This window comes from Bos indicus, chromosome 28 (genome assembly GCF_029378745.1).
Source record: "Bos indicus isolate NIAB-ARS_2022 breed Sahiwal x Tharparkar chromosome 28, NIAB-ARS_B.indTharparkar_mat_pri_1.0, whole genome shotgun sequence".
Taxonomy (NCBI): domain Eukaryota; kingdom Metazoa; phylum Chordata; class Mammalia; order Artiodactyla; family Bovidae; genus Bos; species Bos indicus.
This window is the reverse complement of record NC_091787.1, coordinates 15749292-16902724: the sequence shown is the minus strand read 5'-3', so window position 1 is coordinate 16902724 and position 1153433 is coordinate 15749292. Positions and strand designations below refer to the sequence as shown.

The 1153433-nt window shown below is 40.0% G+C and overlaps 4 protein-coding genes, 1 long non-coding RNA gene and 2 other non-coding genes across 27 annotated transcripts; 4 read left to right on the top strand and 3 right to left on the bottom strand.

Annotated features, from left to right (window-relative positions):
• Positions 1-24846: 24846 nt before the first annotated feature.
• Positions 24847-164683, top strand: RHOBTB1 (Rho related BTB domain containing 1). 13 transcript variants are annotated; one of them, XM_070781845.1, is made up of 12 exons: positions 24847-24937; positions 41357-41459; positions 93093-93143; positions 124179-124380; positions 124924-125027; positions 141789-141974; positions 147115-148094; positions 150247-150365; positions 156220-156370; positions 159124-159212; positions 161883-161988; positions 162497-164683. In XM_070781845.1, exons 4-12 carry the CDS (start codon positions 124189-124191, stop codon positions 162664-162666), a joined length of 2097 nt encoding a protein of 698 aa, XP_070637946.1. In that variant the 5' UTR covers positions 24847-24937; positions 41357-41459; positions 93093-93143; positions 124179-124188; the 3' UTR covers positions 162667-164683. The 13 variants fall into 13 exon arrangements, with proteins under 13 accessions (XP_070637946.1, XP_070637948.1, XP_070637945.1 ...); XM_070781844.1 differs by lacking the exon at positions 24847-24937 and adding an exon at positions 25392-25523; XM_070781847.1 differs by lacking the exon at positions 93093-93143.
• LOC139180346 (uncharacterized) lies at positions 164059-178201 on the bottom strand. Its single transcript, XR_011564616.1, has 2 exons — positions 177977-178201; positions 164059-168744 (listed from the first exon to the last, which is right to left on the bottom strand). It is a non-coding gene; the product is annotated as an uncharacterized lncRNA (long non-coding RNA).
• A 39835-nt stretch (positions 178202-218036) lies between these two features.
• On the bottom strand, positions 218037-311997 carry CDK1 (cyclin dependent kinase 1). 7 transcript variants are annotated; one of them, XM_070781835.1, is made up of 8 exons: positions 269333-269443; positions 266840-266901; positions 264376-264532; positions 263466-263589; positions 260224-260394; positions 258646-258809; positions 258393-258534; positions 218037-218986 (listed from the first exon to the last, which is right to left on the bottom strand). In XM_070781835.1, the coding sequence occupies exons 2-8, from the start codon at positions 266874-266876 to the stop codon at positions 218972-218974; spliced, it is 810 nt and encodes a 269-aa protein (XP_070637936.1). In that variant the 5' UTR covers positions 266877-266901; positions 269333-269443; the 3' UTR covers positions 218037-218971. The 7 variants fall into 7 exon arrangements, with proteins under 7 accessions (XP_070637936.1, XP_070637937.1, XP_070637933.1 ...); XM_070781836.1 differs by lacking the exon at positions 218037-218986 and adding an exon at positions 218998-244462; XM_070781832.1 differs by lacking the exons at positions 218037-218986; positions 269333-269443 and adding exons at positions 253706-256097; positions 311888-311997.
• On the top strand, positions 310804-679418 carry LOC139180332 (uncharacterized). The gene is made up of 5 exons (XM_070781800.1): positions 310804-310834; positions 310958-311112; positions 311400-311864; positions 433746-433784; positions 554010-679418. Exons 1-5 carry the CDS (start codon positions 310804-310806, stop codon positions 554181-554183), a joined length of 864 nt encoding a protein of 287 aa, XP_070637901.1. The 3' UTR covers positions 554184-679418.
• LOC139180464 (U6 spliceosomal RNA) lies at positions 453672-453776 on the bottom strand. The gene has a single exon (XR_011564734.1). It is a non-coding gene; the product is annotated as a U6 spliceosomal RNA (small nuclear RNA).
• TRNAG-UCC (transfer RNA glycine (anticodon UCC)) lies at positions 524461-524531 on the top strand. Its single transcript has one exon. It is a non-coding gene; the product is annotated as a tRNA-Gly (tRNA).
• Positions 679419-681279: 1861 nt separating the features above from the next.
• Positions 681280-1063840, top strand: ANK3 (ankyrin 3). 3 transcript variants are annotated; one of them, XM_070781829.1, is made up of 49 exons: positions 681280-688591; positions 812631-812732; positions 813144-813242; positions 813448-813546; positions 823617-823715; positions 828605-828790; positions 830686-830784; positions 860613-860711; positions 876224-876322; positions 882603-882800; positions 884860-884958; positions 887407-887505; positions 889910-890008; positions 893683-893880; positions 895496-895594; positions 895862-895960; positions 903062-903259; positions 909047-909145; positions 915678-915776; positions 915872-915970; positions 916494-916589; positions 920995-921067; positions 921231-921293; positions 939716-939769; positions 947218-947341; positions 952119-952221; positions 970161-970267; positions 975565-975789; positions 978541-978695; positions 998012-998223; positions 999787-999994; positions 1001040-1001136; positions 1001756-1001984; positions 1002599-1002724; positions 1003478-1003600; positions 1004048-1004074; positions 1005141-1005222; positions 1009506-1017296; positions 1017920-1017994; positions 1022100-1022231; positions 1023130-1023273; positions 1026486-1026576; positions 1029185-1029563; positions 1031323-1031373; positions 1033526-1033612; positions 1042457-1042540; positions 1042663-1042722; positions 1044132-1044215; positions 1062407-1063840. In XM_070781829.1, the coding sequence occupies exons 1-48, from the start codon at positions 688478-688480 to the stop codon at positions 1044195-1044197; spliced, it is 13446 nt and encodes a 4481-aa protein (XP_070637930.1). In that variant the 5' UTR covers positions 681280-688477; the 3' UTR covers positions 1044198-1044215; positions 1062407-1063840. The 3 variants fall into 3 exon arrangements, with proteins under 3 accessions (XP_070637930.1, XP_070637931.1, XP_070637932.1); XM_070781830.1 differs by lacking the exons at positions 1031323-1031373; positions 1033526-1033612; positions 1042457-1042540; positions 1042663-1042722 and having other exon boundaries at positions 681281-688591; XM_070781831.1 differs by lacking the exons at positions 681280-688591; positions 812631-812732; positions 813144-813242; ... (21 more) ...; positions 1004048-1004074; positions 1009506-1017296 and adding exons at positions 945265-945932; positions 1025898-1026206.
• Positions 1063841-1153433: the final 89593 nt, after the last annotated feature.

The window sequence follows — 1153433 nt, the reverse complement described above, 5'->3', positions numbered from 1 at the left end:
AGTTCAGGTCATGCTTCCTTGTGGATCATACTCATGTACTTGGAGTATTTTTTAAGGCAAAGGAACACGGGTTATAATAAGACTGACTACATGTTCTTTGTGTGACTTCTCAATAATACTTCTCCTTCTAATGAATGGCCAGATCTCTGGGATACGATCAAAGTCCCCTACTGGCCAGGATGAAAGTCCACAGATGATGCAAAAAGCAAGGGCTAGAGCCCAGGAGAAGTTTCTCTGTCCTGGCAGAGAAACACAAAGAGGAAATCTGGGTCAGGAATGAGAGAGCTTCTACAGAAACATTAGCATCAAAGAAAAGGATAAGAATATGATTAAATATAGAATAAATACTTAAAATGTAACATACTTGAAATCAACTCTGTCCTTTTAAAAAAATATTATACTGCCTTCTATGGAAGTGTGTATCTAAAATTATAATAAGTCAGATTGCTTTAGGTTCCACTCAGACATATTTTGTCAAAAGACTGCTTTACATCATATTTGAAAAATATAAGCAGCCTTTACCAAATATAGACACAAGGATCACAAACTGAAAATAGAAACCAGAAGACAGACTCAGTGGAAACCAAGGAAATATTGACATTGTATTACACTTGGCAGTGAAGAAATTGAAATCTACAGTGATTTACTACATTAACACATGAATACAGAATTAGGAGAAAAAAATATTCAAAATATCAGAAACCGTAAGACACTTTTTGGCAATAAGTAAGGAAGAAGATTTATTTAACTTGGAAAGGGTTGGCAGAAAGGGACTAAAATGAGAAACAATAATATCACATATTAACTTTGTTCTTAAACATCCACATTTAATGTATCAACTTTGGCTGTTGTTATATGCCTTGGCAATTCAATAAAGTTACTGAAATGGAAAATTGAAAATTTTTATTGTGATATTTCCAATTTCTCCACTAGTGGAATAGTTTAATAATAAGCCATTGCATATGCTTTCAGCATTCTCATTAAAATGACTGAGCAATCATTTTTCTTTCTATTCCAAGTTATCAGCAACTTTATTTACCAGTGCATATTAAGCAGAACACAAAGCTCAGCTAACCATTTGTGGCTGTACTTTCTGAACAGGCAAGGATTATCTACTGCAAAGACATAGAATTTCAAAGCTGGAAGGAATCTCAGGGTTTTCATATTCCATATTTTGTGGTATCAATGAAGAAACCGAGACGCCAAAGGGTGAAGGAACTTGTCCTATGTCAACAGCCATTCAATGGCAGAGTAGATGTCACACTTACAGAATGTTCTATTATAGCAGACTATCCTACAGTCCAACATTATTTTAGTAGTAACTGTTGAACATTAGCCTACACATGCCTGTCTGGCAAAAATAAATAAAAAACTAAACGGCCAAAGAGGAGCATTGATTTACTGAAAATGTATCTCATCCTTGTCACAAGGAATTCCAGGTTGCAAAAGAATCAGATTCCATTTATAATCACTTTGCGGTGGTTTAGTTGCTCAGTCTTGTCCAACTCTTTGCAACCCCATGGACTGTTGTCCACCAGGGTCCTCTGTCCATGGGATTTCCCAGGCAAGAATATGGAGTGGGTTGCCATTTCCTTCTCCAGGGGATCTTCCCACCCAGGGATCAAACCCGGGTCTCCTATGAACTCAGTCAGATTCTTTACCGACTGAGCCACCAGGGAAGTCTATAATCACTTTACTTTGGATGTTTAGGCTTTTGGCTTTTATAAATCTGCCCTCAGCTGTGACATGTTTCAAAGTTCTATAAAATGTCTGTTTGCATTCACAGCAGAGCCATGCAGAATAACAACAGTTCCCTAATTTGTAAGGTGATATCTCCAAAAAACTGCATTAATTCCTTTGTTGGTCTTTGCAGAGTAAATCTACTTCTAATCTGGTACCTGCCATTAAGCAGCTCATATCACTAATTTATTTCCCTTTTAAACAGCAATTTGGGCATGTTTTCTTTGACTCAGGCTCTACATAAAACGTTTACATTAACTATTAACCCTCCTGAGGCCATGGGCTTGATTGGATAAGGAATGGAGCAGAGCTGAAAGGGCCAGGGCTGGGTCCAATAAGCATGTGACCTTGAGAAAATAATTTATCCTCTCTGAATCGTTTTTCATGTGTAAAATGTAAGAAGTCAATTTCATGATCCCTAAGATCTAAAGCTCTGCATTTCTAAACTGATTGTTCTGAAGCCACTCTTAAAAATAATTACTATTCTTAGACCCTAAACATCTAACCTATTTACCTCTATAGACCTGGTACATATTTCAATCCTAGCACTAAGACAAGTAAATAAACTACGGTAAAATGTGATGTCTCCCTTACTACACCACGAACTCCATAAAAGGTTAATTCATTTTTATAGGCTCAGTGCCTGTCAGAGTCGACATTCCATAAATGTTTAATATATGAACAAAAGGATGGATGACTGCCACAGCATAAGACAAAGCAGAGTTTATGTGTATAAGTTCACATTATCTCTGCAAAAGCCCAGAGATCATTAACCTAAACCTCATCTGAAAAGCTAGCACTTATATGTAATTTGCCTATTCACAGCATAATGGACTTCACAGTACATCTCTTAGAGTATGATCTCCTCCTGTTTAACCTTCCTTGATCATAAGCTTTTGGAGAGTAAGATCTATGCCTGATTCATCCCAACTTTCTGTACCTATTGATTACCTTTAGGAGATCTTCCATCAATTTTAACTAATTAAACAAATAGAAAAGAGTAGTTTCAGCATAATAGTGGCCAAATAAAGGATACATTTGGTAGCAAAGTTAAAAAAAAATTTCAGGGGAAAAAATTTGGAACAAATTATCTGTGATGATAAAAATTCAACTTTTTGTCTTTCTATCCTTCTATTCATCTCAAATTTCCACCTTTGTAAAAATCACTCATTCCTAGGAACTGTATTTTCCTTCATAATTCCATCAGGGCATAATTTGTGGGATACAATGAGGTCTAATACAATCTAATAAGTTCTCACAGAGGGGAGGAAGCATGAGGAATTTTTTGCACTGTAGTTGCAATTCTAAGAAGTCAGAGTAGAGTTGTAGTTGTATGGTTTCTGTTTATATGAAATCCACTGGTGTGGCATGTCTTCCATGGTTTCCATTTATATGAAACCCAATGCTGTGGCCTGCCTTCCAAGGCTTTCGTTTATATGAAATCCAGTGCTGTGGCATGCCTTCCATGAAAACTGTCTCTATGCTGCTTCAATAGGGACTTTTTCAAGCGTTCACAGTCTACTAGGGCTGACTAATATGGAACCCCAGCGGAACAGACTCCTGCTGGGATGTTCTGCTCTCCTCTGCCTTCCCATGTGATTCCAGGGTATTCACTTTAGGGTGGTATACTTTTTACTTATTTATTTATGGCTATGCTGGCTCTTCACTGCTGCATGTGGGCTTTTCTCTAGTTGTGGCGATCGGGGGCTCCTCTCCAGTTGCAGTGCCCATGCTTCTCACTGCAGTGCCTTCCCTCGTTGCAGAACATGGGCTCTCGGGGCGGGGGTTTCAGTAGCTTCAGTGTGTGGGCTCAGCAGCTGTAGCATTTGGGCTCCAGAGTGCGTCATCAGTAGCTGTGGTGCACTGGGCTTAGCTGCTCTTCAGCATGTGGAATCCTCCTGGACCAGCGATTGAACCTGTGTCTCCTGCATTGGCAGGAGGATTCTTAACCACTGGACCACCAGGGAAGTCCAAGATGATGTATTTTTGTGCTCAGGCATGCCCATTCCTCTTGTGGAGGAATGCTTTCCCTACATAGAGTTCTCTTTTTCAAGCAACACCAGTTTCTTTATGGCTTTTTCACAACTTCCACACATTCACGATTCCATATTGGCATAAACAATCCATATTAACACATACATAATGTTAATACTTTCTAACTCACTTTTTAAATAGTCATCACAATTCTAATTACACTATTAATTCATTCTAATTATACTCATTATTACAAATATGATTTGTTCATGGGGATCTTCATTATAAGCAGTACTTTATGTTACTGTTATAAATGCTACCAATAAACCATAATGGTTAGAAATAGTCTTAACATATTTACTATTTATTTCATCAAGTCCCACATAATCAATGTGGACATATTTATGTCTATATAAACTTCAAAGGAACCAGAAATCCTTTATTCCTATAAAACATTACTGTCATGCTAATAAAAATAATGCCTAAGATTTATTGAGTACTTGCCACATACCAGTTATTGTGCCAACACTAAATGAGTTAACATGGATCGTCCTGTGAATGTTACCAAGCATCCTATGAGGCTGAAGCTTTAATGAGGCCCATTTTACAAATTAAGAAACCAAGACTTGGCTCAAATAATGACTAAGATGTTTACAGCTAATGTATGATGGGGCTAGAACTGGAACCCAGACAATTTCACTATTTTGTTTGGGGAAGTGGATGAACTTGCACTTTTTGAAAGATATCATATTTTTGCATTTGCATAATTATTTCTCCAAACTCAAGCTTGCATATAATTTTAAACTGTCTTAAAACCAAAAGTATACAGTGAGTGCAAACTGAAACATTTGCAATAGGAATTATAGGCTATCAAAATATAATTAATCATTATTACTGAGAAATTAGCAAACTGAGTAAATCAAAGCAGAAGCACAATGTAGTATTATATAATTATCAGCAGAGTTTTCAAACTGTGAATTTGCTGATGTTAACTAATTAAGTTTACACTTTAAAAGCTTATTAACTATGTACCTTAACGGTTCTTCTTTTTCGTGTATAAAGTTTAATTTCTTTTCACAAAGGTTTTCCAGCTGCCAAAAGATAATAAAGCAAAAGGATTAAAAGTAAATGTAACCACAAAGATTTTGATAGTGCCCACATTACATCCATTTATAGATTGATTTTTGCAAAAACGAAAATTGTAAAATCTGATATTCATTGTTGCTTTTATTAGTTTCCATCGGCTAGTCCAGTTAGTGTCACATTCATAAGAATTATGTGCATAAAGTGGATATGAATCCACATTCTATCTGAAAGTCTAAGAATCTACAAGTCTTTTAGAAAATATGCTTAATATATTATCTTAATTAAGATAGCATACAAGCCAGAAAGATTTCTTGGTGTACTATCTGAAGCCAAAACTATATGAAACTTAAGAGGCAAATGATCCAGCGGATGTTGGTAATTTGATCTCTGGTTCCTCTGCCTTTCCTAAATTCTGCTTGAACATCTGGAAGTTCACAGTTTATGTACTGTTGAAGCTTGGCTTGGAGAATTTTGAGCATTTCTTTACTGAAGTGTGAGATAAGTGCAATTGTGCAGCAGTTTGAGCATTCTTTGGCATTGCCTTTCTTTGGGATTGGAATGAAAACTGACCTTTTCCAGTCTTGTGGCCACCGCTGAGTTTTCCAAATTTGTTGGCATACTGAGTGAGCACTTTCACAGCACATCTTTTAGGATTTGAAATAGCTCAACTGGAACTGGAATTCCATCACCTCCACTAGCTTTGTTCATAGTGATGCTTCCTAAGGCCCACTTGACTTCACATTCCAGGATGTCTGGCTCTAGGTCAGTGATCACACCATTGTGATTATCTGAGTCGTGAAGATCTTTTTTGTACAGTTCTTCTGTGTATTCTTGCCACCTCTTCTTAATATCTTCTGCTTCTGTTAGGTCCATACCATTCCTGTCCTTTATCGAGCCCATCTTTGAATGAAATGTTCCTTTGGTATCTCTGATTTTCTTGAAGAGATCTCTAGTCTTTCCCATTCTGTTGTTTTCCTCTATTTCTTTGCATTGATCGCTGAAGAAGGCTTTCTTATCTCTTCTTGCTATTCTTTGGAACTCTGCATTCAGATGTTTATATCTTTCCTTTTCTCCTTTGTTTTTTGCTTCTCATCTTTTCACAGCTATTTGTAAGGCCTCCCCAGACAGCCATTTTGCTTTTTTGCATTTCTTTTCCAGGGGGATGGTCTTGATCCCTATCTCCTGTACAATGTCACGAACCTCATTCCATAGTTCATCCGGCACTCTATCTATCAGATCTAGTCCCTTAAATCTATTTCTCACTTTCACTGTATAATCATAAGGGATTTGATTTAGGTCATACCTGAATGGTCTAGTGGGTTTCCCTACTTTTTTCAATTTAAGTCTGAATTTGGCAATAAGGAGCTCATGATCCAAGCCATAGTCAGCTCCCGGTCTTGTTTGGCTGACTGTATAGAGCTTCTCCCTCTTTGGCTGCAAAGAATATAATCAGTCTGATTTTGGTGTTGACTATCTGGTGATGTCCATGTATAGAGTCTTCTCTTGTGTTGTTGGAAGAGGGTGTTTGTTATGACCAGTGCATTTTCTTGGCAAAACTCTATTAGTCTTTGCCCTGCTAGGCCTTTGTCCTAGTTTGAATGGAAAGGCAATAGCTGAGCTGAGGCCAGTAAGGCGCCAGTCAAGTCTGACATATTCCCGAAGCCTGCTCCTTCATGGACAATAACGCTAGAATCTAGGAATGTCTTTGCAAGGCTGGCAAAGGGCAGTCAGAAACCTCGACCCTGCCTCTGGAATATCCATCTTCTGAGCAGATCTGGGCTGGGAAGATACTCTGGAGAGGCAAATGGCAACCCACTCCAGTTTTCTTGCCTGGAAAATTCTATGGACAGAGGAGCCTGGCAAACTACCATCCCTGGGGTCGCAAAAGAATTGGACGTGACTTAGCAACTAAATAACTTATCTCTTTTAATAATATACTTCTCATCTGTCACTCCTTTCTTCTCTCCTTTGGTAGCCATAAGTTTGTTTTCTGTCAAAATAAATAAACAAATGTGGGGAAAAAAGCCGTCAACTGGGGAGGAAAAGGTAATGTGTCATTTTTCAGAGAAGTTACAACAACACAAAAACTGCAATGCCAAGAAATAGGCTTCCTTGGTGTATTACTGTGAAGCCACTAAGTCTGGGCTGAACTGAAGAACGAAGGGCAGGGATCTTTCATCACCATAAGCCATGCAGTTAAGGGACATTCAATGAGTTCTTGACCTAAGGAAGAGCCACATGCTATGAGGAAACTGTGGATAATTAACTAGTTAAATAATTCACTAAAATTAACCATTTGTCATGCTGTGAATCACTAGGTCATGGTTGAAGAGGCTGTGCAAAAACAATGATGCTTACAATTCAAACTTCTATGTACAAAGTACTTGCTTCAAGTCAGCTTGAAGTTCCTATTAGAAGACCTAAATTAGGGTTGTGTGTGTGTGTCTGTGTGTGTGCTCACACACAAAGAGTCGTGATTGACTCTTTGCAACCCCCAGTGGGCTGTATAGCACACCAGACTCCTCTGTCCATGGCATTCTCCAGGCAAGAATATTGGAGTGAGTTGCCATGCCCTCCTCCAGGGGATCTTTATGACCCAGTGATTGAACCCATGTCTCTTATGTCTCCTGCATTGGCAGGCGGGCTCATCATCTGTAGTGCCAACTGGGAAGTCCAAATTAGGGTTGAAAAGTGACAGTATTAATCGCTCAGTCATTATACCAAGGAAAATAAGTAACATAAGGGAAATGTCAATATCCTAGTTAGTTTTTATACTAACTATAAGGGAAAGTCCCTGGTAGTCCAGTGGTTAGGCCTCCACGCTCTCACTGCTAAAGGTACGGGTTCAGTCCCTGGGGAACTAAGATCCCACAGGTCACACGTGCATGCTAAGTTGCTTCAGTCATGTCCAACTCTGTGCAACCCTGAGGACTTCAGTCTGTCAGGCTCCTCTGTCCATGGGATTTTCCAGGCAAGAATACTGGAGTGGGTCACCATGCCCTCCTCCAGGGGATCTTCCTGACCCAGGGATTGAACCTACATCTCTTATGTCTCCTGCAGGTTCTTTACCACTAGTGTCAGCTGGGAAGCCACAAGTTACCCAGTACAGCCAAAAAAAACACTTTTTTTAACTTAAAAGGGGGAAAAAAGAAAAATATTAACTAAAAGGATGAACCATATAAAATTGCCACCTTCATAAGTTTTTTATTTTAATGGTTAAAAGCAATAATTTCATAAGGTTCAACCAAGATGGGGGTCTTCATATATGAGTTCAGGAAAGGAGTGCAAGTCTACCACTTATTTAAGTCTAAGATGATAGATAGCCTAAATCTAGTCCTTCTGGAGCCACTGCCAAAAGTATGGGAGGTTGAAAAAACAGCAAATAAAGGTCAATATTCTGAAAGAAGCTAAAGACCATAAGTAAGATGACATTATGACAGTATACTTGAGTATGTCCACATGTACCTTAAGAAAATATTTTTTAGTGCAATCCTTGAGTAATCCTTGGGTGGCCAATAACCCACCTTCACCAGTTTTAAATGTACATGGATGTCAAGGCCCCCTTTTCAATACTTTTGAACTCTGAGCTAAACCCTGGACTTAAGAGGGAAAAAATACCATTTCAAAGAATGATAGACACAGCTAGTCTGCACTAGTATCAGATTCTTTGCTTCTTCCAGGGTACATGGAAAACTCCACTTCCCCTGGCACTTAGTTAGGTGGGACCGTGTGAGTGGTTACAGCCAATGACATGTGAGCCAGACTAGCTAACAGGCACCACTTCTCAGTGCTGGAGAAGGCAGCAGGCCTGTATGGGTTCCCTCTCAGCACCACAACCACCAAGGAGGCCTTGAACTGAGAGGGCAGACCTGCAGGCTCAAACAGCCTGGACTGCCAAGGCACCTCAAACAGGACAACTGCCTTCAGGTCACCCAAACCCACTGGGTCCCTGAACGAGCTAGAAATAAACTTTTATTATGTTAAGGCCTTGAGAGTTTGGGTTGTTCATTACTAGAGACCGACTTATCAATCTTGACTACTACTATCTTTGAAAACAACCAAAACAAATGATTATCCCTCAGATTCTCTTAACAGATTATACACTGGACTGTAAAAAACAAAAAAAAAAATGCATGGAAAATGAATATTGAAATACTCTAACACAGCTGCTTCCAATGGGCCTTCTGCAAACCTGATAGTAACTGCTCAAGTCCATTGACCCACCCTATTCATTTGCCTTTAGCTGCAAAGTCCCTACCAAGTAGGCTATTTTCTCTCATTCCCAGACTTCTACAAAAGGTATTTCTTCTTGTCTCGGTGTCTTTCCTTTTCCTATTTGGAACCAGTCTATTGTTCCATGTCCAGTTCTAACTGTTGCTTCCTGACCTGCATACAAATTTCTCAAGAGGCAGGTCAGGTGGTCTGGGATTCCCATCTCTTTCAGAATTTTCCACAGTTGATTGTGATCCACACAGTCAAAGGCTTTGGCATAGTCAATAAAACAGAAATAGATGCTTTTCTGGAACTCTCTTGCTTTTTCCATGATCCAGCAGATGTTGGCAATTTGATCTCTGGTTCCTCTGCCTTTTCTAAAACCAGCTTGAACATCTGGAAGTTCACGGTTCACGTATTGCTGAAGCCTGGCTTGGAGAATATTGAGCATTACTTTACTAGCGTGTGAGATGAGTGCAATTGTGTGGTAGTTTGAGCATTCTTTGGCATTGCCTTTCTTTGGGATTGGAATGAAAACTGACCTTTTCCAGTCCTGTGGCCACTGCTGAGTTTTCCAAATTTGCTGGCGTATTGAGTGCAGCACTTTCACAAAATCATCTTTCAGGATTTGAAATAGCTCCACTGGAATTCCATCACCTCCACTAGCTTTGTTTGTAGTGATGCTTTCTAAGGCCCACTTGACTTCACATTCCAGGATGTCTGGCTCTAGGTCAGTGATCACACCATCGTGATTATCTGAGTCATGAAGATCTTTTTTGTACAGTTCTTCTGTGTATTCTTGCCACCTCTTCTTAATATCTTCTGCTTCTGTTAGGTCCATACCATTTCTGTCCTTTATCGATCCCATCTTTGAATGAAATGTTCCTTTGGTATCTCTGATTTTCTTGAAGAGATCTCTAGTCTTTCCCATTCTGTTGTTTTCCTCTATTTCTTTGCATTGATCGCTGAGGAAGGCTTTCTTCTCTCTCCTTGCTATTCTTTGGAACTCTGCATTCAGATGCTTATATCTTTCCTTTTCTCCTTTGCTTTTCACTTTTCTTCTTTTCACAGCTATTTATAAGGCTTCCCCAAACAGCCATTTTGCTTTTTTGCATTTTTTTTCCATGGGGATGGTCTTGATCTCTATCTCCTGTACAATGTCAAGAACCTCATTCCATAATCAGGCACTCTATCTATCAGATCTAGTCCCTTAAATCTGTTTCTCACTTCCACTGTATAAGCGTAAGGGATTTAATTTAGGTCATACCTGAATGGTCTAGTGGTTTTCCCTACTTTCTTCAATTTAAGTCTGAATTTGGCATTAAGGAGCTCATGATCTGAGCCACAGTCAGCTCCCGGTCTTGTTTTTGCTGACTGTATAGAGCTTCTCCATCTTTGGCTGTAAAAAATATAATCAATCTGATTTTGGTTTTGACCATTTGGTGATGTCCATGTGTAGAGTCTTCTCTTGTGTTGTTGGAAGAGGCTGTTTGCTATGACCAATGCGTTCTCTCAGCAAAACTCTATTAGCCTTTGCCCTGCTTCATTCCGTATTCCAAGGCCAAATTTGCCTGTTACTCCAGGTGTTTCTTGACTTCCTACTTTTGCATTCCAGTCCCTATAATGAAAAGGACATCTTTTTGGGGGGTGTTAGTTCTAAAAGGTCTTGTAGGTCTTCATAGAACCGTTCAACTTCGGCTTCTTCAGCATTACTGGTTGGGGCATAGACTTGGATTACTGTGATATTGAATGGTTTGCCTTGGAAACGAGCAGAGATCATTCTGTCATTTTTGAGATTGCATCCAAGTACTGCATTTTGGACTCTCTTGTTGATCATGATGGCTACTCCATTTCTTCTAAGGGATTCCTGCCCACAGTAGAAGATATAATGGTCATTTGAGTTAAATTCACCCATTCCAGTCCATTTTGATTCAATGATTCCTAAAATGTTGATGTTCACTCTTGCTATCTCCTGTTTGACCACTTCCAATTTGCCTTGATTCATGGACCTGACATTCCAGGTTCCTATGCAATATTGCTCTTTATAGTATCGGATCTTGCTTCTATCACCAGTCACATCCACAACTGGGTACTGTTTTTGCTTTGGCTCCATCCCTTCATTCTTTCTGGAGTTATTTCTCCACTGATCTCCAGTAGCATATTGGGCACCTACTGACCTGGGGAGTTCCTCTTTCAGTATCCTATCATTTTGCCTTTTCATACTATTCCAAATAGGAAAAGGAGTACGTCAAGGCTGTATATTGTCACCCTGCTTATTTAACTTCTATGCAGAGTACATCATGAGAAACACTGGGCTGGAAGAAGCACAAACTGGAATCAAGATTGCCAGGAGAAATATCAATAACCTCAGATATGCAGATGACACCACCCTTATGACAGAAAGTGAAGAAGAACTAAAAAGCCTCTTGATGAAAGTGAAAGAGGAAAGTGAAAAAGTTGGCTTAAAGCTCAACATTCAGAAAACGAAGATCATGGCATCTGGTCCCATCACTTCATGGCAAATAGATGGGGAAACAGTGGAAAAAGTGTCAGACTTTATTTTTGGGGCTCCAAAATCACTGCAGATGGTGACTGCAGCCATGAAATTAAAAGACGCTTACTCCTTGGAAGGAAAGTTATGACCAACCTAGATAGCATATTGAAAAGCAGAGACATTACTTTGCCAACAAAGGTCCATCTAGTCAAGGCTATGGTTTTTCCAGTGGTCATGTATGGATGTGAGAGTTGGACTGTGAAGAAAGCTGAGTGCCGAAGAATTGATGCTTTTGAACTTTGGTGTTGGAGAAGACTCTTAAGAGTCCCTTGGACTGCAAAGATATCCAACCAGTCCATTCTAAAGGAGATCAGTCCTGGGTGTTCTTTGGAAGGACTGATGCTAAAGCTGAAACTCCAGTACTTCGGCCACCTCATGCTAAGAGGTGACTTATTGGAAAAGACTGTGATGCTGGGAGAGATTGGGGTCAGGAGGAGAAGGGGACGACTGAGGATGAGATGGCTGGATGGCATCACCAACTTGATGGACGTGAGTTTGAGTGAACTCCGGGAGTTGGTGATGGACAGGGATTCATCGTGCTACAGTTCATGGGGTCGCAAAGAGTCGGACATGACTGAGCGACTGAACTGACTGAGGTGTCTTTCCTTAGAAAAAGATCGAAGTTAAACCTATTCAGGATCCACTATGTTTTGTTTTGTTTCTGTCATATCTCCAAGTTTTCTCTAGAGATTTCTCTCAAAAAAAAAAAGAAAGAAAGAAAGAGATAAAAGCAAAAATTTTAAACTCATAACATTCTCCTCCCTCCCCAACCCTCACCACCCCTCTACCCCCTCCACTCCTTCCAAAAAAGATTTGGTTGTGGTTTGGTGCCGGGGGGGGGGGGGGGGGGGGGGGGGTGGAGTTGGTTCCTTCTGTTTTAAAGAAAAGTTATTTCATGTTTGAGGTAAAAATTTAGAAGTGGGACATAAGATTTGAGTTCTAAAATCTTCGACTTTGTTTTCTAAAACATGGCAAGAGAGAACTGGATTAAAACTTTTGGAAGTCCAAGCACTGGAGATATTTGTTTGACCCTGACTCCTCTGCCTATGAATAATTCAATGTAGCAAAGCAAAGTCCTCAGTACATGTAAGGAATTTTAAGAAAGTTTTAATTCTCTTTCCATTACTACTATACTGTTTCTTCTTTTTTCATTTTTTTTAACCATCAAAGATTAAATTGTTTTCAACAGGGCTCTGTTTGCGTATTATCTGCTAGTGCCCTAAGATCCCCTGGAAAAAGAAATGGCAACCCACTCCAATATTCCTGCCTGGGAAGTCCCATGGATAGAGGAGCCTGGATAGAGTCCCATGGATAGAGGAGCCTGGTGGGCTCCAGTCCTTGGGGTCGCAAGAGAGTCACACATGACTTAGTGACTAAACAACAAGTACTATCTATGTTTTTATTATCTTAGAACCAATTAACATCATGCCATCAAATAAAGTTTATCTGGCCTTCAAATTTTAGGATGAAACTGGAACAATAACACATATAAAAGGGGATACTTTACAGAAAAATCAAACTGGGCTGTTCTTAATTATTTAGAACAGAATACATATAATACCCAAAATAATTTCAACAAAGTTTCAGCTATAATCAATTTCTAGCCTTGATCCTGAGGTTTTAAGCCAAATGCAGCCCCACAAATGAAAATGGGCTCAGAGGGACCTCCCTTTTGGTCCCGTAGCTAAGACTCTGCATTCCCAAAGCAGGGGGCTTAGGTTCGATCCCTGGTTGGGGGACTAACTCCAATATGCTACAACTAAGAGCGTGCATGTCGCAACTAAGACCTGGTACAGCCAAATAAATAAATAATAAAAAGTTAAACATCCAAAAAAAAAAAAAAAAGTTAAACATCCAAAAAATTGGGCTCAGAGCACTAAAAAAGTATTTTGGGGGCAGGTGGTGCTAGTAGTAAAGAACCCGCCTGCCAATGCAGGAGACGCAGAACACCTGGATTCGATACCTGGGTTGAGAAGATCCTCTGGAAGAGGGCATGGCAACCCGCTCCAGTATTCTTGCCTGGAAAATCCCAGGGACAGAGGAGCCTGGCGGGCTGCAATTCATAGTGTTGCAAAGAGTCTGACACGACTGAAGCAATAATAGGAGTAGGAGAACTTCGACTAAATTCCAGGTTCTGTGCTAAATAATGGTTATATAGGCATGAACAATAAAGACAGGGCCTCTAATCTCATGGCAATTCAATTTTAAATGAAATCATGTGATAAATGATTTGGAAACAAATAACATCCTTTCTGCTTCCATGTCCTAGCTATTGTAAACAGTGCTGTGATGAACATTAGGGTACACATGTCTTTTTCAATTCTGGTTTCCTTGGTGTGTATGCCCAGCAGTGGGATTGCTGGGTCGTATGGCAGTTCTATTTCCAGTTTTTTAAGAAATCTTAAAAAAGGAATCTCACTGTTCTCCATAGTGGCTGTACTAGTTTGCATTCCCACCAACAGGGCAAAAGGTTCCCTTTTCTCTGCACCCTCTCCAGCATTTATTATTTGTAGACTTTTTAATAGCAGCCATTCTGACTGGTGTGAGATGGTACCTTATTGTGGTTTTAATCTGCATTTCTCTGATAATGAGTAATGTTGAGCATCTTTTCATGTGTTTGTTATTAGCCTCCAATTAAAATAAATTAATGAATTTTTTAAAAATAACATCTTTCTGAAAGTGATAAACATTATGAAGAAAAAAATAGTTTAAAGTGACAGAGAAGCAACAGGGCAGGGAGAGTGGGTGGGCAACATCAGATGGCTTATGAGGAAAGACATATTGGGAAGGGGCCACTCATGTCAAAATTTGGGCTAGGAACATTCTAGACCAAGGAAGCTGCCAGTTCACAGGTGCAGGATCATGAATGAGAGTGCTGTCTTCAAGAAATAGTCATCTAGAATCACTGAGCTTAGTCAAGATCTGTAGAGAAAATTAAAGCCATCAGTGGCCGATTCCTACAGGGCCTAGCTGCCTGTGCTGGGTTAGAGCTTAATTCTAGGTGCACAGAAGCCCCGTTTTGTGGAAGGAAGAGACTTGATTACAACAAATGTCACAATGAATATGGAGAGAGAGACTAAAAAGATATGAACACATAAGGTACCCCAAAAGTCCAAGGCACAAAACACCTACCAGCAAATAGATTTTATGAACTCCTGGAAGTCAGTTCTATCCCAGAAAAGAAGGAAGTTGTTGAGAGACGAAGGATCAGACTTTAATTGACTAATATTTAGTGATATTGATTGGCGCCATGTCCTCAGAAGGGATATCCTCCCAAGGTAAACTATTCTCATGTGTGTGTGCATGTGCATGCTCACTCGCTCAGTTGTGTCTGGCTCTTTGTGACCCCACAGACTGTAGCTCACCAGGCTCCTCTGTCCATGAGATTTCCCAGGTGAGAATACTGGAGTGGGTTGCCACTTCCTTCTCCAGGGGATCTTCCTAGCCCAGAGATCGAACCCACATTGCCTGCATTGGCCGGTGAGCTCTTTACCAGTGAGTCTCCTGGGAAGCCATCCTCTCTCACATGGGTTTTCTAAAAGTTTGGTTTCAGAATTCAAGAGAATCCTTGTAATAAATTCCAGCTCTACAGTTTCTACTCACAAAGCATGTTACACATGGAAATGAGTACATTACAATCATAAAATAATTTTATTAAGCACTGCATACTGAGAAAGAGAAGTAGAATCCTTATAATCAAGGATTTGTCTACTATTATACAAGGAAAAAAGATGGTGCCACATGTACAAAACCTGTCTGGACAGACATGACAGAGATGTCGTTTTTATCATACAATGTTTTGTTTTGTAATAAAACCCAGAAGGCATAGTACCATAAAAATATGAAATTCACAAACTCTGAGACTTTGCTATTTAGAAAATTAAATGAAAACTTTTATACATTCCATGGGAATTTTATTATAGAACTTTTTAGTCACATTTATAGGAACTATAGATACACTTCCAAATTTCTTTCAGAAATATCCCACCCTATTTCAGCTTCTAAAGTTTGGGCTTCCCTAGTGGCTCAGTGGTAAAGAAGCCACCTGCCAATGCAGGAGACATGGGTTCAATCCCTGGGTCAGGAAGATCAACTGAAGAAGAAAATAGCAACTCACTCCACTATACTTACCTGGGAAATCCCATGGACAAAGGAGCCTGGCAGGCTACAGTCCATGGGATCACAAAAGAGTCTAACACAACTCAGCAACTAAACACCATCAACAACAATATTTGAGGACAGAGGAAGAATCAAATTTAGAGAGATCAGATTATAGCCAAATCTTAGCAACTTTTCCCTTTAACCTGTGCCATAAAATCTAATATTAACTAGATTATCAGGGCTATCATGAGAAATATAACTAACAAGTTTAAAATCTGGAGTTAAGAACCAGAAATTCAAGTGTAGAGGGAAAACACCCTTTACGGGGCACAGCCTTGTCATGCAAAAGGGTTTGCATAACTCAATGAAGTTATGAGCCATGCTGTGCAGGGCCACCCAAGATGGATGGGTCACAGTGGAGAATTCTGACAAAACATGGTCCACTGAAGGGGGGAATGGCAAATCACTCCAGTATTCCTGTCATAAGAACCCCACAAGCAGTATGAAAATTCAAAAAGGTAAGATACTGGAAGATGAGTTCCCCAGGTAGGAAGGTATCCAACATGCTACTGGGAGGAGTGGAGGGCAATTACTAATATCTCCAGAAAGAATGAGGCAGCTGGTACAAAGCAGAAAAAATACTCAGGAGTAGCTGTGCCTGGTGGTGAAAGTAAAGTCTGATGCTGTAAAGAACATCAAACCTGGAGTGTTAGGTCCATGACTCAAGGTAAATTGGATGTGGTCAAGAAGGAAATAGCAAGAGTAAACATCAACATCTTAGGAATCAATGAACTAAACTGGACGGGAATGAGCGAATTTAATTCAGATGACCATTATATCTACTACCATGGGAAAGAGTCCCTTAGAAAAAATCAAGTAGCCATCACAGTCAACAAGAGTCTGAAATGCGGTATTTGGGTGCAATCTCAAAAACAACAGAATGATCTCAGCTCCTTTCCAAGGCAAATCATTCAACATCACAGTAACCCAAGTCTATGCCCCAAGCACTGAGGCCAGAGAAGCTGAAGTTGACCGGTTCTATGAAGACTTATAAGACCTTCTAGAACTAACACCAAAAAAGATGTCCTTTTCATAATAGGGAACTGGAATGCAAAAGCAGGAAGTCAAGAGATATCTGGAGTCACAAACAGGTTTGACCTTAGGAACACACTGGTCATAGCAAACACCCTCTTCCAACAACACAAGAGACAACTCTATATACGGACGTCACCAGTCAACACCAAAACTAGATTGATTATGTTTTTTGCAGCCAAAGATGGAAGGGCTCTATATAGTTGGCAAAAACAAGACCTGGAGCTGACTGTGGCTGAGATCTTGAGTTTCTTATTGTAAAATTCAGGCTAAACTTAAGAAAGCAGGGAAACCCAGTAGACCATTCAGGTATGATCTAAATCAAATCCCTTATGATTATACAGCAGAGGTGACAAATAGATTCAAGGGATTAGAGGAGGTAGACAGACTGCCTGAAGAACTATGGACAGAGGTCTGTAACAGTGTACAGGAGGCAGCAACCAAAACCAGCCCAAATAAAAAGAAAATCCAGAAGGCAAAGTGGTTGTCTGAGGAGGCTTTACAAATAGCTGAGGAAAGAAGAGAAACCAAAATCAAGGGGACAAGGGGAAAAGATACCAAACTGAATGCAGAATTCCAGGGAATAGCAAGAGGAAATAAAAAGGCCTTCTTCAGTGAACAAGGCAAAAAGTAGAGGAAAATAAAAGAATGGGAAAAAGTGAAGATCTTTTCAAGAAAACTGGAGATATCAAGGGAACACTTCATGGAAGGATGGGCACAATAAAGGACAGAAACAGTAAGGACCTAACAAAAATAGAAGAGATTAAGAAAAGGTGGCAAGAACACACAGAAGAACTATACAAAAAAGGTTTTAATGACCCAAATGGTGTGGTCTCTCACCTAGAGCCAGACATCCTCGAGTGTGGCATCAAGTGGGCCTTAGGAAGCACTACTCTGAACAAAGCTAGTGGGGGTGATGGAATTCCAGTTGAGCTATTTCAAATCCTAAAAGATGATGCTATTAAAGTGCTACACTCACTATGCCAGCAAATTCAGAAAACTCAGCAATGGCCACAGGACTGGAAAAGGTCAGTTTTCATTCCAATCCCAAAGAAGAGAAATGCCAAAGAATATTCAAACTACCATACAACTGCCCTCATTTTGCAAGTCAGTAAGGTTATGCTCAAAATCCTTTAAGCTAGGCTTCAGAAATACATGAACAGAGAAATTTCAGATGTACAAGCTGGATTTAGAAAAAGCAAAGGAACCAGAGATCAAGTTGAAAACATTCGTTGGATCATAGAGAAAGCAAGGGAATTACAGAAAAACATCTACTTCCACTTTATTGACTACACTAAAGCCTTTGACTGTGTGGATCACAATAAATTGTAGAAAACACTTAAAGATATGGAAATACCAGACCATCTTACCTGTCTCCTGAAAAAGCTCTATGAAGGTTAAGAAGCAACAGCTAGAACTGGACATGGAACAAGGGACTGGTACAATTTGAGAAAGGAGTACAACAAAGCTATATATTGTCACCCTGTTTAACTTTTATGCAGAGTACATCATGCGAAATGCAGAGCTGGATGAATCCTAAGCTAAAATCAAGATTGTCAGGAGAAATATCAACAACCTCAGATGCAGATGATACCATCCTAATGGCAGAAAATGAAGAGCAACTAAAGAGCCTCTGGATGCGGATGAGAGAGGATAGTGAAAAAGCTGGCTTAAAACTCAACATTCATAAAACTAAGATCACGGCAACCAGTCCTATCACTTCATGGCAAATAAAAGGGGGAAAGTAGAAGCAGTGACGATTCTTATTTTCTTGAGCTCCAAAAGCACTGTGGACGGTGACTGCAGCCATGAAATTAAAAGATGCTTACTCCTTGGAACAAAAGCTATGACAAACCTAGATAGCATATTAAAAAGCAGAGACACCACTTTGGTGACAAAGGTCTGTCTAGTCAAAGCTATGGTTTTTCCAGTAGTCATGTCCAGATGTGAGAGTTGGAAGGCTGAGCACTGAAGAACTGTTGCTATTGAACTGTGGTGCTGGAGAAGACTCTTGAGAGTCCCTTGGACTGCAGGGAGATCAAATCAGTCAATCCTAAAGGAAATCAATGCTGAACATTCATTGGAAGGACTAATGCTGAAGCTAAAGCTCCAGTACTTTGGTCACTTGATCCAAACAGCCAACTCACTGGAAAAGACCCTGATGCTGGGAAAGATGGAAGGCAAAAGGAGAAGAGGGCGAAAAGAGAATGAGGTGGTTAGACAGCCTCACCAACTCAGTGCACATGAATCTGAGCAGTCTCCGTGAGATGGTGAAGGACAGGGAAACCTAACATACTGCAGTCCAAGGGGTCGCAAAGAATCAGACACAACTTAATGAATGAACAACAAAAGAGAAAACACAGGAACCAAGGTGAATTCCAGAATAAAGCTGAGTGTCCTAGAAATAACAAAGAAAACATATTCAGAGTTTTTTAACAACTAAACTGCAGGGTAACTTCATGCCCCTGGGAAAAAGAAAATCTTTATTTCCTCATAAAAGAATAAAGAACACACACATTCCGAGAACCATAAAAGCTGTAACTAAGGAAAGGCCATCTGGGCAACTAGATTATCTTTACAATACACTCTTCACTCTTTTATTTGATCCTATTTTATGTACCTCAGGAAATTAGGTTCCCATCACTTTCCCTGAAAATTTTCTACCAAACTATCAGATATTATTGCTAAGTAGTAACCAATCATCTCCACCAACCAGTTTAAAATTCTCTGCCTGCCTTTGTCTTGATATTTTTAGTATTATTTTTTCATTAGGATTGTTTTATCGAAAGAATACTTTTTTTTGAAGGTTAAACTTCTAATTGGGAAAACAGCAGCTGCCAGTGGGTTAGTGGTTAGTTAAACTCTGAGATGCCAAGGAGGAAAATGACATAATCTATAAGGTTTCACCTCACTCTTTATTAAATGTAAAATGAACAGACCCCTAGGAGAGAACGATCCCCCTTTCCTTCATGGGCACACTTTGCGGTAGGGGTCTTTGGGGAATTCAAGCACTCTGGGCTGCCTGACACATATATGTATGGATACAGTGAGGCAGGATCCAAGGTAGCCTACTTTCTCTAACTCAGATTTGCAAAGAAAAACTACATCCTTACCGAGCTCCCTCTGAGGTGGCTATCACAGTGCACAGTACTCAGAACAAGAATCAGAAGGTCTGGGGGTCTAGTCTCAGCTCTCGTGGGATCCAGCAGTTTGACTGCAGGCAGGCTCTCTGATGTTCTGAGCTTTAGCATCTTCATTCACACAAGGAACTGTAGCCAAGTCTCCCCTTCACCCTCAAAAATGTTATGATGTGATGATACTCATCAAAGAAAAAGAGCTAAACAGATAGTCCTTCTACCAAGGATATGCTGATTACTGTTATTATATAATATTGGTTGCTCAAAATGGAAATGTTATAAATTTATCATGCAGAGAAGCACTTGAAGTTTTAGAATGGGGAAGGGGATTTTTTTTTTTTTTTTGAGAGCTTGAAAATAATGGGGCAAACCATTTTAATACAAGGAAAAGAGCAGTGAGAGGAGTTTGAACGTGTTTTAATATTATTTCAAATTGTGGGCTCTATGGGCACATTCCATAGGAAAAAAAAAAACTAGTTTAAAGGGGATGGATGAATACAAAGTCATACAGAACAGGGTAACCAACACCCCTAAGTAAACTCCAAACTTTTTTTTTTTTGGCAAGTTTAATCTTTTCTGCCAAATATTGTGGCAAACTAACAAGGTTTCTTATTTCCCTTGAAATTTTAGAATGCTCAAAATGCAGTGGAGAGAAGAAAGATTTAAAAGGGTTCTGGATAATTCATCCTCTGACGTTGGTATTCTGTGAATAAGAAGTTGGTTTGATCTGTTCTTTTCTCTCAGGACTAGGGTTTGGAGTTCTAGTAAATTATTTTACCCCTGGTGATATAAATCAGTGTTTCCAAACTCTCCAATAGGCTACTCTATCAGTTTAAAATGTTCTGTGTGTATCCTCAATATTTATCCACCTATCAATTTATTCGTCAAGTGGCTTATTATATTTACTATTATACATCATAAGGTGAAAGTCAAAGTGTTAAGTCCCTCAGTCATATCTGACTCTTTGTTTACCCCATGGTCAAAGAGGGTAAGCCTCTTTGAGCCTGCCAGGCTCCTCTGTCCATGGAATTCTCCAGGCAAGAATACTGGAGTGGGTAGCCATTCCCTTCTCCAGGGAATCTTTCTGATCCAGGGATTGAACCTAGGTCTCCCACTTCACAGGCAGATTCTTTACCAGGGAAGCCCCATACATTGTAAAACATACCCACAAATAAAACTGTTAAAAATGATTTAATGATGAGCTACATCATATTTGTTACTTTCTTGCAAGTCACACTACTTCATAATATCATTAGCCTATATCTCAAAGTACAATATATACTTAAGGCAAGGCTTGTTAGTAAACGTGGATATAAATCCCTGTTTCATATGTCTTCTTGACTATTTAAATGGGAGAGAGAAGCTGGCTTCTTGGAAGACTGAATTAAACAGATCATTCCCATTGTTAACCTCCCATTACGGCTAAGAATTCTCACAGTAGCAAAAGCTTCCATTCCACCAATTTTCTATTGTTTGCTTATGCCAGTATTATTTGTATTATCTAATTGTCTAAGCCACTTTTAAATCCTTTTAAGCCAGTTTTTCATTTTATGATTGCAATTGTTGGTTAAAGCCGGGTAACAGAATCCTTAATTGAACACATAAAATCAGGAAGACTCAACACAATGAAAATGAAATAAGCGTAGGGCCCACGTGTTGGCCCCTCCATGCTGTAGATCTCCCAAAATTGCAAGACACCTCTGCAAGGGAAGATAGGCCACCACATGACCTATGGGCAAATGAGGGTGTCAGCATCAAGCTGTATACTACATATTTTGCAAAAGCTTATGTTTTTGCTTTTTTTTAAACAAACAAACAAACATAAATGGAGCTTCTGGTATTTTTTCCCCACAGCCTACTTTGGAGACCAGTGGTATAAACAGTTGTGGTAGGTAACCAAAGCTGTTATCTGATATTTTGTCTAAATATCAGTGGGCCATGATTATGTTTTAGGTACACAGCAGCATATGACTCCTTCAGCCTGACCAGGAGGGAACTTGCATGGAGTTCAGATCTGAGTTCTCTCTTTGAAATACCATTTTTCACCATACTAACTCATCATTGTTTCTTCTCTGAGCTTCAATCATTCATGACCTCAGAGACAGACGACAAAGAAGTTGTAAAAGACACTTGTTTATCTTGAATACTTATTCTATTCTCAGGCTCAGGTAAGATTAATCTTCAAGCCTCAGCTTACTCTGGTGAGTGCTGCAAAGTTTGTTCATTGGTTAAAGGTCACAACATCACACCATTCCTTGAATTAGTTGTGAGTGCAGATTGTATCTAAACTCCTTCCTTTAAATTTTTTTGTAATCTATCTTACTCTTCTCAGGCTGCCATAACAAAATACCACAGAGAGACTGGCTTAAACAACAGAAATATGTTTCTCACAGTTCTAGAAGTTAGCAAGTCCCAGATCCAGATGCCAGTGGATTCAGATTCTGATACAAGCTCTCTTCCTGGCTTGCAGGCAGCTGTGTTCTCACGGTGTACACATGGCCTTTTCTGTGCCATGGAGTGAGCAGTCTTCTTCAGGGTCTTATTCTATCAGATCAGGGCCCTACACTACGACCTCACTGAACTTAAGTCACTTCCAAAAGACTATCTCCAAATGCAGTCACATTGGGGGTTAGAGCTTCAGTATATGAATTGTGTGGAGACACATTCAGTCCATAGCATAATTTATATGCTCTCTTTTAACAGATATTTATAGAGTTCCTTCCATGTGCCTGGCACTATAACCAAATTGCTGTTCTCATTCTAGAAGAGAAACAGCAATGAGTGTGTATGCTCCTGCACATGTACATTAAAAGGAAAACTTAAGTAGATCTCAGACAGAGAGTGAGAGGGTTGAGAGAAGGAAAAAATTTCAAATAGGCGGTCCGGGACTACCTCTCCGACAAAGAAGAGAAAGGAGTAAATACCTGATGTAACCGAGGAGCAAGCCTCTAAATACACGTTTAGAAGAAGTAAATCCAGGCTCAAAGGCCAAAAGGCAGGAACATGAGGGTTGAAAGAAGAGTAAAAAGGCCAGAGAGGCTGTGCCGGGGAGTGGGAGGGGAGAGTGACGGACAAGGAGGGAAGAGAGGTAAGGCGGCAGGCAGGCAAGGCCTTTGGGGCTGGGGTCAAGCCTGGGTTGTCTGGAAACAACTGAGTGGTTTTTCAGCAGAGGATTGATATGAACTAACTCATGTACTTTGAAAGGGTCACCCTAGGTTCTGTAAGGATAATAGACCATGGGTGATGCTGGTTGGGAATACCAGCAGTGGGGGAGTTTAGATTTGGATCACTTTCTGAAGATGGAGCCGTCGGGATTTCCTGATAGACTGGATACGAGATAGGAAAGAAAGGATGCTGCCTCCCCCAATCTTTGCACTGAAGAAATTCTAGGGTTCAAAGCCAAGAGCAGTCTAAAAGACCACTTGAAGGGTGTCCTTGCCTAATGTCCCCCACTTCCACATGCAGCTTTGCACAGGTGAAATGAACTGTTTGCCCCTGTCTATGTACCAACTATCTCTCCCTCATTAAGGTGTAAGCCCCTGGTAGGGCAGGTACCCTCTGCCTAGTTCACCTTTATATCACCTGCACCAAGCTCAAGGCCAGGCACTGTTTGAACCTTCACTGAATACTTTAAAGAAAGAACAAATGTCCAAAAGCTCTGAGCAATCCTGAAATGACATCTTATTAGAAACAGTAGAAGGAAGTTGGGGTGCTGAAAAGAAAATATCTTCATTAGATGGCAAACAGAACTCTAAAGATGCTATCATGTTTTCCAGCTTATCCTTACTTGTTATTTAAACTCTAAGACAAAGCCAATTTTACCACTTTAAAGAGATGCTGTGTCTCCTATGCTATCAGCAGACTAATAGAGTCTTCTATAGATAGTTTTACTCTGATCTGACATTATATCATAACATGATACATTTAATCTATTTAATAATTCTTAGAAAAGTATCATTTCTGCTAAAAATAATAGAAACCTCTAGCCCTCCATTACTCAAACTCCAGCAAAATGGTAAAACTCAAGTGTGAGGTCTACAGATAATTTCGGAATCTTATTTTCAATGATTGCAGACTGCCTCTCCCATAAACTTTTATACCAGCTGTTAAAAGCTCTTCAAATTGATTTTGTTGCATTCCACTTTCCCTCCTCCCTCACATCACAGGGAAGGGCCCGAAGTTCTAGAGATGTGGAGATGCGACATAGTGACCGCTCTAGGTATTCCTGGTCACTGCAAAGTCTGAATTATTCAGAGGTGACCATACTTAAAGCTTGGGGCAGAGCTAACACATCATGTATTGGATTCTAGCATTGACTTCTTATTTAAAAATTAAGTTCCTTTAACCCTTTCACTGAAATGACTGGGCTGGGGCTTTGAAAGGCGAACGCGCCTAAGATGACGGAGAATTTTTGTGCAAACTACAAGAGCGCCGAGACCCAGCGCTGCGTGGTTTATGTTGTCAGCACAACCCGCAGACTTTCCATTTCTCAGCTGCAGAACGTCCCTGCAAGAGAAAGCTGACCCTGAACAGGGCCAAAACCCCAAAACTTTCCCGGACTTGGCCTCCAGGTGTAGAAGGAGTCGCCCCCCTGCCGGTGGCCCCACCCAGTCCCAGAGGTGGGTGGCAGGGATGCCGACTCCGGGGCGTGGCCCCTCGTGGAGAAGGGCGGGGTCACGAGCACCCGGGGCAACCAAGTCCGGAGAGGGTAGCGAGGGGTTGCTGACACAAGTGGGGCGACGGCTCCAGAGGCAGGGAAGCGGCCCAGGGCCCCGCCCGCCCGGATGACTCCCGAGCTGGCCGCGAGGGTGGGGAGGAACTAACAGCCTTCACCAAGGGAGGCCGCGGCCGCCAGGGCGAGGCGGCTGAGTGGGGGCAGTAACGGGAGAGAGGGCCCGAGGTAGGAAAGGGTGGGGGGCTGGGAGTGGAGAGGGCGGGGTCGGCTGCCCTCCGAAGGCTTTACAAAGCGTGCGCACCAGCCCCGGGCTGTGGTCGGCAAGATCGTGAGCCACCACTGCCAAGGTGCCTCCAGCGTCCCCAGGTAGCGTAAGCGCGGGGCGGGCCCGCGCCGGAGGTGGGGGAGTGGGTGGGCGGGGTTATGGGGGGCTCTGCGAGCGCCCCGAGTATCCGCAGACTCGGGGACGCTAGGGATCGGAGCATCTCCTTGTACCTTGAAAGGGAGATGACCGGGTTACCTTACACTGACCTCTGGACAGCTGCCCATCTGCACCGAGAGAACGCACAAGGCCGCATTTGTTTGCTTGCAAAATATCTGGGTGTTTTCTACACCCGCCTACCTGTCCCCCAACACACACACACACCGGCGGGGGTGGGGGCCTGAGGGATTAGAGGGATAGAGTCAGGTCAATCAGAAGAGATTAGAGACTGGGCTGGACGTGTCCACTCTGAGGGCCTCTGAAAGTAGGCACTGCAGCTACGCTCCTGGTGCCCCGCCCTCAGGTGACTCGAGATTGATTTTTCTTGGTTCGTTAGTTCTGAAAGCCCGGGGCTGTAAAACGTTTGGGTCCAGAATGAAACTCTGATCCACGGAAGCTTTCCTTGCCCTGCACTCTCACCCCTGCTGGTGTCTGGAACTGGGCAGACTGGAGGATTCTAAAGAGTTTGAGGTGGGTGTTGGAGGAAGCTGAGTTTTTAAGACGTGTGAGTTTTCCAGAAAAGAAAATACAGACTCTCTTAGTTTGAATTAGGTTTTGTTTTTTACTATATATGTGTGCGTATGAACAGTAACTGGTGTTGTCATTAGATAGTGAGTCCAGCAGGTATGGATGGTGGTGTTAGATTTGAGAACTCAATTCACTGTATAGTTTTAAAAACTGACTTCTTCCTTATGTGCCTTTTTATGTGCTGTATTACTGGGCTGCATCTTTGTTGGGAATCCTGTCATATCACCTGGGTGTCTTGTGAGGTTTTCTCTAGTTCTAGCCACTTGACCCACGACTGAGTCCAGTATATTCCCTTTTAAATGTTAGGGTGCAAGCCTGCTTTTCAGGCCTTGCTTTGGTCTCCAGTGAGAGGAAAAATGATCAGAAATGAGCTCTTAGCAAGTTTGGGAACACAGAGGAAAGGCGTAGATTTTTTTTTCCCCCATTAAACTTTTCATGTATTGGCAATTTAGAACACAGAGCATTGTTTACCACCTGTCAGATGCACTGCGAAGTGTAAGGATTAACTAATAAAAGATTTGTAAAATGCTTCCTGAATATAAAATCCCATAAATATGCTAAATAGTAATAATCCACCCATTGTTAAATTTATGTAGCTGCTTCTGCCATGCATACAAGATGATTTAGAATGCATGTTTCCTGTCAATTAAACAATGAGTTTGGAGTAAAATAATGAGTTCAATTCGCATCCTGTGAAACTTTGAAATAAAATTTCTCCCATAAGGCACCACTGGCAGGGAATCATAAAGAAGGCAGCATTTCAAAAAGCTATATATGGAATGGCATTTACCTTATGGCTGGAGGGAAAGGGACCCAGTGAACTTCAGAAACAGAAATATTCAGCCCTGGTTCAAGCATGCCTGAACCATAAATATTCCCTTATGTTTTGGGTGAGTCAACAAGGACGGCAAGCAGGTTTCTTGGAATGGCCTTATAAGCTGTCTGCTAAAATCCATGAAATAACGCCTCTTGGTATTTTAAGGGCGAAGTTCAATCTGTGGTTTTGTTCACAGACAAAGAAAATCTTCCTAGTTGCCTGGATAAATTATTCATTCTCCCAGTATCATGGGCTTGGTTTTTAAGCATCCTTAACACCAGAAATCATCTTAATACTCTGCAGCTAATTGAATTAGTTTGTTCCCAGTGGATTGAGTGACATGTTAACATAACCGTGTTCTCTTTGCATGCATCTAATAGCGTGTCACTCTTCTGTTACCAGTCTCCTAGAGTAAAGCCTGTTTCCCGTATGCCCCTTATAAGTATAAATTTTACTATGGGTGGTCTTTTCTGTCTTCTGAAGACAACTCTGGATTCCCCACTAGCAGATTAAGGGGTGAGCAAAACCACGCAGCTCAGGGTCTTTTCTTCTTTTCCTCTACTCAGCCTCTCAGATGGATAGCTGCTATGCAGATACCAGTCCAGTATCCCAGAACTTCTCCTCTGCTGACTCTCTTCCTTTAAGTAACTTAACCTCTGCCTTACTTATTTTCCAATACTTGCTACGGATGCAAGCGCACTAGGTGAAAAATCAGGAGATTCTGCATTTATCAGGCAGTTACGATATACCAGGCACTGTGAAACATGACCTCCTTAAATCCCATAATAATCTGAGGCAGTAGACGCCATGCGTGTTTCACACAAGAGGAAACTGAACCTCTCAGTTCAGTTCAGTCGCTCAGTCATGTCCAGCTCTTTGCGACCCCATGAATCGCAGCACGCCAGGCCTCCCTGTCCATCACCAACTCCCGGAGTTCACTGAGACTCACGTCCATCAAGTCAGTGATGCCATCCAGCCATCTCATCCTCTGTGGTCCCCTTCTCCTGCCCCCAATCCCTCCCAGCATCAGAGTCTTTTCCAGTGAGTCAACTCTTCGCATGAGGTGGCCAAAGTACTGGGGTTTCAGCTTTAGCATCATTCCTTCCAAAGAAATCCCAGGGCTGATCTCCTTCAGAACGGACTGGTTGGATCTCCTTGCAGTCCAAGGGACTCTCAAGAGTCTTCTCCAACACCTGGACCAAGGCATTTTGGCTCCTCCTGATGCTCTGTGATCCCTAAGAGAGGTTCACCTGCTGCACTGAAGCATGCAAGAGTTCTCCCATTAACTAACTCACCACTTGTTAAGTTCCCTAAACTCTGTGGGCCTCTGATTCCCTTTCTCTAGTCTTAGATTAAATTATCTATCAGGAACAGAGGGACTGTCCAGGATTTTGGCTGCCAAATACTTAAGCTGCACTTCCTGGGGGATTCCTGACTGTGTCCTCCCCTGTCCTCCCCTTTTCTCCAACCCTTTCCCTTGTTTATCTTTTTTCTTCCTTTAGGTTTAAGAAAATAGCATCCTCCCCACAAAACTTTTCCCAGTCACTGCTCCCAGTCACTCTGTTATTCTCTATCTCATCCTGAGTGTTCTTCAGACCACTGATTACAAACTGCTGTTGTTTTATTTATGTGTCAGTTTCCATGTGGTTGTTGTTTTTATCTTCCCCCAATCACCCCCCACCTTAAGATCATAAGCAGCATGAGGCCAGAGCTGTTTTTGTCTGTTTTCATTATTTTATTTTTGGGGCCTAGCACCATGAACATAGCTGGTGATCAATAAGCATTAACATATATATGTTGAATGAGTAATTGTCTTTTAGAATGGACATGTGCTAACAGCCAATACATTGTCCCCTCCATGGATATCCTAAATGAAGTACCGTCAATATTACGCTGCTAGCCTAAGTCTGAATTATGAATGGGGATCCAAGAACAGTGATGGAGACAGTAGGGCTACCCTTGAACAAAAGGACAGATGGGCACATGCACTTGGCCCAGCCCCCATATTTTACAGCAGAGAAAACAACTTCAGGATGATAACTGAAACTTGAGATTAGAAGATAATGTAGGGACCACCGAACTGTCTAAACCATTGTTTCATTGACAAGGAGACGGGAAGTTTAGAAAAATACAGAACCAAAAGTATAGAACCTATGCCTTCTGACGTTCAGACCAGCATTCTTTTCACCAAGAATCAACAATATCAGGGACCGCCCAAACAACAGAGAGGGAGTTGTGGACAATGATTCTTTCTTTCAGAAATTCCGAACATCCTTAGGTTTCCCAGACTAGTCCTGGGTAGCGGCATTAATACACAGCAGAGCACCCTAGTTGAGATGATGTTTTTAAATTTCATATGGCCTTTATAAATTTCATTGACTCATTTACTATTTTAATGATCCATCAGGCAGCCTTTAATCCCTAAAGTTAGTTTACCAATTCTGTTGAAATACTTGGAAACTCTGAATGGGCAATCCCCAGTGCTGGGCATTTCACTCTGGTCTGATAGATTCCAGATACATTTAAAAGATGACTGATACTTTGAATTCCAAATAATGATAGCTTGTTTTTAAGGACAAAAATAACTTTCTTTCTCTAACTTAGAGCTCAATTTTTGCTTGAGTATTACATGCCATAAAAAACAGTCTTTAGAGGTTATAAAAGTCATCTGAAAGACTTTTTAAAAACCCAGATAGCTTGGAGCCATTCTGAACAATTCCACATTAGTAGGTCTGAAATTGGACCCAGAAAACGGCATTTTTAACAGACACCTTTCATGAGTCTTCAATCAGATGGGTGGAAGATCTCACTTTAAGGCCCAATAATAATGGTGGTCTATTTTTAACTTTCCCAGATTTCCTCTAAGAGGATTTTTTTAAACAAAAAAAAATCAATGTGTTTGAATCCAGCAAGTAGAAGAGATAAACAAAATCCATTCATTAAGTACTCTGGACATCTCTTTCCTTATAGCAAAAGGCATATATATGTATATATATATATAATCATGATTTAGCTACTAGGTTTGATATTGGCCCCAAGTCAAGAACACTCCAAAATGTTTCTGTTGGGTGAGAAAAATGAATCAGTAATTAGCAATAAAAGTTGAGTGTTAAATTCAGTGGAGAACTAGTGAAGCCCCTTGCCCTCCAGATGATTATATTCTGTGTAGTTGAGAAATAACATTAATATCCATGGAACATTCAAAGATAAGACTGATGATCAAGTACAGCAGGCTGAGTTACACTTGAATTTAAAATATACAACAAATCATGTGTTAGTAAAGGCATGTCCCATATAATATTTTTATTTGCTAAATCTGGCCACCTTGCTCAAGAAACATTAGCATTTAATGTCATTATTTTCTAGAAGAGTGTGAGTGTGTGTGTGTGTGTGTGTCTGTTGGGAACGAAGGGACAGTTGCTGAGTGGTAGTTAAACTTTAAGAAATTGATAAAAGCTCTGGACATGCCTCTGAGAAAAATTCCTGATGGTACTTTCCAACAGAACTCTTATACAATTCCATGGAGTCTCTAGGCCACCAAAGCTCTTGGACACACCAGGGTGACCTGCAGCAGTAGATGGCAGAGGCCAGCTCTTCAAGCTATTTACCTGCGCTGGAGAGACCTTTGGAAGATGGCTCGGATAAGTGGAATTTGAATAAGGCCTTTAAGAACAGTAGAATTTAAGCTGGATTGTGGGCTTAGGGGACTTCTGAGGCTTTAAGAGGAGGCAGGTTCCCATAGGGTTCGAAGGTAATTTAGAGAAATTAGCTAGGACAGGTTAAAAAAAAAGTCCAGATCATGGACAGGCTTGGACTCTAAAGGGTTTAAAGCAACCTATGTTGGGAAATAGAATGTCCTCACTGACATGTCGATTAGGAAGAAAACCTGATCAAACAAAGGGAGACTGTAGGGGAACTGCAGGGAGCCTGAGTTCCGGGGTCAATGGGCTTTGTGTAAGCCCCTCCAGTAGCAAGCTGGGAAGCCTTTGATATGTGGGCAACTTCTCTAAGCTCCCATCTCTTGGGCTGGGAATTGGGAATAATAATAATAAATACTACCAATGGGGTTGTTGTGAGGGTAAATTGAAGTTGTACAGTGGTCAGAACAGTGTGTGATACTTCGTAAATACTCAATAAGAAGGCGATGGCACCCCACTCCAGTACTCTTGCCTGGAAAATCCCATGGATGGAGGAGCCTGGTGGGCTGCAGTCCATGGGGTTTTGAAGAGTCAGACACGACTGAGCGACTTCACTTTCACTTTTCACTTTCATGCATTGGAGAAGGAAATGGCAACCCACTCCAGTGTTCTTGCCTGGAGAATCCCAGGGAAGGGGAGCCTGGTGGGCTGCCATCTGTGGGGTCGCACAGAGTCGGACACGACTGAAGCAACTTAGCAGCAGCAGCAGCAGTACTATGATACACTCCTGCTGCTAGTACTACACTTGTTATTTCAGTGGGATTAGCCTCAGAGAGGGCAGGCCCTCACTTTTGGGCTTCTCTGGTGGCTCAGATGGTAAAAGAATCTACCTGCAATGAGGGAGACCTGGGTTCAATCCCTGGGTTGAAAAGATCCCCTGGAGGAGGGCATGACAACCCACTCCAGTATTTTTGCCTGGAGAATCCCATGGACAGAGGAGCCGGGCATGTTACAGTCCATGGCCTCGTGAAGAGGCAATACGACTGAGTGACTAACACTAAGAGAAGGTATATTATGAATAATCCAAATAATTTACTCTGATCCAAAGTCAAGTAACCTTTTTTACTCTTAATAGCAGCTTTGCTGTCTTACTTGTTCTGTTTGAGTTAGTACTGAAATTAATTTGCACATGATAAGCCCAGACGAATTGTTCAGAATGTCGTTCCCCAAAGCCTTTTAAACAGCAAGGCAGATGAGTTTATCAGCTGTAACTCACAAAACCTCCTCTCTCCATGGAACTAACTGATAATGGTAGAGATGATGGCATTGAGGAGGCTCTGGAGTCAGTTTCGCTTCTTCTAAACCTCAGTTTCTCCCTGTCTGTAAAACAGAAGTAATGATTAGCCTTTACCTGGAAGGCCACGAGCTCAGAAATCTCACAGTTTCTGGCACACTATAACTGTCACAGAATGTTCTGAGACCTTACTCTTGGCTTTAACTTTCAGGCATTATTCCTTTAATATGTTTATAAACAGTTTAATTCAGGAAAACAGCTAATAATGTGGGAGGTATTTATGATCTTTAGTCATATCCTAATTTATTGATTTACAGTCTATTTAGAGCATTTAAAAACAGTCAAGGCTATTTAGAGCGTTTTCCAAGCCATAGAGTAGTGTTCTTATCTCAAAGAATTTTTAACCCTAATTTTCATCATGTGTTCCTTTTCTCCTTCATCCATCTTCAGCTTTTAGAGGATGATCGGTGCCTTGCTAAAGAGCTTTGGGTTTCAAACTGTACATTAAAGCATCTGCGTCCTAGAATTTACTTGGCTCATAAACCTATGTTACTGAACAATACAAGATTGGTTTAAGGTACATTATGGTTACATGTATGGCTGCTGCTGCTGCTGCTAAGTTGCTCAGTCATGTCCGACTCTGTGCGACCCCATAGACTGCAGCCCACCAGGCTCCTCCGTCCCTGGGATTTTTCCAGGCAAGAGTACTGGCATGGGGTGCCATTGCCCTCTCTGCCATGTATGGCAGTTCTATTTTATTCAGCCTGTGCTGAGCACCTTCAGGGCATCTCCCACAGTCCCTTCAAGATGGCAGACTCAACTACTTACTGACTTTCATGGATAATAAAATACAAGGCACCTTTTCTGAAGATACCTTTCCCTCACATTAGGAAATCTAACTCTTCAAAGAAAATGAAAACAAGGAAAAGAGAGTGAAGTACTGAAAGTAAATTTGAAAAGTGAATTTGGAGAATGACCACTCCTATTTTCTAGAAGAGTAATGGATGATAACAAGCCTGTGTCTCTGTGAAGGTCTTTGCATTAGCCGGTCTCTCTCTCTGGAATGCTTTTCCCTCCAATCTTGCTTGGCTCAGCTAATATTCCATCTCCTTAGAGAGGCTGTCCCTAACCATCCAATCTCATTCATTTCCTATTACATTACTTTGTTTTATGTATTACAGTACGTTGCCATCCAAATATTTCACGTTGTTTTTTCATTGCCTTCCCTCATCCCCACTGGACTAAAAGTACCCTGAGGTCAGAGGTCAAGTCTACATGTTGATTGCTGTTTTCTGAGCAATTAAAACAGTGCCAGGCACTTGTACTTGCACTTAGCCGCTCAGACGTGTCCGATTCTTTGCGACCCCATAGACTGTAGCCTGCCAGACTCCATGGGGTTCTCCAAGCAGACTACCCGGAGTGGGTTGCCATTTTCTTCTCCAGAGGATCTTCCCAACCCAGGGATTGAACCTAGATCTCCTGCATTGAAGGCAGATTCTTTACCATTTGAGCTACCAGAGAAGCCCTTGCTAGACACCGAGTAGGTAGTCAAAAAATATTTTGTCATTTAGTTGAATGGCAAGAGACCCAGATCTGGTTTTCTGGGGTTATTCCAGTGAAAAAGAGTATATTTTTAATCTTTTGGGTCAAATTTGCCTTTCAGAATTGGATTAAAATGAAACTCCTCCATAATAAAAATTTATATGCACAAAATTTTGCATATAATTTGAGAGAGTCCATGGACCTCAGGCTAGGAATTTCAGCAATAAAGGTGTATGCATAAATATTAAGAAAACCTAACTGAAATATTGAGCGAAATATCACAAAAAAATTTAATTACTATGAACATCAGTGTCTTAATGTTCATTTATGGTAATGAATTGTGTTGCTCTGGGAAAATTTTGCAGCCCTCCAGAGGAAAAAAAAAAGGCTATCTATAAATGTTGTGTATTTTATTTATATGCTGGAAAGGATTTAAAGCTTATAGAGAAAGGCTAATAAAAATACATACTGTAGAGCAACATAAAATATATTACAAATAGGTAGGAAAAAATGAGTCAAAAGAAAAAAAAATAAGGCTAGGAATGTAAGATAGGGCCAGGAGAGAGATTCATACTCAAAATTTATGCCATGAAATTCAACATTCTTGCTAGAAGATAGTAACAAATTTTATTCGCGGTTTTTTAGCAGCCAATGCAAAGGAGAAAAAGTAATCAGTTATGCCTTGCAGAGGGTCATATTTTATATACACTTATATATGAATATATGTATATATATTTAACAGCACACGGCTGCTTGAAAGAAGGAAGCTTGAGTGCAGGAATAAGGAATAGAGATTATATTTCCACTGTTTGTTTTTGATAAGTGCCCTTGTACCTGAGCTGGAAATAACCTATAGTAACATTTTCAAAAATAACTAGCACTGTGGATGTTTATAATCAAGATTTGATGCCTCTCTGTAATTTTTGTTAGCAGTAGGCCTAAGAGAGAGAGGCCTCATTTGGCCAGTTAAGACCCTTCTAGATCACGTACGGATGTGAGAGTTGGACCGTAAAGAGCACTCAAGAATTGATGTTTTCAAACTGTGGTGCTGGAGAAGACTCTTGAGAGTCTCTTGGGCTGCAAGATCAAACCAGTCAATCCTAAAGGAAATCAACCCTGAATGTTCATTGGAAGGACTGATGCTGAAGCTCCAATACTTTGGCCACCTGATGCAGAGAGCCGACTCATTAGAAAAGACCCCAATGATGGGAATGGTTGAAGGCAAGAGGAGAAGGGGGCGACAGAGGATGAGATGGCTGGATGGCATAACTGACTCAATGGACATGAGTTTGAGCAAACGCCAGGAGATAGTGAAGGACAGGGAAGCCTGGCGTGCTGTAGTCCATCGGGTTGCAAAGATTCTGACATGACTGAGCGACTGAATAACATGAACGCAAGGGCAGAGGGGTGGGGAACAGACAAAGAAGACAAGGGTGTATCCTGCAGCGTTCCACCCCTCCTGCTGCGGCACACTATTTACAGACAACAGCCAGCGCCTTCACGCTCCCCTTTAAGGGGTGTTCTCCTCGGATGCTGACTGAATTTGCACATTCTTCCAGCTAACCTCAGTTTCCTTGGCTAGCAGACCATCAGAGACTTCCAGGCCTTCTCTCGGACACAGCAAATACAATAACTAGCTCCTCAGAACATTATGTGGATTTGTGGCATTCTCTGAGGGGCTATAAATGGATCACACTGACAGCTTTATTTGTCATTCTTAAATGGAATGTGTTTCTCCCCCTTTGTGTTAAATTGAAATCAGATGGCATTTCTTATTTCAATGTGGAATGTTTTTACTCTCGTAATTGCAAAAGTACATTCACGATACTGATACTATTCTAATTGACTAAATTTGTGTTTCATTATTGGGGCGAGGGGGGTGTCCTGTACTTGTAATGTAACTGAGGGAAAACGACTGATGCAACATTTTCGCTTTGCCTATGTATCGAGATCTTGATACAGTGGTTAGAATTCTGTCACCATATGGAAGCAGAGACAATTATAGTGCATGTAATGACATGAATTTTAGAAGCAAAGATATAAAAAGGCATATCCAGCCCAATAGCCACAATCCAGAAACATAAACGTTTTTTGAAATCTCATCTCTCCTTTGCCTCCCCCAGCTTGTCTCTGGTCCTAATCCTCTGCCCTTGTGATGGCTCTGGTTCAATATATGCAGTGGCAAACACAGCAGGAATTAGATTAGATAGTACTACCTTCATATCTTAGCATATTTTTTATGTACTAAAATCAGTTGCTTTTCAATTCAGGTGAAATTTTTCATTAAAAAATTCTCTACCATTCCGGTCTACCCACTACTGAATCTGGGTGAGAAAGGAAGTCCTCCTACTTTCATTTCTTAAATCCATCTAAAGCTTTCAGTGTTCTTGCTACTCATCTCAATACTGTGCTTATTTTAGAATTTTTCAACACTAGAATATGAGTACATTTTTCTTGCTGACTTTAATCTAGGTTTATTTTCATATTCATTCCATACACTCATGCTTTCAATAAAACTGTCTTTAGTGAGTGCATACTATGCGCTAGACACCGTTAGGATGCAGTGAATTACATCAGGTATGCTCTGCCCTCATTTGGCCTTCAAGCTGGTGGGGAAGACAGCGGGTAAAAGAATGACACAAATACAGGACTTTCCTGGTGGTCCAGTGGCTAAGCCTCTGCGCTCCCAATGCAGGGGGACGGGTTCGGTCCCTGGTCAGGGAACTGGATTCACATGCCACAACTCAGAGGTCACACGCTGCCACTGAAAGATCTTGCATGCTGCAGCTAAGACCTGTTGCCGCCAAATAAATAAAAATATAATTTCAAAAAAGAGAATGACACAATAGTTATGAAAATGCAACTGCTCTAAATGATACTAATGAGAGACACATGATCCTAGAAAATGAGATCTACATGATGTACAAGAGTGAACTAGACAAAGAGTATTGGCAGAAAGCATGATGTATGGGAAAGTCATAACTTACGGAAAGCAGAAGCAAGCAGGAGCAGCCTGAGAGACAAGGAAAGGCGAGCGGCCGGAGGACACCGAGTAGGGTGAACAGCTAGAGTCTGCAGATGCACTCAGAGGTTATCACTATGAAAGGCTTTTTAGCCATAGCAGGGCATATTCCTTTATCCTAAAACCAATAAGAAGGTGGGTTTGGGGGGCTTTTTGAGGGAGAGGATTATATTCACGTCATCAATTTTATGTTTCAAAAAAGTGTTTCTGGCTACAGTGAAGAGTACTGGCTGGCAAGTGGCCTAAGTTACGCAGATCAGCTGAACTTTTTGAACAGAGAGGCACTGGTAACGTGGCCTAGGGGAGGGAGGATGAATTCTAAGCTGTCAATGGATTCTAAGGATATACAGAAGGTAACACTGACAGGTCGTCTTCTGCTGTATTTATGTGGAGCCCATGAGAAAGTGTCAGGGAACACTGGCAGAGGAACAAGTCTGTGAAGACTGATGCTAAATTCAGGGCTGGACATGCTGAATTTGAGATGTCTTGGAGTTGACACGGGGTAGAGCAAGCAGACATTTGGTTATGGGTGTGAAGCTTGTCAGAGAGCTCTGAAGTCCCAGCCAGAGATAGAAACTTGTGACGCATTTCCACATTCACAGGTCTGGATATGACCAATGGGATCCACAGACGGAGATGATGTGCAGAGAAAGGTTATAACGTCAGCAGTGGCAGAGATTGCTAGGACCAAAGCCCTGAGGAATTCAAATCCATCAAGCCCACCAAGTGAAGGGCGAGCGTAAGGGTGAAAGGAGGAGCAGAAGAAGAAAAAGAAGGAAACAAGACTGCTGGGTCGTGGGGGTGAGGGAGCAAGGATTCCATTTGAGAAGGTGGGGGTAGTCAGTTGCCTTGACTGTGGAAGACTGAGAAAGGAGACATTTGTTTTGAAAAGAGAAATGGCTCAGTGGTAAAGAATCCACCTGCCAATGCAGGAGACACCCAAGACGTGGGTTCGATCCCTGGGTTGGGAAGATCCCCTGGAGAAGGGAATGGCAACCCACTCCAGTATTCCTGCCTGGGAAATTCCATGGACAGAGGAGCCTGGCAGGCTACAGTCTATGGGGTCACAAATAATAGGACATGACTGAGTGACTGAGCATGCACACACATAGAAATTACTAAATGATATGTCTGGGTAACAGAGCTGTAACCAGTTCTGACTGCAGTCAAGCATGTCAGAGACTCTTTGACATGTTCATAGTTTACATCTATTTTAAGAAGACATTCAGGGAGAGGGCATGGTAGACAAGAAAGTCATTTTGATATGTTGGTGACCGCTAGAGACAGAGTGTAGCTCGGTGGAATTTGTACACAGAACAGTCCAAGGTTCTGGGGTCTGATTTGGAGAGAAAATGCAGACCTGCAGCTAGAGGACTTTATGAGCTGCCTGTTCACCCACTCGATGGTGCTCTTGTGAGTGGCATAAATAAACCGAATGTTCACGAAGCAGCGTTGCCCGGCCTCACCCATTGCATTCGTTGCTGGGGGAAGGGAGAGGCCATGGGCAGAGACATTACAGAGAATGTTCTCAGCAGCTTCTGTGGCATGAGTGGCAGCCTTAACTTCCCTCCTTGTCCCTCGACAGCACCAAAGAGTGAGCCCACCCTAAGGGAACGGAGTGGAGGGAGGGTCCCAGCACAGTGAGCACTGAAATAAGGCAGAGGTGAGACTCAGGTGGTGTGAGCTGCAGACCAGACAGGAAGTAAGGAAAGAAGAGCGTGGTAATTATTTACAATGGTTTGGCTGTGGGGCAGCTGCCGAGAGAGAAGTGGATGACTCAGCGCTCATGCATTCAACGAACAGTAAACTATCTTATGTGTATGAAGCAGGGCGACAGGCACCGACTGGAAAGACATTTTCGATCCCTAATGGGCAATTTGCCATAAGATATATTCTGTGTAATAATCTCAAACGCCTAAGGACTATTCTGTGATCTGATTTTTTAAAAATGCAACGTTTATCCTCAGGTATAAACACTTACTTGACTTTTACCAACTGATCAAACAAATTTGTTAAAAATAATGGAGAGAGAGAAGTAACACTTCTACCTATATTGGGGCTTTTTCTTGGTCCTCTTTCATTACTTTTGTCTTCAAAATTTGGGCAGTCTTGCTACTGCTGCTTACTCAGAAAAGAGTTTCTAAAATGGTGTCTTACCCCTGTGTTCAGAGCATTCCATGGTGCTATCTGACGTTTAAAAACCATCTAATCACCTATTATTTATATAGCATTCACAGCATTCAAGCATGAAATACTACACCATGGAAGTTAGAAATGTGAGTAAAGCAGGGTTTCCCTAGCTAGATTATACACTTTCTGAGAGCTCTTTGCACTGCTGTATTTATAGCTATTGAAAATAAAGCCAGAGTATTATAAATATGAATCTTGTAGTGAGAGAACATTTAAGGATCTTTGGGTTTGTAGAGGAGGGTACATGGGTTCTACTCAAGAATCCAGGACAATGCCTGAAAGAGGCAGTGTCTGAACTGGGTGTTAAGAGATGAACATTTCAGAAGCAGAAAGCTAGTAACAAAGTCATGGAGGCAGGAAACAGCTTTTGGGGAGAGGGCTACAGAGAGGGGAAATGGTTTAGTAGGACTAGAAAGGTCATGTTAAATGTGGTCAGTGTACTGATCTCAGCTATTGGAAACTTCTCTGCTGAGAAGTTTTAGAGTTGATCTGCTAGGGACTAAAGAAATATTGGACGTTTTCGAGCAAGTGGGGAAGCATGAGGCTTTAGGAAGAAAACCGGGATCCACCCTGAAACCTGGGAAATGATGGTGACCGGACGTAGGGGTGCATGAGAAAAGAGGCCACCACCTGGAAGGGAGATGATGGAGGCGAGATGTATTATTGATCGTAGTGGCCTTTGACATGTAAAAGGGAAATGACATTTGTGTGCCAAGTGGCTATAGTCAGGTGGTATGTTCTGTACGAAGGTGCAGCGATGGAGGAGAAGACTGAAGATGACTCCAAGTGTTCAAGCCACAGAGGGTGGCAGCACCATTGATGTTAGGCAGGAAAAGAAAAGCAAATTCAGAAGATGCTGGGGAGGAGGATCCAGCCTGGAGAAGCGTCCAAAAAGACAACTTAAGCTGTGGGTGTGAATGAAATCGCTGCCAGGTGGAGAATCTGAAGGAAGGCCCATGCTTCAGGGGAGGAAGTAGAGGAGCCAGAAGAAAAAAATTGAGAGGAGTTTCCTGTGAGACTGGGACTTCTCTGGTGGTTCAGTGGTTAAGGCTCCATGCTTCCAATGCAAGGGACATGGGCTCAATCCCAGGTCAGGGAACTAAGATCCCACATGCCATGCATCGGAGCCAAGAAGATAATTTTTTTTTAATAGTACATACATTTTACTTGGAGCTGGGCTTCCTGACAGCAGAGAAGGTGGAAAATCTACAAACATTTCAGTGCATATGAACTCTTATGTAGTGTGTTCCAAGTGGTACAACAGAAAGACCAGATATTACTTGCTCAGAGACTCAAAGAAAAAAAAAGTTTTTTAAGTGAGATTTCAAGGAAGTCAGGAAAACATGTGGATTTCAAGGAAGAGCCTCGTGCTGGGATGTGTTTCACTTACAGTGTGATCATAAGATCATATACCTTTCCCTTTCTCATCCTTTCCCTTTTGAAATGGCCCCACAAAATGGGCTGTGCGGCAGTCAGTTCTATATCATATTTGGCCTCATTATCTTTGCCGCTTTACCCCCTATTTATATTAATGAACACTGACTGGCCTAGGGTCGCAAGCCATCAGTGACTTCCTTCAGAAATTTCTCCTCACCGTTGAGAACGTGACTTCAGCTCAGGAGCTCCTATGTGTTTGTTAGGAAGGCGTGGCAAGGGAAGAGATTTGGATGACTTGTTACTTGGGAGTGAATTGTGCTTATAGTTAGGATTTCCCTAATTCAAGCTTCAGGTGTGCCTCTAGGAGTAAGACAATTTTCATAGCAGTAATAGATGGCCCTAGTGGTAAAGAACCCCCTTGTCACTGCAGGAGACGTTAAGAGACGTGGGTTCGATCCCTGGGTCAGGAAGATCCCCTGGAGGAAGAAATGGCAACTCACTCCAGTACTCTTGCCTGGAGAATCCCATGGACAGAGGAGCCTAGAGGGCTATAGTCCATGGGGTCACAAAGAGTGGGACACGACTGAAGCAACTTGGCATGCACTGCTGCTGCTGCTGCTGCTAAGTCACTTCAGTCCTGTCCGACTCTGTGCGACCCCCTAGACAGCAGCCCAGCAGGCTGCCCCGTCCCTGGGATTCTCCAGGCAAGAACACTGGAGTGGGTTGCCATTTCCTTCTCCAATGCATGAAAGTGAAAAGTGAAAGTGAAGTCTCTCAGTCGTCTCCGACTCCCAGCAATCCTATGGACTGCAGCCCACCGGGCTCCTCCGTCCATGGATTTTCCAGGCAAGAGTACTGGAGTGGGGTGCCATTGGCATGCACTGCCTCCAAGCAAAAGTACCCTGTTTCTGAGCTTCAGGTTTGATCCCCAGTCAAGGAACTAAGATCCCACAAGCTGCAGGGCATCTAAATTCATGCGCCACTAGAGAAGCCTGCATGCTGCAACAAAGACCCAGCACAAACAAGAAAAAGTAGTATTTTGCCCTTCAGTTTTCATAGTCGTCAGCCCTATTCCTGTTAAATAGAATAATCCATTTTATTTCAATGCCCCTGTATCATGTTTTACATGCTTTAAATTTTTGATGAATTTCATATCAAGAGGATAAAATACTTGGCTTCTTTAGGGGAAGTAATGTATCTTTTCCTCTTTAATAGAAGATTAAGAAGAAACTGTGTCTTCCTTTTCCCTAAATTACCAAGAAACTTTATACCTTCCATCAAGTGCTAACCAATGTAGGTAGCATGTATACTTCTTCCTTTTTGACTCTCAACCCTTTTTTTTTTTCCTTGGTCACACTTCAAGGCATGTGGGATCTTAAATCCCCAACCAGGGATTGAACCTACTGAGTCTTAAACATTGGACCTCCAGGGAAGTCCCTGTTTTCTTATTTTTACTCACATTTCATTATTTTTCTTTTTGGAAGCCACCTCAGATCCTTACAACAGAGTCAGAGTATAAATAAATGAAACAGTTTTACTGTTGACTAAACATCTTTCTACTCATTGTCTCATTTGCTTGTGAGAGCAGTCCCTCAAATAGCTGGCATTAGTACCCTACAAGGCAGATGAAGAACCGAGCCTGAGTGAAGTGAAGGGCCTTCACTTCATGCAAATACCCAGTGGGATGCAGCCCCAGGTCTTCTTCCCCTAATGGGGGTAGTCATTCCAGCCTCTCTTGCTCAAACTCTCGTGGGCACCTGATTGATTTGTAAATAGCATACAGTTGGCTGGGATAGCACTCGTTCAGATGAGAAATCACTGATAGAACAAACTAGTATTTCTTGAGAAGTTTTCTCCTTGATGATGAAACATTCTGTGTTTGTATCTCCTACCCAGGTTGCGTAACCATCCAGAAACACACGATAAGAGTCCTCTTTCAGCAAATATTCTTGATTAAGTCATGAAAATGGAATTGGAGCTTATTTTTCCCCTTTGTATGGTAAGTAACTACTAATATGGATAGTTCTAATCTTCTCACAATATTAAAAACAAATGGAGCTACTTCTTGTGTGAAGATGGCATGACTTCTAATATCTAGATTTGCCATCGGTGTGTTTCATAGAAAAGAGAATGTTCAATTTATTCGCTCAGTTGTGGTTTGTGTCAATATGAAATATATATTATCTGGTTTAGAATTTTGAGTCATTTTGTTCTACGTAATGAGTTTTGGTCATTAAAATAAAAGAATTCTTCTACTTGCTTTATAAACAATTTTAAGATTCTTTACAGTAGCATCTTGTGCAGAAAATTGACATGTGGATGCTGAAAAGTCATGGCCACAAACAAGGAAGATTTAGAAATGCCAGATCTGTGCTGTGGCATTTCTCTTCATCCCAGATGTCCTAGTTTGGAGCATCCACCCCTTTGGCCTAGGAACTGACTGTCTTTAATTGGAAAAACTTATTATCATTTTGCAAGCAAGTGATTAGAACTCAGTCACCCCGAGTGAGTAACATCACCTTTTGAGGAAAGGGCTATTTTACTGAGTTTTCACCAGTGTATTGTGCCTACAGGACTTAAGTTGCTTTGAGACACTTTACTCTCCTTTGTCCACACTCACAAAATCATTTATTTTCACACTTCATTGTATTTTTTCTGTATATGTTCTAGTGCATATTTAAAAGGAAAATTCTCTCTAGATGTGTAGCTGTGAATGTTGCAAAATTTCATTTTTTCTAATGAATTAGGGAGGTGGTCATATTTGAATGTGTGGGAAGGCTGAATTACAGATAACTTTAAACAAATGTGGTTTTTATTACTTTAAACTACATATAGTAACTTCAACAAAACATTATAAAACAGAAATCCTTAAGGAGATTTCTCCATTGTAAGGAGACCTCTTACAATGAATCATATGAACATTTTGTTATTAGCATATAGATTGGGTGTATGTAGGAGCTTGTAAAGTGCCTGAGGTTCATTGAAAATAGCTTATTCTGTCTAAAAAGTGTACATAAGATTGAAAATAAATGTTTAAAACACCATATGTTATCTACCTATAAATAAAATGTTTGCAAAAAAAGGTAAACATCAGCCCAGCTCATGAGCAAATTATCAAAAGATTTTAAATTTATTGAAGTCTTAAATTAATGAGATATTACCACGTGTGCATAAATAACCTAAAGAATAAAATTTTCTTATCCTTCTCTCATATGGGTATTTGTGTTAATGAATCAGGATCCTATTTACACGATTAGTCCCTGAAGTAATTGCTTATTTGAAGAAGTCCTGTCTTATGGGTTTTCAGTTAATTAAATATATTTGCATTTTAGGCACACATTTTAAATTCTAAAGTCCTATTTTTCATAAGCCAGATTCAAATATGTTCGTGTGATAATATGTCTCATTAAGGCCCAAGTCTTTCATTTTTAAAGAAACTTTCAGAATAGCCATATGCATAAAATGCTTATTAATGAAGTCCAATCAATATTTTAGGAAAGTCAACCAATTAAATGTTTTCTTAGTTTAAATTTTCCTGTTTGTAACTGTGATTGCCATGCTGAACATACCTTCAATTTCTAATTTTTCAGTTAGCTTTATTTAATCAGTGTTTCTTTTTCCTGCTTAGATTTTGCATGGCAGTTTTTAACTTCTAATATGCCTTTGGAATTATAAGCATCCTTTTCCTGGAGACTAGCTTTTTCAAAGTATGTGCATATTAACATACTGATCCTGCCAACCCAACTGGGAGATTACTAAAATATGGAGCAAAACTTTTCTAATACTGAAGAACAAAGTATAGTAATTCACAAAGTTAGGTATGTTTTAAAAGGCATAGTTTCCTTATGATTTTAAAATATAAGAGAAATTGGGAATTTAAGTATGTAAGTTATTTAAAAAATCATAAATGCATTCCTGGGATCAAAACTATGGTAATCTCATGGTGCTACCCTAGTTTGGAAGTTTGAAGAAGCTATTGAAGTTGTGGGGGGAGAAGCAACAGACGGACAGGCGAGATGAAGGGAGGGGAGAGGGAGAACGGGAGGATGCATGCAGGGGACCCAGGGTCTAAAACCAAAAAGCACGGCAAGGCCAGATGCTGAGAGAGGTGCAAAGGGACCCAGTTCAGAAAGCAGATTTGAAATATCTGTTTTAAACCACACCTCACTGACCTTTTTCTAGGTGGTTATTTATTAGATGTTTCTCTAGTATACTGTTTATCTATTAGGCTTATTAATTCCTCTTTGCAAAGAAGATGTAAGATGCAGAATCTGGATATAGATTCAAATTCCAGTCTAAGACTATATCTAACTCAAAAAAGGGTAGTAATAGAAAAAAAAAGAAGAAAAATATGATATCCTACAATCATAATGTTATATTATGTCCGGTTTAGCAGTACTGCACAATAATGTCATTTTATTGTCATGAAAACAATCTGACATCCTGAAAAATATATACACTTTACAATAAAATAAATTTCATTCAATTAAATCTTACTGATTCATGTAAGCAATGATCTATGTCAAATGTAATACCAATAGTCTCCTCAGAAGATAACATTTTCTTTGTAGCTGGAATTGCCCTAAGGAAGCATTTCTTCTCATTTAGAGAAAGTAGGAATAAAGCACTTGTATTACCATTTGTATAAATTTTTAATACTGAATAAAATATTAGTGTTTAGTGTAATATTGATTCTCAACATAATACTCCTCCATAATGGCATGCTAATTGGGAAGAATTAAATCAGATCGATTCAAAAACCCTGAGAATGGATCATGTAACACTTGTAATTTTTTTCATTAGTTTTCAAAATTCCAATTAAAGAGGAATTAATCTGTAGAACAGAAATTCTGTGCACATGCACCATCTCTTCTTTCCCACTGCTCCACCCCACAGTGAAATACAGGCGTGAAGAGGGTGGGAAAGGGACTTCCCTGGTGGCCCAGTGGGTAGGATGTCACACTCTCAATGAAGGAGGCGCAGGTTCAATCCCTGATCAGGGAACTAGATCTCACATGCTGCAACTAAGATCTGGTACAGTCCAATAAATTAAAAAAAAAAAAAAGAGGGGGGGAAAGAGGGCAGATCTTCACTTATGAGTTTCAACCATAGAAAAATAGCATTCAAGAGATAGGCGATCTATGTGCTCTGTAATTTACTAACTGCGAGCCTTAAACCTCTTGTAGTCACAGTTTCCTCATCAGTCATATTACTAATCTAATAGTACTAATCTCCCTCAAGTTGTTGAGGGAGTAAAACAGAGAGGCTCTCTCTCAACTAGGGGTGATTCTGCCCTTCAGGAGACATTTAGCAATGTCTGGAGATGGCCTCGGCTATCACAACTGGAGCGGGTATGTGTGCTGACATCTGGAGAGTAGAGGCCAAGGATGTTTCAAATCTTCCTAGGATGCACAGGATACCCCATCCCCACCCCCACCCCCCCACAAGGAAAAACTCATCCAGCCCAAAAGGTGGAACCACAACTGAGAAATCCTGGAGCAAAGTGAAGTAATATATGCAATGAGCACAGTGTCTGACATACAACAGGCTCTCCAATAAAAGTCAGCATAGTTATGATGTTATGGCTGTCATTATTTGAGAAAGGACTCCAAGTCACCTGCCTGGTATGGGGACTGAGTGAGCGATTCAGGAAGCCCATCCCAGCAGTCAGTTGTGCCTGTCTGCTAAGTCATCTACTTGGGGTGGCCAATTTTTAAGTGTTTTTAGAAACAGACTGACCCACTTAATATGTGACTAAGGCTTATAAATTGTATCGTACCAAAGTTCAAGGGCTATCATTTAATTTTTACTTTCTTAGAAATTAGAAGAAAATAGGGAAAGACAAATAACCTATAGTAACAGGTGACTTTTACTTTTTAATTTCTGCTGTTAGTAATAGCTGAGGAGTCTCCTGACAATCATTTACTTTATAAAATAAACTGATGTTTGGACAAATGGCTAGGAAATATGGTCTTCTCATTAATAAAAGATCCTGATTAACTGCTTATACGGTACATGAACAGTATCAGTTTCAAAACCAGTTGACTGCAACCATATAGTTTTAGCTTAATGTTAAAACATTTTAAGGAAGGCAAAATTCTTGCTTAATACAAGATTGTTTTGGTAAAGAATCCACCTGCACTGCAGGAGATCCTGGTTTGATTCCTGGATTGGGCAGATCCACTGGAGAAGGGATAGGTTACCCACTCCAGTATTCTTGGGTTTCCCTTATGGCTCAGCTGGTAAAGAATCCACCTGCAATGTGGGAGACCTGGGATCGATCCCTGGGTTGGGAAGATGCCCCGGAGAAGGGAAAGGCTACCCACTCCAGTATTCTGGCCTGGAGAATTCCATGGACTGTATAGTCCATGGGGTGTCAAAGAGTCAGACAAGACTGAGCGACTTTCACTTTCTTAGGTCAAAAAGATCTGAGCTTGAATTTCACACCATTAAGCTCTGTGATTTTGAATAATTTGCCTAACTTCTCTGAGCTTAGTTCCCTTATCTGTTTAATAGGCATAAAATTACTGTAACATGGGTAATAGGTATGTTAGGTGACAACTGTAATTCTCTCAGTAATATAGAGTTACTGAGAATTAAATGAGACATCTAGAATTTAATATATATTAGCAGTGACTAAATGGTAGCCGTTATTATTTTCATTATTATTATTTCTTCTAGGAACCTTGCACTATTTTTCAGAGCCAGCAGTTCTCATTCTAAAGAATGATAACTATGATGTAGAGGCAAGTTTTTTATTAATGGGGAAGCTTAAATTAGTTCTATTACCTCAACTAACAAAATCCTAGACTTGCTTCAATAAATTTTATTTAAAAGAAAAAAAGAAAACATGGGTATTATATATGGAAATTTCCAGTGAGAATTTTTTAAAGAAGCAGTGGATTTTCTAAATTAAAGAATGAATGATGTGCACATTTTCCTCTCATATTTTAATATAGTTGGTAATCCACTTTTTAATTAGCCACCTAATTATAATTCAATAGAAATTTCCCTAGGTGAACGTAGTAACCTACTTCAGAGAGAAATGGTGCTTTGAGTAGGCACTCCTACTGTGAATTTTGACACTTTTTCAGGTCCAATTTGTTCCAAACCTAAACCGCCCAGGAGAAATGGAAAGAGCTCTGTTTCATAACCTAATAATTCTGACTGCCAGGAAGGATGATTGCAAAGCTAAATTCACCTTCTATCAGAATTTTTATTTCTCCATTTCTTTGTTTCTTGAAGAAGACTCAACTATTTTTTTCTTCCCATTAGTCATGTTTTAAATTTGAAAATAAAAACACAAATAGTCTGAACTATGACTCCCTTCATTTTTCTTGCTGATTTACATTCTTAACTTTTCAAGTTTCCTTAAGTTCCAAATGAAAGGTCTTGATTTTTGTTTCTTGGGTGGTCTTTTGTGGTTTTTTTGTCTTCCAGGACCAAAAAGTACTTGAAGAGACAATTCCAACATCATAATAGGCATTTGTTTATTTTCATAACCCAGACCCCATGTTAAGGAGGGAGTTTTTTTTTAAATCTATTACTTAGCAATAGATCTGGAGAAGGCGATGGCAACCCACTCTAGTACTCTTGCCTGGAAAATCCCATGGACAGAGGAGCCTGGTAGGCTGCAGTCCATGGGGTCATGAAGAGTCAGACACGACTGAGCGACTTCACTTTCACTTTTCACTTTCATGCATTGGAGAAGGAAACGGCAACCCACTCCAATGTTCTTGCCTGGAGAATCCCAGGGATGGGGGAGCCTGGTGGGCTGCCGTCTATGGGGTCGCACAGAGTCAGACAAGACTGAAGCGACTTAGCAGCAGCAACACTAGCAATAGATATTCAATGTTCCCAAAATTTACATTTGTTTAATCACTGGTTATTCATGAATTTATTCTAAAATATTTTCAAACCTGACATTTGGTGCTGAGGAAATGAATCGACTGCTTTATTGAACTCTCTCTTCCAACCAGTTTTAACTTTGTGTAGTTACAACTTCAATGTCTTTGCATATAATTTTCAACTCTTGTCTCTTAATTTCTGGTTCATATTCATTAAACTTACACAGACAGGAGAGTTGAATTTTTCATTTTAATTAGTTTATCTCCTTGCTTCCACCTTTGCACCCTAGAGTGTATTTTTTTTTTTTACTTTTTCTTTTATATTGGAGTACAGTTAACAATGTTGTGTTAGTATCAGATATACAATAAAGTGAATCAGTTACACATACACACGTATCTCTTCTTTTTCAGATTCTTTTTCCATTTAGGTTATTACAAAATATTGAGCAGTGTTCCCTGTGCTATACAGTAGGTCCCTGTTGGTTATCTATTTTAAACATAGCAGATGTACATGTCAATCCCAAACTCCCAATCTACCAATAAAATATAAGTCAGGTCATTCTGCTCCTTGACTCAAAACTCTCCAGTGATTCCCTGTTTCAATCAGAGTAAAATCTAGAGCCTAACAATGGTCCTCTATGTGTCAGCCCACCTATGTTTCAGCCTACCAGGTCCACCCTCTCTTCCTGCCATCCACCTCCACATTAAATCCACTCTAATTGTAACCAAAAGTGGGGTCTGGCTGCTGGCTGCTCAAAAGACATTAAAGAGGCAAGGCTGATGGAAAGGAAAGTTTGCTTTCTTTTGGATGTCAGCAACCAGAGGAGAAGGCAAACTCCTGTCTTTCAAAGGCCAATTCCCTCCCCACTTCTCCCAACTACATCCAGTGGGCAGGAGCTTTCATAGGCAGAGGGAGGGGGCTTCATGCTGAAACAGCACGGTCAGCTCTGACAGTCATCTTGAAATGGTCACCAGTGGTCTGTGACGATTACCAGTATCATGTTGATTGTTATAAGTACAATTAATATTCAGCTCCAGGGTCAGTTTGTTTCCATTTCCTTGAGGCCAGTTTTAGGAATTGTGGCAGCTTACATCATGGCTACGGTCTGGTCATCATGTAGTTAACATCTTCCACCTGGTGGGGGTTTTAGTATAACTCACAACCTCACAGGATAGGGCTCAGAATATTATCTATAGCCCTTGAGAAGGAACTAAAGGTAACTTTGCTTACTAACCATTAATGCTTTGTCCTGTTTGACTGCTTTTCTTTTGTTAGGCATTTTCTCACTTCTGTGATTAAACTTAATGTTTGGTTTCCCTGTTGGCTCAGTGGTAAAGAATCTGCCTGCAATGTAGGAGACCTGGTTCAGTCCCTGGGTCAGGAAGATCCCTTGGAGAAGGGAATGACTACCCACTCCAGAATTCTTGCCTAGAGAATCCCATGGACAGAGGAACCTGGCAAGCTACAGTCCATGGGGTTGCAAAGAGTTGGACATGACTGAATTGCTAACACTTTCACTTTTCACTTTGGCTAAAGCTTTTCCATGGGCAAGAAGCAGGCTGAGGACATGGGGGCTGGGGGAAAGGACTAAAGGGTCCTTCTCTGTTTCACAACTGCTCTGGCTTCCCTACAGTTCTGCCAGCACAGGAGGCATGTTCCTGCCTCAGGGCCTTTGCACATGCTCTGTCCTATCTGGGACATCCTTCCTAGGGAACCCACATGACCTGCTCTTTCCTCTCCTTCAAGTCTTTCCTCAAATGTTGACTCCTCAGTACACTCTTCACTGATCACCCTTGTAAGATGCAACCCCTTCCCACAATCCCTATTTTCCCTCCCTGATATGTTTCTCAGCATGATAACCACCATCATCTGATAAACTGTATAACTGACTTATTTATTACTCATTTATTTCTTGTCTGTCTCCCAGGACTAGAATGTAAGCTCCATGAGGGCAGTGTTTTTTGTTGGTTTGGGCTGGTATCTAGCAGACAGCTGATATTAGTTACATTGAACTAAAGTAGAATTGTTGCCTTACTGATCTTAGTTTCTTTCAAAGCCTTAATTTGCCTCTTCCGTTTTTTCTTCTGGTGCTCTGTTCCTTTAGGAAAATGTCAATCCCCTTAACCAAGATTAGGATTTAGGAAATAGTTTCACTGTGTTTCCTTTTGATCTCTGATAAACTTCAAGTGGGAGAGGTATGCATTTTAGCCATATTCCTTTTCCTGTTACTTTTCCCATTAGACAAGGAGACCATTATCACCAAAATGGTAAAGGGACTGGGATAGATTAGATTCCTGATCACAACACTCCTGGGGGAATCCTGATGGAAAAAAGAGATACATGGAAATGCCAAGTTCTACAAACAGTTAAATGAAAGACAGTGGGAGGGTTATTTTCCTTTGGACTTAGGTAGATTTTTTTCTAGCACACATGTTCCTAATGTAAATATAGAGCCTTAAACCTGATTTGAGAAAATACCTACCTCCTGATGACAAGAAAGCCATAAATATAGTTCATGACCAAAGATTAGTCACTGTTTATTATTGCTGGTGACACATGATACATAGGGAAGGTCTGGCAGTATTTCAGATTTCTCCAGCCAGCCATTTGTCATTTCATAGTGGAAGATGAGGAGGTATTTCTATATTAACGGCCCCTATAAAAGGGAAGTGAGTGGAGAAATGCCGATGTGTTTTATCATTGAGAGTCAAAGGGACACCTGACAATGTTAAAAATGTGCTGAGTGGATTACAGCACATTTTGGTACAAGTTGGTCTTCTAAATAATAAGACTCCATTAAAGAGGAAGAGCAAGAAAAGGTAGAAGAGTAAGGGAAATATGTTTTCTGCTGCATAGTTCTCCCTTGTGCCCTTGAACAACATTTCTGGACTCGAGCTGAGACACAGGAGCTTGATTTATCTCTAAAGCCTGTAACGTTTTGAGCGGCATGATATCCCCAAAACCCTGCTATTTGAGCTGCACTCCTGTCCCAGCACAGAACATTTCCAGCTCAGATCTGTTCAACGCAATCTGCAGAGACGTGATGCCCCTCCCCGCCAACGTCACATCACTTCCCAACTTCAATTCATAATTTAGGATAAACCAAGTCACAGAGCATGTTCATCACTTCCACCTGATCAAAAAATTCACACCCATATCTGCTTCATAACTACGATGTCTATACACGTTGAAAGACATCAGGCTCTTTGGGAGAGAACTTTAAAGTTCTCTTTAAAAAGTGGAGTTGGGGATGTGAACAGCCAAGAATTTTTTCTTGGAAATGTTGGTGCTGAGGAGTTTTTAACATAAGCAGTAACTCCTGTGATGCTCTGCAGAATTCCAAAGACACTGATAAAAATTAAAATAAAAAGCCTCAGCTTGGTTATATGTATGCTTCAATAGGCAAAGAGATATATTTAATGCAGAGGGTGTTGAATCTGAATTAGTACAAATATTATTAATTTAATGTTCATACTGCATTTTATGGTTTATAAACTGCTTAGCAATAATTTTATATATTTTCCCTCACAGCACCACTGTAAAATATATCAGCATTTTATTTTCCCATTTTATAGATGAGGCAACCTTTAATAAGTGATCTATTTCTTTCCTGTGCATATTGGTTAACTGGTAAATGATTAATTTATGTCTACATGAACTTCATCATGCAGAGTATTTATTTTAGTGTGAGTTGGTATTTATTTTACCCGCAAAGCATTACAGTATCCAATTATGTATGCATGTTTTAAAGGCAGTAAAGCAGCCACCGGTAGTTAATGCAACATTAAGTCAGAGATTTTAAATCCGCAGTAAATTTTGAGTTAGAGTATTTAAATCAACCATCCTCCTTTCCCTCAGCCCTGGTCCATGTGGGTGAGAAACGGTCCTTCTATAAAATGACCATGTGGCACTTGTCCAATGACACAGAAAAGTTATATTGAGATTTTCAGAGTTTCAAATCTTAACTGTAAAATAAAGAACCTAAAGGCTTATAACTACATTTGGCAAGAGTCTGGAGGAGCAGGCAAATCTGATCAGTGACTTCTGCCCACAGCATAACTTGTGACTGTAGAGTTTCTAGCCGGCTCTCTTCCTTTTGCCATCTTTATTTTTCTGCCTTCATTTCTTCCTTTCCTTATCAACTTTTGCATCAGTGAGATGGTTGCTGTGGCTGCCTATATGGAGACGATGCTAATCTAATCACACCTAACATAATTAAACCTCATGTTAAGGTTTAATAAAAAGGGAAACACCTTCTGCAACACTGTCATTTGCATTATTTACCCATAATGTGCTCTACTGTGTTATACCCAAAACTGCCTCTCTCAATGGGTGCAGCATTTGCAGTCCAAGATTCTCAGAAAGGTCATTTGTATAAATGTGGATGGACCTGGAGTGTCATACAGAGTGAAGTCAGTCAGAAAGAGAAAATCTCATATATTAACACATATATACAGAATCTAGAAAAATGGCACAGGGCAAGAATAGAGACGCAGACATAGGAAACAGAAGGGGAGGGTGGGATGAATTAGGCGAGTAGGAGTGAGACATGTGTAAACCAGACAGCTAGTGCAAGCTGCTGTGTAACACAGGGAGCTCAGTCGGGTGCTCTGTGATGACCCAGAGGGATGGGATGGAGGGGGCAGGAGGGAGGCTCAAAGAGGGACAGCATGTATGTATGCACAGAGGTGATTCACTTCACTGGACAGCAGAAACTAACACAACATTGTAAAGCAATTATACTCAGTAAAAAAAAAAAAAAAAAAAAAATTAAGCATCCTAGGCACTGACTCAGTTAGATCCCTCCAATATTTCACCACTCTCATCTTAGTCAAAGGACCAAAAGGTTCAGTCATTTTATAAGTCAACATTTTTTAATCAATTAAAATGTGCTTTCTTTTCATGATAATTTATAGTATACCATTCTCCTCCATTTATTGACCCCAAGACTCTTCTATTCAGCCAACAAAGGATTCTAAGATAAAAAAATTACTTGCAGAAGGTCACTGCCATAATTTCACAGGCAAAATTTCAAAGTCTAAATACTGCCATGAAAGTGAAAGTTGCTCAGTGGAGTCCAACTCTTTGCAACCCCAAGGACTATACAGTCCATAGAATTCTCCAGGCCAGAATACTGGAGTGGGCAGCCTTTCCCTTCTCCAGGGATCCTCCCAACCCAGGGGTTGAACCCAGGTCTCCCACATTGCAGGAGGATTCTTTAGCAGCTGAACCACAAGAATACTGAAGTGGGTAACCTATCCCTTTTCCAGCGGATCTTCCCGACCCAGGAATCAAACCAGGGTGCGGATTCTTTACCAACTAAGCTATCAGTGAAGCCCAAATACTGCCATATTAGCTGTCAAAGGCAGATGATTTAAAACATATTGTGTGTGTTAGGTATTTAAACTCTTTCAGAATCCATAAACTGCCTGTTTGAAAATCAAAATGTATTCTTTAAACTAAAAGAGTACCTAAAAATTCAGGAAGTGCTATAATATGAATTTTATGAAAATAACTTTTCTTATTAAAAATGTACTTACTGAACCATAAACTCCATTTCATCAGATCTACCAATAACACAATGTATCATGGAGTAATATTTTTTCATTTGTGTCATTCATTATGGGATGTATTGTACAGTATCTATTTAATCAAGGCATAGAAATTTTAAAAATGATTTTTTTTTTACAACAAGGAGCATTATCACAGAGGAATGTCATTGAAATATTATCCCCAGGCTACTTGCTTGGATATCAGTTATAAAAGGAATCAGCACCTCAGTGTGCAGGATTGTAACTCTGACTTAGATATACTTGACCCTTAAATGGATACTGGGGATTCTTTTCATATAATGAAGACAGAAAGAAATTGGGAGATTTTAGCCATCTCACTCTGTTATAAAAATGGAAAAATACACATATAATGGAAATATTTCAAAATATGAGTGTAATATACAGAGTATACAAATTTCACCCTTTTAAAAATCCCTCTAACTAAATACCCAAATGAAATGCCATTATAGCTTCCTTCATATGCAGTGGTTCCAATACCGAAAAATCCAGGGCTTTTCCCAATCCGAAACTTTTTAGATAGCATTTATCCTTCCTATTAACATTTTTTTGACCCATACTGCAGCTTCTACATTGAACATATCATTTTCCTCTGAGAACTGCATGTCCTTACACAGCCGTACAGGAGAACTGTGAACTTATATCACTTTCTGGTGTGACAAAGGACTAAGTGGGCAGAGAACCAGATAAAACTCCCATGCACTTGCTCGTTCACCACCACCCCTCACTGAACATGAGACATAAAGGCATATCCCTTTATTGTGAATGTTGAACTGGGCTTGATTTCCAGGTTCTCAGTCCCGTAATTCCCAGGACCCATTATTATGGCATTTCTGTTTTCATTGATTTTCATCTTTTTATATAATTCTGTTAGCTTCTGCCAAAAAGAAACATTTCGAGGAAGGATTCTTATAGGGAAAAACTGAAAAATAATAATGATGCTGAGTGAAAACACTGTATTCCTTTTCATAGAGAGAGCTTATCAAGTATTCATGATATTTCAGAACCACATTTAGAGAAGTTGCTGAAACTTAATCTCGCTTCCAGATAAAGTCAGCACAGCATTTATACAATTATTATCTAGTATTTCCTCGCAAACTAATAAACAGTATTTCAGCTAAAACTTGAGCTTTATTCTACAAAGAATCTAAAACTTCTTACAAGGAAGCATTCCTTATCCATCAGAAGTTGGTACAGAGAAAGGAAAATTCAAAGCGGCAAATATGGGCAGTGCCTTTCCATCACCAACAGAGTAAGAAGATCCCAGCCCAAGAGCATGGGTCTCTAGAGCATGTGGCAATTGTACGCCTAGAGAGAGAGGAGTCCGTTAGGATGCCATGGCTTTGAATCAGTCATTTATACCTGCCAACCTGTTTCCCTGGTTCTGAACCAAGATTCATTTGGTAACCAGTTCACTGGTTACAATTATTCTTCACATATACTTATCTCTGCTGCTGCTGCTGCTGCTAAGTCGCTTCAGTCTTGTCCGACTCTGTGGGACCCCATAGACGGCAGCCCACCAGGCTCCCCCGTCCCTGGGATTGTCCAGGCAAGAACACTGGAGTGGGATGCCATTTCCTTCTCCAATGCATGAAAAGTGAAACTGAAGTCGCTCAGTCGTGTCCAACTCCTAGCAACCCCATGGAATGCAGCCTACCAGGCTCCTCCGTCCATGGGACTTTCCAGGCAAGAGTACTGGAGTGGGGTGCCATTGCCTTCTCCATACTTATCTCTATATCTCATCAACTCAATGGACATGAGTTTCAGCAAACGGCAAGAGATAGTGAAGGACAGGGAAGCCTGGCGTGCTGCAGTCCATGGGGTCTCTACAAGTTGGATACGACTGAACAACATCTCTATCTATGCCAATGGGGAGAAAATACAGCAGTCAATGTAACTATCAGCTTGATAGATACATTTCTTATTGTAAAGTTGGCATTCTGCTATAAACAGCTTTTAAATTCATGTGAATATTGTCAGTGAGCACATTTTGTAGTCATATAATTCTCAGTTGCACATACGGAGGTAGAAGTTCCATTTCTGGAACATGAGGCTAGATGGAGACAGTCATTTCTCATCCCATATATTTGCGTATAAAATACGGCCACTCCCATACATACTTTCTCAATGCCTTCCCCACCCTACAAGAAAAAGAACTCATGCTTGTAGGAGATGACAGTGAGTCTAACACTGTCCTCAGAGAAATAAAGTTCCGTACACAGGTTCACCCAGCCAGTAATAGAGGTGAGAATAAAACGCAGGTCTGACAGATGTACTTTGATGTACTTTGACCTAACCTCTTCACTTACTTTCTATAACTAGCAACTCAGGCCCTGGAGAGAAGCAAATAAAGCCAGTCCCGTGGCTGCCAGAGAATAAACACTGGTTCTGTTGGCTATTTTTTCTAAGCAACTCTAAACCCAAGATCTTACCCAAGAAGTGATACTCTTACCTCTATGGATGTTTGGGGAAACCTTGTCTGATCGTTTAGCTATATACATAATGTTTTGGATTCTGTTTTAAAAATGAACACTATGACCAACCCAATAAATAGTAATATCAATTCAAGGTAGTATGTGCAGTGGTGATGCATTCTAGGGAGCAGGATTTGTTGAGAAAGGTTGGCATACTAGGAGAGCATACAGAGGAGAAAGCAGTCTTCTTAGGATAGAAAAAAGAAAACAAGAAGCCAAAGCGGAAAGAAAAAAAAAGGTATCTGTGCTTTATGTGCACACACATGTGCACATTCTATAAGTATATGAAATAACTTGCAAACATAAATATTTAAAAATAAAAATGTACACTATTAACACAAAGACATGTGTTCATAGTGAACTTAATTTCTTGAACATTCCTTATCAGGGAACTGGAAGAGCAAAGAGAAACAACAATTATTTTAGCAGTTACATAACTGTCCCTCATTGTCTATTCATTATCTCGTTATTTGGCCTGCCTACAGAATTAGTTATGAGTCCAGTTCCAGTGATCTCATTGTGTTAACTGACCACATCACATTTGATTGTTTACAAGCACACATTTGTATTATGTACCTAACATTAATCTGAAAAAGGTCTTAAATCTATTTAACTGGACCTGGTAGGAGAGTACTCCTAACGAATTATAAGCTTAGTGATGCACAGATGAAATATTCTGGATTTTGATCATGCATATTAGGTATTAGATGTATTCCAGTCAGCCTTCTGTATCTGCAGGTTCCAAATCCACAGACTGTGCATCCTCAGATTCAACCAACTGCAGATCGAAAATATTCAGGAAAAAAAATTCCAGAAAGTTCCAGAAAACAAAACTTGAATTTGCCATGCCAGCAACTGTGTTGCTTAAGCAACATCACATTTACATTGTATTTACAACTATTTACATAGCATTTACATTATATTAGGTATTATAAGTAATCCAGAGATAATTTAAAGTATACAAGAGGACGTGCATAGGTTATATGTGAATACTATGCTATTTTATATAAGGGACTTGAGTACTGTCGGATTTTACTATCTATGGGGTCCTGGTAACAATCCCCTACCCATACCAAGGGATAACTGTATGTCATGTCATGTCTTCAATGTCATTTTGGAGATTATTTTTTCATCTTAAAAAATAATAGGTATCAAATGTCATTTATTATTCTGATTTAATGAGATCATCTTTCCATCTCCCAATGAACTCTTTGCTTAAACTAGTTCAAATATTAGAACCTTTTCTTAAAAAAAAAAAAAAATAGATCATCACTTAAGATTGAAATAATATATCTAAACCAGGGATTCATTTCAGTGTTTAGCATATCTCCTCACTTCCAATAAATTCTTCCTAATATCTAACTCAGTTCTTTCCCAAAATGTCCTCTTACAAGCAATGTCCCACTAAATCATCTTCCTCAGTCTGGATTTTTCATCCCTGTAATGCTTGCTTTGAATCTACATTCTTTTCCCATTCTCCCAGGCCTCCAGGTTTCCTCTAGGCCAGTATTTCTATTAAGAAATCAGTCTCCTCTGTGTTACTGACAGCAGCATTTCAGTTGCCAGGATTGTTTCTTTTGAACAGAAGACCCAAAGGGTGCTTCCCTTATTTTAGCCCCACTGTTTCTATGATTCAACCCCCAAATAATTTTTTCAGAATTCCTTCAGAAATGAAACACTCATTAAAAACAAAAAGAAACAAAAAAGAGCTATTTCAAAAAGAGGGCTAAGCTTCAAAAAAATGGTAAACAGAGACTTCCCTGGTGGTCCAGTGGTTAAGACCATGCTTCCTCTACAGGGGGCACGGGTTCAATCCCTGGTCAGTGAACTAAGATTCCACATGCAGTGCAGTGTGGCCAAAAGATATCAATAAGTAAACAGAAGAAGAGAGTGAATCATTTTCTTCCCTGGATGCTATTTTGAATGGAGACAGGAAGATGAGCTAAATGACCTCTTGATGATCCCCCAGCCCTGTGATTTTGTGATCATTTTAGCTTCCGGCACTTCCTCTTCTCTGAACACTAAAATCTAATCTGCCCTAAAATATGGGAGTGTTTAACAAATGAAAACCTTTTAATGGAAGAGAGAGTCTGCCTGTTTCCTTGGAAGTAATTTCCTTAATAATTGCTTATATTTATATTCAAGGCAGCCCGTACTGAATCATTAAACCCAAAGAAAGTCATAAAAGAAAAATTAGCAGACATACTATGTAATGATATGCGATTTATTTCTTGACTTTTCCCTTTGTTTCTCTGCGTGAGAAACATTTATTCCTATAAATGGTTAAAGGACTCATGAACTCTGCTCGGCTAAACCTAAAAATCATCCTTGACACCACGGCAATGGTTTCAGTTTAGACAAAAGAGCTTTGTGAACGTCAGTGAACATTTTACTTCCATGGCTACCTTCTGAGCAGCGTTGCCACGGAGCAGATTACATCTGACAAGGCTGTTTGGTGAAGATTAGCAGCAGGTAGATTAAGCAGTCCTTGAGCCTGCCATTTAATCCACCACTAGTGGTTTTAAGCACTAAGCCAATGATGCTACTTGGAAGCACAACAATTAGCTTATTAGTTCTTGTTACTTTGTAAGCAGCTATTTTTGAACCAGGAGAGAACTTTGAAAATAATTGCTACTGATGAATAGTTAAACACAGACCTCTTCCAATATCAGATGGATGACCTGGTTGACTCTAGATTCAGATGCCACTGTTATTATTACATGATTATGACTAACAATGATTATGGTAAGACCATTCCATTAAGTACCAGAGCTAAGCTTCCTGTGCATGACAGCAGTTTCCCACTAGCTATCTATTTTACACATGGTAGTGTATATATGGCAATCCTAATCTCCCAACAATAAAATAGTGTAAATAAGCTACAGGAAGTGAAGGAGGAGACGTCAAAATTCGACTCTGGTGGGACTCGAAACCACCACCTTTGAATAACCACACCCGGGCGGGCAAGAAGTCCAATGTGCTATCGACTGTGCCACAGAGAGAACTAAAATGGACAGCAATGGGTGAATTTAACTCAGATGACCATTATATCTACTACTGTGGGCAGGAATCCCTTAGAAGAAATGGAGTAGCCATCATGGTCAACAGTCTGAAATGCAGTACTTGGATGCAATCTCAAAAACGACAGAATGATCTCTGTTTGTTTCCAAGGCAAACCATTCAATATCACGGTAATCCAAGTCTATGCCCCGACCAGTAACACTGAAGAAGCTGAAGTTGAATGGTTCTATGAAGACCTACAAGACCTGTTAGAATTAACACCCCAAAAAAATGCCCTTTTCATTATAGGGGACTGGAATGCAAAAGTAGGACATCAAGAAATAACTGGAGTAACAGGCAAATTTGGCCTTGGAGTACAGAATGAAGCAGGGCAAAGGCTAATAGAGTTTGCCAAGAGAACGCACTGGTCGTAGCAAACACCCTCTTCCAACAACACAAAAGAAGACTCTACACATGGACATCATCAGATGGCCAACACCAAAATCATATTGATTATATTCTTTGCAGCCAAAGATGGAGAAGCTCTATACAGTCAGCAAAAATAAGACTGGGAGCAGACTGTGGCTCAGATCATGAGCTCTTTATTGCCAAATTCAGACTTAAATTGAAGAAAGTAGGGAAAACCACCAGACCATTCAGGTATGACCTAAATCAAATCCCTTATGATTAAGTAGAAGTGAGAAATAGATTCAAGGGACTAGATCTGATAGACAGAGTGCCTGATGAACTATGGACAGAGGTTCGTGGTTCGTGACATTGTATAGGAGACGGGGATCAAGACTGGGAGAAGGGTTCAGGATGGGGAACACATGTATACCTGTGGTGGATTCATTTTGATATTTGGCAAAACTAATACAATTATGTAAAGTTTAAAAATAAAATAAAATTAAAAAAAAAAAAGACCATCCCCAAGAAAGAGAAATGCAAAAAAGAAAAATGGCTGTCTGAGGAGGCCTTACAAATAGTTGCGAAGAGAAATGAAAAGCAAAGGAGAAAAGGAAAGATATACCCATTTGAATGCAGAGTTCCAAAGAATATCAAGGAGACATAAGAAAGCCTTCCTCAGTGATCAATGCAAAGAAATAGAGGAAAACAACAGAATGGGAAAGACTAGAGATCTCTAGTCAAGAAAATTAGAGATACCAAGGCAAGTTTTCATGCAAAGATGGGCACAATAAAGGACAGAAATTGTATGGACCTAACAGAAGCAGAAGATACTAAGAAGAGGTGGCAAGAATACACAGAAGAACTGTACAAAAAAGATCTTCATGACCAAGATAATCACGATGGCGTGATCACTCACCTAGAGCCAGACATCCTGGAATGTGAAGTCAAGTGGGCCTTAGGAAGCATCACTACAAACAAAGCTAGTGGAGGTGATGGAATTCCAGTTGAGCTATTTCAAATACTAAAAGATGATGTTGTGAAAGTGCTGCACTCAATATGCCAGCAAATTTGGAAAACTCAGCAATGGCCACAGGACTGGAAAAGGTCAGTTTTCATTCCAATCCCAAAGAAAGGCAATGCCAAAGAATGCTCAAACTACTGCACAATTGCATTCATCTCACACGCTAGTAAAGTAATGTTCCAAATTCTCCAAGCCAGGCTTCAGCAATACGTGAAACGTGAACTTTCAGATGTTCAAGCTGGCTTTAGAAAAGGCAGAGGAACCAGAGATCAAATTGCCAACATCCGCTGGATCATTGAAAAACCAAGAGAGTTCCAAAAAACACATCTATTTCTGCTTTATTGACAATGCCAAAGCCTTTGACTGTGTGATCACAATAAACTGCAAGAAATTCTGAAAGAGATGGGAATACCAGACCACCTGATCTGCCTCTTGAGAAATCTGTATGCAGGTCAGGAAGCAACAGTTAGAACTGGACATGGAACAACAGACTGGTTCCAAATAGGGGAAGGAGTAGGTCAAGGCTGTATATTGTCACCCTGCTTATTTAACTTCTATGCAGAGCACATCATGAGAAATGCTGGGCTGGAAGAAGCACAAGCTGGAATCAAGATTGCCGGGAGAAATGTCAATAACCTCAGATATGCAGATGACACCATCCTTATGGCAGAAAGTGAAGAACTAAAGAGCCTCTTTATGAAAGTGAAAGAGGAGAGTGAAAAAGCTGGCTTAAAGCTCAACAGTCAGAAAACTAAGATCATGGCATCCAGTCCCATCACTTCAGGGTAAATAGATGGGGAACAGTGCAAACAGTGGCAGACTTTATTGTTTGGGGCTCCAAAATCACTGCAGATGATGACTGCAGCCATGAAATTAAAAGATGATTACACCTTGAGAGAAAAGTTATGACCAACCTAGACAGCATATTAAAAAGCAGAGACATTACTTTGCCAACAAAGGTCAGTCTAGTCAAGGCTATGGTTTTTCCAGTGGTCATGTATGGATATGAGAGTTGGACTAAAAAGAAAGGTGAGCACCAAAGAATTGATGCTTTTGAACTGTGGTGTTGGAGAAGACTCTTGAGAATCCCTTGGACTGCAAGGAAATCCAACCAGTCCATCCTAAAGGAGATCAGTCCTGAGTGTTCATTGGAAGGACTGATGTTGAAGCTGAAACTCCAATACTTTGGCCACCTGATGTGAACAGCTGACTCATTTGAAAAGACCCTGATGCTGGGAAAGATTGAAGGCAGGAGGAGAAGGGGACGACAGAAGATGAGATAGTTTGACGGCATCACGAACTCAGTGAACATGAGTTTGGGTAAACTCCGGGAGTTGGTGATGGACAGGGAGGCCTGGTGTGTTGTGGTCCTTGGGTCGCAAAGAGTCAGACACAACTGAGTGACTGAAGTGAACTTAACTGCAGCAACAGGAATATATTTACAGCACAGGGGAAATTAAACTCATTATCTTGTAATAATCCATAATGGAGTATAGTCTGCAAAGATACTGAATCAGTATGCTGTACACTTGAAACTAATATAATATTGTAAATTAAATATACTTCAATTGAAAAAGAGACAGCAAAGGACAAAAAAGACCGTTCCATAAAAACTAGCTGCCCTGAGCTAATCTCTGACCGGGGCTTTACAACATTTTCATTGACTCATCACAACAGTTCTTTGAAGTTTTACCAAAATAAAAAGTTCCTCATATATTCTGGGAATTTTTTTTTTTTTTTTTTTTTTGGATACTGACTTTGTGTGTCCATGAATATTTTTACAATGAATTATTCAGCACTTGACTGATTATTTTTTGTGTTGCTTGGTCCAACTGCAGTTTGAATGATACAGAATGAACAGAGAAAACCACAGCATTAATCTTGAACTGTAAAAGCCCTATTTGTATTGTGACACAAATGTAAATGTAAAGCAAGCAGAAAATAAAACGCTAAGTAAGCTCTTTTCTGAGCTTAGTATTGTTAGAAAATATTTAACTCGTTGCTTGGTAGCTTTTCTATTTTGTGTGCTATCAGTGCAAAGAGAATTATACTGGGGTCAAAAATGATTAAAAACTTTACAGTAAATTACTTTTATCAAAATTTTACTAGTTTCTAGGGTAAATGTGCAGCACTAAACTTAATTACCAAGATCCGTGAAATATAGAATTAATATTCAATATGGGTCTGAATTGTACTGATTAGCATATATTTTATACAATGCACTAAAAGAAAAATATGTTATCATTAATATTTGTTGTCTGGTGAATACATTCTTATCTTGTGGATGGAATAGTGGGTTTATATACCTACAGAGGATAGCATTTGGTTGTGCCAAATACAAGCTGTGTTTACCACTCACATCAACTAAACCCCACTATACCTGAAACTAGGAAGTGTCTTCTATGCAATGAACATGACTGGACCGACAAAACTTATGAATTTTTTTATTATAGCACTAAGATAAAGATCAGGAAAAGGCAATGGCACCCCACTCCATTACTCTTGCCTGGAAGATTCCATGGACAGAGGAGCCTGGTGGGTCCTCCGACTCGCTAAGAGTTGGACACGACTGAGCAACTTCGCTTTCACTTTTCACTTTCATGCATTGGAGAAGGAAATGGCATCGCACTCCAGTATTCTTGCCTGGAGAATCCCAGGGACGGGGGAGCCTGGTGGGCTGCCGTCTATGGGGTCCCACAGAGTCGGACACGACTGAAGTGACTTAGCAACAGCAGCAAGATAAAAACTGTTATTAACTATAAGAGGCAAAGGATCACTGATCACAATGACATTCTGCTAAATGACAGACCACAATCCATAGCCTTGAGTGATCCCTTTGCCAGATAACACCTGGAAACCACACTGAGATGTACTTTCCAGGTGGTGGTTTTATCTAGTTGGCCTTAGACGTGTCAATCAAGCACTTGTCTTAGTTTGCCAATTCCCTCCTTGCTGACATCAGATCTGAGATGGCTAAAAATGTGTGAAGTCCTGTAACCTACTCTCCAGGGCTTTCACCTTGGGATGGCAGGAGAGCTTATAAGGTCTCTATTACTCCATTTCCACAGCCCCTAAGACTACAGCTGAAAAGTGACCCAAACAAGCTACATTAAGGTGATTGTCTAATAAATGGTTAGTAAGCAACTCTGGGAGAAGGCAATGGCACCCCACTCCAGTACTCTTGCCTGGAAAATCCCATGGGCGGAGGAGCCTGGTAGGCTGCAGTCCATGGGGTCTCGAAGAGTCGGAAACGACTGAGCGACTTCACTATCACTTTTCACTTTCATGCATTGGAGAAGGAAATGGCATCCCACTCCAGTGTTCTTGCCTGGAGAATCCCAGGGACGGGGGAGCCTGGTGGGCTGCCATCTATGGGGTCGCACAGAGTCGGACACGACTGAAGCAACTTACCAGCAGCAAACAACTCTAGCACTAAAGACTCCCAAGGTTGAGGGGGACCTTAAAGGTCATGAATGACTATTTTACACTCTTCTGATGACTCAAGTGACATTCAAAAACCACTGATGATAGGAATCTCTTGGCTTCCCAGCTTCAGGCAGTTCTAGTTGATACTCATCAAATTTCCCCTTACTGGTCCTAGATGTAACCGTTGGCACTAATGAAATGTTTACTTCCCCTCCAATACCCTGACAAGCTCCTTTCTAATGCTTCCTCATTCTCTTGGGTTTCCTTCCTCCAGTGCCCTAGTCACTTTCCTCTGCACACATTCCAGTTTTGTTTTATTTTGAGAAACAAAACTGAGAGTCCTTGGACAGCAAGGAGGTCAAACCAGTCAATCTTAAGGGAAATCAACCCTGAACACTCGCTGGAAGGACTGATGCTGAAGCTGAAACTCCAGTATTTTGGTCATCTTTTGCGAACAGCTGACTCACTGGAAAAAAATCCCTAATGCTGGGAAAGACTGAGGGCAGAAGAAGAGGGCATCAGAGGATGAGATGGCTGGATGGCATGACCGATGCAACGGACATGAACTTGGGCAAACTTCGGGAGATGGTGAGGGTCAGAGAGGACTGGAGTCCTGCAGTCCCTGGGGTTGCAAAGAGTTGGACACAACTGGGAAACTGATCAACAACAACAAACATGGGGTGTAATCTCATCCACACAGGATAAAACACAATTAGCAGTACCTTTATTCTAAGGACTGCCTTCCTGTTAATATTGAATTTGCTTTTGTGGCACTTATATCTGAGCGGCACTTGAGATCCCTAAGTGAAATTCCTAAGTGACACTTAAAATTCCTAAGGGCTTCCCTGGTGGCTCAGACAGTAAAGAATCCGCCTAGAATGCAGGAGACCAGGGTTCAATCCCTGGGTCAGGAAGATCCCCTGGAGAAGGGAATGGCTATCCACTCTAGTATTCTTGCCTGGAGAATTCCATGGATAGAGGAGCCTGGCAGGCTATGGTCCATGGGGTCACAAAGAGTCAGACATGACTGAAGTTTCTCACATACACACACACACACACACACACCCGTGGTCCTCACATATCTAAGCCAAGCCATAGGTACCCCATCCTGCATCTGCATAGTCGGGTTTTTGCCTTTCTCTTCTGGCCCCCTATAGTGAACATCACATTTATTTCCATTAATGTTACCTCATTAAATTTGTTCCATCCCACCAACTTGAACCTTTTTTTCCCACTTGGAATGGGGAGTATATTCTAATTCTGTCATCTGACTTATTAAGTGAAAGCTTAACTCATGTCATTGGCAAATCTGACAAGCATAGTTTGCATTTGCTATACACATACACACTCAGTCATGTCTGACTCTTTGTGTCCCTTGCACTGTAGCCCACCAGGCTCCTCTGTCCATGGAATTCTCCAGGCAAGAATACTGGAGTGAGTAGCTATTCGCTTCTCCAGGGAATCTTCCCAACCCAGGGATCCAACCCTGGTCTCCTGTACTGCATGTGAATTCTTTACCATCTCAGCCACCAAGGAAGCCTCATATTTGCAGTAATTCCTATTGTTTTTTTTAAGTGTTGACCATACTGGGACCAGGCATCTCACCATTAGACCATTCATCCAGACAGACACTGATCATTCACTCCTATCCTCTGTGTGGGGTTATTCGACAGGTTGCCAACATCCTTGACTTCTAGCTCCTATCTCCTCGTCTTAGCCACAAGGAAGCTGTGTGATGCGTTGGCAAATATCCTGTAGAAAATCCAGATATACTTAATTACCCCAATTGGCTAATGCAGTCACCCTTTCACAGGAAGAAAGGATGTACATCTACATGATCTGTTCCTTGGTGTAGCTTCTGGAACTCAGCTGGGAGCCTCACCATAATTGATTTTAGGTTCACTGATAACCATCAACCTCCCCCTTTTGCAAATCAGGTCAAATATGTTGATCTTGTGCCGTGTCTACTCCCGCTTCCCTCAGCACCTCGAAGACGGACGGACAGCAATGGTTTAGCAGATTTCATCTGCAGCAAGGATATCGGCTTACTCAGCGTCCCTAGAACCTACTACAGTAACTAGAATTTCAGAGGCATCCTATTTTTAAGAATCTAAACACTCAAAATTTGGTGTTTTGGTTGTTCTACTCATGCTTTAAAACTCTGAAATAAGAATTTTATACATATATATATATATATATATGTATATGTCTGAAGATAAATTCATTTTACACTGCATTAGAATCTTGAATTGACCAAAACAACACTCCTACATCCGACCACATGCCACACCTACTGAACACCCTTCTGAGTTTCCTTCTTGTGGCTGTAGATGGTATTTTCTGGAAATTCATCTGGAGACATAATGGGACACTAGTTTTCCTGCTGGGACTTAGATGGAGCCAAATTTGAATTGTTTGGTGGGAAGGAGGGAGAGCAAAAGCGTGAGGGCATGAAAGAACCTGAGAAGAAGGTGAAGTCGGGATATGGAGGAAGAGAAAGGGAGAGAGGTCTCCAGCTCAGTCCCTTGAGGCCCCCCCTTTCTGTGCCCCCACAACTGGAGTCCCTCTGTTCTCTCCTTTTTCCCTCTAGGGTTGAATTCTCTTAGAACCTTGCCCCTCTTCTACTAGCGTAATCTAACCTGCACCTCTCCCTTCATCAGCCCCTTTAGGGAAATTTAAGCCAGAAGGACAAGAGAATTTCAGGAGAAACAGCTTCTAAAGACAAAGCAATTAGATGATGATGGCCAAATCTCACATTTCAATAAAACCTGGCCACTGAGATAATTCGAAAGAATTATAGGCATGCCAACATTATTTCTTTGCCCCAAGATTGCCATCATTTCTAAGGGATGAAAAAAAAATGGGACGAAGTTCCCGCCAGTGAGAACCCTTGAAGGCATCTAGAATACATTCTCTTACATTCTCTTTTCTCATCTTTTCTTCCCTCTTAGCAACAGTAGTCTATCATTTCCATTTCAAAGCCACAGACAAAGAAAACAGAAATCTTACAAGTCTGTTGTCTTTCTCATCTATCCACATTACCATCCCCTCTAAGCTGCAGGTTCATCTCTTACTGGAACATTGTGCTCCTTGAACTTAAAAAGCAGACAAAGAACAACACGTGTATCCTGAGTTTTTTTTAATTGACCTCAGATCATTTGGGGGTTTTCCTTTGTATCTTGTCTTGTATCTTATATCTTGCCATGTATCCCTTGCCTGCACGACTCATCACGTGCATTTTCCCCAATCCAATTCTTGGCATTCCAGCCTCCCATCACTAGTTGTTCCCTTCTCAGAGGACTGACTTCCCTAATCAGCCCATCTGAAGCTATGACACCACATTGCTCCCTCTCCTCTTACCACGCTTTGTTTTTCTTAAAAGCCTGACTGCAGCCTAGAATTAAAGACATGCTTTGTTTGTTTTCTGTCTTTCTCCCCTACTAGAATATCAGCCCTCTAAGAACAAGCATGTGCTTTTGTCCACATCTGTGTCCTAGGGCCTGGAACACTGCTGCTATTTGCAAGTTTCTCAGTAAACAGATGCTTAATGAACAAAGAAATAAGTGGATTATTTAAAGTAGAGATGCAGAGACACTGGAAAGAATGTCATATAAAAACCACATCAGAATGATGTGCAACTGTATATGGTAGAAACTGCTTGTTTTAAAGTGACTTTTATTTTTTAGATAATATAATCGCAACTTCTCTGTTTACCTGAAAGCCACTCATAGACAAGTTAAAAATGTGGAAAGGTAAAATTTTAAAGAAATTACTCATAATCCTAATACCATAAAAACTGACATTAAGAGCTTCGGGGTTTGTTTAGAAATTTTGCAAGCTTTTCAATCTTTTCATGATATCTTCCCTTTGAAATTTTTATGCTATAGAGTTCTTCTAATCTGTTCCCTGAATTTTTAAAAATCTGTTCTCATAAATTTGCCATATTTCTCTGATTTTTTTTTTCAGAATTTCTATCCCCATCAGTTTTTAAAACTCTTATTTCTATTGTTCTTTAAGATTCTTATTATTTCCTATGAGTTAGAACTTGATGTTTTTTTAAAATATCAGCTCCCCCATTCATTTCCTCAAATCTTTGGACAATGAAATTGCCAAGAAGGTACATCAATGACCATCTGATGTCCTGAGTTTAGCTGAAGATGAATTCCATGACAGTTCATTACAGACCACCATCAATGCATATTTCATAAAACATTTGTTTCCTTTAGTCTTAAAACATTATTCTATATATTGTGGATATACTGTAAGAATTAGGTGACGGAAAAATACTGAAAAGAGATTTCCTAATAAATCTATATTCATTCATTCAACAATTATTGAGGCCCTATTATGTACCAAGCACTGTTTGAAGCATCTGAGATACCAAAATGAAAGCAAAGAATATACTACTTAGGAAAAGCACACCAACTAATTCTTATTCAAATATTTATCGAACACCTACAGTGTGCAGTCACTATGCTAGGCATATGAGCAGGGAAAAATCATAATATCAATGATCAGACACACTTGGGTTTAAATCTCAATTACAGTCTAGCTTATAAACTGCTGAATAATTTACCCAGAAACTGGGAACAAAAACACACACTTAAAGGACTACTGTTAGGCTTGAGAAATTAAATCATCCAAGATACTGGTGATACAAAGATGAGCAAAATAAATTCCCTTTTCTCTAGATACTTGAAGTCTAGTAGGTAATATACATAAAACATAAGCATCTTGATATTTTTTATTTGTTGAACAAAGTCAAATCTAATACAGGACAAAATGTGTTACTGTCATACAATTCGTTTCTACAGAATGGTAAGTTTCTTTATATATCTCCTAAGATAGTGTCTTTTGAGTAATGGAATACTCAACAAATGTTAAATGGATGAACAAACAGATGTTTTATAAGTGGCTCTTCCACAATATCATCCACAAGTCATGAAATATTCTCTTAACAATATTCACTTCCAAAAAATCTCATTTAGTATTATTTAAATTCTCCTTTAAGAGTTAGAAATGAAAGTACATTACTTTCTGCTTATAAAGTAGGATTACAGAAGATACTGTCCCTAATTTTTCAAGCTTTATATTGAGACGGTTGAAGGACCCAGGGGTACTTTAAGTTATATCTCCCATGTGAAAATCACAAGCTGATTTTTGGTCTTCAAATCAGTGAAGCTTCTTTTGTCTAGAAATAAGGAACAATTTGGCAACTTTGGAAATGTTTGCGTATTTTCCTCCATACACACTGACTGTGAAAAAAGACGGAAGGAGTCGGGGTTGCAGGTTTCTGGAACACCGAAAAAGTATAAACAATGACTAACATGTTAGTCATAATAAGCAGCTGTTCCTTAACAGGACAAGAAAAAACAGGTTTAAAATTCCACAGGAATATCAGTATAGACAAAATACAGAACTTTTTATCAGCTGAGAGGGACTCTAAATTGGGTGACCATAGAAAAGCATGTGATGTAAAGATTTGAGGAGGGGAGGATTATACAGCTATCCTTAAAGTAATTTTAATTAGCTCTTCATTAAGCTTTCCTTAATAAATGTGAGGCAGACAAAATGATTTGCCAAGGTCTTAAATTTCTAGCAGGTTTGAGACTTTGCTTATTTTCCATGTGTCCCCTAGAGGGCAGCGGTGGCCCAAAACACAGGAAAGGATTTTTCTCTCTCACCCTCTGGTGATAACCTCCACTCCAGTCTCTTAATCATCTTTCACTGATCTACCTGCTGTATGCAAGCTGGCAGTGGTATGTTTATTTCTGAGTACCTAACTAGTAAAATCATTAAATACTACAAAAGGACACTGCATGAGTATACTTTTACAGAGACTGAAAGTACATTATACGAAGATTGTATTTTATGTTCGCGTGTATTACTTCACACATACATACATACACACCCCCTAGTTGGTCCTTTTTATGCATTTTTCATGCATTTTTGGAGTAGAGAAGGGCATGAGACAGTTGGAGGAAAAGTAAAATGGGCCAAGGAAAGAAATCAAAGTTTTTTCTTTCAGTTGGTTTGAAACAATCCAGAGTTATTACTGAATGCCTATCCATCCATCCATTCATTCATTCAGGAGTCACCTATTAGGTGCTACATTTGGCAGTGTGTGGAACAAAGAAACTCCTACAGGGAGCTTATAATTAAGAAAGTGATGCTCAGTCACATTATCCAGAGGACAACACAGGAGTATACCCAGCTAGCAGCAATGTGCCATAAGAATCTGCCTCTCTGACACATGGATTTCTTCTGAAGGCCCATGTGTATGAACACCTTGCCTGGTCTAACAGAGCCCATGACTTTCTATTTAAAAGGTGATGACCAACCACAGGAAGCTACCTAAATGGGAAAGGAAAGCCTGAGTGTGCGTTTTCTAATGCTGAGGTTTTCTTTTTTAGTTAATGCTGCTTGTTTAAATATTTTATTCTGCTCATAGACATTTTTATGCAAAGGGTGCAGCTTTCAAAAGAGCCTTTTTGCAAGATTGCCCTAAAAGCCTCTTGTCATGCTTGTGAATTTATCTTCTGGAAGATAAAAAATTTTTTTTAATTGTATTTGGATTATTTGCTAATTAAACCTCTTTATTCACTTTCATTTTATAAAACTGGGAGCAAGATGCAAAACCTCAAGTGTGAGAAGAAAAAGATTAACAAATGCCAGAATTGTAATTCAGTAAATACTTGCTGAGCCATTTGGGTTTTTTGGTACGGAGCAGTGGGTAACAAAAACGGTCTACCTGTATGCCAGTGAGTGGCTGAGGCCACTCCTGCCATTCAAGCCAAACAGCGTGGTTTATGTGGCTGCATGTTTATGCAGGCTGCTTTGGCTGAAAACTACATGTATTTGCAATACTTTCTGGGGGACGTCTGCCATCACATTTGTATCCATGGTCTGCACTACAAAGACCTTGAGACATTAGAAAATAGACTTCCAGTCCTAACGATATGCCTGACGGTCTAACTAGCCATTTATGATGGTCCAATCCTAGGTTAGAAATGATGTATTTGTTTAAATACACAGAAACTGGTGGGCAGTTTAAGTGATACTGCCCTGCAGAGGTCGAGTAACAGAATCATAGCATTGTCAGTATACAGGTTATGTTCAGGATGCCAGGACCAACCCAGGAAGGGGACAAAATTGTTACAAATGGACCAGAAACCATAGTGTTTTTAAAATTATTTCCATTTGGCCATAATGGACCGAGCCAACTGTTATTTCCAGGGCTACAGAGAATAATATTAAATCTGTATCAAAGGACAGATAAGCATCTAAGTATTTGTCAAGTGGAAAGCTTCTTTAGAACAAAACAGAAAATTAGGATTGCAAAAGACCTAGACATTTACACTAGATATTTTATGAGGGGGAAAAAAATACACTATATAATTTGCTTCTTCCTGAGGATGTGGAAATTTCCGCTAAAGGGTAAAAAACAATGTTTGTAGAAAGAGTACGTTTAAAAGCCAGTTTGGCCTCCTGACTTTATTTTGCATTTGTGAATTGAGATAAGCCTATGAAATTATGAAATGTCTGCTGTTAAATGTTAATCATTCTTCTATCCTCTACCACTTCTGTGTTTTTATATTTAAAAGGAAAATGTAACCACTGTGCATATTTTGATACATTATCTGTTGTAGAAAAGTGCCTCTTTTTCTGTTGAGAAGGGTTATTTTGAAGATCAGAGATAGGTGATTTTAATATCAGTTCCAACAAGAACTGCAGAGATCACTAACGGCATATAATTCATCAGCAGATGTTTTCAACCAAGTAGCTCTCTTTGAAAGTTTCTACTCAGGACAGTCCTAGCACTGGGTCTCAGGTAGAGAAAAAATGGCCACCTCCTTTAAAAATATAAACAACCATCACATTTAATAGCACTGTAATAACATAAATAGAATAACCTATCTGACTTAGAATTTATAGCTTTATTAAAATCACTTCCAGGGGTTATGAACTGGGAGATTGGGCTTGACATATATACACCACTGATATATATAAAATAGATAACTAATAAGACTTCTATATAACTCAGGGAACTCTACTCAGTGCTCTGTGGTGACCTAAATGGAAAGGAAATACCCCAGAAAAGAGGGGATATATGTATACATATGCCCCCCGACTCCAGTACTCTTGCCTGGAAAATCCCATGGGTGGAGGAGCCTGGTAGGCTGCAGTCCATGGGGTCGCCAAGAGTCTGACACGACTGAGTGACTTCACTTTCACTTTTCACTTTCATGCATTGGAGAAGGAAATGGCAACCCACTCCAGTGTTCTTGCCTGGAGAATCCCAGGGACGGGGAAGCCTGGTGGGCTGCCATCTATAGGGTCACACAGTCGGACATGACTGAAGTGACTTAGCAGTAGCAGAGCTGATTTACTTTGCTGTACAGTAAAAAAACTAACATAATATTATTAAAGCAACTATACTCCAATAAGGGCTTCCCTGGTGGCCTAGAGGTTAAAGCATCTGCCTGGAATGCAGGAGACCCGGGTTCAATCCCTGGGTCGGGAAGATCCCCTGGAGAAGGAACTGGCAACCCACTCCAGTACTCTTGCCTGGAGAATCCCATAGAGGGAGGAGCCTGGCAGGTTACAGTCCACGGGGTTGCAAACAGTCAGACACGACTGAGAGACTTCACTTCATACTCCAATAAAAATTAAAAATACGGACTCCACCATCTGGCTCTCACCACTGTGGCCATGATGAAGACCACATCTTCCCAAGGCGGTAATAATAATTCCAAAGGTGTTAGAGGTGGAGAGTTGCGGGTAGCTAAGCTTCTAGCCCTTCCCAGGAGGCCACAGAACATGCAGTCCCACTGTACACACTGCAAGTTCTCCATGACTTGGGCTGCGATTCCCCATAAATAAGAAAGTGTCTGATGGATCGTGGGGACATGGTCCAAAATACTAACGTCATTTAAAGCTCTCTCATGAATATTTCCAGTTTGAATATTTGGTCTAACTAAATAGTTCAAACTCAGAAAGATTCTATGAATATGACTTTCAGAAAAAAGCAGTCCTTTATTTGATACAATATGTTATGTTACAAATGCAGATCATTAAATTTCCTGTTCTCTAAGCAGGGTACTTTGTTCCTCTGAACAGCTTATTTACAACCGGTGAAAGTCACATGCCTGATTGTAGACATCAGACTCTGTTTGGATTACTTAGATAAACATACTATTTGATTAAATTCAGCACCATAATCAATAGGGGGTTCTGGTATCTTATTAATTACATTCTATGGAAACTGTATGGACTCATCATTTAATTAGATTTCTCACTTAGTACTTATCTGAGTATAGGAAATGTCATCATAGTTTTTTTACACATGGTAATGAAATCACTGGTACATTACCAAGATTAAATCATGAAAGAGTATCTATCCTTCTGTTCTCCTTTCTGCTAAAATTACCCAAGCTTTTTACAGTACCCTACCTGTGATGGGCGGGACATGAAGAATTTCAAAGCTTTCCACGACACTTACCAATCTCCATGTCAGAAAAAAATTAGTATTTCCAGTCTGTTAATCATTACGGCACTTTAGAACCTAATAGCTAATTCTTAGAACATTAACAACATCTATCTTTATTTTGTATTCAATATGTACAGTGAATGTGCTCAGTGTTCCACTTACATGATCTTATTTAATATTCAGAGAAACACATTGAGGCTTCTGTCCATTATACAGATGGAGAAAGTGAGGCACAGGTCACACAGATGGTAAGGCTGGAGCTAGGACTGAAATCCAGATCTGACTCATACTGAGACCCATCAAGTCTAATCCACTTATTTCACAGATGCAGAAACCACAAGCCCAGAGGGGTAATCTGTCTTTCCAAAGGGCACACGGCTGGATAGTGGCAGACGAAACTAGGATTCAGGTTTCTACCTGTTACCTTTATTGCCAGGAGCCATCACTATAGGCCTGAGCTACTCGGCTTTGATCTTGTTTCGTTCCTGTTGTGGCACAGAGCAGCCAGGCTCAGACATGTAAGCAATATCCATTAGCACTGCTGTCTGTGACGTGTAGAGCAATCACATTTTTAATGGACTCTGTCTGAGTCCTTCCGTGTCTACATAGCTGTTAAAGAGGTCTGGAGTTAATTTATTGCTCACTTAGAGTCAGCATTTGGCACGATTCCTCCAGGCGTAGAGCTGGATGTCTGTGGATTTTGCATTCTCCTATATCCCTGGAAACCTGTCCTAGAGAAAGTCATACCATAGCACCCTGTTCCAGGACTGAGAACCCTGACTGCTTCACAGAGGGCCTTCGACTCTGAACAGCACAGATCCGCCCAGGTCTTTTCCTTGCTTTAAATACTCAGACGAAATTTCGATCACGAAAGAGTGTTAAATTTTATCATTTGTCTTATCTGCATCTATTAGATATGGTTTGGTATTCTACTAATGTAGGTTACATTGTTGAGTTTTTAAATAGTAAACCAACCTTGCATTCCTGATCATTTGGTCTTGATGTATCATCCTTTGGTAAGCTGCTGGATTTGCTAATACTTTGTTCAGGATATATGGGTCTACGCTCAAGACATCCTTTTCACGTTTTGTCATATTATGCTGGCCTGACCTTGGTCCAAGTGGTGGTCACACAGGTATTTACATACATTAAAATTCATTGAACTTAGGATGTTAAGACTTCTTGCTGTGTGTAAATCGTACTTCATTTAAGTACAATTTTTTAAAATTGTTAAGATGGTTTACCTTGTCCTCAAGCCATGCTGATGAGAATGGCCTTCAAGGCTTCTGACCGCTTGGACAGGCAGGTAACCTTTGTTGCCCCACCTTGCCCCATGGCCGCATAAGACTACGCTTAGTTACTCTAAACTATCATATTCCTTAACGCTGTCAGAACTTTGCTAACGTTCTTTCCTAAGCACAGAAGGACTCCTCCAGACTGCTCTTTCTCTACCTGGGAGAATTCCTTTCATCTTTCAATGCTTAACACAAATGCCATTCCTTGTAGGACACGTGCTGGAAAATTCTGACCCCTCCACGGTCACTGAAAGACGAGTTGATCCCTTCTCTGTGCTGCTATTGTGCTAGGCACACATCGTTCTAACACACAAAACCAATCCTGTGTGCGAGTGTTTGTCTCCTCCGTTAGGCTAAGTGCTTTTCTGAGTCTCTTTCTCATCTTTGGGTACCTAGGGCCTAACAGTCAACAGGAATACTTGCCAAACGCTGAAAGAATGAATGCTTCCTTCAATACAAAGTTGGGGGAAGGCAAAAATAGAACATGGTAAAGTTGTTACCATTTTACAAAACCAATAATCGAATGAATGTATGTCCCCTCCAAAACAATTTTGGGAGAAAGGGAAAAGATCTGGTATAATTATGTCAATGTTTTGTTACATTAAAAATTAATTCAATGGAATTTCCCTGGTAGTCAGTATATAAGACTCCCTTCTTCCACTGAAGGGGGCCAGGGTTCAGTTCGTGGCAGGGATCCCTGGTTGGGAAGCTAAGATCTCAGATGCCATGCAGCATGGTCCCCCAAAAAATTTAACTCAAAACTTGGAGGCTTAAAACAACTGTCTCACTTATTTGCTCCCAGTGCTGTAGCTTAGGCAGGGCTCTGTGGAGACCCCTGCATGTTTGGGGGGGGTGTTCAGCTGGTGATGGAGAATCCACTTCCAAGATGGCTTCATTCACCTGGCTGGCAATATGCTGCTAGCTGTCAGCTGAGAGCTTAGCTGACGCTGTGTTCTAGGGCCTAGCTATTTATCCATGGGAACTCTCCACATGGCTAGGTTAGGCTTCTTTTAAGAATGACAGTCCCAGTGTAGTCCAACTTCATACATTGTAAGTATTTTCCTTCTAAGTACACAGGCAGAAGCTGCCAAGGTTTTTTTAAGACTTGGGCCCAGAACAGGTACAGCTTCTCTTCAACCACATTGTATGAGCTAATACAGGTCACAAGGCCAGCCTCTTCCAGGAGGGACCTCCCCCCGACAGAGACGTGTGGTTCACTGGGGACCACCATATGAATATGCTACCACCATGAAGATGTTACCACATTAATTTTAAAAATGAAGTCACTTTTATTATAAATTCCTACTCTTTCCTGTTGATGGTTGATCTTGAGTTTTTTGTTGTTGTTGTTTTTTAATTTAGAAGTTTGTATCTACACAACCTTTTAATCCAGTTATGCTTCAGTTCAGTTCAGTTGCTCAGTCGTGTCCGACTCTTTGCGACCCCATGAATCGCAGCACGCCAGGCCTCCCTGTCCATCACCAACTCCCGGAGTTCACTCAGACTCATGTCCATAGAGTCGGTGATGCCATCCAGCCATCTCATCCTCTGTCATTCCCTTCTCGTCCTGCCCCCAATCCCTCCGAGCATCAGGGTCTTTCCTGATGAGTCAACTCTTTGCATGAGATGGCCAAAGTATTGGAGTTTCAACCTCAGCATCAGTCCTTCCAATGAACACCCAGGACTGGTCTCCTTTAGGATGGACTAGTTGGATCTCCTTGTAGTCCAAGGGACTCTCAAGAGTCTTCTCCAGCACCACAGTTCAAAAGCATCAATTCTTCGGTGCTCAGCTTTCTTCACAGTCCAACTCTCACAACCATAGCCTTTACTAGATGGACCTTTGTTGGCAAAGTAATGTCTCTTCAACCTAGATAGAATATGCTATCTAGGTTGGTCATAACTTTCCTTCCAAGGAGTAAGCGTCTTTTAATTTCATGGCTGCAGTCACCATCCGCAGTGATTTTCGAGCCCCCAAAAATAAAGTCTGCCACTGTTTCCCCATCTATTTCCCATGAAGTGATGGGACTAGATGCCATGATCTTAGTTTTCTGAATGTTGAGCTTTAAGCCAACTTTTTCACTCTCCTCTTTCACTTTCATCAAGAGGCTTTTCAGTTCCTCTTCACTTTCTGCCATAAGGGTGGTGTCATCTGCATATTTGAGGTTATTGATATTTCTCCCAGAAATCTTGATTCCAGTTTGTGCTTCTTCCAGCCCAGCATTTCTCATGATGTACTCAGCATATAAGTTAAATAGGCAGGGTAACAATATACAGCCTTGACATACTTCTTTTCCTATTTGGAGCCAGTCAGTTATGCTTACTCATCAAATAAAAAGAAAAAAATTTAGCTCCTCTGACCTATGCAATATCAAGTTCCTAAACCCTTTAAAACTAAAACCTGCTGGGTTTCTTTTGCAAGAGAATAGCTCAGAAACTTTGATTTCTGAAGGAAATCAGAGTTTAACAATTGTATACTGGACAAATCTTCAGAAAATTTACAGTCATATCAGTGTTCTAACACATGGTGCTTAAAACTCAAATGTTTGAGGCTTCAACTTGATGCTTATAAAAATGGTATCAAGTCAAGTTCCCTGTGATTTCTTCATTTAGACGTGCTTGACTTTTCCGCCTCCCTAAATTCAGCATTAGCCTTCTTGTGCTTTTAACCACATGTTCTGAGGACCCAATTACTGACTTTATAATCTGATTAATGGTGGGGTCTGTGTCTGTCCTGGCAGAGAAAATACACTCACAAGTGATGTCTGCTCACAGGAAGTCCTTCCGCTTTGCAGCAGTATTATATACTGGTTATGAATTTGGATTTGAATTTAGACTTAGAATTTTAATCCTTGAACTCTAAGGATATGATCTTTCACAAATGACTTAACTCTCTATTCCTCGGCTTTCCCATTTGTACAATGGAGAGGACAACAGTACCTCACAGGGCTGCCACGAAGAAGACATGATAAAGCTTGAAAAAGCACAGAACAGAGCGTGTCAGGCATGGAGGGAACATTCAGCACGTGTTGTAATTGTTGTTGTTATTATTACCAGTGGGAAAGTTGTTAAGAATACTCTTTGAGGTTTCCAGAAATAGATTACAAAGTGTGCGGTTATTCTAAAACCTTGGGTTCCCTCCCCACACCACGCTACATGTTCTGTAGACCTGCTTTTTTAGTATTCTCACTATTAATTAGCCTTTGATTCAGGTTAGTTTTTAGGATGGGAGAAAGAGGGAATGTGAGTTGACTCCTAAGGCTTAGTGGTGCTTACACCACTGCACCTAATTCTTTGGGAACACTTGCAGTCACTCCGAAGAGGATTATCAGCCTATTAACAGATGAGGTCCAACTGAAAATTTGTAGACTCCCACGACAGTTATTTCAGTGTGTTAACTGATCAAAATTAATGGCTAAAAATGGCTACGAATTTAATAACATGTTTAAACAAAAAGTTTAACTCGTCAACTATGATAGTACATATTAATTTTCAAAACAGTCACATTCCTTTGCAAACAACCAACAGGCTCAGTGTATACATGGGTTTCTGTTTTCTTTGCAATCAAACACTGGACCCTTTTGAGTATCTGTCACTAACAAGTTATAGATAACAAATTTAGATGGAGAGAATGCTTACTAACACTAGGTCTGCTGCCACCAAGCTACATTAACTAATTACAGTGTTTTATAATCAGCATTGCTGGTATATACCAAACTGGCATTTTAAATGAATGCATTTGTGCTGTGTAATGATAGTTGGCAATTATCTGTGGTTTGGAGTAACCCAGGACAGTTACTCCTTGAATAATTGACCACAATGACCCACATGTCTACCCAATCAGGAAGAAGCCTCCGTGCTGTTTGGAATGACTGACCCATGCAGTACACTGTTGTGGTTTTATTAACTGTGATGTTCACAAGTGTGTTCAAGAACATTGTGGTTGTTGATAGTATTCTAGGACCACAAAGACGAGACCCTGGTTAAATAAGCACAGGCAGCTCAGCAGAGAGTATTTCCCTCTGAGGAAGGCACAGCTAACTTTCACCTATAAACGCCCTGGGAACCTTGCAATAAGAAAAATAACTTCCCTTAGGAAGAAGATAAAATATAAAGTAGTTCTCCAACGTACTTTAACATTTATAAAGGAAGGACTATTTCCCTTTTTAACAGTTTCGTTCAGGGTTGGTCCAACAGAATAAACTCTGGAAAATGCTACTTGACTAATTCATTTTTATCTCCTTCTGATTATTTGTAAATTCACAACTGGATAATTCCAAAAATGCTTGTCAGTTTTCCTTCAGTTTAGTTTTGCTCCCCTCTCCTCACCCTTTCTGATCCACTAAATTGCCAGATTTAGCAAATGAAAATACAGGATACCCAGCTACATGTGGATTTCAGACAATAAATACTTTTAAAATATGCCCTAAATTGCATGGGACAGGTGAATGTAACTGAGTGTCCTATATTTTATCCAGCAACCCTGACCCCCAAGCCAAATGAGAGCCATCAGTAACTAATGAAACTGTCAGCTTAATTTAGTAATAAGTAAATGGAAAGAATTCATTCAATGTTTGTTGAATATTTTTTTTTAATCTTTCAAAATAAGAGAAGTGTAAACTGCTTTTCAAGGTCACTAGGTCTTTGGTCTTTTTGTAATAATTTCAACATGCAAAGTGTATTCACTCTGGACTGCCATGAACTTTGGTACTCCAGGCTGAGGCTTTCAATTTAGAGATAAGGAAACTGGGCCTTGGGAGAAGTGACTTGACTTGCCCAAGGAAATTCTCCCATAGAGTTGTTAACAGCCAGTCTTGAGACCTCAATTCCTAACTCTCAACCCAGGGGTCTGAATTCCCAACCAAGTTGTCTTCTCTGTTGAACACTCTAGTTGATAAGACCAGGAAATACCAATTCCAAAAATAAAGAAAGGCGATGAACAGGTTAATAAGTGTTGTAAATAACAGAGTTAGCTAAGTTTATAATTTTTAACTGATAAAGTCAAAATAAAACTGAATACATCAAAATACATTTAAAGCTTAAATTATATTGAACATAAATTTTTACCATTCAGAAGGCACTCGAGTATCTCTCAATATCTCAGCCCTCCATTTTTTGTATAATATGCACGAGTCCAAATATAAAGAAAATTTTCAGGCATCTTTCAGGTGCCTGTGTGTTTCTATTTGTAAACTATCGTTCAGGGTATATATGCTTTTTTCCCATCCATTTGCCACCTAAAATGTATTACTAGGGAGAAACATCAAACCTAGCAAAAATCAAACAATACAAACCTCTTGTTAATAACAGCAACAGTTGTGATGAGTTCATTTCCACAGAAAGCAGAAGAACTATTTCCATGCCCAGATGGTATATCATCTTTACTGTTAAAAAGAAGTATTACTTGGACTGAGGTAGTAAAACATGCTGCACCATGCCCAACCCATAGTGGTTGCTACCTAAATATTAACTAGAATCATTACAGATTAAAAAGTCAGGTGGTCATCCCTAGACAATGTCATACTGAATGAGCTAAGTCAGACAGAAAAGGAGAAATATCATATGACATCCCTTCTATGTGGAATCTAAAAAGAAATGATACAAAACGTATAAAACAGAAAGAGACTCACAGACTTAGAAAATGAACTTAACGGTTGCTGGGGGAAGGGATAGTTAGGGACTTTGGGAAGATCATGTACACACTGCTATATTTACAATGGATAACAAACGAAGACCTACTATATTAGCACATGGAACTCTGCTCAATGTTATGTGCCAGCCTGAATGGGAAGGGGGTTTGGAGAGAATGGATACATATACATGTATGGCTGAGTCCCTTGGCTGTTTACCTGAAAATGGCACAATATTGTTAATTGGCTATGCCCCAATACAAAATGCTTTGGTGTTAAAAAAAAAAGGGGGGGGGGACAGCCATGTGGTCATGGATTCAACTAGAATTTATCCTACTAAGGGAAGTCAGAAAAAAAAAAAGACAAATATCATACCGTATTACTTATATGTGGAACCTAAAATATGACACAAATGAATCTATTAAACAGAAATAGAACCAGGGACACACAGAACAGACTAAGGGTTGCCAAGGGGGAGAGAGGTGGGAGAGCGATGGAATAGGAGGCTGGGGTTAGCAGATGCAAACTATTACATATAGAATGGATAACAACAAGGTCCTACTGAGTAGCACAGGGAACGATATTCAATATCATGTGATAAACCATAATGGAAGAGTATGAAAAAGAATGTAAATGTATATACATGTATAATTGCCTTACTTTGCTGTACAGCATTAATTGACATCATAATTCAACTATATTCCATTAAAAAATAAATGTAAGGAAATGATTATCAATATCTCAGAAAACAAGCCAGATGGTTATCACAGTACTTATGACTATTATTCATCCACACTAGTACCTTACATATTATACTTTACTCTTTACAAAACAGTTGTATGGTCTCAAAGTGCCTTTTTGTGAATGATCAATGTAATGTGGGCAGTGGTTACTGTGGAATAAATAAAGCCATAAAGGATAATTTTCCCTTAAAACTGAGGTTTAGTCTTAAGTCACATACATGCTTTGTAGATAGGACTAACTAGAAGAAACTATAACTAAGGAACCTTGTGAAAGTTTTATCATTCACCTTTGTTATAAGCCATTTACTATGGGCTTTCTCACCCACAGTGCTATTCAAGGACTGTGGGAACAGAGACACTGCACTTTCACCCAAAACTCCAGGCTCCTTTAAAGTTGATCTGGTGAAAGGAAGTGAGATTTTTGTCTCTGACCCCAGGAGTTATCAGCTCATGTTTACAAGCTAAGGGACTGCTCTCCTTCAATGTTGATCCTGAACATCTTTAACTGCTTATATCACTCACATGTGGCGCAGTTAACTACTTGTTCATAAAGGCGAGTTTACCAAGTAGTAAATCATAGGTCCCGTTAAATATTACGATGAATATACATATTGACCGAGCTAAGGAGAGACTGCACTTGTGTGCATGGAGACACGTTCTTGACTTCAAAGGAAGGAGTCAGGTCCTCTGTGCTTTTAGATAAGGAACCATTATGAAAGTAGAGTACTGACAAAAAGAAAAAGCCTCACAATTCGCCTCTATTTCTGGGGATTGACTGGTAGGTCTCCTTCCAGGTCATTGGTGTTTCTAAAACAATTAAAAAAAAAAAAAAACTGTATTCCTTTTAAAGTAGAGTAAATCCATAATTTACATGGAGAAGGAAATAGCAACCCACTCCAGCATTCTTGCCTGGAGAATCCCATGGACAAGAGGAGCCTGGCAGGCTACAGTCCATGGGGTGGCAAGAGTTGGACACGACTCAGCAACTAAACCACCACCACCATCCATAATTTAAGTGTTCAGTTCAGTCGTTCAGTCGTGTCTGACTCTTTGAGACCCCGTGAATTGCAGCACGCCAGGCCTCCCTGTCCATCACCAACTCCCGGAGCTCACTCAGACTCACATCCATTGAGTCAGTGATGCCATCCAGCCATCTCATCCTCTGTCATCCCCTTCTCCTCCTGTCCCCAATCCCTCCCAGCATCAGGGTCTTTACCAATGAGTCAACTCTTTGCATGAGGTGGCCAAAATACTGAAGTTTCAGCTTCAGCATCAGTCCTTCCAATGAACACCCAGGATTGATCTCCTTTAGGATGGACTGGTTGGATCTCCGTGCAGTCTAAGGGACTCTCAAGAGTCTTTTCCAACACCACAGTTCAAAAGCATCAATTCTTCGGCACTCAGCTTTCTTCACAGTCCAACTCTCACATCCATACATGACCACTGGAAAAACCATAGCCTTGACTAGACGGACCTTTGTTGGCAAAATAATATCTCTGCTTTTAAATATGCTATCTAGGTTGGTCATAACTTTCCTTCCAAGGAGTAAGCGTCTTTTAATTTCATGGCTGCAGTCACCATCTGCAGTGATTTTGGAGCCCCCCAAAAATAGTCTGACACTGTTTCCACTGTTTCCCCATCTATTTCCCATGAAGTGATGGGACCAGATGCCATGATCTTCGTTTTCTGAATGTTGAGCTTTAAGCCAACTTTTTCACTCTCCACTTTCACTTTCATCAAGAGGCTTTTTAGTTCCTCTTCACTTTCTGCCATAAGGGTGGTGTCATCTGCATATTTGAGGTTATTGATATTTCTCCCGGCAATCTTGATTCCAGCTTGTGTACGTATACACTAAATTTCAAAGTATTTACTTTCATGTGGTCAGAAGGTCAGGATTAGCATTCTGGGTTAGAATTCAGGTTCCTCATCTGCTAACAGAGAGCAAGTCACCTTCTAATAAACTTCACTTGTTTCCCTCATAGCTTATTTGGTAAAGAATCTGCCTGCAATGCAGGAGCCCCTGGTTTGATCCCTGGTTTGGGAAGATCCCCTGGAGAAGGGAAAGGCTACCCACTCCAGTATTCTGGCCTGGAGAATTCCATGGACTGTATAGTCCTTGGGGTCACAAAGAGTTGGAAAGACTGAGCGACTTTCACTTTCACTTTTCCCACCTCTCATATTTGAGATAATAATTCTCACGGTGTCATGAAGATTAAATGACATGTATATTAGAGATGCTCAGTAAGCAGAAAAATGTGACAGGACCATAGGCAGAATTCGTTTTCTGAAATCGGTTTTGTGTGTGCGTGTGTAGTCCATTTATTTTTCTAGTTTCTGTATGTAGTTTAGCAGATTTCTATAGGTAGGATGGGGTGCGGAGGAAATGCAGCAATTACAAGTCACTGGCAAAGCAAAAAAACTCAAATCTCAAAAACTTTCTGCCTTATGGAGAGAAGTCGGTGGAGGCTATTCTGTATAATACTTACAGTCAGCCTTGGGGGCTGAATTATGGGAATGATACAGTTCCTATATGACTGATCTTTGTACTCCCAAATGCAAGGATGCCCTGTGCTGCATAGGATTTTTAAATGGCTTCAGGATGAGTCATTTTACACTTACCAGTGTGTAGAGAGTTTCACATTTTACAAGACATTTTCCACAGACGTTATTTCATTTAGTCTCAACAACTCTTTAGAAAGTTATTATTCTCATCTTCATTTTACACATGGAAATTTGAAATGCAATAGGGACTAACACAGAATTATAGGACCAGTTAGTGGGATGGGAAAAATACAATTCCATGTCCTACTCTTTCCCTGCTCTACGCTCCCCTTAATGTGTTTTGGTTTGAGGTTTTTGTTTTTCTTTTTTTTTTTAACTCATGTCATGAAGAGAAACAGTTTTGTATTTTTGGCATGACACAGTTGGTCAGGCAAGATAGCCTTAAAAATGCCACAACATATAAATCTTGTCATTTACTTGTAATCAGGTAAAATTGAAGCCTGATACTAATACCTTTTGTAATATGAGGAACATAGCTTCTTTTAAACAAATGTCCATTTCACATGCATATTTTTCCCCAATACAGATTTCCATTTTTTTTAATCAAAAATAATGTGCATTAGACTGTTTTTCTTCTTTCTAGAGATGTGATATACATGTTTCACAATTAGCAGCTCTGTACTAAACAAAGCCAGACAGAGGCCCATAAAAGCTGTCTGCTACCTCCTCTCACAGATGCTGAGCTAGACCGGTGAACAGTCATCTTGGTAAGAGAGACTGTGACAAGAAGATAAATGTAGCAACAATTGCGGAGCTCACAAAAATCACGTTTTCTACAAACCTGACCCACCAACAAAACCTAATGAAGGAATCCCCAGAGAAAGGATTTTATGCAAACCTGCACAAATACATTTAACATGCTCTAGGCAAAGAATACTTCTTTGTCTATTTCCAACGCAGGGCCTATATCCACTGTTGCCCAGTCACAAAAGGAACTCTAGTGCAAAAAAATTTCCACCTTCAGAGAACTGACAACTAAAAGCACACTGTATTTAAGGCTTCTATCTTTAAATGGGTAACAAAGGAAATGCCAAGACGGGATCCACTAGAAACCGCATCAAGGTCAACAGCGATAACCAGACTACAAACTCAAGACTGGGAGTTAATTTACACTTGTAGCTTTCAGGTAAAGAACATTTCCTTTAGTTGATTCCCACAGCCAAGACTAACTTGGATTTCTCTAGAAAATAGGAACTTTAAAGACCATAAGAGCAGGTATGATTCACAGCTGACATCAATTCCCAATTAGTCAAAACTTCATACAGCTGGCCTCCTGAGGCTAAAGGGTCTTCTCGTTACCCAACTGAAAGTGATTCGGGCAAAGCCTGCCTGTGGTACTGGGGAAAGGGGTTCCTGATGCAAGGTTATTCCATGTGGATATCAAAGCCAAGAGAAATGAGGAGGGGGCCCCGGATGGAATGCTGAACAGCGTCAGGTCCCAGAGCAGTCTGACATCTGGGAGAAACACCTACTCCGGTGGAAGTACTAGAGATCCAGAATACAAGTTTCAGGAGAAACAAAGGGTCTTCGGAGGGTCAGGTCATTTACTTCCCCACTAATAAAGAGCCCCAAACAGGGTCTGTCTTTCCTTTCTGCCACCATTCGCTGGAGAGGCACACAGCCTCCTGCCTGCTCCGTCAAGACTGACCCCACTGCCTGGAGGTGAGAGCCATAGCCGTGGTCGTTCCGGAAAGCCAGCGTGCAAGACAATTTGGATAAAGTCATCCCTAAGCCAATGCTTAAGTCCAGTGCCCACGGGCCTTACTTAGTTCTCTAGTCCAGATGCATTTCTTCAAAAGCCAGCATACCCCCTTTACTACATCTCCAGCCACCTGATCTGTAAAGTACCGCAAAGTTGTTGGCTGTTCCCCTGTTAACTCTGGGAATATGCTCGGGCAACTGTTTTTCATTATCTTTCTACCAAACACTTTTCTACCAAACTCCTTAAAATAGGTGCATGTCTTCAAACACTGGTAGTGCTTGTCCATGAAATTTGCTGCCTAACACCTGGAACTTGCCATCCAGGATGACATCCTTTAAACAGCCAAGTACAACACCCCATTCTGCATCCAAGAAGGCGATGAATGGTCCGCACAAACCAAGCCTCGCTCAAGCTTCTTGCAGTCTTAGCTGCATCCCTGGCTCAGATCGCCGGAAGTGGCCTCTGCGCCTGCACGGAGGCGGGGTCTGAACTAGTTCGGCAGTGGCCACGTGACAGCCAGGTTCTGCGGGTCGGTTACCGACAGATGAGGAGTAGGTTTATTAAATAATAGAGAAAGACCCTCTCTAAAGGAGTTTTATGTAAGTACTTCAGAATACTTAATGTAAATACCTGAGAAGATTCTCTAAAACGAATGGCAGTAGAAATGTTGGATGCTAGTGGCTGGATTGAAAATGGTGTTACCTTGAAGGAGTATTTATTTTGCAGTTTGAAAGTTCTGTGATCCCAGAATATACTTTTGGGGGAAAAAAAAAACCTCTCAGAATTCAGTAGTTTAAAAAATCCATTTATAAAGTAGGCCAAAGAGATGAACAGATATTTCCTCAAAAAAGATATAATGGCACATGAGAGGAGGTTCAGTATCATTCAGTTCAGTCGCTCAGTCCTATCCTACTGTTTGCGACCCCATGGACTGCAGCACGCCAGGCCTCCCTGTCCATCAGCAACTCCCGGAGCTTGCTCAAACTCATGTCCATCGAGTCCGTGATGCCATCCAACCATCTCATCCTCTATCGTCCCCTCTCCTCCTGCCTTCAGTCTTTCCCAGCTTCAGGGTCTTTTTCAATGAGTCAGTTCTTCAGTATCATTAGTCATTAGGGAAATCCAGATTAAAACCACCATAATTTGTCCGGAAAAAGCTATTGAACAAATGAAATTTTTTTAAGAGCAATAATACCAAATAGTGATGAGAACATGGAGGAAGTAGATTTCTTATACATTACTGCTGCTGCTGCTGCTAAGTCGCTTCAGTTGTGTCCGACTCTGTGCAACCCCACAGACGGCAGCCCACTAGGCTCCTTTGTCCCTGGGATTCTCCAGGCAAGAACACTGGAGTGGGTTGCCATTTCCTTCTCCAATGCATAAAAGTGAAAAGTGAAAGGGAAGTTGCTCAGTCGTTCCGACTCCTAGTGACCCCATGGACTGCAGCCTACCAGGCCCCTCCATCCATGGGATTTTCCAGGCAAGAGTACTGGAGTGGGGTGCCATTGCCTTCTCCCTCATATATTACCAGTGGGAACATAAAATGGTACAGGCACTCTGGAACACAGTTTGACAGTTTTTTAGCATATGACCCAGCAATGGCATTCTTGGGCATTCATCCCAAAGAAATAAAAACTTAAGTTCACACAAATACCTACAAAACCATGTTTATAGAAGCATTACTCTTACGGGCAAAACTGAAGCTACTCAAAAAGTCCTTTAACAGGAAAACAGATAACAAATTCTGGTATATCTAGCCAACAGAAATTTACTCAGCATTAAAATGAAGTACTGATATATGCTACACCCCGGATGAATCTCAAGAGCATTCTGCCTAGTAAAAAATAATTCAATCTCAAAACATTATCTACTGTATGCTTTCATTAATACAAGCCTCAAAATGACAAAATTCTAGACATGGATAACAGATTAGTGGTTGGTGAAAGGATGCAAATACCAAGACTTAGCATGATGCTGTTCTATGATATGAAACATCTCTGTATCTTGACTGTGAGAATTTTTTTAATGCTGTGACTTTGGCAGATAATTACCATAAAAGGTAGTCAAAAGTTTTTATACCACTTTTGTGCAGTACAAACCTGAATGTTTAAAGACATAGTGTTCGTTTAATTATACTTAAGTACCAGTTTTTACTGGAAAAGGTCAGTTTTCATTCCAATCCCAAAGAAAGGCAATGACAAAGAATGCTCAAACTACTGCACAATTGCACTCATCTCATAGGCTAGTAAAGTAATGCTCCAAATTCTCCAAGCCAGGCTGTAGCAGTACGTGAACCATGAACGTCCAGATGTTCAAGCTGGTTCTAGAAAAGGCAGAAGAACCAGAGATCAAATTGCCAACATGCGTTGGATTATCGAAAAAGCAAGAGTTCCAGAAAAACATCTATTTCTGCTTTATTGACCAAAGCCTTTGATTGTGTGGATCACCACCAACTGTGGAAAAGTCTGTGGAAAAGAGATGGGAATACCAGACCATCTAACCTGCCTATTGGGAAATCTGTATGCAGGTCAGGAAGCAACAGTTAGAACTGGACATGGAACAACAGACTAGTTCCAGATAGGGAAAGGAGTAGGTCAAGGCTATATATTGTCACCCTGCTGATTTAACTTATATGCGGAGTACATCATGAGAAATGCTGGGCTGGGTGAAGCACAGGCTGGAATCAAGAGGGTGGGAGAAATATCAATAACCTCAGATATGCAGATGACACCACCCTTATGGCAGAAAGTGAAGAGGAACTAAAAAGCCTCTTGATGAAAGTGAAAGAGGAGAGTGAAAAAGCTGGCTTAAAGCTCAACATTCAGAAAATGAAGATCATATCATCTGGTCCCATCACTTCATGGCAAATAGATGGGAAAACAATGGAAACAATAAGAGACTTTATTTTGCAGGGGGCTCCAAAAGCACTGCAGATGGTGACTGCAGCCATGAAATTTAAAGACGCTTACTCTTTGGAAGAAAAGTTATGACTAACCTAGACAGCATATTTGGAGAAGGCAATGGCACCCCACTCCAGTACTCTTGCCTGGAAAATCCCATGGACAGAAGAGCCTGGTAGGCTGCAGTCCATAGGGTCGCTAAGAGTCGGACACGACTGAGTGACTTCACTTTCACTTTTTAGTTTCATGCCTTGGAGAAGGAAATGGCAACCACTCCAGTATTCTTGCCTATAGAATCCCAGGGACAGAGGAGCCTGATGGGCTGCCGTCTATGGGGTCGCACAGAGTCGGACACGACTGAAGTGACTTAGCAGCAGCAGCAGCAGCAAACAGCATATTAAAAAGCAGAGACATTACTTTGCCAGCAAATGTCAATCTAGTCAAGGCTATGGTTTTTCCAGTAGTCATGTGAGAGTTGGATAAAGAAAGCTGAGTGCCAAAGAATTGATGCTTTTGACCTGTGGTGTTGGAGAAGACTCTTGAGAGTCCCTTGGACTGCAAGGAGATCCAACCAGTCCATCCTAAAGGAGATCAGTCCTGAATATTCATTGGAAGGACTGATGTTGAAGCTGAAACTCCAATATTTTGGCCACCTGATGCAAATACCTGACTCATTTGAAAAGACCCTGATGCATGGGATCACAAAGAGTTGCATACAACTGAGTGACTGAACTGACTGACTGACCTGCTGCTTAAAGATGGCGTTTAACTTTTTAATTCATAACTGAGGAAATGAAAGAAATTAAGAAAAAGCAGGATGTCAAAAGGCCAGTTAGTGATATAATAATGCCTTAGCATAATCTGACCGAGGTGCAAATGCAACTGTCAAAATTTCAGAAAACTACTTCTATGTGCCTCAGTTTCATCATCTTTAAAATGGTTATGTTAATAAGGGTATCTACCTCATCAACTAGTGTGAGGCTTAATTGAGAAAATGTGTTTGAAACCTGGCCTAGCCCATTGCCTGCCAGATGTAAAGGCCATAATACATGTTGATTCCTATTTCTTTTGAGTTTCTATACTATTTCTCATCTCCCATTGCAGTCTGATGAGAAATGGCTTGCACTAAAGAGGAGCGATTGCTAGGAGTGAGCAGGGTTAATTAAATTTTCCCAAGAAATATGTTACTGAAAAAAAAAGGTATATTGATTCAACCTTTCAAAATAGAGTCACTTTTATATAGACTAAGCAAAGTCTGTTTTGTGCCAAGTAAATGATCACCCCCTCATGTGTCTGTCTTGAGGTTCTTAGAGTAGACCCCCATAATCTGACTTTTCATTGTCCTCTCTTCTGGGTATTAAAGATTAGAGACTAATAATTCTATTTTCAAAGACACTTCAGTGAGGATGGCTTAAAAAAGAAGGTTGCCCTTAATACCTTTCCTTGTAAAAACATTGAATGTCATTATATTCTGGGGTCTCTGGGGAATTCAGAGAGCACCAGGCAAGACTTGGTCTCCAAAGGGAATATAAACAAATGGGGAAGAGTAGGAACATCCAGTGTAGTAAAACTCATCTGGGGAGCCTATGGTTTCTTGGAGGAAACTGAGGTAGGAGAAGTGTGTTTGCATTTATCATCTTTTTGATGTTCTGTTTCTTGAGGGACAACACAGAGACAGTCTTTGCAGTAGAATATGGGTCCTTCTTTCCCAGCTCTGCAAATCCATTACCTGAGAACTCCCTGAGGACTAAGGACACATTGTTGCCATCTTTGTATCCCCAGCCCTTAGGACACAGATAGCCTCCTCAATAAAGGTTTATCAAATGAATGAGGGCTTCCCAGGTGACACAGTGCTAAAGAATCCGCCTGCCAATGCAGGAGACACAGGAAACATAGGAAACGCAAGAGATTCAGGTTCGATCCCTGGGTCAGGAAATTCCCCTGGAGTAGGAAATGGCAACCCACTCCAGTATTCTTGCCTGAAAAATTCCAAGGACAGAGGAGCCTGGCTGGCTACAGTCCATGGGGTAGCAAAGAGTCTGACACGACTGAGCACATCACAGCACAAATGAATAAACCCTTTAACCTTAGCTGAACACATCAATACCTTTGCCCCTAATTGCGAGGATGGGAATGAGATGGTGTAAAACATACTAATTTTAATAGCTGGCTGAAGAGAAAGTGCCTTGGGGGCCAGCACCGGGTTGGTTGCGTTCATTGTCACCTTCTTAGAGCTTCACAGATTACCTGACATTCTGTAGGAAACAGACATCTTTTATGTGCATGCATGAAAACTGCCTCTGGTCCGTCCTCAGAGCTCACAGCCTGGAAGAGTAAGGAGGAGTTCAGCAGGGTATCCAAGAATTCTGACAACCCACAAGCGGTCAGAAGTCAATTTCACTTCCTCACCCAGCCATTTATAAAAGGTTGTAAATCTCCTCCTTACTCGGGTCGGGGGCAGCCGGTGCGTCCTTACGCCCCTTGCAGGGACCCCACGAGCCAAGTCACAGAGGAAGGTAACCCAGAGTCGAGCCGGGCAGCACGTGCAACGCCCAGGGGAGGAGGAGGCTGGGCTAACGCAGCTCTTAGTCAGCAGCTGGGCTCCGTTTTGAAACAAAAGCCAATGTCCTCCCTTGGAGTCCGCGGCCGGTCAGCTCCTGGGGGGAAGAGAGCCATGCTGCCCAGCCGGTTAGTGGCCCAACTTACTTTTCCAGAGCCTGGGACAAAGGGCCAGCAGTTGTATGCGAATGGGTGGGGTGCTGGGGACAGAGGACGTGGGGAGGGCGGGGGCGAGGGAGGCTACAGCTCGCCCTGCCCCTCCCTTCCCGGCCACTAGCAAACAGGGCTGGGGTCTCCCAGGCTCGGCACACGTTAGCCCCCTGCAGGCAGCCTCCGAGCCCGCCCCCACCCCACCCCCACCCCACCCCCAGGGTCTGCGTAAAAACTAAGGCACCTTTGCAACCCGCACCCTAGCGCACAGACACACCAGGCCCGGGTTTCATGAATGAAATCCAATCGTGCGGATATAAATAGCCGCGAAGGCTGCTAACGTCACAGAGCAAGCGGCGGTCGCCACCGCGGCGGAGCTGGGTGCCGAGCGCTCTCCATTCCGCCCGGCCGGCCAGCCTGGGAGCCGGGCGGGGGCGGGAGGAAAGGGGGAGGGCTGGGGGACGGAAAGGGGCGAGCCCCTCCGGCCCGGCACCGGGAAGAGCTGCCGCCGCGGCGCGGGGCGAGCCCAAGAGGCGAGGCAGAGCCATGCTGCCTTTGTGCAAAGTTGGGCGGCGGGCGGCGCGCCGCGCGCAGGGGCCCGGCACACCCGCGACCGCGCGCAGTCGTGGCTGCTGCTGAGTGGCGGGGACCACCCCCCACCCCAGCTCCCCCAGCCCTTGAAGGCGGAGAGAGCTCGCGTCTCGCTCGGCTTCAGGGTAGGTTCTGTGTCGTGAGTGCGCTATGCTGTGCAACTTCTCCGAGCAGCCGCCGCGGAGCCCCCCCCACCCCACCCCGCCCCGGCCCCGGCGGGTGGCCTATGGGGGCCCCGGGCCGCGCCACGCGGCCGGCCGCGTCCCGAGCAAGAGTCGTGGGACCGAGCTGCTCTGGGAGCCGCCCTCGCCTTCTCTGCGAGGCCGGGAACCCTCCCATCAGAGGCCAGCAGAAGAGATTCCTAGGAGCGCCTGCACAGCCGCACCCCTAACTTAGAGCTGAGAAAATGCACAACAGGGCACCCTTAGAAGGAGGGCTGCGCCAGGGAGGGGGTGGGGGACGCGCCGCGCCGACCACAAGGCTCTTTTCCTTGGAAGGTGGTGGGGAGCCAGAGAACTGCACAGGGGGGGACACTAGCCCCTTTGGCGCTTGCACCCCAAGAGAGTTGACCGGTCAGCCCACAGTTTGGCGCTCCCCACCCCGGCCCGGTGTCTGTGGAGTCTGTTGTGAGTTGCTGTGACAACAGTAGGAGCTGCCATGAGGGGCTTGCAAAACACCTTACCTAGTCTCTGCGTGCTCAGGTTTTGGGGAGAAAAACAGGGTGGGGGTGGAAGGGTGGGGTGGGAGGAAGATGTGCAGACAAGGGAATCCAACCCCCTCTACAAAAAAAGAAGTGGAAGGAAGGCTCAACGATGTAAGAATGTATCATTTGATCCTGCTGTTAGTTCTGCCGTTGCTACCCTCAGCAGTATCAAACATCTCAACTGAGGAGCAGTGTCAATATTTAGACTTGGACAAGCCAGAAAGTTAGAAGGGAGTGCCAAGCGCAGGGTTTTGACTTGGCTTTGCACGTCAGCACACAAGCTGTGCCTTTCTAGCTGACTGTACACATTTGCTGGGGGGTGGGGGGAATGCATGAAGATTAATATACACACAAAGGCGCTCAGACCTAGGAAGAGGAGAAGCTCTTTGACTTTGAACTCCCCCTCCCCAGCCTGTGCTGTTCCCGAAGCTTTGTTGAACCCCAGCCAGATGCTCAGCTAGAGGTTTCACTCGTTTGGGGCTCCCCCAGCACCCACGGGAGCAGTGCTGCGTATTTACACTGTACAGCATATCCCCTCTAAACTGCAAAAGTATGTTACCAGTAGTTTTCATCTCTGTATAACTGTGTTCTCACTATCAGCAGATATAAATAGCCAATAGGCTGTGTTTGATTTCAGCAAACAGCTAGGCTTTTTAACAAAACGCTGATAAGTTTGTTTTAAAACACTCTTCAGAAATTTGAAATTATATTTCATTTCTGGTAACTGTGGACGCCCGAGAGAGTCACTGTTTGCTGAAAGAGAAGCACAAGCTCTTTTCGATATAAATAATGTCTGCATACCATTCCACAGGTGGAGTAGGCAGCAAATTATTATTCAAGTAAGTTTTCTCTGAGATTCTTGGATCACATGTGGACTTGTTAGTGGGAAAGGAATTTAACTTGTTCTTCACAGTGTGGAAGACTTTGAAAAATCATTAGGAAGCAATGAAATCACAGTATTCTAAGCTTGCATATTGTTGTCCAACCAAATGTAGAAAGTAGTGTGACTTTAAGTACATAGGGTTGTGTGTGGTTACAGAGGTAGAAACAGAAACACGGGCAGTTTGATGTTGGGACAACAACATAGCTTATTAACTATACAAATGCAATCAAATAGAAAAAAAAAAAAAAAAAAAAAACCCAGAGTCATTTGGACTTTTACTTATGATAATACAGCCTAAAAATGCTATTTTGGAGGAATAGTAGATCCATTTCTCTTCCTTCTGTATTGTAAAATCCCTGTAAGGTTTTCCTTGTTTCTGTTCATGGTTTTGTGGCTAACTGCTTTTTTTTTTTTTTTTTTTGGTATCATTCCCAAATGCTCAGAAATATATTTTCAGAAATGCTACAAAAAGTTCACCTAGCTATTTCAGAATGTATATGGCCCCAAGAAATGCCATTTTAACACTGACACTTGGAAAAAATAAAGCAGGTTCTGCTCTTTGGTGGGTGGGGTGGAGAGGAAAACAATGCATGTTAAAAATGTCAGTGGCGCCCCATGTGCTCCAAGCAAGCAAGTATTACAGAGCAATACTTTATAAGGCACTTCTCTCTTTTGTGTAGGTAAGTCCAGCTGTGAGCAGGGTGTTCTGTTCTTCACTTCCAGCAAGCCAGGTCAGTGTCTGTGCAAACCCGTGACCATAGATTGCTGACATAGTCTATCTGATTCTGAGCATGCATTTCAGAACAACTTACTTGGTCATTTGTCTTAGAATGATTTGTCTTTGTCATTTTTTTTTTATTGACTCAGTTATGAATATCACAATTTCCATGATTATTAAAATTATTTTATTTACTCTGTGAGTAAAAATAGCACTAAAATGGGCCTTGAATCAGTTTGTTCTTTATAAGACTTTTCTCTTTCACGTTGGGGATCCAAGTCGTGCCAGGAATAGCTGAAGATACAGGGTATTTGCATGCTCAATCATTGCAATTTTACATCTGTCCTAATCTTAGCACTCTAGAGCAGAAAGAAAATTGATACAATAAAGGACTGATATTTTTGAGCTTGAACCAAAATTCAGGTAATATGCTGCATTCCTTACACTTACGTTCTCATTCTGCAAAAAAAAAAAAAATTCCTATGAGGTGTAACACTTCTCTTGGTCTCCAGAGGACAAGGTGAGGAATTGAAAGTTCAGAGAGGTCAGGTAATAGATTCAGTTCCTAGTAAATGGAAGAAATTATATTTTTTAAAGTTCTGTCTTAATCCAAAACCTAAATTCTCTAGTTGGAAAAATCTTGTTCAATAGAGAAACTGGGACCAAGGAAGTTTAAGTGACTTGCCTAAGATAACTTGGTAATTACAGCTTATGTAGTAAAATTCAATGACAAAGGTGTTACAAAAGAATAAATTCCATTCTCTTTAAGTAAAACAGCAAAATATTAAATATTCGTGTGTACTTTATGGCATGGCCCTGTCAAAAATTTAAGATTTTTACTATGGGGGTCTCCGGTTTTAAGGATCTTACAAATAGATTTTAAAAGACAAGATATTAAACATTCATGCAGGCAAAGTGAGAAAATAAATCAAGATAATGCATGCCCTGAACTGAGGGTCAATAGTACATTCACAAATTCACCGTTTTCTATCCTGTGGGACTACTTTGCAATTCCATGTATGGATGGGAAAATTTTTCCAAGCACATTTTTGTCTAGATAGATAATAAAAGGGTAAGAGTTTAGAGAAAGACAGAGTGTAGAATTTCAAACCAAGAGGGAGAGATTATGCATTCATCTAGAACTGCTAAATTACAGTATCTCAAACTTGAGGTGTTATTGCTTGAAAAGCATTGAAACAAAATTGTAAGCTGTCTGAGTCTTCACAGCATCACGAAGAAAGCATTACAGCATGACCTGGTGCTTAAGAGTACTGGATTCCTTCTGCAACCTCAGTTTGTCTGAAATGTGTCACATAGATAGATTTCGATACCTAGTAAATAAATACCAATGTAAGTCCTGAAAACAGCCAATATTTAAAGGTTAAACAGGACGTTTTCCGTTTTTGCCAGGGTTGACAACCTTCTCTTTTCCCCTCTTTCTTCCTCCACCCTTACTTTTTGTAGAATAATGTGTAAGTTGTTAATCCTTCTCAGAGAGTATTATATAAAGGGATAATAAAAAGTAAAATGGAAATAAATTACCAAAGAAAACTTTACTGTATCTTCTTTTTTAATGTACTGATACCCCCAACCCAAGCTAATAACCCTAAAAGCTTAATTAGTTAAAAGATACTTTTAAGTGTTTAAAGGATTATTATAAGCTGTCCTATAACAGCTTTGTCCTATAAAAGTTGTTATATAATGTATCATTACAAAATAGATCATAATAGCTCCATTAGACTGGGAAGATCCCATTACAGGTTAAGACCTCATTATCAACTGATATTTGCTTAGCTGTGACAATGGTATGTTGTAAATTATCCATATAACAACTATAAACCTATAATTGCTTAAAGAGTAAAATTATACTCTGAATCATATAATGTTAGCACCAAAAAAGGCCTTAGAATGAGTATGGTATCTCTAAGAGTAATTTAATTAGCAACCATTTGTTTGCTTTTTTGAACTTTAGAGGCTTTGGTTACTATGCTTGACCTCTCTCAAAACACTCCTGGAAATACATGAAATTCTGCTGTTTTTCACTCAAGAAATGTACCTGTAGAAAACAGGAATTTTTTTTCTTTACTCTTCTTATTGGTCTTCCTTTTTCCTTTTAGAAAACAGGCAGTTCAGTCTCATTCTTTGAAGGCCTTACTCTGGCTTCACCTAATAGGGTTCAAAGAGTTCAGATTATTTGAATCTGGTTCTTGTGTTCATCTTCTTTTCTCTATCCAGGCTCCCCACCAACCTCTCGACACCGAAACAAAATTTGGAGAGGGAAGGAAAGATAAGTCACAAAAAGTGAGGTGTATATAGAAAGGGGAAGGGGGTGGGAGTGTGTGATTCACGGGGGAGGGGAGGAGAAAAGGAGAGCTTTGCCTGGAAAGGCAAGAGGCAGTCACCCAAACAGATGGGATGTGTATAGACAGGTTATTGATATGTCAGAATAAAAATTGTTTAGGGTTTATTTTGGGGGGGAAGCGGGGGAGGCTGGAATTTATAAACAAAGTGAAGTCACCTCCTCCTAGAATCTTTTGTTCCTCATACACATTGGACAGAAACTGAGAAATGGGCAAATGAAGACACTAAAATGTGAGTATGACAGCCACTCTTTGATGTCCCAGGACACTCCTGCCCTCAGATACTGCCAGCAGCTGTCCCATCAAGCACATCAACATGTCCGATATGGTTTCATCAACTAAGGATGAATTAGAAAGTTTTACAAAGAAGGAAACCAGATGGATGCCTGCAGGTCCACAAGTGTGATTGTATTTCTCCTCTCTGCACCTGACGTTATTTATTGCATAGACACAGGTTAATGGCAAGTACCCAGTGCTAATGGGGTTACAATCTCAGGCTCGATCCCTCCGTGGAGAAATTTCCTTTGAACTGTCTGTCACCCAACCTAGTCCGGACCCCTAATGACTGCCGGAATAACAACAACCAGTACTTACATCATGCTGTTTCTAGATGCCAGACACTTGATTGCATTACAGATGATATTCTTTATAAATTCCAATTTTATAGAAGCAAAAGGAAACTCAGGTATATTAAGTCAAAGAACTAATTGGAAGTAGAGCTTGGATTTGTACTGAGATCTAAGAATTTGAATATATATTTGATTTAAGTATATAATGGGGGGGAAGCACTTTAAAATATTCAATTCCAGGTTATTCTTGCAGATTGTTAAAGAAGTAATTATTCTTGTAGGTTTTTTTTTTTTTTAATTTTATGTGTCTTGTTTTGTATTTGGTAACTTGAACCACACAGCAGTGTTGTCTGTACAGATTGTTAATTCTTCAGGGCATCTCTAATATATTTTGATGGAAGTCACACTAGTAAACAGTTGAGTCATGGAGGGTTGAATCCTGGACCTAGAGAGGTTCTTAAGGATCCTTAATCCAGCCTCACATAGGTGAGAAACAATCTACCATCCAGAGAAGCAGTGCAGCTCACCCACTCTTCTAGTTCATAAATGACGCAGCTGGGGCTGAACCCAGGTTTCCAAAGCCCAGTCCAGGGCTCAGTTCTTTTATGAACTGAGCTGAAACATGGCACACCTTCTGAAGCCTCCAACTTAGCCAAAATTGCAGCTATCAAGTTTGAAGTATATCTGAAACCTAACATACATCCAGAAATGGGTTACAAGGGGATTCCAGCAGTGTAAAGATACGGTGGGTCCTAGGAGAGACCTTTCCTATCTTCTTGGACATCAATACAGACCAGTCTTTCCTCGTATTCGAAACTTAACTACCCCATACTCCGATCCCTTTCAAGCTGTTTTTGTTGAGATGCCTGTTTTCATCAACTGTGGAGATTTTTAATTTTGTCTGGATTTCTGGCTTTTTATTAATCATGTGACATGGGTGACATATTTCTTTGGAGCTCATTTTGCTCATCTGTAAAATGGAGACAATATCACCTCCATCAGGATTATGAGAATGCTGTGAAATCACACACGTAAAACAGATATTAGGGGGTCTTCCTGGATGGTCCAATGGCTAAGACTCTGTGCTCCCCCAGGGCAGAGTCTACCAGTTCGATCCCTGGTCAGGGAACTAGATTTCACGTGCTGCAACTGAAGAGTTCATAGGCTGCAACTATAGATCCCACATGCCACAACTAAGACCAAGCAAATAAATGATTAAAACACACACAAAAAACAGTAGGTATTCAACAAGGGTGAGTTTTCTTCTTAGCCTTGCTAAAGTATGTCAAGGAAAATGTTATAACACATCAGGGCATCCATATCATTTTGCTGCTAAATGTTCTGGAGTCATCTGAGGTCTGACCCTACAAGGGATGATTATAGTGACCTTGTTTCTTGGGTGAAAACGGGCCCAGCTGTGTCCCTGAGTACCAGTAGCCTGGTCACAATTACATTTGTCTTCTTCACACTCTAGGGTTGTGGAGGTTTGCATGAATTACTTTATTGCTTCAGTTTCTGCTTCAAAGTAATAGCAAGCTCCTCTGGGAGATACCTGGCTCTCATGCCCTTTCAGACACTTGTTAGCTAAGGTGTTTTCCCCGTAGACCTTTGCATCTCAAAGCAGCTACTGTGTTTTCAGCCAAATAACTAAAATATTTTCAGAGAACAGTGTTGCCAGTTGAACATTTTTGCCTTCAATTTCAAAACAAGTGAGACTTTCCTCCCATCATTTCAATTAACTCTAGTATTGAATCCTTCCTGGACATTGACCATCTTTTCTCTCTGTCGTGGGTTGCTAACTGATATGCTGATGGGAAAAACATAAGCACTGCAATTTCCCCCTTTCACCCTCAGCACTGATAGCTACCGTGGCCTAAATTACATCTCTGGGAAATGTTTCATCACACTCCCCTCTCCAGCTGCCACACTTTGTCATGTGGCACTTGCTGCCCTGTTTTCGGTTTTTGGATCCAAGTCTTTGGCAACATTTCTTATTACATATACGGAGGAAAGCTCCTGATAAGATTTTTTTTCTCGTACTTTTCCCCCCTTTTTTGAAATGAATCATCCAAGTGGCCTAGAATAGCCTTTAGTTTCCTAGTGGCTCAGTTTCCCTTTTCAGTGTTGGACAAATGTGTGTTGCAAGATGTATGTCCTCTTCAGGTTTGTTGTTGAGTCACTTAAGTCATGTCAGACTCTTTGTGACCCCGTGGACTGTAGCACACCAGGATTCCCTGTTCTTCACTCTTCAAGTGTAGGGCTAGCTATTAGGTGTTTTCCGCAGTGCTATCCTTCATTTGGTATGAGCTGCTTAGAGATCACCAATGGCTAGGTTGCTATGAGTCTCAAACCAGTTATGTGAGTTTCCATTCATAGCAGGGAGTTTATTTTTAAAGTGATGCTTCCCAAAATTTAATATGCATAAAAGTCACCTGGGCATCTTGATAAAATGCAGATTGTGATTCAGAAGTTCTAGAGTGAGGCCTAAGATTATGCGTTTCCCAGGGGGTACCTCATTGATGCCAGTGCTACTGGTCTGAGGATCATATTTTAAGTTGGGAAATATACTGTACTCTGTAAAGTATAGTCATTATCTTATGCTGAAATGCCTTCTTTGGAGGCTCCCATCTTATTTTGCTTTCTTCTTTCTTAAATTATATAGAGTCATAGAATCTTAAACGTGAAAGGTTTGTGCTGGTAAATCAACCTGCACTCTGGAAGAGAAAAAGAATGCATTTATGTGCAAACATAAGTTGATTATAAATTTTACTGACATAAAGAATGGGTGTAGCATACTATTTATAAATAATAATAGAAAATAGTCTTTGTTGTAAACTCCGTTTAGCTAATTGGGTCTCACAAAATACTGGTTTTGAGAACTCATCTGTCCATGGTCTACCTGTGGTACAGTTGATGAGTGCAATTCCCATATAAATGTTGCCCAATATTTTTCTTTATGTGAGGAAGACAAAAGTGAAGTAACAAAGGCATATGTCAGGCTGTATTCATTCATCAAAGATATGAATGATTTCTTTGCTGAGCCAAATAAGAGCTTTTAAATACTGTAAGGATATTTGCTACACACATTACACTCTTTTAAGTTTAATCTTCATTATTAACATTTTAAAGTCATGTTCTTAAGTCAAGATGACAGAAAAATAGAGCAAGACCTGATGGGGAGTGGTTGCCGGTTTCACTGGTGTAACTGCTTCCACCATGGCCCATTTGAAACCACCGTTGTGACCGAGTGTGGAGTTGGAAAGAGATGGCACATTCTTGTTGTTTAGTTACTAAGTCATGTCAACCCTTTTGTGACTCCATGGATCATAGCCCGCCAGGCTCATCTGTCCATGGGCTTTCCCGGGCAAGAATACTGGAGTGGGTTGCCATATCCTTCTCCAGGGGATCTTTCTGATCCAGGGATTGAACCCACATCTCTTGCATCTCAGGCGAATTCTTTACTGCTAAACCAGTGGGGAGGCCCACAGTAGCACATGGTTATATAGTATTTCCATTATACAGATAAAACTGGAATAAATAACCTCAAAATATACTTTGGCCACCTGATGCAAAAAGCTGACTCATTGGAAAAGACCCTGTTGCTGGGAAAAATTGAGGGCAAGAGGAGAAGTGAGCAACAGAGGATGAGATGGTTGGCTGGCATCACTGACTTAATGGACGTGAGTTTGCGCAAACTCTGGGGGATTGTGAAGGACAGGGCAGCCTGGCATGCTGCAGTCCATGGGATCACAAAGAGTCTAACATGACTTAGGGACTGAGCAACAATAACAAACTTCAAAATACAGAGAATAGTAAAATATAGTAGAATAAATACAAAGTGGTAAGTTTTGAGTATTTAGTTACCTTTGTTTTAATATAATTTCTTTAATTGAAACTTTATATAACTAATATTCAGTACTGACCCTATTTTAACAGGCTTGCAAAAGTCCTGAGAATTTAACAGTTGGTTCATGGGCTAGAAGAGACTGGCACACTGTTAGATGTAGATCATCTGGTCCAGTGATTCTCAACCTTTGCTATATATTGAATACTCCCAGGAATTTTATGACCTGTAGTCTTAGTTATTTATGTTAGGGCCCAGAAATCTGAGTTTTAAACTTTTTTTATTGAACTGTATCTTGTTTAAACAAAAATACATGAATCATAACTATATAACTTAAAGAATTATCACAAACTAAACACACACCCCAATCTAACCTAACCAGGACCTACATATGGAAACACAACCTTCAGTTCAGTTCAGTGGCTCAGTCGTGTCCAACTCTTTGCGACCCCATGAATCGCAGCACGCCAGGCCTCCCTCTCCATCACCAACTCCCGGAGTTCAACCAAACTCATGTCCATCGAGTCGGTGATGCCATCCAGCCATCTCATCCTCTGTCGTCCCCTTCTCCTCCTGCCCCCAAACCCTCCCAGCATCAGAGTCTTCCAATGAGTCAACTCTTCCCATGAGGTGGCCAAAGTTTTGGAGTTTCAGCTTTAGCATCAGTCCTTCCAAAGAACACCCAGGACTGATCTCCTTTAGAATGGACCTGTTGGATCTCCTTGCAGTCCAAGGGACTCTCAAGAGTCTTCTCCAACACCACAGTTCAAAAACATCAATACTTTCGTGCTCAGCTTTCCTCACAGTCCAACTCTCACATCCATACATGACCACAGGAAAAACCATAGCCTTGACTAGATGGACCTTTGTTGGCAAAGTAATGTCTCTGCTTTTCAATATGCTATCTAGGTTGGTCATAACTTTCCTTCCAAGGAGTAAGTGTAAGTGTAATTTCATCTGCAGTGATTTTGGAGCCCCAAAAAATAAAGTCTGACACTGTTTCCACTTAGCAGCACCCAAAATCCCATCTTAAGCCCCTATTCAGTCACTGTCTAATTGAGGCAACCACTGTCTTGACTTCCAGTGCCATGGATTAGTTTTCCCTGATTGTCAACTTTTATACAAATGAAATCTCTTTTGTGTCTGGCCTCTTTCGATATTATGTTTGTAAGATTCATTATAATTGTATACAGCTGTGTTTCATCCCTTTTTAGCACTGTATAATATTCCATTGTGTGAATAGACTTCAATTTATTATTTCTTTATCCATTGTAGTGTCAGTGGTTTGTTTCCAGATGTTGGCTATTACGAGCAGTGCTGCCAAGGACATTCTTGTGCAGGCAGCAGTATTTGAAACAAAACAAGTTCCCCCAGTCATTCTAAAAAGCAGCTGATTTCTTGACTGCCTTCTCTACAATTCCCTCTTCTGCCTTTGATTTTTCATATCATGTGATTAAGTCTATTGGTTCTTTCCTGAGAGTGTACTTTTAATACCTTAAGTCATGAAACTGTGTGCTTCCATTCATTATAGCATGTTTTCCTGGCTCTTTTCAATATAGATTCACCACCACCCCCATTTCATCAAGACATCTGCTCTTGGGCGCTTTAAATAGGGATGAGATTTGGCCTCACATCAATAGCATGGAGGAATAATAGACATGGTGGAGATGGAGCCAAGGCTAAATTTGGCAGCCAATCATTAAGGCTCCTGGAAAGAGGCTTCAAGGAAGGGAAATTGTTTCCCTTTGTGTGTATCAAACAAAAATCAACAGTAAACCTTTGGAATATTTCAGATTCTAGATTTTTTAAAAATTGGTTTATTTGAAGTGGACCAGGGACTGTCTTCTGACATGAGAACGGATATCTCTCAAAGTCTCATGACTTGATCTGGAAAGAGAACAGAAGGAGATTTTCCCATGGGCTTGTTCCTACACCTAGCGTGCAGCCGGCGTAGCTCTGCTGCATTGTTCTAGGCTTAGTGGCTGTGTGTTTGTGTGTTTGCATCTATTGAGATGTTAGTTCTTTTGACAGAAGTCAAGAGAGCTGAATGACCGGAAGCCCCAAGATGATACTGTTGATCAGTGGGATGGCTGCTTAGAATGGAAAGACAGGTGCTGCGAGCAGTAAGGCTGTTTCCTACCATATGAAAGGCATGTCACATACAGCTTTTACAATACACACAGAGAAAGTAAAGAATAGACACTAATTTCACATAATGGAACAAGAGAGTGTATTCCCACACACATAAATATTGTAGTCCTTCATTTTCCTACCTCCCCACCCTCACATTTTTGTAAAACGTCTTTGTTATAAAATAACAAACATGTTCATTACTGAAAAGATGGGATGTGTAGATAAGAAAAAAGAAAATTCTAATCCTAATGACATCAATATTTTAATGTATCTATATCCCAAATATTTCTCTTTATATTTAGGTACATAATTTTTAAGGAATGGTGCTACTCATGAGCCTCTAACTATAACAATAAATGTACTCCTATAATTTTACATTTTTAACTACTCTATACTTTTCCGGTATGTGGACGCTTTTTAAAAATTCCTCCCTTGTGGTCAGATTTCTAAAATTGTTTCCAATATTTTGTTTCCACAGTAATATGATGAGCACTCCTTTAATGGAATCTTACTGTAATCCTAAATATTTTTCTAGGAATAAAGTCTCATAATCGAATGAATGTTATGGACATTTTAAAGTCTTCTGAGTCATTATCCAAAAATTATCATTATCCAAAATAATGATACCATCTTCCACTCCCACAAACAGTGCTTCATCCTGCTTTTAATAAATGTACAATCTTTCATGTCATAATTCCCACCAAGAGTTGGAGGGTACACGAACATGTCCTGAAAACATTGAATACTAGCTAGAATCTACACATTGCTGGCAGTCAATAACCTTTAATAAAAATGAGACATTTTTATAGTTTTTTGTCCACTAGCATTTTTGCATTTTATGGTCTAACTTTGTTAAGAATCCTGGTTTGGGGGGTGGTGGGGCGGCTGGTGGAAAAAAACTATTTTCTTCATTTGCCTGAATGAGAGCATAAGCTAATCCTAACTGACATAGTCTCGTAAATGATTAAATGCAATTGTTTGACTGTCATCATCTCTGAAGGTGTTGCAGCAGGTGATCTCTCTGGCAGTACAGATGCTAACCCAAGTGACATCTTTAGAGAGCACTTTGAATGAACAACTCATGACAGAGGACTGTAGAGATTTCTTCTCTATCAGGATGGGTTTTTAAGCACTTCTAGTCTGCAGACTGATGCTAGCTTTCTCAAATGAGCATTTGATGTCTCTTTAAAGACTTGAGCAATATTTTAATTATTAATTCTTGACAAAGCTTCCTCCAGCCCTTAGCTAAGGCTCACCCAGATGAGGACTACAGGCCCTCCAATGTGAAAACAATGTGTAGAGTCTTCTGTTGCTTTATTTTTTTTTAACTTTAAAAAAGGTGTATTAAAGTATAACATGCATAGAGAAATGTGTACAGATTACAAGTGTACAGTTTGATGAATTACCCTTACTTAATATAACCTAGCTGCAGTCAGCTTTGATTGAGCTATATCCCTTGTGACTGAAAATATGTAGGATTTGCCTATACAAGTAGAGATTAGAACATTAAATTCATGCATTGAGTGTGCATCAGTATTTGTATGTTTGTGATTTGCAGGTACACAAATATACAACATGCATACAAGCAATTTGGAACTTCTTTTTCTTAATGAGTATAAAGCTCAGTTATGCTACATCTATACAAATTAAAATAACTACAATTGATTGCCACAGAATAGTTTACATGCTTAGTTTCTAAAAATTACTCATTTCAGTTACCGTAAGTATTCCTTTGAACATTCAGAATTTTAAAGCCAAGAATTTTTCATCTTCTAAGATAGAATTGTATGCATTGGTCCTGGTTACCCACAGCTGTCTCTTTGGGTTCAATTTCTGTGTCTGATGTTCAGCAAGATATCATTTATATTCCTGTGTTCTTTTTAGTTGAGAGCTTGAGTCAGAAAAAAACAGGTTTAACAGGCTCACTGTGATTTTTAAATGCATGATTTTGAAAAACAATTTATGCATCACCAAAAATCATTTTTTATTATGATCGGAGTGTACCAGGGTATTTTTGGTAGAATTAACAACCAAAAGTAGGACTTCTCTGGTGGTCTGGTGGTTAAGACTGCACTCCCGATGCAGGGGGCCCGGGTTCGATCCCTGGTCAGGGAACTAGATTCTACATGCTGCAACTAAAGATCCCACATGCAGCAACAAAGATACTGTGCGGTACAATTAAGACCCAGTGCCGCCAATAATTAAAAAAAAAAACAACTCAAAGTTATACGTATGTAATCATTACCTTTTTTAAAAGCTAAAATAGATTTTCCATTAGAGAATTAATACATCTAAGAATATTATTCAGTCCCAAAAAGGAATGAAGTACTAGCACATGAATGAACTTGAAAACATGATGCTGAATAGAAGACAGACACAGAAAGCCATATATTGTATGGTTCCATTTATAAGAAATGTCCAGAGTAGGAAAATCCATTGTGACAGGAAGTAAATTCCTGTTTTCCAGAGCTGGAGTGGGGAGGGAATGAGAATGTCTACTAATTGGCACAAGGTGTCTTTTGGGGGTGATGAAAATGTTCTAAAATTAAATAGTGGGAAGAGCTGTACAACTTTGAGAATATAATAAAAACCTCCAAATTACACACTTTAAAAGGGTGAATTTTATGGCAAATCAATATTATCTCAGTTTACCACAAAGAGGTGATACATATGCACTGTAGAAAATTTGGTAACTAGGAAAGTAGCAACAGGTTATAGCCTGATTCAGTTCAGTTCAGTCGCTCAGTTGTGTCCAACTCTTTGCGACCCCATGGACTGCAGCATGCCAGGCCGCCCTGTCCATCACCAACTCCCGGAGCTTGCTCAAACTCATGTCCATCGAGTCGGTGATGCCATCCAACCATCTCATCTTCTGTCATCCCCTTCTCCTCCTGCCTTCAGTCTTTCCCAGCATCAAGGTCTTTTTTCAGTGAGTCAGTTCTTCACACCAGGTGGCCAAAGAATTGGAGCTTCAGCTTCAGCATCATTTCTTCCAATGAATATTCAGGACTGATTTCCTTTAGGATGTACAGCTTGGATCTCCTTGCAGTCCAAGGGACTCTCAAGAGTCTTCTCCAACACCACAGTTCAAAAGCATCAATTCTTTAGCACTCAGCTTTATAGTCCAACTTTCACATCCATACATGACTACTGGAAAAACCTTAGCTTTGACTAGACAGACCTTTGTCAGCAAAGTTATCTCTGCTTTTTCATATGCTGTCTAGGTTGGTCATAGCTTTTCTTCCAAGGAGCAAGCGTCTTTTAATTTCATGGCTGGGTCACCTTTTGCAGTGATTTTGGAGCCCAAAAAATAAAGTTTGTCACTGTTTCTCCATCTATTTGCCATGAAGTGATGGGACCAAATGCCATGATCTTAGTTTTCTGAATGTTGAGTTTTAAGCCAACCTTTTCACTCTCCTCTTTCACTTTCATCAAGAGGCTCTTTAGTTCTTCGCTTTCTGCCATAAGGGTGGTGTCATCTGCATTTATAAGGTTATTGATATTTCTCCCAGCAATCTTGATTCCAGCTTGTGCTTCATACAGCCCTGCATTTCACATGATGTACTCTGCATATAAGTTAAATAAGCAGGGTGACAGTATACAGCCTCAACATACGCCTTTCCAATTTGGAACCAGTCTGTTGTTCCATGCCCAGTTCTAACTGTTGCTTCTTGACCTGTATACAGATTTCTCAGGAGGCAGGTCAGGTGGTCTGGTATTCCCATCTCTTTAAGAATTTTCCACAGGGACACAATTATTAAATTTTTAAGTATTCACATATTAATATACAAAAGAAGGGCGGGTCCCCAGGGAAGATCCATTCCGCTGGTTGAGAGGAACGCACATGAGAGAAACAAGGAGCAGTGATCAGCCCTGTGAGGGGGATGAAGCAACACCTGAAGGAGCAGGATCTGAGGTCCTGAGAGGCGAAAAGATAGATGTGAGCTCTATAGGGAAACATTCCAAAGAGACTTTTTAAAAGTTTTGCTTCAGGATGCCTGATAAATTACATAAATCACAGCTCTGTATTCCTAAATACCCATATTGTTTCCACAGCTTATGAAAGTCCCATTTTTGTTTCTTTTAGCTGTGTCAGTGTGCTAAGGTGGTACTTGGGGTGAGAGAATGGTAAGCTTCAATTTTAATGGTTACACATATTTGTTTATTTTATGTAGTTTTCATCAACTGTATTTCGATAACGACCTTGTACTTTCCCTTCTTTGGTGTAACATTAGCACTTCTATTATTGCAAATTCAATGTAAACATAATTTTAAATAATGACAGTCTTAATAGATAAGACTGAGTGTTCTCTTGATGGCTGGCATAGTGATTAAAATATTTTACAAGCATTGTCTAATTTCATCTTTACAACAATTCATTGAAGGAGGTAATTATCCCCAGTTTACAGATAAGGAAATAGAGACTTAGATTAAGTAATTTGCCCAAGACCACATACGAAGTGCCTTAATTAACTATTCCCCCACTTGATTTAGGTGGTTGGCAGTTTTTCCTTATTCTTAATAAAGATGTGATAAACCTATTTGCTTTTAAAACATTTTTCCATTTATAAAGTTATTTCCTCCGATGGGTATTTTTTTTTATAATTTCCAAGTTTGAGTTTATTTTTTATTATTGTCTTGCTGTCATAAACCTTTCCTCTTAACTTTTATATTTATTTCTCTGTGGCTGGAGAATTTGATTGATACAACATGTTTGGGGGAATATTTGTCCTTATGATCGGTCTCTATACAGTCAAGTTTTGTAAATGTGCTAAGAACACTTGAAAAGAAAACACTCAGATTTTTTAAAATGTGGGTTATCTGTTAACTCAGCCCCACTTTTTATGCTATTCAAGTCTTCCATGTATTATTTTTACTTTTGCTTTCTTCATATGATACCGATTCTGATTTGTCATCTCGTGTGTCAGTTATTTGCATTGATTTCTTCTTATCATTATAGAGCTTGTCTTGTTATTACATGCCTTCTAGTATATGAAGTTCATTATTGCTGCTATGCTTTTACTATGCATTGCCCTTTTTAACCTTTTAATTATCTTTTACAGATAATTTTTCTATATAATTTTGAAACTAAAATCTAGATAAGTATAGACTAGGCTTATATTCCCCGTTGGTTTTGGTTTCCACAGTTCTTTAGAACTGAAATGCCCATTAAAAACATTTTTTTTAATTATCTCTGAGTGTTTTGGCAAGTATCTTTGAGCAGTTTAATTCCTTAAAGCATTTTGCCCCCTGAGTCTTTGTATCTAAAAATAACTACATGTTACCTTCACATCAGTATTACTTTGACCTGACTCAGAAATGTGTTAGTCTGTCCTTTTTCTTTGAAAGCTGTATATGTGTTTTTCTATTGTGTTAAAATAACACTGGTGAAGTGTGTGGTCATCTGTATTGTTACACCTTGATAGAAGTGTTTTTGGACATTAGTTTTAGCACTTGTTTTGCTAAGATACTTAGAAGATTGTTGCTGGTGTTCAGTCACCCAGTCGTGTCTGACTGTTTGCAACCCCATGGACGGTAGCACTCCAGGCCTCCCTGTCCCTCAGTATTTTTCAGAGTTTGTCCAAGTTCATGTTCATTGCATCGGTGGTGCCATCCAGCCATCTCTTTTCTCTGACACCCTCTTCTTCCCTCAATCTTTCCCAGCATCAGGGACTTTTTCAGTGATCCCAGATTCAGGGACTTTTTCCCTGACTTTTTCAGGGACTTTGTCTGTTTTCATCAGATGACCGAAATACTGAAGCTTCAGCATCAATCTTTCCAGTGAATATTCAGAGTTGATCTCCCTTAAGATTGACTGGTTTGATCTCCTTGCTGTCCAAAGACTTTCAGGAGTCTTCTCCAGCACCACAGTTCAAAGGCATCAATTCTTTGGCGCTCTGCCTTCTTTATCATCCAGCTCTCACAACCGTATGTGACCCCTGGGAAGACCACAGCCTTGACTAGACAGACCTTTGTCAGCAGAGTAAGGTCTCTGTTTTCCAACACAATGTCTAGGTTTCTCATTGCTTTCCTGCCCAGAAGCAATGGTCTTCTGATTTCATGGCTGCAGTCACTGTCCGCAGTGATTTTGGAGTTCAAGAAGAGGAAATCTGTCACTGCTTCCACCTTTTCCCCTTCTATTTGCCATGCAGTACTGGGGCTGAATTCCATGATCTTAGTTTTTTAATATTTAGTCTTAAGCCAGCTCTTTCACATTCTCCCTTTGCCCTCATCAAGAGGCTCTTTAGTTCCTCTTCACTTTCTACCATTAGAGTGGTATTATCCATATATCTGAGGTTGTTGATGTATAATGGTATAGTAATCTGACACTTATTATACAGTTATTTTTTGCTGAAGAATGTATACACTTGGAGTCTTCTTTTTCTCCTCTGTGTCCCCACTACACCCTCCTTTTAGCATTAGGAAAATTTTGTTCTACTAAGTCACATTTTGCAACCTTATTTCTTCAAGAACCCTACTATCTAAGAGATTGCTTTTCAACGGTTCACGTCTTATCTAATATCTTCTGTTACAACATTTTCACATGGCCTTCCATCTATATGTAGAGTTTCTTACGTTTACCCTCTACCTCACTAGTTCATTTTACTACCTTTTCAAGGCTGCTATTGACTGTTGCCAGTGGTTTGTGGAGAGGGCAATGGCACCCCACTCCAGTACTCTTGCCTGGAGAATCCCATGGACAGAGAAGCCTGGTAGGCTGCAGTCCATGGGGTCGCTAAGAGTCAGACACAAGTGAGCGACTTCACTTTCACTTTTCACTTTCATGCATTGGAGAAAGAAATGGTAACCCATTCCAGTATTCTTGCCTGGAGAATCCCAGGGACAGAGGAGCCTGGTGGGCTGCCGTCTATGGGGTCGCACAGAGTCGGGCACGACTGAAGCGACTTAGCGGCAGCAGCAGCAGTATGATTTTGAATGTGGCTATCCTGTATTTTGGGCTTCCCAGGTAACTCAGTGGTAAAGACTCTACCTGCCAGTGCAAGAGATGTAGATTCAATCCCTGGGTCAAGAAGATCCCCTGGAAAAGGAAATGGTGACCCACTCCAGTATTCCTGCCTGGGAAATCCCATGGACAGAGGAGCCTGGCGGGCTACAGTCCATGGAATCACAAAAGAGTCAGACACAACTTAGCAACCTAACAACAAATCCTGTATTTAATTTATACATAGCCTTTACTTATCATGTCCTATTGCCTACTTACAGCCTCATCTGCTGTTAGTATACCTGCATTGTCTTTTTTGGCCTGATCAAATATATGAATAGGATTTTTTTTTAATTTTTCTTCTGCTTCTTAGAACATATTTCCTTCAGTAGAAAACTTTTCTCTCTGTCTTTAGCTAATTACTTGCACCTTTCTATGTCCAGGCTTTTAATAGACCACATGTTGAATGATCTCTGTGTACTCTATCCATATTAAAAAGGATTTATGCTGGCCAAAGATTGAAGTATATTTGAACATTCCAAATGCTTGGATAAACTTAAATTTGTCAGAGACCAAAACAGAGCTCTGTAGAGACCCAGGAACCTACCCAGCTCCTAGCAGACAAGCAAAGCTACTCAGTTTGGTTTGGGCTGAAAGAACTTAGGAGGTGAGCTAGGACTTCAGTGAGGAATGTCACCACTGAAGATACACTGACGTTCAGCGTTAGGGATTGTCCCCCTTCAGCCCACTGCCTCTGGCTTCAGCCTCTCAAGATCAGTCACTTCCATTTGCAGTGTCAAAACTGAAACTGCCCGCTTGGGCAGGCTGGAGGAAACAGAAACCAGTCTATCCCACGCTTAGTGCTGTCTCCCTGCCCATCCTCAGGAAGGAACAGTGATATTGCAGCCTGCTGGTTTCACAATGACTCTCTAGCAGCTCTGCTATCTCCTCTTTCCACCCTGTCCCAGTGAATCCAGCTTACATCACTCCAGATCACAGGCATCTGTGGCAAAGAGCATCCTGCTTCCCTCCAGGCCGTAGAAATGGGCAATCTGTTGGTCTTCAGCAACCTTCTCATTTGGCTTCCTGGAGGTGAATCTGGGCAGAGATCTTTCCAGTTTCTGGTATTTGGTTACTCCTTATTCTTAGTTTCTGGCACTGTTTTGGAGTCTGCTCTCTGTATAGAATAAGGTTAATTATAGTGGGACCTGGGTAGAGGGGGATCCAAAGCATCTGATCATTCATAGCTCACTTGCACTTGAAGTCCAGCTAATTGCCTTATGTGACATGGCTCTTGTAGACATAGATTGAACTCTGTCTTCCAGACTAATTTTCATATCAGTTATAAATCTTTCTCCCTATGTAGTGGCTGCATATGCCTCCCTTCTCCCCTTCTTTTCTAGCCAAGCAGTAACTCACCAAAAAGAGTTGATATTCCCTTGAATTAGGATGCTAAAGTCTAAAAATGGATGAGAACTTTATGAGACCCTTATATGTAAATATTACCAAGATTCATAAATTGACTCTAGGCACTAGAGCACAGTGAAAGTCCACATTCCTTTATTTTTCTAAATCAGATTCAGCCCTAAGCCACTCCTGTTTGCCTGTATCTGGGCTCCTCCCTATCCCCTGCCTTCCCATTTGGTGGAGGGGCCTGGACCTTGGTCCCCGGTGGTTCCCATGGTTACTGATGCTCTTCCTGCTGGGGTAGCCATGGCTGGTGCAGTGCCATCTGTCAGAGGCTGCTCTCGTGATGGGCCACACAGATGTCCCTCAACGTGTTCCTCTGCAGGCTTAGCCACACGCCGCAGCTTTCGAGGCCACAGGCTTAATGATCAGTCACCAGAGACGACCAAGTGCCAGGTCTCTGCCAGCCCCACGTGGAAGGTTTCCTAAGGAAGCTGGAGTAAGTGTTTTTGTGTATATAACTAAACAAATATTTATGGCAGGCCATGTATGGCCAAGGCACCGTGAAAAGATCTGAGGATTTAAAGGTGATTAACAGTCTCTGTTGTCAAAGGTGCATAACCTTGATGAGATGGAAACGAGACATATATAAGGCTCATTGTCAATATTGCAAAGGAAGTGAAGTGAACTCACTCAGTCGTGTCTGACTCTTCGTGACCCCATGGACTGTAGCCAACCAGGCTCCTCTGTCCATGGAATTTTCCAGGCAAGAATACTAGAGTGGGCTGCCATTTCCTTCTCCAGGAGATATTCCTGACCCAGGGACTGAACTCGGGTCTCCCACATTGTAGGCAGATGCTTTACCGTCTGAGCCACCAGGGAAGTCCCAAAGGACAATTAGATAAATACCATAGGAGACTGGATAAAAGGAGAATGTGCTAAGTGCATCTGTTTCCAAAATGGACTTGAATCTCTGCTTTGCTCCATCTCTGCCAATTCCATCCTGGTCACAGCCACCCCTTTTTCCCTCTTGGAGAACATAGGAGCTTCCTAGCTGGGCATGTGCCACTGTTCAGAATCCAGCCCCATGCTCTCCACACAGCAGTCTCAGGGATACTAGTGATACTTTTTATTTAGTTTTTAAATATTTATTTATCTGTCTGTGCCAGGTCTTGGTTGCCCCATGTGGGATCTAGTTCCCCAACCAGGGATCAAACTCGGGCCCCCTGCATTGGGAGTCTTAGCCCCAGGACCACCAGAGGAGTCCCTGGTGGTACTTTTTTAAAAAGCAAATGAGAACGTGTTACTCCCCTGCTGAAAACCCTTCAGTGGCTTCTCACCGCACTGAGAATGAAATCCCAACTCCTGGCTGTGGCCTCAAAGGTCAAGTTTGATCTGAGCCCGGCCCTGCCTGCCCAGCAGCCTTCCCTCCTCCCAGTTCCCTCCACTCAAGCTTTTCCACCCGTTTCCCATCTCATGACCAGGCCCTTCTGATTGTTTAGAGAGCAGCAGGGGGGCCTCCTCCTAGAGGCCTCCCACCCATCATTTTCTCCCATAACACCTTTTGTTTTCCCTGAAGAAGTTTACCAAATGTACAATGGTATCCCCCTATTCAGGGATCTCTCCCTACCTGATGGTGAGGTCCCTGGGGCCAGCCCCACCCTGGCCTGTCTCCTGGTGTGCACCTGTGGGCCTGGCACTCACTAAGTACAGCGTCTGTTTCTTTAACCAAGACAGCCCGAGGCCTACAAAATATTTCAGTGGGTGGATCAAGGGCACAAGAAATAATGGCATAATCAACATTGTCAAAGGCCACACCACACTGCATAGTTGTAGGCAAAAGTAGGCCGGAATGTCTCAAACATAGCACACGCTTTACTAATGGTGATTTTGAATCCTACCCTGGAATGTGTATGCATATTTTAAGCTGTTTTCAATCATTGCTTTTTTTAAATTGAGACAGTTGTTATTAAGGGCAGTCAGTAGAAGAAGTAGTTTACTTCTAATCCTGGCCCACTTCCTCACTGACATGGAGCTTCGAAAAATGAGAGCGTGATCTGGTGTAGGTCATTACAGGGCTCTGCTGAGAAGGAGTGAATGTTTTAAAGTGTCTCTGTATTATTTGTATTCCTGAAGTTCTCTGCAGTGCTCTTTTGGTTACTTAATCTCTTTTTTGTTTTGATCAAAACTTTGACTTGAACAAATATTGCTGATTGGAATGATGAAAGGCAATATTATCCTGGAGATATATTTTAGTGAACTTTTGATTTAAAGAAGCCCAGCCCAGCTCTGACTGTCTCTTTCCCAGGTCTGGACCTATTCTCTGTTCCAGCTGAGATGTTTATATAATGCATAAGGCTGCTCCTGCCTGACTAGGACTGGTGATTAAGAGCTCAGGATAATGAAATCTGCACAGTTGAAACTTGGCTGTTGGCTATAGTTATTATGCAACTCTTAACATTTCCCTGTTGTTTCTGCCAATAATATAAAATTCTCAGTCTTTCTTTCATAGCTAACTCTCCAAAGATGCTCAAATTTGTTCCACTAGGTTTTTTAATGACCACGTTAAATTATTTCTTAAAGTTCAGAGTATATGCTTTTCTAAAGGACAAGAAAATTTAGTGGCTGTGCAATTGCCCTGTTCAAACTGTCAATAACAGCTGAATGGAGCTTGAAGTACAAAGGCCCCTCTATGGTCTTAGATTTCTGTCTTTAAGCAGACTGCTCATCCGGCCTTGACTGCATTAGCAAATATAACAGGAGACACGGCAAAAGTGACAGGAAGAGAGAGCATATTCTAATAATGGGGTCATGTGGAGCAATTAGGAGGTCTTAGTGAAGCATCTTAGACAAATGGTCAACCTTTCCTGGCCCATCCTCTCTAAGATCTGAATTTCTAGTGTTACAAGAAAATTGCACCCTCACCCGAGTTCAAATAGTGACCCTATACTAATGTGCACCCATTTGGAACAAGAAGGACTATCTTGGGTTTTATGCACCACAGCACCCACAAATTACTCAGTTATGGAGACAAGATTCTGATAGTCATCTAGCTGTCATGTAATTGGGGACGTGAATGTGCCTGACTCTTCCTGAGAACCTGTTTCTTAAGAATAGGACACCATGTAGACCATCATCTCAAGGACTCAAGGTGAGGGGTAGAGCCACCACCACAGGAAGGAAAACACTTTGAAGAGGAGCGTAGGGCAGCTGAAGTCATGTTAGGCTGCATCTCTGTTTCTGCTGTGGTTGGCCCTGGAAGAATCACAAGTATATTGGAGACCCATGGGCCAGAGAGAGCAGACAGAGCTTTATAGAAGAGGGACATTGTATGCTCATATATTCCAAGCACTTCAGTGTATGGCAGTGGGTGGGCCAAAAGTTTTGTTTGGGTTTTTCTATAAGATGTGATGGAAAAAATCTGAATGAACTTTTTGGCCAACCTATTAGTACCCCCAGAAACACCTGGTGGTTCATTCATTCAGTGCACAAGATGGGCACTTTGATGTTACAACCTCAAGAAAAAGATAAAAAGGTCACAAACCACCATTCAGTGATTTGCTAATATAAGAAAAAATGAGTGAAAGAGAAACAGAGTATTTGTGTTTTCGATTGCTTCTCCTAAAATCATTTATTGATACAGAGGAGAAAGAAATTTAGTCTATGGGGAGGTGGGGCAATAAGGAAAACTTTTTAGAGGAGGTAATATCTGAGTTGGGCTTCCCAGGTGGCGCTAATGGTAAAGAACCTGCCTGCCAATGCCGGAGACATAAAGAGATGTGGGTTGGATCCCTGGGTTGGGGAAGATCCCCTGGAGGAGGGCATGGCAACCGACTCCAGGATTCTTGCCTGAAGAATCCCATGGACAGAGGAGCCTGGAGGGCTACAGTCAGTGGGGTTGCAAAGGGTTGGGCATGACTGAAGCGACTTAGCACAATATCTGAGTAAGATTTTGAGGAATGAATAGAATTCACCAGGCAGATGAGGAAGAGTAGAGGTTCAAACAATGTTTAGAATTCTGAGAGTCATTTTGTGTGGCTAAAGCAAGTTGTGTTAGTTCCCTATTGCTGCTGTAACAAATTACTGAAAGTTAAATGTCTTAAACCAATAGATTTATTATCTTACAATCCTAGAGGTCAGAGGAGTGAAATGGGTCTCACTGTGGTAAAGTCAAACTGTTCCTGCTGGAGGCTCTAGGGAAGACTCTATTTCCTCACCTGTTCCAGCTTCTGAAGATTACCTGTATTTCTTGGCTTAAGGCCCTTCCCTCTATCTTCAAAGTCATCTTCTATTTCTCTCTGATTCTGACCTTTTGCCTCCTTATTTCACCTGTGAAGGAAGCTTGTGATTACACTGGGCCTACCCAGCTAACCCAGGATAATCTCCTTATAGTAAGGTCAGCTGATTAGCAACCTTAATTCCATCTGCTACCCTGGTTCCCACATGCCATGTAACAGAACATATTCATAGCTCCCGGAGATGTCAACCATAGACATCTTTGATGATCCATTGTTCTGCCTACTATGCATGTAGTACAGAAAGTTGAGGGTGATGGTGATCACTCCAGAGGGGCCTATAATTAAGTGTTAATTATATATATAGGGTATACATATGGGCTTTCCTGGTGGCTCAGTGGTAGAGAATTCACCTGCCAATGCAGGAGATGTGGGTTTGATCCCTGGGTCAGGGAGATCCTCTAGAGAAGGAAATGGCAACGCATTCCAGTATTCTTGCCTGGAAAATCCCATGGCCAGAGGAGCCTTGCGGGCCACTGTCCAGGGGGTTGCAAAAGAGTCAGACACAACTTAGCAACTAAACAACAAACAGCTCTATGTATGTGGTATATTTTAAATGGAGAAGTCAAGGTTCTGGAGGTCTTCCTAAAGTAGGATGTCCATGTTTCAGCTAACTATTGCTATGTAACAAACCACCCCAAAACTTGGTAGCTTACACAACAGTTTATTATTTGTTATGATTCTGTAGGTTGGCCGGGTGATTCATCAGCTGGTTTCACCCAGGTTCACTCATAAAGCGACATTCAGCTGGAAGGTTGGCTGGCCTAGAAGATCCAAGATGACCTGACATTATGTGTCCTCTGGTGATGGCCAACAGCCAAACTGCTTCGGTCTTCCTCATTGAGTTCTTATCTTCCACTGGGCAGGCCTCAAGACCTTGCTCCATCAGCATGCAGGACCTGTGGAGGCCTTGATTCCAAAACTCACACAGCATCGCATTCATCAGATTCTTTTGAGTTGGGCCAGGAAGTCACTTATTTAAGAGGTAGGGAAATAGATTCTAGCTCCTCATGGCAGTTGCTGCTGTGGCCATATTTCACACAGCACAAGCTGTAAAGATAGGGGGTTTTGCTCTGAGAGCAGAATCTTGAGATTGGAGATTTCAGAGGTAAAATGTTTCTGGATGATGACAATATCCAGCACATGGCTAAAAGCTATGCATGCCTCAAGTAGAGGGTGCTGAATATCACTGGCACTGAAGAGGTGAAGAAGCTGCGAGGCTGGGTATGGGCTGCATCATCCTGCGCACACAAGACCAAGCTGCTGGCGAATGTGGAAGCGTGAGGTAAAGTCTAGCACATGACAGTGATAATGGCAGGGGCCAGATAACCAAGCAAGGCGGGATAACTCGATAGGCAGAAGATCAAGACCACACTGTTGCAAGTCAGCCTAGTGGAAGGAGGCTAGTCTGCAGAGCAGTGGCTCACTAAGTCCTTCACTTCCCAGCCTCCACAATGTCTTATTCATGTACCAGTTTTTTCTTTTAATGTTGAAATAGTTGATTTACAATATTGTGTTAGTTTTAGTTCTACAACAAAGTGATTCACTTATACATACATATATATATATATATATATACACACATGTATGTGTGCTTTTTCAGATTCTTTTCCATTTTAAGTTATTACAAGATATTGAATATAGTTCCCTGTGCTATACAGTAGGTCCTTGTTGTTTATCAATTCTATGTATAGTAATGTGTATCTGTTAATCCCAAACTCCTACCTTATCCCTTCCTCCCACCTTTCCCTTTGGGTACCCATAAGTTTGTTTTGTATATATGTGAGTCTGTTTCAGTTTTGTAAAGAAGTTCATTTATATCCTTTTTTTAGATTCTAGGTAGAAGTGGTATCGTGATACTTGTCCTCTCTGTCTGACTTACTTCAGTTAGTATGATGATCTCTAGGTCATGTTGCTGCAGATGGCATTATATCATTCTTTTTGACAGCTACGTAATACTCCATTGTGAGAATATATGTGTGTGTGTGTGTGCATGCACCTGTGCACACGCTTCTTTATATCCATTTATCTGCTGATAGACACAGCTTAGGTTGCTTCCATGTCTTGGCTACTGAAAACAATGCTGCTATGAACATTGGGGGTGCACATATCTTTTCAAATTAGAGTTTTCATCTTTCTGAGATATATGCCCAGAATTGGGATTGCTGGATCATATGATAACTCTGTTTTTAATTTTTTTTAGGAAACTCCATACCTCTGTCAATGGACATCTGGGTTACTTCTATGTCCTAGCTATTGTAAATAGTGCTTGTAGATGGATTCTGAACCACTGGACCACCAGGGAAGTCCAAGGGAGTGTTCTAATTTCACTGACTTACATGTGGCTCTTCCAGCTTTCCCAACACCACTTGCCAGAGAGACTGTCTTTTGTCCATTGTATATTTTTGCCTCCTTTGTCAAAGATTGACTGTAGGTTTGAGGGTTTGTTACTGGGCTCTCTATTCCACAGAGAATAGAGCTTTTTGTGCCAGTACCACACTGCTTTAATTACTGTAGCTTTGTAGTATTATCTGAAGTCTGGGAAGGATATGCCTCCATCTTTGTTCTTTTTCCTCAATTGCTTTGGGTCTTTTGTGGCTCCATATAAGTGTTAGGATTATTTGCTCTAGTTATGTGAAAAATTTGATAGGGATTGCAATAAATCCATAGTTTGCTTTGGATGGTATGGCCATTTTAACAGTATTAATTCTTTCAATTCCAAGGCCATGGAATATCTTTCCATTTCTTTTCAGTCATCTTAAGTTTCCTTCATCAATGTTTTAGAGTTCTCAGAGTGTAAATCTTTCACCTCCTTTGTCAGGTTTATTCCTAGGTTTTGTTTTGTTGTTTTAGGGGGCTTTTTTTTTTTGGACATGATGTTAAAAGTGATTTTTTTTTTTTTACTTTCTTTTATTTCATTGTTACTGTAAAGAAATGCAACAGATATATGTATATTAATCTTGTGTCCTGCTACTTTGCTGAATTTGTTTATTAGTTCTAATAGTTTTTGTGTGGAATCTTTCCGATTTTCATATGCATGTTATCTACATATAATGACAATTTTACCTCTTCCCTTCCAATATGGACACTTCTTTCTTTCTTTCTTTTTGTTGCTGTTGTCTGATTACTATAGCTAGGACTTCCGATACTGTGTTAACTAAAAGTGGTGAGAGTTGGCATCCTTCTCCTGTTCCAAATTTTAGTGGGAAGGCTTTCAGTTTTTCACCATTGAGTATTATGTTGGCTGTGAGTTTGTCATAAATAGCTTTTATTATGTTGAGATATGTTCCCTCTATACCCACTTTCCTGAGAGTTTTTATCACGAGTGGATATTGAATTTTATCCGTTGCTTTTTCTGCATCTATTGAGATGATCTTTTGACTTATGTCTTTTCTATTGTTGATGTGATATAACATTGATTTTACATATGCTGAACCATCCTTGTGACCCGAGGATGAATCCAACTTGGTCATGTTGTAGGACCCTTTTTTGGGTTTTTTTATTCAGTTTGCTAATATTTTGTTGAGAATTTTTGCATCTGTATCCATCCAGGATATTGGCCTGTAATTTTTTGGTAGTGTCTTTGCTTCATAGAATGACTTTGGGAGTGTTCCCTCCCCTTTAGTGTTTTGGAAGAGTTTGAGATGTTTTGGTGTAAGTTCTTCTTCATATGTTTGGTAGAATTCCCTAGTGAAGCCATCCAGTCCTGGACTTTTGTTTGTAAAGAATTTTTTTTTAGTTACAGATCCTATTTCCCTTTTGGTCAGTTCAGATTTTCTGTATCTTCTTGATTCAGTTTTGGTGGGCTGTATGTTTCTATAAACTTGTCCATTTCTTCTGGGTTCTCCAGTTTGTTGGCATACTATTGTTTGTAGTAGTCTCTTATAGTTTTTTGCATTTCTGTAGTAACATGTTATTTCTCCTCTTGCATTTATTTTACCACTTACTTGTTTTAAAATAAACTTTTTTAATCGAAGGGTAATTGCTTTACATACTTTTGTTGTTTTCTGTCAAACATAAACATGAATCAGCCAGAGGTATGCATATGTCCCCTCCCTCTTGAAACAAACTTTTGACTTCAAAAAAGTATGTAAGTAGATTTTTCAGATAGCATTTTAACTATCAGCCTTCATATCCTGAAGAGTCAGTGAAAGTATGAAATCAGTTTCAAGTAGGTTTAATCTCACTCAAAACCTACTTGAAATTGATTTCATTACTGGGTTGGGAAGATCCACCAGAGAAGGGATAGGCTACCTGCTCCAGCATTCTTGGGCTTCCCTGGTGGCTCAGATGGTAAAGAATCTGCCTACAGTCCATGGGGTTGCAAAGAATTGGACAATACTGAGCAACTTTAACTTTCACTTTTTTAACAGAGCTGCCATGGTATCAGTCTCAATTCTTCCCAGCTGTTCTTTTCCTTTTGATACCTTCCTAGTCTCCTCAGATATAGATCTAAAGACAAAAGAGGCCAGCTGGATTTATGGTGGTGATATTTATTAACAATGTTAAATTAATATTTATTATTCTCTTCCCAGGTAAATAAAAATCAGAAACCAGATAGTTATTATCCTGATGGTCCTTAGAGCTCATGCAACCATAAGAGTGCTAGATACGGATAAATTTGAGCCCATAACAAGCAAAGAACGATACAATTGCATATGTTTATAATTATAATATTTGTTTATGTGTAACAGATGAATAATTGGCTTACAAGAATAGCATGAGTTTACATCTTTGACTGTGATTTCAGACTCTTAAAGTACTTTTTAGATTGCTGCTAAATAAATTTCTACCCAAGAGGGAAGATGTGGAACCTCAGATTTTGGAAATCCAGCACGCTCTTCCTGGAAATGCCCCATGTAGAGTGCGTGATCTGGGCTGAGAGGATTTCATTCCGCCTGCCTTTCACGTCCTTACATGTTGTCCCCTTGGCGCAGAGCTCAGCACCTTTTGGCAGTCACTTTGATTTTGTGCAGACTGTTAGAGATTAGAGGACCAGCGGATGTTATTATCACCTTTGACCCAGAAATTCTTTTTAGGACCGTGCATGAGATGTGTCTATAAATAAGTAATGATATTTTTGTAACCACGGCCTTAATATAAAGCCAGGAGGGCTTCTGCCCCCCTGAAAGTCATCGTCTGTAAAAGCTGTGCAGCTATTCCACCAGAGCTGCCATGATTCAAGTTATTTGGGGGACTCCTCTTTGGGGTTGCTATCAAAGGAAGTTCACAAGCCAACAAGAAAACCAGTTTTAGATTTTTTGTATTGTGTCCAAATTTTTACTAAATCTAAACATTCTTCCAAATTTAATGGATTGGCTTTATTTGACTTTTATCTACCTAAAGAAAGTGAAAGTGTTGGTCGCTCAGTCACGTCCGACTCTTTGAGACTCCCCATAGACTATAGCCCACCAGGCTCCTCTTGTCCATGGAATTTTCCAGGCAAGGATACTGTTGCCACTCCCTTCTCCAGAGAATTTTCCTTACTCAGGGATCAAACCCAGGTCTCCTGCATTGCAGGCAGATTCTTTACCATCTGAGCCCATTTTATCTATCTAAAAAAGTAAAATTCACTCCAAAAAGTAAAGTTTGAATGTCATGTAGGACATTCAAAATAATAGACCTTAGGTTTCAGAGTTGTGAGTCTCCAAATGGAACCTGTTTTTTTCTGACACAGGCTATCCCATGGTAATAGCGCCAGAAGCTTGTCAAAGACTGTTATGAAGTGCTGCCGTTTTTATTCTAGAATCTAGAAATGCTGCATAAAAAGATCTTTAACCTAGCTTTCCAACTCAATTATCCTTTAGCTACCTGTGACCTCCTCTTCTCCCCTTCCCCACCTAGAACTTTTACTGCCTTCTTTTTATCAGGTCAGCTGTGCTCCATTTTGTATTTAGGGTCTTAAGTTTTCAATAAATTATCTTTAATTGCTCTACTAAAGTGTATCCTTTGTATAGGTCTTTATGAGTCTTAAGTTCATGATTTTTGCATCTAATTCTGGTCTTCCACCTGACTCACTTTTGTTGTCGTCTCTAAGTATTCATTTCAACATCATGATTATAATTTTGGAAGCATCTGTGTGTCAGGTATTACACCAGTGGCTGAGAACCTCAGTTCACCTTCTGCTCATGACATTAGGAAATCAGGGTACTGTAATTCCCACTTAACAGATGAGGAAGCGGAGGCTCAGATGATGCAGATAACTTGCCTAAAATCACATAAAATGACCAGAAAGGGGAGACAAAGGACTCAACTCCCATGCACTTAAAGCAGGATTTCCCAGCTCCCCCACTGTAGTATTTGGGGCTGAATAATCCTTTGTTGCAGGGGCCGTCCTGTGCATTGTAGGATGTTTAGCAGCATCTCTGGCCTCTGCCTACCTGAAGCCAATAGCACCTCCCTCCACCCCACTGGGATAACTAAAAATGCCTCCAGACATTGCCAGATGTTCTAGGGCCAGTATTTAGGAAACACTGGAAACATGGCAAGTCATGCTTTTGCCATGTTATACTATTAAATCAAGAACTGATAAAACCACAGAATTTTAAGGCTGAATTGTAAAGAGATTGATTTTTGGAGTCGGCACACCTGGATAATCATCAGAATTGGAGATATTTAAAGACTTTCATTTCCAACCCAAGACCTTCAAAATATCAGCATTTGCCAGCTGGGGGACAGGTATCTATTTTAAGCCTCTTCACAGTGTAGGCTCAGACCTTAACCTCACCACACATCTTTTCCTTGAATCACTCCATTCTGTTCCTGCCAAATAGTTCTCCATCCTCGGGTTTAACACCTCCTGTGATGCTGTTATCTATGTTCAGATGGTCCTAACTCTGCAAAAACACAGTTCTTCTTAACATTGTTCCTTCTACCTCTCCTTTTATACCTTTTATCTCACATTATCCAAATTATCATTTTTCTTACATCGAATGAATTAAACATATACTGAGTCCCAGTTATGTATCAGGCCCCACTCTGAGCATTTTTTTTAATTTATTTTTTATTGAAGGATAATTGCTTTACAGAATTTTGTTGTTTTCCTTCAAACGTCAACATGAATCAGCCATAGGTGTACATATATCCCCTCCCTTTTGAACCTCCCTCCCATCTCCTGCCCCATGCCACCCCTCTAGATTGATACAGAGTCCCTGTTTGAGTTTCCTGAGCCATACAGTAAATTCCTATTTTACATATGGTAATATGAGTTTCCATGTTATTCTTTCCATACATCTCACCCTCTCCTCCCCTCTCCCCATGTCCATAATTCTATTTTCTGTGTCTGTTTGTCCATTGCTGCCCGTAAATAAATTCTTCAGTACCATTTTTGTAGATTCCATATATATGCATTAGAATATGATATTTATCTTTCTAACTCACTTCACTCTGTATAATAGGTTCTAGGTTCATTCACCTCATTAGAACCGATTCAAATGTGTTCCCTTTTATCGCTGCGTAATATTCCATTGTGTATATGTTCTACAACTTCTTTATGTGGTCATCTGTTGATGGACATCTAGGTTGCTTCCATCTTCTAGCTCTTGTAAATAATGCTGCCGTGAACAATGGGATACATGTGTCTCTTCCAATTTCGGTTTGCTCAGGGTATATGCCTAGGAGTGGGATTGCTGGGTCATATGGTGATTTTATTCCTAGTTTTTTAAGGAATCTCCATCCGTCTTCCATAGTGCCTATATCAATTTACATCTGCACCAACAGTGCAAGAGTATTCCCTTTTCTCCACACCCTCTCCAGCATTTATTGTTTGTGGACTTTTTGATGATGGCCATTCTGACCGGTGTGAGGTGATATCTCATTGTATTTTGAGTTGCATTTCTCTAATAATGAGTAATGTTGAGCATCTTTTCATGTGTTTCTTAGCCATCTGTATGTCTTCTTTGGAGAAATGTCTGCTTAGGTCTTTTTCCCACTTTTTGATTAGGTCGTTTGTTTTCCTGGCATTGAGTTGTATGAGCTGCTTGTATATTTTGGAAATTAATCCTTTGTCAGTTGTTTCATTTGCTATTATTTTCTCCCATTCTGAGGGTTGTCTTCTCACCTTGCTTATAGTTTCCTTTGCTGTGCAAAAGCTTTTACATTTCATCAGGTCCCATTTGTTCACTTTTGTTTTTATTTCCGTTACTCTGGGAGGTGGGTCATAGAGGATCTTGCTTTGATTGAGCATTTTTTAAACCATGGCTGTTAAGACCATTATGAACTCATTTTTAAAAATTACCATCTAACTAGTTTTCTCAGTTTAACAACAGACTTACTCAAAAGAGCAATCACAGTACATTAAAATCTCACGTGGTTGGCCACCCATCCAGCTGATGCAGGGAAGCAGTCCACACCGCAGTTTGTGGGGGCTCCTGTTTGGGGGAAGTGGGGCTGCCAGCAGCTTTCCCTCTGCCTCTTCACCCCTCACCCAGCAACCCTCTTTAAACCTTTTTTGATGGTTTCAGAAATATTCCAAAATAGTGTGCATGCTGAGTCACTTCATTTGTGTCTGACTCTTTGAGACCATATGGACTATAGCCCACCAGACTCCTCTGTCCATGGGAATCTCCAGGCAAGAATACTGGAGCAGGTTGCCACACCCTCCTCCCGTCCCAAGGATCGGATCCGCATCTCTTGCCTCTCCTGCACTGGGCAGGAGGGTTCTTTACCACTAGCACCACCTGGGAAGCTGTCTCCAAGGTAGCCCCTCATCTTAATAAAATCATTCTCTACCATATGCTCCAGATTCTTCTCAGGAAGAAAGAATTTTTTTAAAATTCTGCTTTATAGTGCTTCTCTTAAGAAGATATTTTTAATGAATTTGATTAATAAAAATTCATGAATGAATATAAATACAATTTCAGCAAGATATCAAAATTCACACAGTTCACTCTTCTTTAAAGTCAGATAGTCCTTTCTGCTTGCACTTTGGATCCTCTTCTGAGTCACCAGGATAGTTTAGAACCTATAGGATTTTTTTTTTAATTAATTTATTTTTTATTGAAGGATAATTGCTTTATAGAATTTTGCTATTTTCTGTCAAAAAGAGATCTTGGGTCTTTGGAAGATTATAATGGACATTATTGCAAAGGCTGGTTATGCCAGAATGTGTAAGGTTAAACCCACAGGTGCCCAGTTCTTTAGGGGGTCAACATGAGTAGCTAGTGAATTTAGAATATGTGCCAGCAGCCCTGACTCGCCTGGATGGAGCTCCAGTAGTCAGATTGTGTTTAGAGAAAACCAAGGAGAAAATAACACGTTAACCGGGATAAACCGTTTGGGGTCAAAATAACAATCCGGTGTTTTTGTACTTGTGTGAGATATAAAAAGAAAAGTTGAGTTTCAGTTCGGCTTCGTAGGAACTTCCAAACTTCTGGCTTAGGCTCGGGCACCTCCATAGGAGCACCTGGGCCAAGGGAAAACTGCCTGACCCCCTCCCATCTTTGATTGCTCTGGAGAGCCCTGATGTCTCACATGTGGTATCCACTCTCTTCTTCCAGAGTTTTATAAATGGACGCTGACATGGACTACGAAAGACCCAACGTGGAAACCATCAAGTGCGTGGTTGTGGGAGACAATGCTGTGGGGAAGACACGCTTGATCTGCGCCAGAGCATGTAATACAACGCTGACACAGTACCAGCTGCTGGCTACCCACGTCCCCACCGTGTGGGCCATTGACCAGTACCGAGTCTGCCAGGAGGTGAGATAGATGGGGTTTCTTTAGAATCCTAAGGATACATCATTGCTGTCGCCAGTCTGATTTTGATTTATTTGGGAGATATGTTTATTTATGTGATTTTTTAAAATTGAAGTCTAGTTGATTTACAGTGTTTTGTTACTTCCTGCTATAGAGCAAAGGGATTCAGTTATATATATATATATGTTGACATTTTTTATATTCTTTTCCATTATGGCTTATTGTAGGCTATAGAATATACCCAGATTTCTAAAAAGCAGAGGAAGAACTTAACTTATGAGTTCAAGACAGAACTCCCCTTTTTCATGCAGCAAGAGAAAACAAAAGGAGAAAGCTGATTTGGTGTATGGCTCTGGTATCCTGAGTGAGGGTTTTTAGGGCACATGGTTTCAGGAAGAAGAGTAGGACTTAGTTAAGTCCTGTTAGCTGGAAGGAGAAAAACTAAATGCAAGTGAATCTCGGGGGCTTTGAGGACTGATGACCTAGGCATTCTTCCCCTGGGGAACTTCTGATTGACAGCGAATTGGTGCCCTGTCTCTTCTGCAGGTCTTGGAACGTTCCCGGGATGTCGTTGATGAAGTGAGCGTTTCTCTCAGGCTTTGGGACACTTTTGGAGATCATCACAAAGACAGGCGTTTTGCATATGGCAGGTAAGCCAAGACTAGTGCAGTTCAGTTCAACTTGAATACAATTTCCTCTCCCAAACCCATCTCTGCTTCATGAATCAACAAAAACCACATCATATGGCCTTGAAATGTGTTGGTTTCTGCACTGTGCCTTAAAAAAGAAAAAAAAAAAAAAGACATTATTTCCTGATGTCAAGAAAAGCAGTCTTCATGGCCACTTGGTTCCTCCCAGGAAATACTTTATTTAAAACAACCGGTGCTAGTTAAATTGAATGTCTGCTGGATGAGGATTCTGTTGTATGTGCCAATCTTGGGCTGCTTTGATTATTGTTTCCCTCAGTAATACTTTATTTGCCTACTCTTAAAATGTTTTAAGTTTATTTAGCAGTTGGCCACCCCTCTTCAGAAGGTCTCTTTTGTCTTTTGATGACCATTCTACAGAGTCTGATGTTACTTGCTTTGGGCTTTGCTGTCTGAAAAGTCTGTTATCTTTATTTGAAGGTCATTTTTAAAAAGAAACAAAAATATCTCTGAAATCATTCACAAAGGTACATTTCCAAAATGAACTGAAGCATTAATGTCTATTTTTCATTAAAAGAAAATAAGGAGGAGGAAAAAGTCCACTAAAGGAAAGATAAATCTAGAAGGACAATAATATGAGTGGGGACAAGGTCACAGAACCGTAAAATATTTAGCAACTTCTCCTTGTCACCATAACTCCATCGGCATCTCCAGGACTCCAGCTGTCTTAAAGTCCCTCTCAGCGCATCTGTGAACTGTCAAAATCCAGATGAGGAAGAGATTTCCTTACCCCTTAACTCATAAGTAAAGGCATGTCTTTTTAAGTTTAGAATTTAGATCTTTTTTAACATAAAACATCATGCTACCTCACAGGATGGCATTAGTTAGATATACCCCCAAACACTTGAGTTTACTCCTTGGTATTGAGATAAGCATTTCTGAAAGGACCTCTCTTTCTTCAAGCCGGTAGCTTTCATAAGCCTCTGAACTCCTACTGGCACTTACCCAAGTGGTCTGGAGTACTGAATAAACTGCTGAAAGGGTTTGCCCTACTCCCTTCAGTCATTCACACACTGAAATAATCTGCAGTTTAGGCCAGTTTATTCAAGGGGGGAAAGAAGTATATAGAAGTAAAACTTTGATTTTAATGTCCCCTTGAACAGGAACTTTTGAACTTAATATCCAGCAGAGATAATACATTTCTTCTTGAGTTTCCTAGTTTGTTTTCTCTTTGCTTTATGTGATGTTCTTGATTCTTATCTTAGTTGCCATTTGGGTTTTTTTTTTCTGTTATCTCATTATTATACACACACAAAAATAAGAATCAATGAACCTGCTTATAAGTACTATGCTGTCAGATTTTGTAATACCTGAGGTTTTAAGGAAGCATAGTTAAATGATGACTGGAAGCAAAGTAAGAATAAATACATAGATTTCAAAGGACTGTTTGTACCCCAGCTTCTAAAAAGGTATGGTGAATAAAAATGAACTTACTGAGATACTGGGTTTAGCTTCTGTAGGCAATCTCGACAGCTCAGTGGCTTATTGCCACTTGAAATTTATGTATTTGAGGTGACGAATTTTAACTTCACTCCACCATGTAAAACTGGTCTTTTGGTAATATAAGGGCTACTTCGTTACCATGTGAGGTTCCTGCTTAGGGTTGACTTAATGGCACAGTGACCTTCACAGACCTGATATCGACAAGCATCTCCACTGGGCCTCCTCCAGCTTCCTGATATATCTGGGGTCACTTTACATGTCATGCCTGTGCTTGGTCACTCCCAACAAAAATAAGCTGGTCTCTCATGTGACTCTATCAGTACACAGTGCATTGTTCTGCTCCTTTATCTAATGTTTAGTTCTATCGACTGTAACCCATCCACTGCCCTCTTTGCTGGAAACAGGACGTGCTTTCCAAGCCAAGTCTGCTTCTTTGAGCAACGCAGAGGGACTCAGGAAACCCTCCCGTGTTTCTGGCTAAGCCCCTCATGGGCCTCACTTCATGTGCATGTTTCTTCCTTGTGTATCCTCTCTCTTTTCCTATTCTCCAAGCCTCCAGGCTTCCTGCCACAGACCCTGCCACTGGTCAGGAACAGAAACCAGAGCTGTTCTGTCCTGGATTACAGAATCTCTGTGTAAACACTAAATATGTCATACCACGTTGAGGTAGCACCAGAAAATTACGTCTTATGGCCGGGTCTGGTAGTAGAAGCTTCTTTTCCTCAGTACCGGGCTCTGACCACTGCCTTTCACTGCTGTGCAAGGGCTGTTTTAATTTCTGGGTAACTTCCATTTTTAGCTCCCTATCATTTGCGCAGGAGAAAAATCATAATTACAGTTTCTGACATTCCATTTGGTTTGCAGACCTGTTTTTTGACTGGTGTTTTTACTATACTTAGTGTGAATTACAAGTCGGTGGGATGTGATATATTCCTTAGACTTGGAAATGTATTTGGAACCTTTTAAAAATAACTCATTTGATTCTTAGGGTGACAGTGAGAGAAAGCAGATTCATACCAAGATGCCTTAGACCTCACCTTTAGTCTCCTTTGCTTCTCAGCACCAAGCTGGTCAACGAGTTACCACTCCAAGCCTTCTTTGGCCTAAACAAGTTCTAGTTTGCAGAGTGGGCCCGGGTGGTGTCAGTCTGCAGACTTGAATTTGCTATTTTGCTAGTGTGGTATAACTACAACCAGAATGTCATAGCTCTTATTATGACTTAAAGGTAACTAGTCAGCTAATTTTTTTAGCCAATTACATTAATAGCTCTAATTCATCAAAGCCCTACAGTGTGTCAGTCAAAATATTAGGTGCTTTGCCAGCACTGGTTTAGTTAATCCTTCCAGGAACTCTGGGAGGCAGAGATTATCTCCAGGTCACAGTTGAGGAGGGAGTTGAATTCTTTTCTCATAACCTGCCCAATTGTGAGTTTCAAAACCAGATTCAAATTCAGCTCTGCCTGAGTTCTGGCTCCCACTCTTTCCACTGTGACAAGCTACATCGACCTCATTTTAAACAGAATGAAACTGAAATCACCACCCCCCCCACACACACACACACACACGCTGAAGGACTGGGTATTCTTTTGCTCTTAATATTTTTACAATGGCTAGAATGAGAAGAGATCTCAAAAAGTCATCTGGCCGATCCCTTTTCTCCAGGAAGGGAGATCATCCATCCAAGAAAAAGGTAATGACAGGAGTCCTTCTATTGGACGGACATGAAAGGCAGCAGAGTGGCGTCATATCCTGACCCTTACCTAACATGTTTGAAATCTTTCAAACCCTCCTTGTCTGGAGCGAATGACTCCACCTCTCTTGTAGCCTTTCTTCTTCCTACTGCCTACTTTCCACCCACTTTCAGATGAACTTTGGAAGCTCTTTCCTGGATCTTTTAAAATGTCAAGAACAAAACTGTACATGATAACCATGACTGTAATCAGCTGCTCTTTTTTGGCAAGGAAAAAAAAGGCTCTTTTTAAAGGGATATCACTCAAGAGTTTTCCCTTAGAAATATTATAAGAAGGAAGTACAGTCTTATGGACTCTGTGGGAGAGGGAGAGGGTGGGAAGATTTGGGAGAATGACATTGAAACATGTAAAATATCATGTAAGAAACGAGTTGCCAGTCCAGGTTCGATGCACGATACTGGATGCTTGGGGCTAGTGCACTGGGACGACCCAGAGGGATGGTATGGGGAGGGAGGAGGGTTCAGGATGGGGAACACATGTATACCTGTGGCGGATTCATTTTTATATTTGGCAAAACTAATACAATTATGTAAAGTATAAAAAAAAAAAAAAATGAAGGAAGTACTCACACTTAGGTGCCTGGCACTGAAATGTAGACAAGTAGGGTGGGCTCTGCCTTCAACAGGGTGCCTAGGCCCCCACTATAGTCACACACACATAAATAATTACCAATATTATTGTTCTCTTTCCTTGAAAACCTTCACCATTGCTGTGTCTTGGGGTCAGATAACCTTTAAACACACAAAGCTTATGGGGCTGGAGGTGGTGATAACAGCAGCTACAATTTAATCAGAGCTCCCCACAAGCCAGGTCTGTGCTCTACGTATCTTGTTGCCGTGCCATTCTTGCGGTGACCCTGTAAAGTAGGCTCATTTCACAGCTGAGCTAGCATGCACAGAAAGGGGCCAAGGTCAGAGGGGTAGGAAAGAGTGGTACTGAACTCTTCCTGGTAGTTCTGTCTGGCTCCAAAACCTGTTTCCTCTCTTTCCCCCAGGCTGTGGTGGCTGCTGACGATGACTGATGACCAACTTCACATTTATTCTCAGTCCAGTCTAATTATTGCAGTATTCTCTGTGGGCATGGAAGACCAGTGTTCACCATCTTTCCCCAGCTGTAACTAATATTCTATTGTTCCTCTTAAGTTCTTTAATATGTAGCTAATAATTTAATTCTCTTTATTACATCAATGAGTGGCTAAACAGGAGTCCTTTCATTTCCAGGAAAAAGGCTACATCCAAGCACACTCTCTGAGAGTGAGCGGGACCCTTGAGTGCTTTGTATGGCTTGCTTTCTCCCCACAGCTGAACACAGGCATGCAGAGTCATTGTATTGCCCTTACTCCAAAGAGTCTCCAGGCATATTTTCAGTCCATTTGGAACTCATTTATTATACAGATTATTCTTACACACTGATTTTTCTCAAGTGTTTTTTTAGGCCCAGTGAGAAGTACAGTATGTGTTTTAAATGATAACATCAATCAGAGCGATGGTTTCTGTGTGTCTGTTGAGATAAGATGGCTCTAGTTTCACACTGAAGGCCAGGTAACCAGATACAGCATTAATGCATTCCATCTTGAATGCTTGGTTGAGGCCCGTTAAAAAATTCAGGACCGTGGGCGACCAGTGTTTATGTCTTTGTCTGATATTGTCTGTACTTGTGGTTAAAGGCAAGGGGAAAAGTAAGAAACGACTCATGTGCCTCGATAAAGTATTTTTGAAGTAGCTCTCATTGTCCGTGGCATATTCTAATTGCTGGGCCAGAACTAACATTCTAATGATGATTTCAGTATGGCAAACAGCCTGTTGGACCAAGAAGCATATCTAGTCGAGGCGGGCCAGGGCCAGGGCAAGCGTGAACCATGTAAGGCACTCACCTTGGGTGTAAAATGTAAATAATAATAAAGGTCAGATCACTGTTAACTGATCTTCTCTTTCTGTCTCAGGCTCAGCATGGCAAATGTTACTGGTCCTGACTTTATTTAAAATTTTTGTATTTTGTTCATCATGGATTTTTTTTAACCTTAATTTTGATTTTTGGAAAAATATGGGTCATCTGGATTACTGAGGCTTGGGGCACCTCTTCAGATTTTTCACCTGATGCTAGTGCCTCACTCTTTACCCAAGTCCTGGCCCTGAAGATGGACTTTATAAATGGATAACAAAGCAGCAAAGGGAGGAAAGTTACCAGTGTGTATACTTTATAGAAGAGTCATCCAAACCACACTTCTAAATGTGTGGTCTAGAGGGATCTTGGGAAATTACTGCAGCTTGTTTCCTAAAGATATTTAGTCCTGCTGTGAAATAAAGGACTGGACTAAGACTTGCCTGGGTTATAGAAAATGGTAGAAAGACATTAGAAGAGCAGCCGGTTGGACCGAGGGCGGGGAATAGTTATTCCCTAAGAGGTTAGACCAAAGCTGCAAGTTCCTGTAGGCTTCCCTACAGTAGTAAAGAATCCACCTGCCAGTACAGGAGACACAAGAGAAGCTGGTTCTATTCCGGGGTTGGGAAGACCCCCTGGATTAGGAAATGGCTACCCGCTCCAGTATTCTTGCCTGGAAAATTCCGTGGACAGAGGAGCCTGGCAGGCTACAGTCCACGGGGTCACAGAAAATCGGGCATGAGTGAACCACTGAGCACACAGCACAGCTAGCGCTCACACTTGAGTGTGCCGAAGCCGCTGGCTATCTGATGTCAGAGATCTGGGCAGAGGTGAGTCAGCAGGTTTTAGCCAGTACCTGAATGATTAGAAGGAAGCTACGCTTTGGTAAACGCTGCCACAGAAATATCACAATGCTCTTTGCCTCAGCCAAATGGGAAGAACCTTATGAAGATTAGAGAGAGAGACTGAGTGAAAGAAACCAGGGGGAAAGAGCACACATTGTGTGTGATTCCATTGCTATAAAATTCTAGAAAATGGAGTGTAATCTGTAGTGACAAAAAATCAATCACTGGTTGCCTGGGAAAGATGGTGGAGGGAAAAATGGATTACCAAGGGACACTTTGGGGGTGACAGAAATGTTTATTTTCTTGATGGAGATGACAGAATCAGGAGTATACACCTATGTCAAAACTAATCACATTGAGTACTTTATGTATACAAAGCTTGTGTGTGCTAAGTCACTTCATTTGTGTCCGACTGTTTGTGACCCTATGGACTGTAGCCCACCAGGCTCCACTGTCCATGGGATTCTCCAAGCAGGAATCCTGGAGTTGGTTGCCATTTCCTCCTCCAGGAGATCTTCCCGACCCAGGGATCAAACTCACATCTCTTATGACTCCTGCACTGGCAGGCAGATTATTTACCATGAGCACCAACCACCTGGGAAGCCCCATCCAGAGTTTAGTGTATTTCAATTGTAGCTCAATAATTTTTTTTAGATAAAATAATTTTATGGGCAATCGAAGTAGTCTATAGTATGTGAGGAAATTTTCATGGCTGACACTATATGTTTTGATTATTTATAGAACTTAAACTTAGTTCTCCTTGAAAATATAAATTAATTGTGTCAACTTTAGCAGGGAAAAATATAAGACCAGATCCTTAATAGCTGAATATAGGAAATGGGATAGTTCTGGCACCTCCAAGCTAATGTTGTCCCCAAACCAGGCTGGACCCCTTTTCCCAGAGATAGAACCGTCAGCTGTGTGGATCGTAATCCAACCAAGAGGCCTGTGTCTTTGACTTTGATTCTGTAGCTTTTTTCTGAGAAGGTACATTTGTCCAGGTACCCTGTAATAACCGAATAAAGTCTACCACGCTCCCTGAAAGTTTTCCGTTTCTCCATCAAATAGTAACAGTTTTGTCTACCACGGTCAGTTCTTTCTGGAACCAGAGAATGGTGTGAGGCCAAGAGAAAAAGGAGAGGGTGTAGTCAGCTACCCCCTCAGAACTCTCCCTTTTTGCCAGATCTGTGAATTTATAAATTGGGTGGAGGCAGGGGAGGGGATGCCTTTTCTGAATGAGTAGTCTTAAACAGAGAATTGCATGTATTAACACTAATGTTTTTCCAACTATAGTTTGTTTCTCCTCTGGGTATCATTTCCAAGTTCTTTATAAGAATTATTTAAAAAAATAATTGTATACTTATACTTTTAATCCATTTACCCGTAGAGAAGGGCATTAAGTAAAACAATTGAAGGGGGATTATTACTGCTTTGTGCTAATCCAAAACAGAAAAATATGTTAGACTAAATGTATACAAGTAATTAAAAGATTTTAATGTAGTAGAAATATATGGATTCTGTGCTGAAGCACTGAAGCACAGGACTGTAGTGATGCCACTCCACCTGGCACACAGAAAATGTGTCTGTATCACCCCCAGCCTACTGTCCCCCACTGTCCTGCCTGCTCTGAGCTGGTACATCTTGTATTGTAACCAGAAAACAAAATATCAGAAGAGCCCAACCCAGTACTGTGCCTGGGATGAAAATGTCCTTGGGAAACAGCAGTGCCAGATGAGATAGGAACAGGGCTTGACTGATGACTGGGGTCACTTGTGTTCTAGGACCTGGAAGGATGCTGGCTGCTGCCCAAACACTGGGCACATGGCTGGGAAAAATGGTCCTTTGTGGTTGAGCCCAGGAAAACATTTGTGGACCCAAAAGATCCCACAGACTTATGAATAATGAGGCCGCTGAGATGGGTAAAGAGATGAGGAATATATGTGCTGTTCAACACATTAACGTCATGTGTTCGGCCTTCTTTTGACCTTTTTTCTATGACTACTTAATAACCGCAAGCTTGACATGTTAGGTCACATACAGCCAAGTGTGTTGCCTGCTCATCATGGACAAAGAGAAAACAACAGTTTGTGATGTTTCTATACCGGAATCTTCCGATGAAAAAAAATGTATTTCAGCCTGCACAGTTTTCCCACATGAAATAGGTGGTAAGGAGAAAGAGACTGCCAAGTAATTCTACAGTATCTTCAGAGGACAATGCTATTACCATCTTTCAGCAATCCCATATCAATGGGCTGGTAAGCCAAAGGGAAAGATCTCTTGTTGAGAATGTCCTGCCATTCTTATTAACCACAGTATACACGATATATATTTGGTGACTTTTGAAACCATAAACCATATTTGTCTGACAATAATTGGTACCTTATAGTTTACAAACCACTTTCACAGATATTTTTCTTGGTGAATCTTAACAACAGTCATTATCAGCTACTGTTAATATTGACCATTTATCAGATTTCTAAAATTATTCCACTACTTTGATCTTTCCCCAGAACAATTACCCCCAGTCTAGAAAATACAGTTAGAAGGATAAAGTACTGAATTACCAAAAAATAAAACAAATTAGCAAAAATCTCTTGTAAATTCATCACCTTGGTTATCTTTTTATTTCAGTGCTTTTGGAGATTGGGGGACTTTGGTGTTTTTGAAAAACAAGATGGCCTATGAAATGGAGGATGTTATCTTAACCCTTAATTCTGTGAAACTAACCCAGAATTAATCCTGAAAATAACCTGCCCATTTCTTTATATTTCCTTTTTGCTTCTGGATATAATCTTAATTCCTAGAAGAGATCATTAATCCATTTTTATTCTGGCATTATGAAAGTATCCAATTAGGTGGGACAAATAGATTTTAAGATAAATTCAAATAATTTAAAAATATATATTTAGTGGATAAGCTCTGCTATAGACCAGAGATGATGATATACAGCTGCATGCGTGCTCAATCATGTCTGAGTCTTTGCGACCCTACAGACTGCAGCCCACCAGACTCCTTTGTCCATGGGATTTTCCTGGCAAGAATACTGGAGTGGGATGCCATTTCCTCCTCCAGATTATACAATAAATGTCTGAAGAAATATAATAGCTCACATATCATTTTTTTATTAAAAGTTAAACATACCCCCTAACTGACTTATCTTAGGCCTAAATTTCTTTTAGATTTTGAGTCTGTAGACACACTTGCATCTACATCCTTCAGAATCTACAAGGCTTTTTTACTTTATAAGCGGTCACTGAGGGCCTGTCTTGTTACAAACACTGTGTTGTGCTCCGTGAAAGAGACAAAACAGAATCCCTAAAGATGAGACTAAGAGCAGCGGGGAAAGCCAGCAGCATAAAAAGTTTCAGTACAGGGTTAAAATGCTGAACTAAAGATGTCAGTACCAGGAACAGGGAAGAACGAATTGCTCAGAGCAGAAATTCCAGCATCATTCTCAACTCCTTTTGCTCATGTCCCATACCTGCTCCATCAGCAGGCCCCAGTGACTCGACCTTCCACACATTTAACGAACGCAGCCACCTCTTAGCACCTGTACTGCTCCCAGGACAAAGTCACCATCATCTCTCTCTGGATGATTATTTTTTTAACTGTCCTCTCCTACTGTCTTATGCCTTCTGACAACCCACCCTTCACCACTATTTAGGAGTTATTACAGCAGTAGGGTGATCCTGTTAAAACATACATTTTTTCATTCAACTCAAAAGCCCCTAATCATCTACGAGTTCACTCAGAGTAACAGCCATACACCCATGAGGCCCTCCATATTTCAGACAGCATGGCCTCTGCTTAGCTCTTGCTGTTTCCCCCTCACCTTCAGGGAAACACCACAGGAATGCTGCTGCCTCAGGACCTTTGCCTTAGATGTTTTCTCTTCCACAGTGTTCTTCCCCCAAGATATCAACATGTCAGCTCCTTCACTTCCTTCAGGTCTTTACTGAGATATCACCTTTTCAGTAGGGCCTCCATGGCCACCGCCTTTGAACAGCAACTTCTGCTTTCCAGTATTTCTGTCCCCAGTACCCTGCCCCACTTTCCTGCATAGCCCTGTCACTATCTACCATACTAAACATTCTGCCTATATTTCTTGCTTATTGCCTCTGTTCTCTGGTAGAATATAAGCGTGACACAGATAAGCATACTGAGGACAGTGATTTGTGTCTTTAACTAATTGCTGTGTCCCCAGTGTCTGGAAGAGCACCTGCCATGTGGTAGGATATCAATTAATATTTCTGGGTGAAATGATTGAATGATTGCTTATTGATACTGCACAAGTGACTTGGCAGGTCCTGTACCTTTATCATTTTAGAGAGGCCTGGGGCGAGGCCTAGGTAAAAGTGGTGGGATGATCTTGCTAGTTTACAGTTTGGATTCAGAAGCATCAAGGAGTTTAATCCAAGAGCCCTGCCATCTGGCAGTCTGGCTGACAGGTAGGCGCCATTAGGGGGGCAGCTAGCCTTGCTCTTAGGAGAAAACGTCCACCTTCATGAAGGAAGGCAGCTCCTCAGTCATGCAGGTTCAGAGCAAGCCAGAGAGAAATGAGAATGAGGAGAAGTAGGCAGGGAATGTATTCCTACAATTGCACCTTCTCCTTTAAGGAAGCCTTTTCTGCATCAGTGTTTCCTGCTTTCATTGACCAGGAGGTAAATGAGCTTGCTTACGCTGCTTCTTTTAATCACTTACTTGTGCTTCACACGGCTTCATATGCATTCAGCTTTTTCTGATCATTGTGTGAGGTGTAAGAATGCAGACGGTCTCTAACTTACAATTTTTCTGTTTTATGATGGTGCAAAAGTAATACACATTCAGTAGAAAGCATACTTTGAATTCTGATCTTTTCCCCAGGTTGGCTATATCCAAGTACTAGCCCTGCTCCCAGTCAGCCACACAGTCAACAGGGTAAACAATTGATACATTTACAACCATTCTGTACCCAGACAAGCATTCTTCACATTCAGCACAGTATTCAGTATACAGTATTCGGCCTTTTTGTTCATTGATGTTGCCCAGCTGTACGCTAATGTAAGTGTTCTGAGCATGTTTAGGGTAGGCTCAATGAAGCTGTGATGTTTGGTAGGTTAGGTTTATTAAATACATTTTTGATTTATGATATTTTTAATTTACGATGGATTTATCAGGACATAACCCCATCATAAGTCATAGAAGATATTTGTACACTAAAGGAAGCATAGATTGAAAAATGGGATATCAAATTTAAAAAAATAGTTGGTTACAGTGAATGATAACACAGGCTTTTATATGACCGGGTCATTGGCTTCTGTAATTTTTGCACTATAATGGCAGAACCAACCATTTTTAAGATTGGGTATTATCTATCTTAGGATTTGGTGGCATTGGTGGGATGTTGGTATGGCTTTCCTACACTTAAGAGGGTGCATTGCTTTAGTCCCATTTTTGGAGGGTGGGGGAAGACTGATTTAAAATACTTGCTTCCTACTAAACATACAATTACGAGCTTGGGAGAAATAGTTGCGCATGCTAATCACTCCCAAATCTGAATATATTTCAGGGTGTTTTCAGTTTTCCCCACATAACATCTGTACTTAAGAAGCCTCACTGCTATTGGTAAAGTATTGACTTGATTTCTCTGCTCACATCCAGGGCGCTGCATGTTTCTGCCCTGCTTTCCTCAGACCCCCTGCCAGGCGCTCCCCTACAGGCCTCTCCATTTTCCATGAGTATGAGTTTACACAGCCATTCATCTCCAGGTGCTTATGTTCACCATCACTGACAACTCCCTCCACATCTCATACACACCGGGCTGCTCCCCTACTAAAACTTTCCAAAGCCACGTGTCACACATTCCTTTTTTCTGCCATGCTCCCAGCTGTTTTGTGATGTTTTGATCTGTCTGTTTGCACAGCGCTGTCAGACTATATGCATGAAAGGTGTATTGTTGACATGAATGGTTTTGAAAACGTTTCTGTAAAGAGCCTACCTCGGTTACTGGGGAGGGAGGAGGAGGTCAGGGACATCTACTTGAGTCTTTGCCAGAAGAAGACTTGTGTATGTTAACAAACAAACCCATTGAAATGTGATCATGATCTCTACCAATAAAGGATATGGGAGTCTCTACTTAAAAAAGAAATAATAATAGGCAATAGTGACATAAAGATATGGAATCCTACCATAGAAGAAGTATAAAAGTATATGTTAAGAAGGATATACTTCCAAGAAGATTCAGGTAAACAGGATTGTTAGCTTATTCTTGGTCACCAAATGTAAGAGTCTTAGCAAGAGACCAAACCAGAACTGGCACCCTGGGAAGAGGCCAGTTGGATGGGAGCCTATGGATGTCCTGCTCACAGCTATCTGGAGGACTGGATGGAGTCTACTGTCCTTCACGTTGCCCATGCTGGCCTGGATAATTTAGCAATTTTTTTTTTTTTTTCACTTAAGCAGATAAGAAAACCCAAGGCCCACAGCTCTTTAGCTGGACAGTGGTGACAAAGCAGAGAAGACAAGCTAAGAAGATAGAAAGTACTTTTGTGATAGTAGAGAACATGGACAATTCATTCCTAATAGAAAATATTTGATATTATTATCTCTCTCCTTTTTGACCACTTCTTCAAAGGGTGAATTGCGTTTCTGTTTGCTTCCCTGATCTTTTTCCACTAAGTTTCCTATATTTGAATCTAGATGATAACAACTGGCCAGGAGAATGGGTGGCATTTCAAATGTGTTTAAAGTCCATCTTGAAAGAGAAAAAATATGTACACACACACACACACACACACATTATTACCCTAAAAGGAAAATCCACCTTATATTTAATAGCAATCTATTTTTTAAAGACAATGTAAAAAATTTCACTCTATGCCCATAGCAATATACAATAAATAATATAATAATATAGTGCATTTTTTAAAAGTCTGTATTGGCCCAAGATATGTGGGTAAGTTGCATTTTTTCAGATTTTTTTTCTTTAATCCTCCAACAAAGATTGGCCCCAACTTTGCATACATTCCTTAAGTTATCCAAATATCTTTGCCAATCTTTTGCATGCTATCTTTGTCCAGTGTTCTCCTTGAAAGATAGCAAAAAAAATAATGGGTTTTTTTTGTTGTTGTTTGTTTTTTATTACTTTTTCTTATAGAAGAAGAACTGCTACAATTGACAGCTTTATCAGCTCAAGCATTTGGGGGATGACTAGGTCTCTCTCTGGTCTCCTCCCTACCTCCCACAGCTCCATTAAACTGTAGATCTGCAATTGTTTCAACACATATTGATGAATTTACTTCAGATTGTTTCACAGGCATTATTTGATGTGTCAGTACCCTAGAGAAACTTTTATACCGACATTCCCCTTAGAAACAATAAATCACAGTTTTCTCAAAAAAATAAATAAATAAACATTCACAGGCAAGCAACCAAGACCATACACTTAGATCCTTTGTAATCTTGACTTTCTTTAAAAGAATAAGACCACTTAGCTCAGTCAAAAAAAAAAAAAAATCCAAACCTCTTCCTACTCTTCTCAGTATTCAAATTCTGGAGCTTGAGTTTTGTCTCCTGTGTTCTTTTGCCTCAGCATTCTCGAATTCTTATTCTTTCTACTCCAAATAGCTGTAAGACTCCATTTAAATCCTATCAGATTCTTTTTACAGCTGAAATAGGAACCCTGAGGTCATTTCTAGGCCAACTCTGCTGCCTAATATGTACGAATGTCCTCATCATACCTCCCCCTCCCAACTATTTTTTAAAATTCAACTCAATTATTTTAAACACAACTCTTCAAAGATAAAAAAAAAAAAAAATGTAACAGAGCCATGGAAGCAGAAATGCTAGAACTTGCCTTTTTCTTTTTATCTCTCACAGGAATGGCATTTTTAAACACAAACTCATGTCAGACATTGAATAGTCTCTACCCAGGAATGAATGTTTTGATTAAAAGTTACTTAATATCTCTAGCTCCTTGGAATTCTGCCTAAAGCTGGAGATATTCTTAGCTGCAGGTTTTGTGTCTTCTTCGACTAGATAGAAAAATGGCTCAATACCTAGAGGGAATAAATGGCATTCTCAAAATAGTTACTTGGTTGTATAGATGTTTATATCATAGAGGATACTGATGTGTTGAAATTTAGGAATTAGAAAAGAATGCTGGGGGAGGAGGAATGTGTCAGTGCAGCATCTTTCTACAGCCCTGTCCCTACATTCATTGATCCTTAGGCTTTTGCTTAAAATCAGCTTTAGGACACTGCATTTATACAGCAGGACTTAACACTAAGATTCTGTATAATCTGTATGTCATGTTTCTTAACTTGAATTGGTATTTAAATCAAGAAGGGTTAAAGACATTTAAGCAGGTTGGTAGATCAAATATGATTTAATTTTTTATCTGCTTCCAATGTAAAATCATGGGGACAGATCCTCATAGCATCTAAATGTCCATTTAAAAATTTTTTTTAGAAGACGGATAACTTCATTTCAAGGATGCAAATAGAATTTTGACTCAATAAGTTATTTTCGCTTCAGAGGTAGTATTGCTCTCAGCACAACCTCTTCTCTTTAACCATCATCCTTTTGAAGCAAAATATTTACAGAGCATTGAATTATTTTTCCAGCTTTCCAACAGCATTTCATGCACTGAGATATTGATGTGACACAGTTAGAAATTGGGCCCTCCGGACCTGTATTGTGCAATGGCATTGTGCTGTTCTCATCGGGAGATTCCATTTTTTCCAACCCCCAGGGTCCTGTCTGTACTTGTTTACAGGTCATCTGGATAGCAGCTAGTATATGTTCAATGGCATGAGTGTTAGCACGGTAACCTTGGCAACCGAGCTAGCTCTGATTTCAAAACCGCACATGCTGTATCATAAAATTAGATAACAGAATTGACATTTTGCTACATGTCTGTCATATAAATTAAGCTCTGAGAATGATTTCCTTTATAGCAGTGTGCCTTAATATGGAAAGAGAAGGTACGAATTAGAACAATTTTATTACACATATATATATATACTATTCCACATTTATGCGCTGGATATAGTTCTTCAATTCTTTCTTTATGATTTTGAACCTCAGATATTACCATATTACTCTCACTGTGCTGGAATTCTTGGTGGCTTCATTTTATGATTGGGATGAAGCTTATAGCAGAGCTGTATCCGATATCCTATAGAAATAGTATTATGAATAATAGAAGACTCTGCTCCTAAAAAAATGTAAAATTCAAAGCGTTCTTGACTTTACTGGATACCGTTATTTATGCTGATTACAAGTAAGACTGTGCACAGAATATTCTACTAACTAAATCAGAATCCCAAAGACAAGACATGCTTCCCTTTCATTTATATAGTTATGCATATTTTTACACACATTATATTTTCCAGTGCCCAAGAATCTTTGATAAGATCTTTATTTCAAGGACATTTTAAACATGCAGATTAATACACTTCATCTGCTTTGCGTCCTAGGTCCTCCTTTATAATTTGTAAATATTTTAATGTCAGGATTTTTCTATTTGTTGTGGTCTGGTGCAGTTTTTCTTGGATATAAATTTAAAGACTCAACTTGTGAATTACATTTAATATAAGCACCCTGCAGTTTGCTGCATTGCAAATGATTATTTTTAGAAATTTTATGGTTGCCTGGATATATATATTTGTCTTCATTGATATGTAGGGAGAAAAGCTCATTAATGATTTAAAAAGAAGGTGTTTTGATTCATCAACTTCATTCTTCTCGTTACATAAATAATAAAGGCAATAAATTAACATCTAATACAGTTGTAAGTTTATTTCTGAATATAACTGCAAAACAGTCTTGAATCCTTGGGTATAACTTTTTCTATCCTTTATATTTTTCTGCCTCCATGTTTTCAATGTCATCATTCTGCATATCTTAACCTAGAAAGATGGTTTATAATTCTTATTAAAGATACCTTCTAGCAGTTATCTATCAAACACCATAATTGAACAACTGTTCTGTAAAACAGTTCTTTGGCTTCTAGAATGGTAAGTTATTATATAAAACATGGAAGATTTATGTCACAACTGACTACAAAACAATGTTCCTTTTTCCATATACCTGCTATATGTCATATATAACATTTGATAAATCTGCTTCCAACATTTTCTCATCTTATTAGCCATCCATCTAACTCTGGCTAGTTTTTTGTTAAATACTACCTTCTTACCTTATACCTAGCAAAAAGTGGAAATTCCTGCAAATTCAGGACTTTTTCTTTTCAGAAACAGATTAAGTGGTTGCGCTCTCTACATTTGTGCTTGAGGGTGAAGAAGGGCAGAAATCCTTCTGTGTATTTGCCGACCCTGTACAGCAAATACCTGTTACATTTTCTGCAATGTTTAAACTGTTCGCTTTATTTCATTGAGTCATCATCACCTTTCTGTTTACACTGGTAAATGGTAGTTTTTATTATTTTCTTTTATCTTGAAACTATTTCTTGTGATGAACAGAAATAGTTCAGCATGTGGTGGTTCCAGGACTGAGTCCAGTTTGGGTAACCATCTATCCTGTGAAATAACTTCATCCAGAACTTTTCAGTGCCTAGGCCTCCTGCAGTGCAACATGGACATGAACTCAGGCTGTGTGGGTGCTGGAATGTGGGGGCTTAATGGGCTGTTTGCATGACTCCGAGATGTATTTTAATATCTGGTCTTTTTTTTTAATTGTGAAATGATATGGCATTCGATGGATGGGGAAGGGGAGGAATCCTGATGATAAAAGAGAAAATAAAAGTGAAAAAGCAATACAGCTTCTTTTGTGATTTCCTTCTAGGTCCGATGTTGTGGTCCTCTGTTTTTCGATCGCTAATCCCAATTCCCTAAATCATGTGAAAACCATGTGGTATCAAGAAATCAAGCACTTTTGCCCTCGCACACCTGTTGTTCTAGTTGGCTGCCAGCTAGATCTCCGCTATGCTGATCTTGAAGCTGTTAATAGAGCCAGACGCCCTTTAGCAAGGTAAGCCAAGGGACTCAGTGTGCCAGTTAAATTAAAATTTAGAGGTAGCAGATGTCTTTGTAGCCTTGGGTTCTGTTCTTTAGTGGCTCCAAGATCCCATCAATCAGTCTGAATACTTTAAGTTAGCTTGTTAATCATGAGGAAGAGATATGTCCTGACCCCTCTCGTGTTCACCATTACTTCTTTTAAAAAAAATTTTACATATTTTTTAATTGTTGGAAAATTGCTTTACAGTTTTGTGTTGGTTTCTGCCATACAGCAACACAAATGAATCATGTGTGTGTGTGTGTGTGTGTGTGTTTATTCCTTCCCTCCTGATCCTCCCTCCCCTTCCCACATCCCACCCCTCTAGGTCATCACAGAGTGCCAGGCTGGGCTTCCTGTGTTATTTAGCAACTTCCCATTATCTATTTTACACATGATAGTGTATATATGTCAGTGCTACTTTCTCAATTCATCCTGCCTTCACATTCTCCGGCTGTGTCCAAAAGTCTGTTCTCTACTAGGTTCCTCAGTACTAATTTTATAGGTTCCATATATGTACGCATTACTATACAATACTTGTTTTTCTCTTTCTGACTTAATTCACTCTGTATAAGAGGCTCCAGGGTTATCTACCTCACTACAACTGACTCAAATATGTTCCTTTTATGGCTGAGTAATATTCCATTGTTTAGATATACACCAACTTCTTTATCCATTCATATGGAGATAGACATCTAGGTTGTTTTCATGTCCTGGCTGCAAATGAAGCAACTGACAAAGGGTTAATCTCCAAAATCTATCAGCAGTTCATACAACTCAATATCAGCAAAACAAATAACCCAATCAAAACATGGGCAGAAGACATAAACAGACATTTCTCCAAAGAACATATCACTTCAGTTCAGTCTCTCAGTCGTGTCAAACTCTGTGACCCCATGAACTGCAGCACACCAGGCCTCCCTGTCTATCACCAACTCCCAGAGTTTACCCAAGCTCATGACCATTGAGTCGGTGATACCATCCAACCATCTCATCCCCTGTCGTCCCCTTCTCCTCCCACCTTCAATCTTTCCCAGCATCAGAGTCTTTTCAAATGAATCAGCTTTTTGCATCAGGTGGCCAAAATATTACAGTTTCAGCTTCAGCATCAGTCCTTCCAATGAATATTCAGGACTGATTTCCTTTAGGATGGACTGGTTGGATCTCCTTGCAGTCCAAGGGACTCTCAAGAGTCTTCTCCAACACCATAGTTCAAAAGCATCAATTCTTCCGCACTCAGCTTTCTGTATAGTCCAACTCTCACATCCATACATGACCACTGGAAAAACCATAGCTTTGACTAAACAGACCTTTGTTGGCAAAGTAATGTCTCTACTTTTTAATATGCTGTCTAGGTTGGTCATAACTTTCCTTCCAAGGAGTAAGTGTCTTTTCATTTCATGGCTGCAGTCACCATCTGCAGTGATTTTGAAGTCCAAAAAAATAAAGTCTGACACTGTTTCCCCATCTATTTGCCATGATCTTACTTTTCTGAATGTTGAGTTTTAAGCCAACTTTTCCACTCTCCTCTTTCACTTTCATCAAGAGGCTCTTTAGTTCCGCTTCACTTTCTGCCATAATGATGATATCATCTGCATATCTGAGGTTATTGATATTTCTCCCAGCAATCTTGATTCCAGCTTGTGCTTCATCTAGCCCAGCGTTTCTCATGATGTACTCTGCATAGAAGTTAAATAAGCAAGGTGACAATATACAGCCTTGACGTACTCCTTTTCCTATTTGGAACCAGTCTTTTGTTCCATGTCCAGTTCTAACTGTTGCTTCCTCACCTACATACAAATGAAAGAAGACATACAGGTGGCCAATAAACACATGAAAAGATGCTCAATATTGCTCATTATTTGAGAAATGCAAATCAAAACTACAATGAGGTATCACCTCACACCAGTCAGAATGGTCATCCAAAAAAAAAAAAAATCTATAAACAATAAATGCTGGAGAGGATGTGAAGAAAAGGGAACCCACCTGCACTGTTGGTGGGAATGTAAACTGACAAAGCCATTACAGAAAACAGTATGGAGATTCCTTTAAAAAGTGGGAATAAATCATCTGACCCAGAAATCCCCCTTGGGCATATACTCTGGGAAAACCACAATTCTAAAAGACACGTGTACCCCAATGTTCCTTTCACCATCACCTCTTAGTCAGGAACCCATTTTTGTAAAATGGTTGGCCAGAGCTTAAAGTGAGTTCTCTAATTATGATAGGGTGTATAAAAGTGCTTTGGGGCCTTCCCTGGTAGTCCAGTGGTCAAGACTCAGCTCCCAATGCAAGGGGGGCTGGTTTGATTCCTGGTTGGGGAACTAAGATCCTGCATATTGGCAAGTAGCGCAAAAAAAGTAAGTAAGCACTTTGAACTTGGTAAAGTGTTAAACTGTTAGTTACTCATAATAATGTCTTTCTGGAAATTAAGATTTATAATAAAAGTAGGTGAAATTCATGTCTGGATAGTCATGTATGGATGTGAGAGTTGGACTATACAGAAAGCTGAGTGCGGAAGAATTGATGCTTTTGAACTGTGGTGTTGGAGAAGACTCTTGAGAGTCCCTTGGACTGCAAGGAGATCCAGCCAGTCCATCCTAAAGGAGATCAGTCCTGAATATACACTGGAAGGACTGATGCTGAAGCTGAAACTCCAATACTTTGGCCACCTGATGCAAAGAGCTGATTCATTTGAAAAGACCCTGATGCTGGGAAAGATTGAAGGTGGGAGGAGAAGGGGAAGACAGAGGATGAGATGGTTGGATGGCATCACCGACTCAATGGACATGAGTTTGAGTAAGCTCCGGGAGTTTGTGACAGAGAGGGAAGCCTGGTGTGCTGAGTCCATGGGGTCGCAAAGAATCGGACACAACTGAGTGACTGAACTGAACTGAAGTGAAATTCAGAGCCATCATCTATGATTCTTGGCCCCATGAACATCAAGTTTATGCAAATACTCATATCCAAGTATTTTTAACCTTCTCATCTTCCTCCATCCAACTTCTTAGAGTATTTCATTCCTGAGGTGGCCGTGTCCAGTTTTTAAAGATTACATAGACCTATGGTTAAAAACAATACTGCTTTTTAAATGGCTCTCTGGTGGTGTTAGTTTGAGTGTCACACATTTAAAATACAGCTTGAAGAAGGATTTGTTTCCATCTATATAAAATGTGGATACCAATCTTGGGAGGAATGAATTTTTTTAAAACATGTACTCCTTCAATATTCGTTTAAAAAATAATTGTATATGTGTTTTATTCTTAACTCTGTTTTTTGCTGGTAAACATAGGTTTTCCCAAAATGTTGATATTACTGCCTTCCTTCCAGGTAGTAGGTACTTTGCCTTAATAAGCTTATTATAAAATTTTATACAGACATAAGTTTTTATGCTCTCACAGCAAAAGCAAATGGTACTTTGTCAAGATAATTTCTGATGTTCTAGGTACATCTTGGATAAATGTCCTGAAAACATTTCATGTTCCTTCTATTCTTAAATACATGGACTAGGAACTGCATATTATAAGCCACGCAGAGGGAAAGAGGCCTCCTGGCAAATGAGGGACTAACCCCGGGCCTCAGAACTTTCTGTGTCAAAGGTTAGGATACTCAGGCCTCACACCCTGCATGTGTGGAGGAGAGTTACAGAGAGCTCCAGGGCACAGTCCTTTCCGTAGACAATTCTGAGGTTTCATGAAGGAGGTGGTATCTGAGCTAAGTCTTAAAGAGATTCATCAATTCGTAATCCACCAAAAGCCTATAGGAGCAAAGCTTGAAGTTAACCCTTCTTTACTTCCACCTCTGCAACTCTGTGCAGTTTTCCCTCATTTCCATCTAGAGCCTCAAATCCAAATTCTATCCAGTATTACCTTATTTCTCCTAAGACCTGTCCCTGTTACACAAACATAACCCTTGGTCCTGTACACCAGATATTTTATTAAGGAAGATCATCTCCTAAGAGTGCATCTCAGAATCAAGTATGTGTTTGTGAACAATGTAACAAGAGATCCTATCTTGCCTGCGTTCTGGAATTCATCTGTGTCTTGATCATGGTTATACCGTAATTACAGCACTGTTCTGCCTGCCAATAATGATTCCAGAAGCTTGGCTTCTTGGGGGCTGATTAGACTGTAAATGGGCCTTGTGTGCCACTCTAAAGGGTTTAGACTTTATTCCCTGGGCTCTATGGAACCAGAGGAAAATTTTTTTTTAAAGAATTGCAGCTAAGTCATACTTGTAGTACATAAGGAATTTTTGTGTAACAGTGAATGCTATGAGCTAAAATGTGGAAAAATTCTGAAGAAAGATGAGTTAAGAGGCTAATGTACTAATCCAGGCAAAAGATGATCGCCTGATTGAAGAGGGGAAGAGAAGGGGTGAGATATGAAAGAAGGTTCACAAAACTAATAGAGGAGACTTAGGTGAGCTGTTGGACATGGATCATTTAGCCTAGAACTAGGGAGTTCTGGACTCTGACTGCTTAGTAAAGCGCTCTCAGTGACTTTAAAATGTGACCTTAAGACATTTCCCAAGTGGAAAGGACCTTTAAACTTTCTGCCTGTTTCTTCAGGATACAGAACGAAAACAGCACCCATAGGGATACTGGGAGGCCCAAGTGAGAAAATGAACGTGGATTCCTTTTTAAGTTATAAAGCAAAATGTAAGCATAAGGGGAAAATGATGAAAATGATGCTGATTGTGGCAGTAATGATGGTTATCAGCTAACACTGATCAAGCACTCACTGTGGAATAGGTACTATGCTAGGCTAATTATCTCACTTAAACCTTTCAGTCATCCTTTAAGATGCAAGTACTTACTGTTATTCTTCCCATTTTACAGATGGGAAAACTGAGAAAAACATTAAGTAACCTACCCAGGAACAAACAGCTAGTGAAATGGGTGATGCTTGAGTTATTGTTGTTACTACTGAAAGCATTTTTTCCCCTGCCGTCATAAGTCCTTTATATTTCAAAGATTTGAGGTTGGTCGTAGATTTTTCAAGAGTCTAGTAAAAAAAGTCTGAATAGGATTTAAAACAGGTGCTTAGATAGGCCCTGATTACTATTTTTTTCCTGAAATAAGATGGATTCTAATGTTAAAAATATTCTATTTCAGGCCCATAAAGAGAGGGGATATTCTGCCCCCAGAAAAAGGCCGAGAGGTTGCAAAGGAACTGGGTATACCCTACTATGAAACAAGTGTGTTTGACCAGTTTGGCATCAAAGACGTGTTTGACAACGCAATCCGAGCGGCGCTCATTTCGCGACGGCACTTGCAGTTCTGGAAATCCCACCTGAAGAAAGTCCAGAAACCTTTACTTCAGGCACCATTCCTACCTCCAAAAGCCCCCCCACCGGTCATCAAAGTTCCAGAATGTCCCTCCACGGGGACGAACGAAGCTGCCTGTTTACTGGACAATCCTCTGTGTGCCGACGTCCTCTTCATCCTCCAGGACCAGGAGCAGATCTTTGCACACCGAATTTACCTCGCTACCTCCTCTTCCAAGTTTTATGATCTTTTTTTAATGGAATGTGAAGAAACCCCCCACTGGAGTGAAGGAGCTTGTGAGAGAGAGAAGCAAAGCAGGGATTCCCAGGAGTGGGCACAGAGTCTTGACCCAGATGAGGAAAGGGAAGAGGGCACCCCAAGGACGCCTCAGGCTGATCAGTGGACCCCCTCGAGCCAGAACCTGTCCCAACAGGAGACCCTGGGGCTGGACGCTGAGGACCTGGTGGCAGAGACACAGACCCTGTTGGGCTGGAGCAAGGGGTTCATCGGCATGCACAAGGAGATGCAGGTCAACCCCGTCTCAAAGCGGCTGGGCCCCGTGACCGTGGTCAGGATGGATGCGTCCGTCCAGCCAGGCCCTTTCCGGACCCTGCTCCAGTTTCTCTACACGGGGCAGTTGGATGAAAAGGAAAAAGATCTGGTGGGCCTGGCTCAGATCGCAGAGGTCCTGGAGATGTTTGATTTGCGGATGATGGTGGAAAACATCATGAACAAGGAAGCCTTCATGAACCAGGAGATTACGAAAGCGTTTCATGTCCGGAAAGCCAATAGGATAAAAGAGTGTCTCAGCAAGGGGACATTCTCAGGTGAGCAGGTCCATTGGCAAAGCCATCAGGACCTTTGGTTGTGTTTTATCAAACATTAGCCAGACATGAGGAGGGGGAGATAACGATCGCTGACTTGTGCAAGTACTTTTCTCCCGATGTACCTAAAGTATATGTATTCGCCTATTTCATTCTCATCACACTTAAAGGTAAAATATGATGATCTCCATTTTGCAGATGGGGAAACTGAGGGGCAGGGAGGTTAGGTAGCTGGCCTATGGTTTATACCAGCAGTCAGTGGTGGAGCCAGGATTTGAATGCAAGCTACCTCCTAGAGCCCCATGGTGTCATAGTGCTTCTCAAAGGTAGGTCAAGCTACCCCTGAGCCTGAGCCAGTCAGCTCAGTACTCATAGTTGCCCTTCAGGATTCCTTCCCTGATATTTTCTACTCACCATTTAGCATGCACCCATGACAAAAATCAGCAGCCTTTGATCCCAGGGTCGCTGAAAGCCTTGAGGCCATTTTGGTGACCCTCTGGAAAGGGTCCCATCTGGAAAGCCTCATCAGTTTCTCTCCCTTCTCCTTTGGGTTCTCACCATCCTGTGCCCTGCTTGTCTGGATGCTTTTTGTCCCTTTGTTGTCTTTGATAACTGCGCCAAGGGTTGCCCAAGCATCCTGATAACTTGTATCTAAGATGAGTGACTGGTCCATGCTTATGCTATCTCATAGGCTTGTGCTATTTTTGTTCTGTAATTGTCCTCTCTGTGTATGTTTCATTGTAAAAATTTGACTTCTTGACTTCCATTATTATATAGATATTTCTGTTTTTGTCTTCATCTTTCATAATTCCTGCCATAGAAATATGCATTTAATAACTTGTCACTGAATCTATTAATTAATTTTAAAACTTTGAGTAATATTTACTCCAAACATTGACGATCATGGTAGAGAGAGAGTCTTGAAAGTTAATGAAAAGAAATGTTACAAAGATTTACCTGCAGTAAATGAAACAATGGACCTTAAGTGAAATTGATGAAATCTCCTTTTCCTTACTAGAGAGGATTTGTAACCAAACACAGAGTGGGAGCCTCAACTGGATTCTTTTTATTAAAAAAAAAAAAAAAAAAACTATAAAATACAGTTGGGGGTAATTAGAAAAAATTGGACATGAACTAGATAATGGATGATATTAAAGAATTATTGCTGATTTTCTTAAGAGTTATAATGGTATGGTTATCTAGGAGAATCTTATTTTTAGAAAATTCTTGGCAAAGTAGTTAGGAGTGCGTTCAGTTCAGTCGCTCAGTCATGTCCAACTCTTTGTGACCCCATGAACCTCAGCACACCAGGCCTCCCTGTCCATCACCAACTCCCGGAGTTTACTCAAACCCATGTCCATTGAGTCAGTGATGCCATCCAACTATCTCATCCTCTGTCATCCCCTTCTTCTCCCACCTTCAGTCTTTCCCAGAATCAGGGTCTTTTCCAGTGAGTCAGTTCTTCGCATCAGGTGGCCAAGTATTGGAGTTTCAGCTTCAGCATCAGTCCTTCCGATGAATATTCAGGACTGATTTCCTTTAGGATGGACTGGTTGGATCTCCTTGCTCTCCAAGGGACTCCCAAAAGTCTTATCCAACACCACAGTTCCAAAGCATCAGTTCTTCGGCGCTCAGCTTTCTTTATGGTCCAACTCTCACATCCGTATGTGACTACTGAAAAAATCATAGCTTTGACTAGACAGCCCTTTGTTGGCAAAGTAATGTCTCTGCTTTTTAATATGCTGTCTATGTTGGTCATAACTTTTCTTGAAGTATGCTATTAAAAAATATCTACACACATTTTATATAGCTAAGGCAAACATGAAAAAATTAAGCGTGTGATAAACCAGTTACTGTTTTATTATTCTTTCTACTGTTCTCCATGTTGAAACTTTTCTAAATAAGAAAAGAATATTCTTCTCCTTTATGTTACTTTATGGTTCACAGTATTTGTGTTGTGACCTTATGTATAATTTTAAATGCTTACTCCTTATATCCTTGGAGGACATGGAGAGAATTGGTGCCCAAGGTGGGGGTGGATACCGCATCAGTGGTTAAGGGTATGGAAAAGAGAGGAGAGACTGGGCAGATGGATATGGATGGAACCCTTGGCAAGGCTGGCTCACAGGCTTGTGCTTCCTCCATCCTTGGGCAGATGTGACATTTAAGCTGGACGATGGAGCCATCAGTGCCCACAAACCGCTGCTGATCTGTAGCTGCAAGTGGATGGCTGCCATGTTCGGGGGGTCGTTTGTCGAAAGCGCCAACAGTGAGGTAGGTGCCTTCCGAAAAGCCCAAGCGGCATCTTAATGAATATGCATGTGTATTTATATTAGAAAGTGTTGCCAGAGGACTTTGATTCTTTAACTGCTAACTTGGAAGACTTTTTTAGGCAATGCTTGAGTACCAGGTCACCCTCTTTCCATAATTCTACAATTATGAGAAGCCTGTTGTTCACTTGCTGTGTGTGAACCCCCAAGTCCCCCCATATCCTTTCATCCTCACAGGGCTCCTCATCCCTGAAAACATGTACAGCTATATTTTTTAACAAATGTCATCAGGCAAGGTACTATCAAAATCCCCTCAAAGAAGGGGCACGCTGTCTTCTAGAAGTTGGAGACAGTGAAAAGTGTCTTCAGTCACTTAAACCTGGGCTTGACTCCTGCCAACAACGGATGAGGGATCTTAAAAAGCCACCTTCCTGTGCCTCAGTCTCCTTATCCTAAAGGTGAGAGATGCACTAGGTCATGCTCAAGGTCCCTTGATCTGTAATAGTCCCTGAGGCTCTCTGCCCTAACGGGCCTCAACTCTAGGGCTTGTCACCTCTAGGGAAACAGAGATGGAGCAAAGCGTCTCTCAGACTACCTGTTACATCTAGTAGAAGCCACTGGGTCACTTGTCAAATGCCGGCCCTATCTCCAAAAAAGGAATATTATTAGAGCAGAGCAAGCAGCATCTTGGAGACCTTGTATCTCCACGTCTTCACAAGCTGTTGGAAAAGAAAGAAAAATTCCCTTCAAGCATTTCTAACTTGTTTCTAGAGGTAGACATTTTTTGTTGAGTTTGGCAAATATTTCTTATCCATCTTTTAAAAATATATTTGGGGACACCCCATCAAGCTTATTGTCCTAATGGGCTTATTTTTGCTTATCTCAACATCTCTCCAAACTTGTAACAGAAACACAGAAAACAGTAACTAACTTCAAAGGGAAGCCCTCACACCAGAAATCTGAGCACTCCCTTTGTGACCCAGGAGCCTGCGTTTGCATCCCCAAGTAGGGAAACAGAATCCTGTAATCACAAGCCAGGATGGCTGGCTGTCAGTAGGCCACCCTCCTGCTTTCAGAACAGACTGCAGCTGCTCCTAAACCAACCCCCGGCAGCAGACAGTCGGGGGAAAAGATGTTAGAATTATCCTGATGACCTCTTCTGATGTCTGCCGGCCTTCGTAAACCAGGAGGTCCTCACCTGCAGCTAAATGAAGTCTTTCCTCTACCATCAAAGGTGTCTGGGAGCATCATTACTAAGACCACAGCAACTGGTAGAGGCTACCCAGTGAAGGGACTGTGGGGCTTAGATCCCCGACTCCTCTGCGTACAAGCTGTTTGGCCTTGGGCCAGTGATCACCTTTCTGAGCTCCGGCCTCCCTATCTGGAAAATGTGGTCATAACCCGTAATGTGGTTGCAAGGTGTGAGTGTCAATACCTGTGAAGCACCTCATAAGCACTAAATGCAAAATGATGTCAGCCTTATGTGGATGCTGGAGGCATTGATGATATTCTTTCCCTCTTTTTCAAGAAAATTGGGGGATGCCGCCAATTAATAAAACCTCATCCAACTGGCACAGCACCAACTTCAGTAATCTCTCAAGATAAAAGAGCCCCAAGACTCGCTTCCCCTCTTTTTCCAGCTTGCTGAAGTATGTGCCCGAGGGTACCTGCTTGTCACCTGGCAGAGAGCAGTTGATCGAGGTCCGGGGCCCAGGCACAAAGAGACACTGTCTGAGCTGACCTCACTGATGCTAATCCCCTTTATCCCTTCTCAGAATGGACTGTAATTGTCTCCAGATTAAAATGTGCAGGAGAGGTGACCAAACCAGAAACTTGGCGGCCGATGTGAATGCACGCAGGTCTGGTCACGTCACAGCCTCTCTCTGGTGTGGCGTCTGTTTAGCATCACCCTGCCCACCCCCCTCCCCACCTCAAGGACTAGGTCGCTCACCACTTAGAACTACAGCTGAGCCTGATACAGATGTGTAGTTTCAACCCAGCTCGAAACACAAAGGCCAAGGAACCAAGCTACCTTGTTCTATACCAAGTCTATACCAAGACACCTAATAGATGAAGAATGGTGTGAGCTGCGGATAAGTCCAGTCTTTCCTGCCCCTTCTCATGACTTCCAGGGTACACGGAAGTGTTCTGTTATATAGTTATGAACTCTATAAGAGACCGACCCTCTTTAGACCTGTGTCCTCATCTCTAAAATGGGGACCACAAGAGAACCATCTCCAAAGGGCAGGTCAGTCATGAAAGTATGTGTGTAGAGCATCAGATTTGGTGCCTAAAACATACAAAGGCTCAAGCAATGTCGATGACTATTTTCCTGGAGGATTCTTGTTCAATTGTTTCCATGAGGAGTTCAAGGTCTTTGTCCCCTGAAAGTCCTCAGGTAACAAACAAGCCACCAGGTCCCTTCCTAAACTAGCCGAGTGTGGTAGAGGTGGTTATGGGGGTAAGAAGAGGTACTTGGGTGAAGTCTCAGTAAATGTTCTATGGTTAATTTAGGCCTGTATATGCATGGGCCTGTGCTTTCTAGGCCACCTTTTTATTCTTTATTGTTTTGTGAAAATCTGACGTCCCCCACAAAATCCAACCTTTTTTTTTTTTTTGCATTAATAGAATTCACATACATATCCAGAAAGGAATAAAATATGCCCACTGATGTTCTTTTAACTTTTTTTGTCATTTAATATTTAAGACACTGTATTTTACTTCTATTTTTCTCATTACTTTTAATGTAGCAGTAAGCATAATTCTCTCCCCAGAGGTACTCAGCAAGTGGTTCATTAAAAATGCATGCCCATGTTGTAGTAAGCAATGCTCTGGATCTAGAATACTTTCTCATTCTCTATGAGACCATCTCTAATTATAAGCCTAATAGTCTGAGCTGATCTTTGCAATTAAACTTTTAAACCAGCTAAACTGGAATATGGGTCGTTGTTTAGGGTAGCATTGTATTCTTATTTTTTTTTTAAAGCTACATTCAGCAGGTAGGGCACAACAGTTTTAATTCCATTTGTTTTATTTATATTATTTTTTAAAGTTCTATAAAAATGGTCTCTCTGTTGCTACTCAGTTTATTAGTAATGTTGAAATCACAGGGAAAAAAATCAACAGCGAGGAAAAAAAAAGTGCATGTTCTAAAATGTTGTTTATTTTCATTTGTTGGTTACTTCCGAGGATCCCTAACATTATTTGCCAAAAAGAGCCATAGCTTTTATAAATAAAAGTGTTAGTGTTATATTAAACATGAAGGAAACAGTAGGTCATAGATGCTTACAAATGTCAGAATGCTCTGAAGACATTGGGAGTGTTGGGGCAGGGCTGCTTCCTGGAATCTATCATCTCCTGATGCCAAAAATAATTTTTTTTTATTTAGGATGTCCATTTTGCCATGACTTAGAACACAATCTTAGAAAAAATGGCTTAAGTCATCTGAGTATCTTCAGAGTCCATAATCTTAGTGAAGGAAAAGCTTTAGATGTCATCTATTCCAAATCTCTCCCATGTCACAGATGAGGAAACTAAGGTTCAGAGATGGTGAATAATTTGTTAAAGGTCATACAGCATTTTAGCAACATATCTCTGGGCCTTCCCCAGCCCCTTACCCTGTCCTTCAAGCTAGTATTTTCAGAAACATCCCCATCCCTGAGAGTGCAGGTATTCAAAGGAAGCCCTGGGACTTTATTTATCATCACTAACACTTTAGAGCACTTAACACTTCATAAAATGTATATATTTTTACTATCACAATGGCCCCAATTTTAAAGTTTCACAACTTAATTAACTTTCAATTATTTAAAAATTGTGCTAATCCAAACACCATTCTAGAGAAATCAAATTTTGCCATATGTAATTTGCCGTGTTTTCCATATGATAAAAGTTCATGTATATGTAAGATAAATGCATGTGTACATAAATGTTTATCCACACAAATATAACTGTGTTAGATTTACTGGAATAGCAATTAATTACAATGCAGTGGTTTCTGTATTTTAAAATGATATCAGCTATAGTTTCTACTTGCCAGGTTTTACTTATTATTGTAGAAGTTATGCTAAAAAATTTGAAACTATCACACTTGTCAAGTCATTGATGGGTAGTAACCACGCAGCTTATTAATAGAATCACAATTGTTCTCACTGTGTCTGAGAGAGGAAGAGTAATTTCCATAATATTTCTAGGAATTTTTCTGGGCTGTCTCTTTGATACACCTAGGGAAAGCTCTGTCCGAAAGGATATTCCCTCTCTGAGATGGTTGGTGGCTATGCAGGAAAATGATATAGATGGTTGCTATAGCTTAAACAATTGCAACCACACCATTAGAAGACTGAAGTGGCCACAAGCCCCTTGTAGATTGTGGAGACAATTTATAAACAAATATATATACAGACACAGACATATACGTACACACACACATATATATACACACACTTATACACACATAGAGAGATTAAAATATATAATATAGATGTAATCATATATAACATACAGATATAATCATGTCATACATAAATGTAATCATAAATGTAATTTTTGTATGCTTATACCAGAATTAAGTCTATAACTTTTTATCCTTTTGAATTCAGAAATCTAATTCTTGAAAACTGTTAGATACAGTGCTATATTATAGCTTTCTTCCTTACCATGAAGGGTTTCCAGTCCTGCACAGCAGCTCCGAACACAGACTTTAGAATCTTATTTCTTGGGTTCAAATATCAGTCCCAGCTTCCTAGCTCTGCAACCCTGGATACCAGACTTAACATCCCTGAACCTCCATTCACTTATCTGTAAAATGGCAAAAACAATAGTCTCTCCTTCCTAGGGAGGATATAAGGATCAAAATGTAATGCATGTGGGAAGCTTATTACACAGTACCTTGTGCATAGGAGGCCTTCTGTTAGGTTAATTCTTATCATCATTCCAGTAGCGAGTACTCGTGGCACCATTCTCTGTGATGCCAGGGCACGTCTCGTTCAGTTGGAAACCTCAGATGAAGAACAGCTGCTATAACGTGTGTATCCCTGTTGATCCAGGCCCAGCCATTCAGAACTCTACTTCCCAGGCAGCCCCTGGCCCCTCAGCAGACTCTAGCTTGGGTGAATATGCGCCATAACTACACGTGCTCAGGAGGAAGTTAGCAGGATCCTCCAGGGAACAATTCTCATAGCCAGCCGTTCCCCAAGATGTCCCAAGCCCAGCTCTCTCTAGATTCTCTGCATCTACTGATACCTGATAATCTTCCAGTAGTTCCAAATCTGTGTGGTTGTGCCACAGGAAAAATAAAGTGTGTATACCATGCTAACACATACTTTTTAAATTTTTTATTGATGTATAGTTGATTTCATGCTAGCGTTTACTGATAGAACGTTGGAATCACGCCAGTCACTGTGGCAACTAGGCTGGTTGCTCATCGTCTTTTTTTGACATCTTAGAAAGCTGGGCTCTATTGTGTGTCAGCAACAGTGCGGTCTGCAGCTCCCCCCAACACCTGTCATGTTGCTAGGAGATTTCTTTCCCCACAATAGAGTATTATAGGGTACTTGGCAAGGAGGGCCTATAATGTCATCATACATTTACAGCCCATTTGTCTGATTTATAAGCCCAAATAGCTATTTAAAAATTCCAAATCAGGCTTTGTCAGGCAGCCCCACTCTTTTGTCATCCACAAATCAAACTGTTATGTTTACAGCTGTAAATAGTGAGTGACTTCTCCTCACAGCCTCAGAGCATGTGTCCCAGACTTGCTAATAATGAATCACATGGCGGGGATATTTACAAGCAGTATAGCCTGAAAATGTGCCCACTGCTTTCTTCAGCAGAACTTACCTTTTCAAATACCATTTCAGGTATATCTCCCAAACATAAACAAGATGTCAATGCAGGCAGTCCTGGATTATCTCTATACTAAGCACTTGCCACCTAACTTGGACCTGGACCCACTGGAACTAATTGCCTTGGCAAACAGATTTTGCCTGCCACACTTGGTTGCACTTGCAGGTAAGGCTGATGACTCAGGGCCATGTGGTATCTGACTGTCATATTTATCAAAATGACATGTATGCAAAAAATAATACCTCCTGGGAATAAAAATTTTTATCACCCAACATAGGACTGTCTTGTACAGGGTGATATGAACTGATCAAATGTATCAAACAGCCCCAGTTCAATTCAGCAACTGTTTTTTAAGGCACCTACTTTGTATAGGTCCTGCTGACACATACAGAAGGCAGTAGTTAAGAACATAGGCTACAGATCCAGATCACTTGGGTTCAGATCTTGGCTCCAGTATTTACTGGCTGGATGACTTCATACTTGATTTAATTAGTCTGTATCTCAGCTTTCTCTCTCTCTTTAAAATGAGGATAATGATATTCTACCATAGAGTTGTTATGAAGATTAAATGAGTTAAGAGATTATATATATATATAAAGAGAGAGAGTCCTGAGAACAGTGTCTGGCACCTAGTGAGCATTATGTAAGTGGTTTTCTTAAAGCTATTTTAGAAAATGTTCTGACATTGTCAAGATCATTTTGGGAAAAAGAGAAAAAAAGGGAGACTTGATTTAACTTCACAGAACCTTATGTATCATTTCTAGATTTGCTCAGTTAGTAAGCCAAAGTAGATCTAAATAAGATATATGCTTTCAAATACCCTTTTCTTGAATTTAAACCTTCTGTTTCATTTACCAGAGTTGTTGATTAGCAGTAAGGGTGCTACATTTAGTTGACTCTTGTTAACCAGGAAAGCAGGATAGTGCCTGTTTTGTTCACTGGCATATCCTCTGTACACAGAGAAGTGCCTGAGCATAGGAGGTCCTCAGTAAAAGTCTGTTGAAGCATTAAATGAAAATGAAGGTATGAACAAACCAACCAGCCACACCTGCCCTTGACTTCCTGACAGTATCTTTAGAAAAAAAACAAGATTTATTTCTCTGCACTCCAAGTTTCTACCATGCTCAGCCAACTGGATATCAACGTTTTCTCCTCACCTTCCTTCTTCACCAGCTGGATAACAAGAAATAGTATTGCTATTCATTTTCTTTTTGTTTTTTTGCCACACTGCATGGCAAGTGGGATCTTAGTTCCCTGACTAGGGATCTAACACGCAACCCCTGCATTGGAAGCATGGAGTACTAACCACTGGACAGCTAGGGGAGTTCCTGCTATTCATTCTTTAAACTCTTTTTAACCAATAAACCTGAAGTCATAGATTCAAATGAGTATTGCTGCTTTTTCAATACTAACTCTAGGAGGCTACAGAAGGCAATTCTTTTTTTCATAAGTAAGAACCTCAAGCCATTTGACTATCCAGTTTTTATAAGTATTTGTCCTTTGAGGATAAACTGAACTGTTTTACATAATCAAAAGTAATTTGGAGCCAAATCTGAGGATTTGTGACAATCTTGAAGGAGGGCCATTTTTGCTTAAATATTAAGGGTGATGATGAAAACATGGGACTGATTTCTCCAGGAAAGAAACTGACCCAAAGAAACCTTCCTGTGTTAACTACAGACGTCTATGTATGTTTATTTTTCTTAGTAAATGCTATTATTAATGGTTATAATTATTTAATATACATCTTTCTAAGATGATTCCTTTAATCATTTCTATAGTATTTGCTGTTTAGTGTAAGTATAGAGTGTTTGGAACAGAGTGTTTAAAAATCAGTTTCTGGGGTGAAAATGCCCTGCAAGCCAACTATCATTTAACACTTTGGAGTTACCTAAGATTTAAAACCCAGTGACTCCTCTGGAAGATTTAGTTACAAATAGTTCTTTGTCAATCCAGCGGAGGAAGGCTGTGCCAAAGAAACCATCCCAAACTTGAGACCACGTCGACTAGGTGAGAGACATATAGACTAACAAATAAGCACGTAAACGCAGAGCAGAAAGTAAGCATGGTTTGGACAGTATACTAAAAAATTAAATGTGATGCTAGAGATGAAAAAAAGCATCAAGGAGCCGGAAATGCTGGGTCAAGACTGTACCCACTCATGCCAAGGCCAGAGGCAGGCAACAGCCTAACAGAGGCAAAAGGCAGCTCAGTCGCAGAACCAGAGTCTGAATTCAGCATAGGATCCTAGAACACAGCTTCCGAGCAGAAATGACGGTCCCATCTAGATCTGTGTGACTTGTGGCTGAAGATCGCCCCAGCAGAATCTCAGAGGTTGAACAATATGTCCCTCGTCTGCTGCTGCTGAGACACACGTACGCATTAGCAGTTTTAATTCCCCATCTGGACTCATTACTGTTAGCCTCTCCACAGTCAGAGAGTATTGAGAATTGGACTGATATGAGTGAGGAAACCATCGAGCAGGAAGATACAGGAGTCTCGAGGATTCTAGGCAGGTCCTAGCCTGCCCAGAGCAGGACTCTCAGACAGAACTTTCTGCAATGATGGCCAGTACACGTGACCACTGAGCACTTAAATGTGGCTAGTTTGGGGCTGAGGACCTGAATTTTTTACTTTGTTCAATTTTAATTAAGTTTAAATAGTCCCTGGAGGCCAGTAGTTACCATACTGGACAGAGGTGGTCTGGAGGACTCTGGCTATTCCAGAAAGGCTAACAAGTGTCCCCAGAGTCTGCAGTGCACTGTCGAGCCATGACTCGCCATACTGAAAGGCCACACATCAGAGAGGGCCCTTGATTCAGTGCCCATGGAACTGTGCCCCCTACCTCCTCCCCTCGGAGGTGATCCCAGACGGCAGCCTCCAGGCACTAACATTCTCCTGCTCCCTCTTCTCCCCAGAACAGCACGCCGTCCAGGAGCTGACCAAGGCCGCCATGAGTGGTGTGGGCATCGATGGGGAAGTTCTCTCTTACTTGGAATTGGCCCAGGTTTGTAGCAATTTGCCTTTCACCTTTTCAGTGTATTCAACCAGTTCATTTAACGCTGATAAAACATTCCACTGTTGCATCTGAACAAATAAAGATGTCACCAATCAGTCACAGAAGCCCCCTGCTGTGTGCAACAGAAAAGATCTGAAAGTTTTAAGTTTCATGCACTGTTCACCCTGCTGGGCTTCATTTGAAAAAACAACAAGGGCCCTGCCCCCACACCAGCCCCTTTGTGCCCCGCCCCTCCAGAGGCAGCAGCTTCACATGTGGGAGAACAGCTCAGGGCACGGGAGGGGAAGCCTCTGTCCACTTTTTGAATTCTCAGACATGCATTGGCTGAGATCAGACAGTTTCTAGAATTCCATGAAGTCCCGTTTTGCCTCCGGTCTCACTGAAGCTCTCCTGGTTTTCCTTTTTTTTTAACATCAGCACTTGTTACTGTTGATGTTGTGATTCCATATCCCAACACACTGCCCTCTTCCTCTAGAGAGGGTCAGAGATCAGTCTTGGCTTTGTCTCTGTGTAATTTATTTAAGGCACAAAGTTGAACACTGCCTCCATTTCCTCATCGGTTGGAAATGGGGATGGTAATTCACCCTCTGTCAACTTTACTGATTATTTTGAGAAACAACTAGGAGAGAATGTTTCAGAAAGAGCATCAAAGAGGGGAAATCCTCTCATAATACAAGGCACGTAGGCAGAGTTATCTAATCCCTGACCTAGACTTAAAAGCCATGTGTTTGCGCTCTGAAGGAACTAAGAATAAATTCTTCAGACTTCTGTCTGACTATTGGGTTTGGCTTTCGTTGTTCCCTGTCTTGGTTAGGGCAGTGGTTTACTAAATCTTACGTCAGACACTTCAAATTGGAATTTGTCAACCAAGGAAGACAAGGAGGCAGGCCTACATCACATGTTCCTCAGGCCACTCTGACTGTAGGCCTGAGAGATGTTCAAGAGGGGAAAATGTGGATCAGGACTTCACAGCAACCTGCTCTTTCTGACTCAACATCCAACAAGGATTTGTTATTTCCTCCCCTTCTACCAGGCACCACCTTAGATAAGAGGACATGTAGATTCTCTGCCCTTGGGGCCATCAGAAGCCACTGAGAGGAGCAAACACAAGCACAAATTATTAAAATCCAGTGTGAAAAACAACCTCATAGAGGTTACAAGTTAAAACTGAGAGCAGAAGTCAACTGCAGTGAAATCAACAAGCCCCCATCAACACTGACCGTCCACATTTGGAAGTTGGGGGTGTTTTGAAACAGGACTAGGGGAGAACTTAAGACTTGTGCCCCTCCAGTAAGTATTCCTCCTGGAGAATAATCAAATGACCCAGAATCTCCTATAGCCCAGCCCGATGGAGGTAATATAGCAGTTGTGTCTATCTTTTTATTTTCTGTTCCCACCCTCTTTCCTCCCCTGACCCACACATAACCCAGGAAGGAAATAAAATCATTCCTGCTAAGCTCTGAAAAGCCTTGGAGGAGGCATTTAGGATGGAGCCTCCAGTATCTTAGCTCATTCATTAGACTCTAACCCAGGGATGCACTGGTAAGTATTTAACTATCAGCTTGGGGATAGCAAAGACCATGATCTGTTGCATTTTCCAGTCTCCATGGTGTAAATACCCCACCTTCCCAACTTGTAACAACTCAAAGTCACTGGGCTCAGAGTCGCAAAGAGCTGCACCCAGTGACGCTTTCAGGCAGGTACAAGCCAACTCCAGTACAGCACTGCTCTAATCTGACTTTCAGGGAGAAATCTACTATCAAGGGAAGTTGGAAGCACTGGCTAAAATTGTCTGTCCTGCTGGGCTTGTGATCTGCAGAGGGTTTCTTGAATTAGTTTCCAGGGACGTTGGCTTTTCTCTTGGCGTCTGCTCAGGGCGTTGACAGGGGCCTCAGAGGAAGCATGCTGTGGGTTTCAGGGGTTCAGCTGCCCAAAGAAGCATTAAGAGTAACAGACAATAGCATGGATGTCCGAAAGAGGCCTGGACAGAAAGACTGAGGGACGTGTCCCTTCCAAATCTGGGGACAAGCTGGGGAGTTAACCATGGGTTTTCGTGCATCAGGTCTTTTGCAGACACAGCTACCTCAGCTGCCATGGTCCTGTGCATCTTCTCAGAAAGGAGAGAGTGCATGGAGTGTCTGGCTCCCTCCCTCCCTGCCCACACCGCCTGGTCTTCTTATGTAACCAAAAGGACAGGTATAGGACAGTCACACATGCCACAGTCTCCTCTTTCAGATCACTGGCCCCAGCCAGCTGAGCTCTGACATGTGACACGGAGGATTCTGTTGCCGAGGCTTCCTTAAACAGAGATGACATCGCTGCTTTCTGCGGCAGGCTGGTGCCTTCCAGAGGCCATGGCCACTTATCATTAGAGGGCAGGTGTGAGGGGAGGCGGAGAGAGGCAAGGCAGACTTTAAACTCCTGATACAGTGATTATTTTTAGTGCACATATCCCAGAGGTGAGAGGAGGAGGCCAAACACTTGGATGTGGCTGGTGTGGAAACCGTGGCCAAAGTCAAAACACAAGTCAAAACAGCAGGTTTCTGAAGCAGTCATCTGGGCCCTTTATTTCTTTGACCCCTACCATGACTTTTTATCTCTTTGTAGTCCCACTTGAGAAAATAGAGGTCTGACCCCCTTTCGGTCACTTCCCTGCAGTTTCACAATGCCCACCAGTTGGCCGCCTGGTGTTTGCACCACATCTGCACCAACTACAACAGTGTCTGTTCCAAGTTCCGCAAGGAGATCAAATCGAAATCTGCAGGTGAGGCTGTGTGGGCCCCATCTGTCCAGTTCTCATCACCTGTGTCTCAGGGGTTTCCCTTCGCTGCCCTTGAGAAGAAACATGGACAGCCCCTGGCTCACGGAGAACTCCTTGTGGCCATATGGCAGTCACAGATTCACGTGACATGCATGACCCAAGGAATTGTATGTTGGATATTCTCTCTGGAGAACGTCATGGCTGGGGGGATTTATGTGGAGATGGGTGGGAGAGGGGTCGTTCAGGGTGCCCTGCTGCAGAGCAAGCAGAGCTTGTTGCTTCACCCTTGTCTGGGAAGGCAAAGGGACCTGGGTTCAGGCTCTCTGTGTCCAGCTGTGTAATTTTAGGCAAGTGATTCCACCTCTCCAAACTTTCGTGTCATTATCTGCCACTGGCCCTACTCAGCGTCCCTGCTCATTGGTTAGCTGAGAGGATGCACGTGATAATCATCTCAGAGAAGCCTAAGCACAGAACCTAGCAGGTATCATCATCTGCACCTTTTCTTCCCCAGACAACCAGGAATACTTTGAGAGGCACCGCTGGCCTCCTGTGTGGTACCTGAAGGAAGAAGACCACTACCAGCGTGTGAAAAGGGAAAGAGAGAAGGAAGACATTGCACTAAATAAACATCACTCGAGAAGAAAGTGGTGCTTCTGGAATTCATCTCCAGCGGTCGCCTGAGGTGGAAGAGGAAAAAAAAAAATCAAAAATCTGACACGCCACTCAAAAGCACTACTGTAAAATGAGTCTTATTTTTAGAGATAACATGTAGTTCAGGTTTCAGGCACTGATCTTCCTCCACTTTTGTGCATTTATCTTTGTTGGGATCAAAGCACAAGCTCACCATCAATGAGCCTGGACAAAAAGGGAAGTTGACGCTCACTGCATTCCTTAAACTTATATGTATATTTTTTGTTAGAAGGCTTAATAAACTTTAGTCTGGTATCTCATTTCTTTTTATACAAAGGAAAAAAAAATCCAGCTTTCATGTTTCAAATTCCAAATTGGAAAATATTTTTATACGGTCTCTTGTAAATGAAAATACTGTGTATTACTTTATTTTACAGGACACACATTAACCATGAAGTCGCCCTGCGATTCTCTTTGCCCACGAGCATTATTACTTAATTAGAGGGATATCCTTTTGTCGTGAAGTAAAGGGTTGGAATGAAATTCCCCAAAGTACAAGTTAGGGAGGGTTTCATCTTTGTTCTGCCGAATAACACTGGTATAATTACCAAGTCAACTCCAAGAATGTGTATTTACAATATTTGCTATGTAAGTGCTAGTAATTATATGGTTATATGTGCCATGTAAAATATAGTGATATCAAATCTTCTGTTGTTTAAAATGTCTAGATTTACGAGGATAATCTTTATAATCATTAGAAGGGCTTATTAAATCCCAGCATTATCCAGGGCAAACTCTCTGGTGGACCTGAATACAAAAGACACCACAGGAGCGCTGGTGTTTGGATTGCTGTATGAAGGTGTCCGTCTCTCAGTGTTCCTTGATCTTGCCATGTTTCTGCATGCAGTTTTGCCACTGACTTGAATCGAGATGGGCAAGGGTGAGGGTCCCCGGACTCTGTCCCCTCATCTGCAGACTTGTCACATCTCCCCACCAGAAACAGGCTTCCTCAGGTCTCTCACCTGCGGCCAACTTCACTTTGTAAGACCCATGTTTTTAACTCTTCCCAGGGAAAATTCACGTCGCTGCAGAAGTAGACCAAGGCAGACCACCCACCCCTGCTGAAGTTCAGTTGGAGGGCCTGTGAAGGCACAAAGCTGGAGGCTGGGTCGTCTAAGGTCACTGCATTCTCCAACGCAGACGGGAATTTTACTCCAGAAGTCTAGGAAATGGTGCTATTGTGAGTTAGTTCTGACCCTTTGTCATTCTGAGTTTTCAGTGTTAAAATAGAAAGTATTGAGCAGGGGGGCTTTTGAGAGGCCATCAATCACTGCTTCTCTGTAAATTAAAATGTTACAGCACTCACACAGAGCATCTTAAGGTCACAGTTCCATACCTGTTTTGGGATGTTGTGTGGTGGAGGCTCGGGCTTATTCTATTCAGAGGTCAATTTAATGATACTAAAAGCTGTTGATTTTTTTTTTTTTTTTTCTAGCCTTCAGAAGTTAGAAAAGAGACAGTTGAGTCCAAACTCCAATGTTAACAACCACATATATTTGAAAATCTATCCAGATTACAGATAAGCGCTTATTACTGGCCGTGGATACATACCAGTTAGCAAAATTGGGAGAGGCCCAGAAATGTTCTCACTCTCTCATGACAAAGGACTGGGCAGTAGTGTTGGGAAGGATGGGATGATTGTAAATGCATCTACCTTAATTTTGGGTCAATAGGTTGTAAGTCATGAATGGAAGGAGAAAGGAGACAGAATGAGAGGAAGAATCAGCATCTGTCCCATCATAGAATGGTAGAAGTTGAGTTTTCGATGAATAGTCAGAGTTGAATTTATACAACCAAAGCTCCCATGTGATTGTAATCTTGCCAAAATGTAATGGACATATAAATGAACCTGGGGTATAAGCAATAATATCCACTAGTGTTATCAGCTACTGTAACCAAGTGGCTGGTTCATTTGGTTGACGCTGATTATGGCCTTTAACTATGGTGGTTTGTTTTGTGTTTTGTTTTTTATTTCACAAAAAGCCAATAAAATTGTTTAGCTATAAAATGCCTCCAGTTTTTGTTTTGTTTTGTTTTTTCCTTTAAGGACTACCATCATTATTGTGTGTGTAATTTTCACTGCTTTTTAAAAGAACTGTCAAAGCTTTAAGGATGCTGGGTCATGGGGTATGTGTGCTTCAAGAACAAAGCAGCTTGAATGACTGTCATCTTTGTCTTTAGTATTGCCAGCAGATTGTAATACCATGATGTATATGAGGGGTCTGGCTCTTTGATTTGGGCTAATATGGCTATGTCATTAGACATGGTACAGTTTTGGAAAGAAACAAAAATAATGTCTCCAGTCTAATGGACTTGTTTTAATCTGATTTTGGGCGATTTTACCAGCAATTAAGTCAAAGTTTGCATTGGTGGGCTCATGAAGAACAGTCTTCTTCAGAAGCAGGTCTGAGAAAGCCTTTAGAAAAATTTATAATTAATCTCTGAATTTCTAGGTAGTATATTTGCTCAAGCTCAGAAGGAAGAAGGGTCTCCAATGAGGTCTCAAGGCGGATTTTCTGAGTAGCAAATGCCCCATGACTCTATGGAAAGGAGTTAACAACTATAAAACATAACTGCATGAAGAAGACAGTTTCCGATACATTTGCACACCTTTTAAAGGTGGGTGGCCCAGACCAGGCACCTTTTATCTAATACCTGCCAGTGAGGTCTTTCCTCTAGAACGTCTTGGTCTAAGTTTCTGGCAAACCATTAAGGATTTCAGCAAACCTGTATCAGCATTCCAGGAACCACAAATTTTACTGGTTTAGCAGTAACTCAAGTATTGTAGACATTCACAAGCAAGAATTCTATGCTCCTAAGATTTTTTTCCCATTTGCTTCCATTGTATGGTATATCAGTTATCAAAGTTCAGTTTTTCATCATTGAGACATTGGCTAAGCAGAATAAATCCTACTAGTCAGAGGGAAAAGAACAAAGTGAATTCTGAATTTGGAAATGTACAGTATTTGGAAAAGTGCAGTATTTCTGAAAGTAATTTGGAAAAGTGCAGTATTTTTGAAATGAAATCCTTTTCTGCAAGCTGATTTATCAGGCTTTTTCTTAGAGAAATACATATGCTGTGTCTTTAATTGGATGCTAGGGGGCAAGTAGCAATAATTCCTCTTTTCTAGAGGAATGTAACTATTATATAAAAGATGTAGAGTTAAAAGTTAGCCAGGGAGAATGTATCTGTGTTGTTTGTATATAAGTAATCAAGAAGCAGACCATTCTGAAGGAGATCAGCCCTGGGATTTCTTTGGAAGGACTGATGCTAAAGCTGAAACTCCAGTACTTTGGCCACCTCATGCGAAGAGTTGACTCATTGGAAAAGACTCTGATGCTGGGAGGGATTGGCGGCAGGAGGAGAAGGGGACGACAGAGGATGAGATGGCTGGATGGCATCACTGACTCGATGGACGTGAGTCTGAGTGAACTCCGGGAGTTGGTGATGGACAGGGAGGCCTGCGTGCTGCAATTCATGGGGTTGCAAAGAGTCGGACATGACTGAGTGACTGAACTGAACTGCACTGAATCAAGAAGCAACATAAAGGGAAAAAAGGCTAAAGATAATTTTAAAAAATAAAGAGAAGAACTGATCAGATCCCTGGAAGCTGAATTAAGCATTATGAGCTTCGAATGTACCTCTTTCTTCCAAAGTGCTAATTTATGAAATTATTCAATATCTCATGATTTAATCTATTTTCAGATACACACTTTGCTGTACTGAATTTCCAGTTGGGAGGTAGATGATGTATGCATCATGGAAATGCATTGGTGTGTCAACCCTGCTGACCTGTCAAAGGAGAAGCCGTGTTTCTCCTTTTAGCTGTGTTTGTCAATCTCACCCTGTGCTGCTGGTGCCTTTGAGTTGGATATTTTTACTTAAGCCGTTTAGATGCAAGATTTTTCACTGGGTTCATGTGCAGGTGCCTCATCAGTTAGACTTCTACAGACTACAGTCTACAAAATATGGAAATAATTTGGGAGCAGATAACTCTTGGGTAGAAACAAGTCAATCATAAGTTGCGCATGCACAGACATGAAAGTGTTAGAAACAACATTAGGAGACAAGAAGTGACTTGCCAGCAGCTCACTCCTGTTGTTCCAGGAACGGAACACCTTAGTGACATGTATTTCCAGTAGAATGTAGATGAAACGGGTGATTCCCAAATGTGGCCCCATGGAAAGCGGAGGTAAATTCTTGGAGTCTGAATACATTCTCAGACCTAAAGACAATAATGCTTAGATGTTACTTACAGGCAATCAATGAGAAGGAACTTGATTCATATCCCTCTGCATGGATGCCAACCAAAGTTTGGGCATTTTTTGGTTCCCTCCCAACCTGATAAAAATAAACATCCTTTTGATTCAATGATTCATAATAGTCCCAGTTGGAGGGATAATACCTATGGAATGTTAAGATCAACTGTTGTGTGAAGAAACACACAACCTCTCTAAGCTGCAGTTGTCTAAAAAAAGCGGAAATGGATTTCATTGAGTTTTTGGTGCAGATTACATGAGATGATTTAGGTAAAGCGCTTGGCACAGTGCCTGGCACGTAGTTATCACTTAGTATTCAGCATATCAAACACCCAGGCAAGAAACCCAAGAGAAAGGACAACTCTGCAAGTTACAAAATGGAACAAAGATGTCTTTTCCTGCATTTCTCTTAAACCGTTGGCCAACTTTGCTGCTTAGTGCTCCATGACGGTGATGAAAGAATTAGAAAATAAGAGTCATGGCAAGAGAAAAAGCAGGTGGTGGAGGATAGGGAAGAGTATAGCTCTTTCCAAGAAGACATTGTCCCCACCATTCTACCCTTCTCTCCATGGAATAAGGGCTAGACCCCCCTAAGGTGGCTTCCCTAATGGCTCAGTTGGTAAAGAATCTGCCTGCAATGCAAGAGACCTGGGTTCAATCCCTAGGTCAGAAAGATCCCTTAGAGAAGGAAATAGCAACCCACTCCAGTACACTTGCCTGGAGAATTCTATGAACAGAGGAGCCAGGCAGGCTACAGTCCATGGGATGGCAAAGAATTAGACACAACTGTGCAACTTGCCTGGAGAATCCCTGGGACGGGGCAGCCTGGTGGGCTGCCGTCTATGGGGTCACACACAGTCGGACACGACTGAGGTGACTTAGCAGCCGCAGTGCAACTAACTTTCACTTTTCACCCTAAGGTGAAACTTGACTGAGCCTCTGATTCACATCAAGCTTTTTCCTATTTATTGCTCTCAATCATTTTTTAAATTTTTCCTGAAGCTTGGAAAGGTTAAGAAGGAGTTAAGAAGGAGTCTACTTAACCAGACTCCTCAGTGTTCTTCAGTGCTTGGCATTATCATCTTCAGCAGTCTCTTCTTTATTTTCCATAATTTCTTTCACTTCTACCATAATATCCAGTCCCATAATATGTTTGATACATGTCTTTGAAAGTGCAGATGTCCTTATACAGAGTGTTGTTTCATGGGTGTGATTGTTAACACAAATGGTGTTACCTAATAAATTCCATTCTTTTCTGCTTCACAGACTCCACAGTGTTTTGGAAACCTCGCCATGTGGTAACGTGTGCATCAGCCCTCTGCTTCCCGTGGCTACTCAGTGTCCTACAGCATCCATCACGTTTCACTCTCCCGTTCCACTGGCAACAGGACCACAACAAATTCCATTCCCAGGCACTACAGTGGACCTCTTTGCATGTGCCCTGAGGTCAATATCCAAAACCAGATTCCCAATTTGGCTCCAGACATACAGAATCAAGGTCTTCTGAGGTGAGGGACATGTGTAGGAACATTGGAGTCAAAGATAAAAGTCTTTCCCCGCTCCAGCACTAAGTTGATATGATTCTGCAGAATTCAAGAATCAGAAAGAATCAGAAAGCCTCTGTTGCAGCCCGGAGACGGGCTGTCTTTTGAAAGAAAAACTGAGCTTACCTCCCCAACCACCGGAGAAGCCACCTGAGGTTTTCCTGATGGTGAAAGTTGTCAGAACGAGTTAGTCAATCCCATCTGGCCTTTTGTGTCATCGGACCCTCTTGAAAGGCAAAAGGACAAGACAACTTCTCAAAAGCCCCTGGAATTTAAAAAAATATACCTAGAGATTAAAAAAGGCTTTCCTCCAAAACCTCTGTATTTCTGGAGAGTTTGGGGGTTTTGAGCACAACCCACTCATTCTACTTGCTTGGCCCGGCAATAAACTTTTCTCTACTCAAAAAAAAAAAAAAAAAAAAGTAAGTAAATAAATTCCTAGAGAGCTTGTGGATTTGCATAGACGGTTGCCTTCTAATTTTATTCCACATATGGAGTCTAAAGAAAAAGTAACTTACCAGTACAAATTCTACAGATTGTTCAAAGAGTCTCTGAGACTTTCAGATTCTTTGTGACTCTTGAATTCTATAGAATCATATGAACATGAATATAAAACTTAGTTTTTCACTCTGGGTGGTGAATCACTGAGCAACACTGCCTAATTCGTAAGTTGAAGAGTATTCAGACCACTATGATTTCTCCACCAGTCTCACCCACATTGGGATGCTGGGATTGCATGACCACCACTACTAAGGTATCATTCAATTTATATCTTGGAAAGAATTCTTTTAAAGTAGATAGTCATAGTAAACGGTCAAGCATTTGAAATTTCCAGCCCTTAGCCTTACTAATCTTTTACAAAATAATAATAAGGTGGACTCTCTCCTCAGCAAATTCTGTACACTGATTACCCTTGCTCCCATTTAGCCTACGTTTGCACAGGAAGCCCGGGTGGTGGGGCCTTGGGAGGCTAAGACACACTCTCACACCTTCCTTCAGTCTTATTCCGGTATTTCCTCACTGTGCTCAAACCAATGAATTGATGTCCTAAGCTTGGCACCAATCTATTAGAGTCCAAAACACTGATGTGAGAACCATAATAATACTATTTAACATGTTTTAGTATATATTGTGACCAAACAATAAGTGCTTTACATGCATTTGCCTCATTCAATTCTCACAACATTCGCTTATGGGGAAGGTAATGGGTTCCCCAGAAGCCGACACTGAGATGGAGATTTACAGGTGAGTGATTTATTTAGGAAGTGCCCTTAGGTTAGACTAACACCGGAGAGAGTAGGAAGCAGGAATCTAAGAAGTCAAGCAGAGGCCCGGATTCAGACATCCCACTCTCAGCCTGGTACACCCTGCAGTATAAAAAACACCTCAGAGTTGGCTTTCCTATTCCTGCACAGATCAGCTCAGTTCAGTTCAGTTCAGTTCAATCTCTCAGTCATGCCCGATTCCTTGTACCCCATGGACTGCAGCATGCCAGGCCTCTCTGTCCATCACCAGCTCCCAGAGTTTACTCAAATTCATTTGCATTGAGTCGGTGATGCCATCCAATCATCTCATGCTCTGTCATCCTCTTCTCCTCCTGCCTTCAATCTTTCCCAGCATCAGGGTCTTTTAAATGAGTCAGCTCTTCGCATCAAGTGGTCAAAGTACTGGAGTTTCAACTTCAACATCAGTCCTTCCAATGAATTATTCAGGACTGATTTCCTTTAGGATGGACTAGTTGGATCTCCTTGCAGTCCAAGGGACTCTCAAGAGTCTTCTCCAACACAACAGTTCAAAAGCATCAATTCTTCAGAACTCTGCTTTCTTTATAATCCAACTCTCACATCCATACATGACTGCTAGAAAAACCATAGTTTTGTAGACGGACCTTTGTTGGCAAAGTAATGTCTCTGCTTTTTAATATGCTGTCTAGGTTGGTCATAACTTTTCTTCCAAGAGCAAGCATCTTTTAATTTAATGGCTGCAGGCACCATCTGCAGTGATTTTGGAGCCCCCCAAAATAAAGTCTCTCACTGTTTTCATTATTTCCCCATCTATTTGCCATGAAGTGATGGGACCAGATGCCATCAGTCTGAATGATGAGTTTTAAGCCAACTTCTTCACTCTCCTCTTTCACTTTCATCAAGATGCTCTTTAGTTCTTCTTTGCTTTCTGCCATTAGAATGGTGTCATCTGCATATCTGAGGTTATTGATATTTCTCCCAGCAATCTTGATTTCAACTTGTACTTCATCCAGCCTGACATTCTGCATGATGTACTCTGTATATGAGTTAAATAAGCAGGGTGACAATATACAACCTTGACATACTCCTTTCCCAATTTGGAACCAGTCTGTTGTCCCATGTCCAGTTCAAACTGTTGCTTCTTGACCTGCATGCAGATTTCTCAGGAGCAGCTAGAAAAATGGTGGTCTGGTATTCCCATGTCTTGAAGAATTTTCCATAGTTTTTTTGTGATCCACACAGTCAAAGGCTTTGGCATACTCAATAAAACAGATGTTTTTCTGAAACTCTCATACTTTTTTGATGATACAGTGGATGTTGGCAATTTGATCTCTGGTTCCTCTGCCTTTTCTAAATCCAGCTTGAACATCTGGAAGTTCACGGTTCATGTACTGTTGAAACCTGGCTTGGAGAATTTTGAGCATTATTCTGCTAGCATGTGAGATGAGTGCAATTGTGCAGTAGTTTGAATATTCTTTGGCATTGGCTTTCTTTGGGATTGGAATGAAAACTGACCTTTTCCAGTCCTGTGGCCACTGCTGAGTTTCCCAGATGTGCTGTCATATTGAGTGCATAATGTTCACAGCATTATCTTTTAGGATTTGAAATAGCTCCACTGGAATTCTATCACCTCCACTAGCTTTGTTTGTAATGATGCTTCCTAAGGCCCACTTGACTTCGCATTCCAGGATGTCTGGCTCTAGGTGAGTGATCACACCATCATGGTTATCTGGGTCATTGAGATCTTCTTTGCATAGTTCTTCTGTGTATTCTTGCCACCTCTTCTTAATATCTTGTGCTTCTTTTAGGTCCATACCATTTCTGTTCTTAATATCTTCAACTGATACGGTGCAAATCATCCACACCTTATCTTCCTTCTACCTTGCCAGCATACCACACCTCCTAGGACTATTGCAGTCAGTGTCCCTGACCCTGTGGAAGTCCACTGTCGACACACACCTCCGCCGGAGACTCCCAGACACTGGCAAGATAAGATGAGCACACGTCCTTCTACTCCACCATCTTGACTACCTTGTTTGACTCAATGAAATTATGAGCCATGCTGTGTAGGGCCACCCAAGATGGATTGGTCATGGTGTAGAGTTCTGACAAAACATGGACCACTGGAGAAGGAAATGGCAAAGCACTTCAGCGTTCTTGCCTTGAGAACCCCATGAACAGTATGAAAAGGCAAAAAGATAGGACATTGAAGGATGAACTCTCAGGTCAGTAGGTGCCCAATATGCTACTGGAGAAGAGCAGAGACATAGCTCCAGATGAAATGAAACAGCTGAACCAAAGCAGAAACAATACCCAGTTATGGATGTGTCTGGTGGTGAAAGTAAAGACAAATGCTGTAAAGAACAATATTGCACAGGAATCTGGAATGCTAGGTCCATGAATGAAGGTAAATTGGAAGTGGCTAAACAGGAGATAGCAAAAGTGAACATTGATATTTTAGGAATCAGTGAGCTAAAATGGATGTAAATGGGTCGATTTAATTCAGATGACCATTATACCTACTACTGTGAGCAAGAATCCCTTAGAAGAAATGGAGTAGCCCTCATAGTCAACAAAAGAGTTGACTCTTGTACAACAAAAGAGTACGGAATGCAGTACTTGGGTGTAATCTAAAAAATGACAGAATGATCTCAGTTTGCTTCCAAGGCAAACCATTCAACATCACAGTAATCCAAGTCTATGCCCCAGCCACTAATGCCAAAGAAACTGAAGTTGAACAGTTTTAGGAAGACCTACAAAAACTTCTGGAACTAACACCCCAAAAAGATATCCTTTTCATCATAGGGAACTGGAATGCAAAAGTAGGAAGTCAAGAGATCCATGGAGTAACAGGCAATTTTAGCCTTGGAGTACAAAATGAAGCAGGGCAAAGGCTAACACGTTTTGCCAAGAGAACACACTGGTCATAGCAAACACCCTCTTCCAACAACACAAGAGATGACTCTACACATGATATCACCAGATTGTCAATACCTAATTGAGATTGATTATATTCTTCACAGTCAAAGATGGAGAAGCTGTATAGTCAGTGAAAATAAGATTGGGAGCAGACTGTGGCTCAGATCATGAACTCCTTACTGCAAAATTCAGACTTAAATTGAAGAAAGTAGGGAAAACTGCTTGACCATTCAGGTATGACCTAAATCAAATCCCTAATGATTATACAGTGGAAGTGACAGATAGATTCAAAGGATTATATCTGATAGACAGAGTGCCTGAAGAACTATGAATGGAGGTTAGTAACATTGTACAGGAGGCGGTAATCAAGACCACCCCCAAGAAAGAGAAATGCAAAAAGGCAAAATGATTGTCTGAGGAGGCCTTACAAATAGCAGAGAAAAGAAGAGAACTCAGAGGCAAAGGAGAAAAGGAAAGATATGCTTATCTGAATGCAGAGTTCCAAAGAATAGCAAAGAGAGATAATAAAGCATTCCTAAGTGAACAATGCAAAGAAATTGAGGGAAACAATAGAATGGGAAAGACTAAAGATCTCTTTAAGAAAATTGGGCACGATAAAGGACAGAAATGGTATGGACCTAACAGAAGCAGAAGATATTAAGAAGAGGTGACAAGAATATACAAAACTATACAAAAAAAAATTTCAATGACCCAGATAACCATGATAGTGTGATCACTCACCTAGAGACAGACATCATAGACTGCAAAGTCAAGTAGGCCTAAGGAAGCATCACTATGAACAAAGCTAGTGGAAGTGATGGAATTCCAGCTGAGCTGTTTCAAATCCAATAAGATGATGCTGTGAACATGCTGCACTCAATATGCCAGCAAATTTAGAAAATTCAACAGTGGCCACAGGACTGGAAAAGGTCAGTTTTCATTATAATCCCAAAGAAGGAAAATGGCAAAGAATGTTCAAACTACCACACAGTTGCACTCATTTTACATGCTAGCAAAGTCATGCACAAAATTCTCCAAGTTAAACTTCAACAGCATGTATGCCAAGAACTTTCACATGTACAAGCTGGATTTAGAAAAGGCAGAGGAACCAGAGATCAAATTTCCAACATCTGTCAGATCATAGAAAAAGCAAGAGAATTCCAGAAAAACATCGACTTCTGCTTCATTGACTATGCTAAAGCCTTTGACTGTGTGGATCACAACAAACTGTGGAAAATTCTTAAAGAGATGGGACTACCAGACCACCTTAGCTGCCTCCTGACAAAACTATATGCAGGTCAAGAAGCAACAGTTAGAATTGGACATCGAACAACAGACTGGATCAAAATTGGGAAAGGATTACATCAAAGCTGTATATTGTCACCCTAATTATTTAACTTATACGCAGAGTGCTGTGCTGTGCTTAGTCACTCAGTCTTATCCAACTCTTTGCAACCCTATGGACAGTAGCCCGCCAGGCTCACTCATGTGAAATGCTGGGCTGGATGAAGCACAAGCTGGAATCAAGATTGCCAGGAGAAATATCAATAACCTCAGATATGCAGATGATATCACCATTATGGAAGAAAGTGAAGCAGAACTAAAGAGCCTCTTGATGAAAGTGAAAGAAGAGAGTGAAAAAGTTGGCTTACATCTCAACATTCAGAAAACTAAGATCATGGCATCCAGTCTCATCACTTCATGGCAAATGGATGGGGAAACAATGAGAAACTATTTTCTTGGGCTCCAAAATCACTGCAGATGGTGACTGCAGCCATGAAGTTAAAAGACGCTTGCTCCTTGGAAGAAAAGCTATGACCAGCCTAGACAGCATATTAAAAAGCAGAGGCATTACTTTGCCAACAAAGATCCATATAGTCAAAAATATGCTTTTTCCAGCAGTCGTGTATGGATGTGAGAGTTGGACCATAAAGAAGGCTGAGCACTGAAGAATTGATGCTTTTGAACCGTGGTGCTAGAGAAGGTTCTTGAGAGTCCCTGGACCTGAAAGGAGATCAAATAAGTCAATCCTGAAGGAAATCAGTCCTGAATATTCATTGGAAGGACTGATACTGAGGCTGAATCTCCAATACTTTGGCCACCTGATGCGAAGAGTTGACTCACTGGAAAAGACCATGATGCTGGGAAAGATTGAAGGCAGGAGAAGAAGGGGATGACAGAGCATGAGATGGTTGGATGGCATGACTGACTCAAAGGACATGGGTTTGAGCAAGCTCCAGAGATGGTAAAAGACAGGGATGCCTGCGTGCTGCAGTCCATGGTATCACAAAGAGTGGGACATGACTGAGCAACTGAACAACAGCTACCTTGCCAAAGCGTCAATCTAAAGCTTATCACAAATCAAGGACTTTTTGTACTTCTACCATGTGCCAAAAATAGTATGAGACTGTTAGTCTACAACCCAGGGGAGCACCTAATATCTGGTTGCTGCTGCTGCTGCTGCTAAGTCGCTTCAGTCGTGTCCGACTCTGTGCGATCCCATAGACGGCAGCCCACCAGGCTCCCCCATCCCTGGGATTCTCCAGGCAAGAACACTGGAGTGGGTTGCCATTTCCTTCTCCACACACCCAAATAATAACAACAGTAAGAATAAACATGCCAAAATTTTACCTAGTAAGGCATGATTATGTTGTGAGTTACTCCACGGCATAATATAGGCTCTAGGGCAAAGAGTGCTGGGATAGTTTAACATATCATGTCTGACATGATTCTGGAAGAATGAACTGGTGGTAATAATTGTCAAGTTTTATTCATTTCACAAATAATTATTGCACAGATATGCAATATGTGCACTATCTTTTCCAAGAACCAGTGTCCCTATCATTATGGAGTTTACATTCCAATATGGGAAGCATAGAAAAGCAACCATATATATTTTTATCAGATAACTGCTATGAAGGAAAAAGAAAGAGGATAGAAAAATAATTTAAAAAATACCATTTCAGACAAAGGTAGTGAGGGAAGTCCTCTCCAGGGAGGTATTATTGGAGTAGAAAGCCAAAATAAATGAATCAGAAATTCAGAGAGACTACCAGAGAGCATGCTTATCTCTATTTCCCAATTTTGGGGCTGTAACCAAGAATTGGAGGTTACTGCTACTACTACTAAATCGCTTCAGTCATGTCCAACTTTGTGCGATCCCATAGACTGCAGCCTACCAGGCTTCTCCGTCCATGGGATTCTCCAGGCAAGGACACTGGAGTGTTCAAGAATTGGAGGTTAGGGGCTACTAAATGGCTTGGGGTTGAAATTACCTAAAAGGGTCTACTCTCACATATTTGGTGGTCAATCCTGGTTCTTAGAGGAGACCTCAGCCACCTCTATAGAGTCTCTCCATCTGGTCTCTCTGCACAGACCTATTTAAGCTTTCTTATAGAATAGCAGCTGGATTCTAAGACTGAGTGTCCCCAAAGAAAAAAGCAGAAGGACATGATATATATATATATACACATTGGTTTTTTGGTTTGGGGCGGGGGGTTCTTATTTTTTGTCCATTTCTCATGGCATGCAGGATGTTAGTTCTCTGACCAGGCATGGAACCCACATCCCTTATACTGGGAGTCTTAACCACTGGACCACCAGGGAAGTCCCCCTACATGGTATATTTTTTATCTAGTGTCAGGACTCACATGGTATCACTTCTACTATATTCTATTGTTTGAGGCAGCCAAAAAGATCCATGCAAGTTCAAGAGGAGAGGACACAGATGTTACCACTCAATGGGAGACGTGTCAAGGAAACTTGTAAGAAGAACATGAGGAATGTGAAGTACTGTTCTGTTTTCTGCCATGATAACTGAGAGTTCACTGGTTTTCCAGAGTTGGCCTTTGATTGGAGGAGAGAGAAAAAGGAGATTGAGAGACATGAAGGATACTCCATATCCAGTGGGAGAAAAGGACAGCCTTCAGTAGAGTCAGGGCTGAGAGCAAGGAAGAAAAGCTCTGCCACTGCTTGCTTTATTATTTCACATCTTCTTTTGCTTGAAAAACTACTGTCTGGATCATTCTCTGAACTTCCTTGCCCAGTTCCTACACCAACTCACATTCACATAACCCACACGAATTCCACTTGCCTCACCCAAACTTTTGGTCATTAAAATGGTTACCTCCCCCAACATAGAGTTGCCATGTGATTCAGTAATCCCAGTCTTGGGCATATATTCAGACAAAACTATAATTTAAAAAGATACTTGTACCCCTATGTTCATAGCAGCACTTTTCACAACAGCCAAGACAAGGAAACAACCTAAATGTCTGCCGACAGATGAATAAAGAAAATGTGACATATTCCATTATATATATCGGTGCAAAATTCCATTATACATATATATAATGGAATATTACTCAGCCATAGTAAAGAATGAAATAATGCCATTTGCAGCAACATGGATGCAACTAGAGATGATCATACTAAGCAAAGTAAATCAGAAAGACAAATACCATATGCTAACACTTGTATGTGAGTCTAAAATATAACACAAATCAACACATCTATGAAACAAAAACAGACCACAAATATAGAGAACAGATTTGAGGTTGCCAAAGAGGAGGGTTGGTAGGGGAGGGAAGGACTGGGAGCCTGGGATTAGCAGTTGCAAACTAGATATATAAGTTGTATAAATAACAAGGTCCTACAATATAGTACAGGGGACTGTATTCAATATTCTGTGACAAACCATAATGGAAAAGAATATGAAAAAGAATATGTATATATATATACACACACACATTCATATATAAATGACAACCCACTTCTGTATTCTTGCCTGGGAAATCCCAAGGACAGAGGAGCCTGGCAGGCTATAGCCCATGGGGTCACAAAAGAGTTAGACATGACCTTGTGGCTAAACAACAAGGTGTGTGTGTGTGCATGTGTGTGTGTGTGTGTGTGTATGTCTGAGTCACTTTGCTGTACAAAAGAAATGAATACAAATTGTAAATCAACTATACTTCAATAAAATTTAAGGAAAAGAAAAGAAGATGGTTACCTCCCCCAGAGGAGCAGCTACTGTATTTTAGCAGCTTCAACTGTCCTAAAATTATTGACCAAAAGGAGGCCCCGCTATTTTCCTATTGGATTTCCCAGGAAAGAAACAACCTCTTTGAAGGGTATATCCTCTCATTAACCTCACACAACCTCTTCAGAGAGGGCTGAACTTCTAGAGCTATCATCTTTGGTTCAGTAAAAGTTCAAAAAACAAATATTCCTTCATAAACAATAACAGCAACAATGATATTCTTATCGGTGGAGGAACCAAAGAGTCTAAAAGTCAATTCAGGGACTTCCCTGGTAGTCCATCGGTTAAGACCTCACCTTCCAATGCAGGCAGTACAGATTCCATCTCTGGTCAGGAAGCTAGGGTCCCACATGCCTTGCAGCCAAAGAACCAAAACCTAAGAAACAGAAGCAATATTTTAACAAATTCAATACAGACTTCAAAAACAGTCCACAACAAAAAATCTAAACAGTAAGTAAATAAAAGTCAATTCAAACTACCAAAACAATGGTGCCAGAATGTCTGCTTTAAAGGCACCCTGGATCAGATATCCTCAATATGAGGATTAGGAGAATATGTTGCCTCACTAATTTAGGGACAACGCCCCTTGTCAGCTCGGAAGCAGTTATGGAACGAGAACGACGCCCCTTTTCCCTAGGCAACATAATTCTCCTAAAAGAAAAGGGGGGGAATGAGAGAGTCATTTCCTAGGTAGGTTGATAGGAAATCTAGGGGTCCCCAAGAAGAGAGGGGTCTGGAATTCTCAAGGAGGAAGAAAGGACAAACTTTTTTTTCTTTCTCCACATTCCTTAGGATTATATAACAATAATGTATCCTGCCTAAGGACAGTCTTTGGGTTAAACCTTCTGGCTAATTCTGTTATCTTAAAATGTAAATTATGGGAGTAGGTGTGGTGAGGTCTTTACAACCTCCAGACACTCTTTGGATTCATTGGAGAGTATATAACTTCATTGTTAACACTAGCAAGCGGGTACTCTTTCTGACCCCCTTCTGATGCCTATGTCAGAAGCTTTCTCTATCTCCTTTATACTTTAATAAAACTTTATTACACACACAAAAAATTAATAAATAAAGGCATCCTGGAAATTCTAATGCACATGGGGGTTGAGAAGCACTGTCCATTTGATGTGTCCCGACTCCCTTCCTGCCTCTCCTCCCCTTGCCTATTGCGTTTCAGCACAACATGCCTTCTTCTCTTTTAAATTAATTTTTATTGGAGTACAGTTTATTTACAATGTTTTGTTAGTTTTACATATACATGTATCTACTCTTTACATTCTTTTCCCATATGGGTCATTACAGAGTATTGAGCAGAGTTGCCTGTGATAGAAGGTTCTTGCTGCTAAGCTGCTAAGTCACTTCAGTCGTGTCCAACTCTGTGCGACCCCATAGACAGCAGCCCACCAGGCTCCGCCATCCCTGGGATTCTCCAGGCAAGAACGCTGGAGTGGGTTGCCATTTCCTTCTCCAATGCAAGAAAGTGAAAAGTGAAAGTGAAGTCGCTCAGTCGTGTCCAACCCTCAGTGACCTCATGGACTGCAGCCTACCAGGCTCCTCCATCCATGGGATTTTGCAGGCAAGAGTACTGGAGTGGAGTGCCATTGCCTTCTCCTAGAAGGTTCTTATTAGTTTTCAAATAGGTCTTCTTGAAGAGACTTTACTTGGCTGTGTTCTTGTCCTGTGGTCTTTGAACATGCTATTCCCTCAGCCATCAGATACTCTTTCCCCAGTTATCTGCTCGACTCACTCCTCAATTCAAAAACCTGCCCCAAAGGACCATAAAGCATCAAGAAGCAGCCCTCTTGCTCCTTTGAAGTCCCACCACATAAACCTCTTTGAGCTCCTATCCATTTGTATAGTCATCTTCAAGGAGAACCAACGGGCTCGTTCAAAAACTAGAAGCAACCATCTCAGCTTATGGTCGAAAAGAATTCACCCTGGAAGTTCTGTAATTACACACATCATGGATGGTCCAGTGGTTAAGACTCTGTGCTTCCACAGGGCACGGGTTCAGTCCCTGGTAGGGAAACGAGGATCCTGTATAACACAGAGCAGAGCCAAAAACAAAAAAAAAAGACCAACAGGGAGACCAGGAGTGTTGGGGAAGAAAAATTCCCCCATCTCCTAGGGTAACCTTTCCAGAAACAGACATCCTGTTTTCTTCTACCAAAGTCACTAACTCATTATGTATTCTTGGGCATCTGGCACTATAAAACTCCAGCTGTTCTGCCCTCAGCTTTCACAAACTTCAACAGGAGCTGATACTCATATCATTCAAGGTAGATGGACACAGAGAAAGGTGTTGGGAAGGGTATTCATCCAACAGCTTTCCTGGAGCCACCCAACAACCAGACTTGCAAATACTTTAAGCCCAAGCTCTTCATAATAGTCTATTTGTTCTTTTCATCACCACAGGCAGAACCATTTTTGTTTCAGCAGTTTTCATAGCCCTCTCTACGCTGGGGACATCCTGGAGCAAAAGTCCCAGAGCCTCTCTGTACCCCTGTGGCTCCTCCCTTACAGAGCAATGGCCAGCAGGATGGCTCTGTCTCTCTCTCCCTGGCCTAGAGGAAGTGCATGAAGGGCCAAGACTCCATTCACTGGCCCGACAGAACATCTGGGCCAGAACTTCAAGGGACAGCGTGGAGACCACCATTCCCTCAAGGGCCTTCCTTCTCTACCAACAGTGGATGTTTGAGCAGCTCCCACCCTCCCTGAAGCCAGCGCTCCTCACAAACAGGGACAAAGCCTTGGGCTTGAGAAGCAGCAGGAAGCCCTGGATTAGTCTCCATTCCAGCTTCACCAAGAAACCCTGAAATTCAGGATTATTGTATACTTGATACCATATAGCTAACAATTATTGCCTTCTGGCTGCTTGTTTCTTTTCTCCCTGGTTAGAACCTGCAGACAGGAAGAGATGACTAAATAATCCCCAAGCACACAACTATCTTTCCCACCCTCCCCCCACACCAACTGGCTAAGGCAACAATTGTCCTCACAACAATTTATAGCACTCTGCAGTACACCTTTCTATTTGTTTTACAAATGGGAAAACAGACCAGAAAGCTGGAATAATTCACCAAGTTTCCACATTTAGTACCAGAGCAGGAATTTTAACTCACTTCAGTACATCATCTGCACCCTTCATTTGTTCATGTCTGACTCTTTGCGACCCCATGGACTGTAGCCTGCCAGGCTCCTCTGTCCAGGGATTTCTCCAGGCAAGAATACTAGAGTGGGTAGCCATTCCCTTCTCCAAGGGATCTTCCCAACCCAGGGGTCAAACCCAGGTCTTCTGTATTGCAGGCAGATTCTTTACCATCTGAGCCACCAAGGATGCCCCAAGAATCCTGGAGTGGGTAGCCATTCCCTTCTCCAAGGGATCTTCCCAACCCAGGGATCAAACCCAGGTCTTCTGTATTGCAGGCAGATTCTTTACCATCTGAGCCACCAAGGATGCCCCAAGAATCCTGGAGTGGGTAGCCATTTCCTTCTCCAAGGGATCTTCCCAACCCAAGGATCAAAATCAGGTCTTCCCACATTGCATGCAAATTCTTTACCATCTGAACCACCAGGTAAGCCCACTTATTTACTAGAGCTAGGTAAATTTATTCTAAAGTTCTTAGAGACAGATAACAATAGCCATGTGCTATAGATTGGATGTTTATGTCCCACCCCTAAATTCATATGTTAAAACCCAACCCCTAGTGTGAGGGTATTAAGAAGCAGGGCATTTGGGATATGATAAGGTCATAAGGGTGGAACCCTCATGAGTGATATTAGTGCCCTTGTAAAAGGAAATTCAGTGAGTTCCCTCCCTCCTTCTGTGAGGACACAGAGAAAAGACACCCACCTATGAACCAGGTAGTGGACTCTTACCAGACACAGAATCTGCTGATGCCTTAATTTTAGACTTTCCAGCCTACAGAACTGTGAAAAACAAATTTTTGTTGTTTATAAGTCACCCAGTCTATGGTATTTTTCTTATAGCAGCCCAAACAACTAAAACACAATGAAAGCTCTAAAAACAAGGAGAAAAAAATAGGAGATGGATAGCCCTATTTATATGAAAATGTCTAACGGGGCTTTGTGATGAGCACAGTTAATGCCAGCACAAGAACAGACATAAGAATAGAATAGAAAGTCTAGAAATAAACACATGCAGAGTATATTTGTCCTATGATTAAAGCTGTACTTCACAGGACTGGAATTTTTAATACATGGTGTTGAGACACCTGGATAGGCACTTGCAAAGAAAAAGTAAAAAGCATCCAAACTTCTACATCATTTTTAACTTTAGACATCTCAATGTAAAAATAAAGCAAATGTAACTAGAGAGAACTAATACAAAACCGTGGGTGGATTTCCTGAGAGTGAGATGACATTTTTGAGTCTGATTCAAATCTTTAGGAAATAAAAGAAACAACGATAGATTCAACTACATAAAATCTAAATTCTATCCATGGAGATCCTGAGAGCCAGAGAATGTGTTATAGCCCAGGCCACAGCAAGTTAGTGTAAGCTCCTGAGTGCTCCAGGTTCTTTGGTCTCACTCTTGGGTATTTCCTGATGCTGTCTACCCTGACTCCCTCCTACTGCTCATAACCCTCCTGTTTTCCACTGGAGGCCACCTCTGCAAATTGTCTCTCACACCTACAAAGCCCTCTTATCACTATGCGCACAGAACCTGGTGTTAAGTTCCAGGGTCCTTTGAATGCAATGTGCATCTCCTTTCCACCTCACTAGCTGGCTAAAGTTTAACCTGTAATGGGATCTTGAAGTCATCCAAAGTTCACCAAAGCTGTTATCTGCAGGTATAGGTGGTATAGGCAACAGATGAGCCCCAAGTCTGGCAGGCATGTGCTCTGTGGTTGCATCTTTGTGCTCTGGAGAGGCAGGAGGCCAGCTGACACAGTATTTCTCCAGCAACCCCTGTTTAGGAGACACTTTGTTAGGAGAAATAAGGATGATATAAAGAAAACCTCTTCTCTATCCTCAAGTTTCTTGGCAATTAGGAGGATGGAAGGGACCTGTGAGGTCATGTAAACCAATCACTGTCTTTAAGGAGGCATCCCTGTGAACCTAAGAGGCAATCCTAGGTCATCAACTCTGGTGTGTAGAGCACAGAACATGCTGGAGTTCAGAGAAGGTCCAGATCAGAGGCAGAAGGGCTGAGGTTTTGATGAAGAGACAAATGATTAAAGAGTTTTACCCAGGTTCTACTCATGAGTTATCCCCACCTGAAGCCCTAAGTGCCTTCTGCCTGTAAACAGCCTTGCTACTCTAATGCTCCTTGCTCATAGCAGGCTCTGTAGCCTGGGGTTGTCACTTTGGGTTCGGACTCTGAAATGTTTCAGACTCCCCTTTGCCCCGGTCTCTTCCCACTATAGCCAGCTTAGTTCTTTTGCTCTATTTTCTTTGCCCGTTTCTAAGATCATTCTCTCTTTGGCCAGGCCGGGAAGAATGTTCCTCTGCTCCCTGGAGAATCCCAGTATAAGAGCTTTACAGCAGGCCTGCAAGGTGCAGAGGAGACTTGGGGAGAGAGGATGAGGTAGGAGTGCAGGGTTAGCAGAACCGGAGGAAGAGTCAAACCACAGCCAAGCGGCACTGGGGGATGGTCCCTGGAAACACACGGTTCATATGGACGGCCAATAGGCACATTAAAAGATGCTCAATAGCTCTAATTATTAGAGAAATGCAAATCAAGACTATGATGAGGTACCATCTCATACCAGTTAGAATGGCTGTCATTAAAAAGTCTACAAATAACAAGTGCTAAAGACGGTGTGGAGAAAAGGGAACCCTCCTACACTGTTGGTGGGAATGTATACTGATCCAGTCACTATGAAAAACAGCATGAAACCTCCTCAGAAAACCAAAAATAGAGTTACCATATGATCTAGCAATCTTGCTCTTGGGCATATATCTGGAGAAAATTATAATTTGAAAAGGTATAATCACTCCTATGTTCACAGCAGCACTATTTAGTATAGCCAGGACATGGAAGCAATCTAAGTGTCCATCAACAGATGAATAGATAAAAATGACCTGGTACATATATATAATGAAATATTACTCAGCCAAAAAAAGAATGAAATAATACCATTTGAAGCAACGTGGACGAAACTAAGAATTATCATACTAAGTGATGTAAGTCAGACAGAGAAGGACAAATATCATGGTATCACTTATATTTGAAGTCTAGAAAAATGATACAAATGAACTGACTTACAGATTCACAGACATAGAAAACAAACTTATGGTTACCAAAGGAGAAAGAGGTGCGGGAAGAAGGGACAAACTAGGAGTTTAGGACTAGCAGATACACTCTGTTGCATATAAAACAGGTAACCCTACTGTACAGCACAAGGAACTATATTTAATATCTGTAATAAACCATAATGGAAAAGTATATAAATAATATACACATGTATAATTGAATCTCTGCTGTACAGCAGAAACTAACACAGCATTGTAAATCATCTATACTTCAACTTAAAAAAAAAATCATGATTCAGAAGCATATTTGATGGCTCTTACTCTTCTGAAAGGGCTAGTAAAGGTTCTGCTCTAATTAACCTCCTTCCCAAAACAGTGATGCCTGGTGACTTACATACTTATCTTATGAGAATCATCCAGGGAAACTTCAGTAAATCACAGATTTCCAGGCTCCATAACCTATTTACTAAATCTGAATCTCTGGAGGAAGGAGCACCACAGGATTCTACATTTTTTAAGGCTCTCCATTAAATTCTGATGATTGGCTATTTTGCAGAAGCAGCTAAATTTAAACTGAGATAGAAGGATGATGATCTACGAGGTTAACGATTAGCACACGTGGGAAGGTCTCCCCTGAAATGGTGAGTTTGTGTTCCAATTGTGCTGAGAGCCAGGAAAATATTGTGACATGGGAATGAGGAGGAAGTAAGGAAGGCACACCATCTTCCAGCCTGCCCCAGAACTTTGATCTGATCCCCTGTGGAAAGGGTGCCTCTTGCAGAAACCTAGTGACTTCTCTCACAGTGCATTCTGGCCACAAGAAGCAGGGGTTCTGAATGACAAAGACAAAAAAATGGAAACTTCCTTTCGAAGTGCGGAGAAAGGGTGTTTCACAGTATGTTGACCTGCACCTGTGAATTTCTCAGGAATTCCGCAAGCCAGTTGATAACAAGTTGGTAGCTTCCAATCCGTGAAAGTATTTATATCACAGAAAGTGGAAAATACTATAAATCAGAAACATTCCTTTTTTTTTCTTCTGGAGAACCTGTGACTAAACATTTACCCAGGTCTCCCGCATTTCAGGTAGATTCTTTACCAGCTGAGCCACAAGGGAAGCTCGAGAATACTGGAGTGGGTAGCCTACCCCTTCTCCAGCAGATCTTCCCAACCCAGGAATCAAACCAGGATCTCCTGCATTACAGGCGGATTCTTTACCAACCGAGCTATCAGGGAAGACCCTCAGAAATATTCTTTTTTTTTTTTCTTCTGGAGAACCCATGACTAAACATTTACTAGCACCCTACTGCCTTCTTCTCCTTTGGGACTATAGTGCATTTGGTACATAAAGCATCTGGCAATCAACTGCATAGGTAGAATGGAGCTGTGATGGGTATCAGGAGCCTTCCTCAAGGAACTAACAGGCAGGTGATAGCAACAAGCAGGACGGGGATGTCCCTGGTTGTCCAGTGGCTAAGACTCCATGCTCCCAGTGCAGAAGTTCTGGGTTGCATCCCTGATCAGGGAACTAGATCCCACATAACTTAGAGTTCACAGGCTCCAACTAAAGATCCCAAATACTACACCTAAGACCCACGCAGCAAAATAAATAACTGTTTTTAAAAAGCAAGACAATTCAAAAAATCATCAGAGGACTGATTTGAACATATGTGAAACACTTGGGAACTCCCAGTAATAACCTAGGAGACTTCTATAAGTGGAGGAGAACTTTCAAATATGGTCTTAGAGGCTAATGTCACCTTCTTTAAACCCACAAGCAAGGGTTTACAGTAGAAACTCCTTCTCCAGGCTTCCTAACAGATCTATGTGTGGCCTCTCCTTAAACAATTCTGAACACAGGGAGCTCACTGCTGTCTGCATTGGCCCATTCTCTCTTTGGGCAGCTCTAGTTGCTGGAAAGCTCTTTCTCCCATGAAGCTGAAGTTTGCTTCTCTATCATTTCCCCTATCAGCCCATTTGGTCCCTGGGATCTCCCAGAGCTTCTTCCAGTAGAAGTCGTTCAGGGATGCCCCCCAGTTCCTATGGAAGCAGCACACTCTGTCAGTACTAGAGTGCCTTCATCCCAGTCACTCCCAGGGCTCCTCCCCTCACCCATCATCCCATCGGGGAGGGGCTTTACCCAGCTTTTAATGGACTTTTGAATGTTTTGTCTCCAACAAAACAGCACTTTCACCAAACCATGTTTCTCCCTCCTGCCATTTAGTACAACCTGCATTATTTATGAACTCTTCCAATAGTCCTAATGCCAAAAGCTTTGCTGCCAGAGGTGCAGAATTGATTTTGTGGAGTGGTTTGCACCCTATACATAATATCTTCTCATTTATTTATGTGAAAGTCTCCTACCCTGGACTAAGCATCCAGCTAGGCCAGGCAGGGAAGGGCATTGGGTTTCTGGGCCAAACTGGCTTGGAAATTCTGGGGTTTTGAGATGATGCCCAAGAGGGGCCCATCACAAATAGAGGCCTCTTCCTTAAGGGGCTCCCCTAGTCCTCCCCCACCCTGGGTAATCAGACTCCAAAGGCTACTGCCAAATTCCACTCTGGCCATCTCCCAGCAGTAGAAATATTCAAGTAGCATTTGCAAAAATGGATTCCAGGGAGGACATTAAACCTACTGAAAGAGCATGCCTCACTGGGCTTTATTTACTCTGAATAAAATCATGGCACAGTGGGAAGAGGATGGGCTTTGCAGTCGGACACATAAGTTCAAACATCAGCCCTGCCATCAGAGAAGGGACCCTCTCTCTCAACCTGTTTCCTCACTTATAAATTGGGTGGGTATGCAAATTAAATGCTAAAAAAAAACACAGAAACACCTATAACAGGGCTTGGCATATATACACGCTCAATAATGAGAGAGCCCTCTGATTATCAAGAGGTTCTTACCAACCTCATCTCAGTACTGACACAGGTTTTCTTCATATACTTAGCAAACTGCAGCTGAATCTTTTTGGTCCTTGTTGTAGGCAAAATAATACTTCTCTCCTGAAAAATATCCTTGTGCCAATCCCCTGGACCTATGGACACTCTCTTACATGGTAAAAGAGATTTTACAGATGTGATTAAGTTAAGGATTGTGAGATGAAGAGGATGTGATCCTGGATTATCTAGGTGAGCCCAGTGTAATCACCAGGGTCCTGATAGATGAAAGCAGAAGGCAGGGAGGTGAGAGAGAATGGAGAGGTTAAAACCAGAGCAAAGGAATGATGTGAGGGAGAATGGCAAACGCTAGGCTGCTGGCTCTGAGGCTTGAGGAAGGGGTCACGAGCCAAAGAAACCTCTAGAAAAGGGAAAAGGCAAAGAGATGAATTCTCTCCTAGAGCCTTCTGAGGGCACTTTGCTGTAAGGATACTTTGATTTTAGCCTGATGAAGTTCATTTCAGCCTTCTGACCTCCAGAATTGAACATACTAAATTTTGTTTTTTTAAATTGTAAAGCACTGGTGGTATTTACCAGTTTAGTGGTATTACCACTAAATTGTGGTAATCTGTTACAGTAGCAATGAGAAAGGAATACAGCCCCTAATCCTCCCCACCTTGGAAGATCTGTTAATCCCCATCTCAAATTTTGAAGCATCCCTGAAATCCTCCAGCTTGGTCCTGGCCTCAGCTCAACTCTACTTGGTGAAGGAGAAAAGAAGTTAAATCTGATTTTAAACACAAGCACCCCAACAATAGGTAATGTTAATCGAGTGCTTCTAAGTACATGATGTGTATTAATTCGTTTAATTCTCACCACGTGTCTATAAGGTGGGTACTTTATATCCCCATTTTACAGATGGGAAGCTGAGGCACAAATACGTTAAGTAATATATCCAAGGCCCATACCACTGGTAAGTGACAGGATCCAGATCTAAACTCAAGAAGTCTTTCTTCAGAGTCCAACTTCTAAACCACTGCTCTATGCAGCCAAAAGTCCCCACTTTTGAGAGTGAGGAGCTGGAAGCAACGTCTCAGGTTCTCCCCTTCCAGAGACTCACCCCGTCAGTATGATCTGAGATTTTAAACAGCATTTTCCCCTCCTGCTAGAGGTTGTCAAGTGGTTGGAGAGAGGGTGGAAACCAGTCTACCAACCCCATTTCTGGACTGCAGCCACTGGCAGAATCCAGAAAGTTTACTATGATGCTCAGAAAAGACTAGTTCTGATAGAGCACTCACACACACACACACACACACACACACACACATCTCCCCTCTCTCACCCTGCTGTATGCTGAGGCCCAGAGAGGCTCCAGTCATCCCTCTGCTGGCTAGGTCAGTGTGGGGGCTAAACAGGGTGGGGCACCTGCCTCCCTATGGGACACCACAGGGTGGCCCTGATATGGTTATCCAGGTGAGAGAAGAGTACAATGGTGTGACTGATGGGCTCTCAGAAGAGCTAATTGTTTGAAATGTGTTCAGAATGCTGCCTAGTCCACAGTAAAGCTCTGCAGTAAGGCTATGCAACCGTGTGTTTAATGTATTCAGTTTCTCTCCCTGGACAGAAAGGTGCTGGGGAAGAGTCATGTAAGGCTGTCCATGCTTCTCAAGCTTTGGTGGGCACACACATCACCCCGGAAGTTGGCTAAAATGCAGACTCTGATTTAGAAGGTCTGAGATGGAGTCATTCTGTGTTTGTAACAAGGTAATGCAGATCCCGCTGGGCCATGGCCGGACTTTGAGTATGGAGGGTATAAAGCATGGATACTGTTACCTTGAAGCCAACTGCATTATGACAAGAGGCTGTGAGGGTCCAGTGCGTACCCTGACCACAGCTAGAAGTCTGGCCTTTCAAGCCTTTCTCCCTTTCTGGGCAAGTGACTCCGGGCAGGAAGCATCCCTCAGCCTGGACAGGGTGATGACAGCCATCCATTTCCACTGAAGACCTGGCCATGCCTCAAGCACGAAGGAGGCACTTAGCCAGGAAGTCAAGGAAGGAGTGGACCAGTAGAGAAATAAATCCTCAAAGCCTCCCCATTCCTTACAAGATAAACACCAAGCTCCCTGAGATTCACACCAATGTCAATGAGATTCAAAACACTAAGCTTCTTTCTACTACACAGCTTACCAAATACTACTGACCATGACAAGATGGCCTCTCACTTAATCAAACAATGTCTCCTGTCACTCTGGAGTCTCAGTCGGTGACTGAGGTCAGTCAGTGAGGTGGAGTGCACCCCTCTGGGCCCCTCAGAGGTCCTTGTTTGTCTCCTCTGCCTTCCAAGCCCTCACTTCTCAAAGTGAGGTCCACGGCCCAGCAGCTTAGGTACTACCTGGGGGCTTTAGACCTGCAGCCCCTCGGGCCCCACCCAGACTGACTGGATCAGAAGTTGTGTTTTAACCAGATCCCGGGGGTGGCGGGGTGGCAGGGTGTTGGGTGGGGGGCAGGGCAGGGCAGATTTGTTTCCCTGGGAAAGTCAGAGCAGAGCTGGCCTAAGTCACTTCTAGTTCTCATGGTTCACACTCAGCCCAGATCTCAACTTCCCTCTCCTGAGCAGGTCAGCCTGACCCAGATGCCGAGGATAAATTTAGCCTTGTCTCTGGCTCACCTTGGTTACCTCTCCTTTCAGAAGCTTCTAGTCCATTCCTTATCTTCCTCTATCAGGGCCAGTTCTCTAGCCCTACCCCTTCCTTAAGTCAGTCCCAGAATGTGTCCATAGTCCTCATTTAAGAATCCTTGCAATAATTTTTTTTTCTTTCTAAATAAATTATTTGTTGGAAGATTTTAATCTCTGGCCAGTCGAGCTGCTCTGCACAGGAAGATGGCTATGCTATGCTTCCCTCTCTGGCCCCTGAGGCTGCCCGTGCACCTGGAGAAGGAGTCAGCTTCAGTGGCACAAAAGGAAGTGGCAAAGGTGGGACAAAGAGAAGGCCATCACTTGGGGACAGCCCTGTGTGGAGTTCTTGTCCTTGTGGCACCTTGGATTCCAACAAAAAAAACAGCAAGCAGCTGCTACGTCTCACATGGCACTGACCGGCCAGGCTGACCCAGGTCACCCGGGGGCAGGTGGGGTTATCCCAAGGAGTCAGTTTTAGAAAGGAAGCAGCAGAGGGTTTGTTTAAGACCCTAGAGGCCTGAGGATAAATTTAGAACTTATTCTTGGAGTGATGAATGATCATGTCCCTCTTTTTATTCCCTGTGAGAACAGCCTTCACAACTCTCCATGAAGGCTTCTTAGTTTGTGTTTTATTTTTTTAATCCAGCCCATCAATTTCTCCCAGAACATAAAAATACATGCAGAAAATTTGTAATATAAATGCAGACACTTTTATCAAAGAAAATAAAAACTAGTTCACGAAGCAGAGATGATCAGATACGTGAGTCTGTTTCCTTCCTTAGTCCTCTACGTCTAATATATACACATATTTATATTTTATATCCTTATCTACATATGCACCAAGATATAGAACATCCTTTACAAAATGGTGATACCACAGAGTTTTATGCACTGCTTTTTAACTTAAGTATGTACTGTCTTATGTCAATAAGCTTTCTTTGAAAACATAATTGTCCACATCATGAAGTCTGGTCATGTGGGTCTGATCAAAATGTATCTATTCACATCTCTAATGTTGACTATTAATACTTCTTTTGGTTTGATTTTTTGCTAATTTTAACTTTTGATACTTTTCCCATATGGTTTAATAAAAAGTGACTTAAACCTTTCATTTATTTACTAAATATTTGTTGAGCACCTACTCAATGCCAGATACTCTGCCAAATGGTAAGAATATAAAGATGAATTACTGAGGAACTCACAATCTTGTAAAGAGGTGGGCAGAAAAGTAAATGATCAGAGTATAGTAATACCTGTAATAAAGGGATGTACAGAGTAGGAAATGAGATTCTTAGTCATAAAGAGTAAGATTCTCCAGAGAGTCCTTAATGTGGAGGATAATCTCAGAGAGTACTGAGTAATGAGTCCCCTCCAAGATAAAAATCATTGTTGCTTGTGTATCTTCCACCACCTCTGTGTTTATGGTGGCAATGTATTTTCATGACATTTTCCATTTCTCTCTCATTTTCAATATCAACACAGCTTCCCAAATCTCTGAAGACACCAAAAATCCTCTGCAGTTCTTCACGCCATGTAACCACATTTTCCCCAATAGAAACAAGTGGCAGGATGACAAGGATAGGCTTCATCACCCTGGAGAGCAAGTTCCACTAAGGCTAGGTGGACGACCTGAGTTCCCACCACAAGGGCAGTTTCAAAGAAGTCTCCAGACCCAGCTGCCAGCATGTTCTAACATCTGTTACTGGGATGAATTGTGTCCCTCCCAAAAGATCCTGTAGTCCTATCCCCGGTACCAATGGACATGATCTTACTTGGAAATGGGTTGTTCGCAGATGATCCAGTTAAGATGAGGTCATTCCAGTGAGGCTTACTTCAATATAAATGGGGTTCCTATAAGAAAAGAAAATCTGGACACAGAGACAGACCCATATAAAAAGAATGCCATCAGAAGATGCAAACAGAGATAGGGATCCAAAGTCAAGGAACACCAAAGATTGCCAGCAAACTGCCAGAAGTTAGGAGAGAGGAATGATACATATTCTGCCTCAGAGTTTTCAGAAGAAACCAAACTTGCCCAAACCAAACTGAAATTATACATACTAATTTCAGACTTCTAGCCTCCAGAAAATAAATTTTGTTTAAGCCACTCGATTTGTAGCACTCTGTTATATACAATAGCCCTAACAAACTGATACATCATCACATAACCTCAAGTTGATATTGATCAACTGGACAATCATATAATATCAAACCTGTTAGTTAGACTAACTCTGACGTGCACTCCGTTTTGCAAATCACAAATTTTAGAGTCAAGTGTATTGTACATCATATCTTAAGCAAACACACAATGAGAAAGAAGGCCAGGTAATAGCAGTTGCAAATTCTTAATGAGTCATTAGCTTCCATCATCGTTTGGAGATGAACACATGCAGAAAGGAAACGGCAGGTAACCTTTTGCTCCAAATCCTAGTGTTCTACTCTAATAAGCCATATTCATTACCAGAACTTCTTTTGTCCCTGTGGCCTGAGTCAACAAGCTCTGTGAAGGTAGGGACACTTGTTTATTATAATATCCTCAGGGCCTAGTAGGTGTGACTGTCGATATTTGCTCAAGAAGTAGAATTTGGAATAAATGGAGTGAATGAACAGCTTCTCTATTTGCTTTTAAGTTTACAACCTATTCTTAGCCATTTTAGATCACTAGTACCCAAATTTGAGTGTGTACACCTAATACAGGTGTATTTATTATGAATATACACTGCTTTTCATGATAAAACACATAGAAACATCCAAAAGATAAAGTGAAAAAAGTCAACATAATTAGAGGTTCTATTACACGCCCCCGAAGCTCTAGCGGGTGTTCTCACGCACCCAAGGCATCCTCAACCACCACCATTTCTGCAGATCTTACCACTTAAAGATGACAAGGGCAAGAGTATGAAGATCCAAGGCAATGACGTCTTCTTCCTCAGAGCCAGAGAGGCAACCCCTGCTCCTACACCGCCTTCCTACTCATTTGGCTCTGGTAGGTAGGAAGGGGCGGAATCAAAGAAGCAAAAGGCCTCCTGTTGGAGAGTAGAAGGTCATAGGTACCTCTCCGGTTCATACCTCCCAAAAATGTAAATAATATGATCAAGTAATTTGTTAACAAGATTTATCAACAAGACCTCCCAAGAACTGTTACTAAGAACTGTTACTGTGCTAATACTATTGCTCTGGAAAGCCCCCACCCCACCCTCCAAGGATGCTGGAGCCTGGTTCCCATGGAAAAGATTGAGAACCCTACCAACTGGGAATATGGGATTATATGATCCAATTTGTCTAAACTATTCAGAAAAAGTATTCTTTTCGCTCACCATCCCCCTTAGTGCTTTCTCCCAACTTATTTGACCATGGAACTCGTTTCTTCAGTGAATCCTTATTAACATTTTGTGAGAAATTAGTTTGAGATTGAGGTAACCAGAGAAAAGAGTTATCTAGAGGTATTTACATAAACTTCTTAAAAAACACTTTGTTTTTAATTCAAATATAACTACAATTTTTTTCACTTAAGTTGGAAGTAAATTACTTTCTTCTAACAAATATTCAGAAACATAATGGATTTGTCATCAATTAAGTTTAGGTTATCATCTTAAAGCCCTAAATACATAATGGACTTAAGAAAAAAATATAAGCAAAAACATTTAGCTCTGCTCACAATTAGAGGAACACACATTTAAAAATGGCCAATTAGATTATTAATAGAAAGGAAAAGAGAAAGACAAAATGCTGATAAGTATCATGAATGTGCTGGTTTGATACATTGTAGCATTTTACTTCATTGGAACAATCCTTTTGTAAAGTAATTTAACAATACATATTCAGAGCCAAGAAAATGTCCTATACACTTTTACCCATTAATCCCATTTCTTAGATATAACTGAAAATCTGGAACCAGGACAAGAGATGAAGGAGGGACACTTTATACATTCACTGTATTTTTTTTAATGGAAAAAATCTTAATGTTCCATCCTAGAGAAAAGAGTGAATTTTGGCACATCTCCTAGAAGGAATATCACGTAACCATTAAAATTTTAAAGTAAAATGTGGAATACGTAGCAACATAAGAAAAAAACTTATAGTAAGGAAAAAAGAACACGATACAAAATTGCATAAAAATATGAAAACCATATGTCCAAAAAGGACTATAAAAAGATGAGTTCTTGTAGCAGACTGGTAAGATTATAGTCAAATTTTTTGTTTGTTTTTCTAAAATTTTGTAATGTTATTGTATTACTTTTACCTTTAAAAAATATTTTTAAGGACATAAAAACGGTTTGCTGCTAGCCTACCCATATTTCATGAAAGAAATAGCCATATGCATTTTGAAACCCAAATGAATTTCCGATAGGGTACAAAGCACATTTTTCAAACATTCTCCCACTCATCTGTAGATGCATTAAAATTCTACTAAATTTTCAATGATACAAATTATCTTTCCACTTGAAAGGTATGCTAAGGCCCTTAGATAAATATAACCATTTCTGGTGCCCAACATGATTATTTTAAGTAATTTTACAAAATCTATTCCACTCTTGCTGCACCTGGTAATTAAGTTCAAACACCCTGAAGAAGGCCGCCTCATCTCCCTTAGGCCCAGAAAGAATTTCAATTGCCATTTAAAGCTTCCAATTAGTTCACAACATAAAATTACAATTCGCTTTTGATATTTTTTCCTCTGGGTCTTTTTTTTTTTTTACCATTTTTGTAACCCATATTGTAATTATGCCTGCTCAATCTGATACAAAACATCCAGTCTTTTCATGCTAGGCTTATAAAATACAATCTGGCTAGTTGGTCACTGTATCCATATCTGTTCCTGGGAATTCCCAGTGGTTGGGACTCTGTGCTTTCACTGTCAAAGGTGCTAAGCGCACAGGTTTAATCCCTAGTTGGGGAAAACAATCCCACAAGCTGCCAAAAAGAAAAAAGAAAAAAACCCTGTTCCTGAAAACAAAATGTTACTCCATGCTTTGGGGAAAGTCTCTCCCACTGACTGAAGACTTCTAGACCTCGGCCCCACCATACCTCTTGTCAGCTCACCCTTGAAACTCTATCCCTCTCAAGTGGTAGGACTTGCAGGTTTTACCTTTAATACCTGTTACCACTTCTATAACATGATTTCCAGAATGGCCCCCATTGCAATTCAGGGGCTAATAGTTGAAACTTCAGTTCAGTTCAGTTGCTCAGTAGTGTCTGACTCTTTGCGACCCCATTATTCGCAGCATGCCAGGCCTCCCTGTCCATCACCAACTCCCGGAGTTCACCCAAACTCATATCCATCAAGTCGGTGATGCCATCCAGCCATCTCATCCTCTGTCGTCCCCTTCTCCTCCTGCCCTCAATCCCTCCCAGCATCAGAGTCTTTTCCAATGAGTCAATTCTTCACATGAGGTGGCCAAAGTACTGGAGTTTCAGCTTGAGCATCAGTCCTTTCAAAGAACACCCAGGACTGATCTCCTTTAGAATGGACTGGTTGGATCTCCTTGCAGTCCAAGGGACTCTCAAGAATCTTCTCCAGCAAGAATCTTCTGAACTGTTCAGAAGCATCAATTCTTTGGTGCTCAGCTTTCTTCACAGTCCAACTCTCACATCCATACATGACCACTGGAAAAACCATAGCCTTGACTAGACGGACCTTTGTTGGCAAAGTAATGTCTCTGCTTTTCAATATGCTGTCTAGGTTGGTCATAACTTTCCTTCCAAGGAGTAAGTGTCTTTTAATTTCATGGCTGCAATCACCATCTGCAGTGATTTTGGAGCCCAAAAAAATAGTCTGACACTGTTTCCACTGTTTCCCCATCTATTTCCCATGAAATGATGGGACCAGAAACTTACCTTCCCACTAACCAGTTGGGAAGTAAATAGCCATGCCAGTTACTGGCAGGATAATTCATTGAGATAATTTCTGTTTGTTTTTCCTGTGACCTTCCCTCTTCCTATTTTAAGCAGACAACCAGACCCTGCACAGTCCCTTGCCCCAGGATTATCTCCTCTCCCTCAACACTCACCCAGAGGTCTGAGGTTAGCTGATATTAGTTTTTTAGAAATACTTAACTCATTAGAGAGATTATACAAACAGTCCTTGAGAGATAGGAGAAAATAGATTTTGAGAGCAGAGAGAGTGAGGGGGATGATGGCCGCTTGTCACTCACAGCTCTCCTCATCTCTACCTCCTCCACACCCAATACTGAGGAGAACTATATCTAAGAGACTAAGCCCCAGGAATTCTGGGAAGCAACAGACTGGTGGGAAGCTCTTCCCAGAGACAAGAGGTACCCCTCTCCTGGGCCCATGATTTAGAGGATTTCACTTAATCACAAACATACATATCATTATGTTTATATTCATTAAAGAACATGCTAAAAATCCACTCTAGTGAATATCAACTTTTAGGTCCCAGGGGAATAATTCTCCCCATCTTTTTTTTTTTTTAACAGTTATGCTTTTTATTTTTTAAATTAATTTATTTATTTTAATTGGAGGCTAATTACTTTACAATATTATAGTGGTTTTTGCCATATATTGACATGAATCAGCCATGGGTGTACATGTGTTCCCCATCCTGAACCCCCCTCCCACCTCCCTCCCCATCCCATCCCTCAGGGTCATCCCAGTGCACCGGCCCTGAGCACCCTGTCTCATGCATCAAACCTGGACTGGCGATCTATTTCACATATGGTAATATACATGTTTCAATGTTATTCTCTCACCTCACTTGTTCTATTTCCCCAAATTAACTGCATCTGAATGCCATGAAATTTTGTACGTTGTCCTACTAACAATGTCAGAGATGGGAATGACTTGGAAGTGTAGGGCCATTTGAGAGGAGGAAGAGTTTAGGTAAGAGAAAAGACAAATGAATTCATTTGTCAAATCCTTTCAATTGGCATGAATGCAGTAAGTCTTGAAAATGAAATATTAATTCCCACAAATGCCAACGATTCTTTTTCCTTCCATTCTTCATGTCCCAATTTATCATTACAGAACAAGTCAATAGTCAGAGTGGTATTTGCAATATTTGCACAGGGTATCGAAGAAACATTTCACAACATTAAAAAAAACCATTATTCAAGTATTTTACTCATGGGTCTATATTATCACAACACAAATGAATCCTGATTTAATTCAGTAGCAACTAGAACACTGAACACTAGAATTGTGAATAGCTTTTTAAAATTTAATAAGATTAAATTAAAATTTCAAAATTAATTTAAAACAAGCTATATATCTTTGATTTATAATTTTTAATATAAATCAACTATAATATGTATTTTTATTTTATTTTAATAGATAATGTTAAAATATTAAGAGCCAGATAACTTTGTTGGAGAAGACTCTTGAGAGTCCCTTGGACTGCAAGGAGATCCAACCAGTCCATTCTAAAGGAGATCAGCCCTGGGATTTCTTTGGAAGGAATGATGCTCAAGCTGAAACTCCAGTACTTTGGCCACCTCATGCAAAGAGTTGACATATTGGAAAAGACTCTGATGCTGGGAGGGATTGGGGGCAGGAGGAGAAGGGGACGACAGAGGATGAGATGGCTGGATGGCATCACTGACTCGGATGTGAGTCTGAGTGAACTCCGGGAGTTGGTGATGGACAGGGAGGCCTGGTGTGCTGCAATTCATGGGGTCGCAAAGAGTCGGACACGAATGAACGACTGGACTGAACTGAACTGAACTGAACTTTGTGAAAACATACACATATCATTACTTTTAAAAATTTACATTTACCTTAATTCTATATTTTTTCATGAAAATATATTCAAATTTGATTTTTAATTTGTTCAATCATTACTGTCAACAATCTTGATAATAAAATGGAGGAGTTTTTGCTGAAGCTTATGGAATAAATACATAATAATTTGTCATATATGTATGTGTGTATATGTTTATTTTATTACTTATCTAATCATCCCTGGTCCACTAACAGAATGTCTAATTATGCTCCATAAAAATTTAATTTGTCTTTGAGTATTTGGCAATTTTCAATCATATAAAAGCCATTGTTTTATAAGTTTTGATTCTGTCATAATTCAATTCGGTTCAGTTCAGTTGCTCAGTTGTGTCCGACTCTTTGTAACCCCATGGACTGCAGCACACCAGGCCTCCCTGTCCATCACCAACTCACAGAATTTACTCAAACTCAAGTCCATCGAGTCAGTGATGCCATCCAACCATCTCATCCTCTGTCGTCCCCTTCTCCTCCTGCCTTCAATCTTTCCCAGCATCAGAGTCTTTTCCAATGAGTCAACTCTTCACATGAGGTGGCCAAAGTATTGGAGTTTCAGCTTCAGCATCAGTCCTTCTTCAGGACTGATTTCCTTTAGGATGACTAGTTGGATCTCCTTGTAGTACAAGGGATTCAAAAGAGTCTTCTCCAACACCACAGTTCAAAAGCATCATTCTTCAGCACTCAGCTTTCTGTATAGTCCAAATCTCACATCCATACATGACTACTGGAAAAGCCATAGCTTTGACTAGATGGATCTTTTTTGGCAAAGTAATGTCTCTGCTTTTGAATATACTGTCTAGGTTGGTAGTAGCTTTTCTTCCAAGGAGCAAGTGTCTTTTAACTTCATGGCTGCAGTCACCAATCTGCAGTGATTTTTGGCACCCCAAAAAATAATGTCTGTCACTGTTTCCATTGTTTTTCCATCTATTTGCCATGAAGTGATGGGACCGGATGCCATGATCTTCGTTTTCTGAATGCTGAGTTTTAAGCCATACTTAAATCTGTCATAATTAAAGCCTATTTATCATGCAGGAAGGGCAGGATATCTTGTTAACCAACTTGGTACCTTGATTTTTAACTTCACCTTCGTCTGTGCCCTTGCCACAGTAGCTTTGCTGTTAGCTCTGCTTCCTAACCTGCCAGCTTCCAGACGCAAGCCAGGACTGAGTCTCTCTGGCTCTAATTGGGTCACGTGACCCTGAACCCTGAATTGAATGCTAGGCGCCACTGACCTGCCTAGAAAGACTTGCCCTTCTAGATTTTGGAATGCACTCGGCTCCACTTGAGTGTCATAAAGTGAGTGTGATAAGAAGGCAGATCAAGTTTTGTGAGTTCTAACACTTTTCCAATCAGGGGAGAGGGGTATGCTTTTTAAGAAAAAGAAGACAAAATTAAAAATAAAAAATTAAATATTCAAAGAAAATATTTCAAAGAAGAAGAAAAACAATAAACTCCAAATTCCCCAAAACAAAAGAATGCCACCATTATCACAAAATCCTCCCTAGCACATCTGTTATTGTTTTTTTCTGTGAGTTCTGGCTGCATACCCTTCAATCACTTCTTCATACAACAATCACATCACAACACCACCTTTTAAAGGAGGCTGGGAAGATAATTCAGTCCTCCTCTACCATGGTTGAATAATATTTTTTTAATCACTGATAGCTTTAAAATGAACTTGCAACTTCACAATATATTAGTAATTTTCTGTATGGTTTATGGCAAATTACTATTATATTATTATCATTGCCAAATTTAGGACTTTTTTCAAGTTCCTCTTATGGATGAGCTGGATGATTTCAAGATATTTCAATTTTTCTTGACCAAATTTGACTCATAACTACTCTTCAAATTGATATCACTCATTAACTAGCTTGCTGTCAGTGCCCTCTTGCCATACGAGACCAGTGACCACGGTAGTAGTCTTCTCTACTACTGACCATCAGTAGCCAGTAGTGAGTATGGCTGGAAATCAGGAATCACATTAGAATGTCAGCAAGCACTAAACAACAATCAAGTGACTATGAACCATATAAATATATCCACTGAAGCACAAACTAAATGTATTCCCAACTCAACTTCCCCTTAGCTGGACTAAAAACCATTCCTTCAGCCCTTGGAAAACTTAAAGGGGAAGTGTGAATGAGGAAGGTGAGGATGGAAAGATACAGTTATGTAAATAAGAGGCTTAGAGATTTAGGCTTCAGTAGCTTCATAGTATACCCATCTCGGGTGGTTCCCCAAAGAAAATTCTGAAGCTGTTTCCTGAAGAACAGGGAAGAGATTCTGGCAGGTCAAAATAGTAGCTGTCCATTACCATCATGCTGGCTTTTATTCCTTCCATCGCTAAGTCCATTTTTCCCCATGAGTAAATATACCTTCTACAAAAGATTTTTGCTGCCATCAATTAAAATGACACTTTGTTTTTGCTTTTGCTTTTTCTCCCTAGAATATCCTATATCCCATCTTTACTTGACCTAGTCATTCCCGTCTTACAAGGCTTAAGGGTGGCTTCTTTTTTTTTAACCTGTGATCTCCCTAGCCTAGGGTTTTCAAAATCTGTTACTTTGAACACTAGCTCTTTGAGATGCTCTGTTTAAATAAAAAAGTATTCTATGGTCAAACAGATTTGGGAAAATTTGCATGGTTTCTCTCTCTTTTTTTTTTTTATTTCTCACAATTGAATTTTTTCTTGTTTTAAAAAAAATTGAAGTATGGTTGGTTTACAATGTTGTGTACATCAAAGTGATTCAGATATATTATATACATATATTCATTTTCAGATTCTTTTCCCTTACACCTTATTGCAAAGTGCTGAGTACAGTTCCATCTGCTATAGAGTAGGTCCTTGTTGATTATCTATTTTATATGCAGTAGTGGTATATATATCAGAGAAGGCAATGGCACTCCACTCCAGTACTCTTGCCTGGAAAATCGCATGGGCAGAGGAGCCTGTTGGGCTGCCATCTATGGGGTCGCACAGAGTCGGACACGACTGAAGCGACCTAGCAGCAGCAGCAGCAGCAGTGCCTATCTGTTAATCTCAAGCTCCTAACTTCTCTCTCCTCCTTCCCCATCCCCTTTGGTAACCATGTTTGTTTTCTATCACGTCCGTCGGTCTCTTTCTGCTTTGCTAAAAAGTTTATTTGTGTCATTTTTCTAGATTCCACCTAAGTGATATTATATGATACTTGTCTTTGCCTGGCTTACTTCACTTAGTGTGATAGTCTATGCCCATCCATGCTGCTGCACAAGGCATCATTTCCTTCTTTATATGGCTGAGTAATATTTCATTTTATGTATCTGCTGTTGTTGTTCAGTTGCTCAGTCATGTCCAACTCTTTGTGACCCCATGGACTGCAGCATGCCAGGCTTCCCTGTCCTTCACCACCTCTCCGAGTTTGCTCAAATTCATGTCCATTGAGTTGGTGATGCCGTCCAACTGTCTCATCCTCTGTCATCCCCTTCTCCTCCTACCTTCAGTCTTTCCTAGCATCAGTATATACCACATCTTTTTTATCTATTTATCTGTCAATATGCTTATTAGTACTTTTGGAGTTGGGAAGTTCCACTGTATGAAAATAATCATTATTACACGAGGCTGTTTAATTGCTATATGTATCTTATATTTACCTTTGCTACAAACTCTACAGAATATATTGATTTTATAGATGAGGAAACTCTAGGTTAAATAATTCAACAAAAATTTCACTATAAATAAGAGAGAGAGCCCAGTTTTGAGCTCAGACACTCTTACCTATCTAATTTTATTTAAACCAGAGCTTGCTAATATATTCCCAGGCCCAGATCCAGGCCTCCTTTCTGCAAAACCCTTATGAGTTCAGTTCAGTTCAGTCACTCAGTCATGTCCAACTCTTGGTGACCCCATGGACTGCAGCACACCAGGCCTACCTGTCCATCACGAATTCCCAGATTCAAATTCATGTCCATTGAGTCAGTGATGCTATCCAACCATCTCATCCTCTGTCGTCCCCTTCTCCTCCTGCCTTCAATCTTTCCCAGCATCAGAGTCTTTTCAAATAAGTCAGTTCTTTGCATCACGTAGCCAAAGCATTGGAGTTTCAGCTTCAGCATCAATCCTTCCAATGAATATTCACAACTGATTTCCTTTAGGATGGACTGGCTGGATATCCTTGCAGCAAGGGACTCTCAAGAGTCTTCTCCAACACCACAGTTCAAAAGCATCAATTCTTCGGCTCTCAGCTTTCTTCATAGTCCAACTCTCACATGCATACATGACTACTGGAAAAACCATAGCTTTGACTAGATGGACCTTTGTTGACAAAGTAATGTCTCTGCTTTTTCATATGCTGTCTAAGTTGGTCATAACTTTTCTTCCAAGGAGTAAGCGTCTTTTAATTTCATGGCTGCAGTCACCATCTGCAGTGATTTTGGAGCCTCCCAAAATAAAGTCTCTCACTGTTTCCACTGTTTCTCCATCTATTTGCTATGAAGTGATGAGGCCAGATGTCATGAGCTTAGTTTTCTTTTTTTTTTTTTTTGCCAACTGGAAGGTTTTATTCCTGTAGCAAAAAAATTCTGTGCTTCAGGATTCAGTGAACTTTTTTTTTTTTTTTAACTTTACATAATTGTATTAGTTTTCCCAAATATCAAAATGAATCTGCCACAGGTATACATGTGTTCCCCATCCTGAACCCTCCTCCCTCCTCCCTCCCCATACCATCCCTCTGGGTCGTCCCAGTGCACTAGCCCCAAGCATCCAGTATCGTGCATGGAACCTGGACTGGCAACTTGTTTCTTACATGATATTTTACATTTTTCAATGTCATTCTCCCAAATCTTCCCACCCTCTCCCTCTCCCACAGAGTCCATAAGACTGTTCTATACATCAGTGTCTCTTTTGCTGTCTCGTACACCGGGTTATTGTTACCATCTTTCTAAATTCCACATATATGCGTTAGTATATTGTATTTATGTTTTTCCTTCTGGCTTACTTCACTCTGTATAATAGGCTCCAGTTTCATCCACCTCATTAGAACTGATTCAAATGTATTCTTTTTAATGGCTAAGTAATACTCCATTGTGTATATGTACCACAGCTTTCTTATCCATTCATCTGCTGATGGGCATCTAGGTTGCTTCCATGTCCTGGCTATTATAAACAGTGCTGCGATGAACATTGGGGTACACGTGTCTCTTTCCCTTCTGGTTTCCTCAGTGTGTATGCCCAGCAGTGGGATTGCTGGATCATAAGGCAGTTCTATTTCCAGTTTTTTAAGGAATCTCCACACTGTTCTCCATAGTGGCTGTACTAGTTTGCATTCCCACCAACAGTGTAAGAGGGTTCCCTTTTCTCTACACCCTCTCCAGCATTTATTATTTGTAGACTTTTGGATCGCAGCCATTCTGACTGGTGTGAAATGGTACCTCATAGTGGTTTTGATTTGCATTTCTCTGATAATGAGTGATGTTGAGCATCTTTTCATGTGTTTGTTAGCCATCTGTATATCTTCTTTGGAGAAATGTCTATTTAGTTCTTTGGCCCATTTTTTGATTGGGTCGTTTATTTTTCTGGAGTTGAGCTGTAGGAGTTGCTTGTATATTTTTGAGATTAGTTGTTTGTCGGTTGCTTCATTTGCTATTATTTTCTCCCATTCTGAAGGCTGTCTCTTCACCTTGCTAATAGTTTCCTTTGATGTGCAGAAGCTTTTAAGGTTAATTAGGTCCCATTTGTTTATTTTTTATTTTATTTCCAATATTCTGGGAGGTGGGTCATAGAGGATCCTGCTGTGATGTATGTCGGAGAGTGTTTTGCCTATGTTCTCCTCTAGGAGTTTTATAGTTTCTGGTCTTACGTTTAGATCTTTAATCCATTTTGAGTTTATTTTTGTGTATGGTGTTAGAAAGTGGTCTAGTTTCATTCTTTTACAAGTGGTTGACCAGATTTCCCAGCACCACTTGTTAAAGAGATTGTCTTTAATCCATTGTATATTCTTGCCTCCTTTGTCAAAGATAAGGTGTCCATATGTGCGTGGATTTATCTCTGGGCTTTCTATTTTATTCCATTGATCAATATTTCTGTCTTTGTGCCAGTACCATACTGTCTTGATAACTGTGGCTTTGTAGTAGAGCCTGAAGTCAGGTAGGTTGATTCCTCCAATTCCATTCTTCTTTCTCAAGATCGCTTTGGCTATTCAAGGTTTTTTGTATTTCCATACAAATTGTGAAATTATTTGTTCTAGCTCTGTGAAGAATACTGTTGGTAGCTTTATAGGGATTGCGTTGAATCTATAAATTGCTTTGGGTAGTATACTCATTTTCACTATATTGATTCTTCCAATCCATGAACATGGTATATTTCTCCATGCATTAGTGTCCTCTTTGATTTCTTTCACCAGTGGTTTATAGTTTTCTATATATAGGTCTTTAGTTTCTTTAGGTAGATATATTCCTAAGTATTTTATTCTTTCCGTTGCAATGGTGAATGGGACTGTTTCCTTAATTTCTCTTTCTGTTTTCTCATTATTACTGTATAGGAATGCAAGGGATTTCTGTGTGTTGATTTTATATCCTGCAACTTTACTATAGTCATTGATTATTTCTAGTAATTTTCTGGTGGAGTCTTTAGGGTTTTCTACGTAGAGGATCATGTCATCTGCAAATAGTGAGAGTTTTACTTCTTCTTTTCCAATTTGGATTCCTTTTATTTCTTTTTCTGCTCTGATTGCTGTGGCCAAAACTTCCAAAACTATGTTGAATAGTAATGGTGAAAGTGGGCACCCTTGTCTTGTTCCTGACTTTAGAGGAAATGCTTTCAATTTTTCACCATTGAGGATAATGTTTGCTGTGGGTTTGTCATATATAGCTTTTATTATGTTGATGTATGTTCCTTCTATTCCTGCTTTCTGGAGAGTTTTTATCATAAATGGATGTTGAATTCTGTCAAAGGCTTTCTCTGCATCTATTGAGATAATCATATGGTTTTTATTTTTCAATTTGTTAATGTGGTGTCTTACATTGATTGATTTGTGGATATTGAAGAATCCTTGCATCCCTGGGATAAAGCCCACTTGATCATGGTGTATGATCTTTTTAATGTGTTGTTGGATTCTGATTGCTAGAATTTTGTTAAGGATTTTTGCATCTATGTTCATCAGTGATATTGGCCTGTAGTTTCCTTTTTTTGTGGGATCTTTGTGAGGTTTTGGGATTAGGGTGATGGTGGCCTCATAGAATGAGTTTGGAAGTTTACCTTCCTCTGCAATTTTTTGGAAGAGTTTGAGCAGGACAGGTGTTAGCTCTTCTCTAAATTTTTGGTAGAATTCAGCTGTGAAGCCGTCTGGGCCGGGGCTTTTGTTTGCTGGAAGATTTTTTATTACAGTTTCAATTTCCGTGCTTGTGATGGGTCTGTTAAGATTTTCTATTTCTTCCTGGTCCAGTTTTGGAAAGTTGTACTTTTCTAAGAATTTGTCCATTTCTTCCACATTGTCCATTTTATTGGCATATAATTGTTGATAGTAGTCTCTTATGATCCTTTGTATTTCTGTGTTGTCTGTTGTGATCTCTCCATTTTCGTTTCTAATTTTGTTGATTTGATTTTTCTCCCTTTGTTTCTTGATGAGTCTGGCTAATGGTTTGTCAATTTTATTTATCCTTTCAAAGAATCAGCTTTTGGTTTTGTTGATTTTTGCTATGGTCTCTTTTGTTTCTTTTGCATTTATTTCTGCTCTAATTTTTAAGATTTCTTTCCTTCTACTAACCCTGGGGTTCTTCATTTCTTCCTTTTCTAGTTGCTTTAGGTGTAGAGTTAGGTTATTTATTTGACTTTTTTCTTGTTTCTTGAGGTGTGCCTGTATTGCTATGAACTTTCCCCTTAGGACTGCTTTTACCGTGTCCCACAGGTTTTGGGTTGTTGTGTTTTCATTTTCATTCGTTTCCATGCAAATTTTGATTTCTTTTTTGATTTCTTCTGTGATTTGTTGGTTATTCAGCAGCGTGTTGTTCAGTCTCCATATGTTGGAATTTTTAATAGTTTTTCTCCTGTAATTGAGATCTAATCTTACTGCATTGTGGTCAGAAAAAATGCTTGGAATGATTTCTACTTTTTTGAATTTACCAAGGCTAGCTTTATGGCCCAGGATGTGATCTATCCTGGAGAAGGTTCCATGTGCACTTGAGAAAAAGGTGAAATTCATTGTTTTGGGATGAAATGTCCTATAGATATCAATTAGGTCTAACTGGTCTATTGTATCGTTTAAAGTTTGTGTTTCCTTGTTAATTTTCTGTTTAGTTGATCTATCCATAGGTGTAAGTGGGGTATTAAAGTCTCCCACTATTATTGTGTTATTGTTAATTTCTCCTTTCATACTTGTTAGCATTTGTCTTACGTACTGTGGTGCTCCCGTGTTGGGTGCATATATATTTATAATTGTTATATCTTCTTCTTGGATTGATCCTTTGATCATTATGTAGTGACCTTCTTTGTCTCTTTTCACAGCCTTTGTTTTAAAGTCTATTTTATCTGATATGAGTATTGCTACTCCTGCTTTCTTTTGGTCCCTATTTGCATGGAAAATCTTTTTCCAGCCCTTCACTTTCAGTCTGTATGTGTCCCCTGTTTTGAGGTGGGTCTCTTGTAGACAACATATGTAGGGGTCTTGTTTTTGTATCCATTCAGCCAGTCTTTGTCTTTTGGTTGGGGCATTCAACCCATTTACGTTTAAGGTAATTACTGAGAAGTATGATCCCGTTGCCATTTACTTTATTGTTTTGGGTTCGAGTTTATACACTGTTTTTGTGTTTCCTGTCTAGAGAATATCCTTTAGTATTTGTTGGAGAGCTGGTTTGGTGGTGCAGAATTCTCTCAGCTTTTGCTTGTCTGAAAAGCTTTTGATTTCTCCTTCATACTTGAATGAGATCCTTGCTGGGTACAATAATCTGGGCTGTAGGTTATTTCCTTTCATCATTTTAAGTATGTCTTGCCATTCCCTCCTGGCTTGAAGAGTTTCTATTGAAAGATCAGCTGTTATCCTTATGGGAATTCCCTTGTGTGTTATTTGTTGTTCTTCCCTTGCTGCTTTTAATATTTGTTCTTTGTGTTTGATCTTTGTTAATTTGATTAATATGTGTCTTGGGGTGTTTTGCCTTGGGTTTATCCTGTTTGGGACTCTCTGGGTTTCTTGGACTTGGGTGATTATTTCCTTCCCCATTTTAGGGAAGTTTTCCACTAATATCTCCTCAAGTATTTTCTCATGGTCTTTCTTTTTGTCTTCTTCTTCTTCTGGAACCCCTATGATTCGAATGTTGTAGCGTTTAATATTGTCCTGGAGGTCTCTGAGATTGTCCTCATTTCTTTTAATTCGTTTTTCTTTTATCCTCTCTGATTCATTTATTTCTACCATTCTATCTTCTAATTCACCAATCCTATCTTCTGCCTCTGTTATTCTACTATTTGTTGCCTCCAGAGTGTTTTTAATTTCATTTATTGCATTATTCATTATATATAGACTCTTTTTTATTTCTTCTAGGTCCTTGTTAAACCTTTCTTGCATCTTCTCAATCCTTGCCTCCAGGCTATTTATCTGTGATTCCATTTTAGTTTCAAGATTTTGGATCAATTTCACTATCATTATTCGGAATTCTTTATCAGGTAGATTCCCTATCTCTTCCTCTTTTGTTTGGTTTGGTGGGCATTTATCCTGTTCCTTTATCTGCTGAGTATTCCTCTGTCTCTTCATCTTGTTTAAATTGCTGAGTTTGGGGTGTCCTTTCTGTATTCTGGCAGTTTGTGGAGTTCTCTTTATTGTGGCGTTTCCTCACTGTGTGTGGGTTTGTACAGGTGGCTTGTCAAGGTTTCCTGGTTAGGGAAGCTTGTGTCGGTGTTCTGGTGGGTGGAGCTGTATTTCTTCTCTCTGGAGTGCAATGAAATGTCCAGTAATGAGTTATGAGATGTCTATAGTTTTGGGGTGACTTTGGGCAGCCTGTATCTTGAAGCTCAGGGTTGTGTTCCTGTGTTGCTGGAGAATTTGCTTGGTATGTCTTGCCCTGGAACTTATTGGCCCTTGTGTGGTGCCTGGTTTCAGTGTCGGTATGGAGGCATTTGATGAGCTCCTGTCAATTAATGTTCCTTGGAGTCAGGAGTTCCCTGGAGTCAGGGTTTGGACTTAAGTCTCCTGCTTCCGGTTATCGGTCTTATTTTTACAGTAGTTTCAAAACTTCTCCTTCTATACAGCACGATTGATAAAACATCTACATTAAAGATGAAAAGTTTCTCTACGGTGAGGGTCACTCAGAGAGGTTCACAGGGTTATATGGAGAAGAGAAGAGGGAGGAGGGAGTTAGAGGTGACCCAAATGAGATGAGGTGAATCAATAGTGGAGAGAGTGGGCTAGCCAGTAGTCACTTCCTTATGTGCACTCCACAACTAGACCACTCAGAGATGTTCACGGAGTCATACAGAGAAGAGAAGAAGGAGGAAGGTGACAGAGGTGGCCAGAAGGATAAAAGGGGGGAATGAAAAGGAGGGAGACAGATCCAGCCAGTAGTCAGTTCCCTAAGTGTTCTCCACCGTCTGGAACACACAGAAATTCACAGAGTTGGGTAGAGTAGAGAGGGGTTAGGGAGGAGACACAGGCGACCTGGTGGAGAAAAAGGAGAGTCCAAAGGGAGAGAGAGCAGTCAAACCAGTAATCTCGCTCCCTAGTGAAAAATGGGTCCTGAAGACTGGGTTCTTAAAGGTACAAAATTGGTAACAAATACATAAAAGCAAAAATTAAAAATCTAGAGTAGAGTTTGGAATTTCAAAACTACGATGTTAAAGAAAAGAAGAAGGAAAAGAAAGAGAGAAAAAACGAACAAAAAAAACAAACAAGGTCGCGAAAATTATAAAGAAAATACAGGTACAAAATTGATATCAAATACCAAAAAGCATAAATTAAAAATCTAGAGTAGAGTTTGGAATTTCAAAAATACAATGTTAAAAAAAAGAAGAAGAAGAAAAATAAAGAGAGAAAACAAACAAACAAAAACAAACAATGTCACAAAAATTATAAAGAAAATACAGGTACAAAATTGATATCAAATACCAAAAAGCATAAATTAAAAATCTAGAGTAGAGTTTGGAATTTCAGATACACAATGTTATATAAAAGAAGAAGAGAAGGAAACAGAAGAAGAAAAAAAAAAAGTCACAGAAATTATATAAAAAAAAACTATAGGTACAAAATTGATAACATATACCAAAAAGCAAAAATTAAAAATCTAGAGTAGAGTTTGGAATTTCAAAAATACAATGTTAAAGAAAAGAAGGAAAAAAAAAAAAAAAAAAAACAAGGTCAAAAAATTATAAAATATATATATATGAAGTTTGCTGAAGAAGAAAAAAAATAGGGTCTTTTTTTTTTTTTTTGCAAAGTAATAGGTTATAAAAGTGAAAATTAAAGGAACAATAGAGGACTTAAAAAATTTTTTTTAATTAAAAAAAAAAGGAAGAATGATCGTAAAAATAATAAAAATATATCTAGGACTTTCTTGGTTTTGTTGTGGGTGTTGTGGGTTCAGTTCATTTTTGGCGAGTTCCTTGGTCTGACTTATATTTCTCAAGATCTATAGGCCCCTTCCTAGGTAGTCCATAGTAACCACAGGGTTTTGATCTACTGCCTGTAGCTTCCAAGGCTGTTCCCTCTATTATATCTTCTTCTGTTTGCTGGTCTCTTCAGTGTCTGGATTCCGCCCTGACACAAAGGGGACGGTGGAGGACACTTTTTTTTTTAAAGGCTTACTTGTTCAGTCGCGCTGTGGGGAGGGAGAGAGGGATGCTGCAAACAAATAACACTGGCGTGGGCTCGCAGTGCCTCAGCCACACTGGGTCTGCCCCCGCTCACGGTGCGTGTAGCCTCCCTGCCCACACTGCTCGGGCTCTAGGTTGTTCCGCCGGGAACAATCCGAGGCCGGCTCTGGGTTGCATGCACCTCCCAGGCCGCTCAGGTTCAGGCACTTGGGTAGTCCTCAGAGGCGCAGACTCAGTTGGGCCTGAGTTTTGTGCTCTTCCCAGGTCCGAGCAGCTCAGGTGATGAGGTGTTTGGCGAGCGCCAATGCTGCGACTTATCGCCTCCCCGCCACTCGGTTATCTGGGTGTAAAACCGGCGCACCTTCTCAGGCAGATGTTGACCGTCCAGACCCCCAAGAAGTTTTAGTTAGCAAAGAAGCCTGCTTACAGTTTTACAGATAATGTCTCTCTGGGGCTGCGATTGCCCCCTTCCGGCTCTGGCTGCCGGAGGGGGGAGGTCTGCAGCCGGCTATCTCTGTTCAGTCCTTTGTTCCGTGCACGGGCCTGATGGTCTTAGGTTAGGGCTGGCTTTTCGCGTGGTAGATATCCCACAGTCTGGTTTGCTAGCCCAAATTATTTCACTCAGATAGTGCTCAGGGTATTCAGGCCAGATTCTTACTCTCAGCGATGCAGCCCGCGCCGCGCCTCCCTGCCCAGCCCCCGCTTGCTAATGGCGGATGCAGGCGTCTGCGCTGCTTCTCCGCTGGGGGAGTTACTGTAGGGCTCGCAATCTGCGAGTTTTAATTATTTATTTTTTCTCCCTGTTATGTTGCCCTCTGTGCTTCCAAAGCTCAGCACAGATTCGGCAGTGAGAAGGTTTCCTGGTGTTTGGAAACTTCTCTCTTTCTAAGATTCCCTTCCCGGGACGGAACTCCATCCCTCCCTCTTTTGTCTCTTTTTTTTGTCTTTAATATTTTTTCCTACCTCCTTTCGAAGAGTTGGGTTGCTTTTCTGGGTGCCTGATGTCCTCTGCCGGCATTCAGAAGTTGTTTTGTGGAATTTACTCGACGTTTAAATGCTCTTTTGATGAATTTGTGGGGGAGAAAGTGTTCTCCCCATCCTACTCCTCCGCCATCTTCTTAGTTTTCTGAATGTTGAGTTTTAAGCCAACTTTTTCACTCTCCTTTTTCACTTTCATCAGAGGCTCTTTAGTTTTTCTTTGCTTTCTGCCCTAACAGTGATGTCATCTGCATATCTGAGGTTATTGATATTTCTCCCAGCAATCTTGATTCCAGCTTGTGTTTCTTCCAGTCCAGCATTTCTCATGATGTACTCTGCATATAAGTTAAATAAGCAGGGTGACAATATACTACCTTGACTTACTCCTTTCCCAATTTGGAACCAGTCTGTTGTTCCATGTCCAGTTCTAACTGTTGCTTCTTGACCTGCATACAGATTTCTCAGGAGGCAGCTAAGGTGGTCTGGTATGCACATCTCTTGAAGAATTTTCCATAGTTTGTTGTGGTTCACACAGTCAAAGGCTTTGGCATAGTCAATAAAACAGAAATAGATGTTTTTCTGGAACTCTCATGCTTTTTCTATGATCCAGCGGATGTTGGCAATTTGATCTCTGGTTCCTCTGCCTTTTCTAAATCCAGCTTGAACATCTGGAAGTTCATAATACATGGACTGTTGAAGCCTGGCTTGGAGAATTTGGAGCATTACTTTGCTAGCGTGTGAGATGAGTGCAATTGTGCAGTAGTTTGAGCATTCTTTGGCATTGCCTTTCTTTGGGATTGGAATGAAAACTGACCTTTTCCAGTCCTGTGGCCACTGCTGAGTTTTCCAAATTTGCTGGCATATTGAGTGCAGCATGTTCACAGCATCATCTTTTAGGATTTGAAATAGCTCCACTGGAATTCCATCACCTCCACTAGCTTTGTTTGTAGTGATGCTTCCTAAGGCCCAGTTGGCTTTGCATTCCAAGATGTCTGGCTCTGGGTGAGTGATCATACCAAACAATTATCTGAGTTGTGAAGATCTTTTTTGTATAGTTCTGTGTATTCTTGCCACCTCTTCTTAATATCTTCTGCTTCTGTTAGGTCCATCCCATTTCTGTTCTTTATTGTGCCCATCTTTGCATGAAATGTTCCCCTGGTATCTCTAATTTTCTTGAAGAGATCTCTAGACTTTCCCATTCTATTGTTTTCCTCTATTTCTTTGCATCAAACCCTTATGAAATCACCCATAAAACAGGCCTCACCCCATGCACTTCATTTGCACCACTCCAGGGTCCTACTCCCTCCTGCCTCCTAGCAGAGCCATTTTTGTAGCTCTATCATGTCTTGCAGTAGGTTGCAAACACCTCTAAAGAGATCTTTATCTTAGTCATCTTATCCCCCAAACCTGTCATGGTGTCTGACACACAATAAGTATTCAATACGTATTTGTGGACTTAATACCTATTGATAGCATTTTAAACTTCCCCAACTTGCATTTAGTTTCAAAAAGGAGAAATCAAATCCAATAAGTTAAATGCCAGAAAGCAGAAACTAGGAGGCTTTATACAACTTTTCCAAATTCTTTCATATTGCTCCACTTCAGGTGTTTACCAAGTGAATAAGGAAATTAAAAAGCAGCTACAAGCTGTTTTAATAGTCAGACTTGAATTCAATTTGGAATCAGGACAGAGATATATTATTTTTGAAGGTCCTTAACTGAAAAAGAATGGAAAATATGTTAAATAAAACTCAGAATAAATTATAGTCTGATATGTGCTGTTTTGAAAGAGAAAACAAACAATAGCATCTTAATAATGTCTAATAATTCCCACAGCATAGGGACATGAAAAATATTCATTCTGATAGACAACATTTCAATTTTGGTTCTTGTCCTTCAACATGATAAACAAAGAGCACCCTCTGAATGTCCTATTTTTAAGAGTGAACTGTGCAGAAGGGATCTTAATTTCAGAATATTCAAGTTCAAATCATGAGTCATCTTCTCCATTTCAATCACAATTCTGGTATACTTTTTGTTGGCTAAAATGAATATTTCTTACTGTAGGAAAAAAAAATAATCTAAGCAAATTGGCACACTCACTTTCAAAAACTTAAACCAAACACATTTTGGTACCAACATAAACAGGCCTTACCCAACTTTGCAGTGTCTTTCAAGACAACAAAATGGCTTTTCTTAAAACTCCCTTAACCGTATTATGAATATATCACATATCACAAATCCATACTACATTATTTTGATTGTAAGAAGCCAGTTCAAATATTTAATGTGGATAATTCTGAAGAGCAAAATTCTCTCCAGGGAGCAACATGATGACCATAGCTGCCTGCCAGGTAGGATCCCAGCTGTGAAACTAAATCCAATCCCCACGTGACCTCCAGAATGTTCTTGCCCTTTTCAGCTTTCAGTTGTTCAGCGGCTCTCTAGTACCTTCAGAAGAAAGGACAGACCAAGAAGCCCTTTCAAGGCCTGAATTCCTCTTTTCTCATTAGCTTTATATTTATCTCCATATAGAACTACTCCAAATTTCCTATATATGCCTTTCTATTTTATATTGGGTTGAACAAAAAAAATTCACTTTTCCTTGTGGAAAAACCTGAACCCAGTATCGCCATGGTTTTGGTCAAAATGCAAAATAGCCTCCCAGTTCTCACCCGTTCTTTCTCCCTCCTCTGATTCTCTCTCTGCCTCTGCAAAGCAAGGTGTAGTCACACAATTTCACTCCCAAGTATACACACCTGAATGTTTATAGCAGCTTGATTCATGGTAGCCAAAAAGTGAAAACAAACCATTTCTACATAGGCTGATAAACAGATCAACTAAATGGGAAATGCCCATGCAATGGAGTATTACTTGGTACTAAAAAGGAATGAAATACTAACACATGCTACAACATGGATGAATCTTGGAAACACTACACAAAGCAAAAGAAGCCATATACAAATACTGTAAGATTTCATTTACATTAAATAGTCAGAATAGGCAAACCTATAGCGATAGAAAGCATATTAGTGACTGCATAGGGATGGAAAAGTTGGGGGAAATAGAAAGTAACTGCTAATATTTACAGAATTTGGGGTAAGGTAACAAAAAGATTCTAAAATTGATTGCAGTGATGGTTGCATATCTCTATGAGTATACTAAAAGCCATTGAATTGTGTAGTTTAAATGAGTGAATTGTGTGGTATATAAACTGTCTCTCAATAAAGTTGTTATTAAAACAATGCTCACAGAAGGATAAATTAGGAGTTTGGAATTAACATATACACACTACTGTATAAAAAACAGATAATTAACAAGAACTTACTATATAGCACAGGGAACTCTACTCAATACTCTGATAACTTATACGGGAAAAGAATCTGAAAAAGAACAGATATGTGCATGTTGCTGTTGTGGCTAAGTCATGTCTGACTCTTTAGTGACCCCATGGATTGTAGCCCACCAGGCTCCTCTGTCCATGGAATTTTTCAGGCAAGAATACTGGAGTGAGTTGCCATTTCCTTCCCCAGGGACTGAACCCCTGCATCTCCTGCATTGGCAGGCAGATTCTTTACCACTGAGCCACCAGGAAAGCCCAGGTATATGGAGATGGATAATTAAATCACTTAGCTATATACCTGAAAATAAAACAACATTGTAAATCAACTATCCTCCAATATAAAATAAAAACTTTTTAAAATAAGACAGTGTTCAAGGAAACTCCAACATTTCCCTGAACAGTCTGTAACTCCATCCTCTGATTACCTCTATCCCTGGCACATGAATTTTTATCACTAATTTATAACAACTAAGAGCTGTCATTTTTCCAGTTCATAGCCAATATCTTATTTAGTATTTCTAATAAATTCAAGATAAGTATATTATCATATGACTTTGCAATTAGACACATTTTTCAGTGCTATGTCATTCAGTAGAACTGTTTCTTAAAGACAGAAGCTACACATATGTGTCTCACTATGTGTCTCACATATGTGATCAAGTGGAATTTTTTTTTGTTTGGTCCAAAGTCACAATGTTCTTAAAAAGCTTTAAATTAGTTGATGACATTTAAAAAATCTGGATATTTTATATAAAAATACATTTTGCTAACTTATCTTACAGAAATTCATAGAGCCTAATTATGAGATTTGACCAAAGCCTTTAAATCTGGAGAGCCCTCTCCAACTTGCCACCGTCTTTACCCCTCCTTAATGTCCCATATTTATCTCACTTTACTAATTAATGCTACCTGCATAAGGTATCATAATGAATTTATAAACAACTACCACTGGGCAAGACTTTGCATTCCTTCTATTCATCTTTGCATTCCTGTGGTGCCTGAACAGTACCTGATAAGTAGCATGGGCACAATAAATAACCCTGAATTGTTACCTCTCTAACATTATACGTGAGTGGTATTCTAGAGCATGTTTCTGCACCTCCTCTGCTCTTTTTTCTTCATTTTACCAGCTAATAAATTCTCAGAGCACCGCCTTGCATTGGACTCTTGGTTGAAATCAGTTCAACCAAGTTCAAATCCTAGCCTTCCAGGGAAACAAAGGGAAGTAAGATCTTACTCACAAAACCATCAGCAAATAGTACCAAACACTATTAAAATGCAAGCATGCTATACAGATTATAGAGATGGATTTCTCTGCCCCCATCCCAAATAGATTCAAGCTGAATAAGCTTTAGAAAAAGCTTATATATGAACTCTTAAGATCTTCCTAACTGATTACCCAACAAAGACTGGAATGGTCCAGTCTGAAATTGATATATGAATTTTCTAGGAGGGTATATTTTGCCAAGGAATTTAACAGCATAAACAAAACTTATAGGAGTTTGTTTAACCTACTTATCAGGAAAGAAAAAAAAATTAAAGGCTTATTAACGCTATTATTGTTTATATGCAAATTATACTGACTAAAACGAATCTTCAGTTACTTAAAATACTTCCAAAAAGACCCGTGAAGCATTTTATTAGCACCTGGTACTGACTACAGTGACAATATACTGAACTCTGAGTCAAGCTTTCACTGGCTCACTGGTGGTGCAGAAAAGTAGCCCACTTTTATACACAGAGTTATATTAATCATATACATATATTGAAGTGCAATTAGTCATGTATGTACTATACATAAATATAAGCTAAATCTTTCATCTGCTAATAATGTAATAATGCTTTATTTATCTTTCTAATTTTTATTCATCCTCACAGAAAATTAGAAGAAAAAAATATTAAATTTTTAATAATACCAACAACCCAAAGACTAATATTTAATATTTTAGTATCTTTCTTTATAGTCTTATTTTTATTTTTGCATAATTTTAATCATAAATTGCTTTTGCACATTGCTTCCGATTCCAAATTATAACTCAAAATTTTTAATGGCTGCTTAATACTTCATTGTGTGTATGTATCCAGATTTATAATAACTATTTCCCTATTATTGAACATTTAAGTTATATCTTGTTTTTCAGATTTATTAAGAATGCTGCAATTATTGTTCAGTAAAAAATGTTTTTTCATATTTCAAGTTATGTCCTGAGACTAAATCCCCCCAAAGTAGAATTACATTGTTAGCATCTTCATTTGTATTTACCTAAGTTCCATGAAGGTTGGATTGATTTCCCTTCCTACCAATTGTGTAGTTCACCAATCCTTTCTCGGCGAAGACTGTTTTCTTCTGGAGTCTTCTCAATTGTGATGGATAGGGCTGGCTGCAGACAATCTGCAGAAGTCAGAGAAGAATGTCCTTGGTGCCACATCATTTGCTTTTCACCCCTGTTCATGCAGCCACCTTGATCCATTTCTGTGCTGCTCCCTGTGTCCCCCTCGCCTTCAGGCCTATAGTGCCTCTGCTTCTGCGCCTGATTTCCAGTAGGGAGTTAATTGCTGGAGCCACTTTTTTTTTTTTAATCTAGAAATACATACAAGGGAAGGTATGCTCATCTTAAAGAAGATCTGCATCTGCTACAAGGAGCTACAAGGCTGATGGAAGATCTTTTGGGTATCCAGGAACTTCCTGGGGCCCTTGAATCTGACCTTGCAGAGGCTGCTCGTCTATTTTGAAAGAATTGTTTTGGAGGAAAAAGAAAGAAAGAAAGAACTGGTTTAGTTTCAATGACTTTTATGTATTTGTCCTGGTTGTAAAAGTAATATATGCTCCCTATTAAAAATCTGAAAAATGCTATCTCCAAAAGAATTAAGAAAAAAACCAAAAAACCAAAATCACCAGGATTGCATCACCAGCTCAGTACATTTAGTTAGAAGCCTCTGTACCCGCATCTTGTGCCCCCGTGGCATCTGCAGCCCAAGGGAGAAGCTAGGTCCTGCCCGTTCCTTTTTGATCAGCTCCCAGAAATTTGTACTTAACCAGGTCTCCAGAATTGGAACCAGAAATGGTGGTTTTATCTCATCTTAGCTCAGAGGGCTTTTGAAAGCTCGGACTAGCAGTTTCTCTCCCTTGTCACTTAGAGGATAGCATGCTTCCTGTCTGTGTTCCAAATCCAGTGGCGTTTCCTGGAATTCAATTGCCTTCCTCTCTCTGCAGAGGAAGTGAACAGCTTAGAAACCTAGGCTGTCCAGAAAGGGAACTCAATTATTGGCATAAACATCCTTATACTGCTTCCCATGAGTGTAATTATCAAATACCTTCCGTTTTGCTTCTTATTTTAGTACTTCTTGTCAGACATTTGACTCAGGTTAACTTTCTGACCCTTTCTTTTTCTTTAATTTTTATTGGAGTATAGTTGTTTAACAATGGTGTGTTAGTTTCTGCTGTACAGCAAAGGGAATCAGTTATATACATACATGTATCCACTCTTTCTAAGATTCTTTTCCCATATAGGTCACTGCAGAATATTGAGAAGTATTCACTGTGCTATACAGTAGGTTCTCATTAGTTATCTATTTTATATATATATTTTATATATAGCAGTGTGCATATGTCAATCTCAACCTTTCTGACCTTTTCGTTTGTGACTTAGTTTTCCTTGGACTCAGCTTCCAAAGTAATTTGTCCTTGGGAGACAGTATGGTGCAGTGGTTAAGGTGGCTCTATTGACAGCACGCTGAGTGCCACCGTAGTGAAACAGGCACTTGGCACATAGCTGGTGGGGATGGTAAGGGGTCCAAGTTCCTTGGAAGGCATTCTGGCACTAGCTGCAAAGTAAAAAATGCATATAGCCTTCAATTCAGTAATCCCATTTCTGGGAATGTATCCCACAGATAGATCTGCACACATAGGAAATTAATATGTGCCCAATCCTTATTCTAGCATTTATATTATTATGTTATTCATTATAATCATATATTATAGTATAATGGTATATTTTAAATAAGGATCATAATAATGTAAATATATATTATTACACTCTTTTAATTGATACTATTATTATTGACATTATTGATATTTACTATAGTATTTATTATTTTGTTATAATTATATATGACAACGGTGTATTATATTATGGTATGTTATATATAAGTATCTATTGGTATGTTAATATAAGTATAATTTAATTATATTATGATATGTTATATATAAGTATATATTATTCTAGTCTATATTATTATTCTTACTATAGCAAAAGATTTAGAAATAACCAAAATATCCATTAGTAAAAGACTGATTAAATAATGACATGAACATAATGGAATATTATATAGATGTTTCAGAAGTGAGAAAGTCCTCTACATACTGATATAGTAGATATTTAACACTATACAGAAGATACATAATTCATATTATACGAAAGTGAATTGATTTTTTATAATATGTGATCTATATTATATATTCATAATGCACAATAAATAAGTTTTTTATATATATATATATATATGAGTAAGGCAGCTTGGAGAGAGGTTAAGAGCACAGACTCTGGAGCCAGACTACCTAAGTCAGAAGCCTGTCTCTACCTCTTTCTATCTGTGTGATCTTGGGCAAGTCACTTAACCTCTCTGTGCCTTGACATAATCATCTATCAAACAAATAATAATAATACTTATCTCATAGAGTTGGTGAGAGTATTAAATGAGTTAATATGCACAAATGCTTAGAACTGGGCCTGGCACACAGCAGAGAAGAACCATATAAGTGTTAGTTACTTTTATATTCCATTAAGTGAAAACAGCAAAGTTTGGAGGTGTATAATATGCTACATTTAGCATATGATAAAGAAATGAGAGAATATAAGAGGCCCTATTTGCATTTGCTTTTCTTTGCACAGAGCAGCATCAGAAAGATACTTATGGGAGGAAGGGGAGTGGTGTTAGACATAGATCAGTTCAGTTCAGTTCAGTCGCTCAGTCGTGTCCGACCCCATGAATTGCAGCACGCCAGGCCTCCCTGTCCATCACCAACTCCCGGAGTTCACTCAGACTCAAGTCCATCGAGTCAGTGATGCCATCCAGCCATCTCATCCTCTGTCGTCCCCTTCTCTTCCTGCCCCCAATCCCTCCCAGCATCAGAGTCTTTTCCAATGAGTCAGTTCTTCGCATGAGGTGGCCCAAGGACTGCAGTTTCAGCTTCAGCATCATTCCTTCCAAAGAAATCCCAGGGCTGATCTCCTTTAGAATGGACTGGTTGGATCTCCTTGCAGTCCAAGGGACTCTCGAGAGTCTTCTCCAACACCACAGTTCAAAAGCATCAATTCTTCAGCGCTCAGCTTTCTTCACAGTCCAACTCTCACATCCATATGACCACTGGAAAAACCATAGCCTTGACTAGACGGACCTTTGTTGGCAAAGTAATGTCTCTGCTTTTCAAAATGCTATCTAGGTTGGTCATAACTTTTCTTCCAAGGAGTAAGCGTCTTTTAATTTTGTGGCTGTAGTCACCATCTGCAGTGATTTTGGAGCCCCCAAAAATAAAATCTGACACTGTTTCCACTGTTTCCCCATCTATTTCCCATGAAGTGATGGGACCAGATGCCATGATCTTCGTTTTCTGAATGTTGAGCTTTAAGCCATAGATAGGAGAAACTTTTTAAGTGTAGATCTTTGAATGTTCTTCTGACTTTTTGAGGCTCATGGATTCAATGCCTATTCAAAAAAAAATACATTGTTAGTTTTTGTTTTGTTTTTTTTTTAAGGAGTATGAACCTCAGATTCATGAGAGTCTGAACTCTGGCTCCACCACTCACTAGTTCTAAAGCCTGGAACAAAATTACAAAAGTTATGACTTCACCAAGGCTGAGACTTCTTTCTCCATAAAAATCATACCCATCAGTAATTGAGATATACCAGTAACATGTCTGATGTAAGGCAGGCTCATGATATGTGTTCAGAAAGTGTTAAAGGCCCCTGATTACACTTGCTCTTCACTTCTACTTTCTTCCAGGTGCCCTCAAAGACACTGATTCTTCTCCTCCAGCTGCTGGCATTCCAGAACTAGAGACCAAATTACATGGGGATGGAAGAGGAAGGCCAGACTCGGGAGTGAAATTAGAGCAGAGTTCAAATCCCAGCTAAGCGGATTATTACCAACAGCATGGACTTGAGCAAGTGGCCTCAGTTTCTTCACTTGTAAAACAGAGACCATAACAATGTCTGCATCTTGTAGGGTTGTTGGGAGAACTAAAAATGATATTTGTGAAGCCCCCAGCTTAGCACAGAGGAGGCACTGCATCCATGGAAGTGATTGTGAAGCAGAGGGTTGGAGAGGCTGGGAGAGATGGGGAATGACTTTTATTCCCAGCTTCTGCTCTTCCAGTGTTGTTGGTGGCTTAACTACTGAAGGTCGATTACTAAATCTTGACCTCTTCAGCCTCCTGGGGAACCAAGAGCATCTGGGTTAAGTGGTCACATTATCATTCTCAGTGATGCCAACAAGGCAGATGAGGCCCCAGTTCTCAAAAAGTCTGTACTCTGGTGAACCACAAACAAGCAAGCACAGAGGATTAGGATCGTGTTTCTGGGGTAATGCCAGAGTGAGATGATTACGAAGTTAAATTGGGGAGCTCAGGTCATTGGTTTAGGGTTTGACTATGCTTTTTTCATACTGAAGATGTCTTAGTCTCCAGTTTTTTGAAAGATTGAGGACTTCAGACATGATTTTCATCTAAGGAGGGGGAAGGGAGAGGTCAAGTTAGAAGGCCATTTAAATCCTGTCTCCAAAGAGACACATGAAAAGATGTTCAACATTGCTAATTATTACAGAAATACAAATCAAAACTGCAATGAGATATCACCTCACACTAGCCAGAATGGCTATCATCAAAAATTCACAAACAATAAACACTGGAGAGGGTGTGGAGAGAAGGGAATTCTCCACACTGTTGGTGGAAATGTAAATTGGTACAACCACTATGGAGAACAGCATGAGTTTCCTCACATGTATACCTGTGGTGGATTCATTTTGATATTTGGCAAAACTAATACAATTATGTAAAGTTTAAAAATTAAATAAAATTAAAAAAAAAAATCTAACAGTAGAACTTCCATATGACCCTGCAATCCCACTCCTGGGCAAATATCTATAGACAAACATGTTCCGAAAGGATACATGCACCCCGATGTTCACCGCAACACTGTTTACCATAGCCAAGACATGGAAGTAACCTAAATGCCCCTTGTCCTTCTACAGAGGAATGGATAAAGAAGATGTGGTACACATATACAATGGAATGTTATTTGGCCATTAAAAAGAGTGAAATAATGCCACTTACAGCAACATGGATAAGCCTAGAGACTGTCATACTGGGTGAAGTAAGACTGAGAAGGAGAAATATTGCATGACATCCCTTCTTTGAGGAAATCTAAAAAGACATGATAAAAATGAACTTACTCACAAAACAGAAAGAGACTCACAGACTTAGAGACCGAACTTATGATTACCAGGGTGGGTGGTTGGGGGAGGATGGAGAGAAAGGATAAGGAATTTAGGATGGACATGTACACAAAGGGCCTACTAAAGGGTGCGTGAAACTCTGCTCAGTGTTACGTGGCAGCATTGCTGGGAGTAGCGTGTGGGGGAGAACGAATACAGGCATATGTATGGCTGAGTCCTTTTGGCACCGTTCACCTGAAACTATCATAATACTGTTTGTTAACAGCTATACATAAATACAAAATAAAAAGTTAATAAATAAAGAAATCCTGTCTCCACCTTTTGCCTGGGCCTGGTCTCTCAACTGATGGAATAGCAATTGGGCTGCAAGTTGGCTACTTTTCCAAGTTCTGACACCGGGATCCCACTGCTCAATTTAACATTAACCATAATATTGATGTGATGTCATTGCACAATATGATTTTTATGTCTTTGTGGACTTCTTATTTTTTTTACTCTTCCTCTTGCTGAGAGCCATGTGCAGCTCCATGTATCATGGAGTCAGGTTTTTACTATCCTGAACGTGAAAGGTCACAATTTTGGCAAGATGTGGATAAGCAAAACCCCATGTGTGTCTATAAAACTAAACAGTAATTCCAAAGTATCTCTTAGCATGAGCCTGGGATGTTTCCCAGGTTTTAAAATATATAATTTAAAATTCATGATACTTTTGAGAAAAAATGCAGGAAAGTCAAATAAATCTTCTCTTTTATATACACATACCTCAGGGAAAACAGAATTTTATGTAAATAACTGCAGGTGGTGATGTAACAGTATTACAATAGCCCCTATAAATTCTGGAGTTTTTCAGCTGTGCTCTGAGCAAAAGCTCTGAGTCTCTGCAAATTCTGTTCCTTCTCCCTGGAGTACCCTTTTGCTTCCTCACTACTTACACCTAATTCACCTGAAAATTTTCTAATTTTCTTTTAGTTACAAGGGAGACAACCCTTTGTCTGGGAAGAGGTCTTTCTGTAATCTCTCTAAGACTGGTTAGTTGCCCCTTCACTGTGCTCTCTCAGCTACCTGAGTCTTTATGAAATGACTTAAATAATCTTCACCACACTATTTAAAGTTCTTTGCCCTTGACTTCATAGGCACAGTAATGGTTGAAAAATAATCCTTGGTTTGTAATGCATTATCATTGCTGGTTTGTACTTAACCCTGTTTTATCATCATGTTCTAATTTATTTTATTTTTGGCCACACTGCATAGCATATGCGGAGAAGGTGATGGCACCCCACTCCAGTACTCTTGTCTGGAAAATCCCATGGACAGAGGAGCCTGGTGGGCTGCAGTCCATGGGGTCGCGAAGAGTCGGACACGACTGAGTGACTTCCCTTTCACTTTTCAGTTTCATGCATTGGAAATGGAAATGGCAACCCACTCCAGTGTTCTTGCCTGGAGAATCCCAGGGACGGGGGAGCCTGGTGGGCTGTTGTCTATGGGGTCTCACAGAGTCGGACACGACTGAAGCGACTTAGCAGCAACAGCAGCATAGCGTATGAGATCTTAGCTCTTGGACCAGGGATCTAGCTCATGCCCCCTGTAGTGGAAGCCCAGAGTCTCAATACTGGACCACCAGGGAAGTCCAACATGTGTTTTGTTTTTTCTCTTTACTTATTTGTAACCATACCACCTAGTATAAATATAATGGAAGATACATATGTAGCTTTAAATTTTCTAGTAGCTCTATTTTAAAAAGCATAAAGTAACAACTGAAATTAATTTTAATAATAAATTTGTTTAACCTAATACAGCCAAAAGATTATCACTCCAACAAATAATCAATGCATACATTACTAATGAGATATTTACATTTGTTTTTTTCCCCACATGAAGCCTTCAAAACTTGGTTTGTATTTTACATTTAGAGCATATATTAATTGTTTCTAGTCATATTTCAGATGATCAGTAGTTATACATGGCCAGTGGCTACCATATTAGACAGCACAGATTTATAATATAGCCAAATTCCACACACACATGACCAAAAACAAGAACTAAAATATTGCCAATAACTTATGTCTACCTATAGATGCTTCCCTCATCCTGCTTTTTGTGAGCTGCTCAGTTGGCCCAGCTAGAGCTTAAGATCATGGAGGACAGAATATGTATTAATATATTATATAGATGTTTATGTTTCATGGTCTTCTCAAAATGTGATCTCTAGACACAGAATTCCCGAGACACTTTCAGTTCAGTTCAAAATGTTTTTATAATAATATTAAGATGTCATTTGCCTTTTTCATAGGCTGACATTTGCACAAATCATGAAAGCAATGGTGTGTAAAACTGCTGGCACCTTAGCATAAATCAACATAGTAGCTGCATATAGTATAGTATTACTATACCACACTGGTAGTCCTTGTAATCATCAATGCCATGCACTGTTGGCTTTTTTACAAAAAGAGAAGTTTCACTTTAAAAGTCCTTAAGCATTAAAATGCATTTAATTTCATTAAATCTTGACCCTTTAATGACCATCTTTTTAATGTTTTGTGTAAGTGGTGATGTGCATAAAGCACTTCTGCTGCACATCAGCGTTCAAGTGCTGTCCCAAAAAAGCATTTGTGCAATTGTCTGAGCTGTGAACTGAGCTAGTGGCTTTTTTTCATGTAACACCATTTTGACTAGAAATAACAACTGACAAACCATGGCCATTCAGAACTGAGACTTCAATGGACACTTTTGTCAAAATAAACAAAGTAAACCTGTCATTTCAGAGAAAACAACTTGCAATGTTTATTGCCAATAATTAAAATTTGAGCTTTCAAATGAAGACTCAAATTTTGGAAAATTTGTATCTACCACTGTGAACTTCACAGCTTCTCAATATCTAAACACTTTTCAGAAGAAGTTAGGGGGGATATTAACAAATGTGAAAATTTTTTTGGTTGTTATATAAAGAAGTAGCAACATTAGGAAGACAGGTATAGCTCAGGGTGCCAATATTTTCCAAATGACCAGCATATAATGTTAACAAAATCATGCATGGGTAACAGATCCAATCAAAGTACAATATAAACCAGAATTTTAACCTAACAGAGAACAAAATGTTCACTGATATGGTTTCAAGTTTCATACTGCAAATGCCTTTAAGAAATTATACTCATTGAGTTTTAGTATAGTATCAAAGATTATCCAAAATCAACTGAAAAGGCTACTAAGATACTCCTTCCTTTCCCAACTGTGTATATATGTTTTTCTTTTTCTTCATATACTTTAAGCAAAAAACATCCTGTAAAAAATTGAATCCATTTTGCAAGGAGATATGAAAATTCAGCTGCTCTCTATTAAGCCAGACATTAAAGAGGTTTGCAAAAATGTATAAGAGTGACACTCTATTTATTTTTATGCTTGGGAAAATATAGTTATTTTCATAAAATACATATTATTCATGTTTCCATGTAATGGGTTCATTATTATTATTTTAAAATGATAAGTCAATATTTTTAAATTTCTGTTTTAATTTCTACTACAGTAAGTATTGATAGACATAATGAAAATAAACAAAAGCTCTTTGAGACTCTCAATAAATTTTAAGAGTATAAACTATTTCTGAGATGAGACCAGAAGGTTAAGAACCATGAGCCTAGCACATTTCCTATTATATTATACTAAACTATATTTTGCTTACATATTCTTTTTCACTGAGATATTATACTTCTATATTATACGTGTTAATATATATTTTATAGTTTTCACACTATGTTTACTATTATCTTAAGTTATCGAAGTTAACACCGCCAGTGATGGGACAAATCAACATCACGTGCTTTCCATGTAATGTACTGAGAAAGACACAACATCATTTCTATGGTATTCTTAACAAAAATGCACATCCTGAATCTAATCATAAAGTAACATCAGACAGACCCAAGCATTGACATTCTACCAAATATTTTACTTGTATTTTTTTTAAATATGTCAATATAAAAACACAAAGCTAACAACAACAAAGCAAAACCAAGAAATGGTTTCGGTTAAAACTAACCTAAAGAGGTATGACAACAGAATACCATCTAAATCTGCTGGTAATATTAATGGCAATTGGAAAAATCTGAACAAAGTCTGTAGATAAGAAAATAATAGTCAATGTTAATTTCTTGATCTAGCTCATTGCACAGCGATTATGTCAGAGAATGTTCTTGTTTTTAGGAAATACACAGTTAAAGGGGGAAAGGTATCATTTCTGTTATTGACTCAGATGGTTCAGAGAACAATATGAGAGGGTGAAGAGAAAAGAGCAAACGTGGTAAAACAATATTTGGAATTTGGGAAAAGGAAGTTCAGAAATTCCTTGCCTATTTTTGTCATCTAGTGGCTCAGATGGTAAAGAATCTGCCTGCAATGTGGAAGACCCTGGTTCGATCCCTGGGTCAGGAAGATCCCCTGGAGAAGAAACTGGCAACCCACTCCAGTATTCTTGCCTGGAGAATCCCATGGACAGAGGAGCCTGGCGGACTATATATAGTCCATGGGGGTGTAAAGAGTCAGACACAACTGAGCAACTAACACACACATGGTTGTCGTTCAGTCACTCAGTCGTGTCTGACTCTGCAAGCCCATGGACTATAGCATGCCAGACTTCCCTGTCCTTCATCATCTCCAGCAGCTTGCTCAAACTCAAGTCCATTGAGTGGGTGATGCCATCCAACCATCCTCTCTCAGTTGTCCCTTTCTCCTCCTGCCTTCAATCTTTCCCAGCATCAGGGTCTTTTCCAATGAGTTCTTCACATCAGGTGGCCAAAGTATTAGAGCTTCAGCATGCTTCCAATAAATATTCAGGACTGATTTCCTTAGGATTGACTGGTTTGACCTCCTTGTTGTCCAAGGGACTCTCAAGAGTCTTCTCCAACACCACAGTTCAAAAGCATCAATTCTTTGGTGCTAGACTGGAAGAAACACAAGCTGGAATCAAGATTGCTGGGAGAAATATCAATAACCTCAGATATACAGATGACATCACCCTTATGGCAGAAAGTAAAGAGAAACTAAAAAGTCTCTTGATGAAAGTGAAAGTGGAGAGTGAAAAAGTGGGCTTAAAGCTCAACATTCAGAAAACGAAGATCATGGCATCGGGTCCCATCACTTCGTGGGAAATAGATGGGGAAACAGTGGAAACAGTGTCAGACTTTATTTTTCTGGGCTCCAAAATCACTGCAGATGGTGACTGCAGCCACGAAATTAAAAGACTCTTACTCCGTGGAAGGAAAGTTATGTCCAACCTAGATAGCATATTGCAAAGCAGAAACATTACTTTGCCAACAAAGGTCTGTCTAGTCAAGGCTATGGTTTTTCCTGTGGTCATGTATGGATGTGAGAGTTGGACTGTGAAGAAGGCTGAGCGCCGAAGAATTGATGCTTTTGAACTGTGGTGTTGGAGAAGACTCTTGAGAGTCCCTTGGACTGCAAGGAGATCCAACCAGTCCATTCTGAAGGAGATCAGCCCTGGGATTTCTTTGGACGGAATGATGCTGAAGCTGAAACTCCAGTACTTTGGCCACCTCATGCGAAGAGTTGACTCATTGGAAAAGACTCTGATGCTGGGAGAGATTGAGGGCAGGAGGAGAAGGGGACGACAGAGGATGAGATGGCTGGATGGCATCACTGACTCGATGGACTTGAGTCTGAGTGAACTCCAGGAGTTTGTGATGGACAGGGAGGCCTGGCGTGCTGCGATTCATGGGGTCGCAAAGAGTCAGACACGACTGAGCAACCGAACTGAACTGAACTGAACAGCCTTCTTTATGGTCCAGCTTTAGTTCAACTTTTCTGTTAGTCCAAAATTATGTCAAAACAAGGAGTTAAACGGAAAAGGTTTACTCAACAAATACACGAGTGGATCATTTTCTAGATACTCCACTTTTTTAGTTTCTGGATTTAGATGTAAGAAGGATTATATGAAGGAAAATCTTACAGATACAGAGAACAGACTTGCAGTAGCTATAGGGGGTGGGAGTTAGGGGAAGGAGGGATTGGGAGTTTGGGATTAGCAGATGCAAACTAGTATATATGGGATGGATAAACAACAAGGTCATACTGTATAGCACAGGAAACTATATTCAATATCCTGTGATAAACTGTAATGGAAATAATATGAAAATGAATATATATATATATATATAACTGAGTCATTTTGCTATTCAGCAGAAATTAAAACATTGCAAATCGAATATATTCCATAAAAACTTTTTAAAAAACAACAAAAATCAAAAAGCCTCTTAATGATTATTATATCCTTAATTTGCTTTCACAATGTGTGCTAAAAGTACCTCCCAAATTTACCTCCTTTTGTCATTTTTTCTTAAAAGGGCCTTTGGATACCAGAAATTGAGGTTTTCATTACATGAACTGCAAATCATTTTTCTCCTACTTTGATGTGGAGGGAAAGAGGATCGTTTGCCAGCCTTTAACACAAAATGAAGAGTAAAGAGTAATTAGAAAATTACTCTTGAAATAAACTAGAAAGGCGATTGAGTCCCATGTTAGCTTCGGCCATCAGGAGTTCGTACAGCTGGGAGGGAACTTAATCCTCAGCGGCTCTGGACAGCAGGGCCAGTGGGTGGGACGAGGGAATCCGTGAATCTTCGTTCCACTCCTCTGGTCTGAAAGTGCATCTCTTGTGGCTTGACTGCTCTTAGGGTTGAAAAGGAGTCTAGGCCGTCTAGGATTGGCTGAAACGTGTGTGGTTAAGAGTCTAGCCCAACGGATAATTAGAAGCAGATTCTGGGAATGAGCAGAGGATTTTTTTCTTTTTAAAACAACACACCCTCCGTCTTTTCTTAATTCAATTCTGCACAGGTTGCCTCGCCGGACTCCCTCTAGTGGCCCCGAGGAGGATAGTCACGGCAGGAGGAGCCTTTGTGTTTCTGACCGTGGCTTCCCTGTTCAGACAAGAGTCATGAGACTTGGTTTCTTGTTTTAAGAGGAAGAGCCTTATAAATTAGTTAATTCAACCTTAGTTGAGGATGTTAAAATCTAGAGAGGTTAAAGAAATGTCCTGAGGGCACAGCAAATTAAAGGGGTAACCCAGGACAGGAACAGCAGACTGACTGCTGTCCCTAGCCTTTCCCAGGACAATTTGAAGAGGAGCCCCACTGGCTTCCCACATGCACGGAGAATCTCCAAAGCCATACTTAGAAGAAAATACAGAGCCCTTATCTCCTTATCATTTAGGGCCTGCAGAGTCCTGCACACCTTGCCCAACTTGTTTTTCTCCCAGGTTGCATGGGCTCCCACCAATGGCTTTAGTGTAGAGCCAGCAGAACCCTGACATTAGATTGTTCATCCATGTATCTGTTCACAATCTGTGTTCCAAGGTAGAATGTAACCTCTACAAAGGCTGCTTTTTCTTTCTTGCTGTTTCCCCAACACCAGTCACAGGATACGTATATTAGATTCCGATGACTGACCTAACGAATCACCACAAACTTGGTAGCCTAAGGCAATAGAAAATTATTCGTTTACCTTTCTGGAGGCCAGAAGTCTAAAATCAATTTCACTGAGCCAAAGTCAAGGTTTTGGCAAAGGCCACACTCCCTTCCAGGGGTTGTATGGGACAATCAGCTCTTTTTCTTACAGTCTCTGGTGGCTGGTGGCAGGTCTTAGCTTGCGACTCTATCATCCAATCTTCAAGGCCATCTTTAAGTTTCTCTCTGTCCTTCTCATAAGAATACTTGTGATGACATTCAGGACCCACCCAGTCCCTTCGCAAGGCAGGAAATTGAGGTTCCTGGAGACTTAAGTGATGGCCCTGGTCAGACAAGTAGGAGTCGCAGACAGGTTTGAACCCAGGCAGTCTGACCCCAGGGCCCCTCCACCACCCTGTCCAGGAGTCTGAGGGCACCTTGTGCTTTTATAGTTCCTGCTTTACAGTTAAACCCAATCAACTATCCTAAGTCCTATTCTAGACTGCAGTGATACCAGGAGATCTAGGGTCGGTCCTTATTCTCCAGGATATATCCATTTATGCGGAAAGAAAAGGCATTAAGTCAGAGTGGCTACCCTTGTGTGGCAAAGTGACTAAAAGAGCGTGAGAGGGCTTCTGGGAGCCTGTAATGTCGTTTCTTGCCCTGGTGCTGGCTACAATAGTGTGTGAAACTGTTTGGAAAAGTTGATCACTGTACACTTGTAACTTACGCACTTTTGTCAGTGTGTGCTATATTTTGAAAAAGACCAAATGAGGGCATAAAGTCAGGGCTCTAGGAAATGTCAAGAGAGGCCATAGGCAGTCTCTCCCACAGCGCTGGATATCTAGGCCATTTCTTAGCCTTCTCACTAACTACCTGACTAATAAAGGGCTGTGAGGTAGGAGGTAAGGAAATGAGGATTTTCCAGGGTCTTTCCTATCAAAATTCCCAAGGTCAGCCCACCTCAAATTCAGTTTGGCTGTAAAGCAGAAATGAACAGACATTTTTAAGTAACATTTAAAATGTTGCCAATAAGGATTAACTCCTCTCCCCAAAGAAATCTGTTAATATTAGGACATAAACTTTGAAAATCCTAGGCTAAACAAATTTTGATCCCTTTTTGACTGCAGGACTTATCAGAGCCTTTAATATATTAACATGAAATGTAAGACTATCCCTGGGTCAGGAAGATACCCTAGAGTAGGCAATGGCAACCCACTCCAGTATTCTTGCCTGGAAAACTCCATGGACACAAGGGCCTGGCGGGCTACAGTCCATGGTGTCACAAAGAGTAGGATACGACCGAGTGACTGAGTACACATGCACATGCAATGTTCAGTCTCTCAGTCGTGTCCATCTCTTTGTGACACCATGGACTGCAGCACGCCAGGCCTCCCTGTCCATCACCAACTCCTGGAGCTTGCTCAAACTCATGTCCATCAAGTCAGGGATGCCATCCAACCATCTCATCCTCTGTCAATCCCTTCTCCTCCCACCTTCAATCTTTCCCAGCATCAGGGTATTTTCCAGTGAGTCAGTTCTTCATATCAGGTGGCCAAAATATTGGAGTTTCAGCTTCAGCATCAGTCCTTCCAATGACTATTCAGGACTGATTTCCTTTAGGATGGACTGGTTGGATCTCCTTGCAATCCATGGGACTCTACAATGCCACAGTTCAAAAGCATCAATTCTTTGTCACTCAGCTTTCTTTATATGTGAGAGTCCAACTCTCACATCCATACATTACTACTGGAAAAACCATAGCTTTGACTAGACATACCTTTGTTGGCAAAGTAATGTCTCTGCTTTTTAATATGCTGTCTAGGTTGGTCATAGCTTTTCTTCCAAGGAGCAAGCGTCTTTTAATTTCATGGCTACAGTCACCACCTGCAGTGACTTTGGAGCCCAAGAAAATAAAGTCTGTCACTGTTTCCATTGTTTTCCCATCTATTTGCCATGAAGTGATGGGACCGGATGCCATGATCTTAGTTTTTTGAATATTGAGTTTTAAGCCAACTTTTCACTCTCCTCTTTCACTTTCATCAAGAGGATCTTTAGTCCCCTCTTGTGCACATGCAAGAGGGAGATGTATTTTGCTTTTTTCACAGACTTATTTTACCATGGAATACTTTATTTGTATTCTTAACATTTTCATGATTAATGTTCTAAGGGACAAATTTTGGGAAGTTCTATTGTAGAATCCTAATTCATAGATCCAGTTCACCCAAAGATTGTGCAGACTGATGTTTCAAAGTATTCCCTGAGGCCTGTCTAGGTTACTCTCACTGTCCCTCCACAAGCCAAAAGTGTTGCTTCAAGTGACCAAATAAAATATCCCATAACCTAAATGTCTGGATAAATGATGGGGGGCAGAAGACAGCTGGAGGGCAGAGAAGGATTGGAGTGCAAAGAGAAAGAATTACAATGACTTGAGCTCCAGATTATCCTGAAGAGTCATAAGAGTGTTTTGAACAAAATGATTATTTACTATGAAGATGCAGGGTGTTCTCTCATTAAAAACAAACAAAAAGAGTGGACTCTGGACTCAAGGACAAGATGGAACTGGAAACCTACTGGAAACCTGGATGCCACCAAGGCTTCCTCTCTATCAGTGGTCCTCAGGATCCCCTTCATCATCCTCTCTCTCTCTGTAGACTTCTGATTTTGCTTCCTGGCTGGCAAGATGGAAAATATGGTGACCAACATTTCCAGAGTTTGTCTGTCATTGTCCAGTCATTAGGAAAGAGAGTCAACTGACTTAATCCCAAATTCCTAAGAAAGGAATATTGGTCAGGCTGCTAGCACTGGTGAGAACACTGGGTGGGTCACAGAACACGCCAGTCACACCATGACTGTGGGGTATAGGGTACAGTATGGATGCCCATATACAGGTGGGGAGCTGGGCAGACCACCTAAAAGATGGCTGTTCAAATACAAGATGTGTTCTGTGTACAGCTGGTTTTTAAAAGCACTTTCTCGCTTTCTATAAATAAATAAACAGGATTTTTTTTTTAAATATAATTTTCCGTTCTTCAGAATCATGATCCAAAGCAGTGGCTCTTCTCCGCTGACCTGTAGATGTGTCCTATGGAGGGGATGCTACAGTCTGTGCTAGCCATTTCTGAAAATCATTTCACCCAAGAAACATGAGAGATTGCATTTGTTTTAAATGATTTGTTTCTTTCCTCTAAAATCTGAGTTCATGGAGGGAAATTTGGTTAATTAACAATATTTGTTTTGAGAAACTGGTTATTTAAAGCTTCACTGGGCAGAATTTCAGTTGTTTTAGACTATTACATCCTCCATATTTAATGCCATCGTTTCGAAAATGGATTGACTTCAGAAGTACTTTTCTCTTGCTTTGGAGATTTTGCACATTGGCCCAAATGGGTTTTATTTTCCATTTTAATTTATACAGTATAAATAAAATGTTGGACTTCTTTGGAGTTAACAGTTTCACTGTGCAGATGTTTCTTGAAAGCCTTTTCAATTCATGTGTTGGTTTAAAAAAAATTTTTTTTTATTAGCCTGGCAGGCAGCCAGAAAAAAAGAAAATTCCATTTTGCATAGAACTGTAAGATTTTCTTCCTTGTTCTTTTCCCACCCCCAGCCAGCTACAGGATTATTAGGATTAAAGATGCCATAGTGACATCTTGTGGTCAACTGCCAGAGACACAGCAAAAAGTGGTGGGATGACAGAAGTGATCTAGTTCATTCTCCCACAAGTATTTCTTGATTTATGTTGTTTGCTTTTTATTTACTAGTTGGCTGAAATCACTCTAGAGTTCCAGGTTGTTTTGCTCTACGGGAACTACTCAAATTTACCCCATAGAAAGGATAAACATGCTGTGTTCTGGAAAGGAAAAGAAGGACATAACTCTTGCTTTGCCTTTTTGTTGGACTCTCTCATGCAAACAGTATTACACAAGCTACTCAGTAATAACTCTGAAAAATACTCAAATCTTTTCCCAAAAAAGAGACGAGAAACAGTGATTCTAAACGAGCTCTCATTCTTTCTAATTCTAAGCTTTCAGCAACTAACAGATTGTTCATTTAGCTTGTTTAGTATTTAGATGAAATGTATAAATAATAACCCTCCAAACTTTATTTCTCCACCCAAACTAGTGTCAATGGAGATTAAAAACCTGCTTGCATAATTCTTGACTTTTAAAAAATAAATATAGCAAATAATATACAATAAAAAAATTATTACTGGAAGCTTTGTAAAATATACAAAAAAAGACATGATATAGTGTTAAAAAAGCAAAACACCAAGTTATATATCAGCTGTGATCCTATATGCACATCAGTGTGACAATCTGTAGAGTGTAGCAGTCTACACAAGTATGGAGGCAAATGTCAGTATCAAGGTCTATGTGGAGAAGGGTGTAGACACAGAAATAAGCCCAGAAAAAACACATATACTAATAAGCATTTTCTGTTTCATGATACTATTGTTGTTGTTGTTCGGTCGCTAAGTTGTGTCCAAATCTTTGAGGCCGTATGGAACTGCAGCAAGACAGGCTTCTCTGTCCTCCACTATCTCCCGGCGTTTGTTCAAATTTATGTCCATTGAGTTCACATACTGCTGAAGCCTAGCTTGCAGGATTTTGAGCATTATCTTGCTACCATGTAAAATGAGTGCAATTGTATAATAGTTTGAACGTTCTTTGACATTGCCCTTCTTTGGGATTGGAACAAAAACTGGCTTTTTCCAGTTCTGTGTGAAAAAAAATAATAATTACCAAATTTCCTCCAAAGCAGAAATTAAAGCATGTTATAAAACTATAGTGATAGGCTTCGCGGAGAGTCGCCAGGTTGTTGCTTCAACAGTGCTTGAACCCAAGCGGCTGCTCATCCCCCGCCCCTGCCGGCCACTCAGAGCCAGCCCTCCTCACCGCCTGACAGGGCCCTCCCACCGCCCACGGTGCCTGCGGCCACTCCAGCAACGCGCAGCGCCGCCGGCCACCGCCGCCTCTTCTCAGCCACCCGCCCTGACAACCGCATCCCCCTTGCAGGTGCGCTAGAACACCACCAGCACTTGGAGGCCTCCATCAGCTGCCAGATCAACCTGGAGCTCTACACCTCCTGTGTCTGCCTGCCCACGTCATACTATTTTGACCACGATGATGTGGCTTTGAAGAACTTTGCCAAATACTTTCTTCACCAATCTCATGAGGAGAGGGAACATACTGAGAAACCGATGAAGCTGCAGAACCAACGAGGTGGCCGAATCTTCCTTCAGGATATCAAGAAACCAGACCGCCATGACTGGGAGAATGGGCTGAATGCAACGGAATGTGCGCTGTGCTTGGAAAGAAGTGTGAATCAGTCACTACTGGAACTGCACAAACTGGCCACTGAAAAAAATGACCCCCAGCTGTGTAATTTCACTGAGACTTATTACCTGAATGAGCAGGTAGAAGCCACAAAGAATTGGGTAACCACATAATCACATTGTGCAAGATGTGGGCCCCTGGGTCTGGCATAGCAGAGTACCTCTTTGACAAGCACACCCTTGGACACATGAGAGCTAAGCCTCAGGCTGCCTTCCCATAGCCACAGGGGTGACATTCCTGGGCACCAAGGCAGTGCGTGCATATTTGGGTTACCTTCACCTTTTCTATAAGTTGTACCAAAACATCTACTTAAGTTCTTTCTTTAGCACCATTCCTTCAAATAAAGTAATTTGGTACCCCCAAAAATAAATAAATAAAAAATAAAACTATAGTGATTAAAAATATATAGTGCTGATACATGAACAGATTGAGAGACCAATGAAAAAGAATAGAAAGTCCAGAAGAGACCTAAGAATACATGGGAATTTAGTATGTGATAAATTTAGTATATCTTAAAGAACAATATCGCAAATCCACAGAGAAAAGGTAGGTTACTCAATTAAAGACTTTAGGCTAGCTGGATGGCCATCTAAAAAGAAAGTTGGATCCCATACCGCACACTTTACACCCAGAAAAATTCAAAGAGGTACAAAAATTTAAATATAAAAAAGAATAGTGTATTATAAGTGACATAAGAAACCATGAGAGAACTATTCAATAATCTCAGAGTGCAGAATACCTTTGCATTTATGCACACATGAAACACAGAAGCCACAACATTGTGCAGAAAAAGAAAAAAATCAAAGACAAACGACAAAACTGGAAGGAAGAAATATTTGTAATAGATAGCATGCTCATTTTTCTAAACATATAATGAATTTCTAAAAATCAATAAGGAGAAAACCAATGACCCAATTAAAAAATAGGCAGTGATTTGCAGCAACATGGATGGGCCTAGAGATTATCATACTAAGTGAAATAAGTCAGAAAGACAAATATCTTATGATATCACTTATATGTGGAATTTTTTTAAGTGATACATTCATTTTTTTAAGTGAACTGGTTTACAAAACAAAAATGTACTCACAGACCTAGAAAACCAACTTATGGTTACCAAAGGGGAAAGGTGGCGAGGGATAAATTAGGAGTTCGTGATTAACAGATACACAATACTATATATAAAATAGAGAAGCAACCAGGACCTAATGTATAGCAGAGAGAACTATATTCAATATCTGGTTATAACTTATAATGGAAAAGAATCTGAAAAAGAATGTGTATATATATACATATGTATAACGGAATCACTTCACTGTACACCAGAAACTAACACAACATTGTAAATCAACTGTACTTTAATAAAATTAATTTTAAAAATAGACAAATGATATGAACCAACTCTTCCCAGCAAAGAAAACCCAAGTAAGTCTTAAAACATGTGACATGGAATTCAACATCACTCACAATTGGAGAGATGTACTTTACTATCTGATAGATGTAGCTATCAGAAAATGCCATTTTGCATCTAGCCCATTGGCAGAAATCAAATTTTGATAGGAGACTGTATTGGTGGGGGTGTGGGGATAAAGGCCTTCTCCTACATCACTGGTGGAAGTGGAAATTAGAACAATCCTTGTGAAGGACAGTCGGTGAATGAACATATCCTTTGATATAGCTATTCCACTCCCAGGAATTTATAGAACAAAAGATGCTTCCATATGCAAAATGACTTATGTACATGGTCATTCACTGCAGCAATGTTTAAACAAAAAGTTTAAACAGCAATGTTTCAGCAAAATGCTGAAAACATCATCAGAATATTGGTTAAGGAAATTATAATACATCCACATAAAAGAATACTGTGCAGCTCTACAAGAAGAAAAGGGTAACATTCTTTATGGATGGATGCAGATCATCTCAAAGATATATTGTTAAGGTGAAATTCAGGGCTTAAAAATGTATAGATTGTGCTATCATTTATCTTACAAATCAAAAAAGAAATACACTGAATACACATATCTGCTGATGCTTACAAAATCTGTCACTTGAAGAAATCCTAACAATGTTTAGCTAAAAATCCAGAAGGAATGACCTCTGAATGTCCAGACTCACTCAACATGCTGAGACCTTGGTTATGCTCAGGGCTATATACTCTTCACTGGAAGGTCAGGGAAGACTAATGGCAGAGATGTGAAGAGAACCCTCAGGGAGGCCTGAGAGCTCCCTGAAGGTGTCCTCCCCAAAATGGGATTGTTTCAAACCATGTGAATTCTCATTTTTTTCTTAATCAATTGATATAAATCTGACATTCTCATCAACAACATATCTACATTTGTTTTAAGATAACAATGATTTCTTTTCCCCCAAGGAAGGTGCACTGTATCAGGCTGAGGGCTCAGACACCCAGATACATAGTGGCCTTCACTCACCTTTGGCAGCAAGAGAGATTTACCTAGGATCATACTCACATCTTTAACTATCCAACTTGTATGCTTGGTCTTTCCTCCAGAATTCCAAATAACAACAAAAATAACAGATTTGTTGCACACTTGGCATTCTACTTAAATGCTCACAGTGATCCTAGAATGTGAAGATGATTAATATCCTCAGTTTAAAAATGCAAAAGCTGAGGCTCGGAGGGTTAAATGGCTTGTCCAGCATCACACAAGCTAAAACGTAGAAAGGCTAACATTCTGCCACAAGTGAATCAGACACCAGCATTATTTCTCTTTCTCTATATCAAGCACTTTCCAATTTTCTCTGCACTCTTCTTCAACACCCTCTTTATTTGGTTCTCTTTCTAGTGCGCCTCCTTGATTTATTAAACATTATAATTTCCTCTGGTTTCAGAGTCTACCAATTCTAGTGATTCTCAATCCTAGCTGCACATTGGACTCTCTTGAAGGGATTTTAAAATAGACCCATGACCAGAGAATTCCTGGCGGTCCAGTGGTTAGGATTCAGCACGTTCACTGCTGTGGCCAGGGTTCGATTCCTGGCTGGGGAACTAAGATCCTGCAAGCCACCCAGTGAGATACATACATACATACATATATATATATATATATATATATATATATATATATATTTATATATATATTTATATATATATTTATATGTGTGTGTGTGTATATACACACACGTATCTCCATACCTATGACCAGAACTCACCCCTAGATAGTTTGTTTTCATTTGTCTGGGATGAGATCTAGGAAACAGTGTTTTCAACCACTTATCTCCACTCCTAGTGTCTAGTAGACATTCACTAAATGTTTGTAATCTGAATGAATGGATGATGAAAGAATAAAATAAAATTTAAAAAATAATTAAAAAAAAGAATAAATGAATGAATGAACGAACTCTTGAGAGTCCCTTGGACTGAAAGGAGATCAAACAAGTCAGTCCTAAAGGAATTGAATATTCATTGGAAAGACTGCTGCTGAAGCTGAAGCTCCAATACTTTGGCCACCTGACACAAAGAGCTGACTCATTGGAAAAGACCCTGATGCTGGGAAAGACTGAATGCAAAAGAAGAAGCAGGTGGCGGAGGAGGAGATGGTTAGATAGCATCACCAACTTAATGAACATAAATTTGAGCAAACTCCAGGAGATAGTGGAGGACAGAGAAGCCTGGCATGTGGCAGTCCATGGGGTGGCAAAGAAGTGGACACAATTTAGCGACTGAACAACAAGATGCCAAAATTGTTTTTGACGATAAAGCAAGAGCAGTTTTGAAAGCCCTAGGCTAGGTGGTAAATAAAGAATTGTTTTTCTGTCTCCTTCTGGGATGCTGGGATAGAAGGAAGCTGCATCCCTGTAACCCACTCCATTTCCACACAAAGGAAAATTATAAATAGCAGCTCTGAATCACATGAGGGTTATGTAATACAAAGTTCACAGAGCAGGCTGCCTTTATCACTCAGGCTTAAGTTGCACTGAAATGGAAACTCAGCTGATGCCCTATGTATTAGTTTCTCCAAATGATGAAAGTCTGCGACATTTGTCCAGACCATCTATTTCCATCGCCCAGGTTTGAGGCTAGTTGCCAGGACCCTTCTTGCCAAAGAATTCCTTCTGTCTTTCCAGATAACAAGTAGGCAATTTCAGCAGAATTATTTTTATTTGCAAAGATAAGGCCAGAATTTCCCCTGGTCAGATGAAAAGGCCATGAACATTAGCTCTTCAGACACTTGGGAACACTAGATCACAGCCTCCAGCGAGGAGGTAGATATAACACACTTCTGATTATGGTTCCAGAGAGGTCACCCCTGCTTGTTTCTGTAGAGATTTACTGATCATCTGAAATCCTTTGGTGAAACTCAAATCCACTGTGCACCATTTAGAAGGGGTTTGCCATCCTCTATGAAACAACAGGGTTACCAGCCTGCGTAGGGAAAGGATTCCACTACCTCTGAACACACATTTGACTCTCACTGGCTGATACGGGGGACTTTGGAATAAATGTTTCCATGAGTCAAAACGCAAGTATTCAGTGGCAGAGATGGGTACCCACATTCTCCTTTTCTTTTTTAATGCCCAACTAGCCCTTATTTCCCAGCCTGGCTTGCAGTTAGCCTGGCCATGTGACAGTGTCCTCGCTGATGGAATGTGAGAACTGAGGTGTACTACGTTCAGACCTCTCCAGGCACTTTGCTCTGATTTTATCTGCCTTCTGGACAGTTGGTATGGAGATGCCTCCTAGGCAACTCTGGAAGCCATGGGTTGAAGATGCTAGAGCATCACCAGTCTGGGAATTGATAAGCTCAGAATTCTTGTGTGAAATTAGGTGAGGATGTTTGCAAGGGTCACCTGGCTTGTCTTTACAAGGATGGGCGATTTTTCCAAATTTCATCTCAAAACACAGACACTCTATTACAAGCCAAGGCCTGAACTGGAGGAAAGGGATACTTCAAGTAAAATTCACACTATATTATGGATGGGTCTCTGGAACAGTTGATCAAAATTGAAATCTTTATCAAACTGTAAGTCAAGAAGATAAAAAAGAGTCTTTTAAGACCTTTCTGTAATTCAAATCATAATCCACATTCCCGACCTAAGTACTTTTTAAAATATCACAGACTAGTAATTCTTTTAATAAAACACAATTTATATTTTTCAGAAGCTGTAATGACTTCCATGATATCACTGAAGTGAGAGCAAAGGAAGAATGGGGAAAGAAGAAAATACTAATTGAACACTAGGATGAAAATGAAAAATAAGCCTCAGCCTAGAAATTGACTATGGTACAGCCGAAAGGATTCCTGGGCAGAAAGCAGGCAGAGTTTTCAATGCACAGACAGTGAGTAAATAAGCAGAACTTGTTGGTGAAGTTGGTAGAATGCTCTGGAATTCTATTCCAGAGACAGAATGATCATGATAGATGATGCTTGCTTAACATCTATTGTCAAATGTAGATGTCTGGCAACAGAAGAGAGGGGAACTCTGTCCCCAGTCGATGCCCTTCCAACCCATATCAGGGGCAAGGAGTGAAGGGGGTTGATAAAGCATGGTGCTTATTTGGGAAAATAAGTGAAAAGTCACTCTGGAGAAGAGCTCCAACATCAAATAAACATAAAAAGAATTCTTCAAGTATGAGGCGGGGAAGTAAGCTCTTAAAACTTAAGATCTTGGCAGGAAGGAAAGACTGATTGAGCTAAGAAGAAATCTATCCTTCCTTTGTCTGCATTAGAGAGATTTGGCACAGACTAAAGGACCTTACTCAAATTTTGCCACTCGCCCTAGAAACCTTGTATGAAGTCTCTCCTCAGCCATCAGGACAAATCTGAATGCAATGACTTTAAAAAGCTTCCCAAATGAGCCTTTCAGCAGTTTTATATACTGTTGAGAAAGGAGAGGGAGAGTAGCTATATGGCTAGAGAACAAAGAAAACCAAATTCTTGACTGCCCACTCCATAGATAAAACACTATCAAGCACATGTATAGCTATGAATTAAAGTATATATGTGCACTACTGCATATGATACTATGCGGCTTCCCAGGTGGCTCAGACGGTAAAGCGTCTGCCTGCAGTGCGGGACACCAGGGTTCGATCCCTGGGTTGGGAAGATCCCCTGGAGAAGGAAACGGCAACCCACTCCAGTACTCTTGCCTGGAAAACTCCATGGACTGAGAGGCTCCTCAGAGCCTGGTAGGCTATAGTCCATGGGGTTGCAAAGAATAATACTAACGTTAATGTTTTCTTCTTGCACTCTATATGGGTTGTCTTATATATGTTGGACACCACCACCTTCTATCTTAATACTTAAAGAGACTTTATCTTCATAAGAGTGGCTGTAGTATCAAAAAAAGATGAAAAACAATTCTTGGCTTGGGCTTTAGCTAAGCGATACTTCTACAGAGTTGTCCCTGAGTCGTGTCTAGGTTGAAAGTACAGATTGTGTGTTATCTAATAATGCCACACTCAAGTCTATTGCCTGAGCAACCAGAAGAATCATGTGGAAATGGAGCTCCTTAAGGGTATAACTTGTGTTTCATTTATCTTGCTCTCCCCCAGGGCTAGCAGGGTGCCCTAGGACACCAAGGACATGCTGGTTCCTCAGTGATGCTTGTTGAATTCAAACATGAGTGAGTGAATGATTGAACAATCAAATGAATGCATGATAATATTTTTAAGCTACAGGAAAAACACAATATTTAAGTGTAACTCTCACTTGTCAGTGAAAATTCTCCATTGCTGGAGGAATGCACATTTTCTGCCTGGCCTACAGTCTGAGAATCCCATGACCGGAATTTAGCTAAAGTTCTATCCAATTTCTCAACAGGAGCTCTTCTTCAAAGGCCTCTGAGGTCTAGGTAGGTACCACAGAGTCCAGAAGAAGAAGTCCAGTAAAGCAACAGGGAGAAGTGATGGAAACTGGCAAAATGGAGGATGATGCATTGGGCCTGATGAGGGTGACCATTTTTGCCTCCATTAGGCCAAGTGTTGTCTTCTCTGGGTGTCTAATAGTTTTTTGACTTGTCTCATCAACTACATTGTAAACCTAAAGACGTCTGGGAATATGAGACGTTTCTCCTTTCTTCTGTCTCCACCATGGTCTGGTGGGATAAGAACTAGACTTGGAATCCAAACTTGCAAGTCTTCAATTCAATTAGCTAGACAGCCTTAGATAAGGAACTTAACTCCTGTGACTCTCAGTTTCCTTAGTCAGCCAATAAGAATAGTACTACCTCACTCAACAGGCTGTTCAAAGAGCAGACAAGACTTTTGCCAACTGTAATACTGTACACAAATGTGAGGATTACTATTAATTTTATTATTAGAGAATGAATACTTGTTGAAACCCATTGAACTGAAGAGAGGTGATGCAATTCTATATACTTGGCAAAAAATCAATATCTGCCTCTACTTAACTCCTTTTGAAAACAACATGTATAGAGAATATTAAAAAATATATGTAGAGAAGGCAAGCTAACATATATATCAACACATCACATTATTGTTACTGAACGGTTGGAAATAGTGAACACTTGTAATTTTATGATAAACAAGTATTGGGCTTCCCTGGTGGGAGTCCACCTTGCAATGCAGGGGATGCGGGTTCAAACCCTAGTCTGGGAAGATCCCATATGCCTTGAAGCAACTAAGCCAGACTGCCACAACTACTGAGCCCGCTCTCTAGAGCCCCAAGCCACAACTATTAAGCCCATGCACTGCACTACTGAAGCCCGAGGACCTAGAGGCCATGTTCTGCAACAAGAGAAGCCACCGCAATGAGAAGCCTGCACACCACAACTACCGAGTAGCCCCCACTTGCTGCTACTAGAAAAAGCCCATGCTTAGCAATGAAGATCCAGCAGAGCCAAAAATAAAATAATTTTTTTAAAAGTATTGATAAATGCTTTCCCACTTTACAGTTTAAAATATATTAATTGTACATGTGCTTTATTGGGACATGCACTATATCCATTATAAAATGTATCCTAAGCACTATAATTGTTATCACTTGAATATTTCTGTGTAGTAGAATTACTGTTAAATTTTGTTTTCTTCTCTGTGCTTTTCTATATTCTTCAACTTTTCTTTAATAAACACATCACACAACATTTTTTCTGACTCTGAAATATTTAAAAAGAAAAAAATTGCCCAGTTTATTCCTGACTTACTTCTGTCTCAGATTGGTGGGTGACCACAGATGTTCATAAGAATATTTTTAAACTGTGGTAGGAGATTAGGAAAAATTTATCAAAATAACACAGTTATTCATAGGAAAGATCTAATTAAATAAAATCTGATTTTACAATTCTTTATCTAATGCCTCCTAGATCTGTAGTTTAAAAGAAAAAGCTGTATGTACATGCTATTTTTGTATAAAAATGGAGACGTATAAGAGCATACATTCACACCTGCTTATTTGTATAAAGAAAACATTAGTGGGGAGAAATGGAGACCGGAGTGAAAGGTGGGAATTTGGATGATGAGAACAAGAAAGAAACAGGACTTTGTGTACTTTTTGTTATATTGTTTGAATTTTTAAAATGTCATACATATATCATTGTAAATCAACTATATTCCAATAAAATTAATTTAAAAAAATAAATAAAAACATAATGTGCAAGTAATAACAAGTCTAATATGCAAATGTTACAAGTGCTCCTGACCTTTGTTCTAGGGAGTCAGGCCTCACACTGGGTCTGGGCTAGAGGCCGCCCTCGCCAGTGGAGAGATGGATGTGGACGCTTATGTGGCCAGGGAAGCACGAGGCTGGTCCTGGGCTCACTCTCCTCAGCCTGCTGTGTCGTCCTCCTTAGATTTATCTGCTTCCTCTGGCAGCATGAAACCCTGGCTGCACACTGCCTATGTTCTCTGCTCCAACCCAGGAGGGTTCTTGGTTGCCAGCTGGTCACATTGAGCATAGCTGGTTATGTTTCAGGGGCTCTCTCTGTTCAACAAACTTTATAAACCAGGCTCAGTAAACTGAAAACAACACATGCCGATTATAGTCTTGTGTTCAGTGGAGTCTGAGATACAGTTGGGCGAGAAAAGCCCAGAAGGTGTCCCCTAGTGCAACCAGGCCCACTCCATGCTCCCAGCTAGGATCTGCATCAAATGGAGCCTCAGACGGCCTCTCTTGAGTCCATCCATTTATTCTAATGGGAAATGCTAGCATATGGTTCCTTGATTATCCAACTGCAAGCTGCCTCATGCACATGTTCTGTGGAAGGGATCTGGGTTGCAGAAGTTTGTCAAAACAGGTAGTCTAGGCGTATAAGTTGGCTCACAACTGATTAGCGATGTTCCATGCAGCTCAGGGAAATGTTAAAACTTGGTGAGAACTACCTTAAAATGAGAAACTTCAGCTCACGAGAACATACTACTGAAAAAAAGACAACACAAGGAATGGAAGCAGATATTTACCGCACATATAATCAACAAAGAATTAGTATGTATAACATAAGTAACTCCTATAAATCAAAAAGACCCAACCAATCAATCAATAAACAGGCAGTGTGCTCTGCAGTTCTGCAGATCTGTCTCTTCAACAGTATTTGGATGGCACAGACCCAGAGATACCCCTTGCTCCAACCTCCCACCTCCCTCCAACCCTTTTAACAGTCGAAACCTTCAGAATGAGCCACTGGGCTATCCCAGGCCACTGGGACAAACACCATTTTTTGAGTTAAACTCCTTAATAATGATCAACCATGAGCTCCCAGATCATCAGAATTATTCCTGAGGTGGAAGCTGTCATCAGCTGCCTGGTCAATATGCATCTGTGGGCTTCTGACACCTACCTCTTTCTGGGTGAGTGTGTGTGTGTGTGCATGAGTGTCTATTTCCACTGGGAGGATTTGGCTCTGGAGGGTGTGAGCCACATTTTCTGCGAACGGGACCAGGAGAAGCAGGAAGGCTCCAAGTGTCTCTTAAAATGCAAAACCAGTGCTACAGCTGAGCTCCTTCCAGGATGTGCAGAAACCACCTCAAGAATGAGTGAGGTAGGGACTTCCCTGACAGTTCAGTGATTAAGAATCTGCCTTCCAATGCAGGGGGGATGAGTTCAAGCCCTGGTTTGGGAGACTAAGATCCCACATGCTGCAGGACAACTAAAAAGCCCAGTCTGCAACTACTGAGCCCCCTCACCACAACTAGAGAGATGCCAATGTGCCACAGTGAAAATCCTGCACCCCAGAGCTAAGATCTGATGCAACCCAAAATAAATAAATATTTAGGGAGGGAAAAAAAAAAAAAAGAGTGGGGTAAAACCCAGGACGCTACGGAAGCCGCCATTCTCAAGGAGAACCTGAACCAGGCCTTTTGGATCTGCATGTGCTGGGTTCTGCCCACACAGACCCCCACCTCTGTGACTTCCAGGAGAGTCGCTTCCTAGATAAGCAGGTGAAACTCATCAAGAAGATGGGCAACCCCCAGATCAACCTCCACAGCCCAGATCAACCTCCACAGGCTGGTGGGCTCCCAGGCTGGGCTGAGTGAGCGTCTCTTGCAAAGGCTCAACTCCAATACAACCAGGAGCCGCTGTAGGCCGGTGGCCTTGGAGGTGCCCCTCTGGTGTCAGGGCTTCTGCTTGAAGCCCCTCTCTGCAGCCACCAGGCAGCTTTTTAACCACCCTGGAATCCTTGCCCAAACCTTGGACCAAATGGAAACAATAAAGCTTTTTGAAGAAAAAATAAATAGGCAAATAATTTTATACCTCTTAGGTAGTTAGAGGTGGTGTTACCAAAACACAAGTCCATGTGCCCGCTGCACACTGAGGCCAAACAATACCAAAACATCAGAGTTTGGAGAAGAGAAAGGTTTATTGAAGGCCATGCAAGGAGACAGGTAGCTCCTGCCTTAAAAACCCCCAAAGTCCCAAAAGCTCTCAGCAAAGCTCTATTTTAGGAAAGGTGAGGGAGGGATGTGCTTAGTTGTTGCAAACTTCTTGGTATCAGATCCTTTGTTTCTGAGGTCTGGTCACAGGTCCTCCACCAAGAAAAAAAAAAAAAATGTTATTCTCTGTTCTGAGAAGAAAGGGCAAGGTCCCAAGGCTCAACTTTCACCCTGTGAGGTCCAGGTCCTGGCTAAGAGGAAGCAGGTCTCAGTTGGCAGCTCCCTCAGCACCAGATCCCCAGCCCTCCACCCAGCTGTCATCCCTGAGAAAGCCAGGAGCCCAGGACCCAACTGGCCCTCAGGCTCCTTAGGCCACCCAAATCGCAGAGGCTGGTCCCAGGCAGACTGCTGCTGCCTTTGGGTCACAGAGGCAGGAATGGGGGAGAGCTTCACCGCTGCCTCAAGGCCTGGACCTGGCCAGAGGGCAGCCTTGGTGAGGGCTCTGGAGCCCTGCAGGGCACAGCCCCCAGCCTGCTCGCCTGGCCCCAGCTCAGCTCACCCACTGGCCAGAGGCTGGGTGAGCTGGAGGGTCCCAGGGAGAAAGCCCAGATCTGCCTCTTACCTCACCGCCACCTGAGGACCTCCATCCACAAACAGTTGGCCGACTGACGCACCAACGGTCGCTCATTGACAGTTGGCTGCTTGGGGGAGGGGCCCACTGGAGCGCCAGCCAATGGCTTAGCAGGACCACTAATGGTGTGGCGGTAACCCTGCCTGGTAACCGGGTTGGAGGGTAATGGAACGCGGGAAGGCATACGAAGGGTCGCGCAGAGCGGCCGCACTGGTGTCTCCTGGGTTGAAAAAACTGAGAAGCAAAGCCGCAGACAGTGAGACAACCAATGACCTGCCGCTTCAGGAGCCCACTGCCACCCCAGTCTATAGAGACAGAAGAGTGAGGCTGTCAGAAGACCAGGAGTCAGTTGAAGTATCTGGGTAGAAGCTAGAACCAGGGTGGACCTGTGAGGTGGGAGCTGAGGTGCAGAGGCAGCACTATCTGAGTGACAGAGAGATAGACACTCTGACCTCTCTCTCCCCTCTTTCCTGCCAATGCCTCCCATTGGCTAAGCCCAGAAGCCAGACAGGGAACACAGGAATCTGGGAAATGCAACATGAGATACAGAACAGAGCAGGGGAGGGACACGGAATGGGTCTGTCCCCACTGCCCCAAAAAAGCCCTTGCATGGGAGCAGATGGAGACATACATAACAAAACTTACAGCACCACTGTTCATAACAGCAAGAGAAACAAGTGTCTATTAATAGGAAATGTGAATAAATTATAGTACAGTCATACAATGGAATATTCTACTAGGTGAAAGCAAATGAGCAATAGCTACATTTATCAACATGGATGAGTCTCACAAAGCCAAACAAATGTTAGAATTTTATATATTTATATAAAGCATAAAAGCGTACAATGATGATAATGATGAAGAAGATAGATATGTTGTAAAAGTACACAGAAAAATTGAAAAAAGTATAAAGGAATACATCTTTTGGAAAAAGAAAGGGAGATGTGAACAGAAAGAGACATGCCGAGAGTTTCAAATGTAGTAAAAATGATACTGGGTGATGGGTACACAGGACCACTGTATATTGCTATTGATGGTTTATACAAAATTTTTTCAGAGTATGCTTAACTTTACAAAGGCGCTTGAAGGACTGTGAGTCAGAGTGGCTATTCTAAATGTCAGGAAAAGACTCCATTCTTTGTCTGGAGACAGAACTTGATGCCATCTGGCAAATGCAGATTGGCCCAAGAGAAACCCCCTCCTTGCCTCTCCCCCTTGGACCCAGTCCAATTAGGCAAACACCACTTGCCCCATGAGTTCTAGACCCAGTGGCATTCTCCTGACTCTTCTGCAGATATCGTGGGTAGGAGCTATGCACCTGGTCAGTCTTCAGTGTTAGTTTCTCAGGCCTCCAAGAGGCACTGGTTCTGTGTCTCTTCATGACAAGAAACACATTTCAAAGCTCTTCAAGAGTCCCTTTGAACCACTTCCCCACTAGACTTGGGTGAGTTAGATAGTAGCATTCCCAAAGCAAAGCGCAGTGTTCGGAAGATCATAATCCCCCAAATCCCTCTTCTCTACTCTAAGCTTTTCTGTTTTTATTTTTTTGGCTAAAGGATCTAAGCAGGGCCAACTTCGTAGGCATGTGACCTGTCAGACAAGCCCCCACACTTGGAAAGGCCCTGTGCCTGATTTAATGCTCTGTTGTTGTTGTCTGGAATTCAATAGTTTAACAGGAGGTCCCACATTTTCATTTCATTTTGTACTGGGCTCTGGAAATTGTGTAGCTTATCCTGGACCTAAGACTTGTGGGACAGGTTCTTAGAGTCATTTCCTTGTAAATCTGCATACCAGGTATGGAATTCTGAGAACTACTCTTGACAACTACCTTAATGGCCAAAGTAAAAACAGGAAGAGTCCCTTCCTAATATCCCATTACATTTGTTTACTTGTTTGTAACCTGTCTTCCCAACAAGGGGTTGTAAAGTCCACCAAGGTAAGATTATTTAGCTGAACACTGTCCTCATGACATAGTATCTGGCTTATAATACCTTTCAATAAATACTCATTGGAAGAACAAACATTTACAGAATCATTAAAACTGTGCTTGTCCTAGACTTGTTTTCTAACAACTGTTTATATGAAAAGCATATACCATATTTTAGAAGATATGTTCTTAAAGAACATGCATAACTCAATACTGATTTTTCCACAGAATGAGACATGCTTCCTCAAAATGTACAACTATAGTACATTTTGGCTTTCGTGCTGCTTTCTATTTTCTCAAGACTAACATTTTACTCTAACTAGAGACTTGCTCTAAAATGTGTCATAGGCACTGTTTGGCCTTCAAGACCATTAAAGCCCATCTAAAGTTCATTTCAAAAACCAAAGTTTCCGTCCGTTTTTCAGCCCTAACATTGTCACTCCCATTTAATGAACGCTCAGATAAGATTGCCTCAGAATGTAAAAATATCTAAAATTATAAAATGGCCAATGTGAGGGACCTCCCTGGTGGTCCAATGGTTAAGAATCTGCCTTCCAATGCAGGGAATGCAGGTTCAACCCCCAGTCCAGGAACTAGGATCCCACATGCCTTGGGGCAGCTAAGCCCTCATGCACAACTACAGTGCTGGGCACTGCAGCTAAGACCTGATACAGTCAAAAATACATATAAAATTTTCTTTAAAAAAGGCAAAGAAAACAACCTCCCAAAGTCCCATCCATTCCTAGTTAAGTTCAACTGCACAATTAAAATACAACTATATAAGGAAATACTATGCAGCCATTAAAAAACTGACAAGGTATGTGTTAATGATACAGAACATATAATTAAGTTTAAAAAATGGTCAATGTGAAAATAAGGAAAGTCCTCACCATAGGCACCTACCCACAGCAGCTCTAACTCAGGGAAGCCACAGCCTGGTTGACAACACTGACAAAGGGCTGCAGGTCTTTTGTTTTCCTGCCAAACTGCCCAACAGCAATGTATATGCCAGTGCTACAGTCCGCATGGCCTGCCAACCTCAAACGAATTTTCAAAATCTGGTGGCATTTCCATTACTTCTGATTCTACATGTGAGCTTAAACACACTTATATTACCTGACATTTGCATAATTTAACTCCCACAAATGCCGCCACTCCATGTGTCACTAGGTCACCTGTGTTTCAGTGTGTCTATAAACACACTGCTTTACACCAAACAGAACAACTCATGGATGGTGAAGCAAGAAAGCAATGGAGGCTCCGCAGCACCAGATGACCTCAAGTGGTTCTGGCAGCAAAATCAAACACAGGGATACTTTAATGCAATTCGGTCCACATGGCAAATGAGTGAGGAAGTGAAATATCTGACTAATACCTAATATTTAAATCCTAGACAAAACATTTCTGTGCAAATAGGGAAGTGCTTTATTTACTCTGATCCAAGTCAAAGGTAGCTGGATAATTAGTTTTCTTTAAACAACATTCAGCTTTGCTGACATCTCATTTTCCAAAAGCAGCTGTTAGCCAAATATAGTATTGTTTATTTGCTCCCTGGAAGGCTGTTTTTAAAAAGCACTTCTTCTGGTAAAAATATTGCATCACATAATTGGAGATAACAGGAAAAGTAGGAGTTGCTGTTTGTATTTAAATAAACATTTGCTCAAAAGTCCAGTTTTCTGTTTGTGAATACCTCCTTTATTTTGTGCCATTAGGCACACTGAATTATTGCTGTTTATTCCTTGCTTTTCAGCCTTGCTAGGAGATATTCCAAACATGGTAACACACGAGACATTTCTCTTAAAAAACAATATAAGAGATAAGGCTGAAGTTCTTTGCCTTTTTCCTTTATACATGAGCCAGCTATTCCATTGACAGAGACTTATGAATATATAATACTAACATCACAATGTTTATTATCTGATATATACTTTTATATAATTGTATTTGGATAAAGTTTACTTTTGGGTTATTTTTCAGAATGTGACTATTTAAAATACCTGTAGATTAAACTGAGTTAAACTGAGTTAAACTGAGTTAAACTCCCTATTACCCTCTGAGGGGAAGTGAAGAATGGAAATCACCATTGCTCTTCCAAAGAAAACACTCCATACATCTTACAATGTGCTTGGCTTGCATGTGCTGCATGTACTGTTAGCTATTACACTTTTAATTTCTAGGAACTGAAAATCTATGCAGCATTCCCTGATCTGACACTTCTCTTCACTGATCACTTGGGTTCTCTCTTATATGAACATTTTATAGTTAGAGTGGTTTGCCATTTCCTCCTTCATGGGGCTTCCCAACCCAGTGACCGAACCTGCATCTCCCATGTCTCCTATATTGTTCAGTTCAGTTCAGTCGCTCCGTTGTGTCCAACTCTTTGCAACCCCACGGACTGCAGCACGCCAAAACTCCCTGTTCATCACCAACTCCCAGAGTTTACTCAAACTCAAGTCCATTGAGTCGGTGATGCCATCCAACCATCTCATTCTCTGTCGTCCCTTTCTCCTCCTGCCTTCAATCTTTCCCAGCATCAGGGTCTTTTCTAATGAGTCGGCTGGCTCTTCACATCAGGTAGCAAAAGTATTGGAGTTTCAACTTCAGCATTGGTCCTTCCAATGAATATTCAAGACTGATATCCTTTAGGATTGACTGGTTTGATATCCTTGCAGTCCAAATCTCAAGAGTCTTCTCCCCCACTACAGTCCAAAAGCATCAATTCTTTGGCGCTCAGCTTTCATTATGGTCCAACTCTCACATGCATACATGACTACTGGAAAAAAGCAAAGCTTTGACTAGATGGACCTTTGTGAGTCATAATGAATGCCAAAATCTGGGGTGAAAGAGGTGAGATGTGTGCCCTTTATGGTTATCGAAGCTGCTAGAACTTTCTGTTAGCATGGGTAAGAGCTCCCAACATATAAATAACATTGCATTTGTCATCCAGTCCCTGAGGCTTCGGATTGATGTTGACTAGTCTAAAAAGTTTTCTGCTCACCTGGGAAATCACAAGCCTTTTATGTTCTGAACCATTTTCCATTAGTGCCTGTGCATGAGAAGTAATTCAAACAAAAAGCCAAAAAGCATTTATAAAACTATGTTCAAATTTTAGCAAGATTTAAGATAGAGCAAATGTTCGGCTTCCCATTTGGATCCTTGAAGCAGTGAACACAGTTCATGAAGAATAGATTTATATTTTCTTGCACATAAATATGTTTGTCATGATACCAGAACCATTGAGACAAATGGCTGTGTTCCGTTGGGAAATCTATCTTTTCTGTCCTTATTATAAAGTGTATATTACGGTATAATTATTCTTGTGGTTTTATAGTTAAAGGCATTTTTATAGTATAGGAAGCTTCTATTGAAATAGCATAGGCTACTTAGTTACTACAAAGCTCTTTACAAAAACTAACACTCATTAGGAAATTCTCCCCATTCTGCTTCTGTTATTCCATCATTTCCTTAGCAGAAAATAGCATGGTTTTGAAATTGTATCTCAAGAAATGACTGCCTGTGGAAGTGTATTTTATAGATTTCTACTCCTAACTGGTAAAAGAGTAGGTACATATACATAAACATTCCTCAAGTTTGTAGGTTCTTTGAAACAATAGGGATACATTTCTATCAGTACCATTTTACACAATCAAAACTAGAAGCTACAGTTAAAACAATCATTATGAACAATAGAGCTTTTAAAGGGAAGATATTTAATTACGTAAGGATTATAACTATAAGGGTGCTAAGTTAGAGGTTCCTTTAAAAGTATATGACTGTTATTTTAGTATGGATGGCTGTGACTCTTTGGGGTTGGAATGACAGAACCCCAACTCAAACCAAATTAAGCAAAAACAAAAAACCCACAACTCCTACACCTACAAGGGATACTGAGTAGCTCCAAATGTTAAGGTAGCCCTGCCAGAACCAGGCTTGAGGACCAGAGTCCAGGGACATCAAACCCCCAAGATTCTTTCTCTATTCATCACTTTTTGGCAGAATGGGGGAGATGCCTCAGGCTCCTAGCCCTGCCATCCCAGTTTAGCAGTGTCAGCAGAAAGACTTCATTCTCTCAGGGTTTCCATAGCAAAATGGACCCTCACGGGTCTTATTTAGGTCACTTGCCCACCCCTTGAACCAATTACTGCTGCTGGGTTATGGTTTATCACTCTGATCCAATCTGGGTCATCTGTATGAAAAAGGAGCCAGGATTAAGAAGCTCAAGAGGACCACATGCAGCATAGTAAAAGTGGGACGGGGAAAATGAACATTGATTGAAAACTATCTCGCCTTGGTCCTTTCAACCTTGAAGTAGAGGTCTCACGAGCTTTGGGGCTCCATGGGGAAGCCTGAAACCTGGGGGGCTGGTTTGGACCCTGAGCTGGGAGGGAACTCCTTGGCACCTGGGCTGCACTGGCTTTACTATTTGCCTGCCTTCTTGAGTTCTTCTTAAACTTTAGAAACTAAATACATTTTCTATCAATTTATCTTGGGAAGCAACACAAGTCCATGAAAAGAGAACATTGTGAAGTCAGAAAGCTCCTCAGCCATTAAAAAGAATACATTTGAATCAGTTTTAATGAGGTGGATGAAACTGGAGCCTATTATACAGAGTGAAGTAAGCCAGAAGGAAAAACATAAATACAGTATACTAACGCATATATATGGAATTTAGAAAGATGGTAACAATAACCCAGTGTACGAGACAGCAAAAGAGACACAGATGTACAGAACAGTCTTATGGACTCTGTGGGAGAGGGAGAGGGTGGGAAGATTTGGGAGAATGACATTGAAACATGTAAAATATCATATAAGAAACGAGTTGCCAGTCCAGGTTCCATGCACGATACTGGATGCTTGGGGCTAGTGCACTGGGACGACCCAGAGGGATGGTATGGGGAGGGAGGAGGGAGGAGGGTTCAGGATGGGGAACACATGTATACCTGTGGCGGATTCATTTTGATGTTTGGCAAAACTAATACAATTATGTAAAGTTTAAAAATAAAATAAAATTAAAAAAAAAAAAAAAAGAAAGCTCCCAAGTCCTTGCTCCTGCTTTTAACTAGCCTTGCAATCCTTAGCAAATTACTTAAGCTCTATGAATCTTAGTTTCTAAGATGAAGATGGCCACTCCCTTACAAGATTGCTGGGAAAAACAGGAAGTGTATGTGAAGCAGTGGCTGCTCACCAGAGATGTTCAGTTATAGTTGAACGGAAGGTACCATAACCTATGAGCAAGCTTAAAGGCCTGGGATTAGTCTAGCACTTGAGGTTCTAGACTGAGGGCTGTGGGGATGAAAGAACGGGACATGGCCCCAGCCCTCAGTAAGGGAGAAAATAACAGTGCTAAGAGTAACATAAGAAAAAAGTGGGAGACTTCAAAGAAGAAAGGAATTACCATGTACCAGGAACCCATATTCCCCATCTAGTGTACCTTGTAATGCCATTTTTAAATGCCATCTGTTAAGATTTAAGAACCGATTACTGTGACAGAAAAATAGCTTACTGCCCAATTTTTGCAATGTATTGAAGAGAACATTAGAGGATCCTGACAAAGAGACATGTACTATATCTGTATGCGTATGTCTGTGTGTATGCATGATGCCTGGCCGCCCTGTCTATATCCCTAACAATTTTACAATCCTACTTATGTATTTATATAAATAAATGCCATTTATTATTTCCATTGTACAGTTAAGGAAATAGATTCAGAGACTCTGAGTGACCTACCCAAAGCCACAGATGGAATTGGCAAAACTGGGAACCAAGCCCTAACATGGCTCTAAAACTGCAATCTTTATATTATGCGGTTCACTTTTCTCAATTCTCAACAGTGACAATGTAAGATTTAGGTTTAAATTCCAATTCAACTTCTACATGTATACTGACTCTGGGTCAGTTTTTCCTTCTGCACCATGCTTCCTCTCATAACAAGATGACTAAGTTTCTGTTCAGTTCTCCAGATTTCTGAGAACTACCCATGCAGTGATTCTCAAAGTGGTCCTTGGACCATCATATCACCACCTGGAACTTGCTAAGAAATTGTATTCATGGCTATACAGGACCTGCCAAATCTGGGGATGCACAAGAAATCTCTTAGAAGCTCTCCAGATCCTAATTCAAGTTTGAAAATCAGACTTTTCAGTATTCTAAGGAATGCAGGTATTGTGATACCTTTTTCCCTTCTCAACAAACAAGTCTATGACTCTCAACACATTTCTTCTAAAGTTTTTAAGGCATCTTAGAAACTCAATATTCAAACTACTAAATAAATATCCAAATATTCAGTATGGGACTGAAAAGGTCTACTCTTGCTTCCAATTATATTTAACATCACTCCTTTCTCCAAAGGTCAAAAGTTACAATCCTTGTCAGTACCATTACTGTCCCACCTGAGCCGTTTCCTAGACATTATTCTTAAGTCAGAATTTTCTCCCTCTTCAGGAACTTTCACATTTTATCCCTCCATCCTTTGCTTTCTCTTTAGTCATTCAATACTCTATCCATCTTGCCCCAGACCTATTCAAACAATGCCCACTACTCTCAAGCTCTACAGCCCACAAACATATCTAAATGTCTCTATTCTGTCCACAAAATGCAAAATGATCCTAGGGTCCTAGGAATATGGCAACTATTTAAACAGGGATGGGGCTGAAGTTGACCTGTTATTAAGTACAGTTTGCGAGAAGCACTAATGTAGAAGTATATTTCACCAAGAACTTTCAAGTTTCCTTTTTTTACTAATTAAAAATTATTTCATTGTTAATCCAAGTCCCCAAAATACCTTTTATTCACTAAAAAAAAATGGTTTTTTTCAAACATTTAATTCACACAGGCCATGTCCACATATAAATTAATGATTTTATTATAGATTATGTATTAACTTCTTTGCATCATTACTGCCTTTGTATTTTATGTTTAACAACAACAACAAATCCTTCTCTAAAGCCTACAGACAATAAGATACAGCATTAGTCACAGTATATGGAAGTCTCCTACTGGTGATAAAATACACAAACCTCTCCCCTCACCAAAGAACTTTGTACAGCCTAAAATGGAAATAGAACAAGTTAGAGATAATGCAAGATAACAAAGTTTTCAGACAACTAAAACTAGATGTTGGCCCAAAGTTGTTAAAGTCACCACCAACTGGCGATAACTGGCTGCATCAGAATCATCTTGGGGGACTTTTAACTGTTCAGGGTAGGAAGAGAGTTAGTCTCAGGTGTTTCTAGCACAAACAGATTTAAGAGCTACTAACCCACAGACAAGATCCACTTTAAAATCAATCAGAAGCGCCACAGCACAAGCCAATTTAAAAATATGCATGCGATGAGGACCCAATTCAGTGGCTTTTCAACTAGTCACTGAAGCTGACATAAACACTTTACTTAGGACTACACAGAGAGCTGGAGCAGAACAAAACGTATGTCTGTTTACAGCAACTGATGGCAGGGTTCTTCCATCTCATTTCCCTGGTCCACCAAGTAGGTTGTAAACTGATGAATTACTGACTTTTCAAACAATTAGACTGCACTGAACAATAGCAATGAGCATGCAGGCAGGCTGCTGCTACCAAAGCCACAAGGCCCCAAACACTGGTGACACCAGTGCATCTACATGTTATTGAAACAGAAGGACCAAGAAATAATTTATAAGACACACTGATAGTTTTGTGGGGGCAGAGGGGTAGCGGCATCAGTTATCAATGCTGATTCTACACCGCCAAAGGTCTGTAATGCACAATTGAAAAGTAGACCCATTTCAATACTTCATAGACAATCTGCAGATACTCCATTTCACCATCTCAATTAACTCTTTTGTGTGACTGACCTTTCACTTACCAAATTCCCACCATGAAATCTCTCAACAGTGTGACCTCAAATGACTTCCATCTCTAGTTGCATTCCCTTACTGCAGGCTGGCTTCCACCGAAAAACCTAGAAGGCGGCCACCAAAACTCTCACCTTATGCCCTGTTGCCAAAGAAAGTGACCCATACTTTCTCCTCAAGTGAAAAAATTAGAAGACAACAAGATTAGGTAGATCACCCATTACTCAATCAACTGGATCAGCCACACAAGAAGGCTCATTCTGGTCACGGGCTATCAGCATGAAAAACAGAGCATATGGGTGACCAGTGGATAGCTGTACATTAAAAATGATAAAAATTATTTTTAGAGACACTTCTTTTGGCTATAACAATCTAAATTAGGCTAATTACAGGTAAAGATCACAATGAGCAGCATTATTAAACAATTCCAAAAGCTAGTGATCTTGGCTAAATAATTATACATTAGAACCTTCTAAGAAGGCTGCTAATAAACTAAACTATGTCAAAATTTGCAAAGAGTTTAGTCAGACTTGAAAGCCAAGATAAGCAACTCCTTTGTATGGTTGTTACCTCTGACCAAAGCACAAGAATTCACTCAGACAAATAACTTTCATAACCTACCTAAAAATAGGATACCTCATAAATTTTCTAAACTGTTCTTTCCTGCTGTGGACAGCCCTTGATCTCTGACTGTAAAACTTAGCAAGCTTTGGCATATACTAATGTTAGTTTTACAAGTTACTAAAAACCTCTATAAATTAAGCATCGTCTCTCAAATCTGGATAGTTCTCTCACTCTGAATGCCTAAACATTTAGGTCACAAACTGAAATACCAGTAGAAAAATATTCATCTTTAGGCAGGGTGTATAGTTACCACATAACAAGAAACTGACAAGAAAATTTAAACAGAGTATAAAAATACTTCAAAGCATTATGAACTTTGAACTTAGCACTTTCCTAAATTTTAGTATTTTCAATAAGAAAAGAAGACTGGGGTAGCATTTTAGATGGTTTAAGCTAAGTCAAAAATTTCCTGATTCCTGACATCAATACTAGATTTATAAAGTTTTATTATAGTAACAAACAGCTGTTACAGTGGAATCTACAAACATATACAGAATTATTATATTTAAATTCATATAGAACAGTATTTACATTTTAACTTAGTTTTGAAATCAGAAGATGAAGTACAGATTAAGTTTTACAACAAAGAAAAGAAAAATATACAAGACAAAACCAGAGATGAACAGTAAAAGTACAATTATCTGTTCTTGACACAACACAGGGAAACTGTCAGAAAGCTACATCTTCTTAATTTGACTGTCCAAATCATTAAAGTACGGATGATTCAGTGCCATTTTGCCAGAAATTCGTTTGGCAGGATCATAGATTAACATTTTCTGTGTGAGGAAAAGATATTTTAAAAGGTTATTTATTTAAGGAGAAAAAAAAACCCTCCCCCCAAAGCCTTACTTTTCTACCAATAAGCCATATGCTAATAATTTTAAAGAAAAACTACTAAATGAATGTTCCCATTAGTTTAACACCAAACCACATAAATGTTTTACCTCACCCTCTAGCTCTAAAATGATCTATTCTTTAAATCACAAATATCTTGATAACCTTTTTGCTATAAATTACATTTTAAGACACAAGCATTCATGGATAACTTTAAAACCAAGGCATAAATTTAAGAAAGATTATCTAGTTAATTATATTTACTTTGAGAATTAAAAGGCCCTCTGAGTTATTTACAACATTCCTGAAACTGTGGTAAGTAACTATAGAGGTTTCTAATGTAGCTTTCAGCAGTTTCTAATAAAAACAAAGCCAGCAGGCACTATGCTATAAACAGGTTAAAATGACTCACTAAATGAACTATGGTCAGAAACCTAAGTGTTACAGTTTATTTACACATCAGCAGAAAAGTTAAAATGTGTCTTAAAGAAATCTTTAAATCAATAAGCCAACCTAGAGATACTTCTCCTCTCTTGTTACCACCTAAGCTCTTATGCTATAGCTGGCACTCTACTTTGTTCATTTCATGTTACTTAATCCTGACAAGAAAGGTAGGAATTAGTCCCACTTTACAAATGAGAATACTGAGGCTCAAAGAAGTTAAGGAACTTGCCGAAGTTCACAGAGCTAACAAGTGAGAAAGATGAAATTTGAAACCAAGACTAACATATGGTGTACAGCAGTGATTATCAACCTGGTGAGACTGACCCTAAGGGGATATTTGGCAATGTGTAGATACATTTGGGGTTGTCACAACTGGGATGAAAATGTGTTAAAGGCATCTACAGGATACAGAAATGGGATGCTGTTAAGTATCTTAACAATGTACAGGACTGCCTCCAGCAGCAAAAAATGATCCAGTCCAAGATGTCAATACTGGCTAGAATAAGGAACCGTGATTGACAACATAATTTTCATTTCGTTAACTAAAGTGACATTCTTTGAAATGTTCAAGAATCCCAGACTGGGCCAGGAATACAGAGGGCCTTTTACATCACGTCATCAATACTGACGTATAAAATATCTGAGTGGCAGTAAAGGACCCTGGACTGCACTGTAAGCATTTGGGAAATCTGAGCTGGAGTTGGTGGCATGATTATAACCTGTGAAAGAGGCCCAAAGACCAATTAGAACACACGTATGATGATACAGCAACAGATTTCTTTCCTTTGTTTAGTAACCTACCAAAATTTCTTTTTTGGAATTACATTACCTGAGATTCATAAGATTTAGGAGAAGACAATGGCACCCCACTCCAGTACTCTTGCCTGGAAAATCCCATGGACGGAGGAGCCTGGTGGGCTGCAGTCGATGGAGTAGCTAGGAGTCAGACACGACTGAGCGACTTCACTTTCACTTTTCACTTTCATGCATTGAAGAAGGAAATGGCAACCCACTCCAGTGTTCTTGCCTGGAGAGTCCCGGGGACGGGGGAGCCTGGTGGGCCGCTGTCTGTGGGGTCGCACAGAGTCGGACACGACTGAAGCGACTTAGCAGCAGCAGCAACACCTCAGTATTTAAATACTGTTCTAAAATAAATTTCCTGGGGCAGGTCTAGGACATTTTTATTTTATGCTAACAAATTATTTTTTGTCTTATTTCTAAAGAACACAGTTGTTTAGTTGGAACAGCAACGTAATAGAGGGGAAGGTGTTAAGAACTACATTCATCCCTTTGCTAACCTATCTGATGTGGAAATGAGGCACAAGGTGAGAAATGGAAATTCATGCAGCAAAGGCTTAAGTAACTAAAAATATGAAGAAATAAGGAAGACACCTATGTCTAAACTAAAAACCAGTAAATACCAAGACAAAAAAGCTGGAAAGGGGGGCCACTCCAAGTCAGTCACTTACAGCGTTATTATTAACCCTGTCCTCTCCTTCAGAGTATCTATAGCTATCTATCAGATTAAAAACAAATCAACAAGGACAACAAAAAAATGCCAAACTCTCCTCTCAAAACCACTAGTGTTTTTCATATCTAAAATGGAACTAGTAATGTGCTTGCTTCAGTAGCACACATACTAAAATGGAGCTAGTAATATAATAAACATAACAGTTATGTGTCTAGGTCAACAAATATTGGTTTTATTCCTATTTCCTAGGTAAAGACAGAATTAAGTACATTCAGAATTAATTATCCATGGTATTAAAACCAATATAAAGGGCATTCCTTACCGAGAGCAGATCCAAGCCATTTTCATCCAAGTTTTTGACATGGGATGCTAAGCTTCCTGGTTTCCACTTGGGAAATGTACTCTTATAGTCCTGTAAAGATTCCACTTCTGGCCACACTTCATTATTGGGAGTGCCCAAAGCTCTAAAAAGCCAGAACAAAACAAAAACTTACAAGTTAAAGCATCAACATAATTCTTGCTATCTACATGTAAATTTTAAAGTTCTTAACAGCTCAAGCGTAAATCAAAAATACCTGAAAATTCTGAAGAGTTGATCAATTTCTGAATCCCCATGAAAAAGTGGTTTCTTCGTTGCTAATTCAGCAAATATGGTACCTATACTCCAAATGTCCACTGGAGTTGAGTAGCGAGCTGACCCCAGCAATACTTCTGGAGATCTATACCAGAGTGTCACTACCTATTACAAAGAAAACGCCTTACTTGGAATAAACGTGGCACATTAAATTACCTAAATGTAAACATTTATATTAGGACTGTCCTTTAGAATGCTGCACGATTGTCTCTGATACTGTTTAAAAGTCAATTCACTATACACAATACTAAATGTTAGATAAATACTTCATTTGTAAGTTATATTCACTAAGGAAGGAAAGATAAAAGCATACCAAATCTTTTCCAATTAGTAAAACGCAAGGATCAAAACAGTCAAGACAGCCTTCACTTAAGAACAAAAGCACAATGATGCTGGGTCTGGGCTGACACCGTGCTGCACAAGCGCACGCATCGCTCGCGTGCTAGGATCACAACCAAGGCACACAGCAACTTATCAGTGGTCTGCACCAATCTACTATTTGAGCATATCTCATTTGTCACAGTGCAGGGCAACAGCATCTATTTAAACCAGTGGAAACCAAATAATATATATTTACAGATCCATGGGAAAAATTATAAAAAGGAATGATTAAAAAGGAGCCAAGACACCTGACCAGAGGTGCACTGTCACAAGTTTTGATCAAGAGGAAGTCTTTGAGCACAAGAGTAGACAACTCCACAGAAGACAAGGTTTCCCAACAATCCTTAACTGTGATTCAGCATTCCCTTTCCCTCCAGAAATAGCAAACAAAAAGCCAAGTCATCAATATAACAGGGACAAAACTTGGTTATATTTACAAGCTTTTAAAAGCATGGCACCCCACTCCAATACTCTTGCCTGGAAAATCCCATGGACGGAGGACCCTGGTGGGCCGCAGTCCATGGGGTCGCTGAGTCGGACACGACTGAGCGACTTCACTTTCACTTTTCACTTTCATGCATTGGAGAAGGAAATGGCAACCCACTCCAGTGTTCTTGCCTGGAGAATCCCAGGGACGGGGGAGCCTGGTGGGCTGCCGTCTATGGGGTCGCACAGAGTCAGACACGACTGAAGCGACTTAGCAGCAGCAGCAGCAGCAAAAGCATCTGAAATAATCATACTTAATCAACAAAATCTTTTAACTAGTCTTTTTCAAGACAGGATCCAAACGAGACAGAAATCACATGTAACTTGCACAGGGACGGTTTACTATACAGGATTAGTAACTGTAACAGAGGTTTGTAATAATCGGAGACTGACTTGTGAGAATAAATGACTCCTTCCTGCAATGCCTCTCTAGCACCCTCTACTGTCAAAGGTAACATCCCAGCATCTGGCAAAGGAAAAACACTCAAAAGTTCCAGATGCATTTTCACATAGCAGACAATGAAGTTTGGACTACGGAGGCAATAAACTGATACCGGCAGATTGAAAATCTTTCTGAGTATTTTTTCTTGTCTTAAAGAATACAGAAAACAATCCCTCAGTCACACATAACAAAAGTACCAAAATAACATACCTCATGTGTATATACTCTAATAGGAATTCCAAAAGCTCTGGCAAGGCCAAAATCTGCCAACTTAATTGTTCCTTTATCATCAATCAATAGATTTTGAGGTTTTAAGTCCCTGTGGAGAACTCTTCTAGAGTGACAAAACACAATCCCTTGTAGGATTTGGTACAAATAACTCTGGAAGGAGGAAATATAAATTAGAAACTTAACCATATGATGAAATGATTTTCTAAATAATCTTGGCAGGTTTCTTTCAAAGACATAAGAAATTATATTGCAGAGAAATAAACAATTTACCAAAAAAGTTCTCAGGCCTTAGTTTCTTAGTTGAAACTAACAGGAAGTATCTGGGGCGTGAGAAGCCCATTTATATCAAGTATTATGTTTGTACAACTAAGACAAAGATATTCACCTTATGGGAACATCTATAGATACTCATTTCATTTTCTTTTACTTATTCTGGTCCCTAATTCTTAAGTAATAAGGTAATTTTCTATATAGAAAGTTTCTTAAACTTTTGTTTTATATACTTATAGCAACTCTAGTTCTGCCCTGAGTAAGTTTAGTCTTTTCCATTTCTGTCTTTTATCTTTATATATTCACTTCCTCTTTGGAAACACTGGTCACAAGAAAAAAAAAAAAAAGAATATTATGACTGTATTTAAATAGATATAATTATGGCAAAACGCTGTTTAGCAGTTCAGAGAAGTGTTTTGTAAGATTCCTGTTGCCAACAAAATGTAACTGACATTTGAAGCAACATGAGTACTACAGAAATATAAAATATAGTATTGACTATAAAGTTCAATATTATAAAATACATAAAACCAATCAGTTGGAACAACTGGCTAGCCATTTGGAAAAAAAATTAAGAACCCTAATTCTGACATCAAAATAAACCTTTGATTCATCTAGAATTTAAGACAAAAGGAGGAATGGTAATCTACTGAAACCACTAGAAAAACACTGTCATGTACTGTTCTAATACATGTGATCTTTGCATGAGGAAGACTTAAATAAGACATAAAAATCTCCAAAAGTCATGTACTGATATGTACAAATACGTTAAATTATAAAAATAACTAATGGTATATACACACCATTAACAAAAGACAAAAAAAAAAAGCAATAAAAGAACTATTATCAATACATTACCAATAAAAGGCTCTTAAAAACCAGTGAAAAAAGTATCCTAACAGAATCATCAGTGAAAAATATGTAGTGTTTATAAAATGGCTAAGAAATAAAAAATGTTAAATGAAAGAAAAATGATGTTAATGTATTTTTCATAGTACTGTTATCAAAAAGATTAATCAAAACAAGTTTTGACAGTGATGTGCTAAAAAATATACATACACCATGATATTGGTCTACTTTTTTAGAGGGTTAACCAGCACTATCAAGATTTTAAGTGTAAATAAATAACTTCAACCCACTGATTTCAGTGCTGAGACTCCTATAAAGATACACAGGAATATAAAAATATTCACTGCAGCACTGACCATAAGGACATGAGTCACCAAGCTGGAAAACAACTTCAGTGTCCACCAGTGTGGACTTCGTTTACGCAATTATATCAGACAGTAGAAAGATGGGTAGACTAACATTTTACACAGTAAAAGGGAAAGTAATGCATATATACTAATATATATAAAATCCCATTTTTATAAAAAGTTTCTGTATATACACATACAAAGTTGACATACAAGTATCTCTAAGATTACTAATAAAACAAAGGCTACCTCTGAGGAGTGGTTTGGTAGAGACGGTATAAGGATAATTATTTTAAATTTAAATGAAACTTAATCTCTATACCACCTGACCTGCCTCTTGAGAAACCTATATGCAGGTCAGGAAGCAACAGTTAGAATTGGACATGGAACAACAGACTGGTTCCAAATAGGAAAAGGAGTACATCAAGGCTGTATATTGTCACCCTGCGTATTTAACTTATATGCAGAGTACATCATGAGAAATGCTGGGCTGGAAGAAGCACAAGCTGGAATCAAGATTGCCGGGAAAAATATCAATAACCTCAGATATGCAGATGACACCACCCTTATGGCAGAAAGTGGAGAGGAACTAAAAAGCCTCTTGATGAAAGTGAAAGAGGAGAGTGGAAAAGTTGGCTTAAAGCTCAACATTCAGAAAACAAAGATCATGGCATCTGGTCCCATCACTTCATGGGAAATAGATGGGGAAACAGTGGAAACAGTGGCTGACTCTATTTTTCTGGGCTCCAAAATCACTGCAGATGGTGACTGCAGCCATGAAATTAAAAGACACTTACTCCTTGGAAGGCAAGTTACGACCAACCTAGATAGCATATTGAAAAGAAGAGACATTACTTTGCCAACAAAGGTCCGTCTAGTCAAGGCTATGGTTTTTCTAGTGGTCATGTATGGATGTGAGAGTTGGACTGTGAAGAAAGCTGAGCGCCGAAGAATTGATGCATTTGAACTGTGGTGTTGGAGAAGACTCCAGAGAGTCCCTTGGACTGCAAGGAGATCCAACCAGTCCATTCGAAAGGAGGTCAGCCCTTTCGAATTCGAAAGGGTGTTCTCTGGAAGGAATGATGCTAAAGCTGAAACTCCAGTCCTTTGGCCACCTCATGCGAAGAGTTGACTCATTGGAAAGGACTCTGATGCTGGGAGGGATTGGGGGCAGGAGGAGAAGGGGACGACAGAGGATGAGATGGCTGGATGGCATCACTGACTCGATGGACATGAGTCTGAGTGAACTCCGGGAGTTGGTGATGGACAGGGAGGCCTGGCGTGCTGCGACTCATGGGGTCACAAAGAGTCGGACACGACTGAGCGATTGAACTGAACTGAATCTCTACAATAAGTTAAACAAAATATATATTCAAATCCAGAATAAAGTGAAACTGCCTGCCAGCATCACCCTGTCCCAGGCTTTTGTTCTTTTATTTTGCACATATCTGACTGACAAAGAACAGAATACCCTAGTTTCCAACAATACACACTTAGTACTTTTCTGTTTTTTCAGGCAGTACTTTTCACTTTACAACCAGAAGCACTATCTAGTAATAAAATACTTAACTGTTAACAACCTATAGACTATGTGAGAAAAAACAAAATATTCTTTAATGAAACATTCTTTTCTTCCTTGTTCTACTTTCTAATACTTTTTCCAAGTATATTCTCATGAAACACAAGCACTTCTAAAGTGTAGACCCTTTACATTCACAGAGGATAAACACTAACAAAATTAGGCAAGATTCTTACCTTAACAAGTGAAGAATCCATGAACTGACCAGGAGGGATAGAATCCAAGTATTTCTTGAGATCCATGGAAAGGAATTCAAAGATGAGATACAACCTGGAATCCTGCATAAGCACATCTTGAAGACTGAAAAATAAAACAATTACAAATCTTAACATTTTTGATCTCTCACAAAGTAAAATGGCTTCTATACACATACATCATAGTTGCTATTAGAAAAAGCAGGCCATAAGAAATTTCTACAGTAACAAATACATGCTATACTGTTTTGGAATAGAAGAGGTGGTACCTTCCCTAGTAGTGAAACCATAGTATTAAACTAGAATTTGAGAAAGGAACCTCAGGGCAGCAACTGAAAATTAAGTGATATTACAGGTGTTAACTTGGTAAATCGCCTGCAGTCCAGAAAAATATTTCTAGGCTGACTGCTTGTTGCTTAGAGCTTGTCTCTCCATTGAGGCAACTTACAGAAATAAACTTTTTAAAGTATTATCTAACCTTACCAGTTGTTCACCATCTCAAGCCCACAAAATGCAATTAAATCCTAGCTTTCACCTGACCTAGCTACCTATCTCAGGTCGCTGATTAAGGAGTCCTTAAAGACCAGAGCTCTCAGAGTTGGAACAGTGACAAAGCTTTGTGAAAAAAGACTTCCTTGTCTCCCTTGACCAGTTTATCCTGATTTTCCAGCTCCCACTACTAACCTCTATCACCAAGCCCCTCTAACTCTATTCCTGCTTTAAAAGCCTATGTTTTTCTATGCCCAGCATTGTCAATGAACAAAAACAGTAGGGTTCTATTCCACTCAGAAAGGTTCAATCAGAAATTAAGCAACTGTAAAACTTTTCACAATGAAATTCACATGTGAAATAGCATGCAGAAAATGATTCAAATTCAGATATTATACCATACCTGACTATATTTGGATGACGAAGCTCTTTTAATAGAGATATTTCCCGAATTGCAGTACTAGGAACCCCTTCCTCTTCACTTTCTAGTCTGATTTTCTTCATGGCTACCACTTGGCCTGTAGTTTTGTGTCTACCCTTATACACAACTCCATAGGTACCTGAAATAAACAAAGTAAGCGTCTATGTGACAACCGCCACAAACTAAAAAAAGTTTTTAGAAGATGACTGAATTCCATAAGGTGTCACATGACAGAAACATCTGCTGCGGCCACAAAGAAAGCATCTCATTCATAATTATACTCTCATCACTTCCAAAAGAAAAGGGGCTAATTACAACCTAACCTATCTGCAGTTTAGAAAATCCGTATAGTCATCACAGGTTCCCCATACAATTCAAATTACCAGTAATTTTCCAACACATTTTAGAGAAAAAGGATCATTTGCAAATTGGAATGTATGTCCTGTCAAATATCCTCCCCAAGGTAGGCATAAAATAAATGCAGGAAGCCTCACATCCATTTGGAAGTTGAGAACATGGATTCCGATGTATGGGTTTTAGCTAGTGAGCAATAATTTCAATATAAAGGACCCTGGGGTGGTTGGGTGCACGGAACAGAAAAAGCAGTAAGCGAGACGGACTAGTCAGCTAAAAACAAGTTCACGTGCATGATATGCTGAATCCCCCGGGTAAGTGATTTTTAATCTGGGGTTGGACAATTTAAGGGAGGTCTTGACTCCCTTATTTATAAGAAAATTTTCTTAAATAGCTTTACTATTTTTTTGTATGACATCAGTCATACAAAAGTGATTAGGAGGGACTTATATCTAGGGAAGTCTATTTTACAGTTTTTTAAGAGTTTCTCCAAAACTAGTAGTATTTCAAAAAAGGATAAGAACCACTAACAAATAAATGATCTACTTGTTTGATCAGAATATTAAGGATGGTTTGCTCAGTGACAAACTGATGCTATATAAACTCTCTTTTCTTAAATAGAGAAATTCTATCCAATTGTCTATGTCATGGTGTCATTTTAAAAACGTAAGTTAACATAAAATCCATTGTATATTATTTTGACGAAATTTGGAGTAACTGTGCTTTGGGTAACCAGTTGATCTGGGAATTCCCTGATGGTCCAGTGGTTAGGACTCTGCACTTTGACTGCTAAGTGCCTAGGTTCAATCCCTGATTCAAGGAACTAAAATCCCTTAAGTCGCACTGTTGAGGTCAAAAAAAAAATCAAGGAGAACTGATCTTGTTTGATCTTCACCACCATCCTTCATGGGTGGACCTTCTGTACACTTAAAATCTGTACATTTTTCAGATGTAAATTATACTTGCATTAAACACAGAAGTAGGTAAGCCAGTAGCACCCTCACCCAGCACACTGTTAAGACAAACTCAGGAAGATCAGTAATTTACATAATATAGTCAAATAAGTAGTTAATGGTAAAGTCAAACTTTTTAAAGTATTCTTACCTCTCACTCAAGTGTACAACATTCACCTGGTCCTAAAATTTACTCATAAGAGCCACTGATTAACTTACAGTGAACACTCAATATATACTGAATTGAGTTTTAGACATCACAAGTGCTCTGTCTCTCCTGACTTGCACTTTGAAATGAACTAAGCATTATAAAATTTAAAAATCTTCAATACAGGCAAATTATGGAGACTGAATAGCAACCCACTCCAGTATTCTTGCCTGGAGAATCCCAGGGACAGGGGAGCCTGGTGGGCTGCCGTCTATGGATGGGGTCGCAGAGTTGGACACGACTAAAGCGACTTAGCAGCAGCATGGAGACTGAACAATAAACAGAAAAACTGTTTATCAACAAATGGTTATAGAGTGTCTGCTAAATGCTAACTAAGGTTCCACATCATGCATATAGTTATGTTCTCTATGATCTAAAAAGCCAGAAAGGGGTTCAAATTATAACCTGAGTTCAATGAATTATTTTTGTTAACTCAGAAGAAAATCACAGAACAATTTGGTAATAATTGAAATAAGAGTTGATATATTTTAATCAAAAGACATTAAGAAGACATTAACCACTAAATGAAATACATGACCCTGACTAGAACTTCAGAGAGTATATGCAGACGTACTTTAAACTAAAGCACATAATTTCACTGCCCTAACACTCTCCTCAACACACCTACAAAATAGCAATAGTGTTTTTTAAAAAATATATAGATATATTGCTTTAAGTGTTTAGTATTAGAAGAATGTAAGATTATTGGAGGGATGCTGGTAGGGAGACATGTAAGAATAATTTCAATTCTCTTGAAAGGTTAACTATTTTTTTTTTTGCTTATGCTATTATGTAGAAAACCTATATATTAATGCACTAATTAATGTACTGTTAGATACTTTAAAAACTGAATTTGAATATTTACATGTCAAAGATGTCAAATCATTAAATCATTTTTTAAAAATCCTTTTATATTATTAAAACCACTCACCTTCTCCAATTTTCTCTATTTTGGTATAGTCTTCCATAGTTAATCAGTGGGTATGGTAGACCCTAAAATGAGAAGAAAAGCTTATCTGATTACATGCCACTAAGTCAAAGGGTGCTTTTAAGTTATTGATAAGATATTACAAGTAAAGAATTTCCCATCATGCCTAGAGCAGTATTAACTTTCCACAATAGGACTTCCCTCATGGTGCAGTGGATAGGAATCCACCTGCCAACGCAGGAAACACAGGTTCAATCCCTGGTCCAGGAAGATTCCACATGCCGGGGGCAACTAAGCCCAAGAGTCACAAGTACCGAAGCCTGTGCACCCAGCTGGTGCAGAGCAACAAAGAATAGCATCCACTGGCCTCAACTAGAGAAAGTCACTTGTGGCAATGAACATCCAGTGCAGCCAAATACAAATAAACTTTTTAAAAATTTTCCATACGATTAGCTATTCTATTAAAACAATATTTACAAGGGGAAGAACTCAAGACTCTCCCACCTTTCTTAGCTTCTGAAACATTGGAAATATTTGTATATCCTATACCTGGATAACTTTGGTATACTAAGTCACTTCAGTGTCCGACTGTGTGATCCTATGGCCAGGCTCCTCTGCCATAGGATTCTCCAGGAGAGAATACTGGAGTGGATGGCCATGCCCTCCTCCAAGGTATCTTCCTGACCCAGGGATGGAAACCACTGTCTGTTATGTTTCCTGCACTGGCAGGCAGGTTCTTTACCACTAGAGCCACCTGGGAACTTCTTTCAAAATTAACCTTCAAATTCAGACATCAACTTATCTATCCGTTCCAAACAAACCCTGATGTTCTTTACATAAGACTTCTAAGGCTCATCAATGTGTGCCAATTATACCCAAATAGTTTAACAATGAATGCTACTTGAATTTGTAGCTTCATGATACTTTTATGAAGTTAATAAACAATTTTTAAAGACATGAAGTAGGGAGCTAAAACGTGGTCACACTGTTCAACCATTAGAAAATATTTAAAGCAGCCTAAGTATATTCATTTCAACTTGCTCAAATGACAGTTTTAATCTTTCTCTTGTCAGGAGTCACGTAACACAAAGATGATAAAAAACTTTCAAGATACCTTTTGTAAAGTGGGAAATATCACTAAGCACTCTAAAAGAAAATGGGCAATTCCATACATAAAGTCTATTTTAATTATACCCCATGCAATGTCAAGAACAAAGAATGTCCATATACTAGAATCACAAAAAAATATGGTTAAAAAAAAAAAAAAAAAAAAAGCCGAAACCACAACCAGATACTCAAGACTTCCTGGTAAGTTTGCCACGGAAACATTAACTTCAGAGGCCCAAACCATCGTTTTATATCACTGATAAAATCATAAAGGTCACTGAACCTTAAGTTAAATTTCTCACATTCTTTTTCAAAATCATTCCAGACATAAGCAGAGATAAACTTTTTTAAATAAACAAAATTGCACTACACTGGCCATCTTAAAAATCAATTTTACAAATGGCAACGGATTAGGATTAACTAATCTTTTCTTCAATATCCAGCTGTAATATGCCCAAATCACAATGAAACTGTGGAGCTTATTTTAAACAAAATCACTGAAAACTAACTCAATTTCAAAGCTGGGTTCAATTACTCTTCCACCTTTTCCTGGTTGCAACTATTTTAAATAAAGGATGTGGCTTCGTAATGCCTTTTGAATGCCTCTGTTCCTAGTGACAGGATGTAAAATATCAATGGCTTCATCCACCCAGACACCTCCAGGTCTTTAAAGAAAGCAAGACCTGCATGTTAAAACTGATTAAAGGATTTAAAAAGACACGTTTCTAACTCTCGGCGTTTCTTAGATTTCCAGTTTTTGCCAATTCCACTGTATGTAACAACCACCAAGCATAAAATAAAATCCAAAAAATCCAAGTTCTCTTGGGGTCTATGCCCAGGATAAGTGTTCTTAAAAGCTCTAGGTAGGCTAGGGTCATGGGAACAGAGAGGCAAGTTGAGAAGGCCCACAAGTTAGTTCTTCCGGTCGGTTTCCTGGGACCACCTGAGATTAGAAGCAGGCGCGAGCACCTTGCTGAGTTGCGGTCTTGCTTTCCACTCCCGGAAGCGAGGCTAGGAGCTGCAGGGCCGAGCCTGGCACTCCACAAGCGCTTGGCACAAATCTGCCTTCCATCAACCCCCGAAAGCCTCCTCAGCCACCCACGACCCCAGATTGCAATTCAGAGGCCACAGCAATGCCAGCCCTGCCTGAACAACCCTGGCCGGGCTGGGGTCCCCCAAGCCTCCCACTGAAGCCGGGGTTGGCGTCGCTTCACGCGCAGGCCCGGGGCCTCCGGTTAAGGCCGGGCTTGGCGGTACGCAGAACCCCACTGCCCGGAACCCAGCCTCCCAATTATCACCTGCTTCATTAATACTCCCCCTCCAAGGTCCGCAAGACGGCCCTTCCGAGTAGACACCCCATAGGCAACACCCTGACCCCACCAACGCTACCCGGCTTTATCCCGCGGCGAATGCTGCGGCGGCTACCAAGTCGGCGACGCTGTCCCTAACTTCCAAGCGCCAGCTTTGGAGCTAAGTGCGAGCAGTTTCAAACTCACCGCGCTAAAGGGTCCTGGATTCACCAATCAGATAGTCCGTAGACTTTTAAAGGAGCCAATCAGAGCCTAGCTGCCCTTAACGCTGGGCTTCCCGGGTGGCTAGAGCGCGAAAGGTGGAGGAAACGGCGGCTGGAGAAAAAGCAGAAGGGCGGGCGCCAACTGAGTCTGGGCGCAAGCGCTTTCCAAGACAGGGTCGTCCCATTGTTTCTAGTCATAAGAAATCTACTGTCCTCTCTGGGTTGGGTTTTTTTCTCTCCCAATTCTGGCACAATAAAAATTGGAGGTATTCAAATAGTTCATCACAAAAGTGGTACTACACGTAATCCAGATCCCATTACTTTTATTTCTGATACTTAAAGCTAATGTATATTTATGCTTTTCCAAAATAATGAATCTCAATCTGGACCAAAGGAGCATGATTCTGCATGTCCCAAGGGGAAGATCCCGCATGCTCAACTTAAGGCTCAAGGCAGCCAAAAAACAAAATAAATAAACTTTGTTTTAATAGAAAGAGGTAATAGAAAACTAGGAAAGATGTCCTCAACAGGGTAAAGAAACTTTTCATATATATATATGAGTATAAGTTAGATACATTTTTGTCACATTTCACACACATATATGGCTGTGCTATGTTTTCACTTCACTTTTTTTAATTTCAATTTTTTAATCTATGTAACATTTTAATTAAAAATTAAAAAACAGAATTTTTCTTTTCTTAAATGTTAAAATATTCTCACAACAGAATTTTAAATGTTCTTGAAAAAACAAAAATTCACACTTCCGTGGGAGAAGAAAAAGATCTAAATTATACTTTAAATAATCCAGTATCCCTAAACTCTTTCATTGCCCTACACCATATCCTAAAGAGATTTCTGCACCTGAACATCATTCTTAAGTCTTTAAGAAAATAAAAAAGTAAAATAGAACTGGACATAGTAAGAGTCTTTCCACTGACTGTATTGAGATATGGAACAAATATTGATTACCATGCCCTCTACAACTGTATTTGATGATCCAGATTAGGATAAGGAATGGAATAAGTTTATCACATGGCGCCCTATATGTGGCACAAACACTCAACCTTGGCAATTTTGTGCTCCTGGGTGACAGAATATTTTGAATTCATAGTAGAAGTAGGAGATTTGGGAAATCTTGGCCTGAACCTAATAATTTTTAAAACTTATTTTTAAAATCTAAAATTCACATTTTAAATGAAAACTGCCTTAAATTGCTTTAAATAAAATGAAAATTGTGTTCTAGAGAAGACTATTTTCTGCTAGTTTAGGGTACTAATTTTAAAGAATAAATATATATAGCTTTCTCTCTGAGAGGCTTAAGCAAAGGATTTAATTTATATCATCTAAAAACAGCTAGTAATTCATTATATACATTTGACATTCAGCATAAAGAAGACCACAAGCTTCCACACTTTCATGCTAGATTTTTATTTAAATTTAACTCAGTTTAGTTCAGTTCAGTCGCTCAGTCGAGTCCGACTCTTTGTGACCCCATGAATCGCAGCACGCCAGGCCTCCCTGTCCATCACCAACTCCCAGAGTTCACTCAGACTCACGTTCATCAAGTCGGTGATGCCATCCAGCCATCTCATCCTCTGTCATCCCCTTCTCCTCCTGCCCCCAATCCCTCCCAACATTAGGGTCTTTTCCAATGAGTCAGCTCTTCGCATGAGGCAGCCAAAATATTGGAGTTTCGGCTTCAACATCAGTCCTTCCAAAGAACACCCAGGACTTATCTCCTTTAGAATGGACTGGTTGGATCTCCTTGCAGTCCAAAGGACTCTCAAGAGTCTTCTCCAACACCACAGTTCAAAACCATCAATTCTTCAGCGCTCAGCTTTCTTCACAATCCAACTTTCACATCCATACATGACCACTGGAAAAACCATAGCCTTGACTAGACAGACCTTTATTGGCAAAGTAATGTCTTTGCTTTTGAATATGCTATCTAGGCTGGTCATAACTTTCCTTCCAAGGAGTAAGCGTCTTTTAATTTCATGGCTGCAGTCACCATCTGCAGTGATTTTGGAGCCCAGAAAAATAAAGTCTGACACTGTTTCCACTGTTTCCCCATCTATTTCCCATGAAGTGATGGGACCAGATGCCATGATCTTAGTTTTCTGAATGTTGAGCAACTCAGTTATCTTTCTCTATTTTTGCAGCTTGTTTTTGTTTGTTTTTAGTTATCTTTTTAAGCTTCAGGTGGGGTGAAGTGAAGTGAAAGTCACTCAGTCATGTTTGACTCTTTGCAACCCCATGGACTCTACAGTTCATGGAATTCTCCAGGCCAGAATACTGGAGTGGGTAGCCTTTCCCTTCTCCAGGGAATCTTCCCAACCCAGGGATCAAACCCAGGTCTCCTGCACTGAGGGGGGATCTTTACCAGCTGAGCCACAAGGGTTCAGGGGATATTCTAAATTTAGGCTCTCATCTTGGCAAATACAATTTAGTGTTCATTGGGTCAACTTCTATGCAGTGCCACAAAAATAAGTCAGATATTTTCCTGCTTGAGATGTTGGGAGTGGGAGAACACAACCATTACTTGTAACTTGCTTCTGGCACTTAACGCTGTAACTTATGCTCTAAGGTGACATAAGAATATAGAGGAGGAAATTATTAATTCAAAAAGAGGATGTGACATTTGAAGAAATATTGGATGTGACATTCTCTAGGAACACTGGAGAAGGAATGGTGAAGCAGGCCTTCCAAGCAGAAGTTGTATGAGGAAAGCCCTGAAGTCTGCCCATATAATTCAGGGTGCCTTGATCAGAGGGTAGAGGGCCCCTTAGGTGTTAAGCAGGGAAGGGAATTTGGAGTCAGAATCTAAAAGAGCCCTGAATGCTCTTCTGAGAAGCTGCTCGGAAGAGGTTCAGCTTTGCAACAGTATTTTAGAACTAGGGGACTTTCTTGGTGGTTCAGCAGTTGACTCCTTGTTTCCACTGCAAGAGGCACAGGTTTGATCCCTGGTCAGGGAACTAACATGCCTCAGGGAGGGACCAGAAAAGTAAAAATTTTTAAATGTATATAAAGTGGCATGGGAAAAAAAAACTAAAACAGAGAGGATAAGAAGGCATGTGCTCCCCAAACTTTCATATTCATATTTTGGTGACCTCCATTTAGAAGAGGGGGTGTGCAGAGATCCATTGGCATTGCACAGAAGTTTTGTTTGGCTTTGTTTTGAGATACAAGTGTTGCTATGGACTGAACTGTGTTTCTCCTCACCCCTACCCCTTTCATCTGTGCACTGCCACCCTCTGGTGTTAACACACCTCTAAATATGGTGTTATTTAAAATGGGCCCTTGGGAGAGTAATTACATTTAAATAAGATCATGTGAGTGGAGAGCACGCTGTGGGATGAACATTCTTATAAGGCCTTATAAGACCTCGATCACTCTGTTTCCTCCGCGTGAGGACACAGAACAAATCACCATCTTCAAAGCAGGAAGAGAGTTCTCACCAGATCGCAGCCTGCCAACACTGTGACCCAGCCTCCAGAATGGTGTGGAAATAAATTTCTGTTGTTTATCCCACCCAGTCTGTGGTATTTTGTTATGGAAGCCCAAGCAAACACAAGTATTTTCTCAGATAAAAATGTTTGAGAAACATTTGCTTGTAAATACATAAAATACCTGGAAGGAGATGCAAGAAACTAATAACAACATGCCTGTGTGGAGTTGAAGAATGCCTGGGGCACAGAGATGGGAGGAAGGCTTTGGAGCTTTTGAATTTTGAACCATTTGAGTGTGTTGCTGCTGCTGCTGCTGGTAAGTCGCTTCAGTCATTTTCAACTCTGTGCGACCCCATAGACGGCAGCCCACCAGGCTCCCCCATCCCTGGGATTCTCCAGGCAAGAGTACTGGAGTGGGTTGCCATTTCCTTCTCCAATGCATGAAAGTGAAAAGTGAAAAGTGAAAGTGAAGTAGCTCTGTTGTGTCCCCGACTCTTAGCGACCCCATGGTCTGCAGCCCACCAGGCTCCTCTGCCCACGGGATTTTCCTGGCAAGAGTACTGGAGTGGGTTGCCATTGCCTTCTCCATTTGGGTGTGTTACCTAGCTCAAAAGTGAATAAATGGATAAATGGATGAATGTATGAAGAAATGCATGTATGAGGAAATGAATCTTGCCAAGGCCTCTTTTGCTATGGGATAAAATTCAGAGCAGTTTTTAAAACACATATCCAAAAGGAAAAGACTGTTCCTTTTCATTAATTCAGAAAGTAAAATAGTAGATAAAGTAAGACACACAGTTTTGAAACCTTTTTTTTTTTTTTAATTTCTTGGCCATGCTGCACAGCATGTGGGATCTTAATTTCCTGACCAGGAATTGAACCCATGCCCCCTGCATTGGAAGAATGGAGAGTTAACCACCAGACCACCAGGAAGTCCCCCACCACCCTTCCCCCGGCCCCCTTGCCGAGGAAGGTCCCAAGATCTTTTAATCATGACTGAAAACACTGATCATGACTGTTTCTCAGTTAGGCATTTATCTGATAACAAAAGTAATGTGTTTTTTGGAAGTGTTAGATACCACTCATCCTAAACTACCTTTATCTTCAATTTAGCATCTCCTGAGCTGAATTTCAACAGTGTTCACGGACAGGTCACTGGGCAGGTGGGGAAGTGTGACTGACTGGGAATTGAAGTAGGAAAAAAACAGCAGTGTGAACAAACTGTGTTTAAAATATCTTGTTATACATTTTACAAAGACATGACCATGTGAACACCTCTTTCAGAGCCCAGAAGGGGCTGTGCAAAGGCAGAATCCTGACACATAAGTTCCATGAGCTTCATGGAGAATTGAACTCTGAAACTGGCAAGCATTTTCATTCATATTTGGAGCCAGGAGAAACTATCAGGGCTGCTGTTTTAGCTGAATATCTGAGATTCTTTTACTAATTTGAATGAATTAGTAATGTCTCTTAAATTTTATCACAATACCATTAATACCTAGTATAAGGCTTTCTTGGAGAAGGCAATGGCATGCCACTCCAGTACTCTTGCCTGGAAAATCCCATGGATGGAGGAACCTGGTAGGCTGCAGTCCATGGGGTCCCGAAGAGTCAGACACGACTGAACTACTTCACTTTCACTTTTCTTTTTTTTTTTTTAATTTTATTTTATTTTTAAACTTTACATAATTGTATTAGTTTTGCCAAATATCAAAATGAATCCATCACAGGTATGCATGTGCTCACTTTCATGCATTGGAGAAGAAAATGGCAACCCACTCCAGTGTTCTTGCCTAGAGAATCCCAGGGACAGGAGAGCCTGATGGGTTGCCGTCTATGGGGTCGCACAGAGTCAGACACGACTGAAGTGACTTAGCAGCAGCAGCAGCAGCATAGGGCTTTCTGCCAGAGCTAAAAATTTATAGTGAGAAGTAATTCTTTAAATCATTCTCTTTGAAAAGTCACTTCGATAAACCAGGGCAGTGGATTGTAACTATATCTCTAATCAGTAAGTTAAGGGATTAATATAACAGTCTCTTTTCTAGTGGTGTTAACGAAATGAGGTTCTATTTTACCTAAATAAACTGTCATCTGGACTGATACAGACCTGCAATTTCATACCACGAAATGTTCTGCTTCATGCAAAATGTTTACTATAATTGGCAAGTTTCAAAGAGCAAAGTTAGAGTAACATCCTCTTACTGCTAAGATGTTATGAAACAAAATTTACTGTATCCTTCAAAATGAGATAGGCACTTGAGAGCCTTGTGGCACCCGAGGCTTTCCTCTCCACCATGAACATTAGTTGTTTGGCTCTTGGCTGTGCATCAGTTTATACCAGTGATGTGAGAATGAAATATGACAGCAAACCAAACTCTATCAGCTCCACTCACCAATATTTGAGTTTCTTCAGTTTATCTTGCATAATTTGGTGGCAACCAAATATCCAAAGATGAATTTGATATCTATTCTCATTGAGCTTGACAGGAGAGGCCCAGATAAGAAAAATGCAGCAAGTGATCATGCTTCTTTTGTGCTAATTAATTAAATATTTTCCTTTAGCTGGTACCTTGAGCCAAGTACTGAGGAAATACAAGGTAAAGTGATGTTATTAATATATTCAGTTAAGACAAAGAGGCCGCACTCAATATGCCAGCAAATTTGGAAAACTCAGCAGTGGTCACAGGACTGGAAAAGGTCAGTTTTCATTCCAATCCCAAAGAAAGGCAATGCCAAAGAATGCTCAAACTACTGCACAATTGCACTCATCTCTCACACTAGCAAAGTAATGCTCAAAATTCTCCAAGCCAGGCTTCAGCAATACGTGAACCGTGAACTTCCAGATGTTCAAGGTGGTTTTAGAAAAGGCAGAGAAACAAGAGATCAAATTGTCAACATCCATTGGAACATCGAAAATGCAAGAGTTCCAGAAGAACATCTACTTCTGCTATTTGACTATGCCAAAGCCTTTGACTGTGTAGATCACAGCAAAATGTGGAAAATTCTTAAAGAGATGGGAATATCAGACCATCTTACCTGCCTCCTGAGAAATATGTATGCAGGTAAAGAAGTAACAGTAGAACCAGACATGGAACAACAGATTGGTTTCAAATTGGCAAAGGAGTATGTCAAGGCTGTATATTGTCACCCTACTTATTTAACTTATATGTAGAGTACATTATGCAAAATGCCGGGCTGGATGAAGCACAATCTGGAATCAAGATTGCTGGGAGAAATATCAATAACCTCAGATATGCAGATGACACCACCCTTATGGCAGAAAGCAAAGAAGAACTAAAGAGCCTCTTGATGAAAGTGAAAGAGGAGGTGAAAAAGTTGGCTTAAAACTCAACATTCAGAAAACAAAGATCATGGCATCCAGTCCCATCACTTCATGGCAAATAGATGGGGAAACAGTGGAAACAATGACAGACTTTATTTTTTGGACGGGCGCCAAAATCACTGTAGATGGTGACTGCAGCCATGAAATTAAGATTTTTGCTCCTTTAAAGAAAAGCTATGACCAACCTAGACAGCATAGGTAAAGCAGAGACACTACATTGGCAACAAAGGTCCACCTGGTCAAAGCTATGGTTTTTCCACTAGTAATGTATGGGTGTGAAAGTTGGACTGTAAATAAAGCTGAGCACTGAAGAATTGATACTTGTGAACTGTGGTGTTGGAGAAGACTCTTGAGAGCCCCTTGACTGCAAGGAGATCTAACCAGTCCATCGTAAAGGAAATCAGTCCTGAATATTCATTGGAAGGACTGATGCTGAAGCTGAAACTCCAATACTTTGGCCACTTGATGTGAAAAATTGACTCATTGGAAAAGACCCTGATGCTGGGAAAGATTGAAGGCAGAAGGAGAAGTGGACCACAGAGGGCGAGATTGTTGGATGGCATGACCGACTGGATGGACATGAGTTTGAGTAAGCTCTGGGAGTTGGTGATGGACAGGGAAGCCTGGCATGCTGCAGCCCATGGGGTCACAAAGAGTCGGACACGACTGAGGGGACTGAACTGAATTGAAGACAAAGAGAGAAAGATACCTGCTGTCTCAATAATATTTGATAACTTTATGAAGCCTTTATTATGCCCCAAGCACTAACTTAAATAATTGGCAAACAAGCAAGAATCAAATGCAAGCCCCCGAACTTCAAAGTCCAGATGGGGAAACATAAAATGAAAAAGAGGAAAGTAGAGCTTTTCATTCAACAAGACAAGATAAATACCTTTTCCTACCCCAGAAATTGTTTTTTATTTCTTCCCAACCAATCCCAAACAGCACACTCAAAACGAAAAGGAGGAGGAGGAGACACTGTCCTGACAAAAAGCCCCTCTGGAATGGCTAGCTATACCATCACAGTTAAAGCTCAGGGTCCCAATGTTCATAGCAGCCCTGTTTACAGTAGCCAAGACAAGACAGGTGAGCAACCTAAAAGTCTTTCAACAGAGGAATGAATAAGGAAGATGTGATACATATATACAAAGGAGCATTACTCAGCCATAAAAAAGAATGAAATAATGCCATTTGTGATAACATGGATGGACTTAGAATCATACTAAGTGAAATCAGTCAGATGAAGACAAATATCATACTATATCACTTCTACATGGAATCTAAAAATGATACAAAGGAATTTATTTACAAAATAGAAATAGACTCACAGATAGAAAACAAACTTATGGTTACCAACAGGGATAGTGGGGAGGTAGTGGTAGGGGAGTTGAGATAAATTCGGAACTGGGGATTAATATATACTTACTCCTATATATAAAATAGGCAAACAATAAGGACCTACTCTATAGTCTAGGGAACTGTACTCAATATTTTGTAATAGCCTATAATGGAAAAGAATCTGAAAAAGAAAAAATATGTATGTATGAAAAACTGAATCACTTTGCTATACATTTGAAACTAACACAACATTGTAAATTAACTATACTTCAATTTAAAAAAAAAAAAAAAGCTCAAGGCCCAAAGATCACCTGGGCTCAAATCCTTTTAAATCTTGGTTCTTGCCCTTAACTTTGCTGTGGCTTTGGGCAAGTCACTTCAAGTTTCTGCACCTCATTTACTCAAATGCCAATAGTATTAGCAACCAACTGTGTTGCTTTGAACATGACATGAGGTAATCCATTAAATGTTTACTTAGCCCAATGCCTCACCCCTGGTAAACACTTCACATGCAGGATTTTTCCTGATTGTATTGATCACAAAAATAGTTCTGGTGGTAGGTACTAAAACAGAGACTTGGGTGAATTGCTAAGGTCACAGAAGAGAAGCAAAAATAATCGCGGGAGGCAGGTCAGTCTTCATTAAATGACCTGACCCTTGCATTGGGTTGGGAAGGAAAGCCAATGTCAGTTTAAATGGGAATTGAAGGAGAGACACCTGAGGAGAACAACCAGGCAAAGAGAATAGCATACATAACAGGTGGCATAGTGTCAGAGATGTATCTGGCTTGCATGAGATTGATGAAGGGAGCTTGATCACACTGGATGAAAGTGCGCTTGAGGGACGTCCCTGGGTGGTCCAGAGGGTAAGACTCCACACTCCCAATGTAGGCGGCCCAGAGTCAATCCTTGGTCAGGGAACTAGATCCCACATGCCGCAACTAAGACCCAGTGAAGTCAAATAAAAATTTTTCTAAAGTAAGTAGTGACATTTGAATAAAGAAGGCACTGGTGACCCACTCCAGTACCCTTGCCTGGAAAATTCCATGGGCAGAGGAGCCTGGTAGGCTGCAGTCCATGGGGTCGCAAAGAGTCAGACACGACTGAGCAACTTCACTTTCACTTTTCACCTTCACGCATTGGAGAAGGAAATGGCAACCCACTCCAGTGTTCTTGCCTAGAGAATCCCAGGGACGGGGGAGCCTGGTGGGCTGCTGTCTATGGGGTCGCACAGAGTCGGACACGACTGAAGCGACTTGGCAGTAGCAGCAGCAGCAGTGACATTTGAAAGATGTCTTAAAATGTGAGCATAAATCTGGCAAATAGAGTTGGAAGAAGGAAGTTGGTGGAGTGGAGATGACTACTAGAGTCATCTCCAAGGTAAGCAGAAAGGGAAAGCATAGGCCAGAAGTGGAGAACATCAAGCAGTGGGATTTGGCTGGAAGGTGGGGTGAGACAGGAGGTAAGGGGGTAGAAGAGAAGAAAGGAAAGCTGGATTCTTATCGTGAAGAGTTTCGGAGGTCACGGTGGAGAAGGTTACCAGCAGCACTTCAGAAAGCCCAAAAGGAAGGACTGAAGGTTTTCTCTCTCTGTTGAGCAGGGGAGTGATAGTATCACATTTCTCCTTTAAACAGATTAGTCTGGCAGTGCTCCCCAGAAAGGATTAGTGTGGGAAGAGAGAGGAACAAGAAAGAAAGTGAAAGTGAAGTTGCTCGGTTGTGTCCGACTCTTTGTGATCTCATGGACTACAGCCTACCAGGTTCCTCCATCCATGGGATTTTCCAGGCAAGAATACTGGAGTGGGGTGCCATTGCCTTCTCCAGGAGATATTCCCAACCCAGGGACTGAACCCAGATCTCCCACATTGTAGGCAGACATTTTACCTTCTGAGCCACCAGGAAGAGGAACAAGAATGCCAGTTAAAAGATAACTCCCTCCAGGCATTTCTCATATCCAAGGCTGGGACCAACTCTATAAGGCAGAAATTTATAAATCTCTACACACACACACACACTCACACGTGCACGCATGCTCTACACGCACACATACAAGCGTGCACGTGTGTGTTTGTGAGTGTGTGTGTGTGTTAAGTGTGTGTGGAGTATGTGTGTGTGTTAAGTGTGTGTGGAGGCAATGCTGTAAGGCTATTATGACTACAGTTCCACTAGAGGGTAGTAGAGACAAATTGGTAAAGTAGATGAAGCTGTTATCATCTCTACTGGTTACAAGCCAAGTATTTTTCTTCTTGTCTATATTTTGGAATGGTTGTAAGCTTGATTCAGTTATTCCATGGCTAAGAAAAATATGACAAGTACATTTGGTAGATTGTAGCTTTAGACAAACCTAGACAGCGTATTAAAAAACAGAGACATTACTTTGCCCACAAAGGTCTGTCTGGTCAAAGCTATGGTTTTTCCAGTAGTCATGTATGAATGTGTGAGTTGGACTATAAAGAAGGTTGAGTGCTGAAGAACTGATGCTTTTGAACTGTGGTGTTGGAGAAGACTCTTGAGAGTTCCTTGGACTGTAAGGAGATCCAACCAGTCAATTCTAAAGGCAATCAGTTCTGAATATTCATTGAAAGGACTGATGCTGAAGCTGAAACTCCAATACTTTGGCCAACTGATGCGAAGAATTGACTCATTGGAAAAGACCGTGATGCTGGGAAAGATTGAAGACAGGAGGAGAAGGGGACGACAGAGGATGAGATGGTTCGATGCTTCACTGATGGTCCACTGATTCAGTGGACATGAGTTTGAGCAAGCTCTGGGAGATAGTGAAGGACAGGGAAGTCTGGTGTGCTTTTCATGGGGTCTGCAATTCATGGGGTCACAAAGAGTCAGACATGACTGAGTGACTGAACAACAACATCTTTAGACAACTGAGTAAACTCAAGCTACCCATTTTTAAAAGGTGATCGAGCTGAGTTTGCAAGCCCAGAAAACTAGTCAGTATTTAGCTTCTTCACAATAACCAATTTCTAATTATGGCCTTGAATGGAAAGTCTTTTTTTAAAAAAATTGAACCTAGAATATTACATCCAAGTCTATTGATTATTGTAAAGGAAGAAGGAGAAAAAGAAGATGAAGAAGAAGAAAGAGGAAGAGGAGAGAAGAAGAAAAGAAAAATTAGTAAAAGTTAATTTTGGTGTGTTCTCTTGGTTAAATAATTTAATTGGGAAAAAGTATATTTTTGGTATACTCATTATAGATAATATCCTAAAATATATGTTGCTGTGTTGTATTGCTGAATTTTATACACATACACACACCCCTTTGGAAAGTAATATAGCACTGAAGGGCTAAAATAACCAGGCTGTTTTTTTTGTTTCTGGACTCTTAGTATTTCCTCCAACGTTATTTTATCATAACGAAAAAATTTTATATGAATAAAAATCATATATTTGGAAAAGCAGATTGCAACATTTTCTATAATAACAAAAAAAATTAGAAAAACAATTTAGAGCCAATCTAGAAGTCTAATAGGGAAACAGTTTAATCAGTAAATTATGACATTTCCCTTAATCAAATACCACAGACTCAGACACATATACTACGATAGCAAGTTTATAAAAGCATGAATTTATCCTAGAAAGAAATAGACACAGAATTGTTCTCTTAGTGTGATGGAAAGTGTGGTCACTTAAAAGCATTTCCATCCAACTAGCTTGATGTTGTTTTTACAATGCTGCTGCTACTGTTTAGTCATGTCTGTCTCTTCAGCAACCCCATGGACTACAACCCACCAGGTTCCACAGTCCATGGAATTCTCCAGGCAAGAGTACTGGAGTGGGTTGCCATGCCCTTCTCAAGGGGATCTTCCCAACCCAAGGATGGAACCCATGTCTCCTGCTTGGCAAGTAGATTCTTTACCATTGAGCCACCTGGACAATGACCACACACTAAAAGGGAATGTACTGCTACTAAAATTTACTTGCAGTTTCAAGCTGCTGCCATTTAGCTAACACTTTCCAAGGCTTCACAGTGCAAAGATCACTATACATGAAAATTCATATCAGAACAACTCTCTTCAATGACCTTGTTTTTTTACTAAGAAAAAAAGAAAGGAAGGAAAGGAAGAAACCAAACTGGGACACCTCGAATGATTATGTCTACAATCAGTACATCTCTGGAGTAAAGTGTAGTATTTGAAAAGATTTATAAATACCTTCCTCAGCAGTTTAAGGAAAGGAATGCAAAGAAATCAGCAGAGCAAAGAGAAATTTCAAATGAAATATGGCATCAGTACTGTGGTTACTGAATATCAAAAATGCATGTCCTAGTGTAGGAGTAGACACTTTGTAAACTTGCTCGGTCATGAAAATGTCTGAGTTGACCATCCTCTTTCACTGTTAAAAATATAATAAAACTCCAAAACCAAAAATAAGCTTGCTTTCCATTCAATGCCTTCTGAGCATGTGCAAAGGCAATAATCAAAGAATTTATAAGACAATAAAGTGTTAAAGCTGATGGAGCCTTAGAGATCACCTAATGAGAAATGAAGAGTGTTAAGGAACTAAAGTTTTTACATTTCTCCTATCTTCAGAGCTCCTAGGACTTATTTGTATTATATAAGTTCCAGACAATAAACAGTGTAACTTTGTCAGTAAGCAGGAAATACATGCTGCTGCTGCTGCTAAGTCGCTTCAGTCGTGTCAGACTCTGTGCGATCCCAGAGACAGCAGCCCACCAGGCTCCCCCGTCCCTGGGATTCTCCAGGAAAGAACACTGGAGTGGGTTGCCATTTCCTTCTCGAATGCATGAAAACGAAAAGTGAAAGTGAAGTCACTCAGTCCTGTCTGACTCTTAGCAACCCCATGGACTGCAGCCCACCAGGCTCCTCCATCCATGGGATTTGCCAGGCAAGAGTACTGGAGTGGGGTGCCATTGCCTTCTCCAAGGAAATACATAAACATGTATTAATACATGTATATGTATGTGCACTGTGTGTGCTAAGTCGCTTTAGTCACGTCCAACTCTTTGTGACCCCAGGGGCTGTAGCCCTCCAGGCTCCTCTGTCCACGGGATTCCCCAGGCAAGCAAGAATACTGGGATGGATGGCATGCCCTCCTCCAGGGGTTCTTCCTGACCCAGGGATTGAAACTGTGTCTCTTACATCTCCTGCATTGGCAGGTAAATTCTTTAACCACTAGCACCACCTGGAAAGCCCATGTGTGTATGGAAAGAGATAAGGCAGTTTAAAAGTTTCAGTATGAAAATATTAGCTACCTTCTTTATAACATTTAGACTTATGCCATGAACTGTGCTAAGACCTTTACATAGTCTTTCTTCAAAAATGCAATAGTTCTATTGGTACAGATTCAGCTTCAGAGGAGGAAAGCAAGATCTGGAGTGGGTACATAATTTGCCCACTGTCAGATAGTTGATAGGAGGTAGAAGGGAGCCTTGAACCCAGGGTTTTCTGACTCCAAAGCTCAGCTTCTCTACTACCATGCAATCTTCCATGTTCGTGTGAGAAAAAGAAATATGACACTCTAAGGTGATAAATTATTGGAAATGTTATTGACACTGATTCTGGTAAATAGGAATTCTGTTTAGCCCTCATATTGCATACCACAAGGATGGTTTCATTTTCATTGGTGTCTCCTTAAAGAACAGTAGAAGTATTCCGTTTTCTTTAAATAAGAATGTGATTAAACAAGGTTGAATCATTGGGTAATAATAGAGTATTTAAAATGGTTGTTCATTATTCTTGGACCACCACAGTGATTAGTTTCAGATGAAAGGGATAAAAAAATTCAGAGCTCATTCTCAAACAGCCGTAGGTCTGGGTTTTCTCTCCTTACCAGAATTTTCCACTCAAGATAGCTGGTTATTCCTTAGAAATGCATTCCAGTATACAGTAGGTGCAGACAAATACTTTTTGACTCCACTTATATGAAATATTTCAAATAGTCAAATAGATAGAGCCAGAAAGTGTTAACACATGGGTAGATGCCAGAGGCTGGGGGTGGGGTGAGGAGGAGGGGGAATGGGGACTTAGTGTTTAATGGGGACGGAGTTTCAGTTTAGGAAAACTTGGAAGATGGATGATGGAGAGTTGCACAGCCATGTGACACTTAGTGCCACTGAAATGTACAGTTAAATATGGTTAAAATAGTGTGTTTTATATTATGTAATTTTTACCTCAATAAAAAGTTTTTAGAAAGATATCTGGTAATTTTCAGTGTTTTTCTGGGCGTAGTAATCCACAAGGAAGTGGATTAATGGTTCATGACACATTTCCATCATTGGTGCCTCTTTAGCCATCTTTATTCATATAATTATTAATTTATAGCAATAATGTAATAAGCACTCATAAGCCAGTATCAAAACTGGGATCTTAACAATAGCTTACACATATGTGATCCTCTGTGTACCATCCCATTCCAACCTTGAGTGACTTCTATCCTGAATCATTTCTTGTATTTTTGTGTAGTTTCATCTGTACAATCTTAAAGAGTATGCATGTATGTTTCCCCTCAACTTTTTATTAAAAAATTTAAAATTTGCTTTATCCTAGGGCTTTATCTCTGCAGGTGTTGCAGAGATAAAGAATCTGCCTGCCAGTGGGGGTGACATGGATTCGATCCCTGGGGTAGGGAAAATCACCTAGAGGAGGAAATGGCAACCCTCTCCAATATTCTTGCCTGGAAAATTCCATGGACAGAGCCTGGCAGGCTACACTCCGTGGGTTCACAAAACAGTTAGACATGGCTGAGTGATCGAGCACTTGTATCTTTTCTCTCTCCTTCTCTTCCTCCTTAGACTGTGTAACTGAGCCCAGAAAACGTCAGCAGATAGTGAGGATGTGCTGGTCAAGAGTTGTCTGTCTGGGAATTCCCTGGCAATCAATCCAGTGGTTAAGACTCCAAGCTTCCCCTATAGGGAGGAAGTATGGGTTGGATCCTGGGTCGGGGAACTAGGATTCTGCATGCCCTGCATAAAAACAAAAATGAAAAACCCAGCTCTTCCATGCTGCCCTTTAGTCCAGCACTTTCCATGAGTCTCCTAGTGATTTACAGTTGTTTAGTTTAAGACGACAAGAATGCCAACTATGAGGGCCTGAAGACAGAGACAGGCTATCTCTGAATCCACAGGGATGGGACAGGGCTTAGCACACGGGAATGGTCCAGTAAATGATTCTGTAGTGAAACAGAGATAAGGGTAGGGCAAGAATGGTACATACATACTGATGACAAAGACATACTGGCTATTTAAAAAGATTGAAGATAGAAGGCAAGGCTATAGAAGGAATTTGGGGGGAAAAAGTTCATTAGGTTATTTTACAGAAGTAAAAAGGGTGTGATTCATTATTCACACAGATACAAAAGTCAGACAGGAAGCATGTCTTGTTATACATGCATAAATTTGTATGACTTCTGCTGCTGCTGCTGCTAAATCGCTTCAGTCGTGTCCGACTCTGTGCGACCCCATAGACGGCAGCCCACCAGGCTTCCCTGTCCCTGGGATTCTCCAGGCAAGAATACTGGAGTGAGTTGCCATTTCCTTCTCCAATGCATGAAAATGAAAAGTGAAAGTGAAGTCACTCAGTCGTGTCCGACTCTTCACGACCCCATGGACTGCAGCCTACCAGGATCCTCTGTCAATGGGATTTTCCAGGCAAGAGTACTGGAGTGGGGTGCCATTGCCTTCTTCGTGTATGACTTCTATGAGGTGTTTAATATTTTTGGCAATACTTTTTCTTTTGAAACTCTTTTAAAAACTACATCTTTCAAAAATTTTTTTAAATTAAAAAAAAAAGACATACCTTTCTCATTACCACAAGAAAACTCTCTTGTGGTTTTCTTCTTACCGCTGGTTTCTGCTTTCCAGTCTCCTTCACTGGCTGATTTCCTTTCTCTCCATCATGGTTCCCAAGGTTCCACCTGGGTATTCACTTCTCACTCTATTCTCTTTCTTTGCAGAGACAGTCTCATTGAACTTGAAGGTGACCAAGTGCATATTTCTAATCCGCACTTCTCTTCTGAGCGCCAAACTCACTTCTACTGGACATTTCCACCTGGATTTCCCACTGGCATCTTAACCTCTAATATCTTTCTCAACCAGATATTGTTTCTCCATTTCACCCACTCTGAAAGTTGTGATGTTCTACATTCCTTCCTAACCATGTCTAATTCGACATGTACAGTCTACATTCTCTACCTTTTCTTTCCATTCCTATTGCTACTCCCTCAGCTTATGTCCTTATCACTTTTTATTTTTTTAGTATTTATTTATTTGTCTTCAGGTCTTAGCTGCAGCATGCAGGATACTCAATCTTTGTTGCAGTACCATAGATCTTTAGTTGTGACATGCAAACTCTTAGTTGAAGCATGTGAGATCTAATTCTCTGTTGTCATTAGTCACTAAGTTGTCTCTGACTCTTTTGCGACCCCATGGGCTGTAGCCTACAGGGCTCCTCTGTCCATGGAATTCTCCAGGTAAGAATATTGGAGTGGGTTGCCATTTCCTTCTCCAGGGGATCTGACCCAGGGATCTAACCCAAGTTTCCTGCATTGCAGGTGGATTCTTTACCACTGAGCCACCTAGGGAATAGTTCTCTGACCAAGGATCCATTCCAGACCCTCTGCACTGGGAGCTCAGAGCAACTGGACCACCAGGTAAAGCCCCCTGTCCTCATACTTCTTGGTTATCATTTCAATAACTGCCTGGTTGTTCTCCCTCCAGTGTCTCCTCTATCTCTATAGCCATGTTAGTACTTTCTTAAAAATTATTCAGTAGCTCTTTGTCACAGAGGTCATAGAGCCTAAACTGATTAGCCTGGCATTCTCCTTTCTTTACAGTACAATTCCAGTCTATCTAACCTATCACATCTCCTGATAGCCCTGATGCTTCATGCTGCGCTACATCCCGAAGCGTCAAACAACTTGGGATTCTTCAGCACATTGTATTGCATTCTTTCTGGAAGGACTATCTGCTTTTTTAAAAAAAAAAAAAAAATTTTTTTAAAGATTTATTCATTTATTTTATTTTTGGCTGTGCTGGGTCTTCATTGCTACTTGTGGGCTTTCTCTGGTTGTGGTGAGCAGGAGATACTCTCTGAGCTCTGGTGGGCAGGCTTCTCACGGCAGTGGCTTCTCCTGTTGCAGAGCACAGCTGTAGGTGCACGGGCTTAAGTAGTTGCAGTGCATGGGCTTGGTTGCTCTGCTGCATGGGGGATCATCCCAGACCAGGGATCTAACCCATGTCTCCTGCATCAGCAGATGGATTCTTAACCATTAGACCACTAGGGAAGTCCCTGGAATGACTATCTCTTTTACCTATAATTCGTTGAATGAGAAAGGTCTACAATGTTCTGGCTAAGAGGAGGAGATAGGCCCAGTTTTAGTTGGTAGTAATGGAAGGAATGAATTCAGTAATTTCTTTTTCTTTTTTCTCTCTTTTTTTAAAAATTATTTTTTAAATGTTTGGCTGCACGGTACAATAGCATGTGAATCTTAGTTCCCCAGTCAAGGATCGAATCCCTTACGTTGGAAGCAGGAGTCTTAAACCACTGACCATCATGAGAGTTCTGAACTCAGCCATTTCAAGAGAAACTGAAAGTCAGCCGGAACACAGAAACAGCAGCCTTAAAAAGTTGAAGGTAAACCAATGAAAGGAAATAGAACAACTGGTTAAAGTTTCACTGTCCATTATCAGGTTCTGGTTGACCTTGGTGATAGGATCATGAATTTAGAGTAATTATATCATAATGAGAAAACTTACATGCAAATAAAGCAGTCATTAGGGATCTTGGCCTAGTTAGCATTCTTTGGAAGAAAGTCAGGGGATAGTTTTGGGAGTGGTCTGTGCTTTAAACAAAGAATGAAGTCATGGAGGAGAAGAAAAGGGTTTATGTACATACAGGATTAACAAGCCCATGCTAGGGAGAGTGTTCTGGTTCCATACACCTGTGTTTTCCTCACTGTTTTTGCTCAGATGCTGTAAACAAAGCATGTGGTTATAAATATCTTCAGAGTCTGTTCACATGTTTCTGTTTGGAAGAAAATCCTAATAATCAAGAAGTTAGACTGGAGGAACTTCCCTGGTGCTCTCATGGTAAAGAGTCTGCCCTCCAAATGCAGGGGATCACAGGTTCAATCCCTGGTCAGGAAGTAAGAGCTCACAGGCCACAAGGCACGCTCAAAAATTAAAAAAAAAAAAAAAAATATATATATATATAAGGAATAGATTGGAAAAAATGGTGGACACATGCTGTCTCCCAGGAATCTGCAACAATCTAGGCAGTTTCCTGTGTTTCCCTGATGGCTCAGATGGTAAAGAATCTGCCTACAATGCAGAAGGCCAGAGTTTGATCCCTGGATCAGGAAGATTCCCTGGAGAAAGGAATGGCTACTCACTCCAATATTCTTGCCTGGAGAATTCCATGGACAGAGGAGCCTGGTGGGCTAGAGTCAATGGAGTCACTGAGAATCAGATGCAACTGAGCAACTAACACTTTCTCATCACTTTCAGGCAGTTTCCTAGATTGGGTTGCTCTTTCTGTCCTGTCATTACTAAGCCCGGAAGGGGTGAAGGGGTGTAGAGGGCAGGGTTAAATTCATCTAACCCTATCCTTGGGGTTAGAGCAAGGAGACAATCTATGAGGAACAAATGATATCTCCACAAAGTGTAATCCTAATTTTTTTTTTTTTTTTTTTTTAAGGGAAGGCTGAGAGGGAAGGGAAGGGAAAAGAGAGTCAGTTTCTTATGTACCAAAATGGTATAATCTCCCATATACTGCTATATGAGAAAACAAGATGCAGAACTTAAGTATGCAATGCTAGTTTTGGGGTAAGACGTGGGAAAATAAGAATATATATGGAGCATTTGCTAATAGGTAGTTAGAATAGGGAAAAGGAGTCCAAAATGGCGGTGGCTAAAAGACAAGGAAGGGAAAAGCCTGCAAAAATAGAACAGAGGAAGGTCAAAGGAAGGTCCGAGGACCAGAGTGAGGACTTCAGGCAGAACGCACTCCTGGCTAAGCCCTATTTGCATAGGACAGGCCCAGGAGGAAGAAAAAAAAACATATAAAAAGAGGAGCCAAAGGGCTCTCTCTCTCTCTCTTTCTCCCACGTGCTGGGGCGCTCTTCTCTTCTTGTCTTTGGGTCAACATGCCCTCACGCCTCGAAGATGGATTTTCCTGCTATTATCTAAACAAAATAGAATTGTAACACAGAGCTGTAACACTGATTTGGCTAAGAGCTATAACACGGTCCGTTTGAGACCTGAGAGCTATAACACGGTCTATCCAAGACCCGAGAGCTGTGACACACCAAGGGGGGCTTTAATGTCCATCACTCCAGATCTTTGTTGTGATGAGACAGAACCGAAGAGCATACACTGGCCTGACAAGCCTATAAAGTTACATAATAACATAATCAAAATGATTTTCTATGATGGGAGGAACTGAGAAACTAGATGGAGACAGAGTGTTAGCAAGGTATCTTACTTATGATTTCTATATGGTTTTGCTGTTTGAAACATGCAAATGTTTTATCTACTGAACAAAGTAAAGTAGTAAAATAAAATTTAACTGTTGATGAGTAATTGTTCCCTTCAGAAAAATTATCAGACCATTGGCAGGAAGAGATGTTCATCACAGTGTTGATTCTAATAGAACAAAGGAAAATAACTCTGACAGGCAATCAACTAGATACAATGAATGCAATTATACAATGAATACATGGAACTGTAAAGAGTTATGGTGTAAATACGTAATTATTGAGAGAAATGGGAAAATATGATACCAAATAGTAAGCCTAATACGATCTCTATACCAGGAAATAAAAAACTGTGGAACAATGTGTACCAAAGTGTTCATTTGAGACTATAGGTGACTTATGTTTAACTTTTGTTTTTCCTTTTTTTTTAAGGCAAGAATGGATTTCTTTAGAGAGAAACACACTCCACAAACAGAATGTGGGCCGTTGCAGAGGGTGAGGCCTAATCTTTGTTTTCTAATGTGGTTAAGTAATGAGTTAGTTTTTTATGTATTAAAGAGGGGAGGAGAGATAAATTAGGAGTTTGGAATTAATTCATACACACTACTTTATAAACAACAAGGACCTACGTAATAGCACAGGAAACTATACTCAATATCTTAAAATAAGCTATGCTGTAGGGGAAAAGAATCTGAAAAAGAATACACACAGATGTATGTATAATTGAATCACTTTGCTGTAACTTGAAACTCACACAACCTTGCAAATTAACTATATTTCAATTAAAATGCATAAATAATGTTGACAAATTTTTAAAAATTAGGCATAAAATAAACAAAGTTTAAAAAATATCACCTTTCACTATCCCTGTCTCTACTTATTAAGTAGGACATTCTTTCATATTTTGTATCTGCTGCTGCTGCTGCTAAGTTGCTTCAGTCGTGTCCGACTCTGTGCGACCCCATGGACTGCAGCCTACCAGGCTTCTCCGTCCATGGGATTCTCCAGGCAAGAACACTGGAGTGGGTTGCCATTTCCAATGTATGAAAGTGGAAAGTGAAAGTGAAGTCACTCAGTCGTGCCTGACTCTTAGCGACCCCATGGACTGCAGCCTACCAGGCTCCTCCATCCATGGGATTTTCTGGGCAACAGTACTGGAGTGGGGTCCCATTGCATTCTCCATATTTTTTTTTTTTGTATCAAGTAGTGGTAATAGAAGCACTGACATTTACTGAGTGTTTCCCATGTCCAAGGCATTACTGATAATGCCTTATTTAAAGCACTTACTGTTAAGTGCTTTATAAGGATTATAAGTTAATAGTCAAAATAACATTATAAGGTTCTGAAATATTATATGAATTATTAGATTTCCATTCTACAGGTAAGGATCCCAAGGCTTGGCAAGGGTAAGTCTCTAGCCCAAGTAACCCTGATAATAATCAATGATCAGTAATTAATGGTGAGTGTCGAACTTAGTCTGACTCCAGAGCTTATGATCTCATCACTGTGCTGTCATAGTATATGTACCTTTGTTGGGGTCTTAGCTCTCTTTGTTATAACAATCTTGGCACCCCTGGTGCTTTCTTTAGCAGTTCTTCAGTTCCTACAAAATAGTTCAGAGCTTGATTTTTAACACACAGCTAAGTGTTTGTTGGATAAATGAATGCATTTTTTCTAAGCCAGAGTAGAAGTTGTCCAACTTAACATGTCTCTGGATATCATGGAGTGCAGCGGTTCCTAATCATATTGGTTGGTTGCCTCGCAGGAATATCTGTCTTTCCAGATACATCTCTGTGAATTCCATGTTTCTGATAGTCATGCATTCCTGTACTGTGCAGTTGAAGAGTATTTTTTTCATTCTATCACTAAGCCTATGGAGGAAAATTGATAAAATGTGTATTTGGTACCTATTAATAGTATGTAAGAGACTGTCCTGAGCACCAGATGTACAAGGCCTATAAAACCATCAGTCGTCAAGACAGAGAAAGAAAAACATCATATGATATCACTTATACATGGAATCTAAAAAATGATACAAAAGAACTTATTCATAAAAACAGAATAGACTCGCATGCATAGGAAACAAACCTATTGATTACTCAAGGGGATAGCACCCACTCCAGTGTTCTTGCCTGGAGAATCCCAGGGATGGGTGAGCCTGGTGGGCTGCCGTCTATGGGGTCTCACAGCATCAGACATGACTGAAGCGACTTAGCAGCAGCAGCAGCAAAGGGGATAGCTAGGGGAGTGGGGATAAGTTAGGAGTTTGGTATTAACCTATACACACTACAATATATAAAATAGGAAAACTACAAGGACCTAGTGTATAGCACAAGGAGCTATACTCAATATCCTATAATGACCTATTATGGAAAAGAATACATATATATATACACACACACACATATATATATGTGTGTGTGATTCAGTTATACACACATATACACTCTACCCTTGAAACTAATACAACATTGTAAATCAACAATACTTCAAGTTTATGTATGGCAAAACCAATACAATATTGTAAAGTTAAAAAAAAAAAGTCAGGTGTAAGGAACTCATAGGCAGAGGCAGAAGGCAGGGGAGGGGTTTTCCTAGTCATCACTCATTTACAACAGAGAGAAAAGCACGTGTACTCAGAGAGGCAGAGGATAAACACCTCCCTCTGCCTGGGACTGGAGCATCCCGGAAGACTTTCCAGAGGAGGTGGCAGTCACTGAACTAAGTTTTCATGGATCAAGTAGGAATGAGGCTAACAGTAAGGGGTAGATGGATAATACTTTTAACAAGAGCTTGATGTCAAGACAAGTCCATTCACAATTTTGAGAAAAGACTTCTCTGAGAAGAATCTTAACAATATATGTGGATGTGTCAATTAAAATAGAAGAGTGGAGATTTAGAAATTGTGTGTCAGGGAAAATAAAAGAAATTGTGTGCACATAGAAGTGTGTGTGTGTGTGTGTGTGTGTGTGTGTACACGTGCAATGGTGAGCCTATGTGATTGTGCAAGATCAGAGTGAAAAGGAAATTACATTTAGTAGAAAACGTAGGTCTTATTTCAGATCACATCTCTTTTCTGACATTTATAACAGTAATTGCAGTAATTGTGACCAGGCCAGCCTCCTGAGCATTGGCTTGGGCACATGAATTCCTTTCTCTGACTCCTATAGCTTGGTGCAGAGTCAGAGTGATTTCCTCGTGATGACTCATAACTCAATGACCAGGAAAAAATTAACAGGCTTCACAATAGGTCAATGTTTTTTTAATCCAGAGAAAAGTTTAACCCTTGCAGATTTATCAGACCAAATAAATATATGACCAAATATATTCACGACATTAGCAAAGAAAGTAGGCTCATAATTCATGGTCTCCAGAAGCTGAGGCCAAAGCAAAATTTTTCTAGGTGCTTCAGTAGGTAACCAGGTGGGGACCCAGGAAAAAATATCCTGAAAAAAGACTGATCTGGGATTTCCCCTGTGGTTCAGAGGCTTAGACTTTGTGCTCCCAGTGCAGGGGGACTGGATTCTATCCCTAGTCAGTAAACTAGATTCCATATGCCGCGACTAAGAGTTCACACGCTGCAATTAAAGATCCCACATGCCTAACTAAGACAGCTAAATAAATAAGTTTTTGAAAGACTGAGCTTATCTAGTCAAATCACCCAATTAAAAAAAGACAACTGCTTTAATTTCAATTTACATACTGAAAACCAGTTACATACTGAAAACCATACTCCACATTTCTTTATCTCAACCCCTTTGCTTGTGAAGTGGAGGAAGAAGTAGAAGAATTAATTAGAAGTTAATTAAATTTCAGGCAGTTTTAATTAAGGAGTTAAAAAACAATTAAGATAAACTTAGAAATGTTACCTAACTAATTAGAAGAGCAATAAAAATTAGCAAAGTCATCCAATAAACCTATATTTTACCTGCAAATTTTTACATCATCACTATATAATAAAGTGGACAAAATAATCGGGGGGTGAGGTAGGAAGGAATTATATTTGAGTATGAACAATTCAAGGGAAAGACACCAGAGTTGGGTGAAACCAGATTTTTATTCTTCTGTACCTTTAGTAAACTGTATTCAAAACTCTCTTAATTGAACATCTGGTAGCTATGGGTGACTCTAGACAGAAAGTATTAATAGATAGATCTTTATGCTAAATACACAGTGCATCCCTGGGACACATTAAGTGCTAGTCTCTTGTATCATCACACAAGGTTATAGAGAAGTTCATTACAGGGCTTCTTTTATAATGACTAGCTTTTAACCTTTGCTAGTTAAATGATGAAATGGTACTGGTGATTCAGAATCAGTGTAATTCACGTTTGATGTGCAGAGTGGTTGGTTAAATAGTACATTTCCCATCCCAGGGCTATATATATTCTTGTGTACCACTCCTTGCAAGGCTAGAATTGCTGACCTGAAGATAGCCATTGCCCACCCACTGGGAAAGAGCTAGGTGACTGGATTTCAGAGCACTAAGTTCCTGTAGACAGAGAAGATGGGGGTTGTCTATCTGACCTGTTTGCTTGATGTTACTTTGAGTCCAGCCATCAAGTCTTCATCTGGTCAACAATAGCTCACCACTCCCAGTTCTCCCAGTCATTTATAGTTGGCCTCACTTTAACTTGGTAGAAGTCAAAGAAACAGTTTTGCTGCCTGCAAACATGAGGTCTTCACTAGGGAAGACTGATACCTAAGATGTGACTGAGGTGGGCGCTGTCAGTGCATCTTATCCAAGAGCAGCGTTTCCTGACCTCAGCACTATTGACCTCTGGAGCCAGATAATTTCTTGTGGAGGGCTGTCCTGTGCACTAGAGGTTGGTCAGCAGCGTCCCCAGCCTTTCCTCATTACATGCCAACAGGAACCGTACAGCCTGTGACGATTAAAAATGTCTCCAGACATCACTACATATGCCCCTGGGAACAAATAACCCCTAGTTGAGAATCGGGATCTTCGATCCATGTCCTATTAGGTGGGAGCTCCTAGGACCCTAGTGCTGTGTGTGCTTAGTTGCTCAGTCATGTCCAACTCTTTGTGACCCCATGGACTGAAGCCCACCAGGATCCTCTGCCCATGGGGATTCTCCAGGCAAGAGTAGTGAAGCTGGGTTGCCATGCCCTCCTCTAGGGGATCTTCCCCACCCAGGGATCGAACCCAGGTCTCCCACATTGCAGGAGAATTCTTTACCAGCTGAGCCACCAGGGAAGCTCAAGAATACTGGAGTGGGTAGCCTATCCCTTCTCCAGGGGATCTTCCCAACCAGGAATTGAACCGGGGGCAGATTGAACATTGCAGGCAGATTCTTTACCAGCTGAGCTACTAGGGAAGACCCCCAGGACCTTAGATCCATGTCCTAATAGGTGGAAGGTGGAGTTCCTGCTCCCTGGTAAGTGTGAAGAATCTTAGTATCTTATCTTGTGACCTAAGAAGAGAAAGGCATCCTCCCCTACTGTACTTCATAGCCACCATGTAAGCTGAACTCAAGCCAGCCTCCAACAGGAAGCTCCTAAATTGTTTCTTCACAAGTCTGATAAATCTCTGCTGATGTCACCCTGCAAGCAGTCAGGGTTTTTTTTTTTTTTTTAATATTTATTTATTTGGCTTCACTGGGTCTTAGTTGCAGAATGTGGGATCTAGTTCCCTGACCAGGGATTGAACCAGGGCTCCCTGCATTCATTGTTGCTGTTCAGACACTCAGTTGTGTCTGACTCTTTTCGACCCCATGGACTCCAATACGCCAGGCTTCCCTGTCCTTCACTATCTCCTGGAATTTGCTCAAACTCATGTCCATTAAGTCAATGATGCCAACCAACCATCTCATTCTCTGCCCACCCCTCTTCTTTTGCCCTCATTCTTTCCCAGCATGAGAGTCTTTTATGAGTCAGCTCTTCCCATCAGGTGGTCAAAGTATTGGAGCTTCAACATCAGTCCTTCCACTGAATATTCAGGGTGGCTTTCCTGTAGAATTGACTGGTTTAATCTCCTTGCTGTCCAAAGGACTCTCAAGAATCTTCTCCAGCATCACAGTTAGAAAGCATCAATTCTTTGGCACTTAGGCTTCTTTATGGTCCACTTGGAATCTTAGCTACTGGACCGAAGGGAAGTCCCTCAGTTTCTCTTGGAATGATTTTGCTGCTGGGACTCCATCTTCCTTTCCTTGCTCTTTTGTGAAATTTTTTCAGGTCTCTACATTTCCTGGGATGCAAGATTTTTTCCTATATATTCCATGTCTCCCTGTCACATGGGTTGAAATTATTCTCTTTGCTGTCACCCCAAACCACACAGTCTTGAATCCTTCTGAATTCTCTCCATGGTATTGTCCATATGATTTTATCCTTTGCTGATTGCTTCTTCTATGACAATTGCATATCCTATATCCTTGAAGTCATAGTCTAGACCAGAGCTCTCCATCCCAAAGCACCCAAGAAGAAAACCCTTAGATGTAATTATGTCCATGGTCATTCTCAACTTGGGAAGCAAACCTTGATCTTGCCCTTTTCTCCTGCTCATTCATCCCAGAGAAGTCTGGCATTGACTTAAGGAATTGGTTCTCACCCTGGAGCTGACATCATCAGGGGCTATTGATACAGATTGCTGGGCCCCAACCTCAGACTTTGGATATGGTCAAGGGTGAGTTGCAATGATTTGCAATTGTAGTAAGTTCCAGGTGATCTTATCTTATGGTCCGGACACCACACCTTGAGAACCACTGCCCTTAGGTGTGATGGCAGAGGAAAAAGCCCTCCTGGTGCATCTGGTTGGGTGGGGTGCCCAGTTAGTGCAGAATCACTGGTTAATTTTTCCTTTTTCCCCCAAAGATCAATGTTTCTTGACAAGTTCCAAATCGCCAGCAATGCCAGCTGAGCTTGTAAGGAACTGTGAGAAAGCTTCCATACCTCAAGGAATAAAGGCAGTAGGCTCAAACAAAAATACCCAGCATTTATATTTAAAATGGAGAGCCAACAAAGACCCTCTGTATAGCACAGGGAACTCTGCTCAATATTATGTAACAACCTTAATGGGAAAAGAATTTGAAAAAGAATAGATACATGTATATGTAGAACTGAATTACCTTGCTATACACCTGAAGCTAACATAGCATTGTTAATCAACTACACTCCAATATAAAATAAAATGTTTTTAAAAAAGGTACAAGCCTTCAGTTGTATAACAAGTAAGCGAAAAGAATGTAACATACAGCATAAGGAAGATTATGGTCAATAATATTGTAATAACTTTGGGGACAGATGATTACAGATGATTACTATTATGGTGATCACTTCATAAAGAATGTCAATGTCAAATACTATGTAGTACACTTGAAACTAACAATTGCTAAGTCGCTTCAGTCGTGTCCGACTCTGTGCAACCCCATAGATGGCAGCCCACCAGGCTCCCCCCATCCCTGGGATTCTCCAGGCAAGAACACTGGAGTGGGTTGCCATTTCCTTCTCCAATGCATGAAAGTGAAAAGTGAAAGTGAAGTCGCTCAGTCGTGTCCGACTCTTAGCGACCCCATGGACTGCAGCCTACCAGGCTCCGTCCATGGGATTTTCCAGGCAAGAGTACTGGAGTGGGTTGCCAGTGCCTTCTCCAGAAACTAATATAATACTGTGCATCAAATGTATTTCAATTAAAAATAAATATATATCTAAATAAATACAGCACGACAATACAGATACACTTCAGTTTCTTCACCCACAGGTGGATTTCCAGCTGTGCTGGCTTTTCAAAAGGAGATGCTTTGCCATATTCTTTCTGTGAAAGACATAATATTTGCTAACATTGAAACTTCTAGATATTTATTAGGCAATTAGTTTCAGAAATAGGGGAGAGAACAGGAACCTTGGAATGGGAGTACCTGGGCTCTAGTCTGGGTTGCCTCATGACATTTTGCAAATACTCAGTCTTCTCATCTATATGGTGAGGGACCTACATCTCTTCTCAGAGGGCCCTTGCAGTGCTATGATTCTAGAAACACTTCCTTAAAAAGGAAGGAAGCTTATAGGATCCTACTGATTCAAACATTCCCAATTTGATGTGCCAAAGGTCCCTAGCTGGTCTCCCTTGGTAGGCTCAAATGAGTCTGCAGCATCACTGTTAAAAATGAGGCCATTCATGGAACGTTTTAACATATCCATTATGGTAGGCTGAATAATGCTCCCCTCCGCCCGGAAATGTCCAGATGCTATTCCTGGAAAATGTGAATATTATATGGTAATGGGAACTTTGCAGATATGATTAAGTTAAAGAATTCTGAGATGGGGAGATTAGCCTAGATTATCCGGGTGGGCCCTAAACGTAATTACAAGTGTCCTTGTAAGAGGGAGACAGAAATGTGATGACAGAAGAGGAGATGGCCATGCGGTGGCAGAAGCTGGGGGAGGAAACGTGACCTGATGTGAGGACATGAACCCAGGAATCAGGACAGCCTCTAGAAGCTGGAGAAGGCAAGAAACAGATTCTCACCTGGAGCCTCCCCCTGACACTTGACATTTCTACCCTGCTGATACCTTGGTTTTCCTCCCTTAAGACTCATTTCAAACATCTGACCTCCAGAACTGCAAGAGAAAAAAAAAATGTATGCTGTTTTGAGCCATCAAATTTGTGGTAATTTGTTTCACAGCCGTGAAAACACTAATATCTTTTTATGGAGCGCCTCCTATGGGGCAGGTACTTTACACACAGTATCTCTAATTACTGCAGTACCGAAGCAGTGTGGATATTATACTATCTTCTAATACATACATAAGTTAACTGAGGCTCAGAGAGGCAGATTATTATAACCCAAACCATACACGTAATCAGTGGGAACCCAGATTCAAGCCGAGGTCTGCCTGATGTCGAAGTCTTTCCCTTTTGTTATGTTTCTGACCACAAGAAAAATGTACTGCAAGTACTTAGCACCATGTTTGGCATATGGCTAGGTCTTGATTAATGTTAGCTTTTATTATTGTTATTATATGTCTGTGTTTTTGACTACAGCTGCCAGCTCAAGTGTACATGGAGCATAATCACCCTACAGCCAGGGTGGCCTAGGGCCCAGCAGACGGGAAGGGTCTCTTTGGCCTTTCCATAACCCATGTGCCTGGAGAGCTTCAAAGCCACAGAGATGCTGTTCTATTTCCACGTATCCCTCCTTCCACATATCCCACTGTCTCTTTTTTTATTTTTTGTTTTTGAGATTTTTTTGATGTGGACCATTTTTAAAGTCTTTATTGAATTTGTTTACAATATGGCTTCTGTTTTATGTTTCAGTTTTTTATCTGCAAGGCGTGTGGGATTTTAGCTCCTTGAACAGGGATTGAATCTGCACTCCCTGCACTGGAAGGAGAAGTCTTAACCACTGGACCACCAGGGAAGTCCCTCCCACTGTTTCTAGAAATGAGAAAAGAAAAGGAGCTACAGCCAAAAGGAGAATGAGTGGGAAAATGTACACAGAGAGAAGACCTCTAAGACTGAGCCTCTTTAAGCTGGTATCCTGCTAAATTGACACCTTCTCTGCCTCCCTTTAAAGGTCCCCAGATAGACCTCTGTGCCTGCATTGACACTCTCCTGGAATCTCCACATCCTTACTTTCAGCCTCATACATGCTTCTGTCTGAGAAGCAGAGGGACTGAAGAGCAGTGGGATATAGGTAGAAAGTGAGAGAACCCTCTCCTAAAAACAAATACCTCTTCTTGTCTTCTTCTTCCATCTCAGTACTGGAATACCTCAACATTAGTTTATATCAATATATCAAAAAGAAGATATTTTCATGTGAAGAGATGTAAAATTTGAAGTGCAACAAAATGTTCTTATTATGGTGTGGGAAAACAGGTCCCTAAGAGATCTGAGCAGATAAAGCAAGTGTGTAGCATGCATGGTTCCTTTCCCCCAGCTCTGACCTGTGGCAGGCATCACTAGCTGATCACAGCACTCTTCTCTACTGAATCCCGACCAATTAATTAGAGATGACACTATAAAGGACACTTACTTGGGACTTCCCTGGTGACCCAGAGGTTAACACTCTGAGCTTCCAGTGCAGGGGGTGCTGGTTTGATTCTTGGTCAGAGAACTAAGACCCCACGTGCCACACAGTGTGGTCCCAAAAAGAAAGAAAAAAAAGACACTTATTTGGCATGCTTGCAATATGACATAGCTTTGAAGATTAGGAACTCTGAAAACTCTTCCTCAGTTGCAATTCACTTATCAATTTTCTGAATTCTTTCTGAATTCTACCCCTCTATTAAAGTCCAGGTCTCATCCTACCCACTCTGGGGAACCTCCTTAATCATGCTTATGTTAAGCTTTCCTAAATTCCTCTCCTTAGCTACTGATATATTCTGGAGAGGATCCAGATTTTGTGGGGACTGAAACTTGACAACAGCATTGTAATATTTTCTCTAGAGAAACTGGAAAGACTATATATTATTTTCATTTTTGACGAGACCTTTGAAGAATGGCACTTTACGAGTTAAACCATTTCAGCAAGCTTGCTTCTCTAAACAATAGAATTTTAGCCACATCAAGTTTGGGCTGTTGCTTTCAAGGGTACTATTCTTCAAGTGGAACATATCATCATCTTTGGTCATTGAACTAACTGGCCAAACACGGTTGGTGTATTTTGTTTTCCTCTGCTTATGTCCTTGGGGTTATAAGTTAGGGATGTGAATGGAACAACACAAATCGAATATTTCCTAACCAAATGCTATGATGTGTCTTATGGGAAATAACCTCAGTCAGTCCAGGGAAGTGGTTTAACTGTGAAGAAGAACATGAGATTTTTGTTGACAAGCATTCATTCAGCAGATACTGATAAATATCAATATTTGAGTCTTTACTATATGCCAAACACTACTGAATACTCTGATGATACAGTGGTGAATAAGACAGAAAGATATTCCTGCTTCTATGGAAATTGCATTCTGGGAGGACAGATAGGCACTGAACAATAGCCTAAAAAAATTCCCATAGTAATGAGAGCTATGCAGAAAAGAAAATGGTTGATGATAAGGCATAGACCAGTCAATTCTAAAGGAAATCAACTATGAATATTTTTTGGAAGCGCTGATGCTGAAACTGAAGCTCCAATACTTTGGTCACCTGATGTGAAGAACTGACTCATTGGAAAAGACCTTGATGCTGGGAAAGATTGAAGGCAGGAGGAGACAGGGACAACTGAGAGAGGATGGTTGGATGGCATCACCTACTCAATGGACTTGAGTTTGAGCAAGCTCTGGGATATGGTGAAGGATACGGGAGTCTGGTGTGCTGCAGTCCATAGGGTCCCAAATGGCCAGACACAAATTATTGACTGAACAACAACAAAAATAACAAGGCATAGATTGGATAATCAAGAAAGATTTCTGGGGGAAAATGATCTTGAGGCTAAGACAAGAAGGAGGCAACTGAAGACCTGGAGGAAGGGCAGAGAAGATGCTCCAGGCAAAGGAAGCATTGTGTGTAGAAATCATAAGGGCATTAGGATCTGGGCATGTCTCAGAAAGAGAACTGAGGCTGTGGAAGCTGGGACCTGCAGGGGAAAAGGGCAGAGAGTGAGGTCAGTCAGGCAGGCAGAGGGAGTGACCATGTCAGGCTATGCAGGCAGGACCAGGAATTTGGTTTTAACTCCAAAAGCAATAGAAGCCACCGGAGGGTTTTAAGCAAGACAGTCATGGGATCTAATTTACATTTTGTTTTTTAAGTTGGGCCACTTGGCTTCTGAGATTTTAGCAGGGATCAAACCTGGGCCCATGGCAGTAGTGAAAGCACAGAGTCCTAACCCCTGGGTTGGCAGGGAATTGCCTAATTTACATTTTTAAAAGAACATTCTTGATGCAGTGAGAAGAGTGAATTATAGGGAGGAGAGAGGGCAACAAGGAAACCTGGTTAGGATTGAAGGACAGTATTCTGGGCAAGAGATGGTGCCCTCAGAACAAGAATGGGGCTCTTGCACAGACAGACCAGGCTACTTGACACAAGAGCTAAGAGAAGTCACTCAAGTCAACTTCTGTGTGTACTAAGTTGCTTCAGTTGTGTCCAGCTCTTTGCAACCCCATGTACTGCAGCCCACCAGGCTCCTCTGTCCATGGAATTTTCCAGGCAAGAATACTGGAGTGGGTTGCCACATCTTCCTTCAGGGAGTCTTCCCGACCCAGGGATCAAACCTATGTCTTTTAGATTTCTTGCATTGGCAGGTGGGCTCTTTACCACTTTACCTGGAAAGCTTCAAGTCAACTTGAAAGTGAAAGTGTTACTTGCTCAGTTGTGTCCGATTCTTGGTGACCCCTATGGACTGTAGCCCACCAGGCTCCTCTGTCTATGGGGTTTTCCAGAAAAGAATACTGGAGTTGGTTGCAATTTCCTCCTCCAGGGGACCTTCTGGACCCAGGGACTGAACCTGTCTCCTGCATTGCACGCAAACTCTTTACTAACTGAGCCAGCAGGGAAGACCAAGTCAACTTGGTAAAGCCTAATTTCCTCACCAATAAAAAGTGGAGAATAATATGCATCTCAGAGGTTTGTTGTAGGGGTTAAATGAGATAAAACAGAGTGCCCAGGGAGTACTACATGACAGTTCACAAAACTAAAGGCCAGGGTGCACCAGTCTCCATCAGGAGGCAGCAGACTCGGGCTCCTCTGGCCCACCACTTGTTTTATTAACAAGTTTTATTGAGCATTGCCATGTCCATGTGTTAGGTATAATTCACGGAGCAACAGTAAAGTTGGGGAGTTGTAACACAAACCACATGGCCTACAAAATCTCAAATAAGTATTCTCTGCCCTTTACAGAAAAATTGATTGACCCCTAGATTAGAATGAAGAGTAAGAAGAATCTGAGAGACATGCTAATCTATATACCTAGCAGGCAGTGCATTCGGAGAAATGTTAGTGGCATGTCATGGTATTTTTCAAGTGCTCTACAAAAGAGAAGGCCCTTGCTGTAAAGAGGTGATTCATAAAGGGATGCAGCTGAAATGAACTTCAAATGTCATTGTTGCATAAATCAACCAATAAAACCATGTAACATTTATTTAGTGCCCCTGTATTTCCATTCTATTTATCAATACTCTTATTAAAATAATCCACTCTGGATTTACAAACTTAGTGTGAGACAGGATAAGCAATGGAAAAGATATATATCAATAACTTGGAAGAACCATAAACAGAATACAGAGTTCAGCTAGGCGCTCAACAAACATAACTTTAGCCTTCTTTCCTGAGCACCTTCGACTAGAGTCAATACCATTCATTTCACTGGGAATTCAAGTAAGGGTAATAGAAGAAGTTTGCTTTCCTTATTACTGTGTAGCTCAAAGTCACACATTTATTTCAAATTGCTAACTAGTTTTGCTTCATGTTAACTTTTTATATGTATTTTTGTGGATTGATATTACTATTATTCACATTGCTGTTGTTCAGTCACTAAATCGTATCTGACTCTTTGGGACCTCATGGACTGTATAGCCTGGCAGGCTCCTCTGTCCATGGGTTTCTCCACGCAGGAGTACTGGAGTGGGTTGCATTTCCTCCTCTAGGGGGTCTTCCCGACCCAGGGATTGAACTCGGGTCCCTGCATTGGCAGGCGAATTCTTTATCACTGAGCCACCAGGGAAGCCATTATTCATATTACCATCACTTCATGTACTTTGAAGCCTCAGACCAAAGTAGAGAAGAGGAATTAATGAAAAGTCGCTAAAATCAAAATGTGGAGGTAAAATAGACTTAACCTTTTTTAAGTTTTCTTTTGTAACTTTACTGCTGCTGCTGCTAAGTCACTTCAGTCGTGTCCGACTCTGTGCGACCCCATAGATGGCAGCCCACCAGGCTCCTCTGTCCCTGGGATTCTCCAGGCAAGAGCACTGGAGTGGGTTGCCATTTCCTTCTCCAATGCATGAAAGTGAAAAGTGAAAGTGAAGCCGCTCAGTCGTGTCCGACTCTTAGTGACCCCATGGACTACAGCCTACCAGGCTCCTCCATCCATGGGATTTTTCTAGGCAAGAGTAACTTTACTATGAAGTTTATTATTATTATAAAGATTATTATGATGATAAAGTTTATTAGGCCTATGTCATAAACTACTTTGTGATTGGTTTCTTTTCTCTTTCGAAAATAAAGGGGTTTATTCTCTAACTTTTGAATACATAGCCATGTAGATTAATGTGACATATAGTTTTAAAATATGAAAATTAAATGTGACTTTAAAAATATCACTTGTAGAAGAATAAACCCCAAATAAATTGATACATATAACTAATGATCTCTAATTAGGGTTTATTTTCCCTTAGACATCTAAAATGATTTTGTTAAAGTATAGTTGATGTACAATATTGTGTTAATTTCAGGTGTAGAGCAAAGTGATTCAGTTATACACACACACATATATATATATATTCAGATTTTCCATTATAGGTTGTTACAAGATATTGAATATTATCCTTTGTGTTATGTGGTGAACCTTTGTTTCTTATCTATTTTATATATAGCAGTGAATAGCTACGAATCCCTTACTCTTAATTTATCCCTACTCTCCATCCTTTCCCTTTTGGTAACCACAGTTTGTTTTCTCTTTGTTAGTCTGTTTTATAAATAGATTCATTTGCATTATTTTTTTAGATTTCACTTATAAGTGATATCCTGTAATATTTGTCTTTATCTGTCTTACTTCACTTAGTATGACAATCCCTAGGTCCATCCATGGTGCTGCAAATGGCGTTATTTCATTCTTTTTTGTGGCTAAGTAATATTCTATCGCAGAGAAGGCGATGGCACCCCACTCCAGTACCCTTGCCTGGAAAATCCCACGGACGGAGGAGCCTGGTGGGCTGCAGTCCATGGGGTCGCTAAAAGTCGGACGTGACTGAGCGACTTCACTCTCACTTCTCACTTTCATGCATTGGAGAAGGAAATGGCAACCCACTCCAGTGTTCTTGCCTGGAGAGTCCCAGGAACCGGGGAGCCTGGTGGGCTGCCGTCTATGGGGTCGCACAGAGTCGGACACGACTGAAGTGACTTAGCAACAACAAAAATATTCTATTGTATATATGTACAATAGAAACTTCTTTATCCGTTCATCTTTTGATGGACATTTATGTTGCTTCCTTACCTTGACTACTATAAATAGTGCCTCTATTAACATTGGGTGTGTGTGTATCTTTTTGAATCAGAGTTTTCGTCTTTTCTTCTTTTTTTTTTTTTGAGTTTTCATCTTTTCTGAGGAGTAGATACTCAAGAGTGAATCTGTTGGATCATATGGATGATTGGGTTTTTAAAATCAATAATCAGCTATCTTAAATATGTTGAGTCAACAATACTTCTCATTTCCTGGGGGAATATCAGAATAAATCTCTATTTCTTTTTAAACATTTAAGGAATTAGGAAATGGAAGTAGATATTAAAATAAATTACTTAACCATATTCTACATGGGATTGCAAAACTTAATAAATAAACATTATACTCTCATTCCAGTTGACTTTGATAAAAATATTGCTAGGCCATAATCTTTATTGTGTATTTAGAAGTATGAGTTTCTACCCAGTTGAGACCATAAATAGGGGAGAGAAAGCCAAAAGCCACAAGAAAGAAAACATTTTGGTTCAACTTTGTGCTTGGTGAGCTGTTTTCCCTCATAAAAATTTACAAATTAAGGGACATATTTCTGCATATGATCACAGTCCCCATGGGTAGGGGTAACCAAATATACAGAGATATTTCATTTTTATCTGAGAAATGCTTTTCTATTACTTGCTTATTTTATGAAACAAATACACAGTTGCTAACCATAATTTCCTGAACTTTAAAAACATTTTCTCCCAGGCTAAACATTTCTGTATTAACTCTTGCTTCCTTGTTGATTCGAGATTGCAGGGACACCACGTGAGAAAGCAGCCTCTCTCTCGCTAATGGTCAGGTGGAAAATTCCTCCTGTTTAAACATAGTCATGAGTTAGAGACTAATTATAGTAGGAATTACTCTGGACAGAATAGAGTGTCCAGTTGAAGTTGTGGAGAAATATCATAAGTGTAGAAGCAGAATGAGGAAGAAAAGAGAGGAAAGTTTGTATGGTCTTCCTTTTGCTGGTGGTTCTTGAGCTAACAGTAGGTGGCTTAAGGATAAGGCATTAAATAATTTCGAATAAGAATGAGTTTTTACCTTTTCAGTTCTTTTTCACTCCTTCAGTTAACATTAAAGAGAAAGATCACATCTAGTGGCAATTTTCACATCCACTTAACACTTATTAAGTCTCTATTTTTTTTTTTAACAAAAAATGAGGGTCTCAGCAGAATACAGAATAAAACAAGGAATTAACATTTTGTTATATTTTGTTTTAATCATATTATTTATTGCAAGGGAAAGTGATTTTCCATTAAGGTAAGAAGAAAAAGTTTCTTTAAAAAATAAATGTGTTGGGGCTTCCTTGGTGGCTCAGTGATAAAGACTCTGCCTGCTAATTCAGGGGACATGGGTTTGATTCTTGGTCCAGGGAGATCCCACGTGCCGAGGGAATAAATAAGTCCGTGCCTCACAACTACTGAACCTGTGCTCTAGAGTCCAGGAGCCATAGCTACCGGGCCCACAAGCTGTAAATACTGAAGCCCATGAACCCTAGAGACCGTGCTCCACAACAAGAAAAGCCATTGCAATGAGAAACCTGTGTACCGCAAATAGAGAGTAGCCCCCTCTTTGCAACTAGAGAAAAGTTTTTGTAGCTGTGAAGACCCAGCCTAAACAAACAAACAAATGTGTTTAGCTAGAAAGTAAGCTAATTTAAATAAAAATATTATGTTTGAAAGTGAAGCACAAATATGACCAACGTTGTAAAGTGGCAGCATACTATGTTTAGAATATAACATAGGAGTTATCGGAGAAAGCGACGGCACCCACTCCAGTGCTCTTGCCTGGAAAATCCATGGATGGAGGAGCCCGGAAGGCTGCAGTCCATGGGGTCGCCAGGAGTCGGACGCGACTGAGCAACTTCACTTTCACTTTTCACTTTCATGCATTGGAGAAGGCAATGGCAACCCACTCCAGTGTTCTTGCCTGGAGAATCCCAGGGACGGGGGAGTCTGGTGGGCTGCCGTCTATGGGGTCGCACGGAGTCGGACACGACTGAAGCGACTTAGCAGCAGCAGCATAGGAATATATTATAATATACTGTAGAAATATAAGATAGGAGTCCTCTAAATAGAGATTAAATCATTTTCACCCAGACTTCTTCCATTCTTCCTATTTTTATCTTTCCTTCTTTCTCTCTTGCCCACTGTCCTTTTCTACCTTCTATCATTCAACAAGATGTATTGATATGGTATACAGTACAAGATGTATTGTATATGATGTGCCTGAGATTGTGCTGGGCACAGTGAACCCAGAAATCCAAAGGTTAATATGTAGTTATCTTTGCTTTGTTGGAAGCTCAGTCTCACTGATGACACAGATATGCAAACAGTTATTATACAGTGAGAAATCTGGTGTGTGTGCAGGGTATCCAGAGAAGGTATAAGATGTGGGAAGCAAGGGAAGATATCAGGTTTCAGCCTTGGGAATCAGTTCTATGAAATACAGTCTAAGTTCATAAATATCAGTATATCCTTAATTGATTCAGCAAACCTCTCTAGAACCAGAAATTACATTAGATACTCGGGATTTGGGCATGAAAAAAGATACAGTTGAAGCTTCAAGAAGTTTTTGATTAGAATGGGAGAAAGACAAGGAAAGCAATGATTATATATGTCTGTATCTCATAACTGAAATCTTTGGATGTAGCTGTGTTTCCTAATTCTGAATTTTTAGAATGTTGATAAGGTGCACAAACTCTGCAGTACAAAACACTCATAAAAGAGTCTGGGGCAGGTACCCCATAATGAAAACACATTCAATCATCTTAAATGGAATAAAGGTGATAAATAGCCTCACATCAATTCAGTGGAGGTTGTTGGCTTTTGTAATGTTTAAGGTTTCTGAATTGCAAAAAATGTAGACCTATTCTTCACAATAGGGCCTCGCTTTTTGAAATTTACAAAGCTTAAATGTTACTACAGTCCATAGGGTCACACTCTTCAAAATAACTAGAGATATGTTGCTTTGCAAGAACAAAGAAAGGGCGATGAACCACATTTTAATATCAATATAAAAGGGGTCAGGGAAGGCTTCCTAAAAGCTGTAATTTTTTGCCAGGGTCTTGCTGGATGAATAGAAGTTAACCTGACAGAGATGTGTGTGGGTTGGGGGAGCTTTCCAAGTGACTCAGTGGTAAAGAATCTGCCTGCCAATGTCGGAGACAAAGGTTCAATGTCGGAGACAAAGGTTCGATCCCTGGGTCAGGAAGATCTCCGGAGGAGGAGATAGCAACCCACTTCAGTATTCTTGCCTGGGAAATCCAATGGACAGAGAAGCCTGGCAGGCTACAGTCCATTGGGTCAAAAGAATTGGACATGATTGCTCACGCATGCAAGCCCGACAGAGATGATGGAGGGATGGAGGAGGCAGAGTGTTGAAGGATGGGGAGAAGGGTTTTCTAGGCGGTAGGGACAGCCTGTAGAAAGACAATGAACTTGGTGTTTGGGAGGAACTGCAAATAATTCAGAATGGCTGTGTGTGTGGTGTGCTGAGACCAAGATGAGAAAGAGCATGGAGATGGAAATGCTGAGGAAGAAATACTGAGATCAGGTGGGAGCAGCAGGCTGGGGACCCCTGCTAAATCTGGTCTTATCCTGAAGGATAAAGAGAGATTTAAGAGGTTTTCAAATCATGTTTGTAGTCATGTGAACAGATTTGAAATTACACAACAATCCTAATATCGGATGACAGAACTGATGCACTACCCAAAACGGAGGCAATTGTTGGTCTAGGTGAGAGATGATGAGAAACTGCCAATCGGCATGGTCTGGCACATAGTAATTGCTCAATAAATCATGGCACTTTGAAGGGCAACGACTGGGCTGTAGTGGGGATGGCTAAGAGGGGACAATTTAGAGATAGTGGGAAGAATTATCGGGGACTCATCTGATTGGATTTACAGGGAGCAGGGGTTAGGGTGGGGAGTCTCCTCCCTTCCAAAACCTCATGTCTCCTTTCTGGCTTTAGGGTCTGTGTTGCTTGGTGTTCCAATTTTTTTTTTTTTTTGCCTCAAGGCATGTGGGATCTTAGTTCCCCAACCAGGGGATCCAACTGGTGCCCTCTGCAGTGGAAGTCTTAACCACTGGACCACCACCAAGCAAGTCCCAAGGTGTTCTATTTTGGAAATGATGAAATATGGATTTGGGGTTCAGGGAAATTAAGTTGGATTTGGGAGATGTTATGTGAAAGCTGCGAGACTTCTCTGGTGGCTCAGAGGCGAAGAATCTGCCTACAGTCCAGAAGACCCCTAGGTTGAGAAGATCCCCTGGAGAAGGAAATGGCAACCCACTCCAGTATTCTTGCCTGGAGAATCCCATGGACAGAAAGAGGAGCCTGGGGGGTCACAGTCCATAGGGTTGCAAGAGTCAGACACGACTTAATCACCACCACGTGAAAGCTGTAGCCTTCATGTGGGTTGGGTTAAAGAGAGACCGTGCATGTCTCTCTTGAGAAGTTAGGAAGACTGAGGTCAAAAACCTAGAAAAGACGTAAGGGGAAGGGAAAGGAACTGTCAACCGTGTTAAGTGCCCTCGAAAGATGAACTGAGACAAGAGATGGAAAAATCCTTGATGGACATGGCAAATAGGAGGTCAACGGTGATCTGAGAAGAGCCGTTTCCGTAGCTGAGGAGGGACAGAGGCTGGTGACTCTGAAATAAAGGAGTGTGCAGGTGAGGAAGCAGGGACATAGGGCTGGCTGCTGTCCTTTTAAGACATGGCTGTGAATGGGGGCGGGCACACAGAGGACAAAATTAGAAACAGTCATGGTCTGTATGCAAAGGTTTTGGGGAGGAGAGATGCTGCTCCACTCCCAGTAGTCAGCTTTTTTTGGTAGTGCTGCAGCTGGCTTTTGGAGGAGAGTCTTTAACCTGAACACAAGTATTTCTCGGAAAGAGACGGCCACAGAAAGAGACTGGACTGGAATGGATTTGCAGGAATGCACTGTCTTTCTGGGCTCACGTCCCAGGTGCTGCTGCTTATGGTAACTTCCTGTAAAGTTTTTGCACCTTCCTCCCTCTATTGTCTACCTGGTTGGCTGCCTGCCACTTGTTTAAGATGGCTCTTAGGACTGTGTGGGTGCCAGGGAGCTGGCTTGTAAATTAGCTGTGTGTGCACATGATTTACCAAGGTGATGCTCTTCCCATGTCACCACTAATTGTTTTTTAGCTTATACTTTCTGCATCCCACATTTGATTTAGTTCTATCAGTTCCAATGAGTGGCTAAGGAGATGAAGGGCTTCCCTGGTGTCTCATTAAAGAATCTGCCTGCAGTGTGGGAGACCAGGGTTTGATCCCTGGGTCAGCAAGAGCCCTTGGAGAAGGGAATGGCAACCCACTGCAGTATTCTTGTCAGGAGAATTCCATGGACAGAGAAACCCAGTGACATACAGTTCACAGGGTCTCAAAGAGTTGGAGAGGATAAAACACCAATCTAGGCACAGTGGAGATTGAAGAAAACAGGGCCTTGTCTCTGTGGATCTTATAATCCAAATCAGGCACTGTCTTCTAAATAAGGTGACAATGGCTCTTAAAATGTAGATCCTTCTGAAAAGTTGATGAACACTATATACCTTGTTTCCATGAAACAGCACAAAGAAATTAACATAAACTTTCATAGAGTTTCTGGACTTGCTAAATTCCAAAGTGGTTTTTCAAATTCAAGTTGCTGCTAAGTGGCTTCAGTCATGTTTGACTCTGTTCGACCCCATAGATGGCAGCCCACCAGGCTCCCCTGCCCCTGGGATTCTTCAGGCAAGAACACTCGAATGGGTTGCCATTTCCTTCTCCAATGCACGAAAGTGAAAAGTGAAAGTGAAGTCACTCAGTCGTATCCTACTGTTAGTGACCCCATGGACTGCAGCCTACCAGGCTCCTCCGTCCATGGGATTTTCCAGGCAAGAATACTGGAGTGGGGTGCCATTGCCTTCTCCAGCACAAATTCAAGTTAAGAATGCCCAAACTATAGAGCTGATGGTGCTCGATTATTTCATGACCTCGGCTAAAATAACATTTCTGAACCTCTGTTTCCAGTTTGTGCTGCCTGTCTTGCGAGGATTTTGTGAGGACTAAATGAGATGTTATGAATACGGGACTTAGCACAGAGCCCACCAGAGCTGATGCCAATAAATGTTATTTCAGCTTTCAGTGTGTTATAGAGGAAGTGAGCTAGGTGTTCAGCCCCAGGCACAGCTAACTCACGGCTCTCTGATGCAGGAGTTATTCCAGGATTTCCGTGTCACTAGTTGGTGAAACTGCCAACTAATGTCAGTTTCCCATAATTCAGTCGTTCCCTAGTGTTTCTAGAATTCTTGCTTTATCTTAGTTCCATCCAAACGATTATAATCTTTATTTATATGGATAAATAGTAGTAAGACATATATTATTATCATTATATAATGTTGTTAAACTTACACATACTTGCTTAAAAAGAAAACTCTGGATCACAACCATCAATAAAAAACACCTCTGTCATTTGCCATAAACGGAAAATAACAGTAAACAATGAAACAAAACAATGAACCTTTAGTTAGCTACCAGTGCTTACCTAGGGTTTTGAATCTGGGCCCTGATGAATAGGAAGTTTAGCCAGTGTTTGAGAAAGAATACTTTCCTCTAGCAATCAGAAGAGCTGAGGGAGAATTGAAAAATAACTTTCTCTGCAATATGATTGGCTGTCCCTTAATGCCTGGGCCGCGTACCTGACTCTAGCGAGGGGCTCCCGTTTGGGAGGCCTTCTGCGAGGGCCAGTTGCCTCCCTCTGCACCCCACCCTGAATAAGCTCTGTGGGAGCGGCGTCCTGAATCCAACTGTCTCCCAGAACAGGAGCTTCTTGAAGCCTTGCCATTTGAGCTCCTAGAAACCAGAACACTCAGAGGTCCTGCCCGCTATTTCCTTGATGGATTAGGCTCAGTGTCTGGCTCACACGCTCACACCCCGACGACGACTCCAGAGTTTCATATCTTCACTAGACAGGTAGCTGAGGCCACCTAAGTGCCGCTGGGACCCTGGATGGGTGGAAGGAGGCTAGGTACATTATTTGGAAACTGCGCCGCAAACGCTGTTTCTCCATGGGTTGCAGGCTGTGGATTAAAAATAATAAAAACGCCAAAGTAAAATTAACTACAGATTTTATTCATTTAGCGCTTGAAAAAGCAGCCCTTGAGCCAATAGAGATTACTGTTACTAGCGGTTTTATTAGTTTGTTTTAATGGGGTACTATAATTACTATAAACTATTATTATTTTGTTGTTATAATTCAGCAACCCGCAGGAAACAGGACCTGCGCCCCCGCCCCCGGTCCCTTCCCGGGGCCACCTCCGCCCCGCTCTTCTCAGGTGAGCCCCCACCTCCATCCCAAGCCCTGGACGCCCGCTCCTCCTCCCCGCCGCCGCCCGACTGGGCATGCTCCTCGGGGCCAGCGGGGAGCGGGCTCGGCCGCCCGGCGCCTTTACCTGAGCGGGGCCCGCCCCCCGCGCACCGGCTCCGGCGGGCACCTGGCGGTCGCTGGGGACGCGGCGGAGGGGAGGAGCCGCCGCACGGGGCGGGCGTTCCGGAGCCGCCGCCGAACTTTTCTCCGAGAAGTCCCACGTTTGGGGGCCGGAGCGGCAGGGCGGGGAGGGGAGAGCGGAGTTCCTGGAAGGAGCCGCTCGGCGCCGCCGCTGCACAACATGGCCTCCTCCGCCTCCTCGTCTGCGGCCGGCGCCGAGGGCACCCCTCCTGCGCAGGTGAGCGCCGCGCCGCCCCCTACCTGTGGCTTCCTTCCCGCCCGGGCGCGCGGGGATCGCGGCGCGCGGGAGACCGGGGGGTCGGGGGTCGGGTCGCCGCTTGCAGCCTTGTCCTCCTGGGGGTTGCGGGACGGCGACGGCGAGGCGAGAGGAGGGGACCCTGCGGGCGGTCGGGGATCCGGCGGCGCCTGAGGGCGCGGGACTCAAGTTGCTGTTCTGGGCAGAGTCCGGAGCTCTCCGTCGGCCCCGGCGTGCGAGCATCCCGGGGGAGGAGGTGGGGCCCCGAGATGAAGGGCTCTCTGCTCGGAGACATTTGTCTCCGCGCTAAGAAAAGCGCGGCCCAGGGCTCCCGACGCCCTCTCCGCGGTCCACCGTCTCCGAGCTTCTGTGTTCTGGGCTCGCCGCTCCAGTGATTCCGTGCCAGGCTGAACCCTTCTCGAGGACACGCGCACGTTGGCGGGGAAGGGAGGAAATCACCTGGTTCTGAAAGTTACCTTCAGAGTATTAGCCTTTTTTTTCCCGCCTCCTTTTCTTTTCTGAAGGTGAGTCGAGACACTACATGTAACCCAGTGAGAATACAAAATCTACTTTAAAGATTGAGACATGCAGAAAGTGCTGGCCAATGCGGATAGGTAGTGCAGTGCCAAGGTCTGGCTAGCGGTGGGTTTACCTCCTGCCCTGGTTTTGAGAGACTTCCATTGGCGTGCAAGTCAAACACCCACAAAGTAAGAACCGGGTGCATGCTGTGCAAATCCGTGGCTTCAGGATAGCTTCTCTTTTCTCCCACCCCACACCCCTGCACAGATTGCCACCCTGAAGCCCAGAGGCGTTTAGGAGCAATTTTGTGTGTGTGTGTAATAGAGGATAATTGGTTTAAAACACTCGGGCGTATGTTTGCATGTGCTTGGAAGTCTACGGAAGGGGACTTAAACAGAAGTTGTCCTTGGGAAGGGAGCTGGAGGACGGGTGGGAGGCAGACTTAGTTTCACATACCTTTGGGGACTTTTTTTTTTTTTTTTTAAACCATGTGCATACGTTATCTGTGATAGAAAAAGAAACACTACCATTCCAGAAACCGAGGCACCTCTGTATAGCTTTGACAGCAGTAGTTTATCTAGTTTCAAATTATTTGGAATTGCTCTTGAAACACACGAACCTCCTAGCCCCTATCATATCTTTCCTTCCGTTGTTACCTCTCAAAATCCTGTGGGAATCAAGGAAGTCTTTCAAAGACTCTTAAGTCTTGGCCGAGTCCATTGGTGGGTTTTATTGTTACCTTGATTCTGAGTTTTCCTTTTGCTGTTTTGAGAGCCTGTGTGGCTTGTCTAATTTTGGAAGAGGCAGCTTTCTGGTAAAAGCAGAGGCAGGAGACGCGGTAGGGTTCTACCAGGACTTTTTCCAGGAGGGTAGGCCACGGCCAGTAGGCTCTAGGAGGGAGACAGTTTCAGAGTGGATAGGAATTGCTGGCAGAGCAGTTCAGGCATCTTTATAATCTGCTGACCTGGGCTCAAATGGATGCATCTTCAAGGAAGCAAAATTTCAATACTGAAAGTGAATGTAAAGTTAAAACCACAGCTCTGAAACAAAAACTGGCTGAAATCAAGCCATTCACCAATCAAGCTGGTCTTCAACCAGCTACTGATACCTAGAGGGCTGATTTCTCTTAGTTCTCAAATCCGTGAAGGATGGAAAAGTGAGTTGTGAATCTGGACTGTAGTGAGATGGTTATTTATGATGAACCATTTATGCCAGTTCTCACTGTTCTTTTTGTTAGAGCATAAATAAACATCAGTTTCATAATCTGCACAGCCATGTGTGAGGCTTCATAACAGGGAATGTGGCTTAGTATCCTGCAGACAGAATAAAGACCAGTGGTGTGTTTTGGAATCCAAGGAGACACTGTGGATTCTGAATTTGTTTGCATTTGTGTGGCAGTAGTTTCCATTAGGGCTGTGGTTTTTCCTTTATTCAGTACTTCAGTTTTTCCCCTTTTTACAGCATTAATGCATTGAGTCTGCCGAATTCTAGAATAGGATTTTGGTAATTGAAAATACTGTAATTGTTCTGGACTCTCAGTGATTGTTCTTAGGTTGATTTCCAATTAGTAACATTTATATTTTAAAGTTATCCATTTTTTATGCACAAAATGTGTGTTTGTATATTTTTGTAGAATGTGCTTCTGCAGTTACAGGGAGTCATTATAATCCAAATTGGTGATCATGTAAAATTCTAGCTTAGATAAACATCATTTTTACTTTTTTGAATAAATACCTGAAATTGATGAGACAGGCTACCTGACACTTTTACATAAGAATGGTTCTGAGTTAATTAATTTTAAGTGGAATGTTTAACCTTGTTATAAATGTCTCCAAACTTCTTAAAGTCTACCCTTCTGAAAAGATCAAGGTTACTAATGATCTAATCAGATCTGAAGTAACCTTTCCTTGACTGTATTGACTGGGCTGTTGTTCATATAACCCTAGCCTTGGATCTTGCAAATGTAAATGCCAGCAAGATGTTGGGTTAATGCTAATGGAACAGTAGGGACATTTAATTGTGATTTTTCATTTTCATCCCATGTCAATATGTGAAAACAGCTTAAAATTTTGAAAATTAATTCATGATATCATTTTAAAAGTTATTTTGATATTGTGTGCTTTCTATTCACCATGTTTTTAAGTTCTAGAGGCATAGCTGTGGTTTGGAGAGGGAAATGGCAACCCACTCCTGTATCCTTGCTTGGAGAATCCTGTGGACGGAGGAGCCTGGTGGGCTGCTGTCCATGGGGTCACACAGAGTCGGACACGACTGAAGCAACTTAGCGTGCACGCATGCATGCATTGGAGAAGGAAATGGCGACCCACTCCAGTGTTCTTCCCTGGAGAATCCCAGGGACAGAGGAGCCTGGTGGGCTGCCGTCTATGGGGTTGCACAGAGTACGACTGCACCAGCTTAGCAGCAGCAGCAGTGGCACCTGTGGTTAGTTATAGATTCAAAGTTCTGTGTTCTATCTAAGTTAGGTACAGTGTGTGTTTGAGTAAATTTTTCCTGATTGGACTATAAAGGATGTAGAAAATCTTTAAAATCTGTAGTCATGGTTGAAATACTTAGACACGTGCCCCTTTGTGTTCGATGTTGTGAGCGAACAGTATCTTCCAATGGATTTGTTTGTTCAGAAGGATGTAGGTTTTTCCAGGAACCAGTTAGGTTCCTGCTTGACCATGGGGGTGAGATCAATGGCACCAAAGTATTAATAGAACCAATTCTTTGATGTTTTCTGGAAATTGCTCCTGAATTTCCTCTCTTGGGACAGTCCAATGTCTCAAGAAGAAAGCAATCACAAGAAGTTACATGTTTTCAGAACTGAACATAAGTGGTATTAATATTTTTTGTAGAAGAAGCTAGTAATAAATAAACATTAAGTGAACTAGTGTTTGGAGTTAGAGCTTCAAAATGTAAAATAAATTATTTTGGGATTTCTTTCATCAGATGATGTTTAGTAACTGCCTTTTTTTTTTTTTTTCCAGATAACATTAAGAAAAGGGAAATATTGAAAAATTGGCCATAACATACATTTTGTTTTCTGGGCAGGGCATGAATATTTGGACCTGGTCTGGTAGCTGAAAGGAGCAGAATAGAAGTTAATTTAAATACCAATGTAGGCTAAAGAACTGTGTGTGACTGACTTGGAAAGGCTGTTTCCCATAGAGTTTTAAAGATACCTATGGTGATTCACTAGTGACTATGGAGTCCCTCCAGCATGGAACTTCATTGCTGCTCTGCAGCCCCTCTGGATGATGCCATGACTCAATGCCAAGGGTCTGCTTACAGGTGTGGGGCTTCTCCTGTCTCTCTTTTTTTTCCATGTCATGACATTGTATATGGAATCTGACAAAAGGCAGTTCTGTGACTGCAGCTTTGCTCTTTAACATCAAACACAGGGCTTGACACAGCATAGGCCTTCAATTAATGTTTGATGATCAAATAAATGTTGAGAAGGCTCTAGCATTCAGATTTAGAAATGGCATTAGCCATATGAACAGTACTTTGCACTCCTATCATGTGAAAGGCACTCCCAGGTACATAAGAGTCTTTAAAAAATTTTTTTATTTTTGGCTGCATTCTCTGGGTCTTCGTTGCTGCGTGAAGGCTTTCTCTAGTGGCAGCCATCAATGGCTACTCTCTAGTTGTGGTGGCTTCCCTTGCGGAGCACAGGCTCTAGAGCAAGGGCCTCATTAGTTGTAGCACGTGGGCTCAGTGTTTGCAGCTCCGGCTCTAGAGTGCAGGCTGGGTAGTTGTGGTGCATGGGCTTTAGTTGCCCCAAGGCATGTGGAATCTTCCTGGACCAGGGATCGAACCCATGTCCCCTGCATTGGCAGGAGGATTCTTAACCAGTGGACCGGCAGGGAAATCCAGTCTTGGTTTTTACTCTCATAATCCAAGTGACTTTGCATTTACATCAGACAGCACTCACAGAGTGCCAGCATTAGAAAATTTTCCAGGCATCGATCTTTGGTATCATTTAATCAGGTGCCTCATATCTAGAGTGGGCCTTAGTGTATAATTAAGAAGGAAAATGTAGATGAAGATACCTAAGAATTTAAGGAGAGGTGCATCAGGAAATACACTTACCAGTTTCTTTACTGCAAAGTGCCACAGAATGGAAACCTGTACCAAAAAGGACAGAGAAATGTCTGAAAAAGTGATCTAATTTATTCTTGTTTATGGTGACCTAATATTCACAGTGTGGATAGACTCTAATTTATTTCATAATTTCCTTGTTAGCAAACATTTGCCTTATTTCTAGTTTTTTGGCACCTACAGACAGTGCTGTGAGTAAATATCCTCATATGTTAAAAAAAGTTCATGATTTAATTGAATAGAGAAGACAAATGCATCTTTAATAATAGCAACTGTGATTTCTTGTACCTCTCTTGGTAGATATTGTATACTTTAAAACAAATTGTGGAGTAGAAATTATTAACTCTTCTTGTTTTATACACTAGGAAACTGAGCTTCAGGAAGGCCGTGCAAGTTATGTTTGGTAAGGGCTGAAACTGGATTAGAACCCCTGTTGGCTTGAGCAGTGGACATAGCCATGATGGTGAAATCAGGAGGCCAGGAATGGAGTCCCCATTTCCCAAGTAACTTTAGCACTGGAACCTCAGAATCTTATTATCTCATGGGCTTCCATTTCTCCACCTGGAAAAGGAGAGGGTTGGAGAAAACTATTCTGAGGGTTTATTCTAGCTGAAATAGTCTGTGATTAAAAACAAATGAAAAGAGTTTTTTCTTTTTACCCTAAAAGAGAGATGGAGATGATTAGAAATAAAGTGATACAGAAGCATTTTCCCACTCCTGTTTTGACATTCCTGATGTTAGGATAATTTTCCAAATGTCGGGAACTTTCAAGTTTATTTTGTATTGTTTAAGTGATTTATTTTCTCCTGAAAACCTGACTTTAAGGAAATTGTGCTTTTTGCAATTCATGATGATTTAGAGCATCAGGAATTTATTAGTTCCAAGGGGAAATAACCAGACAACTCCGTGGATCTGGGCTGGTAACTCAACACTCACCAAAGGCAGGGGATTTGATTGGGAGTGACGTGGGACACTTCAATTGGGTGGAGAGCAGTGGGGTAACTGTTTAAGCTCTGTGGGTCCTTTAGGTTTTCTCTTGATTCTCCTCCTCTTGCCCCCCACTCCATTTCCTCCTTCCTTTCCCCTATCCTCTTTCCTCTTCGCCCTCCTTCTCCCCTCCATCCCTCCTACCTCCTCCTTCTTTCTTAAATTTGAGTGATCAGTAATATGCTGTAGACTGTGTCTCAGAAAACAAAGAACAAAACCAAAAAGCCCTGATTTATAGCATTCACCCGATTCTGCAGTGAAAATGCAACTTTTGGTGATGAGTTCCAGTGTGTGTTTGGAGGGTCTAGGGTTTCCCACATTAAGCAAGCAGCGCTCTGACGTCAGCAGGGTGTCCTGCTATTCAACTCAATTCCGAAGCTATCTACCCTGAGATAGCCTGAGATTCCACAGGTTAAGGGCTTAGTTCCACGAGTCTGCCCCCCACTGCCCTGCCCATTTTCAGATGCAGATCATGAACCCAGCTTATCACATGTGCTTTTGACCTGCTGGCTATAGATTAGAGGTTTTAGTGACCCCTTCCTGGGTTTGAGTAATTTGCTAGAGGAGCTCATAGAAATCAGAGAAGCATTTTACTTACTAGATTACCAGTTTATTGTAAAAGAATATAACCCAACAACAGCCAGATGGAAGAGATACATAGGGCAAAGTCTGCGGAAGAGGCTCAGAGCTTCCACGTTTTCTCAGAGGATGCAGCTCTGCCTGTGTCTCCCCAGGAAAGCTGCATCTCCATCCTGGAAGCTCTGCTAAGTCCCCTCCTTTTGGGTTTTTATAGAGGCCTCATTATTCCACAGACAGAGGAGCCTGGTGGGCTACAGTCCATGGGATCACAAAGAGTCAGATACGACTGAGCTACTAACACACACGCATTACAGAGGCATGACTGATTAAATCCTTAGCCATTGGCGATGGATTCAACTTCCAGTCCCTGTTCCCTCCCCTGAGGTCGAGGGAGTGGGGTGGATGGGGACTTTCAGTCCCAACCTTCTAAGCAGGTGGTTGGTTCCACTGGCTGCTGACCTCCCTTCCTTAGGAGCTTTTCAGAAGTCACCTTAATAACATAATAAGACACCTTTACCACTCTCAGGGGTTTTAGGAGCTCTGTGCTGGGAACAGGGGCTTCCCAGGTGGCAGAGTGGTAAAGAATCCTCCTGGCAAAGCAGGAGACTCAGGAGCTGCAGTAGACGCAGCTTCTATCCTGGGTTGGAAAGCTCCCCTGGAGGAGGAAATGGCAATCCACTCCAGTAATCCTGCCTGGAAAATTCCATGGACAGAGGAGTCTGGCAGACTGCAGTCCATGGGGTCACGAAGAGTTGGATATGACTGAGTGACAGAGCACCCACGCACGTGCCAGGAACAGGTTGAAGACCAAATATATATTTCTTTTCTTTTAACATAAACCCCCATTTTATTTATTTTCAGAGGCAGGTGGGATCATAGTTCCCCAAACAGGGATTGAGCCCATACCCCCTGAACTGGACCACCAGAGAAGTCCCTATATTTCTTATTATAAGTCATAGTATCACAAAATACTTTCACTGTGGCTTATTTCAAGCTGCTGGTGCAAGGTGAGCGTGGAGTTGGGAAGAAATGTACAGAGTTGGCTTCCTTGAAAGCTGATATTAGCTAGTTCCAGCACACCACTTACATACTGAATTTTTTTCGTTGGACCAATAAAATCTATCCAAAACATATTTGGCACTTAACAGATATTAGGCACACAGCATGGGTAAATAAGAACTAGTTTTTGCTTTCCAGAATCTCATAGTTTAGTAGGCTATTTAAATGAACTTTCAGTAGAGAAAGGACTCTTGTACTGAGAATGGTAGATCAGGTCTCTTTTTCCACTGGGGACAAAATAAATACCAAGTAGATCCTGAAATATCTGGATTAGAAGTGAGAGAACCGGATGGACTTGAGATTGTTACACTGAGTGAAGTAAGTCAGACAGAGAAAGACAGATATCAAATGCTATTGCTTATATGTGGAATCTAAAAAAATGGTGCAAATGAACTTATTTACAAAACAAATGGAGTCACAGATGTAGAAAACAACTCATGGTAACCAAGGGGGAAAGGATGGGGTGGGGGAGGATAAATTGAAAGATTGATATTGACATATACACACACTATTATCTATTAAATATACTGCTGCTGCTGCTGCTGATCACTTCAGTTGTGTCCGACTCTGTGCGACCCCATAGATGGCAGCCCACCAGGATGCCCTGTCCCTGGGATTCTCCAGGCAAGAACACTGGAGTGGGTTGCCATTTCCTTCTCCAATGCATGAAAGTTAAAAGTGAAAGGGAAGTCGCTCAGTTGTGTCCTACTCTTAGCGACCCCATGGACTGCAGCCCACCAGGGTCCTCCGTCCATGGGATTTTGCAGGCAAGAGTACTGGAGTGGGGTGCCATTGCCTTCTCCATTAAATATACACACACTATTATTTATTAAAGTAGATAGCTAATGGGAATCTACTGTAGATACACCTGTCATTTAAAAGTGGATATTTAATTGTATTTCCAAATCCATGGGGTTTTTCATAGTATCTTTGTATGTAATTTCCAAATATATGGGTTTTTAAAAAAGTATCTGTGATATTAATTTCCCATTTAAATACTTTCTTCTTTACAATCACCCTGTTTTTTTCATTCTTCTAACATTATTTAGGCGTTCAATGGTTAAGTCAAAGGTCTCTCTTGGTAAGTGTCACATTGCACTTGAAAATATATGGGTTATTTTCAAATATCTTTTGATCCTGATGTCTAACATAGTTCTGCAGTGATAAGAGAACAGACTGTATGATTCAGTACCTTTAGTCATGAAATTTTTACACCTTGATTTATGTCCCTGGATTTGTTCCTCTGTTTCCTAGTTTGTAATGTATGGGAACTTGAATAGAATTTGTATTGAACTGTTGTATGAAAAAAAAAAAAAAAAGAACCTACTGTAGTATATGTAGCACAGGGAACTCCAATCAATACTCTGTAATGTCTTAAATGGGAAAAGAACCTAAAAAGAGGCGATATATGTATACATATAACTGATTCACTTTGCTATACAGCAGAAACTAACAGAATGTTGTAAATCAAGTATACCCTAATAAAAATTAATTAAAAAAAAGAAATGAGAGAACTGAGGCCTGTAACTGGATTATTAGATGTTAGAAGGGTGTAACTGAGATTTTTAAGATTCTGTTGCTTTGGAGGTCAAGTGAAGCATAATAGGTTTTTTTTCTCCTGTGTATGTATTGGTGTGTGGAAGTTTATTAGTCATCTTTATTGAGGTATAATTTATATATATATGATAAAATTCACCAAATTTAAGTGTACAGTTCTCCCACTCTTACAAACATTTTACCTCATCATGACAGACTATTTATTATCCTAAGAAGTTCACTTCTGTTCTTTCCCGGTTAAACTCTCTCCAACCTTCCAGGCAAGCACTGGTTTGATTTCTTTTACCATAGATTTGCTTTACCTGCATGTTTTTCTGGATTCTTTCCCTTAGCATAATGTTTTCGATATTTATCCAGGCACCTGTAGGTATTAGTAGATTATTCCTTTTTGTTGCTGAGTCATATTTCATAGTGTTAGTCACTCAGTGGTGTCTGACTCTTTCCCTGCCAGGCTCCTCTGTCCAAGGGATTCTCGAGGCAAAGAATACTGAGGTGGGCTGTCATGTTCTTCTGCAGGGGGTCTTCCTGACCTTGGGATCAAACCTGGGTCTCCCCCATTGTGGGCAGATTCTTTACTGTCTGAGCCACCTGGGCTTCTCAGGTGGCACTAGCGGCAAAGAACTACCCTGCCAATGCAGGAGATGCAGAGATGCAGGTTCGATCCCTGGGTTGGGGTGATCCCCTGGAGGAGGGCATGGAGACCCACGCCAGTATGCTTGCCTAGAGAATCACCTGGACAGAGGAGCCTGGTTGCCTATGGGCTATAGGGTCTCAAGGAGTTGGAGAGGACCTAAGTGATTTAGCACATAGCAGAATATTTCATTGTACAAATATACCATAGATTGTTCATCTATTTGCCAGACACTTGAATTGTTTTCAGCTTTGGCTATTATGAGTAAACCACCTATTATGAATATAGAAGTTTTAGGATAGGTCGTTTGGTTGACACAGATATTCCCCCAACCACACCTATGTTGTGTGTATAGGAGTTTAAATATCAGGAGTAGCGTTGGAGAATCAAAAGATAGTATATGCTTAACTGTACCAATAAAAGGCATCTCTAGAGAATGAATTATCTCAGATCAAAATGGGGGGGAGGATATTTCATTCCAATCCCAAAGAAAGGTAATGCCAAAGAATGCTCAAACTACCATATAATTACACTCATCTCACATGCTAGTAATGTTCAAAATTCTCGAAGCCAGGCTTCTACAGTACGTGAACCGTGAACTTCCAGATATTCAAGCTGGTTTTAGAAAAGGCAGAGGAACCAGAGATCAAATTGCCAACATCCATTGGATCATCAAAAAAGCAAGAGAGTTCCAGAAAAACATCTACTTCTGCTTTATTGACTATGCCAAAGCCTTTGACTGTGTGGAATACTACAAACTGTGGGAAATTCTTCAAGACATGGGAATACCAGACCACCTGACCTGCCTCTTGAGTAATCTGTCTGCAGGTCAGGAAGCAACAGTTAGAACTGGACATGGAACAACATACTGGTTCCAAATCGGGAAAGGAGTAGCTCAGGATTGTATATTGTCACCCTGCTTATTTACCTTATATGCAGAGTACATCATGAGAAATGCTGGACTAGATGAAGCATAAGCTGGAATCAAGAGTTCCAGGAGAAATATCAATCACCTCAGGTATGCAGATGACACCACCCTTATGGCAGAAAGTGAAGAAGAACTAAAGAGGGTCTTAATGAAAGTGAAAGAGGAGAGTAAAGAAGTTGGCTTAAAACTCAACATTCAGAAAACTAAGATCATAGCATCTGGTCCCATCACTTCATTGCAAATAGATGGGGAAACAGTAGAAACAGTGGGAGACTTTATTTTTGGGGGCTCCAAAATCACTGCAGATGGTGACTGCAGCTATGAAATTAAAAGACGGTTGCTCCTTGGAAGAAAAGTTATGACCAACCTAGACAGCATATTAAAAAGGAGAGACATTAATTTGTCAACAAAGGTTTGTCTAGTCAAAGCTATGGTTTTTCTAGTAGTCATGCATGAATGTGAGAGTTGAACTATAAAGAAAGCTGAACACTGAAGAATTGATGCTTTTGAACTGTGGTGTTGGAGAAGACTCTTGAGAGTCCTTTGGACGGCAAGGAGATCCAACTGGTCCATCCTAAAGGAAATGAATATTCATTGGAAGGACTGATGTTGAAACTGAAACTCCAATACTTTGGCCACCTGATGTGAAGAACTGACTCATTTGGAAAGCCCCTGATGCCTGGAAAGATTGAAGGAGGGAGGAAAAGGGGACGACAGAGGATAAGATGGCTGGATGGCATCACCAACTGAATGGACTTGAGTTTGAGTAAACTCCGGGAGTTGGTTATGGACAGGGAGGCCTGGTGTGCTGCAGTCCATGGGGTTGCAAAGAGTCGGACACGACAGAGCGACTGAACTGAACTGAACTCAAAAATACAGGCTTGGGGGATCATCTTGGACCAGGGATCTAACCTACGTCTCCTGAATTAACATTTACCATTAAGCCACAAGGGAATCCTGTATCTTTATAATTTCTGTGACTTTTTCTCATATCCTTATAGCTCCTGTGATAGTCTGCCCTCTGCTGAAGGCATATCTTTGAATATATCTTTCAAGAGGAAATGAAGTGGTGTGGAAAGAGGAAGCTTGGGACTTTAGAATAACCTACTGGGGTTTTCTGAGTCTATTGCCAATTAATTACCAGTCAATTACTCTATTAGGTAAATCACCTAACTGTGTCTCTTTTCTCTTTTCTTGAGGAACTAGTAACATCCACCTTGCAGGATTGTTCTAAGTGTTTCAGGAAATATACATGAGACATTGATACAATGGGTGGTCAGTAAATAGGAGCTGTTAGGCTGGGAAATCAGAAGGTACTAACTTTGAGGTAATTACATTTTGGGATAAAATTTATGTACAAAAATAAGACATAGATGGAAAGTTTGTTTATCTACTATGTACATATTTGCTCTACAATTTTTTTTTTTATTTTACTACTAGCAGAGTGTCAGTCCTTAAAATCTTTGATTAGGTAAGTGCATTGTTGTTGTTTAGTCACTAAGTCCTGTCTGACTGTTCTGCACCCCATGGACTGTAGCCCCCAGTCCCCTCTGTCCATGGAATTCTCCAGGCAAGAATATTGGAGTGGGTTGCCATTTCCTTCTCCAGGGAATCTTCCCAACCCCAGGGATAGAACCTGCATCTCCTGCATTGCAAGTGGGTTCTTTACTGCTTAACCATCAGGGAAGCCCCAAGTAAATGCATGCTGCTAAGTCTGCTGCTAAGTCGCTTCAGTCGTGTCCGACTCTGTGCAACCCCATAGACGGCAGCCCACCAGGCTCCCCCATCCCTGGAATTTCTCAAGGCAAGAACACTGGAGTGGGTTGTCATTTCCTTCTCCAATGCATGAAAGTGAAAAGTGAAAGTGAAGTCACTTAGTCGTGTCCGACTCTTAGCGACCCCATGGACTGTAGCCCACCAGGCTCCTCCATCTATGGGATTTTCCAGGCAAGGGTACTGGAGTGGGGTGCCATTGCCTTCTCCAAGTAAATGCATAGATGAGTAAATAAAGAAGAAAGTGTATTTTCCACAGTCTGTTTCAGTCTCCCTCAATGTTTAGGTATCCAGGATAAAGTTTTATTTTCCAAGCTTCAAGTTTATTCAGTTATCTCTTCTCTTTTGGCAGAGGTGTGTGTAAGTGTATGGGGGTGCAAGATATTCAGAAATTATCATAAGAACAAAAATTGCAGCAATATAATTGCTTACATTTGTAGACAACTATTTATATTCCTTAAAGAACTTGCATGTTATTTCAAACATTTGTTCCTCAGAACAACCACATCAGGCAATTGGAGTAAATAGTCTAAATTTGGTGAAAAGAAAAGCAAGGTTCAGAGGTAGACTTGTTCATGGTCTTTATGAAGCTAATAAGTGGCAAAGTTGAGGGAGGGAATTGGGCAGTAAACAGGAAACCCTGTGTATGGATGGTGGGAGCACAGTCTGGGGCAGCTGTTCTGGAAAGCACTCAGGCATTATTTAAGCAAATTAACTAGGTAGTTGCTCTGTGACCCAGAAATTCCTTTCTACAGTCAGACATTGGAATGTGTCCTCCAGGTCTCCCAGAGAATGTGAGCAAGGTTACTCACTGCTGTATTATTGGTAAGACTGCTGGTGGTGGGGAGGTAACTGGGGGAACTTTGCTGGGAGCGATGGACTGATGGGTGCGCATCATGGAGTTGTCTGCAACCATTAGCAGCAACTGGTTAGGTAAACAGCAGCACCATGAATGGATATGAAGACTAGACTATTGTGCTTGCTAAAATGTAAGAGGGGGAGGTATATTTATCATTCATATGAATTAAAAATTTATAATGGGCTTCCCTGATGGCTCAGATAGTAAAGAATCTGCCTCCAATACGGGAGACCCAGGTTTAATCTCTAGGTCAGGAAGATCCCCTGGAGAAGGGAATGGCTATCCACTCCAGTATTCTTGCCTGGAGAATTCCATGGACAGAGGAGCCTGGTGTGCTACAGTATATGGGTTTGCAGAGAGTCAGACATGACTGAGCGCCTCACATACAAGGTGAAAACACACAAGCACAGCACGGTACACTTCTTGTACGAACACTTACCTAAAGGACTCACTAAGCATGTTGGAATGGTTGCCTGTGGGGCCCCGTGCATGCGACTGGGCTAAGGAGATAAAGAGAAACAAATAAGGAAAGAAAATAACGATAGTGTACTCAGTGAGTATGGCTAATTCAGCCCTCTGAATGGTGAAGTTAAAAATAATACTTTACTTAATGTCAGATTGATTATATTCTTTGCAGGCAAAGTTGGAGAAGCTCTTTAGAGTCAGCAAAAACAAGACTGCAAGCTGACTGTGGCTCAGATCATGAACTCCTTATTCCCAAATTCAGACTTAAATTGAAGAAAGTAGGGAAAACCAGTAGACCATTCAGGTATGACCTTAATCAAATCCCTTACGATTATGCAGTGGGACTGAGAAATAGATTCAAGGGATTAGATCTTATAGACAGAGTGCCTGACGAACTATAGATGGAGGTTCTTGACATTGTACAGGAGGCAGTGATCAAGACCATGCCCAAGAAAAAGAAATGCAGAAAGGCAAAGTGGTTGTCTGAGGAGGCCTTACAAATAGCTGTGAAAAGAAGAGAAGCAAAAGGCAAAGGAGAAAAGAAAAGATACCCATTTGAATGCAGAGTTCCACAGAATAGCAAAGAGAGATAAGAAAGTATTCCTTAGTGATCAATGCAAAGAAATAGAGGAAAACAATAGAATGGGAAAGACTAGAGATCTCTTCAAGAAAATTAGAGATACCAAGGGAACATTTCATGCAAAGATGGGCTCAATAAAGGACAGAAATGGTATGGACCTAAAAGAAGCAGAAGATATTAAAAAGAGATGGCAGAATATACAGAAGAACTATACAAAAAAGATCTTCGTGACCCAGATAATCACGATGGTATGATCACTCACCTAGAGCCAGATATCTTGGAATATGAAGTCAAGAGGGCCTTAGGAAGCATCACTACAAACAAAGCTAGTGGAGGTGATGGAATTCCAGTTGAGCTATTTCAAATCCTGAAAGATGATGCTGTGAAAGTGCTGCATTCAATATGCCAGCAAATATGAAAAACTCAGCAGTGGCCACAGGACTGAAAAAGGTAAGTTTTCATTCCAATCCCAAAGAAAGGCAATGCCAAGGAATGCTCAAACTACCACACAATTGCACTCATCTCACACACTAGTAAAGTAATGCTCAAAATTCTCCAAGCCAGGCTTCAGCAATACGTGAACTGTGAACTTCTAGATATTCAAGCGGGTTTTAGAAAAGGCAGAACGAGAGATCAAATTGCTAACATCCATTGGATCATTGAAAAAGCAAGAGAGTTCCAGAAAAACATGTGCTTTATTGACTTTGCCAAAGCCTTTGACTGTGGATCACAACACACTGTGGGAAATTCTTCAAGAGATGGGAATACCAGACCACCTGACCTGCCTCTTGAGAAATCTGTCAGCAGGTCAGGAAGCAACAGTTAGAACTGGACATGGAACAATAAACTGGTTCCAAATAGGAAAAGGAGTTTGTCAAGGCTATATATTGTCACCCTGCTTATTTAACTTCTATGCAGAGTACATCATGAGAAACACTGGGCTGGATGAAGCACACATTGGAATCAAGATTGCCGGGAGAAATATCAGTCACCTCAGGTGTGCAGATGACACCACCCTTATGGCAGAAAATGAAGAAGAACTAAAGAGCCTCTTAATGAAAATGAAAGAGGAGAGTGAAAAAGTTGGCTTAAAACTGAACATTCAGAAAACTAAGATCATGGCATCTGGTCCCATCACTTCATGGCAAACAGACCAGAAAACAATAGAAACAGTGAGAGACTTCGTTTTTTTGGGCTCCAAAATCACTGCAGCCATGAAATTAAAAGACGCTTACTCCTTGGAAGAAATGTTATGACCAAGACTGCATATTAAATACAGAGACATTAATTTGCCAACCAAGGTCAGTCTAGTCAATGCTATGGTTTTTCCAGTGGTCATGTATGGATGTGAGAATTGGACTGTAAAGAAAGCTGAGTGCCGAAGAATTGATGCTTTTGAACTGTGGTGTTGGAGAAGACTCTTGAGAGTCCCTTGGACAGAAAGGAGATCCAACCAGTCAATCCTAAAGGAAATCAGTCCTGAATAATTCATTCAAAGGACTGGTGTTGAAACTGAAACTCTAATACTTTGGCCACTTGATGTGAAGAACTGACTCATTTGGAAAGCCCCTGATGCTGGGAAAGATTGAAGGAGGGAGGAGAAGGGAATGACAGAGGATGAGATTGTTGGATGGCATCACTGACTGAATGGACTTGAGTTTGAGTAAACTCCAGGAATTGGTCATGGACAGGGATGCCTGGCATGCTGCAGTCCATGTGGTCACAAAGAGTTGGACAAGATTGAGCTACTAAACTGAACGAATATAGTTTGAATACCTTTTATATGATGAACTCTGTTACTACTAGGCTTAACTAAAGAGACCTCATTATCATTATATATAGGGCAAATATTCCATGTAAAATAAACTTTGAATTGTTTTCTAAAGTTTCAGATGTACTTTTGCACAGAGAACAGCATCTTTTTCTTTTTAAACATTTATAATACCATACGGTTGAGTTGATGTAATTTAAAAATTAACTTCCTTGTTTATTTTATGTTTTGGATAATTGAGACTAATGTATCATATGGTACTGTCAGTTTTTTACAAAATTCACATGTAATTTTAGTACTAAATGTTTAATTATAAAATGATACTCAAGCTGTCCTTATCATTCTTCATGGGTTCAGAAGGTGTGCAGTATCCTATTATATCTAGAAATAGTTGTCTGTATGTGTATTATTATCCTCAAAGAATCTAAATGTGTAGTTTTGTTTTATTTTGCAGATATATCCTGGAATCTGCCTGCAGTGCAGGAGACCCAGGTTTAATCCCTGGGTCAGAAAAATCCCCTGGAGAATGGAATGGTTACCCACTCCAGTATTCTTGCCTGGACAATCCCATGGACAGAGGAGCCTGATGGGCTATGATCCATGGGGTCCCAAAGAGTCAGACATGACTGAGCGATTAACACTTTCACTTTAAAAAAAAAAATGGTAATATTTGTTTTCCAAATTTAATTTGAAGTATAGATCACTTTTCTGGCTTAAAACCATGCATATTTATTATCGTGCCGCTCTGGAGGTCTGGGACTTTCTTGGTAGCTCAGCTGGTAAAGCAGGAGACCCCAGTTCAATTCCTGGGTCGGGAAGATTTGCTGGAGAACAGATAGGCTACCCACTCCAGTATTCCTGGGCTTCTTTGGTGGCTCAGCTGGTAAAGAATCTGCCTGCAGTGTGAGGGACCTAGGTCCTTCTTTTGTCTTTTGTCTTGTATGTATTGTACATTTTCATAACAACAACTATCCTTCCTGTTGAACAAAGTCATAATAGTTAAATATTCAACTCAAAATGATCAACCTTTGAAAGTGTTTATACATTACTGTTGTGGAGGTGTCATATTCAAGCAGACTGCTGGGGATGAGAAAGTTACCCAGTGATTTTAATAATAGGTGTAGAAGCTGGAGAGAAATTCATTACACCATCAGTATCCCAGTGTCTACCTGTTTGTAAGAGATGTTCAGAGGAGAATTTCAGGTTTACCTGTGGTGTGCAGATGAAGCCTAACTCCTTTGAAAGAGTTTGATCTGCAGTACCATGCAGCAAAATGTTGACAATAAATAAATGGTTTTATTTTATTTTTTCTTAACAGACTATAAGTCAGCTTCAATATAAATCATTTATTTATTTAACCACACTGGCTCTTAGTTGTGGCATGTGATCTAGTTCCCAGCGATGGAACCAGGGCTCCCTGCATTGGGAGCTCAGGGTCTTAGCCACTAGATCACCAGGAAAGTCCAACAAATGATTTTAATGTTGTGTTTTATCTCAACAACTCGAAATATAAAGAAAAGGGAATCATTTCTACTTAGTGGAAGGGATGTAAACTTAGAGTCAGAAGATACGTGAGAATATAAGTGTGATTCTGAATTTATCTGCAGTTCAGTTTCCTCATCTACAAAATGAGGGTAATGATAATGCCTGCTTTATGCATCTCGGAGTTGTAAGGATCAAATTGTGTGATAAGGTAATTTATTCAACTTGTTTAGTGCTGTATAAATACATATATTTATATGTTGTTTTTTATCATTTTTATTTATTTATTTACAGTTTTTACTGTATTGGATCTTCATTGCTGCATAGGGACTTTGTCTAGTTACAACACACAGGGGTTACTCTTTTCCAGTTAATGTATTTGGCTGAGTTGGTTCTTAGTTGTAGCAGGCATGATCTTCTGTTGGGGTGTAGGGACTCTCTAGTTGTGGCCCATAGACTTAGTTGCTCCGAGGCATGTGGGATCTTAGTTCTCTGACCTGGGAGAACCCATGTGCCCCAGATTGCAGGATGGATTTTTAACCACTGAACCACCAGGGAAGTCCTTACATATTGTATTTTAAAGGTACTCTTCTTTTTTAGTGTGGTAGCTTTTCCATGGAACTAATTTAGCATCTTGCTAAATACAGGTAGTAGCAAATGATATCTCAGTGGTGATCCAATATTTCGAAGTTGATTTCTTGAGATTTGAGGTTTTTAGCATCTCTTTAAGGTTTTGATAACTTTTAATCTTATTAAAGCATTAGGAGTGCCAGGAAACTGTGCTACTTTAGTTTTATGGGTCTAGTAGAACAGGTGTATAAACAGTAATTAAAATCTTGTGGTCCATGCTGCATTTTGCAAAGTCTGGTTAGATTTCAAAGCTGTTGCTGCTGCTGCTGCTAAGTTGCTTCAGTCATGTCCAACTCTGTGCGACCCCATAGACAGAAGCCCATCAGGCTCCTCTGTCCCTGGGATTCTCCAGGTAAGAATACTGGAGTGGGTTGCCATTTCCTTTTCCAATGCATGCATGCATGCTGAGTCACTTCAGTTGTGTCCGACTCTGTGCAGCCCTATGGACAGCAGCCCCCAGGCTCCTCTGTCCACAGGATTCTCTAGGCAAGAATACTGGAGTGGGTTGCCATTTCCTTCTCCAAAGCTGTTACCAGGTTTGAAATGGCATGGCTTAGATTGTGTGGATGTCTACTTAAGTCTCCATTGAATCTCTCAATATGTGGAACTGATCAATCTGGAATTCTCCAGGTGTTTGAAAAATCAGTGTAATGAATTGCTCCCTGAGTTGGAAAATTTCAATTCAGTCTGTTATTCAGAATATACATGAGTTTGGTCAAATCATTACACTTTTACTCAGAGTATCCCCCTAACCTGTAAGATTTCTACCTGCTTAAAAATTGTCTATGCTCCCAAACTGTGGTGAGGTGTCAATCAAAACTAGTACATGTATTTTCCAGAACCTTCCAGTGAGCTAAGTCTAAGCTCAGAAATTGATGAAGACTCTGAAGGGATGAGTAAATACCTAATACACATTTACACGGAATCCTGAAGAAGCCTTTTATCTATTTGTAATCATTGCTTTAAATTAGAAATCTGAGTCGCTAATGAGACTTTTCTTCTCCTCTCATTTAGTGAGGTAGAAGTGCCTGCAATTCTGCCTCCTACGTGACTCTTAAATCTAATTCTCTCTTCAGCTCTGTGCCACTGCTTTGGTTCTGGCTCTCATCATCTTTGACCTAAGCCATTTCAACCAAGCCACAGTTGCCTAAATTGTCTGCTTTCTTCTACACTGTCTTTTAATGGACAGCTGGCTTCCTTACTTATTTTTGCAAAACACAAATATGATGTCTTTCTCCTGTTTAAAAACCCTTTATCATATCCATCATAAATAAAGTCCACAATCTTAGGGTTGCAGAAAAGGTCTTTTATCATCATGTCCCAGTGCAACTTACCGTTTTTATCCTTCATCTTTTTTTCCCTGAAACATCTGACTTTGTGACCATTCTTATTCTTTTTTCTCCAACCTTTCCCCAAATGAACTCTGCCTTTGCATTTGTCCATATCTTTGTACAAGTTTTCTTTCTGCTAGTTTGTGCCATTCTCATTTTTTACTTCCTGGAAAAACCCTACAAATCCTTCAATACCTCGCTCAAATGTTGCCTTTTCAGGCACACTTCCTAGCCTTCTGCAGATAGTGACACTTGTCTTCTGCAGTGTTATAGCATTTCGTGTATGTTTAGCAGTCATGGCATTTATCACGTTTTATTGGAACTATTTATTCTGTCTTCTCTAACTAGCTGAACAGTGGGCACCTAGAGGGCTTATTTACCGTTTCCCCCCTCCATTTTTGTGTCTGCCTTCCCCTGTCTAGGATCTAGCATATCTGATGCTCTGTTTATTCCTATTGAACAAAGGGAAATTTGTCAGTTGGACCATATTTGCTAATGTGATTTCCTCTAAGATAGTGTTGAGGTTACTTTGACATTCAAAAACCTTCAAAAGATAATCATATGTAAGTCAGATATAGGTATATGATAAGATTTTAGAAATACGTCAGCAGTCTGGCAAGAGTATGTATATATGATAATATCTAATAATATTTTTGTCCTTTGGAAGGTTTGACCTCACACCCATTTCCTGCTAAATAGCATAGTGTAGTATTTAGATTTTATAGTAACTATGTGCTTTGGGCGAGTGAAATTAACTTCTCAGAGAGCCTCATCTTTTAATGGAGATACATAGATCCTCCATGGAAAGCACATAACATAATGCCTGGCACCTAACAATAATATTGAGTTTATTGTGTGTGTGTGTAATATCTGTGATAATATATGTTAATAATATGCATTTCTACAGTTCATTATCCTAGTAAGGAAGGGACTGTTCTCATAAATTTTCATTTGTGAAAGAACATAACATTCTTTTGCATAAGCTTCCTCCTCTTCTGTCTTCCTTTTACCATAAAATGGTGGGAATTTGTCCAAATTTTTTCTTTAAAGTGATTTTTGAAAACATGGATTATTGACATAATCTGTTGATGATAAAATAAAGCTAACCTCTGTCCTTCTTGCTTATGATAGGTAGCAGTCTGTGAAGGCTTTAGAGATCTCATGTATAAAGCAAAAAATACCATTGTCTGCTTCTTATAACCCCTAATCCAATGCTATACTCTTTGGATTGGTTTGTAAAATTTATAACTAATATAACAAATGAAATCATAATTGAAGTCAGAAGAAAGATTAGGAGAAAATATTTACAGTATTATGACAAGATATTATATCCCTGGTCTGCAAAGAGCTCTTAGACATTGTGAAGAAAAGGACAAAAGACCAAAAGGAAAAATGGTCAACCATGTGAACAGAAGATGAAGCACAGCTGGCCAGTGAACATGTGAAAGATGTTGTGTTTATCTCCTGAAGGAGATTAAATGACTAATTTCTATTTGATAGCATTTTATCTATTAGATTGGCAAAAGAAAAAAAAAATCCTCTTTCAAGTGTTGAGGATATGGTCTCCTCTAAATGTTGTTGATTTGAGTGTCAACTATACAACTTTTTGGGGGTGGGGAGCAGCTTAAGCACAATATTAAAATAGAACAAAAACATACTTTACTTTTTGCTTACTTACTTACTCTTTGTTCCAGCAACCCAGTTTTGGGAATCTTTGCTATAGAAATTAAAACCTTAGTATATAAGGACATATTTACAGGGGTATGTATTATAACAATGTTTGTAAAGCAGAAACACTGGAAATTTACTGTAACAGGACTGGTTGAATGTATTATGGATTTCTGTTATGTGGAATAAAACTATGATAATTTAATAATGAGTTAGAGCTATACATAGTGAACTGGAAGGATGTACATTTTTTCTTTAAGAGTATAGTGCAATCCAATTTTGTAAACAGAAAGAAAAAGAATAGTCCTATTTGTTGGAGCATAGGTTGTTGATGGATTTGGTTACCTCTGGGATGGAGTTATGAGGGGAGAGGGGAATCATTTGATTTTCTTTTTGCTTGATAAAATGAACATGTATTTTGTAAGAAAAAATTCAATACATAAAATTAAGGAGGGAAGATTTTAAGTTAAAGGAAAAGCAGGAAGTTTTATTCCCTTGGACAGCTTACATACATTTTTATACAAACATTTATTGTACTTACAAATGTTTCTTATTCACATAGTCACAGAATTCCACTCTCTGAAATATCTTGGTATCTGTACTTGTGGAAATGTTCTCAGGTCTAATTAAGGTTTGTTTTTTGTTCCTGTGCACAGACCTACTGTATAAGACATTATACTTAACACTGAGCTGGAGTTATATATAATTTTTGCTTGGATTTTGATAGCATATACATGTTTTTCGAGGGTGGAGTTAAGAATGCTTATTTTCCTCTCTGTTTTATGCCCCAAATTGAGGTGACTTTAGCCTCATCCTTTTTATTTCTAGGTAAACAATGTCCTTGCCTCATAGACTCCTCCAATTTTTATTATTGCTTTTGATTAAGTTTTTTAAAACAACTTTTTTATTATAAAAGCAAATATTGTTCATTCCTGAAAAAATCATAAACATAGTCAAGTAAATACCAACAAACCCCAACTCCCTTTGTTCCAAAACAAAAAATCTCACTCATTTGATGTTGGTCTCTCAACTGCTTTGTAACTTTTTTTAGACTATTCACTGCAAATATTATCTGTAAAACAGTAATAAAGATCTAGGGTTTTACGTGTCAGATTGTGTTGTAAGGAATAATGATGCTACTTGAAAATGGTTTTTTCTTTTGGATGATCAATTGCTCACAGGTGTGGAAGGATAGCACAGAGAGGTGTATGAAAGTGAAAGAAATGTATCATATTTACAAGTCCTAGGAGAGTGGGGCATGGTGGGACATGCAGAGGGATGAATGGAAGGAGTTTTAAGAGGTCAGGATGGATTATGCAAGCCAGAGGCATGCGGGGATTTCACGGGTGTGTTTGAAAGTCACTGGGTCACAGTTAAGGTTGACAAGAGGGGAACTTGTTGTGGCAGAGACCAGCCTTATCACACTGGTGTGCCTGGCACCTGGGTGGGTTATTTATGCCCTATTTGTTAGAATTGTAAGGTGTCAGGAAAATATGAAGTATGAGAAATCTGCAGAATACAGGCTATCTGAATTTCTATCCCTAGGGTTCATTGACTTGTATCTTAGCTCTCTTATCTGGAAAATAGGCGTAATTAGTAGTACTGTAGAGTTGTTCTAAGCATTAAATCATAAAGCTCCATGCTTGGTTCATAGTTCTTTTTATTGCTATGTTTGTTTCATGTGTATTTACTGATGCTGAAGCTCCAATACTCTGCCACAAGACTCATTGGAAAAGACCCTGATGTTGGGAAGGATTGAAGGCAGGAGAAGGGGGAGACAGAGGATGAGATGGTTGAATGGTATCATTGACTCAATGGCCATAACTTTGAGCAGATTCTGGGAGATAGTGAAGGACAGGGAAGACCGGCATGCTGCAGTCCATGGTGTCAGAATTGGACACAACTTAGCGACTGAAGAACAATAACCGTATTTATTACTGTGTTTATTACAGAAATAATACATGTTCATTATAGAGGCGTCAGTCACTATGTTTCTGAACTTTTTTTTATAACATGGCACAGGGGTCAAAGGACCAGGCTGCTTCCAAACGCAGGTGGCACTGTGCAGCTGTGGCTCTTCTAGGCTCTTTTTCATTGCCTTAAAGACTGAGGGCTCATAACTGTTCATCTCCAGGACCTATGGAGCCTTATAATGTTGCCCAAAGTTAAACATGCACAAAGGATATAGGGATTTTTATGTCCCTTTTCTCTTTTGAGTAGAGCCACATCTTCCTTCAGATGATCCATTATACCAGTTTATGGGCTTCCCCAGTGGCTCAGTGGTAAAGAACCTGCCTGCAACACCAGAGCTGCAGGAAACGCAGGTTTGACCCATGGGTTAGGAGGATTCCTTCGAAGAGGGCAAGGCACCCCACTCCAGTATTCTTGCCTGGAGAATACCATGGACAAAGGAGCCTGGTGGGCTACAGTCCATAGGGTTGCAAACAACTGGACATGACCGAAGTGACTTAGCACACACCAGTTTATATCTCATGAAGGTATTCAAGAGGGCCTACTTCCTGACCTTCCCACATGACAGTATTACTACTTTCTTCTTTACCTTTGCAAGTGTGATTGGTGGAAACTAGCCCTACATTGTTTTACTTTGTGATCACTAATTTTTGGTCAATATAACAGTAAAATGTGGAATGCCAGCTTTTAAGAAAGATGCTTAAGGGATAAAGTCTGGGAACACTAATACCTGACAGCCTGGTAAATCACTGGCTGGATAAGAAACTATGGTTGGTCTCTGCTCTTTATAGTTGTCCTAGGAGCTTAGCTTGGAGAAGAAAATAGCACCCCACTCCAGTACTCTTGCCTGGAAAATCCCATGGGTGGAGGAGCCTGGTAGGCTGCAGTCCATGGGGTCCCGAAGAGTCCAACACGACTGAGCGACTTTACTTTCACTTTTCACTTTCATGCATTGGAGAAGGAAATGGCAACCCACTCCAGTGTTCTTGCCTAGAGAATCCCAGGGACGGGGGAGCCTGGTGGGCTGCTGTCTATGGGGTCGCACAGGGTTGGACACGACTGATTCGACTTAGCAACAGCATCAAGGAGCTTAGCTACTCACATTACATTGTTATGCCTTATACTCTGGTCAAGGCTGTATAATCTCTTAACTAAATTATGATTCAACATGGAAACCTTTATTCTGAATTGAAAAGAAAATATTTCCTTCTTTATTTGCTTGCACCAGGTCTTGGATGTGTCACGTGGACCTTTTTAGTTGTGACACACAGCATCTCTAGTTACAGCGTGCCAACTCTTAGTTGTGGTGTGTGGGATCTAGTTCCCCCCATCAGGTTTTAAACCTGGGCCCCCTGCATTGGGAGTGCAGAGTCTTAGCCACTGGACTACCAGGGAAGTCCTCATTATGAAATTTTTTCCCTTTAGTATTGACAAATGTGAAATTCTGAGAGGCAGTAGAGAACAATTCATGACTTGAATGGAAGGTTGAGACTCAACTTTCCTAGGTAGATACCCACAAAATTGTCCTTACTAAGTTTGAAATGGTTTTCTAAAGTATTTAATCACATAATTTACTTTGGCAGTACAAAGTTTGTTCCTTCAAATGCTGGCTCTATTTATGAGAATCTATACTTAAATTGCAGCTTTCACTCTTTTCACACTTTTTTCATTTCCCCTTAAGAGATGGCGAGAAAATTCATAAAGAAGTTAAAATTCAATATTTAGAATGTCATTTTCTAACTTTAGGTTTTGGTGTTAAACTTAATGGAACATAGTATTAATTATTGTTGATAAAAATTATTTTCATGGCATATTCATGTTTAGTAATAGGTGCACCAAAAACTTGAATACGTGACTATGTATTATAGGTAAGTGTCATGTGTGATTATTCAGAGAAGGGTATGACATTTCTAACTCACCACCCAAGATAAATTACCTAATGTTGGAGCTAGATTTATTGTAATTTGTACATACACTCTTCTTGTATTTCTTGTACTAGGGACAGTCTTTTGTTAAGGAATAAAGCCAAGCTAATTTGGTCAGCATGGTCCTCATATTTCATTCTTGTGATCTTCAAATCAGAACCTTAATGTCTTTTGGCCAAAAGCCATTGAAAAGCTTTGGTTTGAAAAGAGAGAAACAAAGAAAGAGACATCATGAAAACAATTATCGTCATATCCATGATAGAGCAGAGTTGCAAAAATACAAAATTAGCATTTAAGAGTAAATTTTGTAAGCTGTCAATTTAGCCTTTTAACTGCAATATCTACAATAACTTTGATTCTGGCTTTAGAAAGAACAGAAAGTCCTCAGAATTTATCCTTTTGCCTGTTCCCCAAATATACCTACTCCTTGTATCTGTGCTTTTGTTCAAATCATTCTTTGTATGTCCTACCACCCTTATCTGCCTGGGGAAGTTCTCTTGTACTTTATGCCCATCTTTTGAATATCACCTCTAAATTAAGAGGCTTTGTTTTCAAAAAAAGTTTTAGGTTTACAGAAAGATTGAGTAGGAAGTATAGAGACCTCCCATGTACCACTGTCTCCCCCAACCCCACACAAAGTTTCCTATTATTGACATCTTGCACTTTGCATGCCACATTTGTTAAAATTGATGAATACATATTGGTACATTATTACTAATAAAATCCATAGTTTACACTAGTGTTCACTTTTTATATTGTATAGTTCTATGGGTTTTGACAATTGTATAATGTCTGCTTTGCTAATGGACAATTTTAATTTTAGTATAGGGTCTCTAAGGTGATTGTCTTGTGTGCTGTTTTCCTGACCTCTTGGGTTCCTTGAATGTAGCTTTTCCTGTCTTCTGTGCTTTCTGAGGAGAGAAGATAATTATCTAGATATTTAAATTATTGACCTCAGTTGACAAGGGTGATTTTAAAAAATAGCTCTTTGAAATTTGTTACATTTCCCTCCTCTTCCTTTTTTTTTTTTTTTTGAATGGTAAGACATTTACTGAGAGTGTTCTATGTGCCAACCATGGTTTTAAGATCATTAGTTGTATTAACTCATCTGATTTTTACAACACTGCTATGCTGCTGCTGCTGCTGTTGCTGCTAAGTCGCGTCAGTCGTGTCCGACTCTGCGCGACCCCATAGACGGCAGCCCACCAGGCTCCCCTGTCCCTGGGATTCTCCTGGCAAGAATACTGGAGTGGGTTGCCATTTCCTTCTCCAATGCATGAAAGTGAAAAGTGAAAGTGAAGTCGCTCAGTCGTGTCCTGACTCTTAACCCCAGGGACTGCAGCCTAGCCTACCAGGCTCCTCTGGTATGGGATTTTCCAGGCAAGAGTCCTGGAGTGGGGTGCCATTGCCTTCTCCAACATTGCTATGAGATAGGTGTAATTACTGATACCATTTTATGAATGAGGGAATCGATGATTAGAGAGATTAGAGCAATGGATTATTAAGAGATATTAAGAGACCGCTGAATTTCGGCGCTCAGCTTTCTTTATAGTCCAACTCTTACATCCATACATGACTACTGGAAAAACCATAGCCTTGACTAGACGGACCTTTGTTGACAAAGTAATGTCTCTGCTTTTTAATATGCTGTCTAGGTTAGTCATAGCTTTCCTTCCAAGAAGTAAGTGTCTTCTTCTGACACTTACTGACACACGGACACGACTGATGCTCTGATCTCAGAGCCCATGATTTTTGCTATATCCCTGTACTACCTTATTTACATAAATATTCTTTAAAACAACTCACAAGTATAAATTAATTTTTTTTCAGAAAGGAAACATCACTATTGTAATTGAGGATCCTTATGGCTTTTCTGAAATAGAAAATGAACATAAAGAACATGATGAAAATAACAGTGTTACAAAATTCTCTCTAGGCTTTGGTCCAAGAACTGCTTTCTGTATTTTTAAAGGCAAGATTAGCTCTTTGTTGAAGGGCTTCCCTTCAACTTTAGCAGTAAGGAATCTGCTTGCTGATGCAGGAGATGCAAGTTCAATCCCTGGGTCAGGAAGACCACCTGGAGTAGGAAATGGCAGCCCACTCCATTATTCTTGCCTGGGAAATCCCATGGATGGCAGAGCCTGGCAGACTGCAGTCCATGGAGTCGCAAAGGAGTTGGACACAACTTATCAACTGAGCACGAACACTTGTTGAAGTATTAAAGTCTCCAAAGTAAACTAAGTTTCTCCTTAATGAAATACGGATTCAGAGACTATTGTAAAGGGAGTCATTTCATCCCTAAGTGATTCTGTATATAAAAGCTCCTTCCCTTCTGTTTCACTGACTTTGGGGAAACTACACACCTGTTAAAGTCATACATAAAATACAGTCATGTATTGTTCATTACACTTAAGCAGCCTTGAGTACAATGGAGTGGCGCATATGCACATAAAGATTATTTAGTAAACAGTTGTTACAACTACTGTTAAAATTCAGAGATCTTATTATGCCTAGGGACTGAATTGTAAAAATAATTTTGTTAGGATTTAATTTCAGATTAACCTACCCCAAAGGTCTTCATTTTTTTCCTCCCCATTTGGATGTCACTTTCTTCTTCCATATATACAGCATACACATATTTCTACTTCCCCAGTCCCTCCCCCTACCCAGGAAAAAAACAACTTGTGTGTTCTTAAATTATTTGGCACTGCTGTTCATCACTGATTCAGCAGTGCCTGGAATTAATGGGACAAAGGAAGCATATAAGGTTAGATGTATTATATAAGGTGTGGACTTATGGGAGCTGATCATTTATGTTGTAGATAAGACTCAGTGGTGCTGATGTTTACATTTCTCATTGTTTTGATGATTAAACTAACATATCATTGTGGGAATGTGGAAAAGACAGAAACAGGCAAAGTACAAGTAATTCTGTCACTCAGAAGTGACCATGTCTAAATGGACCACAGGCTTTCCTAGAGGGGTAATGTGCTCTTTTTCCCTTTTTTTCATGATTCCTTCACTCAGCTTCATCCCTGCAGGCTCTCTTCCACCAGGGTAATCTCTTAGTAACTAGGCAATTGTGAGCAAATTACTCTGCTGGGAGGAATATCAATAACCTCAGATATGCAGATGACACCACCCTTATGGCAGAAAGTGAAGGAGAACTAAAGAGCCTCTTGGTGAAAGTGAAAAAGAGTGAAAAAGTTGGCTTAAAGCTCAACATTCAGAAAACTAAGATCATGGCATCTGGTCCCATCACTTCATGGCAAATAGAAGGGGAAACAGTGGAAACAGTGTCAGACTTTATTTTCTTGGACTCCAAAATCACTGCAGATGGTGACTGCAGCCATGAAATTAAAAGACACTTACATCTTGGAAGGAAAGTTATGAGCAACCTAGACAGCATATTAAAAAGCAGAGACATTATTTTGTCAACAAAGGTCCATCTAGTCAAGGCTATGGTTTTTCCAGTAGTCATGTATGGATGTGAGAGTTGGACTATAAAGAAAGCTGAGCGCCAAAGAATTGACGGTTTTGAACTGCGGTGTTGGAGAAGACTCTTGAGAGTCCCTTGGACTGCAAGGAGATCCAATCAGTCTATCCTAAAGGAAATCAGTCCTGAAGAAGGACTGATGCTAAAGCTGAAACTCCAATACTTTGGCCACCTGATGCGAAGAGCTGACTCATTTGAAAAGACCCTGATGCTGGGAAAGATTGAAGGCAGGAGGAGGAGGGGACGACAGAGGATGAGATGGTTGGATGGCATCACTGACTCAATGGACATGGGTTTGGGTGGGCTCCAGGAGTTGGTGATGGACAGGGAAGCCTGGCCTGCTGCGGTTCATGGGGTCGCAAAGAGTCGGACACGACTGAGCGACTGAACTGAACTGAACTACACTGTAGCTTCCTCATCTGTAAAAGGAGATAATAGTTTGTCTCACTTTATTATTGTGAGGGTTAATTGAGCAGATGCATAGATAGAATTAAGAATAGTGTTTCAGTTCAGTTCAGTTGCTCAGTTGTGTCCGACTCTTTGCGACCCCAGGAATCGCAGCACGCCAGGCCTCCCTGTCCATCACCAGCTCCCGGAGTTCACTCAGACTCACGTCCATCAAGTCAGTGATGCCATCCAGCCATCTCATCCTCTGTTGTCCCCGTCTTCTCTTGCCCCCAATCCCTCCCAGCATCAGAGTCTTTTCCAATGAGTCAACTCTTCGCATGAGATGGCCAAAGTACTGGAGTTTCAGCTTTAGCATCAGTCCTTCCAAAGAAATCTCAGGGCTGATCTTCTTGAGAATGGACTGGTTGGATCTCCTTGCAGTCCAAGGGACTCTCAAGAGTCTTCTCCAACACCACAGTTCAAAAGCATCCATTCTTTGGCGCTCAGCCTTCTTCACAGTCCAACTCTCACATCCATACATAACCACAGGAAAAACCATAGCCTTGACTAGACGGACCTTTGGTGGCAAAGTAATGTCTCTGCTTTTGAATATGCTATCTAGATTGGTCGTAACTTTCCTTCCAAGGAGTAAGCGTCTTTTAATTTCATGGCTGCAGTCACCATCTCCAGTGATTTTGGAGCCCCCCAAAATAAAGTCTGACACTGTTTCACTGTTTACTAAACAGCAAAGTCCTACTGTATAGCACAAGGAACTATATTCAATATTCTATGATAAATCCTAATGGAAAAGAATATATAAAATATATATATTTAAAGCATAATGAAAAAGAATATAAATATAAATATATATACAAACCAAGGGTCTTCCTAGGTTGCTCAGTGGGTAAAGAATCCACCTGCAATGCAGGAGACATGGCAGACCAGGTTTGATCCCTGGGTCGGGAAGATCCCCTGAAGGAGGGAATGGCTACCCCTCCAGTGTTCTTGCCGGGAGAATCCGACGGACAGAGGAGCCTGGCGGGCTACAGCCCACAGTGCTGCAGAGAATCAAAGACGACTGAGTACACACACATATATAACTAAATCACTTTGCTGTACAGCAGAAATTAACACAACATTGTAATCCACTATATTTCAATAAAAATAATAGGTTAAGAGTGTCTGAGACCCAGCAAATTCTAAATCAATGCTGGCTTAGTCAATAGAATTGTGCTCCCACCAAGAAAGATGGCACTCCTGCCTGGTGGTGAGAGCTCATGCCATCGTTTTTAACTGGAAAGTCCAGCTTTCACACCATCTCTAGCTTTCATAATTCTACTCACTCTTTGAAGCTTATCTCAAATGCAGTTTCCTCTGTGACGTTCTGTTTTGGCTGACCCTTCCTATAGGCTTTATTTTTCCCACCTTAAATGTTGTAACTCTGGCATTTTGAAAATATGAAATGCATTGAATTACAGTCCCCCCCCCCTTTTTTTTTGACATAAAGAGGGAGTTTCTATGTAGGTAGGCTGGATTGTCAGGTGTAGTAGCAGCAAAAGAAGTTCTAAAGTAGGTGTAAGTTAGAATATAGGTTATTGGGTTTCTAGACAGTGCCAAAGTTAGAGCTACATATCATAAAACTTCTGGGATAGAGTTTATGACTGGGAAAGAAAATTCCAATAGCAAAATGTACAAATTCCTAGGGTTTTAAAAAGTTGTTGTGTGCAGAGAAATTATTCTGATATCTACTTGAATATTTTTAAATTGGCATTTTCAGTTCCATAATCATGTCTAACTTTATCAGAATTGTGTTTTGTTAAGTTTCAGGAAAACTTTCTAAGCTGGCCCAAGTCAGGGTGTCTGTGGTTCTGCCACATCCTACTAATCATTATAGCACTTTTACTCCATGACTTTATTTTATTTTTTAATTAAAAACATGTTTTTTGTGTTTTTTTGTTTGTTTGTTTGTTTGTTTTTTTGCCACACCACGTAGCATGTGAGATCTTAGCTCCTTGACCAGGGATCAAACTCATGTCCTTTGTAGTGGGAATACGGAGTCTTCACCGCTACACCACCAGGAAAGTCCCAACTCCATGATTTTAGACTTAAGTCTGTTTAGCAAGTTTAGACTCGGGCTTTTTAATTTTTCTTTCCTGCTCCATACTGTGTATATATTAATTAGGTAAGCAATGTCTTAAGTCAACTGAAATGTGAAGACCTGGGTTTCAAGGTGGATGGTTAACACACCCTCTTTTAAATGTAGAGTTTCATATTAACTTTTGAAGGTTTAGATTTCAAAGATGAAATAATATAATGTAATTTGCTAATAATTTTATTTAGAACCTCAGTAATCTGACATTTGATTTTACATGATCCAAATTATTTATAGTAGTAATTCTGACTAGAACATTAAGATGTTTTTATTTTGGCAAATGTGACATTGTAGTAAACCTTAATTTTGAACTCCTGGAACATTTTGTGGAGAAATGCATATCTGAACACATTTGCTAAAGCTGAAACTCCAGTACTTTGGCCACCTCATGCGAAGAGTTGACTCATTGGAAAAGACTCGGATGCTGGGAGGGATTGGGGGCAGGAGGAGAAGGGGACGACAGAGGATGAGATGGCTGGATGGCATCACTGACTCGATGGACGTGAGTCTGAGTGAACTCTGGGAGTTGGTGATGGACAGGGAGGCCTGGCGTGCTGCGATTCCTGGGGTCGCAAAGAGTGGGACACGACTGAGTGACTGATCTGATCTGATCTGATATATTATATATATGTGATACATATATGAGTGTATGTATATGAACACATACATTCACACTCAAGAATATTTGTTGTGGGACTTCTCTGGCAGTCCGGCAGTTACGACTCTGAAGTCCGAATGCAGGTGGCACAGGTTGGATCCCTGGGTGGGGAATTAAGACCCCGCATGCCTGGTGAGGTGGCAAAAAAAAGATTTATTGTTATAAATATTGCCTTTTTTGTGTCTCCTTAGTACCACAACAGTTTTTATTTTCTTTGATTTCAAACATAGAGTTGAAGTATGTACAAAATATTTCAGTGAGTATCAAGTACAAATGAGTTTACAGGCCTGAGTTTATTTACTCTTAAGTATTTATTGTATGTTCTTCAAGGGTTTGACTTGATTTTGTTAATTTAGGCCAATAAACCTGAACAGTTGTCCCCCCAGAAACAATAATTAGTGTGCAATCTTGAGAACAAACAAGCCCTAGGAAAAATGCAGTTATTATCCACGAACACCTAAAGTTTTATTAAGCCAGTTATATTGATGTGTGCTTGGTCGCTCAGTCGTGTCTGACTCTTTGCGACCCCATGGTCTGTAGCCCACAGGCTCCTCTGCCCGTGGGATTCTCCAGGTAAGAATACTGGGGTGGGTAGCCATTCCCTTCTCCAGGGGATCTTCCTGACCTAGGAATCGAACCCGGGTCTCCTGCATTGCAGGTGGATTCTTTATGGCTGAGCCACCAGGGTGTATTTTTAGAGTGTAGTCTAAAATACAATGTGAGGGAGAGGGAAGCAGGATTCACACTCCTGCAGAGTCAGAACTTAAGAACCTGTGGTAGAAAACACAAGTGGGAAGGTGCTATCACGATGCCCCGATCCAGCACCTGTGAGCGCTCATCCCTGTGACTGCTGTGCTTGCACAGGAGCTGCCTGCTGCAGGATGCATAGGTACGCTGTGTATCCTATTTTGTGGGGAAAATGCACGACTACTCGCTGCCCCACTTCCCAAATTAAAATGAATGTGAAATCTGAGTGCAGCAGTCACTGTCTAATGTATCTGGATTCCTTCTTTCATTCATACTCATTTCATTGAATGGTCTTTGTATTTCCTTTTTATAGAGTTTCTTTGTTGGAAAAGGTCAGGGGGACAACCTTATTAAAATTCTTTATATCTCTCTCAGTTCACCATAATCTATTACTTTTTCTGAAGTTATCTTTTCTTTTGAGTTTTAGGCTAAAGGTCTTTGTAATAGCTCTGTGTTCTAGATACTTGTGTTCTGTGTAATTATACTTATCTTTCAGAATTTAGGCATATGTTGGTTTCTGCTCATTATGCAGGCTAAGTAATCAATCAGCATTGCTTAACATGCATTCTAGAGCTGACTTTTTTTTTTTTTAATTTCAACTAATATTAAATTGAGGTAGTATAAAAAAAGAAACAAAACTAATACTGTTGTGAAATAAAATGATAAAAATACTGTATTTGACATTGACATTAACGATACTGTGTTGTTAAGCTTCTTGGAGGCTTAACAGCATATTTTTGACTTTTGTTTCCACCTGCATGTTATTAGGCTTATATTTATTTGGCTATTCACTGTTAACTTTGGAAAAGCAGGAAGGCATAGGGGTTGAGAGCCCAGACTCTGGGGTTGAAGTCAGAATCTGCCATGTGTTCGTTCTCTGACTTTGAGCAGGTACAGTTGACCCTTGAACAACATGGATTTGCATGGGTCCACTTATATGTACATTTTTTTCAGTGGTAAAGCTACAGTACTACATCCCTGGTTGGCTGAACCCAGAAATGTAGAACCTTGGACAGAGAGTGAGTGAGTGAGTGAAGTCGCTCAGTTGTGTCCAACTCTTTGCGACCCCATGGACTGTAGCCCATCAGGCTCCTCCATCCATGGAATTTTCTAGGCAATAGTACTGGAGTGGGTTGCCGTTTCCTTCTCCAGGGGATCTTCCCAACCCAGGGATTGAACCCGGGTCTCCTGCATCATGGGCAGACACTTTACCGTCTGAGCCATCTAATTTGGCTTGGACAGAGAAGGACTGCATATATGAAAAGCCGAGTCTAAATTACATGGACTTTCAACTGTAGAGTTGACACCCTTAACCCCAATATTACTCAAGAATCAACTGTACTTAACTCTGCTAATCCTTAATAAAATGGAGATAATAGTATTCCAGATTTCACCATTATTGTTATTATTATAAACTTTTATAGTATCTTCATTGGGATCCACTGGTTTACAGATTAAATTCCAAAACCAAAGTTGTCTTGGAATCTTGCTTGAATCTCGCAAGAGCTCATATGAGAAACGTCAAAGTTTAATAGTAAAAGAATAATCAGGTAATGTCTGTCTTACAATTATATGGGCCCAAATGCTTGTAAATATCTGGGAAATTATTGGCATTTCAGGGCTTTTTAATATTCAGCCCTAGAGTACTTCATAAATGCTGCCATTTTGTAGAACTTCAAAATGTTTCCAGTGAACCTCCTTGCCTCCATCCTTGCCTCCGCATTTCAATTTGACCTTGTTTTACTCTGGGAGGAAGCTATAGTTAACATACTCTTTAGGAGCTGTTCTGTTATTTTTCTGTGACTAAAGAGTTCAGATGATCTTGAAACCACATTCTCCTTTTCCCCCAGTCTTTCTTTTGTGCTTGTGCTAAGTCACTTGTCGTGTTTGCTGACTCTTTGCAACCCTATGGACTGTAACCTGCCAGACTCCTCTGTCCATGAAATTTTCTAGGCCAGAATACTGGAGTGGATTGCTGTGCCCTCCTCTAGGGGATCTTCCCCACCCTGACAGAACCCGTATCTCTTATGTCTCCTCCACTGGCAGGCAGTTCTTTGCTGCTAGCTCCACCTAGGAAGGGGGTCTTCAAATTTCAGTGTTCTTTCCAGGGGGTCTTCCCAACCCAGGGATCAAACCCAGGTCTCCTGCATTGCAGGCAGATTCTTTACCGTCTGAGCCACTAAGGGAAGCCCAGTCTTTCTTTTAATCTGTTGATAAATGTATCTGGTGGTAGGGGAATAATTGTTTCTGTTTTTCTTACTAGACTTTGCCTGATGCTATTTTAAAGGCTAGTCTCTGCCTGTTCCTGTGGGTCAATTTTAGGGTGTCCATGGATTATTTCTCATCTACTTTAATGTGTTTCTCTGCTCCATGAGATGAATTTGGTAAATAAGTTTATGGCAATGGTTGGCAAACTTTTTCTGCTAAGGTCCACATAGTAAATATTTAGGCTTTACTGCCTGTAGGGTCTTTGTTGCAACTATTCAGTTCTGCTGTTGCATCTTCAAAACAGCCAAAATAAAAGACAATGTTCATAAATAATACGGAAATCAGTGAGCATACCTGTGTTCCAAAAAAGTTTTATTTAGGACACTGAAATTTGAATTTCAAATAATTTTCATGTGTCACGAAGTACTCTTCTTTTGTTTTTTCGTATCACTTAAAACATAATATTATTCTTCGCTTGCTGGGCTGTACAAAGGCAGGCAGATTTGGTGCATACATCAGTGTCTGAGGACCCCTGGTCTGGTATCTCATCTTTGTGACAAGTGCAGTAGTAGAGAAGTATCCATAAATATAGTAGGTATTTTTACAATGAATATTTCCTCCATTAGAGTATTTTACTTTATTAATAGGTAGTAAAAGTATAGACGAGTAGTGTTCTGTTGTGTAAAAAAAAAATTATTTGCAAACTTAGTGGCTTCAAACATCGACTTTTTTCTTACCTCTCATGGTTCTGTTGATTGACTTGGTTCAGCTTTCTCGGGATTTCTAATGCAGATGGTGGCTGGGAGTCAGGTGGAAGCATAAGGGCTCTGCTGCGCTGGATTTCCAAGACGCCTGGCTCATGTGGCTGATGGTTGATGTTGGTGCTAACTTTCAGCTGAGAGCTCTGTCTTTGCATGGCCTTCCCATGGGGTCTGGACTTTTCACAGGCAACAGCTGGGCTCCAAAACGGAGGGACCTGAGAGCCAGTGTTGTACTAAAGCCAGGTGGACGTTTCAAGTCAGTTTCAAGCAAGTCAGTTTCAAGTCAGTTTTAAGCAAGTCAGTTTCAAGTAAGTCAGTTTCAAGGCTTCTTAGGACCCATCCCTTAGGAAGTCACATAGTATGGATTCACTACATTCTACTGATCAAAAGCAAGTGATAGGCCAACCCCAATTCAAAGGTTTACACAGGGGCTTGACCACCTAGAGATATTGTTCATTGGAGAGCTCTCTTTGAAGACCAGTTTCCATATGTGGAACCATTCATCACTGGATTCAAATAGTGGTAACCTTTGGAGAGGGTAGAGAGAAGTGGACAGAAGGGGAATATAATTTTGGGAAACATAATATTTTTGATATTTTATAGTAGGTGGTAGCAACATAGCTGTTGGTTTTGTTATTTCTATTTAATGGTTTTTGAAATATTTCATAATAAAACCATATATCTTTTAAAATTTAATTTTTATTGGAGTGCAGTTGCTTTGCAATGTTATGTTAGCTTCTACTGCATAGTAAAGTGAATCAGTCCATACATATGCATATGTCCCCTCCTTTTTAGATTTCCCTCCCATTTAGGACACCACGGTGCATTAAGTAGAGTTCCCTGTGCTTCCCAGTATGTTCTCCTCAGTTGTTTATTTTATATGTAGCATCAATGGTGTACATGTGTCAACCCCAGTTCCTCTCACCCCACTCCTTTGACCTTTGGTATTGATACATTTGTTCTCTACATTTGTGTCTGTATTTCTGCTTTGCAAATAAGGTCATCTGCACTATTTTTCTAGTTTCCACATATATGTGTTAATATAGGGTATTTGTAATACCATATATTTTCAAAAAGAGATTTGTAGTGTTTTAGTTTTGAAGAAGGGCTCATAGCTAGAAAGTGTTCATCAAAAATACTTTTGCTGTTTGGAAGTAGAAACCAAAAGCTTTGGTTAGTTTTTTATTGTAGGGAAATTTTAAACATATAAAAATTAATCAGAATAGTAGAGTGAACTTCCATTTACCAATCACCTAACCTTAACAAGTATAGACACATGGCTAATCTGGTTGCATCTATACCCCACCCATTTATTTTGAAGAAAATTTAAGCATTGTAACTTTCGAGCCCTACATTATTTTCCTTGTATCTCTGAGAGAGAAGAATTTTAACAATTAAAAAAAGAAACTGTCATTTGTAGCAACATGAATGGGCCTAGAGATTATCATACTAAATGAAGTAAGTCAGAGAAAAACAAATATCGTGTCATTTATGTATGGAATCTAAAAAAATGATACAAGTGAACTTATATACAAAATAGAAATAGACTCACAAAGAATAAAGCATTTATGGTTACCAAAAGAGGGGTTGGGAAGTTTAAATTGAGTATGGGATTAACAGGTACAACTAGTATATATATAATTATATATAGGAATTACTGTATATTATATATAGGAATTATATAAAGGGATTACTGTATAGCACAGCTGGGTCAGTGGCTTTCCTGGTGGCTCAGCTGTAAAGAATCCACCTGCAATGCAGGAGACGTGGCTTCTGTCTTTGGGTTGGGAAGATCCCTTGATGTAGGAAATGGCAACCCACTTCAGTATTCTTGGGAAAATTCCATGGACAGAGGAGCCTGGGAGGCTGCAATCCATGGGGTCACAAAGAGTCAGGCATAGCTGAGCATGCATACACAGGAAACTATATTCAGTATTTTATAATAACCTATAATTGAAAATAATCTGAAAAATATATAACTAAATCACTTTGCTGTACACTTGAAACTAACACAATATTGTAAATTAGCTATACTTAAAAAAATTCTAATCTCGCTTATAGTATCTAAATCTTAAATGACACTTAAAACTTAAATCACACACAGAGTAATTTCTTAAATTAACCAGAACATGAAAATTGCCTCTAAATATCATTATATATATATATATATATATATATATATAGACACATATATATTTATATTTATTTTTGGGAGCTACACTTGGTCTTGCTGCATGCAGGCTTTCTCTGCTTGCAGTGAGCAGGGCTGCTCTCTAGTTGCAGTATACGGGCTTCTCATTGTGGTGGTTTCTCTTGTTTGGGTGCACAGGCTCTAGGCACGAGGGCTTCAGTAGTTGCGTTTCTCAGGCTCTAGAGCAGGGGCTCAGTAGTTGCGGCACACAGGTGTAGCTGCTCTGAGGCATGTGAAATCTTCCCAGGCCAGGGATTGAACCTGTGTCCCTTGTATTGACAGATTCTTAACCACTGGACTACCAGAGAAGTCCCTATCGTAATATTTTAAAATTGTGTTTTTGAATCTGATCCTAAGAAGATGCATACATTGTGTGATTGGTATCTCTTTTAATCTATTGTTTGTTTTATCCATCTCTATCCCCAATGTATTTGTTCAAGAAACCAAGTCACTTGTTTACTGATTGCATCCCCTGATTTCATGGCATTTGGTGGTATCATTGAATTTTATTTTATACTACTTTTATTAAATTGGCAGTTGGATTTAGAAGTTCTGTCAGATTCAGATCTTTCTCTCTTTTTTGTCTTCTATGGGTAGAACTTCTGCATAGGTTGTGTGCTATGTTCTTCCATATGGAGGCAAAATAATGAATGCTTGATTATCTCTTTATTGAGGAAAAATGCACAGACCATTACTTTTTAGGAAGTGCAGAATGCTGATATTTTGATTGAAGAATTCATTGTTCTTTTTAAAATGCATAATTCATTTTTGGGGGCAGAAATATTTCTATCAAGAGAGAAATCCTTACATTCCTTGTTTGCTCATCTTGTGGTATAGTTCATATATAGGAAGTTTTCAAAAGGACAAATTAGTTCACTTGTCTGCTTCAGTCTTACAGCTGTATCTCTTTTTTCATCACCAAGAATCAGTTTTCTAGGCCCCAGAAATGATAGTATTAGAGGATCAAATAATTATCCTCTTGATTTATTCCACAGTGTACACTTAACAGTCTCAAAGTAGTAATACCAATACTACCAATACCAGTTCAACAAATGATTCCTATAAAGTATGTTTTGTTCCTAAATTCTCTTTACCTTTGTGTATATCTCACTTAGGATATACAAATTGCTTGTTTTAAAATTACTTAGCATAGTCTCTTTGTGTATAGTTAGACCTCCAACTGGCCACATGTTTAAATTCATTTGTATAATTTTTGATTTTTAGAAATTCCTGCATTAAAATTTAGTTTAATTTTATAATTATGTGACATACATCTTCTTTGTACTCTGTTCCTTCCCTTCACCTTTAATTATAATTTTAAGTTTATAGTTTAAACTTTTTCATTGTTTTTTAACATAATAGACCATTTTTGGTGTGTGTGTGTGTGTGTGTGTATATGTATATATTTTCAGCCTTTTTTTTTTTTTTTTAATATAAGCCTGCCTACTGTACACATTTTATCCATGTTACCTTTTGAGTTAATAAGATATTCCTGAGATAACTTCAGAGCTGTGGGGAACTCCATTGTGAGAAGGTACTATAATTTTGTTTAGTTACCTCTTCATTAACATTTGTATCATTCCAAGTTTTTTGCTATTATAACAGTCCTTCCATGAATTTCCTTGTCTTCTCATTTTTTTTGACCAGTGTATGTCTTTTCATATTTTTGCTACTGTATCTTTGAAATTAATGTCTAAAACAAGATTGATGGGTCAAAGAACAAATGAATATGTAATTTTGCTAATTATTGCCTAGTTCCCTTTCAAGGGGCTGTATTAAATATTTTGTGTTTCCCAACATTTTTAGAATGATTGGTTTCTCATAACCTTACCTACAAAGCATGTTATCAAACATTGTTTTTACCTGTTTAATAGATAAAAGAATTAGTGTCTACATAGTTTTAGTTTTCACTGCTCTTATGAAGAATATTGAGGGTTTTTTCATATGATTAATAGCCATTTCACTTGTTTTTCACTTATTTTTTTTCTAGCCCATTTTTTGTATGATTATTTGTCCTTTTCCCCTCTATTTTTAGGAAATTATATATATATACACACACACATACACACACATATATAAAATGTATAGTCCTATCATTTATGATCAAAACAGCGGAACAAGATGGACATGTGCTCATCCTCTCCTGTAAGCACTCCAAAACTGCAGCTAGCTGCTGAACAACCATCAGCAGGAGAAAGTTGTATCTCACCAAAAAAGGATACGATCTCTGTTCATTTACAAGCAAACCATTCAATATCACAGTAAGCCAAGTCTATGTCCCAACCCCTAATGCCAAAGAAGCCGAGGTTGAATAGTTCTATGAAGACCTACAAGACCTTTTAGACTAACACCCCCAAAAGATGTCCTTTTCATTACAGGGGACTGGAATGCAAAAGTAGGAAGTCAAGAAACACCTGGAGTAACAGGCAAATTTGGCCTTGGAGTACAGAATGAAGCAGGGCCAAGGCTAATAGAGTTTTGCAAAGAGAACACACGGGTCTTAGCAAACACCCTCTTCCAACAACACAAGACAAGACTCAGCACATGGACATCACCAGATGGTCAATACCAAAATCAGATTGATTATATTCTTTGCAGCCAAAGATGGAGACACTCTAGACAGTCAGCAAAAACAAGACTGGAAGCTGACTGTGGGTCAGATCATGAACTCCTTATTGCCAAGTTCAGACTTAAATTGAAGAATGTAGGGAAAACCACTAAAACCATTCAGGTATGACTTAAATCAAATCCCTTACAATTATACAGTAGAAGCGAGAAATAGATTCAAGGGATTAGATCTGATAGACAGAGTGCCTGAAGAACTATGGATGGAGGTTCATTACATCGTACAGGAGGTAGTGATCAAGACCATCCCCAAGAAAAAGAAATGCAAAAAAGCAAAATGGTTGTCTGAGGAGGCCTTGCAAATAGCTGAGAAAATAAGAGAAGTGAAAGGCAAAGGAGAAAAGGAAAGATATACCCATTTGAATGCAGAGTTCCAAAGAATAGCAAGGAGAGATAAGAAAGCCTTCCTCAGTGATCAGTGCAAAGAAATAGAGGGAAACAGTAGAATGGGAAAGACTAGAGATCTCTTCAAGAAAATTAGAGATACCAAGGGAACATTTCATGCAAAGGTGGGTACAATAAAGGACAGTAATGGTATGGACCAAACAGAAGCAGAAGATATTAAGAAGAGGTGGCAAGAATACATAGAAGAACTGTACAAAAAAGACCTTCATGACCTAGATAACCATGATGGTGTGATCACCCACCTAGAGCCAGACGTCCTGGAATGTGAAGTCAAGTGGGCCTTAGGAAGCATCACTATGAACAAAGCTAGTAGAGGTGATGGAATTCCAGTTGAGCTATTTCAGATCCTCAAAGATGATGCTGTGAAAGTGCTGCACTCAATATGCCCGCAATTTGGAAAACTCAGCAGTGGCCACAGGACTGGAAAAGGTCAGTTTTCATTCCAATCCCAAAGAAAGCCAATACAAAAGAATGTTCAAACTACTGCACAATTGTACTCATCTCACATGAGTTTGATGTGATGCTAGCAAGGTAATGCTCCAAATTCTCTAAGCCAGCCTTCAGTAGTACGTGAACTATGAAGTTCCAGATTTTCAAGCTGGATTTAGAAGAGGCAGAGGAACCAGAGATCAAATGCCAACATCTGTTGGATCATTGAAAAAGCAAGAGAATTTCAGAAAAACATCTACTTCTGCTTCATTGACTATGCTAAAGCCTTTGACTGTGGATCACAACACACTGTGGAAAATTCTTCAAGAGACGAGAATATCAGACCACCTTACCTGCCTCCTGAGAAACCTGTCTGCAGGTCAAGAAGCAACACTTAGAACCAGAGATGGAAAAATGGACTGTTCCAAATTGGGAAAGGAGTACATCAAGGCTGTATATTGTCACCCTGCTTATTTAACTTCTATGCAGAGTACATCATGAGAAATGCTGGACTGGATGAAGCACAAGCCGGAATCAAGATTGCTGGGAGAGACATCACTAACCTCAGATATACAGATGACACCCACTTATGGCAGAAAGTGAAGAACTAAAGAGCCTCTTGATGAAAATGAAAGAGGAGAGTGAAAAAGTTGGCTTAAAACTCAATATTCAGAAAACTAAGATCATGGCATCTGGTCCCCTCACTTCATTGCAAATAGGTAGAGAAACAGTGGAAACTGAGAGACTTTATTTTTTGGGGCTCCAAAATCACTGTAGATGGTGATTGCAGCCATGAAATTAAAAGACACTGCTCCTTGGAAGAAAAGCTATGACAAACCTAGATGGCATATTAAAAAGCAGAGACATTACTTTGCTGACACAGGTGCATCTAGACAAAGCTATGGTTTTTCACGTGGTCATGAATGGATGTAAGAGTTGGACCATAAAGAAAGCTGATCGCTGAAGGATTCATGTTTTTGAACTGTGATGTTGAAGAAGACTCTTGAAAGTCCCTTGGACAGCAAAAAGATCAAACCAGTCAATCTTAAGGGAAATCAATCCTGAATATTCAGTGGAAGGACTGATGCTGAAGCTGAAGCTCCAATATTTTGGCCACCTGATGAGAAGACCTGACTCATTAGAAAAGACCCTGATGGTAGGAAGACTGAAGGTAGGAGCAGAAAGGGATAACAGAGGACAAGATGGTTGGATGGCATCACTGACTCAGTGGACATGAGTTTGACCAAACTCCAGGAAATGGTGAACGACAGATGCCTGGCGTGCTGCAGTCCCTGGGGTCAGAAAGAGTCGGATGCGTCTGAGTGACTGAACAGATCATTTATTATAAAACTTGTAAAGACTTTTTCCATTTTGTCATTTTATTTTTCTTGTAGTTTTTCTTGCCATTTGGTTTTTATTTTTATATTTCATAATCAAATTTATCTCTCTGTCTCATTGTTTTAGAGTTTGAATCATAATTAGAAAGGTATTCTCCATTCCTTGGCCATAGAGGAATTCACTGTTTTTTCTAGTATTAATATGGTTTCATTTTTTTTTAATGTTTAAATTTCTGATCCATTGGAATTTATCTTAGTGTATGAGATAAGGTATGGATTCAGTTTTATATTTTTTCTATCTGGTTATTAAAATGTTCTTCCCTCCCATGAGAATCAATCCTTATGAAATATTTTATTTGCATTTGTAATTGGAATTAATTTTAGATTTCATATTTTGCTTGATTGGTCTACCTAATCCATGTGTCAGTACTAGCCTGTATTAATATGAGAGACTTTATGTTTTATTATCTGTGATAGGTAGCCCCCTCAACTTCATCATCTTTTGCAGGATTTTCTTGGCATTGTTGCATCTTTGCTCTTCAGTATTAAGTGGTCCAATTCCAGGAATTTTTTTTAAAGCTGTTACGTTTATTGTTCCATCCTAAAGGAAATCAGTCCTAAATATTCATTGGAACGACTGATGCTGAAGCTGAAACTCCAATTCTTTGGCCACCTGATGTGAAGAACCAACTCCTTGGAAAAGATTCTGATGCTGGGAAAGATTGAAGGCAGGAGAAGGGGATGACAGAGGATGAGATGGTTAACTGGCATCACCAACTCGATGGACATGAATTTGAGTAGGGTCTGGGAGTTGGTGATGCTCAGGGAGGCCTGGCGTGCTGCAGTCCATGTCGCAAAGAGTCAGACACGACTAAATGACTGAACTGAATGTTTATTGGGATTCTCTTAAATTATTAAAAGAACTTATAACTGACCTCTTTGTGATGTGGTTTTCAAGTGTATTTTATATTATTTTCTTATTTAAGTTTTAGTGTTTTTAAATTGAGCAAATTAAATTAGACAGCTTAAAGTTGTCTTTAATTTATAGACATCTATAAATTAAAGCATTAATTTATAAGTACTTTAATTTATAAAACATCTTATAAAACTTACTGTATTAAGCAGGAAAATTAAGGATTATTGTTTTAGAAATTGTATTTTCTCTTTTTTAAAGATAATATTTGTTTTTTTTTAGACTGCACTGTGCTTTTGTGGCTTTGTGCGGGCTTTCTGTAGTTGCAGAGAGTGAGGATGGTTCTTTGTTGGAGTGGGCAGGTTCACTGGCCCTAAAGTGTGGCGTCCGTAGTTAGCGGAACCACTGGCTTCAGTAGTTGTAGCGCACCGGCTTGATATTGGTACGCACTTGCTCTAGAGAACGTGCTCACTACAGTGTAGGCACACGGGCTTAGTTGCTCCGCGACTCGTGGGATCTTCCCAGACTGAGGATGAAACCAGTGCCCCCTGCATTGGCAGTCAGATTCTTATCCACTGTATCACTGCTGTTATTACTGCTGCTAAGTCACTTCAGTTGTGTCCGACTCTGTGTGACCCCCGTAGACGGCAGCCCACCAGGCTCCCCCATCCCTGGGATTCTCCAGGCAAGAACACTGGAGTGGGTTGCCATTTCCTTCTCCAATGCATGGAAGTCCTGTATTTTCTCAATGTGGGAATTATTTATGTTATTGATATTTTCTACAGTAGATCTTTTGTATTTATATGTAGTCTCTTCAAGTCATTTTAAATGCAATGTGCTTAGCAATCAGAAAGCTGTACACACTAGTCTAGTTAAAGAAGAAGAACAACAATAAAAATAAAAAAACAAAGGCTGTGAGAGGCAGTGGGTATGGGAAAGAGAACTGTACAGAAACCTAGGCTGTGAATAGTGTCTTCATTTAAGTACATTAATATGAACTTCTAAGCCTGTAGTCTTTCTATCTCCTAAAATAATTTTGAAAAACTATTTGCCTTTTTGCACATTTTTTAAGTTGACATACAACGTTTCGACCATAAATGTAAGCTGTTGCAAATGATGTGAGTTCCCATTTATGGTAACCATTGTCACTTAAAAATGATACATCGTCCTTTTAAATGTAGCCAATGAAATCAAAATAACAGCAATTTTAAGGCCTCTGGTCATCCATTAAAAGCTATAAACATGATCTTTAATAGCCAAATTTAACGTTATACAGTTTTTTCCTTAATTGTGTATTCCTTCTCTTTCCTGTACAGAATTACATTGTACTGAAATACACCTTTTTGCTAAATTATCTTTTTTTGAAACTGATCATTGTATTATGCTTTTTGGCGATAAAACTGTATTTGAATTTAAAATAATTATTTAAGAAGGGAAGGGCCAAGATGGTAGAGCAGGAGGACCCTGAGCTCACCTCTTCTCATGGGCACACCAAAGTTACAACTATATACAGAGCAACTGTTGATGTAAAAGATTGGAACATTAACAGACAAGAGCTTGTACATTTAAAGATGTAAAGAAGGAACCCCATGCATATGGGTAGGAGGTACAGAGACACAATACAGTTAAGATCCATACCCCCCAAGTGGGTGACGCACAAACAGGACTATAATTATTATTGCAGAGGTTCTTCCCAAGAAACAAGTGTCTGAGCCCACATTGGGCTCAATAGTCCAGGGGTCCTGCACCAGGAGGATGAGCCCCCAGAATGTTTGGTTTCAAAGGCCAGTGGGGCTTACTTGCAGGAGAGCTAGAATGCTCTGGGAAGTAGAGACCCTTACTACACAGTTACAGTCATCAGAGCAGTATGGTATTAGCACAGGAACAGACACATAGATCAGTGGAGCAGGAGGGAGAGCCTCAAAATGAACCTGTCCTTACAGGGGCAATTAATGTACAACAAAGAAGGCAAGAAGACACAATAGGGAAGAGAGAACCTCTTCAATAAATTGTATTGGGAAAACCGGACAATTGCAGAGAAAACTGGACAACTGCAGGTAAAGGAATCAAACTAGACTACTCTTTCATATTATGCATAAAAGAAATTCATAAGAGATTAAAGGCTTAAATGTAAGACCTGAAATCATGAAACTTCTAGAAGAAAACATAGGCAATGTACTCTTTGACATCAGTCTTACATTTTTTGGATATATCTCTTCAAGGCAAGGGAAATAAAAGCAGAAATAAACAACTGGGACTACATCAAGCTAAAAAACTTTTGCATAGCATAGGAAAATATAAAAATTAAAAGGCCATTTACTGAATGAGAGAAGATATTTGCAAATGATATATTTGATAAGGAATTAATAGTCAAAATGTACAAAATACTCATACATCTCAACATAACCCAAGCAACAAAATCCAAAACCCAAGAAGCAACATGATTAAAAAATAGGCGGAGAATGCAAATAGATATTTTTCTAAAGAAGATGTACAAATGACCAAAAGACACATGAAAAGATGCTCAATATTACTAATCATCAGGAAAATGCTCACAAAACCCCCAATGAGATAATAGCCTCATACCTGCCAGAATGACTATTATGAAAAAGACAACAAATAAAAAGTGTTGGTGAGGATATGGAGAAATGGAAATTCATGTGTACTGTTGGTGGGAATGTAAAAAACTTCCACTATGAAAGTTTCTCAATAAATGAAAAATATAACTGCTATATGATTCAGCAATTCCATTTCTATTTATTCAAAGTCTGAATCTCTGCTGAGTCTCCCTTCTTGACCATATATTATGCTGCCTTGAATTGTTTGAATAAAACTTCATGAAGCAGAACTTCCAAAGCTGTGTGCCATAGTACAGTGGATGGGGTATAGATACATAGATCCTCTCAGAGTTGGCAGAAGTTTGCAGGCCAGTTTGCCTATCTCAGTGAGCACCTTTTCCTTCTTACCAGGAGTGCTAGTTTAAATTTTTTAAATTTTAATTAATTTTTTGGCTGTACCACATGGCATGTGGTATCTTAGTTCCTCAACCAGGGATTGAATCTGCACCCTCTGCAGTGAAAATGTGAGTCTTAACCACTGGACTGCTAGGGATGTCCCAGGAGTGCTAATTTAAATATTGTTTTCTATATGCATCAAGGAGTTGAAAAGACTGGGAGATCTAAAGGATCTTTGGGCAGATGCCATAAGTGGACTATACGCCCACTAAAATGAAAGAAAAATACATAAACAAATTGACTTGTTGAATGAAGTTATCAGTAATGTTTATCTGAATGGTGAAGCAAATCTGTATGATTTAATCCAGGAGTTATAAAATAGTGGCCTATGGCTAAATTTATCCTGGAAAACTTTATAAACAACCTCTGGAATAACCGAGCACAATTATTTAAACAAAAATAGAATGTACTTTCCTTTTCATGGGCCAAGAGAACATTCAACAGTCTGTACTGCTCCTGTATACCTAGAAACTTGATACTTGTACAGTTTCCTGCCTGGTTTCTGGAGGCTTTTGGGTGTGCAGCTCTTATTAAATCAATGAAAAAGTGGTAGGTCATACATGGTTGGTTGTGGTTGTTCAGTTGATAAGTCGTGTCCAGCTCTTTGCGACCCCATGGACTGCAGCACGCCGGGCTTCCCTGTCCTTCATTATCTTCTGGAGTTTGCTCAAACTCAAGTTCATTGAGTCGATGATGCCATACAACCATCTCATCCGCTATCACCCCCTTTCCCTCCTGCCCTCAATTTTTGCTGGAATCAGGGTCTTTACCAATGAGTTGGCTCATGGTTGGTAGACTGTATTAATTATCTTTTTGTTATTTTCATCAGAGGTCTGTTGGGGGTGGGGGAGAGCGAACATCAACACTGGAATTAACCAGTGGGCAGATTAAACAGTGATCTCAACACCAGCACCAAAACAACAATAAAATCATTCCTTTCTTCCTCTTTTTGAAAAATTGTTTGGAAAAAAATTAGTTCATGTTTCATTAAAAAAGAAATCAAAGTAGTTTTAGGAAACTCCATTTGCTTGTATAAATAAGTGCTCAATAGATTGTGTTGATTTCTGAAATTATTATTGGTAAATTCAGAGCTATTTTGGATTTCCTTATACCAATATTGCAGTGTTATTTCTTGTCTGAATTTTGAGAGCCAGGAATACTGTAAGTCTTGCACTGGAGCAGTAACTGTCTCCCTTGGGAAGGTGGTTTCTGTAAAAGGATATCCAACCTGTAAAGTGGCTTCAAAGTGCAAGTCTGTATAATGTACCTGACTTCATTATTATTATGGGTTGTGAATATTTAGCATAGCACACTAACCTGGTTTCCTTTATTTATTATTTTTTTTTACTTTTGTCACCAGTGACGTTTTCGTCACTGAAGAGATGCAGACTCATTCTGTCGGCCACCGTGCGGAGCCCAGGGTGGGAAGTGCCGAGCTCCTGGTTTCCTTTAAAAAAGATTTTTTTAAGCTTTCTAATACATACATTTATAGTGAATATGAAAGTGATCTTGAATTCACCAATCAGCTTTATGAAATCTCACTTTTCTTTTGCCTCATTTGCTCCAGATATTTATGTAAATATTTTTTATCTTTGTTATTTATCCTGTTTTCTTCTGATTTCTTTCTCATTGTGTGCCCAGAAAATGTACATCTTAAAGTTGGTATTTGCTGTTTTTCATACTGCTGTGGCGAGTTTGCATCTATTAAGAGTATTGTCTCAAACTTCATATAAAATGGTTTCATGTTCTACATATAATTCTGTACGTTTTTCCCCCCTCAATATCATGAATTTGAGATGTGTTCATGTTGGTACATATGACTTCAGTTCATTTTTAACTATTTTAAGTGATTTCATTTTATAAGTATGCTTTTACAAAGTCATTCATTCTCTGTTGATCAGTATTTCATTTGTTTCTTTCTCTGCTGTTTACATCAGAAACTGAGACTCAGCGCTGTATAGGGGCTAAAGCAGGGACTCTGAAAGTCATTTCGGGTTCAAATACTTGTCGCATCATTAACATAATTAACAAACTCACTAGCAGGAAAAAGTTGGTCCTGGTGGATTACAAGGAAGTGGTGTCATGAGCAAAGGATACGGATTAATCCAATGTTGTATACACAGGCCTGAAAATGAAAATAAAAGTAAACAGATGGTAATCATGGAGTTGTAATGAAGAGGAAGTGTGTTAATATTTATGACAAAACAGAACACTGCCTGGTACATAGTAAGTACTATGTAGACATTTGTTATGTAAAAATTGTAAAATAAGTCACAGCAATGAAAGGTGTTGAAAAATCTCTCCTTGGGTACTTGAAATTGAGTTTTTCTAGGATATATTATTAAGAGTAGGTAAATTTGCTGTCTGAGGGTAGACACATCTGTCTTTTTTGAAACTATAGAGCTTTTTTTAATCCCCCCTCAAACTTTATTGATGTATGGTTGGGAGAAAAATAGTATATATTTAAGGTATACCGTGTGGTATTTTAAATGGGTATGCACATCTTTAACTTTTCAAGCAGTTGCCAGATTGCTCTCCAAAGTATTGGTACTAATTCTGTTTTCTGTCACCTCTCATCACCCAAGTGTGTATAGAGATGACAGACATGTCTCCGTGTTCTTTCACCACTTGAAATGGCAAAGTTATGAAAATTTTGGTCAGTGTTTGCTTGTGGAATGAATGCCTTTGTGGTTTAGTTTACTACATTTCCCTGATTTCAAATGAGATTAACTACTTTTACATGTTAATGATCACCTTTTCTAGAGTGCCTAATTATTCTCTTGACTCTTTCTCCCTCTTATAAGTTTCTTTGTGTTTTTCTCATTGATTGCTGGGCCATCTATCACAATTTCTTCTTTTGACATTTTAGTCTTTAATCCATCAGGAACTGACTTCTAGGGAATTTCCTGGTGGTCTAGTGGTTAGGGCTCTGTGCTTTTACCGCCAAGGGTGTGGGTTCAATCCCTGATTGGGGAACTAAGATCCTGAAAGCCGTGCAGCCTGGCCAAGAAAAAAAAAAAAGGAATTGACTTTTGTTTAGGGAGTAAATTTGAGATTCAACTTTGTGTGTGTGTGTGTGTGTATTGCTCAGATGCTCAGTTGTGTCTAACTCTTTGCGACCCCATGGAATGTAGCCTGGCAGGCCCCTCTGTTCATGAAATTTTCCAGGCAAGAATACTGGAGTGGGTTGCCATTCCCTTCTCGAGGGGATCTTCCCAACTCAGGGATCCAACCTGCGTCTCTTCAGTCTCCTGCATTGCCAGGCAGATTCTTTACCACTGCGCCACTTGGGAAGCCTATCTATCTATCTCTCTATGTATTTTTACCATTATATATTCTCATTTGTTCTTTCCTCATTTACTTTAGTTATGCTTTGGTCACAAACTGGGTTTCTATGTATGTGTATTTAGGTCTGTTTCTGGGCTTTCCATATTGTTTTAGTGACCTGTTTTTCCCTGTTTTAATACCACATTGCCTTAAACTCTATGATTTTTAAGAATACATTTGATATGTAGGGCAAACTCTGCCTCATATTTAAAATGACCTGAGTTATTCATGCTCTTTTTCAAATTTTTTATTAATTTGTCAATTTTCATGAAAAATTATGATTTGAATTAATAAAATTATTTTTAATATATAGGTTAATTTTGGGGATAATTTATAATTCTCTTTATTAGCGTGTCTCATCCATGAGAACAGTTTTACTTAGGACTTTTTTGTTCTACTTTATTAAAATTAATCTGAAATTTTCTTTGTTCTGCACGTTAGCAATTCTGATTACATATTACTTTCCATTTTGACATGTTTCGAGCAGATGTGGTTAATTGGTGGGTTTATGGCTTCACTGGAAGTTCTCTGTTCTTTCTTTACATTTTTTCCTTCACACATTTGATTGGCTTTCAGAGTTCCAACTATCACCTTTGTGTCAGTGAACCTTCAGTCTGTCTTCATAGCTTATCTAATCTTGCTCTTGATTCTCTTGGTCATAATTCTAGGCTAATTTTGCATTCCCATTTTCAATTGTGAATAGCATTATTCATTCTAAATGTACAATTAACACTTTTTAGACTAACTGAAGTTCTGCCAGCCTCTCTTCATTGGTGTGAGTCATTTTTATAATAAACTTATAATAGATATTTGAAAGTGTGTTAGTCACTCAGTCATGTTCAACTCAGTGTGACCCATGGACTGTAGCCCGCCAGGCTCCTCTGTCCATGGGATTCTCCAGGCAAGAATATTGGAGTGGGTAGCCATTTCTTTCCTTCAGGGGATGATCTTCCTGATGTGGGGATAGAACCTGGGTTTCCCACAATGCAGGCAGATTATTTACTATCTGAGCTGCTGCTGTTGCTACTGCTAAGTTGCTTCAGTCGTGTCCGACTCTATGCGACCCCATAGACGGCAGCCCACGAGGCTTCCCTGTCCCTGGGATTCTCCAGGCAAGAATACCGGGAGTGGGTTGCCATTTCCTTCTCTAATGCATGCATGCGTGCTAAGTCGCTTCAGTCGTGTCCGACTCATCTAAGCTGCTAGCGAATGCTAATAACTTAAGGTTGACTATACTTTAAAGCCTCTCAGACTAAAGTTGATACAGTGACAAAGGTTTTTATCAAGGGGAATGAAAGCAACTGGACATCAAATATTGTTGGCTGTTTTGCCTTTACGTTGATTTTTGAAAGTGTGCTTAACTCTTATGATCACAAACATATGAGACTTTCAGATCCATCTCTGCATTTCTGCATTAAGGAAAAATGCAGATAGTATATGTGAGACTATGATTCTTGTGTCCAATCCTCAAAAATGATAGAACTTCCTCTGTGCTCTTTTTAAGTCAGCTGTATTTTATGATGGAGCAGCTGCATTTCTTCATAAAAACTTTGAGCAATATTGCCAAGAAAAATATAAATGATTTAAAACACACTCTCAGATTGGAACGTTAACAAGCATTTTCTAATAATTGAAGGAGGAGCACTAAAAACATTCCACATCTTTTAACATCTTAGGCCTTTTGTTCTGGCAATACCCTTCAGGAGAATGACAGTATAATAATGAGGAAGACTGTTAATCAACATTAAGGGCTATCATATCTGTCAAACTGGTGCCCCTTCATTTCCAAGAGCATGATTGTTAGTTCTCTATTTAATGTATCAATACTTTTCTTGCCACCTCCAAGATGGCACAGTTATTTTAACCCCATATAGTGACTTGAAGGGCTTCCCAGGTGGCTCAGTGGTAAAGAATTTGCCTGCCAAGCAGGTGACTCGGGTTCGATCCCTGGGTCAAGAAGATTCCACGGAGAAGGAAATGGCAACCCATTCCAGTATTCTTGCCTGGGAAATCCCATGGACCAGAGGAGCCTTCAGGCTGCAGTCCATGGGGTCACAAAAGAGATGGACATGACTTAGCAACTAAAACAGCAACAAAAGTAACTTGACAGATAGTTCTGTTGGTTTTGTTTGGTGAAACAAAAACAATTGAAGTCACATAACTTAAAACTATTCTTAGAGAAGGAGTACCCTGAATTTTAAAGAGTAAGTTAATCATAAAATATCTCATGCCCACTACCCCCTCCCCTTTTCTATTTAAAATAAATGCCTCTGCAAATTGTACAGGCCAGGCATATTGACATGAAAATTGAATGGTCTGTGGTTCCAGGTTGGCTACTTTTAGTTGCTGAATCTTACTTAATTTGCTCATTTGGAAAGTGAGGTGGTTGCTTATGCAACTAAGAGAAGAAATGAGTTTAAAGGAGTTTAGAAAAGTAGAGTAATTTTGCCCCCCCCCCCCCGCCTTTTTTTTTTTTTGCTGCACTTGTGTCTTGTAGGATCTTAGTTCCCCATCCAGGGATTGAACCTGGGCCCTTGGCAGTAAAAACACTGCGTCCTGACCACTGGACTGCCAGATAATTCCCTATTTTGCTGTTTACAAATTCAAAATGGAATTTTCATAGCTTTCTGGGTTTTATGGTGAAGTTGGGAAAAGGCAAGCTCTGTTTCTAAAAGGAAACCCCACTTGTAAAATTTTTTCAGAGTGGAATTCAAGAACTCTTTCTAGTTCATCCTCTTTTTGGGGGGATAAGGGTAGGGTGCTGTACTATGTCACATGGTGAGAGTGATATGGCTGCAATTAGCCTCCCAGTAATTAGCAAGTTTGATGCTGTTGTTTTGGCTCCTCTCACGACTCTACTCCTGCCAAAAAGGCCCCTGGTTGGTCAGAGTTGATGACTGTTCCAGATATGGGTGGATTGTTTCAGCACTTACTGAATACTTTCAGAAGACCCCAGATTCTCATCTTTAGAAAATGTTAGCAATGACCTTCCTATGCAGATACTGTAATTGCCATTCAACTGATATAAAAAAAGAGAGAGAAAGAGAGAAACCCATGAAGTTGCTTATTTAAAATCCACAAGTATTGGAATTTCCCTGGTGGTCTAGTGGTTAAGAATCTGCCTTTTGATGCAAAAGATGCGAGTTTGATCCCTGGTTGTGAGTGAAGTGAAAGTCACTCAGTCATATCTGACTCTTTGCAACCCCATGGACTATATAGTCCATGGAATTCTCCAGGACAGAATACTGGAGTGGGTAACCTTTCCCTTCTCCAGGGGATCTTTCCAACCAGGGATCAAACCCAGGTCTCCCATATTGCAGGGGGATTCTTTACCAGCTGAGCCACAAGAGAAGCCCTTGTGGGTAGCCTTTCCCTTCTCCAGCAGATCTTCCCAACCCAGGAATTGAACCAGGGTCTTGATCCCATGTACTGCGGGGCAGCTAAGCCTCTGTGCCACAACTAGAGAAAGCCCACATACCACAGTGAAGAGACTGTGCAGCTCAAAGGAAAAAAAAAAAACCAACAAACACCACAATGCACGCAAGTGGGCGAATCATGATTAGAGACCAGGATATCTGATGCAGAGTTGCAGATGATTTCTACTGGAAGACATTGAGCATTGGTCTTAATGGGCTTCTAGAATGCGATACCACAACCTTGACCTTGGGCACGTTATTTAATCTTTCTAAGTCTCTGTTTTCTCATCAAGAACAAGGAGATGCTAATACTTTTTTTAAGGGCAGTTTCTGGGCTCCTACCCTCCTTTCTCCCCCTTTTCCTTTCTCTGCCATCATCATTACTGAGGTCTTGACATGTCCCTTCCAATCTGCTCTATCCTGGGACACAGTTTTGGACAAGGCAGCCCTTCCTCCTGCCTTCATAGACTTTATAGTTTGGTGGAGATCCTTATTACATGGTAGTGCAAGCAATTAGGATGGCCTGGGGTGGAGGGCTGCTGGACAGATAGAGAAGACTTCCTGGTGGCTGAGACTGAAAGATAATGAGGATTTAGCCAGGTGAGGAGGAGGGGAAAGAATGTTCCAGGAAGGGAAAACGGTAAGTGCAAAAACTAGAAGATGTGAGAGCTTGTGGTCTTCTTCTAGGAGCTGAAGGCGGTTCAGCCTGTGCAGGTGTGGGGAGTGGTGAGGTGAGAAGGTTCAGTAGCAAGGCCACCCTGCGAGGGACCCTGCTCATCACATTAAGAGTTTGGGACTTGGTTTTGAGAGCTTTGGGAAGCCACTGCAGGCGTTGAAGGAGACTTCCAGGTGACGCTAGTGGTAAACAACCCGCCTGCCAATGCAGGAGACATGAAACGTGGTTTCGATCCCTGGGTTGGGAAGATCTCTTGGAGAAGTGCATGGCAACCCACTCCAGTATTCATGCCTGGAGAATCCCATTGACAGAAGAGCCTGGCGGGCTGTAGTCCATAGAGTTGCAAAGAGTTGGACATGACTGAAGCAACTTAGCACTCAGCAAGCATGCCAAATGTTAAGATTCGTATTCTGGTTATTGTCTGAAAAAATAGATATGGAGAGGTTGAGAATGGAGGCCAGTTTGCAGGCAAAAGATGGTGGGACCCCAGTTGGGAACAAAAGAAGTAGGAATAGGAAGTAAGTATCGGGACCCCTTGGTGGTCCAGTGGCTAAGACTTTGCCTTCCGATGAAGGGCGTGCGGGTTTGAGTGCCGGTTGGAGAGCTGGGTCCCCACACGCCTTGCAGCCAAAAAACCAAAACAGAAAATAGAAGCCATATTGTTACAAATTCAATAAAGCCTTTAAAAATGGTCCACAGTAAAAAAAAGTATTAAAAAATGGAAGAAGTAAGTATCTTCCACTGATATTTATGTTGGAGAATGGCAGACCTGGGTGTGGGCTTCCCTGGTGGCTCAGGAATCTGCCTGCAATGTAGGGGACCCAGGTTCAATCTCTGGGTTGGGAAGATCCCCTGGAGAAGGGAATGGCTACCCACTCAAGTGTTCTTGCCTGGAGAATTCCATGGACAGAGGAGCATGGCGGGCTACAGTCCATGGGGTTGCAAAGAGTTGAGAACAGCTGAGTGACTAACACTTTCAGTTTTTGTTCTTGTTTTTTTTCAGAGCATCAGGCTTGGGTGTGGGAAGTGGAGAAGCAGGAAGAGTTGAGCATGGGGGTCAGGTTTTTGACTTGGTCAACTGCCGAGTGGGTGGTGGTGCCTTTTCCTGAGTTACAGGATGTCAGGACTGGGGAAGAATTGTTTTACTTACTCCTCAGATCCAGCACTTGCTGCATGCTGTGTATGGTTCTAAGCAAGTGTTTTATGTTGACTATATCATTGAATTCTCACGTTGGCTCTAGGAGGTGGACATATCTGTTGATTCCCATTTTATAGATGAGGAGACTAAGGCATGGAGAGGTGAGCAGTCTGCCTCAGAACACAGGGCCATGAAGTTCTAGGGTCAGAATTCAAAGCAGGCAGTGAGGCCCAGAATCCAGATTCTTAACCACTGCACCCTACTTTGTCTTCCTAGAGAGGAGGATAAGTTCATTTTTAGTTGGAGGGACCATCAAGACATAGAGAAACCCAGGGGTTTGGAGTTCAGAAAAAAAATTTAGGCCATGACGTAGATATGGGAAACACCTGGTGTACCTGTAATTGAACTGTGTGGAAGGAAGTGTAGAGTGAAAAGAAGAGAAGGCCTCTGAATTCAGCAGTGTTCTAGTTGTTCCCAGAAGACTGAGGTTGGGCATGGCTACAGAGTTAGCAACAAAACCAGGAGAGGATGGGTAGATTGTCACTGACGTCTTCATGAGGGTACCTGGTTTTAGCAGGACTCCAGTCCCACCTCTGCACTCCCTCTGAGGCGTGGGGCCCCCAGGCCGTGCTGACACTCACTCCTTTTCCTTGGCCCTCAAGATACCCCTATCTTTTACTGTTGCTTGTTCCTGCTACTCAGGTCCCAGTTACACATTACTAGATTATCTCTTCTCCCAGACCAAGTTCTCTGCCTGCCTGTCCATGCATCATTTTGTGTATTTTACTAGAGTGCACGCAGTCCATGGCACTTTTCAGTCCATCACTCTCCCTGGTCGTATAATCTGTAGACCTGTGTTTTAACTCTGTGTCAGGCTGGGGACTCTGCCTGAGTCCTCTCTGAGCTCTGATCTCCACCCTAGCTTTTCAGTTCCATCTGTGATCAGCCATTCAACTTTTAAAAACTTAGCCTTAGACTCCTCTCATTAACCATCTTCCATGTCTAAGTCCCAATATTGTGGGGTTTTTTTTGGTCATGCTGCATGACACCTTAGTTCCCTGACCAGGGATTGAACCTGTACCCCTGCAATGGGAGGAGAGCTGAGTGTTAACCAGTGGTCCACCAGAGAAGTCCTTCAGTTCCAACACTGAATTAGGCCTATGGTTGGCTTGCTTTCTTTGTTTTCTTTTTCGGGGCCTCAGAACATTACTGGGGAAAAAAATCATATTACTGCAATGATTTAGTCTCCAAAAAAAACACTTTTTGTATTTCTGAAACTTTGAAGTCTAATCATGTATTTCATTTTGTCTTAATATTTAGTAATCTTTAAATGAGTAATTTACACAAAGATAAAGCAGAATAAAATAACTCATTTGCTGGTGGTAACCTGATAGCATTATTCATGATAAAAGGGCTTTTGTAGATTTCAGTTCATAACATTGAATTCTATTAAATAAGGTATTTTATACATTAAACATTTTAAAATATACATATATTTTAATTTCAAGAAGAAGCGATCTATATTCATTGTTTAAGGTAGGTAATAAGATAAATCTTGTGCTTTACTTAAATATAGACTCTTCTGTATACTTATGCATTGTGGTTTTCAGGTTACCCCAGACTTCCTTATTTTTATTTTTCTGACTCAATGTTTTGAAATTTTGCTCTGTAAAGTGTATCATAAGTAATCATCTGTTTTCCCATTTTTTTTTACCATATGAAAACCAATATAACTGTCAGCAAAAAATATCCTGTTATTATTAAGCTGACAATTTAATTCTCACAAAAGCCTTATCCATTTATTTTCTTGTTGGATTCTGCAACCTTAATATATTTCTAAAATACCATTTCCTTAGGTTATTTTTTAAATATTAAAACTAACTCTCAGGATTATTATTATTCCCTTCATGTTCATGGAGAGTTAGAAAATTATTCTAAAGTTCTATTTCCTTTTTTTCAACTTGTGTCTTACATCGTCTGTTCTCCGTCTAGGAGGATAAAACCACAAGCTTGCAGATAACTGCCTCATTTCCATTGCTTCCCTGACTGAGTGTGGGCAAGTGCTGTCTGTAAGTAGGGCAGTCTGAGTGGATTTGGGCAGCTGGGGTGGAATTTAGCTTCTGTGACAAAGGACCAGTAGAAGTCTAGCAGAGCCTGGCATTTGGAAAGAGTGTTGTGCTTCATCATGTAAGGAAAAGCTAGTAGTATTTGGTGTCTTTTTTTTTTTTTTTTTTCAGTTAGGAAAAGATTACTTTGGAATTTGGTCTCTAGGTGAGGTTGTAAGAAACAGCTTGGAATTTGAGAGTCTCTGGAGACCAAGCCTCATGCTTGATTGGAAAAGCTGGTGCTTTCATCAGTCATACATAATTTTAAATGTTCTGTAACCATTTCTATATCTAAGGCATTCGGATAGTCCACATACACTTGTTTCTTTGAAAACTGGAATGGTAACTTTGCCATTTTGTAAGCTGCTTATTTAAGTAGGAAAACTAAATGAAATATTTAAAATTAGTTTAAAAAATTATCTGATTGTAGCCTCCAAACCAAAGATTTTCTTTGGAGATTTTAAATGTTTAAATGACACGAGGCATACTAATATCTTTGGGTAGTAACATGTACTGATTTAAATCTGGAGGTACAGTGATATGTTTTTGCTGCCACATGACTACAAATATGCATTGTTCCTCTTTTTCTTGTCTTACCTCACCTTTCACTTGAATGACTTACTATGTGTCTCATTGTATTGGAGTCAGTCATTTCTTGGAAAGAGCAAGATACTTAGAATATTACTGCTGCTTCTTTAATATAATTTGTCTAAGAGTACTGCTAATCTGTTTTCTCTGGACTCTAATTTCATTACACTCAAGGGCACCAGGTCTCAGCCAAGTCTGTGTCTTCAGCCTTGAGCAAGAATCATAATGGCATCACTTAACCCTCAAACACTTTGAATGGACCAGGAATCACCGTGCTTACATTCATTCTTTCATCATTGTTAGGTGCCTTCCACTGTTGGAACTCTCTTTAGTTTCCTATTTCAACGTGCAATGATTCTTTAAGCATATTGTAGCTTGAGATGTGGAATTTGTTTATGTATGTATTTCGTGATTGTTAAGTATTTTTATTCTAGAAATGGAGATAGATTCTTCAACAAATTGATGACTTGCTGGTATGTGTCTTGAACACATGTTACTGGAAATGTGTGTAATATATGTTAATTTATAATTTTATTAGCATTTACCTGTAATGATATACCTGTAATATATGTTAAAGTGATGGTCTAATGTATATTTGAAAATTTAATAAGCTTATGAACATACATCCTTTGAAGTTAATTTCAATTAGTTTTGTTCCATTTTATCAATAAAAGGTAAATCTTTTCAAATTACTTGCAAAAGTCATCTGCTGTTAGTAATTTAAAGTTTTTATTTAAAATGACCAACTGTTTTGCTTTGTTATAGCATTTTCACTTATTTTATTGACTTTTATGATGTCCTATATCAAAATTATGTGGTACTCGTAATTTTTATAATTTCTAATGTACAGATGAGATGTACAAAAAAAGGAATATTTTGTTTTTGAAGTGAACCTGTGTTTAGATATAAAAACACGAGCAGTTTAATTTTTAGATTACTATAGATTCTGTCTCCCCCCTTTGCAAATTATCTCAATATTTCAGCTTCTTTTTTGGCTGTGTTCATGGGGGTCAGTGGCCCCAAAGAAGCCAGGAAATCTAAGGGAAACAAAATTTTATACGGTTTGCTGCACAGATTCAGAGAAGGACAAATTGTGTGGCCTGAAACGTTCTTATGTACATTGGGTTGAACTAAGCTTAAGACGATTGGGAAGGCAGCCGTAAGAAATAGGTAATGCTAGCTTGGCTGCAATGGAGAAGGCAATGGCACCCCACTCCAGTACTCTTGCCTGGAAAATCCCATGGATGGAGGAGCCTGGTGGGCTGCAGTCCATGGGGTCGCTAGAGTTGGACACGATTGAGCGACTTCACTTTCACTTTTCACTTTCATGCATTGGAGAAGGAAATGGCAACCCATTCCAGTGTTCTTGCCTGGAGAATCCCAGGGACGGGGAAGCCTGGTGGGCTGCTGTCTGTGGGGTTGTGCAGAGTCGGACATGACTGAAGTGACTTAGCAGCAGCAGCTTGGCTGCAAAGATTTAGTAATGAACTCAAAACCTCAACTCCTTGTACCTTCAAAGGGAGAGAGCTAAATCCTTTTAGGATGAATGTATAGATTAAAGAAGTATTTTTCAAATTTAATGTAGGAGTCAAATGTAATGACTCCTTTTAAAAGAAAAAAAATACTTATTGTGACCTGTTAGTGTTGACTTATATTTTAAAATTTCATATTACTCAAATAGGTAAAAGCACAAAACTTGGCCTGAACGCTTTATGCTTGTAACTCTTGTGCAACTGTAAAACCCCAAACCGTTTTACACATCCCATACACACAAACAACACAGAGAATGGTAATGATATGTTGCTGCAGATAAATTGCCACTTCTAGTGCAACTGTGGTTCTGGCCACTAAGCTGTTATGGCCTGGGTTCTTTCAAGTTCAACATGTCCACAGTACTAGAACTTAAATGTATGGCTTGTGTTTTTGTCAGCTCACAAATATTTGAAATATTACTACCTATGTCAGCTTGATTGTGAACATAAAATGGGTATAGTATACAGTTATAAGACGATTATCCAGATGATTCGGAAGTTATTTGTATTAAATTTTTAGAGTTTATACTTGGTATGGTTCAGTTCAGTTGCTCAGTCATGTCTGACTCTTTGCGACCCCTTGAACCACAGCACGCCAGTCCTCCCTGTCCATCACCAACTCTCAGAGTTTACCCAAACTCATGTCCATTGAGTCGGTGATGCCATCTAACCATCTCATCCTCTGTCGTCCCCTTCTCTTCCTGCCTTGAGTCTTTCCCAACATCAGATCAGATTAGATCAGTCGCTCAGTTGTGTCCGACTCTTTGCGACCCCATGAATCGCAGCACGCCAGGCCTTCCTGTCCATCACCAACTCCCGAAATTCACTGAGACTCACGTCCATTGAGTCAGTGACACCATCCAGCCATCTCATCCTCTGTCGTCCCCTTCTCCTCTTGACCCCAATCCCTTCCAACATTAGGGTCTTTTCAAATGAGTCAGCTCTTCGCATCAGGTGGCCAAAGTATTGGAGTTTCATCTTCAACATCAGTCCTTCCAATGAACACCCAGGACTGATCTCCTTTAGGATGGACTGGTTGGATCTCCTTGCAGTCCAAGGGACTCTCAAGAGTCTTCTCCAACACCACAGTTCAAAAGCATCAATTCTTCTCAGCTTTCTTTATAGTAGTCATCCATACATGACTACTGGAAAAACCATAGCCTTGACTAGATGGACCTTTGTTGACAAAGTAACAGACATCAAAACAGTGGTTACTTCTAAGGGGTAAATTACTTGTGAAGCGAGCACAAGAGAAATTTCTGGGGTGATAGAAACTGTTATATCTTAATTTGGGTATCATTTTCATGGGTGCACACTTTTCTCAAAACTCATGAAATGATATGTTTTAATTCACTGTATGTAAATTTTACCTTAATTAAAGAGAAAATTATATGTAAATCTTACCTTAATTAAACAAAATTAAAAGCACAAAATTAAACGTTTCTTTTGATAAGAAATTCTCTTATTTTGGGAATAGATCCATGGATTTCAATTCAGGATCCACCATCAAGAAGGACATTCTAGGCTATTGAATAACATTTATAATGACATGTGACTTTGCCGCAGACCCAAGTGCTTTTTCATACTTGGGTGAACTGAACTTGACCATGCATGAGCAGTGAAGACTGAACCTAAAGAGACTAAACAGTGTGACTTATGCCACCACATCCTTGTGCCATCTTGATTCCAACTCAGCCTTCTGATTCTCAAATATTCCTGTGAACATTCCTCCTTCCATCTTTGTAGCCGCATGGGAGAAAAGAGAGGAAGGAGGGTTACCTGAATGATGCAGAGGGAAATACACTGAAGAGAGTAGCTTTCAGAAGGAGATTAGAGTTTATTCGATGCTTTTGTTCTCAAAAATCTTTATTTTCACAGTGAGCCCTTTTGGGGAAGGTCAGAATTTTAAAAAACTGTTCTGAGGAGAGGTCAAATTTAAAGGCAATCCTGTGAGTTATTTACTGTTTTATGGTTTTTCAGCCTGTTGAGGTGGAAGGATGGGAGTGCTTTTTCTTTGTTTCTTCTTTTCTTAATTGCCTCACTGGGTCTTCGTTGCAGCGCATGGGCTTTCTCTAGTTGCAGCACTTGGGGGTTTCTCTAGTTTCGGAGCATGGGTTCTAGGCTTCGTGGGGTCAGTACTTGCTGCACCCAGGCTGTCTCGTTGTGGTGTGAGGGCTTAGTTGCCCCGCAGCATGTGGGATCCTAGTTCCCTGACCAGGGATTGAACCTGTGTGCCCTGTATGGGAAGGCAAATACTTAACCACTGGACCCCCAGAGAAGTCCTCCTTTTCTTTTTTATACCTACTAAAAAAAAGTTTTTTAGCAAAACATGTTTGCAGCAGCAATTTTTAAAACTTCAACAATTAATTCATCATCCTATCATGGAAATCTTTCAAGTTTTCCAGGTTTTAGGTAGGTGGGCATTGTCTACATGCAAACATGATTGTTGCCAAATTTAAGTGATAGAAATGCGTATTAGTTGTCTTTGTTGAGTAAAAAAATTACACCAGAACCCAGCAGCTTAAAATAGTAAATATTAATTATCTCACACAGTTTCAGTTGGTTAAGGGGTACAAGAGCGTCTTAGACCCCTAAACATGAATTTGAGCAAACTCCAGGAGACAGTAAAGGACAGGGAAGCCTGAGAGTCAGACATGACTGAGTGACTGAACAACAACAACAACATCTTAGCTAAATTTTTCTGGTTTGTGATTCCTCATGAGATTACTGCCAAGATGTTAGCTAGGACTGCAGTTTTTCTGCAGACTTGACTGCAGATGGTTCACTCACATGTCTGGCAAGATAGTGTGGGTCATTGGGAGAAGGCTTCCCTTCCTCACCATGCGGACTTGATAGGTGCTTGAGCATCCTCATGATTGGTCCTCTCCACTGTATTGCTGGGGTATCCTTACAGTGTGGCAGCTGGCTTCCCCCACAGCGAGTGATTCCAGAGAGAGTGAAGATAGGAACTGCAGTGTCTTTTATGATTTGACCTCACAAGGCACATTCTTTCATTTTCACTGTATTCTTGGCTGGACTGGCTACTGGGTTATATTGGTGAGTGAGAGGCACATAGATACACACTCCAGAGCTTACAGCTTATAGCCCACCCAGGGGAACATGCACCTCTTTACTTTTAAAAAATATTTATTTTTAAAATTTTTGTTAATTTATTTGTCTGTGCTGGTTTTTAGTTGCAGCATGTGGGACCTTTAGTTGTGGCATGCAAACTCTTTGTTGTGGCATGTGAGATCCAGTTCCCTGACCAGAGATCAAACTCAATCCCACTGCATTGGAAAGCAAAGTCGTAACTAGTGGACCACCAGGGAAGTCCCTCCCAGGTGGCTTTGATGCTGTTGGTATGGGGATTGCACTTGGAAGACGACTGCATATGAGTAATCCTCTCCCTTGGCGTATTGCAAATGACCCTATTTCACTTTCTAAGAAGAGCGAGAAGAAGGAAGCTCAGGGAACATAAGTGCTGACTCTCCTCCACAGTCCATGTGTAAGGACTATATATCTTTAAAAAAAGAATACATATATATATTTTGTCAAAGTATAGTTGATTTACAATGTTTGAGGTGCACAGTAAGGCGATTTCAGGTATACATATACACATATATTATTTTTGAAATTATTTTCCATTATAGGTTATTACAAGATATTGAGCATAGTTCCCTGTGTGAAAGTGCTAGAGCTTAGCTGTGTCTGACTCTTTTTGACACCATGTAGCCCACCAGTCTCCTCTGTCCATGGAATTCTCCAGGCAAGAGTACTGGAGTGGGTTGCCATTCCCTTCTCTAGGGGATCTTCCTAACCCAGGGTTCAAACCCACGTCTCCTGTATTGCAGGCAATTTCTTTACCATCTGATCCACCAGGGAAGCCCATAGTGTCCTGTGCTATACAGTAAACCTTTGTTGCATGTTGCATATTGATTTTTTAAATTAGAAATCCTGCATTTTATTCATACTAAGTGGAATCAAAATGTCATAAATTTTTTAGTTCGGCAAAAATTCATGTTTTCTTAAATATATATTATACGTATTATTTATATATATGAATACAAAAGCATTTCTACTATGCTTGATGAAGGCTTGGCAAAGAATATCGAAAGAGATGGAGAAATTGGAAATTATAAACAAAATGAAATAGGAGCACTGAATATGAAATAGAAAAAGTGAAATAAACTAGATAAAAGTAAAAGATCATCATATATGGATCATTAAAAGTGAAAGTGAAAGTCGCTCAGTCGTGTCTTTGTGATCCCATGGACTATACCTTCCATGGAATTCTCCAGACCAGAATACTGAAGTGAGTGGCCTTTCCCTTCTCCAGGGGATCTTTCCAACCCAGGGATCCAACCCAGGCGTCCCACATTGCAGGTGGATTCTTTACCAGCTGAGCCACCAGGGAAGCCCAAGAATACGGGAGTGGGTAGCCTATCCCTTCTCCAGAGGATCTTCCCAATCCAGGAATTGAACCGGGATCTCCTGCATTGCAGGCGGATTCTTTACCAGCTGAACTACCAGGGAATCATCACCTTTGAAAAACGGAGAGTTCTTCACCACAGGAAAATGAAAACCCTCAGTAGATCATGGAGAGGGGCCGGATGGAACCCATGGAATGAGTTTAAGCTGCTGCCTGCCAGAAAGCTGCCAAAGAATAGCTTTTGGAACAAAAGGATGGTTTCTACCTTCTTTACTCAGAATTGTCAGGTGGATATAGTAGTGAGAAAGCTGCTGCGGAAAAGTGCCCTTCTCTGCTTGTAGGGCCCAAGTACCATCAGTTCAGCTGGGTATGCTTGTGACAACACCTGAAGTCTGATCATTGAGACCCTTTCTCAAAGCCAGGAGATCATAGGGAAAAGAGTACAGGCCCTCAGAGCTGCAACCACTTCACTTCTTGTGTCTGAAGAATCTTCGTTTTTGTTTTAAATCTTGGACAATGGTTTCTTCTTCTGTTTGTTTTTTTTAAGGCTACATTTTAAAAAATATTTATTTTTCTTTATCTTATTCACTTAGCTGTACTGGGTCTTAGTTGCAGTACACGGGCTCTTTGATCTTCATTGTAGCACGGAGGATCTTCAGTTGTGGAATGTGGATTAGTTGCGGCATGAGAACTCTTTAGCTGCAGCTTGTAGGATCTATTTCCCCGCCCAGAGATCGAACCCAGGCCCTGTGCACTGGGAGCGTGAAGTCTTAGCCACACCGTGGATGTCCCTGGACAAAACTTTCTTGACAGTAACGAGCCTGGCTGATATAGACTTGCTTGAAACTATTTTTCTGTGAAAGCAAAGTTCCCAGTGTCCTTTCCACATTTCTCCTATCTAGCACAAATGAATAATATGCTATGATTAAGAAGTCCCTGGCACCTGGTAGCAAGAAGAGCCCACCCCCTGATGTCAATGATGTAAAAACAGTCCACCAGATCTGCATGTTGTAAAGCCGGTATTATTTATATCTGTGAGTCGGTTGGCCTCTGGATGGCTGTGTCCCTTAAGTACTATAATCACTGCCGCACTGCAGTGGTCCCCAGACCTATGAATAGTTACTTCCTAAGTCGTTCTTACATTTCAGGGGCACCTTCTCCACTCAGAATCTAAATTTTGTCGTGAGTAATTGGGAGAGAAGGCAGGCCAGGCTTTAAATCCCCCCTAATCTGATGAGTTATTTCTGGCTTCTCTGGCTTCTTTGCTGTGAGGAAAGGGAGCGCTTATGTTCCCTTAGCTTCCTCCTTCTCCCTCTTCTCAGGAAGTGAAATAGGTCATTTGGAAAAGGCCAAGGGATAGGATTGTCATATGCAGTGGTCTTCAAAGTGTGATGCCCCAGACCAACAGCCTCAAAGCCACCGGGAGAGACTTCCTTGGTGGTCTAGTGGTTAAGACGTCACCTTCCAGTGCAGGGGCTGCGAGTTCGATCCCTGGTTGGGGAGCTAAGAGCCTGCATGCCTCTCAGCTAAAAAAACCAAAATATAAAACAGAAGTAACACTATAAAAAAATTCAATAACGGCTTAAAAATAAGTGGTCCACATCAAAAACATATTAAAAAAATGCCACCTGGGAATTTCCTAGATACGTAATTTTTTTCATTCCAACCCAAATCTACTGTATTCAAAGAGGATGTGGGGGTGGGGGAGTGGGGAGTTGGTTCTTAGCAGCCTGTGGTTTAACAAACTCTCCAGGTGATTCTGTTGCAAGCTGAAGGTTGAGAAGCACTGTCTTAATCAAAAAGAGACTCAGGGGCATTCCAGAAGAGGGGAAATTCATATCAATTGCTGGAGACAGGGTTGACTACGTTGCATGGCAGTACAGGCTCTGAACCTACTCTTGAGGCCCTGGAGATGTCCCCAGTCTGCCTCTGTGCTCAGTGGAAAGAAAAGGAGGAAGGAGAAGGAGTCGTGGTGGGAACATGAATTGGAGTGGTAGAAATGGAGACAGCTTGAGTAAGACATATGGGGTTATAAGGAGGGAAAAATGACAGGGTTGTAAAAGTGTACACTGAGACTTCCCTGGTGGTCCAGTGGTCCATGCTCCCAACGCAGGGGACTGGGGTTCAATCCCTGGTCAGAGAACTAGATCCCACATACTGCAACCAAGAGTTGTGTGTGTGTGTGTGTGTGTGTGTGTGTGTGTGTGTTCTGAGTTGCTTCTGTTGTGTCCAACTTTTTGCAACCCTATGGACCAGGCAACAGTACCAGAGTGGGGAGCCAGTCTCTCCTCCAGGGTATCTTCCCGACCCAGGGATTGAACCTGCATCTCTTGCGTCTCCTGCATTGGCACTTGGATTCTTTACCACTAGAACCACCTGAGAAGCCTGCAACTAAGAGTTAGCATGCTGCAACTAAAGATCCCATGTGCTGCAATGAAGATCCAGTGAAGCCAGATTTAAAAAATATATATACATATATATATATGTATAATACATTAAAGACCTTCCAGAAGATGGCCCATAATCCTATATCTAAGACTTGATGTATCTTTAGAGATGAGATATTTGATTTTTATGGAAAAATTTTTAAAATCATTTCACTGCTCTGGTTTCCTTTTTTAGTACTCAAAAAACAGTAAGAATTGTTCTGTTCGGCAAAATTTGCTTTGAACATGAAAATGTTTTATTTAACTCAGCAACATCTGTAACACATTTTTGCTTTTATTTGTAGTTGAGAACATTCTTATTTGACTGTGAGGAGGAGGCCTTTCTACATCCTCTTAGGAAGAATTGTTTTCTGTCTCTAACATCTGGCTCATCCCTGCAGTGGGTTCTCCTCCTGACTCTCATCTCTGATGAATGATAACCACATGTCTGTCCTATTTCCATGGGTGGGACTGGATCTGAACTCCATTCCAACTGTGTAAAGACATATAACAAAGGGAGCTGCAGCTGCTGCTGCCCCTTTGGCCAGGACGAGGGAAGAGGGTAGACTACCTCACGGCATTTTCCCTGTGTGTGTTGCATGCTCGGTAGCTTAGTCATGTCTGACTCTTTGTGACCCCCTGGACTGTAGCCCACCAGGCTCCTCTGTCCGTGGAATTATCTCAGCAAGAATACTGGAGTGGGTTGCTATTTCCTTCTCCAGAGGATCTTCCCAACCCAGGGATCGAACCTGATCTGAGTCTCCTGTAGCTCCTACATTGGCAGGCAGATTCATTACCACTGAGCCACCTAGGACTCTGCCAGTTAGTACAGGAGATGTAAGGGACACGGATTTGATCCCTGGGTTGGGAAGAACCCCTGGAGTAGGAAATGGCAACCACTCCAGTATTCTTGTCAGAATAATCTCATGGACAGAGGAGCCTGGCAGGCTATAGTCCATGGGGTTACAAAGAGTTAAATAGGACTGAATGATTGAGCACACAGACACATTTTTTCAAAGCATAGAGACAAGGGAATTAGATCTATAAAGGTCTCAGTAACTTGCCAAAGAAAATGTAAATTAAAAAATTTTAGAGAGTAAACTTTGATTTTACACCCAGAAATCTAATCCATAGCTAATAGCATAAGTGAAGAAAATGCATTCTTAAAAATATGCATAATAATCTTGTTTCCTGGTTAAGGTAACAGGGCACTTGTACATTTTCATGTCTTAGTATGCAAAGTGGTGTTGCATCATCACTTTGCTGCCTTTGATTTGCTGAGTGTAACTTGTGTTAATATGCATCACCTTCCTATACAACACAGATGATTTAATTTCTTTTTGATCTTATTAAAAATTTTATCCAGAAATAAAATTGAGAAGACATTGAGGTTTCTTCTTTGGCTGAAGCTGCTAGGTTTGCCAGCTTTAGCAAATAAAAATAGAGGGTGCCTAAATTTGAAATCAGACAAATGATAAATAGGGTTTTGTTTTTTTGTTTAAGCATGTCCCATGCAATATCTGGTGGCTCAGAGGTTAAATAGTCTGCCTGCAATGCAGGAGACCTGGGTTCAATCCCTGGGTTGGGAAGATCCCCTGGAGAAGTAAAAGGCAATCCACTCCAGTATTCTTGCCTGGAGAATCCCATGGACGGAGGAGCCTGGTGGGCTACAGTCCATGGGGTAGCAAAAAGTCGGACACAACTGAGCAACTTCACTCACTCATGCAATATTTGAGACATATTTATATTAAACATTTTTTCTTATCTGAGATTTAAGCTTAACAAGATGTCCTGCATTTTAATGTCAACCCTAAATTCCTAGTAACTCTAGAATTATGTCTAACTATTATAGTCATTGCAAATTGCTAGAGCTGGTCCCCCCCCCAAATTTATTTACTTACTTATTTTTAATTTGTGGCCTCATCCTGCAGCATGTGGGAGCCTAGTTCCCTGACCAGGGGTCGAACCCATACACCCTGTATTGGTAGCCAGAGTCTTAACTACTGGACCACTGGGGAAGTCCCCAAACTATTAATTAAAAGTTTCCTGAATTACTTATAGCTTCTGCCACAGTGGCTCAGATGGTAAAGAATTTGCCTGCAACTCAGGAGACCCAGGTTCAGTCCCTGGGTCAGGAAGATCCCCTGGAGAAGGAAATGGCAACCCGCTCCAGTATTCTTGCCTGAAATCTCATGGACAGAGGCGCCTGGTGGGCTACACGCCATGGGGTTGCAAAAAGTCAGACATGACTTAGCAACTAACACTTAGATTAGATTGACTGTGGGCTGTCTATAGTTTTAAGCACCCACTGTTTTCACTCCTCAAGAAATCAGGCTAGAAAGCAAGGAATGAGAGTAATAGATTATAGGGATCATCCTGAAGACATTCTATATTTTTTATGCAATGATTTTTGGATAGGTAATACAGTCACACCTCTTTTTCCCCCTCTTAGGTTTTCTAAGCTTATAATAAGTGACCCATTGGTGTATTTTTTTTGATTGTGATGAAATATACATAACTTAAAATTTGCCATCTTAACTCCTTTAAGTGTACCCTTTAGGGGCATCAAGTACATTGACATTATTGGGCAACTACCAGCACCATCCACCTTCAGAACCTTTTCGTATTGCAAAACCGAAACTCCATACCTATTAAACATTAACTCCTCATTCCCCCGCTCTATCCAGACCCTGGCAAACACCACTTTACTTTCCGATTGTATGAATTTGACTGCTCTAGGTGCTCCCATCTTTCGGTTATTGTGAATAATGCTATGAACATAGGTGTAGAAGTTGTTTGGGTGTATACCCAGGATGGAAATTGCTGGATGCTATGATAATCTCAGATTTCCTTTTTTTTGTGAGGGCACTGCTGTAGTGTTTTCTATGGCAGCTGTGCCATTTTCCTAAGTTCTCACCAGTAGTATATGAGGGTCCTAGTTCCTCCACATCCTCAGTGACACTTTCACTTTCAGGGTTGTTTTGATTGTAGCTGTCCTAACAATCAGGACAGCTGTGAGGGAGACACCTCTTCTTTTTTCCATCCTCATCAGACAGGATGCTGAGCATGTTTTAGGTTCTTGAGATGTGCTTCTTGAATAGAAGTGCATTTTGATGTTTTTGTTGTCTTGTGCTGTCTCCCGGAGTTCAAAAAGAGAGAGCAGTACTACCTCTTTCCATGTCTTTAAGTAGTCTCTTTGCCACCCCATAGACTGTAGTCCACCAGGCTCCTCTCTCCATGGGATTATCCCAGCAAGCATACTGGAGTGGTTGCCATACCCTCCTCCAGGGGATCTTTCCAATCAGGGATCGAACCCGCGCCTCCTGTGTCTCCTGCATTGGCAGGCAGATTCTTTATCATTAGTGCCACCTGGGAAGCCTTAAACAGTAGTAAACTTAAAACATAAATTCTTACAGTCCTCAGAGAAGGAGCTTTCTTATTTTGTTGATGAGGAGCCAGAAGCTTAGTGTTCTTCGGTACCTTTGCATAGGGACAATCTGAGCACCTGATTGGGCTGAGCAGGGAGCTACTGAGTCATTCCAGTCCACATTCTTCCCATCTGGAGAGGAAACACTTTCTGTGTTCCTGTTTAATGACAGGTTCCCATAACATTTATCATTGATTCTGTGGCTATCTTAAGGCTTATTCTATGTGAATTGCATATTAGATACAGAAATAATTCAAACTCGTCTTATTTTATTCTTCTTACCTTCTCTTAATCAACCATTGGCGTCTGTGGGCTTAAACATATTTCAACTTGGACTTCCCTGTGGCCCAGTGATTAAGACTGTGTGTTTCTACTGTGGGGGACGTGGATTTGGTCACTGGTCGGGGATATTCTATATGCTGTGTGATAAGGCCAAAAAAAGTATTTCAACTTGATTTCAAAATTAATTATTACTTTATGATTAAATTGAGCATTATCATATATATGGCATGTAGCAAATACCTCTACAACATCTTCTGAAAATATTTTATAGGTACCTTATTCAACAAAAGTCATTATTAGAATTTTGAGCTTTTACACTTTTAAATGGCTCCTAGAGTCAGTGATTTTTTAGATTTTAGGTCTTTCTGAATTGTTGAGTGTTCTGTTAACCATTTTGGCCTACAGTGGTTTCTTTTAAACTAATTTATTCTGGTTTCTCTCTGTGCTTTGAGATTTTGAATGGCTAACTTTGCATGAAACAAGCTTACATCCGGACCATCTGGTGTATCAAGGTGACCGATTCTTAACTTATTTGATTAAATGTTTCTTTCTCAAATATTCTCTGCTAATATGCATACACACATATTTACCTTCACCTAGATATCTTGGATTGTATCTTAGATTTAAGACAAGGTAATTGCTCTCAGTTTTCGGCTCCTTGTTTCACAGAATGTGATGACAACAGTCATTTCAGACAAATTATAAAATCATGCCACAATAAAACCTCTTTTGTACTTCGTCCCAACTTGCCAGTATTAGTATAAGAAATGTGACACTAAACTCTGCTTGTTTATGAATCCCAAATACTGAGGTTTAAAATTCTTAGAAGTGCTGGGTTGGATTTTTGGCTGAGTTAGCATCAGGATTTGTGCGGCCTCCTGTGTCCTGTTAGGCCTTCCTTCCTGGCAGCGCCTCTGGGAAGCTGTGGGGGTGGCTGAACGTTAGCTTGCCTTTCTAGTCCCAGCTCGGCTGTTTGACCTGGGAACCAGCACAGCAATGGGGAAAAGCACTGCAGTAAGAGGCGGATGATCCAAGGTGCAATTTGGTTTTGAGTTAGCCCCTTCATCTCTCTTCATTTCCTGATTTTTAAATAGTACCATCTGCCCTGTTCTAATTACCTCACTACTACTGTTGTAAGGATAAATATTATTTGAAAGACTTTTTGTAAATTCAAAAGCCCTAAACACAGATGATTTTTAAATATTAATTTAGAGAAATGGGTTGATGTACCATCTACTTAGGGCTTCCTTGGTGGCTCTGGAGAATTCATAAAGAATCCTCCTCAATGCAAGAGACATGGGTTCAGAGGATTTGATCCTTGGGTTGGGAAAATCCACTAGAAAGGCAAATGACCCCCCACTCCAGTATTCTTGCCTGAAATCTCATGGACAGAGGAGCCTGGTGGACTACAGTCCATGGGGTTGCAAAGAGTCAAACATGACTGAGTGACTAAACAAACCACCTATTTAAAAATGATGAGAAAATTTAACTAATTTATATTAAGTAGTGTTTTTACAATTTTAGATGTTTTACATATAGGTCTCATTTGAACATTTTAGTGCTATTGTGAATTAGGAAGAGATGCTGATATGACCAGATGTATTCTGGAATAAGGAAACTGAGGATGTTGGTACCCTGGCTGACAGTCATTCCAACATCAGGAGCCTCAGGGTTAAGATCCCAGGGCCTCTCTGCAGCCCTGGGTCACTGTCATCACCTCTGCTCTCTCTTCATGCTCCTGAATAGGTGGAAGAAAACCATCATTTGGTGGTTTTGTTATCTCCTTTCAGCTGAGCCCTGTAACACAAGTAAAGATAGAGCTGCTTGGGTTGAAGCAAGAGACAAGGGGCTTAGGGACCTGTAGCTTCAAACCTGGAGCCATTGCACTGGACTTTGTCTCTGGCTTCTCCCTATGACCATTCTATGAATTTCAGGAGCCAGCAGCTTTTCCTCATGTGATGCTTCTAGTAGCTTCTTGAATCAGAAATTTACACTTCTGGTGGCCAGGAATACATACCAGGAAGGGCTCAATGGCAGAATCTGTTTGGGGACAGGGGAGGAATGTGGTTATTTGCATAGCAAACATCTTTACATGGATTAGCCATTTACTGGGGGGGGGGGGGGGGCGCAAGGCTGAGTAGTAACATGGTGGGAGGAGTTTCTGGAAGGAGTAGGAGAACAGGAAGGCCTGGAATTACCTTGAACTCTTATATTATTTGACTTGACTTGTTTCCCTAAGTAGATTGTTCTTTAGGACTTCTCAAGGACCTTATGTAAGGCTTATTTATATATCTCACCAGGTCCTACAGGGTGTCCTGCAAATATTTGAGTGACCAGATGAATAAAACATAGAGGGAAATACTGGAATAGTTCGATAGTTTATCTTTTTTAAAAGTATAATTGTTAATTAGAATATAGTTGGTTTACAATCTTGTGTTAGCTTCTTCTGTACAGTAAAGTGAATCAGTTACACATGGACACGTGTCCACTCTTTTTCAGATTCTTTTCCCATGTAGGTCATTACACAGAATATTGAGTAGAGATCCCTGTACTATACAGTAGGTTCTTATTAATTATTAATATCAATTTTATATACAGTAGTATGTATGTATCAATTCCAACCTCCCAGTTTATCCTTCTCCACTATCCCCTTGGTAACTGTAAGTTTGTTTTCTACATCTGTGACTCTATTTCTGTTTTGTAAATAAGCACGTCTGTACCATTTTTTTTTTTTTAAGATTCCATATATAAGCATATCTTTTTACCTTTTATACTGTTCATGGGGTTCTCAAGGCAAGAATACTGAAGAGGTTTGCCATTCCCTTCTCCAGTGGACCACATTTTCTCAGAGCTCTCTACCGTGACCTGTACTTCTTAGGCAGCCATAAATGGCATGGCTCATAGTTTCATTGAGTTAGACACGGCAGTGGTCCATGTGATCAGTTTGATTAGTTTTCTGTGATTGTGGTTTTCATTCTGTCTGCCCTCTGAAGGCTTGTGGAAGCTTCCTGATGGGAGAGACTGACTATGGGGGAAACTGGTTCTTGTTCTGTTGGGCAGGGCCAAGCTCAGTAAATCTTTAATGCAATTTTCTGTTGATGGGATGGAACTTCATGACATTGTACAGGAGGCAGTGACTAAGACCAGCCCCAAGAAAAAGAAATGCAAAAAGGCAAAATGGTTGTCTGAGGAGGCCTTGCAAATAGCCGAGAAAATAAGAGAAGTGAAAGGCAGAGGAGAAAAGGAAAGATATACCCATTTGAATGCAGAGTTCCAAAGAATAGCAAGGAGAGATAAGAAAGCCTTCCTTAGTGATCAGTGCAAAGAAATAGAGGAAAATAATACAATGGGAAAGACTAGAGATCTCTTCAAGAAAATTAGAGATACTAAGGGAACATTTTATGCAAAGATGGGCTCAATAAAGGACAGAAATGGTATGGACCTAAGAGAAGCAGAAGATATTAAGAAGAGGTGGCAAGAATACACAGAAGAACTATACAAAAAAGATCTTCATGACCTAGATAACCGCGATGGTGTGGTCACTCACCTAGAGCCAGACGTCCTGGGATGTGAAGTCAAGTTGGCCTTAGGAAGCATCTCTATGAACAAAGCTAGTGGAGGTGATGGAATTCCAGTTGAGCTATTTCAAATCCTAAAAGATGATGCTGTGAAAGTGCTGCACTCAATATGCCAGCAAATTTGGAAAACTCAGCAGTGGCCACAGGACTGGAAAAGGTCAGTTTTCATTCCAATCCCAAAGAAAGGCAATGCCAAAGAATGTTCAAACTACCGCACAATGGCACTCATTTTACACGCTAGCAAAATAATGTTTAAAATTCTCCAAGCCAGACTTCAACAGTACATGAACTGTGAAATTCCAGATGTTCAAGCTGGATTTAGAAATGGCAGAGGAACCAGAGATCAAATTGCCAACATCTGTTGGATCATTGAGAAAGCAAGAGAGTTCCAGAAAAACATCTACTTCCTTTATTGACTATGCCAAAGCATTTGACTATGTGGACCATAACAAATTGGAAAATTCTAAAAGAGATGGGAATACCAGACCACCTTACCTGCCTCCTGAGAAATCTGTATGCAGGTCAAGAAGCAACAGTTAGAACTGGACATGGAACAACAGACTGGTTCCAAATTGGGAAAGGAGTACGTCAAGGCTGTATATTGTCACCCTGCTTATTTAACTTATATGCAAAATCCATCATGTGAAATGCTGGGCTAGTTGAAGCACAAGCTGGAATCAAGATTGCTGGGAGAAATATCTATAACCTCAGATATGCAGATGATACCACCCTTATGGCAGAAAACTAAGAGGAACTAGAGCCTCTTGATGAAACCGAAAGAGGAGAGTGAAAAAGTTGGCTTAAAATTCACCATTCAGAAAACTAAGATCATGGCATCCGGTCCCATCACTTCATGGCAAATAGATGGGGAACCATGGAAACAGTAACAGACTTTATTTTTTGGGGCTCCAAAATCACTGCAGATGGTGACTGCAGCTATGAAATTAAAAGACGCCTATTCCTTGGAAGAATAGCTATGATCAACCTAGACAGCATGTTAAAAAGCAGAGACATTGCTTTACCAACAAAAGTCCATCTAGTCAAAGCTATGGTTTTTCTAGTAGTCATGTATGGTTTTTCTAGTAGTCATATAAAGAAAGTTGAGCGCTGAAGTATTGACACTTTTAAACTGTGGTGTTGGAGGAGACTCTTGAGAGTCCCTTGGATTGCAAGGAGATCTAACCAGTGCATCCTAATTAAAATCAGTCCTGAATATTCATTGGAAGGACTGATGGTGAAGCTGAAACTCCCAATACTTTGGCTACCTGATGCAAAGAACTGACTTATTGGAAAAGACCCTGATACTGGGAAAGATTGAAGGTGAGAGGAGAAGGATGAGACAGAGGATGAGATGGTTGGTTGGCATCACCAACTCGATGGACATTAGCAAACTCTGGGAGTTAGTGAAGGACAGGGAAGCCTGACATGCTGCAGCCCATGGGGTCACAAAGTGTTGGACGTGACTGAGCAACTGAACTCAATTGACTGATATATAAGCATATCATATGACACTTGTCTTCTTCTGTCTGACTTCATTCAGTATGAGAATCTTAGGTCCATTCATGTTGCTGTAAATGCATTATTTTGTTCTTTCTTATGAATGAGTAGTATTGCATGGATATGTGTACCACATCTTCTGTTCATCTGATGGTGGACATTTAGGTTGTTTCCATGCCCTGGCTATTGCATATATTGCTGCAGTATTTGGGCATGTGTATCTTTTAGAATTATGATTTTCTCTGAATATGCCTAGGAATGGGATTGCTGGATCATATGGTACTTCTATTTTTACTTTCTTAAGGAACCTCTACACTGTTCTCCATAGTGGCTACCAATTTACATTTCCATGAGCAGTGTAGGAGGGTTCCCTTTTCTCCACACCCTCTTAAAAGGCCAGTTCAGTAGTACACTTTGTTCTAAGTTTTTTGAACACCAGTTATATATTAGACATTGTTCTAGAGACTCAGATAATATAGTGAGCAAAGCAGGTTCTTACTCTTGTAACTAGCATTTATGTTTTACTTTAGAAAACAGATACAAACATTTGGAAGAAATTAATTGATAAACATGTTCATTCTAAATACAACTTGCTTGAGAAAATTGTTAGTGTTTTTTATATATTTGTCTTAATGAATCACATGTTCAGTTCAGTTCTGTTCAGTCGCTCAGTCATGTCCGACTCTTTGTGACCCCATGAATTGCAGCACGCCAGGCCTCCTTGTCTATCACCAACTCCTGGAGTTCACCCAAACTCCTGTCCATAGAGTCGGTGATGCCATCCAGCCATCTCATCCTCTGTCGTCCCCTTCTCTTCCTGCCCCAAATCCCTCCCAGCATCAGAGTCTTTTCCAATGAGTCAACTCTTCGCATGAGGTGGACAAAGTATTGGAGTTTCAGCTTTAGCATCAGTCCTTCCAAAGAACACTCAGGACTGATCTCCTTTAGAATGGACTGATTGGATCTCCTCACAGTCCAAGGGACTCTCAAGAGTCTTCTCCAACACCACAGTTCAAAAGCATCAATTCTTTGGTGCTCAGCTTTCTTCACAGTCCAACTCTCACATCCATACATGACCACTGGAAAAATCGTAGCCTTGACTAGACGGACCTTTGTTGGTAGAGTAATGTCTTTGCTTTTAAATATGCTGCCTAGGTTGGTCATAACTTTCCTTCCAAGGAGTAAGCGTCTTTTAATTTCATGGCTGCAGTCACCATCTACAGAGATTTTGGAGCCCCCCAAAATAAAGTCTGACACTGTTTCCACTGTTTCCCCATCTATTTCCCATGAAGTGATGGGACCAGATGCCATGATCTTTGTTTTCTGAATGTTGAGCTTTAAGCCAACTTTTTCACTCTCCCCTTTCACTTTCATCAAGAGGCTTTTTAGTTCCTCTTCACTTTCTGCCATAAGGGTGGTGTCATCTGCATATCTGAGGTTATTGATATTTCTCCTGGCAACCTTAATCCCAGCTTGTGCTTCTTCACATGTTAGGTACATGTTATAAAGTGATGACAATAATGAATGTGTATGCAAATATATGTAGTGTATTTACCAGTAAATTAGATCACTAGGATCTGATGCTATGGATCGTACAGCTTTCAGGTTTTCAGTTTTCTCCAGAATTTTATACCAGAAAGGTTTATAAAGGATTTGTTGTGTTCTATGAGCTTCATGTTGTCCATTTATCATTTAAAAAATCTATTAGTGTATAACATATGTATTCATCAGATATGAGTTAAGCACGCACTAAATTGAATTTAAATCTCAATATATCAGTGGGACAGTTGAAAACATTTCTGCATTCCCTCTAAGCAGGGCAGTTGCACAATTAAAATTGGCTAGTATGTCATTTGTTTTCTTAATCCTTTATTTTTCTTCATTTTTATCAAAATACAAAAGACCATCAAACAGGAGGCAAAGAATGTGTTCACACATTTCCTAATTTATTTATAATTCATATCATTTTAGGATATGTACTAATGGATTTTACTTAAAAATGTTGCTGCATAGTTTTAAGATCACATCTTAAGCCTTTATTCCCACTCCTGACAGCCTGTGTGGTATAGCAGTTTAGAGCTAAAACTGGGATCAAATTCAAATCCCAGTCTGGCTTTGATTGGGGGATGAAAGTGCATACTGGTTTTAGAGTCAGCTCAAAAATTGAATTTAGAAGAAGTAATAATGCATTTGTAGCTGGGCTGAGCCAGATGGAAGGTGATGGTGCCAAGGGGCACCTCGTGGGTGGCAGGGCATCATGTGTATAGATGTGGTTTAGGGATGCTTTTTCTTGAAGCTACAACTGGAAACAGACCATTGGTCATTCATCTGGGAAATGGTAACTTGGGTCTGTTAAGTCTGTAGCATTGCAAACAGTGATCAGGTCTTTAGTCTGGTGGGAATTCAGAATCCAAAGTTAAAGAGACAATGGGAATAGATAAGAAGGATAAAGGTTAGTAAAATCTCTCTGGAATGGACTGTTATCCACAACAAAGGTATAGAATAGACAACTGAAAACAATACAGTTTTATAGGCTTAAAGAAACTAGAGGGGCAAATGAGTAGGGCCTTGTAATCTGTTATCTCTAGGCATGGTGCTTTTTATAAACTGGTTGAGATTCCCTAAAGTATATTATCTTGGTAGAAGGAAAGGAATGCCTAGAAATTATAGTAGTTTTATTTCTAGCTCTTTTTTTTTTTTTTCCACTTTCTGAGCAGCTTTCTTAGGATTAAGGATTTAGAAGATTAGACATACTATTTCAGTAATATTTACTTACATATTTATGTTATTTTCATCATTGAACATAAAACTGTAACCTGGACATTGTAGATAGTCTTTTAGAAAAAAATCACCTTCCTTGTTCCTGCCTAGCTTCCATCATTATTACTTCTCCCGTCATAGTCTTTTACATTGCCACCAGAGTCATCTTTCTGGTTATTTTACTTTCTTAAAATAGAAACTTTTTTTAGTGTTTCCGTATTTTCTATAAATCTAAGCCTGAACTCCTTGGTATATTTTCTGACTTGGTTGGGTGGATGTCGTTCAGTGGTATGCCTGTGCGCACAATGTGTGTGTTGTTTTAAAAACTCCTAAGTGTTTTCTACTGTTCTCTCAATATTTTGAGGCAATACCAACTCCTGATTTCTGAGAAAATCCTTGAAATGGAAGAAAATGGAGAAAACCACTAGACCATTCAGGTATGACCTAATCAAATCCCTTATGACTATACAGTGGAAGTGAGAAATAGATTTAAGGGACTAGATCTGATAGACAGAGTGCCTGATGAACTAAGGATGGAGGTAAGTGCCATTGTACAGGAGACAGGGATCAAGACCATCCCCAAGAAAAAGAAATGCAAAGAAGCAAAATGGCTGTTTGAGAGGCCTTACAAATAACTGTGAAAAGAAGGGAAGCAAAAAGCAAAGGAGGAAAGGAAAGATATACCCATTTGAATGCAGAGTTCCAAAGAATAGCAAGGAGAGAGATAAGAAAGCCTTCCTCAGCAATCGGTGCAAGGAAATAGAGGAAAACAATAGAATGGGAAAGACTAGAGATTTGTTCAAGAAAATTAGAGATACCAAGGGAACATTTCATGCAAAGATGTGCTCAATAAAGGACAGAAATGGTACGGACCTAAGAGAAGCAGAAGATATTAAGAAGAGGTGGCAAAAATACACAGAAGAACTATACAAAAAAGATCTTCGTGACCCAGATAATCATGATGGTGTGATCATTCACCTAGAACCAGACATCCTGGAATGTGAAGTCAAGTTGGCCTTAGGAAGCATCACTACGAACAAAGCTAGTGGAGGTGATCTAATCCAGTTGAGCTATTTCAAATCATGAAAGATGTTGCTGTGAAAGTGCTGCACTCAATATGCCAGCAAATTTGGAAAACTCAGCAGTGGCCACAGGACTGGAAAAGGTCAGTTTTCATTCCAATCCCAAAGAAAGGCAATGCCAAAGAATGCTCAAACTACCACACAATTTCACTCATCTCACATGCTAGCAAAATAATGCTTAAAGTTCTCTGAGCCACGCTTCAGCAGTACATGAACCGTGAACTTCCAGATGTTCAAGCTGGTTTTAGAAAAGGCAGAGGAACCAGAGCAAATTGCCAACATCCACTGGATCATGGAAAAAGCAAGAGAGTTCCAGAAAAACATTTACTTCTGCTTTATTAACTATGCCAAAGCCTTTGACTGTGTGGATCACAATAAACTGTGGAAAATTCTGAAAGAGACCAGACCACCTGAACTGCCTCTTGAGAAACCTGTATGCAGGTGAGGAAGCAGCAGTTAGAACTGGACATGGAACAGCAGACTGGTTCCAAATAGGAAAAGGAGTATGTCAAGGCTGTATATTGTCACCCTGCTTATTTAACTTATATGTAGAGTACATCATGAGAAATGCTGGGCTGGAGGAAGCACAAGCTAGAATCAAGATTGCTGGGAGAAATATCAATAACCTCAGATATGCAGATGCCACTACCCTTATGGCAGAAAGTGAAGAAGAACTAAAGAGCCTTGTGATCAAAGTGAAAGGGGAGAGTGAAAAAGTTGGCTTAAAGCTCAACGTTCAGAAAACGAAGATCATGGCATCTGGTCCCATCACTTCATGGCAAATAGATGGGGAAACAAGGGAAACAATGGCTGACTTTATTTTTCTGGGCTCCGAAATCACTGCAGATGGTGATTGCAGCCATGAAATTAAAAGACGCTTACTCCTTGGAAGGAAAATTATGTCCAACCTAGACAACATATTCCGGAGAAGGCAATGGCACCCCACTCCAGTACTTTTGCCTAGAAAATCCCATGGACGGAGGAGCCTGGTAGGCTGCAGTCCATGGGGTCGCTAAGAGTCGGACATGACTGAGCAACTTCACTTTCACTTTTCACTTTCCTGCATTGGAGAAGGAAATGGTAACCCATTCCAGTATTCTTGCCTGGAGAATCCCAGGGACGGGGCAGCCTGGTGGGTTGCCGTCTATGGGGTTGCACAGAGTCGGACACGACTGAAGCGACTTAGCAGCAGCAGCAGCAGACAGCATATTCAAAAGCAGAGATATTACTTTGCCAACAAAGGTCAAGGCTATAGTTTTTCCAGTGGCCATGTATGGATGTAAGAGTTGGACTGTGAAGAAAGTTGAGCACTGAAGAATTGACTCTTTTGAACTGTGGTATTGGAGAAGACTCTTGAGAGTCCCTTGGACTGCAAGGAGATCCAACCAGTCCATCCTAAAGGCAATCAGTCCTGGGTGTTCATTTGAAGGTGAAACTTCAATACTTTGGCCACCTTGATGCGAAGAGCTGACTCATTTGAAAATTCCCTGATGCTGGGAAAGATTTAGGTTAGGAGAAGAAGGGGATGACAGAGGATGAGATGGTTGGATGGCATCACTGACTTGATGGATATGGATTTGGGTACACTCCGGGAGTTGGTTATGGACAGGGAGGCCTGGCGTGCTGCAGTCCATGGGGTCACAAAGATTTGGACACAACAGAGGGACTGAACTGAACTGCACTGTACTGAAACACTTATTTTGTTCAGCTCACACCATTTTCTTGGCCTGTATAATGCTCTCTTCTCCTTTGTCTGAAATCTCACATCTGCTTTAAGACCTAGCTTAAATGTCACCTCTGCTGTGAAGCCTCCCTAATTTAATCCAGGTTGAGAATTAATAAAACGTACCTTTCTCTATGAATTTCCTGCCATAATCCTTAGAAGAACACAACAGAATCCAGAGTAGCTACAATATATTGTCTCATTAGATCGGCAAAGAAACAAGAATATTTGACCTTATACTCAGGCAGAAGGGAAATGAGCCTGTAGACAACTCAGATCTGTGAAAAAAGAAGGAAGAGCACAAGAAATGGTAAATAATGTGGATAAATACAAATATTAGTGTTACAAATTTAATTGTAACCAGACAGGTGTTTTAGTTAGTTGTAAGCATGATAGTATTAGTCCCTAGACTAAGAGGAGCGAGGCTGGTAGCTGATGCATATTTGCATCCTAGCACAGTGCACTTCTACACATAGACAGGTAGATATTTGATGTACTCATATAGATATATGTGTATTCAATAAATGTTTTTGTGCCTACCTGTGGTAGGAACTTCAGTAGATAAAAGACAAGTAAAAGAGGATCCCTGCTGTGGAGCAGTTCAAAGTTTAATGTACAAACAATTATATTCTAATCAGATAAGTAGATCCCACAGTTCAGTTCAGTTCAGTTCAATCACTTAGTCATGTCTGACTCTTTGCGACCCATGAATTGCAGCACGCCAGGCCTCCCTGTCCATCATCATCTCCCGGAGTTCAGTCAAACTCACGTCCATCAGGTTGGTGATGCCATCCAGCCATCTCATCCTCTGTCGTCCCCTTCTCCTCCTGCCAATCCCTCCCAGCATCAGAGTCTTTTCCAATGAGTGAGCTCTTTGCATGAGGAGGCCAAAGTACTGGAGTTTCAGCTTCAGCATCATTCCTTCCAAAGAACACCCAGGGCTGATCTCCTTTAGAATGGACTGGTTGGATCTCTTTGCAGTCCAAGGGACTCTCAAGAGTCTTCTCCAACACCACAGTTCAAAAGCATCAATTCTTCGGCGCTCAGCTTTCTTCACAGTCCAACTCTCGCATCCATACATGACTACTGGAAAAACCATAACCTTGACTAGACAGACCTTTGTTGGCAAAGTAATGTCTCTGCTTTTCACAGGAGAGGCACAAATAGAGTTTAGAAGGAGAAATATCACCACCTACATACTTTACCTGTTTTTCTATCCATATAGCAAAAGTGATTTCCAATATGAGTAAGTTTTAAGAACAGGCAGATCAGTGATTAGATTAACAAAGAACAAACAAATCATAAAATTTAAAATTGCAAAAGATTTGAGGATTTTTTCTCTTTTTTGTTGTAAATTCTCCTGGACATATAAAGACCATGTTATCAGATTCCTTTGGACCCCCATCTCTTTCATAAGCTTTATAGCTCTTAATCTGACTTTGTGTACAGTATATCCAATTGTCCTTTCCTGCTCCTAGTTTTTTGTTCCACTAATTTCATACTTATGACAATCTGCCTTAAAGCAAGAGGCATCCTTTTCCTCATTCACTTTGGTGATTATCATGTTTTTTATATTTATGATAAACTAAGGATATATTTTGTACAGTCACTATGGTAATTTTATAAAGGCCAAATAGCCACTGTGTATTTTAGTTTTAAACTTGTACAACTGCCAACAGCTTCTAAGACAGATGGAGGAATGACATGGTCACCCAACCATCTTTCAGATGACAATGAAGAACAGAGGAAAATAATTAAAAATAAGAAACTAATTGTTGAAAGATTCTGAAATGTATTATAGAGCAGAGAGAAACTGGAGGAAAATTCAGCCTCAGAAAACTGATTGGAGGGGTTCAGAATTGTGAGTTTGTAGCTTTTTGGCACCGGAGAAGGCAGTGGCACCCCACTCCAGTACTCTTGCCTGGAAAGTCCCATGGACGGAGGAGCCTGGTAGGCTGCAGTCCATGGGGTTGCTTGGAGTCAGACCCGACTGAGCGACTTCACTTTCACTTTTCACTTTCATGCATTGGAGAAGGAAATGGCAACCCACTCCAGCATTCTTGACTGGAGAATCCAAGGGACGGGGGAGCCTGGTGACCTGCCGTCTCTGGGGTTGCACAGAGTCGGGCATGACTGAAGCGACTTAGCAGCAGCAGCAGCAGCTTTCTGGCCCAGTAGTGCTTTTCTTTGTAATAACTGCAGGGACATATTGCAGCCTCACTCGCTAAAAGGAGCAGAGATCAAAGATCAGGGCTGGAAAAGCATGTGGAAATTTAAAGGGAAATACTAGCAGCAACGGAATCATAGAAAGTATGTATCTCAATGCATATATATCTATGGGAGACTCCAGGGAGCCTGGTCAAAAAGATCCTGTGAAATAAGTAGAGACTAGAGACAAAATTACTTACTTCTTAAAAGACAGAGGTACAAGGAGCCACGTCTGTGAAGGTCATGCTTATTTTAACTGTTTCTCAATAGTGTTGAAGCTTATACACTTGAAATGTCAGAGAAAGCTGGAAAACTTGAGTAAATATTATAAAATCAAGAAAATCACAGCAGTTCAGCCCCATCTTTGCCAGAGTCTTTGGCTTAATGACAAATTACACAGCATAGGTGAGTTCCTCAGTGGTTAATGTAAGAATATTATCGGTGGGAAGTCACAAGAACAAAACAAGCTACCAGCAGCTGCACCCCACATACAGAGGCACATACAGGAGGCAACGTTTGCAGGGGGTATTCGTGTTAGTTAACTGCCTGCTCGAACAGAAGACCAATAACCCTCAGAGGAACATAACAGAAACCGGAGTCATTACAGTGTATCATCCCACTAGACATGCAAAGAAACAAGAACATTTGACCTTCAAGAAAAATTTCAGGTAGAAGGAAAATGACCTCAGAAGCAAATTGTATCAATAGGAAAAAAGAGTATCAGAAATTATAAATATGTGGGAAAATATAATATAAAAGATAATGATTATTTAAAGCAAAATTATAACTGTATTAGTGGGTTTATAATGTATATATATGTAATATATATGATAATAGCATTAAGGATAGAGGCAGGAGCAGATAAGTAGAAATATACTGTTGCATGCTTGCTATATTTATCTGAATAAATTCAATATTAACTATAGTTAAGGATATTTAAAAATGCATATTTTATTTTTATATATTTGTGAATTATAAATTATTTTTACTTGAAGTATAGTTGATTTATAATGTTTCAGGTGTACAGTTTCACACTCATATAGTTTCAGTTTTTTTCCATTATTGGTTATTACAATATAATGTTTTCCTTTTCAGGTTCTTTCCAATTGTAGGTTATTTCAAGATATTGAATATAGTTCCTTGTTGGTTATCAATTTTATGTGTAGTAGTATGTATCTGTTAATCTTAAATTCCTAATTTATCCCATCCCTTCCTCTTTGGTAACTAGTTTATTTCCTATGTCTGTGAATTTATTTCTGTTTTGTAAATAAGTTCTTTTCTATCATTTTTTTTTTTTAGATCCCACATATAAATGATACCATATGATATTTGTCTTTGACTTACTTCACTTACTATGATAATCTCTAGGTCCGTCCATGTTACTGCAAGTGCATTATTTATTTTTTATGGCTAGGTACGATTCCATCTTTATTCATTCATTTGTTGATGGACATTCAGGTTGCTTCCATGTCTTGGCTATCGTAAATAGTGCTGCTGTGAACACTGAAACGCGTGTATGTTTTTGAGTTACAGTATTTGTCTTTTCCAGCTCTCTGCCCAGGAGTGGGATGCTGGATTACATGGTAACTTTATTTCTAGTTTTTTAAGGAACTTTCATACTGTTCTTTTTAGAGCTACACCAATTTGCATTCCTGCCAAAAGTCTAGGAGGGTTCCCTTTTCTTCACACCCTCTCCATCATTCGTTATTTTTTGATGCTAGCCATTCTGATCAGTGTAAGGTGACACTTCATGGTAGTTTTGGTTTGCATTTCTTAATAGTTAGCAATGTTCAGCATCTTTTCATGTGCCTTTTGGCCATAAAGATGCATATTTTAATTCCTAGAGTAGCTACAAAAATTATGTAGAGATAAAGCTAGAAAATCTACAGGAAAAATAAAGTTGATTAAAGATTTTTTGATTAATAGAAAAGAAAGCAGGAAAGTAGGAAAAATGGAATCAAACAATGATGGGACAAATTAACAAAACACTAAAAGTCAGGCCTAAATATAATCTTATTAATAATTACATTAAATGTCAGTGGACCAATGAAAAGCAGAAGTTCTAAGATTAGCTAAAATAACAAAGGCTGACTAATGCTCTCATGAAAGATGCATTTGTAGTAAGAAGGTAAAATTATATTAGCAGAAAAGACTGTAAAAAGATACACCATGCAAATAGTAAACAAAAGAAAGTTGGCCTCTTTGCCTAACATGGAGTGCTAACTATAAGGCTGATGTAAAATTAGATCTGCTGGGACCGCCACATGGCGGGGAGCACTGTGTAAAAGTCATCTCACACTGAGGAAAGCAGTGCTGAGAGATGAAAAGAAAAAAAAAAAAAAAAAGGTTGGATTGTGTGTAGACTTCAAAACCAGAAGTAATATTAGAGGTAAGGAGGCGTATCTCATAATGACAAAATGGTCGATATCATAGGAAGATGTAACAATTATAAATGTATATGTGTCTAATAATAAAGTTTCAAAATATAAGAAGTCAAAACTGGCAAAACTGAAGCGAGAAATAGATATATCATAGTTGACACATCTCTCATAATTAACAGAACCAGACCAAAAAAATCAGTAAAGATATGGAAGAGCAAACTAACATTCAAAGCCATCTTAATCCAATTGATACTTGTGGACACAATATTCAGCTGGAGAATACTCACTATTTTCGAGGGCCTATAGAATCTTCCCCAAGATAGACCATATACTGAACTACAAAACATGTTTCAATAGATTTCAAAAGATTGAAAGCTTACAGAATATGTTCTCTGACTGCAGTGGAGTTATATTAAAAATCAACAATAATAAAAATCTAAGAAAGCCCCAAATATCTGGAAATTAAGTACCTTGCTGCAAAATATTCATGAGTCAAGAAATAAAAAGGAAGCTTAGGAATATTTTAAATTAAGTGATAAGACAACATATCAAAAAGAATATTATGACAGGTGCAGTCATAGCAGTCCTTAGAGAGAAATTATAGCTTTAAATGTTTATGTTAGGAAAGAGGAAAAAAAAGTTTAAAATATTGACCTTTATGCATTAGGAGACCATTTAGCAGTCGAAACAGCAGGATAGGCTGTATTGTGGTAACAAAGAACCCCAAGATCTCAGTAGCTGTATCCACCAAAGTTTGTTTTTTGCTTCCTGGTGGCTCAAACAGTAAAGAATCTGCCTGCAGTGCAGGAGACCTGGGTTCGATCTCTGAGTAGGGAAGATCCCCTGGAGAAGGGAATGGTTACCCACTCCAGTATTTTTGCCTGGAGAATCCCATGGACAGAGGAGCGTGGTGGGCTACAGTTCATGGAGTCACAAAGAGTCAGACATGACTGAGTGACTAACACTTTCACTTTCTGTCCAATGGGAATTGGATTTCTGCTCATTCTGGACACTCAGGTCCCCAGGCTTATGGGTCTACAGCTGCACATGTGCTCCCATGCAGCAAAGGAGGGCAACAGTGTCAGATTGTGAGCTGTCCCTCAAAACTTCCACCTGGAGGGGACACATATCCTTGGCTGAGATAGGCTCTGTGGCCACACCTTGCTACAAAGAGAAAAGGATATGCCATCCTGTTGTGAACCTAGGTGGTTTGATGGTTTAGTTGCTAAGTTGTGTCTGATTCTTTGCAATCTTATGCACTGTAGCCCACCAGGCCCCTCTGTCCTTGGGATTTTCCAGGCAAGAATACTGAAGTGGGTTGTCAGTTCCCTCTCCAGGGGATCTTCCCCACCCAGGGATTGAACTTGGGTCTTCTGCATTGCAGGTGGATTCTTTAACAACTGAACCCCCAGGGAAGCCTTAGAACCTAGAAGGAAGAGAAATGGAATATTTGTGAACTACTCAAGAAATCTTACGAGGGGGATGAGAAATAAACCATAAAACAGTATTAAAATATATGAATAAGAGCTCCTCAGCCTGAAGCTTGGATGGGGTGGCTAGAAACCCTTCCCAAAGTCACTCTGAGGAGTCTCCTAGAGCTTCATAGATTATAGCTCGAAAACTTCTACTTTAAATAAAACCCCTAGCCTAACAATCTGGAGAACCAGTTTTAGGTTTCAAAGATGTGTACCCAAAACATATTGAGCTGAATTGATTTCACATTAGATACTGTAATTTTTGAAGCAATTCAGTGACTTTGTTGAACTTTTATATTACTTCTTACCCTTGGTATTACTTCTAGCCCCTTGGTATTGTATCTTAAGAGACTTACCTGGGAAGTTATGGAAAAGTACTAATTATTATATACTCTATTACTGTTATATCATTATATTAACATACAATATTAATATAGTATTGTTATCGTGCTTTAGTAAGTTAGATGATTATTATAGTAAAATAATTATACTGTTACAAGAACTATAGAGACAGTGAACTTTGTATTTATTTATTTATGGTTGCACTGGTCTTCGTTGCTGCATGGGCTTTCTTTAATTGCAGTGAGCCAAAGCTACTCTTTGTTGTGGTGGGAAAGCTTCTCATTGCGGTGGCTTCTCCTGTTGCAGGGCATGGGTTCTAAGTGCACAGGCTTCAGTAGTTGTAGCACATAGGCTCAACTGCCCAGAAACATGTGACTTCTTCCGGACTAGGGTTCAAATCTGTGTACCCAATATTAGCAGGCAGATTGTTAACCACTGGACCACCAGGGAAATCCAACAGTGAACTTTTAAAACTATTTTTTATTTTAATTTTTTGATAGTGTACTTTTCCCCAGCTTTATTGAAGTATAATATGTATACAAACTGCATGTAATTAATGTATGTAATTTGGTGAGTTTGGACATATGTATACACTTGTGTTACTGTGACTACGATCCAGGTCATAAACATATCTATCACCTTCAAAAGTTTCCTTGTGCCTTTTTTTGATTTTGTTTTTCTTTCTTTCTTCCCTTCCTTCCTTCCTTTCCTAATAAGAACATCTAAAATGAGATCTAAAAATTAACATATTTCTAACTGCACAATTTCTTATTGTCAACTACAGGTTATAGGCAGTATGTCAAACAGCAGATCTTTTGAACTTACTCCTTTTGTGTAACTGTAACTTTGCAGTTTTTAATCAATATGCTAGGGGTTGGTGGTGATATGGGTGGTATTTGGCATATGGCAGGGCTCATCAAAGCCCAAATCTTGGCTTGCTGTATGTTTTGCCTTCTTGTCGAGTTCCTGGGACAGCATACACCAGGAAAATTGTAATTTGAGAAGCACAGTGCTATCTCTTAATAACCAGGAGGCTGTGTTAGAGTGGTTTGAATCTGTGTCATGGGACCATTGAGGTTAAGTGCTTCAGCATGTATAATTAGCCCAGAATATCCAATTCCCAAGTGAACGTAGAGTCCCATTACCTTCTCTGATGGATAGAACCAGGAAAAGAGACGTGGAAAGATGTCTTTGAACCCTCTAAAGGTACAGTGACCTGGCCAGTTGGTTATGGTTGGTTGCCCTGGGCTTTGGCCAATAAGATTAGCAAATTCTCCTGGGTTGGGGGGAAATGAGAGCAGGTAGAGCTTGGAAATAGATAGGAAATAGATTAGACAGAGGTGTATGTAAGGTGGGAAGAGGGGCAGAAGTGCTAGCTCCTCCTAACAAGATTTTAAGGAGCTTTTCCCCCTAAGGCAAACTGTGTCTTTCTTTAAAATTTTTAAAATCTGTTTTCAGTTGAAAGGGGAAAATGAAGTGAAAGTTACTCAGTTGTGTCCGACTCTTTGTGACCCCATGGACTGTATGGTCCATAGAATTCTCCAGGCCAGAATACTGGAGTGGGTAGCCTTTCCCTTCTCCAAGGGATCTTCCCAACCCAGGTCTCCTGCATTGCAGGTGGATTCTTTACCAGCTGAGCTAACAGGGAAGCCTGAAAGGGGAAAGGTTTTCTTTATTCTATAATGTATAATAAGCTTTCCATATTTTTATCTTGTAATTTGTTATTTTTTTATCATTTATCATTATTCCGTAGTTTATTATTATGAGCAGTATTAAAGACAAATTTTCCTCCCATTTAAAAGTCTACATAGTATAGACTATAAACCTTTATCAAAAGGCAGTTTTTTTTAACTCTTTTCAGACACTATGAATTTGGAAGTTTATTAAAATTGACCTTTTTAAAAATAAAATCTAAATATATTGTCTAAATTTTATATGCCATTGTATAAACTTTATATCCCAATTAATAGTCAATGGTGGTGTCTAATGACCTATAAGTAAAAAAAAAAAAAAAAAAAACTGTCAAGGAAAATTTGAGGAGCAGCCAGTAGATGGTAGCATGCTATTGCATTTGAAATGAAGCTCTGCCAAAGATGTACAATATTTCCGCTGCAATTTGGCACTATTGGGATGAAAGGACTTCATATTTCACTTAGAAAGCTACATTTTAATCAACAGCCAAATAGCTTTTAAGCGAATTCTGAGCAAGGAGTTTATTCTTTGCTTATAATCTGTATTTGCATCATTTTAGGCATAGTAGCTTTGCAAAGGAGATAGCTAGCATTCTGCAGTTAGGAATAGCGTACTGTAACTTTTCTCTCTTCTTTCCACAATGCTCAGCACAGTGGAGGCACATGATTGCTCAAGTACTTGATCAGGAGTGTTTTAATGCAAAAATAATTAAAATGTTTTGGTTATTATGCTTTCTATTCAAAGTATAGTCCTGTAGATTCCTATACGATCTGTAAAGACACACATACCTGCAACACACACCAATGTAGCTCAGTGACCATGCTGTGTAATGGAACTTTATATTAGAAACTTTACTATTTGAGCCTTCCATTCTCTGCTTCTACCCCATCTCTTCTCTGCTTTCAGCCAAACTTAATACAAGTGCCGGCTGCCTGCCCTTGTCTGTATTTCTTGCTAACCACTGATTACTGTCCATCCATTTCAGTTTGGCTTTTGCTCTTTTTGTGCCATCAAACTGCTTTTGATGAGGTTTCCAGTATCTCCCTGTTGCTAAATCCAGGGGACACACTGTAGACCCTGTCTTCCTTGCTCTCAGCAACTTCTCATGCTGGATCCCTGGGCCTACCATGTGAGATTCTGTGTTTTCCTATTGGCTTTTCTTTCTCCAGCAGCAGCTGCTCAGCATTCATGAGATTCCTCGTCTTCTCCTGTGTGAGCTAATGTGGAGGTTCCTCAGGTCACAGTCGTCTCTGACAACTTTCTTTCAAGTCCCCCTTTCATGCCACCAGCTTATCTCTATCATTGTGGCTTTCCCCACCCGCCAGGAAAGCCCACCTTTGCACCTGGGTCACCCAGCCATCTCTAAACTGTTTCTCTAATGTCCAGACTCACTTTCTACCAGTCCCTTCTCTGCATCTCTCCAGATAGAGCTTGTCAAAAGCAGCCTCACTTCTCTTAGTGAGACCACTCGCAAAGCTCTCCATTGCCCTGAAGAATTAATCTGAAATCCTTACCACTGCAGTGTCTTTTCCAGTCCCACCTACATTTTTAGCTCAATCCTGAGCCCTTCTCCTCCATTCAGTGTGCTCCAGCCCCGGTATCCAGATTTTCCATTTCAGCCTTTTGGCTAAGATCATGTATCGTATGGGGGCTTCCCTGGTGGCTCCCTGGTAAAGAATCCACCTGCCACTGCAGGAGACGCAGGAGACGCAGGCTCAATCCCTGAGTTGGGAAGACCCCTTGGAGGAAGAATGCCAACCCACTTCAGTATTCTTGCCTGAAAAATTCCATGGACAGAGGAGCCTACTGGGCTACAGTCCATGAGGTCGCAAGAGTCAGACACGACTGAGTGATTGAGCACATGAACATCCTTGGCTAACTGCCTGCAGACCTTTCAGCAGTTCTCTGCCTGATTCTCTTTCAGGGCCCCCAACCTCATCTCAATTTAAATGTCTCTTCCTCAAGAACTCCTTCCCTGTCACAAAAGACAATCTCAGGTCCTCTTGTGACAAGTTCTCATTTCATTTGGCATTTATTTCAGAGCCTTTAACACAATTACAATTAAATAAAATTTTATATCGTCATGTGTTTTGTCCTAGACTGTAAGCTGCTGCCGCCTGGTTCTCTGTTGTATTCTCATTCTTAGCAAAATCCCTGAAACAGACTAGGCTGGTATAGACATGTAATCAACTGCATTTAATACATGCCTCAGGAATCAGAAACATTTTATCCTCAATTTCCAAAGCTTAGCTTTTCATTGTCAAAGATTATGTATCAACTTCTCAGACTAATAACTTTATTGTTACTGGAAGTTTATTCAGAATTGCTCATGTCAAAATGAACTTTTTAGAACCAAGTGTATTTTTTAAGAAGTGGCTTAAAAACTATGCTTATTGAAAGTTGATAGTTTTTATAGAATATGTACCACAATCTTTTCTTTTGGCCTTTTTAGCAGTTGCTGGTAATTATGGTTGATACCAATTAGATGACTAGAAGAGTTTCAAATGCTGAGCATCCAAAGAAAAACCTCATTCGGACATTTTTTTTTTAAAATGTGAGTATATGTGAGAATTATATACAGCCTAGCCCACATTTTCAGACATATTCTCAAAATAAATGAAAAAGACATTAAGGTATTTGTATAAAGGCCTCAATTATTTTTAAAATAAATAATAGTGCTAGTCAATTAGTCCTTGTGGATGACAATTACTTCTAAAAATATACCTAACTTTTAACATCTAAATTTGAGCAAAGAAGAGCAGCAATGACTCAACATTTTTCTTTTTTTAAACTGAAGCTATCTAGTTCAGCCCTCAGTCTGAGAGCATTCTTTTTTCCTAAATCAACATCCTTGGATAGCTTTTCTTTTTGATGTTGGAATGATCTGTCAGCCTAATAAGTATTGAATACCTCCCTGCTATACTACTCACAATTATACTTTTCTGTAAGATACACTGTCTCCTCCATTATCAAATGTGGGAGAAGAGAAAGGGGATGTGTGAAGAGGATCAGTGTGTGCCTGGAGTATCATTATTTTCGAGTATAGTGTAACCAGCCCCATAAACCAGGCTGTAATAATTAAGAACTCTATTCTGATGGTGATTAGCTTAATCTCTGTGCTACATTTTTCCACATTAGAGAAATATAGTATTTTCTTTCTTGTTTTTTGGCTGTGCCACAAAGCATGTGGGATCTTAGTTCTCTCATTAGAGTTAGAACTCTTACCTCCTGCAGTGGAAGCATGGAGTCCTAACCACTGGACCACCAGGGAAGTCCCAGGAATACAGTACTCTTAAAGAGAGTTATTTCTTCGTTTGGTTCAGAGGATAAATGAAAACATTCTGTTTCCTATTAGGGATATATTTATTTACCTAGAAATCTATATAAAATGGAGGGAAAAAATATTCATGGCTTTACAATGACAGTTAAGGAATCTTGTTTCATGCCACATGAAAGCATTTTAACGAATGAACAGAGACATAATTTAAATGCTGAAATAACATTTGGAACAATCTGCCATCTTTTTGTTGCTGTTGTCATTGTTTGTTTCTGTTGTGTACCAATTCTGTTTATGTTTAATGCTGTTGTATATATCCTGCTGCTGTTGCTAAGTTGCTTCAGTTGTGTCCGACTCTGTGCGACCCCATAGATGGCAGCCCACCAGGCTTGCCCGTCCCTGGGATTCTCCAGGCAAGAACACTGGAGTGGGTTACCATTTCCTTCTCCAGTGCATGAAAGTGAAAAGTCAGAGTGAAGTCGCTCAGTCGTGTCCGACTCTTAGTGACCCCATGGACTGCAGCCTACCAGACTCCTCTGTCCATGGGATTTTCCAGGCAAGAGTACTGGAGTGGGGTGCCATTGCCTTCTCCGGTATATATCTTAGAGGTGGTTTATTTTTTTTCTGGGCTCTTATGTTAAGAGAATGGTCATGACTTATATGACAGGTGCACAGCTTAACACCATACTCAATGATGAAAAGCTGAAAGCATTTCCTCTAAGATCAAAAACAAGACAAGGATGCCCACTCTCAGTACTTTTATTCAACATAGTATTGAAGTCCTGTCTCCAGCAATCAGACAAGGAAAAGCAATAAAAGGAATCCAAGTCAGAATGGAAGAAGTAAAACTGTCACTTTCTGCAGATGACATAATACAATATATAGGAAACTATAAAGATGCCACCAAAAACCTATTGGAATAAATAAATTCAGTAAAATTTCAGCATATAAAATTAATATACAGATGTCTGTCATGTTTCTATACATTAACAAAGAACTGTCAGAAAGAGAAAATAAGAAAACAACCCATTTACAGCCACATCAAGAAGAATAAAATACCTTGTAATAAATCTAACTAAGGAGATTAAAAAAAACTTGTACTTGGAAAATTATATGATATTGATGAAATAAATGGAAGAAAATACAAAAAATGGAAAGATTCTCAGTGTCCATGGATTGGAAGAATCAATATTGTTAAAATGACCATACTACCCAAGGCAATCTAGAGAGTCAGTGTGATCCTTATCAGAAACCAATGGCATTTTTCATAGGACTGGAAAAAATACTTCCAATTTTTTTTTCTTTTGTGGGAACACGAAAGGCCCTGAGTAGCCAAAGCAACCTTGAGAAAGAAGAACAAAGCTAGAGGTATAATGTGTCCTGTTTTCAAACTATGCTGCAAAGTTACAGTCATTGAAACAGTATGGTACTTGCACAAAAATAGACACGTAGATCAGTGGAACAGAATATTGAGCCCCAGAATGAACTCACACATATGTGGTCAATTAATTTACAACAAGGGAGGTAAGAAAAACAATGGGGGAAAGAAAACCTCTTCAGTAAAATGGTGTTGAGAAAACTAGATAGCTGCATGCAAAAAAATTCAAGTTGGACTACTTTCTCATACCATATACAAAAATATACTAAAAATGGATTAAATACTTAAATGTTAGACCTGAAAATTAAAAATCCCAGAAGAAAGCATAGACATTTTAGCAGTAGTTTTTTGGATATAACTCTTCAGGCAAAGGGAACAATAGCAAAAATAAACAAATGGGACTATATCAAACTAGAAAGCTCCTGCACCACAAAGGAAACCATGAGAAAAATGAAAACGCCACTTATTGAATGGGAGAAGATATTTGCAAATGGTATCTGATAAGATACGCCAACATCTAACAAACAAACAAGCAGCTCAGGCCATCAGGGGCAGATGAGCTGAATAGGCATTTTTCCAAAAAAAGACATACAAATGACCCATAGGCACATGAAAATATGTTCAGCGTTACTAATTATCAGGAAAATGCAAATCAAAACCACGACAAGTTCTCATCTCATGTCTGTCAGAGTGGCTATTAGCAAAAAGACAATAAATAGTAAGTGTTGGCAAGGGTGAAGAGAAAAGGGAATCATACACTATTTGTAGAACTATAAATTGGTGTAGCCTTTATGGAAAATAATGGAGGTTCCTTGAAAAATTAGAAATAGAACTGTCATATGATCTAGCAATTCCGCTTCTAGACATTTTCCAAAGAAAACAAAAACACGAATTCAGGGAGACTTATGCACCCCGATGTTCTCTGTAGCATTGTTACAATAGTCAAGATATGGTAGATAAATGGCTAAAGAGGATATGTGTGTGTGTGTGTGTGTGTGTGTGTGTATGTATGTACTCACATACACAAGGTTTATTACTCAGCCATACATAAGAATAAAATCTTGCTATTTGCAACAACATGGATGGACATAGAGGATATTATGCGAATAGAACTAAGAGAGAAAGACAAATACCATATGATTTCACTTATATGTGGAACTTTAGAATGAAACAGAAGTAGACTCAGGGATACAGAGAACAAACCAGTGGTTACCAGTGGTCACTAGAGGGGAGATGTGGTGGGGATGAGTGAAAAAGGCGAGAGAGGTTAAGAGGCTCAAGCTTTTAGTTACAAAATTAAAAGAGTGGCAGTGATGAAATATACAGCATGAAGACATAGTCAGTAATATTGTAGTATCTTTGTATTGTGACAGATGGTAACTAGACGTATCGTGGTGATCATTTTGTAATATATATAAACACTGAATCATTATGTTGTATAACTGGGACTAACATGGTATTGCAGGTCAATTAAACTTCAAAAAGAAAACAGAGAGAATGCCCATGCCTGATTATCCAGTGCCAGTCTGACGGGCATAAACAAAATCAAGAAAAGAGAAATCATCTTACGTTTGTTATTCCTTTCTCAAAAGAAAAATGTGGACAAGCAAAACAGAAGTGTTGGATTATTCTTTGGACTATATTTTATTGCTTTGTGTTAGTCTGGGTTCTTTGGTTTCCTGTGGCAGAGACTGCACTCAAATAAGCTTAGACTAATTTCATTTTTTCCCTGATATTCCTGTTGTACATATGCTAGACTACTTGATCTGGGTCCACAGGTCACTGATGCTCTGTTCATTTTTTCAATCCCCTCCTATCTGTGCTTTGTTTTGGATAGTTTCCAATTTTGTCTTTCTATTCATCAATCTTTTCTTATGCAATGAGTAATTTGCTGTTAGTCTCATCTAGCATATTTTTGACTATAGAAGTCATCTAGCCTGTTTTCACCTGTATAAATTTCATCTGGTCTTTATGTTTCTCTCCATCTAAGTTATCTTTTCTTTTATGTCCTTGAGAATATTAAAAAACATTTATAATAGCTCTGTTAACATTTTTGTCTGCTAATTCCTTCATCTCTGTTATTTCTGGGTCTGTTTCTATTGATTGCTTTTTTTTCCCCCCTGGTAGTGGGTCATATTTCTCTGCTTCTTTGTGTGCCTGGTAATTTTTGATGAGATACTAGACATAAAGGGTTTCACAGTGTTGGATTTTGTTGTATCCCTTTGAATATGGTTGATCCATTTGTTCTGTCATGCAGTTAAATAAACTTGCAGATTGGTTTAATCTTTTGAAGCTGCTGTTAAGCTCTGTTAGGGTGGGTCCGGAGTAGCCTTTGTTCTTGGGCTAATTTAGGCCCAGTTACTAAGGTGTGATCCTCCTAAGGACTCCACCCAACACTCCATGTATTACATGGTCTCTCCACTCTGGTTGGTAGAGGCATGAGCTATTTCCAGCCCTGCCTAAGCTCTAGGAATTTTTTAGTCTATTGGTTCATTTCTCTACCTCATGGAGTTACACCCCATACGTGTACAGATCTGTAGTCATTAATGATTCAGTGAACCTCTTTGCACATCTCCAGAGCCTTCTGTGCAGCTCTTTCCTCTCTTATACTCCGTCTCAAAATCTAGCAGTCTGTTTTCTCCACTTAGTATGTCTACTGTGCTATGTTTGAGGTCTCTCTTCCTGGTCTGTGGCTCGAAACTACCTTCAGAGTGTGTGTTGGAGGAATCATACTGCTGAATTCACTTTCCCCCTTCGCTTGGGGATCATATTTCAGCACTGCTTATTTTCCAATATCTGAAAAACATTTTTTTCACATATTTTGTCCAGTTTATGAGCAGAAAGGAAATTTCTGCTCATAGCAGTTAATCCTTTAAGGGGAGAAGCAGAAATTTAAAAATTATAGAATTGAGTTCATTTTATAAATGAATAATTCATTTAATATTATATCATTAAAAAATTTCCCCTGTGCCATTAGGTGTAATGTCCTTTTGTTCCATCCAGAAGATTATGTGTGATTTACTTAACTCTTACCCGGTTTTAGGATATTAAACCTGTTTCTGATTTTCTACCATTTCAAAGAAGACTGTGTCAAACATCCAGATATGAATCTTTGTTTTTTTAAATCCAGTTATGTCTTTTTTTTTTTTTTTTTTTACAAATTGAAAAAGTTATCTGACTGTGTTGAGTCTTAGTTACAGCATGCAGGATCTTTTATTGTGTCTCGTGGGCTCTCTAGTTGTGGCACATGGGCTCAATATTGCAGCGCACAGGCTTAGTAGCCCCGCAGCATGTGGAATCATAGTTCCCTGACCAGGGATCGAACCAACATTCCCCTGCATTGCAGTGAGGATTCCTAACCACTGGACCATCAGGGAAGCTCATCTACTTTATGTCTTTGTGATATATTTCTTGAGGTGGTGTTATTGGGTTCAAGTATTTGAGAGTGCTGCTTTGCTGTACTGTGCTAAGTCGCTTCAGTCGTGTTCGACTCTGTGTGACCCTATGGACTGTAGCCTGCCAGGCTCCTCTGGTCATGGGATTCTCCAGGCAAGAATACTGGTGTGGGTTGCTGTGCCCTCCCCAGGAGATCTTCCCGATCCACAGATGGAACCTGTGTCTCTAAAGTCTCCTGCATTGGGAGGCAGGCTCTTTATCACTATCACCACTTGGGAAGCCCTTGAGAGTGTTAACGCCCTCCAAATGTATTGCTAGGTACTATTTGGAAAGATTGTACCAGCTTTTCATTGGCATTGTATGAGAGCACTCATTTTGCCACACCCTCAACAGCACAGCACAGCCTATTTTATTCTTTGAGTGGCATATATTGAATGCAATTACAGTGTGAAGTCTGTTGCCAGGAAGATAAAGTACAGCCTCTTTCCCTAGAGGGCTCGTAGGTGGGTGGTGGAGAGAGATGGTAAACCCATCATAAATCCATGATAAATTTTGGAAGAACATATCAAACTTTGCCTAAGAAAACCTTCATACGTTTTCATCAAATATTTGAGGATAGACTGTTTTTAATAAGGTCACAGAAAGAAAAAAATGTCAGAAGGGTTAATAGGACATTTAAGGTGACTGAAGTGTTAAGTGAGTGTAGCGTATTTACTGAATAGTTTTGCTGGTGCCAAGATTGTGTTAGGAGTGAGAATGTAGGAGGAAATAAAGTCAAATTTGGAGGCAGAAAGCAGAAGGGCTCTGTATGGTCTTGAGCTAGTCAAACACACATTCCAATCCTATACGTTTCATGGGTGTACGGGAATCCTTATATGTAGTCAAATTTAACTTGTTACCATTGGCTTTGTTTCTCTTGCTCCTTACAGAGGTTGCCAAAATCTTTTTATAACAGGAGTCCTATTTCATCTGAGAGTTAACTCCAGCCTCTAAATACCACAGTGACCCTTTTTTGTTGTTTGTTTCTTTAGCGAGCAGGCTGAAGTCTTGTCTGCTCTTGTCAATTAAATAGGCTTGATTCTTTCTTGTCTCCTGTACAGCAAACAGGACATTCTGTGCAGGCCTGGAGCTGTCCTGCTGGCCTGTTCTTGAGCTGAGCACGTGATCCTTTCTGTATCCTGTGTTATGTGTTCTCTCTGGGCCACTTCTTACCAACTCAGGCTCTCTTGGGGTGAAGGTGTCACCATGACCGTCTGCCTCATTAGAACAAACCATTGGTATTTTGTCCTGTAAAACAGAGGTACTTTAGGTAAAGTCTAGCCATCTAACAAAAAGGAGGAAGTAGAATACCGTCAACAGCAGAGTTGCGCTGGGGTTTAGGAGACAGGCCTAGTTTCCAGTATGCTGCTGCTGCTAAGTCGCTTCAGTCGTGTCCGACTCTGTGTGACCCCATAGACGGCAGCCCACCAGCCTCCCCTGTCGCTGGGATTTTCCGGGCAAGAACACTGGAGTGGGTTGCCATTTCCTTCTCCAGTGCATGAAAGTGAAGTTTCCAGTATACTGAATGACTAATAAGTTGTATGATCTTGGTTAACGCGTGTGTCTTTGGGTCACTACTTCTTGATTAACGAAATGACATTTGTGTTCTCTACCAGTTCAAACTTTGACTGTATAAACAAAGGTTAAAAAAAGTTTGAAAGGATTTTGAAGGAATTAAACCCAAATTTCTTCATGGATATAGACATGAAATTTGTGTTTTATTCTAAAAGCAACATTTAACTATATTCTATAATGATCTAAGTTTCTAGAGAACCAAAGACCTTTAATGAACACAATTCTAATTTTTTATTTATATATCTTCTTACCGTAATGTGTCAACATAATCTCTGAACAACGGATTGAGTTACTTCTCATTTATCTTAGATGCATAGCAGGTATTTAAACTTAAGATATTTTCCTAGGAATATGAATTTCTTAAATGAGTGTCAAATATTTTCTTAAGAGACTTGCAATTAATTACATGGGTTAAAGTCAGAATAGCTGTTTTGGTTGTAAACATCTGTGGCCTCTTTCCATTTCTGCTTCTGCCATAATTCTAAGGCTTTCACTTATTTTATAATGTGAGGTGAGAAGAAAAGGCTCTCTGTGTATTATAATTTTTTTAAAGTACTATTAATTTGTCACTTTGGCTTAAATAGGTTATTTTTGGCTTACATAGGCTTTTTGTGTGCTATTTTGGGCATGCTGCTACTGCTAAGTCACGTCAGTTGTGTCTGACTCTTTGTGACCCCATAGACGGCAGCCCACCAGACTCCCATCCCTGGGATTTACCAGGCAAGAACACTGGAGTGGGTTGCCATTTCCTTCTCCAGTGCATGAAAGTGGAAAGTGAAAGTGAAGTCGCTCAGTCGTGTCCTACTCTTCACGACCCCATGGACTGTAGCCCACCAGGCTCCTCCGTCCGTGGTATTTTCCAGGCAAGAGTACTGGAGTGGGGTGCCATTGCCTTCTCCGCTGGTCCCATTACTTTATGCCAAATAGAAGCAGAAAAGGTGGATTTCTTCTTCTTGGGCTCTAAAATCACTGCGGCTGGTGATTAATCAGAAGGCAGTTGCTTCTTGGCAGGAAAGCTAGGACAAACCTAGACAGTGTGTTGAAAAGCAGAGACATCGGTACCAACAGAGGTCTGTATAGTCAAGGCTCTGGTCTTCCCAGTGGTCACATAACGGTTGTGAGAGTTGGACCGTAAAGAAGGCAGAGTGCCAAAAGAATTGATGCCTTCCAACTGTGGTGCTGGAGAAGACTCCTGAGAGTCCCTTGGACAGCAAGGAGATCAAACCAATCAGTCTTAAAGGAAATCAGTCCTGAATACTCATTGGAAGGACTGATGCTGAAGTTGAAGCTCCAGTATTTTGGTCACTTGATGCCAACAGTTGACTCATTGGAAAAGTCCCTGATGCTGGGAAATATTGAGGGCAGAAGGAGAAGAGGGCATCAGAGGATGAGATGGCTGGATGGCATCACCGATGCAATGGACAAGAGCTTGCGCAAACTCCGGGAGATAGTGGGGGACAGGGAAACTTGGCATGCTGCAGTCCATGGGGTTACAAAGAGATGTTCACCACTGGGTGACTGGACAACAATACAATAATTGCCTTAAAATGTTGTATTAGTTTCTGCTGTAGAACAAAGTGAATCAGCTATATGTATGCATATATCCCCTCTCTCTAGAGCCTCCCTCCCACCACCCCGACCCGCCATCCCCCGCTTCGAGATCATCACAGAGCACCAAGCTGAGCTCCCTGTGCTACGAAGCAGCTTCCCACCAGCGCTGTTTCACAGATGGTGGTGTGTGTATGTCAGTGCTACTCGCCCAGTTCATCCCAACCTCCCCTCACCCACGTGTCCACCTGTCTGTTCTCTATGTCTGCCTCTCTATTCCTGCTCTGCAGATAGGTTCAGTCGTACCATTTTTCCAGATTACGTACGTATGCATTAATATATGGTATTTGCTTTCCTCTTTCTGACTGACTTCACTCTGTATGACAGACTCTATCACAGTTTCACTAACTGCTCTCATGTGATTTATGCTGTGATATATCCAGTTATTGTAGTCTGTTCATATTACAAGGAAAGCAGATGTAGAATCTGAGGAAGTCTCCGAAAGACCACCCTACACATAAGTAGACAGTATTTGGGTGTAACCACCACTTTGAGTCATGAGAGGTCTTACCACCAAGACTACCTGGAGATGTGAGGTAGAGTGGGGAATTGGGGTAATGTGCCTGACATGTAGCCCTGGGTTAATAAGGTGTTAGAAATGCCCGAGCTCCCAAGATTATGACAAAACTTCGTTGACTATTCAAATAATCCAGTTTCTTACTGAGTGATTTATCTACTCAAGGGTATAAATTGTAAAGTTGGTTTATGGAAGAATTTTGGAATACTTGTCTGACAGTCTTGTTCTACTTCCCGCTTCCTGTTGAATTGTCATGTGCCTTCATAAATTTCACTCCAACTAAGCAAAACCCAAACAGAAACAGTGGGTGAAGAATTTCCAAATTAATTTCAAAGATTCTAAATTGTTCTGTAGTTGTAAACCTTTTTATAGCTTATTAGACAGAATGAGTGAAAAAATTGTGGCTAACCACTCCCCCGTTCAAGTAGTTATAACTGAACTCAGTGCAGATTATAATTGAGATCTATATCTTTTGTAGATTCAAGTGCTAGAGTTTATTCAAATTTAATGAGACTCCTGTCCTATTGCTTTGCTTATCTTATGTTAAATTGTGTTCTCCTTTGTATTTGACCCTGAGGCAGGAAACATCGGGAAAACTTGTTAGGCAAAAATAATAGTTTCCATCCAGTGGAAAGCATAGACATTTCAACTGAAGAGAAAATGAACATTTGAAAGTTAGAGAAAAAATAGAATTAGATCTGAACACTTCAGGTGGTATGGATTTTTAGAATAGTGGCCTGCCAATGATTCTTTTTACTATGTTGTGTGTTTATAAATATCATCCAAAAAATCAAACATCTTAACTCATCCCCATCCAAGCTCAACTCCTTTTTCTTTGCTCAGTTTCGCTGGATTGGCCAGGCAAAATTTAAAGCAACAAGACATGACCATGTTTGGAATGACTGCATTGTTTTGCATATCCTTTACAACTTGATTTAATCTAGGTAGAAATCCCATTTTATTTTTTGTGGTTATTACTAACCCAATGTGAATAATATGAAACTTCCAAACATGCTTTTATTAGAATTTAAAAAATTTGGGCCCAGTGTAGAATCCATGAACAGTATTCTGTCTGGAAATATTAGAGATAGTCACCTCAAAATAAACTATTAACAATTCCCAGAGCTTTGATTTTACATAGTTAAAACTATCAAAGCAATATTGCATAGTCTTAAACTAGAATTTACTGTCTTGAACATTATGCTTTTCTGATTTTTATTTCCCTTTTGTTAATAGTCAAGATTTTTAAAAAGCAAATGTTTTGAACTCTTGGACTCTACTGAACTGTGATATAGAATTTTAAATACTATATTTAAGTGTTGTTTTATACATAAACCAGGAAGAATTGAAAACATAATTGAAGGGCTAGCATCTTGCTGGCTAAGGGAACAATTTGGCTTTCATCTAAATGAATGTATAGTATATGAATTACAAGGTAATACAACACTAAGTTTAAATGGTGTTTTTAAAAAGAAAGCTTATCTTATTTGTGCTTAATGTCTAGTTTGGCAGATACGGAGTTTGTGGTGGATGCAGTTGGTGGTGGGGAACTGGTTTTGGGGAAGATGAGCATTGCAAAAGGTTGGCTTGACCCTCTTCAAGGATCTGCTCTATCTTTATGTCTGGAGTTAGATTCATGGCCGATGCTAGATTCCGAAGCATTTGATAATAACTGGGCACCTAGGTGTTATCCCTTAGTTCATATTAACAGTTTTGAAATGCAAATTTTAGTTTTCTATAGCTTTACCATAACTAAACACACAAAGATAAAATAAAGTTAGTCTTGGGACTTCCCTGTAGGTCCACTGGTTAGGATTCCACACTTTGACTGCAGGGGGCACAGCTTTGATCCCTGGTCCAGTAACTAAGATCCCACATGCCTGGCAACATGGCCAATAAAAGAAATATGTCTTATCATAGTTTTATTCTAGCCCCATTCTGTGCTCTGCAGTCCCACTGACCTTGTAATAGAGTGCTGCCCTGTACAACCCTTAACATGCAGCCCTTTCTGTGTGCCAGTCCCTCCCCCTCCCCCCTGTTACCTGGCAACAGGACTGTCAGTGGTCCTGCTCAGCCATTGGTTGGTATTGCAGTGGGCCCCTCCCCCAAGCCACCAACTGTCAATGAGCAACCATTAGTTAAGTACCTGTTCAGCCAGTGGTTGGTGGAATGGCTGTTATGAGGTGGAGAGTAAGGTAAGAGGTGAATCCTGGCCTTCTCTCGGGCCCTCTTGGATTGGTGGATGAGCTGGGGGGCCCACGGAACAGGCAGGGGGCTGTGTCCTGCAGGCCTCCAGAGCCCTCACCAAGACCACCTGCTGACCAGGCCCAGGCCTTGAGGCGGCAGTGAACCTTTCCATCATCCCTGCCTCTGTGACCTAACGGCACTGGCAGTCTGCCTGGGTCACAGTCTGTGGAACCTGCCTCTCTCCCACCCCATATTTTGGTGGCCTGAAGAGCCTGAAGTCTTGTTGGGCCCTGGGCTCCTGGTTCCCTCGGCAATGACAGCTGGTCAGGGGCTGGGGACCTGGCCCTGAGGGAGCTGCCAACTGAGACCTGCTTCCTCTTAGCCAGGACCTGGACCTCACAGGGTAAAAGATGAGCCTTGGGACCTTGCCCTTTCTTGTCAGAACAGAGAATAACATTTGTTTGATGGAGGTTTACAGGAACATCATTACCTGACTGTGACCTGACTTCAGGAACAAAGGATCTGACACCAAGAAGTTTGCAAGAACTAAGCACGTCCTTCCCTCACCTTGCCTAAAAAAAAGGGCTTTGCTGAGAGCTTTTGGCAGTTTGGGGGTTTTAAGGTAGGAGCCACCTGACTCCTTGCCTGGCCGTCAGTAAACCTTTCTCTGCTCCAAACTCTGATGTTTTGGTATCGTTTGGCCTCAGGTGGGGCACGTGGACTTGTGTTCCAGTAACAATCTCTGTGCTATTTTGTCAACACATTGAATACTTTCCTACTTCAAGGTCTTCTGATGGCTGACCCCTCTATTCCGTAGTTCTTTCCTCCACCTGGCTGGCTCTTTCTCATCTTGGAAGTCTCATTTCTTACTCCCATCTTCCTTCCTTTGGGAGGACCGACTATACACTAGCTCATCTCTTCCCCAAATATTTCTGATCACTTAGCTCTGATTATTTCCTCTGTGACACTTTCATAATCCTTGGTCATGTTTCTTTACTTCTTCATATTCTGATGTTTTCTGCTAGAACATGAGGTTTATGAATGTAGGGGTCTTCCCGTCTGTCTTTCCTTTGCTCTAATACTAACTGGCAGCATAGTAAGTAAGTGTTCGTCACTCAGTCATGTCCCACTCTTTGCGACCCCATGGACTGTAGCCCACCAACTCCCCTATCCATGGGATTCTCCAGGTAAGAATACTGGAGTGGGTAGCCATTTCCTTCTCCAGGGGATCTTCTTGACCCAGGGCTCGAACCCAGGTCTCCCACATTGCAGGCTGATTCTTTACCATCTGAGCCACCAAGGAAGCTGGTGGCATAGTATGTGCTTAGAAAATAATTGCACCTAGAATAGTTTGTAATGTGCATGGATTTTTGTATTGATCTTTATACTTAACTCCAACCTTTTACAATAAAATATAAACATTTTAGTTCTTTTTTCTTTAAGATGATACATTTAATCTTTTCCCAGAGTGCTCAGGTATATTTACCATATGTTGTAGGTAAATTAGTATTGGGGGAGGCAGATAAGAAACTGACACTTAGATTAAGTGATATTGCACATTCATTTGCTGGGAGATGATAGATTAGGAATCATAGAAGCTTTCATGTCCTTTAAATATAACATCCTTTCTGAAAAAAGAGAAGGTTAAGGTTTGGAGATAGGTGTTGATAAAGGTTAAATGATCAAGGTTATGTAGCTGGAACTCTTGAAAACAAGGAACTGGGAAAAGAGTAAAATCGAAAGTTCTCTGGAGTTGCTTCTTGGGCTCACTTTGCATTATATAGCATGTGAGACTTCTGCAACTGAAAAAATATTTTCATTTTTATTAAAAATTATGATTCTGTGTTTTAAAACATGAATTGCATGTTTTCATATTTAATAGTACATTGATGTGCATCCTTTAAATACCATAGGCATTAGAGTTTTTTTTTTCCTCCAGAAAATACTTCAATTATGCCTTTTATATCTTCTAGCTAATGTGTCTCTGCATACTGATATTGTTTGTTAAATATACGAAGGCACCTGTAACATTTGTAATAAATGTTACATGAGCTTTTCAGTTTCTAGACATCATCTCTTTAATTCTCTGTTGCTATGGGTTTTCATTAGTATTCCCTGGAGCCTGGGTTGCCATAGAAAATGTGTAGTTGTAGAGGAGTTACCATGACAACAATCCACCATTATGTATTTTTCAATATCAGCTAGCTGGAGATGATAGTGAATCTGAGGATATTTGTTTTGGAGTCCAATAATTAAAAAAAAAACAGTATATTTCAATATCCTAGTTATCTCCAACATATATTTTAAATATGATGCTAGTTATCCTTTATTTAAATAAACAGAAATGAATATGTTTTAAAAGCTAATTTTTAGCCATTTAGCTTGGTCTCCAGAAATTTAAATTGCCTTAAATATTTGAGACATACATAAACTCCCACATAATAAAGCTCATGTCAAATAAGCATAAGTTTTTGTTCTAATTATCTCCTGGCTCTTTCATGACCTCAAAGAATAGCAGCTCAGGTACATTACATGAGAAAACAGAGGTGGAAGAGTAGCTTTTATCTTTGAAGTGGAACTCAGAAATAAAGAAAGGAAATCACCTGGTGACTCATTGCTCAATGTAGCTTTTTTTAAAAAAGAAAAAAGCAGAGAACCTATTTTCAGTAAAGTGGCAAATCCCTTGGTTGAAGAGAAATTTTAAATATACTATTTAAATTGGAAAGCTTTTGATATATCCAACGCTTGAGCAATCATTTTGAAATTGTTTACCTATTAGCAATGTTAGGCATATAATGTCAGTTGTCTTCAATTTACTTTCCTTATTGGTACCCTAATAGAGTGATACACCATTATTTTGTCACAGGGCCAGGTAGAATAAATGTTATAATAACAGTTCAGCAAATTAGATCTATGTATATCAGAGATTTTGAAAAGATGAGCGACTTTCAAGTTTTACAGTTTTACAATCTGGCTTAAAATTTTTTTGTTGTTGTTCTTAATTGTTGCTGTAATCTGAATTTTTCTGTCCCCTGCAAATTCATATGTTGAGACCAAATGCCCAATGTTATGGTATTAGGACTTGGTAATCTTGGGAGGTGATTAGGTCCCTTATATAAGAGACCCCAGAAAGCTCTCTTGCCCCTTCTATCATGTGAGGACATAGTGAAAAGATGGCCATCCATGAACCAGGAATTGAGTCCTCACTAGACACTGAGTCTGCTGGTGCCATGAACTTGACTTTCCAGCATCCAGAAGTATGAGAGATAAGTGTCTGTGGTTTATAAGCCCACCAATCCACAGTATTCTGTCAGAGCAGCTCTGATGAACTAAGACAGTTGCCAAGCCTTTCTTTGAAACTGTGGGAAGATATGATATTGGGTCCTCTTGTTTTTGTATTCTTCTTAAAAACTTTATATTCGAATATAGTTGCTTTACAGTTTTGTATTAGTTTCTACTGTACAGCAAAGTGACTCAGTTATATGCATACATATGTCCCCTCTTTTTTGGATTGCCTTCCCATTTAGGTCACCACAGAGCGTTGAGTAGAGTTTCCTGTGCAGTACGGTAGGTTCTCATTAGTTATCTGTTTCATATACATGGTAGTGAATATATGTCAGTCCCTATCCCCCAATTCATTCCACCCCCCGCCCCCGCCAGCCCCACTACCACCACCCTCATTTCCCCTTAGTGTCCATACGTTTCTTCTCTGTCTGTGTCTCTCTTTCTGCCTTACAAATAGGTCCATCTGTACCATTTTTCTGGATCCCATATATATATGCGTTAATATATGATATTTATTTTTCTCTTTCTGACTTACTTCACGTTGTATGACAGTCCCTGGGTCCATCCACATCTTGTTTTTGTGTCCTTGAGGCCATGTAATATTGGAGCTCTCCAACATCCTTCTCTGGAAACTTTTCCTCATGGGACATGTGAAGATAGCCGCTCCTATAGCAGAGTAGATGTGCCGCACAGAATCCTGGGTGGTAATTCAATATTTCAAAGGATTGGTGAATATATTAATTGTTCCTGGATAAATGTGGGGCAGCCAAGAGAAAAATATAAGACCAAGTAGTGTTTTACTGGGTGTAGTTTCATAGAAGAGGTAGGTAGAGTTTGATGGAAAACATTTAAAAAGCTGACCTTCCAATCCATGCTGCTACTATATCAAGGATATACTTTCCCCTCCCATAGATCAGGGTCTAGAAGTGTTTCAAGAACTTCCATTGTCCTCTCCTAGTGGAGTCATGTAGACAGGATTTGTGTCTCCTGTAACACAACTCACTCAAGCCTTGTTGTTTGGAGTTTTCACTGAGGCTCATTCACTTAGACTTGGTTGGTCACACAGGCATTATTAGCTTACTCTCCAGTCCCTCCTGAGACCAAGCTGATAGCACGTGGACACAGGCACCCCCCATAAATCACACTGTTACTGTAGTGTGTATGCTGTGGCCCCAAACACCATGGTAAACACCAGCACCCTTATCAGATAGGTATTCAGAGAGCTTAGAGGCCACTGCGCCAGGTTCAAGGGCAAAGGCTAGCCTTCCTTTCTGACAAAGTTAATCCTTTACTACAGACTTGCTTTGTCTCTTTCCCTCTCCATCCATTCTAACAAGCTCTTGCCAGATCAATCTTTCTAATCAATAGTCTTAGTCATGCCACTTTCCTGCTGAACAACCTGTGAGTCTTGTTGTACTTTTGTCCCTCTGCTCTAGATGTTACAGGTTTCTGATGATAGATATTCTCTGTTTTTGGCCCCATAAACCAGTAAAATATCAAAGTTGTCCCAAAGGACTTAATCACCCTATGTGTTCCTAACTGTTCTTTACTCTTCTCGTCTTCTCAAACTCTGATGCCCTTGCCCATTCAAAATCTTTGTGGGCTCATCTTACTGTCATAGAGCCTTAATTGCTTAAACTAGATTTATTTCATTCCTTTATGGGTCCCTTTCCTTGTACCTCTCCATGACATTTGCCTTCCATTGTTGTTTTTGTATTTGTCTTATTCTTTATTATACAGGATGCTCCTTCAGGGTGAGCATTGTGCCTTATTCCTCCTTATAGTCTTCGTAGAGGCTAAGAAAATGCTTGGAAACTGGAAGGGACAGAATATGTGCAGAGTTTCATTCTGGTCTTTTGGAGAGAATGCAGCAAACAGCCAGTGTCATAAGAGCAGACTGCTTACAATGATGGCTTCTCTGTTGTATTTCAAAGCCCAAAGAACATTATAGACCCTCTTAGGGTTCGTCGTAGACTGGGGTTGTTAGGGAGCTTCTTCTGTAGATTCAGCTTTGTTTTGAAGAACTGAATTCCCATGAGCAGATAAACCCATGGAACAAGCATTCGTGTTGCTTGGTCCATCTGAAGCATTGGGCACCGTCAGTGATTTGAGGATCTACCCTCAAGGATCGGATTGAGTCTTGCTGGCTCCAGTGTGAAAAATAACCTTATAGAATTCATTTAACCTCAGTTCTAGGCCTTCTTCTCCCTCTTATGCTAAACCCTCTCTCTTCCCCCTGCCAGGATTCCCGTATACCTTACGCTGAGAGAGACAACTCTTTTAATGTATTTGTTTGTGTAATGATTTGGTGTGTACTTAATGAACACACATTTATCAGGCCCTTTGTCAGATGTTGAAGATACAGTGGTGAACTAGATAGAAATAGCCCTTGTCCTGATTTTCTCCCATAAAAAAATTTTAAAACTCTAAGGCACATTTTCTGTTGGTTTAGTTAACCTTCAACTCATTAATTTCCTTATAATGCATGTGAAACAGGAGAGCTAAACGGAGAGCTAAACTAACGTCAGCAGATGTTAGTTGAGCATTTCTACTGTGTGCTAAAAAGCAGTCTAGGGGCTGCCCTGGTGGCTCAGTGGTAGGGAGTCTGCCTGCCAATGCAGGTGACGTGGATTTGATCCTTGGGTCAGAAAGATCCCCTGAAGGAGGAAATGGCAACCCACTCTAGTATTCTTGCCTGGGAAATCACATGGACAGAGGAGCCTTGTGGGCTCAAGAGTGGGGTCACAAAAGAGTCAGACATGACTTAGCATCTAAATAACAACAATAAATAGTCTACTACCATTACCTTGTTTTAATCCTCCCGACCCTTGGGTAGCAGCCTAATTGTCATTAGATTATAGATGTGAAAACTGAGGCTGTGTTTTAGGTCTGACTCTTTAAACCTTCCCTGGTGGCTCAGCTGGTAGAGAATCTGTCTGCAATGCGGGAGACTTGGGTTTTATCTATGGGTTAGGAAAATCCCCTGGAGAAGAGAAAGACTACCCACTGCAGTATTCTGGCCTGGAGAATTCCATGGACGATATAGTCCATGGGGTTCCAAAGAGTCGGACACGACTAATAGACTTTCACTTTCTACTCTTGATCTTGGACTTTCCACCACTGTGTAATAGATTGCTACTTGGCTGAGTAAACCCTCCCACTTTTTTTTATGGTGACTTTGATCTTTCACTGTTATTCTTACCAAGTGATCAAACAACAGCTCTTGCCTATGCTAAAGTTCACACAGGTGGCCCCTACAGTTTTAGCTGAATGAATGGATCAAATCTATTACCTGTTCTTAGCAACCGTGTTTATCTTTGTTATATTACTTATTATATTGCTTGAATATCATCTTGGAAACAAAGGAATAGGTGACATTAGAAATGTTTTTTAACTAGCTGCAAGTTGCGAACAATAATTGTGCCACTTGGAATTTTATGGTAGTTCATTTCAAATACATTGGTTGGTCTGAGCTCAACAACTTTTATCAACAAGTGGGTTGACATTAAGCTTCTCAAACCTCCAACAAATCACCTGACTCCTGAAATAGGCTGGAATGGTGGTTTGTCAGTGACAAATTGTTTCACTGCTCTCTGAGGCAAGAATATTATGAATGTTCAGCATCTCAGTTTATTTACTCAAGTATATTTGAAATGATGTATTTGGGGATCTGTATTTTCCAAACTTTATGACAGGCTTATTTCTCGAAGGAAAGATAAATAAAATGTCAAATTCACGACTAAACAATCTAGAATTTTAACTATCTAAATGAGTAAGGGAAATAGCATTTCTTTTTACTGTTTCAACCACTGTCTCCTCGAAAGGTCTTCGGAGAGTTTCATTCCAGGAGACACTCTGCTTGAACATATTGGGCAGGTGCATTTGTGGATGTAAGTGAACATGTTACATTGTGTTTGTTTGCACAGTTGCAGTGGAGAAATATTCACCCAAATTGCTTTCTCTCATTTAAACCGTGTTATTTCAGTAGAGTAGATTGAGGGCAGGTGAGTAGAATGGTTAAGAGGAAGGCTCTGATGTCAGAATTGGGTTTGAATGTCACCTTCACTACCAATAAGCTGTGTAACTGAGCAATTTAGTCTAAGTGTCAGAATCTTCATCTATAAAGTGGAAACAGTAATAATTAGTACCTCATATTGTTTAAAGAGTTAATCATGTTCTGTGTTGAACATATATTAAATAGCCACTAGCTCTAGAAAGCTGAATGAGTGAATGAAAGTTACTCAGTCGTGTCCAACTCTTTGTGACCCCACGGAGTATACAGAACATGGAATTCTCTAGCCCGTAATACTGCAGTGGGTAGCCGTTCCCTCCTCCGAGGGATCTTCCCAACCCAGGGATCAAACCCAGGTCTCTCGAATTACAGGCGGATTCTTTACCAGCTGAGCCACCTGGGAAGCCCAAGAATACTGAAGTGGGTAGCTTATCCCTTCTCCAGTGGATCTTCCCAACCTGGGAATCGAACTGGGGTCTCCTGCATTGAAGGTGGATTCTTTACCAGCTGAGCTACCAGGGAAGCCCCAGCTCCAGAAGGCTAGCTGTTGTTTAATTTTTTTTTAAAAATGTTGCTTTATTTTTTAAAAAAGAAACTGGTACTTTCTCCAATAAAAATAAATAAAATAACAGCCCTGCTGCTGCTGCTAAGTCGCCTCAGTCATGTCCGACTCTGTGCAACCCCAGAGATGGCAGCCCACCAGGCTCCCCCGTCCCTGGGATTCTCCAGGCAAGAACACTGGAGTGGGTTGCCATTTCCTTCTCCAGTGCGTGAAAGTGAAAAGTGAAAGTGAAGTCGCTCAGTTGTGTCCAACTCTTAGCGACCCCATGGACTGGCAGCCCACCAGGCTCCTCCATCCATGGGATTTTCCAGGCAAGAGTGCTGAAGTGGGGTGCCATTGCCTTCTCCAATTGTTTCAGTTATTTTTATTGGAGAAAGTACCAGTTTGTTTTTTTATTAAAAATTTTTGAATTCATGCTTAATTCTTGGTAGCAAGTGAAAATCTTTTGGAAACTACAGAGTATTGAAATTCTGTGGACTATGGAGCTGAATTGGGAAAGGAGTATGACAAGGCTGTATATTGTCACCCTGCTTATTTAACTTATATGTACAGTACATCATGAGAATTGCCAGACTGGATGAAGCACAAGCTGGAATCAAGATTGCCAGGAGAAATATCAATAACCTCAGATATGCAGATGATACCACCCTTATGGCAGAAAGTGAAGAGGAGCTAAAGAGCCTCTTGATGAAAGCCAAAGAGGAGAGTGAAAAAGCTGGCTTAAAACTCAACATTCAAAACACTATCATGGCATCTGGTCCCATCACATCATGGCAAATAGATGGGGAAACAATGGAAACACTGACAGACTTTATAATTTTGGGCTCCACAAATCACTTCAGATGGTGACTGCAGCCATGAAGTTAAAGGATGCTTGCTCCTTGGAAAAAAAAGCTATGACCAACCCAGACAGCATAGGTAAAGCAGAGACATTACATTGCTAACGAAGGTCCATCTAGTCAAAGCTGTGGTTTTTCCTTTAGTCATGTATGGATGTGAGAGTTGGACTATAAAGAAAGCTGAGCACCAAATAATTGATGCTTAGAACTGTGGTGGGGGAGAAGACTCTTGAGGGTCCCTTGGACTGCAAGGAGATCCAACCGGTCCATCCTAAAGGAAATCAGTCCTGAATATTCATTGGAAGGACTGATGCTGAAGCTGAAACTCCAATACTTTGGCCATCTGATATGAAGAACTGACTCATTTGAAAAGACCCTGATGCTGGGAAAGATTGAAGGCAGGAAGAGAAGGGGACAACAGAGGATGAGATGGTTGGATAGCATCACCGATTCAGTGGACATGAGTTTGAGCAAGCTCTGGGGGTTGATGATAGGGAAGCCTGGTGTGCTGCAGTCCATGGAGTTTCAGAGATTCAGACACAACTGTGTGACTGAACTTCTGATGTAGCTATAGCACTTGAGTTCAAATCTAAGCTTCTTTATTTACTGTCAAAGTTTGGGCAAGTTACTCACTCTCTCTGTGTCTCAGTTTCCATGTATATAAAAGGAGGTAATAGAATACCTACCTCATTGTGTTAGGTGAGGACCAAATGAGGTAATATTTTTGAACCCTTTACAATAGTACCTGACACATAGTAAACACTATATGAGAACTAATTTATTATTTTATATTGATGATAAAATACAACTAACTATAAAGATGGATATGCATATTGAATCATGAATAGAATAAATATTTATTATTATAGACATTGACTAACTGGACATATACATAAGGAATGTATCAGATATGGAAAAATCTCAAATTCAAGATCTCCTTGGAAATAGGGTTCTTATTTAAAAGAAACCATTCATAAAATTATACATAGTTATTGTAATTGATATTGAACCTTTTTTTTAACCTAATGTTTATACCTATGTAATAAACTCCAGTTCTTCTTTTGGGGCTTCCCCGGTGGCACAGTGGTAAAGAATTTGCCTGCCAAGGCAAGAGACTCAGGAGACTGGAGTTCTATCCCTGGGTCGGAGAGATCCCTTTGAGTAGGAAATGGCAACCCAGTCCAGTATTCTTGCCTGGGAAATCCCATGAATAGAGGACCCTGGCTGGCTATAGCCCATGGGATCGCAGAGTCAGACATGACTGAGCACATGTACACACAATCCTGCTTTTGTGAACTCAGACGTGATTTGACCTGTGTTTTCCTACTTGTTATCTTAAGAGATTATTCAGTCAAGGAAGAAACGAGAATGGTGTAGGACAGTCTCAAAATAATTATCATGGACTTCAGAATAGTACTGCTGGAGAGTAATTGCTGAAAAATGAACCATGTTGCCTCTAATAGTAATTGTAAAAGTTCAGTAATTGTGGTTCTAGAGACTGAAGGTCAGTTTCAGGAAATAGGAATGATTTTGGATTCAACAACAGAAGTCCCAAGTTCCAGTTCTATTACAGCCACTCATTAAGCGTATTCAGTTCAGTTCAGTCGCACAGTCGTGTCCAAGTCTTTGCAACCCCATGAACCGCAGCCCGCCAGGCCTCCCTGTCCGTCATCAACTCCCAGAGTTTACCCAAACTCAGCTCTGGTTATTTCACTTATTTCTTTGCTCATCACTCTCCTCTTACAAAATAACAGTGATAATGTCTATCTTCCTTTCTCACAAGACTTTTTTATGGGCTCAGTATAAACTGTGAGAGGCAGCTGTGCTCACCACTGTAGCACAAGATGGGAGGGAGGGATACATTAGGAAGTTGGGAGTAACATATTATACACACACACTGCTATATATAAAATAGATAAACAACAAGGACCTACTGTAGTGCAGGAAGCTAGACTCAACATTTTATAATAACCCATACAGGAAGAGAATTTGAAAAAATATATGTATGTAACTGAAATACTTTGCTGTACGCCTGAAACTAACTCAACATTGTAAAGCAACTATATTTCAATTTAAAAAGTAACTAGAAAAAAACATGCAAGTTTAAGAAGTTAAATATGTATATATGTAATGCAGAATCCCTGGACACGTAATTGTGCTTCTCATTTTTATTAATGTCAAGACAAAGATGAAGAATTAAGCATTTTTGTTTCTCTGTAGAACTGTGGAAACATGGTTTGGGCTATGAGAAGAGACTAGCAGAGGGATATTTCCTATTTACATTCTGTTCTACTAAATTGAATTCTAATTAATGTAATTCTTTTTAATTTATTCTAATTCTATTTAAACATATCACTTTCCCTCACAGCATATGGTTTGACCTGTATGGCAGAATGAGAACGGGGAAGGAGGAACTTGGGTTGGGGGTTGGGTTAATAGAGGGGAGGAGGCCCTGATGTAAAGCTGAAAAAGGTATGTGTGGATGTGTTTTGTCAAACCTTTTTTAAAATTTTAATTTTTTTTTTTACAGTAGGTCCTTGTTGATTATCTATTTAATTTTTATGCCATTTTTAGATTAAATTTATTTCTTTTTAAATGAAACAAAGATGAATGTTTTTAATGATAAAAGGTGCAATTCACAAAGAATATAGACATCGTCGACCATTAGACACCAAACAACAAAGAAATAGAGACACGTAAAGCAAAAATCAGAACAAATATAAGGGAAAAGTACACAATATATAATCATAGTGAGACATATTAACATTTCTCTGAGGATATTTTATCAATTGCAGAAAAAATTAGGGGCATCTTGAATGATGTCATTAATAATTTAAATATAATAGATTTATAATTATATTAATCTTATATCCTACACACATATATTTAAAATTTTGTATCTCATATGTTGTCAGATGTCCACAGGACATTTAAGAAAACTGTCAAAAAGATAAACATTTCTAAATTTCAAAAAGAATTCTTTTTCTGTGTGATTCAGTTATACATATACACATGTATTATTTTTGAAATTATTTTCCATTGTAGGTTATTATAAGATATTCACTATAGTTCCTTGTTCTGTACAGTAAAGTTGTTGTTTGTTGCATATCTACTTTTTAAATTAGAAATCTAGAATTTTATTTATACTAAGTCAAACAAGAGAATCAAAATGTCATAAATTTTTTAGTTGGGCAAAAATTTATAAGTTTTCTAGAGTATATTTTGTTGTTCAGTCACTCAGTCATGTCCAACTCTTTGCAACCCCATAGACTGCAGCACACCAGGCTTCCCTGTCCTTCACCATCTCCTGGATGTAAAATATATATATTATATATATATGTATACAAAACTTTGCCACCATGCTTGATTAAGGCTTGAGAAAGAACATTAAAAAGGAAAGGAGAGATGGAGAAATTGGAAAACATAAACTAAATGAAATGGGAGCTGCTGCTGCTGCTAAGTTGCTTCAGTCGTGTCCGACTCTGTGCGACCCCATAGATGGCAGCCCACCAGGCTCCCCTGGCCCTGGGATTCTCCAGGCAAGAACACTGGAGTGGCTTGCCATGTCCGTCTCCAATGCATGCATACATACTAAGCCACTTCAGTCATGTCCGACTCTGTGCGACCCCATGGACAGCATCCCACCAGGCTTCTCTGTCCATGGGATTCTCTAGGTAAGAATACTGGAGTGTGTTGTCATTTCCCTCTCCAGAAATGGGAGCACTGAATATGAAATAGAAAAAGTTAAACAAACTAGATAAAAGTAAAAGATCCTCATATAGCCCAGTTTTTTAAACAAGGCTGCTCATTTAGAAACATATCTGGAGCTCTGGCAAAAAAAAAAAAAGGCAATACCTGGACATTTGTATTTTTTAAAAAGTTCCAAGATAATTTTGATATGCATCTTGATTTTAAAAAGTGATTACGAGTTTTTCAATTAAATGGTAGTTTTGATGATATAGAATTCTATTATTTTTCTATTGACCAATCATGATACAATGGTATTGGTGGTGGTGGTGGTGGTTTAGTTGCTAAGCCGTGTCTGACTTTTGCGACCCCATGACTGTAGCCTGCTAGGCTGCACTGTGCATGGGATTTTCCAGGCAAGAATACTGGAGTGGATTGCCATTTCCTTCTCTAGGGGATCTTCCCGACTTAGGAATTGTACCGGGGTCTCCTGAACTGCAGGCGGATTCTTTACTGACTGAGCTATGAGGGAAGCCCATACAATGGTATTAAATGAGTAATAGTTACATAATCACAATAGTGCAAGATATCTATCAGCTTTCATAATCACTAGCCAGACAAAAAATAAAAGATAGTTACAATTGCAAGCCATAATGGGGACATGATTAACCTAACAATATAAAATAATTACTTACAATTTGGGGAGTCAAGCAGAGTGATGTGGTAAGTGGAAGTGCATACATGCACATGTGGTTATCTACTTTAAATATAGCAGTGTGTGCATGTCAATCCCAAATCCCCCATCTATATATCCTTTCTCTCCACCCTTTTCCCCAGTAACCACAAGTCTGTTAAGTCTGGGAGTGTTTCTCTGTTTCGTAAAGTTCATTTGTATTATATTTTAAATTCCACATCTAAGTGACATCTTATGGTATTTGTCTTTCTCTTTCTGACTTACTTCTCTTAGTATGAAAACTCTAGGTCCATCTACGTAGCTGCGATTGGCATTATTTCATTATTTCTCATGACTGAGTACCATTCCATTGTATATGTGTACCACGTCTTCTTTATCCATTTCTCTGTCAGGACGTTTAGGTTGCTTCCATGTCTTGGCTATTTGTCATTCAGATGATGTCTTAACAAGATTCTCAGGCTTCCTCTGGGGGGAAAGGGATCAAATGGTAGGAGTAATACATTTTAGAATACAAACAGGTTTGAGAAGGGCAGCATCCAGGGTTCCTGTTAGGGAGAAGGAAGGAGTATGGCTGACGAAGGAGCTCTCCCAGGAGGGGGCAGAACTACCCAGAGAAAGAGTATGGTCTGGATAATTACCTTCTAGAAAGCACAAGAGTCAGATTTATTTGAAGTTTTTAAAAGCTGCAACTTTCTTTTATCCATAGTTTTTAGGTCTGTCAATGGCAATTTTTCAATAATTGCTAGTTAAATTATCCTAGAGCAGCACAGAAAGAAGTGTATTTATTTGGAATCAGGCCAATAGAAGGAAAACTTGCCTTTCCAAAATGCAGCGAGTCAGAAGGAAGGGAAGAACTTGGATCAGAACTTGGGTGGTAGCTATGAGAAGGAAAGCATATGAGCCGAATCTTATTCAAATTTAGCTTTTAGTCTGTTGGGCACTTTCAACCATAATGGGTGTCCAAAGGGAAAAGAGAGGCTATTTTACTCTGATGTGTTCCTTCTACCCTCCTTTTTTTTAAATCACCATTTCCATCTCCTCTGCTAACTCCCAACTCTCTGTTTACAAGGGTTTCTATTTTGCTTTAAAGTCCTATCCTTTTTTACCTCCAGTGTTTTTGCTGTCAGTGGACAAAAGTTACGGAAGTTCTTTGTTCTCTCTGCCAACTGATGGTCAGGAAGGCTTCTCAGCCATGTCTCTGTATCTCCTACTAAATTCTCTTTCCAATACAAAATCAGTGAGTCTTGAAATATTTCTTCAAATAATAATGAATGATCTACATTTTTGGAAACAAATCTTTTTTGAGGTGATAGTGAAAGTGTTATTGCTTAGTTGTGTCCGACTCTTTGCAACCCCATGAACTGTTTCTTGACAGGCTCATCTGTTCATCGGATTCTCCAGGCAAGAATACTGGAGTGGGTTGCTGTGCCCTTCTCCAGGGGATCATTCTGATGCAGGGATTTCTGCTGCATTACAGGCAGATCCTTCACCATCTGAGCCACCAGGGAAGCCCAATTTTTGAAGATATTTTCAAATATACAAGTATAAATAACCCCCATTTGTTCATTTCCTGGATTCTACAGGTATCAACATTTTCCCTGCTTTTTTTTTTCTGAACTATGTTTTTTTTTTTTAATTTTTTTTAAGCATAGTTTACAGTATTGCTTTACAGCTTCAGTGAAGTGAATCAGCTGTTGTTGTTCAGTCACACAGTCGCGTCTGACTCTTTGCTACCCCGTGGACTGCAGCATGCCAGGGTTCCCTGTCCTTCATTAACTCCCGGAACTTGCTCAAACTCTTGTCCATTGAGTCGATGATGCCATCCAACAATCTTGTCCTCTGTTGTCCCCTTCTCCTCCTGCCTTCAATCTTTCTCAGCATCAGGGTCTTTTCAGATGAGTCGGCTCTTTGCATCAGGTGGCCAAAATATTGGAGCCTCAGCTTCAGCATCAGTCCTTCCAATGAATATTCAGGATTGATGTCCTTTAGGACAGAATGGTTGGATCTTCTTGTAGTCCAAGGGACTCTCAAGAGTCTTCTCCAACACCACAGTTCAAAAGCATCAATTCTTTGGTGCTCAGCTTTCTTTATAGTCCAACTCTCACATCCATATATGACTATCAGAAAAACCATAGCTTTGATTATGCGCACCTTTGTTGGCAAAGTAATGTCTCTGCTCTTTAATATGCTGTTTAGGTTTGTCATAGCTTTTCTTCCAAGGAGCAAGCGTCTTAATTTCATGGCTGCAGTCACCATCTACACTGATTTTGGAGCCCAAGAAAATAATCTGTCACTGTTTCCATTGTTTCCCCATTTATTTGCCATGAAGTGATTGGAATCAGCTATATGTATCTCCTCCCTCTTGGACCTCCCCCACCATCCCACCCATGTAGGTCACCACAGAGCACTCAGCTGAGCTCCTTGAACTATACAGGAGGTTCCCACTAACTGTTTTACATATGGTAGTGTATAAATGTCAATCTAATCTCCCAATCCATCCCCCCACAGTGTCTACACCTCGTTCTCTACATCTGTGTCTCTCTTCCTGCTCTGCAAATGGGTTCATCTGTACCACTTTACTAGATTCCACATATACACATTAATATATAATATTTGTTTTCCTCTTTCTGACTTACTTCACTCTTTATCACAGTCTTTAGGCAGATCAGCATCTCTACAGATGACCCACTTTTGTTCCTTTTAATGGCTGAGTAAAATTCCATTTTTTATATGTACCATATCAGCTAAGAAATTAGCTATCATTTATTGCATTACTTTTTAAAGAAGCTGTTTCATAAGGTCTAAATGAATTTATATGTCTAAATTTAGGACAGAAGACATTGCTGAGTTGCAGATTGACTGCTTTATGGAGTCATAGGATGGTTGCAATGGAAAATTAAAAGGTATTGAAACCAGACAACTTGGGTGTACATTCAAGCCCCGCTATGACTTTGGGCAACTCATGTTACCTCTTTAAAATTCAGTTTTCTCTGTGGGATGAAAATGAAAATATTCAGCCTCAAAAAGATAGGAGGATGCTTCTTCAGTATCATAAGAACTACCTATTTTAATTCCATTGCCAACATCCAACTCATCATATGAGACCCTATAATTTTAATTAAAAAGGCTGAGTGCCTAGAATTTTAATAGGCTAAGTGCTTTTGTTATTAAAAGGTTGATGCTTTTGAACTGTGGTACTGGAGAAGACTCCCGAGAGTCTCTTGGACAGCAAGGAGATCAAACCAGTCAATCCTAAAGAAAATCAGTCCTGAATATTCATTGGAAGGACTGATAGCAAAGCTGAAGAAGCTCCAATACTTTGGCCACCTGATGTGAAGAGCCATCCCATTGGAAAAAACTCTGATGCTGGGAAAGATTGAAGGCAAGAGGAGAAGGGGACAACAGAGGATGAGGTGGTTGGATGGCATCACCAACTCAGTGGATATGCGTTTGAGCAAGCTCTGGGAGATGGTGAAGGACAGAGAAGCCTGGCTTCCTGTGCTGCAGTCCCTGGAGTCACAAAGAGTTTGATTCGACTGAGTGACTGAACAACAGCTACAATTTTAATATGTTAATCAGTTAATAAACAAGGATATTTGTCCTCAACATGGCTTTTAAACATTTTTTGGAAAGTTTTGTTCTTTGTGTCACAGTACGGCATATCAAAGAGAGAGAGAGAATGAGAATGAATTATGGGAAGAAAAGAGCATCCTAAGAGTAAGTGAAATGAGAAGTGGGTTGGGCCTATGTAGAGGAAAAACAGGTGAGGATAGGCAAGAAAATGTAGGAAAAGAGGTTGGAGATACTTCTATCAAATACTGTGTGCTATTTCAAATTCACCCTGTGAGACCAAGAAGTGACAGATAAATCAGAGGAAGAGAAATAGCCCTGAATCTGATGTTCATCCACTGACTTGTTGAGCACGTGTCTGTGTTACACTGAAGTAAGTGCTTTCTGTAAATTTTCTAGCTTAATCCTTACAACAGAACTGTAAGATAGATAGTGTTTTCTCTTTTTACTTGTAAGGAAAAATAAGATTCAGGGTAAAAAACGCTTATTCTGAACATTAGAGCTCAAACTGTACCTCAAAGCAGCTACTCTCACAGTGAATCTTGTACGAGTGAACTGGGAAGGAATGAGTGGTTTTTACTCTGGTGTTGGGGGAAAGGGCTGAGAGAGGGGGTCATCAGAAATCACAGAAGTACTTGCTTCATGCCATCCCTACAATAAATTCTACACAGGTTGGAAAAAAAAAAGGAACCAAGGGTAAAAGGTGATAGCAGAGTTGGAGGACAAGAAAAGAAAATGTAAGTAGTTATTTCATTGAAATTGAAACTTTGAAAGTGGGGAACTTTCTAAGCATAGACCATGGAAGAAACCACCAAAAAATGATTGGTATGTTTGGTTACATAAAATTTCAATTTCTGTGCATTGAAAACCATTATAAGTCAAACCTAAATGCAAAAAATGAGCTGGGAAGGCAAATGAAAATGTGTATATAATTGTGCTACACAAATGATTAATACCTCTATTGTCTGAGGAGCTCTTACAAATCAATAAGAAAACCACAAATTTCCTAAGCTAAAAATAGTCAAAAATAATAACTGGAGAACTACCGTAAACTTAAAAAATTACTTAGAAGCAGTGATAAGAAATAACTAAAATTAAAAGCAGATATTATTTCTGCTATTAAATAAAACTTTTATAAAGTGTTAGGGTTTATCTGTGAACATTTTTAGAAATAGGAACTGAGTTGCTCATTGTCCTTTTGGTGGGCAGTCTATAGATTTTTATCTTTTTGGTGCACAAATTATAGACAAATGCCATGGAAAAAGTTTATGCCTTTTCTTCAGAAATTCTATTTTTGTGAATTTCACTTGCAAAAATTAGCCAATGTAATGTCAAGATTTTTATGCAAGGGTATTGTTGCAGTATTAGATGTACTGTTAGATGTACTAGACAAAAAGAAAAACAAGATGATTTAATAAATATCAGAAAATATTTGAACAAAGTTTGTGAATATGAATATTCAAATGCACAATCTGTTAAGACTGTGTGTGTGTGTGTGTGTGTGTGTGTGTGTGTGTGTGTTTTAGCCAACTGGCATGCGGAATCTTAGTTCCTGACCAGGGAGCTAACCTGTACCCTATTGTGTGGGAGCACAGTCTTAACACCTGGACCACTAGGGAAGTCCCCAGGATGGTTTTTAAAGACTATTTTATATAGATATAAATGATTCGTTGCTAAGGGGAAAAGGTAAGACATACTGTATATGCAGTATAATCCTAAATCTTGTTTAAATTCCATGTGTGTGACTTTGTATGTTGAAAGGGAGCATCAAGGAAAAACAGAAGATGTTAATTTCCTTCTAAGTGGTGCAGTCATGATTTGTTTTTATTTTCTGCCTTTTGCCTGTTTTCTACAATGAATATAAATTGCTTTTATAATTATAAAATGTTATTAACATTTTAGAAGTTGTAAAGATTAAATATAAAAATACGGCTGAAGATAATGTTTTAGGAATGTTAATTTTATTTTCCTTAAATGAAACCTTAGATAGAAACTTAAAATTTCAGATTTGAGTCTTTATGATTTGATAGTGGATTTTTATTTTTATTTTTTTATTTTTGGGGTAAGTGTGAAGGACTCCCGTACTCTCCGAGTTGACCCTCGTCCCCCAGTCTCCAAGTTGGCCTCTGATAGTGGATTTTTAAAAGCTGACAGATTAAATGATCTTTGTGATATCAGTTTTTATAGGGTTGAATTAACTAATACAAGTGTCATTAGAGCTAAAGGTCCAAAGCAGAATGTTCCTTTCTTTGCGTTCTGTGTATATAACCTTTGATTTTTGTTAGAATAATTTTCATCTTACACATTACCATATCCTAATAGGAAATGAGCTAAGATCATTTTTTTTCCCTTGATGGAATAAAGTTAGCATTTTGTAAAAGCAGAAAGTCAATAGTAACCTTCATTTTGGAGTACCTGTATTCAGAGTGGATCCTTAGTTTTCTCTTTTGAGTTTGTAATAATAATAGAGGAGCCATGCCATCTTTTGCATAATCAGGCTTTTGGCCTTTACATGCCTTGTTATTCTGGTTCTTGGTAAACAATATTTGGAGTAATAAAGTTTGAGAGAGAAAATGGATTTCTCATAATGGCTGTGAAGGAAAATGGTATGGGAAAATGTTCCACTATGCCAGTGTTTTCACATAGAGGAACTTTTGCATTATCTTATCACTGTCAAAGTTATGTCTCATGGGCATACTCATTTTAAGTTCAGGGTCATACTTTTTTCGTGCATTTTGCCCAACTTCATCTTTAAAAATTCTTTTTGGATTATTGATGCCATTGATTGGGTGTGTATACTTTGGAGCTCTTCTTGATTGCACAGTTTATCTAAGCATTTTCTGCAGACATCTTTCCTGTAGTCCATCATATTTCCTCTGTTCTTCTTTGTGTCCCCTTTTAAGGCACTTTCTGTTTTTAAGTCCATTATTAATAAGTATTTATTGACTATTGTCCTGATAAATACACAAAATTCTTTCGTATTTGCTAAATGTTGGTTTCTTTGTTTTTAGGTTGACTATGGATCCTACTATTCGCAGAGCTCTAGAAAGGTAAACAAAATGAACACTGACTTCAACAGATACAGTGTTTTTGGTTTGCTTTCTTTGTTGTAATTGAAAACATGAACTCATATGAATTTTTTATGAGATTCTGCTTTTAACTAGTTTATTGCTTTTTAAAAATTAGAGAATAAATTGAAAGCTTTTTATAGTTTGCCTAGTGGGTTACCTGGACATGTGTTCAGGCTAAGATGGTACCTTGAAGGTGTTCGCTGTGTTCCACATTTGGTCCTCAGCTCTGCAGCCTTGAGGTTTGAGTTTATGGCATGTGAGAGCAGCCGTGTCCCCTGGAGACTGATACAGTATTAGTTTCTCTATTTATGGTGCCATGAAAGCCAAATGCTGGGCTTGCCTCATTAATATATTCTCTCTCTCCTGTTTAAAAAGCCTGCATAGGAGTCCAGCTATGGTCAGTCATTTGCTCCTAGATCTGGAATTAGAATGAGGAGAGGGGACAGCCATTGTGAAGATTTAAGAGTGAACGCCGTGCTAGCCATGATAACCTGATGTGTGTGTCTAACCTAGAGGGGTGTTCTGCTCCATGCGCTGTGCGGGTACCTTTTCCCCACACAGTGATGAGTACCGCACACGTTACTTTATTGCACTTCACTTCACTGGGCTTCACAGATGTTGCATTTTGTTTTTGTTCTGTTTTTTGGTTTTTTACAAACTGAAGATTTGCGGCAAGTCTGCCTTGAGCAAGTCTATTTGGCGTCATTTTTCCAACAGCGATTGCTCACTTTGAGTCTCTGTGTCACAGTTCAGTAATTCTCACAACATTTCATATTTTTCATTACTTTATTGTGGTGATCTGTGTTCACTGATCTTTCGTGTTACTATTGCCATTGTTTTGGTGCACCATGAATCTAGCCTGCATAAGATGCTGAACTTAGTAAATGTGTGTGTTGACTGTTGCACTGATCAGCCTTCCCCACTATTTCTCCCTTTCCTTGGGCCTTCCTATTCCCTGAGAACAACAGTACTGAAATTAGGCTAATTAATAAGTTTATAATGACCTCTAAGTGTTCAAGTGAGAGGAAGAGTCGACATCTCTCACTTTAAATCAAAAGCTAGAAATGATGAGGCTTAGTGAGGAAGGCGTGTAGAAAGTTGAGATAACCAAAATCAAGGCCTCTTGCTCCAAACAGCTGAGTTGTGAATGTAAAGGAAAAATTCTTGGAGGAAATTAGAAGTGCTACTCCAGTGAATACCCAAATGATAAGAAAGCAAAACAGCCTTATTGCAGATCTGGAGAAAGTTTTAGTGGTCTGAATAGAAGATGAAACCAGCCACTACATTCCCTTCAGCCAAAGCCTAATCTCGAGCAAGGCCCTAACTCTCTTCAGTTCTGTGAAGGTTGAGAAAGGTGAAGAAGCTGCAGAAGATAAGATTGAAGCTAGCAGGGGTTGGCTGATGCAGTTTAAGGAAAGAAGTCATCACCATAACATAAAAACTAAGTGAAGAAGCAGCAAGTGCTGATGTAGAAGCTGCAGCAGATTATCCAGAAGATCTTGCTAAGATGAGTAAGGCAGTTGGCCACACTGAGAAACCGATTTTTACTGTAGACAAAACAGCCCTTTATTGAAAGGAGATGCCACCGAGGACTTTGATAGCTAGAGAGGAGAAGTCAGTGCTTGGTTTCAAAATTTCAAAGGACAGGCCGAATCTCTTGTTAGGGTCTAACGCAGCTTTTGACTTGAGTTGACAACAGTGCTCATTTACCTTTCCAAAAATCACAGGGCCCTTAAAAAGTATACTAAATCTAGTGTGCCTCTGCTCCATAAATGAAACCGCAAAGCCTGGATGACAGGACATCTGTTGGCAGTATGGTTTACTGACTATTTTAAGCCTACTGTTGAGATCTACTGCTCAGAAAACAAACAAACAAACAAAACTTTTCTTTTAAATTACTATTGTTCATTGACAGAGCACTTGGTCACCCAAAAGCTCTGATGAAGATACAATGAGATTAATGATGTTTTTGTGCCCGCTAACACAACATCCATTTGGCAGCCCATGAATCAAGGAATAATGTTAACTTTCAAGTTTCATTATTTAAAAAATATATTTTATCAGGCTATAGATGCCATAGATAGTGATTCCTCTGATGGATCTGGGGAAGGTAAATTGAAGACACTTCTATAAAGGATTCACCATTCTAGATGCCATTGATAACATTCTTGACTCGTAGGAAGAGACCAAAATATCGATGTTAATGGGAGTTTGGAATAAGTTGATTCCAGCCCTAATGGATGACTTGGAGGGATTCACAACTACAATGGAGAAAGTTACTGTAGATGTAGTAGAAACGGCAAGAGAACTAGAAATTGAGTCTGAAGATGTGACTGAATTGCTGCAATCTCATGATAAAACTTGATAGGAGTTACTTCTTATGGGTGAACAAAGAAAGTGGTTTCTTGAGATGGAATCTATTCCTGGTGAAGATGCTGTAAAGATTGTTGAAGTGACAATAAAGGATTTATTGTCAGTATTACAGAGACTTAGTTGATAAAGCAGTGGCAGGGTTTGGGAGAGCTGACTCCAATTTTGAGAGGGTTCTGTGGGTAAAATGCTACCAAGCAGCATTGCCTGTTACAGAGAAATCATTCATAAAAGTAAGAGTCTATAAGGGACTTCCCTCGCAGTCCAGTGGTTAAGATTTCATGCTTCCAATGTAGAGGGAAGACACAGGTTTGATCTCTGGTTGGGGAACTAAGATCCCATATGTCACATAATGCAGTCAAAAAAAAAAAAAATAAAGCAAGAGAAGTCCACCGATGCAGTAAACTTCATTGTTGTCTTACTTTAAGAAATTGTCATCTTTAGCAACCACTTCCCTGATCCATCAGCAGCCATCAGCATCAAGGTAAGACCCTCTACCAGCAAAAAGATTACTGATTCACTGAAGGCACAGATGATAGAGAGCATTTTTAGCAATAGAGTATTTTTAAATAAAGGCATGTACATTGTTTTTTTAGACATGAAGATATCACACATTTAATAGTCTAGAATGTAGTATAAACATAGCTTTTATATGTGCTGAGAAACCAAAAACTTGGTGTGACTTGCTTTATTGCAATATTTGCTTTATTGCTATGGTCTGGAACCAAACGCACACTATCTCTGAGGTCTGCCTGTAAAAGATGCAGTTTCCCTCTCAGCTTCCCATTTTTCTCAGTTTCCACCATTGATCTTTCCACATACTCATAACGTCCACTAGTCTTTCTGTTTTAGTCTGGGAGGTATCATTCTGTCCAACTGTCAAGCAGAGGCAACAGTCAGAGTTGTATTTGAATGTCAGCTTTACTTGGCTCTAGGCTCTTGCACAAGGTATTGAATGTTTCATTTCTCTTATTTGAAAACATATTAGTAAGAGTCCCTATCTCATAGACTTGTTGTGAGATGAAACATTTAACTCAGTGATGTAATAAGAGCTCAGTAAATATCAAACAATATAATTCAGGTTATCATGGCTTAGTGTTTATTCTAAGGTGAATTCTGCACACACATGTATAGATTTTATTAGGTTGAACTGTGTGAAATTGCCATTTTGGCATGTCAAAGCACCAGCTATTCATATGGCTAACCCCAATAATAACTTCTAATTTTTGTCTATAGAACCTTAGTTATTTTGCTTAATACATGTCATTATCCTAATTGAATATTAGCATATTGAATTATCTTCTTTAATTCATGTTATATTGTTGTTGTTCAGTGAAATGGCAGAATAATACTGATTTGGGGGTGTCATGAACTAGTCATAATAATGATAATGTTGTCTATTGAGATTTTTCCAAGTCAATCTGTTTCTCAAATGGGCTCATCTTTAAAAAAATTTTTGAAGTATAGTTGCTTTACAATGTTGTGCTATTTTCTATTGTACAGCAAAGTGAACTGGAGGGTGTATATTAGAATATACACATATATCCCTTCTCTTTTGGATTTCCTTCCCATTTAGGTCACTGCAGAGCATTGAGTAGAGTTCCCTGTGCTAAACAGTAGGTTCTCATTATTATCTATTTTGTACACAATATCAGTAATGTCAATCCAAATCTCTCAATTCATCCCATCTCCCCATCTGCCTTGACATCCATATGTTTGTTCTCTGTATCTATGTCTCTATTTCTGCTTTGTAAATAAGATTGTTTATACCCATTTTTTTTTCAGATTCCACATATGTGTGTTAATATATGGTGTTTATTTTTCTCTTTGTGACTAACTTCACTCTGTATGACTGAGTGCCATCCATGACAGTGTATCACTAGGTCCATCCATGTCTCTACAAATGACCCATTTTCATTCCTTTATATATATATGCTACATTTTCTTAATCCATTCCTCTGTTGATGGATAGCAATGTTAATAATTGATACCATTTTCAGAATGAGCGAAACACAAATTTTACCAATACTCTGTGAAAGAACAAAAGTATATGTTGTTATGTTTCAGGATTGAAATATTTTTGTTGATCTTAAATCTTTTATGAAAATGAAACAACTACTCATGAATGGATTGAAAACTTTCTTGCTCTACTTGCTCTACTCTATTTCTTGCTCTACATAATACTTATGTATTTGTGCACAGACTGACCTCCTTAATTTGGCCTTTAGCCCTTTAAACAGCTTCTGAAATGAATGTGTGATCATGCTAACCTTCTGTAGCAATCTTTTACACATGGTTTAAATGTTGCCATTACTGAAGTCCTGACTTTGTACCAGGGATGGTATAAACCAAGCCCTGAGGCAGCTATTGGGAATTTCAGGCTGAAATGATTTCTCTAGAGGCTCCAACAGCATCAGGAATTCAGTTGGGTGAGTGCTCAAAACTAACTGGGGCAAAAAGAGGCTCAGAGTTGATACCTTGTATCCCCAAAGTGAAGGGTTTCTTCTGCTTTACATTTTTGGGATCTTGCAAGTTTCTCTTCTGACCTTTGGTTTTAGTATAAATTCAACCATCTTGGTGCTTTGGAACCTAACTGGCCTGTCAGCTAAGTTTCAAAGAACATTCTAGGAATCAGAGATCTGAACTCTGATGAAGAGGCCCCTCATTGCTTGGTATCCACTCCAGTTCAGTTCACTCAGCCAGCCAGCAGGGGCCCCCAGGAGGCAACATAGGATCCTTGTCATTTTTTTGTTGTTATTGAATCTTCTCACCCAGTTAAAATATCAAAATCTTCCTGGGATTAGAGAATGAGGAAATATGATTTCATGCTGCATAAATTGAAAGGGTGGCCTTGGTGAGTTCTGAGTTTGAGATAAAAAGAGCATCAGTAAAAATGAAAGGAAACCCATTTAATTATGTCTGTTATTGGACTCTTTCTTTCTCCTCCCCCCACTACTCTGATAATGTATTTTTATGGAATGTGAATCAAATGGCAGCCTTTAAGAATCCAAGGTCACTTTTTAAATCTTGTCTGCCAAAGACTTGCCTAGACAGGCCTTTGATTTAGATGTTTGTAGATGTGACTTGACATCATGGCTAGGTGTGCTGTCAGAACGTTCGATTTACTTAATAGAAAGGCTAGAGTAAAGCTTAAGCCTCTCTGATAGGACTCTTTTGTCTTTGAACTAAGGAGTATGAGTAATCAGGAACGATGCTCCTTGGTGGCAGGTGAAGAACGCATTCTGAGGACGCAATTCTAAGAACTGTCAGAATTGACTCATGCCCACTTTAATGGTATGGGTTACAATGAGGCTGACTAAAAATATCTGGATGATTGGTGGTGTTTGTGAGAAAGGGTGTCTTCCTCCTACATTCAGAACAGATCAGAGCTGCCACCATGCAGACGCCCAACTGCCTTGAAGGTCTTTTCAGCGAGAGACTGGTTGACATGAGGTTCAGATGTGAAAGATCTCTGGCTGTTCCTGCTTGTCACTTCCCTTAATTCAGGACTGATGTGAAGGCTCAGACATGTCTCTCCTCTTTGCTCCTTCAAGTGGGCCCTTCTTGAAGGTGTGTGGTCAGTAGGAAGGAAAGATTGGTTTTCAGTCCCAAAACACTTTTTTGTGACATTCAAGAAAGAAATGTTTGCTTTGATTTCTGCTCTAAAGAGAGTGCTCTTGTTGGGCCTTTAAAAAAATGTGTTAGTAAACTCATGTGAAACGTCATGTATGAAACGAGATGCCAGTCTAGGTTCAATGCACGATGCTGGATGCTTGGGGCTGGTGCACTGGGACGACCCAGAGGGATGGTGTGGGGAGGGAGGAGGGAGGAGGGTTCAGGATGGGGAACACATGTATACTAATTAAATAATTTTCTATTAAAGAAAAAAAAAAAGAAAATGAAGAAAAAGAAAAAAAAAAGAAAAAAAAAACAGAAAAAAAAAATGTGTTAGGGTTTAAAATTTTAAAAATGTGTGTGTGTGTGTGTTTGAGGGAGAGAGAAAGAATGTGATAGGGAGAGAGATGGGGGGATGTAGAGAATGAAAGGGGGGATTTGGAAGATTAAAAAATCATATCTCTTATTCAGAATAGTTATAAATGTTTATAATTTACCTGTATTAGAAATCATCTCATAAATGACAAGTCATTAGTTAATAACGAGTTATCACATATGGGTAACTTACACAAGTTCAGAATCTAAGAGTTTAGAATCCTGGTGCAGCAGATCAGAGTCAATAACCAAAATTTATTAATTTTGTGGTTTCACAAAATGGTCCTCTCTAGGATCCTTCTACACCATGAGAAAACCCAATATTTCAGTTGACCCTCAGTTTTCCAGTACCCCACTTCAGAACTGCTAAAGACTTCAGAAATGATGTCTAATACCACAGTATTTTCTCCCAGCCCTCTGATGCTGTCTATTTACTTTCCCTTTGAGGTGCAGGGAATAATCTATATTATTTTTCTCCTGCAGGTTTGTAATGCTTTGCTCAAGTCAGTGGGGAAGCTGTCATATTTGCCTTGTAAAAGGGCTTAACATATCATGGTGATACTACTAATCTGGATTGGTTACCAGATTCGAGATTTTGGCAGTTGATAAAGTTTCGTTTCTAAAAATACAGTATTATAAAAGAATCTTTCCACAAAGAGGCCTCATCCTTTTTCTTTTTCATGCTTAATAAACATTGTTTCATTTTAGTGAGTGTTTGACTTCTCTTCTGAATTCTCTATCCTTGTCTTTGGGTATTATTGTATTAGAGTACTAATTTTCTTGTCAATTCATACCAGCTTTTTATATATTCATATTCTTAGTCCTTTCACTCTATTTTGGTGGCCAGTATTTTTATAGAGTTCCTTTGCCTTCTGTTCTCTTTATATTCTATTTAACTTGCTAAGTTTAATTTAAAAATTTAGTAAATAAGCTTGTATTTTCCAACTATGGTATAACTGCTAACTGTAGAATTGTTTTCAAATATGCTAATTTTTAGAAAATGTCATAGTTTGGGGTCATACTTTTGATCTGAAAATTAAAAGAAAGGATAGTGAGTGTGGCTGAAAAGATAACAGTCATGTTCAGGGCTTTGAATTCTCAGCTAAGGAGGTCAATCTAGTGTAGATGTGGTTCACATCAAATTGGATGCAGTTGTGACCATGATATGGGAAGGTATTGAATAGTTAATCTCTTTAAAGCATTGGTGGAAATTCTAAGCCACCTGGACACTGTCTTATTAGTTCCTTCTTTTTTTTTTTTAAAACTCTCATGGATGTCTCTTTGTTACAGACCTTTTTATGGATATCATATCTAAATCTATGATCACATCTGAAATGTGATTAATATGTGGATATTAATCCAATATGTGAGTTTAGTACTAATATGTCAAATTGGTGCCATGAATTCTAAGGTGAATTCTTACCCTGCACTCTCATCTTTATGATGAAAAGTGTGGTCCTAGCTTGAGTAATGGTTTGGTTCCTAATCACAAACCACCTTCTTCCACAGCACCAAATAATGTACTGGTTCAAGTCTGGCAGACCAGTTATTAGTTAGAAATTGTGAACAAGTTACTTGACTGCTTATATTCCTAACTTTTCTCATTTCCAAAGGAGAATAATTGGGCTTTTCAGGTGACTTGGTGGTAAAGAATCCGCCTCTCAGTACAGGAGACACAGGTGACGCGGGTTTGACCCCTGGGTTGGGAAGATCCTCTGGAGGAGGAAATGGCAATCCACTCCACTGTTCTTGCTGGGATAATCCCATGGACAGGGGAGCCACAGTCCATGGAGGAGGGCTACAGTCCATGAGGGTCACAAAGAGTCAGGCACGACTGAGCAACTGAGGATGAGCATGGAAGGGGAATAATAACAGATCCATACCTTATAGCATTATTGTGAAAATAAAATGAAAACGTATCCTTCTCAAAAAAGTTCTCGGTACGTTTTAGTGAAAATCGCTGTCATGTCCAACTCTTTGTGACCCCATGGACTGTATAGTCCATGGAATTCTCCAGGCTGGACTACTGGAGGGGGTACCCTTTCCCTTGTCCAGGGATCTTTCCAACCCAGGGATCGAACCCAGGTCTCCCACATTTCAGGCAGACTCTTTACCAGCTGAGCCACAAGGGAAGCCCATGGTACATTTTATGTGTTTGCTAAATGTTAAATATCATGACTATTGACATGTAGATGCGACATGCTCTTTTGTTTTCCTCAATTGATGGCGTTCAAAGCCAGTTTTAAGAGAGTGATGGTAATTCCCAGAAAATTATGAGGACTTAACATTTTTAATAGGGTAGTAAGGAAACAGCAGGCAAGAAGTTGATGATAGATCCAGGAAATGATGCTTTAAAAGGCAATTTCAAAATGATCAAAGTTTCTTCCTGTGGATGTTTCCCTGGCCCACATGTCATACACCTCCACATCCATTTGTGATATTCTAAAAGTTGGATCAAAATAGATGAACAGGATCTGAGAATGTTAATCTCATTTTGGTCTTTATGATAAATGTTTATCAGTCTGTGTATCTACCCACCTGTCAATATATTATGTATGTTATCAGTATATATATATATATATATTACTATATGTAATACAGTATGTGTGTTTAGAGATGTTTGTGTGTACACACACAATCTGTATTTGTATAATGTGTATAGTAATGTAAGTTAGAGCTCTAAAGAGACTTCATGATTCCAGATTCTTGCTGAGCCTCTTGATAAGCGTTATTCTCCTAATTCATCCAGAAGGAGGACCTGGGGAAGAGCCTCAGTGTGATAAAGACTGTTTACTCCAAGCTACAATGATGGGTTCCTTTCTTCATGATGGTGTGTAATGCATATCATCCACTGCTCAGTCTGTAATTCCAACTCAAAAGTGATTCTGTCTCAGGCTAGAAAGTAGGACACATATGTGTTCATTTGAAAAAATTCTTTTCCATTATGGTGTATCCCAGGATATTGAATATAGTTTCCTGTGCTACACAGTAGGAACTTGTTGTCCATCCATTCCGTGTGTAAAAGTTGGCCTCTACTAACTACAAACACGCAGTCCATCCTCCTTTGATGAATATCCCAACATACTCATTCTTAGTGTCGCAAAATGACTTCCTGATGTAGTTGATTGTAGTTTGTCTTTTGCATTTATAAGCATTTGTTGATACTTTATGACTTCAAATGGTGCAGTAAAGGAAAAGTAAAGGGACTAACAGGTATTGGGTGGCCATGATGTGCTACAGTATATTAACATTTGATTCTCCCATGAATATGTTAGGCTGGTTTAATTGCCCTTGATCTATTGATGCCAACATGAAACTGTTGGTAATTAGGAGAGCTCTGATCCGATCACCCAAATCATGCTCTTTCCAGGGCTATGCTGTCTGCTGATACATTAGATTCTGAATAGGGAGGCCAAGAAAATCGTGCAGTTTCCTGTGTTATGATGTTTCAAATAGTGGCCCTAGCTGGCCACACTTGGAGAAGTTGGTGGGTAGCTGCAGATAGTCTGAGCTGTGTGGTGCGGGCTCCTCCTTCCCACAACCCCTCCCTGTCTCCGTTCTCCCCAGCTGCTCTCCAGTTTGGGAGGTACAGCCTTGCTCGTCATTCTTCACCTTGGCTCTCTGGCTTCTAACCTACCTCCTCCCTCCCACCAAAGTTTTGATATTCACACTAGACTCCTAACTGGTAAAGCCATATTGGTGAATGCTCTTTTAAGTGAAGTGAAAGTTGCTCAGTCGTGTCCAACTCTTTGTGACCCCATGAACTATACAGTCCATGGAATTCTTCAGGCAAGAATACTGGAGTGGGTAGCCTTTCCCTTCTCCAGGGGATCTTCCCAACCCAGGGATCGAACCCAGGTCTCCCGCATTGCAGGCAGATTCTTTACCAGCTGAGCCACCAGGGAAGCCTATTTACTTCACTTATTTATTTCTTTTTTTTTTTTTTTTTTCTTCCCATTTTATTTTATTTTTAAACTTTACATAATTGTATTAGTTTTGCCAAATATCAAAATGAATCCTCCACAGGTATACATGCGCTCCCCATCCCGAACCCTCCTCCCTCCTCCCTCCCCATACCATCCCTCTGGGCCGTCCCAGTGCACCAGCCCCAAGCATCCAGCATCATGCATCGAACCTGGACTGGCAACTCGTTTCCTACATGATATTTTATATGTTTCATTGCCATTCTCCCAAATCTTCCCACCCTCTCCCTCTCCCACAGAGTCCATAAGACTGTTCTATACATCAGTGTCTCTTTAGCTGTCTCGTACACCAGGTTATTGTTACCATCTTTCTAAATTCCATATATATGCGTTAGTATACTGTATTTATGTTTTTCCTTCTGGCTTACTTCACTCTGTACAATAGGCTCCAGTTTCATCCACCTCATTAGAACTGATTCAAATGTATTCTTTTTAATGGCTGAGTAATACTCCATTGTGTATATGTACCACAGCTTTCCTATCCATTCATCCGCTGATGGACATCTAGGTTGCTTCCATGTCTTGGCTATTATAAACAGTGCTGTGATGAACATTGGGGTACACGTGTCTCTTTCCCTTCTGGTTTCCTCAGTGTGTATGCCCAGCAGTGGGATTGCTGGATCATAAGGCAGTTCTATTTCCAGTTTTTTAAGGAATCTCCACACTGTTCTCCATAGTGGCTGTACTAGTTTGCATTCCCACCAACAGTGTAAGAGGGTTCCCTTTTCTCCACACCCTCTCCAGCATTTATTATTTGTAGACTTTTGGATCGCAGCCATTCTGACTGGTGTGAAATGGTACCTCATAGTGGTTTTGATTTGCATTTCTCTGATAATGAGTGATGTTGAGCATCTTTTCATGTGTTTGTTAGCCATCTGTATGTCTTCTTTGGAGAAATGTCTATTTAGTTCTTTGGCCCATTTTTTGATTGGGTCGTTTATTTTTCTGGAGTTGAGCTGTAGGAGTTGCTTGTATATTTTTGAGATTAGTTGTTTGTCGGTTGCTTCATTTGCTATTATTTTCTCCCATTCTGAAGGCTGTCTTTTCACCTTGCTAATAGTTTCCTTTGATGTGCAGAAGCTTTTAAGGTTAATTAGGTCCCATTTGTTTATTTTTGCTTTTATTTCCAATATTCTGGGAGGTGGGTCATAGAGGATCCTGCTGTGATGTATGTCGGAGAGTGTTTTGCCTATGTTCTCCTCTAGGAGTTTTATAGTTTCTGGTCTTACGTTTAGATCTTTAATCCATTTTGAGTTTATTTTTGTGTATGGTGTTAGAAAGTGGTCCAGTTTCATTCTTTTACAAGTGGTTGACCAGATTTCCCAGCACCACTTGTTAAAGAGATTGTCTTTAATCCATTGTATATTCTTGCCTCCTTTGTCGAAGATGAGGTGTCCATATGTGCGTGGATTTATCTCTGGGCTTTCTATTTTATTCCATTGATCAATATTTCTGTCTTTGTGCCAGTACCATACTGTCTTGATAACTGTGGCTTTGTAGTAGAGCCTGAAGTCAGGTAGGTTGATTCCTCCAGTTCCATTCTTCTTTCTCAAGATCGCTTTGGCTATTCGAGGTTTTTTGTATTTCCATACAAATTGTGAAATTATTTGTTCTAGCTCTGTGAAGAATACTGTTGGTAGCTTGATAGGGATTGCATTGAATCTATAAATTGCTTTGGGTAGTATACTCATTTTCACTATATTGATTCTTCCAATCCATGAACATGGTATATTTCTCCATCTATTAGTGTCCTCTTTGATTTCTTTCACCAGTGTTTTATAGTTTTCTATATATAGGTCTTTAGTTTCTTTAGGTAGATATATTCCTAAGTATTTTATTCTTTCCGTTGCAATGGTGAATGGAATTGTTTCCTTAATTTCTCTTTCTGTTTTCTCATTATTAGTGTATAGGAATGCAAGGGATTTCTGTGTGTTGATTTTATATCCTGCAACTTTACTGTAGTCATTGATTATTTCTAGTAATTTTCTGGTGGACTCTTTAGGGTTTTCTATGTAGAGGATCATGTCATCTGCAAATAGTGAGAGTTTTACTTCTTCTTTTCCAATTTGGATTCCTTTTATTTCTTTTTCTGCTCTGATTGCTGTGGCCAAAACTTCCAAAACTATGTTGAATAGTAGTGGTGAAAGTGGGCACCCTTGTCTTGTTCCTGACTTTAGAGGAAATGCTTTCAACTTTTCACCATTGAGGATAATGTTTGTTGTGGGTTTGTCATATATAGCTTTTATTATGTTGAGGTATGTTCCTTCTATTCCTGCTTTCTGGAGAGTTTTTATCATAAATGGATGTTGAATTTTGTCAAAGGCTTTCTCTGCATCTATTGAGATAATCATATGGTTTTTATTTTTCAATTTGTTAATGTGGTGTATTACATTGATTGATTTGCGGATATTGAAGAATCCTTGCATCCCTGGGATAAAGCCCACTTGATCATGGTGTATGATCTTTTTATTCACTTATTTATTTCAACTCTGTGTTTTCAATATCTATCTATAATCTGAGGCATGTATCATCTCCTGAGAAGAGTCAGCAGTTAAGATGTCAGCCTTGTCAGGATTCCTGAGCATTGTGCTGATAGGTACTTGGAAATGGTATAGATAGAACATATGCTGAAACCTTCTGCCATGTAAATATGTTGCTCTTTATCAGAAAGTTTCCAGAATTCGATAGGGAACCTTTTGCATTAATTTAGGTATTCTGGTTTGTATTCGGCCCTTCTTATTAATGTATTTTTTTTTAAATAGAAAGGGAGGACTTGTGTGGTGTAGATATGGAGGTGAGCTTGAGTCTGATTGATGCAGACTCAAATTTTAGTCCCATCTCTCACTGCCTGAGTGCCCCCAGACAAGTCACTTGTTTTACTTTTTGGTGCTCTGATTACCCATCTGTAAATCGGATGTGATACCTACCTCCTGGACCTGTGTATGACACCTAGTCCGGGCCCTAACACAGAGCTCTGCTGAGAAAATATTAGTTCTTTGTATCTTGACCTGGAAGGTAATGCTTTCGTACAATTCTTACCTTCAGTGAATGGATATATTTATATGGAGGAAAGACTGATTCAGTAAGTCTTTCCTCTCCTAAAGACTATTTCCTTTGCAGTTCTGTATCTGTTCCATTTCACATAAAGGTTTTAAGCGCTCTCATTTCCCCGACACCTCTGCATGAAATAAGAAGTGAACTCAACATACAACAGCTTGTTGGGTGTATTCCATACATCTGTTCTGTGCAAGTGTTCTTCCTGCCGGATCCAAAGTGCAGGGAGTCGAGAGTCACATTCGCTAGTAGACTTAGCAATTCCAGCACATTTATCATGACGCAGGTGATGCTTCTGAGACTGTGCAGGAAGCTGAAATGAGTAATGTGACAGGTCAAGGCTTACAGCCATAGGAGAAAATGCTTCTCGCTAGGTATTGACTGTTTTCCATCTCAGATTCCTCTTCTCTCTTCCATGAATTCTGTGCTCCCTGCTAAAGACCAGCCTTTCCCACCTGCTTTCTGTATTGGTAAACTCAACAGTTTCTGCAAATGATGTTAATATGCCTAAACAATGGTTAACAGTTCATGAGTACACACCCAGCAAGGTTTCACTTTAAACTAATCAGCTCTTAGATACTCTCCAGTATCCAAATTTAAAATCGACAACTCTTTTTTTCACTTTTAATTCGATATCTCCAAGGTATAATTTTTCATGAAAAAGTAAATATTTTTAGTCACCCAGCAAGGGAAGACTTCTCTTTTTACAGAAATATACATTTAAGAAAGGATGATGTGTACTTTTTCTAAGTCATCTCTTGAGACCAATTACTTTGACTAATCAGAAGCTTCTCAATTATTTTTAGTTTTGTACTGTTATCAGTGTTCCAAAGAAAAATGTTCCTCAGTGTGACTTACATTTGTGTTTGCTTTTGTACTATTCAACCATCAAAAATTTAAGAGATGCATCATTTTTTAAAATCAGGAAATAATAGGAAATTGAAGAACGATAAGAAGGATTATCTCTTTTTATCTTTCTTTTTAGCTGCACTGTGAACCTTGTGCATCCCTGACCAGGGACTGAACCTGGGCCCTTGATAATGAAAATGTGGAGTCTTCCGCACTGAACTGCTAGGGAATATCCAAATGATTACCTTTTATTTTTTATGTTCCTTTTCTAGCTTTTAGTATTGCCGCCCATCAATAGCTAACACTGTATTTACTGCTGGCTTACAGTCAAATGATAAATTTGTATTTTTATTTTCCCAAGCACTTCTTTATAGACAGAAGTAAGCTGAATTACGTTGCCATCTACTAATAATTGGATATCTGGAGATAGTCAGTACCAGCATAATACTCCTACAACATAACTTGAGGAAGCAGGAAGTGTTGTATAAAGTGAGAAAGAATGTTTAGAAGCTGTATATACTTCCTGTTATTTTATTGATTTTTTAGACCATCCTTATATGAAATGGACTTTTTGATATAACTTTACAGACAAATGGAAGCTCAACTTTTAAGATTTACACAAATCCTTTAGTTGGTCCAGTGCTTTGTTCTACGGTCACTGATTCATTTATTAAGAGATGATATGCTCCCATTCACATCACTTTCCTGTGAGAAGCAGGCATGCCCTGTTCCTTGGTGACCCGGACATTAAACATGAATGGACAGGATCTGTAACTAAGACACTAACACCAGTCCACCAGTGAATGAGAACCATTCTGTGTCTCTGCTTTTCTCTTCTCTATGAACATCTGGGTCTGTACTCATCACATCTGGAAATGCGTGTCGTCTGTTTTTTCCTCTTTGGAACCAAGGTGGAGACAGACATTTAGCTGGTCTGTGCCTATCGCTTATGCTAATGTCAGTAAGTTTACTGATTATGTTTACCAGGCTCAAGCTTTTAAGATGAGTCTCTATGGAAATAAACTGCTTATTTTATGGGTTGTCTAGTGCTGTGATCAGCCATAATCAAGGATGGTGGAAGATTCTAAGAGCAAGTTGTAATAATGTGTTTATTGGAAAACGAAGATAGCAAACTCTAAAATAAATCTTGTTTTGTTGTTCAATTGCAATCTTGGGAACAGCCTGCAGTGTACCAGGAAGAGTTGTGCTTATGGAGTAAAGCTCCACTGTCTACCTTCTACTTCTTGAACTTGGTGGTTTTATTTGATGGAGCTTGGTTGTTTTGTTTCAGCAATGGGAAACACTTCCTATGGGTGTTGGGGCTTTCCTTCCCAATATGGGAGTTGTCCACTTAGAGTATAGGTGGTGAGGAATTACCTTGGAAGGGCTCAAAGTATTATTAGAGGACCTCCTTCTAGGTCTTGCTAGAGAAACCCCAAGGGTACTTATTCTGTCTTCCTTTTTTCTTTTGCAAACATGGGTAACCTTGAGAAATACACTGAGTAGTTAGCACTGATTTCCACAGCTCTGGCTTGGAAATTTCTTACAGTCTCAAGCTGCTGCTTAGACTGGTTGCTAAGCAACCAGGAGAAGAGTTCACAAGCTTTGTCATAAGCTAGCAATCAAATGAGAGACAATATTTTCTTTTGATTATTATTTTTTTTGTCAGCTCTTATTTTTGGTGTTGTGTATTTACATCTTTTGGGGAGTATTATTTCTAGAAACGCCTTTTCCAAAGAAGCTTTGTTTGTTAAAAGCATTTTGGTTTGATCCTTTTGGATAAAAAGATGAGCAGTAGGCATAGAAATTAGGCCTTGAGGCAGATGAAATAGTTTTATGAACCATGATGGAGTCACATACTGCTTTAGCCTCTCCTTTTTTAAGAAAACATACATGAAGCTTTCCATTCTTCTACTTCTGGTTTTCCATTATTGTGCACTTCTCTGACATAAATCAGTGACTTTGAATCTGTGCTACCTCAGCTCTTCTGTCCTTGAAGGTCACCACTGAATAGAAGATCATTTAATCCTTTGTAAGCAGGATTTATTCTGACAATTCTTGGAGCCATTTTTCATGTAATTTCAAAAATATCTGTATCCTTTTTTTTTTTTAATGAACTATAATTAACTTACAGTGGACTTCCCTGGTGGCTTAGTGGTAAAGAATGTGCCTACAATGCAGGAGACTCAGGAGATGTAGGTTTGATCCCTGGGTTGGGAAGATACCATGGAGTAGGACATGGCAACCCACTTACAGTATTCTTGCTGGGAAATCCCATGGACAGAGAAGCCTTGTGGGTTACAGTTCATGGGGCTGCAAAGAGTGGGACACGACTGAGTGACTGAACACTCACTGGCTTACAATGTTATATTAGTTTCAGGTGTGCAACAGTGATTTGATATATTTATGCATTATGAAATGATCACCATAATATATCTAGTAGCCATCTGTCATCATTCAAAGTTATTATGATATTATTGACTATATTCCCTTTACTGTATGTTACATCCTTATGATTTATTTATTTTTAAAACTGGAAGTTTGTGCCTCTTAACCCCCTTCACTTATTTTGCCCATTTCCCTGCCCTCACCCCCAGTATAAATCCTTGACCCTTACAGATTTTGTCTCTCAAATACTAATGAGCCATCTTTTAAACAAATGCATAGGTAAGTGTTTGTAACTGTTGTTTATGTTTTTAATTATACATTGATGTTTATTCAGTGAGTCTGAGGAGTTTGCCTCAAAACAGTAATCTTACAGTTAGTGAAAATGAGATGAGGAGACTGAGATGATACAGATCTTCTGCCTCAGTCCCAAAGGAGGAAGAGATTGTAGAAACTGCATATCAATGAGCATGATGCTGATATCTGGCCAGATAGTACCTTGGGTTATTGAACTAATAGCTTATGATGACTATGCAGAACTGAAGATAATTAGGAGCCTAAATGATATCACTCAGAAAAACTCATGTGAAATTAAACTTGTTTTCTTTCTGATGATTTTAGTATGCTGGTGATTCATGTTAATGTATAGCCACTGGATATAGATTTTAGTAACATGTTTGATTATATGTCTTAAGATAATCAGCATTTCATTAACACAATCCGTAGCTTTTATGCTTTAAAAGAGCACTTAACAATTTTTTTTCTGCAGATGCTTCTCTATGTAAATTATTTGAAGAAATGAGACAGGATATTAAAACTGATATAAATGTTTTTGAAATTCTTGGATGTAATATTTGCATATAAACATTACTATTTGCATTTCCCCTTGTAATTTGGTCTACTATGGAAAAAATTCTTATTTACTTTTTACAGTCAGTAATGAGTGTTTTATTGAATAAGGCCATGCTCACATTTTAGGACAGAGTAATTGAAAGCATTTAGGATGAGCTTATGTTTACCACTCATTCACTCCCAAAGCAGGTGGGATTCTAGCTCAGCCTTTGTCACTGCCAGGGTTTTGTGTATGAAGTGTCAGTGTATCAGTGACTATTGGAAAAAGGACTGATGCCTTGTCTTAGTTCTATAATGGATATACTTATTAATGCATTAAGTAATAAGGTCTAGCAGAGAGTTTACTATCAGCTGTATTTTTGAAATCATGATGAATTTAAGAAATACTATGTAATATCTGCCTAACTATAGTGTGTGATAGAAAGTAATTGTTAATTTCTATTTCTAACAGTTGCAGGTACTGTTAATACTCTGTGGCTTGTATCATGTCTTTATTTATAATGCATGGAGATGCCAGATTTCAGTTAGATGTTTGTGAAAATAAAGATATGCTTTTCCCTATTCACGAATCCATAGATCCTTAATGGAGGGGCAGGGGGTCCATATACCCCTATTAAAAAAAATCCTGTTTACATATTTACCATTAATCATATCATAAAAGTAGTCTTAGAAACAAAGTAAAATATAATATTGATGTAAGATTATGATATATTCTTTCCAGATGGTAAATTCACTGGGATTAAAATCCTTGGGGATATTCAAGTTTATGTATATATCTCAAACTATATTAAGCATGTGTAGCAGCAGAGGCAAATGAATTTCAAACATATATATTCTCCATGTGGCCTAATTATCAATAGAAATAGAATGGCAGATCTTTACAGAAGATGTAAAATTTCTGGGCCTTTGCCAGTCTTCTATTGTTTAAGGAGCATAAGAAATAAAGCCATAGTTTAAATGGAGAATTCTTCTCTATTGCCTGTAAGAGGCCAAGGGGAAATGCATACCTCATTAGTGCATAATGCCAGTAGTCATACTGCAAATCTTTTGTATAGATAATAGCACTGATTTCATAGGTATTTGTGAATTAATACATATATAACACTTAAGAAGGAGCTTCTCTGGTAGCTCAGTTGGTAAAGTATCTGCCTGCAATGCAGGAGACCCCGGTTCAATTCTTGGTTTGGGGAGATCCACTGGAGAAGGGTTAGGCTACCCACTCCAGTATTCTTGGGCTTCCCTGGTGGCTCAGATGGTAAAGAATCCCCCTGCAATGTGGGTGATCTGAGTTCATTCCCTGGGTTGGGAAGATCCCCTGGAGAAGGGAACGGCTACCCACTCCAGTATTTAGCCTGGAGAATTCCTTGGACAGAGGTGCCTGGCAGTCCATGGGCTCAGAGTTGGACACGACTGAGAGACTTTCACACATACACTAACACTTTAGAGTTATTCCTGACACATGAATACATTTATTCCTATATTAATGCTTTTATTACTGTTCCAGTATGTTATTACTTCTGAGTTCTACAAATTTATTGTGGACACCATAGAGCTTTATTTCTTATTCAAAACAACTGTATTTATATATACAACAGTGATCATTTAGAGTCTTATCAGCCCTTGATTGTGAGATGATAATAGGGACGTATTTAACTTACTTTTGGAATGGATAATACATGAACATAAAATCTTAAAAATATTAAAGTGACTATGTAGTGAAAAGTAAATCCTTTCCTTTTAAAAATAGTTTAGTTAGTTTTTGGCTATAATGGATCTCTGTTGCTGTGTGGGCTTTTCTCTAGTTGCTGCGAGCTAGGACTACTCTAGGTCTGGTTTGAGGGCTTTTCGTTGCTGTGGCTTCTCTCATTGTGGAGCGTGGGCTCTAGGGCACTCAGGCTTCAGCAGTTGTGATGTGTGGGCTCAGCACTTGTGACCCCCGGGCTCTGGAGCACAGGCTCAGTAGTTGTGGCACATGGGTTTAATTGTTCTATGGCATGTGGGATCTTTCTGGATCAGGAATCAAACCCGTGTCTACTGCACTGACAGGCAGATTCTGAGTCACCAGGGAAGCCCCCTTTTTGCTTTCTTTTACTCCAGTCGTCCCATTCCTCTTCCTATATCTGTGTGTTATATATATATGAATTATTGGTTCATCTTTGAAAGATTTTATGTATATACAGGTTCGTGCACACACACAGTCTTTTAAATACAGAAATGGTTGCATGCAATACACCTGTACTTCACCCTGAGCATATAAATAGATACTATATCTTTGAGATTGTTCCATATAAAGTTACTTTGTCTTTTTTTAAAAATTAACTTTTATTGGAATATAGTTGCTTTCCAGTGTTGTGTTAATTTCTAATATACAACAAGGTGAATCAGAAATATGGAATGCTTCCTGTATTTGTGGGTCATCTTTGTGCAAGAGCCATGCTAATTTCTGTACTGTTGCAATTTTAGTATAGATGCTACAGAAGCTGAACATTTGAGCTGCCTTGTCTTTGTAAATAACTTTTAATTTTAGAAGAATGTTACACTAACTGAAAAGTTGCAAAGATACAGAGTTCCTGTATACTCCACAGTAGAGTTCCTCTACTCCAGCATCTTATGGAGTTGGGGGGTACATATGTCAAAACTAAGGAACTGGCTTTGTTCAGTTCAGTTGCTTAGTCATGTCCAACTCTCTGCAACCCCATGGACTGCAGCACGCCAGGCTTCCCTGTCCATCACTAACTCCTGGAGCCTGTTAAACTCATGTCCATTGAGTCAGTGATGTCATCCAACCATCTCATCCTCTGTCATCCCTTTCTCCTTCTGCCTTCAATCTTTCCCAGCATCAAGGCCTTTTCCAGTGAGTTAGTTCTTTGCATCAGGTGGCCAAAGTATTGGAGCTTCAGCTTCAGCATCAGTCCTTCCAATGAATATTCAGGACTGATTTTCTTTAGGATTGACTGGTTTGATCTCCTTGCAGTCCAAGGGACTCTCAAGAGTCTTCTCCAACACCACAGTTCAAAACCATCAATTCTTTAGCACTCAGCTTTCTTTATGGAAGGAAACTGGCATTGTTAATTTATTATTAACTAAATTCTGCACTCTGTTCAGATTTCTCTCGTTTTGCACTCATGTCCATTTTTCTGTTTCTGGATCCATGTTATACTCAGTCATCATGTCTTTTACAGCCTCCCCTAGCCTGCAGCAGCTTCTCAGATTTTCCTTGTTTTTAACAACTTAGTTTTGAGGAATGCTGGTTAGGTAGTTTTTGGAATGCCTCTTTGTTATTGAATTTGTCTTGCATTTTTCTCATGGTTAGATTGGAGTTACAGGCTTGAGGGGAACGTTACCACAGAGGGGAAGTGCCCTTCTGATCACCAATATCCATAGTATATGCTACAGACATGGCTTATCAGTGATGATACCTACCTCAGTCACCCGAACAAGGTAGTGTCTGCCGGGTTATGCACTGTGAAGTTACTTTTTCCTCTCTTTTCATATTTCACTTTTTGGAAACAAGTTGCTAGGTGCAACCCACACTTGAGTCAGCCGAAAGCCCACTTTCTTGGGAGGAGGATGGTGTGTGTGTGTGTTTAATGACTCTGTAATAGTCCCTGGGACTTTACTTGGCATGTGAAAGTCCATTTTCGCCTTTTTCTTCATTCTCTCCAAAATAAAAATCAGAACTAGAGTTCTAAAAGCTACCTGCCCAAATCTATCCTCTCCTTACGTATTTCTTACTTAAGGATACCTCTCTTTAGTTGCCAAGAGACTGCTTTTTGTCTGATTATTTTTCTCTGTCATGCTTGTGCAGAGAGCTTAATTCAAAATAAACAATGTGCTACATTATTGATTTTGTTGTTATTCATAGACGATAATTGCTAAGCTACTTACCTGACAACAAATTATTTGCTCCAGGTGACCAAATAAGCAGTTCTCCATAGAGCCACATTTTTAAAATTATTAATATCTAGAGATGCTGCTGTCTTAATCACAAGTTGCGTGCATGCATACTCAGTCATATCCAACTCTTTGCGACCTCATGGACTGCAGCCCACCAGGCTCCTCTGTCCATGGGGTTTTTCAGGCAAGAATGCTGGAGTGGGTTGCCATTTCCTCCTTCGTGGGGCTTCCCAGCCCAGGGACCGAACCTGCATCTCCCATGGTGTCTCCTACATTGTTAGGTGGATTCTTTACCACTGAGCCACCTGGGAAGCCCTATCACAGGTTATGTATACTTTAAAACTTCAGTGAAGAGTCACATATTTTAAGATTCTTATTCAGTTAGCAGGCATTTACTGAGCTTCTGCTATTTTAGCCATGGTTTGGTCGTGAGTTAAACAAATCAGGGGCTTCCCTGATGACTCAGATGGTAAATAATCCTCCTGCAATGCAGGAGACTCAGGTTCTATCCCTGGGTCAGGAAGAACCCCTGGAAAAGGGAATGACTACCCACTCCAGTATTCTTGCCTGGAGAAGTCCATGGACAGAGGAGCCTGGCGGGCTACAATCCACGGAGTGCAAAGAGTCGGACATGACTAAGCAACTAACACTTTCAACTTTCACTTTACACAAATCAGGTGTCTCATGTAAGGCAGATGATGTTTCAAGGAGGAGATATAGACAATAAACACATTAAAAATTAATGGAAAAGGTCATTTGAGAGAGAGATAAGTGCTTTAAAGAAAATAACCAGGGGGAAGTGCTAGCACATGCCTTGGTCATGGTGGTTACATAAGGGCCACTTTGATTTTGTGGCCAGTAAAGTCCTCAGGAGAAGGCGGTTGAACTGAAGACAGAGAATGCAAGGGGACCAGACATTTGAAAAGCTGGAGTTGGGAGGGTCTTGATGAGGTCTAGAAGTAAAAAGAAGGCCAAAATTAGTTTAAATGAGGACAGAGTAGAAGAGAAGGGGGTGTAGAAGTAGACAGGGCTTCATAGGCCGAGTTCCATTTTCAAGGAGGTCTCTGGGTGGTTTTAAGCAGAAAGGTGACATGGTCTGATATCTGTGGTTTAGAAAAACTTTCTAGTTGCTTTGTGGAAAATGGATTATAGGGGAGAGAAGAGGAAGCAAGAATATAGTATGAGTTAGGAGACCACTGTAAGAGTCCAAGTGAGAGATGGATTGTGGTTTGGACTAGCAACAAGATGTACAAAAGTAGATAGATTGGGATAAAGTGGGGGGCATAGAACTGCCAGAATTTGTAGCTTAATTGAAATAAATTTTTAACAGCAGATGTGAATCAACAGGAAAGATAAGATGATGATGTGATATAAACTGTCTCAAATACAGATCATATTTTCATGCAAGTCTTTAAAAGAAGAGTGGTATCGAATATGCACATTAGTGACTTAGGCATAAGTTAGGGAGCCAAGTCCATTATAACCTAATTCACGCGTCAGGAACAAAACAGGAAACTTGCTTACCAAGTTAATGAGCTCTTAATACTTTATCTAATAAGTCTGTCGTAACTACCAAGCCCAGAACCGTAAAGAGATTGTCTTTAGGGGTTAATAACAAACTTTAGGGGGACTTAATCATCCCATTTACTTGATCATTACTTCTCAGGAAGTTATAATTTTAGGAATCATATTTTTGATGTAATGGTTACTGTGAATCACTTTTATGTCATAAAATTATAATGTTTGGCAAAGCAGAACACATTTCAATCATATATTGATTTTAGCTTTGGAATTATGGAGAAAATATTTCATTTTTGTAGCTATTACTTACATGTAAAATGCCTTTTAATAAAGGGTTTTACAGAGCTTTCTTTGGAATAAATAACTAAATGTAGTCATAGTTTTGACATTTGACTTTTATATCAAATGCAGCAATTCATTTTATGAGGGCTTGGAATTTAATATAACATTTGGTTTGTTCTAAATTTTCAACATATTTTTATCTTTGTTATATGAAGAAAACATTGCTTTATAATGTGTAATAAAAATCATAAATAAAAACCTCACTAGTTGGCTCAGTTTAGTGTCTTGGGGTAAGTAGGTAAGATAGGGATGATTTATTTTTATATTCTAAAAGTAAGGGTTTGCTAAGAAACTGATGAGGTAAAGAGAAGGAAAATATTTGCCTTTTTAATAAACTTTAAAAAATTGAAATATAGTTGGTTTACAATAGTTTCAGGTACACAGCAAAGTGATTCATATATAATATATATTTTCAGACTATTTTTCATTATAGATTATCACAAGATATGAATATAGTTAATTATGGTATACAGTAAATCCTTGTTGCTTCTCTATTTTATGTATAGTTAGTTTGTATCCATTAACCCCATGGTGTTGTTCAGTCTCTCTGTTGTGTCTGACTCTTTGTGACCCCATGGACTGCAACATGCCCAGGCTTCCCTGTCCTTCACCATCTTCTAGAGCTTGCTTGAACTCATGTCCATTGAGTTGGTAATGCCATCCAACCATCTCGTCCTCTCTTTTCCCCTTGATCCTACCTTCTGTCTTTCCCAGAATTGGAGTCTTTTCCAATGAGTTAGCTCTTCGCATCAGGTGGCCAAAGTATTGGAGCTTCAGCTTCAGCATCAGTCCTTCCAATGAATATTCAGGATTGATTTCCTTTATGATTGACTGATTTAATCTTCTTGCAGTCCAAGGGACTCTCAAGAGTCTTCTCCAACATCACAGTTCAAAAGCCTCAGTTCTTCAGCACTCAACTTTCTTTACGGTCCAACTCTCACATCCATACATGACTACTGGAAAAACCAAAGCTTTGACTAGACAGACCTTTGTTGGCAAAGTAATATCTCTGCTTTTATTATGCTGTCTAGATTAGTCATAGCTTTTCTTTCAAGGAGCAAGCGTCTTTTAATTTCATGGCTGCAGTCACCACCTGCAGTGATTTTGGGGCCCAAGAAAATAAAGTCTGTCACTGTTTCCATTGTTTCCCCTTCTATTTCCCATGAAGTGATGAGACCAGATGCCATGATCTTAGTGTTTTGAATGTTGAGTTTTAAGCCAGCTTTTCACTCTCTTTCATTTCATCAAGAGGCTCTTCAGTTCCTCTTTGCTTTCTACCATAAGGGTGGTGTCATCTCTATATCTGCGGTTATTGATATTTCTCCCAACATTCTTGATTCCAGCTTGTGCTTCATCCAGCCCAGCATTTTGCATGGTGTTAAATAAGCAGGCTTAGAGAAGAGATAATCTGGAAAATTAGTTTTGACATAATATAAAAACAGGAGTTTGTTCAAATGGAGTCCATGGTAAGCTAAGGACTGTGAATGAGTTTAGGTCTGTTTCCATATTTGATGAGAACAAGCATTTTTGACAGAAAATATGGCTCTTGTTAATGATCATGACAATGGATTTTAGGGGGCAGATTTTAATTTCATTGTTGGTGTTTCATTACATAGTATGTTCAGCCATTTCACAGCTTGTTAAAGATGTATTCCAAGCATTTATTTTCCTTCTGAACAGTTTCCCAGCATCTATTTACTAAGAGGACACGCAGTATATAGAACAAATTCACGTGTACAAAGCTGACAATCCCACAAGTGTTATATTCTCATTTGCATTATGGTCTTATTCATGTTGGGTACAATCCATGTATTTCTCTAAGTTTCTCTTCCTTTCCTCACAGAGCCTCTTAGCAGGGATGCAGTATATGATTTTGCAGGCATGCTGTCAGGAATATTAAAAAGGCTAAGAACATCATGCTGAAGAATTATGTGGAATGAAAAAATTCAGCATGAACTGTCAATCTGTCTTCTCTGGCCTTTTAGGTTCTTTGACTTTGTTGTTGGCAAAATGTGGAGCTCTTTCACCTGCCATTTTAAAAAGCTTGTTCTTCCAAGGATTTGTTTCACAGGCCCTGTGCTTAATATCCAGGTCTGAACATTTAATTTCTTTCTGTAGAATGTTACATTCTCTCATATATCAGAGCTTTCAGTGGGTCCTTACCTTGATGGAAGTAGTCACAATCTAGGGAATGCCATTTAGCCAGCATCAGCCTGCAACTGCTAATGATTACCTAAAAGGAGTGATTACCATCCCCTGTGAGGTGATTGCAAAGAAACCAGAGAGCATGTGTTTTTCAGGAAAAATCAAGGACTAACCCTGTAAGCTTCAAAGACGTCATCACAGCGAGGCTATTGCTGTGTCATTGTAGTCCAAACAGAAGTATGCCTGGAATAAAAATAGGCTTGCTGTGAATATGAACTTTCTGCAGATAAAATACAGACCACAAAATGGCAAAGATTTGTTAAAAGTGTTCTCTATTTGCCTTTACTTTTATAGATGTGTCTCTATCAGAAGAGGCATATATCCTTATCCCAATAGGTAAAATGCAAAAGGCATAAGAGTGAGTAAATTAGTAACATTGTTTTACAAAATGTGGGATAATGAATGACTTTGAAACATAATTTTGAAAGAATGAAATTAAAACCATGATTGGCCCATTGTGATCTATATTTTGGAAGAAGTCAGTAAAGTCTTTAACTGAAAAATGGGTTTATTTTTAAAGAAAGCACTAGAAGGACCAAGCAACATACATTGGATTCCTAAATGCTGCTGAGTCTGGTAGAAGTGAAAGCAGGCATCCAGGAATTAGCCTTAGATTGTACGAGTCTTTCTGTGGCTCTTGCCCCTGCTTTAACTGTCTTCAGATGGAAAGATTGAGGGGATTTTAGGGAAAGAAACAGAAAGGTAGGTAGAAAGTATTACACAAATAGATGGACAGGAAGAGAGAGAGGGAGAGAGAAGATAAGCAGATTATTTTAATTATTCTCATGTTTCATATGAAAATTAAAATAGATAATTCCCTGACAAATTGAGTTATATAAATCTCCTCTGTGGATTTTGGTCACTTACCTGATGCCAGGATGTAGGGAAGAAAGCCTCAAAGGGACTATAGCAACATGTGATTTATCCAAATCTATACTTTAGAGTATGAGGAAAGTAGATATTGGTTCCAGGTCATTTATCTTTAATGTATAATGTAAAGCACTAAGTAAATGCTTTCACTGTAATAGCCTTTGAGTCAAAGGTTACAGACATTTCACTTACAGAAACCCATGAAAACACTTGCATTTTTTTCAGTATCTAGATTTTATGTCATCAGAAAAATAAAAGGATTAAAACTTAAGTGAAGAAAGTCTGTAGTTCATGATACTTTCCTTGAGCAAGAATATTTTTCTCTGCTTTCATCAAAGTTACTTCTAGTACAGATTTAATTTTCTTGTAGTAAACCCACATTTGACCAGCCAGCTTTAAAGATCATAAAGGGAATTAATAAACATTGTTCATGTTTATGGAAATATGGAGAATGGAAATCAAAAGGAGCCTAAAGAAAAATGGTTAAGTGTCTGCCTACGAACCAGGAGACCTGGGTTCGATTCCTGGTTGGGGAAGATCCCCTGGAGAAGGCAATGGCACCCCACTCCAGTACTCTTGCCTGGAAAATCCCATGGACGGGGGAACCTGGTGGGCTACAGTCCATGGGGTTGCAAAGAGTCAGACACGTTTGAGCGACTTACCTTTCTTTCTTATATAATTTTCCTTTTTCCTGATTATTGGTTAAAGAATTTTCTTTGTGACATGAAAAAGATTTGGAGCTGTTGTTTGCCCTTTATCTGAATTTTTTACTTCTATTGCGCCCTCTAGTACTTGATTCTCTTTACAGTGAGTTCTTAAAGATTAAGAAAAGACATCCTCTGAAAAAACCTAGGAATAATATTTTGCATAAGGCAATAGTTCATATGTTTTGATTAAACATGTTCTTTTTTCACTTCTTGACTGTAAGATAGGCACAAAATGTTTTAAAAGGGTAGGAAAAAAATTTCATCTATTCCTTAGATTTGGGGGTACCTGTAATGGTGAGAGTTACTTGACAGGTACATAAGACTCCTCAAGATTAATTGTTGTGTTTACTTAAGTTATCTTTCTAGGCACTGCTGTAGCCATTGGCAACTCTAAAGATTTCTGTGTGCTGTTGATCTCAGCAAGGACCGAGGGGTTGTGCATAGAGGTTGATGAACAGAAATGCTAAGTACAATGGTTTCCAAAGAGAGAGAAACAAAGGGAAAAGATCCCATTTCTTTCCCCTCCACCAAGCCTTTAGAAAGGTCAGGGGGCGTTTTCCTTGGGCTGCTTGTAAAATGAAATCTTCAGCCAGAGCTTCTTAGGTCATTTAGCCAATCAGCCCAGAGAGCTTATCAGAGCTGTTGGAAGGAACGTGTCAGGGGAACACTCTCAAACTCTTGTCTGTCTTGAAGTAGTTCAGTCCAGACTTCGAGTAGCTCGGCTACTCAGGTATTCACTGGACTTCCCTGCAGTCCCTCTGTGCATGTTGACTGAACACCATGTGCACTCAAACACCATTATGCACACTCATCTTTGTGCTTGACTCTCTAGTTCATAGCCCTATCAGTTCTATAATCTAAAAGCATTTAGTACCTTGTTCTTGGTTGCAAACAGCAAACTGATTCTGGTGAACTTAAGCAGAAAAAGAATCTACTGAAAGATGTCAGACAGCTTGCAGAATTGAATGAAAGAGTGGGCAGCAAGGCTTGGAGTTATGGCAGAAGCCTGGGAACAAGCTGAGTGAGACAGCCAGTCATGCCACAGAAAATGTTCTGGTTAGGACTTTACTAATGGACTTTGCATGATCACTGCTGGACATTAAGCCCTCTCATCCCTTCTGTGACTAAGCTGTTATGCCCCTATCTGTGGCACCTGTGGGGCTTATGAGGCATCAAGGATTACTGCTGGGTCTTCAGGAACTCTCAGTATGATGTCATCAATGTCATTAACCACTGTGATATCCTTGGCAAGGTGGTCACTGGTCTTGAAGACTGAATGTTGGAGCACAATCAGAGAGTAGAGGTGATTCTAAGGCAAGGCACTGAAGGTGTTACAGCATCCTTAATCAATAAGGCAGACTGCTTCTGGTGTTTCTCCTTTTTAGGATTCAGCATTTGCACAGCCAGTGGTTGCCTAGTGGGTTTCAGGGGCTGAATGAGCTTGACTGGCATGGCTGACACAAGTCCCTTCACTACCTGCCTAAATCTGAAAATCTGCTGCTGTTGTTCAAGATCCATTTGTTCTCGGCACCAGTGAGGACTCAGAGTTCCTGCATCTCTCAGGTCTCTTGTGCTGTTAGAAATCCCTGCCATTCTTTCAGGGATGTTGTATTCCTTTGATTACAGTTTCGATCACCAGGAAACAAAGTTCACAGGACTTCCACTTGGCTGTTCCTACCAAGATAACCTCTAACTGTTGGTTCAGTAGGTTTTCTTCTTACCTGAGAACCTAGGAAACAATCACAGTGTGGGTTTGAGGTACCACTGGTCTTCATGGGAGGTAAATTGGGTCAGAACTTCACTTATAACTTGACCCTAGAAACCTCCACCCTGACTGTTAGACTGTGGTGTTGTATGCCAAGAATTACTTTTGGCTCAGAGCTCATGCCTAGTACTTCCTAAGGGGCCTGGGTGTATTTCCTTCCCCCATGTCCAGATCTGCTGCTGCTGCTGCTAAGTCACTTCAGTCGTGTCCGACTCTGTGCGACCCCATAGACGGCAGCCCACCAGGCTCCCCCGTCCCTGGGATTCTCCAGGCAAGAACACTGGAGTGGGTTGCCATTTCCTTCTCCAGTGCATGAAATTGGAAAGTGAAAAGTGAAAGTGAAGTCGCTCAGTTGTGTCTAACACTTAGCCTGCTAAACAGCTGCAAAGTCCTTTGAGGAAGACAGAATGAACTATGTTTATGATATTACTGAAGATATATAAAAAATATATATCTTTTGTTAATGACATTCATCACTTTAAAGTTGACCTTAAAAATAGAGTCAAACAGAACCATTGAATCTGAGATACTCAGTTCCCAGTTATTTGTGTGAATGGACTGGCATTCCCATTTATCTTGGGAATATCTTGGCCAGTCTTCTTTTCAAATAGTTCTTGACATGAGATCTACTTTCATTGTAGTCTAGGAGACGTTGAAAAGTATAGATGTAATTCTTACTTCCAAAGAGATTGGTGACAATAACCTTTTGGAGGTTGGGTTGGGGTGGTGCTTTCCATTTCTAACAAGTGAATAAGAAACCAGTAGTAAAGAAGATGGAAAACTGCCTCACTGTCCCATGGTTAATTCTTTTGAGTTGCACCCGCACAATGTTGATTTATTGTTTCTTTTGACTTACTTATTATCAGCCTACTCAAGCCTTAGACTTGAGGTGCAGTATTTCATGTGGCTAAGAACAGGACTGAACCACCTGGCTTTGAACACCAGTTCCGCTGCTCTCTGGGATTCCCTGGTGGCTCAGATGGCACAAAATCTGCCCACAGTGCGGGAGGCCTGCTTTGATCCCTGGGTCAAGAAGATCCCCTGAGAAGGGAATGGCTACCCACTCCAGTATTCTTGCCTGAGGAATTCCATGGACAGAGGCGCCTGGTGTGCTACAGTCCATGGAGCCGCAAAGAGTCGGACAGGACTGAGCAACTAACACACACACACACACACACACACACACACACACTCTGCTGCTTGCTAGCTGAGTGACCTTAGACAAATCATTTAATGTCTGTAACCCTGTTTCTTCATCTGTGGAGGCAAGCGTGCTTATGGTAGAGACTTGTTATATGGAAGTAATCAAGTAATTATAACATGTAGTGACCATTCAATAATATTGACATTGACAAGTCACTCAGTCGTGTCCGACTCTGCAGTCCTATGGACTGTAGCCTACCAGGCTCCTCTGTCCATGGGATTTTCCAGGCAAGAGTACTGGAGTGGGTTGCCATTTCCTTCTCCAGGGGATCTTCCTGACCCAGGGATTGAACCCGGGTCTCCCACATTGTATACAGACGCTTTACCGTCTGAGCCACGAGGGAATCTATCAATAATATTAGCCAGTATATTTTTAAAAGCTTATACAATTTGTAATTATAGAAACAAAGACCCAGTAATACCAAATATAAATGCTTTTAACCTCCATATTGAATTATCTGTGCTACTCATTTTCCTAAGAGTTCATTTATCTGGTGTCTATTTCTTAAATACCTACACAAGCCAGGCTCCATGCTGATTTTTACATCATTGTGCCAACCTTGACCTCAGGTTGCTAGTTGACCATTTTCAGAGGGCGCAGAGTAGTGGGAAGCTTTGTTGATAAAATGTGGGGGACATAAAAAGTCATTCCTTTTTTTTTACCCCCTTCCTACCCTGACTTCCACAATACACTAAGATTTAGCCTATGTAAAATCATCAAACACTGCAGCTGCTAAGTCACTTCAGTTGTGTCCTACTCTGTGCTACCCCATAGATGGCAGCCCACCAGGCTCCCCTGTCCCTGGGATTCTCCAGGCAAGAACACTGGAGTGGGTTACCCTTTTCTTCTCCAATGCATGAAAGTGAAAAGTGAAAGGGAAGTCGCTCAGTCGTGTCCGACTCTTCACGACACCATGGACTGCAGCCCACCAGGCTCCTCCATCTATGGGATTTTCCAGGCAATAGTACTGGAGTGGGGTGCCATCACCTTCTCTGTCATCAAACACTATATCAGGATTATTCAGTAGAAATACATTGTAAGCTACAAATGTCATATATAATTTAAAATTTTCTAGTAATTGCATACAGAAGTAAAATAAATGAGATGGAATTAACTTTAATAATGTATTTTATTTAGTCTGCCATATCCAGAGTAACATGATCTTAACATGTAATAAATATAAAGAACTGTTGATGAGATATTTGACATTCCTTTTTTCATACGAAATCTTTGGAGCCCAGTGTGTATTTTATGTTTCACATTTATTCACACTCACCACCTTTGAAGTGTCTAATCTCTCTACATGTGGCAGTAAGTGGCTACTACAGTGGACAGAGTAAGATTAAATTTTATCGGATTCTAAGACTTAGCCATGAATTCTTCAGTAAACAGTTTTGGGTTATTCTCAGATCCTCACCTGGAAGGAAAAATACAGAAAGAGAAAGAATGAATTGAAATTCTATAAAATACATTTTCAATATGTACTTTTATATAAGTTTATTGATGAGAAACATAAAAAAATAGTTTGTTGATCAAAGATCATGTCCACTATTTGCAGAAATGCAAGTAGCAGTTAAGAACTGTTAGGGAAGGGGACTTCCCTGGCAGTCCGTTGGTTAAGACTCTGTGCTTCAACTGTAGCGGGCATGGGTTCCATCCCTGGCTGGGTGACTAAGATCCCACATGCCACGTGGTGAAGCCGAAAAAAAGCAGAATTGTTAGGGAAGATCTAAATGTGGAAATTTAAAGGAAGCTTATATCTTTAGCTATTGGTTGGGAAGAAAATCAACAGGTATTTAGTGATGTTGCAATAGTAATTTTTTAAAAAAATGAGTGTGATAATAGTCAGTGAGAAAGTACAGTGTTTTTTCTTTTTTTGGTTGGGAGTTAGCAGTGTCTTTTTTTCCTTTAAACTAGTTATATGATCTACGATGGACTAGTTATATGGTCTATGTTGGAATGAAGTCAGTTGTGTAGAGATGAAGGCACACTCTCCTTCAGTGCTGTCTGTTGCCAGAGTGTTTTCACGCTTAATGCCACAGTCATCTGTGACTCGTCTTTCAAATGGTTGATGACCCAAGTCAACATGCCCCCTGAACCTTTAAAAAGCGCCTCTCTCAGGAACTTAATTTATGTTATAAACACCACGCTTCTGTGTTGACATTACATATGGACAGCGTAAACCATTAGACATTTGCATTTTTGCATCACAATCACCAAGGATTTATGTGAGATTAATATTACTTTTTATTTTGTCTGAATTTTTTATTATAGAAAATTTCATACGGATGAAAAATTAGATAAGAGTGACGAAGCTTGATGTAACCTTTAGTCCCAACTGTAACAATTATTAACTAATAAAGGCTAATCTCCTTTTCATCCATAGCTCTATACCCAGTTACCTTTAAGTATAATTCCAGAATCATTGGCAATTCATCAGTAATTTTACCTTCAATATTACATTCGATTGATAGGCTTTCTTCTCTTCTTTTTTTCCCATTTTGTAATATCATTATTGAGGGAACTAGATAATTTGTTCTGTAAGTTTCTTACAGTCTGGATTTGGCTAATTGCCTCCCTGTGATATTGCTGATCTTGTGTCTGTATCCCCTGCGTGTTTTGTAAAATGGTAATTAGATTGTAAGTTTTCGCCAGACTCAGGTTTATTTGTCTGTCTTGGTGAAGATTTTCCTAGTTGCTGCTGCGTTCTTTCATAGGGGAGCACATAATGTCTGGCTATCCCTCTTTTCATCATGTTGACACTGATGGGCATGTTTGTGTGTCAGCAGCCCGAACCACCACCCATTAGGAAGTTCTCTACTTTTCAGCAAATAGTTTTAGCAACAACTCAGGATCATTGCTTTGAGTCATCATTTCAAGAGGGATTGCATAATAATGAAGCTCTAATTCTGTCATTTCTTCTTAATTTATTAGCTGGAATATTTCCATATACAAAAACATTCCTTTATCAACAATTTGGTTAATTTGAGGTACAGTTTGTACAGCAAAGACAGGTTTCATCTTTGATTCTTTTCCTTTATTTAGTAGTTTTCAGAATGAGTTGACCCCTAAGGTATCCTCCAAAGGTAAATAATGTTCTTTTTTAGTATCAGAATTCATGGATTTAAACATATTTGATGTTTTTCAAGCCATTCTATTTATTACTCTTTTTAATGCCCTATTTCTGACCAGTGGAAGCCTCTTGAAGTTGGCTCTGAGTCCTTTGAACCTGACTCCAGAGGACTTTGATAGCTTCTTTGCTTTCTGAAATGCCAAGATATTCTAGGCTCATCTTTCATTTCTCTGTCCCAGATCTTAAATCAGCTATTTCTCCAAGGAGTCCTGGTTTCTTTAAGTGAATACATGGTATTTAGAGAGCATACCTGGGCACCTCAGATTTAAAGCTTAAGAAGTTTTCAGTCTGGAGTCTTTATTAGTTAGGAAAACTCTAGTGAAAGCAGCTCCATCCTCAGTGGCCTAGTGCAATCCAGGCTCACCTCTGCCGCGTGCATTGGCAGGCAGTCCTCCAGGCAGTGATTTAAAGACCCAGGATTCTTTTGTCTTTTAACTCCAACAGCCAGTAGTGCCTTAGAAGATGTAAAGAGGGAAATGTACTTTTTAAGTCCTTTTAAAAAGTAGTACTTTTTAACTACTTTGACCTGGAAATGATACACATTTCTGCTCTCCTTCTACCAGTGAAAACTAGTCACGTGGCCCTGTCTCAAAGCAACATGGCAGTAAAGGCAGTCTCTGACTGGGGAACCTTGCACTGCGGCAGAGCATCATCCTCATTGAATGTCAGGCTGTCTCTGCCGGAAACCAAGCCAGAAACTAATGCTTTACTGTACGAAATCATGAGCTGTCCCCAACTTTCTCCAAAAGGACAGTCTAAAGTCTCAATCACTGCGTCCAGCTGACGTACAGATGCACCTCATTTTCTTGCACTGTGCTTCATTGCACTTTCCCAGATATTCCTTTTTTTTTTTTTTCTTACAGATTGAACATTTGTGGCAATGCTGCCTCAAGCAAGTCTGTTGGTACCATTTTTCCAGTAGCATCTCTTCACTTCACGTCTCTATGACACATTTTGGTAATTCTTGCAGTATTTCAAACTCTTTCATTCTTATATTTATTGTGATGATTTGTGATCAGATGAGTGATCGTTAATGTTACTCTTGCAATTGTTTTGGGGCACCATGAAGCAGTCCCACATAAGATGGTGAACTTAATCCCTAAGTGTTGTGTGTGTTCTGACTTATATCAGCCTCCTGGTCCTTTTCCTCAAGGAAGGGCTCGTGTGGCTGCAGCACAGAAAACTAATTAATAACCCTACAGTGGGTGATTAATTAACTCACGTTCAAGTGAAGGAGACGAGTGATGCCATAAGCTTCATTGTTATCTTTGTTTTCTAGAAGGCTGATGTTTATTTATTTATGGCCATGTTGGGTCTTCATTGCTCCATGTGGGCTTTCTCTAGTTGTCACGAGCTGAAGCTACGCTCTGGTTGTGCTGCGTGGCCTTTCCTTCATGGTGGCTTCTCTTGTTGCGGAGCAAGGGCTCTAGGGTTCCTGGGCTTCAGTATTTGTGGCTCACAGGCTCAGTTGCCCCGCACATGTGGGATCTTATTTCCTGGACCAGGGATCAAACCCATGTCCCCTGCATTGGCAGGCAGATTCTTAACCACTGGACTACCAGGGAAGTCCCTGTTGTCTTGTTTTAAGCAATTGCCACAGCCACTCTGCCCTTCAGCAAATCACCTTACTGACCAGTCAGCCCCCATCAATATCGAGGCAAAAAAAATTAGGACTCTCTGAAGACTCAGATGATGGCTTGCAGTTTTTAACAATGGAATGTTTCTTAATTAAGCTAAGTACACTCTTTTATTAGACATAATGCTATCACACACTTTAGACAACAGTAAAATTTAAACATAACTTTTATATGTACTGGGAAACCAAAAAATGAGTGTGATTCACTTTATTGCAATATTTGCTTTATTGCAGTGGTCTGGAACTGATCTGCAATATCTCTGAGGGATGTCTGTAGAGCATCTTCCTCCACCCCCAATCAGTATATAACAATGAACCGTAGGCAAAACAACCATAATAAACACTCGGATTTGGAAAGGAGAAGAAGGATGTGGAGCACAGGTTGATGGCCGGTAGAAATTCTCTATCACTCTTATGTATACATTATAAGGTCTTTCTGCACTGGCATTGGATGAAATTTCTTGGTTAAACTTGAATTCTCTTCTCAATTGCTGCAAGCAATTTCTTGTCCACTACTTTCCTGTGGCTCTCTCCTCCACTTTCCCGAATGTCTGTCTTTATTCATTTTCATACCTGTCCACATTTGAAGGTTATTGGAGACTATGCCATCCCTGGGAGCTATGTGTTTTTTTGCAGTCAGCTTCCTATTCTTGTAAATTAGAAGGTAACTTTGAAGATTGAAAGGGTTGTTTTTTTTTTAAGACTCAAATTCTCTCTAAGGTAATTTTTTTTTAAATTGAAGTAGATAAGCTTCCCATGTGGTGCTAGCGGTAAATAACCTGTCAGCCAGTGCAGGAGACTTAGAGACATGTACTCAATCCCTGGGTTGGGAAGATCCCTTGGAGGAGGGCACGGCGATCCACTCCAGTATTCTTGCCTGGAGAATCCCTTGGAAGACAAGCCTTGCAGGCTATACTCCATGGGGCCACAGAGGGGGGACAACGTAACACATAGTGGATTTGCAATGTGTTACTTTCAGATGTACAGCAAAGTGATTCAGTTATACACACACATACATTCACACACGCACACACATATATGTTTGTGTGTGTGTGTGTGTGTATGAAAGTGAAGTGAAGTCGCTCAGTCGTGTCTGACTCACGCGACCCCATAGACGGCAGCTCACCAGGCTCCCCCGTCCCTGGGATTCCCCAGGCAAGAACACTGGAGTGGGTTGCCATTTCCTTCTCCAGTGCAGGAAAGTGAAAAGTGAAAGTGAAGTCGCTCAGTCATGTCCAACTCTTTGTGACCCCATGGACTGCAGCCTACCAGGCTCCTCCGTCCATGGGATTTTCCAGGCAAGAGTACTGGAGTGGGGTCATTGCCTTCTCCGATGTGTGTGTGTATATATATATGTAAAATTTCTTTAGCATATAATTTTTCAAAACCTTGGTAGGGTGATGATTTATAGTTACTTTCATGTGCCAGTAACCTCAGCAAAACAAAGATCTGTCAAAGTATAACTGTCTATACTTTTCTTTGCTTCCTTGATTCTTCGGTTCTATCTCTCATTTGAAAGTGCTGTTAAGAGGATGCCTGTAATCATCAGGAGAGGGCCACATTCTTTTTTTTCTCCCAAAGATTTTTTGATGTGGACCATTGTTGAAGTGTTTATTGAATTTGGTAAAATGTTGCTTCTGTTCTGTGTTTTGGTTTTTCTGCCACAAGGCACGTGGAATCATAGCCCCTTGATGAGAAGGTGAACTTTTAACCACTGGACCACCAGGGAAGTCCCCTGAGCCTCATTCTTAATCTTATTTTTTGCCCCAAGGCTGAATCTCAATGGGCCTTGTTCTGAAAGCTTTTCTCGATCTTCTCATATAGGGTCCTTGTATGTTCCATCTTTGCAAGTCCCCAGTTTCTGGGTTTTCTTTGTCCCATTTTTTTTTCTCATAATTTTTTACCTAGGCTCATCTCTTTCTTACAAAGCCTGGCTAGATGCTGCCAGTAACCACCAACATGTGCAAAGCATGCAGGCATGGCAAGCTCGCCATCTGCCTTTTAAGTCACCACGGGCGGGATTTTCCAAGTGTTGTGGCACCATGTATACTGAGGAACGCCGGGTTTCCGGCCTCCAGCAGAACTTTCCTTGCTGCCTGCTGCCTGGCTGGGAGACCAATTTTAGATTTCTGTTATGGCAGCACTTCACTTGAAGGTACTAATTTCTGTATTTATCTGGGTAATGCTAGCTGCTGTAATAGAGAATGTCACAGAATTAGAGAATTTTGAGATCTTGTAGTACATCCACTTCCTCATTTTAAGAATCAGGAACCAAGGCAAGAAACAATGAAGCCTGCACAGAGCCATGCAGCGAGCTGCAGCTGTAAGTTACCAGCCAGACTGGGCCTTGGCGATCGATCTTTGCCCCTTCAGCCCTTAGCTCAGCCGGGCACATACTACAGGCTTAGCGGGTATCTTCAGCTGAACTGCAAACGTGTAGTCTGACTCTATCACAGTATCACTGAGGTTCAGACAAAAAGAGATGAAGGAAGAAAAATTCAGGAAACAGAACTTCAGTAAAAATACCTCAAGAAATGTATAGATTAAAGGAACTATGTGAGTTTGCTATGTATCTTTTGTAGATTTTCATGCTTTTAATCTTAATCACAATGCTAAGGACATTTTGATAACATTGTTTTGAGATAGCTGTTTTGATAGAGTGTTAAGAATAAGCCATTTAATATTTAGCTTAAAAAATATTGCCAAATACTTGGCCCAGGGTATGTCCCCTTAGCCCTGGTTCCCATTCTTCTTTTCACCATCTCTGAGCTTTGAGTGAAGGATGGGTGGAGGGGGGTCATACTTGGCGTGAGATGGGCCAAGGTTAAGGAAAAGGATGGGGAATTAAAAACTACTATCTATTTTGATGCTGTGTGGGAAGTAGCCTACTGAAATTTATGTGTCAATGCCCTCTGCCACACCATACCAAAATGTAAAGGCAGAACTGCAGAGTGTAGCCCGCGTGCACTTTGAGTGTGGGACAACGCCCCGTGCGCCACAGGGCTCCACAGTTCTGTCGTTTGTTAATCCAGGTGGTATTTATGAAATACCTGTTCTGTACGAGGCCCGTGCTGGCACTTTAAGACATACATACAACGTGATTCAAGTATTGTGCCAGGATCTTACAGACAGTGTAATCGATCAAATTTCAAAGACGTGTACTGGACTGTAATATTGGGTATCATGTTTTCGAAGGTGATAAAAATTTGCATGGGCAAAAATGTCACCCTTGTGAATCCTGTTTTTTCCCACATAGGTAGAGAAGATAAGCTTGGAGTCAGTTTTTTATGGAATTTTCTTTGTCCTTTAAACCTAAAAAAGGCCTGGTCAGATAATATAGGCCAGACTTCCTGTAGAGGTGTTCTTTCCATCTACTTGGGAACATTAGCAGTTTCTGGATGAGCATCTCTCTGGTTTATAAATCAAATTCAGTATAAAAGTTGAATTTGCTTTTGTGGACTTTTTTTTTTAAAGAACAAAGGTTGCGTAATAAAGAATATATTTACCGAGGTTAATTGTTAGGGGTGCTTTCTTTATAACTTTGTAGGATGTTGTAGTGAATCATCCTAGAGAATAAATAAATTCTCATGCAGAATCATTCTATAAAGATTAATTATGTCAAGCTGACCTTAATTTATGTGGAAACTTCCTTGTTCTTTTAAAAACTCTTTTACAGAGGAAAGAGTAGGGTGTGGACATGTTTATTATTGCAACGCTAAGTTTAAGAGTAGATGGTATGCCAAAGAGTGGGTTGTGTATACTGGTTGTCATCTGAACAGGATTTTTCAGAAACTAATTTAAATATCAATTGAGATTCTTTCATCATTTACTTATTTTTCATTTTGATTTAGAGGCTATGTGTTTTCCAGTACTCCAGTTCTTAGGCATAGAAATAAATTTATCTTCATTGGTTATCTGGATAAACTTGAGTACAGACACAAAAACAAAACACACAAATAAGAAAGAGTAGTAAACCTTTTCGTTAATCAAAGAAATGCACCTTAAAATCTAGCATGGTATTTTTCTCTTGTCGATAAATTTTACAAAAGGTAGATGCTAACCTGTGTTGGTGAAGGTGTAAGTAAACACACAGCTTTATACATTGTTGAGGAATGTTTAGATTAATAACAAATGATAAACTCTCGAGAAGTATCATTTTGCTTATCCTCATGTGATTTTCTTTACATTTTTTTTTATTGAAGTGTAGTTGATTTACAATGTTCTATTAATTTCCGCTCTACAGCAAAGTGATTCAGTTACACACAAACATATATATATATAATATATATACACTTAAAAAATCCTTTTGTCTTATGATTTATCATAGGATATTGAATATAGTTGTCTGTGCTCTACAGTAAGGCTTTGTTGTTTATCCGTTCTGTTTATAACAGCTTCAGTCTGCTAACCCCGAGCTCCCGCTCCATCCCTCCCCCAACCTGTTACCCTTGCAGCCACCAGTCTGTTTCTCTCACCAGCCTGTGATTCTCTTTCTGTTTCATGGATGGGTTCATTTGTATCATATTTTAGATTCTGCAAATAAGTGATATCATATAGTTTTTGTCATTCTCTTTCTGACTTACTTTACTTGGTAGATGATCTCTAGTTGCATCCAAATTGTTGTAAATGGTATTATATCATTCTTTTTCATGGCTTAGTGGTTTTCCACTGTGTCTGTATGTGTATATACATATATGTGCCACTGATGTGGTTTTCAGAATAATAATCTTACCATGTATTAAATATATAAACCATTTTAAACTAGAGGCATATTTTTGTGTCAAAAGCCTGAATATTAAAAGTAGTCCAAGGGTGATTGTAAAAGGATGGATGTTTCCCTGGAGTCCCTCACTTTAAGGGGAATTTGTGTTCCCACTTATTTGGTTGGAGGAATATAGGTCAAGGACTATGATGGATCCAGAGTACAGTACAATTGATATAAACTTATTTTAAAATTAAGGATATTAGCTTAAGTTTATAATTCTTACTTCCAACTAATCTGAGGATTAATCATGACCTGATGAAAACATCATTGCTTAGAGCTTAGGTCTTGGCTTTAATCTATCATCATCTTTGACCAGAGGACTAAATGAGGCAACATCCTGGTTTCATAGGTGTGTGTATCCAGGGAGGCAGGAGGCCCTTCGACCAGCTGTCATGACCTTCATTCCACAGACCCTCCACCTCCATAACCAATTCCTCTTTCATTGTAGTTTCTCCTTTATTTTGTAATTTTTGCTTCCAGAGAAATATCTCAAGCCCATTCCTTCTCTGTTCCTCAACAAATGATTTCAGGCAGTGGTGCCAGCAGAACAAACTAGCAGGTAGGAGTTATGCAGACATACTCATCTCTAAAATCATCATGGTTTAAGTCAAGGTAACATTAACTTTAGTGTAACATTTGAAGGTACTATGAGATACGGCTTAAGATAAGGTTTTTTAAAATCTGGTTTTTTCCTAGTTCCTTTTATCTTGTAGGCAAAAGAATAAGGGTCTCAATATTACTAAGTTGATTGGGATGTGGAGAGTGAGAAGCTGCTATTTTGGGTGAACATTTGATGAAAAGAGATACTAACAGAGTTGTGTCTAGCTCTCATCTGCATGACTTTTTTACAATAAGAAAAGAAAGCTCACCACTAACTCTGTGCATTTGGGTGTGGACCCAAACATAAGCTTCATACTGCTCAATCAATTTAATATTAACATTGCTGGAGACTATCTTTTACAAAGCAAGGGAATCTTTAGAATCTGTCACCATGGTTCTTTTAAAACCATTTAGCATCTCTATTGTTATTAAATAAAACACTCGGATTTAGGGAAGATCAAAGAAATGACTCATCAGTCCATCACCTCACAAAAGGATGTATATCTGGCATCTGAATATCACCGGGCCTCAAAAGAGATTGTTAGCCTAGTGAAAGAAAATTACCCTGCTCAGAAAATCATGCTGATGAAAATGCAAAGGTTCAGGAAAGAAAACAAACAAAAAGCAAACCACCCATTTACAGGCTATAACTCTTTGAACATTCTGTCTCTCCCTGTTTTACTAATCCACTTTGATTATATCATTATATATTTAATGGGCACATGGCTGAATAATGGGGAGAGAAAGAACACCCAGAACAAAAGAGGAAAATCCTGTCCCGGATCAGCCTGGAGCATTCCAACGTGTTGTCAGAAGTGGAACTACCATATCAAAACTGTCATTTCACGGATAATGGTGCTTAGAGCAAAGCTAGGTTGAAAAAATTGTTTTAGCAATGTATTAATGAGTAGTACAGATGGCCACTGACTATGGCAGAAATCACCGTACTTGAAATGGGTATTTGAAAATGGGCTGAAAACTGAGCTTCAATTCATGGTCTCATTCTCCTGACTCTCATGCCCACACATGCTGAATTTGCAGTTGCTCTAAGCAGATATGCAGATATCACTGTGTGTCATTGTTCAGTATGAAGCCTTAAGAAGATTGGAAGCTTGAATACCTAGAGAGTGTTTCTTCAGATGTTTTCACTCACATTAGTGTTATCAAGATAATTGTATAAAGCATTATGGCTTTGATACCTGCAATTATATTGTGGTGGTGTTTTAGTCGCTAAGTTGTGTCCGGCTCTTGTGACCCCATGGACTGTAGCCTGCCAGGCTCCTCTGTCCATGGGATTCTCCAGGCAAGAATACTGGAGTGGGTTGCCATGCCCTCCTACGGGGGATCTTCCCGACCCAGGAGTCGAACCCAGGTCTTCTGCATTGCAGGCAGATTCTTTACTGAGTGAGCAATGAGGGACGTTTTTTCATATAAGTCATAACCAGGGATGGCCCAGCATTCACGCAAAATAGGATGAGGTAAACACCAGCACCCCACAGCGAGGATTCTATGAGATATACCCCATGAACCCTAGTTATGTGTTTTTTGTTTTTTTTTTTCAGTTTAAAGTATATGTGTAACTTGGAGAAGGCAATGGCGCCCCACTCCAGTACTCTTGCCTGGAAAATCCCATGGATGGAGGAGCCTGGAAGGCTGCAGTCCACGGGGTTGCTGAGGGTTGGACATGACTGAGCGACTTCACTATCGCTTTTCACTTTCATGCATTGGAGAAAGAAATGGCAACCCACTCCAGTGTTCTTGCCTGGAGAATCCCAGGGACGGGGGAGCCTGGTGGGCTGCCGTCTGTGGGGTCGCACAGAGTCGGACACGACTGAAGTGACTTAGCAGCCTATGTGTAACTATTGAGGAGAAGTTTGCTTACTGCTGAATATTATCTCCAACCTCACTGTGGGTTCATTTTACCCTCTCTGAGAAATACTTGTATAGTGAATAGAAAGTCCTTCAAAAGAGGAACTGGTGGAACTACCTCTGGTCCCAGTTCTGCTGTTGGCTGGTCCTGTGACCCCAGAGAAGATCTGTTAGGGCCACAGGTAGGTGAGGAGAGAAAGACATTCAGTTCTTCACTCAGCTCTGAAGATTCTATTTCCAGAAAATAGCTTATTTGCTTGTAGTTTTGTCTTTATCATTACAATTATTTTAAACATTGAGGACTAATGAATGGTATTTAGGGAATGCTATTAGTAAGATTTAGCAACTACTTAGCTTGCCAACTAGCAGTGTAACTTACAGTAAGTACATGACGTCCAACCTTAAAAATAAAACTAGTCTATTCATATAGGTATTTCTGCTGAATTTAAATAAAAAGTGGTTTTTTTAAACTTTTAATTTGATCTACTTTAATTTTAGCCAAGAAATTATATTCGGTGTTTTCAAGTGAATTTTATGGAGAATATATCTTAAATAATTTTGCTTCCTAATAATCCCATCCCTCTCATTTCTCCTATGGTAAGCCACTTTCATTTTAAAAATAGACCTGCTCTACGAGACTTCACTTGGCCCTAGATGTTGTCCTCTTATGCGAGTTATTTAATTTAAAAATAGAACTGTCTCAGTAGATCTGTATCAACTAGTTTATGATCGTTTCTATCTGGAGTAAACTCTAATTAGGCAGGCAGTTCTGTGGAGTCATGTTTGGGAGCATTATAATCCAGTTATCTTTTCCTCCTTGGTGATGTGATAGAAGGCTTTTGTGTCCAAGTTGATGATTTCAGTGTATTTAACTTATAAGTTTTTTCTTAGGCTAAATTTAAGTCCCTCGAGGGCTGGGGGAATTTTATAATTTGGATGAAAAAGAGATTACTGTTGGAAAGTCATTAACATTTAGCATTTTTGTAACAAGTAATCACTGCTAGACTGTTTTTAGATCAACCAAATTACTTTTTAACCTAGAGCAATTTTAATTAAAATTCAATTGTACATTTTGGGCATATTAAAAACAATCAGTATTTCTGTGAGTACGTATTTCTAGAGTATAAGTGTATGAAACACCACTAAACAACAATAAGGAACAATTTTTCTATTTATTGAGTTTAAGTTGTTTTAATTTTTCAACCTTTAAACAAAGTTTGATTTTACAAAAAAAATCTCATATTGTTATAAATTAAATTGCTATTGATTTAGTGATATTTTAAGGCCTTAATTCTAAAAAGAAATCCTTTTGCCTTACACTTTTAGAGATGTAATTATTTGTTCCTTCCAAGAAGTCTGGAACTTAAGTTATATAAAATGAATGTAAAAACGTTATACATCACATACTTTTATTATTAATTATATATGTTAACCTAATACAGCATATAGTTTGATACATTTTATGATTATTTTTTGAAACTGGGCTCTCTATCAGACCTGATTATGCAATAAAATGTCTTGAAGTTTTGTTCAGTCAGATTTATGAGTTCATCATCAGCAAGGATAAGTGCTTCCTCAGATGATCTTTTGTAGAATTGTGCTATATGATCCCATCTTGAAAAGTCTTGTTTTTTTCCTATCCAACCAGCAGAGAGCACTTTAGCTTGTAATATGAGCATTATGTATATAAATGAATATAGTCAAGCTCTTGCTTTATCAAAGAAATGGGCCAGACACTTATCTTCTAAACTATAACCTTACTCTTTTCTGTCAATTTCAGTTTGTTTCATTAATTTCCTAAATTTTGCATTATTTAAACAAACTTTCATAGTTTAAAAAAGTTATTATAATGACTTTGTCCCAAAACACAGTCTTGTTATTTGCTTGGTCAAAAATTTCATGTTAGTTGTATTTTGTGTATTTCATAATCCTAATTAGTTTGTAAATTTTTACGTGAATGGATTAAATTTAGTCTCAATTTCTGTACACCTTTGTTTTTTTTTTTTTTTTAGAGTTTCATACTCTGTGAATATTCAAATACTTGTTGATAAAGACTTTTCTAGAGAGATGATTCAACTCAGTAAGTGTTTAGACACTAAGAATCAAAATGTCAGAAATCTACTGTAAATAGACATACTGTCTTTGTTGCGTGACTAACGAAGAATGCAGAGATGTTGTTAGCCTGGTTGGTTGTCCTGCTCACATCCTTGACTGTAATCGGAATTTGTCTAAAGCACCTGTTGTTGATTAGTTGCTCAGTCATGTCTGACTCTTTGCGACCCCATGGACTATAGCCTACCAGGCTCCTCTGTCCATGGATTTTCACAGGCAAAAATACTAGAGTGGCTCGCCATTTCCTTATTCAGAGTATCTTCCTGACTGAGGGATCCGACCTGTGTCTCCTGCATTGGCAGGCAAATTCTTTACTGCTGAGTCACCAGGGAAGCCCGTCTAAAGCATCTACTTCACCTTCTTCCCTTTACAGGGCCACAACTAATAAGCCCTAGCTGATCTGATTGAAGTAAATGAAAGCTTGAGGTGGTATATGTACAGCCAGTTCCCCTATTTTCCTTGTTTTTGAACATGATGAAGGGCTGATCATAGAAGAAGTTGAAAGGTTTATTCCGCTGCATCATGATTTTCTACTTTTCATTGCATGACAAGAGGAATATTGAGAAACAGCAGCAGAAAGTTAGAAATGTGGGTAGGTAGCAGTTCCAGGTCAGAGCAGAAACGGGTTGGATGCCTGAGGCCATTTGGAATTCTGGCCACACCAGACTTACAGAGATGTGCATTACTGTAATTAAATAATGTGGAACGTCACGGTGGAGAATTAGCTCGAGCAGCTAACCCAGTACTGGTAGAATCCGTGTCGCTCTTTGCAGGGTCACTCACACCCCTGTTTCCCAGCCTGCTGCCATGGGGCTGCCATCTCAAGAATCCCCCATTCTCAGCTCTTTCCAGGGGACTGGTGGTTCGACACGTAGGAAGAGAAATGTTAACTGCATATAGACACAACCTCTTTTACAAGACAGGTAAAAAATGGGGAATATTTTAGCATAAACATCTATCCTTTTGTTCAATATTTTAGCATCATTTCTTCAAACCAGTCCTAAATCTTTCCACATGCACCCCTGAAAACTGGCCCCTGTGACGTGTTTTTCCCTGTAAGGCTGTGCTTTATATTGATTTTAATCCAGTTTCTCCCAAGTAAATATGTTAATATTAATTTTAATCCAATTTCTCCTGAATAAAAATGTTTGAGTGAGGAAATAATATGATTCATTCCTAGCTTCTGGGCCCCTACGGATGGATCTGGCCTTGCTCTCCGTTGTCTTCTCCCCTTTGTACTTGTTCCTGCCTTCCTACCCTGCACCTGTGTCTGTTAACTGCCCAATAACGAGGTCCATCACAATCTTGGTGGTCACCCACAGTAGCTCATAGAACCTCGTTCCTTCCTGAGTTAGTATGTGAATCTGGCACTCTCCAAGAGACACTTAAGTGACAACTTGTGGTAGGAATTCAGCTGTATTTAAATGGATGGAAGGCCTGGTGAGGGAGTTTCCACCTAGATATGAAGCCCCCGGATACTCAGGAAACATCCCGAAGCCTTGGGCTCAGGATGGCCTGCAGTGGGGCAAGTGTAATGTGTAATCATGGTCAAGAAGCACAGAATGTGTCTGCCACATAGACAGCAGCCTTGCTGTTAGTAGTTCCTGACTATTCTGGAGGAGTTCTAGTTGGGTGGTTGGTGTATTCATGGAGGGACACCAATACTTAAATATGAACGGTTGTAAATTGGGGATAGAGCTTCCTGTAATTAGCCTTTCTTCAGGAATCTTTAATTGAAGGTTGGCTGTTTGCCCATCTTTTGGCTTATCCCATTACAAAAAGGTAATCATGGAGAAAGTGTAATGTGTGGTTTTTCAACTAGTAGTAGGTCTCTTTTATTGTTTGAATCATTGAGTGTTTCTTAAGAACCAGTAACCCGATCTTTTATCACTCCCGGGACCGCCTCCTCCTCTGCTCTGCCGATGCATTCAACACATGTGTTCGCCTGGGAGGCCCAGCAGCACCAGAGCAATTTACATTCGGTTTCCCAGCCTGCGAGGAGCAGCAAATCAGCCTCTGGGAAGCCTTCGGAGACTTGTCGGCGGTCTGTAGCTTATTTCTGTGAGGCTGTGTGTGTGTGTGTGTCTGTGCGTGTGTCTGTTTCTCTCTCTCAGCATTTACAGGCTGGAATTACCGTGGAGGAACAAGCAACAGAGTGTTGTCAAGATTTTATCTCAGGGTAATGATTAGTTAAAAATTAAAGGCTGAGATACTGATTTTCGGTAGAGGAAGAATTGACCGTTTGATGTAGAAACCCCCACTTTTCTTCCTGAGGCAAGCTGAACAGGGCGACTGCAGCCCGTGGCTCTGACAGCAGCAGGGGCTGGGTTTCAGCGGTGGCTGCTGGCCTGGGGAGCACCCGTAAATGGACTTGGGGCTCAATGCTGTGACTCTTTGTCGTGGCTTTGGATGTGGGAATACCGGTGGTGATCTGCTGTCTTTTATAAACTCACCTGATTTAAAGGAAAGATGAGTGAAGAACCAAAGGAGAAAAACGCAAAGCCTGCTCACAGGAAGAGGAAAGGGAAAAAGGTAAGAAATGAATAAGCAACATGTTCTCTTGTATTGTTCTCTGGCTCCGGGGAGAGTGATCTCTAGGCTGGATTTTTCAGAGATGGGATTTTACGAAGCTGCTAGAATCAGAATGCTTTTGTTTTCCTGGGCTATTAATGGGTGTGTTCTGTGTTAGGGGAAAGCATCACAACTCGGATACATTGCTAAAATATTTCCACAGTTAAATATAGTCATTTAGGTTTCACTGAAGTGGTGTGTTTTTCATAGTGATATTCAGGATTATTAAGTAAACACATGTCCTAATTATGTGGGTGGGTTTTTTTTCGCCTTTAAATTTTCCAGAATGCTTATTAATCAACAGGGTACAATTACTAATGAATATTATTACGGTATAGATGTTAACTTTAATACGTATATTAAGCCGACTGAGGGAAACCTATAGTTATACTTAAAAATTGCAGCATGGAGGTGAACTCCATTTTAATTATTGATCAGCTTATGGCTGACAAATCTCAGGTTTGCAATTGACTCTGCAGTAGTACAGCCCTGTGCCAAATTTGTCCATTGTAATTTACAAAATCAATTTTCTTTTCCATATAAATTGAAGAATCTTTGAAATAGTAATAGGTGATTATTGTAAACCTGTAGATTCATTTTGATTTTCTTGCCTGTGTATATCTTGAAATGTTCTCCTAACTTTTTCATACATTTTGAAGTGGGTGGGGGTTGTAATTCCCTAGGTCTGACATTTGCTTTTGATCCACTGTGGTTTATAAACTGGCTTCCATAGGGCGTGCCATGGGTGGAAAAGACAGTTGTATATATGTAACAAAGAAAAACAAATCCTTAAAATAGGATTTTAGTTTATAGCTGTTGAAGAAAAATGTGGACGATATTTTTTTGATCCATACTCAAAATGTTCAGATGTTATTAGGACAGTTATATATGATTAGCACTATTATATGTAATTGTGACTCTTTAAATGCTTCCTTGACTCAATGTAATGTATGCTCAGCCAGTGGACTCATAGAGCATGGTTGTTATAGTGGAGAAGATAAAGATTTCAACGTCTCGTTGAATTGTCAGGCATTTAAAATTTTTTCATAATCTCTTCATTATTTATGAAAAGGTTCATTTGAATATGGTGTTCTTAAAAGAGCTACGCTCAGCAGACTACTCTGAGGACATACTGACCAACATGCCAACATTCTAGGGCAGTGGTTCGACATCCTACAGATGGTGAAGCTGTGCACACTGACTTGAAGTCAGCCCTGACTCCCCATGCATTGTCTCCCTGGGGGTTGATGATGTTGCAAAGGTGCTGTCCTGATTTCCCAAGGGAGCAGGTCGCAGCTGCTCAGCACATATGATTTGTTTAATGCCTGGCAGGATGGTTCTGGTCTCCAGGAAAGGTGTCAGCTTTGCTCATGTTTATGAGATATGGCCTTAAGTGTCTGACAGGCTCCACCATGACTCTCAGCAGTGTCACTGGGAGCCAGACAGACATCATGAGTCCTGACAGTGCAGCCCAGATTAAAGTGAGCAGTGGCTGGGTCAACTGTAAATCATTGAGCTTTTCATTGGAATCCTTTAACATGGGTTCTTTTTTTCTCTCTTCCTTGAAATTTTTCCATCCATGTTCCATTTCTCCTCCTATTAGGTTATCGTGCTCAGAGCACAATTTAAGTCAGTTACTTTGAGCTCTTCCATACTCTGCCAGCTGCTGCCAGGGCGGGCCCTCTTTCCAAAAGCCTTCCTCCTCACTCTGCCCCAGGTTCTGCCCTAGGACCTTCGAACCACCTCCCCACCCCCGCCAACATGCTCAGTGAAATCCAAATTCCTGAACACAGCTTGAGGCCCTTCCCAGTCTTACCAGCACCCACATCCTGGGCTTTTTCCCCTCTTCACCACTGACTTCATTCACGTCTGATTCCATCCACTGAAGTTCCTCTAGGTTCTTGAATCAGCCCTTCTGATGCTTATCTTTTATCTGTGGAGAAAACATTTCTGTGCCAGCCTACTTGGTGAAATCCTACCCATCCTTGCAGGTCCAACCTGGATCTCATCTTTTTTCTTGAAATCTGTTGATTCACCCTAGTTAGAAGTCAGCTGCTCTTGTGGATGGACACAGCACCAGATACTATCAGGACACCTGACACAGTTCTACTTTTTTTCCCCCCAAGTTATCATGTTCCTTTGATCACATTAAACCTACTGGTACTCACCTCAGGAGGCACTCAGCATATTCCTTGTATACAGTTGACACTTAATAGATTTCTCACTGAAGCTATCTCTACCATTTGCCGAACAGAACTCACAAAAATTTTTAGTGTTAGAACAGATGCATGTCTATTTTAAATTAATAGGCCTTTTCTTCCCATATTTTCTGGATAAAGGGTACAATAGGATTTGTTTTTAAACAAACACACACACAATTATGTGTGTTTGTTGTAATTTCCATTTCCTTGTAAACCAAATTTTTCTCAAGGTCTCTGGGTGTTTCAGATGACCTACACTGCAGCATTGGTGGGTGTGGTCAAACGAAAGCATTTCAGGTGGGAGATACATGAAACTTGCCAAATTTCATTGCAGTAAGCTACCCAAGTATTTAAAATTTGTCCTAGTTACTTATGGAATCATTTTAATATAAAATTTAGTGTGGAATCTTTTTTAATATAGGAATATATCTCAAAATGGTCTTAAAAATTATGTTGGTACGGAGTGTTTTCAGAACAGATCACATGCTTAGGGCATTTGGGTATAATGTCTCTCATGAGATGATTAATATTGGAGTCAGCCAGATAACTCTGATGGAATCATTATATTATTCCTTTGTTAGCACAGAGTGAGTATTTTGTATTTTGCTCAGGAATATAAGGATTGAAAGTGATGTTAAGAAATTATTTTTCTGATAATTTTTATATTTTGTGTGAAGAGGATGTGTGTGTGTGATGTGTGTTTTCACATTCCATTTCCTGTTTCTCTTTATGCTGGTTGCAAGAGAAGGATTTACTGCAAGATAGAAGACCTAGGCCCTGATGTAGTCCTGCTTCTAACTTAGTATCATGTGTTGGATAAAGCAATCAAACTCTTTACTGATAAAATAAGGTTCATATACCTGTCATAGCTATTGGGGATATTATGAAAGTAAAATAAAGCTAGTAGGGTTATATTTTCAAAGAGGTTTTGAAATGGAAACCTCCAAATTCAAAGTGGTTATCATCATGGAATTTCAAACTTGCTGAAGAGTGGCTGTTTCTATAGCAGAAATGTGACAAGTGAGGACATATTATTCCAGCTGATATTATACTGCCAGAGGTGCCTAGTTTAACTAGACACCAGAGAGTAAGTGTAAAAGTGGCATGTAATGATTTTCTTTATTTACCACCTGCATTAGCCAGCTCGGGATGCCATAACAAAATGCTGTAGCCTGAGTGGCTTAAGCAACAGAAGTGTATTCTCTCACAGCTCTGGCGAGTGGAAGTCTGAGGTCTGGTGTCAGCATGATGGGGTTCTCGTGGGTCTCTTCCTGGCTTTTAGACGGCTGCCTTCTCTCTGTGCGCATAATAGCTTTTCCTTGGTGTGTGCAAATGAAGGTCTCGCCCTCTCTCCTCCTTCTTATAAGGCCACCACTCCTGTTGGGTTAGGACCCACCCTTATGACCTTGTTTCACCTTAATTCCCCCTAAAAGCCCGGTCTCCACTTAATAGTCACTTAAAGGATTAGGACTTCCACATGTGAATTAGAGGGGTGGGGAAATGCAATTCCAATCCACAGGAGCATCCAAAGATGGTTCCAAGGAAATCTGGTTTTCAAATTAAATATGCTTAATAAAGCATGTGACGGTGATTAAAGCCCTTTCAGTTAACTCAGTGATTCAGCAGGTGTTATATAGTGGAGATGCTATGTATTGGGCTGGAGCAGAATCCAGGCACAAAGAGTAAGGGTATCAAATAATTTATAGCTGAGTTTAGGTTCCGCTGGCGCAGAAAGGAGGGACTAGTGAATCCATTTGAGGATGACATCAGGGAAGGATAGACAGAGGGAGGCCTGCTCAAATTGATGTTTCAAAGATATGTGCTTTTCAAGTGTTCCCCAGAGGGTAGGAGGCTTCCAGATAGACAGTGGGGGATGAAAGAGAAAGATCTGAAGTAGGCTGGTGTGCTTAGGGATCTAAACAATAGTACAGTGGTGTGTTATCTTAAGACATGGGAATGGAGAAAAAAACAAGGACCATCTCAAGGAGTTTAAGCTAAATACCTTTTTTTTTTTTTTTCGGTCCTGGTATTTAACAAAAGGCTTTAAGCAGATGAGTGATCAAAGTAAGATTTGCTTTTTAGGAAAACATCCCTAGTGTTTGGTAGACATGCTTGGTCTGTATTTTACTCCATCATTCCATCTAGTAGGAATACATGTCATTATGTCATATAGTTTCATTGCCAATGATTAGTGTGGAATTAGTCCCTTGAGTCTTTTCAGTGATTTATTTTATTTTTTTTAGTGTCAGATTGAAGAAAAATGCTTATTTAGACCCTAGCAGGTAATGAGTACAGTGAGTTTGCTGTTTTTTAGGATATTTCAATAAAGGGATTTTCATCATTTTAGTTCAGTTGCCTTTTTCATCTTTAGAATCCAAAATAATTTGCTCTGTGTGAATTTTTATTTATAGTTTTTTTTCTTCTTAGGGTAGACATCACAACATTCTCTCTTTTTCTCTTATGCCATGTCCTTGCCTTATGTATGAGAGCTGTCCTTGTTTCTTCTCTGATGTAGCTTAAATTATCGATGTGTACTCATTTCTTGAGGGATAGTCAAGGGAATGTTCATTTTTGATTTTCATTCAGTATTCCTAATGCTCCTGAATTTTCATTGTTAATGAAATGAGAGTCTCTCATGAGAGTGCTTTGAATACCTAACTCCCTCTTTTAAAGTGATGCTGGGCTGTCATATCAAAAGCATATGGCAGTTACTTTGACCTGTAGTTTTTATTTGTGTGTTTGGACATTGTTCAATTTGCTCACAACTGCTCCACGAGCAAATAACCTCTTGAAGTGTTTTGTTGGTGTTTGAGAAGAGTTATTTGAATTATGATTCACTGAGCTGAGCATGATCATGTGTCCAATGCCCTGTAATTTCTGAGGGGCTAATGATACACTCCCCTGCAAGTGGTTTGCATATCTTTTATATGCATTTATATGCATTAATATCAAATGTTTTTTCTCAATTTTTTATAGTTAGAAAGTAAATTGTATTAGTCTCATAATATTCTTCCTCTTGATTGTTAATCTTCCTATCACAAATGCTATCAACTTTATAGTTCATAGGCCCTTCAAATGTGTCAGAAGCAGAAATTTTGACTCTTCCAATAATTAATTTATAATGGTATTTTCCTGAACTTAGCATTGGAGTTTGCTCCTTTTAATACACAGATTTCCATGTTCTCTTTGTTCAAGTTTTTTGTGCTTTTGAAACTTTCCTTTTGTAGGGAGAGATTGAATGGCTTAAGAGAACCTGGGAAATTACTTCTTGATTTCAGAATTTCATAAAATAATAGATCATACTGCCTTTAAAAAATCAAATATAGTGAGGTAGGTTACCTGGAGGTTTTTTTTTTTTCAAATTTTTTGTTAAAGCTTGGTATAAATGTCTTTTATGTATAGCAGTAGCCCTATGGCCCAGGCTCTGAGCATGGCTTTTAAAGCAAGGGACTATCATTCCACAGGTTCACAATCCCTTCGCCATAATTTCGGAATCCAAAACAAAAACCTGAAAAATTTTTCCTATCTTCTTTGGCGGTAAAATCTGACCTAAGCTGAACTCATCTGGCAACAAACCTGTACTGACCTTATGTGAAGCTATTTATAGTCTTTATTTATCCTCCTTAGTATGAATATTCATATGTTTTGCTCCAGAAGTAAAAATCCTTTGTTTATGGGGTACTGTCTATAGTACTGGTATATACCGTTCTAAAATCTGAAAGGTTCTGAATTCCTAAGTGTTTCCGGCTGCAAGGAGTTCAGATGTGTGAATCTGTACTGACTTCTGAGCTGGGGCTGAGGATGAGCCAGGAAGACTAAAGGTTAGCTTGGAGTGTGGGGGAGGGGGCCTTTTGTCCTTAATAAATTCCAGATAGAATGGAGCTCTGTAAGGCCGGGTGCTGTATCAAAGGTCCCTAATGCAGTTTTCAATCTTGTAGGAAAAATTATTTCCAGGTGCATTCTTACAGATACTGGCTTGCTTAGTAATAAATCTGAACATTTGGACAGGGTGGGGGAGGGTTTTTGAAGATGTTTATAAAGCATGTTTTTCTTTTCTTTTAAAATTTTTATATAGTGAATTGTGGCTTGTCAATAAGAAGGAAAAAGAAAAGGTCCTAATGTGTTGTTTATATTTTTTAGGAAATTTTCAATTTTTTATTGTTCATCACCATTTGATGAGGTGATTTAAAATAACCCAGTTAATAATATGTTCTAAAAGAAAAGATACATACTTTGAAGAAATTATTGTTTAAATTGTTGTGCCTACTTGTCAAGAAAATACTGTTAATTATATGAAGGATAATTCATTTCCCACAGTGAGCACATAAAATGACTTTCTCTGTCATCTATCTTAAAGAAAAATTCCCATTTATGGGCATATTTTTTACCATCACTTAATTTTTTAAAGTTTTCATCCTACTTTTCCTCTCGTTTCACATAATTGTAAATATAAAGCAATTTATTACATGGCTGTGCTAATAGCTTAAAGTCTAGGCGTTTCTCTTGATTCCTTTGCCTCTGTTTTGTAACTCTCGTTATGGATTCCATCGGTGCTTCCCACACCTGGGGAAGCAGCAGCAACAAACCATACTTAAAACATGCTGTCATAAGGCATCTCTTCAGTATTTTAGAGATACCAGATGATATGCTGGCTTTTACAGTATCCTTAAGAGAAATAAAACTCTAAATCATTTATGTAGCTTTAATGCTTGAGTAGAGTTTAAATTGGGAAAGTCAGTTTGCTGAAGGTGGGCTGTCTCTGTAGGTAGTCTCAGGACTTTCACTCTTTACTCCTTCACAACTCACTTGTCTTTTAATTACCTGTTCCACAGCACATGAGAGATGTTGGTCTGGCATTTCTGCCATGTGTGTGTTTAAAATAAAGTATAATTTTTCCAAAAAGTATGAGCAAACTCTGGGAGATAGTGGAAGGCAAAGAAGCCTGGTGTGCTGCAGTCCTTCAGGTCACAAAGAGTTGGACATGACTTAGTGACTAAACAACAAATAATCTTGAAAAGCTGCTTTATAGATGTATTGATGGCTTATCATTTTGGTCCTGCCTTAATACCATACCATTTGTTTTTTCAACAAATGTTTTTAGAACACCTATGATTCTAGGTGCAAGGGATTCATCAGGGAACAAGATAGACAATAAAGTGGATCCTAGCAGTAAGTCAAAAGACAAATTCCACAAAAGGCAGCTATTAACAAAGAAAAAAATCAGAGAAGGGACAACTCCTATAGCCAGGGTGACAGGAAAGGCCTCCCTGAGAAGGTGACCCTTGAGCTGTGAGCTCAGGGGACTTGGTCGCTCTGGAAAGATAACATTTTAGGCAGAAGGAACTGTTCGGGAAAAGGTCCCCTGTGGTGTTTGGGTCCTGAGGAAAGAACATCACTTTAATGGACTTATGAACTTTAAAGATTTCTACACACAGCTCTCAAATGTTTTTTGTTCCCTTCCTGGAATTCAGTTAATGTTTTGTTTTTTAAGGGTAAAGGATAATATTTTAAGGAGTCAGCTTTGGATCTCTGGTATCTGAACAGTATAGCATCAGGTGAACTTGGGAAAATGATGAGCTTTTATTCTACTTTTCACTTTCCGTTCAGTGCTACCCATTGTTAATGATTTTTGTCTTAAGTACAGTGTGAGGAAGTTAAAAACTACTTGCAGAAACCCGCATCTCTCTTTTTTATGGGAGTATAATTGCTTTACAATGTTGTGTTAGTTTCTTCTGTACAACACAGTGAATCCGCTATTTATATATGTATATATATATACACATATATCCGCTTTCTCTTGAGTTTCCTTCCCACCCCCCATTCCACCGTTCTAGGTCATCACAGAACACCAAACTGAGCTCCTTGTGCTATATTGCAGCTTCTCATTAGCTGTCTGTTTTACACATGGCAGTGTATATATGTCAATGCTACACTCTAAGTTGGTCACACCCTCTCCTTCCCCTGCTATGTCCACGAGTCTGTTCTCTATGTCTGAGTCTCTATTCCTGCCCTGCAAATAGATTCACCAGTACCATTTTTCTAGATTCCATATATATGGATGAATACTCAGTATTTGTTTTTCTCTTTCTGACTTACTTCACTTTGTATGACAGACTCTAGGTTCATCCACATCACTACAAATGATCAAATTTTAATCCTTTTGATGCCTGAGTAATATTCCATTGTATATATATACCACATCTTCTTTATCCATTCATTTGTGGATGAACATTTAGGTTGCTCCCATGTCCTTTATATTGTAAATAGTGCTGCAATGAATACTGGTAAAACCCATATCTCTAAGCGTCCAATTAACAATTACTTTCCTGCTGGTACACAGTCTACCTGATAAATTAGAAATACAAATAAAGGCACACATCAGAAACTGAATTTAATAACCCTTGATGTGATTGTTTATATACAGCAATTTTTGCAAGGCACATGTAGGTAGTGTATGAAATATACATTGCCTTAGAATATAGACTCCACAATATTATGTCATATTTACTGTAAGCATTTTGTGGATGCTTAATGAAAAACTGAGCCCAGCAGAAGGCACAGTGGTAAAGAATCTGTATAAGATATGGGTTCAATCCTTGGGTCAGGAAGATCTCCTGGAGTAGGAAATGGCAACCCACTCTCGTATTCTTGCCTGGAAAATTCCATGGACAGAAGAGCCTGGTGGATTGCAGTCTATGAGGCCACAAAGAGTCGAACATGACTGAGCAGCTGAGTACACACACACACACACACACACACACACACACACACACACACTGAAAAATTAAGCGATGATTATAGCAAACCAAGCTCATTCCTTGACACAAAGCTTAATCTCTAGATAATTTATCCAACAACATTGTGTAATTTCCCTTTTTAATTTTCATAATACTAGCTTATTTAGTCTTTGCATTCAGTGATTTCATCACTAGATAATTTACATTGGCCTTTTACAAAATTGAAAAATCTATGAAGCATTATCATGTTATCTTCAATGATGATGTCACTGTTTTTCAGTCTAGTTGGTTTTAACATAGTTGTTGTTCAGTCCCTAAGTCATGTCTGACTATTTTCAATCCTATGGACTGTAGCAAGCCAGGCTTCCTGTCCTTCACCATCTCCCATAGTGCTCAAACTCATATCCATTGAGTTGGTGATGCTATCTAACCCTCTTATGCTCTGTGGCCCCCTTCTCCTTTTACCTTCAATCTTTCCCAGCATCAGGGTCTTTTCCAATGAGTAAGCTTGTCACATCAGATGGCCAAAGTATTGGAGCTTCAGCCCTTCCAGTGAATATTCAGTGTTGATTTCCTTTAGGATTGACTGATTTGATCTACTTGTAGTTCAAAGGACTCTCAAGAGTCTTCTCAAGCACCACAATTTGAAGGCATCAGTTCTTCAGCACTCAACCTTCTTTATGATCCAACTCTCACGTCTGTACATGACTGCTGGAAAAACCATAGCTTTGACTATACGGATCTTTGTCGGCAAAGTGGTATCTCTGCTTGTTAATATGCTTTCTAGGTTTGTCATAGGTTTCCTTCCAAAGAGCAAGCGTCTTTCAATTTCATGACTGCAGTCACCATCCACAGTGATTTTGGAGCCCAAGAAAAGAATATCTGTCACTGTTTCCAATTTTTCTCCTTTAATTTGCCATGAAGTGATGGGACTGGATGCCGTGATGTTAGTTTTTTGAATGTCAAGTGTTAAAGCCAGCTTTTTCACTCTTCTTTTTCACCCTCATCAAGAAGCTCTTTAGTCTCTCTTTGCGTTATGCCTTTAGAGTGGCATTATCAGCATAGCTGAGGTTATTGTTATTTCTCCTGGCAGTCTTGATTCCAGCTTGTGATTCATCCAGTATGGCATTTCACATGCTGTACTCTGCATACAATGCTTATTTATAAGCAAGGTGACAATATACAGCCTTGACGTACTCCTGTCCTAATTTTGAACCAGTCCGTTATTCCATATCCGGTTCTAAGTGTTGCTTCTTGACCTGCATGTAGGTTTCTCAGGAAACAGGTTAGGTGTTGGCAATTTGATCTTGGGTTCCTCTGCCTTTTCTAAACTCAGTTTGTACATCTAGAAGTTCTCAGCTCACATACTGCTGAAGCCTAGCTTGAAGGATTTTGAGCATAGCCTTGCTAGCATGTGAAAAGAGCTCAATTGTATGGTAGTTTGAACATTCTTTAGCATTGCTTTTCTCTGGGATTGGAATGAAGCATGAACTTTTCCAGTCCTGTGAGTTTTCCAAATTTGCTGACATATTGAGTGCAGCACTTTAACAGCAGCATCTTTTAGGATTTGAAATAGCTGAGCTGGAATTCTATCACCTCCACTAGCTCTGTACTTAGTAATGCATCCTAAGGCCCACGTGACTTCACACTCCAGAATGTCTGGCTGTAGGTGAATGACCACACCATCGTGGTTATCTGGGTCACTAACACCTTTTTTATGCAGTTCTTTTGTGTATTCTTGCTACATCTTCTTAATTGTTTCTGCTTCTGTTAGGTCCTTACTGTTTCTTCCCTTTATTGTGCCCATCCTTGCATGAAGTGTTCCCTTGGTACCTCCAGTTTTCTTGAAGAGATCTCTAGTCTTTCCCATTCTATTGTTTTCCTCTATTTCTTTTAACTGTTCACTTAACAAGGAAGAAACATTAAAGAGGCGTACAGATGTTGAATCATGATAGTCTGATTATTAATGAAAAAGATTTTGTGTATAATTATAGGTAATTAAGGGAATCATGTATTCAAGCAAATATTTATGAATAACTTCAAAGTTTCTTTTTAAAAACAAAAACAACTGCAGTTTTTATTTTATGGATTCCCACCCCACTGCCCCCGCAGAAATGTTTATCAGAAATTTAATGGATTGCCTCCTACTATACATGTGGGGTTATTTCACTCAATCTGTTGTTTTGGACAAATAGAGAAGCACAGGAAACAGCTTGGTTTCAGATATTCAAAGTTCCCTGTTCTCAACCATTTATCAAGGCTCATCCTCCTCAACTGTTCTTTATGTCTTAAAACTAGAATATATGTAGATGCCTTTTACAGGTTCCAGGATTCCAGACTTTGTTTTTAAAAATTTGCTAGTAAGTGTTTTGACGAATTGAGTTATGTGAGTGTGCTTGAAATAGGTGCTACCGACTTGTGTCAACACATTTGTGCTTGAGAAGTTTTCACTGTCTTTCACAGAATTTTGCTATTTTAGGGGTTCTCTAGAACAAAGCTCTAAAAATTAAGGTCTTCCATACTGTTGAAGTTATTATGAAATGTCATTTTAATTGCTTACATTGACAAGTTATCTTTTCATAATTCACCTGAGGAAAATGCATTTAACACTGATCCCTTATCTCTATATAGAAAAGGTGTTTGAGGGTAATCTTTAGGTATTGTATTACCATTCTTGATGTAATTTATAAACATGCCAATTACAGTTTTCTCTTTAGAAAGAAGATATACTAATGTAGCTGTATATTAAATGAATGGGTCAACACGTGCTTTTATATTCCACCTTTAAAGCTTTTTTTTGATGATCTTTAAAGTGGGAGATCTCCTAAAAATATTATGATCATGGCTTTATGGTCAAAGGAGGATACTCTTCCTAGTGAATTGGCAGGAGACGAGAACAGTCACATACACTTGAGTACGAAAGCCCTTGCTTGCTAGTTTGTAGAATGGGGATATTTCGCTTATGTAGAGGTTTAATGTGATGATAAAAATTGTCTATGTCAAGTGTCTAGCACAACTCTTGGCCCAAAATAGACATATGGCATCGAGTAGCTGTGGCAGTCATAGTGTCGAAAGCATTGCTAGTATTGGATTCGTTTGGGTGTACTTACTACCTGTGAGGAAAAGCAAAATTTGACAGATACAGTTTGTCATCTCCCCAAATCAGAATTCTTTTCATCGTTTTCATATGACTTCTTCTCTTTTCTTCTTTACAAATCAGGATAGCTTGTTTCATGATGATAAAATTAATTTGTAATGTCTATTTCCTACCACTTCAATAAGAAAATGGTAAATTGGTCTTCTAAACACAATGGTCTTTAAAAAAAAAAGATCTTTTGACTTGTTTTCAAAAATTGCTTAGTCTATCTTTAGTGAAATTTTAATTTAGAAGCAGAGTTATGGAACATAGTGCATTATAATCATAAAAATGGGCAGAGTTTTCATTATATCTTTGTATAATGTTAACTTCTGATGGCGCATGTTAAATGGGGTTTCGATTGTTAATATTTGTATACTGACATGGTAGTGTATGCTTTACTCTTGTGTTTGTGGTCTAGAAATCCCCCACTCTTCATTTAACTTAACTATTTAGGATGAGGGAACAGGGTGGTATGGAAGAGAGAATAACATGCTGAGGATTTTCTTCTTGTCTCTGGTGTAACAGCAGCAAGAGGTGGTGTGGTGGAAGGAATATGGGATTTAAGGATGTTTACATTGAAGACATTTAAGACAATTTATATGAAAGTAGAAACTTGTTCAGTGAATTTATCTGTGTGACATTGAACTGAAACTTCCCCTTTTCTAATTTCTGAAATGTAATTGAACCCGATTGTACCTTTGACACTTAACATTGCTTTCTACTAAAGACACCGAATTTGTATTTTCAAAGCTGTCATGTGATAGGCGAGCTTTGGGGTGGTGTCCCTTGTATTTTCTGGAAGGAGGCAGAGGCCTCAGAGAACCCCAGCTTCTTGTAGTTCGTTGTTCTCTTTTAGTCGACATCTCTAATGTTATTTTGCCTCTAACACCATAGACCCGTTATTTCCAAATTTGCATTCCAGTTTTTGTGTTTTTAGAATTGAAGTGTCAAGAAAACAAGAAAGATCTCCTGATCTTTCACCTTTCAAGTAGAATTCCAATTGCCATTCCATTATTGTATTCAACAACATCACCACATGAAAACATTCTGAAGTTAAAACGTGGCATCTAAGTCAATTTTAGAAAGAACACACCATTTGATGACACAATGAGAAGTTGGCTCTTAATTTCTAGGCCTTTCATTGAAATCCATTCAGGGACAGTTTGTTCATGGTTGACATCAAGATTGTGGACAGTTGGTCATTCTGACTTTTTTTTTTTTTGCCCCAGTAAGATACATACAGCATAAAATTTACCACCACAGCTATTTAAAAGTGAGACTCAGTGACATTCACTCCATTCAAAATGTTGTGTAACCATCACCAGTACCTAGTTCCAGAACTTTTTATCACCCCAAATGGAACCCCTGCACACATTAAGCCATCATTCTATATTCCCTCTGCCCCAAGCTCCTGACGGCTACTGATCTGCTTTCTTTGTCTATGGCTTTATGCCTGTTCTGGATATTTCATGTGAATGGTTTATATAATACATGTCTTTTTGTCTCTGGCTTCTTTCACTGGGCATATTTTTAATATTTATCCGCGTTCTTACATGTATCAGAACTCTTTTCCTTTTTAGCTAAAATAATATTCCATCGTATGGAAATCCACTTTTGTCTAGCCAATCATCTGTGGATGGAAATTTGAGTTATTTCTATTTTTTGGCTAATGTAAATAGAACTGCAATGAACATTTGTGTATGAGGTTTTGTTTGAACATCTGTTTCCAGTCCTTTTTTTTGTTTGTTTGTTTGCTTTTGGTCACACTGCGAGGCTTGCAGGATCTTAGTTCCCCAACCAGGAATTGAACTCAGGCCCTGGCAGTGAAAGCTCTAAGTCCTAACCACTGAACTGCCAGGGAATTCCTGTTTCCAGTTCTTTAGGGTATATTCCTAGGAGTAGTTGCTTGCTCATATAGTAATCCCATAAACATTGTAAAACCAATTGAAGAACTGTCAGAATGTTTGGTATCTATTGTGTTCATATTTTGATTATCTATTCAGTTATATGCTAGATTATTCTTTTGCAGTTTGGGGGCTAAATTATAGTGAACATTTCTATATCCTTATTAGATAGAGAGATAGTAGAAAGTTTGTAGAGAAAGACATTCACACTCACTCAGTCAGTCAGTTCAGTCGCTTAGTCGTGTCTGACTCTGCAACCTCATGGACCGCAGCATGCCAGGCCACCCTGTCCATCACCAACTCCCGGAGTCCACCCAAACCCATGTCCATTGAGTCGGTGATGCCATCCAATCATCTCATCCTCTGTCATCGCCTTCTCCTCCTGCCCTCAATCTTTCCCAGAATCAGGGTCTTTTCAAATGAATCAGCTCTTCGCATCAGGTAGCCATAGTATTGGAGTTTCACACTCACTGATCTACTGCAAATAGAGAAAATAGCCCCTACTGGACTTGCAGTGAATGGAGCAGGTATACCCTGAAGCATTGGAGAAAACTAAAATCATCATCTTGGGAACATTCCTGCTGAGAACTTTTATTCGAAATATGAAGTTTGAACAGTGGCAGTACCGAGAAACTTTGCCATCTGTGTTATATTCCATAGCACAGATCCTTGGCTGTCCCAGATGAGAGCATGTGAAATGGAATCTCCACATGAGGCCAGAAAAATAGATGGTGCGTTTAGCCACATCTGGCTTCAGGTTTCTCCCAAAGACAAGTAATTTAGAGGCTTAAAATATCGGCCGACCTGTGTATTACGTATGTTTATTATTAACTGTGGGGCAAACAGTATATAATTTTCATTTTGTAGTGTAGCTTTAGTCATTCTCCATTGTTTTTCTTGCAATATCTGGAAACAGAGGTTGCTGCTGTAAATGTACAAAGAGGTTTCTGAACCAGGTGCAGTGGGACTGACAACTAGAGTCACTGTTTGGGCCAGCTTTTTGGGGCAAAACCAGGTGAGCTGTGGGCTTCCCTGGTGGCTCAGATGGTAAAGAATCTGGCTGCAATGCTGGAGACCTGGATTCGATCCCTGGGTCGGGAAGATCCTCTGAAGAAAGGAATGGCAACCCACTCCAGTGTTCTTGCCTAGAAAATTCCATGGACAGAGGAGCCTGGCAGGCTATAGACTATGGGGTTGCAAAGAGCTGGACATGACTAACATACAGAGGTGAGCTGTACCACTGAGAGTTTCCTCCAAGAGTTACCTAATAGTGATTATAAGAGCTACCGAAGGTTGATGGCAAAATAAACAAGTTATTGCCTGTTTTGCTCTGTGGTAAACACTGCAGGCGAGAGAAGTTTGGGAAAGATATTTGTTTGTGGGTCACATGATCTTTATAGAAGAAGCAGGAAAATCCCCAAGGTATTAGATTTCTAAATCTCTTCTAGGTAGCATAGGTATTTTGTTGTTTTTCTTTTCTTTCTTCCTTATTTATTTATTTTTTTTTTGGTGGTACTTAACCTTATGAAAATGGCAATCCACTCCAGTACTATTGCCTGGAAAATCCCATGGACAGAGGAGCCTGGTAGAGAGGAGTCCATGGGGTCGCAAAGAGTCGGACACGACTGAGCAACTTCACTTTCACTTTCACCAACCTTATGAAAACATGCAATTAGTCAAGTTATTCCACTGTCCGCTGGGCAAAACTAGTGTTACCCTATAGATCATGTTATAATACTGAGGATTTAAAATTAACTATTCTGGAAAACCTAAATTATAACCCAAAAAGTTTTATAATTTCAATTCTAAGAGGATAGATTCTAATAAAATATGGCCCCCCTTTCTAAATGTTTTCTTAAAATTTCTTGTTTTAAATTTATAACAGGAAATTTTTTATAGTTCCTATTCTTACCTTTTTTCTTCTTTATTACCTACCCTCTTCTCTAAGAATTTTAAGCTCACATCTCACTTAATGATGGAAGGAAGACAAGACTGAAAAGTTAGAAATATTCTTCCCAAGAGAATCAAATTAGAAGCTATTTTGTATTGTAATTTCAAATAAAATTTTCTCTAAGTCTCTTCTAGGGTCTTATATGATACAAGTATATTGACTCATGATTTTGATGTGATATTATAACATATAACTTAGAAAAGTATGAAATAATTATGAAAACTGTATGTAATTATAAGGCTAGTACTATAAAGATAAATGGTAACCTGTGGTTGATTTTTATCAGGAAAGTAAGCTTATTAGTAAGCAGATATAGGAGAAAAATCCACATTGGAATGCAACTTGATACATATTATTAAAGATGTCAGTGTCTATTAGGTGGATTTTAGTTTATTTTAAAATGAGATTCACCGTGGTTCTTGGCTTGTCTATGCACTTTCAAATGTCATTTAATCCCTTGGACATAGATTGAACTATGAAACCTTATAACAGTTTAGTTTCTGGCTTCATGGTCTTGAAACTGGTGGGCAATAAGCAGGTAATGTTAGTAGAAAGGTCCTCCAGGGAAGGAAGGCTTAGGATTCAGCACGAGAACTCAAAAGAACCCAGGCAGAATCACCTCCTGTTACCTGCACTCCTTGTGAGACATTATGTCGGGCTCCATAGGACCTCCTATCTCTGCTCTCAGGGACATTGTAATTGCATGGATGATTGTTTTAGAATTTCAGAGAAAGAGTTCGAGGTATTATAGTGTGAAAAGGGAAATACAGGTAAAAAATTAAAGAATAACGTAAGACCCATAGAGACACAGACCTAAGTATATTTTGTGCTATGGCATGTGCCCTGAAATTTTCACCTGAAAAGGCTTTTCTGGAGAGAGCTTGTCTGGGTGTCAAGCTCGTATGATTACAATCAAGGAAGTAATATAAATTAATAAATTGTCACTAGCATGGCCAGATTTAGTGGTTAGTCAAGAAAAGCTAGAAGCCTAGATTTCTGTGAGAAATCTCTTGATATTAAGATATTCAAGCTAATTAATAATTTTTAAAAAGACAAGCCTAGACAGCATAGACATGAGCAACCTAGACAGCATATTAAAAAGCAAAGACTACTTTGCCAACAAAGGTCTGTCTAGTCAAAGCCATGGTTTTTCTAGTAGTCATATATGGATGGACTATGAAGAAAGCTGAGCACTGAAGAATTGATGCTTTTGAACTGTGGTGTTGGAGAAGACTCTTGAGAGTCCCTTGGACTGCAAGGAGATCCAGCCAGTCCATTCTAAAGGAAATCAGTCCTGAATATTCATTGGAAGGACTGACGCTGAAGCTGAAACTCTAGTACTTTGGCCACCTGATGCGAATAACTGACTCCTTGGAAAAAGACCCTGATGCTGGGAAAGATTGAAGGTGGGAGGAGAAGGGGACAACAGTGAATGAAATGGTTGGATGGCATCCAACCATGATGGCATCCATCATGACTTGATGGACATGAGTTTGAGTAAGCTCCAGGAGTTGGTGATGGACAGAGAAGCCTGGAGTACTGCAGTCCTTGGGGTCACAAAGAGTCGGACACGACTGAGCGACTGAACTGAGCTGAAAAAGACAAAGCCATTATGTAAACTGAGAATCCAGCAGTCAGTCTCCTGAACTCCACATTTGTACCTTCTTTTAAACTGTGTTATGAAGGGTTGGATACTGTCTTTGGTTCTTTCTGGGTAGAACCTTAGAACTAAGGTCCTATGTAGAGAATCACTGTGGTAAATATTTATCTAATGTAAATCTATCTTCCTTTATTTTATTGGCTAAATTTGTTTTTACTCTTTTGAATGTTTAAATGCTGATGTCAGGTTTTACACTACCCCCACTCTGGACAATAATTAGAACATGATCCTTAAGGCAATTAATAGATTATTTCAGGTGGTAGAAGCAGTAGAGAAGTTGCTGGAAGACTCTGGATGACTCTTGTGAAACTTGGGAGCTTTAAATGGAGGCTGAAATTTCAGATTTCCAAATTAGTTTGTGTCAGGTAGAGATTTATTTTCTCAAAAATGTGTTGTAAATCAACTATTTCAGAAAAATAAATAACATTTCTGAATCTTTGCCGTATACCAGGTGTAGTCTATATGATTTACACACCTGATCTCCTTTTCTTAAGACCTGCAGCAAATAAGTGAAGTGTTTTCTTTTATTTCATGACTGATGATCTGAGCACACCCAGTGAGTGCGTTGCAGATCCAGGGTTCCACCCATCCGATACCTGATTCCTTCTCTCCTGCCTTTAGGACTTTCCTGTTTTGAGGAAATTTTTGCCATTTAAGTGGTGAAATTAAATTTTGGACATTATAATTTATCAATTAATTGGTATTAACATAAAATAAAGGAAACAGAAATACCTGTCTTAGTAGATTTAGAAAAATAATTCAGTTCTTTATACTTTATAGAACCAATTTCTAGGATTCTACAGCAAACTAGATGCATAAAACATCTTTGTAGTTTATGAACGGTAGTAGCAAGTACATCTGTTTTCACCAAAGTGCCATACCAAATTAACAAGGTGTCCAAGATTCTTAACAAAGACTTATGTTTGTAGTATGTCATTATACATAAAACTTTGTCAGTGATGTTTATAATTATAGTAATAAAAGCATATTGTTGAAACCTAACATATGTATATTTTATTTGGTTGTGAAAGCTCAGACTTGGATACTTAAAAAGTGTTGTGTATCCAGTCTTATTAAATACCTAGTTGAGAGCACAACAGTTAGTTTAGATTTTATAATTATAGGATAGAAGATGTATGAAGACTCCCATTTCTAATTGCAGATTAACAAGGAATGAATATGAATATCATATTTCCTTAATTCTAAGGTTCTTATACGTTTTAACATCTCTGAAATTGGCGTGTATCTTACCACTGAGAAAGTCTTATTTTTGCTGTTAGCCAGGCAGCAACGATGGTGTAATTGTCATTGTCTGCATGTTGTTATTTGCAGATGATAACTTGGTTGTTATTATAACAACTTGATTGTTATTTCAGGTGATGTGACTGCAATATCTCAAATTTTAAGTCAACAAAGTATTTAAAGATCTTTTGAGTGAAGAATTAGCAGAAGGGGTGATAGTGGGTTAGAGAAAATTCTGGAGACAGTTGTGGAGCATCTTAAGAAATGCTGTGTCAGCTACCATCTTAATGGCACAGAGATTGATCTTATATGTGAAAAACGTTGATGACTCAACCTCAGGCACTGAATGTGCACAAGTTTTAAGAATATCTTAACCAGTTTATTTCATTTGTACCTTCCTGTTTTAGTATGTCTAAAGGCATGATGAAAAGTCTGTGTATAAAGCAGTTGAAATAATTATTTTCAAAAAGAAAATTGGAAAGTTTATGTGATAATGCCTCATGTCATCATTTGACAATTTTTTTCTTGCTTTATGTTACATTAAAATGATGCATCTCACAATGAACAGCATCTTCAATTGATGAAATACCACAGTGGATAAATAACTGCTCAAATTAAAATTCAAAGTTCATAAATCATTTGTATTTTTATGGCTAAAATTAGAAACTTAATGGTATTAAGTTTCTGCTGTATGCTATAATAATACTGTGTGACTAAATAATAATTTAAAAAATGCTGTTTAGTTTTGGAAGCTAATATATTTCTTCAAGGTTAAGCCAAAGTCAGAATGAATGTATGAATTGTACAGATCTTCTTTTCAAGTTCTTTTACTTTACTTTGTAAATGGCAGTCCAGGGGTCTGCAGTGTGCACCAACTCAGACTTGCAAATCAAACTTTCAAAAACAAATCAAATGTAAAAACATAATTGAATGGCCTGGAAGTTAATTGACTGTCACTTTAGTTCCTTCTATAAATATATTTTCATTAATCATGGCCCTTTCTTTTTCTTTCAATCTGATTCTTATTCTTCCAAAAGTATTTTAATTTGTTATTGAATGTTTTATACATAAAATTTCATTTTCAAAGCACATTTTTAAAGCGTTAGAATGCTGGATATCCTTAAACATTCAGTTTCTAAATTCACAAATTAAATACCATTAAGTTGAAAATGCAAGCAAACAAAAAATCCAAACCACACATTTTATTATGTGATATATTGAAAACAGAAACAATATCATGATATTGGTAAAATATGTGACTGAAGAAATAGGAAATTTAAAATTTTGTATATAGAAATTCTTGGTAAACACACTATAAACCTTTTAAACTATAGCTATATGGAAGTGATGAGACTTTACCTTTGAAGAGACACTGAACAATATTTGCAGTGATGTGGTTGACATGTTAGGCAGAATTATAAAAAGGCATACTATGCAGTATATAAATAAAAAATAAAAGCACAAATAAAAAACCTTGCCATTTTGTGAAAATGTCATAGTGTGATAAGGTGAAATCCCTTTCTCTAGAGCACTGACTTCCCAAAAGACACTGCCACAGCATGCTGGGTTTGTGCTTTCCTGCTGGATAGACAAAGTAGACACATAATGGTAGAGTTAAAATTCAGTTATTTAAAATATTTATATTGTTTTTCAGTGTGCCATTTTGTTTTATGTTTTAGAGAATATGGTGTTTTAAGAATAGGAATAATACAGTCTGTCCAAGAAATACAAAAACATATGAAAAATAAAAGATAATAGAAAAGAAAGCTATATAAACATTTTAAAAATCCTACTTCTTGTTTAAGACTGTTTAGAAATTCTCATTCTTTCTTGACTATTTAGAAAACTGTAGACATATGTATTTTACCTTTCTTTTTATAAAAATGATACATTAGCCTGAAATTCTTCAGAATATATTTATACCAAGTTAATGCCTCTTATTCTGTTAGTTTATAGGAAAGGAGTCTGCTGCAATTAAAAACGACTTGAGATTTTAAAAAAAGCTACTCATGTAACTTACTTTAATTAAACTGATTTATCCTTAGCCCATAAGAATATTTTTACAATATAAAATAAAAATTTGTGATATATAAATATATTCAATATGATGACATAACATATACGGAAATAAATATGTGTATTTGTATATATATGTATATACAGCAGTTGGTGAGAAAGAGGTTATGGTATGATTCACACATGATTTTTATGTCACGATTTTTTTAAATTCTATTTTATTTTTAAACTTTATAATATTGTATTAGTTTTGCCAAATATCGAAATGAATCCGCCACAGGTATACCTGTGTTCCCCATCCTGAACCCTCCTCCCTCCTCCCTCCCCATACCCTCCCTTTTGTTTTAATAACTTTCTTGTTCCTAAGATATGAACTGTATAGGTCTTTGGTCTAGTTTGAATAGGTCTAGTTCACATCAGTACAAACGAAGTTTCTTTATGAAAGTGTAGTAAGTACTTTTGCTTATTTCTTTGAAGACATTCACTGGTCTCTATTACTGTTCTTGATAACAAACTCCTTACAGGTACAGTGTAGACAACCCAGAGTAATATGCCACCTAGTGATCCCATAGAGAAGTCACAACTTTCAATCAACAATTCAACTAATGTTAAGCCATTGCATAGTGTAGGTAGGTCTTTATCAACATGCTTTTGAGTGAACCTATATATGTATTGGATCTTATTTTTTATTTCTATTCCCAAATGTTGGTTATGATAAGATTATTCAGATTAGATGTAGAAAAAACTTCAGTGTGTAATTTCTTTCCTCCTGACCTAATAAGAAATATGATAGCCCTCAATAGAATCCAAGTTAAATGGCCAAATTGCATAGAATTCTGGACAGATTAATCTAGTTTGTCCCTGGAATAAAGTTTAAATGAGTTTAAAATATATTGTAAGCATTAGTTCAGTTAATTATATACCTTAGGGAGAATTACTTAGATCTTTTCCCTGAAGGAGAAATAAGTTTTTGTCTTTGAATGGCATTTACATTAGTTGTAAGAGAAATGTGTTATTGTATAGCATTTACACTCTTGAAGAGCAGGAATAAAATATCAAACCATAGTAAGTTAAACAGTAGCAACAATATTTTAATGCTATTCCAGAACAGAATAACATTATTGAATCAAAAGCCATAAGCCAATTATTAATTATGAATGTTTTAAACAATAGTTTTTGAAACCTGTTAAATATTCTAGACTCATGGTGTATAACATCTCTTGGAAAACCATGGTATTTTTGTACATGTTGTCACCATAGTGATGTGTATGTGTGTGTATGTGTTTGAAATGAGTCCTCTCTTGATATGTGTGGCATGCTTGATTAGCTTGGTTTCCTCAAGAAGTGTATTATTCTTATAGGTCAATTATATTTATAGAAAAATTTGTAGTTACCGTAGGTGAGGGTTAAAGTGTTAGTCACTTAGTCGTGTCTGACTCTCTTTGACCTGGTGGACTGTGGCCCTCCAGGCTTCTCTATCTGTGGAGTTCGCCAGGCAAGAATACTGGAGTGGGTAGCCATTCTCTTCTCCAGGGGATCTTCCCAACCTAGGGATTGAACCCGGGTCTCCTGCACTGCAGTCAGATTCTTAACCATCTGAGGCACCAGGTAAGCCCAGAGGTGGGGGTTAGCAGAGGTAGAATTGATGCAGGTGGTCAAAAGGTATAGACTTTTAAGTTCAATTCAGTCACTCAGTCGTGTCCTACTCTTTGCGACTCCATGAACTGCAGCACGCCAGGCTTCCCTGTCCATCACTAACTCTGGGAGCTTATTCAAACTCATGTCCATTGAGTCACTGATGCCATCCAATCATCTCATCCTCTGTTGTCCCCTTCTCTTCATGCCTTCAATCTTTCCCAGTATCAGGGTCTTTTCAAATGAGTCACTTCTTGGATCTCCTTGCAATCTGAGGGACTCTCAAGAGTCTTCTCCAGCACTCACAGTTCAAAAGCATCTATTCTTCAACTTCTAGTTATAAGACAAATAAGTTCTAGAGATGTAATGTACAATGTTATTATAATTAACATTGCTTATGCTATATATAAAAGTTAACAGTAAATCCTGAAGGTTTTAATCACAAGAAATTTTTTTTCTTTTTAATTTTGTGCCTATATGGGATAATGATTTTTGCTAATTTTTTAATGATAATCATGTCATGATGTATTTAAGTCAAATCATTAACCTGTATTTCTGTACCCCAATATTCATCGCAGCACTGTTTATAATAGCCAGGACATGGAAGCAACCTAGATGTCCATCAGCAGATGAATGGATAAGAAAGCTGTGGTACATATACACAATGGAGTATTACTCAGCCATTAAAAAGAATACATTTGAATCAGTTCTAATGAGGTGGATGAAATTGGAGCCTATTATACAGAGTGAAGTAAGCCAGAAGGAAAAACACCAATACAGTATACTAACGCATATATATGGAATTTAGAAAGATGGTAACGATAACCCTGTATACGAGACAGCAAAAGAGACACTGATGTATAGAACAGGCTTAGGTACTCTGTGGGAGAGGGAGAGGGTGGGAAGATTTGGGAGAATGGCATTGAAAAAAAAAAAAAAAAGGGTGAAAAAAAAAAAAACACCTGTATTTCTTAAACTTATGCAGTACTGCATGTCAGTTATGTCTCAATAAAGCTGGGAGGGGAGAAAAAGGAAGTTAAATTCCTCATGAAGAGCATTTGGGACAAGAAAGATCAATGACTGCTTTAAATAAAAGAGCTGTATTATTCTAAAGAACTGATGGATAGTTTCTTATTTAATTTCTTAAAAAACATATGTATGTGTTTGGCTGCATTGGGTCTTAGTTGTGGTATGTGGGATCTTTGCTGTAGCATGTGAAATATTTATTTGTGGCATATGAACTCTTAGTTATAGCACATGGGATCTAGTCCCTGACCAGGAATTGAACCAGGCTCCCTGCATTGGGAACACAGGGAATTCCCTTAATTTCTTTTGCAATGAAAATACCCAAGAAATTGCAGTTAGTGAATTTGACAGTTATATTTCCTGTTATGTGTGTTATTTTCTTTCGGTATGATGTTGTGGACACGATTGAGTGACTGAGATGAACTGAACTGATAATGTTGTGGATTAAGGGAGGAGAAGCTATAAATTCTGATGATACAATGTCCTGACCTGTCTCAGTGTCAGTTTCCTCATCCATAAAAATAAGGATAAGGTGATGTCTTATCTGCCTTATGAGATGGTTTTGAGAAGTAAATGAGACTGTGAATGTATTCTGTGGGTCACCATTGTAGAACAATAGTATAAATGTTGTTCAGTTGCTAACTTGTGTCTGACTCTTTGCGACCCCATCGGCTGCAGAAAATCAGGCTCCTCTGTCCTTCACTGTCTCCAGGAGTTTGCTCAAATTCATATCCGTTGAGTGGGTGATGCTATCTAATCATCTCATCCTTGGCTGTCTCCTTTTCCTTTTGCCTTCAATCTTTCCCAGCATCAGGGTCTTTTCCAGTGAGCCAGCAGTTCACATCAGGTGGCCAAAGTATCAGAGTTTCAGCTTCAGCATCAGTCCTTCCAATGAGTATTCAGGGTTGATTTCCTTTAGGATTGACTGGTTTGATCTTGCAGTCCAAGGGACTCTCAAGAGTCTTCTCCAGCACCACAGTTTGAAAGCATCAATTCTTCAGTGCTCAGCCTTCTTTATGGTCCACCTCTCACATCCGTACACGACTACTGGAAAAACTCTAGCGTTTACTCTCCAGGCCTTTTGTCAGCAGTGATATCTATGCTTCTTAATACGCTGTATGGTTTGTCATAGTTTTCCTTCCAAAGAGCAAGCATCTTTTAATTTCATGTAAGTTACCATAATAGTCCTATCCTAGAATATTTTCAGGATTAGCCAAGAGAAATGGAGTGATTAAAATATTACTATCAGCGGGTACTAGTACAGCATGTTTACTTGAGTATGTAAGTGAAGGTAGTTAATAAGTCAAGGCCTAGCCCTCATTTTGAACCATTAAGCTTAAAGTTTTGAGGGAAATATGTGAAAATGGGTTTGAGACTCATTGGTTATATAACATGGGTGGTTTGATATTTTCTGAAATTATGTATATGTAACTATTAGATATTATGACTCTCCTCTGAATATTTTCAGATATTTAGTTTGGGGTGTTTGCTCCTTGGGGGAGAATAATCAGGACGTCTGTAGGGCAAATCCTGCTTATTGTGCAGTTTCAGTCTTGCTGTATGTTCTCTGTACAGTGCTTTGTACCTTTTGTGTTTGCGTGTGTGTAATTTTAACTAATTATTTCCTTTTCATATACTGTTTATTTTTCCTTAGAATTAAACTAAGGAGTGTGATGTCTAGTTGACCCCACTCTTCCTTGTTGCTTGTGATTCCTAAAACAGAGTTTTATAATGAATTTTGAAGTTTGAATAGATAGGATCCTGCCTTCTGCTCTGTCCTGTTTATAAGCACATTGTTCAGCTACATAATGAAAGCAGTTGCCTTCTCTCTTTTCCTCTAAATGCGTGTATTTTCTGGTTAACCGCAAAAGTTTTTCCCAAAAATGTCACTGAAGAACTGAAAGAGAGAATGAGAAGGGAGCATATGGATGAAGGGGATCAGAGGCCCAAACTTGCAGTTAGAAGATGGATAAGTCCTGGGGTGTAATGCACATCACGGTGACTATGGTTAACATGCTGTAGTATATATTTAAAAGTTGCTGAGAGAGCAGTTCTTGAAAATTCTTATCATAGGAAAACAGCATTGTGTCTACATATAGTGATGAATGTTAATTAGACTTGTGTTAATCATTTAACATTAACATGTGCTAATCATTTCCCAGTACATACATATATCAAATCATTATGTTGTACACCTAAAACTAATACAGTGTTATGGGTCAATTATATCTCAATTTTTAAAATGCTATTATAATGACAAAGGCAATATTTGCATATACAGTGGTGATAAGCATGCCAAGTTTCAAATTTAGGTGCTGACATGTACCAGTGACCTTGAAAAAATTATTTCCTTTCTGTCACTCAGTTTTGTCTCCAATAAAATGGGATAATAGTATCTACTTTATATGGTTATGAGGATTATAGAACTTAAAACATTACCTGGCACTGAAAGGCGCTCTGTGGAAATCCGCCAAAGAAAGTGGCTTGATGTTTCCTTTCTTGATCTCTTCTTTTGCTGTGATTGTTTATTCTGCATGGTTTCATTTTTGTAATTATTGTTTTTCCTGTTTATGTGCTTTTTCTTGCCTTGCCAAAATTAAGCTCAATTGCTTGTTACAGGAAGGTTGTGTGTCTGAAAGAAATGAAGATTGTGCAGGAATAAATGGGCAGTTGAATGGAATAGAATATTAGTTATTGCTGAATTACCGTCAGGACAGAACATACTGGAATATGACAGTATCTTTACTCTGAAGGTACACAAAGCTCCTTGGATTTGCCTTGTGTTATTAAATGGGTAGTCATTTCTATGGATCCTTGTGTTCAGGGAGAAGCTCTAAATTAGAGAAACACAATTCCTTTCAGAGGGATAGAATTAAGGATTGCAATAATATTGCAATGTCACTAAAATTATGACTGTGGAAATACTTTGTAAATGAAAAAGAGGCTATTAATGCATTAGTTATTCTATCTGTTGTGTCTTTTGCCTTCTCCCTGGGAACCCTGCTTTCTGGAAGATTTAGCATGCTGATTTGTAGAGCTCGTTATCTCTCAATCCCTCTGGGCTGAGGCCTCCTTAGGAAAATGCCTCCTAGCATCGTCTTACCTTATAAGTGGATGATGGCATAGATCTAGGCTTGTACCAGTTGTATACTTTTAATGATATAAACTGATATGGTATAGCTGTTGTGCAATGTAGGTAATTTGATGAAATCTAATCATATACTCAGTTCTTAATGTATATTGCTCTCCTAATCTTTGACCTTGTGATTTCCCTCTTGATACACAGTATCGTTTAGTTTGACTCGATGAATGCTTTAAGCTAAATCTAGTATTTCTTTCCATCTCTTGAAAATCTTACGCATTCATGAGAATCATGTGAATATTTCTTGTCATCATATTTGCAGCCTTAAAGACTTCTTGAATATTTGTTTTTCCAGTTTTATAACCAAGGTCTGTAATACTTGCTAGCACAAAATTGACCGGAAGCCCCAGTTACTTAGAGCTAGTTTTTCATTTGACTTAGAACAATATAATTTCAACTTCGGAAGCACCTCACAAAACATTTAGTTCAATAAAAGATTCTGATACTCTCTCCAGAGACCCAGATCTGGAACAGAAGATGATATTGCTATCCCTGGACAGATCATTTTGGAGGCTGCTGGTTCTGTAACTCTTAATTTTCTGTTCTTCTTTATGACAGTGGCCCCTTCCTTGTTATCACTTTTTTCCTAGCTCTTCTCTGCATCTGGGTTCCATTTGATCTTGCTGATCATACTTCTAGCATATATAGCATTCTTTTATACTCTTGACTGCTCTTTTTCCCACCATAACACCATCATATACCTCATGACACTGATTTTCATATTTTCTGTATCTTTTATGCTTGATGATTATTGTTGTTTAATGGTTTTTAATGCATAGATCTTTATAGGTAGATTAAGAGAATCTCCCTGGTAATAATCACAATGATCTTATTAGCCAAAATAACATCACACTTTCTTCCAATTTCAAAAACATTTTCCCCTGTGATCCTAAATTCACTATAAGATCACATTAATCCGCCAATTACCACCACCAATTTCTTTGAGGATTTTAAATGAATTCATGTTAAAATATTTTTTTTGAGACTAAGGAATGTGCAGATGACACCACCCTTATGCAGAAAGTGAAGAGGAACTAAAAAGCCTCTTGATGAAAGTGAAAGGGGAGAGTGAAAAAGTTGGCTTAAAGCTCAACATTCAGAAAATGAAGATCATGGCATCTGGTCCCATCACTTCATGGGAAATAGATGGGGAAACAGTGGAAACAGTGTCATACTTTATTTTTTTGGGCTCCCAAATCACTGCAGATGGTGATTGCAGCCATGAAATTTAAAAAAAGATGCTTACTCCTTGGAAGGAAAGTTATGACTAACCTAGACAGCATATTAAAAAGCAGAGACATTACTTTGTCAACAAAGGTCCATCTAGTCAAGGCTATGGTTTTTCCAGTGGTCATGTATGGATGTGAGAGTTGGACTGTGAAGACAGGTGAACACTGAAGAATTGATGCTTTTGAACTGTGGTGTTGGAGAAGACTCTTGAGAGTCCCTTGGACTGCAAGGAGATCCAACCAGTCCATTCTAAAGGAGATCAGTCCTGGGTGTTCTTTGGAAGGAATGATACTAAAGCTGAAACTCCAGTACTTTGGCCACCTCATGGTAAGAGTTGACTCATTGGAAAAGACTCTGATGCTGGGAAGGATTGGGGGCAGGAGGAGAAGGGGACGACAGAGGATGAGATGGCTGGATGGGATCATCGGAACTCCGGGAGTTGGTGATGGACAGGGAGGCCTGGCGTGCTGCGATTCATGGGGTTGCAAAGAGTCAGACACGACTGAGTGACTGAACTGAACTGACTGAACTGAAGGAGTATGGAAATTTGTAATCATCTGTCATGAGTATTTAGACTTCTTTAAATGTCCAAGGTTAAACAGTAGTATAGATTAACAAAAAATGATTGAGACAGCCTTATAAATTAAAAAAAAATGATTAGGATGTATTTTACATTATTTTGGTATTTACATGTGTTATTTTAGATTAAAATCTAAGTCTGTCATTTTAAAGTGAGTTGTCTAATAATATTTTCATATTTATAACTGCCATTTAGAGATAATACGAAGTTTAGTGCAAAGTCATTATTTTTTAAAGGAAGAATTTGTTAACCTGTCAGCATTGAAGATCATTAGTGGTGATTAAATATGAGAAAAATGGAAATCAATATTTCAACTGAAGTCCTGATTAAAGCACGACTGTGACAAAGGTAGCAGATGAGAATATATTCTTCGTTTATTTGTGCAAGATTTAGTAATCATCTTTTCACTACTCTTCTTTATCTCTCAGAAGTTGTAACAATATCCTAATTTTAAATTCTCATTAAAATTAGATGGTTATTGCTTTAAAGGGTAATTGCTGAACAGGGGTTGAAATATTACAAGACTAATATTTTTTCATGCCAGCACAGGTCAAGTCAGCTCTTAAAATGAAGTATATATGGATATTTATGGATACTTGCCCCATTTCCTGGGTTACCTTTAAGATACTGCCATTTACCCAATGAAAGTGAAAGTGAAAGTCACTCAGTTGTGACTCTTTGAGACTCCATGGACTGTACAGTCCTTGGAATTCCCCAGACCAGAATAGTGGAGTGGGTAGCCTTTCCCTTCTCCAGGGGATCTTCCCAACCCAGGGATTGAACCCAGGTCTCCCACATTGCAGGTGGATTCTTTACCAGCTGAGCCACAAGAGAAGCCCAAGAATACTGGAGTAGGTAGCCTATCCCTTCTCCAGCAGATCTTCCTGACCCTGCAATCAAACTGGGGTCTCCTGTATTGAATCATTTGGTAAAGAATCAGGCAGATTCTTTATCAAATGAGCTATTAAGGAATCCCTATTTACCCAATAGAGTTTGCTTATTCTAAATTTCTGGGTATCCCAAATGTAAAGACACATATCTAGACCCTCCTGTATGTTTTGCATTGTAGCAATTTGCAAGGAGAGATGCAGCCAGACCCTCCCACCCCCCATCCTCCTTCCTGTCAGGAGTTTATCCAGAGGATTATCCAGAGGATGAATATTTAAGCAATGAAAACAACAAAGCAAGTAACAGACGAAGCAAAATGGAGGCATAGACTCTGCCGTATAGAAGTTGAAAGGAAACAAGAGTGGCGTCTGAGTAGACTGGCTAGGAGAGCTCTGTGCTGGACCTGAGATTTGAACTGAAGCTTGAAGAATTTGACAGTTTTAATTAAGTAGTTGGGAGAGAATAAAAGTTGTGAGAAATTGGGATTTGTATGAACAATTTAAAAATCACTAATTTGAAAATTTTACACAAAATTTTATGAGACTTAAAAAACATTTAAGAATAAGTACCACCTGTGTGTGTTGTGAAAGTGCTGCACTCAGTATGCCAGCAAATTTGGAAAAGTCGGCAGTGGACACATGACTGGAAAAGGTCAGTTTTCATTCCAATTCCAAAGAAGGGCGATGCCAAAGAATGCTCAAACTGCTGCGCAATTGCACTCATTTTACACCTAGCAAAGTAATGCTCAAAATCCTTCAAGCCAGGCTTCAACAGTATGTCAGTATATAAACCGAGAACTTCCAGATGTACAAGCTGGATTTAGAAAATGCAGAGGAACCAGAGATCAAATTGCAACATCCATTGGATCATAGTAAAAACTAAAGAATTCCAGAAAGACATCTACCTCTGCTTCATTGACTACGCTAAAGCCTTTGACTGTGTAGACCACAACAAACTGGAAAATTCTTTTAAGAGATGGCAATACCAGACCACCTTACTTGCCTCCTATGAAACCTGTATGCAAGTCAAGAAGCAAGAGTTAGAACTGGACATGGAACAATGGACTTGTTCAAAATTGGGAAAGGACTATGTCAAGGCTGTATATTGTCACCCTGCTTATTTAACTTATATGCAGAGTGCATCATGCGAAATGCTCGGGTGGATGAAGCACAAGCTGAAATCAAGATTACTGGGGGAGATATCAGTAACCTCAGATAGGCAGATGACACCATTCTTATTGCAGAAAGTGAAGAGGAACTAAAGAGCCTCTTGGTGCAAGTGAAAGACGAGAGTGAAAAAACTTGCTTAAAACTCAGTGTTCAGAAAACTAAGATCATCACATCCGGTCTCATCACTTCATTGCAAATAGACAGGGAAACAATGGAGACAGTGACAGATTTTATTTTCTTGGGCTCCCAAATCACTGCAGATGGTGACTGCAGCCATGAAATTAAAAGATGCTTGCTCCTTGGAAGAAAAGCAACAAAAACCCTAGACAGTGTATTTAAAAGCAGAGACTTTACTGACAAAGTCCGTATAGTCAAAGCTATGGTTTTTCCAGTAGTCATGTATAGATGTGAGAACTGGACAGTAAAATAGGCTGAGTGCCGATGAACTGATGCCTTTGAACTGTAGAGCTGGAGATGACTTTTGAGAGTCCTTTGGATAGCAAGGAGATCAAATCCGTCAATCCTAAAGGAACTCAACCCTGAACATTCATTAGAAGGACTAAACTGAAGCTGAAGCTCTAATACTTTGGCCACCTGATGCAAAGAGCCAGCTCATTGGAAAGGACCCTCATGCTGGGAATGACTGAAGGCGGAAGCAGAAGGAGTTGACAGAGGATGAGGTGGTTGGATGACATCACTGACTCAATGGACATGAATTTGAGTAAACTTCAGGACATGGTGAAGGAAAGGAAGCCTGGTGTGCTGCAGCCATGGAGACAGAAAGAGCTGGACACAACTGAACAACTGAACAACAGCAATAAAATATATAAATAAATAGTGGTATGTGCACAGTGACAAGGATGTCCCTCTCTACGAGACAACCACTAGTACCGTTTTCCTTCTAGGATAGATAGTCTATGCACACTAAAGTGTGTGGGGCCTGTCTATCAACCTGTCTCTCTTTTCCTGGACCTAACTTTCTCTACATTGAGATATTGAGATATCTTATTCTTAGTATAGCTCATCTCTTTATATGAAATAACCTACTCTAAGTACTTTACTCACCTACTGATGGGTGTTTAATTTAGTTTTCATCTTAACTTTTATGAATACTGCTGCTATAAATGTCTTGGACATTTATCTTTGCACCTATGTGTCAATGTGTCTGTAATACATTCCTAGAAATTTAATTCTGGCAGCAAAAGATGGATACATTGTCAGTGTATAGATGTTACCCTATTTCCCTCACAGACTGTCTTCCATTTGGTCCCATATTTTCCTGTCAGCAATATATGGTAGGTCCTGCTTCCCCGTAGCCCCGTAGTCATAGAGCATGGTCAAACTTTTTGATATTTGTCAACATGAAAGATGAAAAATTATGTCCTTGTGGTTAAGTTAGCATTTCTTAGTTTTGTGGCTCAGTCAGTAAAGAATTCCCCTACAATATAGGAGACCCTGGTTTGATCCCTGGGTCAAGGAAGATCCCTGGAGAAGGGAATGGCAACCCACTCCAATATTCTTGCCTTGGAAATCCCAAGGACAGAGGAGCCTGGTGGGCTACAGTCCATGGGATTGCAAAGAGTTGGACACAACTTAGTGACTAAACCACCACCACAGTTTTACAAAAATTTAAGTAATATAAATAGCATAGTTCCTCATGGACTATTTAAAATAAGATATTTTTAAAAGATTTGTTATGAATTTTCTGTGAGAAAGAGTATTCATTGGATCAAGTTTCGGTAATATAAAAAAGCTAGCCAAGGGTGAACTGAATCATGTCGGGTATGTGGACTACAAATTACCTCTACCAGTTTCTGGCTTTCACGGTTTAAACTCATTAAAGTCAGAAAGAGGGATACAGTGCTTCAGCCTCAGCCTGGTGCTGGCTGGGCTCTCACTGCCTGAATGAATGACCCAGTGAGTGAACAGGAATCTTAACCATTAGAAAGGTGAGGTTTTTCAACTTGAAAAGACAAACCCCCTGGTATGTTTTTATCCTCTAGTCATCTCATGTTTTAAATTCTCTTCACCCAAAGACTAGTGAAGGAAGGATCAAAGAACATGCCTTTTATTACCCTGAAGTCACGAATAATGTAATTTATAGATAAAATAGCTCTGGGTTTCTTTGTGTAATTTAACCTCCTTCTTTATATCCATACCTGCTCTGAGGCATTTTGTAACTTAATAAAGCTGTAGGGTTTATCTTTTTAGTAAGAAAACAAAACAAAACTGTTTACAAAGGAAAAAAAATCCAGCTGATTCAAACATTCTTAGCATTTTTCATATGGTCTGGTGTATTGAAGGGAGTACTGTCCCCCCTAGTAAATGAGGATGCAGATGGGATTTTAGGATACATTTCTATGATGGTAACAGCAATGTGGGCCTCAGCCATAAGAAAAGAACCAGACAATTACTGGGGGAGGGAACTCTTCTGTTTTTAAGTACCATCAAGTGAGTCCAAAATTCACAGCAAAGGAAGAAAAGAAGAAGAAGAAGAAAAAAAAAGACAGCCAAACAGTTGGTTATTGGTGTGTGGTATTCACAAGTATAAGGCAAAGTGAGAGGACGTTTCTTGGCACGACTGTCATATTCCTAAAGAAACTACAAATGTGTTTACAAACGAGGAACACACTCTTCAATGGCAGCCCAGTCCCAAGGAAGTGGCTCTCATGTTGCTTGCTCACAAATGGAAGGGACCCGCCAGGAGCTGTGCCTGCTGTGGCAGATGAAAGAATCCTCACTAATAGGCAAAACTCCAGTCACCTGTTTCTGCAGAAAAGCCTCAGCTTTATTTTTACCCTGAGTACAGTGATCTCCTGATTTAGCCTTTTGGGGAAAGCCTTCAGGGTTCTATGATAGCCCTGTATTTCCTTTCCCAAAGGAACATCTCCTTTGCCAGAGCCATATTTGAGCCTAGAAAGTCATGCGACTTCCTCTCCAGTCTCACTTTTAGGAGTACTCTAGAGACTATGGGTGTTATTCTTCAAGCTATTTATAGCAAAGAGAGTTAAATGAAAGCTGGGTTCTGTGTGATATGGAGGTTATTTTTAGTACCTTCAGCACTTTCTAAAACTGCTGGCTTCTATGAGCAGGATGTGAAATCACTAGGTTTCTTTCTTTACAGGACCGTAGCGCAGTAAAAAGAGAAAGAAAGGAAATTTATATTCCCTTATATTTCGAAATCTGTGAATTTGCTCACTGTTTCCGTATAGTTGGACATACCTTTTATTTTCTGCACAAAACTGGATTGAGTTTAGTATCTCTATTGGTTCACCGATCAGAAGAGTGGTGCATACTTGTGAAGAATGTTGTGTGTGTGTTAGAAACTCAGTTGTATCCGACTCTTTGTGACCGCATCAACTGTAGCTTGCCCGGCCTTTGTCCATGGAATTCTCCAGACAAGAATACTGGAATGGGTTGCCATTCCATTCTCCAGGGGAATCTTCTCAACCCAGGGATCGAACCTGGATGTCCCACATTGCAGGCAGACTCTACCATTTGAGCCACCAGGGAAGCCAGATGGTAAAGAGTTTAGTATCTCGATTGGCTCATTGATTAGAAGTGTGTGCACACTTGTGAAAAATGTTGACAGTGTAGAAAACAACTGATCAGAAAATGAAAATCCCCCTTTACTCCTGATATGACAAAACTCTCCTCAATGACATGTTTGGAGGAGACCCTGGCAGGTTTTTTTTTGCCTATTCTGATTACATGGAAAAGTATACACACATATATGCTTGTGTTTGAACCTAAGATAATATTATAAATTCTTTCTTGAAGCTTTGCTTTTTTCCCATTTGCCAGTATATTTTGATTGTACTGCATGCCAATACATGTAGAATTACTAACTTTTTAATTATCCGATGTTCTGACTGTGCTATACTTTAGCAAACCAGTTACCTTTTGATGTATTGTTGGTGTTTAGCCAGTAAGTCATGTCAGACTCTTTGCGACCCAATGGATGTAGCCTGCCAGGCCCCTCTGTCCGTGGGATTTCCCAGGCAAGAATACTGGAGTGGGTTGCCATTTCCTTCTCCAATCTTTTGATGTATATTTATTTTATTTCCAATTTTTCACTACTAGAGGCTGCTGCAATAAATATCCTTGTATGTTGTAAGAAAGAATACTCATGCAAATACTTCTATAAGGTTTGGAGCGAAATTTCAGTATACACAATAAGAAATAACTGCAGATTTTTTGTGTTTTAAATAAAAGAAAAAAACCACTTTGTTTTAATCTTCCGTGATCTATATGTGACTGTAGATCAGGCCAAAGACATGCCACAGTCTTAGAGTACATCCTTAATTTTTTTAAACTTCTCTAAGAATTAGAGACCCCAATGACATTGACAGCTACAATAAAATTTTTAACTTTTTTAAAACTTTAAAGATTTAAAAAAAAATTTTTAAAGACGATTTTTAAATGAGCAAATTGGCACTTAATGACAGGCTTTTCAAAGGTAGTGTTATTTTAGGAAACCAAGTAGAGACTAAAGCCAGTGGCTGCATTGGTGCCAGGGTCCACTCGCTCTCCATTCTGGGTGCCGTGATGCAGGAGTTTGCCTAACCTCCTGAGTCTGGGGGACATTCTAAGCTGTCCTTTTGTGCCTTTGTGAAGCTACCACCATGGTTTCCCTTTGCCTTGCTATCAGCACATCTCTATCTCACCATTTTATACTTTCTCTTAACTGACAGTATTTAGCATTAATTTGATAAATGGATTCCTAATGTGCTTCTAGATGGAGCTAGAGTAGCAATTTAACCCCGTTGTAATCATGTTTTAGAAAGATACCCATTTGTAACACCACCCTTATGGCAGAAAGTGAAGAACTAAAGAGCCTCCTGAAAGTGAAAGAGGAGAGTGAAAAAGTTGGCTTAAGGCTCAACACTCAGAAATCTAAGATCATAGCATCCGGTCCCATCACTTCATGGCAAACAGATGGGGAAACAGTGGAAGCAGTGGCTGACTTTATTGTTTTGGGTTCCAAAACAATGGTGACTGCAGCCATGAAATTAAAAGGCGCTTACTCCTTGGAAGGAAAGTTATGACTAACCTAGACGGCATTATTAAAAAGCAGAGACATTACTTGTCAACAAAGGCCCGTCTAGTCAAGGCTATTGTTTTTCCAGTAGTCATGTATGGATGTGAAAGTTGAACTATAAAAGAAAGCTGAGCGCCGAAGAATTGATGCTTTTGAACTGTGGTGTTGGAGAAGACTCCTGAGAGTCCCTTGGACTGCAAGGAGATCCAACCAGTCCATCCTAAAGGAGATCAGTCCTGGGTGTTCATTGGAAGGACTGATATTCAAGCTGAAACTCCAATAGTTTGGCCACCTCATGCGAAGAGCTGACTCATTGGAAAAGACCCTGATGCTGGGAGGGATTGGGGGCAGGAGGAGAAGGGGCAACAGAGGATGAGATGGCTGGATGGCATCACCAACTCAATGGGCATGAGTTTGGGTAGGCTCTGGGAGTTGGTGATGGACAGGGAGGCCTGGCGTGCTGCAGTTCATGGGGTCACAAAGAGTCAGACACGGCTGAGTGACTGAACTGAACTGAAAGCAAAAGGAGAAGAATTTATCTGAAGGATCCAGATGGACCTCATGGACCCCATGGCTGTAAAACACATTGGAACCACAGAAGAGATTAGAACCTGTGCAAAACCATGCAGAACTGAGGGCAGTCCATCTCCCCAGGACCAAGCTGTTTCTCATCTCTCCTCTGTGCTCATTTCTTTGGATGATCCATAGTCTCAGCCCACCAATCATAAATAAGCTACACAGGCCATCTTTACATCACTGCCTGGTTCAGCTACTTTAAGAGAAAACAGTTTTGAAGTCCTGATTCCAAATTCCTGGGACAGACTATTTCACAGGTTGGCTTAGTCATGTGTTCACCTCGCGGTTATCAGGGAACTGAGGTAAAGGAGTACTGATGTGCCCCGAGGATTCTTCTTACCATTCATGTTCTCCTTCTTGGGTGTTACTGTCTCAGCAAGCACTTTCCCGCCCACCCAAAATGTGCCCCTTCCCCAAGACTTCCCCTCTCATGATTAGTTCATAGCATTTGATCTTGAACTACTTTTTTTTTTTTTTTGCTCCCACTAAAATGTTAGCTTTGTGGCATAAGGAAATATTCATTTTATTAATTCCTATAATCCCAGGGCCTAAAATAGTGCTTTGCTTAGTAGGCACTCAGTATATACATGTTGAATGAATACACAGATGGGCAGACATAAGAGATGCTCCTATATCTTGCAGAGGCTGTCCTATGAATATTTTTAGTGACTAATGAAACTGTACATTTCAGGCTTCACTGGGAGTTATTTTCTCCTATGTGTGTATTTGACTCTCTTATTTGGTAAATCATATCTTTCACTACTTTCTGTTTTAAATAGGATTTGCCAGCTTTAAATTGCTTATGGTTTTATTAATTTAATTTTCACAGCAACCACCCTGGGTAAGGAAGTCAAGAATCATATTTGGTGGAAGCATTAACTGGGATACTGGAGAATTTTGTACTTTGTTCTAAGCCAAAAGCCTAGTAGATTATGGATCTCACTATAGAACCCAGGCCTTCTGGTTCCTATGCCTGGGTTAATTTCAGTATTTTTATTGTTATTTTTTTTTACTTTACAAGTAGGTTGTTTTTAATTGGAATTCTGTAAATTTCCCCTTATCCGTTATTCTTATTCACCACAGAACCTTTGCTTTGCCCAATAATATTCAATTTCAATCATCGTCCTGAAATATCTACTCTACTTTTAAAACCAACTGTCAAAGGACATGTGACCCAGCCCAAATATGAAGCCATGATTAGCCTCATGGTTAAAGAATAACACAAAATTATAACCATGTTTGACCTGCTCAGAGTAAAATGGCATTTCTCTAAAAGTGGTTTTGATGAGCTTAGAGTCCTTACTGTTATTTAAAAAGAGTTTAGAATTTATTCATTTTGATATTATATTTTAAATTTATTCCTCCGTAAGAATGACTCATCATGAATCACACATTATAGGAGCATCTTAGTCATTGTACACAAATGAAATTGTGACATGAAAGAAAATGAAATGTCACCTTGTTTGTTCCATGATGTTAAGTGTGGCTTATAATTCATATTTTATTTGAGATTATATTAATATGGGTGATGAAATTACAGGATTTCATATTTTAAAAAAATCAATTATGAAAATATTTACGTCTATATGTAATGATTTCAATAATATTTATTTCATTTGAGCAATAATTTATTTTCTTAATATAGAACGTTGTAAGTACACTTTGTAAATTTCAAAAGCAAACTTCTTTTGACCAATGACGATATATATATATATGACAATTATATATATTGGAGTATATATAGTACTGGAATTATATATGTGTGTATTAAGATTGATTAATCTGGTGGTTTATATCACAGAAACTTTCCTCAGCACCATCACTTATTCTATTTTTTTGTGCCTGAGAGAGATTCCTATGTGGCAATTTGTTGTTGTTGTTGTTATTCAACCACTGAGTCATGTCAGACTATTTTCAGCCCCATGGACTGCAGAGAGCCAGGCTTCCCTGTCCTTCACCATCTCCTGGAGTTTGCTCAAACTCATGTCTATTGAGTTGGTGACGCCATCTAACCATCTCATCCTCTGTCGCTTGCTTCTCCTCCCTCCTTCAATCTTTCCCAGCATCAGGGATTTCTCCAATGAGCCAACTCTTTGCATCAGGTGGCCAAAGAATTGAGCTTCAGCTTAGTCCTTGCAATGAATATTCAGGGTTGCTTTCCTTTGAGATTGACTGGTTTGATCTCCATGAAGTCTAAGGGACTCTCAGGGGTCTTCTCCAGCACCACACTTTGAAAGCGTCAGTTCTTCGGTGCTCAGCCTTCTTATAGTTCAACTCTCATATCTTTACATGACTACTGGAAGACCCATAGCTTTGACTATACGGAACTTTGTTGGCAAAGTGATGTCTCTGCTTTTTAATACGCTGTCTGGGTTTGTCATTTCTTCCAAGGAGCAAGCATCTTTTAATTTTAAGGCCACAGTCACCATCCGCAGTGATTTTGGAGGCCCGTCCCCACCCCCCAAATAACATCTGTCACTGTTTCCATTGTTTCCCCATCTATTTACCATGAAGTGATGGGACTGGATGCCATGATCTTCGTTTTTTGAATGTTGAGTTTTAAGCCAGCTTTTTCACTGTCCTCTTTCACCTTCATCAAGAGGCTTTTTAGTTTCTCTTCACATTCTGCCATTAGAGTGGTATCATCTGCATTTCTGAGATTGTTGATTATTCTCCTAGCAATCTTGATTCCAGCTTGTGGTTCCTCCAGTCTGGCATTTCTCATGATATGCTCTGCATTTAAGTTATATAAGCAGTGACATTATACAGCCTTGACCTACTCCTTTCCCAAGTTCGAAAGAGTATGTTATTTCATGTCCAGTTCTAACTGTTGCTTTCTGACCTGCATACAGGTTTCTCAGGGGACAGGTAAGGTGGTCTGGTATTCCCATCTCTTGAAGAATTGTCCACAGTTTGTTGTGATCCACACAGTCAAAGGCAATTTGAGATTCTCAATTGAGGATGATCTCCATTGTTCTCTTTAAAAGTACTTTTATATCATAATCTTAAAGTAATTAGTATATTCAAGAGATACATGGAAAATCTAAAACTACATTTGCATTACATTAAATTGCTGAATTGTTTAACATGTCACTTTAAAAATTTCCCCCAAATCTTATATCAGTGCTTAAAAATGCAGAACCTCTATGACAATGCTGTTTTGGAAAATAAGATAGCTATTTTTACTCTACAAAATGACAGCCCCCTCTTGAAAACAAAACTCTTGTTTAGTTGAATGTGGAAAATCTTTTCCCCACATTTTCATTTTTTACAAATCCTTCTACTGATACGTGATTTCTGTGTGTGCCATTTTCTTCCTGTTTAATTTTTCTTGAAGCAGAATGTCAGCATTAGCATTTTCTGACTCTTGCTGAAGCAGACATTTAGGTTAATGCTTCTGCTGGCTTTGTTTCAGCCAACTGAGGAACTTTGATGGTAATTATTGGGATTACTTTAATTTGGAAGAGTGTCAGTCCCTTTTTGTGAGCATGATTTACTCTTGCATAAAGCAAATGAAGAGTTCTTAAGGCCAGCAGACCTACTTGGTTCTTTAATTCTCAGACGCACTATTATTTCAAGAAGAAGAAACCGGAAGAAAGGAGACATGGCTTATCATTAGAGAAGGTGCATTCTGTTGTGGAGATGTCTGTTAACAGTTGACCTGCAGTTAGTGGGTTGGAAGCTTCTTGCTTACCTTTTCTTCTAAGGCAGAGTGGCCATTTTTTGTTGTTTATATAATTCATCTTTTTTAAATTTAATTTTTATTTTATATTGGAGTGTAGTTGATTTATAATGTTACGTTAGTTTCAGGTGAACAGCAAAGTGATTCCGTTATACATATGCATATACCCATTCTTTTTCCGATTCCTTCCCCATATAGATTATTTTAGAATATTGAGTCTGAGTTCTCTGTGCTATACAGTAGGTCCCTGTTGATTATCCTTTTTTTAAATATGCTGCTGCTGCTGCTAAGTCGCTTCAGTCGTGTCCGATTCTGTGCGACCCCATAGACGGCAGCCCACCAGGCTCCCCCGTCCCTGTACAGTAGTGTATATATGTTAATGGCATGAAAACAGCTCAGAAAAGGGAATTTTGTGCATAAACTTATTTTGAGTATATTATTGGATACTCAGAAAATAATATCTCTTTCTTTACATAAAAATCATTTTAGAAACTTGCCTATTAAATGAGGGAAATATTTTTATGTTTAGCTTGTAGACTTTGATTTGAAAGAAGTTTTGAAGGAGGAAGCAGATGAGCTGCAGGCGGTATTTGTCTCTTTTGCTATTGCCTCACTGTAATAGTACATGGCTTTCTCAATTTTTCATGCATATTTTTGAAATTTTTGCATTATTCTGCACAACAAACATTCTGGAGTTTAATAGAAGGGATGCAGGTTATTGCATCTTTAGAATAAGTTTGTTAAGTTTTTCATCAGCAGTTATGAAAGTGTATCTGTGATTAGGAATTTGACAGAAAATAATTATGTAGGTTTTACTATATTTAAGAAGAGATAGCAATACTAAGAGTATGTGAATTCCTGAAAAATGAAATAATCAACTTAGCAAAACTAGTGTTTGGTCATTCCTAACCTAACAAGGACACAAGTCCTTTGTAAATATAACAATATAAAATTATTTCATTTTGTTGTAGTTTCTAGTGTCTATCCTCAAGATGAAAATAATTTGATTGTTATCGAAAGCTTGAATTTAAACAATGAATTGTTATTTCCAAAGTACGTATTATGATTGTTTTGGCTGGAGGTTTCAAATAGTTACTTTGCCAATACCCAGAGTATTGTTTCTCAACGATTATTTCATTATCCCACATGTAAGGAGCCTCTTTAGACATATTTTCCTATTTGCCTCCTCCCCCCAAAAAAATTTAATATGATAGATATATTGTATATCTTTTCATATTCTGTATGACAATCTGTGCTTTCTGTAGAAAAATAATGCATAATATCTAAAATTGTTTCATTCCCCACCCCCCGACCAATGTTTTCCCTGGATGGGGAGTGGGGATTGAGGATTCAAGGTTCAGAGTGGATTCCATTCAGCTCTACATGAGTTAAGACCAATATCAAGCCAAGAAATTAAGGCCCCTTTTCTTTATTGCTAAGTAAAGTGAAGGATGGGCTTTTCCAGGTGGCTCAGTGGTAAAGAATCCACCTGCCAAGCAGGAGATTGTAGGGTCAATCCCTGGGTTGGGAAGATCCCCTGGAGAAGGAAGTAGCAACCCACTCAAGTATTCTTGCCTGGGAAATCCCATAGACAGAGGAGCCTGGTGGGCTTCAGTCCATAGTGTTACAATGAGCAGACACTCCTTAGGGACTGAAGAACCAAGTGAAGGATACATAGTTTCCTTACTGATAACATTAGGCTATGATGTCATGTTATTCTACTGCTGCTGCTAAGTCGCTTCAGTCGTGTCCAACTTTGTGCGACCCCATAGACGGCAGCCCACCAGGCTCCCCTGTCCCTGGGATTCTCCAGGCAAGAACACTGGAGTGGGTTGCCATGTCCTTCTCTAATGCATGAAAGTGAAAAGTAAAAGTGAAGTCACTCAGTCGTGTCCGACTCTTAGAGACCCCATGGACTACATAGAGCTAATTTGTATTTGCAAATTGTGATTAAAAAAAAAAAAAAGAATGATGTTCTCCTCATGAAGCAGCTTCCAGAGCCTTCTGAAGTATAAAGCGAGCCTATGCCCAGAGAGGACTGATTTGGCCAGACATCACTGAATCAGAAATTTCTGATGATCTTATTTTCTTCTACTGCTAATAAACTAGAGAAATGGACAGTAAGGAATTTTCCAGTCAGGACTTGGCTCACGTATTGTATTAATTTAATATCTGGGCTGAATCTAAAAGCCCACTGGCACTGAGTGATGATGAAACTGCAAACATCAGAGGAAAAGGTTTCCTTGTTTTAAAAATGACAAATACAGTGATTTCAGGTCATCAGCCTATTGTTGTTCAGTCACTAAGTCATGTCTGACTCTTGGCGGCCCCATGGACTGTAGCACTCCAGGCTTCATCCTTCACTATCTTCTGGAGTTTGCTCAAACTCATGTTCATTGAGTCAATGATGCCATCCAACCATTTCATCCTCTGTCGCTGCCTTCTCCTCTTGCCCTTCAAATTTCCCAGCACCAGGGTCTTTTCCAATGAGATAATTAACCTCCATTCCGGTGGTAAGGCTCAGTGGTTTGAAGAAAAGAAAAATGTGTCTCAAGGTAGTAGCAGCTTTGCAGCCCCAGTGCCAGTGAGCACAGCTGGCCTCTGCAGTTGTGTGGATATTCACCCAGCTGTGATGAAATTGGGTTTGGTTTTGATACTCTGTGAAGGAGCCTGTTTGACACTGGTTGATCCTGCTGATGTTCTTTTCTTGAGTTTGTTCCTGGCTGAAAGGCTAGAGAAATATTTTTGCATCTTACAGCCTTGGGACTTTTGTTATAAGCCAGTAGTTCACCAATTGTAGTTAATAACAGACATGTATTTTCCCCATACTTGAAGATAGGAAGTTGTCATTTTAACTGTTACACCTGGCTAATGACTATGATTCCAGACTAATTACAGTTTTCTCACATATACTAATAGCTCTAATTTAGAATTTTTTAATAATCACAGGTAGAACTGACAAGCTTTTGAGAAATGGAAACTTTGTACCGTATATCCCCTGGAGGAAATTTAGGTTGTTGCAAATATAATGCCCTGATCTACTGTAATGAGATATTATTATTTTTATTTATTTATTTTATTATGGGCCTTTCCAGGTAGTGCTAGTTGTAAAGAACCTTCTTGTCCCTGCAGGAGATGTAAGAGACATGGGTTCCATCCCTGGGTCTACCTCCAGGAAGGTCCCCTGGAGGAGGGCATGGCAAACCACTCCAGTATTCTTGCCTGGAGAATCCCACGGACAGAGGAGCCTGGCAGACTTACAGAATCAGACATGACTGAAGTGATGTAGCATGCACACATATTTTATTATTAATATTTTTCTTCAGTGTGCCTAATTTTTATACATAGGGCTCAATCAATTTCAAGTAGTAAGCAAATATACATCTTGAAGGCTTCTTGGTATTGGTATTGCAGTTTAGAACATCAGTATATCTTTCATTGTAGAGTTGGCTCTTGACCTTTGCAAATTGAACAGCAGAGTTCTAGCATTTCCCAAGTTAGCTTGAGTAATCTGTAATTTTCCTAAGACATCGATGTGTTTGGAATTCTAGAAGGTAGGTATGCAGAAGCAAATGACTTGGTGAGCCATCCACTCAGGATTTAACCTCCATGGCGCTGAAATTGCCCTGTATTCCTTGTTGCTTCCACATGTGGAGAAAATTATATGCAGGAGGGATCCTTGAACTTGGGGAGCGCTATGTCCCTGGTTCTTCTGGTTGTATAAATCAGCATGCTCTTGTAATTGTTGCTACTGTTTTGGAATATTAGAGCAGTGACTGTTACTACCAACTGGAGACTCTAATATGGCCCTCTTGAGAATCACGTCCATAGTGATAAGTGTGGCATAAAACCTCAAGTGTGTCATGACAGAAAAATAAAAATTAGAAAAAGAAACCCACTGGAATAAGGCTTGAAATAAAACAATAAAAACAAAAAAACTCTTAATTTCTCATTGATTATTTTCATATATGAAGTGTGATAAGAAGAATTCTTGATATTTGAATAAACGAGAGAATGGTTTTCAAGTCTTGTCTTTCTGGCAACTAGATAAAGTCACATGGCATAAAGAGACTTGAGAACAATCCATGTCCTTCTCCCCAGTTTTCTTCCCCCTGAAGTAATCTTTTTACATTACAAATTTACCTTTGGGGAGAATTCCCAGGTGGTCCAGTGGTTAGGACTCAGCACTTCCACTGCTGGGGCCTGGGTTCAGTCCCAGGTTGGGAAACTAAGAGCTCATAAGCTGTGTGGTAGGACAAAAAAAAATGACCTTTGGAGTATAAAACAACCATTTCCTAAATATAATTCAGGCCAGCTCATGACAAAAATGACATGCATTACAAATAACCAGGTCAGGAATGAATTCGGTTTTCCTCTGTACTTTGTTCCTCCCTCACCTCTCACACTCAGCTGCTTTTTGCAATGTCACTGATGCATCCTCCAAAACCCACAGAAATATCTTCTTCTTAACCCCACCTCCCGGGGTACTACGAGGTCATACTATCCCCTCGCTTTATCTTTTGTTTCTGAGAAGCACTTACTGATATGTGTGGGAGTGCTTTAGTGGATTAGACAAGGCAAGCGCCTGGGCTCGGCTGCAGAGGAGCACCCTGCCTGGAGGAGAAACTGGCTCTCATTGACCGCTGGGAGCTGCTGAGCATCTTTTCTGTGGTGGTTCATCGCTTCTTCAGCTGGAAAATGGTGGGCTCTTCCTGCATCACACAGATCTAGTTTCAGTTCAGTTGCTCAGTTCTGTCTGACTCTTTGCAACCCCATGGACTGCAGCACGCCGGGCTTCCATCTCCATCCCCAACTCCCAGAGCTCACTCAAATTCATGTCCATCAAGTTGGTGATGCCATCCAACCATCTCATCCTCTGTTGTCTCTTTCTTCTCCTGCCTTCAATCTTTCCCAGCATCAGTGTCTTTTCCAAGGAGTCAGTTCTTCACATCAGGTGGCCAAAATATTGGACTTTCAGCTTCAGCATCAGTCCTTCCAATGAATATTCAGGACTGATTTCCTTTAGGATGGGCTAGTTGGATCTGCTTGCAGTCCAAGGGACTCTCAAGAGTCTTCTCCAACACCACAGCTTGAAAGCATCAATTCTTCAGTGCTCAGCCTTCTTTATGGTCCAACTCTCACATCTGTACATGACTACTGGAAAAACCATAGCTTTGACTGGACAGATGTTTGTTGGCAAAGTAATGTCTGCTTTTTAATATGCTGTCTTGGTTGGTCATAACTTTTTTTCCAAGGAGTAAGCGTCTTTTAATTTCATGGCTGCAGTCAACATCTGCAGTGATTTTGGAGCCCCAAAATACAAAGTCTTTCACTGTTTCCATTGTTTACCCGTATATTTGCCATGAAGTGATGGCACCTGAGCCATGATCTTAGTTTTCTGAATGTTGAGTTTTAAGCCAACTTTTTCACTCTCCTCTTTCATTTCATCAAGAGCCTCTTTAGTTCTTCTTCACTTTCTGCCATAATGGTGATGTAATCTGCATATCTGAGGTTATTGATATTTCTCCCAGCAATCTTGATTCCAGCTTGTGCTTCATCCAGCCCAGCATTTCGCATGATGTACTCAGCATATAAGTTAAATAAGCAGGGTCTCAGAAAATTTAATCAATCTTAGTCCCTCCTTCATTTACATAGCCAGGGAGCCCCTGTGTGACCTAGGCCTGATGCTGCCTCCTTTTGGTCTCATAGCCCAGTCCAGATCGGGCAGCAAGGTCATCAGACAGGACAGGTAGGAGATGTCCTCATCAGAACAGTACTTACTATCCTTTAGCCTTCAGAGATCAATTCTATATGCAAAAATGTTGGAGAAACATTTTAAGATATTAAATTGGATTTCTACATATTACACTTTTTGTTGTTCAGTTGCCCAGTTTTGTCCAACTGTTTCTGACTCCCTGGACTGCAGCACGCCAGGCCTCCCTGTCCCTCACCATCTCCCGAAGTTTGCCCAAGGTCATGTCTATTGCACTTTTTACTGTATGAACTTTCTGCTGGTTGAGAAAAACTGTTTGTAGCCTTCATTCAGCTTTGTTACACACTCCTGAGGGTACTTGTTAAATATTTAGCCACACCTCTTATTAATTACCTTTATCAGGTGTACCTTTTTCAAATTGCACAATGTAATCTGCTCAGCTTAAAGTTCTGACTCACACCTATACCCATAAAATTTTGCATCTTCAATTAGCAAAAATTATTATATGTGGTAACCATATTTGGCAGCATGTTTGGAAAGGGCATGTAGCATCCAGGCTGAGAACCAGTGGACCAGAGAAGGTGTTTTCAAAGTGTTTGTACTAACAACAACAGCAGCAACAGCCATAATATCACTTGGACCTTGTTAGCCATGTAGATTCTCAGTCCATCTTCCCTATCCTACGGAATGGGAAACTGCAGCTGGGATAATGCAATCTGTGTTTTAACAAGCCCTCCAAGTCATTCTGATGGATGCTGAAGTCTAAGATCCATTGTACAACATTAATTATTACCACACGTGCTCAACTGAGAAGAAGCTTAACGAATGGCAAGAAGCAGGTATAGGACTGAGTTTCTTTCCACTGCCATATGCAATTCATTGCAGTGAAACATTTGGCTTATCACAGAAGACTTTGGTTTTAGGAAGTGATTCTTAGGCTCTGGTTGTGTGTCAGAGCCAGGCTTTTAACCAATGCACATTCCTGTGTTTCATCTTGGATATTGTTATTGAGTCTGTAACAATAGGGCCCAGGAACCTGTTTTAAATAACCTGTCCAGGTGGGTCCACAGCCAATCAGTGAATTGTTTGTGAGTCAGTGATTCTAGACCTGTGCTTTGAGGGGTCATTAACATCACGTGGAGCATTTCTGTAGGCAGGTCCCTAGCCCAGCTCCCAGGAAGTCCTCTCCATCAGGTCTGGGATGGGACCAAGAATCTGCTTTTCTAACAGGCTCTGGGTGATGCTGGTTCTTGCCCTCAGCACTGATCTCAAATGCTGTGGTGATGGCTTTTGAGCTCCTAAACAGATGGCAGACTTATTTACGTGAGATCACCTCTTCTGGCAGACAGCCAGTGATTTTTCTTAGTAAACTGTGTATCTTCCTGAGATATTTATGTTTACGCAGGCATACATATATCAGTGTTCATATACAGAACCTTCTTTTTTAAAATTTTATTATTTATTGTTTTTGGCTGCACTACACAGCATGTAGAGTCTTAGTTTCTTGACCAGGGATCAAACCCTCGCTCTCTGCACTGGAAGCCCGGGGTCTTAACCATTGACTGCCAGGCAGGCCCCACTAAGCCTTCTTTTTAATTAAAATGCTAACCCTCACTGCTCTGTACTTTAACCAAATTAATATACTGTGGAATCTTTCCATTTTAATACATGGAGGACTCCCGGTTCTTTGTGTGCAGCTGCGTAGTACTCATCACCTGATTGTTCCATAATCTGTTTAAACAGTCTCCTCCTGATGGGTGTAATTGAATTTCCAGTTCTGGTATCCACAAATAAACCAAAGAGCAGACACCCAAAGTCCAAAAACCTCATGTTTGAGCAAATTGCCTTATATTCTCCATTAGCTCCTCAAGAGATCACCTTCTGGCATTGTTCCATAATTATATTCTCATTGATTCTGAGTAAAGAAGAACAAAAGTTTAGTTTTGATCTGTGTAAAATATCTTTTTAAAATTCCCATTGAAATATTAGACAAAGAGTTCTAATGGGTAAGGAAGGGTGGAGAGTAATAGCTATTGTGAACACCTTGGCGGCCAAGACTTTGACTAACATGGTCTTAAACTCAATCATTAGGAGGCAACATTTTGGTGGGTGTCATCATGTTTTTTCACAGAAGTAGCATCTGGCTCAGAGAAATTAAGGTTTATAGATAGTAAATAGGGCACTAAGGTGTTAACTTAATAAAGGTATTATTTCACTTCTTACTAATTCCAGCACCCTGTGTTTTTCCCTCATGAATATCTTCAGTTTAAGGATGTGTGTGAAAACGTGGGGGTTCAAAGCCCAGATCCAGCTGTCCCAATCTGCATGGACCCTGCTTCTTCCTTAGAAGGGCTCATTCTAGGCTGATGTCAATGAGGCACGTAAGGCACAAAATTCAAGGAGGAGTTCCTCTCAGAGTCATGCACTTGAGCCCTGTATGCTTCATTCCTTTACTCTAGTCAGACCTGTGCCTTAGTGTTCTTGTATATAAAATGGGGATAAAAATAATGACTTTCTGTCTTTTTTTTTTTTGGTGAGGATTAATGAAATTGAGGATTAACATAATTTACATGCATAAAAATATTTAAAACAGTACTTGCCTCACAGTAAGTTCTAGTTCAAGTGAATTATAATTAAAGTTTAGTTTCTTTATTATTCACTCACATAGAACAGTCATAATCCTGCTTAAAGAAATGGAACTCTGAAAGCTAACTTTTTTTTTTTTCCAGGAGAACAAAAGAATACTTTATGGCTTTTTATGAGCTTTCTTTTATGACCTGACTTGAATAAGAAGATGCTGACATCTCCTTTTAAGTCATCGTCTTCTAAAGTTCTCCCAACAGAAGCCGCTGTTGGGAAGCCACTGGGCATCCGTCTTAGGGATAGGGCCTGGATGGTGGGGCTCTGGCAAAGGTTGACCTGCACAAAAGGGTCAGGCCAGGGGCAGGCTTCCTTGTGACTCAACTTTTCTTTTCTTCCCCTTCAGAGGCACGAGGTGGGAGTGGGGGAATCCCAGCTCCTATTTAATGCCAGCTTTTATTCAGTTCCTTTTGAGCATTCCCTCCTACCCACACTTCCTCCCACTCATATCTCAAAATATTAACGCCTGACACAGAAAGTGAATTCTGAGGCTTTTAAGTAAAGACTTCAAAAATGTCTGTCATGTATCTTTATATATTTGTAAATTGTTTAAAATGTAACAGAGCTGGTGTATTGTGTACAGATTGGTGATGATGTCTCACAGCTATATCGTCACATCTACATTATAGGCCAGTGCTTCACGAGAACCAAGGCAATCATGATTAAAAGCTGATCAACTAATATTTTTATGGCTTAATTTGTTTCTTTAATAATGAATGTGCCATCAGACAACCTGAGTCAATAAATATGGGTTAGGACTTTGCCATTTTTTGCTTTAGAAGGAGGAATATGAACTCTGCACTGTATGTTTATAGGTACATACCCTGGTGTGTATGCCTAAGTAGAACATATATCACCCATTTTTATTTTCAAAAATAAGTGGTGTTGATGAAGCCTCCATCAATTTGTGGGGGTGATGCATGGAGTATCCATTTGTGACTCTTCCACCGTCTGCATCTGGGAAGACAGTGCTTTGGCTCCTGATGGCACTCTCCTGCTGTTTATTAACCATAAACATTTAAGAACGTTCTGTGATCCAGAGTTCAGAGCCTTTGGAAGCCTTTGCTGGAGAATGCACTGCACACTGGGCTGGCCTGCGATGGTTGTTTTTACTGTTCCACAGACAAGTTTTCTCTCACCCTTGTTGTCTACCACTAGTTTCGCTCGGAAGAGCAGCAGCTTCTGCGTTCCCCTGCGAATAGGTCTTTGCTTGCTGTGATAGCATGGTGCTCTCGTGAGCATCCATGGTGAGCTGGTAGATCGCAGTCATTTGTGGTGATGGTGGACCTGTCTTATCTTTCACAGATGGTTCAAATATGAAACTCATGAAAATGTCCACGTTGGATTAGCATCTTGGCATGATTATAAATGTTAATGGCAACCATCCCTGTTATTTAGGCCAGGGTGTCCCCACTATTTTGATCATTCAGTCCATTAGTAAAAAAGCAGTCCATTCACTCAGGGTATGATAGTGGTTCTCAAAGGGGATGTTTTTGCATGCCTGGGGAACAATTGACAGCATCTGAAGACATTTTCTTTATTACAACTGGGGAGGAGAATGTATTACTGATATCTAGTGGGTAGAGGCCAGGGATGCTTCTAAACATACTGGATGCATAGGGCACTCCCCCCCAACCCCCAAACAAAGAACTATGTCACCTCAAATGTCAATAATGCTGAGACTGAGCAGCCCTAATATATAAATTGAACCATAGGAAATTGCACATAATTTCTAACTATACATATTAGAGTGAACCATATGAAATGCTGATGTTCTCTCAGTTTCTATTTACAGAAATGGTAGTCTCATACATTTCAGCATAATTTGTGAAATTATAGATTGTATAAATTATTCTACCAATGAATATTTACATTATAAAATTCACAAAATAGGCTCTTTGGGAGTCTATGCCAATAAATATAGTTTCAGCATTTTTGTATTGTATCCCTGTGGATCATTTTGCACATAACCCCTTTTGGAAAGTACTGCTCTAGACTGTAGTTTAGTCTGGAGTTTGGTGTGATGGCCATTGACTTACTAGGCTAGACTCTCTTATAGTGTGTTCTTTGGTATATGTAAGGGTTCTTCATGGTATCTGGGGGTAACTAGCTGCTGTTTATAGGGTTCAGTTCAGTCACTCAGTCATGTCTGACTCTGCGACCCCATGGACTGCAGCACAGGCTTCCCTGTCCATCACCAACTCCTGGAGCTTGCTCAAACTCATGTCCATCGAGTCAGTGATGCCATCCAACCATCTCATCCTCTGTCGTCCCCTTCTCCTTCTGCCTTCAATCTTTCTCAGCATCAGGGTCTTTTCCAGTGAGTCAGTTCTTTGCATCAGGTGGTCAAACTATTGGAGTTTCAGCTTCAGCATCAGTCCTTTCAATGAATATTCAGGACTGATTTCCTTTAGGATTGACTGGTTGGATTTCCTTGCAGTCCAAGGGACTCTCAAGAGTCTTCTCCAACACCAGCGTTCAGAAGCATCAATTCTGTAGAAATCTGAATCTGATCTTCTTTGCCACCTGAATTAGGGCAGCTCCTTGCAAAGCTGAGACATTGAGTATCCATTTATATTGCATTTGAAGAGGGAGTTTAGCTGGCAGAAATGACACTCTGACATCCACTGCATGGGGAACTGATCTGCAGTGATCTTCTGCAGTCTCTTTTCTCTGGGTCCTTAGTGTGTAGCACGCCCGGCAGCTCAATAAGTGCTCTTTGAAATGAACTCCAGAGGACATTCTGCTTGGATGAAGGAGGACTTTGAATTCAAGTGAGGAGAGTCTTTTCTCTTAATAACATCCCCTGAAAAAAATCTGATATTCCCAAGTTTCTTATTTTTAGGGAAGTTTATATGCTATTTTTACTTTTTGGTTTATGAAGTGGTATTTATTAAGAACTCATTTGGGTGTGGGTGTTTCTGAACTTCTCTTTTGTGTTCTTGTCTGAAATGAATATGGATTGGTAAAAACAAAAGCCATCTCCCTGCATATGGTGGCATAGTGTGCACTGATCTTGTGAAGCATGTTGAAGAAATTCAGTGCCATCATCTTGGCACTCAAGCACTGGATAAATGTTAGACTTCTCCTAGAGGGCTTTTAAAAATACAGATTCATGATCTGGGAGAGGTTCTTAACATTAGTATTTTTTAAACAGTCCTCTGATGACTCTACCTTTCAGTCAGAGCTGAGACCACTGATTGAGAAGTTAAATATAATACATTTGTTTCCTGCGTCTTTTTAAAAATATAATTTACTATCTAGCACTTTATGTGAAAGTCTTTAATATCTATATTTAAGTGGGAAAACCCCACAAGATATGGATATATAGTATATGCATATCGTGTGTATATACAGAGTATATGCATAGTGTGTATATATATAGGAGATGGACAATGACACATACGTATATTCAGGAAAGAATTTATGAAGAGATACCAAAATTTTTAGCACTTATCTCTTGGGTGGGATTTCGAGTTTGGTGTCAAAAGGAGACTCACTAATTGTCCAGTTTACATTTTTTTCCCCCAAGAGCATATTAAAAAAAGGACAAAAACAACAGATGACACCCTACGAATTTTCATTCTTTATTTCTTCATATGAGTCTTTTTCTAAATACTGCATTGTAGGTCTCTCATTCTGTTGGCACTGCATTGACATCATTTCTTTGGAAATTTGTTGAAGAGCATGTTAAATTTTCATTGGGGAAAAGCTGGTTAGCTCTCTCCTAACAACCTCTTCAGCAAGATTCTGATGTATTATTAAAACAATGCCTTTTTTGTTTCAAATTCTTTATGGGCAAGCATATTATATGAAAGAACTGTTTATCACAATGGTCTGGAATAATCACTACTGACATTTTTATGAGTCACAGCAAAATTCAAATAATGTCTGTGTGATGGAATGCACAGTAAAAGGGACTCAAACATATAGAATCAGGGTGTCAGGAATAGTGTTCCATATTAGAGTTCCTCCACTGAGATGGATATCGTCTTTAAAGTTACTGCTGATTTCACTGTTCCAGTAACATTGATGAAATCATTCTGAGAAAGCCTGCCTTACAGTCCTCTGAGAACAGTCGATTAAATGCATATATTGTATAGTGAGGAAACTTAAGAGTTTGCAAAGCCCTTCTCATTTTCCTGTTACTCTATGTAGAAAGACGAATGTATGTGATTTTGCTGCAATGATTCTGTTAACTAAGGAATGTTTACAAGTGAAAAAATAACCATCGCGATGGGGAATTCTTTCATGGCTGACTTGTTTCATGTTGTCATGAGGAGTCAGAGTTTCTGACAAATGCCATATAACCTGGGCTAGCTCACATAGGTTATCTGTGCTTTTTTAGATTCAGATAACCTTTTCTTGCATCCTCTGAAGTGGCTGAATTAAGGGCCTTGTTTTCCTTGATCCAGCACCAAGCAGTCTGGTCCAGTTCCTTTTTGTCCAGTGTTATAGATGTCACATCTGTGTAGAATAATGGAACTGACAATGGTGAGCGTTCTGGACGGGCTCAGGCATTTACAAGAGGCATTATAGCCTTTGCTCCTCATGGAAACCCTGAAAAAGGATTGAAAGTTCCAAGGGCAGAACCCATGTCTCAAATGTTGACAACCTGTGCAGTTCGGTGCACACAGTAGGCTTTCAGGAAGCATTCAACATCTCTTTCCAAAGATGCCTAATACTGAGTTCTTTCAACATCATGCTCTCTCTCTTTAAAAAGGTGCTAATTTCTTCAATGGGCTTCCCTGTGGCTCAATGGCAAACAATTCACCTGCCAATACAGGAGATGCGGGTTCGATCCCTAGGTTGGGAAGATGCCCTGGAGAAGGAATTGGCAACCTATTCTACTATCTGGTACTATTATCTGGGAAATCCCATGGACAGAGGACCCTGGTGGGCTACAGTCCATGGTATTGCAAGAGTCAGTCATGACATAGTAACTAAACAGCTGATTCTTAAACCTTTCTAGCTTTTGTCTATTATTGAAACAATGCGTCGTGGCCTTCCCTAGTGTCCTTGGAGTTCTATCAATAAATAAGGTTTGCATGGATTTTTCTGACTTGCTGAAGGACAACTGTGGTTATTAATACTGGGAATCTAATTTGAAATTTTTACATGGTTTCTAGGACTGAAGACGATAAAATCCTATCTCTTTTCAAGATAGATGTTTATATTTATAATAAATCTTCTGAGATTTTTTGCTCAAAATGGGAAGCTTCTGCTTACTTTTTAGACTTAATCAATTCCTCCTACAGTTTCCCAGCAAAGATTTGTTCTTTGGGGTGAGATTTCTACAAAGAAATCAACGTCAAATGAAATTATTAAAAGAAAAATAAAATGTTTAAATCATACGTTTTGATGTTGAACATCATGATGATTTCAATGAATAAAAACTGACAAAGGACAATGTTTGCTTTATTATTGATTCAGCATGTAGAGTCCAGTTGGATTGCAGAGCACCTCACTTTATGGGTTAAGTTCTTTATGTGAAATATAGAACCACGGATCCTTTGTATTTTAGGGTGATTCTCCCCTTTAACCTTGGGAGTATGCCTCTTAGGGTTTGGGATGAACAGAGTTATGCTTGACATCAGTCTCAGTGCTGTTTGTTTGCTTTGGTTAAACATAGGAATTTACTCAGCCAGGAACTTTTATTGTTGGTTTTCTTCAATGGACTACTTTCTTTGCCAGGCTCCAAGATCCTGCCCCTTCTAGTTTTTCTCCAAGTGATCATTAAAATTACCTGGAGTACTTAAGATTCCTAAGATCTTTCCTTGGCAACAGGATTTTAGTTTGTTGTTGTTGCTCAGTCACTAAGTTGTGTCCAGCACTTTGTGGCCCCATGAACTGCAGCACGCCTGGCTTCCCCATCATTCACTATCTTCCAGAGTATGCTCAGACTCATGTCCATTGAGTCGATGATGCCATCCAACCATCTCATCCTCTGTCGCACTCTTTTCCTCTTGCCCTCAATCTTTGGCAGCATCAGGGTCTTTTCCAATGAGTTGGCTCTTCGCATCAGGTGCCCAAAGTATTAGAACTTCAGCTTCAGGATCAGCCCTTCCAATGAATATTCAGGACTAATTTCCTCTGGGATTGACTGGTTTGATTTCCTTGCAGTTCAAGAAACTCTTAAGAGTCTTCTCTAGCACCACAGTTCGAAAGCATCAGTTTTAGTTAGCCTAGGATATTTTTGTCATCAAAAGTTTATAGCCCTGTGGTTATACCATCATGCCTAGGGCAGGCAGTTGGTAGACCTAGAGATAAGCAGGATGGTAGAAGTGGGGAAAAGAGAGGGGAGACCAGAGGAATTGGATATTTCACTCCTGTGAGGACCCAGGAGTTCCATAGTACCTCTCTAATTTAAGAAAAGGCTGGGCAAAATTGTGTTTACCTTTTGAACAGCCCAGTGTATGTTTATACATGTGGATGTTCATATACATGCTTGCATTTCAATAGCTGCCATTTGTTAAGCCCTTGTAGGCCGTATGCACTGTCTCATTTAGTGCTATAACCATGGTTTTTTATTGTGGTGACAGAGTACATGACCAAATCTTTTATCATTAGCAAAGTATAATGTGTCTCTGACAAATTACTTTTGGTAAATGTTTTAATTCACAAAGGTCTTTTGCACAAATCTATGTATGTGTACACCAGGCAAACTTGTCAGAGATTTTGCAATGGACAAAAAAAAGATTACTATGTGTCTTATCAATGAAATGTTACCTGAAGCCTTCTGTATTCTTTCTTGCAAGTTATCTAATTTTCTAGAGGTGTGTGTGTCTTTTGTTATCTTTAACAAGGTTGCAGAAAACTGATGGTAAGACAAATAAGTTTTGTCTTATGGAGACTTAGTCGACATTAACAAATCTTCCTTATGGAAAAGGCCAGTTTAGTATCTATTTTTTGAATTATATTATATGAATTATTAGTATATATAAGACAAAATTGTTCTTATGTATGTATCTGCTCTTTGACCTGATTCTAACATCATATTGGTTCTTTCATTATTTTAATGACTTGTATAAAACCTTTGAAATACATTCATTTTATATTCACATACGAATTATCATTTGAACATTTAAAAAGATTATCCTTTAACTCATGTCATCCTTATAAAGCCTTATGAAAATATGTTAATATAACAGATGAGGAAAGTTCAGTCAGTGGATGGGATTAGGAACCCCTAATCATCCAGTTGATCTGGATGAATAGTTAGGAGTTTTTGGTTATGCTGGATCAGAGGATCTGGAACTCAGGCAATTTAGAGTGGAGGCTCAGAGAGGTCAAAGCCAGATAATTGGCACAAATTCAAAACCTGGTTCTAGGATGGAAAGGAAAGTGTCAAAGACTTAAACAAGCAGCAGGTGTGGGACATAGGGCAGATGAACTGAAAAGTTTGAATCTAGCAAAAGGGTGAAACAATCAGAAGCCCATGATCCAAGTAGAAATCTGACCAGACAGCATGTGTTGCTTCCAAAAAGTACGTCTTGATATGGCGTTTTAGCAGTCTTGTGTCAGAGTCATTCTGTGGTCCCGTGGCAGCAGGAAGCAGCCCCATCAGGGGCATTTAAACTAAGCATAAAATTGGAAACATCTGGCCCAGTGAAGGCGCTCATGGGTTGAGGCAGGCAGGGACTCCTGAAACCTGCGTCAGGACAATGGCCTTCAGCTGGGCTCAGCTGCAAGGAATTGCATTGATTTTTTTTTTTTTCCCCAGAAAACTGCACACATTCCCCAATTCCCCATGGAGCTGACATTTTCTTAGCACCAAATTAATCAAACCGTGTTCAAAGTGAAAAAAACTTTTCTGGTCAAGCTAGTCTTAGTCTCTTGATAGTAGCAACTATTACCTGGTCTTTTTAATTTTTTCCCTGACTTTAAAGTACTCCTGAAGTTATGTTTGCCGCCTTTCTAATTTGTAAGCTAGATAGGTAGCTTGATAGCTTTTTTTTTTTTTTTTGGTAGGTTTTTGTTTTTTGGGATTTTTTGGCAACTTTCATTATCTGCTACAATCAGGAAATGGTGATGTTTTGGAAGTAATTTATGAAATAGTGGTGATTTGGTAATTACTTTTTGGGGTAGGACAATCTTTGTGTTAAAGCAGTCCTTCTCACAGCTTTGATCAGTTACATTACAAAGGGAAAAAGTGATTCCAGATTTGGCCCTGCATGGCTGGTAAGAATCTGTGAATGATAGTTTTAATACAAGACGTTGAAAGTGACTTGGGTGCCTCATTCTGCACCATTATCCAAGGATGCAGCCACTGTTTTACATTAATTTCTTGTTTTAACTATATAAAATCTTGCTAAGTTAGCTCATCATGATTAAAATGAACTTTAATCAGAACTGTCATAAATTTGCTAATTATTTTGTGTGCTCAGGTTTTAACCTCTGCTCAGAACTTCAAGCTTCATTTAAACTCTAGGGTGTTTAGTACAAGTATAACTTTTCCCAATCTTCTTTAATCAGAAACCTAAGTAGCTAATAGCTAACTAGTAGATTAGCTTATTAGTTTTTTGCATTACATAATGTCTATTTCAGGAGAAGGCAATGGCAACCCACTCCAGTACTCTTGCCTGGAAAATCCCATGGACGGAGGAGCCTGGTGGGCTGCAGTCCATGGGGTCACTAAGAGTTGGACATGACTGAAGCAAATTAGCAGCAGCAGCAGCAGCAGCAATGTCTATTTCATTCCTATATATGCTGGATGTCTCTGTACTAAGTTGTTTGCAATGTGATACAATTTATTCTTATCCTGTGATTTGACTCACAGATTCCCTAGAACTCAGGTTATGTAGACACAGTGAAGGTCTCCTGTAAAGAAGAAAAGTAACCCTTTTATAACTGATACGCAAAGAAACTGATAAGAAGTCCCTGGTTATTCATAGGTATGATTTATATTGCCCCCAAATAGGTGGAACTTGGCTGTACTCATCAAAGGACTGTAACTTCTTTTATTTTCGAAGTAATGGATTTTGTAGACAATAATGGCTGATTTGCTACAGAAACATTGTGCTCATGTATCATGATCTAGTTTGTGGATCAAATTTTGAAAAAAATATTTAAGAGAAAATTGCAAAATGCAAAAAGGATTAAGACTTTTGGGTTAGGGTATGAATTCAGTCAATTTAAAACATATCACTCTATGTGTAATTGAAAGTTATTCACTCAGTCGTATCCAACTCTTTGTGACCCCATGAACTGTAGCCCACCAGGCTCCTCTGTCCAGGGAATTCTCCAGGCAAGAATACTGGAGTGGGTTGCCATTTCCTTCTCCAGGGGATCTTCCCAACCTAGGGATTGAACTCAGGTCTCCTGCATTGCAGGCAGACTCTTTACCAACTGAGGCAGCCTGGTGCAATTGGTCTGTTAATATCTAAAAACTGTTTTTGATATAATTTTTACCAGAGGGTGGTCATATCATATAAATTTTCAGAAGGACAAGTTTTCTGTTTGCCAATCAGTATGATTTGTGTGTGTGCATTCACTACTCAGTCGTTTCCGACTCTTAGCAAATCCGTGGACTGTAGCCCTAAAGGCTCCTCTGTCCGTGGAATTCTTAGGCAAGAATACTGGAGTGGGTTGCCATTCCCTTCGCCAGGGGATCTTCCTGACCCAGGGATTGAACCTGGGTCTCCTGCATTGCAGGCAGATTCTTTAAATGACAATAAACAAAAATACCATAATAAGTAACACAAGAGCCTGTGCTTTTACTGGAGCAGTTTATGACCTATATAGCAAGGCAGACTATACAGACAAAAAATTCAGAGGAAAAAATATTCAAGGATTGTTAGTATTCTAGAAATTGAACGCAAATTGGGAAAGCATCTTAAAAGATGTCTTGGTTGAACATTTTTTTCTTATCTTTGTTTATGTTACTCCTCTGAAATAGCTCCTAATTGGGTGATTTCTTTGCAGCCCTGTGCGTGGTTTGGAATGAGAACGGTATTTGAAATTGATAGGTCTGAGCTTGAATCTTAAATCCATCATTTTGTACTGAATTATGTGATTTTGTGTGTGTGCTTGTCTTAACATTGCTGACATTGAGGCCCACAATCAGAACACCACCTATCACCTCATGACAAAGAAATTTCAATAATCTCATAACTGCTTGGCACTTTAAACCCATCTTCCTGATCCTGCACACACAGCCTGGGCTTTGAGGCATCCACATTTCCAGGGGTTGTCTGTGATATTTATTTATTTTTTAGCTTTGTTGAGTTTAGTTATTTTACAGTGTTGTGTTAGTTTTTGCTGTACAGTAATATGAATCAGCTATATGTATACATACATCCCCTCTTTTTTTGAATTTCCTTCTCATTTAGGTCACCATAGAACACTGAGTGGAGTTCCCTGTGCTGTACAGTAGGTTCTCATTAGTTATATATTTAATACAGACGGAGGAGCCTGGTAGGCTGCAGTCCATGGGGTCGCTAGAGTCGGACACGACTGAGCGACTTCACTTTCACTTTTCACTTTCATGCACTGGAGAAGGAAATGGCAACCCACTCCAGTGTTCTTGCCTGGAGAATCCCAGGGACGGCGGAGCCTGGTGGGCTGCAGTCTATGGGGTCGCACAGAGTCGGACACGACTGAAGCGACTTAGCAGCAGCAGCAGCAGCAGTATGTATATGTCAGCCCCAATCTCCCAGTTCACTCCCCACCCCCTTCTTCTGTCTTTGGTGTCCCTGCTTTTCTTCTCTGTATCTGTATCTCTATTTCTGCATTGCAAATAGGTTCATCAGCACCATTTTTCTAGATTCCACACATATGTGTTAATATATAATACTTATTTTTCTTTTTCTGACTTACTTCATTCTCCAGGAGAGTCTCTAGGTCCATCTGTGTCTCTGCAAATGGCACAGTGCGTTCCTCTTCATGGCTGAGTAATACTCCATTGTATATATGTGCCACATCTTCTTTATCCGTTCCTCCACCGACGGACATTTAGGTTGCTTCCATTTCCTGGCCGTTGTAAAAGTGCTACAACAAAGATTGGGATGCATGTATCTTTCAAAATTATGGTTTTCTCTGGGTATATGGAGTTATCGTTACGATTCTCTGCCTTCGCTCTTACTGTGGTGAGGCAAAATAAAATTAACATTAGACTGAGCTCTTTGAAAGCTTTTATACCTTGTGTCTCAGTGCCTGAAAGGTGCCTAGAACATGATAGATGTTGTATATACATTAGTTGACCAACTTTGAATTAGAAAACCTGGATAGATACCCAAGCTTGTTTTCAGCTAAGTGTCAAGCCTCTTCTGAGAGAATTGGTTTAGAAACATCACAATTTAGAGTGAGAGATAACTTTCCTATTGGTAAAACGAGGGGCCGAGGCAAGATACGTTTCTCCAAGATGTCTTGCAGTTGTATTAATGAAAAATGATTTCTCCCTCCTCCAAACCTCTGTAGCCTATTTTCATTTACCCTTCCTTTTTATTAATGTTTCAGCCCTGGCTGGACTGTAAGCCCCTGCGGTGCAGGGACTTTGTGTGAACATGGATTGTATTTCCTCTAGCACCTGCCTGGAGCCTTAAATATACAAGGCACGCTGGGAGCTTTTGGTGAGTGTTCGGATGGACAGTGGGGCTTGTGCCCCGAGGCACTTTGTTAGCCTCTGAGCTGGGGCTTGTCATTCTTTAAGGTCTCACCCAGGGCACTGGGTCTGGGCAGTGGCACCTCTCAGCTCCTTAGATATTGCAACCTTGCTTTTCTTTATTCTCCTTATGCCTACAGCAAGAGGGAGGCAAGAGAAGCTTTTCTGTCTTCTCTGCCGTCTGCACGCAAGGCTTTTTAAGATGAAGGGGGAGACGCTTCGTTTCCCCTATTGGAGGCAGGAGAGAATCTGGTGGAGAGAAGGCTCGGAAGTGAGCCAGCAGTGACTTGGGGAAGCCTTCTCGTGCTCCCCAGAATCTTGGGGCCAGGCTTTTTTATCTTCTGGATCAGCTACAAATTATCAAAATGCCCACAGGCATCATAAGGCAGATTTGCACGTTGATTTGGATAATTAAAAGCTGTTTCCAGCAACAAGTTTGTATTCAAGCCATTGGCAGTCTTCAGGTGAAACAGTCTTCTTATCATTAGGGTTAATTCTAAGAAGCTGAAGAAAATGGGTTTGCAAGCTTTGAGACTAGGGGTTGGAAGGGAGAGGAAAGCAGTAACCAAATAATAACTAGTCACTACCAGTCTGCCAGGCCAGGCCACTGTGTGCAATGGACCCCAAACAAGCCTGATGAGAAGCCCCTTTTGGGGTACACATGCTCAGGGCTCTCTCCCTGGAGCTTCAGATGCAGGGGTTCTGTGGTGGGGTGGGAATTTGGCTTTTTAACAAGCACTCCCAGGTGATCCTGATGGTGAAGGTGAGAAACGCTGCCTATCCTTAGGTATTTAAAGAAGCCAGTTTGCAGCGGTCGTGTGGGAGAGCGCAGGTTCGAATGGAGGCCGGAGCAGTGGCAGTATAGCCCTGGTCCTCATCACACCACGTGAAGTTGGGGCTTGCTGTTTTCCCCATTGTGGAAGTTTGCTGATATGTGCCATTTTATTTGAAGATAGAAGTAAGTGAATTTCTCATAAATTATTTGATGACTATATCAGAAGCTTCCAGCAAATGTGAAATAAATTCTCCCCCGATTTCCTTCTTGTCCTGGGCTTTATATTTAAATTTGGCTCAGGCAGCCTCTAGAGTGGTGTGGTGGTGAGGTATTTTGGCTACTCAAATTAATTAAACAAGATTTATTAAGATTCAGTAGGTTCAGGTCTTTGCCAGGCAAAGAAATGATGCCTCTTAGGCTTCACAAACTCCTTGAGATGTAGTATTATTCTCATCCTTATGGTGAGATGGGCAGGGAAGCACAGAGAGATGACCAGCTGGCTTGAGGTCACACACCAGCCGGTGAGTCCCTGGTTTGGGTACCCTCTGCTGTGTGCTGGGGATGGTGTCTCCAGTAGTTGCTCTGTGTGTACCCTTGGGATTCTTTTTTATAGAATACACCTCTCTCTCATTTCTTGTTAAAAAATGGTTTTTTATATTGGTCTGTATTTTACAACTTACAAAGTCCTTTCAAATGTCAAGTTTTATGTGATCCCCACAACAATCCTGTGAGGCAAGATTTATAAATGAGAAAACTGAGTCTTAAGAACGTAATGACTTGTCCAAGAGTGGCAGTTAACCCTTTTATTTTACTTATCTTTAAAAGAATTAAGTGTTCTGCATCAGTTTAGTTCAGTCACTCAGTCGTGTCTGACTCTTTGTGACCCCATGCACTGCAGCATGCCAGGCCTCCGTGTCCATCACCAACTCCTGGAGCTTACTCAAATTCATGCCCCTTGAGTCAGTGATGCCATCCAACCATCTCATCCTCTGTTGTCCCCTTCTCCTCCTGCCTTCAATCTTTCCCAGCATCAGGGTCTTTTCAAATGTGTCAGTTCTTCACATCAGGTGGCCAAAGTATTGGAGTTTCAGCTTCAGCATCAGTCCTTCCAATGAATATTCAGGACTGATTTCCTTTAGGATGGACTGCGTATGTAATAAATATATATGGCACAAGTTTCCATCGGTACAAAGAATAATGGTAAAAGCCAGCTGCCCAAGTATTACTAGCCACCATGTTGCCTTCCCCAGAAGGAAAGCCAGCGCTGGAAGCAGCTCTGCAGACCCTAAGCTTGTGGTTTCCCCACTGCTCTGTAGCTCCCTCCAGTAACTTTCAGGAACCTTCTGTCTGTAGTTTTCACTGTGGTTTGATTACTCAAGGGTCTAATATTTTCACTGCAGCAACTTAGTCCTATAGATAAAATAATACAGTGCCTCTTGCTTTGACAATCTTTTCTCACCATCCCTACCCACCCCCAGCAGGCACTGATGTATGGAACATGTACATTCAACTGTGGGTGGTCACAAAGAATTTTCTTCCACAATAAAAAAAAAGGGATGGGGGTAATGCTGTTCTTGTCTGCTGTGACCATTGCAGACATTAGGAAAATATAGACAGTGGAAAGATAGGACACTGAAAGATGAACTTCCCAGTCCAATATGCTACTGGAGAACAGTGGAGAAATAACTCTAGAAAGAATGAAGAGATGGAGCCAAAGCAAAAACAACACCCAGCTGTGGATGTGACTGCTGGTGGAAGTAAAGTCCGATGTTGTAAAGTACAATATTGCATAGGAATCTGGAATGTTAGGTCCATGAATCAAGGTAAATTGGAAGTGGTCAAACAGGAGATGGCAAGAGTGAACATTGACATTTTAGGAATCACTGAACTAAAATGAACTGGAATAGACGAATTTAACTCAGGTACCATTATATCTACTACTGTGGGCAGGAATCCCTTAGAAGAAATGGAATAGCCATCATAGTCAAAAAAAGAGTCTGAAATGCAGTACTTGGGTGAAATCTCAAAAATGACAGAATGATCTCTGTTCATTTCCAAGGCAAACCATTCAGTATCACAGTAATCCAAGTCTATACCCCAACCACTAATGCTGACATTGAATGGTTTTTTGAGAACCTACAAGATCTTCTGGAACTAACATCCAAAAAAAAAAAAAAAAAAAAGATGTGCTTTTCATCATAGGGGGCTGGAATGAAAAGGTAGGAAGTCAAGAGATACCTGGAGTAACAGGCAAATTTGGCCTTGGAGTACAAAATGAAGGAGGGCAAAGGCTAATAGAGTTTTGCCAAGAGAATGCACTGGTCATAGCAAACACCCTCTTCCAACAACACAACAGAAGACTTTACACATGGACATCACCAGATGACTGATACTGAAATCAGATTGATTATATGCTTTGCAGCCAAAGATAGAGAAGCTCTATGCTGCTGCTTCTGCTAAGTTGCTTCAGTCGTGTCCGACTCTGTGCGACCCCATGGACTGCAGCCTACCAGGCTTCTCCATCCATGGGATTCTCCAGGCAAGAACACAGGAGGGGGTTGCCATTTCCTTCTCCAATGCATGAAAGTGGAAAGTGAAAGGGAAGTTGTTCAGTCATGTCCAACTCTGTGCGACCCCATGCACTGCAGCCTACCAGGCTTCTCCGTCCATGGGATTCTCCAGGCAAGAACACAGGAGGGGGTTGCCATTTCCTTCTCCAATGCATGAAAGTGGAAAGTGAAAGTGAAGTTGTTCAGTCATGTCCAACTCTTAGCGACCCCATGGACTGCAGCCTACCAGGCTCCTCCATCCATCCAGTCAGCCAAAACAAGACCAGGAACTGACTGTGGCTCAGATCATGAACTCCTTATTGCCAAATTCAGACTTAAATTGAAGAAAGTAGGGAAAACCACTAGTCCATTCAGATATGATCTAAATCAAATCCCTTATGATTGTATAGTGGAAGTGACAACTAGATTCGAGGAATTAGATCTGATAGAGTGCCTGAAGAACTATGGACAGAGGTTCATAACATTGTACAGGAAGCAATGATCAAGATCATCCCCAAGAAAAAGAAATGTGAAAAGGCAAAATGGTTGTCTGGGGGGGCTTTACAAATAGCTCAAAAGAGATGCAATAAAGGCAAAGGAGGAAAGGAAAGATATACCCATTTGAATGCAGAGTTCCAAAGAATAGCAAGGAGAGATAAGAAAGCCTTCCACAGTGATCAGTGCAAGGAAATAGAAAAAAATAGAATGGGAAAGACTAGAGATCTCTTCAAGAAAATTAGAGATACCAAGGGAACACTTCATGCAAAGATGGGCACAATAAAGGACAGAAATGGTATGGACCTAACAGAAGTAGAAGATATTAAGAAGAGGTGGCAAGAATACACAGAAGAACTATACAAAAAGATCTTCAGGACCCAGATAACCACAATGATGTGATCACTCACCTAGAGCCAGACATCCTGGAATGTGAAGTCAAGTGGGCCTTAGGAAGCATCGCAACAAACAATGGATGGAATTCCATTGGAATGATGGAATTCCAGTTGAGCTATTTCGAATCCTAAAAGATGATGCTGTGAAAGTGCTGCACTCAATATGCCAGCAAATTTGGAAAACTCAGCAGTGGCCACAGGACTGGAAAAGGTCAGTTTTCATTCCAATCCCAAAGAAAGGCAATGCCAAAGAATGTTCAGCACAATTGCACTCTTCTCACATGCTAGCAAAGTCATGCTCAAAATTCTCCAAGCCAGGTTTTAACAGTTTGTGAACCATGAACTTCCAGATGTTCAAGCTGGATTTAGAAAAGACAGAGGAACCAAAGGTGACATTGCCAATGTCTGTTGGATCATCAAAAAAGCAAGAGAGTTCCAGAAAAACATCTACTTCTGCTTTATTGACTATGCCAAAGCATTTGACTGTGCGGATCACAGCAAACTGTGTAAAATTCTTCAAGAGATAGGAATACTAGACCACTTTATCTGCCTCCTGAGAAATCGGTATGCAGGTCCAGAAGCAACTGTTAGAACTGGACATGGAACAATAGACTGGGTCCAAATTGGGAAAGGAGAATGTCAAGGATGTGTATTGTCACTGTGCTTATTTAACTTCTATGCAGAGTACCTCATGAGAAATGCTGGGCTGGATGAAGTACAAGCTGGAATCAAGATTGCTGGGAGAAATATCAAAAACCTCAGATATGTAGATGACACCACCCTTATAGCAGAAAGTGAAGAAGAACTAAAGAACCTCTTGATGAAAGTGAAAGAGGAGAGTGAAAAAGCTGGCTTAAAACTCAACATTCAGAAAACTAAGATCTTATTATCCAGTCCCATCACTTCATGGCAAATAGATGGGGAAACAATGGATGCAGTGACAGACTTTATTTTCTTTGGCTCCAAAATCACTGCAGATGGTGGTGACTGCAGCCATGGAATTAAAAGACACTTGCTCCTTGGAATAAAAGCTATGACCAACCTAGATAGCATATTAAAAAGCAGAGACATTACTTTGCCGACAAAGGTCCATCTAGTCAAAGGTATGATTTTTCCAGTAGTCATGTATGGATGTGAGAATTGGACTGTATAAAGAAAGCTGAGCACCAAAGAATAGATGCTTTTGAACTGTGGTGTTGGAGAAGACTCTTGAGAGTCATTTGAACTGCAAGGAGATCCAACCAGTCAAACCTAAAGGAAATCAGTCCTAAATAGTCTTTGGATGGACTGATGCTGAAGCTGAAACTCCAATACTTTAGCCACCTGATGCAGAGAACTGACTCCTTGGAAAAGACCCTGATGCTGGGAAAGATTGAAGATGGGAGAAGAAGGGGATGACAGAGGATGAGATGGTTGGATGGTATCACTGACTCAATGACCATGAATTTGTGTAAGCTCCAGGAATTTGTGAAGGAAGGGAAAACGGGCGTGCTGCAGTCCATGGGATTGCAAAGAGTTGGACACGACAGAGCTGCTGAACTGAGGCAGTGGAAAGAGCTTTGGAATAGAGCTTCTCTATGTTTTCATTCAACCAGCTGGGCATGATCTTGGACCAATTACCTGATCCTTTCTGATCCTCAGTCTCTTCCTCTGTGAGATGTTGGATGGATTTTGAGGAGGAAATGAGATTTATGAGAATAGGTCCTGGTTCTCAATACCTGTCCCCTTAGTCACATGAAATCGTGTTAGAAGTGCTTTTCCCCCTGGTTTAACCAAAAATGCTTGATATTTTTTCTTGTTCACTGGGCTTCCCAGGTGGCACTTATGGTAAAGAACCCTCCTGCCAATGCAGAGATAAAAGACATGGGTTCCATCCCTGGGTTTCGAAGATCCCCTGGAGGAGGATCTTGTTCACAGCCATCCTTATAAGCATTTACAAGAAAGCGGTGCTATCTATGTGTGCGTCTTTTTTCAGCATGGAATTTGGTCCTTCAACTCTTGGATAGAGGTGACCTATCAGATCAATGGCATCTCCTGTGTGGTCACCCTAAGAAGGTTCCTCCCAATTTCTCCATTTATCTTGACTGTGGCTCCCTATTTATTGCTTTATCCTTGCCTTTGTGAATTTCACTCTAAGGACTGTTGAGCACATTTATTGGCTTCTTTGCTTGATGTTGCTTATCTCCCTCATTAGAATGTAAGCTCCCTTAAGGTAGAGGACGTATTTACTTTATTCACTGGTGTTTATCCAGTAGCAGCACAGTGCCTGGCACTGGCTTGGTGCCACTGATACCAGCTGCTTTCTTTGACTTCTAACCGTAAGCAAGATAGAATGAGTGACTGAAAACACACACACACACACACACACACACACACAACGCAGTGTTGAGAGTTGCAAGTTAAGTTTTATTTCAGGCAAAGTAAGGACTATAACCCTGGCAGACAGCATTTCAGACAGCTCTGAGAAACTGCTCCAGAGAGGTAGGGGGAAGGTGAATATATGAAATTTCGGTGAAGGGAGAGTACGTGCAGTTAGTCACATATTTTTGAAGAGGGTTGCTGCTAATCACGAGGATCGGACCTCACCATGAAGGATGTCAGTGCTTTTCTAGATAAGGAGATGCAAGAATTGGGCTCATAACATCTTCTGAAAATATCTGACCATATGAGGACCTGTTCTGCCAGTTTTTCCCAGAGCACAGAGTGCCTCATTCCTGATCTCCACCCTGAACTCCTTTCAGAGGGTGCTGAAGGTCACCTGCTTTAGCAGCTCCTAATTTGACCCTTGTGAAGCAGACAGCAAAGCACACATTTGTAGTTGGCATAAGGAAAGATAAATTTCTTACTTCTCACTGCTATAGGCATGAATCTTGAAGCTATTTCCCTGAAGAATAGAACTCAGTATTGATAAGGGACAGTAGTTCTAAAGTAACCCTGCTGGTCGTGAACCACTGTATACACACACAGCCTCGAGTAAATTCCAGGCACTGATTAGCTTAATAATGACATAATTACATTAAAGCAGTTTATTAACATGAACTCATGAAGCATTTTTTCTGGGCCTTATCTATCACTGATTTATTTAGAAAAATATATTTCTCATCTTTGAATGGTCTACTATGTGAGCATAATTATCCTTTCTGGAATATCAATTTTTATAAAAGTCTTCATTTTACTTCCCTTCCAAGCCAGACCAGAACCTGCTTAATGTGTACAGGCTGGAACCACTGGGGAGTGTTTATGGCCAATACTTCCTGCAGTCACACTTTGTTCCCCAAGTAATGAGAAAACTGGAAAGTGGCTGATAAGTTGATTTAATCATTTCTGCCCTTGCTTGGCCTATGACGTCAGCTCCTTTCTAGAAGTATTCATACCAGCCTTAATCCATAAGGTGTAGCATAATACATAACCTATTGTAGGCTCCTGGTCAGAATGTTTTAAATGAATGAATGGTATTTATTTCATATTCTTGTTTATTGTTAAGCCTGTTTAGCATTAAGCTCAACATATTCACATTTATCCAATGGCAATCGTCTTTTTTTCTCCTTTAAAAAAAAAAGGCAATCTTGTTAGTTTAGAGCCTATTTCAAGTTAGTCATCAACCACTGGTGCTGCTCCTGACAATCAGTGTTGACACTGTGTATGGGATATCTGAGAAGCAGCTCGTTAGACGCACTGTTCATTTATTTGCTGTGTGTTCACCAAGCACAGTTGTGATGGAGCCAGGTTGACATGGTTATAAGCGACTTGGAAACCTGTCACCAGTCTAGTGATGTGTCTCATCTTCCAGTGGCTCCATTTTATTCTTTCACTTGGAGAGCTTTTTAATGCGTAAAGTTCCAAGAAAAGAAGACCCTGGAAGGATAGCCACAGTGTAAGGTTGAGAGGCAGTAAGGGAAAGCATGGAGGTCCTTGTGGAGGTTTTGTGTTTTCTTTTTTCATTTCAGACTTGAAGGAAGAGAAACCACTCAAATAGGAAGGAACCTACTTTGGAGGCATTAAAGGAATGGATCTTGGGATTTTCACTGTAAGAAGTAGCATTATTACTCTGAAGATCAGGAAAATCATCCAGCAGCTACACACTCTAATTTTTGTCCGAGGTGTATGAGCTCCATTTTAGCTAATCCTCTGTTCCTCTGCTTTGTTGTCTTTTTTTTTTTTTTTGTACAGATTGTCCTTTTCTTTCACTTTCACGTGGCTCCACCACATGAAACAAAAATGTATAAAAAGAGGAAGCTAAGATGGATTGAGGCGTCTCATCTGCGGTCAGCCCACCTTCACTCCTTGAGAGTTTACTGTCCTTTGTTTGCCTAATAAGACTCTGAGCTGTAACTGAGCTATAATACTGGTCTGCCGTTTCAAAGCATTGCTGCAGCAAGACAGAACTGAGGAAACATATCTTGATTTGTCTCCTCCCCCCTGAGCCTGCCCTATGCAAATTGGGCTATCCACAAAGGGGCATGTTTGTTTCACCTGAGGTTCTCACTCTGGTCCGTGGATTTCCTTTTGTTCCATTTTCATGGGCTTTGCCCTTTCTTTGTCTTTTAGCCACCACCATTTTGACTCCTTTTTTCCTGTTCTAACTACCTAACGTTATCATGTACCATCAGAGCAAATAGTTAACTGCTTATGAAGGAGAGTCTTGACTGGTAGTTGACCTTTTATGTTTAAATGTTCTCAACTAGTTTTTCAGGTCTTTGAGAGCAATGACCATGTCTTATCCTCATGCCTAGCAGAGCATCTCACACTTAGATAGGTCCTCATTTATCTATTGAGTGATGTTGAGCACCACGTGTAGGGCAAGTACCATTTTTGATGCTAGAGATACAAATGAGCTGTTCTAATTATTATCAACAATTTAATGAAGGAGGCAGGTACAAAATTTAGTGAGAAACACTACAATTGAAACATCAAGTTTTTGTTTTTAACACTAACAATTCTTCATGATTAGAAAGTTTTTAAGTGCAGATTTTTAATGAAAATTAGCAAGCGTGAATCATTTAAGTTATGAAAAATTGTTCTTCCTTATTGTTTCTATGTTTACCTTAGGTAAATTCCCTGGATCTCCCCCAATTCTGTCTACCATGACTGTTATTTCCCAGCTGTTTCTGCAGTACTTAACTGCTTGGTATTAGTATATATACTGTGTAACATATATTCCAAATAATAGAAAGTTTTTTTATGCCTAACATTTCTCTGTTCTACATCAAACCATAGCATCCAGTGATATTGTTATTTAATACATAAACTTTTATTCCCTCATTGATTTTTCCAGATTGTCAGAAATCTTTAAAAGAATCCCTCTCCTATTAAACTAAGAGGCTAAGCACATCTAAGCCAGGAAATTATTGATAGTGTCCTAAGCCAACAGCAAAATTGTTTCTATTACATTGTAATAAATAATTTATTTTTTTTCTTAAGATTTTTTTTCCTCCTGTGGAAAGATCTTTTTGCTATTTCCTCAGTGTGAAAATAACCCCTGGCTTATACATCATGACACTTTTCCCACTTGGTGGTAACTTTAACATTTAAAACCAGTAGGTTTTTTTTCACTAATTGGATAAGCATTCCCTTTCAAAATTCTTTTAGTTTAAAAAGAAAGTACAAGGAATATTAGCATTACTTAATACAAGGGCAAAAAGAACTTAAAGATATGAGTGTTGGTTTTTAATGACTGCATTAAGACACCTGATGCAAAATGATGCCCTTCAATTCTGTTTTTGGTTTTGTTTCATTTACATCCCTATCTCTGGAGAGGTGAGGATGACCTTTTAAGAAATAGGATAAGATTTGATTGATGTCTGCATGTTGTCTTAATGGAAAGAAAATGTGAAAATTCTCTGAAACCACTCACATGTACCTGGGTCCAGAAAAGGTGATTTCCTTGGGTGTCATCCATTGATGACATTGAACACCCTATGACTCTATGTGGAGAGCTGGTAATGGTTTTAGACTGGAGATTACTCCAGGATGACTGTTTGTCTTGATCCAGTGGGCTTCCCTGGTGGTTCAGCCGGTAAAGAATCCACCTGCAATGTGGGAGATCCGGGTTCGATCCCTGGGTTGGGAAGATGGGAAGGCATGGTGGAAGAACATGGCATGGCAACCCACTCCGGTAGTCTTGTCTGGAGTATCCCCATGGACGGAGGAGCCTGGTGGGCTGCACTCTAAGGGGTCACAAAGGGTCAGACGCGACTGAGTGACTAAGCACACAGTGGGCCTAAGTTTGGTGATATTGGTGGTTGAGAAATGTTTTAGAAATTCTGTCACTACCAGGGATATTTGAGTTCCTCTTTGGAAAGGAAAATACTCTGTATACTACTCAATTTACAAAATCTCCTGCCATTGAAAAAAATGGGCTTCACCACTATCCTGCTGATTGTGTGAAGGTTGGAAGTGGTGGATAAAAAGCAGAAGGGCAGTCGGGGATTAGAAACTGGGTTTATCATCATAATATTCTGCAGGAATTGAGGTTTGGTTTCTGGAAGTATCTGCTTAAAAAGAAGCTGGAGGCCTTGTGCAGTTATCTACAAATGCTTTGAAAATAATATTCTGAGATGCAAATTGCTATTTGCATGAAATAATTCTCATGTTAAAAACGTCTCTAAGATGCCTTAAGCAGTTACTTTAACTGTTGCTGCTAATGTCTTTTATTATGCAGTTTGGGAGTGGAACTTTGTTAGTAGGACAAAGCATAAATACATTGGTGCTATTCCTCCAGACAACAATCACCTTTAGAATATTGTGGAATTCACACAAAACACAATGACTTTTGGAGCTGCTTTTCCTATTATTTAACCTCCTTGTCTTCTCATATTCCCTCTGTAATTTCCCAACAACTAAAAATTATAGCCATAGTAACAAAATGCCCATCCCAGACATAATTTCTCAAAGGCTGGCATGCTCTTGCTAACAAATTAAGGGCAGAAAAGAGAAGAGATAAGAAAGTTTGGACAGTGTTTATTTTTATTTGAACTTAAATTGGCTTGTAAATGAATATGTATGCTTAATTTCTCTCCAGAGGGTTCAGGTGGTATCCAGAACAGTCAACATGTGTGGGAGAGATCTAAAATACGAATCTATGAAAGAAGGGAGTGACTAGGCCTGATAAATGTTATTTTTTCCCTTCTAAAAAAAAATGCTCAGTTAGACAAATATGTCATGCTATCCTTACAAAGAGGAGGTGGTCAGTCATGCAGTCTGATGCGAGAAGTTGGTCTTGTGGTCTGAATACCTGGCCTGGAATTCCAGGGAATAGCCCTGGAAGCCCATGTTGACCTGAGCTTCTCATGCTACATTTCTAAATATGTTATCTGTAAAACAGGAATCTTTTAAGAGTATTTTTACTAAAGTTAGTTTAGCTTACATACATGAAAATGCTTACCATTATACTTGGCACTTACCAGTAATCAATGAATTGAATCAGATCCTTTCTATGACTGGCCTCATGAGGGTCGATAGTAGAGGGGAAAAAAAAAACACACATGTCAGAACATTCAAAGAAAGTCTTTGCTTTAAAGACTTCAAAGACTTCCTTCAAAGACTTTGCTTTAGAACATGGTATGCATATTCAAGGGATACTTGATGTATAGGTATCTTTGTACATCCATATCCATTTATCCATCTACCTATATATACCAGCTGTCTGCCCTCAGTTATGTCCAACTCTTTGTGATCCTCGAGGCTGTAGCCTGCCAGGCTCCTCTGTCTGTGGCATTCTCCAGGCAAGAATACTGGAGTGGGTTGCCTTTTCCTTTTCCAGGGAATCTCCCCAACCCAGGGGTCAAACCCATGTCACCTGCATTGGCAGGTGGATTCTTTGCCACTGAGCCACTTGGGAAGTTGTATCAGCTATCAGAATGCATGCTAAGTAGCCTCAGTCATGTCTGACTCTTTGCGACCCTATGGACCATAGCCCTCCAGGCTCCTCTGTCCATGGGATTCTCCAGGCAAGAATTTTGGAGTGGGTTGCAATTTCCTTCTCCAATCAGCTATCTACCTATCTGCTTATTTATTAATGTGATAACCTTAATGAAAGCAAATGTTTTATAAGGGTAGATTTTATTTTCGAAGGTGTTATTTGGTACTAGATGAAGGACAACTCCCCTAGGTAATAGTTTTTAGCAAAAACAAAGGCTACCATAATGAGACCATTGTCCTGTGGAATTCATGTCTGAATATAGCTCCAAAAAAGGGTTCTTAAACTACCTAGAGAAAAGCTACCGCAGTGGAGTTAAGCCCATAGCTTTCATGTAAGGAATACATTGAAAGATACCATTGAGTATAAAAGGCTCTATTAGGTATATGTATAACTTTATATAATTTAGATACCAGGTATTACTCCAAAGAACAATCCTTAAACTTTTGTGATGCCAGTCTAAGGACACATGGTTTGATACTTGTAAACTTTGATCCATTAAAGCATTTTATTTCTATAAAGCATTTATTGTTAATAGTTTAAGGGAATAATGTTCCCTGTCTTACAGAAAACAGCTTGTAAAACCACAGTATTGTCATTTTGATGCTTTGTGAAGTGCACAATTATAGGCTCTTCTTCAATCTTTCAGTAACATGTCAAAATGAATCCTATGAGGGAAAGAACTTGATGTCTTGACTCAGGAATCTGTGAAATCTGAGTTCATAATAAAAGAAAAATATATCTTTATTCTTGCTTTGTCACTTCTGGCCTTGTGGCTCTGAGCAAGTTTCTTAAATTCTGTTTCCTCCTGATTTATAGAAAATGAGAATAATACTAATTCTTGCCTCAAATAATTGTTAAAAATCAAAACGAAATAGTTCATACATGTGAGATTCCTTTAAGCTTGGCACGTGAGATGAAACTTATAAGCTATTACTGTGGTTTTAGATAGATCTAGATGTGGTTTGTTTACATTTGGTTTTGTTGTTTTTATTTCTATGTCTCTGGTGCATCGGTGTTTGGATATTTCCTATGCTTTGAGACAAGAGGAATATTCATGCTAAAACATGCATTCTTAAGTGCATAAGGGCAAGATTCTTCAGGATAGCAAATAGTGATGGTGTTTGCTGTTCTATTTATGGCTCTTTTAACTGTCAGTTGCCTAGGAGATCATTGGCAACATCCCAGCAATAACCAGCAGCATTTTATCCTATAAAGAAAAAGCTGCAACGGATCTATAGACAACTATTAAATACCTCTTGGAGAAACACCCACAAGATCTTTTTCTTGAATAGAAGCTAATAGATTTCTTTCTCCGTTGCCTGTTCCATTGTCATCTCTCTCTAACCCACTATAGAGGAATTGGTCATCAACTCATCATAAAGGAAACAGTGACTGTGATTCTGTATCCACTTAACTTACACCTGTTAAAGAACTTATTGATGGGGGGAGGGGACCTTCTATTTCCAAATGGTGTTATTAAAGACCTGAAGGTTATATTTGTCTTTTTCTTTGTCACATAATCAGCTTTAAGTCAAAGCCAATTAGTAGAGATGTAAGGAGATAATTGTGCCTCCATGATTAGAGAGTTTTAACCCTTTTGCTTTTACTTTTGCAGGTAAGTGAACATGGCATTGGACATTGCTCATTCGTTGTATTTGCTGTCTGGCCTTTACGCATGTTGCCATTTTACGGACTAAAACTCAACAAGGCAGTTAAAAAGAAATATGCAGGTACTGTGGAAACAAGTGAAGGGTGTGCTCTGAGAGATGGTAAGTGTTGTCTATTTTAACCTTACCTCATGATACCAAGCTGGGCAACCCTGCCCCCTTTACCCCTCCTCCCAGCAAAACTGGCTTTATTGGTTTAGTAATAAGCATCTCTAGCCTGCATGGCTGAAAACTGAGATTCATTTTCAGGACTGTTGGATATGCTATAATGGAGGACAGTTTTTACCAAAAGTCTGAAATCATTTAGCATTGTTAGCGTTTTAAGTAAAACTGTGTCACAGTGTGATCTATTTCACATTTGGCCAGTTTAGAATGAAATGTGGTGATACTACAATGATGTAATTGTTACAAAATGGTCTTTGTAGCTCAGAGAAATGAAACTGTAGGCTGAATGAGCCTGAAATCCCACCCAAAGTGAAACATTCTAAATTAGTGATAGTTGCCTAAAGTCTAGAGTATTATTAGATCACTTTTTTGAATTCACAATTGTAAATCAAAGAAGTGTAATTGGAGTTTCCTTTTTAAATATTTGAAGACCGTATTTACTATACTGTTCAAATATTACATCTATTTTAAGAAGGGAATTTTAAAGCATTGTAAGCTAAATAGAAATGAATTCCTATTCAATTCACTCTTGAAAGGGTGTACTGTCATTTAAGACTTTTAAATGTATTAAGTAACTTTTTAATATTACAGGACTGTTATAGCTAAAGTTTTAAAATATTTGCACCGTTAATTCTCTTGGAGTGAAAAGTGCAGTGATTTTTGTTTTTTTGCTTTTTGAGACTGGGAGTTTGGTTTACTTGCTAGCCATTTCTGTCTGCTGAAAATGATGATGAAAAAAATCATCATCGGGTTGAAAATTAGATCCAGAAAAGATGTGTTTAAATAGAAAGAGACTTCTTGTTTTTTGTTTTTTTTTTTTGCAGTATTGTTGTTTTTGTTCTTTCCATTTATTATTGAAAAACACTTACTGTATAAAAGTGGTTTTTGAAGAATGTGTTAGTGTATTTTCAGGTTGACATACTTAGAAAATACCTGACTTCATTGGCTTCGTTTTATAGCTTTATCTGTAGTAAGTTAATAGAAATATTGTCGTTATCTGTAGAAATTTCTCTTTAGAGAAACTCAATGTTAGGAGTATTCCAAATGCTAACCTACTTCAATTTTTTTTTTCTAAGAATGTTAGATTTTGTGTATGTGAGGGTGATTCTTTTAATTCTGAATTGTTATGCTACTATGACACATTAATTTTGGGGGATGATTAATAGAAAATAAATTCTTTCAAGCACCAAGTTCTATACACTTGACACTTCCAAACAGCCAATTTTTAATGCTGGATGGATATATAAAAATCTCATTTTCTAATGGTGGTCATTTTCTTCAGTGAAGTGTTATCGTTCACACTTGGGGAGCTATGATTTATAAATAAATGGAAAGTTATTTTCTTTAATTTATTTGCAGCCTAACTACTTTGACTGCTAATGGGAAACATCCTTTAAAAAAGGACATAAAAATTGAACTTTCAAAATGAGACCTTGACAGCATTGGGAATGGGTTTCAGAACTGTGAAACCTTTAGTTGATCTAATGGATTCTTAAATCTTGTATGTTGTCTTATTACTGGTATATGCATCAGAAATAAAAATCTCAGTAAACATATGCTTTTGCGCAATAAATCAAATCATATTATCAGTTCCTAATATCACAGATTTCACTGGGGAACTCCTAACCACATGAGTTTTCAATCTGATTAGAAGCAGTCATGTCTGCATTGCTGAATTGTTGAAATCTAGAGCCTTGGATCTTGGGGGAGATGGAAGTTTCTTTAGAACCATCTGAGAAGCTTAACAATCACTTAAAATACTTGGTGAATTTTGCTCTTTTGTTTGGAGTGTATGGTTTACACTGTATCATCTTGTCAAGTCCTAGAGGATGTCGCAGCCATGTCTTTCCATTTGATAGAAGTTGACAAATAACCCAAGTTGTTCATCTTAGATGAGCTTTTTAGAGGCTCTCTGGAACGGAGTGGTTTTTATTTGCAACGTGTGTCATTAGCACAGTCCTTAAATGGTCATGATGGCAACGGAGCTGCCTTTCTTGTAGGAGCTGAATCATCATGGTGGCTTTTATAAAAGCAGGACAGTGCCTTCCGTTATTAAAATAATGCACTGGATGGGGAAGGAAATCGTTGTATTTGTGTATTTTTCTATGTCAGGGAGCATTCTCATCAGTTTCATTCTTTACATTTGAAAACATGAAGTAATCACCCAGTCCCTTTTCTGTTCTGCAGTGCTCTTCTGAAGAAATGGATTTGGGGAGGTTACTGTGAATATGAATAGTTGCTTAATTGCAAGAGGAAACTTGATCCAGGTGGCTGTAGAAGTAGGGTGTTTTTGAGGGCTGGCTGGACGAGTTTGAACTTAGATACTCACCTTTTCAGTGTGGTAGGTTACTTGATTAGTTTAGGATTATTTTTTTTTTCCACTGGAAATGCAGAGTTGTACTTATATAAAATCAAAAGATTTTTTTCTGAGCCCTCTAAATTTTTTAGAGTTTTCTTGTATAGATAACTCAACTTTGCCGACCCCCAGCCCCAGACTGGAAGATTGTGAATCAGTTGGCATGGTGTAATTTTCCCCCTTCTTCAGCTGTAACTCTGGACCCTGCCTCTGACTGACAGATTTTTCATCATATGTAACTGTGCATATTACATATCAAAGAGCTACCAGTAAGTTTAGCAATGTCAGTAAATATAAGGCCCAATATCAGTAAATATAAGGCCAGTCACACAGAGGTTACAAGAAATTTAAGGTGTTTTTTCCTTGTAACTTTCCAAGAGGAATAGCTAATGCTTAAGCTGAGCAATAATTCACCCCCATGAGTTAAATATTAATGACAAATTAATGGAAAATCTTAGTGGACAAAACAATAAGAAATTAACATTGAGCAAGCTGTAATATAAATTTTTAGTCTGTAGATAAAATATCAGCTCTTTAAAACATAATTTTATATACCTACCTCTTATTGTCAAAGATCAGGCATTTTATAATTCATGTTGATTTAAAATGTACAGTAGTTGTATTCGTTTAGAATTTAGAGTCTCTTTAAAACTTTACAAATTTAATCATACACAAGAGAAATCATCGAATGAATCCTGTTATCCCAGATTCAACAATTACCAACATTTTGCCATAATTGCTAGTGTATTTAGACAAGAGGATGCTGAGGCATTTTTTTTTAAAAATTCAGACATCATGTCACTTACTCAAACATTTTGTGCTTGTCAAATAAGGGGAACATTTTCTTTACAGTAGCATCATGCCTAGAAAATGCATAATTCTCTACGTACTCTCTAGTACCTAATGTGTGTTTGAACTTCCCATGTTGGCTCAAAAGTGACTTATTATAGCTAGTTTGAACCTGGGTCCAAATTAGTTTCTAGTTGTTACATTTGATTATGTAATTCAAGACTTTTAAAGTTTAGAACAATTTTCTATTGTTACCCCTTACCTTCTTTCCTGCAATTATTGACAAAACCTGGTCAGGGGAATGCAAATTGATACAGACACTATGGAGAACAATATGGAGATTCCTTTAAAAACTGGGAACAGAACTATCATATGACCCAACAATCCCACTCCTGGACATAGACCCTGAGAAAACCATAACTGAAAGAGACACATGCACCGCAGTGTTCGTTGCAGCACTATTTGTGATAGCTAGGACTCGGAAGCAATCTAGATGTCTATCAACAGATGAATGGGTAAAGAAGTTTTGGTACATATGTGAATGGAATAATATTCGGCCATAAAAAAGAACATGTTTAGGTCAGTCCTAATGAGGTGGATGAACCTAGAGCCTATTATACAGAGTGAAGTAAGTCAGAGAGAAAAACAAATATTGTATATCAACACATATATATATGGAATTTAGGAAAATAGTACTACTGATGGAGATGGAGAGATAGACAACAGGCTTGTGGACACAGTGGAGGAAGGAGAGGGTGGGATGAATTGATAGAGTAGCGTGGAAACATACATTACCATAAGTAATAAGGGAATTTGCTGTATGTTGCAGGGAGCTCAACAGTGCTCTGTGACATCCTAGAGGGGTGAGATGGGAGGGAGGTTAAAGAGGGAGGGGACGTGTGTATACCTGTGGCTGATTCATGTTAATGTATGGCAGAAACCAACACAATATTTTAAAGCAGTTGTCCTCCAATTAAAAATAAATAAACCTGGTCAAGGTTCATGTAGACTAGTCTACATTCTGAATATTTCTGCTTTTATCTAAGTGGTATCCTTTAATTTGTTCTTCCATCCCCCATACTTAAAGGATTGTCTATGTTCAGTTTTAATATTTTCAGCAAGAATATTTCATAGATGAGGCTTTGAAAGATGCTCTTAGTATCCCAACCTCATTTCTTAAATAACTAACCTCATTTCATTTTACTCTTCAAATGGACTTTGTTATGGTAATATTCAAAAGTAATTTCTTTACAGAAAGAAATGTGTCCTTGCCTGTTAAGTTTTCTTCGTAATTAAAACCTTTCAGAGTGAGTCTTTGACTTCAGTTAGTTGACGCATGAGATACCAGAAGCAGAGTAGATCCTATAATTTGTTTGGCCATGCATAAAGAAAGCTGCCATCCCATGTCTGTCATAAAGCACATGACCATCCAGTCTGCACAGCTGCCCTCACACTGCCCTGTTAGCAGTTATCCTCATGCTCTAGAGAGCTCTGAGTGACACAGACCTGCCATTTAGATCTTTGATGTCCACCAAGGTTTTACTTGCATTGCTATAGTAAAAGCTAATATTTTTAGGTTTCAGGATAAACATCTAATGCATGTCATTTAGGAGTAAAATAGATCACAAGAACGCATGACAAATGTTTGGTTTGCTTACAGTCCTTGCTAGATCTGTTTTGTTTCCTGTATTTCAATATTTAATTCAATATTTCATTTACTTCTATTCAGCATGAAATTCTCAAAGTTAGGATCATTCTTTATGTGCTTTATAGAAATACGTATCAAAGTGAAGTATATCACATTACTTTGGTCCCAGTGGGCACCACATGAGGATATTTTGACCTCAGATGGATATCAGATCTGGGGAATATTGTGTGAGTCTCCAGACTCCTGACTCCTGAGGAGCTGCTTAGAAAGACCTAGTCCTGTTGTAGAAGTGGGGGAACTTTAAACATAGAATTTGAGATCTAATGGGAATATTGACTCTGGTTTCTGATAAGCTGAGTTATATTAATAGTGCCTGCCCAGGGCCCACAGTATGTGGGAGGAATGGTGGATTAGGAGTAGAGACCCTGAGTTCCAGTCCTCAGTTTCAGGCAACAGAACAGGGTGGGCCAGAGCACAGGCTCCAGATTCATCAGCTGAAATCACTGCTCTTGCACATGTGTTCTTAGGAAATGAGCTTGACATTCTGAGAAACCTCGGTTTCTTGTTCTGTAAAATGGTGATAATAATAGACCTTGGCCTTACAGAGTTGTTAATGAGGATTCAGTGAGACAATCCACATAAGTGCTTACACAGTTCCAGTCCTTCGGAAATGATCAATAAAAGTCATCACTGCTGTTCTATTATTGATGGTGACTAATGGTTATTTTCTTCATTAAGAAGTTCATAGCAAATCCTGGCAGAGAAATATAAGTTGTACTCTTGGTTTGTATGGTTCTTTAGCTAATAATTATTTCATTAAAAAATTATTCTTTGTATAACAGTCCTTTAATGATGAAAACTAAATTTTAAAAGTTTAAAAACCAGCACATCAACAGAAGCATAAGTCACCTATTTGCTAATGGTTGATTTACTTCAGTAAAGATGGATGTAAATTTTCCAATATATAAAGTCATACATACAAGGCTATATACTTAAGAATGCATATGTAATTGTTTTTTTTCCCTAACAAACCCATCTGATGGACCATTTAATTATAGTTAGAACAGCTAACTAGAGAGCTTTCAAATACTCTACCAAACATTTTCTGTAGATATTTCATTTAATCTTTATTACCATCATGTAGTTTGTGTCATTATTATCCCATCTAACAGATGAGGAAACTGAGGCCCAAAGTCATACTGCTGGAACATGGAAGATCCAGGATATGTCTCAGGTCTGTCTCACTCTGGAGCCCTATGTTATCTTCTCTATGCACTCTGCTTTTTGGAACCTATTGTCATTCAAGGGACTTCTTATTGGCTCATGTTTGCTGATGTGATATAAGTGTGATCCTGAGAGAAGAGTAAATGTTTGCATCTTGTGGTCTGAGAGTCCCGGTTATGCCTGGGACATGACAGTTCTGGTACCTGGTTACTGTCAGCTCATCCTTGCGGTGTCCAACAGCTTTGCCACTTTAGCTAAGACCTTTATGCCTGGTCAAAAGTTCTAGAAAAAGGATTTTCTGTGATTTCAGTTGAATTGATATTCTGCAGTCATTTAAGAGAACATTTAACATATCTTTTTTTTTTAAGGCTTCTTTTCATTTCTAACCATTCCTTCTTAGATGAAGAAATGTAATCTCCTTTGGCGGCACTTTGGTTTGTCATAGGGAAAGAGTTCCCTGTAATGTAGTTTGCATTTGACTTGGATGCTGATTATACAGAGTGTGCAGCCTGAGGCCTTAATTTTGCCCTCTCCCCTGTCCTCCTGTCTTCTCTGAGCCCCTGTCCTATCTACCTGCTTCCTTCTTGGCTTATCTTAAAGTCAGAAGCTCTTAGAAACCTATAGATTTAGGCTTGCATATCCCCTTATTACTAAAGAATACTTTTGGATAGAACAACCTCTTTGTTTTTTGATGATGTCCTTTTTTTCCTACTTTTTAATGACTCAATGTAATGATTACATAATTGAGACTGTAATGTCCCAGAGGCAAAATATTTATATGGCTTTATTGGCATCTCAAGATAGTTTTTTCAAATAGTAGTATTTGTTTAATAAAGGAATAAAGTTACCACAATCATCTAATTGGTTAGTGGTATGTTGTATATGTCATAGATATCAAGGTGAGAACTTTAGTCCTTCAAGGAAAGGTGTTAGAATCCTCTAGAGTGATACTTTTCAAACTTTGGCACTGTAGGAATCATCTGAGGTACTTGGTATAAAATGCAGCTTCTGAGATCTTGCCAGTAGTGATTCTGATTATGTGACTATGGTGCGGAGCTCAGGAACCTATTTAAAACATTATCCCACTTGCTTCTGTGCTGGTAATCCTCTTACCACACGTTGAGAATTGCTGCTTCAAAGTCCTTTGTCTCAAAACCTTACTTTATTTTCACTGTAATTTCAGAGTGCCTGCCCTTAATGTAGGGATCGGTCCTGAGAATATTAAGTAGTTCAGTAGCTAATGGACTCCACCCACCATTGCTTCTCCTTGCAGTGTGTGTGTGTGTGTGTGTGTGAGTGTGTACGCACACGTGCACATATGGTATCTTGTACCTTCATGATACCTCTGTTTTAGAATGATTCTCAATTCCTTCCATAAATCAAAACTCTTATTTCTTCATTATATACAGCCAGATATCTTCAATAAATACCAACAGACTATGTATGACTAGGTGGGTGCGTCATCTGTTACCCTTTCCCAAAGTGCCATTTACGAAATCCAGATGAATAACTCTTGTGAAAATTTCATCAAGAAGACAGATTTGGGCGATGGACATGAGGACAGAAATGATTGGGGTCAAGGATCATTCTTTATTGAAACACCTCCAGTTACACCTCCTAGGGAAGCAAGATCAACCTTCTCAGTAATGCCGCATTATTAGTAAGTAAACCAAGCACTGATGATAGCTTTCTCTGGTCAATAACATGTGCAGCAATATATATGAATATTGAACCATTTTGTTATATACCCAAAGCATACAATGTCATATGTCAGTTATATTTCAATTAAAAAAAAGGGGACAGATGCAGCAGCAACTTAGCTAGTTGAGTCAAGCTCTTTGTTATTTGATGCGCCATGATTGTTTTATAATGGTTAGCATTAAGTTACTCTAGATGTTTCTGGAAGATACTTTTGTGTGTGTGTGTTTTTTAATTTGGTAGGTATGAAAGTGGAAGGGATTGCAAGAATCCTGGCTTGAGAACAAGACTGTCCTTAGGTTAATCAGTGAAGCCAATCCTGGGGAAATGGTCAGTTCTCATATTTGTTGCGTGTGTTGGAGATTTTTTTTATAATAGTACAGTGAATTAAAATGAGCTTAAAGCATCTCCCTGCACTTGTTCCAGCTCTCCTTTTTGCTATCTTGGAACTAGTCCTTCAGAAAAGGAGTGTTCTGATCCACTCAGAGCTTGGCTCCTCTGCAGGCCAGGCTTGTACACTGCAGAGCTGAGCACAGGAAGGGAAGATGTACCATGTTAGGGGAACAATTTGTTTTAAGTAGCCTTTATGAAGGTGGTGTTTTCCTTCCACATCTCTCACACTTTAATGTGGATGGCAAAGGTCAAACCAAACTGATGTTTGGTGCTTGTTTCGTCCTTGATTATGATATTCGTGTCTCATGGATTGTTTATAGTTTTCAGAAGAGTTGAGCTTTTTAGTCTTTTTTGACTATTTATAAAAATACATTGTGTATATAACTAGCACTATAAATCATACATTTTGTAAAAAGATTGATAATTAGCAACAGATGCCCAAATACATCTGAATAGGAGCTATCTAAATTTCTTTTTTGCATGACATATTATAAATAAGATACCTGTGGACTTGCAGAAAAGGCTGGTATGGCTTTATATGTGACCTCTGTGAGAGAGACTGTATATTTTTGTCAAGTAACTAGGATGCTAATTAATCTCCATGAACATATCTAGGTTGCTAGACCCTGAGAGGGCAGGGACATGTCTTCATTTGTCTTTTCTCCCCTGAAACATCTCTAAGGACAATATCATAGGGACCTTGACTAAAACAGCAAATAAGGGAACAGTGGTTAAGAGACATAGCACTTTACCATGCTATGATTAAGAAGATGATGTGCTGAGATTGTTTTAATCAATCACTTGATTGAACAAGTATATATTCTCTGAAATCAATCATGTTCAGTGGGATAGTGTGAAGAACTTCTTTATCCTTAACATGTCTATGTTGGTCTTTTTACAAATATACTTGTCATTGGCCACATTGAAATGTGGTATTTTAATACCATGTGATAATACCTTGTTCTTTGCATGGCAGCCTACCGAGCAAAATCAAGCAAGTCAGTTAGTGATAATGAAATGAGATAAAATGCTGAGTAAAAGAGTTAATGCATGCCTATTATAAAACTCTGTAAAAAAATCAGCTGACTTCAAATTTGCAATTTTAATCCAAAAGACTGTCTGAACAGTAATATACCCAGATTCAACATATTTAAAGAAACACACATTACAAAGGAACAGTGCTTCGCAAATGAAAGTTTGTGTTTTCTTAGGAAATTCTCTTGGACCTCAGAAATGTGTGAAGAGCATTATTCTAGTTCTGTGTGGAAGGTGAAACACTTCTATAGTTAAAGAAAGAAGGGAGGCAAAGGTCTGAGAGTAGAGGTGGAAATGAGAGGCTTAGGGGGAAAAAAACTGGAAGAGAAAGGAGATGAGAGGGAACTTTGGAGTTAGGGGTTGTGGGTGGATTGTCAAGAATCTGAGGATGATAATTGATGTTCCCACAAGGGGAAGGCTCTCCTGCAGATACAACCTTTAAGAATACTTTTCTTTTCCTGAGAGATGCTGGAAGTTCTATTGTCTGAGACAGAGGAGTGAAGTTGTATTGATTTATAGCAACCGTAGTGTCTCTCTTGCTGAATTTTTTATACTTTGTCCTTAATCCCTGGATTATGATTTAGGACACTACTTTTCCAATTTTGTACATGAGAATCACTTAGTCTGTTAAATCTGTGAAGGGGACCTGAGCATCTCATTTAAAGTAGATGGCTACCATGCTAATCAACTGAAACTGTTGAGTAGGTGAATATTATCACACAAAATCCTAAGCAAAGGAACCTTCTCCCTGTTCTCTATAAACTCCTCAGCAGCCATGTAGATGATACCAAAATGAAATAAGAACAAAAGCTTAATAATCATGGATACATTGAGTTCCTTTGTAGGATTTCACTTCATACATTTTTGTGCTCACTTGTGTCATAAACTCAGAAGAGCACAGCCTGCACTCGTGGCTTCCTAGGACTTCGGTTTGTATGTCAAATGTGGTTGACTTTTGGAATTGAGGATTTTAAGTGTAACTGAGTAAGTACCGGGCAGCCACAGTCTGAGTATGCCATTGAAAGGATTGATCTCAGATGGATGCAGATTGATTATGAATCACTTGGGTCAGTTTTTTCAAAGCCTGTTTTGTATTCAGAAATAAAAACAAATTATTCCTGCAACAAGTCCTTTCTTGGGGAGAACTTAACATCAGTGGCACTCTGTCTAAATGTTGGTAAAAATTATAGAGAGACAAATGTGTGGCACCAATGGCTGAGAAATAAGACTCAGGCCCTGTTCCTCCATCTGCTTCTAAACTACTTCACAGCCAAGCAGTTCAGCTTTACACACCTTGTGTTTTTCTTCTTTATAAATTAGGATGATCTTTTTTTTTTTTTTCAGTCTCAGAAGATTTGTGTAAGGAATACCAAATAAAAGTTCAATGTGCTTCTTATCTGGGAAGGAAGGTTCTCTTTCCTTTAAAGTAATTAAAGTTGAATAAATTGAGCCATAATAAAAAGAAAAGCTATTATTTATATGGAAGGTTTCCTTGAAGTCATTTTGAAGAAAAGTGAGAGAATCAGCTTCCTCAGAGATAGAATGCTACACAGATTTCTAAGTATGAAGAAATAATAATTATAAAGAAATAGCACAATATAATTAATTTTGCATTGCTTATTGTAACAATGGTTTGTTTGAACTTATCTTCAGTTATTTGGTAGCAACCAAACAGCTCAAAACATAGGAAAGGGTTTCATTCATGATTCTGCCATTAAAATATTATATAAAAGGAGTCTGCAGAGAGTACAGTAAGGAGAGTTCCATGTTAAACTTTGGTGGTATCACCTTGGTCCCTCTCCAAATACTAAATCACTCATCAGGAGAAGCAAAAACTCATTTCTGTGTGCATGCGTGAATTCATTCCTTCAATATTGAGTCCCTTGTGTGCCAGTCACCGTGCCCACCCTGGTCATATAAATTTGGAGCAAGCATTTTTGCTCTTCTTGAAATCTCAGGACAGAAGGGCAGTTTCCAAGAAAAGAAAAAGAAAACACGTGCACACCAGGAATCTGTCCTTAATTCAGATTACATCAGCTCCAAGAACACCTATTAAATGCCTTTTGGAATAGCGACTTACAAAGACAAGTTAATTATTAAAGACAAGCCTCTAGAGTCTCTTAAAGAATTCATAACTAACGGTTGCCTCTCTGCTTGAGGCTTGATGTCTTTTAACTATTTGCCCCCACTTCACGTTATAATTGTATAATTACAAATTTATTTTTTTCTTCCCCTCATTCTACACTTTATTCTGAAATTTGCAATAAGATTATAGAAATTTCCTGTCTAATCTAAGTATTAAAAGTTACCTGCAGTGCTTTTTACAATACTTCATAAAAAGGCAGCTGTTATCTCATTGTTTGGTCTTGAATCAAACTGTTGGCCTTTTCCTTTCTGCTGGAGCCCAGTGTACACAATGAAAAATTGAGTACTGCATTGAGATTGAGACTAGCTGTTATGAGTCATGGGCTGTATATTATTTCAGTGAAAACTTAAGCAAGAGGTCAAATGGCCAATACTCTTAGAAGCTTGGTTCTCAAACTATAATGTGTCTTCCAAACATGTAAGTATCATTGTCATGCAGATTCTGATTAAGTAGGTCTCAGTGGAGCCCAGGAATCTGCTTTTCAAAAAACTCTCCAGTGATCTCAATAGTGCTGGTCCATGGAGCACTTTTTCAGTAGTGAGATTCTACAACCCTGGCATAAGTCTTAATTTGAAGAGTCTTAGTATGGTTTTAGGTCCAGATGGTGAAGAATCTGCCTGCAATGTGGAAGACCTAGGTTCAATCCCAGGATTGGGAAGATCCCCTGGAGGAGGGCATGGCAACCCACTCCAGTATTCTTGCCTGGAGAACCCCCATTGACAGAGGAGCCTGGCAGGCTACAGTCCTTGGGGTCACAAAGAATTGGAGTATAGTTTTACAGGATATTGACCATGAAGTGTTGGTATTGCTTTGGGTGCATGTGTGCATAGCTGCTCAGTAGTGTCCAACTCTTTGCCACCCCATGGAATGTAGTCCACCAGACTCCTCTGTCTATGAAATTTTCCAGTCAAGGATACTGGAGTGGGTTGCCATTTCCTACTCCCAGGGATCTTCCCAACCCAGGGATCGAACCCACGTTTTTTGAATATCCTGCATTGGCAGGCAGAGTCTTTACCACTGAGCCACCTGGGGAGCCCATACTTGGGGTGGAACTGTTAAAATTGTCCTGTCTGTACAAGACAATTGCAACTTGCTGTTGATCTGAACATTTTGCTACTTTGTGAATATTGCAGGAGGTAGTGCTCTCTTTTACAAAAGGAGGAGGGTTTACAGGTTCCTTCCTGCCTTCTACTATTAATCTGATCCTTTGGAGAAGACATTGTTAGATTTCCCAGTTCCTTTTAAAGATGCAGTTATCTAGGTTTGTAAATGTCTTTGCTAATCCCTGTAGAATTCATTTTACTCTGTGCTGATCTTTTAGAATGCTAAAATCAGTTTGCATTAGGTATTATCTCTATATATCTGCGATCAGTTCTGTGTTATCAATATATCATTAATAATTTTAATGAATAAGTTTTTAAGTAGTAGCACTTAAAAACATCAAGTAATGACATAAATGGGTCAAGATTCCTACATTTTAATTAACATATATTTATTAAATTAATTGAGAAACCATCTTTCATACTAACTAATTAAAAATAAAGTTGATCAATTAATTTTTTAAAGGAAAGTCTAAAATGAAACACTTTACCTTATTGGTACCTTTTCAATCATCCTGCAAATATGTATTTACCAGAGAAGATATGCCAGACATCAGGTTAGTCTTTGGAGAGAGAACATGTATATAATTATTTTTATTATTCTTAATCATATATTTTTAATACAATGATCAAGAAAATAGAAAGTACCTATGTTGAAGTATATAGAAAATATAACAATATAAATAATTTTTGTATATACATATATGTGACTTACGTATCAGGTAGTGTATCTCTTACAGTTTTCATATTGAAATTTTTTCCTCTTTGTTTTAATAAGAGCACTCTCTTCCTATTTCCAGTCAAATGATCTTCCGTCTCCAGTGTGGATACCTTTTATTAGTGTGTTTTCTGAAACTGACTCAGTCTGGCTCACACATTAAGGACAGTTACTGTCTCACATGACTGAAAATCCAGAAGTGGGACAGACTTCAGATCTGTTTGATACATTAGTTCAGCAATTTCATTGAAGGTCAGGTTCTTTCCTAAAGTAAGGACAGGTTTTCCATAAGTCTCCCACCATACTTCTCTTTGACTTTGTCCTAACTACTAGCAGGGCAAATGGAATGATCACGATAAACATGTTCTGGTCATTTCCAGTAAGGTAGAGTGGATGTTGAGCAATTAAAGTGGCCACTATCCTCATTCTCTGCCAAGTTTAAAATGTTAAATTCCCTAGGATTGTGTTCTAGAATCTCTTCCATTCTCACTGAATCCTCTCTCTAACTTGATCCACTCTCATGGCTCAACTACCCCCTATGTCTGAAGATAGTTCCCAAATCAATATATTCAATCCAAAATCTTTTAGAATTTCATATATATGCATTCAATTTCTTCTTAGAAAGCTCAATTTAGAACTGCTAACAAAATTCCAAATTCAAGACAATCCAAATTTGGGTTTTTTATCTTGACCTAAAATTCCCAACTCCTCTACTCCCAACATGGCAAGTCCTTTAAACTAAAACCCCAGGCATCATTTTGAACCTCTCAACAATCAGTAGCCAAATGATGTTGATTCTTCCTTCTTTTTTCTTGATCTGTTGTCCTTCTCCTTCCCATGTTTCTACTGCCTCACGTGGGGCTCTTGCTGGCCATGAGCATTGTCCTTTAACGATCTCTCCATCTCCGCTCATGCCGCTCCACCTTGCAACTTCTTCACATCTCCTAACTCAGCGTCCCAAAGTCATATCTGAATGTGGTATTTCCTGCTTATGGTCAGCAGCTCCCCTTTGTCAAGTGAAATTTCTTACCCTGATATATTGTGATTGTCTATATCCTGGCCTCATCTTGTGACTGCCTTTCCTACTACACTAGTCTTCAAAACTTGCATTTCAGTTGACTTTTCTTATGTTTTTCCCCAAGCGTAAATGGCTATTCCTGATAATGCCTGGGTTTATGCTGTTTCATTTACTCTCATGTCTGGGTTCTGTTGGCATCCTCTTTTGAAGACCTTAGTACCCTTATCCCCTTCACGTCCTTAGTAGAACTGAGGAGGAGGATGTGGTGGTGATGGTGGTGATAATTAATATAATACTGTAATTTCAGGCTTACTCTGTGATAAGCACTGTTCTAGGTGCCTTATGCCTATTAAGTCACACAATAGTTACCTATGAAGTAGGCACTATTATATTTCTATCTTGTTGTTGAGGAAACTGAGTCTCAGAGATGCAGCAACCTGCATATGGACTCAGAGGGAATGAGCAATGATGCTGGAATTTTTTTTTTACTATACTTAGATATATACAGTATATTTAAAACTATTTTATATTATAGTTGACTGACAATGTTGTGTTAGTTTCTGCACACTGGGATTTAATCTTAGTCTGGTTCTTGGATCTGTGTTTTGGCATCTTACCTAATGGTGTGTCAATCATTTGATCAGTCTTTCCTTGGGCATTATTGTATGTTAGATATTTTTATTCATGTACTGCAAATATTTCACTGCATTGTCTTTTCTGTCTTATTTCTCTACCTATACCAGCAGTTCCTTGAAGGCTGGAGTAATTCTTACTCATGTACGGTGCTAAACTCAGTAGGCACAGAGTGTTGGTGAGGTGAGAAAGGACTGGAAAGAATGTTTGGTGTAGTATTTATGGATAAAGAAGTGAGTCATATATTTCTCTTAAACCCTTTAAAACTGTTACTCAGCTTTGTATTTGTAGTGCTGAGGTTTTGATTGAATGGTCTGGTATCAAGGAAAGAGTGTTTCCTGAATTTTGCAGAATTTGAAACTTAAGAACAGATGTTTATTCTGGACACATAACCCAGGTTCCCATTGTATATATTTCTTTATCAAATACCCATTGTATATATTTCTTTATCAAACATAGATTAATCTACAAAAAACATATGCAGATGTTCACCATGGCCCTAGTCATCATATTAAAAAAAAACAAAAAACTGGAACCAGACCAAATATCTACCAACATGAATGGATAAGCCTAGTGTAGTATATTCACATAATGGGATGTTGCTCAGTTGCTCTGTTGTGTCTGGCTCTTTGACACCCCATAGACTGCAGCAAGCCAGGCTTTCCTGTCCTTCACTGTCTCTTGGAGTTTGCTCAAATTCATGTCCACTTAGTCAGTGATGCAATCGAACCATTTCATCCTCTGCTTTCCCCTTCTCCTTTTGTCTTCAGTCTTTCCCAGCATCAGGGTCTTTTCCAATGAGTTGGCTCTTTGCATCAAGTGGTCAACATATTGGAGCTTCAGCTTTAGCATCAGTTCTTCCAATGAATATTCAAAGTTGATTTTCTTTAGAATTGACTGAGAGTCCAAGGGACTCTCAAGAGTCTTCTCCAGCACCACAATTTGAAAGCATCTATTCTTTAGTGCTCAGCCTTCTTTATGGCCCAGCTCTCACATCCTTGTATGGTTACTGGAAAAGCCATAGCTTTGATTATACGGAGCTTTGTCAGAAAAGTGATGACTTTGCTTTTAATATGCTGTCTATGTTTGTCATAGCTTTCCTTCCAAGGAGCAAGTGTTTTTGTTTTGTTTTGTTTTTAATTTCATGGCTGCAGCCAGCATCAGCAGTGGTTTTGTATCCCAAGTAAATCAAATCTGATAGTGCTTCCACTTTTCCTCATGGAGTTTGGGGTTGGATGCCATGATCTTAGTTTTTTGAATGTTGAGTTTTAAGCCAGCTTTTTCACTCTCCTCTTTCATCCTCCTCAAGAGCCTCTTTAGTTCCTCTTCACTTTCTGCAAGTAGAGTGATATCATCTGAATGTCTAAGGTTGTTGATATTTCTCTCTGCAATCTTGATTCCAGCTTGGGATCATCCAGCCTGGCATTTCACATGATAATGGAATACTGCTCACTAATAAAATAAGAAAGAATGAACAATGGATACCATGCAATGACATGGGTGAATATTATCATAAGTACATTATTTTGAACAAAACAAACCAGACACAAGAGTACCTACTCTATAATTCCAGTTATGTGGCACTGTAGAACAAGCAAACTTGATCTTCTATAAATCTAATCACTGGTGGCTTGAGTGAGTGAATTGGAGTTATTAGGAAAGGGACAGGAAGAAACTTTGAGGAGATGCTTTATAATTTGATTTCAGTATTTGCATGGGTTTAGACAATTATTGAAACCTGTTGACCTGAATACTCAAAGTCTGTGCGCTTTCTTTCATGTTAACAATATCTTAGTTTTTAAAAATGGTAGCCATAACTAGCAAGCGAAGGTGGGGGTTGAGAGAAATTTCTTTTAAGATGAGAAATATAGCAACAGGTTCATATGCTAGTAAAAATGATCAAGTTGAAGGAAATATATTGATGAGTAAATAAGAAGGGGAATTAGTGAAGTCATGTACTGGAGTAGGAAAGAGGATGAGATCAATTGCACAAGTGACCTTTCTACTACTGAAAGGTCATCGATATGGCAGGGTCAAGGTAGGGGATGTGGTTGAAATGATGAGCGAATGGTTGGTTGTGACATTTCAAGTCTACACAAGCCATTTTTGATTTTCCCCTCACCCAAGGAGAAGCCAGGACAATAGATGACAGTGAGGTGGAGGAGGAGGAGTGAGCGATCTGAGGAAGGGCAGAACAGTGACTGTCGAAATGCATTAGAAGCATAAAGCATGTTAGAACGATTTTGCTGGGCCTGCCCCAGGGTTTCTCATTCAGTAACACTGGGAAAGACCCTGACGGTGTGCCAAGAAACTTGTAGATGATGCTGATCTGGACAAGTTCCTAAGAACCACTGGTGTAGAGCTTGCATTTTTATTACCGAGATAGTCATGCTTTGAACAATAAAATGGTTCACTTGAGATACTAGCATTGTTATAGGCAAGTAGCCCAGGCTGCTGTCTACAGTCTGGCATATTCCTATATGTCCTGACTTGAGTAAGGGGGAGCATTTGACTGCAGTGTGTGCTGGAGGTGAAGTAGGGGGCAGGCACTAGGAGGGAAAGTTGGGAGAAGGATGTTGGGGTTACTCAAGTAAATCTTGCTAAGATCACCTTGGGTTATTGTGCTCTGATGAATAGATGTGAACAAGAAAATGTTTTTCTCTGTTCAGTATGCACGAGCTGGGCTTTGGATTATAGGAGGGCTTTGTTTTGTTTCCTACTATAAAGAAGGCTTGCTCTTAGTATTTTAATGGAGGTATGATCACATTTTGTAAAAGGTTGGTACTTATTTTGCTTGCAAGCACACGTTTTCCTTTAGACCTAGTATGTATATTTCATTCACAGGTGGCTCAGATGGTAAAGCGTCTACCTACAATGTGGGAGACCTGGGTTCAATCCCTGGGTCGGAAAGATCCCCTGGAGAAGGAAATGGCAACCAACTCCAGTATTCTTGCCTGGAAAATCCCATGGATGGAGGAGCCTGGTTGGCTACTGTCCATGGGGTTGCAAAGAGTTGGACATGACTGAGTGACTTCACTACCTATCACTATCTATCTATCTATCTATCTATATAAGATCTTGGAAATGTGATTGCAAAAAATCCATGAAATTAATATTTAAAGGCCTTTGAATTAAATATAATCTGTTGGAAAGCAGTGGTGAAGTGGGATTTGAATTATAAATACAATATACCCATTCATATACCTGTGGATTTCCAGGAAAAACTAGAAGGAAACATGCTAAATATTTGTTGTGACTTTTCTCTGAGTTGTATGACCGTATGTAATTTTAATCTTTTTTTTTGATGCTTATAAAATTAGTGTAAGTTATTTTTATAAATCAAAAAAGCAAATTCTGTAATAGTTAATATAACATAATAACTAACAGTGTACAAAGTGAAATGTTTTTAATGAACTGACCTTGAGTCCTGGGTGCTTGGGATATATCCATGATCAAGAAAAATAGCCCTGTTCTTTTGGAATTTACATTCTGGGACATCAGTGATGAAACTCACGGCATCTTAGTGAACCTAGTGATCCTATTGGATATTTCAGTACAGGATAACTGCAAATTTATATTTTGGTTTGAAGTACTGTTATTTAGCTTTATATTTGCTTTTTTTAGATTATAAATTTCTTGATTATGGACTGTGACCATTGTAGAAATTGTCATTTATAATAATAAATGCTACATTTTTGCCTAGAATAAATGAATAAATTTGTGTACTCAATATAAAAACAGAGTATATAGTAAATATTTTATGTTGGAGTTTATTCATGCTGCTGCTGCTGCTAAGTCGCTTCAGTCATGTCCGACTCTGTGCAACCCCATAGACGGCAGCCCACCAGGCTCCTCTGTCTCTGGGATTCTCCAGGCAAGAATACTGGAGTGGGTTGCCCTTCCTTCTCCAATGGAGTTTATTCACAGATATGAGCAAAAGTTCCCCAGAGTCTAATATTGAATGATACTGCATACATTCAGGTCTTTGATTTAAACATCTTAACAGCTTCCAGCATATGGTGTATTGGTCTAAATCATGAATAAATAAAAGTTTTTATAAGAATTCTTTCTTCCTTAACATTGAGTTTAAAAGTACATTTTCTTTGACAACAGAAAGGTGGACGAACATGCTGCATGCTTCAAGGAGCCTTAAAAACCTAGGCTAAGTGAAAGAAGCCAGGTGCAAAAGGTTAGCATATTATTCCATTTAGATGTAGTATTTAGAATAGGAAATCTGTAGAGACATAAAGTAGGTTCATGGCTATCTAGGGCTGGAAGCAGGAGCAGAGGAGATCCTTGCTTTGAGTATGGGGTTTCTTTTGGGGGTGATGTTCTAAAATTGTGGGCATGTTTATACAACTCTAAATACACTCAAACTATTGAACTGTGTGTTTTAAATGGGCAAACTTTATGGTATATAAGTTACACTTCAATAAAACTGTTACAAAAATTGTTTTTTAAACATTTCTCCTCATCTCAAGAGCCTTCCGTCTGCTGTGTGGTGCGTCCTCATCTTCCCTGGGTGATTGACGCATGACCGCATGCACCCACTGAAGGGCCCCTCCCCGCTGACCAGTCCACTTCTCCTCTATGGCAGGTGTAAACTTGCCTGAGCATTTGTACTTTGAAGTGAAAGGGTGCTTGGCCTCAGGGAGTTTCCTAAATGGAATTACTTTTGGGAAACATTTTAATTAGCTGATAGGCACAGAAAATCCAGATGGTATCTATTTCACATAATTAAACACTTGAAAACTTGTTCCTAATTCTCCTCCGTCTCCCACATCTCTTCTTTTCCTGTACTTGACTTTTTGGGGGTCCAGTAGAAAAAGCACTCAATACCTACTTTCTATTCCTAGGTATAATTTCTCATCCTATAAGAAAAGTTTGATTAGATGTCCAGAGTTTTGAAAGGATAACCCAGGAACCAACAGAATCAGAATTATCTGAGTAACTTATTAAATATGCAGAGCCCAAGTCCAATTTGCAGAGATTTGTGGGGTTTACCAAATAGTGTTTTCTGAGTCAAAATTTTTTTGTCAACTGGAGGTACGAATTTTACCAAGTATTCCTTCCCTGTTGGCTCAGATAGTAAAGAATCTGCCTGCAATGCTAGGAAACCCGGATTGGATCCCTGGGTCAGGAAGATCCCCTGGAGGAGGGCATGGCAACCCACTCCAGTGTTCTTGCCTAGAGAATTCCATGGACAGAGGAGCTTGGCAGGCAATAATCCATGGAATCACAAAGAGTCTGCTATGACTGAGTGACTAACACTTTCGCTTTCTTACATTCCTTCTGTCTTCCCATGATTTTTATCTGGGCTAAAATGTGAACATTGCTTTACTAAAGATCTGGTCTGTCTGTGATGCTCAACTATTGTTCAGGTATTTCCTGTTTCACTTGGTTTGATCCTTCTGGGTATTAGGAAACTTTTTTCCTTCGGTCTTTGCTTCATGAAGACTTAGGCCAAAATGCTTATCTGAGAGATTTGTTTACTTTTGAAGACTGCTTCATTGTTTAGTTTAAACATAGTTTTTTCCCCCTCCAAAGAATTAGATCTTTAAGTTTCTTTTCTTCCCCCAACTGTTTTAGAATGAATAATATATTTGCATTATTAAATCTGGAATATAAGCAGCATGGAATTTTAATTTTAAAATTTCATTTGGTTTATAAAACTATCAGCATTAATACAGACTAACATTTACCATGTAACTTCTAGAAGTTAAGTCTATTTTGACAATATCTTAAGATAATTGTGTTTGCTGCAGAGAGTTGGAGATAGATATCTTTATATTTGTGTGAATAAGATCAATAAAAAAAGGTATTAGTTTGTTTCCATATATATAGATAGATAGATAGATACATACATATATATATATATGCATACATACATACATATATATATAGTTAAAGAACATTTTCTTTTTTAACATCCCATGGCTTGGAGTCTTTTTAAGAAGAAAAACTGTGGGTGGATACCAGAATAGAATAAGAAAAGTCTGAAAATCAAGTTGGCTTGTAAGATTCAGTCATACTGTTAGTACTATTAATCATAAGTTTTAATTGAAGCTTAATATTTAAAACTGATAAGCAACTCTTCTTCACTGTTCTTTTTATTAAAGTGTAATTGAGTATTAACCTTTTTATTGCATGTGTTGGTATCACAGTCAGGGAATTCCTATTCAGAGATACTGTGTCTAGTGGTAAAGCTTCTCCCAGTTTGCACAACTGGAGCATCAGCCTATAAGACACCATATTTTGTATTTTTTTCCCCAAAATTTTCCTTTTCAGTCTCTGAGTAGGCACCTTTCTTAAAGAGGCCCTTTCCTGTTTCATGGGCTTCCTTTGCGGCTCAGCTGGTAAAGAATTTGCCTGCAATGCAGGAGATCTGGGTTCAATCCCTGGGTTGGGAAGATCGCCTGGAGAAGGGAAAGGCTACCCACTCCAGTATTCTGGCCTGGAGAATTCCATGGACGGTAGAGTCCGTGGGGTCACAAAGAGTCAGACACAACTGAGCGACTTTCACTTTCCTGTTTCATTGATTTCCTTTCTTTTTTCTTCATTTTGGCAACTCAATTCTACTTCTTCCTATACTGTCTCTCAATTATACCTTTCACAATCCACTCCCATTTTAGTATCTGAAACCGTTTTAAATGTGCTACTTAAAATTCACAAGTGCTTTAGATAGCATGTGCTCAGTGTGCCAGTTACACTCATATTTTCGATGCCATCCTGTGTTATCATTTCTCCTTCAGTGAACACAATGCTGGACATAGTTCCGAATGCTGGACATAGTTCCGAATGCTGGAGATACACGGTGAATCAGAAACCCACAGGCTCTGTCCCAGTAGCTTATGTAGCTAATTATAAATCAGGACTGCAGATGCACAGATTTACCCACAGGGATTACAGGAACCCTAGGTGGGGACACTGGTAGAGCTGTACTCACAGGTGACTTAGCAACATCTTTCCCATCTGCTGTCTTCATCCCTCTCCCCTAGAGGGCTTGCATCCTCTGTTGGTGTCCCTAAAAGCCCCATAAGTAAGTCTGTCATAGAATGGAGCACAATGCTAACTCTTCCCCCCTGCCCCACCCCCCACCAGGGATAATTCTATCCATGTGCCTGGAATATAACTCCAGGATTCCTTGCCTGTTTGCGTGGCTCCACCCACATCCGATGAGAAGGACTAGAAATAGTTCCCTTTGCTGCTCCATCGTGCAGACTTGGTGTGACCTGGAGCCTTCCTAAAATTGGAGGTGTCATAATCTGCAGTGAACACTGGGTTCCTGAACAGGTGTAGCCATGGGAGAGACAGATTTTAGCTTCTAAAATGTTAGAACTGAGGGAAACTTGGATGAAATATAATAGAATCCAGTCATAGTACAAATGATGAAACTGAGACTCAAACATTGAATGAATTCCCTGAATTTACATAGTAAGAGTCACAGCCAGTATGATTACTTATGGCTTCTAATTCTTCATTTATTCTGCTTCTTTCTACTATACTGCTTTGAAATTAGTTGTTTATTATTTTTGACTCTTGTGGGTTCTATTACCAGACTGAACTGTATCAGTGATATAGTTAAGTAAATTTCATCTTTACAGATGCAAAAATAGAGATACATATGTAAATGTATATTGGTGTATAGTTTCAAAATAAATTTTTACTTGATTTCAAAGATAAGGGAAAAGTACCATTAGGGTCATCTTATAGTAAATTCATTGTATAACCGTCTAGTAATTTCTCACAAGCTGAACTTAGAATTAGAAATCGGAACATCTCAATTCTGTGGGTGTACGATCATTGGACTTTGCTTTCATGTTTTCATTTGCACCATAGTAATATTGAATCTATATCAGAGGAAAAGAAGTACTTTCAATGAATTAAAGATTCCTGTCTTTCCTTTATGTCTGTTATTTAAGCCTTTTTCTTAATTATCTCTGATAATAAACAGCCTAGACTTCTTTTAAGAAAATAATGTAATGAACCACTGCCTACCTGTAACTCAGTTATCAATTCATTGCCACTCTTGGTTCACTTGTCTCACCCATCACACATGATGTTTATTTATTTGGTAACATGTTGCTGGAATTCTTTAAAGCAAACCCCAAACATCCTTTTATTTCATCCATTAATACTTTTGTATGTATCTCTAATAGAGGAAGACTATAATATATATTAGGTTCTGTTATTCCATATAAAAATAATCCTTTGATACTATCTAATACCCATCCTGAGAAACGCTGGGCTGGAAAAAGCACAAGCTGAAATCAAGATTGCCGGGAGAAATATCAATAACCTCAGATATGCAGATGATACCACCCTTATGGCAGAAAGTGAAGAGGAACTAAAAAGCCTCTTGATGAAAGTGAAAGAGGAGAGTTAAAAAGTTGGCTTAAAGCTCAACATTCAGAAAACTAAGATCATGGCACCTGGTCCCATCACTTCATGGGAAATAGATGGGGAAGCAGTGGAAACAGTGTCAGACTTTATTTTTCTGGGCTCCAGAGTCACTGCAGATGGTGATTGCAGCCATGAAATTAAAAGACGCTTACTCCTTGGAAGGAAAGTTATGACCAATCTAGATAGTATATTGAGAAGCAGAGACATTACTTTGCCAACAAAGGTCCTAGTCCGTTTGCTGCTGCTGCTAAGTCACTTCAGTCGTGTCCGACTCTGTGTGACCCCATAAACGGCAGCCCACCAGGCTCCCCCATCCCTGGGATTCTCCAGGCAAGAACACGGGAGTGGGTTGCCATTTCCTTCTCCAATGCATGAAAGTGAAAAGTGAAAGTGAAGTCACTCAGTCATGTCTGACTCTTAGCGACCCCATGGACTGTAGCCCACCAGGCTCCTCCATCCATGGGATTCTCCAGGCAAGAGTATTGGAGTGGGGTGCCATTGCCTGCTCTGCCTAGTCCATCTAGGCTATGGTTTTTCCAGTGGTCATGTATGGATGTTAGAGTTGGACTGTGAAGAAAGCTGAGTGCTGAAGAATTGATGCTTTTGAACTGTGGTGTTGGAGAAGACTCTTGAGAGTCTCTTGGACTGCAAGGAGATCCAACCATTCCATCCTGAAGGAGATCAGTCCTGGGTGTTCATTGGAAGGACTGATGCTGAAGCTGAAACTTCAATACTTGGGCCACCTCATGTGAAGAGTTGACTCATTGGAAAAGGCCCTGATGCTGGGAGGGACTGGGGCAGGAGGAGAAGGGAACGACAGAGGATGAGATGGTTGGATGGCATCACCAACTCGATGGACGAGAGTTTGGGTAAACTCCTGGAGTTGGTGATGGACAGGGAGGCCTGGCATGCTGTGATTCATGGGGTTGCAAAGAGTCGGACACAACTGAGTGACTGAACTGAATTGAACTGAATACCCATCCACTCAAATATGCTCAGTTGAAAGAGCAAAGGTTTGAATAGTGAAGCCTCTAGGCTGGCTGCTTGATAAAACTTCATTTCATTGTGTCCTTTGCTTTGTAAGCCTGGCCATCACACACGTCACCTGCAGTGGTTTCTGGTTGTTTTCCGTTCTCCCCACTGACTTGGCAATTTCCTTTTTGCTCTCTGTTTCCTGAATTTGCCCATCTAAGATCTCTGAATGCCTCATACATTTTCAATACCTCTCTACTTACCTCCATTGTTGGTGATAAATTTTAGCAGTACTTCATCATTGCTTATTTAGGGTGTTAGTTTAATAATGAGGAAAGACATCTCTAGAAGCATGCAGGTGGATGAGGAGGTAAAGTACAGGGTCTTTGAATTAGCAAAGTGAATTTGGGCAAGTTTATTGAGTACTTTGAGTCTCTATCTGTAAAATGTAGCCAGTCCTGGACATTATTTTGTCCCACTATCTGTATCTTTCATAAGCATGTCCTAGCCTTTTTTGGCCAAAACCCCAGCATAAATAATTACACATTCTCTCCTTGTCCTCTAAATTCCCAGTCATTGGGATAGACAAGACTGCAGAGTGTGCAGTTGACCTGGGTCCATGGTTAGATTTCCAGAACAGTTGCTAGGAACTCAAAGCAGAGATGAACAGAAAAGCATATTAAACTTGAAGAAATGTTACTTCACTAAAAATAGAAGCATAGCAGGATATATTCAATAGTTTGTATTATTTTCAAATTGCTATGACATTGGTATAAAAATAAAGAAGAAAGAGAAAAGATTTTCTTTTGTATCAATGGAAACATTTCTCTTTTGTATCAGTTTGGGCTTCCCTGGTAGCTCAGACGGTAAAGCATCTGCCCGCGGTGTGGGAGACCTGGGTTCGATCCCTGGGTCAGGAAGATCCCCTGGAGAAGGAAATGGCAACCCACTCCAGTACTCTTGCCTGCAAAAGTCCATGACTGGAGGTGCCTGGTAGGCTACAGTCCATGGGATTGCAAAGAGTCGGACAGGACTGAGCGACTTCACTTGTTCACTGGCGTCAGTTTGCCTGTTGTATCAAAGCTCTGTCGCATTCTCTTTCTCACCACGAAGAGAATCATCTGTGAAGGAGCATGAACATGGAGACAGGAAATGGGCGAGAAGTGGAAAGGGACATAATGTTGTTCGCAGGCCTACACATTAGATCGGTATATATTTGGTGAAGATTATATGGGTATTCCATGGTGTTTATCTGGAAATGTTAGCTATTTCCATTATTTTCAGAATTAACGTTTTGTGATAGATATTATAGGCAGAAAGTGCTTTGCTTACTGGAATTCCTGATTTTTTCCCCCTACTTTTCCCCCAAGAAAAATGACATTTTAGGATGATTGCAAGGCTGGGCCTTGGAGACAAAAAGACCTTGTTTCAAATACCAACTCTGTCACTAACATTTCTCTCAGGGAGAAGAAAATTCATAACTTCACCAAATACCATTTATTCATCTACAAAATAGAAAAATACTTTTTATAAACTGTTATAAGGATTAAGCAAAATAATGGACCTTATAGAGGTTATCACTGACACATACATAATAAGCCCTAGAAGGATGTAGCTATTTCCTTGATATTCAAAATTTAATTGTGTGATTTGTTCACTAATTTGTCTCAGTTCACCATTTTTTTCTGTTATATATGTGTTATATTGTTGGCTTTCCCCCCCTGGGATCAGTTTCTTATCTTGGGTAAAATTATAAGTATTTTGTCTTTATTTCTCTTAAAGAAATGAAACATCTTAGATATTGTTAGAGAGCAGTTGTGGTTAATTTGATTCAGCTTCTAAGAATACTTGGAAATCTGATGGAGATTTTGAGATGGCTGTGACTGGATATGAAGGAAAGACTGGGAATACCTTTGGCTCAGATCTTGGATTCTGACAAGAAACAATTCCCTGACCTGAGGAAAGTTGCTGTCTGGACATCGTGTCTTCTGTTTGAAGGAGGGATTTGAAATTGGTGATGGTGCAGACACTTGGGGTTTCAGTATCCTATGACTATCATTGGGCAGGTAGAGCTTTGCCATTTGAGCCTCAGAGACAGCAAGACAGGAGCAAGGCTTACGGGTGGGAGCTGGGAGTTCAGGAACAACAGGAGATGACAGAAGGCATTACTTTTCAGAATGAAGGGAGCAATATGGGCAGTGGGAGGGAATAAGAGAATTAAAGAACAGAGAAGAAGAACTGTGCCAGGACTTCAGTCTGACTTATTTTTTTGAGCAATGCCAGGATTTCATAGCAACATCCACTATTGCTTCTGGTAAATACATTTTTAAGGGACTAACTCTCAGTAAGTGTGTACTATCAACCCCAATTCTCAGGAAACTCTAAATCTTTGCAGCTTACTGGAGATAAAGACGGTATGTTTTGGTGTCGGTGATAGTTTGCAAGCAGAAGTACAATGTGATGGGTTTTGCTCTCAGGTTTAATAGATTCGGATGTGTGATCTGTGTTTGTAGTCAGTCGGGGCCATGAAATTTCACTCAAAAGTCAGGCACCAGAATGTAAGGCATGATTTTGGCTAGCAGCCTTGGTATTAGTCACACTGAGAAATACGATGAAATTGCCTTAAAAACGTGTGCATGAGTTGCCTCGTGCCAGTCTTTCTCTAAAATTTCCAAAGATCCTCATCATGCCAACTTGAGATTGGACATAGGCTGGTAGAAAGGTCACAATTTAGCTTTAAAGTACTCCTTGCTGCACTTCGGCAACCAGTGTCCTGTTACATGGGTTTACTAATATCACTTTGAGCAAGCTTTAAAGGAAAATTTCAGTGTTAGATGATTAACCAGGAAGATTGGATGGTTCTTCAGGGAGAGTAGCTCAGTAAGGTCATTAGCTTCTAAAATCTGGTGCTTAGCTTGAAAGTCCAGAAGCATCAGGTGTCAGCACTTTCATTGACCAACTCATTCAAGGAAACTGATCATAAGAAACCAAATCTTTAAGATGTTGATATATAAAGCAACATGATAATTTATAATGAGACATATGAATGGAACCAAAACTATGTCAACTGTTTTTCAATCCAAAGGAAATCTTACCTGGAAAGGCCATTGTTACCACAGTTTGCAAAAACTTTGGTGGAAATATTTGAATGACTTTGGCCAGTATCGTCAAGTTGTATTACCATCTGTAGTTCAGGGAAAGAACTACCAAACATACTGAAGAGCCAAGTGGCTTAACTGGGAAGCTCCCTCTGATCACCTTTCTCTCCCTTATTTCTGTGTCCATCACCTTCTTATATTCCCTCTGTTTCATTTTCATTGTGTTTCCAGTTTCTAACAAAGGGCTAATCATATATGTGCTAAATAAATGCTAGATTGAATGGTATATGTTCACATCTGTTGACTTAAATTTTGTTGAAATTGAGTAATAATCAGGTGGATTATAACCAGTACCTATAGGAGGTTATAGTTTTAAATATGAAGTTCTTTGTTAGTTGGAACAAAACAGTTTCTGCCTATTTTTTGAGTGTTGATGAGTCTAAAGGCTATTGCATTTGTTCCTTCAAATCTACTACCTCTCTCCCTCTTCAGTATGAAAACTATATTGTAGAGCAAGTTTGAAGCTCTATTTTCTTTTTTTCTTCCATTTGGGTCCTTTTTAGAATGTTTTATTCTTTCATTCTGAGAACCTTGTTACCAAATTCATAACAAACATCTAGGTATCCCATTATTTCTCTTAACTTCTGGCCTCACAACTGAAGGCAAAATATTAAGACAACAACAATAAACCATGACGATGTCAAGTCTTAGTTTTTGTTGTTTAATGAAAAATTTCCTTTTAATTCTTGTCCTGCCTGCACATTGGTCATTGATGATACATTTTGAGGTTATCTTGGCTACTATGGAACTAGATTTTTAAAAAGGTAATTGCATGCCATGAGACCAAAGCAGATGTGGAGGCAAGATGGACAGATGTGTAGGTGGCATACAGCCAGTGTTTGAGATGGGCTCTCTGCTTGTGCTTAGTCGCTCAGTTGTGTCTGACTCTTTGCGCCCCCGTGGACTGTGACCCGCCAGGCTCCTGTGTCCATGGAATTCTCCAGGCAAGATACTAGAGTGGGTTGCCTTGCCCTCCTCCAGGAGATCTTCCCAACCCAGGGATTGAACCCAGGTCTCCTGCTTTGCAGGCAGATTCTTTATCATCTGAGCCACAAGGAAAGCCAAAGAATACTGGAGTGGGTAGACTATCCCTTCTCCAGTGGATCTTCCTGACCCAGGAATTGAACCGGATCTCCTGTATTGCAGGCAAATTCTTTACCAGCTAAGCTACCAGGGATGCTCTACCTAGTTAAAATGTATCTGTGTGTAATTGGGAGTGATCACTTACTAACATTTTCTTTCTTTGAGAAAAAAGATCATTCTAAGCTTTGTAACTATTAATAGGTTTTGTTTGTAGAGCTGAGAAACATTTCAAAATTAAATATTTTAGTCACCTTTTTAAAAATAGCCTTTCAGATGTATTTGTTTGGGCTAGGAAAAATAAATAAAATAAAGATAACTTCTCTCTTGAATAGGGAAAATTTGAATTCTGTCAATTCTGAAATCAAAGTAAAACATCTGGAGAGGTGATGTGATCAACAAATCAAAATTTACAGACACAGCTAATACCAGTAAACAAGAAATGCATTTCTTGTCTTTAGTTGGTGACCATCGATACAGGGTGATTATTATTTTCAACTTGTCTTTCTAGAAGATGGCGAGATGGTAATACTTGTCACGGTTTATCTCATGTATGTTTTTCCAATAAGGATTATGATTGATAGACTTGGTTATCAGTGGGCCCATTTGCCTGTATATATATAAAAAAAAAGTTGAAGTTTGTATTCAAGGATTTATTTCTATTCTGCATTAGTATATGTGTTTCAGTATTTTTGAATGAGTCAATGCTACTATCAAGTTTTATGAATTTTGAGTTGATCTTCTAATTGGATTTGAATGGTAGCTCCTGAGTGGCATGCATTATTTCGGTAGATAAGACAATGAAGGTTTGGGGTTAACAAAATAATATTTAAATTATATATGTACATATGTATATATATATGTGTATGTGTTTATCTATATGTGATTTCTCATCTAGATATAAAATCTTTGTAGAAAAGAATTTAAATGAAGAAAAACATAAAGAAAAAATTTCCATATTTTCCCTTTTAGAAATATAACTAGCAATCACAGAGTAGTGTATATGTGCTAAAAATGTATATACACATGTGTTTCTTTTGAAATGAACAGGGAATATTTTAAAACATACAATTACATGTGGAATAATTAGATTTTAGATTCATTTTAGAAAATTCCCTAAAAGCCTACAGAGCCTCTCATTAAGTCATATTCTTTCTTAACCTCGAGAAAAACTCAGGGCTAAGTCCTTTCAAAGCCTGTAATTGCTGGAGGCCAAAGTATGAACTCAGATTCTGAAATCCTCCAGACTTAATGTTTTATTTGCACATCCTTGAAAGTTTTCATATAAAGCTTGGAAATAAGTGTTTCACTTGATTTTACCTGTTGTTCCTGTCTTTGTGACCCTCCTACTTTTCAGAGAGAAGCAAAGTTATCTTGAGTCCTCTCTCTCTTTCTTTTTTTTTGTTTCGGTCCCACTGTGTGGCTTGCAGGAACTTCGTAACTTTGTTCCCCAGTTCTGGCCCCCAGCATGAGAGTGCCAAGTCCTAACCACTGGACCATCAGGAGTTTCCAAGTCCTCTCTTTCTCATTGGCTGCCTTTTCTTTGGGGTGACATTAGCAATCTAAAGAAGTTTCGTCCTTCCTCTGTCACTAGAATGCCTGAAAGATCTCTAACTCTGCTTGTGCATGAGGTCTGGGGGAGCGCTGTCTTCATTAAGTCCGCACCTTGTCCTCCTCTCTGGGTTTGTGTTCAACCCCCTTTCCGGAATTCCCCAGACTTTTGGAAACACTCCTGAAGGACAGTGAATTGATAGTCATCACAGACTGTAGCAAGCTTGAAATTCCATTGGAAATTTTGAAAATTTTTTTCTTTTACTTTGAAAGTTATGTAAACTTGGGCTTCGATTTGTAAAAAAATTTATTGGAGTATAGTTGATTTACAATGATGTGTTAGTTTCTGCTGTGCAGCAAAATGAATCAGTTATATACATATGCACTCTTCTTAAGAGTATTTTCCCATATAGGTCATTACAGCATATTGAGAATTCCCTATGCTCTAGTAGCCTTCTATTCTTCTTTTTTAAGTTCACACTTCTCAATTCTTAAAAAATTTGATTGATTTACAAATTGTGCTCATTTCAGGTATACAACAAAGTGATTCAGTTACATATAATACATATTTTCATCCTTTTCCGATTCTTTTCTCGTACGGATTATCACTAAATATTGGAAGTTCCTTGTGCTATACAGTAGGTCCTTGTTGGTTATCTGTTGGCCTTTTATTCTATCGTAAGACAGCACTGATTCTGATAGAAAGGTAATGGGGTCAAGTCATCACCCTCCACTCCTTCCTAGGTTGTTAAATAGGTACTCCCGTAAGAGGCTCACGGTTTTCCATAGGTTTTTATACTCCAGCCTCCTCAGCTCTAGCATGTGTCCGTGAGGCTAAGAAGCCACTGAAATCGTTCCTTCAGTGAAGGATGTCACACAGTGTTCCTACATAAACATGATGGGAAGGTGGTGCCTTTCTTAAAGGGGTCTTCACTCTCACCTTATTATTTTAGTTATGGGATCACATTAGAACATACCATTATTGCTTCAATGTTTTCTGAGTCATGTTAGTAAATGGAAAACCCTGAAGCTGTTATATTTATGTATTTGATATAGAATTAGTATGTGGACAAAGTACGCTTAGGTCTCTGAAAACTTTGAAGCATTGGAAAGAAGATTTGTATCCTGTTATTTTTTTTTTAATTAAAAAGGCTTTATTTTGAAGTATAGTTGATTTACAATGTGTTAATTTCTGCTGAACAGGAAAGTGGTTCAGTTACATGTATATTCTGCTTCATATTCTTTGCTACTATGGTTACTGAACGCAGTTCTGTGAGCTGCGTAGAACCTGTTGTTTATTGTATACATAGTAGTTTTATATCCTGTTTTTTAAAATGAATAAATGTAGGCCTTTAATGTAGTTATTTGTAAAAATGTAGAAAATAGGAACATAAAAAGAAAATCAGTCATTTAGATAAAAATCATTTACTTTCAGGCATTTCCCTTCCAGAATTTTTTTCCATTCAAATATGAGTGTGAATGTTTGTGGATGTGTGTAGACATGTCTGTGAGTATTTATAAACTTGGACTCATATATTACATTCAGGTTTTTAAATTTGATTTTTAAATATCCTGCTTTTTAAATTTGATATTGTGAGCATTTTTTGGTATTGTTAAACATCAAGTTGTGCTGAAACTATTCTCAATTGTGCACTCTATTACTTGTACATTAAAAAAAAAACAAAAACAAACCAAAAAAATTCCTGTTAATTAAGTCAAGTACTTATCACCAAAATAGTCACCTCAACACACTAGAATTCTCCCACATTCTCCTACCAAATACCATAAATTATTTAGCACCACAGAAGTTTATTTTTTTGTATATTTATGAAAAATTTTAGTTTTAAATCTAGGCTGGAGGTCAGATTGTTACTGAAAAATTAATGTGGTGGTATAAATTATCGGTGGACACTCCTCCTTGTCTTGAGTTAGCCTTAGATAACAGCCTAAGGGCATCAATGCCAGTGCTCTATCTTGAGATCAGCACTGCTCCGTAATTGTAAAGGCGATTGCAGTGGTGCTTAGCCATGTGTGTCTGCTTGAAGACAGTTCAATTAGTCTCTGCCTTGGATCCCTAAAGACCTCTCTCTCCAAGTCTGTTATTTGACATCTGTCAGAAGCATGACTTGAAATGCTAAATTAGAAGCCACTTGATCTGATAAGATCTTGTTTCCTTTTCCAAAAGTTTTTCAATAAAGTTTCTCTGAAATTAATCCTGAGAATGCAAGGGCTTTCTATGATAATGAGTCCTTATCAAATATTAATAATATTGTTAATCTGCTCTTGGCTCCTACTTGGAACTTTCTCTCAAAACCTCTATTAGCAGTACAGGATCCAGTATCCAGCGGTGGCACCATTAAATGAAAGCAATAATGCCAGGTATCTGTATGTCATATTTCCATCTCAGCTGACTTAATCTGGGGTTCATGAGTACTTTCTGGCACAAGCATATTTCAGAAATAGTGTTGGTTTGGTTCCAGACCACCACAATAAAGTAAATATTGCAATAAAGTGAGTCACGTGAATTTTGCTTCCCATTGCATGGAAAGTTATGTTTTCACTATAGTATAGCCTGTTAAGGGTGCAATAACACGTCTTAAACAACATCGTACTTTAATTAAAAAATAATCCTACCTCAGTTAAAATGGTGCTGCTAGTCCTGCTTGATGCAAGGTTGCTATGAACTTTCAGTTTGTAAGATGTGCAATAAAGTGAAACACAATAAAATGCGGTATGCCCATACAGTATTTCAGAAATATATCCTGCTGTCAGTCCATGGGTAAAGAATGTATGTTATTACATAAAAGGTATGGGAAAATTGATTGTTTTTTATCTTGTTGGTGGGAGTTTTAAATTATTCGAACACTGTTGGAAAGCAATTTAGCAATTTTTTCAGAGCTTAAATTGTCTAAAATCTTTGAACAATTTAGCTGCTAAGAATTTATCCATTTAGCATCCTCATAAAAAGAAGCTCCCAAGATGAAGTGCAAGGGTAGTCATTTCAGCTTTCTTTCTGGTGGTTTAGTCGCTAAGCTGTGTCCAACTCTTGCGATCCCATAGACTGCAGACTCCTTTGTGCATGGGATTTTCCAGGCAAGAATCCTGGAGCGGGTTGCCATTTCTTTCTCCAGGGGATTTTCCCCACCCAGGGATCAAACCTGGGTCTCTTGCACTATAAGGTATTAATGTCATCACATCCATGCAATTGAATACCAGGCAGCTATTAAAACATATAAACATATCTACATGGGAAGGTCTTCGGCATATAATAATAAGTTGATAAAAGCAAAATGATTATACAAAATGGTACCCTTTATTTAGAATGAAAACTAACAAAAACTATTAAACTTTCATAGCACAAATACATGTATACATACACATGTATATATATGTATGTACCTAGGTAATTTTCCCCCACAAAAACTATCAGTTTTGTTTCCTTTAGGGATAGAGACTTGTTAGCCTACATTGGGTAGGCCGAGAAATTCATCTAGGATTTTCTGTGTAACATCTTACAGAAAAATCCAGGTGAACTTTTTGGCCAACCCAGTATTTTGCCTTTTATATATTTTTGTATTTGAAATTCCTAACACTGCATTTATTACTTTTTTTGTTAATGTATTTATCTATATGATATGATTTGGAATCTTTCATGTAATGTTAATGAATGTTTTTAAAAAGCCTAGAGAAATATTCCATTGATATTTTAAGATGATTTTTAAAAAAATCAGTGGTGTTCAGAAATAATGATGGCCAGAGGAGATGAAATATAATATACCATGGAAAATCAGAGTAGTGGAAATCAGGGAAAGAGATGAAAAGGAAGATTTGTTTGGAACATGTGGGAAAGGGCGGCTTTTTAAAAACTTTAGCAACTACATTTTTTTCCCTTTTAAGTTTTATTCTGTCAACCTTGAGGAGCCTGGTAGGCTGCAGTCCATGGGGTCGCTAAGGGTCGGACACGACTGAGCGTCTTCACTTTCACTTTTCACTTTCATGCATTGGAGTTGGAAATGGCAACCCACTCCAGTGTTCTTGCCTGGAGAATCCCAGGGACAGGAGAGCCTGGTGGGCTGCCGTCTATGGGGTCGCACAGAGTTGGACACGACTGAAGTGACTTAGCAGTAGCAGCTGTCAACCTTATTCTTTTGCAGTTGTGTTTCTACCTTATTCTTTGATTTTCTTTTAATTATTGAACTACATCCACCTGTGTTGTTCCTTCCCCCTGCTCCCCATCCTTGGTCTATATGGCTCTTTTTTTATCTCTTTGGTTTTTCTGTAAGGTTAGTGTTGCAGTAAGGAGCAGGGGTTTGAGTGTTGGGACCAGAAAGACAACAGCATTGATCATGCACTTGCCGCTGGCCAGACACACAGCTGATGTCTTTCCTCAGCCTGACCTCTGAACTTCCTTTTCCTTATGTCAGCTGGCTCTGATGTTGTCTAACCTTCTATGACAAGACAGTGACTTGTTGGATTTATTTTTCCGAAATATGATTATGAAGTTGCTTAACCATTATATTTCATTGATATGATGGAAAAGTAAAGTATCGCCTAGTAGAAGAAAATATGGACTTGCAAGGCCATGGTGGTTTATTTATTGTCACGATTATCTAACTTACCAAACACAGCCCCCCTACTGTGTAATCATATAATTGAACAGCTGAGGCCTACACAGTTATCTGAACTGACTAATCCCTATCCAATTAAACAACAACATTGAGCTGTAAAATGCACATTTCCCCTGTGATACTGAGGGCTTCTCAAACCTCAAATGCTTTATATCCTGCTGTTACTGTGATTTCTGAAAACCAAAGAAAATCCAAAGTACTTCATATATCAATACAGAGGATTCTTATAAACATTTCCTTATCTGTATGAGGAAGACAGCATTTAACTCTGATTTCAGTCCCTGTTGGCGCTTCTGTATTACTAAGTCTACTCTTCTGTATTACTAAGTCTAAAGTTAAGAGCTTGGAAAGAAATTACAGACAAATAAACAGGTTATCATAGACTTTATCTGTAACTATTCAGCCTAGCCTCTAAAGCTCAATGTCTGTGATGCCTGAGTTCCATCTATGTGTCACAATTGATTAGGTGAGAGAATTACTTAGAGTGGCCCAAATTGATTTTTCCAACAAGGTAAACAAAAGGGTGTGACTTACCAATAATATGTTGATAGCCAGATTTTAAATATTAATAAAAGTACCCAATGTAAAAGAAATGTGTTCAGCTCATGTTCCATGTGAGTTCAAAGTGGTCTACTGATGATAACCACCAAGAAATATTGAAAAGACTATTGATCAAGGCAAGGCTCCCTTAGTGTTTCATTTGAGCCTTATCTCTTACTCAATGTATGGCATAGAGTAACAAATAATACTGACCTTTGTTTACTGAATCTTGTGAGGTGTTATGTTAAAGTGCTTTAGTTGTGGCATTTATGTATTCTGACAGTAATATTGGCTTTTCTATCAGCTCCATTTTCAAGGAAAGTAAACCTACCGAAGTTTAACTAGTAGGTGGCAGAGCTGGGATTTGAAACCAGGCTCGAGTACCCTTGTGGATGAACTGATAACCAGAGTATGAGGTTGATTAAGGCACCACTGAGAATAGAAAGGAAGAGAGACAGTTGGATCTCCAAAATGTGATTTTGCAATTTTAGTTGAAATATTGGTTTGTGGAATATTGTATAGTCATACTTAAATATACGTATAGTCAAATTATAGCTGTTTCTTTGTCTTTCAGGAATCTGTACAAAAATCCATTCTGCCTAATTCACAAATGGAAGTTTTCCCACCAGCTATGGGCATTATCTGTTTTAAATATGAAAGGTGTTAGAACACATAAGTGTGTAAAATTTGTTTCTTTCCATTTTATCAATAAGTATAATTATTAAGTTTAACTTTCTATTGCTTACTGATTTCAGTGTTGTGTGTATGTGAATTTAATTTATCTTTCATTGATCTGCAACTAGTGTTTCTTAGTTTTCCTGAACTTTTGTATTTTGTAGTCTAAGAATTCTGTGGAATAAAATCTGGGATTTTTGTTGTTGTTGTTGTTTGCTTTTAAACTGATTTCTTTTCCATTTAATTACCTGCTCTCCTTTGCCATGAGGAAGCAGTATGCATAGTTTACATTGAGTCCCCCACCTCTGTGCCGTGGACCAGTACCTCCTGTCAGATCAGCAGTGACGTTAGATTAGAGATAAAGTGCACAGTAAATGTAATTGACTTGAATCATCCCCAAGCTATCCCCTCGTTTTGCGGAAAAATTGTCTTCTACAAAAGCAGTCCCTGTGACAAAAAGGTCAGGAACCGCAGGTTTACCTGGAATTATTTTTGTTAAAAAAAAATAGTTTAATCATTTTTACTCTTAAATTATGAAAAATTTGAATATAAGATGTGTTTGAAATGTTTCTTATAAATGTTTAGGTGAAAAACATTCTCATGAAAGATGAACAATACCAGGCTATGACTAACTATACATTTGTTAATAATTTTGACATTTAAATGTAATAAACATAAATTTGTTTGGCAATTATTTTTGAAATCTTTGAGGAATAGAGCCATACTTCGCCACAGATCTCATGATGGTTCCTACATCGTGTTAAAGACAAATTCAGGATCAGGGTGCTAGATGTTGGTGGAATAATCTTACTATCGAAATGAAACTTCTGCAGTGACCACATAGGGAGAGGAAACTCTAATATATATGACTAAATTGCTTGAATCAAGGCATAAGAAATGGCTAAGTGGTAATATTTGAGTTTGTTCTTTTTGCCTATGAAAGTTTGTTGTTTTAATGTCAAATAACAGGGCTGCAATAACACATTAAATTGCCAAATAATTGGTTTTTAGTTGGTTAGTACATTTTGTATCTTGGATAAATTGTGTATATTCCCTGAGCTTCATCAACATATCTATTTAAATAGCTTTGAGATAGAATCTACATTATATTTCACCCGTTTGAAGTTTAATACTCAATGTCTTTTGGTTTATTCAGTGTGGTATAATCATCAGTACCAACTCCAGAACATTTTCATCAGCCCTCTCTGAAAAGAAACCCCATTCCTATTAACAGGTACTCTGTTACCTGCCCCCCCTACAATTGTCCTACACCCTGGTCCCACAGGTAACTGTCGGTTTAATTCCTAACTCTATAGATTGGCCCATTCTGGACACTTCACATAAATAGAATCATACTTTATATGGTCCTTTGTGACTGTCTTCTTTCACCTAGCATACTGTTTTTAAATTTCATTGATATTGTAGTGTGTATCAGAACTTCATCCTTTTAGTGGCTGAAATAAACATATCCTAGAGATAGTAACTGATGATTAGATGATTAGAAAGAGTAACTAATGGGTGTTTGGCTTGTTTCCACTTTTTGGAAAAAATATTGCTGTGAACTTTGATGCACAAGTTTTTTGTGGACCTAACCTAGATAGCATATTGAAAAGCAGAGACATTACTTTGCCAACAAAGGTCCATCTAGTCAAGGCTATGGTTTTTCCAGTGGTCATGTATGGATGTGAGAGTTGGACTGTGAAGAAAGCTGAGAGCCGAAAAATTGATGCTTTTGAACTGTGGTGTTGGAGAAGACTCTTGAGAGTCCCTTGGACTGCAAGGAGATCCAACCAGTCCATTCTGAAGGAGATCAGCCTGGGATTTCTTTGGAAGGAATGATGCTAAAGCTGAAACTCCAGTACTTTAAGTAGGCCACCTCATGCGAAGAGTTGACTCATTGGAAAAGACTCTGATGCTGGGAGGGATTGGGGGCAGGAGGAGAAGGGGACGACAGAGGATGAGATGGCTGGATGGCATCACTGACTCAATGGACGTGAGTGTTAGTGAGCTCCGGGAGTTGGTGATGGATAGGGAGGCCTGGCGTGCTGCGATTCATGGGGTTGCAAAGAGCTGGACATGACTGAGTGACTGAACTGAACTGAAGTGACTCTGAAATAAAGATTTCTCCACAGTTTTTGTAGGGTACATAGGAATGTTTATGGCTCAAGTAGGGTCCAGCAATCTGGGGTTTCTTCCTCGTTAGGGGCAAGGGAAAAATTCTTCCAAATGCTTCCTGGAATTTGATAACTCACTAGCAAAACTCCCACACAGGTCTAGGTAGTAAATGAAGAACTTCTGAGAATCTAGTTTGCTATGGAAGCAAGGTAAGAAAGTCGAATCCTGCACCCTTTGCTTTGGATAACCTAAAAGATGTAGGGGACGACTCATTGATTTGAAGATAAAGAATGAGCTGCAATAGGTGAAGGAAATGTTCTTTTGAGCATTATTTTTTTTAATATAGGATATATAGTTTGTGTTTTTTAAATATGACAGATATAGAATTAGTTCTATACATTGCAATCAAATTATAAGTGACATTTGTGTTAAAGTTTTGGTTGTTGAATATCTGTCAGGAGGCAAAACAAGTCAAGTTAGGCTTAACACACTAGGCTTTTGAAGACAAGAAGTACTGCAAAAATGTTCCATCTTCATATGCTAAAGGAGAGAGACAAGATACTTTGGCAAACAATAGCTTTTCAGTACACAGTGTTCTTTATATAAAGATCACTTTTGGTCAGATAATGTTTAAGGTTTTGTAGTTGGAGAATACTCTTGTAAAGACCATCTATCTCTCTGTCTTCATAAAGCCAGACTTTATGAATCTTAAAAAAATTTTATTGGAGTATAGTTTATTTACAATGTTGTGTTTCAGCTGCACAAAAGGGATTCAATTATGCATACATATATGCATTCTTTTTCAGATTCTTTCCCCATATAGGTTATGACAGAATACCAAGTAGACTTCTCTGTGCTATACAGTAGGTCCTTGATGGCTATCTATTTTATATATAGCAGCATCTGTGTGTTAATCCCAGATGCCTAATTTGTCCCTCTCCCCCAGTGTTTCCTCTTTGGTAACCATAAGTTTGTTTTCAAAATCTGAGTCTGTCTGTGTTTTGTAAATCTTTGACCAGTTATGGCAGAAATGTTGAAATAATTAGGTTATTTCTTTGTCCCACTGTTATCTGGTTTACCAAAAAATTGTTTGTTACACACAGATTTGTTCATTTGAATCAAATGATTCAAATTTTGTTCACTAGATTTTGTTCAAAAAATGTTGTTTAAAAATGTAAAAACAGAAGAAAAGACTCCCAGTGATTCCATAAGTAGAATGTTTCTTTTCTGAATAGCTAATTCATATTGTGCTCATCTCTTGATTAGCACCATGATATAAGATGCTCTAATGAATAGTAACAAAAGTACCAACTAGCACACTCAACCCCTGGCATTAGCATCTCCTAGTAAACTTGTAGCTGTTCCTTCCTTAATGTGTGTGCCTAGTGTCCCCAGGAGGCAGGTGGACTTTAATATATCATGGAGATAAATTCTCCATGTTAAACACCACTCATCTTCTATGTACTGCTGGACTGTGTCAGAGTTTTAGAGGAGTGCATTTCTTGGCAAAGAACAAAGAATCTTGTTCCTTAGCAGAGAATTAAAATGTCTTGTTGATGGAATGAAGCCATTAGTCCCCATGGAGCACTGTATACACGTAGAGCTTCTCTCTTCCAAATAAATACAAAAACTTCCTAGAGGAGGTGGCGTTGAGTTGACTTTATTATATCTCTTCATTAAATTAGGCTTAGGGAAAAAATGAAAAGTATTTGCAAAGAGTATCTACCAACTCTCTCAAATATGGATAATTCTTGGGTATTTGGGTTTTTAAAAAACAGGGTTCTTAAACTGTGACAGCTGAGAATGAAATGAAGCAGTGCTGTCATATCAGACTTTCCTTAGCATTGACACAGTTGCTAACCTGGTTGATGAGGGAATTTTAATGTCTGTTTGATAGGATCACTCTTGATTTTCTTTTGGAAAGGATGGAGAAATGGCTGGAAGAGACAGAATGGTAAATAGTTGAATGATCTTACCTAAAAGATGATAGGTTCATTTAAAAAAACCATGTCACAGGATTCCACCTTAGGCCTTGACCTAGTCATTAGTTTATGTCAGTAGCCATAATAAAATATAGACAAAATGCTTCTGTAATACGCATTCTCTTAAATCTGGGAGAGAAGCAAATATATTGATTGACAAAAGGACTGTAACAAGATCTGCAAAAGTGTATCAAAGAGATAACTCTTCCTGTGTATAAATGTAAGATTTAAGAAAATCTATGGGACAAATCCAGAAGAAGAGAAAAAGTCTTAGCTATTAAACCTGAGGGAAAGAATACAGGGCAGAAGTTCTCAGCTTTGGTTATATCCTAGTGCCACATAGCGGGGGTACCTGGGAAGCTTTTAAACATGTTAGTTACCTAAGCACCACTCTAGCCAATTAAGTCAGAATCTCTAGGGGTGAGGCCCAGGTATTCGTATGCTTAACAGTCTCCCCAGGTGATTTTATTGTGCATCTATGCTAGAAAACTATGAATTCATTTTATTTTGTGGACAAATTATAAACCCAATAAGAAAGTACCCCAATAAGGATGTCACTGTCCACCCCTTTAAAAAAGCTAATTTTAAAAAAATAAAGCCACATTTGGTGGCTTTCGTGGCAAAGAACCCAGCTGACAGCGCAGGAGATGCAAGAGAAGTGGGTTCGATCCCTGGGTCGGGAAGATCTCCTGGAGTAGGAAATGGCAACCCACTGCAGTATTCTTGTCTGGAAGATTCCATGGGCAGAGTAGCCTGGTGGGATACAGTCCTTGGGGCTGCAAAGAGTTGGACACGACTGAGACTGAGTACACATCCAGCATGCAGTTAGACCACATTTAGGGTGTTGTTTGAAACAGGAGACACGTACTCAGGAAGAAGAAAGTGAAAATGCTGAATTGATTTAACGTCTTGCTGAGAACTGTGTAGGAAATTGTAAATGCTTAGATGGCTAATATAAACCTAAGGAACTAAACATTTTTTAAGAAGAGACTTCAGTATGCATACCTTGATACTCAGGTTTATCAAGGAAAACTTTCTCGGTTATTCTTCTAGGGATGTTACAAAAAATAGGCTGGATTATCTACAAAGAATCAGAATATCACAGAGACTTCCTTGTAAGAAATGGGGCCTCATTAAAACAGATCATTTTGACAGATCTTTGACAGTTTGGGGTTGTACACATGTATCTACCCTTTTGGAATTTTTTTTTATTGTTTCAAAGACAATATATTTATAATTTCAGGGTTTGAAACTTTAGTGGCTTTAGGTAAGTCACTAAAGATTTCGTTATGGTAGCAGAATAGAAGGTAAGATAATCAACTGTGATTTAAAAAAAATTTTTTTTTAATTTATGTTGGACTATAGCTGACTTACAATATTGTGTTAGTTTCAGATATACAGCAGGGTGATTCAGTAATATGTATACATATATCTTTTCTTTTTCAAATTCTTTTCCCATTTAGTGTACTACAGAATCTTGAGGAGAATCTCCTGTGCTGTCCAGTAGGTCCTTGCTGGTTATCAGTATGTGTGTGTATTTTAACTCTCGACAGACTAGTCTAGAATATAGAACTCTGGCTTTCCAATCACAGAAAAGCACCAACTGCTACCAGTCCTTGACCAGATCTTCCTGTTCTGTTCAACAAGAATTGTTTAAAATAGTATAGTAAATCTCTTCTTTCTTCAGGTTCCTTCTTGGAGCACAAATTTCACGACCCTAAGCCTGTGCTTCCTCTGTTCTTCCTCTGGTTCCCCAGGGCACCTGAGTGGCTGTGTGTTTCTTTGCCATCTGAACAGTATTCTGAGGACCCTCCCATTTCTCTCCACTTGGAGGTAGGCAGGCAGCTGAGGCTGGCTTGCTGATGGCAGATCAAGGAATAGTGTGAGAAGACACTATTTTCACTTCAGTCTCTTTTGTCTGTCAGAACTGAAATGTGTGAGTTTCTATTTGACTGCGTGATGTTTGACCTGGCCCAATCTGAGTTTGCAAGGGAGTCATTTCAAACACTTGAGCTGATATTAAGCCATTCAAACAATAGCTGTACTTGCCCTGTTATTACCTGGTCCTTGAGTTACTGATCGCCCTTTCTTGATGACAGTTTTTCTTTGATTTTTTTGATGGCATATTGGAGGCAGGGCATACGCCTCAACTAGGAAGTCTGCCCAAGTATGCCTTATGTACATACAGCTCGCTTTAACCTGATGTAGTGTTGAATCCATCCTGGCTGACAGTCTTTATTTTCCCTCATTTATTGATGGATCTACAGCATCAGCAGAAGAAATTCTCCATAACAGATGTCTGGACATTGCTATTCATTAGCAATCAATCAGTGCACTGAAATGATCATTTTGGTCTGGTTATTTTATGGTGAATCTATTATAGCAACTGTGAAACATTATGTTTATTATTATGTGTTACTTTAATTCTAATTTTAATTATTATTTGGCAGTGTAATAAAGTGGCCTGGGAAGCATGGCATTCATTAGTTTTTGTTAAGGTTTGAGAAAAGAGTTTCTCCCTGAGACTCAGTGTCAGGGAAAGGATGTTGCTCCTTGAGGGAATGGGTCAGAAACCAGGGCCTTCATTTTAATGAAATGTTAACAGGCTGTGATAGGGTGTGGTGCTGTGGAGAGGCCATATGATACAGGCCAGTGTGACATTCCAGGGTAGATTGCTTCACAAGTAAAAAATGGGTGTTCAGCATTCTGTGAAAGGTGTTCAGATCAGACCCTTGCCTCCAGCCACTCATCAGTTAGAGGGCACCAACTCTGGGCTTCAGTGTCTTAAACTATAAAGTGAGAGTATTTGATCGGAATAATTCTGAAATCCTTTCTTACTCAAAAACTGGTTATAGTTATATGGTATTATAATTATGATACTGTAACTATAGAGCCGTACCCCATTTGTCTTTAGGATCAGGCCATAGAATTGTATCTTCATAAGATTTAGTAGTAATTTTGATGCCCATCCATACTTACAAACTTACAGTTATGCTTACATTGTGTTGTTGACATCTTTATATAGAAACTGTGAGAATAAAAAGAATTCTTAGACCTATGGGCAATAGGACTATGAAATACAGTTTTTTTTGTGGGTAATACTTCCAAGATCAGGAAAACGAAGAAATTTTCTCTTCAAGGTCTTAGAGACTTCAAAAATGTTAGTGAGAATATAAACTCAACATAAATACAGGTACAAAATATGTAACTGAGGAGCATGAAATCTGAACACTGCCCTTCAGAAAGCCCTGGAAACACCAGCCAGTCTAACTTTAACAAATACGACATGTCAGTTTTTTAAGAAATATGCAAAAGACATAAAAAATGAAATGTTCTATTGAAATTGTGTGATTTCTATTGTGTTTTTGAACAATAGGTCCCTACTTCCACCCTAGTAGATACTGATTTTAATTCTGGGAAAATTGAGAGTTTGCATATTGATTGTAGCCCACTAGGACAACTGACAAAATAACCCAGATGTGTGGTGTTTTTTTGTGTGTGTGAGACAATCTTTTAAAGTAATTCTGTGATCATACATCTGCTAGATTGTATGGGTTTGTTTCTTCTAACACACTATTTCTAGTTGTTATCTTTTGGTGCCTTCAAATTGCTTAGGTAGGTACCATGCAAAGTTACATTTTTCTCCCTGAGTTCCTAATGATTCTTGCTCTCTTAAATATTGCTTTTCTGGCTTCTTGAGTTTGCTGAATCATTGCCTGTGCCTCTGGGAGACATGCTGTTACTTCCCTAAGGAGTCACTCCTGACAAAAAGTGATTACCAGTGTATTCGCAGCTTAGGTGTTTCTGCTGTTCGGCTTCTCTCCGGATAAATCACAGTTGTTGCAGAGCAAGTATGCAGCTAAGCTCAGGACTAGAAGAGTGTATGGAGAACGTGCTCAAAGGGATTGGTGACAGATTCGACATTGGTTTTATCTTCAGCCGTTGCTCCTGACGCTGCTTTTCGGAGCTGATGTGTTGGTTCCCTCTGTCTTGTGTCTTACTCTTGACTTGAGTTTTGAAGCTGCTGCCACTGGAGCTCTTGTATATGTCAGAGATGAACACAGGGAATTCAACAACAAGCAATTGGATAACGTTTCTAACAACATGTAGCTTTCTAAAAGCAGTGGATTACTGGAGGTGTCCTCACCTGGACAGTCTGTTGAAGAAATTCAGGGCGACTGATCGGAGATCATGTGGGTTAATTAAGGGCATATTCCAAAAGAGGGTTGCATTTTACTTTCTTGGTGATAAAAGCTGGGAAAGCTTAAGAAAATGGCTTTAAATGCCATTATGCATCATTAATTAGAGCTGACAAAAGAGGCAATCAGTCCGAATGAGAAAAGACAGAGCATAATGCTTCGGCAATGAAAGCGGATGATTAAAATAGGATAGAGGATGTTCCCAAGCGAGTGCAAAAACAACTGAGTCTGCGAGGTCTGGAAGAGTCCATGGTGCCCCACCCGTCTCATCTAGGTGTGTGATTCTGGTTGACATTTCTAGTTAGTACAGGACCTGGTGGTGGTTTCTCAGACCTGCGAGATCCTACGGAGGTTTGAAGTGAGAAATAGGGTGAAAAGAGATATGCTGCTGATTACAAATGGAGACAGCTTTTAGATGAAGGAAGAATGAACCTGTTGGCAAAAGCTTTGACTCTCAGACCAAGAGACCTATTAAATGTCACAAGAACAGAATCTCACGCTATAACACATCTGTCTTTTGGAGAGAGAATAGTTTGTTCCATGTAAACCGATTGTCCCAAGGTAACATTGGATACTTTTCAGTTTAAGTTCTTAGTGATACGTGTGCCATCATTCATTTTGTTGCACTGGATTTTGTGGTACTATTTAGTTTGATTCTTATTTTGTATAAAAAAATCCCACCATAAGTAAAATAAATATATCATCTGCATATTTTTTCACTAGCATTAAGGCTGATCCAGTTCTCTTTAAAGGAGATGCATATCCGTAAACTCCTTGTGGTTTGGGGCTAAGAATAACAGGTTTCTTACTTTTCCTACATTATTTATAGACCCTAAAACGTGAGCCCAGTTTTCTCGTCTTTGCACAGGCAAAGCTCCCAGGAAATCATCGGAAGCCTTGTGTTGCTCTGGGTCAAGTTAATAACTTTCTTTGCTTCCATTCCCTTAGACTACTCATTGATATGTGGTGGATATTTTTACTGAAGCTTATTTTTTTTCTGTTTCCCTTTCATCTAGTCAAACTAATATTGCCAAGTTCATAAGAAAAAATAATCTTCTGCTTTAATCTCCTCTGCTTCCAAAGAACAGAACCAATGATCTGTCTTTATCTCCTTCATGTTCTTGTTGAATTTTTTCAATATAGCTGCTGTAACATTATAATACGACCCTTGTATGTATTGTCACAATCAGCTTTTTCTCTACGTTGTGAACTTCTGTTTGGGGGGGAAAGGATATCACAGTGGCCCAAGATATACCAGATACAAGGTGACTCTAGGAAATGTTAAATTGTATCTTCCTTTAAGGGGAATTATGGACCACACTTACAGAATATAGAACTCCTGGGCTGCTGGCAAATTTCATTTCCTCAAGTGACTTTGATGGCAATATGAGATCATTGGAAGAAGCTAGTTTCAAATAGAAAAATGTGACAGAAGAGAGTACACTTTCATTTCCCAGCAATTTCCTCCCTTGCTTGTGGGATGCCAATTTCGAGAAGCTGCTTTTTACACAGAATAGCACACCTTACCCTGAATATTTTTATAAGTGAGAAATAAAGTAGCCAACAGTTTTTATTCGTGCTCTGTGCTAGATATTGTTTAAGGTTCTTTCCATCCCTTACCTATTGTAATGCTTACAATTACCTCATGTAAAGATAGCACATTCCTCAATAAATGAGAATTTGTAGAGAGGTTAATTAGCTTCACCAGGACCACTTTAGAAACAGTGCAACAGACCCATGATTGAACCAGTTTCGGATCCAAATCACATCTTTTCTTATATATTTTCTATATATTACGCCACATCCCCCACCCTCTACCTCACCACTGATTCACTCTCAGAATCAACTGTAAACTGACAGTTTACACCAGACTAGAAACAGCGAGGACCCAGAGATTAGCCAGATGTGAAGGGGGAATTTCTTCCTTTAAAAATAATACAGAACCCAAAACCTTTAAGAAGATTCTCCTGAAGGAAACCATGAGGCCCTAATTCTTTCTCTCCAGGTTTTACCTTCCCCATGAGTGGGAAAGGAACCCTCTTGAGTAGTAGAGGGCAGGCAGACAGTAGGTGAATGCACGTCAACATTAGGAACCTGACAACAGCGAGCAGAGACTGAGTTTTGGAGACGGATTCAGGAGTCAGATGTCAGTCTCTGAGTTGACTCTCACAAGGCAAGATTTGAGTTTTGGAGGGACTTGGGGTAGGGGATCAAAACAAGACCAGCAGCTAAGTCTGAGTTAATGTTGGCTGACAAAGGTTAAAGGTGATGCCAGAACATGCGACAGGGTCATCCTGTTGATGATCACAGTACCCTAAATGTGGAGAATTAGGGTACATGCTGAGGAGACACACGTGTGATTAAAATTACCATGTTCTGTTTCAGCCTCTTGTTACCATATTGTATTAGATTGGCCAAAAGTTCGTTAGGATTTTCCCATAACATCTTAAGAACTTTTTGGCCAACCCAATAGCTTGATCCCTGCTTAGTCTGGTTAGGTGAGCAGTGTTGGAAGGCATTCAGAATATGGGAGAAATACTGGAAATCGTATCTTCCCTTTCTCTGTGCCACCAGGCTAGAAGCTAGGTAGTTTGAAAAAAGATTGGTTAATGTATAGTTTTTTTACTCAGAGTATCAACAGCTCTGTTTTTTTTTTTTTTTTTAATGCAAAATACAGAAGCTAAAGGCCCATGAATCTTTTTTGCCTAGTGGTAGGAAATTCAGTGATTCACCCAAAGGAAGTGAATCACAGTCTCCTGGGAAGGTGAGCTACTTTTGCTTATCCAAAAGGGGCACAGGTGGCCGGGCTCCTAACTGGATTTCTGGCCAGCTCTCATGGGCATTTTATGTTCCTGGTCAGATGCAGGGAAGAAAAGGGTGCTTCCAGAAGGAACCCCTGCTAGCTCTCCTCCACTGATTGGGGATTAATTGAGTCAGACTTTTCTCTAAAGGTGGACCTCCAAATTATGTGATATGCACAACATTTTAAAAAGTTGACATGCTGAGCCATACCGGCTATGAAAACCCAAGCATCTCTGCCCGGTCTGCTCATAAGACAGATTTGCCTTGGCCAAAAAGGACTTGTTTGGATACATTGAGGCGGAAACTGTTTAAAAATCTTGCAGATGTTTGCACCTATATTATCATCATGTCTCCCTAAAGGAGTGACTTTTAAAGGAAGTTTGAGTGGAAAGTGGACTGATACCTTTAAGACCTAGAAAGAATTCATTTTAATATTGAGTTGACTTTGCCTAATGAAGGCAACAGGGGTGTTAGAGTCTGTGACAAGGTTAACCTGTTGATGGAATCACAGTGCCTCAAATGTAGAAAATTAGAAGGATACATAATGAGACAGACATGTAATTAAAATTATATAGTTAATTCTTTTATTGAAGTCAAAATAATTCTTGAGTGTAATGTGAACAAATGATTTCTATGTATAGGCAAAGTAAAGGAAATAAATTTTAAACTGTGTTTATCAAGCAAGAAAGATAATACTTTTAAAGTGACCAGTTATAAACTAATTAAAAACTATAGTGAAATATAAAATGTTGGCATATTGAACCATCCTTAGTGCATTAACTTTTGTGGTCTGGCTGAAAAAATTTTGTATACTTTGAGTAAAGCTTGGAACATAACCTCTGTTTAGTTGGACAGGAGGATAAAAAGTTAAAAACTATTCTTTATTGGTTATTAATAGTTACTAAGAGTTATTCTATAATGATTCTGTATTAATGAGTCATTTTTGAGTACTGCCAACTTAAAAGAAAACAGATATAATTTGAATGCTGAAATAAGTATTATGTATAATGCTCAGTTTGAAATTTGGGGGCAAATCAAAGGAACCTCATTATTCATACTATCCTTATGCTATGCTATGCTAAGTCACTTCAGTCGTGTCTGACTCTGTGTGACCCCATAGACGGCAGCCACTAGGCTCCCCCGTCCCTGGGATTCTCCAGGCAAGAACACTGGAGTGGGTTGCCATTTCCTTCTCCAATGCATGAAAGTGAAAAGTGAAAGTGAAGTCGCTCAGTCGTGTCCGACTCTTAGCGACGCCATGGATTGCAGCCTACCAGGCTCCTCCGTCCATGGGATTTTCCAGGCAAGAATATTGGAGTGGCGTGCCATTGCCTTCTCCAACTATCCTTATAGTGAGTAAATTTAATAGTTAAATGAGATTTTATAAAGCTCTTAATACTTAAAACATCTTTCATCTGTTCTATGCATTAAAGTTTCTTGAGATTTTGAGAATGGTTCAGTTCAGTTCAGTTCAGTCACTCAGTCGTGTCCGACTTTTTACTACCCCATGAATCGCAGCACACCAGGCCTCCCTGTCCATCACCGTCTCCCAGAGTTCACTCAAACTCATGTCCATCGAGTCGGTGATGCCATCCAGCCATCTCATCCTCCGTTGTCCCCTTTTCCTCCTGCCCCCAATCTCTCCCAGCATCAGAGTCTTTTCCAATGAGTCAACTCTTTGCATGAGGTGGCCAAAGTACTGGAGTTTCAGCTTTAGCATCATTCCTTCCAAAGAAATCCCAGGGCTGATCTCCTTCAGAATGGACTGGTTGGATCTCCTTGCAGTCCAAGGGACTCTCAAGAGTCTTCTCCAACACCACAGTTCAAAAGCATCAGTTCTTCGGTGGTCAGCCTTCCTAACAGTCCAACTCTCACATCCATACATGACCACAGGAAAAACCATAGCCTTGACTAGACGAACCTTTGTTGGCAAAGTAATGTCTCTGCTTTTGAATATGCTATCTAGGTTGGTCATAACTTTCCTTCCAAGGAGTAAGCGTCTTTTAATTTCATGGCTGCAGTCACCATCTGCAGTGATTTTGGAGCCCAAAAAGATAAAGTCTGACACTGTTTCCCCATCTATTTGCCATGAAGTGATGGGACCAGATGCCATGATCTTTGTTTTCTGAATGTTGAGCTTTGAGAATGGTTACCCTGCTTTAAAAACATTTTAACAACAACAAAATAGATGTTTGGGCACACCAGACCAAAGAATGGTACTTATTGCTACATATTATGATGTAGAAATGCAGTTTTCAAAATAATTTACAAGTTTTTCAAATTGAAGAATGTGATATTATTTTTCCTACTTGCTCAACTTGCTTGGAGTGATATATAAAAAAAATGAGAACAGTGGTGCTGTATAAGCTTTTACTGTCTTCACATGAGATTCTATTGTGGCTGAATTTTCTTGGTAATAACTCATTCAATTAGTGCTTCAGGCCCAGAAAGCTTATTTTTGAACTCCACCAACTTCAAGTCGGGAGAGAGATGATTTTAGCTTTGGTTTTCAAGTGGAGGCATGTTGAACAGACGAACCTTTTGAGTCTGTAATAAAAACAGCATCGCAGGATGCCCTACTTCAGGCAGAGCCAAGGGTGGCCTATTTTCATCCTCGCGCAGTGAATGGGGCTTCTCTTTGGCAGGGGGCATCCTGTAAACCGACCTCCCTGGCCTTCTTCCCTGTTGTAAAGGAAGTGCTCTTCCTGTCCTTATCAACGATGAGCTTACAGTTTCATGGGGCTCTGAAGCCATGAGACACATGAGAGATTCTAAGAGGCTGGGCTGGCACTCATGGAAATGGAAGGAAAAAGCCGGAGGGCAGTCTGTGGATGGGAAAAGAGAAGGGAAAGTGTTATTCTAGATTCTGCCTTCCTTCCACTGACTTTCTGTGGGTTGTGCTCCGCCCCCCTCACTTACCAGCTTTTATAAAACAATAGATTGTCATGTCAGAGAAGAATGAGAATGATGTTATGGGAAGATGTGGCCCTTGAGAGCTTTCTTCTCTGAGGCAGCTTGATGATTGAGTCGTTAAAGTTCCAGCGGCTCTTATGATGATGTAGCTGGAACAAAATACAAAGGAAACATCCAGTTCCTTGTGACTGATATATCCACCCTTTCAAAAGAGTGATGGATAAAAATGATTTTTGAAAGACCTTATTTGCATGTAAGAAAACATGCCAGCTGATTCATTGTTAAATGATGAGAAACCTATATACCAGTCATTTTCAGTCTGGATGTAAATTTATTTTTCACTTGTTTTCAGTGTCTGGTTATCTACAGTAAGCAGATTCTCATAAATCAGTACTAATGGAGACATTTAGGATGATTGCTAATATTTAGACAAACAGATTTGAAAAAATGAGGATGTTAGAACTACCTTAAAAGTAATCAGAACCTGGGGAATTGCTATTTAGCTATATTTCCCTTGGCTGTTTCCTGTAGGTCTAGTGTCACAAAAGAGCCACCACCTTCAGTCGGAATAAAGGGGAAAACAAGGAAAAATGTCACGTGGAGTTTAACTTTCTCAAACCTTTATTTAACCATTTTTCTCTTGTATGTATTCTGCTGCTGCTGCTGCTAAGTCTCGTCAGTCGTGTCCGACTCTGTGCGACCCCATAGACGGCAGCCCACCAGGCTCCTCTGTCCCTGGGATTCTCCAGGCAAGAACACTGGAGTGGGTTGCCATTTCCTTCTCCAATGCATGAAAGTGAAAAGTGAAAGTGAAGTCGCTCAGTCATGTCCGACTCTTATCGACCCCATGGACTGTAGCCCACTAGGCTCCTCCATCCATGGGATTTTCCAGGCAAGAGTATTGGAGTGGGGTGCCATTGCCTTCTCCGTGCAGGTATTCTAGACCCGTCCAAATCCCAAGGTCATTTACTATTTAGCTTTGAAGTCTCTAAGACATGGAGAATTTGGTAGCCATACGCAGAGAGAGATAAACCTGAGACATATTTTAATTTCCTCTGAAAACAGAACACCATGAGAACAATTTAAATGGTTGGAAAATGTATTTGAATTAAACAGAGAGTTCTTAACTTGAAGGAGTTGGAATGGATCATGGAAGTAGGTCATGGGATTTTATTCTCCAGAGCATCCAGGACAGAGCAGTGAAAGAGGGAGAAAGAATGCCTAGTGATTGTGTACATTCAAACCTCCCAGCCAGTTTGTAGATTGCATGTTATCCTCGAGGCTTTATATGAGAGTAAACCAACTCGGAGGTTACGCAACTTGCCCACAGCTTTTCACAGCTAGGAAATGCTGGAGCCAAGATTCAAATTCAAGTCTTCCTGTTTCTAAAAGCTGTGTTCTTGAGCCGCTCCACGGTGCTGTTTCCTCTAAAGATAATTTCCGTCCATTGCATTTTCTTTGAAAAACAGTCAACAAATTGTGCTTGCAGATTGATTTTTCAGCCCCCTGCTGCTGTGTGAATCAGAAAAGACATCTCACTGACACTGACAGCAGGTCCCTGGGTACCATCGGAAGTGTGTCTAGCTATATGTGAATATATCCTTCTTCAGAAGTTGTTAACACTTTAATTCCTTGAATTTAGCTTGTGTGAAACTTTCCAGTAGTCACAAAACAGTAACCCTTCTTGACAAAGCTGTAAAAGGGGAAATTGTATGAGATGAGACACCCAAATTCTACAGGCAGGGTAGTGTTGGTGGGATAATGTTGAGCATAATTGCCTTCCACATTCTATAGGCAACCTGTATACAACTTAGATCAGAAGTATAGTCTTTGAAAACCTTATTGAAAAAAAAAAAAAAAACGTTTCATATAATTGAATGAAGCTTGAATTTCTAGGCAGCTTTATAAAGTTCTGAAGAGTTTAAGATGAGAAGGTTGACTTTGTGGGTAGTGTTTGGCATTCATCAATCTTTATTGATGTTACGCAGACTCATTTCAAGGCCTTGCCCTCCTCTTATGATTTGAAAGACATTGCTGGCAAAGAGAATCCCTAAAGTCCCTCGTCACTTCATTGGGTGTAGAATATCAAGAATACTAATGGAATATAATAGGCGATTTTTCAGTGATCTTTCCTTTTGAAAGATCCAGGAGGGAATACTGCCTAGGACTCTGGCCATGGATTCATTCTTTTGGACTAGCTTTGCGGTTCCTAATTTTCTTTCTGCAAGCTTGAAGTCAGCCTTCTGGTTAGCACCTCTATCAGAACATAAATGTCTGGATTAGAATCTTGTCCACAGTGAAAAGAAACCCTGGGCTCTCCGCTGTTACCTCCAGTGCTCAGCAACAGTCTCTTTGGAAGAACAAGATCAGTGATGCTCTTTACCTGAGCAGCCATTCTGGATCCTGCCAGACCTTCGTCCCAGAGTGATGATGCTGGTTGCTAGGAACAAATCACAGTAGAAGAACTGTTGGTGCCGAGGATGCCTGTAGTGATGGTGATCACACCAAGATTTATAGGGGCACATTCCTGGCAGTGTGGAGGGCAGAGCAGCGATCTCTTGAGGTTTGTCCCTGCCCAAGGATGTGGTTTAAAGTGTTCCTCAGCTGATCAATCCACTCTGCTGGTTTGTACCATGCTGTCTGCCAGGGGATGGATGTCACCTCTCTTACCCACTGGGATGATCAAGGTTTCTATAGGTTTTAAAAATAACATTGTCCACGAGTTTGCAGGAACGTGTTATTCTGGGTTCCTTTTTTCCCCTAGAAGGCAAAGTACTTCCGAGTTTATGGAGCAGGACATAGAGTGTGCTGGTGAGATTCCTCTCTGGTTTTAGATGTGACCTTGCCACAGGGCTGTCAGTGTCCCAGAAGGCAGTAGAAGCCCTTGGGATACACTTGTCAGATCCTTCAGTGATGGCAGAAATCACTCAGTTCCTTAAGTGACTTTTCTCTCCGGGGCCAGGCCAAAGGTTGGCTCTGCACACACCAGCAAAGTGTGAGTCATGAGAGCAAATGGCCTAGAGACAGCTGCATCTACAGTCTCTCAGGGGCCCCGCCCTACCCTGAGGCCAACTCATTCTGCCCAAGGAACCAGCATCCTGCTGGTCTGAGCACTCATGAAGCCCTTTTGAAATGTTGCTAGTCTAAATTGAAAAGTATCATATACTGGATTTCAAAGATTTAGTGTGAAGAAAATGAATGTCAATTGTTGAAATGGTGAAATAGTACTCTTTTATATATATATATTGGGTTAAACAAAATATATCAGCTTTTACCTTTTTATTGTGGCATCTAGAAAATTAAAAAACAAGCAAACAAAAAACACGTGACTCTGTTATGTTCTATAGAAGTATAGACTTCTATTTCCTAGGACCTGGAGCCCCATACTCTAGCTGCTGTATTATATACTGCTGCTGCTGCTGCTAAGTCACTTCAGTCCTGTCTGTGTGATCCCATAGACGGCAGCCCACCAGGCTCCCCCGTCCCTGGGATTCTCCAGGCAAGAACACTGGAGTGGGTTGCCATTTCCTTCTCCAATGCATGAAAGTGAAAAGTGAAAGTGAAGTTGCTCAGTCGTGTCCGACTCTTTGTGACCCCATGGACTGCAGCCCATCAGGCTCCTCCATCCATGGTATTTTCCAGGCAAGAATACTGGAGTGGGGTGCCATCACCTTCTCCAGTATTATATACTAGCATTTCTTATATACAAAGAGATCTTTCATGTAGGGCTAAGACATGACAATTCAGAGACTCCTCCACACATCCCTAGCTTCATCTGAAATCTGCCGTTTGACCATCTCACTGACCCTTTGAGACTAGGCATTTGTTGTGGATAAAAGGATAAAGGTCAGTACTTCAATCAGGTTGGCATCTTGAGAAAAGGTCAGGCATCCAGGGAGTCATGGAACAAGGTTGGAGCCATTGGCCAAAATTTTATCTCTGAATAATCTGTGAATATCAGTTACAATAAATCTTGCGTCTGCTCAGTTGGAGGGGAGCCACAGCTCAAAAGAAGATATTTCAAAGGAATTAGTAATCAATTCCTCACTTCCTCTAGGGCAGGAAGCTGCTTCCAGTAAACACAGAATTGACCTTGCTAGAATCCCACAGCTCTCCCCAACTAGCAGGTTGAGGTCATCGGGGATGAGGAATCATTTTCAAACAGCTGAGTAGAGAAAATACACAAAGCAGATGAGAAAGGGTTAGTGGTTCTGTCCCCACCAGGTTATCACAGGAAGCAAATAGTAAGGGAAGAAGATGTACGATTTGTATAAATAGGTCAGATCTTTTGGAAAACAGAAAATGGAATACGAATAAATGTCAATAAATGAATCTATCAGCCTCAGCTTTTCTCTTTCTGTGCCAGGGGAGCTCTTACACACTCCAGTCTGAGTCAGAGGAAGGAAAGTTGTGGGAGCCTTACTTTTCCTGCCTTTCTAATGAAGAAATAAATACTGAAAATGTTATGATGACATTTAAGGTTTCTCCAGAGTGCCTTAGTTTCATGTAATTATTTTGGATTTTTTTTTCAGTGCTCTAAATTTCTCTGAGTGTCAACCTTTAGAAACATCACAAATCTCCCAGTTTGGCAGACACAAAGGCTAGACATGTATGCCCAGGTTGTGGCGATTAGGGCAGTCTTTGATGAGCATTTGCAGAATGCTGCAGGAGGTGTTTCTTGCCATTTCTTCTCTGGATTTCCCAGCTGCCTGGGACTGAGTCCTGTCTAAACTTCTACATTGGGGATGAAAGGGCTTTGTAAGCAATGTCAGGGGGGATTTCCTCTGGCAAGCTGTGCCTGTCTGCTCCTCCTTCATTTACAAAGCACTATGTTAACTTCAATGGTCCCTGTGTATTTAGGACCATTCCTCTAAATAGAATAAAACCATAGAGCCTTACAGATGATAAAGATTCTTAAAAAGTATCTACTGTCACCCTCTAATTTTTAAAGGAAGTGCCCCAGTGAGGTTAATTCATTTACACAGGGTCACGTCGTCTGGGTCTTCTTTTCTACTATGGAAGGTCCTCACATTTCGTCACACAACCTCCAAGGGCTCATTTCATCTGCAAGAATAAGCTGAATGGCATGAGCCCAGTTTTATATTGATGTCAGGACTAAGTGACTGTCATTTGGGGACATTAACTACGGAAATCTGTACATGACGCAGGGCACACCTAGTCTCATGATGATTTGGGGATTCCCGGCTCTGTCTGTTTTATAGCGGACTTCATTTATTTTAGTTAATATAGGTTACAAGCGCTGAGATGCTTTTACTGGAATCGCATTGGTCCTTCTCCTTCTTCAACAGGGAAAACAGTGAATTTAGTATCCTTCCAAAAGTGTGTTTCCTTGGAGATAATGATCCTCTTCTGTGTATGTGCTAAGTCGCTCAGTCACGTCCAACTCTTTGTGACCTCATGAACTGTAGCCCACCGGACTCCTCTGTCCATGGAATTCTCCAGCCAGGAGTACTGAGTGGACTGCTGTGCCCTCCTCCGGGGGAGATGCTTCAACTTTTGCCTTTTTCCTGAACCATCACCATTCCCCTCACCAGCCGGTACTTCATCTCCAGCCTCCCTTTGTCCTTATTCCCCTCTGGCACACACAGACTGTGACATTTTCACAGTGCTTTAAAGTGAAATGCCTTGTGTTCTTAGGGGCTCTTTTCCTACCTGAGGGGAGCCCTCTGGTCTTCATTAAACACGTCTCCTTTTCCATCAAGCCCATGGGACCGTGCACTGGCTCCTGTGATGTGGCTTCGTGGCATTTGGCAGAGCGAGCGATACTGGGGAAAGTGCCCATTCTCACACCCCACTGATGTTTCCTGTCATGTGTGGAATTTGTTTCCTGTTACTCTTGCCAACCCGGGAAGGGTCTGCTTAAAATATGACACTTCCTGCTTCCGGAGCATGTGTAATATCCAAGGCCCAGAGTCATCTCAGATCAAACAGAATGGCCACATGGCCAAGTCAGTTCATCTGGAGTGGCATTCTACTTCCACATATCTCTGGGGTGCCATATTATCATTTTTTTCAAAGGCATTTTCATTGAGCATGGTAGTTTGGGGTAAGGCTTAATTTATCCTAATAATATAAAATAGACCTTGCTGTATCCTAGTCTCTTTCCCATAGATATAGCCCCAGACTAAGTTGGAAGTTAGAACTGCTTTTGAAACAGCCAGTGGCATTGGTATTTAGAAAAAAAAAAAAAAAAAAACTATCAGGATCCATAGCTTGTATATGTGATTTGCCCTTGGCTATATAGAAACACTTAAAAGAACAAGCAAGGAGAGAGACAAAGGGGAATAAAATACTTTATTTTGAACTACATCCTGATTTTCTTTCTAATCCAAATGTCTGAATGTTATTCTGAACCCAAAGAAGTTACCAAAAAGTCTCTAAGCTCTTATTCATCTCTAAACTGAAAACCCATATTAATTCATGCTAATTGTAGGAATTAAGAGATGAAGGGGACAGGGGAGCATGCTGAGACAATCAGATGCTACCCAGAGTTATTACTAATTGATCCTGAGTCAAGCTGCTTGAGCCTTGGAGATGCGGAACACGCCCTGAGATGCAATCTTCTCAAACCCTGTTGGCCCTGGATGGGTACATTTTGTTCTAATGGATGAGATATTTGCTTCTTGGGAGCATATTTCTTCACTGCAGGCAAGAAAAATTGCTCTTTAAAATATACCTCTTCATAGCTGAGGAACACAAAACCGCTTTATGGCTTAACATTTTAAAAAGTGACTGGCCATTGTCAAAAGTACCAAGGCATCAAAGCACCCAGGCACGGCGTTGGCAGCAGGCCAGAGATTGCTTCTGCTTTCCTTTCCTCCTTGTTCCTTGAACAAACAGGTTATAATTTGAAAACAATGTAATGGAGACACATGTGATGATAAATGTCGTAGGTTGCATTGGGCGGGTATAAAATACACTAGCTGTTTGGATTTGCCTGCTTTCCTTTGTGATCCATAATCATATGAAAGAGCCTTGGTCCACTCTGAGTGTCTGTATTCCTGTCATTGGTTGACATGTTCATGACAGTCCTGAGAAACAAGATACATTACTGCATTAGCCCCTTCAACAACTTCCCTGATAAACCCGGATGAGAAGCAAGGTGCACCATTCTAATTGGGAGTTAATCCAGAAATTCTTGTTTGAAGCTGTTATTACAGATATTTAGGACATCTTGTTTGCTGATGATGTGGGAAAGCTGCCTTTGATAGTGAGCTTTGTCAAAACCAGGAATGGTACTTACCTCTGAATTTCAGTTCTCATTTTACAATAAGGTGGAAGGTGGAGGGGAACATAAATCAGTGTCATCAGTTCAGTAAGTATTGTGATCCTGCTGCTTCTGCTAAGTCGCTTCAGTCATGTCCAACTCTGTGCGACCCCATAGATGGCAGCCCACCAGGCTCCCCTGTCCCAGGGATTCTCCAGGCAAGAACACTGTGATCCCAGTATGTGCCAATCATCATGTTTTCTCTTTTTTCCTAAACATGGAATTTCAAGTGAATTTTTTCTTGTGACCTGGAACATTGCATTAATTTGTGCTTCAGAATTGCTTCAAAATCGAGTTTATTAAAGAAAACTAGCTCCCAGAACAGTGACTTTTTATCACTTGAATTCTCACTGCTATGTAATTGTGGTATTAGCAGAAGAGATTCATTTTCAAAATAATGAAAATGCAAAAATAATGTGTCATTCGAGATGTAATTCATCAGCACCAAGATTGTGCTGGATTCAACTACAGAACTGGTAAAGAACTGTAACCAAAGCAACATAGTAAATTAGAAAGTCCTCCAGACACTACCGCATCATGACGTTTATGGCCTGTTCACACGTGTGTGCTCAGTCACTCGGTCATGTCCAGCTCTTTGCAGCAGGCAGCCCCATGGACTGTAGCCCACAAGGCTCCTCTGTCCATGGAATTTTCCAGAAAGGAATACTGGAGTGGGTTGCCATTTCCTACTCCAAGGGATCTTTCCAAACCAGGGATCAAACCTGAGACTCTTGCATCTCCTGCATTGGCAGGTATATTCTTTACCACTAGCGCCGCCTGGGAAGCCCCATTCACACTTCAGTATTTAAATATATGTTAAGCATGTTAAAGAATGAAAATAAGAATGATTTTCTTAGTTGTTTAAAAACTTGAAAAGAACAATTGCTCCCTCTAGTGACAAATCATAAATTAGCAACAAAATGAAAACACTGGATGAAAAAAAACCCTATGTTTGAAATCAAACGATTTGTGGCTGAAATCAATAGAGATTAAAATATGGAAAAGTAGGTGAGTGGTAAGCCTTTACTTTGTGTTTCTAAGTGTTAATAGTCACTCCCTGTACAGTCTTTCCATTCCTTTGTTAATAGTCTTTACTTTTATATTAGCTTTTTTTTTTTTTGAGAAGCAGTATGTCATGTGAATGGGTTTAAGTATAAAATCGTGGTGGTTGATTTGGAATTCTTTCATAATTTTTAGCTTTAGTAATGTTCAGTTTGGTGGCGCTAGTGGTAAAGAACCCGCCTGCCAGTGCAGGAGACATAAGAGACGCAGGTTTGATCCCTGAGTCCGAAGATCCCCTGCAGGAGGGCATGGCAACCCACTCCAGTATTCTTGCCTGGAGAATTCCATGGACAGAGGAGCCTGGAGGGCTACAGTCCATAGGGTTGCAAAGAGTCGGACACAACTGAAGTGACTTAGTACACATAATCTTCAGTTTTGTTTTTTTTTAGTTGCAGTTAAATATATTAGTTTTGATACTATTTCACTTTGCCAAAATTTCAGTACAGTAAATGGATATAAGGTAGAGGTAGAAACAGTAAAGAAACTGCAAGAAGGAAAACAGTTACCGTGTTATGACTCAGAAATATCATTGACATTTGAGGTAGATCTGTATGTATCTTTTCTCATTTTTTAATGAAAACCTCTGACATTTTCATGTTTAATGGTAATGTGTAAGCAGCATTGGGGTGGTCTCCTGGTTAACTAAAAATGAGTTCAAAGGCTCAGAAAAATATGTAGGTTTGTGTGTGTTCTGATACAACTACATCTGAGATGGGCAAGGGCCGCCGACCGTGGCTACCATCTTGCTTGACACATACCAGGAGCTCAGAAAATCTTTGCTGAAAGCCTCAGTATTTAGACAAGCTCTTAATGGGAAGAAGGGAAGAATCGGGAGGAGAGCAGGGCTTTGTGAGGATACTAAGCCAAGATCCACAGTGTTCTCTGATTGCCCCCAAGCGTCTGCCCGTGTCACAATCGTGCACTCTCCTTGAAATTTCAAAGGCTTTTTTTATTTTTAATCTACTCCTGAAGTCAATGTTCCCAGACGGAATGATGTTTGAATTTGAAGTAAATTAGGCATGAGGGCATGGGGATCCTATAATCAAGGTTCGGAGTAAAGAAAGAAAGATATGACGGGAGGTTTTGGAAAGTTGTGGTTACTTTCCAAAGGCGTGTGCAGAATCTCTTTTGTTTCACTGTCATCATTGTCTCAGGGATCCAGTAAGGAAAAGATGCGGGATAGAGAAAGCTAAGCATTCCATCTAGGCCATCAGGCGGCGCTGATACATCCTCACCCGTCTTGCCTGTGCGCGCTCACACACACGTTTCATTCTATTCAAGTCTTTTGTTCCCCCCTCTCCATGCTTTTCCTTCAGTTGGACACTAGGGGGAAGTGTTGTAAATGGTAGATGAATACGAATGGCTAAGAATGAATAGATCTCTTATGTACTTATAAACCTGTACGTATTTACATTTTCTATTTATTTACTTATGTTGGATATAAACATTTTCTAAGCCTGAGTAAGTTGATTAACCCCTAGATAGCTTTTCATAGGAATTCTTCTCATGTAGTTACTGTTGTATGTGCGTATAGGATCTGTATACAGCATTTCTGAGAGGAAAATACTAATTTAGGGAGCAGGGATTTCACTGAAGAAACTTCACATATTAGCAAAAGCTTCAAAGGAAAACATACAGCTTCTGATAATGTGAATTAGAGGCCTCACCATGTATTATATGAACTTAGTGCATACTCAGCCCACTAGGCTCCTCTGTCTGTGGAATTTTCCAGGCAAGATTCTCTGAGTGGGTTGCCATTTCCTATATTAACTTAGTATACAGTAATAAAATAATGCTTTTACATAGTGTGTTAGGATTTTAATCCTGGATTGTCAATTCTCAACTCTCAGACTATTTACAGACATTTTTTCATCTCTGTTCTTTCAGGCATGAAATTATGCTTTGATTAATGGTTATACAAATAGGAATGCTCTTTGGAAAGCAAATCCAAATAACACAAGAAGGATGGTGTTAAAAAGAAAGGAGAAATTACCCACAACCCACATCACTCCCATGACCACTTCAGTGCTTTGGTGAATGTCTTTCTACACATTGTCCTGCCTTCTGTTTCGTGTCCTGTCCCTTCCCTGCCACCCTTCTGCCTGTAAGAAGTAACACTTGACTCAGTTTTGCTGCTCAGATATGTCTCCTGAAAGCCACTCCAAGTTCCCACAAGCGCATCAAGCTCAGTGTCCTTTCAATACGAGTTTATGGAAAACCACCTCTTTTTAGTTTTCTCAGACAGTGCCTTGAATGTCAGTTCCAGTTGCGTAGGTGATCTTTTTGACCTACCCACTGTACCTCCTGTATGAATTTATGCTTTTAGATAAAATTTAGGGACTTTTTGCCCCGTAAGCCTCTCCACATTGGGAACTCTCCAACTGCAGAGGAATCACTCAGGAATCAACTTCCTGTTCCCCACTCCTGGAGATCCTGAGCCGATGGATCTTCTGGTGAGCATCTCAGAAATGCCTGTGTTCCAGACTGCCAGCACCCCTAGGTGATTTGGAACAGCTAATCTCAAGCCTGGATTTTGAAAAACTCCACACATCACCAAAGACAAGCAGAGGAACATTATTTAAGTTGTTATTCTCTCTTCCTCTCACTCTCACCCTGGTGTGTGTGTGTGTGTTTGGGGGTTGGGGTGGGGTTGATGTAAATTGGAGCATCCAAGCTTGTCCATACCCATGGGCAGCTTTGCATGTTCTGTGTGACATGGAAGGTTCCTGGGGACACTCAGCAGGGAAGGGCATATTGAAATGTATTTTGTACACATTGGAAAAACTCAGTGTGTGGAATGTGTTATTTAACTGAATTATTTTTCCTGTGAAGTGGTGGTTGCTACAAATTGTTTAGGTTTTCACACAGATTTTTCAGCTGCTAGAAGGAAGATGTCCAGCCAAGGTGGGTGGGAATTTAGGGGAAAATTAAGGTATGACTGGGAATTGTCAGAGCTGCAAGGACTTCAGAGGTCATTGGAACCAAAGTTCTTGTTTCACGGAGAAGGGAACTAAAGCCCAGAAAGGTGAAATGTCTTGCCTAAGACTGCACAGCAAATTATGGTCAGAATCAGATCTAGAACTCAGTTCTTCATCCTGAGTACCACCTTCTCTGTCTACTGGTTGTTCTTACCCCAGATTGGATGCAACCCTGAGGCTCACATGAATTTAGTATTTAATATCATCCATAGCACCTGGTTGGAGAAGGAAATGGCAACCCACTCTAGTATTCTTGCCTAGAGAATCCTGTGGACAGGGGAGCCTGGTGGGCTGCTGTCCACTGGGTCGCTAAGTCGGACACGACTGAAGCAACTTAACATGCACGCATTGGAGAAGGAAATGGCACCTGTCTCCAGTGTTCTTGCCTGGAGAATCCCAGGGACGGGGGAGCCTGGTGGGCTGCCGCCTATGGGATTGCACAGAGTCAGACATGACTGAAGCGACTTAGCAGCAGCAGCAGCAGCATAGTACCTGGTTCCAGTGTTTTCCAACCCCAAACATAAGTTCTGAAATGAGATCTGTTATAAGTCATTTAAAGAACTCATATGCTAACCTCTCCTATAGGACTCTGTTTAATGTAGCATTTGATAAATAAAAATTCCCCTCTCCTAGCGGTTTGTAGAAGTAGCTACATTTAAGCCAATGCATTGAATTCTATTGACAATGGAATCAGATTGTACTCAGTTGCCAAGGTCTAAGAGTCAAGGCATATCAAAATTACCCTTGAAAAGCTGTTAGTAATGGATCATTTTTCCGTAATTTTACCACGACCACCTTTTTCTCCAGTTTTGAAATAGATCTTTGTTTCTTTGTTTGAATTGGTTGGTTTCTGTGTGAGGATGGTGTTATAAGAAAAATTCTCTTTTTAACATTAGAGTCACATATGGAAAACACCAGGACGCCCATATCCCGGAGCTCCTGAGACTTTCTGAGGGCACCACAGACTCTGCTCATCTGATCTGGGGCTTGGAGAAACATGTGCTCATTCTGTAGAACAGCCAAAGGGATGTTCCACACTTTTAATTGTCTTGCTTACACCCAGCAGCCAAGGACCACCCCAGTGCTCCTGGGGAATTGGAAACAAAATGTGATGAGCGGGAAGATCCCACCACTCTGATGCCTTTTCCCTTGTGGAGAGTCACAGACAGTAGAGTTCTTGTTCTCCACCAGCTTCTTCCTTGAGTAATGATTGCTGGCTGCTCAGGGACTCTGTGGAGGTGGTGTACCACACATGGACTCAGTCTCCCTCTCTTAGAATGTACTTTCCCCCCTTAATCTAATGACCAGTCAGACTGACCATTAGGAGATTATTAGTGGCTGAAATAGCTTGCCTTCACGTTTGCCTTCTTCCTCCCACTCCTAGCACTGGAAACTCAGCTTTTTATTGCTTTAACTCAAGAAATAGAGCATCAGAAATTGAAATGTCAGGAACTAGGCAGGTGCTGAAAGGGATACAGTAGCTGAAGGATCCCCAACCTCCTTTAGTGCCTGATGATCTGAGGTAGATCTGATGTAATAACAATAGAAATAAAGTATACAAAACATGTACTATGCTTTAATTATTCTGAAAACATCGCCCACCCCAGGTGGTGACTGGTCCCTGGTGCCAAAGAGGGAAGGAACCGCTGCAATAGAGGAGGAGGAAGTTGGTGGGAATAAGTTTCAATAGGAGCTTCATCTCCCCTCATTTCAATTGTTGTTTAGCCGCTAAGTCATGTCTGACTCTTCACGATGGCATCCCTGACTCGATGGTCATGAGTTTGAGTAAGCTTCGGGAGTTGGTGATGGACAGGGAAGCCTGGTGTGCTTCAGTCCATGGGGTCGCAAAGAGTCGGACACAAATGAGCAACTGCACTGAACTGACTCTTTGCAACCCGATGAACTGCAGCATGCCAGGCTTCTCTGTTCTTCACTGTCTCCCGGAGTTTGCTCAGACTCATAGCAGGAAGGGTTGTGGGGCTATTATTTCAGGAAGTAGACTCCTTGTTTTTTGATGCCTGTCCTCCTGCCTGCCCACTCCAGCCTCACTTCTCAGACTCACATGTGAGCGTGCAATTTCAGGAAACAGCCTGGCTTCTGGAAAGTTATTTTAAAGATAGGTGTGTTCATAAGGCACTTGTTGAGCTAGGAACTTGGAACAGAAAAGCACATGCAGTTATCACATTCGGGACACAGAGGGAATGTCCCTCAGGGAGGGTCCAGTCTCCTCGCAACTTTAATAGACTATTCAGGGTCTCCATTTGAAAACGTTAGTAAACAGCACTTTTTTGTTGTATAATTTGTTTTACAACTTTTTTGTTGTATAATAATGTCACAATTATGATAGAAGCACAGAATCTGAGAGTTTTTCAGAACTGCAGAGCTAACACTCACAACAATATGAGTCAAAGGAAAGTGACATTCTGGAGGCAAATGTCAATGAAATCTCACTTTAAGAGAGAGGTCATCCCAGATAAGTTACTGAATCCTTTTACGTCTGTTTCTTCATCTGACAGGACAATGAGGATGAAGAGCTCTAACACAGAAGCTGTTAGGAATGTTTCTTCTAGGTCAAGAGGGTAACACATTCATCTCTCTGGTCCAGCATTTCCTTCTGCTTGAGTACTCCCAGGAAGAAGGAACTAATAAATTCCTTGAATAGACATTTGCATTGGGAAGCTTGAGCCTGTTCACGTATTCTTTTGTTCAGTAGTAGCAACCAAACCCCTTCTCAGGACCAGGCATCGAACTTGAAATCTAGCTTTTCTTTATAGTGAATCCAAGTCAATATGCCTATAGCTTCTGTCTTAGGGTGCTCCGTCTGATCTTTGCACCAATGCAAGTTTCCATCATAGCAACCTTTGGCTGAATAAGGACAATCCTTGTGTCTTTTCTGTCTCTTTTATTCAAAGAAGTGTCTTCTCAGTTCTCCAACCCCCTCACTATCCTACCACCAGCAACTGGTTATATTTCAGTCTTTTATTTTCCTTAAAATACAGCACTCAGAAGTCCTGCCTCATCTGCTTGTGGGCTAATCTTGAGTCTTTGAAGATTCTAACTTCCTCTGGTTAGGGCTGATGGGGACCGTCTGCCTGGTATGGTACATCTGAAGACTGCTCTCAACCAGTCTTACATCATAATTGGCGATTTGGGGGGCCTAAAAATACACCTAAACACACTCTGGAGTCAACTGTAGCCCTGTGAAACAGGTTTTGTTATAAGGAGCGGTGTTCCGGGTGACAGGAAGGAACAGCATGTGCTAAGGCAGGAACCTCTGAGCAGAGGGTGCTGATGAGAATGAAGCACTCTGACCCCAGTCTACACCTGACTGAGGATAAGATGGACACTTTTTGATTAAGCCTCCCTCTGCAGTGCCAAACTCAGGTCTATTCTTGTTCTGTTTCTGTTTAAACCTCCCACAGGATTTGTGGATTAAGATCAATCGTATTGATATGACAGCAGAATAGAAGCAGCCAAAGGGAAAAAAATAGATCAGACTTATCAAAATTTAAAGCTTCTGTGCTTCAAGGGCCAGAAGTGAAAGACAGATCCACAGATGGGGAGATATATTTGCAAATTATTTGACAAATAGTCAATAGTATATTTACAAAGATATGCAGTCATCAGTTCAGTTCAGTTCAGTTCTCCAACACCACAGTTCAAAAGCATCAATTCTTTGGTGCTTAGCTTTCTTCACAGTCCAACTCTCACATCCATACATGACCACTGGAAAATCCATAGCCTTGACTAGATGGACCTTTGTTGGCAAAGTCTCTGCTTTTGAATATGCTATCTAGGTTGGTCATAACTTTCCTTCCAAGGAGTAAGCATCTTTTAATTTCATGGCTGCAGTCACCATCTGCAGTGATTTTGGAGCCCCCCCAAAAAAAGTCTGACACTGTTTCCACTGTTTCCCCATCTATTTCCCATGAAGTGATGGGACCAGATGCCATGATGCAGTCATCACCTCTAATTCCAGGACATTTTTAACACTCTGAAAACAATGCCATGCCTTTTAGTAGCTACCACCCCCTTCCTTCCTTCTTTCCTAAGTCATAGACATGGGACCATACAATCTTTGTCCTTTTGTGTCTTGCTTATTTCACTTAGCATAATGTTTCAAGGTTCATCCATGTTGAAGCATGTATCAGTATCTCTATTCCTTTTAATGGCCGAGTAGTATTCCGTTGCATGAATAGATCACATTCTGCTTACTCGTTCATTGATTGATGGATGGTACAGTTTTTCTACTTCTTGGCTATTATGAATATGCTATGAACACTAGTGTACAAATTTGGAGTGGAAGTATTTTTTTCTTAATTTTATGGGAATATAATTTACTTATAATATTGTGTTAGTTTCTACTGTACAGCAAAGTGACTCAGTGATTCATGTGTTATTTTTCATATTCTTTTCCATTGTGGTTCATCACAGGATATTAAATACACTTTCCTGTGCTATACAGTAGGGCCTTGTTGTTTATTCATTCTGTGTATAACGGTTTGCATCTACTAACCCCAAACCCCCAGTCCTTCCCTCTTCCGTCCCTTTCCCCGCTGGCACTCACAAGTCTCTTCTTTATGTCTACGAATCTACTTCTGTTTCATGGACAGATTTATTCATGCCATATTTTAGATTCCATGTATAAGTGATACCATACAGTATTTGTCTTTTTCTTCTGACTTACTTCATGTAGTATGATGATCTCTAGTTGCATCCATGTTGCTGCAAATGGCATTGTTTTGTTCTTTTTTATGACTGAGTAATATTCTGTTGTATATACGTACCACATCTTCTTTATCCATTTATCTGTCGATGGACGTTTAGGTGCTTCCATGTCTTGGTTATTGTTAATAATGCTGCAATGAACATAGGAGTGCATGTATCTTTTCAAATTATAGTTTTGTCTGGGTGTATGCCCAGGAGTAGGATTGCTGGATCATATGGTAAATCTATTTTTAGTGTTTGGAGGAGCCTCCATACTGTTTTCTATATATGGAAGTATATTTTTCATTTTGGGGGCAGTTATACATAGGAGTGGAATTGCTGGGCCATGTGGTAACTGTTCATTTCTTTAAGAACTGCCAAATTGTGTTCCAGAGCACTGTACCATTTTACATTTCCACCAGCAGTGTGCAGTGGTTCCTTTTCCTCCATATCCTGCCAACACTTGTTTTGTAAATCTTTTTAATTATAGCCATCCTAGTCAGGGTGAAATGTGGTATGTGGTTTTGCTTACATTTCCCTCATAGCTAATTATACTGAGCATCTTTATTATGCTTGTCTGCTATGGTATATATTCTTTAGAATATTGTCTAATCAGATCCTTTGCTCACTTAAAAAATTGGGTTATTTATCATTTTTGAGTTGTAAGAATTCTTTACACATTCTAGAATTTTTACCTGAGGAAGATTTTTGAAAAATGCTTCTATGGTGACTAGAACTCATCTAGAGGAAAGATTTTATAAGAAAAGAAAATAGGCTGATAGTAAGAAAAATTAATAGGGAGACAGAACCACACTTGTTTCTCAAGGCATCAAGTATGTATTTGTTGATAGATGGATAATTATTTCTAATGTAAGACATAATTTATATCAAACCAACAGGAAAAGAAAATTTATATACAGACTTTCAAAAACAAACATTCCAATAACCAACACAAGAACAAAATATCAATCCATAATCCTATAATGTCTTATAATACCAGAAAAGTATACATTAGAATCTTGAGCAAAACAAGACCTCTTATGAAAAGTACTTTTTCCTATGCTATTCCTGTCATCACTATTAGTATAACCCTTTCAGAGTTCTCAGGAATGAGACTGGATCATAGGAATAGATTCAGTACTCAGGTCCCAAGTATCTTTTCAGTAAGATTTAACTGTTATGGTTCATTTGCCTCATGAACTCCCTTGGTGACTTCCATTGAACATTTTCATAGAACTTTACATATAAAATCTATTCAGAAAAAAAGTGAACATACTTAAAAGGGACCCACATTCACATGAAATAGAAATTATTACATTAATGAAAAATGGAACATCAGTGTATTTTTAGTTATTTGGAGAGGGCTCAGTAAGAAATTCTACAGTATAAAATCATCGTAGACATATAATTTCTGAAATCATTTGACTTGAGCCTCTACAAAAATGGATGTACTGTCAGTTAACAATGAAAAGTCGAGTACTCTGGGGAGGCATTTAGAGAAGTCTTGATTGTCTTCTCTACGTAGTCCACACGGGGGCAGTACAGGAAAACCATGTACTGTTAAAAAGATCTATTCAAGATGAACATTCTGGTACACAGACAGGGCCTGCCAAAGAGTGTTTGGCAACACTTACCTGCAAAAGACAGTTATCTGTATGATGACTCCTAATTCGATGATAAACTGGATTAGATTTTTAAAATAGAACACAAGATGGAAAATTATTCACTTTACAATTTTTTTTTTGCTTTTTTTTTTTGAAAAACTTGTTATTCTTTACACATGAGTTCATCATGTACATTATTCAACATGTGATTGGATTTACGTGCCACATTCTAGTAGCCCTATAACACAGTAGTTAGACTAGGTTGCGTCTGCATATTGTAAATGTGGGCTGTGGTAGTCATATATATGAAAATAAACTTGACAACAAGTTGTAAGCTCTTCCATGTACCTACGTGTTGTGTTGAAATCAGGATGGGTATCCATAAATTAAAGTTATAATCTGAAATAGAGAGCACAAAAGCATTTTCTTATATGCCATAGAGATTTTGAGTGTTAACCAAAACCTTATTTTACATAGCTTTGAACATATATTTAAATCACTTACTTGTGATTTTTTTTTGAGTTATGAAATAAATATTTTTATGAAACTTTTATGAATTTTTTTAAGTTAATGAACAATACATAGCTGATACTTGCTGTGGATTCTCTAAAACCCATCGATACATGTCAAGTCTAGAAAGTTTTACCAGCTGGAACAATGCATAGCAAGAGATATTCAGAATTATTCTGCAGCCCATGCCAATCCTGGCAGGATGCAACAAAGAAAGCAATATTATCTGAGCTGCCTTTGATGTGTGCTCAGGGTTTGTAAACAGATCAAGAACCTGGATTACTCTGGGTGATGATATCAGTGATATAGTAAGAATGTTTTTCTAGAACAGTATGTAAGCATAATTCAGTAATTATCAAGCCTTTTTCCTGTTTCCTCATCCTATCTCTGCCCTACACCTCCCTCTCTCCACCCTCCTTCACCCCTCCACCCTCACGTTACCCTATGGGATTCATTTCTACTATTTACATTTCCCCTTTTCAGTGTTCTTCCTCATTTGCCTTTTTAAAAAATGTTTATTTTTATGTACAATTTCTAGCCATTTAGGCTGTGATTTTCACCTGAAATGGATCATTTAAAAAAAACATTATGATAGATTTTCAGAGCAGTTTTAGATTCACAGAAAAACTGTAGACATTTTGCACACTCTGTGTGTCCCCAGATGCACACAGTCTTCCAAGTGGGGTAAGTGTTTTTCAAGAGCATTATCGTTTCAGCTGTCATCATCACACTGTCTCAAAGAAAGCTCCATCTCCGTGGCCAATCATTGGCCAAAGCTGGGAAAAGAAGAGGATTTTTGATGCTGTGGCCTGATGCAGGAATAAAAGCCCAAGGGCAAATTTTCAACTTAATCGTGAGGCTGTAATAGTTCATTCTGTACGTGACTTTCTCAGGATGGTGGTGGAGCCACGCTGGGGTAATTTCACTTGACAAGAACTTGCTGTACACTCCTCATTACTGTGAAGTCTTAGAATAATGCTGATCACCACTTTATTCTTGACTTCATGCAGGGCCTCCTCTTAGGCTTCTACCTTAATATATAAAAACTGTAATGTTCAGTCTCATGCTTGTTCAGCTTTTATGAATGCAACTCAGATGTTTTATAAGTTGTCCATTTTTATTTTGTCATAGTTTTTAAGAAGGAAGATGCCATGTTCCTTTATGTCCAGTCAGTTCCTGGAGTTAAAAAGGAATTAAATGGATGTCTTTGAATGAAGAGTGCAATGAAGATGCTTAATTTTATATGTATTAGCAGATATTCTGTTCTGAGTGCCACCTGCAATAGAGCAGGACCTAAAAAATGTTGGTTAAAGGACATTAGATCCTGTCAAACTAATGCCCTCAGAGCAGACCTTTGGGTTGACTTTCTTTCGTGGCTCAAATGGTAAAGAATCTCCCTGCAATGCGGGAGGACCTGGGTTTGATCCCTGAGTTGAGAAGATTCCCCTGGAGAAAAGAACAGCTACCCACTCCAGTATTCTTGCCTGGAGAATTCCATGGACAGAGGAGTCTGGCAGGCTACAGTCTATCGGGTCACAGAGTTGGACACGATCAAGCGACTTTCACTTCTGAAAGCTTATCCCAGTAATATATAAAACCCCTCATGCTGCTACTGCTGCTGCTAAGTTGCTTCAGTCGTGTCCGACTCTGTGCGACCCCATAGACGGCAGCCCACCAGGCTCCCCCATCCCTGGGATTCTCCAGGCAAGAACACTGGAGTGGGTTGCCATTTCCTTCTCCAATGCATGAAAGTGAGAAGTGAAAGTGAAGTCGCTCAGGCGTGTCCCACCCTCAGCGACCCCATGGACTGCAGCCTTCTAGGCTCCTCCACCCATGGGATTTTCCAGGCAAGAGTACTGGAGTGGGGTGCCATTGCCTTCTCCGTAGACTGTCTTATTTCTGGGCAGTCAAGACACTTAACTCTCAAGGCCCTCATATAAAGCTAGAGAAAGCTGGTTTGAAGAAAGAAAAATCAGCTTTTATATGTGCATAGCAATTGTTGTGAAGATGAAAGCCCTGAGCCCTGTGTATTAGGTCTACTTGCTGTGACAAGATCCATATTTACTTCGCAAATAGCCATCAGAACACTGTCTATGAACCACCTCTTTACACATTTTTTAGACTTCTTAGAATGTTCTGAATTTTTACGTCCGTCCATGAGTAGGTGGGATGGACTATGATATACGGACAGTTTGTTGTCCAAGTCGCTTAGGAAACAGGCTAACAGGCGAATGGGTAAGAACGGGTCAGAAGGAAGAGACACGCATGAAGTGAAGAAGTCATTGAGAAGCATCTGGTTGAACATGGGACACGTGTGTGTCAGATACTATTCTAGAATTTATATTTTAATGGTAATATTTTAACAACATTTGTTATGTTCTAGGCCCTTTGATAAATCTTATATAAGCCTTGGTGTTTTCAACACTCAAAGCAAACCTGTTAGGCACATTATTTCTTTTCCTGTGTTTATAGATGAGGAAACTGAGGCTCAGAGAGGGTATTTCTTTAGTCTGAGGTCACCCAGCTAGGATGAGGTAGATTTAGAATTCTAAATCCAAATCTTTGTTCCCCAATTTAAAATTTGGCTTATGAAAAATGTTTTTGAAACTCTCTAAAACTGATTCTCCAGGAAATGAGGGAACAAGAGTTCATTTTTTCTCATTTCCCCTGAGTTGGTTGACTATATTCTATTCTATAGAATGGAAAAAAGCATGTGGAAAAAAGCATGTCTTAGTTTTGGCTATTATGATAAAGTACCAAAGATGGGGTGGCTTATAAACAAAAATGCATTTCTCATACGTGTGGAGGCTGAAAGTCTGATATGAGGGTGCCAGAAGGGTTTTGCATTTTGGAGAGAGCTCTCTTCCAGGTTTCAGCCTGCTGACTTTTCATTATGTCCTCGCTTAGAAGTAGACCTAGCCAGCTCTCTGACCTCTTCTTACAAGGTTATTAATCCCATTCATGAGGGCTCCACTCTCATATCCTGATTATTTCCCAAAAGCCCACCTCCAGATACTATTACAATGGAGTTTAGGTTTCAATATACAAGTTTCAGGGAGACATAAATATCCATTCTATAACAAAACAATAATAATGTATGTAGGATGTCTCTACCTATGGATTGCTTGGGACAAACTCTGTCCATATCCATTTGTTGTTGCTGTTGTTTTAGTTACTAAGTTGTATCCGACTCTCTTGTGAGCCCATGGACTGCAGCCTGCCATGCTCCTCCATCCATGGAATTTCCCAGTCAAGAAATACTGGAGTGGGTTGCAATTTCCTTCTTTAGAGGATCTTCCTGACCCAGGGATCAAACCCACACATCTTGCCTTGGCAGGCAGATTCTTCACCATTAAGCAACCTGGCAAGATCCATTGCCTTGGTATAATTATTGGGAGCAAACCCTTTTCCTTTCAGTAGTGTCTCAATTTAGACAAGAAATTACAAGGTCATCCTGTAAATAACCTCCTCACTTCTGCCAGAGCAGATCGCTGCTCATCTTTCTGCTTTCCTGTGGACCACCTATCCCACCCTACTTCAGACATCTTTAGAGGAATGACAACTTTTGGCCTTGGACTGTTTTGAGTCTAGACATTATGTTCTGCAGATCAATAAACTCTGGCTGGTGTTCCCTTGTACTCCTGTATCTAAACACCTTGGTCTCCCTTCTTGGTTTTCTTGGCAGTCAGACTTCTGGAAGTGTCAAAACTTTCTGTCCAGACTTCCAAGTCCATAAGCCAATGACCATTCTACCAGATCTGATCAAAATCAAGGGTGCTAGTTAAATGCATTAGTCAGAAAAATTTTAAGTAATGGCTCCTTAATGAACATTGTATTCTTATGGATGAAATAAGATGCTCAAGTAAAATTTCCAAAAATACAACTTCACATGATTGTTGACTTGTCCATAAGCTGTTCTGAAATGACATAGGATAAGCAGATTCTCTTATCCATTGCAGTCCTTTGAGAAAGAGAGTTTGAAGATCAAAGTAAATTTTTTTTAGTTTCACTTCATCCCATATTTTAACTCAAAAGTGATGAAATATTAAATAATGTAAACTATTAATAACATATTTGCTTATGATGCTCTGGGTTTTCCAAAAAATTTGCATCAGTTACCTCAGTTGATCCTCCGACACTCCTGGGATTAAAGTAGGGCAGGAAAAATTTTTATCTGTTCTTATAGAGAAAACACCTGAACTGAGGAGAGGCTAAGTGACTCACTCACAAGTAAAGCCAAGCCCCAAAAGCAGAACTGTCTTCTCTCCGATGAAGGGTCTTCTACCAAACAAAAGAAAGCCTTGACTGTTCATGTCCATTTCATCAGCACATTCATTAAAATGCTTAAAAATCATGCTTGCTTTGTTTATGTTTTTCCTACAAAAATAAACTACTAATCTATAAATAATTTTCTAGAGAAAATGATGTCCTCTCTGTTTGGCGAGTGGGTCCCCTTTTCTAACTGGAGTGGTTATACTTTTCCCCCTTTGTCTTTCCCTCCTGTTCACCATCTTATTCATACATCTTTCACCTTCTTTCTTACTTCCTCTAGCTTTTTAGAGAAGCAGGTAGGCTGCCTGGAAAAAGGAGAAAGACCCTCAGGTTATGTTGTTTGTAGGTGAACCAACAATTGTCAGTTAGCTGGGTCTGGGCTACAGAGATTCAGGATCATAACTTCAAAGCCGTATCACTCCATATCTGAAGACACAGGCCCTGGGGCTTGCAATCTCATTAGAATTTGGCAGTGGAATTACAGCCAGATTTTAATACTGAACCTCTGGGATACCAAATGCATTCACTGGTAATACTATCCATAAAACATGTAGCAGTCTCAAAGAGCTGCACTTATTCCTGGAAATTGGATAGGAATCGAAATGGAACATAGAAGGCAAGTTGAGGCATGTCTTCCTTATACCAAACAGAAAACCTGCTTGTTAGAAGTTTCTCCTTTGTGTATCTTTGGTACAAGTTGGTACATGCAGTTACCATAATGTCATAGCCCACTCTATACCCATGAAAAATAGGTTGGAAACCATCCAGCTTTTTCTGTTGAACTTATAAGGGAGAGAATAGTATTGATTTACTCAGGGAAACTCAATGTGCCTCAGGTCCAGGCTCTTTTGAAGTCTTGGGTTGTAATTTCAATGCTGGTGATAATTCTTAACAAGTGAAACTACAAAATGTGTTTAGGGACTTACTGGAGTGTAGGTTCTTCTGTCTCTTTGCAGAAAGGATTCGGTGAGAGGCAGAGTAACAGGTAAGGAAAGAGTTTATCCTCATGGGATGCTTGTGAGATTTACAAGTGGGCAGGCAAGGGAGGGCCAGCCTGAGAACTTAGTGGACTAGAGTTTTATAAGCAAAGAATGAATGGGGAGAGGGAGAAAACCACCTTCTTCTTCATTCTTGAGTAGACGTCAAGCTTCTATCATCGGTTCCTCCTCCAAGTTGGGCAGGTAAATTTTGTCTTGCCCCTATGTGGTTAAACTAGGACTGTCATGGTGCAGTGGAAATGAGCAAAAAAGAGGTAACACATACTAAAATATGGTAAATTGTCTCAGGTTTTAGTATAATGTCACCTTTTCCATATATGTTTGTTTAGTGTGTGCAGAGGAGCATGTTCTAGGAATCATTAACTTACCTCACCAGGCAGGTTGTGGGTTTCATTCCACCATGGTTTAGGGGGGCATGTCTCATGATTCTGTTGCATGGTTTCATTGCTAAGCAAGCCTAATTTCTTGATTGATCATTAACTTAGAGGAGTTGCCCATAGTTTTTTCTTTACTTACAATCCCTAATGGGGATCTACTTAATCTATTAATATCTATTTAGTCACCTACTTTGTCCCCTTACTCTGTCCCTATCATAAGTGTTGTATGGTTGTTGCCAGTCAGTCCGTGTTTATTGCTGTGGTGTCATTCTTACAATTCTCACACCCCAGGGACTGTCACCAGACAGTGTTAGAGCAGTCACGTAAAGATGAACTGTGAGGGGCGTGAACACGATGGTGAGCATAGTTTGTCTAGAGGGTGCTTTAGCTAAATGGCTTCTTATAGCTTATCTTGGTACTGAGCCACCAAAGAAGTCACAGAACCCTGAAAAAAATGAGTTGTGTTTACAGAAGCTAACCACATTGAAAGGGGTGTTGAGATGAAGTGGCTGAACATTCTTAGCATTTTCTAGAACTGCGCACTTCATGCTTGGTTGTGTTTTAGATACCCTCATTGCTGGAACTTAATTTTTCCTTATGCTTGTTTAATACAGTGATGGTGCAAACAGGCTTTGGAGGGACTTCATAAACAGCCATGAGTTCACTGCCTAAACTCACGTTCTGAATGGCTAATTCAACTGCATTTTCATGGAGTGAGAAAATGAAGCAGTTGCAAGGAGAGATGGAGCTGGTTACTGTAGCTATGGGCTCTGACCCAGGGAGGACATGGGACTGCTGATTGCCTTCTTTGCTGAGTGCTAGCTGTCTCCATTTTTTTCAAAACAAGCATTCCTGGATGAGTGGAGGCCTGTGATGCTCACTGGGAATCATGTTGTTTAACTGCTGATGCAGAAATGTTCTTCCCAGAAGGAATTTGGGTGGTGCTCACATTTTCTGTGTATGTGCGAAAAGTCTGGGTTCCAATCTGGCTCTACATCTAAGCTACCATTAGCCTGGGGATCTTGGGAAAGTCACTTGGCTCTCCGGGCATGAAGATTGAACACCATGCTTCTTATTTTTATGAACCTATGAACCCTTTAAAAATCATTAACATTTCATGCCTTTGGTGGTGGTGTTGTTTAAATCACAGAATGCCCACGGTGATTGCAAGCAAAACAGTATCCTATTAAATATGTGGTTTTTGAAAGATGGTTGACAGGCTTGATTCTGCTATGCCATTTCTTTCACTTTCCAAATTTAAACTTGGGAAGTTTCTAAGGGCTCTGAAACCCTGCAATCTATGTCACAAGACCTATTGATGCAAAAGTACCTTTAAAGGGCCACCGTGTGGTTTCTCTTATCTCTGTGGTTTATTAACAAGGAAAGTCAGGAAAGCTCACTTCACTGTTCACTTTATTCTGGGTATGAACCGCCCTGGGCTTTCCCATCGGATGCTCACACTTTGTAGTTGAGAGTCCGAATGTGTCTGTTTCTCTTTCGGTACATTTCAGAAGTTAATTTGTACCAGGAAGAAGTGTGTACTGTCATCTTCTTTTTGATAATGTCTGATTGCTCACTCGATGTAGATGTAATGTTTTACTGACTTGGTTACCTGCACTGGAACGTTGGGTCTAAGCATTGTTCTGAGTCCATGGGTTATTCTCAGGGTGACCGTCATCAAATGTTTCTGTTAGTTCTCATATGGTCACACATACTTTATCACTTATTTTGCCGACCTGATGGCATAGAACATCAGAGCTGGACAGGAGCTCAGTGTGTCAGATTCAACCGTCTAGTTTCCATAGATGAGAAAACTGAGCCTCCAAGTTCACTATCATCAAGCCTCTTTGAGTGTCAGTTATTGTGATTTTGTTCAAATTGGGGGCCTCCCTCTTGATATGGTTATCACATGTCTACAGTTTTTTGTAGGATATGTTGCCATCAGCTATTCTTTACATATTGGCTTCTATGCTTCCTAAATGTGGGACATGGGTGACCTAATTGAGCATGCTGATTTCTGCTTTGCTAAAAGCTTCTAAAGCTATAAATAAATAATTGTGGGAAGATGCTTGATGGACTTTCAGTTGAAATAATAATCTCCTGGATTGATAGTTTCATCCTTAAGAGAGCCAAAAGCACCTCTTACATATTTAGCACACTTATCTTCAACAACCTTGGGGAACTGCTGGGATAGATTGGATCAGCCAAGGGATTCAACAAAACTTTAATCAAGACTTTGTTGAATGACCCACTGTGTGTCTTGCCCATAAACTAAATTATTGGGATTTAAAAGGCAAAGTCCTGTCTTTTGACTCATGGTCATAGGAAGATAGACCATTATGAGACAAGAATGTGACCATTTGAAATCTTTGTATAAGTCACTAATGCATGAAAGGTAGAAGATAGTAATGTCACAGCTGGAAGTCAATAAGTGTTAGTCACTCAGTCGTGTCCAACTCTTTGTGAGCCCATGGACTGTAGCCCACAGGCTCCTCTGTCCATGGACTTCTCCAGTCAAGGATACTGGAATGGGTTGCCGTTTCCTCCTCCAGGGAATCTTCCTGACCTAGGGATCGAACCCCCGTCTCCTGCATTGCAGGTAGATTCTTTACCATCTGAACCAGGAGGTAGCAGCTAGATGTGGAGTCACAACAGCTGTGGGAGCAAGTGGGATGGAATATAGACTTCTGCTAAAGCAAGGAAATGGGAGGAGAGAGAATAGGATTGATAGTGAGTCAAAGGTGATACAAAGTTTTCTTGGCCACAGAAAGCGAGCATAGACTGAAGAGGTTAGAGAATGTGGTGGGCTGTAAAGGTTTAACTGCAAATCAACTGAAGAAGAAAATCAGTTTTAAAATTGGTGTACATTTGCACACCAGTTCCAGCTTTTTCAAGGCATTTTTACTTCCATATATAACTTCTCTGGAGAAGGCAATGGCACCCCACTCCAGTACTTTGCCTGGAAAATCCCATGGATGGAGGAGCCTGGTAGGTTGCAGTCCATGGGGTCGCTAAGAGTCGGGCACGACTGAGTGACTTCACTTTCACTTTTCACTTTCATGCATTGGAGAAGGAAATGGCAACCCACTCCAGTGTTCTTACCTGGAGAATCCCATTGACGGGGGAGCCTGGTGGCTGCCGTCTGTGGGGTCACACAGAGTTGGACACAACTGAAGTGACTTAGCATAGCATAGCATATAACTTCTCCAAGGTTTGTTTTCAGTCAAACGAGAGTCCACTATTTTTTTTCCTCTTCACAAACTTGAAAGATAGGGTGATGAATACTCCATCCACTTTAACAGATGGGAAAAGTAAGGCTCAAAGAAGATAAGGGGCTTTCTCAAGGTTACATGATAAATAATAAAGACTAAACAAACCTAATATCTTTGCTTTTCTGGTCATTCACACTTAGTCTACTTTCTCTTCTTTCCCCTTTGTTATCTCCGAGCCTGTTTGAGCTGATGCCCAAGGACTGGTCCTTTATGTCATGTTTGCTAACTCTTCTCAGCCATCCCCTTGCATGCCAGAGGGACCCCCTTAACTGCATCAATCTTTCATGAGCTACTTGCTATGTTTATTCATCGAGGCAACAGCCTGCCTCCAGGAGCAAAAACTTAAATTCAGAGAGCATAACTTTCTTGTTCGGAGGAGGTAATGGCACCCCATTCCAGTACTCTTACTGGAAAATCCCATGGACAGAAGAGCCTGATGGGCTACAGTCCATGGGGTCGCTAAGAGTTGGACACGACTGAGTGACTTCACTTTCACTTTTCACTTTCATGCATTGGAGAAGGAAATGGCAACCCACTCCGGTGTTCTTGCCTGGAGAATCCCAGGGACAGGGGAGCCTTGTGGGCTGCCGTCTATGGGGTCGCACAGAGTTGGACACGACTGAAGCGACTTAGCAGCAGCAGCAGCAACTTTCTTTTTAGGATTGGTTGTTTATTTCAACATGGGCTTTAGTCTAGATGAAAAGCATGTGATGAAAACAGTATTGAATGAGCATGGTTCCCAGAGGTGAAATGAAAAGCAGAACCTTTCCTGTTTGCTAATGGCCATGGCTGCTGTGAGGAATCTATTACCTTTTAAAACCCTAGGACTTGAAAATAGAGGAAACAGAATCGCGACATACTCCAGTGTTACTTCCCAGTGCTAACTTTATAGCGTCATCAGAAGTCTCCAGACTTTTTCTTACCTCTGTTACTGTGCTCTGAACTCAAATCCATCTTTCCAACACTGCCAGAGATAACCTGTCTACAACCTGACTGTCATTTACCTATGAAAACCCTCTTTGGCCTAAGGGAAAAAGCCAGCCTTCTTAGCTGGATATACAAAGACCTGTCACCCAGTCTCCACCCAGCCCCTCAACTTCTCTTCCTGTCACTCACCTGCTTTGTATTGCTTATATTTCCACAAGCTCTCTAAGAAACAATAGCTTTTCTTAATATTATTACTGTTTTTGTTCTCTCTGCCTGAATAGTTTTCATCTCTCTCAGTGCCATGTCTGACTATTCCTCATCCTTCAAGATTCAGCTCTTCTGTTCTCAGAGGTCAGCCTGAACCACACCTGTTTCCCATCTCTAGTTGGATTTCTAAGGGCCCTTCTTTGGGAGTTATATGTCCCTGTGTGTGTGCTGTTCTGTAATGGAAATAATACACTGAATATTTGAAATAATGTATTTAAACTTCATTTCTTACCATGTACCATCACTGTGTTAATAATCTGTTTCATCTCTGTAACCACCTCATACTTGGCACATAGGAAGCAATTAGAAAAGACATGCTGAATGGAATCAGGGAACCTATGAGAGGATTATATAACTTTTCATTTGATAAAACTCATTTTCAGAGTGATTGACTTTCCCAAGGTCTGCAACTAGGAAATGGAAGAGCTGACCACTATACCACACTGCACACCAAAATTCTGCTTTAATTTCTATCTGCTCCCCCACATTGTAAGGATAGAATTTATGGTTCCCAAGTACAGGAAAGATGACTTTTGTCCCTATAGCCCAGCATATTAATATAGTAGATGTCCAAAATACTCACTGGGATTGACGTTAATTCTCTTCCTATATCCCTTTTGATTTTTTTTTTTTTTTTTTTGAGGCTAGGGCCCATTTTTACCTTTGAATATATACTAAAGAGTCCTTATTTAAACTATTTTACAGCCAACAGACATTCAAAAAAGACTTGTTTTATTCTCCTAAAATTAGTTTTCTATATCTTCTTTGGGTGACATTGTCATCTATCTCCCAGTGACTGAATTTAATGAGAATGACCATATAATTGATCACGCTTTTGAGAATGAAAGAGAGTGCTATTAATAATTACCTCAAGAGAACAGATGGGAATGGAACTTTCCTGGGCAAACCAGGATGTGTGGTCACCCTAAGTATAATCAAATCACCAACAGGAGAGACTTAATCCAGTGCTTTTGATCAAGTCCTTAAATCATGCTGCGTTGTCCTCTGAGTTTCTCATATTGTAGGAAAGCTCTGGCAGTCAAGCATACCTTCTCAAAATGTAAAATTCCTAGAAGAAATCAGACATAGCCAAGGAAGTAATATATACTTGCTAGTATTGATATGCTTATTTTCTTTAAAAACCGCCATTGGAGGTAAATTTTATGAAAAGGTGGTGGGAGAGTTGTTAGGAGCTGGTGCTATAGCCCTCTGGTAGTCTATAAGCCTTTCATGGGAATACTGCTGAATTTGGGTCATTGTGTAAAATGCATATTGTCAGTTTTCATGCCTTTACTAGAATGTCTATGTTGTGGCATCCTGACTAACGTCATGAGATGCAGTGGAGATGTGAGATCTACCTGCTCTAAGAGAAAAAATGTTTGGCAACATGAAGCTGCTGGCAAAGAGAAAGTGTTTTTCCTAGAATATGCAAGAATTTTGTTTTGATGGTATGTAAGAGATATGGTCAAGGCAGCTGTCCTCTGACAGTCACTCGGCATGAAGGGTCTCCATATGAAGACTGGGATAACCTCAGATGCTATTATGGACACTGTGAGCCAGTGTATTGCTATTGCTTGGTCACTAAAAGTTCTGGTGATATAATACTAGAGTGTGCTCTGCAAACAAAAAGATCAGAAAGAGTATTGCAGAGTAGGAATTTCATCTCTCTACCCCACCTCATATTAGGATTTTTGTGTTTTTTTTGGACTAAGAGGCAGTTGTGGGCATATTTTTTTCTTTTTTAAAAATTTTACTTATTTTAAAAAGAATTTTTAAAGAGTCTTTATTTAATTTGTTACAGTATTTTTTCTGTTTTGGTTTTCTGGCTGTGAGGCATATGAGCTCTTAGCTCCCTGACTAGGGATAGAACCCACTTGCCGTGCATTGGAAGATGAAGTCTTAACCACTGGACCACCAGGGAAATCCCTTTCTTTCTTTTCTTCTTTTAAATCAACTTTGTCAATAATAAAGAAAAGGTCATGTGCAGACCCTTGACCACAAGTTTTTCAGACTCCATTTTGTTTCTCCTCTTATCCTACCAAGGTATTTAGGACATGTACCTTTGGAGAATATCACTAGCTGGATTTTCGTGTGGACTAGTACTCCCTTCTTAGAGGACTTTGAGAATTACTTGGAGGTATTTCAATTGCCACAGTGACTGGAGGGGCACCATTGATGTTAGTGGGTAGAGGTCAGTGTGGTAATTATCCTTCAGCCTTCACTGGACAGAATCGTCCTTCACAGTGAGAATTGTGCTTCCCCCATGTCAACAATGCCCTGTTGTGGAATGCCGTGGAAAGCATATATGATTCTGATCATATATTCTGAGAATATATATTCTGTTTCTCCTTACTGTTAAAGGTGAAATAAAGTCTTCTGGTTTTAAAGTCACTGAAAATCACTCCTGGGTGAGCTTTTTATTCTGTTAGTCAGTGTAGTTAATGGAGTTTTTTTTTTTTTTTTTTTAACATTTGGCAAAGCTCTCTCTTATTAGCTTGTGCAATATACCTAGTGCCAATTTGCATTTTAAAAACTTCCCTCATTGCAACAGCTGTACAAAAGCCATTACAGATTGGGAGGGGAAAAAAGATTATATTTATGAAGCAAATTAAGGAAGGCAAAAGGAAAATGTTTTGCTCAAGCTCTGTGGCTTAGAAGTGAATAAAATAATCTGTTCCTGAATTCAAATAGAACTGAAATGCAAAAGATAAGATTCTTATAAAAAAGATGTTCTACCTCTTGCCCCTGAGGTTGGATTTTAAGCAGATATTTTTGATTATTTCTACTAACTTGGATAGTGAATAGTGTCTAGATCTCTTGGCAAATCACTCAAATTTTAGAGCAATCTTTCTCAATTAAAATTCTTAAAGTTGATCATAGATAAAAACAGAATAATTTTTCAGGTAGAAGATGGCCAACAGAAAAAAAAGGAAGAGAGAGAGAAAGAGAATGAAAGTTCCTTAAGCCATAGTCAAAAGTAATCAGTGGTGGAATTGTTCGGGGCAGGGGGTACTTTGGTGGAAGTGATTCAGAATTAAAAGGCAAGACAAACTCACCATTTAAAAGACATTAAAAGCAGCAATAAGAATCTGAAAACAGACATCTTCATCACCAAAACCCAACTCGTTCCCAAAACCCTGCTTCATAATGTCCACAATGAACTTCTCCAAGGCCTCCTGTGTTTTTGTACTGCCTAGTTCTAACAATCTACTCGGATCTTTAAACAAAAACCACATTTCAAACTTTTGGCCACCAATGTGCCCCCTAAATTAATTGATTTTGCACATAGACCTGACAGATGCAGCTTTGTTACAATGACCAAGTTTGAATCCACAAATGTGGATTTTAACAATATATTTTAAAAGGTCTCTTGGGATGACTTGTGCCTGCTTAGCACACTCTTTGAGTGCTTGTCTTCTTAGCATAAGCACTAGGTTTTCACTTAACTAACCCGTTAGAGGGCATAAGGGGTGCTGCTGGGAGAAGGGTGAGGTCACAGAATGACGCCTCTGTTGCATCTGCAGGGACTCCCTTGGCATAACAGAACTTCTGTCCATGACGCCTCCTTGGTGCATTTCCCCTTGAGAAGTCAAGATCTAACTCCTCAATTGATAGAGTTGCATTGACATAAATACTTCACCATGTGTAAAATAGATAGCTAATGGAAACTCAGCTCCGAGCTCTGTAATAACCTAGAGAGGTGGGCTGGGGGAGTGGGAGGGAGGCTCCATAGGGAGGTGATATGTGTATATTTATAGCGGATTCACATTGTTATACAGCCGAAACTAACACAACATCATAAAGCAATTACACTCCAATTAAAGAAAAAAAAAAAAGACCTGATTTCTCCAGTCCCAAAGGCCAGTAGGTGGTGCAAATGTCCCTTCTTGCTTTCCATCTGTATCACTAATTTGCATAGAGTGCTTAGTGGGTTTTTTTAACCATGCCCCCGCTCCCTTTACCAGGCCCATATTATTAAATAAGAGCACCCCGCCCCCATTTTTAAAATTGTGGCAAGCTGTATAAAACATATGCCATTGTAACCTTAAGTGTACAATTCAGTGGCATTCATTATATTCACAACATTGTATAACTGTCCCCACTGTTTATTTCTAAAACCCCTGCATTACTCTGAACATTAACGCTGTACCCATTAAGCAATAATTCCCTGTTCACCTCTCTCTCAAGCTCTGGTCACCTCTAATCTACTTTTTGACTTTATGAATCGACCTATTCTAGATATTTCATGTAAGTGAAATCATACTAGGCTTATCTTTTTGTATTGGCTTATTTCACTGAGCATTATGTTTTCTGGGTTCATCTGTATTGTGGCACAAACCAAAATTTCATTCCTTTTATGGAAGAATAGTATTCCATTGCATGTCTAAACCTTATTTTGCTTATCCATTTACCTGTTGATGGGCACTTGGACATTTCCACCTTTTGGCTATTGTGGATGATGCTCCAAGGAACATTCAACATACAAGCATTGTTTGAGTCTATGCTTTCATATCTTTGGGGCTGTGTTCCTATTGGTAGAATTACTGGGTCATATGGTAACTCTGTGTTTAACTTTTTGAGAAACCACCAAACTATAACCCTTTACTCCCTTTTGGGAGCAGGTTCATCTCCTTCTCTCACCAAGTCTGCAGATGCCCAGGTACATTATTAAAGTTTTCTATAGTTTTATTTATACCTCAGAATCTGTGTCTTGTATGTGAATAACTCATTTAGAGGCAGAAAGGAATGTCAGATGCAGATAACAGTTCATTTTGATCCAGACTAATACATGGCATAGTATTATCCTGAAAACATTTTCTCCGATATGCTTACTTTACAGAACATCTATTTCCTCTTGTTCTGAGTGTTTACTGTATCCATACAGTAGGCTGACCAGTAACTGTACTCCTAGCTTGTACCATCCACACTTTGAAGAGGAAAGATGGTAGTGATAAGATAAGACTGGGGTCATTACCTCTCTTCTGATGCTTATTGATAAAGCTTCTTTCTCCAGTACTCGTCGTCTTGAGGGCAGATGCTCTCTGTGTTCCGGGTTTTTGGGTCGTACCTCAAACATGGTCTTTTTGCAGCAAAATGCTGGTGAAAAACAGTGGTTTGCATAGCATTTTGTTCTGCCTTTAAATAGTCTCATGTGAACATCTGATAAATCAGGTGATAAAATATGCCTCTGTGGGACTTAGAGAATCAACCCTCTCAGGATGCCTCTCTGAGTCTGCTCGTTAGGTGTGTGAGCAGGGCTGCCCTGGTGCTGGCACTCCCACATCAGGGGCAGCCAGGACACGTTCTGCTCAGTGGTGTCAGGGTGGATGGTAGTCAGAGCTCACCCCTAGGTAAACTCACTCACTCACCTTAACTGAGCCAGGTAAAACGCTCAGTTTTGTTGGTGAGGTCACTGACAGATTTACCACAGCTGAGACTGAAACCCTAGTGGAAAAGCGAGACTAATGGCTGTTAGAAGATGCATGCTAACATGCATAGAGAAAAGCAAGGCTCAGGGAGGAGAGATGGAACAGAATGACTTTGGCCGAAGAACACTGGGGTCACTGTGCTGCGTTCTGATAATGGTGATTTTCCTCAGGTCTACTTCCTTGTGAAAGAATGGTCTACCTAGAAAGTACTGGTTCTTTCTAGAAGTATGTCTTTAAAAAAAAAAAAAAGTTGCGGGAGGAGTGGGGAGGTTGGCTGAACCAAAAGTCTGAAGTCAGAAAGCAGCCTGTGGTAGGTGAAAGGGGCTGTTTCCCCTGCGCGGTGCAGACCAAGAGGGCATTTGGTACAGACTCTCTGCTGTCAGTTGTCCCTTGTCTTCCGTTCAGTCAGTTCAGTCGCTCAGTCGTGTCCGACTCTTGCGACCCCATGGATCGCAGCACGCCAGGCCTCCCTGTCCATCACCAACTCCCGGAGTCCACCCAAACTCATGTGCATCGAGTCGGTGATGCCGTCCAGCCATCTCATCCTCTGTCGTCCGCTTCTCCTCCTGCCCCCAATCCCTCCCAGCATCAGGGTCTTTTCCAGTGAGTCAACTCTCCGCATGAGGTGGCCAAAGTATTGGAGTTTCAGCCTCAGCATCAATCCTTCAACACCCAGGACTGATCTCCTTTAGGATGGACTGGTTAGATCTCCTTGCAGTCCAAGGGACTCACAAGAGTCTTCTCCAGCACCACATTGTCTTCAGTGATGTCTTATTTGAAAAGTGAGATGAGCTGAAAGGGGACTGTGCAGCTCAGGGGCATGGGGACTAGCGTGCGTGTAGATTTTCCAACATCTCTGGAGGGCAAGTGTACTCATATGTGAAAGTTTCCCAGGAGACCAGGGAGTAGCCCAGGTCTGCAGACTCACAACCTGCGCTCATTCCCTCCTCCCAGGTCTTGTGGCTTTGGTTTTCTTGACCAATAGACTGGAAGGAGTTGTTAGAGTTAGAGAAGGGGGCCTTTGAAATCATTTCCGAATCCCTCTTCATTTCAGACATGGAGAGAATGGGTTATGTGCCATGCCCAAGTTCACATTTAAAGCTCATGACAGGTAAGCCTGAGCTAAGGTTTCCAAACTCCTGGCCTAGTACTTTTTCTATTAAATTCATCTCTTTTCAGAGGATGTGTTTTAGAGCTTGTGGGACATTGATAAATGTTATTAAAACTTTAAACTTAGTTCGAGAACACAAATGTTTATATCCAGTAGAAGATTGAATTCACACATTCCCTCATAGAAATAATCAAATTTAGAATTTTAATTAATTGTAAATTAAATTACATAATAAATTAAATAATGAAATAAATTACAATTTAATTTATTGTACTTTGTTCTTCAGATCAAAAACACTTAGGAGAGGATTCTTTTCTCCTGATGGAGATTGTAAATACAACTCTTAACATTTTTACCTTTGAAAGACTTAATAAAAATGTGTATTGAGAGCCTAGGTTTTGATCAGTTTAAAAAAATGGAATGTTACAAAACTCAGGTTACTTCATATTTCTGAAAAGGTCACCATAAATAAAGACCACTAATTTTTTTCAGTCCTCTAAAAATTTCTATCTAGAGTTGCCAGATAAAATACAGGATGCCCCGTTACATCTGAATTTCAGATAAAAAATATTCTCTAGTATAAGCGTGACAATGCATTATTTGGGACATACTTACACAAAAAATACTCATTTGCTGTTTATCTGATACTCGAATTTATCTGGGATCCTGTAAGTTATTTGTTAAATTTGGCAACATCATTTATAATTTTTAACAGTATTATTGTACTTTTAGGTTTTAAAATTATAGTTAGATCATCAGTAGATACGGCGATAAGTATAATCAGTGAGTTCAGCCGCTCAGTCGTGTCCACCTCTTGGCGACCCCATGGACTGCAGCACGCCAGGTCTCCCTGTCCATCGCCAACTCCAGGAGTCTACTCAAAACTCCGGTCCATTGAGCCAGTGATACTATCCAACCATCTCATCCTCTGTTGTCCCCTTCTCCTTCTGCCCTCAATCTTACCCAGCATCAGGGTCTTTTCAAAGGAGCCAGTTCTTTGCAACAGCAGGCCAAAGTATTGGCGTTTCAGGTCAGCATCAGAACTTCCAATGAATATTCAGGACTGATGTCCTTTAGGATGGACTGGTTGGATCTCCTTGCAGTCCAAGGGACTCTCAAGAGTCTTCTCCAAAACCACGGTTTAAAAGCATCAATTCTTTGGCACTCAACTTTCTTTATAGTCCAATTCTCACATCCATACATGACTACTGGAAAAACCATAGCTTTGACTAGACGGACCTTTGTTGGCAAAGTAATGTCTCTGCTTTTTAATATGCTGTCTAGGTTGATCATTGCTTTCCTTCCAAGGAGCAAGCGTCTTTTAATTTCATGGCTGCAGTCACCATCTGCAGTGATTTTGGAGCCCACAAAAATAGTCTGTCACTGTTTACACTGTTTCCTGATCTATTTGCCATGAAGTGATGGGACTGGATGCCATGATCTTCGTTTTCTGAATGTTGAGCTTTAAGCCAATTTTTTCACTCTTCTCTTTCAATTTCATCAAGAAGCTCTTTAGTTTTTCTTCACTTTCTGCTGAAATGGCAACCCACTCCAGTGTTCTTGCCTGGAGAATCCCAGGGAGGGGAGAGCCTGGTGGGCTGCCGTCTATGGAGTTGCACAGAGTCGGACACGACTGAAGCGACTTAGCAACAGCAGCAGCATCTGCATATCTGAGGTTATTGATATTTCTCCTGACAATCTTGATTCCAGCTTGTGCTTCATCCAGCCTAGCATTTCTCATGATGTACTCTGCATTTAAGTTGAATAAGCAGGGTGACAGTATACAGCCTTGACATACTCCTTTTCTTATTTGGAACCAGTCTGTTGTTCCATGTCCAGTTCTAATTGTTGCTTCCTGACCTGCATACACATTTCTCAAGAGGCAGGTCAGGTAATGTATTCCCATCTCTTGAAGAATTTTCCAGTTTATGGTGATCCACACAGTCAAAGGCTTTGGCATAGTCAATAAAGCAGAAGTAGATGTTTTTCTGGAACTTTCTTGCTTTTTCGATGATCCTGTGGATGTTGGCAATTTGATCTCTGGTTCCTCTGCCTTTTCTAGATCCATCTTGAACATCTGGAAGTTCACAGGTCACGTACTGTTGAAGCCTGGTTTGGAGAATTTTGAGCATTACTTTACTAGGGTCTGAGATGAATGCAATTGTGCGGTAGTTTGAGCATTCTTTGGCATTGCCTTTCTTTGGGATTGGAATGAAGACTGACCTTTTCCAGTCCTGTGGCCACTGCTGAGTTTTCCAAATTTGCTGGCATATTGACTGCAGCACTTTCACAGCATCATCTTTTAGGATTTGCAATAGCTCAACTGGAATTCCATCACCTTCACTAGCTTTGTTCGTAGTGATGCTTCCTAATGCCCACTTGTCTTCACATTCCAGGATGTCTGGTTCTAGGTGAGTGATCATAACATCATGATTATCTGGGTTGTGAAAAAAAATTTTTGTACAGTTCTTCTGTGTGTTCTTGCCACCTCTTCTTAATATCTTCTGCTTCTTATAGGTCCATCCCATTTCTGTCTTTTATTGTGCCCATCTTTGCATGAAATGTTCCCCTGGTATCTCTGGTTTTCTTGAAGAGATCTCTAGGCTTTCCCATTCTATTGTTTTCCTCTATTTCTTTGCATTGATCACTGAACAAGGCTTTCTTATCTCTCCTTGCTATTCTTTGGAACTCTGCATTCAAATGGGTATATCTTTCCTTTTCTCCTTTGCCTCTCTCTTCTCTTCTCTTCTCTTCTCAGCTATTTGTAAGGCCTCCTCAGAGAACCATTTTGCCTTTTTGCATTTATTTTTCTTGGGGATGGTCTTGATCACTGCCTCCTGTACAAATGTCACGAACCTCTGTCCATAGTTCTTCAGGCCCTCTATCTATCAGATCTAATCCCTTGAATCTATTTGTCACTTCCACTGTATAATTGTAAGGGATTTGATTTAGGTCATACCTGAATGGTCTAGTGATTTTTCCTGCTGTCTTCAACTTAAGTGTGAATTTGGCAGTAAGGAGTTCATGAACTGAGCCACAGTTAGCTCCTGGTCTTGTTTTTGCCGACTATATAGAGCTTCTCCATCTTTGGCTGCAAAGAATACAATCAGTGATTTTGGTGTTGACCATCTGGTGATGTCCATGTGTAGAGTCTTCTCTTGTGTCATTGGAAGAGAGTGTTTGCTATGACCAGTGAGTTCTCTTGCAAATCTCTATTAGCCTTTGACTTACTTCATTCTGTACTCCAAGGCCAAATTTGCCTGTTACTCCAGGTATTTCTTGACTTCCTACTTTTGCATTCCAGTCCCCTATAATGAATAAGACATCTTTTTGGGGTGTTCTACAAGGTCTTGTAGGTCTTCATAGAACCATTCAACTCCAGCTTCTTCAGCATTACTGGTCAGGGCATAGACCTGGATTACTGTGATATTGAATGGTTTTCCTTGGAAACAGAGTGATCGCTGTTTGTTTCCAAGGTGCTAAGTACAAAAATGAATAAAACACATGTTTCCCTTAATAAATTTAGAGCAGACGTGAAGAGATCATGCTAATATTGCATTAAGTGAAGCTATGAGAGCAAAGAAAAATGGTACCTGGCTAGTATCGTGGTTCAGGAAAGACTTCCTCCAGAAATGATATCTGGGCTCAGGTTTAACTAATGTGGGAAGGTTAGCCACGTGATGAGATGTAGAAGGAGTGGTCCTGGCCAAAGCAATGGAAATAGTGAAAGCTAAGAGGTGTGAATCAGCACGGTGTATGGTGTGTTGAGGATCTGGTGCGAGTTAAAGAATGGACAGAGCTCTAAGCGTGGTCAGGATCATGCTTCAGATAGTGTGTTCTTGAGGCTGCATTTCAGGAGGATGGGATTGAGTCTAAGAAGGTCGACTTGAAGGCTGCTGTCAGAGTCCACCTCAGAAATGATGAGTCAGAAGTACGGCTGTGATCACTGAAGGAGAAGGAACAGACCACACTATTACTCCAGAGAGAAAATCAGCAGTTCTTGGTTGTTCTTTAGACACGAGCCTTCCAAATAGCAGATGATAACTGGACAGACGTTTTCAGGACAACATGATTGGAATGTGAAAAGTATCTACAATTTTTACAAACCTTTCCCATTGTAATTAATAAGTGTGTAAGTTTTGAGTGGTTATCTTGATAGTGTACATACATGAATGCCTGTTTACCTGGCAGGTGAAAATGTTCTTGAAGAAAAAGACACTGCTTTCATGTTCTCAGTATTCCTTCTCCCAAAGTTCTCTATAAGGAGTAGGATCTAATTTATTTCTGTTGGGTTTTGTTGTGGCATCATCCACCTGCCATAGTGTCTGTACCCCCCTCCACCCCTGCTACCAGATAGTACCAACACACTTTCCATGAAAACCTCTGAAGTTCATATAAATTTTCATTACTCTTTCTGCAGGATAATGACAATTTCATAGGCAGCACATCAACCTTTTACTTATATCTTTTTTTCTGGATCCACTGTTCAGTCACAGCCTCCTCCAAACAAGGCCTGCCAATACATCTGTTTTTGAGTTCAGATATTACAGAAAACAGATACTACTCCAAACATCAACCCTACCCAGGATTCTCACAGTCCCAGAAAGCCAGCCTGTACAATTAAACTAGCTTGATAAACAGATGAGCTTCTATGGGTGTTTTTATTCTAGGTTTCAGATCCTGACCATGCTGATGTCTTTTTCTGTAACCCTTGAGGCACTCAGTTTTCTCTGCTGGCTCAGGGAAGTTGCTTTTTCTCAAACCATCCAAATCACTTTTCCTTATGAAACTTTCTAGAACCTTTATATCTAACTTCTCTCTTTGAGGACCTACTTTTCCTCTGAATATGCATATTCTCTATTTTTTTTTTTTTTTTTAGCTGGTCCCTATTGCTGCTTCTGATTTTGTTTTCTTTTTTTTTTTTTTAATTTTTTAAAAATTTTACTTTATTTAACTTTACAATATTGTATTGGTTTTGCCACATATCAAAATGAATCTGCCACAGGTATACATGTGTTCCCCATCCTGAACCCTCCTCCCTCCTCCCTCCCCATACCATCCCTCTGGGTCGTCCCAGTACACCAGCCCCAAGCATCCAGTATCATGCAACAAACCTGGACTGGCGACTTGTTTCATATATGATATTATACATGTTTCAATGCCATTCTCCCAAATCATCCCACCCTCTCCCTCTCCCTCTCCCTCTCCCACAGAGTCCAAAAGACTGTTCTGTACATCAGTGTCTCTTTTGCTGTCTCGTACAGCGGGTTATTGTTACCATCTTTCTAAATTCCATATATATGCGTTAGTATACTGTATTGGTGTTTTTCTTTCTGGCTTACTTCACTCTGTATAATAGGCTCCAGTTTCATCCACCTCATTAGAACTGATTCAAATGTATTCTTTTTAATGGCTGAGTAATACTCCATTGCGTATATGTACCACAGCTTTCGTATCCATTCATCTGCTGATGGACATATGGGTTGCTTCCATGTCCTAGCTATTATAAATAGTGCTGCGATGAACATTGGGGTACACGTGTCTCTTTCCCTTCTGGTTTCCTCAGTGTGTATGCCCAGCAGTGGGATTGCTGGATCATAAGGCAGTTCTATTTCCAGTTTTTTAAGGAATCTCCACGCTGTTCTCCATAGTGGCTGTACTAGTTTGCATTCCCACCAACAGTGTAAGAGGGTTCCCTTTTCTCCACACCCTCTCCAGCATTTATTGCTTGTAGACTTTTGGATCGCAGCCATTCTGACTGGTGTGAAATGGTACCTCATAGTGGTTTTGATTTGCATTTCTCTGATAATGAGTGATGTTGAGCATCTTTTCATGTGTTTGTTAGCCATCTATATGTCTTCTTTGGAGAAATGTCTATTTAGTTCTTTGGCCCATTTTTTGATTGGATCATTTAGTTTTCTGGAATTGAGCTGTAGGGGTTGCTTGTATATTTTTGAGATTGGTTGTTTGTTGCTTCATTTGCTATTATTTTCTCCCATTCTGAAGGCTGTCTTTTCACCTTACTTATAGTTTCCTTTGTTGTGCAGAAGCTTTTAACTTTAATTAGGTCCCATTTGTTTATTTTTGCTTTTATTTCCAATATCCTGGGAGGTGGGTCATAGAGGATCCTGCTGTGATGTATGTCGGAGAGTGTTTTGCCTATGTTCTCCTCTAGGAGTTTTATAGTTTCTGGTCTTACGTTTAGATCTTTAATCCATTTTCAGTTTATTTTTGTGTATGGTGTTAGAAAGTGCTCTAGTTTCATTCTTTTACAAGTGGTTGACCAGTTTTCCCAGCACCACTTGTTAAAGAGATTGTCTTTAATCTATTGTATATTCTTGCCTCCTTTGTCAAAGATAAGGTGTCCATATGTGCGTGGATTTATCTCTGGGCTTTCTGTTTTGTTCCATTGATCTATATTTCTGTCTTTGTGCCAGTACCATACTGTCTTGATGACTGTGGCTTTGTAGTAGAGCCTGAAGTCAGGCAGGTTTATTCCTCCAGTTCCATTCTTCTTTCTCAAGATAGCTTTGGCTATTTGAGGTTTTTTGTATTTCCGTACAAATTGTGAAATTATTTGTTCTAGCTCTGTGAAGAATACTGTTGGTAGCTTGATAGGGATTGCATTGAATCTATAAATTGCTTTGGATAGTATACTCATTTTCATTATATTGATTCTTCCAATCCATGAACATGGTATATTTCTCCATCTATTAGTGTCCTCTTTGATTTCTTTGACCAGTGTTTTATAGTTTTCTATATATAGGTCTTTAGTTTCTTTAGGTAGATATATTCCTAAGTATTTTATTCTTTTTGTTGCAATGGTGAATGGAATTGTTTCCTTAATTTCTCTATTTTCTCATTATTAGTGTATAGGAATGCAAGGGATTTCTGTGTGTTGATTTTATATCCTGCAACTTTGCTATATTCATTGATTAGTTCTAGTAATTTTCTGGTGGAGTCTTTAGGGTTTTCTATGTAGAGGATCATGTCATCTGCAAACAGTGAGAGTTTTACTTCTTTTCCAATTTGGATTCCTTTTATTTCTTTTTCTGCTCTGATTGCTGTGGCTAAAACTTCCAAAACTATGTTGAATAGTAATGGTGAAAGTGGGCACCCTTGTCTTGTTCCTGACTTAAGAGGAAATGCTTTCAATTTTTCACCATTGAAGATAATGTTTGCTGTGGGTTTGTCATATATAGCTTTTATTATGTTGAGGTATGTTCCTTCTATTCCTGCTTTCTGGAGAGTTTTTATCATAAATGGATGTTGAATTTTGTCAAAGGCTTTCTCTGCATCTATTGAGATAATCATAGGGTTTTTATTTTTCAATTTGTTAATGTGGTGTATTACATTGATTGATTTGCGGATATTGAAGAATCCTTGCATCTCTGGGATAAAGCCCACTTGGTCATGGTGTATGATCTTTTTAATGTGTTGTTGGATTCTGATTGCTAGAATTTTGTTAAGGATTTTTGCATCTGTGTTCATCAGTGATATTGGCCTGTAGTCTTCTTTTTTTGTGGCATCTTTGTCAGGTTTTGGTATTAGGGTGATGGTGGCCTCATAGAATGAGTTTGGAAGTTTACCTTCCTCTGCAATTTTCTGGAAGAGTTTGAGTAGGATAGGTGTCAGCTCTTCTCTAAATTTTTGGTAGAATTCAGCTGTGAAGCCGTCTGGACCTGGGCTTTTGTTTGCTGGAAGATTTTTGATTACAGTTTCAATTTCCGTGCTTGTGATGGGTCTGTTAAGATTTTCTATTTCTTCCTGGTCGAGTTTTGGAAAGTTGTACTTTTCTAAGAATTTGTCCATTTCTTCCATGTTGTCTATTTTATTAGCATATAATTGTTGATAGTAGTCCCTTATCATCCTCTGTATTTCTGTGTTGTCTGTTGTGATCTCTCCATTTTCATTTCTAATTTTATTGATTTGATTTTTCTCCCTTTGTTTCTTGATGAGTCTTGCTAATGGTTTGTCAATTTTATTTATCCTTTCAAAGAACCAGCTTTTGGCTTTGTTGATTTTTGCTATGGTCTCTTTTGTTTCTTTTGCATTTATTTCTGCCCTAATTTTTAAGATTTCTTTCCTTCTACTAACCCTGGGGTTCTTAATTTCTTCCTTTTCTAGTTGCTTTAGGTGTAGAGTTAGATTATTTATTTGACTTTTTTCTCGTTTTTTGAGGTATGCCTGTATTGCTATGAACTTTCCCCTTAGGACTGCTTTTACAGTGTCCCACAGGTTTTGGGTTGTTGTGTTTTCATTTTCATTCGTTTCTATGCAAATTTTGATTTCTTTTTTGATTTCTTCTGTGATTTGTTGGCTATTCAGCAGCGTGTTGTTCAGCCTCCATATGTTGGCATTTTTAATAGTTTTTCCCCTGTAATTGAGATCTAATCTTACTGCATTGTGGTCAGAAAAGATGCTTGGAATGATTTCTATTTTTCTGAATTTACCAAGGCTAGATTTATGGCCCAGGATGTGATCTATCCTGGAGAAGGTTCCATGTGCGCTTGAGAAAAAGGTGAAATTCATTGTTTTGGGATGAAATGTCCTATAGATATCAATTAGGTCTAACTGGTCTATTGTATCATTTAAAGTTTGTGTTTCCTTGTTAATTTTCTGTTTAGTTGATCTATCCATAGGTGTGAGTGGGGTATTAAAGTCTCCCATTATTATTGTGTTATTGTTAATTTCTCCCATACTGTCTTACAAATTGTGGTGCTCCTATGTTGGGTGCATATATATTTATAATTGCTATATCTTCTTCTTGGATTGATCCTTTGATCATTATGTAGTGACCTTCTTTGTCTCTCTTCACAGCCTTTGTTTTAAAGTCTATTTTATCTGATAATGAGTATTGCTACTCCTGCTTTCTTTTGGTCCCTATTTGCATGGAAAATCTTTTTCCAGCCCTTCACTTTCAGTCTGCATGTGTCCCCTGTTTTGAGGTGGGTCTCTTGTAGACAACATATGTAGGGGTCTTGTTTTTGTATCCATTCAGCCAGTCTTTGTCTTTTGGTTGGAGCATTCAACCCATTTACGTTTAAGGTAATTATTGATAAGTATGATCCTGTTGCCATTTACTTTATTGTTTTGGGTTCGAGTTTATACACTGTTTTTGTGTTTTCTGTCTAGAGAATATCCTTTAGTATTTGTTGGAGAGCTGGTTTGGTGGTGCTGAATTCTCTCAGCTTTTGCTTGTATGTAAAGCTTTTGATTTCTCCTTCATATTTGAGTGAGATCCTTGCTGGGTACAATAATCTGGGCTGTAGGTTATTTTCTTTCATCACTTTAAGTATGTCTTGCCATTCCCTCCTGGCTTGGAGAGTTTCTATTGAAAGATCAGCTGTTACCCTTATGGGAATTCCCTTGTGTGTTATTTGTTGTTTTTCCCTTGCTGCTTTTAGTATTTGTTCTTTGTGTTTGATCTTTGTTAATTTGATTAATATGTGTCTTGGGGTGTTTCTCCTTGGGTTTATCCTGTTTGGGACTCTCTGGGTTTCTTGGACTTGAGTGATTATTTCCTTCCCCATTTTAGGGAAGTTTTCAACTATTATCTCCTCAAGTATTTTCTCATGGTCTTTCTTTTTGTCTTCTTCTTCTAGGATCCCTATGATTCGAATGTTGTAGCGTTTAATATTGTCCTGGAGGTCTCTGAGATTGTCCTCATTTCTTTTAATTCGTTTTTATTTTTTCCTCTCTGATTCATTTATTTCTACCATTCTATCTTCTAATTCACTAATCCTATCTTCTGCCTCTGTTATTCTACTATTTGTTGCCTCCACAGTGTTTTTGATCTCATTTATTGCGTTATTCATTATATATTGATTCTTTTTTATTTCTTCTAGATCCTTTTAAACCTTTTTTGCATCTTCTCAATCCTTGTCTCCAGGCTATTTATCTGTGATTCCATTTTGATTTCAAGATTTTGGATCAATTTCACCATCATTATTCGGAATTCTTTATCAGGTAGATTTCCTATCTCTTCCTCTTTTGTTTGGTTTGGTGGGCATTTATCCTGTTCCTTTACCTGCTGGGTATTCCTGTGTCTCTTCATCTTGTTTAAATTGCTGAGTTTGGGGTGTCCTTTCTGTATTCTGGCAGTTTGTGGAGTTCTCTTTATTGTGGCTTTTCCTCGCTGTGTGTGGGTTTGTACAGGTGGCTTGTCAAGGTTTCTTGGTTAGGGACACTTGTGTCTGTGTTCTGGTGGATGGAGCTGGATTTCTTCTCTCTAGAGTGCAATGAAGTGTCCAGTAATGAGTTATGAGATGTCTGTGGTTTGGGGGCGACTTTGGGCATCCTGTATCTTGGAGGTCAGGGCTGTGTTCCTGTGTTGCTGGAGAATTTGCTTGGTATGTCTTATCCTGGAACTTGTTGGCCCTTGTGTGGTGCTTGGTTTCAGTGTAGATATGGAGGCATTTGATGAACTCCTGTCAATTAATGTTCCCTGGAGTCAGGGTTTGGACTTAAGCCTCCTGCTTCCAGTTATCGGTCTTATTTTTACAGTAGTCTCAAAACTTCTCCTTCTATACAGCACCATTGATAAAACATCTAAGTTAAAGATGAAAAGTTTCTCCACTGTGAGGGTCACCCAGAGAGGTTCACAGCGTTACATGGAGAAGAGAAGAGGGAGGAGGGAGTTAGAGGTGACCCGAATGAAATGAGGTGGAATCAATAGAGAAGAGAGCGGGCTAACCAGTAATCACTTCCTTATGTGCACTCCACAACTGGACCGCTCAGAGATGTTCACGGAGTTATACAGAGAAGAGAAAGGGAGGAAGGAGACAGAGGTGGCCAGGAGGATAAAAGGAGGGAATGAAAAGGAGAGAGACAGATCCAGCCAGTAATCAGTTCCCTAAGTGTTCTCTGCCGTCTGGAACACACAGAAATTCACAGAATTCAGTAGAGTAGAGAAGGGTTCAGGAGGAGACACAGGCGACCTGGTGGAAAAAAAGGAGAGTCTGAAGGGGTAGAGAGCAGTCAAGCCAGTAATCTCACTCCCTAGTAAAAAAATGGGTACTGAAAATTGGGTTCTTAAAGGTACAAAATTGGTAACAAATACCTAAAAGCAAAAATTAAAAATCTAGAGTTTGGAATTTCAAAAATACAATGTTAAAGAAAAGAAGAAGGAAAAGAAAGAAAAAGAAAAAAAAAAGTCACAAAAATTATAAAGAAAATATAGGTACAAAATTGATAACAAATACCAAAAAGCAAAAGTTAAGAAATCTAGAGTAGAGTTTGGAATTTCAAAAATACAATGTTAAAGAAAAGAAAAACAAAACAAGGTCACAAAAGTTATAAGAAATATATATATGAAGTTTGCTTTTTTTTTTTAAAAAAAGGGTCTTTTTTTTTTTGCAAAGTAATAGGTTATAAAAGTGAAAATTAAAGGAGTAATAACTTAAAATTTTTTTTTTAATTAAAAAAAAAAAGAATGATTGTAAAAATATATATAGGACTTTCTCTGATGTTGTTGTGGGTATTGTGGGTTCAGTTCATTTTCGGCTAGTTCTTTGTTCCGGCTTATATTTCTCAAGATCTATAGGCCCCTTCTTATGTAGTCTGTACTAACCACGGGGTTTTAATCTATTGCCTGTCGCTTCCAAGGCGGTTCCCTCTGTTATAGCTTCTTCTGTTTGCTGGTCTCTTCAGTGTCTGATTTCTGCCCTGATACAAAGAGGGCGGTGGTGGACACCTTTTTTTTTTTTTTTTTTAAGGCTCACTTGTTCAGTCGTGCTGTGGGGAGGGAGGGACGCTGCAAATAAATAAGGCTGGCGTGTGCTCGCAAAGCCTCAGCCACACTGGGCCTGCCCCTGCTCACGGCGCGTGTAGCCTCCCTGCCCACACTGCTCAGGCTCTAGGTTTCTCCGCCGGGAACCATCCGCGGCCAGCCCTGGGCTGCTTGCACCTCCCAGGTCTAAGCCGCTCAGGTTCAGGCACTCGTAGTCCTCAGAGGCGCAGACTCGGTTGGGCCTGCGTTTTGTATCCTTCCCAGGTCCGAGCAGCTCAGACAAGAAAGACAAGACACATACTTGTCTTTCAATGAGGAGGTGTTTGGCAAGCACGGTTGCTGCGACTTATCACCTCCCCGCCGCTCAGTTATCTGGGTGTACAACCGGTGCACCTTCTCAGGCGGATGTTGACTGTCCAGAACCCCAAGAAGTTTTAGTTAGCAAAGAAGCCTGCTTACAGTTTTGTGGACAATGTCTCTCTGGGGCTGTGATTTCCCCCTTCTGGCTCTGGCTGCCTGTCACTGGAGGGGGACGGTCTGCAGCCCTATCTCTGTACAGCCCTTTGTTCTGTGCGCGGGCCTGGCGGTGTCTTAGGTTAGGGCTGGCTTTTCGTGTGGTAGATATCCCACAGTCTGGTTTGCTAGCCCAAATTATTTCGCTCAGGGATCACTCGGGGTATTCAGGCCAGATCCTTACTCTAAGCGATGCAGCCCGTGCCGTGCCTCCCTGCCCAGCCCCCGCTTGCTAATGGCATGTGCAGGCATCTGCGCTGCTTCTCTGCTAGGGGAGTTACCGTAGGGCTCGTAATCGGTGGGTTTTAATTGTTCATTTATTTTTCCTCCCTGTTATGTTGCCTTCTGTGCTTCCAAGGCTTGGCACAGACTCGGCAGTGAGAATGTTTCCAGATATGTTTGGAAACTTCTCTCTTTTTAAGACTCCCTTCCCAGGATGGAGCTCCGTCCCTCCCTCTTTTGTCTTTTTTTTTTTTTGTCTTTTATATTTTTTCCTACCTCCTTTCGAAGACAATGGGTTCCTTTTCTGGGTGCCTGATGTCCTCTGCCGGCATTCAGAAGTTGTTTTGTGGAATTTACTTGGCATTTAAATGTTCTTTTGATGAATTTGTAGGGGAGAAAGTGTTCTCCCCGTCCTATTCCTCCGCCATCTTAGCTCCTCCTCCCTGAATATGCATATTCTCTAGAGCAGGGGTCCCCAGTCCCTGGGCTGCAGACTGGTACTGGTCTGCAGCCTATTAGGGTTGGGGCCACACAGCAGGAGGTGAGTAGCAGGCCAGTGAGAGAAGCTTTATCTGCCACCCCTCATTGTTCCGCATCACTCACATTACCACCTGCACCATCCATCCCTTCATATGGTATTTGTCTTTCTCTTCCTGACTTACTTCACTTAGTATGATAATCTCTAGTTTCATACATGATGCTACAAATGACATTTTGTTCTTTTAATGGCTAAGTAACATTCCATTCTGTGTGTATATACGTATAAACACAGTACATCTTCTTTATCCAATCAGCTATTAGTAGCGTAGAATTCATGAATCAGAAAGACCTCTATTCCATGCCTCTATTGCCAACAAAATCCTTTCTCAGATGCTATTTCCTTTGCAGCTTGGGTGAAATATTAGGGCAGACTTATTTGGGTCTTTCTCTATCATAGGAATACTCACATTTAGAAAATTAACAGGTTCACTTAAATATAGTAATAATTTAAACCTCATAACTTAATTAGAAGTGAAAGCCTTTCTGTCCTTCCAGGTCCAGCCTGAATGGAAACCTGTAGCACAAATGGGAATGTGGCCACTCTGGTGTCAGGGCAGATTGAGGGAGAAGAGGCAGAGACCACCCCTGATGAAGGCTGGCAGTGGTTCCCTCTGGGTATTGAGGAGGAGTGTAAAGATCCTTCTCCTTGACAAGCTGCTTTGCAGATGATCAAAGCTGCCTCTGTTTGGAGTTTTTAGGGGGAAAAAACTCCCTCAGAAAACATTCAACTGCACTTCCCATGACATGGACTGGCCATTCATTTTGCCTTCCTCCTCCTCTGAGACTAGTGGAGGCCTGTGGCTTCTCCCAGCCTCACTCTTGGTATGGATTTTCAGTAGCTTCAGGCTGCTTCCATCCCTATGCCCACAACGAGTCACAAGAAATAACTGGGCTTTGCTGCAGGTGGGGCAGGGGATCATAGGCAGCTGCCAGTGCAGCCTTCTCCGTTCAAAGTCATAGCCTTTTGCTTAGATACTTGCTCGGCCCCTGACACTTCAGACTTCTTAGGAAATTCCCCAACTCTGCTCTCTCAGTCATTGTGGGTGGGTGGGGATTACTCAGAACAGACTGATATCTCCAAAGGATTCTTCTCTAATCTGCAACTGTCTTCTCTCAGCCTTTCTAATGTCTTACGGTCTGGAGATGAGGAATAAACGAAGGTGGCAAAACTGGCTCTCAGACACCCCCTTTGCAAACGCTGCTGATGTGTCTGATACCTCATTTCCACAGGTGGACATAATTGCAGTGACTTTTTATGCTCCCAGCTAAAGGAGAGACTGAAGCAGTCTCACTTCACCATTTCTGTTAAACATACACAATTTTGATGCGTCTGATTTCTGCCAGCATTATCACACCATTGACCTGTCTGCAATAGTCCATTGCATGTAAGAGAGGAGGTGTATTAACATAAGCCCTATCCACCCTCCAAAGCCCATTTCTTCAAGGTGTTTTTTCCCCCCATCATCAGAGGCAATCTCCCTTGTTTGTACCACCTTTTTTCCCGTAATTACTGATGAAACCTTATTTTTTTACTGTAGCTGTTTGTGGATGTGCCTTGTGTTTGTTGAATTGCACTGAAGATCGATCTCTATTAAATAAATAACCTTGTGCACTTCTGAGAAAAGGATTTGTGGATTCCCGTTAGACTGTGGAGTCTACTCCACATGAGGATGGGAAGTGCATTCAGGGGCTGTAGCACAAAGAGACTACAGTTTAGAGCATCCCTGCCCAGCAGGAGGTATGTGTGGGGACTTGCTCAGAATAGAATCAAGTCTACTTGCAGAATACATCTCTTGTTGGAATGTTTTACATGATGAATATAAATATTGCTAAGTTAAAATGCCCTTTTTCTGTGTTGTGAGAATACTGGAAACCATCTTTTTCAAAATGCAAAGCTTTCAAAAATTTAGGACAAAATAATAGTGCCTATGTAATGTCAATTTTTCCTTTTGTGCTCAATTTTCAGTATTAGTTATAAATTATTAATTATTAACACGAGTATATTTTATTTCATTTATTGAATATTTATTAAATACTCTACATCATTCTGAATAAAACATTTCTCCTTTTTTTGGGAAATAAATTTTTTTTTCTCCTGTATTTTTGCAGAACCACATACTTTAATTTGCAGGATCATCTAGATTTCCCCAAAGTTAGTGGGTCGCTAAGAGTCGGATACGACTGAGCGACTTCACTTTCACTTTTTGATTTCATGCATTGGAGAAGGAAATGGCAACCCACTCCAGTGTTCTTATCTGGAGAATCCCAGGGACGGGGGAGCCTGATGGGCTGCCGTCTATGGGGTAGCACAGAGTTGGACACAACTGAAGCGACTTAGCAGCAGCAGCAGCAGTGTGATATTTGCTAATGTACAATGTTGCTTTGAAATTCAAGTGATGGGTTTTATAGATCTTTATACTGTCTCCAATGAAAATGGAAATTACTTAATTACCCTGGAGCTAGATGAGAAGCTTGTCAATATAATAAAGATGTTGTTTATCATCTTTTCAAACCTCGTTCTGTAGAGCTTAAGCTTAGAACTTGGCCTGGAAGCATTACAGATACAAACATAAAGCAACATGGTAACCAGTACTTTCACCTATTGTGAATTCCTTACTTATGTACTAATGGCATAACTACAGGAGAGGACATAGACCTCTTTTATGAACTAGTATGCCTTCTAGTAAATTGGCTAAAATTAAGTTCTCATTCAAGGTCATAAAGCTTAGTAAGAAAGAAGTGCCTAGATTTGCTACAATCTTCTTTTACGAAAGGGCTCCAACTTGGTGTCATAGAAAGATGATGATCATTTTGTACTTCACAGTTCAGTTTTGTAAATGCATATTTTACTACTTCACAGATGACAGAGAAAGATTACTAATGAGTTGACAATGGCTGATACATTCCTTTATTGATTCGTAAATCTTTCAAATGGTTTATTCAATATCTATTATGTATCAATATCTATTATGTATGCACTTTATTGACTATGCCAAAGCCTTTGACTGCGTAGATCACAACAAACTGTGGAAAATTCTTAAAGAGAAGGGAGTACCAGACCACCTGACCTGCCTCCTGAGAAATCTGTATGCAGGTCAAGAAGCAACAGTTAGAACTGGACGTGGAATAACAGACTGGTTCCAAATAGGAAAAGGAGTACACCAAGGCTGTATATTGTCACCCTGCTTATTTAACTTATGTGCAGAGTACATCATGAGAAATGCTAGGCTGGATGAAGCACAAGCTGGAATCAAGATTGCCAGGAGAAATATCAATAACAGCAGATATGTAGATGACACCACCCCTTATGGCAGAAAGCAAAGAAGAACTAAAGAGCCTCATGATGAAAGTGAAAGAGGAGAGTAAAAAGTTGGCTTAAAGCTCAACATTCAGAAAACTAAGATCATGGCATCCAGTCCCATCACTTCATGGCAAGTAGATGGGGAAACAATGGAAACAGTGATAGACTTTATTTTCTTGGGCTCCAAAATCACTGCAGATGGTGACTGCAGCCATGAAATTAAAAGATGCTTGCTCATTGGAAGAAAAGTTATGAGCAATCTAGACGGTATATTAAAAAGCAGAGACATTACTTTGCCAACAAAGTGAAGTCGCTCAGTCATGTCTGACTCTTTGTGACCCCATGGACTCAACTGAGTGACTTCACTTTATTGGCAAAGTAATGTCTCTGCTTTTTAATATGCTGTCTAGGTTGCTCATAACTTTTCTTCCAAGGAGCAAGCATCTTTTAATTTCATGGCTGCAGTCACCATCTGCACTGATTTTGGAGCCCAAGAAAATAAAGTCTCTCAATGTTTGCAACAAAGATCCATCTAGTTTTTCCAGTAGTCATGTACAGATGTGAGAGTTGGATTATAAAGAAAGCTGCGCACTGAAGAATTGATGCTTTTGAACTGTGGTGTTGGAGAAGACTCTTGAGAGTCCCTTGGACTGCAAGGAGATCTAACCAGTCTATCCTGAAGGAAATCAGTCCTGAGTATTCACTGGAAGGACTGACGCTGAAGCTGAAACTCCAATACTTTGGCCACCTGATACAAAGAACTGACTCCTTGGAAAAGACCCAGGGTCAGGCTGGAGGAGAAGGGTATGACAGAGGATCAGATGGTTAGATGGCATCACTGACTCAATGGACATGAGTTTGAGTAAGCTCTGGGAGTTGGTGATGGACAGGGGAGTGTGACGTGCTTCAGTCTGTGGGGTTGCAAAGAGTGAGATGAGACTGAGCAACTAAACTGACTGATTATGTTTCAGACATTGTGCTAAGTGGGAATGATAAGGTAGATGAGATGTAGAATCTACCTTCAAGTGACTTGAAAAAGAAAGAAGATAAGCACAGTAAAATAATCAGAAATAGGGAGTCTTGATTATCCTTAAAGAGAGAAAACCAATCAGTTAAATGTTTGTTACATTTTTTCTCTGTAGAGGTACAATAATTAGCCGTGGGGATACCATGGTGAAAATAATACTATCAGTTTTCAGGGAACTGGTATAGGTCAGTCTTCCCAGTAGCTGAATAATAATTGATAGCATGATTTTTAAACATTTGCGTAGTTTGTCTGCCTGGTGGCCATCAGTGTTTCCCCAGATGCTTCCTAACCAGCAGCCAAAAGGGAATCCCCTTCTCTTGACTCTTCTGTGGTCTTCAGTAGCCTTTTAGAGATTCAAAAAGTAGTTTCTCTTCAAGAAAAATTCTAGGACCATTATAAGTAGATAGTATACAGCTTATATTCATTGCCCTGGCTCAGTCTATTTTTTTTTTAAATCTCACATTTCCCTTCTCCAGGGGATCTTCCCAACCCAGGGATTGAACCTAGGTCTCCCGCATTGCAGGTGGATTCTTTACCAGTTGAGCCACAAGGAAAGCCCTCTTTCACTACTAGGATAAGAGCTTTACAAATATTAACTCATTTATCTCTATAAAGGCACTAAGAGTATTTTCTTCTACATCTTCACTGTGGCACAGAAAGGTGAAGTCACACATCTGAAACCAGTCTTCTAGTTGGTGGTAGCTCTGGACTTCAAGCCCAGTAATCTGGTTCTGGAATCTAGGGTCATCTCTAGTATGCTATGGTTCCTACCCTCACCCCAGTTTTGCTGAGATATACTTGATATATAGCTTTGTATTGGTTTAAGGTGTAAAATGTGACAATTTGATGTCTGCATATATTGCAAGATTACTGCCATAATAAAGTTCAGTTAACATCCATCACCTCATGTATAGTTGACTCTTGAACCACATGAATGTTAGGGACATTGACCCTCCATGAAGTCAGATTAGCTCATAACTTATAGTCAGCCCTCTGTATCCATGGTTTTGCCTCACAGACTCAACCAACCATGAATTATGTATTACTGTGGTACTTAGTATTGAGGGGGGGGGGGACATATATAAGTGGACCCATGCAAAAATCCATGATGTTCAGAGGTCAACTGTAGTCATTTTTTTTCTTGAGATGGAAAATTTTATGATCTACTTTCTTAACTTTTGCTTCTTAATTGATTTAATGTTCAGATGTCACAAGGTTGCTCAGGTTTGCATACAGGTCCCTCACCCCCAACTGGGGTCCAGTTCCATTTCAGTTTGCCATGCCCACCCCTCCTGAGTAAGAAGCAGACCACCTCTAAACTTGTCACTTCTCCCCAAGATTATTGTCAGAAGTGATTTTTTTTTAAGTTGTTCTTGTCTCATATACGCAAAAGAACCAGGAAGAGAACAGAATATATTTATCTTTAATAGCCCAACTTTCTCTGGCAGAAAGGAGTTTAACCTTTCTCTGTTTAGGTTGCCCTGACCAGAAAGTACAGTTACTATAAACCAGTTGTATATTTTACATTGAAATATATTTACCTTATATATTATATAAACATATATATAAAGCTTAGCACTGAAGAATTGATGCTTTTGAACTGTGGTGTTGGAGAAAACTCTTGAGTCCCTTGGACTGCAATGAGATCCAGCCATTGCATCCTAAAGGAAATCAGTCCTGAATATTCATTGGAAAGACTGATACTGAAGCTGAAACTCCAACACTTTGGCCACCTGATGCGAAGAACTGACTCATTTGAAAATACCTTGATGCTGGGAAAGATTGAAGGCAAGAGGAAAAGGGGACGACAGAGGATGAGATGGCTGGATGACATCACCGACTCAATGGACATGAGTTTGAGCAAATTCTGGGAGTTGGCGATGGACAGGGAGGCCTGGCATGCTGCAGTCCACGGGGTCACAAAGAGTCGGACACAACTGAGCGACTGAATTGAACTGACTGATATTTACCTTCTAAACCCTAAATGTAGCATAACTTTTGTCCAAGTGATAAAAGCAAAATAGTCTACATAAGGGAATTCATGGAGGGTGAGAACTGCTTTATCTTGTCTTTTCCAGACTCTCTAAATTGGCATGGCCTAACTGTTAAACAAGCAAAGCCAAATCTAACATGATAAGGTCTGTTTCTGGTCCTTATCATAGTCCAGTGGAGCTTGGTGGCTGTGCAGTTACTTGCGGAACAGCTTGGAACCCCGTCACTCAGGCCCTTGGAATCCAGCAATAGATGTTTGGTAGCTGGTCAGCAGCCACTGGAAGAGTGGGAGGGGGGCGACTGGGTGGGAAGTTGTAAAGGGCCAGATCTGGAGGTGCCATCTATCATGTCAGTCTTCATCCTCTTCCATTCTCAGCCACATGGCTTCACCCAGCTGCAAGGAGACTGGGAAAGGTAGTCAAGATATGTGCTCAACAAGAAAATGAAAATTGTATGGAGACCCATCTAGGTAGTATCTGCTATACCAACCAAAGTTGGACAAATGCAAATATTATTAGTTTTTCTTTTTTCCTTCCTTCTCCCTCCTTGCCTTCCTTCCAACAAACTTAACAAGAAGCTCCTATTAAGTGCCAAGCCGTCTATGCTCTATGGATTACAACTTGAACAAAAACAGACATTGTCTCTCCCCTGCTAACCATCTGATATAAGGAATTCAGACATTAGTCTAATATGCACAAACAGGAAACTTGGACTTACGTGCCTGGTGCTTTGAAGGGAGGTATTTGATACTATGTACAGGGAGGCCTGGCGTGCTGCGATTCATGGGGTCACAGAGTCGGACACAACTGAACGACTGAACTGGACTGAACTGAACCTACAAGGAAAGAGGTCGACTTGGTCAGAATGTCAGAGATACAGTACTTGTGCTGATATCTGAAGGAAAGGAGGCATCATCTAGGTGAAAGGGGGAAGGAGGAGGGGTGATGGACTGTCAGAGACCAGAGCGGCTGAACCAGGAGTGAGGAGCACATGTGTGAGATGCAGCTGTAAGCGAGGTGGGTCAGACCACGTGGCCCGAGACCTGCCTGAGGCAGGTGGCAGAAACTCCTGTCCCGTGGCTAACACCATGGTCTGAGCAGAGGAATAGTGGTAGATTTGTGGGAGGCACAGCATGTGTTTACTCTGGTATGTTCCTGAGTATGAGACATCTAAGGGAAGCTGTCAAATGGGCAGCTGAGTTTTGGGGTCGGGAGCTGAGCGGAGGGGTCTGGGCTGGGAGTCATCTAATGTAGGTGATAATTGAAGCAATGTGTGTGGATGAGATGGTCTAGAGTGGGAGGGGAAGGCTCAGGATGACAGGACTGTGATACTCAATGGGAAAGTAGGCTGCGTCTGCAAAGGGGACAGAGAAGGAGCCAAACTCCTTTACAGATAGAACTTATTAAACTTCAGTTTCAATAACTAACCAATGGAAAGACAATCAGCCAAAGCCTTTATATATTTACTCTTAATCAGAAAAGAAGTCAGTTTTGTTTTGAACAAATAGCATACAAATAGACTGATATTCCTTAGAATGCAATGTATGCAAGGATGTTTGCTATAAATTCATTTCAGAAAGGGACTACTGATACCAGTAGGTGAGGAAGGTTAAGAGAACACTATGATTTTCTTTTGGTCATCCTGGAACTAGAGAAGGTGCCACGTGGGTTGCTGAGAAACCTCATGAACCAAACTTTCAAGCAATGCAAAGTGAGACTGCATGGCTAGGACAGTAAAGGGAGACTTTAAACTTTTTATTTTTTATTGAGGCATGGTTGACATAACATTATCAGTTTCGGGTGTACAACAGCATTTCAGTATTTGTATACAATATGAAGCAATCATCTTAATAAGTCTAATTACCATTTGAAACTTTTTAAAAAGTCAAACTAAGGACTGATGCTGAAACTTAAGTTACAATACTTTGGCCACCTGATGCAAAGAGCTGACTCATTGGAAAAGACCCCCATGCTGGGAAAGATTGAGGGCAGAAGGAGAAGGGGGCGAAAGAGAGTGAGATGGTAGAATGGTACCATTGACTCAATGGACATGAGTTTGAGCAAACTTCAGGAGACTGAGTGAAGGACAGAGAAGCCTGGCATGCTGCAGTCCATGGGGTTGCAAAGAGTTGTTCATGACTGAACAACTGAACAACACAGCAAAAAAGAAGAAATCTGCTGCAACCCTCACTGCAGTAGTAGCTATGTTTATAATTTCAGGAAAAGGGGATTTGAACACAGATGGCAACTTGCAGCACAAATTTTACTGTGCCTGCCTTCCTAGATGTATTGACAGTGCTCTTTGCTTAATGAGGACTGCAGTGTCAGGCAGAAGCTACATAATAATAGCGTTGTTCCACACTTGTTTTCTGAACCCTTTACTGTTGTTAATTAGTTCACATTCCCAGTGTTATTAGCTGATCTCAGAAGTATCTGAGAAGATGGAGTCTTTACCCAGAGGGCTCTGAGTTAAGTATAAAAGGCTGGTTAGGGAAAGAAAGCAAAGGAAGAAAGAGAAGAAACCACAGGTCCAGGAAGAATGCATCAGCAGGAGGAGCCTGTAGGGACTGGTGTGTTTTGTACATATCCCCTGGGAGGAAGTATCAGGTGAAATTGCCCAGTCTTTAAGGATTGTAGACTGGTGCATTCTTTCCTTTTCAGTCACTCCTCCAATCATTCTTTCCTGTTAAAATGACAGAGAAAATTTGAGCAGTGTGGCCAGCTGTTAAGTATAATTGGCCAAGTTCAAAGTGGAAGGAGCATTTTGTAGGAGAGGGAGTTCTTGACTTCATCACCTTCCACAGTTTAATTCTAGAGAAGCTGGGAATAAAATGAGAAAACATTCTGTTGGGGGTGTGCTGGAAAGTGAGCTGTTGTAACAGACGGTGGCGGGAGTTGAGGGTAAGAATCACAGAAGTTATTGACCTTCTGCTGCGCATAGAGCAGTGTGAGGGATTCGGGGGACAGTCATAGCAACGGAGCCTCCTGATATCGTCCTTCACTGAGATAATAAAGTGGCAGACACAGGACAAACGTATCAGAAAAAGGCAAAGCAATTACAGAAACCCGTGAAACAAGTGACATTAAGTGCAGATTCGCAATAGTTACTAAAAATTTGCAGAACGTTTGACTGTGCTAGGTAGTGACTCTGCCACTCTCAGCCATGGGACGTTGGCATAGTAACTTAACTACTTTTAGCCTCAGTTTACACAGTTTGTAAGACAGGGATTATAATATCCACCTCACAGAATTTGGGTCGATACATTCGATAGTTTATGTAAATCCCATCACATAGTAGATATTTCCTACGTGTTGATGAATGAATGAACAGAAGAATGAAATGGTTAACATCATGCCTGGCACATAGTAAATGCTCATTTAATGAATCTGTTAGTATTTTGATGGCGTTATTTTGTAAGCCGTTTAAAGAAGGCAGAAGGTGGCTCTTTCGTAACCTGATGTTTGGCTATACTCTTGCAACTTTGCCCCTTCGTATGCTAAATAATAAAGAATGATTGGATAATTTGCATCTGCACAATTCTGTAGAGGAGAATACCTTACAGTTCTCAGTAACATTTTGCTGCCTCAATTCCTTCAATGTATTTGGAGAGAGGCCAAAGATGAGGGAATGTGCAGGCACCACACAGTTAAGGAAAAATTTGATTTTCAGTGGTATTTAGGATGCAAATAATACACAGCTGAGCAACAAGAAGTAAGTGAAAACAAACAGGTTGGAGAAGTGGCCTGAAAGAAACTCAGCCAACTTGTTCCCTCAGATATAGAGTGAGGGGCAGTAAGCGGGACCTCCAGGTGATGTAACTGACCAGAAATCTCCAAGGACTCATGTACATTTCTGTCTGAAGGTTATCCTAGAAAATGCAGGAAAAACAATGCCTTTCCATTGATAGTGCAACTGGTATAGATTTCCTGAACAAATGGTCTACTATGCTTGATTAATTTGGTCAAGCAACATTAAGCAGCTTGTTTTCTTGTTATAACTTATCGAGGCCATTAGGGGTAGTGGTGAAAATAAATAAGAAAAAGGCAAGGTAATGAAAAGAATTACTTACTATCCACTATGAAGCAGGCACTATTCTAGTTACTTTATAAGCATTTTCTAACGTGTTATAATAATCCCATATAGTAAGTAAAACACAGATCAATCTGCCTTTAAAATCAATCCTGTTATCTGTACCCTCTGTAATGAGAAAATATGAACTATCATCTAGGGACCAGCAGACTATAACTCAAATCTGGGCCAAATCGGGTCTCTGCTTGTTTTTTGTAAAGTTTTACTGGAACACAGCCTTGTCTTATTTCAAAATTGTCCATGGCTGCTTTCATGCTACTAAAGCAAGTTCAGTTGTTGTGACAGTGACTATATGGCCTAAGATATTCCCGATTTGACCCTTTAAAAAAAAGTTTGCCATCTTCTAAACTACTATGATTTAGGTCATACCTGAATGTCCTGGTGGTTTTCCCTACTTTCTTCAATTTCAGCCTGAATTTTGCAATAAGGAACTGATCATGTGAGCCACAGTCAGCTCCAGGTCCTGTTTTTTGACTGTATAGAGCTTCTCCATCTTCAGCTGCAAAGAGTATAATCAATCTGATTTTGGTATTGACCATCTGGTGATGTCCATGTGTAGAGTCTTCTCTTGTGTTGTTGCAAGAGAATGTTTGCTGTGACCAGTGCGGTTTCTTGGCAAAACTCTGTTAGCCTTTGCCCTGCTTCATTTTATACTCCAAGGCTAAACTTGACTGTTACTCCAGGTGTCTCTTGACTTCCTACTTTTGCATTCCAGTCCCCTATAATGAAAAGGACATCTTTTTTGGTGTTAGTTCTAGGAAGTCTTGTAGTTCTTCATAGAATCATTCAACTTCAGCTTCTTCAGCATTAGTGGTTGGGGCATAGACTTGGATTACTGTGATGTTGAAGGTTGGCCTTGGAAATGAACCGAGATCATTCTATTGTTTTGAGATTGTACCCAAGTACTGCATTTCAGACTCTCTTGTTGACTATGAGGGCTACTCCATTTCTTCTAAGGGATTTTGCCCACAGTAGTAGATATAATGGTCATCTGAATTAAATTCCCCCTTTCCTCTCCGTTTTAATTCACTAATGCCCAAAATGTTGATGCTCACTCTTGCCATCTCCTGTTTGACCACTTCCAATTTACCTGGATTCGTGGACCTAACATTCCAGGTCCCTATGCAAAACCGTTCTTTACAGCGTTGGACTTTACTATTACCACCAGATACAACCAGTGGAAACTGGGCGTTGTTTATGCTTTGACTCAGCCTCTTCATTCTTTCTGTAGCTATTTCTCTGCTCTTCCCTAGTAGTATACTGGACCCCTACCAACCTGGGTAGGTCAAGCCTTATTGCAAAATTCAGGCTTGAAGAAAGTAGGGAAAACCACAAGGCCATTCAGTTATGACAAATCAAATCCCTTATGTTTATACAGTGGAGGTAATGAATAGACTCAAGGGACTAGATCTGGTGAACAGAGTACCTGAAGAACTATGAATGGAGGTTCATGGTATTGTACATGAAGTGGTGACCAGAACTATCCCCAAGAACTATCCACCAAGAAAAAGAAATGCAAGAAGGCAAAGTGGTTATCTGAGAAGACCTTACAAATAGATGAAAAAAGAAGAAAAGTGAAAGGCAAGGGAAAAAGGGGAAGATATCCTCAACTCAATGCGGAGTTCCAGAGAATAGCAAGGAGAAATAAGAAAGCCTTCTTAAGTGAACAAGGCAAATAAATAGAGGAAAACAATAGAATGGGAAAGACTAGAGATCGCTTTTAGAAAATTGGAGATATCAAGGGAACATTTCATACAGAGACAGGCACAATAAAGGACAATAGTGGTAAGGACTTAACAGAAGCAGAAGAGATTAAGAAAAGGTGGCAAGAATGCACAGAACTGTATAAAAAAGCTCCTAATGGCCCAGATAACCATGATGGTGTGGTCATTCACCTAGAGCCACACAACCTGGAGTGTGAAGTCAAATGGGCCTTAGGAAGCATCATTACAAATAAAGCTAACAGAGATGATGGAATTCCAGCTGAGCTATTTCAAATCCTAAAAGATGATGCTGTGAAAGTGCTGTACTCATGCCAGCAAATTTGGAAAACTCAGGAGTAGCCACAGGACTGGAAAAGGTCAGTTTTCATTCCAATCCCAAAGAAAGCAATGCCAAAGAATGTTCAGATTACTGTACAATTGCTGTCATTTCACATGCCAGCAAGATTATGCTCAAAATCCTTCAAACTAGGCTTCACCAGTACATCAAGCGAGAACTTCCAGATGTACAAATTGGATTTAGAAAAGGCAGAGGAACCAGAGATCAAAGTGCCAACATATGCTGGATCATAGAAAAAGCAAAGGAATTCCAAAAAACATCTACTTCTGCTTCATTGACTGTGCTAAAGCCATTGTGTGGATCACAACAAACTATGGAATATTCTGAATGAGATGGGAATACCAGGCTACATTACTGCCTCCTGAAAAACCTGCCTGCAGGACAAGAAGCAACCGTTAGAACTGAACCTGGCTCAATGGACTGGTTCAAAATTGGGAAAGGACTATGTCAAGGCTATATATTGTCACCCTGCTTATTCAACGTATATGCAGAGTACATCATGAGAAATACCAGGCTGGATGAATCCCAAGCTGAAATTAAGATTGCCGGGAGAGTTATCAACAACCTCAGATATGCAGATGATACACATATAGATGTGAAAATTGGACTATAAAGAAGGCTGAGCACCAAGAATTGATGCTTTTGAACTGTGGTGCTGGAGAAGACTCTTTGAGAGTCCGTTGGACAACAAGGAGATCAAACCAGTCAATCCTAAAGGAAATCAAGCCTAAATATTCATTGGAAGGACTGATGCTGAAGCTCCAAAACTTTGGCCACTTAATGCGAAGAGCTGACTCATGGGAACAGACCCTGATGCTGGGAAAGATTGAGGGAAAGAGGAAAAATAGGCAAAAGAGGATTAGATGGTTGGCTGAAATCACTCATTCATGGACATGGGTTTAAGCAAACTCTGGGAGTTAGTGAATGACAGGGAAGCCTTGTGGTTGCAGTTCATGGGGTTGTAAAGAGTCAGACACAACTTAGCGGCTGAACAACAACAAACTGCTTTACAATTTGTTTCCCTAACACTTTGAACAGGTCCTTTATGAGACAGCTTCTTCAGTTGTAAAATAGTTAACATCTATTAATGATGTTAATGATGCCAGTCTTATCTATCTTGGAGAAGGCAATGGCACCCCACTCCAGTACTTTGCCTGGAAAATCCCATGGATGGAGGAGCCTGGTAGGTTGCAGTCCACGGAGTTGCTGAGAGTCAGACATGACTGAGCAACTTCACTTTCACTTTTCACTTTCATGCATTGGAGAAGGAAGTGGCAACCCACTCCAGTGTTCTTGCCTGGAGGATCCCAGGGACGGGGGAGCCTGTTGGGCTGCCGTCTATGGGGTCGCACAGAGTCAGACACGACTGAAGTGACTTAGCAGTTATCTATCTTACAGGATTGTGAGAAAGTAACTTTTCATATATGAAAACTGTATGGAAACAAAAGTGGTCTACCATATAGTATCAGTTACTTTTTATCAAACATGCTATTAAGATAATTTTCAAATATATAAAAAAGTTGAAATATTATACAGTGAACACCCATTTACCCACCATCTAGAGTCAACAATTAAAATTTTGCTGTATTTGTTTTATTTCCCAAATATCTATCTACCAGTTTCTCTATCCGTCCATCGATCCATCTTATTTTTTACTTAAGCATTTCAAAGTAAGGTGTTGACATTAGTACAACTAACTGGAGATCAGTGTTTCCTCTTTTTAGGTGAGATGTACATACAATGGAATGAAAAAAAAAAAAAACCTAAATGTGCCATTTGATGAATTTTTACAAGTTAGCCTCGTTGAGATGTAAAATATTTCTACCACCTCATATCTATTCACAGCCACTCCCAGAGACAACTTCTGTTCTGATCTTTTTCACTCAGCATTGTGTTTCTGAGACTCAGTGTGTTGTTGTGTATAACAGTAGTTTGTTGCTCTTGGTTGCTAAGTAATATTAATTTTATGCACACTCCGTAGTTTATTCATTCACCTATTGATGGACATCTGGGCTGTCTCCAGTTTTAAGTTATTGTGAATAAATCTACTTTGAATATTCTTACACAGGTCTTTTGTGGACACCTGGTTTTTGGTCTCTTGTGTAAGCATCTTGAAGTGGATTTGTTAGTTCATAAGGTCAGAAACTGGGAAACCTCTTTTCCCAAGGTGGTTGTATAATTTCACACCCCTTCTAACAGTGTATTAGGGTTCTGGTTGTTGTACACTATTGCTAACATTTGGCGGTATCAGTCTTGTTCATTTTAGCCTTTGCGGTAGATGAGAGTGGTGTCTCATGGTGGATTTAATTTGTCTTTCCACAATGACTAACGATGACGAGCAACTTGTTGTGGGTTGGACCTCTGTAAGTGTCTGGTAAAGATACAGAGTTCTGTAATTCCTTTCAGTGTATACTGTCGAGTGGGGGCGTGCGTTTATGTGCGTGTGTTCTTCTCTCAGTTGTGTCTGATTCTTTTGCAACCCTGTGCACTGCAACCTGCCGGGCTCCTCTGTCCATGCAATTCTCCAGGCAAGAATCCTGGAGGGGGTTGCCTTTTCCTTCTCCAGGTGTCTTCCTGACCAGGGATCAAATCTGGGTCTCCTTCTCTGCAGGCAGATTCTTTACCATGTGAGCCACCAGGGAAGCCCGAAGTGAAGATAGAAGTTATTATTATCTATATGGGTATGAGGTTGCTTTATTCATTTGTTCAAAAGACATTCTTTTCCCTATGAATTGCTTTGTGCCTTTATTATAAATAAATTCGAGGTATCAGTGCAGGCCTATTTTTTCCAATGATCTGTTTGTCCCAACACCAGTACCACACACTCTTACTCACTGTGGCTTTAGAGTAAGTCTTATATTCAGGTAATATAAATCTTCCAAATCTGTTTTTATTTTTCAACATTACTTTAGATAGTCTAGGTCCTTACATTCTCATACAAATTTTTAAGTGTGTCTGTTTAAAAACATGGTGGAGTTATGGCTCTTGATCTGAAGAAAATAGATATTTTAATAATGTTAGGACTTCCAGTCCATGAATGAGGGATATCTCTACATTTATTTGGATCTTTAGATCTTATTTAGATCTCTCAGCAATGATTTCAGTGTAATTTCAATGTGAAGGTCTTGTATGTCTTAGATTTATTTCTCCATATTTTATAGATTATAGTACTTTCAAAAATGTGTTTCTTTTTTTAAATTTCATTTTCCAATTATTCACAGTCAGTGTATGTGATTTTTTTGTATTGATCTTATATTCTGAAATCAAGCTATATTCACTTATTTCTTTTAGCGGTGGTTTGTAAATTTCTTAGCATTTTTCTATGAAAAGGGTCAGTTTTACTTTATCTCCAATCTTGATGACTTTCTTTTCCTTGCCTTATATTACATTGCTAAGATCTCCTGTATGATACTGAATAGAAGTGGCAAGAGTGGCCTTACTTACCTTGTTCCTACTCTTAGTAGAAAGTTCAATATATCACCATTATGCTATCATAATAGCTTTTGTAGGTCTTTGATAGACTGCTGAAAATCATTCTGAGGAAATTTCCTTCTGTTTCTAACTTGGTGAGGTTTGGTTTAATATCATACGTGATTCAGTTCAGTTCAGCTGCTCAGTCATGTCCGACTCTGCGACCCCATGAACTGCAGCACGCCAGGCCTCCCTGTCCATCACCAACTACCAGATCCTACCCAAACTCATGTCCATTGTGTCAGTGATGCCATCCAACCATCTCATGCTCTGTCATCCCCTTCTCCTCCTGCCTTCAATCTTACCCAGCATCAGGGTCTTTTCAAATGAGTCAGCTCTTCGCATCAGGTGGGCAAAGTATTGGAGTTTCAGCTTCAGCCTGAGGCTTTCCAATGAAGAGCCAGGACTGATCTCCTTTAGGATGGACTGGTTGGATCTCCTTGCAGTCCAAGGGACTCTCAAGAGTCTTCTCCAACACCACAGTTCAAAAGCATCAGTTCTTCAGTGCTCAGCTTTCTTTGTAGTCCAGCTCTCACATCCATACATGACTACTGGAAAAACCATAGCCTTGACTAGATGGACCTTTGTTGGCAAAGTAATGTCTCTGCTTTTTAATATGCTGTCTAGGTTGGTCATAACTTTTCTTCCAAGGAGTAAGCGTCTTTTAATTTCATGGCTGCAATAACTATCTGCAGTGATTTTGGAGTCCAAAAAAAATAAAGTCAGCCACTGTTTCCCCATCTATTTCCCATGAAGTGATGGGACTGGATGCCATGATCTTAGTTTTCTGAATGTTGAGCTTTAAGCCAAATTTTTCACTCTTCTCTTTCACCTTCATCAAGAGGCTCTTTAGTTCTTCTTCACTTTCTGCCATAAGGGTGGTGTCATCTGCATATCTGAGGTTATTCATATTTCTCCTGGCGAGTGGCAGAGAGGAGCCTGCTAGTGGCAGAGAGGAGATACCCCACATCCAAGTTCTGGAGCAGTGGCCAAGAGGTTATCTCCCACGTGGTTAGAATTTTGTTAAAAGAATTGTCTGTGCCTCTTTAAATTATCATATATAGACTGTTTTCCTTTATTAGATACTGTGTTACATTTTTGTGTCACAAGTATCCTTGATACTTTTTGACTTGTTAAATCAAGTTTGCATTCTTGGAATAAAACCCCACTTTACTGCTAAATTCAATGTTGCTAATATTTTTTAAGGTATTTTTGAGTTGATCTTGATGAAAGAGATCATTCTGTATTTTTTTATTGTTAATTTCTTTGTTAGGTTTTGGTATCAAGGTTATGCTAGCCTTGTAAAGTGAGTTGTCTCTATCGCCATTATTTTCTCAGAATTGGAATAATATTTGATATGTTCTTCCCTAAATGTTTGATGGAATTCACTAGAGAAACCATATAGGTGTGCTGTTTCCCTTTTGGGATGATTTTATGTGATTTCAATTTCTTTAAAAAAAAATAGCCTCAAGATTTTCCTTTTCATGTTGTGTAAGTTTAAAAAAATTTTTTTTAGTGAAGTACAATTGATTCACACTGTGCAATACACATTATTGTGATCCACACAGTCAAAGGCTTTGTCATAGTCAATAAAGCAGAAAGAGATGTTGTTTTGGAACTCTCTTGCTTTTTTGATGATCCAGTGGATGTTGGCAATTTGATCTCTGGTTCCTCTGCCTTTTCTAAAACCAGCTTGAACATCTGGACGTTCATGGTTCATGTACTGCTGAAGCCTGGCTTGGAGAATTTGGAGCATTACTTTACTAGCCTATGAGATGAGTGCAATTGTGTGGTAGTTTGAGCATTCTTTGGCATTCCCTTTCTGTGGGATTGGGCTGAAAACTGACCTTTTCCAGTCCTGTGGCCACTGCTGAGTTTTCCAAATTTGCTGGCATATTGAGTGCAGCTCTTTCACAGCATCATCTTTCAGGATTTGAAATAGCTCTGCTGGAATTCCATCACCTCCACTAGCTTTGTTCGTAGTGATGCTTTCTAAGGCCCACTTGACTTCACATTCCAGGATGTCTGGCTCTAAGTGAGTGATCATACCATCATGATTATCTGGGTTGTGAAGATCTTTTTTGTAGAGTTCTTCTGTGTGTTCTTGCCACCTCTTCTAAATATCTTCTGCTTCTGTTAGGTCCATCCCATTTCTGTCTTTTATTGTGCCCATTTTTGCATGAAAGTTCCCTTGGTATCTCTAATTTTCTTGAAGAGATCTCTAGACTTTCCCATTCTATTGTTTTCCTATATTTCTTTGCATTGATCGCTGAGGAAGGCTTTCTTATCTCTCCTTGCTATTCTTTGGCACTCTGCATTCAGATGCTTATATCTTTCCTTTTCTCCTTTGCTTTTCGGTTCTCTTCTTTTCACAGCTATTTGTAAGGCCTACCCAGACAGCCATTTTTCTTTTTTGCATTTCTTTTCCATGGGGATGGTCTTGATCCCTGTCTTCTGTACAATGTCATGAACCTCCATCCATAGTTCATCAGGCACTCTATCTATCAGATCTAGGCCCTTAAATCTATTTCTCACTTCCACTGTATAATCATAAGGGATTTGATTTAGGTCATACCTGAATGGTCTAGTGGTTTTCCCTACTTTCTTCCATTTAAGTCTGAATTTGGCAATAGGAATTCATAATCTTAGCCACAGTCAGCTCCCGGTCTTGTTTTTGCTGACTGTATAGAGCTTCTCCATCTTTGGCTGAAAAGAATCCAATCAATGATTTTGGTGTTGACCATCTGGTGATGTCCATGTGTAGAGTCTTTTCTTGTGTTGTTGGAAGAGGATGTTTGCTATGACCAGTGTGTTCTCTTGGCAAAACTCTATTAGCCTTTGCCCTGCTTCATTCCGTACTCCAAGGCCAAATTTGCCTGTTACTCCAGGTGTTTCTTGATTTCCTAATTTTGCATTCCAGTCCCCTATAATGAAAAGGACATCTTTTGGGGGTGTTAGTTATAGAGGGTCTTGTAGGCCTTCGTAGAACCATTCAACTTCAGCTTCTTCAGCATTACTCGTTGAGGCACAGACTTGGATTACTGTAATATTGAATGGTTTGCCTTGGAAACGAACAGAGATCATTCTGTCGTTTTTGAGATTGCATCCAAGTACTGCATTTTGGACTCTTTTGTTAACCATGATGACTACTCCATTTCTTCTAAGGGATTCCTGCCCACAGTAGTAGATATAACGGTCATCTGATTTAAATTCACCCAATTCCAGTCCATCTTAGTTTGCTGATTCCTAAAATATCAACATTCACTCTTGCCATCTCCTGTTTGACCAATTCCAATTTGCCTTGATTCATGGACCTGACATTCCAGGTTCCTACACAATATCACTCTTTACAGCATCGGACCTTGCTTCTATCACCAGTCACATCCACAACTGTGTATTGTTTTTGCTTTGGCTCCATCCCTTCATTCTTTCTGGAGTTATTTCTCCGCTGATCTCCAGTAGCACATTGGGCATCTACCGACCTGGGGAGTTCCTCTTTCAGTATCCTATCATTTTGCCTTTTCATACTGTTCATGGGGTTCTCAAGGCAAGAATACTGAAGTGGTTTGCCATTCCCTTCTCCAGTGGACCACATTCTGTCCATGTGATCAGATTGGCTAGTTTTCTTTGATTATGGTTTCAGTGTGTCTGTCCTCTGTTGCCCTCTCGCAACACTTACCGTCTTACTTGGGTTTCTCTTATCTTGGACATGGGGTATCTCTTCACAGCTGCTCCAGCAAAGCACAGGTGCTGCTCCTTACCTTGGACGAGGTCGCCGCTCCTGACCTTGAACGTGGAGTAGCTCCTCTCGGCCCTCCTGTGCCTGTGCAGACGCTGCTCTTTGGACATGGGGTAGCTCCTCTCGGCCAGTCCCCTGACCTCGGACGTGGGGTAGCTCCTCTCGGCTGCTCCTGCGCCGTCACAGCCTGGCACTCTTGATTGCTGCCTCTGACCTTGGGCATGGGGTATCTCTTCTCGGCTGTTACCCCTGACCTCAAGTGATGGGAATACCAGACGACCTGACCAGCCTCTTGAGAAACCTATATGCAGGTCAGGAAGCAACAGTTAGAACTGAACATGGAACAACATACTGGTTCCAAATAGGAAAAGGAGTATGTCAAGGCTGTATATTGTCACCCTGTTTATTTAACTTATATGCAGAGTACATCATGAGAAACGCTGGACTGGAAGAAACACAAGCTGGAATCAAGATTGCCGGGAGAAATATCAATAACTTCAGATATGCAGATGACACCACCCTTATGGCAGAAAGTGAAGAGGAACTGAAGAGCCTGTTGATGAAAGTGAAAGAGGAGAGTGAAAAAGTTGGCTTAAATCTCAACAGTCAGAAAACTAAAATCATGGCATCTGGTCCCATCACTTCATGGGAAATAGATGGGGAAACAGTGGAAACACTGGCTGACATTATTTTGGGGGGCTCCAAAGTCACTGCAGATGGTGATTGCAGCCATGAAATTAAAAGACGCTTACTCCCGGAAGGAAAGTTATGACCAACCTAGACAACCTACTCAAAAGCAGAGACATTACTTTGCCAACAAAGGTCTGTCTAGTCAAGGCTATGGTTTTTCCAGTGGTCATGTATGGATGTGAGTTGGACTGTGAAGAAAACTGAGCACCGAAGAATTGATGCTTTTGAACTGTGGTGTTGGAGAAGACTCTTGAGAGTCCCTTGGACTGCAAGGAGATCCAACCGGTTCATCCTAAAGGAGATCAGTCCTGGGTGTTCATTGGAAGGATTGATGCTAAAGCTGAAACTCCAATACTTTGGCCACCTCATGTGAAGAGTTGACTCATTGGAAAAGACCCTGATTCTGGGAGGGATAGGGGGCAGGAGGAAGAGGGGACGACAGAGGATGAGATGGCTGGATGGCATCACTGACTCTATAGACATGAGTTTGGGTAAACTCTGGGAGTTGGTGATGGACAAGGAGGCCTGGCAGGCCACAATTCATGGGGTCACAAAGAGTCGGACATGACTGAGCGACTGAACTGAACTGAATACACATTAGCTAATACATTTCTGCTTTACAGCAGAGTGACTCAGTTATACATACCTGTATCAGATGTATACTTACATATGTATATTCTTATCCTGTGATAAAGCAAAATGGTGATTGAATATAGTCCCTGTACTATACTGTAGGACCTTGTAACTCATCCATTCTACTAGTTTGCACCTGGTAATCCCTTGCTCCCAATCCTTTCTTCCCTCCCCCCCACCTGCCCACCCTTGGCAACCACAAGTCTGTTCTCTGTGTCTGTGGATTTGTTTCTATTTCATAGGTAGGTTTATTTGTGTCATATTTTAGACTCCATATAAAAGTAATATCATATAGTGTTGGTCTTTCTCCTTCTGACTTACTTCACTTAGTATGATGGTCTCTAGCTGCATCCACAGTGCTGCACATGTCACTATTTCATTCTTTTTAATGGCTGCATAGCATTTGATTGTACCACGTCTTCTTTATCCACTCACCTGTTGGTGGACATTTAGGTGGTTTCCATATCTTGGCTTTTGTAAATATTGGTTGTATTTACATGGGGGCTGGAGGGGGGCATGTATATTTTCAAGTTATAGTTTTGTCAGAATTTATGCCCAGGAGTGGAATTGCTGGATCATATGACAGCTCCAATACTTTGGCCACCTGATGAGAAGAACTGACTCATTTGAAAAGATCCTGATGCTGGGAGATTGAATTGATTGAGTGAGGGAGGAGAAGGGGATGACAGAGGATGAGATGGTTGGATGGCATCACCAACTCGATGGACATGAGTTTGAGTAAGCTCCAGGAGTTGATGATGGACAGGGAAGCCTGGCGTGCTGCAGTGCATGAGGTCGCAGAGAGTCGGACACGGCTGAACAACTGAACTGAACTGATGACAACTCTATTTTCAGTTTTTAATGTTGTGTATGTTTTGATGAGTTGTCTTTTTTTTTTTTGAGAAATTTTTCCATTTCATCTGAATTTTCAACTTATTGGCAAAAAGTCATGTGCAATGTTCACTTTCTTTTTAATGTCTGTAGGCTTTATAGTGATAGTTCCTTTTTAATTCTTGCTGTCGCTACTGCTGCTGCTAAGTCGCTTCAGTCATGTCCAACTCTGTGCGACTCCATAGACAACAGCCCACCAGGCTCCCCCGTCCCTGGGATTCTCCAGGCAAGAACACTGGAGTGGGTTGCCATTTCCTCCTCCAATGCATGAAAGTGAAAAGTGAAAGTGAAGTCACTCAGTCGTGTCCGACTCTGCAGCCCCGTGGACTGCAGCCTACCAGGCTCCTCCGTCCATGGGATTTTCTAAGCAAGAGTACTGGAGTGGGGTGCCATTGCCTTCTCTTTAATTCTTAGTATTTTTAATTTGTATTCTCTGACTTTTACGGCATCAGTTACACTGTGTAACAAACCACCCCAAATTTGATAACTTAGATAATAACCATTTGTTTTGCTTCTGGTAGGCCATCTGGATTAGGATCAGCTAGGCGGTTCTTCGAGTCCATCAGGTTTACACAGGAGTCTTTGCTCAGGGGCCCATCCAGCAGGTGCCCCTGTTTCTGGGTCTTGAGGCTCTGGCTGGGCAGTGAGGGTGGTGGGCCATGTGGTCTCCTCATTGTGCGGGCCAACTCAGGATTATTCACATGACGGGTCGGCAGGGTTCCTGGACAGAATGAAAATGTGAAAATCCTTTCAACCTCTGCAGGGCTATAGTTGCTTTTTTCCCCATATTCTTTTGACCAAAGTAAGTCATAAGAAGAATTCAGTTAGTTTCCAAGTGGAGAAACAGACCCACTACCAAATCCAAATAACTGTTGCTGTGGGTTAGGGGAGAATTATTACCGTTTTGGCAATCCTTCACATATTAAGTAGTTTTATTATAGAACACCTGTTATGTGCATGCATGTCATGAATTTGGCAATTTTGTGTAAATAGTCTTATCAGTATTGTGATATTATAATCTTTGTGCATCTTTCTGGATTTTACAGAACAGTAAGTTCTTTGTTGTCTCATCAAGAGCAAAACTATTCCTCCCATTAATACTTTGGAAGATTTTGATTATTTATGTGTTTTTTTTGTATTATAAGTCAGTATAAGTTTTGGTTGTCTACACAACCCCAAACCAGTAGAGATTCAAGGCATTTTTTGTTCCATAGTCCTTGAGGAATTCAAAATGTGGCCCTGATAAAATTATCACAGATATGTTGACTTTAGGCTTATAAAAACAGTCCAGCTCTTAAATAAATCTCAACTATGGATAAATTATAAGTAAAAACAAAAGTAGTCAATTTACCTAGCATAGGTAATATATTTCCCTAGGTTTCTCATCCTGTCCATCGATAGAGAAATTCTTGGACATAGGAAATAAACTATATTTTTATCAGTCCCTAAGTATACAGTCTACCCATTAAGTCAAATTTGTTATGTCTTGCCAGAAATCTACCTCTAGAAATCTATCCTAAGTTACTTATGGGTATGTGAAATCATATGAGTATGAGTAGTCATTTATAGCATTGTTTCTCTCATGGAAAAATTGAGTTAATCTAAATGTCTAATAGAAGGGGGCTGAATTTTTTTTAAATATGTCATTCTTCATCACGTGGAATACTATACAACCATTTAAAAGTTTTGGAAGAGTATTTAGTGAGCTGCCTGGATGTTCATTATATATAGTTGTATTTTCATCACATATAAATATATATATATATATTTAGAGGCAGATTTTATTGCTACTTTTATGATTATGCGTGCATGCATGCTCAGTCACTTCAGTCGTGTCCAACTCTTTTCAACCGCATGGAGCATAGCACACCAGGCTTCTCTGTCCATGGGATTCTCCAGGCAAGGATACTGGAGTGGGTTGCCATATCCTCCTCCAGGGGATCTTCCTGACTCAAGGCTCAAAACTGCATCTCCTGCATTGCAGGTGGATTTTTTACTGCTGGGCCACTGGGGAAGCCCTTGTATGATTATATTGTGGTACATAATGATATATATAAGTGATATATATATATATATATGATATAATAATATATAAATAAATATATACAAATCTTGGAAGAATATACAGCAAAATTGTGTGGTCATTATTTCTGCATGATGGCAATATGATTTTCTAGTTTTATTGAGATATAGTTGACATAGAGTATTGTATGAATTTTAGGTATACATGATGATTGGATATATGTATATATAGAAAATGATCACCACAATAAGTTTAGTTAATATCACATTACAAATTGCCAACTTTTTTTATTGTGATGAAAACTTTTAAGATCTATTCTCTTAGCAACTTTCAAATATACGATACACTACTATTAACTTTAGTTGCCATGCTGTGTATTATATTTCCAGAACTTATCCTGTAAATGAGAGTTTGTACCTTTTGACCATCTTCATCCATTTCACGCACCCTCCGCCTACTTCTATGGCAACCATTAATCTGCTTTCTGTATTTCTGAGTGTGATTTTCTTAGATTCCTCATGTAAATGAGATCATAGAGTATTTGTTTTTTCTTGGTCTTACGTGTTTTACTTAGCATATTGCCCTCACCGTCTACCCATGTTGTCAGAAACAGCAGAATTTCTTTTTTTAATGGCTGAATAATGTTCCATTTGTGTGTGCAGATATGTGTAATTTTTCTTTATCCATTCATCTGTTGATAGACACTTAGGTTATTTCCATGTCTTGATTATTGTAAATAATGCTGCAGTGCAGTGAACAATGGGACACATATCTTTTAGAGATGGTGATTTTTTTTTTCCTTCAGCTGTGTATCCAGAAGTAGAAGTGCCGGATCATATGGTAGTTCTATTTTTAGTTTTTAAAGAACGTCCATGCTGTTTTCTAATTTACATTTCCATTAACAGTGCACAAAGATTCGCCTTTCTCCACATTTTTGCCTACACTTGTTATGTAATCCCAGAGGTAGATTATCATTTTGGTCATTCTAACATGTGAGTAGCCATGGTGGCAAAGTGGATTTTATTTTCCTTTTTTTTAATCCATGATTTGAAATTTTTAGAATGAATATGTATGGATGATTGGGGGAAAGTAAATAAAAGTTAGTTTTAAAACAGCCCTACTGATTTACAGTTTCAGGATTATTTGTGTTTTTGTTGCTACTCTCTATATGAGGTTTGAGCCTTATAAAATCTACAGAATTACTTAAAACTCAAGATGATCTGACTATACAAAAGGCTGGTTTTATTGCCACCCTAGTGGAACACAACATCATGAAATGGAGTGGTTCCTTTAGAATTTTTGTTTTGCTCTTAACATTCACAAGAACTCATAAAGACTGGGGAACTTTTTCTCTAAAAACCATCATGTCTTTATTTTAAAACATCACCATTGTGAAACAGGCTTGTAAAATTTGGTTTGGAAGCAGAATCAATGTTCCTATTTATTTCTTAAAGCTCATGTAATCATGGGATCCAGAGTCTTTTTAAAAAAATCTATTGGCTAAACAGTTACTGTTAAAAGTAGACATGGGTATTGCTTCTGTGTTAAACTGCTAGCCATGATTCTGTGCTTTTCTTGCTAGTCTAATTGATGAGCTCCCTGACAGGGACGCGTATGTTGTACACATCTGTAGTACAGTGGTATTTTTATTTAGTAAATCCCTGGTGGAATATAGAGTTTAGCCAAATTCTCCTAGATCTTAACATGGCTACAAAACAAAACCCTGTATTGGAAGTTTTGATGTCTATCTTATTCTCATTGAAAAGAGTGTTGAGACCAGTTGCAATCTAAGAAATGATTAATAAAGACTTCCCTGGTGGTCCAATGGTTAAGACCCGACTCTTTGAGTGCAGCAGGCATGGGCTTCGATCCCTAGTGGGAGGAGCTAAGATCCCACATGCTGCACAGCCAAAAAAAAAAAAAGGTGAAAAGAAATGGTTAATATAATGTGTCATCTGTAATGAAAAAGCACATCTTCAAGGGGGTATTGGAATGTTCTGGGACCCAAATGAAATCTGACTGTGCTGGAAAGGATTTTTTAAATTGGGGCAGAGTGTTGTAAAACCACCACATCTGCAGAATAGTCAACACTTTAAATTGTTTGGTTGATGGATTTTTATTGGGTTTGTTGCCAGAGGGAGCAGAATGTGGCTGGATATGTAGAGTTGAGCATGGTTTCCTGGGGCGGGAGGAAGTCTTGGGGAGAATGGGGCACCATCCAGGTAACACCCAGGTAGCTGCAGTGCTCCATGCCTGCAGTGCCGATGTACAGGCAGCCTTTCCGTGTCAACACCTGCTCATTAGGAACTGGACCAAGACTCCCAAAGAGCTCTCAGATGGCCCGAATTCTGTATCCCTGCCAATCCGAGCTAGAATTTAATAACAACCTTGAGGTGAAACTTGGGCCTTTCCTCACTGCTAATCCCCAAAACCATCTGGCTTTCCCTTTCTCTGACTAACACTTTAGTGTATGTGTTGGGGGAGGGAGGAGGCTGTGGGCAGATGAAGGGGAGCAAACCGATCTGACATTTCTTAAAGGGCAATCCACTCTCCTGCAGAACAGATAGAGTTTCTTGTGGGTCCCAGACCTAAGCTTGTTCTTCCCATAACTTCCGCATTTTCAATCGCCACATCCTCATTGGAAGTTCTCACCATTCATTAATTACTGACAGATCTGGTTCCCTGTCCAGGCATTAACTGTTGACAAACCTCCAGGTTTCATTCTTTTGATAAAATAATGTCAAAAAGAAGCATTTAAGTCCATGAGCATGATTCTGATGTTTTTTTAAAGGTTATGCATTTTCTCTTTAATTTCTGACTCAGTTTAGCACATTTTTAGAAATAGGGAGGATTCTCCATAAATATTTGTTTATTCCTGTGCCCTACAAAGTAATGGAAGTAATTTAGTAGGAAATATTTAGAATGTGATAGTAAATTGCTAATGAAATAGAAAGCACTAGAGTTGCTTCTGTCTTGTCGCCACCCCAGAGAAGGAAAGAGAGCATAGTAAACCAGATGTCTGTCCTATGCGTTGCATAGAGAATAGCATGGGCTGTGGTCCTGCTGGAGGCTCACTCTGGGGCAGATGGCCACTGAATTGAATGGCAGATGGGATCAGCTGTCCTACTGCAAATTCATCTCACTCTCACTCTCCTGAGTGCTTGTTGAGTTTGGGCATCCTGAATACACATGTAGAATTATGCTACTTCAATAAAAGAGGTGCTCAGTAAATATTTGTAAGTGAAGGAATTAATACACACATTTTATTTCTGTGTATGCAGTGCCATGCTAAGTCGCTTCAGTCGTGTCCAACTCTGTGCAACCCTACGGACTGTAGCCCGCCAGGCTCCTCTGTCCATGGGATTCGCCAGGCAAAAATACTGCAGTGGGTTGCCATGCCCTTCTCCAGGGGATCAGCCTCATTTTTTACAGCCTGCAAACTAAGAATAGTCACACAAAGGTGACCCAAGTTCCAATTTCAGTATGCACAAATGAAGTTTTATTGCATCCCAACCGTATTTGTTCATCTACCTGCTATGTCTGGCTGCTTTTGCACTAGGGCAGGGAAGTCCAACAGGTACAGCAGAGGCCCGATGGCCTGCAGAGCCCCAAATACTTGCTGTCTGGTCCTTTATGAAACTATTTGCTGATCTCTACCATGGAAGGTATTAAATACGAAAAAAAAAAAAAACGAGTTGGATGAAATCTGCCTAGATGAAGCTCCACCTCACAGTATTTGCAAAAGTATTTCCCCACTTCACCCTTTCTTTTAGGAGATAATTGGCTGAAAAAGAAAATTGTTCTAAACTTTTATCTTTTTCAAAAGGGCCTCATAAGTTTTTTCCCAAACATAAAACATTATGTCCCAGTACCTACTCTAGTAACTCCTGTGATTGTATCTTGGTATGGTATAATGGAAGAGCAAGTAAAAAGGTGCCAAGTTGTGGACCATATCATAGAAAGTTTAATTCATCTGATTTACAGTTAGCCTTTTGAATCAACATGGAAGAGGAAACGTTCCAAGACTTACCAAGTTTGTAGGACAAGAAGAAAGAGGAGGAGTCCCACATATATTCAGGAACCCTGAGGGCCAGTCTATATTACAGTCTGCCTCAACTTGGTAATACCTTGTGTGTACATGTGCTGTTTTTGTCTTTTGTGGTAATGATGTTGTTTCGTAAACATCAGTTATTGAAAACATACTGGTAAGGAGCACGTACTGTTATTTCCATTCCAGAAGGAAGTAGTTATAAACTCTGCATGTGTCTCCTCCTAGGGCGGTAAATCGGTTCCAGATCCAAGAAAATGTCATTTTTTTTTTCTTTTTTGCCATACAAAATCTCTGCATGATTGATACAGTCCACAATATGATATAGGATTGCTGCTGCTGCTGCTGCTAAGTCGCTTCAGTCGTGTCTGACTCTGTGCGACCCCATAGATGGCAGCCCACCAGGCTCCCCCATCCCTGGGATTCTCCAGGCAAGAACACCGGAGTGGGTTGCCATTTCCTTCTCCAATGCATGAAAGTGAAAAGTGAAAGTGAAGTCACTCAGCCGTGTCCGACTCTTAGCGACCCCATGGTCTGCAGCCTACCAGGCACCTCCGTCCATGGGATTTTCCAGGCAAGAATACTGGGGTGGGATGCCATCGCCTTCTCCAATAGGATTGCTACATGAGTTTTAATGTGAATATTTGACTATTTAGTATGACTTCCTCTATGGCACCTGGCATAGTGTTCAGTTGTTTTATCCTACTCATGGTCACTATAATATGATATCATGAATCAACTAATTAGATACTCCATTCTCTAAAAACTAAGTCTTTGCTTTCTTTTGTACACCACGCTCTCTCTTATATTCATGGTCAGCAAATGATCACTGAGTTGTCCAATAGTTTCCCACATCTACAAATCCTATCTGCTTCTTCACACATTTGCTGTTTAGTTGTCTCTTAAAAAGAAATGTGTTGAAAGTGGACTTTCTTTCTTTGTGTCTTGGTCAAAACACACCAGCAGAGGAAGCCCACATAAGTCAATCATTGCATCCTACCATAACTGTATTTCAGAATTACAGAGTACATAGGTCAGTGGAGAAGAGAGACTTTAGAATTCCTTTCCATCCCTACATTTATGGAACCAGGGGCTCAGGAAGGATGAGGGGCTTCTCTAAAGTCTTACAGTTACTTTTAGCAAAGTTGAGAGAAGAACTACTTTGCCTTTCTTGCGTGTTTGCATTCTCTTCCCTTTGGACCACCCTAAGTATGATTGTTGGAGAAGGCAATGGCACCCCACTCCATTACTCTTGCCTGGAAAATCCCATGGACGGAGGAGCCTGGTGCGCTGCAGTCCATGGGGTCGCTGGGAATCAGACACGACTGAGCGACTTCACTTGCACTTTTCACTTTCATGCATTGGAGAAGGAAATGGTAACTCACTCCAGTGTTCTTGCCTGGAGAATCCCATGGACCGCGGAGCCTGGTGGGCTGCCGTCTATGGGGTTGCACAGAGTCGGACACGACTGAAGCGACTTAGCAGCAGCAGAAGTATGATTCTGATATAAATATTAAATTACAAGGATTCAGTGAAATATCACTGTTTGGTTATAAACAGTGAGACTTGATTCCATTACTTGGTAGAGTAATAGAGTAAAAAAGTCAACCTTTTTGGAATCTTTATTAAACTATAAGTTAATAAAGACTGAGGGAAGCTATAGTTATCCAGATAGTTTAGGGGAAAAGTAATACAGAAACATATTTTATCTTCAGTAATATATTTGAATTGAGCCTATTACTTGAGAAACTATTAACATTTATTATCAGCCACTGTGCTCAGCTTCTTGGTTTAGAGGGCTGATGGGGAGGAATTGCTACCCTAATAAGGTCTTCTCTGGTGGCTCAGAGGATAAAGAATCTGCCTGCAAGGTGGGAGATCCAGGTTCAGTCCCTGGGTTGGGAAGATCCCATGGAGAAAGGAATGGCTACCCACCCTAGGATTCTTGCCTGAAGAATTCCATGGACAGAGGAGCCTAGCAGGCTACCATCATGGGGTCACAAGAGTCTGACATGACTGAACGACCAACACTTTCACTTTATTAGCCTGATACAGTGGAAACTCAACTGGCTTCTCACTATCTTGAGAAACTAAAATTAGAAAGAAGCAGAAGGCCCCGTGAACAATTGTTCCTCATCTCGACTCTTTCAATCCAGTTATATTCTTCACTTTTTCCTAACACTGTGACTGAGATTTTCTTCTTCATTGATTTGTTGACTGGCTTACTCCTGCCACCCCATACTCCCAAGAATGGAAGCTTTAGAGAAGGGGACCTCATCCATCTTACTGACCATCCTATCACCAGCATCTATGACAGTCCCTGGCTCTAGGGGGAATTCTGCATTGTCTGCTCAAGCATGAACAGTTGGCCAGGTAGACCAAGAATGTGAGGTGTTGAACTGTGAAATTGTAAATTCTGCGGATAGGAAAGAGTCTTTATCCCTGACCTAGAAAGCCTTGTTCTGCATACTCACCACTTGGTTTTGTATTACAGGTCCACACCCCTGCTTCCACAGCACCTGTATGTGTGTCGTAATTGTCAGTTTCCTTGTCTCTCTTTCTCACTGATGATTTGAGGAATGGGACCAAGTCCCATTCACCTGCACGTCCCAGATGCCAAATGTGGTGACCAGCTGAGTGAATGAGTCCATGAGTATGTGAATGCTGCTTTTAGCACAAGTGCCTAAGAACATCACGTGTTCTTGTCCTTTAACATTTCACGTGGAAAGCATGATGACTGACTGCTAAGTGTCTTCGGATGCGTGTTTGGAGAAATATCTGCCTGCAGGAAAATACCTGCTGGCAAGTTGGGCTCTCTTTTTGTTAAGATAAGCTCTTTATGTAGACTGTCTGTGTCCAATAGAAATGTAGTGGGAACCACATATATAATTTTACATTCCAAATAGACATATTTAAAAATCTCTTTAAAAAGTGAAGTTAATTTTAGTATATTTTATTTAACTGAACATATCCAAATATCCTCAGTTCAGCATGAATCAATACATAAAATTTTTACTGAGGTAATTCACATTGCTTTTTTTTTCATGGGGTCTTGAAATCCCGGGTGTATTTTACATCTCAATGTGGGTGCTAAATTATCATCAGAAATACTTGATCTTTTATCTTATAAAATGAAAAGCGAAAAAGTAAATGCACATTTCCAAATTATTCCAACACTTAAGTGTGTTCCAATATCTGAACTGAGGATTTTTTTAAATATAAATTTCTTAATTAAATAAAATTTAGAAACTCAGTTTTGCAGTCTCACTAGTACTATTTCATTGCCAGTCACTAAATAGGGCTGGTGGCTACTGTTTTGGTCAGCCCAGATTGTAAACGCTTCTTCATTTTCATTTTTTTTTAAATTTTATTAAATTAATCTCATGGACAGAGAAGCCTGGCGGGCTGCAGTTGCAGAGAGTCAGACATGACTGAGCAACTAAACAAGAACAAAATAGTCGATTTACAGTGTCATGTTAATTTCTGCTGTACAGCATACTGACTCAGTCATATGCATACTTTCATATTTATTACATTGTAGTTTACCATATATATAATTCATATCATATATATGGGTTACCACGACCATAGTTCCCTGTGCTGTACAATAGCACCTTGTTTATCCTATAAGCAAGGATAAACTTTATTTATCCTATACATATAATTGTGTAAATTCTTCTTAAATAAACCTTTCCTAAATATCTTTCTTCACTTTCAAACATGTACCACCTTCTACCACCTCAGGTCATTGGATTTGGGGTTCCTTTGTGGATGTCTTTGTGGTCATCTGGTTCCACTTGTTTCTCCTGTAAGGACCAGGGCTGCAGAGAGGAAGCAACTTGTCTGGTGCAATTGTTTGTCCAGGACTCTGGGTGCTGGCTTCTTGCTCACTCTTCCACCAGGCACTGCCAGCTCCCTCCTTTGGATGGGACAGAGTCTGGGGGCTATGCCTGCGGGGGTTCATTCATGCGCATCCAGGGATCCCCTTCTTTTTGCCGGCCAGCATGTGTGTGATGAAGAGACCATGGGGGAGCTGTCCCCGGCAGCCTGCCCCTGTCCCCCATGGGAGGTGGCAGAAGCAGCTGGCAGCTTGGACCAGCTGGCTGGCTCCAGGCTGAGGTCATGCTGGTGAGTTGGACAGACAGCCTGCTCCAGGGACAGAGGGCAAACCAAGTACTAAGACAGATGGAACCGAGGCCAGCGCACGTTTATCCAAAGGTGCCGCCCTCTATGAGAAGTGTGAAAAGGACCACCAATCCCTCAGTATGATTTAGTCACTGCCTTTTTTTTTTCCCATGTGTCTCATCTGAAAATGAAGAATAATCTGCAACTGTGAGTTAAGCATTTCCTAGGGTGCCTTTCTGTCATTTATAACCATTGATGGGTTTCGTGCTTGTTTTCTTTCTTGTGCCCCACATTGTTCAGAACCCGCTCAAGATCTCCTGACATCATCTTTATCTAGGGTGCCAAAATTAATGCAGTGACGATGGATCCATTTTTCTTTCTGAAGGAAAAATATTTTGACTCTCTCTTATGGTGAGGCTGTTCTGCTTCTGAGAAAACTGAAGTGGGTGCAGCATGAAATATTCTCATCCCATCAAAACATGCACTTTCCTTGTTATCGAGAGCCGGGGGCAGGGTTGGGAAGGTGCAGCTTCCTTGGTGGCTGGCAGCGGTGCTCTTTTTCGTTTTTTTCATGCTCCCCTCCCCCATTCTTTATGTACTACCCACCCTCCACTTCTCCACGTCACTATGTCCTATTTTTTTCAAAGTGCACTTTGAAACTGTTGTAACTTCAAGATCACCAAGAGACAGCATCACCTCCACAGAAATCAAATACACTATTTATGTGTCAACTCAGCTGAGCAATGTGGAGACACAGTATAAGTGACAACCGAGAGTAGTCAAGTTGTTAATTGGCTGAAGAATAATCAAAACTTGTCGTGGAATCCTGGCAAGGTGTTTGCCAAACTGAGGAGAAAACAGCTCGGGTAAAATGTCCAGTGTATTGATTTGGTTTTACTTTCATTGGCATATTTTAGTCACAGCGTTTTGATTCCTGGATTAGAATTTATTTGGGAGTATAGCCATTATTCCGGATGCCAAACTGGAAAGTGATTTTTACTTTTTTATGCTAGTTTTACACTCTAATAAAGTGAGGACAAGAAGGACTCAATGAAACATGTCACTTCTGATCAGAAATCAGGAATTATTTTGAATAAGATTAAGAGGAAGATTTAATAGGAGGAATCACTTATTGATATAATTTCTGTAATCAAAGGTAGACACCAGGGAAAGATCAAGACTCCTTGCTGCCGAGTGCCAGATTTCAAATTTCAAACCGTGCTCATCCAACCTGCCTTCAGGAGGGAGGCTGAGGAAGTCTAAAAGTTGGGGCTGTAGACAGTGTCCCTTCCATTCAGCTAGGTAACTTCACTCTCTGATTTATTCTCAATGCCTGTCCTGTAGAGCCTATTCAAAGGAAAGATTTCTGCAGCTAATAAAAGTTTGAAAGATCAGTCTTTAACTTTGTTTCGAAAAGCTGGTGTAGGAATTCTTGTACCTGGAATTTTTATAAAGCCGGAATAGCTTTTTTTTTTTTTCCTTAAGAGAAGTTGTTCCTTAACTTTCTATAGCTTCAGCATTCCTCAGATGGGCCACCCCATCCCATGCAAGTCCTATTCCTTACACCCTCATGGCCAGTGTCAGGGAGCAGGCCTGGAGAAGCTACCCCGTGGACCTCGCATTACTGTTTGAGGTGCTTACTGCATCTCCTTCTTGCTGCAGAGACCCGCCCCTCTGCTTGGAGACCTACTCTTATACCAGCTGCAAAGTTTTACTTGGAAGGTTTGAATGAATTTGATCATCACCCAGAAGAGAACAATCTCGTGAGACTGAAGTGGAAAAGTTTTATAAAACTTCAGGCAAATAAGTTTTTGAAAGTTCTTTTCTTGGTTGTTTCAGCTACGATAAGAGCTTGCTTTCTAGAATTATTGTTAGAACTGTGAATGTAGTTTAGGAGAAACAAATGCTAATATCTGTGCCAATCTTGGGTAAATGCCTTTGCAATAAATAAATAAATAATAAATAAATGCACCAGGGGCTTTATATAAGGGTGTGTGCTGGGTAGGAAGAAAGGAACTAAGACTTTAGTGATATTACCATCAAATCCTAGGACTCACGGAGCTGCCTTTCTTGGCAGTTTTGCTATTAAAGTTCTAGTTTAAAAGTAGCAAACAGAAGCCCATATTTTCTGTAAGAGAATCTAAATGAGCTATGTCTTAGAGTTTAGTTTTGGTGGGACAACCACTAACTGCAAAATCCACTATAAAAAAAAAATCATATTACAGCGGCATATACGTTGTGACTTATTCTCAACTTCTAAACATTTTGGGAAAGCAAAGAATTATTCCAGAGAGAAATGTGTCCAAAAATACCAGGACCTGTTTTCCTAATTTCCATCTTTGCTTTTGCTGATAGAGATCAATGGGACAGTAGCTTTGCCAGCCTTAGATGGCAAAGTTACCTTGGTCAGGTGTGCTTATAAAAACATTTTAAAGTAGCATTAGTATCTATAAAGGAAGAAAAAAAGAGAAGATCCTGGAGCCAGTGGGAAATCAGCCAGTTTTTTAGCTGGCTATCCTCTTCAGCTTGCTGAAAATAAGGATAGGAAATGTTGTGAATATTCCTCAGAAGCCCAGGATGGTTAATATCAGGAGCAAGCACACAAAAGTTTAACTTTTTATATTTTCTGCCCCACCTATTACTATTACAATAAAAACGTCTTCTGATAGAAAAGCGTTTATTTTTATTATGAAGCTCCAAATACAGTGTATTGCTTTTGGATCTGAATTACATTTCATCCCTTGCCTTCCTCCCGGCCCCTGCTTTTTATCAGACGACGGTTTTGTAGGCAGTTGGGAACTTTTCTACAACTCCTCCTTCATGTAGATAGTTTCTGTGGGAAAGCGAGCAGACAAGTGTCAGTGGGCCCTCAGAAATATGGGCCACAGTGATTTTCACATGGTTCACGGTGAAGCCATCTATTGCAATCCACTTGCAGTAGGTCACGGCCATGGTCCTCATTTGCTTTCCAATCTCTGTCGCTGCCCAGGGGAAGATGTAAGGCCCCCTGCTAGGGAAGAATGAAGAAAGTTCTTGATCTCCAATCAGAAATACAGTGAGTAGTTGTTGGCAGGAACTTACACTTGGGGCTCTTAATGAAGCAGGTCAACAGCAGCCCCGGGGACCTCCAACCAAATCCTTGTACAACACCTCTGGACTGCATGCTTTGGCCTCCACACATTTTAACAGTGACTCCTGCGGACTGAATCCTGGCGTGCTGCTGTTCATGGGGTTGCAAAGGGTTGGACACAACTTGGTGACTGAACAACCCCCACCACCAGCTGCAAACTCAAAACGCACTGATTTCCAAAGTCAAGGACTTTGAATATTAGAAGCACACACACTAAGTCTTTTCAGTGAAGCATCATCTTTTTCTCCCCTGCTCATTTACTTGGGGAATTTAAGGTTTCTCACTGGGGCCTGTAATGGTTCAGGTCCAGACTGACGTTTCAGCCATGTTTTGGGCCCCATGTGTTTGAGTATATGAATGATTCCTGACTTATTAGATTTCTTCCAGTGCGTGCATCCTAGCAGAAGATAGCCCAGCAGGCCTTGAGCCCTGCTGCTGCTTCACTTCACCTCATGAATATTCAGAAGCTGCAGTCATTGAGGACTCAGGTGGCAAAAATAGTAAGGTGATTGAAGTGCACATGAACGCCGAGTCCACATTTCCGCGACTTGGAGCCCCTGACTGCAGCGCAGATTTTCTGTGACCCTCGGACCTCAGGAGGGGAGAGTCCTGGGGAACCCCTCTGAATCAGGCATCTGTTCCCTACACCAACATGCTCATGGCCTGCTGTATGATGTGTTGTAATCAGCATGTTGTTTTTAAAAGACAACAGGCCCTTCTGTGAATCCTCCCCCACAAAATGCATTTAGGCTGATAGTCGAGCATAAAGGCCTCACTGTGGAGATGAGCAATGCATGCATTGTTTTCCCCATCATGCAGTCAGGATCTCCACAGCAAAATCGAGTGTCTTTTGTAAAATCTTATTTTATTTTATTTTGTCACCATCAGCAGTTACACTGGAGTAGGAACCGCTCCATTCTCTTACGGGTTAAATTCTGCTCTGTGCAGACCTAGTGGTGATGTATAAATTGCAGCCCTGCCTTTTTTTCAAAGGATTCTAAAATAGGTTTTCAGAATTAGTGCTGGATTTTTGCTCCTGCATGTGTGGTGACTCTTGATTTTTTCCCTTCAGAGAAGCATCCTTTGCAGCATTCCCCCTTCCGAGGAATCACTTAGACACTTCCAGCTGGTGGCAGGGGATACAGCCATAATACAGCTTCCTGTGTCCCAGCTGTCTTTTTCACTACGGTAAATGCATTAGGATGGCTGCACTCTCGTGTAAAGGTTCAGGTACAGGGAGGTGTAGGATGAAGTCTGGAAACCATCGTTGGGGTTTTTAAAGCTTCAGCTTCTCCAGCATCTTGGCATTTTGAATGTCTTCCTGCTTGGAGTCCAAGGTTTCTCTCCAGTGATTGGAATGCTGCTGGAAGCCTGATTAAAGGTGCCTGAGGATATCACCTTCTACCAGGAAGCCCTGCGTGCTTGAGAGGGTCCTTTTCAATGCATTATGGCTCATGCGGCCTCCCAATTAAAGAAAACCCGGGATTTAGAAATCAATGCTGAAGAAGAGACAGAGAAAAAAAGGAAACACCGCAAACGGTCCCGGGATCGGAAGAAAAAGGTAGCTATGTATGCCAGTGCATAGATCTTGCCTGGATCCTTTATGTTTTAATTCCTCTTGGCATCTGTGAGAAGCATTCGGGGCTGTTTTTACATGTGGTGTAGAGTGTAAATTGGGTGTGTAAGTTGGGTGTGTAAATTGGGAACAGATGATAGAAACCCTGTGGTAGACCACGGGTGGAGGGTGGGCAAGGCAGGGCAAGATTTTATCCCGTGTGGGGGGGTTGCAGTGCTGATGCGGAAGGCTTGTACTTGACATAGGCGTGGGCATGCTTCCATGACATGCAAAGGTGTTGCAAGGGAGTTCAAAGTAGTTTCTTTCCAGCCCAGTCAAGGTTAAATGCACTGCGGTGAGTTAGAATTGAGGGAGAGAGCAGAGAAGCAGCCTTTGTACTTCTTAACAGTTCTGTCTCATGGAAAAGGAGCTTTTGTGCTAGAACTGTGTCACATGTGTGCATTTCTCAGGCAGATCTGTGACCTTAAAGACGTAACAGTAAAGTCATTTCCTGCTTTGCTTTTTCGGTTCCCTCTTTCCTTCTGACTCTCAGTTCCATAAGGTACTTCCTAGGTAGGTTGTGCAGTGGAAATAAGCTGCTGGAAATAACTTTTCTGTATTCTTTAAACCACTGAAAGCACAGAGGTTTGTCTTTCTCTACTGGCTGAGAGTGATTATCCTGAATGCAGGAATTCCCATGACAAGGCAGGGACTTCAGCACTGAATGCTTTAGATCCGAGCATGAGTATTGATCATCCCCTACTGATACTCTAATGCAGGGGAGCAAATAGGAGGAATATTCTGGGTCACTGGTGTTTAATTACAGCCTCAGAGTGCTTACCTTTTGGGGGCTGTGCCCTTAAATATGAATCCTAGATACCGATTTGGAGAGTGAGGCCCGAAATCACTTTTCTTCCATGACAGTTCATAAAAATTGACTAAAACTCTGTGATCTGAATATGGAAGTCAGGTCATAAAGCATTTTTATGTCTCTTTGTGAGAATTCCCAAGGGAAAGATCATCTTAATTTGCTCTGAGCAGTGATCCACATGCCTTGCAAATGACATGCAGATTTCACCCACCACATGTACCTTCCTTCAGGAGTAATCATGAATATTTTCAGGGCCTTTGCCGTTTTCTTCCAAGTAAAGGTCTAGAGAAACCTCTTTGCCTTTTGTTACTGGCAGACTTTCTGAGACTGAGTTCAGAGAGTTGTGGTGGTTCTGCCACATGACATTAAATATAGGTGTTTCCTGCTTCAGGGTTCTTGCAAAAAAACTTCTTGAACATATTTTCACAGAAGTACAGACTTAAGTTAGGAAATTCTCAGCAGGTGTATTTCAAAGCCTCACACAGCAGAGTTGTTACGAAATTGCCTAGTTTTGCTAGGTTCTGGTCTAATTTTATGAAAGTTAGGTTTGTCTGTGGGTCGGTCACTATACTTTGACCTCTCTATGCACATCCCCCTCCCCCACCCCCACGACATGATAAACTGCCTTCTAAGAAACACAGGGACAGGAACATACATTTGTATAAAGATATAGTTTCATCATTAATGTCGATATTCTGTGTAAGAGTTACTAGCCGAGCCAGGTTTATGGCCAGCCGTGTCCCGGGGGAGCAGCGACAGGTCTGCTGCCCTTGTGCCCAGTCCCCTGTTTGACTCGAAAGCAAAATAGTGAAGGGGTGAACCAAAGGGAGTTTCTGGGCTCACTGAGCTGAAGCAAATGCTTTGTACAACAGAGTCTGTCCAATGTAAATCTCTTAGCAACCAGAAGGGAACGTGGAGAAATATCAATATCGCTATCGTCAACGTGCAGGCAGATTTAAGTGTTTTGTTCTCAGGGCACTCACAGAGGAGGTCCAGAAAGGGGCTCATGGATAACAGTCCCATTGCTATTGTGCTTTTTAATTCATAACACAGTATAGTATATATGTTCCCCATCAAAGGTACATGTATCACAGAAGATTTAATATTCATAGCCAGATGACCGCATGGACCACTTCTATGTGCAAAGTTAAGGTTAAATGACTTTGAAGACACGCTCTGTATCTCCTTCCATGACACAGTGTATGTTACACTTATTTCCTACAAAGTGAATTATTTCAGCTTTTAGTTTCTTTTTTCCTACCTTTTCCTAAAATCCTAATTAAGGTTTCTGGGCTATTTTACTCCATGTTGTAGGCCCCTGTCAATTGAAAAGCTGCTTTTAAATATTTTGCAGGGAGGACTTTCCTGGCAGTCCAGTGGTTAAGACTACACACTCTTCACTGACACTTTCGCTGCAAGGGGGTGTAGGTTCTATCTCTAGTCAGGGAACTGGGCTCCCACATGCCGTGCAGTGTGAGCAAAAAAAAAGTTAACACTGCATTTGCATTTTATGAAAAAATGTGTATATACACACACACATATATATAGTGGGTTATTATGGGACTCATTCTCATTCACATGCAGAAATATCCTCTAGGATATTTTAATTACAAAAAGGAATAGTGAGCAGTCTCATAAAATCTCAAAATACAAAAGGAAATCTTAAGAGTATCTAGTTTATAAAACAAGGAATTTGATTCATGGTTCCCCTTCAATTCAGGTTTGAGCAAGCCCAAGATGAACCTTTCTTGATTATATGACACAGAATCATACAGTATGGGATATTACTAAGTATTATACTCAAATCATAATATGCATGTAAAATTAATATAAGATTCACATTTCAGTTTTTTAAACCCAGTGAACTGCACATTTGGTCTCTTTTGAATATTGATAACCATGAATAACTGATTACCACAGAACCACCTGGGAAGCCCCTAAGAATAAGTAGGAAACTTCTAGGAATTTATGATTAGTTGAATTTTAGTAATGATGATGGCAACCCACTCCAGTGTTCTTGCCTGGAGAGTCCCAGGGACGGGGGAGCCTGGCGGGCTGTCGTCTCTGGGGTCGCACAGAGTCGGACACAACTGAAGTGACTTAGCAGCAGCAGTAATGATGTATTTTATTCTTGGCACAACAACTTTCATATCAAGTAAAAGAAAATCTTCCTGTTTGTTAAAAAAAGAAATTTACCTAGATGAATGAACACTTAATCCTTTTATCATCTGACTTTAAGGAAAAAAAGTTTCAGTGAGTATCTAATGTAAAAGTTTCTTACCCTCATTTCCCATTGCTCTTCCCTGATCTGTTTTTCAGCTTCACTCCCCTTCTGTCCTGAAGGACTTAGGTTGGCAGCAAGTAGGAGGCATGCCAAAGGTAAACAGTGACGGTGGGTGGGTTAGTATTGGATCCATGCCCTTACTAAGCACCTTGCAGGGAGGAATGCTGCATCTCCTGCATTCAGCAGGCTCCCTGGCTCGCAGGTGTTGGTCTGGAGAGGGTCCCAGCCACCTTGAACCTCCAAGAGTTAGAAATCACAAATGCTCTTCAGCCCCATACTATCCTTGTTGCCATTGGCTTCTGGTGCCGTGTTACCCCCATGATTTGCCCTTCCTCCACATTATATTATTAAATTATAAAATACATCTCAGTAGTGAGGAATATTAGGATCAAACCTTAATTTATTCAATACTTTTATGTAGTTTGTATATATTTACTACATCCTGTCCAAAAAAAAAAAAGAAACAAGCTTTGAGGTGACCATGGAAATTTATACTTAAAAAAGGACGCTATGGAATTTCTTTCTCTTTCTCTCTCTATGAATGACCAAGGAATAATCAGTCAATTAATTCTGTGATTATTGATGTCAAACTCATACAGCTATTCCAGTGGCAGAGCAGGAATGAATGAATATTCATTGCTTTATTTTTGCATTCATGCACTCATTCAGCAAATATTTGAACAACTTCTGGCATTAGGCATTATATTCTGTGTTGGAGACAAAGCTAAATGAGGCAGAGTGGCCACAGTACATTATATTGCACTGTGCTTCCCGGCACAAGGAGGAAGAAGATAACAGCACCATTAAACACTCTACAAAGAAGGAGCCACAGCAAGAGCCCCCCACCAGTTCAACTCGATCGGGCTCCCAGAAGGTTCTTGGCGTAGCTAAGCCTTGGAGGAGTCAGCGAGATAGACAAACGGAAGGACAGGAATCCCAGGCCAACAGGGGTTCAAGTATGAGAGACATTCAGCTGTGTGAGAAACAAACAGTATTTTGGAGAAAAGGGGACATGAGGATATGGCAGAAAAAATGGCTGTAAAAGTAGTCAGGGGCCAGGTTACGAAGGTCTTTGTACGCTGTCTTACGGAGCTGGACACTAACCCCTGCTCAAAGGAGAGAGGGACCTGAGTGGTTTTAGGGGTGATGGTAAAGAGAGGAGGCTGAAGAGCTTTCTGTGTTGAGAACCATCCTTCAAGCATCAGTGCTGTGGGCATCAGCCGGAAGAGCCATCAGGAAGCACCAGTGGTGATGATGCAGGCATGAGAGATGCTGAGGGTCTGAGCCGCAGCAGAGATGATGCTGATGGAGAAGGGGGTGTTGCATACAAGAGATATTTAGAGGAAGACTCAGTAGAACTTGGCAGTGGACTGTATGTAGGATGTGAGAGGGAGAGATTGGATTCTAGGGTGACTGCCAAGTTTCTGGCTTGAAGCGGAAGATGAAGAATTAAATTTCCTGGATTCATTTCTTTTCTCCCAGGACATTTCTTGACCTCTTATAAAGTGCACCAGATAGGGTTTTAAATTACCTTTTTCAGGTGGAGGCTCGTTTATTTTTCACAACAAACCTATGAGAAAGTATTTCTATTATTTCCGTCTTCCAGATCAGAAAACTGAGGCATGAGCCTTGGGGTTTTGCCTCAGAGTTCCCACACTCGTTGGTGACAGAGCCAAGATTCCAATTTGAGTAGCCTGACTCTCTAGCTTGTTTCCTTAACTACTCCACTATACAAGGTATGTGGTTAATATTTTCACAGCTACACATCAAGGTGGGCTTGATTCAGAGAATCTTCTAAATGATAAGCTATTTTCTAAACATCTGGAACCTTGAATAATAAGCTTTATATCTCTGAGTACCCCACTATTGCGGTTAGTCTGTTTTTCTTACCCTCTGCAATAGATTTTAATGTTTTACCTTAAGAATTTCTATCTTTTTAATTTTGAAAAATGCAGTGAAAAATTGCAAATACCGTAACATCAAATCCTCAAAGACATGTTTCTGTAATAACAGCACAGCAGTGTCTTAGGTGCTTGTGGTATACCAGACAATCTGCAGAGTGATTTCTATGGATTATTTCTTTTTTTTTTTCCTCACAGCTTTTCTATGAGGCAGGTATTATTTTCATCCCAATTTTTCATAGTTGAAACCGAGGCTTGATGAGACTAAATAACTTGCCTGAGGTCATAAACCTAGTAACTGGAGGGTCTACACTTAAACTTGGGTCATAGGACTTTGGAATCTGTCCATCTGCGTTTATTGTAATAGAACTCGAGCGCTGTCTTTTCAGATCAGTCGCTCAGTCGTGTCTGACTCTTTGCGACCCCATGAACTGCAGCACGCCAGGCCTCCCTGTCCATCACCAACTCCTGGAGTTCACTCAGACTCATGTCCATCGAGTCAGTGATGCCATCCAGCCATCTCATCCTCTGTCGTCCCCTTCTCCTCTTGCCCCCAATCCCTCCCAGCATCAGAGTCTTTTCCAATGAGTCAGCTCTTCGCATGAGGTGGCCAAAGTACTGGAGTTTCAGCTTTAGCATCATTCCTTCCAAAGAAATCCCAGGGCTGATCTCCTTTAGAATGGACTGATTGGATCTCCTTGCAGTTGTTTTAGGCTAAGGCAATTTAAGGATTTGAGAAGAGATTTCAGGGGACCTGATCTCTTGCCATAGAAGTGTGATGCTTCCTGACATTTTACAGAGTCTTCTGTATCTGGTCATCTGGGTACCTGTGACACCCATGATGTAAGATGCCAGGCAGGAGGCTTTTACTGCAGTACCTGTGCTTTGGGGAAGAGGACTGTGTGGGCTCTTAAGAGACAAAGGGAACCTAGTCTGTTTTCTGCTCTGCCGAGTCCATAGTCTCTAGACCTCTAGGGAGCCTAGTTTCGCTCTCAACATACTTGATATCCTGCTCTGAAATTAATTATGTATTTATATGTGTGTCTCACCCAAGAAACTATGAGCTCCTTGAGGGCAGAGGTGGTATCATACTCAGCTACTACCAAACTGGGGCTTTCGGAGTAGGAGGATGGATAAGAGGGTTGGTGAAAAGTGAGAGAGGGCGAAAGGTGGTGGCTGGATGGACAGAAGGGTGGATGAGAGGCCGTATCATGCTTAGAAACATGGACTATAGAGTCAGATTGAGTTCAGGGGCTGGTGCTATCCCTTAGCTGCTGTGTCCTTGGGGATTTATTTAATCTTTAGATGCTTTGGTCTCTTCAACTGCAAAATGAATACAGTAATAGTTGCCACAGAGGTGTAATAATGTCAGTGAATTCATATTGGAACCGTGCTTGACATAATGTTAAGAGCCATAGAGTGGTAGTTGGTGGTGGTCCTATTGAACAGAAGAATGGATTATTTACATCCTGAGCCTTCAAGAGGGATTGTGCCAATAAGTCAGCTCACTAAAGCGGGGCAGGTAATCTCCCTAGGAGCATGTCTGGCTGCTGCCTTGGCTCCACTCTTCTGCATTTGGAAAAGGATGGATGGAAGAAGGCTTAGCTCGCTCGTAGGAAAGGCTGTAAACCTTTGTCCTTTGGTGTGCCAGAGGTTTAGAAATAGGGAGGCAATTCAATAAGACTTGTCAGCTGATTGGTTCTCTGTAATCTGTTATGATTATGGTACTTTTTTTCTCAATAAAGTCATCTGTTTATTTAAGAAAAGACTTAGTAGCTCTTAATCAATTACCTTTTCAACCAGTCCAAGATCATGACAGGGATAAATTATGCATTCATTAATGTCTGAATAGTAGTTTTAAAGTTTTCATTAGTTTTTTTTTAATTGATTTATTTTCTAATTGAAGGATAATTGCTTAACGCATTTTATTGTTTTCTGTCAAACATCAACATGAATCAGCCATAGGTATATAAATGTCCCTTCCCTCTTGAACCTCCCTCCCATCTTCCTCCCCATCCCACCCCTCTAGGTTGATACAGAGCCCCTGTTTGAGTTTCCTGAGCCATACAGCAAATTCCCGTTGGCTATCTGTTTTGCATATGGTGATGTAAGTTTCCAGTTACTCTCTCCATACATTTCACCCTCTCCTGCCCTCTCCCCGTGTCCATAAGTCTGTTCTGTTTCTCCATTGCTGCCCTGCAAATAAATTTATCAGTTCCATCTTTCTAGATTCCATACAAATGTGTTTAGTATGACATATTTATCTTTCTTGTTCTGACTTGCTTCACTTTGTATAGGCTCTAAGTTCATCCACCTCATTAGAACTAACTCAAATGCATCCCTTTTTATGACTAATATTCTAATATTAGAATATTATTCTAGAATAATACACACACACACATACACACACACACCCCACAACTTCTTTATCCATTCATCTATCGATGGATGTCTAGGTGGCTTCCATGTTCTAGCTCTTGTAAGTAGTGCTGCAGTGAACACTGAGGTACGTGTGTCTTTTTCAATTTTGGTTTCCTTAGGGTATATGCCTAGGAGTGGGCTTGCTGGGTCATATGGTGGTTTTATTCCTAGTTTTTAAAGGCATCTCCATACCATCTTCCATAGCGGCTGTATCAATTTACATTCCCACCAACAGTGCCAGAGGGTTACCTTTTCTCTAACGCTTTTGTTAGCTTGTCATTGGCATAATGCAGCAGTTAAAACTGTTTCTTCATTGCTCCTGAGGCTCTTGATCTTTTCTGTCTTTTAATTTTCCTTTGGCACGATAACCAGTTATTTTGTATGTGTGTTTTATTGAATCTCAATCTGGAAAAGTGCTAACTTGTCATAGGTATGCTTGAGGAGTAAGGATTTGGCAGTGTTTTAAGTTCTTTATAGTTATAAGAATAGTTTACATTAATGGTGTCACATTTTACCTGCTTCTCTGCTCATTTAATAGAAATGTATTGTGCACCTCCATTGTGCCTATATGGAGATTAATAAGATAAAGGGTGGAATTGTAGATTCATCTACTTGCTGTCTTTGTGTTTCTCCTTGTGACTTTGCCCAGGTAGGGGTGAAGGACTGAGTTATAAAATGAGTATTTCTTATTGGGCCTCCAGTATTCTGAGTGACTTTTACATTCCTCGTCTTATTTGATTTTATGTCAACACTATGCCATAATTTTATCTCCATATACAGAGGTATTAGCCTAAGCTTAAGTTTTGTTATGTAACTTGCCTCGGTTACAGAAATAGCTGGGCTTATGACCAAGGTCTATGGTTGTAAGTCCCTTTCTTGGGCCATCTGAACCTCTCCAGGAGAAATTTTTTTAAGGGAGGTTCTTACTAATAGGCATCTATAGTGAATTCTTATGTCAAGAGAAAAATTGTCACCTTTGAAATGTGAAGAGTTAAATTATTTAGTAATCAAGATTTTGATAAATTCATCATTTGCATTTAACTGCAAAATCTAAATATTGTATAAAGAGTTACTTAAGTTACCGTAATTCCACATTTAAAAAAATTTTAAAGAAGAATTCAGTCACTGAAAAAACTAAATCATTAGTTTACATCTATTGACTGATGTATAGGTCACTTATTGAAAGAGAATGTCTAAATACAATGTTACACTGTCAGTTACGTAATCCAAACTTTCTTATGGAGATTTTCCTATAGATAGGTAACATTCGGAAACTAGCAAGCTGTTATTATTTTACCCAAATTGGTGTTTCTAGTTTGTACAAGTTAAAAGTGGAAGAGTTGAAAGCAAAGCAGTGGAAATCAAGCTTGAATCTTTTACATATAAATCAGATTTTTCCTGGCATTTATCCCATTCACTCAATTATGCTTTCCTGGACTCATAGTGGTGTCATGAACTAGAACAGTCCATCACTATCAAATATAGGAGCTGCCTATAAAATGTGTAGGTTTCAATTTAGCTGTAGTTGGTCCCAGTAAATTATTTCTCAGTCATAGGTGGCCTTCCACTTATTAGGATCATGTCATCAGTTCTGTTTGCATTTAGATGAAACCCATTAGAATGGGTCGAATAGAGACTAATGTTCACATCTGCCAGTTTTGTGGCTTTTCTTTTGGCAGCACAAAAGCCAGCTAGCATCATTACTGTATGAGAAGGATGTGTGCACTGCGTGGAAAAGAAATAGGAGGGAGAAGTTGGCCAGAGAGGGTTGGATGGAAGGCAGCACAAGATTTTCTAGTGACCGGAAGTCAGTGACACAGACACATTTATAATTTACATGCAGATCCCCTAAGACCCTTGTTATGTTAATATGAACAGCATTATTTTATCATAATGAAATAAAATTTTGTAAGAAGTCTATACAGTGGAAGAGGTAAACAGATGGTCAATTTTGTTTAGTAGAGGATTAAAAACATGAATAAAGTAGGCAAGCAGTAAGGAGAAAGGTGTAGGGAAAGGGCTTAGTATTTATTACAATTCATGGTTCTGGAAAGAATAGGCTTTGGGGCTAGGTGTGCATTTATACGGCAGCCGCATTTAGCTGTGTGGCCTTAAACTAAATTTCTTTGGGCTTCAGACTCCACATTGGTCAAATGGGGCTATTAATCCTTTTCTTCATGCGTGCGTGCTCAGTTGTGTCTGACTCTTTCCAACCCCATGACTGTAACCTACCAGGTTCCTCTGTCCGTGGGATTTCCCAGGCAAGAATACTGGAGGGGGTTGCCATTTCCTTCTCCAGGGAATCTTCCCGACCCAGGGATCTAACCCACGTCTCCTACATTGGCAGGCAGATTCTTTTCAACTGAGCCACATGGAAATCCCTTTACTTGAATACATATTGTTAAGAGTAGAAATACTGTAAATGCATTTTGCCAGGTTCCTGGCATAAAGGGAGCCCTTACGAGGGCTTCCAGCTTCCCTTATAGTGTGGGCTCCCAAATGTAATCAAGTGACTGTAGCCAAGAAGGGGGCAGAGGAACTGAGAAAAAAAAAAGGGGGAATGTTCTGAAGAAGGTTTACACCCAGGAAATATTCAAATTCTTTGATGAGTGAAATTTTACTCATAGATTTGCCTCCTCAAACAACCATTTGAGTCCTTCAGTTCAACCCTTTGCAAACTTTGCTGTACTCTCAGGGAATTTACATCTGCCATTCTGAGAAATTCTCTCAAAGATTTTTATGTTAAATGTATTTCTCAATCATTAGCACTGTTAATAATTAGCTTTCTCAGTAGTTAAATGATAGCCTAGGAAGACATTAAAGAAAGCATAAGAACCATATGTACAGATAGAGATATCAAATCATTCTTTCAACAAATGAACTTGATTTTACAGATTAGGATATGAATACTGAAATATTTATAGAGGAAAAGTACTTATTTGAGCTAGTGAAACAATCTTCACTGGAGGGTTTATACACTATAATTACTGAGAAGAAACTAAATGCTACCTGTACAGTATGTCTATAAGAGACATATTCTGTATTTCATCATCCCCTCTAGGGAGCATGGCAGTTAAAGACCTGTTTCTGCAGTTGCCGGATGGTTGGGGACTGAAGGAAGAGTGAATAATCTGGCCAGTATAGAGCTATCACCGTTTGTACCTGGTTTCAGAACTCGTAGTGGCCTGCGGACTGCCTTCCTTTACCAGCACGTTCTCTTTTCCCCACTTTCTTCGACTGCCACTGGGGAGGGCCTCTACCATTTTCAGTCAGATTTTAAATCAGGTACTCCACCCTGGACCTAGTTGGCTCAGTTCAGTATCTGACACTTAGAACTGTTGGTGTGTTTAAACAGTTTCATTCACCCTAAACCAAATAGGAAAAAAAAAAAAAACCAACCTGAAACCTGGCATTTTTATTATAGGCTCTGTGTGATGTTTGTTTAGCTGTGGCGGGTCTTTGTCACAGCCTGTGGGATCTTTAGCTGTGGCATGTGGGATCTAGTTCCCTGACCAGGGCTTGAACCAGCATCGGGAGTTTGGAGTCTTAGCCACTAAACCACCAGGGAAATCCCATGTGATTTTTCACTTTTCAAAGAGGACAGCATAGTGAGATACTCAATAGCAAAGTATGTGGGACATCATTTACCCTTTCTTTCATTTATTGAGCTATAATTCATTGGGGAATTACAGTGGGCTGGGCACTCTATCCAGTGCTGTGAGTATTGAATAAGGTGTTGAATAATAAGGTGTTCAATCCTTATGCGTGGATGGTATTATCCTCATTCTCTGTGTTAAGGGAATTAACACTCTGAAAGTTTCTGCAAGCCCAGGGTCACACAATTAGCAAGCGTACAGCTAGAGTTCAAACCCAGACCAGCTTGATAGCCAGCCCTGTGCTGATTCTCTGATTCCTCACCCCTCATTCCCACCCATTGAGAACACAATTTTCCCAGAATATTGGGCTCCATGAAATCGTTATTTCCTGGACCATGGAAGGTCCTGCTGGGCTTTCTGCCCCTAAAAAATTCCTAATAAGATGTTTCTCATAATTGATCCCCGCCCGCCCCCCCCCCCAAACCAAAAAAAGAAAAGTCCACAATGCGGCATGGAGGGTAGGAAGGTGATAATACTGAATGGCATAAGTCAATTTACTTAACTTCAAGCCACTTTCACTTTACACATTAACTTGAAATACACCCTACCTTAACAAAATCATAATCATATTAATGGTAAAATAAATGTGAATATAATTAATTTCTAAATGTTGGAAGTCTCCAAATTTTTGAAGATAAGTGGTGAAATAATTTTGTGTTGGCTAATTCAGTGGGTTTTTTGTTTTTTATTCCTTGGGTTTTGAAATCAGTGCATTCCTGTGTGTTTGCCCATGTCCTCCATCTCATACTTAGAATTTTTTATGAGAAAACTGTGGAAGAAGTTTATTTTATAATAAACAGCTCACTCAGGGCCTCAAAACAAACAAATTTTCAGAACCTAGGTTAAACATTAAAATATGATTTGTAGTATGGTAAGAAATTAACACCACCATCAAAAGTGTACTTCAGCTGATGACATAGACAGAATATTAGAATTTGAGTCACCATCAGCTTTGCCTGATTCTTATCATCAGCATAGAAGAGATCTTGGGCTTCATGAAGTGATACTCCTTTTTTTCCCTTGGTAATAAGAGCAAGGAGTAAAAATCTTTAATTTGGGAAAGGGAAATGTTAAAAATTCTGAATTAGGGGTCTAAATTCTGAGTGTCCGAAAATTTTATTATATAGAATAGAGGATTTCGGGTTCTACTAGGCAGCCTCAGTGTGAATCAACAGGAAATTCACCAGCAGAAGTTAGAGTCCATTTACAGTAAAATAATTGGTAGATGCCAAAGGCTTTTATCTCAGCTAATATTTACATGAACCCTCTAAATTAGGTTGCTTTATTCTCATTTTGCAGATCAGGAGAATGTGGCTCAGACATTAAATTTATCAGTTGTTGTTATTAGGTAGCTAAAATTCTATTCCTACGCTTTTGAGACCCCATGAACTGTAGCCCTCCAAGCTCCTCTGTCCATGGAATTTTCCAGGCAAGAATACTGGAGTGGGTTGCCGTTCTCCTTCTCCAGGGGATCTTCCTGACCCAGGGATTGAACCTGTGTCTCCTGCATTGGCAGGTGGATTCTTTACCGTTTGAGCCACCAGGCAAGCCCGAATTTATTAGTAACACAGCAAAAATGAGAGACAGAAGTTGAGCCCGTGGTTGTCAGACTCCAAAGCTTTTCCCCATCCGTACTTCACTGTTCTGCTTACAGATTATTCATGGATCATGTAATTTTCTTGCATTTGGGGAAATCTTTTACTTCCATTTTTCATTATTTTATTTTCTAATCAGTTTCTAAATCATGTTTATGCCTCCCCATCACCAATGTTATCATTCATTAATTTTATGTGATAAATGCCAGATAAGAAGTGCTTTTTAAATAACGATGCATGGCTTAAGCCTGTGTTTTTACCTTCAGATATTACATGGGGACTGTAAGTACTATTGCAAAGCACAGCAATTTTGAATCGGGTACAAAAAGATCATAATTGACGTTGGCACCACGGATTTACAATAGTCCAGGGAAACAACAACATTTGTCCGAGCCATAACCTTGAGTACTGCATTTGATTTTCTATTAGTAAATCCTCAAAATGTCCAGTCTCATAAATCCCAGGTGCATTGCTGCTACCTGACTGCTTCAGGGTGAAGGAGAGAGGACATGCTAGAAGGTTTTTGAGGTCACTGTACTCTATACTGCCCACTGCTCCCTCCTCTCTTGTAGAGACCTGCTGTCCCCTAATTCAGTAACATCATGATTATATTTACTTAGCTCTGTCAACACTCAAAATACACTTGCCTGCCCTTAAGTACCAGGAAGATAACCATATTGATGTTTAAAAATGCTGAAAGCAATGAATTTCTTTCCTTTGAAGAACGGCCATTACTAACGATCCCTGCTCTACTATTCCTCTTCAGCAGGCATTGTTCTTTACCATCTAAAAATAAACGGATTCATTATGCATGTTTATTCCATCCACATTTGTTCCAAATGGAATTAATGTATTAGTACTGGTAATTCAGGCATGTGAAGTCTACATGTTCACTTGTCTTCATTAGTGAAGGATTAGTGATCCTGATCATCCTCCTCATTTCCCGTCTGTGATTCGGTTCAAAAGGTTTGGGTTGCACCCCGTCTTAGCAGAAATTGGATCTTTGAAGGGGACCATGAACACGTGGAAAGTCTCTGTTTTCCTGGTGACTGTGTTTGCCCTGCCTGTTGTGAGCCTCAGTAGCGCTTTCCCACAGACATTCGGCGTGGTCAAGACACCCGGGCTTTCTCTTGCTCCAACTGTGTGTGAGTCCAGATTCCCTCTTGTTTCCCCTGAGCGCTCCATGGGAGAGCCTGACTAGGCTTCATTTGATTTTACATAACATGTTTTAGTGGATCTTCTATGGACTAAGATTAAAACAATCATGTAGCCCTCCATTTGGCATCTGATATCACGGTTTTTGTTTTCTGGTGGATTAGTCGGGATTTTGTTGGCAGTGTCGGGGGGGGGGGGGGGAGGGGGGGAGGGTGTCCTTAGGTGCATTTGGCATTCTCGGCTTTGACCTGCTTTCCTAGAGCTCCATTTCAGTTTTAGCGGAACCTAAATTATTAATACGGTCTGTGCTGTGTCTGCCCATAATGCTAAATCCTGCTTCTCTTTTTTAAATCAAATGCTGTTGGAAATCTCTGAAATCATAGAGAAAAGGATTTTTGAACTTCTGTGGAAAGCTCAAATGGGTCTAGTCATGAGCTCTGGAGTCACATAGGCTTGGATTTGAGTCTCACCACTGTCTTGAACATCCGTGCTCTCTTCCATAATAACACCTATTGCAGAGCGGGGTTATGAAGACAAGACTAAATTGATCATGAGTTATCTGGCTCAGAGAAGTGATCCAATGAATGTTAATTCCTCCTACTTCCTTAATTCTTTCCTCTTTCCCTGGTCCACTTGGAGGAAAGGAGAATCTTGTTCTATGCTGAGTGTCCTTAAACGAGGGTTGTTAGTTAAAATGGGGGAATGCAAGGTTGGTAAAGTTAATGATAAAGCAGAGGGTAAAAAACAAAGAGCATATGTGAATGCAGAGAAAAATAGGTATTTATATAAAACGTAATTGTAACTGTAACATTTACACCTCTTACATACATTATCTCTACATGTATATGTTTCATGTTGAAGTTGCTCAGTCATGAATGACTCTTTGCAAACCCATGGACTGTATAATCCATGGAATTCTCCAGGCCAGAATACTGGAGTGGGTAACCATTCCCTTTTCCAGGGAATCTTCCCAACCCAGGGATCAAACCCAGGTCTCCTGCATCGCAGGTAGATTCTTTACCAGCCACCAGGAAGCCCATTTGTTTCATGTGTGTGTATGTGTGTGTGTGTGTGTGTATTCCACAGGTACATAGATTCCACAGAGATTATTTAAACCCGGAGCCATATTTTGTTAGTTTCCATTAGGAAGAAATGTGGTTTGTGGTGAGAGCATTGAAGCTGGTCTGGAAGGTGATGTAGGGAGGAGGACACTGGGGTCTTCTGGAGGTGCAGGGCTTTTCCAAGGGCACCCCACCCCCAGTGCAGATATGTTTGTCCTGAGTGGTGGGCTTTCCAGTCCTTTTCCCTGGGGTGGCCTTCATAGGTTTACTTTTGCCTTCCCATTAAAGGTCTCTCTCACCCTGGCAGCTGCTCCTTGGCTCCCAGAGTGAAATCCACTTGGAGGAAACCTGTCGGTGCAAGCTCAGTTCTAGTGACCCTCCTCTAAGTGCCTAAAAGACCATCTCTGATACTCGTTTCCCAGGGTCAATGAATGAAACGTAGGCAAGCCACAGACAAACAGGGTGTCTTGCTGAATATTACCGTATTCAATATAGTCTTCAATCGCAGAAGACTTTTTTGAAGGCCTTTGGTAATATTTAATAACTGTTGTGCCACTTTTCCCTCCTGCTGGGTTACTTGTCGTTTCCTAGGACGTCCTGGCAGTCCTCTTACTTAGTCGTTCTCACCATGTAAATCACTGCTGTCCATCATACACGCAGCCTTCTGCACAGGGTGACCAACATCACCAACATCACCCTGAGAGCATTACTGTGACCTTTTGAAATGTCTTCCCAATATATTTCTATGCGTGTCTACTTTCCTGTCTTCCTCTCCCTTCTCCTTCTTTCTTTCTCTTTGCTCTTTTCCTTCTTCTACCAGAATTAATGAAAATGAGATAATACTGGTATCTCCTATTTTGTGACCTCATTTTTTCCTCACTGAAAAATACAATATGAACATGTGTTCTTATCATACATATGGATCTGTAAGGCTTTCAGTGGATCTGTGTAACATTTTACTTAATGGATGTACCAAATTGTATTCAACTAATCCCTTATTTTTGTATGTTGAGTTCATTTCAATTTTTGTTATTATGAAAAATGACACGAAGGACAGTAGAGCTTCATCTTTTGCTGAAACCACAGTGTTCTTGTTTTCGGCTCTGATTATTTCTGCTGGTTCTTCCGTTCAAGGTCCTCCGTTCTCAAGCCAGAGCCAGCATCTGCAATGTCATTTGCCACAAATCCTCTAGTTGAGCCTAGTTCTAGTCGGAATAACTCTACCTTTCCCCTTCCCCAGAGAATACCCCTCCTTTCCCATCGCAGGTCTTAATGTTGCTCAGCCTATATCTCCTTCCGCCTTTCCCCTTCCAACTTTTAGGGCTCAGCTTCAAGCCTCCCTTCTTCCTGGGACACAGGTTTACCAGCTGGAAGTCATTTCTTTGCTCTTAATGATTACAGTTCTGGGGAAACCTAAGATACTCTCCATGAAATTAGTCTTTTGTATATGAATACCTCTAGGTGGAAAAAGTTACAAGTTTTTTCCTTTGTTAGTGCTTTTTAAAGTTTCTTTTTCCCTTGGGATATCTTCAGAGTGCCTCATATGTGGCTCTCCAGATAAGGGATGAAGTTCCAAGTCTTCATTTTTTTTTCAAATTTTTCTGGCTGCACCTTGGAGCATGCAAGGTCTTAGTTCCCGACCAGGGATTGAACCCACACCCCCTGCATTGGAAGTCTAGAGTCTTAACTGCTGGAGCTCCAGGCAAGTGCCAGAATGTTACAAGTCTTGATTTTGAGTCTTGGCAGGGCCCCTAAGTTTGCAACTTCAGCTGCTTTTTCCTTGCGTTTTATATTGCGGACCCTGGCACCGTGGTATGGAGAGACCTACCCAGCTCCAAAAGGTCTCTCATGCTCTTACTGACTGCAGATTCTTGGCTCCAGATTATTGCTGACTGATAGTGCATCCTTCCCAGGCCGCTTTGGCTCTGTCCTATTGCATGAGTAAATGACAGTGACTACACGACTCTTCATCCAGGGTCTGTGTGCTTCCTCCAGCTTCAACTGAGACTTTTTAGGCCCATGGCTTTCAACTAGCATGAGAAGAGGCTGTGTTACCTTCACCTGGAGGTAGTGTGACCAGCCAGCCTACTTTGTCCAGGGCTGAGGACTTTCAGTGCTAAAATTTGGCCAGCCCTGCTCCTCTACCCAAGGGCATGTTAGAATTGATAGAACATGGCCAGAAGCAGAGCCGGGGACAAATAATAGAGTGAGGGGGAGATCCTCTGAGCCAGCTGTCTCTGAAGTCCTCTCATTCTGCGTCCTTTGAGGGTCTTGCCTTCCATCTGTGATGTCTTCCTAACATCACTCTTTCTCTTCCAGGAATCCAGTTCCCCTTTTTAAATTTCCGGTGTCATCAGTGGTCATTATTTCTTTCTAAATTTTCTGCCTGATGGTTTAAGCACAGTGGACCCTTCTACATCCTATGCCATAGCAAGTAGAAGAAAATACATAAAATTTATCTTGGGGCAACAACTTCTGCTTTCTTTATATAGAGTTGTATCTAGGTCCACATTGCTTATGCTTGGCATTTTTCTCTCTGTTCTTTAACTCTCTGGATTGTTTGTTTGACTCACCTTTTTAAAAAAATTAATTAAAAAAATTAATTTATTATTGAAGGGTAATTGCTTTATAGAATCTTACTGTTTTCTGTCAAACCTCAACATGAATCAACCATATTGTCTTGAGTATTCCCACATCTCGGAGAAGGCAATGGCACCCCACTCCAGTACTCTTGCCTGGAAAATCCCATGGGCGCAGGAGCCTGGTGGGCTGCAGTCCATGGGGTCGCTAAGAGTTGGACACTACTGAGTGAGTTGACTTTCACTATTCACTTTCATGCATTGGAGAAGGAAATGGCAACCCACTCCAGTGTTCTTGCCTGGAGAATCCCAGGGATGGGGAAGCCTGGTTGGCTGCTGTCTATGCGGTCACACAGAGTCGGACACTACTGAAGCAACTTAGCAGCAGCAGCATTCCCACATCTAACTCGCCAAAGCTCTCTTCCTTGCCCCGATCTGAGCCTATGAATGAATACCTTCATCTTCCACCAGTCTCACCCCTGGAGAGGCCCTGGCCTGGTTGCCACTTTCCACCACGTAATGGGGCATTGAACACAAGCAGACATAAAGACCTTTATGTGCATGCCAAGTCGCTTCAGTTGTGTCTGACTCGTTGTGACCCCATGAACTGTAGCCCACCAGGCTCCTTTGTGTGTGGGATTCTCCACACAGGAATACTAGAGTGGATTGCCATGCCATCCTTCAGGGGATCTTCCCGACCCGGGGATCAAGCTCCTCCCCATCTTTTGCATCTCTTGCATTGGCAGGGGGGTTCTTAACCACTAGCACCACCTGGCAAGCCCATTAAGATCTTTGTGCTAAGTTCCTTCAGTCATGTCCAACTCTTTGCGATCATATGGACTTTAGCCCCGCCAGGCTCCTCTGCCCTTTACTGCCTTGCAATTTAATTCTGATTTAGAGTCTCACTTCCTAGTTAGAATCCACCATTGCTCTTTTTGGGAAATGTTTAGATGGGCCACTATAGATCTCCACAGAATCTACATCTGTCAGAATCCACCTGCAATGTGGGAGACCCGAGACCTGGGTTCGGGAAGATTCCCCCGGAGAAGGGATAGGCTACCCACTCCAGTATTCTTGGGCTTCCCTTGTGGTTCAGCTGGTAAAGAATCCACCTGCAGTGCAGGAGACCTGGGTTCAGTCCCTGGGTTGAGAAAATCCTCTGGAGAAGGGAAACGCTGCCCATTCCAGTATTCTGGACTGGAGAATTCCATGGACTCTATAGTCCATGGTGTTGCAAAGAGTCAGACATGACTCAGTGACTTTCACTTTCATAGATCTACATAACTAAAATGTTACATGTGCAAGAGAATCACATTTTATTCTAATTTACCTGGTTAAGATAACAAACATGATTGTTTACAACAGTTTGAAGTACTGGCTTAAAAAATTCATTTATCATTCCTCCATTTTCATACCAATCACTCAAATCATAGATAATGGACTAATAACAACTTTCATAGGCTACAGATTAAAATATATGATTCAATCACATCATTAGAATGAATAGATGATTAATTTTATTCCATTTAAATGAAAGGAGCTACTGTAGCAATCTGAATTTGAGCTTATAGGACTTATGTAAAGGACAAATACATTGGTTTTGAAGGGCAGAGTTGTGTGGAAAATTCCCACAGAGTGTCTAGAGTGGTGGAATGTTATAGGTGAAAGGAACCTTTGAGGTCACTGAGCTGCCCTCTGCAGAGCCTGCTTCTCCTTGACAACAGCTCTATGAATTGCTTGTCAGTCTCGGTGTGTGAATTCCCTTTGACTCCAAGTGTCCTACCTCTAAACATAGCCCATGCCGTTTCTGGAAGTTCTAAATGTTAGAATATACTCTTATTTTGAGACTAAATCTAGTTCCCAGTTATGTCCACCCATATGCCAGCTCTTTATATAGATGAAGAAAGTGATGTGCTGGTACTGCTTCTTCTCTCCAAGATAAACGTTCTTTGTTCCTTTAGCCAGTCCTCTGAAGACAGTTGCAAGACCCCTTAACTCCTGCCTGCAATGCAGAAGACCTGGGTTCGATCCCTGCATTGGGAAGATCCCCTGGAGGAGGAAATAGCAACCCACTCCAGTATTCTTGCCTGGAAAATCCCAAGGACAAAGGAGCCTGATGAGCTATAGTGCATGGGATCACAAAGAGTCAGACACAACTAAGTGACTAACACAACAACTCAAGCATCATGTGCGACCCTGGATTGACAGAATAGTTTGCTTGTGGATTGTCCAGATCGTAATAGGCTGATACAGCATAGCCTCAGCTGTTGCCACTAATTTGAAAAAGGGGCCGTATTCACAGTCATTTTAGGCAGAAGACACTTGAGAGCTTGTTCCATCCCTTTTCAGGGGAACTTTGTTTCTGTTTGCATATAGATTTTATCCTTCCTTTTTAACTTTCAGTTTGGCCTTCTGGTTGGCATTGCAATGCAGCATATACATTTGACTTATTTGTGAGTACATTGGAATATTTATAAACAGACTTTAAAATAGGTTTATAAAGATGCAAAAGCTTTGTCCCTTCTAATACTTTATCGTCTGTGTCTTCCATTGAAATTATTTCCCATTACTTAATCACTTAGAAATTAATTACTAAGTTTGAGGGATAATTAATTACCAACCATAAGTCCGACATCATTCTTTCTCTTTTACTATTTGGCTTCTGCCCTTCCATTTTGTTTTTCTTATCTTCTTTATCATTTTAAAGTATTGACTAGAATTCACTAAAGCAAATGGAAATATTTCAGAATTGGTTGGGTCCCAGAGGGGAACCGATTGTGTAATATGGTAAACTTTATCAAAGGTCAATTTTTCATATATTTCAGAGTAACCAATTTAATAATTAAACAGTTGGCTTCTCAGAGACTAACTTTTATGGACTGACTCTTTAGAAACCAAGGCATGTGGAATTATTCTGACAGAAAAATTAGGCAATATTAAGGGCACAAAAAAGGAACAAAATTCTTAAATAACTTACTATAATCCAGTGAATGTGAAATATACATATTGTTTTGATTCAGAAACATTTCAGTTCAACAAATATGTATATGCCTTGTGAATACAGAGAGAAATAAGACATGTTTCCGGGTCTTTGGAAACTGGTAGTTCCATAAGGGAGATAAATTTAAAAGAATTAAAATAGTCTCATAGATGATCAGTTCAGTTCAGTCGCTCAGTCATGTCTGACTCTTTGTGACCCCATGAATCTCAGCACGCCAGGCCTCCCTGTCCATCACCATCTCCTGGAGTTCACTGAGACTCACGTCCATCGAGTCAGTGATGCCATCCAGCCATCTCATCCTCTGTCATCCCCTTCTCCTCCTGCCCCCAATCCCTCCCAGCATCAGAGTCTTTTCCAATGAGTCAACTCTTCGCATGAGGTGGCCAAAGTACTGGAGTTTCAGCTTTAGCATCAGTCCTTCCAAAGAACATCCAGGGCTGATCTTTAGAATGGACTGGTTGGATCTCCTTGCAGTCCAAGGGACTCTCAAGAGTCTTCTTCAATACCACAGTTCAAAAGCATCAATTCTTTGGCACTCAGCTTTCTTCACAGTTCAACTCTTGCATCCATACATGACCACAGGAAAAACCATAGCCTTGACTAGACGGACCTTTGTTGGCAAAGTAATGTCTCTGCTTTTCAATATGCTATCTAGGTTGGTCATAACTTTTCTTCCAAGAAGTAAGCGTCTTTTAATTTCATGGCTGCAGTCACCATCTGCAGTGATTTTGGAGCCCAAAAAAATAAAGTCTGACACTGTTTCCACTGTTTCCCCATCTATTTCCCATGAAATGATGGGACCAGATGCCATGATCTTCGTTTTCTGAATGTTGAGCTTTAAGCCAACTTTTTCACTCTCCACTTTCACTTTCATCAAGAGGCTTTTGAGTTCCTCTTCACTTTCTGCCATAAGGGTGGTGTCATCTGCATATCTGAGGTTTTGATATTTCTCCCGGCAATCTTGATTCCAGCTTTTGCTTCTTCCAGCCCAGCGTTTCTCATAATGTACTCAGCATATACGGTAAATAAGCAGGGTGACAATATACAGCCCTGACGTACTCCTTTTCCTATTTGGAACCAGTCTGTTGTTTCATGTCCAATTCTAACTGTTGCTTCCTGACCTGCATATAGGTTTCTCAAGATCTAGGTCAGGTGGTCTGGTATTCCCATCTCTTTCTGAATTTTCCACAGTTTATTGAGATCCACACAGATCCTCATAGATGATAGAGAAAATGTATAAAGTGAAATAGAGGTTTGTATGAAGGGGCAGGTCTGCCAGGACATAGGGCAAAGTGGAGTGGCCCTTGAAGCTGCCCACAAAGACTGAGCAGTGTGGGCAAATGGTGTAGAGAACTCTCAGAAGTAGAATGGATCAAACATGATGGCTAAATTGGGGTGGAAGAGAAAGGAAGGAGCCAAGAAGGATGGGTCAGAGATGTCGAGTGTGAGTGTCTGAGAGCTTGGTTACACCTTGTATTCAGAAAGGAGTGCAGGGATTTCCTAGGTTGTTCAGTGGTTAGGACTGTGCACTTCCATGTGGAGAGTCCAGGGTTGGTTGCTCGTCAGGGAACTAAGATCCACAAGCCACATGGGAATACGGTGGGCTTGGCTTACATTTATATGAGAGGTGTCCCCTTCTTTCGCCTGCTTTCCCTTATTTCTGTCAACTCAGTATTTTTGCAAAGTGAAAGGAAATGTTATTTTATGTTTTTTTGTTTTTTTTTTTTAACTTGAGTTTTTAGTATTAACTCAGAAGTACTGAAGTTCTATACGTGGGCCACCCGAGAGCACAGAAATTCACTCAGCTGATAAATTAAACACCTGGAGAGTATTTACTGAATTATTTTGAGAAGTGTTGAGGCCATTGCTTCTGGACTAGGCTGTCATTCATTGGACATGATGAATTTAGAAATGCCAGAGAAAAGGCTTCCTGACTTTAGATTGCAACAGCCTTCATGGTAAGAACTGTGATGTTGTATTCATGTTTGCCCATATACTCTAAGTATTTGTTAGAGTGACACGCTTTAATAAATTTTTCCATTTTGCAAGCAGTGTTTTTGTAGAGATTTTTAAAAAGAAGTAAGAAAATGGAAGAAAATCACTCACAATAAACTACATGATCAATCTATTTCTTTCACAAAACATCTTTAAATGCTTAATTTTCAGAAGTTCTAAGAAATGAAAAAGAAAATGTCTTGGAAAACAACTTAATAGGGGAACAGTTTTTATTTTTTCCTAACAAATATGTTCATTAACAAAAATGGGCTTGATTACACTTGAAATATGAGTGCTCTGAAAGTTTGCCCGATTCTGGTAACATGCACTAGATTTAACTTTTCTGAAATGTGCTACTTTTATTGAAAGAATAGTTCAGTTTGAAGCTGCATTTGAAAGACTTCTGCAAAATATTCAATGCATTCAGCTGACCTTTTATAAACTACTTCTGGGAAATGTACATAATGTTTTAGTGGAAAATGTTGCTTAAATATTAAAGCGCTAATACCCGTAAGGAATGTCATCAGCCCAAAATTCATGAGATTAATTCTTTCTAGTTCTTGTGTGTTTGCATTTGTGTATCTGTATTTTTAAGTTCATTAGCTTGACAGCTGCATATCAGTATTTGCAGTTACTAGTTCTAGCAGAAATGAGCAGACATCTAATCTTTTAGCTTAGTTGAGAGTCAACATAGACAAAATGAGAGAAAACAGTCCACAGTTTGCTTTTGTAAAGATAAAATAGGGATCTGCCACTCAGTGCAATAGATAGTTATGTTAAACAGGAAGTTCCCTTGGACAGAAAGTTGCCAAATACATGATGGCCCTTGACAATTTAAAGGAGTCTTTTTATATTAGGATAATTGGGTCTTGATGTATCTATCTTTGAGGTTCACTATCCAGTTATTATAAAGTGAGAAGCACACATGGTTTATGAAAAGAGGCCTTCTTAGACTCAGCGTTTTGTGCTCTAGTCTACAGCTGGGACATTTACTTGAGATATGACTGGGAAGTCCCAAGGTCCCTCGTGTAGTTATGGGGAATGTGGCAGGAATGCCTAGCCCAGAATTTTAGCTTGAATTTGCAATTTAATGTAGTGCTTCTAATTGCATTCTCAGTGATATTTACTTTCATCTCATAACAACAAATGTCATGAAATGTCTTAGTAAAATATGGCACCCAAGCTCAGACATGTGGAACCAGGAATCCCTCAGCTTTTATGTGAACCTACAGCAAAAGACATGTTTTTCCTTGCAATTAAATGTCTGGAAAATTTTGAAAGGAACTCTGTACTTTGAATCTTACTGTTTTTATGTTTCCAGGGGAATTTTTTAAATTGAATTATAGTTCACTGGAGTCAAATGCAGTGATGCCAAGTACATATTTATTCAATTCTGGCCAATGCATTACTGTTTAGCCCATTCAGCCCAGTAAGATAAGTGTCGCATCTCACCACCCATGGAAGTTCGCTGTGCCATCTCCCAGTCAGCATCCCTCATCCACTTGAAGTGGTCATTGTTAAGATTTCCAGCGCCATTATTAATCAAAGATCAAAGACAAATGTTTAAAATTATGTTTTCTTTTAAGGAATATTCCCCCCTTAAAGAATCATTGAGAAGTCCATGCACTGACCAAGAATAAGGATATAAAACTTGGCCACATAGAATTTCAATGAATTGTTTCTAAAATCCATGCAAGCATCCTCAGGGGTTAGGTGTTGCTGAAAGAGGACAGGTCCATTTCCATCCTGTCAAAAAGATTTCAAGTCATTTTGTTTCTCATTGCACTTTTTAATTTGGCTCTATTTTAATTTCTACTTCTGATGAAAATTGCCGGCAATGGTTTGTGTGGTGTGTGCTCCCTTGTGTGGGGTGGGATGCATGATCACTTAGTGAAAATTGAGTAAGAATAATCAGTAAATGTCATGGATGAAGCCAAAAAGCTCAGTTAACCTCCCATCACCCTCAGATGTAGAGAAGTAATGTTTGCCTTGATCCTACCAGCCTCTGTGGGGTAAGAGGGGGAGAAGTAAAATATTCTTCACATCTATTTCTTCTCCATGAATGTGTGCCATTTCTTCAAAGGTAAGGCTTTATCATTTGGTTCTCATAGTAACCAGACAAAGAGTACTTCTCTTCTCTCCCTTGGGGGTGGGAGTGAGGGAAGAGGGAGTGAGTGAGTGAGTGTGTGTGTGTGTGTGTGTGTGTGTGTGTGTGTGTATGTGTGTGTAGCATTCCACATTGCCCCTAGAGATTTTCTTTTCCCTCCTTTTAGCTTATGTGCTTTTTTTGATAAATAAATTTCAGAGGCAGCGTTAGAATAGACTGAACAATGCAGAGAGAGAAAAGATTCCAGGATGGAGGTCTACTTTTATTTCAATACTGCAACACATGATATAGAATGAAATTGCACTGCCAATGTAATTTATTCTCTTCATTAAAATAGACAAGCATTAGACAAGCCATAAAATTTCCATCTGCATCCCCAGCAAGCTCCCACCATCAGAAACAGCCCCTTCTCTCTAAAACACCCAGGACTAAAACATTTTAATATTAGAGACCAACAGAATTATAGTATTAAATTTGTGGAAGCCATGGATCCTGTCATCTGTTCTTTCGATTACTGCATCTGTTTCAGAGGATGTTACTGAGGACACGGGAGCTGGATCATAAAGACTCTGCAGTGCAGCAGAGGGAAATGAATGGGCTCCCAGCTCGGTGATGCTGCTTCCATCACCTCAGCAGCCTAATCACCTTGAGAAGGAAGACAAAAGGCATTTTTACACAGTGTGCTGACGATTAGTCTAGAAGTGAAGCAACCACGGTTGTTTAAGCACAGTTTTCACCGTTGCCTGAAGGACAAAGGCTTTTAATAATGGGAACTTACCATTCTATGGCATGGAAAGTGAAAACCTCCTTTGTGGGCTAAAGGGGAAATGTGCTATTATTCTTGCAAATTTCAAAGCCAAACACTCGCTTGGCATTTCAGGCCAAGAAAGCAGAGTTCAAAAGGTAATTGTACATTTTCATCTTCTTTTTAGCAAACTGCTCCCCAACTTGGAGAATATTGTTTCAATTTTTTATAAAGGCAGTCTGATGAAAAATTTAAACATACTCTTTTAGGAGCGAGCCTCTGTCAGGTGTCACGCCTAGCTCCACTTTGGTAGGAACAGTTATGTAAGGCGCTCTGTGCCATCTCTCTAAATAATGGACATTTCTCATGAATCCAGGGCTCTCATGCCAGCTCATCTCTCCCTGAAGACTTCATGTTGATGGCCTTTCTGCCTTGGTTATCATATATATAATAGAACATTTTAATATTACTCTGCTGAAATAGCATTGGTAGGGTAGGGGTATCATTATCCCAGAGGGTAAAATACGGTGTAGGTGGTACAACTGTGTAAATTTAGTTAAGAATAAAAAGGATGTCAGTGCAGTTTGCCCACTGGATGAAGTGATAGAGTACCATAGTGCTTTGAGAAGGACTCCCAAGGATTCTGAGCAGAGAAGGTGTGAAAAATCAAAGTTTTGGTTTTTTGGAATCTCAAACATGTATTGACTTGTTATTGACAAAGGAATTTCACCTACATTATCACACTTGATCCTTGTAACTCTGTGGAAAGGATATTCTCATTTTCAAGAAGTTGTAATTACTTGCTCAAGGTCAGTTATCTACCAGGTTACTTGGAATCCTAAGTGCTTTTATCCCTTCCTCCCTCTTTCCTTCCTTCCTCCTTTCAACACTGAAAGTGTAGAATGTTCTCTTCTGAATACAGGTGGCCTTGGCCAGGGCAACTAGCCTCTTAGGTTCCAGTGTTTCTCTCAAGAACAGTTTAGGCCTTGAAACATAGGAGTGATCAGATCAGATCAGTCGCTCAGTCGTGTCCGACTCTTTGCGACCCCATGAATCGCAGCACGCTGGGCCTCCCTGTCCATCACCAACTCCCGGAGTTGACTCAGACTTGAGCCCAAATTTAAGATATAAAGTGTGTGTGTGTGTGTTTATCTCCTGCGTGCATGCATGCTCATTCACTTCAGTTTTGTATGACTCTTTGTGACTCCGTGGACTGTAGCCCTCCAGGCTCCTCTGTCCATGGAATTCTCCAGGCAAGAATACTGGAGTAGCTATTCCCTTCTCCAAGGGATCTTCCCGATCCAGGGATCAAACCCACATCTCCTGCATTTACAGGTGGATTCTTTACCTGCTCAGCCACCTGGGAAGCCCCTGTTTATCTCCTATGTGGGTCCAAAACTTGGGATTCAAGGAAAGTTCCATGCTTGGCGATAAAGCATACCATCACCATCAGATTGTTTTCTATAGCAGTTAAATGAGCTTACATTCTGCCGTGTGTTGACCTCACTACATCCTCTCCAGCATTGAGGGTTAACTTCTTTTCTTTGCCAGCTTCATAGTTGAGCAGTGTTCATGTCAGTATTATTTCAATTTGTAATACCTCATTATTGCTGCTGCTGCTAAGTCACTTCAGTCATGTCCAACTCTGTGCAACCCCACAGACGGCAGCCCACCAGGCTCCGCCGTCCCTGGGATTCTCCAGGCAAGAACACTGGAGTGGGTTGCCATTTCCTTCTCCGATGCATGAAAGTGAAAAGTGAAAGTGAAGTCGCTCAGTCATCCGACTCTTCGCGACCCCATGGACTGCAGCCTACCAGGCTCCTCCGTCCATGGGATTTTCCAGGCGAGGGTACTGGAGTGGGGTGCCATTGGCTTCTCCGACTTCATTATTAGTGCAAGTGAATATAGTTTCATAGGTTTGCCAACCATTTGCTTTTCTAATTTATAGGTTGCTTGCTCACATGACTCACATGGCTCCTGCAGTTGTTCTTTTTTACTTTTTATGTTATTTCCCGTCTTTCCATACAGAAGTATCTAGGAAGGCCAGTTCATGGGGTTCTAAGATTCTGTAGCATACCATAAACATGTAGAGATTGAGTTGGTCCCCACATAAAACACTAACGCTAAAGTCTACTTTTATTTCTTTTACTTTTTAAGGATTTTGTTGTTGTTGTGGACCACTTTTAAAGTCTTGATTGCATCTGTTACAACGCTGTTTCTGTCTGTGTAAGTCTTGGTTTTCTGGCCGAGAGTCATGTGGGATCTTAGCTTCCCGACCAGGGACCGAACACCCACCCCCACCCCCTGCATTGGAAAGTGAAGTCTTAACCACTGGACCACCAGGGAGGTCCCTACGGTCTATTTCTAAATGGCCAATTCCCTGATCAAGGAACTAGAAACACAGAAACTCAGAAGGTACGAACTGTTAATACTTCAGGTAGATAAACAAGGCCAATTTAGCACTGCAGTGTAAGCTGCTGTGGATAGCAGTTCCCGGAATTTAAGCCAAGGGAACAAACACATCTAGTTTGTTGTTTCCATCCAGTATTTTTGCATTAGGAAATCGAGACACTATCTCTCAAGTTTGCATTCAGAGTAGAGTTTAGGTAACTAGTCATTTTCTCTCTGGCACAAACAACCGGAAAATTTAATACCTACTCTCTGCCTCTGCCAGAGCAGTAGCTTGAGGTGTGTGACAATTTCAGGCATGTAACCACAAGGAAAGCAGTGAAGAGAGGTCCAACCCTGCCTAGATAGTATTCCAGAGGCCTGGAGGAGATGTGCAAAGTGTTTCCTCTCTTTGCAAGGTCAATAGCACTAAGGTTAAAAGGGAGGCAGAACAGTTGGTTTTTCATTGAGGATTTTCAGGTACAGGGATTGGACACTTTAGTCCTAAAAAAATAATTATTTTGCCATTGGCAGCAGAGGAACAACTGAGGTTTGATATATCTTTTTATTTGTTTAATTATCGATTATCTATTGGAGTATACTTGCTTCACAATGTTGTGTTAGTTTATGCTGTAGAACAAAGTGAATCAGTTCTGTGTATGCATGTATGCCCTCCCTCTCGGGCCTTCCTCTCAGCCTCCCCTCACACCCCTCCAGGTCATCACAGAGCCCCGAGCTGGGCTCCCTGGCTGTGCAGCAGGTTCCCGCTCGCTGTCTGTTTCACACATGGTGCTGTGTATATGTCACCGCTACTCTCCAGGCTGTCCACTGTCCCCTTCCCCCTCATGTCCACATGTCCTTTCTCTATGTCTGCATCTCTATTCCTGCCCTGAAAATAGGTTCATCTGTTCTGGACCATTTTTCTAGACTCCAGACATATGCGTTAATATATGGTATTTGTTTTTATCTTTCTGACTTTGCTTCACTCTTTATGACAGACTCTATCTATCTACATATCTTGCAAATTCTAAGTACATATGAAGTTGCTCCCATGATTGTTGTGATTTATTAGTGTTATTATCAATTACTATTATCACTGTCACTGCTGGTGACACCATTATAATTGATCCTGGTGATTAGGAGTCAGCACTGCACTCAGATTTCCAGATTCTCTCTGTGTTACTCTTGTCTCCGTTGCTTTGACTAAATGTGTGGACTTGAATTTGTTCATTAACCACACAAAATCTGTTTGCTCATCTAGAAAATGAAGATAATAGTAAGCTCTGTCTTGAGGTGATGGTTGGGAAAATTTTCTGAAATGGTCAGTATAATCATCTCTGATGCTTTCTTATCATCCCATTAAGAACATACTTCAGATTAAATCGTGGTTAAGAACTTCATAGATAAGTTTCTCATTATTAGCCAACAGGAGGTATTTCTTAAACATTAGGCAACCCAGAGAGATATGCTCCCAACAAGTGAGAAATACTTGTAACCTTGTTCAATATCATGTAATTCACTCTTCCCTTCTTGGAGCAGATCGCTCTTTGTTGTTTCAGAGACTTTGAAAAGTGTTCAGTGAAAATGATGATAGATCTCATCTATCAGGCTTTGACTAATAAAATCGAGAATGGAATTGGAGAGTGATCTTCAAAACGTGTTTATCTCACATAACCTACTTCATAAGAATGTGCCCACTGCTGGTTTTCATTTCATTAATGCCATTTTGCAACTTATGTGTATCTTATATTGAATGTTATGTCTGTGACTTGAAAAAAGCTAAGTCCTTTATAAAGAACATGTTGTTCACATAGGCCATTTTCCTCTTCTCTCTTTTCCTTCTATTTCCGCCCCCCCCCCCCCTTTTTTTCCAACAAATATTTTAGTGCCTGCTTGTCAGGCTCTGTGCAAGATGCCAGGAAATAGTGGTAAGTCAGTGCCTTACTTTCTGATTTTAGTCTGTTTTTCCACACCTAGAAATTTATTACACATCTTCTATTTCACACTTAAATGTTTGATGAGTTTTGGTTATTTTTCAGAGAAAGAGCCACAAAATAGCACTTGTTGGGATATTGTCTTTCATCCCTTGGGAATATCGGAACTGTCTCTCTGTTTAGGTTTTACTGTTTTGTAATTATTTTCATCAAAGTGCATGGTTCCTCCTGTTTATGATGGTATAAATTGCCTATACCAAGTGTGATTGCCATATTTCCCCATTACCTTGGGAAACAGTTTACCAGGACATAGGATTTGTTATGACAACAGTCTGCATATTCATTGTGTTATTTTTCTGACAATTATCTGCATTTTTATCATTAGCTCTATCTTCTTCTGAGATACCTCTTTACATCATATCTAGATCCCTTAAGCAGCCTTGAATAATCTTACATTTTGACTAAGATACATGATGGTCCAACGCCTGTTGTTTGCTTTTCTCTTAAAATTAAAAAACAATCACTTTCTTCCTTTTAACTTCTGTGGGCTGGTAGCACATGGCTGTTAGTTTTTAAAATAAAACTGACCTTGTATTTTCCTTTAAACATTTAATGTTTCTCCCAGAAGAAGACAGAATATAGAGAGGCTATTATGCACATATATTCCTTTTGCTTGGTTATAGTGCCTTTTTCACCCTCCTGTTTTGAAAATCAGAGTATAATTGCTCTACAATGTTGAATTAGTTTCTGCTGTACAACAGAGTGAATCAGCTGTATGTATACACGTATCCTCTCCCTCTCGGAGCTTCTCCTCACCCTGCCATTCCACCCCTCTAGGTCATCAGAGAGCACCGAGCTGAGCTCCCTGTGCTACACCGCAGCTTCCCGCTAGCTGTCAGTTCTATACAAGGGCGTGTATGTACGTCAGTCCTAGCCTCTCAATTCATCTCATGCTCCCCTTCTCGCGCTGTGTCCACAAGTCCCTTCTCTACATCTGCCTCTCTATTCCTGTCCTATTCACAGGTTCATCTGTACCATTTTTCTAGATTCCACATATATGCATTAAAATATGATACTTGTTTCTGTCTGTCTGACTTACTTCACTCTGTATGACAGACTCTAGGTCCAACCACAGCTCTACAGATGACCCAGTTTCATTCCTTTTTGTGGCTGAGTGGTATTCCATTGTATATACATACCACATCTTCTTTATCCATTCATCTATCAATGAACATTTAGGTTGCTTCCATGCCTTGGCTGTTGTAAATAGTGTTTCAATGAACACTGGGATATATGTGTCTTTTTTTTTTTTTTTAAACTTTACATAATTGTATTAGTTTTGCCAAATATCAAAATGAATCCTTGAATTATGGTTTATCTCAGTAGTGGGATTCCTGGGTAATATGGTAGTTCTGGTTTTAGTTTTTTAAGGAACCTCCGTACTGTTGTCCATATCACTTTTTAGAAATTAATTTATTTTATTGAAGTATAAAATGCTTCACATTTGGTTCCTCCTATAACTCATGTTAGGGTTTGTTGTTTTGTTTTTGGTACTTTTGAAGTTGGTTCATCTTAAGGAAACCATAAGTGCTTTAAATTCATTATCAATAGCATCAACATATTTTCTAATAAAAAACATTCTTATATCCTTTTAGTCCTCCAAAGTTTAAAGATATGTTGCCCTGTATTCCTGGTCATACCTCCTGAGCTTGAAAGGACTATGAGTTGTGAGCCTAAGACAGTTGTTGCAATGCATGTTCTGAACCCTGCAGCCTTCTTCCCTATGTTGTGGTATCTTGGCCCTTACTCTCCAATAACGTTCTCACCACCCTCTTGGCTGGAGGAGTGATGTATTGGTTAGGAATACCCTCAGCTATAAATACTGGTAGCTCTGGCTACCAGTGATGTAAATAAAGAGAGGTTTCCTTTTCCCACAGAACAAGTAATCTGAGGGTAGACAACTGCTGGTGAATGTAGTTCAGAGGTTTAATGATACTGGCCTTTGCTCCTTACCTGCCTAGCTCCATGCGTCAAATCTGCATTGAGGGACAAAAGAAGTGAAGGACAGGGCTAGCTACTTCAGTACCTTTATTAAAAAAAGAAAATTCCTTTCCAGAAACCCCTAAGCACATCTGTCTCACTGGCCAAAACCGCCTCTTCCAGAAACCTCTAGGTCCAAGGCAGGCTGAAAAGGGAGCAGCTGTTTCTACTGTGGAGGCAGCAAAACAAGAACAGGAGGACCAGTAAAGTACCAGGGAACAGGTCTACCACCACCCGAGTTAGCCCAACCGATCCATCCTCCCAAGATCAGCTGTAATGCAATGTGCCTTCTGTGGACTCTCCCCTGAATTTCTCAAGGAGAAGGTTTCCCTGTCCCACTGGGTCCTGCGGTTGTCATCAGCTCAACAGAGCATGCTCCCTGAACAAGGGCCGCGTGACCATTCACAGTGCCCAGGGAGGCCTGCCGGAAGAATGAATGAAGCTGTAGGCATGTGGCTCCTCTGGACGTTGCCCGAAGCCAGCTGCTGGAGGTAAATGGAGAATGCTGAATGAGGAAATCTCCCTTCCACCTGCTGTGCCATCCTGGTCCGTGGGCATCCCCTTGACGAAATGCAAAACCACAGCCCTGACCACTGGTGTTCATTAAGATACTGTGGGGAGCTTTTTGCCAAAGCACTCCTGGCTCACATGTGATAGAAATATTCTTGTTTGGAACAATAGACTCCCCGCTTTCCAAAAATGTTTGTACACACTTGAATAGTGATGATCATTTGGTCTCTTGATACAGATTTTAGCTCAGCATGGCAGTCAATACAGTTCTGAAATGATAAAATATATAAAATAATCTATTCATAGGAAATATTCTTGATTGTACCTGAATAAGCATATAGTATATAATATAGTTTATACTTCCTAAAATTTATCTTAAGATAATTAAACTAGTGTGCAAAGATAATGTATGCAGAGTTTGGGGATTTTTATAGCAGTGTTTTATAATAAAATTGGGCAGCATTGCAAGTCATCACTAGGATTTGGGTTAAGTAGATAATGGAACACTATGGAAGGATTAAAAGTGATCATGGAGGTTATCCTAATAGCATAGAAATGTTCCTGGGTATTTCATGTAGGCTATGCAGATCTAAGGCATAATTCCTTCTGAGTTTACAAAGCTGGGATTATGCATTTTCTCCAAAATGGTAGACAATGACTATCTCTGGGATGTGATTTTTTTCGCTTTGTTTTTCCACATTGCTTAATTTTTAAAACAATGTGTGTTTTGCAGTCAGAAAATAGGGTTTTCATAAATAATTTTCACAAAAATATACTTTAATGGAAAAGTAGTATGAGGTACCATACATGAAACCTCTACTGACTAGAATCAAACTAACAATACACTCAAATTAACAGACCTTTTTCTCTTTATGTTTATAAGAGTGGGAAACCAGAACAAAACAATCTATAAATAGGAAACTGTTAAAAGTAATAGTTTTCAGAATATGTCTTGGAATATATTTCCTCCAATATCTTATTCTCTTATGATGAGTAATATCCATTATGTGACCTCCTGCATGTTCCTTTCCTACTGAATAAAGTAGATAAAACTATATGAAACACAAGTGGACTAACGCATTTATGAAATATTTTCAACATCAAAGGCTAAATAAAAAAGTATTTTCTGAAGTTTTTGATTGAACAGAAATTAAATTCACAATTCCATTCCCTGAACATTCCAATTACTAAAGCATTCACCAGAAGTGGTTTAAAAATTCCTCTTTGGAATTCCAGTATGTCCAATTACTATTACTAAAGACCACAAATACAAATGAAAACTTCCTAGAGTAGATCACTTCTATTCTATTGTCTTGCTTTTTTCTGTGTAGCATAATTAGGCATGGCAAAACTCTGATTAATTCAAATGCAAAATGTGTTAGAGAAGATGAGGGTGTACATCAGCCCTGTGGAATACTGAATAGCTTCTTTAGGCAGTCAAGTATGAAAAGAAGAGCCCAGAAGACAGATTTCAAAAAAGAAAAATGATCTATTGTCTTGATTCTAGAACTCTATCTGATATCATTCATCTTGCTGATATAAGCCTGCATCCAAATATAGTTTTCAGGCTAAAGACTAAAAATTTAAAGTTGTATTACTTAATAAAATAGATCTATCTGGACTTGTATTTTTAATTAGTAATTTAAGCAGGTTTAGTATTTTTTATTTTCATCCATCTTTCTTAGAAAGAATCCTTCCTTGTAAATGTCAACTTACTTTTCTTTTATGAATAGATCATAGGTAGAAACCAAGAAGAAATAATTCTGAGTTTCCATTTTTAGGTAAGTGTTTAGGTAATTGTTTACAGTGTTAGATTCAAAAGTTAAAAGTGATCTGTCATCCAAAATATCTTTTGCCTTCAGTAAATCCAGTTACCTAACTCCTTACCTAACCCCTGTCACTAAAAAGGAAAAGAGAGTATTTTAGATAGTACCCTTCATTGGCTCCTTATGTGGTGAGAAGCATTTCATGTCTACTTTATTAAAACAAAATGAAACAAATACCACACTCCAGGTTTCTTGACTTTTTAACTGAGTGGACTTGTTCAGTTGGCTCCCTGGAATAAAATATGTTTTATTAATAAAAACTAACAAATAAAATTTATGAAATTAAATCTGCACCTAGTTCCTTAAAGTCTTGGTCAAAGCAGGTGAATACAGTAAGCCCAAAGATGTGGTTGGGGCTTCCCTGGTGGCTCAGTTGGTAAAGCATCCTCCTGTAGTGCGGGAGACCTGGCTTCGATCCTGGGGTTAGGAAGATCCCCTGAAGAAGGGCACACGCCCTGCCATGTGCACACACGCACATACACACACACATGCACACACACAGAGACACACACAGTACTAACAGCATTGAGATGTAAACCTGTGGTTAAGAACTATATCAGAACTGTTGCTTGGATTCTGGAGAAAAGGATATATTGTAAGCTTTTTTTCAGAGTCAGTTCATTTTTTTTTTCTATTACAGTTCAGAGGTATGGAGAGAATTAATGATATCAAACACTAGAAATCTTAGAAATTACTAGTAGTGCTGTGCTTAATCTTTTAAATTTGGTCAAATTAGATTTCTTGGCATTATTGTCAGGAATTTTCAAATTTCAGGTAACAGGATTCAAATTGGCATGTAATTCAGATTAACTTTGTTTGAAAAGGAATCTTCAAAAGGCCAGTTGATAAGAACTTTGACTGAATTACTTTAAGGAAAGCATAAATGACACTAACAAAATAAACTCAGGAATTAAGAATCCATGACTGGGGATATCCCTGGCTGCACAGTGATCAGGACTCCATGCTTCCACTTCAAGGGGCACAGGTTCGATCCTGGTCAGGGAGCTAAGATCCTACATCACACATGGTATGATTAAAAAAAAAAAAAAGAGTACATCTGCTAGATGTTTCAAACTGACTAATACATGATAGGGTGCTTTAATAAAAAGTCATAGTTCATTTGATTATGATTTGAAGAGATGCTGTTAGATCTTCATCATGTTAAAGCTTGGTATTTATCTGTAGAGAGAAATTATTCTAAGGTCACTGTTCTGACCAGCTCTTTCAGTCAAGGTAATACATAGGCTCCAGATACAGGAGAGTGCCATTGAGGCCACTATATCACCAAGTGTCAACCCAATTGTGAAAGTGAGGATAACAGGTGCTTATAAAAGAGTACATAGTCAGAACAGTTTACCAATGGTATTAATCCTCATTACCATTTGTGGAGACACAGCCAGTAGTCAAACATCAGATATTCCCTGAGCTCTTCCTTGTGGCAGACACCTTTCTAAGTACCAGGGATATAACAGTGACTGAGATAGCCTGAGGCCATCTAAGGATAGAGCTGGGATCTAGTGAAAGAAGCTATTTATCATGTTAATAAACAGACAAACAAGCCAGTAAGACAATTGCAGACCCAAATACACATCAAAAAGAATTAAATTGATATAGCCACTATGGAAGATGGGGTGGAGATTCCTTAAAAAACTAGGAATAAAACCACCATATGACCCAGCAATCCCGCTCCTAGGCATATACCCTGAGGAAACCAGGGTTGAAAAAGACCCATGTATCCCATTGTTCACTGCAGCATTGTTTATGATAGCTAGAACATGGAAGCAACCTAGATGTCCGACAGATGAATGGATAAAGAAGTTGTGGTACACATACACAATTGAACATTACTCAGTCATAAATGAGGAGAAGGCGATGGCACCCCACTCCAGTACTCTTGCCTGGAGAATCCCATGGATGGAGGAGCCTGGTAGGCTGTGGTCCATGGGGTTGTGAAGAGTCTGACACGACTGAGCGACTTCACTTTCACTTCTCACTTTCATGCATTGGAGGAGGAAATGGCAACCCACTCCAGTGTTCTTGCCTGGAGAATCCCAGGGTTGGGGGAGCCTGGTGGGCTGCCATCTATGGGGTCGCACAGAGTCGGACATGACTGAAGTGACTTAGCAGCAGCAGCAGTCATAAATGAATGCATTTGAGTCAGTTCTGGTGAGGTGGATGAACCTGGAACCTATTATACAGAGTGAAGTAAGTCGGAAAGATAAATATCGTATTCTAATGCATATATACAGAATCTAGAAAAATGGTTCTGAAGAATTTATTTACCGGGTAGCCGTGGAGAAACAGATATAGAGAACATACTTATGGACATGGGAAGAGGGGAAGAGAGGGCAAGATGTATGGAAAGAGTAACATGGAAACTTACATTACCATATGTAAAATAGACAGCCAATGGGAATTTGCCGTATGGCTCAGGAAACTCAAACAGGCATTCTGTTCAACCCAGAGGGGTAGGATGGGGAGGAAGATGGGAGGGAGGTTCAAAAGGGAGGGGATATATTTATACCTATGGCTGATTCATGTTGAGGTTTGACAGAAAACAACAAAATTCTGTAAAGCAATTATCCTTCAATAAAAAAATAAATTTTAAAAAAAGGCACATTTAACCTAGGTTGTGACTAGGAGCCATCTATGGGGTCACACAGAGTCGGACACGACTGAAGCGACTTAGCAGCAGCAGTGACTAGGAGAGCTGCTTTATTTAAGATGGTCAGAGGAGGCCACTCAGAGGAAACATCATTTGAGTTCTGATTCGCTTTATTAAAAGGAAAAGTTCCTCTCCAAGAAGAGTTTATTAAGTACAAGGAACAGTAGGTACAAAGGCCCTGGAGATGGGTCATACCTGGATGGCCTAAGCTCCAAAAGATGGCCAAAGTTCCAAGAGTAAAGTGTACAAAAGAAGAGTGGCACGGAGTCTGGTTGAAGTGCATCTGGATGTTCCTGCTCTGTAGCCAACTGTAGCTCCTTCAGCAGGACAGCCAGCTCTGAACATGGGGGTGACAGTCAGTGGCCCAAACCTGACATGGGACAGTCATCTGTGAACACGTTGAGTGATTTTAAAAGAATGGAACTGGGTGAGGGGGTGTACAGAACGGAGGGTGACAGAGCACAGAGCTTGGGGGCATCTCGGTATTTAGAAGAGGAGAAACCAAATAAAAGACTGAGAAGTACCACCCAGTGAGATAGGAAGAACACCAGATAAGCCTGACTGGTTGCCTAGGGAGGAAAGTAATTGATGAAGGAGGATGTGGCCAACCATGCTGGATGCTCTATAGTGTTAAAAAGAAAATCGGTAACTGATTTTGTAAGATGTAGACTACTGGTGATCTCACTGAGGCAGTGAAAGAGAAACGAAAACATGAAAGGACCTTGTATTGAAGCATTTTATAGTGGAGATAAGAGAAGTGAGGTAGCAAGTGGAGGAGAAGTGGGGCTATAGGAGAGGTTTTGTTTGATGTGCTTTTTAAGCATGGGAAGGATGAGAAAAGCATCTCATTGATGGGAAGGAGACTCTAGACATGAAGAAACTGACATTGCAGAAGAGAGAGCAAACGATGACAGGAGCTAAATTCTTAAGTCAAATGGAGCCGTGGATGATGTGAGGGAACCAGTGCCTGCATGGAAGGGGTGGCCTCAGGAAAAAGTAGAGGCACTTCTGTTGCAGAGTGAAGAGAAGAAAAGTACCTGGAGCAGACTCAGGGAGCTGGTAGGAGTGCCGGTCGGAAGATGATGCCATACTCATCATATTATGTCCGTTTTCTCCCCCAAAGTATGAGGCAGCAGGAAGTACAGGGTGAAGGAGGCTTTGGAGAATGAAGAGAGAAGACAGAAGTTAAATGATTTTGTATTTTGGTGGGAAATGATGTGCTAGGGAAGTTTTATAAGACCATCTGGCACTGTGGAGTATCCATTTATAATTTATGGCTACAAATGTAAAATCTTTCCAGTGTGCAAGGTCAGGTGATTTTCTCTGGGATCGTTCAATCGGTCAGCTCCAGGTGCAGCTGGATTTGCCTGAACATGCGGTGGGAGGTTCCAGGAGGGTGTGGTTGAAACACCAAAGGCATAGTATATAAAGGAAGAAGTTGATTAGTCTTGCTAGGATGTAAAATAAAAGCTAATAAGGAAGAAATTAAAGGTAATAATGGGGTATTGGATAGATAAAAAGTGGAAAGGGCAATAGAGTCCTACAGCCAAGAGGCACAGGGTGGTGGCTGAAAGGCTAACCGTGTGTACTTTGGAAGCGATACGGTCATAGGTCATGAGGTATAGTTCGTGGCCATGTGAGTGTATGGCTGAAATGACTGGAGCAGAGGAGGGCAAGGACTTGGAAGGCTTTGGGGAAATCAGCTGTGTGAAGGTTGAAGCTGCTAAAGAAATGTGCATGGATGCAACAAGGAAGATTGATAGGTGATGGTTTGATGTCTCTGAGGAGCTGGGTTTTTGAAGGAGGAGGGAGGAGAAATGGTTTGAAAGTTGCAAGGAGAGCCATTATGATATACACTCCCACTCCAGGCCCTGAATTATGGGAGGTATGGAAGTAAAACAGACATGTCTAAGAAAGCCAGCCCATCTCTGCTGGAATAGCAGGGCAATGAGAAGATGCAGTGAGTGTCTGAGACACTTGGACTTCTGATAGTGACCAAGGGGATTATGGATAACAGGTGGGGTGGGAATGTACCCAGAAATCTCGCAGAGGAAGAGTATCATCCAGTAGAGTTCAAAGCACTAGACTGGGGCCAATGCAGCTCATTCATCCTCGCGCCACCAGGCAGAAGGTGGACAGGGACTTCCTCAGGGGACTTCTCTGTTAGGCAGCTTCCTGAGCTGGGGGCACCCAAGAGAGGAACCAGGATGTTCATTTCCCTCAGGCCAGTAAATGCCATGCCTGCATCTACCATTGATAAACATGCATCCAGAGGAAGTCTCTGGGTATATCATCTTTCCAGTGGTAGTGAGGGTACCACTGACTCTAAGTGAGACATGCTAGGAGGCATGAGTGCTCAACTCCCAGATAACTTCAGAGGTTTATAAATTATATGTATATGAACTCAGGATGTATTTTGTTGAAAAGTTGTGACACAGGAGGGTATCAGATTCTCAGGGGAGTTTGTGAAGACATTCTACACACACAGTGGATAAACCAGGATTCTAGAGAGGCTCCAGTGCTCACCATCCTTCATTGTTTTCAGTTGCTAAGTTGTGTCTGACTCTTCACAACCCCATGAACTGCAGCACACTAGGCTTCCCTGTCCTTTACCATCTCCTGGAGTTTGCTCAAATTCATGTTCATTGAGTCTGTGATGTCTTTCAACCATCTCATCCTCTGTCATCCTTTTCTCTTCCAACCTTCAGTCTTTCTCAGCAACAGGGTCTTTTCCAATGGGTCAGGTCTTCGTATCAGGTGGCCAAAATATTGGAATTTCAGCATCAGTCCTTTCAATGAATATTCAGGGTTGATTTCCTCTAGGACTGATGGGTTTGATCTCTTTGCTATCCAAGGGACTCTCAAGAGGCTTCTCCAGCACCACAGTTTAGAAGCATCAATTCTTTGGTGCTCAGCCATTTTTATGGTCCAACTCTCCCATCTGTACATGACTACTGGAAAAACCATAATTTTGACTAGATGGACCTTTGTCAGCCAAGTAATGCTCTGCTTTATTATATGCTATCTTAAGTTTGTCATAGCTTTTCTTCTAAGAAGCAAGCATCTTTTAATTTCATGGCTGCAGTCACCACCCCCAGTGATTTTGGAGCCCAAGAAAATGAAATCTGTCACTGTTTCCATTTTAGGAAACACTGTTTCCATTTTTCCACCATCCTTTAGACCATTTTATTGGAAAAGTACATTGTACTCACTGCTTCTTCCCTGGGCTTCCACTAAAGCAGTCAAGTGCATGTTTGATTCTCTCTTGTGATCTTCTTATGTATGCATTGCAGTGACGAGCGTAAGATCTTTGAAGGCAGGGATGTGCCTGAAATCGTCACTGTCTTCACATTACATTGCCTGACAAGTTCTTGAAAGCGTGTCACTTCTGTTCCTCCCTTGTCTTTTCTGTGAGGGCAAGAAGGGCGTCGTGAAAAGACAGGGAGGAGAAACAAAAGGAAGGTGAGGACCCTTACTGGTCGCATTTTCCATCCTTGTCTGAAACATAGAGCTTTGTTTAAAGTGATCGATGGCAAGACGGTATGGACTATGTTTAGGCATATGAAGAAAAGGACCCAGGAGACAGATGTTGGCAAGGATCTTAAAATACAGCTCTCATCTGTGAACCAAGAGAGACTGTGCTATGACTATGGAGGTGAAAAGGTACTTGAAGATTTTTGTGTGAACACACAGAAGATGGAGCCTATAGGGAGTTGTTCATCCAGCTCTTTTTCTTTTTTTCTCAATTAGAGATGTGTTTTCTGAACTATCTTTGGCCTCAAATGCTTCACAGGGAACAAATACAATAAAATAATAGGCAGAGACCCTGCCCTGCCCCTGGGTTCCATTTGACAGTCTTCCTCTCTGAGGACGCGAACAGTGATAAACCAAGTACTAGTGAGGTCATGAAAGGCCCCCGAGGAAACAAGGGGTCCCAGACAGTGGCAGAAAAGCCAAACTTGAATTAAACATTTCAGTCATTGATTTTCACCCCTTCCGTGTCTTGGAGTGGAAAGCAGAGGCATTGACTTCTTGACAAGGCTTGTTTTCAGTTAAACTTTTTGGAGAGGGTGATTGTTTTTTGTTTATTTTTAAATAACTCTTGAAAATCACAGTTCTTAGAAATTCCAAAAAATACAGATTATGAGAAGGACAAGAGAAAACAGAAATAGTCTTAACTCCCAGGATTAACTCTTATTAACCATGTAAGTCAACTATACTTCAATAAAAATTAATTAATAAAAAACAATGTAACGTAGTCTTTTTTTACAAGGTCCCATTTTTTTTAAGTAGCTAAGTTACATTCTATAAACAGCCATGATAAAATAAATTTGAAATGTGTTCCTAGATTAAAACACAAAATATAAGCTCTTATGGCTCTATAATTAATTATGAAGATTATTTGATTCAGGGCTATTTCTTTTATTTCTGTTTGTTTATTTTTTTACTTGAGGTATAGTTGATTTGCAATGCTGTGTTAGTTTAGGTATACAGCAAAGTGATTCAGTTATACATATATTTATATATTCTTTTTCAAATTCTTTTCTATTATGGGTTATTATACTGAAAATAGTTCCTCTTGGTATACAGGTCTTTATTATTTATCTATTTTATAATAGTAGTACGCTTCTGTTAATCCCAAATTCCTAATTTATCCCTCCTAGAGCTATTTCTTTCACAGAAGTATTTAACATGGAATTCTCTCTTTATTAAAACATAAAGCCATCAATACCTAACAATTGATATAAAAGAAATAGTATCTTTAATTTTTAAATCCATTAGCATAAAAGTTTGTACTACCATAAAAGTTTCCACTTTTTTTTACAACCACATTTTAGAGGGGAACTTCCTTAAATAGGATAAAAGCAAAGAATTAACAGTAGCAATTTCTGTCACAGTCCTTTCTTTCAATCAGTATCTAAGCAAAGCCAAGAAAAACTGGGGCAAGGAGCTATTTTTATGTTTTATGTTCTTTATTTCTGGAATTTGCAGGAGAAACGATGTGGAGAGTTAGTTTCCTGACTGCTGTTCTTAACTCTAGTTTATTTGGAAAGTGTTATTTTAAGCTAACATTGGTTCTAGTTATTTTTTCCTTAAGGATTTACCAAACAATGTCAAATTCAATTTTCTATTGAGTTTGAATACAACGCCTGCTCTTTTCTTGTGATAATGAAAGTAGTTCACTCCTGAGAAGAGTTTTTCAAGAAAGTGCAGATGCATGCATCTCTTTCTTAAAGAAACCTATAATTCCAGGAGAATCATTTAGTTATCTGAAAGACTTAAAGTGCTCTCCCTCAAAAAATTCTCAAATCTTCTCTGACTTTTATTCTAACAAATATGCCATCTGTTTTGTGGGGTGGGGTAGAGAATGGCTTAAATCCTAATGCTTTGTTCTCACAGTCATTGAACAATTCACAATTCACAAAGTCCTCAGTGATCAAGTCTAGCGTATTATAGATGGTGGGATGGAACTGAAAACCGGGCTGTTCATTAGATCTTGATAGATGGTATACAGTACTCTGCAGGGGACAGCACAATCCCATGACATCACGGACTGCACGTGGGCACGGAGACACCCCGGCCAAGCACAGCCACTTCGTGCCTGGTCACGGGCTCCACTGATGGTAACTGCACGTGGGTCTTCTGGCCCTGCCTGCTGACATCTACTGTTAATAGGCTGGGATCTCCCTGGAAAATCCTAAGGGACCACAAGTATAAAAGTTCAGCGGGAGAAAGGATAGGTTTCTGAGACGGTGTTTATTTGAGAATCCGTTTTCATTCTGAGGTTTACTCTTGTAATCTTCGTATTCTTGGAGGGTTGTTGAATGTTCCGGATCTCCTCTTCTCCCAGGTCAAGCAGGGGCCCATGCAGGGAATGGAATGAAGGATGGAGCCTGTCTTATTCTGCCTGGGCTGCCCAGCCTGGGGACTGTGGACCAAAGGTCTCAGTCACACACAGCACCTTCAAAACAGAAAACTCCCTCCCACAAAAGTAGTCTCGGTGTATGTTAATCAGTCAACAGAGTTAATGACGAAACGAAGATTGTGTGGCCAGAAATCCTGTAGACTGTAAAAATCTCAGAATCTAGAGATATGTTGGGCAAGGATCATCAAGGAAATTTTTACACAGAAGTTTATACTGAAATCAATAGATTTTTAATTAGGTGACATTTGACTCTTGGATTATTACTGTCCATGCTATAATAGTTATGGAGAACTTGTATAGACTAAAGGAACTTAAAGATTTAAGATTATCTTTATTTTTTTTTCCTTTATTCATATTCTTCTTTTCTCTCTCTCTCTCTTCATCCCTTTGTCCGTCTTTTCCTTCCTCCCTCTACCAAGAGAATCCAGTTTGATTTACTTAAGCCAGATAGAAGCCTCATTCAGCTGCACTCTGTGCGTGTAGACCTACGTCCAGACGGTATCTGCTGTGCCTGGGTCTTAGAAACGTTGGTCTTAGAAACGTTAGTGGAATACAAAAATAAATGGTTCAGACACTTTTATTTTCTCCTTGCTGATCACCCACACTCTCTTCTTTTGGAAAGAGAAGGAAGGAGGGACAGATAAATGTTGAAAGCTTTCAAGGGGCAGTCCAAAGGTGCTAAGCTCATTTCATAGGAACATCACAGGAAGAAGGGTTTCTCTCCTATGATCTCAGGGCCTTCATTGTATCAATTAATGTCTGGCACCATAGTTTTCTGGGATCTACTTACCCAGCTGTTCATCAGCTTGAACTTTTAAGTCATGCAGTTACTGTGAAATGAGACTGTCTGCATTTTTTAGATGTGGACACTTCTGCCAGTTCACAGGCATCTGTGTTTGTGTAGGGGCACGAGTGAAGTCCAAGGCAAGGGCTTGATTATCAGAGCCTGGAGGAATTTGTACTCCTCTGTTTTTTGATTTGCTGCTCACTTTAATTCATAATTCAAATGGGCAGGAGAAATAGGCTACCACTGAGCACCTGTCTTTTAAAGTGGGATTATTTTTCTTTCATTTTAAATGCATTTCTGGGTGTTTGCAGTGCACTCGCAGCTCAGCTTTTTGTTTTGTAATCCTTGTTAGAAAGCAATTTTTAAAGTAACAAGGATGCACCTTTTCATTCGGATGCTTGCTAAGCTGTTCAGTGGATCCCTGCAGGCCTGAGCAGCTGTCGCCTGTCCATCTCTGACTGCCCTCACCACCCTCTGTGACTCACTTTGATCTTTCAGGAGCCTGAATTGTAGGTCGCTGCCTCCTTTCTGAAGCTCTGCCTTTGCACCTCACTCCAAGGCAATAAGATTCAAAATAAAAATTAACATCATGACACTGTGTGTAGTTTTACATATTTTAGGAAGAGAACCTGCACCAGATGAGTGGTCTTTTATTTCCTCTCTTCAAACAGGGAACTTCCCAAATGCTCCTGCCCTTGGATGGAGCAATCTCTGTTAGCACTGAAGTGAATAATTCTGTATTTGGCAGTTATATGTAAGAGCGAGTCTCATAAATGCAGCAGATGTACATTCTGGGTGACTGCCATTAGCGTGCATCTGGGGAGTTACTTACTGGTTGTTGGCAGATTTGGGGGTGGGGGATGGTGAAGGAACGGGAACAGAGGAGTTCCCCCCTCATTGTTTTATCTTCTGAGCAACTGTCCCCAAAGAAAAACCTTCTGAGTCTGAATCCCTAACTGAATCTTCTTCTGCTGAAATGTCTGTGGTCCTATTAACTGTGGGAAGCTTTTGGATTGGAGGTTTTCCACTGAATTAAGAGAAGTAAGCCTGGCCTCTCTTTCACTGTTTACATTTTAATTGCTTCAAAAAGCAAAGCTTTTGAGGAGGTAAGTTGCTGCCCTGAGTGGCATCGTTTGCTTTTTTGAAAGTCGACTTATGGAACTGTCTGTGTGAAACCAATAAAACAGCTCGTCATTGGAGCTAAGTTATTCTCTGTGGAACACAGCTGAGTCAGTGTCCCAGGGAGCATGGAAGGGCACAGGGGACTTAAAGGTGGGACAGCAGCATCAGCATCTGTATTTTCTCCCAACTGGTGAGTGAAGGGCTGATGGAACCATCAAGATCCCAAGGAACCCAGTTCAGTTTTTCAAGCACATACATCCAGGGAGCTCTTCGTGATCACTGACCTACCATTCTCACTGTAATGTTTCTCCTTTTCCTGTTGCTCCAACTTTCTCTCTTTGATCTCCATAACAGTTCCATTTGTAGCTTTCCACAGCTGCTTTTCCTTTAGAGATTTGAGCTGGGGTTTAAGAGACTCTCTGGATTAGAGTCCTAAAGTCTCTTTCCTGCAGAAGCAGGACTGAGAGGATTGCCTGAGCAACCAAAAGGGCCCCCTTTATCCACTGGGAGACAAACCCATAGTAGCTTCTACAAATTACTTAGTATCTTCCTGTCTCCCCTCATTTGTAACTTGCCAAGAGTTAGAGGATTACAATGTTGCTTTCTCCAGAGAAGGCGATAGCACCCCACTCCAGTACTCTTCCTGGAAAATTCCATGGATGGAGGAGCCTGGTGGGCTGCAGTCCATGGGGTTGCACAGAATCAGACACTACTGAAGCGACTTCACTTTCACTTTTCACTTTCATGCATTGGAGAAGGAAATGGCAACCCACTCCAGTGTTCTTGCCTGGAGAATCCTGGGGATGGGGGAGCCTGGTGGGCTGCCGTCTATGGGGTCGCACAGAGTAGGACACGACTGAAGTGACTTGGCAGCATGTTGCTTGCTCATGGTAGAGAGAGGATCTTTTCATCCTCTTAATTTTTTTTTTTTTTTTGCTTCTGTTCCCTTATGCTGCTCCCTCCCTTTTTTATGTCTCCTCCCTCATACCCATTCAGTCTCTTCTGAAAGCCAGAACCTTTAGCTACCATCTAAGCTCCATAATTAATTAGCCTACACTTAATGGATGTTTACTGTGTACCTTACTATGCATATTATAGATATTTGTACACATTGTCTTATCTCCTTACTAGATTGTAAATTCCTTAAAGACAAGACATTATTTGTCTTTGACACTCACTAGAATAGTGCTTTATACATAGTACATAGTGCATAGTCAATAAATGTGGCCAGCGCTATGGTTTTCAATTGATTTGAACAAAAATGTAAACGATAGATATATTAGTTATTAGGCTGTAGTCCCTGCACATTGCATGCTATTTCATTTGTTTCTAGAAAAATGCTTACTAACTGGTTAGAGTTCTGCTTCCACTCCCCCATTCTCCTGCTGTTTTCTTACCTTACCATGTGTTCCTCTAAGTCGCAGCTTACCTTTGGGAGATGTGACTTCCACAAAGCCAATGCTCATAACCTTTTTCTCTCTCTATGAATATTTGTATCAATTAGAAGGGAGAGCAGGGAGGGTGAGAATCTCTACTCTTACCCTCATTCTAGCTCCTGTTCCAGTGATTTCTACTCTTTTTATATTTTCTCCTGTTTTTCTTTGTATTTAGAAAAGAATAGGATTCATATGGGCTTTTAGCAGATAAGGTGAGTTATTTGTGAATCCAAGGAACCTGAGTCATTTTGAGGCCGTTTATATGTGAAGCACTGATTTATGTCTGAAGAAGGATTAAGATGTTCAAATATTTTGGAGGGTTTTTTGGTGTTTTAAAAATGGGGGTGGATTTTACATTCAGTGAAGATTTCATAGATTAATTTATTGAGGAGTTATCTTCCTTAGCCTCAAACAGTTATCCCCAGCTAATCTTTGTTTACTATTTTCATGAGAACTGAAAGACATTTCCTTCAGTTTTGAAATGCCTGCCAAAGCTATAACACATGAGGTCTTTGTACTTCTTTCTCCAGTAGCCTATGAAATCCAGCATTCAACTGTCTGCAGAGACATCTTACAGAAAAAGATCTTTTTCTGATTTCTCTGGTTGAATTCATGAGATCACAAGTTAAAAGGTTGAAGTTCAAGTAGCAAGTAAAAGGCCAAGTCCTAACACCAAACAATTTGCACCAAAAATCTTCTGCGTTTCTCTATTTAAAGCAACCCCACCAAGCTGTGTTGGTGTTTTCCTTTTTCTGTGTTTCTCTCATGAGCCTGTACTGTCGCCACTTCCTCAATTCCTGGAGCAAGGCGTCCTCAGAAACCAGTGCGTGCCTGGGAGACCGAAACAGCAGTTCAGTTCAGTTCAGTTCAGTCACTCAGTCGTGTCCGACTCTCTGCGACCCCATGAATCGCAGCACGCCAGGCCTCCCTGTCCATCACCAACTCCCGGAGTTCACTCAGACTCATGTCCATCGAGTCGGTGATGCCATCCAGCCATCTCATCCTCTGTCGTCCCCTTCTCCTCCTGCCCCCAGTCCCTCCCAGCATCAGAGTCTTTTCCAATGAGTCAACTCTTGGCATGAGGTGGCCAAAGTACTGGAGTTTCAGCTTTAGCATCATTCCTTCCAAAGAACGCCCAGGCCTGATCTCCTTCAGAATGGACAGTAGAGGGCTGTAAATGCGTGTGGGAGATGTGCACGTTGCATCGTCGTTCCTCCTGTCTTTAGATGTTGTAGTCTAGGCTCTCTTAGAAGGTAATGCGTATGTCCTTCTTCACTCACCATACAATTATTGAGAACCGTCACGTGCATGCTTTGCCGTACCAGGCATTGTGGGACTGTAGTTTTATGAAACAGCTGTACACTGATTTCTTGCATGGCTTATGAAATCACATTTTCTTTTAGAGGAACCCCTTCTATAAAATAGAAGTATAGTGTCTCATCAATGACAAAACTACTATTGCTGCTGCTGCTGCTGCTACTATGACCACCTACCAAGTCTAGGCGTTTGCATTCTGTCATATATCTTTGAATTTTTAGCCCTCTGAAATGGGTTTTTATCTCTGTTTAACAGCTGTGAATCCTGAGGCTCACAGAGGTCTAATTAGTTGTTCTGGGTCCCATGCTTAATGTGTCAGAGCTGAAGTTCAAACATAAGCCAGCTCCAGCCCTAGGCCTGTGTCCTCAGTCACTGCTGTTGCTGCTAAGTCGCCCCAGTCGTGTCCGCCTCTGCGACCCCATAGACGGCAGCCCACCAGGCTTCCCCATCCCTGGGATTCTCCAGGCAAGAACACTGGAGTGGGTTGCCATTTCCTTCTCCAACGCATGATAGTGAAAAGTGAAAGTGAAGTCGCTCAGTCGTGTCCGACTCTTTGAGACCCCATGGACTGCAGCCCACCAGGCTCCTCTGTCCATGGGATTTGCCAGGCAAGAGTACTGGAGTGGGGTGCCATCGCCTTCTCCGGTCCTCAGTCACTACCTCCTACTTTTTCTGGAGGTTGTCTAATACCAGATATCCTGAAACAGCCATGAAGTTTCATCTAGCTCTAGGGGTTTCTTTCACACAACAGGTAAGACAGGTGCATGAATAATTAAAACCCAAGGACCCAGGTTTCTCTACCACTTGGACTCAGAATGGGTTAGCTAGGGTGACAGAGACTTAACGCTCAACAAGAGTTTGCTTGGGAAATAGCAGCAAGCAAGATGCAGGAGTTCCCTTTTGCCCTTCAAAGAATTTATCTTGCTCTGTCACTAATGAGGCTAGAAAGAATATGTAGGAAGGAAAGCCATTTCCTGGCTGACACCTCCAGAGCAAGGGCAGCAAGCAGAGCAGAATACGGTGGTGGTGAGGGAACAGAGCTTACAAGTTCAAGATCACACTTGAAATCACAGAGCCTTTTCCACTTAAGCTGTGTTTCACAATGGCCACACAATATTAAGTATTTCAGGTGGTGATTCTCCAAGCTTGTTTCCCAGGCCAGCAAAATCAACATCAGCTGGGAACTGGATGAAAATACAAAATCTCAGGCTCTACCCAACATCCATTGAATCAGAAATTCAAGGGTTGAGTCCCAGCAGTCTGTGTTTTTACAAGGACATTCTGGTACACTGTGAATGTGACAGCCACTGGTATAGGGAATACCTTTCTTCTCATTGCAAATAGGTCTAGGGAAGCAAGCAAAAGCGACTGGTCTATAATATCAACCCACCTATCATGAACCTAACTTTATTCATTTATTCATTCACCATTTTTGTCGAGAACTTCAACAGATTATCAGTATTTTTGAATTGAAGTATAGCCGATTTACAATGTTGTGCCAGTCTTTGCTGTACAGCAAAGTGACTCAGTTATACACATATATATTTTTTTTAATTTAATTTTATTTTTAAACTTTACATAATTGTATTAGTTTTGCCAAATATCAAAATGAATCCACCACAGGTATACATGTGTTCCCCATCCTGAACCCTCCCCCCTCCTCCCTCCCCATACCATCCCTCCGGGTCATCCCACTGCACTAGCCCCAAGCATCCAGTATCGTGCATCGAACCTGGACTGGCAACTCGTTTCTTACATGATATTTTACATGTTTCAATGTCATTCTCCCAAATCTTCCCACCCTCTCCCTCTCCCACAGAGTCCATAAGACTGTTCTATACATCAGTGTCTCTTTTGCTGTCTCGTACACCGGGTTCTTGTTACCATCTTTCTAAATTCCATATATATGCGTTAGTATACTGTATTGATGTTTTTCCTTCTGACTTACTTCACTCTGTATAATAGGCTCCAGTTTCATCCACCTCATTAGAACTGATTCAAATGTATTCTTTTTAATGACTGAGTAATACTCCATTGTGTATATGTACCACAGCTTTCTTATCCATTCATCTGCTGATGGACATCTAGGTTGCTTCCATGTCCTGGCTATTATAAACAGTGCTGCAATGAACATTGGGGGACACGTGTCTCTTTCCCTTCTGGTTTCCTCAGTGTGTATGCCTAGCAGTGGGATTGCTGGATCATAAGGCAGTTCTATTTCCAGTTTTTTAAGGAATCTCCACACTGTTCTCCATAGTGGCTGTACTAGTTTGCATTCCCACCAACAGTGTAAGAGGGTTCCCTTTTCTCCACACCCTCTCCAGCATTTATTATTTGTAGACTTTTGGGTTGCAGCCATTCTGACTGGTGTGAAATGGTACCTCATAGTGGTTTTGATTTGCATTTCTCTGATAATGAGTGATGTTGAGCATCTTTTCATGTGTTTGTTAGCCATCTGTATGTCTTCTTTGGAGAAATGTCTATTTAGTTCATCTGTATGTCTTCTTTGGAGAAATGTCTATTTAGTTCTTTGGCCCATTTTTTGATTGGGTCATTTATTTTTCTGGAGTTGAGCTGTAGGAGTTGCTTGTATATTTTTGAGATTAGTTGTTTGTCAGTTGCTTCATTTGCTATTATTTTCTCCCAGACCTTCCCCCTACCATATATACATTTTTTAAACCTTCTTTTCCATCGTAGTTTGTCACAGGTTATTGAGCAGAGTTCCCTGTGCTATACAGTACAGCCTTGCTGTTGATCCATTCTGTATATAATGGTTTGCATCTGCTAACCCCAAACTCCCACTCCACCCTCTTCCCCACCCTCCTCCCCCTTGGCAACCATATGTCTCTTCTCTGCGCCTGTGAGTCTTTCTGTTTTGTAGATAGGTTTGTTTGTGCCATATTTTAGATTCCACGTGTAAGTGATATCATATGATAGTTGTCTTTCTCTTTCCGACTGACTTCACTTCATACGATAATGTCTAGTTGCATCCATGTTGTGGCAAATGGCGTTATTTTGTTCTTTTTTATGGATGAGCAGTATTCAGTCATTTATAGGTACCGTATCTTCTTTATCCATTCATCTGTCAATGGACATTTAGGTTGTTCCCATGTTTTGGCTATTGTGAACAGTGTTGCTATGAACATGGGGGAGCATGTTTTTTGAATTTTGAATTAATTTTGTCCCGGTATATTCCCAGGAGTGAGCTTGCTGGATCATATGGTAATTCTATTTTTAGCTTTCTGAGGATTCTCCATACTATTTTCCATAGCGGTTGCACCAACTTACATTCCCACCAGCGATGTAGGAGAGTTTGCTTTTCTCCTCGTTCTCTAGCATTTGTTACGTGTAGACTTTTTAATGATGACCATTCTAGTATGACCAATATGAGGTGGTTCCTCATTGTAGTTTTGATTTGCATTTCTCTAGTAATTAGTGATGTTGAGCATCTATCTTTTCATGTGCCTACTGGCCATCTGTATGTCTTCTTTGGAGAAATGTCTATTAAGTCGGCAGATATCAGTTTATTTCATCCTTATAATAATCCTGTGGGATGTTCTTTATTCCCATTGTACAGTTGAGGAAACAGGTTTAGAGGTGACTTGTCCTACAGCACACAGCCATCTTCGATTTGCACCAAGTGTTGGGACAAGTGCTCTGAGAGTTAGGCAAGACACTGCATCCCAAGGACCTCATCATCAAGCAGGGAAATAGATACACAACAAAAATAAAAAAGCCCTACAATCTCTGTATGCTTTCATGATACTCTCAGCATCCAAGAGAGTTAACCAAGTAAAGGTTTCTTTTAAAATATGCATATAGAGAATTCCGTGACAATCCAGTGGTTAGGACTCTGTGCTTTGACTGCTGAGGTTGAGGGTTCAATCACTGGTGAGGTAACGAAGATGCTGCAAGCCATGTGGTGTGGCCCCCCCCCCCCCCCCCAAAAAAGGAGAAAGAAAGAAATGTCTGTATACCCTCCTCTCAAAAAGAGGCATGATAAAGAGATTAAACATGCAATCTTTTTGTCTATAGTTCATAATCATGGAACAATGTGTGAGCAGTGTTTTTAAATCCTGATGTTTTAAACACCTGTGAGTGTGCACAGTCAGTCATTCAGTAAACACTATGGGTTTACTGCATTAGGTACTGGGTAGAAACTTTGGGAAAAAAACAATAATATTTGGTCTCAAGTCACTTAAAAGACTCTTTGTATGAATCATTAGAAAACAATAAAAGAGAGAATATCAAGACCTAAGTGATATGATGCAATAGTGGTTGAATAAAGGGTGAGATCAGTGATGGTCATTCAACTCAGCAGTGTTTTTCACTGGTGAATAAGTCTATATAATCAGTACATTGAAGTTTGTTGCTCTGGGCCTGGGGCAAAGAGGCATGAGGCAAAGCTTATATTGGGTGGGTGTGTGGAGGGGGCAGTGTGCAGGAGAAAGGGAGAGAGAATGTGCGTTTATTTGTATGTACAAATCCGCATATGTATAATTCCAGTTTGGAGTCACGCACATGTATAATCTCAACAACAGTTACTAATTGTGCATTGAATAGACCTATGCAGATATACTTTCTTCAACGTACAATCATATCTCTTCTTCAACACTGGATGTTTATTATCAGTTCTTGAATCTCTACCAACTTAATAGGCAAAATACTATTTTAGTTTGTCTAATTTTAAAGATTTATACATTTGAGTATTTTTGCATATTTTATCTTTAACAGCTTGTGCCTATTATCTTTCATTAGATCGTTTCCTTATTTGTAAGAATTCTTTATTCTTGCAAAAGAATTATTTTTTCTTTATATGGATGAGAGCCCTTTGTTTTATAAGTTGCATATATTTCTTCCTGTTTGTACTTTTTTTAGCCATAATTGTTTGGTGTGTGCCATAAAGAAGAGTTGCACTTTTATGTACACTAATGTATAAATTTTATTCTCTGACTTTTGAGCTTTGATTCCTACTCGGAATTCCTTGCTGCAAAACCATTAAAATACCCATGTTTTCAACTCGTTGTTTTATGGTTTTTATTTTCTATACATTTTCTAAAGAAATCTAAATTTTATGTAAGGAGTGAGGAAGAGCCCTAACTTCATTCTTTTTCTTCTGATGGCCAGCCAAGTACTCTAGATCCAATCATTACACATAACCTACTGACTTCAAATGCAACCTACTATTGTGTATTAAACTCCAAATTTTATTTGTGTGATTTAACTGTTTTTAAACCAGTTTTCAGACTTCCTGGCATCTTCTCCAGTTTAGTCTATACTCCTAGTTATAAAAGTATTCATATAACTCCTAGTTATATGAATTACTAGTAATAAAGGACCACACTTGCTTCCTGTGGATACTGCCTCCTGTACACTTTACAGAAAAGTGGAGAGATATAAAGATTAGTAAAGAGTACTTGCATCAAGGATATAAGATAATAATAATAAGGTTTGTGATTTTTAATGATGTATTCTCCAAGAATGTGAGACCTATAAAGTTATGGAGCAATAACCAGAGAAGAATAGATTCTCAAGAAATTGAATGAATGAATCGGAAATTTGGTATTGTCATATTATCTTCTTTTCACTTTTCAAAAGATTACCATAGTTCATCTAGATACAGAAGCAATAGATCTAAATGGATATGGTTCAGCAGTTCCGAATTTGGTGCAATGTGTCAAAAGCCATGAAACTTTTCAGTCTTTAACCCAGTAAAACTCACTTCTAAGAATCTCTTCAAAGGAAAAAAAAATCAAAAAGGAAGCGGAACATTATATGTATAAAAGTCTCATTATAACACTGTTTATATTAGGAAAATCTTGATAGCAAGGAACCAAAATAGAAAATAAGATAAATTGTTGAAAATAATAATTAAAAGCATAAATCGGGATATAGTATACCAAATCAACAATTCAAAGAAATAGAGGAAAACAATAGAATGAGAAAGCCTAGAGATCTCTTCAAGAAAATTAGAGATACCAAGGGAAGATTTCATGAAAACATTCTCACAATAAAGAACAGAAATGGTATGGACCTAACAGAAGCAGAAGATATTAAGAAGAGGTGGCAACAATACACAGAAGAAATATACAAAAAAGACCTTAATGACCCAGATAATCATGATGGTGTCACCACTTACCTAGAGCCAGACATCCTGGAGTGCCAAGTCAAGTGGCCTTAGGATGCATCAAAATGAACAAAGATGTGGTGGTGATGGAATTCCAGCAGAGCTATTATAAATCCTAAAAGATGATGCCGTTAAAGTGTTGCACTCAATATGCCAGCAAATTTGGAAAAGTCAACAGTGGCCACAGGACTGGAAAAGATCAGTTTTCATTCCAGTCCCAAAGGGGAGCAATGCCAAAGAATGTTCAAACTATCGCACAATTGCACTCATTTCACACACTAGCAAAGTAATGCACAAAATTCTCCAAGTTAGCCTTCAACAGTATATGAACCGAGAATTCTCAGGTGTTCAAGCTGGATTTAGAAAAGGCAGAGGAACCAGAGATCAAATTGCCAACATCTGTTGATTCATCAAAAAAGCAAGAGAATTCCAGAAAAACATCCACTTCTGCTTTATTGACGTTGCTAAAACCTTTGACTGTGAGGATCACAACAAACTGTGGATAATTCTTAAAGACATAGGAATGCCAGACCACCTTACTTGTTTCCTGAAAAACCTGTATGCAGGTCAAGAAAAAACAGTTAGAACCAGACATGAAACGACAGACTGGTTTCAAATTGGGAAAGGAGTACGTCAAGGCTGTATATTGTCACCCTGCTTATTTAACTTGTATACTAAGTACATCATGCAAAATGCCAGGCTGGATGAAGACAAGCTGAAATCAAGATTGCTGGGAGAATAGGCATATGACACCACCTTTGTGGCAGAAAGTGAAGAGGAACTAAAAAGCCTCTTGATGAAGGTGAAAGAGGAGAGTAAAAGAGCTGGCTTAAAACTCAACATTCAAAAAACAAAGATCATTGCATCCGGTCCCATCACTTCATGGCAAATCGACAGGGAAACAATGGAAACAATGACAGCCTTTATTTTCTTGGGCTCCAAAATCACTGCAGATGGTGACTGAAGCCATGAAAATAAAAGATGCTTGCTCCTAGGAAGAAAAGCTATGACCAAACTAGAGAGCATATTAAAAAGCAGAGACACTACTTTGCTGACAAACCATTCTGACAAAACCATTGTCAAAGCTACGGTTTTTTCCGTAGTCATATATGGATGTGAGAGTCAGACTATAAGAAATCTGAGCGCTGAACAATTGACGCTTTGGAACTGTGGTGTTGGAAAAGACTGCTGAGAGTCCCTTGGACTGCAAGGAGATCCAACCAGTCCATCCTAAAGGAAATCAGTCCTGAATATTCACTGGAAGGACTGATGCTGAAGCTGAAACTCCAATACTTTGGCCACCTCATGCGAAGAACTGACTCATTGGAAAAGACCCTGATGCTGGGAAAGATTGAAGACAGGAGGAGAAGGGAACAACAGAAGATGAGATGGTTGGATGGCGTCACTGACTCAATGGACATGAGTTTGAGCAAGCTCTGGGAGTTGGTGATAGACAGGGAAGCCTGGCGTGCTGCATTCCATGGGTCACAAAGAGTCAGACATGACTGAGCGACTGAATTTACTAACTGACTAACCAGAGAAGCCCCTAGTAAAATATTAAACTTGGTCAAATATTGTAGCTATATATTTGTGATCTAAAACTTGAGAAATGTTCTGTGACAACCCAGAAGGGTGGGATGGGGTGGAAGTTTGGAGGGAGGCTCAAGAGGGAGGAGACATATGTATGTGGCTGACCCATGTTGATATAGGGCAGAAATCAACTAACTCAATATTGTAATTATCCTTCAAGTGAAAATGAATTAAGGGAAAAAACTGAAGAGAGATTTTAAGTTCTGTATTTTGTACCAACAGCAAATGTAAAAGATATAAACTATTCTGGGGATTGGGTGGGTTAATGACGTTTTTAAGAGGAGCACTCCTTGTAACGTACTGTATCCTCGTGAGTACCATGGGGATGCAGACCACTGTGATCTGTCTCCTGTGTGTCTTTGTAGTACTCGTCAGACTGTACCTGTTGAGCTGTTATCTCTGTTCCTCACATCTTTCATCAAATCTGGATTCTCACAGAGCATCTTTGGCAGCAGAACAAGCTGGCTCAATAGCTATATTTCAGTTTTATTCTTCCGTTTTCTGCTCCCACCAGAGAACCTTTCTGGGTGACGTTTGTCTTGGCTTCCAAGGGAATAATGAAGCTGTGGACGTGATCTCAGACACCTGAAATCAGTTCACAGATTGCTGTCAATGCTCTCTGTGCATTTGTACAAATAGGCACCTGTTGGATTTGGGGTGTAGACAGCAGATAATTTAAGTGGAAAATGCAGTGAAGGACAGGCAGTGTCTGCTCTCATGGCGTTGGTTTATACGTAAGTGGTTATTAGGCTGTGCCTCTACTTCTGCCCGTTCACATGTTTAACCAGGAGCAATCACTCCCAACATACGGGCTCAGGTCCACGGATTATCAGGACAGCGTTTGCCCTAGAACAGTGATTATCAGTGTGGTCCTCAAACAGCAGCAGCAGCATCACCTGGGGGACTTGTTAGAAATGCAGATTCTCAGGCTGCTCATCAGACACACTGAGGCAGGAGCTCTGGGATGGGCTCAGCAGGGTGTTTCAACAAGCCCTCCAGCTGATCATGATGGGACACTCAAGTTAACAGCTGTGACTGTTAAAAGAGCAGAAACTTAATCCCCAAGTACATTCTTACCATCATCTTCTTTTTCACTTACGTCTGTATAATTCATAAAATCTCACAACTTCGGAGGAAGGTACCCCCTAGATCTGCTTCCACTTTGAATCCTCAAGGGAACCGTTTTTCATCATTTCTATTTTTAGATGTATTAGTAATGCTTCCCCTGCTCTAAAATATATTCTTCTTATGTAGCATCCATAAAAAGTATTTATTGCTATCTTCTTTGAGAAATAAAGATTTAGGTTACTTATATGTCCTTCCCTTTTCCTTGCTTCCTCTGAATTTTTTTATCAGTTCAGTTCAGTTGCTCAGTCATGTCTGACTCTTTGTGACCCTATGGACTGCAGCATGCCAGGCCTCCCTGTCCATCACCAACTCCTGGAGCTTGCTCAAACTCATGTCCGTCGAGCTGATGATGCCATCCAACCATCTCATCCTCTGTCGTCCCCTTCTTCTCCTGCCTTCAGTCTTTTCCAGCATCAGGGTCTTTACAAACGAGTCAGTTCTTCACGTCTAGTGGCCAAAGTATTGGAGCTTCAGCTTTAGCATTAGAGCCTACAATGAAAAGTCGAGACTGATTTCCTTTAGGATTGACTGGTTTGATCTTGCAGTCCAAGGGACTCTCAAGAGTCTTCTCCAACACCACAGTTCAAAAGCATCAATTCTTCAATTTTTTATCATGTACATTTAAAAAAAGTTTTGGTTCTTCCAGAGATGATCTTGATTATTTTCAGTGATGTACTTCATTTCTTGTCTTCACCGTTGTACTTAGTCCTGTGTAAAGTGAAGAAATTGGCGTTCACTGCCCCGCCTCCTCCTTTCTTCTTCCCTCGTTCAGACTATTTTAGTCTGTCAATGTTCTTATTTTACTGTGATAAATTATTTGATAATTAATTTATACATTGCTGCTGAAAATTGGAAATAGTGTCTGCAGTAGAATGATTATGTCAGTATTACTGGCTGCAGAATGAATGCCTTTGACTTCATGCCTCCTCCCCAGGTGTCTGCCCCCTGTGCTAACATGCTGCCTGGGTTTGGTGCCTAGCCTTCCATCCATGGCAATGTGTCCCAAAGAGTTTTCTGTAGTTCTGTAGGTATGAAGCAAAAACATGGCAAAGCAAGTCTGGGAAACACTGGAGTAAACTTAAACCCATTACTATAAGTCTTTTCAGAACCTTTCATTTCTTTTTTTGTTTTGTAAAAGGACTTTGGTTTTATTTTTTTTAACTTTTTTATTTTATATTGACATATAGTTGATTAAAAATGTTGTGATAGTTTCAGTTACACAGCAAAACAACTCATCCATAGATATACATGTATCCACTCAACCCAAACTCCCCTCCCCTCCAGGCTGCCCCATAACATTGAGCACAGTTCCGTGTGCTGTATAGTATGTCCTTGTTGGTTATCTATTTAAAATATAGAAGTGTGTATAGAACACCCTAACTATTCTTCCCCCCCGACCCAGTAACCATAAGTTTGTTCTCTCAGTCTGTAAATCTTTTTCTGTTTCATTTGTACCATTTCTTTTTAGATTCTGCATATAGGAGATATCATACTCTGTTTCTCTTTCTCTGTCTGACTTACTCAGTATAAGAGTCTTGGTACCATCCATGTTGCTGCAAATGGCATTATTTCATTCTTTTTAATGACTGAGTAATATTCCATTGTATAAATGTACTCCATCTTCCTTATCAATTCCTCTGTTGATGGACATTTAAGTTGCCTCCATGTCTTGGCTATTGTGAATAATTCTGCAATAAACATTGAGGTGCATGTTTCTCTCCAGACATATACCCAGGAAAGGGATTGCAGGCTAGAGCCTTTCATTTCTAAAGAAAATTATGATTGTTTAAAAGACAGATTCAGTTCAGTCACTCAGTTGTATCCAACTCTTTGCGACCCTATGAACTGCATCACACCAGGCCTCCCTGTCCAACAACAACTTCTGGAGTTCACCCAAACTCTTGTCCATCGAGTCGGTGATGCCATCCAACCATCTCATCCTCTGCTGTCCCCTTCTCCTCCTGCCTTCAATCTTTCCCAACATCAGGGTCTTTTCAAATGAGTCAGCTCTTCGCATCAGGTGGCCAATATATTAGAGTTTATTGGTATGTAGCATTTCTCAAGGGGGACCCCTGTCTGATGGGCATCTCTAAGAATTAGTCTGATGTGCAACTCAGTGTGGAAAGTAATGCGCTCTGATATTTGCCAGTCCTCTGATCAGAAGGCCTCTTTTCTGCCTAAATTCTGCATCCTGCCTTTTATATCAGTGCTCAGACTTAGTGAACTATTATTCGCTGAGTTCCTAGCTTTAACTTCTTGGGCCCAAGAAAGCACTTCTCCCCTCAGCTACCATAATAACGTCTAAGAGCCACATGTGTATGATCTATGATGTAGTCAAGTACTGCCAGCACCGTCTGGCATTTGTCCAAATGCTTTTCCACTGATTTTCTTGTACCAGATCACATGACTATGATTTGCATGCTTCCTAAATGCTTCCCAGTGGTGCTAGTGATAAATAACCCACCTGCCAACATAGGGGACATGAGACACAGGTTTGATCCCTAGGTTGGGAATATCCCCTGTAGGCGGGCATGGCAACCCACTCCAGTATTCTTGGCCTGGAAAATTCCATGGACAGAGGAGCCTTGTAGGCTACAGTCCATGGGGTTGCAAAGAGTCAGACATGACTGAGCACACATCCATGTAATGATCTAAATTCTTGGATCCTCTTGTTTTCTTTCAACTTCTCCTAGAGAGAGTGACCTTAACCAACTTCTCTGAAGATAATTTCTTTCTGAAAAGCAGAGCCATTTAGTAATTGATGACTCATTTAATAATGAGAAAACCCCTGAAGTACATTTTCAGTTCTTAAGATTTCAGTATCTGAATTCTTATCTACTTAAATAAAGAGTTCCTTTATTTTGGAAAACTCTGTTTTGGAATATGACCAAGTAGGAGAACATTTCATTTCAGTCTGATTCATGCTTTACTCATGCTTTATTCAAGAATAAATTAGACCATTCTTGAGGACACAGGCCTTGTCATATTGCCTCATATTACAGAATCTAGGCAAGCACAATAAGTGGACACAGAGTAGATTTTAATAAAAATATTTATTAGTCAGTTTTGCCTGAATGAAAGCTACCTTCCTTTGCTCCTACAGATTTAGGGGTTTTGTTTGTGTGCACCCCTTCCTCATGAACGTATGATTTGTCAGAAGGAAACAGGTTTATATTTATCTTTCTGGAAAGTATCCCCAACTGAGCCTCCCTTGAGACACTTGGTTTTGTCAACCTGACCACTGTATCCCAGAATCTGACATTTTCAAAAGAAACCCAGGCCTCACTTGGATTAACCCAATCATGGGATACTTAAGACCAATCTAGATATTTTTAACCTAAAATTAGCACTTCCTGTTTCCTTTGACTAAATCGAGTATTTTGCATAACCATTCATTCAAAAGCCAATCAGTGCCTCCTCTGTTTAAAGCGCCATATTCCATGCACAGAGCAAAACGCAAAGATGACCAAGACATTATCCTAACCCTCAAATGCCCACTCTTTAATCGGGAACATTGGACATACAACTAAGTACATAAAATGCAAACCAGAGGCATGTATGCAGTCATACCGCAAGCAGTGTTTTTGGAGATGGGGAGTCCTCTGAAGACACAAAATAATCACGCATAGGTTATTTTCATGGAATCTCTGATGTTATCCAATCTTATCAACTAATGATGCACCCTAACTAGTAGATGCTGGGAGAAATATAAAGAAACATAAAACCTGGTTTGTGCCCTTGAAACACTTGTTCAGGAGACAAGCTGTGAGTGTAAAAATGTAGGCAGTGACAGAAGAGGTAACCAATGTGAAACAGGAGACATATGAGCTGTCATAAAGCAGATCATGATTTATCACAGATACATAGATTTGCATTTCAAAAACCCTGGTTCCTGGCTTCCATTGGTCTTTTATACTTTCTCAAGAAATCAGGATGTCCCAGGGGCTTAATAATAAAAGTGATAACTGTGCAGAACTGAGCAGCCCGTGTCAAGGTTGGAGAAAAGGAAAGGTCAGAACTCTTAGGAGCAGAGTTACTGACTAAGGAGGTAGTTAGGTTTTGAGGGGTTTTGAGCAGAAGCAGGAAAGACTAAGAGGCAGACAGAATAGACTAACGATTTAGAGTTTTTGTTCCAAATATTTTTAGGTTTGAGTCCCAGGTCTACTACTTTGCTCGTTTTAAAATGTATAGCGTCACTGTGAGGATAAATAATATGGTACAAGAAGTGCACAAACTAGGGTTTTCAGAGACTAACTGCTGTCAGTGCTGGCTGTTTAGTGCTGCTTCCATTTTTTGTTATTCTTCAGTCTCCTTCCCGATCTGTAAAAAAGATAATAACGTCATTCAGAGTGAAGTAAGTCAGAAAGAGAAAAACAACCATCCTGTATTAATGAATATATATGTAGAAAAATAGTACAGATGAACCTATTGGCAAAGCGGAAATAGACACACAGACATAGAGAACAAACGTATGGACACAAGGAGGGTGGGCGTGGAATGCACTGGGAGCTTGGGATTGATATCTGTACACTATTGTGTATAAAATAGACAACTGATGAGAACCCACCGCATATAGCACAGGGAACTCTACGTAAAGCTCTGTGATGACCTGACTGAGAAGGAAATCAAACAAAGAGGGGATATATATGTACATACAGCTGATTCATTTTATTGTTTAGCAGAAAATAATGCAAGATTATAAAGCAACAGTACTCCAATAATTTTTTTTTTTAAATATAACTCCACATAGACTTTTTTGGTAAGAATTAGAAGAGCTAAGCATGTAGGATGCTTTGTCAGGGCTGCAGCTTACTGTCATCTGATGTATGCTTTGCACATCTTCAGAGGAAATCAGTCTCCTCATTGTCATCATCGATATGTGTGGTGATGAGTACATTTTCTTTTGGGAGGAGCAGACCTTTACAATATTTGCATGAAGTAATCATATTTGTTAGCACTGAGTTCACAGTCAACTCTAGTACTGATGCTGCTACTACTGTGACCACCTCTAGAACCCTAGTGTTTCCCTTCTGCTTCTGTTCATGTTCCTTGCTTCCAAAAGCCTCAGCTCTGCCCTAGAAGGACAAAGTTGTCTGGACAAGTCAGAAGAGCTACTCTGGTTTTATTAGTTTGTTTAGTATTTGCAAAACTATAGGGTAAATATTGTATTTTGCATTTTGTAACAGAAGAAAATCTCTTTCCTGCTGAAAGGCCCATATGCCCCTTAGTGATAGAAAGATAAAGCTGGAATATAAACCCAAGTCTGTCTGCTTTCCCCCCCCATTAACACATGCTGTTAATATCCAGATGAAATGCCCATCCTTGGGAAAATTGACTCAAAGATTGTGTGAGAGGATTATGGTCAAATAACTATGTAAATGTGAAATGGTGACATTTATTATCCAAGTGTGGCTGCCCAGGAATTCCCATTAACACAGGCAGGTAGAGGTCATAAGCTAGAGCCTTTCTTTTCCTGAGAGAGAAGTCGTGGGATGTGAAGAAAGCTCACTGATGTTTTATCTCTTTGCTAATGTTTTCATGTTATTCCACAGCCCAGAAATATTCTTGGCCTCTGAGTAGATTACATTTTCATAGCAATGCGGAGGATTTAACTCCCACAGATGTTAATGGAAGCCATATAGCTATGCAGCACTTTCAAAATGTACCACTTAATGTCTGAGCCTTTTAATCATGCTAGAAGATTTTTTTTTCTGGCAAATAAACACAAATCTATTTTTGTCCTAACAAAGAAAAGAAACAAGCGCACATTCTGTCGCACTCTGCTCTTGGAGTATATTCTGATTCTTTCTTTGGAAATTCACCAAACATCTGTGAAGCTTTCCCCTAGACTTGATGGCTTCCAGACTTAAACACGACTCCCATTTATTTGGAGACAAACAACCAAACAAAATCTTCAGATTTTTCTACGTTAAACCTATGGGGAAATTTTTTTCTAGGAAGTGGTAGAGAATAAGCCTCTTTCATGGATTTATTTAGAAAAGCAATGTAAAGAGCTTAACCAAAGGATAGAGATATTCAGCCTTGTAACTCACCCTGGTAGACAATGAAAATCAGAGAGGCAGTAGACCCCACATGGGCTGAAAACACACCATGGTATTCCCATTGCTTGGCATGTGGTGATGTATTACAGATGTGCCTAGATACCACTGACATTACACAACAGCAAGACAAAAAGATGTTCAGTTTGAGACATGAGTTTGCTTATTGCCTGTTTTTATAGGCAGTTCTCCACAGTGTGGTCCCTGGACTAGCAGCATCAGCAGCATTTGGGAACTTGTCAGAAATGCATGTTCTTAAGCCTTAATCCAAATTTACTGAACCCAGAACCTCTGAGACAGGGTCCCACATATCTGTGTTTTAAACAAACCCTCTGGCTGATTCTGGTGCATGTGGGCATTTGAGAACCACTGGTCTAAATACTGGCTACAGCACTGAATTAACCTGAGTTCTTTTTGAGTGCCTCTTGGGTGCATGGAGGTTTATTCTCTGTTCTTCATACTGGTCAACCGTACTGGATTGTACTTGGTCAGTCAGTGCTGCTTCATGCTCTAGTGAGCCTCAGTGTGTGGAGAAACAGACCCTAAGACTTGAAGAAGTCAGGAGTTGAGAGAGAAGCAGGGACCAGGTACACAGACCTTAGCACACAGTTCAAAGAAGTCAGGCATCACCCTTCTTGCCAATAGTTCATGGCAGCAGTTCGAGCATTTTTGAACTATGGGACTGAGGTTACAGAATGGAGCAAGGTGAAATATCGTTGTTGTTCAGTCACTAAGTCGTGTCCAACCCTTTGTGACCCAATGGACTGCAGGCCTCCCCTGCAGTCCATTTTCCATTTTCCAGAGTTCACCCAAACTCATGTCCACTGAATTGGAAATGTCATGTCATATGGAAAGTCAAATATAAAAGCAGATAGTAGGTTAAATTTAGGCCTACTTTTTTGACAGTCATGTGCAATCTGCTTTTAGCTACCACACCACTCCGGGTATTTCTGCTGTGGCCCTAACCATGATGCATGGAAATTACTAGTTAACTTCCCTAGCTCTCTGAAGGCAGGGAACACCATGCTTTACTCCTTTTTGGTATCCTTCAGTATGTGTCTCATACATATTAGGTGCTCAGTGGATATCTGTTGAATTGAAGCAAGCACTTCTGGTTTGAGGAGAGCCGCTCGCTTGCCAAGTATGATGTCACTGAGCGTGCAAGGGAAACAGACGAAGAGTACAAACGAGGGAAAAGCTTAAGAGATTGTAGGGTCCAAGGGGAAGCATGGAGCTGAATAGGGAGACTATTCCAGTGGGAGTCTGATAAGAGAAATTCTGTGATTGGAAGTGGGAGTCTGCGATTGCAAAGGGGAAGGAGATGGTGGGAAAATGTGATGTTTGGAGAAAAACAGAAAGGATTGGATATGAAGAGGGGAGCTCGGATTGTGGTGTGTGACAAGAATAGAGCGTTCAGACAACAAAATGAAGCAAGGTGGGGGCGGCAGAGAAAAGACGGGATGGAAGATATGCAAATACCATGAGCAGTAGGAGAGATCAAAAGCATGGGGGAGGGGGTAGGAATGAGAATTTTATTTGATCAGCTAGACTTAAGGATTTGGAAGTTCATTGTTGCTTTATGGATTTATCATCAAAAGAAAGCCCAACTCACACAATTAAGCTGCCTGTGCCCCCACAAATGCCTGGCCATCTTCCCTGAAAGCCCCCGCTAGATATTTTGGTCCTTGGCAACACAAATTTTTCCTCTGCAACTGGTTTTAGAGGCTTTCTCTGGATGACAAGCCACTGAGCAGCAACCCCTTTCTTCAGTCTTGTTCCTCTGTCCCTGAAAACCAAGAGGGAGGGCCAGGGGACTCCAGAGTCAGCACTTCCCTCAGGAGCCATCACTCATTTACCTGACTGCCTCTGATGAGACTTCAGATGGATGCCAAAGTGGTCCAAGGAAGGATTCAGGATTGGGTACTTTTCTCACTGGATACATGTCTTGTGCTGTAGGGAGGCTCTCAGCCAATTCCAGGGCTTCAGTAGGTCGTGCACTGTGGGGTCAAAAGTATCAGCTTGGTATCAGTAGATATTAAGCTGCCGCTGCTGCTAAGTCACTTCAGTCGTGTCCGACTCTGTGCGACCCCATAGATGGTAGCCCACCAGGCTCCCCCGTCCCTGGGATTCTCCAGGCAAGAACACTGGAGTGGGTTGCCATTTCCTTCTCCAATGCATGAGAGTGAAAAATGAAAGTGAAGTCGCTCAGTCGTGTCCGACTCTTAGCAACCCCGTGGACTGTAGCCTACCAGGCTCCTCCATCCATGGGATTTTACAGGCAAGAGTACTGGAGTGGGGTGCCATTGCCTTCTCCGAGATATTAAGCTACTCATTTACAATTGTCTTCCCAGGTGGGGCTAGTGGTAAAGAACCTGCCTGCCAATGCAGGAGATATAAAAGATATGGGTTTGATGCCTAAGTCAGGAAGATCCCCTGGAGAAGGGAATGGCAACCCATTCCAGTATTCTTGCCTGGAGAATTCCATGGACAGAGGAGTCCATGAGGTCACAACGAGTTGGACACAGCTGAAGCAACTTAACGTGCAAGCACAACACATGTTTTCTTTTGTTTTTGATAATTTGCTGTTAGTTTTTTCCTTTAAATGCTTGTCAGTTTTAGAAAATGTGGGTAAGCCAAAAAAAAAAAAAAAATTAGGATTCCTCCAGATCCTACCAAATCATAACTAACTGTCATTATCTTGGCATGGTGCTTTATGGTAGGTAGATGTGTTTGCATCCTAGCAACAGTAAGCACATTCCTTCAGGAAGATGCGTGGGTGGGAAAGTATGTTGGTATGCTGGTCCTGTAGTTCATATGTTCCACTGTGAGCTATCGATACGGTAATGTATTGAATCGAGGGGTATAGTATAGGAAAGTGAGGGCCGAGGTTGTCGTGTATTCCCTCTCACTCTTGCATTTTAAACTTTTCTCCTTCTCAAATTCTTTCATGTTCCCCTGCAAATATGCTCGGATCTCTTCCAATCTAAATTAAGCCTGAGTTACCACCGAGAAGCAGCTGTGCAACTCTGGTCAAGTGTCTCTACCTCTATGTGCTTTGTTTGCCTCATCTATAAACTAAGAATAATCACAGGACCTACCACATAGAATTTATGTAAGGATTAAATGACGTAAAAGTCACACATTGTTTAGAATACTACTGAAGAAATAATGATTATGATTGTGTGGGTGGTGATTCTCCCATACTTGCTGGTTCCATGTCAGGCTAGGTTTTGAATCAAGACTGTTGGTTTCATTAAAATTCCGATCACTCCTTATTTGCTCAAAATTCTAAGTTCCAAGAACTGCTTCGTTGCCTGCTTTTATGTAGCCTTGACTCCTCACCCTTATTTGCTGTTCTGCAGCTATTTGTGAAGGCTGGAATTTAGATGCAACAACTTTCTGTCTTCTCTCTGCTAAAGAGCAGGAATGGATCAGGTCTGACTCTTCTCATTTGCAGGTGACAGAATTTCACAGATTAATTACCTGAAAGAGAACAGCATTAATGCTAAGTGCTACGAAAAAAATTTCGCTCCTCTATGCAGGAATCATTTGCTCTAATACATACATATAATATAGATATATGTACTGTGTACATATATCTGTATTATGCAAGTATGTTTTGTGTGTGTACATATATATATATATAAATGCCTTTGAGAAAACATCATTTTTCAAGAAAACAAAAGCTTTTTTTTTAAGGTGCCTAGAGATGGAAGTAAAGAAGACAAGCTTGTCTTTAAGACTCTTATTTGTAGCCCTTACTTCCCCCAATTCCCACAACCTCATGCTTGTTCCTGGCTTCCCAGGGACTCCTATGGCCAATTTGGGAAACATCCTGTACCCTGGAATGCAGTGCTTTTCTTTCACAGCTGTCAGACAGACAGATAGACACACAGATATACACATGCAACATGAAATGCTTTCCTGAAGTCCCATTTTCTCAAAGTGGCATAAGTTTTCATAAAGGATTAGCCCCCAGGACTTTATCTTTAATAACATTCCAAGTACCTCCTGGAAAGTGACATTAAAAGTGGGAATTTGTTGTGATCTCTCCAGTTTCATTTCTAATTTTAAAAGCATCAATACATTCTCATAACATGCTGATGGAAAAAAAGTAATGTGTTCTTTTTCAAACTGGATAATCCTAAAAAATCATAAAGAAGATAAAACTTTGTTATACCATCAATAAGATATGACATTTGGATATATATTTTTTATTAAGGGTTTATATATGTAAATATTGTGTCAAATATTTTCAGTGTGAAAAGGTACATATTAAAGTTATACATATTCATTATCTTTTCTAGAATTGCAATCAACATATAATATTTATATCCTAGCCTTTTATTTTATTGTAGCATATATGTTCTCTGAGGTCCAAGAGTGTTTTTGATATCTTAATAATAGCAATTAGTATTATCTTAATAATAGTAATTGACATTGTTCAATAAATATTGTATTCTTGAAGTTACACTAAGAATTTTACACATTGCATTAATTCCTTATAATGAGAACATAGTATATGAATGTTTAACAACTGTTAACTGCTTGATTAATGTTTGTAAGTATAAGTTGTATTTCAGGGGTTTGACAATTAACTTTTACATAGTAAGTATTAATTTCTGGTAATAATAGTCCAACACACTGAACCATCCTTGCTTCAAACACAAAACCAACAAATGCTGGATTAAATATTTAAAACATAGGGGTTTCACTCTGATTCAGAATAAAAGAGAAGACCTTCAGAAAGTGTCCAAGAGTGAAAAAAAAAAAAAAAAGTGGGAATTTAACCTCTCAGTGTCTGATGAGAGCAATAGACCTCGCCTTCCACCCCAGATCTCATGAACTTCATAGGCACAAACTTTAGGGGGTTTGTGAATTTCCTGACATTGGCTCATAGAATCCAAGTTAATAAATAAAACCCCAAGCTTAGATGACGATTTCTATACCCATAAAATCCTAACAAGGGAAATAGTTTTCAGTACTTTCACATTTAAAAAAATCATGAAGATTATTTAATGTGCTCAAACAAAACAGCCCTGTTCATTGTGTTTAGCTTTGGTAAAAATCTTTCTTAGGTAACAAAGTACAAGATAATTGGTACCCAATATACCAGGACTGCAAACATTGTGTATGAGCTGTGACTTCTAACAGAAATTTACCTAATTGTTGTCACTTGGGTATTTTTTTAACCTTTTGCAAAAGTTTAGTATTAATCCCCTCTCTTGAAATTCTAGTAAGCACATAGCTAGGAAATGAAACAAAATATAGCTAAAATGTATAATCCACATAATTAGTGGATTATTGATAGAAATAAAAGAATATATAATTAGAAATTAAGTAGTATCCAAGATTCAGAATAACAGAATATATGTATCTTGTTTCATCTTTTATGTAGAAAAGAAAATGAAAATTGCTTTAAATATACTATGGAGATTTGGGGACTGCCAGTGTATATCCACGTGACCCATTTTAGACTTCTTTATCAGAATTAAAAGATTAAGAGCCTATAAAATCTGCAGTTAAATAGGCACCCTTTAAACAGACCTTGCCAAATAAGTCTAAAATCTGCTCAAGTTGTAGCACTGGAACAGCCTGGTTTATTCTTATTTCTCTTTATCCTTTCGGTGGATCCATTCTCTTTGTGCTGTAATCACTTTTCACACCTCAGTGATTTCTCTGATACTGTCTTAAAGTACTGTTCTTCAAAGGTCAGAATAAAACAGCATCCCAGAAACCCCAGAGGGAGCGCACAGCCAACAGCCTCAAAACTCATGGTTGCAGAAGGCAATTATCAAAACAGAACGATGGTTTTATTTAATACAGTTTAGAATTCAGAATAGGGTGCTTTTATTTATATATTTGGTTTTTGCCTCTTCTGAGTGTCTGCCTGTGTTCCTTTTTGTTTTTCCTTTCAGCAGCTCTCGCCAAGCAAATGTGGCAGTACTGACAGTTGCCACTTTGAACAGCCTCGCCATTCCTTCTGTTCCCCCTCCATGTGTCCCTCTAGCTGGGCCAACAATGAGGTGGCTACAAGGAGGTGCAACTGGCAGAAATTAGTAAATATCATTCTAACGTTAAAAAATAATACATGCTTATATGTATTAGAGAGATACTTACAGCCGAGCCCTGGAAACAGCATCTGCTGACACAACCTTGCAAAAATCATACTTGCATTTGGCGAATTTGTACTTGATTTAAGATTAACTTCTAAAGGACAAGCACTGGGTATCATTTACTCTCCACATTGTATTAAAATATTTTGCATATAATTAAGCTGCATATGTCTTCAGCAGGAAATCTCTAGTCATTCTGGATAAAGCCCCGAGTTGCTTCATTATACTTTCCTCAATTTAGGAACAGAACATTAAGGAAACATGCCCATTTGCATGCACTTAAAATGGCAGAGATAGAGTGTCTTAATTAGTTTTAATCCTGAGGAGAATGGTAACTAGATGATGTGCATTTATGCTGAGCTTAGCGCAATAGAAAATGGGCTTAGACTGCAACAAAAGAACTTATGTTACCCCCATGGATCAATTTCTTGATCCTGTGAGTTGTTCAAATGAGTTATTAAGAGACTAGATCTGCATCAATTTTTTAAAAGATTTACTTATTTATTTTTTAAAAGATTTATTTATTTTTGACTGCGCTGGGTCATCATTGCTGCCCGTGGGATTTCTCTTAAGTGCTGTTAGTGGGGCTACTCTTGGTTGAGGTGAGCGGGCTTCTCATTGCAGTAGCTTCTCTTCTTGGGGAGCACAGGCTCTAGGCTTGGACTTCGGCAGCTGCAGCGCAAGGACTCAGAAGTCGTGCTTTGAGGGCTCTGGAGCGCTGGCTCAGTTGCTGTGGCACAGGGGCTTAGTCGTTCCAAGGCTTTCGGGATCTTCCAAGACCAGGGATCAAACTCGTGTCCCCTGCATTGCAGGCTGATTCTTACCCACTGGACCACCAGGGAAGCCCTAGATCTGTAGTTTATTTAAATAATTTTTTTAAAAGGTAGTGACCCTATTGGGAGAGACTAGCCAATTTCTTTCTTTTTTTTTTAATTTACTATCTTTTAAATAGTTTCTCTGCAGAAATGAGCTGCATTTAATATTCATATCTACAGGCAGTTAGGTCACTTCTGTTTTAATTGATTGCTACTTGTGATAAAATAGTATTTTAATTTAGATTGTGGACTATTATTTTTTTAATTTCCTGGAAGACTAAATTTGGTGTGTTTATTAGCTTATGCTAATCAAGGACTGGTTAATGTGTTTATCAAAAAGAATGACCTGTGTGGGTCCATAGTGGGAGAGAAATGAGTAGAAAACAGATTCTGAATCACCGGTGAGACCAAATACACAGGCCATCTTTTTATTATAAGGCTGGCTTAACAGCATGGTAGTTTCAGGGTTTCCCTCTGCTTTGATGTCATCTTAACTTTTACAAAATATGTAGAAATAATCATTCTCATTTTTGTAAATATTGATGTAATGCCTGCAAAGTATTCCATCACAAAGACATAATCTTCTCATTAACCACTACTCTGTTATTAGACATCGCTTCCAATTGTTTCTTATTGTAAATACCAATATTGAAATGAACATTTACTGATAAATCCTTGTCTACACGTAATATTATATCTTTTGGAAATAACATTTTTAACTCCATCTTTGTCCCAAGATCTAAAATTGACACCCACCTTAAGATTAATTTCAAACCTACATAAGTCTATAGAAAAGATACGTAATGTTAAAAATGTTGTTACTGAAAGTGGGGCCCAGCTGCTTGCTGTCCGAAAGCCAAGACTGGAGGGGCAAGATTGGTGGAAATTCTATTTTATTTCTGGTGCCAGCAATCAGGGGAGAGGGCAGACTCGTGTCCAAAGGCCAACTCCTCACTGACAATCAGTGGGAAAGAGCTTTTAAATAGGGAATTTCAGGGGTGTATGGGGAGAGGGCTACATGCAGAAAGAGCACATCCAGCTCTGACAGTCATGTTGAAATTAGTCTGATTGGCATCATCTTGATTGTTTTGAGTATAGTTAATCTTCAGTTCCAGGGTTAGTTTGTTCCCAAATCCTTGAGGCCTGTTCTTGGAATTGTGGCAGCTTATGTCATGGCTACAGTCTGGTCATCATGTAGTTAACTTCTTCCACCTGGTGGGGGTTTCAGTCTCTACAAGACAGCTCACAACATATGGCATAGAATATTATCTATAGCCCTTGAAGAGAAACTAAAGAACCTTGACTTTGTTTAATGACTAAACTATTATTATTTTGTCCTGTTTGGGTGCTTTTCTTTGTTGGATACTTTCTTATTGCTCTGATTAAACTTATTATTTGGCTACAGTGTTTCCATAGACAGAAGACAGACTGCTCCATTGCAATGTCAATGAGACTTTTATTTCTTGTTGTATTGGCTTACATGGTTTTATCAGTTGCTCTCTCTCATAAGTATCCCCATCTACATAGACTTCAGTTTCTTATCTTGGAGATATCTACGTTAAATGAATCAAAGCTAAATTTGAATAGACAAAGCAATGTTGAAGATGATTGCACACCTTTTAGAAAGGATTCTTTTTAAAGCAGAGATTCACTAAAAGTTCATTAGTACCAATCCAAAAGTGTTTAAAAATATAACTGAATTCACTAGATTTTAGGGCAGACACAACTTTCTGAAAATAAACCATTTGGACTCTAAAACAGTGAGGATTTAAAACTCTAAATCCCTGAGGGCTGGTCGTGGAGGACTGGTAGTTTTTAAATCCAGTTAACCGATTCTGATGATCAGCCAGGTTGGAGAGCTATAGAACTAAGGGTGTTTTGTAGCATTCATCCTGTGATGCCTTTGAGATTTAGAAAGGCGTCAAACAAAAGGAAGGAGGCACAGAAGAGCCAGGAGACTCAACGAGTCAAGGCATCACAGCCTGTAAGCTCACTCTCCTTTACTTCTAAGAAATCCCACAGCACTCCGCCGTGTTCTCATCCCTGTTCTTTCGGAGAAGGCAACGGCACCCCACTCCAGTACTCTTGCCTGGAAAATCCCATGGATGGAGGAGCCTGGTAGGCTGCAGTCCATGGGGCAAGGCACTGAGGGCCTCTGGAGCCAGAAGATTGTGTAATTCTTATGGACTGTTTTGCTTCACTATAAGGAGAAAAAAAGATTGGTAGAATGTAGGAGTCAGTAACCCTCCCCAAAAAGTTTTTATATAAGGCAGCATTTACCATCCTACTGTTCTAAATTTATACACTAATATGTATTGTCTCTATCCACTTATAAAGAAAAAACAAAGAGCTGCTATCTTACCAAAGAGAAAATTATTTGCCCTCTCCCTATCTCAAAAGAGAAAAGACAATCTCCTGGAGTATTTTTTTTTTTTTTTTTTTTTTACTCAACTTACTATAAAGTACTGACCGTAAGCAGTCCTGGGCACATATTGAAGGATGGATATAGCAGTGAGAGTGATCATGACGTCTTATGCTCCATCAATCCCACAATTAAATCAATTGATCTTGCTCCTCACTTTCTCTGTCCTCGTTCCATGAATATTTGTATGAAAGCTCCACTCAGATAAAAATAAATATATCCAGTCCCTGCCATGATGAAGTTTTTTTCAATCAATATTTTTTATTAACATATAGTTGATTTCCAACATTGTGTTAATTTCTCCTGTATAGAAAAGTAATTCAGTTATGTATATAACTGAATTTCTTTTTTAAATATTATTTCCCATTATAGTTTATCATCACTTCAGTTCAGTTCATTTCAGTCACTCAGTTGTGTCCGACTCTTTGCAACCCCATGAATTGCAGCACGCCAGGCTTCCCTGTCCATCACCGACTCCCGGAGTTCACTCAAACTCATGTCCATCAAGTTGGTGATGCCATCCAGCCATCTCATCCTCTGTTGTCCCCTTCTCCTCCTGCCCCCAATCCCTCCCAGCATCAGAGTCTTTTCCAATGAGTCAACTCTTCGCATGAGGTGGTCAAAGTAGGATATTGAATATAGTTTCCTGTTCTATATATATAGAGTCAGACCTTGCTATTTATCCATCCTATGTATAAAAGCATATATCTCCTAACCCCAATGAAGCTTACTTTTTAATAAGGGAGAGTAGGTAAGCAAGCCATCTCAGCTTCAGCAGAACAGTCGTGGGGAAGGAGATGGTTCTGTGATCCTCAGAGCTTGGGTGGTACAGGTAGGATACCGCTCCTGAGAGCCCTGACTGTGATTGAAATGAGAAGATGGATGTGATATTAGAAACCAGAGAGGGGAAATGTTTCCTCACCTCCAAATACTTTGGGAAGTGGAAGCAAGGAAGAATACCCACATCAGGATAGAGAAAGATCTGGAAACAAAAGTAGGTAGGTGTAAGGTAGAGACTCCTGGTGGAAACTTTTCAAGAGAATGATCAGAGCTTTATGCTGGAACTTGAGTGAAATGACAATATGGAAGCTTTTATAATGTAGCAAATGGACACCAGCTATGGCTTTCTTAAGCAAAAGGTATCTTATTGAAAGTTATTGGAGCTCTCTGCTGGGAGGGGATTGGAGGACCTGCCTTAGAAAACAGAGCATCAAGAGAAGTTGATTGTGCACGCTATGTCAGAAGTGGGGAAAGTGAAAATTCACTCTGCAGAGTTATTCCAAACCATCTTACCCAGGTTTATGGTCCGCTGAAGTAGGAAAGAAAGCCGTGGAATCCTGGCAAGTAAGTGCTCCATCCAGAAAATGACATGTCATTTCCACCCACAACCCATTGGCCAAAATTAGTCATTTGTCTCCTTCCAACTGCAAAGAGAGGATATCCTCCCACAAGCAGAGAGACAGAGGAAAGCCAGATGGAGAGGAGCATCCGTTGCCTCTGTGGTGGGCAGGAGGCGAGGCCCAAGAAGTGGGGATGCCGGGAATCCTGTCTTGAGTGGTCTTGTCTGGGTGCCTCTGTTGGGATGGATGAAGACAACCCACACTGCAGACTCTGTCATTGTCTGTTAGAGTCACATGTCAGGGAGGAAATGTCTGAGTGGCCTAACTGGGTTCTGGCTCTTCCCATCTTTCCTGGGTAACTGGGCACATGGCGGGGAGTGACAGTGGGTAAAAGTTAAATTCAAAGGGACTCGGGTTGCAGCCGCCCAGGGTATGAACATGAGGTATTTGTTAAACAGCAAAAATATCCACTTCAACTGAGAGGCACTGGGAGGCTTCTCTTCTCTGCGTTCACTGAATAGTTATGGAGCATCTACTGTATGTTCTTTTAAGAACCATGAATAGGGTAGTGAGCACAGTAGACAGTCTTCCCTCTTACTCAGCTGCTGACAGTTTTAATGGTCAGATCATTGTGGCTGATGGATTGGTAGCGTGTGAAGAGAATATTCTAGAATTGTAAGGATAGGAAAAGATGATAAGGTCTAGGCAGCCAAAGTAAGAGCTCTCAAAAAAAGAAATGGTTTTGGAAAGCTTAAGAGTCTTTGTGTCTCTCATTCTGGAAGATTCCAAACTGTTGTTGACCAGCTGTTGATTTCAAATGTTAAGAATGTTGATATTATATTTATATACATTTATAATAATATATAATAATAATATATAACTATAATATTTATCGTGTGTGAGAAGGGGAGACAGAACAACCTTTGCTTCAGTTCCTCACAGCTCAAAAGTTCATTGAATTAGTGAGGGCCCAATAAACTAAAGTTGTCCTTGGGAAGCACAGGCCTGGCATGAGAGAACTTCAGCAGCATTATCACCAGGAAGGAAACCCTTCATCTTGGCAACAGAGGACTCTGTTAGGTTACCTTTAGTAGAACCCTACACTGGGGAGCTACCCCACACTTAGGAGGCCTGACCACCACATCTGCTCACTCGTCACCTGTATTTTGTTGTCTGTTCTAGCCCAAATGTGTCCGTCCTTTTTCCGAAGACCCTACTCCTGACATAAACACTAGATCTTTCTGTGCTGACCCACTATGGTTCATCGCTCCAGCATTTCTCTCTTCCTGTTACATTTTTACAGTCTTTTTACACGGGAGTACAGTTGTTTTACAATATTGTGTTTCTGCTTATAACAAAGTGAATCAGCTTTATGTATACATATATCCCTTTCCTCTTGGACCTCCATCCCCAACAACGCCCTCATCTAGATCGTCACAGAGCACTGAGTTGAGCTCCCTGTGCTATACAGATCTTTTTTTATGTATGTATTTATTTTAATTGGAGGCTATACAAATCTATAGACAATAAATGCTGGAGAAGGTATGGAGAAAAGGGAACCCTCTTGCACTATTGGTGGGGGTGTAAGTTGATACAACCATTATGGAAAACAGTATGAAGTTTACTTAAAACTAAAAACAGTTACCATGTGACCCAGAAATTCCACTACTAGGCATATACCCTAAGAAAACCATAATTCAAAAAGACTCATGCACCAGGACATGGAAGCAACCTAGATATCCATTGACAGAGGAATGTATAAAGAAGATGTGGGGGGTATGTGTGTGTGTGTGTGTGTGTATGTGTGTATGAAGTAAAGTGAAAGTCTCTCAGTTGTGTCTGACTCTTTGTGACCCCATGAACTGTAGCCTGCCAGGCCCCTCTGTCCATGGAATTATCCAGGCCAGAATACTGAAATGGGTAGCCATTCCCTTCTCCAGAGGATCTTCTCAACCCAAGGATCGAACCCAGGTCTCCCACATTGCAGGTATCTGAGCCACCAGGGAAGCCCAAGAATATTGGAGTGGGTAGCCTATCCCTTCTCCAATGGATCGTCCTAATCTAGGATCAATTAGTATACACACACACACACACATACATTTTTTTTCTTTCTTTTTTTAAATATAAATTTATTTTTTTTAATTGGAGGCTAATTACTTTACAATATTGTATTGGTTTTGCCATACATTGACATGAATCCGCCATGGGTGTACATGTGTTCCCCATCCTGAACCCCCACACACACCTACCTCCCCATCCCATCCCTCTGGGTCATCCCAGTGCACCAGCCCCGAGCACCCTGTATCATGCATCGAACCTGGCCTGGTGATTCATTTCACATATGATAATATACATGTTTCAATGCCATTCTCCCAAATCATCTCACCCTCGTCCTCTCCCACAGAGTCCAAAAGACTCTTCTATACATATATGTATATACACATGTGTATGTATGTATGTATAATGGGATATTACTCAATCATTAAAAGGAACAAGACTGGGTCTTTCTATTCCATTTTTCTCTCTTTTGTGGGCAGTTCCCATTGTCATTCTCATGTGTCATGTCTTCTTTCCTTAAAAAAAACAACAATATCTCTTTCCTCTGTCTGCCTCTCACTCATTCTCTTGGCTGGTCCTTCCTCGTCTCTCCAACTTCTAAATGTTGGCAGACCCCCAATTTCAGCCTCTCAATGACTGTCCTTTTCCATTTTCCCTTCTTCTCTGATCACCTCATCCAGTTTAATGGCTTTAAAAACCCGCCAATATGTTGATAACTCCCAAATTTCTATTTCCACTCATTCATCTCTCTCACAGTCCAGGCATCCATATCCAACAGCCTACTCACAATCTCCGTTTGCACACTGATGGATAGACAGTGTTACTGCCCCATCCACATTCTCTCAGAAACAACAGTTTCCATGAATTTGGGCCAAATTCCCAAATACGAACACCAGACTGTCTGCTAGAGCCCACACACCCGTGTATGGTGCTGGGTTAACGCTCTCTAGGAGTGTCCTTTGACCAGTGGCTAGTGGGAGTTGATGGATAGATAAATGTCCAAGTTCCCTCACTCTTTGGGGCCCCTGTGCCCTTGAAGAGAGGTGAGTTCTGATTTATGTTCTGTTTCCCAGAGAGATTGAGCCCCATTTACCCGTGGTGCCAAGTGGCTTGGTAAGACACTCTGTATGGAGTCTTTCCTATACCTGTCTCATCCCTCCAGTCCTCTCAAGTGTTTCCTGGGGTTCTGTCCCAAAGAAACTCCTTGTACTCAGATGCTTGTCTCAGGGCCTGCTTGTGGAGAAACCCAAACTTAAACAGATGGCAAATGAGCATCCCAGCTCTTAACACGAAACTAACCCCACGAAACTAACCCTTCACTCGAAACCTGCCCTTCCAAGGCCTTGCCTGTGTCTGTGAATGAGTAGTTCTTCCAATTACTGGTCAAATAGCTTGACACTTGTTTGTTTCTCATATTTCATACCTGATTAGCAGGCTCCACCTTCAAAATTCAAACACTTGCTTTTCTCTGTAGAATTTCATGCTCTGGCATAGTGTAAATATTCAGCATTTAAAGGTTGTGTCCAGACAATTAAATGTAATTCCATGAGGAAAAAAATGTTCATGTGTTTTGTTTGCTGTTGTATCTTTAGTGGCTCGAGCAGAGTCTGAAATACAATAAACCCTCAAATATTTGCTGAATGTGTTCCATGGATGCGGAAAAAAAACTGATTAATGAGGATTAATGCTTTGGGGATGAAGGAGTAAAAAGATACTACTTAGAATGCCTAAAGATGTTAAATGCAGCTTTTCCCCAAACAAACTACTCTGTTTGTTACTGAAATGTTGTACAGTTAGAAAAAAATCCTCTGAGGATTACCCTATTAGGGTCTGTCCACAGTAAGATCATAATGTTATGAAGATGGTGAGATCAAATGACTAATGAATCCTTTTTTATAATGAAGCCTGCTTCCTCCCACCTCTGCCCCCACTAGTTTACATGTTCAGCATTTCAGGAATACCTGTTCATGTAGGTATTTTGAGAAAAAACTTGCATTTCCTGGGATCACTTTGAATAAGTGAATTACTCCTATGATCAGTACATGAACTGGCATCATGACCCTTCTGATGAACAAAAGGCAGGGTTGCCTAGGGAATAAGGCCCTGGGCTCTGAAGTCGGCCTGCTGATTTCAGCCCCAGCTTTGTGGCTCACTCGTGATGTGCACAGGGGCAAGGTCGTGTGACCTCTTCAGCCTCAGTGTCTGCCCTTGCAAAATGGGACTAATGATGGTGCCTTGTTAGTGACACTGTTGTGAGGATTAAGGGAGCTAATACATGCAGTACTCAGAGCAGAGTGTCTGGTACAGAGTAAGCCCTGAATAAATGTAAAACACCCTTCTCTGGTTGGTTTCTATATTTACCTGTCATATGTTCCAGACAACACTGTAAATTCTAAGACATAAGCTGAGCTTTCTCATAGCATCATTATTCTGTTTATATAATGCTTTCCATAATTTTAAATACTTTGTACATTTCATGTTCAAAATAGCACCTCTGTAATCAGAAGGGTATGTGTAATTTTCTTGATTTTTACCAAAGAGTCACCACGTTTCCCTATAGCAGTATTTTCATCAAGACTGGGGACATAGCGAAGGAGCTTTCTGGAGGATTTTGCCACCCTGCATTTAGCCAGTAGAGATTTGGAATCACGGCCACACGAAGCCGATTGAATGGGGAGAGAGAAGGGGAGGGGTTGTGTCCCTCAGGTGAAGTCCACCCTGTTGAGTGGTGTTTCACAGTTGTGTGAAATAAGCAATAATAAACCTTTGCTTTGCACGCTCATGGCCCCCTCCAGCACAGATAATAAAGGCCACCTCGACAGGTTTTGCCACATCCTGCCTATTCCCTTCAGATCTTGGTCACCACTGACACTCAGCAGTGTACACACAGCAGCCTTCAGAGGAGTTGGTACTTTGAATACAAGCCTAGAAAGGGCTGGAGTAGGAGCCTCTGTTCTTTATCCAGACATGTGTTTCTCTGCATAAGTATACTCAAAGTGGGCAAAATGTGCAGCAGAGTCGGAATAAAGTTATGCAAGTGGTTCCAGGCCCCTCTGAAGAGACGATTGTAGGTGGCAGTGGGGCCATTGCCACAAAGGCAGGTATAGAGCCTGGTTCCTTGGTGACTCCAGATAAGAAAGTGGCCAGAACCAGGGAGGAAGTCACTTGAGGCATTTAAGGAAAGAGAGCCTTGCTTAGGAAGATGTAATAGGTGTGAAGAGAAAGCCCTGAAGGCCAAGGGAAAATGATTTCCATTTCCTCCAGAAATTCCTCTGGAGCAACAGTTTGAGAAATACCAATCTAGGGTTGTGGTGAAATCTGAAATAAATGAGGAGGAAAATTCAGAAGAGTATTTAGGTTGTGAATAATCAGCAGCCAATTGAAAGAATAGGCATAGTTGATAGATGAGATGTAATTAGAACTCTCAAGCTACTCAATATACTATATGTATATTATATATATTATACATATATATATATACACACACACACAAGCTATAGTTAGAACTCCAAGCTATTCAATATACTATATATGTATAGATATAAGTATATACATATCTATTATGTATATATAAATATATATATATATATTTAGCAAGCTGGAGGCTTACCCAAAATATATCTAAAATACATTAAAATGCATATTAATGTATAGAATAGAAGACATGCTTCATTATAGTAAATTCTACAGTGCCATCCAGTTGTTTTTCCCCAACCTGGCATTTTTGTGTGGTGTGGGTTTCCATTCCAATGATGGGAGGCCATGTTAACATGCAGATGTTAGACATTAAAAGACCTGGTTCTAGTATATTCTAGTCTACCCAGGTTCTGTCCAGCCAGCTGATTTGGAGAAAGGTTATTTAACTGAGCGTTGGTTTCCTGGTCTTTTGAAGGCGAATTATAGTGCCTGGACAGAGTACCTGGTGTCTTAGGTATTAGTGATGGTCAAAGGAAATAATACATGTAACACAGCCTTGGGAACCACGTACATCCTTTTGCAAATGCGTAATTTGCAAATGCATAACCGCCTTTGTTTAGTGATTTTTAAAGTCTGGTAATATTTTGGAGGAGGCAGTTATCGTTTGTATTAAGAATACCAGTTCACCGCTTCTCCTTGGTGAATGAGCGAGAGTGGGAGCCTTGATTAACCAAAGCTCTGGGAGGCTGCTTTGCTGATGAGTGAAGTGTTCTTCAGAATGTGGTGCCATTAAATGGCTTTGTACTCTGGATCACACTGATCTTCAGTGCCACAGGCACTTGGGGTAATTGTCAGTGTTTCTTAGGCTGAGGAACGTTCTCTTCCGTAAATTATCATGGTACTTTGTAATTTTCTGAACCAGATATTTAAGTTCAGATCGCTATTAGCATTAAGAGAGAGTGTTTTGAAAGGGAGTAGGGCAGAAAGGGAGCAACATTTTCTTTTTCCTGGCATTCTGGACTGTGGTTCTCAGTTTTTCGACTTCACCCTCTCCAATGCCCATATGCACAAACACAAAAGGAGAACTTGCATCCTGTTTTCCAGTCTCCTCACCAAAGCCCATGAAGTCGGGACTCCCTAGTCTGGTATATTACCAGAGAGTTTCTCTTTGAGCCCATTTGTATATTGTGGTAAAGCATGTGCAGCAATTCAGAGCTGTGTTGGCTCAGGTTTTGAGAGAAAGTTGATCCCATTATCTGTTGTCATTGATTTGAGTGTCTGATCTTAGAAATTTACATTTTATGGTGTGAATAGTGCGATGTAAATTGTAAAGAAAGATACTTTAGAAAAATATTTATAAAATTGAATGTGTAGTAGATAATTCTAATAGTAGGATTTAAAAATGAAAAATAGGTTCAAATCTTCCAAGATAAATTATTTGTATAAACTTCATGTGGTAAAGGGTATTTCTTTAAAGCTTTGGTATTGGTTTTAGTACCTCATGACTGTGTCAAAATTCTCTCATGAGTTGATATTTGGAGCCATAATAATAGCTCATTATATAACTGATGATGTTATTTCAGGTAACCTTTCTGACCTTAGTTGACTCGTTTATCAGAAAGGGATGAATAATACCCACTTTATAGAGATGCTGTATTAAGTAAAACTTCATTTAATCAATGAATAGTTTTTTGTGTAGACAAATTAAAATGTAAGTTATATAATATGGTAGAAAGTGAAAGATGCTATGGAAAAAAGTAAACAGGCTAAGAAGGATGGGAAATACTGACATGGGAGTAGTTAAAGAAAGTCTGGGCAGGAGCCTGGTGGGCTGCCATCTATGGGGTTGCACAGAGTCAGATACGACTGAAATGACTTAGCAGCAGCAGCAGCAAAAGTTGGCAAGCACATGTATGTATAAAATGTGCCCCTGTCATGTGCAAATCCATATAATACATGGAGATGGATGAATGGATAAGCTACCTCTACATATAGATATATATGAGACAGGACTGTGTATGCTGCTAAGTCACTTCAGTCGTGTCTGACTCTGTGCAACCCCATAGACAGCAGGCCACTAGGCTCCGACATCCCTGGGATTCTCCAGGCAAGAATACTGGAGTGGGTTGCCATTTCCTCCTCCAATGCATGAAAGTGAAAAGTGAAAGTGAAATCGCTCAGTTGTGCCCGACTCTTAGCGACCCCATGGACTGCAGCCCACCAGGCTCCTCCGTCCATGGGATTTTCCAGGCAAGAGTACTGGAGTGGGTCGCCATTGCCTTCTCCCATAGGTTTGGGTTTTTTTCATATTTGGTTTCGATTCTGTTTTTATGTAGAATTTTTGTTAAGGTATATTTCACATACAACATTATATTAGTTTCATGTGTACAATATGAGTTGATATTTCTATATATTGCAAAATGAGCCACATAATTGGTTTCAGTTCAGTTGCTCAGTCGTGTCCAACTCTTTGTGACCCCATGAATAGCAGCACTCCAGGCCTCCCTGTCCATCACCAACTCCTGGAGTCTGCCCAAACCCATGTCCATTGAGTTGGTGATGCCATCCAACCATCTGATCCTCTGCCATCCCCTTCTCCTCCTGCCCTCAATCTTTACCACCATCAGGGTATTTTCAAATGAGTCAGCTCTTCGCATGAGGTGGCCAAAGTATTGGAGTTTCAGCTTCAACATCAGTCCTTCCAACCAGGACTGATTTCCTTTAGGATGGACTGGCTGGATCTCCTTGCAGTCCAAAGAACTCTCAAGAGTCTTCTCCAACACCACAGTTCAAAAGCATCAATTCTTCGGTGCTCAGCTTTCTTCACAGTCCAACTCTCACATCCATACATGACAACTGGAAAAACCATAGCTTTGACTAGACAGACTTTTGTTGACAAAGTAATGTCTCTGCTTTTTAATATGGTGTCTAGGTTGGTCATAACTTCCTTCCAAGTAGTAAGCATCTTTTAATTTCATGGCTGCAGTCACCATCTGCAGTGACTTTAGAGCCCCCCAAAATAAAGTCAGCCACTGTTTCCACTCTTTGCCTATCTATTTGCCATGAAGTGATGGGACCAGATGCTATGATCTTAGTTTTCTGAATGTTGAGCTTTAAGCCAACTTTTTCACTCTCCTCTTTCACTTTCATCAAGAGGCTCTTTAGTTCTTCTTCACTTTCTTCCATAAGGGTGGTGTCATCTGCATATCTAAGTTTATTGATATTTCTCCTGGCAATCTTGATTCCAGCTTGTGCTTCCTCCAGCCCAGCATTTCTCATGATGTACTCTGCATATAAGTTAAATAAGCAGGATAATTGGTTTGGTTAACATCCATATATAGTTGCAAAACTTGTTTTCTCTTGAGATGAGAACTTTTCAGATCTACCCTCTTAGCTGCTTTCAAGTGTGCAGTAGAGTATTACTAACTATAGTCGCCATGCTGTACATTACATCCTCAGGACTTATTTATTTTATAACTAGAAGTCTGTGTCTTTTAACTCCTTCACGCATTTTGCCCACCCACACCCCCAGCTTCTGGTAACCACCAGTCTCTTCTTATCTGTGAGCTTGGGATTTGTTTGTTTGTTTTAGATTCCACATAAAAGTGAGATCGTGGTGCTATATTGTTTTTAATAGGGCAATTTTTGAAACATTTCCTCTTCCTTCTCATACACATTAATAAGGTAGTTACAATTAGTGTTTTTGAATGCCTCAGTTCAGTTCACTCACTCAGTCGTGTCCAGCTCTTTGCGACCCCATGAATTGCAGCACGCCAGGCCTCCCTGTCCATCCTACTGAACATATTAACCTCTTTGTATATGTTACATATATCTGCATACATTAACTCACTTATTCCTTGTGGAAGCCCTATAGTGTTATTAACTTCTATTTAAAAAGAAGAAAACTGAAGCATAAAAGGCAGAGTAATTTGCTCAAGATTAAGAGCAAGGAAGGGGCTGAGCACATTTGCAGCCCAGCTAGTCAGCCCTCAAACTTACACACTGAACCATAACAGTCATGGCCACTTTCTGTGCAGGCATCCAGTTTGCTAAGGAATCACAAGTTCACCTAGGTTTTCTTGGCCTGTTTCTTACCCTGACAGTTAATAGTTTTCATAGGGTCAAGTACCAGGCTGCCTCAGAACCCACCTTGATGGCATCTTGGAAGAATCCACAGGGTGATAAGCATCTCCTCATGGCTCACCAACCTCTGGGAATTCTCTGGTCTTGCCTAAGTGTCACGGAAACTGGGGCATGGGAACCTTGGTTTCAGCAGTCTCTTGATGCTCAGGGATCCCTGAGTCTCTGGAATTCCTATGTGCTGTGCTGACTTGAGCACATTAGAGAATCAAAATCTTTTCTTTAACATTTCCATCAGAAATGGAATTAGCCCTTGTTCAACATATGGTTTGAAAGCTGGGAAGACTTCATACATTTCTGAAGTACGATATTGGACAATTCTGAATTATCTTTTAGCTCATTGTATCCTTTGGTAGAATCATGTTGGAACACCTAAAATAAATTTTTAACATGCTAGTTAGGGTGAGAATGGTGATAAACGGGGCCAGCTCACTCTTCACTCAGTAAAACCAGCAGGGATTACTGGGATTAGAAGGGGGAGGGGAAACAGCACTGTATTTTTATTTTAGAACCTTCTGAAATCCTGTAGAGGAAGTTGAAGCAAGTGAAACTAAATCTTCAAATTAAATTGTACCAGACATTCTCTCCGCAGTTACAGGTGGATAAATTAGACAACTGCCTAGGCCATTTCCATTTCAAATATCAGTATTTTTACAAATGAATCGCTTCTAGCAGTGATTTTGACAGAGATGACAGTGATTCTGAAAGGTGTTTTTACTTTTTGATCAATACTTGTTTGAATTATTGCAATTTTAGTGGATTCCAACTGGGGCTCAGCGCCAGAATTCTTGGGCTCTTGGATGAGTCCCTGAATTTACTGGGTCAAGCAAGCAATCTGCTTGTATATTTCATTTGCACATTGTAGTGAAATTTTATGGATTTTAAAACACAGTAATAAAATGAACTGATCTACAAAATAGAGTGACAGACATCTATATCTCCATCTACATCTTTTTGACATGGCCCTCAGACCTGGAACACAGGTGTTTTTCTTTCAGATCTGTCCTTCCTCATATATTTCTAATTTTTAAATTATTTGCCAACATAAAAAAAAAGAAAAGAGTTGCGCTGAAAAACATGGAGATGTACAGCCTTTCTGGAAATTTCAGAAGACACATCTAACAGGCTGAACCAGGTGGGCCTGCCCCATTCAGGTGCAGCTGGGCCTTCTGTCAGCACACCCTGCACTCCTGCATAAAATGCTGTTCATCCAAGGAAAGTGAGGCTCATGTGTTCAGTCCTGATTGCGCTTTTACAATTTCATATTCATAGGGCTGTTCGCAGAAATATACTTATTCCTTTTCCGGTGAGTCATGTATTACTCGTAAGACATATATTCCCAGGACTGTGTCCTCATTTACATTTCTTGCCTGACCCAGACCTGGCCCTATTTACATAACACAATTGAAAAATTTTTATTTGAACAGTTAATTTGGTTAACTCCTGATGGGGTTGGTGCTCTTCAAATTCTCTCCAATATAACGCAGTAATAAAGAGACATTTCACAATTCACTTATAGAATGAGTAACAGTGAATTCTTTTGGTATTATGCTAATTAATAGGCAGATGAATGCACAGTGCTTATTGCAGGGTCTGAAATATATCGTAAATGTTCTATTGATATCACTACATTTAAAATGTAATAGCATTACATTTTTCTATGTTGATCACATTAACTGTATCATCTGATGAAAGCTATATAATTTGATTTTTATTTTTTATTGTAGTTATATATTATATATATAATATATATTTATATTTGCATTGTATATTTATATTTATACTATATGAAAGTGAAAGTGTTAGTTGCTCAGTTGTGTCCAACTCTTTGTGACTCCATGGACTATAGCCTGTCAGGCTCCTCTGTCAATGGAATTGTCCAGGCAAGAATACTGGAGTGGGTTGCCATTCCCTTCTCCAGGGGATGTTCCCAACCCAGGGATCAAACCTGGGTCTCTTGCATTGCAGGCAGATTCTTTACCATATATACACAGACACACACACACACACACACACATATATATGCTTTTTTGGATTCTTTTCCATTATGAAAGTGAAAGTCTCTCAGTAGTGTCCGACTTTTTGCAACCCCATGGACTATACAGACCTTGGAATTCTCCAGGCCAGAATACTGGAATGGGTAGCCGTTCTCTTCTGCAGGGGATCTTCCCAACCCAAGGATTGAACCCAGGTCTCCCGCATTGCAGACAGATTCTTTACCAGCTGAGCCACATTTCCATTATAGGTTATTATAAGATACTGAATATAGTTCTCTATGCTGTACAGTAGGTTGTTGTTGGTTATCTATTTTCATATATAGTAGTGTGTATCTGTCAAATTCCAATGTATCCCTTTTCCTAATTTCCATATGGTAACTGTAAATTTGTTTTCTGTGAGTCTATTTCTGTCTTGTAAATAAGTTCATTTGTATCATTTTTTTAGATTCCATACATAAGTGATACCGTATGATATTTGTCTTTGATTTATCTCACTCAGTATAATAATCTCTAGGTCCATCCTTATTGTTGCAAATGGTATTGTGTCATTATTTTTATGGATGAATAATATTCCATTATATGTATACCACATCTTCTTATCCATTCATCTGTCAATGAATATTTAGGTTGATTTTATATCTTGGTTATTGCAAATAGTGCTGCTGTGAGCATTGAGGTACTTGGATCTTTTCAGATTATGGTTTTCTCTGGATAAATGTCCATGTTTGGGATTGCTGGATCATATGGTAACTCTATTTTTAGTTTTTTTAAGGGAGCTCTGTATTCTTCTCCATAGCAGCTATATGAATTTACATTCCTACCAACAGTGTAGGAGGGTTCTCTTTTCTCCTCACCCTCTCCAGGATTTATTATTTGTAGACTTTTTGATGATGGCCATTCTGACTGGTGTGAGGTGATACCTCATTGTTTTGATTTACATTTCTCTAATAATTAGTGATGTTGAGCATCATTTCATGTGTTTGATTGCTATCTGTATGCCTTCTTCAGAGAATGATCTATTTAGATCTTCTGCCCATTTTTTGATTGGGTTGTTTATTTGTTTGACATTGAGTTGTATGAGCTGTTTATATATTTTGGAAGTTTATTCTTTGCCTCATAATATGCAAATATTTTCTCCCATTCTGTAGGTAGTCTTTTTGTTTTATTTATGGTTTCCTTTGCTGCACAGAAGTTTTTAAGTTTAATTAGCTCCCGTTTGTTTATTTTTGTTTGCAAAGGTATATGCTTACCTCCTTTGTCATAAATTGGCCATTAGTGCACGTATTAATTTGGGGGCTTTCTACCCTGTAATATTGATCCGTGCGACGATTTTTGTGCCAGTACCACACTATTTTCAGAATGTAAGTAAATATCAAAACATCTATGGTCAATAATCTTTGGGTAACAAAAGATGAATTAATAAATCTCTGGCCAAAATGTGTCAAAAATATTGATTCTTTCAATTCAAGAACATGGCATATCTTTCCATCTGTTTGTGTCATCTTCAATTTCTTTAATCACTGTATTATGTAGTTTTTGGAATATAGGTATTTTTGCTTCCTCAAGTAGCTATATTTCTAGGTATTTTATTCTTCTTGCTCAGATGACAAATGGGATCGTTTTCTTAATTTCTTGCTGATGTTTCATTTTAGTATATAGAAATACTACAGATTTCTGTGTATTGATTTTGTATCCTGCAACTTTACCAGATTCATTGATGAGGTCTACTGATTTTCTGGTGATATCTTTAGGATTTTCTGTGCATAGTAGCACGTCACCTGCAAACAGTGACAGTTTTACTTCTTCCTTTCCTATTTGAGTTCCTTTTGTCTTTCTTCTTTGATTGCTGTGGCTAAGACATCCAAAACTGTGTTGAATGAAAGTGGTAAGAGTGGACATCCTTGTCTTGTCCCTAATCTTAGAGGAGATTTTCAGCTTTACACCGTTGAGTGTGATGTTAGCCATGGGTTTTTAGCATAAATGCCTTTTACTGTGTTAAGGGACGTCCCTTCTTTGCCTGTTTTCTGGAAAGATTTTTATATTAATAATAAATGGATACTGAATTTTATCAGAAGCTTTTTTCTGTATCTATTGATATGATCATATGGTTTTTATTCTTCATTTTACTAATATAGTGTATCACAGTGACAGATTTGCAGATGTTAAAAAATTCTTCCATCCCTGGGATAAATTCCACTTGATTATGGTGTATGATCCTTTTAATATATTGTTGCATTCAGTTGTCTAGCATTTTGTTAAAGAATTTTTGCATCTGTGTTCATCAGTGATATCATTTGATACAAGCTATGTAATTTAAACATTTTGACTTTTTAACTTGATTCTCTCAAAGTATCCTTCTAATCAAAATATTCACTGAAGTATTCAAGCACTCAAACATTATTTACTGACTATTAGGCACTGTTCTAGATATGAAGAATACTGTATTAACCATTAGACAGTCTCTTGCCCTGGAGAAACTTACACTGAGGCAGGGAGATAGCCAATAAAATTTTATTTATAAATATATGTTCATATAGAGACAAGAGCAGTAAGAAAAGTAAAATAGAGTCAGGAGCTAGAGTAATGAGTGGAAAGGACTGAAGATGCAATTTTTAAGCTAAAATGTTTAGTTAGCATAGACATCTCTGACAAGGTAACATCTGAGGTGCTGTGATCAAAATGAGTGATTTGCTTCATATAGTGTCATATGCTGAACTATTTATTCTTTGGTTCATTTGAAACCTCTTATAGAACCATTTCTGTAAATGTGAAACATCTCATGATAGCTGAGTTTAATGATCATGATTTGAAACCAGAAGAAGGGATGTTTTATGAAGGTACTGAGCTGCAGGGAGAGAGCTAAGGTCAAAGAAAGACCAACTGAAGATTCAAGAAAATCAAGAGACCGATGGGTAAAGAAGTTCAGGAGGAAAAGAATGGCCCCAGAGGACAGGTGGAGAGATAAGCATTGGACAGCAGAAGAAAACTTACATATCCCAGCTTACCCTCTCCTGCAGGAAAGATAACTCATGGTAGAGTCAAGTCAGCACTTTTCCCTTCTCTCTGCAGAGGACATTATCCTCCTGAGTCAAGTGAAGCTCATTTTTTCAATGTTGACTCTGTTTTAGGGTATTATATTCATACGGTTGTTAAAAGAAATGTGCTTATTCCCTTTCCCATGACTCATATGTTACTCAAAAGTCACTGGCTTCCTACAACTTCGGAACCCCAAAATCCTGGTGGATATTTCGCCAATGTGTGTTGCGTCTAACAAAACCGCAGCTCCTGTCTTCCTCCCAGCACTGCGATGAGCACCACTTCCAAACTGGGCGTGCTCAGTTCAGGACTCAGGTACGGTGCTAAATGAGAGGTGAAAAGGGGAATGGGACACTTTCCCTGGAGATCAACTGCTACCAAATCTGACGTTCCCAACAGTAGCTCTGCCATGTGTGTTCCCTGCCCTGGGGAAGATCCAGCTGCCTTCAGCTGGGCCTTGTTGATGGCTCTCAACCCCTGAGCTGCATAATCCACTGTCTACCAAGGCCAGGCCAAAGCACTGGAGCAAGCTGCAGAGCCAACTGCAGCTAAAGGTCACAGTTTTGGCTCAACTACGATTAGTCTTTGCCAAATGGATAGAAATGAAGGGCTGGTTTTTTCAAAGCATGTGATTTATTAAGAAGAGACAGATATCTGTCTTTTTTTGTGAGAACTGTCTTTAATTTTGAATGTTGACAATACATTAGAAGATTTTTCAAAATATTAAGGCCTTAATGAGGATTTTAATGAAGGAAAATGTGGAACCCACTAACAGGCAATCCAGTGACTTTGGATAAGTCATTTATGGGGAAAATTGGATCCCATTGGGAGGGTTCTTCTATGTCTAAGATTAAGTGTTTGCCATTTGAAGACCACGACTGAATAGCTGCAACATGACAAGGTCAGGAGATAATGGGGACTGGGCCCACCTTGCCTGTACAGGCTCCCTTTATTGCAGGAACAGAGCATCCAACACTCCTGCCTCTCTGGACCATTAGTAACATAGGGAGTAGATAGATGCTTCCAACATTCAACAGACATGGAGGCCTCGCTTTGTGCCAAGCTCCATGCCAGGCACCATCCTGTATGTAGATAAAGAGATTTATTCTTTCCAACTCTGAAATGCAGGGCACCCAGCCCGATGCTGGGCTCAGAATAAGGGCTCAGTAATTGCTACCATCCGTCTTCTGCTTCCCTGAGGCTGTCTCCATGGAGCATACTTTCAGAATTCACTCTGCTCAACCTTTCCCCTCAGCCTAGCATCTGCTTATCTTCCTTTAGCTGTTGTAATTGCCCTCAAGAGACAACTCAAGCCCATCCTTTTTCATTCCTGCCCACAACCTCTGAACTCTGGTTGTTCTCCTTCTTTTACAAGTATTTATTGAGCATCTACTAATTCCTGGTCTTGTTCTATCAGTGAACAAGACAGACAGAGCCCTGCTCTCATAAACTAAAATTCTTTGGGGGTTGGGTGGAAAGGAAGGAATAAACTTTGAACTAATGAAAAGTTTATCAAATAGTGCTAGATAGAAAATAATGGTGCCATGGTAGTTCTATTAAGCCAACTTTCTCTTAAAGATTTACTTATTACTTATTTATGGCTATGCAGAGTCCTTGTTGCAGTACACGGGCTTTCCCTCGTTGCTGTGAGCAGGGACTACTCTCCAGTTGCTGTGTGCAGGCTTCTCATTGCAGGGGCTTGTTCTGTTGCAGAGCCTGGACTCTAGGGTGCACAGGCTCAGTAGCTGCAGCACACAATCTTAGCTGCCCCAAGGCAAGTGGAATCTTAGTTTCTGGACCAGGGATCGAACCCACGTCCCCTGCATTGGCAGGTCGATTCATAACCACTAGCCCACCAGAGAAGTCCCAGGCCACCTTAAAATTAAGTGGCCAGAGAAGACTCATCTGAGGGAATGCTGTTTATTCTTTGGCCTCATTCGTAAGAAGGCACCAGCAGCCCTGGAAGAACTAGGGGAAGGGAGCATTCTAGGCACATGCATGCTAAGTCGCTTCAGTTGTGTCCAACTCTTTGCGACCCTATAGACTATAGCCTGCCAGGCTCCTCTGTCCGTGGAACTGTCCACACAAGAATACTGGAGTGGGTTGCAATGCCCTCCTTCAGGGGATCTTCCTGAGCCAAGGATCAAACCTGTATCTCTTATGTCTCCTACATTAGCAGGCAGATTCTTTACCACTAGCACCTGTCGGGAAGCCCAGAAAAGAGTACATGCAAAGGCCCTGGGGCAGGAATAACATTAGTGTTTGGAACGTTGTTAAAGAAGCCTGTGTGGTCTCAGCATAAACTCAGGGTGGGGGACAGGGCGTAGAGGTAAGAAGTGATATCAGAGAATTTGTTTAGGTATCAGTCAGTTAGTCAGTCAGTTCAGTCGCTCAGTCGTGTCTGACTCTTTGCAACCCCATGAATCGCAGCACGCCAGGCCTCCCTGTCCACCACCAGCTCCCGGAGTTTACTCAAACTCATGTCCATCAAGTCGGTGGTGCCATCCAGCCATCTCATCCTCTGTCATCCCCTTCTCCTCCTGCCTCCAATCCCTCCCAGCATCAGGGTCTTTTCCAATGAGTCAACTCTTCACATGAGGTGGCCAGAGTATTGGAGTTTCAGCTTTAGCATCAAGTACCCAGTTGCTTAGTTAATATTTAGTTAATGGACTAAGTATGAAGAACTTATCCTTCAGTGTGGCAAAGTAGAATTACTGTTCATTGCAGTTAGATTTAGAAATATTCAGTATGGGGTGCATCTCAAAGCCTAGGAGGTTTGAAGGGGGACACCCTTGTCCAGCAGCTGTTTCAGCTGTACCCAAAAGAAGACACATGATCCTCCTTTCTTACTGGTTTATCCATGTGCTGTTTTGACTGCATGTTGCTTTGGAGCCAGTAGCCAACAGACCTCCATCTGGTTTAGAAGATGAAGCGGGGAACTTTCCACGAGTCTCTGTCATTGAACAACCACCACCATAAGATGGCCTTTCCCCACCAAGTCTGGCACTCTGATGAAAGGAGGAGGTCTTTTGCTTTCTCTGATAACTGGCTGCTGCTTCCAAGCCCCTTTCATGCCCTGCTGCCCGAGAGAGATTAAAGATGGTTGGAATGTGGGCTGGAGTCATTAAGTGTTCTCACCCTTTAGAGCACGACACATGACGGACTCCAGTCCTTTCTGCCCAGCAGTGGGCCAACATGTGACTTGCTCCACTCGACCTTTTCAGTTCCAGACTTGAGGAAAAGGACCTTGCACATGGAATGATGTGTGAAGAGATTTAGTACTGAGTTCTCCCCCTTGTTGAATTTCTGGGGAAAATGTGCTTTCAGTAAAAAGGAAATCGCTTTCACAATTCTATCATTTCTACACATTTTAGACATTGGGAGTTGCTTGTGTTAGAATCTGGGGCTCATTAGGATAGAAGTCAGAATGTGGGTCTATCTCAGGAGGACATCAGGACTTCTGAGTCCAGACTTGCTTCATAATATGTCACAATGATTTATTAAATTCTTATGGCTCTTGAACTTTGTTGATGAATGCATTTTTACTTCCTCCTATTAAACCACTATTTATTATTTTCCTTAATGTATCCAAATCATACATAGCTTTTTTTCTAAGGAATAATTCTATGGGTTAATAGTGTTTTCTATTTATAAAAGAGAACTGGTTTTCTTCGAAGAATTATCCACATTTAACATGTCTCACATATTATGCGTGTGTGTGTATTTATAGCAAAAGCAATGTCTGGCGAAAGGATCTTAATTTCTTCATTTCTGGATGGGAATTTGTCAGCCATAAGTCAGAATGAGAGCTTTGCAATTAGAGTTGAAGAACCATTAGAAAATTCCTGGAAACCTAGGTCACTGCATGTGTGTGTGTGTGTATGTGTGTGCACACACACTTTAACTCAATGCCATAAGATTTTAAACTGAGTGCACTGATTTCAGATGATAAAGCACAATTTTGAAAACTAAGCTGGATTGTGGCTTGGATGATTTTGTGGACCTAAGTCCAATTTCTCTCTTTCTTACCTTTGGTTTCTTCCTTTCTATAGTTTAAATCAGCAGTTCCCAACCTTTTTGGCACTAGGGATGGATTTCATGGAAGTCAGTTTTTCCATGGAGGGTGGAGTGGGGGATAGTTCAGGCACTGACGTGAGTGAGGCACTCATAATGGTGAGCCAGTGGGGAGCTGCAGGTAAAGCTTGCTTATGGCTCACTTCCTACTGTGCACACCTGCCCGTGGCCTGGGGGTTGGGGATCCCTGGTTTAAATAAAGAATTTTTAAAGGGTTGGTATATTTCAGCAAGTGTTTTTCCTTTATGAACAAGTGTCAAACAGAGAATGTTATTCGAGCATTCTAGATCATCTTCAGAAAACTGTACAGGCATCATATTTTCTGGACACACTCATAGAGTAATGTGTCCATGTTGAGAATGTACAACTATAAGTTGATCATCTTTAAAGGTGTTGTTCTTAGACTAGTTAGAGCCCCAGAGCATATTTTCAAAATCTCAAGCCCTGAACACGCATAACAGCAGAAACATAGTTTCATCTGCGGGATATTTACATTCAGTGGAACCCCTTGGAGCTGAGAGGAGTGATCATTTCATAATGAGTTCTGAATTTTGCATATTCTTATTTATATATTCAAGAGCCTGTTAAATAATTAATAGATATCTTGCCATTCTGTTTCTTCAGGCTACACTGAACACAGCTTTGGTAGTTCAGAAATAGCTGAGCTCTCTTCATGCAATTGGAAAATCCCATGGACGGAGGAGCCTGGTGGGCTGCAGTACAAGGGGTCGCTGAGGGTCGGACACGACTGAGGGACTTCACTTTCACTTTTCACTTTCATGCATTGGAGGAGGAAATGGCAACCCACTCCAGTGTTCTTGCCTGGAGAATCCCAGGGACAGGGGAGCCTGGTGGGCTGCCGTCTATGGGGTCGCACAGAGTCGGACACGACTGAAGTGACTTAGCAGCTTCATGCAATTTAGGCTCATGAAAACCAGTGTTCTTCCTCATTAACGGAGAGTACCTTTTACCTTTTATCAATCTGTTAGAGTTGAAGTGTGAAGGTATTGAGAATGCCCATATATGAAGGGCTGAAGATGACCTAGGCTGTTGTTATTCAGTCCCTCAGTCGTGTCTGACTCTTTGTGAGCCCGTGGAGTGCAGCATGCCAGGATTCCCTGTCCTTTACTGTTTCTGGCTTTGCTCAAACTCATGTCCACTGAGTCAATAATGCCACCCAACCATTTCATCCTCAGTTGTCCCCTTCTCCTCCTGCCCTCAATCTTTCCCAGCATCAGGGTCTTTTCCAGTGAGTTGGCTTTTTGCATCAGGTGGCCAAAATATTGGAGCTTCAGCTTCAGCATCAGTCCTTCCAAAATGCAGTCCACTGAAGAAGGGAATGGAAACCACTTCAGCATTCTTGCCTTGAGAACCCCATGAACAGTATTAAAAGGCAAAAAGATACGATATAGGTCACCACGTGCCATTTGTTCTCTTGTATCTTTGCTCAGGGACCTCCTTCTTTATCCTACTGGCCTCATTTGCATACAGAGCCATTTGCAAAAGAGAAGAGGAGAGAATCTCTGAGTTCATTTCATTTCTTCTGGAATACAAGATTTTGAGGGAGTGTGGTAGTGGGGACTGGGGAGTAGGGAAATGTGTGGATGGGGGTTGGGAGCTATGAGAGTGAAAGAGCAGCCCCCAGAGGAAAAAGTCTCCCAGACATTCAGTGCAAAAGAAATTTGTCGCTACTTTCTTTGGGGATAAATCAAACCTGAGAGTTCTGATGAAGTGGTGATTCTCACCTTAGAATTGGTTGTTTTAGTAAAAGTAATGCCCAAGGTAGCTGTTGTGTGTTCTTGCCTATGTAGGGCTTCACTGGCTTTTGGATGGTAGGGGCTTAGGACTCTGGGAATGCAGAGGAGGGAGAGGGGGGTGTTTTCTCTGAATACTGGGCTTCTCCTCACCACCCTCTCCCATGGCCCACACAGGAGCCATCCGAAACCCACTCTCCTTCCAAAGTCAGGGGGCTCCGAATGAATCTCTACAGTTTTCTTTTATCCTTTTTCTTGTCTGTTTCTCTGCTGATAAAGTAGGGTAGAATGTGCCCTGATGAAGATATGGAAAATACTGAATATGGCCAATCCAGATTACTCTGCTCTTTAAAAGCTGTCTTGTAGATTAGATCATTTGCCCTCCTAGAAGCTCAATGAGCTGCTTTTTCCATGTGTTCCTGTGAATAATGCCCGTGTCATGGTCTCAACTGGAAAGAAGGAGGAAAACAAGGAGAAGAGAGAGCACACTTTGTTACTACAAGTTTTCAAGAGTCATATTAGTGACGCCAATCCTGACATCATTTGATTTTCCTTTCAGAACACATTTCATATTTTTGTTGAATATGGAACAGAGACAGTTTCACTGGATCTAGGTTCTAATGCTCAATATTATGCACAGAGAGGGGATAGAAAGTATATTAATACCTTAAATTATTTCATGAAAAGACAGTGATATTTTCTGTCCCATAGTGCTAATAGGTGAATGCATTCTATGGGGGTTTTGTGAGGTTCCTGCCATTTTTCAGTCTCAAAGATCAGATAGCACTGTAGGTACCCGGGATACTCCACTGCCTTTCAAAAATATGTCATAAGAACACAACTTCCAACCCCCTGGCTGTAGGTTAGGGGTTGGTGAACTTTCTCTGAAAGAGGGCAGAAAGAATGTGTTTTATGTTTGTTTTTTTTTGTTTGTTTGTTTTTGCCATACCACCTCCTATGTGTTCCAATAGAACTTTATTTGTGAACACTGAAATGTGAGTTGCATATTATTTTCACTTGCCACAAAATATTATTATTCTTTTAATTTACATCCACAATTTAAAAATGTAAAAGCCATTTTTTAGTTAATGGGCAACACAAAACCAGGTAGTGGGTCAGTCTGGGCCTCGGGTCATATTTTGGAGACCCCCTGACCTAAATACTGATGACATCTCATGAGAAGCCTACCTTCACAATTAAAAAGCTGGAATGTGGAAGACCCGTTTTTAGGGTGGACAAAATAGGGAAGCGGCATTTCTCCAAGTATTTGTCTTGGACCTGTTGGGTCTTGAGAGAATTTGTGAAGAGAAGAGATTTCAGGAATGATTTCAGCATGGGCACAAAAAAACCCTCTTCCTCTTAGGAATGGTTTCTGACACTGGGGGATAGCCCATGTATCCATTAACTATGCACATGCTACCAGCCTCTCCTTGGTTCCTTTCTGCCTCCTCCACCCTCCTGAAATGTCCACTGGGTATGTAGGGAAGAGCCCCTCACTGGGAGTCTGGTGACATGAAGAGACAGACAGCACAGAGTACTCCCAGCCCGCAGGCAGGGCCAGAGAAGTGACTGGAGGCCCTCACACACAGGACGAGGTGCTGGAAGCAAAGTGCAGCAAGCAGCATTGTAGCACCCCTGCCCTCCTCTCGGCCCAAACTGTATCTTCTGCTCACAGAGGATGCTCACAGAAAACTTCCCCAGCCAGTCCTAGCTGGATGACTCACGATTCAGAGTGGCTTGACATGAGTGGACACTGGATCCTTGGTTCCCAGTGGGAGACTAGGTTGGTATAAAAGGCTGTAACCTCCAAGATGCTCTGCACTTTAAAGATCCATGCAGAAAAATATCACCAGACTTTCCTTTAAGCCAGGGACTCTTCCTTATACATCCTGATGCAAGTTTCTGTTCCTTCATCCAAGCTCTATATGAAGAATACCTGAAGGATGCTAGCACCATCATTCCTTGTGAGCATCATTCCTCAAGAGCAGTATTGGTGCCCCTTAAAAAAGAACTCACAAGCTGAATCTCATTTTGTACTTTACAGTATCACTCGGTAAAAACCCTACATCTTGGTGCTTATTGAAGGAATCCATTATGAATTCTAGGCACAGCAATAGTATCGATTCATAGTGTACCGTCATGGATCCACTTGGCCTTCCATTTCTTCATCTTTCAAATGATGAGGTTTGAGTACGTGAACTCCAAGCTTACATGATGGACTCTATTGTTTATCTTTTGTGAGAGAAATATTTTTGACTATTGGTTCTCCTACAGGTAGCACACAGTTGTTTTCTGAAAATGAGATAGAAAGTGTGAACATCATATCCCATTTTGGAGCATTTAGTTTTTTTCCACCAGCCTCCCATTTCAGGCTACAGTAGCCTCCCATGTCAGCCTGTGCTCACCGTTCAGATATGTTCTAGCTCTGCTTCTCCATTTGCAGCTGTGGTATCTGTGAGATGAGCGATGATCATGGGGGAAAGAAAATGTCCTGGCTAGGGGATAGGTTGAAAGAGACAACTATGGGAATTATTACTCTTCTTATTTGGGGTAATTATGGAGTGTTCTTCCCTGAAGTACTCCATGGAAAGGTTGAACCAGTTGGGATTATTTATCCTAGGGAATGAGAAGATCAGAGAGGTGGGGGATAACTCAATAATAGTTTTGAGTATTTGGAAGATGATAATGAACTGTTCTGTCTTCTCACTGAAGACAGGAGATTAAGAAATTGGAGGAGGTATCTCAGATGTGAGGAAGAATGCCTTGCTACTATGTGTGATTAAACCCTGATGGTGCTTTGATGCTCACATGGAGCCTGATGTCTTGTTCTCTGATTTCCATTGGGGACACAAGGGATGACTTATAGCATCCAATGAATAGACCCACAGCCCTGCACTCCCAGGCCCCCAGCTTTATGGTAAACCAGGTATGTTAACACAGACATCAAGGGTGATCTTGAAGAGAACAAGAAACACAGCCAGTGTCATTGAAGAAAGTGTGAGGCTCCAGAGGTGAGAGCTGAGCTTGGGGAAGCAGCCCAGAATTTGGTAGAGGAGTTTGTCCTCATTCTCCCAACAGCTGACCTGGGGATGGTGAGGATTTTCTCGGCCAGCCTCACCCCTCCCAGGCATCAGCTGACAGGACCTTTCCCCTTCCCGTCCCCCAACCCCCTCATGGCTGCAGCAGGAGAATCTGACCTGCGATGTTCCAGGGGTGACTCTGGCTCCCCTGTGTGTCAGTCCAGAAATAGGCCCGGCAGGGTTTTTCTGGTGTTCACTGCGAAAGATCATTACTAGCATCTATCAGAGGCTCCCCTCCCACAGTGTGACTGTATAAATGACTGAATGCAGAAAGTGCGGAGAAGACCAAGGTGTGCAGCTGGCAGATGACCCCAGGCATTTCAGAGCCGTGCCTGACCTCCCCAGGGGTCACCCCCGTCTTGAGTGTCATTTGCCTTCCTGTGGTGCCACACTCCCTTGGGAATCAGTAACCCTGTAGTCGGAAGCACAGGCTTTATTCTTTGTTGTTATTATTAATTTTTATTAGAGTATAGTTGCTTTACAATGTTCTGTTAGTTTCTGCTCTATAGCAAAGTAAAGCAGCTATATGCATACATATATCCTCTCCTTTTTTAACTTCCTTCCCATTTTGGTCACTGCAGAGCATTGAGTAGAGTCCCCTGTGCTGTACAGCAGGCTGTCATGAGTTATGTATTTTATACATAATATCAATAGTGTATATATATATACACACACATCAATCCCGATCTCCCAATTCCTCCCACCCTACCTCCCTTTCCCCCTTGATATCCATATATTTGTTCTCTACCTGTGTCTCTACTTGTGCTTTGCCAATAAGATCACATGTATCATTTTTCTAGATTCAACATATACGTGTTAATATACAATACTTGTTTTTCTCTTTCTGGTTTACTTCACTCTGTCTCTAGGCCTAGACTTTAGAACAGAGGCCCAATATCAAATGCCTCTGGATAGTAGCCCCCTAAAGTCAAGGAGTGAAGCAGACCATAGTCAGACCATCAGGATGCTAAAAGCAGAGGCAGGAAGCCATCACTCAGTACCGGAGTCATGGCCCAGCAGAATGGTGGGCCCTGGCTTGCCAGATCCTCACATTATTTTTTTTTTTTGAACATGAACTATAGATTTTTATATATTCCTCTATTTTTCAGTGTTTGCAACTGAAAATATATCTAAAGCACATTGAGGACCAAGAAAACATGTACTTGTTGTTGGCTGGCAGTGTATAACTTTCCCTTAAGAATCCTACAGAATTAGATGCAAATTCTGGCTACTTCCTAACTGGTGTCCTTGGCAAGTTACTTAACCTATATGAACACTAGTGTCTTGCTCACAATTGTAAAGAGAAAGTGCTTCACAGTGAAGTGATACCTAAGAAATTAATACAGTGCCTTGCCTGCAGCATCCTTCAGTTCAGTTCAGTCACTCAGTCGTGTCCTACTCTTTGCAACCCCATGTACTGTAGCCTACCAGGCTCCTCTGTCCATGGGATTTTCCAGGCAATAGTACTGGAGTGGATTGCCATTTTTCCTTCTCGAGGGGATCTTTCCAACCCAGGGATTGAACCCAGGTCTCCTGCATTGTAGACAGATGTTTTAACCGTCTGAGCCACCAGGGAAGTCCCAATGGGACTTGTGCAGCATCCTTAATAACTATTAAATGATGATGATGATGACTATGATTATATAATTAAACCACAGGAAATTGCTGGTATATACATGGAAGTGACCTACAAAAATGGGAATTTCATGTGGCTATTAATATTATACAGTATTAGTTATACTATACTAATAATTATATTATTAACATAAAATCCTATGCTATATACATGGTTAATATTTTACCAGTATTATTAATATCAGGCTTACACACCCCCTCCCTAAACACATATTTATAATCCCCCCTTTTTACTCTTTTTCCACAGTACTTTTATGTTGATTGTATTCAATAGCTTCTTTATTATGTTTATGGCTTAGAGTCTGTCTACCCTGTCCCTGCTGGAATATAAGCTTTCTTAAGGGAGGGATTTTTTTTTAATTAGCTCATTGTCTTTCCTTCCTTGCTCACACCACACCAGCACCTAGAGGAGTGGCTGACCAGTAGTAGGCTCTCTGTAAATAGACAGAGAGTGAATAGACATACACATTGGCCTTCTCAAAATTGAATTCAGTTCACCACGAATGCTTTCCTTCAAGTCCGACAGATCTGAGGGACCCATTGATTAGAACTGTTCTAAACAAAACATAAATGCAAGTTCTTAGGATGATGGACTTTTTTAGGGCTTTGACTCTTGAGCCCAAGGATAAGACTAGTAAAAAGTTACCTAAGTACTGTATGCCCCAAATCTGAAAAACTGAATTCAATTATTAAAAAAAATTTAAATCGAAAAACATTGATCAGAGGCATTCAATGAGTATTTTTTTTTTCTGATTGTACTCATGAGCTTCTTACAAGTGCTGTATTTTTTAAAAGGTCATCAATTATATTTGTCCTTGGACAGAAGGATATTAAGTTTGTAAGATAACTCTCCTTGGTAGTACAGTATGCTTTAACGTGTGTGTGTGTGTGTGTGTGTGTGTGTGTGTATGTATCCATATCTTCAATAGTGAAGCTAATGCAGAAAAGAAATTAGAAGCTGAAAAAGCTCAGTAGTAAAGGGTGGGTCTGACTGGATCCCAGAGGAGGAGAAAATGGTGGTATTGTCTTTAGAAGGAATGTCAGAGTAGCCTGCACACAGAGGAAAGTGCTGATAAGCAGAATGACAAAAGCTGGTTTCATGAGAGATTCCCAGCAGCCAGGGTACACTCCCAGCTGATTGCCCTGCTATTTTCGGTATCCCCATATCATGACTAAATACACGCAGCTTGACTGGAAGCCACAGATATGGTAAGTCCGAGGGGAATGCTGGGAGGTACAGTGTTGTTTGTGAGGACCAAGGCATCGGCCATCCTTGCCTCCACCCACCCCTTGTTTCAATACTTAGGGACATTCTGACCAGTTTGGGCCTCCTTACTAGGAGTCAGGGGAAACCTTTACATTTCCCAAGGCGGGTATTTTTAGACGCAATGCTGTGTCCAGAGTGTTAACTAATTGAGTGATCAGGTTTCATACTTGGCCACAGAGAATGGCAGTGGAAGGGGGAGACAGCTTCCCAGAACAAGTAAGCATCTACGTTTCGGAATGAAATGCATTTTCCTTACAGAAAGTGCCGTTTTGGGTCTGATTAGTTGTGCCTTTTACAAAATGTTTGTTGGCAGGTAAGAAGGAAGCCTGCTTCCCTGCACCGTGGATCGTCTGAGTTCCATGTGTGGGGGCAGTGGGTGTCCTTTCTTTCTGTTTTCCTGGGATCTGGATTCTAGGTACGTTTCGCCTCAGATGTAACTTGGAATGTGCTCATCTCAGGCCGGTCTTAGGAGGTTGCTTATTCACACACAAAAAGACAGTGGGCAGTTTGGGGTGTAGGAAGGGCCCAGTGGACCCGAGGATGTAAGAAAGTTTGAATTGTCACACTTTTTTCAAGAGAAATCTGAGAGCTGTAAACTCAGCCTTTTTTGCTGTATTAATTGCTATCGAGTATATGGACTTTTACAGTTGAGAAAAAAACAGCATAGGGTTAACATTTGTTTTTGAAACTCATGTAAATAGTGGATGGAGGATGTAGTCTGGAGGTTGAAAGTGTAATGTTATTTTTGTTTTCATAGAATTGCACATAGATACAAATAAGGCATCTCATTTGATTTTAAAGAACTAGCATGGTAAGTCTTTTCCCCTTAAGGGATAACTATGGGAAAGAGGTATTTGGTGTGATGTTCATAAGATTTTGATGTATTTGATTGTGAAGGATTCATAAAGCACTATTTAGATTATGGCAGAGTTCAGGATTTCATGTGATCTCTTATTTCTCCCTGCCTTTTCAGTTATTGTTGGTTTATCTAACTATGAGGACACTATGAATAGAAGGGAGAAGTATTTGCTATTAATTCAATATATTAAATCCTGGAACGTAAGATGAGCCATTCATAGGAAATGGTCATAGTAACTAGAAGAAGACATCAGGAAAATACAGGCATGTGCCCTGGGTCCATGCTCTGGTAGACAGACAGCTAATGGTTTTGAGAAAAGAACTGTCATTTCATAGTGCTGCAGAAAGCAATTCAGAGAACTCTCTCACGACTGGGAACCTTATTTTAAATGGATTCAGTTTTAATCTTGGTATTCTTAAAGATAGCTTAATCTTTTAGCAAAGAATATTCTTCCATGATCTTTATGGAATATTGCTGTATTCAACAGTAGACATCTATGAGATTTTAATCTGAGTGAGAATTTTCAAACATGTGCCTTAAGAGAAAGGACTTTTTAGATTAAACATTGAGATTCAGAATAAAGATATGAATGTTTTTCATGAATTCCTGGCATCAGTTGTAATTTACTAGTAATATAAGCATATTGGCAGGTGAGTCCCACCTAAAAATCATGTTATGTCACTCTAAAAATAATCACCCATCAAAAATTATGAGCTATATTGAAGGTTGACTTTTAGATATGCATTCTGTTCAATTAGTTGTAGAGCTGAAAATTTTAGATATAATGACATTTGCTGATTACCTAGTGAGACTTGACTTTGAGAAATATTAATTGCTAGGAAGTTTTGAGCCAAGCGCAAATATGACAGATATTAAAGCATATAAAAACTTTGGCCTTTTACAAAGTAATAAATTAATTTAAAAAGGAAAGATCTGAGATCTGAAAGGAAAAAATGAATAAAAGCAGACCATCTTGTTTCTGCCTTGTGTCAGAATATATCAACTGAATGGTGAAAGCATTTGATCTCAGCCCATATGTGCAGCATTTTCTGTTTTGGTGGGCATGCTGTTTGAAAAAGCATGTAGTAAAACGACAGACTGAATTTGAAATTATCCTGCCCTAAGCAGTGACTCTGGAAGGGTACTGACCCGATACAGATCACACAGGAGTCGCGTCACAATAGAGTAGCATGTACTCTTGCTGGACTGGGCTTGGTTGGACAATGAATAAGGATTCTTCATCTCCTGGTTTCAACTCTGGCTTGAAGACTGAACAGTTCGTCTGCATGAGCTGAACTATGGATAAAATCCTTGCAGAGAGGGTATTGTAGATAATTACATTTTCCCAAATGATCATTAAACCTCTTGCTCCTTCTGTTTGGCTTGGGGTTTCTGTAGAGTTCTTTAGAGATTTTTCTACAGGACTGCTTAGTTGTGTTATGGAAGAAACTTCCAGTGATTTTACAGCTTCTTATTGTGAAAGATTTGCAGCACAAACCTTTTAAAAATATAAACATATGTATACCTTTGCCAATGCTAGAAATTCTCATGGGTTGCTAATAATCAAGCCTTTATGGAACTAATTTTACCATTAAGCCTTGATGAAAAATCAAGTCTTAAAGTTGAACTTTTAAATAATGCTCATGCCAAAAAAAAAAAATCTAGACTCTAATAATATTGAGCAAAGCTCAAATTTAATATAATTTTAATGTACAATTTAGAGGCAGTTAATAATAAGATCTTTCAATAGCTGTGAATTACTTTTAAATCCTATAAAGGTATTTTATGATAATACCAGACAGAAATTCTTGTTATTACTTTCTATCTTCCAACTCAGATGTGTTTGATTTTGTAGATTTGGTTTAATAATCCATTAATAAATACATGTTTATCTGTTAGGAGACTCCCTAATTTTATTGTTAATGATTTTCACTCTAAGAAGTTGGGAGAAAATAGAAAATTTTATATAATCTAGCTTAAAACAGAAATCACAAAACTTATCAGTTTACTGCTGAGACTATCTATGTACAAGATTTTATGAAAAAAAGGAAACTCTTTTGCCAACCCTTTAGTTTCTTGTACTGAAGTGAAAACTTTGTTATATAGTTAGTATGATATTTACTTATCAGCTAAATTTATTTTCTTTTGTGTGACAATATACAGATACTACCTCTTCTCAGTTATAAATCTGTGCAATAACCAAGTTTAATCAATATTAATTTGAACAAAAGAGAATTTAAAATCTGTCATGTCTTTTTTGAATAGTCATTCTCTTTATAATGTTAAGGCCTTTTCAGTTATAAAACAAAATATATTTGCCAACTCTTTTATCTTAATGCAAATATTTATTTGTTATATTTTCTTTTTATTATAGCCCCAGAGTATATTGCAAAAGTTAGTAATCAATCAAAATTAAACAATACCTTTTAATTAGACTGTTGATTTACATATTATTAGATTATATAACAAATTTCAGGCACATATCTACAGTTAACTAATCATTTTTAAGCATTAAAGTCTATAAAGAATCTAATTTTTTAATTTTAGTAGTCTCTTTTTTATTATATGAAATGAAGATCTGCATGTATGTAGATGTTCAAGATAGACAGTTATTTCCAGAGAATACTGAGAAGTTAATGCTGCTTTTCTTGGGAAAAGTGGCAAGTGAATGTTGTTTCCATTTAAAGAGTAGAAAAAGTCAATAATGTTAAATAATGTTTTGTAAAATCTGGGTATGCTTCAATTTTCTTTAGTCTTGAATTCTTGATTATATTATGTTCTAACTCAGCATCATTCTGATATATTACTGATTTGCATGTTTCTCTAATTCAGTGATTATTCTGTTATATTTTTAAAACACTTATATCAATAAGATAAATTATACTTTGAGTAACACTGTAACTTTTTAAACAGACTGTCTTACTCATCTTTGAGACCCAGAGTTTGGCACATGTTAAGTACTCAATACATAGGTTGTTAGAATTTTTTTAAATAATTCTTCATTTCTTTTTTTTTTTTTAATTTTATTTTATTTTTAAACTTTACATAATTGTATTAGTTTTGCCAACGACCCAGAGGGATGGTATGGGGAGGGAGGAGGGAGGAGGGTTCAGGAGGGGGAACACATGTATACCTGTGGCAGATTCATTTTGATAAATAATTCTTCATTTCTGAAGAGTGTAGCTTCTCATCAAAAGAATGTTGAATTAAATTGAAAGTAAACGTGGTATTATTTACAGGGCTGAAAAGGAGCCAGAAATTTTTCATAAATAAGACTTAAAATAATGTTTGGCCTTCTAGCCACCATTTAGTCTTATAATAAACGGCAATTATTTTTCAATATTTGATTATTTTAAACAGGAAAATGTACTAGCTAGCTTTCTGTCTTAGTGAACAAAATGAGACTTATTTCCAGTCCAGAAGTTTCCCAGGATTGGCCTCGAGAGCCGCGTTTATACAAGGACAAGGTTCTATAAAGAATTTTCACACTGTCATTCTGATACGGTGGGACCGCCTGCGGTAGAGTGTGTTGTTTCTCATGTATCATTTCTGGCTCAATCATGACTCTTGCTTCTGTTCTCCTGTTCAGAAGAAGTAGTCCTCTGTACCATGAAGTAAGTCTTTGACAACTTGCCTGCAGACCAGCCATTCTCAAAGTGTGGTCTAGGACTCCCTGGGTGTCCCTGTACCCTTCCAGAAGAGTGCCTATGACATCCCTCCTTCTCTAACTACATTATCTGTTTGAGGTCAGATTTCCAAAACAGCACATGGCCAAAGACTGAATGCCAAAGCGGATGTAAGAATCGAGTCTTCTACTGTCAGACATTAAAGAGAATTGCAAAACTATAAACCAGTACTGGTCTTCTCACCTTTTACAGTTTTTTGTTTTTTGGAAAATTTATTTCTTTTTCATAAGGTATATATTTTATGTTACCATGTAATAAGTGTGTTACTGTTATTTTAAATCAATTAGTGTGTGTTTAATACTCAGTTTTATCTCCTAATATGGTCAGTAGTGAAAGCTATAACCCTCTGAACCAAAAGCTCTTTGGGGCCCCTCAGTAATGTTTGAGAGTGGAAAGGAACCCTGAGACAAGTTTGAGAAGCACTGTTGTAGGCAGAATGCGCTGTGGATGTTCTGTGGCCTGGTTTGCATGCTTAATTGCTGAAAGCATTGGTCGAATCAGGTCAGTTTACGAGTTCAGATCCTATGTGAACAGTTACGTTCATTTGACTCTTCTGGTCATAGCTGTAGCCAACCAAACAAAAAACTTAACTTTAAAAAATTTTGAAATGGTGATAATGAATAGCATTAATTAAGGGCTGTCTGTGTGCCAGGCCATTTCTAACTCCTTTGCATGTGTTATCTCCCTTCTTCCCTCATAGCTCAGTAAGTAAAGAATCTGCCTGCAATGCAGGAGACCTGGGTAAGATTACTGGATTGGGAAGATCCCCTGGAGAAGGAAATGGCAACCCACTCCAATATTCTTGTCTGGAGAATCCCATGGAAAGAGGAGCCTGGTGGGCTACAGTCTGTGAGGTTGCAAGAGTCAGACATAACTTAGCAACTAAACTACACTAAGATTATCAACAAGCCCTACAAGTTCAATTTTACTGCTGTTCTCATTTTATAGACGAGGAAACGGAGCTACAGGATGTTTTAGTATCTTTTCCAGTGTCACGCAGTTTGTAAGCTGTAGAGTCAGATGCTGAACTGAGGCATTTTGACTCCAGAGTCTGAATTCTGCAATCATCAAAATATATTGACTAGCTGATTGTTGTTCAGTTGCTCAGACTGTCAAACTCTTTGCAACCCCATGGACTACAGCACGCCACACTTCCCTGTCCTCCACTATCTCCCAGAGTTTGCTCAAGCTCATGTCCATTGAGTTAGTGATGCTATCCACCCATCTCATCCTCTGTCATCCACTTCTTCTCTTGCCCTCAGTCTTTCTCAGCACCAGGATCTTTTCCAGCGAGCTGGCTCTTTACATCAGGTGGCCAAAGTATTGGAGCTTCAGCTTCTGCATCAATCCTTCCAATAAATATTCAGGATTAACTTCCTTTAGGATTGACTGATTTGATCTTCTTACTGTCCATGGGAATCTCAAGAGTCTTCTCCAGCATCATAGTTCAAAAGCACTTGCTGATAGGGTGGGGTTAGATCTTCTAAATTAGGTTAGATCTTTCCCCAAACCCTTAAAAAACATATATGATGTGCTAACCCTGACTTAGTACCTTTATCTTCTGCATGAAGAGAAGCTCCTTAAACATGAGCCATCCTTCCCAGGATCCGTGTAGTATGTCTTTGCTGATAGATTATAGTATAACAGGATATTTCGCAGTCTCCTACCGTGTTGTGACTGCTTATGACTACATGTTTCATTGGGTAACTTAACTTTAGAATAAAGTCTATTCTTAAATGTTTTACTTTATGTAGTGGAAAAAAAAATCCTTCTTTATCTTTACCATGAGTTTTCATTGTACTTTGAAAAAGATCTTTGGCACATCCAGGCACTACCTTTCTCTCTTTGTCCCCACCCTCACTCCCCCCTCCCCCCACCCCTGCTGACTTTTAAAATAATGTTTTAAATTTATTTATTTTTGGCTCTGCTGGGTCTTTGCTACTCTGCAGGCTTTTCTCTAGTTGTGGTGAGCTGGGGTTACTCTCATTGTGGTGGCTTTTCTTGTTGCAGAGCATGATCTCTAGGACACATGGGCTCAATAGTTGGTAGCTCCCGGGCTCTAGAGCACAGGTTCAATAGATGTGGTGCAGGGACTTATTTTCTCCAGGCGTGTGGGATCTTCCCAGATGAGGGATTGAACCCACGTCTTCTTCATTGGCCGGCGGATTCTTTACAACTGAGCAACCCTCTTTTCCCTTTTATTGCACTCAGTGTGAAGATTTAATTATTGGGTTAGCACGTTCCTTCAGGTTTTTTTTTAACATCTTAAAGAAACACCCAAAGTTTTTGGTCAACCCAATATAATTGTTGTTCTGGAAAAATGTTGTCACTTGAAAAATATTTAAGAATCCCAAATCTATCTATCTATATTTGACTTCACTAGTGATTTGAGCTTATTTTTACATACATTTTATTCATTCCCATAAGAACTTATTTAGTTATATTTTCACCAAGTGCTCCTAAGATTCCTTTGTTGATCAGAGAACTCAAGTAGAAATGAAAAGTTAAAATGGAAAAGAGCAGTAGCATTTTGGTATATTGGTTTTGAAAAGAATCAGTATAAAATACCCTCCCTGCAAGGATCCCCAAAAAAGGCAGATAGTTTCGTATACCAGCAAGGCTTCAGCTATACCAGCTGGCACACAGCATTTTAGGATGATAAATTCAAGAACCCTTCCTCTCACTAGCTGACATCTCCCTCTGGTATAGTCGGCCTCACCCTTCAATTCCTCTGGGTTTTTAACCCCAAGCCTGTAATTATCTGACCAGGAAGCGAAGTCCAGCATATTGTGGTTACCTTGTTGATCCAGACCATATATAGTACATTTATGTACCAGAAAAAAATAGTTATGTTTGCAAAATCAAGTCTATCCACACTAAAAAACAAACTATTTGTTTCCTGATCTCATAAAACGAAAAGAAAAACGTTGGGAAAATGTTCATTTCCACAGTAAATACTTTCTCTTTTCTCCTTATACCTAGACCAATTTTAGCTTATCACTGTTTTCAGTTGCTATATTTAAAATGTGAATAGTTCCCTGAATTAAATATTTTAGGACGCATGCCAATACCTCCTACATAATAAGGATCCTTAAGCATGAAATCCTGACATCCTCGTTCTGATTCATAACATACCAAATTAATGGAAAAATCCCAAACATTTGACGTATTTTATATCATCCACCTCACGTGATGCCAAAAGTAACTGCTCTGTATTTCTCTTTTTTTTATTTTTATTTTTTTTTATTTTTTTGCTCTGTATTTCTTAAGTGATAAGTAGTGGTATCTTAGTATTACGAGGTGGGGTTTCTAAGGGGTCTCTGCAAACTGTTGTTATCAATGTTGCTCAGCCAGAATATGCAACAACCTGTTATTTGTTTTGTAAACAAAGGTGCTTACAGAGTCCCAAATGTTGACTGCATAATATTTCGACCATTGGGCCTCAGCAGCTTCATTTGATGTCTAAAGACACAAAGTGGTCTGTTGTTTTTAGTCCTCCTCATCTGTGAGACGTGGGGTCACACTGTTGAGATGTGTTATTGTGCCCGACAGCATCCTGTGGGATGGCTGTGTAAGGAGAGAGAGTTGGGAGGCTGGACCAGTTGACCTTGGAGATTCCATTCATCTTAGGAGTCTGACAGGAAAGTCTTCAACCAATTCTTTTTATTAGTGCATACCATAAAATTGGGGATGAATTCCTTCTTGTTCTTGGACTATGAAGTAGTGGGAAGAACATTGAATCCAGGAATCTCAAATGTCTTTTCAGCAATTTTCTAACTAGTTAAGCAAATCATGTCCGTCTTTGCTTCAGTTTCCTCTTTATACAGTAGAAATGATGAGGTGATCTCTACCTACCTCACAAAACAAGGTGTGTGCAAAAAATACCAGCGCCAGAAATGTACCTTACTTTTGTTAACACAAAGCAAAGCTGTTTATTAAGGCTAAGATTTAATCATCTGTATAATAAATCTTTGCTTAACAGCGTAGTAGTTCAGGGCTGTGTGTCTTGAGATTTAGCACATATTGCTGAGGTCGGTCAAGGGCACATACATGAGTGACGCTCGGGCTGTAGCACGATTGTAAATGAAGGCAGCATGAGATACATGTCAACTGATCTTTCCCAGGGTAGGGAAGCCTGCTCCTTTAAGACAGCCTCTTCCCAAAGTGAGCAATGAAGTATGGATTATGCATCAGGTATTTTATAGGCAGCCATCACTCATGGGAGAGCAAAAACAGATTTCTGAAAAGACAAGTTCACGTGGGAAATAATTGAGACAGATGAACTAGATGAAGCATAGCAAGGAGACAGGGATGACTGACAATGAGAAATTTTAAGACTCCAAATGGCTATATATTTTTTTTTGTTCAGTACTCGCCTTCCACCTAACGAATGGAAAAAGGCATTCAGTCATACGTTTTGGAAAGCCTGCCATCTACAAAATGGACACATTGCAAATTAACAGAAACTGTTCTTGCCTGGAGAATCCCAGGGACAGGGGAGCCTGGTGGGCTGCTGTCTATGGGATCACACAGAACTGGACACGACTGAAGTGACTTAGCAGCAGCAGCAGCAGCTCTTTTATGCAATCTTCCATTGCATTCTTATTGTATGTCAATGGGGAAAATAATTCCCTGAAATAAAGATGATTAAAATTCCCAAAAGACTAAATCTTCCTTGCTGTAATATTCCATCTTTGTGGATGAAGATAGGAAAAAAAAAACAAAAACAGAAAATTCTCCAGGGCTGTTCCATATTCTGAATTGTTGGGCACCAAGAGCGCTGAGAATAGAATTTTTTTTTTCCCCAAAGAATGTGTTACCATTTCTCTAGTGTTTCTTTGTCCCAAGAGATAACCTGAAACATGCCCAAACACAGCAGAGATATCAAACAAGCCTGGTAATGAATGTACCTGCAAAACAGTCTTTGCAGGAATGATTTCTCCATCTGTGGCTATTTTCCTGCTTACTTATTTGGATCTTTATCATTTCAGAATAACCAAAGATAAATATTTTATGAACCTTAAAATAATGTATCACTCTTGTATACTTTCACTCTGATGTAAATCAAGACTAGCTCGCCCTATCTGAAATGCCCTTGGATGGAATGAGGAGTTCGTTTGGTTTGCATTTAAAGCTTCAAACCCATTTTGGGTAAAGAGCTACACATTGTTCCACATCTTGTATAAGGCACTCTGGCTACAATAGAACTTTCATGAACACTTTCCCATTTTTTGCTCATTGGGGAAATAAACTGTTTATTTACCATGAGCTGTAAGGGTATATATACCTTACTGTTGGATATATACCGAGAGCTGTATTCCCATCATACAGTGTCAGGGAGTTTTTATGGGAGGTGGAGACTTCCCTGTCATTTAGTCAAATCATTCTGTTCTATCAATTCCTAACATTATTTCTGGTTTCTACTTAACACATAGTAGAGTTAGGATATAATCTGTGTCTACAGTATACTAAGAGAACTTGCAGCCTCTATTGTGTAAGGAAAAAATTTTTAATGAGAATTTTAAGTCAAAGTGACTTGAAATTCTGCCCCTGGCTAGTACAAATAAAGGCAAACGATTACTATGTTGACCTCATATTATTAAGACATTCAAAACTCTCCCTCCCTGATACAAATGGTTTTATGTCCCTTGGGAGGCAGGTGAAACTGGCCCTTTAAGTCCTACTTTGTATTCCAGAAAATTTCAGACAAACGCAAACAAATCTTGTTCAGCAGCTAAACAGAATTAACCTTACATTGAGAAAGACTGGAAATGCCCACTTGCCCATCACCAGTAACTAATGTGTTTTTTTGTTTGTTTGTTTGTTTCCTCTATGAGAAACATCTTCTCTATATTTATTTTTATTTCTAACCAGTCTCCAGGAGAATTTTTAGGACTCTGAACGATGAGTGAGAAAATAATATCTCACCCAGATAAAGGGGCCTGGATTCTGGATCTTCTTTTCGATATAAGTTACATCATAATAGACTTGAAGAGAGTGGTTTTATTGGCATGGCGATGTAAATCTCAAAAAAAAAAAAAAAAGCAGAGCAAAACCACTGCCTTTACAAAAACAAAAGCCTGCGAGCCCTGTATTTCTCTTTTTAAACCGATTCTCATTCCCCTCTAAGTCAAGATAAGGCTAGGAATGTTGTTTTGCCTTTCAGTTTCCGAGCGGCTACTATGAGCAGAAGCCCTGGCAGGTTTGAAGTGTACAACAGCAGGGGCCTCCCTGGCAGAAGTCCCAGGGAAAAGATGCTAAGCATGCCTAACATGTGTTAGGGGACAGTGACCTCATTTTCAGGGATGAACTGAGGTTACTTCCAAGCAAAATCCTCACAAACAAAGGCAGCCTTGTAGTGATCGGAAGGAATCTGTGGAGGCAGCCTCTTGTCCTTGGGGTGGTTTTGTTGGTGGTGATTGCAAGTGTAGACAGCCTTTAGGAGCATTTTCCATACTGGTTAAGCCCCCAGCCCCTTGTATTCCTCCTCCTCCCTCTTTATGGGTGAAAAATGCTGGTTTATTTCCAATAACCAGGGAGCAAATAAAAGAGAATGGAGTCTTAATAACCACAGGTCTTCCCTAAATAAAAGGTTTCAAGTTTTTTCAAACATTTGCCATGCAAAAGACACACACACAGATTTTCCCTTTATTTAAGATCTCTATACCCCGCTATAAACACACACCTAAAAGGGATCTGTTAGGTGACATAAATACCTCATGCCCTGTTCGGAGAGGGAAAAAAAGAAAAACTTTCTCCCACAGGTCTGAGGTTTTTATTGACAGGAGGCAGATTGTTGCATGAATGTCACAGTTGTTTTAAGTTGTGCAATCAGTCGTATTCTTTTGAAGTGGTCAAAAATTAGATCACTGTGTAAAATGTCTATAAAATATCAGCACATAATATCTTGCTCTAAAAGTTGATGGAAACTTTGAATACGGGTACTATCTGAATTGGGGCTTCCCTGGTGGCTCAGAGGTTAAAGCGTCTGCCTGGAATGCGGGAGACCCGGGTTCAATCCCTGGGTTAGGAAGATCCCCTGGAGAAGGAAATGGCACCCCACTCCAGTACTCTTGCCTGGAGAATCCCATGGAGGGAGGAGCCTGGTAGGCTGCAGTCCATGGGGTCGCAAAGAGTCGGACACGACTGAGCGACTTCACTTTCACTTTCACTATCTGAATGGTCATGATCTAGGGTGCAAGGAGTGATTCTGCTCTAGTCTAGTGAGAAAAAAAAGATTATCCTTTTCCACTGGCTCCCATCTCATTGATTGTGATTGGACGCACCATGGCACCATGTCTGATCTCAAAGATTTAAGCTTAGAGGAGTGTGACTGTCAAGTCACTTGATTGTTTCCGTTGAAAATTGTTTTAGTCCAGATGAACACACTGGGTTTGGACTTGGAGAAGTTATACAAAGCAACTCCATGTATATTTCAAAACTGTAATTGGCAATGAAGTCACTACTTGAGGAGCAGTGCCATTGAAGATTTGGGGATCTTGATAAGCAGGCCTCCATACTATCTAAGTCTCCTTCCTGATTGAGAATAATTTATAAACCTGTATGACTTTATCCATCAAAAATTGCTGCTCATGCTACCAAGAAAAGCTTCGTATCTTTCATTTCATCCTGTGAAAGTTTGCTTTAAAAGGTGGGGGGCAGGCCAAGAAGAGTGAGAGAAAGAGGAGAGGCAAATATGAAAGCTAAAATTTACAAATTTAGCATTGAGAATTCAATCTTCTCTTGCATGAAATTAAAAGTCCGTCAACAGACCTTCAAAAACACACTTCTCAGCACTCCTTTCTTTTCCATTCTACTTGCTATTTCCCCTTCAAATCTCCATTTATCAATAGTGAAAAGTCACTCAGTCGTGTCCAACTCTTTGTGACCCCATGGACTATACAGTCCAGGGAATTCTCCAGGCCAGAATACTGGAGTGGTAGCCTTTTCCTTCTCCAGGAGACCTTCCCAACCCAGGGACTGAGCCCAGGTCTCCCGAATTGCAGGTGGATTCTTTACCAGCTGAGCCACAAGGGAAGCCCCATTTATCAATAGAACCATGTTTATGTAACAACCTAATTCAGCGGTGCTCACCTAATACATACCTAATTCATGAGTGGGCACCTCTGTTTTTCTATTAGAATCACTTGAGTTGTGTTTATCAAAAGTCCCATCTCAGACCAGTTGAATCTCTGGGTGGGACCTGAGTGGTTTGATTGTTTCCCCTGGAGATTCTTGAAGCATGGTGATTGACAGCCGTTCACCTACAGATCTTTTTGTCTCCATTTTCTCCCACACTTTAATCCATCGTCATTTAAGTTGTGCTAAAATATAGATTTAATGATTCCTTTTCATTCTTCAAAACTCTTCATTGTCTCCTGGTATCTTTAGGGTGAAGTTAAATCAGATTTATCTCCCATTCCAAACCTTCTGTGACACTGTCCTTGAATGTTCTCCCCAAGGGACTTTTCTTTTCAGTAGAGACTGTCTATCAACCATTCTTCCAACCTTTCGTTTCTGAATCTCTGGCCACTTCCTTCTTGTCCCCACTGACCAAGTCCTCTGTTGAACTCTTACCTCCTTCTCTTAGCTCTTTTCCCAGCTCTATCCAGGATGCAGAAATGGCTTTTCTCAATGAGCTTCTATGGACTTTATCATCTGCCACAGGTTCTTGCACTGTGAATTCTCATTCTGTGTGCTGCCTGCAGGTCACTAAAAGCCATAACTGCATCTCAAGGTAGAGGCCAAGTAGTCATTACTCCCTGACTGCTGGATATTGATACCTTTATTGACTATGACTTCTTAAATCCTGGTAAGTGGAATAAACAATGTAACATCCACTCTGAAGATGTGTTTTAATAGTTAGAAAACATTGATGACTTCAAGACCCAGACTTGTAGATTTCATTTCCAACACCACTTTACAGTGAGGTAAAGAATGTGGATTTAAGAGACAGATTGATTTACTTTCTGGACTTGTCTGCATAGATACACTGGTACTGCCATTCACATTTAAATTAGTGCATCCAATATGAGGAGTTTGGAAATTTGGTGATCTTCTTGGGCCGTATTTTCTGACATGTGACCAGAAACCAGGCAGTGTGGTCTGTTGAATCTGGTCACCTAGATAAGAGATTATTACTTATGGAGATTTTTATTGGAAAAAGCTTTATTAGAGGTATCTTAGAATCTTCTCAAGAAGTAGAAGGAATGGTCAATAGAAAGCCTTTTATTTTTTATATTAAAAATCTATTTTGAAGAGGCAAATATCATTTTAAAATATTTTTAATTAAAATGTAGTTGATTTACAATGTTGTGTTACTTTCAGGTATATAGCAAAGTGAATCAGTTATACATTGATCCATTTTTTTTTAGATTCTTTTGCCATATAGGTTGTTACAGAATATTGAGTAGAATTTCCTGTGTGGAATACAGCATGTCCTTATTAGTTATCTGTTTTATATATAGTAGGATGTAAATATTGACATCAACCTCCCAATTTCTCTCTCCTCCCAATTTCACCTTTAGTAACCATAAAGTAAATTTAGTTAACTGTAAGTTTGTTTAGAATGTCTTTTTATATAGAAGAATTTATATTAGTAGTTCTTGGGTTAATTTTTTTAAGTGGTTAGCAGCCAGGAATCCTAAAGTTATTCATATTTATTGAACATTTGATTTTTACCTGAAGGCACATAAATGTACATCCATTTGCCAAATGGGAGTTGTGAAGGTGAGGACTTTTCTCTGAACACAGATCCCCTTCTAGAGTTCATGTTGTCCTCCCATGACCCCTGCTCTTTTTCTGTGAGTCTCAGATTCAGTATCTGTAAAGGAAAGCTAGAAACTAAAGTAATCTGGGAAGTAATCTGACTATAAAATTTTTCCCATTTTTATTTTCGTCACTTCCAGTCATCGTGTCCATATCTGACTCACCAGCAACACTTTTAGGAACATCAGGTCTTTGCAAAGCATTCAATTTCATTTTCATAAAAATACTCTTTCTCTATATACTATTTCCCAGCTTAAATAATACCTAATTAAGTTACATAATTATCACATCCAGAACAACTAGCATAAACATGTTAGAGGAAAAAACACAGTTGACTCTTTGTAGGAACAAGTGAATGTGGGAAAGATCTCCCATGTTTGGGCATCGGTCCTGTTGGCCAATAGGAATGGTGATGAGCAAGGGAAGTTGGTTAAAAGAACAATTTCTAGGATATGACGTCACACAGACCTGAATTTGAATTCTCATTCTAATGCAATTTGCCTGTGGCACTTATGCAGCTTCTTGAGTTTCCTTCTTCTCTTTGAAAGCACAAAAATATCAAATGTCAAGGATCATGAAATAAAGTTATCTATGAACAGTACCTAGCCTCATGCCTGTCTGCCTCTCCCATGATTCCAAAAAAATGTTGCTGCTGCTTCTTTCCCTCTTGACTTAGTGAATCTAAGTTCCTTTTTCCACTTTGATATCACTCTGGAACATTTAACTAAGGAAAGTATTAGATACTAGTGTGTTAAGACCAGAGCTCTAAAATCAGGTAGATGTAAGTTCTAATCCTGGCTCTGCCAGTTTCTAGAAGAATGCCCTGTGGAAAAGTTACCTAACTTGACTTTTTTTTTTTTTTTACTTTTCTTTCTTGTTTTATGATTATTTTTTTAATAACCTGATTTTTCTAGTCTGTAAAATGGGTGATAATGACACAGACCTCACAGACCCCTGTGAATATGTGGCAATCAATGAACATACCTTTTATATTATAAGTGCCCAGTAATTATTGCTTATGTTACCATATTATTAGATACAGGACACTTAGATGCCTTGTAATTCATTAGGCACAACAAAATGCCAGCTTGATCTGTGTGTTCTTTTTTTTTAATTCATTTTATTGAAATATAATTGATTTACAATGTTGGTTTCTGGTATACAGCAAAGTGATTCATATATATTACTTTTGATGTTCCTTTCTATTATGGTTTATCACAGGATTCTGAATATAGTTCCCTGTGCTGTATAGTAGGATCTCGTTGTTTATCCATCCTATACATGATAGTTTGCATCCGCTAATCCCAAACCCCCAATCCTTCCCTACTCCCTCCCCGCTCCATTGGTGATACCAGCAGGCATATTGCACATCAGGCTATGTACAAAGTGAGTGAAGAAGCCAAAGTAAACTCAGACCCACTCCTTCATCTTCTCTTGAATTTTGGACAAGCTTCTAATTCTGTCAGTAGACTCTGGTGAAATGAAGAGCGAGCAAGAGACTAAAGAGGATACGAAACAGGCTCTTTTTTGTTCCCAATTAAGTTGGTGTGGAGAAGGAAATGGCACCCCACTCCAGTATTCTTGCCTGGAAAATCCCATGGACGGAGGAACCTGGTTAGACTACAGTCCATGGGGTTGCAAAGAGTCGGACACGACTGAGTGGCTTCACTCACTCACTCAAGTTGGTGTGAGTGTTTGTTTCTCAAGGAAAATTAGGGTACTGGACTCTCAAGGAATGAATATGTCTTTATTTAGCATTTCCTGACAGTCTATCATGTAGAACTTGGCTCTGAGCAGGACATGGACCTAAAAGAGAGAGCAGAGTCCAACTTGAGGAGATAGCTGGCATCTAAGCTGAACAGACCAAGTGCTTTAGGAGTCTGGAGAGAAAAGGAGTCATGTCTGATGTTTATCAGGTAAAATAGCAAAGATGCAGTGACATTTGAGCTGGACCTGGCATATAGTTGGTGTATCTCTTGCTGGGGGATGGAAAGCAAGGGGTGATGGTGAGCATGACTGCCAGGCATGATGTTGTAGGCGAAGTCACAGTACTGGGAAATTATGGGGCCAGTTGAGAAATAATAAGCCTTTGAGGGATGGTAAGCTGTCTAGATTACCTTCAAGATCAGTATTTGTATTTTAATTCAAGCTGCAAGTATTTGGCACAGGTTTTCAAGGACCTTAGAGACTGCCATAGGGATTGATTGGATATTATGGTTTAAAAGCAGAAATATTTTTTACAAATGAAGCACATCATCAAACATTAATATATAAAAGTAACAGATAAAAGTAGACCTGCTTTGGCTGACAATGAAAATAGATATATGGAACTCTGCTTATTACTCAACCTTACTCTTTGTTTTCCTTTTTTAAAAAAATTATTGGAGTATGGTTGATTTACATACAATGTTTGTCAGTTTCAGCTATACAGCAAAGTGATTGTTACATTAATATATGCCCATGTATTCATTCTTTTTCAGAATCTTTTTCAGGTTCTTTACCCATATAGGTTATCATATATGGGTATCATGTAGAGTTCCCTTTGCTATACAGTAGGTCCTTGCTGATTTTCTATGTTATATGTAGCAGTGTGTGTATGTTAATCCTAAGCTCCTAATTTATTCCTCCTATTCTATCCCCTTTAGTAACCATGTTTGTTTTTGAAATCTGTGTCTGTTTCTGTTTTGTAAACAAGTTCATTTGTAAAAGTTAGATTCCACATATGAATGATATACAGTATTTGTCTTTCTCTGTTTGACTTATTACACTTAGAGTGATCATCTTTAGGTCCATCCATGTTGATGCAAATGGTATATCTTCTTTATCTGTTCATCTGTCAACGGACATTTAGGTTGCTTCCATGTCCTGGATATTGTAATAGTGCTGCAACAAACATTGAGGTGCATGTATTTTTTTTTTTTTTGAAGTATGATTTTTCTCCAGATATATGTCACGGAGTGGGATTCCTGAATGATACGGTCATTCTGGACAAAGTATTCTTGAACCCTAGGGTTCCACAGAACCATGGGTTTTGAGGAAACAGCCTGGACTTACTATAAAGTAGTTATGGTTTGAGTTCTGCTTCTGTTAACCCAGACCCAAAAGAATTCGCAAAGATAAATTTCTGAGGACTGTGAGCTCACAATCAATAATCACAAACTACAGAAAGTGTAAAGTGGTACCAATCACTTTGAAAAACAATTTGTCATTAACTAGTAAAGTTGAAAAAGCACATAAGCAATGACCCAGCATTTATGATCCTAGATGTGGCTATCTTGGGGCTTCCCAGGTGACGCTAATGGTAAAGAACCCACCTGTCAATGCAGGAGATCCCTGGGTCAGGAAGATTCCCCTGGAGGAGGGCATGGCAACCCACCCCAGTATTCTTGCCTGGAGAATCCCATGAAGTAGGAGCCTAGCAGGCTACAGTCCATAGGGTCACACAGAATTGGACATGACTGAAGCGACTTATCACATATGCACGCACATACCTTAAGATCTTGCCTGCGTGTACCAGCAGTGGGGTTAAATGAGAATGACCAAACTAGAACAGAGGATGCCTTTGGAGAGCTAGTCAAGGAAGGGCCCCTTGCACATCTGCAAAGCTGCCTGTAATTCTTCAGCTGACTGGGTATGTGGGTATTTCTTTTATGATGCTTCTTTCACTTTGTTTTTCCTTGGCCGTGCTGCATAGCATGCAGAATCTTTGTTCCTTGACCAGGGACAGAACCCATGCCCCCCACAGTGGAAGCATGGAGTCTTAGCCACAGGACCACCAGTAAAGTCCCTGATAAGTACTTTTAAAAAGGAAAATAAAAACTATAAAACTTCTCAGAGGCAAAATATTTGATAGGCTTCAAGTGTGAAACTTTCTGGGAGAGAGTTTCAGGGAAATAATGAAGAAAAAAAAAGTAATAAAAAATTCACACCTGTCATCACAAGAAAAAATTGTAAGTATGTATGGTGATAGATGTTATCTTACTATGGTGATCATTTCTCAATGTATGTGTCAAGTCATTGTATACCTGAAACTAATACAATGTTACATGTCAAATATTACCTCAATTAAAATAAGAAGGACTGACACCAAAGTTGCATGCCTGAGTGGTTAGGATAATCTTGATATCTTAAAACTGAATTAAGGCGATCAAGGAAGTTTATTATTCACATCTCTGCCATGAGCACCTCGTTGCAGCAACACGTATGTTACACATTCTTGGTAAATGGTTGTGGTGCTGTTGTGGTGCAGAAATTGTGAGACATAGAAATGGAAATGTTCGGGTTAGATGCAGATAGGCACAATCAGTGAGCATTAAGTGTAAAAAGAGGGGTAGAAGTCATGATAGTGACAAAGAGCACAGGAAGAAAGAAACGTGAGATCCGAAAATGGAACAGCCCATTTTTCAGTGATGGGTTGAAACAGCGAGGAGCAAAAAGGCTTGAACAAAGAAACGAGAGAGGCCAAAAGGAAGATGCCGAAGAAAGAGAAGGTGATTGGTACTGTCCAATGGTTCAATATTAAGAGGAAAGAATTATAATTAATGGAATTGGAAGGTCGTTGGTGATTTTGTACAGAGAGATTTTATTGATTAGCAAGTGGATTAGCAAGAGAAGCCATATTGCCAAGGACTCAAAGATGAATTAGTATTAATCATATGGAAGTAGTCAGACTAACCTAAACCAATCCGTCAAAATGTCTGATGTTCACAGGATAATTATAAAATAGTAATCATTTATTGTTTCCTATGCACTCAGCCTGTTATTTACTGTACATGAACTAATTTCATTCTAATAGTAGATTTTTTATCCCCATTTGACAGCTGAGAAAACTGAGGCACACATGTTTAAAATCTTGCCACAGGTAACACTGCTGGTAACTAGAGTTGTTGGGATACAGACCAATTAACTAGTCTACTGCACTGAGAAACACACACCCCTTGCAAAGAGTGCTAGATACAAAAGTGGAAGAAAAGATGGTTTTGTTTTTGTTTGTGCGGGGTGTTTTTGGAGGGGGAGCAGTTTAGGTTTAAGAAATACCTGAGTATGTTGGTACACAGAAAACAGGACACCAGGAGAAAAAAAGAACCTGAAGCTTACAGGAAGGATCATCTTCCCCTTCACATGGTTCCCAGATAGGTGGGAAGGTGAAATAAAGGGAAAAGAAGAGAGAATTGGTAGATAAGGTAGCAATAGATGTCAGAGGTCGCCCCCTAAGGTTTAGTGGCAGCGAAGGAGAACTCTGTTATTCTTCTCACTGCATCGGCAGTCTGCACGTCTTCTGGTGAGCCACTCTCAGACTGATCTTGAGCCTTAAAATAAACTCAGTGAAGGAACTGGGCTTGCAAGGGCACATAATTGAAAGTACCTACATAGTTCATCTGATGGATTGATGAATGAACAGACTGATAGACGGACAGTTGTTTGATGGAAAATGAATGAAATAATGAACTAATGAGTTACTGCTATACTATTTCATGGAAATATTGTATGGACTAAGTTAATATAAGTACTCATACAATTGGGGTTTCCCTGGAGGCTCAGAGGGTAAAGAATCTGCCTTCAATGCAAGAGACCTGGGTTCAGTCTCTGGGTGGGGAAGATCCCCTGGAGGAGGGCATGGCTACCCACTCCAGTATTCTTGCCTGGAGAATCCCATGGACAGAGGAGTCTGGTGGGCTACAGTCCATGGGGTCACAAAGAGTTGGACACTAACGCACGCGCGCGCGCATACACACACACACACACACACCACTTATACAATTAATACATATTATATTCAGTTCAGTTCAGTTCAGTCACTCAGTCATGTCCGATTCTTTGCGACCCCATGAATCGCATCACGCCAGGCCTCCCTGTCCATCACCAACTCCCGGAGTTGACTCAAACTCACATCCATCGAGTTGGTGATGCCATCCAGCCATCTCATCCAAGTGTGACTAATGATATAATTCAGTTCCAATAATATAATTAAGTTAATCTAAGTGCTTGTAATAGTGTCTAGCACACTGAGTTATGAAGTATTAGTTATTACTGAGATTAGTACTTGGAAAATGTTTTTTTTTAATCACTGCTTTCTGATGAATAATATTCAGTACAGGTGAAAATTCAGAGTAAGTTTAATTTGTCTGTCCTTGAAGTGATTTCCTTGAAAAACATACATGGTTCATATTTATTTCTTATCTAGTAAAATTTTATGTAGACAAGACATCAAATAGTGGCAAAGGATACTTACATTTTCCAAATTCCTCCTTCAGATTTTCATCATCTCAGGGGGGCAGGGGAGGAGAAAATGCTGACTGACTTGCTCATACTCATTTTGTACCAACTAACTCTGTAGACGATGCCCTCCTCCGTATGACTTTCCATGTGACAGCACTCAGCCTCTCATGGGACCTAATCTCCTTCCAGAGTAATTTGTCTACAGTTGGCTTTAAAGAGACATTGTTTGGATAGAATGTTCTAGATTAAAAAACAGGTCATAGCCTGTGTTAAGAGTAACTCCTAGTTACTTGATGAAATGACAGCTAAGAGATGCAACACATTGTTATTGAGCCTAATATGAAATATTATATGTATTTTAAGAGTAAGGAAATAACCCATATATAGATAATATAGGCAGAATTGGAAAAAGAAAAAAATGAAGACTCCACCCTTCACCCTGCCAATGAAGCAGCACGATTTGGGAATGTATAAGAATGAGATGAAGGCAAGTGAGTCTTAACTGGTACCACATCTGTTTTGTTTCCCACCATACAGCTGGATGTTGGCAGGACTAGAACAAAGTCAATATGCAACTAATACTTGTGGAAGAAAGACACTGCTGCGTAGCTTGCAGGTGGCTGAGACTAGAGGAAGAACTTCTCAGTTCTTGTCTGTGCGCCGTAATAACTGCATTTCCTAAGTTGTCATGTTTCTTGAGGGCAGTCTTTACTTCCCTCTTCTCGCTCTTTCTTCGTATTTTCCTCTTTCTCTTCCTAGACTTTTTCTTTGACGTACCAATAGAAGCTGGTTATTATTATTGGTGTGTTGGACATGTCTGCATATAACAGAGAGCTGGGAGAAGTGAAAAAAAAGAAATAATTTCTTTTTCTCTTCCCTTCTCTTTTTCCTGAAGTTCTCAGGTGATAAATTAGCCACCTCAGAGAATTATTTGATACCAGGGTATATTGGGTAAAATAGAGAATTCTTTATCCTTAGAACAGATGTTCTTAGACGTGAATCTGTGAGCCAACTTTGTGATCCTGAGCCTGAAATAGTGTTTGTGTTTGCATATGCATTTTTATGCACATGCATGTTTATATTGCATGCATGAAGATTTATGTTTATATTGCATGTATGCAGATTTGTGTATGCAGATTTGATGTCTGTATGAAAATGTGTGTGTGTGCAGATCTGATGTACATAAGCATACTGGATCTATGTATGTATATATGTGTGATTATTGAAGGAAAGCAACTGATTCATAACTTTTGTTAATCTCAAAAGAATCTGAACACCAAATAAGTAGGCAACCACTGAATTAGAAGATTTTGTTTATACTGTCTGTATTTTGTTTTGCTTTAAATTTTCTAGTGGGAAAATTCTGAGAAAATGTGAGAGAAAAATGGACAGTATAAAGAATCACCAAACCTTTTTAGATCCAGAATCAATTCAGGGGCTTTCCTTGAATTCTGACATCTTTCTTTTTTAAACTTCTATAACTACTGTTTTTGTGTATTCAAAGTCAGGGTTTGGGGTGCCTACTTAATTCACTGTTGTTATCTCCGGCCACTGAAATAATCCAGGCAAGCTGATGTCATTTGTTCCCAGGACAGCATCAGAGCCCTTCTGGGCAAATTCACTAATAAGTCACTGAGCAGGCACAAAGAAGATGATGTTTTATGGTACAGTGACCCATCCTTGCATAGCTAATTTGTTTCTAACTGAACTTACAAACCAAACAAAACTAACCTTCTCCAAGTACCAAATTGCTTTAAAGACTGAACTTTATGTTTCATTACATTCCTGGAAACTTCAGTTTGTCCTTTGTCTGATTTGAACCAAATCTGTTGTTTTACTCTTACTTAACTCTCTGCCCTGATTAAATTATCTGCATGCTTGACTCAAATCCCAATTTTACTATAGCAATACCTACATGTGTTCCCAGACACCAAACTTATGGCTTAGCTTATGCTCTCTGCTGTTCAGCTTTGTATCATAGCAAATTCTCAACATAAATAGCTCTTGTGTTGTTTTTGTTGTTGTTAATAAAGCCTCCTGTATTATTCCAGGAAATATTTTAATTAAACAGTTTGTGCTTAGTTGCTCAGTCATGTCCGTCTCTTTGCAACCCCGTGGACTGCAGCCCTCCAGGCTCCTTTGACCATGGGGATTCTCCAGGCAAGAATAATGGAGTGGGTTTCCATGCCCTCCTCAATTAATCAGTTATTTCCACACAGTTTACTTATTTGTTGATTCATCCATTCACAAATCATTTCTAGGCACTTGCTATGTGCCAGGAAACAGAAGGATGAATGTTACACTTATAGTCAGTGCCTTGTGCTAGGTCAAGGCATATGGCAATGCCATATTTTGCATATGGCAATGCAAAATATGAAAGCCTTTTGAAACTCGCAATCTTTAAGCAAATCGATTTACTATTTTTTTAGAGCAGTGGTTCTCAACTGTAGAGGTTTTAGCCTTCACCCTAGGAAACTTGGCTTCATGAAGACAGTTTTGGTTGTCTCAAATAGGAGATTCCCCTGGTGCCTGATTGGTAGATGCTGGGAATGCTGGTGAACATGCACACTGGACAGGATTGTTCCTTACATCAAAAAATTATCTGGATCAGAATGCCAGTACTGCTGAGATTAAGAAACCCTAATTTAGAAGAAGCAGGACTCTTTCAGAGAGAGGCATACTAATGTGCATGGAAATGGGGGAGACCCTAGAGGCACTGCTGTTTCATTTAGGTCTTGAGCAAGTCAACTCTTAACTGACCCACACCAAAATCGGAGATTCCTCTGAGTAACAGAATTGTCTTCATCTCAAGTACGTTTCCAGGGTCAAATTAGTGTTCCTTCAGGATTGGCATGTTAGTGACTTTTCATTTGTCTACCCCTTAATACAGCTCTGCCTATTATTAAAGAGCTTATAATTTAGGGAAGACAAAGGACAGGTACACCAAAAACTATGGTGCTGGGTGATAAATACCAAGAAGGCTCAATGAAATGAGTGCCTTGGGAGCACTGAGCAATTAAGCTCTGCCTGGAGGTCTGGGAAGCCTTTACAGAAGAGGTGGCAAGCGAATGGGAGTTTGAAGGAGGTAGTGGCCAAATGCCTGAAGGAAGACACTTGGTTCTTTTAAGCCGTGTTCTGCATGATTGCATTTATAACCAGTGATGTTTTCGGCAGCCCTTTCAAGATCTCCTTCTGTATTATTTTACATGAAACAAGATTCCTTTACAAATTGTGCAGACTCAACTTGGCAGTCTTTCTTATCACCTTTTTTTCTATTAAAAAATTTCAGTAGCAGATGATTTCAGCTGTGTAATTGTAGGTATTAGAGTTTAGCAATAGTTTAGAGTTGGAAGCTTCCAATGAATGAATTATAGACTTGGCTTTTGATGTTCAAAAAAGGTGGACATATTTCTTTATTTGTACAGGCTAATGCTTCTAATAAAGTTGTCCATAGGTTGTGGACTTAGCTTTAAAATATATGGAAAGTATGCTTCACAAACTGTAGACATTTATAAATGAATGCTTTTCAAATACAGTCAACATTCCAACACATGGCTATGACCTGCAGGAAAATTGCAGAGGACATCATTAAACACAAATTCCTGTTAAACTAGTATAACAGCATTAAATGTACTTATGAAGCTATTAATTGAAAAATTGGCCATAGTTATATACAAAAGAATGGGGTAATGTTAAATCTCTTTTTAAAAAATTATATGAGTTTCAGATATAGTATTGTAGTTCAACATCTGTATAATTAAATGTATGATTAAAGAGAGCAGTGAGGTTTAATGTAATGTAACTACCAGAAAGTTTCAGGATTTTTCTTAACTCTCATGAAATTGTATGTACCTACACATCCTGGGAAATGTTCTCTTTCAGTTTGGAATCACTTATGGCATCACAGAAGGGGTAATTTTATACACTTGAAACTAACTTTTGAAGAATTCGTTCTTTTCCTGGTGACTTCATGAAGACCTTATATTAGTGTTTTCATGTTAGAAATAAAATAGTTCAGTTGAAAAAAATCTCGGTTTTACTTTCTTTTTAAATAGTTTGAACAATCATCTGGTAGTTAGAAACAGGCATATTCGTTTCCTTTTTTTAACCAAATGTTTTTTTTCTTTTTTATTCAGTCTGATGCTAACGCAAGTTACTTAAGAGCAGCTCGAGCTGGACACTTGGAAAAGGCCCTTGACTACATAAAAAATGGAGTTGACATCAACATTTGCAATCAGGTTAGTTGTGGTGATTGTTGTTGTTATTTAAGTTTTCAGTTAAAATTTTTAAAATCCAGACTTTAAAGTCTTTAAATCCTCTATTACCAAGTTATTACCAAGACTTTCTCTTTTTGCCAGTGTTTTCTATTAAATGTCACCAACTTGAATGATCAATTTATTCTTCGCTTTGTTAGAGGAGCATTCAGAAATGTAGATATGTGTCCTTTAACAATTAATTCCTAAAATACAGTACATAATGACATCAGAGCAACCAGCCTAATTGCCACAAGTACTTTTATTCCGAATTCAGGCTCCTGCATTGCACACATGCAAATGGTTGTTGGTAGGGTGCTCTCTTCAGAATTCTTAGTAGACTGTTTACCGCTCTATGTTCAACATGCTGATAAAGCTTTCCCTTCACTTAATCAGAATGGGTTGAACGCTCTCCATCTTGCTTCCAAAGAGGGCCACGTAGAAGTTGTCTCTGAACTGCTACAGAGAGAAGCCAATGTGGATGCGGCTACAAAGGTCAGTGTCACACGTTTCATGCTTTTTGTATCAGTTGCCCAGTTCAATGAGAATTCAGCCCTCTAAAAATCTGGGCATGCTTCTCATGAAATACTCATCAGCATTGTTCTCCTGGGGAACTTACAGAGGGAATTAATATTTTGTAAAATGTTGAAAGCAGAGAGAAAGATGGGTGAACTGATGGATCTTGTTTCTCATTTCACAGAAAGGAAACACAGCGTTGCATATAGCATCTTTGGCAGGGCAAGCAGAGGTGGTAAAAGTCTTGGTTACAAATGGAGCCAATGTCAACGCCCAGTCCCAGGTAAACCTATATCTCAGATGCCAAGAAATGCTGTGATCATGATTCGCAAATAATGTTCTGGGTCAGGTGCTTGTTTGTTCTTGTGTCTTCTAAGAAAACAATATTTAAGAGCTATATCATCATCAAGGAAAAACCCAGGACAATGGGCAGGGCCAGTGCAGCAAGGGCTGTGAAGAAGGACCCTTTGCCCTTAAAAGCAGCAAAAATTCATTCACCAAGCCACTTAGGTGGCCACTTAGGTCTTGTCCTTTTATTTGTATTTTCCAGTAACTTTTTTTTGAAATGAATGCACAGGCAGACCTTGGAGATATGGGTTCAATTTCTGACCACCCTAATAAAGCATTGTTGCAATAAAAAAAAAAAAAGTCTGCAAATAGTAAATGTTGGAGAGCATGTATAGAAAAGGGAACACTCACACGTTGTTGATGGGAATGTAAATTTGTGCACCACTACAGAGAACAGTATGGAGGTTCCTTAAAAAACTAGAAGTAGAATGACCATATATATGATCCGTCAAGCCCACTCCTGAGTATATACCCAGAGACACATGTACCCTAATTCATTCAAAAAGACACATGTACCCTAGTGTTCATTCCAGCACTGCCAAGACATGAAAGTAACCTAAATGTCCATCCATAGAGGAAGGGATAAATAAGATGTGGTATCCACACATATATACATACAATGGAATACCACTCAGTCAAAAATAATGAAATAATGCCATATGCAGCAACGTGGACAGAACTAGAGATTATCATACTAAGTGAGGTAAGTCAGATAGAGAAAGACAAATACTATATATCACTTATATGTGAAATCTTAAAAAAAAAATGATACAAATGGACTTACTTACAAAACAGAAACAGACTCAGACTTTAAAACAAACTTATGAAAACCAACAGAAAAAGGTGGGGAGTTGGGGGATAAATTAGGAGTTCCCAGGTGGCTCAGTTGGTAAAGAATCCGCCTGCCAATGCAGAAGACTCGGGTTCTATCCCTGGGTTGGAAAGATCCCCTGGAGTAGGAAATGGCAATCCATTCCAGTATTCTTGCCTAGAGAATTTCATAGACAGAGGAGCCGGCGGGCTGCCATCAATGGGGTTGCAAAAAGTTGGACATAACTGAGCAACTGAGCATGCAGGAGAAAGCACTACTATATATAAAATAGATAAACAAGGACCTACTTTATAGCACAGGGAACTCTAGTCAATATTGTATAATAATCTATATAGCAAAAAAATCTGAAAAAATATGACCATATGTATATGCATAGCCGAATCATTTTGCTATACACCTGAAACTAACATGACATTGTAAATTAACTATGCTTCCATGTAAAATATAAATTTAAAAGAGTTATATTCATTGAATGGGCTTCCCAAGGGGCACTAGTGGTAAAGAAACTGCTCGCCAATGCATGAGACTTAAGAGACTCAGTCAGGTTCTATTCCTCGGTCAGGAAAATCTCCTGAAAAAGGGCATGACAACCCACTCCAGTATTCTTGCCTGGAGAAACTCATGGATAGAGGAGACTGGCAGGTTATAGTCCATAGGATTACAGAGAGTCAGACATGACTGAACCAACTTAGCACATACTTATAAATATTCATTGAATAGGTATATTATTCCAGATTATTTAGTTTCATTTATATCCTCATTTGCAATCCTCTGCATGTGAAAGGCAGAGGTTTTTCAAAGTCAGCCATCTGTAGACTGATATGTATGGCTGGTGGTCATAAACACACATGATTGGAGAATCTCTGTAATGTAGAGACTTATTCTAATTTATGATGTTAGCGAAAGTCCAGTATGGTCAATTCCTGTTTACTAACCCAGGCATCGTTGTTGCTCCCTGAAACAGATTAGGGGGGACAAAAAAAGCAGAAGAAACTTTAAAATCACCACACGTTAAAATTTCCGGATTGTTTGTAATGGATATGCACCCATCATTCATTCAGAAGATTCTCCGACAAGCTCTCAGAGTCCTGCATGAAGCTCTAACAAAAATACTAATAGATTATCATTTGGTGGACTTTGAGTCCAAAAAAATTAAGCTCACTTTATTGGTCTAAAAATACAGGTCTTCATTATCCAAATTATTCATTACGTGAGTCCCCCAGAGGCGTGAGCTTGTGTAGGAGAGCATACATCATCATAACAGATAAATATCCACTAAGGACCTGATTGTTTTTTTTTTTAATTTTATTGAAGGATAGTTGATTTGCCATGTTGTGTTCATTTCTACCATACAACAACGTGACTCAGTTATACATTTATATATATATATTATTTTTCATATTCTTTTCTATTATGGTTTATCACAGGATATTGAATATAGTTCCCTGTGTTATACAGTAGTATCTTATTTATCCATTCTCTGTATAATAATTCTCTGCTAATCCCAAACTCCCAATCCTTCCCCCTCACTTGGCAACCACAAGTCTGTTCTCTGTGTCTGTTTCTGTTTCATAAATAGGTTCATTTGTATCATATTTTAGATTCCACATATAAATGATATCATATGGCATTTGTCTTTCTCTTTCTGACTTAACTTCATTTAGTATGATATTCTCTAAGGACCTGACCATTTTAAGAACTGACCTCTACTCAAACGTTCCTTCCAGCTGAAGGCTGACATCTATCCTGGTTCATCAATATCTACGCCAGGGTGTTAGGTTGAACAAATTGACTATAGAACAAAGCTGCAAGTTTTCCAAAAGATGTAGGATATCATGAAGTCAGGAAAAATGATGCTAGAGGACTGCTGGACCCACCGCCAAGTTGTGAGGTTGTGGCTTTCTGGCAGGAGTAGGCCAGAATGTATAAAGAATCAGGATGATTTCCTGACACATGTTTCCAACTTGAATGATTTGAGAATCAAAATGTTAAATGAAGGAAAAAATTAGTCTGAAAATAAAAAGTGAAGGCTGTTGACCCATCATATGGTTTTGTTGGAAATGAAAATCATACTTTCTCCCCCAGAATCAGAGTTGGTTTAGTCTTCATGCATTCTGTGAACTTGTACATGATCCAGTTGTAACCTACGTTTTGTTAAATCATATAAATTCACTTTTACAATTTCTGGTTTTCTCTTTCAAGATGAAGTCTCAGTCTAACTTTTTTCATTATTTACTGTGGCCTTTTGATCTCCACCTTAAGTGCGCTTGATTTCCTCAGCTTTTTCCAGTAGTGATTATCTTTGAATAACAGGAGCCTCTTGTACTTTATGGGTCCACGAAATTGCAATGACTTTCCACCTTGTTACTTCAGCCATATTGATGAGAGCTCTGATGCCATTAAATGTCAGTGTTGCAGAAAAGAAACTGAAAGGTTGCTGCTGAGCCATGAAAGAAGCCAGGATTCTTGGCTCCAGAGGAGAGGAATTCAGTCCAGGGCCAGTGACGAGGCTTGATTGCTTAGAGCTTTTGTGTAATAAAGTTTTACTGAAGTATAAAAGAGATAGAGAAAGCTTCTGACATAGACATCAGAAGGGTGCAGAAAGAGCCCCCCTGTGCTAGCCTTTAGCAGTATGTTATATAACTATAAGCAAACTGTTAATTAGAGAAAGGAAATGTCTCAAACCGCAGAGTGGCACCAGGCCCCTCACCCACAACACGCATTTTGAGATAACATTGACACAAAGTGAGTCATCTCAGGCCGTAAAACGAAATGACGTGAATCTTGAAAAAAGGCAGGTTTCCAAGTAAATATATAGTTTCATTAACATAGATTAGGAGAACAATGTTTGAGTAAAACATACTGGTTTGTTGAGCCCTTATGGGTTCTGAGTCTTAAGTGGAACTGACTTGAAGAAAGAAAGACAGAGTCTAGGCTAAATACTCCAGTGTTCTTGCCTGGAGAATCCCAGGGACGGGGGAGCCTGGTGGCCTGCCGTCTATGGGGTCACACAGAGTCGGACAGGACTGAAGCGACTTAGCAGCAGCAGCAGGCTAAATACATAGTTCATTAACATAGCTTAAGAAAAACATTTCCATAAGAAAAACACCTTGGTTAGCCCAAGGTTTGAGAAAAGTTAAGTTCAGGTGGAACAAGGTGTCCTCATGGCAACACAGAATTTTAAGAGAAACGTCCTTTTAATTTTGTATAGAGAAGGGAAAATAGTCTGACACTTGGAGTTTGTTTCCTCCTGCCGCTTAAGAGAGAAAAAATGCCTGACGCTTGCAGCCTGTTTCCTCCATTGGAGACGGCCTGGCCTTCCTGCCTGTGACCCTCTCAAAACTGTTCTTCCAGCCACATGGTTTCTTGTGTAATTGGTCTAATCTTTAGTTCCCTGTGGTTGGGCTTTTGTTACATGGTTTATGCCACCTGTTCTGATTCCCATCCAGAGCTCACTTAGAGTAATAATGTAAGAATGTTTTTCCAGAAAGGAGTGATATAAACTTGAATATTGACAAATATGAGAGAAATACAGACCAGATGACCACAAGAGAAGCATTATGCTTTTCAACCAGTTATTTTTAAATGCCTCTATGATTTTTTTTACTCAGGAAACAGCTAGTGTTAAGCTCTGAGGTAATGGGGAATGCTTTAGTCCATTTTCATTTTCTTCTTTTTTCCTCCAAGGGAGAGACAGTTAGCCTCCCCATCTTGTAAACAATGTACACATTCCTGACAAATGATCAGAGGAGGCATAGTTTTAAACCTTCTCTCCAATGTCTGGGAGAATCTGTAGTCGAAATAAAATCCTAACCAGATTTGATTTCAATTTGTACACATTCTCTTCTGATGATGAAGTGCGGAAGAAGAACATGGGCTGTGAAATGTGCTGTTCCTTGCAGCTGTGCTTGGAATACCCAGCCACACACTTGACAGTAAAACCTGCCCCCCTTCCTCTAGACACCTGCCCTCAGAAACCTTTTGAACTGCATCATTCTATGGATGGAGTGAGTAATGAGATCACCACACAGCTGAATGGAGTTTCAAAGATAATTCCTGGCAGCAGCTTTTCAAAAGGAACTTTCATAAAGCACAACAAGCAGTAACACCATGAAGTGCAATGAAATTCCATTTAGATGGCAGAACACCACAGGAATATTAATATTCAAGAATAACAATATTACTGTCCACGTGAAATTTTATCCTATAGACAATAATTAATTGCCAATGAGGAACAGTATCAAAAGAGCCCCTCTCCTTCCTTAAATATAAAAATTCTCCTGGAAAATAAAAATAGCACTGGACAATATCAAGTTCTGATGAACTGAGACTCTATAAACTAGGAGTTTATAGATATTCTTGTAATAATTCTTGTCATTGCCTTGATCTTAGGTCTTAATAAGTAGTTAACTCTTTCTTATATTACTTAACGTTCCAGGAAATCATTTAGGCCTACCCTAAGAAAGAAATGGGGTTAGATAACTAAATTGTGATTTTAAAGAACTCTAATTTAAGTCCTTAGTACTTTATATACAATACAACAATGATTAACAGTGTTTGCACTTGAAAAATCCTAAACCGTCATGTCAAATGACATCCTGACTCATGCTTTTCTCTTTCTCTGTCTTCATTCCATAAGACACCAACCATATTTATAAAAAAGCTGCTGCTGCTGCTAAATCGCTTCAGTCGTGTCCGACTCTGTGTGACCCCATAGACCGCAGCCTCCCAGGCTCCCCCATCCCTGGGATTCTATTTCAAATAGTATTTTAGCTATCAAAGTATCCTAAATGGACAGGTTTTCACAGTGGTTTTAACAAAGACAAAGCCCTTTAATTAAATCAATGTTTCCTTGGTCTTTCTGTGTTTTTAATGTTTCCTATTGAGGAGGTCAGATCCCAATGAAGCTAGACAATGGATCTGGTCCAAATAGAGCCTTTCTGACCTTAAAACTCATAGCATATCTCTGATGTAAACAGCCTTCAGAAAAATTAGTATCATATACAAATCAGTACAAATTTATTACCAAGCCCTTAATATTTTAATTAAAAACAGGACTTTTTGATATACAAACCTTAGTTAGAGGAAATTAGCATAGATAAGAAAATTTCAAGGATGAAATTTAAGCCTTTATTTTAGTTCATTTTATTTCATTTTTATTTTATTTTAGTGGATCTAGGCAGCGTGCCTCAGTACTATCTATAAAACTATAAGTCTGCAACTTTGCATACTTATGATAATACCACAACACTTATAATAACACTGAAATGCCTTCAGAGCAGAGGGAATTGAAGATATTGGATAAAGTCAGATATCAAGAAGCATATTCAGTCTTGAGCTGTTCTGCTTTTTGAGAATTCAGTCTATTGTTGCTACAGAAAAGAAAATGTAAATTGGGCCACGCATATGTTCCTTTTTGGTCAGCTCTTTGTTTTGGAAATTTCCTAAGTTAGGAAATTAATATAAAACCAGTGATGTACTTTTTTCTCTTAAGAGAAAAAGAACATCTTTCCTGAAATCTGACCATTTTCCTAATCCAAGTACCATTTCACGGAAAAGCATTACAGCTCTAGGGCGTCCACACTGAATTTGCTCGTACCTTAAGCCTCTTTGCACTAGACAGTAATGGTAATACCTTTTTTCACTCTTTCCAAAGGATGCTTATAATTATCTCCCTATAACATAACTAAATGGTGTGTATGTGTTCTCACCGCTTCTTAATCCTTTCCTGAAAGGTGATTTTTTATTAATTAGTGTTAATTTCTATCACTTTAATCCAAATAACTTCAGCAATTTGGAATTCCCTGAGGAACCCATAGAACAGGAGGCTAAAGAAGCTTTCAGAAAGCTTTGGAAACTAGGTAGTTGGAGTGAGAGAACCTAGTCAGAAGCTAAAGGGTAAGATTGTCCTTTGATATGTTCCCTACAGGTCATCCGAGGGTGGGGAGGGGAGGTTTGGTAGAAGACAAGCCTGAGAGGATTGGAGAGTAGTCATGAAACAGCATGCAGAGCCATCCTTTACATGCGCTGACCTTGTGGTTGAAGAAGGGCTGGCCAATTTGCATCAAAGTCCAACCAAGACCAGTCCTACCTAAACATCGGTGAAAACATAGTTCCTCTAAAGAAAAAGCAGTACTGCCAAATGAAGATACCAAAATAAACACACACACGCACACTCAAATGCCCACTATAAAATGGAGACTTCCTTGATGGAGGCCCCATCAAAAATCATTTTATCAGTATGGTCAGCAGAAGTAAAATGAGACCATTCAATGCCATATATTGCATAATTCCACTTACATGAAATGTTTACAACAGACAAATCTGTGAAGATGGAAAGCGGATGAGTGGTTGCCAGAGACCATGAGGAGGGGCAAATGAGGTATGATTACTAATGGTCCCTTTCTGAGGTGATCAAACGTTCTGGAATTAGATGGTGAGGATATTTTCCCAAATTTGTGAACAGATGAAACAACACTAAATTTTACACTTTGAGAAAGTGAGTTTATTCATATGTGAATTATATATCCATAAAAATCTATAAAGTGAAAAAAGTATGAAAGCATGTGACCATTCAGAAAATGACCAGCTTTCAATCAATAGCTATACAGTGTCAAGCATTCGAAAAAGAAAAGGAAAAGCTACTGTGGAAACAGAGCCCCATCTCACTGTGACTCATGTCTGCAGATTATTTCTGAAATTCCAGCATTTTACCCTCTGCCACGATGAAGAAGGCAACCGGATGATGTAAAAGTTGTACTTTTTACGAGTTACTCTGTAGAAACTCCAGGTCTGCAAGAGCAGCATCTCCTAAAGCTCAGTGTCTGGTTTTGGATTCCCTTCACGGGTCAGGAAATGTTTGGTTCTGGCAGGTTTCCTCAAGAAGAGTGCAAGTACCCTGGGCTAGAAACCAGACGTGCCGCAGGTCCAGTGTTTCCTAGGTAATCTTGAAGTACAACAGATCTCTGCCCTGGAGTTGAGACGCCACTGACATATATTATCTACTTGATATTTATGTCTCAGAAAATAATATCCATTTTGGAAGTTTTTCTTAAAAACTTTACTCCTAAAATCTGAATATTTGGTCTGGAAATTTTGGGTGATTTGTAAAGATAGATACTCATAGAGTGATAGGGAAAATCCACCTTTTCTTTTTAATATTTTAAATTTTTTTCTCTTTTTTGGTTAAGAGATATTTAAATCAACCAAGAGTTAATTTTTGATTTTGGTCAGATAAGAAAAGGAGAAAAAAGTAATATCATAAAAGGTCTAAACTAGCTTTCAGTGTGCCCCATAGGTCTGGAAAGAGTGACAAAGATGAAGCCCACCTATCCCGCCACCCCACCCCCCGACACGCACACACACACACACACACACACACACACTAGATTGCAGTTATGCATGTTTCATATTTAATATTGATAAAAACCTTTCATGATAGAACAAAGTAACAGTGAAATTAATGATTTTACTAGGTAAATAATATACGGTGAAGAAGCTTGAATCTTGTGTCATACTCTACTGCCTCTAATTTTGTGTCTCTAATCTTGAGCTTGGCAAGCTAATAACCTACCTAATTACAATTATGTGCAAAATAAGTAGAATAGAGGAACTCTCTGATGAATAAAGTATATTCACCATGGTAGATTTGTTACGTGGTACCACTTTTATCTGCTTACGAATCTTTTACACTTCCTAATTCTGAGGTAGAAACCAAAAAATTGACGTTAGTAGAGGTTGAATTTTATGTTATTCATATTACTCATCCAGAGATTTGATAAGTAAGGTCATCATATAATAATTGGTATTTATAATAATGAACTTAAACCTTTGGAATCACAAAATTTTGAGTATTACTTTGTAACATTTAATTTAGAATGAATTTCCATTTATTCTTTGAGATTGCATAATATATACAACAAAATTTCCAGACCAGTTAGTTAAATAGAACTAAATTCTGAAAAATTTATTCAAAGAGAATTTATTATAGTTTGAAAAATATCTGTTTTGGTATATATATCTTGCAATAAGTTTTTTAGTCCCTCGGACTGCAAGGAGATCCAACCAGTCCATCCTAAAGGAGATCAGTCCTGGGATTTCTTTGGAAGGAATGATGCTAAAGCTGAAACTCCAGTACTTTGGCCACCTCATGCGAAGAGTTGACTCATTGGAAAAGACTGATGCTGGGAAGGATTGGGGGCAAGAGGGGAAGGGGACAACAGAGGATGAGATGGCTGGATGGCATCACTGACTCGATGGACGTGAGTCTGAGTGAACTCCGGGAGTTGGTGATGGACAGGGAGGCCTGGCATGCTGCGATTCATGGGGTCCCAAAGAGTCGGACACGACTGAGCGACTGATCTGATCTGATTACAGTGTTTTACATATGTGAAATACATTGTTTCAGAGGACATTTTTACTAAGAAGTTTAAGATATATACATGCATTTATTTCCAAGTTCCTTGGGAGCTGGGCACATTTCAGACAATGATGCACAATATGTCTTTGCAAAAAATACAAGGAAGGAAACTTACAAAAAGTAGACCACCTAATTGAATTCTACTTTAAAACTGAAGTATACCCTTTTCAAATTGGTGTTCTTTCCTTTGCTCCAAGTCACCTCATCTGTGGTAAGTTTGAAGCTGTATGAAATTAATATAAATTTCTTCCAAAGTCAGAACTATTTCAGGTGCTTAATTTTATGTAAAAGTATTACATATTTTGTTTAGGAGAAATAATTATTGCTTGGGATAAAAAACTCATTGGGACAATGACCAAATGTATTTTTCTTCATATCTTCATGGTATCTAGTAAAACTCTTTGCTCATGGTAGACACTCAGTAAGTGGTTAGTTAAATGGATACACATGTTTAACTAAACTGGATGTATTGATATGAATTAGACTATTAGCTATGAACCACACTCAAACTAGAATTATGAAGCATAATTAACAATTATGCTTCATAATTCTGCTTAAACTATCATGCTCAGGTTTTGTAATATATATAAATATATACATTAAAGTATTATAAAAATTATTATGTGTGAGCATTTCCTGAAACATATAGTATCATCAGTACAGTAGAAAGATCTGAAACATATAATATCATCAGTACAGTAGAAAGATCAATTAGCTTTAAAAAGCTACAAACATTTAAATTGGTGTTTTGCAGAATGGTTTCACACCATTGTATATGGCAGCCCAGGAGAACCACCTGGAAGTTGTCAAGTTTCTCCTCGACAATGGTGCAAGCCAGAGCCTGGCCACAGAGGTAAGACACTTTGGTTCTTTTTGTGAGTGAATTCACATGTTTATAGGGATTTTAGAAACCTGAAGTTGTATCACTGAGAATCTGTCCCACTGGTATTTCATTACAGTTGTATATTAATGTGTGGGCTCATAAGTTTTTATGAAATACATTAGAAAAGTCTATTTTTAGTCTTTCAAGAATCTTCCATGCCTAGTTACCCTTTCTGCTCTTAAATGCCTGGCTTACCCTATAATTGAGCTATTTGTTTACTATTTACATAATTGCTTGAGAGTACTCTTCTCCTTACAATTTTGCGTCAAAGACAGCCACTGTTTTGAAATATTTTTTGTGATAGAACATAAGTTTTAAATCTGTTTTTTTTTCCAAATTTAAGTTAGCATAATTATAATGATTGGATTTATGCATTTCTAAAGTTAACTAATTAGATTTAACTCTAAACTTAACTTCTAAACAAAACTAGTATACATTTTTGAAGAGTAGATAAAAACAGCCTTTAAAAAAACATTTGCAATCATGAATAGGGGAGTTATTAAAAATAAAGTTATTTAAGTCACTGATACTATTTTAGGTAATGTAGTTTATTTTTGAAACTAATCTGGATGGAAGATTATGATCCCTTGAAGTGTATCACTAGAAATCTATTGCTAATAATAAAGGACTACTGCTTGTGTACTCTTTATTTTTAACAAAAGAAAGAGTTAGAACAGGTGTAGGGTTATCCCTGTCATAAAGCCAAATTCTCTGACTTTCATCCTGAAGTGTTTCCTGAATGGCACAAGAAAGATGTATATCATCGGGATTATATGCACAGGGTTGCCTGTAACCTTGGCCAGCTTTTGAGATCATGCCTTCCAGGAAAACCAGGAGATAAATGAAGAGACAGTTCACACACAAAAATATACAATTGACCACAAATGTATGAAAATACCTCATCCTCCCTTGTAATCAAATAAATTTTAATTTATTGATCAGATAGAGAATGAGATCCAGTCTTCAGCACATGAGATGAAGAAGAAATTCAAGGGGTAGGAAAAATTGCAACTTAACTATTATATTGGTGACATTGACAACCAGTTGCAACACTTTTGTAGAACACTTAGCGTTAACTATCCAAATTAGTATTTATACACCTTTTTGCTTAGCAGTTCTACTTCAAATAGTTTATATGACATTATATATTAGAAGATAATGCAAAAAATAGTTATTATTTAAGAAACAGCAACATAATTAGTAGTAACAATTTTTTAAAAACCAGGAAGAACCAAAGGGGAAGCTATTGGATAAATATTGCTTTACTTAGACAGTAAAATGGTACTCTACACTATTAACAATGAGACAAGACTGTATGTACTAATATAGGAAAATGTCCATAGTGTACAGTTTCCAATGGTTTATTCTGAGAATTCAGAGAGAGCCTTACTTTTCACTTCCTAGCCTTCAGTTCTCTTGGGGATTTTTATCTTGAGAATGGATTAAAAAAAATAATAATAATATCATTAGAGCTTGGTAATAAATAGTGAATGGCTGATGGCAGAGTAACTGGCGTTTGTCTGCATAGAGCAGTGCCTCTCCTCACACTGGGGAGAATGTAACCTGTGTGAGTGCCTCAAATCTGATATGCAGGTCACATCATGTTTTTCAGGGAGGATGGGTATGGGAGCCAGGGTAGTTGTAGAAGAGAAAACCCCTTCGTATTTTTGGATGGAAATACTATGTAATATAAATATCCTGATGACAGCAATTCCGTAGTACTTTTTCGTCTGTGAAGGACGGGTAGTATTCTTTTTGTAGGCCGTGATGGGCAGATCATTGAGTGTCTCTCTTTTAGAACAAACATAAAACCAGTTTACCATTAAAAGACTATAGAATTACCTTGTCAACTAGTCATCAGTAACTCACTGGTTCTCTGTTTGTGTTTTTTTAAGTTTTCAAGCCCCCCAAAAAGGCACTACAACTGACTAAAAAGGAATATATGAGATCCTCAAACAACTAATTCAGTCTTTTAGCAGGAGGATAGATAGATAGATATAGGTAAATATGTAGATAGATGGATAGATATCCTGTCTTTCCATGTATATCTTCCTTCTTTGGCTAATCAAGATTTTGAAGCCTGAGGTAAATTTATTTGTTCACTTCTGGCATCTATTATGTGCCAGATACTCCAAAAGGCAGTGTACAAATGGAGCTTCCTTCATATTTCCTTTCGGCTCGTATTTTTCTCTTAAGAATAACTGCATAGAGCAAACTAAACCCTTTAAACTTGGTTTGGAAACAAAATCTGGAGCTGCTAATTTTAGCTATTAACACCTTAGGACTGGTATCTTTGTGTCTTTAATTGGTTTATGCAAGAAGCACATTCTTGTCAGTGCTAATCCAGTTGATTTTCTGGTGCAAAATAGTTTCCTTTATGTTTAGGCCTTATGGATTGAAACATTCCTATGGGTGGAAATGTAACCACTTCATTTTGCTGCAAAACAAGTGAGCTGTCATTTTTACCCCTTAGATTTTGCTCAGGTTTTAAAAGTGAGGTGCAACATTACCTCTTAATTCACAGCTCTTTCCTTTCACCATTCCATTTTTTAGATGTGTTTTTCTCTTTTGTGAAAGTAATATATTAAGTAAAAGAGGAAGTGTTGTAGCCATGCATTCCAGTAAACAAACTCACTCAGAAGGACAATGCAGATAGTGGAGTGCGATTTATTACACAGGCGGGCCCAAGGCAGAGTCTCCTCTTAGCCAAGGACCCTGACCAGTTTTTGTGAAAACCTTATATACCCTAAGGGTATGTTCCCACACCGACCTCCCCAAATTCCCTGAAACTAGTCTGAACAAAGGAAGAGAAAGATACAAAGTTAACCCGTGATTCATATGCCTTAAGCCTAGGTAGTTAACAGTGGACAATTATTAATAGGCCTGTGGTCATACCCCAATAAGCATAATAGAATTTATGATTCTATTTGGTTACACAGATAATTAGGGTATTCTTTTAGGCAATGGAGAGTCTAGGTATGAGCCCTGGGGTTCTTCCGTCCAGGGGGCCTGTTTTCCAGTCGGTATGTCGTCTCCATAGATACTGGGCATATAGCTCAAAGTCCAGAGTCCGGCCCAAGATGGAGTCCTGCTTTCAAGATGGAGCCTGTTTCCTCCTTTAGAAGTACAATAAAAAGAGAAATGAAAAAGCCACAGTTAGTTGTCCCTAGAGATAACATTCTGTTTATCCATCCAGATTTTTTTTGTCCATGTTCAAAATATGTATGTTTCTCTTGGTGGAAATGAGATCATGTATTTTCATGGTTATGCTGATTCCTTTTCCCATAACATTAAATTACACTTAAACTTTGTACTTTAAGTGTAACCTGTGATATTGTTTTGGTGATGTCTAGGTTGTATCCAACCTTTATTATTAATGGTTGCAGAGAATGTCCTTCTGCTTACATTGATGGTTATCCTCTTCTTCACTTGGGTCTTCCTGGAGAAGTTGAACAGACCAAGTGGAACTGCAGCCAGATCTTGAAGCTTGGAGTGTAGATAGAATTTATGTATGTAGAGCAAGGAGGAGGACATTTCAGAGTGGGGCAAATAGCCTGAGTTTAGATGCCAGGGTAGAGACAGTAAGGAGAATAGAGATTTATACAAGATTTATACGAGAAGGGCCTGGGCAATACTGTCACTTAGGTGCTTGGGGGCCGATATTTTACAGCCCTTGAATATAAATATACTGATTTGCATTCAGCCAAACAAGTGCTAGGAGCACTTATCTGTTTTCCAGCAAGGAAAACAATGGTGAAGGTGATCTTCTAGGAAAACCAATAAGACATGAGTATGCAAGTAACTATGTTTTTTCTTTTTCCCTTACAAGCACTCTTCCATTAGAGCAGTCCTCGATTTGTACCACAAGGAGTATTATTTGTACTACAAATAATAAATATTATTTACTACAGATAATAAATATCGTGATCTGAATAGAATAATAAGTAACCTACTTGCCAATTGTCTAGCAAAAATGACTTTGAAATGTTCTTTTGAGTGTGCGATAATTAAAGTATTGAAGATTTAAAATTTGGGAGCCAGTCTTAGGATATTCAAGGGCTTCCCAGGTGGCTCATTGGAAAAGAATCCACCTGCCAAGCAGGAGATGCAGGTTCGATCTCTGGGTCAGGACCATCCCCTGGAGAAGGAAACGGCAACTCACTCATTCTTAATTGGGATATCCCATGGACAGAGGAACCTAATGGGCTGTAGTCTGTGGGGATGCAAAGAATCAGACACAACTTTGCAACTAAACAACAATAACAACAACTTAGGATATTCTCCTTTGTGCTTTCTTTTTTATGGTCAGTAATGCTAGATTTTCCAGCTGCAATGAAATCTGTAGCTGTCTTCTCTTTGTCAAGTCCCAGGGTAATAGAATAGGAAGACTAAATGTACAGATATGTGAGTATGTCTGAATTGCTTCTAGTCATGTTTTATATGATCCGTTCTTTTATTGGTCAGAGAAGCCAAGAGTCTTTCATGTATACCTTCCTTAAAACAGCAATGAGTATAGTTCATTAATTCACATATAGTAATTGAGTACCAAATATACACTAGGTTACAAAGTATAGTGATGACGCAGACAGGATACACTAGGCAACAAGTACTGGATAAAATAGTTTGAAAATAATGATGGAAATTTACCTTTAAAATTATTTTCTGTTTTGGGGTGTGTGTGTGTGTATATATGTATGTATGTACGTATTTTTTAATATCTTTCCGTATATATGTGGAACTACTTGAATATGTCAGCTTTAATAACTGTGAACAAAAATTGACACTCGATCAGCTTCTTATTTGTTAATCAAGAAGAAAATATCCATCGGGGCCAATCTTGACCCATAATCTATTTGCAGGATGGCTTCACACCATTGGCAGTAGCTTTGCAACAAGGTCACGATCAAGTAGTGTCACTTCTGCTAGAAAATGACACAAAAGGAAAAGTGCGTCTTCCAGCTCTTCACATCGCTGCCCGAAAAGATGACACGAAAGCCGCTGCCCTGCTGCTGCAGAATGACAACAATGCGGATGTGGAGTCAAAGGTGAGGCCCTGGGAAACACACTCATCACACGGCATCCTCCTCTGTTAGGCACCCAAACGTGAAGAACGCCTGGGCTCCCTTTGGGCATGCTTACGCCAAGCACTTAACTGCGCTGAAAGGAATAAAATCATGCCCCCAAGTCATCCAGTTGAAGGCGCAGCACCCCTACCCTCGGCATCTACAGTTGGGAGGGACCTGTGGGTGCTGCCCTATATGTGCTAATGGGTGGCCACCTCAACAGAAATCAATCGAGAGACACCCAATAATGTCCTTCCTTTGAACATGTATTTTGAATGTATTTAGCACTTCAGTTCCAACATCAAGGTGAAAAATTATAAAATGCTAGCCACAGTGTGTGCCAAATAAATTTTTGGTTGATATCTAAGACGGTAGGCAATACACTGAGCATTGATCAGCTGCAGAAGGCATGCCAGCAGCCAGAGTCCCAGCCAACAACTCCCATTGTCTGGACACGCATTACTTACAAGTGTCTGTGAAGGAAACGTGGCGTTTGGAATAGGCCATCGTGTAGCCCTTCATTCAGTCTAGCTTTCTTTCTGTGCCTATTGTGCTGCCATTGGAGCTTCCATCTGCATTACTTAGCTGTCATGAGCTTTCTGCCATCCACGATCACCGAGAGCAAACTAACCGTTCATTTTTTCCTCCTCTTTGCTTCCAAATGTGTTAACCTAGATGGTGGTGAATAGAACAACAGAGGTATATATATATATATGTATATCCGTGTACATTTGATCTATATCTGCATCATCATTTTCCCATTCCTTAGTGCTGCTGCCTCATTTCTTTCCCTTCTTCTTTGCATTGCCTTCTGTAGGCTAGATACCTGCTTCCTACCCCCACCCTCAAAGTAGCATGTGCCAGAGGAGATAGTAGTTTGATTACCAGGGCTTTCTGCAGCTGAACCTGGTGTTCGAAAGGAGGAAGGATTAGGCATCCTTGAAACTTAAGGGTACTACAATAGAGTCCTGTGACATGAAGCATCTTGACACTTGAGAAACTTCTCAGCTCTACCTACAGCTGCAGACAACCCTGTCATTCTACTCATCTAGGACTGAATCTTCAGATTTCTGCATGACACTCGCCCTCAGTGGTGTCAGCAAAATGAAAGTTACCTCGGAAGGGCACCCTGTGACCCACCCTTGACAAGAGTCAGTCAGACCGCTAGCATGGCTGAGAAGCTTGCTGACGACTTAGAAATGCATCTAGTTCCTGTAAGGTTGAAATCTTTGGGGACTAAGTAAATCGCTGCATGTTTTAGCATTTTTCAAGGAAGTAAAATGATCTTGGTATGAACAATCCAGAAAAATGGGTTATTGAATAGGCATTTGCTAATAAAGAGACCAGCTTGTCGATTTCTTTATGAAATGCATTCACCATGATTCAAGACCAATTGTAATAGCACCTCTTCCCCCCAAATTGCTTTCATCATTAAAATTGGCTTTTACTGTTGGTTAATTTGACTCTATTGAATATATAATACTAGTGAGATTTTGACAGTTTCAGTGGACAGTTCTACCATGAATAATACAACAGGGGTACTCATCAAACTTTCTGTGAGCTATCAAGATATTTCTTGTCGCCCCTATTTTAACTTTTGGACATGTTGGCTTCTGTGTAGTTCTGCTCCCAGATCACAAAAATGGCTCAGTCTCCACCCTTGGTTCCTTCCTGGCTCTTCCTCTCCCTGTGAGTTTGGCATCCCTTTGAAATCCTATGAGCAATTGGCACTAATGGAAAGAAACCTAGTACAGAATGGAATGCGGACCTCAGCATATTTTGCTTCCTCGTTTTGATCTGGGCAGGGTTGTGGTATTAACATGTCAGACAAGAGGCCAACAGGGATCAGTTGAACGTCTGCTGTGTTTTCTTTCCAGAGTGGCTTCACTCCGCTCCACATAGCTGCTCACTATGGAAACATCAACGTAGCCACATTGCTGTTAAACCGAGCAGCTGCCGTGGACTTCACTGCACGGGTAAGAGTGCTGCAATTTGACATGCCTTTAAAGCATTTGAAATGATTCTTAACCCTACTCCCCCAACATGAGGAGGAGGCCAAGCCAGATGACCTCCAAGGGTCCTCCCAGTCAGTGGAAGCTGTGTTTTTCTACTTTTCTAGTGCATTTTCTTGCTTGTAGACAGGCACGCCTATTTTCTAGCAGGGAAAGAAAACCAAGATCGGAAGTGGGGATGGGGTGTGTGATAAATAAGTGACATATAGAAGATGTGATTTAAATAATCACATCTGGAAACTACAAGCTGTCCCTCCAAGCTGAAATTTCTGAGTGTGTGTGAAATGGGTCTGATAGCACTAACAGTGCTGTAGAAATCAGGGTCTTGATCTTCCAGATGGGAATGAACTGGATTTGAGGCCCAAATCTCAGAACCCAAACAAGAGAGGCCACCTTTTGCTCTTATCTTCTATCCCCTATAAACTTCCAGAATGTGTAACAAGATTCTGTAACCCAAATAAGTTCATATTCATAGCAAAAGGAATTACAGTATCACAGATACCCCTGGACAGCAACTCAGATAATCCAGAGTAGTAGGGCTCTGAATGTAGAAACCAGTCTTGGGCTGGGCTTGATCATCAGCAACAGTATCATCAGAAATAGGAACAAAGCAGGAAGCAGAATGTAGAAGTGGTCAGATGTGGGGACTCAGGATTCAGACTCCCTGGGTTCCTGTGTTAGATTTAACTTTTCTTTCTGTGTCCATCAGTTTCCTCATTGATAAGATGAAGTTAACATGGATTGTGAAATTAAACAACAAATCGTAATGATAAGATAACATCGGCACTCCTGCACTGGGTCATTGAGAAATAGGAGAGTGTGGAGAACCCTTAGCACAGTTCTGACGCGTCATCACCAGCAGCAGCAACACTATGATTTTGAACATAGGATTTGAAGTATTATTTTTGCTGAAAACCTCACTTGTTAGGGGAGAAGTGGCAATAGACCAGATCGGGAGAACGGTCATAATACTAGTTCTAGCAGGAGTTGGAGCAGCCGTAAAAGTAATACCATCTTTGAAGCAGATGCCAAACTGAGCACTTTTATTTCATGAATTCTTATGTCAAGAAAAGTGTTTTTGTTCCTGTTTTACAGAAGGGGAAACCGAGACAAGAGGTAGTTGGTCCAGATGATAGAGCTAGCAAATGAGAAAAGGCAGAATTTCAACCCCAAAGCTCTTTACCCTGATGATGTTAGGGGTTCATTTTTCTCATCCTTTTTATAATTCATTAGTCCTATAAAAATTAAAAAGAGCTAACATTGTACTAACATAAAAGCTGTTTCCTATCCGATTATCTTCAGCCTGCTAAAAGCTTTTATCAGTTTAAATAAGGCAGCTCTTGTCACTCTAGAGCTGTGTGTGTTCTTATTGCATTAATAGCATCCTTGGGTTTCAGCAGACCCAAGGGCTTGTGTGACATTTAGAAGGACAAAGCTAAGCACTTCTTTAAGTCATGTATAAACAGGGCATGCCGATGTGAGAAAACCCCGTGTCTGTAAGATGCATTCTTCTGGTTTCATTTCTCTAACTCACAGAAAACCTCATTAAGTCGCATCTTCTAATTAGGACATTTGGAAAATTCATGTCAGGGTAGTGTTTGAAGTTTGTCTTGGTGCCATTGTTCAGAAATTTCCTGATGCTGCTGAAAATAAGAAGATTGGGACAATGTTTAAACAATTTAGGAGGACAAATTACAGTATTTTCAGCCTCCTTCAAGCAATTCCAAAGCATCCATTTACATTAAAACAATTACTATGGTAATTACAAATGATGCTAATTTATCAATTAAAGATCAGTGGAGACCTCAGACCGTTGTTGTTAACCTTGTCTGAATTACCATATGTGATTTAAGATAGTTGCATCGAGCCTTTGTTTAAAATGTTAAATTTCAGACCTTTTGCTGATTTAAAAAAGTGTTTACTCCCAGCCATTCCTAATTAGTGGGGCCTCGTAGCATTCTGAGCTGAAGGCGGCGGCAGAGTTTGATTGTACTCACTAGGATGCCTGGACTGTTGCTCATACTGGAAAGCCCATGCTCCCCTCTGCAGTGGCTGATGGATGGCTTGCTGTAGGAGGTCTGAGCTGGACTGGTCTTCATGAAGAGCTTAATCAGAGGCAACTGCTAGTTGCCTCCACAAACACATTGTGGGTTCCAAATCTCTAGTAATATTATATACTAATCCAGCAACTACCCTTTTGTGTTACAGAGTCCTCTCCCTTCCCACCTTAAGTAGGGTCTTTCTAGGCTCCAAAATCACTGCAGATGGTGACTGCAGCCATGAAATTAAAAGACGCTTACTCCTTGGAAGGAAAGTTATGACCAACCTAGATAGCATATTCAAAAGCAGAGACATTACTTTGCCAACAAAGGTCGATCCAGTTAGGGCTATGGTTTTTCCTGTGGTCATGTATGGATGTGAGAGTTGGACTGTGAAGAAGGCTGAGCACCAAAGAATTGATGCTTTTGAACTGTGGTGTTGGAGAAGACTCTTGAGAGTCCCTTGGACTGCAAGGAGATCCAACCAGTCCATTCTGAAGGAGATCAGCCCTGGGATTTCTTTGGAAGGAATGATGCTAAAGCTGAAACTCCAGTACTTTGGCCACCTCATGCAAAGAGTTGACTCATTGGAAAAGACTCTGATGCTGGGAGGGATTGGGGGCAGGAGAAGAAGGGGACGACAGAGGATGAGATGGCCGGATGGCATCACTGACTCGATGGCTGTGAGTCTGAGTGAACTCCGGGAGTTGGTGATGGACAGGGAGGCCTGGCGTGCTGCGATTCATGGGGTCGCAAAGAGTCGGACACGACTAAGTGACTGATCTGATCTGATCTGATCTGATCCTAGGTCAGAGTTCTCTCAGGGATATAGCAGAAACAGCAGGTAAAAGTAAAATGCCCTGGAACACAGATGAGATCCGATTTTGCCTGGTCAAAGCACTAAAGGATCAGTAAGCCTCAGTTGCCGAGAACTAGCTGCAAATCATAACCATAAATCATGTTCTTCAGGAACCAGGTTGAGATAGAGGTACTGATTAGAAAGTTAGAGGTCAAGTTAAAAAACAACAGCAGCCACCATTGTCTGGGGGAGGCCGTGATGTCTGCTTCCTGGCTGTGACAGATCACTGAAGAAAGTCAGATACAGTCTTGAGGTTCTTCATGGGCTGAGAGCATGACCTCGAGAATGGATGGCTACCTGCTGGCAAAGAGAAGTGGGGATAGCAGTGGGGAACCACCCTTCTGGAATCATTTCCTGCATGCAGTCCATGTACATGTCCAAAGCCGATAGGCAGAACCAAACACAGGTGACTAAAGGTAGAACACACTAGAACGGATTGCTTTCTCTGCTTCTTATAGTGCCGGCTAATTTAGGCAGCAAGAAAGCAGATCCTAGCCAGTGGCGCCTATATACCCCTAGTATCAGTGATGGTAACTGCTTTACATCATAATTACCTGTTACGTTAATACCTTTCCTTAGATTTTTATTATGATGTAAATGTGGACTTTTGTATTGTAATTCTGCCATGTATATATATGTAAGATATCCTGTCTGACATCTTAAATATTTCCTTTTGGATTATCCACGGAGACCTGTTCAGCCTCGTGGATCTGCTGCAGGGAGTAAATAGAGTAAGTGCTGAATACTGCTTTGCAGCGTCGGCACACTTTGCTCTCTGCATTCATGTGCTGAGATGGCCTTGACACCATCTGAATTTATGCGTGACCCTTGCTCTCTTAGCAAATTATCCTGGCTCTCTTGGGAAAGAGAATGTGACTAAGACACACCAGAGCTGCTACTGATTGTCATTCCACTCAGGAGCATTTATGCACTTTAGTAAGTAAAAGCCAAATTATATTATTGGGTGCCTGCAAAATTCCTTTTTAGTGATTGAAGAAGATAGATGAATACTTTGCTGGCTAAGAGTTTTTTTTATCAAATGTAATGGACCACCTAACTTAATCTTCACTCTTGTCATTGACCTTTCTCTTGTAAATTATTATTTACCTTCCCATTTGGGGAAGATAATTGAATAAAATATCCTTCTATTGGTCTTGGTATGTAGTACTTTTTGGTTTTGATCTCTGAAAGGATTAGGGATTTTATGTGTTTGAGTGTTATACCTCATTTGTTTCCAGAAGGATTTCAGGAGGTTTACAAAGTAAGACATGTAAGAATGAAAAAGGAAATGTAAATGTTACCAAGCAGCTGGAAAACACTAGTGAATACAACTGGAGGATAAATGCAGTCTCTAAGGACTTTGATACATATAGTATTAATAGAAAGGGAAGCACGGGTTATATAGTTTTCACTTTTTGACAAAGGAAATCTTAATTACCTATAGAGTCACTCTGTGTGTAAAATAACTCAAATACAATTTGTGTACCATGTGAATCCTTCTGTTAAGAATAGTGAGTTTGGGGGACTTCCTTGGTGTCCAGTGGTTAAGACTTTTGTGCTTCTGTTGCAGGGGGCATAGGTTCAGTCCCTAGTCAGGGAACTAAGATCTGCATGCCACACAGTGCAGCTAAAAAAAGAAAAGAAAACTTAGTGAAGAAGGGTGAGTTTTATAGTTGATACTATCTTTAGTAACTACATTTCAAAAGGTTCAATTCCTACTGTCCTATACAGCCTCAATCTCCATCTGTGAAGGCGCCCTGTGCAGGGATGCTGAGAGACTGCGGCTCAGCTATTTAGCTGTGTGATGTTCTAATCACATGTGATAGATCTTGGTGTGTGTCACAGTTAACGTGTCCGACTGTACTGCCTTTCTAGATGTTTTGAGCAGTTTTGGCAGAGGCTTGGCCACTTTTGGAACTCAGTTAAGTCATAAGAAAGGCTACTTTAAAGTATCTTAATTGTTGATTAAAGTGAGAGCAGTGGTTTTAGACAGTTGAACTACTAATCCCACTGATGGTAACATACAAGTGTCAGATTTTACATTCCACCCAAATAAGAGGTCGACGTGGGGTCAGCACGATGTCTATGGATAAACATTATCAGGAGATTTCCTTTCTCAGTTAAATTCCACCTGCTGCTGCTGCTGCTGCTGCTAAGTCGCTTCAGTCGTGTCCGACTCTGTGCAACCCCATAGACGGCAGCCCATCAGGCTCCCCTGTCCCTGGGATTCTCCAGGCAAGAACACTGGAGTGGGTTGCCATTTCCTTCTCCAATGCATGAAAGTAAAGAGTGAAAGTGAAGTCACTCAGTCGTGTCCGACTCTTAGCAACCCCATGGACTGCAGCCTACCAGGCTCCTCCATCCATGGGATTTTCCAGGCAAGAGTACTGGAGTGGGGTGCCATTGCCTTCTCCTAAATTCCACCTAGCAAATATTACAGCACTTCTGCTATAAGCTAGACCTGGAGGTTCAGACTCAATTAACTCACTGTCCTGATGCTATTAAATTGTTGAGGCCCCAGAATGCTCAGCCATACAACACAGACTCTCCCCTAATTCTTTAATAAGGTACGTGCATTATCTGAGCAGTCCTACTCAGGCGGAAGTAGAAGTATCATGAAGTAGGCCCCCCACACCCTGAGTTTTGCCTCCCTGCAGGACTTTGAGCTCCACAAGGGCAGATTTATGTGTTACTACACATTTTGGAATTCCTGGTATTCCAAACCCAGCACCTAGCACTGAGAAGGACTATCATATTGGGTGGGCCAAAAAGTTCATTCGAGGTTTTCCGTAACACATTATGGAAAAATCTGAATGAACTTTTTGACCAACGCTGTATTTATTGAATTCAAGAATGAACGAATAAATAATAATCCACGACTCCCGGGCACCCAGTACCTGTTCAAACCTGCTTTCTTCAAGCCCCAGTCCTCTTCCTGATCTGTCAGAGTTTCAGACTGAGCTTCAACCTGGTGTCAGGGTCCCACTTCCCAAACTGATATGAGCTTCATTAAGGGAGATGAGAAATCCATAGGATTCTAAATAGAGAGGGATAGGCAAGTGCACCAAACCCAGGTATTGACTGTCAGACACTGAGGGGCAAATTGATTTCAGACTGAGCAGCATAGTTGACCTTGGAAGACAAACCTAGGACAGAGGGTTAGTCACCAAGAGCTGCTGCCAAGCTTTGTTCGGTGAAGGGTATCTGAAGTAGCGCCTCAGTTTATGAGCTATCAAGGCCACCGCTGACAGAGCTAGGAACGGGCATCAGCTACTCAAACATGGAGGAGAAGAGTTGAGCATAGCTCCTTCAGGAAGGTGACTTTTTGTCATGTTTTTATAAGGGTCCAGGGCTTCTGCAGACTTTGCTATGGTTTGTGTGGTGCTGTCACTGCAAATACATAAAAAAAAATATTTTCCCCGCATTCTACAGTCCTATTTTTTAAATAGATGTCATTCCTTAACTTGGGTTGAGCCCAAACACACACACACACACACACATTCATTTTTACTGATACGTGTTTTCAAATATAATACAGTGTTTATCTCCTAATATAGACTCAATAGCATTAAAGATATTTTTTAATGGGTTATATAAACCTCCTTTGGAATGAAAATGAAGATTGGGGAGCACTTAGCAAAGGAATGTGAGTTATGGGAAAGTCACCATGTGGCTAATTCATGAAGCATATTCTTGTTGCCATGGTGATATTAACATCTCAGGAAGAACAAAACCAGTCAGGCAAGGGCAGAGTGGTGGGGGAATAGACCTTTTATAGAGGATTGCTCTAAGCACGCCATGCGCTCTTAGTCCTGCCTTTTCCATTTAATTCCCCAAATGCCACATCAAAGGACGTTTGCCTATGTAATTTTTTAAGGGATATTTTTATCTTAAATCCATTAGTACATTGGAGCTTATTAACATCTTACTGTGTGGTATGGGATCTGTGTTGTTCTTGTTTGAAAAGGTGAAGTTTCTAAGCTGTAGCAGCCTGAGGTGAGGAGAAATGTCCTCAGATAAGGAACCCCGGCTCTCATCCTGGCTGTGTCATCAGTCATTGATCGGGTCCAGGGCAAGTCTCTTCATCATCCAACTGCAGTTTTCTAGTCACCAGATGAGGGAGAGATCAGTCGACCACACGCCCTTCCCTTCTGCTCGACCACCTTGTCTGACAGAATGGAGGCCTTTGGCAATAGAGGGTCGGTGTAGAACAGTGTCAAAGCAAACAGCCCGGCACTCAGACTGCTGGAGTTCCACACTGGTACTGTGTCTTAGTTCATACACTCCTGGGCAAGTTATTTATGCTTCAACTTTATCATCCATAAAATGGGTCCAACCATAGTATCCAATGCACAGCATCCTGTGACTGCACAAAATGATCTATATAAATTGCTCAGCCTGCGGGCCAGCGTCCTAGCCGCATTTGTGGCGGTGGTGATTAATGCTCGCCTCCGCGAGGAGACCCATCATTGTAAGGCACGTTCACCTATCAAGTGTGACACATGTCAAACAAGTGGCATCACGGCTACTCTCTCAAGTACTTCCAGAGCTAGTCAGACATGATGCCTCCTAGAATGCTGGAGTTACATTGTTTGCATCTGTGTTTGTCAGCGTGAGGAAGTCAGCCTTTGCCAAGCTATTAACATGATGTGGTCCGAGACAGTAAGAATACCAATACAAAAAAATCACAGAAATTGGAAAGTACATCTTTCCCTTTGTTTCACTTTTCCTCTTTGAGTATACACCCTGCTCCCTACAGTGCTGCTCTAGAATTGTTGCTCTGAGAACATTTTTAAATGACCCGAATAAATCCTATTTTGAAATTCTGTGAAATAAAGTTCTATTAAGGTAGGAGTTGGCAGAGCCCATTTTATTCATTTGCACTTTAAAAGGGAGTTATTCATTAACTGTAGAATTTTCATTTCCTCCAGTGAGTGCAAATAGCAGCCGAGGGCCACTGCACCGCACCCCCCCACCCCTGCTGAACATTCGGACCATTGTTCACACTCCCTGTTGTCAGAAGGTACTCTTGGATGAACTCAGGTGCAACCTTGCCTTCTCCTAGGCATCATAGTTCTTCCATGAGAAAGTCTTGTTCTTCTTCCTCTGGTGGTTTGAAGAATATACAGGAAGTGTGAAGGGACACTTAGAGGGAAGCATTTAGGACTTTGCAGAACCAAAACGTTGCAGAGGTGATTTTGGGAACACATGCACAATCATTTAAAGGCTCTTTCCCAAATCAAAGTAGTAGGTTGCAAGAAAACAAGTTCACGCAGGAGATCAGCTTATGCCTGCATAGTTGAAAAACTTTAAAGCTAAGCTGGGATGGATGTAAAGGGATTAGAGTGAACTCCAAGAATTGGAGACTGAGGCCCATTTGTACGTATGAAATGAGGCTGGAGATGGATGGTGAGTCCGTGCCAGTGGGAGGGGACCCCCTGAAAACCCAGCTGGACTGAAGGAACTGGTCTGGATCCTGAAAGTAGAAGGGAGTAATTGCAGGATTTGGGGTTGGTTTATCTGTTTGTTTTTTAGATAATCAGCATAATACATTTTGTAAGTTTGAGGTATAAAAGGTGTTAGTTTGTATATTACAATCCAACTACTACAGTCATATTAGCTAATAGATCCGACATGTCACATAATCATTTCTTTTGGGGGTGAGAACAATCAAGATCTAGTCTCAGCAACTTTGAAGTTGGTAATACAGTATTGTTGACTATGATCACTATGCTGTGCATTAGATCTCCACAACTTATTTACCATTTGCAAGTTCATACCTATAAACAATATCTCTCCAACTCACCCACCACCTCCAGGCCGTGGTCCCCAGCATTCTACTCTCTCTTCTTAAAAGTCATTGCAGGACTTTAAAAGGAGAAGTGGAATGATGGCTGGCATGTAACAGCAGAGGGCTGGGATGGCTTAGCCCCTTCATAGACATCCCCATGCCATTAACAGTGTCCCAACCAGAATGCCAGTGGAGCCAATGCTGTTCCTTCAGAGACAGCACTGCTGGATTGATCATCTTTCTGTAGCCAAGAGATGGAGAGATGGGAATGTCCCCAGGTGGGGAAGAAGGGCCTAGCAATTCGGGCTCACTCTGGGACCCCTCTTCAGAGGGCGTCAAGCTTCCCCTATGGTGCATCCCTCAGAGTGGTTGGACTGGGAGACTCTGAGGGTCTTTGAGCTCTTATTACTGAGAATTGAAATATGAGGTGGAAATACTTATCCAAAATTCAGGTCAATTTAGGAAATAGCTTTCATTTATTACTAGGTACTGTAGTAAGTTTCTGATACATTGTTTCATTTATTCCTCACAGTCATCCTCTGAGATGTGGGTATGGGTTTCATTTTACACCAGAGAGAAAGAAGTTAAATAACTTCTGTTTCAATTAAATCATCCAGCTTCAAGGTGGTAGAGCTTGAGCTAAGAACAGCAAACTAAGTCAGTCAAGTAAAATTAGACAGTACAAACAATCAAGTAAAATAAACCGTATTCAAACTATGTAGTTCATAATATTCCAGCATTGGAGGAAGTGTGTACCAGGCTTTGGATTTAATCCAGGGTCATCCCAGGGTAACCAGAACTGACAGTAGCCTTTCCTGGATCCGCTGGCTATTTGTTCTCTGCCTGTGCCAGCTGCAAAATGAATTCAATATATTTTTAAAGACTTTGAAGGTTTTTTTTTTTTCATTTACTACAAACCCCCATCATATATTTAAGGATGTTTTAATTGAAAGATTGTGAAAGTGTTAGTCTCCCAGTCATGTCTGACTCTTTGTGACCTTATGGACTGTAGCTCACCAGGCTCCTCTGTCTGTAGGATTTCTCAGGCAAGAATACTGGAGTGGGTTGCCATTCCCTGCTCCAGGGGATCTTCCCTACCCAGAGATCAAACCCAGATCTCCTGCATTGCAGGCAGATTCTTTACAGTCCAAGCCACCAGGAAAGCCCTAATTGAAAGATTAGCAAACTTAAAAACTGACAAATGATCAGATTCATTTTTAAAGATAATGCATTCACATTTCCACTACATTTTATTTATCGTCTCTATCAGTTCTGCATTGTTGAATTCCTAATGATCTTGCTTTGAAATAGACTCTTAATACTTAGAGACTTAATGGCTATATGACAAAAAGGTATCATACATTTCCCTCAGGTGATTCTTCTGATCAACCATATTAAACAACATGGACTGAGGCTGTGCTTATAAATAAAATCTTTATGTAAATTATCTAAAGTTGAGTCACAGAAATCTCATTAATTCTTTTGCTTATAACAACTGCCTTTATATTTATAAGCCTTTAATATAACCTTGAATTCCTATCATATTTACAGCTTACAAAATACTTTCCTGCAGTGCGTCATTTGAGTCCCACAAGAATAGGTATTTTTACAGATGAGAACTGAAGTCCCAAAGAGTTCCTTGTTCCAGATCCTACTGAGCATAAGATGGAAGAATCAAACATTTGAATCAGAGCTTCTAACTCACTTTTTATGCCTCAGTTTGTGACCATCAGCCCCCAGCTGGGTGCCAGATGGAACCTGAGGCTGGAACGTTGGCCTCTGGGTAGCTGTGGTCTTCACGGTCCCCGGAGGAGCTCCATCTCCTTAGAACAAGTACATTGCACATAGATAAGGCCATTTGCAGTAAACTGGCTTTTTTTTTTTTTCTTATCAATCCATCATTCGTTAGAAATTTCAAAAACATTATTTTCATTTTTTAAGATGTTTGAAACTTCAGCAAGAATCTGATTTATTGGAAGGCCAAATGAGGGCAGGATAGTTGAGGAACTAACAGTGTCATGTTTACTGACATCTCCAAAGCCTGCAGAGTGATTTACTTTCTGGCAGGGAAAGAAAAATATTCAACACAGAAATTACTTTCGTTTCAGGTTCATCAGAAATGACATGAGTGTGGAAAATTTATAAAGTACCTTCATATATTTGTTTTTAAGAAATTTTACTAGTGGAGTAAAAAGATAGACTGTTTTAAAGATGGACTAGTTAGGAAAAAAAGAGACTGTTTTAGTAAAGTTGCAGCACTCATTAGAAAGATTCCTAGAAATCTAATATCATTAACTCATTTTTAGTAATAAAACAACTTTCCTCAATGTATAGAAAACAATTTATTATTTAATAATTGAATTTTTCATCCCCACTTTGGTTGAATTACAATATGTCCCTCTAGTCTTAGATACTTATGGCAGAGAAAGGCTTTCTTTTCTATCAACACAGAGCAGGCTCCTTTTGAATCAGCACTAATAGTGATATAATTAAAGAAATATGAGATCCATGAGTTCTTTAAAATGTCAGAGTTGAACTAGCCACTCTTTTAGAGGCTGAATATTTTTATAGCTTTCATGTGTGTGTGTGTGTATGGTGAAGGGAAGTATATCATCTATATGTAGGGTGCCAAGCAAGGAGAATGGGCTTCTATGGTGGCTCAGTGGTAAAGAATCCATCAGCCAATTCAGGAGACACAAGTTCAATCCCTGGATCAGGAAGATCCTCTGGAGAAGAAAATGGCAACCCACTCCTGTATTCTTGCCTGGGAAATCCCATGAGCAGAGGAGCCTCGTGGGCTACAGACCATGGGGTCACGAGTCCAACATGACTTAGCGACTAAACAACAAGCAAGGAGGATGGGCAGCTAATGCCCAAAGACCTGAACTTCTTGATGGCTTTTGGGCAAAGGGCTTTAAATGCAACATTAAGGGTGAGGGTTGCAAGGTGTGTGATCAACTTGTGGACATTCCTCTGTTTGGTTGTCGGTGAGGTAGCAGAGTGAGATTAGAACCAGAAGACTGATGCTTTATAGCTCTTTCCTTTTGGTTGGAAATTGTCTGCAGGCAGCATTTTGAGTATAGGGACTATGCTACTTGGATTCAGAGCTAGCGTTGGTGTTTGCTCAAGTTGGAAGAGACTTACTATCTGGATATATTTGTCCTATATGACCTACTGGAAAGAGCCAGCACAGCTTTTGGAATCACAACTCAGCTTCACAACCCACTTCTGGCATTTTCTAGCCATGGGATCTGTAACTCCTTTCAGCTTCACTAATTGCTGAACTGTGGATATGAGTTAATAGCATCTCTTTCATGGGTTGTCGTGGAGAATAAATGAGGTGATGTATGCCTCATTAGGCCTCCACCAAGTAACAGCCTAATAATTGGTGGAGTTTGTCTTTTGAGGTTTTTTTTTTTGAATTAAACAAACTTCATTCTCAAGTAAAATGAAGAGTTGCTTGGTCTAAGTCAGTGCCTGTGTGCACGCGTGCTCAGTCATATCCAACTCTTTGTGACTCATGGACTGTAGCCACCAGGCTCCTTTGTCCATGGGATTCTCCAAACAAGAATACTGGAATGGGTTGCCATTTCCTTCTCTGGTCTAAGTCAATAGGTATCACTTTTTTAGCAGAACTCTTTTTTTTTTTTTCTAAAACATTATTATAGGATCAAAAGGCAGTTTTGATTTCAAAACTATTTCAATTCTCAGTGGCCAACAATTTTTCATCATTTATGGAATTGTGGCTTCTTCCCTCAGAGCTCAGTCAATAAAGAATCTGCCTGCAATGCAGGAGACCCAGGTTTGATTCCTGGGTTGGAAAGATCTCTGGAGAAGAAAATGGTAACCTACTCCAGTATTCTTGCTTGGAGACCCATGGTTAGAGGAGCCTGGCAGGCTACAGTCTGTGGGGTTGCAAGGGTCGGACAAGACTTGGTGACTAAACCACTACTATAGAATTATGGAGACCCTGAAATGAATACTAAAAAAAAATTTAGAAAGAATATATTGAACGTCCATTAGGATGGCTACTATCAAAAATAGGAAGGGAGGGAGGAGGGAAGAAACAGGGAAAGAGACAAAGGAAGAAGAGAAGGAAAGAAAGTTGTTGGCAAGGACATGGAGAAATTGGAGCCCTTGTGCTCTGTGGAAAAGTGAAATGCTATAGCTGCTAGGGAAAAAAGTTATAGAGATTCCTCAAAAGGTTAGATATAGAGTCATCATATGATATAGCAATTCCACTTCTAAATACTATATATATATGTGTGTATATGTATATGTATATATACACAAAAAACAGACTCTCAAATATTTGTATACCAGGTTCAAAGCAGCATTATTCGCAATAACCAAAATGTAGAAGCAACACAAGTGTCCACTGACAGACAAATGAATAAACCAAATGTTGCATATACATACATACAATGAAATACTGTTCAGCCTTAGAAAGGCAGGACATTCTGACATATGATACAGTGTGGATGAACCTTGAGGACCATATGCTAAGTGAAATGAGCCAGTCACAAAAAGACGAATATTGTATCCTGCCACGTATATGAGATAACCAGAGTAGTCAAATTTAGAGAGATAGGAAGTAGCATAGTTTGACATGGTCTGGGGAAGAAGGGAATAAGGATATGTAATGAGTACAGAGTTTCAGTGTTGCAAGATGAAAAAAGTTCTGTTGGTTACACAACAATATGAATGTACTTAACACTACTTCAGTTCAGTTCAGTAGCTCAACTGTGTCAGCAAAGTAATGTCTCTGCTTTTTAAAATGCTGTCTAGGTTTGTCATAGCTTTTCTTCCAAGGAGCAAGTGTCTTTTAATTTTATGGCTGCAGTCACCACCTGCAGTGATTTTGGGAGCCCGTGAAAATAAAGGTGTCACTGTTTCCATTGTTTCCCCATCTGTTTGACATGAAGTGATCGGACAGGATGCCATGATCTTTGTTTTCTTAATGTTGAGCTTTAAGCCAACTTTTTCACTCTCCACTTTCACTTTCATCAAGAGGCTTTTTAGTTCCTCTTCACTTTCTGCCATAAGGGTGGTGTCATCTGCACATATGAGGTTATTGATATTTCTCCCAGCAATCTGGATTCCAGCTTGTGCTTCATCCTGCCGAGCATTTCACATGATGTACTCTGCATATAAGTTAAATAAGCAAGGTGACAATATACAGCCTTGACTCCTTTCCCAATTTGGAACCAGTCTGTTGTTCTATGTCCGGTTTTCTAACTGTTGTTTCTTGACCTGCAGACAGATTTCTCAGGAGGCGGGTCAGGTGGCCTGGTATTCCCATTTCTTTCAGAATTTTCCACAGTTTATTGTGATCCACACAGTCAAAGGCTTTAGTATAGATAATGAAGCAGGTATTTTTCTGGAATTCAGAATTTTCCACACTTAGTAATTTAACACTACTTAGCTGTACATTTAAAAGTGGTTAAACATAGAAAGTTTATATTTATTTTACTAAAATTAATTTTTTTTCATGTAAAGCATATACTGGAGATGTAAAGACAGTTCCAAAACCCAGTCGGCCCTAACATCCAGTGATACAAAGGTGGAAGATGAGTTTGTGATTGAGAAGAGAGTCCAAGACAAGTTTCCATCCCAGTTACCTGTCCCTCAGGAAACAGGCAGGATTGTATATATGACAGAGGGTGTGGGTGAGAAGAAAGAGGTGTGAAATATTTACTCTAAAGATGCTCTGTATTCCCCCACTACTAAACCATTTGCAGAACTAGAGGGAAACCTGGCAGTGTCTTATCTAAATTGAGGATGAGCCATCATCTGTTAATCCAAGTGAAAGCCTCTGACAGGATTAATGATACACAGTCTCGTATTATCCTTAGAAAAAAATAAATAAATCACTTGAGGTCTTCAGAGCAGAAAAGATCCAAACATTCAGAGCCTATTTCACAACAAACATCCAATATCCAAGCATTTGCTGCCACTTTCTGGGGGAGCCCAGAACTGTCTGGCATCTTCTCTGATGGAGTTTGGTTGGTCTCTCTGGTGAGTGGGGCTAAGGAAATGTCAGTGACATCAATATCTCAGTGTCAGTCTCAGCAAGACCTGTGTGGACTTAATCTTCTTATCCATAAAGCACAGAGAGAGAAGAGTTGATGTGGACTGAGTGAGCAGTTAGGAAATCTAGGGAAGAGAAAAAGATTTGATCCAAAAAGACTATTTCATTTCATTAGAGCTTGATGAAGTAAGAGAAAACTGGATTTTGACTAACACTGGTGGTCATCTCAATAATGATGATTATAGTATAAGGGGCGTTTCGGAGTGTATTTATACTTGTATTAATAATAGGCCACCTAAAGTTGAGTTTTGTTGCTGTTAGAAAACACCTACTTCTATATTAGACTGTGAAGGCCAGGATCTTTTCTTACCTTATATTCCATTGTTTGAAATATTCCTGGATATATCCTTGGAATCTCAAATCATTATCACTGAAAGAATCATTTGTTTGCATGTATTTTATGGATTTTAAAAAAATTTTTTTTTAAATTGAAGTATAGTTGATTAACAATGTTGTTAATTTCTTTTGTGCGGCAAAGTGACGTATGTTTTTTCATTTTCTTTTCCATTATGGTTTATCATAGGATATTGAATATAATTCCCAGTTCTATACAGTAGGACCTTGTAAGCCCTAATTCTCATTCTATCTCTCCCCTATCTCGCCTCCATGATGCTTTATGGATTTCTTAAGGCATGAAAAAGTCAGGCATTCTTATAAAAATAAAAAAAGGAGGTATTGATACATATTACAGCATGGATGAAGTTTCAAAACATGCTAAGTAAAAGAAGCCAGACACAAAAGGCCACATATTGTATGATTCCATTTGTATAAAGTGTTTGAAGTCAGAAAATCCATAGAGACAGAAAGTAGATTAGTGGTTGCCAGCAGGTTGAGGGGACAGAAAAAGTGACTGTTTAATGTATGAGGTTTCTTTCAGTGATTGTTAAAAAACGCGATTCAAATGAGTAAATTTGAAGATTTAATTGCCTTTATTCAATGATTCATTAATCAGTCAGCATCCCATCTAACACATAGAAAGTGCTCCCAGGAGCTGTATAGAAGAAAAGACATTGATAGGCAGAACGGGGTGGGAAAAGGACGTTTCTAGCAGAGTGGATTGTTCCAGGCAAGCTCACCTTCCTTTGGGAGAAGGCTGGTGTCCATTGGGCAGATTACCTCCCTAGTGCTGACCAGGTAATTCCAGATTGACTTGTTCAAGGTCACGTTCCTGGGAGACACTGAACTACAATTGGTTAGGTCTTAAGTCTTGGTGGGTCTTAGCACAAGTGTTCTGTTTGGGGCCTGTTTTTTCTTTTTCTAGCAGAAAGATGAAAATGTTCTAAGTTGATATGATGGCTGCACAACTTTGTGAATATACTAAAAAAAACCACTGAATCGCACACTTTAAAATGGTCAGCTTTATGGTATGTGACTTATATCTCAGTACACCTATTACAAAAATGAAGTATCCAAGAAGACTTGCAGTTGTGAGGGAGGAAGAAATTTTCCTCTGTCCTTCTAGGCTCTTCTGGCTGGACTAAAAATTAAACTGACGTGAGACGGATTAACAGGAGGAAATCAAACAAAAGTTTCATAACGTGTACATGGAAGAGACCAGGAAAACTGAGATACTTGCCCAAATGGATGAAATTCTCACTTTAAATATCATCTTAAGACAAAAGAGGAAGCTGGGAGCAGGGGTTAGGGACTTCAGCAGGGAGAAAGACAATTCACATGGAGATGAAAATTCATATGTTTGGTAAACATGTGAGTGTTTGGTGGACTAGGCAGAGAAAATAGGATACAGAGTGGACTCTGATCTCTAGGCCCTGCTGAGTTTCCCCATACCACAGTTCAGTTCCGTTCAGTCGCTCAGTTGTGTCCAACTGTCTGTAACCCCGTGGACTGCAGCACGCCAGGCCTCTCTGTCCATCACCAACTCTGGAGTTTACTCAAACTCATGTCCATTGAGTCAGTGATGCCATCCAACCATCTCATCCTGTGTTGTCCCCTTCTCCTCCCGCCTTCAATCTTTCTCAGCATCAGGGTCTCTACAAATGAGTCAGTTCTTCGCATCAGATGGCCCAAGTATTGGAGCTTCAGATTCAGTCCTTCCAATGAATATTCAGGACTGATTTCCTTTAGGATGGACTGGTTGGATCTCCTTGCTGTTTAAGGGACTCTCAAGAGTCTTCTCTAACACTACAGTTCAAAAGCATCTGTTCTTCGGTGCTCAGCTTTTTTATAGTCCAACTTTCACATCCATACTTGCGTGACTACTGGAAAAACCATAGCTTTGACTAAACGGACCTTTGTTGGTAAAGTAATGTCTCTGCTTTTTAATATGCTTTCTAGGTTGGTCATAACTTTTCTTCCAAGGAGCAAGCGTCTTTTAATTTCATGGCTGCAGTCACCATCTGCAATGTTTTTGGAGCCCCAAAATATAAAGTCTCTCACTGTTTCCATTGCTTCCCCATCTATTTGCCCTTAAGTGATGGGACCAGATGCCATGATCTTAGTTTTCTGAATGTTGAGCTTTAAGCCAACTTTTTCACTGTCCTTTTTCACTTTGATCAAGAGGCTCTTCAGTTCTTCTTCACTTTCTGCCATAAGGGTGGTGTCATCTGCATATCTGAGGTTATTGATATTTCTCCCAGCAATCTTGATTCCAGCTTGTGCTTCCTCCAGCCCAGCATTTCTCATGATGAAGAGGCTCTTCAGTTCTTCTTCACTTTCTGCCATAAGGGTGGTGTCATCTGAGGTTATTGATATTTCTCCCAGCAATCTTGATTCCAGCTTGTGCTTCCTCCAGCCCAGCATTTCTCATGATGTACTCTGCATATAAGTTAAATAAGCAGAGTGACAATATACAGCCTTGACGTACTCCTTTTCCTTTTTGGAACCAGTCTGTTGTTCCATGTCCAGTTCTAACTGTTGCTTCCTGACCTGCATACAGACTTCTCAGGAGGCAGGTCAGGTGGTCTGGTATTCCCATCTGTTTAAGAATTTTCCACATTTTGTGGTGATCCACACAGTCAAGTCTTTGGCACAGTCAATAAAGCAGAAGTAGATTTTTTCTGGAATATTCTTTCTTTTTCAATGATTCAGCAGATGTTGGCAATTTGATCTCTGATTCCTCTGCCTTTTCTAAAACAGCTTGAACATCTGGAAGTTCACAGTTCATGGACTATTGAAGCCTGGCTTGGAGAATTTTGAGCATTACTTTGCTAGCATCTGAGATGAGTGCAATTGTGCGGTAGTTTGAGCATTCTTTGGCATTGCCTTTCTTTGGGATTGTAATAAAAACTGACCTTTTCCAGTCCTGTGGCCACTGCTGAGTTTTCAAAATTTTGGCATATTGAGTGCAGCACTTTCACAGCATCATCTTTTAGGATTTGATCTGCAATTCCATCACCTCCACTAGCTTTGTTCATAGTGATGCTTCCTAAGGCCCACTTGACTTTGCATTCCAGGATATCTGGCTCTAGGTGAGTGATCACACTATCATGATTATCTGGGTCATGAAGATCTTTTTTGTATAGTTCTGTGTATTCTTGCCACCTCATCTTGCCACCTTAATATCTTCTGCTTCTGTTAGGTCCGTTCCATTTCTTTCCTTTATTGTGCCCATCTATGCATGAAATGTTCCCTTGGTGTTCCTAATTTTCTTTAAAAGATCTCTAGTCTTTCCCATTCTATTGTTTTCCTCTATTTCTTTGCATTGATCACTGAAGAAGACTTTCTTATCTCTCCTTGCTATTCTTTGGAACTCTGCATTCAAATTGGTATATCTTTCCTTTTCTCCTTTGCCTTTCACTTCTCTTCACAGCTATTTGTAAGTCCTCCTTGGACAACCATTTTGCCTTTTTGCAATTCTTTTTCTTGGGGTTGATCTTGATCCCTGCCTCCTGTACAATGTCAGGAACCTCCGTCCATAGTTCTTCAGGCCCTCTGTCTATCAGATCTAATCCCTTGAATCTATTCATCACTTCCACTGTATAATTGTAAGGGATTTGATTTAGGTCATACCTGAATGGTCTAGTGGTTTTCCCTACTTTATTCAATCTACGTCTGATTTTGGCAATAAGGAGTTCATGGTCTGAGCCATAGTCAGCTCCTGGTCTTGTTTTTGCTGACTGTATAGAGCTTCTCCATCTTTGGCACAAAGAATATAATCAATCTGATTTCAGTGTTGACCAACCGGTGATGTCCATGTGTAGAGTCTTCTCTTGTGGTTTGGTATCCCCATACCACATCTAACCCATATTCTTTTCAAATATCTAGTGATAGCTCTATCAAGGAATAGGCCCTCTATCTAAATTCTTCTTAAAAAAAAAATTATTGATTATTTGGCTACAGGGTCTAGGTTGCAGCACACAGGATCTTTAGTTGAGGCATATGGGATCTAGAACCAGGACCGCCGGCACTGGGAGCCTGGGGTCTCAGTCACAGCACCACCGGGGAAGTCCCTCTATATAATTTATTTTAGACAGTTAGGGAAGGTCAAAGGTTCTTCCTGGGCCTTGATTGCAGCTTGAAAGAAATCTGCATGCCAAAGAGACACATTTTGGGGTGACAAAATTTGTTCCCTTACAAAATTTTACCAAAAAGTATTTTTGTATCTCAAGGAAATTAAAGGGAACAAATTCAATTCTGTACTTTTTTCCAACATTGTATCAAAATCGATCACGTATCAAACATGCATTGAGTACCTGTTCTGTGCCTGGAGATTAGTAGATGTCATCTTAGAGAGGAAGGAGAAAAATATTTTCCTCTACCCTCCTAGGTTTAGTTTCTGGGGTTCTGCAAATTAAATGGACAAAAGACAGATTAACCAGATGAAGGTTATGTATGTTAATAGAAGCCTTCACAGAAAAGAAGTGAAGGCCCAAAGCGGACAATTAAACTCTGGAGGCTTATATGACATTTTAACAATGAGTAATAAAGCATTGGAGAAGGAAATGGCAACCCACTCCAGTGTTCTTGCCTGGAGAATCCCAGGGACGGGGGAGCCTGGTGGGCTGCCGTCTATGGGGTCGCACAGAGTCGGACATGACTGAAGCAACTTAGCAGCAATAAAGTTGTGGGAAAGCGACAAGATAAAGGAAAGGGAGCTTGTGTTCTAGGGGTGGTAAATTGTGGGAAGGTAAATATATGCAGGGTATTGGGTACCTGGAGTGCTACTGAGAAGGAAGAATAGTTTAGTAAGCTCTGTTAGGCAGATTAAACTCAGATTGTCTGTGTTGATTAAGAGGCACTCTCTTCTTCCTGGAAAGGGAGAGGAGACACCTTTACAAAGGGAAATGTGTGCCCCGTTTTTAGAGAAGAGCAGAACAGAGAGTTCAATACAATCCTTAAGTCAGAGAGGCCTATTTGGGGGTGGCACGTGCTGTTCTTCAACTGCTTCTCTCAGAAGCTAAAAGACTTTTCAAAAGATAGGCATCTATGGGACAAAAAAGGATGCTGGCAAGCCTTGCTTAAATGTCTTTCTGGTGCTTTCTCTGTGATTCATTTACTCATCATTTTCTTGTTGCTGTTTACACTAGGGAATAAGGATGAAGTACAAGAGAACAGAATGAGAAAACATACAAATCTTAAAATGTGTGTTTTAAATACAAGTCATTAGCACATTGAAGTCTTCATATTCTGAAATTTTGTTTGTTCTTTGAAATTTTTAAACCTAGTAATAACTTAGAGGTGAAATTTAATATAAATGGGAAGAGTTAGAAGAGGGTATCAGATTCCCTCTCAACATTTAATTAATTTATAATTTGTTTTCAGTTTCAACCATATCAAGGAGCTAAACTAAACGAATCATCATCTCTAACTATGCAGAAAACTTTGATTGATACCATCCACTTATTCTGTCACTCAGTGGTAACCACGCCCGACAGTTTTTAAGAAGAAGAGAGAAAGGGGAGAGGTTGGAGGAGATCAGTAATCAACTGCCCTTTATATATTTAAATGAAATGAAAAGTCTGCTGTTTATTACAGCACAGCAAATAACATAGTAACATAGCAAATGGAGCTGAATTCACTTTGGGGAGTTGCAGAAACAATCTTACTTTGGTGACTATTTTGTAAAGGAGCGTGGCTCCTATTTAGCTTGGTTTTGCAGTGAGAATTGAGGCGAGAAGAGATAAGCCAGCAATTCCACCGTTTCCCAGCAGAGGCAGCTGTTTTGTGCAGGTCCCTGTTTTTCAATATGGCACTCACATGTTTCCATTGGGTCCTATCACATATCAAGTTAAATGCTACCTGTGTCTCTATCAGCTACGGCACCCCTGCCTCTCTTTCGCTGCTGAGCTCAGCCACAGGCCTTCTAAAGTTTCACAGATTTAGCCCACACTTCTGTAACACTTTTGCATCCATCCTAAGAACTGCTGGTTTAGCACCTTCCTGAAATGGCAGCCCACTCTGGTGTTCTTGCCTGGAGAATCCCAGGGATGGCGGAGCCTGGTGGGCTGCCATCTGTGGGGTCGCACAGAGTCGGACACGACTGGAGCGACTTAGCAGCAGCAGCAGAGTTCACCCACAGGTTCAGATCTGCATGTCTTTTCCACCCAAACTATTACATAATGTCTTTGTGAGATGCAGTCATCTCATGTATTTTTAAATGTCTCTGTGATAATGTAATAGGTGACACTTGTGTTTAATAAATGCCAAGCACCATTCTTAAGACTGTGCTTATTAACTAACTTAGTGCTCATGATGATTCTATAGTATAGATATCAATATTATCATTACCTAATTTTGCAGATACAGGAAAATTAAATACACTTTCCTAAGCTTATGCAGCTGGTATGGAGCAGGCCTGGGATATGAATTAAGCAGTCTGGCTATAGAATATTAGCTCTCAGCTCCTGAATATCCTGACCACAATACACTCCATCTCTTGGTACACTGTGAGGTACTCCAGAAAAGTGCTGATAGTAAAAATTAGTTGTGTTTGCAGCTGCGTTAGAAGTTCAGGGGTGGCATGGTCTAGTCTAGCAAGGGAATCATGAACTTAAGAGTCAGATTACTGCAGCTTTGTGACCTTTTGACAAGTTATTTTGATTTGTTTGGGTTTTAGTCTCCTCATCTGTAACATAAAGAAAAAAGTATTAGTACCTCTTATTAAGGTTTTTGTGGGAGTTAAATCAGATAAGAGATATGAAATACCAGTGAGTTTCCCTTTTCCTTTCCATGTGAATTACCTCATTTGTCCCCTTAGCAGTTCTGTGATGGAGGCACTGGAGGTATTATATCCATTATACAAATGAGAATATAAATCCATAAAGGTGTGGTTTAATGTATTTCATTGCTTTGAGATAATTCTTGACCATGATCTCTTCAGGTATTTCTTCTGCTTTATTTTCTCTCTTCTCCTTATGTGATTCCAGTCAGCTGTCTTATATCATCCCACAGCTCTTGTGGGCTCCATTCTTTCTTCCCATTCTTTTTTCCTTTGTGTTTCACTTTGGATCGTTCATACCAGTGCATCTTTCTTTCAGTTCACTGATTCTCCCCGCAGCTGTGTAATTTACTGATAATCCGTCAAAGGAATGCTTCATTTCTTTTTAATTTTATTTTTATTTTATATTGGAGTGTAGTTGATTTATAATATTGTGTTAGTTTCAGGTGTACAGCAAAGTGGTTCAGATTTACATATATCCATTCTTTCTTAGATTCTTTTCCCGTATTGGTTATTACAGAATATTGAGCAGAGTTCCCTGTGCTATGCAGTAGGTTCTTCTTTATTCTCTATTTTATATATAGTAGTGTGTATATGTTAATCCCAAACTCCTAATTCATCCCATCCTCCACCTTTCCCTTTTAATAACTTCAAGTTTTTTTTGAAGTCTGTGAGCCTGTTTTCAGTTTTAAACAAGTTTGTTTGTATCATTTTTTAGATTTCACATATAAATGACAATCATGTGGTATTTGTCTTTCTCTGCCTGACTTACTTCACTTAGTATGATAATCTCTTAGTATGATAATCTTCACTTAGTATGATAACCATCCATGTTGCTAGAAATGGCATTGTTTTATTTTTTATGGCTGAGTAGTATTCCATTGTATATATGTACCACATCTTCTTCTTTTAGATTATTTTATTTTAATTGGAGGTTAATTACAATGTTGTGGTTTTCACCACACATTGACACGCAGCAGCCACAGGTGCACATGTGTCCCCCCATCCTGAACCCCCTCCCACCTCCCTCCCCACCCCATCCCTCTGGGTTGTCCCAGAGCACCAGCTCTGAGTGCCCTGCTTCAGGCATTGAACTTGCCATGGTCATCTATTTTACATATGGTAATGTACATGTTTCAGTGCTCTTCTCTCGTATCATCCCACCCTCGCCTTCTCCCACATAGTCCAAAAGTCTGTTCCTTACATCTGTGTCTCTTTTGCTGTCTTGCATATAGGGTCATCATTACTGTCTTTCTAAATTCCGTATATATGAGTTAATATACTTTATTGGTATTCCATTGTATATATGTACCACACCTTCTTTATCCATTCATCTGTCAGTGGACCCTCAGGTTGGGAATGCTTCATTTTTGATAGTGTGGTCATCTTCTTGAGTGTTTCCATTTGACAGAAACTCCTTAACTTCTGATGCATGTTGTTCATCTGTTCTGCTGGATAGAATGTAGACACTCTGCAGACACTGAGGGAAATATCCATACCTGGAAACGGGCATGCTTCTTCTTCCATCAGGCTGTAGATGTGGACAGACAAACCAGTTGAGTCCAGAGTTGATCCAGATTACATTTTGTCTGCACCACAGGCTTCACCTCCCACTAGAGGGGACTGCATCGCCTTATGCTGAAGTGGGGCCAGCAAGTCAGAGATTTTCCTTGGTTGGTGTGCTCTGCACTCAGCTCTGCCTGCACACTTGTAGCACAGAATTCAACTCTGACCAAGCTCCTGTGCCACCTCAGGAGTTGACCACAGCTGCTTCTTACACTAGGCTAGGTTCATGTGGGGATGAGGGGTCTTTCATTCTGGGTCTGCTTCACTCTTAGGTCATGTGTCTAGGCCTCAGACCTGGGGCTGTCTCAGGATCCATGCCTTTTCTACCATGGCAACTAACCTTGGCCTTGTGTCTGTGGTTGTGATCTAAAGTGGCCTTAGTATTCAGCAGCATGAAGTAGGATTTCAGTTTCCTGGTCAGAGATTGAAGTCAGGCCACGGCAGTGAGAGTGCTGAATCCTAGTCCCCAGATCATGATGACCAATAGCCAGTGACAATCCATTGGCCCGTTGTCTTTGTAGAAATGAATTTCCACAAAGAGAAAGTGGTGAACAACTAAGTGGTGGTGGTTTAGTTGCTAAGTTGTGTCTGACCATTTGTGACCCCATGGACTGTAGCCCACCAGGCCCCTCTGTCCATGGGATTTCCCAGGCAATAATATTAGAGTGGGTTGCCATTTCCTTTTCCAAGGGATCTTCCTAACCCAGGGGTCGAACTCGAGTCGCCTGCATTGCAGGCATATTCTTTACCATCTGAGCCACCAGGGAAGCACCTAAATAAGTGTTTATTAGGAGGAAAAAAGAGTACGTGTGAATAGACTCACGGGTGAATTCAGAAAGTGTTGAACCTTTTTTGGTAGTTTGGATCACTTTTCTGGGGCATTTCTTCTGGGGTTCCTCTAGCCAGTCTTCTTGCTTTGCCTGGCTCTGAGTCCATATTTGGTTTAAGTCAGGGTCCTCCCTGTGTGTGTACCCTGTGTGTACATGCCTCTCTTAGCCAAGGTGGGCTCTAGTGAAGAGGACTGTGGGAAGGTTGACATTGCCTACTATGGGGTGGTAGCCCCTCCCTTTTGGCCCCCAAGGAGCCTTTCTGTGCATGTGTAGTTGGGAAGGGTTCCTTGATCTCAAGAATGAGGAATATGTGGTCTCTTATCTTTTATCCGGACAGGGCTCAGCTTCTCCTCCCGCCTGCTATTATCTTCATCTTGGAGTGTCTGTCCACAGGGGTCAGACTCCAGCTGCTCCGTGTGGGGCTCCTCTGTCTCCTGCCTCAGTGGTAGATTTGAAGGTTCCTCATACATACAGGCAGCCTGCATCCCAGAAAGCAGGCACATTGTTCACATTTCCTGAGCCACTAGTGAGGTCTCCTAAACAAGCCTTTTTATCTCTCATATCATTGGACTCTTGATTTGTTGGGATTGCATAATTTTGTGGTTCCCTTGTGTAATGGAAATGCAACACTGGGCCTGGTGCCTAGTAGGACATAAAAAATCTTTATTGGTTAACTGAGGAACCTAAATAGAAACATCCTGTTGACTGTCCAAAGGTCCCACTCTCATTTTGACTTGTTCCTATTTGACAGAAGAGGTCACTGCCTGACTCAGGAGTACAAAAGTATGCGTTTCTTTTAGAAGCTTCACTGGACAGAGTTGAGAAACATAGTCTTTAAGCAAAGCTATTATGATCTCTGACTGAAAATACACACATTCACACACCACCTCTGAGGGTCTAGAAAACTGAATTCTGATTCTGCCTCTCATTAGCTGTCTCTTAATATGCAGATTACCCACCAGATCTATTCCTCAGTTTATTTATCAAATGGGATTAATTATATGTATCTTACTTCAATAGATGGTTGTGAAGGTAAAATGAAATTACATAAGTAATTTAGAACACTTTCTAAGTGCTATAGAAATATAAAGTATTCCTCTAGGAGGGGTCAGAGAGGTGTAGAAAAAAGTGGGAGTTTGAATTTCAAGGCACCCTTTTGACATCTACACATCACCATAAGAGAGAGTCCATGAATATGGAAGAGAGCAAAATTAGAAATAGAGCTCTTCCTCTCACTAAAATTAGCCTACTTGTGATAAAGGTTAATTAAGTCCTTCTCCACCAGGCAAGGACACATTTTTAAAGGGAAATAGCATGTCAGCCCTGACTCGTGCTGGGGAGTGATGAGGTCTTCGTGTCATATCTCACTTTGAGCTCAGTAAGCTCTCCTGTTTCCTACAGACCTAACCTGATGTTCCATTTCCTGTCTCAGGCCTAGAATTCCTCCTCCGTGCTGCTTGATTCATTTATATACTTGTACTCAGACAACAGAGACAAGTTCAATTCAGTTCAGTCGCTCAGTCATGTCCAACTCTTTGTGACCCCATGAATCGCAGCACGCCAGGCCTCCCTGTCCATCACCAACTCCCGGAGTTTACTCAAACTCATGTCCATCAAATCGGTGATACCATCCAGCCATCTCATCTTCTGTTGTCCCCTTCTCCTGCCCCCAATCCCTCCCAGCATCAGGGTCTTTTCCAATGAGTCAACTCTTTGCATGAGGTGGTCAAAGTACTGGAGTTTCAGCTTCAACATCTGTCCTTCCAATGAACACCCAGGACTGACCTCCTTTAGAATGGACTGGTTGGATCTCCTTGCAGTCCAAGGGACTCTCAAGAGTCTTCTCCAACACCACAGTTCAAAAGCATCAATTCTTCAGCGCTCAGCCTTCTTCACAGTCCAACTCTCACATCCATACATGACCACTGGAAAAACCATAGCCTTGACTAGACGGACCTTTGTTGGCAAAGTAATGTCTCTGCTAGAGACAAGTAAGACCATCAAAAAAGTCATCAGGAAGCTTCTTTCTGCCAACTTCATTCATACCCCAAATCATGTGCACCAAAGAGTGCCAAAGTATACACAAGGCACAGCCTATATAGTTTTACTTCCTTTGCCTGGATTCAATCCCTGGATTGGAAGGAGCCCGTGGAGAAGGGAATGGCTACCCATTCCAGTATTCTTGCCTGGAGAATTCCATGGACAGAGGAGCCAGCAGGCTACAGTCCATGGAGTCACAGTCAGATACAACTGAGTGACTAACACTTGTCACCTGTTACGCACCATTGAAACCTTCAACCACAAGCTGATGAGTCTAGAGCACAGGTCAACCAACTACTGCCTACAGGCCAAATCCAACTTGCCAGCTGTTTTATCAATAAAGTTTTATTGGAACACAGTCACTCCCATTTCTGTGCCTATTGCATGGGGCTGCTTTATCACCCCAAAGGCAACACTGACAAATTGCAGTACAAGTGGTATGACCTGCACAGCCAGAAACATTTGATATCCGGCCCTTTGCAGAAAAAGTGTGTCTACCGCTTGGTCTAGAGCAATATTAGGCCTGTCCACTCCCCGCCAACATTACTAAGCCACATTTGGTTTATTCAGATCTCTTTCTCCTTCTTTGATTTAATGAACTAATTATTATGGAACTGATTTATGCAATAGCACCTAAGAAAAATGAGATAAAGAGTTGTTCAGATGTGAGAATGTATAATGTTATAAAGTATTTAACTAGGAAAGTTCATAGAAAATACAAAAAAAAAAGTAATAACACTCCATAAGGATGCAGTCAGCCAACCAAATCTAAAATGTAGAAAACTCTACACAATAAACCACCCAGTTTTTCCAGAAAATACCTGGGCATGGAAAATCAAAAGTGGAGTAGGGCATCTGTGGAGATTCAAAGAAACTTAAGGTATATTTCAACCTAATGCAACTTGTGGATCTTCTTTTTGTTTAGACAGTCGATGTTTCTGTATTGATCTGTGTCCACACATCTCGCAAGCCCTCTTCTTCTAATACCCAAAGGTTCTTTTGGATTTTCTTTTTACTTTTTGAAAAAAAATTTGGCCACACAGCTTGCAGGATCTTAGTTCCCCAAACAGGGATCCAACCTGCACCCCCTGCAGTGGAAGCACAGAGTCCTAACCACTGGACTGCCAGGGAAGTCCCAAGATGTGTATCTTCTGTTTGAACACAACTCTACTGAGATGATTTAAACATAGAAGAGATCTTGGTGTTTTGAAGGGGTTATTTGTACTTATGTATAATGATATTGTGATTAGTTGTTCATAAATATCCTTATCTATTCAAGATAATTAAATTATGATATGGTATTTGTGGGTAAAATAATATGATGCCCAGGATTTTCTTTCTACTCTCCAACTCCTTCAGTCAGAAAAATATAGTAGAGAATATAAAAGGAATAATATTGGCAAATGTTTGATGATTATTGAGCCAGAGTGTTGAGTACATTAAGCTCACTGTGGCTTTCTCTCAAACTTTGGTCTTTTTGAAAATTTTCACTATGAGATCTTTTTTTCAGAAGCATGAATTGAACCTGAGTCTCCTGCATTGCAGGCAGATTTTTTACCATCTGAGCCTCCAGGGAAGCCCATTAGTTTGAGTCATCTTTTAATTTGGATCCTGGTTTTGCTAGCTGTTTCTAATCTGTAGAATGGACATTGTGATTCAGATTATATGTGATATTGTGAGGATTATGAAAACTCATTGAGACAGTAAAAAGTTTAACACTGCATAATTCATAGGAAATGAATTAATACCTCGTAGCTATTATTTTGTATTTGCTATCACATGACAGGAATGTAAATACTTATGAGCCTAGTTCATTTATCATGTAATTGACTTCTGTGAATTACAGACCTTAAACCCATATTGTTGCCAATCGAGAAGAAGGAGCCAACAAATAATAAATGCTGGAGAGGGTGTGGAGAAAAGGGAACCCTCTTACACTGTTGGTGGGAATGCAAACTAGTACAGCCACTATGGAGAACAGTGTGGAGATTCCTTAAAAAACTGGAAATAGAACTGCCTTATGATCCAGCAACCCCACTGCTGGGCATACACACTGAGAAAACCAGAAGGGAAAGAGACACGTGTACCCCAATGTTCATCGCAGCACTGTTTATAATAGCCAAGACATGGAAGCAACCTAGATGTCCATCAGCAGATGAATGGATAAGAAAGTGGTGGTACATATACACAATGGAGTATTACTCAGCCATTAAAAAGAATACATTTGAATCAGTTCTAATGAGGTGGATGAAACTGGAGCCTATTATACAGAGTGAAGTAAGCCAGAAGGAAAAACATAAATACAGTATACTAATGCATATATATGGAATTTAGAAAGATGGTAACAATAACCCGGTGTACGAGACAGCAAAAGAGACACTGATGTATAGAACAGTCTTATGGACTCTGTGGGAGAGGGAGAGGGTGGGAAGATTTGGGAGAATGGCAATGAAACATGTAAAATATCATGTAGGAAACGAGTTGCCAGTCCAGGTTCGATGCATGATGCTGGATGCTTGGGGCTGGTGCACTGGGACGGCCCAGAGGGATGGTATGGGGAGGGAGGAGGGAGGAGGGTTCGGGATGGGGAACACATGTATACCTGTGGCGGATTCATTTTGATATTTGGCAAAACTAATACAATTATGTAAAGTTTAAAAATAAAATAAAATTAGAGAGAAAAAAAAAATAAATAAAAAAAAAGAAGGAGCCAAAAGAGAAAATGTTTTCACTGTGTACACATATTTCCTTGACAGTCTGGAAACAGTCACAGAACCTGTCGATATATGGAGGAAAACTGTGGTACCCAGGGGATCGTGATTGGAATGTCAGATTGTCCTGACAATACATCTGTCCTCAACAGTAGTTTTTTTGTTTGTTTGTTTGTTTTAATCAACATAGTCGTTTTCTGTGAAATTGCTAATAAGCGCCTGTGAACACTTTAAGCCCATTGTGCATGGGAAGCCCTGTGACTTTGTAGGACACTGACAGACTTCCCAGTTTGAGTTACTCTCCTCTCTCCTTGACAGCTTGCACTGAGATGACCTAGAGCCGGTTCTGAGTAACATGACACCCTTTCACTGCATCTCAGATGACTAATCCTCCATTTAGTCAACCATTCAGTAGCCAGCATGCATCATTCACATTTACAGGAAAACACATGGACTTAAAGGCACAGGATGTTAGAACAAAAACAATAACCATCCCATCAAACAAATGACATAAACTTGGGCCCTACCCCCACTGAGAGTGTCCCTTAAAATTCATCCCTTTGCGGGGGTCTCATTCTGAGTAAAATTACCATCAGACAAAGATGTTGGGAAGCATTCTGTTCACAATGGATATTTTAAAAAAATAAAAAAATAAGAGAAATGTGAGATGTTGGAGAAGGCTGGGAAGAAATGTTTTGCTTGAACTCAAAATAATAACACTGTACTTTCTGTTCCTGTTCTTCCACAGAATGACATCACTCCTCTACATGTTGCATCAAAAAGAGGAAATGCCAACATGGTAAAACTATTGCTTGATCGAGGAGCTAAAATTGATGCCAAAACAAGGGTAAGGGTGCAACTTAGGTACTTGCTTATGCTTATTTTCAGGAAGCAGGTCTGCTTCTACTAATGCCTTTGTTGCTGGCTCAGCCCTGGCTTTGTTATTTCCTTTGTTGTCATCTCTTAGAAAATGACTGCTAAGCTGATTCTTCTTATAATGAGATAATGATCCCCATTTATAAAGCTTTAATATACATTTAAATAGTACTGGGATTTAATTATAGAAACTAAGGCTTAGGTCCAGAGTTTTTGTTGAGTTAAATTTTTAAGTATTTAATCACTACTTGATACTGCAGACAGAGCTATTGGGCCAGTTTGATTATAAAACTGACATTTTATTTAAAAACAAATCTGTCTCCCTTTGCACACTGCTGGTGCAGCCACTATGGAAAACAGTATGGAGGTTCCTCCAAAAACTAAAAATAGAACCAGCATATGACCCAGCAGTCTACTTGGGTGTATACACCCCCAAACAATTGAAAGAAGTAATTGAAGCCATGTAATAGTCAAGAGGTGGAAGCAACCCAATATCCATGGATAGAAAATGGTTAAAGAAAATGCGTTATGTACATACAGTGGAATGTTATTCAGCCTTATAAGGAAATCCTGTCAATTCCCCAGTATGAATGAGTCTTGAGAACATTATGCTAAGTGACAGAAACCAGTCACAAAAGTACAAATACTGTATGTCCCACTTACAGAGGTACCAGCAGTAAACACATCAAAACAGAAATAGAATGGCACTTGCTGGAGGCTTAGGGACGGGGAAATGGGGAGTTGTTGAGTGTCAGTATTGTAAGATAAAGTTTTAGAGATGTTATACAACATGAATATAGCTAATACTACTTAACTCTGCATTTAAAAGTGGTTAGGAGAGTCAATTTTATACTGTGGGTTTTTTTAACCACAATTTAACAAATTTTTTCAACATAGGTCAGTCTAGGCAGGTGTTTTGCCATGTTAATTGTTTGGTGTGAGGCACTGTTGTGGGGAGGGGAAAGAAGTGAGACTTAGAATCAAGTTGGAATCCCAGAAGGTGAGCTTTAGCTGGTTGGCTTAGTTTGATGAGGTGATGTAACCTTCTGCATGCAGTTTCTGTATCTGAAAATAAGATTAATGGCTTCCTTGAAGGCTTGTTGCAGTGCTCAAGCTAATGTTTGTAAACTGTATTGGCATAAAGTAGACCAGAAATAAATCCCAGCCGTTGCTAGTAGATGTACACCTCAGAGATATTGCAGCTTTGGTTCCAGACCACTGCGGTGAAGCAGTATTGCAAAAAGACAAGTCACAGGAATTTTTGGACTTCCTAATGTGTATAAAAGTTATGTTTATACCATATTATAGTCTATTGTGTAAAAGCATTATGTCTTTAAGAGTGTATATACTTTAAATTAAAAAGTACTTTATTGCTAAAAAAAAAATAAAATCCTAACTAGTATTGGAGCCTTTAGCAAGTTATAATCTTTTTGCAATAGTAACATAAGAACCACTGGCCAGAGATCATCATAACAAATATAATAAGAAGAAAGTTTGAAATGTTGCAAGAAGCACAAAAATGTGACACAGACACAAAGTGAGGAAATGGTTGGAAAAATGGCCTTGCCTGATGAGGGTAGCCGCCAACCTTCAACTTGTAAAAAAAAAAAAAAGAGAGAAAAGCAGTATCTGCAAAGGGCAATAAAGCAAAGCACAGTAAAATGAGGTGTGCCCGTATAATTCAGAGCTCCAGTTAACATTTAACTTCTGACCAGGGATTTTCTTGTTCAACATTTCATTTAAGAGCAAAATGTGCTCTTATAAATATCCTCCTCTCTAAGGGTTTTGCAGAGTTATCCCTGTCTTGTAATTGTATCTCCTGCAATCCTGTGGTTCCTCTTTCCAAGAATCCTGATATTTCTAAAACTGGTCCAGTAACCCTGACTTGGTTCCTGTAGTCCTTGATTCAGTACTTTATCTTTCACTGCATGTATTCACTCAAGCAATTAATGATTATTGAATGCCTACTGTGGGCCAGACTTGGCTAAGTCATGGAGAAAGCCCACAAGCCCCCTCCCCTGCCCTCATGAGGCTGATTGATCATTTGTCTGTTGTATACTCTGACTTGAAGATAGCCCAGCCCTGGGTATTTGACAGGAGACCAGACTTCTTTGTCTTAGTATTGTTGAACCTGAAAGTTTTATGCCTTGTGTGTAGCATAAAAGAAACAAGCTTTCTGGAGAGGGGAATGAAGGAAGATGAGAGTTTACCCGCTACAAGACTGTCTGACTGGGGAAGTAAATTGAAGCGAGGTCTTATTGCATTGACCTGACATTATTTGCTAAGAAGCCATCAGCAGTAGGCTAGACCTGTTGCTTTAAGTGGCAGGGGTGTTCTGCTGAGTACAGGAGCGGTTGCAAAAAAGAATAAGTTAGATAATCATCACTTAATGCCTCTTGGTTACCTGCAGAGGTAGAGGGTCATTTGTGAATACAGAAATGTTTGTGAAGAGTGAGGAGGGATACTGGAGCTGAGCAGAACAGAGAAACTTGTATAGTTATACTTGGCTATCCAGCTGGATTTTAATGAAGTGTATGGATTAGAAATGACCATATTTCTCCCTCTCTTGATTTAGTCATCAATCACCAGAACAGCAAAATTGCTTGCCAGTAATTTTGCATCATTTATCAAACACTTACTTCTTCCATTTGGTACAACAGGAAGAGGACCGGGTATGTAGGAAATTCAGGTCCCATATTAAAGGGGCACGTGGTGTCACGGGGGAGGCTAGAATGAAACATACAAACGCTTCTGGACAAAAGCATCAGACATGCAGAATACGGGACATAAGCAAATTCAATATACACTTAAGCCTGTCTTATTTTAAACAAAATGTAGAGTCCTTTTTCCCAGTCACTAGGTTTCAACATGGAGTTGCTTTTCTCCTGTGTTACGTGAGTGCTGTGTGGATGTGAGGAAAACTTAGAGGAACAGAATGGTCATGCCTCTATTGTCATTCTCCTGTTGTTGTCCTGCTTGGGGTGGACGGGTGGTGTCACTCGAGAACAAACTGAATTCCTGGCAGACTGTATGGAAGAAAACATAGTACATACCCCCGATATGTCAACTATTTTGTGTTCTCATCAAAGCTTCCCTTCTCTCTTGCTGAAATGACTGAGTAGTGACTCAGAGTGTCAGTGAAAAGGAGGGAGCCATAAAATTCAGAAAGCCCTAGGGACAAGCCTGAAAACGGAAAGCAATTTTTTTTTATAAATACAAGTTTTAATGATTCAATCCAGTAGCTCTTGAGAAAATAAATATTGTTATCTACCCATCTCCTTCCTGCCAGATACTTCCTACTTGTGTAGCTACCTCGTTGCTTCAACAGTCTGACCTGCTACACACCAACGCCCTAGATTTAGAGAGTTCACTCAGCACACTCCAAGGGACCCCCTCGTTGGCTTGCTGTGTTCCGTGCGTGTGTTGCTAATCTGATAAAGGATTTGGTTCAAAAGTAGACTCTTACTGCCCTTTCAATCAGGAAAGTAAACTTGAATTGTAGTCAGAGTGATTTAGGTTGGGATCTGAGCAAGACCTGGCCAGCTGGAAAAGCAGGATGAGAGTGAATTTTTTTTACCCTGGTGCCTGATCTCTAGCCTTAAGTGTGACCAGCAAGTGAAATCATGACCCTAGGAAAGTTCATCCTCCTGAGTCTTAGTTTCCATCTCAGTACAGATGGTGAGTTGTTCCGATGACTTCACAGGCTTTCCCCACTGCTGGGGCACCGGATGTTGTAACTTTAAGAATAATTAGCTACAGTGAAAGTTGGGGTGGTGATATATGTTGGGGTGATGTGACCAAGATGGTGAAGTATGAGACCCCAGCCCCCACCACCCACAAAGATCAACAATTAGACAAGGATACACTATCAAAAAGAGCTCAGGGAGAGCTTAGGAGTCCAACTGCAGCAAGGACTTCCCTGGTGGCCCAGTGGCTAAGACTCCACGCTCTCAAATGCAGGGGGCCCAGGTGTGATCCCAGGTTGGGGAACTAGATTTCGCATGCCACAGTGAAGATCAAAGATCCCGCGTACTGCAGCTAAGACCTGACACAGCCAAATAAATAAGTACTTTTTTTCTTTAATAAGAAGAAACTTCAGCAGCACAGTGGAACAAAACACTGGAAAATAACTCACAAAAAGCTAGCCTGCAGCATCTGATCCCCTGCTGCTGCTGCTGCTAAGTCGCTTCAGTCGTGTCCAACTCTGTGCGACCCCATAGACGGCAGCCCACCAGGCTCCCCCATCCCTGGGATTCTCCAGGCAAGAACACTGGAGTGGGTTGCCATTTCCTTCTCCAATGCATGGAAGTGAAAAGTGAAAGTGAAGTCGCTCAGTTGTGTCCGACCCTCAGCAACCCCATGGACGGCAGCCTACCAGGCTCCTCCATCCATGGGATTTTCTGATCCCCTGGGCCAGTGCTACTCAGGGCCAAGGGTGAGCCTCCCCAAGTAGGAAGAAGTTTTCCTCACCAAGAAAGAGAGAATGGGGTGAGCAGCCAGCCTCCCCAGCCTTTCAGGAAACTGAGCTAAGGACCCACTTGGGTCTCACCCAACCAGAGGCTGGCAAAGCTGAGATGAATAGAGATGGGGAGGAGCAAGGAAACAGCAGGGGCTGGCAGCGTCAGCCACGTGATGGGGATGACTGAGGCTCCCTGTGACCTGCTCTCAGACCCCAGCACCTTTCCCCCTGAAGTAGCCAAGAGCCAGCACAGCCGACACAGACCCCCTGTAGATGTCACTGGTTTTTGTCCCGCGGATATTCTCGTTCGCGGACACCAGCTGTGTGAGCCCCTCCCTGCTCCTCACCTCCCACTGCCTTGCTGGGACTCAGGATCCACACCAGCAGCCAGCCCAGACCTCTGTGGCCACACAAGTACACGACAGCAGCCTAGAGCCCTGTGGGTCACCCACTTCTGTGCATGTGCTAGGGGCTGGCTCCTCCAGCTGTGCACTTGCACACTGCCAGCCGGACCCTCATCACAGGCTTCTACTGCTGTACTGTACCTATGGCAAGATCCTTCAGTATGGAACGGCAAGCCAACAACCAAGGCCCTCACAACTGCCTGTGGGCCTGAACCTGGCTCTATTTCTAGTCACCGGCCTCCATCACTCAGCATGTGCATGCTCCCAACCAGACCCTCACGACTGACCTCCACTGCCATGCATGCTCCTGGGGAGACCCTGCAACCATAGTACACACCAGGGCCTCCACAGCTCCTGTGGGCCAGGCCTAGCCCTGTCTGCTGTCACTGACCTGCACCACCAGGCTCATCTGCAAGGAACCCCTCCAGCTGGGCACCTGCACGCCTCCAGCTTGATGGCCAATACCAGCCTCCACGGCAATGCACCCATGGTGAGACCTTGCAGCCACAGTAATGAATGCTGACAGCCAAGGGACCCCACAGCTGCCAGCGTACCTGCAGTTGGCCCGGACCCGTGGCAGCTGGCCCTTGCCCCTAGCTGTTTGTGTAAGTCTGAAATGAGCATAGGCACCTGCAACTGGCCCCTGCAACCGAGTCTGTATCCACCAGCAGCTTCAGCCGCCACCACTGCCTGCCGGGCCCTGAGCCCCTGCACCTGAGAGGCACTGAGGTCTCCACTAGCCTTTGCAGCCACTGTGGTCAATGCTGTGCCCCCAGCAGCCTGAACAGATGAGACATCAGCCCCCAATCCTGTATCTGAGACCCTGCACCATGAGATGCAAGGTTAGAGAATGTTCCCGCATGCTCCCACCATAGACGAAAGTCTTTCCATACCAAAGTCAAGCCATAAAGTCTGAAAGAGATGACTGCTTCTGTAAATGCACAGCATATATGCAAGGCTACAAGGATCAGGAAGGGATCCAGGGTAACATGACATCACCAAAGGAACACGGTAAACTTTCACTAACTTTGCTGGACAAAGGATTCAAAATAAGTGTTCTAAAGATGCTCAGAGATCTACAAAAAACACAGGCAAGCAGTTTAACAAAATCAGGGAAAAAAAATACAAACTATTCAAGAAGTTCAATACAGAGATAGAAAACATAAAAAGACAACCAAATAAATTTTGGAGCTAAAAATAACAATGACTGTGATGACCTAGAGGGGTAGGATGGGAGAGGGGACAGAGGCGCTAGAGGGAGGAGATATATATATGTATTTATGACTGATTATGTTGTACAGCAGAAACCAATGCAACATTATAAAGCAATTATCCACCAATTAAAAAAAATTTTTAACACGGTAATTGAACTGAAGAATTCAGTAGACAGCTTCAACAATAGATTGGACCAAGTTGAAGAAATTGATCTATCCAGTTTGAAACTATCCAGTCAGAGGAACAAAAAAAGGAATGTAGAGAACCTACAGGACTTATAGGACACCATTAAGTGAAAAGAATCTACCTATCATGAAAGTCCCAGAAAAAGAGAATCACTGATAACTTAATAACTTAGACTGTTACTCTGTGATATCTTTTAGATGTGGAATCTGAAAACATTGAATTTTGGAAGGGAATGGAACAGAGAATGGAATGCTGGTTGCCAGGGGCTGAGAGGTAGGGGAAATGGGGTGATGTTGGTTAGATAGAACAGACTATCAGTTATAAGATGAATAAGCTCAAGTATATTGTGACTTCCCTGGTGGCTCAGACGGTAAAGCGTCTGTCTACAATGCGGGAGACCCAGGTTCGATCCCTGTGTCGGGAAGATCCCCTGGAGAAGGAAATGGCAATCCACTCCAGTATTCTTGCCTGGAGAATCCCAGGGACAGAGCCTGGTAGGCTACAGTCCATGGGATCGCAAAGAGTCAGACACGACTGAACGGCTTCACTTTCACTTTCAGGCTCAAGTATCTAGGCTACAGCATGGTGGCTATAGTTAACAATACTGTATTGTACACACCGAAAGTTGCTATGACAGGAGAGCTTTAACAGTCTCTCCGTAACAATGACAACATAATTTAAGAGGTAATAGTGGAGGCAAATGTGGCGCGACATGTACAGCTATCAAGGCAAATGCTTCAATCTGATCTATATATAGCATCCTAATTTGTTCCTTTAAAGAAATGCATTGCTAAGAATGACTGCTTATGGTAGCTGCTATTTCCATGTAATTTTTGCTGTCTGCAAAGCTAGCATGTGTATTTGCATCCTTTCTAAAGGAAGAGACTTTGCAGTGGATGGTCTATTGTCGTGTTTATTTTCCTTCGCATCAGTTCACAGCCAAATCAGGGGCTCAGTATGGACCCTAAATTAGAACCAGTTTAAAACTAATTTAGCAACTTCTGAGTTTAAACCAATTTAAATTAGATTCTAAGTTAGAACCGGTTTAAAACTTTGTGGCAACTTCTGAGTTCTCCATCTCCTTTCACTGACTCTTATGAGGCAACTATGCTTGTATGTAGTGCTCCAGAGACTATTCAGGAGTTCCAGGTAGAGTCAGTAATAATAATACTGCGGTTCCCAGACTGCTGCTCTCACCTTTCCTCCTCCAGCTTCCAGCCTTTCTAGCAAGGTACCACTGCCCGCCTCTCCATATAATCCCACTACTACAATATTACATCCAAAACTACACCTTGACCCTCGGAAACACACATTCATCTTAGTATCCATAGCACTTAGTACTTCCTGGCACATACTAAATGTTTAATAAGTATTTGCTGAATATATTAGATACACTTCCTAATGTTACATTTGCCAAAATGTCTTACTTGATTTTATACTGGTCCTGTGCTAATAAGGATAGGGGGCTTCCCCTCTGGCTCAGCTGGTAAAGAATCCACCTGCAGTGTGGGAGACTTGGGTTCGATTCCTGGGTCAGGAAGATCCCCTGGAGAAGGGAAAGGCTACCCACTCCAGTATTCTGGCCTGGAGAATTCCATGGACTGTATAGTGCGTGGGGTCGCAAAGAGTCGGACACGACTGAGCGACTTTCACTTTGTGTTGATATAATTTTGCTCCCTGAAGTTAATGGCATCCAACTGATTTATAAGAATAAAGAGATATTTGTGTGCAGGTAGATAAAGGGCTTTCAGAATATCTCAAATCTGTCAGTTGTTAAATTCTTACCAGTCTGGAAGGATGTCAGGAGACACTTAGATGTCCTGTATTTTAGCCTGTCCTTTCCCAGAAATGCAGGCTTCCCTGGTGGCTCAGACAGTAAAGAATCTGCCTGCAATACAAGAGGACCTAGGTTCAATCCCTGAGTCAGGAAGATTCCCTGGAGAAGGGAATGGCAGCCTACTCCAGTTTTCTTGCCTGGAGAATTCCATGAACAGAAGAGTCTGGTGGGCTGCAGTCTATGGGGTTGCAAAGAGTCAGGCACAACTGAGCAACTAACACTTTTTTTCTTTCCCAGAAATGCAACTGGTTATATTTATCAGGTTAAATATGAGAGAAAAATAAAATAAATATTGGTATTGAGTATTGAGTTTTGCTCTCCATTATATTTCCAGAAGTGTGATTGCCTTGATTAAGAATAAATTCTTAAACTATTAAATATTTCATAGTCATAAAATAGTGTCTATTGAAGAGATGTTATCTGACTTCTTATCAGAAACTCTGGAGATCAGAAGACAATGGAACATCTTTAAGATGCTGACTGAAAAGTATTTGCTAATCTAGAATTTATATCCAGTAAAGTATATTTCCATAATAAAAGGAGAATAAAGACAGTATCAGATAAGCAAAAGCTGAGATAACTTGTTACCATCAAACCCGTACTAAAAGAAATATTAAAGGAAGTTCTTAATTCTGATGTAAGATAAACGATACTAGAAGGAAATGTGGATCTAAAGTAGAGAAGAGTTAGAAGTAATAATCAGATAAAAACTATTTTTATTTTCTTAAAATTTAAAAAAATTGATTGTTTAAATAAAATATCAATTTGTTATAAGATTTATAATGCATTTAAGTTAAATATATATTTATAGCACAAAATATGATGCTACTAATATAAATGAAATTATAATATTGTAGAATTCTCATACATGAAATTATATAACAATACATAATAACATAAATTCTATTACTATATAATATAGTTAATAATATTATTTAGGCTGTGATAATTTAGGATATTTATTTTGATCTCTAGGAACACCACTTTTAAAAACAGGAAAGAAAAGAAAGAGTTTATTTAAAAAGCCAGAGGGAAGAGATTGTCAATGATATATATAGTGAATCAGTCACTGGAAAACTAAATTATACTCAGTTAACCCAAAAGAAGATAAGAAAGAAGAGACAAAAAAAGCTCACACAGAAGAGAGTGGAAAAATACACAACAAATATTATAAGGGTGTGTTCTAGGCTCAGAAAGAAAGCTCCAGTTTTCTGAGCAGAAAGAACAACAAGGAATTCTACTTCATTTTAGTTTGATTTTAAACATATAGAATGTATGTCAGGACAGCAAGGAAGGGCACTAGAAAGATATATTTCTCTCTCCTGTATATAAATGGCAGAAATGAATTCTTGATGTTAAAAGGAGATTGCTTGCTGCAGTGGAAGAGATCCAGTCCCTCTGATGCAGGAACTAAGTTCTAATGTGAGTCTAACTGAGTCTAAGTCCTAACGTGAACCAGTGACTTGCATGTGACCTTAGGTAGGCACATTGATCCTTGGAGCAGCACTTTCTTATCTATAAATGCAAATTCTGATGCCTTTCTCTTGTGTTGTTGTAAAAATTCTATAAGATAACAAATATAAAATGCCTGTGACAATAGAGCGGTCTCAAAAAATGTTATTTCACTTCCTTTCAGGCCAAATCTACAATTCTCTAACATGTACAAAATGAGGATACAGTCAGAATCTTTAGAGAAAAATACATGTATGAGAATAGTTTGACTGTTAGAATGTAACCAATGCCTTTTAATTTCTCTCTGGCTATCATTATAACTCTCCTCTCCTGGGTCCTATCTGCTTTTTCTTTCATTGTTTTTAATCTTCAGTTAAATATCATATCTCATTTCATATCCATGAAAAAGAAGAAAGTATATATCCAGAGTTTTCTGCTTGATTTCCTTTCCTTCTCTTGGGTGTGTTTTTTGCTTAAAAGGAAGAATAGAAAGGAACCTAGAGGATACTAATCAAAATAAATGTGTCTTTTTCTGAAAGTATTTCCCAAGTTATGAAATTGTCTCATTTCAGTATTATCTTTGAGCAAGTTCGACTTGTTAAGGACATTTTCTGGGTTCAGTGTTCCTAAGTGTGATGCTTTAATGTCCCAGTCTGTGCTTCTCAGAAAAGCTAGACCTGAAAGCAAATCTTTTTGACCTTGGAGCGTGCAAGCTTTTGCTCTTTGTCTAACACGAGAGAGCCTTTTGTCTAGCCAGAGAAGTGCTGTTCCCTACCCTCCCTAATAAGATCGCTGCCACTGAAATGAAATATGAGATCTAGACTCGCCAGTTTGCATTGCTTCAGAATTCTTCCCAAGGGAATGCTTGTTCATTATGTTAGTACTTTAGAAATCAGGGGAATTGGAAAAAAAGTCACTCACCCCATGCAATTTCATTTCCCTCCCGTAATGTTACTATGGCAACTCCACATCCTTGCTCCTTCTCTCCTGTCCAACTGCATATATTGCCTATCTTGAGGCAGCCTCCCTTGAGCCCCAAGAACTGCCTTTGTCAAGCATTTTTTATATCCTGTTGTATATGGTTGAGGGACTGCTTTTTGGTCCAGGACCATTCAAAGTAACACTGTGCATTAATTGCAAAATTCTAGGTATTGGGAGTGGATAAAAATCCTTATATTATATTGGAAACAGCATTGCTCTAATTTTAAGGAAAAGAGTTCCCTGCTATGTAAACCAGTTCACTGCTATGTTACAAAACACAATATCCACAATGGCTCTTATTTTAAAGCTTATAATGTCCTGAAATAGAAAAAGGAGGGGGGACCTTAACTAGAGCCAATATTCTCATATTTCTCTTACTTTCTAATTCTTTTTTTACTGAAGCATAGAAGATTTACAGTGGGTTAATTTCTGCTGTACAGCAGTGATTCAGATATACAGACATATACTTCTTCATGTTGTTTTCTGTTCTGATTTATCACACGATATTGAATATAGTTCCCTGTGCTATACAGAAGGACCTTGTTGTTTATTCAGTCTGTATCTAATAGTTTGTATCTGCTTACCCCAAACTCCATCCTTCCATTCACCTCCCCTCCCCCTTGGCAACCACAGATCTGTTCTCCACATCTGTGAGTCTGCGTCTATCTAGTAGATAAGTTCCTTTGTATCGTATTTTAGATTCTGCATTTAAGTGATATCATATGGTATTTGTCTTTCTCTTTCTGACTGACTTCACTTGTATGATAATCTCTAGTTCTATCCATGTTGCTGCAAATGGCATTATTTCGTTCTTTTTTATGGTCTTACCTTCTTATTCTTAATGCTAAGAAGACTGAGTCATATTCTTCAGTGTAATTCCAGTTTATAAGTCACTTATCTATTGAGAATTTCATTTTTTATGGAACAATAGTTATTTTAATAGCACTTCTAGGGTATAAAATCATTCTAGTCTTAAACATAGAAAATAAGAAGGAAAGGAATTTTTAAGCCACTAACTAGAAAGCATCTTTAAAAGACTAGCCTAAAAGCCCATTCATTCACCCACTCATTCTCATTTACTCAGTCATTTTTATTAAGCAACTTTTATGAACATGGTACTGAGTTACCTTCTCTATGAGATTCAAGTATCCCTTTTAAGCCATTAACTTATTCCTCAGAAACAAACTCATTGGGATGATAATGCATGTCCACAAATAACTAAAATACTAAGCAAAATGTCGTACTTTCCCATAAAGAGGTTCAGATAAAATATGAGGGGAATCCTCATGGTCAAATGGTTATGTCTACCCTGAATAAGCCTTCAAAGAAAACCTATATTTTAAAACAATAAGATCTGGATCTTGGTGAAAGTGGAAAGGGAAGTTTGGGGTACATGAAATAGTGCACACAGAACAGAGAAACAAGAACAGGAGAGGCTTTTGCCAGGGACTGCAAAGAGTATAATTGAGGTGGACGGGAAGGGGATGAGGCAAAAGTTAAGTGTAGCAGCGACTGATTGGAAGACTTTGAATGCTGCTGCTGCTGCTGCTGCTAAGTCGCTTCAGTCGTGTCTGACTCTGTGAGACCCCGTAGACGGCAGCCCACCAGGCTCCTCCATCCCCGGGATTCTCCAGGCAAGAGTACTGGAGTGGGTTGCCATTGCCTTCTCCACTGTGAATGCTAACCTGAGGAATTTAGACTTCACTGAGGACTGAATCAATTATTAAAGATTATGAACACAGAGGTATCATCAGAGCAGTGCTTCAAGAATGTGAATGATGTCCCACCTATTTCAAAGCCCAAGAAATTAGTTCAAAATTTAAATGTTTACTTTTTGTCCTCCAAAAATGGTATTAAGTAATGTCAATCCCAGCTCTCTCTTTTTTTTTTTTTTAAGCAGAACTGTGAATCACTATGTGGCTTATACTTTTCCGTCTCAATGTGGATCAGCCAGTCGTTTTGATCTTCGTGACTGTATAAACTATGATGCTGATTAAAGATCTCACATTAACTCTAGGCACTAGTTTTCCACTGACCTGTGACTGTCCCAGCAGCCAGGCCAGCACTGTCTGTGCAGTCAGATAGTCGTGACATCTTATGCCGCTTCCTGCTGAAAGGGATCTCTCCTGCTGGGCTTCTGGCTATTTGAAGAGCATTGCACCTGTGAAAAGTTACAGAGCAAATTTGCAGAAGATCCAAAAGAGTTAGATGTTCGCAATCAATGTTTAAAACACTGCAAGTAAAACTACAGTTGATAGAGCTGTGCTTCAGGTAGCTCTGTTGAGCTAGGAACCAATGAGGCTTTCCTTGGGGAACTTGCAGACTTTATCATTGAAACAAGGTGGTAAAACAAGCAGTGGCTAGCATGGAAAGCCCTTCACAGCTCTGACACGACTGAGAAAAAGTCACCTTTCCTTGCTGAGTCCCCAGATTCTATGAGTTTTTAATACATAAACACCGGAGATCAGAAGTAGCAGCTGCAAAATATAAAGGAAGGCAAGGAGTGTCCGAAAGTTTGAGCAGAGAGGCTTTGTCTTAATAACTCCTGCCAAGACATGTCTTATTTGTCCTGCAGCCAGCACTGACCTCTTGCTGAATTCAGCATGTGACACCTTAGATGAGTCATTTAACTTCTTTGAACCTCAGAGTCTTCATTTACAAAATAAAGATTATACCCTTCTGTATAAGGGTAGCTGTAAGGATACAGTGATCCAATGTCTTGGATTTGCTTCAAAACACTACAAGAAAAAAGAAAAGGTCAGGATAGAGATGAATCAATGGGGATGCCAAGGTGACATTTGTTGATGCTGTCCACCAGGTACCTAGGGACTCATTACACTATTCAGTCTACTTTAGTCTGAAATATGTTTGAAGTTTTTCCATGATTAAAACTTTTTTAACAGGATGAAGTCAGCAAGATTATATATGTCTGTATAAGAAACAATGTACTTCAAAAGATTAAGGAATTGAAATAGATTTTCCTCTTAGGTAGCCAAACACTTTATATTCAGTATGTAGGATTTTGCTCGGGGGAAGATCATTTTCAAAGATATAAATGAGTTTTCTTTGAAAATGATAAATGAGTTTTCAAAGATGAATAATTTTGTGTGTGACCGTAGTTTAAAAATGCCTACGTGTATTCTGTCATCCAGAGTGTACTTACGAGAAATGAGAGAATCAAATTTGACCTTTTAGTTCATAAAAGACAGTCACATTCAGAGACTGTGAATTTTGTGTGTGTCAGAAGTTAGATGTGATTATTGTATTATTTCTTCTTCAGTTATTTTCAGATTTTACATTACTGGGGAAACATTTGCCTTCATGGTATATTTTTAATGTCTTCTCAGATTTTATTTTATTCTATTTTGTTAGGAAAATGCTGTTTCTGACTTGAAAGACTATTATTATATTGCTTTAGTTTGCTTTAGAGCAAGTGTTTTAAATTAGCATAAAATGTAGAATATTTAAACATGTTCAAAGAATATACAGTCCAACTCATACCATATTTGTGATTCAAATCTCATATTTTAAGGAATTCTAATTGTTCTGAGATTTGGCTAGTAGTTTAGAAATAGGATTGTACCTTATTGACTACGTATTAGATAATTAGGTTTACTTACAAGATCTGTTCATGTAAGCTAGAAAGTGACTTGAATCAACTTTTGACGTATTTTAAAATATGGCTATCTTTAGGGTAGATATTCAGTGTCAACAGCAGGAATCTTCAAGATGGGAAACAAAACCAAGATGTGCAAAAACTTCTCCACATGATTTGGAGCCATTTAGATTGTTTAAATGAATAAATTTCCACTTCCTCAATCCCTGTTAATTCTCCTTTCTCACCTTTTTTTTTTTTTTAATACAGTGGCCCTTCTCCCCTAGTCCTAAAGAAAGGCCCTGACTCTAACTGTAACCCACAAGGCCCCACAGTGCAAAACCTCTGAGGCGAAGGGAAGAGCTCAGATCCCTGGTGTCCTGTTAAGAACTGCATGCTTCTGGTGCTTAGATAATCGAATTCTTCTATTGCTGCTCACAGAAAAGACCTAATGAAGTTGTCATATGATGAATCATTGAAAAAATCTTTGATGAAAGGTTATTAAGTGATTTTTGGCATGTAATTCAGGAATTTAGAGAATTAGTGCTACTGCCAAAACAAAAGTCCAACTATGTATTAATGCAGACAAGATGTCTCAGCACTAACATTTATAAAGACAAAAATTGGGAAAGTGTTGATGCTGAGCCCTGGCTCATTCTATCAATAAATTGTGAAAAAAACATATGTCATTCAGAGAGGAATTTTTAATAAATTGTTACTCTTGCTTAATAATCATAAAATTTATAATGTATTGCTGTTTTGATCCATTGTGTTTGGATAATTATCATTCCAATCAGATTTATTTTTGACACTTAAAGGCTTGTGTTCTCAGAAAATCTTTAAACTTTTTAAAAATTTAGATTTATGTTTTTTTTTGCAACAGGGAAGTATGATATGATAATCAATAAAAAACACTCAAGCATAAAATTATATTACATGAAGATACAATTATATGGGGGAAATGAAATGGAAATAGACATGCAGGAGCAAAAAGGAGCAATGTAAAATTCCTGTTACAAATTCCTATTTGAAAAGTTTGTAGTATTTTTTTAAATGGTGGATTTAAATACAATTATTTATAGTACTTGGATTCCATTGGATAGTCAAAAGAGTAGTGGAACAGTTACATTTTTAACTGTCAGCTTTGCAGGGAATTACACACTTGACCACTGCTTAAACTTGAAAAATTCAATTCTTTAGTTGAAAAAATAGAATTATATTATGAGATACTTGAGTAAATATTTGAAGCTCGCTGGTCCACAGCACTTTGGATGCTATGCTGAATCTTGATGAAATAGACTCATTCATAGAGCTTCCCATCGAATGTATTTGAAAACGTTGCCTTTTTTGATAGGACGGTCTGACGCCGCTGCACTGCGGAGCGAGAAGTGGCCATGAACAGGTGGTGGAGATGCTGCTCGATCGAGCTGCCCCTATTCTCTCCAAAACCAAGGTAATTTCTCCCCAGGTGTTTGAGAAGATCCTTTGGTTATTTTACCCAACCTTCCAATCACATAGAATTTGCTGTAGTTTGAATTTAGCAATTACTGTGCTCTGTGCACCAAATCTTTAGAGACCCTCAAGATCAAGTTTGAGTTCACGAGGCCTTCAGATGGAACACCCTCTACCACAGAGTCATTTGTGGGTGTGTTACTTGTGTTTTTGTTTCAGGAACACTTACTGTTTGATTTTATTCTATGAAATTTCCATAGCTCAGAAATGATTGCTTGTTGGGAAAAGAAAGACTAAGATTTACAGTCTGAAGTCTGGGTGCTGGCACCTTTTCTCCTGACCCTCAGTTTATTTCTTGAGAGTTCACAGACTATTTTTAAAAACACCAAGGTATTATTTAAGTGATAAAGACTGGAAACTGTGGAAAGATTGCACTTTGGGCCTTTGGAACAGTTGACATGTCTGAAAGGAAAACATAATGATTGCCTTAAAAACAAAATAATGTTTTACTAAGTGTCTTCTGAGTTTTTTAAATGGTAAGACCATTTAATAGTATTTGAAAAAGAGAATATTTGTAAATAAATTTGGGGACATACAAACTACCTCAGAGTCAGTACTATTTTTATAAATCAAATTAGTGACTTTTTGAAGCTACATTAAGCTTTATAGAGAGCCGTAATTTCTAAAGATGAACAACAACAAAACATGTATCACTCCTGTTTGCACTCTGATCAGTGTTTACTCAACTTTAGTGAAGATGGACAGCGTCAAGTTTGTCGGAACAATTTTATCACTCATCACAGAGTTTAGATTGGCAAGCGTTGGAGAAATTATCCAACAGAAGTAAGCAGCCACCCTTTTTCATTGCATGTGATGACATCTTGGACTTTTGAGTGCTTCTCATCTAAACCATTCTACTTGTTCCTTTTCCTTCCACATAGTCCATATCTATCTCCTCTTAATCCCACTGCTCTTTGAACTACATCATCTTCCTAAACTGCGGTAATTATTTCCTTACTTGTCCCCCACCTCCCCACCTGCTCCTTTCTAATCCTGTTCCCATTTTGCAGTCAGAGTGGCCATGTAAACATCAACCAAACCATGTCAGCCTCCTGCCTAAAAAGTCTCGAATTAATTCTCATCATTCTCTTTAAAATGCTCATCTTATCAGAACAATATGGGCACAATTAAAAAGCAAATCATTGTCTCGTCTTTCTTTTCCTATTGTTCATCTCATTGTGTATTTGGCTTTTTTTCCTAAGAAATCTCGATTATTTTTGATGTTTTTAATATGCAAGAACATTTTCTTGTCCTCTGAGAGCTTCTTAAAGCATCCAGTTCTTGTTTTACAGATGCAATACAGTCTGTTGCCTTTCAGAAAACATTTAAGATGACTTTTCTTTAAATTCTTTCATCTCTCGTCTGTCCCTAACTCCTCAGGTTTCTTTTTATGTCTTTGTTGGCTCTGGCTGTCTCTTTTGTGGTGGGAGTTTCCTGCCACGGTCTACCTGACCATGTGTGCCAGGCACTCACCTTTGAGTGCAAGCCCCGTGAGCGCCACGGGCAGGGCTCCTTTCAGGTGGATCAGAGAGGTCCCTAATGCCAGGGTTTGTTGCCTTTTCTCTAGGAGGTATGGTTTTTTGAGAGACGAGTTCTCCAGCCTTTCTAGGTGAATATGTTGGAAAGGAACAGGAGCTATCATTCTCCTGGTCTTCGATGTATACCTTAATCATAACAGTGATAACAGTAGTTACATAGTGATTACTACATACCAGGCTCTAAGTACTGTGCATATATTAACCCATTTACTCCTCACAATAACCCTGAGGCATGAGTTTTATTATGCCCTTTTTATAGATGAGGGAACTCAGACCCAGAGCGATAGAGTAACTTTCTTGAGACGTCTCATTTTGTGTCAGAACAAAGAGTTGAACCCAGGTCGTCTAACCCTAGAGACCATACTCTTTCAACAGCTACTGTGTCCTTCCTTCTTTTGAGTGCCTGTTCTGAATCAGAGCCTAACCACTGCCCTCTGCTCAGCCCTGGGCCCAGAGTCCAGAATCTCCAGAGGTTTAATTCCTGGTTTCCTGCAAGGCACAGTGGGGAAGTCATTTGGTTTTGCTGGGTGGAAGGACCTATGGACCTGACTCTTCCATAGGCAGCCAATCCAGCTTTTGGTCCCAAGCCTCACCTTTATCCCCCGAGGTACCACGTTTCCCTGTTGCCGCCTTTTGGACATTTGGGAGTTAAAGCCATTCTCTGCATCGTACGCTGTAGTATACCAGAGCCACACCGTTGAACCTATTATGTGCATCTCTTCCTAATTCCATATTCAGTAACATTATGGTGATAGATTGATATCGGTCATAGAGTAGAGGTCTTTGCACAGTGTAAACTGGCAAATGCTACCTATTTTCACAGAGCTATCGTGAGACATTTGCCAGCGTACCACAGATTATACCCTTCACCAGGCACTTAGGTGTCAGCCTTCTCCTTTCTGCTGGATAAGCTAACACACGTAAAATCTCTTCTCATATTCTAAAGTTGTAGACATCACACATACGTTTTGTTTTCTTTCCCATTGTGTGACTGTGTGGGTGTGCCTGCGCATATGTGTGCGTGCCCCACGGATTCTGTCTTTTAATTCCGTTCATGTTTTTCAGTGGAGCTTGTGAAAGTTTGGATAAACACACACATCACTTCTGCCATGTTTTTCGGAAGTCCCCATGCCCACTGCACTGAGAAGTCCTTACCAGAATCTGACCACCAGACTCATCTCTGGTCCTCAGCATCTCCAGCCAAGCAGGTTCCTTTCACTTCCTATAATACACCAAGACTGTTCTCATTTCCTGTTCCCTCAGACTGAGCTTTCTCAGTCTGTCCCAGATCTCTGTAGTCTTCACCTTTTTCTCAGCTCAGATGTCATCTTCTCAGCGAGACCTTCTTGGTTTCTTTACTCGTTTGCTATCTCTTTCTTCAGTGAAATGAAAACGAGAACTTTGTCTTATATTCAGCATTATTCCCCAAGCACCTCAATCAACACCTGTTACCTAGGAGACCTTCACCAAATATTTATCAAATAAATATTAAGTGGATGAATGCATTCTGAACTTTAAGACCATCTCTCTAAATCTTCAAGACGTCCATCTTTCTTAGCTAAGAAAAACCATCACCCTGGACCCATGTTTTTAGCTTGATGAGATGCTGTATATATGTAATAAGGCCCCTTTCCACAAGGCAGATGGTGTTTTTTTCTGGTGCTTCCCCAGTGACCTATAAGTTACCCATTCAGAGATGGTGGTTTTGTGTTATCATTAGAGAGTTTCCTTCTTTTTGTGACACCGCCACCCATTTCTAATCTTCACTAAGTCATTTGTTCTCTCAGAGTTTGTTTCTTTGTTTGCTTCATGTTTTCCTCTAAGGCTGTATCAACACACAAAGCAGAGGGATGTTTTGGCAGGAAATAAACAAGTGCATATGCTCGTGGGTGGCGGTGTCTCACATGAGAAGGGCTCCCATTCTTTCTTGCACCTTAGTTTCTACTTTGGTTCAAGATATTGAAGTGGAAATTTTTAGGCAGAAATATCCTGATTGACTGGCCATGTATGGAGGCTTTAAATTTACATAGTTATTTCTGGAGCTCTTTCTGTATATACAAGGCTCTCTCCTGGGCAGTATGGGGAAGTTTTAACCCATGAAACTCTTGCTTTCAAGAAACACAAATAGTTAAAATACATGAGGGGGTGTGTGAGTGACGCCATGAGAGTGGTCAAAGGAAAACTTGCTTTTATACCCCCCGAAACTGTTGTCTTATGTCATTTATAAATAAATTAGGGACATTTAACTTGGCCCAGAGGATTCAGAAATCATCAGTGCTTATTTAGCGTATCATTATTTTCAAAGTTCAGTGATGATGATTTTTTTGGGAAACTAAATTTACTGTCACTTCCCCCCCCGCCCCACGTAGGTTAAAACAGGTTACATTAATTACTAAAGCCTCTCTCGATAACTGGATTCTCTGGGAATTTCCCCAGGCCTCTCCATGTTGCCCCATATTTAAAGGAAACATGCCTGAAGAGACTGATATCTATCTAATACCTTGCTTTTGCCTTCGTTGAGAAACATGTACTGAATGCTAAGTGTCATGCTAAGCCTTTTTAAAGGTTTTATTTACCTTGTACCCTACTATGCCATCTCTCAGCAGTCCAAATGAACGTTTTACTTATCACGTACCATGGCGTGTCTTTGAACCCAGTTAATTTAAACTGAATATTAGTCAGTCAGAGGCTTGCCGTTCCTCGTTGTGAACACATGGTGGCACCAGACTGATGGAAAAGGGAAAAGCTGTCCTTTCGACATTGATGTGACAAGAGAAGTGTTGTATTTATATCTTTCTTAAAAATTGATCAATACTCAATAACAAGTATTAGTAACATAGAAAGAGCAAATAAAAATCAATCTAGTGAATACCAATCTGTCCCTGCCTTACTTTTATCCTTTTCAGTCTTAAATGGTTCAGTTCAGTTCAATTCAGTTCAGTCGCTCAGTCATGTCTGACTCTTTGTGACCCCGTGAATCACAGCACGCCAGGCCTCCCCGTCAATCATCAACTCCCGGAGTTCACTCAGACTCATGTCCATTGAGTCGGTGATGCCATCCAACCATCTCATCCTCTGTTGTCCCCTTCTCCTGCCTTCAATCTTTCCCAGCATCAGGGTCTTTTCAAATGAGTCAGTTCTTCGCATCAGGTGGTCAAAGTATTGGAGTTTCAGCTTCAGCATTAGTCCTTCCAAAGAATATTCAGGACTGATTTCCTTTAGGATGGACTGGTTGGATCTCCTTGCTGTCTGAGGGACTCTCAAGAGTCTTCTCCAACACCATGGTTCAAAAGCATCAGTTCTTCAGTGCTCAGCTTTCTTTATAGTTCAAATCTCACATCCATACATGACTACTAGAAAAACCACAGCTTTGACTAGACAGACCTTTGTTGGCAAATGTCTCTGCTTTTTAACGTGCTATCTAAGTTGGTCATAACTTTCCTTCCAAGGTGTAAGCGTCTTTTAATTTCATGGCTGCAATCACCATCTGCAGTGATTTTGGAGCCCCCAAAAATAAAGTCTGACACTGTTTCCACTGTTTGCCCATCTATTTCCCATGAAGTGATGGGGCCAGATGCTATGATCTTCATTTTCTAAATGTTGAGTTTTAAGCCAACTCTTTCACTCTCCTCTTTCACTTTTATCAAGAGGCTTTTTAGTTCCTCTTCACTTTCTGCCATAAGGGTGGTGTCATCTGCATATCTGAGGTTATTGATATTTCTCCTGGCAATCTTGATTCTAGCTTGTGCTTCCTCCAGCCCAGCATTTCTCATGAGGTACTCTGCATAGAAGTTAAAAAAGCAGAGTGACAATATACAGCCTTAACGTACCCCTTTTCCTATTTGGAACGTCTGTTGCTCCATGTCCAGTTCTAACTGTTGCTTCCTGACCTGCATACAGATTTCTCAGGAGGCAGCTCAGGTGGTCTGGTATTCCCCTCTCTGAGAGTTTTCCGTTTGTTGTGATCCACACAGTCAGAATTCCGTGTCATCGGGGATGCATTTAGTAGTGGCCGGCAGTGCAGTTTACACCGTTTTTATCTTTTCAAGTCATGGAAAATCTCTTTATTACAAAACTTTCAAACGTGTGCAGAAAAAATAGCAAATTAAAGCCCTCAGTGCACATCACTCAGCTTCCTGACTCACAGCATGTGGGCCACGTGCTTGCTCTCCACCTTGTACCCTACTCCCTGGACCTCAGCATCCATGCATTGTTTCAGAGTGAACCCTCTCTCACCCATAAACACTTCAGTGCATCATGTCTAAGAGCTGAGGGCTCTTTATCTTCTGAATAACCACAATACATCCCAACTGATAATCATTTCCTCTATATCATCAAATAGCCAGACTTTAGATTTTCCTGATAGTATTATCATTCTGTCTACATTTCGTTTACAGTTTGATAGCATGAAGAGATTTCTACTGCCCAAATGTCACACCATTTTTAAATTCGAGAAAGACATTATCTTTGAAATTTTATTTTTGATTGATATAAGACATGGGAGGACTCGTTTGGAAAGGAACTGCAGTTCAAAACAGTTGCCGCAAAACCTTTTACAAAAAGTTGGTATTTCCATGGGCGAATCTAGGGTTTTCATCTGTTCATATTTGTACTGCATTTTCTGTTGGGCCCATTTGCAAATGAAAGGGAAAACGTCAACTCCACTTTCCTTCTGTGTTCCAGAATGGATTGTCTCCTCTTCACATGGCTACGCAGGGGGATCATTTAAACTGCGTCCAGCTTCTCCTGCAGCATAATGTGCCTGTGGATGACGTCACCAACGACTACCTGACCGCCCTGCACGTGGCTGCCCACTGTGGCCATTACAAAGTCGCCAAGGTTCTCTTGGACAAGAAAGCTAATCCCAACGCCAAAGCCCTGGTGAGTGGCTCAGCTCACAAGTCCAGCCTGTGTTGTCTTGCTGACCACATGCTACCCCTACATGCAAAGGGACTCCGTGAAAATGGGAGGTCTAGTTTAGTAAAGTATATACTTCTTGTCAACTTTCAAGTAGCCTTCTTGTAAATTTATAAACCCTTCTATTTCCAACATAAGCAAGACTGGTGAGGCTGATTTAGATCATTAGCCTCTTTATAGTCACATTTGTGATTCTCTTATGTAAATAAACCCAAAGACTGTACAAATACAAAAAAAACTGAGTTGGTCAACTTATCTTCTGGTAGGTAAAGTGATAACTCTGTGAATTAAAAGTTTTTTCTGAGATCTAAAAATATGAGGCAAAATGATAAAAAATAAACCTTGAACATGAGAAGTCTAGGAACTTGTGAGTGGAAATCTGCTGCTGCTACTAAGTCGCTTCAATCATGTCCGACTCTGTGCGACCCCATAGACGGCAACCCACCAGGCTCTGCCATCCCTGGGATTCTCCAGGCAAGAACACTGGAGTGGGTTGCCATTTCCTTCTCCAATGCATGGAAATCTGATGTGATGTTAACCATGCAAGGTAATGAAATATCACCTGTCATCTCCTTTTCATTGAGATGCAATCAAAATTTTGGTCTAGTTTTGTAGTCCTAGCTCCTAGAATGATTTGCTATTTTAACCTTGGGCTTTACTATATAGTTTGGTTTTCACAATGATATGGTATTTGTTGTCTTTAGAAAAATAAATGTCCCAATTTAGTAAGCTGTTTAAATTTAGTTCAAAATAAACACTCATGTTTAGGAAAAAAATATGTCACCAAATGCTAGGGAAAACCTGTGTTTACTAGCAATTTTGCGGTCAGGGCTGTCATCTGATCAACCATTTTAGGAAGGGGCTCTGCTCCCTCGCAGCTCATCACCTCTGGCAGTCTGTGGGCTCTGAGATTTGGAGTGGCCAGGAAAGAATGGGCAGGAAGGAGCCCTTCAGACCCTGGGCAGCTCCATGGCCTTCGTAATTCTAAAGGCTTTTCCTGGAGCAATATTTTAAGAGCTGCTGACTGGCCCAGGATATCAGACATATCTTTGAATTCTGAGAAGGGAGGAAAAGAAATGAGCAGCCATGACTCATTTTTCCGTACAAGAAAAGAAGCCTTACAACAGGGTGTGGGCTCTGACCCTCTTTTTCCTCTGACTCTAAAGATTTCACAACAAAAGGAGGTTATGGAGGTTGTAGCCTGTCATCCTAGGATGGACTATGGCCTGGTAAGTGGTCTGAAAACCTCCACAGAAGCACCTGAAGCTTTCATGGTGGATCCTGAGGGTCTGCAGTTCTCTGTGGTGACAAAAATATGCCCCATGGTCTCACTTAGCAGGTAGTACAGCTAGGTAGGTATTTTGTAAAAAAGCAAGTTCCTTTATTTGATTAAATATTAAACCAAATGTTCCAACTAATGTTGAGTTGGTTAACTTTTTGTTCCCTTGGACAAATTTTTGGCCCAGATGTTTTTAGTCTGTGTTTTTGAGGTGAAGGAGGGACATGTTTGGAAGAGTAAATTCCAGAGTCAAATAATCTAAAAAGATGGATGAGTGACTTCCCTGGTGGTCCAGTGGTTAAGACTTCACCTTCCAAAGTGGGGGATGCAGGTTCGATCCCTGCTCAGGGAGCTAGGATCCCATATCCTTGCAGCCAAAAAACCAAAGCATAAAGCAGAAGTGATATTGTAACAAATTAAAGACTTTAAAAAAAAAAAAAAAGGTTCACATCAAAAAAATCTTTAAAAAATTTCAAAAGATGCATGACCATTTTGCCTTAACTACTAGGAACCTATGACCAAAATTTGCTTCCTGTTCATGATTATCAGGGCACGTTGGGTTCCTGGGAGCAGGTAGACTACCTGTGCTTCCAGAAAAGAGCCTATATTCAATTCAACCTCCCATTGTTTCTGCTCATTTCCAAATCTTTACAGACATCACTTTTGCAGAGGTATTTTACCGTGCATAGGAAGTGGATCTCAATGGAATGTAATCACATAGTTCTGTGTCTTTTTCCCTTGCAGAATGGCTTTACCCCTCTTCACATTGCCTGCAAGAAGAATCGAATTAAAGTGATGGAACTCCTTCTGAAACACGGTGCATCCATCCAAGCTGTAACCGAGGTGAGGAGAGGAGGATTTCTGGGGTTCCCCGTGTATAGCCTCAGTAGCCAGAGTCCCAGTGCCCTTCCCGACGACCAGCTAGCTGTACTGTGCGTGGTTGTCATAGCACTTTCTGAACCCTTCCCGAAGGGGCTGCCAGTTCTTAGGAGAGCAGACAAGAGTGTGGGAGGAGAGTGCAAATACTCAGTACAACGCCATAACCAGAAGCATAACCCAAACACATGCATCGTGCTGGCGGGGTGCCATCACTCCAAGTGTAATTTATGTGCTTTAATGCACTTTAATGCGGTGCTTCTCAAACCCGTGTAGGCGTGGATTTGCCCCACTGTGAGGCATTTGGCTGTTTGGAAAAGTTTCTCCTTGTCACAACTGGATGGTGTTACTGGCATCTAGTGGCTAGAGGCCAGAGTTGCAACTCAATATTTTGCAGTGCACAGCCCAGCCTCCAACAACAAAGGATTATCTGGCTCAGAATGTCACATGTGCCACGGTTGGGAAACCCTGCATGACATAACCTCTGTGTGGTGATGAAGGAGTGCTCTCTGGAAAAACTCAGAATTAATGAAATATAGAGTTGCTGAAGTTAGTAAAATGGTAGCTCTAGGTTTCTTTCATATAAACCGAAACAGAACTCAGAGAAGCCATCTATTGGGATCAGGGCTGAGCCTGCAACAAGGAAAATTGAGTCTGGCATGCACCCTCCAGACGTACCCATCCCCCACCCACCTGTAGCACTCTGGTCCTGGATTTTAGCCATTGGCCTTCCCTAGACTGGACTCCCTTTGTTCACCCTGCATGTCTTTGAGGACCAGATCTGGGCCACCTTCTCCAGGAGTCCTCCCCTAACCCTTGATCTGGTCCTGGAGCTCCTCCTAGGGACCATCACCACATCCTAGGTGTATTTCCATCAAAGTGCTTGTCCCGCTGGCTCACTTATGACCCACCCCCTGCCGCCCCCAAACTGCAGACCCCACCAAGGCAGGCCTGACACTCACTGGTCTTAATGTACCCACAACACAGTAGATTCCACAGTAGATCATCCAATAAAGGTCTGTTGAATGCATCATTAAAGACTCTAGGATTTGAAGCACATGTAGACACTAAGGTCTAATCCAGTCATTGTTGCTTTGCCTCAGTTTCTTATCCACAATTGAATTATCTACCTTGATTTCTAACCTTCACAACTTTAAAATACTAATTGATGGAAAATATTAATACTGATTTGCTCTTTTATGAGTCTTCTGGCTCCCTGGTAGGTACCCAGTTATTCTAATTAGAAAAGAATAAGTTTATTCTCAGTGCATGGCAGCCCTTTTTAAAGATCAAAATGGACTCTGAATTAAAAGGAGATTTCTGACTGGTACCTGAGTAAGCGTCCAGAGATGCCAGCCTGTGGCGATAAGTTCCACTGTCAGCTCTGTTACTCCCTGAGGGCTTGAAAAGGTGGTGCCGAAAATGTCCTAATTAGACTTTGCCTGCCGGAGGGAAAAAGCACCAAATTAAAACCCAATTCTCCTTCCTCTCGTTTTCCTCAGCTCCCACTACTTGAAGTCTGGCAACTAGAATTCATCTGTCTCTGTCTCCCTTTCATTGTATAGAATTCCTTACACATCTTTTTTGACACTACTCAAATTTCAGTTGAAATTAGTTGTCTTCTTCTCTCTCAGCTTTTTCTGGCCATATTACATTTTTTTTTCAAGTTATGATGTTCATGGTGTAAGTGAAATTAAATCCTGAAACATTTAAAATGGAATCATTTTATACAAGAAGAACCAGTGTTTTGAGGTGTGTAAGTAGGACTTTGAAGCACACCAAAAAAATGAAAGTCTAATCTAGTGACCATTGTTATATCTGCCTTAATTATATCCCTTTATAATACTCAGAAAGTTAAAATTTTTAATGATTGAGACCTTTAATGCTGATCTGCTCATTTCTTAGAGGGATGGCTTTGTGTTCCCACCTGCTCTCTCATGTATAATACAATCAGTTATTCTGAGTACATGAGAATCCTTATTAAAGGCCAGAATAGGATCTGAAAAAAAAGTTGACTTTTTGTTACTGTGTATGTAATCACACACATGCACACACACACACAAACATAGCCATATGGATAAGGAAGATTTAATAAAGGGAAAAACCTTCAAGGTATTCCTGTCTAAAGTTTTTTCATAGAGCTATATAAGATGTGTGAAATAAGTCTTGAATGGTTATGACGTAGGCCTTTCATAATCACAGAACCTGCTTTAGGGAAATGATGATCACTGCTACATTTGCCATATAGAATCTAAGACATGGTGGTGATGTCTAGATGTTTTCTGATCTGATCAGTAAATTGGTTGTCTTAATATGAAAGGATGGGTGGATAAAATTGCAGACAGACAGATAAGCAGGCAGACAAATCGTTTTGAAAATAAGCTAACAAGCTGACATTTCCCTTTTCTCCCCCAGTCGGGCCTTACCCCAATCCATGTTGCTGCCTTCATGGGGCATGTAAATATCGTGTCACAATTAATGCATCATGGAGCCTCACCAAACACCACTAACGTGGTAAGTATCCTTTGAACAAAGTTAGGTCCAACGGTGAGTATTTTTGAAACTGGAAAAGATTACTCTCAATCAACTTATTTTCTGTTGTAAGTAAATTAATTACTATTTAACTTGACTATTTAAAAGGACAGAATTTTGAGAATACCTGTGGTTTCCTTTACTTCAAAGGCAAGATCCATTCAGTCACTAACTGGTCACAAATTGCTAAAACTTAGGGGCTGTGTCGGAGAAGGCGATGGCACCCCACTCCAGTACTCTTGCCTGGAAAATCCCGTGGACGGAGGAGCCTGGTGGGCTGCAGTCCATGGGGTCACAAAGAGTCAGACACAACTGAGCGACTTCACTTTCACTTTTCACTTTCATGCATTGGAGGAGGAAATGGCAACCCACTCCAGTGTTCTTGCCTGGAGAATCCCAGGGACAGCGGAGCCTGGTGGGCTGCCGTCTATGGGGTCGCACAGAGTCGGACACGACTGAAGCGACTTAGCAGCAGTAGCAGCAGGGGCTGTGTAGCTTACTACTGAATATTATACTTCAAAAAATAAAGTTTTCTGGAAAGGGAGAGTTTTCTTTTTCAATAGAAGCATTAAGAAGTGTTCCATGCATTGACGGACCTAAAGATTATCATACTAAGCAAAGTAAATCAGGAAGAGAAAGACAAACACCATACGATTTCACTTATATGTGCAATCTAAAATATGATACAAATGAACCTGTCTATGAAGCAGAAACAGACTCACAGACACAGAGAGCAGACTCGCTGCCAAGGGAGCAGGGTTGGGACGGAAGGCCGGTGAGTTTGGCATTAGCAAATTAAAGCTGATTCTATAAAATGGATAAACAAGGTCATACATACAGTTCAGGGAATTATATTCAATATCCTGTGATAAACCATAATGAAAAGAATATGAAAAAGAATATATATATATGTGTGTGTATAACGGAGTCATACTTGGCCATACAGCAGAAATTAACGCAACATTGTAAATCGACCATACTCAAGTAAAATTAAAACAGATAAGAAGTATTGCATGCTGAGAAAGTAGTTCCAACACTCTCCTTGTGATTTCAAGTAACTTCGAAGTAATTTCTCTTTCGTGTGCTTGATATTGTGTCACAAACCCATGGGACATAGTAAATGTCAAAGGAGTAGCTTATTACTCTCAATCTGCATGTGGCTCTTGACCTTGTTTCATAGGCTTTTAACTTTAACATCCTAATAATATGGGCACCCCAGACACAAGCATAAGGACGTTAGTTGGATTCATGGGCACTAAAGAAATAAAATAAAACAAACAGCATGCCGGCACAGAAAGGGTGAACCCTAAGACGCTGTGCCTCTACCCCGAGGGCAGACGTCCTGTGAGGCTCTGTGTCTTCCAGCAGCTGGGCTCGGCACATCCACAAGATAGAAATGGACCAGATCTCAGCTGAATGCAATCTTCCCTGGTACTCATGCCAGGGAGAGAGGGTTTTCCTTTACAAAGAGAACACTGGGTAACATGGTCAGCTCCATCCTCACAACCTTTCCAGTAATAACAGCAGCAAGTTCCATGTGAACCGTATCTCTGCATAGCCTTTCATGGAGATGAATATCCTACAAAGCAAAGCAAAATTTGTAAAAGTAATTTAAAGGTGGGCATCACTTCTGTGTGGAAGAGTATATTTGATTTTAACATTTTTAACATTTTGATCCATGTGTGTTTTCTGTGTCGTTTCATTTTAAAAAATGAGATCATCTGAATTAAAGTCTACTTGGTGAAAAGCAGCAGAAGTGGGGGAAGTCCAGTGACAAAGAAAATAAGCCCTTGGGATAATGCTCAAAGAATAGGATAAGGACCTGCTGAGATAAAGCAGGGAATGCAAACCAAGGACACGTCGAGTCTGGCCTTGGGTTTATTTTGTGCTTATGCAGCGCTTTTTGTTTTGTTTTGAACTCTGATTTTTGCCCAACACTCAAGAAATGTACACAGATATCCCAGACTGCTACTATTTTTGAAAAATAGAAAGGTGTGGCATGGTACAACTGGCATCCCAAAGATTTACTGCCGCAGTCTGCCCATGCCAGGTAGGGGTGCCTCCCTCCAAGGGCACTCTCCACCTGCCCTCTTTACTCGTCCACTCTCTTGCTTGGTCCTGTGGCAACTGCCTTTGAACCCAGCGTTGTAGATTATTAAGCTTCCAGTCCTGCTGTGCTCCGTGGACTTCACGCTGAAGTTTTCCATCATGGGCCAGGCTCCTGGGCAATTCTTGTGCATTTCATTTCCCTTCTTCCCTATTTTCAGGAAGGAAGTGCTTGGGACTACTTTTTATTTAAACAAAAACCTCCATCACAAACTTTATGTAAAGAAAATATGCCAGTCTTTAGAGCCGTCTTTAACTCACTTTGGCTCCTGTTCCCCAGAGAGGAGAGACAGCCCTGCACATGGCAGCTCGGTCCGGTCAGGCTGAAGTCGTGCGGTATCTGGTGCAAGACGGAGCTCAGGTAGAAGCTAAAGCTAAGGTATGTGCCGTGTGTGCTTCGTTTGCTACCAAGAGAAGAAATGATTTTAATAAAACCTTTAAACATACGCATGCTCTCTTCCAGGATCACTCTTCTAGAGTAATGACCACCACCAATGACAATAGTCTCTACCTCAGGGATATTGAAAACATCCCTTCGCTGCCCATGTCTACTCAATTATTTAACAAAATGAAATAGAACAAGAGCTTTGCGCCAGAAAGAACTCTGTGTCCTTGGCACATTGCTCATCCCTAACAACTTAGAAACCAAGCCTAGAATTGGCCCAGAGTTGTTTGCACTCTGTGAAGACAGGCTCGTGCACAAAGTTTCTAGCACAGGCATAGTTTGGAAGCACAACTGAGTTCTTTTGGTTGACTTAGATGTCAGCTGTCACAACCACAAAAGGGAAAGGGGAGTTTTAACTTTTTCTCCAGGGCTTCCCTGGTGGCTCAGTGGTAAAGAATCCACTTGCCAATGCAGGAGATTCAGGTTTGATCCTTAGGTCGGGAAGATCCCTTGGAGAGGGAAATGGCAACCCACTCCAGTATTCTTGCCTGGGAAATCCCATGGACACAGGAGCCTGGTGGGCTACAGTCCATGGGGTTGCTAAGAGTTGGACATGACTTAGCAATTAAACGGCAGCAGCAGCAATCTTTTCTCCACGAGTTGTTAAACCCAAAACTCTGAGACTTGGTCAGAGTTGTTCACAAAACAGAGTATAGAAGAATGTCAGGATTGAGTTTGAATGCGTCATTCTCTGCCTGGCATTTACCCACTAGAAGAAACTTGCTGTCACTGTCTGGCTGCGTAGTTGGTCCGATGATCAAATGGCAATTTTGGTCAGGAATCATAGATACATAAATACCTAAGGCATTTAATTTGAGCCCTTCAATATACAAATGTACATTTCTTTGTCATTTATGTATATACTTTGCAGTTTCTAGTTTAGGGTTAAATGAAGAGGAAACTGAAGCATTTGTGAAGCAGTCTGAGCATAGAACATTTCTCGACTTTTAACATTTTCCTCCAGTTTATCCAGTTCTCTTGCATGCATGCAAGCTAAGTTGCTTCAGTCATGTCCAACTCTTTGCAACCCTATGGACTGTAGCCTACTAGGCTCCTCTGTCCATGGGATTCTCCAGGCAAGAATACTGGAGTGGGTTGCTGTGCCTTCTTCTAGGGGATCTCCCCAACCCAGGGATCCAACCCGTGTCTCTTTCATCTCCTGCATTGGCAGGTGTGTTTCTTTACCACCACTTCCCTGGTGGCTCAGGTGATAAAAGCATCTGCTTTTAATGCAGGAGACACGGGTTCGATCCCTGGGTTGGGAAGATCCCCAGGAGAAGGAAATGGCAACCCACTCCAGTTCTCTTGCTTGCAAATTCCATGGATGGAGGAGTCTCGTAGACTATAGTTCATGGGGTCGCAAAGAGTCAGACACAACTGAGCGACTTCATTTTCACTTTGACTTTCTTTACCACTAGCGCCACCTGGGAAGCCCATTCAGCTTTCCTACCCATATCTAATTTGACCATAATTGGTATTTATCAACTTCTACCAAGGCTCTCCAAGGCTTTTGCCTTAGTATTCTTAGAGGAAAATAAAGCCTTTCTTTTCATACTTATATTTTACCTGTTAAGTGTTATGTTGTTTATAATTTACATATTTTTATATATTTATAAAATATATTTTCATATTTAAAAATATATTTATAAAAATATAAAAATAAGTTATATTTAACTATATAAATATATAGTTAAAGTAATTAATACAAATAGAGTACAAACTGGTATAAACATACTAGTGTAGGAACAAAGACATCTAGGTCTTTGCAAACATGCAGTCCACATGTGGGTACAAAGACAGTGATGTTCTAGGCAGCAGACCTTAACCTCGAGTGTCCAGTGTACTGTGGTGCCAGTTGGTAGATTTTACAGAGGACCTAGAAGCAAAGCTTAGCAAACTTTCTGTAAAGCATCTAATCGTAAATATTTTAGGCTTCTCATTATACACAGTCTGTGTCACGGTCTCTCACCTCTGTTGTTACAGAACAAAAGCAGTGGTAGACAGTACATAATTTAATACATCAGCAGATGGACAGGACTGTGTTTCAATAAAGCTTTATTTATAAACACAAGTGGCAGCTGAATTTGGCCCCTAGATTTTACTGTTCTGACCCCTGATCTAAAGGATGTTGGTTAATCTGCTAAATCACTTAAGTGGAATGGTTAAGAGAGGCTGTATGTTCACTAGTATGTTTGTATCAGTTTGTACTATATTTGTATTAGTTACTTTAACTATATATTTATATAGTTAAAATATAACTATTTTTATAAATATATTTTTAAATATGAAAATATATTTTATAACTATATTTTCTCTACCATTACAAGAAACCTCACATTTTTGAGTGTTGTTACATATGAAGCATGTCATCTAGGAAATGGTTTAACCCACAAACTGATATTGACCATAAGATTTTTAAAGAGACAGTATGCATCAGCCAGACTGCCTGGGTTTGAATCTTTGTCCATCATTTACTAGCCAGGTAACACTGGGCAAGTTAACATTTCTGTGCCCCATTCCCTTCTCTAGTTGCCTGACATACAGAATGGGAACAATGACAGTTGTAATTGATAGAGTAGCTGTGATGATGAGTGAATTAATGCAAGTGGAGTACCTAGTGCAGAACCTGGGGCATGCACACGCTCAGTTGATGCTTAATGGTGGTCATGGCAATAGTAGAGTTAGATGAGAGTTCTTGTTTTAGCAATTATCTCTTTCTGTTTTCAGTGTTTCTCTTCTTCCTTGTGGCATCTCCACTAACTTCTCACGCTTCCTACTGGTTACATAGACCCTCTTGCTTTGACCCTGACCCTCCTTTTACTTACCTTTGCAAAGCAGTGTGCTGTGCGCCAGCCCCAGCTGTCTACTTGCCCTACCTAAAGTATTGGCCTGGACTTGTTCACATTCTAGTAGGGGATTTCTCTCCAGAGAGCATCTCTGAGCAAACTAGGAAAAGATGTACCTCCAATGTGAGGCTAAGGCCCTCAGGGTGCAGGACTTATGAGTACCTCATGTCCTGGGGTGAACTGTAATAGGGGGCCCTCCACTCCAGGCAGATGCAGCTTATGCCAGGATGACAACTCGGCAAGCAGAGGAAAAAATGGTTATCAGCCCTCATCAGACCTCTTAGCTGGGAGCCTTCCTCAACCATCCTGTATTGCCCCCATCTCCCCACTTTTGATAGTGGGAAGGCAGCACCAATGGAATAATTCATTCTATGTGACTACATGATAACTGGTGGAGGTTATCCCTCCCAGGTATTTCAGTTTTCCCAGGATACATTCCCTTATGTCCCCTCTCCCACCAAAAAAGAATCATTAGAGGTGAAAAAAATTGATAAAGTATAGCAGGGATGAGTGAGTGGGGATAATTTCTTAAAAGAAATGCCCTTCACAATTCTCATTCTAATAGGTTACTCAAAGGGTATTTAAGGTGCTTAAATTCACCGTCACCACCTTTCTAAAACTTAAAGATAGATGAGGTTCTTTTTAGTATTGTGTCAAAGAGTTGAATGCAGCCTCTCATACCGAGCAGCAAAGTTTCGCTGTATTTTTCATGACCATTGTTTTCTCAGTTCATCAGACCTGCATTCTTACCTTGCCCTTTAGGATGACCAAACCCCTCTCCACATTTCTGCCCGACTGGGGAAAGCGGATATAGTACAGCAGTTGTTGCAGCAAGGAGCCTCTCCAAATGCAGCGACAACTTCGGGGTACACCCCGCTGCACCTTGCAGCGCGAGAGGGACACGAAGACGTCGCAGCTTTCCTTTTGGATCATGGCGCATCTTTAGCTATAACAACAAAGGTATGCAAGTCAGTCTTAGAATCCTGCTGTGTCCCCCAGATACCTTCTCTTTACAGTTTCCTGCACAGTAATAGGTAGAAAAGCTGTACAACAGCATATATGCTTGGATCCCGGGATTAACGTGACCAGCAAAGCCCTGGGGTGGGGCGGGTAGCTAGTTGTGTGTATATACCTTACATTTTATTATCTTCTAATGAAACCTTATTGATGTCCACAGTCAGATATTTCTTGCAAATTATTTGATAGATTTAAATGGTGGTTTAAAAACACAGCTGCAGGTTTCTCTTGCTGAGGCCAGGTAGACAAACCACATTATCCAAGCCAGTTGGTTAATGGCTTCTATAATACTTTCAAAGCAGGAGGTAGATTTTTCTTGGTTTGCTGTTATTGCTGCTTTGTTGTTGTTGCTGTCTTTTCTGATTTATGGTTTTTTAAAATCTCAACTCTGATGCCTTGCAGTAATAACCACCCCACACACACACACAGTTGCTTTATAAGTGCAGAATGCAAAATTTAGAGTTTTTCTTTGATCCTATGTAAACCTAGCAATGTGATAGCAAGATGACCTGGCCCATGGCATGTCTCAGAAAGCTAGAAATTGGTGTTATAGTCTCTTATTGGAAGGCAGAGAAGAAGCATTAATGTGTGATCAATGCTGAAGATAATTACAGTATTTACGAAAACTTGGGAAATTATCTGAACAAACTATGACTTCTTCAAAATTCACCCCCTGTGATTCTTTAGACTCTTCAGTAGAGATGAAAGTTCCTGGATCTTACTTAACATGTGAGAGAAAAGAGTAATGAGTGATGACATTTTGAGTGCTCCAGCTCTTCCACCATGCCAGCTGCCCCTGTCTCTGAATGGCTATAGTCCCATGAGGTCAAATATGTTGCTCACCCTCTAGTCCCTGCCTTGTGCTTGGAGCCCTAGTGGTGCATGGTGACTAACTGGCTGATACTCAGATCCTGTAGGAACTGGAAGTAAGGGAGAGGAGCTATTCACCTCTTGGCATCCAACTCACATATTTATTGGGATAGAACCATGTGTTATGATTCAGTTCACCTGCAGTAGCTGAGGTGTAAGAACCTCTGACTCCTACATGCAAGGACTGGGTCATATCTTCAGACATGTATTAATATATACATGCAGAAATACAGAAAAGGGTGAAGAGAGGCTCTCTTCTGGTGATGTGAGATTATGGGAGGTTCAGACTTGCCCTGGATTTTTCCAAACCCTCCAAATCCAAACTGGGCTTGGACCCTGCAACCTATTCTTCCCACAAGGTGAAATCCCCAAATGGCCCTTGAATAAGCCCCAGCTCCATCTTTCCAAATTCATCCGTGTCAGATACCTGAGGAGTGCCAAGATTAGTATCTCGTTGTGGCTGAGCCAGCAGAGAGAGAAAGATTAAATATCCTGCTCATCTTCGTTGAAAAGGAGACTGTCTCACTGTTGTCTACCAGTCTTGATCCTTAAATATAGGCTGCACTGATCTTCACCGTTAGAATAATGCATCCATTCCAGAAGAGTGATGCCTTTGTATCACTTCTATTGTTACTGTTTTTATGTTTCTCTTATGCTTATGTTATTATTTTTATGGTACTCTTTTCAGAAAGGATTTACTCCCCTTCATGTGGCAGCAAAATATGGGAAGCTTGAAGTAGCCAATCTCCTGCTGCAGAAAAGTGCATCTCCAGATGCTGCTGGGAAGGTATGAGGTCATCGGCCAGCATCTGACAGGCCACTCCCATGATAACCACACTTGCTAATATTCACTGACAGCCACCTAAATGGTTAACTAATCCACATTTAAGCCTCATAGGATGAAGATCACTTCAGAAATAGGAGGTCCAAGTATTGTTGAAACTGGAATGTAAATTACACCTTGTGCTGTATCCAATCTAATCCCGTCTCCTAAGTCTAGGCCTCTGACGTTAAGTCATTTGACGCTTGTTGTTGTTTCTGCACGTGTTTTCAGAGCGGGCTAACGCCACTGCATGTAGCTGCACATTATGATAATCAGAAAGTGGCTCTTCTGCTTCTGGACCAAGGAGCCTCACCCCACGCGGCTGCAAAGGTACCTGTCATTCAACAGCATGAGGAGACTGATAAAGCGTCCTCCAGTCTCCCTATGTATATTTACTTCGGCTTCATGTGGAGCACCCCCCTGGTTGAGGCACCACTTAACGATCATGGAAATATAAGCGGCCTTAGGAAATCTGTGCCTTCAGCTATTTACTCAACTCATGTGGTAGATGCTCAATAAATATTTACTTGTCCACTGTTATTTCTTGAAAATCTAGGACATTCTAGAGCCTGGGGAAAATTCAGGAAAAAAAAGTTGAAGTCCTCTTTAGCCAGATTAAAAACATAAATGCAGCTTGAGGGAGTAAGACAGTTCTCATTTGTCAAAGTTATAAAATATGTGTTAAATTTTCTGGCCGTAAAACATTGCCTTTGAGTGGTTTATGTGTGTTTAATAAGTTGGGAGGTTTTGCTTATGTGGTGTTATTACTGCTAAGGAGAATCTTTATTCTTTTTTCAATTGATTTTATTGAAATATAGTTGATTTACAATGTTGTGTTAATTTCTGCTGTGCAGCGAAGTGATTCAGTTATATAGATGTATACATTCTTTCTCATATTCTTTTCCATTATAGTTCATCACAGGATATTGAATATAGAACGCTATGCTATGCAGTTAGAGAATCTTTATTCTTAGCATTAGGTCATTTTTCACCAGTAGACAACAGAGATTTCTCATAAAAGAGATACTTAGAGTGAATGGCTTTCTTCTGACTCTGGTATTCTAATTTGAGAGGCAAATCATAAAGAGTTTGTTTAAAGATAGGTTAATATAGTTTGAGGACAGGAGGAGAAGGGGATGACAGAGGATGAGATGGTTAGATGGCATCACCGACTCAATGGACAAGAGTTTGAGTGAACTCCGGGAGTTGTTGATGGACAGGAAGGCCTGGCGTGCTGCGGTTCACGGGGTCGCACAGAGTCGGACACGACTGAGCGACTGAACTGAACTGAATATAGTTGTTGTTGTTCCGTTGCTCAGTCATGTCCTACTCTTTGCGACCCCATGGGCTGCAGCACGCCAGGCTTCCCTGTCCTTCACCATCTCCCAGAGCTTGCTCAAACTCAGGTCCATTGAGTTGGAGATGCCGTCCAAATGTCTTATCCTCTGTCGTCCCCTTCTCCTCCTGCCTTCAATCTTTCCCAGCATCAGGGTCTTTTCTAATGAGTCAGTTCTTCGCATTGGATGGCCAAAGTACTACAGCTTTGGCTTCAGCATCAGTCCTTCCAATGAATATTCAGGACTCATCTCCTTTAGGATTGACTGGTTTGACCTCCTTGCAGTCCAAGGGACTCTCAAAAGTCTTCTCCAACACCACACAGTTCAAAAGCATCAATTCTTTGGTGCTCAGGCTTCTTTATGATCCAACTCTCACATCCGTACATGACCACTGGAAAAAACGTAACTTTGACTATATGGCTCTTTGTTGGCAAAGAGGTGTCTCTGCTTTTTAGTATGCTGTCTGTGTTTGTCATAGCTTTTCTTCCAAGGAGCAAAGATCTTTTCATTTCACTGTTGCTGAGCAGATGGCTATGATCAGAGAACACTAGAATGATATGGACCACAATTTTAAAGCTGTGCCATTCTTTTCCTAAATACTGTTGGTTGAAGGAATGTTGAGCATCCTTCAGGCTTTTTATATTTGTTATACTCTTCTATTTGGGGGCAGCTATAGTGTTCTCCTTTAAGCTGAGTGTCTAGATCACATCTCTTGTGCACACAAATCAAAGAACTTGAGCTGTTATAGATTACTTTGGATACTTTCAGAGAGAAAGTATTCACGTGTTTTCTCCATTTCTCCAAATGCAATCTTTGGCATGTATTTCTCTTCAGAACTTCTTTTCCTGTACTTCTCAGTCACCTCTTGCCCCATCCTCTTCAGAATTGTACCCAGTGAACTCTACAATTCAAAATCAAGCCCCCAAACTTCTTTTCATTTGAGTGGCTTTTTCCCATAATTTCTAACTCTGATGTTCTATCATAAAGCCATGAAAAGCAGCATTATTCACAGTAGCCAAAAGGTAGAAGCATCCAAGTCTCCATGGTAGGATAAAATGTATATACATGCAATGGAATGTTATTCAGTGTTAAGAAGGAAGGGACTTCTGACACATGCTGCAACATGAATGAACCTCAGAGATACTGTTGTTGTTTAGCCACTAAGTCATGCCTGACTCTTTGCAACCCCATGGACTGTAGACCACCAGGCTCCTCTGCCCAGGGTATTTCCTAGGTAAGAATACCGGAGTGGGTTGCCATTTCCTCCTCTAGGGTATCTTCCCGACCCAGGGATCGAACCCACATCTCCTGCATTGGCAGGCGGATTCTTTACTGGTGGGCCCACAGGGAAGCCTCAGAGATATGCTGAGTGAAATAAGCCAGACACAGCAAAGGACAAACACTATGATTTCATGTAAAAATGGAAAGTAGAATGCTGGTTGCCAGGGGCTGAGTAGAGGGAGGACTGGGAAGTTAGTGTTTAGTGGGTGGAGTTTCAGTTTAGAGACGGATAGTGAATGGAGAACAATATGAATGTACTTAATGCCATTGACTACATGCTTGAAAATCGTTACAATGGTAAGTGTTATGTAATGTATATTTTACCACAATTTTTAAAACAAGAAAAATTTACAATGAAATTTGATAGCTGTCTATTTCACTTGTTTATTTCCATAAGTTTTTGAACCTGGACCATTTTTCTTTTAAATACTCTCAGGTTTGTGGTAGACAACCAGTAAATAATTAATAAGTGAGCTATTCATTCCCCACATGAGAGCAATAATCTTGTCACAACTAGTGCTAAGCAGTTTAGAATTGAAAGAAGGCATAAGTAATAACTAAAGCAAAATGAGTCCCATCCATCTTTCCATCCACAAGTAACTCTTAAACAGGTCAATAGTTGATATATTTCATTTCCAGTTGATTTCCAGCTTTGTGTTTGTCCAACAAGACTTCTTGTTTCCCTATCTGCACAATATCTTTAACAAAGAGTAGAAAAGCAGTTCTTTAATTCCTTCTAACAGCCCTTTCGGAGAAGGCAATGCCACCCAACTCCAGTACTCTTGCCTGGAAAATCCCATGGGCAGAGGAGCCTGGTGGGCTGCAGTCCATGGGGTCGCTAAGAGTCAGACACGACTGAGCGATTTCACTTTTACTTTTCACTTTTATGCATTGGAGAAGGAAATGGCAACCCACTCCAGCGTTCTTGCCTGGAAAATCCCAGGGACAGGGGAGCCTGGTGGCTGCTGTCTATGGGGTCACACAGAGTTGGACACGACTGAAGCGACTTAGCAGAAGCAGCAACAGCAACAGCTCTTTAGCCTTAGGCATATCTTTTATAGCCAGCTGAGCACAGGCTTTCCCAACAGGACATTCATTCTCTTTCCCATAGCTGTGACAGCCTCTGAAATGCCATCTCTTTTGCTTGTCCAACCATCCCTACTTTCTGAGACAGTGATCCTGTTCTGAAGGTTTTTCTAGACTTTGATCCTGAGTAAAAGCCAGTTCTATCAGTTAGGATTTGGTTCACTTGCTAGAAAAAAAGACCTAGCTACAGTGGTTTAAACTCATGAGGTTCTATTTTTCTTTTGTCATATACAATCTGCTGCTGCTGCTGTTGCTTCAGTCGTGTCCGACTCCGTGCGACCCCATAGACGGCAGCCCACCAGGCTCCTCCATCCCTGGGATTCTCCAGGCAAATCTGGAGGGAGGCAATTATTGATGCTAGTTCAGAGTTTTCAGAGGGTTGAAGATTCTTCAATTTGATTCTTTTTTTTGGTCTGTCTTCCAGATATTGTCACTCATGCTGCCAGGTCCCCTTTTCAAGCAAAAGGCAGTAAAGATAGATAACAGGGCATTCTCAGCAGCTCCACATTTCTCCTTACATTTCATTGGCTACTTCTTTCTGCAAGGGAAGCTGGGAAATGTAGTTTTCAGCTGGATACACAGCAAAGGTTATTTTATTAAGGAAGGAGGGAGAATGGATATAGGGGAGGTAAATAGCCTCCATTAGGGAGGCTGCAGCATTTCTAAATTTAAGCACTGCTGAGGAGGGAGGGACAAAAACTCAACAGAGCCAGTCATGCAGATGGATATGACCGTGGTGACTTCCATGAAACTTCCACAGTTTACATCCGCATTGCACAGATGGTTTTCAGAGAATATGATGTGTTCTTTTTGCCCTTTCTTTTGTAGAATTACTGACATATTTTCTTAGTCATACATGTCCTAGAAATACAATGTGACTCTAGGTAATGGAGGACAAAGGGGGTGGCTGAAAAACTAGATTGGTTCCTCTAATCCATTTTATCCAGATCTATATCCTGAGGCAGGACATTGTGCTGGAAAGAGGATTGGCTTGAGTTCAGGTGTAACCTGGACACAGATTGTGGAAGGTCTGGTGAGCTGTAACTTACTATTGGTGAGATTTCTCTTTCATAAAATGTGCAGTATAACTACTGACATGGATCAGAAGAGGCTGTGAAAATTTGGGGGGAATATATAAAGTATAGTGCTAAACTCACTCTAGTACTCATGCCTGGAAAATCCTCATGGACAGAGGAGCGTGGACAGAGTCCATGGGGTCGCAAAGAGTCCGTCATGACTGAAGTGACTGAGCAGCAGCAGCAGCAGCAGCAGCAGCAGTGCTAAATACGTTACTTCACTTATAATTTATATTTACATTTGCTCTTGTTTTTATCTTGAAATGCAAAAGGATACATGGCATGCACTTTGTCCTCTGCATCAAGAAGGAAAAAGTAGTAAGATTATTCCTTAGTTCAACCTCCCACTGTTTTATATCTCTTCTGATAAATGTATTTGTCTCCTTTAGTATGACAAATAAGAATCCTTTGTTTCTAGAAATTAGAAAGAGCTTAAGGAATTTAGAAATTTTTATTATAGATCCCAAGATTAATTACTTGTTTATCATTTGAAATATTTCTTAAGTCTTTCTGAGATGAACTGTCCATTCTAAAATAATACCCTCAATTATTTTTCCCTTGCTTTATACTTTTGTTTGTATCTCTGATAAGGAGCTCAGGATAAACCCCTCAGTAATAATGAATAACTTGTCTAGAATTGGTGTATATTACAGAGACACCAGAGCCTCTGTTTTATTTAAGAGCGTATGATTTTCTTTTTTTTTTTTTTTTGGTAGAGTTAAAAGTAATCAAGAGGATTATCACAATCGCCAGTAGAGGTGAAGCTGAACTAGAAGGTTATGTCAGTAGCAAAAGCAAAAAGAGATAAGATGCATGGTTGGAAGCTGGACCCTGACTTTATCTGTGCTTACCACTCTAGTTAGCTAGTGTTAGAGTCTTGACTAATCAAGTTTCCTAGCACTGCTTTGTGAATCTTCCCTTTTCTTCAGGGATGGGGAGGGTAGTAAAACAGCTCACCCCTTCCTGTCACTCACTGTAGAGTTGGGCTCAGTCCAGAGCTCTGCGTTCGGCTCTGAAGACGATCTCTTTAGGGTGTGTCTGAGCAGAGGGCCAAATGCTTCTCAGGTCAGCTGGGGTTTCCAGATGGCAACAGATCAAAACTAAAAATAGGGATATAAGATCTTCTACCCTGACCCATCCATCCCACTTGGCAGAGGGTGGTTTCAGAAGAGTCTGGAAGTGGCATTTCCACTTCCCGGTTGATATCAGTTGATAACCAACGGCCTAAATCTTCTGCAGTTGATTATTGAAAGAATGTTTGTCAAGTGAAAAATGCTATCACACTAGAAGAAACCAATGACATAAATATGAGGGTTAATTGTAGTAGACTAGCCGACCCGTGATCCAGCAGCTCCCACTGCCCTCTGAGTTGTTTCTGAACCGTCCATGTGGCTTGGAAAGATTGTGACTGGTCTGTGGGCCAGATTTGGATCATATTCTCAAATAGAAATTCTCTTTGTATTGTATAAGTTCCAATTATTCTTTTTTTCTTTTTCTGTTTTCTTTCTCTAAATCCTCTTTTCTATATCAAAAAAAAAAATTCTAATTTTTCATTGGCATGTTTTATATAATCAGATTCGGGCCTGTGTCAAAATGTAATCTGTTTCACTTCAATGACTGAGAGGCAGGAGCATTCCATAAGGCTGAGGACCGTTCTTTATTAGGACAGAGGACTCTGAGGGCTGTTGAGGTAGCTTATGAACAATTTGGTAAAGGAATTTTGGTTCCTTCCACCTCTGAGCATCAGGGATCAACCAAGAGAAGGAGGCCAGGGTGTTTTGAAAGCTCTAATAAACTTCACTCAAGTCAAAGGATTTGCCATCACCACCAGGCACTGGAGATACAAAGACAAGTTTGGAACAACACTTGCTCTCAACAAATTTGCCTTTTAGTAGAAGGAGACAGATGCATGAGGAAGAGTACCACTAAATATATCCAGGATTTAGACTGGAGTCAGTCAAGTGGGGGGCAGGTATAAGAGGTGAAGGGGAGGTAAAACACTTCATGGGGGTGTGACCCTTGAGCTGAACCTTCAACTGAAAGATGTTGGCCCCTGGGGCATGTTGTGTTGGAGAAAAGAATCCTTTATAGGGTAAAGCAAGACAGAACCAAGAGCCATATGTTGTTTTGGGGACCTAAACATCTGAAGCATGATGGAAACTGGAGTTTCATAAAGGAGGCCATCAGAGGGGCAAATGAGAGTAGACTACAGTATCTTGTCTACTCTAAAAATAGAAAATTTCAACATGTAAGCAATAGACTACTGAAGGGATTTTAAAGGTAGGATGATGGCCCCTGCTACAGGGGCACCATTTGTTTTCAGTTGGGTTTTTCTGTCATTGATACATAAGGCAAATAATTATTGAGCACCTACATGCTGCCCATGCGAGGGATTGCCATCTCCCATTTATAAAACCACTGGTTCTCTGACTCTTGAACTAAACTGTCTGTAGAATGTTTTCCCTATTTAGATATGCGGGCAACACGAGGGAACTACATTAATAACACTTCTTGATTTCTCAGTGTTGGCTTACTCGATCATGATTTTTTAAACGATCAAAGAAAATCATTAGAAAGGGAAAATTTGAAAATGCAGTGCACGCATTTTTATGTCATGATTGGACATGTGACCAAGTGATTTGTGTTGACAGAATGGTTATACGCCACTGCACATCGCTGCCAAAAAGAACCAGATGGACATAGCGACGACTCTGCTGGAATATGGTGCTGATGCAAATGCAGTTACCCGGCAAGGAATTGCTTCTGTCCATCTTGCAGCTCAGGAAGGACATGTGGACATGGTGTCACTGCTCCTCAGCAGAAATGCTAATGTGAACTTGAGCAATAAGGTAACCTTTTTTTTTTTCTCTGCAAAGCATACCATGCAATGAAACCTCACCTCCAGAAAGATCACTAAGAAATCATGAAAAATTCAAGTCAAGTAGAATGTGGAAAGTGTAGTATGCACAAAGATATTTACCAAAATGTTATTTATCATAGAAAAACTTGAAAAAAATGTCTTTAAACAATAAGAGAATGCTGTCAGTAATTGCAAAGTCATATAGGTGAGCATATATGCTATAGCCATAAAAAATGAGGTCCATAAAATTTTTCTAATAATGTGAAGTTTTGTTATAATATTAAGTCAAAGGGCAACATTGTGACCTCACCAGAATACAGTAAATAAGAAGCTATAAGCTGTAAATTACAAGTTGTAAGGTGAAACATTTGAGGGGTACCTATTCCTTGCTTGTCCTAGTTTTAAGTCTTAGGTTACAAAAAGAAATTAGGAGCAGGTCTGCCTTCAGAAAGTTCATTTTAGTAACAGAAATTTAGAGTAGCTCTTTTATTCAGTAGATCGAAAAGTTAGTCTTTGTAGGTAAATTGGCAGTTCCAGGCAACCCTTTAAGTCTCTGTTCCTCAAAGTCTTTAGATTCCCCACCCTTGCATTTGACTCTCCTTGGTTAGTAAAAAGGTTTGTGAAAAGTCCAGCCCACAGTTAGCAGGAATGAGGTTACAGCCTCTCACTGTGTTATCAGAGAATTTGGTTATGTTGACCTGCTTATTAATACCTGAGTCTGAGATTTACCCAGAATTCCAGACCCATGTTCCTAAGTCTTCAGATGGAACAGAAATCTGCAAGAGTTTCCTCAAATACCCGATAATCGAAACTCCCTGACATTTAGCTTCTCCTCTACAGGATGGTGACGTCACAGCTGTGACATTTCTCAGCCATAGCTCAAATATTGGAGGAGAGTTTCAACATAACAGTAGTTTTATGGCAATGAGTCATAAGGAGTTTTAATATTTGAATATATGTGGCCTATACTTTGTAATTGTGGAGGCTTTGAATCTCCTGGGTATGAATCCTAAATCTGACTTCTGCTTGATGTATAACTTGATTGGACAAGTCATGTGACATCTCCGAGCCTTAGTTCTGTCCTCTAATAAACAGTGCCCACAATATTTACTTCCTAGAAATGTCATGAAGGTGAACTGAGATAACATTTAGTACCTTCTTCTAAGTAGAAAAAGAATAATTGTCTTAATTTTAGACTTTTTACAGTTTGGGGGAAAGGTTATGCACTAATCTTAATCACCAAGGCGATTTAACAAATTCTATAAATGAAAAGACATACATAAGTAAATGGAAACCTTTTCTCACTTTTCGTATCTTAAAAATACTTTGTGATCATTGCAGAACAAACACAATTTTCTTTTTTTTTTTCTCCTGGTTTACTGATTTTCTTTTCTTATATCTTTCTTTTCAAACCTTTCTTTTGGGATGTGTGTCCTAGCATTAATGGGAATCACAAAGCAATTTCAAATAGTCATTATAATCAGTGTTGGTTTGAGCTGTTGAATTTCTAAGGTTCATCTACTAACGTACAAACCAGATTTATAATAGTCTGTTGTAAAATTCTACTTGTCTGAGTGAGATGGAGGACCTGGTGTTCTCAGATTGAAGTGCCTTCTGGCTTCCATTAGTATATGTTTTCTTAGAAGCCCAGAATATTATCTTGTTAAGTCTCCCAGAGACAATATAGGCCTGAGCAATTAGTTAACAAGTGAACACTTTCCATAGGTTTGACACCAATGTATAGTGTAACTAACTTTTTTTTCTTTTTAAATTCCGTTAGCCAACCAGTTGTTTTATATATATATATAGCATTGAATTCATCTTAAAACCATTTTTATTTTTAAAAATTTAGACTGAGAATCCTTTAGAAAGAATTCCTTGGTGTCTGCTTCGGTAGACTGAACATTAGCAAGGGAATTCTCAGGACCAAAAGGCAGAGCAAACCAAGGAAAGCTGGAAGTGTCCAACCGCCTTCCTGAATAAACCCTGCCTAAGCAATATACCGCCAAGGAAAGTTTCTGGGTTTCCTTCAGCGCATGGTACTTACAGAACTTTTAAGAACTTCACAATTCCTAGAAATGGTCTAATACAAAAGTATTTATAAGTCTTTGCTTCCTTTCTCTTCATTTTCTGTATCAAGTGTAAGTTATGGTGTAAAAGTAGAGAATCAGTAGAATTCTATTACTCAAGAAGAATTCTGACAGGCTTTCCGTCTGTTTTTCTTGAGTTTCCAAGTGTTAGACATCAGTTATTGCCCGTCCACCCCGCCCTCCTCATCCTACCTCCCCGTTTCACTCTAGCCTTTATTTCCTTGCTAAACAATGAATATTGAGGGACTTCTCTGGCAATCCATTCGTTGAGACTTTGCTTTTCACTGCAGGGGGTCCAGGTTTGATGCCTGGTCGGGGACCTAAGATCCCATGTGCCTCATGAGGGAAAAACTAAAACATAAAACAGAAGCAATAGTGTAACAAATTCAATAAAGACTTTAAAAATGGTGCATGTCAAAAAAAAATCTTTAAAAATATGAATATTAAAAGATTTAGCTTCTGTGAAAAGTTACATTGAACTAAACCCTCAATTGTTTTCAACTTATTTCTTTTCTTACTATTCACCAGCAGTTCTCAGATGTTAAGAAAAAAGAACCATGAATCTAAGTTCCTGCTGCAGTGCTACTGTTTAATTGGATTCCATTTTGCTTTTGACATTTTCCCACATGAATTTTGAAGACCACAAGTAGCTGCACTTCTTTACACAGCTAATAGACTATGAAATGAAGCTATTGCTATCCCAAGTTTATTTTATTTAAAATAAAATGTATTATTTTTAACAAATGCCATTTAAAACATGAGCTGTGGTCAAAACTGTATGAAAGATTAACAGACAACTTCTGAACTCAAATAGGGCTGTTTTAACCATCACATTAAAAAAAAATCGTGAATACAAAAATGATCTTTCTTTATTTAATTTATCCTATTTTATCAAAAGCTGTTTGCTTTTTCCTCTGACTTAATTAGAGGATGGATTAAATGCTATTATATAGACACTTTAATCCTTGGTTATACATTAAAGGTACAGCAGTTGCCTCAACAAGCCTACAGTGGTTTGAGGAAGACAGACCAGAAAAGAGTTTTAATGTGGGATTATGATGATCTCAATAGAAGTGAGCACACAGAGGGTTTGCACATAAATAGTAACAATGAGGCCCTTTTCGAGATGAGGGGAGAGGGAGACAAGCCCGGAAAGCTAGAGGTGACTCTGTGCCAAAGGTGGAGTAGGTCATCCCCGGGGCAGCATGAACGTTCATGGGGAAACAGCATAGAGTAGAGCACAGGCCAGAATACCTTCCCCAACCATGCTGAAAACCACTCCGCAAAGTTCTCCAGAAGCTTGAGAAAGTCTCACACTTAGAAGGGGGGGACTGTGACACTTTGACAAAATGTTATAGCTGAAAATATCTGTTGCCTCTAAAGTGGAACATGGAACATTGTTCTATGATTATGTCAGTGTTTGGGTGGTGCCAGTTTTGGCCCCAGGCTTATTTTTCTTGGATTTCAAGTGAAGGCACCACTCCTCCTTTTTCTATTTCCTCTTTATTCAGTTTGGGGGAGCTTCTTCCGAAAGTCTGTAAACAGACTCAGAAAGTCTGGAGTGAGTGACTCTTCTGAGTCCTGTTGTGTGTTTCATAGAATAGCAGCCCTTAAATAAATCGTGTCGTGTGCCCTTCCTGATGCTGCATTTGGCTCTCTCCTTTCCCCTGACAAATGGGACAGGCTGATGGTCTTGCTGCACAGATGCTGGCGGAGGAGAAAGAAGGCCTCCAGGACTTAAAACATTAACCTCTAGGACTTCCCTGGCATTCCAGTTGTTAAGACTCTGAGCTTCCACTGCAGCGGGCACGGGTTTGATCCCTAGTTGGGAAACCAAGATCCCACATGCTACAAGGCACAATCAAATAATTTTTTTTTAATTTATATTTAAAACATGTGCCAGCAGATCTTGTCTGGTGAGGTATTTTAGGAAAAAAAAAAAAAAAGTAACTTCTGTGTTCATTATGGATGAAAGAAAAGAATCTGGAAGCACTTAAACCAGCTTCAGATCAGATCAGTCGCTCAGTCGTATCCGACTCTTTGCGACCCCATGAATCGCAGCACGCTAGGCCTCCCTGTCCATCACAAACTCCCAGAGTTCACTCAGACTCACATCCATCGAGTCAGTGATGCCATCCAGCCATCTCATCCTCTGTCGTCCCCTTCTCCTCCTGCCCCCAATCCCTCCCAGCATCAGAGTCTTTTCCAATAAGTCAACTCTTTGCATGAGGTGGCCAAAGTACTGGACTTTCAGCTTCAGCATCATTCCTTCCAAAGAAATCCCAGGGCTGATCTCCTTTAGAATGGACTGGTTGGATCTCCTTGCAGTCCAAGGGACTCTCAAGAGTCTTCTCCAACACCACAGTTCAAAAGCATCAATTCTTCAGTGCTCAGCCTTCTTCACAGTCCAACTTCTCACATCCATACATGACCACCGGAAAAACCATAGCCTTGACTAGACGGACCTTTGTTGGCAAAGTAATGTCTCTGCTTTTCAATATGCTATCTAGGTTGGTCATAACTTTTCTTCCAAGGAGTAAGTGTCTTTTAATTTCATGGCTGCAGTCACCATCTGTAGTGATTTTGGAGCCCAGAAAAATAAAGTCTGACACTGTTTCCACTGTTTCCCCATCTATTTCCCATGACGTGATGGGACCGGATGCCATGATCTTCGTTTTCTGAATGTTGAGCTTTAAGCCAACTTTTTCACTCCCCACTTTCACCTTCATCAAGAGGCTTTTGAGTTCCTCTTCACTTTCTGCCATAAGGGTGGTGTCATCTGCATATCTGAGGTGATTGATATTTCTCCCGGCAATCTTGATTCCAGTTTGTGTTTCTTCCAGTCCAGCATTTCTCATGATGTACTCTGCATAAGCCAGCTTACTTTCTCTTAAATATTATTTATGAAAAAATGCAGCTACAGAAGATTTCTATTCAGAGTACAGTCTTAGTGATTTTTTTCTTGGCCATTGGAATAACCACGTAGCCTGTCCATTCTGTGGTAGAGTCCATTTCAAATACCCAGTCTCATAAAATGATCTTGAAATTCTCATGAGATTGACTTCACATTACATATTAAATTCTCATGAAATAGACTTCATATTACATTTCACAGACCATCTTTCCTACCCAGAAGCAACATATAGAAAATGTTTTCCAGCCTTGTATTTTAACATTTAATGGAGAAAATGTTATCATCATGTGTCAGTAACAGTTTATAAACAATTTTTATTTTAATTTTTGCTAAAGCTAGTATCACTAGTAATGCATTAAAACTCTTGCATAATTTGAGTTTTAAAAGTCTCTATTTTTTAAAAAAGCTAACACTGAAGTACATAAGAGGAAAATGATATAATGTCTGGAATTTGCTTTAAAATACTTCCACAAAGAAAAGAACATACAGGAAGTAGGGTTGGATGAAGCAAGCAGAGGAAAAACTTGATAATTGCTGCATCTGTGATCAGTACACAAGGTTCAGCCTAATCCCTCCACTTTTAAGGATGTTTGAAATTTTTCAGTAAGCCTGCAATAACAATGTTGTCACATGCTAATATATAAACTTACTTTATAAAATTTTTTAACATAAAAATTCTAGGTTCACTCTTCTTAAAGTCATAAATTGTTTCTCTAATATGCTTCTATGTCAACCATCCCTCATGTAAGATGACCACTTTGGTATTTTGCAGAGTGGCCTGGCCCCACTCCATTTGGCTGCGCAAGAAGACAGAGTGAATGTGGCCGAAGTCCTTGTAAACCAGGGGGCACATGTGGACGCCCAGACAAAGGTACACAAAAAGACTGTGCCCATCGGGAGCGTATCTGTACGAGGGACACCAGAGTCGTTGGTTGTGGTGTCCCATGCTCTTCTACCTTTCATGGCCTGAATATGTGGCTATTATGTTGATGCCTCCTGTGTTAACACAGTTTATTGACCTTTGTTACAGCATATTGACCCTTCAAGGTCAGAGTGTGAAAGCTTATACCTTTCTTAGTTGTTGTTGTTTTTTTTTTTTTAACTTTACAATATTGCATTGGTTTTGCCATATATCTAAATGAATCCGCCACAGGTATACATGTGTTCCCCATCCTGAACCCTCCTCTCTCCTCCCTCCCCATACCATCCCTCTGGGTCATCCCAGTGCACCAGCCCCAAGCATCCAGTATCGTGCATCGAACCTGGACTGGCGACTCGTTTCATATATGATATTATACATATTTAAATGCCATTCTCCCAAATCAACCCACCCTCTCCCTCTCCCACAGAGTCCAAAAGACTGTTCTATACATCAGTGTCTCTTTTGCTGTCTCGCATACAGGGTTATTGTTACCATCTTTCTAAATTCCATATATATGCGTTAGTATACTGTATTGGTGTTTTTCTTTCTGGTTTTTATGACTGAGCTTAAAAATGCATTTAGAAAAATTTGTCAGTCAGTAATTGATGACCTCTTACTTTGTTCAGGCATAGTCTATGGATGAGGTTACATTAAGTTTTACTCAATTACTACTCACTTGCTAAATTCTTTATGGTGTGTCTGATTGCTAGCAACTCCCCTGTCTCTCTCAGCCAAAATAGTTATCTTTTCAAAAACAAATTTCTCATTCATCTCAGAAAATGCCACAATTTCAGACTCATAGAAGATGAGTGGATATTTTGTGTCATCATCAAAGATAGGACTTGATATTAATCCTTCTCTGATCATTTTTTTCATTGCTTAAGTTTGTTACTCTGCATATCAAACCTGTTTTACCTACTTCTTTCTGAGTGTCACATGTTTGACACAAACATAAATACGTGTTAAATATTGTATTGTGCATATGAACATTTTGGGGTATAATATAGATTGATTCTGAGGTGTGTGAACAGATATTGAAGACATTGATAACATAGAAGGATCACTGGGAATTAGCCAGGTAAACAAGTATTGCAGATGTCAGGATCAGTCTGGATTTATGGGACAAGCACAGGGAGCAGCCCTGAGTAGACTGTGCCCTTTGCACTGTGTTCTTGCTATGGCTGTTACTTCTCCACCCACACCTTTTCTTTCTCCAACAATGGAATTTTATTCCACTCATATACATGCAACATTTGTTAAGATATTATTTCTATCAGAAGTAGAATATTATCTTTGGGATCAACAGGTGCAGTTTTCCTACTCTTATATTTAAATAAATCTCATGTATGAATTAAATTCATACTTACAGCCTTGACTTTAGGGTTTTGATTTAGACTGTGCCTTCTAAAAGATAAAACATTATTACAATACTGCTTCCAGTAATTTTGTTCATACTTACAAAGTATTGCATTTAACAGCAAAGTTGAAAAATCGACAGCTGCATCAGCACAAGAAAATATAGGAACTATACAAGAAAAAATTGCCATCTTCACTTAACATACATATTTAAGATTAAGAAAATGGACAGAAACATATGGCTACATACAAATGCAAAGTCTAGTGACTAAGAGACTGTGTGTACTAAAATATAAAGTGCAAATTGAGCCTATTATCCAAGAATTGAAATCTTAAGGCAAACCCAGAGCATGTGTATTTAGAACATCTTTGCAAGTTATATTTAGTTCTATTAGAAAGAAGCTGCCCAAAAGAGATATGACCAGGCAAGGTCCTTTATGCTTTTTAAATTCTTTGTTACTATAGTAAAGCAAATGTATTGATCTCTTCTCAGGGTAGTCCTAGATGTGACCTAGGCAGCTCCCCACACTCCAATTTCTGAATGCCTCGTGCCCTTGATGGCTCCTTGGCCTCTTTGGTAACCTAACTGCCCAGCTCTGTCTCCACTCTCTTTGCCTTCCAAACTTGTCATTCTAAAAAAACCTCCTTATCTTTAGCCCTGAATGCCTTCCTAGATAACTGATTATTTAACAAAGAAACCAATGAAGGCAACAGCAGTGACTGGATAGTTTCTTGTTACTTTTCATGAAAATATAAGCATTTAAATCTGAAAAAGTCAGACTGAATTTAGCTTATAGTCTTTATTTTGCTTGTATACTTTGATCAGAAAAGATATCTTTACTTTAGAAATGTACAACTTCACAGTAAGCAGATTCACCCTGTGTTGTTTTATTTACATACACACATGGCTTCCCAGGTGGCTCAGTGATAAAATATCCTCCTGCCAGTGCAAGAGACTCAGGAGAAGGGTGCTGTGAAGATCCCCTGGAGGAGGAAAGGGCAACCCGGTCCATGGATAATCCCAGGGACAGAGGAGTCTGCCGGGCTACAGTCCATGGGGTCAGAGAGTTGGACACAACTAAGCTGCTGAGTATGCACTTGCACACACAGACTTAAGCCGTTTTCTTTGATTCCCTATCCCTTTATAAGTTAAAACTTCTAGAAGGCAGTAATAGAGTTCTGTTTCTCAATACTTTATTGTCCCAACACATCCAACGTAGACACGAACACTCAGTCAGGGGTTAAAGCAGTGATTCTCAAGGGCGGATTGGCAGGAGGAGAGATGGTGCCGTGAACCTTCTGCTGCTGATTTGCATAAGCGATCCCACGGTTTAAGAGTCTCAGGTCTCTACCAGGGTTTCCCTCTAACCCAGCCCACTCAGGTCAGCCAGTAGTCATTTTTGTACTCAGTATAATATTTCTGAAGCATGTACCTTTTCCTGCCCTTTACACGTGGTGCACTTCAGAACGCATCTCTTGGGACTTCCCTGGTGGTCCAGTGAAGACCCCGCACTTCCGACTCAGGAGGCACAGGTTCGATCCCTGCTCAGGGAACTAAGATCCTGCATGCCTCAGAGTACAGCGAAAACAAACAAACGAAAACCCGGAAAGCATCTCTCAGCCTCTTGAAAAAAATGCCTTGTTTTTTTTTCTTCTCAGCAAAGATCACAGCACCAAAGAGAAAGGAGGCTGTGGTTGTCCCATAGTTGAGAAGGGCAGGAGTACAGAGAGATGTGTTGTTTGGACTTGTTTCTTAACCTTGTAAATAAGGATCTGATTACATCCCATGAACTTCCAAACTCTTCCTGGTAAAGATGACGTCCCCAACCAGCATACAGTTAGTTAAAATGTGTAGTACTGATTGATTCACTGGCTTAAGTTTTAAAATAATAATAATTAAATTATCAAGAGCTTTTCTCTGTTGTGGGGGAAAGACCGGAACACCCTGGTAACCCCCTGGGCAGCCTTCCCACTGGCCCTCTGACCCACCAAGCCTCCCCTTCACTTTGTATTTGAAGTTCATCAGATCATTTCAGACGAAGTTGTGCTGCTGGCCACAGGGTTTGCATGTTCAGTGTTGTTGAACTAAAATGAAGCCGCTTCTTTTGCTTTTTAAAAGGACAATCTCTGGAAGCATTTTATTTAGACCACCCCAAAACATACGGAAGCAATTGTAGTTCTAAGTGGGTGTGTTCACTGAGGAAGTGCAAGGAAGACCAAAGATGAACTCCGAGAGAACACAGTGTTGAGGGGGTGAGAAAACACTGGATTTCCTGCCCCCTCTTTCTCAAATGCTGTTGCACAGGAAGGCCCCTAACCACTGCTTGGTAAGATCTCATGCTCAGGCACCACGGATGAGAAAACCAGCCTGAATATTCCGTCTGCGCCTGTTTGCCCTTCCTACCCAAATACAACCTTTCAATATTGCCTCAAGGAGATGACTCCCTTCGGCTTGTAATGATGGGATATATAGGCAACAGAGAAAAAAGGAAGCACAGACTGCTCAGTTATCTGAACTGAGACTGTTTCTTAGTTGTTCAAAAAAAAGGAGGAGTTGCCCTTTGCAAAACATATTGCCACTAGTTGAAAGGAATTGCCCAAATCACATTTTTCTGGGCTTATTTGTGCAAGGTGCCACTTAACGTGGGAATTTTGTGACCCTCAGTGAATGGAGGAGCCTCAGTTTGGTTTCTCTGGATGCAAACTGAATCTTCCTGGCCATGCACTTATATTCTTAACAAAATAGTGTTTGTGGAACAGAAGCAGATCAGTATATTATAGCAGAGTGAACACGGGAGAGAAACTGTCCATTAAGATACTTAGAATGATCCAATATCTTTTAAAAATGTGATCAATACAATAGCAAAATAGTCATTGGAAACTGTTGTATCATAGCTTAGGCATGTTGACTGAAAACTTGAAGCATTCCTTTAAGCATTTAAAAGTTTGAAATATTTTCTGTAATTTTTGGCTTGGGAACAGTCATCTGTTACTCACGCTGGGAATATTACTTCAATCACTCAAGCGAATTGTAATGAGAACTGATAGGAGAAGACCTCCCTCTCCAAGTGGCATTCTGACTCTTAATGCAGCATCCCGAGTTCCTCAGTACCCAGAAAGAACCCCGCAGAGTAGGCAGGTGGATTCTGGTCTTCAAAGTGGGATCGTCACACATGAAGCGGCTTTAGGGGTTGTAAGTCAGACTCATCTATTTGTAGTTATGGTGAGCTTATCATCACGGTCTGATTAGTGTGGCTGCACTCACAGGTCAGTTCATGGAACAGAATCTAACCAGAGTCAGCTCTTTAGGGCAGTGCCTACTTTGAGAGGTTTCTTTACCTTCCACAGTCAGCTGTGTTCTGGGAACCCCTTTTTCAATTCAAATTTACCCATTTGCTGGAGTGTCTTAGTCAATTTGAGTTGCTATAACAAGAGTACGATAGCTTGGACAAACTTTGATTTCTCAGAGTTCTGGAGGTTGAGAAGTACAAGATCAAGATGCTGGTAGCAGATAGCCATCTTCTTATTGTATCCTTAGATGGCAGAGAGCAAAGAGAAGAGACAAAATCTCTCCTGTCTCTTCTTATAAGGGCACTAATCCCATTCATGAAGGCTCCACCCTCATGACCTAATTACCTCCCAAAGGCCCCATTTCTAAATACCATTCCTCTGGGGCTAGGATTTCAGCATACAAATTTTGGGGGATACAGACATTCAGTCTGTAGCACAGAGTCACCATAAAGATGCATTAATGCTATCACATATGAGATGCAGACCCTTAAAAATATGGACCCCTGACCCTTGCCTATTTAGAAATGTTATAAAAGGTCCGTGCTCTCCCTTTCAGTGATCTGGTGCTGCCAGTTTCATAGTAAACAGGGATTGGTTAAAGACACTGAAATTGTGTGGTGGAGTCTGTTACAATATGATCACCAAGGAAAAATACCTGGAATATCCTTAATTTAAAATATCTAGAATATATATACATATATGTATGTGTGTGTGTGTGTGTGTGTGTGTAGAGATACATACACATGTATACACACCTGATACATTTTTAAAATAACTATTTATTCACTTACTTTGGGCTGTACTGAGTCTTTGTTGTTGTGTGGGCTTTTCTCTAGTTGTGACAAGCAGGGGCCACTCTCTAGCTGCGGTGCATGGGCTTCTCATTGCAGCGGCTTCTCGTATTGCAGAGCGCGTGCTCTAGGGCACGTGGGCTTCCGTAGTTGTGGTGCATGGGCTCAGTAGCTGTAGCTCACTGGCTCTAGAGCACAGGCTCAGTAGTTGCGACACTCGGGCTTAGCTGCTCTGTGTCAGGTGGGATCTTCCTGGCTCAGGTATCGAACCCCTGTCTCCTGCATTGGCAGGTGGATTCTTTACCACTGAGCCACCATGGAGGCCCATGTTTTTTAATAGACAGAACTTATAGCCCCTCAGGGGTCAATGGATATTAATTTGGAGCAATGGAAACAATCCATTGCTTTGTCTAATGAGTGGTTTTCACGCTGTGGGGCTCTAGCTGTGTAGACAGGAGTCTTAACTAGAGCATCTATTCCTAGATCAAATTCATACATCTCAGATCTCCTGAACTCACTCACACTAGCTTCTCCTGCTTCTGTATTTCTGTCCTTCCTAGCTCTGTCATGCATTCTGATCATCATTTACTGCCTTCAGGATCATTTAGCCAGTTCATTATTTGTCTACTTTGTTTTTATGCTTCTAGAGAGTAGAGTATTGAATAAATGCTAGTCCAACTCTGTCCATTGAGCACTCTTCTGACCCTTTACAAGAAGCCACCAGAGACATCTGTCCAAGCTGTCTGTTGCTCCATCTTTTTGTACTATCTTGAAAAGTTGTTATGAGAATAAGATGAGCTAATGCTAGAGAGAGCACTTGGGGACATTTAATAACTATTTACATGTGAGGCGGTATTGTTATTTATACCTTAGACTAGCTCTGAGAATTGTCAAGGACACTTGTTTTTATACAGGGGGAAAAAAACGCTGCCTCCTTAAGAAAGGTTGAATAACATTTTTGCTTCTATTTAGGGTATCCGTTACTGAAAGTATACTAACGATGTTTCTTTAAAAAAAAAAATTATATATATATATAATTACAGATGGGATACACACCGCTACATGTAGGCTGCCACTATGGAAACATCAAGATTGTTAACTTCCTGCTCCAGCATTCTGCAAAAGTAAATGCCAAAACAAAGGTAAACTCCTTTCTCCTTTGTATCTACCAAGTTATTGATCTTGAATCTTGTATGGAAGGGAGTTAAGAGTCTTTTCTTCCATCTTCCTTCTACAGAATGGGTATACACCATTACACCAAGCAGCTCAACAGGGACACACCCATATAATCAATGTGTTGCTTCAAAACAATGCCTCCCCCAATGAACTCACTGTGGTAAGAGCAAAGGGTCAGCTGGGGGAAGGGGGGAGCTGGGCTGGGCTGCTCGTGTCGTCTTACATTTTTCATTGTGCATCAAGGCTGCTTTTTTACTTTCATTAGTAGGCATAAGCACAGCATTCAGTAGAATGAAGGGAAAAGAACCATAACTGTATTGTGGTGAGCTGTCCATAGACAGAGATGTGATTAGTGTTTCCCACTTAAAAAACTACAAACCCACTGCTGCCTAGTAGGAAGTACGTATGTAAGAAGCACGTTTGTTTCCTTGATTACTGAGAACATTACAAAGCCTCTCAGATTCCGTGTATAGCAACGCAGACTCTACTGTATGAGTAGAAACAGGTTGGGTGGCTCTTGTACAAGGTATATCTTTAATGAAACAGCATTTTGTGTGTGACAGTGGGCAAGGACTAGTGAGACACTCGCCCTATGTTTGTACAGATGAAACATGTGCAAACACACAGGCACTGATACCCGTGGGATGACTTGTAATTCCTAGTCCACGTTTCCCTCTTGCCAGAACGGGAACACTGCCCTGGCCATTGCCCGGAGACTTGGCTACATCTCAGTGGTGGACACCCTGAAGGTGGTGACCGAAGAGACCGTGACCACAACTGTGAGTAATGGATGCCAGACCCTATTACCCCCTTGCCCTACAAGCCAGTTCTTGGACTGTAGATCTTCCCAGGCTGTGAGGAGAAGAACCTTGTTCCTCCACTCAGAGACTAAGTATCATGTTTTCAGATGCTGTTACCTCATTGATGGCAGTCAGCAAAGCAAAACTCTCATTTCTGATATTTAGAAAAATTAAAAACACTAAAAAGACCTTTCAAAAAAGTGACAGCTTTCAAAAAGCTGTAGAGTTTTTAGTTCCATAGAAAGCTCACTGTGTTTCTTTGTTAAATTTGATATAAAAATTATTTAATGAGATGAAGGGAGAAATGTTTTAACAGCCTTTCTATGGCAGTGTAAGAACTATGAAAACTCTAAGTTGGTTCTTTAAAATATTTTAACTCACAAATGACAATGTATCCATTGTCATCGTTGTTATGGTGAAAATATTTTTGTTATAGACACATTAGCCATAGGATCCAAGTTGACTTTTCCCACCAGGCTGGGTCCTCTTCCATTCACCTGTTGGAGCTTAAGTAGGAAGAACAATAGGGTGTTGCATTAAAACTTAAATCTTCACCGGGAGGCCTTATTGCATCACATATTTTTACAAGCTGCCAGCCTCTAGGATAGGTCATCTCTTTTGAACCTCACCTGATTTCTTTGAACTCTTTCAGGATTTGGTAACTTTGGGATCCAGACCAGGTGTTGCACCATATCAGAGGCTTATTTGAGTTATTCTTAACTCCATGACTCAACACACAGGCCCCAGACTGAATCCATAAAATGTCAGAGTAGGGCTCTGCAACACTTGGAATTATCAGCTGTGCTTCTTTTTCTCAAAGACCACCTTCCACATGAAGGCACAGGTCACATCTTCAGTCTGGATACACAGGGCTGCATACGAAACATGGCTCGAGGGACTCCATAGCTTCCTGCTTGTTGAGTTACTTGGTTTTAAAAACTAAAAGTTCAGCCTGATGATCACAAGAGAGAAATTCTATAATTTTCTAAAGAGAAAACAGCAGCTTTGGTCACCTAAAGCAAGGGTTGTCAACCAGGGCACGTTTCTAACTTCAAGACAGTTTGAAAAATCCCTACCTATTCTTTCATAGAACTCTTACTATTTCATTATCTTAAAATCTCTTCTTAAATTCTCAAGGAAAGAGTTTAAATAATAATGTTTATTAACCTTAATTTTATAGATATGCCATGTAACTCTCCCTAGAGTGGGGAAGGAGAGAAGCACAGGTATTAAACAATGGCCAGATGTCACCACGCTTAAAAGATTTGAAGCCCCTGCAATAAATACATGAAACTTCTATTTCAGTGTTAAAGGACTGAAAATGGTATAATGATTCAAAATATAAATCTTACTTGATTAAATGTCCATGACTTTCTCATCCATTGCTGTGCTGCGCTAAGTCGCTTCAATCGTGTCTGTCTCTTGTGACCCCATGGACTGTAGCCCGCCAGGCTCCTCCGTCCATGGGATTCTCCAGGCAAGAACACTGGAGTGGGTTGCCATTTCCTCCTCCAGGGCATCTTCCTAACCCAGGGATCAAACCCGCATCTTTTTTTGTGTCTCCTGCATTACAGGCAGGTTCTTTACCACTAGCACCACCCAGAAAGCCCATTAGGAAAGTTCAAAATGTTTCTTTGATGTCGAAAGAGCTTTAGGAGAAGATAAAGTTACAGACCAAGACAGTTCAGTTACAGCCTCAGGAAACGTACTGAGAGAAACGTGTTCCAGGGTTTCAGTTCCTAGTGAAAGAATGTGCACAGTAGTCGTACCATTGCTCACACAACATCGTTAGCTGACTTGGTAGGTGATTTTCTGCCAGAGAGAAAAGAAAGGACTCATGCTAACAGGAGGGTCAGTGCCTGGTGAAGTGAATGAGCCTCCACCAAATGAAGCTTTCACAGTGACTGTAAGAGTCTACGCAAGTCCCTGAGACGAGTCCAGTGTTACAGTATCAAGGCTTTATTTCAAGCCGAGATTCCGCCTTCTCAGCCTTCCCTTTGCAGTTACATCCAGTTCAGACAGGACTGTAGCAATTCAGGGTGGGGGTCTATGATCCTAAACTAAGCAAACACAGAGCAGCCCCCACCACAGGCGGGTCTTTGTTCAATCAGCTGTGGAAGCCCCAGCAGCCCCTGTCCCCATAAGCAGACATCAGTTTTTCAGCAACCTTAAAAATCAGACTGCATCAGGACTTCCCTGATGGTCCAGTGGTCAAGACTCTGCTCTTCCACTGCCAGGGGAGCACGGGTTCTATCCCTGGTACAGAACTAAGACCTCATATGTGGTGCAGCTTGGCCAAAAAAAAAAAAAGACTACATCTTTGATAGGAGTGCCATGTTTAATACGGAAATTCTGAGAAAGGTATTTTAGTTAATGACTTTATAGTCATGGCTGAATAGGAAACTGAGTAACTAGAACTGGATATATAAGACATACAAATTAAGCTATTTAAATTGCATTATTTAAAATTTCCATCAGAACACTTCAGTCGCTCAGATGTTGGTTTCTAATAGTATTCTCTGATAAAGGAAACCAGGCCTCCTTGGAGAAGTAACAAAAAAATCTAGAGCTGGGGCAGGAAATATACAAGCTGAGCCTGGAACCTCTTGTGCCATAAAGGATCCCCACCCCCCAGCAACTGCCATATAAATAAGTAAATAAATAAATACACATGTATAAAATGATGAGCTGTATTAATATTAAAGGGATACAGGAATCCATTGAAAGATTCAGTGGCCAGAGCTGGAACAATTTGAGCGAAAGAAATATAAGAGAATTGAGGTACAGGTGCAAAGTGTAAAACACGTATCTGTGCATTCTTACTGATACAGATAAATGAATAACTACAGAAGAAAGACAAATGTCTTAGTGAAAAGAATTCCCAATAATTACTGAAAATGCTTCACCATCAAGGAGGTAGAACATGATTCCCCACTGCTGAAGTATATCTGAGAATAGGAACTTCCCTCCAGAGCAAACAGTACAGAGAGTGAGGGAAGCAGAGTAACTCTGTGATGAAGAAAACTGATCAACAGCCTGATGACCAAGTGCATCTCCACTGGTAAACCATGTTGATGGTATATACCCTTCAGGTAATATGATGAAAATGGCATTTTACCATGGTGATACTCCTCCCCAAAAACATGTAACCCCAGTCTAATCAATGAGAAAAACATGAGAAAATCTCAGTTTAGGGACATTCTGCAGAATCCCTGAGCAGTTCACCCTGAAACTGTCAAGGTCATTAAAAACATGGAAAGTCTGAGAAACTGTCACAGCTCTAGGAGCCTAAGGAGATTGACAACTAAAGGGAACATGGTATCCTGGATGAGATGCTAGACCAGTAAAAGGATATTTGGCAAAAACTAAGGAAATCGGAATAAAATATAGACTTAACAATAATAAATCAATACTGACTCATTAATTGCAACAAAAATACCATGCTAATATATGCTAATAATAAGGGAAATGGGGTGAAAACTCTACTATCCTTACAATTTTTGTGTAAATCTAAAACTGTTCTAATACAAAATACTCATTTTTTTAAATGTTCAATTACAGTATTACATGCTGGAAAAAATACCAAGTAATGCTTTATTTCAACATGACTTGTACTACTGGTCTTTCATTTGCTCAGATTAAAAGAGGACTCATTTTAAAACTAAAACATATTAAGTCATTCATATTTTCAAACAAGTAATACTGTCCGTGTCCTTTGGATAGAAACAATCTATCTAGGTAAAAGTTATCAAAGAGCAAGTAAAAATCCAGTAAAGCCTTTGCTCTGTAATATACCATTGTTAAGATTTTGTAGATGTTCAAATTATTCTGCAGATGCATTGTCTCTAAAACATTTTCTGCAAACACATAGTTGTAAAAGTTATGTATTAAAATCGTAATATTTTGTTTTAGAAATTAACACATACACATAGGAGGCAAAACAAAAGAAGTGGCTGGCTTGGCACAAGCAACAAAGACATATTTCTTGCCTTTCATCTGGTTTATCTTCAGCTAGGACTTTTAAATGGGGTGGGGTGGCAGGTTCATCAGACCATGAAAAAGTGTAGCAATAGACTAAGAGAGGCAGCGTCTCTCTCGTTTCCTTTGAGAAAACTTTATTCAGGACCTAAATCTTTTAAGCTGATGTGCTTTGCCACTAGAATTCTTTCGCCTTGTATTCATTCTCTGCCATGTGTATGATGAGGACCTCAGTGCTACTAAGGGATATTTTTGATGTTATTTTGTATGCAGGAGCTTCAGGGTATTCGTCAATCCCACACATAAATCCCAGAGTAAACCTATAGATTAGTTTAGGAAGAAATGAATAGTCTCAGTAAAATGTGCTGTTTACTCATACTAAAGTGACTGCTTTTTTTGTTACTAGACTGTCATAGAGAAGCACAAAATGAATGTTCCAGAAACTATGAACGAAGTTCTTGATATGTCTGATGATGAAGGTATGAAAACCTCCTTTGAGTTTATAGTAACAAAGAGTGACTGTGTATTTGTTTCCTGAAGGAAATTCATTGCAAAAATATTTTTAGAAGCATTAATATTGTTTTATTGTAGTATCAACAGTATGCATTTTTCACACTTACATTGTTCACTTAAATCATGCAGTTCGTAAAGCCAACGCCCCTGAAATGCTCAGTGATGGCGAATATATCTCAGATGTTGAAGAAGGTATTTGTGAATTTTTATTGTGATAAAATTTAACTACCAGCTTTATCTTCCACTTCTTATCTTTGAAATATAACCCTTCCCTGAGTTACTAACTTTTCATTTTATCTTGTGACTGTTAATTAATGTATCATTTAAACAACATGTATTTGATATCACTGTCTTCTTTTGGTCTCTTTGAGTGCCCTCCCCTTGAACCCATTTTCCAGCTTGAAAATACAAGTGTCACTACTTATCGGGATTACTTTCTTTCTATTAGTTGCTATTAAGTAGAAAAGTGATATTTTGATTGCTTACATTTTAAAATCTAGAAAAGAAAATTGGTTTATATCTAAAAATTTTTTTCACAAGTAAGTGAAGGTTTATGAGGAAGAGCTTAAATGCCCATTCTAGGATGTCCTCTAAGCTTTGCAGTCAAAGCCACTTTTGATCCTGATCTCATAAGGAAAAGCCAACCTGAAAAAACTTGCTTTCAAAATATAAATTTTCAATCTTGATTTCATGAAAGAGACAAAATATAGATGATTATACCTATTCTTCATGTGCTTAAAAGAACCTTTTAGTTTTCCTGCCTTGCTTAAAAATTAGTGCATTTAAGCAGGTCATGGTATGTAGATACATTAATGAAATTATGTCTTTATTGTTCGTTGAAAAACTGACATGTTTACAGTGAATAAATATAAAGATGGCAGATGTTGGCATTTTACTGAAATGTTTGCTTAGAGTAGAATATACATTTATGTTTCTTTCCTGCATCATTGACTCTCCCAAATAACGTTCTGTCTTTTTGCTTCTCCATTTGTCATCTCTCATGTTTTTTCCTTTTGGATCAGTCTTAGCGCAGCTACTGTTTGCCTCTAGGTTACCTTTATTGGAATTATTGGTTCCTTCTTTGGTTTGTCCAGTTTTCATTGGAAACCTAAGTAGTGGGAAAGCCTACCTGATCCAAAGTCACGTTAGCTTTTTTGGTGACCAGGGGCTTCCTAGTGTGCGTGCCTGCCCTCCTAGGAATGCTAATGTCTTGAGAGTTTAGGGACTTGGTAATTTAGGGACTTGAAAGTACCTGTCTGATTGTTTGTAAATGTTGTTTTGATAAATGTTAAAGGCATCTACTCATCATTTTTCTTTTTCTGTAAACCATCAACTGTATATTTACTTCTGTTAATCCCCCAATGGATAATATTTGTATCATCTTTAGGACTCTATGAAAAATATGCCTTACTGTCATATTATATTTCAATGCTTTCTTTTGCAGCATTGTCAGAGTGATTTCTCATGTGCAGAAGCAAAAAGAAAAATGATGGTCTCACAGAGATGCATACACACACAAAATGGGACATAAAAAGTACATTTGCGAACAAAATTGTTATGAAATATAATATGACAATCAAAGACCTAAAAATGTGCTAATTTCCAACAGAATATCCCCAAAGAGCTGCACTGATGAGAGGCCAAGTTTGAATGGACTATATAACAACCTTATACATGTGGAAAACCTTAATTTCCAAAAAAAAAAAAAAAGAAATTTTGCATCTCTTAAAGATAATTCACTTAGCTGTTTAACTAGAAATGAGAATTATTTCTTCTAGATTTATATCAGCTTGGGAACTTGAACAGGCAAATTTTCATTTTCATTTTATCCATCTTTCAGCCCTTGCATGTGTCCAGGGGCTGCTGGAAGCAAATGGCTCTTGACTTCATAATGCGTAGAATTTAATGTTGAAAGGGGGTTGGTTAAAGGTCATTCGATCTGAGCAACCATCGCCTAGTGCTGGAATTACATCTGTTAGGAGAGCCTTTTCCCAGGTGCCTGCATGTGATTTCCCAGTTCTCAGTCTGCCTATTCCTGTGAACAACTCCAGCTTTAAAAACTCTTCATTTTATGGAGCACTTTGTCACTGATTCAGGCTTTAACTCAGTGACCCAGGCTCTGATCAGTTTGGCACTATTTAGAACAAAAGCTGCCTCATTCCTGTAAAGTCCTTCTGATATTTAAAAACACTTTTCATGTTCCGTGTCCATGTTTTTTCCTTCAGTCATATTATTGGCACTTCCCGCCTCTGTTCTCTTACCATCATGGTCAGTCTCCTATGTACATTTCAGTGTGTCGGTATCCAGCTCCAGCCGAGGTGCCCAGAACTGAACACCATATTCGAGGTGCAGTCTGATCAAAGCAGAGTCTATCAGGGCTCTTGTGTTGTCCATAGAAGATACTAAAAACCTATAATTGAAGATAAAAATACTGTTGAGGTCATAATCTATACTTAATTGAGTCCTATTAATATTACTGTCAGCTAATGTCCCTAAATTTTGCCTTCATGAGGTCCAGTAAACCACATTAGCCCTTTTTCACAAACTTGGATTATTCTCTGCTGCATGCGCTGGCATTTCTATTTTACTCCAAATCCTACAACAAATCATTTTGAAAGTTTAATTCAAAAAGGAGCCCTACAACTGCAATGATAGTATTTACATCTGACTCATTTGTCTGGTAGATTTGCCAGAGCTTTGCCACTGTAGTCTGATTTGGTGCTGCTGGTTTCATTAAGCCCTTCTGAATGGAAACAAATGTTTATTTCCATGAAACCACAGCATATCGTGAATCTCTCTATGTGAGAATTAGTAAGATCTTCAGGTATCCCAGGTGCTAAGAATAGCAACAGCTTTTAAAAGCAAATAAAAATAATAAGCAAAATATGCTGTCAGTTTTTCTCAAGAAGAATGAGTTTGTAACATGGTAAAATATAATTATGATCTAAATTATAAAAATCAAGTGAATATTAAGGGAACAGTGCCAAAAGTAGTCTCTTTTTCTCCCCCTTTCTTTTTAATTTTTGCTTTCTCTTTATCCTCTTTCCTTGGCCCATGATGAGAAATTAGTCTAAGTTAAAAAAAAAAAAGTAATGTTGATTAATTTCTCAAAAAAATTTTTCAGAAAAACAAGGCTAAATGTTATCAGTGAATGGCCTAAGGAAACAATGGAGCCAAGTTACAGAGTAAGAACAAAGGTTGACGTGTCAGCACAGCAGAGATAAAGCAACATGTTTAAGGCAGGTGATAAGCCCACGTGTTATATGGTAAGGGGTAAGTAGACCTACTTGGAGGGCCAGACTGATTCACAGACATCTTAATGCTCTACTTTTTTCTTTCCCAGAAAATACGTTCAGTTCAGTTCAGTCGCTCAGTCTTGTCCAACTCTTTGCGACCGCATGAATCATAGCACGCCAGGCCTCCCTGTCCATCACCAACTCCTGGAGTTCACCCAGACTCATGTCCATCGAGTCAGTGATGCCGTCCAGCCATCTCATCCTCTGTCGTCCCCTTCTCCTCTTGCCCCCAATCTCTCCCAGCATCAGAGTCTTTTCCAATAAGTCAACTCTTCGCATGAGGTGGCCAAAGTAGTGGAGTTTCAGCTTTAGCATCATTCCTTCCAAAGAAATCCCAGGGCTGATCTCCTTCAGAATGGACTGGTTGGATCTCCTTGCAGTCCAAGGGACTCTCAAGAGTCTTCTCCAACACCACAGTTCAAAAGCATCAGTTCTTTGGCGCTCAGCTTTCTTCACAGTCCAACTCTCACATCCATACATGACCACTGCAAAAACCATAGCCTTGACTAGACGAACCTTTGTTGGCAAAGTAATGTCTCTGCTTTAAAATATGCTATCTAGGTTGGTCATAACTTTCCTTCCAAGGAGTAAGCATCTTTTAAATTCATGGCTGCAGTCACCATCTGCAGTAATTTTGGAGCCCAAAAAATATGTTACATGCATATAGAATTAATATACATGCAAAATTAATGTTGATTCTAGTACCACTTAGAGTTTTAAGTTTTGCAATTCAGTTTGTCATTAAAAAGACAGAAGAGAGAGGGAGGGAAGAAGGAGAAGGGAAAGAAGGAAAGGAAAGGAGGGAGAGGAATAAAAGAAGAAAATTGAGATTAAGGTTCAAGTTGTCTTCTAGTTTCAGTCCTGCTTCCAAGAGTCACCATGGGCTTTGATTCAACAGTGATTTTACATTGCAAATTCCTGGAAAATGTATTTTGTCAATTTTTAAGAATGTATAATCATGTTATTTTAGCTTGCAAAATTCTAGTGGGTTGGGTTATAGCAATAAATCTAAAGAACTGCAGATGGGACATAATGAGAACTGGAATGGAGCCATGGAAAGTAAAACCCCAAAAGGCAGCTCTGTGAAATAGGACTCCACTGAACAGGTTTCTGAGACAACTGGGTGAGGCAACTCTTGCTCGGAAGAATTATTTAATCCCCAGTTAGTTCCAACTCAGATAAGACTGCAGAAGCTCTTTCAGGATCAAATGTAGATACTAAAATATTAAAAGAAAATGCTAAGAAATAACTGTCAGATAGGAATACCACAGCCTACCATGTTTTTATGACGTTTCCTATTAAAGGAAATCCCAAAATCTGGAAACCAGATTCCAGATCCCTCAAGGAGCAAAGAAGGGATTCATGAAGCAGAATAAATCTGTCTGACCCAGGAAAAAAGTTTTGTGTACTAAAACTGCTATCAACTGGTCCTTTGGAATTGAAGCAGTAGAAATCTAAAGACTTGATATCAGGCTAGAGCCTCTCAGAATGTAAACTCATAAAAATCTCTGTGTGTGTGTATATATTATATATATATATTTTTTTTTTTTTTTTGGAAGAATGAGATTGTTTCTTTGTGTGATGGGTCAAAATCTTTGGATACATTATTTATAAAAACATTTTTAAAAGTCTAAAAAAAAAATAACTGTCAGACAGGTGTAGCTTTGAGATATAATAAAGCACTGATGTTTCATCTGATAATCTGAGAGAGTTGTAATCGGCTCACTTTTGCATCAAAACCAGTGCCTAATGGAAGCAAACCACAAATTTCAAAGAACTAAAACAGCAGATCAGTATCCTATAGCCCAAGCTCTTCATTATACTGATGAGAAATAAAGCCCAAATAAATGTTGTGTGACTTGCCCAACCAGGTTAGTGACAGAGTGGGACAAGAAGACACGTCTGACAGTGTGGCATTAGGTCATCTCTTTCATAACTACAGTAACATGAGCTGTGTTCTTACATTAGAACCCAAAATTGAATTTTTTTTGAGCTTCGAAAAAATGTGTGCTTAGGAAAAGAAACAAATTGAAAATTGTCACAAAGTAATAATCATTCTTTTTTAAAGATCCAATGAAACTACAAGAGATAGTCCTCTGATCATCTTGGCAAAAGACCAAGATTCACATTCACATAAAATAGCTATAAACACAATGTAGAATGGATTTTAAGAACTCCAAGCAAGTAGTTTTAGCAAACATATCCAAGTATTTTTAATCAGGGGAGAAAAAGTAGAATTTCATTTGGCACAATCTGAAACTCAGAAAAGTTGGAGAAATTATTTGGGGAAACACAAAGCCAGATACTGGGGGAGATGCCTTATAGCCCCTCTTCTCACCAAGTGCTTTGGACTATCCTGATCTCCTAGTCATCCTAATAAATAAATAAAACTCTCATGTTTTTAGCTTTACAGACCTGGAAAGAAGCCTTGAAGATTAGTTTGCCTCCAGGGGGTCCAAGAGAGTCCTGGTTGCTATGCAGAGACTGCCCTTCACGTGAAATCTTACCATTTTGTAAATACCTGTAAAATCATAACATCTAACTTCTTGCCTGATATTTCTCTGCTTACAACTGACCTCTCAAACAGATAGTACATAATTGCATGCTACTCTGGCATGGCAACCCACTCCAGTATTCTTGCCTAGAAAATCCCATGGACAGAGGAGCCTGGCAGGCTATGGTCAATAGAGTTGCAAAGAGTCAGACACACCTCAAGTGACTTAACAAGCATGCTCAGCAATAAAGTCAAAATGAAATACCAGACGCAGGACCTAATCTTAGTCTCTGTTGTCTCTCTAGAACCTAGTACAGGGCCTGGAACAAAAAAGCTCTTCAGTATGTGTTTGCAGAGCTGCAACCAAACAGAGGAGACTCAAGGAAAGGATAGTTGCATATAAGTTTCTGAGAACAGGCAAGATGAAGAAAATTTGCCTCCTGTGCTCCCTGTTCCAGCCATTATACCCCTTCTCACTGAGACAGCCCTAGGCTACATAGTGAATCAGTAAACATCTTTATAATGACTCTCCTAAGAGGTACCTACAGCTCAAAGGATAGTTCATGAATTTAAAAGAATTTCCAGCTAAAGGAAAAGACTTATGGGCTGAGACAGAAGTCTTGATTCTCAGACAGAGTCCATTCTGTCTTTGGTAGCCTGTCTTTGGAATTGGAATTGTTTAGTGATCTTCATCGGAGAAGGCAATGGCATCCCATTCCAGTACTCTTGCCTGGAAAATCCCATGGACAGAGGAGCCTGGTAGGCTGCAGTCCATGGGGTCGCTGAGGGTCGGACACGACTGAGCGACTTCACTTTGACTTTTCACTTTCATGCATTGGAGAAGGAAATGGTAACCCACTCCTGTGTTCTTGCCTGGAGAATCCCAGGGACGGGGGAGCCTGGTTGGCTGCCATCTCTGGGGTCGCACAGAGTCGGACACGACTGAAGCGACTTAGCAGCAGCAGCAGCAGCAGCAGCGATCTTCATCCACACTGACCACTTACTCTACATGTACTTGACATGTCTATCAGAGTCTCACAGATGTCTCAGCTTGCCCTAAACATACCCTGCAAACAGTGTTTCTTCCCACCCTTCTCCAGGTCAATAAACAACTCCATCACCCAAGCTAAAACCTGTGGTTCTGTGCAATCTCCCTTTCTTACACTTACATCCAGTCCATCAGTGAATCTATCCATTCTGCTTCCAGAATACATCCCGCATCCCTCACTTCCCACCGCCACCACTCTAATCCACCCGCTGACATGCCGCCCATGGAATATTGCAGAAGCCTCCTTGCAGGTCTCCACTTCTGCACTTTCCCCATAGACTCAGTTTTCTATACAGCATCCTCAGCAATGTTTTAAAATGTAAATTGGATCGTGTTACTCCATTCCCCAGCTTCAAACCCTCCAAAGCTCATTAGTTGTTCAGTCGCTAAGTTGTGTGCAACTCTTCGTGACCCCATGGCTTCCCTGTCCTTCACTGTCTTCTGGAGTTTGTTCACACTCATGTCCATTGAGTCAGTGATGCCATCCAACTGTCTCATCCTCTGTCACCCCCTTCTCCTCCTGCCCTCAACCTTTCCCAGCATCAGGGTCTTTTCCAGTGAGTCAGCTCTTCACATCAGGTAGCCAAAGTATTGGAGCTTCAACATCAGTCCTTCCAATGAATATTCAGGGTTGATTTCCTTTAGGATTGACTGGTTTGATCTCTGAAGCTCATAGCTAGGTTTTAAAGATTCATTCATATTGTTGTATATAACTGTAGTTCATTTGTTTTCATTTCTATATATTATTCCATATGCCTGGATCATAATTCAGTTATCCATTCTCCTGTGGATGGAAGCATGGGTTGTCTCCAGTGTGGGGTTGTTGCAAACAAAGCTGCTATAAATCTTATATATGTTTCCTGATACATATACATATATGTATATTTCTGTAGGGTATAAACCTAGGATTTTAGCTGCTAAGTTGTACCTTATGCAAAGATAATAGAATTCTTCACCACCAGGTAGCACTAAACTAGGATTATAAAATTAGAGAGTGAGGCTACAAAAAACCAGGAAAATAATGTAAAGAGAGCTATAATAACAGCAGAAGGAGGCAGGAGGAGGCTGTGATGGGATAAGAATGTGGGCGGTGGCTTCTGAGGTGCTGATGTTCTATGTCTTAACCTCTGTGGTGTTTATTTTATAACAGTCTGTTCAAATGTATGTTGCATGTCATGTACTCATTTGTCCAGTTGCTGTATTTCAAAATAAAAGTAGCCACGTCTTCTAAATAATACACATACACCCTCAAACTAGTACAAATACAACAGTAAAATAAAAACTTCCCAAGGCTTTACAATGTACTTAGAGTAAAACTCACAGCCTTTCCGTGGTCAGTGAATTCTGTGTAAATATCGCCCCTGGTTCCTCTTTTGCATTCTCTCAATCACACTTTTTGATTTCTTCCTAATACTCCTCTCAATATATTAGTCATCAGTTTCAGAAAAGCAAGCTTTTTCTGGCAAGGGCCAACAGTTAATATTTTCAATTTTTCAGGCCGCATGGTCTGTGTCCTAACTGTTCAACTCTGCCATGGTAGCCCCAATAGCTAACAGAACAAATGAGCAGGGATGTGGCCAATAAAACTTGATTTACAAAAACAGGCAGGGGACTGGATTTTGCCCAGACTGTCATTTGCCAACTTGGGGTTAATTTTATGTTCTTCCAAAGTAGGCTGTTCTCGCCATGGAAGCAGAGCTGTCTGTATCACTATCCGAGCACTTAGGACACATACACAGGAGTCCTCACGCAGGGGGCTGCTGCCACACATTTACCTGCGTCTCTGTCCTTCTCCACCCCACCTCGTCCCCACCTAGGAGTCGATATAAATGAAAGCTCCCAATGACACACACAAGGTACTTACCATTTATTGAGCCCTTTCTATGTTCTAGGCATTAAGCACCATACACTTCATGTACTATGTTGTTTAAGCCTCACAGTGACCCTCTAATTTAGAGCCATTGGTATCCCCATTTTATAGATGTGAAAATAAGTTCCAGCAAGGTTAAAGACCTTGGTCAAGGTCACACAAATCAGTGCAGGGGCTTATAGTGGAATCCCAGATTCTAACCTCTAACATCCAGGTCATTTAGATAAGTGTCCTAAAACAATTGGATTATTGTAGGTTGTAAATGAGATAATGGGCTTCTCTGGTGGCTCAGAGGGTAAAAGCATCTGTCTACAATGCAGAAGACCTGGGTTCCATCCCTGGGTCGGGAAGATCCCCTGGAAAAGGAAATGACAACCCACTCCAGTAGTCTTGCCTAGAAAGAGAAGCCTGGTAGGCTACAGTCCATGGGGTCACAAAGAGTCGGATACGACTGAGTGACTTCACTTCACCATAAAGGTTAGCACAGAGAGCTATTTCAAATCCTAAAAGATGATGCTGTGAATGTGCTGTACTCAATATGCCAGCAAATTTGGAAAACTCAGCAGTGGTCACAGGACAGGAAAAGGTCAGTTTTTATTCCAGTCCCAAAGAAAGACAATGCCAAGGAATGCTCAAACTACCGCACAATTGCACTCATCTCACACGCTAGCAAAGTAATGCTCAAAATTCTCCAAGCCAGGCTTCGACAGTACGTGAACTGTGAACTTCCAGATGTTCAAGATGCATTTAGAAAAGGCAGAGGAACCAGAGATCAAATTGCCAACATCCAATGGATCATCAAAAAAGCAAAAGAGTTCCATAAAAACATCTACTTCTGCTTTATTGACTATACCAAAGCCTTTGACTGTGTGGACCACAACAAACTGTGGAAAATTTTGAAAGAGGTGGGAATACCAGACCACCTGACCTGCCTCCTGAGAAGTCTGTATGCAGGTCAGGAAGCAACAGTTAGAACTGGACATGGAACAACAGACTGGTTCCAAATTGGGAAAGGAGTAAGTCAAGGCTGTATATTGTCACTCTGCTTATTTAACTTATATGCTGAGTACATCATGAGAAATCCTGGGCTGGATGAAGCAGAAACTGGAATCAAGATTGCCAAGAGAAATATCAATAACCTCAGATATGCAGATGACACCACCCTTATGGCAGAGAGCAAAGAAGAGCTAAAGAGCCTCTTGATGAAAGTGAAAGAGGAGAGTGAAAAACTTGGCTTAAAATTCAACAGTCAGAAAACTAAGATCATGGCATCCAGTCCCATCACTTCATGGCAAATAGGTGGAGAAACAGTGGAAACAGTGACAGACTTTATTTTGGGGGGCTCCAAAATCACTGCAGATGGTGACTACAGCCATGAAATTTTTAAAAGATACTTGCTCCTTAGAAGGAAAGTTATGACCAACCTAGACAGCATATTAAAAAGCAGAGACATTACTTTTCCAACAAGGCCCATCTAGTCAAAGCTATGGTTTTTCCAGTGGTCATGTATGGATGTGAGATTTGAACTATAAAGAAAGCTGAGCACCAAAGAATTGATGCTTTTGAACTGTGGTATTGGAAAAGACTCTGAGAGTCCCTTGGACTGCAAGGAGATCCAACCAGTCCATCCTAAAGGAAATCAGTCCTGAATATTCTTTGGAAAGACTAATGCTGAAGCTGAAACTCCAGTACTTTGGCCACGTGATGTGAAGAACTAACATTTGAAAAGACCCTGATGCCGGGAACGATTAAAGGCGGGAGAAGGGGAAGACAGAGGATGAAATGGTTGGATGACATCACCGATTCAATGGGCATGAGTTTGAGTAAGCTCTGGGAGTTGTTGATGGACAGGGAGGCCTGGCGTGCTGCAGTCCATGGGGTCACAAAGAGTCGGATGCGACTGAACTGAACTGATAAAGGTTAACCCAGACATCTCCATGAATGTTAGTTACAAGGCACTTTATCTTACTTAATCTTCTCAAAGTAGTTGAGAGCCGTTTTGGAACTATTCTTACTCCTAGTTTACATTTAGTCCTAATTCAAAGCCCTAATCTAAAGTTTTATTAGCCCTCACTTGCATTAAGGAATCCGAGCCTAAAGGGGTTCAAAATACTTGTTCAGGTTCACATAGCCAATGAAACTGTAATTTGAATTTAGGTTTTTTTTTTACTTTCAGTGAGATGCTGTAAGAGAATATATGAAAATACAAGAAAATTCAAAAGAAGGGGAGATGACTGGAGGCCTCAAGAAGGATGAATTTTATGGAACAGACAGAATGTGAACAAGCAGAAGTTTGGGGGTTGAGGAGAAGGGAGGGGACTGGAAAGAAGTGTTCTAAGTTCAGGGTCAAAGCATCAGAGACCGGAAGAGCTCACAGAAGACTTCAGCATGAGGCAGGGGAGCTGGGCACTGACCTGGCTGAGGATCCCAGGACAGGGCACAGGCAGGAATGGAAAACTCTGGGCACACTGATATTTGAGAGGAAGAGGAATGCCAGAGGGAGTGGTGAACAACAGAGGGAGAAAACCAGAAGAGTGAGCTCTAGTGGATGCGTCCATGGAGAAACTTCCCTGGGACGGTCCAGTTAGATGAGCACAGGCAATTTGGGAATCCCTGATGACCACAGCAGCTGCCATGTTCATAATATGGATACAGACCCAGAATAAGTAGTTCTCATATAGTTTTTTTTTTCCCCCCTAAAAGCTATGACAGATGCGCAGCCGGAGCAGTCTATGGCATGAATGGGAACAGGGGTCAGTTAAGAGCTGACAGGGAATTAGAATGTTTATTGATTAAGTACAATAGGTGGTCTTTTCATTCACTCAAAACAAGTTGTAATTTTGAATATGATTCCTTCCCACTCCCACTTCTTTTAGTCTCTGCTCATCTACCTGGGAAGTCTGAGCTTCTTCATGGGAAAGTGGGTCCTCATGTGACCACCTCTGCCCCCATCCCCCAAATTGGACTCTTACTACAGAGAGAACCAGAAGTGGAGGGTGACAGGGGAAAGTCAGCACGGAGAATGCTTGGCCAGGGAATGGCAGCGTGGTGGCAGAGGGCCGGGAAGGAGGGGGTTGGATAACAGGAAGATGTTACACATGGCAAGAGGTGGTCCAAGCACCGGGGCCAGAAGCACACTGAGGCTGAGAACTGACCGCAGGCTGTCTTTCCCTTGTATGTATACACCTTTTAGGTAGAGGTCGGAGATAGAACACAGATCAATAACTGGTGTTTGCTGCTCTGCACAGTGAAAAGCGGTTTAGGTGTCAGAGAAGGAGAGACCAGATTCAAGCCCACAAGTAGACATGATGCTTATACTGCTTTATACCTGAGGGTAGTGGTCATCTTCTGGTGCTTTGCACACACAGTTCTTATATACATACATAATGAAGAGCCAAGATCAATGAGGTCTGGATGTGGGGCTGAATCTAAACTTATTGCTAAGAAAGAACGAACAGAAGGGACTTACTGGCATGACACAGCCACCTTGAATTTAGCAATGTAATTTCTCCATAAGTAAGAACCATTTTAGTGTCTGATTTCACAGTATTACTTTGCAGCTAGTCATTGTCTGGTCTTATTTAAAAGTGGCATTAGATGTTAGCTAATAAGATCAGTGTAACCCTGTACTCCTCTCTACCTGCATCCTGTCTCTATTCTTTAGTCTCCATTTGACCCAAGTCATTGTAACATCTCATCATCCTCAGGTGACTGACAGTAATTTCTGGACTAGGCTTAAGGAGTATTGATAAAAATAGGAAAAAATTATAGTGTCTGCCCCAGCATTGTCTTTTTCTAGATCTTCACAGGAAGGACACAGAATTCTTTTTCCTTTCTGGGATGGGTTTGTTTATTAACCCAACCAAGATCACAGGGGATGTTTTTCATTGCTCCATCTGGGAGGCGTCCAACACTGAGTCATGGGTCCTTACTTTGGACACTGTATCTCACTTGGATTAAGGAATAGTAAACTGCAATAGTTTTTAGAAAGAGGTACATCTAGCCACAAAGAACAGAATAACGTGTAAGAGCAGAGAGTCACACTGACTTTGTACTTAAAAAAAATCAGCCTGAATAGAAAAGTCGTTTGTTTTGTGCCATGACGCGACCTGTTCTTGTCATTGCTTAAGAGATGTGCAAACTTTGCCATTAAGCCCAGTTCCTTTGTGGCCAGGTATGAAGTCAGGATCTTACCAGCACCTGGAGTTAGGGAAAGAAAGAAAAAGGTAGCAGGTGGCCCTCCCGTGAGAGGTACACTCATGCTTTAAAATGACACACGCTTCTTAAGACGACCCATGTCACCCTGGCTCATCTAACAGTGTCTGAACTTGCCCCATTGATCTCACGCCTTTTGAGAAGGAAATGCACAGGAATCCTTGCTTAATACAAGCTCTTCCTCCAGACTGCAAAATGAAAGATGAGATGCACACTGATCTGAAATCTAACTTTCCACTTATTTATTATGTGAGTCTCAGAATTACACTTTTAGAACTAGAGTTTGAAGGGAACAGCTACCTACTCCAGTGTTCTGGCCTGGAGAATTCCATGGACTGAAGAGTCCATGGGGTTGCAAAGAGTCAGACATGACTTGAGTGATTTTCACTTCACTTTGAGTGGATCAGTTCAGTTCAGTTCAATTCAGTCGCTCAGTTGTGACTAACTCTTTGCAACCCCATGGACTGCAGCACGCCAGGCCTCCCTGTCCATCACCAACTCCTGGAGTTTACTCAAACTCATGTCCATTGAGTCACTGATGCCATCCAACCATCACATCCTCTGTCGTCCCCTTCTCCTACCTTCAATCTTTCCCAGCATCAGGGTCTTTTCCAATGAGTCAGCTCTTTGCATTAGGAGGCCAAAGTATTGGAGTTTCAGCTTCAACATAGTCTTTCCAATGAATATTCAGGACTGATTTCCTTTAGGATGGACTGCTTATATCCTTGCAGTCCAAGGGACTATCAATAGTCTTCTCCAACACCACAGTTCAAAAGCATCAATTCTTTGGTGCTCAGCTTTCTTTATAGTCCAACTCTCACAGCCATACATGACTACTGGAAAAACCATAGCCTTGACTATGGATGGACCTTTCTTGGCAAAGTAACATCTCTGCTTTTTAATATGCTGTCTAGGTTGGTCATAACTTCTCTCCCAAGGAGTAAGCGTCTTTTAATTTCATGGCTGCAGTCACCATGTGCTGTGATTTTGGAGCCCAAGAAAATAAGGTCTGCCACTGTTTCCACTGTTTCTCCACCTGTTTGCCATGAAGTGATGGGGCTGGGTGCCATGATCTATTTTCTGAATGTTGAGCTTTAAGCCAACTTATTCACTCTCCTCTTCCACTTTCATCAAGAGGCTCTTAAGTTCTTCTTCACTTTCTAACATAAGGGTGGTGTCATTTGCATATCTGAGGTTATTGATATTTCTCCCGGCAATATTGATTCCAGCTTGTGCTTCATCCAGCCCAGTGTATCTCATGATGTACTCTGCACATGAGTTAAATAAGCACAGTGATAATATACAACCTTGACTTACTCCTTTTCCTGTTTGGAACCAGTCTGTTGTTCCATGTCCAGTTCTAACTGTTGCTTCTTAACCTGCATACAGATTTCTCAAGAGGCAGGTCAGGTGGTCTGGTATTCCCCTCTCTTTCAGAATCTTCCACAGTTTGTTGTGATCCACACAGTCAAAGGCTTTGACATAGTCAATAAAACAGAAGTAGATGTTTTTCTGGAACTCTCTTGCTTTTTTGATGATGCAATGGATGTTAGTAATTTGATCTCTGATTCCTCTGCCTTTTCTAAATGCAACTTGAACATCTGAAAGTTCACAGTTCCTGTACTGTTGAAGCCTGGCTTGGAGAATTTTGAGCATTACTTTACTAGCATGTGAGATGAGTGCAATTGTGTGGTAATTTGAGCATTCTTTGGCATTGCCTTTCTTAGGGATTGGAATGAAAACTGACCTTTTCCAGTCCTGTGGCCACTGCTGAGTTTTCCAAATTTGCTGTTATATTGAGTGCAGCACATTCACAGCATCAACTTTTAGGATTTGAAATAGCTCAACTGGAATTCCATCACCTCCACTAGCTTTGTTTGTAGTGATGCTTCCTAAGGCCCACTTGACTTCTCATTCCAGGATGTCTGGCTCTAGATGAGTGATCATACCATCGTGATTATCTTGGTCGTGAAGATCTTTTTTGTCCAGCTCTTCTGTGTATTCTTGCCACCTCTTCTTAATATCTTCTGCTTCTGTTAGATCCATACCATTTCTGTCGTTTATCAAGCCCATCTTTGCATATGTTTCCTTGGTATCTCTAATTTTCTTGAAGAGATCTCTAGGCTTTCCCATTCTGTTGTTTTCCTCTATTTCTTTGCACTGATCACTGAGGAAGGCTTTCTTATCTCTCCTTGCTGTTCTTTGGAACTCTGCATTCAAATGGGTATATCTTTCCTTTTCTCCTTTGCTTTTTGCTTCTCTTCTTCTTTTCAGAACTATTTGTAAGGCCTCCCCAGATAGCCATTTTGCCTTTTCACATTTCTTTTTCTTGGGGATGGTCTTGCTCCCTGTCTCCTTTACAATGTCAAGAACCTCTGTCCATAGTTCTTCAGATACTCTGTCTATCAGATTTAGTCCCTTAAATCTATTTCTCACTTCCACTGTATAATTATTAGGGATTTGATTTAGGTCATACTTGAATGGTCTAGTGGTTTCCCTACTTTCTTCAATTTCAGTCTGAATTTAGCAATAAGGAGTTCATGGTCTGAGCCACAGTCAGCTCCTGGTCTTGTTTTTTCTGACTGTATAGAGCTTCTCCATCTTTGGCTGCAAAGAATATATCAGTCTGATTTTGGTGTTGACCGTCTGGTGATGTCCATGTGTAGAGTCGTCTCTTGTGTTGTTGGAAGAGGGTGTTTGTTATGACCAGTGTGTTCTTTTGGCAGAACTCTATTAGCCTTTGCCCTGCTTCATTCTGTACTACAAGGCCAAATTTGCCTGTTACTCCTGATTCTTGACTTCCTACTTTTGCATTCCAGTCCCCTATAATGAAAAGAACATCTTTTTTGGGTGTTAGTTCTAGAAGGTCTTGTAGGTATTCATAGAACTGTTCAACTTCAGCTTCTTTAGCATTACTGGTCTAGGCACAGACTAGGATTACCCTGATATTGAATGGTTTGTCTTGGAAATGAACAGAGATATTTGTGCCATTTTTGAGATTGCATCCCAGTCTGCATTTCAGAATCTTTTGTTGACTATGATGGCTACTCCATTTCTTCTGAGGGATTCTTGCCCACATTTGTAGATATAATGGTCATCTGAGTTAAATTCATCCATTCCAGTCCATTTTAATTTGCTGATTCCTAAAATGTTGACATTCACTCTTGCCATTTCCTGTTTGACCACTTCCAATTTGCCTTGATTCATGGACCTGACATTCCAGGTTCCTATGCAGTGTTGCTCTTTATAGTATCGGACCTTGCTTCCATCACCAGTCACATCCACAACTGGGTTTTGTTTTTGCTTTGGCTCCATCTCTTCATTCTTTCTGGAGTTATTTCTCCACTGATCTCCAGTAGCATATTGGGCACCTACCAACCTGGGGAGTTCATCTTTCAGTGCCCTATCTTTTTGCCTTTTCATACTGTTCACGGTGTTCTTAAGGCAAGAACACTTAAGTGGTTTGCCATTCCCTTCTTCAGTGGACCACATTTTGTCAGAACTCTCCACCATGACCCATCCACCTTGGGTGGCGCTCCATGGCATGACTCATAGTTTCGTTGAGTTAGGCAAGGCTGTGGTCCATGTGATTAGGTTGGTTAGTTTTCTGTGATTGTGATTTTCAGTCTGTCTTCCCTTTGATGGAGAAGGATAGAGGCTTATGGAAGCGTCTTGGATCAGTGTCCTCATATTATCATATTCTTCTTCCTTCGTACTCCAGCTTCTCTGCTTTTTGAGAATGAAAATATTGAGAGGTTGAGGGAAAACCGTGATCAAACAGAGTCATTTGGATCCTTCATGATGAAAATGTACTGTCTAAACATTAGGGGAGGTGGACATCCTATTATAAGGTTTTGAATGGATGGAAAAGATTTTCTTTTTAAAATTACCTGGGTATTTATGCCCCTTATTTGAATCTTCAAAGCATAAAATGGGCTGTGTCTTACCTGTTTTTATTTGTCTCTGAAGGGGTTAATAATAATCCCCTGTGGAATTTCTGGAAAGATGAAAAGAAGTAACATATTCATAAAACATTTACAGCAGTGATGAACATAAAATAGGAGCTCGATAAATGGCAGTCCCTCTTTTTTTTTTTTTTTTTTTTTTTATCAGATGGATACGACTGTCTGTATTCTTCCTGCTATAGGATTAGAATTAGGCCGGGAGCATACTGGAGGAAGAGGGAGAGCTTGGAGCATTTAGGGCTTCAGTTTAAAACAGCAACAACAAAGCAATGGGGGTTGACATTGCATTGTCACCCACTGATGAGTTTATGTTGCTTGTCACTTGGATGACAATTGGTAGTCTGTAATCAATTTCAAGGACCCTAAAAATCTAACCCAACCAACCCATTTCCTACAACTCAGTTGCCTGTGACTTTAGTAAAGCCAGCTGCTGTCGGTCCCCAGCATTCTGTCCCACTAGGCGTATCCTGTGGCCTGGGATAGCCCACTTCCTGCTTCTGCCCTTCTCTTCCTGCCTTTACTCACACACCCTCCATTCAGCATCTACCAGATCTACAGTCCAGTGCGCTACCCTCTTCCTCTGTGCTCCTGTGATAGCACAGAGGAAGGCATTTGTAATAGCACAAAGGCATTTGTAATGCCTTTCACACATCTTCTCTCCTGGTGGTGCAGTGGAGAAGTACCTGGGCTTTGCAACCTGACCTTGTGGGTTCTAATCCAGATTCCACCACTAATTAAATGTGTGAGTTTTGAATAGTAACTCTGAATCTGTTTTTTCATCTATAAACTGGAAACAGTAGTACCTGCTTCATAGGGCTGAGGATTAAGTGAGACATTCAAGCACAGTGTGTAGGACATGCAAAACAGTCAATCTTTGTAAACCAGCAAGAGGAGTACAGGATTTGTGTCCTTGTTTTTATCTTGGCCTTATCTGCATTACTAGAGACTAAATGCCTCAAAGGCATAGTTGGCTTTACTCCTAACATAGGCCCTTGCCCAGCGTTCCACTGTCTCACCACTCAAAGTGGGGTGCAGGTCGCCTGGGGGCTTGTTGTTCATGCAGAATCTCAGGGCCTGTGCCAGACCTATGGAATCAGCATCTGCATTTTCACAGGGTTCCAGGTATTTGAGAAATACCACACTTGATAAAATGTATCCCTTGAAATTTGAGAAACACTGCACTCATTCCTTGAATTCACTTGCTGAAGCTGATATTTTAATTATGCTAGTAATAGAAAAACAGACATTAAATGCTCTATGATCAGTACTGCCGTTACATCGCTGGCATTTATTTATTAGGATCCTTTAGATCAGTGGTTTTCAAAGTGTGTTCCCCAGACCAGCAGCATCAGATTCACTTGGGAACTTGTCAGAAATGCAAGTTTTCAGGTGATTCGAGAGCACCCCCCAGGTTAGACCCACTGTTTTAGAACATTGGGAAGCAACCAGAAGTACCATGCTAATAATGAGCATCCCCTTCTTCCTGCCTTGTTGTTTGATTTCTTCTCTTCCATCTCTTTCAAGAAGCAAGCCAGTTAAATATTATATCGTTTCCTTTCTGTGTTTGCTGGATACTTGCTGGTGCACATACACGTCTTAATGTCTACCTGGCAGACTGACATATGTCAAATACCTTTTCCAGTGTACGGAATACACAACCTATATGGCTTATCTGCACTCCCTGTATTGTGTTTTGTTTTGTTAATTTTATTCATTTTTTGAATAGGTGATAGATGTACGTGGTATAAAATTCCCAAGGTACAAGAGTTTACCGTGAAAAGTAAGTCTCCCTGCTTCTTACTCCAGTAATAGAGTTCCTTTCTCCAAGGGCAATCACTGAGCTTCCATCACAGACATTTATTGAGCACCTACTATGTGCCAGGCACTGTTCTTGGGCACTGATACGGAACGAGACAGAGGAAAACCCCTGCCTTCACAGAGCTGACATTTCATTTACCGATTTCTCGTTGTATGTGTTCAGTAGCACAGAATTTGGCAGTACTTAAAAGCAGGACTCTGCAGTCAAACCAACTGATTTTAAATCCAATATTCCCCATGTTCTAAGTGATCTCAAGCTATTTATTCTACCACTGTGACCTGGGTTTTCTTTATCCTGAAATGGAGATAGCAATTCTATTCTCGACGGTTGTGGTGAGAATTATACTTGTAAAGCACCAAACAGTGCCTAGAACAGAGTAAATGCTCAATAAATACAGGTGTTGATTATAACGATGTGATCTCATTCTACTGTTCTATAATGTAAACTAGAAATGGCTAGAGGATTTATTTTCTAGTAGTATCCATTTCCTCTCTTTGCTATCTGATGATCAAAAAAAATCACCTTTTTTCAGAACAAGCACAATAAATTTGCCCTCTCAATTCTGATCATTATCAGATTGATGATAAGACTGACTTCTATGAAGTAATCAACCTCTTTTTAAAAATCACTAGAGCATAGAGACTGTCTTCCTCTTCTTTTTAATCCAGCTTTAAAAAAAAAATCCCATGTAATTTGGAGGTTTGTCTACTATTATTTCATTTGGAGGTATTTTGTACCATTATTTTCAGCTTTTTAATGTTATAAAGTACATTCCTTGGGGAGAGTCTGCATTTCACATCAGAGGGATTAAACACTTATAAGCAAAGTTTCTGACAATACAATTTGATATAGTTACCGTAAGGAACATTTTTTGTGATTCTAGTCCCCAACCAGATAGGAAAACAACTTTAACCCCTGGAAAAGTAACAAAAGTATTCCTCAATGACAGTCTTAAGAGAATTATACTTGGAAAAGATTAAGATGTAAAGATTAGAAGGAACAAAAAGGGGGAAAGAGAGAAGAAAAGAACTCCTAGGGCTTGAAAACATTTACATATTAAGCCAAGGACTGTTTCATTTATTTAGCCTAAAAAAGTATTAGTGGGCATAATGAAAGATTGCAAGGAAGTTGTGTTAAGTTTATTCCCCCAGGTACTGATCCTGGACCAATGAGCTGAATTCCGAAAGGGAATGTGACCGACCACAGTCGTGATAACCATTTAATATATTCTTTTTCCCCTTTGTCCCTGATTATATTTTGTATCATTTCCTGGCAGACTGGGTGTATGGATCTTTGAAAGGTTGACTGTAGTATAGGAAGCCTCTTCTCTTCACCTTGTCATGGAAGAAGGACTAGGAGGAGGGGTACCTGGGGAATGGAACTGAAATGCCTCTGAGGTAGATTTGGGGTGTTTTGTATTCTCCTTTAAACATTTTCCTGCCTCTGATATTTTATTGTCAAAAATGGATTAACACAGGAACATCAGGGCTTGTAATTTTGAAAGGCATAAAGTCCCTTCTGGGATTCCCAGGTGGCTTAGTGGTAAAGAATCCCCCTGCCAGTGCAGGAGATGCCAGAGACATGGGCTGGAAGATCCCTTGGAGGAGGAAGTGGCAACCCCCTCCGGTATTCTTGCCTGGGAGATCCCACGGACAGAGGAACATGGTGGGCTACTGTTCAAGGGGTCTCAAAGAGTCAGACACAACTGAGTGCGCACGCAAAAAGTCCCTTCCAAACAGGCGAGGCTTCCTTGGGTGGCGCTTGCCCATGTGCTCTTCTCAAACTTTGTCTGTACTAATCACATACCCCACTGCGGAGCTCACTCTGACCAGGGGTGCGTTAGGCAACCGGCGTGTGACCGCTTTGCCTGACTCCTGCAACTTGTCATTTCTCATCCGCCTCTGTTCCCACTACTTATTACCTTAAACTCAGTGGTTTAATTTAGTATCATCATCTCTCATGGTTGTGTGAGTTAACGAGGCTCAGCTGGGTTCTTAAGATCTTTCAGAAGTTTGCAGTGAGATAGCAGCTGAGGGTAACTTGATGGGATGTTCCATGTGGCAGCATCATTCAAGGGTCTGTCACCTCGACTGGGATGGCCAGGACAGCTGAGAACTGACTGGCATCTCTGTCCATAGGGCTACCTTGACTTTCTTTACACCTTTACAAGAGGTGGCCTCTTGGTACTCAAATTTCTTGCCTTGGGATTGACTCCTCCCCTTTGGAACGAGCGCTCCAAAGAGACTCAGGCAGAAACTGCAAGGTGTCTCTGAACTCAAAGTTCAGAGTCATGTAAAATCACTTCCTCTGCATTTTACTGTTCAAAAATCAAACCAGCTCAAATGTCAACAAGTGCAGTATACAAGGCATGGATACCAGAAACTTGGTTCACTGCGTGGGGTAGAGAGGGCATCTTTAGACACGAGCTACCACACCCTCTTTGCCAGAAAATAGTTAGACTTACCTTCAACACAATGGTTGTGCCATTGCACCAGATGCTTCTAGGAAACATAAGCCCACACAAGTACTTGGTGGTGGTGGCTTAGTCACTAAGTCATGTCTGACTCTTGCGACCCCATGGACTGTAGCCTGCCAGGCTCCTCTTTTCATGAGATTCTCCAGACAAGAATACCGGAGTGGATTGCCATTTCCTTCTCCAGGGGAACTTCCAAACCCAGGAATCAAACCTGGGTCTTCTGCATTGCAAGCAAATTCTTTACTGACTGAGCTATGAGGGAAGCCCTGCACAAGGACTTAGTAAGCTAAAATTTATGGGGTTTGGTAATGTGTATTTTAACTAAATATATCTGATATTGTATGAGTATTGTTTGTTCATAGAATTGCTTTTGTTGGCTTATATGCATTTGTACCTGTTGGTCAGAAGCTGCTACTAATAAAAATATTTTTGGATTAGAGTAGTTAACCAGACACTCAACACAGTTCATCTATTCCTTTCTAACCTTTGGTATAGTCGTGTATTTTACTATACAATAATTATGGAATATTTTGTTTATTAAAATGAGTTGTATTAATGTTATTCATCCATTCATTCAATCAACAGGTATTTGTTGAGTACCTGTGATGAACCAGGCTCTGTGTCAGGCAGTGAAAAGCTGGGATACTTGGTGCTATGTTGGGATTTTGCCCTGACTAGTATCAGTCTTAGCATTTTAAATATTAATTATATGAGTTCATGCGTTCATATGTTTGGGCACTAAAGAAAGCAGATGTTACTGAACAATAGTAACAGTTAGTGCTGACTACACCTTTCTTTGTGCGTTATTTCACTGAATCCCCCCAAGAGGTCTTAGGACAGAGGCAGCGTTGATATCCAAGGTTCAGTAGAGTTTGAAAGTATGACTCAAGAGTCAACAGTATTCCTACTACACTAAACTGCATTAAAATAACACCTTTATTTCTAAATTCCGTGCCTTTTAAGAAATATTTTCACCATTCGAAAATGGTGACTGCATAACTACTTAATTACGGTTACTTGATATTCATAAGACCACTTTAGTCATTGGCCAAATGTACTGACAGCTCCCATCCCCATCCCAACACTGGGCTTCTGTAGGCTTCATACTGAGCATTTCTGAGGCCTAAGAAGGAGATGTAAAAAAGGATAGAAACTTACTGAAATTTTACTGTATCCCAGTCACCAAGCATGGCATGCCAGAAGAGTACAAAGCTGCTATGGCATGTAGATGGGGGAAAAAAGTAAAATCATCAAGCTATTTAATAAAAGCAATCATGAATTCCAAAAATACTGATGGAGCACTTACAATATGGCAAGCCTGGGACAACGTGTGTTCTTACTCTCCCACGGGAGAAACCAAGCAGACGTTGTTCCTGCCAACACACTCTGATATGGGAAACCCACATGAGAGACACTCCAGAGGGTGAGTGGAGGGTGAGAAGAGTTCTGCTGCTGCTGCTAAGTCGCTTCAGTCGTGTCCAACTCTGTGCGACCCCATAGACGGCAGCCCAGAATCAAAGGCTGGAGAAATTACTCAGGTGAAGAAGGCGGGGTGAAGGTTCCATCAAAGGAAGACACCCTAGGTAGTGGCTCAAAGTCTAAAGACGTCCAGAAATTCTAGGGACTGAAAGAATTCTGTGTAACAGAAGGGCAGGATGAGTGTGGAGGGGTGGCCAGACAGAAGTTGGTCAAGAAGTCACGAAGAAGGAAACTTTTCTTGCAGTCCTTGTTAGGAAGCTTGAATGAGTGACCACCGTTGAATCAGACTTTGCTGAGTAGTTTGGGGGTGGGGGCTGTTTGTTTGTTTCGTTTTCTGGCCGTACCGTGTGGCATGTGAGATCTGAGTTTCCTCACCAGGGATCGAAATTGTGCCCTCTGCCTTGGAAGCACAGAGTCTTAACCACTTGACTGTCAGGGAGGTCCTAGTATGTTGGATTTTAAGTGCATCTGTGGCAAACAGGTTAAAGTTCAGACATTTTCTCCATTTTAACCATGACTTCCTCTTCCATTCTTCAGAGTTGGAAATGATTCTTTTTATTATGTTTATATTACTATTGGGGAGGGAGATATTTTTCAATATGTATCAGGCATTATAAATGGCTTCCCTTCTCATTCTGGGTATTTACAATGTTGATTACAGCCGGGAGGATCGAATTCAAACGCCAGGTGTCATATCGTCTGAATATTAGATGAGTCATTATTTATGCATTGATCCAGGAACAGCAAATCTGTTCCCCACCTCATCAGTTCTACAGATTCATGCTTCTGCATATTTAGGTAACCGTGCAAGAGATAGATGCAAAATATGAAAAGATGCTGCACACCTACTTCCTCCAAGACAATGTCGAAACCTTTTTGCCCTTTCTAGCCTGATTGTTCAGCTGTTCTGAGAGAAAGCAATTGAAATTGCCTCTCCTGAGTGCCCAGATGGCAGATGCAGAAGTCCCACTAGTTTTTCCCTCCACTGCCAACAGAAACAGGGTGGAGCAGCTGGGAAGGGAGGCCAGGAGGCCCAGAGAGAGGAGAACAGTGGAACAATGCAGTGACAGAGGCTCCTTCTCAGCTGCCTCTAGCCCCTTGCAGCCAAGACCTCCCCAGCCAACCCAAGCTCCCTCCGCCTCTCGCCTTCTCCAGGGACTCCTCAGGGAAGGAGGACCAGTTAGTGACTTTGATCCCATCAGAGAGATGAAAGAGTTCGTGCAGGAGATAAAACAGAGCCTCCACTCCATTCCCCCTGCTTGTCTCACTTCTCCTTTCCTCCCACTCGAGAGAGAAACAGCAGTGATGAGTGCTTTCTCCAGCGCTGCTTGGAGAGCTCTTGCTGCTTCTCTCTGCCCCACAGTTTCCCAACCTCAACCCGAGGGCAGGCCCTCCCTCCCCCTCTCTCTCTCTTTTTTTCCCCTCCTTCCACCTGACAGGGACCATAAATAACCCAGGCTCCTGGTGTTTCCAGCTGAGAACAAAAAGTTATAAAGTTTGCCTGGAGCTCTCTGCCACTCCCTGCCGGGGCCACTTCTTTGTTTTCTTCTCCTGTTTTTCCTCTCTACCTGCTTTGCCCGTTTCTCTCTTCAGGTTGGAGAAGAGTCGCCTCCCCATTAAGTGCAGTGGCTCGCTTGCTGGCTCTCCCTAGATTTCAGGCTGTCTCGGCTACCCGGATTAGGCACCGGGCACTGGTATCAAATTACCGAAAGTCTACTCTGGAGCAGTCCTCATATTTACATACAAATAAGTCTGGGGCTCGCATTTATGTCACCATTCGGTTCTGCTAGAGGCTTGCCAGAGGAGTTGTTAATCCAATCAGAAGGAGTTTTAAAAGGATGTCTTCGGAGTGATCAAAAAGGATCTTGATCTCAATGAAATGTGGCCAGATTTGGGGGGATTTTTTTTTTTTTTTTTTCCATCTGAAAAGCTGAAAGTCTGTTAACACTGATGAATAGGAAAAGATGTGTAATTCTTCACTTGCCGGCGAGGAGACGAAGATGCTGAGAGGAACTCGGAGGTGGTGGTGAAGACTGTGGATCCAACCCAGGGATTGGTTTTTTGGGGGCTGATCTGGAGGTAGATTCTAAATCACTGTCTCAGGAATTCCTGGAAACATCAGGAAAACATTTGAGCAGCCCAGCCTGGTGGAAATGGCTTTAACACAGAGTAAGATCTTTCTTTAAGTTGTACTTAGTGTGTGCTGTTTCTGTTTCCTCCACAGTAAGTGTGCGAATAGCCCAGCTGTAAAGTAACTTAAAATAATCTCTTGGTTCTGGGTAGCTGTAGAAAGCTGATCTGTTTAGTTTTTACACTTGCAAAAACGGTAGCTGATGATGTATTTTTAGACTTGATTGGTAGTTTAAAAGCTGAGCTCTTGTGGTTTCCTGAGTTTAAATGAATGGAAATTATAAACGATGCTGAATGAAGGATTGGAAAATAGAGCTGGAGTGGTGAAATCGCTTACCTTTGAGAAAACAGAAAACATAACACGCCTTTGAAATCCTGTTCAGCCAGCCAGGCTTGTATCCAGTAGAACGAGAGTCGAGTCATAAAAAGGAGAAAAGAGTTTGCCTATTTGTGGAAGGAACTTTTCCACAGCCCATGCTACATTTTGTAAAGGATGGGAAATGTCCCAGAGGGCAAAAGGCATCTGGAAAACCTGCCCGGTCACTCCTGGAATGTGTTTTTTTTTTCCGCGTGAGATCATGTTATGCCTGTGTAGCTAGCAAAAATATTCTATGCACTTACTCTGTATAGATGGTTCGAGAACAATTTGCTTCTTTCCAGCTGTTGAAGCCCCGATTTGATCTCTGTTGAGGGTAGAGCCACTTTCTGAGCAGGGTTCAAGCACCCGGGCAGCTGTCCTGAGCTGTTCATTTGATAGATTTCGAAACAGTTCAATGTGGATGTGTTTCAAGGTTCCCCAGTTGAGCAGTTCTAATTCAAATTAAATCACTTGCCAGTTATTTACATAACCCCAAACTGAAATCCTGGTTGTGAGAAAACCATTTAAAATAAAGTTGGTTCTCTTCCCACATAAAATTTCCAGAACAGGGAAGAAGAGATGCCTCTTATTTTGCAATCCAGGTCCATTCAAACAAACTGCCCTCATCATGGTCGGGCCAGGAAAACTCGAGCTGACACAAGACATGAACCTTTCTAGTCGGCTAGGGCTTGAGGCGGGGACAAGGAGATATGGAAATGTTTAAAAATTGGTACCTAGTGCCAGGAGCTCTTTCTGCTGCTTAAATCCACTCTTGAAATGATGAACTAACCTCTACCTATACTTTCTCTTTCTAAAGGGCAGTTACAAATATTATCCAGGGGATGGGGGGAAATAAACATGAGAAAATGGATGATTAGCTAATGACCGGAGGAGCAGTTTTCTCCCCAGACAGACACATTTTCAGAAAGGAAGCTTCTGATTCGGGCTTGCTTTGTACATCCGCAGGTGAAGATGCAATGACAGGCGACACGGACAAGTATCTTGGGCCACAAGACCTTAAGGAACTGGGCGATGATTCTCTGCCTGCAGAGGGCTACATGGGCTTTAGTCTGGGGGCCCGTTCTGCCAGGTATTTCACTGTTGCTCTTTACTCACAGTTAATTTAAAACAACCATGATGTCATAAACTGAAACCATTTTCATTTTTCACATTATCCCCAAAAGTGCCCTCGGGGTAAGGATGTGAATTTGGTGAAACGTACACATGCTCTGCTATTTTCTTTTGTGGTTTTCAGTCTTTAATTTTATGTGAGTGAACGTGTTAATTGTTTGTTCTGTTTTTCCCTACCTGGCAGTCATGCTTCAAGCATAATGTAGCAAAAGAGTGCACTGACAGAGTGAGGAAAACCAATCTGGGTCACATGTTTTAAAAATAAGTTTTGTTCCATAGTGAAAGAAAAATCCCATTTTCCCATAAGTAAGAAATATTTGTGTTGATTGTTCACTATACTCTTTTCATGACTGAAGGAACAATTTATGATTGTGACTTTTCTTAAAAGAGTGGATTCTTGGGAAAAAATACGTATCGCTTATTGGAATTGTCTAGCAACTGTGTGAGCATCTCTTCGAAAGCTCTGCCATTTGTTTACAAGGGACATGTTAAAGGTGAAACGGTGACTTGATCAAAAGTCAGAGGCAGGAATGGTGGCAAATTCAGGGCTGAAAACTGAAGCATAAAGCTTTAGTACATGGAAAACCTTGGCTCCAGCCTGACCTGGTTGAAAGGAACAGGACCTTGTCCAGAATTTGGAGACTTCTTTTCCCTGGTTGGATTAACAGCATGTGTGCTGACAGTCAAGTTATTTTTAAGCTAATAATTAAACCTTCTGAGTTAGAGCCCTGGGGACATTTTCCTATAGTTTAAAAGTTTGTTGTAAAAAGTTTCGTTGTCTGATAGTAAATGGCACTTCCCACAAAGTAAACCTGGGAGTTTATTCTCAGTGTCGTTGATACGGATAGTTTAGACTCAGAATTGATTTTTCTTTGAGTCAGTCTTTTTTTTTTTTTTCTTAATAGAATTTGAAACCTCATGTAACTTAATCAACTTTTGACTTTATACATATATTTATAGAAGGCTTTAAAAGCTTATTGCAGCAGGTGTCATTAATGACAAGAGGAAAATGAGTTTCTAGAAACATGTCATATCTCAGTTAATCACAGATAACAACAAGTTACAGCTGAAAATATGCAGAATCTTAAAGGACCTTAAGGAAAACTTCTGTTTAGAGACTTAATAGCTTTAGTAATCCAATAACTAGCTGATTCGCTTCCTCAGATAATACATAGAAGCTACATTTCATGACTCAGTCATTTGCGTGTAGGGGATTGTAGCAGCTGACCTCCAGTGAGAGATGAAACCAGAATATTGTCTCTTATAAACTTTCCACAAGACAGTTGTGAGGCTTTCATACTTCTAGTCTGGATTGCACCATTCCTCTTTGTTGCTATTATATGTAACTCATTTTTTGACATTGGCAACTGATGTTATGCTCAGAGGCAAATTTAAAAAAATCTCTAAAGCTGATGTGTTTTTTAAAGTACTCTTAGAGTATTACCCAGTATAATATTCTGAGTGTAACATTTAAAAAGGAATACATTAAATGTGTAACTCATCCAACCATAACATTTTTTTTTCTTTTTTCCTGTCTGATTTTTTTTTTGCTTTCTACTTCTCCTGTTTTTTCTAAAAATACTTAAAAATAGTCCCAAGATCAGGTAAGAAGATATGACGCTTTGATGGTGTTTCTCCGCCTTTCCCAGCTCATTTTCTCGTCTTTGTTTTCTCGGCATTGTGCTGTGCTGTGCTATGCTGCCATGTGCTGCTTCTTTTTTTATTTCTCTGCTCAGCTTTAGAAAATCAGTTTTGCGATTTGAGAAAATAAGCAAGTAGCTAAATGTGTAATAAATAATGTTACTTATGCAAAGTTGACTGAATACATGAGGAATTTATTTCCCTTAGCATAAAAGTTGTGTAGTGCATGAAGTAACTGGAGAGATCGCCCTGGGTTTATAGGCAGAGTCTTGACTGGGAGGACTGTTTGTTTGCTGAGTGCTGTTATCTTTGAAGTGTGCTAGGCACATAAACTTCAGAATTCTGAGGCATGTGTTTTTCTAACACTTCCTCTGCTTAACACTTAGGGTATACCGATGGCTAAAAATAATATCGTTGACCTCAGTGAAAAACAGTGTAATGCTTTCCAGACCCTCATGCAAATAATCTCTCATTTAAGTAGCTGAAAGCACTTCGATGTGTTAGGATTCACGCTGAAGCTTGATGCCTTTAACGGGCTCTCCATCTGCCTAATGTAAGTTGGTCAGGAGTAGGAATTGTCAAATGAAGACATCTTTAGATGTTTCCACTGATGGCTCCCAATTCTAGGCTCTGTTCTTTCATTCACATTCCTACAGTAGTTGAAAGAAAGACGATTTTTTTTTTTAATCAATACATCTTAGATATGTTTAAGGACTAAACTTAAAATTAATGTGTAAACATTAAAAAAAACTTTTAAGTATTTGTTCACATGTACAATAAAACCATCTCATGTACCACCAATATTATTATCTACCATGGGAACCATAATTTAGAGAAATTAATATCTGTATTGATCAGTGCAGATTGAGTACATGTCCGTCACTCTGTTGGAAAAGAAAGTTCTGTTAGATAGTGTTGAGTTAGAAAGTAGAAAGACAATTCCTGCTTTTATGAAGCTTTTATTGCATCTGAGAGGAGACATGGGGTTAGAAACAGGAATAACAACAAAAGTTTGCAATAAAAACAGGGGGGAAAAAAGTGATGGGTCATGATTGGCCACTGGAGGCCCGACTATGTAAGAGGTCGGAGACACGTGGCTTACTAAGTAAGCTCTATGCAAGGATAATGCTCACTTTCTTTTTTTCCTTTTATATCCAATTTCTAATATTGTGTCCTGCCCATAAGAGTCACTTAGTAAGTATCTGCTCAAAACACTTAATAATGACTCTGTAGAATGATGTCTGTCTTAGAGAAAGTAAGGCTCTCATCCTAGGAGCACATACCGAGCCATTTGTGTAGACACTTGGAATAAAGCCTGTCATTCAGGGGCCTCTGTATCTTGATATAAAGATATCCGCTTTGGGATAGTCTGTAGTGCATCCAAAATATATCCATATATGCCTTCAGTATTCTGTGCTTGCACAAAATATTGTGCAAGCACAGAATCATTTCTTAGGTATGTCTCCTTTGCTCTTTTCTCTGACAAGCACAGACAAAGCAGGGCTGAGGCCAAAGTCTGACCAGTGTTGCCGGTAAAGATTCGAGCAGCCATGTTTGGATCAGACACTTTACTACTCCCTAGGCGGGGCCGACTTGCCGTGGTCCTTGTCCTCCACACCAGGAAAGATGACACCGAAACCAAAGGGGCTGTATGTCTACCACATTAGCTGTGAGCTTCCCCATTGCTGAGGAGCCCATTCCAGAAGGCCGGCTCAGCACTCTTGTATTCTGCAGCTGTCTTCCAAGGATGATGAGACAGGAAGCCTCAGACCGCTTTCAAAACAGGAGCCAATGAGAAGCCACCTCATGACCACCTACCTGGTAGGGAGGCAAGGGGCCTTGAAGCAGCTTCTCACAAGACTCCATGCTCTGTGTTCCTGAAGGATCACCAGGGTTCTGTCAGTGCTTATATGAGCTGCCACCCCGGTCTGCCTGGATATTATGTAGATATATGTAGATACGTGGATATATGTAGAGTTACTAGGATCCCTTACTCTATTGATTTCTTTTTTTTTTTAAATCAAAATATAACTGACAAATAAACATTATATTAATTTCAGGTACATAACATAGTGGTTCCACATTTGTATATATTGCAAAACAAGCACCATAACAGGTCTAGTTAACACCCATCACCACACATAGTTACACTTGTTCTTTTTAGGCTAACAGATTTTAAGGTCTCACTTAGCAACTTGCAAATATGTGAAACAGTATTATAAACTATAGTCAGCATGCCGTACAGTAAGTCCTCAGGTCTTACTCATTTTATAACTGGAAGTTTATACCTTTGGACCACCCTCACCCATTTTTCCCATCCCCCAAGCCTTCTTGGTATGAGTGTAGAGGTCAAGGTGGTGAGTGGCAGTTTAGGACATCAGGGGTCCTGCACTCTGGGAAGTTCAGAGACTGCATAGAATATTGAGAAGGACTAGGAAGGAGAAGAGCAGAAGAAGCAAAGCTAAAAAGAGTTCAGTAAGAAAAGGCAAGATAATCGTGTATGGAATTTGAATTTTTCACAGCCAGAAAGATGGCAAAAAAGATCATGTCAGGATAACACTTCTTGTTTCTTCATGTTTTCCATGAGAAGCAATTGCAAACCAGAGCTCTCAGTAGGTTAAACCTGCGTCTAGTTCCCAAATTCTGATTAACAGATGCATTTATAGCAACATAATTCCATTAAATAGTGTGAGACAGATGAATGCGGACCAGAAAGAGAGGAGACTCTCAAAGAAGATTTTAACAAAGAAAAAATCTCTCCAGCTATCAAATTACCTAGAGTCATCTGGTTCTTCTGAATTGTCGTGTTGGTTCAACTCTCACATAGAAACATCCAAAGTCTTCCTATATTTCATCTTCTCACAGACTGAATACCAGACAGCCTAATTTTAAACAAAACCTGATCATGAGGTTATCTAAGCTTAAGAAATGTCCTCAAGTATAAGGAAGTTCATTTTTGACCATGTCTTTTCAAGAGCAATTTTGGTTGATATTTTGAGCCATCTTGCCTGTTCCGAAAGTTGCATGCATTAATGTTCTTTTACCCATCTCATCATCATCTCCCCCTCTTGAATGGTTAACTGTAACTACAACAGCCTCCGCTCCTTCAGCTCGGATAGGTCTTACACCTTGAACCGAAGCTCCTACGCCCGGGACAGCATGATGATTGAGGAGCTACTGGTGCCATCCAAAGAGCAGGTATGTGTTTTTTCTCAAACTTTCTTTCGTTGTTAAGCTTTCATTTTTTTATGATTGAATCACACTCTTTGTCGCATGACAGAAACTCTATTTCTGCAAGTTTGATTTTGCCTTTGTAAGTCTTCCTATACTGCCAGTTAAAGACAAAGTCAGGGATTTCCCTGGCGGTCCAGTGGTTGAGACTCCACACTTCCACTGCAGGGGGCACAGGTTCAATCTCTGGTTGGGGAACCAGGATCACACGTGCCACAGTGTGTGGCCAAAAAAAAGAAAGAAAAAAAAATCAGTTGTACCATAAATCGAAATATCCCCCTCTTCTGCAGATCAGTCTCTCAGATCCCACAGAGAGGAATTTAAAGAAGTCCTAGGAAAGGCATGTATACCTATCTGATTTCTTAGTCAAGTCTTTCAGTTTTTTAAAAAAGGAGAGTTAATAATAGTGAAAGTGAAGTCGCTCAGTCGTGTCTGACTCTTTGCAACCCCATGGACTGTAGCCTACCAGGCTCTCCTGTCCCTGGAATTTTCCAGGCAATAGTATTGGAGTGGATTGCCATTTCCTTCTCCAGGGGATCTTCCCAACCCAGGGATTGAACCTGGGTCTCCTGCATTGTAGACAGACGCTTTACCGTCTGAGCCAATGATAACTGGTAGCTAAAGTTGCTGACATTATCCACACGAATGCTTGATTCTGCTCTACAGTGTATGGGTGTTGGATTTGCTGAAATTGTTTTTAGCAAGTCATAGATTAGATTGGTCATGTTTTTGGCCCATTAGCTTCTAAGCTGCCTGGGATGGGCTTTCTCAAGATGTGCTAGTAGTTTGCTTTCTGCTAGAATCTTTGTTTGGTTAATTTGGTATTTATGCAATGTCTTCTTTCCAATAACTGTGGCTCAATAGATACTGGTTTATTGTAGGAAGTCCTAGTAACAGAATCTTGCTGCCTATGGGCTCAGGATGGATCATTAGTCTAGATACACATAATACCTGGTTTTAAATGTGCACTCAGGGGCTGGTAATGGATGAAACTGTTAGGACCATAAAACTAAGTTTGAAGGTGGCCTATAATAGTTAAACAATGACATGGTGAAATTATGCTGGACTTACTGATTCACTACATAATAAAGGTTAATTGGGACAGATGAATAAGTAATAGACATTTATCATCACCAAGTTAGGTAGCCACACATTGGCGGGGGGTTGTCCCACCTGTCTGGACATGCCGACTTCCAGAAACACAGACGTACATGGCACTTCACAAGGACCACAGTACATATTTTTTAAAGCTTTTTTTTAAAGTTCTTTCTTTCTTTCTTTCTTTTTGGTTGTGCTGGGTCATCATTGATGTGTGGGCTTCGCTCTGGTTGCAGTGAGTGGGGGCTAATCTCTAGTTGCCATGCACAGGCTTCTCGTTACGGTGACTCCTCTTGTTGAGGACCATAGGCTCCAGGATGCGTGGGCTTCAGTAGTTGTGGTTCTTGGCTGCTCACAGCATGCTCCGGGATCTTCCTGGCTCAAGGATCAAACTCGTGTCTCCTGCATTGGCAGGCAGAATCTTTACCACTGAGCCAGCAGGGAAGCCCCCACAGTACATATTTTAACACTTTTATACTCTCTAGAACATTCTTATCAAGCAGGCCTTACAAAGATGACTACAATGGCTATTCAGTGTTCGGTCAAACAAAACACCGTTTGTAGAATGATTATAGGTGCATGCCATAATTTAAGTGGGTGTTAGCACCAAAGAAGGCACTTATCTCAAATAATGAAGCTAAGCTCTTAGGTGTAAAGTGTAGCCTAGGCTGTGGTTTTCTGAAGAACTTTATGCTTGGTTGGCTGTGGTCATTCTCCTAGTTGGGTGATTCTGATCTCTTTATGTTCCCAATTGAAATGAAATATTAGTGGATATATTGATAACACTTCTGAGTATAGAAATAGCTGAAATTCTCTACGCTCTAAGAGAACCCCACAGAACTTACAAAGTTTCAAGTGAAAGGAGAGTCCTTGAACACTTTGCTGTTGTATAACAAATATCCTAGTTCTATCATGGAATAGCAGATCCTCCACTGAACCTAATTACGGTTTATATTTCTGAATATATACTTGTTTAGGGGCAAGGGCCTGAAATGGAGGCCACCACCACCATCATCACCATGAGTTCACCATCATCACCACCACCACGACCCCATTACTGCCACCATCCCCTCCACCACCCCCATGACCCCATCCCCACCACCATCCCCTCCACCACCCCCATGACCCATCCCCACCACCAAAACCTCCACTCCATGACCCCATCCTCACCACCATCACCTTCACCCCCATGACCTCATCCCCACCATCATCACCTCCACCCCCATGACCCCATTCCCACCACCATTGCCTCCACCAGCCCCATGACCCAATCCCCACCACCATCACCTCCACCCCCATGACCTCATCCCCACCACCATCACCTCCACCACCCTCATGACCCCATCCCCACCACCATCACCTCCACCCCCATGACCCGATCCCCACCACCATCACCTCCACCACCATGACCCCATCCCCACCACCATCACCTCCACCACCATGACCCCATCCCCACCACCATCACCTCCACCACCATGACCCACCTTTTACCACCATAGTTATCAGTTTCTGCCTGTAAGCCTTAAGGAGAATGCAAATGTTTGCAATGCTACAAGCCTACAAACAGGCTTCTGAGGGTTCTCACACCACTACCTGCTAACTACTACCAAGATCTACTTAATCAGGCAGAAGGGTGGGGCAGCATTTACTCAGAATGAAGGATTTGTGAAAAAGAGATGAAGGCTAGAGAGAACTTTTGAGGTGAAGCTGGTGTTCTTTTGTAAAGTTTGTTGCTGCTCCAGTTTCAACAACACCTCTGTGGACATCACAAACCCCACTGTAGACCAGTCAGAAGAAAGGGGAGCTTAGGATACCTTCACATTTTTTACTAATAATTATTAAGTTGCTAACTACAGAAGCAGATAATTGCTGTCTTCAATGGCGACAGAGAACCTGTGGTCTGACAGGCATTTCTCATGGAACTAGCATGTTTAATAAACACATCATGTGACTCCAGGATAAATTTACTGGAGCCTTGGAAAAAAGATACGAGTGGCATAAAGACATTTTAGGGACAGTTGGTGGCATTTGAAAACATACTGGCTATACTATTAGGAAATTAGTGTTCATTTTCCTAGCAGTGATAATAGTATTGAAGCTATACAGGGGAATATCTCTCTTCCAGGGGTAGGCATGTTGAAATTTTAAATAATAAAGTGATCTTTAAGTCTGCTATTGATTTTCAATGGTTCAGCCAAAAGTGTATATACATGGAGAGAGAGAAGAAAATCAAATATGACAAAATGCTCACTGTTGAATCTAGGTTGAGTGTCTATAAGTATTACTTATACAGCTTTTTCAACTTTTTTATTTGTATAAAATAATTTGGAGGAAAGGGGAGGACAAATTCTGAAAGAGGTATAGAAACTTATTTAGTCCCTAATGTCTCATTTATCACAGAAGAGAAAAAAAGACTAATTCCTCAAAAGACAGGCTTTATTTCAGAGGAAAGAGTCTAGTTACACTGGGCACGACTCATGAGAAGCATTTACTTCAGAAGTGCATTTAAGTACTTTGTTAGAATTAAGTACTTTGTTAGAATTTAAGTACTTTGTTAGAATTAAGTGACAAAAAATATTAGTTTATGTCTATCATGTCTCAAAATCTGCATGTGTAAAATTTTAAAACGGAGTTTCTCCACGGTGTTGATTTTGTCTGAAAGCACGCAAGAAATCTTAAATATTTATAACTCCTAAAGCAGTGATATATGATTTAGTGTCAGATGTAAAACTGCCCTATCATTGCCCAGTTAAAATTGCTTTGACAAGGAAAGGTGAAAAATGAATAAAAATTAACTCACCATGAATTTCTTTTTTTTTTTTTTTGCAATGGTAGAGCTCGCCCATACAAGCACAGCTACCTCTTTATTATCTGGCTGTTGATTAATCAGTTTGCACATTAACTACAGTTAAAGTGGAGTTGAGACCCGGGATGTTTAGCACAGGCCTGCCACCCCAGGTTCCTGAAACCTGTGCAGATTTGAGGGCAGGTGTGGAGGCCAGTGCTAAGGAGCAGAGTTGGGAGAAGGAAGCCATCCCCATGCCCTGCTGGGTCTTAGTCATGATGAGTCCATAAACCACTTAATCCCCCTATGGATATCAAGAGTGGACTCTTTTGTACTGTAATACTGGGTTATCCAGGAACTCTACATTCCTTTACCTTCCCTTCACTTTGCAATCAAGAGTCACACAAAGTGGTGGCCTAAATGGGAAGGAAATCCAAAAAAGAAGGGATTAGGTAAAGCCATAGCTGATTCATTTTGCTATCAGCAGAAACTAACACAACACTGTAAAGCAACTATGCTCTAATAAAAATTAATTTAAAAAGAACAAGTAAAAGAAATTCAGAAAGATGAAGAAACTGAGGTACAAGCAGCTGAAGCAACTCACCCCAGGGGACACAGCTGATAAATGGCAGAGTCACTAGCCATAGGGCCCCACGTTGCCTTCTCTTTGCCTTCTTTATTTAAAGGAAGTTTTATTGAAGTCTAGTTGATTTACAGTGTTGCTTTAATTTCTTCTGTACAGCAGAGTGACTCGACTATACATATATATTTAACACTACTCCACTCTCAGTCTCCACTGCTCCATGTGGGAAGGGAGTCAGCTAAGACCATTATCCTCTGCCCTCCAGATCTCAGACTTGTTAGTATTCTTAACATGGGTGTGGTGCCATCCTCTGCATTCGCTTTTTTTTTGGCATGGAAGATTATATTTAGACACATGTTCTTTATTATGTTTCTAATTCTAGTAATAAGTTCTTATTGAATGTGCTTTAAAAGGAACTGACAACATTTCCAGTTTATATTCAGCAACAAGTTATGAAAATTATGGAGAAAATGATTATACTAAAAATTAGGGCTTAGAAGTCATCATTAAAGGAATGGAAATAGTTGACCTTTACACAGATATGAAGCAGAAAGTAATAGTGGTCTAAAAATATTGTGAAGGCTACCCAGTTAATTACACTTCCTTTGAATGACCCTAAAAGTTGTCGCGATGTGTACTGTAGGCAGAAACATTCAAATCAGTGTGATTTCTGGTAGTTATTCAAAGATGGAATGAGAGCAGAAAGCACTTAGAATCCCCAGCCCCCTCTCTTTAGACGCAGTGCCAGCATCTGATGCTCCTACGTCTGTACCTTAACTCATGCATGCTGGGTGCTGTCACTTCAGTAGCATTCAACTCTTTACGATCCTATCGACTGCCAGGCTCCTCTGTCCACGGAATTCTCCAGGCAAGAATACTGCAGTGGGTTGCCATGCCCTCCTGCAGGGTATCTTCCTGATCCAGGGATCAAACCCACGTCCCTTATGTCTCCTGCATTGGCAGACGGGTTCTTTACCACTGGAGCCAACTGGTGTCATTTAGAAGGGGCTGAGTTCCTCCCTCTTCTCTCCTCCAAGGATGGGCCTCGTTGCTGGCTATTCAGAGGATTCCTTGTCCTAAATTACAAAGACTACATCAGGGTGAAATATAAAATCTCAGCCAGTCTAATGAGAGTTTGTGCAGCCTTCGGGGTTGCTAAATGAAAAGGTGATATAAACCCAAAGAGGGCTAGAGATGGAGCATGAAGGTGAACGATTCCTACCATCTTTTGGGCAGTAGCTAGATCCAGTCATGCCTGATGTTGCACCACCCAGACTTTCCCATTATATAAACCAGTACATTAATCTCAATCTGCCCCCACCCCCTGAGGTTTTAAGCCAGTTTAATTTGGGCTTCTGTCCTCACTAATATTCTGGCTATTCTCAGTTCAGTCACTCAGTCACATCTGACTCTTTCTAACCCCATTGCAGCATGCCAGGCTTCCCTGTCCATCACCAACTCCCAGAGCTTGCTCAAACTCATGTCCATAGAGTTGGTGATGCCATCCAACCATCTCATCCTCTGTCATCCCCTTCTCCTCTTGCCTTCAATCTTTCCCAGCATCGGGGTCTTTTCCAATGAGTCAGTTCTTTGCATCAGGTGACCAAAGTATTGGAGTTTCAGCTTTAGCATCAGTCCTTCCAATGAATATTCAGGACTGATTTCCTTTAGGATGGACTGGTTGGATCTCCTTGCTGTCCAAGGGACTCTCAGGGGTCTTCTCCAACACCACAGTGCAAAAGCATCAATTCTTTGGCGCTCAGCTTTCTTTGCAGTCCAATTCTCACATCCATACACGACTACGAGAAAAACTATAGCTTTGACTAGACGGACCTTTGTTGGCAAAGTAGTGTCTCTGCTTTTTAATATGCTGTCTAGGTTAGTCATAGCTTTTCTTTCAAGGAGCAAGCATCTTTTAATTTCATGGCGGCAGTTACCATCTGCAGTGATTTTGGAGCCCAAGAAAATAAAGTCTCTCCCTGTTTCCATTGTTTCCCCATCTATTTGCCATGAAGTGATGAGACTAGATGCCATGATCTTAGTTTTCTGAATGTTGAGTTTTAAGCCAACTTTTTCACTCTCCACTTTCACTTTCATCAAGAGGCTCTTTAGTTCCTCTTCACTTTCTGCCATAAGGGTCGTGTCATCTGCACATCTGAGGTTATTGATATTTCTCCTGGCAATCTTGATTCCAGCTTGTGCTTCCTCCAGCCCAGCATTTCGCATGATGTACTCTGCATAGAAGTTATATAAGCAGGGTGACAATATACAGCATTGTCGTACTCCTTTCCCAATTTGGAATCAGTCTGTTGTTCCATGTCTGGTTCTAACTGTGGCTTCTTGACCTGCATACAGGTTTCTCAGGAGGCAGGTAAAGTGGTCTGGTATTTCCATCCCTTGAAGAATTTTCCAGTTTGTTGTGATCTACACAGTGAAAGGCTTGGCGTAATCATTAAAGCAAAAGTAGATGTTTTTCTGGAATGCTGAATGCTGGCTATTGGTAATGGTCAAATCTGGCCTGAATAACCACCTATCAAGGGCAACGTAGAAAGTCTTCTAGCACTTCAAAGTGCAGTTCAACCTTGAGATTACGTTAGTTTATGCTTTCTTTCCAGGAATAAATCTAATTTTAACTAAATAAAAAGAAAATGAGGGAACTCCTTGGCAGTCCAGTGGTTAGGATTTTGCGCTTCCACTTCTGGGGGCTCAGGTTTGATCCCTAGTTAGGGAACTAATATTCCACAAGCTGCTCAGCAAGGTCAAAACATAGAGAAAGGCATTCTTTGCCAGTTGATCTCTAACAAAACCTTTCATTTCCTTTTGATTCTGTTGACACAGATGCCATGCATCTGTTGTTGTTGTTGTTTAGTCACTAAGTCGTGTCCAACTCTTTGCAACCCTATGGACTGCAGTATACCAGGCTTCCCTGTCCTTCACTATCTCCCAGAGTTTGAGCAAACTCATGTCCATTGAGTTGGTGATGCCATCCAACCATCTCATCCTTTGTTGCCCCCTTCTCCTCCTGCCCTCAATCCTTCCCAGCATCAGAGTCTTTTCCAATAGACCTTTTCCAAAGAGTCATTTCTTTGCATCACGTGGCCAAAGTATTAGAGTTTCAGCTTCAGCATCAGTCTTTCCAATGAGTATTCAGGGTTAATTTCCTTTAGGATTGACTGTTTTGATCTCCTTGCTGTCGAAGGGACTCTCAAAAGTCTTCACCAGCATCACAATTCAAAAGCATCAATTTTTCGGCACTCAGCCTTCTTTAGGGTTCAACTCTCACATCTCTATAGGACTACTGGAAAAACCATAGCTTTGACTATAAGGACCTTTGTCGGCAAAGTGATATCTGTGCTTTTTAATATGCTGTCTAGATTTGTCATAGCTTTTCTGCCAAAGTGTCTTTTAATTTCATGGCTGCGGTCACAGTCTGCAGTGATTCTGAAGCCCTCCCCAAAATAAAATCTGTCACTGTTTCCACTTTTTCCCCATCTAATTGCCATGAGGTAATGGCACTTGGACTGCAAGGAGATCCAATCAGTCTATTCTAAAGGAGATCGGTCCTGGGTGTTCTTTGGAAGAAATGATGCTAAAGCTGAAACCCCAGTCCTTTGGCCACCTCATGCGAAGAGTTGACTCATTGGAAAGGACTCTTATGCTGGGAGGGATTGGGGGCAGAAGGAGAAGGAGACGACAGAGGATGAGATGGCTGGATGGTTCACTGACTCGATGGACGTGAGTCTGAGTGAACACCTGGAGTTGGTGATGGACAGGGAGGCCTGGCGTGCTGCGATTCATGGGGTTGCAAAGAGTCAGACACGACTGAGCGACTGAACTGAATGAGACCAAATGCCATGATCTTAGTTTTTTGAATGCTGAGTTTTAAGCCAGCTTTTTCACTCTCCTCTTTCACGTTCATCAAAAGGCTCTTTAGTTCCTCTTGGCTTTCTGCCAGTAGAGTGGGATGATCTGCATATCTGAGGTTGCAGATGTACATCTACAAAAAGAGAAAAATGGGGCAGATGCAGGGCGCTGTCTGTCTCTAGTTAGGTTGTTCTCATCTTTCAGACTTCCTTCTTCAGACCTGATTTGCCCACAATCTTTGTGTCTAAGGGGGCTCAATAGCAGGGCTTCCAAGGGTGACCGGTTTAGAAGGTGTAACTATACCAATATGCAAACAGTTACACTGGTTTTTGGGTCCCTGTGAACATCATTCTGGAGTCAGTGCTGGAGGCTTCCCAGTAGCCTCCCCGTACCTGGAGGCAGTTGTCACACTGTGGACACGCCCTAACTCTTCTCATTTATCTCCCCCACTAGGATTCCAAATCCTTTGAGCTGGACTTGGTCTTCTGTGAGGCTGAGGATGGTCTCATGTATCCTTCTCTATATACTGTGTTGTGTACAACTTGATATATTAGCAAGGAATGTGTGAATTGGAGAGTTCTTTGGGAGAAATTCACATTTATTTATTTGTTTAAGACCTACACCCTTTCCATGATCTCAGTAATAGGGAGAAAAATGCCCAACCCAAAAGGCTGGTTTTGCTAATAATGTTTCCCACTGTCTTGCCAACCCCATTCTACCCCTGCCTGCCCACTCCGTCTTCCCTCGGCAGATTAACTTTCCTGTTTCTTGCCTTTAAGCTAATTTCTAAAGGGCTCTCACAAATGTACCTGGTGGCAGAAGGTCACCAGCCTGAGATTAAAAATGTGTTAGAGATAGTCCTTGAAAGATAAGCACTTTCAACTAGCAGCATTTAATGTGCTGCTTTTTCCTCTTCAAAGTGCTTTGCCAGCATTACTCAGGTGGTCCACTCAACACCTCTCACAGATTGGTCAGCAAGATTACAGATTTTTTTTTTTTTTAAGGCAGAGAGTTTGGTGTTGTAACTTAAGGTAGTACCGTTCATTTAGACGTCTTGAGCCGGATGTTGATGTATTAACATTCTCAGCTTCTATGCTGACCTTGACTTCACCTTCTCTTGTTCAAGCGGTTGCTAAATTTTCTTAAAATCAATCTGATTTGGAAATCCTTAGAATGCACCTTCATTTTGGTTTGTATTCTAGTCTCAAATAAGTCTTATGGGTAATAAGATTTCTAGAAAAGAAATACTTTAGAAAAGACCCGGTTTAGTAAGCTCTTAATTTTTATTTTTCTGCTTGAATCAGCTTTTCTTTTATGGAATCCATTTATAAGGTGTACATGATGTTTTGAAATATATCTGCATTGTGAAATGATGTCCATGGTCAAGCTAATTAACACATCCATCACCTGCCATAATTACCATTTTTTGCTGTGTGGTGAGAACACTGGAGATCTACTCTCTTAGCAAATTTCAAGTGTTTGATACGTTTTTATTCATTGCAATCATTGTGCTGTGCTTCAGGTTTCCAGCATTTATTCATCTTATAACTGAACGTTTGTTCCCTTTGATCAATATCTTCTCTTTTCCTCAACCGGCCCCCACCCCAGCCTTCGGTAACCACCACTCTAGCCTCTGTTACTATGAATTAGACTTGTTTTAAGATGGAATCCATTTCTTTCTTTTTTAAAAAATACACATATCCCCTCTTTTGTGGATTTCCTTTCTCATTTAAGTCACCACGGAGCGTTAAGTGGAGTCCCCTGTGCTGTACACCAGGTTCTCACTAGTTCCCCATTTTATGCACAGTAACATGTAGAATTCTCACTAGTTCCCCATTTTATGCACAGTAACGTGTAGAAGTCAGTCCCCGTCTCCCGGTTCATCCCCTTTCCCCCTTGGTATCCATTCATTTGTTTTCTACATCTGTGTGTCTGTTTCTACTTTGCAAGTCAGATCATCTGCACCGTTTTTCTAGATTCCAAACATATGCATTACTATACAATATTTGTTTTCTCTTTCTGATGTACTTCAGGCTGTGTGACAGTCTCTAGGTCCATGCACATCTCTGTGAATGGCACAATTTCATTCCTTTGTATGGCTAAGCAATATCCCACTGTGCCACAATCTTCTCTATCCATTTCTTTAAAAGGTATTTCCAGATAGTTGTGGTAGATGTCCAAAAAGACCTACTGTGTACTTCAGTTTTCCATTTCACTCAGTATCTGCCGTAGGTCACAATTACAATAATCAGGGCAGCACCCACCATTCCTTTTATTAAATGCATCTCCTAATTCCATGTATTCAGCCACCTCATGGACCAGGTATTCTCATTACCGCGTCACAGACAAAGAGCCTGGGGCTGAAAGGAGCATTTTACGCGCCCATTGTCACATTAGGTGGTGGTTGGTGGTCCGCCTGAGAGTAAAACAGATCTGATGACTGCCTGAGCCCCTCTGCTGCCGCCCCGAGGCCACAGTGCCACTGTCAGAAGCGGAGTACGGCAGCCTGAGTGAAGCACAGTCCCCTGGAGGAGTCGATGTGTAGACCAGAATTTGTCGTGAGCAAAATGCCACTTAATGTTTGTTAATCCAGCAGGCTACTCCCTATAGTCAAATCAAAACATAGGCCAGCCTAAAAAGCTACACAAGGGGCTGCAATGCTATATAAATTTAAGAAATAGATTCAACTATAAAAGATCTGGGAGTATCAGGATGATTAATATCTGTGTTTTTGTTTACCTAGCAATTTAGAATTTTCACACCATTTTCACACTCCTTGGGTCATTGCATTCTCACAGTGAGCTGGGACAGTTAACATTATCCACCACTACTCTGATGCAGAAATGGAGGCTCAGTGAGGGTTTCTGACTTGCCATTCATGGGCTATGAAGTGAGGCAGCCCACCTGAAACCCAATCATCTATCCTCTGTCTAGGGAATCTGACACCCACGCGGATCCCTCTGCCCTGGCCCTGTTTGACGTGTGGCTGTAGGCTGAAGTTATCCTGGGGTAACTACTAAAGGCACTAAGTGCTGGGTAATGACTTTTGACAAGCTTGTGCTCTCCCGGGCGCCCAGGCTGCTTACATCATCCAGCGGTTTCTCAACTAGATCACGTTTACAGGTTTTCCGATTAGACGCACTGAGTTTTGCCTGTGACCTGTTGCTGTGAGCTTTACCTGGTGCCGTTCACGTTAGCAGTATCCAGACCACCAGTTCATCGACAGGATGACCTCCTGCCGGGGGCAGCCACGCCAACGGACCTTAACTGGTGTCATCTGACACTGAGGGTGACGGTCTGACTGCCTGCACCCTGGAGAATTAGCCGATATTGGAGTTAATTGGATTTCTCTTTCTTTTCCTTGCAAATACTTTCTTTTCTCCTGACTCTTTTCTTCCATGCCTGCATATTTATTTCCGGTCCTGGGCATTTGGGGGCATCCTCATTGGTGAGGCCACTGTGTACTTGCCCTCTTCTTTGCTCTGATGAATACGGCTGGTGAGAAACTATTTTGGGAAAGTATGAAGCTCTTGGAGACAGTGGTATCATCATTAGTCAGGCTTTAGACTCTAATGAATAATGTGCATTTTGGTTTTAATAGTATCCTTGACATCACTTCCAAGATGAAAAATGATGTGCTTAATCATAATCATTTTAGACTTGGGGAGTAAAAGGTCTTAAGTCAGTGTGAACTTTTCCTTAACATAGTGTTTTAGGTACTGAGTGTATACTTTGTATTATCAATTTCTTGAAATCCCTCTCTGAACTTCAGTTTCCTCATCTGTAAAATGGTGTGATATTACCTCCTGAGGCTACTCGGTCCTGAAGATTCAAACAACACATGACCGTAAAGGCCTAGGACAGTCCTTAACATTGAGTTGGTAGAGTTGCTCTTAACATAGAAATTTAAATAAGACTAAGGCATTTAGATCAGAGAAGGCAATGGCACCCCACTCCAGTACTCTTGCCTGGAAAATCCCATGGATAGAGGAGCCTGGAAGGCTGCAGTCCATGGGGTCGCTGAGGGTTGGACACGACTGAGCGACTTCACTTTGACTTTTCACTTTCATGCATTGGAGAAGGAAATGGCCACCCACTCCAGTGTTCTTGCCTGGAGAATCCCAGGGACGGGGGAGCCTGGTGGGCTCCCATCTATGGGGTCGCACAGAGTCGGACACGACTGAAGTGACTTAGCAGAAGGCATTTAGAAAATACATTCTTCTAACTGAATGGGGTCTGTTGATTTAATATAGGCATCCTGTGTCTATAATTGTAAAGGGCCAGTCCTAGCTGGAAATTGTTTTTGCTGTGTTTTCTCCACACATTATCAGATTTTAACAAATGGGCTCATATAAATAAAAGTCCTTTGAAAAGTAGAAGTGACTTTCAGAAAAGAAAGGAAAAATAGAAGCAACTACACATCTGTACTTTGAAAGTCTTTGAAAAGTAGAAACGACTATACCGTGCCAACACTGGCCTTGGTGCCTGATCTCAGGTGTTCATTTTCATTTAATCTTCATATCAATCAGTCGTCAATTTGAAAATAAGGGAACTCAGACCGAGAAAAGTTAAGAAACATTCTAAGGATCTTAAGGCCAGCAAGTAGTGTTGGGGCATCTCCAAGGGGGCTTTCAATAAGTAAAGAAAAAGAAAAGTCAAAGGCAAAGTATCTCCTTCATTCCTGGTGGAGGCCAGCTTGAGGGTTGTGTCTGACCCAAGTGGGCCTTGGTAACTGCACCCCTGGGCAGACCCCCTACCCAGTGGCCAGCATCAGTGACCCGGGACAGGTAGCCCCTCATGGAGTTCTGCGTAGGGGAACAAAGCAGGTGGCTCTCCTCTGTGACCAAGCTCGGGCCCGCAAGAGTGAAAACTGCATCTGAGCAGAGCCTTCCAGCTGCCTTTCCCAAATCGTCCATGAAGATAAATAAACCACATTTCCAGGGCTACAGTGAATATAAAGGGACAGAGTGAGGCCTTCAGTGACACAACTGAGCAGCCTTTCCAAACTGGAAAGCTTACGAGTGGGAAAAGTGCTCTCTTCACAAATGGCAGAGATGATTTTCAAATCCAAGTCTGTGACTCAGCTCTAAAGCCCGGCTTTTCCATTAAGCCCTGGGAACACCCCTACTTGCTGTGCGAAGTTTGAGAGCCGTCTCTAGTTCATCTTTTTTTTTTTTTTTTTTAAATAAGCACGGTGTCTTTACTTTTTAATTTTTGGGCTATGCCTCATGGCATGTGGCATCTTAATTCCCCCAACCAGAGATTGAATCTATGCACCCTGCATTGGAAACGTGGAGAATTAACCATTGGACCACCAGGGAAGTCCCTCTAGCTCACCTTTTTCAACCATCGTTTATGTAGTATCTGATTTATTGTTTTAAATGTCTGCTGTAAGTAACCAGGTGCAAGAGTTTTTCCTGGTACTGTGGTACCATGCACAGTGATGTGTCAGAACATTTTGAAATTCATATCGTTGATTAAAATAAGTAAGCAGTTCAAGCGGCACATTTCCGTTTTAAGTGAACGTAGCCATTCCCTTTTCCAGGAGATCTTCCTGACCCAGGGATCAAACCCAAGTCTCCTGCACTGCAGGCAGATTCTTTACTGTCTGAGCCGCCAGAGAAGCCCAGTCTGTAGAAAGAAGTATTCAGAGACACGTAACTTGGAAATGAAGCTACCACCTCGTATCTATAAAAACCCTAGGTTTAGATGGCATGCCTTGTTTTGTATTTCAGTGGACGCATTGTGAGAAGAGCCTTTTGTTTGTCTGTATTTCACTTATTATAATTGTTAGGCCTACCCATAAACCTCTGCAAAACTCTATGGAAAAAAAAAAACGGGAACAAATGTGAGGACATACGGCCAGTTGTTTTGAACACGTCTTTGTGTTTGTTCATTGTACACTGGTTCATTTGTGTTATGACAGAGTTCCTAGGGGTGGGGAGAGTGAGGGACCTAGGAGGAAGTCTGAGGGGTCCCCGTGTGCTGGCACACTCCTGCCTGCATAAATATTGCATCACGGCAGTGTTACCTTTTTGTGTGATGTAATTGATCGTTTCAATAATTAATGTCGCCAGTGCATGTGTCTAAGAGGACCAAGGGTAAATAATTTACTGTAATTACCAAAGAGGAGTGATATTATTTATTTATTAGAGCTTGAAAAAAATGGGTCCTTTGGAAAATAACCTTAAGGCCCCAAATGTAGGAGTTTTAGTTTGCTAAAAAATTTAGTAAGCAACACCACTATTTCACATTAAACATTTTGCCCTGCTCTGGAGGTGAGTTGGGCTTCCCAGTTGGCAGTACTGGTAAAGAACCTACCTGCCAATGCAGAAGACTTCAGGGACAGGGGTTCAATCCCTGGGTCAGGAAGCTCCCCTGGAAGAGGGCACGGCAACCCACTCTAGTATACTTGCCTGGAGAATCCCATGAACAGAGAAGTCTGGTGGGCTATAGTCCATAGGGTCGCAGAGAGTCAGGACACGATTGAAGCAACTAGGCACGGAGGGCAGTTCTTTGGGGTCTCTAAAAGTCAGTAAAATTGGTAAATGAGGCCAGACTAAAGCCAACATCTAATCTTTGGTTAAACCATAAAGAATGTGGGCACTTTCTGAAGTGATGCATTGCTCTTTGGGGATTAGGAACCTGGTTCTATAAGCTTTTATGAACATCACTGATCACACACCCACCCAGCAGATGTGTCCTCTCTCGCTCAATGCAGAGAAAGCTGCTCCTCATTCATTTCTGCATTCCCCTAAGATCTGGATAGGATAGTGACTGCACATAAGTGCTCTACAAATTATTGTTCAGTTTGATTTAAATTATTGTTCAGTTTGATTTCAGGGCTATTCTTTAATGTTTATAATTCACAGTAATTTAGAAAATTTGTTTTCTTATCAAATATACACACCAATCAAAAGTCATGTCCTGTTATCACACATACTCATCTGGATTAAAAGAAGAACCTCCATATACACCTTCAGCCTCTTCTCTCCAGAGACAGTGACTTGGGATACCTTTTGATGACTGAGTATTAAGCTCACAGGGTACTCTGCATGGTAGAGGACTTGTCATCTGTGACTTCCACTAAAGAAATGAACCTGGAACATTTCACTGGAAAATTTCAGAGAAGCCTCCATTTTCAGCCTCCAGGCTCCATCCCTAACTGTCTATCTGGGAGACCAGTAAAGGTAGAAGTTTGGGTCTGAACATTTGGTATATAAGCTTTCAATTAATCTCCATTTTCATTATGGAGAAATCTTCTCCATAATCTTCTTCCTCTGGTCTCTATACCTCTAACTTTCTGCCAAGGATGATGGATGGAAGTTAGTTATTTGGAGACAGATAAATCAGTGAGGGGATTGTGAGGATCACATCACTTTTATAGAGAGTTTCAACCAATCCTTGTTTTTCTGCTGATGTGTTCTCTTATGCTCTTTGTGTGCGTGTGTGTGTATGTGTGAGTTAACACTCAACTTCCATTTTACTGGGGTTTCAATAGAAAGCAGATCTTTACCAGGATGAAAAATGAGATTGATATCGTTTGTGGTCTGTGAAATACTATCTTTCATCAGATTTAGAACATTCTTAGCAATTCTGTCTTCAGACTTAGCCTCTACTTTGTTTTCCTCTTCTTCCAAGAGTCCAGTTACACATATGTTAAAACTTTTCACTGTGTTCTACGCCTCATACCATTTTCTGTATTTTTCATTCTTTTAAACTATCTACCCTTGACATACACATACTACTACATTCAAAACAAATAACCAACAAGGGCCTACTTTTAATAGCACAGAGAACTCTGTTCAATATTCTATAATAATCTAAATGGGAAAAGAATTTGAAAAAGAATATGTATATATATAAAACTGAATCACTGAACTATACCCCTGAAACTAACACAGCATTGTAAATCAACCATAGTCCAATATAACATAAAATTTTTTAAATCTGCCCTTCATTTTGTATGTTTTTCCACTTACACTTCCAGTTTACTAACCTTGTTTTCTGTTGTGTCTACTTAAGAACTCACATTATACTGAGAACCGGACAAAGACCCATTTGATTCTTTCTTACACATATTCCAGTGCTCTGTTGAATTATCCAACTTTATTTTTCTCTATCTTTTCTATTTTCTTAAACATACTAATCATAGTTATTAGGATCACTGTAGTGAAAGTTCTTATAAGCTTCCTTCAAAATACAGGACGACCTTGGGATCTGTTTATAGTATCTGGGTATCTTTTTCTGTTTTTGTTCATGTGCTCTGGCCATCCTTGGCAGTTTTTCATTGCATGCTGGACATGATGTATTAAAAACAAGTTTGTAGACATGACACACCCAATGATGATATATTCTTTCAAAGAGGAGTCACTATCTCTCTGCAATGCAAATAGAGGGGTGGTTGAGTCTTCTAATCCAGTCAAGATTTTGCTGAAATGAGGCTGGTTTGAAGCCCTGATAAGCCTCAGGCAATCTCTGAACTGTCTCTGGCCCTTCAGGGTCCTTATTTGAAATTTTGGTATGGTCTTTGAGGCCCCTCCCTTTCTAAGTCTCAAACTCTGAATCTTTTTTCTCATGAAACTGCCCAACAGCTCTACTATGCCTTTCAGAAATTTTCAGGTCGGTTTTTCACCTTCCTGTTCTGCACAGCCCCAGAATTTAGCAGATGTTCTGAACAGAAATCTGTAGCGTGCTTGAGGCCACCCAGATCCCCACCAAAACTCTTTTGGCTTTTGTATCCCCTGCAGGCAGCCCCTGTAGGCACAAAGCCCAGATTCCATCTGCACTGGTAATTGACAAATGCCCCCAAGTTAAAAATGGAAACAAAAAGTCAGCTTATCTTTTTGCAGGTCACCTCCTCTCCAAGTACAGGTCCTCCAGTTTTGCACCTCAGTTGTTCTCTGCTGCCTGCAGAGATAGATGATTTCCATGCTTACCTGCTGCCTGCAGAGATAGATGATTTCCATACTTACCTGCTGCCTGCAGAGATAGATGATTTCCATACTTATCTGGTGTACAGCGCTAGGCTACTGTAGGCTTCTCTATCCCACTTGGAAATAGAAGTCATCAAGATTGACCTTTTTTTTTTTTTTTTTTGAGATTCAGAAGAGAAATTTACAGTTGTAGGATTAACTTAAGAGATTTTTGAAGTACTTAAAATCGTGGTTAGAATGACTTCTGTGATCTTCCTTGTGCCATGCCAATTACTCAAGTGGTTTCTTAAAAGACTGAAATAATACAGCATATCAATGAACTTTATTTTTTAATTTTTGAAACTGCAATGTAGACCTATAGAGGAATATACAGTCAGGCCCGTGGATGCAAAGGGCTGATGACACTGGTTATTTTATATAAGGGACTTGAGCATCCCCGTATTTTAGTATCCACAGGCACAGGTGGGTGAGGGGTGTCCTGGAACTGGTCACCTGAGGATAAAAGAGACAACTATAAGAAAATGCTTATTTTGAATATTGAACTATCTGGACTGATGGAGACATACAGGTATATTTTATAGGTGCAGAGAAACCACTGTCTTGGATGAGTTGCTGACATAATACATTGTTTATTTTTCAGCATCTAACATTCACAAGAGAATTTGACTCAGATTCTCTTAGACATTACAGCTGGGCTGCAGATACCTTGGACAATGTCAATCTTGTCTCAAGTCCTGTTCATTCCGGGTAAGTAACCAGAAACTCACTTCTCCTGTTACATTAACATTGCATTTATTTGAGTTATAAATTCATATTGGCAAGTTTCACATGTATTAAATATTGATCTTCTAAAGGACTTCATTAATGAGTATACGTGGCATATATTTGTAAATCATTAGTAAATTCTTTTCTAGACAAGTCTGCATATCTGTTTTTATTGACAAAAGCACAGTGTTAGAAAGGAAATTAACAAAGCGCTGGTGCATAAAAACTGCCTGGCTATTCTGGCCCTACTTTTAGGCCCTTAATTTTGCATTTCAATAAAAAAATTTTAGTATAGTCATTTCTTTTCATTTTACTTTATTCAAATGTTTTTTCTGAGTATATTATTTTTCTGAAATATAATTATAATGAAGTTGTATTAAAGTTTTTTAAATAAATGAATTTTTAAAAGAAAAGAAACAGTAAATGTACCAGTGTGTGTACACCAGAAGAGCTATTGTAAAAACCACATCGAAGAGGCTCCTCTTTGCTGCCCTGTTAGTCAGCAGGCAGCTAAGAGGTGACCTGCTTCAACTGCTAAATTGATAATTGCTGTATTTTTAGATATTGGGTTCTTTGCCTAATAGGTAATTAAAACTTGGGATAATCGATATGTATACAAATGGGAATGAAATAATTTGAAAATTTCAAAGTATTTTCACCTCTGAAATTGATGTTTAGGCCATAAATTAATTGTAATTCAGGACAAGTACAGACTCATTTTGAATTAAATAAATTAACTATGATTAACATATGTGAAATGCCTTTATATATCTTATGAAGTATTTTTTGCTGCTTTGAATCACAGTAAAGTGTGATGGCTAACATAGCTAGTGCTTGTCATATATCTGGCATCATGCTAAATCTTTTCACATGTATTATTTAATATTTATTTGAACCTTAAAATGACACCGAGATAAGTTTTATCATTATTCCCATTTTACAGAGGAAAAGTCCTAAGCTCAGAGTAATGCTACAAATTATTTAAAGAATTCTTACACAATTACAGCTTGTAACATCACAGCTGTAAAACACAAGTCACCACAATGTCATTTAAACAGAAATAATTTACATGCAAGTGCTTTATAAACTACATGGTGGTCTTTGAGTCATCAATATTGCATTTCTTTAATTAGAAAAATTCTTAATTATAGTAATATTAATTTTTAAACTGCTTAAAATATTTACATGATTTATAGTAGATGTATATGAGTCTAAAATTGCAAAAGCAAAAAAAAAAAAAAAAAAGTCAGAGTTGAGAAGGAAAATATAAAACACCCAGAATACATTCATTCAGTGGGCAAACATATTGAGTTTTTTGAACCAAGTTTAGTGAATTGCCACCATGTTACCAGAATCTAGAACCAGCACTTTGTACTCTACATAGGAAAGAAAAGTCCAAGGGTTTTATTTAGTAAATTGAGAAGCTGAGGCATCATGGGATAATAAAATCAGAAATGAGCGTTCCTCTACATTGGACACAGTATAGTATTTGAATATGCAACTTATCTCTCCTTCCCCTTGAATTCATTGAAGACAACAGACTTCTTCAGGGAAGGAAAGTAATAGCAGCTAGTTGGGCTTATTTGAAAAGGAGAATATACACTGGTATACACTTGGAACTAGTTCACTAATGCTAGGTCTATGGAGTAGCTTATACATAGCCATATGAGGCAAATCTTTTTCCAAATTGTCCCACAAATGCCAAATGCCTTGGTTTTGTTTTCTGATGGTTTTTATTTTTCCTTTGCTTATCATTGACATTTTCTGTTGCTTGCTTCTAATTATCTTACATTAATTTTCCCATTTGCTTTCTAAATTATTTTGCAGCTATTCTTCTCCACTTCCTCAGTATGATTCAAGGTGATAACTGTGTCTTTTATGTGAATCATCCCTTTTTGTATTTTTAATTTATGTGAATTTTCCCCACAGATTGTGTCAATGTCTGTAAGTGTATCAGCATCTGTCATCCTGCTGTTCCTAAAACTAGAAACATTCATGTGTTAGTTTTAAAATCATTTGTAGAATTCCTGCTTTAGTTTACATATGAATAAGATACAATGAATATGATTCAGTATTACCTTTTCATTTGTTTTTGTAAGTTATAGTGCATGAAATTTTATTTTGTATCCAACATGTAAGAAGTGAAGTTGCTCAGTCCTGTGAGACTGTTTGCGATCCCATGGACTGTGTAACCTAGCAGGGTCCTCCGTCTATGGAATTTTCCAGGCAAGAGGACTGGAGAGGGTTGCCATTTCCTTCTCCAGGGCATCTTCCCAACCAGGGATGGAACCCAGATCTCCTGCATTGCAGGCAGATGACTTACCCACTGTGCCACCAGGGAGTTTAAAAAACAAATTTCTGTATTTCATGATGTTATTGAATAATAGGACTCAATATTCTGCTTAACATTTACCCCATATTTCCTCAGTCTTTTGGCTCTATAAAGCTGAAAACCTTAGAACAATAAATAATCAGTAATGAGCCCTAGCTATGTGCTGGGTGCCATGCAGAATATAGAGAAAGAGATTCTTCCAATTTGTCATTAAAATCTTCTAAGCCATGGTTTTTCCATTTGGTTCTGATATTCTCTGTAGCTGGGGTATTTTTATATTGACACTGGTAACCTTCTTACACTACCTTCAGTGTATATATGTATATATATTATATACCTATAATATATATTTCATTTATTTATATATGTATAAATAAATGAAATTTATCACTCAGTTGTGTCTGACTCTTTGAGACCCCATAGACTGTAGCCCGCCAGTCTCCTCTGCCACAGGAATTCTCCAGACAAAAATACTGGTGTGGGTTGCCATGCCTTCCTCCATGGGATCTTCCCAACCCAGGGATCAAACTTAGGTCTCCTGCATTGCAGGTGGATTCTTTACCGTCTGAACCATGAGGGAAGCCCATAATATATATTTCATGTATTTATATATGTATATATTTTTCTGTATTTTTTTTCAATGTTAGTAACCAAATCTGACCTAGGCAATTTCTAAGCACACTTAACAAAATAGTTTTGTTTATTGGTTTATTCAATAAACATTTACTGTGTGCTTATTATGTGTGAGAATCATGCTCAGCTCTGCAGGTAGAGCAGTGAACAAGACCAACCTGATCGGAATATTATGTGTGTGAGTGAGAACCAGCTGTTTGTTGCCAGGGTGAGCAAGGTCCTCTCAGTGTAAATACTCCAGTGTTTATTTGTACCAATACAACTGCATTTTCAAACCCAGAGTTTATCTTGAGTCATTTCTCATTTATTCTGTTACTGTTAATCCCAACCACAAGTTCCTTTTTAACTACTAAAAGCTGGGAAAGATCAGATTTTTGTCTTGGGCTTCCTTATAATATTGCCACATTGTCTTCAGTACCGGGTAAAAGTGGCTGTTAAGCTTGTACATGTCTAAGGAAATGAAGGCTCCCAGAGTAGCTGCAAGGGAGCCCTGGATCATTCAGCACTGGAGACAGTTCATCTGGACACTTGTACAAGTGAACAAGGATCTTTGTTTTTTAATAGGAGGGAGTTTTGTTTTTTGTTTTGTTCTGTTTTTGAAGGGGTCTGTCTCTTGCCCTCATACTTTGAATATCCCTGTGATTCTAGTCTCTCAAAGTAGATACAATAATATCAAAACATAAAAACCATTCATTAATCCAGAGGAAAATGGCTAAATCCAAAAAGAGCAAAAAGGTATGAAGTTGATGACTTCACTGATGACCACAGTTGGTTCTGAAAATCTGCTGGGCTAAAAGGTGATCCCCATGTACCTGCCTCTCTCCATGGGGATGGTGGGCTGATTTACTCTTTCAAGGTCAAGAAGCATCACTCTTTTGGAAGGAGTCTCCAGCTAAGACCTCCAGGCAGGGTCTGAAATCTATTTGCGGGGACGTTAGAACTGTTTTACAGAAGAGTATACAGTAGCAGATTTTGATGGATGGGATTGTCCACCCCCACACCCACATACACACACCAGATACTGTAGATATTCAGACAGTTTTCTAAATATCAACATTTGGTGCTCTTCCATGAATAAGCATATTTTCATATGTGAGAACCAAAATGTAAAAATATGTGTTTCTGTTCGCCTGTCTGACTTGCACTCTTCATATGTTGGGCTCACTGGTTTATGTTTACTAGAGGGCTTTACAACCCGGTGACAAAGGTGGGAGGAGTCACAGAGGTCTTTTTTTCATGAACATATGATAGGAATCAAGATATTACCCAAATAAGTTTGGGATTAGCAGATACAAACTATTATGCATTGGGTGGATAAACAACAAGTTGCTACTGTCTAACACAGGGGACTATATTCAGTAACCTGTGATGAATCATAACGGAAAAGAATATGAAAAATAATATATATATGCGTAACTGAATCACTTTGCTGTACAGCAGACATTAACACATTATAATTCAACTATATGCCATAAAAAGTTTTAAAAGATACTACCCAAATATGACAGTTTACATCTTTACATCTTCATAGCTACAAGCACAAGCAGATAAATAGTTTTTCTTCCCTAGCTTTAATGTAGCAGCCAATGACAGAATTATATAGAGATGTTTTCTAAAAAGTCAGTTCGTCAATTTTTGCATTTCTGTACAGATACTCAAATGTAGGTTATTTTAAACAGTTTTTAAAGCCAAATTGATACTGAAAAAATTAAATCCCTTTCCATCAAAATTGCCCTAGTAAAACTTAGTCACTTTCTGCTTTTATTCGTTTCTGCTTTGTGGAAATAGTAAAAATTAGAGTGTCGGTATGATTAAATATACATTTATTTTCTGAGTTGTTCACGTTTAAGACGTACTGTGGAGTTTCATCTTAACTGCTGGGGGAAGAGATTCCATAGTCAGCAAATGGCTAAAACCATGTATAGTTACAATGACCCTTAAATATAATTTAAACCACCCACAGCAACCACATACAGTGGTTTTGTTTAGGGGACTTTGTTTTTAAATGCAAGACAGTCCTTTAATAGCCAACTTTTATTCCAGCTTTGAAACATTCACTATTGCTTTAGTTTGAGCATCGACAGAGTGATTGACTTCTGTTCAGAGGCCATTTGCCACCAAAAATAAATTGTCGTGTTTTACACTTTTGCTCAGTTCACAAGTCAAATGCATGTTTGAGGTATTTACTTCCAGTGTATTCTTAAAGAGAGGGAATGCTAGCTACCTTGTCTGTCACTTTAACATTTAACTTCAGAACTGACTGTGGAGATGGTTTGCATCTCTCCCTGACTCGGCCTCTGATCTTCCTCTGCAGGTTTCTGGTTAGCTTTATGGTGGATGCTCGAGGGGGCTCCATGAGGGGAAGCCGTCACCACGGGATGAGGATTATCATTCCTCCACGCAAGTGTACGGCCCCCACCCGCATCACCTGCCGTTTGGTAAAGAGACATAAACTGGCCAACCCACCCCCCATGGTGGAAGGAGAGGGATTAGCCAGTAGACTGGTAGAAATGGGTCCTGCAGGGGCACAATTTTTAGGGTAAGTCATTTTGTCAATTTTCATCTTGGCCCTTATACTGCATCTTTGATTTTCTTTACCCTTGTCAATTAAATTAAATCTATTGAGTTAACTACTAAATCTATTGAGTTGGACCATTTTGATCGATTATAGCATTGGTGTAGAATCAAAGGTCACAAAGCTATGTAATTCTGTGAAAAGCTGGAAGGCTGGCACTCCCTTAATTCAGTTTGCTGGTCAAAGCTTTTACTAACTGAGAAGCATGTTCTCTGCTCAGTGAGTGCACGGAACCCCAGCAGCCCCCGTGGAAGTCAAGGCACCACTCTGACACGTGACATATTGAATAAATGGCTATTTTGGGTACATGTCTGCTTAATGATAATTTTTGGGGGAAACAATCCATTGTGATCTGGTCCTTTAAGAGAAAAAAATGAATTTATTTTCTGAGGTGGCACTTGGGTGCGAACCAGGCAGGCTCTGTCATGACTGACAGTTTGTTCACAGTTTCCCCTTCTTGTTTCTCTTCCTGCTGCATGGATGTTATTCAGTAAACTGCATCTTCCCACCAATCCTCCCCCTGTAAATGAGGGTGAGAGCTTGGTTAGCCGAATCCTGCAGCTTGGGCCTCAAGGAACAAAATTTATTGGGTAGGATCTTTATAGACAAGATACAGAATGTCTACAATTCTTTTCCATTTTCAATTTTTTTCTATCACACCCATGGTCTTATTCTTGTCTTAATTTTATTTTCAGTTTTTAATGCTTTCAGTTGATGTGTGTCACTGAAAGAAAAAAAAAATTCATAGTGGCTTGACTTAATGTAGCACCCGCCGCGACCTCTCTTGTGCTTTTCAAGCATGTGGAATTCACTGCAAGCATTCTGCTTTCATAACTTTGTGCTTTTGTAAAATTTACTTTCATTTGAAATATTTCAACTGATTATGGTCGTTTTTAAGATAGACTGAAGATCTAATTTTAACCCAGTGTAAGAGAAGGTATTTGCAGACTCTGAATCAACATTTGCTATAAATGATATATATGTGTGTGTATATATATATATATATGTGTGTATATATATATATGTATGTGTGTGGAGTTACATTTTTTTAAAGTACTTATGCATACTAAGTAAACTTTATGGACTTTGAGAAGGAAAATCATCAATAAGTAAACTGATTTTGAAAAAAATGTTGGGAATACAAGATATTTAAAGAAAGCCAAATAGGCAGCAGGTAGAATATTTACTAAAGTTATTAAATTGTTTTGTTTTCTTCTGTTTAAGCTGAAGTGTGTTGGTATTCGTCTGTCTGCTTGTCTGTCTGACTGGTGTGTTGGCCTTGGCAGTCTGCATGAAGAAACCTGTTATGAAAACTTATGCTTGGCTTTCACCTTGATCCCAGACCCTCGTTCATTTCTTCTCTCCAGTATTGTTGAATGTCATACACAAAGCCACATCCCTTAAATATTTACAGGGACAGTATCTGATACATCAACCTGCAAAGATTGTATCTAGTTCTCAAAAAAAAAAAGAAAAAAGTAATGTCTGATCCAGGTGTGGTTAAAAATATGGTAAACATCTTAATAACTCTTGAAATTACTAACACTGTTAGGAATAGCTGATTCTGCTTTTACCCATCAAAAAATAAATGCATTATAAAAAATCTTTCAAACCCTTAATTTTAGTTAATGATAAGTATTTTGCCAAAAGTAAAAATTTCATACCTATCATCCTATTTTAAGTGAATGCTTTTGTAATAACTCAAATATTAATACGTTTTATGTCATTTGGTCATTACAACTACTATCACTTTTTATGCTGTTACCTAGTTAAGCCTGTACCTTCTTTTCCCACTTGTACATAATCACATAGGCTAAGAGGTGAGGTTACATACAACCTCTGTAGGAGAATAATGATACTGTCTACTTAAATGTCATAAAATAAAGCTGCACAATCCAACTACATAAACTGTGTGTGATTGTGGTCTGCTTACTTCCATTCATCTTTTTTAGCATTTATCCTACTTTCAAATTTAACAGAACTATTCCTGTGCTTGATTGGCTAGCTTCAATTTGCAGCCATTTTTTTACATTCTTTTGCAAAAGGACACTGTCAAAGATTAACATATAACAAAAGATTGTTATATGACAATTTCAAACCAATAGTGCTTTTTCAGAAAGTTTAATTCCTATGCAGTCCTACAAGAGTGAGGAAATTAAACTGCCCATTTCGTAACTTAAAAACTAAAGAAACTCTCTTGACTATACAGGCCATAAACGTTATGTAAACTGACCGTTGGAGGGAGTGGATTGTTACATTGATTGTATTCTTACTAAGGGGAAAAAAATCAGCAATCTTTCAAAATTATTTGCAAATTTTCTTTAAAGAAATGACTGTGTCCTTTTAAATCATGAGTGTTTTGTATAATATACCTATTGTGTTCTTAAAAACGGACCAACTTTCTTTCTTATGGTCTATTTTAATAACTTTCAATTCCTCGATTTCTAATGTGTGCCGAATATTTTCCCTCTTTTAAATCAAATGCCTAACATATGATAGGCCCCCAAGAATTGTTTGTGAATGAATGAATGATGGCATGTTTTCAGGCTTCTAATATATTATTTAATTAGCAAATGATTCTGCAGCTTTGAAATCATTCCCAACCTTAGTGGCACCTCTGACTTTCAAATGAATATTGTCAGTGAAACAGTTTAAAAAGTATGAAACCATAAACACATTTCCTTTGATACCAAAATAATGTGGCTTTTTTTCCAGCCCTGTCATAGTGGAAATCCCTCACTTTGGTTCTATGAGAGGCAAGGAGAGAGAGCTCATTGTTCTTCGCAGTGAAAATGGTGAAACGTGGAAGGAGCATCAGTTTGACAGTAAAAATGAAGATTTAACTGAATTACTTAATGGCATGGATGAAGGTAATTACAGTGACCACATGTTTCTATAAATGTCTGTAGGCAGGAATCACATGAATGACTAGCACTAAAGGAAACAGTGCTCGAATTTCATACATTTGTATTTTAAAGTGGGAACCGGGTTCCTCAGCATTTGTTGTTTTCTACGCATAAGGCATGAAGTTCAATTTCATCTAAAAAACTAACCCTATCCCAATACTAATGTACACATTTCTGATAATTCTCTCAGTCTTAAATCAACTATATCAATCTTTCCAAAGCTTAAGAAAGTTTTCTAAGTCAAAAATGTGTAAGGAGGGGGTAAAGTAATAATGGAAGGTATGCAAAACATGTAGAGCATTTTTAAGAAAATGCATTCACTTTTTAAAAACCTGTTATTGGAGTATATTTGATTTACAATGTTGTGTTAGTTTCAGGTGTACAGCAAAGCGAATCAGTTACACATACACATGTGCTGACTCTTTACAATTCTTTCCCCGTATAGGTTATTACAGAGTATCGAGTAGAGTTCCCTGTGCTATACAGTAGGTTCTTATTAGTTATCTATTTTATATATCAGATCAGATCAGATCAGTCGCTCAGTCGTGTCCGACTCTTTGCGACCCCATGAATCGCAGCACGCCAGGCCTCCCTGTCCATCACCAACTCCCGGAGTTCACTCAGACTCATGTCCATTGAGTCGGTGATGCCATCCCGCCATCTCATCCTCTGTCGTCCCCTTCTCCTCCTGCCCCCAATCCCTCCCAGCATCAGAGTCTTTTCCAATGAGTCAACTCTTCACATGAGGTGGCCAAAGTACTGGACTTTCAGCTTCAGCATCATCCTTCCAAAGAAATCCCAGAGCTGATCTCCTTCAGAATGGACTGGTTGGATCTCTTTGCAGTCCAAGGGACTCTCAAGAGTCTTCTCCAACACCACAGTTCAAAAGCATCAATTCTTCGGCGCTCAGCCTTCTTCACAGTCCAACTCTCACATCCATACATGACCACAGGAAAAACCATAGCCTTGACTAGACGAACCTTTGTTGGCAAAGTAATGTCTCTGCTTTAGAATATGCTATCTAGGTTGGTCATAACTTTCCTTCCAAGGAGTAAGCGTCTTTTAATTTCATGGCTGCAGTCACCATCTGCAGTGATTTTGGAGCCCAGAAAAATAAAGTCTGACACTGTTTCCACTGTTTCCCCATCTATTTCCCATGAAGTGATGGGACCGGATGCCATGATCTTCGTTTTCTGAATGTTGAGCTTTAAGCCAACTTTTTCACTCTGCACTTTCACTTTCATCAAGAGGCTTTTGAGTTCCTCTTCACTTTCTGCCATAAGGGTGGTGTCATCTGCATATCTGAGGTTATTGATATTTCTCCCAGCAATCTTGATTCCAGCTTGTGTTTCTTCCAGCCCAGTGTTTCTCATGATGTACTCTGCATAGAAGTTAAATAAGCATGGTGACAATATACAGCCTTGATGTACTCCTTTTCCTATTTGGAACCAGTCTGTTGTTCCATGTCCAGTTCTAACTGTTGCTTCCTCACCTGCATACAAATTTCTCAAGAGGCAGATCAGGTGGTAGGAGTGTATATATGTCCATCCCAGTCTCCTAATTTTTCCTTCCCTTCTTTACTCCCTGGAAACCCTAAGTTTGTTTTCTACATTTGTGACTCTATTTCTGTTTTGCAGATAAATTCATTTGTACCATTTTAGACTATATATGTAAGTGATATAATATGATATTTGTCTTTCTCTCTCTGACCTCACTCAGTATGACAATCTCTAGATCCATTCATGTGACTGGAAACAGCATTATTTCTTTCCTTTTATGGCTTAGTAATATTCCATTATATATATATGTATATATGTATGACATCTTCTTTATCCATTCCTCTGTCGATGGACATTTGGGTTGCTTCCATGTCTTGGCTATGATAAATAGTGCTGCAGTGAACACTGGAGTACATGTATCTTTTCAAATTATTGTTTTCTCCAGGAGTGGGATTGCTGGATCATATGGTAGTGTTTACTTTTTGTTTGGGAAATTATTATTTCCATCCCTTTTCTTTTATCTCAGTCTTCTCCCAGATTTTTCTTACAGATTTTTTATTTCTCCTGGATTCTAATCAGTTTTTTAAAAATGAGGTTCAGGCTAATGATTGGAGTCTTTGTTGCTTCCAGTGTCTTTTTCCTTGATCTGGTAAGACAGGCCTAAAGCAAGCATGTCACCTTCTCATATACACCTTCTTCGGGCTGTCTAACCCTTAGAATCATAGTAGTTTTTCTTAGCAGACATTGTGAATAGACTTGTTTTGAGAGTGGGTACTTGGTATAGTGTTTTCTCTTTAAAATGTTGAAAGAGAGAGTGGTAGAGCAAGCTCACCATAAAGAAAGCTAACCTTTATACTAACTTGCTAGTCCCTACACATCCAGCAACTGCTCTACATAGCGTTTTTACTGGAGATCTAATTCACATACTATAAAATTCACTACCTTCACATTTAATTCACTGGCTTTTGGAAAGCATCTAACATAGGCTCTCCTGGTTGTAAAGTGTGCATGAAAGAGCGACACAGACTCGAGGGTGTCTGAGGGACGACTGTGTACAAGCTCTTGGATCCCATGAGCCTCTGTTGCTTCTGCGAAGTGGAGATTACCTTCCTCACTTCACAGGGCTGCTGTTAAGAAAAAATAATCATTATGAGAATCACTTTTCAAATACAGCCCTTGTTACTTACTCAGCCCTTGATACATGTCAGCTATTGTATCTGGACATAATTGTCACTATTATATTCATTCCATAGAAAAATATTGTCATACCAAAGGTTTTGTATAAGACATGGTGAATCACAGCCAGCCAAGAATTTTAAAATGTCTTTACAGCAAGGTAAAGGGAATCTAATCATTGTTGAGAGTCTAGCATTCACGAGGCACTGATGAATGCATTTATATATTAAAATTTTAAATGAAAGCAAGGTAGGTAGTTTTAACCCTACTTTATAGATGAGGGAACTGAAGTTCAAGTAAGTTAAGTAACTTATAAAAAGTTACCCCAACTAAGAAGCAGCACCAGGGTTGAAATCTATTCTACCTGTTTGCAAAAACTTTTAACTGTTCCACTTATTTTAGAAACGTGTGTCCTGTGGAAAGGAAAATAAACCAAAAAAGAAAAATTTCTACAAACCTCTAGATTTCAACATTGAGAATAGTCACTTTAAATGTTATACATGTAATAAGTATATAGTAAATATTTATATATAATATTGATATTTATATCCTATACCATATACAACTTCAGATAATTTCTGATGGATGGGAACATGCAGTGGTGATTAAGATTTCTGATTTTTGTTACCTTAATTGATTTTGCAGCATGAAAGTATAGTCATTCTTTTGTATGGAAATTTACAAGAAAACACAATCAAAGGTTTTAAAAAGAATAAATCCTAAAGGAAAGAATTGAATTAGCATTTTGAAAAGAGTAAAAAAATATGGATGATTCAGGCAAAAGAAATGGAGAGAATAAGATAAATGGGTTTTCAAAAAAGGATAGTTTTTGATTGTTTGTTTTAAGGAAAATAAAGTATTAAAATATTTTCATGTATCCAGTATTTCTTAAATGCTGTTGTTGATTATTAGTTTTTTAAAGGTAGCATCCTCTACACAAGGATTTTATTTTACTTTTAACCAAGAGCTACCTTGATGATGTAAGCTGCTGGGGCAGGGTATGTGTCTAAATAATGTTTGAGCCACCAGTACTGGGCACAGTGCTGACTTAGACACCCACCCACTGGGCAGGAGGAGGAACCATCGCATAATATGTAGCTCTAGAGGAAAGTTCACATCAGTCTATTTCTCCTACCCTAAACTTCACTAATGTTAGTCTCCAGGGGAAAAAGTTAAAGGGGAACATTTACCTTGAGGACAGTTCTGAGAAAGTGACAATATTTTAGGAAGAATATTGAATATTCTAAGAGAATGTTGTCCAATGGAATTTTCTATAATGATGGAAATATCCAACAGTAATCACTCGGAGAAGGCAATGGCACCCCATTCCAGTACTCACTAGTAATCACTAGTCACATGTAAATCTTGAGTACCTGAAATGTGACTAGAGCAAGTGAGGAACGTAATGTTTAATTTTTTTAATTAACTGCAGGCAGCCACCATTGTGGATTCTAAAGTATGTTCTTCATTTTTGAGCACATATTATAGTATATCCTATCAGGCACAAGCAGATTTTTTTTTTTTTTTTTTAAATTTTAAAGTTTCTTGATGGAATGGGTTTTCAAGATTTCATGCTGACATGTCTTCATTTTGTTTTCAACAAGCTAATTTTCAAATAGGAAGTCTTCCTATCTTTGCTTAGACAACTGACTCCCCAAACACTACCATACTAAGGGCATCTGTGTGATGTTTTAAAGATACAGTGATACAGCCCTCTGTCCTGGATTCTACATGCTATCTTGGAAATAGTGGATAGAGTTGCTTTGCTACATTTTTAAAGACCAGATAAACTCTGGTTCCATTTTAGACAATTAAAAGGAAATGTAAGTACTTCCAAGTTTAAAAAAATCAAGCACTGGAGGCCACAACAGGAAAAATGAGGACTATTATTAAATTTAAAAGTAATAATAATGAAGGAACCAAGACACACATTATATAACTGAAACTTAATTGACCAGATTCCATTCAAGAACCACCTACCACCACTCTTGTTCTATCCCCAGAGAAACTTCGTTTTTACTGGAACCTCCCTCCCTGAAAATCAGGCAAAAATAAACATCAGTCTGTCTCTAAAAATCTAACCCTTCTTTTTCCTTTAAGGTCCAACCAGTCAGAGTTCTTGTGGGAAGAAAAGCCTGAGGTTTCATGTTATTTTCTACTCTCTCCACTCTGTCCCCTGGATAGCTGTTAATTAGCAAGATAAAAATAGTACATAAAATAAGCCAGTGACCGTCCTTAAAGGAAAAAAGAGATAACTCATCCTGCTGCTGCTGCTGCTGCTGCTAAGTCGCTTCAGTCGTGTCCGACATAGACAGCAGCCCACCAGGCTCCCCCATCCCTGGGATTCTCCAGGCAAGAACACTGGAGTGGGTTGCCATTTCCTTCTCCAATGCATGAAAGTGAAAAGTCAAAGTGAAGTCGCTCAGTCATGTCCGACTCTTAGCGACCCCATGGACTGCAGCCCACCAGGCTCCTCTGTCCATGGGATTTTCCAGGCAAGAGTACTGGAGTGGGGTGCCATCGCCTTCTCCAATAACTCATCCTACTATAGCTTTATTTAACCTATTAATTTCCCCAGTTTGTAATCATTAGGCCTTATCTGTCATCTATGGGAAATGAGCCTTGATAATACCTGTCTTATTATAAATGTCTCATTTTAACCCTCTTTTCCATAAATGAATTCTGTTATTTTATAACTAACCTATATTCTACTTTTATAACTAGTCCTAGTGTACCCCCTTCTCTGAAAATCTTAAAACCCAAGTGTTTAGAAAGCATCTTAGCCAGTATTTTGATCAGTGATATATATATATGTACTCTTTCTTTTTTACTAAGCAACCCAATTATAAAGATTAGGCTATGGTTCTATAGTATTTTTAAAACTTGCAAAACCTTTCGGTGTGCACAATCAAATTGTAACTCCAGGGAAGTTGGTCAGTCAGTTCAGTCGCTCAGTCGTGTCTGACTCATCGCGACCCCATGGACTGTAGCCCACCAGGCTCCTCTGTCCAAGGAAGGCCAGTCCAAAGAGGAGGGGAACTTGCACAATGGAGTTTGGTCATTAGGGTTATGAACGGCGGATGTCACACAGGCTGGAATTCTCGTCCTGGCTCCACCACTTACTAGCCCTAAGCCTCTCTAACCTCGTAGAAAACTAATGGGGAATGCATGAGCTGAAATATGTAAATTTCATAGCACAATGTCTGACACATGGGAACCACACTCAAAGTTAGCCATACACACAGTTTCCGTGTACAGACAGTTGGGCAGGAGAGCAAGCAGGGGCAGAAATCTTGCCTCTTCAACTTGCCAAGTCGTGTGCTCTGACACTGGCCTTGAGGTCAAAGGGTCATTTTTATCTTTTCTTTTTTTTTCAAAAGTACTGTCTAGTTAGCACGCCATATACTTGGAGGGCTGTGTCCCCTTCAAGTGGATGCCCGTTTCCAGATCACACAAGGACACCACCAGGGCTAGTGGAATCCCACCACCACCACCCATTCAGGGAAGAGTAGGTTGATAGATCTAGACTTCCAAAATTTGGACTCTAAATCTAGTTGTTTTTCTGTAATACTCCCTCACCTCTGTATCTTCTCAAATGAAGGATGCCCTATTCAGTCGCTAAGTCATGTCCAACTCTTTGTGACCCCATGCACTGTAGCCTGCCAGGCTCCTCTGTTTTCTCTATCTCCCGGAGTTTGCCCAAATTGCTCATGTCCACTGAGTCAGGGATGCTATCTAACCATCTCATCGTCTGCCGCCCCCTTTCCCCTTCTGTCTTCAGTCTTTCCCAGCATCAGTGTCTTTTCTAGTAAGTCAGCTCTTCACATTGGGTGGGCCAAAGTATTGGAGTATGTTTCAGCATCAGTCCTTCCAATGAATATTCAGGGTTGATTCCTTTAGGATTGACTGGTTGGATCTCCTTGCAGTCCAAGGGACTCTTAAGAGTCTTCTCCAGCACCGCAGTTTGAAAGCATCGATTCTTTGGAGCTCAGCCTTGTTTATGGTCCAACTCTCACATCTATACATGACCACTGGAAAAACCATAGCTTTCACTATATGGACCTTTGTCAGCAAAGTGACATCTCTGCTTCTTAATACACTGTTTACATTTGTCGTAGCTTTCCTTCCAAGGAGCAGGTGTCTTTTAATTTCATGGCTACAGTCACCATCTGCAGTGATTTTAAAACCCAAGGAAAAAAAAACTTGTCACTGCTTCCACTTTTTCCCCTTCTATTTGCCATGAACTGATGGGACCAGATGCCATGATCTTAGTTTGTTTTTTTTTTTAAATGTTGAATTTCAAACCAGTTTTTTCACTCTCCTCTTTCACCATCATCAAGAGGCTCTTTAGTTCCTCTTCACTTTCTGCCATTAGAATGGTATCATCTGCATATCTGAGGTTGTCGATATTTCTCTCAGCAGTCTTGATTCCAGCTTGTGATTCATCCAGCCTGGCGTTTTGCATGATATACTCTGAATATAAGTTAAATAAGCAGGGTGACAATATACAGCCTAGTTGTACTCCTTTCCCAACTTTGAAACAGTCAGTTATTCCATGTCCAGTTCTAACTGTTGCTTCTTGATCCACACACAGGTTTCTCAGGAGGCAGCTAAGGTGGTCTGGTATTCTCATTTTTTTAAGAATTTCCCAAAGTTCGTTGTGATCCACAAATTCAAAGGTTAAGGCTTTAGCATAGTCAGTGAAGCAGAAGTAGATGTTTTTCTGGAATTCCCTTGCTTTCTCTATAATCTAACAAATGTTGGCAATTTGATCTCTGGTTCCTCTGCGTATTCTAAACCCAGCTTTTACATCTGAAAGTTCTCAGTTCACATACTGCTGAAGCCTAGCTTGAGGAATTTTGAGCATAACCTTAATGTGAAATGAGTGCCATTGTATGGTAGTTTGAACATTCTTTGGCCTTGCTCTTCTTTGGGATTGGAATGAAAACTGACCTTGTCCAGTCCAGCGGCTAGAGGATGCCTATAAACGTGCTTTGTGTGCAAGAAAAGGTGACAGAAGTGTCATTTGCTGTTTAAGTTTTCCATTATGAATCAAGGTACCCTCTTAATTCTTGTACGATTCCAAAAGACGTGATGTGTATTCAGGAAAGACGGTCACTGCAGAATAAGATGGAAACGAGTTCTTTGTGGCACTAGCAAGCTCAGGAACAAAGGCATCAGTGATTATGCTAGTGAAGCAGGTGTGTTAGCAAAGTTCTACTGAAAGAAGAGGCTAGAATGACACAGAGGACAGTTGGTCTGGGTGTGAAGAACCTGCTGTTACCACTAAGGTATCACGTAGCAGGAGCCACTTTTCTATCTGGCAGCAGACATAAATCTTGTTCTAGCACTTGTTCACTGGTGTTTTCTCGGGAGAGAAAAAGGTACCGCAAAACAAAAGTACTCATTCTGCTCCTGCAAAAGCATCATCTTTCAAGTGCAGCAAATTGAATCCACTTTGAAAGTTTAATTAAAACCTTACTTGAATTAAACTAACAAAGTTCAATTCACCATGTTTAAAATTGTGCTTCTGGTGAGAGGGGATAGGGGGAGAGGGCTGGATTAGGAGTTTGGGATTAGCAGATACAAGCTACTATATATATAGAATCGGTAAACAACAAGGTCCTACCATATAGTACAGGGAACTATACTCAATACCCCGTAATAGACTATAATGGAAAAGCATATGAAAAAGAATATATATATCTGTCTGAATCACTGTGATGTACTGCAGAAACTAACACATTAGAAATCAACTAAAGTTCAATAAAATAAATCGAATAAATTCAGACCCCAAAGGGATGGTGTATAGTTTGTGGTTATACTGGACCTGGGAGTAATATTTATTAGTAAAAGAATCCTTCCTCCTTAGAGGTCTTAAGAATTGAAGAGTTTGAGAAATGCTCAGTCCTGGACTGACCAATACAGTAGCCACTAGCTACATGTGGCCAGAGAGTACCTGAAATAGGGCTAATACAAACTGAGATGTGCTGCAAGTATAAATATAAAATATACCAGAGATATGAAGATTTAGTACCCCCCAACATACATCTCATTTATAATTTCTACATTAATTAAATGTTGAGATAGTAACATTTGGGATATACTGAAATAAAGAAAACATACTGTTAAAAATAATTTCGCCTGCTAAGCACTTCAGTTGTGTCCGACTCTGTGCGACCCCAGAGACGGCAGCCCACCAGGCTCCCCCGTCCCTGGGATTCTCCAGGCAAGAACGCTGGAGTGGGTTGCCATTTCCTTCTCCAATGCATGAAAGTGAAAAGTGAAAAGGAAGTCGCTCAGTCGTGCCTGACTCTTAGCGACCCCATGGACTGCAGCCTACCAGGCTCCTCCTATTCCTCTTTAATTTTTTAGTGTGGCTATTAATTTTTTAATTATATATATGGTGTGCATTGTATTTTTTTAGACAGCACTACCATGGACAGTAGTAGATTTTGCTTTATACATAGTAGGTCTTAAATCTATTAGATTTTAAAATCAAAATCATTACTACCTGAGTATCAAAAGCATGCTTTGAAGATATGTGAATTTTGCTATTATTTTAAAATCCCAATCACTGTATTGGAACAAAATGTTGCTGAAGTTCTCCAAACAGTATTACAGCACTAGGAAAATATTTCCTCACTTGTTAACACTGCTTAACGTTCAGATGAGAGCAAATAAAATTTTATGGTAATATATTTTAGATTAAATAATTACATATATTGTTTTCCTATAAATTGAAGTAGGAAAGGAAAATTTATACTAATTATATAGCTTAACAGAAAATAAAATGTTCATAATTTATTGTCTAACTATATCAATCATATTTTAGAAACATGCTTTTCAGTTAAAAATTGCTACTTTGGTTCTTTTCAATTGAACTGATTTTTACTTTATCAACCATGAGACCTAACAGTGATCTTAAATTGTCAAGTTAGATCGTAGAATCAATAGAGCACTGATAAGTGGAGTATGTAGCTTTATGTTGCACACAGCACCACCTGTTGGAGAAATCTATTACCAATTTTGAAAAATTCTGGAGGAAAAAGTAAAAACTGAACTTAAGCAAGTCAGGACTTTGGTTGGAGTGTAAAGAAAAAAAAAAAAAAGAAAAAGCATGCTAAGAAACTATTAATTGAACCATAACACAATACTAACTTGCTCTCAGTGCATTGCCGTATAAAAGACTTTAAATCAATGGAATGATGCCCACCATGTACATGACTGGACCAGAGCAATTCCATCACTCCTGCTAGTCAGGGGATAAAAACAGGACCAAAGCGGATGAGCAGTACCAATGCCAAGTTTTATACACGTCTGTGCGATGGACTTGCTAGCAATTCCATGTCTTAATGAACCATTATTGGGTTCAAAAATGACATCAGACATCCTGTCACAGATGTCAGGTGGGGGCCTCAGCGCCCTCCAGGGACACTGAAGGAGTATGAGAGACTGGGCCGTATCCTGCAGTGCCTTCGGTGTCGGTATGAATGAGGCCGACTTGCAGGTCTAGGCCCCTCGGAGCACAGTGCACTTCCATGTTTGCGCCACATGCTGAGTTACTGACTGGTGTTTAGCTTTAAGACATTATATCCGATCCTGATTTTGAAGATAGGATTATATTCATTGTTTCTTGTCTGGATATAGTACCAACGGTTAAAAGAAGGGTTGAGGAAAGTTATATAAGGGGGCTAATTGTTTAAAAGGCTTTTTATTTACATAAATAGAAAAGTAATCTAATGTGGAAGAATATTTTTCTAGAAAATAACATAGAGAAGCAGATGTAAAGAATACGAGGCTTCTGCAGTCATAGCAGAAAACCTTAGAATGATTGATTTTTCCAGCGTGGCCAAACATGCCCTCCCTGACTTCTCTTCCTCCAGGAAGCATTCCCTAAAGCCCAGTCTAAGTTAGATCCACCTGGTAAATAGTCTACGGCACCTGGCCTGTCTTCTTCTGTAAGCAGCTTTGAACTTTGCTGTCTTCATGGTGGACTGTAAAGCTCATGTGCGCAGAGAATGGCTCTGACTGGTGACAGTCATTATGCCCCATGTACGTAACAGCTCTTAGCAGTGTTGTCTCTTCATCATAATGTGTTGACCGAATGAAGAAATGAATGACTTTTATCCGGGCATGTGCTGCCACTCTCGGTGATACATTTCCTCAGTAATTTAGTGACCCATATCTAAGAGAGAAAGCAACTTCTAAATGAATGGATGCCACAAATGAGGAGAGGGGGGTCTGGGAAGCAGGAAAAGGGCATGTAATGATTAGAAATTAGTTTTCTAAAAATTAACTTCAAGATATAGGGTCATTAGAAATTATAAGGATTGCTAAACCTGGAGAGAAAACCAAACAGATATGTCATTGTTTCCAGATATTCTGCATCATTAGCCCTCAATTACTTGTGCAAATCTGAATAACAAAGGTCTCTACCTTGGTGTAAAATAATGCTAATTCAGACAGATGAATAGCAGATGCCAGAATTCAATGAGTTAAATTACTAAAATTATGGGACCTTTCTGTACAATCTTTGCAACTTCCCATGAATCTAATTTTTCCAAAATAAAAATTGAAAAAGTTCCTACTATGTTTTCTTTGAGGAAGAAGGGTCAAGTTTATAATTTGAGGGTTTTTTCCTGTAACCTCACAGAGGGCTTGTTCCAAAAGTTGCATGTTCAGATGGAGCTGAACTTTAGTTCCAAGAAATGAATGTCTATAATTTTCTGAAATATTTCAGTATATTACAAGTGTGCTATTGCTCCCCATATTCTATGAAAAAAAAAAATATTAGTTCCTCAGTCATGTCTGACTCTGTGATCCCATGGACAGTCACCTGCCTGGGTTCCTCTATCCAGGGAATTCTGCAGGCAAGAATACTGGAGTGGGTAGTCATTCCCTTCTCCATGGGATCTTCCTAACCCAGGGATTGAACCTAGGTCTCCTGAATTGCAGGCAGATTCTTTACTGTCTGAGCCACCAAATTTTATAGCCAGAGTTAAATACTATAAGTTTATCTTTTATTTCCCTCATTTCTCCCAATTTATCTGCTACCTAAAGTTCTGTTATTGGGAAATTTTCTCTTAAAAACTGAATGAGATTAAAATGATAGCAGTTCTGATTTATACACTTGTAGAGATGCAAAACAGAAATGGTGTGATTTTTCTTTAAAAGAAATCCAAAGTTAGATCTGCCACAGGCAGGCTCTATGGCTCTCCTCTATCCAAGGTTGTATGACCTTGGAAAGAATATGCAACCTGAGTTAGGTCAACAGAGCTGTGCTGGGGGTTTTGTATCATTTATTAGTTATATCTATTGCAGAGGAAAATTTCTTATCCTGATCTTATAAACAAGTAATGTAGGGCTCAGAGTTCAGGAATCTGTCCAAAGTCCAAGCTCACTGGTTTGAGAACTGGATTTGAACCTAAGATACTTGTCTACAAAAACTTTCCACAGACCCATATGAGCTAGCCTGCCCTTTTGAATTCTGATATTCTAAGACTCCATTTTTTTCTCACCACTCATTATTAAATACTCCATTCTTAGAAGAGCAAGCTAAGAGAACATTCACATGACCAGAAATGAAACCCCAGATACAGAAATCATCCTTTGTGAAACCTTTAGCTTGCATTTCTTCTGTAGACTATTCACTCTCAAACCTGCAGATCACAAACAGCCTTTAGAAAACAGATTCCATACAGGAAAGAGAGTCATGGACTCATTTAACCAAGTTATCAAGACATTTATGACATGCATGTAAGAGTGAGGCCAAACTGATCAAGGTGATCGTTTAAATGCTTTAAGAAAAACTTATTTCGTGGGCATGTGATTTCAGTTCTGTTATTTATGGTTCATTGTATTATGACCTTCATAAGCATTCATATTTGCCAAGCATTTTATGATCCTTCTTGCTCCGTTGCAAAATCTCATTTACAGAGAATGCTGTCACACCTTTTACCAAGAAGGAAACTAAATGAGTTACAAGGTACTTAAGAAATGTATCATTCATCAGCAAGGCAAGAATGCTGGAGAACATTAGCTTCCATTTCTCATTCCACTGTCATCAGAGCTTTCTGCTTCTGGAGTGAGCCAATAAGAAGTCATGTCATCTTTTGGATCAGGGTGTTTGCATATCTATCCACTAAGTGAAAGTCGCTCAGTTGTGTCTGATTCTTTGTGACCCCATGAACTATACAGTCCATGGAATTCTCCAGACCAGAATACTAGAAGCTTCTCCAGGGAAGCTTCCCAACCCAGGTATTGAACCTAGGTTTTCCGCATTGCAGGCCAATTCTTTACCAGCTGAGCCACAGGGAAGCCCAAGAATACTGGAGTGGGTAGCCTATCCCTTCTCCAGGGGATCTTCCCAACCCAGGAGTTGAACCGGGGTCTCCTGCATTGCAGGCGGATTCTTTACCAACTGAGCTATCAGGAAAACCCTGATACCCACTACTCATCCATTTATCATTATCTATTCACTACTCATTATCTATCCACTACTTATCTGTTTATCAACCACTAACCAGTGGTTCAGTGTTAAAGAATCTGCCTGGCAAGCAGGAGATGCAGGTTCGATTCCTAAGGCAGGAAGAGGCCCTGGAGAATGAAATGGCAACCCACTGCCACTCCAGTATTCTTGCCTGGGAAATCCCGTGGACAGAGGAGCCTGGTGGGCTACAGTCCACGGGGTTGCAAAGAGTAGGGCACGACTTAGTAACTAAACAGCAGCGGCAGCAAACCATGTGCTAGCAAGCCTGCAAACTGTGTTATATAGTGATTGATGTCCATTGTCTGTGTGGTTTCGTCCCTTCTCCCACCTGGGTCTTAGCTCTAAAGCAGACCAGCTAAGTTAATTTGGGCAAGTCACTTAACCTCTCTGAACTTCAGACACTTACTTCACCAAAATGCTATGTGGGCAAAATAGTAATTGACCTGCCACAAAGTAGACATGCAGTAAGTGTAAATTTTAACCTTCCTCGTGGCCAAACCGATTTCAGAACTCACCTTTCTTTTCCCTTTGATGTCGGTGTATGTAAGAGAGAGAGGGGAAAAAAAAAAAAAACTTTACTAGTAACGGATTTAAAAGAGAGGGATTCCAGAGTCCTTTCATTGTGCAGGCATTAGAATCATCCTGAAAAGTAAGAAGATTTTAATATTTTTTATGCCCTTGTCTCCTTTAATTCTATAGCTATGGAGTGGTTTAGTATTTCCTTTTAAAAATCATTTAAAACTAATAGATATTTATTGTTCCCCCATAAGTACCTCTTCTCATATTGAAATGTCCTTGTTTTTCATGGGATCCTGTTGTCATGTTTTTAATAATTTGGGGTCTGGATACTTAAAGACAGATACAGGGTAAGAGTCTACTAAGACTTTGCTTCTCAACTATGTCAAGTCATAAAGTCACCTGAGTTGAGTAGGGAGGTTTCAGGGTCCATCCCTGGGCTCCCAACTCAGAATCTCCATTACAGAAGCCTAGGAGTCTCTGCTATTAACACATAACACTGTGTTATTTCTGATGTGGCCAGTTTGGGGGCACACTGCTCTGCGAGCTAGGTGACAGAGGAATTGCCAACAGCTTTAAAAGAGATTGAGTACAACACAGAGGGTCCCTGAGCACTGGCAAATCCTAAAAGATGCCAGAAACTGAGCATGAAGCTTCTCCATTTACCACTCTTTGCTGCATCTGACGGGTACACCGCACCTAGTTGGAGTTGCCTAGTGCTTCACGCAAGGTAATGTGGCCTAAGTGTGACAAAGTGGCCTCCGTTACACAAAGTGGCAGTTCTTCCTAAGCCCACTGCATTTGTTTCCAGGGGCAAAACATCTGTTTCTACCTTGTTGTTGTTTTTCAGTCACTAAATCGTGTCCAACTCTTTGCAACCCGTGGACCGCAGCATGCCAGGCTTCCCTGTCCCTCACTATCTCCCTGAGTTTGTCCAAGATCATGTCCATTGAATCGGCGATGCTATGCAACCATCTCATCCTCTGCTGCCCTCTGTCTTCTGCCTTCAGTCTTTCCCAGCATCAGGGTGTTTTCCAATGAGTCAACTCTTCGCATCAGGTGGCCGAAGTGTTGGAGCTTCAGTTCCAATGAGTATTCACGGTTGATTTCCTTTAGAATTGACTAGTTTGATCTCCATGCTGTCCAAGCTACTGTAACTCCTCACAAATGTACATGCACACACAAATAACACTCACAAACACGAGCAGCTAAGAAGTACACATTATCACAAGTGCCCAGAAAGATGTCTTACTCCTTCCAGTGGGTCCAGACTGACTGGAGTAAGCTTAATACTCACAGGATACACACTTGTTACATTTCAGTTTAGGACATCTGTCTTGTTTGAAGGGTGTAATTTCATGGCAGAGTCCATGTAAATTGCTTGCACTATGTGGAATCCTGAGCCATTTCTAAAGGAGGACATAATCATAGCTTTGAGACAGAAGGAAAAAAAGAATCTACTTAGCTGATGGTGATGAGTTGCACAGCAGTTGAAACAAACTATAAGAGCTTTCTCAGTTGGAGCAGACATTATGAACTCCTCTGGGAATTCAGACTTTTTAAAAATAAGCCAAATCATGGGAAAGAAAATATATCTGCTCTGAATGGAAACTTTTATTCTGTGTCAAGTGCTGAATAGGTGAAAACTTGCCCGGAATATTTTCCTGAACAAACTCTTGGATTCCTTCCTGTTTTTTCTATAGTAGGCTTTTAAAATTATTATTATTATTTACTTTTGTTTTCTTTTTCTTCACTAGAGACTCAGTATTTAGGTTTTGATAGAGCAGAGGGGAAGGAGATGGTTAAAAAAACAAATATTGGACCAAGATTCCAGTTCCATCTTTGATCTGGGTTGACCCTGTTTCTCTCCTAGTTAACAGTTAACTTGGTAGTGGTTAATCTGTAAAATGAGAATATGTCACTGATCCAATTACCTAACCATCTGTTTTACCTTCCTACACATTTCTGTGTAGAATATGCCATAATCTCAGCCCTGTGTCTAATAGAGGAGGCAGACACGTTCACAGTGGAGCGATGGTAGGCAGGTACTGTAGGTGTCAGGGGAAACGGAAGGAGGTTTCTGTGAGTAGCAAACAACAAAACAAAAGCAATCCCCTCCCCAAAGTGTAGGGATTGTAGCGATTAAAACCAGCCCAGCATGTAAACCCAAAGGTAACACTCTCTTATTCCCCACCCTCTCTTCACTTCACCTCCAACTCCAGTTCCCAGTGCTAACAGCGTAGAAGGTTTCTTCTGCAAATTTCTCTTATAAAAGTATACCAACATAGATCATGCTTTTCCTCTAAAAAGGATCATACTATGCATGTTGCTCCGCATCTTGTTTCTTTCCTCACTTTACACACATGTCAATCACTACCTGTCTGGCTCCCTCCTTTCCTCGCAGCTCACCTCTAACGCCACCTCCTCAGAGAGGTGTTTCCTGCTCCTGCACCCATTAGACTGTACTCTGCCTGCGGCCGTGACTTTAGTTTGCTCTCTGCTGCACCCCTGGTGACTAGACCAGGGCCAGCACACAGTGTGTCCTCAGTAAATCCTTGGGAAATGGATGGATCTGAATCCTCCAGTCACTTGCTGTGGGAGTGAGAGTGTGGATGAACTGATTTATCAAACCAGTGCCCTTACTGATGGGCACACAGGCTCTTTCAAGCTTTAATCGTTCAAGCAATGCTGCTTTGCCTGTGCTTATCAGAGAATGTCTTCCCTGGTGGCTCAGACGGTAAAGCGTCTGCCTACAATGCAGGAGACCTGGCTTCAATCCCTGGGTCGGGACGATCTCCTGGAGAAGGAAATGGCAACCCACGCCAGTATTCTTGCCTGGAATATCCTGAAAATCCCATGGACAGAGGAGCCTGATAGGCTACAGTCCATGAGGTTGCAAAGAGTCGGACACAACTGAGCTACTTCACTTTCATTTCCCCTTTATAAAAGTCAGAAAATGGGATTGCTGGGTCCAGGGATAGATGCATTTTCATTTTGAATAGAAGATGAGCAATTACACTATCAAAAGATTATTGCTATTCACACCCACCAGCAATGACTGAAAACATCTGTTTTTCCCCAATTTTCTCTGAATATTATTGGTTTTTAATCTTACCCGGAGGTGGGTGTAGCAGGAGGTTGAACTGTGTTTGAATTGGTATTTCCATGTAAATTACGAAGATTGAATATTTTAATAGGTTTATTGGCCGTTTTCTGTGAATCGCCTGTTTATAACATTTTGCCCGTTTGTGCTGGTTTCTCTGTCATCTTGTCAACAACTTGTAGCTGCCGTTAGTACTGAGCATATTAATTCTTCATTTGTTGTGTGGCTGTTACCTTTCCCAGCCTACCTTTTGTCATTCGTTTACTATTTTTGCCATAGAAAGCGTTACATTTTTATACAGTCAAACTGCCTTTTACAAGGAGCTTAGCGCAGTGCTCTGTTGTGACCCAGACGACTGGGATGGGAAGAAGGTCCACGAGGGAGGAGGTATCTGTGTAATATAGCTGATTCACTTTGCTGTGCAGCAAAAACTAACAAAGTTAAAAACTAACTAAAGCCAAAACTTCCCAATTAAAAGAATTTTTTTTAGGAAATAAATGTTATTTAAATTTTATAAAACTGCCTTTTAGGCCTCTGAGTGTCCATTTTTTAACTTTATATTTAATTGGAGGATAATTGCTTTATAATATTTTATTGGTTTCTGTCATATATCAATGAATATGATTCAGAAAATGAATCAGCCATAGGTATGAGTGTCCAGTTTTGAATATGAAAGTTTCTCCTATCCAAGGCTAAAAGATACTATCTTGATTTTTTTTTTTGGTGATATTTTAATTTTTAAGTAATTAAATCTCTTGTCCAAAGGGAATTTTTATTAATATATGTTAAGATATAGTGATTGAGCTTTAGCTTTGTTCTTCCAAATAGATTTTCAGTTATATCAACATCATCTTTTAAATAAACCATCTTTTCCTGACTGAATTAAAGTTTAAATGTATGACTTTGATTTAAATATACTAAATACATAATAGATATATAAAAGTAGATATATATGGACTTAAGTATATACTATATATGTATATATGTGTGTATGTGTACACATATATGAAGGTAAATCTATTTCTTGATTCTATTTTGTCTCCCTGACCTACTTGTCTATTCTTATATATTTCTTATACATATTTAATGTCTCTTTATATAACTCTTTTATTATGATATTTATAAGTTTGCAAATTTTATAAATTTCCCCTTACAATCTTTTCTAAAATACTTTTCTCCTCTTCTTAGTCTCACATATTATTTTGTATGTTGTTTAAAATCATTTATTTTCATTAAACCTATCAGAATTCTGCATAAAGTTGGGCTTTTGAAAGAAATCCATTTGGCTTCACTGTCGGAAGTGGACTGGAGTAAGGGGAGGCGAGGACAGGGAGATGGTTAAGGGGTGGTGTCGGTAATGTGGGTTTCCCAGTGGCACCAAGAGATAAAGAATCCACCCGCCAGTTCAGGAGATGCAAGAATCGCGAGTTCAATCCCTGGGTTGGGAAAATCTCCTGAAATAGAAAACGGCAACCCACTCCAGTATTCTTGCCTGGAAAATTCCATGGACAGAGGAACCTGGTGGGCTACAGTGCATGGAATCACAAAGAGTCAGAGACCTGGTTGAAACAGGGTCTGAACCAAAGGGATGACAGGAGAGTACACCATTTCCAAAAGAGAACCAACTGGACTTTGATCTTGGATATGAAGTACAAAGGAAAGTCAGTCAAAGCTAGCAGACTGGAGGACTGGGCAAGGTGTAAAACAGACCGCCCACCAGAGTTAGGACTACAGGGCAAGAAGTAGGTTTGCAGGTGAACAGACGGGAAGAAGATGTGTCCACTAGTAGGTACATTGAGCCTGATGGATGAAGGCCATTGAGTAGACAGATAGTGGTGATGATACAGATAATTTGGGTAATTTAAAAATATTTTAGGGACGTCCCTGGCATTCCAGTGATTAAGAATCCACCTTCCAGTGAAGGACGTGTGGGTTCAGCCCCTGGTCAGGCAGCTAAGATCCCACATGCTTGCAGCCGAAAGAACAAAACATAAAACAGAAGGAATATTGCAATGAATTCAATAAAGACTTGAAAAATGGTCCACATCAAAACAAATATTTAAAAATATTTTAAAGAGATTTTCAAATAAAGTTCCAGAGTCTTTCACACATAGTGAGGTACTTACTTTCTTGTGAGGCCCTTCTATTTTATGACTCATTCTTTGGACAGTTGAGGGCATTATTATAAATAATTACAGAATTAACATATCTTTTCTTGAAGAGCAGAAATTTGTCCGTTTGTGGCAAAAGGCCAGTTTTTGAAATGTTTATTCCTCTTTAGTAGAAATATTTTTCTGCATACGAATAGCTTTATAAAATATTTTTGCAAAGTTTAGTATTATTTTAAGCTCACTATAGTTTTCTCTATATCATAAAGCTCTGTTTTGACTACTGAATCTAAATAATAGCTGTCAGAATGACACACTGGTTTGTCTCAAGGTATTGTGTAGGTAGGCTTATTCTCATGGCTTTTTCATTCACTTTTTCTTTTCAGAACTTGACAGCCTGGAGGAGTTAGGGAAAAAGCGCATCTGCAGGATCATCACTAAGGATTTCCCCCAGTATTTTGCAGTGGTTTCACGGATTAAGCAGGAAAGCAATCAGATTGGTCCTGAAGGTGGAATTCTGAGCAGCACCACTGTGCCCCTTGTCCAAGCTTCTTTCCCAGAGGGTGCTTTAACCAAAAGAATTCGAGTAGGCCTCCAGGTAATGTTCACAAAAAGTTTTCTCCTTGGTACACAGAGAGAGCATGTGAGCATGTTCTGCTCTGAAACTGCTGTCATGACTCATCCTAATGATACATTGCTAACTGAAGCATTGGGCCATTGGGGGAATCATCAATCTATTTTAAATAAAAAGTATAAAGTTAGCTAAGAGGCTTATCAAAATAGGTACATATTTTAGGGGTTTTCTGTTTAGATGTATCACTTGAAACATCTTTTTTTTGTTTGTATGATTAAAAAAAAGATGAAAGGTCTTTTTTTTAAATCATAGGTTATTGTTTCAGTAATGTGGAGCAACAAAGAAACAAACCATATTGCATTTGGCTTATGATATGCCACATCACAAAAATCAGTAATAGTGAAACTTGCAAGCTTTCAAATTTTAGTTCAAGCAAATCATAAATGATGGGTTTTATCCAACCAGTTGGAACCTGTTTTGGTTTGGAAAGCTGGCTGAAAATCTTGGCAAGAATGGTCTTTCTTGCGTTTATTCATTTCTGTTAGAACCTAGCCAGAACTTTTTTTTTCTTACTGAATAAGGAAAATAACCTGAAATAACTTTGTTTTGTTACTTAATATAGTAATTAATAATTTGACTGAGAGTTCAGTAAACATTTGGACCTACCTTATATTTCAGTATATGAAGTTCCCTTCAACTGTCTCCCCATATTGAATATTTTTCCAAATAGCAAAGAAACAAAAAAAAGAAGAAGAAATTAGCCTTGTTAGACTAGAATTGACATCCATTGAAATCTCGTATGCCTTTTTGTTACTTAAGTCTGGAAACATCCATTTTTACATGAGTATAAGTTGCCTTTGTAGTATTTTACTAAATGCCCTGCATAGATATAAAATATAGTAGACTCAGTGTCTGCTGTCCTTCGGATTAGACCGAGAGGTTTCTCTGCTCTGAGATCTGATTCCCTCGCTTTCATGCAAGCCCAGGCCTGTGTTCTGTTGGGGACATACTCGAGCTGTTAGTTCCTGCTACAGTGTTGTATTTGATTCATTCTTCGCTGAAACATAAAGGAAAAATAAGAGAGATTTTTTTTTTTGCCCCGTAAATTTTTAATAAGTTTTCTTTAAAATAACAAAAGTTCTGGGGGGTTATAGTCTCTTCCATTTCCAAATACCAATAAACATATTAAAATATGCTAAACTTCACTCAGTAAAACCTCTAACATTAAAAAAAGACGGACAATTCCAAGTGTCAGCACATACGCAGAACAACTAGAGCGTTCACACCTGCTGGTGAGAATTAGAAATGGTCCTGCAACCAGCATTTTGGAAAACGGTGTGGCTGTTCTGTTGTAATGGTGGTCATATATGTACCTCAAACAGCAATTGGGCTCTTAGAAGTATAACTACCAGAAATCCATACATATGGACATCACCAGGCATACACAAGAATGCTAACAGCAGAAGTAAGACATTTTTTGGTTGTTGTTTTTGGTCTTTTCCTCCTCAATTAAAAAGTCAACTTTCTGATAAGAGAAAAATGTCCAACTTCATTTAAGTCATTTAAGGTCCTCTCTCTTGTCTCTAGGCCCAGCCTGTTCCAGATGAAATTGTGAAAAAGATCCTTGGAAACAAAGCAACATTCAGCCCAATTGTCACTGTGGAACCAAGAAGAAGGAAATTCCATAAGCCTATCACAATGACCATTCCGGTGCCCCCAGCCTCAGGAGAAGGTGTCTCCAATGGGTACAAAGGAGATACCACCCCCAATCTGCGCCTTCTCTGTAGCATTACAGGTTTGGTTGTTGCTGTTCTTGCTGTTTTTGCCATAGCACTTGCAATGATTCTGTACAAAGACAGAAAGCCTTTTAACATCCCTATCAACATTATAAATAGAGTAGGAAAAAAAAAAAATACATTTTACTTGTCCATCACCTCGTCTCTATTATCCCTGTAATTATTTCTTGAAGATGCTGATAGCATGACCATTAAAATTCAGTGATACCATTTTTCCTGCTTTTAAGTTTAGTGTTAATAATAGAGCTTTTTAAAGGTGATTGAGGGTATTACTGAATTTACTGGAGCATCTAGTAATCTCTCCGTGACTTAGGTTACTGACCTAGAAACACTCCGTAGGCTATAGGAAATTGGATGGACTCTGGGGAAAACAGAGGCTCCCACAGAGCACCAAGAGTAGGGAAGAGCCCAGTGAATACATGATTCTTTTTACCTACTCTGTTCACAAATGTGATCCAAGAGACTAAACATGCAGGGTTTAGGTGATAGGCACCTTTTGTGATAAGCTCCCAAAATCCAGAGCATCATCTGATTAACCTAACGTGATGTTTAACTTAAAGTCCAAGGTTAAGATAGGTTTTCTCATTTGCTTTTTTTTCTAAAGAATAATTTTAATGACTGGTTCCCCTTTTAGCCTGGAAAATTAAATGATTCAGGTAGTATAAAATGGACTTCCTCAACTTTCTGATAGTTCTTGCCATTGTTGTATTTTAAAAAATTATATTGTCTACCTGAAGCAACAAATCTTTGCCCTTGTAGATTGTGGCTTAAAATGAAGTTGTGTGCCCCAAGTTTAAGCCATTCATTAGTATCTAGACAAACAGAAAAGTAATTTTTTATCTAATCTAATATTATCTTACAAGGAGATCACTATAAGCTGGTAAAAGGAAAGGAGAAAGGAAAACCACCTTTAGTGCATGTCATTAATTGAAAGTGTTCAAGTTTTACAAGTTACTAGCTATACAGAAAGAACAGGATCATGATAAAAATTTTACAAGGAGCATATCTATAATAAAGTCAATATATCTGCTGTTGTTCTCTCAGGGGGCACATCGCCTGCTCAGTGGGAAGACATCACAGGAACTACTCCTTTGACATTTATAAAGGACTGTGTCTCTTTTACAACCAATGTTTCAGCCAGGTATGGAAATAAAGGCTTTTAAAAAGCACTAGGAATTATTTTTTATTACCTTTTGGAAAGTAAAAAAAAAATGTTGTGCTTAATACCAGTATGATTATTCTTTAAAATGTTGATAGTAAAGTTGGGCCTAACTCCAGAAATTTTAAATTCACTTGGATGTCATCTTATCCAGGCCTCACAGGAAGCTGTAAGATGGTAAACTTGCTTCTTCCAGTAGACATTCTTAGCAATTCATAAAAACTAATAGGATTTCCTTTCTCTCCCATTTTCTACCATTAAATTCTTGTTCCTTCCAACATGAAGTAATAAATTCTTAAACAGGGGCAGAAAGGAAGGTTTATTATGGGTATGTACAAGATGGGATGGAGAGTTTTATGGAAAGGAAAATAGAGGAAAAATTCCTTAGCATTTTCTTAGCAAAATCATAACAAATAATAAACGTAGGGTTTCTTTGTTTGATATACACAGTAAACATCCTTGCTATTTGTTTAAATGAACAAGTAATGTTTTGGTTTAGTTCCTTTATATACTCTTTTTTTAAATGGTAATTTTTTTTAAGATCTGGCTTTGAAATCTCATTTTTATACTTTTGTTTCTGTCTTGTTTTTGTCTTCCTCAGATTTTGGCTTGCAGACTGCCATCAAGTTTTAGAAACTGTAGGGTTAGCCACACAGCTGTACAGAGAATTAATATGTGTTCCATATATGGCCAAGTTTGTTGTTTTTGCCAAAATGAATGATCCTGTAGAATCCTCTCTGCGATGTTTCTGCATGACAGATGATAAAGTGGATAAAACTTTAGAGCAGCAGGAGAATTTTGAGGAAGTTGCAAGAAGCAAAGACATTGAGGTACCTTGTTTTTCAGCAAGTTCATTCTATTACATTCTCCAGATTCGGAGTTTTCTATTGTGAGGTCATAATATAGCATGTACGATACATTTCAAGTTCGTTGTTAATTTTAGTTTTTGTTTTAAAATTTTGATACAGATTCACTCTTAAATAATTTTAAGTATCTTTGAGACTATTTTATTTGGTTAAAATGCACCACCAAGGAATCTAGGTCATGATCACAATTTTCCTGTGGCTACCTGAGTTATTATCATAGTCACCGTCTACACACATCGCCATGATTTTCCACTTTTCAAACCAGTAATCAGATAAGTATCCAAGAGTCCAAAACAACTTACAGACTCTATGGATAAGTGATTGATGTCAGGCACATTCTCAAATATGTTTAAAATTGGGAGAATCAATCTATAACTCGCTTACACGTCCGTGTTACAGTTTCCAATCACAGTTACTGTGAACCAATAATTATTTTTGTGGTAAATAGATGTAACTGCCCAATCAGAAGACAAATGTGACATAGAAACATATCAATCTTAATGTTATATTGACTTAAAATCTCAGAACTCTTTCAATTTAAATTAGCATTAAATTATGTATTTCTTTTACTCTAATAGGTTCTTGAAGGAAAACCTATTTATGTTGATTGTTATGGAAACCTGGCCCCACTTACCAAAGGAGGACAGCAACTTGTTTTTAACTTTTATGCTTTCAAAGAAAATAGACTGCCATTTTCCATCAAGGTAAATCACCTTCAAGACAGATCCTGTGGATTTTTTTTTTTAATACTGTTAAAGATTAAAAAAGATTCTAATGATTTATTCTGTTTAAAATATCCCACCAAACTTCAATTCATAGGAATGAGATCATATTTTTGTCCTAGTTCTGTGTAAGTGTACTTTTGAGCCAGGAAACCTTTAGAATTAGTGAAAAGCATTTCTGCCTTTTAAACAGTTAAGTGATCATTTATATTTAAACAAATGTTTGTAAGCCCAAGCGATCTAGAGCAATAACACGCATCATATCTGGAATGCTCAGTAATCAAATAATGGATGAAATCCAGATTGAGTATTCATTTCATCTTTATTTCTGGTCAAGCCCAGGACATTCTGAAGAAACCGTTTTCCTCCTCAGAGAACCAAAAGATATAGGGCAATTGTTTTATTATTATTTGCTTCTGTTATTGTTGTTAAAACTGAGGCTTTGAAACAAAAATTATTGGACAGGAAGAAAATGAATACAGCTCAGACTATTGGATTGTCAGGATGAGACAAGCCAATACACCACTCCTGTGTTTAGACTATTGATTGGGCATTCTAAATCTTGCCAAGTTTAAATGTGACTACGTTGGCTGACATGAGATTGTTATCACCTTTTCCCTTTACTTTTCCTGGCTCTCAAAGGGTCCCATAAAACAAACATGCTTAACTCTTACACAGACAGGAATCCTCAGGAAAGTCTCTGTATATAACTGTCAACTACCTTAATTCTTCTAGATTAGAGACACCAGCCAAGAGCCCTGTGGCCGTCTGTCTTTTCTGAAAGAACCAAAGACAACAAAAGGACTGCCTCAAACAGCTGTTTGCAACTTAAACATCACTCTGCCAGCACATAAAAAGGTATCTTTTAATACTGGTTTATTTTAACTTTTTCCCCTGGTCTTGAAGAAGTAGGCCCGTGGTGTGCAATTAAGGAATGCTTTTTAACATGACTAAAGCTCTTGAAACTCAAGTTTTACTAGTCTCTTTGTGTAGATTGACTAAGTCTTGTGACTGTGGTGTCAAATTCTTATGGTTTGTATAATGGAGTCCTCTGTTTATTGCTTCTGCTTCTGCTGGTAGTCCATAGATTTTTTTTTTTTTTTTGCTTTCAAATAATGTCACACATTAATTTGCCATGGATGTGCAGCTCTTGATATTTTTCGTTGGCTTCTTTTGGTTTACTTTGCTTTCTAAGGCAGCTTGCATTTTGTGCTCCCTATTCAGTCCTTTTCATATCCTGATATTCTTTTCCCTGCTGTCCATTATAATATTCCTTGTCTCTGCAATGCATCTTGGGACCAAAAGGAGACAGAGTCAGATCAAGATGATGAGGTAATATGAACACTTCTGCTTTTACTCTATCAGAGATAGACTAGGAACAGAATCTGTATAAAAGAAGGTGCAGAGGGCTGAAGTGTGGGAAACGTATTATATTTTTGCAGATCTTAGCTTAAATGAGGTAAAGGATACATATTTTTTTCTTAAAGAATAATTTACTCTTCCACATATACAGAAGAGTACTTCAGTACATTTGATAAAATTAAAATCCGGCTAATGACTTAAAAAGAGAAACTGAAGTTTTTTAGTTTAGCATTTTTGAATGTGATAGACTGGCATGCATAAATATACGTTTGTGTGTATTTTCACCTAGGATCTACTGTATAACTTTTAAATCAAAGATGGTGATAATATATGACATTTTATGTGTTTTATATACTATAAAAATATGTGCTCAATGGCTATTGATAAATATTTGATATTCTATTAAAAGACATTTATCTTAGCCATTTTTAAGAGTATAATTATTTAACTAAGTTTCATAAGTTATCTCCTAATATTTCTCCAAGTTATATGATCATTGGATTTTTAAAACTCACAGCTCAGTAATATTAAATAGAATCAGCAGCTCTAAGATTCAGTAACACTACTTCAATAAAGCCATTAACCTGTTTGTAATCTCCTCATCTACATTTTATGCCTATGAACATACAGAAACAATAGCAGTAATCGGAATGATAAACTTTGTGTGCCTTTTCCCTTGAATGTACTCACAAAGAGTGAGTGTACATCGTGATGTATGTGCTTTCAATATGAACAAATTTGGGAGAATTTATTGCTCAGCATCAGAAGTCTCTGTAACGCTCGTCTTTTATTTGTAGTTCCCTGTAGTCTGCTGTGTTGGTGCTCTTATATTTTGCTAAGTGATAGTTCTTTGGTTAAGATATTGGGGTGGCGCTGTAGAATCACAGTGGGGAACTAATATTTCCCTAAGAAAATCTGTTAAGAAGAAAAATAAGGATAAACAAGATATCGACGTGCCATTCTACAAAATGTTTCAATCTGATGAAAATGTCACAAGGAACTGGAACATACTCGTTCTCTTCTTTTTCTTTTCCAGACCGAGAAAACGGATAGACGACAGAGTTTTGCATCGTTAGCTTTACGTAAGCGCTACAGCTACTTGACTGAGCCTGGAATGAGTGAGTTTCCTAACACATTTACTAATCTACGTGGATTTTTATAAGAAGAGACATTTTTTCTATACAAACAGAATTTTGGAGTCATGTGAAAGAAAACTCAATGGCAAAAGAAAACTGCCTACAGGAAAATTTTATCATGAGATCTAAGTAATATTTTGTACATAGTTGGAGATACAAGGTACAAACACCCCCAGATCATAGCTTATTAGCTTTTTTTTTTTTTTTTTAGAATTAGAAACATCTATCACTTGACTTTGAAAACCCTGATTTCACTTTGGTTGCTAACTATGTTAGGAGATAATAGTATACCAAGATTGGTTTATATCCATGCTAAAAAGAGAAAACATTTTCATACATGTCAGATAGTATAAAAGATGATAAAGTAACTCTGGTCATTATTTCATTTGCCTTAATATAGGTAGGTCATTCTAGCTTAGTCCTGATTCTTTTTTTCCCAGTTGGCAGGAATTAGATTTTCCTACCTTCGTGGGGTTGCATTTGTTTACTGATTTCTAATTCCTCCCACTCTCTCTCCCTCCCACCCTCTGCTCTTTATTAAATATCAACTCTAAGGTTGGGCTTTACTAGACCAGTTAAACCCTTTTCTTCTCACAGTAAATGTTCACTGTTAACTAGCTTGTAAGTATTAAGGCATCGATTCATCCAGTCATATTCATTCATTTTCTCCCTTTGTATTCCCTCCCCTCTCCTTCCCTCCTCCTTATGGTTATCACCTCCGGTGACCACAGCCCTCAAGATAACCCTCTCCACCAACAGGAACTAAGAGTGTGTTTGACTGATGTGGCATGGTGCCACTTTAACCATCAGAGGAGAATTTAGGCAAACATTATTTTTAAATTAGTGAATCATTTCTGGCTGCTTCCCATTACTCACAGTTACTTGAGTTCAAGGAGGATTGGAAATTTACCAGTAAGAACCACAACTGTTTTTTCCCAGCTTTCCTGAATTCTTGCTTCTGTGGGCCAACATAACATATTAAATACGCAGCAGGAAACTACTCTACTACTTCATTCAGGTGGTCTTAGCATAATCTTCTGGAATCTATCCCCTGGAGAGCTCTTACATTCAGACACAAAACAGGGAGTATAAGAGAAAGACAGGGAGTATAAGAGAAAGGAAACCCAACCACACTCATGAATGTTCTTCCAGATCTCTTTCTTCCCCTAGTATAACTATCCAAATCTTTCCAAAACCGTAAGGGCTGAAATTAACTCTCATTATGCTATAAAGCAGGGAAGGTGTGTGTGTTTAACTAGATGTGTGTATAAATTTCCTGGATAGACGTTTTCCTTCAGATACTACTTTGCCTCAAAGCTAGGGCTTTCGTGGCACGGCTGTCTGGGACTCCCAAGCCACACCCTTAAGCTCTGGACAGGCTGCAGGTACTTGAGGTCAGGTACCTCTGGACAAGCTAGCTCCTGTCTGATTTTTGTGCCCTAAGGTGTTTGGGGAATATATGAGTTGTAAGGTCAGGTGCACGTGCTAACATCAATTGAATTTTTCCCACTTCTGAAACGGTTGCTACTTTTCAGTTAGCTTCATGAAGGTATATGTAGTTTGTCTTCCTTGACTTTTGATAGAAGGCAGAGGGTTCTCTCTTCTCTGTTTTATGAGAGGGAGCATATGGTGGACAGAAGAATGGGAAGGAGTAAGAAAGGACTAAAAGAAAAACTAGGGAAATGTTATGGCCCCTAAATTGGTGTTAGAAGAAGAAGTGAATGCAACTTTTCTCATAGTTCCCTGTCCTTTCCACCTACCCAACCCACCCAACCTCTTAAAAAAAAAAGGTTCTGGTATAATTAAGTGCTTGACATCCAGAATTCCCTTTGTTATAAGTGAAGACTGAAAGTCGCTCAGTTGTGTCCAACTCTTTGGACCCCCTGCCAGGCTCCTCTGACCATGGAATTCTCCAGGCCAGAATACTGGAGTGGGTAGCCATTTCCTTCTCTAGAGGATCTTCCCAACCCAGGGATCAAACCCAGGTCTCCCACATTGCAGGCGGATTCTTTACCATCTGAGCCACCAGGGAAGGCCTTTGTTATAAAGGGTATCACAAAATATGTATCATTAAAGCATAAAATATATAACTAATCAGTAAATTGGCTGCTTTGTGCAAAGCATAAAACCATAGATGTGGTTCAGAAGACTTCTCTGCTTCGTGGAGCCAGACTTGAGTGGTAAAACAGAGATGCTCTGCCAGTTTCTGGTAGTTATAAAAATAAGTCCTTCCTTGAGACATTGAACTGAGCCCAAATCACTGAATTGAAGGAATCCTTAAACCATCCATTTGCAGTGTGGTATTCCCAAAAGAATTAAACACTACTGAGAATTATGACTAGGAGGGGTAATGAATGGGTGAGTTTTTCCTTAGTTCTTCCACTTCTCTTTAGAATAATATGTAAGCCTAGAAAAGGATATGTTCTGAATGTTTGAATTTAAATGTACACTAGGAATGAAAATCTTCACCCTTGTGGGAGTAGCTGCTAATCCAAGGACTGGATTGTAGCAATGGCACAAGCACAGCATGAAGAGGAACGTAAAGATGAAGCAGATTCTCATTTCCTCTTCGAGTTTCATTCCTAACTCTGAACCAGTGCTTTCTGGGAGCAAGACTGTACTCAACTTTGACATAGAACTTAACCCTTGGCAGGCATTCCAAACCTCTGTGACCAGCTGGGTTTGTTTCTTAGAACTGTAGAAATAGAGAGGACTCGGTGTGTGCTTGCCATCCCCCAGCGAGTATGTGGACTTCATCTGTATGTTTCTTGTCCCATTGCCAGAAGATGCTGGTATTAAATTCATCTTTCCTAGTGGTAGGTCTGCCTCATGGCTTCTGCAGTGTTTGGGATGTCCTTGAGTCCCATGAATATTCTGGGAAGGCACCAGAATTGGCCCCTCTGTTATTGATTAAACATACATACAGATATATTCTGTATCCCACTATAGATACTTAAATATGGGGTGTTAAAAATATGACTGTGCTTTTTAAATTTCCCCCATGATACCTTTTGAGAATTAAAAGTATAATGGATTATGAAAAATATCTGAGTGCTATGTGCTTTTTGTCCATAATAAAGACAAACCGGACATGGATACATTCTGTTGCAGAGGGATGTTTTCATATGCAGTATTAAATATTTTCATAAAAATCTCAAAAGGTACCAAGACTTAACATCTCATGGAAAAAGTGTACTCTTCTTTCTAAATGCTCTTGTGAAAGTATTTTTAAAGTTTGCACATTGTGCATAATATGGCATAAAAACTGTATTACTTCTTTGGCTCGTTTGCCATGATATATCGCGCATGAGAAAATGTTTTCAGTTGCTTTGCTTGCTTATGGTAACCATGAACCATATTTCTGGTTTTTTTCCCCTTTTGTGTGTGTGTGTGTGTGTGTGTGTGTACACATGCATTCTAAAATCATTTCATATTATGTTTCTTTTTTTCTTCACCAAAAGGAATATACTGCATGGAAAAGATCAATGCAAACATTCCTTTTCTTTGTTTTTTTTTTTTCTTTTAAAATTCTGACTCAGAAAATTTCTTGCTCTTATTGGCTTTTTATGGGTGTGAAGCATAACCGAATTGTGCATGGAAGATGCAAATTTAAAATCCAGTGGCTTCACAGTTTGCACATCAGTTGCCTGTCACTTAAAAGTTATTTTGGATTCTGCATGAAATAGGCTTGAGTGGTTTTCTAAAATAACAGTTTTAGACATTTAATGTATAGCTATGCACATTGATATGGCTCTGAGTAGGTGGCATCTGTATCGCTGAGAGGTTCAAGGAGATGGAACATTAGAAATTACTGAAATGAGAGTTATATGGTTGTGCAGAACAAATATGTACCTATACAGGCAAAACAGAAAGGCTACTGATATTTCAAAACCAGCACATAAGAAAGTCAATAGGAAGTAAGCGAACAGTTTTCCATTGTGGTTATTTTTCTCATCATTAATTCTTTCCTCATGTTTTTTATTTTTCATCGTTGGCCTCTTGGTTGCAGTGTGCTTTTTCTGTCTTTCATTTCACATTGCTCTGTGTTTTATTTAGTTTTATTTTTAACCTTGGATTAGTTGCGTCTATAGAATTTTTTTTTCCCTCTTAATTGTTCCTTTTGCCTCTTCCATTCTGAATCATGCAAACAATTGTACTTGCTTTTGTAATATTTCAAAGTTTACTGACCAATTTTTTTCTCTGGTCTCTCTGTTTCTCAACCATTTTTGTTGATTTTTGTGTTTGATTTCATTTTAAAATTTAAGAAACAGTTGAACGGAGTGCAGGAGCAACAAGATCCCTCCCCACCACTTACTCATACAAGCCATTCTTTTCTACAAGACCCTACCAGTCCTGGACCACAGCTCCGATGACAGTGCCCGGGCCGGCCAAGTCAGGCTTCACTTCCTTGTCAAGTTCTTCCTCTAATACGCCATCAGCTTCCCCATTAAAATCAATATGGTCTGTTTCGACTCCTTCGCCAATCAAATCCACATTAGGCGCATCAACTACATCTTCGGTTAAATCCATTAGTGACGTGGCATCTCCGATTAGATCCTTTCGGACAATTTCTTCACCAATAAAAACAGTGGTGTCACAGTCTCCATACAATATCCAGGTTTCCTCTGGCACCCTGGTTAGAGCTCCCACAGTCACAGAGGCCTCACCTTTAAAGGGGCTGGCATCCACTTCTACATTTTCCTCTCGAACCTCCCCAGTGACTACCGCAGGATCTCTTTTGGAGAGGTCGTCAATTACTATGACACCCCCTGCTTCCCCCAAATCAAACATTAATATGTATTCTTCGAGTCTGCCATTTAAGTCAATTATCACATCAGCAGCACCGCTAATATCTTCACCTTTAAAGTCAGTGGTGTCTCCAGCTAAAGCAACAGCTGATGTCATTTCATCAGCTAAAGTTACCATGGCCTCTTCTCTTTCATCACCTGTGAAACAGATGCCCGGACATGCAGAGGTAGCATTAGTCAATGGATCTATTTCCCCTCTGAAATATCCATCATCTTCAACGTTAATTAATGGATGCAAAGCCACTGCCACATTACAGGAAAAAATTGCTACAGCCACAAACTCTGTGAGCTCTGTGGTTACCGCGGCCACTGATGCAGTTGAGAAAGTGTTCCCTTCCACTACAGCAATGCCATTTTCCCCACTCAGGTCTTATGTTTCTCCAGCACCATCAGCTTTTCAGTCTCTAAGAACTCCTTCTGCAAGTGCACTCTATACATCCCTTGGGTCATCAATATCTGCAACTACCTCATCTGTAACTTCATCAATAATAACAGTGCCAGTATACTCTGTAGTCAATGTTTTGCCAGAACCAGCATTAAAGAAACTTCCAGACTCTAATTCACTTACAAAATCAGCAGCAGCCTTGCTGTCGCCCATTAAAACATTGACTACGGAGACACGTCCTCAGCCCCATTTCAATCGAACTTCATCTCCAGTTAAATCATCTTTGTTCCTTGCACCATCTGCCCTTAAGCTATCTACACCATCTTCTCTATCTTCCAGTCAGGAGATATTAAAAGATGTGGCTGAAATGAAGGAGGACCTAATGCGGATGACTGCAATACTCCAAACAGATGTGCCTGAGGAGAAGCCATTCCAACCTGAACTCCCCAAAGAAGGGAGAATCGATGATGAAGAACCTTTCAAAATTGTCGAGAAAGTCAAGGAAGACTTAGTGAAAGTTAGTGAAATCCTTAAAAAGGATGTCTGTGTAGATAAAGGACCACTCAAATCACCAAAGAGTGACAAAGGACACTCTCCTGAAGACGACTGGATAGAATTTAGTTCAGAAGAAATAAGAGAGGCAAGACAACAAGCTGGTGTGAGCCATTCTCCATCTCTGCCAGAGAGAGTGCAAGTCAAGGCAAAGGCCGCCTCTGAGAAGGATTACAACCTGACCAAAGTTATCGATTACCTAACAAATGATATCGGGAGTAGTTCCCTGACAAACTTAAAGTACAAGTTTGAGGATGCCAAGAAGGATGGTGAAGAGAGACAGAAACGAATTTTAAAACCAGCAATTGCCCTGCAGGAACACAAACTCAAAATGCCTCCAGCCTCCATGAGGCCTTCCACCTCTGAGAAAGAGTTATGTAAGATGGCCGATTCCTTTTTTGGAACAGATACTATTTTGGAGTCTCCAGATGATTTTTCTCAACATGACCAAGATAAAAGTCCCTTGTCTGACAGTGGCTTTGAAACAAGAAGTGAAAAAACACCTTCGGCCCCACAAAGCGCTGAAAGCACTGGTCCCAAACCACTCTTCCACGAAGTCCCCATCCCTCCAGTCATTACAGAAACAAGAACTGAAGTGGTTCATGTTATCAGGAGCTATGAGCCCTCAGCTGGAGATGCTCCCCCGTCCCAACCAGAGGAGCCCGTGTCACCCAAACCGTCACCTACTTTTATGGAACTGGAACCAAAGCCCACCACGTCTAGCATTAAAGAAAAAGTCAAAGCGTTTCAGATGAAAGCCGGTAGTGAAGATGATGACCACAATCGCGTTCTGGGCAAAGGCATGCGTGTTAAGGAAGAGACTCACATCACCACAACCACCAGAATGGTTTATCATTCTCCACCAGGCGGTGAAGGTACCTCTGAGAGAATTGAAGAAACCATGTCAGTCCACGACATCATGAAAGCCTTTCAGTCCGGTCGGGACCCTTCCAAAGAACTGGCAGGTCTGTTTGAACATAAATCGGCAGTATCTCCAGACGGTCACAAGTCTGCTGCTGAAACCTCAGCCCAGCACACAGAGAAGGACAACCAAATGAAACCCAAACTGGAGCGTATAATAGAAGTCCACATCGAAAAAGGTAACCAGGCTGAGCCCACTGAAGTCATTATTAGAGAAACCAAAAAGCATCCAGAAAAGGAAATGTATGTATATCAGAAAGACTTATCCCGGGGAGATATTAACCTAAAAGATTTTCTGCCAGAAAAACACGATGCTTTTCCTTGTTCAGAGGAACAGGGTCAGCAAGAAGAAGAAGAACTCACTGCTGAAGAGTCATTGCCTTCTTATCTGGAGTCTTCCAGAGTAAACACTCCTGTGTCCCAAGAAGAAGATAGTCGCCCTAGTTCTGCTCAACTCATATCTGATGACTCTTATAAAACACTGAAGCTTTTGAGTCAACACTCGATAGAATACCATGACGATGAGTTGTCAGAACTAAGAGGGGAGTCTTACAGGTTTGCTGAGAAAATGCTTCTGTCAGAAAAGCTAGATGTGTCTCATTCTGATACTGAGGAATCGGTTACAGACCATGCAGGACCCCCTAGCTCAGAGTCTGATAAGCGGGCCAGAGAAAAAGTAGTCACTGCCCCCCAAAAAGAAATTCTCTCCAAAATCTATAAAGATGTGTCTGAAAATGGTGTAGGTAAAGTGTCTAAAGATGAGCATTTTGATAAAGTGACAGTGTTGCACTATTCTGGCGATGTTAGTAGTCCAAAACATGCCATGTGGATGCGCTTTACTGAGGACAGATTAGATAGAGGTAGAGAGAAGTTGATATACGAAGACAGGGTGGACAGGACCGTGAAGGAAGCGGAAGAGAAACTGACTGAAGTGTCACAGTTTTTTCGTGACAAAACTGAAAAGCTCAATGATGAACTGCAGTCCCCAGAGAAAAAGCAACGCCCTAGAAATGGCAAAGAATACTCATCCCAAAGCTCTACCAGTAGCAGCCCTGAGAAGGCACTGCTGACGGAACTGCTGGCCTCCGGTGATGAGTGGGTCAAGGTGAGGCAACATGGCCGCGAGGGACACGGCATCCCCAGAGCCGATGAGAGGAACGCAGCCCATCTGCCCGGCAGCCCAGAGAGGGCTCCTCCCCAGCAGACCAAGGACAGCAAGTCCACAGAGGAAGCCAAAGGAAGTAGTTCTCAGAGCAAAGAACCAGAAGGGCCCCAATCTGGGTTTCAGCTCAAGCAATCTAAACTCAGTTCCATTAGATTAAAATTTGAACAGGGCGCACAGGCCAAAAGTAAGGACGTTTCTCAAGAAGACAGAAAGCCAGATGGCCAATCCAGAATCCCAGTTAAAAAAATCCAGGAAAGCAAGCTACCTGTCTACCAGGCGTTTGCTCGAGAAAAACAGCAGAAGGCCACAGACCCCTCAGATGAAAGTGTCTCTGTGCAAAAAGATCCTACAGTACTAAAAGCTAAAGATGAGCATGCCGAGAGCAATGAGATGGTTGTAAATGATTTTGGTTCTGATGATGTGAAAAAACAGAGGACTGAAATGTCAAGTAAAGCGATGCCTGACTATTTTTCTGAGCAACAGGCTAAAGACTTGTCTTGTCATGTAACTGCAGACTTAGCAACAAAGGGACCATGGGACAAAAAGGTCTTTAGAACGTGGGAAAGTTCTGGAGCTGCTAATAATAAGTCACAGAAAGAGAAACTTTCACATGTACTTGTTCATGATGTAAGAGAAAATCATGTTGGTCACCCTGAGAGTGAAATTGTTGACCACAGGGATGAGTTTTTGTCTGTGACTGAGAGAGAACACAAATTGTTAACTAATGGCTCTCTCTCAGAAATTAAGGAAATGACTGTAAAATCTCCCTCCAAAAAAGTCTTATATAGGGAATATGTTGTTAAAGATGGGGAGCATCCAGGTGGCTCTCTTGACCAGCCTTCCAGGAGAAGTGAGAGCTCGGCGGTGTCGCACATCCCGGTCAGGGTTGCAGAGGAAAGGAGGACACCAGCTCCAGATATTCCCGATGGTTTTTGTGAGCCGTCGACATTTCCAAAACATGAACTGTCGCCAAAATTATCCCAGTCAAGTATGACTAAAGAGACAGTTGAGACACAGCACTTTAATTCTATAGAAGAAGAAAAAGTAACCTATTCAGAAATCAGCAAAGTTTCAAAACACCAGAGTTATGTAGGCTTATGCCCGCCTCTCGATGAAACAGAGCTCTCCCCGACCAAGTCTCCAGATTCTCTAGAGTTTAGCCCAGGAAAGGAATCGCCCTCTAGTGATGTATTCGACCACAGTCCCATTGATGGATTGGAGAAAGTTGTACCACTAGCCCAGACGGAGGGAGGGAAAGAAATAAAAACTTTACCTGTTTATGTCAGCTTTGTGCAGGTGGGAAAGCAGTATGAGAAGGAGATACAACAAGGAGGTGTAAAAAAAATCATAAGTCAGGAATGTAAGACAGTGCAAGAGGCCAGGGGGACCTTTTACACATGTAGACAGCAGAAGCAGCCTCCCTCTCCTCAAGGCAGCCCAGAAGACGACACTCTAGAGCAAGTTTCCTTTCTAGACAGCTCCGGGAAGAGCCCTTTAACCCCAGAGACTCCCAGTTCAGAGGAAGTGAGTTACGAATTTACTTCTAAGACACCAGACTCGCTTATAGCTTATATACCAGGCAAACCCAGCCCAATTCCCGAGGTTTCGGAGGAATCTGAGGAGGAGGAACAGGCCAAATCGGCCTCCTTAAAGCAGCCTGCAGGGGAGCAGATGGCTGCAGTCGAGCATGAAATGCCTAACAACGTGAGCAAGGACTCTAACCAGAGACCCAAAACTAACAGAGTTGCCTACATTGAATTTCCCCCTCCTCCACCGCTGGATGCAGACCAGATGGAGTCGGATAAGAAACATCCTTATCTTCCTGAAAGGGAGGTTGACATGATTGAAGTCAGTCTGCAAGACGAGCATGACAAGTACCAGCTGGCCGAACCGGTCATCAGGGTGCAGCCACCCTCCCCAGTTCCTCCTGGGGCGGACGTCAGTGACTCCAGTGATGACGAATCCCTTTATCAGCCAGCGCCAGTCAAAAAATACACCTTCAAGTTAAAGGAGGTCGACGATGAACAAAAAGAAGTGACCAAATCCAAAGCCTCTGCTGAAAAGGCTTCCACCCAGAAAGAATTAGAAATGAATGGACCTGGAAAAGATACTGAATTCGGCCTTGGCCTTGATTCACCTCAGAATGAAGCTACCCAGAACGGGAACAATGACCAGTCCATCACGGAGTGTTCCATTGCCACCACAGCAGAGTTCTCTCATGATACGGATGCCACAGAGATCGACTCTCTGGATGGCTATGACCTGCAAGACGAAGATGATGGCTTGACTGAGAGTGATTCTAAGCTCCCCAGTCAGACCCTGGAGCTGAAGAAAGATATCTGGAACACGGAGGGCATTCTGAAGCCAGCTGATCGCTCCTTTAGCCAAAGCAAACTCGAAGTTATCGAGGAGGAGGAGGGAAGGTTGGGACCAGATGAAGATAAGCCACCTCCTAAAAGTTCTCCATCTGAAAAGACTCCTGATAAGACTGATCAGAAGTCAGGGGCCCAGTTTTTCACACTAGAAGGCAGACACCCTGACAGATCAGTGTTTCCTGATACTTACTTCAGTTACAAAGTAGATGAAGAATTTGCCACTCCTTTTAAAACGGTAGCTACCAAAGGTCTAGATTTTGACCCCTGGTCTAATAACCGAGGAGATGATGACGTGTATGACGGTAAATCCCGGGAAGACGAAAATAAGCCATTTGGTCTGGCTGTGGAAGACCGCTCTCCAGCAACCACCCCCGATACAACACCAGCCCGCACGCCAACTGATGAAAGTACCCCAACTAGTGAGCCTAACCCCTTCCCATTTCACGAAGGAAAAATGTTTGAGATGACTCGCAGTGGTGCAATTGACATGAGCAAGAGGGATTTTGTTGAAGAGAGGCTCCAATTTTTCCAGATTGGTGAGCATACTTCTGAAGGGAAGTCAGGGGACCCGGGGGAAGGGGATAAAAGCACGATCACTGCCACCCCACAGCCACAGGCAGGGGACACCACTGTAGAAACCAATCTAGAGGGAAATGTAGAGGCACCTCCAGTGGAACCCAACCCCAGCGTCCCGACCAGCGGAGAGTGTCAGGAAGGCACGTCCGCTAGTGGCTCACAGGAGAAAGCAGGAGCAGCCACTAACTCCTCTAAACTTGACCCCAAGTTGCGCACGCCTATAAAAATGGGAATTTCTGCATCCACCATGACCTTGAAGAAAGAAGGCCCTGGAGAAGTGACAGATAAGACAGAAGCTGTGATGACCAGTGGTCAGGGATTAGAGAATGAACCTGTAACGGTGGTTTCAAATACAGCCAATAGCCACATGGGCGTTAGGCCCCAAGAAAAACATGATTTTCAAAAAGATAACTTTAATAACAACAACAATTTGGATTCTTCCACTATACAGACAGATAACATTACAAGTCATGTAGTTCTGACAGAACATTCTGCACCCACTCGTACCACAGAGAAAGCTAATCCAGTGAAAAGCTCATCAGAAAAAAAGACAGGGCTACTTCAAGGACATTGTGTGAGAGAGAAACAGAAAGTTCTTGGAGAGCAGCAAAAGACAAAGGAACCAATAGGGATTAGGCGAAAATCCAAACTTCCCATAAAGGCCACTTCACCAAAAGATCTCTTCCCACCACCAGATCATATGCCAAACATTCATGTGAGTAAAACGAAGCAGGTTAGTCAGTCTGAGAAAACCAAAGGCCTTACTACTTCTTCATGTGTAGATGTGAAGTCCAGAATTCCAGTGAAAAACACACACAGGGATAACTCAGGTTCAGTTAGAAAACCACGTGCCACACAAAAGCAAGGGCAGCCAGAGAAAGGCAAGGCCAAGCAGCTTCCATCCAAGTTGCCAGTAAAGGTAAGATCCACCTGCATCACCACCACCACCACCACCACCAGCACCAGCACCACAGTTAAAGTCAGGAAAAGTCAGCTTAAGGAAGTATGTAAACACTCCATTGAATATTTTAAGGGAATTAGTGGTGAGACCTTAAAGCTTGTGGACCGCCTCTCTGAAGAAGACAAAAAGATGCAGTCCGAGTTGTCCGATGAGGAAGACAGTACCTCAAGAAACACGTCGTTGTCCGAGACTTCCCGGGGTGGCCCGCCTTCGGTTACAACGAGGTCTGCTAGAGATAAGAAAACAGAGGCAGCACCTTTAAAATCAAAGAGTGAAAAGGCCGGCAGTGAGAAAAGGAGCAGTAGAAGGACTGGTGAGAATGAAGGCAGTCAGGTCTCTCGAGCACTCTTTGCTCACATCCTGGAGAACGAGCATAGTTTGTAAACACTTTCCAACCTGTAGACCCTAGTGCATGAGCTGTTGTGATTGCCTGTGGAGTGACTTAACTGTAGTTTCTCATTCCGTCATCGTCATCTGTGTGTGCTGTCTATACACTCTTCTCTCCTTCCTTTTAACCCAGCAACACTAGAGGCAGCTAGGGAAGCATGCTGAAGATATCGGTGTCATTCAAGATGAGCAACTTTTTTTTCAGTGTGCTAGTGCATATGATTCTGTCACAGTAAAAGCACAGATGTTGAAATGCCATCGTGGTGTTTTCACCCCCACGACACTTCTGTAGCTACTGTCGAGTAGCTAGCTCGTCAGCATGTTGAATTTCATTACATCGAGCATCCATGTAGTCTGACATTTGGCCTGATGTAGGTGAAAACCAAGTGAGTCATGTAAAAGAGGAGTGTTCATGTAGGTGACTAGGACACATTTCAGTGTACAGTGTTAGCGTCAGTCTCTCTGTAAAATCTGAGTACTGCTGAAAGCAATTTTCCAGTGTCGTGTCTTTCTTGATGATTGTTTTAATTAAGAAATTGTAAATCGTAGGTCCACAGAGTCCATGTGAACGGACAGATATCAGGATGGCAATAGTAGCCGATCACCTGGGACTCAGTTGGACAGGTAAGTGTGTATACATCCGAATGAAATTTCTTAATTTTTTCTTTTTCACAAATAGTTTATTTTTTTTAAAAGGAATAAAAAACATTTTTAATCACTCATAATTCTATCTACCCAGAGTTAATTACAGATAATACCTTGTATACTATGTTTTTTTCAAAGCTTTTCTATGCATATGCACTATAGAATAGAAAATTTAAATTTATTTTACCTTAAATTTGAGCACTTTCTTCACAATGCCATTTCTGGTAATATAGGATAACCTTTTTACCTAATGGAAGATTTATTGGGGGGCATAAAGGAAAATATACCTAAAGGCTATGGTTTTTAAATAATACAAAATGTTGAAGCATGGTTTATGCCCTTAGAGTAGCTCTCTTAGGCAATAGTTCAACTAATCCATGCCTAGGTTTCACAAAGTTTTAATTATTCATGAGTCATTGTCACAATTTTTGTGATATACACACATTATTTATAATACACACATTTTATTTACCTGAAACTTTTAAGGAGACTCAGTTTTATGCTCAAAGATGTATTTAAAAGGAAATCTTATGTCACTTTTTTCCCCCAAAAAAATGCTTCCTTTTGTTTTTAGTAATTTGATTTGTTTTGGGACCTTCTGGGTCGTCACTGTCGTGCGGGTTTTTCGCCAGCTGTGGCAAGCGGGGGCTGCTCTCAGGCTGCAGTGGCTTCTCTTGCCGCAGAGCACCAGCTCGAGAGCGCGTGGGCTTCAGCAGTTGCAGCTCCCGGGCTCTGGAGCACACGCTCAGCAGTTGTGGCACACAAGCTGAGCTGCTCCAAGGCACGTGGGATCTTCCTGGATTAGGGATTCAACCTGCATCTCCCCCATTGGCAGGTGAATTCTTTACCACTGAGCCACCAGGGAAGCCCATTATATCACTGTGATAATAGAAAGCAAGGATCATTGTCAATAACTATATAAACAACAAAACAAAGGATGACAGTTAAATTTTGAATTAAATTTTTAAGAAAAAGGATATTCAATTTACAAAAATAGTTGGATTCTGTGAAATGAATGAAACCTTTTATAATTGGCGTGTAGAAAAGGAATATTTGGCTTGATTCCACTTCACTTAAGATGAAGATAAGGCTCTGTGTCAACTGGACAGTACTGCTTTGTATTCTGATATTAACTGGACCCCTCAAATCCTACTTCACATGAATCAGAGAAATTTTAAATTTTATAGATGGTATGTATTTTTTTTAATGCACAGCCAAACAACATAAAAGTTAAACATGCTACTGCTGCTAAGTCACTTCAGTCGTGTCCGACTCTCTGTGACCCCATAGACGGCAGCCCCCCAGGCTCCCCCGTCCCTGGGATTCTCCAGGCAAGAACACTGGAGTGGGTTGCCATTTCCTTCTCCAATACATGAAAGTGAAAAGTGAAAGTGAAGTCGCTCAGTCATGTCTGACCCTCAGCGACCCCATGGACTGCAGTCTACCAGGCTCCTCCATCCATGGGATTTTCCAGGCAAGAGTACTGGAGTGGGGTGCCATTGCCTTCTCCCAAAAGTTAAACATAAATAAATGTTAATTACTGTCATATTTAAAGTCATCTTGCATACTATCAGGGACAGACATTCTCAAGGAAGTAATTATCTATGCTGTCAAAAGGGAGGTTATGAAACTAGATTGTGGCACAAAAGGTCACCTACAATTATTTTTTTCCAATGCCCTGAGTCTCGTGCCACCCACCCTCTCCATTAAAAGGACGCCTCTGCTGCCAAGCCCTGCCCTAAGGCACACTGCTACTGACCTAATCTAGTGGAGCTCTGGAAAAAACAGGGGATCTGAGTAATCCTTTGCAGACTATTAAGAATTAATAGCAATTCATCATGTATAAATATGTATGAACATAATATTTATATTTTCCGGGTGGCTCAAACAATAAAGAATCCTCCTGCAATGCAGGAAATGCAGGTTCGATCCCTGTGTTGGGAAGATCCCCTGGAAGAGCGCACGGCAACCCATTCCAGTTTTCTCGCCTGGAGAACCCCAAGGACAGAGAAAGTCTGGTGGCTACAGTCCATGGACTCACAAGAGTTGGACTATAGTCCATGGGGTAACAAAGAGTCAGACATGAAGTGACTAAGCATGCATGCATATTTTAACACTGGACATTATAATCTGAAAATGTCCTGGAGCTAATGTTGGTTTTGTAGTATTACTTGCCCATAACTATTAGCTTATTTTCTTTAAGCAAAACTAGTCCTTAGTTTTTCAGAGTAAATGTTTGGAGATGTGACATGAAAATAAAGAAGAAACATAAAGTCATAAATTTTGTAAATTCTCAGTGACAATGTCTTTGCTCTTCACTGAGTCTCTAGACAAAGGATATGGTTTGGTCATGAGGACAATAAGGATTACTGTCCTTAAGACACAAAGAGATAAGGAACTTTAAAAAAGTTAACTTTTCTAATTTGAATTACCATATACACAATGAAGGTTATTAGGAAAATTAGCATTTAGAAGGACAAAATTTAAATCCATCCCTCAGAACTCCTGTTAACAAGGAACAATGTACTTTGATTTTTTTAATAAATAATTTTGAAAATGTTCTATACACAATTAATTTTCTTTTTATTTCTTTCTGATCTTGGTTTAATGGATAAGTAACATCCAGTACACATACTTTACAATGGTGTTTTGCTGTCAGTACTAGTGAATCATGAAATAAATTCAGGTTTTGCTTTTTGTTGGTAAAAGGAAGAGAAAATGTGTATCCCATATATTAAGGCTAAGTTCTGCTCTAATAAGATGTAGTTTCATTTCTAGAAGCACCCTAAAGGCTGAAGGCTATAATCAGTTTGCCAGCCACTGCATTAATTAACTCTTCTTTTGTTCAACACACACTCTGTTTTCAGTTTTTGAGTAGGACAAGCCTACAGTGGACATTCATGTATGTAAATAACTGTCTACAACCCTGTGTACTGTCACCGTAGATTTCTAGAAGTTAAATCAGTTGGCCAAAGGATATAGACTTTTTTGAGCCTCTGAATACATTTTGCCAAACTGCTGGAAAGGTTCTTAAGCAGGATAGAATCTCAGCCAATTCTTTTTCCATGGATTTTCCCATTTCTTACTTTTTATAATCACTTAAGGCTAATACACATCTGACAGATTTTTTTAATTGTACAAAAAATATACACTGAAAGGTAAGTCTCCCTATCATCTTTGACTCCCAAATTTCACTCCCCCAAGGCAGCTATTCATATCATGTGTATCCTTCCAGGGATAACTATCTGCATTTACAAGATTGAGTGTATGGCTGTATACACTTAGTTGGACAGAAAGCTTCTCTCCCTTTTATTTCTTACACAAATGGCTGCATATCATAGACAGTGATCTGGCTTTGAGTCATTTCACCTCCCAAGCGGCACTGATGAAACTTGAAGGCATATAGAATAGAGTATTATGTGAGAAAAAGACCTATTTCATGAATATTGCCTAGAGAAAAACCCTCCTGGCTTCTCTGATGGCATGTTTATGAACTGTAGATCCCTAACTGTCTTATGGGCTTCTCAGGTGGTGCTAAAGAACCCACTTGCCAATGTAGGAGACGGAAGGGAAGCGGGTTCGATCCTTGGGTCAGGAAGATTCCCTGGAGGAGGGTACAGCAACCCACTCCAATATTCTTGCCTGGAGAATCCCATGGACAGAGGAGTCTGGTGGGTCATAGTCCATGGGGTCATAAAGAGTTGCACAGGACTGAAGCGTCTTAGCACACCTATCTTATATGAAGTTTGCTTCAAATTGCAGATAATAATTTGGCTAAATTAAAAGAATCTATCAACATCCTCTTTGAACAGATTAAGAATCTTTATAAAATGATCTCCAAAGGAAATCTGATTATAACCAGGGAATTACCTCAAGAGAGAGAAGTCACAGCCTGTGTATTATCACTACTTTGCTGTGAAATCAAGTATATAAAGATTAATGCCCAAGGCTGTACTTGGGTTTTACTATAGAATTCTTTTCCCTTTTTTTTTTTTTTTTTGGTGACATTTAAGCATTACTTTTATAAAATATATGTGATAAAAGTATAACATGAAATCTTAGTAACTCTTTTTCTTTTCTACAGAACTGGCAAGGGAACTGAATTTTTCAGTGGATGAAATCAATCAAATACGTGTGGAAAATCCAAATTCTTTAATTTCTCAAAGCTTCATGTTATTAAAAAAATGGGTAACCAGAGACGGAAAAAATGCTACAAGTATGCTGAAACTATATTGCTTTAACTTTCAAAACTGCATATGTCTAATATTTCAGATAACCCTATTGTTAAGAAAACCACAGTGATCGTAAAATAATCACAAGTCTTTTGAAGTTATACTTGTTTACTTTCATGCTAACCTTCTAAACTTCTGTCTTTAGGGAGCTTTTTATGAAGCAAGCAGTAGGGGATTTTTACATTTTGTCTGTAGTTCTGTGACCATCAAAAATGAAAATATAATTCTAGCTGTTCAGTTATGAGGTGGTGGTGGGAAAGACTGACGTTACTGCTATGGCCAGAAATGGATGTGCAGGAAAATAGAAGGATAGGACCAAATAATTTCATCCAGCCTGCTCTGTGATGGCAGAGAACTCTCCAGTGTTCTGGGGTTTGGGGTGGTTTAGTTTTGCTGAGGTGAGGGAAAGAGAGTGGTGTATATTGTGACAAATACCAACCCACAACAATGTGCAGTTACTGTGAGCTTGCCTGAGTCAGCCTGACCTTAGTAAGGCATTAAAATGGTAAGCATCAAGTACAGAGGTGACCAATTCTGACAGTCTAATGGGAGGAAAGTGTTTAAAGTTTTATAAGTTCCCCTTATAACTAAAAGAATCTAGCTCTCTTGAGGCCCATTTGCTCTGCACCTTACCAAGATGGAATGAATGTTGTTGCCATCACACACAGCTTCATAAAATGCTTCTTAAAACCCTAACATCTTTCCCTAGAACTACGAGCTTTCTGAGTCCTCTGAATAGTGAATATTGCATAGCTGGAGTAAGGAGGATCTAAAATGTCAGGAGGGTCAAGAAAGCCATGCCTTCATATGAATATTGTGAGGATGTAAAAGAAAATAATGTAATCGGGTTTTCAACCTTTTTTTTTTTTCATCCTTTTTCAGCTGATGCCTTAACTTCGGTCTTGACAAAAATTAATCGAATAGATATAGTGACTCTGCTAGAAGGACCAATATTTGATTATGGAAATATTTCAGGCACCAGAAGTTTTGCAGATGAGAACAATGTTTTCCATGACCCCGTGGATGGTAATTGAATTTAGTGTTCATATTTACTTAATCATTTGGTAAAATTTGAAAGTGCAGTAGGACAAAGTAGTCATGTAAAACCAACTAAATTGTGATTTGCTTGACTTAATTTCTCATTTTCACAGCTTATTCTCTGCCACAGTCTGCAAACAAACACTCTGTTAGAACAAACTTGATAAATGTCTGTTATATAAAATACAAATAATGAGGTATAAAGGCCTAAGTTAACTGAAAGAGTTGGTATCTCAAGTATATGACCAAATGGAAGAGAATTTAATATCTAGAGAACATGCTGATTTGTCACTTTTTACATTAACCTAAAACACAAGAAGACTCTTCTATTCCTATATGGGTAAAATCAAATTGTGGGTTATTATACAAATTGTTAAGTAAAATGCTTAATTACTGTTTCGAGAACCAATTATTTAAGCATGTGCTTAAAGAGGCTAATATATCACTCAAAAAGCTGTTTTAGTTATTTAGCATTATTTTAACTTCATAGGATGCCATTTTTTGTTTGGCAAAACCTTATCTGTTGTGTATAATAAGGTAGCATAATTCCTAATTCAATGAGCATAGATGTCGCCAATAACATAATAATTCCTCTTTTACATTAGCTTAATTTATATAATAATATTGTCATTTCCTTCACTTTGTAAGTTGAGGCTTTTTTTTCATCAAAGTATTAAGAAAAGTATTATAAATATGTTTTTCAAAATGCTCATCTACCTTCATAAATGGAAATTTATTCCTATAATGAATTTTGAGTAAAAAATGATTATGTGGAGGCAAGAAGAGGAGCTAGAGATATTTTTCTATTATTTCAATTTTTGAAAAATATGGTGATTATTTTCCCATTTTTAAACAGAAAAGTTAGCCAATAATCAGTAACTTACAAATCTGCACATATGACAAAAGATCTCAAAATTCTTAGAAAGTTTCTGCTTACTAAAGTCAGTAAAAAAATTTAAAGTGTACCTTGTTATCCCCGTAACATAAACATGAGGGTAATAATGTCAAAAGTGGTTTAAGTTTATAAATACTACAGAACCTGGAGAAAAGCTCTCTTCAAGGCTTTGTCTTATAGATGAGACCATGTATTGGTGCCCAGACTCCCTGCACACAAGATAAAGATAGACCAGTGTTATATCAAAGGTTGAATTATTGCCAAACCACAATTTATAGAAGATTTTAATATCCTTTATTGGGAAATTTAAGAAAAGTATTTCTAATAAACAATATCATCAGAAAACAATGAAAGTATTCAATGGAACTGAAAGTCTCATTTAATTTTAACATTTTAGAATCAGAATATTATTAAATTTATAAGGACTTTCTGTTCCTACATCTTAGTATTTTACATTCCCTATTTTTAAAATTCTTAGGGAAATTTAGGAATGTTTATGAAGTCAACTTTATTTGTGCAGACTATAAACCTCATGTAATCTTAGACAAATTTTCAACAACATTTTGGTTTATGGGTGACCATAACATAAAAAATGTTCAAAACCTATAGCAAGTTGAATTTACAGCCAAAGCTAAATTGATATTTACCTTGGACTAATGGAAAAATTATACTTCAGTTTTGCAGACCAATAAGTCAGAAAATGTGCCTGGTTGCCTTTTTTTCCTGTCTCTCCTCTTTGCTGAACTTTTGTGAAACTTCCTTTCCTCACCATGACCAGACCATTGTTGACTTCTCTCTCTGCTGAAGGAGAAAAATAACTGCCTTAGTACACACAGCAAGGTTTAAAACATGGGAATTGCTCCCTCCTTCCCCTTTGCGTAGGCTGGTTAGTAAACCTCTGTGTTTCACAGGATTGTCATGAACATTCAAAGGCTCTCTGCAAGTGGTTCTCCTCCTGTCTGTTGTGTATCATTTCTTTTCTCTCTTTATTTGATTCGTGGTTCTGAGTGGGTCCCTGCCACCAAGTTCACCAAGACTTCCATACATACACAACCTTTTCATCTCTGTCACATTATGATACCTGAAAAGTTTACATGGAGTCTTTTCTACTTTATCTGCCTTTGAAATCCTTTTCCTAACATCTTTCTAGATTTTTTTTCCACAGTGCTACTGCTCTAAAATCTAGTAGTCATTTCTTTCCAAAGATTAAATTCATTTTTCTTTATTGTAAATTTTATATGAAATAAGTAAGAGTTAAGAATTCAGTAGCATTGCTCTTATGTACAGTTCTTAAGTTATACGTAATTATAAAAATTGGTTTCTTATGGTTTGTTGTATTCAGTCCACCACAATGTGGATTTTGCATGCAAAGAGTATTGATAGAAAGGTATTAATTTGGCCATGGAATAAATGTATCTTACATAATGACAGCTGACTTTATACTGGATTAAATTTGTGAATGTAAGTTACTATATTAAAATGACCAAAATCAATGGAAACAATTTATATCTTAATTAACTAGTATTCTATTTTATTATAGTTTGCCACTAGTCTTTTATTTCATTATATTACAAGTATTTGAACTAAACCAATAAATTTGTCAACATTGTTCTGTAATTCATCATACATTTTCATAACTAATTTAAGTCATTCCATGTGTTTCTGTTTGATGTGCTCTAATTCATTTCAGTCAGTCCAAATGTACTGTCTTCCATAGGTTATCCTTCCCTTCAAGTGGAACTGGAAACTCCCACAGGGTTGCACTACACACCTCCCACCCCTTTCCAGCAAGATGATTATTTTAGTGATCTCTCTAGCATAGAATCTCCCCTTAGAACCCCCAGTAGACTGAGTGATGGGGTAGTGCCTTCCCAGGGAAACATAGAGCATTCAGCAGATGGACCTCCAGTTGTAACTGCAGAAGACACGTCCTTAGAAGACAGCAAACTTGAAGACTCAATGCCTTTAACAGAAATACCTGAAGCAGTGGATGTAGATGAGAGCCAGTTGGAGAATATATGTCTGAGTGAGTATCCTCAATACCTCGGAAGGATGGCTGGGGCCCCAAAAGATGTTAAACCAGCAGAGCCATTGAAGCAGACTAGAAAAGTAGGAGTAAGCTCTGAACAGCAAGAGAAAGGAAAATCTGGTCCTGATGAGGAGATAACGGAAGAAAGACTCAAATCTCTATTTGAGGACATCCAACTTAAAGAAGGAGTCGAGTCTGAGGAGATGACAGAAGAAAAAGTACAGGCTATTCTTAAACGTGTTCAGCAAGAAGAACTGGAAATGTCTTCAATTACAGGTTGGCAGAACGAGACATCAAGTGGAAACCTAGAGTCCCCTGCTCAAGCTCGAAGAATAACCGGTGGGTTACTAGATCGACTGGATGACAGGTATGGCTCTGGGTCAGAAAAAGGAAAGTGAAATGAAGGTTACGTGTTAGTTTATCTATTTATCTATCTATCCATCCATCCATCATCCATCCACGCCAAACAGCTTGTAGGATACTCTGACCAGGGATCAATCCCGGGCCCTTGGCAGGGAAAGCGCACAGTCCTAACCACTGCACTGCCAAGAAATTCCAATAGTCTGTTTTAAATATATGCTTTTTAGCAGTTACTCTTTTTCTAAAATTACCATTTCAATTTTGGGATAATACATGCCTTGAAAGGTTGGTTCATTTGGCTAATCTAGAGAGGGCAAGTTACATTGAACTCAAGTATAATTTTTAAAGCTACTGATAATTAGCTGAAGTAAAATATAAAAAGTTTTATACATGCTAAAGATGGATGCACTTTCTTTACTTTAGAAGCCTACTGTTTTCTATTTTATTACCTGTTCTATTATTCTTTTCACATAGCCAGTAATTAATGCTCACTTTTAAAATGTAATAAACAGAATTCTAAGTCTTATAGAAAAATAAGCATTTTTATTATTTCTTTCCTTCAAACATACATATGCTTATTAAACAAAATTTTAAAATATAGATTTTAAAAATCAATACAATGTCATTTGCAATAACCATCACTGAAATTTTTGTGAATTTCTTTTACATATTGTTTTTAAATGTCTTGTCATAGAAAATGCAGAGAAGCAAAAAAAAATCATCTGTCCTTATCATACTAAGAAAAACAACATTTTATATATCCTTTCTTTTTCTACATGAATATTTTAGATAATTTGCAACATAGCATATGCTTCCCTGGTGACTCAGCTGATAAATAATCTGCCTGCAATGCAGGAGACCTGGGTTGGGAAGACCCCCTGGAGAAGGGAAAGGCTACCCACTCTAGTATTCTGGCCTGGAGAATTCCATGGGCTGTATAGACCCTGGGGTCGCAAAGAGTAGGACACAACTAAGCAACATTTACTTAATATGTAATTCTTTACCCCCAATAATACTGCGATGATACAAATTTGTTTATAACTAAAGTAATTCCCTAATCATGAAGCCGTCTTTTTTTATAGTGGCCTTCCTGTAGAAAGGTAAGAGCTAGTGTCCTTCAAACACTGGTTCAGACCCCACCATCATTAGGTTCTGCACTTTACGATTTTAATTTCTAAGCTCTAAGAACATCACTGTAATTGGCTTCAAAGATAAGAATACTACTTTCCTCAAACAGGTTTATAGATTGAAAAAGAAAGCCTGTAGCATACCTACCCAGTGACCGATGCAAATAGACTCTCAGTAATAGTTAGCATTATTTTTCTTTCTACACACATCAGATTAAACTATATTTTACTTCAGTGGCAACTAGTGATAAGCCGGGTAAAAAGAACTGATGTTAAGTTTATCTTATAATCATATTTAATATTTTCATATTGCTTGCTCAATAAAAATTCCCAAAGAGGGTATAGACATTTGCAAAGAAGATTTCACAAAACTCCTTTTGAAAAATTGTAACATCAATGAATTCTATGTTCAGCCTACAAAAAAGAGACGATGGAGACAAGATATAGTACTAATTTTGATGTCTGAGTTCAGATATAGTCACATAATTTATAGTTGCATAAGAGGAAATTAGATATAGTTAGGAGTTAGATATAGAGTTATCATATAGAGTTACTTATCATATAGAGTCTTTACAGTATGCTGGGAGTGTCTGTCCTTAAACATATGGAATAGGATTGCTATTAATATTTTTGAGAAAGGTGCTTATTCAGAATCTGATTTATAAGAAATACACATACACATGCATAATATACATATTACACAGAAAACACTGCTCCGCTTTTACTGTCTTCAGAATTCTACAGGTAATAATCGAAGAGGCTGAAAACAATATACAAACTAGAAGATAGAAAGTCTATATTGAAACTAGTAAAACTTAGAAACCCAATTTAAAAGAAAGTAATGGAAGAGAAAGATTTTCAAGAATCTAAAGGGAAACAGTTCTCACAGGCAGTAGAAGCACCAGGTGAGCACCCACACCCTGATCACCAAGGAGAGTCAGCAGAGGTCAGGAGTGGACAAAAATGAGAATCCAAGTCAGGTTCTCAGGAGCATTCCATGTCTGGAAAAGCATGACGGTAAAATTCACAATTGGAAACATACACGGAGACTGGAACATAGGGTTCTTGGGGATACCAGAACTCTTATCACGGGAATTCACTTTGTCCTTTGTCATCAGATTTTTCATTGGCGATAATAGAAAAGCATTTTGAGATCCCCAGCTCTTTTAGGTTGGTGGGTCTGGGACTCCGGGTATGTCCATGAACCCAAGGGGCTGTAGAAGTTCAATTAAAACAAAAACAGTGGCAGCACAGCCAGCCAGGTTGCGGATCGGAGTGCAGAGGAAGCCCGGAGCCTGTGTATCATCTCCTCACCCCATACCACGATGCACCCCCGCAGTTTGAAATCCAATAACCGGATTTTTTATACTTTTCTATTATATGTCTTCAAAAATAGTTAAAAACATGGTTGTTGACAATTCAGAGCCTCAGAAGCCCATTTGCAGTCATATGTTACCATTGTAAATTTCCACCTTTTCTCTGTTGCAGCCCTGACCAGTGTAGAGATTCCATTACCTCCTATCTCAAAGGGGAGCCTGGAAAATTTGAAGCCAATGGAAGCCATGCAGAAGTCACTCCAGAAGCAAAGACAAAATCTTACTTTCCAGAATCCCAAAATGATGTAGGGAAACAGAGTGCAAAGGAAACCCTGAAACCAAAAATACAAGGATCTGGTCGTGTTGATGAACCAGCATCATCACTAGCAGCGTATCAGAAGGCTCTAGAAGAAACCAGCAAGTTTGTAATAGAAGAACCTAAACCCTGTGTGCCTGTCAGTATGAAAAAGATGAGTAGGACTTCTCCTGCAGATGGCAAGCCACGGCTTAACCTCCATGAAGAAGAGGGGTCCAATGGGTCTGAGCAGAAGGTACGTCATCTCGTCTTCGACTGTGCTCTCATTTAATCTCAGAGTCCTGACTCTTCAATTTTTTTGATAATCTTGTAGCACTGGGCCCGATATTCTTTACTATTTCCAAATTATAAATATGTGATCAAAAATGGTAACACTAATGATGGGAGTAAAGAAAGTACTGAGTAAAATGTGTGCTGCCATATCTTCGTTCATTAGGAATAAACATCTTTTTAGCCATTTTTCAGAAGGGAAATTACAGGGATGTTAAGTAGTAAGTATCTTAAGATCCAATATTAATTCTGTCTGGGATTTAGATTTCCTGACTTGTCTTCATTCTTGAGGATGGAGGATAATTATCCTCTCCCTCACTGGTTCTTTTACACAATTTAAAGAGTTGCTAGCCTGTGACCCAACTACGAGCTCTGTAAGTTCTGTTGCCTGAAAGGGTTTTTTAAAAATTGAAGGAACACAGTTCTCAAGAATAAACGAGGTGGGTATACTACTGTTGATTGATGACATTTAGAAATGTAGCATTAAAAGTATCATTTTAATAACTTTTATATCTAAGTTGATAATTCTCTTAATATTTGTTTTTAATCATTTAAAAACCTTACCGTCACATAATTATTTGCTTGCTTTTAGTATTTATATGATTTCTTTATATTATTTATTTCTTTATTCTTTGAGGGTAAGCGTTTTTAGACATTAAAAACTTTTAATTGAAATTATGATTCATAGATGGATATAAGAAAATTAATATCAGTTCTGTTTCCTACATTTTTGACCGCTTTTTGCTGTCTCAATTTTTGTGTCTTTTCATGAACTACGCAGTAGACATAGATTGAGAGTTATATGTCTTTGGAATAGTAGTATTTGAAGTTTTCCATAAAACATCAAGTTTACTTAAGATCTTCTACAGTGTTTTGGGTAGAAAAAAAATCTTCTGTAAAATAATGAATCCATAATTAATTTTAAGTTTAGAAAAATTTAGTAAACTCCTAACCACTTAAAAGCTAATTATCAGCTTATTAACTAATCATATCCTTTCCTTTTCCCTTCTGCAGGCTATTTTTTTTTATTACTTTCCTGCTTGTTAGGAAGGAAAGTGAAAGGAAGTAAAATTCTCGGGCTTTTCTTTCATTTCCTTCCTGACAAGTGTTGTTTTCAGTATTGATTTCTGCCTTTTTGTTAACTCTCAGTATATTTAAGCAGTATGACTTTGGATAGAATGTTCCCTTTTAAAATGAGCCCACAAACTATAGTGAGGAGCTATAGATGGGAGGGGCTACATAGTGATGTTTTAATGATGAAAATGTATTCTGCACAAGCCCATTAGAAATTGATAGGAAAGTTCTGAAATCAAATGACAATATAAATGTTAAGTATTTCTATGTATGTACATGTGCCTACATATTGCCCACTGGGGAACCATTTTCATTTGAAAATGAAAGGCTTAACCCTGGATGGAAATGCAGCTGAATTCATCAGTACTGGAAAATAATCACTGTTAAAAAATGTTTTTGCGATTTCTTATAAGTGAGTTTGTGCCTTTAGTGTTGGTCACTGGTCCTACCCCAGTGCAAAATGTCTTCAGAAGTATAGCAATTCATAATGAAGTTAAAGCTTCCAGAAGATAAGAGTCTGACCTCTCAAGAAATCCGAAGATGTTCAGGATGTCTCTTCTGCGATTAGACCATAGTACAATAGCAACCAACTAGGTCATCGGATGTATGATCTCAGAAAACAGCCCCCTTTTTGTCCCCTGAAAAATCAGGTCAAAAGACCGGGTGCAGCTCTTACACGGATGACTGCCTGCTGTTACAAGGTAAAATTCTGCTACTTTCCACCACTTTCCATGCAGCAACCCATAGCAAGGAGCACTCAGAAAAATTCCGTTTGGTCTCCGAGTTACCCTCTGTGCCACTGCCCAAGAGAATTCTCTAAAAGGAATCCTGATCAAGATTCTACTACCATCTCCTCTCTACCCTTCACCTTAATATTGGCAGAGATTGCCCAGAGAAAAATGGAACAAACATTAGCCAAATGGCCACTTATTCTTTATGTGAGGGGCTGGTCTCAGATGATTCTTGATAGGATTATGATATAATTGACATCTAGCTTTATCGTTACTGTTTACATTAACATATGTTCTTCTGCTTTTAAATATCTCAGTGAAAATCCTTCCCCAGTCTAAGATTCTGCGTATGGATAATTCAGGTTTAACTTTCTCTTCTGCCTCATCTAATCTATTAATCGCTGAATGCTCAGTAATGCTTTTGCAAGATGAATCTGTCTTACCTTTTTCTGCAATTTTTAGCCATTGTAAGCCCCCCCCCCCCCACCCTTCACAATATTTAGATCATTCTAAGTGTCCAGAATGCATGGTCCTTTTCTTAAAAATTTTTAAAGTAATAGGCAATGTATCAGTCAGTATCTTTGCAAGGACTAAGTAACTTAAAAACTATTTCCTTTTGACACCATATTATTCAATAGGGTATTTTGTTCAGATGAAATTTCCTACAAAGGTAAGATTGATATTACTGTAACATTTTAGAATATTTGGTAAGTTTACCTTTGGTAAAAATGGCCTACTTTATTATCTATTGTATTTGAATAATATTTCATTAATTTTTGCTAACACTTATGCCTCCTTTAACAGTTTTACATATTTTCCCCTATTTTTACCAATATTAGCTACAATTTCTATCTCTGAGACTATCAGATTTGGCATAACTAGTACACTTAGAAAACAAAATACTAAAATCATTTCCATTAACATTTAGAAAAAAAATTATTCAGTATGTACTCCTGGACCATGACATTTAAGTAAAAACTGAAGATAATTTTCCCTTTGACTTATGACTCTATCACTTAGTAGTTTTTCCTTATTCCTAGTCTCATCACCTAAAAATTAATATTGTGTATAATTACCATATTCTTATCTGTAGTTATCTGTGAAATGTTTCTGTTTTAATTTCATATAATTTCTTTAAAATAACACCTCAGGCTTTCACCTATTTTACATTCTTTCATTTGAATACAGGAATAAACATCTACTGAGTTCCAGTTATGTATTAGGTGCAAATTATGCTGATATATTTGTATACCTTTTGCAATGTTCAAAATAACATATCATAAAAATCAGAAATACTATGCCTTTTTCTGTAGATCAAGTCAAAGATGGCCTTAATTGTAAGGTTATACATTCATGTCAAATGTATAATATTTATTTTTAAACTAGTTTTAAATCTATACTGTTTCCCCAAACTAATAATTAGTAGTATGTATGTAGTTTCTGATGCCAAAGTCTCCATAATTGTTATTTTTAAGAACTCACAATTTTACTATCTTGATCTTTACCTGCATATGTATATTTATGCATTTATATATGCATTGCATTTATATATACACATAAGTATATATATGCAGGTAAAGGTCAAAGTAATATATATATTTTATATATACTTTATACTAATATTTATACACATATATACATACATATCGGAGAAGGCAACGGCACCCCACTCGAGTACTCTTGCCTGGAAAATCCCATGGACGGAGGAGCCTGGTGGGCTGCAGTCCATGGGGTCGCTAAGAGTCAGACACAACTGAGCGACTTCCCTTTCACTTTCACGCACTGGAGAAGGAAATGGCAACCCACTCCAGTGTTCTTGCCTGGAGAATCCCAGGGGCAGCGGAGCCTGGTGGGCTGCCGTCTAAGGGGTCCCACAGAGTCGGACACGACTGTAGCGACTTAGCAGCAGCAGCCATACATATACAGAGTAATTTCATTTAGAATCCTACTCAAAATTTCCTTCCACTTAAATTTTTTTAAGATTTCCACAAATATACATCATGATTTTCCTTAGAGGGAGATCTAGCAAGTAAAAAAGTAATTCTTTCTTGATTTCCTTTCTCAGAATGTCTTTTATTTTTAAATGTGATGGTAAAAATTATACTAAAAATGCATTTATCAGGACTTGAAAGGCAGTGAGAGTGATTCAAGCTCGGAGGAGGAACGGAGAGTCACTACCCGAGTTATTCGCCGACGTTTGATTATAAAGGTATCCCAAAGCTAGATCAGTGTGGGGCAATGCTGTATTACTAGAACCTTCCTTGTGGTTTGGAAAATTCAGCATGCTTGGTAACTAAACAGTGCTGTGTGTGTTGGCATATTTGAAAACTGATAAAAACAACCACTGAAAGGACAAACTCACGTCGCATGGTAGTGAGTATTCTGTCTAGGCCTGTGTTTGACATGTGGCAGTTGTCATTTTATCTGAGAGTTCTTGGCATTTGTATCCTGCTTTCCTTGGAGAAGTGTTCTGTGTGTGAACAAAGATTCTATCTTGGTGAGAGAATAGTTCATACCAAATGCAATGTTCAACTGAAATCCCAGAGGCTGTTATGAAGTATGAGGTAAGATAAAGAAGAAAGAGAAGAACGAAAAGGCTCCCTTCTCAGTCTTCCCAGTTTTTAAGTTAAAATCAGTTCTTCTCAATCAATCAGTGACTAAGAATTCAGTGTTATAGCCTGGCATAGATGTATGTGAGACGATGTAAACCAAGCAAAACTTCCTGAAATAAGGTTTTTAACTTGACTGACATACAAAAAAATCAGGCTGTATTTTTTTAAGTAGGGGAAGCAAGTCTTACTGCAAGTGAAAAATGTAATTCCACCCTGTTCGAGTACAACTGAACACTATGAATAAATCTTGATTTCCCCCACAAAGGCCTTCTGAAGTACTGACCTTGTTCATGGGCGATCCCGCAGACTCCTTCTTGCAGTAAGCTGTTTATCTTCATTACTATGTCTTTAGAGAGATCTTTCTTGATGTTAGAATAATTTGAGTGCAGAGAACTAGGAAGCCATTTTCAATACACGCCTTTGAATATGGTCCAAATAACCTGAGGCTCCTTGGTTGGCAGCTCTGAAGAGAAAGAAAGGAAAGGAAGTATCTATTGAAAACCACTTATCAAACTTATCACCCATTTCCAAAGTGTCTGGAGACCCAAAAGAGAGGCAGGGAAGTCGGCTTACGTATCCCAAACTTCTCAATCCTGCTGCTTATAAATACTTTTCAGGTAGATGAGATGAAAGAAGAGGAGCAAATATGCGAAATCTGATCTAGTCTAATTTTTCTAATACTCTGGAAACATCGGAGAAGAAAATAAGTCCTTGTCTAAATCCTAAATTATCCACAAATCAACCTCGAGCTCAATAGGTGCCATCACGTCTTTGAAAATTCCACGTAGGCAAGCCAAATTACTTATTGATAGCAGGTCATATGCTTGCAAATATACTAGATATCTATAAAGTCCTCATAATCTCATAAAGATACTTCATAAAGATACCTTCCACACATTTTCTGGGATTAAAGGGAAGAAATATTTAATTTGTTTTTTCAGAACATATTCTGAATATTCTGCCATTATTCTGCTCAGGCTTTGCTAGTCCCATGATTACTGTCTTTAAGAAGTACTATTTTAAAGTAAAACATCTAGACAAAGCAAACTAGACATAATGGCTTTATGCTTAACATACGACATACTCATGTTGCATCAAATTCACCTCATTCATTTATAACAGCTGCCCAGTAGAGAATTTGACTCCTGTACATATGACAGAAGGAAATAGGCATAATCCTGCATAAAAAGTGGGAGAGAATGTAGAGAAGTTTTACTCTGGAGAATACTAAAAACAATAGGAACATCAACCCCCTCCGTAAGTCAATGAGGGTTATTTTGGTCTCCTAAAATTCTAGACATGCACTAGCAAGTCAGCTTTTAAGTAATTTTGTTAGCATGAATTATTTATATATTTAAGTGTAACATATAATTATATATATATATAAACATTTTTATTAAGAGCTTAAGTTTAAAAGACTGAAATACACTATGATGTTATAGGCTTCATAAAACACAGGAGACTGTGTGCTCTCCAAATCTTCACTCCTTGAAGTCAGTGTAATTTTAGGGAGGTTGAGTGGAATCATCAGAAGATGGATTTTATAAATGGGGAGGTCATTGTATAAATAATGGAATCATTTAAACAAGCTTTGAGAAATGTCTTTTATATTTGTCAGAAAACCCAAAAGCTAAAGAATAACTATAATTATAATTGGAAGGTATAATAGGTATAACAAAAAATCTTTGTAAACTATATATATAGAAATCTTTCTGGTTACTTTTTTTCTGATCAGATTTTGGGGACCCTTGAAAAAGAACACATTTCTTTTGCTTTTTCTCTTTATTCCATACACTCGTACCTTCATAATGTAAAGGAGCTTGAGACTGCAAGTACGACACGGTAAATGTCACATGGGCTCCATCTCTGTTTAAAAAAAAAAAAAAACATAAAATGAGAATGTTAGGACCTAAAGGAGTCATTGAGACTAAAATTATTTCTTCTCCTAGATGATAAAACCAAGCATTAGAGATGAATTGATTTACCCAAAATCACTCAGCTGGATGTTAAAAATTCTGGAACCAGAACCCAACCTCTGGCCCTCTAGTGACGCACCTTCTACCTGCCTTTTCCACAATACTGTATTCTCTTCCAGGACAAAATGAAAGGGAGTAACTTTTCCTAGATTCAATTAGGCACTTGGTCACTTAGACTTTTCCAGTAGTACAGAAGGAGACAGCATTAGGCTATCTTTCTTGGAAACCGTTTGATGGGGCTGGAATGCCAGGAATTTGACCTACTTATGGAGGCTGTCCAACTTGGACTGAACCAATATATTTACACTGTTTGCTATAGTAATCCCCTCGGCACTTAGAATCTAGAGCTGATAACAGAGTTGCTCCCCCCTTCCAGAGCTAGCTTTCGCCAGGAAGTACCAATGGAAACAGTAGATTCCGTTACCTCAGGTCTAGGCAAATCTGTCTTTATAGCCATTCAAGTTGTATAATAAAGAGGATGAAAGCATAATTTTATGATTTTTCTATTTCATATGTGAATTCATTTTCTAATTTTTAAATATTTTTTGTTTAATATTCTCAAGTCCCTAAGAAATGAATGAACTTAAACTCTCCCATTTGTTTAGGGATTTTTAAATTTTATAAGTATATTCATTTATTCATATATAATATCACGGTGGTTTCAAATTTGGAAGTAGTTTAAGTAAACTGACCAGTCTCTATGAGCTTGTTTATATTATTTGCTCAGCAAATTCTATGATTACATAGGTAAAAACTTTAATTCAAACCATTGTGAACTTTGATAAAATTCAAACAACTGAATTTTTACTATGTAGTTCAACTATATTTTTATTTCTACCTTTGAGCAATTTTACTGATTTTCAAAACAAGTGTTTAAATGTATGTTTTTCCCCACCAAACAATTCAAAAGTACAAAAAAGCTCAACCTATCCATTCTACTTACCAGAGGTAACTGTTGTTCACAAGCTTCAGATTATTTTATATACCTATAACAGTATGTATGTGTACACAGAATATACATGTACATAGATCCCCAGAATGTGGGTTTCTAGGAATATGAAAATGGGTTATACTATACATATTGCTTAGCAGTTTGCTAAGTTTATATATATATCTTTCTCATCCCGTCTTTTGAAAGTTCAAGTTTTAATGTTCTATACATTAAAGCAAATTCATACATTTCATGTTGTTATTCATTTTATTCAAGAAGAGAAAAATAGAAATCCTAAAATGCAGTACTTCCAAAGGGAAGTACAGCTAGTCTTCATAAAGGTGGCTACCAGGAATGATACTGTGACACTATATGTGCTCTAATTTTCCTTTGAAATAGGCAAGGAAAAAGTAGGTGGAGATATTGCCAAAAATAATGCCATTACCAAAAGTAGCATGGAAATTTTATTTACTTAAAAGTACAAATATTTTCAAGAACTTCAGAGAGCCTCTGATGTACCTGACAAATGAAAGATGAAAAAAAATTTTACATGTATTTTGTGACACTTTACTAACTTTCCAGTCTATCTAATTAACTACTATCTAATCCATTCCCCAAATTTAGTGAGTTTTTACGTAATCATGTAACTCGTTTTGACCTTACTAAGGCACTAGTTGACCATATTTAGTGCCCATTTAAGATAAGTATCTTTACCTTTAGTTATACATGAATAGTATGAATTTTCAGTAGGAAACAATGCCTGCATACCACAGCAGATCTCATCAACCTATATTGCTTGTTATTTATAAACAAGACTTTGCTTTTTTCTAAGGCTATTAATATAAATCAATATACTTACATGTATTTTCTGTGCTTATAAATATACCTACTAGAAATGTCTTTCAGAGAGTGTCTGAAAATTGGCATCTTTCCCCACTGAAGAGTCAATTTATAACCATCTCTAATAGGTGGCAATTTTAATGGATTTTCCTAGGATCCTGGAATTGTCTTAACACTCAAGGACCTGGACATGTCCAATAGTTACCTCAAACATATCTCACTTACTCATGTTTAAACTATAGTGAAATCTTTCATGACCTTTTTTGAGTTTTCTGGTTCCTCTAAGCCTTTACTTGTAAAATAATGTTTTTTCCTAAATGTGTAAAACCAACCATTGTTGTTGTTCAGGTGCTAAGTTGTGCCTGACTCTTTGCAACCCATGGACTCCATGACTCCTCTGTTAACTCCTGTCCCAGAGTTAGCTCAAATTCATGTCCATTGAGTCAATGATGCTATCTAACCATCTCTGCCGCTCCCTTCTTTTGCCTTCAGTCTTTCCCAGCATCAGTCTTTGCCAGGGAGTCGGCTCTTCACATCAGCTGGCCAAAGTATTGAAGCTTCAGCTTCAGCATCAGTCCTTCCAGTGAATATTCAGGTCTGATTTCCTTTAGGATTGACTGGTTTGATCTCCTTGCAGTCCAAGGGACTCTCAAGAGTCTTTCTCGCAATCACATCCCTACATGACTACTGGAAAAATATAGCTTTGACCTCTGTCAGCAAAGTGATTGTCTCTGCTTTTTAATATGCAGTGTAGTTTGATGGGTTTGATCTCTGGGTTGGGAAGATACCCTAGAAAAGGGAATACCTAACCATTCCAGTTTTCTTGCCTGGAGAATTTCATGGACAGAAGAGCCTGGCAGGCTACAGTCCATGGGGTCACAAAAGTCAGACACAACTGAGCAGCTAACACTAGATTTGTCATAGATTTCCTTGCGAGGAGCAAGTGTCTTTTAATCTCATGACCGAAGTCACCATCTGCAGTGATTTGGGAGCCCAAGAAAGTAAAATCTGTCACTGCTTCCACTTTTCCCCCTTATATTTGACATGAAGTAATGGTATGATCAGATGCCATGATCTTAGTTTTTTCAATATTGAGTTTAAAGCCAGCTTTTTCACTCTCCTCTTTCACCCTCATCAAGGGTCTCTTTAGTTTCTCTTCATTTTCTGCCATTAGAGTGGTATCATCTACATACCTGAGGTTGATATTTCTCCCGGCAATGTTGATTCCAGGAGAAAACAGCCAGCCTGTGCTTCATTCAGCCCAGCATTTCACATGATGTACTTTGCATAAAAGTTTAATAAGCAGGGTGACAGTATGCGGCCTTGTCATGCTTTGCTAAGTCACTTCAGTAGTGTCCGACTCTGTGCGACCCCATAGACGGCAGCCCACCAGGCTCCCCCGTCCCTGGGATTCTCCAGGCGAGAACACTGGAGTGGGTTGCCATTTCCTTCTCCAATGCATGAAAGTGAAAAGTGAAAGTGAAGTCGCTCAGTCGTGTCCGACTCTTAGGGACCCCATGGACTGCAGCCTACCAGGCTCCTCTGTCCATGGGATTTTCCAGGCAAGAGTACTGGAGTGGGGTGCCATTGCCTTCTCCGCAGCCTTGTCATATTCCTTTCCAAATTTTGAACCAGTCTGTTGTTCCATGTCTGGTTCTAACTGTTGCTTCTTGACCTGCATACAAGTTTCTCAGGAGACAGGTAAGGTGGTGTGGTATTCCCATCTCTTAAGAATTTTCCACAGTTTGTTGTGATCCACACAGTCAAAGGCTGTTGTGTAGCCAGTGAAGCAGAAGTTGATGTTTTTCTGGAACTCCCTTGCTTTCTCCATGATCCAATGAATGTTGACAATTTGATCTCTGGTTTCCCTGCCTCTTTGAAACCCAGCTTGGACAGCTGGAAGTTCTCAGTTCATATACCACTGAAGGATTTTGAGCATAACCTCACTAGCATGTGAAATGAGCTCAATTGTACAGTCATTTGAACATGCTTTGGCATTACCCTTCTTTGGAATTGGAATGAAAACTGACCTTTTCCAGTCCTGTGGCCACTGCTGAGGTTTCAAATTTGTGATATATTGAGTGCAGCATTTTAATAGCATCATCTTTTAGGATTTGAAATAGCTCAGTTGGAATTCCATCACCTCCACTAGCTTTGTTCGTAGTAATGCTTCCTAAGGCCCACTTGACTTCACACTCCAGGATGTCTGGCTCTAGGTGAGTGACCACAGCATCATGGTTATCCAGGTCTTTTTTATGTACAGTTCTTCTGTGTATTCTTGCCACCTCTTAATCTCTTCTGCTCCTGTTAGGTCCTTGCCATTTCTGTCCTTTATCATGCCCATCTTTGCATAAAATGTCCCCTTGATCTCTCCAATTTTCTGTAAGAGATTTCTAGTCTTTCTTATTGTTTGTCTCTATTTTTTGCATTGTTTATTTAAGAACTCTTTCTTATCTCTCCTTCCTATTCTCAGGAACTCTGCATTCAGTTGTGTATATCTTTCCTTTTCTCCCTTGCCTTTTGCTTTTCTTCTTTCCTCAACTATTTGTAAAGTTTCCTCAGACAACCACTTTGCTTTCTTGCATTTCTTTTTCTTTGGGATGGTTTTGGTCACTGCCTCCTATATAACATTATGAACCTCTGTCCATAGTTCTTCAGACACTCTACCAGATCTAATCTCTTGAATCTACTTGTCACCGCTACTGTATAATCATAAGGGATTAGATTTAGGTCTTACCTGAATGGCCTAGTGGTTTCCCTACTTTCTTCAAATTAAGCCTGAGTTTTGCAATAAGCAGCTCATGATCTGAGCCACAGTCAGCTCCAGGTCTTGTTTTTACTGACTGTATAGTGAGTGCTTTTCTGTCTTTGGCTACGAAGAATATAATTAATCTGATTTTGGTGTTGATAATATTCTGGTAATATTCATAGGCAGACTCATCTCTTGGGTCACTGGAAAAGGATATTTGCTTTGACCAATGTGTTCTGGCCTTTGCCCTGCTTCATTTTGTACCCCAAGGCCAGACATGCCTGTTATTCCAAGTATCTCTTGACCAATGGTGCAAAACATAAATAATACTCCTTAAGAACTTGTTACAGATTTTAGTGCATTCAGGCAGGACACCTCTACACATTTTTCTATTTCCTTCCCTCTCTTAACTGTGCTAAATGAAATTAGTCATAAACAAGGTTCAAGATGAACTAAACAAGCATGAACAACAAGAAACATCTTGTTTTATTTTCATCCCATCTCTGTACTCCAGTGAGGTAAAATGAGTCAAATATCCCATGCATGACCTATGAGCCCACAATCTATAAGAAAACAAAGTCACTTCATAAAAAAAAAAGAAAACAGTTTTGTTAGCAAAATAAGGTACATTTCAGTTAGTCTTTGTTATTTTAAACCAGAACTTCCTTTCTACGGGCTGCAATAAAAACAATCATAGAATTTCTTACCATCGGCAGACACTGGCAAAATTCTCAGAACTACCACCTTTCCCATGACCGTAACATTAAAAGAGTTAGAATCCTGACTCTCCCAGAAACTCAGCTGTCTTCATCAAGATTTGCCATTTTTCCTTTTAAAAAAAAAAGAAAAAAGTACAGGGTACAGTAACTATAGTACATAGTACTATTGCATTGTCCAGGTCACCTCTTCAACAAGAAGTTTTACTACAGGTCAGCAGGTCTCTAAAGTGGGTCTGCACTTAAGGTGTTTGTTCTTGTTCCCCAAAACTCTTAAGTGAGACTGACCTAATGTTGACACCAGTGAAGAAGGTAATGTGTTATAAATACAGTCCTATTTTTGCTCTCTGAGTGGTTTTTCTTATCATATAATCATAAAGCTAATAGGTATTAAGGAACCATCTAAATCTACTGAGCTATTAGCAGGAAAATATGAGGCCACCTTGGCAAGTTAAGAATTGATTCCCTTTTTTTAACTCACCAGAGGAAGAGCCTTGACAATTTCCTCTTCTAAATCAGATAGCAGTCACTACCTGAAAGATGCCATCATAACATTCCTTAAGTAATTAATCAGTCATCACAGAGGGTTCCTTCACTTAAAGATGATATTCTGAAACTATGTACTTCATCAGACATGGTTATTAGCATATACAACTTATGAAAGGCTAAGTGTAGAAAAAAATAAGGTTTTCTCTGTACTCTCAACTTTTCTCACAGTACTAGAAAAAAATGTACATATTACCCTCAGTAAAGGAATTTTTAAATTAAGCAAAGAGTGATTAATATAATACCCCAACTAAGATTCAAATTAGATACAAGGCAATCCACCAAAATGAGAGATTTGGTAGAACTAGTGAAGAAACATTTATTCAAAGTGAAATAATCTAATTAGAGCTCTAATCATTAGCTAAATCTTTTTTCAACAAATAAAACCTTTTTGTCTGTCTATCGATGTATAACTGCATTGTATGATTACATATTTTCAAATTCTTCCTTCTTGGAGTTTGTTGCTAACCATCATTCTTATATGTATTTGAAGTTTAATGCTTTGAATGTTGTTGACTGCTAAATAATTCCATGGAGTCAGTCTTCTCCCCTTGCCCTCGAATAGCAAGTAGAGTTTTATACCTTCTTTTTCTAAAATTCCACAGAGCATGTGTGTGGTGTATGGAGTGGTGTGGAGATCTATGCATCTAGTTTATTGCTAATCTTTATGCCACATCCTTTAGGGAGAGGAAGCAAAAACCATTCCTGGTGAATCTGTCACAGAAGAACAGTTTACTGATGAAGAAGGCAACCTCATCACCAGAAAAGTAATCACCAACGGGATTTCATGCTTCTCTTGGGTTTAGATTTTCTATTTGTTTGCTATAGTGTCAGCTCTTGAAACAGAAGAGAGAAAAAGCTCTCCTTTTCACTATTGCTTCCTATACAGATCACTCGGAAAGTACTAAGACGAATTGTTATCCCACAAGAGAGAAAACATGATGACGTGGTAATGGAGAGGAACTGTCAGAAAGAAAGCAGAGGATAAAGGCTTTGTGAACGCTTTAGAACATGCTCCTAACAGCCTGGCATCTGCAGTGTGGCAGCTTGAAGCATTTGCTGCTTTTGACATCTTGTGTATTTGATCAGGGTCAAAGAAAAAGACTTTCCTTCCTAACATTCTTTAACACCATATACTTTTACTATCTTTAGAGTTTTCACAGAAATCATTTCATTTATGGAGGATGGAATGTGCCAGTTCAAGCATGGGAGAGAAAATTTAAAAACCCTCCACCACAACCAAATCCCTTGGCCATCCCCGACCCTAGCCCTCCCGGCCCGCACTCTACCGGCAGCCAAGGACCTGGAGAGAGAGCACTTGTTTCCAGAGATGCACAAGGTTTAATTAAAAGTCAGAGTGATAAAAGCTTGTCATAAGATCCTTACACTGAATCTCTTTCCAGTATATTCTACAGGGGAATACAAATCCCCCTCTCCCCCATCTTAGCCTGAAGAGGATTTTCCTCTCTGGGTTAACAACAGCCCATCTCCCGTGTACCAGTTAAAGAACCAAAGTCATCACCGAGCAGCGTAACTCAGCAAATGAATCTCTAACTCCCAGAGAAAACATCTCTGGTTATTTTTCATTTCTTTCCTTTCTCAGACCTTACCCTTTTCATAAAAATAAAAAAAAAAAGAAACTTGAATACCTGTGTTTACATAAGAAAAAACTAAACTGAAAATTTCTGAGGAGTAATTCAGAAAATTGGAAGGACTACTGCGTTTTCTGTTTTAAGTAGGTTAAAAGCTGAGCATTTGTGCAAACCACTTTGCTCACAGAGAAGTGTGTCCTTGATGCTCAGTGAAGAGAGGTCTTGTTTTATGGAAAAAGGATGCCTACTTTGTCAGGAGTAAGAGGAAGGGCGTGGTAATTTCACGAATTAGAAAAGGTCTCTCAGCCCGACAGCACTTCCATGGTGTTTAGTTCATGATTAGTGCTTTACTGAGAAATTTCCGTCTCATTACAACAGATTGCTTAACATTCTGCTGACTTTAAAAGGCATAAATTATAACTTACTAATATTTTTTACAACGGGGGTTTGAGTGCCTTGAAAGCTTTAGTGATTTCTTCTAGCTTCACAGGAAATGGACAGGCTGTTTGAATGATCACTAATAGAATGAATGATTGTGAAGTATAGTAACATGGTATTCATTCTGATGGTGCTCTCCAGCTTGCCTTGATGCTGCTGAGCTGTGTGGTTAAGGTAAATAGATGGTATTTTTGGACATGAAGTGACAAAGTGCTTTAAACTGTGTCTCACTTACCCTAATCTAGCCTCAAGGAACCAGAACGGAACCTGCTTTTTAATGAAAACTCTTTCACCACGAATCTTAATGTGTACATTCCTTTCAAAACAGGGAGAAGCTTATAAGATGAAGACGAAGAAAGAAATCCGTCAAGTGGAAAAGAAGAGCCATTCATAAGAGTAAACGGTCAACGTGGTAAGTAAGTGTGCTCAAATCAACAACACTAGCACATCTAATTTCACCAAATAAGTGATCCATGCCTCCTGCACCCTTCCTCTCTTTTTCACGGAATTACAGCTTTGAATATCCAGTATGCAGTTGGAGTCCTTTTTATGTTTGTGTATAAAATGTTGTTGTTGTTTAGTTGCTGAGCTGTGTCTGACTCTTGTGACCCCATGAACTAGCCTGCCAGGCTCCTCTGTTCATGGGATTTCCCCAGGCAAGAATACTGGAGTGGGTTGCCATTTCCTTCTCCCAGGGATCTTCCTGACCCAGGGATCGAACCCGGGCACTGTCTCCTGCATTGGCAGGCAGATTCTTTACCACTGAGCCACCAGGGGAGCCCATACACACACACACTAAAACTATGGCCTCCAGCTCACAGTCCATAGACTTTCTCTTCACAATTTAGTCAGGAATTTAAATGTAAATGATGTTTTCAGAAGCAAGTGTAAATATTGATCATTGAGTCTCCTCAAAGAGTGAAGGCTCAGTGTTTAAGATGCAGTAGCATTATTCATTCTAACAGGAAGGTTATTTGGCAACAAATAGTTCATATAAATGTACTTGGAAAGTTGTATTGATTCAGTTTCCCACCATTTTTGCAGAACAGCATCTGAGACTATAATTTTGGTTGGAATATATTGGTTGCCAAGTTTAAATGAAGTGACCAAAATCTCTGTGTACTACTTAATATATTTTGTATAAACAAAGCAAATTAAATAGGAGGCTAATGGGACTACTGTGTTTTCTAAGTTAAAATGTTTAGTGAGCTTTGTTTAAAGTTGTCTGAATTTTTCTTCAGAAAGAAGGGTGTTTTCCTTTAATATTGTTTTCTGAACTTTACTTTGTGCTAGTTCTTCCTACAGAACCACAATTAGAAAGACCCTATGGGGTGAAAAAGCAGATAGAGCTTTGAAAAGCTCTTTGTAAGTCTGTGAGACAAAGCTGGATGAGTTCTTAGGGCTGTTCACCAAGAGTTTTCGTAGCCCCCAGAAACAAAGAGCAAAGAGATCCCAGTTTCCACTTCCATTCATCTGCTGTTCCCCAGTTACCAGAATCCTGGTATTTGGAGTGTTGCCATAAGGAACTGAGAAATCAGAGTCTCGTTGCCCCAAATTTTGTATGTGAGGTGACTGTAACTAAGACCCAAAGAAATTCTTAGTCCCTCCACCACCAAAAAAACTCTTATTATTTGCCTGCTTATTCACTTAAGGATTGATTTCACTTTCTCTCCATGAGGCTTTCTGCCTAAGGCTCTAGGGAATCACTAGTCAACAACACTAGGGCGGTCCTGGCCCTCACTGACCTTGTGTTTGGAGAGTTCATGGTAGGCAGTCGTTTCAGTATTTCAGGCTTTGAGGAAACTCCTGGGAACTGCAGAGAGCTCTGGAAATAACAACGTTTGCTCTACACCCTCGCCCAGTGCTCCAGGCGTACCCTTCACTTGATTCTCACAGTCAGTCCTCTTGGACTGGCACCTTTATCATCCCCATTTAACAGGCTCAGAATTGCCCAAGGTCACCTAAGTAAAAAGCGGCAGAAATAGGATGCAAACCCTAACGGGCAGCTCCGGAGCCCACACTCTTAACCCTGGTAACTGGATATCTGACCTTGTCTGAGGTGACAGGGAAGGTTTTCTTTGAGAAAATGATGCTTGAGCTGTTTTAAAGGGTGAATAGGACTCAGTTGGGTAAAGAGGAAGACACTGGATGGTGTTTGGGGTAGCCTTCCAGGCATAGGCTACAGCATTTTGCAAAGGCCAGAAGGAGAAAGAAACAAGAAGGGAGAATAGGTCAGTGCAGCTGGTAGAAGGTTTTGGCCTTGTGTCTGGAGAGGTAAGAAAGATTCTGGTCTCATAAGCCTCTTTCCACTAAAAGTTTAGGTTTTGCATCACTTACTCTAGCTGCAAGACACAGAATGAAGGGAGGTGACCATAATAGATGAGCAGATAACCTGTTAAACTACTGAAGATGCTGGCTTGGGCAGTAAGGATTGTAAGAGGTAGTGACAGTAAGGCTGAATCAAGAGATAGTGACATGAATTGCTTTTTGTCAGATGATAAGGGTGAGAGATGAGAAAATTAAGGATGACATCAGTGAGGCAATATCTAGAATGAACCCACCCATTATTCATGTCTTACTGCTGAACCTAGTAAAAGACATATATATATATATTTTTTTTTTTTTTAATTGAGGTGTAGCTGATTTACAATATTAGTTTCAGATGCATAACACAGTGATCCAAAATTTTTATAGATTGTACTCCATTCAAAATTTTTATAGATTATACTCCATTTAAAGTTTTTGTAAAATACTGGCTATATTTCACTGGGCTGTACAATATGTCTTTGTAGCTAATTTACTGTACACACCTTAGTCTGTACCTTTTAATCTCCTACCCTTGTCTCGTCCCTTCTGCCTTCCCTCTCCCCACTGGTCACTAGTGGTTTGTTCTCTATATCTGTGAGTCTATATTTTGCTATATTCTGTTATTACTTATATGTGGACTAAAAAATAAATATGTATTCGTCTTTCTCTGACTTATTCACGAAACATAATATTCTCCAGGTCCATCTATGCTGTTGTAAATGGCAAAATTTCACTTTTTAAATATTCCATTCCATATATATATATATATACACATCTTCCTTATCCACTATTTTGACCCACTTATTTTTGCTATTGTTTCCATTGCCTTAGGAGACATATCCAAAAAAGATATTGCTACAGTTTATGTCAAAAAGTATTCTGTGTTTTCTTCCAGGACTTCTATGGTTCCCAGTATTACTTTTAGGTCCTTAATCTATTCTTAGTGTTTTAGTTTTCTTTTTATATGTTGTGACAAATGTTCTATTCTTATTCTTTGACATGTGGGTGTCCAATTTTCCCAGCATCACTTATTGATGCTTTTCTCCATTGCATATTCTTGCCTGTTTTGCCATAGATTAATTGACCATAAATGTGTGGGTTTATTTTTGGGCTCTCTAGTCTGTTCCATTGATCTGTGTGTGTGTTTTTGTGCCAGTAGCATACTGTTTTAATTACTATAGCTTTGTAATATAGTCTGAAGTCAAGGAGCATCGTACCTCTAGCTCTGTTCTTCTTTCTCAAGATTTCTTTGGCTAATTAAAAAGAATGCAGTAATGCCATTTGTAGCAACATCAGTTCAGTTCAGTTGCTCAGTCATGTCCAGCTCTTTGCGACCCCATGAATCGCAGCACGCCAGGCCTCCCTATCCATCACCAACTCCTGGAGTTTTTACCTAAACTCATGTCCATCGAGTCAGTGATGCCATCTAACCATCTCATCCTCTGTCATCCTCTTCTCCTCCTGTCCCCAATCCCTCCCAGAATCAGGGTCTTTGCCAATGAGTCAACTCTTCACATGAGGTGGCCAAAGTATTGGAGTTTCAGCCTCAGCATCAGTCCTTCCAATAAACACCCAGGACCGATCTCCTTTAGGATGGACTGGTTGGATCTCCTTGCAGTCCAAGGGACTCTCAAGAGTCTTCTCCAATACCACAATTCAAAAGCATCAATTCTTCAGTGCTCAGCTTTCTTCACAGTCCAATTCTCACATCCATACATGACCACTAGAAAAACCATAGCCTTGACTAGACGGACCTTTGTTGGCAAAGTAATGTCTCTGCTTTTGAATATGCTATCTAGGTTGGTCATAACTTTTCTTCCAAGAAGTAAGCGTCTTTTAATTTCATGGCTTCAGTCACCATCTGCAGTGATTTTGGAGCCCAGAAAAATAAAGTCTGACACTGTTTCCACTGTTTCCCCATCTATTTCCCATGAAGTGATGGGCCTAGATGCCATGATCTTCGTTTCCTGAATGTTGAACTTTAAGCCAACTTTTTCATTCTCCACTTTCACTTTCATCAAGAGGCTTTTGAGTTCCTCTTCTCTTTCTGCCATAAGGTTGGTGTCATCTGCATATCTGAGGTTATTGATATTTCTCCCGGCAATCTTGATTCCAGCTTGTGTTTCTTCCAGCCCAGCGTTTCTCATGATGTACTCTGCATGTAAGTTAAATAAACAGGGTGACAATATACAGCCTTGACGAACTCCTTTTCCTATTTGGAACCAGTCTGTTGTTCCATGTCCAGTTCTAACTGTTGCTTCCTGACCTGCATACAGGTTTCTCAAGAGGCAGGTCAGGTGGTCTGGTATTCCCATCTCTTTCAGAATTTTCCACAGTTTCTTGTGATCCACACAGTCAAAGGCTTTGGCATAGTCAATAAAGCAGAAATAGATGCTTTTCTGGAACTCTCTTGCTTTTTCCATGATCCAGCAGATGTTGGCAATTTGATCTCTGGTTCCTCTGCCTTTTCTAAAACCAGCTTGAGCATCTGGAAGTTCATGGTTCACATATTGCTGAAGCCTGGCTTGGAGAATTTTGAGCATTACTTTACTAGCCTGTGAGATGAGGCAATTGTGCAGTAGTTTGAGCATTCTTTGGCATTGCCTTTCTTTGGGATTGGAATGAAAACTGACCTTTTCCAGTCCTGTGGCCACTGTTGAGTTTTCCTTATATATTGTTATACCAAGTGAAGCAAATCAGAGGACTAATATTGTATGACATGTGAAATCTATAAAGAAATTACACAAATGAACTTATTTACAAAACAGACTCACAGAGAAATAACTAAAGGTTGCCAGAGGGAAGGATTTGTGGGGGAGATAGAGTTAGGGCGTTTGGGATGGACGTGTACACACTGCTATATTTAAAATGCATAGCCAACAAGGGAACTCTGCTCAATGTTATGTACAGCCTGGATAGGAGGGGAGTTTGGGGGAGAATGGATACATGTATATGTATGGTTGAGTCCCTTTGCTGTCCACTTGAAGCTATCACAATTTTGTTAATCAGTTAAAAAAAAAGACTGCTTTGGCTATATGGCAGATTAATAAAACACTAAGCATGAATTTGCCATTTAAATTACTCTGTTTAAGCAATTCTAAGTGATAAATAAAACTAGAAGAGAGTTCAGTTTAGCTGTCAGCTCTAGTATGCCCCTAAAAGTTTAGTAACTTGTTCAATCATAGAGTCAGACTCTGAGTAGGAAAGAACCAAAAAGGTTATCTACACCAGTGAAGCCATTTTTCTAGAGTAACATATACCTAATACCTATGAATAAATGACACCAAAAAAAAAGTGAAAATGTTAAGCTTCCAGGGTCATTTAGAACAAATTAATACAGAAATGACTTGTCAAAACTATACAGGAAACATCAGAATGATAAATAATCCACTCCGTAAAGCAGTGGGCTTGGCTTTGGCTCATTTGCTACACCACTCAAAGGAAAGAGAAACTCAATAGGAGCATTCATATGAATGTGAAAATAGCTTCAACGTAAAGCAAACTAAATGTGTCAGATGGAAAGAACAGTGATTTGACTGCAAGCCTCATTTTACTCTCCAGGGTATTTACGTTTCATAAGTGAACTTAGGAAATGAGTCCAAGAATACTGCCTATAATTCCAGGACACTGAATGTGTGCTCTGGAAAAATCAATTTGCAAATATATTGAGGGTTTTTATGACCCTGCTGGCTGTCTTTTTTATTTTTTTAACAGTAGAACAACTAATAAGCACATGGAATGTGGCCAAATTTCACTGAATATCAGATGGTAACATTAAAATTTTTATTCTGGTTTTATAATCAGTTGAATTTTGAACTATCTGAACCCTACACCTGCCTTTCTTTAATACTGAGTCACAGCCATCCTATTTTTAATGTAAGGGAAAAGCTGATGGCTGAACATAAAGATGTATACATAATATATAATGATTTATACCTTATAAAATGCTTTTACATTTTTGTCTTGTCAAACAAGCTTCCAGGAAGGTCAGACTGATTTTGATTGCTACCTTTTACAGATGAGGATGCTAAGGCTCAGAGAGGTCATATGACCTTTCTTCTGTTACACAGCTGTGACTGGAAGAACTAGAACTTAACTCAAGATTGATACTTCACTTAGTGTCCAATGCCACTAAGCTGTCTTTCTAAAATTACTTATGAATAATAATAGCCATATCCCATCAGAGATTACTATATGCCAGGTAAGATCATTACATACATTACCTCATGTAGTCCCCAAAACAATGCTATAAGGTAAATACTATTATCCCTTTTTTAATAAAGGAGGAAACTGAAGTTTGGAAGAATTAAATGACTTACCCAAGGTCTGTAGCTAATGAGCAAAAGAATAAAACTTGAACTTATCCAGAGCCTAGCTCTTAACTGTTACTCATACTAATAGTTAAACAATATTTGATTATTATCAGAAACCTAAAAGCATTTTGAATCAGAGACATATGTAAAGGCAACCTGCAGTAAATTTCTTCATACAGTACACAGTGAAAATACTCAGTGTTTTGGTTTTGGTTTTTAAAATAAAACAAACCTTCCTACCATAATCTCCAAATGTTTACTTTAAAAATGCCATTAGAGAACTGATTAGTGAGGCTGTGGCATGAGAAGGCCCCCAGATATATGTCATAAAAGACTGTGGAACAGCTGCATTTTAAACCTCTTTCAGGGAAATGCTCAAGATCGCACAGCCACGTAGAAGCCAGGAGCAGCAACAGCACCCAGGCCTGCTGGGGAAATACTTTATTACCCGAGGTCAAAACGTTGACTCATTTCATTCATGTCTTCAAAAAGTATTTGACCTTCTACCTGGCTTAGAGTGAAAAACCTAGATACACAGAGGTGAATAAAACCTCCATGGCCTCTGCCCTTTTACATCTCTCAGCCTGCAAAGGGGAAAGAGATGGGACACATGTTGTCTAAGGGCTAAAAATACGAAGTCCAAGATCCAAGGAAGAATAACACAGGAACATATTTAGACTTGGGGGCTGGGGAAAGTCATGCCATTTATGCTAAGGCCTCATAGGTACCACCAGCAATGAAAACGGGAAGGAAAAGAGGACTCCAAGCAAAGGATACAACATCTGCAAGGGCCTTGAGGTAGGAAAAGGCCTAACACATTTCAGGACATGAAAGATCAGTGCCCCAGAGCCTGGTGAGCTGGTGGTGACTCAGGCAGGCCCATGATGAAATGAGAAATGCTTCATCATAGGCCAGACTATAGGATTTGGATTTCATTTAAAAAAAAAAAAAAAAGACATTGAAGCCTTTGAAAGATTTTAAGCAAGAGCCTGACCTTTTTTTTTTTTTTTGAACACATCAGCTATGTAGAGAAGGATTGGAGGGAAAACAAGAATAAACTGAAGGGGATGAGCTAGGATGTCATTGCTATCGTCCAGCTAAGCCACACGATGACAGGGCTAGGACCTGGGCTGTAGTTTTAGGAAAGTCGACAGTATCTGATGGCTTGGAGGTAGGATGGAGAAGAGTTGAATCAAGAATGACACCATGTTCCAAGTATAAGCAAGTGGGTGGTGGAAAAAGGAACAGGATGGGTTTTGAAACTATCAAGAACTCAGGCCATTTGTCAGTCCGTAAGTCTGGAGCTCTGAGGAAAGATTGTGACTTGACATATAAAAATGAGTGTTATCACTCAAGAGGTGAGTCCTGAATATCAGAGAAAGGGAACACCAGAGAATAGATGTGATTACCTAGGGAGAAAGTGAACGTGAGCAAAGAAGGGGCTCAGGATTGAGCCGCAAAGAACAACATTTTGAAGAGAACAGAGCTTTAGAAGGTTGCCTCTGACCTCTTCCTTCCTAGAGATCTCCAAGCTGTTCTATCTGTTCTAATCTAAAACTGCCTACATAGTCAGCCTTGGCCCTCCAGCATATTTGTTTGGTTTTACCATTAAATATTTTAATCCTTGCAGTTTAATATCAGTGGATAAAAGAAACTTTCCTGTAATGCAGCTTGGCTGATAAGCTTTTATAAATAAGTGATCACACACATTTAGAGCCCCTTTACTCTTAGCATGTGGCACTCACTGTGTTTGTGATTGAGAGTCCCACATTTAAGGCGTTATCCTAATACAACTCAGCCATAACAAAGAGTGGAATAATGTCATTTGCTGCAACATGGATGGATCTGGAGATCATCACACTAAGGTGAACAGGGAAGACGCATCACCTATATGTGACATCTTAAAAAGGAAATACAATGAACTTATTTCCAGGACAGAAAGAGACTCACAGACGTGGAAAACATGCATATGGTTATAAAAGGGAAAACAGGGCTGAGGGAAGGAGAAATTAGGAGATTGGAATTGATACACTGCTGCTGCTGCTGCTGCTGCTAAGTCGCTTCAGTCGTGTCCAACTCTGTGCGACCCCATAGATAGCAGCCCACCAGGCTCCCCCGAACCTGGGATTCTCCAGGCAAGAACACTGGAGTGGGTTGCCATTTCCTTCTCCAATGCAAGAAAGTGAAAGGGAAGTTGCTCAGTCGTGTCTGACTCTGTGCGACCCCATAGACGGCAGCCCACCAGGCTCCTCCATCCATGGGATTTTCCAGGCAAGAGTACTGGAGTGGGGTGCCATTGCCTTCTCCATTGATACACTACTATATATAAAATAATCAACCAGGGCCTACTGTATAACACAGGGAACTATACTCAATATTTTGTAATAACATATACAAGAATCTGAAGAATAGATATGTATGTGTATGTGTACACATATATATATAAAATCACTTTGATGTATACCTGAAATTAACACAACTTTGTAAATCAACTTTCCTTCATATATATAAATTGAAAAAAGACATTATCCCAAGCATTGCTACTTACTTGAGGACATATAACTACAGTCTAGACCAAGAGGCAAACATGACTGTAAACAACACAAGTCAAAACACAGAGCTATAGTAAAAGATATAAACAAATTGCTAGGAGAATTCACTGGAAGATGTAATAAACTCCAATGGAGGAGAGCTTGCAAAGCTTCTTGGAAGTGCATATTTAAAGTGGCTTCTGAAGACAGAGTAGGATTTAAGACTGGGCAGTGTGATGATACGTGCTATGCTCGCAACTGTGGCCTTTATCCTAGAGACCATAGGGTACCACTGGAAGTGTTGTGGTAGGAGAATAATACAGTCAGATGGGAGTTAGATAACCCTAGTGGTAGGAAAGGGAGTTAGTGGGAGGAGAGTTCCAACACGAGGAACCCAGTTACGAGACACAATGAGGGCCTGAACCCAGGCAGAGAGAACCGAAAGTTGAGGGCAGATGTGAGGAACATTTTAGAAGCCTAACAACCGGATTAACTCTATAGAGGGAGTGAGATTGTGAACTTGTGTGTAATCACTAACAAAAATATAGACCCTAAGAGGAGAAAAATAAAATTCGAGATTGAAATAGGTCAATCTGTAGTGCTTCAGTTTGTCAGTAATGAGGAAGAGAAATGGAGGCTAATGAGCTTAATGTGGTATAGAAGTGGCCTGAGTGAAGATAAACCACAGGCTCACTAGCTGTGTAAGCCTGACTAACCTATTTAACTTCTCTGCCTTAATTTCTTGGCCTCTATTAGGATAAGAGTAACATGTCATAGAGTTGTTGCTAGAATTAAATGAGTTACTCTATGTAAATCACTTAAAATAGTGACTGGCAAGCTCATAGTAAGCACTCAGCTATTATTATTAATAGTAGTGTTAAGAGAAGTGGGGTCAGGGATATAAATCAGCAGTTTGGGATTAACACATACACTACTATATATAAAATGCTGGCCACCCACTCCAGTATTCTTGCCTGAAAATCCCCATGGACGGAGGAATGTGGTGGGCTACAGTTCATGTGGTCATAAAGAGCTGGACACGACTGAGCAACTGAGCAACAGTAACAGTATATATTAAACAGGTAAACAACAAGGGCCTACTCTGTAGCACAGGAACTATACTCAGTATCTTGTCATTACTATACTGGAGAAGGGAATGGCAAACCACTTCAGCAGTCTTGCCTTGAGAAGCCCGTGGACATGTATGAAAAGGCAAAAAGATATGACACTGAAAGATGAACACCCCAGGTCAGTAGGTTTCCAATATGCTACTGGAGAAGAGCAGAGAAATAGCTCCAGAAAGAATGAAGAGGCTGGGCCAAAGCAGAAACAACGCCCAGTTGTGGATGTGTCTGGTGGTGAAAATAGACTCTGATGCTGTAAAGAACAACATTGCACAGGCACCTGGAATGTTAGATCCATGAATCAAGGTTAACTGGAAGTGGTCAGACAGGAGATGGCAAGAGTGAACATCAACATTTTAGGAGTCAGTGAAATGAAATGGATGGAAATGGGTGAATTTAATTTAGATGACCATTCTATCTACTACTGTGGGCAAGAATCCCTTAGAAGAAATGGAGTAGCCCTCACAGTAACAATAGAGTCCAAAATACACTACCCAGGTGCAGTCTCAAAAACAACAGAACGATCTTGATTCGTTTCCAAGGAAACCATTCAGTATTACAGTAATCTCAATCTATGCTCCAATCACTAATACTGAAGAAGATGAAGTTGAATGGTTCTATGAAGACCTACAAGATCTTCTATAACTAACACCAAAACAAAAAAAATGGCCTTTTCATCATAGAGGAGTGGAATGCAGAAGTAGGAAGTCAAGAGATACCTGGAGTAACAGGCAAATTTGGAGTATAAAATGAAGCAGGGCAAAGGCTAACAGAGTTTTGCCAAGAGAACACACTGGTCATAACAAACACCCTCTTGCAACAACACAAGAAACGACTTTACACATGGACATCACCAGGTGGTCAGTACCAAAATCAGGCTGATTATGTTCTTTGCAGTCAAAGATGGAGAAGTTCTATACAGTCAGCAAAAACAAGACTGGGAGTTGACTGAGGCTCAGATCACCAACTCCTTATTGCAAAATTCAGATTTAAATTGAAGAAAGTAGGGAAAACCACCAGGCCATTCTGGTATGACCTAAATCAAATCCCTTAGGATTATACAGTGGAAGTGACAAATAGATTCAAGAGATTGGATCCAATAAAGAACCTGTAGTACGATGAGGTTTATAATATTGTGCAGGAAGCGGTGACCAAAACCATCCCTAAGAATAAGCAATGCAACAAGGAAAAATGGTTGTCTGAGGAGGCCTTACAAATAGCCAAGAAAAGAAGAGAAACAAAAGGCAAAGGCAAAAAGGAAAGATATACCCATCTGAATGCAGAGTTCCAAATTGCAAGGAGAGATACGAAAGCCTTCTTCAGTGAATAGTGCAAAGAAATAGAGGAAAACAATAAAATGGAAAAGACTAGAGATCTCTTCAAGAAAATTAGAGATATCAAGGAAACATTTCATATAAAGATGGGCACAATAAAGGACAGAGATAGTATGGACCTAAAATAAGCAGAAGATATTAAGAAGAGGTGGCAAGAATGCACAGAAGAACTGCACAAAAAAGGTTTTACTGACCCAGATAACCACAATAGTGTGCTCACTCACTTAGAGCCAAACATCCTGGAGTGTCAAGTCAAGTGAGCCTTAGGAAGCATTACTACGAACAAAAGCTAATGGAGTTGATGGAATTCCAGCTGAGTTATTTCAAATCCTAAAGGTTGATGCTGTGAAAGTGCTGCACTCAATATGTCAACAAATTTGGAAAACTCAGTAGTGGGTGGCCACAGGACTGGAAAAGGTCAGTTTTCATTCCAATCCCAAGGAAGGGCAATGCCAAAGAATGTTCAAACTACCACACGATGGCACTCATTTCACATGCTAGCAAGGTAATGCTCAAGATCCTACAAGCTAGGCTGTAACAGTATGTGAACCAAGAACTTCCAGATGTACAAGCTGGATTTAAAATGGGCAGAGGAACCAAAGATTAAATTGCCAACATTCACTGGATCATAGAGAAAGCAAGCGAGTTCCACAAAAACATCTACTTCTTCTTTATTGACTATGTGAAAGTCTTTGCCTGTGTGAATCACAACAAACTGTGGAAAATTCTTAAAGAGATGGGCATGCAAGACCACCTTAGCTGCCTCCTAAGAAACCTATATGCAGGTCAAGAGGCAACAGAATATTACATGGCACAACAGACCGGTTCCAGATGAGGAAAGGCGTACGTCAAGGCTGTATATTGTCACCCTGCTTATTTAACTTATATGCAGAGCACATCATGCGAAGTGCCAGGCTGGATGAAGCACAAGCTGGAATCAAGACTGTTGGGAGAAATATCAATAACCTCAGATATGCAGATGACACCACCCTTATGGCAGAAAGTGAAGAACTAAAGAGCCTCTTGATGAAAGTGAAAGAGGAGAGTGAAAAAGTTGGCTTAAAAGTCAACATTCAGAAAACTAAGATCACGGCATCTAGTCCCATCACTTCATGGCAAATAGATGGGGAAACAATGGAAACAGTGATAGACTTTATTTTCTTAGGCTCAAAAATAATTGCGGACAGTGATTGTAACCATGAAATTAAAAGACACTTGCTCCTTGGAAGAAAAGCAATGACCAATCTAGATAGCGTATTTAAAAGCAGAGACATCACTTTGATAACAAAGGTCCAGATAGTCAAAGCTATGGTTTTTCCAGTAGTCATATACAGATGTGAGAATTGGTCCATAAAAAAGGCTGAGTTCTGAAGATCAATGCTTTTGAACTGTGGTGCTGGAGAAGACTCTTGACAGTCCCTTGGACTGCAAGGAGATCCAACCAGTCAATCCTAAAGGAAATCAGTTCTGAATATTCATTGGAAGCACTGATGCTGAAGCCCCAATATTTTGGCCACTTGACGCAAGGAACTGATTCGTTGGAAAAGACGCTGATGCTGGGAAAGATTGAGGGCAGGAGGAGAAGGTAGCAACAGAGGATGAGTTGGTTGGATGGCATCATCGACTCGACTGACTTGAGTCTGAGCAAACTCTGGAAGACAGTGAAGGACAGGGAAGCCTGGAGTGCTGCAGTCCATGGAGTCACAAAGATTTGGACACAACTGAGCAACTAAACAACAACAACAACCTCTGTGTGTGTGTGTGTGTGTGTGTGTGTGTGTGTATACATATATATTAAACACTTTGCTCTACACTTGAAACTAACACAACACTGTAAGTCAACTATACTTCAATTCTTTAAAAATGACGTAAATTTTTAAAAAAGAAAAGAGGTGAGAAGAGAGCCAAGAACAGCACCTGGAAGATCCTGGGTTTAGGAGGCCAGTGGGCTGAGCAGCGGCAGCCAGCTGTACTAGAATCAGCAGTGGGAGAGGTCGGAACAGCAGCATCACTCAAATCCTCCCTGTGTCACATTGGTTTGTACTTCAGAACACTTTGTTATTTTGTATCACTTGTTTCTCATGGTATCCCTGGGAAACCAGTAGAATAGGTATTCTCATTCCTCTTTAATACAGACAGCAGAATGGATGAGGTTGTAGTTAATGACAGAAACGGATTTTAACTCCGGCTTCCTGATTCTGCTTCCAGGAAATCAGAACTCTGCTTTGAATTGTTTCACCCCAAATTCAGGACTCTATCCTCCAGAATATTTTCCAGAATTCATCTGGAGTAGATAATGCTTTTATGTAGCATTTCTTTTCATCTTTCTTACCCTTTAAAAAAAAATCCCTAATTGTCTAAAAGCAGGGCTCAATAGCCAGGTAGCTTGACTTCCAGTTCTGGCTCTCCCACACACTAAATGCACTGCCAGTATAATAGCCCTGTGGCTCTGCTTCCTTATTTGTAAAATGGAAGAAATAGTACCTCATGGTTATTAGGATTAAACAAGCTAATCCCCCTTAGAGCAGTGCCTGGCACATCATAAACATTTAATAATGACGACAATATTTAGTTAGTTGCCCTACTAAGTTAACTATAAAACGAGCACTGTATTTTTCTTCCACTGCCAACATGTACATCAATACTTTCCCAATAATTTCTTTTTTTAAAACTGGCCCTGTTACCTCAGATATTTTTTAATCAGAAGTCACTAGAAGAGAACAAAAAAAAATTAAGTCTCACTTATTGGTATTAGTTGAAGAACAAATCTACATAAACTGGGAATTATTTTTAAATTACACAATTAGCATTACATAAAGTAATTAGAATTAACGCTTAGGAAAAAATGTTCTTAGCCTCATGACTTCCTTAACAAGAGAGAAAAAGAGAAGGGAATGGAAGAGAGAAGTGGGTTAGGAAGAGAAGAACTAGAACAACAAATTCTCTGTTATCAGTGAGCTATAGGGAAGGCATATCAGAAAAGGCTTCCTTTAAGGCGTAACAGAGCTCAGTCTTTAAATGAATAAGAGTTAGCCTGCAAAGGTGGGTCTCACTAGGGAGAAGATAGCCCAGAGGTTCAAGAAGATGGCATTTGAAACACACTTAGAGGGTAAAGAGGAGTTAGAGATAAACGAAGATGGCAGCAGGGGATTATAGGTGGATACAAAATCATTAGCAAAGAAAAGGAAATTGGAAACCAACTGGGATGATGACTGGCATGTAGTCTAGATTCTCTAGATCTTCCAAGTGTGATCTGTGGACCAGCAGTATCAGCATCATCCAGGAGTCTTATTAGAAATGCAGAAACTCCTAGCTCACCCTGACCTACCCGATCAGAATCCACTTTAGAAGATCCCTGGGTGATAGGTATGCAGTTTAAGTCGTGGGAAGCACTGCTTCAGAACATATTACTGGCTCTTAATCTGGGTGGAACACTGGAATCATCTACGGGTTGTTTGTTTTTTTTTTTTTTAAGTTTTTATGCTGTGCGCCACCCAGCTGATATGGGATATGGCCTGGATACTGGGATTTTTTTTAAATCTCCCCAGATAACTCTAATGTGTATCCAAGTTTGAGAACCAGTGGAGATTGTTAAACAGTGATTTTCAGTGGAGAGTACGGGCAGTAAGCATGAAAAGATTTATTGGGCTGAACTGCAGAGAGCTAAAGGTGTAAGGGGGTGGGTGGGTGTGTGTGTGGGTGTGTGTGTGATGTTGCTGTTAGTTTGTTTTTAGTTAGGTACTAGCGGTTAAGTACCACTCTGCAGAGAGCTCAATTTGTAAGGGGCGTGGGTGTGTGTGTGTGTGTGGATGTGTGATGTTGCTGTTAGTTTGTTTTTAGTTAGGTACTAGCGGTTAAGTACCACTCTGCAGAGAGCTCAATTTGTAAGGGGCGTGGGTGTGTGTGTGTGTGTGGATGTGTGATGTTGCTGTTAGTTTGTTTTTAGCTAGGCACTAGTGGTTAAGTACCACTATTACATGAACCTATAAAGGAAAAGTTGGTTTTAACCAAAGGTGTAAGGGTTATGTGTGTGTGATGTGCTTTTAGTTTGTTTTTAGCTAGGCACTAGATGGCAACCCACTCCAGTGCTCTTGCCTGGAGAATCCCAGGGACGGGGGAGCCTGGTGGGCTACCATCTATGGGGTCGCACAGAGTCAGACACGACTGAAGTGACTTAGTAGTAGTAGTAGCCCTGGTAAGCTGCACTCCATGGGGTCACTAAGAGTCGAACACGACTGAGCGACTTCACTTTCCCTTTTCACTTTCATGCACTGGAGAAGGAAATGGCAACCCACTCCAGTGTTCTTGCCTGGAAAATCCCAGGGACGGGGGAGCCTGGTGGGCTGCCATCTATGGGGTCGCACAGAGTCGGACACGGCTGAAGCGACTTAGCAGCAGCAGTGGTTAAGTACCACTATTACATGAACCTATAAAGGGAAAGTTGGTTTTAACCAAAGGTGTAAGGGTTGTGTGTGTGTGCGATGTGCTTTTAGTTTGTTTTTAGCTAGGCACTAGGGGTTAAGTACCACTATTACATGAATCTATAAAGGAAAGGTTGATTTTAACCTACATATATATTCCTGACTTGAAACTGTGATGAAGAAAGTACAACATTCATCTGTGAAATATAAACTGCCTTGAAAATCCAATGAATAGTTCTTTTTTGACATTTTAAATTTCTTAACAAATGTATACTGAAATAACTAAATAAAACGATTGGTTTTCTGAGTTGTTTTCCACTACACTGGGGTTTGAAAAGCATGAAAACCCAAAGACAGATTTCTAAATGCAAATGCCTCAAACTCAGGTCCATTATTTAAACCCAGACACAGAAGATGACTCAAATTCTCTTTCCGAAATGTCATCTTGAGGGAGCCTGCTCTTGCACCTTTCCATCAGATGGCGATCTCATCACAGTTTATACAGACTGTCACTATTGTGTAACAACCCAGAGCCACTCTGCCAAGATGCTTACGCTTTTTGTGTAACAGTGTCCTTGGCGTACGCTTTTGCCCAATGAATAACATTCTTACACCCCATGTGGTTGGGGCCTAGACACCCTGACTGTGTGACCAAGAACAAGATAGCTATAAAAGCGGAAGTAACACTCTACTTTTTAAACAATCATTCACATTATACCTGGATATAAATAGGTGTAATAGATTTTTTTTAATTATAGAAACATATCCACTATTTCTAGCAAGATAATGTTTGCTTGCATTGAGGTGATAAGAGAAAGACCTTGCTTCTTACTGCAAGATTAAGTGGGAAGCTGGATTGGTTTTTGGAAGATGAGGCCAAACAGAGCTGAACTGGGTTGTAGTGATGATCACATAGCTATATACATTTATTATTAACCTATATTTATAATAGATAAATTATATGGTATATAAATTCTGTATCAGTTAAGCTGTAAAAAGTTGAGGGGGGCAGTGTTCAATTAGAAGAAAATTGCTGAGAGGTTTCCCGAAGAAAACAAAGTGAGATCACTGGAGTAGCATTATCATAGAGCCATCTAAGAAGCCTGGTGCCTGCAAGATTAGGAATAGACAGTAAAAGCAGAGGTGAGAAAATCCTGATCTTCTTACTCTAATGTGCACACTCTCTGGGACACGGCCTGCTCAGATGACTCACTTTCCTTCTCTGGAACTACTGCAGAGTCATGGGTGTGGGGCAGGTGTTCAAATCACCCCAGAAGGAACTGACACTTTGATGTTCTTGGCTCCAAGCATTAGTGACCTGGGGCAGGGAGGTCAGTAGGCTTTTAATACAAAAAAGGAAGGCAGAACCATAGTGGGGCAGACAGAGGAAGTACTGCACTAAGATGTTTGCAGAACCCCAGGATATTCCATCTAAAGGCAAAGAGACTTGTCTGGGGTACGTAAACAACCTCAGGGTCACTGAGAGCAATCTTAAACACCAACAGAAGCAGAATTCTAAAGGTTCTCCTGAACCAGCAGAAATCATCTGTGGCATGTGAACGAATAGGGTTGTTCCCAAAATTCGCCTTGCCTGACTCGCCTTTTCTCTAGGGGCTATGTCTTGTTCTCAGGCAGGCACTCAGTGTCACCTTCTCACACTGAGCAGGAGGAACGGACGTTTGCAGGAAGAATTTTGTGTTGTGGAGGAGGCGTTCCTACCAAGAACAATTCTGCATAGGAGTATGAACACCTCTGGCAAAGGAGGTTAATTTATTTTGATGTATTAAGACTGGTTATAAAACATTGATGCAGGTATAATCAGATAGGACAAGATGTTCTCAGTGGAGCCTCCATAAAAAATCTCAAGTAAAATTAATCTATCCTATAATGACTGATGTGAGGCAGGAGAAAAAAAATATATTCTTTGCAATGGCATAAAATAGTCATGAATTTGAATTTGCATATGGAAAAGCAATTTCATAGTAACCAAAGTAATGAGACTGTTCTCCCTTTATGAAAGGTAGCACTTTGTTGGAGAAGAGACTTAGCATAAAACAAACAGGCATGATTCAGGACCTCCATCCTGACTGTATCCCTGGTCCTGTGTGCCCTTAAAAACCCCATACATTTTGGTGGAAATCTCAGAGTACTACTCTCAGCCTCTGTATTTCACAGATAAGACCAAGGTCCAGAGGTCTGCAAATGGCTTTCCCCAGTACCTGATGAGTGATCTGAGCAACAGAGACAGAACCAGAAGAGGGTCTTTCTAACTCAATCCCCGAAACCCCTAATACAGAAAGTAATGTTCTGTGGAGGGTCCAGGGTCACCCAGAGAAGGTCACTGCCTTCTAAAAGCTTTCCAGCACACCTCAGGGCTTTGTCCTCTGACACATCTAGCAAATCACCTCAGTCAAAAGCATGTTAAACCACTCCATTAGGAAGTCGAGGGCCCCCATTCTCTGAGGCTTTTCTGTTGAATGGCAAGGGAGACTTCAGCAACTTCTTTAAAAAGGGGGGGTGGGTAGCAAGGGAAAGAAAGCTAAACTCAACACCTATTGTTTCTCTTTCCACAGGATCATGTGGTTTTACTGCCAGTATTGAGAAATTCATGGAAGTTGTCAGCAGGAAGTAAAAATTTACAGAGAAGGGTGTATGTGTTTGCCGCTTCCACACATTAATGGCATGATTTTTTTTTTTAACGCAAAAAGAAAAAGGAAAAAAAACCACCCACATTTTAATTTAGCATGAGCCAATTTACAGAGCATGGAAATTCACTTTCATTCCCAGGATTGGCACGTATGCAATTAGCAATGCAGTGTATATACAAGAAGCCATGCTGTTAACAGTTTATCTCAAGTAATTTGGTGTCATTTATAAAAGGAAGAAATTTCTGCCGCCAGAAGGGACAGAAGGAGAAGGAGATGGAACGATCAAATCACGGAGAAACACTAAAATTACTAAATCCACAACAGCTCGCCTTATTTTTCTTGGACCCAAACTGTCAGGGTATAAACACTATTTGTTTCTTTTTTAAAACATCTATAGTTTTGCTGTAAATAATAACACTGTATAAATTCTAACAGAAAAATAGAATAAATGTTGATAAGGCACTGCCTCTTAGAACACAAACAGAATATTGCAAATGCATTTAACATAATAGGGGTCTCAAGTGACTTCACCCTAGAAGAGGGAGGAGGGTTAATGGGTGGGGGGATCTTCACTGATTCTTGTACATTAGCAATTATAATGTTTGTATATGCAAAACTGCTAGCTTGATTTAAAAAAAAAAACAACAACAAATCTTTAAAATCTGCTGCAAATTTAAATAATTCCCCAAATGAGGAATTCTGTAGTTCTGTGAAAAAAAATTTTTCTTCAGAATACTAATATTTTGATGCATGTGTATCACCTTATTTTGATTAAATCTTTTCCAATTTTGCAAACACTACAGTATACTGCAACACAGAAGATTTTATCTGTAAACACAAAGCCCTTCATCTAATATTTGTTGCTCTTGCCAATTTTTCAATGAAATGATCTAAAAATGAAAAAAAAAAAAAACCTATACAGTAGTTGCTTTAGGGGGAGGGGGGTGCTCTTAGTGCTTAAAAGGGTAATGCTTGCCGCTTTAGAGGTGGATGGTGCTCAAAAGAGGCCCCCGTCAGGGGTGTTTTAAATGGACTGAACAGAATTCTTAGCTAGTAGAATGGCAGCACGCTGTAAAATTACTCCTGTTTCGTGTACTGGCTATAAGATGTAGACACCTTTCAGTAAGCCAATCACTTGTAACCATTCTCGCCATGTCATACTAGGTTAATAAGGCTGCTGTGTTTTAAAGGGCATTTTTATTTGGGTTTTGGTGAAATCCTTTAATTTGTTGATTATATTCATATAAAATCAGCATTCATTGACACATAGCTCTAATGACATATGTATGAAAAACCATACACTGGATGACCTAGTCGATTATTTAAAGCAAAAATAAATTGTGTTAAACTCTTCACCTATCTGTGCTCTAAAGTGTCCTTGTGTTCTCTGACAAAAGGTAAACTACCTTAACTCCTTGTCACGCGGCCACAGTTGTCCTCTTCACCAGCTTCCCTTGTGCTTCTGCCTCTGATCACTGAAGAGGCAGTCCCCAGGGTTCAGTCGTGTCCTGCCAACTCCCAACTTAACACAAGTTCTGTGCATTTCACGGAGAAGCCAAAAATTAGACGCCTGACAAGCAATCTTTGCCCACATCTGGTTTGAGCTGCCCCCAAAATGTGGAGAATTAACAGCTGTTAACAGCTGACACATCCAGAAGTTGTAAAAGAGCACCTCCAGGAACCATCCCTACACCATAGGCTTGTAGCCCGTAAAGCAATTGTTTTAAAGTTGACATCCACTGTCAGTACTTGTAAGCTGGGTGATTTCACCCAAATTTCTAACTTCTCTGGAAAAGCATGATTTGTAACCACAGGCCTCATTGCAGCAAGCTGCTGCCCCTGCCCTCTCCAGCCAGGCCTGTGGTCTCCAGGAACCACAGTCCCAGCCCTGCTTCTTAGGCCACGAGCCCTGACTGGCCTCGTAGGAGCTGGAGTCTGTGATCAGATGCTGCATGACAAGCTCAACAAGGGCAGAGACCATGGCTGCTTTAATTCGTATCCTAGTCCAGAGCCTGGCATACAGTAGTGGTGGTAGCAGCAACTAGGGTCATCATTGCTAAAACTGGGACACTCACGATATGCCAGATAAGTATGTTGCCTTCATTAACTCAGTGCTCATAACTACACTATGAGTAGATACTATCTTTGATAGTAATAGTCCCTGTATAAATATTCAGTGGGTGCTTAGAGCCATTCAGCAGTGTCACAGGCTGCCTGTTATTTAGGATTATTGCCAAAGGGGATGTTGTTCCCAATTGGGTTTCAATATAAATGCAGAACACATGTATCGGGAATCACTGTGCATAAAGATTGAGGCCAGACTGCATTTGCATAGTATCCCAAATAAAAAGGTATTTATTTGGCACACTTACCCCTGCACCAAAATCATCTACCATGAGCAAACCAAGACCCCTGAAACTTGCCCCCAAAGCCTATCTTTGTAAAACCAAAGTATCCTAGCTTCCCATTTAAGTGTTATGAATTTCTGACTCACAGTCCTTGACAGATATTTATCCTAAACTAGAAATCCAATGAAGTGTACTTATCTGCGTATTAAATGGCTGTTACATTATGTTTGTATACCTGAAAACTTGACTTTAGAGACATGTGATGGGCTAAACTTCAGGTCAAGCAGAAGTTCATAAATTTACTCAAAAAAAGAAGTATCCAAAGTAGGATAATCAAGATTTTACTTGCATATATATGTGTCTATGTATATATTTATATATGTATGCATGGATTGAATGCGGGCATACGTCATATACAGTCTTCAGCCTGCTGGCTTATAAAAATGTATTTTAGCTTTTCCTTGATTTATATTGCTGTAAAAGAAAAATGAACTGTGACTGATAGATTCCTGATATTTGCTGTGTTTTTCAATTTTATATTCCTACCAAATCCCTGAGTTTCTTAAATTTAAATGTATATTATTGTATTGCCAAGTTATGGCACACTATACTGTGCAGGGTTATTTCACCATTTCTAAGAGGGATCTACTGAACACGTAAGGAGCCAGCCTTCTATTAAGAAATTCTGCCTTGGCATCCTGATGTTCCATCATATTCATTTTGGTATCATCCTAGGGTCCCATCAAGACATGTTTTTTTCCAGGGCAAATAAACAAACAAACAAACAAAAGGTGTTTGCTTGCCTTTATTATTATCATGAGTATCAGGTCATGTTCAGCTGTACGACAGGGATATGTGAGCAGCCCAGAAATAAAACTCACAGGGAAGATAACTCATCCTGTGAGTCTCTGAAGAAGCCAGTGATCTAAATGCTAACCTCCTATCTGGATGACTCTGGGTATTCTTCATTTGTTAAAGAGGCCCTGGCACATTAAAAGGTATGTGGTTTCCAAGTCACATGGCCTTGCTTCTCTCTCATGAATTAATGATCCAACAGTCCAGAAGTAAATATTTCCAGCGTTGGGATTTGAGTTCTTTCAATAACAGAGACAAAATGTTATCTGGCTAACCATGCATAAATACAAAATAAAAAATAAAACAGTGGACTCTGATGAGCATTCTTAGTAACAGGCCCAATAGCTTTCACTTCTTAAACAATTAAAAGCAGACAGTTCAACACAGAGCAAAAAGAAATTCATCATTATAGCTGCCACACTCGATGACTGATAGTTATGAATAGTAGGGACAACTAGATGAAGAAATTTTATTCTTTATTCCTTGGTGCTTCCTGAGTTAAGGAATAAACACCCTGAGGGGTGCATTTGCAAAGGACATCCTCAGACTCCTTGCCGATTCCAAAGGAGTTCCAAAGCACAGTAGAGATGAATATCCTCAGATGGTTCTAAAGGAGTGAGAGGAACCACTAGGCCACAGAAGGTACCCCAGAAGCAAGAACTATTAGACTTTTTCCCAGGACCACTTTGGAACATCTTGCTGACATCCCAGAAAAACAAGTGATCTCCTTACCTAATTTTTCCTGCCATCCTCAACTGTCACCTTTCTCCCAACATCTAACTCAGGCAAGGGTGTAATTCTGACCGCTGGGAGGGAATGATGACTTGGCAGCTTTTCAAGAGTTCCAGCCTGTGAGGCACACCACGAGGTCCTCACACCACACTGCACACAGTCTGAAGGGAGGGGCTTTGTTTTGTTCTCTGCTGTATCCACAGAACCTAGGATCCTGCCTGACACCTCGTAGAGAGGTGCTCAATAAACATGCCTTGAGTATATAAATGAGCCGATCAACAGATGCCAGAAGGCAAAGAATAGTAAATGGGAAGTGTTACTCTGGGAACAACCTCGTGCCCCACTTTCTTTACAGGCACAAGCAACTGGTGAATCAAAGGAAAGAACTGTTGTTGATCCTAACATGGACTGACTGTGTCACCGTCCCGCAGCAGCCCTGTCCAGTTGCATAATCCCCATGTTAGTCACAAACTCTTAAATAACTGGGTTTTAGCTCATAAGCAAACAGCATATCAGTCACACTGCTGAATCAAGCATCTTTCCCATGGCCCTGGGCTATAGTCCCCATGTTCATCACTGACAGGCCACTGGAAACCACTCGAGAGAGTGGAGAACCCATCATGAGCCATCATCTCTATGAAAAAAGTCAGCCGAGTCTCCTCTCTTTAAAACAAAAATGTTTAGAAGTCTGACTCCCTCAAGATTTCCACCCCCATGTTGTTGAGTATTAGGCTTGTAAAAGACCAGAGGTCCAGAGATGACACTCAAGAAAGTTCTGGACCAAATCTAGCCTACAGCAATGTTTTGTTTGGACCACAAAAAGCTTGGGGGGGTGGGGGGAAGCCAAGATCTTTTCAATATCAGGAGCTAGTAGATGAAAAGTGGAGTTGGTCCTCTTTTTAAAATTCCGAAGAGATGGCAGTGCTGTTTCTGAAATGCCTGCGGACAATAACCCCGCAGAGCAGAAACACCCCTCTGCCTTTGGACAAGCTTGTGTTTTACTGTTCAGCACAGTCCTTCCTTTCCCTGTGGCTTCTCAGACTCAATCTACTTATTCAAGAAGGTGAACTGATGCGATCCTGTTTAAATTCTTCCTTCTCTACAGCAAGCCAAACATCTACCTCATTTTTATCCTGCCTCTTTTGGGGCCAATAAGAAGATGGAATCAAGGAATGAGTGACTGGGAAGAGGAAAATGAATCATGAGGCTCTCCAGATCCATCCATCCATCTCATTCAACAACATGTATTCGCCACCTGCCACTTTTCAAGTGCTTTCCTGGGGACAGGATACATCAATTTCCTGCCCACTGCCTTCAGAATGAGGAGGACATAAACAGCTTCTCCATGAAATCTAAATCTAGGGCTCTTAAGGACAGGAAACCCTGGAATGACTTGTGGAAACAAAACTGCTACAGCCTGTCCTCAGCACTATGTGCTGGAGAACAAGGCAAGCCATGAAGGAAGCAGAGGAACCACCCATGCTTCTGAGGTAGCTCCCATGCTTCCAAAGAACACCTGCTCTTCACAGTGAGGGGAAACCGAAGCCTAACAGAAGTGTCAATTTCATTAGAAAACTTTAAAACATTTCAAAGGCATTTAAACAACTCCACAAGATAATACAAGCTGTCTTGCTTCCAAAGATTCTAGATTTAGGTGAAGACAGTTGAAACTTAAAATGCGTGCTTGGTGTTCTTCACCTTCCATATGTTAAAGTGAAAGTGAAGTGAAGTCGCTCAGTCGTGTCCGACTCTTTGCGACCCCATGGACCGTAGCCTACCAGGCTCCTCCGTCCGTGGGTAAGTCCCTCCTAATTCTGACCTCCTCACAAAGCCTCCCCTGCTGATGCCAACTTACCCCGGCAGCTCTGGTGAACTAAATGAGCACCCCACGAGCACCCAGCATTCAAGTCTACATCCTTGGTTGTTCCTCTGAACACCCTGCACTTCAAGAACAAGGACTGTGTTTTCCACAGTCCCAAGGGCAGAGCAGGGTGCAGCTGCACAGGCCTCACTTATTGTTCTTTATAGTTGTCTCACCAGACTCCAGTGATGCTGTGAGATGCACCGATGGCTCAGTCTGGGCACACACACACTCCACCCACTGGAGTCAGCACCCGAGCACAGTGACGAGCAGAGCTGGAGCTGCCTCACAGCCTGGAGGCACAGCTACCACAGTCGGTGGGCCTTGCAAGGTGGGGCTGAAAGCAAGTAAATAAAGAGTATCTAAGGAAAAGCCTGAGAAACCTTAACCTATTCAAGGCCACGTGGGTAGGCGTGTACTTCTCTTCATCCTCCCTTTCCTCCTACCTCAATGCCAGTGGCGCTCCGCAGAGTCACTGCTCCCTGACCTGGTGCTAGAGTGAAGACGATGTGGGGGCAGAACCTCGGTCGACCCACAGTGGGCATGCAGTGTGAGTCAGAAATAAACCTTTTTAGTCAGCCTCTGAGATTCTTCAGCCATTTGTTACTATAACATTATCCACTATTAATATACAAGTCACATAGAAGATGAAGGGGTGACGGGCACTGGGTAAGCCCAGTCCCCTTCTAAGGGTCTTCCTTGTGGGAGTACAAGCTCAGCTCTGCAAGATACTCAAGGTTTTTTTTAATGTTGTCAGTTAATTCTATTTTTTACCCAATACTATTATATAGATTGGGCTTCCAAGGTGGCTCAGTGGTAAAGAATCCGCCTGCCAAGCAGAAGACATGGGTTCAATCCCTGGGTCAGGAAGATCCCCTGGAGAAGGGAATGGCAACCCACTCCAGTATTCTTGCCTGGAGAATTCCATGGACAGAGGAGCCTGGCGGGCCACAGTCCATGGGGTCGCAAAACAGTTGGACACAACTGAGCAGCTAAACAACCACAACGGTTACATAGACCAAACAAAACATGCCTGTGGCCCAACGGTCTTCAGTCTCAGCCTCTGACTCTTGGCATGTGCAGAATGAACACGTATCTGGATCATGCTCTACGCGTCTACTGAGATGTGATTCTGATCTACACAGTCTGAAGCTGGTGTGCATAAGCAAGTACCTGAATTCCTGAGTCAGCTAATGGATGACTTTTCCAGCCCCACCTCAATAGAGCTGGGTTGTTCTTTAAGGAATATTGCAAATCCTGAAATTCTGATTAACTATCTGAAAGAGTCTCTTGACTTTTTTTTTTTTTTTAACCTACATTTTACTGGATTTTAGCAAAGAATTATTCTCTGCTTGTCCATCTGGGCCAGATGTGGCTCTGCCCACCTCTATAACCACACCCTCCCATCCTGCCCCACTCTCTCACTACACTCCAGACTGGTGACAAAGCAGAGTCCATGGAGTGGTCTTAGTCTGAGGATTTTTTTGTTGCCTGTTGCAATGAGATACCACAGAAAAAAAAAAAAAACCCGATCCAAATTTTAAATTAACTATGTTAATAAGCATGTTCTTCACTGTAGTTGACTTTTTTTTTTTTAGTATAGTAAGTCTTTTCTTGAGAAGGAAATGGTGCACAGGCTTACAATCTGGTGCAAGTTCCTTATCTTGCGGCAGACTGGTGCTCCGCATAGCACAGTTCTAACCATACTGGCTTCCTCTCTGTTCCTCAAACAATGCCAAGTTCCTCCTCATCTCATTCCCATTTGTACTTACCCTCTGCCAGGGGAACTGTCATCTCAATCTCCAAATGCCCCCTCCTCAGGCCTTCCCTGAACACCCTCTCCAAGGCAGCCTGACACCCACCCCGCAGTATTCTCTGTCACATCACTTTTTTTATTCCCTTCACAGAATTTATCACTAGAATCATCCATTTTGTTTATTTGTACACTCATTTACTGTTCTCCTTATTCACTGCTATGCCCAAAGCCTTTAGCGCAAGCCTGGTACTATTGTAGGAACTCCGCGTTTGTTGAATAAATGAATGAGGCTTGGAAAGAAGCACAGCCCAGTATGGCTTAGGCCACATATCTGTGAATGCCATGAATGCCAAGGAAAAACAGCAGCATCTTCAGTGACTCATTGTCAAACATCAAAAAGATGTCATTTTTCTGGGAGGGCTGACGGGCTTCCACCCCCAGTGCAGACGTGCTGAGAAGCTCTTTAGAGCTCAACTCCCCCTCCACAGCCTCTTGTCAGAGCTTTGTTACTGTCAGGTTCGTCGTGGTATTTTTCCATCTTGTGCCAAGGCCATGTGATGGGAACGCTGTTAAAGTCATCTGGCATGTGTCACAGCATCAGAGCTTCAAATGACTCTTTGCATCACTCAAACACAGCCCAGCCCCTGCCAAACTGGTGCTCAAAAATGAGCCATCTTTCTGAAACAAAGATCCTGCTGGTGGAACAGTAACAGAATAGAGAGCCTGCTGCTGCTGCTGCTACTGCTGCTGCTGCTGCTGCTAAGTCGATTCAGTCGTGTCTGACTCTGTGCGACCCCATAGACGGCAGCCCACCAGGCTCCTCCGTCCCTGGGATTTTCCAGGCAAGAACACTGGAGTGGGTTGCCACTTCCTTCTCCAATAGAGAGCCTACATGTCTACATTTATAATGGCTGCCACTCTTTCTACCCTGAGGGGGCCAACCTGTAGCTGGAATCTAAATTCTCCTTTAGCTTCACAAGAGTCAAAAATCCAGTGCTACAGGGCTTGGTACAGGCATTACAGAGTAGTAGGAACTGGGGGAAACTGGACAGCAGGCGCCCCAACCAAAACCACTCTGGTTTGCTAGCTCTAACAAAATATTAAAAGGCAAGAATGCAGGCCCAGAAACTGTAAGCTGGGTCTTCTGACATTTCAAGAGACATTGGAAATCTCTATGAGGGGATTAAGGTGGTGTGTGGATGCAGATGAATATGGATATACATCAAATTCACCTCCAATGCAATTTAATTCACACTATGTCCAAGTCACTATCCTAGGCATCTATATCTAGGTGTGTCCTAGATACAGCTATGCAGCAAAAGGAAGAAGGAGTGAGAACTGGGATACATGGACTCCAGAATCTTATCAGAAAACCAAGACATGCCTATAAATAGAACATAAGACAATATGGCGAGTGTTATATAATAAATAAGTATATATGAATAAAGCACAACACAGCCCTGACACACGATAAATCCTACATGTGTTGGCTACCATTGCTGATTGTATTACTACATTATCATTACAATCATGATCTCAGGATTACTCCTGAGCCAGTGAACTAGGCCTAGATGAGAGTCTTCACATATTTTAGGTACTTAATAAATTGAATGAATGAATGCTTGGTGAAAGAGCAGCATTTGCGTTGGGATTTGAAAAATAAGAAAGATTTTAATGTTGTGAAGAAAAGAGGCCAAGCAAAACAAACCAAGAAGCTAGAAGGATCAAGGCACCCAGAAGCATGAACAAAGTTTGTTCTGGTCAGAACTTGAGCAGAAGGAGCAGGAGGCAAAGATGGAAAGAGCTACTGACTAAGGAGAACCTGGAATGCTACTCAAGACTCCATGTGGGCCACAGTGGGCACTTGAACTCCAGATAAGGCCTCTCTGCAGCCTTCGAGATTGCATCAACAACTCCTTAGCCAAGAGTGAAACTAGTTTTCCAAACTAGTCCCACATTTTAAGGTATTGGAAGCAGAGAACAGCGTTCCACGTGCTTACACGCTTTTACGTAGCTTACATCCTGCTGTACTAGTTATGTGACCTTGGGCATTATACTTAACCTTTATATTTTCCTGGTAGCTCAGACGGGAAAGCATCTGCCTACAATGCAGGAGACCGGGGTTCGGTCCCTGGGTCGGGAAGATCCTCTGGAGAAGGCAATGGCACCCCACTCCAGGACTCTTGCCTGGAAAATCCCATGGATGGAGGAGCTTGGTAGGCTACAGTCCATAGGGTCACAAAGAGTCGGACACGACTGAGCGACTTCACTTTCACTTTACTTTCGCTTTATATTTCTTCATCAGGAAAGGAGGGGTGATGGTTTTATCAACCACAAATGGTAGAAAGGAGATCATCCACATAAAGCACTTCAAAAAAGTCTCTGGTACAAAGTAAAATGCTCCATAAATGTTACCAACGTGTTATGATTGTGGTGATGTTATTATATATGGAGAGGTAAAACAGAGGAAAATGTCTTACGGTTTGTGAGCAGAGGTGCTGATATGAGACCTATGACACCATCCTTCATGCTCCAGGATGCTACCTGCTGCTTCATGCTCAAATTTGTAATCCAGGCAGCCCCCAGTGCCCACCAACGTCTCAGGGCTCCAGCAGTCTCCCTCGCTCCCACCTTGCTCAGGACCAATAGGCCTCCATTCCCAGCACAGACACCAAAAGAGAGCATCCTGCTAGAAACCCTGTTCAGTCCTCACCACACAGCCCCACCCTTGTCCAAAGTTAGTCACTAACTCCTTCTCTAAGGAAGGAAGGTTCCCACTTGACACAATAGTCTCCAATCTCATTCTTGTTTCTCCAAATCCACTTCCTCTGCTCCACGAGAAAAGAGAAGTGTTTTTTTTTTGTTGTTGTTCACAGAAGCATAAAATGTGTGGGTATCTGGGGTGAAGAGTGAAGGCTGACTCATGGGAAACTTGTACCCAGACACAATGTTTATAAGCTGGGCCCACAATTGTACCAACAAGTTAAAATAAAAAGATTTTTATTAGTAGATGATTTAACTACCTCTGGATCATCCAAAACAGTGCTAAAGTTCACAGCTTACCAAGTCATAAATGAGAATGAACTCCGTGCAAAAACCAAATCAGATATTCAAATGGAGGGCTGCCCCTTCTGTGTACAGGTTGGGCAGGGGTCCAAACCAGGAGGAACGGATGAGGGATGATGCTACACGAAGGATCCAGGATCACAGTCCAGAGGCAGGGTCACAGGCCTGCGTGATCCCATGAGGACCCTGGGAGGCTCCTGAAAGCAATAACCCAGAAGCCAAGCTGAGTTGGCAACCAAGCAGTCGGGACAGAAAGTGAGTTAGGAAACCAGATTCAGAATTGTTGTCTACTGCATTGCCTGTTGCCTGAGCCTATTTCTATTACTCTACCTTCAAATGTGGCATCTATCACTCCAGGGGCAACTTAAAGGCACCCTATGCCTCAGACACAAGTCCCTTGCAACATATGAAGAACCTCAACAACACTGGTTGTTTTTAATGGTATTGCTAATGAATGGTGAATGGTGACTGATTCATCAGAAATCATTCAGAGCCTATTTGCTTTTTGCAAATGTCTGCTCTACTATCTTGACCAAGGAAGGAGGCAGTCTTAATTTCAAGGCATTGTTGCTTTTATTTCTTTGCTGCTGTGTAGCCGGTAGGAACTAGTAAGAGCAAAAGGCTCCAAAGACTTAATTTCTCTAGCTTTCCAGGCACTATAAATTTTCCTTGTTTTTTGTCTGTTTTGTTTTTTTTTTTAAGTGATAAAATGTAAGTACTAGTTAAAGGGAACTTATCCTACTGTCATAAATTCTCCTGCACAGCAAAGGAAGCCATCAAGAGAAAAAGCAGTCCGAGGAACAGGAGAAAATATTTGCAAACCATATACCTGATAAGTGCTTAATATCCAAAATGCACAAAAAATCGTAATTCAACAGCAAAAAAACAAACAATCCAACTTTTAAATGGGCTAAACGTTTATATAGACAGTTTTCCAAAGACAATATATAAATGACTGATGAGTACATGAAAATGTGGTCAACATCACTACTTATCAGGGAAATGCAAGTCAAAACCACAATGAGATATCACCTCAACACCTATCAGAATGGCTAATTAACAAAAAGACGAGAGATAACAAGGGCTGTCGAGGATGTGGAGAAAAGGAAACCTTCATGCACTGTTAGTGGGAATGTAAATCGGTACAGCCACTATGCACAACAGTACAGGGGTTCCTCAGAAAATTAAAAATAGAATTACCGCGTGACCCAGCAATTCCACTTCTGGGCAAGTATCTGAAAAACAATGAAAACATTAACTCAAAAAGATATCTGTACCTATGTTCAATGCAGCACTGTTTACAATAGCCAAGATATGGAACTAACCCAAGTGTCCATTGATGGATGAATGGATAAAGAAAGTTCACATACTCACAATGGAATATTATTCAACTATAAAAAAGAAAGCAATCCTGCCATTTTGACAACACTGATGGAGCTTGACAGCATTATGCTAAGTGAAATAAGTCAGATGGAGAAAAATAAATACAATATGATTTCAATTATATCTGAAATCTAAAAAATTGGAAAAAACCAAGCTCATAAATACAGAGAATAGAAACCAAGCTCATAAATATAGAGAAGAGACTGGTGGTTGGCAGAGGTCAAGTGGGGGCTGGGGGAACACAGGTGAAATCCGTCAAAAAGTACAAATTTCCAGTTATACAATAAGTCCAGGGGATATAGAATACATGATGGAGACTATAGGAACCACTGCTGCTGCTGCTGCGTCACTTCAGTCATGTCCGACTCTGTGCGACCCACAGACAGCAACCCACCAGGCTCCCCCGTCCCTGGGACTCTCCAGGCAAGAACACTGGAGTGGGTTGCCATATCCTTCTCCAATACATGAAAGTGAAAAGTCAAAGTGAAGTGGCTCAGTCGTGTCCGACTCTTAGCAACCTCATGGACTGTAGCCTACCAGGCTTCTCTGTCCATGGGATTTTCCAGGCAAGAGTACTGGAGTGGGGTGCCATTGCCTTCTCTGATAGTAACCACTACTGTATGTATATTTGAAAGTTGCTACAAGAATAGATCTTAAAAAGTTCTTCTGACATTTATGAGTGAGGACTGAGGAGTCCAACCCCCGCCCTCCAGAACCGTGTGGTCCCTGCAGTACCCTGTTCCATCCCTGATGTCAATCCTGGGAGACTCCCAGTAGGTTTGTCGGGATCTGCACTGCCCTCCTCTTTTCTGACTCCTGCGAACTCCAAGGTGACCCGTGATTAAAGGAAGTGGCCCTCAGGGGGAGGGGGCACCGGTAATATTTTTTTTTATTTAAAAAAAAAAAAAAAAGTTCTTCTCACAAGAAAAAAAAAATTGTACCTATGTATGGTGATGGATGGGCTTCCTAGGTGGCATCAGTGGTAAAGAACCCGCCTGCTAATGCAGCAGACTTAAGAGATGCAGGTTCGATCTCTGAGCCAGGAAGATCCCCTGGAGGAGGACACAGCAACTCACTCCAGTATTCCTGCCTGGAGAATCCCACAGACAGAGGAGCCTGGCAGGCTATAGTCTATAGAGTCAGACACAAGTGAAGCAACTTGCCACGCATGCATGGTGATGGATGTCTTCTTGTTGCTGTTGTTGTTTTTGTCTTAGTCGCTAAGTCATGTCCAACTCTTTTTTGTGATCCCATGGACTTAGCCCGCAAGGCTCCTCTATCCGTGGAATTTCCCAGGCAAGAATATTAGAGTAGGTTGCCATCTCCTTCTCCAGGGGATCTTCCCAATCCAGGGATCGAACCCGCATCTCCTGCTTAGCAGGCAGATTCTTTACCACTGTACCACCTTGGAACCCCGATGGAGGTCTACTAGACTTTTTTTTTCACTTGACGTATGGTGGTGACCACTTTGCAGTAAATACAAATATTAAGTCACTATGCTGTATACCTGAAACTAATATGATCTTTTTTGTCAATCATATCTCAAAAAAGAAAAAAATTCTCCTGAAGACATCAGGCAAGTAGTGGCAGTATGGAAAGGTGAAACGGGCACAGGCTTCTCAGCGTGACAGACCTGGGTTCACATTCTGACTCTCTGTGACCTTGAGCAAATTATCTTTCCATATGTAGAAGGGATACTAACTCCTCCTGGCGAGGGTGTTTGAGGATTTAAGATCATGTATGTGTAAGTCCTTGTCCAATAACGGTAGCTATTATTATTTTATCACACCAAAATGTTGATCAGTAATTAAAGTTACCAGGGCACTAATAATCTGGTTGAATGCTGTGCAGACATAGTGAGTGAGTCATTGTAAAGGTTCTTTGTGCTGTGGCAGGAACAAGGCAAACTTGGGTAGGAACAAAAGGGAGCAACCAGATTGTGAGTCAAAAACATTCTTTATCCTAAAACGTGTCTCATTATAACTGCTCTGAAAACTATTTGTACTAAACACGTTTCACGTTGTTTATGGAGAAAATGAATTGTTTCAAAAAAGAGAGAGAGGGAGAGATCTTTCCTGTCTTGACAGAATTGAAAACATCTACCTTTGCTTTGTCCCTGCAAAGAGGGAGGAAAGGAGAGAGAGAAATTTGCTTTTGTCTTAGAAAATCCATAATGAGTAAGATACCTTATAATTAAGTACATTTTCTTGACTTCTAAAATGAGTTCTGCAGGCTGGTATTAAATCAGAAGTATGCTTATTGCCCATACTATAGGAGAAAAAAATGATTTTAAGTACATTTGCATCCCTTTATTTGTCTAAAATCCTAAGTATCCTGTTGTCATGGAAATACATTCCCTGGCGATCAAATACTAGGTGTTTGTATTCTATGTAAAGAGATTTCCAGTATTTTTCACACTTGCCAATCCCATACAGAGAAAGCTGATTATTCAGGATTCAGATATAACAGAAGCATCTGGCATGATTAATCCATTAGCTTAAATTGAAATGGAGCTGAAAGGAGGTATTGATAGATACAGAATGACAAGAAGAAGAATTTTTAAAAGAAAGAATAAAATAGTGAGGAGGAGTTAGGCAAGATACTTCTTGCCTAGTGATGCAAGATACTTGCATCACAAGACTGCATATTCCTCTGTACTTTTCTATGCTGATAAGGAGAGGTTACCAGTCAAGGTTCTTGGTTGAAAACAAAAGAAATCCACCTTGCTAACCTGAGTAAGAAGGAGTTAACTGAAAGAATGTCAAACAGCTCACGGAATTCAGGGAAAGGTTGGAGGTTTGGAAAATAAGCATAAATCAAGGGAAGCTGGGAGGCTGGAACAAGAGAAGCCTGGTTAGGGAGACCCTGCAACTTGTCAGGGACACTCAAAGCCACCACTGATGGCAGTGGCATGACTGTCCTTGCTTCTCTGTGACACTCACTCCAGACACAAAGTCCTGGATGGGATGGTCAGATAGGCTGAGCTTAGGAGGTCCTGAAACAGGAGGTAGATGAACCCCGGCCCACCCGCCCCCAGTGTGATCAACTGAAGTTTGTTTCCTGGGGACAGAAACTCCAAAATATCAATAGCAAGACAATTGAGAGAACAAGACAACTGTCTGGAACCTGCACACAAATAAGAGATAAGAGACCACATATTTCTCATTCTCAAAGTCAAGGAGACCTTCCTGACTAGAAAGCTCCTTGGAGGTCAAAATGGAATGATGCTAAGCTACCCATAGGCCTCTTCACTGGAATCTGTCTTGGCTGAGAGATGAGCATGCACACACAGAAGGGTCCTGAGATACAGATACAGACTCAGAAGCAAGCAAGTCAAAATGATTGGCCAGAGAAAACCCAGAAGAAATGCTCCAGATAACTGATTTAAACTACCACAAGGGCACACCTCTGAGTCCCCCCATGTGTCTATCACATGCACTGTACTCTATCCTCCTAATAAACTCTTTGTTTCACGACTTTCCATCTTTGTGAGAATTCTTTTCTGCAAAGCCCAGGGGCCAGGGCCTTGTCACTGACCACTGGTCAGTGGCTAGGATTCGGCCTTCTCATTGCCACAACCTGACCTCAATCTCTAGCCAGGAATCAAAACCCTGCTTCAAGCTGCCGCAGGCCAAGGCCACCAGAGATCAGTCCTAGGGTCCAGAAGTCAGAAGGATATGACTTTTCCAATTTCCACAATTGGCGTTTTCCACCTTCTACCAGGCCCAACAAACAGAAGGAGGCTGGGATATGGGGCAGTGCCCCTAAAACATAAAGGTTCCCCATAGAAAGTGTTCTTTTTGTGTTTAAGTTCATATACTTCTCCCTCAGAGAACGCTTAGAGACACGAACAACTAAAAAGGCAGAGAGTCAACGGATGTGTGGAGAAGAAAAAGACAAAAAACGTCAAGAATTGAGAAGCTATGGCAGAAGATCAGAAAGACCTTAGGAGGTTGGGGCGGAGAGGTGCTAGAAGGAGAAAGAAAAAAAAATGGTTTCTATTATTTTTTGTTACTCTTTTCCGTCACATTCTTCCTGTGTTTTTCTATCTCCCTCCTCCTATGCAGTTTCATTCACTCTCAGTAGTGCGGAAAGAGGTACAAAAAGCTTCTCCCAATCCACAGGATTTCTATAACTTGTTCTTCAGTTGTCCTGAATTTGCTGAGATTTATATGTTAAGGACTACTAGCATACAATGTTGAAATCTTGACATGTTACTGGCCAAAGTTTTAAAAGAAACATACTCCAAATCTCTCTAAGAAATGATAAGTGATTCAGTTCAAGTGCTGTAATAAGTTGAGCCTTAGCCTGAGTCATTTACAATGAAAATCCGTTTTCCAGTCTAAGGTTTTGCCTCTAAGAGGTGAGATGACCACAGGAAACCCACCTAACTTGCATCTCAGTGTTCAGCACTACGGCAATGGCAAGAGACTGTACACGTGAAAACTGAGGTGCTTCCGGACAACCCTATGGATTCGTTCATCCTTTCACCCATCTATTCATCCATTGAAAAATTACTACGTGATAAGCATAGTGAATAAGACACAAAGTTACTACCCTAAAGCTTATATGAAAGAAAAAGCGAAAGTCGCTCAGTCGTGCCTGACTCTTTGAGACCCCATGGACTGTAGCCTGCCAGGCTCCTCTGTCCATGGAATTCTCCAGGCCAGAATACTGGAGTGGGTAGCCTATCCCTTCTCCAGGAGATCTTCCCAACACAGGGATCGAACCCAGGTCTCCCACATTGCAGGTGAATTCTTTATCATCTGAGCTACCAGGGAAGCCCTGAAGCTTATATACTAAAAGTTTATTTAAGGTTTGGAGAGAAACTCAAATACCTTCAGTGGACAGGAAGGACCAGAAACTGTGAATCAGCCAGTTGCATACCATTGCTGTGTGGCGAAGACTGGCTCAGTGCAGGTCCTGCCCAAAGGCATTTTGTCAGTTTCTTTTTTTTAAAGCGTGTATGTAAATAAATAAGATAAAGACACTGAATGATATAAAGTATGTACAGATTAATACAGAATTGAAAGTGATTTGTTCTGCCAAGAGTAGGGTGGTAAGAGTGTTACAGAAAGCTTCCAAGAGAACCTGATGCCTGAAGAGGGTTCTGAAAGACCAATCGGAGATTCCCAGGCAGATAAGTTGGAAGACAAGTATCTCAGGCAAAGTTAATATCATGTGCAAAAGCATGCAGAAGTGAAACAATCAGTGCACTATGGGATCCACAAGCTGTGTAGTGATGGAAATTCAGAGAGAATCAAGGAAAAAATGTGCCAAGAGCCAGGCACTAAGGACAGCGAATGGAGGGCCTCTTCTGACCATCTACGGGCAAGTGGGGAACAATGGAGGCGGTTCAAACAGGGACCTGGGAGGATCTGGAAGCAGTCAGGTGGAGAGACTGAAGAAGCATAAAAAACTGCAAGCAAAGAGAGCTAGCAGAAAAAATGGCAGGGACTTCCCTGGTGGTGCAATGGATACGAATCCACCTGCGAATGCAGGGGACAAGGGTTCGGTCCCTGGTCCGGGAAGATTTCACACGCCATGGAGCAACTAGGCCCCTGCACCACCACTACTGAGCCCGAGCTCTAGAAGTCAGGAGCTACAGCTACTGAAACCCGCATCCCTGGAGCCTGTGCTCCCCAACGAGACAAGCCGCTGCAATGTGCACCACCATGAGAGAGCCGCCCCCGCTCGCTACTATAGAAGGTCTGCAGAAAACAAGGAAGATCCAGTGCTAAATACAAACAATTCAAAAAGAAAGGATGGCAGCATCACAGGTGAGCGAGGAGGAGGCCCTAACTGAAGGGGCTGTGGAGATAGAGATGCTCGATTGAAGGTGACCCGGGAATCAGAGTTGAGAAATGTTACTAGTTACCTATTATGCTGCTACTGAAGGATCTCTGAGGATCAGGGACTCAGAAAGAGAACGAGGAGGCCATAGTGCTGTACCAGTCCACAGAGGAGACAATTTTAAATGGAAATGGATGTCAATAGCATAAAATGTTATGAAAAGGTCAAGTGAGTTGGGACAGAAACACATTTGTTAAGGTTTGATATTTGTAAGGCTTTTAGACATTTTGGTAAATGCCCCACTCTGCCTGGTAGATGCAGGAAGGAAGAGGTGAAAAGGCCCATCTGATGGTTCCTGTTTTCTCAACCAAACACTCCTTCTCCCTCCAGTGTCAGCATCTTGATTTTTCTTTGAAAACTAATCTTCCATGTCTCAGAACCTACTTGGCTGGGGATGAACATTCTCTAACCTCTATGAACACATGACCCTAGCTAGTCAATCAGAGGATTCCATTCCCTTGGCTACAACACTGATTCAGAGATTAGCCCATATCACTAATCAGACCACGGAGACACAACGCTTTGTTATTTGTGTGTGTGTGTGTGTGTGGCCTTGTTTTTACATTTTTGGTTTGGTTTGGTGTTTATTTGATTGTTTTAGAGCACTGGGAAACCTTTCTTCGGAACTTCTAGCCAGGCCTGTGCGATATATGCCTAGAGATGCTGGGGACCAGCAGACACAGAAGACCTGCCTGGGAACAAGGCCAACACAGAGGAAAGCAGAGCTGAGAACTAGGGAAAGGGGGAGCAGGGGAGGAGAGAGAGAGAAAGAGGCTAGACTCTAACGTCATCGTCTGATCACTGGAAGCCAACTATACTCATATGCTTTTCAGTAAAATGAGCCGCTATATCCGTCTTTATTTTCATTTAAATTGTTTAAGTCAGTTTGCTGTCTCTTCTAACCTAAACAGCCCTGTCTGAAACAGCAGGTGGAGAAATGTTGGAAGCAAACCAGTTCCAATGCAGCCTTTCCTGGAGCCAGCTCAGATCACAGATCTCCAATTCAGCTTCATCCCCCGACCAATGTCTACTCCATCAACTCCCAGTTTAGGGGCCTTATCATTCAGCTCCTGCAGGGATCATGGAGGAGAAGTTGTGAGGAAACCTGCAGCATCTCCGCAGCTTCGTCCTGAGTCTGGACCATACGATTACTGATGGAACCCAGCCCTGAAGATGGAGACATAGTACACTTCCTAGAATTCTTACAGCAAGGACTCCTGACTGCTGCTGTTCAGCAGGAACCATTCAGCAGAAAAGCCCAGACCATCCTTTTCTGCCAAATAAGCCGAGGCTGGAAATGCAATTACCATAAGAAAGGGAATTCCATACCCCTGCCACTCTGCATTTGAAGCAGGTATCAGGGCTCTTTTATCATAGTTGTACAAGCCATGCAGAGCTCAACTCCAGGGGCAGTAAACACTGTTCAATCTATTCAACCTTCAGAGCCATATGCAAAGATCCTGGCAGATACTCACTAAAGAGCTAATTGACATTGGCATCCTGGACTCTTGAGTACAAAAAGACTTTGCACCTGTGTCAACTACAGAGCAGGCTGAGAATGAAAGATAGTCATTTGCAACAGCTCGAACAGCAAAAGCCCTTAGCATTTCAGTTTTTCAGAAATGAACTGTGTTGCCTGTGTGAAACCATCTTGGTCCTGGTGAAACCTGGTCCTCTGAAATGAGTGTAGGGCAGGGTTCACAGTCAAGGTTAATGCAACAGTCCAGCTTGGTCCAAGCCCCTATACTATTCTCCTTCCCAAGGGGACAAAGTTAAGCAAACACCCAATAAAACAGCCATTTCTCAAGAAGGCACCTAGATTTTTGGCGATAGTGTTAATGAGCCAGTTTATGTTAACACAAACAAACAGAACAGGTAGACCTAATTTAAATGTGCAACAGAGTCAGAGTTTGGACTCTTAAGCCCTCCGATTCCATGGTGCTCCTTTCTCTTCAAGATACAGGACACAGTAAAAACAGGTTCACACAGCTTGCTCATATGCAAGTTCAGATAAGAAATACTCAAAATCTTTTCAAGGCCTGATATTGAGTCTACTCTTCAAGGTATGAACACTGTGTCAATGGGGCCTAGACACAGGTTTTTGCTATAATCAACCTCATGTGACAAGTAAAGAGAGATTGTCTCTACCTCCCCAAAGCAGAGGACACTCGGAAGGACCAACTAATCAACCCTAAACCTCAATTAGAATTACACTGTGCTAAGAGTATTATGAGGGTTTCCCCCACCCCACTGAGGAAAACGAAATATCCATCTTTCTTATGTCTTCTGTAAAGCTGCAAAATTTTAAGAAATAATCTCCCTAAATGTACAACCACCATAGGCAATCAATTTACACTCATAGGTAAACAATCTGATTGGAGTGCTTGTTTTAAACCAGTGAGAAATTCTACTTGTAGCTAATGATCTCCTGACCTTACCTGTATTTTTTCTAAATAACAGAAGCTTTCACCTTGGATGATCTAGCCTTTAGAAGTCTGGACTGTGCATCTCCAAGGAGGCACCGTTCCAAAATGACAACTGCATTTGCACTTGGCACCAGCCCTTGTCTTCCTTCTGTCTCACCTACCATGATGGGCTCTCCCAGGACATCAAATATTCTGCTAGTTTACATTTGTGCAAATCAAATCTTTAGTTCCCTTCAGTTTTTCAAAGGCATAGATTATGGCTAGAAGGTCATAACAAGAACAGCTACCATTTATTAAGTAACCAACATGTGCTTTACCGATAACTATACCTAATCCTAGAATAACCCAGTAAGAAAGGTAGTGTGCACTTAATACAGAACTATTTGGCGTTACAGCTGAGATTTAAACTCACATCTACCTAAGCCCAAAGCTCAGGATCTTAGGACATGGAATTTTAGTCACTAAGTCAGCTCAACTACAGAAAAAGATAGGCATCCTTAGCTTACAGAACACTGGATGTTAAACAACTTGACATCACAAAAAACACAGTTCCTGTGGTGACTGGTTTGGAGATCCTGATTGTGCCAAAGGAATGGTGACCAACAGATTTACTGAGGCAGGAGAGAGATGGGCCTCTCCTGTGGACAGAAACTCCACAAGAGCAGGACGATGGAGGAGGCTAGGCCTTGCCCAGACAAGAGATAAAAGACCACATATTCCTCATTCTCAAAGTTAAGGAGAACTCCCTGACTACACATGCACAGAAAGGCTCCTTGGAGGTTAAGAGAGATAGTTGCATCACTTACTATGAGGTGATGCCCTACCTATAAGCCTCTTCATCAGAATCCACCTTGGCTTAGAGATGCACGTGCACACATGGGAGAAGCCTAAGATAAACCAAATATGAACTGACAACCAGGCAAAGCCAGATAACTGGATAAAGGAAACCTGTAAGAAATGCTGTGTAACAGTGATTCAAACTATCCTGAGGGTACAGCTCTCTCTCTGAGTCCACCCACGTGTCTAACCACACATACTGTACTCTTTTCCCTCCTAATGAACACTTTACTTGTTTTACTACTTTCCCTTTCTGTGGGAATTCTTCTCTGCAAAGCTGAAGGGACAGGGTGGGCCTTGTCACTGACCAATGGTCTAGTGTCTATGATCTGGTGCTCTCACTGCCAAGACCTGACCCCAATCTCTGGCTGGGAACCATAGCCCTGCTTTGAGCTGCTGCAGGCCAAGCCCACCCAAGATCATTACAATCACGCACTAAGGGATGAGGTCTCACTGGCTTGCTCACCAAACACTGATAACAATATTCTGAGCAAGGACAGAGAGGGAGGTGATGGCCTACAACAGATCAACATAGCAATAGCAAAGAACAGATGCCAATCTCCATGATGGAATCTAGAGTCTTGTATATGACAAAAGGCAGTCATGTATATGATAAAAAAATTAAGTTGAAGAATGAAGCACCTAGATGGAAAAATATTTCCTGCCTGGTAACAAGAAGACAAACTTAGCCAGCCATAACTGCTTGCTAATGACAAAGCATCTTCTAGAAACCATACTGATTCTATAAATGTCAACAAAAGTATGCAGAAGATTGACAGGTAGCAAGGAATCCTTCACAGCTTCAGTTCAAATAAGCTAGCAGCGATACACCAAAACAATCTGAACAGTTACAGTTCTTACAAAACTTTTAATATATTGTTAGAAAATAATCAAGATAATCAGGTGAATAGGATAACTGGCATTAGTTCAAATTTAAGTTGGAGAAAAACTAAACTAATGCAGGAATTTCCTGGATTTTAGTTAAAAAAAAATCTGATAGATTTAAGAAAATGAAACAGCTGTGTCTGACTCTGTGTTAAAATATTAAGAATCCAGGAATAAAGTTATAAATGAAGTCAAATTAAAATTGAATCTTATTTTTAAAAATCTTAGGTGGATGGGGATCAAGATGGTAGATGATGGGGAGCTCACCTTTTCCCATAGAAGCATTAAAAACATATCTGCAAGTGGAACAATTCACACAGAACTCCAGCAGAAGATTTAGACTTCCAAAATGGCCAGAAGATCTCCAAGTGGAATTCCCTGGCAATCCAATGGTTAGGACTCGATACTTTCAGTGCCATGGTAGCCCAGGTTCAATCCCCCTTCAGGGAACTAAAAGCCAACAAGCAATGCAGCATGGCCAAAAAAAAGAGAAAATCTCCACATAACCAGATGGGACAAGAAGAAGAGAAAGAAAGGAAGTGGAATGGGACCTGCACCCCGGGGAGGGAGTTGTGAAGAAAGGAAGGTTCCCACCCCTGGGAAGTCCCCTCACCAGTAGGGAGATCAGCCTGGACAGAGGGGGCGTTTTGGAGTCTAGGAGGAGAGCAGAGTAACCTGGACTGAAGAAGGCAAAATAAAGAGCAACATGCATAAAAGTTTGGCACCACTGCCCTGCACTCCCCAGCCTGAGATTCTTGTCTGCTATTGTGGGTGAGGGCTGGGTACTCCAGCGCAGGCTTCAGAGGTCAGACCCAGGGAGAGGACCGGGGTTGGCCATGTGGAGGGAGCCTGAAGAGGGGGAACTATGACAACTGAGGGTATATTCAGAAGAACCGAGGGCTTGCCAGAGAGGCAAGGTGCCATCACTGCAGCGGCACACGAGGAAAGAGGTGGGACCAACGTAAGAGCTGCTTTCCCTGTGAGCACTCCACCGGGACACCTCCTACAGGACCCAGAGGTGGGCACAGGCTGCCGCTACAGGACTCGCGAACAGGCACCAAACACTGCCCCAGCTGTCCTCGGAGCACGCGGAGAGAGGCCTCCCCCAGGAGACCTGCAAGCAGGGGCTGGTGCTGCCCATGCTGTCCTGAGAGTGTGCAAGGGCTGCTGTGCCCGCACAGCCCATATCAAGGGGGCAAACAGCCAGCACACACTGAGGAAAGAGAAAGCATCCAAAGCGAAAGCAGGCACTTAGTTCTGGACAAGACGGTGAAGTGGAAGGACTTAAGCACACCTCGTCTCACAAAAACACCAAAATCGCAACTGCTGAACAGCCATTGACAAAAAAGACTAGAACTTACCAAAAAAAAGATATTCTATGCTCAAGTCAAAGAAGTGGCAACAAGATGACAGGATGGACGTTTTTGTCACATCATCAACTCGCATACCCACCCAGTGGGCAACCCACAAACTGGAAAATAATTATATCACAGAGGTTCTCCAATAAAAGTGAAAGTTTTGAGCCCCAATTCAGGCTTCCCAGCCTGAGAATCGGCTTCAGGAGGAGGAACCCCCAAAACATTTTGCTTTGGAGGCCAGTGGACCAGGAATGCAGGAGCTCCACAGGACTGTGAAACAGAAACACTTTTCTTGGAGGGACTATACAAGGTTTCATGTACATGGAATCCCAGTACAAAGCAGTAATTCCCTATGAGCTTGGGCTGGGACTAGCAACAAGTCTTGGAGGGTTTCCTAGGGAGGCGAGGGTCAGCTGTGGCTCACTGTGGAGACAAGAACACTGATAGCAGAGGCCCTAGAGAGTATTGATCTGCAGGAGCACTCCCAGAGTCTGCCATTTTCACACTGAGACCTGGTCCTGCCCAACAACATGTAGACTCCGGTGCTGGAATGCCTCGGGGCAAACAACAAGCAGGAGAGTAGCACAGGGCTACTCTTCAGCAGACAGGCTGCATGAAGTCATAATGAGCTCGCTGCTGCTGCTGCTGCTGCTTCTGCTGCTAAGTCGCTTCAGTCGTGTCCGACTCTGTGTGACCCCACAGACGGCAGCCCACTAAGGCTCCTCAGTCCCTGGGATTCTCCAGGCAAGAACACTGGAGTGGGTTGCCATTTCCTTCTCCAATGCATGAAAGTGAAAAGTGAAAGTGAAGTCGCTCAGTCATGCCCGACTCTTAGCGACTCCATGGACTGGAGCCTACCAGGCTCCTCCGTCCATGGGATTTTCCAGGCAAGAGTACTGGAGTGGCACAGCCATCTCTAAAAACAAACCTTGACGCAGCTTTACCCACCACAGGGACAATACACAGCTCCACCCACCAGTTGACAAGCACAGTCTCTCCCATCAGGAAGCCTGCACAAGCCCCAGGACCAAACACACCCACTAGGGAGCAGACACGCGGCAGGAGGAGCTACAGCCCTACAGCCAGGAAAAAGGAGACCACAAACACAGCAAGTTAGACAAAATGAGATGGCACAGAAATACATACCAGACAAAGGAACGTAGTTTAAAAAAAAATTACAACAACAACCAAATGAAGATAGGCAACCTTCCCTGAAAAAGAATTTAGAGAAATTATAATAAATATGATCCAAGATCTCCGAAAAAGAATAGGGCACAGATAGAAAAGATACAAAAGATGTTTGAAAAAGAGGATTTCAAGATAAAGCAGAGATGAACAATACAGTAACTGAAATGAAAACACGCTAGGACTTCCCTGTTGGTCCAGCTGGTTCAGAATCCACCTCCTAATGCAGAGGACATGGGTTCAATCCCTGGTCTGGGAATATTCCACATGCTTCAGGGCAACTAAGCCTGTGTGCTCTAACTACTGAGCCCACGCTCTGGGGCAAACAAGCCACAACTACTGAGCCTGTGTGCCCTGGTGCCCACGCTCTGCAGCTAGAGGAGCCCCTGCAATGAGAAGCCTGTGAACTGCAACCAGAGAGCAGCCCTGGCTTGCTGCAACTAGAGAAAGCCCACACACAGCAGCAAAAACCCAGTTCAGCCAAAAATGATAAATAAATAAAATTTTAAAAACACATACACTAGAAGGAATCGATAGGAGAATAAGTGAGGCAGAAGGACGAATAAGGGAGCTGGTAGACAGAATGGTAGAAATGACAACCTTGGAACAGAAGGAAGAAAGAGAAATGAAAAGAAATGAGGACAATCTAAGAGATCACTGGGACAACATTGAATGCACCAACATTTACATTATAAACATCCCAGAAGGAAGAGAGGGAGAGAAAGGGCCCAAGAAAATATTTAAAGAGATTATAGGTGAAAATTTCCCTAACGTGAGAAAGAAAACATTCACTAAAGTCAAGGAAGCACAGAGTTCCATCCAAGATAAACTCGAGGAGGAATAATTCAAGACACATATTAATCAAGATGACAAAAATTAAAGACAAAAAATATTAAAAGCAACAAGGGAAAACAGCAAATAACATACAAAAGAATCCTCATGAAGTTATCAGCTGACTTTTCAGCAGAAAATCTGCAGCCAGAAGGCAGTGATACAATACATTCAAACTGATGAAAGGGAAAACCTATAAGGAAGAATACCCAGAAAGTTTCTCATTCAGAATCAACAAAGAAACCAAAAGCTTTATAGACACGCAAAAGCTCAGAGAATTCAGTATCACCAAAGCATTTTTACAACAAATCCTAAAGGAACTTCTCTAGGTCGAAAAGGCCACAACTAAACTCAAGAAAATTATGAATGGGAAAGCTCACCACTAAAGGCATGCATAAAGCAAAGATAGAAAATCATCCACAAAGAAACATGATATCAACACCAATGGTCATGAGAAGAGGAAAGGACAAATGCAGAATACTGGAAATGCATTAGAAATGAAGAGAACAACAACTTAAAATTATCTAGTACATATATAGATTGCTATATCAAAACCTCATGGTAAATGCAAACCAAAAATCTAGAATAGATACACACACACACACACACACACACACACACACACACAGAATAAGGAATCAAAACCCAACAATCAAGTTAATCAATAAATCACAAGAGAACAAAAAAGGGGCAAAAAGGACCTTAAAAAATCCAAAACAATTAACAAAATGGCAATAAGAACACATATATCAATAATTACTTAAATGCAAACAAATTAAATGCTCCAATCAAAAGACACAGACTGGCTAAGTGGAAACAAAAACAAGACCCATATATATGCTGTCTTCAAGAGGCCCCAGAGAAGGCAATGGCACCCCACTCCAGTACTCTTGCCTGGAAAATTCCATGGACAGAGGAGCCTGGTGGGCTGCAGTCCATGGGGTCACTAAGAGTCGGACATGACTGAAGCAACTTAGCAGTAGCAGTAGCAAGAGACCCACTTCAGATCTGGGAACATATACAAAAACATAAAGGGAAAAAAGAAGATATTCCACAGATGGAAATGAAAAGAAAGTTGGAGTGACAGTGCTCATGTCAGACAAGACAGACTTTAAAATAAAGACTGTTATAAGAGTCAAAGAAGGGCACTATATAATGATCAAGGAATCAATCCAAGAGGAAGACAGAACAAGTGTAAATATGCATGCACCCAAAAGAGGAGGACCTCAACATACAAGGGAAATATTAACAGGCATACAAGGAGAAATCAACAGTGACACAATAATAATAGGGAATGTTAATAGCCCAATGTCATCAATGGATAGATCATCCAGACAGAAAACAGAAACACAGGCCTTAAATGACACTTAGACTGGAAAGACTTAACTGATATTTATAGAACATTCAATCCAAAAGCAGTAGAATACACTTTTTTATCAAGTGCACAGGGAAGATTCTCTAGGATAAATCAAATCTTGAGCTACAAATGGAGCCTTGGTAAATTTAAGAAAACTAAAATCATATCAAGCATCCTTTCAGACCATAAGGCTAGGAGATGAAAATTACAATTCAATTATGGGGGGGGGGGGGATGAAAAAACACAAATGTGTAGAAGATAAATAATATCTTACTAGACAACCAATGGATCACTGAAGAAATCAAAGAGGAAATAAAAAAATACCTACAGATAAATGACAACAAAACATGACAATCCAAAACCTATGAGATGTAGCAAAAGCAATTCTAAAAGGGAAGTTTATAGCAATACAATCTTACCTTCGGAAATAAAACAGATCTCAAACAAATAACCTAATCATACACCTAAAGCAACTAATGAAACAAGAACAAATAAAAACCAACATTAGTAGGAGGAAAGAAATCAAAGATCGGAGCAGAAACTAGTGGAAGAGACAAAGAAAACCATAGAAAAGTTCAATAAAACTAAAAACTGGTTCTTTGAAAAGATAGATAAAATTGAGAAACCTTTAACCAGACTCCTCAAAAAAGAAAAGAAGAGGGCTCAAATCAATAAAATTAGAAAGGAAAGACAGGAGGTTCCAGGTGGACACCACAGAAATCCAACGAATCATAAGAAACTTCTACAAGCAACTATACGCCAATGAAATAGGCAATCTAAAAGAAAAGGACAAATTCTTAGAAAGGTACAGCCATCCAAGACTGAATCAGGAAGAAACATGAAAATATGAACAGACCAGTCACAAGTACTGCAATTGAAACTGTAATTTAAAAATTTCCAATAGGGATTATTACCCTGGTGATCCAGTGGTTAAGAATCCACCTGCCAGTGCAGGGAACACTGGTTAGATCCCTGGTCCAGGGAGATCCCACAGGCCACAGGGCAACTAAGCCCCTTATGCCACAACTACTGAGCCTGCACTCTAGAGCCCATAAGCCACAACTGCTGGCCCTCAAGCCTAGAGCCTGTGTTCTGCAGTAACAGAAGCCACCACAATGAGAGGCCCACATACCACAGTGAATAGTCCTTGCTCGCTGCAACTACAGAAAGCCTGCAGGCAGCAGCAAAGACCCAGCACAGTCAAAAATAAACGAAATGAAGTAAAATTTTAAAAAACAAAATAAAAACTTCCAAAAAAAAAGAAGTCCAGGACCAGAAGGCTTCACAAGCTAATTCTACCAAACATTTAGAGAAGAGTTAACACTTACCCTTTTGAAACTCTTCTAAAAATGGGAGAGGAAGGAACACTCCCAGGCTCAATTCTATATGCCATGATGACCATGATGCCAAAACCAGGCAAAAATACCACACAAAAAAAGAAAACTACAGGCCAGTATCACTGACAGACAAAAAATCCCCAACAAAATACTCATAAAACAAATCCAAATACATTAAAAGAATCATATGGCATGATCAAGTGGGATTTATCCCAGGGATGCAAGGATTTTTCAATATCTGCACATCAATCATATTAACACACATTCATAAACTGAAAAATAAAAAAAATATATCATCTCAATAGATGCAGAGAAAGCTTTTGACACATATTTCAACACATATTTATGATAAAATATCTCCAGGAATCGGGCACAGAGGGAATTTACCCTCGACATAATAAAATCCATATATGACAAACTCAAAGCTAACATTCTCAACGGTAAAAAGCTGAAAGCATTCCTGAGAAGATCAGGAAAAAGACAAGGATGTCCATTGTCACCACTTTTATTCTACAGTTCTGAAGTTCTAGCCGTGGCCATCACAGAAGAAAAAGAAAAGGAATCCAAACTGGAAAAGAAGAAGTAAAATAGTCAGTGTTTGCAGATAATATTGATACTATACATAGAAAATTCTATAGATGCTACCACAAAACTACTAGGTCTCGTTAATGAATTCAGCAAACCTGTATGCAGGTCAAAAAGCAACAGTTAGAATAGGACATGAAACAATGGAATGGTTCAAAATTGGGAAAGGAGTACATCAAGGCTGTATATTTTCACCCTGCTTATTTAACTTCTATGCAGAGTACATCATAAGAAAGGCCCAGCTGGATGAAGCACAAGCTGGAATCAAGATTGCCAGGAGAAATATCAATAGCCTCAGATATGCAGATGACACCACCCTTATGGCAGAAAGTGAAGGGGAACTAACGAGCTTCTTGATGAAGGTGAAAGAGGAGAGTGAAAAAGCTGGCTTAAAACTCAACATTCAAAAAATGAAGATCAAGAAAAAAAAAAAAGATCATGGCATCCAGTCCTATCACTTTATGGCAAATAGATGGGGAAAAAATGAAAACAGTGACAGACTTTATTTTCTTGGGCTCCAAAGTCAATGCAGATGGCAACTGCAGCTGTGAAATTAAAAGACGCTTGCTCCTTGGAAGAAAAGCTATGACAAACCTAGACAACGTATTGAAAAGCAGAGACATCACTTTGCGGACAGAGGCCCACATAGTCAAAGCTATGGTTTTTCCAGTAGTCATGTATGCATGCAAGAGTTGGACCATAAAGAAGGCTGAGCATTGAAGAATTGATGCTCTTGAACTGTGGTGTTGGAGAAGACTCTTGAGAGTTCCTTGGACTGTAAGATCAAACCAGTCAATCCTATAGGAGATCAACCCTAAACATTCATTGGAAGGACTGATACTGAAGCTGAAGTTCCAATACTTTGGCCGCCTGATGCAAAGAGCCAACTCATTAGAAAAGACCCTGATGCTGGGAAAGATAGAAGGCAGGAGGAGACGGGGATGGCAGAGGATGAGATGGTTGGATGGCATCATCAACTGGACAGACATGAGTTTGGGCAAGCTCCAGGAGATGGTGAAGGACCGAGAAGCCTGGTGTGCTGCAGTCCATGCAAAGAGCTGGACGTGACTTAGCGACTGAACAACGACAACACAGGAGGCAAAAGACTTGTACTCAGAAAACTATAAGAGGCTGTTGAAGGACATCAAAGATGACAAACGAAGAAATACACTACATTCTTGGTAGAGTATGGGTTGGAAGAGTCAATATTGTCAAAATGACTATATTACCCAAAGCAATCTACAGATTCAATATAATCTCTATCAAATTATCAATAACATTTTTCACAGAATTAGAAAAAAATGATGATTTCTATGGAAACATAAAAGACCCCAAATAGCAAAAGCAATCCTGAGAAAGAAAAAGGGAGCTGGAGGAATCAGGCTCCCTGACTTCACATTATACTACAAAGCTATAATTATCAGAACAGTATGGTACTTACTCAAAAACAGAAATCTAGATCAATGGAACAAGATAGAAAGCCCAGAGATAAACCTGAACCCATGCATCTATGGCACTTAATCTATAACAAAGGAGGCAAGAATATACAATGGAGAAAAGAGAGTCTCTTCAATAAGTAGAACATGGAAAATTAGACACCTGCATGCAAACAAAATTAAAACATTCTTGAACAGCACGTATAAAAATAAATTCAAAATTCATCATATAAAGCTCTTAGAGAAACACATAGGAAAATCACTCTTTAACAAATATTGCAGCAATATCTTTTTGGATCCATCTCCCAGAGTAATACAAATAAAAACAATAATAAACAAATGAGAACCTGATTAAAATTAAAAGCATCTGCACAACAAAGGAAACCATAAAATCAAAAGGCAATCCACAGAATGAGAGAAAATATTCCCAAACACAGTCATCAACAAATGTACAAACAACACAAGCAATTCAATATCAATAAAACAAAGAACCAATTAAAAAATGGGCAGAAGGGTATTTCTTTGTGGTCCAGTGGTTAAGACTGCATGCTTTCACTGGAGAGGGCAGGGGTTTGATCCCTGTTTGAAGAACTAAGATCCCATATGCTAAAAAAGCATGGCCAAAAAAGTAAAATAAAGAATATAATAAATGTTCTTTAAAAAATTTTTAAATGGACAGAAGATCTAAATAGACATTTCCCCAAAGAAGACATACAAATGGCCAAAATGAACATGAAAAGATGCTCAATATCACTAATGATCAGAAAAATGCAAGTCAAAACTACAGTGATATATCACCTCACACCAGTTAGAATGGCCATCATCAAAAAGTTTACAAACAAGTAACACTACAGAGGGTGTATAGAAAAGGGAACGCCTCCTACACTGCTGGCAGGAATGTAAACTGGTACAGCCACTGTGGTGACCAGTAAGGAGGTTTCTTAAAAAAATAGAACTACCATATGATCTAGCAATCCCACATCTATGCCTATATCCAGAGCAAATCATAATTCCGAAAGATATATGCACACCAATATTCACCACAGCACTATTTACTGTAGCCAAGACACAGAAGCGCCCTACATGCCCACTGACAGAGGAGTGAACAAAGAAGATGGGGCACACATATACAGTGGGCTATTACTAAGCTGTAAAAAGTGAAATAATGCCATTCGCAGCAACAGGGATGGACACAGAGACTATTATCCTAAGTGAGGTAAGTCAGACAGAGAACAACAAATACACGATATCGCTCATAGGTGGAATCTAATTTTTAAAAAATGATACAAATGAACTTATTTACAAAACAGACAAAACTTGCTTATGGTTTAACAAAGCAGAAATGTAGTGTGGGAAGGAGTACATCAGGAATTTGCAAATAACATACACACACTACTCTATATATAATAGATAACCAACAAGGATCTGGTGTGTAGCACTGGGAACTCTATTCAATATTCTGTGATAAATAATATGAGAAAGAATCTGAAAAAGATTGAATATATGTATAACTGAATCATTTAGCTGTATACATGAGACTACTACAACATTGTAAATCAACCACACTGCAATAAAATTTATATAAAAATATAAATAAATACTATTATTAATCAGTTTACTGTAATCAAATATAACTGTTCAAATTAAATGGTGATTTTGCTTTTTCCACTGACTTAAAAAATAAAAATACAGTTTTTATTACTATTTTCAACATTTTATCTTGAGAATGCTTCTGAAAATAATTATAATGGCTATGCAGTTTTCATCAAATAAATAAATCATAGCTTACTGAAAAAAAATTTAATAAAATAAAAACTTCAGTTGATTTTACAATCACCCAAAAGACAAGGTCACAGTGAAGTACTGAAATTTCTATTTCAAAATAAAAATAAATTATAATATCATCAAACATATGCTTTTGAAAACCACAGAGAAACCATAATCTAAAAAGCGAGATTCACAGAACTGGAAAGAGTTGAAGAGTTAGGTGGTCAGGGGTTCATAAGCACTCTGAAGTATTTTGTGTGTGTGTTTATGCATAAATGCAGTTGGTGGAAGGAGAGGAAAGGGGGTTTATAACATTAGATTCTCAAAGGAGAATGTGATCCAAACAAGGGTTAAGATTAACTGTAGTGAAGCATGATAAAAATTTTAAACCCTGTCAATTATTGGAAGCTCTGACTACATTTGATTGGATTCCAAAACAAGTACTAGCAAAAATTTAGGTACAGAAGCTCTCAGCTACAACACTCAGCAGAAAGGATCTTTCTGGAGCAATAGAAGAGCTGACTCTGTCTGTGGCTCTTGGTAACATCAGAGAGCCAACAGTCCACAGGTTATTGTTCCTCTCTATCCCCCAACAAAGGACTAAGTCCAAACTGTGTAAGGGATTTGCTTTGTTTTTCTGACTACAGGAACATAGCCGTGCACAGCAGCTGGAGTCAGTCCAAGCAGCATGCTGGAAGGGGATGAGCTGTGTACTTCATTTTTATGGACCAAATGGCTTCTCAATAATTTGTCATCTGTATGATGGAGAAAAGCACCAATAAAATGTGACTGTAAATCTCCACCTTCTTCCAGGATCAAGGAAACAACTAAAGAAAGAGAAAATGGAAATGACAACACAGTTTTGTGAGCTAAAAGCATTTGTTTTTCAAAATCAACTGCTGCCCGCATTTCTTGAACCAAATGTCCTTGAAGATGCCTAATTTGAAAAGCAGAGGAAATCAGATTTGGGGGTGGGAGAGAGAGAGAAGAAATGAACATATCTGGGAAGTGTATTCGGTGAGATCTTCCTGAAGTACAGTCTTTGATATGAGTTTCCTGTGAAATATTTTATCTGCTATATTCTGTTAACATGCAGAACTACATCACTGTAATATCATCCCAAGAAGAGTTCTCACAGATAAAGAAAAGAAATCATGCACATGAGGAGGAATAGGAGGGAGCTCATAATACTAAGGATTACAAGAAATAAAACTCAAATAAAAAACAGTTTTTAAAAAGAAAACTTAGACTTCCTAGGTGGCTCAGTGGTAAAGAATCTGTCTGTGAAATAGGAGACACAGGTTCAATTCCTGGGTTGAGAAGATCCTCTGGAGAAGGAAATGGCAACCCACTCTTGTATTCTTTCCTGGAGAATCCCATGGACAGAGGACCCTGGTGGGCTACACTCCTTGGGGTCACCAAAGAGTCAGACATGACTTAGCAACTAAACAGCCGCAGCAAAACCTATCACTGAATGGATTTTACCACAGTCTACTTCTGAGTTTGCTCTCATTTATGGCATTTTGCCCGTAAGAAGATATTTCTATTACTTTTTTCCCCTTTTCAGCAAAACTTTGTGCCACTAGGTTCTCTGAGATGCATCCTCAGCAGTTTTAAAAGGTGAGCACAGCTTTGGCCTCTGAGCAGGCTCCATACTGCTCTCTGCAAATACAGGAACCCATAAGAATACCAGCCTGCAATGGACAACAATTTCTATCTTGCCAATGTCCCAACCAAGGTTAATGCACACAGGAGGCTATTAATATTCATAGAACAGCCACAAAAGCTACTATTTATATAGGGTTTACTGTGGTGCCAGGCACTACTGTAAGCATATTAACTCTCAAAAACCCTATATGCTGCTGCTGCTGTGTCGCTTCAGTCGTGTCCAACTCTGTGCGACCCCATAGATGGCAGCCCACCAGGCTCCCCCATCCCTGGAATTCTCCAGCCAAGAACACTGGAGTGGGTTGCCATTTCCTTCTCCAATGCACAAAAGTGAAAAGTGAAAGTGAAGTCACTGAGTCCAACTCTCAGCGACCCCATGGACTGCAGCCTACCAGGCTCCTCCTTCCATAGGATTTTCCAGGCAAGAGTACTGGAGTGGGGTGCCATTGCCTTCTCCCAAAACCCTATATAGCAGGTACTATTTACTACCCCATTTTACAGATGAAGCAAGTGAGACACAAAAAGTTTTAGTAACCTGACTAAGGCCATGCAGTTAGTAAGCAGTGTAATTATGACTGAATTCTAATAGCAATGCAATGGGGTGCAAAGAATATTCCCTACTTTTTGGACAAGGAATATAAGTCTCAAAGAGGTCAAGTGACTACCCAAATTTACACAACTTTAAACAGCAAAGTTCAGAGTCAAACACAGGCCAGTCAGTGCTATTTCCCCTTCTTTTGCAGGTCAACAACACAGCTTTAGTAGTATTTAAATCCTTTACAAAACTTATTGCTTTGGTTCTTTTTCACGTAGAGAAAATCAAAGACCATTCATTCAGACAGAACAAAGGGAATCTAGAAATAATGCTCTCAGGAAATAAAAATGTTCTCTAGATATATTGCTCTCCCCATACACAGAAGATTAAGAGAGAAGACTAATGTGCTTGACTGCTTCAGGTTTCACTGGAAAGAGTAAACAAGTTTGAAGAGTTGTACACAAACTATCAACAGCTTAGAAAAGCAGTCAAAAGTACATATCAATGTCCTGGCAAGAACAAAGGAATTTCACCTTACTTCAGCTAAAGTTAAGGGTGAGACATATTGGCTCTTTATTTCTAATAAATGAACTATTTACTCTGGCAAACACTGGAGAACTTGCTTTCCAAATAACAATGTAATTTGTAAAAAAAAAAAAAAAAAAAGCACTCATCCCTGAATAATAAGGACATTTTGCACTGACTTCAAGCGTCTCTCTAATCTTAGAGAGGAAACAACGTTTTTGGCAGAATAGTTTTTAGGCCTAAAGTTAGTTAAACCGGTGCTGAATCAAAGAACTTGCCCTTGGCAGTTTACTGTGAAGCAGTCAGATGCTGCTGTCAGTACCTCTCCAGTTTACCTACCCCCCTGCCTCCATGTGTCTTCCTAGGACTGACGCACTGTTCCAAGGACGTTCACCATCAAAACTACCCCACAACTACCGACGCTGCCTCCCTGCAGACACTAGTGTGGTGCTCTTTTTTTATTCAACAAAGACTCACTTTTTTTCCTTAAGTAGAGAGAATGCTAAGACATGTTCTTACTTGTCTTAGAGGGGAGAGGGGAGAGGTGTGAACTGGATGAGCGGAAGATATTGCTAAATATCTCCCCAATAACCATTTGTTCTCTCTGTATCTTAAAGAACCTGCCTGCCAATGTAGGAGACATAAGAGATGTGGGTTTGATCCATGGGTCTGGAGGATCCCCTGGAGGAGAGCATGGCAACCCACTCCAGTATACTTGCCTGGAGAATCCCATGGAGAGAGGAACCTGGCCAGCTATAGTCCATAGAGTCACAAAGAGCTGGACACAAATGAAGCAACTTAGCATGCATGCATACCCAGCTACATGAATTATAGAGCAGAGTGTTCCTTTCACTTCACCATGGTCATATCACTGAGCAAAGTACTGGCGGATAGGATAGACATGAGCAAGAGTGATGTATGCAACTTCTTAAAACATCGTCACTACTTAAAATGAGTCACTTGGCCTCCATTCCATTTCCCCTTCCATGGGTGCCAGTTTCAAATACGTGGATGAGGGTAAAATGCCAGGGAATGGAGGAACAATAAAATAGCAGGAACTTGGGTCCCTGGGTGTCCTCAGTGAACAACTGCCTACAAATCTGGGACCACAAGTCTATCACTGCATCACTGAGAAAGAAAAACAAATATTAATTCTGATCGAGCACCTGTCATTTTGACTCTATAGTCAAACCAATATTCTAAGCAGTATGGGCAAAAAGAGAAAGTAAAAGGCCTCTTCAGAAGTGACATACTACACAGGGAAAACTCCTCTGCCCATTTTTTTTTTATCTATAAAAATGAATAATAATACCTCTCTTTCAATGTGATAGGATTAAATAATGTATAAGGTTTCAACCAATGAGAGTTTAAAAAAGTAGAATCTTCTCATTTGAAATATTCAATGTGCTTTCCTTCCCATATGAACAAGTGCAAAATATCTTTATCAGAGAATTCCAGGAAGATAGCAGAGTAGGAAGCATCAGAAATGCCTCCCCACCTAGACAACAATTGTGCTGGTAGAATTTGTCTGGTGTAACAATTTTGGAACTCGGGAGCCTATTGAAGGCTTGTAGTTTCTAGGGGAAGGCTTAATCTGCAAATTGTGGTTAATTTTGGTCAATTTCAGCTGATAGCACAGGAGCAGCTACCCATGCCCCATCCCCATGGCAGGGAGCCATGCACATGCTCCCAGAATGGCTGCACACAGCTTTCAGCAGTCAGGGTGGACATAAAGGACCCTGTTCTCCCACTATCAGGGATCTGAGCACTGAACACTGACCTCTGTTTCAGATCACAGAAAAGCGGACAAAGAGGAAGTGAGCATTGCTGTACCTCTCTCCATTGTTGCAAGACTTTCCTCATCAAGAGGAAGGGACTGCCAGAGAATTTAAAGGGATGGCACACTTCCTCCTCTTTTTTTTTTTTTTTTTTTCTCTCTTTTGGGAGGCAGAGATTAAAGACAAGGACAAAAACACCTCCATATGTGGGGAAAATGAAAAGTGATTGCATGTGCTCAGCAAAAGGTACAGGCTCAGAAAGACCTTAAGAAAACTTAAGTTTACACTATAGACTGATCCTTGGTACAAATACAGTCCACAGAAAACAACAAGAAAAACAATAACAAAAACAGCAAGCTCTGGGGAAGAGGGAGAATCTGATTTCCAAAGTCACCACATTACTAAATTCCAATGTCCAGCTTTCCATCAAAAATAAAAAAATCTCTGTGGGAGAGGGAGAGGGTGGAATGATTTGGGAGAATGACACTGAAATATGTATAATATCATATATGAGGTGAGTCGCCAGTCCAGGTTCGATGCACGATGCTGGATGCTTGGGGCTGGTGCACTGGGACGACCCAGGGGGATGGTATGGGGAGTGAGGGGGGAGGGGGGTTCAGGATGGGGAACACGTGTATACCTGTGGTGGATTCATTTTGATATATGGCAAAACCAATACATTATTGTAAAATTAAAAAATAAAATAAAATTTTAAAAAAAATAATAAAAAAAAATCACAAGGCATACAAAAATAAATAAATAAATAAATAAAAGGAAGTATGGCCCAATTAAAGGAAAAATAAAAATCAACAGAAACTTCCCCTGAAAAAGACTTGGCAACTGATCTACTAGACAAAAAATTTTAAAGCACGGTCTTAAGAGCTTCCCTGGTAGCACAGCTAGTAAAGAATCCAGGAGACCTCCCCCTGCATTGCAGGAGACCTGGGTTCAATCCCTTGGTTGGGAAGATCCCCTGGAGGAGGGCATGGCAAACCACTCCATTATTCTTGCCTGGAAAAGCCTCACAGACAGAGGAGCCTGGTGGGCCACAGTCCCCAGGGTCACAAACAGTCAGACACATCTGAACTAAGCAAAGCAACGATGCTTAAACAGCTGAAGGAAGATATGGAGAAACTCAAGAAAATTATGATGTAAATGATTAAAAAGAATAAAATGGAAATATTAACAAAGAGAAAACCTAAGAAGAAATGAAAAATAAATTCTGCAGTTCAAAAGTATAATAACTAAATTTTTTTTTAATAGAGGAATTCAAAGATAGATCTGAACAGGCAGAACAAAGAATCAGTAAACTTAAAGATTTATAATAGTAGAAGTGATCACAGAAATAAAAAGGTTTGAAGAAAAGCAAACAGAGCCCAAGCGACCTTTTGGACACCACCAACAAAACAACATATATATTGTGTGAGAGCCAGAAGACACAGAAAAAAGCAGAAAGAATATTTGGAAAAATAACATCTGAAAGTTTCCCGAATTTGATTAAATGAATGAATATAAACATCCAAGAAGCTTAATTAACTCCAAGTAAGATAAACTCAAAGAGAGTCTCACTGATACACATTATAATCAATTTTTAGAGAAACAGGGAGAATCTTTAAATTAGCAAGAGAAGCAACATATCACATACAAGGGATCCTCTATATGACTGTGAGCAGATCTATTATTACAAACTTTGGAGGCCAGGAAGCTGTGAGCTAACACATTCAAAGTACTTTAAAAAAGATGTCAACCAAGAATCCTGTATCTGGAAAAACTACCCTTTAGAAAGTGAAGGAGGAATTAATACTTTCACAGATAAACAAAAACTGAGGGTGTTTGTTATCACCAGATGTCCCCAATAAGATATGCTCAAGGGATTCCTACAAAGTAAAATGAAGGGGCTACTAGATAGTAACCTGAAACAGTATGAAAAAATAAAGATCTCAAAAAGAGTAAATACACAGGCAACTATAAAACCTAGTATTATCATAACTTTGGCTTGTAATCCACATTTTACTTTCTACATCATTTCTACTGATGCATTTAAAAGAATTACTAGTTTCTTTTCAGGCACACATGTATTAAGATGTAATTTTGTGACATCAACAACTAAATGAGGTCAGGGCACAAGCTATGAAAGAATAGAGGTTTTATATATCATTAGAGTTCAGTTGGTATAAATTCAAATTGGATTGTTAGAACATTAGGAGGTTAAATGGAATCTCAGGGTAACCAGACAGAAATTTACTAGAAAAATGGGAAAGAAATTTCACTACAAATCAACGAACAGTAACCACAAAGAAAATAACTAGAGAAATGGGAAAGGAATTTAACTACAAAACCAAACAAAAATAAAAAAGGATGACAGTAATGGAGGAAATAACGGACAAAAGCTATATAAAAACGAAAGTGACAGAAATCCTTCTTTATAATTACATTAAATGTAAACATTTTAAACTCTCTATGCGAGGACAGATTGGCAGAATGAATAAAAACACATAATTTGACTATATACTGTCTATAACAAATTCATTTTACAGCTAAAGACTCAAATATATTGACAGTGAAAAGATATTCCATGTAAATAGTAGACGGAAGGAGTCGCTACACTAATATCTGACAAAACAGACTTTAAATCAAAAAAGGTTACATGAGACAAAGTAGGACACTATATATTATTAAAAGGTTCAATACAGCAGGAAGACATAACACTTATAAATATTTAACACCTCGCAACAGACCATCAAATTATATGAAGCAAAAACTGACAGAACTAAAGGGGTACACTGTTCTACAATATTAATAGTAGACTTCAACACTCCAATCTGAGTAATAAATACAATCAAACAGAAGAAAATAGATAACACAAAAACCAACGTGATCTGACAGACAATTAAAGATCCTGCAAGTTGCAACTAAAGAGTCCAAGTAACACAATCAAGACCTTTTGTGGCCAAAGAAATAAATATTTTTTTTAAGTAAAAAAAAAAAAATCTAATTTAAGAAACTAGAAAGAGAGGCTTCCCTGGTGGCTTAGTGGTAAAGAATCCACCTGCCAGTGAAGGAGATAAGGGTTCAATCCCAGGTCCAGGAATATCCCACATGCCACGGAGCAACTAAGGCTGTACGCCACAACCACTGAGCCTGTGCTCTAGAGCCCAGGAGCCACCACTACAGAAACCCATGTACCCCAGAGCCTGTGCTCTGCAACAAGAGAAGCTACTGATATGAGAAGACTGTGCACTACAACCAGAGAGAAGCCTGACTCCCTGCAACTAAAGAAAAGCCCATGCAGCAATGAAGACCCAGCACAAACAAAAATAAAAGAAAGAAAGAAAGGAAGAAACTAGGAAACGAAGAAGAAACTAAAGCCAAAGGTAGTCAGTTCAGTTCAGTCAGTCATGTCCAACTCTTTGCAACCCCATGGACTACAGCATGCCAGGTTTCTCTGTCCATCATGAACTCCCTCAGCTTGCTCAAACTCATGTCCATCCAGTCAGAGATACCATCCAACCATCTCATCCTCCATCACCTCTCCTCCTGCCTTCAATCTTTCCCAGAATCAGGGTCTTTTCCAATGAGTCACTTCTTCATATCAGGTGGCCAAAGTATTGGAACTTCAGCTTCAGCATCAGTCCTTCCAATGAATATTCAAGACTGATTTATTTTAGAATGGACTTGTTTGAACTCCTTGTAGTCCAAGGGACTCTCAAGCATCTTCTCCAAGACCACAGTTCAAAAGCATCAATTCTTCAGTGCTCAGCTTTCTTTATGGTCCAACTCTCACATCCATAACATGACTACTGGAAAAAACATAGCTTTGACTAGACAGACTTTGTTGGCAAAGTAATGTCTCTGTTTTGCAATATGTTGTCTAGGTTGGTCATAGATTTTCTTTCAAGGAGCGAGTGTCTTTTAATTTCATGGCTGCAGTCGCCACCTGCAGTCATTCTGGAGCCCAAAAATATAAAGTCTGTCACTTTCTCCATTGTTTCCTATCTATTTGCCATGAAGTGATAGGACCAGATGCCATGATCTTCATTTTTTGAATGTTGAGTTTTAAGGCAGCTTTTTCACTCTCCTCTTTCACTTTCATCAAGAGGCTCTTTAGTTCCTCTTCACTTTCTGCCATAAGTGTTGTGTCATCTGCATATCTAAGGTTATTGATATTTCTCCCAGCAATCTTGATTCCAGCTTGTGCTTCATCCAGCCTGGCATTTTGCATGATGTACCCTGCATAGATAGAGAAGGAAATGGCAACCCACTCCAGTATTCTTGCCTGGAAAATTCCATGGACAGAGAAGCCTGGCAGGCTATAGTCCGTGGGGTCACAAAGAGTTGGACATGACTGAGCACGCACGTGCACACACACACACTCTGCATAGAAGTTAAATAAGCAGGGTGACAATATACAGCCTTGACTTACTCCTTTTCCAGTTTGGAACCAGTCCATTGTTCCATGTCCAGTTCTAACTGTTGCTCTTGACCTGCATACGGATTTCTCAGGAGGCAGGTAAGGTGGTCTGGCATTCCCATCTTTTTTAAGAATCTTCCAGTTTGCTGTGATCCACACAATCAAAGACTTTGGCATAGTCAATAAAGCAGAAGTAGATGTTTTTCTGGAACTCTCTTGCTTTCTCTGTGATCCAACAGATGTTGGCAATTTGATCTCTGGTTCCTCTGCCTTTTCCAAATCCAGCTTGAACATCTGGAAGTACTCGGTTCATGTATTGTTGAAGCCTCGCTTGAAGAATTTTGAGCATTACTTTGCTAGCATGTGAGATGACTGCAATTGTGCAATAGTTTGAACATTCTTTGGCATTGCCTTTCTTTGGGATTGGAATGAAAAGGAAATAAAGATTAGAGCAGAGATAAATGAAATACAGAAGGAAATATACAGAAAATCATTGAGAATCAAAAGTATGTTCTTTGAAAAGACCAAAACTGATAAACTTGTAACCAGATGGAATAAGAAAAAGAGAAGACTCAAATGTTTACAATCAGAAACAAAAGTGAGGACATTATCATCAATTCTACAGAAATAAAGAGGATAATATAACAAAGTGCTCTGAACAACTGTATGCCAACAAATTAGAAAACAGAAGAAATGGACAAATTCCTGGATATACAAACCTATCAGGAATAAATGACAAATAAACAGAAAATCTGAACTGACCTACAACTAGTAAGGTGATTAAATCAGTATTCAAAAATCTCCCAACAACAACAAAATACCCTGAACCTGATTGGCTTCACCGGTGAAACCTAACATTTACAGAAGAACTAACAAACATTTAAAGAACTAATATCAAGCCTTCTCAAACTTTCCAAAATAAAAAAGAAAGAACATTCCCCAACTCATTCTATAAGACCAGCATTACTTTGACACCAAAGCCAGACAAAGACACTATAAAAATGACAACAATAAATATAAATATAAATATAAATATAAATATATATATATATATATATATATATATATATATATACATACACACTAATAATCCCTTATGAACACTGAGGTAAAAATGCTTAGTAAAATACTGGCAAATAAAATTCAGCAGCATGTTTAAGGGGTTATATACCATGATCAGGACTTCCCTGGTGGCTCAATGGTAAAGAATCTGCCTGCCAATGCAGGAGATGCCAGTTTGATTTCAAAATAGGGAAGATCTCCTGGAGAGGAAATGGCAACTCACTTAGGTATTCTTGCCTGCAAAACACTATGGATAGAGAAGCCTGGGGGTCGACAGTCCATAAGGATTACAACTGAATGACTAAACAACAATATACCATGATCAAGTGAGATGTATTCCTGGAATGCAAAAGTGCTTCAGCAAGCAAAGCTCAATGTAATATACCACATTAACAGAGTAGATGAAAAAACTACATGATTACCTCCAATGATGTAGAAAAAGCATTTGACAAAATTAAAAACACTAAAAACTTATGGAGGATACAAGATGGTGGAGTAAAAAAACTTGAGATCATCTCCTCTCATGAAAATACTAACAACTAACTGATGAACAATCATTGAAAAAAGCGACTGGAAAATACCAAAAAATAAAAAAGATACTCTACATCCAAAGACATAGAAGCCACAACAAGATGATAGGAGAGGCACTCTTGGAATATAATCAAATCCCATGCCCTCTGGGTGAGCAACTCACAAATTAAAAAATAACTGTATCACAGACATTCTCTTACAGGAGATTTCTGAGCGCCCTGTGAGGCTCCCCACCCTGGGTGTCTGGCATGAGAAGGAGGAACCCCCAAAGCATTTGGTTTTGAAGGCCACTGGGGCTTGAGTGCAGGAACTCTGCAGGACTGGGGAAACAAAGACTCCATTCTTGAAGGGTACACACAAGCTTTCATGTGTACTGGGAACCAGGGTAAAGGAGTGACCTCATAGGAGGCTGAGCCAGGCCTGTGAATCTCCTGGGGAAGGAGAAGTTATCTGTGGCTCACTGAGGGAGGAGGGACACTAGTGGAAGAGGCCACAGGGAAAAGCCACCAACATGAGCTCTTCTGGAGGTCACCATTTTGGCATCAGAGACCTGGCCCCACCCAAGAGCCTACAAGTTTCAGTGTTGAAATGCCTCAGGCCAAACTGAGGGAACACAGTGGTTGGGAACACAGCCCCACCCATCAGCAGAGAGGCTGCCTAAAATTGTCCTGAGACCACAGCTCTCTAAGCACACTCCTTGATAGGCCCTGCCCACCAGAGAGACAAGATACAGCTTCAGCCACCAGTGAGCAAGCACCAGTCCCTCCCATCAGCAGGCGTGTGCAAGCCCCTGGGCCAACTTTACCCAAAAAGGGGCAGACATCAGAAGCAACAGGAACTACCACCCTGCAGACTATGGAACAGAAACCACAAACACAGAAAGTTAGATAAAATGAAACAGCAGAGAAATATGTTCTAGACAAAGGAACAAGATAAAACCCCAAAGAACAATTAAGTGAAATGGAGACGGGCAATCTGCATGAAAAAGAATTCAGAGTAATGATAGTAAAGATGATCCAAGATCTCAGAAAAAGAACAGAGGCACAGACCAAAAGATTCAAGAAATGTTTAACAAACGGCTAGAAGATGTAAAGAACAAAAGAAAAATACAATAGCTGAGGTGAAAAATACAGTACAAGGAATCAACAGTAGAATAAATGAGACAGAACAAAAAAAGTGAACTGGAAGACAGACTGATGGAGCTCACTGCCATGAACAGAATAAAGAAAAAACAACGTAAAGAAATGAGGACAGTCTAACAGACATCTGGGACAACATACAACGCAACAATATTTGCATTATAAAGACCCAAGAAGGAGAAGAGAGAGAAAGGACAGGAGAAAATATCTGAAGAGATGATAACTGAAAATATCCCGAAATGGGAAAGGAAAGAGTCATCAAAGTCCAGCAAGTGCAGAGTCATACAGGTTAAATCCAAGGAGGAACAGGCCAAGACAAATTTTAATCAGATTGACAAAAATTAAAGACAAAGAGAAATTGTTAAAAGCAACAAGGGAAAAACTGCAAATAATATACAAGGGACTCCCAATAAGGTTATCAGCTTATATCTCAACAGAAACTCTGCAAGCCAGAAGGGAGTGGCACAATATATTTAAAGCAATAAAAGGGAAGAACCTAGAACCAAGAACACTCTACCCAGCAAGACTCTCATTCAGATTTGATGGAGAAATCAAAAACTTTATAAACAAGCAAAAGTTAAGAGAATTCAGCACGATCAAGTCAGCTTTACAACAAATGCTAAAGAAACTTCTCTAGGCAGGAAACACATGAGAAGAAAAAGACTTATAAAAATAAACCCCCCAAAATTAAGAAAATGGTAATAGGATCATACACATTGATAATTACCTTAAATATAAATGTATCAAATGTACCAAGAAAAACACATAGACTAGTGGGGTGGATACAAAAACAAGACCTGTATATATGCTGTCTACAAGAGATCCATCTCAGACCTAGGGACACTTACAGACTGAAAATAAGGAAAGGAATACCCACGCAGGTATTCCACACAAATGGAAATCAAAGGAAAGCTAGAAAACAATGATGGTATCAGACGAAACAGACTTTAAAACAAAGTCTGTTTAAGAGACAAAGAAGGATACTAAAGGGATCAGTCTAAGAAGGAGACATAAAAATTATAAATACATATGCACCCGACATAGGAGCACCTCAATATGTAAGGCAAATACTAACAACAATAAAGAGAGAAATCAACAGTACCACAATAATAGTGAGGGGTTTTAATACATCACTTTCATCAATTTGACAGATCATCCAGACAGAAAATTAATAAGGAAACACGGGCCTTAAGTGACACATTAGACTAGATGCACTTAACTGACATTTTTGGAACATTCCATTCAAAAGCAGCAGGCTACAAATTCTTCAAGTGCACACAGAACATTCTCCAGGACTGACTACATGCTGAGTCACAAAACAAGACTTGGTAAATTTACGAAAACTGAAATCATATCAAGCATCTTTTCTGATCACAATGCTATGAAATTAGAAATAAATTACAAAGAAAAAAACTATAAAAAACACAAACATGTGAGGTTAAACAACATGCTACTAAACAACCAATGGATCAAAGAAGAAACCAAAGAGGAAATAAAAAAATACCTGGACAAATGAAAATGAAAGCACAGCAGTCCAAAACCTAGGAGATGCAGCAAAAGCAGTTCTAAGAGGGAAGTTTATAGCAATACAATCTTAACTCAAGAAACAAAACCTTCAACCTAATCTTACATCTAAAACAACTAGAGAAAGTAGAACAAATACAACCTAAAATTAGTAAAAAGATCATAATGACCCGAGCAGAAATAAATGAAATAGAAACAAATAAAACAACTGCAAAGATCAATGAAGCTAAAAGCTGGTTCCCTGAAAAGATAAACAAAACTGATAAACCTTTAGTCAGATTCATCAAAAAAAAAAAAGGATGGGACTCAAATTAATAAAATTTGAAATGCATTTCTCCTGAGAAATACAAAGATCATAAAAGACTACTCTAAGCAACTATCTGCAAATAAAATCAACAACCTGGAAGAAAAGCACAAATTCTTAGAAATTTACAATCTCCAAAGATTGAACCAAGAAGAAATAGAAAACATGAACAGAACAATCACAAGCACTGAAATGGAAACTGTGATTTAGAAACTACCAATGAAAAGAGGGCCAGGTTTCACAGGTGAATTCTATCAAACATTTAGAGAAGACTTAACACCTATTCTTCTGAAACTGCAAAAATACTGCAGAGGAAGGAAAACTTCCAAACTCACTGTATGAAGCCACCATCACCTTATACCAAAACCAAAGATACCACACAAGAAAGAAAATGACAGGCAAATATCACTGATGAATATAGATGCAAAAATACTCAACAAAATACCAGCACCAAATCCAACAATACATTTAAAAGATCATACACCATGATCAAATGGGATTCATCCTAGGGATGCAAAGATTTCAATATCTGCAAATCAATCAATGTGATATACCACAACAGCAAATTGAAGATTAAAAACCAGATAATCATCTCAATAGATGAAGAAAAAGCTTCTGACAAAATTTAGTACCTATTTATCATAAAAACTCTCCAGAAAGTGGGCAGACAGGAGACATATCTAAACATAACAAAGGCCGTATATGTCTTCACAACCCAGATAATCACGATGGTGTGATCACTGACCTCGAGCCAGACATCTTGGAATGTGAAGTCAAGTGGGCCTTAGAAAGCATCACTATGAACAAAGCTAGTGGAGGTGATGGAATTCCAGGGGAGCTATTCCAAATCCTGAAAGATGATGCTGTGAACGTGCTGCACTCAATATGCCAGCAAATTTGGAAAACTCAGCAGTGGCCACAGGACTGGAAAAGGTCAGTTTTCAGCCCAATCCCAAAGAAAGGCAATGCCAAAGAATGCTCAAACTACCGCACAATTGCACTCATCTTACACACTAGTAAAGTAATGCTTAAAATTCTCCAAGCCAGGCTTCAGCAATACATGGACGATGAACTTCCAGATGTTCAAGTTGGTTTTAGAAAAGGCAGAGGAACCAGAGATCAAATTGCCAACATCCACTGGATCATGGAAAAATCAAGAGAGTTCCAAGCCCAGAGATAAATCCACGCACATATGGACACCTTATCTTTGACAAAGGAGGCAAGAATATACAATGGATTAAAGATAATCTCTTTAACAAGTGGTGCTGGGAAATCTGGTCAACCACTTGTAAAAGAATGAAACTGGACCACTTTCTAACACCATACACAAAAATAAACTCAAAATGGATTAAAGATCTAAATGTAAGACCAGAAACTATAAAACTCCTAGAGGAGAACATAGGCAAAACACTCCCCGACATACATCACAGCAGGATCCTCTATGACCCACCTCCCAGAATATTGGAAATAAAAGCAAAAATAAACAAATGGGACCTAATTAACCTTAAAAGCTTCTGCACATCAAAGGAAACTATTAGCAAAGTGAAAAGACAGCCTTCAGAATGGGAGAAAATAATAGCAAATGAAGCAACCGACAAACAACTAATCTCAAAAATATACAAGCAACTCCTACAGCTCAACTCCAGAAAAATAAACGACCCAATCAAAAAATGGGCCAAAGAACTAAATAGACATTTCTCCAAAGAAGACATACAGATGGCTAACAAACACATGAAAAGATGCTCAACATCACTCATTATCAGAGAAATGCAAATCAAAACCACTATGAGGTACCATTTCACACCAGTCAGAATGGCTGCGATCCAAAAGTCTACAAATAATAAATGCTGGAGAGGGTGTGGAGAAAAGGAACCCTCTTACACTGCTGGTGGGAATGCAAACTAGTACAGCCACTATGGAGAACAGTGTGGAGATTCCTTAAAAAACTGGAAATAGAACTGCCTTATGATCCAGCAACCCCACTGCTGGGCATACACACTGAGGAAACCAGAAGGGAAAGAGACACGTGTCCCCCAATGTTCATCGCAGCACTGTTTATAATAGCCAAGACATGGAAGCAACCTAGATGTCCATCAGCAGATGAATGGATAAGAAAGCAGTGGTACATATACACAATGGAGTATTACTCAGCCATTAAAAAGAATACATTTGAATCAGTTCTAATGAGGTGGATGAAACTGGAGCCTATTATACAGAGTGAAGTAAGCCAGAAGGAAAAACATAAATACAGTATACTAACGCATATATATGGAATTTAGAAAGATGGTAACAATAACCCGGTGTACGAGACAGCAAAAGAGACACTGATGTATAGAACAGTCTTATGGACTCTGTGGGAGAGGGAGAGGGTGGGAAGATTTGGGAGAATGGCAATGAAACATGTAAAATATCATGTAGGAAACGAATTGCCAGTCCAGGTTCGATGCACGATGCTGGATGCTTGGGGCTGGTGCACTGGGACGGCCCAGAGGGATGGCATGGGGAGGGAGGAGGGAGGAGGGTTCGGGATGGGGAACACATGTATACCTGTGGCGGATTCATTTTGATATTTGGCAAAACTAATACAATTATGTAAAGTTTAAAAATAAAATAAAATTAGAAAAAAAAAAAATCAAGAGAGTTCCAGAAAAGCATCTATTTCTGCTTTATTGACTATGCCAAAGCCTTTGACTGTGGAACACAATAAACTGTGGAAAATTCTGAAAGAGATGGGAATATCAGACCCCTTGACCTGCCTCTTGAGAAATCTGAATGCAGGTCAGGAAGCAATAGTTAGAACTGGACATGGAACAACAAACTGGTTCCAAATAGGAAAAGGAGTACGTCAAGGCTGTATACTGTCACTCTGCTTATTTAACTTATATGCAGAGTACATTATGAGAAACGCTGGGCTGGATGAAGCACAAGGTGGAATCAAGATTGCCAGGAGAAATATCAATCACCTCAGATATGCAGATAACACCACCCTTATGGCAGGAAGTGAGGAAGAACTAAAGAGCCTCTTGATGAAGGTGAAAGAGGAGAGTGAAAAGTTGGCTTAAAGCTCAACATTCAGAAAACAAAGATCATGGCATCTGGTCCCATCACTTCATGGCAAATAGATGGGGAAACAATGGCTGACTTTATTTTTCTGGGCTCCAAAATCACTGCAGATGGTGACTGCAGCCATGAAATTAAAAGACACTTACTCCTTGGAAGGAAAGTTATGACCAACCAAGATAGCATATTCAAAAGCAGAGACATTACTTTGCCAACAAAGGTCTGTCTAGTCAAGGCTATGGTTTTTCCAGTGGTCATGTATGAATGTGAGAGTTGGACTATAAAGAAAGTTGAGGGCTGAAGAATTGATGCTTTTGAACTGTGGTGTTGGAGAAGACTCTTGAGAGTCCTTTGGACTGCAAGGAGACCCAACCAGTCCATTCTAAAGGAGATCAGTCCTGGGTGTTCTTTGGAAGGAATGATGCTAAAGCTGAAACTCCAGTACTTTTGCCACCTCATGAGAAGATTTGACTCATTACAAAAGACTCTGATGCTGGGAAGGACTGGGGGCCAGAGGAGAAGGGGACGACAGAGGATGAGATGGCTGGATGGCATCACCGACTCGATGGACATGAGTCTGAGTGAACTCCAGGAGTTGGTGATGGACAGGGAGGCCTGGCGTGCTATGATTCATGGGGTTGCAGAGAGTTGGACACGACTGAGTGACTGAACTGAACTGAACTGAGCATGGCCCCGCCCATCAGAACAAGACCTCAGTCAGTCTCTCCCATCAGGAAGCTTCCATAAGCCTCTTTTCCTTCTCCATCAGAGGGCAGACAGAATGAAAAGCACAATCACAGAAAACTAACCAATCTGATCACATGGACCAAGCTTTGTCTAACTCAATGAAACTATGAGCCATGCCATGTAGGGCCACCCAAGATAGACGAATCATGGAGGAGAGTTCTAACAAAATGTGGTCCACTGGAGAAGGGAATGGCAAACCCCTTCAGTATTCTTGTCTGGAGATCCCCATGAACAGTATGGAAAGGCAAAAAGATAGGACACTGAAAGATGAACTCCCCATGTCGGTAGCTGCCCAATATGCTACTGGAGATCAGTGGAGAAATAACTCCAGAAAGAATGAAGAGACAGAGCCAAAGCAAAAACAACACCCAGTTGTGGATGTGACTGGTCATAGAAGTAAAGTCCAATGCTGTGAAGAGAAATACTGCATCGGAACCTGGAATGTTAGGTCCATGAAACAAGGCAAACTGGAAGTGGTCAAACAGAAGATGGCAATAGCGAACATCAACATTTTAGGAATCAGCGAACTAAAATGGACTGGAATGGGTGAATTTAACTCAGATCAGATCAGTCGCTCAGTCATGTCCGACTTTAACTGTCATGTCTGAATTTAACTCAGATGACCATTATATCTACTACTGTAGGCAAGAATCCCTTAGAAAAAATGGAATAGCCATCATAGTCAACAAAACAGTCCAAAATGCAGTACTTGGATGCAATCTCAAAAACGACAGAATGATCTCTGTTTGCTTCCAAGGCAAACCATTCAATACCACAGTAATCCAAGTCTATGCCCAAACCAGTAATGCTGAAGAAGCTGAAGTTGAACAGTTCTATGAAGACCTACTGCTGCTGCTGCTGCTGCTGCTGCTGCTGCTGCTGCTGCTAAGTCACTTCAATCGTGTCCGACTCTGTGCGACCCCATATACGGCAGCCCACCAGGCTCCCCCGTCCCTGGGATTCTCCAGGCAAGAACACTGGAGTGGGTTGCCATTGCCTTCTCCAATGCAGGAAAGTGAAAAGTTAAAGTGAAGTCGCTCAGTCGGGCCCCAACCTCAGCGACCCCATGGACTGCAGCCTTCCAGGCTCCTCCGTCCATGGGACTTTCCAGGCAAGAGTACTGGAGTGGGGTGCCATTGCCTTCTCCGATGAAGACCTACAAGACCTTCTAAAACTAATACTCAAAAAGATGCCCTTTTCATTATAAGGGACTGGAATGCAAAAGTAGGAAGTCAAGAAACACCTGGAGTAACAGGCAAATTTGGCCTTGGAGTACAGAATGAAGCAGGGCAAAGGCTAATAGAGTTTTGCCAAGAGAACGCACAGGTCATAGCAAACACCGTCTTCCAACAACACAAGAGAAGACTCTACACGTGGACCTCACTGATGGTCAATACCAAAATCAGATTGATTATATTTCTTTTCAGCCAAAGATCTAGAAGCTCTATACAGTCAGCAAAAAGAAGACCGGGACTTGGCTCAGAGCATGAACTCCTTATTGCCAAATTCAGACTTAAGTTGAAGAAAGTAGGGAAAACCACTAGACCATTCAGGTATGACCTAAATCAAACCCCTTACAATTATACAGTGGAAGTGAGAAATAGATACAAGGGATTAGATCTGATAGACAAAGTGCCTGAAGAACTATGATGGGAGGTTCATGACACTGTATAGGAGGCAGGGATCAAGACCATCCCAAGAAAAAGAAATGCAAAAAGGCAAAATGGCTGTCAGAGGAGACCTTACAAGTAGCTGTGAAAGAAGAGAACCAAAAGGCAAAGGAAAGATATACCCATTTGAATCCAGAGTTCCAAAGAATAGCAAGGAGAGATAAGAAAGCCTTCCTCAATGAGAGGAAAACAATAGAATGGGAAAGACTAGAGATCTTTTCAAGAAAATTAGATATACCAAGGGAACATTTCATGCAATGATGAGCTCAGTGAAGGACAGGAATGGTATGGACCTAACAGAAGTAGAAGATATTAAGAAGAGGTGGCAAGAATACACAGAAGAACTGTTCAAAAAATATCTTCATGATGCAGATAATCACGATGGTGTGATCACTCACCTAGAGCCAGTCATACTGGAATGTGAAGTCAAGTGGGCCTTGAAGCATCACTATGAACAAAGCTAGTGGAGCTGATGGAATTCCAGGGGAGCTATTTCAAATCCTGAAAGATGATGCTGTGAACATGCTGCACTCAATATGCAAGCAAATTTGAAAAACTCAGCAGTGGCCACAGGACTGGAAAAGGTCAGTTTTCATTCCAGTCCCAAAGAAGGGCAATGCCAAAGAATGCTCAAACTACCACACAATTGCACTCACCTTACACGCTAGCAAAGTAATGCTCAAAATTCACCAAGCCAGCCTTCAGCAATGTATGGACGATGAACTTCCAGATGTTCAAGTTGGTTTTAGAAAAGGCAGAGGAACCAGAGATCAAACTGCCAACATCTGCTGGATCATGGAAAAAGCAAGAGAGTTCCAGAAAAACATCTATTTCTGCTTTATTGACTATGCCAAAGCTTTTGACTCTGTGGATCACAACAAACTGTGGGAAATTCTTAGAGATGGGAGAATAGTATGGATGTTTCTTAAGAAACTAAAAATAGAACTACCATATGACCCAGCAATTCTACTCCTTGGCATATATCCGGAGAAAATCATTATTCAAAAAGACACATGAGCCCCAGTGTTCACTACAGCAATATTTACAATAGCCAGATAATGGAAGCAACCTAAATGGCCATCAAGAGATGAATGGATAAAGAATATGTGGTATATGTATGCAATGAAATAGTATTCAGTCATTAAAAAAAAAAAAAAACGACAAAATTCGGTCATTTGAAGAGATGTGAATGGACCGAGAGATTGTTATACTGAGTGAAGAAAGTTAGGAAGAGAAAAACAAATATCATATATTAATGCAAACCTGTGGAATCTAAAAAAATAGTGTAGATGATCTAATTTGCAAAACAGAATTAGAGACACAGAGGTAGAGAACAAATGTATAGATACCAAGCCGGGAAAGAAGGGGTGGGTTGAATTGGGAGATTGGGACTGATATACTTGCACTGTTGATAGGGTGCATAAAATAGATAACTAATGAGAGCCTACCATATAGCTCAGGGAACCATACTCAGTCCTCTGTGGTGACCTAAATGGGAAGGAAATCCAAAAGAGAGGGGATGTATGATAACGCATAGCTTATGTATAACTGCATAATAGAAACATATATTGCAAAGCAACTATAATTCAAAAAAGATTTTTTTTTAAACATATTTGAAAAACCTACAACAAGCATGATACTCAATGGGAAAAGAATGAAAGCTTTTCCTCTAATATCAGTAAGACTTGGGTCCTACTTCAGCCACTTCTATTCAACATAGTACTGGACGTTCTGGGCAGAGAAATTAGGCAAAAAATAGAAAGGCATTCAAATTGGAAAATAAGAAGTAAAATGACCTATGTTCACAGATGATATGATCTTACATGTTAAACAAAACCCTAAAGATTTCTCAAAAAAAATTCTAAGAACTAGTAAATGAATTCAGCAGAGTAGCAGAAAATAAAGCCAACATGTAAGTCAGTTGCATTTCTAGACACTAAGAATGAAAGAATCTGAAAATGAAACAACATAATAATCCTACTATCAAAGCATCAAAAAGAACAAAATACTTGGGAACTAACTCCGCCAAACACATTAAAAATTGGAACAATGAAAACTACAAATGTTTCTGAAACAAATTAAACAAGATAAAAATAAAAACACATCACATATCCAGGTACTGGAAGACTTAACATCTTTAAGATGTCAGTAATAGCCAAAGCAGGGACATCCCTGGTGGTACAGTGGGTAAGCATCTGCCTGCCATTGCAGGGGACATGGGTTCAGTCCCTGGTCTGGTATGATTCCAGATGACATGGGCAACTAAAGCCTGTTCAACTTAACCACTGAAACCCGTTTGCCGTACAGCCTGTATCCACAACTACTGAGCCCGTGTGCTGAACTCCTGAAGTCCATGTGCCTAGAACCTGTGCTCTGCTTCATGAGAAGCCACCATAGTGAGAAGCCTGTGCAACACAGGAAGAGTAGTCACCGCTCACCAAAACTAGAGAAAACCAGCATGTAGCAATGAAGACTCAGTACAAGCAAAAAGTAAATGAAGTAACAACCAAAGCAATCTTCCGGTTCAATACACTCCCTAACAAAATCTCAAGTGAAATGGTGGGCTGGATGAATCACAAGCTGGAATCAAGATTGCCAGGAAAACAAACAACTTCAAATATGAAGATGATATACCACTTTAATGGCAGAAAGTGAAGAGGAATTAAAGAGCCTCTTGATGAGGGTGAAAAAGCTGGCTTGAAACTCAACATTAAAAAATTAAGATCATGGCATCTGGTCCCATCACTTCATGGCAAATAAGTGGGGGGAAAAGTGGAAATAGTGACAGATTTTATATTCTTGGGCTTGAAAATCACTACAGACGGTGACTGCACTCATGAAATTAAAAGATAATTGCTTCTTGGAATAAAAGCTATGACAAAACTAGACAGCATTTAAAAAGCAGTGTGTTAGTTGCTCAGTCATGCCCAACTCTTTGTGACCCCAGGCACTATAGCCCACTAGGCTCCTCTGTCCATGGAATTCTCTAGGCAAGAATACTGGAGTGGGTTGTCATTCCCTTCTCTAAGAGATATTCCTGATCCAGGGATTGAACCCGGATCTCTTGCATCACAGGCAGATTCTTTATCACTATGCCACTTGGGAGAGATACCACTATGCTGACAAACACCTGTTTAGTCAAAGCTATGGCTTTTCCAGTAGTCATGTATGGATGTGAGAAGTTGGACCAAAAGGAAGGCTAAGAGCCCAGAATTGATGCTTTCAAACTGTGGTGCTGGAGAAGACTCTTAAGAGTCCCTTGGACTGCAAGATCAAACCAGTCAATCCTAAAGGACATCAACCCTGAATATTCATTGGAAGGACTGATGCTAAAGCTGAAGCTCCAATACTTTGGCCACCTGAGGTGAAGAATCGACTCATTGGAAAAGACACTGATGCTGGGAAAGATTGAGGGCAGGAGGAGAAGGGGGTGACAGGGAATGAGATGGTTGGATGGCATCACCAATTCAGTGGACATGAGTTTGAGCAAACTCCAAGAGACAGTGAAGGATAAGGAAGCCTGGCATGCTGCAGTCCATAGGGTCGCAAAGAGTTGGATACAACTCAGTGACTGAACTACAAATCAAAATCTCAATTGTATGCTTTTGTTTTTACAAAAATAAAAAAAGCCATCCTAAAATTCATAAGAACTTCAAGGGACTCCTACTGGCCAAAATGATCAAAAACAAACAAACAAACGAGGCTTGAGGACCTCTTCCTCCTGACTGTACAATTTAATACACGGCTAAAGTAATCAAAATAGGGTGGTACTAGAGAAGGCAATGGCAACCCACTCCAGTACTCTTGCCTGGAAACTCCCATGGGCAGAGGAGCTTGGTGGGCTGCAGTCCATGGGGTCGTGAAGAGTCGGACATGACTGAGCAACTTCACTTTCACTTTTCACTTTCCTGCATTGGAGAAGGAAATGGCAACCCACTCCAGTGTTCTTGCCTGGAGAATCCCAAGGACGGGGGAGCCTGGTGGGCTGCCGTCTATGGGGTCGCACAGAGTAGGACACGACTGAAGCGACTTAGCAGCAGCAGCAGCAGCATAAAGGTAAATACACAGAGCAATGGAATAAAGAGCCCAGAAATAAACCCTTGTGCATATGATTATATGCTTTCTGACAAGGATGCCAAGACAATGGGGAAAGGACAATCTGCAACAAATGGTGATGAAAAAACTGGATAGCCACAAGCCAAATAATGAAGCTGGTCCCTTAATCTAACACCACATACAAAAATTTACTCAAATGAATCAAAGACTTAAATGTAAGACCAAAGACTATCCAACTCTTAGAATAAAATGCAGAGAAAAAACTTCATGACACTGGACATGGCAATGATTCTTGGACATGATACCAAAGGCATTGGCAGCAAAAGGAAAAATAGATAAGTTTATTTAAAAATTTAAAAATTTATGCATCAAAAAGACATTAAGACAGAATAGAAAGGCAACCCAAAGAACAAGAGAATGTTTACAAATTATATACTTGCTAAAGGATTAATTTCCAGAATATACAGGGAACTCCCAAAACTCAACAACAAAAATGATCCCATTTAAAAATAGGCAAAGGCCCTGAAAAGACATTTCTCCAAGAAAGATATAAAAAAGGGCCAATAAGAACATGAAAAGATATTCAACATCACTAATCATTAGGGAAATTCAAATCAAAACAATAATGGGATAATATCTCACACTGTTGATACTTATTGGCTACTATCCAAAAACAGACAAAAACACAAGTGTTGGGGATTCCATGGTTAGGATTCCATGCTGCCACTGCAGGTAGCCCAAGTTTCATCCTGGTTGGGGAACTAACATCAGGCATGCCATATGGCACAGCCAAAAAAAAAAAAAAAACAAGTGTTGGTAGGATGTGGAGAAACCAGAACGCTTCTGCATTCTTGGTGGAAATATAAAATGGTGCAGCCACTGTGGAAAACTGTGTGAAGATTCCTTTAAAACTAAAAATAGAATTATATGACTCGGTTCCACTTCTGGGTATATGCCCAGAATAAAAAACTGGGGGACAGAGACTTCCCTGGCAGTCCAGTGGAAGACCTCGCCTTCCGATAAAAGGGTTGTGGGTTTGATCCTTGTTCGGGGAGCTAAGATCCCAGATGCCTCGTGGCCAAAAAAACAAACAAACAAACAAACAAACATAAAACAGAAGCAATATTGTAACAAATTCAATAAAGATTTTTTTAAAAATGGGGGACCAAAAAACACCTTCATCATCCACCCTCTTCTCTTAATTTCACTGTATTTCTTAAAATTTCCCAGAGTAAGCAGCAGACAATTCACAAGCTGAATTCAGACAGGAGACATTTTAAAAAATTGGTCACCAGTATAAAATTCAGGAATCTTCAGGTATCTTTTTCTGGATCACAATCCCAAATTTGGGTGGGAAGTTTTAAAAGATGAGCTGGGATATCTTTTCATACAAGAGAGGAAAGCAGTTACAAAAGACTACTGAAGGCAGTATCAGATGACTCAGGAGGAACTTGAAGTTCAGAGGATAATGTGCAATGATGTTATCATCAACAAGAAGAACTGCAATGGACTAAAAAATCAAATGGATTCAAATTTGTGTGTCCATACTCATAATAAGACAATTAACTGATATCCATGGAAGATGCTTGGGAACCAGCTTACTATTCTGAAAATGTGTAAGTGAAAGATAAACATTCATCCTGAACAAAGTATACTGTGAAGTAGCAACCAAATAATGGATGAGAATACTCTTTATATAATTATCGTAGCTAATAAGTAAAGCTCTGTTCATTTCCAAGGCAAACCATTCAATATCACAGTAATCCAAGTCTATGCCCCAACCAGTAACGCTGAAGAAGCTGAACAGTTCTATGAAGACCTACAAGACCTTTTAGAACTAACACCCAAAAAAGATGTCCTTTTCATTATAGGGGGCTGGAATGCAAAAGTAGGAAGTCAAGAAACACCTGGAGTAACAGGCAAATTTGGCCTTGGAATACGGAATGAAGCAGGGCAAAGACTGGTAGAGTTTTGCCAAGAAAATGCACTGGTCATAACAAACACCCTCTCCCAACAACACAAGAGAAGACTCTACACGTGGACATCACCAAATGGTCAACACCGAACTCAGATTGATTATATTCTTTGCAGCCAAAGATGGAGAAGTTCTATACAGTCAGCAAAAACAAGACCAGGAGCTGACTGTGGCTCAGACCATGAACTCCTTATTGCCAAATTCAGACTTAAATTGAAGAAAGTAGGGAAAACCACTAGACCATTCAGGTATGACCTAAATCATATCCCTTATGATTATACAGTGGAAGTGAGAAATGGATTTAAGGGCCTAGATCTGATAGATAGAGTGCCGGATGAACTATGGAATGAGGTTCGTGACATTGTACAGGAGACAGGGATCAAGACCATTCCCATAGAAAAGAAATGCAAAAAAGCAAAATGGCTGTCTGGGGAGGCCTTACAAATAGCTGTGAAAAGAAGAGAAGCGAAAAGCAAAGGAGAAAAGGAAAGATACAAACATCTGAATGCAGAGTTCCAAAGAATAGCAAGAAGAGATAAGAAAGCCTTCTTCAGTGATCAATGCAAAGAAATAGAGGAAAACAATAGAATGGGAAAGACTAGAGATCTCTTCAAGAAAATCAGAGATACCAAAGGAACATTTCATGCAAAGATGGGCTTGATAAAGGACAGAAATGGGATGGACCGAACAGAAGCAGAAGATATTAAGAAGAGATGGCAAGAATACACAGAAGAACTGTACAAAAAAGATCTTCACGACCCAGATAATCACGATGGTGTGATCACTGACCTAAACCAGACATCCTGGAATGTGAAGTCAAGTGGGCCTTAGAAAGCATCACTACGAACAAAGCTAGTGGAGGTGATGGAATTCCAGTTGAGCTATTCCAAATCCTGAAAGATGATGCTGTGAAAGTGCTACACTCAATATGCCAGCAAATTTGGAAAACTCAGCAGTGGCCACAGGACTGGAAAAGGTCAGTTTTCATTCCAATCCCAAAGAAAGGCAATGCCAAAGAATGCTCAAACTACCGCTCAAACTTCCTGATGTTCAAGCTGGTTTTAGAAAAGGCAGAGGAACCAGAGATCAAATTGCCAACATCTGCTGGATCATGGAAAAAGCAAGAGAGTTCCAGAAAAACATCTATTTCTGCTTTATTGACTATGTCAAAGCCTTTGACTGTGTGGATCACAATAAACTGTGGAAAATTCTGAAAGAGATGGGAATACCAGACCACCTGACCTGCCTCTTGAGAAACCTGTATGCAGGTCAGGAAGCAACAGTTAGAACTGGACATGGAACAACAGACTGGTTCCAAATAGGAAAAGGAGTTCATCAAGGCTGTATAATGTCACCCTGCTTATATAACTTTTATGCAGAGTACATCATGAGAAATGCTGGACTGGAAGAAGCACAAGCTGGAATCAAGATTGCCGGGAGAAATATCAATCACCTCAGATATGCAGATGACACCACCCTTATGGCAGAAAGTGAAGAGGAACTCAAAAGCCTCTTGATGAAAGTGAAAGAGGAGAGTGAAAAAGTTGGCTTAAAGCTCAACATTCAGAAAACGAAGATCATGGCATCCAGTCCCATCACTTCATGGGAAGTAGATGGGGAAACAGTGGAAACAGAGTCAGACTTTATTTTTCTGGGCTCCAAAATCACTACAGATGGTGACTGCAGCCATGAAATTAAAAGACGCTTACTCCTTGGAAGGAAAGTTATGACCAACTTAGATAGCATATTCAAAAGCAGAGACATTACTTTGCCAACAAAGGTTAATCGAGTCAAGGCTATGGTTTTTCCTGTGTTCATGTTTGGATGTGAGAGTTGGACTGTGAAGAAGGCTGATCGCCAAAGAATTGATGCTTTTGAACTGTGGTGTTGGAGAAGACTCTTGAGAGTCCCTTGGACTGCAAGGAGATCCAACCAGTCCATTCTGAAGGAGATCAGCCCTGGGATTTCTTTGGAAGGAATGATGCTAAAGCTGAAACTCCAGTACTTTAGCCACCTCATGCGAAGAGGTGACTCATTGGAAAAGACTCTGATGCTGGGAGGGATTGGGGGCAAGAGGAGAAGGGGAGGACAGAGGATGAGATGGCTGGATGGCATCACTGACTCGATGGACGTGAGTCAGTGAATTCCAGGAGTTGGTGATGGACAGGGAGGCCTGGCGTGCTGCAATTCATGGGGTTGCAAAGAGTCGGACACGACTGAGCGACTGACCTGACCTGATCTGATCTGATCTGAATAAGTAAATAGGTTTATAAACACACACACATTCTCCATATATATGCATACATATAATCAATATAATAGAAAAACACCATCCTGGAATCTCCAAAAAAACTAGTTGAACCAGATATTCAATATGAATGGCTGGTAAAATTATAGAGTCATAATCATATTATGCATCTTAAGGCATAAGGAAGAAGGCAATAACACCTATTTTAGTAGGTCTACCCAAAACTTTGAGCTCAAGCTTCTATATCTGACTACTGATTTACAGAAAATAAAGAAGAAAGTTGAAATTATTAAAAGATATTTCAGGAGTATAATCAGCAAAATGCAGACTCTGGATTTATAGGACAAACATTCCAGTTTCTTTAACAAATAAATTTCAAGAAGAAAATGAAAAATAGCCATGGAGAAATATCTCCTAACACTCAACAGCACTGGGATAAAGGACAGACTTTAAGTATCAGAGAAACATATAGTCGAGCTTAGGTTTCCTCACCTGAAAAACAGTAGTTTATCTCATAGGGTTGTTGTGATTATTTAGATAATGAACATAAAACACTAGCTCATTGCCTAACTTATGGTACCTGCACAATAAACATTTTTATTATCTTCATCATTAGAAAATATGCACTGCATGGACAATTAAATGAATGGAATACATCTAATAAAAATACTGACTGTGAAGCATTCTTAGATCATGTTGGTCATGTCATTTACAAAATATTCATTGTGCACTGGAGCTGGTGCAGGAGGTATGAGAAGGAATAAAATGTGACCGCCACTCTTGCAATTTTGGCTTTTCAAAAAGAAATCATCCCTGCTTACAGTGTGTCAAAGTTCACTAACATTCTGATGGGAAGAACTTCTAGCAAGAATGTCCATCAAATGGTTGATCTTTCATATAGAACCTGACTGAGGGGTGGATAATGCTCATTGTCATGATGATTTACTCTGCATCACTGAATCATTTCAGAATTACTAATGTTTTTACAGACACTGGTACTCTTGCCTGGCTCTTTTCTACTTTTGCTCCTTCCACCTGTTCCTCTTTTCTATCCACAAGGTTTCCTTTCACTCCATATACTTCCTGAGGAGCAAAAGCCTAGGACATATTCATCTGTATGTCTTGGAAGAGAAAGAGGATAAATAAACAAGCCTGCCAGAATGTTAAGAGAACAAATACTTCCTCACTGCAGAAGAGACAACTGACCCACTTAAAGGTGAGATACAGATGACTAATGCAGTACAGACAGTTCCCACCTTATAAACACTCTGCTTACAAATGACCCAGACACACACTACTTCCCTTCCCCAGTCCCAACCCAGCAAGCTGCTATTGCCATGGAAACCTCTAGGGGCAGGAAGGGGGAAGAAACCTGAAGGTTTTAGAAAATCAGAGGGTTCAAAATAAAAGGGAAGAAATTGAGAAAAGAATAGCTTGTCTTCCCAAGCATGAACTCTGTATTATTGCCTGATTTTCTAACTATGGAGGGCCACGATTAGCAGGCAGGAATTCTGAAAAAGACAACCACTTCTGATGGGAGTTTTGGCAATAATAGTCTATTACTTTGAGGCTAACTTTTCACTAATGATACGATTCTTAACACCAGTATTTTAATCAGGGACAGAAAGGTGCTCTGACTTTGCCAGCCATAATGGTAGTCAGCATCCTAAGCACAGCATGCTCACCACTCCTAAGTACAATTCACGGCCACCACATGTACGAAACCCTAGCCACCATTTGCATGTGTAAAACAATAGAAAAAGGAGCCCCTCTTATTCTCATTCTTCCACAAAGATAGATGATATATACCTGGGACAATCAGTAGCAAAGCCTGGCTGCTGAGGAAGGCCAACAGAAGTAGGAGGGAGGGAGGTCAACATACAAAGAAGCAGCTGATCTGAAAGATGGACAGTGAAATAGAGACAGAGGGAGAGAAAAGGGCATGGGGGAGTCTGGTGAAGTCATTTTAGCTCCTAGAAGTTATTACTTCTTGGTTACATAAGACAGTCTCCTTGTGTGTGATCCACTTTGAATTGTGTTTTTTGTCCCTTATCAACAAGATCCCTGACTAACACAGCTTCAGTCTCAGACCCACTCACTGGTTTCTTTGCTGCTTGTCTTCTCCCGGGTCAATCAGCATGTCGTCCCCTGGTTTCCCTGAGTTTTGACCTCTCTGCCTCAGTGCTTTGTCCCAAGGGCAGCTCCAGGAGTGATGCTGGCCAGCGTCCCTAGATTAATGTCTCTCTCCGGAGTGAGCCTGTGAGGGGTAAATGCTATTCCTGTAGGTGCAGCGCCCCTTACTAGTTGTGTGATCTGAGCCTTATTTTCCTTCCATATTGTTAGATACATCTTGAACAGTACCAAACGTAATTTCAAATATTTAATAATTTTTGAAAAAAAGTGCAGATAAACTGTAAGAGTAAAAAAAAAAAACCTGGGTTCTAAATATATGCATTGGAAGAATAAGTTGAACAATAGAATATTTTGTGTAACCAGTGTGCACTTGTTTCATTCCACATCTTTAGTTAAAGTTTTTGCCAATTTTATTTCAATGTGTAGTCATTTCCTAGAAATCACATGACCTAGAATCTTTTTAAAAAAAAATTTTTTTTTGTTTTATTACGAGGAGGGAAAACACTAAAAAACAAATCTTGTTTAATTCCACCTTCCTAAGTATTTCCTTCCAAATTGTATCTAATGTATTCATATTTTTCCATAGGTGAAATCACAGTGATATAACTTTGTCTTTTTGCTTCCTCACTTATATTAATAAAGTCTTTCTACATATGCCTGATCTTCATCAATAAGTATATAAGTAATATAACTATATATATATATATCTAATTTAATAATTCTAGCTATTCCTTCCTGTAGATATAACTGATATGACATAGCTAATTTATATTCTCCATCTGTTGGACATCTTCATTTTTTCCCAAATAGATTATGAATGCTGGAATGAAAAGTGGGATTACTGGGTCAAAACTCTACAAGCAACTCTTGCCATTTTATGTAAAATTACCCAAAGAATTTTCCTGAGTTATCCCACCACCAGCAAGTGTGGGGATATGTGTATGGATGTTTCATTTGTAATAGAGGAGATCCTGTCTTTGATATTGTATTATTTTTCTTTTCTTATGGAATATGTTACCATTTAATGGACACCATATAAATTAAAATCTGAATTTCAGAAAGACAATAATTAAGACCAAAGAAAGGAAACAAAAATAAAGCTTGCAAGTATGTAAAATTTCTATTTCTGAATCTCTTTTAAATTAACAGTATTAACCTATACTGTTTATTATTTCTTTCCATCTTTTAACCTCATCATTTGTTGAATTGTGAACCATTGCAAACACTGTTGAAATCTGAGACTCACTCATTCTTTTTATTTTTTTAACTATTTTATATTGGATTATAGCCTGATTGGGGCTTCCCTGGTAGCTCAGCTGGTGAAGAATCCGCCTGGAATGGAGGAGACCCTAGTTCGATTCTTGGGTCAGGAAGGTCCCTGAAGAAGGGATAGGCTACCCACTCCAGTATTCTTGTGTTTCCCTGATGGCTCAGCTGGTAAAGAATCTGCTTGTAATGCAGGAGACCTGGGTTCCACCCCTGGGTTGGGAAGATCTCCTGGAGAAGGGCATGGAAACCCACTCCAGTATTCTTGCCTGGAGAATCCCCATGGACAGAGGACCCTGGCAGGCTGCAGTCCATGGGGTCACAAAGAGTTGGACACAACTGAGCGACTAAGCACAGCACAGTATATAGCTTGGTTAACAAAGTTGTGATCATTTCAGGTGGACAGCAAAGAGACTTAGTCATACATATACATGTATCCATTCTCCCCCCAAATCTCCTCCCATCCAGGCTGCCACATAACATTGACCAGAGTTCCCTGTGCTATACAGCATGACCTTGGTTATCCATTTTAAATATAACAGTGTACATATCAATCCCAAACTCTCCAACTAGCCCCTCCCCCATCCTTCGCCACTGGTAAGATAAATACCTTTCCCTCTTTTAGACATCATAACTTATAAAGAAGAAGGTAATTTTGCACATACATACTATCCTTCCAATAAGGACTCTTGTTTCATGGAGTATTAAAATAAGGATGCAAATTTGTCATTTTATGAAAGTGTGAATGTGTTAGTTGCTCAGTTGTGCCCAACTCTTTGTGACCCCATGGACTGTAGTCCACCAGGCTCCTCTGTCCATGGAATTCTCCATGGACAAGAATACATGGACAAGGCAAGAATATTGTAGTGAGTTTGCATTTCCTTCTCCAGGGGATCTTCCCACCCAGGTATGGAACCCAGGTCTCCTGCACTGCAGGCAGATTCTTTACTGCTTGAGCCACCAGGGAAGCCCACTCTTCCCAAGAAGGAAGTATACTTTACAGAAGACAAAACCGTAAGTAACAACAACAAAAAAAAAAGGTAAAAGTCACAGAAGGGAAAACCTAGAGGTTTCCTTTGAGAGGTTTTACAGAGTCACAAAGAAGAGGGATTAAAATTTATGAACCAATATAATCCAAAAATTTCCCATGTTTTTCTGACACTTTACACATCTACCTTCTCTTTTCCAAATTTAAACCTTGTATCCAAGCTGTAAAGCTCCAGGTTGCTTTACTGAGGAAGCAGTAACAGACTGAGGTGGGTTATACGGTCCTTGGATGTGGGCTCTGGAACAATCTTTAATGTTGGAATTCTGCCAAGAATGAGGGGCAGCTCGGGGCTAGACTTAGGACAATGAAGAGTGAGATGACAGACACATTAAACAGTTGTGGTCAGACTGCAAAGACTAGAAGTCCTAAAATAGACTGGATGCAAACTTGAGAGACAGTTTTCAACTCTTTGCTCGTTTATCAGAGAAATGTACATAGATGTCATAAAAGTAATAAGGTGCCACATATCTACTGATATAAGGATCATATTCCAAATGCCATCCTCTAAACTTTTGGATTTAAACTATTCACCCACAGGTTTTTGTAAAAAAAAAAAAAAAAAGCAAAATAAAGATTTAAAAAAACTTTCTAGTTCAAACTAGTCTACACTGCAGGTTATTGAGGGGTAATGTATGCGAAGGACTGAGTGCATTCAACCCATCATTCATTCAACAAGTTTTTATTGAGACCTATTAGAAGTGAGAAATTCAGTAATGAATACGTAAGGTCCTTTCCTTCTGGGCACATACACTTTCAGAGGTAAAACAAGATGGGGCAGACTAATACCTACAATTAAATGAAACTAATATATATAACAAATGTAATAATAGAAAATTGCATCAAGTCCCTGAAGAAACACACAAGAAACTGAGACAGAGAATGACAAACTTGAAGTGAGGAGACTCTAAACAAGAAACGGCTCTTTGAACTTATGGTTACCACGGGGGAAAGTGGGCAAGGATAAATTGGGACATTGGGACTGACATATACAACTACGATGTATAAAACAGATAACTAATATGGACTTACTGTGTAGCACAGGGAACTCTACTCAATACCCTAATGATCAAATGAAAAGAAATCAAAAAGAATGGATATATGCATGATTGATTCACTTTGCTGTATACCGGAAACTAACACAACATCGTAAATCAACTATACTCCAATAAAAATTAATTTAAAAAAAAAGAAAAGAAATGGCTCTTTGCACTTTGTCGTGTCTATCATTTTAAAGATCTGTGCCAGTCCTTCCCTTCTTCCTCTAGCCTCGACCAAACTACAGCTGCCACAATGTTCTGTTGGGGGTCAGGGCAGGGTGCCCCCAAAAATGCCACAATGGCAGAGTGATTATTTTTAATTAAAGTTACTTAAGAAATAAATGGCCAATGCCAGAGGGACACTCTAACCCTCATTTCTGTCTCCCTGAAAGCAGGAAATAAATCTGTCATGTCGAAGGTACACTCCCTGCATCTGGAGGTAGAAGGACATGCTTATTGCCAGAGAGAGGGATCTCAGGTTAAGAAGCCTGTAGAAACGAACCTTGTTCTTTAACTGACTACCCCAAGCCCAAACTGTTCAGATTCTTTACTAATTGAGCACTCAAAGCCTAAATTTCTTTTATCAATTCTTGATGAATTTCTTTTATCAATTATTGAATTTCATCAATTCCTCACAAATTTATTGTTTAAAAAAGTGAAGTCGCTCAGTCGTGTCCAACTCTTTGCGACCCCATGGACTGTAGCCTACCAGGCTCCTCCGTCCATGGGATTCTCCAGGCAAGAGTAGTGGAGTAGGGTGCCATTGCCTTCTCCAGGGGATCTTCCTGACCCAGGGATCGAACCCAGGTCTCCCACATTCCAGGCAGACGTTTTAACCTCTGAGCTTCCTGCTTCAGCCACTTTCTGAGTTCTATTTCTACAGGGTCTCCATGCACACAAATTAAAATGTGTTTCTTTTTCTCTTGATAATCTGTCTTGTGTCAGTCTTCGAATCCAGGTTACTAGTCCAGCCAGGAGAACTGGAGCAGAGTAGAGGGGGACAGTTCCCCTCCTTACATACACACACACAGTCACACATACTCACTCCTCTTTTCTGATGACCCCAAGAAGAATCCAAGACTTGGCTTAGGATTATGAGTTTAGAAACCCCTGCTTTAAAGAAACTGCATGCCACAGGTATTCCTAGTAGCCCCAAATGAGACTTGGTTATTGGAACTGCAGCTTGACATTTTTTTCCAATCACCAGGTTCATCTCTCATATCCTCGTAACCAAAAAAGCTAAGGCACAACCAGCATTTGAAAGAAAGAATAGCTGACTTTAGACACAATGAAAGAAAAACTTATGGGTGGGAAAGCAGCATCGGCATTCATGTGTGTTGAAGCCAAAATACTTTCTCCAGCACTGCTGTCTATATTGACTTTCCTCCAGGGAAAGTCAGTATCTATGACCGCTATCAACATGGACAGTGCAGAAGTGGCTCTCCTGAGGTTAGAAACAGTCTAACTCTAGTTCTCAATACAGTCTTCACTAACTCAAAAGAAATTAGATAAATCCTATCTTGGAATCTGCACCTCGAGGCAGCTTTCTGCTTCCCTGGTGGCTCAGAAGGTAAAATCATCTGCTTGCAATGCTGGAGACCCAGGTTCAATCCCTGGGTCAGAAAGATCCCCTGGAGAAGGAAACGGCAACCCACTCCAGGACTCTTGCCTGGAAAATTCCATGGATGGAGGAACCTTGTAGGCTATAGTCCATAGGGTCGCAAAGAGTTGGACACAACTGAGTGACTTCACTTTCACTTTTTATCTTGGAATTTGGACCTGGAGGCAGCTTTCTGCAAGTCTCTGAAGAGAGGCGTAGGAGTCCTAGCAGTGGGGAATCACACCAGCAAAACATATCTCACCCGGGATCTCAGGGGGAGGAGGAGGTGGAGCAAGTTCCAACTGTGCTGCCCACGCACTCCCACCCTTGTGCTTAATTAATGTGTGAGGGCAGGCATACATCGATTTCTAGAACGGCCTTCTTGTCTTAAATGAAAACATGGAGCATTTTTAAATGGAGCATGAGTCATGCTCCAGTTCTAGAGTTCTGCTCCAAGGTACAGGCCTTAATTTTTCATTTTGGCAAAACTTCAGATACAATGAAGTCAGGGAAACGAGCTCAAAAATGCCAAAGCACTTTGTTGGATCTTTCTGACCACTGCTTCAAGAAATACACATGAATTCTCCTTAACTAGACTCATTTGAGATCATTTAACCGTAAAGAGAAAGCAAATGAATAAAGTTTTGTTTTTAAATAATACAGTCATCAGGAAAGAATTGAAGTTGATCATATTAACTTCCTGGAGTGCTGACTAAAAGTAGGATTCACTCCTGAGTTCCTATATGGCCTGATAAATCCACTGAATACAAAATCCATGTCTTAATTCAAACAAATAAATGCGAAAGTGTGATGTTTGAGGCCTTAGCACATAGTTAGGAGAGGTCTTAGTGGCAGCTTCTGCCCTCACACCTAGACAAGTTTTTTAACTCAATCTATGTAAGGTTAGCACTTAGCTGGTTGAGAGTGTTAATTACGCCTCTGCCACTGACATAACCTTCATGGTCATTTGTAGGCAATGTGTAGAATGGACAATCAGAGAGAGATTCTGGGTCAGTTAAATAGACAATGGAAAGAGAAGAAATTTAATTTTGTATCTTGGGACTAAAAACACAATTAAGAAGAAATTTTTAATGTGTTATTCCCAAGCAAAGCAGCCACCCAGAGGTGCCTGGCCCACAGTTGCCAGAGCATCTGCAGCTTGTGTCTTGGACCACATGGGTGGGTGTTGAAGAGCCCATACGGGAAGATGCTCATTGCCTGCATGGTAGGCAAATGGCAGGTGGACTGTCTTCCAACTGCCTTTTAACTGCTACAAACTCCTGAATCTGGTGGGCAATGTAATCCACGAGAAAGGCAAAGGGGCACTGAGGAAGAACTAAGCACTTCCTACATGCTGATAATAATAATGATCATACACTGCTATGAATCAACATCTGAGATTAAATGAATGTATTTGTATTCATAGCTAACTCTAGTTCCTAATTGACTTGTTGCCCTCATATTAAGAGCCATGTAGTTTTGTTCTCATGCAGAGACTTTTCCTCTCTGTCATTAAAGTTGAGCAATGAGGCTTAGTGGTATAAGCAAAGCCCTCTAGACAAGAAGATGAAGGAGAAAGTCTGCTCCAATCAGAACCTGGAGATCACCATTAGGCATGGTTGGGGAGGGGAGGGAAAGTAAGCTATGTGACCCATGAACTGACCTTGACAAACAGGGCAGAGGATTATTACACAGCTTTGAATAAAAGGCCAAAATCAGAGTAGTTTTTTACCCACTGCCCATGTGGAATCCTGGAATGAGGCATATGTTCAGGGGATCCTGTCAATCTCTGGTGAGGGGCTGGGCAAAGGAGGACAGGCAGTGCTCTTTGCTCCCTACGGTCTGGCCCATGGTGTGCGCAGAAATTTCCCCTGTGCCCCGGTGAGGGTCTGGAAAGAGACTGGGAGGATCACAGGACTGGCCAAGGCCTGGAGTTGGAAAAGACCCTCAGTGACAGGTGGCACAGCAGCAGCGGATCCCCCTGTTCACCAAAAGATCGAATGAAACTAGTTTTCCTGTACTGAATGCCATTCAGACCAAACCATCCGTCCCATGGCAAGACAAGTTAAGACAGAGAACATGTAAACGTGCCCTATCACCAGGAAACCTCATAAGCTTTTCCCCTACACAGAGAAACCATCTATGAGATAATAGAAAATTTATATATTACCAGTTTCTGGCACAGGGCTCCCCAAACCCTTGTAATCTCCTAAGTGCTAAGAGTATTAGGAGTGTCTTTTCTTCTAATATTTGATCTCTAACCCCACCTCCTTGACACAGGGCTCCTAAATCCCCTGGGAATTTTCTGGGTGACAGCAGTGTTTTTTGTTCTACTGAGGTGACTTTAAGTGGGTCCTTGAATAGAGGCCAGTCACCAGAAAGACCAAGCTATGATTAGAAGCTTGGAATTTTCAGTCCCAATCCCCATTCTCCGGGGCTGGAAATGGAGTTAATGATCGATCACACTTACACAATGAAGCCTCCATAAAAATCTCAAAAGCATGGGATTTGGAGAGCTACCAAGTTGGTGAACCCTAGAAAGTGCTGGGAGAGTGGCAGGCCAGAAGGGTGTACTTCCCACACACCTCAGCCTATGCGTGCTTCTCTCCCATCTGAATGTTCACCTGTAGCCTTCATCATATCCTTTTATAATAAACTGGTAAACACTAACTAAACTCTTTTCCTGGTTCCTGTGAGCCACTCCTGCAAATTAATGAAACCCAAACAGGGAGTCATAGTAACCTCTGATTTATAGTAGATGGATCAGAAATACAGGGGATAACATAGACTTGCGATTGGCTTCGAAAGTAAAGTAGGAGCTGTCTAGTGGGACCGAGCCCTTAACCTGGAGGATGTGATGCTGTCTCCAGGTTGATGATGATAGAATTAAATTGTAGGACACCCAGATGATGCTGCAGAGAATTGCTTGTGTGTGGGGAAATATGTGTGTGGGGGGTGGGGGATGTCCACACACATCTTTTGTCAGAAGTGATGTGAGAGTAAAAGAGAGGAAGACAGGTTTTCTTTACACCATCTTTGGAAAAAATAAGGGCAGGAGCCAAGTGCCCCCATTACCAAGATGGACCTCTAAGTATTTCCTGGGAAGCCTTTTAAAACAAAAAGACAACGTAGTTTCTTCTACCCGCCTAGAGCAGCCCTCTGCTGCCTAGCAAGTGGTTATGAAAGATCTCATATAGGAAGTAAAGAAGCTACACTTTCTTGGACATCTGGTAGAATGTGTAAATTTGCTACCCTGGTATCATAGCTAACATTTATTAAGTTATTAAGTGTTACTACAGGCCTGGTACCACACAAAGTGTTTCACAAACCTTATTTTACTTAATCTTCACTCTGAATAAGTACTATTATTATCCCCTTTTACAGCTGAAGAAATAGAGGCAGAAAAAGATTAAGTAACTTTCTCAAAGTCTGTGGTGGAGTGAGGATTTGAATTCAAGCACTCAGATGGAGAACCCATATTCTTAACCCTTTTTTTTTGGTATGTTCTTAAAAAACCTTCCTTTTATATAACATCTATGTCAAAGAGCTTCCTATGTAGCTCTCCATTTACTTGACTAAGAACAATTCTGAAATTATATTGTTTGATGACAAAAGGAGGCTACCAGGAAATCTGGAGAGAGTGACCTTATGTACATGAATTTTGTGTACATTCTTATACTCAGAGAATTAGCTGGAATGATATTCACTGAAATATTTAAATTGTTGACCCTGGATTATAGGATTTGAAGTGAGTTTTAAATTCTTCTTTATTATTTCCTGATTAATTAAAATTTTATAAGATTATGGCTTCACTTTTAAGTAGAAGGCTTCATTTTTAAGTAAAAAAATACTCTTAAGTTTGCATTAATCAAGAGAGAACTGGCTTCACTATAATAACAAATCCTCAACTCTCAGTTGCTTATTAGCACATGCCATTTTCTTTCTTTTTTGCTAAAGATCTGGCAGCTCTACAGGGAAGCTTCCATTTGAATGGTAGCTCAGTAGTCAAGTCTGCTTCTATCTTAGAGTTCCATCATTTCAACCCTTATGGAGGGAGGGGATTACAGAGAATAAGGAATTTACACCTGCTGTTACATGTCTCCATCAGCCCAGAACCAATTCCATGGCCCCACTTAAACTGCAAGAGGTAGGAAGTGCCCCAGAATGAGAGAACTGAACATAACAAATGCAAGTAATCTCTATCGTAAGGTGATTTCCATTTTGAAGACCATAAAAACAGAGTATGGCCTCTAGAACCCAGGCTGCCTGGGTTCATATCCCAACTTAGACAGTTAATGACTATATGACTTTGAGCAAGCTATTCAACTTCATTGTGCCTCAGAGTGTTATCCAGTGAGGATAACAGGTTGTTGTTCGTATTAGATGAGGTTATACACTGCTAGGCACAAAAATTGTTCACAAAAATGACCAGGATAACCTATCCCAGGGCACATATGTGCCCACTTGCAATGTGATTTTCCACTCCTCTCATAAAAATGTAGTTTATCTTCCTGCCCTTGGATCTGGGTTGCACCTGTAACTTGCTTTGACCAATAGAATGTGGTGGAAGTGATGTTGGGACTTCTAAGCCTAGAACTTAACCAGCCTTAAAGCTTTTGCTCTCACCTCTTGGAATTCTTCCCTGAAATTCCCATGTGAAGAAGCCCAGTCTAGTCTACTAGAGGATGAAAGATCAACAGAGGAGACACAAGCTGTCCCAGTTGAGGCCCCCTTAGACCCCCCAGCTAACAGCTACCACCAAGTGCCAGACATTTGAGAGGGGACAATCAGGCCATTAGCGTGGACAGAAAATTTGTAGTCACATACACAACCATAGGCAAGAAAGGCAGAAAAACCATCAGGATGAACCAAACCCAAACGGCTGACTCAGAGAATGATGAGTATAAATAAAATGTTTGTTACTTTGAACCACTAAGTGTAGCACAACATCTGTCTTAGCTCCATCACACTGCTTAGCACAGCACCCGGAGCACAGTAAGTATTTAATAGCAAGTGGTGTTATCATTATCTTCATCTAATTTAAAGCTCATAGTAGTTATATAAGGAAGCCAGAACAGACAATTTCTAATCTCATTGCATAGATGAGGAAATGAAGGATAAGAGATGGCAAATGGTTTGTCCAATATGCAGAGTCCTTAGGAAGTCAATTGGGCATTTAAGACTCGACCCTGTGAACGCTTCTCCAGAACCTGCCTATTCTCCACCAATAAACCCCTTCATGAACAGGAGCAAGCGACAGTGGAAGATTTTCTCCTACAGTTTTCCGATTACTAACTTCCCACCAAAGTGCACAATCGGCCTCTCAGTGCCCAAGTCTTTCCTGCTGATGATCTAAAGAATCAGGATGAACTTGTCAACTTGAGAAAAAGTAAAATTTTTTTAATGGCAAAGAAAATCGTTTCCTTGGAGGAGACTTGGAAAAGATAACCTTCTCTGTGAAATCAGAAATGATTTCAAGGGGGCTTCCTTGGTGGTCCGGTGGTTAAGCGCCCACTTTGCAGTGCAAGGGACACGGATTCGATCCCTGGTCTGGGAAAATTCCACATACCGTGGATACAACCAAGTCCATGCAGCACAACTGCTGAGCCCGCGCTCTAAAGCCTGTGTGCCGCAACAAGGAAACCCCCGCAGTGAGAAGCCTGTGCACTGCAATTATAGAGTAGCCCCCACTTGCTCAACTAGAAAAATCCTGCGTAGCAATGAAGACCCACCAAGCCAAATAAATAAATAAATCTTCCAAAAAAAAAAAAAAATGAGATTGGTGGGGAATCCATGTGCCTGATTCAGCAGTGATCAAAATTTTCTCAGAATGATTCCCACCACCTTTTAGTGACAGACCCCACTGACCTGTCTGTCAATCACAGATATTTACAAGTCCCTAAACCTAACAGCTCCCCACCAACTCCTGCAGAAAGTTTTTTGGTCATGACTGTATCTCAGTTATTTTTAAAGTTTCTTGCTCTTTCACAGGTAAATGATGAGTTCTATACCATTGAGCTGACAGAGATTTATTTCTTCTGTATGTAAACATTTCTAATCCTTCCACCTCCCCAAAGTCGAACTGCAAACATAACTAACTCATCTCTTTCCTTTCTTCCCTCATGAAAAATTCATCAGCAAGTCATGTTTGTCCTTACCTTCACATTCTACCCGAAGTCCATCTACTTCTCACCATCTCTACTATGACAGCCGCTCATTTCTCACTTGAACCAGAACAATAGGCTTCCAACTGGTCTCCCTGCTTGCACGCTCTATAATAATAGTGTCCAGCAGAACTTTCTGCGGTGCTGAAAAAATTCTATGTCTACATTGTCCAATATGGTTGCCATTAGCCACATGTAGCTATTTAAATCTGTCTGGTTCAACTGCAGAATTAAATTTTAATTTAAACATGAGTAGCCACTTAGAGTTAGTGGTAACAATACTGGACAGTACAAATAAATAACACTCTGCAAATCACACAATTTACCTGCTTAATATCTTTCACTGCAATTAAAATAAAATATAAAGTCCCTGCCTGGCCCACAGGGTCTGTCATGGTCTGGCCTCTGCCTACCTTCTCCCCCTAGCTCAATACACTCCAGGCCCAAGTCAAGTTCATCCAGACTCTCAAATACATCACGTTCACTATCTCTGGCATTTGCGCTCCTTCTTCCATGGATCCTCACATAATCAACTGCTCCTTCTCATTCAAATTCCTGCTCAAATTTTACCTCTTCAGAGAGCCTTCTCTGGCAGCATCCCTGCTGCTGCTGCTGCTAAGTCACTTCAGTCATATCCGACTCTGTGCGACCCCATAGATGGCAGCCCACCAGGCTCCCCGTCCCTGGGATTCTCCAGGCGAGAACACTGGAGTGGGTTGCCATTTCCTTCTCCAATGCATGAAAGTGAAAGTGAAGTCGCTCAGTCGTGTCCGACTCCTAGCAACCCCATGGACTGCAGCCTACCAGGCCCCTCCGTCCATGGGATTTTCCAGGCAAGAGTACTGGAGTGGGTTGCCATTGCATCCCTAGTCTGTCCTAAATCCTATCACATTTAACACATTGTAAGAAACACAACATTTATCATAAACTGAAACAATTTGTTTCCATGTATTTGTTTTTCAGTTTGATTGTGTCCTCTAGAAAAAAAAAAAAAAAGGCCATTTGTTTATCACTCTCCTAGTGTCTTGAATGAATCAGGGACCCATTAGGTGACAGTCCAGTAGTCAGTGTTTCTTAGAAAAGGAGAGAATTACATGTTGTTTTTTCTATGTCTGAACAATTATTGACCACAGGCAACTGTCCTAAAACTGGGCCCTAACCGATGGGCTCAGAATTACTCTGGGAGGTATGAGAGCTGTGGAAATCATTTAGCCTTTCTTTCTCTTTCTCCATAAGATTCTATTTCTTCTCACTGATGACAAAAGAAATGATCTCTAGTGAGAACGAAATGATGGAGCTATTTGAAATTCTCCCACCTCTCTGAACACAGTGAATGTGAATGAACGATCTCAGGAAAAGTCCTCACAAAGCTAGTTGCTCACTGACCACCTTTTGGGAAGAATTATGGATTGACCACTGCATTAAGGGGTAAGGTCCATAGAAACTAATGAAGCTTTCAAGGTAAGCCCATGCTATTGGAATGAGGAACTGCTGAGACTCAAATCTGCATCTCAGCACTAACTCACCTGCAAGCTCTTTGATTTCCTGAAAGATCTTTCATGAGGATACCCATGCTTACTAAACCTTTCTTGACCTAGTCCAGACTGAGGATGAAACCAAAAAGCCTAGGGATTTAGCATTTTAGTCATACTTTCACATGTCAGTACCTTTAAGGTAGGCTCACCCAGAGTGATCATGAAGTAGTTAAACAGCAAAATCTCTGAATTCTAGTCAGTGAAGAATGTCTGAGATAGAATATCATAGGGTCAGGACTTCTGTGTGAAGAGGGGGACATTTCTAGGCAAAGACTCATCATTCATTCATTTCCTTCAATAAACATTTAGGAAGCTCCTGCTGTGTGCCAGTAACTTAGGAGAGGGATGGGGTAACAGAGACAAATACAATGAAGCCTATGGTTTTTGACCTGGGACAATGCCCCATCACTTTTCTGATATCAGATAAGCCCTCCCCCAGAGCCACAGGGCTGGCTGACAACAGGGCACCACGCCCCTGTCCTCAGTCAGAGGAATTTTTATTGGGGACAAATAGAAAAGGCTGCCATTTGTCTCTGGGGACACCTTTCTGGAAACCCAGTACCATCATGGCTAAATTGTCCATCATGTGGAAGAACACTGTCTGCAGTAGGAGGCAAGGAAGCCATTACAGAGACTGAAGTAAAGGGAGGGAGAAGGAGTGGGAGGAGGCTAAGAGGGAGACCACTGGGAACTGTGTGCCACTCGGATCCAGTCACGTCAAATACCAGCACCACCCCTCCCTTTTTAAAAATCCCTTTCATGATCTTGAGCCCATAAATCCTGCCCTCCCCAGCATGCACAGTTTTCTTTTCCCTTATACTGATTTCAGCCACCTGCAGCTGAGAGAATTTAGATAAACTCAGAGACTATGAGGAGGTCAATTTAGTAGCCGAGCAACCATATATATAAATAATTGCAGAATTATAATTACATAAATGTAATTGTATATAAATTATGTAGGCAAAAATACAATACAGTCACTGCACAGAAGAGAGAATGATCAACTCTGCTTGGATGGTTCCCAGTCCATCAGCCAGGGCTTGGTTTATTCCTTTTTAGGGAATTCAGTAAATGCTAAGTCACAGATAAACAGCACACAGTTGCACTCTTACTCAAGACAGGATTTGTGACACCATATTCAAGCCTAGAAGAGCACAAATCTGCCAAGCTGAGGAACTGCAAAAGATGCAAATGGAATAGTATTAGAAAAACACATACCTATGGTTCAACAGACGTGGTCTACTTGGTGTGGCAGATTAGAGACACACACATTCTTTCCTACTCATCCTAGTGAGAGGTGGGGTCTAATTCCCCTCCTCTGGATGGGCCTTCCTGACTTGCCTAATCAATAAAAAGCAGTAGAAGTGATGTTCTAGAGAGCTTAGGTCATAAATGGTTGTTGTTTTATGCCACTAAGTTCTGAGATGATCTGTTAGGTAGCAATAGATAACCAAAACACTTCCCATAGGAGGAGAGTGCATGTTATGTTGGAGATAAAACTAGAAAAACTGGCAGATCCTGGAGGGTTTGGATTTTATCTAACAAATCTTGAGGGATCATGAAACACTTGCCTTCTTGAACAATCATTTCAGACAGGATTATGGAGACTGGATTGGAGGTGAACCAATCCAGAGTGAGGGACACCAGTTACCGATAACTACAGTCATCTAAGCAAGAGGTGAGGAGGACCTGGCCTGAAACACTAACAATGGGATCTGAAAGGAAAGAGTAGAAACAGGACGTTATACGTAGGCAGAAACCGGGTGCCTACATATCGATTAGATGAGAAGCTTAAAGGCGGAAGGCAAACATCAAGGTTTGGATGACTGAAGTTGCCATTAGCCACGTAAAAAGCTATAGGAGGATGACATGATTAAGAGTTCAGTTTTTGACATAATTAACTTGAGGGAATCTGAATGGAGATACCTACTAGACACTGAGGTCACAAGAGCAATTAAATACTCACGTACACAATGTTTTGTTCAGTGTCTATCTTTCCCAGCTAGATTTCAAGCAGAGATTATTTTCCTTACTGATCACTAAATACTCAGCACCTGACTGCCAGTGTGTCTAGGGTAGAGCCAGCTTTCAAATAATATTTGTTGAACTAATGAATCAATGAAATGAAGTCCAGCAGGGGACTCGAATCACCATGATTCTCAACTTTAAATATTGAACTTATCTGGATACCTTTCAAAGTCACTGATGCTTGGGTTACCCCCCTCCACATCCCAGAGGTTCTGATTAAACTGGTTTTGGCTGTGGCCTTGGATTAGCACTTTTGAGACTACCCAACCGACTTTGATGAACAGTCATACCGGATGCACAGATCTGGGCAGAATCCACATACCAACAGCTATGACTTTAAAGTTGTTCCTGTCCCAGCAAAAAGCTAAGGTGGACTATAAAACTCTAATATAAAATTACTTCCCACGTTTCTGTCCACAAAACACAGAGTAGAGGAGCAAAAAAATCAGAGCTCTTAGCAGGAATCCAGGAGGCAGTAGCAAACATTTTGCCATGTGACGGTTAAAGGAACTAAAACCTCCTTAAATTTCAAAATTACACAGAATTATACAGTAGATAATAGAAACAGCATTAGCCAGACACATAGAAACCACAGAAATATGGTTCTGGGCTTCAAACAATACCATTAAAGAAAATGAAAGAAAATTCACAGTGGAAGAAACAAAACTCTATCTGGTAAGGGGCTTGTATCCTGAAAACAAACCTTACAACTCAATATTGAGAAGAAAAGTAACCTAATTTTAAAAATAAGCAAATAGTTTCACCTACCTTCTGTATGATGATGACTCCTTTCATCCATATCTCCAGCCCAGATCACTCCTTGGAGCCTTTCAGGACACCTCCAGTAGGATAGTCTGTGAGACAAATAAAAACTTACAGACCCCAAACTGAATTAACTATGGGTCCCCACCAACCTGTCCATCTCATAGTCTTGAGTTATCTTCTGTCCCCTCTCTTCTCTCATCTCCTATATCCATCAATCACTGAGTCTTACTCAATTATGCTCAGAATGACCCACAGTGCCCCTCCTCCATTGGCTCCTATGCAGAAGTTCACCTTTTTTCTCCCTTTTCCCCTAGTCAGCTCCTACTGGCTGACCGTAAAGGTTCAGTCATCATGCTTCATGAAAGAAAGCCTTCCTTGAGGTCCCCGTGGCTGTCCCAGAAGGCCAAGGAGGAGTCCCTGCGCTGCGTTTCTTGATTCAGTATGTTATGCTTTATAGCATTCTTGGTATCCTTTTTAAAGCTTGGGCTTTTTTTCCAGTTGATTTCCCTCACTGGACTAAAAACTCCCTAAAGACAGAATCTGTTTCATTCATTGTGTGCCTCCATTACACATAGCACCACAAGCCCGGCATACAGTCATTCTTGAACTCAGTTTCAAGGAAGACTGGAAATAAAGTCCATATTAGTTAAATGTGAGCGCTCATATGTAAAAGTCTTCCCAAAGTGTGCTCCACGAAATGGTACTTCTTTGGAGGTGGGAGGAAATATGCTCAAATGAGTTTGAGAAACAAAAGACACTGTTTTCTTGCTCTTGAAGATTCACAGTGTTTTCTAGCATATCAAATACTATGAGAAATCCTTCAATACAGAAGTCCTTTTAGATTTTTCATCTGGCTTCCCAAGCATATTGAACACGGGGTCATTTGTTAATATTCTATAGAGCTGTTGATCTGCCACTTCTCTTAGAATGCCAGACCAGGTCGTCACATCCTTCTTTTGGAGAAAATTTTCCCTTCTGCCTAGATCAGAAATGTGTAACATTTTTCTTTCAAGGATCAGAGAATATTTTAGATCTGGCCACATATGTCCATATCACATATTCTTCTTTGTTCACTTTTTCCCCCTCCAATTCTTTAAAAATGAAAAAAAAGAAAAAACGTTCTTTGCTCAATGGCCTGTGTGCTAGAAGATGATAGTTACCCACAAATGTCCCAGATTCTATCATTTTTTACCACTCTTTTGGCCACAGTTATTTATTTGGTCTTGAGATGGGTACATAATCCCAGTTGTGACAATTAGAATCTTTTCATGGAAAAATTAGACTATGACTAAGAAACATCTGATTGCTCTTTTAAAATGAAGAGAGGCAACTTAAGAATAATTAGCAATAACTGTGTTCTGCCGTGTGGCATGAAAATAGAAGGCCAGACCTTGATAAGTGATAAGAATGAGGCAACTGAGAAGGAGATATAAACAGAGGATAGAGAATTTCCAGGGTATTTTATAGTACCCAGGGTTTGTGTTCAGTCTTTCCTGTGCTTCACAAGTGGCTTCTGTCATATGCAACCAAGAGATCTAATAAATTCACTTTGAGAAATTAGAAAAAGAAAATAGGGAAAAGATTTCAACAGACATTTCTCCAAAGAAGAACATGCACATAGTCAATAAACATAAAAAAGAAGCTCAACATCATTAGTCATCATGTAAACACAAATCAAAACTGCAATGAGATACCATTTCACAAATGTTAGGATTGCTAAAACAAAATAACAACAACAAAACAACAAGTTGGGCAAAATTGCTGAGAAATTAGAGCCATTATATATTGCTAGCAGCAATATAAAATGATATCAGCCACTTTTGAAAACAGTTTCACAAAACGTTAAACACAGAGTTTCTAAATGACTCAGCAGTTCCATTCCCAGGTATCAACACAAGAGAAATTAATGTTTTATGCAAAAACTAGTACTTAAATTTGTTCATAGCAGCAAATTCATAACAGCCAAAAAGTGAAAACAATCTAACTGTCTACCAGCGAGTCAATGGATAAATAAAATGTAGTATATATCTATAATGAAACAACATTCAGCAATTAAAAAGGAAAAAGCAGATTTTTAGAGCAATGAAAATTCTCTGTATGATTTTATAATGATGGATATATGTCAATATGTTGTTGTTGTTCAGTTGCTAAGTCATGTCCAGCTTTTTGCAACCCCTTGGACTGCAGCATGCCAGGATTCCCTGTCCTCCACTATCTCCCAGAGTTTGCTCAAGTTTATGTTTATTCAGTCGGTAATGCTATCCAACCATCTGTCAGTATACATGTGTCCAAACCCAGAGAATGTACAGCAGCAAAAGTGAACCTATAAAGGATGGATAACTCTGGGTGATTGTGTGTCAATATAGGTCCATCCCTGGTAACATTGTACAATGTACAAAAGGACAATGGTACAACACACCAAATTACCATTCTGGTGAGTAACGCTGATAATACAGGGAGACTATCCATGTATGGGAGCAGGAGATATATGAGAAAACTATCTTCCTCTCAATTATGTTGTGAAACTAAAACTTCTCTAAAAAGTAAAATCTTTAAAAAAATACAGAGTTGATAAATTAGATATTTGGGATTACTAAACTGACAACTTTGGGGCTCCAAAATCACTGCAGATGGTGACTGCAGTCATGAAATTAAAAGACGCTTACTCCTTGGAAGGAAAGTTATGACCAACCTAGACAGCATATTGAAAAGCAGAGACATTACTTTGCCAACAAAGGTCCGTCTAGTCAAGGCTATGGTTTTTCCAGTGGTCGTGTATAGATGTGAGAATTGGACTGTGAAGAAGGCAAGAATTGATGCTTTTGAACTGTGGTGTTAGAGAAGACTCTTGAGAGTCCCTTGGACTGCAAGGAGATCCAACCACTCCATTCTAGAGGAGATCAGTCCTGGGTGTTCTTTGGAAGGAATAATGCTAAAGCTGAAACTCCAGTACTTTGGCCACCTCACGAGAAGAGTTGACTCATTGGAAAAGACTCTGATGCTGGGAGGGATTGGGGGCAGGAGAAGAAGGGGACGACAGAGGATGAGATGGCTGGATGGCATCACCGACTCGATGGACGTGAGTCTGAGTGAACTCCGGGAATTGGTGATGGACAGGGAAGCCTGGTGTGCTGCGATTCATGGGGTCGCAAAGAGTCGGACATGACTGAGCAACTGAACTGAACTGAACCGAAAACTAAAATGGACTGGAATGGGCGAATTTAACTGCAATAGATGACCATTATATCTACTACTGTGGGCAAGAATCCCTTAGAAGGAATGGACTAGCCATCACAGTCAAAAAGAGAGTCCAAAATGCAATACTTGGATGCAATCTCAAAAACAACAAAATGATCTCTGTTTGTTTCCAAGGCAAACCACTCAATACCACAGTAATCCAAGTCTATGCCCTGACCGTAATGCTGAAGAAGCTGAAACTGAATGGTTCTCTGAAGACATACAAGACCTTCTAGAACTAACACCCCAAAAAGATGTCCTTTTCATTATAGGGGACTGGAACGCAAGAGTAGGAAGTCAAGAAACACCTGGAGTAATAGGCAAATTTGGCCCTGGAGTACAGAATGAAGCAGGGCAAAGCTAATAGTTTTGCCAAGAGAACGCACTATTTATAGCAAACACCCTCTTCCAACAACACAAGAGAAGACTCTACACATGGACATCACCAGATGGTCAAGACCAGGAGCTGACTGTGGCTCAGATCATGAACTCCTTATTGCCAAATTCAGACTGAAATTGAAGAAGTAGTGAAAACCACTAGATCATTCAGGTATGACCTAAATCAAATGCCTTACAATTATACAGTGGAAATGAGAATTAGATTCAAGGGATTAGATCTGATAGACAGAGTGCCTGAAGAACTATGGACAGAGGTTTGTAAATTGTACAGGAGGCAGGGATCAAGACCATACCCAAGGGAAAGAAATGCAAAAAGGCAAAATGGTTGTCTGAGGAGGCCTTACAAATAGCTGTGAATAGAAGAGAAGTGAAAGGCAAAGGGAAAAACGAAAGACATACCCATTTGAATGCAGATTTCCAAAGAATAGCAAGGAGATATAAGAAAGCCTTCCTCAATGATCAGTGCAAAGAAATAGAGGAAAACAATAGAATGGGAAAGCCTAGAGATCTCTTCAAGAAAATTAGAGATACCAAGGGAACATTTCATGCAAAGATGGGCTCAATAAAGGACAGAAATGGTATGGACTTAACAGAAGCAGAAGATATTAAGAAGAGGTGGCAAGAATACACAGAAGAACTGGACAAAAAAGATCTTCATGATCCAGATAATCATGATGGTGTGATCACTCACCTAGAGCCAGACATCCTGGAGTGTGAAGTCAAGTGGGCCTTAGGAAGCATCACTACGAACAAAGCTAGTGGTGGTGATAGAATTCCAGCTGATCTATTTCAAATCCTGCAAGATGATGTTGTGAACATGCTGCACTCAATATGCCAGCAAATTCGGAAAACTTGGCAGTGGCTACAGGACTAGAAAAGGTCAGTTTTCATTTCAATTCCAAAGAAAGGCAATGCCAAAGAATGCTCAAACTACCGCACAACTACACATATCTCACACGCTAGTAAAGTAATGCTCAAAATTCTCCAAGCCAGGCTTTAACAATACATGAACCGTGAACTTCCAGATGTTCAAGCTGGATTTAGAAAAGGAGGAGGAACCAGAGATCAAATTTTCAACATATGCTGAATCATCGAAAAAGCAAGAGAGTTCCAGAAAAACATCTACTTCTGCTTTATTGACTATGCCAAAGCCTTTGACTGTGTGGACCACAACAAACTGTGGAAAATTCTTAAAGAGATGGGAATACCAGACCCCCTGACCTGACTCTTGAGAAATCTGTATGCAGATCAGGAAGCAACAGTTAGAACTGGACATGGAACAACAGGCTGGTTCCAAATAGGGAAAGGAGTACATCAAGGCTGTATATTGTCACCCTGCTTATATAACTTATATGCAGAGTACATCATGAGAAATGCTGGACTGGATGAAGCACAAGCTGGAATCAAGATTGCAGGGAGAAATATCAATAACCTCAGATATGCAGATGACACCACCCTTATGGCAGAAAGTGAGGAAGAACTAAAGAGCCTCTTGGTGAAAGTGAAAGAGGAGAGTGAAAAGGTTGGCTTAGAACTCAACATTCAGAAAATTAAGATCATGGCATCTAGTCCCATCATTTCATGGCAAATAGATGGGGAAACAGTGGAAACAATGACAGACTTTATTTTTGGGGGCTCCAAAATCACTGCATATGGTGACTCAAGCCATGAAATTAAGAGACATTTGTTCCTTGGAAGAAAAGTTATGACCAACCTAGACAGCATATTAAAAAGCAGAGACATTACTTTGCCGACAAATGTCCATCTAGTCAAAGCTATTTTTTTTCCGGTATTCATGTATGGTTGTGAGAGTTGGACTATAAAGAAAGCTGAAGAATTGATGCTTTTGAACTTTGGTGTTGGAGAAGACACTTGAGAGTCCGTTGGACTGCAAAGAGATCCAACCAGTCCATACTAAAGGAAATCAGTCCTGAATATTCATTGCAAGGACTGATGCTAAAGCTGAAACTCCAATACTTTTGCTACCTGATGCAAAGAACTGACTCATCTCAAAAGATCCTGATGCTGGGAAAGATTGAAGGCAGGAGGAGAAGGGGATGACAGAGGATGAGATGGTTGGATGGCATCACCAACTCAATGGACATGAGTTTGAGTAAACTCCAGGAGTTGACGATGGACAGGGAGGACTGGCGTGCTGCAGTCCATGGGATCACAAAACCAGACTAGACTGAGCAACTGAACTGAACTGAAACTGATATTACTGTATATAAAACAAACAATAAGACCAACTGTATAGCATAAGGAAACAAGGAACTATATTCAATATGTTGTAATAGCTTATGGTGCTGGAGAAGATTCTTGAGAGTCCCTTGGACAGCAAGGAGATCAAACCAGTGAATCCTAAATGAAATCAACCCTGAATATTCACTGGAAGGACTGACATTGAAACTGAAGCTCCAATACCTTGGCCACCTGAGGCGAAAAGCTGACTCACTGAAAAAACCATGATGCTGGGAATGATTGAGGGCAAGAGGAGATGGGGGAGACAGAGGATGAGATGGTTAGATAGCATCACTGACTCAATGGACATGAGTTTGAGCAAACTCCGGGAGATAGCAAAGGGAAGCCTGGCATGCAGCACTTCACGGGGTCACAAAGAGTTAGATACAATTTAGCAACTAAACAACAGCAACTTGTAATGGAAAAGAATCTTAGAGCATATACACATGTATATGTATAACTGAATCCTTTGCTGGGCACCTGAAACTAACACATTTTAAGTTAACTATACTTCAATTTTCTTAATGGTTAAAAAACAAAAAAATAAATGGTTAACAGCAGGTACAAAATAAAGCATTTCTATATATTTCCATCTTTATTAAGTTCAGAAACTGGCTAAACTAATCCATGATATTATTAAGGATATTAGTTTCTTGCAAAGAAGGGCTAAATTTGGAAATGGTGCATCAAGGGGGCTTTTAGGATCCTAGTAATGTTCTATTTCATGTGTCTAGTGATTTCATGGAAGTACTCACTTAAAAAGTTTTTGCTGTGTCTAAAATATATGCATTTTTCTGTAGGTTTGTTATACTTTAAAATAAAAATGAATTTTTAAAAGGGAAAAAAAGGAACAAAGTACTGATATGTGCTACAATATAGATGAACCTTAAAAATACTATACTAAGTGAAAGAAGTAATATATAAAACATCACTTATTATTTGATTCCATTTATATGAAATATTTTGAAAAGGCAAATCTTTGGAGGCAGAAAGTAAATAGTGGTTACCTGGGCCCAGTGATAGAAATGAGAGTGATTACAAATAGGCATGAAATTTCTATTTGGAGTGATGGAAATGTTCTAAAATTAGACTATATGATAGTTGCACAACTTTGAGAATATACTTTAAAAATTGTACACTTTAAATAGCAAAGTTTATGGCATATTAATTATAATCTCAATAAAGTTTTGAGAATACAGATGAAATGGACAAATTCCTGAAAAAGGCAACTTTCCAAATCTAATACATGAAATTGTTACTATATGCAGATGGCATGACTATATATAGAAAAACCTAAGGACTCCACACAAAAACTACTAGATCTAATAAATGAACTCAACAAAGTAGCAAGCAGGATACAAGATTAACATTCAAAATTCAATTGTATTTCTTTACACTAATAATGAAATATCAGAAAAGGAATGTAAAAAATACCTTTTAAAATAGCAACCCCCCCCCAAAAAAAATAAAATTCCCAGGATGGCATATACCTGGAGAAAACTATAATTCAAAAAGATATATGCACTTCTATGCATATAGCAGCCCTATTCACAGTAGCCAAGACACGGACACAACCTAGATGTCCACTGACAGATAAATGCATAAAGATGTGGTGCGTATATACAGTGTGATTCTACTGAATCATAACGTGCAGAATCTAAAATATAGCACAAATGAACCTATCTACAAAGCATAAACAGACTCACAGACACACAGAAGAGCCTTGTGGTTGCCAAGGGGGAGTGGGTAGAAGAGGGATGGACTGGGAGTTTGGGATTAGCAGATGTTTACATACAGGATGAATGAACAACAGGTCTTACTGTACAGCACAGGGAACCATATTCAGTAATCCTGTGATAAACAATAATGCAAAAAATATAAAAAGAAAACGTCTACACTATACATAACTGAGTCACTGTTGTACAGCAGAGATTAGTACAACATTGTAAATCAACTATCCTTCAGTAAGATAAATAAAAATTTTTTTAAAAGAAATAGAAAGTCTGAATGAAATTAAAGATCAATGATACACATCCTTAAGCAAAAACCTTCCCACAAAGAAAATTTCAAGTCAAGATAGCTTGCGGTAAATTCTTCTGAACACTTAAAAAAAAAATAAAACCAATGTTACAAACAAAAAACTCGCTCAGAGACTACAGAAGAGGAATATTTTCCAACTCATTTTAGAAGATTAGCATAACCTTGGAGTTTCCTTCTATCACTAGATTAGTGAGCGTTTGTTAAATTTTATATAAGATTTTTTCTACCTCTGTTGAGATGATTATATGGGGTTTTCTCCTTTATGTTAAAATGATAATATATTATGACAAAAAGCCTTCCCAAGTGGCTCAATAGGAAAGAATTCACCTGCTGCCACAGGAGGTACAGGAGATACAGGTTCAGTCTCAGTTGCGCAGATCCCCTAGAGAAGGGAATGGCAACCTGCTCTAGTATTCTTGCCGGGCGCATCCCAAAGACAGAGGAGCCTGGCAGGCTACAATCCATGTGATCACAAAGAGTTGGACACAACTGAGTACACGCTAAGGCCAAGTGGAATTTATGCCAGGAATGTAATCTTAGAATAAGAATAAAAATCACAAGTTATAAAAGACTACTAAATTAGACTTCACTAAATTTAAAGAATTTCTGTCTAAAAAAGAAATAACAATTGTTGGCAAGGATATAGAGAAAAGGGAACCCTTGTGCATGGTTGGTGGGAATGTAAATCGGTGCAGCCCCTATAGAAAACAGTATGGAGGTTTCTCAAAATTTTTTAAATAACTAGGATATGGATCCACATGATCCAACCTCTCAGTATTTATGCAAAGAAAATGAAAATATTAACTAGAAAAGATATATGCACTCTCATGTTCATTGCAGGGTTATTTACAAAGCCAAGATATGGAAACAATCCAGGGATCCATCAATGGATGAATGGATAGAGAAATTCTTGCCATTTGTGACAACATGAATGAGGGTATTATGCTAAGTGAAATAAGTCAGACAGAGAAAGACAAATATCGTATGATTTCATTTGTATAAGAAACTGAAATTTTAAAAAATAATTAAAAAAAAAAAACATTTAAAACCCACCAAGCTTATATCATTCTGAAGGAGATCAGCCCTAGGATTTCTTTGGAAGGAATGATGCTAAAGCTGAAACTCCAGTACTTTGGCCACCTCATGCAAAGAGTTGACTCATTGGAAAAGACTTTGATGCTGGGAGGGATTGGGGGCAGGAGGAGAAGGGGACGACAGAGGATGAGATGGCTGGATGGCATCACCGACTCGATGGACGTGAGTCTGGGTGAACTCGGGGAGTTGGTGATGGACAGGGAGGCCTGGCGTGCTGCGATTCATGGGGTTGCAAAGATATGACTGAGCAACTGAACTGAAGAGAATAAATCTTATAAGTTCTCATCACAAGAAAAAAAAACTGTAACCAAGACTTCCCTGGTGGTTCAGTAGTTGAGAGTCCACAGATCAATGCAGGGGATTGATCCCTGGTCTGGGAAGATTCCACATGTCATAGGATGACTAAGCCCATGAGCTACAAAAACAGAAGCCCATGCATCTAGAGCCCGCGCTCTGCAACAAAAGAAGCCACCACAACGAGAAGCCCACACACTGCAACAAAGAGTAGTCTCTGCTCACAACTAGAGAAAGCCCCTTGGGAAACAATGAAGATCCAGTAGAATAAAGCAAAAAGAAAAAACCAAACTGTAACCATGTATGTTAACAGATATTCACCAGACTTATTGTGGTACTCATTTTGCAACACATAAAAATATAATGTTATACACCTGAAACTAACAGAATATTTTATGTCAATTATACCTCAATTTAAAAAACTAAAAAAAAAAAGAATAAAAAGATACGGAAACAATCCAGGGATCCGTCAATGGATGAACAGATTAAAGAAAATCTTGCCATTTGTGACAACATGGATGGATATACTAAGGGAAAAAACACTAACCCTAATAAAAACCAGTATACCAACATTAATAGCAAACATACACACTTTTTAAAGATCGCTAGAAATAGTTACTGTGTAATAACAAAAGTTTCAATTAATTAGGAAGATATAATTTCAATATTATATGCATAACATTATGAAATATATAAAGCAAGAACTTAACGTATCACAAAAGGATAAATACATCATCAAGTTAAGCAATTTCAACCTGGCAAATACTACCTCATCCAGGGATATACCATGTTGCCATCATATAACCCTGGTATGATGTGATGAGAAGAGCATTTCACCTTTGTGACCTTCCTCATCAAACCTGTAACTCCAATCTATGAGAAAAACATCAGACAAACAGAAATTGAAAGACATCCTACAAAACATCTGATTAGTATTCCTCAAAATTGTCAGTCATCCAAAACATAGAAAGACTAAGAAATTATCACAAAACAGAGCATACCAGGAGACAAGATGACTAAATGCAATCAGGTACTCTGAATGTAATTCTGAAATAGAGTAAAAGACATCAGTGGAAATGATTGAAATTTAAATGGTTCTAGAGTTTAGTTAATTGTAATGTATTAATGTTGGTTTGCTAGTTGTGACAAATGCACCATGGTAACATTCAGAAAACGAAGATCATGGCATCCGGTCCCATCACTTCATGGGAAATAGACGGGGAAACAGTGGAAACAGTGTCAGACTATTTTTTTGGGCTCCAAAATCACTGCAGATGGTGACTGCAGCCATGAAATTAAAAGACACTTACTCCTTGGAAGGAAAGTTATGACCAACCTAGATAGCATATTCAAAAGCAGAGACATTACTTTGCCAACAAAGGTCCCTCTAGTCAAGGCTGTGGTTTTTCCTGTGGTCATGTATGGATGTGAGAGTTGGACTGTGAAGAAAGCTGAGCGCTGAAGAATTGATGCTTTTGAACTGTGGTGTTGGAGAAGACTCTTGAGAGTCCCTTGGACTGCAAGGAGATCCAACCAGTCCATTCTGAAGGAGATCAGCCCTGGGTGTTCTTTGGAAGGAATGATGCTAAAGCTGAAACTCCAGTACTTTGGCCACCTCATGAGATGAGTTGACTCATTGGAAAAGACTCTGATGCTGGGAGGGATTGGGGGCAGGAGGAGAAGGGGACGACAGAGGATGAGATGGCTTGATGGCATCATTGACTCCATGGACGTGAGTCTGGGTGAACTCCGGGAGTTGGTGATGGACAGGGAGGCCTGGCGTGCTGTGATTCATGGGGTCGCAAAGAGTCGGAAATGACTGAGCAACTGAACTGAACTGAACTGAAGTTAAGATGTTAATGCTGGGGGAAACTGGGTGAGAGATATACAGGAAATCTCTGTACTAAATCTACAAGTTTTATGTAAATCTAAACTAATTTAGAATGTAAACCATTCTAAATTGCAAGTTTATTTTTTAAAATTTCTGTTCATCAAAAGACAACATTGAAAAAAAAAAAAAAAAAGACCATGAGGGAAGGAAAAGACAAAAACACTGACTGGGAGAAAATATTTGCAATAAATACATCTAATAAAGAACTCAATTCTTTTTTTACAAAAAACCCATATATAATACATACCATATAGTTCAGTTCAGTCGCTCAGTCGTGTTGGACTCTTTACGACCCCATGAACTGCAGCATGCCAGGCCTCCCTGTCCATCACCAACTCCCAGAGTTTACCCAAACTCATGTCCATTGAGTCGGTGATGCCATCCAACTATCTCATCCTCGGTTGTCCCCTTCTCCTCCTGCCTTCAATCTTTCCGAACATCAGGGTCTTTTCAAATGAGTCAGCTCTTCGCAACAGGTGGCCAAAAATTGGAGTTTCAGGTTCAGCATCAGTCCTTCTAATGAACACCCAGGACTGATCTACTTTAGGATGGACTGGTTGGATCTCCTTGCAGTCCAAGGGCCTCTCAAGAGTCTTCTCCAACACCACAGTTCAAAAGCATCAATTCTTCTGTGTTCAGCTTTCTTTATAGTCCAACTCTCACATCCATACATGACTACTGGAAAAACCATAGTCTTGACTAGACGGACCTTTGTTGACAAATTAATGTCTCTGCTTTTTAATATGCTGTCTGGGTTGGTCATAACTTTCCTTCCAAGGAGTGTCTTTTAATTTCATGGCTGCAATCACCATCTGCAGTGATTTTGGAGCCCCCCAAAATAAAGTCTGTCACTGTTTCCACTGTTTCCCCATCTATTTGTCATGAAGTGATGGGACCAGCCCAGCATTTCTCATGATGTACTCTGCACAACGGCGCAGGAGCAATGGCACAGGAGCAGCTGAGAGGAGCTACCCCATGCCCAAGGTCAGGGGCGGTGGCCGAGAGGAGCTACCCTACGTCCAAGGTATGGAGTGGTGGCTGCGCTTTGCTGGAGTAGCTGTGAAGAGATACCCCATGTCCAAGCTAAGAGAAGCCGAAGTAAGATGGTAGGCACTGAGAGAGGGCATCAGAGGGCAGACAGACTGGAACCACAATCACAGACAACTAGCCAATCTGATCACACTGACCACAGCTTGTCTAACTCAAAGCCATGCTGTGTGGGGCCACCCAGGACGGATGGGTCATGGTGGAGAGGTCTGACAGAATGAGGTCCATTGGAGAAGGGAATGGCAAACCACTTCAGGATCCTTGCCTTGAGAACCCCATACCATATAGACATAGACACAAATGTGTGTGTGTGTGTGTGTGTGTGTGGAGGCGGGGGCTGGTGGGGGGGTATATGCATTCTCAATTGCTTCAGTTGTGTCTGACTTTTTGCAATCCCATGGACTGCAGTAGCCAAGCTCCTCTGTCCATGAGATTCTCCAGGCAAGAATACCAGAGTGGGTTGCTATTTCCTCCATATATATACATATATACACACACATACATCCAGTGGTGTGCCATGGGCAGGGCAGTGGGAAAGTATGCCCTGGGTACACACAATAAAATGGTGTACTGTTTGTAGAGAATGCAAAAGCAATAATTAAACTGACTGAAAGTCATTCTATACTGTATTACCATGACTAGAAATTTCAAACAATGTCAACGAACTACTCATCCAGAAAAACAAACAAACAGATTTGTTAATGTCCACAGACCTCAAGTAGCCTAAGATCCTTTCAGAGAGTCTATGGGGTAAACAATTGTCCTAATAGTATAAAACATTATTTGCCTTCTCACTGTGTTAACTATGTGCACTGATGATCCAGAAGCAATGGCGAGTAAAACTGCTCACTCCTCAGCACCAGTCAGGGCAATATCACAGCCTGAACTGGAACATTGTATTCTTCACCACTAAACACAATTAACAACGACAACAAAAAACCCAGCCTCACTGAAAAAATAGCCCTAATGAAACAGTAAACATTTTACTAGATCTTGACCCTTGAGCACTCATCTTTTTTCTGTAATGAAATGGAAAACAAAGCATTTCTGCTGTCTCAATGGTGCTTATTTGAATTGTGAGCTGATTTATCCACTTTTAAATGAAAATACCATTTTGACTTGAAAAGACAACTGAAAGACTATAGTTAATCAGACCTGGTGATTCAGCAGGCATGTTTCTCGAAAATGAACTGAGTCTGGCATTTCAAGGAAAACAACTTAAGTATCTGCTCCTAATATTTGAGCTTTCAAACCAAATCAAACATTGGAAACACTATGAGCTTGAAAGCTTCTGTGAGATTATAAACTCTTCTGATGAGATCAGTGGTGATATTAACAAATGTGATCTTTTTGCTATTGTAAAACTAAACGCATCAAAACGAAAAACAAACAAAAACTAAATGTGTCAACATTTAGAAAAGCTGCATTAACTCCAGGAAGTAAGCAATATATTCCAAATCACCGGTGCATAATGCTATGAAGTCATACACAAGTAAAGGCATTCATTCAGAAGGTAAGAAAGACCAACAGATTTTAATATAACAGTATGCAAAGTTCAATTATGTGATTTCAGGAGACATGAAATTAATGTGTAAAAAACTACTTCCTTTGTCAAGTTTTGGTGGAGTATTAAAGAAGAGTACTACATTATTTTTATTATTAAATAAAATAAAGAGGCTATTAAAATACCCTCTCCAACTACACATTTGTATAAAGCTAGATTTGTTTCATATACATTAACTAAAATGACGTATTGCAACAGATTGGATGCAGAAGCATCTATGAGACTCCAGTTGCATAAATGTAAAATGAGATCATTCTTATATTAAATTTTCCTTTATTTTGGGAAATTATTTTTTATGGATGTTACTATGTATGTTAATATACAGTTAAGATGAAAACTTGCTTTTAAAATAATTATTTACACTTTTTCTCAGTTTTCATTTCTAATAAGGTCCATGTCAATAGATATAATTCACATAAACAAAAGCAGAGGGGGACTTCCCTGGCAGTCCAGTGGTTAAGGAGCCTAGGTTCTATC

Bases quoted from the DNA above. Each gene is read 5' to 3' on its own strand.
- ANK3 (XM_070781829.1), top strand. From the start codon at position 688,478: ATGGCTCATGCGGCCTCCCAATTAAAGAAAACCCGGGATTTAGAAATC. The intron at 876,323-882,602 runs GTAATTTCTCCC...TCTGTGTTCCAG, and splicing joins CTATTCTCTCCAAAACCAAG to AATGGATTGTCTCCTCTTCA. The intron at 978,696-998,011 runs GTAATTACAGTG...TTTTCTTTTCAG, and splicing joins ACTTAATGGCATGGATGAAG to AACTTGACAGCCTGGAGGAG.
- CDK1 (XM_070781832.1), bottom strand. From the start codon at position 266,876: ATGGAAGACTATACCAAAATAGAGAAAATTGGAGAAG. The intron at 263,590-264,375 runs GTATGGTATAAT...TTTATTTTTCAG, and splicing joins CGTCATCCAAATATAGTCAG to TCTTCAAGATGTGCTTATGC. The intron at 260,395-263,465 runs GTAAGAATCTTG...TCCTCCTTCCAG, and splicing joins TGGATTCTTCACTTGTTAAG to AGTTATTTGTACCAAATCCT.
- LOC139180332 (XM_070781800.1), top strand. From the start codon at position 310,804: ATGATTGGCTGTCCCTTAATGCCTGGGCCGC. The intron at 310,835-310,957 runs GTACCTGACTCT...ACTGTCTCCCAG, and splicing joins TCCCTTAATGCCTGGGCCGC to AACAGGAGCTTCTTGAAGCC. The intron at 311,865-433,745 runs GTGAGCGCCGCG...CTTTGTTTTTAG, and splicing joins AGGGCACCCCTCCTGCGCAG to GTTGACTATGGATCCTACTA.
- RHOBTB1 (XM_070781847.1), top strand. From the start codon at position 124,189: ATGGACGCTGACATGGACTACGAAAGACCCAACGTGGAAACCATCAAG. The intron at 150,366-156,219 runs GTAGGTGCCTTC...ATACCATTTCAG, and splicing joins TCGAAAGCGCCAACAGTGAG to GTATATCTCCCAAACATAAA. The intron at 161,989-162,496 runs GTGAGGCTGTGT...TTTCTTCCCCAG, and splicing joins GATCAAATCGAAATCTGCAG to ACAACCAGGAATACTTTGAG.